Source organism: Choloepus didactylus, chromosome 3 (genome assembly GCF_015220235.1).
Source record: "Choloepus didactylus isolate mChoDid1 chromosome 3, mChoDid1.pri, whole genome shotgun sequence".
NCBI classification, from domain to species: Eukaryota; Metazoa; Chordata; class Mammalia; order Pilosa; family Megalonychidae; genus Choloepus; species Choloepus didactylus.
Genome location: NC_051309.1, coordinates 123020503 through 123881935, shown reverse-complemented (window position 1 = coordinate 123881935; position 861433 = coordinate 123020503). Strand labels below are relative to the sequence as shown.

Here is an 861433-nt window from a genome sequence, read left to right as displayed (position 1 = left end):
ACGTACTCAACTTTTGTTGATCTGTTAAATGCCCCATACTTTGTCACACACCTGTTAATGCTGTTTATGTTTCTTACAGAAAATATTCTTCCCCTTCTTCTTCAACCTAATTCTTACTCTTTCCTTAAGATTCAGTTTACAGTCTCATCTCTCCAGCAAACCTTTCTCAGCCATACTCTGGCTTCCTCTCTCACTTTAGTGCCTACATAGTAGTTTGTGTTTACCTCTCTTGCCAACTCCAAGTGTTTTGAAAACACTTTCCATGTGTCTCCGCTACTGAACTATGTCTCTGTGGGCAAGAACTGTGTATTCATCTCTGTAGTCCTAAATCCAGGCTGGGGCCAGAAAGAAAGAAGTTGTTGAATAGTTTTTGAACTGAGGCTAAACCATAAATGAGAACTCATGATATAATCAGATAGTCCTGGGTTTAATGTTTGGCTCTGTCATATATTGCCTTTGAAATTCTGAGCAAGTTGCATCTTCCTTCTGAACCTCAGTTGTCATGTTTATAAAATGAGAATAAGCATGCCAATTTAATAACGATATTGTTAAGGATTAGAGATGAAGGGTACAACATGTCTAGAATAGTATTTGGTAGCTATTACTCATTGGTAACAACTATAACTTTTTTAATTACTGATATTACCACTCTTACTGGTTTTCCTTACTCAGGTGAGTATATGACTCTTGTTTTGCTATAGGCTGTTCTCCCTATATAGGTTTACTGATGTCACTAAGGATATACTCGTTCAGATGTCTTGGCAGGAAGATGAGAGATACTGAGTTTGCCCAGCCAAAAGTAGGGAAAATGAAATAGAGTAAATGAGTACTTTCTAGAAAATTTTAAAGGAATATTTATCTTAAGTAACTGAAATTTTGAATAAAAGAATTTTATGTAGCAAAAGGTAAATATAGAAGACACAGCTTTGATTTCTTTAAATAAAATCTCACTGATTTCTAAGAACATTTCACTATTTCCATGGTCTCCTCTGTCAGATTTTAAAAAGTGAGAAAGTATAAAAATATTATAATGCAGATCAGTGTTTTGGTTACCGATCTGCTAAAGCAAGTACCATACGATGGGTTGGCTTAACAACAGGAATTTCAGAGGCTTGCTTCCTCCTGGGTTGGCTGACCAGCAATTTTTGTGGTTCTTTGGCTTTTCCATCACATGGCAATGCACATGTCAGTGTCTTCTTTCCCTTCTGGCTGCTCCCCATGGCTTCTCTCTCCATCTGACTTTCACTCTGTTTATGAGAATTTCAGTAATCTGGACTGAAGCACAACTTGATTCAGTGAGGCCACACCTTCACATTTTGAGGAGGCCTGATCTACAATGGGCCCTCACCTATCAGAATGTGGGCCAAGACCAAGAACATATCCAAACTGGGGTACACAATTCAATCCACCACAATCAGCAGACTAGACCATGTGTCCACAATAAGCAGCTATAAACACCGTGGCCTGAGAAAGCAGCATAAAATATTTACATGCTTCCTCCTTTTCTATCAAACAAAACCAATTCTCAAAAGTAAGCTGAAATGTTCTACAGATTCTAATAGGAAAAATTGATAACATGTGCATTTTAAAGGCTTTTATTGCTTTATAACAAGTCAAAAATTCTTGGTTTGACCAGAAAACAGTGTTTTTAGCTTTTTTTTATGAGTAGCCATTTTTTTAATTGGATATTTCATATAAAAGTCATGTATTCTGGCTTAATTTTTTTTTTAATCATCATTTTATTGAGATATATTCACATACCACGCAGTCAGACAAAACAAATTGTACTTTTGATTGTTTACAGTACCATTACATAGTTGTACATTCATCACCTAAATCAATCCCTGTCACCTTCATTAGCACACACACAAAAATAACAAGAATAATAATTAGAGTGAAAAAGAGCAATTGAAGTAAAAAAGAACACTGGGTACCTTTGTCTGTTTGTTTCCTTCCCCTACTTTTCTACACATCCATCCATAAACTAGACAAAGTGGAGTTTGGTCCTTATGGCATTCCCAATCCCATTGTCACCCCTCATAAGCTACATTTTTATACAACTGTCTTCGAGATTCATGGGTTCTGGGTTGTAGTTTAATAGTTTCAGGTATCCACCACCAGCTACCCCAATTCTTTAGAACCTAAAAAAGGTTGTCTAAAGTGTGCGTAAGAGTGCCCACCAGAGTGATCTCTCGGCTCGTTTTGGAATCTCTCTGCCCCTGAAGCTTATTTCATTTCCTTTCACATCCCCCTTTTGGTCAAGAAGATGTTCTCCATCCCATGATGCCGGGTCTACATTCCTCCCCGGGAGTCATATTCCACGTTGCCAGGGAGATTCACTTCCCTGGGTGTCTGATCCCACGTAGTGGGGAGGGCAGTGATTTCACCTTTCAAGTTGGCTTAGCCAGAGAGAGAGGGCCACATCTGAGCAACAAAGAGGCATTCAGGAGGAGACTCTTAGGCACAAATACAGGGAGGCCTAGCCTCTCCTTTGCAGCAACCGTCTTCCCAAGAGTAAAACTTATGGTAGAGGGCTCAACCCATCAAACCACCAGTCCCCTATGTCTGTGGTCATGTTAGCAACCATGGAGGTGGGGTAGGCGAATACCCCTGCATTCTCCACAGGCTCCTCAAGGGGGCACTACATCTTTTTTTTTTTTTCCTTGTTTGTCTTTTTTCTTTTTTTTTAACTTTCCCTTCTTTTTTAAATCAACTGTATGAAAAACAAAGTTAAAAAGAAAACAAACATACAATAAAAGAACATTTCAAAGAGACCATAACAAGGGAGTAAGAAAAAGACAACTAACCTAAGATAACTGCTTAACTTCCAACATGTTCCTACTTTACCCCAAGAAAGTTACATAATATAGCAACATTTCAGTGAACTTGTTCCTACTACATCCATCAGAAATTAACAGACCATAGTCATTCCTGGACATCCCCAGAACATTAAATAGCTTATCTGTTCTTCTTGGATTATTGTTCCCCCTTCCTTAATTGCTCTCTACTGCTAGTTCCCCTACATTCTACATTATAAACCATTTGTTTTACATTTTTCAAAGTTCACATTAGTGGTAGCATATAATATTTCTCTTTTTGTGCCTGGCTTATTTCGCTCAGCATTATGTCTTCAAGGTTCATCCATGTTGTCATATGTTTCACCAGATCGTTCCTTCTTACTGCCGCGTAGTATTCCATCGTGTGTATATACCACATTTTATTTATCCACTCATCTGTTGAAGGACATTTGGGTTGTTTCCATCTCTTGGCAATTGTGAATAATGCTGCTATGAACATTGGCGTGCAGATATCTGTTCGTGTCACTGCTTTCCGATCTTCCGGGTATATACCGAGAAGTGCAATCGCTGGATCGAATGGTAGCTCTATATCTAGTTTTCTAAGGAACCGCCAGACTGACTTCCAGAGTGGCTGAACCATTATACAGTCCCACCAACAATGAATAAGAGTTCCAATTTCTCCACATCCCCTCCAGCATTTGTAGTTTCCTGTTTGTTTAATGGCAGCCATTCTAACCGGTGTTAGATGGTATCTCATTGTGGTCTTAATTTGCATCTCTCTAATAGCTAGTGAAGCTGAACATTTTTTCATGTGTTTCTTGGCCATTTGTATTTCCTCTTCAGAGAACTGTCTTTTCATATCTTTTGCCCATTTTATAATTGGACTGTCTGTACTATTGTCATTGAGTTGTAGGATTTCTTTGTATATGCAAGATATCAGTCTTTTGTCAGATACATGGTTTCCAAAAATTTTTTCCCATTGAGTTGGCTGCCTCTTTACCTTTTTGAGAAATTCCTTTGAGGTGCAGAAACTTCTAAGCTTGAGGAGTTCCCATTTATCTATTTTCTCTTTTGTTGCTTGTGCTTTGGGTGTAAAGTCTAGGAAGTGGCCTCCTAATACAAGGTCTTGAAGATGTTTTCCTACATTATCTTCTAGGAGTTTTATGGTACTTTCTTTTATATTGAGATCTTTGGTCCATTTTGAGTTAATTTTTGTGTAGGGGGTGAGGTAGGGGTCCTCTTTCATTCTTTTGGATATGGATATCCAACTCTCCCAGCCCCATTTGTTGAAAAGACCATTATGGCTCAGTTCGGTGACTTTGGGGGCCTTATCAAAGATCAGTCGGCCATAGATCTGAGGGTCTATCTCTGAATTCTCAATTCGATTCCATTGATCTATATGTCTATCTTTGTGCCAGTACCATGCTGTTTTGGCAACTGTGGCTTTATAATAAGCTTCAAAGTCAGGGAGTGTAAGTCCTCCCACTTCGTTTTTCTTTTTTAGAGTGTCTTTAGCAATTCGAGGCATCTTCCCTTTCCAAATAAATTTGATAACTAGCTTTTCCAAGTCTGCAAAGTAGGTTGTTGGAATTTTGATTGGGATTGCATTGAATCTGTAGATGAGTTTGGGTAGAATTGACATCTTAATGACATTTAGCCTTCCTATCCATGAACATGGAATATTTTTCCATCTTTTAAGGTCCCCTTCTATTTCTTTTAGTAGAGTTATGTAGTTTTCTTTGTATAGGTCTTTTACATCTTTGGTTAAGTTTATTCCTAGGTACTTGATTTTTTTAGTTGCTATTGAAAATGGTATCTTTTTCTTGAGTGTCTCTTCAGTTTGTTCATTTCTAGCATATAGAAACATTACTGACTTATGTGCATTAATCTTGTATCCCGCTACTTTGCTAAATTTGTTTATTAGCTCTAGTAGGTGTATCGTTGATTTCTCAGGGTTTTCTAGATATAAGATCATATCATCTGCAAGCAATGACAGTTTTACTTCTTCTTTTCCAATTTGGATGCCTTTTATTTCTTTGTCTTGCCGGATTGCCCTGGCTAGCACTTCCAGCACAATGTTGAATAACAGTGGTGGCAGCGGGCATCCTTGTCTTGTTCCTGATCTTAGAGGGAAGGCTTTCAGTCTCTCACCATTGAGTACTATGCTGGCTGTGGGTTTTTCATATATGCTCTTTATCATGTTGAGGAAGTTTCCTTCAATTCCTACCTTTTGAAGTGTTTTTAACAAAAAGGGATGTTGGATTTTGTCAAATGCTTTTTCGGCATCTATTGAGATGATCAATTGATTTTTCCCTTTCGAGTTTTTAATGTGTTGTAATACATTGATTGTTTTTCTTATGTTGAACCATCCTTGTATGCCTGGAATGAACCCCAGTTGGTCATGGTGTATGATTTTTTTAATGTGTCTTTGGATTCGATTTGCAAGTATTTTGTTGAGGATTTTTGCATCTATATTCATTAGGGAGATTGGCCGGTAGTTTTCCTTTTTTGTAGCATCTTTGCCTGGTTTTGGTATTAGATTGATGTTAGCTTCATAAAATGAGTTAGGTAGTGTTCCATTTTTTTCAATGTTTTGAAAGAGTTTGAGTAAGATTGGTGTCAGTTCTTTCTGGAAAGTTTGGTAGAATTCCCCTGTGAAGCCATCTGGCCCTGGGCATTTATTTGTGGGAAGATTTTTGATGACTGATTGGATCTCTTTGCTTCTGATGGGTTGGTTGAGGTCTTCTATTTCTTCTCTGGTCAGTCTAGGTTGTTCATATGTTTCCAGGAAATTGTCCATTTCTTCTGCATTATCCAGTTTGTTGCCATACCTGGCTTAATTTTAAAAGTCATGAGATCCCATCACCCTAGGCCTGTGTTCACTATGATAGCAATCAGAAAAGCGGATGCCCCTTTTAGAGGGAACGAATACCCTGTCATCTCACCGTCCACAACTGTTTCTCTCCTTTGAGTCTGCTGCCTGGCTCCTGTAGACATTGCCTGAGCACTTTCTTAAAGTCCAGGAGCCCCACCATTGAGTCCTCAGACTTCTGGGGACAGGTGTGGGCATTTTGGTTTGCAGTGGAAGGATTCCCAGCCTCCCTAAAACTGTACTTAGGCAGCTGTCTTCCTGTTAAGTCTCTGAAGCTAAAATTCCTGGAATTACTTTGACTGCTTTTAACAAGAAAATTGAGGTCCCCCAAAATAAGTGCAAAATGTTTCTGAGGTATGCTTTGATTTTTTCAAAAAAGATTCGCTACTGTTTTAATGTAAAAGGATTTTATTTTGTCCCATTCACTAACCCTTCTGTTTAATTCAAAATGCTTCATAATATTTACTCAACATAAAAAAAAAAAATGTACTTATGTGGAAAAGCTAAGACAGATAAAAAATATTCTTGGTTAAGCACATTTGCTTTCAAAAGAATTGCCATTTTTAGGAAACAGTTATAATGAAGTCTTGAATGGCCATGACCTATCAGGTACTTTTTATTGCTGGACTCATATATGCAGTGCCAGAAAACTATTTCTACAAATCCTAACAAGATGCTTAGAAACTGCTTTGGGAGTATGCTGATTTTCCAAAAGGCCAGAAAGATGTGGCTCATTTACTAAAACGCAATATATTCTGGGTTTAATCTGAGTTAGCTCTTCAGAGCTCTTAGAACTTAACTTCCTTGCTTCTTTCTTCCTTCTTAGTCACTCAGAAACCCGCAAGCGTGGTTACACTGCTGCCTGGGCCACTCCTGTAGGTCTGCAGCTGCATGTAGCTGGAGAAAAGCACACCATCGTGTGACAGGTTTCACTACACATTCATGGACTCCGGAAATCCTTAAGACTGCCCAAGAATCTTATTTCCCTAGTCCATTCTCTCTCCCACTCTCCCACCATTTTATACTTTCTTTACTTTCCTCTGCCTCCAATATCTTCCGTCATCCTCACTCAGCTGAGGACCTTGCTTTCTACCTCACTGCATCTCTACTCACCCTGTCTTCTCATGTGTTACTAGGGATAAATAGGTCAAGTACCTGGAAAAAGCCTACACCCCTGTTTGTGCACCAGATCCCATCCCCTCACACCTATTCAAGGGTGTTGTTCTAGCAATTCTCCCTACTGCCACCCTGTCATTATAAATTATTTCCTTTATACTAGATATCCCCATCAGTGCCACATTTCTTCTCTTCATAGCCAGATTCCTTGAAAGGATGGTCTGTACTTGCTGAGTGTAATTTCTCTCCTCCCATTCTCTCTTAAACCCAATCCAATGATACAGTTTTCTCAAAGTCACCAATGACCACCATGTTGTCAAACCCAAGGACCAATTTTCAGGCATTTTACTTGATCTCTCAGCAGCATTTGATACTAGTTATACACCATCTCAATCTTGAAACACATTCTCTCATCTTTCAGAAAAAATGCTTGTCTCATTTTCCTCCTACCTTTCTGGATGCTCCTTCTCGTTCATCACCTGACTCTAAATTTTGTATCCTTCTGTTTTCTATCTTCAGACACTCTCTGGGTAATTGTGTCTGCTACCAATAGCTTTAAATTACATTAATAACTCTCAAATATGTATCTCCAGCCTAGTCTCTAAACTCCAAGCATATATATCCAGTTGCCTACCTGAAATCTACATTGTAGATTTAATAGGTATCTTAAATTAACATGTCCAAAAAAATCTGTTCCTCTTACAGTTCTTGAATTCTTATATGTCTCAAGAATTGTCAACCCAATTCTTTCATTGATCCGGCCAGAATTCTTGGTATCATCCTTAACTCCTTTCCTAACCAGAGTTTGACCATTTCTTACAGTGCCTTCTGCCCTCCCTGGACCAAACACCATCATTTTGTCTGTATTATTGGAATATCCTCCTTACCAGTCTTTCAGCTTCTGCTCTTGTCTCTTTTCTACCGATTCTCAATGCAGAGGTCAGAATGAGTTCATTAAAATATAAGTCAGATAAGGTCACATCTCTACTTAAAGCCATTCAGTACTTTCCAGAATCACTCAAAAGTAAAAGCCAGAGTCCTTGGTGTGTCCTACAGAGCCCTACCTGATACGACTTCCCATTACCACTCCTACTCTGCTCTTTCTTAAACATGCCAGGGATGCTTCTGTCTCAGAGCCTTTGCACTTACGATTTACTGTATGAACTTTTCTTTCACAGAGATCAGTAACTGGCTTCTTCACTTTTATAGCTCTCTTCAAAACAGTCATCTGGGTAAACCTTTCGCTGGCCATCTTATCCAAGATTTCAAGCTCCCTCATCATCTGGACACTTCATATCTTCTTTCCTTGATTTTTCCTCCTTAGTAGTTACTATTTAACATGCTTTGCTTATTTTGTTTATCCTATTTATTGATTGTCTCCTCCAGTAAAACATATACATCGTAAGTGCAAGGATTTTTGTCTCTTTCATTATCTGATATATTCCCTGTTCCTAGAATAGTCCCTGGCACAGAGTAAGTACTTAATAAATATTTGTTGATTGAATGAATAAATGTATAAATTGTTTTCCTCTTTTACAGTTGGAAAAGCTGAGGCTCCTAGCAAGTATGTAAGTTGCCTCAGAGCAATCACAGAGGTTATAAAATGATTAATCATAGTTACTTTAAAAAAAAAGGAAGGGGGGAATAAAACCTCTGCTCTGGCTAGAGGACAAACTTGCAGTATAATGCACAAAGTTAGAACTTTTTTAGTTTGCAAGAAGCAAAAAACCAAATTCCAAATGTCTTTAAAAAGGAAAATACATTATTTCACAGAACAAGAGATAGATGAGTAAGCTCCAGAGCTGTTTATTTTAGTGACTCAACATTATTAAAAAAAAAGACTTGGGTTCTTTCCATTTTTCAGCTTTCCCCTTCCAAGGGTGTTTACTTTATCCTCTAGATTAACAAACCCCATGATCCCAAAATTCTTGACCTGATGCCTAGTGTGACATGCAGATAACATCCAATGGAAGAAGGGCTGTTTCTCTCTTCCCTCTCTCTCTTTCCCCACCTACCCCCACCCCCAAATGCGCACACACCCAGTGACCCCTCATGAATCATTGGCCAAACTTGGTCACATGCCAGTCACGGAAACTGAACCCAGAAGGGAATGGGATTACCATGTTTGGTTTAAACTAAGGAAGACTAACATTGAGCTAGAGGTGGGTTACTTTCCTTAGGATCAGGGGAGGGTGGATACCTAGATAGAAACTGGATTGTACAGGTATACCTCGTATTATTGTGCTTCACTTTACTGTGCTTCACAGACCTTGCAAATTTTGCAAATTGAAAGTTTGTGGAAACCCTGCATTGTGCAAGTCTATCACTGCCATTTTTCCAACAGCATGGGCTTACTTCATGTCTCTGTGTCACATTTAATCAAGGTATGTACATAGTTTTTTAAGAACTAATATTACTGCACACTTAATAGACTACAGCATAGTATAAACATAAATTTTATATGCACTGGGAAACCAAAAAATTCATGTGACTCTCTTTATTGTGATGTTGCTTGATTGTGGTGGTCTGGAACCAAATCCACAACATCTCTGAGGTATGCCTGCATTCCTTTTTTTCAGGAAAAAATTTGGGTGTGGCTGTTGGCCAGGTCACCAACATTGTCTGTTATAATAAATATATAAGGAAAGTCATTGTCTTTATTGTTCCCTTTAAGATTTATCCTCTACACATGTGGTTGGAGTTGTGAAAAAATATGATCTGAGGAAATGAATTGTTATTTTCTCCAAACTCTAAATCCCATCCATTGATGCATCCCCTCTTACTGTGTCTTCCTGATGTGCCCAGTCAGTGCTGGAGAATTCTTTCATAACATAACTATTTGGGACTACGAAAGCTTAGGCATTTCAATCACCTTCAAGTTATTTTAGGAACTCCCAAGAAGGGCCCATTCAGCCAGAGTTGCTTCCTGCTGCCTCCGCATAACCTCTTTGCCATGCCCTGACTTCAACAAAACATTTTTAAGACAGAATGACAATCACTAGATAATTGAAACCACATTTAGTGATCAGTTCACTTCAGTTCCCCTTTTCTTTCTTATTAGTTTAAATAAAGCTGGAAAAGAGAAAAAAATATTAGTAACCAAGTAAACATCAAATCTTATTCACAGTCCACCTACTTGATTCTGCCCAGCAATGTGAACAAAATAACAAGCAGATCATCTACGGAAGCTGTTCCCGCCAGGATCTAAAGCAACAATTTGCTCCTGTGTGGGAAGAGTATTTAGTTAACGATCTGATCTGTGATTAGGTCACATTGTGTGTGCAGTGTTCCTTTTGTCAGTATTCATGTTGCAGATATAGGTGACTCAAAGACATCTTCCACTGAAGGTGGGATTGGTTAATCTCCGTAGCCTTACAAAATCCTTAATTCTCAGAATATACCATCCTCTGATATTTGTTCTTTTAATCTGTCGTGAGCACCCTTTCACTTTCAACAAAAGGACTAGATTCTCTATTGTTCATGCTGTGAGGAAGGAACTGCCTCTTGGGCATAGGACTAAGAGGACTGACTTTTAAACTGACTCTCCTGCATTCCCTTCTTTCAGTATGTAAGAAAATGAGCAGGTCCATCTTGAGGACACTCTACTAAGAGATGAAAGAGCCAATGTACACACATGTAAATAGACATACATATGTTGAGATATGGAAAACACTGAAAGTGAGGCATTGTAAGATGGTGGACAGGCATTTGGCTGGCAAGTAGGAGATTATGACTGAGGAAGACAAAAAAATAATGCTATGTTGCAACTTGACAGGTGTCTTAGTTTCCCGGCTGATAAAAAAATACCACACAGTGGGTTGGCTTAAACAACAGGAATTTATTCGTTCAAGCTTTCAGAGGCTAGAAGGCTTGCTTTCTCCCAGGTTAGGTATCTTCTGGCTGGCTGGCAATCTTGGGGCTCCTTAGCTTTTCCATCACATGGTAGTACACATGGTGGTGTCTTCTATCTCTCCAGCTTCTGGCTACTCCCTGTGGCTTCATTTTCTGTGGCCAATTTCCTTTGCTTATAAGGACTTCAGACATATTGGGTTAAGGCCCACTCTCATTCCAGCTTGGGGAACACCTTAATAACATCTTCCAAGTTCTTATTTACAAATGGGTTCACACCCACAGGACCAGGGGTTGGGACCTGAACATGCCTTGGGGACAAGGGGAGACATGATTCAATCCCCAACAGAAGGAAAGATGGAATGAGGAAGAGGGAGTTTGGAAGCAACAGGTCTCAGGAACATGAAACCTCAAATTTGTTTATCATCTGCGTTAATCTTATTATCATGTTCCTCATTCACAATTTTTTTTTAACACGTACCTGTTAACCATGAATATGTACACCCTCCCACAAACAAACATGTCTTTCTATGTCTTTCAGGACATAGAAAGAAAATATTTTGCCAGCTGTCCTATAATTATCAATGTTTGATCTCATTCTTAGCTTACATTGTCTCTTTTCTACTTCCTCTTCACACTTAGCAGAAAAATTATGGAAACTTGTGCTGGTTTGAATGTATTATGTCCCCCAGAAAAAGCCATGTTCTTTGATGCAGACATATTAGTGGGGATTAAGTTGGAAAGTTTGGATTGGGTTGTTTGCATGGAAATGCCCCCCACCCAACTGTAGGTGATAACTCTGATGAGATAATTTCCATGGAGGTGTGGCCCCACCCATTCAGGGTGGGCCTTGATCAGTGGAGCCATATAAATGAGCTGCAAACAGAAGGAACTCAGTGCAGCTGTGAGTGACACTTTGAAGAGGAGCTACAGCCAAGAGGGACACTTTGAAGAAAGCATAGGAGCTGCAGATGAGACAGTTTGAAGATGTCCGTTGAAAGCAGACTCGCTCCAGAGAAGCTAAGAGAGGACAAATACCCCAAATGCAACTAAGATTGACATTTTTAGGGGGATGCAAAATGAGACAAAATGGTTTCAGTGGCTGAGAGATTCCAAATGGAGTCAAGAGGTCACTCTGGTGGACATTCTTATGCACTATATAGATAACACCTCTTAGGCTCTAATGTACTGGAATAGCTAGAAGTAAATACCTGAAACTACCAAACTCCAACCCAGCAGTCTGGACTCCTGAAGACAATTATATAATAATGTAGATTACAAGGGGTGACAGTGTGATTGTGAAGACCTTGTGGATCACACCCCCTTTATCTAGTGTATGGATGAGTGGAGGAATGGGGATAAAAACTAAAGGACAAATGGGGTGGGATGGGGGGATGATTTGGGTGTTCTTTTTTCACTTTTTTTTTTTATTCTTGTTCTGGTTCTTTCTGATGTAAGGAAATGATTGTGGTGATGAACACATAACTATGTTATCATACTGTGGACAGTGGATTGTATACCATGGATGATTGTATGGTGTGTGAATGTATTTCAATAAAACTGAATTTAATTAAAAATAAAGAAACATGTTCATGTAAAAAAAAAAAGATTGACATTTTTGAGGAACTGCAGCCTAGAGAGGAATGGTCTGGGAGAAAGCCATTTTGAAACCAGAACTTTGGAGCAGATACCAGCCACGTGCCTTCCCAGCTAACAGAGATTTTCTGGACACCATTGGCCATCCTCCAGTGAAAGTAACTGATGGCTGATGTGTTACCGTGGACATTTTATGGCCTTAAGACTGTAACTGTATAACCAAATAAACCCCCTTTATAAAAGCCAATCCATTTCTGGTGTTTTGCATTCTGGCAGCATTAGCAAACTAGAACAGACCTTATTAAACTTAATAATTATTTCACAAGAGAAGCTTTAAAATGCTTAGGATCTTTTCCTCTTATCATTTTCCTCTTATCATGCCTTCATGTGGGAAAAGGAATGCTCTGCCTTCGCAATTAGTAGATATAACAAAAACAAGATTATACTGTGCATTCTCTCATGTAACTTGCTTTTTTAAAACTTTTGCTACCTTGTAAAAAATTTAATTTAAAATTTATGCCCTACAACTTTACTTTTAATGGCCACATAAAATCTATTTATCCAAACCATGCACTATTTAATCAACCCCCTAATCTTGTACATTTATGTTTCTTCTTATTTTTATGCTATTGACAATAAGCAGCAAGCATCCTTTTAGCTAATTTTTTTGCACATATGCTTGATTATTTCCTTAAGGAAATTCTCAGAGGAGAAAATACTGAGTCATTGTTCCAGTTTGCTAAAGCTGCCATTATGCAAAATTCTAGAAATGGATTGGCTTTTATAAAGGGGATTTATTAGGTTACAAATTTACAGTTCTAAGGCCATGAAAATTTCCAAATTAAGGCATCAATAAGAGGTTACCTTCACTGAAGAATGGCCAATGGCATCTGGAACACCTCTGTCAGCTGGGAAGGCACGTGGCTGGCATCTGCTGTCCTTTGCTCATGTTTGTGTTTCAAAATGGCTTTCTCCAGAATGCTTCTGGACTTCTGTCTCTCTTAGCTTCTCTCAGCTCTCTGTTTGGTTCTCCTGGAGCATTTCTCTGTAAGCATCTGGGAGTCCTCTCTTAGCTTCTCCAGGGCAAACTCTGGGCTTCATCTCTTAGTTTATTTCCAAATGTCCTTCTGTCTGCATCTCCAAGTGTCTGTGCCAGCTCTTTGCTTCTCTCCAAAATGTCTCCTTAAAGTACTCCAATGATCTAATCAAGACCCACCCGGAATGGATAGGGTCCCACACCTCCATGGAAATTATCTAATCAAAAGGTTTCACCCACAGTTGGGTGAGTCACATTTCCATGGAGACCTTTAATCAAAAGTTTCCACCCAACAAGATTGGATTAAAAGATCATGGCTCTTCTGGGGTCCATAATGGTTTCAAACCGGCACAGTCATCCATTCAATTTTAATCACATTAAAACATTTATGATTTATAGGGCAGAAATTATCAAAGATTAAATTCATACTCAAATTCACTCAGCAAACAAAAATGTATCCTAAATCCAGGTTTCTTAATTTCATGTCCAGTATACTTTCTATTGTCTAATTATATGCAACACCTTTAAGCCACCATGCCTGACTCTGTCAACAAGCACAAGGTACCACAGAGGAAAATTCCACAACACTGTTGTTAGTCATAGCTTTAGTTTTAAGATGCTGTTTTAGACTTGTTCTTTTCACTTGACATCCTTCTCCAAACAGTCCTATACATGGACCTTGCAACCCAAGCTCTTGTTTTTGTTTTTTCTTGTTTCTTCACTTTACCACGACCTTTAAAATTAACAGACCCATTTTCCTAGATATCACTTAGTTTGCTCTTAATTGTTATTTTGACTTGATAGCTCCCCAGACAAGCCTCCAGTCTTAAGGGGGAAGCAGGGAATGTTATGGAAGTCCAGTTGGAATTACTTGGTCAGAATTATCAGTTTAGGACCTGTAGATAATGGAAAATGACAATGAGAACTCAAAAGGACACATGAAACTTTATAAGTTCTTATTTTCAGGAAAACCAGATAAACAGCTTGTTAGATGGCATCTAATGTAATAGCCATTATTCTCAGTTGGAAACTCTAGAAAATAGAACAGCCATTGTCAATTTAAATCAGGAATGGGAAGAGTGAATTTATGAAGCCAATGGTTCTCAGGACTGCTTTACAATCCTAAAAATAGTTGAGAACCTCAAAAAGCTTTTGTTTATGTTGGTTATATTTATTGATTTTACAATATCAGAAATTAAAACTGAGGAAGTTTTCAAATATACAAGCACACTCTCCAAAACAGAAAGTTTTCAAATATACAAGCACACTGTCCATTAGCCCTCATAGCAATGAAGTCACCACACATCATGTAGCCTCAGTAAACTCCACTGTTTACTCATGAAAGAGTGAGAGTGAAACAGGCAGTTAAGGTCTTAGTATTTTTATGAAAATATCTTTGATCTCATGCAACCCTTGAAAATGTCTCAGCGGTCATCATGATGTTTCTGGATCTTTCTTTGAGAACTTCTGTCCTAGAATAAGCGAGTGTGAAGTAACTAATCTGAAATGCAGTAATGTTCCTGAAGGCTTAACAACCAGGAAATTATTTGGAATGCACCCTCATCCAACTACAGTAGTGGTGATGGACTATAAACAGTGATCTGGATATTAACTAGAGAATTAATTAGATGTAGGATAAGAACAAAGTGGAGATCATAATTGATGAATAGGATAAGATGAAAAATAGATTTGGACAGAAATGAGAAGAAAAAGCAGCCAAACCTAGCAATTGGCTGCATGAGTACAACATTTGAAGGGTGAAGAAAAGGTGATAGAAATGGAGAAGCAGCATCCAAAATTAAACTAAACTGGCCAATAAGGAGTAAAAGCGATTATACTATAAACCCTAAAACAGTCATTTAAAAAACAAAACCAAGAGTTACAGCAAAAACAACAACAATAACAACAAAGGAGATAAAATTGGAATCCTAAGAAATATTCAACTACAATAAGTCAGAAAAATAGATGAGTGAAGAACAATAGATGAACCAAATAGAAACTCAAGATGGTTCATTTAAACTCAGATATAAAAATGATCACATTAATTATAAATGGTCTAAACATCCTGATTAGAAGCAATAGATTGTCAGATTGAATAAAAAAGCAACCTAACTATGTGTTACCTATAAGAAATGCACTTTAAATATAAAAATACAAATAGGTTAAAAGTAAAAGAATGGAAAAAGATACACCTTGCCAGAAATAATTAAAAGAAAGTAAGAGTGGTTACATTAATATTAGACAATATAGATTTCAGAAAGATTAATATTAGCAGGGATAAGGATCATTTCATAATGATAAAGTGGTCAATTCATCAAAAGAACATAATTCTAAAAGTTAATTCACCTAATAATGGAGCTTTAAGATATCAGATAGAAAAACTGACAGACTTGCAAAGAGAAACAAAAAAATGTAAGTTTCAGGTTTAGCAAATTGTGAACTGTCATTAAAATAGTAAAAAAGAAATTATAGATTACATGCTTATGGATATTTTATAGCAATAACTTGCCTGAAACTATGAAAAGATGTAAGGAAAGAAATCCAATGTGAATGATCACTCCGGGTTGATTTTCCCAGGTTTTTAATGTGCCTTTTCACTATATATTTTAACTCTTTTTAAATATATGTTTTAAAAGAGATTTTTAAATACAGTTTTCAGTATTTGTTCTGTTACAATGCTTTGGTTTTCTTTTAAAAAGTTCATCTATATGTGTCATTCCTTTAAATATTTTCTTTAAATCTCATTATTTCTTCATATAATTTCTTTTTGTTCAATTTTTTCTCCTTTTTATCTATTTCTCTTAAGGTATTATCTGTTGTGTATATCCTATCTGTGGTTCCTTCTAGCTGAATCATTTCTGAATTGATTTGTACTTTTATTTCTAATTCTTTCCTGAGTAATATCATCACATTTGTAAAATTTTCTAATTCTATGTTGTTCTTTCATATGTCTAACATTTTTTCTCAATTTCAATTAGTTCAATTTTAAATATTGTATTTCATATTCATCTTTTGTGTTGACGTGTTTTTCTGGCATGCTGTAGTTGTCTTTGGGGACATTATTCTGCTCCTTATTCTGTTTCTCTTTCCAAGAATAACTTTGTATGAGATTCAGTTATGATCATTTTCTATTACTCATTTTAATGTGAAGTTAATTTTGCTGTAACTATAAGGAAGAGGTCAGCCAGAATAGCTTTTCTAGCTTTATATGTTAGAGCTTTCTCATCTGTTGTGTTAGTGGCTTGTTCAGTAATATGGTGGTGTAATCTCAGAGATTTCCTGGACTCTGTTCCCATCATCAGCTTTTATTTGAGATGTCTTTTTCTTGTGCCTGATTACTCCTGTCCTGCTCAATCAGTGTGGGCTTTTGTCTTGGAAGGGCCCCTTTGTTTCAAGAGTTAATAGGCCCAAACAACACCTACCTAGGAAAAGGGCTGCAAAAAAGATCCTCTAATTTCTACTGCTTTTCTCAAAATAAGCCCAATGTGCATTGTAGTAACTAGCTGTTGGAGATTTGGGAGGCCCTCCTACTTTCAAATCCATCACATTTGTTTTCCTCCTCTTGTTTTCCTCCTCTTTCTCTCAAATAGATGCTGATCTCTTAGAAGTTTAGAGGTGAGAAAAGTTTGTACCCACCTGCTAACAATTTTGGATCTGTGATGATAAAAGTCTACTTAGTTTGTTGTGTACATTTTCTGTGTTTTAGGTATTGCTAACCTACATGCAATGTCTTTTTTATTTATGTATTTATGTTCTCATTAATTTGTTTGCTTGGTTGGTTTTGTGAGAATATTAGAGTAGATTAAAAATGTATGCTGCTCAAATATGACACCAAAAGCACAAGCGAAAAACAAAAGAGATAAATTGAACTTCATCAAAATTAAAAACTTTTGTGCATCAAATGACACTAACAAGAAAGTGAAAAGACAACCCACAGGATGGGAGAAAATATTTACAAATCATATATCTGATAATTGTCTAGTATCCACAATATATACAGAAATTTTATAACTAAATGATTAAAAGACAAACAACCCAATAAAAAAGGGCAAAGTACTTGAATAGACACTTCTCCAAAGAAGCTATACAAATGTCCAATAAGTACATGAAACAATGTTCAACATCATTAGTCATTAGGGAAATGCAAAGCACAACCACAGTTAGATACCACTTCACACCCGCTAAGATAGCTATAATTTCAAAGAGAACTGAAAATAGCAAGTACTGGAAAAACATGTGGATAAATAAGCAGTTACTCAAGAAGTTAAACATAGAAATATCACATGACCTCATGGTTCCACTGTTAGGTATATACCCAAGAGAACTGAAAACATATTTCCACTCAAAAACTTGTGCTTGAATGTTCATAGACACATTATTCATAATAACCAAAATGTGAAAACAATCCAAATGTCCATGAGTTGATAAATGGACAATGTGGTATATCCAAACAATGGAATATTATTCAGTCATAGAAAGGAATGAAGGACTGATACATAGATCACCTTGACAACATTATGCTCAGTAAAAGAAGCCAAACAGAAGGGGCCACAATTTGTATGATTCCATTTATATAAAATGTCCAGAATAGGCAAATCCATTGATACAAAAAGTAAATTAGTGGTCTCCAGGGGATGGTGGGATGTGAGAATTGGGAGATATGGGGTTTCTTTTTGTAGTGATAGAAATATTTTGGAATTTGATACTAGCAATGTTTGTCCAACATTATGAATATTCTAAAACCCATGAATTTGCCCAATTTAAAATGGTTAAGGTAGTGAACTTTATGTTACATAAATTTAATCTTATTAAAAACATTATTTTGAAAAAAATCTATGCTACTATTGCCACCATCTTCCCAGAATTCAGGAATTTCACCTTAAATAATAGATCTATGACTGAAAAATAATTTTTTACAAATACGGTCATATTTTAAATATGCTAGGATATTCCTTCTTAACTTGGGATGTATACCAGTATTACTTGGAAACTTTTTCTAACTACTAATTTTAAGGCACAGCTCTAAAGCAATAAAAATTTTTAACTTATGTATTCAAATGGAATCTCAGCTAAGGGCTTTCTGTACATGTGAAAAAGAATCTGAGTCAAATAAGACTGAAGTATGAGGGTGAGGAAATAGCAAAAAACTGTACAATGGTGAGTAAAAAAAAAATTATAAGTTACAGAACAATATATACAGCATAACAATTCTGGAAATTGAAAAAAAAATACCAAACAAGGTTATGCGTTATTTAATTAATATATTGTATGTGTGTCAAAGTATAAAAATTAAATTAGCAGGATACACACCTAGACTCATGGTGGTAGAAAATAGGACTGGAGATGGTGATCAAATAGAACTTTATCTATAAATTTGATTTATTTTGTTTAAAAATAGATGAAGGAAAGATGGCAAAAGACAATTCTCTGGGCTTATACTCAGAAAAAATCCTCACAACAATCTTATTATACCGTTATTATCCACAATGAGAGATGAGGAAACTGAAACAGTAACTGAAACACACAGTTAATATCCCAAGGTTACACAGAGAGTCATGACAAACCCAGGTAGGATATTTGTTCCCTTTTATTTTAAAGAGATTTTTGGAAAAAGGAAGCAGAGAAATGGTGCAGTAACTGAAGGGATTTCTTGCCAAGACTGGTGTTATTTTGTTGTTGTTTTGTTGTTTGTTTAAAGATAGGAGAGATTGCACTATGTTTTCAAGCTGATGGAAATGGCCCTTAAGAACAGCAGAAAGTGATGGTACAAGAATGGGAGGGAGCAATTTCAGGAGCAAAATTCTCAAGAGGGGATGGAATCCCGTGCCCCAGAAAAAGGGTTGTCTTAGATGAGAGCACTGGCAGACTTTCCAGTATAACAGGAAAAAGGTAAACCATAATGATTCACTACAGACAGATTAGTAAATTATCAGAGGGACAGCATGAAGAGACTTTCTCCTACTCTTTCAAAGAAATAGGAAGTAAAGTCAACAGCTTAGCAAGAAGGGGGAAAAAGGGGTATTAGACTTTTGAGGAGAAAGGAAATATTGTCAGGGTGGGAGGAGAAGAAGAGTCAGTGGGTTAGGGAAGTGCAGTTGGATAATCAGACAATTCCAAGAGCACACTAGAGATATGTGGTCACAAATGAGACAAGTCAATATAACAGGGGTTTTCCTTCTTCCATGCTCAGCCACTTGGGTGAAGGGATGGCACAAGGCAATAATTGAATTGGTCAGGGTTAGAGAAGGCAATATGCAAGACTTCGTTAAGGGTGTGCTGGTTTGAATATGTTATGTACCCTAGAAAAGACAACGCTCTTATAATCCATTCTTGTGGGAGCAGACCTATCATGGGTGGGACATTTTGGTTAGTCTATTTCAATTGAGATGTGACACAGCACATTCAAGGTGGGTCTTAATCCTTTGCTGAAGTCCTTTGTGAAGAAGATAAAAGACAGTAAAAGCCCAGAGAGACTGAGAGAGAAAAACTTGCTGAGAAATGTGGAGACAGCCATTGAAACCAGAACCAGGTGTGAAGGACTGGCAGACATCACCATGTTGCCTTTCCATGTGACAGAGGAACCCCAGATGCCAGCAGCCTTTCTTCAGAGATGGTATCCTCTTGTTGATGCCTTAATTTGGACATTTTCATGAGCTTAGAAATGTAACTTGTAACTTAATAAATCTCCATTGTTAAAAGCCAACCCATTTCTGATATATTGCATTCTGGCAGCCTTAGTAAACCGAAACAGAGGTGGGGGGGGGTGTGCATATGTTAAAGGTTGAAATATTTATAGAAGTTTGCCAGCAGGAATAAAGAGGAGATTCAGGTATATGAAAGGACATATGCACACAAAGGCAAGAGTGAAAACCATTGTATGTTAAAAAAAAAAAAAAAAATCCTATGTGTAGTTTACTGTCGTTGGAGCAAAACTTGAAAGAGTAGTTGTCAGGAGATAATACTGGAGAGATTGGTGGCTTAGTGTTTTCTGTTGGCCGGTAAGTTTACTAAAAATATCAGATAGCAAAGAACATGAAATATCATATTAAGAATATCAGAATTTACTTATAAATAATGGATAGAGGGCCATTGAAAAGGGTTTTTTATTTTTTTTTTAATTTAAGACATTTATTAACAGGTCCTTTAAAAAAAAGTTGTAAACATTTATTACAAATCAAAAAATGAGGTTCTTAAAAATTTCAACTCAACCAGGGATGAAACAATTTAAAAACCTTTAAAGGTGTATTGAGTAAAACCAGGCTTTTAAAATAACACCTTTGTCATTATCAAAAAGAGACGTCTTTAAGTAAAAATAATAAAAACCCCATGCTGCATAGATAATGCAAATAGTTCTTGTTATCTTGTCAACGGGCAAAAAGCAAGCACTTAAGGTCTTCAACTCCAAGCTTTTGTTCATTTCTTATTGCTGGAATTTCATATTCATTCTTGTTGGACGACTAACCAGATGATGGTTGAGATGGTAAGCCGGCATTTACTCAGCTCCTCCCTGCTCAGCTTCCGGAGCCCACGAATTCTCAGCTGGTGGATGGGCTGCTTTTGTCTCTTTGCCATCTTGTGGTTTAGGGTTTTCTGGGCGTCTGCGTCAGTAACTGAAGTCACCACGGTGCGAACATTGAGGTGGCTGCTGACCTGGGGTCTCTTCTGATTTTCTTAATCATCCTCATCGCCATCCTCTCTAGGCTGTCTTTGGCGAGAGCGCCCCTGCGGAATCGTGGTGGATAACCCCGATAGTCCGCCTCTCTGGTCTGCCTTGTTCTCCTGCACCCTGGCTGTGAGCACCTCCATCTCTCCTTGCACAGTGGGGCTGGAATTCTGTGGCCCGCGCCCAGAGGGCCTCCGCGGTGGAAAGGTGGGAATCGTGGCCCGCGGTAGGGCCTGGCCTTCGGGCGCGCTCTCTGATCCCTCCCTCTTTCCCCCATTCTCACTGTTCTGGAATTTTGCTCGTGGTTGTGTGGAGGACCCCTACAAAGTGGATCGTGTCTGTGATGGCCCGCTGCATATCCACTGCCCTGCGCCGGACTCCACCGGGGCCTGTGACGTGTGCTGCCTCCGCCCCCTTCTCTCCTTCGACAACGTCAAACTCCACAGTCTCGGTCTCCCACCCTGCAAAGGTACTTCCTGGGTTATTCTTCTTTATGGCGGTCTGGTGTACAAACCCATCTTCCTTGGTGTCATTCCTGTTAGTGAAACCATATCCGTTTCTTACCCTGAACCATTTTAGTGATCCCCAAACTTCCGTTGCGACGACCTTCTTGTCCCGGCCGGCAGGTGCCACCACAGTGAGGCCGCCCGGGAGCTGCCGGTGGTGCGGAGCTTGGTGTGGGCGGCGCCGAGGGCGGGGGCGGCTGCCGGGTCCCGGCCTAGCGGCTCAGGGTTGCGGTGGTGGTGACGGGGGCGGCTGCGGGGGCTGCGGCTGCTCCCTGGGTGTGATGGCAGAGAGGCCGGCGACCGCGGTGGCGCTGCTAGGGGCTCTCTGGGCTTGGCTCTCCGCTCCCGCTACCGATGGAACGCTATTGAAAAGTTTTAATTAGAGGAATGAATTGGTTTATTCCGTATTTTAGAAAGATAACTCTGGCAGCATTGTAGAAAATATATTGAAGTGAGGTAAGGTTAGAGGCAGATTCTGTGGTAGGCAGAATAAGGGGCCCCGAAGTCCACACCTTAATCCCTGGAAAACTGTTACTTTATGTAGCAAAAGAGATTTTGCAGAAGTGATTAAGGATCTTGAGATACAGAAATTTTTCTGAATTTTCTGAATGGGCCCAATAATCACAAGGGTTCTTATAAGGGAAAGAGAGGGGCATGAAAGAAAAAGCAATATAACAGAAGCTGAAGTCAGAGAGAGACAGAGAGAGATTTGAAGATGCTACCTTCGACTTTGAAGATGGAGTAAGCGGCCACAGGCCGAAGAATTCAGGTGGTCTCTACCTGCTAGAAAAGTCAAGGAAATAGATTGTCTCCTGGACACTTCAGAAGGAATGCAGCCATTCCAGCACCTTGCTTAGTTGAGTGAAACCTATTTCAGACTTCTGAACCTCAGAAGTATAAGATAAAAAAAGTGTGTTCTTTTAAGCCACTACATAATTGATAATTTATTACAGCAGCAACAGAAACCTGCCAAACTAGGGGGAGCACAATATTCAAGGCCACCCTCACTTTTGACACCAATTGCAAGTTCAAGGTTGCCAAGACCAGCCTTAGTTTCAATAATTCACTAGAAAAACTCCCAGAATTCACTGAAAACTCTTATACTCAGTTACAGTTTATTACAGCTAAAGGATACAGAAAATTATTCAAGGGATGAAGTATGTAGAGTTCAGGAAAGTTCCTAAAATGGAGTTTCCAGTTGTCCTCTCCCTGTGGAGCTGTGGACAGCATTACTTCACCTGTATCAATGAGTGACAGTGCGCATTGAGTATTGCCAACCAGGAACACTCACCTGAGCCTCGATGTCCAGAAGTTTTACAAAGACATGGTTGACTTGCCTACACATCTGATCTCAGTCTCCAGCCTCTCTTGAGATCAATCTGACACCTTTTGACCCCAAATCCCCACCCTAAATCGCATTGTTAGATTATCTGGTGTAATCCAAGACCCCCAGGCAAACAAAGACACTCCTATCAGACATGACATTGCAAGGGCTTAGAGATTGCCTCCCAGGATCTGAGAGAAAAGGTCTGATCCCTATGACCAAGGTTAAATACTTTATTACTCAGAAACTAATACAGATTTCAACTAGGAATTTATTGCAGTAGTCTAGGTGAGTGATGGAGATGCCAGAGCAGATGATAAAAGTGCACATGCAAAGGGGAAGATACATTCACTGGGTATTTTTAAGGGATGTGACCATAGAAAATTAGTGTTCTGGTATCAGGATCAAAAGACAACTTGCTACTCTTATGGAAGCTACAGCCAGATATTGCAAACTACCACAGTATGCCAAGCCCCAACCAACAGTATTTCTGAAAACCCTAGGGAATGCACTGGGCTCTAAGTCTCTATAAAAGTTTTTCTTAGTTAGTGTATTTTTTTTCAGAAATTTAAGGCCTCCAGATTGATCCTATGCCAGATAAGCCCTGAAACCCAGAGGTAACATTATCTTCAAGAACATGAACCAACTTCATTACTCTACCCCCTAAGGTCAACACCCCTTTCCAGCACAAATGGCTGTGACTACTGACTCATTATATAGATATTTTCTTTTTAGTGTTTGGTGGTTTAGAATAGCCAGAAGGAAATACCTGAAGTTGTTGAACCTTGATCTTTGATAATGATTGTATAACTATATAGCAAAAAAAAAAAAAAAAGTCAGTTGTCCATATTTGTATGGATCTACTTCTGGATGTTTTGTTTTGTTCCACTGATCTATGTATCTATCTCTGGCAATGCTACACTGTCTTAGTTAACCTACATCTATTGAAAGTCTTGAAATTGGGTAGAGTGCAAAACTAGTGGTCAATAAGAGGGACGGGTAAGGGGTATGGGATGTTTGGGGTCTTCCTTTTTATTTCTTTTTATGGAGTAATGCAAATGTTCTAAAACTTGTTATGGTGATGAATACTGTGTGATGATACTGTGAAACATTGTTTGTATACTTTGGATGGATTCTATGGTGTGTAACTATATCTCAATAAAATTACATTTTTTAAAAAAAGGCAATTTGCTCTAAAAGAAGTAAGGTAGCTATTCTAGTTTGCTAGTGGTGCCAGAATGCAAAACACCAGAAATGGATTGGCTTTTATAAAAGGGGGTTTATTTGGTTACACAGTTACAGTCTTAAGGCCATGAAGTGTCCAAGGTAACACATCAACAATAAGGAACCGTCACTGGAGGATGGCCAATGGCGTCTGGAAAACCTCTGTTAGCTGGAAAGGCACGTGGCTGGTGTCTGCTCTGGAGTTCTGGTTTCAAAATGGCTTTCTCCCAGGATGTTCCTCTCTAGGCTTCAGCTTCTCTCCAAAATGTCATTCTCAGTTGCTCTTGGGGCATTTGTCCTCTTTTAGCTTCTCTGGAGCAAAAGTCTGCTTTCAAAGGCTGTCTCCAAAATGTCTCTGCAAACTGTAGTTCCTCTCTCAGTTCCTGTGCATTCTTCAGAGTGTCCGTCTTGGCTGTAGCAAGCTCGCTCCTTCTGTCTGAGCTTATATAGTGCTCCAGTAAACTTATCAAGGCCCATGCTGAATGGACAGGGCCACACCTCCACGGAAATTATCCAGAGTTATCACCCACAGTTGGGTGGGGCGCATTTCCATAGAAACAACCTAATCCAAATGTTCCAACTTAATCCCCACTAATATGTCTGCCCTCACAAGATTGCATCAAAGATAATGGTGTTTTGGGGGACATAATACATTCAAACTGGCACAGTGACAGACGACTAACGTACCACTATCTATCATGCTTCCCCTACCAAAAAACAATGATGTTACTAAAAAATCGCTGCCTAGCAGTAGACTACATTTCTCAGTCCCCTTGTATCTAGACTGGGCCATCTGACTAGTTCTTGTCAGTGGAAAAAGCATTGTGTGTCACTTTTAGGCCAAAGACCTTAAAAAAACAAGTATACCTCCTATACTTCTCTTTTCCTCATTGGCTGATTGTAGAAGATTCTGAAGCTCTGGAAACAGGCTGTGGGGGGATGAGCAGGACAGAGTCACAGGTAGAACAAGAGCAATGTCTGGGATAAAACTCGAATTGTAAGTCCTGGAATATGGAACTGCCTGCCTAGAAGCAAATAGAATGGGAGCTTACTAAGTTTTGGGGGGAGTTGTATTGCAAGAGAATTCACAATCCTAAACAAAAATGCTGTGAATGTATCAACCTTACTTTCAAACCTCCAAGCTTGCACACACTTAAAGTAGGCTGTGAAATCTCAGTAGTACCAAAAGACATTCTGCAACACTCCCCCCCCCGACTCCAGATGTGGCCATTGAGGGGAAGAACCTCCATGGCACAGAGCCAGAGGCCATAGGGAACAATGTCCAGTGAAATTTCTACCAGGAAATTGGTTCAGTATCTAATCAAGGAACTCCACTCTTCCCCCGCTGCCGGACAAGGAGACCTCAGAATGCTGCAAGCTAAGCATGATTGCAACATGGCTGGGGACCGGTGACTGCCATGTGACTCCTAGTTCCCCCATTAACTGTCAAATTCTCCAAAATGTCAGCAGATAATCTGTTAATAAAACTAATTTTTTTAGAGCATACTGCAATAAGAGAGAATACTACTTTGATGGAATCTTAGCAGTGTCTCAAAAGGTGGAAGTCAGAAGTAGGATATTTACAGGGTTTTGGAGTCTGGGGTCCATTAGTTTAAGGCAAGTCATTCAAAGTGGGGAAGTGTTTGAGACTGGCCAAAGTTTGTGATATAATATTTTAGGATTGGTGGACACAAGTGAAACAAACTTCTTGAAAAGCAAAGTAAGCTGCTGTTGAAAAGTGAGCTATTTACTGATGTGAACAGACTATTGTCACTGAAAAAAACAAAACAGATCTTTGAGAATTTTCTGAGAGAAACAGCAAAGATTTTCTTGATTTACAGCCACATTTTTCCTAGGCAAAGTTTTCCTGAACAAACAACAAAGTTGTGGACCACAATCTTGATCTAAGTCGTATTGGCCCATTAGGTCTTCATTTTTACATCCTAGCTATCCTCTCCCTGCTCCACCATGGAAAGGTTGTCAGGGGGTGTCTTTTAATTCAAATGTTGCCAAAGCATATGGATCCAAACCTGTTGGAGAGGGTTGTTCCTTCCCAGATACCTGGGATTTTCAGGATGCAGGGATTGAAGGGACTCTGGTTCCTAGAGGGGAGGAAATAGTTGTGCCCTGTGCTTAGAATGAAGTATGTAGGTAGACATTACCTGGCCAGATGAGTGGACATGGAAGAAGCACTTAACTGATCACTAAAATGTCATCTTTCTTCCTCCATTGTACAGAATCAGTGCTGGGAAGTAGCTGCCCATCTAGAGACCACATTTCTCAGCTTCCTGTGTAGCTAGGTAGAGCCATGTGACTAGTTCCCAACAATGTGAGTAGAATGTGAGTGGAGATGATATGAGTCTCTTCCAAAGTAGGATTTGTAAAAAAGCTGGCATTCTTCATCTCCTCTTTCATCTTTCTTGGACCGAAGTCAGAGTGTTTTGAAACTCTAAGGTTCTCTGAGTCTGCATATGGAAGACTGTAACAACCACCTTGGTTTGTTAGGTGAGTGTAACTTCTAGTGATTATGTCCCTGAGATTTGACACATTATTTATACTAGTAGGTAGCATTATCCTAACTAATATTTGGAGCTTATCATTAAAAACAGAATATATAATGTATACTCAAATAGTGACATTTGATACATTAATCGAAACAGCAATAAAACACATGCATAGAATCATACCATTTTTTGTAATAACCAAAAAAAAATATAAACAGAAGAAACAAGGAAGAATATCCATTAAATTTTAATAATTTTAATAATAATCTTGCCTGAATTTCTGATAATTCTTATACTTCATAGCTATTTTGAATTTTCCAAATTATATATAGTTACCATGAATTACTTTTTATAAAAGGAAAAAGAATTTTGGAAATATTAGTCATTAATAACCATATTGTGAGTGTCTCGAAGGCAGAAAATGTTACTGAGTCCTTATTTAATGCCTGGCACATAGTAAGTGCTCAAGAAATAGTCATTAAATAATTTTTACAAAAGAACTTTAGTATGCAACAGCCTTTATTTTTCCCAAGGGTGTGTGACAGAACAAAGGTGGAAGGTTATGTAATGCTTTTTGAGGTTTGGCTTTGAAGATGCTTATTTCTCAGCAAAAAGCACTTTCATTAAGAAGTCATTTTTTAAAACAAGACTGTCCAAAGTATTGTCATTATAAAATTTACTAAGACAAAGTTTGGAAAGTGTAAGGCTACAACAAGACCTTTTGGGATGTGATTGACCTAATGCCGTGACTCAAAGTTAAGGACCATTATTGGAGTAAGAAACCGGTTCCTGAGATCACCCAGGGTCAGAATGGAGTTCCTGGCAATTGCTATCTTTATCCCCAGAGGAATGTTGAAGTCCCATCCAGGTCATGAAAACATGCTTTCTATTACCATGGCAACAAGTCTGATCACCTCATCTTGATTACAGAGGCTTCTGCTCTCAGTCCCATGAGGGGAAAACACTTCCTGACCCAGGATGAGTCATTGCTTTTGGCCTCAGTAACATGGTGTAGCCCTTCTGTCTTCTAACAACCAGGTTGTTGGGTTTTGTGATTGTTTACCTCCTTTTTGTTTTTTTTTACAATGTTAGTCAAATGAGTAAAATGGTGCAGCCAAGCAGGGTGAATTCCATCAAGAGATTCGGAATCCCAGCTCTGCTATGGGAGAGGAGAAGGTGAATGTACAAATAACAGTATCACAGAAACATTAACTCTTTAAATGTGTATGTTCTTCAAACAGCCAGAACTACCTGGTAGTTAGAAGAAAGCAAGTAAAGTACCTGCAATGCGGGGAAAACTAAAACAGTGTCCCCGACGCACTCCTGAAGAACAAACAACATTGTTATGATAAAGAATTCCTGGTTGAATGTGGCCTCTTCAGAAGGAAATTTGAGCCAGAGGTGAGGATATGTCCTCCTGTTACTGAAAGGATGGGTTAAGTGGACAGGAAGTAGAAGCCCCAGTGAACAACTTTGTCTGGAGAGGAGCCAGTTAGGCGGTTGGGAACATTATGACTCAACCATGTGGCTTTTGGAATTGCAGACATGTTTTGCTAAGAGAAGGTACAAGAAAGACATTGAGCTGGACCATGAGAAGAAAATGCAACTGTTAAGCTCAATTTTGACTAAGTAAGGATTCATGCTCCAATTTTCCCAAGGTTAACACCACATACACACATACGCAAACACACAAACATTGTCTACAAAATACATTCTCACAGAGGGAAAAACTAGAATTATTTTTTTCTTTCCACTTCCCCCCACCCCACCCCAAGTGTATAGGCAGCCTTCAGAACAAATAGCTAATTGAAGAACTGTTCTGAACATTTTCTTTGTAAAGAGGACATTCTAATATTTCATAATCTTTAATACAGCAACTGTGTCAACATTCTTACATGGACTCTCTTGCTGGATACTGTTTTAGTTTCCTAGGCTGCTCAAGCAAATGGCATGAAATGGATTGGGTTAAACAATGGAAATTTACTCGCTCATGGTTTGAGGCTGGGAAAAAATCCAAATCAAGCCATCTTCAAGGCAATGCTTTCTCCCTGAAGATGGTGGCATTCTAGGGATAGCTGCTGGCGATTTTTGGTCCTTAATTTTAAAACTGGTAAGGCACATGGCAGCCTCTCTTGGTCTCCCCCTTCTCTTCCAGGTTCCACTGATGTTCAGCATCTTGCTTTGTGGGCTTTCTCTCTATTGTATGAATTACACTCTGCTTGTAAAAGACTCTAGCAATAGTATTGACACCCATCCTGACTGAGGTGGGACACACCTCAACTGAAGTAACCTCATCAAAAGTCCTACTCACAGTGGGTTCACACCCACAGGAATGGATTAAATTTAAGAACATGTTTGTGATGGTTGGGTTCATGTGTCAACTTGGCTAGGTGGCCTAGCTGTCTGGTCAAGCGGGCACTGGCCTGACGATTCCTGTGAGGCTATTTGAGGCTGGTTGGTTTGTCGGATCATCAGTCAATTGACTGCAGCTGACTGATGACTCATCAAGGGGTGTGCTTCCACAGTGAGAGAATGCAATTGGCTGGATTTGGTCCGGGTGATCAGTTGGAGGCTTATAAGCCGGATGGTTAGAGAACCTTCACTTCTTCTTCAGCTGCTCAGTGAAGCTTTTCCTGGGGAGCTCGTCGAAGTTGCCAGTTCGTTTCCTGAGGAGTTCGTCAAAGTTGTCGGTTCGTTTCCGGAGGAGTTCTTCAAAGTTGCCGGTTCGTTTCCTGAGAAGTTCGTCAAAGTTGTCGGTTCGGTTCCCGAGGAGTTCGTTGGACATCTTCCTTGGAGTTGACAGCTTGTTGACGGCTCTGCAGAATTTGGACTCGTGTGCTCCCGCAGTTGCGTGAGTCACTTTTACAATTTGATAATAAGAGACATCTCTCATTGATTCTGTTTCCAAGGAGAACCCTAACTAATACAGTGTTTTACTGGGGTACATACAGCTTCAAACTGCCATAGAGACTCTGTTCCAAAGAGAGTGTCTGATGGGCTTTTCAATGGGATATAAGGGAAGGTTAATAATTTATCAGTAAGAGTTATAAAGAGTGAGGAATATCCTTAAGGAGCCTAGGTGAACACTATTTCATTGTTAAAAACATTGCAATGTAGAACATTTTGGTATTAAGACAGCCAAACTGAGGGAAAGTGATTCCTTCAAGAACAATGTGTCATATGTAATTGGGGAGTAGCTCAGGGGATCGCCTAAGGCCAAAGGCTATCATAGATGAAGTACAGCAAAACAGTCCTCACGTTTTCTGAACAAAACCCATCATGATTTCTCAGAACAACCACATTGGAAGAAATCCAATAAACAAAATATGTTCAGGCTCCAGGGGCCTCTAACAAAATGGAGTTACTGCAGAAAAAGTACCCATATGTAAACTAAACAAGTGCAGGAAATAAAAAATCTAGTGACCATACTTAGTCTGAAATGTGCTAGTCAATTGAACTTCTAAACTCCTAAAGCAGTCCAAGTTTGCTTGGATTGATGAACACATGATTTCCCACAGAGAACAGCATGGCAATTGTAATAACATAGTACTTATTAATAAGGCAAGATTGATGACAAAACATTTGTATAAATTATGACTGCCCTTAAAAATCTGTGGTACTTCCCACAAAGTGTTAAAAATAGGGAAAACTGTGTGTGTGAGGGGGATATATGGGAATTCTGTTCTTCCTGCATGACCTTTCTGTAAACTTACAACTTCTCTAATAAAAAACAACAACAAATATGTGGTACTCAAATCTGCTTGTAGTCCGTTGTCTATGTTTAGGCTATGGGCCAAATTCCTGACTTCTCTGGAGCATAGGCCCCACCTAGAAATTCAGATAGATAGTGGCTCAGTGGTGCTACCTTTCTCTCTCTCTCTCTCTCTCTCTCTCTCTCTCTCTCTGTCGCTCTTGCCGTCTCTCTGTCTCTTAAGGTTACCTTAAATAAATAGGGGCTCTAGTGGAAAAAAATGTTCTGATTAAATCACAGATTTTGCATTTGCTCCATATTCAACCTTAGATAAAAGTGTGTTTAAAGATTAAGGAAAATGGATCTATGTATCTATCTCTGACGATACTACACTGTTTTAGTTATTCTACCTCTATTGTAAGTCTTAAAATTTGGTAAAGTGCAATACTAGTGATCAATAAAAGGATGCTTAGGATGTTTAGGGTTTTTTTTTTTCTTTTTATTTCTTTTTCTATAGTAATGAAAATGTTCTGAAAACGATCATGGTAATGAATACACAAATATGTGATGATGCTATGAACCATTGATTGTGTACTTTGGATAGATTGTATGGTGTATAAATATATCTCAATAAAATTATGTTTAAACAAAAAGATGAAGGAAAGAAATTCCTTTTCATCCATGAGATACATTTGGGTATCAGATTAACAAATAATTAACTGTCTCAAATATTCATTTTGCTTCTTCATAAATTGAACTATAAGCCCCAAGTAAAGCAGTACAGAGAATCTGAGACAAGTTCAAAAATCTTTATATTTTTCCGTCTTGGTAAATATCAAGTTAGGAGAGCATGTATTGATCTGACCAGGTTTAGGATACTTGGGAGTCAAGTGGTATTGAATTCCTACTTTGTCAAGTAACTGTCTATTCCACAGGGTAGCAAACATTTAAGTAAAAGTCAATTCATTCTCGGATTTAGACTTTGTACTTTCCATGTTCTTTTACCCACCTCAGATCACGTTTGCTGCACTGACATGACATACATGGGGACCTGTTTCTGTGAAATCTCTCATATCTACTTTTCACCAAAGGCTCTAAAATGCCATCCTTTTAGATATCTCAGCTTTATAATTCCAGAGAAATCCTGGAATCAATGGAATAGAGATAGGAAGAAAATATCATCATTATCATCAATTGATCACCATCATTAACTGTTCCCCAACATTACCACCATCCAGGAGTAGTAGCCCAGGTTGGAATATCAGGAATGTAATGCTGAGATGGATTTAGGGGTATGTTTCCATCTCACAGTTGCTAAAACACTACCATACACTGGGTTGGCTTAAACAATGGGGATTTATTCATTCATGAGTCTGAGGCTATGAGAAGTCCAAAATCAAGGCAGCACAAGGCAATGCTTTCTCCCTGAAGACTGTGGCTTTCTGTGGCTGGCTGCTGGAGAGCCTTGATCCTTGGCTTTTCTGTCACACAGCAATGCAAATGACAGTATCTTCTTTTTCTTCTGTGTTCCACTGCCTTCCAGTTTATGGCTGCTCTTGCTAGCTTCTCTCTCCATCTGACGCACTCTGCTTATAAAGGACTCCATTAATCCAGATTAAAGCCAGCCTGATTCAATTGGGCTGCACCTTAAGTAACGTGTTGAAGAGATCTTATTTACAAGGGGTCTGCACCCAACAGAATGCAAACCAAGACCAAGAACATGTCCAAACTTGGGTATACAAGTCAATCCACTACAAGGTACAAGATATTTATTAGGGGTCAGCCCCAGTGAAGAAAATAGGAGGCAGCATGACTGGACACAGGAAGAAGTTGAACTGCTGTGCTGCCCCAACAATCCAGGTGGGAAACTCTCAAGTGAGTACATCCCATCTGAGTAGCACATCAGATTGAAATGTCCAGCCTTTACACCCCTTCTTTGGTCAGTCATTCCATGTCTGCTCTCCTGGAAAGAGTATGACCTTGAGCAAGGTGACTCCCCACAGCTGGGTGAGATTTTGAAGGAGTTGATAGCAAAAGTCATCTGATGATTGCATTAACTACTTGCTGGGCAGAAATTTTTTCTTTGAAGGGGATCTGGGCAGTGCTTCCATGTCTATCAGAAGGAGCTTTTAAAGTTTCTTCTTTAAAATGGTCAATACTCATATGTTAAACAAATGACAAAAACATGTACATAGCAGCATTATTCATAATAGCCAAAAAGTGGAAACAACCTAAGTGTCCATCAGTTGGTGAATGGAAAAAATAAAATGTGATATACCCATGCAATGGAATATTATGGCAATAAAAAGTGATGAAGCAGTGATACTTGCTATCACATGATGAACCTTGAAAATATTCTGCTAAGTGAAAGAAGCCAGTCACAAAAAACAAAAATCACGTTATTCAATTTATATGAGATTTCCAAATCTACAGAGACAGAGTGGAGGTTAGTGGTTGCCTAGGACTAGGGTGGTGGTGAGTGGGGAGTGATATGGGGTTTCTCTTCAGAGTGATGAAAATGTTCTAAACTTACATAACTGTGATGCAGCACTCTGTGAATAAACTAAAACCACTGAACTGTACCTTTTAAATGGGTTAATTTCATGGTATATGAAGTATATCTCAACAAAGATGTTTTTAAAGAAGGACACTAATCAAGTAAGGTTGGCAAATGTCCTTCCTGCTCTCCTCTGAACATGTTTGACTAATCATCATTATCATTATTATTGTGAACATCATTATTATCATCATTAATATTTATTAGGCACTTGTATCAGGAATTCTTCTCAAGTAGTTTGCATCCATTATATCATTCCTATACCAATCATTATTACTCCCATTTTTATAAATGATAAAATTGAAGTTTAGAGGGATTAAGTAACTTGCCTAAGAATACAGGGTTAGTGATGTCAGAGCTATGATTCAAACCCAGTCTTTCTGACTCCAGACTTGTTCAATAACTCAATAACTGTATTGCCTTGTTTTAGAAATAGATCAAATAACACCTCTGTTGATACGGTGGCACTGTCCTAAAATTAACCCGGTATGATGATTTTACTCTCTATATGCCCTGCCCTCTATGATATTTAAAGCAGAATTTAAATTGCATATCCTAATTATTCATTCTCCTTTTTTTATATACAATTAAGTTATGAATCCATTTCTCTATTTCTAGGAGCAAGTACCCCCTTCCTCTCAATAATAAAATCATTGCTAACTGGCATTCAGAGAAATCTGAAGAGAATCAGTCAGTGAAGCAGAGTATTTTCCATTGGAAGATACTAAATTGTCTACGCACACAGACCTGGTCAACTGTAGAAAGGGGAGAAGAAGACTGAGAAGTGGATGAGAGTAAAGCATGTAGGGAATCTTGGATTTATCCAAACTTGTAGACCAGTAGGTTTTTTTGTTTTGTTTTGTTTTTTAATAGACAGTTGCAAACTTCTTGAGACATGGCATGGGAACATTCTTTACATGATGATTTTATATGGCAGAAGGTAGGACTGAAAACACATGACTTCATGAGATACAGCCTCAAAAAAGTGTGCACTGGCCACTTACTAACAGTCTTAAGGCTATTTATCTGTGATGCTTTTTCAGTTAGGCTGTTTTTTAGTGTGTTATAGACTAGAAGACACAAGTCCAGTCTCTGGTGGATGTATCTCATCCCGGAACAAACTGGTGTCTGAAGAACTTTGCATCTCATCAGGAGGAAGTAATTCTAATGCATAACCCAAGGAAATTAACTTTAAAAATAAGAGAACTTTTTGGTGATAAAATGAAGATCTAATAATTTCTTGGATAAAAGCAAATAAAAATATTTCAGAGATTTAAAAAGTCAATGTTACCAATAAAAAAAGAGAAGGAAGTCAGAAATTACCAGTATCAGGAATGAAAGGAGCCATTATATTGACCCCATGAACATTAAAGGGATAATAAAGGAATACCATGAAAACTCTATTCCCACAAATTTGATAACTTAGATGACAATTACTTAAAAACACAAACTACTAAAACTCACACAAGTGGAAATAGATCCTCTGATTAGGTCCAAATCTATTAAGGAAATTGAATAAAAAGTTAATAACCTTCCAAAATGAAAGAGCCAGACCTAGATGGTTTCGCTGGTGAATTCTACATAATATTTAAGGAAGAAATGATACCAATTGTTCACAATTTCTTCCAGAAAACAGAAGCAGAGGAACACTTCCTAACTCATTTTATAAGGCCATCATTACCCTAATACCAAAACCAGAGGAAGATATTAGAAGAAAGAAATTAGAGACCAATATCTCTCATGAACATAGAGGCAAAAATCCTCAACAAAACATTAGCAAATTGAATCCAATGATGTATAAAAATAATTATGCCTCATGACCAAGTGGGATTTAACCCAGGTATGCAAGGCTGGTTCAACATTTGAAAATTAGTTATATATAATCCACTACATCAACAGACTAAAGAAGAAAAAACATGATCATATTAATGGATGCATAAAAAAATTGACAAAATCCCATACCTATTCATGATAAATACTCAGCAAACTAGGAATAGAGGAAAATTTCCTCAACTTGATAAAAAACATATACAAAATATCTATAGCTAACATCATATTTCATGCTGAGAAACCAAATGCTTTTCCCCTGAGATCAGGACAAAACAAGATGTCCTTTCTCATGACTCCTATTCAACTCATATTGGAAGTCCTAGCTAACGCAGTAAGGCAAATAAGGACATAAAAGATAAAAGACTAGAATGGAAGAAACAAACTGTCTTTACTCACAGATGACATGTTTGCCTATATAGAAATTCACAAATAATTGACAAGAATACTCCTGGAACTAATAAGCAAGTATAGTAAGTTTGTAAGATAGGAGGTTAAAAGAAGAAATTCAAGTGCTTTTCTATGTACCAGAAATAACTGAATTTGAAATTAAAAAAAAAATAGTACTTAAAATAGTACCCCAAAAATGAAATAGATATAAATCTAACAAAATATGTGCAGGATTGTTATGAGGAGCACTACAAATCAAAAAAAGAAAAAAAAAGAAAAAAGCAAATATATAAATAAATGGGGAGAGATTCTGTGTTCATGGATTTGAAGACTCAATATTGTTAAGGTGTCAGTTCTTCCCAACTTGTTCTATAGATTCAAAACAATCCCATTCAAAATCTCCGGAAGTTATCTTCTGCATATTAAAAAAAAAACAAAACACCAATACTGAAGTTTATATGGAAGGGCAAAAGACCTGGAATAGCCAATACAATAGTGAAGAAGGAGAACAAAGTTAGATGGCCTACACTACCCAGATCCAATACTTTACTAAAAAGCTACAGGTAATCAAGTAGTCAAAAGAAGCATAGTATTGGTGAGAAGAATAGATACATGGATCAGTGGAACTGAGTAGAAAGCCAAGAAATAGACCACACAAATATAGTCAACTGTTCTTTGACAAACGAGCAAAAGGCAATTCAATGAAGAATGGATAGTATTTTCAGCATATGGTGCTAGAAAAATTGGACATCTATGTGTGAACAAATGCCATAGTCATTGCACTTCTCACAAAAATTAACTCAAAATGTATCATAAGCCTAAATGGAAAATTCTAAAACTTCTAGACTATAACATGAGAGAAAAGCTATGGGACCTTGATTTTGGTGATGAGTTTTTAGATACATCATCAAAGCACAATCCATGAAAGAAAAAATGGTTAAATTGGACTTTGATTTTGCAAAAGACACTGTGAAGAGAATGAAAACATCAGGAACAGACAGGGAGAAAACATTTGCAAAACAATATCTGATAAAGGACTTTTGCTCAAAACAAGCAATGAACTCTTAAAACTCAACAATAAGAAAATGAATAACCCAATTAAAAAGTGGTCAAAAGATCGGAACAGAAACTGCACCAAAGAAGTTATATAGATGACAGACAGCATAAGAAAAGATGCTCAACAGAGCAGAGAATTGCAAATGAAAACAACAAAAAGACATCGCTATGTAACTATTAGAATGACTAAAATCCAAAAAGAAAAAAAAAAAACAACTTATAATACAAAATTCTGGAGAGGATGTGGAACAAAAGGAACTTTTATTCATTGCTTGTGGGAATTCAAAGTGGTATAGCCACTTTGGAAGTCAATTTGGCTTCTTTTTGAAAATTGTTTTTACAAACTTATATATAGTCTTACCTTTTGAACCAGTAATTATAATCCTAGATATTTATCCATTTGATTTGAAAACTTACGTCAACATGAAAACCTGCATGTGAACATTTATAGCAGCTTTATTCATAGTCACTCAAATTTAGAAGCAGCTCAGATGTCCATCAATAGGTGAATAGATAAACTGTGGTACATCCACAGTTGTTGCTCATTATCAGCACAGGAAGAAATGATCTACCAAGTAGCAAAGAGACAAGAATCACAAAAAGCCAGTCTGAAAAGGCCACAGGCTTGTGATTTGGAGCTATGTGCCTCAGAAAACATGTTCTTAAACTTGATCCATTCCTGTGGGTGTGAACCCATTGTAAGTAGGAGCTTTTGATAAGGTTACTTCAGTTAAGATGTCCCGACCTCATTGAGGATGGGTCTAAATTCCACTGCTGGAGTTCTTTGTAAGCAGAACGAAATTCAGACAGAGAAAGAGAAAACCACATGAAGCAAGAAGCTGAAAGTCATCAGAACCCAGAAGAGAAGGCTGAGGCCAGGAGAGGCCACCATGTGCATTGCCATGTGACAGAGGAGCCAAGGACCAAGGATTACCAGCAGCCAGCCCCAGAATGCCACAGTTTTGGGAGAGAAAGCATCACCTTGATGATACCTTGATTTGGAATTTTCCTAGCCTCAAAACCATGAGTTAATACATTGCCATTGTTTAAGCCAACCCATTGCATGACATTTGCTTGAGCAGCCAAGGAAACAAACAATGATTTATGATTATAATTTTATGACATTCTGTAAAGACAAAGCTATAGCAATGGTAAAAAGATCAATTATTGCCAGGTGCTCAGGAATGTGGGTGGGGGTTGAATAAGTAAAGCCAGGAGACTTTATAGGGTAGTGAAAACATTGTTTGATACCATAATCATGGATACATGACAGTATGCTTTTGCCAGAATCCCTAAAGCTTTATAGTACAAGAGTCAACCTTAATAATGCAAATTAAAAAAAAAAAAAAAAATAGGAGCTTGGGAGATCCCAGGATGAAATGCAGTATGTGAAAAAACAATTCAGCTTTATCAAATGTATGAAACAACCTCACTGAAGGGGATGGGGGAAAAAGATGCTGGCCTAGGTAATTTTGAAATGAGTGGAGTCTATAAGTTTAAAGGCAAAAGAAACTGTATTTAAGTACTGTTCTGTAATTGATATAGTGGTTTCCCATATGGGTCTGGGTTACCAAATCTGATACCATTATAAATGTATACTGGAAAAGGACAATTAAATAAACTGATAGAAGATGTTTGGGGTGGGAGGTAACAGATAAGCGAGGGTAAGATGCTAGAGATATCCATGTAGTAATGGATTGGAGTTGGAGAAATCAATATGAACTTATGCTTAGCTTAATATAGACACATGGTTATATGTAGTGAAATTATAGATATATGTATATGCATGGGTAAGTATACGGACATATATTTCCTTGCTGTGTCAGCCGAGAAGGCCTAGAGGCAACAATACTCCAGTAGCAACAAGCACCTGTAGTGCTCAGACCTTTTATACCATTCTCCAAAAAAGGGACAGGGCCCTTAGAGAAATGGCTGATTTCATACTAAGGTAGGAAATAAACAAAAGGAGCCTGGAGTGTCTTGTAGGACCAGAAAATAAAGAATCCATGGAAATTTTTTTTAAATCCCACGATGATGAGATATATCAAAGGGATACAAGGAGTCACCTGAAAGAGCACCCAATGGCCAAAGCTGAAATAATGGGATCAAAAAAATAAACAAAGTCACACTGGATTATAACCTAAATATAAACAAATATCCCTGAGTCCATACTTAAACAAATTATTGAATAAATAAATAAATGGAGAGAATAGATAAATTGCGGACTTCCAAATAATTTATGTGGATATTCTGCCCTCAAGGAGGTGGCAAGTAACTATCTACTTCTTAAGAGTGGCCTGTGCATAGTGACTTCCTTCCAATGAGTATAGTATGAAAAAGGGGAACAAAAGAGTAAATTTTAGTGGAGAAAACTGATAAATATTACCTCAGCCAGGTCACCAAGATTAAACATCAACAGTGATGTCATGTTGATCATATGTACCTTTGATGTGATGTGATGTGCCTCTGTGGTCTTCCTTCCTAAAACACATAACCCCCATCTAATCATGAGGAAAACATCAGGAGAGCCTCAGTTGAGGTACATTCTATAAATACTTGACCAGTAGTCTCCAAACTGTCAAGGTCATCAAAAACAAAAACATCTCAAATTGTCACAGCTAAGAAGGGTCTAAGAAGGTGTGACAAATAAATGTTTTATGGTATTCTGGAAGGGATCCTAGAACAGAAAAAGGACATTAGATAAAAACTAAGGAAATCTGCATAAAATATGGACTGAAGTTAGTAATACTATATCAGTGTTGGTTCATTAATTACACCAGATGTACCTTACTAAGGATGTTTTTAATGGAGGAAATTGGGTGTGGCTTATATGGGAACTCTGTACACTCGTCACAATTTTTCCATACAGCTAAAACTGTTCTAAAATACAGCTTTTAAAGACAATGTTAGAGAAAAGTTATGAAAGTTTACCAATTAATAAAGATGCAGAATCCTGCCCCAGTTATACAGACTTATGTGTATAGCTATCAGTGAATATGCCATGATCAATGAGATGGCCAACCCAAAATCTATGTTACTCGTAGCATAGCGCCTAAAATTTAGGGCCAAGTGCCAAGTCAAGGTGACACTGGTTAGCTGTAAGACTTTCTCAAGCAAAGCACTCAATGGCTTGCTAGCCCAATATTTTAATATTGATAATTAGTTCAGATATGCAGCCATTGCCCCTTCAAATCATAATATTCTCACATCCTGAAACTATAGGTCCAACAAGTTCTTCCAAACATGGAGGCCCTGTTAAATGTGGTTCACTTTCTACTATAGCACTGAAGACTTCCTGTTTTTCCTTGCTGTGTGAAACAGCCATTTGAAGCCTGAGATCTTGGAAAGAGACTCTTAACACTGCCTCTGAGAATTTTGTGTTTCAAACAGTTCCTACTTAGCACCTACTGAAAAGAGAATAGGGAGGCAAAGAGAGAGGAAGTGAGGGAGGGGGGAAGAAGGATACAGAGAGATTTGATAGATGTGTAAATAATGATTCCAAAGTTTCACTGTATTTTTTTCAGATTCAGTAGACATTACTTGATTACTTGGCATGCAACCTTCAAAACATTTAATAAAACAGATGTGATAAGGGTGGCAACAATTATTACCTTCTCCCTTCAAACCTCAGTTTCCTTGCTCCTTTCAGGTGAGTGGACATGGCATGCAGCTCTTAACAGACTTTCTGAAATTTTCCCAGCAGAAATGTAATGCCTTCACCTCCTGGGCCTAGTCTGGATTCTGGAGCCATATTGGCAGACATGGGTGCCCATCACTGAGTTTATTACTTTGTGTGATAATATATATTGAGTAAGTTCTGGATAGGTTTCTCTTCACATATGCAGTATGACACCTTTGTAAGCTAAAAGCTAGTCTTTGGCCAAGTGATTTAACTTTGCTGGGCCTCAGTTTCCCCACCTGAAAAAAAATAGTCGTTGTGCCAGATATAAGGAGTCCTCTCAGTCTACATGGGCTGCCTGGGAATAATGTGAAACTCAGGGCTTTGGTGCTATAGTACTGTTTTGATCGTCATTATTTTTCAGAACATTTGACCTCAATTTCTCCTGAGTCACAACCCTACCCACCAACCCTATATGCCTGCTCTCAATTTCTATCAATCTATTTACCAAGCCATATAGTTGCTTAGAAAATTCTCATGTTCCTTTATCTTGTATTCTTTATCTTCATAACTTTGCCATTTGTCCTTTTTAAATTTTTAAATATGATTTTCAAGAAGGAATAAAAAGGATGTCACTTCAAATAACAGGTAAAAATAGATCTTCCTTCAAGTTTGGCCTTTATAAAATGATGCTGCCACCTGAGGTTTCTAGTTGACATATCTTGCCTTTTTTCCATATTTGCATAATGCCTCTACTCTCCTCTCTTCTCTTGTCCTCTCCTTTTTCACCCCCTTACCCTTCATTCTTAATTTCTTTCTTTCTATGCAATGTGAAAATCCTAAAACTCGATGCAAACCTTAGAGGCTCCTGTTTTCTCTTTCAATTCCCTCCTTCATCAAAGTAACTTCAGCTGATTTGTAGACCATAACCTGCAATTACTTGATGATTAGCAGGGATTTCCAGAAATATATGGTGCTCAAATTCAGGAAAGAAGGAAGGGGCTAGACAGGGAAGGAGGGGTCATCATCCACCATGAGATGAACAGTGGTCAAAGTAGTAGGATTCTGAATCTCTGAGTCCATTAATCCAGGCTTGAACAATAGAGAAAATTTCTTGTAAAGCTGCTCATAAAATCTGTGCAGCTCCTCTTGTTTGCGATAGAACCTCTCTCTCCAGATCCTGGCTATTATCATGGAATAAAATTATTTCTGGTTTGAAATGTATATTTATGTCAAGATGCAATTGGTGCCTATAAAATATTCCTTAAACATTAGCAAGATATACATAGTACAGGAGCCAATGCAGCCCACCAGAAAATTTACCAAAAACTCCAGGATCTGAGCTAGATCAGCAATTAGTTGTCCCTTTGGTTAGAAATTTATTGGAAGTAGAATTCTAATGACTGAAGAGTTCTAATGCTGCAAAATTCTAATGCTGCAAGGCAAGGATTTTATTGAAAGCTTTTTGCTCCTTTTATGAAAGGCATGATAGATGCATGAAACAGGTATCTGTGCCTGAACTGCTCACAGTTCATTCCCTAGTCTCTGTTCCCACCCATAGTAAATCTTACCTGGGTGCCTCCTGCCATTTATATGCAGAATAAAATGAGTTTCATGCCACATGGCAGAAACTATTCTGTAATTCAATAAATTCTTCAAAGAGTGGTTTTTTTAGACTGCCAAACTCTTTTGAAGTTCAGCTGAAAGATATTTTCTCTCTTGAGTTTTGGTGGGTCCAAGAAGAAGAATGTTTTCTTCATTCATTTTTGCTCAATAACAGTTGTGTTTCAATGGTTTCATGGACTGCAATATCATGAATGCTATTCACTCTCTTTCTATCTACATTTATTACCAAGGATTAAAAGCATTTCTTATAGTTATATATATATTATTACTTTACATGTATGTCAATCTAAAATTGTAACTTGCCATGGCAGTACTTCCTAAACTGCGGCACAGATAGAAGTCACCAAGAAACTTATTAAAAAGACACATGTTTGGGCTCCACTCTGATCAAGATAGTGGAGTGATAAGCTTCAGGGCTCTGTTTTCTCACAGAAGCTTTGAACAATCATCAAGAACTGGCAGAAACATCTTTCCCAAAGCTCCAGGGAACAGTTGAAGGGCCACAGTAACAGGGAAAGCACTGAATCAAAACTGTAAAACAGTAGGATCTCCTGGCACCCAGGCTGATCCTTTCCCTATTCTCTCACCACCTATGATAGAGCTTGCCCCACACACCCAATTCAAATCCCTGGTTCTAGTTATGAAGGGAGCAGAGTAATCCTCTTGCACATACTAGGAACATGAATGTCTGGTCCAATCTATCTGATGGTGGCCTGAAGAATTTGCCATCTCAGAGCTTCCATTATGCACAGAAACAGTTCATAGAGCCCTTCTACAGAACACTGTGGGAGATCAGTCAAGTCTTGGTTGCCTGGGGCAAGGGTTTGCTGGCTTGGGCATAAAGTGCAATGCCTGGGGGACCATGAGGAAACCGTCTCCTAGAAACAAGGGTATATTTGTATCCGTGTAAATGGGGGAATTCTTACAGTCACACATACATGCCCAAGACAAGGTGCACAGGCAAAAAAAGGACCAGGGAGACCCGTATGCTTGGGCTTCAAGCTATTCTCTAAACTCACTGTATGCACACATTCTAAGGGAGAGCACTTGCACTCGTCAATCTGCAAAACTGGGAAAGGTGTTTTCTTTCTTTCTTCTTCCCTCTCTCTCTCTCTCTCTCTCCCTCCCCCCCCCCACCCTCTCTCCCTCTCTCTGGCTACTTCTTGGTATTCAAGGAATTGCTGTCATACCACTAGCTAGATACAAGCTTAAGGAACAGGTGTTTCAGAGTCTGAATTCTGGTGGTAACATATTAAAATATCAAAATTTCCAGATTTCAACAAAAGATTATGAAACATACAAAGAATCAGCAAGTAATAACCCAGGCATGGGAGAAGATGAAAGCATTAGAAACCATCAGATCTGGGACATGCCAGACAAAGACAAAATAGTCATAAATATGCTCAAAGAGCTAAAAAGAAAAAAACAAACAAACAAACAAACAAAAAAAAAACCATAGAAAAAGAACTAAAGGAAATCAGGAAAATGATGACCAACACAAAGAGAATATCAATACAGGGATGGAAATTATGAAAAGGAAATGAACATAACTGAAGATCACAGTAACATAAATTTAAATTTTCATAAAGGTGTTGGTTCAACAGCAGATTGGAGCTGAAAGAAGAAAGAATCACTGAACTTGAAGATAAAACAACTGAAATCATCCAGTCTGAGGAGCAGAAAGAAGAAAGGAAATAATGAAGAAAAGTGATCAGAAACTGAGGAACCTGTGGGACACCATCAAATATACCAATACATGCATTGTAGTCAGCCTTGTTGGAGAACAAGCAGAGAAAGGGACAGAGAGAATATGTGAAGAATAAATGGCTGAAAACTTCCCAAATTTAACAAAAGATATGAATATATACATCCAAGACTCTCAACAAACTCCAAACAGGATAAACCTAAATAGCCTACACAATAACATATGATAATCAATCTGTCAGATGCTAAAGATAAGAGAGAATTCTGAAAGCTATAAGGGAGAAGCAACATGTCACATACAAGGGAGCCTTGATAAGATTAAGCATAGGTTTCCCACTGGAAACCATAGGGGAAGAAGGCACTGGCTTGACATATTTAAAGTGCTGAGAGCAGAAAATTATGAACCAAGAATTCTAATCTGTCTTTCAAAAATGAAGGAGAGATTAAGATATTTCCAGATCAATAAAAGCTGAGGGAGCTCATTATCACTCGACTGGCCCTACAGGAGATGCTAAAGGGAGATCTGAAAGTTGAAAGTAAAGGACAATATACAACAGATCAAAGCTACATGGGGAAATAAAGATCTCTGTTCAGGGTAACCACATAGATAAATAAATCAAATGCTAGTACTATTGTCTTTTTGGTTTTTAACTCAAATTTTTACTTCACAGAGGAACTAAAAAATATATGCATAACAGGTAATGATAAATCAGTGGGTTTTGGCCTCAAAATGTATAACATAATTTTTGACAAGAACTACGTAAAGATGAGGGGATGGAGGGCTATAGGAACATGGTTTGTATATACTATTGCAGTTAAGTTGGTATCAAAGCAAAAAAGAATGTTAGAGATTAAAGAGGTTAAATTTAAGTCCCTTGAATATTACAATGAAAATATCTGAGAATATGCATGTTCATAGAGAAAGAAAGTAGAGTACTGTTTGCCAGTGGTGGGGGGCAGGTGGAATGGGGAGTTAATGATAATGGGTGTTGGGTTTCTGTTTGGGAGATAGGAAGGTTTTAGTAAATGAAAGCATAAGGGGGCAGTACAACATTGTGAATGTGATTAATCCCACTGAATGCTATACTTTGGAGTGGTTGAGATGGGAAAATTTATGGTGTGTATGTTCCCACAATTTAAAAAAAGGAGCAACTAAAAAGGCAATGACAATTGAATATAATATGTGATCCTGGATGAGCTCTAATAAGGGAGAAGAAAAGGCTCCAAAGGACATTATTGGGACATATGAAAAATTGTTATATATATGTACTGTAAAGATTTATACCAATGTTAAAATTTCTTGAACTGGATAACTGTACCTAAGGGGTTACATAAGTGAATATCCTTGTTCATAGGAAATGTACATGGCAGTATTAAGTGTTCAAGGAGCCTGCTGTACACAACTTACCTTCAAGCATTCCAAAAATGGATTGATAAATAGATAGGCAGGCAGAATAGACAGATGGAAAGAGTGTGAGAGAGAGAGAGAGAGAGACAGAGACAGAAGAATATGGCCAATGTGGCAAAATGTTAAATTTGGTAGATCTAGGTGTCTGATGGGGACAGGGATATGTTAGAATTCTCCACATGGAGTTTGTATTATTTTTGTAACTTTCCTTTATGTTTGAAAATATTTCAAAATGAAAAGTTGAAAAACAGAGATACATATTCAGGGGCCCAGCCCAAAGAGATTCTCAATCAGCAGATCTGGAAGAGAGACAAATATAGGCCAATTCTATTCTACCAATAGAAGAATCTATATTGATAACAAACTGATACAGCTGGTCCTTGGATGCCACTTTAAGAAACATAAACTGAGAGGGTGGAACCAATTTCATTTAAGATGATTTATATCATTTATAGGATATAGACCCATGCTGATAGATATGTAACTAACTCTAGCTGTTGGCTGCTGATAAATTGTCTTCTGAGGACTCCTAATGACCAACATGCTGTAGAGAAATTGAATTTTCTGTAGTTCATTAGCCACTGAGAAACAGAATAAGGGAGTGATGGATATTTTCCCCCGAGTCATAGAGATGGGCATTAAATCTTAGACAAGCTACTAAAACTCCCTCTTTTCTTTGTTGTATACAATTCCTTTGACTAAAACATAGCTTATGAATGTCTATTACCTCTATAGATGATGACATATAAATGAAAAAATGCTTATAAAAAGTTGTACTTATTTCTCCTTCTCTTCTGCTAGTCAGACCATCACCTCTCTTCACATTTTTCTGGTGTTAGTTGAAGAAGATGCATTTATCTTATCCATCACAAAAATATTGTACATAAACGGAAACATTTCCTGAGGGCCAGAAGCATGGGGCCTTAGCTAAATAATACCAGCCCAGGAGGGTCACAGTTTCAGTATGCAGGGACCCTGGGCCTTGGGGCTCTGGCAGACCCGTTCTGACTCCCTTTGGTGGAGCACAGCACTCTACACCTCCCTCACCCCACAACAGCCCTGATACTGGACCATATCAATGACATTTGACTTGTCTGCATCCCATTCTTGTTTCTGCTTGTGGGCAGAAATTACATCGTAACCATCTTTGCATCCACAGCTCTTGGCAAAGTGCCTGACGTAAAGTAGACCATGAAAAAACTAACCTCCTGGAAAGTAGAGCTAGTTTCTCCCACAAGCTTCTGGGGAAGCCCCAAGTTTCTCCAATTGTGTCAGATCCATATGGAATCACCCAGGCCGAGCCCAGCCAGTTCCCCAAGTCCCAGCTCCTGCATTGCATCTGCTTCACCAGATTTGTTCTAGAAGGATTTGTTGGGGAGATATAAAAACAAAACAAAATACCAGCCTAAAGTCCCAAATATGAAATGTCCAAGGTAAAGGGCAAACTTAGAAACATGAAAGGAGTGAAAGACATTCTCACAGCTCATAAAGATGCTGAATCTAATTCCTTGCAACTGAAGTTATATTTGTGAGCCCACATGCATAGATTCGTTCAAGGCTTTAATAGATTTTAAAGAGCCTCTTTTTCTCCCTTGTTTTCATGCTGTGTTCTTTCTTCTAATACATCTCTAATTTGTTTTTTAATTTCAAAAATATGAATCAGATAAAAGTTGGAAAAGGAAATCTGGCCATTTGGAAGAGTTTTATCATTCAACATTTCCTAAAATTTGCTTAGATCATCAAGACACTGGAATGAAACATTCAGATACTTCCCCACCCCCACAAAGAAAGGGGAAAGAAAAAGATCTCATCACCCGTTCTTAGCCATCCGTAGCTCTGGTAGGTGGGCTATTTTCCAATGGTGATGCAGCCTTGGTAGGATGGCATTTATAATTTAGACTTCAACTGTAAATAAAACAGAGTCTAATCTTTGAAGTATAGCAGGAAATGGGATGATTTCTTTTAAAAACCAAATGACTGACAGCTGGTTGTTCAAAGCTCTGATATGTAAAAGAAGAGGAGGCAAAGCCTTGGAGCAAACTGTACGAAGAGAAACGTTATGGAGTATTCTCTTTGGTATAGATTCTCTCCTGAAATTAATACAAAGAGTAAAGCATCTACAAAGTTCCCCACTACCTGGGACTTCTGCTTTCTGTTCACAACTTAAAATGGCAGAGTGATTCAGAGCATAATTTTCAGAATCACACAAAACTAATTTTGAATGTTGACTGGCCTTGGGGAGCTTACTTCAATTCTGGGAATCTCAATTCCCTCATCCATAAAATGAAAATAAAAACACTTACCTCATAAATTATTGACAGTATAAATAATGGATCTCTAGGCAGCATATATTGATCACATGTAGAAAGATCAGTTAGATAGTGCCTCGCTCATCGGAAATGGTCCACAAAAGCAGCCATTATTAAATTTTGAACAAATGCAAAAGAGTACCAGAATACAGAATTGATCCCTAGTTGCCCAATTGCTATGTTTTCTCCATATGGACTCTTTCTCTCCCACTTCCCCAGCTCTTCGTGTGACTCTAGATCATTGTAATTTTTTTCACTTCTGTCATTTTAAGACTTCTATTAAGCAGAACTCTATGAAATTGCTTATATTCCACCACTATATTCCACCTGCAAAGATCATTATTTCATAGGGTTTAACCAAATATCTTACCATGGGTTAAAATCCTTTATTGTTAGAGAATTTTTCAAGTGAATAAACAGATTGGGAAAATTATTTTCAACAGGCTGAAATCATATCATTATGGTTGGTCCACCCTCTGTACTTAAATGGATCCCAGAATATGGGATTTAACTTCCAAAAAAATCACTTTACCCATAAGATTTATATTAAAACACCTGTGATTACTTCCATTGAAAGGCTCTTCTGTGTTTCACAATAAAAGTTCTAGAAGAAATTATATGCTGCGTTAGCTGGGGATTTTAAAGAACAATTTTTCTACATAGACTCCAAAACTGCTTTCTTTTTTACTGTCATGAAATCAACAAACCACAAAAACTGTGGTTACAGAAAATAAAAGCCTCCTGGGCAACAACCCATACAATTCAAAAATAATCTAATGCCGGTAGAAATGCTCCCTTGACAATAGAGGCTCATTTGTTCAGAGTTCTACTGTTATTAACTTCTGTTGATCAGGGAGTGAGAAACGGAAAGTATGCCACAGAGAATCATTAAAAACAACACACCAGACAGAGACAACCCATTTAGCTGATAAGCCACACTATGAAGTCTGGATTAAACGCAAACACAAAGAAAAAATGTAAACCCACTGTTGGAGAGCAGGCAAGTCCCTAAAAATCATGGCCGATTCCTAAAGTCTCCAAAAAGAGAAAGGCCATCTCAGTGTCATTGTCCCGAAATAATACCAAATGCTAAATATGTTTGAGAGGAGCTAAGGAAACAAAAAAAGAAGACGAATACTTAGCTGGAACTTGGAAATGTTTAAAGGAGAGGCTTTAAACCCCAGGTGACTCTTAACTTTTGTGACCTTAAATGCACAGATGCTTCTGCAAGAGGCACAGTCTCTAAGTTCAGTCCTGATCTAAGTTCAGTGTCCTAACTGGAAACTTCTGGGCATTGCTGGAGCAACTAGAGCTCCTTCTTTTGGTTTTCTTATTCCATGCTCTTTGCACTGTCATGTACTCAAAATAATAGGACCAGCCTTTGAAATCTAAGACTAAATTAATCATTGTGGCCACATTTAAAAGTTTCCTGCATACCTGCTGAGGGCAGAGCCTGCACTGACTGGCCTTCAAAGAATTTTGAGAGTATGATGCACCCAGTGCAAGCCCAGAGCAGAAGGCCCCTCTCTAAACACAAAGGACAGACCCTAAGGATTCCCATCTTCCTTTCCTGAGCCTCTGACGGTGTCACTGTCAGGCAAAACCAGCTAAAGGGTTACAGCATCCCAGCTTTCTTACCACTTCCTTCACCAACAGATTCTCATATTTAAGAATAAGATCAAATTGCATAGGCACTGAAGGATTTCCCAAATGGAGAGAGGAAGAGGATGACCCAGAATTTTTGGTTTCATACACAAATGTCAAGGGATGTTCTCAGTTATTAGCAGAGGATGCAGAGTGTTGGATCATTTCAGATTTGCAAAATGAAATAAAGACTTTCACTTTATTTGAGTGCAGAAACTAATTCTTAAAAGCACTTCACAATGCTTGGAATGCTACAAAAATAAACAGCAGGCATGCCCGTAGTTACTATAAATGGGCGAGTTGGCTGTTCTTTTTGTGAATTTTCTGGTTCTTCACAGGTGACTGAAAAGATTGCCAGACCTTGTGAACTAAAACCAAAGGAAAGATTTCCCTGAGCTGCTGACAGGCTCTCCTTGCCAAGAGTTTCATGTTTCTGAGCTGGAAGTACAGTTGAACAGCTAAAGATACTTCTTGCGGCTAATGAGCCCTTTTGCAGGTGCTCTGCATTGCTGAGTCCTCACAAAAGTCAACATCGTATCAGGGATTGCTCAAGGGAACTTTCTGGAGCCTAATTGGGCTTTCCGATATTGTCATTAGGCACAGCTATCTGTGTGTCCCCAGGTGACCTGAGTTGCCTGCTTGGGATGCTTTCTTTGGCACTTGTTAGAGAAAAATGTTTACAGTTTGTTGTGTTACAGAACACGAAGGACAGACAAGGATTTAGTACAATGCTTGATGTCAGCCCAAAGTTTCTATTTAACCTCACTGATCTCCTTTATAAACCAGGCAGACAAATCACCAGAATCTTGTACCAGCTGCGTCTATTCTGCACGCTACGTGGAGCACAGTGTACGCAGTGCAGCTCCTCCTTCTGCCTCCACTTTTATTTGTCGTTGGCTTTCTTCTCCACTCATAGTAGGCTGTGGGTATGTGGGTGATCTAAGTTACGTGACATTCTACTGCCCAGGAGTTTAAGGAAGAACTTCCAGGGAGTGTGGCTTTAATGACTGTGTTATCAACATAGAATGAGGGTTCTAGACTCTCAATTAGATATTTCTTTCCATTGTAACTGAAAGAAGGATTTCACAGTTAAATTCATTTTCTTGAAAGAAAAACGTATTCACCATATTTTCTTTAAAAACAAGCACGCCATAGTTTGCCGCTGCAGCAGAGAGAGTGAATCCTATAAAGTTTCCACTCCTGGGCTCTGGAATCAGATAGCTCTGCATTTAAATCATGGTTGCCTCTGCCACTTATTAGATATGTGTGCTTGGGCAAGTTTGTAATTCCCTCCGTGTCTCAATTTTCTTGACTTATGAAATAGGTTGTTATAAAGGTATCTACAGTTCAGGGTTGTGCTGAGAAGTAAATGGAACCACACACATCTATAAGGCAGTGCCTGACATAATCTTTCAAAAAAACATTCATAGTTGTAATTATTTCTTGTTACATGTTATCCCGAGAAAAATGGATTAAACCCTTCTTAGGATGAATTTGTGATAAATTTTAAAATGTTGGTTAATATCACAGACACCTCTCAAGTATCTGTGCTTATGAGACCAGGATGCAATGAAGGCAAGTTATCAACAGACCTAACCTCATTTCAGCTGTACCTGGTTAACCCTATTTTCACCAATTTAAGATGTCACTAATAGGCTTAGGTTTATTTCACTATCTCCATATCATCTTTACCTCTTGGTTCAGGTACTAATCTGCAGTGAAACAGTCCAAAGAAAAGAGAAGAAACAGGGAAAGGAGGAGGAGCCTGGTACCTGGCTGATTCCAAGCAAAGCAAAGACTGAGTTAATGAGCCGAGGAGTGGTGGCATGTCCAGTCTAGTGACATTTGGTATTTACTCCTTCAGTTCAGTGTTTGCTTGGTGCACTTGAGGGAGCTGGGAATGGCCCTGGATCTAATGGCCGCTGAGACACATGCCCGCATTGTGCTTTTCTATTGTTAGACACCTCAGCAGCCTTACAGATAGTTAAAATGATGTTTGTGCATCTGTTTGAATAATTCTGGGAATTAGTTTCATTATCGACTCCAGGGCTCAGCTTAGGTGGAGGTGACAACTGGCTATCAGATGTGTTTTAATGGGTATTGGGGAGATGATTGGCCTCCCTCATCGTATGCCCCCTCAAAGCAACAAATCTCCAGGCCCCGGGTTGAGGTCTGTGGCTGAGACTGTTGGCTGTCTGCCAAAATCCATCCTTCTTTTCTTCCAGGGTAATAGATCTGTAGCGGGCAAATAGATATGGTCATGTGACCAAGTTCTCTCCAGTGAAATGTTAGCACAGATGATTACGTCACTCCCAGATCAGAAGATGTAAGAGCTGGTGGGCCTCCACACCTTCTTTCTTTTACTGCTGGCTACATATAAGGCCTAACATATGGGTGGAACAATCAGGTCTCTGATTTATCAAGCAAATAAATCTGCTCAGTCACCTGAACATCACGTTGCGCTCTGAGTGGGAAATAAAATTCTGTTGTGTTTTAACCATTGCTGTGGTGGTTTAGCGTATCCTTACTGATACATGGTCTTCAATTCCACTGTTGGAAATGTACTACTTTGGATGATAGCGTTTTCCTTTGTCCAACCCAATAAAACACAAATACATCTGGCCTATAGAAAACATTATGACTTACCAGTAATTCTCTCCTTGGTGAGAGGATCCAATGAGAGACTTCCTGAAAACTGATTATGACGTGGGTCATGAAGGAGAGGACATGGAAGAAAGAGGGAACTAAAGACAGAAGAGAAAAGGACCCTGAAAGAATAGCGAGGGTGACTTTTATGTCCTGCACAACTTTGTATGGAATCTGCTATAACCAACATGATGGATTAATAAGACAATCTCCTATCCTCTCTGTTGATATGGATATACCAGCTTCTCAACTTCAGGACATCACTCACACAGTTGTTCTGCTATTCTCTGGGGCAGTGTTTAAAGGAGTTCCACTCTATTTATTGAACACCCATCACGTGCTGGGTAGTGTACACAAAGTTCAAAAGAGCTACCTTTCCCCTCTGGGGACTAACAGACCTCCCACACTTCTGACCAGCTTCCCTCAGGGTAAGGTGTTAAGCTCAGGGTCCTAGGAATTACCCAAACCACAGGAATGGGTAATTAAGTGAAAATATTCACTTCACTGTATGTATATCTAGGTTCAGGTTCAAATTATAAAATTTGGAGGAGTCCATTGGACAAAGTGATGGCTGATACTCTTAGTAACTGTGCCTGAATCTTCCAGAGAAGTGTTGTTCTGTTGGATGCAGAGGGGCTTTGCTGCTGGCTCTGATATGATGTAGTATCTTTCCTTGATCCACAATATTCAAACTCCTTCACTTTAGGACAAGAACATTTATTGAGTACCTATGATGTTATATTGCTAGATATTTTCTGGTGCATAAACTTTACTATATTTCCTTTAAGGTGAAAAACTTTACCCACAAATCCACATCTGGCATTACCTGCATTCTGGGAGATTTAAATTCAGAAGAACAGAGTCGGCCTCCATGAATGGAGGGGCTGAGGGTGGAGGAGAGTATGAGCCATTGCAGAGAAGTAGGGGGCCATCTTCCATAAAGGAGAGGCCATTGCTCTCTCCTCAGCAATTTGTTTGTGATTCAAATTGGCTCCTAAAACAAAACCCTTGTATTAGTTAGGGTTCTCTAGGAAAGTAGAATCAATGAGAGGTGTCTCTGACTATTGTAAAAGTGACTCATGCAACTGTGGGTATGCACGAGTCCAAATTCTGTAGAGCAGTCAGCAAACTGTCAGTTCCAAGGAAGATGTCCGATGAACTCCTCAGGAAACGAACCGGCAACTTTGATGAACTCCTCAGGAAATGAACTGGGATCTTCAATGAATGTGTTTGATGAACTCCTCAGAAGATGCTTCACTGGGCAGCTGAAGAAGAAGTGAAGGTCCTCTATCTGTCTTGCTTATAAGTCTTCGACTGATTAATTGGATTAAATCTAGCCAATTGCATTCTCTCATTGTGGAAGGCATGCCCTTTGGTGAGTCATCAGTCACAGCTGCAGTCAATTGACTGCTGATTTAATAAACCAGCCTGTTGGTTTATTAACCAGCCTCAAATGTCTTCACAGCAGTTGTTAAGGCCAGTGTTTGCTTGACCAGACAGCTGTGTACTATCACCTGGCCAAGCTGACACATGAACCTAACCATCACCACCCTGGATCAACACCAAATCTTGATTCTCTGCACAAAATCTTGACCTATATTGAAGAATCCAGGCCAGAATCAAATTAAACCTCTGTTCATCAGTTTCCATTTGTTGCCGGACTCACAAGTTGTTTCAGGGATAGCTCAGTTCCCAGATCTTCCACAGATAGGGAAGGAGTGTGAGGCCATCATGAGCTGTTCATTCCTTCCTAAGCCAAACAGGAAGACTAATAAACACGGTGCTGTCTTCTTAAAACTGTATTCTTATCATAAAACTACTCATGATCTACTCTCTTCAGTTGATGGCCATTCAGTCCTCTCATTCAATCCAAAAGATGGTAATACATTATGCCCTAAAGAAAGAGCTATTAAAATAACTGCTCTGGGCATTGCAAGGAGACTTCTTCCCAATTGCCGCATCTCATCTACAGAGTTCTGCATCTTTTAGCAATAGGAAAAAAAATTCAGAAATGTTTAGTAGTAAACATGATATTTATAACCTCACTCCTTATATTGCCAAAAAGGGGAGTTCTATTCCCTATGAATTGAGCAGTTTTAGAAGAAAACCATTTTGATTTCTCACCATGCCCTGGCAGATCCAGCCAGCTTGTAGGACACATAGCTTTCTTGCAGGACGTCACATATCCTGCCACCATGTGAAAGGAAAGTTCCTCAGGGCAAATGCTCTCTGCCCACCCTGCAGCTGGGTCAGGGCCGGGAGGTGGGGAAGTCAGCATGTAAAAATGGGGAAGGAGTAGGAAGTCCTATTTTGGTTCTGAATCCAAGTCTAATCCCATTTTATCTTTATTTACTAAAATATAGCTGATACTTACTCTGAAAACTTTTTCTTATTTGGTTTAAAACTCCCAGGAGAGGATTTGTGATTCACCATCACCCTCAAACACCACAGTAACCACAGGAATTGGGCAATTACAGGGTAATTAAGGAAATGTAGTCACTTCACTATACATGTACTTAGGTTCAGGTTTGGATTATAAAAATTGTTTTCAAACAATTATTTTGAAAGTCAAAATCCCAATATCCCTTTAGAATGATTTATTGAGTTTGTGGTTGGTAAAAATTCAGTCGCCTGTGAACATTTTGCTAGCAATGACGACATGGATGACTGTGCTATAGACACCAAAACAGTGAGGACATTCAGATCCCCCTAGTCTGGTAGGGAGAGAAGCATGGTGGAAAGGAAGTTTCATTGATTTTGTGTGTGTCACTCAGGACTTATTTTGTGATAATCTGGAGGAAAAGAAGAACATTTGTGCATTAATGAGCTTTTCTAAATAAATATTTATGAATCCAAACCATTTCTAGTGCAATATAAAGCTCTAAGCTGAACTTTCAATCCCATATTAAAACAATAAAATTATAGGGTCTCCTTTCTAAGAGACTTTAATTACAATTTTATAAATATTTTTATAACTATTTCACAATTTTAACACATAAATTAGCAAGTATTTCTGCAAGATAAAAAACAAAACACTAAAGTTTCCCAAATAGGAATGAGTCTAATGGATCATTGAGAGGGAAAAAATTTCTACTCTCTGAAGTTTTATTAAATTGGAACATGTGGTATGTTATATAAAATTTATTTTATTTATATTCTCTTTAACCTTACAATATTCACTGCTTTGTTAATTGTAAAAGTAATATTTTCTTAAGGCAGAAAATTTGGAAAACAGAAATAAACAGACTGACAGTTAATCTCTTTACTCGAAGATGACTGCTTGTTAACATTTGAGTTTTGTCCTGTATGTGTTTGTGCATGTACATGGTGGGTGTGTCTCAGATGCTAAATGATACCTTTCCTTTTAACTCAGAGCTTCTAGCATTTGCAGAGCCCCAGTGGCCAAAAACGTTAAGTGCTTGACCAGCTCTCCATGCCGCATGGGCTAAGAGTTAGTGAACTAGTTTGGCAGCCCTATCTACACCCACTTTGGAAGAATCTAACAGAAAGGGGAGGCAAGGAAATGTCAGGCCTAGCAGTGTGGAGTACTTGGCAGAGACTGCTGATGTCCTGCTGTTTTTCCCTTTCACTCCCCCAGCCAAGCATGGGGTGTTCGAGGGAGCCACTGGCAAGGATGGATTTGTGCCCTCTGGAGTTTAGGAGATTGAGATTGCCTGTCTTGAATCTGCTCCAGCATGGTCTGTGGCGGCAGAGAAAAGGCAAGAGACAGGTCTCCTTTAGTATGGCCAGAACTTCCAGTATTTAGCAGAGCAGGAATGCAAAAAAACCGAGTGGACAAGAAACAGTGACTAGCCTTGAGTTGGCCTAACAGAGACTCAATTTGAGGGCATGGCAGTGTGAGGTGGACCCCAACACTGAGATCTTATCCATAGCTGGGGCTAATGGGGTTAGCAAGCAGCCAGCTGAAGGGCTTCAGAGACAGGCAGCTGAAGTCAGAGGAGGAGGATGGGAGGACGTAGCTGCACAAAGGGCCCCAGGTCAAATTACACACACACTAACCATGGAAAACAATTCTGTCCCTCCTAATCCCCCTTCCTTCATTTTTTCCAAGACATTAGTTATATATATATATGTGTGTGTGTGTGCGTGTGTATGTATGTGTGTGTGTGTTTATGAATGTGTTTCTCCTTTGAAAAATAACATTTTCCCCACATACTAGTAGCGCTATTTAGCATTTTCAACTATGTTTAAATCCCACATGTAAACACAGACTCAAATATTAGTTACCACTTAATTTTTAATAAACCCTATACCTAATAACTTGCATTCTGCTTTCTGATAATCTTATTTTTAAGAAGTCTGATCTTGATAACATATCATCAGACATTTTTTCTTTTAAGTGTTTGTTAGAACCTCATTCCTAGACCACACTACAGCTTTCTAGGTCTTCTCCTGGACCTCTTAAATCCATCCTACCCAGAAGTTTCCTGATCAAATACCTTTTGTGGCTGTGCATGACCAACCCCATCAAGTCCATACTCCACAGCTTGCCCTTTAATACTTTCTACAAATTGATTTAAAAAATATATATTTTCAGACTGATCATTTCTCCAAATTAACTTGGAGGCATCAGGGAAACTGGTCTATTCATATTCCCTGAATATGCCTTACATATTCCCTCACCTATGGTTTTGCTCCCACAGTTTCCCATTCCTTCCAGCTCTTCTCCCCCTACCTAGGTATGTCGGCTGAGAATTTTGGCATGAAGTAAGGAGAGTGATGCAATGAATTTCAGGATAATAACAGATGCTAATGAAGATTGTTTTGATTTAAGTTAGGAGAATGAAATTTGTGTTTCAGAGAGAGAGGACAGCAGAAGTGGAAAAGGTCAACAAGAGAGATTTTTACATGCAGAAAATTGTGGGAGCTAGAAGTATTTTGAGCACTGATTCCATGTGTCTTTGTGAAGAGAAGGGCATTGTTTTAGAAGAGCATTTTACAGAAGAGTTCCAAAGGTTAGAGCCAGATACAAAGACTGGGTTTAAAATGAAACAAAAGCTAACAGAACCGACCCAAGTGAGGCCTAAAATGATTACATAGAGGCATGATCTCAGACCTGAATCCATTCTGAACACTTGTGAGGAAAAACAGTCCAGTTTTAGAATCACCTAGAATCTTTCAAACCAGTGACACCTCAAGTAGGTAAGGTATTACCAGTAAGATGGAAAATATATGATTCTGACATTAATGGTTTATGAAGAATTGTTAAGTACCTACTTCTCCGCCATCACGTGAGATGGTTATGTCCCCCAGTAGATGTCGGATTTTCCCACACTGCACTGGTTTTTGCAATCCTGCCTTCTGGCAATTAAGATCAAAGTCTGTTTTTCAGAATCACTGAGCATGCCTGCATGTACCTAGAGTGTTAAAGTTTTCAGCATCAACTAGTGTCTGTTTTTTAATAAAACAAGGCAATACAAAGAATGATCCTTGTAAAATTTATGAAATAATTAAATAACCCAAGATCAGAGAATTATTTCAAGCCATTCAAAACAATTGAAGTCATTGGCAGGAAAAAACAAATGGCTAGGTGAAGTTTGGCTAAAAGTCCTCAAAGCAAAGTTTTGAAAAACCTGCATTCATTGCTTCAAATAAAAATTATTAGCTACTATATTCCAAGTACTATGCCAGACATCAGGAAACAAAGATGAAAATAAAGAGAGTACCTGATCCAAAAGACTTTAAATCTGTTTGGGGGAAATAACAAAATCAATAAATATACTACAATAATATTGTTTTTACAGTGGCGATATGCAAGAAAAAGTGCCTTAGCACTCCCTGTAGCAGTAGGAAAACCTTTATGGGGAGACCAGCCCTGAGGTTTCTCTCGGAAAAGGAAGAGCTTTCCATGGGCATGGGAGTGGCATGTCAGGCAGCGCTTGTTTGTGCTAGGCAGCAGGGATATGGGGGGGACATGTCAATAGCCAAATAAGCCTGGAGTGCGGAGTGTAAGAAGGGAGATGGGAGATGAGTGCTGAGATCAGCAGCCATCGTAATGGATGCAATTACAATGCTTTGATGGTAACAAATTATTACTTAGGTATGGGTTACATTATGTAATTATATTCCCCCAAAAGCTCCCAAGAAAGCCATTTTCTCTAAGAAGAGCAAAACAGTTAGAGGCAATTATTAACATTTTATTAGATATTTGGAATAGTGGTTCCCAGTATCATGCACTAATAATTCCTCGCATAATGGAGCAGTTTTGAACATGGCTTCTGGATTCACAGCTCTTATATTCTGGCCCTCATCTGCAAAATAGGGGTCAGAACTGTACTTATCGCAAAAGGAGAGTTGTGTAGATAACAATACAGGCAAGGTGCTTAGAACAGTATCTGGCTCATAAGAAGCTCTCAATAATTGTTAGCTAGTTTTAAAACAATAAAACATTATCTAAGTTTGTGTTTGTTTAATGGTTAAACTTTAATTTTACGATGTTCATTATTTGAATGTAGCAGCTGGCAAAGGTCTTAGCGCCATCCGGTACACTTGCGTCTGCTCCATTTTACAGGTAAAACTGAAGTCAGCAACTTTTCCAGCCACAGGGTTAGTTCTTGAGCTGGAAGGAAATTTCTGTTCTATTGCGGCAGCCATTTCCTGGAGCTTTTGGACAAATAACTGATCATCTACTGTCATCTAGTGGCACATCGGGGAATTTTTTTCTTATGTACAATAATAGGAGGGATAGTTTCACAAAACCATTTATTTGTTGAGGGCTCCCCCCCCCAGGCATGTTACAAAGTGCTGTGTTTATTGTCTCTATAATGAATGTGAAGTGAATGTTAAAACAACTCGATGTTTTCATTATTGATATTTACAATTAGCTAAAATTCTTTTCATACAAATCATTTAAGGAATTGTCATTTTTCTTTGATTATCTAAAAGTTTTCCTACGTTTAACTTGCCTTTCCATTTGTGTAAAATGAAGTAAGTTGTTGGTCATGTACTTAACATTACCTCATTACCAGTATCTACTTCTATTTGAGCTAAATGGTCTGCATAACTAGATCCCTCCACCCCCACCCCATGAAAATAGCATGTGATAAAAAGAAAAAAGAGGAAGAAAGAAATTAAACACAACCAGAAGCTACATAGGACCCAGCGAAGTCCCTTGAAATACCAGACCTGGGAAACAACTGTCAATAGATTCACACAATCATTCTGACACATATATAAGTTGTACACAGATGTGGGCATATCTCCTCCTCTGTACCTTACTTACAAGGTACGGATAAGACACATCTTGAAGATGACAGTGATATACTATTCCCTTTTATATGCAGCCTATTAGAGAGATAAAATTTTTCTCCAGTTTTTGTAACTATTATTCAAAGAAAGATGCTATATTTTCCTTTCACATAGAGATTATCAATAAATTCCTTAAGATAAAACTGTTGAATCGAATGATTTGTACCTATTTAGTTCTGAAAGGCATTGCCTTTGTAGATTATTTGTCATTCCTACTAACGGTATATAAGCTTGCCTCATTTTCCCATGCTAGGGGCAACACTGGTCTTATAAAAATGGTAATTTTTCCAAATCAAGGGATGGAAAAATAGCATCTTAGTGTTTTAACTTACCATTTCTTTAATTGTAGGTGAGACTGAGCTATTTCCTGGGTAAATACGTCATTTGAATTTCTTTGTGTGCCTGTGTTAACAGCCTGTTCATATCATTTGCTACTTTTTATATTAAATTGCTGCTATATAAGATATCTTTATACAACCAGCAAATACATACTTTTCCATTTCTCTGTGGATTTTGCTTATGATATTTTTCTACGTGGAAATTTAAATTACTTACATAGCTAAATAAACGGTTTTTTTCTACCAAGTTTTCTGGATTTTTTGTTGCCTACAAAGGTTTTCCCCACTGTAGGTCATAAACAATTTTTTTCTGCTTTCCTTGGTAACTTTTACAGTTTCATTCTTTTAAAAAATGTACATTAAAATAATTGAGCTCTTGAAAATTTATTTTGGTGAGGGGAACAAAGAGGGATTTAGCATTATTTCCTCACCCAAATGTCTTAACATTTACCCTAATGATATATAGAGTAATCCACTCATTCTGGTTGATTTAAAATGCTACTTTCATCACACGTCACATTTCCTTTTATCTTGGATCAATTTCTCTTTCTAGATTTCCCATTCTATTCCATTGTTCTTGCTGTAGATTGCTATACCAGTACTAAATTGTTTTACAAACAGTAGCTTAAATTACATTTTAATATCTGGTAGGGCTGCTGTCTAAAATATTCCTTTTTTTAATTATGCCTAGAATCTTCTTGATTAATTTAATGTGCTTTTTAAAAATACATAAACTCAAGTTAAAATAATATCCTATAAGCATTTTCATTGTAATAACATTAAATTAAGAAATAAATTAAGGGAGAATTGACATGTTTGCAACATTGTATGATAAATCATGTTCATCCATTTATTTAAGTGAAAGTTTTAGATATATTTTATAGGTCTTACACATTTCTTGCTAAATTTCTAAATATGCACTTAATCTCCTTTGTTGCTATTGTAAGTTATATGTACCATTTATTTCTTTTACTTTTAATTTGGAGGGTTTTTTTGTGTGTGTTAAAGAAAGTATATAATTTTATTCATTTTGAAGAGTGACCAAATTGTTGACAGTAAATCTTTTTTTCTGTTGATTTTCTTTGGATTTCTTGGTTCACAAACATGTCTCTGTAAACTGATAATTTTTGCCTATTTTGCCTATTCTTTTCTAATCTTTATACTTCATTTTTTTGTGATTTTTTTCATTGATTAGTGCTTCAAGGTCACTAATCAATGACCTTAGTAGTGGAAGGAGTAGACTTTATCATATTTTCTTGTTCACAGGAATTATCCGTGTTCATCTTCAGCAAGATGAATTTTGATATGAAGAACACATTTCCTCCTTAGTGCTCACAATTCATTTAAAAATCCAATACAAGGCAAAAAAGCATGAAGTTTGGTTAAAATTGCAACATTATTTGTAACCTCTACCTAAATATAATTTCTTTCCAAATTATATTATGTGACAAACAAAAGAATTCTCTAGCTATTGCAATTCTCTCTCTCTCACTCTGCCCATGCTTTTTTGAATAATTTATTTAATGAGTGTCTTAATTTTGATCATTTTTCGTGAGAGGATTCATAAATACTCCCTAGTTGATATCACCTTACAAAGAGAAGAGCCAACAAGCTGAGATACAAGTGAAAAAAAAACAATGGTTTAATCTATGATGCCGAGGTGAGGCAAGAGAAAAGCTGGTGGGATGGCGTCAATGAAAAGGTTTTCTCTATTATTCCAATTTATTGCAAAACCTGTGCCAAAATGGGCACAATTTCTTAAGTGCTCTTTACATAAATGGATTTGAGCAGTTGTTAAGGAAGTGCTATTTATGAGCACACACATGCAACACATACATAATTTGATCATTTTAAGAAAGAACACATTTTTCCTATTTTCTTAAAAGGATACAAAAGTCAGAAATGGGTGCAAAATTTTATGAAATGTCTCTTGGCCATCTATGAAAATAATCATATACTGCTTTTCTCTTTTGACCTCTTAATCGGGTAATTATATTAATAACTATTATTTATGAGCCATTTTTACCTCTTGAAATAAAGCCACTTGGTCATATAACACTTTTTAAAAATGTGTGTTGGATGATATTTGTTAATATTGTATTTGTGATTTTTGCATAGCTGCTCCCTGGCTCTATGGCTTTTTGATGTTGTTACTATTTTGGAGAGGTTTTGGATACATTCATCCAGTTCTGGTACCAATGATACACTGCTTTGCTTAAAGAAAAAAATTTGGTATTTTTCTTGGGATGTGTGGGGTTTAAATGTGAATTATCTGTTTATTGAAAGCTTAATAGAATCTATCTGTGACAGCACCCGTGTCTGTGCTTTTTTGTGGGGGTAAACTTTTGGTAATGTTTTCAATTTCTTCCATGATTATTGGAGTTTATATTTTTGTATCTCTTCTGTGGTTAATTTTAACAACCTCCATTTTCTTTTAAAAAAATCATCTCTTTCATTCAGGTTTTTATGTTTACTTACATAAAATCAGCTAACATATTTTCTTATAACTTACCATTTCCTCACTGATTGTTTTCTCATTCTCTTTTTTAAACATTGTGTATTTCTGTTTTCTCTTTCAGTTCTTGAGAATGTTAGTGGTGATTATGTTAACCTGTAGATATAGAATTATCTGTATATAATAATATTATCTTTTTCAAAAGACACTCTTAGATACATTCAGTAATTTTACTGTTTTTCTATTCTAATTAATAAATTCATTCATATTTATCTAAATTTATATGGTGGCATGCTCTCCTCAGTTTGCCACTAGTCCCAGAAAATTTCTATGCCCAGAAAATTCACACGTTATTTTCCTGTTGGGCCTGTCTAGGCACATGAATTATGATGTCTGACCACTACTTTAGCTATATCTCATAGGTTTTAATATGTTGTTTTGATAGTTTTGATACATTTTGATGTTTTTTGCAGTATCTTTTTCTTTCTTATTTGACTTAAGAATTTTTAGGAGGGGAGTTCTTGTATTTCTAGTTGGCTAAGAGCAGCATACAGAAGCCAGACTACAGGAAAATTGAGAAATGAGAAACTGGGGAAATGTATGAAGCAAAAAAAATAATTAAAAAGACAGAGCATTAGTTATATGCAAAGCCAGGATTGGAGGATAGTTGGTTTTTTATTTTCTTTTATTTTTCCTCCCAAGCTAGGAGAAACCTGAGTATGTTTATAGCTGATGGAGAAAGCCAGTGTGTTGTTATCAGAGACAATCCCACTCAGAAAGGCCCAGAGGACTTAGGAGGGTGAGAACAGAACCCAGGCCACATGCCCAGGGAGCAAGGAAGCCGTCTCTGTGAAAACAATGAGTATTAAAGGGGTATGAAGACACAGATCATTTTGGAGGTAGGGACAGAAAAGGCCCTGACACCTACTTTTTTGTAAAACAGAGGCTTGGTCATGTGCGGGGCATGAGAAAGGCGAGGAAGAAAAAATGGCCCCAGCAGCAAAGGAGAGATGCAGCATAAGAATAGAAATGGGAAAGGCACTAAACAAGGGTCTGTTTCCTTATATAAAAGGAGTTTCTACAGAAGAAAATTAATTTTTAATTCATTAATTATTTGTGAAATTATTGGCTCAACATCTGTCTGCTCCACACAATTTTAAACTCAAGACGTAGGGATTGTGTCTATCAGAGATGAAAAATGCTTTACTGTTGGAACCAATTAACTGTGCTCTTATCCCAGGTCTGCCACACACTGGCTGTGTGACCTTAGGCAAGTTACTCAACTTTGGCCCTCGACTGTTTCTACGTCATAGGTTAGTGGTGGAGACTAAAGGAGTTTCATGTGCACTTTGAATGGTGACTGGCAATAGTAAGAACCCAGTAACTGTGAGCCATAATGATCCTCTTTACCACAATCTACCCTGAGCACCTAGCAAAATGCCTGGAATTTAGTCTATTTTGAATTCCTGAATTAGTGCATGAATGAAGACTGGTATTCTGTGGCTCAGCTTTACAGTGAATTGTAATGAAATTCAGCACAGCATTTTTTCTCTATTCTACATTCTTCCCTGCATGTTGGGGAAGACCTTTCCAGTATGCATTTGTGTTAGATTCTGCCAACAAAAGGCATTTACCAAGGTTTGAAAGGTGAAAGAGAAGAAAAATAATTGTTTCTTCAGGGACTACTTAGAGAAGTGCATGGACTTCAGCAGAAGACAGTTGAAGGTGTTTTTGCCAGCCTTTTCCAGGCATTCTACTAAGAATCATACTCTTGGTATGATGAAGCTTAGTCCATCAGTGGCAGCTCTCCTAGGACTTCTGATTTCTGCACTTGTGGATTTCTTCAGAGGAGCAGCATACGCTTCCCGTCCTTCCTTCTGTTAGCTCTTCCAACATTTGTGTGTTTCTAATTCCCTGCATTAAAAATCCCTTCCTGCTTGAAATACCTAGAGGGTTTGTTTTTTGGACTAAATCCAATTCAAGCACTAACTAGATTGTTTGAACAACAGACTCTCCAAACTATCCTTCTGACTCTTTGGGGTAAGAGGGTATAGTTGGGGGCTGATTTTCTAAGGCATTTTCATGAATCACTTAGGAAATTCACACAAGGTCCAAATCCTCTGCAAGTTGATATAAGCACTGCTATTAAACTAAAGTCAGGAAGATGCTATATCATGGTCTAGATGAGGGGCTTAGTTGTGAACAAGACACATAGAAAACTGGCATAATGTGTATTTCATGTTGGCATCGTGGTTCAGTTGCTTCCTCATAGCTACAAAGACAACTGCTGTCTCACGTCCACCTCCAGTCAAGCCCAGGGCTGTGTACTTCTCTCTGTAGCAGCTGGGCTAGACCTGATGCTGTTAGAAAACACCCAGAGGAATTTGGCTGGCCTTATCCAATTCTGGAGACAGTTTTGAAGAAAAAGAAAAGAAAACCCCAAAATGCAGTATGTGTGGGAAGTTTGAGAAAGGAAGAGAAATCAAAACTGAGTTGTAAGGTCCTGTTGAGAAAACGAAAGGGATCCTGAAGAATCGTCCTCAGAATGGAAGTGAACCAAAGTACTTAAAAGACAAGAATGCCCCGTGATTCCCTAACAGGATGCAGTTGACTATATTTTCTAACCTCAAGGGGTAAGTTAAGCTCTTCAGCACCTACCCCATACTTGGTCCTTCCCAAAGAGGGGGAGAATTTCAATTATGAGACCATAACTAGTAGACTCCAAGGACACACAGGTCACCGTGGCTCTTCTAGATTAAGAAGATGACAAATAAGGCTGGACTTGCTGCCCTTCCTTGTGTTCAGTATAGTGAGTTGGATCTGAGGCAAATATTATTTCTTATCTTACTGACAAAGGAATTGGGTTTCACAAAGTCACACAATAAGTATTGACATAGTTCGGCTTCCAATCCAGGCCTTACCCCAAGATCATGTATTTAACCACCTGGTCATATTGCCCAACTGAAACATTTTGAGGACTTTTAATTGAATGTTTCCAGTGATATTGAAGATATCTACTGAATTTCTACAACTACCATTGCAAAACGTCTCTGCCTACCATATCTAACAGCTCTATACAAAGTATACTCATTTATATCATTTACTCTATACCATGGAGCTAATTAAAAGCAAGAGAGTACTTTCAGCTTTCCCAGGAAGTCTGAGTCCAACCAAATAGTAATATTTTAATTTGTGTGCCACGGTTGGGAATGAAGTTTGTTCTTAAGATATTTAAAATACATTTCTTAGATGTTCTATTATTATAGTGAAATTAAGTCATATTACATATTGACTTGAGTGATTCATTCTAAGATTGTAATTCCAGCATCAATGAGATCAGACACAGAAATCAAACCTTAACTGGAGGAAGGAGAGAGTAGTGTTTAAACAGCAGGTGGCGACTAAAGACAAAGACTTTCGAACATTTTCTTTTTCTTTATAGAAAATGAAAGCAAGCAAAATATCTTTATCTATTATTCGAGTTAAAACCTTGTAGTGATTTTTTTTCTCATTAAGTATTTATTTTCTCTTCATCTGTTTTATTCATGTATTTGTCTACTTGACCATATCCCAGACCCTCCATGCTGGTATAAATTGGATGACTCCCAGAAACAACCTAATCTCAAATTCAGTGTCTTTTTCAATGTGCTTCTATGTGATCTGCATCTCTTCATGCCAAATCTAAGTCATCCATGAGACACCCACAACCTTCCCTCAGTCTGGGGGTTTTCCTCCCATTTTAAATATATTTCTGTAAAAGGGAATATTAGTCACTGAAGTACGTTTAAAAAAAAAAGATTGTATTTGTGCACCAAATTATTAAACATGAGAAGACATTGACTATTCTCTGATGCTTTGATCCCATTAAACAAACCTAAGGCAAGGAGGCTCAGAGTTCCTATAGAAAGTACAGCACATTAAACAAATGAGAGGAAGAGAGATGGTTGCACAGACACTGCTACTTTGAAATGATTTTGTTGTTTAACTTTGACTCATTTCCTTTAACAAATTTCAGGCATAACTGACATTTTAATTTCTGAAGATCCTATAAATGAACCAGGCAGATTAACCACAGTCAGTGAGCTCCTTATCTCATTTAAGATTCAAATAAAACCCACTCAATTTCTAAACTTATTTTTTTGCTTTTACTGTTAAAGTATTATAGCAGCACTAAAGAAATATTTCCAAAACGCAAAGAAAAAAACAAAAAAACCCTTCTCAAACAACTGATTTCAGTTTTGCATATTCTCTCCCTGTCTTTATTTATATTAACATCTGTTTAATTTCTAATTCTCTGGCCATAAAAGATAACTAGAACTCCTGAGCTAAACACTGTTCCAGAGACCATTGTCTTAGAGGAGAGAACCAAAAGGAAAGCTGCTGCCCTTGATCTGTACTGTCAAGGCCTGTGACCCCTTTCTCATCTCTCCAAATTCCCAGGTTACTAGTTCCCATTTACTAAGGATTCCCAAGCTAAGGGTAAATCCCTGTTTGTCCTGTTCTACATAACAACAATGAAAGTTCCTTGAGCAGGGACAGTCTTTCTATTGCTTAATCCAGTGCCCCGATATGGCATATTGAATTGTTAAATAGAAACAATTAAAAAAAAGCAATTTGTGTCTTTCTGTTGACTTCATATCTAGCTCTTCTCTTTAATCTCTTATTCTCCTAAAGTCACAAACTAGTGATAAAGAAGAACAAATCACTGTTGCCACATTTAACACTTGTACATTTTATTTAATTAAATCAGCCATTGTACACATTGCAGCTATGTGTATTGTTAGTGTTGTATTTCTTTTTCCATTAACTAATACATGCCCTCATAGATATATTCAATTAGTGTTATCACCATGGGAACAAGATGCTGATTCATCAACTGAAAATTCACTTCTTCTCACAGTATTCAAGTTTTTTGATAACACAGCCAAAAGTAAAATTAAAAAAACAAAAACAAAACCAAAAAAACAGTGAGTAACCATTATGTTGTTACACAGACATCATCTGCACTGCAAATAGCACAACAGAAATGCTTCTCGTGAGCTCCAGTGAGGGTTTTGACAAGAAGGCCCTGGCGTGTCTCAAAAAGTTTCACCATGGGCCTTTCTCATTTTGGCTGCCAAAGAATGCTTTATTTCCTATCCGAATGCCAAAAAGTGCTAGCATTAGAGGCTTAGGGGGGTTGGTTTATGGAAGACCTCCCTCCCAGGAAATTTTCTCTCTTGGCAACGTTCCTTTAAATGATGAAGTGCCATTGTTTGTTGCATTTGTTTTTGACATTCGGAGCACTGAGTCATTTTTGCACAACAGGAAAAGACCAGATAGATTGGAAAAATTTCAGTCCCTGGAGGATAGACTCTATTTTTTTTTTTAAATTTCATCTTCATCGAATATACTTTTCTTTAACAAATAACTGATTCAAAATGTATACTGTTTATATGAATATATTTGTGAATATATATATATGTTAAAATGCTACACAGCTTCAACCACTAGAGGAATGAGGAATAGGACATGGAAATCACTCAGATTGTTATAGTTCCTTCTCTGACACAAACAAACAGAAAAGTGCACAAATGCACACAAAGATTTCCAAGGGAGTTTGGATTTCAAATAAATAAACCAAATTCTTAAAAACTCAAACTGAATTTGTAAGGATTTCTCAACCTTGTCTGCAAGCCAAAAAACAGACCTAGCTAAAAAGTTAAAAGTGCTCATTCTGGGTAAAAAGAAGGAAAATCATTAATATGATTAGAAGAGGGGTTTTGACTGTGGTTTTGATTTTTAAATGTTGCATGCAGGTATTAGAGAAGATATAAACCTGGAAAGAGAAAAAAAAAAAAAAAAAAAAAAAGAAAGAAAGAAACCACTCCAACATGGTGAAGGAGTTTAACCTTTTGTGTAGTGGGTAAATCTTGTTTCCAATGACTTATCTACAGTGCAGTGGCCAGAAGAAAGTACCACCAGTAAGACAGCATGGTTTGCTAAAGCAGCAATGAAAACTGGAAAACTACAGTAGTTATAGCTTTTTAAAATACCCTGCCAACATGTCCAAATTTAAAAGACCTGAAGATGCTAGAATGCCACAGCATGTGGCTGCTAGCAACTGAATACCTCACTGTTTCATCCTCTCTGTCTCCTGCTCCCTGCCTCCCCTCCCTCAGAGTGGTTGCTGGAGAGTCATAAATCATGGCTGGTCAGAACCAGCAATAACTTCTTAGTTAGGACAGTTCTTCAAGGACATTTACCCATCCTTGACTAGGAGCAATGGCTACTCTGCAAGTTCTAAGGACATGGTAGGTCTGAAGTGCTTCTTTTGCAGTAGAACTGTATTATCATTCGATTGTGTTAGCAATATCTTAATTAACCATTGTTCAGCAATTTCTAGAGGCCTTTGATTCCACGATACCCAGTGTGGTTATGATAGGCAGTGGTTTTAATTTTAATATGTTGTTCATCTGAGCATTTCAACTATCTACACTGTACACTGGATAACCCTTTGTGGGGTTCCTATATCTCGTCACTCAAAGAGGTCTGCAGGTGAAGTTCTTCCGATCAATGGATTTTCATGGACCTTGTGCAGAAGCAAAGAACAATGGAGGTGGCCAGTTCCCAGGTTAGCACAAACACGAGTATTGGATACAGCATCCAGAATGAAGGATGCTATCTTTGGTCACAAATTAGCTTACAGTTGAAGAGGATGGGAGGAAACGAAAACAAAATGCAGTGTGTTTGCTAAAAGTGGAAATATCAAGGTATTCCATTAATTAGGCCAGTTGTAGTCACCGTAATGAAATGGGAAGTTGCATATTGAGTGAATGTGTGGCTTCTGGTGTGAGAGTTGGGCAGCCCCTCATTTGGCCTCTTGCTTCAAGTCCTCCTTACAGAAATGCCGAAGGAGTTGCCGGAGGTCGTGCTGGAGGTTGTCCTGATCTAGTGCTTCTGGGACATCCTCCAGATGCTCCAAGTGAATGTGTTTTCCATGCTGGTCCTTCACCACAGCCCTCTTCTGTGTACTAGCTTTATTCATGGTTGTCCTGGAGTAAAGAAGACAAGAGAGAATTATGTTCTCTTCACTGTTAGGTTTGGGGGTAACCATTGTATTGGTACTGTTCATCCTCTGAAGTAACCTCAAGGCTTACTCTCCTACCTCTGGATAATTCTACACCAACATATTAGTATAACAGATACAGCCACCTTTTTGTGTCTTTGGTTTAAACATGTCTTCCCTATCTGGAATGATTCATGGGATTTTAAAACTGTTTTGGAGCAAGGAAAAACTTTAAAAAATATTTCAATTCAATGAAACCATGCTTTAGTATGAGTCTCTCAAAAGTAGCCACACAATCACCCAAGTTTTGATTAAGTTGCACTGATTTGAAAGAGCTTGGTTCATCCTGAAAAAGTGATTCCATAAGTGCTTTTTGCCAGCCTAAGAAAAACAGTGTTTATTTTGAATTATTGAAAACTTCCTTAGTCACCAGCTTAATCCTGAGTCACACTATGTTCTATGAGAACTTTTCCATGGGACATAAATCTTGAAAAATTATCTTATCTGCATGCAGGAAGGTGCCTACAAACAGGAGATGAAGGTCATACAGTCTCTGAAGCTGCATCTTTAGAGTGGATGTGGATGCAGAAAAGGGGGTTGTTGTTTGAAACTGTATGCACCCCAGAAAAGCATGCTCTTAAAGTTAATCTGTTCTTGTGGGTATGGACCCATTCTAAGTAGGATATACTTCTGTTAAGGTGGGGCCCATCTCATTCAGATGGGTCTTAATCCTCCTGCTGGGGTCCTTCATAAACTGGTCGAGTACAGAGAGAGAGAAAAAGAGAGAGCCACAGAAGGAAGAAGTTGAAAGCAACGAAACTCAGAAGATAAGGGAAAGACCAGCAGATGCCGCCATGTGCCTTGCCATGTGCCAGAGGAGCCAAGGATCGCCTGCAGCCAGTCTTGAGGAAGAAAGCATCCCCTTGGTGATGCCTTGATTTGGACATTCTCACGGCCTCAAACTGAACTAATAAATTTCCATTGTTAAAAGTCAACCTATTTTGTGCTGTTTTGAACAGACTACAAACTGAACTACAAGGAGGGAGGAAAAACACCAGTGAGAGACAGATCCTTCCTCTGTGTTCTCAGAGACCCCTGTGCTTTGTCACACTGTGATTTAACAGTCTGCTGCTTACTTGTCTCTGTCATCAGAATGGTGATTACTTGAGAAAAGGGACCATGGCTTTCTACTATATTTCTGTTATATTTTGTACTATTATTTTCCTATAAGACTACTTGAAAATGATTATATTGTCATTTGCTCAGTCTCAGTTCTTCTCACTCTCTACTTGTAAATACAGTTCTTCATTGCACAAATATTTGGTGAATGTGTTTTATGTGGCCTGCACTATACAATGTACCCTGTTATCTCCAAATAACAAATAGGGGAACCAAATCTTGGAGAATTTAAACAATGCCCCAAATATAAAATAACACATTCAGCATGTTGTGGAGCCAAGAGTCAAAGCCTGAAGAGCCTGAGTCTGTAGCCATTATGCCATGCATCTTCACTTAAAATCACTGTAGGAAAGGATCAGTTTTCTTAGCTTTAGCCAACATTTTCCTTAGGGACTCGTAGTGTTCAGAAGCTGGAAGTTCTGCCTGTGAGCTACTCCTATCATTAGCTGACCTTCTAACACCTCTGTGCATTTGTTAAGATCATCATGATTAAGGAAAAAAAAAAGAAAAAGAAAAAGAAAAAGCAACTTCAGCCAAAAGGCTTTCAGCTTTCATTTGGACATCTTTGTCTCCTTCCTTCTTCTCTCATGTTCTCTTAAGGAGAGATCCCTTGCTTTTGATATTATGTGAATTACTGTGTATCCGAAAGCAACTTAAATTTGTTCCTTTTGATAAAAATCAAATTTGATTCCAATGATCAAAATCAGATTAGGTTTCTCTAATCATTCAGTATCCATTTTTTTCTTCCAAAAAGGCAAATATCTGACTATTTCTGCCAAGATCTAGTAGATGTCCTAACAGCATTAATGTTGGGATATCAGCCTCTATCACAGGCTATTTCCTGGCATTTTGTGCAGGCATATAAAAGTAAGTGAATTTATAAATATGCATATGTATACGATAAGAAAAAGAATGGCTTTACATATATATATATATATCTTAGGGGAGCAGTAGGTATGATAAAATGTCTTCAGCAACCTGTAAGATAAAATGTTTTACACCACAAATAGGGTTCTGAAGCTAACAAGCTGTGGGGGCTTGCTTTGAGATGTCTGCATCCCTGACTTCAGTTTCTACAGCTCTACATGAGAACTTTGTTCTCTCAATCTATTTCAATTTGAAGAGGCTATGATGCTAGGGCATGCAAGGTTTATCTGGATTACTCTGAATAAATGGATAAAAGACTTAAAAGTTCCAAGTCTACAAAAGCACTTTTATCTGCAATTCATGTTGCATTTTTAAGTTGGAGGAGAGCAGTTACACTCTTAAATTCCTGGCTGCTCCTATTTTTCACATTTGTTTGGAGGGCAGAATTGTGACAGAACCTTTAATTTGCTGTTCTAATTATTATGTTCTAGAGGCTTAAAATAGCTTCATAGAGTACTATAAATGACAATTGTTCTCTTCTCTTCAATGAAGTGAAAAGCATAATAGTAACTTGGATTTCCACTGTGCCTTTTCAACTGAGAAGAAAAGAACACTTTATCAATTTCCATACTTACAGTGCTGCTAGAAGACCAAAAAGAAGTGAGAGTAAACCAAGCAAATGGTGCCAAAGGCTATACATCAAATCAGTGATGGAGACATGGTAGACCAGATAGTAGTCTCATAACCAGCTCACTTCTATATGCATAACATGCATACTGCCTTCCCAAGTTTCTTAACTTATTGAAGCCCTTAATTTTGACATTGCTAGGTACATTTAGGCGCATGGGTACAAAGTCATGCTCATGTTATTCACCACTCACATGCAGAATTGTGAAATAGCTTGTTCAAAAAGCATGTACCATTCACGGCAATGCTTTCTTATTCCCTTGTTTTGTTATGGTTTGTTAATTTTCTTGGGGTATGGTAGGGACACGTTAGAAGCAATGTAGTTACTTTAGGTTATTTGTTTTTCCTATTTCTCTGTTGTGTTTGAATTGTTTTTTTTTTTTAATCTTTTCATAAATAAAGTTTAAAAAAAAAACGCATGTACCATTCCCAGTAATGATTTACTAAGATTGAGCTGAGGGTAGCTGGTCCCAAGACTAATTTGTGAACAACAGATTCCTCTTCCTATGCTCTCAAGTCTGTCAACACAACTGAGTATCCAAGCTGGATGGTTACAACCAAATGAATTGTTTGCTAACACTCAGGGAGTCAGTTTGTGTTAATATGTGCATCACCCTCACCATGCCTTAATATTACTTTTAAAACAACAAGAAGGCATGCCATGGATTTGCATTATTTTTGCAAATGAACATATGTTTGAAATTATTTCAAAAAAAAAGTTAAAAAATAAAAAGAAACTATATGTGTGACACATTGACAGATGATTCCACTTGACCCAAGTCTTTTAAAAACACAGGAAGAGGCAGCAGTTCCCGAGGGATTTCTGTTATATTTAGAAGCTCTGCTCTTCTTTTCTCAAAACTGAACAACTCTTAGTGGTGTTAGTTGGTAAAGCATCACCCCATGCTAACCCAAACCTTTTAATTATTGATCCATCCTCTTTCAGGATTTCATTCTCCACTAAACTGGGGAAGTGGACTTTCATGTGGCTACCTGTATAGCTCAAAGCCTGAAGTAAGGAAAAAAGAAAACAAGGTAAAACCCCATCATAAATCATGAACTTCAATAAAAGCGATTACTTCCCTGAGTCAATACTCATCATAAAAAGATCTACCTGAAAGGATAAATAAAAATAACTCTCAGGAGGCCCCTCTTGGTGTGTGCTGCTTTCCTGATGCCCCGGGCCCAGGCCACAAGGACCCCACACTGTGAAGCTGCATCAACGCATCTCCCTATAAGCTTTTGTATTTCAAGATATTTGGGCTGGAGTGGACTGATAGTGGCATTCTGTACAGTGAGGGTCAGGACTTAGGAATTTCCATCGCCAGTGCCTTGGGCCGGAAATCTTCTTTCTGAGTGTGCTCCAATGTACTAATGGGGGTGAACCATGCACGGGGCACCTTCCCACCTGGTTTCCAAGTAAAGTTCCTTTTCCTTCCTGTTCAAGTCGACAGCTTTCCTATTTAATAAATTCTAATATTCATTAAAAAAATAAGTCTCAGAAGCTGTTTTGGATTGAGTTGTGTCCCCCTAAATGATACGTCCAAGTCCCAACCCCTAGTCCTGTGAATGCAGTCCTATTTGGATATAGGAGTTCTGAAGATGTTATGAGTCAAGATGAGGCCAAACCAGATTAAGGAGAGCCCTAATCCAGTAGCAGCAGTGTCCTTATGAGAAGAGGAAATTGGACACAGATAGAGAGACAGAGACAGAAGACGGCCATGTGACAGAGGCAGAGATGCCAAAGAACACCAGGGGTTGCTGGCAAGTCACCACCTGAATCCTACAAACTCCAGAGGGAGCACGGCCCTGCTAACAACTTGATTTTGGACTTCCAGCCTCCAGGACTGTGAGACAGTAAATTTCTGCTGTTTTAAGCCATCCAGTTTGTGATACTTTGTTATGCAGCCCTAGGATACTGAGACAGTAGCAGAAAAAAGTATTGAGTTTTATTTAACAAGTCCCTTAAATCTCTCACATTTGGATCAAAAACTGCAGACTAGTAACCGTAGTGACTGACTTTTAATTTCCTCCTTGCCTCTCCACTCCTTTTTACAGTAAAAACTCTAACAAAAAATACAATGGCCAGAAGCAAAAACAAACAAACAAAATCTGAGTCTACAGATTTTCATCTTTTGATAGCTCAAGGGTACCAGTTGTCAAAATTGGAAGAGTTAAAAGTATTTAAATAATGTACGCTTTTAAACATCCAGTGCATTCATATATAATCTCAATACATATTGTGGGCATCAGAAGGGACACACATATGCATTTAACTTCAAAATGTCTCAATAGCAAAAGATGTTTTGTTGATGTTTTCACATGCCTATATCCCTTAGTTGAAACTCAGGCCAGAAGTGCTTCAGAATTTGATTTCTTTTTGGATTTTAGAAAAGTAATATTATACTGTATATTACAGACCCATTAATATACTGTCAGCAAAACATATGAACATATTCACTCTAATTACTGAGTCTAAAAAGATAAAAAAGACCCAAAATTTAAAAGATTCCCTGTCAGCTCAGGTCAGGTTTTACTGACAAAGTGGCTTACCACTAACTTATAAAACTTGTTTTAATTTTCAGAGTTTTGGATTTTGGAAACTGGATTTTGCCACTGTGGACCAATTTACTAATTTTTGGAAACCAGAATTTAAAGAATTATAAATGCTTTTTCAAAGCACAGGTACAAGAGTATACATGTATTTTCTTTAATGCCTGTAATTGGAAATATTTGAGAATATTAGCTAGGAAAGATAATTTGCAACCTCTTTTATTGTACTGGGAGTGTGAGTCACTTCTGGGACTTTTTCATAAAGATACCCTAACACCAGGGATTTTGATTCTGATTCAGCATGGGCAAATCCTAGTCATCTGGATCTTTAAAAGCTCTCGAGGTGACACTGATGAGGAAACATTACTTCATCATACATGTTATTCAAACAGGAATTCTGCACCCTTTCATGAATTCAGGTATGGGATGACACAACATTAAACAATTTTCTTTTCAAACGTGAAGTAAACAAAAAAGAGACAAAATGATGATGCTTCTATACCTCTTCAAAGTCATCTTTGGCTGAAGGAAGATCAGTGGCTAAACTAGGATCCCCCAGATGTTTCTCCATCCTCTCTCCATGTACCATGGTTGTTTTAACAACTTTGCTGACTCTACGGCCTTCCACTGGTTCAGCCTGAAATTGTGAGGTGCTGGACAGAATGCTGGGCTCAGACAAAGTCACCTAATGAATGGACATGGACACACAGTATACAATATCTGACTGCCGATGTAAAGGCAATGAATTTTTCAATGTTAAAAACACACAAACACACAACTACACGTTACATACTGGCCTTTTAGCAAACAGTATTTTGAAAGAGAGAGGCAGAGTTAGAAAAAAATTAAACTATAACCAATTAGCAATGTCAATGTAGTGACTATCTCCATACAGCACCAAAATCAACCACTTACTGTAGGCATTTTGGGTGACATCTGTAAGAAACTGCTTACTTAGTGTTATGTAGATATAATGTATTGATCAACTGTCTTTCCCCACAATTAAATGTTTTGCTTTGGCATAATGAAGATACAACTAACCCCCCAGAGGGGGAACTCTGAAAATTATGAGAACTTGAAGAAGTAGATTGATCAGAGACCCTTGTGTCTATAATAATGAGATTTTGAGGAGTGAATGAATGTCATATTGTGAGAATGTCACAAATTATATGTTTAAGAGAATACACATGATCCCAAAGGAGGGAAGTGAAACAGAAAAAAATAAAACTACAAATCAAGGAGTTTCTGGATCGTGATTTTAGCAACTCCAAAACGCAGAAGTTTTGAATATCATATATTATCTAAAGTGACCACAGAAAGCTAGTGTGCTGATTACACACCAGTAATACATTTGTACATGGTTTCCTTATAACATTCTGCTTGTCTCGTAAATGGGATTTTATTCATTTAAACTTTTTTTTTAAGCGTGGAATGCTTCATGTATTTGCATGTCACCCTTGCACAGGGGCCATGCTATTCTTCTCTGTATTGTTCCAATTTTAGTATACGTGCTGCTGAAGCAAGCATCCATTTAAATTTTGAGTTGGATTTTTGCTGTGGTCAACAGTGAAATAAATAGAAAATAGAAATAAAGGTACAACACAAATACAATGAATAAAATTGCTATTAATGTCCCTGTTGGCTATTTAAAAATTATACAAAATCATAAAGTAAACGAATGTGCAACTAAATTCAATGCTTAATTAGTATGGAGTTTCTGCCTGGAGTGATGAAAAGTTTGGTAATGGATGGTGGTAATAGTAGCAAAACATGGTGAATGTAATTAACACCACTGAATTGTATATTTGAAAGTAGATAAAATGGGAAATGTTAGGTGGTACATATGTTACCAGAATAAAATAAAAAATAAAAAAACCCATAAAACTGTATAACAAAGAGTGAAACCTAATGTCAACTATGGACTACGATTAGTAGTATAATTATAATGATACTGTTTGTTCGGTTGTAACAAAGATACCACACTTCTGCAAAATGTTAATAATAGGGAAAACTGAGGGGATGAGGTTTAGGAATGGGAATGTTCTGCATCATTTTTCTGTAAATCTACAACTGTCCTAATAATTGAAAAAAAAAAAGACTGCCATATAAAGGGGAGACGTGAGACCAATGTGAATAAACAATCCCGTCCATCTCTTATGAGCTCTACTTTACACTTCCCCATAAAATGAATTGTGGGCAATCTGAGAGGGTCTCACCTCAGACTGTTCAGTGTCACTCTTCAGGACAACGCGCTTGATGACTTTGGAATAGCCGTCCCCTTCCTCAATGTCGATGGGGTCCTGTGGCATTCCCTGCATTGTAATCTCTTCTTTTTCTGAACCATCAGGGGATATATACCGCCTAATGATTTTTCTAGTAACCTGAAATATATTTTATTCATGTACCTTGCTTTTGCGTTCTATACCAGGGTATTGATAAATTTTAAACAGGAGGTTTTAAAATCAACCAAATCAGGTGGAAATAGGCAATACCTTCTTCACCACGGTGTGTCCGTGCTCATCAATGAATTCTTCTTTTGTGACCGTCTCTGGTGGTATGTCAGGCATATCATCTCCCTGAAGGGTTGAGAGGAAAAGATCACTTCAGCATTTCACACCAACTCTGAGGAGCTAACTCCCAAGTGCTTATATGTGAGGGATGTTAGAAACTTAAAGGAGCTGTCGAGAAGCTTTGCTGAGATGCAAACTCCTGTTAAGTAGTTTGTTTGAAAGAACAAAAAGGTGAGGAGCAACATGCTTAGGAAAATCTGACCAAAAGTTAGGTAAAATTTAACACAAACAAACAAAAGCAGAAAAGAGAGGTGAGATGGGTAGAATCGAAGGAGCAAAATCTTGCTCACTCTCTCTCCAGGAGGTAGGCTGCAAAGGTCATAACCACTGCATTTCTATATAAACAAAACTTAGGAGAGTTAAGGGATCTGCTTTCCAATGGTCATGCACTACCAAGGAGCATGCCAAGCCCTCACTGCTCCGGGCCGATCACTGTCAAAGGGCTATGGGACAGAACAGTCCCAGACGTGCAGTAATTTAGTAGCTGGTACCTGAATTATCACTCGTCGGTGGACAACCCTGGTAGTTACCATCGCCTCCTCATCTGAGCTGGCCTCCAGCTCACCTAATTCCTCTGTGAGCTCCTGGTGGAAGCATGGAAGCATTGTTTGATTTAGCATGCTACGGAATGTCTTCCTTCACTATGGTTATCTGGTTTAGCTCATAGTGTTCTGAAAATTTTATTTATGGAGGTTTTGGTAGAAAAGTCAACAATGGTGCAAACAATTTGAAATATTATCACTCTGCTGGTTTCAAACTTCAGCAAGATTATAGTTTTTTGGAAAATGAATGAAAAAAAATTCTGGCATCAAGTTACTGACCTGAGAGCTGTCTGAACACCCATCTGTCAAAATCTGTTGGCAAAAAGAAGCAATCTGCCCATGTTACTTTTCTTGGATTTATACTACTAATAAATAACTGAAGGTAAACACAGAACTAAACCAGCACAATAAACACTTGTTAGTCACTGACACTCTTGCTTAGGCTTGGAATTATTAACCCAAAGGTATAACAAGGTCTTATTTTTGTAGCAGAACTTTCTACAAGATGTCAAAATTTCCTGCAGCTATTATCTAGGCAATAGTGCATGTTCCTGGCATCCAAAAGAGGCAGGATATGAATGATACTGGAATTATTCAGCAGAGAAGTTGCAATGCAGAGGCCAATCAGATTTTATGGGTTTGGCACAAACCTAGAGATGGGGCTAAGACTACAAATTCAGATTATAACATTTCTCAGGAGCCATATATTGAATCACTATTTCCTGAAGGAATGTTATTAAAAAAAACAAAAAGCAACAATAAAATTTGCTCAACATATTTAAAAACACACAAGTTAAATTTGTACATTCTCCTCTGCTAAATGAAAACAGGTAAATTCTGAACCAATTTATACTTTAAATACAATCAGGAATCTTCTGCCTAGAAATAAGGTTAACAGAAAAGTGACTGAAATCAGATGCTCACGTTAGGGTCATGAGAAGTTAAAAGAGTCAAAATAGTTTATACAAGCCTGCTCCACTTACTCTTTATGAATATTCAATTATTTCTCTTAAGACTATCTCTTAAGATAATTATCATAAAGAATAAGTGGAGCAGGCACATATGAACTATTTGAAATGCAGAATGAGTTATCAAAATTTATTTATATGCATGGAATATATTAAATATACAAATTATTCAGATAATTGTGTCAAGTCTATACTTCACTTTGCCTATGGATTTTTAGGCTAAATTGGGTAACTTTTAAGTCAGTATTTATGGAACATTTTTGCTAGCATACTTTAAGCCAAGAACTTGTGAGATGAATAATTTTATGCAAAGGAAACTTAGGAATAAAAATTCATTCATGGTATGGATTCATTATTTAAGATAACTGCCAAAAGCAGGACACAGTTCTCATCTGCCTGGATCTTTCCTAATTTTAGTTACGATTTTACATAAATCCTGGCAGCAGATTCACCCTTGTGATGAATAAAAACAAGTTAAATTAAATTTAATTAAAACAGATTCTCACACTTTACCATGTATAAAAAATCAACTGGAGAGCTTATTTAAAATGCAGATTATTGTTGTCTTCCCCTCTCCCTTGAGGGATTCATTGTGATTCAGGAGATCTTATGAGGGATCAAGTGCCCCAGTTAATTCTGAGGTATGTGTACCACATAGACCACATTTTGAGAGCTAATGATTTAAGCAAATATCTTGAGATGGTACCACCCCTTTTTACAAGCAAACTACCAGGCATTTTGACAATTAAAAACAGCATTAACTTTCGGTACACTGTTCTTCTTTTAAATCATTTAAAAAATAAATCTTTGTGGTTCCCATTCCCTTTATATGGTGTATGGACAGATAAATAGAAAAATGAGGACAAAAAGTAAATGAATAATAGGGAGGGAGGGGGTGATGGGATGTTTCGGCTGTTCTTTGCCACTTGAACTTTTATTCTTATTCTTTTCTGTGTATGGTAATGAAAATGTTCAAAACTTAAATGGAATGATGAATGCACAACTATATAATGGTGCTATGAACAACTGATTGTACACCGGGGATGACTGTATGGTATGTGAATATATCTCCATAAAATTGAATTAAAAAACAAAAAGTCCTTTGATGAAAAAAAATAAATCTAAGGAAATCTAAATCGGAAATTACCCATCCTCTAAGGAGAAAAAGTTGTTTTGGGGGATGAACCCCACTTGGAATCCACAGCCTGTGTGTGCACCCTTCGACAACACATGCAGTGATAAACACGGAGGGCAGGCCCTGCTATTCCCCACACATAGCTGGCAGAACCACCTGAGATTCTGTTAACGCCTATCACTGTTCTTCATGCCTAGTGAAGACCTTCAAGACCTTGAAAAGCTGCACCTGATTACTGTTTCACCCCAGTGTTCATTTTCCTTAGCAAAATGGTTCCCAATTATAAAATGTGGCCTTATGGTCATTATTCCTTCTAGATCTTGGTTGTCAGAGGGACTGACAGTTTCATATGGCTTTGGTTGGAAATTAATTTGGCAAAGCTTTTTGAAGTGATATTATAATCCAACAGAGACATGGGTACTTGAAGAAGGTTTGTTGTGTTGCTGTAGGTGGGCCAGGAAATGGAGAAGAAGGAAAGTCTTACCTTTTCAAAAGCTACACCTTCATCGAGTCTTTTAAAGGTCTGAGGCTGGTCGTCAGCTGACTCTGTGATCACAAGGCTAGTTCTCCAGGGAGAACTCTCCTCTCCATGCACCGGGGGCTCTTCAGGTTCCTGCACAATGGGAGAGTCTCCACGCTCGCTCGGTGTTGGGGTCTGGAGGTACAGCCTATCCTCCTCGGGAGGTGTACTGATTTCCTCAGGTGTCTTGCTGGGAGAGACAGATACCAGTGGAGTCTTGTGAGTTTCTGGTACTTCTGTTCCTGGGGATGTCACACTGAAATGGAAAAACCAAATAATACCACTGAGGCATATGCAATTTTGCCACTGCTGAAGCAGGAGAACTGTAAGGGAGATGGAGCTTGTCTTCATAGTCTATGACATTCAAAGTAGGTTTTGTAAATTTGGACATAAAGTGAAATCTGAAGAATGAAATTTGGCTAAGAACTGAAGTTAGAAGAAAAATCATACTGCAAGATACAGAATAGAGTTACAGCTTATCGATCCAGCATTGACAGAGAATTGGTGTATTCTAAAGTTAAAAATTATCCTAAAATGTATTATATATATAGTTTCCTGACCTTGACGAGATATATAAATTACAATTTCTTCTTTTCTTTGATAGCTCAAGGTGATGAATAATATTAAGGATTTGAGGAGTTTTTCATAAGAAAGATTACAGATAATATGGCTTTTAAAACAAGAATCAAATCTTGGAAGATTAAGGAAAGCTAATATATATGTATCAATCCTCATGATTATACAATCATCATAATTGTAAATACAGAGATTTTTATTGTACTTCTAGAAACCTATGTTACTTAATAGCGAGATCTGTTGACATTGACACTTTTTCTACTGATATAGGCTGGCATTACTCCAATGCAACTTTTCCCAATCTCAATCTCTATATAAGAGAATTCTCTTCTATTTCTGCTCCTTTTTGGTATTTGATGCAATTCCCCATCATCTTGTAGACAGTAAATGCCCAAAGTGCCCCACTGCTATCTCCTGCTTTCCTTCCATTCTTTCCCTTTTCTCTTTTTCCTACTCTCTTTTGTGCCCCCCCCCCCCTAAAATCTAAGGATAGAATGGGAATAGGGAGGCCTAGTTAAGGAAAAAGAGATCATCTCAGTATCCATTTCTCCCTCTTCTTCTCAAATTCCAGTGGCCCCAGAATGAAATTCACTCAAGGACAAAGGAAATGCTGTGATATAATCTCATGACACACTGTTCTCAGATGTCAGGGCTAGGGCACATTGCCTTTCTCTGTTCTGTTTGGTTTTTCTAGGCAATGTCATTTAAACAACTCCCTTTCTCCATTATTTACATAAAGACCAGAACTGAAGTTCTGAGTTTAATCGTGTCTTGCAGCTTCTTTTAGCCAGAAGTGCTCTAGAAGACTTCTTTTTATTTCCACTCCAATGTTTTCCCACCTAATTTTAATGATCTTTTATTAATTACAAATCTGTGTTGTATTTATATTTTTATTGTTAGCCACTTCATATTTTTGTTGGAATACACAGTGATCTGCTTTAACCATAGTGTAACTCTTCATATGCTAAACCAGCTTTGGCACAGTGATTATTATATTTGAAGTATTATAGAGCAAGTGAGGTGTGGCAATCTTACAAATGATAACTGTTATCTCCATGAAATTTTACAGTTTAAACAATGTGTTCCTAGGCTTTCCATCTTTTGACCTTCAACTCTGTGAAATTAGTAAGGCGGATATTATCATAATTAATAGATGCGGAAATGGAGACCCAACAGTTTTAGGGACTTGCCCAAGGTCACAGACATGGAAGTTGCTTCAAGCAGGTCCATGCCACACAACACTGTCACAATTATGCCTCTTAAATATTTTGCTTTCATCTCTGTAGATGGTTGGTTGGGTAATTTTAAAATGTTTTAGAAACTATGCATGTACATGCCTGGCACCCTAGTCATACTGGTTTGTTTCTCTGGCATTACATTTGACAGGCTTTCCTATGAAACTCACAAGTATTCCTGCCGATGTTCAAGAGATGACTCTTCAGTCAGGTCTTGCCTTTTCCCTGAGAAATCCTGTTGAACTTGCTCCTTGTCAGTTTGGGGAAAGAGCTCTGATGCTGAGCCATCCCCCTCAGTTTTGGGGATGCAATCCTGAAAAGTGGAATAACCAACAGAAATGTCTTCCTCTGAGACGATGGGAGGCTGGTCACAGGACTCACTTTCCTTAGAAACGGCCTGCTCCTCTTTCTGCTTAGGTTGTGTAGTGCAAAGCTCCTCCTGAAGTACGGAGAACCCTAAAGGAGAGAACAATCTAAATTAAGTATTTAACTGAAGCTTACTTTGGAATAAACAGATCCTTATTAAGCAACTACCATGCATATATCCCGTGACAGGCCCATGGATTACAAACGTGAACAAGCTAGTGCCTCTGCCTTTAAGGTGCTTACCATCTAGGGCGACCCAGGCAGGTAAGAGGGGATTAAAGTGTAGATTGACTGGGGCATAGTACCAGTCTATGAATTAAAGAATTCATAGGTTTGAAGAATTAGGAATGGAATCACAGAAGGCATGGTGTCTAAAGGAGATCTAATGATCACTACGCATCAACTGTGATAGTTGAGGCATAGAATCTAAGGGGCAAGAGGAGTGAGAGTAAATAATAATGAAGATAAGAAAATAGCTAATATATTCTGAATATTTACTACGGGTCAGGCACTTTTCTAAGTACTTTGCAAGTATTAACTTGTTTCATCCTCACAGCAACTCTCTGAGATTAGTACTCTTTTATGGAGGGTTTTTACTCCAGGCTAAGGAATTTCCATTATATCACAGGGCAATGAGAAGCCATTGAAAATTTTTTTAGCAGAGGAGTAGATGCCGTTCATCTACTTATTTATTCATTCAAAAGATGTATATTGAGCCTCAACTATGCAAGAGGTACTGTTTAGATGCTGGATATTTAGCAGTGAACAAGATTGAAACAGCTTATCTTCATTGAACTAGTATTTCTGCAGATACATGTTTATAGCAAATATCAGGAGAAAAATAAACCAGAGTAAAGGTATAGAGATGATAGGTTAGTCGTTGAGATTGGCCTGTTAGGAAGGGCTCTTCCTAGGAGGTAATACTTGAGCAGAGATCTGAATGATGTGAGAGGAAAAGGCATTGGATGATCTGAGGGAAGAGCACTACAGGGTGGAAGGGACAGAAAGTACCAAGTTATCAAAGCAGGAGAGAGCTTGGGGTACACAGCGAACAGCATGGAGTTCAGGTATGTGGGACTATGGAGAGAGGGAGAGATGGGGGGATTGAGAACAAGCTATGAGGTTCTTGTTGAGTACTAAGACATGACACCATTTTTAGATACGAAAAGGAAGATGTTACAGAAAAGGAGACAAGGGAAGAAGCCAGTAAAGTAGGAAGAAAGTCAAGAAGATAGTGTCATGTGAAATAAGTGAGAAAAATGTTTTAAGAAAAAAGGATTTAATTTTTGACTCAAATCCTAATAAAAGTGAAGTAAGATGAAGACTGAGAATCACTCACTGGATGTAGTAATGCGGAAAGAATTGTTAACTAGTACAAGTTTGGTTTCAGTGGAGTGGTGATGACAAAAGCCTGACTGGAGGGATTCTAGAAAGAGTTCTAGAAAGAATAGGAAGAGAGGAAGTAAAGACAGTAAATTCAGACTATTATTTGGAATAGAGTTCCTATAAAATGTATGGAGGAACAAAGCAGAAATGCAGGGTGGTGGATATATGGGGTAAAAGGAATTATCTTCTTTGGTTTGATTTTAAAGAAGGGACCAATTGAAGCATCTTTTAATGCTATTGGGCATGGTACAGTTGTGAGGGGCAAGTCTTTGATGGGGCAATAGGGGGTGAGATCTAGTACATAAGGATAGATTATGGCTTTAGAAAAGCCAGAAAACCTCATTCTTTGTAAAAGAAGGAAAGGTAGTCAAGATGCACTTAGGTTGGTATATATCGTGGTGAAAGAATATGAACATTTGCTTCTGATTGTTTCTATTCTTCTAAGAAACATGAAGTTTGCTCATCAGCTGAGAATAAATGGCTAGGAGAGAAAGTTGGAGGTTTGAAGGAAGAAGAGAAGGTATAAAACAGAGATGAGGTGAGGGAGGGTGGAAGGTGAGAGAGGGAGAAGGAGATGGAGAGAGATGCAAATGAATGAGAACTGATTAGAAATATCCTAAGAGTGGAAAGGTGGAAGGGCCAATGGCTGGATGTTCCAGAGGATGGGGAAATAAAAAATGGAGTAAGTGTAACACTTCAGTATAGTACAGTCATTGGTAATGATATAAACTTGGTTGTGAGCATGAAATGATGGCTAAAGTAGAGTAAAATGTACAAGCATCAGAAGTGCAGTCAAGGAACTGAGAGGACAGGGCATTGGTTGAATCATCCTTATTGATGGTGAAATCACAAAGAATACGTAGTGGGGGTGCCTAAGGAATGGTCAGGGAAGTCTGGGTGTAGTGAGGAGAAGAATGTATGGTCACCAAAGGCCTTGGTCTGTCCTATAAAAAAAGGGAGACAGTAAGTCCATTTGCCCAACACACACACACACACACACACACACACACACACACACACACACACACACACACACACACACACACACACACAGTTCGACCTTCACTATGATCCAGTGTAATGGTCTGTTCCATTTCTGCATAGCTGTGACTGATGCGCTCCTGGAGAGGTTCTGTGCTGGTCTCCATGAGATGAACAATATCCATTCGGTTAATCTTGGTCAGACATTCAATGAGATTGGTATCTTGGACATTAGAGAAAAAGCATTTATTACACCTGAGTACTCATTTTAAATTCTCCTTCATTTAGATGGCCTACTAAATTTTTGACATTTGTACAGGAAACAACCAGAGCCCAATTAAGGATCTTTGTTATAAACAAGCAAAAGGACAAAGAGATATGCACAAAATAGGGTGGCACCACATGGGCATAAGCCCTAGAAGTAGGGTTACCGGGTAACATCCAGGGCCCTGGTTAAATTTGAATTTCAGATAATTGACAAATGCTTTTTAAGTGTATATTTGGGACGTATTTAAACTTTAAAAAGTATGTTGATTATCCGAAATTTAAATTTAACTGGGAACCCTGTATTTTTATTTGCTAAATAAAATTCTACCTTGAAGAATGTAAAGAGGAAGAAAGATTAAGTGTGGCCTGGATATAAATAAGTGAAGTCTACAGGGAGACTTCAGGGAGAAAGATTAAAGGACATGACAAACTCGGACTGGAGAGAAGCTATGGTTTGCATCACTTCCATTTTATTTAAAGTGGTTTGGATACACATTTAATTCATTATGTGAATAACTAACATTTTTCCCCATTTAAGTCATTTAGAAGTAAAAGAAGTAGGCACTGAAGACAATGCACTGCCAATAACCAATTATGAAAAAGCAATTTTGTTCATTATCTGTGTTTAGAAATTCTTAGGACTAATAACATTCCTATTAGTAGCCACTGCTGACATGACTTCCCACTAATTAACACTGTTGACGGGAACAGAGTACAAGATTTTTTACGCAACATGTATTTTAGAAATGGCAGTAATTGTTCTTATTAGCTTCAGATTAATGGCATGAATTTCATTATTTCACTGAATTTGTAAGAATGGGGTAGGTGAGTAAGACTATTTCCACATTTAGCTTAATACCTTTCACATATAGTTTCCCACCTACCTGTAGCATGTTTCCCATCCCTTTCTAGCCAATACTTCAGTAGTGCATGACTCTGGTCTTGGAGGGAGTTGGGATTCTCAATTCGAATTTGATGAATTTGTTCCTCAGTAAAATCCAGTTCTCTTGCTAATTCTAGAATATAAAACACTACTCTGTAAACACATTAACTTCAAGGTCTGAGTCCCTAACCTTGCTTTGTGACTTTGTAAATGTGTTCTTAGTATTGCTATAAGAGGGTTGTTTTTTATTTCTACATATTGTGTAGATTTTTCCTTAAAACTGAGTGCTGACATGTTCACTGCCATAATAGAAATAGTAAGTTTGAGGCGATAAGGATGAAATATGTATAATTCAGGTCCATTAAATTCCAAAAAGAAGAAGACATCATTAATATTGGCTTATACTCTTAACCGAGATAAAGGAGAATAAATGACTGGAAGCAAGAGGAATAGACAATTTCTCACTTTTAATCATTGTTAAGTGATGTTTTAAATACTATAAATCCTGTTTCTGGGTATTTAGATAAATACTGGATATGGCTGTTTCATGGTAGCTGGCGAAGCTCCTCCTTTCTTTGGTTTTATGTCACATGAATAAAAGACTGGGAAGCACAACTGACCTGGGAAAGAAGTCACAAAGTTCTCTTTCAAATTTTGCCATTAAAATTACAAATGGATGCTTCTACACTGTGGTGTGGGTGTGTTTACATGGAGTGATATTTTTGGAGGGCAATTTGCCAATATCTTCCAAAATATAAAAAAATATATATATATATATATCCTTATCACACCAATTCTATTTCTAAGAACATGTCCCATAAATTTACTCCCAAAATAGATCAATGCATAAGGATATTTATTTCCATTAAGAGGAAACATTCTAAATATCCATCAATAAAGGTCACTGATAAAATTATACTACATCCACATGGTAGAATTAAATATTCACTTAAAACAATGAAATAAATATGTCTATGTTGACAGACTATTTTAAAGGAAATATAGACTATTTAAAGGAAACATTTGCATATTTTCTCGGAATATATGAGAAAGTGTTGGCAGTTACCTTAAGGCATGAGGCTAGAAGGCTAGATGTAGATATTAGGCACATATTTACTTTTCATTTCATGTTATTCTGTATGGTTGTAAGGTTTGAATTTTCACCAATATACAGATATTACATTGAATATGTACATATACATATTTTAAGAACAAAATAAAAACTGTGTGTCTCAGTGGACTAGTCACAGGCGATAAAAAGAAAGTCAGACTGGCATTCTCCCTTTCAGTATGGTAAATTACAGGTAACATGATGGTGTATAGCTTTTAAAATCTACAAATCATGATTTATAAATAAACCATACTAATTTTATAATTTATTTTCCCTTAATAAGTCTTTAACACATATCACTTCTATACTTAAACAGTCTCATTGCTCAAAAAGTTAGTAAAACATCTCATTCATATGTGTTTCAGCATTCACCCAAGGCAAATTTTAGCATTCTTTACAGTTAAGATATCTGATAAAAGGTATCTGAAATAAGCAGCCCTTGCTAAATCTCAAATGCACTGCATTCCATTTTATGGAACTTATAAATGGAAATTATTTAACTATGCTTTTGAAACACAATAACCTCCCCAAAGTTCAGATATCCACAACTGTCAGAAGAGGGTGAGGGATGATGTATTCTCAAAATCTCCAAATCTAAAACTAAATTCCAGAGTTATTAAAAGGACTTTTCTAGGTCACATGAGTAGTTAATGCAGAACCAGGATTTTCTAGTTTCTAGTATATTGTTCTTTTCACTATTTCATGTGGTCTTCTCCAAGGAAAGGGAAAAAGTGGGGTTTTCATTGTTACGACACTGGGCTGATGCAACGATATCATTCAAACCAAGCAGGTTTTCTTGGAAAAACAAGTCACACTCATTTTACCTGTCCAGCTGAAGCCAAGGTGATCAGCAATATAAGCCAGCCTTTCCTCGATCCGTTCTTGCTCATCCTGTGGATCTACAGAAGGTCGGAAACAGAATGGCCAAAGGTTGTCTATAACAGGAGAGGAACCACAGTACTGATTCATCCCAAGAAAGGAACTCATATCCAAATGTTCGATAGTAGCACAGATTAGCTATTATACTTCATAGTATATAAATTTGTGGTTTTGCCTAAGTTTCTGGGATGGGATGGGAAATAAATCTGATATGAATCATGAAAACCATCTGCTTCCATATCTCTTTAATCAAGACTAGTCACTGAACAATATATATGCTGTTCATCACTAGAAATCTTCAAACTCTCCTTTTAAATTATCTGAGAGACTACTTCTTACCAGAAGACAATCATCTTAATCATCAAATACTAAAGAAATCATAGGTAGGATGCAGGCATAATTTGTTAGGGCCTCTTATTATTGCCTGTGGAGGTATAGATCACTTCCAGGTTTTGTCTTGAGAGAAATCACATCTATATTCACCAGAGACCTGGATCATGGATTGATCAGACCACGCTGGGCTTATCCAGCATGAGAAACACTTCTGGTCCTGGTTATCTTGGGCAAAGGGAGGATAAAACTGTGTGTATTTGTATAGGGAGGATAAAACTTGTGTATATTTGTATATGTATTTTGTATTAATGTGTAAACGTGTCTTGGGTAAATTTTCTCCCTACATGTTACTAAGTAAGCTCATATATTACTTCTGCAAACTATAATTTCCCAGTTCATTTTTAACCTCCACTGATGGATGGGCAGCATGTTAGACCACGGTATTGCGAAAAATTTATAAACCAAATTTAAGAATAATAGTCTTTATTGTAGAGATATTGGAAGACCAGAGGCCACATCTCAAAGCCATATATGGTTTCCTTCTTTATAAACCAAAGAGCAATCAATCCCTCACAGTCAACTTAAATCGTGCAAAGTTTGAGTTTTTGTTGTCTGCAGCATCTAATTGGAGTACATTCTTCATTTGTCTACCATATAATGAAAAGCATATTTTTACCTTAAAGTGTTTACCATAGTATCTGAATTCCAACCTTCCTGAATCTAAAACATCCACAACAATTGGAATTTTATGATATGTGATGTCTTCTTGAGCAAAGGGCTTTCTAATGACTACAAAATTTTAAGTCCAAATTATTTTGAAGTATATAAAAGAAGAAAAAGCAGTGAATCCTCACACTATGAAAAATATCAATATATTCACGTGCATAAGCAAAAGTGCTTAATTTGAGGCTAACCCTGGGGACTTCAGAACAACAAAACTCAAAGATTGCACAACCTTGCGTGCAGTGGCTAGAGAAAGGCAGGAGTGCCGTTGTCTGTTTATCATGTTTATGTTTTCCATAAGCATTCTCATTACTCAATCTTGAGATTGTTTTCGTAGACAAGTGTATACAGAGAAAGCACAAACACAAAGGTTTTACACAAACACATTAACCACCACAGAAAGCTTAAAGAAAAGGAAACACAAATCACTAAAACAAACAAACAAAAAAAACTATATCAAATTTATGACATGCGTAGCACAGGGAATCCCAGTGGCTAGCAAATACCTTCAGCATGTTCATGGCCATTTTCATCAGGGATGCGTTCAATCAGAGTCTCAATGGACTCATCCCAAATGGGCCTTGTGTCAAAGATGTCCTCAGGAACCGAGTGCTCGGTGTCAACAGGTGGTAGATTTTCAATTACAGAAACTTCCAGGGCACTACTACTTTCATCATCTGAAACTATCTCCTGCTCCCTTTCGGACTGTGTAAGTCTATCCACTAACTTGGAGGCCTCATCACTAATCTCTTCAAAGAATTCTATGGAGTTTCTGTAAAGGTCAAAGAAATGCTCCTTACTTTCTTTGGTGGGGCTCGTGCCCCCCCTGCAGGGAGATGTGGTGCTTCTGCTCTTAACTGGCAATTTGGATGCAAATATCTTTGGCTTTGTGGCCCCTTCTTCTGATTCTAACTCCTGATCCCCTGCCCTCTCTCTGCTCTCTGCTTCTGCCTCAGTGTAAGTTCTAGTTTTTACTAGACACTTGGTCTTTGAGTCCAAAGGACTAGCATCAGATTCAGATTTGCTTCTAGTTTCTGGTGCTCTGCTGGTCATGTCCAGTCCCTGAGGAGCTGCTGTCTTCTGGAGAGATGAGTCTAGGTGTGAAAGCTGCTGTTCGACTCTTTGGATGGATGCTTTGATAGGGATTTTGGACTTTGGTTTTGTTTCATCATCCTTACTTTCATCATCCAGGCTGGGTAGAAATTCTCCAGAAAGTGAACTCTCACATTCCAAAGATGGAGGTGCTGGGGTTGAAGTGGGTATAGTCCTTACAGGAATTTTGGATTTGCTTTCAGAAGGCACATTCTCCATGAGTGCGGTAGGGATTTCAATCACAGATTTCTGTTCCTCTGGGGAAGAATCGGGAGAATCATCATCTCGATCTGAATATACAGACCTGGTGACTGTGGAAAAATCTAACTGAACTTGTAGAACTGGTTCAGGGGAGTCAGGGAAAGATGTCTGCTTCATACTGGCCAGAGGAGATGTATCACCCTTCTGCATGGCGGAGAGGTCCTCAGCTCCAACAGAAGTAGCCTCTTTTGTTGATATTTCAATGGAGGTTGAAATCTCCATTTGGGAATTAAGTTGCTCATCTGAGGCAGGTATTTCACCCACTTCCTCATTCAGATCATCTGGAATTAAGTCTGCTTCATCATCCACTGTTTCTTTTGATTCAGAATGTGCTAGTGACACATCTGATGTCTCTGGCTGTGGGGGCTCAGTCCCAATAGGCCCCTCTTTCATGTCTTCAGAGGGCGTCTCTTCCCTGGGTTCTTGCCCAATTTGGAAAAAGTGAAAACTTTCATCTGCATAGGATCTTTTGGTCATATCAATGGCACCACTTCGGGTCATCTCAAACAATTTTCCTTCCTGAAAGAGAAAAGGATTTTGCTCACTTGTTGGAGTCCCTTCCTCAGTTGGGGTCCTAGCAGGAGTGGTGTCGGGTGTGGTGCCCTGTGATTGTCGGTCTACCATCAAACCAAATATCTTCTGTTCTTCCTCTTTCACTCGAGCCTCAAAGGCTTCATCATCTTCACGGATTTCACTCCAGGAATCAGAATCCACATCGGTTTTTGTGATGATGACTTTGCTTGTCTGTTCACCAACAACTGCTGATGCATTTGGTACAGCAGACTCCAAAGATGAGGCCGTTCTATCTGACTGCATTTCCCACAAAGCGCTTTCTTGTTTTGATTCTATTTCCATGTTCTGGTCCTCAAAATTAGATTGTTTGTTTGAAACAGTTCCACTAGAGGAGCTTGCCACTACTACATTTTCAACAGAGGATGTGATGGTAACAGAATATACTTCAGAAGAGTGAAAACTTGTGTGTCTCACATCTGTTTCGGTTTTGCTTTCTTCGCTAGAGAAAAAAGATTGGGAAGGAACATTTTCATAAGGGCTTGTGATTTGAGGACTGATTTCATCAGTCTCAGTTGGGTCAGACACTGAAACATCCATTGATAATCTGTTTGTCTGAGTAGTAATAGATGAGTCTTCAGTAGTAGAACAATCCTTTGGTAAGCTCTCAAAAGTTTGGTCAGTTGTTGTGACCTCCATTTTTGAGGCAGAATGTGTGGAAGATATGTCTTCATCTAATTCTTCTCCTTCAGTTGCTGGACACTGAGACAAAGAGGACAAGGATGGAGCACTTTCACTGGGGCAATCTACTTGTGGAAATTCCACTCTAGAAACATTGAGCTCTTCCTCTTCTTTGTCTTTTTCATGAGTGTCTTGGAGAGTCAGTGATTCTTTATGGATGACCAGCTGCTCATTGACATCATCACCAGTCAAACTCTGGAGATCTGAATCAACGATGGTGGAGCTTCTAGAACTCACAGCCTCACATCCATGGTCACTACAGGTTTTTAGCTGATGAGTATCTTGGTTTAGGCCATCAGAAGGCATATCTGGGCCATCCATGGAAATGTTATGACTGTCTTGAGGCAAATCGGATGCACAATCTTTTTCTTCTTCTGATTTACCTGGCTCTTCATGATTCTCTTCACTCATCTTGAAAGTGTACTGTTTGGAAACTATAGGCTGGAATTGTACTTCTTCAGGACTAGAATTGGAGTCTATGCTGGATGGAAGTGGTGATGGAGGTTGCACTCGAATAACTGGTTCTGGTAAGAGGCCCAAGTCAGCACCTTTCTTCAGTTGTGTCAACTCAGGTTCACTTTCCGAGGAGGAAGAAACCTTTCTGCTCTCTGATGTCACTACCACAGGGACCTCACTTTCACTCTCCACACTCTCCATAAGTTTTGGTTCATCCAAGTCTGCTGAGCAGTCAGCATCTGGATCAGAGGATGAAGACGATTCCTCTTGCCTGGGTTCTTTTTTGTAGTCCCTTTTCTGCTTTGCTTCTTGTTCAAGTTCATCAAATGTTTTGATTTTAGTTACCATTTTAAACATTTCCTCTTCAGGTGTGAACCTCTTCTTCTCCCCATTTTCTGAGTCATCCTCCTCTGCACATTCATGAATCACAGCCGATTTGGGTGTACTTGCATCTGTGACTTTGGGTGTGACTTCATAGCTAATTTCTTCAGAGCTGGGTGTGTCAGGAGAAAGGGGACTCTTCCCTGAGCTCTCCATGAGTGATGTCTGCTCAAAACTGTCATCTTCAGCACTGCCGTCAGGGTCTCGTAGGAGCCGGGAACGCATGGAGGCCACTTCTGTAATCAGTTCTGCTTTGGCAATGGCTGCAGGAAGAGGGAAGTGACTCGGGAGAATTCCAGCCTTCATCTTTGGTTCCACTGGGCTGCTTTCGAGAGAGTCTCGGCAAGGAGATTCCTTCAGAGGACTTGGTTCCAGAGAATCAGGAGTTTTGTGTGAGGAGTTATCTTCCAGCACAGGGCTTGCTTCTAGAGAGTCTTTGTGACTTACTGCTAATGATTCATCAGCCATTGGGCTGAGGACTTCACTATCACGGCTGGGAAGTGAAAGTTCCAACCCCTGGGGACTTCTAATGGCTCCCTGAGGCTTTGATTCAGTCCCTGCACCTGTCTTCACAGAAGCGTCAGGCAATGGTGAGGCCTTTGTCTCATCTGAGGGTTCGGTGGCTATGGATTCCTGAACTTCAGTATCAGTTTGTGTCTTATGGGCTGAACTATCACATATAAGTTGTCCTTCATCACCGGAAGCTTCCTCAGTGTGTCCTCTGGGTGTTTCCTTTGCTAAAGATTCACTACAGCTGTCAGGGGAATCACCTTCTCGTTTGGAGCATGTGTCCTCGGAAGGTTCTGTGGTGGCCTCCTTTAAAAAACACTCAGTAGAGTGGTCTATACCCTCAGTAACGACAGCACCTTGCTCTCCAGAACCATCACTAACGTCTTCAGGTGTGTGATGTTCTTTTTCTGAATGAGTTTCCACTGGTGTTTCTAACTTCGCAGTTTCCTTTGTTTCCCCAATTTGTTCATCGCTTTTCTTTGTTGAGAAGGAAAGGCTTTCTGGGCTTGTCTCAGGAGTCTCTGCTAGTCCTTCATGCTTATAGCTTTCTTCTGAACTGATCTGAGGGGTCCCTTCCATCAGGCTGCCACATGGAGAATCTGCTACCCCTTCATGCTTTAGGCTTTCAGAACTGCCATCTAAAGCACCACTCTGTAAAGACAGAGCTGGAAGGAATTCATCCTTCATATAATCTAGCGGAAAGGCTGTGTTGAAAGGACTGGTGAGTACTTGATCTAAGTGAAGCTGTGCCTTTTCGGTCTCTTCACTCAGGCAGAATTGTTGGTATTTGTCATTGTCTTCCAACTCTTGCTTAATGACATCAGAAAAATCAGTGGAGGTTTTCCTATCAGGGCTGATCTGAAGATCCAGGTCCCCTTGTTCATCATCCACCTTTTCTTTGGAGTCCTCACTCTCTTTATGGTTGTCTTCTTCAGATGCTGACTGAACAGGTTCGGGTGTTTTGGGGGTGAAAGCTTTCTCCTTTGCTCCAGCTGTATCTTCTCTCTTAGGCACTATGGAGGAAGCACGAACCCCTCTTCTGGGTTCTGAAGCTCCTGTTACCAGAAATCTCTGGCCTCGTTTGATTGTCTGACTCTCTGTTTTCTGTGTTTCTCTGTGGGTTATGATCTGCCCCTTTTCTTTGTCTGCCCGAGCTTTGCCTTTTTCCTGTATCTGCTTTTGCTTTGCTGATTTGTGCTCAAAAAGCCCAGTCTTATGTTTAGATGGGTCCTGACCTGACTGGAAGGCTTTCATCAACTCCCGTACAGACATTGTCTCCTCAATTCTTTCTGTTTTTGACGTGGGAGATACAGCTGGTTGCTTTTCTGTTTTCCCAGAAGGTGACACAGGCAGGTGCTTTTCGGTTTTACCAGAGGCTGATACAGGTGGATGCCTCTCTGTTCTTCCAGACGGTGATACAGGCAAGCGTTTTTCCGTTCTCCCAGGTGATATTGGTGGATGTTTCTCTGTTCTCCCAGAGGGAGATGCGGGTGGGCGTTTGTCTGTTTTACCTGAAGATGATACAGGTAGGTGTCTTTCTGTTTTTGCAGAAGTTGACACAGGGGAGTGTCTTTCAGTTTTTGTAGAGGGAGACCCAGGTGAGTGTTTCTCAGTTTTACTTGACGATGACAAAGGTGGATGTCTATCCGTTTTTGCAGAAGGTGACACAGGTGAGTGTTTCTCCGTTTTACTTGAAGGTGATACTGGGGAGTGCCTTTCCATTTTTGCAGAGGAGGAAAGAGAAGAGTGCCTTTCTGTTTTAGAGGAGGGTGATGCTGGTGCATGCTTTTCTGACTTCAGAGAGGGTGATGTGGCTGGATGTGGCCTGTGCACTGTCTTTTTTGGCACATCCTCTTTGCCTTTGACTCTGACAGGCAATTTGCTTCGACCTTTCTGTTCATCCTCTACTCGCTTCTGAAGAGCCTTTACTTTGTCCTTTATGGAACCAATGGGAGTTTCTTCTATCAAAGGAGATGTGGCCTTTACAGTGGGAAGAGATTCAGGGGCTAAACCTGAGTCTTCATCTAAGGACTCTTCTGAACTACCTTTTTTAAGATCAGTTTTTTCTGCACCAGCTGGTAAATTTTCCTCTTTTTGTTTCTGTTTTTCCTTTAATTTCCTTCTCACTGGCTTCTTTATTCCCAGGCTTGGTTTCTGCTGATCCTGTGTTCTGCGTGTCTCATCTGGGCCTATATCTTTCCCTTCATTTTCAGAACTCTTGCCAATAGCCAGAGCCTCACGTTTCTCCCCTGCCATATCTTGAACTGTCTCTGGTTGCCCTTCATGAAGAGTCATATATGAACTTAGGTCATTAGTAAGGTAGTTCACTAACCCGGTTGAGTCTTTTTCTACCTTGACTTTGGTCTCTTTGTCTAGTCTAACTTCTACACATGGATATTCAGTGATTTCTAAGGGTGCTTTTCGCTTAGCCTCTTCTATTTCCTCCTCACTGACAATAACCCATTCCTCTTCCACTAATTCTCTCCCAGACTGTGGCCTCTGCACCCTGCCTTCACTGCCTGTGCAGGTTCCACTTCTCAGAATTTCACTCACTTTCTCTAAGTCCTCTTTAACTCTTCCAACAATTTCAAAAGGTTCTCCTGGCTCCTCCTCAGCAGCCTTCGCCAGCTCCTTCACTTTAATAGAGCCTGCCTTATCAGACACATCTGTGGTCAAGATGGCGGTCATTTTGATCAAATCTTGTTTCATCTCAGAAACTTCAGAGAGCAAGTCCGGACTTGCTAGGACAGGAACTTCATTAACCAGGTGACTTTTCAGAACAGATGTTTCTGTAGATTCTGTCTCATCATCTTTGATGTGAATGAAAAACATTGAAAGTAAAATGGAAATCAAAAAAGATATTGGCAAATGTAATCAGGACTGAAATGACACAGCGTCTTTTCCTGTCGTGGTGGGAGGGGCAACGAAACGGGCTGGGAATGGTGGATCCACAAGGTCTCAGGGTACAAGAGCAAAGCAAAGCTAACGGAAAAGAAAAAAAAAAAAAAACTGAAAAGGAAAAATGAGCAGGAAATAACTTGCTTAATTTTCTCACTGTAGCACATCCACACATAGAACAAAGCTGTAACAGATAATTAAGACATAACACACACACACACAAATCACAAAACAAAGAAAGAACGCAGTGAAATTACACAGATATCTCAAGATTGTTCAGATGTTACAGATCAATGTTCCCAAAGGAAAAAAAAAAGAGAGAGAGAGAGAAACATGGGAAACAAAAGGAAAAAAAGCATTAGAAATTGCAGAAAATTGATTTCCTCTACGAGAAAGCCAGTGGTAGCAAACTGTCAGAATAGCCTCTAACAATAATGTGTACACATTTTTTAGTCATATGAAAAATCTGGAATCCACTTTGTTTAGCTCTGCCAATAGATACAATGACTATATATAATAAATCTGAATCAGCTGCAAACCGGCATTTCATCTAAGGGAAATTCACACCTAACAATGAAACAAATGGTTTTGTGCTAACAGGCATGGTCCTTTCCTTGGAGCAACCTCCTTGTTTAGACACATAATGGACAGATCAAGGAGGGAAATAAAGGAAAGGAAAGAAAACCAACAATTGTGATTAAACTTATATGTGAGTCCAAAGTTAAAATGTAATGCATGGCAACCCAGATCAGAGACAGTCACACAGGACACACGCACAGTTATGTAAGCCAAGTTATTTCCATGCAAAGCAAAGGTGGAATAAGATTGCTGGGAATGTGGCCTGGCTTAAAAGCACTGGCAGGAGGATGGTAAGGAATTAGAAAGAATATGTAAAACATTACTGTGGTGAGGCATATTTATTTCCCTGCAAGCCTGTACATAAGATACAGAATGTAGCATATGCAAGACATAGGTAGTGGATCATGTACCCATTAAGGGCAAGGAGGAAACATCTGTCAAGCTCCTTTAGGATTTGCTCACTAGCAAGACCTTAGGAAAGAGTCCCTCAACTGAGTCCTTCTTTGGAGATTATTTTATATCTAAGTGAGGATTACTGAATGTTGTCTCTGAACTAAAACAAATGGCAACTATGAGTCTATACTTGAAACTTTTTGGACATTCACAACATCTAGGAGTCATTTAGGAGAATCCCTGGCATTATAGGAACATGGTAACTTTTTTTCTTTTTAATGATTAAGACAGATGGAACATTAACTTTTAATTCCTACTAGCTCATAGTCAAGGAACAAAGGAGAGGACCATTTAGACATGGTAATCCTAAAAGGAAAGTGGGAGGAAAAAAACAACGTCTCTTATACAGATGAGGCATCAATGACAGCAATGATAATACATCAAATAAACAAAAATGCCTGCCTTTGAAAGAATCAGTATTTGTTATGGAGACATTGTATATAAGCATACATAACAAAATATATTAAAATAATTTATACCAATATGGTTTTCTCCAACTGTACAAACCCCAAAAAGGAAAAACACATAGAATTTGAAATATTCTAATTCAGAATAATGATTTAACATGAGGGTAAGGAGACCCTCAATTTAAGAAAAGCATTCCAATAACTTAGAAATAAATTATATTGTACTAGGACTTTAAAAAAAAAACCACCTCAGATCATATAGAGTGTACGGGGCCAGATGACCATATTAAATACTGCTCTAAGTTTTCTCCTTTTTCACTGAAAGACAGTGAATCAACATAAATCTTAAAATGGATAAATATTAAAAATTAGAATTTTTTTTTCTAAAGCAATTGGGACATAAAAGCAAGCCATCTGTAAAATTCAACTTGAGTCTCCACAGAAGGAGCCAGAGAGTCACTGGAAACAGGCCAATGAACTAAATATTAACAAAATATTAAAATCTGAAATGAGTTCTAAGATAGTTCTCTTAAAGTCTGTAAAAATCAGTTCCCTCTGTATCAGACTGCACTTGGGAATCTGCATAATTATCTAAAACCAGCCCTATAACAACACACTTTTATGATTAGTCATTTCATCCAGGGGATTTTCATTTTTGCATTCTTGGCTCCTGATTTTTTTCAGTAAGTTTTCATGCAAAGTCTGTTAGACCTCAGCCCTAAGGAAGTCAGTTACACTTCGCCACAGTAAGAGGTGCAAAGGAGGGATGCGTGGGTAGTTAGTTTCGGCTCAGAATGATTCGACAGTATCACTTTTGCAGGTGTGTGTCCTACGTAAATAATGCACTCTCTACAGAAGCCAGTGTTTTAGGTAAAAAGTGATACTGTCATGTCAGTGCTTAAATAATATGAGATGACAACGTTATGCTAACAAATGGACAAAAACGGTAGGGTGGGTTTCCAAACAAGCATTACAGCAATAGCAGGGTTAACAGGGATGTCAAAAGAAAGTGAATGCTTAGATGAATAATCATTGCATTTTATTGCTAATGAGCTCACAAATTAGATATATTTATAATTTAACTGGCCAAGCTGCTTTTATAAACATCTATTAAGGATTAATAAGGATAATATAAAAATATAATTATTACAGTTGTTAGTAACGGCAACTAGGTTGCATCTTATATCATGCTTCTCTTTAATATAGCCAGCTTTCAAACAAACTCAATTTTATTTAAAATCTTACTTTTTTCTGATGTCATATCGATCTGAAAGAAAACATACATAAATTGAAATGGTTACAAATAGCATTTTGTCTCACAGCCCCTGATGTGCACAATAAGCTCCTCTTCATAATTACACACATGGGGGTGACACCATAAGCTAGAGAAAGGTCAGGATAATTTGCTACAGTTCTTTCTGAGAGACTTCTTGATTCTTACCCTAATTTTGAAAGAAGAAAAAAAAAAGCATGTCTAGACATTATGGGTGGCAAGTCCTTTCTAACATGTTATTCCTGGGAAGATACGAACCAGGGCATGTTTGAGGTTAGAAATACTTTTATTAGGGAAAAATTCAGAAAAATAGTGAACTAGGTATTAAGCATAAATTGTCAATTTAGTTGAGAAAAAGAAGGGAAGCACAAAGAGCATGCCAGGCTGACCCATTCTACAGATGCAGCTTCATTATCAGTAATAACAAGCCAGCATTACGAATCCTAAAAACAGCATAAACTGGATTTATTGCCCTGAATTGTTCCTGAAAATATTCCATTGAAAAACCAGACATCCAATGTAAAAAACTCATTTGTGACCATAGCAAAGTTGGTTTCATAATTTTATTGTCTTTCAAGAAGAGCTTTTGTGATAGTGTTACCGAAGTACAGGAAGGAAATTGAATACTTGAGGCAAATAAAGAGTGACTGTACAGGTGAAACAATGATTTCATTCTTGTCATACTTTATTGAGTGATGGCCTTACAGCACGAAAATGAGTCTATAATCACCCTTCTCATCCTGCAATAGTGATCACTGCCAAGATACCTACCAGGAAAAAGTGAATTCATCAGGATTTTCTGAACTAATAATGCCTTATATTTTAAGTGGGTGGGTACAAACATATACATTATATTTTTCTTTATTTTTTTGTATTTCAAAATATCAAAATAACATTTTAAAAATATATATAAGATATATTTGAAAACACTTAAGTGCCACTAATAATTACTTTAGTCTATTTTAGAAATAGAGACTGATATATTAATAGATAAGTATTTCTGTTCATTTCTATTGTAACGTTTAGGTGTTTCCAAATCTTTTTAAGGGAGAAAACACATATTTGTTTTAAATATTAAGATGGGTTTGCTACAAATGGTTGTTTATTCAGGGTAACCATTTTAAGACTCATTTTATTCATTGGTAATAAGGTTAATTATAGCACACACCTCATAAGGTGGTTGTGAGCGATCAGTGTTGATGAGATATGTGGAGCACTTAGTAAATGGTCTAACATAAGAAGTGTTCATTATTAGTATAGTCTGCATTATAATAATATTCTAGTTTCATAGCTGAATTATATACTCCTTAAAGTTTTTTTATCTTAGTGGTTCTCAAACTTTTAGGTCTTCGTACACCTTTATACACCTAAAAATTACTGAGGAGCCTACAGAAATTTTGTTTATGTGGGATACAAAGATTATACATATATGTGTGTGTGTTTGTGTGTGTATAACTTAATCAGAAAATTCTAGAACCCAAGAATACACAAGCCCAGATTCCATTAAATGTCACAGAGATGATGTCATCATATATAATACAGCCCCTGGAAAACTCCACTGTGGTTTGTAAGGACATGAGAGATAAAAAGGCAAATAATTTCTTAGTACTATTACAAAAATAGTTTTGACCACCACGTCCCCCCAGAACAGATTTTGAGAACCACTGAGAGAATGATTTGGCCTTCAATGGTTAGTAGTGATATGTATGTTATTGCATAGACAAGAGCAACAATTTACAGGGAAACTTTACTGTTCTCTTAAGACATTGCACAAGTTGAAGAAACAAAGGCTCAGATATCAAGTAAAATTGTGACCCTTTAGTCACTAAAAACAACTGGATAACACTCATAGGAATATAGGTTAATCCTAAGCTCTGATTAGTAGTTACAACAAAGATACAGCCATTAACAAGTGACACTGTCATAAAATTACCTCTTCCTCCTGTTCTTGATCTGACTCTGACTCCTTGTCGCCCCAAGATGCCATGCAAGATGGAAAAAAGAGAGCAGGAATAGTAGAGAATATTTAGAAGAAAAGAAAAGAGCAAATATCCTACCCACAAACATCAACAGGCAAACGTAATCAGTGGAGACTTATTTTTCCTTACTAACAGTTTACAGAGGGGCAGAAAAAATAAAGAGGATTGATTTAAATGCAAAAGTCTGTCGATTTAAAATACACTGAATTCAATTGCTAGGTTACCAGGAGTCTCAAAGTTTGACATTTAATGGATTCTATGGCATCTATGCTATAGAAACGGAGATAATGGTATCCATTCATCACAGATATTGATTGAAAATGTTAATAGTTACAAATAAGCATACGGTGAAAACAGTTTCAACATAGAGGCAATGGTTCTAAATTCACAAGCCTATCTGAAATGTACAATGTTTGGCATTTTTTCCTTTTTGTTTGAGTTACTAAATGGAAAACAGCCTGGACCACCATGGTTTTAATAACTGTGCCTGACACGTTTGACAGTAATAACATGTAGTGACACACTAAATTCTTTCTTTTATAGCTCATAGAAAGCTCACTGAGATCAGAGACAAATCTCATTTGTCTTTGTATATCACCCAGGTGCCTCGCCCACAGCAGGACAGCTTGTTTGTGGTTTTTAATTGAATTCTGCCTCTTGCAAGTCACTATTGACCAGTATTATAAACTCCAAAGTACATTCAGCACCATAGGAGCACGATTAGATTTTGCTCAGTTGGGTCGGCATATCTATTGTTATATTCTAATTCTTGGAAGTATATTTTTGTTTATACATAATTTTTCATTTCATTTTTATCATTTGATAAGAATTTTCTATGTCAATCATGATGTTAACAGTCTTATTCTCTATATGATCTCTATAAGAAGAATTAAGTAAAATATACAATTTGAAAACTGTGGAGGATAAAAAGGAATATAGGAAATTTTTTTGTTTAGTAGAATCAAGATTTATGGATTTTAAATATATCCCTACTTCCCCTCCAGATCTTATCTACTACCACTCATCCCCCCACCGCTTCCTCCAATACACACACAGACAACCTGCTGAAACCCCCATGGGAACCTTCTATTAAAAAGGGATATTTTAAGATAATAATAATAGCAATAATAATAATAAAGTTATCAATAACATTTATTTCATTCAGTCCTGTTTGATTTGATCATAATAATCAAGGAATTCTGTAATGGGGAGAGGTGATAGTGATAGGTTAACTTTGGGTCAGGATTTATTGAACTTCACCTTTTCAATAAAGTTTGAAATCTACTCCTTGTAACTCAGACGTCTTTTATATACTAATCCTGTTAAAACAGATGAAAAATTAACTTGATACTCCTAAAATATTATAGGTTATAAGATGAACAGTAATTTTTTTAGCAGCATGATAAAATATGAGGATGCTCTGAATGTAATAATATATAACCCACCTCTGACTTGGTAGTAAGCAAAAGCTAACAGACTCAATAATATTTTGGTAGAGACAAATGCACTAGAATGGTCTCAGGAGTGCACATAAAAACAATAATGAAGAGAAAGCCAATTACTTCATTAAAAAATATTCCAAATAAGTAAAATCTTATACCCAAACTTCCCTCTTCTGTATATGGTATGTATGTACAGAAACTTTTCCTTCAAATTTCATTTAATACAAATAAAGATGGAGGCCACTTTTTCCTTACTTATAGGGCAAATCATACATATAACAGAGAACAAAAGGATGGTAATATGTTGTAGCATTCAATGTTTTCACTTTATTTTAAAGAAACTCATGCAATTCAAATCCTGCATTGCCTGAATTTCTCTACAGCAGATTTTACAATACCTTTGTATAAATTGGCAGGGTGATGTTTAAGTTGCAAATAGCTTGATGCACCAAGCCTCTTGTGGATTTTGGCTCCTTCATAAATGATAGTCGTCCGCAAGGTTCCTGAGTTGTATCACGTACCTTGAACAAGAAAGACATGCTTGCTTCATCCATGTTTGATATACACCATTTATTTTAGCTAGATGATGCTCAAAATAGGGGAAAATAAAATTTATTTGTATATGCTAAGGAAGGATTCATAAGCAATACTTTTTTTCCTTTTCCTAATATAATTTGTAATAAATTTTGCACTTCGACAATACCAAATATTAGCTTAATTATATAGCTGTCTGTGTTAAATGACTCCATTACCCCTCAGTAGTTATTGCTTAATGTGTGAATTGTGAGAACTTATTGTTATTTAGGCAAAACAGCTGAACTCAGTAGAGACTTTGGTAAAATGTAATAAAAGAGGTTTGCACGTGCTTTGAAAAATCATAAGGGATTAAAATAATAAAAGAAGCCATTGTTGATGGGCAGTTTGGGAATTAGTGGTTTGAAGTAGAACTAGTAAAACTGTGATGGAGAGCAGATTCTACCTGGTGAGGAATAAAATTTATGACCTCTATATTAGTGAAATAAATTGTAATAGGACAGACAATGAGAGGCTGGAAAAACAAAGCAGAACAGAATTATACTGTTTCCCTTTTATTTCAAGAATCTCACATTCATACAGTTCTGGTTCTCTTTAGTATTAGAGTTCAGAATGAAACTTGTGTACATCACTGCCAAACCCATAATTTGGATTAAAATAGGAAGAGACAACAAATTCAAGATGCTTTGAAGTGTCTCCATAAATGTTTGTTGAATGAATTTACAAAAGTACATTAAGTCGAAAAATACTACTGTTGAAGATGGCAGACTGGTGAGCTGTATGTTTTAGTTACTCCTCCAGGAAAGTAGGTAGAAAGCCAGGAACTGCGTGGACTGGACACCACAGAGCAATCTGAGTTTGGGCATACTTCATACAACACTCATGAAAACGTGGAACTGCTGAGATCAGTGAAATCTGTAAGTTTTTGCAGCCAGGGGACCCGCGCCCCTCCCTGCCAGGCTCAGTCCCGGGGGAGGAGGGGCTGTCAGCTCCGGGAAGGAGAAGGGAGAACTGCAGTGGCAGCCCTTATCGGAAACTCATTCTACTGATTCAAACTCCAACCATAGATAGACTGAGACCAGACACCAGAGAATCTGAGAGCAGCCAGCCCAACAGAGAGGAGACAGGCATAGAAAAAAAAAAACAACACAAAAAACTCCAAAATAAAAGCGGAGGATTTTTGGAGTTCTGGTGAACACAGAAAGGGGAAGAGCCCTGAGGCGCATATGCAAATCCTGAAGAAAAGCTGATCTCTCTGCCCTGTGGACCTTTCCTTAATGGCCCTGGTTGCTTTGTCTCTTAGCATTTCAATAACCCATTAGATCTCTGAGGAGGGCCCGTTTTTTTTGTTGTTGTTGTTGTTTTTTTAATCCTTTTTTCTTTTTCTAAAACAATTACTCTAAGAAGCCCAATACAGAAAGCCTCAAAGACTTGCTATATGGGCAGGTCAAGTCAAGAGCAGAACTAGGAGAGCTCTGAGACAAAACGCAATAATCCAGTGGCTGAGAAAATTCACTAAACACCACAACTTCCCAAGAAAAAGGGGGTATCCGCTCACAGCCATCATCCTGGTGGACAGGAAACACTCCTGCCCATCGCCAGCCCCATAGCCCAGAGCTGCCCCAGACAACCCAGTGTGACGGAAGTGCTTCAAATAACAGGCACACACCACAAAACTGGGCGTGGATATTAGCCTTCCCTGCAACCTCAGCTGATTGTCCCAGAGTTGGGAAGGTAGAGCAGTGTGAATTAACAAAGCCCCATTCAGCCATCATTTCAGCAGACTGGGAGCCTCCCTACACAGCCCAGCAGCCCAGAACTGCCCTGGGGGGATGGCACTCACCTGTGACATAGCACAGTCATCCCTCAACAGAGGACCCAGGGTGCACGGCCTGGAAGAGGGGCCCACTTGCAAGTCTCAGGAGCCATACGCCAATACCAAGGACTTGTGGGTCAGTGGCAGACACAAACTGTGGCAGGACTGAACTGAAGGATTAGACTATTGCAGCAGCTTTAAAACTCTAGGATCACCAGGGAGATTTGATTGTTAGAGCCACCCCCCCCCTCCCTGACTGCCCAGAAACACGCCCCATACACAGGGCAGGCAACGCCAACTACACACGCAAGCTTGGTACACCAATTGGACCCCACAAGACTCACTCCCCCACTCACCAAAAAGGCTAAGCAGGGGAGAACTGGCTTGTGGAGAACAGGTGGCTCGTGGACGCCACCTGCTGGTTAGTTAGAGAAAGTGTACTCCACGAAGCTGTAGATCTGATAAATTAGAGATAAGGACTTCAATTGGTCTACAAATCCTAAAAGAACCCTATCAAGTTCAGCAAATGCCACGAGGCCAAAAACAACAGAAAATTATAAAGCATATGAAAAAACCAGACGATATGGATAACCCAAGCCCAAGCACCCAAATCAAAAGACCAGAAGAGACACAGCACCTAGAGCAGCTACTCAAAGAACTAAAGATGAACAATGAGACCATAGTATGGGGGACAAAGGAAATCAAGAAGACCCTAGAAGAGCATAAAGAAGACATTGCAAGACTAAATAAAAAAATGGATGATCTTATGGAAATTAAAGAAACTGTTGACCAAATTAAAAAGATTCTGGACACTCATAGTACAAGACTAGAGGAAGTTGAACAATGAATCAGTGACCTCGAAGATGACAGAATGGAAAATGAAAGCATAAAAGAAAGAATGGGGAAAAAAATTGAAAAAATCGAAATGGACCTCAGGGATATGATAGATAACATGAAACGTCCAAATATAAGACTCATTGGTGTCCCAGAAGGGGAAGAAAAGGGTAAAGGTCTAGGAAGAGTATTCAAAGAAATTGTTGGGGAAAACTTTCCAAATCTTCTAAACAACATAAATACACAAATCATAAATGCTCAGCGAACTCCAAATAGAATAAATCCAAATAAACCCACTCCGAGACATATACTGATCACACTGTTAAACACAGAAGAGAAGGAGCAAGTTCTGAAAGCAGCAAGAGAAAAGCAATTCACCACATACAAAGGAAACAGCATAAGACTAAGTAGTGACTACTTAGCAGCCACCATGGAGGCGAGAAGGCAGTGGCACGATATATTTAAAATTCTGAGTGAGAAAAATTTCCAGCCAAGAATACTTTATCCAGCAAAGCTCTCCTTCAAATTTGAGGGAGAGCTTAAATTTTTCACAGACAAAGAAATGCTGAGAGAATTTGCTAACAAGAGACCTGCCCTACTGGAGATACTCAAGGGAGCCCTACAGACAGAGAAAGAAAGAAAGGACAGAGAGACTTGGAGAAAGGTTCAGTACTAAAGAGATTCGGTATGGGTACAATAAAGGATATTAATAGACAGAGGGGAAAAATATGACAAACATAAACCAAAGGATAAGATGGCTGATTCAAGAAATGCCTTTACGGTTATAACGTTGAATGTAAATGGATTAAACTCCCCAATTAAAAGATATAGATTCGCAGAATGGATCAAAAAAAATGAACCATCAATATGTTGCATGCAAGAGACTCATCTTAGACACAGGGACACAAAGAAACTGAAAGTGAAAGGATGGAAAAAAATATTTCATGCAAGCTACAGCCAAAAGAAACCAGGTGTAGCAATATTAATCTCAGATAAAATAGACTTCAAATGCAGGGATGTTTTGAGAGACAAAGAAGGCCACTACGTACTAATAAAAGGAGCAATTCAGCAAGAAGAAATAACAATCGTAAATGTCTATGCACCCAATCAAGGTGCCACAAAATACATGAGAGAAACACTGGCAAAACTAAAGGAAGCAATTGATGTTTCCACAATAATTGTGGGAGACTTCAACACATCACTCTCTCCTATAGATAGATCAACCAGACAGAAGACCAATAAGGAAACTGAAAACCTAAACAATCTGATAAATGAATTAGATTTAACACACATATACAGGACATTACACCCCAAATCACCAGGATACACATACTTTTCTAGTGCTCATGGAACTTTCTCCAGAATAGATCATATGCTGGGACATAAAACAAGCCTCAATAAATTTAAAAAGATTGAAATTATTCAAAGCACATTCTCTGACCACAATGGAATACAATTAGAAGTCAATAACCATCAGAGACTTAGAAAATTCACAAATACCTGGAGGTTAAACAACACACTCCTAAACAATCAGTGGGTTAAAGAAGAAATAGCAAGAGAAATTGCTAAATATATAGAGACGAATGAAAATGAGAACACAACATACCAAAACCTATGGGATGCAGGAAAAGCAGTGCTAAGGGGGAAATTAATAGCACTAAACACATATATTAAAAAGGAAGAAAGAGCCAAAATCAAAGAACTAATGGATCAACTGAAGAAGCTAGAAAATGAACAGCAAACCAATCCTAAACCAAGTACAAGAAAAGAAATAACAAGGATTAAAGCAGAAATAACTGACATAGAGAAGAAAAAAACAATAGAGAGGATAAATATCACCAAAAGTTGGTTCTTTGAGAAGATCAACAAGATTGACAAGCCCCTAGCTAGACTGACAAAATCAAAAAGAGAGAAGACCCATATAAACAAAATAATGAATGAAAAAGGTGACATAACTGCAGATCCTGAAGAAATTTAAAAAATTATAAGAGGATACTATGAACAACTGTATGGCAACAAACTGGATAATGTAGAGGAAATGGAAAATTTCCTGGAAACATATGAACAACCTAGACTGACCAGAGAAGAAATAGAAGACCTCAACCAACCCATCACAAGCAAAGAGATCCAATCAGTCATCAAAAATCTTCCCACAAATAAATGCCCAGGGCCAGATGGCTTCACAGGGAAATTCTACCAAACTTCCAGAAAGAACTGACACCAATCTTACTCAAACTCTTTCAAAACATTGAAGAAAATGGAACACTACCTAACTCATTTTATGAAGCTAACATCAATCTAATACCAAAACCAGGCAAAGATGCTACAAGAAAGGAAAACTACCGGCCAATCTCCCTAATGAATATAGATGCAAAAATCCTCAACAAAATACTTGCAAATCGAATCCAAAGACACATTAAAAAAATCATACACCATGACCAAGTGGGGTTTATTCCAGTCATGCAAGGATGGTTCAACATAAGAAAATCAATCAATGTATTAACAACACATTAACAAGTCAAAAGGGAAAAATCAATTGATCATCTCAATAGATGCTGAAAAAGCATTTGACAAAATCCAACATCCCTTTTTGATAAAAACACTTCAAAAGGTAGGAATTGAAGGAAACTTCCTCAACATGATAAAGAGCATATATGAAAAACCCACAGCCAGCATAGTACTCAATGGTGAGAGACTGAAAGCCTTCCCTCTAAGATCAGGAACAAGACAAGGATGCCCGCTATCACCACTGTTGTTCAACATTGTGCTGGAAGTGCTAGCCAGGGCAATCCGGCAAGACAAAGAAATAAAAGGCATCCAAATTGGAAAAGAAGAAGTAAAACTGTCATTGTTTGCAGATGATATGATCTTATATCTAGAAAACCCTGAGAAATCGACGATATAGCTACTAGAGCTAATAAACAAATTTAGCAAAGTAGCGGGATACAAGGTTAATGCACATAAGTCAGTAATGTTTCTATATGCTAGAAATGAACAAACTGAAGAGACACTCAAGAAAAAGATACCATTTTCAATAGCAACTAAAAAAATCAAGTACCTAGGAATAAACTTAACCAAAGATGTAAAAGACCTATACAAAGAAAACTACATAACTCTACTAAAAGAAATAGAAGGGGACCTTAAAAGATGGAAAAATATTCCATGTTCATGGATAGGAGACTAAATGTCATTAAGATGTCAATTCTACCCAAAGTCATCTACAGATTCAATGCAATCCCAATCAAAATTCCAACAACCTACTTTGCAGACTTGGAAAAGCTAGTTATCAAATTTATTTGGAAAGGGAAGATGCCTCGAATTGCTAAAGACACTCTAAAAAAGAAAAACGAAGTGGGAGGACTTACACTCCCTGACTTTGAAGCTTATTATAAAGCCACAGTTGCCAAAACAGCATGGTACTGGCACAAAGACAGACATATAGATCAATGGAATCGAATTGAGAATTTGGAGACAGACCCTCAGATCTATGGCCGACTGATCTTTGATAAGGCCCCCAAAGTCACTGAACTGAGTCATAATGGTCTTTTCAACAAATGGGGCTGGGAGACTTGGATAACCATATCCAAAAGAATGAAAGAGGGCCCCTACCTCACCCTCTACACAAAAATTAACTCAAAATGGACCAAAGATCTCAATATAAAAGAAAGTACCCTAAAACTCCTAGAAGATAATGTAGGAAAACATCTTGAAGACCTTGTATTAGGCGGCCACTTCCTAGACTTTACACCCAAAGCACAAGCAACAAAAGAGAAAATAGATAAATGGGAACTCCTCAAGCTTAGAAGTTTCTGCACCTCAAAGGAATTTCTCAAAAAGGTAAAGAGGCAGCCAACTCAATGGGAAAAAATTTTTGGAAACCATGTATCTGACAAAAGACTGATATCTTGCATATATAAAGAAATCCCACAACTCAATGACAATAGTACAGTCGGCCCAATTATAAAATGGGCAAAAGATATGAAAAGACAGTTCTCTGAAGAGGAAATACAAATGGCCAAGAAACACATGAAAAAATGTCCAGCTTCACTAGCTATTAGAGAGATGCAAATTAAGACCACAATGAGATACCATCTAACACTGGTTAGAATGGCTGCCATTAAACAAACAGGAAACTACAAATGCTGGAGGGGATGTGGAGAAATTGGAACTCTTATTCACTGTTGGTGGGACTGTATAATGGTTCAGCCACTCTGGAAGTCAGTCTGGCAGTTCCTTAGAAAACTACATATAGAGTTACCATTCGATCCAGCGATTGCACTTCTCGGTATATACCCGGAAGATCGGAAAGCAGTGACACGAACAGATATCTGCACGCAAATGTTCATAGCAGCATTATTCACAATTGCCAAAAGATGGAAACAACCCAAATGTCCTTCAACAGATGAGTGGATAAATAAAATGTGGTATATACACACGATGGAATACTACGCGGCAGTAAGAAGGAACGATCTCGTGAAACATATGACAACATGGATGAACCTTGAGGACATAATGCTGAGCGAAATAAGCCAGGCACAAAAAGAGAAATATTATATGCTACCACTAATGTGAACTTTGAAAAATGTAAAACAAATGGCTTATAATGTAGAATGTAGGGGAACTAGCAATAGAGAGCAATTAAGGAAGGGGGAACAATAATCCAAGAAGAACAGATAAGCTATTTAACATTCTGGGGATGCCCAGGAATGACTATTGTCTGTTAATTTCTGATGGATATAGTAGGAGCAAGTTCACAGAAATGTTGCTATATTAGGTAACTTTCTTGGGGTAAAGTAGGAACATGTTGGAAGTTAAGCAGTTATCTTAGGTTAGTTGTCTTTTTCTTACTCCCTTGTTATGGTCTCTTTGAAATGTTCTTTTGTTGTACGTTTGTTTTCTTTTTAACTTTTTTTTCATACAGTTGATTTAAAAAAAAAAGGGAAAGTTAAAAAAAAAAAAAAAAAAAAAGATGTAGTGCCCCCTTGAGGAGCCTGTGGAGAATGCAGGGGTATTCGCCTACCCCACCTCCATGGTTGCTAACATGACCACAGACATAGGGAACTGGTGGTTTGATGGGTTGGGCCCTCTACCACAGGTTTTACCCTTGGGAAGACGGTTGCTGCAAAGGAGAGGCTAGGCCTCCCTATGGTTGTGCCTAAGAGCCTCCTCCCGAATGCCTCTTTGTTGCTCAGATGTGGCCCTGTCTCTCTAGCTAAGCCAACTTGAAAGGTGAAATCACTGCCCTCCCCCCTACGTGGGATCAGACACCCAGGGGAGTGAATCTCCCTGGCAACGTGGAATATGACTCCCGGGGAGGAATGTAGACCTGGCATCGTGGGACGGAGAACATCTTCTTGACCAAAAGGGGGATGTGAAAGGAAATGAAATAAGTTTCAGTGGCAGAGAGAATCCAAAAGGAGCCGAGAGGTCACTCTGGTGGGCACTCTTACGCACACTTTAGACAACCCTTTTTAGGTTCTAAAGAATTGGGGTAGCTGGTGGTGGATACCTGAAACTATCAAACTACAACCCAGAACCCATGAATCTCGAAGACAGTTGTATAAAAATGTAGCTTATGAGGGGTGACAAGGGGATTGGGAAAGCCATAAGGACCACACTCCACTTTGTCTAGTTTATGGATGGATGAGTAGAAAAATAGGGGAAGGAAACAACAGACAAAGGTACCCAGTGTTCTTTTTTACTTCAATTGCTCTTTTTCACTCTAATTATTATTCTTGTTATTCTTGTGTGTGTGCTAATGAAGGTGTCAGGGATTGATTTGGGTGATGAATGTACAACTATGTAATGGTACTGTGAACAATCGAAAGTACGATTTGTTTTGTATGACTGTGTGGTATATGAATATATCTCAATAAAATGAAGATTAAAAAAATAAAAATAAAAATAAAATACTACTGTTAAGTATAAAAAAAAAAGTACATTAAGTCTATAATTCTATCTGGGATAATCTCTTATTTGCTCAAATGAGATCCTATGTCTTTTGAGAGATTTTACTACAAAAATTTATCACTTAGAACTCATTTGGTCTTCACACTTGTAAATTCACATATACTTTTGAAATTCAAATAGTAAGAAAATAGACTGCCCTTCAAATTTGGAAAAGAGTGCTCACTGTCTGTAGTTAATGAATTGGCTATTACTTGTCCTCCTCCAAGCCTTAAATATAACCTATAACTAAAAATTAAGATCAATTTTGAACTCTGAAAATAAAAATGGTTGATTTTGCAGGACTATACAATTTTAGAGATTTATTTTTAAATAAATTTCTGCAAATATTGAACAGCAAATGTTCTCTACCACTAAGAGAACCAAATACTTACTTGATCTCTAATACAATGCACACAAAATCCAGGTATTCATTACCTTGACAAAGAGCGGAAGTCTGTTTTCTTTGAAGGCAAAAAAACTGAATATGTGATGCTGGCCACTCTTGGTTAATGGCACCAGGTTGCCAAAACAATCAACATAGATGGGTTTTCCTTCCAATACCTGGGTGAAAACAGAGAAAAATGGCACAGAATTTAATAGCTACAAACATAACATTTACATAAATAAGAAGTAGTGATACCACTTTGGAACTTTAAAATACTTGAAATATGCCTACAATCATCCTTAAATTGTCAACTACCATTTTGTCATGAGTGTGGTAAAGCCTTTATCAGTAATCCCTCTGGTAATGGGAATCTTCAAGTGCATGGTGGCTTTTAATGTTTTCATTCTGACAATGTTATCATTTTAGATGTTATCTCATAAAACTAGTATACATCTAAATCCCAAATTCTAATTTCTCAGTGGGTCACGTGACATCATGATACATCAGATTACTACACTTCAAAATCCAAAGGTCTACTCTCAGGGAAAATTCTGAAATAAGACCAAGTAATGAAGAAAAGCCCTGGATACTACACTTTCACACTTTTTTACTTTCAAAAGATAATAACATCAAGGAAACCTGAATAAAACCTAAACTGCTACAGTCACTTGCCTTCTTTAACAATAACAATTTTTCCTAGAATAATCTTTAAAGGAATTCTTTTATCTCCTCACATACACTGAGACCCTCCATACAGGACAGGCTCAAACTGACTGAAAATGGCCGATTTGGGCACTTGACCTTCTAACTTATGAGATGTGAATTGGCCTTTCTTCTTTATGGCTCTATTTATTAAGTTCTATTTTAAATATAATCTGTTCATAAAAGTATAAGTAACAGAATTCAGTTGTTTCTTTTAAAATGCAGTACCTCCACATCTCTGCTTCTGGCCACCTCGGCAAAGTTTTCTTGCTGTTCAAGAGTCTTATCCACTTTATCATCGGTCATACAGAAACATCTCAACCTGGCTTCGATGGGGTCATGTGATTTGGCAAACACTACAAATTTGGCCATATAAGGTACACAGATAATCTCTCTATACACTTGTGATGCGAAGGTAACGGATTCTTGGATCTGCCGGCAATCTATCAGCCAGAACCTGTAAAATGAGAAATCAAGTCAAGTGTCTGAAGTTTTCATACTGTTTGAAAAAAATCAGTTCCCTCACTATAATCAAAGTAGGCATTAAATGTTTCTCAAAAAAAGAAGGAATAGAGTGGGAAGTAATGAGAGAAAGCAAAAGGAAAGGGAAGGAAGTATAGGGAGAATATAGGTAGGAAGGTAGATGGGAAGGAAGAAGGGAATTACGGAGAATGATAATCAGGCTTTTCAGATCAACTATTAAATATTATATTTACAGTGCTCTTCCTTGGAAACTCTTCTATGAGTATTCAATATTCTGAAATATTATCTTCAGTGTTTTAGAATCCTTTAGTGGTATAAGCTCAGTACTGGATACTATAACAATATAACAAATTTCTATTTTCCTTGATGTCCCCCTCCTATTCTTCATTTCTTTTCCTGAAACTCTTTCCAACTAAAGCTACCCAGCTTTCCTCATCTCACCGTTCCTTTCCAAGGAACTTTCCAGTCACCAAGGTTGGATCCACCAAATCACTAAAAAATTCTACTTCTGCTCCAGAACTTATTGCTAAATATAATTCACAGAAGAAATTATTGGCTCTGTGAGTAACATATGATTTATAACCTCAGCTAAGTCTGTGACTTAGCTTGGGAGCTTTTTACTCTGATATCATTTTACTCAGTACTGGAGTGAGTAACAATGCTAAACCTTTAGGACAGTCCTCAAGTTTCCACCCTCCCCTCAGGCGCTAATTACGACAAATTCACTGAGAAAGGAAGCCATCATATGAAATATTTATACATCTCCAAAGGTTTATTCCACCTGCTCTTGCTTTTAATCTTTTCCCACCATTGATTTCTCTCCTTCCCCTGACTCTTTTCCTACAGTCATTAACATTCCTGAGATTTCCCTATCCTCTCATTCTCTTTTCTTTAAGTTCCTTATCCATCTCTCTTTTTTTTCACTACCAAGGTTTTCAGGAAAAAAAAAAAAAATCCAACAGTCACCGCTTCCAATTCCATCTTGTGTTTTTTCTCAAGCCACTGAAGTCTGGCATTTGTCCCTTCTGTTCTACTGCAGCTACTCCCCTGGGAGTTGACTAATGACTTCCCACCTGCCAAATCAAATGGCCTCTTCTCAGTTCTTCAGTGGTGGCCCAGAGGAACTTAATCCATGCCCAATAACCCAGAAATGAAGACCACTTTCTCTGGTGTCCCACTATCCATTTTTTCCCCAAGTCTGGTCCATTCTACATGTCCTTTTATTAAGGAACATAGTGTCACGATCCTTTCAATGGCTTGAAACTTCAGCCAGAACTCCTATACCTCACATATCCATTTATTCCTAAAATGCTACTGAATCGAGTTCTAAATTTTCTAATGAACACAGATCCATAACTCTCCATTCCATTCTCACTGCCATAGCTTGGGTTCGTATCTTCTTTCACAATGTCTTTATCATCATTTCCTAACTAGGGTATAAGCACTAGGAATTCAGAGATTGTGTTCCTCTTGATCCTGATTATATCCTCCATGACTAGCATGGTTCCTGGTTCATGGCAGGTACTCAATAAATATTACCTCCCTCTTTCTATTGATTCAACTATCCTTAATTTATTTGCTATTTCTTCAATTGTCTGGGAGCTAAATTATTAGTGCCATAACATAATAACTCCTCACTCTTGATCTGTCCTCCAAGGCCTCTATAAACAGGGTTGTTGACCAACATTCCAGCATTATTTCTGAATTACAGACTGCATGGATTGTTCTTGATGTCTTGCAAACATACCTCTGCATTCTATCTCTGCATCTTTGATCAGTTACTCTCTTTTCCACTTTTACCTGCCCGTCAGTTCCTACATATTTCTCAAGTGTCACCTACTTTCATGCAACGTCTCTGACTATCCCAATGTGAATACACTCCTCTGAATTCTTTTAGTACCTCTGGTCTGAACCTCTCCCTCAGAACTTGTCCTTACTGACTGATGCATGATTGGCAGAACACACTGAAGTACAGAACTGTAGACTCAATAACTGAACCCTCTGGGTGGCTAGAATCACAAACATGTGCCCCCCCACCTAGCTATTGCTGTTTACCGTTATTTAACAATTCATGCCATTTCATCTTTTCTTTTACTCCCTGTACAAAAATTAAGCTTTAACCACTCCAAATTTCTGTTTTCTCATCTGTAAAATAGACATAATTCTTCTTGCCTTACTTAAATCACAAAGTTGTTCTAGTAACAAAATTAATTAAAAGTGAAAATGCTTAACTCTCCATTAAAGACCACGCAAATAGGAACTAATATTAATAAATTGAATGAATTTGTGCATTTGAAATGAAACTATATAGTTTCAGCTTTTTCAAGATGTGTAGGAGGTAAATGAGTACTATGCAAATGTGTTGGAATGCAGAAGAAACCCTGACATCTCCAAGCCATTTAAGCAATTCATGATGAGTTTTGTGTGTTTGTTATCACAGTGCTGGAAAAACTAGCCCAGGCTATTTTGTTGATAGCAGGGAATTCATCATGCCTAAGACTTCTGGAACTGGAAAAAGCAGCGGGTGTCTGTTAAAGCCAGAGTCAGAGTCAAAAAGTCAAAGCAGACAACCACTCACTCATTTTCCTTAGATTTCAGTTTGGTTGTACTTTGTTATTGTACTATTATTACTATATTTATTGGCTTGGCTAGTTTAAAATATGAGAGTAAATGCAGATCACATTTAAAATCAAACCAAAAAATTCATTTTTAAAGAATGTAAGAAACAAAACTATAGTGAGCTTTTCTGTGCTACATAACTGTACCTGGCAGACACATTGGTTGTAAAGGAAACACATTCATTGACAAACGTTAATGGCGTAGTTCCTGTAATATCTTCCCACTGAGCAGGGGTAGTTCCACCTGAAATAATATGATTGTTGAAAAAATTAGGCAAAACTCCAGAATCTGGATTGCAATATAAGATCTTTTTGGTTTTATTGTATTTATCAGCATATCCCCACCCATGACTGGAAATGACAAGTTGAAAACAAAATGGCCAAAATGATAAAAATGACACACTAAAAACAAAGAGCCAATACCACCTCTCAAGGAACTGCATTTAAGGCAGGTTTAAATTACTAGGCATTTCTATTCCCTGCCTGACATTCTGAAACTTTTATTTTAATTGCTAGGCCCTGAAGATAATTTTTAATTGTATACAGTTTATTATTTTAAAAGGTCCTTTGACCAACAAACTAACAGAATACTTCAGGTTAACATAATGAATAATATAAATATTCTTTTGCTTCTAAACTTTCTATTTTATGCAATTATTTTCTTAGAATATTTCTGTAAAATATTTTATAATTTTCATAAATTTATATGGAGTTCAATTTCAATTAACAATGGAAACCTGGCAAAAAAAAAAAAAATACTTGGAAAATATTTAGGGCTCTATAAATCCTGCAAGGTGAATGAATACACAAATCAATCCCGAAGGATAGCTTCTGAACATAGAAAAATCACCATTAGGCTGATGATGACTACCTGTCTTTCATTTCTGCTTAGAAATTAGATTGACATAGGTAAGGAAAAAATTGTTTTAAAGTGCTGCAGGAGGGAAATATATACATATATTCATATATATATATGAATAGAGTGAATAGTTTTCATCTATGCTAGTCACTCTATTCAGATATATACATACGAGATGAAAACTATTCACTCTAAAGTTTCTTAAAGGGAATGAGTTATGAAAGAGAGGTCATGGAAACTTACTTTGCTTAGGCCTTTAAAATGTATTGTTTAGCAAAGCCATGTAATATAGCATAGCAAAACACACACACACATACACACACAAATTTAGGTCTAGCATTTAAAAAAAAGTTAATGAATATATTTAAGGGATTGTTATGTAACCAAATCAACAGAAGACATGGGGGTAGAATAAATAGATTAGATGGTGTCTAGGCCTATACCTTCAATCATGCCTGGTTCGTTTCTATGCCATATGTCATAGAACATAAGAGGGTGATTGTACACACATGGAGCAAAAAGTATGGAAAGGAATGCTAGGTGATAACCAGAAATGAACAAATGAGAAAGAGATCATAAGTTAAGCATGTAATTTAACCCATAGATTTTAAAATCTGTCATACTGTTAAGTTTATGGGATAAAATCTCAATGGTGTTCTATAATAAATACAGAAAAAAACATTCATTAGTAAGAGGAGAGAATCAGAAACAGAAGACAAAAACAGGGTGCCTATTTCTGCCTGTATGAAGGAGATATGAAAAAAAAATCCAATAATACCAAAACAACCAGGCATGGTTATTATTCCTATCAATGACCTATGACTATTTACTGAATGCCAGCAACATGTAGTTATTGTTAAATGGGGAAATTATTAGTTAAATTAAGTAGCCCTAAAACAGTTCAAGTTTATTTGTATGTTTTTCCTACCTACCACCATTTGTGCTAGTATTATTGAGCAGAGACAACCAATGTCCTGCTTTTGGTTTAGAATGTCTTTCTGAAGTTCTGTAGTTGCCTGAAAGCTACTATAACCACTAGTTGAATGAATGAAAAATCAGTTAATCATTAAAAATCTTTACTTTGATTTTTCCAAAGTCAGTTCAATAGATCAATGATAAAGCAACCAAGTTCTACCCAGAAAAGTTTGGTTTGAACTACTGGATATCACTATTCAAGATTCTTTTTGTAAAATTTTTTCTCACAGATAAAAGGCAGTTTCTCCAATGAGGGCTTGAAGCCTCGGTGTTGGAGAAAACTGGGCTTGGGTTTAAATCCCAACTCTACCAAATATTTATGGTACAATCTTGGGCAAATTATAGAAGTTCTCTCCACCTTGGTTTCTTTATCATAAAATGGGCTTAAAGTTTCTTCATTGGATTATTGTGGAGATTAAAATGACAATGCATATATTTAATAGCTTGGCATATAGACTTTAGTAAATATCAGTTTATTCTCTTTTACCTTTCACTTTCCTAGTTAATGAGGATGCTTTTCCTGAATTATCCAGGTATTTCTGCAGGTGTCCCCTGATGACTGCAATTTAAAAATTTACAATTCTTCTTTCAGAACTTTCTACTAATGCATTATATATGACTCACCTGTTATGCTGCATAATAGTCTTAAAGTTGGTGCATCGCCCCCAAAACCATTCAACATGACGTCACTTGAAGCTTTGGGGACTGGAATGGTCATGGTAATTGGCTTGTGGAATTTTCTTCTTCTAGGTTCCAAAGTGACTATCGGGCTGAAGGTAGCTTTGTTGCCTAGTATCTTCTTAACCAGTTCAGTGTGCATAGGTTGAGCCTTTTCAAAGGAAAAACAAACATTAAAGAAAAAGAGTACATCATTATATTTCATGTCAAATTTCTTTCCCAAAACATTTCTCCCGATCTCACAAAATAGTTTGGTGGATGTCAAAAACGGCAATCAAAAGTCAGCACTGTTGCTAAACACTCGTATGAAATTTTGTGAAAACTAGATCTCTGATGGCAGCTTTTTCTCAATGAGGAAAAAATTTGATCCTTCCGCCATTTATTTTCCAATTGACAGGTTGATTTTTTAATCACTCTAATAAAATCCATGTTAGGATATTCTGCAACCAGTCCTGGCATACCTGTAAGCCTACGCGGATCCGCTTGGTCAGCGCCCCCTCCGGGAAGACAGCCTGCACCTGGGGCACCACCGTGCTGCTCAGCACACCGCCCTCCGGGCCAATCAGGTTGCTGTCCTGTTTGATGCGAGACACCACCGCAAAGTACTGCGGGAAGTCACGGGTGATGATGCGGCAGATGCGTTTCTTTTCCAGGTCTTCCGGGCTATCCAGCACTGGGACAAGAAAGGACCCATCTTCATATAGCAAGAATTCCCTTCTGAAAGCATTGTACCAAACTCATCGGCATCGCTAACAGTGATGAAAGCAAACTTTTTTTTTTTTTTTTTGGTAACAATAGGAACATTTAAAAAGCAAGGCTATCCTAAACACACACACCCCTTTTTCTGCCCCAGATTGCAATCTTTCAAATACCTGTCAGTATTTAGCTTGCACTTTTTCTTTCTTAGTGAAAACTAGGACTTTCTAGGGCACTGTGAAAAAAGCATCTAGTTCCAGCTGCAGTATTGCAGAGCTGCCTTTGTAGAGATTTTAGGACAAACCTGGAATGAAAATGAACCTGCTGTCTTCTTGGTTCATGTGATGGAGAGGAAGTTGTTTATGACTCCTTTTCTTTGTAAATTTCAAAGATAGCTCAAAGAACAGCTATTGCGGTTTTAAGAAGTAATAAAATCCCTTTTGGTTCTTGGGAGAATAGTGTGGGAATAAATCTGTCTTGAAAGTTTGTGTTTGCTCCAGGGGGTTGGTTGTCTGAGACTGTGGATATATAAAAAGATCAGTGATTACGAATTCTAGGTCTCAGTATTTCCCTGAAACCCTTATACCAAACATGCCATCTGACATCAGGAGGATGGTATTATGGGCTCTTTATACATTACAAATGCAGATATGTAGGACAATATAAAAAAATCAGGTAGGTTTAAAATGTAGGAAATTTGAACCAAGTGGAGCACTAAATTTTAAAGGATTCTGGAAAGTTGTTCATTTTGAGAAATGATTTACAATTCATTACAGAGGCAGAACAGCAATATCCTTGACTATTTTGCTTAACTAGATAGTAGCAGCCAGAAGTACCTGGCTCTTATCATTTGTATTACATATTATTGCACTGCAAATAGAAGCATAAATGCAAATCTGATTCTTTATTTTAAAGTGGACTTTTTACATATTTATAAGGATAAGAATGGGTCCCCATCCAAGGGCAAGATGCCGACGTTCATGGCTATGTCAATGACAGGTAACATCTCAGAGGAAAATATCTTAAACCTAGGCAAAAGAAATGGTTCTGAGAAGTAGAAGCAACTAAATACTGCATGGAGCAAACTTTATCTGTAAGAATCCTGACCTTTCTAACTTGCTTGGGAAATACTGAGGGAAATCTGGAGGGCTTCATCTCTTCCTCCATCAACCCCTTGGATAAAACAAGTTTGGCCTCTATTCTTATTCAGACCTCAGCAGGATGCAGAAAGAAATATTGCAGAAGCTGTTGTCAGGAGGCCTTTTACTATGCATTAGCCACATCTGAATAGCTACTGGGTGGGTGTAGTCCTGGAAGACTGATACTACTTGCCTGTGCACATACAGCTCTGTATGAAATTTGGTATGCTCTTGACATGGAGGCAAATATCTTGTCCTGTATATGTGGCTACTTACAGAGAAGTGTGGCTCCTGGTATTAGGACTGGGAACTTTCCTCTGTGCAACCTATGGAGGCCTGAGAATGAGGTACTTCCCTCTAGTCAAACTGTGTTGGGTTGAGAGATTTCAACCTGTAATGTGACTTAAAGACCCAAACTGGGTTTGGGGTTTTCAGGGAGATTAAAACACTAAGGGAAAACTGAATTCCTCAACTATATATATTTATGTGTGTGTGTATGAAATTCTATCCTGCCTAACTCCCTGTTTGAATTATAGGCATAAATTTGAGTGAAGTTAATTTTCCTATTTCTTTAATAATAGAAATTTAAGAAGAAATTTTATTATCCTATAATGTACCAGTTGTGGGTAATGTGTAAATTTTTTAATAGAAAAGTTTAGGACTTCACCTCCATGTCTAAAGTTTCGAGTTAGGTATTTTAAAAAAATCATGGATTATTATCCAGTATCAGTTCATTTGTTATGAAACAATAATAACTACTCAGCATTTTAGATTGAAAAAATTTACACTAAAATCGGAGACGTGCTGTATCTTCTTTTAAAAATGAGATACTCATTATCTTAGTGGGTTTTATTGTCTTGAATGTAACAGAAGTAAGACTAGACAAATGTATTGTGCATTCCATCTCATCCCTAACAGAACAGAGCATAAGATCTGCTGTGGTAAAAGAACACAAGGGATGCACACACACCCGCACAGACACATATTAAGGTCGAAATGAAGAAACATAGTAAAAATCATTTTTTGTGCTTCCATTTTTGAGTTCTTTAAAACCTTTCATATTGAAGTACCTTCATCCATGCCATTAAGGATTTCATTTAATTCGTCTTCAGTGTATTCACAGTAATGCTCTTTCCAGCTGTCCCCATTCTCGCTGCGCAGGACCACCAGTTCCCTCTCCTTTCCTCGAAGAGCCGCAAAGTGAGGGATCTCCACAATCACCGGCCTGACATAGCAACGCAGAACATTTAGTGTGGCCAGGAGCAAACCAAGAGCAAGTCAAGCACCTTAACTCTGTCTGTTGCAAAGTGACCTGGAATTCTACTCTTCGGGGGACGGGGGCACAGCGGGCTGCCTTCTGGAGCTCATTGGCTAGCACAGTAATACTGTACCTCAGGGGTCCCACTCCTCAGGTCATGCTGCTACCTTAAGCCAAATGATGCTTCCCTGTGAGTGCATGTGGCATTCTGGAACTTCTCCTTTGATAAATGTAAGTTTAACACATTAAACCAAAAGAAATATGCATGCATATCTACAATGTAAGCCAATCTTCTAAAACACTGTCTACAAGGTGCAAAATGACAAAATGGCTTCAGAGGGAAAATGTTGCATAATTTGAAGCATTGTAAATGACAAGATGCCCGAACAAGTTGACTACTGTGGACTAAAGAGTCATGCACTCATGGCTTTTGCTTGTATGTGCTTCATTCAAGGAAACAATAGGCATGTGTACACAGGATGGCTCTAATTATCTCCTCAAATGACAGCCCAGTTGTGTCCAATGCCTATTATATTCAGGATCCAGCACATGCACTGTCCAATTTCTTCAGTTTGCATTCACCCTAAAAATTTATAGAGGCTTTTGATGTTTGAGTCCAGGTTGCTTTGATACAGACTCCAAATTCATCATAACATCATAACTAGCACATAGTACAACTAGGCAGATCTCATGCTTAAATGAAAACGAAGGTCACAGCACTTTAAGGGAAAAGATATAAAAACATCACTCAAAAATAAAAGTCACATACCACAGGGGTCAGAAATGGTCCACTAAAGATAAGTCTTACAGAATTTAAATCATAGAGAGGGACATGTCATGGGCACAATGACAAAAAGAGAAATCATATTGCAGAAGGAGGAGAAGAATGGGGGCCAGCAGCCATCAATTTGTTTTAAGTCACTCCTACCCAAGGAATTTGGTTCCAGGAGGCCCCAGCTGAAGGATGCGGCTGACCAAACTTTCTCCCTCATTAAGTGGGGGAGGAGCCGTTGGCAGGTGAAGTTTACTGAGTACATCCAAAGCAGCAGTGAAAGAAAGAAGATAAGTAAGCTTCAGGAATTGTTTTCCACAGAACCCCAGAGTCACCGGCTGGTCAACAGGGTGAACTTTGGTTTTACACTGCATTTGGTTCTGCCCCCTCCATCAGTCACAAAGAGCAAGGAACAGAGACTCTGAGTGTGCAATGGAGGTGCATCTGTGGAAGAATAGCACTTAGCTGTCAGATCTGTCCCTATTTAGTTTCACCGCCAGGGCACTAGCAGAAAAGAAAAAGATATATATACATATATGCTCCACAGGAAAGACAAAGCTGTTGAGGAATATAATAAAAAAACTGACTCTGTAGAGAAGCCAGATGTTTTCATGGACATTCCTTAACAGATGTGAAGATTATTCAAAAAGCTAAAACCACCTGAGCATCAGGGAAGGAAAAGGGCCTGATGAAGAATATGAAGAGAATCTGTGAGGGATGACTCCCACCATCATGGTATTTTCTGATGCAACCCAGAACTTCACAGGCTCCTTCTAAAGCTCTGGCCTAACTTAGGAAGGAGGACGGAGGAAATGGTTTCTAAAAATGGGAAATATAGACACATCCCTTTCCAGGGGTGAATATAATTTGGAGCAGGCTGTTACTAGTTTGCTCCAAATTACAAGGCTTTAGAACTTCCCTTGAGTTCTAAAGCAGGAAATCCTCCTCCTGATATGAATTAGCAAAGTAAAAGAGTTCATGGTTAACAGGCATTTCTCCCAGTTTTTCAAGCATCAAGACTTGAAATGACAAGACTTAAATACAATTGATTTGTTTCAAAATGTTTTGAAACTTGTCCCCCTCCTCAACTTCATCCTTTTGTCCGTTTTCAGCAATCGCTATTCATTTCCTGGCACACTGAGATGCCACTCAATATAATAGCAGCCGTACAAACAAACAGAAGAAAGAAGAAATGCTGGTATCTGCTCAAAATTGCTAAAAGGAGCATGGCAGGAATGAGTCTTGATTTTGTCATCTTACTGCAAACTGCTAAGAAATAAACTGCCAGCATGATTTTAAGGCTCAAGGTAGCAATTTTGATAACAGAAAAAAATACATAGACTAAATTTTTTAATGTTCTATAAAAGCAATACTGATTTCTAAAGTAAAGATAATTATCCTATTTCATAACTACCTGAAATTTGATCTTTATATTTGCAATAGCACAGTATTTTTTTCTTTATGACCTTACCGATGAAGTCTCAGATGGAAAAAAAAATACCTACCACCAGCTAAAACATGATTATTCACATGGGGAGTCTAGCAGCTATTATCACATCCAAAGAGAAAGAGTAATAATCAACCTGAATGTTTAACTCCCTGATGCCCTAAAATAAGAGGCATGGAAGTGGAAGCAAGCATTGAGGTGCTATTTCCAAATTTTTAAAAATTTCATAGGAGCCAATCTTCTTTCAAAATGGTTTGACGTACCTTTTTCCACTCCATCCTAGTGATGTCATGTGGAGGACACAAGCTCATCCGTGACTAAGAGGAAGGCTTATCAGAAACCCTTACCCAAGGAACTGAGCACCAGAAGGTCCGACTTCAATCAGGCGACTGGCCAGGCCTTCTCCTTCCACCATTGGGGGCATCGTCGCCAATCGATGGCGTTTAACCAGTCGGCAGGTAACTCGGGTCGGAGCGGTACACTTCCGAGGTGGGATAATGATTCGGAGCCCATTGTGTCTGCATCCTCGCATAGCACCCCCTCGGGCATCCACCATAAAACTAACCAGGAAACTAAAAATTAAAATAGAAAGTCAGATGTGTTTCCAAATATCAGGGGCCAGATAAACTTTTATTCAAGTTAATTTTTCTCAAAACAACTCTTTTTAATCTGTGCGCATGGTAGCAAGGAATTTTTGTTTATAAAAGTTATTTTACTTAATAACAATGTCTGTATTACTGTTGTTTTAATTTTTGAATTGTGTTCTGTAACGGAAGAAGAATTCTACTAATTTTAATTGACAATGGTGGTATAAAATATAAACTTTAAATTTAAAAATATGTCCAATTGATGGTGAAAGTAGGATGAGAAAGTGGAATGAAATCGTAGGAGCATTGGCGAGTCCCCTTTTGTTAAAATGCAAAAGCTTCTGCTTCCATATACATGTATACTGTAACATCCACATGTTGAATTAATATAAGGATAGAGCAGAAAAGAAAGACCAAATTGCAGTCTTTCTACCTTAATTCAACTTGTTTACAAAATAACAAAATAACATTTTGTAATATAATTCTATGCCTTTAAAAATAAGTAAGATTCACAGGCCTTCTCCTAAGATCAAATCCATGCGTATACATCCTGCTCCAACATCACCTTACCCAGGATGCAGGTTTTTAACTGATTATATTCTAAAGGAGGGGGGAAAGCAAAATAATTAAATGATTTGGATAGAATCAATTTGTTTGTTGGAATGTGCTTCCTCACTTCTTAGGTAGGAGTCTTTCCACCATACTCTTTTAATTGAATCAAAGACAGAGTGGACAGGAAACAAGATTATTAATCCCCTTTACTCTGTATTTTGGAGTAAAATTCCAGGAATGATAAACCCTGGGCTCATGCTGTTGGAGAATATCTATGCATTGTGATTTCTACCCAATTATAGCAATTAAATACGGAAAATATAGCTGACAATTTAGAAATGTAAAGGCATCTCTATTATTTTTGCTGTTTTTTCTGCCGGGCTAGTTGTTCACGAAAAGGAGAACTATAATCTGAGGTGACTCGGTTTGTTTGTTTTAACAGGGGACTGTGTTAACTTGGATGTCAGTCCCTTTGGGCTGGTCTTAACTGATCCTGATCCAGCTTAGCTTGAGTCCTTGTCATGTTGTTAAGCAGAACATTCAAAGTCTCTTGGACACTCACTGGGTCAAGGAGCAAAAATTAAACGAGGCAATCTAATTGTTTTGCACACATACACACAGACACAAGCACAAAGTGTATAACCCTTACACAGATGACATTAGTCTTTTTCCCAATTTTCATTGTGTTTGCAAGATCTTTACACCAAAATAGTTAAAGGAAAGTGAGAGATAGGTGTATTAGGGATCTACGGATAGCTTAACCATGACAAAACTATACCAGATTTATTACACCTAGATATTGCATCCATGATGACATTTACAACATTTGAAAAATATTTCATCAAAGTAAGTTATGGAATAGAAAAACAATACATTTATGTTATTTTTCAGACAAGCAAAAAAAAAAAAAAATCTTAGCATCCTCTTCATAGCAGAACACAGCACTCATTCAGCATGCTATTAACCAAAATCCTGTTGCTAGTAATAAAAATGGATGTGACAGAGCCCAAGTGCCTGTCTGAAGCACACCATGCAGAATATGATGACAAGAAGAGGCATCACAGTTCTTCCCACATGCAAGAGCCAACCTAAATCTACCATTCATACCCAGCCCTCTTAGTGTTTAGTGTGGGGCAAATATGGGAGTACAATCAACCGTTCAGTCTGAAATGTTTATGTTTCTGGTCCTTCACAAAACACAGCAAGAAACTGTTGGCTGCTTTTCTTATTACCAATCTGTAAGTATGAATTCTTTAAAAATGTCATTTCTACTTGATTTTTTTAAAACATACTATTGCTCAAAAGAATAAAAGAGCTAGTAAAGCTTCTAGACAGATATCAAGGTTTCCTTCCCATTTTAAAAATCTTTATTTGACTTTGCTATCTATGTTGATTTTTGGTTAAAAAAAAATAGAAAAAAGCTACTTAAATTTCAACCAATGCTACTTCCAAACTCATTGCGATATGATTAAGATAAGTACTTTCTCTGATTTTTTTTTGTCTTTTGATTACTATCTCCATTGTTGTACAGAACAGAAACTAGATAGTAAGGATTTATTGTAATATCTTTGCTTGACTAGTCCTCAATATTATTTGTACCTTTTGGAGGCATTTAAAGCCTTTCCATACTCATGTTATATGTTATTACTCTCCACTAAATTTATCCTGTGGATGGCTTATGTTCTATATAATATCAAATCTTTATCTAGAAGAACATGTAGAGTACCTTCTAATGGAGTATTCTTAAAGAATGAATTGAAGACACTATGTTCTTGGTTTTAACACTGTTTAATGAACTGTATATTAGATTATTTTTCATGATTTTATGTCACTGACTATTCCTTTTCAAGCTCTCTTTTTTGTTCTCACTTGCTCCATGCTTTTTTTTTTTTCATGAACTCTTACTAAATGCTAGGTGCTCTGCTGAGAACTGAGGATACAGAAGGTAAAGACACAGTTGCTGCCATCAAGAAGCTCACAGACTAAGCCCAGATGTCATATGATGGTTCCACATTGCTTGGAATAACTTATTTCTTGGTCAATGAGAAATGAATTATATAACTTGTTTCAGGTGTCATAACTCCATAATGACAAGGGCCATGTTCTCCATATTTTCTCCTGTGTCACATAGTGCCTAGCACAGTGTGGAGCACATAGTAGGTACTCAGTAAATTATTGTTGAATGAATGAATGAGTGGAAGAGCAAAAAGGGCAGATTCTGAGAAGGTGTATATATTTATGCCTAACAAAGAGGGAGGTAATTTAATTCTTTGATCTCTGGATAACCAGTTCATTCAGAACTCATTCAAATCACTGAATTCATAAAATAGCAAAGCAGTTGGGAAGGACTACCCTAGTTAATGCTAAATATTTTCCTACAGGCCTATTCTCATTCCAAAATGAGAGACTCAAATATATTATTTCCCTTGATAGAGGATTAGTAGAAAATGAGAATGAGCAAAATCAAGGGTTTGAATCTAATAAAACAATTTTATTAGGAGTGGAAATTAAGGAAGAAAGACCAAAGACTAGACATTCAAAATAAAAGTATTTAAAGACTGAAGCTACAAGTAGATATATTTACCTATAAGTGTCCCAGTGTCACTAGAGACCTGGATAATAATGCTTAAGTACTACTCCAAAACTCAAGGCAAATTGGAAAAATTAAGGCTCCAATATGCATATTTCAGAGAAAACAGAAATTATATTTCTGAACAAAATGAACCTTTGTTTTCCTATCAAACAACTGAAGTAAATGGCACAGACTAGCAAAAAGTGACAAGCTCTATGAGTTAATTTTCTTTAGAAAGTATGTGTGTTAATTATTTCAGATTATTGGGGGAAAGAGACAACCCAGTTGGAAGAATATAATCTTACATAGCAAGGTTATGCCTTACAACCTCAAAACACAAATAGAAACAAGAAACAGAGAGAGAAAGAAAGAGAAGGGGGTGAGAGAGAGAAAAAGACAGAGAGAGAGAGAGTCTGAGGAGGAGGGCAAAAGAAAGAAGGAGGTAAAATAGAAAAACATTAAGAAAGAAACAGAAAGAAAGGAAGACATGAAAGAGCTAAATATTAATAAAACAAAAAATACTTATAATCTGCAAGAAAATGCTCTAAACAAATTAAATTCAAATAATGTAACTGTGGCATCAAGTAATTAAAAATCTGGATTTACAAAATCGCATACTAAAAGAAGTCTTTTCGTAAAATAAGAAGGAATAAGAAAAAAATTAGTTAAGTTCATATTTAGGTGATGATGAAAAGTCTATTTGATAAAAGTAAACATGCTAATCAGTTAATCATCAAATAACTTAAAATGTAAAATTGAACAAGCATTGGTGCTTTTTCATCAAAATCTCAGAATATCAAAAAGTAACACTATGGATAAGTAGAATTAGAGGATAGTTACAAATTTTTTTCAAAGAACAAGGAATAAATAGAAAGAGACCATCTACCTTTATGTGTCACAGGAATAAGTGAAAGGTTTGAAGATTTGAGTCATGAGATGAATAAGTGTATATAATAACATAATATAGCTCATCGAATAAAAGTAATTTTCTCATGTTGTCAGGATATTCAAAATAAGACAACATAATGCCTGCAAACCTTTAGAGATGAAAAGAACTGAAGTGAAAAAATGTAAGTATGTATAGAGGACTTAGTATATGGAAGCTCAGTTCTGCACTTTGTGAGCTCTGAGGCTGGCTTTGCCTGGGATAATCATATCACCACTTAAGATGATGGTAAGAATTAAGCAATGTATAGATAAATCAGATAGTACTCAACAAATATTTGTTCTCATCATTTTCCTTTCCCTACATGCACATGATTTTATATATTCTGAATATCTTACAAAATTACAGTATAGCAGAATCTACTGCACATTAAAAAAAAATGGAGAAACTAACATTCATTGAGTGCCTACTATGAACCAGGAACTGTGCTAAGCAGTTTCATAGAATTAGAGAGTTTTTATCAGTTTGTGAAATTTTCTATTTAAATAAGATACAAAAATACTATTATTGTAGAACCTAGGGTAATCCAGCTAGTAAGCTCTTTCTTGGCTCTAGTTGAATCTCTGTCTTGAATTATTGCTGTAACCTTGGGCAGGTGACTTAACCTCTTTAGGTTTCAGTTTTCTCATCCATAAACTAAGACACTTTGATGAAAGAATCTCTATGAGGTTTCCAGTGAGAAAATTCTATGTGCAGTTTACTGTTAATTAGGTTAGGAAACCTACTTAAATGTTTCATTTCAGATGCTCTGGAAGAATTCCTAACTGGAAAGTAAACTGCCATTATTCCAAGAAATATATGTTATTTTTGCTCTATGGCTAAACAGTCAATGAGCTGTCTTGCAGAAAATGTGTATACATACTGCACTAAACTTTGACTTAAGACTGTACAGACAAAAAATATCAGGTAACACACTCAGCTTTAATTGCAAATCTTACTCTCCAAAGGAAATTCAGCAATCATGCAAAGTAAAAACTCTTACTGAGGTTTTCTAAATTCTGAGATACAATGTTATCACAATTTAAAAAGAACAAATGAGATACAATGTTATCACAATTTAAAAAGAACAAAAGCAAAAGCAATCCACCGTTATTATGCAGATGACTTGCCTACAAATACGCAATTCGGTTAGCTAAACAGGTACATGCTTCAGCGGAGACAGCAGAAAACAATGATTCCATCCAGACTTTTGAGGACAACATCTTCCACCCAAAAAAAGTTGCTAATTCTTAGGTTTACTTTTAATTCATCCAGGATCATGGGGTGGGGATGGGAAGGAGACTGCAGCATTCAGAGTTAGTTACAGGGTGAAAGAATAGGGGAAAAAAATCATCAGGTTGCTTCAGTGATCCACATATCCATAGCTAAGCAGTCTCAAATTAAATCTGATTTCTGAGATACTGTGAGAAAACCATAATATGGGGTCTTTCCCCTCTAGAATCCCCTGATCCCTTCTTGATGGAACTGGTAAGTTGATGGAAAAAGGCTTTGAAAAAAAGGGGCTCAAATTTGTTAAAATCACCAAATGATTATGCATCAATCACTATTTTTATGTATAGAAACATAGTATTTAGTGTATGCTTGGGAAAAAGTGAAAGGATGGACATAAGGGTTTTCAAAAATGGGAATATAAAATTGTCTTGCTTGTAGATTGATATAGTATCATGACATGGTGGCCATTTAATAAAAATACTATGCTCAGCAGTCCAACAGCAACTGTTAAAAATGAACTTTATCCAATTCACACTGGATAATGGATATTTTTAGAGAACTGACTAGAGAGTCATTCTATAGCACTATTTTCAAAATATCAAAAGGTTGCATTTAAGCCAGTGCTAGCAAGGAGATGCACTATTAATAAACATTCAGTCTTTGACTCAGATAGAATATGATTAAAAAAAAAAAAAGCCAGCTAAATGGCACTTAAAATTATAACCTTTAATAAAACTTTAAAATAGCTCCACCAATTTACATAATTACTGGGAATAAAATTTTCAGCTCTAGGTAGCTCTAAAGAAGCTGAGATATAGAGACCTGTGACCAAGATAAAATTTCATGGTAGGTCCATCTTAATTATGGCATAATTCTAGCTAATTCCAATGAAATAAACAATATTCATTTTCCCATCATCGTGGAGAAAGGGAGGTTTTGGCAATGACCTTGACTTTGGAGAACATAAATCTGTCTTTTTGGTTAAAGGGATATCTTAGCCTCTAACATCTTTACACTAAAGCATCCTGAGGCATGGTAAAAGCAGAAGGAAATGGCAAAAGGGATTCAGGGATAGCAACATGTTCAGGGAAGGAATTAGGCAGAAGTTCACCTGCTGTTGTCACGATCAAGACATGGAGAGGTGTGGCTGCAACAGAATAGATACTTTAGCGCAGAGAAGGAATGGATGACGTGAGATATAAAAAAAAAATCAGAAGTGACTTTCAAGTGAAATATATTATTTATATACCAATTCAGTGTTCACTGAAAAAAAAAAAAAGATGGAAGTACAAATGAGATACAGCTCTATGCAAATGCTGAGAGAAGGGCATGATGCAGAGTGCTTTGTGGCAACTCCCAGTTTAGGAAACTGGGGATGTTCTAAAATCACTGGATGTAGATTTGTAGCTTTATTCAACACTGGCTTATGGGGCACTTAAAGTTTAAGTGTCCAAGGAGCTACAAAATATCAAGGTATAGTATACTAAAATTGCAAAGTGATTTGATTTGATGGACAGAGCTTTGACTCAAAAGTTTTTCATTCATATTTTTAATACTTTCAAAATAATGACAATGCCCTTTTGGGCTACCACAGGAAAAATGCAAACAGAAAAGGCAGAATTTGAAGTATAGCTTCTATGACAAACAATAGCATAAACTACAAGGCAAGCAAGGTAACATTTAAATTTAAAACTCTGAAAAAAGTCTCAATGCTTTTTTTGACATTCTTTCCCTGCTTTGGGGACTGCCTGTGCTCTTCATTGGTCATTTATCTAATCCCACTTCTCAGTGCTGCCTTTTACTCCTCTTCTACCTAGAAGTCTGCTCTTCTTTAAAACCTTCCATAAGGTTTTATGTGGTTCACTTGTGTTTTCAACACCTGATGACACACAAAGGTATGCACGTTTAATGAACCAGAAGTCTAATCTTCCAAAACAGTTGTTCTGCAGTTTGTTATAGCAACATTTTTCTTCATCCAAAGGAATTTACTTTCATGTACCTAACACAAACTACGGTGTCTGAAATACATGAACCACTAAATTAATTAGTACGGGTCCTTAGATAAACATCTAGCTTTTCCAATGAGAAACAGCCTTGACTTTCTTGCATTTCAAATATCAACTTCCATTATTTGAGCCAATATTTTTCAACATGTTTTTATGAAAGAGAATTCTTTTAAAAGATCACCCCCTTACGGACTTCTTAAGATTTTATAGTATCCTGTACCACAATCTCATATTGCCATTAACTGCTGTCATCTAGTTATCATTAAAAAACCTATTCAATGCTATAAAACTGCAAAAGTTAAAAACTCTTGGAATAATAATATTTAAATTGAATCACAAAACTAGCTGTTGCTAGGATTCTGCCCTACATCTGCTAATACATCATGCACTTATGAAATAAGAGTAAAATTCAAATTCTTGCCCAAACTTATGTTGATATGACCAAGATTGTGTATAATACAAAGAATTGTTAGTTAGATTCATTGTGAATCAGTAAGAGTACCCCTTAAGGAAAAGAAAAAAAACAGTACTGTCTGTCTTTTATTGCTAAACATTGGCTGCATCCATAGGGCAGAACAGAGTTTTGTAATTACCAACAACTATTCTCCTGTAATTGTGGACATCAGTCATTGGAAATACAGATCATAGTTAAAATAAAATCACCAATACTGCTTATTGGCAGAAGCTGTATCTTCTATTAATCTAAAACCCCTGTATGGAAACTCATAGGACTTTTTCCATGCAAACTAATGACGTGCATACAAAAGCTAACTTTATTATCCCCGCTATCAAAAATATTTTGTTCCTTAACTTTTAGGCAGATTTTGAAGTGGGTTAAAAATTCACCCACTTTATTGTATATATGTCACCACAATAAAAATTAAAAAAAAAAAAAGAATTCACTTACTTAAGGGGAAACAGTCCTTGAAAAAAATACATAAAATTACTAGCCAGGAATCTGATTATAATGAATAAAATTACAAGTCATCATTTTTAGATGATATGAGTTAATGACTTACATACATTAATATCATGGTAGCTTTTAAATATCATGAAACAAGGAGTTTTCAGTAGTAATTATTAGAATCATCTGTTGTATGGTGTTGGTTCAAATACTAGAGATACTGATTGATGAATAAATTACCTGATAAAAATAGAAGTCAAACATTGCCATTGAGAATTGTACCACACAGGGTATTGACATTTACAGTATTCAGAATATATTTTGCTTAACTGATTTGGAATTTGTGGGAGATCTGGAATATGTGTATGGGGATTCATAAATACCACTGTCTATAATCTACTGAGTACTTATTTTTCCCAGGCAAAATGTGAATTACTTAAAACACATTTAATCCTTATACCTCCTCACTGGGATAGATAATTTAACATTCATCTTACAGATAAGTAAACTGAAACTTGAGAGATTTTATATAACTTGCTCAGTGTCACATATTGAGTATTCGAGCCAGGACCTGAATTCTGATTGGTTAGACTCCCAAGCATGCTCTTAAGCTTCATGTGTTCCACAGATTAAGTGTCTTTCAAATTCAAACCACAACATGTAGGTGGCTTCCTAAAGAAACGAACAAAGCCTGACTTATCTTTCTTCCTTAGGGCCTGCCACAGTGCCTGGTACTTGGTAGAATTTGACAAGTATGTGAAGAATAAATACATAAGTGAATGGAAGAGATAAAAAATATTTGAGGGGACTAGTATACATTAATTACCCGATCTCCCCAGTAATCAAAACTTTATTAAGCAAAGTTGTTCCTTTTTAATTATTTATTAAAAAAAACAAAAACGACTGGACCATTGGTGCTTGTAGAAAATACCAATGCCCAGACCCTATCAACAGCGATTCTGATGGAATTGGTCTGGATCGGGATTTTTTTTTTTAATCAGCATTTTTTTAAAGCTCCCAGGTGATTCTAATGTAGAGCCAAAGTTGAGAATTGTTTATTGAGTCATGGATAATGCTTGATTGTCTCAGAATGGTAAATGAAACCAAGGTTTAAAAGATCCCTATCTTAATAGTAATTAATCTTCCACTGATTGCACTTGGTTCATCATAAGTAATCAACCATAAAATTCCTTTTAGGTATATCTACTTTTACAAATTGCTTTTTATATTAATGCACTTAAACTGAGTATTTTAATGATCTTCAGTAATTTAAAGGACTCCTTTAAGAAATTCCTTTTCTGAAGCAAATAATTTACCTTGAAAATTGATGGATTATCACAATACTGTAACTGTTTTGCAGATTTGGTTATTAAAGTTAATCACATTTTGCCTAAAATAATCTTGTCACTTTGTAGGATGGATATGGACTTTAAATACTTCGTTATGACTTCTAAATTCTTATATATCATTATCCTTCAGTACTCTATGTCCAGTCTCTCTTTTTTTTCTCAATCATCATTTTTGAGAAATTTAGTAGCAGAACAATTTATTACTGTGAGATTTTACAATTTCATCATTTTACATTTTAAAAAATATGAGTAAATTTGGATGAGGTTTAATTTGGTTTCTCATTCTCCTCTCCTGTGAATAGCTCTGACACCAGGAATTAATTTTTTCTATTTAATGAAGAAAAGAGAGTATTATGATTGTTTTTCAATATCTGTACAACTAATGTTACATTCCATGAGGCTTTATTTACTAGGAAATTAGAGAAAGAAACACAAATTTTTTAACTATAAATCTTGTAATTCTTTTCTGAAAGGGAAAATTTTTGAAATAATAAAAGTAAGAAAGTTCCACTACTCAAAATACTTCTGGGGATTGCAAAAAAGGAGTTTGGGATAATTATTTAAATCAAAGTATTGGATTTAATTAGATAAAATATGCATAGAGTTTTTAAAAGGTAATTAAATGAAAAAAATTAGTGATTTCATATAATCATATTACTGCATTACTTAAATACTAAATATAAGGAAAAACAAATTATGAAGAGTGTTACAGGTTACAATTCCCTTAGGAATTTATATTCTATACAATTGAACACTTATATCTTACAAATAACTTCAAGTATGAATTCAATTACTTAACTCAGAGTCCTATTTTTGCATTCAAATTTCCCTTTTTATTTCTATTCTTACTTCAAAGAGCATATGAATTTCTCTATAAATTTACGTGAACACAACTTCTGTGAAATAATCACAATTTTAAATGAATTAATATGCAAGGAGAGGTGTTTATTTCAAAGACTGTCTGTTAATTTTAGTAAATGGACACTCGAGAAAGCAAATGACCCTGCCTATCTCTCTGAAATTCCTTAAAGAAAGCATCAGTAAGTAGGCCACTGGTATATCCTGGTTAGTAGCAAGCTGTTTGACACAATTCTACCAACTATTTTTAAATAACAGTCAGTTTTTCTATACTGAATTCAACCTTTTTTGCTGGTCTGTTTGTGTAGATAAAGTCCATTTTGAATAAAGCCATGTTATTTATAAGTTTAAACAAAGATTACCTCCACTGCAAGCTGACTGTCAGCTAAAGCTGCTGGCAAAGCTGTTATGTTAATTCACATCTCTCTTTACCTCTTGATCTGGAAACATAATATTGATTTACTCACCCCGAATGAATAGGGCTGGAAGAAAGAGCCACGTTGTCTAAATTCTCAGTGCCCCAGCTTAGACGATAAGAATTCCTTTCTGCCTCCTTGGCCAGAGTTGACACCTAAACACAAGGAACACCAAATTTCATAAAAATTCTTTCCATTAGAGTAAAATATTAATGACATCTAACAGGTTGTATCACAAAAGGAGGATATTACCTTGAAAAACTTACATTTAAAAATATGACATGAATGATGGATTTATGAATCTTTTATAATATATATCAATTTAAATTATATTATTGATATAGAGTCACAGAAGTGTAATTATCTTTGAAGAGAGTTAGCTGCCATTTATTCCCTATATCCAGTTAACCAAAACTGATAAAAATCATACCCGAAAAAAAATAAAACATTCTAGAATGACTCCAAGCCTTTTCTAATAGCTAACAATTTTACATATTAGGAGACATATTTTAAGCTGTATCATTCATCTTATACCTTAAGCACACCATACCTCACTTTTTCCTCCAATAGAGATTTTTAAAAAGGAACTGATTTTTGTACATAATCTCCACACAAAAATTCATTATATGCTAGCTTGTTAACTGAATTAGGAATTTGTTTGTTTGTTTTTTTTTTTTGACATTAAAAACTTTCTCAAGATGTATCCAGCATCAGGTCCTGTTAAAAGGCTTTCCAGAAAGCGAGACAGGAAGGCAAAATACCACGTACCTGGTGACTGGGGATCACAACTGTGTCATCTATCATGGCACTGTCCCTCAGGTAGGAGGCATGGCTCAGGGTGTGAGACCTGTCGGAACTGAAGGATCGAAGGCTGGCAGGTTGGCAGGAGGTCATGGCCATATATCAACAGCAGTAGTTGGGTTGGGAGGATGAAATGATGAGCCGAGCGGGAGAGTGAAAAAAGCGTGCTATTAGCTAACAGTGCAACTTCCAGGGGGACATAAGTCGCAACCGTGGGAGAAGGAAACACAAGTCTCTGTGTTGCCCTACCTCTGTCCAACAGCTAAACTAACACATCCTTTGACTGGTTCCTACCACTCAATGGCAAGGGCACAAGGGAATCCAGAAGTTAAAATCTGATACTTCTAATCTGATTCATTTTCTTCCCAGACATGTTTGAAACCAGCAACTTAGCTTACTTACTGTCAGTAAATGCATGCAGGAAAAATATCCAGGATAGATTGCTTAAATCTATGTTAAATATTAATCTCCCTGCAAGTATGAAAAAATAATTAGGGGGGAAGTAGACAGTCCTCAGAGAGAAGAAGAAAATGAAAGTGCAGGTTTCATTTTTGCTCATTATTTTCCATTCTCTCTCCACGCCTCTTTCTCCTCCTCTCCAAACTGAATGACTGAATGGTGGCACATTCCCCTGGAAGGTACAGAGTGAGAGGAACTGTGGCCAAATGCATGCTTCCTGTGGAAGTGGAGTTCCTCTTGTTTGTCTCTGGTGTCTCCAACAATGCTGTCACTTCAAAGGAGAACACTGCTCCCTTTGCACTTCCTGTGTGTGGTGAGTGAAGCGCCAAAGATTGCTGGTTGCTGCGGTGATGAGATGCAAGAGCACGAGAAACCGTTTCTAAGCACCAGCCCAGAACACAGACACACTTGCCAGCCAAAAATACAAATCACCAATGGACACTGACCAAAATGAGGTTTGGCTTCAAAATGGGATTTAGGCCTTTATAATCAGTGCTTTACTCTTTTGATAAATCTAAATTTCAAAGATCTGAATTAAATACTCAAAAATGATGAGAAAAACTTGACATTCTCATGGGTGTAATTTCATTCCTTCTTAATCAATTTGTACAATCAAATGACAACTAGACTGATATCTTAAACAAGCTATATTTTATGCATAGTAGTCCAAGAATTAAAGATTTCTATTTGAAATATTAGCCTAAAGCCCATAAGAAGGAAAAAAAGAACTATGCAAGCTTCCACAATATTTATAGAAACAAATTTCCATTTACTTTTAGCTAATAGGTATTTGGCCAGTGAAGCACTATAGAATTATGGACTAAATGTGAAGTTAGCATATTTCTTAGTAGAAAACTTTTTTAATTTGCAAATATACCTAACTTTATATGCCATATACTGTCATCTTTATGAAGTGTCAATATAATCAACTTCAATTATCCCTGAGGAAACAGCCACTTTGTAGATATTTCATAGTAATCCAGGGCTTCTTCCTCTTATTTTGCAGGTAGGTTTACACCAAAGTAAATGGGTCCCAGGCATGTAGAGGGGAAGTGTCACAAATCAAGGCGTTGACTGTCTGATTCTAAGTGTTTACACCTATATAAATAAATGCATTTTTTTAATCAAATGAAATGTAAACATAATTTGGAAATCAGCTATTTTATACTATATAGGCTCTTGGAGAAGACTGAGGTACCTGAAACATCCAGGGTAGGAGAGAGCCTAGTTGTCTCAGTAAATCCATCCACAGGATTTTGCTGCAGTTGGAGACAGTTTATTTTATGGCTGGTTTTTATGGTTGTGCAGTTCATAAACAGGCTGCAGGCTGCTCTGACTCACCTTAACCTGAACTTGAATTTGACACTGGGATAGGGATTAAATTATTGGGATCAGAGTCTTTAATCTCAGCAAAAGCTGGTCACAATTGGTGGACAGAACAATTTTCTTTCCTGCTTTAAATCACAAAAATAGCTAAGTCTTGCATATGTTTTGTACCAGGCATAAGTAGGCAAAAATAATCAGCAGCTCTTAAAAGCTATTGTCCTTTAGTTTTACTTGAATTGGGTCATCGGAAGGTAAACAACACAGGGGTCAACTTCTTGAAATTATTTGGTTTGCCTATGGGCTCATTCATCTTTCCCATCAAGTGGTTTCTATTGGACCCAGATTGGCTAATTACCTCATCTCTAACAACGGTTTTAGAATTTATAGATCAAGATGGTGATTTATACAATATGAAGGTGGTGGATTTTTATGAACAAACAGTCCGAAAGTAGCAAGGGGCATTGTGGTACAGGACTGAGAATGCCTGTGCCTAAGAGCAAGTGGAGGCTACATCACTAGGTAGGACTGACCCTTAAATGCAGCTCCAGAACAGTAGAAATGCAGGCCTCCAAGGGGAAATGGAAATTTAGGTGGGATGGGAATAATACTGAATAGTAAATAAAGGTACTTCAAATAAGATCTAGTGACATGGCTGCCAGCATTGTAAATGTCTGAACTTTGAAAGATGGCACCCATGTCCCAACTGCCCCTCTCAGGGAGTGACTGGAATCAGGTGGACAAGTCTGTCTATTTCAGGAAGGCCGCTTTAGCACGACCATTTGGCTGCAAAAGTAAAGCCACATTCTGTGATCAGTATATCAATAATAAAGGTAGATTTTGAGATTCATCTACCTGACACTTGGGTCTGTCTCTTAATTGGTTTTGAACTGGGAGGGGCAGGGAGGTATTATTTTATGTCCTCCCCAAAACCCCTACAGGAAAGAAATACAGAGAAGAAAGAAGAAAGAAAGGGACAAAGTGATGTGCAACCAGTAAGAGGAAATTAGGGTAGAGAGAGAAAGAGAAATATTAGGGTTTGTAGACAGAGAATGAGGAGAGTTGGAGAGACAAAGGAGGAAGAGTGAATTAATAGGAACCGTATGTCTACGTGTCTCTGTGGATTTTATTCTAGCTCATTCTGCTTACTCCCTGCTGAAATGCTAATTGATTATTTATCAATGTTTCTAGTTTCTAACCACTCTTTTCCTCCCCTGTGATCTGTCATAGAATCTATTTAAATGAAATAAATATAGTTAGACTATTCTGTCAGTGGAGAAAGTTTTCTCTCTGAAGGAAATGACCAGCTCAGTGATCTGGAATATTTCAAGTCCCTGGATCAGAAATTGTCCACCCTGATTTAAAACAATATAAAGAAGTTTAAGTATTTTGCAATAGGAATGCCATTTTTTTTTTAATTAAGTCAGGATCCTTATGTTCGGTTAATATATTTATAATAATAATACCTGAATAAGTGTACATTTTTACTTGCCCTTCAACAAGAGGATGTGCTAAGAGTTTTGTCAAGGTATTAATTTATACTTTTTTCACTATGGTATACCTGCTTTATAGAACATGCATATTAGATAGTATAAAAGCCTGTAATTTCACTGAAAAGTGTGATAATTACTATCATAGTAAATTGCAGTATTCACTAAATCTGCAATTAATGGAGTTGTCAAACCCTATTTAAAAAGCGAATATGCAAAAACTTCAACTTTAACACATGGGGAAGCTTCTTTAGCATTTTCATTGTGGTTCCTTGTTTACCTTGAGTTTGGATAGCATCTTAAATTTGTAAGCAATAATAAAATAAAACAGACACAAAACCTAACAAATCAGAATTTGGTTGTATTTTTATGCACCATATATTAAATTATACATATATTTATTCTTCCACATCCATGTACATTTTAGGCATAAGCAACTTTTTCCGTCATCTCGAACTATGCACGGGGTTAATTAGGTTAGTTTGGGGGAAGGCCATGCTTGTGTTTTCTCAACCACAAGGTGGCGATGTTACAGATAAAGTTAGTCTGGGTCATGTCTTTAGCTCTGGTAATATAGTCACTTCTTCTAGCTCAAATAGTTATTAAATTCAGTAAATAAAAAACATAATTAGAAAATAAATCCATAATTCTAGAATATAAGCACCACCACCTACAACACACACACACACACACACACACACACACACATTGAGCAGTGAGCAGGGAAATGTGGATGAATCCAGGAAGGTCACGTTTTCATGCTATGTAATACCTACCTGGGCATGGTACTATTGAAAGCATACCGAATAAAGAAATAATGAAAAGGAAAAATGGTTACTGAAAAAAAGCTAACATACTGAATTGCCTAAGCAAAATAAATAAATAAGTAAATAAAAACATGAAAATGAGATGCTGTCTGCAATTTCATTTTGGAGATCATGAATACACCTGGTGACCTAGAAATGAAAGTGTGACCCTAGAGAGCAGATCATGTCCTGTTTGTTTCCTGTCCCATTCTTTACATGCTGATAAATATTCAGTTTAAATAGGAATATCAAACAATTTGACTTTGTTTTATAGTGTTACTCTAGTTTCTTTCTCACCCCAAGAACTTTGAAAGAAGCCAAAAATATTAAGTCAAGCCCTTGTTCTAAAAACAAAGAGAGACCATGCTGAAGATAGAGGCTTTTTGGCTGACATTAACAGGATTATTTACAGATTAACATGTATTCAGGCAAAGCCATAAACGTTTCATTTTGTTGAATTTTAAAGTCTTTCAAGAATCTCAGTTAAGGTTCAAATTCATCAACCAGTCAAAACTCAACACCAGTTCCCTCTACCCCCACCCACAAAGGGCTCTTCCTCCTCTATCCTCACCCTAGGGGACTACCAGCTATGTCACTAAAGCCAAGGAGTCAATTTAATCCCCCTCCTCTTCTTCACCTACCCCATGAAATCCATTGCCAAGTCTGGCTGTCACAAATTTTTCTGTTTCTCAGATTCTCTCCTTGACTCCCACCAAGGTTAGAGCTCAAGCCTGCTCTCAACAACCACAGCACACAGGACCACAGCAGCCTCCAGATGGCCTCTCAACCTCCAGACTTTGCCCTTTATGACCCTCCTCTCAAATTCATCCTCCATCTCACTGTCATTGCAACAACACTGCACTACTTCTGTGTCTCACGTATCGCGAGCCTTTGTTTATGAACTTTTAACAGCTTCCATTGCCCTCCCCACTCGTCCTCACCAACTCTTGCTCATCATTTGGTTTCGGAGCTCGTCATCTGCAGGAAGCCCGAGCCCCAGGGCTCCCGTTACACTTTCTACGCATCACTAGCCTAGTCTCTCTCACCCCGTGGGACCGTGAATGCAGCGATCACATCTTAGTCATGTCTGTGTTCACAACACCTACCACAAATCCTAGCAGAAAGTCACTCATCAAGTGCACACTGAATTGTTAAAAAAATAAGAATAAAAAGGGAAGGGGGCATTCCTGAGGAGCTGCTGCTCCAACCTCAGAAGCCAGCATGAGGAGGTTGTGTTACCCAGAAACACACAAAGGCAAGGCATGGCCCAGCTGGGGGTGCCCGCGTTGACTCCTGGCTCTGGGACCCTGGGTGAGTCCCAGCCCTCTCTGCCCAATTCCCTCTCCTCTCAGAGGGCTGTCTGAGGGTCATGTGGACTCACATGGGTGAAGTATTTAGATGGACAGCACCTAGGAAACTCTCAGAAAGTCGACATTTACTGTAAACTGTGGACTAGCAGTTTTCCTTTTCTTCTTAAAGCTGAAGATTTTGCCTCAAACTTACTTTTAGAAAAACTCAAAGGGATTCATCCATTTTATTGATTCTAGGTTATAATAATTATTTCTATTGCATTTTATTATATAGAATATAATATTCATAAAAATTGTAGCTACTGTGTATTAAAATTTACTACATCAGGCTCAGAAAAAAAAAGGGAAGGGGGCATTGATGCTTGTGGAAAAAGCCCAAGGAAAGCTCACTTTTGCTAATTATCCATTTAGAATTAATTACTCTTTACAAGCGTTTATTTCTTAGACTCTATATGCGCTGGATATTCACAAAACAGCTTAGAATAGGCCCAACTTCAAAACTATAAGCCTGAGATCATTGATTAGCAACAGACATTTTACTACAAGGATAACCAGCTGTCATACTTTTGATGAGGTAACATGGAATGTTCTTCAACAGCTTGCCTCAAAAAATAACAAACACCAGCTGTGCTAGTCAGCAATCAGCAAAATAGAACACTGATCTTATATTTCAGAATATTATACAAAACTCCCTGGATTTATCTATAAAATTTGGGACCACCAGATTTTGTTAAAAGATTGTTTTTTATATTCAAGCCCTTGTGAGATTGTATTCTGATTCTTTTTTCATGAAAAAGACAGTTGCTGGCATATTTTCCTTCCGAAGTTGTCTCTTTCTAATTCTTCCTCCCAACATACATTTATTCTCAGACATTACAACACCAATTAAAAACTAAGGGGATTGGGAGTGTTTACAGATGCCAGTAAGTATGAGGGTCTATAAGGTACAACTGTCCTTTATATTTCACTGAGAAAAAGAGGGCAGATGATTATAAACATCAAATTTAAAGGCAGTGGGCTCTTTGTTAATCATGGCTCTGCTTCTTAGTTATTGTCTGACTCTGACCAATGATCTCTCTAGGTCTCAGTTTCCTGTTTTTTAAAATGGGGACTCAAAGTTGTTTGAAAATGGAGTAAGATAACACGCTAACTGTCGAGATTGGTGGGGTACCTACTAAGTGCTCAATAGTTGTGTCTATATTTTTATAAACACCATAAAAAGGTGTTGCACTCACACTTCTGGCTGTTACCAAGTGTAAACCTTATGTAAATACCTGTCAGATCGTCCTCCCTCCAAACTGTAGCGCAGGTAATTCATACCATCCAGGAACTGACTGCTAGGTAGAGAGTCATCACCCAGTTCTTTGAGGTCCTCAGGCCTAAGGTATTCTCCCCCATCACCTGTCATTGTGTCATCACCTTGAAACAACCAGAGGAAGATGGAGAAAAAATTCATTTGTGGAATGTAACAACAACTACAAAATGTAATGATGATTGTGAATTGCATCAACATATTTAGCACTGACATCATGAAAACACGGCACACCAGACAAACAGAACACATGCAGACAATTAAAAGATGCTAAAAACTCAGAGAAGCAGATTTGATCCATTTCCCACTACTTACGAAGAAAAAAATGATCTGAATTTTAATTCTTTTACTACTAGTATATCAAACTCGTTATTTCTTTATCATGATAGGAGCTTTACAGCTTATGTTATTTATGTTATTTAACTTAAAAATCAGTACAATATGTAGACTAATCAGCTTTTATTTGTAGCTTCTATAATTTCTATAATTTTGTACATTATGTCCAGCATTAACAGTCTCTCACATATTTGGCAATTGCTAAGAAATATCTACTGCTTGAAAACAAATATGAAATAGTTTAAATGGAGTAATAATTTACGGTTAACAACAAAAAATGCACATTAAGTAAAGGATACTAGAATGAAGTGAGCGGATTGTGACATTTCAATGAACAACCTGGAATTTAATTTTAAAAACATTACAGAGTATAAAAAGGATATTTTGTTGGAAACTAGATGGCTTCCAAAGTCAAAACAGGGAAGAAAAGTGAATGCAGTAATTAGACATTGGCAGAAAGAGATGGCCAAGTGTTGACACTTGCATTTAAAAGCCAAATGGTAAAGGTACATTCCCTGCATATGAATCGGAATAGGACTCTTGCAAAATACAGGTTTCAAGTAATTCAGTAAAGGGTAACTCATTCATAGAGATGCTTTATATACCATTAATGTGCTGTGAGAGAAAAATAATATAGCTGAGAGAAACTGTTTTTGAAGACTGTTTAGGGGAACTGAACATAAACTTTAATTTTGATAACCAAAGTAAGGGAAAACAAAGGAAGGTGCCTCATTCCTACAATTACATTAAATATTAATGATTTAAATCTCATTTATTTAAAATTGTTCAAAATCAATAGCAATTTACACAGATACAGCATTAAAGTGATGGAACAGGGCTCTGTCCTCAACATTTCATTACTTCTCTGTATCTTAAGAACCCAGGAATATATCAAAGAATAACTAGCTCTCTAAATTAGTTTGCGTGTAAACTTTCATCAAAACATATGAAAGTTCTGTTAACATTTGGGAAGACTGAGTCTATCTTATTTATGATAAAATGAAGGGAATGGTTGAATGCAGGATTGGTAACATAACACACAGTATAAGTTATACTGATCAAGAGGCCAAAAAGCTTATTTAACACAAAAAAAGGTCTGCTTGAATACACTCACATCTCTCTCCTTTTCCCTCACTCTAACAGCCACTCCCTGTCCAATCCCAAGGAAGCCAGTAAAATTGAGCTTTGCTTTCCAGCACCAAATTGCTTTCTACCCAGGTAGAGTATCCTGTCCCTCCTCACAGTCAATTTGCTTTTGCATTTTTGCATTTTGCATTTTGTTAGTTCTCATCACAGTCTCTTAGCAGCCAAGACAGTCAAAAGAAACAAATGCAACTCAAGTTTTAATTTCTTCGTTCTTGAAAGTACTCAAAACTCCTTAATAAAATAGTGTTTACATTTCAAGTTTTCTGTCTTATTCCCCACTTTTCCCTTTTAGTCATCCCTTGGTAGGGGGAAGAGGGTTTATCATAGTGAAGGAAAAAAGAGAGAGGAAAGATAAAAAAGTAGAAAGTTTAGGTGGAATGACTCAAAGCCTACAGAAGCAGGCAGTTTCTAAGTTTATCTTGTAGACCATGCAAATAAACTACATGACTGTAGCCTTTCCCTTTTATGTGCACAGAATCTTCTTAGAAAATAGAAAGAAAGCAATTTGAAGAGTACATTTTACTCAAATATATGCATTTTTATGACTCTGGTGACAGGTGAAGGCACAATTTAAAAAATTCTGATTATACTGAGTCCATGAGATAGTGGATGTCCTTTACATTCCCCATCATCCCCCGCATTTCAATGGGTTTAGTTACAGTGCTATCTACCCATGGTGCTTTGAAGCTTCTGTACCCCAGAAAAAACATGTTCTTAAATCTGGTCCATTCCTGTGGGCAAGGACCCACTGTAAGTAGGACCTTTTGATGAGGTTACTTTAGTTAGGGTGTGTCCCACCTCAGTCAGGGCGGGTCTTAATCCTCTTACTGGAGTCCTTTATGAGAAAATGAAATGCAGACACAGAGAGAGAAAGCCATGGAAGCAAGAAGCCAAAATCAATGAATCTTGGAAGAGAAAGAGACCAGCAGACACCACCATGTGCCTTGCCATGGAGCCAAGTATCACCAGCAGCTGGACTTCAGGAAGAAAGTACTGCCTTGATGATGCCTTGATTGGGACATTTTCCCAGCCTCAAAAAGGTGAGTGAACAAATTCCTATTGTTTAAGCTGAGCCTAGGAAATGAAAACACTGCTGAAGACAGCTGCTGCATAAAACACTCCTTCCTAGATTCATTGTCACTCAAAGAGAGGCTTCAGAGTTTCAGAGACAACTGGGGGGTGGAGGGGCATCTTTCTTGCTTGCTAGGCCCTTTATCTTCAACCTCCCCTCCTTTATCAGTCCTTCACAGCATGCACAGATCCAGTATCCATAATCCTACTATCTTTGAAATATAGTAACCTACTCCCTCAACTCGTATGCCTTTTTTATTTCAGACTCAGACTCTTCCTTTCCTTTCATAGTCAAACCTATTAAGCAGAAACATCTTGGCAATTAATTGGTGGCCAAAATGTGATTTTCTCTTTGAATGCTACCCTCCTTCATTTCTGGCACTAGTCTATCCTGGTCTTCTCCTACGTCTTTGAGTCTTCCCACCCAGTCTCCATGCCATATAAATGTCAATGTTTCCCATCTGACCTCACTTCTTATTTGACATAGTATCATGGGTTACTATGACTCAGGGACAATCTATTACTGAGTGTGCATAAATCTATGTCCAAACTGCACTTTCTCCAGAGGTTCTAGGCAAGATTCCATTCCTTGCCCCTCCCAGCTTCTGGGGATCCAGGCATTGCTCGGTTTGAGGTGGCATAACTCCATCTGTCTCGGCATAACTCCATCTGTCTCCATCTTCAGGTGACCTTCTCGCCTCTGTCTCTGTGTCTTCTTTTCTTATAAGGACATTTGTCATTGGATTTGGGCCCCACCTTAATCCAAAATGATCTCATCTTGAGATCCTTAACTTAATTATACATGCAAAGACATTTTTCCCAAATAAGGTCACATCCACAGGTTCCAGGGACCACTGCTCAACCCACTACAAATGAGCCCTGTCTGTTTCTATGCATCAGCCAAACTGGATGACTGGATTATTTTGCCACTCTGTGTCTTTATCTTTCCCTGTCTTTCTCAGGACCTTCCTGTACTGTTCTTCCCCACACTCTCTGAAACCTGTGCCCCACTTCTATTAACCTCTCAGCAAGTCCATGAGACTGGGCTAGGTTTCTCAATCCTGGTTTCCCCAGGCAGACATGGGAAGCTGATGACACAGCACCATCAATTATAGTTCTCTTAATTTATACACTATCTTTCCTTAATGTATATATTCTTCAAAGCATGCCCCATGTTCACCTTTGATTCCCCCACAGTACCAGTTATAGTTTTCTATACACAATAACAGTACATTCACCATTGGTTGATTGGATTTATGAGTGGATAACTCCGATTGCCTCACTGTAGCAAGTTAGCCTGAAAGGATATCTATACTTGGCTTGAATACTGTTCTGGGTATTGCCTCTAATAGAGAAGCAGGGATTGGGTAATAGATTCCAAACACATGTGGATGCTTTGTGTCCACATGGATGATGGCAGGTTGCATGAAACATTTTAATCTCACAAAACATTAATGGCTTGGGAAGGTCAATCAGCTAAATTTCTTTATGCAAATTATTTACATGAAAAAGCTACTTCACAATACTCAAACTGTATCTCATCCAAAAAAACTATTCAACTTGAATTTCCTTCAGGGGAAGAAAATGTTCACAACTTTTTGGCTTTTTCTAAAAACAGAAAATTTCTTCTTTTCTCACCACAAGAGATACTATTGATTGTTAGCCCAATTCCTCTCAAATCAAAATTTCTTTTCACTAATAACTTTTCATGAGTAACAGTTTTAATAAATATTCACAGATTGTTATAGTAAGATCTTACTTCATGTAATGGGTGGGTCAGAGAAGCTACTACATACAAATGGAATTTCTATAAACCCAATAAATACTTCAAATGTATTAGCTAATGGAATTTCTTAACAATTATTTTGTAAGCAAAGAATTATTTTTAAATTAAATAATCACTACCTAATTTATCTGATTTACAAAGTTAGATTTTCATGTAATGGGTTTACTTAAAGTATACTGTGGAAACTTCTGACTAGATAGAAACTTGTGTGTCCAATTACTCATCCCCCCTGCCTTAAGTCAAAGTTCACCCAAATAATTTTTTAAAGATTAGTTTTTCTCTATTCTTGACTACAGAAAAAAAAATCACTTTTTAGCTATTAATTTAATATTTTTTTTACCACACCTAAACTATATCTCCAATCAAGAATGATAATGTAAACTGCATTTATTTCAGGCAGTCTAATTTAGTCATTAGCATGTTCATGCTAGTTCAGAGCTAACTTTGCAAAGAATTCTTTTTTCTCTGAATTTACATTCTAATAAGAGATACTAGCTTTTGGCAAAATATTTTTATAATGTTCATTAGACAATTATTTTAAAAGACCTCAATAATCATTACAAAATCATTAACAGTATAAACAATTTATGGCTTTAAGCTCCTAGTTAATAAAATCCACACACTCAAATGCACACACACATAATTCCACCAAAATTACACATGCTGTTTCAAAAGAAATAGATTAGTATTAGGCACACAGATTTAAATATTAAGCAAGTTGCTTCTATCAACTAAAGAAAAATAGAAAGCAAAGACAAGTTCTCACTCCAACAATTTCCTCTTATGGTACCTGAATCACTAAGTGCTTCTCCATCAATAAAGTGGTGACCACACTGTTTAAAAGCTGTTCAACATACAAGTGAAGATAAGAAGGATGATCCCATAAAACAAAATACAATGTTCACATAGAAATGCTGAAAATTATTTGGCAAGTACTAGGACAGAATGCAAAATTATTATGACAAAAACATGAACTGCTGGCTTTGGAAATACTTTTTAATTTATTCATAATAATACTCTTATTTCACCTTTGCTTATTCTTGTCATAAGTTCCTATAAAAGCTGAGCTAACACAATGCCTATTACCAATAGGTGATTTAAAAAACTAGTTCCAAATAAGGACATCTCAATGTAAAGTTTTACTTATGATTATATCTTGAAGCACGTCAAGAAATACCTTTAATATTTCTCCATAAAAGCAATCAAAATTGGACCTATTACCATCCTTTATGGCAATAAATTTTCAAACATATACATTTGCAATATACATATTTATGGCAATAATTTTTCAAATGTACATTTTACCAATAGCTACAATATTGAAACTTGATTGTATATTTTTAATGTTGCTTCTATTACTTTTTAGCAGTGAAATATTGTTCAAGTGAAATACTGAATGGAAATTCAAAATATAAAACAAAGAAAAGTCAACTACTTTAGTTGAAGTAGAGTTAGGGAGCCAGAAATCCTGCTGGCTAGATCTCTAGTTCTAACACCCCACCCTACCCCAATTCCATACAGTCCCTAAGGGTCCTTCTCGAAGAACAGGCTTCTCAGAACTTTAAAATCTATTGCTTCAAATAATTTCCATCAGCTCTAAAGCTATATAGGCCAGATTTTCTGGCTTAGAGAATCAAATTCTTATACTGAATTTGTACTACTTACTGCTATACTGTCTTTTAACCTTCTCTAAAATCTTTTTCCTCTGTAGAGATTTCTTGATATGCCTTTGATAGAGTATACTTTAAAGTCTTTTACTTTAAGGCATTTTAATAAAATTATACTTTAACCTAATTAAAACACAATTTAATAATAATTGTACTATCAGCTAGATATTTTAACAGATGGCCAGTTTCCAATTGCCTACCCACCTGCTTTTCCAGCAACTGAGACTAAGACATTAAAGATAATATCAGGAGAAAATATACTAATTGGAAATCCCCCCATCACCTGCCTTAAATGGCAAAAGTAATGTATTGTAACAAAGGTGAAGGAGAGTGATTGTAAAGATTAAGGTGCCATCATCCACACCACTACACCAGCTGGTCCCTAAACAAAGGATGGCTTGTCCTGTGTAAGAAAATGACACGTCATAACAAATTTAGTGAAACTCTTACCCTCTTCATCAGACACATCAAGGACCTCAGTCATCGTCTCAGGAACATTTAGCTTGTGTTTTTCAGTGATTGTCTACAAATACAAAATCATTAATGCTCAAGTTAAAAAACAAAACAAAACAAGAGATCAAAAGACTTGCAGAGAAGAATAAATAAGATAAATTTTAAAAAGAAAAAAGAGGAAAAAAGACTTGCAGAGGAGGCCATACTAAATAACAGCAGCAAGCCATCAGGCACTGAACGTTACATCTTTTGCACATGGAAGCTTATTCTCTTATTTTCACTTAAACTCACATATTCTTTCTGAAGATAAATGATCATTTACTCCAGTGAAATTATACAAGAGAAAATTCATTATTTGGAGTTCCCATTTGAAAAATAAATTCTGTAGCAATGGCATTCATAATAAGTCATATTGAGAAAGCAGATTAATGCTTTAGGGCCTCCCTAAAATGAATTAAGTAATGTCTCCCAAAAAGCTTTTTTAAAAGAAGCAATGAACATATGTCATTTATTAAAAGCAAAGCCCTTGGAAAAGAAACTGTAAACAATGTGAAAGACAAAGTATTTGGGCAGAAAATGTGATGCAGTTCTTCTGAGATTAGAAGAATCAATCAAGAGAAGAGAATAAATCTTTACAGTATTTCACTGGGCTACAATTCTGGTTTGTTGATAATTTGCCTCCCATGGTATTACTACAGAGTTGTCAAATTCACTGCCTTTCATTCCGTATATACAGCCCAAGGTTAAGAGATCAGGCTCTGAAATCCAACTGCCTGGGTTCAGATTCTAACTTCATCACTTACTTGCTATGAGACCTTTGGGCAAGTTCCCTAAACTCTCTGTGTCTCAGTATCCTCATCTATAAGACAGGGATAATAATAGAACTTCATAGGATTGCTATGAAGATCAAATGAAATAACATATGTAGGAGCTTTTAGAACAGTGTTTGGCATATTTTAGTAACCCCAAAATATCAGTTAGCATAATTTATTACTATAATTCAGTTTTAAATTCATCTTAAAAATGAAGAGCTTTTCAATGTCTTAGATAGTCATGCACTCAAGAAGTTTTCTGCATGCCTACCACATGTCAGACACTGTTCTAAGCATCAGGGATATCAAGGTGATTAAAAAATCCAAGTCTAATGACTTTAAATATCACCTAAAAACTGTTGACTCTCAAATTCATATCTCTACTTTCTGCACTGAAAATTTATTAAGTGCATTTACTGGCATCATTATGGGAACACTGTGAAGAATTTTAAAACTTAATCCTTTAACATAAGAGTAAAATCTCCAAACAAAGCCACCAAAGTACAATAAATAGATTGTCTAAGTTTTCAGGCTTTGTTACCTAGATTTGCTTGAATTGCTACAATGTCCCCTATCACCGTTTTTTTTCTTTCCAAAAAACAGTGAAAACTTCAAATACATTTTAAGGAAATTCAACTGATTATTTTGAAAATCTATACATGTAAACATATCTGTGGGTTAAGAGGGACAGATTAAATCATAATGTGATACGACACAAGCATTTTGGTGGCCCCCAATTTCTTCAGAATAAAACTGAATAAACTGACACAAAAGACCCCTAGCGATCCAATAAGGAGAAGTAAGGAAGCCTCATCACTCACTCCATGCTACAACCACATTGAACTACTTTTGTTTATTTGACAGACCGTTTTTTCTCATAGCTCTCGAGGTCTTCCACATATTCTTTTCTATGCCAGAAATCTTCTTTCTCCTCTTTTCTTCATAGGATTGTTATGAAGATCAAATGAAATAATATATGTAGGAGCTCTCAGAACAGTGTTTGGCATATTTTAGTAACCCCAAAATATCAGTTAGCATAATTTCTTACTATAATTCAGTTTTAAATTCATCTTAAAAATGAAGAGCTTTCCAATGTCTCAGACAGTCATGCATGGTTCATGTTAAATGTAACTTCCTTGGAGATACCTTCCTTGATCATCCCCAAGGAGTTTATTTGTTTAACTATGTTTATCTGCTGCTCTGTGTTCCTCCAGCATCTTGTGCTAACCTCTAATGCATCACGTCATACATAATATTTGTCTTATCTGCTTATCTGCCTCCCACAAGTGTGAACCATTTAAGAATAAGGTTGTTTCCACATAACCTGAAACATAAATGCTTCTCAGTGTTTATTAAATAAACTGATGATATAAAATTATGCAAAATATACATTTTAAACCATACACTGACTAAATAGATTGTCCTATGTGCAAAATCATAGTAAAAAGAATAGGAAGAAACCCAGAAAATCTTGTGTTATCCAGATGAAGGGATAGCCAAGATAATATATTCAGCCTGCATGCATGTTACTTGTGATGCTTAAATAATCTCACAGTGTCTTGTTCTCTGAAAACAAATAAAACCCACAAAAAAGACTAAAGCATCTATCCAAGTCTTTGGTGAATAGCAGGTAGTCAATAAATATTTGTTGAATGGATGAACTTAAATAGACTATTAAAATATGCCATTTGGTTATTTTAACACTATAAATTTTAATTTACAAATTGCATACAGATAAATTATAAACTATGTTTTATAATCAGTCATTTTCAACTGTGGCTGCATTTTAGAATTACTACAGGGATTTAAAAATACATTGTTCCAGTTTTAAATGGGTTTAATTACAATTAAATCAGAATCCCTGGGGGTGAGGCCCAGATATGGGTATTTTTTTTACAAAACTTCTTCAGGTAGGTCTAAGGTGAAAATTAATTTGTAGCAAATTTTCCCATATTAGGGAAAGTGTATAAATTGCAGAAAAATAATTTGCATTTAAAATATGGTATAGAGACAGCCCTATGATGAAATCTCATTAAACATTTTTTTGAAATTTTAAAAAATAAATATAAAAAAATAAATAAAGTGATTCAGATATGTGAAGGGCTGTCTAGTGTATCAGGCTGTACCAGAAAGTCCATTTTCGCAGAAAGGTTCTACTATTCGCCCTTCATCAAAAACATTTCCACAAGAGGATGCTTCTCCATTTGAAAATAACTGATGGAAATAACTTTCAAACAATTAAGATATACATGGTTTCTATTTCAGATGCTGATAATAGGAGTATATTTCTTTAAACTTGTAAGAGTAGAAATAACTTTGCTTTTTTGTCAATTGGATACTATCAGAGATACTATCAATAAAACATATGTAGCCTCAGAAAAAGTAACACAACAGTGTTATGCAACTGCATTTGAACAGTAATAGAACACAAGGATATAATTAAATGAACATGGACATCTCCTTCTGCTATAGAATCTAAAATTCTAGGAGCTAGATTCAAAATTAAAAGTTAAAATGAGTAGTATCCTATGCATAAGTTTAATGGTATATAAATATCTCAGATAATACGGCAAAACAAAATAGGATATGATAGATTGAAGGAAGACTTAAACATGAGTTTTTAATATTTATTGTAATAAGGGAAAGATGTGGAAAATAAAACATGAGTCCTTAACATGCTGGTTTATAAATGGTGGATTATACCTGGTTTGCTCTGTGCATAAGAAGCAGCGTGCTTAAGTGATCTCCACTTAGCCAATCCCCTGGAGACCCATTTCCTTCATACCACATATTCGCCAAGCCCCCACTGCATGATGGACAATCTTGGCTAGTATGTCAGCTTCTAGAGCCCACACACTTTGGATCCCATCAGCTTAGTTACAAGGTAGACGTGTTTTTGTTCCCAAAACTATTTATTCCAATTGTACAAATTAATGTAATTTTTGTTACTAAAGCAGATGTGTAAGTAATGTTTTTCTATAAAAATGAAGTTAAATGTTTTGGAAAGTCTCAACAAAGTGAGTCACCAGAAATAACTGCTGCCTAATTAGGTGTTCTTGAGATAAACATAACAGATTGGAAAAAATATGTCAAAAGTTTAAAAGGGTTTTGCACCAGTATAGTGTTTTTTAGGATAATATATAGCTATACAAATATTATAAACATATAGATATTATAGGATATATGAACACATATAACATAGTATCCATTATTGATGTTTGTGCAACATATATATAGTTAATGTTTCTACTGATATACAGATTGTCAGCGGACCTATATTAAAGGAGGGATCTTGGGTCCACCTCAAAAGATGGCAAATCACTTTACATGTATTTATTGCATTGTCATTTTTATGATTCCCCATTTTAACAGACTTATGGCATCAGATAAGTTTTAGGGCTTTGAATATTTACATTTTCTTAAATGTTTGGTATAGAATTCTCCTATGTTTAAATACTATAGATACACTACCATTTTTAATTTAGTAATTTATTTGGTGACATGTTCTATATATCAATGACTATTATCAATGAAATAAGATCACTTTAAAATTATGCAAACAATAAAAATAATTGATGATAGCTGATCAATAAGTAGAGGGATGAGTCATATCTCACAGTTCTTTCAAACTGCATTAGGAGATTGAGTTTGCTGGCTTCTGCTGCCAGAAATGTGTCCCTACCACTGTGATGTCCATTCTGGCAAATATATGGTGATGGCAATCCCCAGAGAATGCTAAACTGTCTCATATCCCCTGCTGGGTGCTGCAAAGTAAAGCTAGAAAGGGAGGATTAAGGAAACAAAACACCATTCCCAAGTGTTTCAGAAATTTCGGCAGCAGTGACGTTTCCTTTACAAACTACTGCCTTACTCTTCTCTGCACACAATGAGTTTATTCAGACTTTTGGGTAAAGAACTTTTTTTGATTAAGGAGAACCCACATAACTGCTCAAACAGCACACCAGATAAATCCAATTGATGTCAAATTAGTATGTTGGTTGTGTTGACATAATTCAATTATTACATTTAAATGGTAATAACACTAAATTTAATTTTATTAATTTTACATATTACTAAATTGCCTCTTACTATTTGCTCTCATTAGCTGGTAGTTCCAAATTACTTTTAATGAATCTTTAGATTTTAGAAAATGATGCTGAATTTGATGCTTTCATGACAATCAATAAAGAATACTATTTATATGTTTTGTTCTTAAAAACATGATAAAAATATTTATTTCTCAATAATTCCTGTTAAATTACTTTTAGCAGTCTGAGGTTATAGCTTCAGTAAAGCCGAGATCAGTTATGGCAGAGTGGTTAAGAACTTGAGCTTGGGAATCCGACAATCTAAATGAGAATCCTAGATCTGTCCATATTTACTGGAATATTTGTAACTACTAAATATTAACTTATTTTTAATATTGTTAATAAATACCATCATTCTGTGGAACACTAATGATTGAGAATCTCTTCCTGAAGAGAAGTATAAAGTAAGACTCACATAATAGATAAGAACACGTTCATGTTTCCAAACCTTACTCCAAATTTCACTTCATGAAATAATAAAACTCACAATTCTAAAAGAATCCAATTCTAAGAGGAGCAGAAAGTAAAGAGAGGGTGGCATGAAAACATGTGTTCACCAAAACTACATTTAGAAAAATGTACTACTTGTTTAGTTAACATGGACGATGATTCCTTATCATTGTAACTGAAAGCAGAGATGCTAAGTTTTATATTTGTCTGTTGGCTTTTCACCTGGAATGCTAAGTACAGTGGTCTTTGTCGGAGCAAAGCTCAGCTAGGCAGAGTAGAGAATAACAGTTGCCAGGAAAGAATAAAGGCTCACACAGGCTTCTAAGAGGGTTTTTTGTATCTCCTAGAGCTAGAAGTGGAGGCAAGATCTGAGAACTTATTTACAGACCGCATTTAGAAAGTTAATTGCTACTGTTTTAAATATAGATCTTTATGTTTAAAGTCATTCGCTCTGAGTAATATTTATGATCCTGAGATCTCTCTGAAACCGAACATGTAAGTGGCATAGCTGCATTGTTAAGGAAGAATTAATTTCCTTAAAACACAAACAAAAAGACAAAAACATAGATCTCATTCTCAACTCCCACAACACAGAAAGTTGTTTGTAGGAGGAGTAACGTTTTAGCCACTGATGACTTCAGCATTCAGCGCAGAACCCAGCACACAGTTTATATCCAATTAAGTATTGAAGGAATGGATTAATGAAATGAATGGAAGAAAAGCAGGTCCAAGACAGCAAAAAGAGGCAAGTTTGCCATCTAGTGGTAACTTGGTAAGACTGGACATACAATGATTCCCAGAGCACATAAAAAGTAATAAAGTTGAAATACAAAAAAATAAAAAATAAAAACCAAAAACCATGATTGACTTCTAAGGACAGATATGTGCTTGGCCAATCTTGCCACTAAAAGCTTCATTTTTCTGTGATGTACACATGGTTTCAAGGACACCAGATAAAGTGACATATGTGTATATGCCATTAATATGAAGCTTTTGATAGTGTAAGAAATCAAGCAGTAGGAAAGAGCCATTAAGATTCAGAAATGCAAAATGACCCACCAGTATGATGCTAAGCAGTGACAAGATCCATTTTTCACCTATATAATTTATGAAAGCTATGTTTTAAATCTTTAAAAAAAAATTGTGGTGTACTTAGCCTAAGGTTTTATGCTTCTGCTTGAGAAAATAAATGGTCGTGTTCTCTCCCATCTAAATTCAGTCTATGTCCTGCAGTTCATCAATAAATCATACTCCACTCTATTTGAAACTTCACATCAAACATGACAGTTGCATTCCATCTACCTCAATGTATGTCAATAGGGAGTTAAAGAACAAAATTCCTTTCTTTTTCCTCACATCTTTCAAAAGAACTAAGCATTCCCAAACTCTACATGCCTAGCTTGTGGCACTTACTAGAGCTTCATTAACAATTTTTCATTTGTTGATTATAATCTTATTTTCTCTAAGGAGCATCTAAGATTTTACTATCATTTTACTTTTCTCCTTTACAAAGATAAAGAGTTGCTGTTCTCAGAATTCATGCTTCAAGGTAAAAAGTTAATAAACATATACATGCAAATATAAGAGCATTTCCACTTTCAGTTCTGAGCCCCCCTTTTAGGAGGCCTCCTGTAAGCTTGGCTCCAACTGAACTGTGCAAGCACATTAGGACTCCCGCTTTCTTAGAGTTTCTCTAGCAAAGGGCAGTGATAGCCACTCTTCTGTCCTAAAGAATCAGCACTGGTATTCAAAACAGTGAAAGTAAAAATTTTTAAATAAATACTCTTTCATGATACAGGCACAGTTTCACCTACAAAGCACATGGAGTTCCCTTTTGGAATAAAATATAATTAGACAAAAAATAAGAAAGTAAGGATAAATTGTTCTCCCTGGGAGCATATTTGGCCCAGTCATGAGCACAGTGTTGGGGGACCAGGGTCCTTCCAGGGCCCTGGGCCCAGCATCTTTCCAGAGGCCGGTGTGCTCTCCTGGCAAAGACAAGAAGTTTGCTGTGGAGCATTCTACCCCTTGCCCAGCAGTAGGTGTCACACACAACTAGAGCAAAAAGGCAGAGGGAGCCAGAAAAAATATGGTCAGTCACAGAAAAAAGGAACTAAATATTAGATTACATTCACATATTACATGTGGATATGGATTGATTAAAAGCTAAAACCCCTGTCCTAGTTGTATGAAATTGCATTTACATCTGTATGCTTCAATCTATGGGCTGCCATACAGTCACCAAAAAAATTCCAAACTCAAAAGCTAAAACACTGTGTAAGTGACAAACTATGTGAACTGAAAGCCAAGGCAACAGGACAAAAGGTGATCAGCTCCTTTTACTCACCGTGGTGGTGGTGGTGACCTCCTCAGTGACAACCTTCAGGGTGTCGACCACGGAGATGTAGCCCAGACGCTTAGCAATCGCCAGGGCAGTGTTGCCATTCTGAAGAGAGAGTGAGAGAGAGAAAGAGAGGGAGAAAAGTGAGTGAGAACTGTGATGAGAGCCAATGAGATCACCCGCTGCTCTGCATGAGCCAGCATTTCCTTCCAAAACAAGGCACAGCTTAGGAAAATCGCTAGTTTTTACCATAACATCTAAATCTGTCTTTGTAACTTCTTCAGACTATAGCCCAGGTCACCATGGAAACACAACAAGCTTACATCTGCCTCCTCTCTCTAATGAAAAGCACTTGATGATTTAACCCTAAGGCTGTCAAATAGCTCTACGGATACTGTACTGTGCTTACGAAAATGCCTCTTGAATTGAGGCTGATGCATCCAAAAACTATTAGCAAGTGCGAGGTTACACTTATCCCTCAATAGAAGTCAAGGGGCCATCTGCTGCAAGTAAGATGTTACCTTAGAAAGCACAGTAACATATTTAGCTACAGCTGTGCAGAAGCTCACCAGCAGAAAAATAACCCAAGCAAGCAATCCGGGCTCCAACCCAGGCCACTCGGGATCCCCGTTTGTTTAATTGCGTCTCTTAGTTTACATTTCAATGGCTCCACATTCCCAATGAACTTTGTCTAAACCAGCCGCCTGCCTCGGAAACTGCTACTTTAAGAAAGCCGGGTGGGAGGGATCGACTCATGCTCTCATCTGAGAGTCAGCCGTAAGCCTGCACATCCCTGCATCCCCGGGGGCAGGTCCGGTCTCCAGAGGGGAGACAGCTGAGTCAGGCCCACTCTTGTCCCTTCCCGGCAGACACTCCCAGGGAAGCCATTCCGACTTCAGGAAAGGCATTGCAGCTTGACTTCTCCGGGTCCCGCAGTTTATTTAAAGAGGATGCGTGGGAAGTCGGCTCCGACTAGAGGCCACCAGGGCCGGGGAAGAGGAAGAAGAAAGCATGGCGAGGAGCAGCCGGCGCCGCCTTACCGCGGTGGTGGCGTTGGGCTTGGCCCCGTGCTGGAGCAGGACGTTGATGATGTGCGTGTGGCCCTGCTGGGCGGCCTGGTGCAAAGGCGTGTAGCCGTTCTGTGGACAGGACGCCGCGGCCGCGCATCGGTTTGCAGAGGGAGAGGAAAACTCGGTTAGATTTTTCTCGGTTTTAGATTTTTTTTGGATTTCTCAGTTTTATGCACTACAAAACCATCCAGGATGTTTTGTGTATTTGGAGCCCAATACTCCCAGCACCCATTTCTCAGCACCAAACACCTCCTCACCCCTTATGGTCTGGGAAACAAAGAGAAGAGACTAATTTATGAAATAGCAAGATTAACAGACTCCAAATTATTAGCATTATATTTTAACCAATTAGCTTTAAAAATGGGGGTGCTGAGAGATTTATAATGAGAAAAGGCACGGCAGTGATTTCTCCTCTGGGAAACAAGAAAGAGTAAAATTGTTTTTAACTGAGGAATGCAGACAATCACACAAACTACTGCTTGTTCATCATGACTTTTTGAATAAGTAACCTAGCTTTAAGGATTCTAAGTCAATGAAAGTAAATCTTAATCTTTTATTCCTTTCAAAGAACAGCTTTAGTTAAGAGCACACATGTAAACTTAAAGAACAAAAGATTTTCCTGGAAGCTAAGTGACCCTCCCCACTTGATAGAAAATGTTTTTTTTAAAACCAGGTGCCTTTTAACCTTACACCCAGATGAAAGCTCTATAATCCATGATGTGTGAGGAGTTTATCGTTCAGGCAGGTATGGCCACTCATATTCTCATTAATTTTAAAAAACTGTACTTGAGTCCTTGGATGCACAACAAAACATCAATAAGTACCATTTACTGAGTATTTATTTTGTGCCAGATATTGGACCTTATATTTATTGTCTCTTTGAATCTTCACTATCACTCTGAATATTGGAGTGCTTGGTACGTAGTAAATGTTTCATAAGTAATTGTGGACTAAATGAGTGAACAAACAACTGATGGAATAAATCAGTGTTGTTATCCCCATTTTGGAGATGATAAAACTGAAGATAGCTGTTGTAGGGACTCTGCTCTCAAATGAGATAAGCCCCTTGTCCATGGACATTTGAGGAAAATAAACTGATGGTTCTTTTCCTAATTATTCTTCCTTTCCATTTGGCTTACAACGTTCTATCAACAAAATTTAGTTCATATCTTCAGTATCAGCCGCGTTAATTCATTTAACATTTACTAACCACATGCTATGTGCTAAATAGGCACTGCACTTATATAAATTAATGATGTCTAAGTAGCATTCTTGCCCTCAATAGCTCACAGTATACTCAGTCCTCAAGGGACATCAGAGTCAGGGAAATGTCCCCCAGGTCTGATTTAATCTAACCTTTACTTGCAGCCTCTCTGGTGCATGAGAATATTTCCAGGAAAGTATGGAACAACTCAAAAGCTTTTCATGAACATTTTGGTTGAACCCTAACCTACTGTCCCATCTAGGCCAGTTCTTCCACCAACCACTAGCAAATCCCTGAACCCCTCTACACTCCAATTTTCTCATTTATAAAATGAAAATGGCCAAGATTCCAAGTTTGGTGAAGGATCAAATAAGTTGTCCATAAAAATGTATGTAAGAGAAAGATAACATGTGCTGGATAAGACGTAGAGAGAGAGATCTATTCACTGTTGGTAGGGAAGTAGAATGGTGCAGCCCATCTGGAGGGCAGTGTGATGGTTCCACAGGAGGCTATGTATGGGGTTGCCATATGATCCTGCAGCCTTGTTTTTAAATATATACTTGGAAGAACTAAAAGCAGAGACATGAATAGACATTTGCACACTGGTGTTTATGGCGGCATTATTCACGATTGCCAATGGATGGAGTTGGCCTAAGGGTACATCAACTGACAAATGGAAGGGTGAACTGCGGTGTATACATATGATAGAATGTTGTTTGGCTGCAGAAAGGAATGAAATCATGAAGAATGAAACTAGATGAATGAACCTTGAGGACACTATGTTGAGTTAAATAAGCCAGAAGCAAAAGGACAAATATTGTATGGTCTCAATAATATAAATGAATTATAATGAGCTAATTTTGAGAACTGAATTCAAGAGCATAGGTTAACAGGAGATAGAAAGTGGGCAGGGATTGGGCAATTGATGATTAAGGAGTACAGAATGTTCAATAAGCCTCATTGTAAATGTTCCTAGGTTGTAAGCTCTTACAGCAGTCACATTTATTCCTGAGTTTTAACCGCTATTTCTAAATTCTGCGATGCTATGCTATTTGTGTATAATCTGGTAGTTCCCTGGAACTTTAGGTATCTCTGTGACACCTGAGACTCAGAGTTAGAGTTCTGCAGCTCTGAAAGTCAGCTTTATTCCATATGAAACTATTAAAGAAGCTGAAAAAGAGATCAGACTTCAATTACAGATATGAATGAAGCGGCTCTGGTTAGAATGAAGGTAAATCAGAATACAGGGTAAAGGATGATATTGCCTATATTTTAAAACTTCAACTTTTGTGTGAAACCAAAAGGAAGAGATGCTTATTTTGTCCAAAATTTAAATTTTCTGTAAAATACTATCTAATCTAACCTCTCTGGTCAGTGTATTTAAACAACCTAATTACATGGAACCTAGAATAGGGAATGAGATCTTGTTACTCTAAACAGGTTATTGTAATACCCTGATACATTCCTGAGTATCTGGGGCAGAAAATTAAAATGTATTTTCAAAGTCCCCTTGACAGACTGGAGAAAAAATGTGGAACTATTAAACTTCCTCACCTGGGGAAGTCCTGATATTCTTTCAAGCATTAGGGACCCCTGATATAATAAGCCAAGCCCTTGATCTTGAGGCTTGCACTTGTGAAACTTATTCCTGCAAAGCAGAATCTAAGCCTACTTATAATTATGCCTAAGAGCCACCCCTAGAGAACCTCTTTTGTTGCTTAGATGTGGCCTCTCTCTTTAAGCCAACACTGCAAGAAACTCATTGCTCTCTCCCCTTTCATGGGATATGACTCCCAGGGTTGTAAGTCTCCCTGGCAACATGGGACATGACTCCCAGGGATGAGCCTGGTGCAGGCATCATGAGATTGAGAATGCCTTCTTGACCAGAAGGGGAAATAAATGAAACAAAATAAAGTTTCGGTGGCTAAGAGATTCCAAATAGAGTTGAGAGGTCATTCTGGAGATTACTTTTATGCAAGCTTCAACCAGATACTGCAAATTGCCATGGTATGCAAAGCTCCAACCAATAGTATTCCTGACAACCTTAAAGAATACCCTGGGCTCTATCTAAGACTCTATAAATGTATTACTAAGTTTATTTTTTTCAGAAACTTAAGGCCTCCAGATTGTCCCTATGCCAGATAAACCCTGAAACCCAGAGGTACCAGTCTCTCCAAGAACATCAACCAGTTCCATTGCTCTTCCCCATAAAGTCAGCATCCTTTTCCAGTGAAGAACCTAAAATGGTCATTGCTGTGATATCCCCAAAGTTTGAGGGAATGATCAAATGAGCAGGAAGAGGTGTAATGAGAAATTAGGATTTGACAAATGATTATGACTATTGACTCATTATACAGATACTTCTTTTTAGTTTCCAGTCTATCAGAATAGCCACTCAGGAAACAACTGAAATTGCTGAACTGTAATCCAGTAGACTTTATCTTTGATAATGATTGTATAACTATATAGCTTTTATCATGTGACCATGTGATTGTAAAAACCTTGTGACTGACGCTCCCTTTATCCAGTGTATGCACAGATGAGTAATAAAATTAAGACATGCATGAAAAAAATTAATAATAATAATAGGTCAGAAATATTGGGAAAAATACTCCTATGTAAACTATGGACAATAGTAATAGTACTATTTTAATAATCTTTCATCAATTGTAACAAATGGAACTACTGTTAAATAGTAGAATTACTGAAAAAAAAAAAAAAGTGCTATCCTCAATTGTAACAAATTTTCCACACCATTGCAAGTGTTGCTGGTTGGGTGGTTAAGGGATTCCGTACTTTTTGCATGATTGTTCTGTAAACATGATTGTCTAATTAAAAAAATAAAAATTAAAAAAATGTATATAAGAATGCTAGCAAACATTATTGTATGTGTGGTTTTTTCCCTTGTTGAAGAGCTCTATGACCTCTGTAGAGAAACCTAAAGAAAATTTATAAAGATTTATAAAGAAAATTTCATCCTACATGCCGTAGTTCTAAATCCTTTACACAACTTAAACATACAATTAGCTGAATCTGGTTTGCTTCAAACTGATGCAACAGGGTCTCATTCTAATTTTAAGCAACTAACAGTTCCATAAAAAGGTCACTTTTCCAAATCTTTATATCAAGTCACGAGTCTTTGAGGAACAAAGACAATATATATGTTTACGTTTTTAAAGCAAAGAAACAATTCTCTAACCATGGCTACATAGGAGGTAGAAGCAATTTCCTCTTCAGAGATTTCATTCCACATGGAAAAAGTCTGAAAGGTTTATGAAAAGAATGTCCTTTGAAGTATGTTATCCATACTGAGGGTCTATGCTCCAAAGGCAACAGTAGAACTACACAGTTCATGTAAGGAAAAAAAAAGCTGAAATGTTAAAATGAGATTTTTCTCTCAATCTCATGAATGCAGATCAAACCTGGGGAATACCATTGATGTTATCTAGAGATATATCATTTGTCTGCCTTCTTAAATATTATTACCATTTCAATAACAAAACACAACAAAAAAAAAAAATATGGGAAGTATTTTCAAGCCCTGCCAGCTGTGCAAGCAAACAAACGAAAACAAGTCATCATTGCATTTTTGCATTTATGTATTTCAAGAGACTATCTGTATTCCAACAAGAATGTCTTTCCTGGAGTGCTATTGCATGAGCTAACTCAGCAAAAATGGCACTAATGCTTGGAAATTCATATTGGAGCTTTTAAATATGTCCCAAAGTACAATTTCAGGAGAATTCAAGATGTGGTCAGAAACTAGGCAGCAGATATTCTTGCTGGAGTCAAAATGGAAGTTTGAATCTCAAATGTTAACAGTCTTTATAATTTTAAAATAACTTTATATTTTAAATTAGCTTTTAAATATGCTTATGTATGGGGATGATTTTGTTTCTGCTTCTCCTAAGAGGATATAACAAAACAAGACTGGTTTACAAAACTTTTATGTATTTCTAATTAGGAGCATTTTGAATGTTGGCTTTGAAAACTACTGAATTTGCTTGCTCTAGTTTACTTGAGCCCACTCACACAGCTGTGAAATTAGAGATTTCTGATATATAAACTTACAACATGCAAATAAATATCTTTTTTTTTTTTTTTTTTTTTGGAACAAATAACCTGGAGCTTCAAGCTACATCATGCAAGCAACAGTAGTTATATTATGCATTTCCCTTCCCCTTGAACAAATTAGAGAGCACTGCTATGGTCTGACCTTGCTTTGCAGAATAGGACACTTCAGATGCCACTGGGAAAAACAACTGGGACCAAATCAGCTCTACATTATACTTGAGAATTTCCAGCCCAGCCCTTACACATTACTGCCCTGTTGAGCTTGATCGTGTGATGTTCCCAATGTGACCGAGTTCATTAAAAATGAAAAGTATGCAGTCCAAGCTGCCTGTCTGTATTTCCTCACCAGGAATGGGGTCAGGGAAGCGGGGGAGATAGAGGGGATCAAAGCCTTGAATCAATGTTAAGAAGTCTTCCAGGGCATCAAGATGTTTGAGCAGGCATCTATTATACCCTGCAGTAAATTAAGCCTGTGCCAGCTACTTGAACTTTATAAGTCATTCTGAAGCTAAGGTACTTTGGCTGGCAGAGGTTATTAGAATGAAAAGTTGCAAACAATTACAAAACTACATCATTTCTTAGAATTCAGTTTGGAACAACAAAAATAATAAAAAATACACTTGTAGCTATGGTGAGCTAGTGAATCTTTTTGCTTATACAACAATGAAAATGAGTACAAGTATTTTACCTTGGTTTTGGCGTTGACATTTGCTCCCTGCTTCAGAAGAAAATTGACCATTTTCACATTTCCATAGTGACAGGCCACAATTAAAGGAGTGTAACCAAGCTGTAAAAACAAAACAAATCAAAAACAAATAAAGTAGAAACTTTCTCACTCTAGTGGTTAATACTCAAGAGAAAAAGGATTAGGTAGAATTTCAGATGTGGTTGGATATACTAATGGATGTACTAATATTATTTAGCAGAATATACATGCATCCTGGGGATATATATACGAATACGAGAAGATACTGAACCATATGAACTTAACAAGAAAGATCAGACATGTGGGTGACCTAATGTGATGATGAACTAAGAGAGCAGCACAAATAATATGATCTAACTTTGCTAGGACAATCAAGAGGACATGCATGGCGGACGTAGCTAAGCTAACTTGAAGAACTGGTAGAAATATAATGACACAGACAGGAAAAGGACATTTCAGGGCCAAGGGCACCAAGACAGACAAGTACAGAAAAGAAACAGCAAGTCATCTGGATTAGCTGAAGTAGTAAGGGAGAGGGTAGAGGACCTAAACCTGTAAAACTGAAGTCCTTTAATGAGGGGTCTTGATACCATGCTATTCATGAGTGGAGCCACCAACGATTTGTGAGCAGGAGAGACATGATTAAGTTGTGTTTCAAAACGGACTCAACAAGAGGGGAGAATTGGACTCAATATGACCAGAGTGGGGGCTACCAGGAATAATCTTCCAAGCCAGCACCTGTTAACAGTATTGGCAGGGATTTGCTTTACCTTTGTATGAGCATCCTGGTCGGCCCCATGCTTGGTGAGAATATCAGCAACATTCACTTTGTCTTCTTGGGCTGCAAGGTGTAAGGACGTAAGCCCACTCTACAGAAAGAAGGGAAGGAGTACATTTGAAGAAGAAACTGCATTCCACCACCTACAGTATCATGTCTTGAAAAAATACTAGAAAACTCTTAGCCCCTCCTCACAAACTGTATCTTTTGATATCTAAGACAAACTCTTCAAGTTAATATGACTTTTCATCTAAGATATATTCTCTATGTTAACACTTCCAGAAATTTTCTGTATTGGGTGCTTATGTAATGATGTGAGACTTTAAAATAACTCAAGCTAATAAGCTTCCAAACAACTTCATTACAACCCATCTGGCCTCTTTCTGAATCTATTTATTCACTTAAATAATTGACCCCTCGACTTTACAGTCACAAGGAAAATCTATATTTTCATTAATAAAATGCAGGAAATGAGTTTAGAAAAATTTTTTCCAGTACCCAAGAATTGTATCATTTATATAGCACCCTAAACTGGTTAGTTCTGTCTAAACTGTTTGGCATATATACATCAAAGAAATATTCTGTTGAATTGAATATGTAATTAGAATACAATTAAGAATTAATAAAAGATGAATGAATGGAGAAAACAGGGAAATAAAGTGGTTTTTTCAGTCAGTATCACAATCTGGCAGCCTTGCCACATGTGCAAGTAGCTTCCATCAAACAAAGTTGAGATTTTCAGAGTATCTTTAAAACCTAAATCATTTGTTTAACTGGTATTTTTTTGATTACCTTTCATATGCCAGGAAGTGCTTCAGGAATGTAGAATATAGCAGTGAACAAAAGTTTCTGCCCTCATAAAGTTTATATTTTAGCCTACAGATACCATATGTTTTCCTCCATACTTCCACTCAAATACCTAGTGGATTTATCCCCTTCCTGTACAACTTGCAGCTCTGAGCCTGCCCCCCTCCCACCAATTCATATTCAATTGAAATCTGGCAGCTCTACTGAAGCTTGCTTTGTGACCCAGTTTGCTTGCTTTAGCAGTTGGGTTGAGAAACTAAGCCATGTTCTTCAGAATTCATTTTCTCTTACCATGGTGTTTCTTTTAGAAATCAACAGTGTTTTGGCCTTTGAAAAATGAATGATACTTACCTATAGAGATAACAACTTTCTACAACTAGAGAGGAGGTTTTTCACTGGAGGGCTGGGGGCTTTCTAATTTTGGGAGCTCTGATTGAGTTCAGCTTGAATTTCATGAGCTATCCAGGTGAGATGTAAGACATACCCTTTTGTGTTAATATTTCATCACCTCTAAACAAATATTATATACTCTTGTAAACACTCTGAATATCAGGACAAGACAGAAGACTCAGCCTCATTTTGGTTTTCTCCATATTAAAATAGCAAATATAAAAATATTTCTCTTTGCAAAGACAGTCAGTAAATTTTAAAATGTTATTGAAGTGATCATCAAATGAAATGACCATCAAACATCTCAAAGATATTTCTAAATGGCATTTTAAATTCATGTGCTGTTTTCTACTCTGTTTGCAGAATGCATTTTCTAGAATATAAGATGGCAAACTCTCAATTGGTATGAAAATCCTCTATGGTTTCTTACGGTAAACTTTGCATACCCAAATCAAATTATGTAAAACTTCTAATAAATCAGAAAATAGAAATGTTGAAGGACTTCTTAGAAAAGTAATTTACTTCCTGGTGGACTGTACAGTTGGTTTTATTTTATTACATGGCAATTGGACAAGAGATGTAATAGTAATTTGGAGAGTACGAAATTACTGATTTCAGTTGATCTTAAATAGAAAAAGAACATATCTTCTTTGCAAAATCAACAGGTAGTTTTATCATAAGTCTTGCTTCTTACATGAGATACTTTTACAGTTGAATAATCTATAATACCATCCAAAAGACAATATTATGTTTCCATATATAGATTCAATATATTGCGCTATTGTTCAGATATTGTAAAACAGATATATTTTATTCTAATGACAAATGTATCATGCCTTTATCTTTAGGGCACCACCCAAATCTAATATTGAAATCACTTGTTATACAGGTAACATAATTCATAATTACTTTGTGACCCAAATCTGAATATTTTTCTCCATTGCTGAGCCTGCAACTCAAAAATACACATTCAATATTTGCTGACTGACTGTTAACACTGTTTCATCTCAAAGGAAGTAGTATGTTTAGAAGCAGGAAGGACATTCCAAAGTAATTTGAGCTATGTACATATAATTTATAGGAATTAAAAATAACACCATCAGAACATTGCATAAAAAGAGTCATGAAATATCTAGAATGTTCATTCTACTCCAAGTTTTGCTTGATTTGCTTAAGGATTTCTTTTGTTTACTTCAAATGAAGATTCACTTTCCGTAAACACTACATGACCCTTCACCTACTAATAATAGGTGAAATATTCTACCATTACTTTCACGGTCTGCATATCCCCAGTAGAGTTTATGACACTGACTGACATGATTTCAATGGCCACAAGGAAGTCCATGTCCCAAACATGATACATTTAGACTTCATGATACATTTAGACTTCATGATACATTTAGGTTCATTCTTGTTAAAATGCAAATATCTTTGGAGGGTGTCTTAGTTTGCCAGGGCTGCTATGACAAATACAGTTTTGGAGGCTGGAAGTCCAACATCAAGGTATGGCCAGGCTTATTCCTGGAGTTCATAGCATTCTGGTGATGGCTTGGTCTCTGCTCCTGTCACATGGCGAGCTCTGTCTCCTTCTCTGGCTTCCATTTTTGGTTTCTCCTAACTGACTGTGTTCAAATCTTCTCTACTCAGAAGGACTTCAGTCGTATTGGATTAAGACCACCACATTCAGTTTGGCCTCACCTTAACTAATAACATCTTCAAAGATCCAATTTATACATGGGTTCACACCCATAGAACCAGGGGTTAGTACTGCAACATGAGGGGGACATGATTCAATACCCAAATAGGGAAAACTCTATAACTATTTCTCACCATACTTTAGGATCTGTGAGGACTTTTGATAGAGGACAGAGAAACACTTAGCAGTAAGGGATATATTGGAACACTTCTGAGTGATATACAGAACAGGATTCTGGAGACGATCAAGACAGTAGGCCTATCAGATTTTTCTAAAGGATATGTGCTACCCAACCTATTTACAAACGTTATTAAGACCAATTTACAATTTATTCTCCAAAAGCATCCATTACCCAAAAGTGAACTGTAGAAAACACAGAATCTGTATACTTGTGGAAAATCCTAAGAAATTTAATTCTCACTAAATCCATGCCATGTGTTACAAAAGCATCAATAGCTCTAAATTATGAACTAATTTATAAACACAGGCTCCAATTTTTAGTTTCTTAGCAGCTGGCTCCAGCGAGGTTACATATAAATGTAAAACGGATATATGTAGAGAAAGGGAGAGACAGACAGGCAGACATATATTCCTGACTGCCACTTTATTATAGTTTAGTATGGCGGTTATAACCAAGATAACATATCCATGTTAGCTTTTAATATATTGTTCTCTTTTGTTCCAAGTTATTTTTTATCGGTTTCTGTTTACATTCTTCCAAACGACTCTTGACTAAAGCAAGAACAGAGTACCTTGGTTGCCATGTGGATGTTGGCTCCCTTATCCAGAAGCAAGGTGACCATATCTGTGTGGCCCTCCTGTGAGGCCAGATGAAGTGGAGTTACTCCTTGCTTGGTCACAATGTTAGTCTCTGCTCCATAGTTCAGGAGTGTGGAAGCGATCTGCATTTGATTCTTCTTGGCAGCAATATGTAAAGGGGTGTAGCCATTCTGAAAAACAAAACAAAAAATAGATACACTGTAAGCTTAGTAATTGCCCCAGTATGTACCTCTGGAGGAAATAATCTTTAATTAAAAGAAAAACTGAAAGCAGGCTTACACATTACTGCAAAGGAGAGGCTAAACCTGCTTATAATTGCACCTAAGAGTGTCCCCCTGAGTTCCTCTTTGTTGCTCACATGTGGCCCTCTCTCTCCAGCTAAGCCAACTCAGCAGGTGAACTCTGTACCCTCCCCCACTATGTGGGATCTGACTCCCAGGGGTGTAAATCTCCCCGGTAATGCAGGATATGACTCCCAGGGATGAATTTGGATCTGGCATCGTGGGATTGAGACTATCTTCTTGACCAAAAGGGGGATGTGAAATGAAATGAAATAAAGTTTCAGTAGATGAGAGATTCCAAATGGAGTCGAGAGGTCACTCCAGTGGGCATTCTTACGCACTATACGGATAACCCTTTTTAGGTTTTAATGCATTGGAAGAGCTAGAAGTAAATACTTGAAACTATCAAACTGCAACCCAGTAACCTTGACTCTTGAAGACGATTGTATAGCAATGTAGCCTACAAAGGGTGACAGTGTGACTGTGAAAGCCTTGTGGATCACACTCCCTTTATCCAGTGTATGGATGGATGAGTAGAAAAATGGGGACAAAAAACCTAAATGAAAAATAGGGTGAGAGGGTGGGGATGATTTGGGTGTTCTTTTTTACTTTTATTTTTTATTCTTATTTTTACTTTTTCTGGTATAAGGAAAATGCTCAAAAAATAGATGGGGGTGAAGAATGCACAACTATATGATGGCACTGTGAACAACTGTTTTTGGATGATTGTATGGTATGTGAATATATCTCAATAAAATTGAATTTTAAAAAAAGGGAGGTTACAATTAATCCAAACTCTTACCCATCAAAGGTTTCTGTCCAACAATACCCAAATCTTTGTGAGCAGTGTCAAAAGGCATCCCATTGTATTTTAAGAAAGATATAGAGATAAGGAACCCCCAAACTGAAAATCTCATTGTAATATTGGTTTTGCCTAGAAGAGCAATATAGAACAAGCCAGGCTCCTCTTCAACATGCCCATCCTTTAAGTACTTGAATATGGTTTTCTTATCTCCCATTTGTCTTCTCTTTTCCAGGCTAAACTTCTCCTCTTTTGTCAATTATTCCTGACAGATGAACCATTTCTAGACCTCTCACCATTAAATGTGACCTGTTAGGACCTGATTTCAGTTTGTCAATATGGCTCTTGAATTGTGCTACTCAGAACTGAATGCTATCCTTCAGATATGGTTTTAACAGAACAGAAAAAAAAAAAAGGATTTTTTCTCATTATCTTGTTACAGTGCTTCTACTAATATGCTTCTGATTGGATTAGCACTTTTCTTGTTCCATAGATATTTTCTGAGTATCTAACACATGCCAGGTAGTATGATAAGTGTGGGGATACAAAGATGAGCCAGGCAGACATGATGCTTGTCTTTAAAAGATTGTCCACAGGCTTTGGCTGATATTTATCTCATGGTTAACTCAAGTTCTGGATTTTTCCCTGTATTCCACAACCTGCTACCTTGAAAGCAGAATATAAGGCTAATAGTTTTATGGAGGAGCTTGTGGAGAAGCCCAGAGAAAGTCATATTTTGCTTGTAGAAGCCAAACCCTATACTCCATATTGTTAAAAGAAAAAGAAAAGAAAAATCTCTGGAACAAATGTTAAGTCTGCAACTTATATTGTTCTCTTTCCCTTTATTTATCAAATTGGGTAGAATTTTCCTCAAAAAAATGTGTGACTAAAGTTAAAAACAGTGGTTTTGCCACTAACAGAAACTTCCTGAGGGAAAGACAGCATAATGATCCAGTGCGTCTGATAAAACTACTCTAAGAGGTATTTTCAGGTCATACTATTTCATGAAATCTAACTGCAAAGTGTACCAAGAAATAAGAAGCAGTTTTGAGATTCTAAATGTCTTTATGTGCTGCCATAACATCTTGATCCTCAAATGACCCTACATTATCTCTCGGTTCACTTTTCTCCAAGCAAAATAAGCATCTTTCATCTCAGACAAAGAATACTTCTTAGTGAAGAAAATTCAGAAGCTCTCGTGGAAGCCTTTTCAGGGTCTAGCGATAGGTCTCAGGTATTCGACTTCCTTTGGAATATCACACTTGGTGACAATTGGCTCTATCAAATAAAAAGGCACAAAGAGTTCTGTGGATCCTGTAAGCTTTGGCATTTTCTTTTGTGGTACAATGTGTTTTCCTCAGAGCCAACCTCTTCCCATTCCTACCAAGGCCAGGTAAAGGATCAGGCATTTGTTAATGTAACAAGTGGAGGAAGGCAGAGATGTATTAGGAAAATTACACAACAGATCATCAAAGACAGGGTCAATTTTGGCAGTTTAAGAGGTCTGACTGTCCTGAAGATACTCAACCTGCAAGATGTGAAGAGTCCTCCCATGCCATCCAGAGTAGAATTGTCTGGAACAAATGACAGACAACCTCCCAAAGAGGACCAAGAGAGTTTCTGGTAAAAGAAGCAAAGAGGTTCCAGGGTCCAAGGGACTGGGTATGTGTGTATGGATGGGAGGGTGGGAAAAAATTAAATGGTAGAGAATAGAGAGTTTAAAGTGGAGATGGGAGGAGAGGAGAGTTCCCAACTAGAACTTTCTTGGAGTCACCGCAGAGCCAAAAGCTCATGCTCATTGACAGGCTGGGGAGGAAACTAGCAGAGCCTCTCCAGAACCTAGGACTGCTGTGGATCCAGACATGAGGACTGCTTTACATAGTCCTCTGGACTTAGCATGTGTGTGGCTAACAGTAATGACCTTAGTCATAGAAGTCTAGAGGTCAAGGCCACATTGGTCTCCCTATTTTAAACTTTTCTCATGGGTCTTTTCAATTATTCATTTTGTACTTACCTTCTGTTAGTTTTGTCAGCAAACTTAATGTCTATATTTACAAAATTGTATGTATCATATACATATAAACATCATATATATAAAAAACCTATATATAAAATCTTTTTTCTCTTAATTAGATTGAGTCCCTTGTGGTAGGAAACTATGCATTTTACTGTTTTATCTTCTATCAAGTGTCTACAGTACATCGTGTTTGCACATAGTAAGAGTTCAATGAAAATGTGCTGAATATTAATGCATATTTATGTTGAGAATAATCAGCCTGCAAATTTAATGAAAAAATACTGACATATTAAGTGAGCATGTATTTTTCATTTCATTAAAATAGTTGCTCAATCTCCACTCTTCATTCTAAATTTATTGAGAACCTACATAATACTGTATTAGACACATCAGGGATATGCAAATAAATATGACATGATACGACATGATCCACGTCCTCGAGGAGCTTCTAATCTAGTGAGAAGAGATATAAAATAAATGTGAAACTGATAAGATTCTGGAGAGAAGGGTATCAAGGAATAATAATGATACATGTAATTACAAACAATGTTCCCCTAAGTATTTTATCATAAGCTGTTTATTGGTATTAATAAACTGAGTTATTACCTGGGAATAATTATAAGGTTTGGCATTTTGTTATTTTTATTAACACAAGTAATTAAAGTTTGTGAAGAAATAAAAATATAAAATCCAGATAGCAAAAAAAAAAAAAAAAAGATTAATGAAATTATCCAGTCTACCCATAGTTATTTAATAACTAGCATTAACATTCTGAGACACACCCTTTCAGACTTTTCTCTACATGTGTATATATGTACAAAATTACATGTTTTAATATTATATTACATATAACATGTTTATATACAAAATACATGGTATTACACATAATATAAATACTTTTACATAGTACCCCATTTTATTATATAGCATATTTAAGATAGACATGTGAGAATAAATATATGTACACATTTACATAATAAAAGTGGAATACTTCTCCACTGCTTCAGGGCTCAGGGAAGCATTGTGGTTGAGAGTAGGGGCTCCAAAGTAAGCATCTGAGGGCAATCCTAAACTCTACCTCTTATTAGCCATGTGACTTTGAACCAACAAAGTAACATATTTAATCCTCAGTGTCTCCTCTGTAAAATGTGGATCATAATAATACCAATCTCACATCATGGAATTACTGTGAGATAAAGTGAAAGAATGCATGTAAAGTGCTTGGCACAGTGTTTGGCCCATGAATGGCAGTTGCTGCTATTGTCATGAGTATATCGTCTAATAGAGCATGAATATTTGCCATCACAATAAATATATTTTTCTCTTTAAAATAAACCCTAAAATTTATCAACAGAATTTTTTAAACTAATTACTCCTTACATGATTATATATTTGACAGTGAAGAAGAAAGAGACTTACCCAAGTGCATTTAGCAGTGATTCTCAATCTGTGCCCCTTAGAGAATCCACTGATAGCTATTGACCATTTCTTCAAAGAAATGCACATTAACATGCAAATCCTAGGTCCCTAGATGGCATCAGTGGCTCCCTGAAATACCCATATTCTCTGAGCATGTATGTGCCTGCATGTCAAGTTTTGACATTCCTCTGTTCAGGCTTTCAGCAAGTCTTTTTATTAGGTGAATTTTGAATACGGGGAAGTACTTACACTGGCTGCTGGTTTGCCCATAGGATAAGAATATATTCATGGTGATTTCTTACCTTTTAGGCACTTTTAAATACAAGTCACCTATTTTCACAAGTGCAAATGAGAGTGTGGACCATGTCTTACTAGTTTTTCTAGCCCCACTACCTACTGGAGAGCTAGACCTGTTCTCAATATGTTCTGAATAAATGAAGGAAAAATGTAATTGATGACTTTATGTATTATATGACATTCATTTATGTTTTTAGTGTAATAAAGGAGCAACTTAAATGATGGGAAATACCCTGTCAACAGGTATCACTCTTAGTTGGAACCATTATGGACACTGGTGCTAGACTTACAACAAAAAGTCATCCCTAGCCCAGGGTCTTAAAAGGACTCATGCCTTTTAAGGTGAAACATTTAAAAGACAAAGCAACAGAGTTGTTCATAGAGGAAAATGAAAAATCCAAAGTCCCTGAAGGAACAAGAATCCAAAGGGATGCGTGACATCATAATATTCAATACGCAGGGGAGAAGGAAAAACTTGAACTGCCTTAGTTATGTTTCATTTCTCAAAATTAAGACTTCAGTCTCTAAAACTCTGAACGTTAGCAATAAGGTTCATGGGCATATCCCATTAATATTTGCTAACTCTTTAAAAATCCTATAAGGCTGAATGGAACCAAAAGAAATTAAAATATATATATATATATATAAGGTACCAATATCCAAAGCTGCTATGACTAGGGCTAACTGCAGTGGTACCACACCATGTGTTTCAAAACCAATCCCCATGTGCTTTCAGATTACAGTCACACCCTCTGTGGGTTAATCCTTTCTGTGGTCCTCACCTTGGCAGTGGCATGAGGGGAAGCACCCTTCTCCAGTAACAGCAGCGCCACCTTCTGGTTGTCATAATGAGCAGCAACATGGAGCGGGGTAAGGCCATTCTGTAAAGGGTGTGTTTAAGTGTCAGCATTAATAAACCGGTGTTAGTTGCCCTGAAGCTACCGGCATGACTGGAAACTAATATCGGTTAAGTCCGTGTTAATAAATTAATTAATATAGTCAATAAAAAAGAATGAAAATAAACAAATACCTAATAACTTTATATTAGAATCTTAACTAAACTTGAAAATGACAGGTTGGGCTTAAACAATTAGTTAGGAAAGTGCATCTTGCTTGGGAGTAATCAAGTATAACAACTGTTGTTCATCAAAATAAAGGTCCAAAATGTTACGTAAGAACTACTACATTAACATTGCAGGTATTATTCTTTATATAGAGAAGTTCTGGGTCCTATTGTGACAAGAACCAAGGCATAATGCACAGCCCAAAATGCCTTCTTCATCAAGTCTGTTTGGCAGTTTCATTGGTTGCACTCATTCTTTTCAGAAGAGTGAAAAAAAAAATACAGATCTCCAAATCTTCCAGCTCAACTGAGCTATATGACTGAAATATATTACTGGAACTTTTACCTTTCCTGAAGAATCTGCAGCAGCACGACGTTGCAAGAGAAGTTTTGCCACATCCATGCTCCCATACTTGGCTGCTACATGCAGTGGAGTAAAACCCTTCTGAAAATGTGAACAAAAGTGAAGTTTAGCATTTCTTTTCATGATTTCCCAAGAAAATCTCTTTCATTTGTTAACATATTAAGCTAACTATGTTGATTCTCCATTTGTGAAACATACTGGTAGCAGTATATTAGCCGTAAACAAGGACTCAGGTAAAAAGTGAAGTTTAATATACGAAAACTTGGCTTGAAAGACTGAACTAAAGAAATTTTGTTTTAAGGAATTTTATGTCTGGCATTTATAAAAGCCACTAGTGTCAGTAATCTGGCTCTGATTAGGAAAAACCCAGCCTTTTTCTTGTCTCTTAAATTACTAGGACTGATACCTAGCTGTCTTCTCTCCATCCTCCTCCTCTCTCTTTCTGTCCTTTTTTATAAAACCTGAATTCAGAATTTCTTCGTTTAAATTTCAGATATTTTGGCAGCCATAGTAAAAAAATAATAATTTAATTATTTGTCATTCAGTTCCTTTGCATTTTCTGCAGAAACAGAAAAAACAATGCTCACCATTAGAAAGCACCTTCCATCCTGGCTGTTTTCCCCTTTTCCAGAAGACCCACAGTGTATTAAACAGCAATTTCTTTTGTAAAAACATTCTACTTCTGGCATGATGTTGGGCTGATTAACACCAGATTTTTGAATATACCAAAGCTTTAAAGCTTTTTTGACCAACTGCCCTCCTACATACGTTTTTAAGTACAGGGTCAATGCCTTGTGTGTCTAACAAATAGCCACTCTGTAATCAGGAGTACGTTGCAAACACAAATCATTTTGTGGGCTCAGGTCTAGAGCCTGGCATAGTTCCCACTCCATGATCTCAAAACAATCCTCGTGACCAGATGGTTTAATCTCTTGGTTTTCTGATACTACAGAGGGAGAACACTAAAGTTGACAAGGGCCTATGGAACATACAGCAAAAAAATAAAAAATAAATAAATAAATTAAAAAGCCTGGGAAGTGTTTTAGTGTATGTCTTACCCTCACGACTATTTATGACCTCATTGTAAACAAAGATCATCCTCCAAGAAGCAATAGTACCCACATCACAGGGTCATCAGACAAATTGTTTTTAGCTAAGATGTTGTTTCCCTTTTAAACATTTGGTATTAATAACTCTTAGGAGCAGAGTGAATATTCCATTTTTTTCCCAAGTGTGGGGCAATTGCAGCAAGAATTTCATCCTTCTTGCATTAGTCCTATAAACCAGTATTTGTTGTTACAGCTATTTTCCTTCCATTCAATGCACATACTGATTATGGTGACACTCTGGATAAAATAGATGAGTTCTTTGAGACAAATCATATGCAAAGGGGAAAAAAAAAACAGCAAAACTTTTCCTTAAAATCCTGCTGCAACAGTGATCCAACCCCTTTATAAATTTGGAAACTCTTATTAGACAAAATTGCATAGGATCTTCCCTGTAGAATCACAAAACAGAGGTTGGAAAGCATCTCTTGAGTCACACATCTCCCTTCTTTCCCTATGCTAATCTCATCAAGATTTCAGTTACCCTCTGATATTTATAAACACTAAAATAACTTTAATGATTATGAGTCAACAACAGCTCAGAACCCTAGTGAGTTCCATTGTTAAACTGCCCTGTTAAATATGTTTCTTGTATTTTACTGCACTAATTTACTATGGCTTTAGATATATTTTTTAAATCCTAAAAATCTTTGGAAGATGAGGTACCATGTTTTATTCCCTATTTCAGTGTTTTACATATCAATTACATTTATTTATCACCTCAATTTGATGGGGCAATAATCTGGTCTCTTTTGGGTTCTTCTTATTATATTTTTGCTGTTGTTTTCTAATTTTTAAAAAATTGCTTAGACTCTTCAGATTTTCAGAATTTGAATAATTATCAATTTTTTATATTGAAACTTTTTACAGTGTGGGCAACTAGATAAGCCATAATAGCTAAATTGAAACACTATACTTTCAAACTTCCTTCTCCCCCAGATGCAGGATTAATGCTTATTTATTATGAGCAAATCAAAATTGTCTTATTATTAATCCAAATCATTGTTGTGTTTCTAGGAATTAAAGTTTAAAGCACATTTAACCTTATCATTGTCCTTCAACAAATTAACTTCTTATAGGCTCATTTTCCTTCTCTTCTGCATTAGCCAAATTTCTTTTGTTCCAATTAGCTCAGTGTGTTCATTTTTTATACCACGTAACCTCCAATTTTCTATATTCTATATAGAAAAAAATCACTCTGCCCTATCATGAAATTTTGCACATAAGTAAAATTCAGGTTGGTATATATTCTTTGTTAGATGACAACAATAACTAATAAAGTGTAATTTTCTAGGTAAGCTCTGTTTACACTGAGGCAAAAGTATAGCTGGTAGTGTCAAGATTAGAGATCAGAACAGGAATAAGAATGCCAAATGAGTGCTGACTGATTTGAGAAAATGTAAGATTAAGTAAAGTGAATGTCTATGTAGGACTCCTAACAAGTATAATTTTGCCAATATAGTACAACATTGTCTTCCTTGCCAGTAATATCAATTCCATCTATTTGAGGACCTTATTTTTTTTCCTTTTGGGATACATTATAGATTTGATTATGGGAAAGAAGAGAAAGTAGCCCTTGCTTTATGGAAATTTGTTTTATTTAAAGTGCTAGGTAATTGGACTAGAAACAACACAGGCATTAATTAGTGGGATGGAATTTAGTACTCTTACTGAAGACACTACATGACATTTCACAATCACCTCTGATCACTTAGTCAGAGGCCTGATGGACACCTGCCTTTCTTGATACCATGCGTAGCACAACAGCAGGGACCTGGCTAGGGAACCCTGTTGGGCTGCACTGTAATGAACCCAGTCCACTTACCTTAGTAGCTAAGGAGTGGGCTGCTCCTGCTTCCAAGAGGACTGATGCCACATCCACCTGGCCTTCCCTGGCAGAGATGTGCAGGGGCGTGTACCCATTTGTAGTGGCTGCATCTGGATGAGCCATATGTTGTAGAAGCAGCTGGACAATTTCTGTCTTACCCAGGCGGGAGGCAATATGCAAAGGTGTCTGTTCCTCCTACAACTCAAGTCAAGTGATAAGTTAGAGCCAGGACAGACCAAACTTCACTGACAAGATATTTCACTCAGATGTTCCATGACGTCTCCTGGGAACCTCTAGGAATCCCTACCCAAAAGGAAATTATTATTGCTCTGACCATGGATTATTTGAAATTTTGTTACAGAAGTGACATGATTGGTCACAAAATCTCCTTTATAAAGATCTCATAGATCTTTTAAAAATATGTACTTCTATGAGCTTGGTCTTTGTTTTCTGGGCACCCAAATATCTTTCACAACTCATTAAGGCTTCAGCCCTCACTAATACTTAAATATAAATCAACTCACAGTTTTGAATAAGAAATCTGGTCCAGCAGTTCTAAGACCTAGATTTTTGTCTAAGAGCTTTCACTATAGGCAGAATTTGTTCTGGGAGCTGTATCAAGAGAAAAAGAACCAAGGATGCTGGGAAAACTCGGTTCTACTCCACCCAGCAAGACAAGGATACAAATGCTGGTCATTTTCTTCAAGGAGAGAATTGTAGATAAAAAAGATATGTAATCTGACTTAAAAAGATTTTCCAGTAAATGTTGCAGATGGGTCTGAGACTTGCATCAATGACTTCAAGGGTGAAATAGAACTCTGGCAAGAAACAAATTGGGTTAACTCTTTGCCAAGTGCTTTTGATTTAAAAACAGAGAAAGAATATAGCAGATATAAGCAATAGGACAGATATGTTTGAGGAGGCACAAGAAATAACCTGACTAATATGTAGTCAGAAAAAATGTTTTCAGTGTTAGAAAACCAGGCCAAACACTGTATCTTGTTAAAACAAGAAATTGTGTGTAACCTTAGTGATAAAAAGAGGTATATCTTTACAATGTGCTAAAGGGCACGTCCTAATAAACATGAGGAAGAAAGCTGGGCCAGCTTCCAAAGCTAAGAGATAATGGAGTAAAGATATAATTGAGCAGGGCAGATCTGTTCAAACAAATGCAGTGTCCTAAAGTTATGAGAAAAAAACAGTATTAAGAGTGAGTTCTAAGTAGAGATGGGATGGCATTGTATGAATTCCAGGGTGGTTAGAAGTAAGTAATATATAACAATAATATAATTACTTTATTAATACTGATAGAATTTGATGAAATGTACAATTTATAAAATTCTTGTATGTATGAAGATACTTGATCCTTATAATAGGCCTGAAAGGAAAACATAAAATGTACTATTAGCCCATTTTCCAGATAAACAGAGTACAAAGAACTAAATGACTCCTCCAGGATTGTCCAAGGTCACTCAGCTATTAAAACAGGACATGAATTCAGAAGTTTTGATTCTAAAGGCAATATTTCTTTGCCTACAACATTCTGCAAGATATCCACTAAGAAAACTACCCAGACAATGTGACTCTCAATAGTAATATGGAGACTGAAAACACTCAAGAAGATAAAACTTCCTCTGAAACACAAAGGAGAACAAAGAAGAATGTGAGAATGAACTTTTACAAAAAATAAATAGATAGCAAAACAGACAAACAACAACCCTAAAAACAAGGAACTTGAGAATAGCTGTGGTGAACATTTGTGGTTTCTGGGTCTCCCTTCTTTAACCTCTGTCCTTCGGAATTTGATGGTGTGGGAAGTTGCAAGTGGCACAATCTAAAATGTGTTTTTAGATGAGCATGGAGAGAGTTGTAATGATGACTCCTTAAAGTTGAGAAGTAGTGGTCCTTGACAGGTGGTAGCTAAGTAACTGACTAAATTGCCAACTACTGCATCTTGGTTCTCGGTTCACAGAATCTTAAGGTACTTGTTGAAAAACAAAAGTTAGGCAATAAGAAGTCTTGCCAACTTTCTTCAACTTTTGGTAAGGTATTCTCTGAAAACGGAAAGGTAAGAACATATAAATTTTGCTAAGAAAGTCCATTTAACCTGGAACCAGGACCATAAGGTCCTTTGAGTTTTGAGGCAATCAGTTCTATGTTGAATTGCAAAATTGAATTTGTTGCCTCAAGTGACAATTCAAGTGAAGGCAAAGAATGGGATGAGCTAAAGAATTGGGAGAGGCCTGATTCTCCAGACCTGTTCCAAATATCAGAGGCAACAATTACCTTATCATAAAGCCTCATTGACTGGGATACAGCCCAGATCAGGAAGTAGAAGAGCTCTGCTTTACTTCCCTGGCCTGTTTTAATTTGCTCCGAGACAACAAATTGTGCAGAACTGCTGAGCCACATCTTCTTTTAGCAAGAGACAAATACTAACGCCTGGGACAAATATTAATGCCAGAGTTCTATTTCACCCTTGAGGTCACTGATGCAAGTTTCAGACCCATCTGCAAGATTTACTGGAAAAGGTTCGAAGACTTGAAAAAATTTTTGCAATTAGTTATTAGCTAACAGAGTTCCCAGGAACAAATCTACTGGCATCCAAACAAAGTTTCAAGTAAGTTTAATGCCTGGGGTCCTATAATTGTTCAATCTGTAAAGTTAACAGCAGATCCCCATAGTTGTGCCAATATAATGCGGCACCTAAAGCAAGAGAGCTCCCAGAAAAGCAGTTCCTGGTGGCCTTCTCAGTTGTGTCCATGGAAGACGCTGGGCAAGGAAGGACCTTCCTGATAGCAGGGCCTTGGGGCAAACAAACACTTTGGCTGACCAAGGAACTTTCTCCACTGCAGCCCTGCAGGACATGTCTCAGGTTCTTGACTAGTGACTAGCGATTGTGGCTTCCACTTTTCAAATGAGAGGCAATGTTGAGATTTTTCTTTCATTGTATATTAAGAGTAGGTAACCATATAGTTTAATCCTATGTTTATATAACCATAAGTTGTTACTTCTAAACCTGATTGAGAAGACTAGGATCTTAGACCTTGATGTAGTAACCGATTGCAATTTTTAACTATCTTCCATCTGGGGGAGAGGGAAATGGAAAACAATGGCATTAGGCTAAGAGAGAAGATGTTTTGGAATTGCATGTGTGTAGGTATGTGTGCTGGAAACCAAGGCAAACCAGAGCAGGTAAGTGTTAATTTTTCCGCCCAGTGTCTCTTACAGTTTTCTTCTGGGAATAGCATCCCCTTTCTTTGGGAGAAGTGGACACGCCACATTCCATGCAGTTTTAGAAGGGCTGCCATTTCTTATCCTACCTCCACTGTCTACATGAATGGGCATGGGATAAAGCCCGATCCTATAACCCCATACTAGTGATCAACTCAGGAAGGAAATGTGACCAATTAGATTCCTTCCCTGCAGTGGTTTGTATGAATGGAGAGAGAAGGATTCTCTTCATATCTGAAACGGGAGATGATGTCAGCAGCGAAGAGCTAGCAGAGACAGAGGGAAACAGAGGAGAAGAGGACAGGAAAGAAGAGAAGGAGGCAAAGAACAAAGAGAAGAAGAAGGAGGAGGAACCAACAAAATTGTTTCCTTAGATTCAGAATTTCCTGAAGCAAGTTCCACCCTTGGACTTTCCAGTAGTGTGAGACAGTAATTTCCCCTCCCTCAACTTTTTTTTTCTTTTGACTGAAGATCGTTTGAATGGGTTTCTGTTTTAGTAACTGAAACTATTCTTAACATGCAGAGATCTACTGCGGAAGAAGCCCACGTCTCTTAAGCAGCAGATATACACGAGAAAGGTGGTAATGTAGAATTTGAGCAGTACTGAGGCAGGCTAGAGCAGGGACCTGAGAGCGGAGAGAGGACACCCTGAAGAAACCCCTCAGCAAGGATGGTTAATCAAGTCAGGAGGGTCTGTCCTGCACGGATATCCTGGCTTGGGCTGCCCACCCACGCAAAACACCCAGCGGCGGCTGACAAGCCAAAGTGCAACATCTACCACCAGGTGCCACCCTGGAGAGAAGGGAGGGTGGGAGAAAGAGCCCTGAACAAGCAGTGAGGAGGGAGAGTAAGTAAAGCTAAGCAATAAAAGCAGATTGTCCCACAGTGCCGGGGCCTCCTACCTCTCTTTTCTTGAGAGAGCACCTGCGTGCTCCTCTTTGTTACATGTCCCCAATAAACTTCCTGCCAGCTCACTCGATCTGTGCTGTGCCCTTGAATTCCTTTTCACAGAATGGCCAAGAACCCAGGAATTCAATGCCGATAACAGCATTGGGTAGTGGAAAGAGTACAAGCTTGGAACCCTTTCTCTTATCCTTTCTAACCCTGTGACCTCAGGCAGTCAGCACAATGTGGAAGTTTAAACCCTAAATCACAATGTGGTAATGCCTACCCTAAAACACAGGATTGTTCTGAATGTGGAATTAGATAACATATGTAAAAAAAAAAAGCACTGTATAAATATTAAATAAATCAAAGAGTTTCAGGAAACAAAGGGTTAAATTAAAAACCACAAACCCATGGTGAACATACAATTTACAGGAGAACAGGTGAAAAGGAAAAATCCCTGTTTCTTACTGCTCAAAGCATAATCCCAGAATCAGCAATATCACTACCTCCTAGGGAGCTTGTTAGAAATGAGGAAGTTGAGCCCCACCAGAGTCACAAACTGCATTTGAACAGGATCCCCAGGGGATTTTTATGCATATTGACCTTTGGGGTCCACTATCTTATAAGGCTATAGTATCTTCCTCTGTCCACAGTCAGAAGGATACTGTAGGGAAGAGATTTGAACTGCATCTAGGATTACTAGGAAAGCTGAAAAAACTCAAAGAATTGCAGAGCTGAACTTTGATATTTAAATGAGGAAGAATAAAAAATAAAAATTTAATGGGTGTTTATTTATACATATAGACCATGAGACTAAATGTAGTTACAAAAGAGAAGTAAAACAAAAGAAGTAATGGAATCTGTGTATAAAACAAGCAAGCAAATAAACAAATAAATGCAGTATTTCAAAGGAAAAAGTCTGTAGCTAGTGGCATTTTTGAGGTAGGGGTTTCACAAGTTATCCAAAAAGGAGTCAGGCTATAAGAATAGGTTAAATAAATTTAGAAAAATTGGTAGAGATTCATGAAAGACTAGCAAGTTTCCATTAAGAAAAGAACAAATTAAAATTTGAATAACAGAAATAAAACATTAAGGGGTTTAATTTTAAGAGAGAGAAATAGGAAATCCTTATATTATTAAATATGGATTACAGAAAGACTATGCCAGAGACATTACCACAGTTTCCAGTAAAAATAATGTGGTAGTTTGAAGCTGCTTTGTACCCCAGAAAAGGCCATGTTCTTTTAATCCATTCCTGTGGGTGGAGACCTATTGTGGGTGGGACCTTTTGATTTAGTTATTTCAATTGAGATGTGACCCACCTTGTCTTGAATCTCCTGCTGGACTCCTTTATAACAGGATAAAACACACACAGAAGCTAAGAGATGAAATTAAGAGAAGCTCACAGAAAAGGCCCCAGAGAAGCTGAAAGGAAGCCTCTGAAGCCAGAAGGTGGAAGCAACAAAATCTGGGAGAGAAGGACCAGCAGACATTGCCATGTGCCTGGCCATGGGACAGAGGAGTCCAGTTTGCCAGCAGGATTTCTTCAGAGAAGGTATCATCCTGTTGAAGCCTTGATCTGGGCATTTTCCTGGCCTTAGAATTGTAAACTTGTAAGCTAATAAATTCCCATTGTTAAAGGCCAGTCCATTTCTGGTGTATTGCATTTCGTCAGCTTTAGCAAATGGAAACAAATAGTGAAGTTCATGATGCTAGGGGTTTATTGGTTTACCAGAGTAATGTTTAAAAAGTAGCTGAGGGCCAGGGAAACTTAAAAGGAAACAAGAAAAATGCCAAGGTGGGGGACAATAGTAATGCAGTTTGAATAAAGACAGCTCTAAATGAACAAGAGCATAAGTTACTATTGATAAGCCACTAATCGTAGCATGGATGAAAGAAGATAAAACCTAAAATGACGAGTAATGTAAGGCTGCCCATTTACCACCAGATTTTGCATGGGACTTGTTACAAGAAAATGCCTGTATATTTTACAAAGTCAGAGAATGTTAAGAGAAAGTCTAGAGAGAAGTTTTGAGGTCTCTGTGTCCTATGAAGTGTAATGACTTTGTTTGGAATCACTAACAATTAGTAGGATTTCAACCAGGTGGTTTCACTCCAATGCAACATTATTTCTAAAATGGAATCATCATGATGTGATTCATATAGAAGTGAATTTTTAACATAGGTATATCAAATATTGAAGAAGGGAAGAAGTATTTAAGTATTCCATGAGAATCCCAAAGATGTTAGTATAAAAATCAATGTAACAACGTGGAAAAGGAAATAGAAGATACAATGCATAAAAATATATAGATAGATAGATAGATAGATTACTGGGGCATTCCATGTAAAGGAAAAGGTGTGAAATGAAATTCAGAAGTGAAATTTTAAAAAACATCAAGAAGGAAAAATAAGCTGGGGGAAGGGGGAGGTATGGATTAGAAATGATAAGAAACAGGATGAGTCTGCTCAAATCTCTAGTGCCAAAAATTTTCTATTTCTGAATAGTAGAAATGCCTTAATAAGTAAAATCAGAATAAGAAAGCAAGAACACATTATAGAAAGTGGGAAAGTGAACAGATGCAGGAAAATATTGACACTATATGTATAATTTGCTTTTTTTTTTTTTTTACCTTTGCTTTAATTTTTTTTTTTTTTTACCTTTGCTTTAATTTTTTTTTTTTTTTTTAAATTCAGTTTTATTGAAATACATTCACAAACCATACAGTCATCCATGGTATACAATCAACTGTTCACAGTATGATCATATAGTTATGCGTTCATCACCACAATCTATTTCTGAACATTTTCCTTACATCAGAAAGAATCAGAATAAGAATAAAAAATAAAAGTGAAAAGAGAATACCCAAACCATCCCCCCATCCCACCCTATTTGTCATTTAGTTTTAACTCCCATTTTTCTACTGATTTTTTTTCAATTTTTTAACTTTGTTTATCAAAAAATTAAAAACAAACAGGCAAACAACAACCAAAAAAACCCCACAACATTTCAAACAAACCAATGGATATAATTTGCTTTTAAGTAACTAGTAAGGAATGTCTGTGACAATTTGATTGGCTTTGAATTAATTTTAATATGTATAGCATTTATACAGTATTGGTGAAATTTAAAAATTCCCAAAGATTAAGTGATACATGTGAAAAGCCTTTCATAATTTGACCGTATTAATATGTAAGTAAATGCTGTGTTTCCAATGCTAATATTGGAAATGCTAATATTGGAAATGCTAATATTTCTGAAACTGGGCTGCATTTTTCATTGTGCACATTTACTGTAATGTTTCTTTTTTGACTAAAAATCTACTACTGAATTCATGCTTTCCCTCATAATCCACAGCATCTCCAAATCAAGGAAACGAAGGCTAACACCCTCTCCTCAAGGTGGGAATCGTGCCCTACAGTGGGAGAGAACTTGGAGCACCAGCACCTACCCTGGCTCTGGCATCGACAAGGGCACCATTTCTCAGAAGGCATCGGACAACTTCCACCTGCCCTGCCCGGGCCGCCATGTGCAGTGCTGTCTCCCCACGCTGCCGAGAAACAAAGATGGTTGAATCGTAAATAAACCCATCACGCAGAGTGGTAAAGAATAAAGTTGTCCTTTTTGTGAAACTCAGCCACATATCCAAGGAATTAAGAAATCTATATGAAAAAGCATAATTATTTAGTCTAGAAAAATAAAGTTTGAATCTCTGACATCATCATCAAGGATAAAACAAATGTTTATTTTATTTCTTTCAATCTATGACAAACCAGTGAACTTGTCCAAACACCCGAGAAACCCTGAGGTTTAACTTCATAATCGAGCCAGCAGAACTTACACTGATTTTAGTGATGAAGTTATCTTTTATCCTATAAACCTAAAGTCTGTCACTGGCATACTTCATGGTGTGTCACACCTTGATCTGATGTTAATGAGAAACTCTAGATGCGGAATACCAAGTCAACACATTGCAAAAAATTACATCATTTGTACCATATATGTCATTGTTTCTCAAAAATACAAAATTTAATTCTGAAATAAATTTCTATTTTCAATCTTGTTTTTCTTTGTGTTATGAGACTAGAGTACAAGTGTTCATGCAAGAAATATTATTTGCCCAGAAAGTCCCCTATTAATATTAAGGGGCATGTTTAATTAGAGTCAGGGATTTGAGAGATTGAGAGATGAGTAAAGCGACTGCTCTCAGTGACACTTGTAAGGTAGACAGCACTGGGCATCACGTCACTCTTCAGGTGTCTTCGTGCCGCATCAACGTCGGACACACTTTTCAGGAAATGGTAGCTTAAGCTGCAGCAGGGAGGATCAGGGTTAGATGTAAGAGAATTTTCTCATTAGGAGTCCTGTTAATAACTGCCACAAAGTGAGTTGTTTTTTAATCAGCATATTTTAACACCATGTGAAGTTCTGAAGCCAGAATTTCTTTCATTCAAATAATTTGACAGTTATAAAAGAACAGGCTATTGGAATACAATTATTACAGAATTATTTACCACAGCTATTCTAGAAATTAAGGCAGATTTCAAACAAGTAAAGCAAACCATTCCAAATAACCCAAATTGATTTTAAAGTTGGTTGTGGTAATTTAGATCTTTTATGACAAATTCCAGTGAATAATTCCTTCAGAGTCCTTGCACAACAAAAACCCTTAAATTTGGAAGGTTTGAGGTGAACTTTAATTTGGTACACACCTCACAGTTAATTTTTCCCTGTATTCAGAGATCCATTGCTCATAAAATTATGAGAAATTCATTTCAAATGATTTGATTTTGAAAGCATTACATTGAATATCTACTCTAATTTTCTCTTCTCTGTTGATGAATCATTTATCCTCTAATGGCCTTAATTTCTGATGACATATTTTGACTTCTATTAAGTAAATGAATCTGGAGTACAAGTACATTGATTTGAAAAATGATGTATGATTGGAATAACAGAATTTGTCTTCAGGCTTAGGATATTCTCAAGTATTGTGAGATTTTTCCTCTTTGGACCACCATGACTTCTAACTTGTTTTCTATATCACCTGTCTCTAAATAGACAAGGCTAAGAGCTTCTAAATATTAAAAAAATAAAATAAAACTTAAATCTTTACCTTATTTCTAGGTCTTACTCCTTTTGATAGAAATAAAGTTAAGAGTAAATTTCCTTACAAGGTGTTAAGTCAAAGAGAAACCAGGAGTTCCTAGTCAATGATAATTTTACCTATTCATTTTACAACCCATGTTTCATCAAGTAAGAGGTTCTGAAATCTAAAAATGTTTCCAATATTAGTCTTCATATTTCTAAAACCTTTATTTTATAATTAAAACAAGTTATTTTATGGTTTTACACACATTTGAAATTGATTAGTCAGATATAAAACCTAACTTAAAGTATTAGACTTTTACTCTAAGGAAAGTTAATGTGATATACATATATACATAGACAACACGTGGTTGTGCCACTTTATAACAAGTTTTTGTTTAATCCTTATTTAATGACTCTTGGGTAACTAACTTTTATTGTAAATTACTTTTATCCTTTTATATTTATATTAGCCTATTTGTATATAAGAAAACAAATAGTCTATACATTTGTACTTATTTATATAATAAACAAATGATAGTCTATATTTATACTTATTTTTGTAAGTATACAAATGGCAGCATTCTACTCCCATGGTTCAATCAATGAATACTTTGGATTAAGAATTGTAATTGGCAGTTCAGCTTCCTAGGTTTCAAAGTGCATTTCTAAGCTTTTTGGAAAAAGACCTTGGCAGTAATAACATCTGCTCATGAATGAAGTACACCTCGCACTTGGAGTGAATTTTTTCAGACAAAAACAAGACTGGCAAGAGAATGGGTACGCTCATGTCCAAAGCAGGTACTAAGTTTCATGCCCCTGTTCCCAACTGTTAAATCTGACTCTGCCAACAACTACATTGACTTCCACTTTGGCGCATCAAGTCGGAAAGCATCAAAGCACAACAGATAGCATTGCATTCAAAAATGCAACATGATTTCAGGCAACACACAAAGGCTCCAAGGGTGGGGGAATCTGGGGTCAGGAAATGACCAACTCTGACACAGCAAGCAGGCAGTCAGTGTCCACACGGTTTCTTAATCAACCTGTAAGGAGTTATGGATCTAGTAGTTAAAGCTTCATATTCTGAGAATACACTAGTTCACAAGCATTCCACTGCTAGAGAAAGTTAAATTCCTCTAAATATAGGGTTGCCAGACACAGCAAACTGAAATACAAGACAAGCAGTTAAACCAGAGTTTCAGAAAAACAATATTTTTAATATAAGTATATGTTCCAAATACTTCATGAGACATACTTATACTAAAAAAAAAATTTACTATTTATCAGGAATTCATCTTTAATTGGGAGTCCTGTATTTATCTGGCAACCTATCTACACAGTCTCTGCTCCCTGAAAGGCACATCTTACAAAAACAAAAACAAACAAACAAAAACAACTAGGAAACATGTTGGAAAGAGGATTATATGGTCAGATGTCTCTCAAGTGTTTGTTTTGAGGGAGCTGGAGGGAAAGAGCATGTATGTAATGGACAGATGAAAAGAGAAAGCAAAAATGAAGAACTTTAGAATGACCAACAGTGGGAAGTTAAAATTTAATATAATAATTGCCACATTTGGGAGTCATTAAGAACATGAAACTATTTCAAATTTTGTTTAATTAACACTTTATTTATTTTATTTGAAAGTGTACATATAGCCTATATAGCATGTTTTGCAGAGGGAGTGTGTTGTAAAACCATAACGCTCAAACTTTTGGGTTGGTTAGTAAGAAGCAAATTGAGTGGTCACAGAATCCCATAACCTTTCAATATGGATCACACTGATAATTTTGCAAAAAAATTTCCGCTCAAAAGATTGATCTAGGGGATTTCAGTCAAGCACCCCATAGAATACACTTGTGCATGTTATTATTACATAATTTAGCATAGTATCACTATTGTTCCTGTGATCCTGTAGGAATAGGAACACAAAGGAGGAAAACAGAGTCCAGTGGGCATAGACATAAAGTACTTTCCCTGAAAGTTACTAGCCTGGATGTAAGTCTGTATAGGTTAAAATTATTTAAAAAATTAAAAAAAAAAAAAGATGATGTTTATTTCTTTTAAAGTTCTAAGAAGCTACTAGAAATTAAACATAATTTGGCAGGTTGTGAAATTACCCTTATTCTTAACGAAGTAATTAAAGATCAGCATATAATATTATTACCTTAGGATCAATAAGCCATAATTAAGGAAATTTATAAACATAGACTTTGTATTTAAAATTTTTAATGGGTTTATGTTCCGATTGCTGAACAATATGAAAGGTATTTAATAATATTTGAAATGAAAAAGTTTATTTACACAATGGATTCTGCCCAGGCATCAAATATGTCAGAACAGAAACAGTGTCCAAACTACAAACAAGAACATGAGAAGGAATACAAGTAAAAAGTGAAATTGGACATTCTGTTTCACAACTCAAATGGAAGGAGATGCCAAAAATTAGCAACAGTAATCAATCAACTGCTTTTGAAAATATGATTCATTTTAATAATAAACGCTAACATATTTTAGGGGTGAATTATTTTGATTGCATACTTTAAAAATATCATAATTTTGCAGTGGCCTCTTTCAAGCTTCAAATTAATGACTGCATCTCGTGAAGGGCAAATTCTCTTCTCAGGAGAAAATTTGTTTGCCAGAAAAAGTTTAAAGGGGTGGAATTCAAGGAAATGAGAGAAATATAAAGAAAGTAGAAGTAAAAATACTTATTTTCTTTAGGTAGAAGATTTCTGGATTATCCACTATTTATCAGCAGAAAGTTATTTGGAGACCAATATTCATTCAGAACACATTAAAAAGTGCTGTGGTGGCATAACTATTTTGGTTATGAGAGGCCTCCATTCTAGCAAACAAAATCAAATCAAAACTAAAAATCAAAGTAAGTTTAGAAAATGTAAAATCCAGGTAATTAAGGAGAGGGAATTTGACATCAAGTAAATATTCCTAATATAGATCTGTCTCTGTTTAATCTTTTGATATGATTAATGATGGTATTAACTCAATTGTTTTGGTGTTTTAACTGAAATTATCTGGAATATAATTTATTTGAGCAACTGGGATGAGCCCTGAAGACTTTATTAAAATCAATCATCCATTCTCTTTCAGGGGAGCTTTAGAAATTTTCCTAAATGCGTTTGAGATGCATGTTCTAGCCATCTGTACCAGGAAGCCTAAACTCTCTTACTCCACAGCTTCCTTTTTGTTTTCTTACACACTTCTTGCTCTATCGATTTCTTCTCAGCCAAATTCTAAAAATTATTCCAATATTATGTTATCTTGGGAGCCCTTTTAAAAGCTCAGATGTTCACTCCGATCATACACACGCACAAACATACCTACACTCGCCCACACTCTTTTCCTCTCACTCTGTCTCCTGTGGTTATTCTAAACCAAGCCATACTCACAATGTTAGTGACATCTGGAGAGGCTCCGTTCTGCAGCAGAAGGAGGACAATGTTCAAGTGGCCCATGAAGGCAGCCACATGTATTGGTGTGAGGCCAGACTGCGAAACAAAGCAACAGCAGTTTTACTCCTCTGCACCGATGGGGGCTTTGGGGCTTCTTCCGAAAAATAAACTCGAGTAAAGAGGACAGAAGATGGGTGATAGGAAGGGGAAGAAGGAGCAAGAGAAAGAATGTCTCATGACAAGCTGAAACATTTTTCTACCTCTGTTATAGCTTGGATTGAAGCCCCATATTTCACCAGCAGTTCCATGACTTTGATGCGGTTTTTCTTGCAGGCAATGTGCAGTGGAGTAAAACCATTCTGTGCAAAAGACAATCAAGTTAGTTGAAAACATGCAGATACGATTTTCACACAACTCCATGCTGGCACATTGCAGGCGATAATGTTACAATGTCACATAATGCTCCCAATTCCTCCAACCCTATCCGTGTTGGGATTTGGAAAGAGAAGAAGTAGTGGTGTGATCCTGTCGGTACTGAACTTGGCTGATACGTGGTGGACCTGTATATAATTCTGTTTGTGTAGTTACAAAGAAAATAAACATGAATAAAAAATCATGGACCGCCTCTTCCAAGAAAAAAAAAATAGAGAGGTAATTATATTTCAGAAGTTATAAGATGTTCCAAGGCATACTGATTGGTCGGGTTGTGAAACGGCTTGAAGATACACAGAAGATGAGCATATATTTTTCTGATAAAGGGCCATGTCTTCAGAGCATCAAAACTGTTCATTTGTCTTACTTCAAAATCTAAGAACATGACTGCCTCTATAAAAAATGTTTCAGCTTTGCTACCATTTCCTTCAGGGAGACGTTGCAGATTACCAGTAATCATTACTTATATTGGTAGTATTTTACATCTGGAAGTTATATTTCATACATTAAAAAGTTTGTATAAAATATGTGCAAATCAGATAAATTTTACCTTATTCAGAAATAATTCAGTTACTGAATATTTTCAGGAAAAGTATGGAGAATTTCTAGGATTACTGGAAAGAGATACATCTTAGAGGCAAAAGAATGTAAGGAGAAAGTTTTCAAGGTACTTTCTAACTTTTCAAACTGGGCTAGTGTCCACGAATTAGGGAAAATTACCTAAAACTTTGTTAACTAGCCCCATGTTTAGTCCTTATGTACTATATTTAAGTTCTCTTTTTATTTGAACAGTGATCTCTTTGTTGTATTTTATCCACTCTGCCAGTTAACAGTTTTGCCTCTCCCAACAGGGATTGATTGTCAGTCAATATTTTTAAACAATAGCAGTTCTCAGGAAAATATATGGTTTTACTTAAGATAATGACTTTTTACTCTTCACAATGTGACTACAAACCTAGTTAATTAATTTGTTAAGTCATTTTCTCTGATTATGAGATTCATAACAAGCCAGATATAAAGAGCCACATACACCTGCAACACTTAAAAGATTTTTAATTATTAGAATGTTATATTGTATCACCTTATTGAGTATTAACCCATTGAAAAATGAGTATTTTCTGCCTTATGAGAAAATAAATATCCCCATATAATTGCACATACCCTGAAAGTATATTTGCCCCCTGGTTAATTACATAAATTATTTCCAGTAAAAAATTTTCTAATAAAAATAAATTTTAATTTTTGATTATAATTACAGTCTCACCTTAAATACTGAATGCCTGAAGACTAATTTTAACTGACAGAAACCATGTAAAAACGTAGGAAAAAAAGGTTTGCGTTTATTGAGAATTAGGAAATAAGAGGCATAAATTAGTACATGCCTTAATACTTCCAATGATTACCATTAGAATATAGGTGAAGCAGGGAAGAATTATTCAGTATTAGACCTTAGGAGATGCAGACTGTGCTCTGGGGGCAGCCTTTTGCAGTTTTTCTCTTGAGCAATTCCTGTAGTGGTTTATATAAAATGCTTACTGAAGCAGTGAGAAGCTAGGCATCACTTTTTCTATTAATGTATGCTTGGGTAATCAGGTCAATAAAGAGAATCCCCACATGAACTCTTCACAAGTGTACAGTTTACACTAGTAAACTATATTCACCATTTACAAACCTTTTCTTTTCAAAATGAAATTAACAAAGTTCAATTTTTTCATACCTTGAAACTTACTCTCTCTAGAGTCACATGTATTTTAAAAATAATTTCCTTGTTTTCAGCTTCTATTTTCCATTCAAAATTCCATCGCTCTAGAGGTTTCATATCTATCTGTTTGCAATTCACTAGTTTCATAAAGGCTACCTCTGTGTTCTCTTAAATCTATCCTTGCTCACCATGATTTAACAGCAATGCATGAAGACATGAATTATGCAGGCAGCTTGTTGGGGGGTAACAAACTTAGCAAGACTGACTACATAGCTGTAATCAGGCATTGTTGGTGCTGCACCATAGGTTAATCAATGTGGGTTCTTTTGACTAGATCTGTAATCAGTTAAAGTGGTCTGGGCCGGGTTTACCAGGGCTCGGGCGTTGGGATTGGCTCTCTTGTCCAGAAGGAGTTTGGTTACACGATAGTGGCCACAGTGTGCAGCAACATGGAGGGCCGTCAGGTAGTCCAGAGTGACATCATCTACAGGCGCCTTGTGCTGTAACAGGTGCTTCACACATTCCACGTGGTCCCCTTGTGCAGCCATGTGAAGTGGAGACAGCCCGTTCTGTGCAACAAAACCAAACCAAGCCAAGTCCGCATTTTATTCATTACTTTCAAGTTCCAAAACATAAGAAAGTCAATCATGATTTCTGACATAGTTGGTAGCAGGGAGCAAAATAATTTCCATTTGGCAACTGAAGATATAGCAACTTGTATCTGGTGGAAAGGGAAGCTAAGAGAACATTTAATTTCAGAATCATGCTATTCTTAGGCAAAAACAAATTAATATGTCTTTCATGAATGAGTACACAGTATATGTGGCAATTCATCCTAATTTCACCATTATTAGGCAATACTAGTTATACAAACACAAGTGATAGTTGATGCTTAAATTATCTGTATCCCATTCCATGCACAGAAATCTAAATTCAATGAATCTCTCTGCCTGCATTTCATTATTTATAAAGTGGAGGGGGTGGGGGATGAAAGAGGAGGAGGTGAGCGGGTCAGGGAAGGAAGGATATTTTGAATATTGTTTAGGTCCATGTTGCTCTAAAATTCTGTGATTCCTTTTTCCTATTGTATTATGAGACTTGAATTGGACTTTGAGAGAGCAGGCAGGTAGGAATTAAAAGAGTGTGAGCAAATGTGGACTCTGTGCTATTACCACAAAACTTTCCAATTTTGGGGCCAACCTATATTTGTCATCATCAAAACTATTCAAAACATCTTCATCTTTAATCCTAGGGGAAGGTCAACAGCAGGAATATAAGAAAGCAGGATAAATTATTGGCAATTATCAATCAAGTAAGGCTGCCCTTTTTTTAAGTTAAATAAATAAGCTTACAGAAAAAAAATATGTAAAGTTAGGAAATAAAACTAAATTAGAAAAAAATTCCCATCTAGAGAGACTGGAGTATTGTCTGTTCTTAACAACCAATAGAAATATGGTGACTATTAAAAAAATTGCTGACCAAGTTTTCAGGTTGGCAGTCACTGAAAGAAGCAGAAATTGTGTCTTGATAAGATGCCAGAAAAGGTCCAAGTTTCTATACCCTCAACAAGGAAGGTGATTTGAATACAGACAGCTAAAAGCAAACTGTGGTGGCTTCTGGGTGGTAGCATTTTATGTGATTTTAAAAATTAATAATATATTTTATTTGATTTTTTTTCAGTATTGCTTTTGTATTTAGAAATTCACAAAATAGACTTAAAAAGCATAGCAGACTGACTGAGAAGGGATTTGTGGATTGAAGGAATTATAGTTTAAAGTTGGCATAGAGGGTAAGGTGTAGAGGGAATTCATGCCTTGTCTATGTTTGGATGCTGCAACAATTGCTGAAATTCTATCACTCTTTGATGCTGTTTTTTCCACTTGTTTACATGGAAAATAAAACATTCATCATTTAGTCTTTGTTTACTAAGTGGCTAACACAACAGACAAACCCTTATCCTCACAGAGGATACGTTCTGGTTTGGGAGACAGACAATTGAAAGAGATAAAGAAGTGAAATATAAACTTGCCTTTCCTCTGCCTCAAATGCTCTTCCCCCAAATCCATGTGCCCAGCTTTCTCACCTTATTTATACCATCATTCAAAACTCACCTTCTCAAAGTGGCCATTTCTGGCCACCGTATCCAAGACTGTCTTCACATACCCAAACTTCCTTGACCACCCTGTGCTACCATAAGTGCAAAGGAGAAACTAAAGCTCAGGGTGGCCAAGGGAGTTTGGTAGTGTATGTTCACTTCTCCATGATATAGACATTCATTTATAACCACAAATATAGATGGCTTATGTCTCTTCTTTGTGTGTTTCTAATTTGTAGCCACCCTTTCATGGTTTGTGGATCCTATATTTAAAGACTGAGTTCATTCTACACATATTTTAAACAGGTAGGCTGGTTTTTGCTGCAAAAGCTTTCAATTAAATATTTAATTACCATATAATATAAATTGAAAAACATTCACTTCTCTTGGCTGCCTTACTTTCCCAGGTTTACACTAGTAACAGCATCAGTCAATACCAACCCTGTTGGGAGGATAGGGAGAAAATGTAAGAACTGTCCTTTGTCTAAACTTTTATTGTTAGATTTAAGGATCCAAGGATTATTGCATATCCCATTAAATAAGTCTGTGTAATCATTTTAAATTAGTGTCTCATGATATCATCTAGAAATCTCCAAAGAAACAGAAAGAAGAGGCACTTATCTGAAATGGTGAATAAAGATATGAGCATTAACAAGGTAAGGTTAGATAATGGAGAATATAGTAATAAAGGCTTTAAAATACATCTTGTAAAGAAAAGCCACCAATAAATCAGGGCACCGCATGGTTTTTATTTATACATAAAAGTATTTCCCCCATAGTTGAGCCTACTGATGAAACAAGACAAAAAGTGCTAGGTGTACTGTGCCATGGAGAGCAACACAGTTGATTAATAATGGATTTTTGTAGGTGGCTTGTCCCACCTCATGCTTTCCATATGACTTCTACTAATCCCAAATACAAACCATCCAACACCACTGTTGAGCAATTCTTTTTACTGGTATTGCTCAAGAGATAAAAACTGAATGAGCCAAAATATTCATCCTGTATTGCTAATTGCAATGTTTTTGAAAGATAATTTTACATGTACTTTATAGCTATCTCAGAGAATCATAAAAAATCTAGACTTACAGAACATAAGTGTTAGGGTAATTCTTAGGCTTCATATTCTCATTTGTCTATAATACAGTTATATTCAAATTTCTACCTGCAGCAAGAATAGCAGGTTACAAAAATAAAGATTTTTGAAGGTGGACATGCAAATAAATATGTAAATATTTGCTAACTTTAAATAATTTTAAACAGTGTGAATGTTTCTTTGGAAACTATTCAATATATATCCTACATCCCTACCATACAAATATTGAGTACCTAGAAAATGTTAGGCTGATGCTCTGATTTCAAGAAGAATAGAGATGATTAAAAAGTGGCTTAAAGAGTTCTTGGGATCCTGCCTTGCTGATAATGACTCACCTTTGTCCTTGCCAGCAAAGGAGCACCCCGTTCCAGCAGAAGTTCCACCACTTGGTCATGCCCACTTCGTGCAGCACAGTGAAGTGGTGTCAACCCATCCTGTCAAAAGAAGTAAAGAATTAGGTCTAAGCTAGCTTAAAAAAAAACAGAAACAAAAAAACTACCAAGCTGCGCTTAATGGGATTGCATAAAAGAACGTTCTTGTTCATGGGAAATGTATACGTGAATTATATTGTTTGTTCAAGGATCTGTGTAGCCTGCTTTCATATGTTCAGAAGACAGAGCAATAGATGATGGATAATAGATAGGGAGGGAGGGAAAGAAAGAAATGGTGATGTGACAGAATGTTGAAGTTGGTGGATCGGGGTATCGGCGGAGGGGAGTCAGGGTATGCTGGAGTTCTGTGTATGGGTTTTGTATTGTTTTTGCAACTGTTCCTGTAACTTTGAATTTATTTCAAAATAAAATTAAAAAAAAAAATTACCAAGAATGCATCTGTTGCCACTGCAAAGAGTGGGTTTTCTGAACGCAATCCTGATGACTCTATAGATGAGTAGTGCAATTGCAGTTAATTAAATGTTTGATTTAAAATGAGACAGAGAGGGAGAAGAGTAAGAGAATATGAGAGAGACAGAGACCTAGATGGAGAGCAAAAAGAGAGAGAAAGGCTGAGACAAAAAAGAGATAAGGAGCGAGCAAGACAGATCTCACATAAGAAGGTTCAATGAATGAAACTTCACTGCTACTCACATGTTTGTGTAGTCAGGAAGACAGAAAAAGTAGAGTATGCATTTATTGAACTTTAAAGCCCTACATGCTTGGAAACCTACCCAGAGATTATATTTAATTATACTGTTTTCATTTTGTTTGTCCTAACATAATTGTACCTAAAAATTTTCCCATTAATCTAATTTGTTCATGTAAGTTCTGTCCTGAATTGTCACTACTATAATAAATTCTCTTAAAATTCTTCCTGATTCCCATAAAAGGGAAGGGACATTTTCTCAGATTCTTTGAAAAGCATCTGCACATATTTTTAACATGTAAAATGTATGTCATTATTTTCCATAGATCAAATTTATTATTAATATGTAGCATTTAAAATGTTTCAAATAAAAGTATGGGACACTATACGTTGTTTACAAAACTGTCTGACCTTGATACTTCTGGGTAGTTTCTGATTCAAGAGCAATCCCCAAATGCCCTCTGTCTTATATAGTTTATTTTTCCTCAGGGCAGTATGGTAAAAAAAGTGGATGAGGTGGGAAATATGAGGCAAAATGTAAGGAATAATGGGCAAGAAATGAATGGAATCCTGAGGACATAACTTAGCTGGTAATTAGAGGCTTAAGGATAAAACAAAGTTCATCACAGAGAAAAGATGTAGGAAGTAGGTAACAGTTGGAGGAAACGAGGGATTGTGCTCAATGAAGAGGATTCCAGAAGCTTCAGATTTATCCAGAACTATAATGGCCTATATTCTGTGTCTCTGCTTCCAGGGCCATCTCTCTAGGTTATGCTTTCCTCCTTATAAAAAGCACTTATCTGGATTACAAAGATCTCTTTCTGATCTAAGATCTGGGGTTTCTATTTGAATATCTTCCATTTGTCCTTCCAGATCCACGCTCTACCCTTCTCCACTCTGCTCTGACCTCCACAGATCGCATCAATGGGCCACCTCCCTCCGGCTCCCCATTGGGTTTGTCCACTGGGAAACCCAGTCAGAAACGGAAGGGACTTCCTGAGGGATCTCCTCAATCTGGCTGTGCCTCTCCATCAAAGGATACAGTTCCTGCCAGAGCAGCCTTCTCCACACAATTCTCTTCTTTCAGGTTCTGGTAACTTCTACTCCTCACCTTTCAGAGCCAGAGTCTCAATGAGCCCTGATGTTACTAGCCCCTGGGTACTGCACGATCTCTTGTGCTTTCCCTGCAGTCTGTCCACAATATTCTAAATGGATCCTTTATCAATATATATTCAAATTATCAAATTTGAGTGTGCCATCTGTTTTCTGCCAGGACCTGGACTGATAATGATTCCTTGCTTTGCTAAACTGATTTAGTTTGTATTAAAATATCAAATAACCAAAATAGAACTTGCAGTGTGGGCTTTCTGTGAATTAAGAAGGAAAAGACTGCCTTTCCAGGAAAGAGCATATAACTGCTGTAGTGGGGATGCCAAGTTACTTAAAAATTTGTCAGAGAGGGGGCTACAAGGAAACTGTGTAGGCAAAGTAATCAAAATAATGAATCTTTTTTTTTCATCTTGATACCCATTAGCCTGCGATCTTTGTGGCATTACAAAGCATGTACTTGCTACGTAAGTTATAGAACAATTAGTTACAGCAGAATTTCTCATACATATTCCTGGTGGTGGTGGTGGTGGTGGTGGGATCTTGGCATTTAGAGTTTGAGAGACTGAGGAATCACATGCAACTGTTAGTCATGTGGACTCGGGGGACATAAAGACATGGGTGTGAACCGCTGATCAGCCACCAAGGAGCAATTTCTCTGTGGCTCCTTCATGATGTGAATTTCATGATATATAAAATGGAGATGGTCTGTCTTATCCTATTTAACTGACAACTTATATGAAAAATTGGTGATGCTGCCTTAAATCATGTTTTGAAAAGGTATTCTTTTTTAAGGATTACATGAAATATTCTTTGAATAATTATGTTGAAACCTCCAAAATACTCTGGACACATTCAGAATAACAATAGGATCATTTTTGGAAAATACTTAAAAAAAACTCATAAGAACATCAAGGAACAATAATGATTAAACTACATCTAAATCTGACATTTACTGATGCACTTTACCTGTCTTTTTCAAAGACATGTGAATTATGATATTGAATTCAAGTTTCCCCAAATTCTAAATCTGAGTAGATTTTAAATATTTTCTACAAAGTCCAGTATCAAGTTATTGCCAGGAACACTCTAGACAAGGTTTTTGTGTTCGCGGACCATCTCATGTAATTGTTTAAGATTGTGTTTGAAGATGATGTTCCCCTCCCCCCACCCCCTCCAGACTTCCCTTCCCTATGTTCTTTATTTTCTCACTAGTATCTGTTCCAATCAAACTATGGTGTGGTTAATTTTTAAAAGGGAAGATCAGTCAACATCACAGGGGTACCTACCATTTATCTAGTTGGTTACCTACAGCCTTGGCTTCTTGCAACTATTTCTTTTCCTATTTTCCCTTCCACCCTGTCTGTTTAGTTCATTTTTTGAGCAGTATATCCTGAAGTCTGTGTTTGACTGTAGGTATACTAATTGCTAAGGTGAAGTTTCATAACTTCGCTGAAATTCATTTTTCTCTTTGATAGTTTCTCCAATGAAGACCTTCATATTTTCTCATCAAGAAAATAAGAGAGATTCAGAGGTTGTTAAGAAGATGAAATAAGATATTTGTAGAGCACTTAGCAGGGTGCCTGGAACATCATCTACATACAGTAATTGGCAGTCATTATTATTATTCCTTAAAATTGGTGCATCTAATACCAAGTTGCAAGGGTTGATTCTTTTTTCCTGAGGTGTTATCCTTTGCTCATCATCCTTTAATGTTTTTTGTATACTTTTATTGCTTGCACTGAAATATGTATTTCAATATTTTAACCATAATCCTTATATGGGGTGTCTCCCTATGAAAATTATAAACAAGTTTAAAAATAAAAAAGAATAATGCCCTTAATAAAGCCTGAAAGAAGAAGAATATCATTTTAACTAGCTAAGAGATTCATGTTTTAACACTAATATAAGGTTTTTCAGATACCAACAAATCAGGGCTCTGGTGAAATTGTCTCAATTTCACAGTAGATCCTAGTCAATGAGGAGAATGCCAGTGAGATGCAAAACATCTCAATATGTGTCACAATGGTGGAGAAAGTGGGGAATAAATTGTAGATACGACTTTTTAAAAATTATCCCAAAGCCTGTATATATCTTGCTTTTCTCTAGCTAATGGAAATCTTATTAGTGCAGAAAATAATAGGAAGATCAAGGGAAAATTCTTGACATAGTATACTAAGTACAAAATGGTTGTGACTAATTTGATTGCTGGGGAAATTTGAGACCTCTATGACAAGAAATGAAAAAATAATACTTATCTTTTTAAAATTCTGTATATAGATGCTCTATTGTATTATCTAAAGAGTTAGCCAAAAATAAATAGATAATTTTCCTATTTTCCTATTTTTAAATACATTTTGTAAAGCACAAAAGAAAACAAATTCCTTTGGTAGCAATTAAATATTATAGTTCCAGAATTAGTCTCCCAATTCCAAGCCATGGCCTCCCAGTTAATTTTGCCTTTGGTGAGAGGGCTATAGCTCTTTTACTATATCCAGAAGTGAAGGAATCTAACAATGCTTTTAAAATCCTACTTCTTAGAATGAAGCAGTGTTTTAGCTATAGGGAAAGAAAGCTCAGTGTCATTTTTCAATATTTTACCTAATCCTGGGCTGTGCTAGAGCCTGCTTGTATGTGATAGTGAGAACCAATTTGCGCACAACTCTTCCCAATTCTGCAGTCAATGATACGTTCACAGCTTGAAACTGGACTTGGAGGAAGTATTTATATCACAAAAACTGGCAATGGCAAAGTTACAAATCAGAGCTTTTTTTTTTCTGATAGCTGATTATTATTAAACATTTATCAGCACACTACTGACACATCCCTGAGTGCTGCTGACTTGCATCTCTGTGAGTCCAGGGCGTAGCACTCAATAACAGTCTGTTTAAAGAATGAATTTTTGAATGAAAGAACAGGATGTTCACACAATGTACACAATTTGAATTTTTTGTTTTCTTTTACAATTCCCTACACTAAATTCAATTTATTTGTGTATCTGAAGGCTACACTAGATGAACTGTGGCCCAAATAGTTCCTTCAAAGATGAAGAAAACAAGGTTTACATTTTATTGGTAACTTGCTCAAGGACAATTAGCTAAAGACAGAAGTAGCATAAAAATCTATTTCTGTCTTAGTACTGTTTTCATGAAAATACTTTGCCTTTTTTGGCATTAGACTTTTTAATTGTATATGCAAATGTATGAGGGCCATGCAAATTAAGGAAATAAGCAAATACTGCAATGATTCATAAGAATAAAATTTACAGCTTTAATAATGAATGAATACTCCAAAAAGACATTAATAAAAAGCATTGTGCACCCTTAAAACACAAACCAAAGATAAAATTCTTTTGCATTTACAAAGTGCTGCCTTTCCATTGGTACTCTCAATTAGAAAGTCTCAAAAGAAACAAAGGTAAGCATAAAGGAAGAGATTATGTTAGTAAGTCTCAAAGGAGGAAGTGCAGACACTCTTTCCTTTAGCTATAAAGCACAAGTAGGCAGAGCATGCAGCATTGTGCATAATTGCTCTGAAATCTGCATACTCACATGACAGTAAAGGAAAAGGCATACCAACAAAACAAAGGGGAGAAGCCATATAAAACTTTGATGCAGAGACACTGGACACAACAAATCTTGACAGGCAAAGCAACTACCCCAGATGATGATGTGACATAGCCACTCTGGACCAAATGCCTTAGAGAAATGAGATTAAGAAAGCAGTGTATCCTAAAGTCACTAAAAATCAGAATTTATAATCTCAGACTGCTATAGATTTTAGATGCTCAGAGATAATAAGTTTTTTAAATGAAAGCATCTGCTAGCCTCACGATTTCCAGGGGAATTAGACTTGATCTTTATTCTTTGGACTATGAGAATATAAAGTCCCAGAAAAAAAGAGAAGAAAAAATACTCTAAGGGGTATATTTTCTCTACTATCGTCCACAGAATTTTTACAGCTCATATGTCAAAATCTGCACATTACAGGAATGTTTGAAGTTTTGTTGAAATCTATGACTAACCAGATCTGCACCAGACAACTGATAATGAAACACAAGTTATACATTTAAAGCAAATACCTGCACATAATTTCAGTAACATTAGCTAAATTTATGAGTAACTAAGTAATGTACTCTCCCTAGTTTTTAAAAAAGATAAATAATAATAGCTAAAGTTTAATTTTTAAGCAGCAACTTTTGAGGCAGGTGCTATTATTAGCCTGAGTTCAGAAAAGGTAAGCAGGCTGACAATATTATATGGCTAGTAAGTGGTAGAAGTAGGATTTGAAATCAGGCAGTCTGGCTTCAGTCTGCACTTTTAACAGTTGTCCTCAGTGCTTATATTATTATTTATTTATTGAGAGCAAATAAAACTTCACGAGAATATTTTACTAACAAGTTTGAAATGAATGATAGGCTCCTCCCTTTACCAAGATGACATGAGTAAAGGTGCAACATAATAACTGTGCATCTTTTTTCATAAGAATAATAGCAGGTGGAACTGCTCTGGTCAATATAGCATAACTGTAACCAAGAGGTTAGGATTTAAGGACTGATGATGATTACTGAATCATTATATAGATATTCCTTTTTACCTTCTGGTATATTAGAGTAGACAGGGAAATACCTGAAACCTGAACTGCTGCCTTGATCTCTGACAATGATTGTATAGCTTTTATCTTATGCCCTTGTGATTGTAAAACCTTGTGACTAACCTTCACTTTTACCTATTTATCCAGTTTTTCGACTTTAAAGTCTTATGATCACTGAAGACAGTCCCTAATGTTTATTAATGAAGGGTCTTGGGTCAGCCAAGAACTAACCCACCTCAAGTCCAAAGTTATCTTGATAACTGAAGCTGGATCTAACCAAATTGGGTCTGCGTGACATGTGCAGTAGCCTAGACTTTAATCTACAAGTCACCTATAGCCAATTATAATACTAAAAATCACTCCCATCATCATATTAAGGCCGACATTTTCTTGCAAACATTCTGTGACTAAGCATGTAATCAATCTGTGCATACTCAATAATTAGATCACCTCTAATCACATCATCTGGGGCCATTGTACTCATTATCCTAAAACCTGCCTACCTTTTGATGCTATAAAACTATCAGAATTACTGCAGTTCGTGGAGACAGATTTTGGACCAATAGGCCATCTGTTCTCCTGCTTCCTGCCTAGCAATAAACTCTTTCTCTCTGAAACCCTGGTGTCTCAGGAATTGGTCATTTGAATGCATCGGGCAAAAGCATCCACCACTTTGGTCCGGTAATAGAACCACTTAAAATGACTAGGGAATGGAATAGTTAGAAATACAAATTTTTCAACATGTATCCAAATATTTTTTATAAAAACTACACTCTCATAACTTAATGCAGGCTAATGATTTTGGGTTCTTGATATCTATAACTATTACAGCCCAAGTCAGAGATGTGTAAGTCTGATCTTTGAGCTTTATTACCAGAAAATCAATAAGCAAAGTCTTAACCAACTATCTCATAGAGGGGCTAGCATTTTGTTTCTCCAGGCACTAATGAACAAACTTTAATTTCATTTTATGATATTAAATCCTTAAATATTGTATGAGATTGAAATCAAATTAGAAAAAGCCATTTCCTTGAAAATGCATTGCCTACTTTTACAAACTGGTTGTAAGGTGACTGCTAAGAAGATACACAGAAATAATAATGGTAGGAAATTGAAAGAACAGAGACACTCACCCTAGTTTTGGCATCGATCTGACCACCACGATCCAGTAAGAGCTTCACCATGTTTGTGTTTCCCCTTTTGGAAGCCACATGCAGAGGAGTGATTCCATTCTACACCATGGAAAGACCAAACAAGAGCATGTTGGGTACCACAAGGCATGATGGTGATGACTGCTAAAGGGCACAGGGAAAGTTCTGACCTATGTGGCAATTTGATCCAAGGTTTCTACCATTTCAATGTGTTTCATTTTTAAGGAACAAGGAAGCACACAAACCACAAAACACCACAGTTAGAGGATGAAAATGGAATGAAACTGCATAGCTAAGTTAGTCAATATCTACAATATATGCATTGAATATACACAATACAGTGAAGACACAAAGGGAGCACTTATGCATAATTGAAACAAAAATCAGATCCTGGCTAGGGCAGAGCTCTAGTCCAAACATCCATGCACTTAAAGTTTCTGGGATCTCAAAGTTTCCTTTGCTTAAAAAAATACAAATATACATCCATACCCATTGGAAAAATGATTCTTTAAAACATCTTCTGAATAATTGAGTAAGAAAAACAACTTGAAAATAAAGCAACATAGCTTCAGTGTGCATGACTTCTAAGGACAAACCCACCATACCTACCATTTATATTTATTGACTGTATTGGCTATCATCCATCATAATCATGGCAAGCATAAGTACTTGATTTTTATGTATGTCACAATTTTTAAAATATTCAAACATTGCATTAACTGGTTCACCATATATACTTAGTTTTATAATTCTTAACATGTAATTGAACTCTTTCCAATAAAAGCATACCATTAAATATATAACTCAACGTGATGTCTTTTTATATATTTTGGAAAGACTTCATATAAGCAAATTCTTGATTTAAAAAAAAAAAAATTCCCTGTCAGTTTGTGTATCCTACAATCATTGTAAGACATAATACTTGTAGATTTTGTCCTTAACATTCTAACAGTTTACTTATTGTCTTGAAACTGCTCATTCAAAAATTCTAGTTCATCCAAGTGGCTATTTTATAATGAAAGCATAATTATACATAAATGAATAAGATGACAGAATATTAGGGTTTTTTTTTTCAGGATTCATGTAAATTACAGCTCTGGCATGATCTTTAAATATAACTACTCGTAGTAAAGTCAGAATTAATATCCTCCTTAACTACTGCAAATGATTTCTGTACATGTGAATTTACAGTATTCTTATTTTTCACTTGTTGGGGTTGTGATGACATCCTGCGATCTAAAAAAAAAAATAGGAAATCTAATATCTCTAGCACAAACATAGGTAAAGAAAAAGAAACAAAACCTTTAAAAAGCCGATTGTGTTCATTTTCACTCCAGTAAAATACCCATTTACTGCTATTTTAAATGAACTATTTTATTCCATACCCTGGCTGTGAAGTCCACAGCAGCTCCCCGGTTTAGAAGAAGGGTTGCCACGTTGACGTTTCCATAGTGTGCAGCTATGTGCAAAGGGGTAAAACCACTCTATGGAATGCAAATAAAAGGACAGTCAGTAAAGTATTTTGACTGTGTGTGTTGCAGTCACCGCATCAGTGAAGAAAATCATGTATTTTGTATTACTCCTATGCCCAACATATGAGTAATATAATTCAAATAATAAATGCTTTAATAAAACTCTTTAAGTATTAGCACAATAAGGTGGTAAATAAATATATATTAAAACATCTACATTTCTTGGCAACATTATTTCTAATTACCTTAACTGCTTATGAGATTTGTTGTTTATACAAAACCATATATCTTGAGTTGATTCAGCATACTGGAGAAAAATAGAATATGATTTAAAAACCTAAGGTTTCAGCCAAAGGATTAACATATTATGAATAAAAAAATGTTTTCTTTGGAGGAAGTGCCAAAACCAGGTTTATTTAAAAACAACAACATTGATTATATCTTTGGAGCTATGACAATTGTGAAAATTCTTAGAAGGGATGTACAACTCATTCCATATCATTTACAGCCATGATATTTTTACCTTCTTCCACAAACCTATTTTTCAGTTAGATTATATCTTTATAATAAAAAAAAGAAGTTAAAAATAAATAAAAATTATACAGTACACTTGGTATCAATATGAACATAAAAAAAAAGAAAAGGTCAACTGAATCCAATTGTGAACGTATGGAGTTAAATCAAATTTTTTCAATAAAATAAAATGGATTGAAACAACCCAGTTAAATCAATTATATGAGCATTAAAGAACTGTTTGCTCTCAGGATGTTTAAGAAATGAGTGAAAATCTAACGTGGAAGAGAAGTCTGTTTCCTTTCTTTTCTTTTTCTTTCTAAATGAAAATTTTGCCATCTTTACAAGAGAAGCATATTAACTCTTTTCTCATTAAAGTATACAAAAATGCACTATCTGATTATTTTCCTTGCCCTCCAAAATTTTCATTCCTTAATAATTAAGATGATGAGGAAGAGTAGTTCTCATTAATAGTGACTATTACTTGGCTATCAAATTATGCAGTTTTGAGGTTATTTTGTACTATTCTTTTTTACTTGAAATGAACTTTGATGTGTACAAGTATTGTTTTTAAGAAATAACTTCTAAATCACAACCATTATTTTTCTACTTAATTGAAACATAAGCTTTGGTGATTTTTTTAAAAATTCCCTAAATAAGCATTTAGATATGTTGGGCAATTGAAATTCCTCTGTGATATCAGAAAAACTAGTTGCAAATAATTTCTGACTCTATAGAAGCAATGCCACGAAATAACAAGAGTAGCTATCAAACTAAATTTCATAAATGTGATTAAGATATTTTTATTGTATCTTAATGACGCCAAACATGCATGTGAAAATGAAGGGGAAAATCAGTTTACAACTTGGCTTTTATTTTATAAAATGTCAAAATTTTATATTTTAGGAAATAATTGACTGATTTTTTTTTTCATTTTTATCTTGATATTTCCTGTCACACAGACATATCTTGAATGTGTGTCTATTATTCAAGTCACAATTTAATTTTAGAAAAACAAATCGCCTGCCAGTGAATCATTTTCAAATTATTCAAATGTAATAATTTTTTTCCCATTTGCAAAAATAAACTAATTTATTATCTGACACAGCCTCAATGACATTTAATGATGACGCCTCAGGCTGAGAATCTTGAATCAGCACTGGGATGGTGGTATAAGACCCCTCCCAAGGAACTTTTCCTCAATTTATAGGGAGGTGGGAGGCAGAGTCAACCTTTTATAAGCTTCCTCTCTTTGTTACTCTATTGTCCTTAAAGAAATATATATATATAAAACACAGTAATAATCAGCCCAACCTGCCTCTTTCAACACAATGTTTACAGCCAATATTGCTTTCAAGAATGCATCTTAAACAATCACCAAAAACACCTTGAGAAATTAGTACCTTAATAAAGGCATTAAATTCAGTAATTAAGACATCAACTTGTATGTTCTGATCTTGAACAATTTCACCAACCAGATTGGCCATTTTTTTTTTTTTTTTTTAAGTTTCTGTCCTACATTCCATGTAAGGATATGGAACAGAAGAAATGATAGTAATAATTCAAATATTTTCAGATCTCAATAGGTAAATTTTTTAATAAATAAGATAATCATTTTAGAAATAAATTACTCTCAACACATACTAATGCTCAAACTCTGTAGGCACGCAACTAAGTGACCAAATGAGATGTCTAAAGAGTCCTCCCAGCAAAACCAAAATCAACCTACATAAATAGTCATTTGCCTCTAAATACAGGTTAATTTTTATAATATTTTCAACAATGTTTATATTAGTGCCTCTGTGTAGCAATGGCTAAGGAGAGACTACTAAACATACACACACACACACACACACACACACACACCATGATGAAAAGCTTCTGAACTTAATGTTCTTGTTGGTTGCTGTAGTTTATTTTGGTATGTGGAAAATAGATGATTTCGTGACAAGTATTTTAAGACTTAGCAAATTAAAAGCAAATGCTTTGCTCATGAAATATTCAATATGATTATTTATTATATACGATATGGTAAAGAAAAAATGCATTCAGAAAAAAAAACAGACAACTGCTATGAGATAAAAGGATAAAACAGAGTAAAAGAGGAACCTCTCTAATTTTCCCTTCACTAAACTCTAACGTGAGAATTCTCATTAAGAAAATGAGATCCCTCTCCTTATTGGCAAAATATTAATGGTAAATAAACTGTCAATGGTGTCCTTCTTACTAAAAATGTATATTAACCAAGAGTTTCATATCAAACTCTACGCTGCTTAACTACTTAAATAGTTTCATTGAGTAAATCACACTTCAAATATGTTACTTTTAATGTTTTTTTAGTTACAATTTCCCTTAATGATGAGAAAGACTTCCAAATTTTAATTTCCAAATAATGGAACTTCCAACCATTAGTATGAATTAGTGAGCATTTACTCTAATTGGACAAAATAAATAAATAAACAATATATATCTTGGCATAACCACAATACTGTACCTCAGTTGTCCTATTCACCATCATCTGAAGCAGTGTTGTGTGGGAAAAAGAGGGAAGACACAATGCAAAATTACACAATGCAAAATTAAGGAAACAGTCAAGCTGCTTGCTGTAATTGGTTATACAGTTCCAACATGACAAAATGCATTCTACTGCAAAAATACGCCCCATACCACTATGCAATACAATTTTATCTTTCTGATTCTGTTTCTATTATATAAGACTATAGAGGGAATAAATACTCAGATTTCTAAAAAGTTGAACCTCCTCTTTTAAAGAAAATTATCTTGCATTTAATATTTTTTTTCTGGTATTGTACCAATAGACATGCCCCTTCTTTCTGAAATACCTCTGAAAATAATTCTCTCTTTTCATGGCCAGAAGTGATTTTGCATTATCACCATGGCCTACTTCTTTATCATCCCCCAGGAGGAATCTGGCAGCCGAAGAGCTCCTTTCCACAACAGTGTTCAGCTTTTACCTTGGACTGTACGTCAGCATTGTGATCATTCTGAAGGAGGAGTGCGGCAGATTTGGTGTCATCTTTCCTAGCTGCAATATGCAGGGCGGGCAGCCTCACTTTCCCCTTGGTGTCATTCTCCAAGAGGATGGCCACTGCCTGGTTGTGTCCTTGCTGGAGTGCCACAGCGAGGGGAGTGAAACCATCCTGGTAAAACCAAAGCAGAAAAAAAAATTTTCCATTAACGTTTGGATGCTTGGGATTCAACTCCAAGCAACACTTCCCCTAATTTTTAAAGTAATGAGTAAGACTGACAAGCAAAAGGATTAAATGTTACTGCCAAAGATTAAGTGTCTAGTAATTTGCCATACTATGGATGAGTTGAATCAGATCATTTTCCTAATTTGTGTTCAATGCATTTTGAAAAACTTCTCCATTCTTAACAAATCATACTACATTTATGATGTGCTCAATAAATGTATGTTTACAGTGGTGAAATAAAAAGGAGAACCAACCCTAAGCAATCCCTGCTAATGTAAAGTAAAAAAAATGGGAAAGGTACAAAAAATGGAGACAAGTCTAGCTGGGAATCAAAGATATGGTAACCCAGACAGCGATAAACTATGCACATTGCTAAATGTATCTGTTTCGGTTAGGGAAAATGGTAATTGTGGATGGAAAGGTCTATTAGCAATTTAATTTTTCAAGTTTGGTACATAATATGATTTAAAACTCAGGAAATTAGGTTAATTCACTAATTTTGTACTTATTAACTTAATTATATATTTTTCAGACTATTTAGGCATAAAAGTACATGTGTTAGATAATGCAAGAAAGTCAAATTTTCAATTCTAAACTTAAAAGAGAGACAGGTAAAACAACATTATTGCACAGATCATGCAAATTTAGAAGCTTCTCAGTGGTAGATGTATAACCTCCGTAAAAAAAAAAAAAAACTGGAAAGCCATGTTTTCTCTTCAGAAACATATATTCAATTTCTGGAAACGTGACACATAAATAGAAAAAAGTATATATTCTAGGCCCTATTTATATACAATCCTCCCTTAACCCACAAATGTTTGAACAAATCTCAGTGTCAGAAGTTTTTATTTATATGGAGAAGAGATGAGAGCAATAAGATGCTACATTTAAAGATTGCATTCCGGAAACAACAGCCATTTACCGAAATCTTAACTACTCAATTTATTTTCAATATTAAAATTTTAAAATGTAAACTATGGACTTCTGAGAGAAAATCCCTTTCCTTACGCATGTAGCACCATGTATGCACTACTAAAGTAAGAACTAGAACTTTAAACAAACACATTATTTAACAGAATGGAAGAGGAAAGCCTGTAATGTCCTAAGAAGAAAAATAGTAGCCTAAATTTAGAACTTCGTTTGGCACAAGTTAGAGACTCTGGGAAGGAGGAAAGCACAGACTCATTATCATATACATATTTAATTTTATTACTCCTTTAAACCTTGAATAGTTTATACTAAAAGAGTGTGGACTTCATTTTTCCTTAGAGATAAGGAATTTGCTTACATGACACAACCTCATTAAAATGCTTTTAGCCTTCCATTTTAGGAACCCTCAGGAAAAAAGGAAGAGAGTAGGGAATTATAAAAATGGTACTAGAGGATCAGAGAAATCCTTTCAGAGAATATAACTTTGGATCCAACCATGTAGATTTCATTCAAATCTGTATGCATGGGAAGAAGCTAAATATTTGAAATGATTTTGTTCAAGTACTTCAACTGTATCTCCATGAAAAAGAAAACTAGTATTAAGATTCAGTAGTAAAATTTTCATCATTTATTCATCAGTGTTAATTGCTATAATTATATGGGATTTCAAAACTGTAAGTATTTCTTTTCAAACATGAGTTTCATTGCCTTATTGAATGATCTCATAATCATCTGACTTTTTCAAGTGGTCATGATGTCTGCCTTGATTAGTAATTACATTTTGCAAATTAGAGCCACAACAGGTTCATAGGAAGTGTTTTCCTTAGTAATATTCATACATGTGTGCATGAAATTGTATAATATACTTAGAGATACAACATAAAATATCAAATAGCAATCAAACATAAATGCCTGTAAAGAGATTATATTTTTACAGAATGAAAGACTGAAAGGAAACATATGAAGTTTGCCCATCTGTGGGTTTCTTGGCAACCACAGGGCTGGGAGTGGGGGTTTAATTAACTAAATTTAGACATAAATAATCAGGATAAATTATTTAAATGATTGAAAAAGAAAGCAGGTACATGTGTCTAAGTCAGGATTCAATGCTCATATGATTCATTTGCAAAAGCCACATATCTGCATGGAAATCAGAAGGGGTTTTAAATTTCTGAGGAATCACAATGTAACATGACCTCTACTGATGAAGCGCACATAAAGGGGTATTTCTGGAACCAGAGCAAAATGCAACAGGGATCTTGGCCCATCCAAGGAGCCGGGAGACAGCTGAGAATGCCAGGAAGATGAGTTTCTCTAAAACATATGCTAGAAACACTGAACCTATTTGGTGACTACAAGAGCTCTGTAGTGAAAGGTTTTCTTCTGTTAATGATGCTGCCTTCAAGGAAATAAAATGAAACAAACACAGATTTCCTTTATTTAGTACATTTCTCAGAGGTCCTGATGAAGAGATATGGTCTCATATTGTCACCCAAGCTTTTCTTGAAGATATTCATGTGCTACCCGATGACAGAATTAGTGTCTCAGAAAAAAAAAAAAAAGGTCCCAAATCATAAATGCCACACTGTAACCATATGGCAGGAGTGTAATATTCGTTTGTATTGGATAGAGAACTTGGAATCATTTCATACTGGGCAGTTGGGGTAGAGAGTAAGTTTTGTCTTCTAGTCATAAACAGGAAACATGATCTCATTCACAGTGCTTTCTTTGGAATTTTTTTTTTTTAATAATGAGAATAGCTATCAGAATGTTATTGTTATTGGCTTCTTAATATGTTTCTCCCCAAGGCACTAGAAAGGAGCTTAATATATTTTAATGATCTCTACCCCCTCCCCAACCCCTCAACACCCACCCCCCCGCCCTGCTTAAATGCAGGGTAGAGTTCATGTTTATTTCACCTAAAGACTTAATTTTCCAGAAAGAAAGCCATATTAGACATAAAATGTATCAGTATAGTATAGTCTGGATGACAAGCATTTACCAGTCATCTTTCACTTCAGGCCAGGAATTTTAAAATTTTATTGGTGGAGTCACAGAATATGAAATTAGAAAACCAAAGTCTGCATGCTCTGGTTGAGGGGGGCAGGAGCATCACATCTCCACAGAGCTCTCTTCTCCTCCTCTCACAAATCACCCTCCTGCAGCCTTCCAGTGACCCCTGAGGCATCTTCTCCAAGCTCTTGGGCTTTGGAGAATCACTTCAAAATCACTGTTCTAGACATCTAGACAATCATTGAACTTGCTCCTTAATCTGCCTAAGCAGATATAAAAAGGCAACACCTCGTTCTGCTGTTTGGTGGACATGCTCAGAAAAGAGAAAGTGATGAGCTGAGCCCTGCCCACTCCAACCCCTTCTTACCGCTGAATGTCTGAGCTATTTGAAACAGGACTGATTCTGAGCATTCTATTCAGTTGTTCCCACAATCACAGCCACAACAACCACATGTCATAATCTGGTTATATTTCAGAAAATATGGACAACTTTTTTAGTGACATATCCCTCATGAAATGGTACTGACATATATTTCTGAGCATTAAAAATTGTTCCTTAAAGAAACTGTCTTGGATTCTAAGAAGAATAAAATATTGATGAAAAGAGATGGGTAGAATTTACTTTTTATTTAATTTTAGAATAGTATGAAACTCCCCAAAATTAGTGTATGCCAAATTAATAGAAGCATGATTTCACGTAAGAATAAACTGACATGACTCCAGAATGAAGACATAAGCCTGTGTCATTCATCCACAGCCACTGTTGTAGGTTACAACAGTAACAAGAAAAATTCTAGCATGTTTTTGATAAGGTAAGGAGCATCCTTTGTGGCTGAATAGAAAGAATATGGTCTTTAAGATCAAAGAACTCAAGCCTTTGTGGCTGACAGCCTTACCTCGGTAGCAGTGCTCTGATTAGCTCCGTTTTCCAGCAAATATTTTACAACATCAGTGTGGTTCTCTTGGGCAGCCATATATAAGGGAGTGAAGCCATTCTGAGAACAAACAATTAAAAATACATCTTTAATCATTTGTAATGTTAAAACCAGAGAAGAACACAAGAGAGAGATAGTGACAGCATATGAAGTAAACTTTTGAAATAGTGGAACTATGTAACGCACCTTCATGCTGAAGAAATCAGACATGTATTTACAATTAAAATACTAGAAAATTGAAGCGAACTAATTCCCACATACGATTCCTAAAGGAGTGAGGAAAAAAAGATAGGGAAGAACTAGATCTCCCCTTTCCTGCCTTCATCTCAGTATCAAAGGTTCACATTTCTCATCACCTAGCACTGCGCTAAAACTAAAGCTATTTAGTATTTGAATGCTTATATAATTCTATAATATATAGAACTATCTCTATACATATATATCTATAAAATATACATATAATATCTATAAAACACACATATAATATTTATGAAATATATACATATCTTCTATAATTAACAATTCATAATTTAAAGACTGCCATTATCTTGAATATACAAAGTTTAATTAGCAACCTCAGAGGTATAAATTATTGCTTATGCCAGAACAGGCTGGGAAATATTGAAAATCTAATTAAAAATACAAAAATCAGTATTTCAGTGTTCTGATTTAGGTAGTGTGGTTTATATGGAACATCTTTACCTTATTTTTTTAAAAGTCGTTCTCAAATTCTATCATTTGTTAATTCGTTTATTCAATTACTTACTAAAATCCAGCCACTGATAGAAGCTGGGGATGTACTGATAAATCAAACAGACACATCTGCCCTCATGGAACCATACTATGGTAATATTATAACATTATTATGTAGTCATAGATAAAAATTCACTGAAATGATTTTAAAACAAAGCTTAAATTGGCAAATTTTCTTTTCATTAGATCTCTTGGAATATGTAATACCTTATTAGGGGGAAAAGAGAAAAAGAAAAATTGTGAAATAATTTATAAACTCTCTGGAAACCTAATAATTTCCTCAAAATCATATCACAGTCTTGAATATCAATGTTTTCCTTAAAATCTCCACGTACTCATGAGAAGAAGTAAAAACAGAGATAAGAGTTCAACAACTTCTAAAAAACACTAATGGGGAGAAATAATTTCTTTGGAATACTTTATTAAATGAAAATTGTTCTGTATATATTGCATAGATATGGAAACATCACTTACAATGACCATGATCTAGCAAAATATAAATAGAGTATACCAGTAAAACAAGTAATTTTAAATTTGGTATAAAAAAAAACTGAAAGCATCAAATGAAAGCTGCAAACGAAGGGGGAAATTTTAAAACTAAAATAGAAATATTAGAAAAGGAATCCATGAGCAATATTGTAGGATTCAGGAATACTGTGCTGGCTATGATAGCATATTTTTAAAACATAGCAAACAGGTGAAATCTTGTGTATTTTAAGAACACTGAAGAGGTGGCGGAAGGATGGAATTAGAGATTCAAGGGAAAGGAAAGCCAGTGGGGATGATTAAAAACAATGTGTGGGTGTGGAATGGGGCTGTTTCATGACAAACAGAAGGCAGGGATGCAGTAAGAAAGAACTCTTAATCAAGTAAGACAATCTGCTAACATGCTTTCTTCCAAAGGAATCTTGTAGATGGATCAAGAGAAAGGGAAATAGACAGTGGTTGCTAGATCAGCAGGGGGTAGGAGTTGTGCCCCTGCTTAAAAGAGGCCCCTGCCCTGGCTCCTGAGCTTCACACGGACCTCCTCTAGCAGGGAATCCAGACGGTCATGCCTGATCCCACACCTTCCCTGCTTCCAGACCACGCACGAGGTACTCAGCTACCTAGACTCTCTGCCTATGCAGCCCCCAGTGTGCAGCCTGTGCTTGCTCAAACTTTTTCCTTGGGTTCATCCTCCCAAGGGTCTGTTGTACCCACTCCCTGTGGTAGGCTGAATAATGGACCCCAAATATGCTCATATCCTAATCATTTGAACCGGTTTTATGGCGAAAAGAGACTTCACAGATGTGATTAAATTAAATATCTCGAGTTGGAGAGATTATCCTGGATAATTATAATTGTACAGGTCCTTACAAGAGTGAGGCAGCAGGTCAGAGAGGAAAGAAGATGCCATACAGCTATCTTTGAAAATGGAAGAAGGGGCTATAGGCCAAGGAATGTAGCTCTAGAAGCTGGAAAAGGCAAGGAAATTCTCCTCTATTGCCTACAGAAGCCCTACTGACACCTTGGTTTTAACCCTGTAAAACTCATTTCAGACTTCTGACCTCCAGAACTGTAAAACAATACATTTGTGTTGTTTAAGCCACTATTATGTTAACTTTTCACAACAGCAAGAGGAAACTAATGGACATCCCTAGACTTGTTTGCTAGGGAGGGTGGAAGTAGAACAGTGCTTGGATGTACAGGTTGGGGTGTCCTTTTACTCATGATGCCACTGAGGATGGAATCAGGGATGGGAAGAGAAGAGGGGCTAGCTGTCGGCCAGGGTCCCAGGGTCGACACTCCTCTGCCACAGTCCTGCATGGAATTCCAAGGATTCTGAGAAGTCTAAACTTGGACATTTCATATTGTTAAAAGGGAATATTTGTCAAGGCAGGAAAACAGGAGATATTTACTAGTTAGCTTGATATACAACTTTTTAATTTTGAAAAAATATATTATAAATAGGCCCCTTTTGCTCTCTTGCCCTGAGACCTGCAAGTATTGGAGGTGGACTAGAGTGATAGAGAAAGGAAAGGGAAAAAATAAAGGCTGACAATTTATAGTTTATAAGGGGGATAAGGACAGTGATAGACCAACATTCAGGATCTTGGCAACAGTGTAGCATGAATACCATTTGTGTGCCATGTACCACTACCCGTAGTGGAGGTGGGGAGGCAAACATTAAGAACTATACAAAATCAAATTGATTTATTGAGTTTCTGCTATATCTATATGCTATCCATTGTAAGAGATGCTTTGAATATATCATCTCAAATAATATATTAGGATGATCATAAGTCCTGGTTTGCCTGGGACAGTCTCCTGGAGTAATAGCATCCCACTTTGGGGAATAAATTGAATATTCTAATACTTACAACAGTGCCACAATATTGGTATTAGTATCCCTATTCGAGCTGAGGCAGCCGAAGTACAAACAGTGCACTGGGAGTGACAGATACCAATTCATGAACAGCCTGTTCTCCATTGAAAGGAGTTGGGACTTTATCCTGCAGATCAGTGGTTCTCAGCCTGGCTGTGTGACAGACTCTCTGGTGGAAACTTCTAAGAATATATACATAGGCACCACTCTACCTCAACTAAATTGGAGTCACCATGTGTGAAGTCCAAGCACGTGCATTTTTTAAAAGCTCGATTTTTTTAAATTGCCTTAAAAACTTAGCTATAGGCGATGCAGAATAATCGAATGGTTTTAGGCTGGGAGCAATATGATCACATTTGCATTTCAGAAAGCTCACTCAATTGAGTATGGATTGCTTGGTTTGGAGGTGGTAGGAGACAAGAATGGAAATAGGGGATTAATCAGCTTTTGCAATAATTGCAATAATGTACATAAAAGATGAAGGAAGTATGAGCCAAGACAACAACTTGGCTAGGAGAGGGAGGAAGCTATTTACTGTTAAAAGTGTGTAAAGGAGAGAAGGCCATAAAGATTTACTAAAGGTCGTAAAGATGTGGGAAATTATCCTTTCTTTACTTTTAATGTTATTTAGCAAGAGACAGTCCGTCAGAGAACATGAATCATGCCTCTGGGTAATCCGGACAGGGCACAGCAACACTTTAACACCACCGTAAATTTTATAGGGAAGCATTTACCTTCACACAGAAACAGGTTAACAACACAGGATTACTGTCCTCTGTGTATACACATCCAGGTGCTTTACGATACTGTCTGTTTTTCTAAAATGGTCTGGTTGTGTGCAGATATGAAGTATATATATTTTCTCCTTGTTGATATCCTCTTACAGTAGTTTTGTGTGACCCATAGTTGCTTTTACCAGTTATTAAATATTTTGAACATTACCCATGTCAATAAAAAATACATTAACTACTTGCCATTCATTTACACTATTTCAAAAAAATATGTTTGGTGACTTCTCGGTTTGGTGCTAGGCATTGTGATGAAAGGCAAGGTCCCTGTTTGTAAGGAACTCACAGTCCCCAGAAGCCCAGACAGACAAGTAAGCAAACTACAGTATTACATTCCAGTGAACACATTTATCCATTTTTTCTCTAAGTTATGCGATGTATATCAAGAAAACACAGAACAAAGACACAGAACTCAAGTGGATAAGGTCATTATATCAGAAGGAAGTGATGTTTGAACCGAGCCTTGCAAACATTGCAGTTAGGCATAGAAGCGGGAGAGGCATTTTAAAGAGGAAATACCACGAGACAAGAAAACAGAGAACATATGGAGTTTAGAGAATAATTCAATGAGACTAAGGAAAACACTTGGAAGAAATGGGATTAGGGGAGAGGATGCTGAGATAGGCAGAGGTCAGTCCCTGTATGCCATGTTAAGGAGTCTAAATTTTATTCTGTAGGTTTTCAGGAAGGGGGAGGTCATTGAAGGATTTTATGCAAATAAGTGGCATGCCCATATTTGCATTTTAAAGAGATAACTTTGCCAACAATGGGGAGGATGAATTGGAAAAGAGCCAGACCACAGTCTAGGAAAATGGAGAAAAGGATTTTGTAATAATCCTCATGAAAATTGAGGATTAGAAATATTAATATGATTTTGATAGTTTAATATATAAATTAGTATTCATGTTTTATATTCTACTTCATGCTCTCAAAGACTGGAAACAGTTTCAGTCTGTATGACTTATTAATCACTGATAATATTTCTTACATTTATTAAATAGTTATAGCACTCTTTTTCAAAATCCAAAACTTATGCTGTATTTTAGAGAATTCATGTACTTATGATATTACAAAACTTTTTCCTACTTACATTAGTAATTTAACTATGTACTAGTAATCAGGTTTTTGCCATTGGCGATAACTTCTTTTGGCAATTGGATCATCTGAGCAAATCAAATGAATATGAACTATTATATCTACCTGTCAAATGAGAAATTGTTGAAGCTTCAGGGAACATTTTAAAGCAAATGAATCTATTAATATTTGTATGTCATTTCAAAGAAACTACAGAGACAAATAATGTCATTATGCAAAGTAATGAATAGTTTAAGCATCAGTGTCTTGGACATGGACCAAAACCCTAAAAGCCATCATAACTGCTAATTTTTAAGAATTCTTTAACTTTCCATCTCTAATTATGCCAGCACATATAAACTTATTCTTTCATTATACAAATGACAATTCATCAATTGGATGACCTGAAATGACAGATCATATGAAATTATTTTTATATGAATATAAGAGTTAATGTCACCATCCAATTAGAAAGGAATGGTAAGGGACTTTCCCTGGGACCCACAAATGCATCCTGTGCTCAGGACCAGGTGTGTCAGCCTCACGGGACGGAACACAATCCCCTAGCAGATTAAGGAGGCTGCTGGTACATTTCTTCCCCTATTTTCTCAGGCATATGTAAGTATTCAGGAGACTGTCTGACTCTGGTAGACATGTTTCATGACACCCAGCTCACGCCCTGGTGGTATATTTGTCCCTGGCTTGGGGGCAGTGGGGTTCCTCCACAATGATGCACGAAACAAGAGAGGGAAGCTGCAGATTGAGACTCACTGGCTATGGGGATCTGACACTGCTAGTGAAGCTGGCCTTGCCTATCTCTTCTCTAGGGGAGTAAAATGTCTTTCCATCAGAGCATGTGCTTTTGCTGGAGACCCTGATACCTGTATTGGAGTAGGTTGACATCTCTTTAGGTGTCTCTCCATCTGACCAACAAAGGGTCTTTGTTCTTTTTTTCCTTTAGCACAAACTTTATGCTAAAAATATTCACCCAGAACATTTTTAACAGAATGTTTTACTTTCTGTTATATTAGAGTAGACAAAGGGAAATAACTGAAATCTCTGAACTGTAATCCAGCTGCCTTGATCTCTGATAATGATTGTATAGCCTTTATCTTGTGTCCTTATTATTGTAAAAACCTTGTGACTGACCTTCATTTGTACCCATTTTATCCAAGTTTTTGACATTAGAGTCACAATCACTAAAGACAGCCTTTAATGTTTACTAATGAAGGGTCTTGGGTCAGCCTAGAACTAACCCACCTCATGTCCAAAGTTATCTTGACAACCGAAGCTGGATCTAACCAAAATGGGCCCACCTGACATGTGAAGTAGTTTAACCTATAAGTCACCTATACCTCATTATAATACTAAAAATCACGCCCATCGTCATATTAAGGCCATCATTTTCTTACATACATTCTGTGACAAAGCATGTAATCAATCTGCGCATGCTCAATAATTAGATCATCTCTAATCTCGCCATCTCAAGCCATTGTGCTCATTATCCTAAAACCTGCCCATCTTTTGTTACTATAAAACTATCAGAATTACTGCAGTTTGGGGAGACAGATTTTTGGGCCCATAGGCCATCTGCTCTTCTGCTCTGCACCTAGCAGTAAACTCTTTCTCTCCTTGAAACCCTGGTGTCTCAGGAATTGGTCATCTGAGCTCACTGGGCAAAGAATCCACACCTTGGTTCAGTAACAATGGCAGATCTAGAGAAAAAGAAATACACTTTGTTGACCTTTCTCCTTCTTGTTCTGTTTTCCTTGTCTTTCAGGAGAATAGTGTTTGTAGAGGAAGCTCGGGCATATTCATTGCAGGTATATATTTCACTTGGAGAATTCTGGTCCCCAAGAGAATGGTAAGTGAAATTGCTGAATATGGATAAAAGCCAATGCAAGAATGCATCTTGAAAAGAAGTCTTACAGGTCTTAAAAAAAAAAAAAAAAATCAAAGTGGTCTTAGCCAGACTGATAACTTTGAAAACTGCAATTAATATATAACATGTTACCACAAGTTAAACATTTACAATAGGTAATTGCATAGATCATGCATAAGCCAAATCACATTCTCAAAACATATCCCAGGAGTGGAAACTGGTTATGGAAAGTTCAAATGGTATATACATTAATTCTTTGTAAACAATGCATTGCTATTTTATTTGTTCTTACTTTCAGTCCAATACTGCTAAGCTTATCAAGTATATTTCAGTAATTGATAAACACTGCCTTATTTTTCTAGTGAAAATATTATAGCTGAAAGGAAACTGAGGACATTTAAACCCAGAAATAGAGTGGCCCAAATTCCTCCAGCCAAGAGGTTAAGCGGCAAATAGGAAGTGAGTGGAGACAGCAGATGCAGTGATGCCTGGGAACTCTTAACCCCATGCCTCTCAACTTCCAGGCTTCAGCACAAGTATCACTGAGAAGCCTTATGCAGTGCACAAAACAGTGCTTAGCAAATAGTTGGTGTTCAAAAATTATTTGTTCAATGGGTGCATGAATAAAGTAAAGTAGAATCCAACTCCCTTTTATGCCTGTGGTGTTATTAAAATATATCTGCAAATTCTTTGGCACTCCTTCCTTCAAAAGATGAATCCTAATTTCCCTCTCTTTGAAAATGAGCCAAGTTAGTAACTCACTTTTAATGAACAGAGTATGGTGGAATTGATGGCCTGTGACTTCCAGGTCAGGTTTTAAAAGTCAGTGCTCTTTTGCCTTGCTTTTTATTGGATCTCCTGCTCTGGAGGAAATGCAAAGCCATGTCTTGACGGCACTCAAGCAACCTGTGAAGGGGCCCATGTATGAAGGAACTGAGATCTCCTACCAACAAGTACCACCTTGCCAACCACGGGAAAAGCCACCTTGGGAAGGAATCCCCCATCCCAAGACACAGCGTCCTACATGATCTGGCTATGGCCTACCTCTCCAACCACATCTCTTGCCACTCTTAGCCTATACTGCTTCTTTTCTCTTGAGACAAAGGGACTCATATCCTAAACAGTTACTTTCAAATCTTTTAGTCTTATAACTGTCTTCAATGCTATCTAACCCAGAAACCCCCCAAATAAGAAATTAAGCAAGGCTGCTCTATTTGAAGTTGGCTGAGTTATAACATTTCAGCAATGTCTTCCCCATCCCCAAACTAACAAGATGGTGGTTTACAAACTGTTGTGTTCCAAGCAGGTGTATGACAGGTCTTCTCATAGAATGATGACTTTTAAGAGCTATCACCACTTGAAAGCAGTATGACAAAGCAGGTGTGGTCATGTGTTATCCTTCTTTAAGTATTTTCCAATTGGAAAATTTAGGTCTTGGCATTAATAAGAAGGAATGGGTGGGGTAGGTTATGCATATTTTTGCCCTGATGAAGCAATCTACAACCTGAGAATTTGAAAACTACAATGCTAAATCTTCATAATATCCTAATTCTATTGGACATTTGCCAATTTTCTAAGTACATTATATGTAATCTCCTTATCTACTGGAAGATACAGCCAAAAAAACTTACACAACCAATTCCCACAGTAGAAAATGGGAGTAATGCTTACATATAGCTCTGGGTTTGAACTTAGTAAAAGTAGAATTTTCTTTTTCAAGCATTCTGCCTTTTGCAGGCAGGTAAGTCCCAAGATTTGGCCTTTCTCACAGAGCAAAATTCTTCAGCTTTAGCCATGACATGCTAAGAGACTTCCCACATGGGTTAATACTAGCTGGGAATTACTACTCTAGCTGCCATCGCAGATACTATGTATTGTCTTCTTCCTTTGAATTAAGAGATATTAAGCATCCCCAAATTATCAACCAGCTTTAAGGTCAGGATGATTCAAATTATTTCCCTAAATATATCATGAATGCACAGCTGCAAAGGATGTAAAAAACCAGTGGGTACTAATTGCAGTAACAAAAAAGAAAAAAAAAGGAAAAGAAAAAAGAGACTATTTTGTGTGTTCTAGGGGTGTACTTAGGACTAAAGAACAAAAGATAAGATTATATACTTGCTTAGTTAAGAAGGCATTTTATTAATTAAAATCCCATACAGATTTTCTCAGATAATCTGAATTTGACAATTCTTTACCAGGGTTAGGATATTTTGCATTATTTTAACCATCTTCCTCTCTCTGAAGGTCCTCTTTAAAAGAGTATGGTTAACTATCAAATGACATTAAAATGATTAATATTCTAAATGTTCCTAGGGGAGTTAAACTTTATTGTGTATTTACTATGCCATCTTATTTCATCCCCATAACTACTCTTTTATGAACGAAACTGTGGCTATTGTCATTCATCCAAGGACACACCCAAGAGTGGCAGGGTCAGCATCTGAATCCCTAAAGAGCCCCAAACTCATGTTGCTTCTACTTGCCTCACCTTTGCCCCTTGACCAGGATCAGTGTGCTTCGGAGAAAAACCACATTTTTATTTAGTAGTTTCTCCTAAACCATTCATTAGAGATAATCAGGGAAGTTCAGCCAGGCAGCATTATGTATTTTCAAGACCTACTTGATGAGGGCGGTCCAAGTGTACTTCTAGGGTTGAGAATTCTTCCAGTTTTATTTCTATTGGGTAAGAAATTTCCAGTGGGTGGTGACAATGAGGCGAAAGAAGGCTACACACTTCATATATGTTATTCAACCCAATGGTCCATCAAAATAAGTAATATTATCCCTATTTGACCCAAGGAAATTAACATTCACAAGGATTAAGAAGTATGTGTAAAGTTTCACACTACTTAAAACTTGGAGCTTGGATTTGAACCCTCTTCATGCTTTTTCTATTACATTATTCTGCATGTGTGTTAGCAGCAAATTTGATAGACTCTAGTCAATCATATCTGGGTATTGCTAACAATCAGAAACACCACTGAAATTACTGTATTCCATTGGACTCCCTCAGGCCCTTGTGGGTAAATTACCAAGAAAACATTCAGAGTATTCACACATTTCAAGTTACTCACTCAAGTGCATCCTGTATATCAATCCAAATTAATTTTCCTAAAAAACAGTTTTCAGAAAGCTACTTTTCTACACTATCATTTTACTAACCATGATTGGAGATCTGTTTCCACAGAAACTTGACTGAAGAGCAAGACTTTTTATATCCTAGTCTCATCCTACCCAGTAAGGCATATTAAGAACAACCATTTAATTCATATTCTTAGGTTGCTCCAGACCAGTTTGTCTCACCTATAGATCTATACTCATCATGCTCAATTCCATCTCCTAACGTTGCTGCTACTCATCTTTCCATTTGGAAAGCCTTCCCTTTCATTTCCCCCCCTGCAGACTTTCTCTACCTTTCAATGTCTGCCTTGACTCACTACCTGAGTCTAGCCAATTCTGACCTTTTTCTCTAATAAAGTCTGCTCCATATGATTTAGTTCTGAATCAATATAGTCTTCTGCTGCTTGCCTTTATTTCTTGTGTGTTCATCTTGACTTTGCATGTAGCCTGGACACTTCTTAAAAACATCTTTCTATTTGACTCTTCTTTGGACCCCTCCACAACAATCAGCACTGTGCTTAGTATACAGTAAGCAACCAATAAGGAGCTGCTGATTTTCTTCAGTTCTTGACAATTACAGATAATTTAGATTTGTGCTTTTCTCTTTTATCCAAATTTAAACTTTAAATTTAACAGGTGACTTACCACACCTCATTCTACAAAGGACTTGAGGTGGCTGGTGCTGCTTTATTGACCCTCACATAAGTCTATCATGCTGAAAACATCTATCTCCATGTTTAAATTTACAAAAACACATAACCAATTAAAGCAGCTGATAAGCTATGACTGGATATATTGTCTATGTCCTTGGATTTGAAAACAAATGAAATTTTAAAAATGGAGAAATGAATTTCTAAAATGGAGTACACAAGATATGTATTGATAACTAGCCAGAATTCTTCCTCTTTCTTGAAAGTACCCTGGTATTTCATTAGGATATCTATGCTTTCCCACAAAGTTCTTATAATTCCAAAGAAGTAGAACTCATCATCTAGTTGGAGGCCTGACACCAGAAGGCTTAAGCCAATCAATGCATTCCATTCTCGAGAATACAATGACTGATTCACATTTGGGCAAGAGAATTAAGTGAGCCTAATCTGTCAAATTCAGGATTTTCTTTAGGAAATATTCGAGCCAGACATGCTCCCTTTTTTCTGAACCTTTAGAAGAAAGAGTGTGGAGCCACTTCCTTCAGGCAGCCATCTTAGACCCATGAGGGAAGCCAGCCTTAGAAAGAAGCTGGCAATGTAGAAATAATGGTAAAAAAGAAAGAATGAATCGGAGTCTTTGGTTACGAATGAGCAATTGGTGGCAGGGAAGGCCGCAGGCCTAGAGCTCACTCTCCCCCTCTATTTTTGAAAGCTAATAAAGTCCTTTTTTTTTTAATTTAACCAAGCATGAAGTGAGTTTTTTTTCCCCTTATTTTCAATTGAACTAATCCCAATTGCTATAAACATCTTTACCACAATATACCTTATACAACTTCTATTTGTTTAAAAATATTTTCTAGGAAATCTGAAGAGTGTCACAAAGAATATCGCAGGACTAAAACTATGAAAATCATAATATAATATTATTATAGTTAAAATATATTATTCAGAGGCGGGGCAAGATGGCAGACTGGTGAGCTGTAAGTTTTAGTTACTCCTCCAGGAAAGTAGGTAGAAAGCCAGGAACTGCGTGGACTGGACACCACAGAGCAATCTGTCTTTGGGCATACTTCATACAACACTCATGAAAATGTTGAACTGCTGAGATCAGAGAAATCTGTAAGTTTTTGCGGCCAGGGGACCCGCGCCCCTCCCTGCCAGGCTCAGTCCCATGGGAGGAGGGGCTGTCAGCTCCGGGAAGGAGAAGGGAGAACTGCAGTGGCAGCCCTTATCGGAAACTCATTCTACTGATCCATACTCCAACCATAGATAGACTGAGACCAGACACCAGAGAATCTGAGAGCTGCCAGCCCAGCAGAGAGGAGACAGGCATAGGAAAAAAAAAAAAAAAAAAACATGAAAAACTCCAAAATAAAACCAGAGGATTTTTGGAGTTCTGGTGAACACAGAAAGGGGAAGGGCGGAGCTCAGGCCTTGAGGCGCATATGCAAATCCCGAAGAAAAGCTGATCTCTCTGCCCTGTGGACCTTTCCTTAATGGCCCTGGTTGCTTTGTCTCTTAGCATTTCAATAACCCATTAGATCTCTGAGGAGGGCCCTTTTTTTTTTTTTTTTTTTTTTTAATCCTTTTTTCTTTTTCTAAAACAATTACTCTAAGAAGCCCAATACAGAAAGCTTCAAAGAATTGCAATTTGGGCAAGTCAAGCCAAGAGCAAAACTAAGAGAGCTCTGAGACAAAAGGCAATAATCCAGTGGCTGAGAAAATTCACTAAACACCACAACTTCCCAAGAAAACGGGGGTGTCCGCTCACAGCCACCATCCTGGTGGACAGGAAACACTCCTGCCCATCGCCAGCCCCATAGCCCAGAGCTGCCCCAGACAACCCAGTGTGACGGAAGTGCTTCAAATAACAGGCACACACCACAAAACTGGGCGTGGACATTAGCCTTCCCTGCAACCTCAGCTGATTGTCCCAGAGTTGGGAAGGTGGAGCAGTGTGAATTAACAAAGCCCCATTCAGCCATCATTTGAGCAGACTGGGAGCCTCCCTACACAGCCCAGCAGCCCAGAACTGTCCTGGGGGGACGGCACTCACCTGTGACATAGCACAGTCATCCCTCAACAGAGGACCCAGGGTGCACAGCCTGGAAGAGGGGCCCACTTGCAAGTCTCAGGAGCTATACGCCAATACCAAGGACTTGTGGGTCAGTGGCAGAGACAAACTGTGGCAGGACTGAACTGAAGGATTAGACTAATGCAGCAGCTTTAAAACTCTAGGATTATCAGGGAGATTTGATTGTTAGGGCCACACCCCCTCCCCAACTGCCCAGAAACACGCCCCACATACAGGGCAGGCACCACCAACTACACACGCAAGCTTGGTACACCAATTGGACCCCACAAGACTCACTCCCCCACTCACCAAAAAGGCTAAGCAGGGGAGAACTGGCTTGTGGAGAACAGGTGGCTCATGGATGCCACCTACTGGTTAGTTAGAGAAAGTGTACTCCACGAAGCTGTAGATCTGATAAATTAGAGATAAGGACTTCAATAGGTCTACAAACCCTAAAAGAACCCTATCAAGTTCAGCAAATGCCACGAGGCCAAAAACAACAGAAAATTATAAAGCATATGAAAAAAACAGACGATATGGATAACCCAAGCCCAAGCACCCAAATCAAAAGACCAGAAGAGACACAGCACCTAGAGCAGCTACTCAAAGAACTAAACATGAACAATGAGACCATAGTACGGGATATAAAGGAAATCAAGAAGACTCTAGAAGAGCATAAAGAAGACATTGCAAGACTAAATAAAAAAAATGGATGATCTTATGGAAATTAAAGAAACTGTTGACCAAATTAAAAAGATTCTGGACACTCATAGTACAAGACTAGAGGAAGTTGAACAACGAATCAGTGACCTGGAAGATGACAGAATGGAAAATGAAAGCATAAAAGAAAGAATGGGGAAAAAAATTGAAAAACTCGAAATGGACCTCAGGGATATGATAAATAATATGAAATGTCCAAATATAAGACTCATTGGTGTCCCAGAAGGGGAAGAAAAGGGTAAAGGTCTAGGAAGAGTATTCAAAGAAATTGTTGGGGAAAATTTCCCAAATCTTCTAAACAACATAAATACACAAATCATAAATGCTCAGCAAACTCCAAATAGAATAAATCCAAATAAGCCCACTCGGGGACATATACTGATCACACTGTCAAACACAGAAGAGAAGGAGCAAGTTCTGAAAGCAGCAAGAGAAAAGCAATTCACCACATACAAAGGAAACAGCATAAGACTAAGTAGTGACTACTCAGCAGCCACCATGGAGGCGAGAAGGCAGTGGCACGATATATTTAAAATTCTGAGTGAGAAAAATTTCCTACCAAGAATACTTTATCCAGCAAAGCTCTCCTTCAAATTTGAGGGAGAGCTTAAATTTTTCACAGACAAACAAATGCTGAGAGAATTTGCTAACAAGAGACCTGCCCTACTGGAGATACTCAAGGGAGCCCTACAGACAGAGAAACAAAGAAAGGACAGAGAGACTTGGAGAAAGGTTCAGTACTAAAGAGATTCGGTATGGGTACAATAAAGGATATTAATAGAGAGAGGGAAAAATATGGGAAACATAAACCAAAGGATAAGATGGCCGATTCAAGAAATGCCTTCACGGTTTTAACGTTGAATGTAAATGGATTAAACTCCCCAATTAAAAGATATAGATTCGCAGAATGAATCAAAAAAAAATGAACCATCAATATGTTGCATACAAGAGACTCATCTTAGACACAGGGACACAAAGAAACTGAAAGTGTAAGGATGGAAAAAAATATTTCATGCAAGCTACAGCCAAAAGAAAGCAGGTGTAGCAATATTAATCTCAGATAAAATAGACTTCAAATGCAGGGATGTTTTGAGAGACAAAGAAGGCCACTACATACTAATAAAAGGGGCAATTCAGAAAGAAGAAATAACAATCGTAAATGTCTATGCACCCAATCAAGGTGCCACAAAATACATGAGAGAAACACTGGCAAAACTAAAGGAAGCAATTGATGTTTCCACAATAATTGTGGGAGACTTCAACACATCACTCTCTCCTATAGATAGATCAACCAGACAGAAGACCAATAAGGAAATTGAAAACCTAAACAATCTGATAAATGAATTAGATTTAACAGACATATACAGGACATTACATCCCAAATCACCAGGATACACATACTTTTCTAGTGCTCACAGAACTTTCTCCAGAATAGATCATATGCTGGGACATAAAACAAGCCTCAATAAATTTAAAAAGATTGAAATTATTCAAAGCACATTCTCTGACCACAATGGAATACAATTAGAAGTCAATAACCATCAGAGACTTAGAAAATTCACAAATACCTGGAGGTTAAACAACACACTCCTAAACAATCAGTGGGTTAAAGAAGAAATAGCAAGAGAAATTGCTAAATATATAGAGACGAATGAAAATGAGAACACAACATACCAAAACCTATGGGATGCAGCAAAAGCAGTGCTAAGGGGGAAATTTATAGCACTAAACGCATATATTAAAAAGGAAGAAAGAGCCAAAATCAAAGAACTAATGGATCAACTGAAGAAGCTAGAAAATGAACAGCAAACCAATCCTAAACCAAGTACAAGAAAAGAAATAACAAGGATTAAAGCAGAAATAAATGACATAGAGAACAAAAAAACAATAGAGAGGATAAATATCACCAAAAGTTGGTTCTTTGAGAAGATCAACAAGATTGACAAGCCCCTAGCTAGACTGACAAAATCAAACAGAGAGAAGACCCATATAAACAAAATAATGAATGAAAAAGGTGACATAACTGCAGATCCCGAAGAAATTTAAAAAATTATAAAAGGATATTATGAACAACTGTATGGCAACAAACTGGATAATGTAGAAGAAATGGACAATTTCCTGGAAACATATGAACAACCTAGACTGACCAGAGAAGAAATAGAAGACCTCAACCAACCCATCACAAGCAAAGAGATCCAATCAGTCATCAAAAATCTTCCCACAAATAAATGCCCAGGGCCAGATGGCTTCACAGGGGAATTCTACCAAACTTTCCAGAAAGAACTGACACCAATCTTACTCAAACTCTTTCAAAACATTGAAGAAAATGGAACACTACCTAACTCATTTTATGAAGCTAACATCAATCTAATACCAAAATCAGGCAAAGATGCTACAAAAAAGGAAAACTACCGGCCAATCTCCCTAATGAATATAGATGCAAAAATCCTCAACAAAATACTTGCAAATCGAATCCAAAGACACATTAAAAAAATCATACACCATGACCAAGTGGGGTTCATTCCAGGCATGCAAGGATGGTTCAACATAAGAAAAACAATCAATGTATTACAACACATTAAAAACTCGAAAGGGAAAAATCAATTGATCATCTCAATAGATGCTGAAAAAGCATTTGACAAAATCCAGCATCCCTTTTTGATAAAAACACTTCAAAAGGTAGGAATTGAAGGAAACTTCCTCAACATGATAAAGAGCATATATGAAAAACCCACAGCCAGCATAGTACTCAATGGTGAGAGACTGAAAGCCTTCCCTCTAAGATCAGGAACAAGACAAGGATGCCCGCTGTCACCACTGTTATTCAACATTGTGCTGGAAGTGCTAGCCAGGGCAATCCGGCAAGACAAAGAAATAAAAGGCATCCAAATTGGAAAAGAAGAAGTAAAACTGTCATTGTTTGCAGATGATATGATCTTATATCTAGAAAACCCTGAGAAATCGATGATACAGCTACTAGAGCTAATAAACAAATTTAGCAAAGTAGCGGGATACAAGGTTAATGCACATAAGTCAGTAATGTTTCTATATGCTAGAAATGAACAAACTGAAGAGACACTCAAGAAAAAGATACCATTTTCAATAGCAACTAAAAAAATCAAGTACCTAGGAATAAACTTAACCAAAGATGTAAAAGACCTATACAAAGAAAACTACATAACTCTACTAAAAGAAATAGAAGGGGACCTTAAAAGATGGAAAAATATTCCATGTTCATGGATAGGAAGGCTAAATGTCATTAAGATGTCAATTCTACCCAAACTCATCTACAGATTCAATGCAATCCCAATCAAAATTCCAACAACCTACTTTGCAGACTTGGAAAAGCTAGTTATCAAATTTATTTGGAAAGGGAAGATGCCTCGAATTGCTAAAGACACTCTAAAAAAGAAAAACAAAGTGGGAGGACTTACACTCCCTGACTTTGAAGCTTATTATAAAGCCACAGTTGCCAAAACAGCATGGTACTGGCACAAAGATAGACATATAGATCAATGGAATCGAATTGAGAATTCAGAGATAGACCCTCAGATCTATGGCCGACTGATCTTTGATAAGGCCCCCAAAGTCACTGAACTCAGTCATAATGGTCTTTTCAACAAATGGGGCTGGGAGAGTTGGGTATCCATATCCAAAAGAATGAAAGAGGACCCCTACCTCACCCCCTACACAAAAATTAACTCAAAATGGACCAAAGATTCCTAGAGTTTACACCCAAAGCACAAGCAACAAAAGAGAAAATAGATAAATGGGAACTCCTCAAGCTTAGAAGTTTCTGCACCTCAAAGGAATTTCTCAAAAAGGTAAAGAGGCAGCCAACTCAATGGGAAAAAATTTTGGAAACCATGTATCTGACAAAAGACTGATATCTTGCATATACAAAGAAATCCTACAACTCAATGACAATAGTACAGACAGCCCAATTATAAAATGGGCAAAAGATATGAAAAGACAGTTCTCTGAAGAGGAAATACAAATGGCCAAGAAACACATGAAAAAATGTTCAGCTTCACTAGCTATTAGAGAGATGCAAATTAAGACCACAATGAGATACCATCTAACACCGGTTAGAATGGCTGCCATTAAACAAACAGGAAACTACAAATGCTGGAGGGGATGTGGAGAAATTGGAACTCTTATTCATTGTTGGTGGGACTGTATAATGGTTCAGCCACTCTGGAAGTCAGTCTGGCAGTTCCTTAGAAAACTAGATATAGAGCTACCATTCGATCCAGCGATTGCACTTCTCGGTATATACCCGGAAGATCGGAAAGCAGTGACACGAACAGATATCTGCACGCCAATGTTCATAGCAGCATTATTCACAATTGCCAAGAGATGGAAACAACCCAAATGTCCTTCAACAGATGAGTGGATAAATAAAATGTGGTATATACACACGATGGAATACTACACGGCAGTAAGAAGGAACGATCTCGTGAAACATATGACAACATGGATGAACCTTGAAGACATAATGCTGAGCGAAATAAGCCAGGCACAAAAAGAGAAATATTATATGCTACCACTAATGTGAACTTTTAAAAATGTAAAACAAATGGTTTATAATGTAGAATGTAGGGGAACTAGCAGTAGAGAGCAATTAAGGAAGGGGGAACAATAATCCAAGAAGAACAGATAAGCTATTTAATGTTCTGGGGATGCCCAGAAATGACTACGGTCTGTTAATTTCTGATGGATATAGTAGGAACAAGTTCACAGAAATGTTGCTATATTATGTAACTTTCTTGGGGTAAAGTAGGAACATGTTGGAAGTTAAGCAGTTATCTTAGGTTAGTTGTCTTTTTCTTACTCCCTTGTTATGGTCTCTTTGAAATGTTCTTTTATTGTATGTTTGTTTTCTTTTTAACTTTTTTTTCCATACAGTTGATTTAAAAAAGAAGGGAAAGTTAAAAAAAAAAAAAAAAAAAAAAGAAAAACAAGGAAAAAAAAAAAGATGTAGTGTCCCCTTGAGGAGTCTGTGGAGAATGCAGGGGTATTCGCCTACCCCACCTCCATGGTTGCTAACATGACCACAGACATAGGGGACTGGTGGTTTGATGGGTTGAGCCCTCTACCATAAGTTTTACCCTTGGGAAGACAGTTGCTGCAAAGGAGAGGCTAGGCCTCCCTATATTTGTGCCTAAGAGTCTCCTCCTGAATGCCTCTTTGTTGCTCAGATGTGGCCCTCTCTCTCTGGCTAAGCCAATTTGAAAGGTGAAATCACTGCCCTCCCCCCTACGTGGGATCAGACATCCAGGGGAGTGAATCTCCCTGGCAACGTGGAATATGACTCCCGGGGAGGAATGTAGACCTGGCATCGTGGGACGGAGAACATCTTCTTGACCAAAAGGGGGATGTGAAAGGAAATGAAATAAGCTTCAGTGGCAGAGAGATTCCAAAACGAGCCGAGAGGTCACTCTGGTGGGCACTCTTACACACACTTTAGACAACCCTTTTTAGGTTCTAAAGAATTGGGGTAGCTGGTGGTGGATACCTGAAACTATCAAACTACAACCCAGAACCCATGAATCTCAAAGACAGTTGTATAAAAATGTAGCTTATGTGGGGTGACAATGGGATTGGGAAAGCCATAAGGACCACACTCCACTTTGTCTATTTTATGGATGGATGTGTAGAAAAATAGGGGAAGGAAACAAACAGACAAAGGTACCCAGTGTTCTTTTTTACTTCAATTGCTCTTTTTCACTCTAATTATTATTCCTGTTATTTTTGTGTGTGTGCTAATGAAGGTGTCAGGGATTGATTTAGGTGATGAATGTACAACTATATAATGGTACTGTAAACAATTGAAAGTACGATTTGCTTTGTATGACTGCATGGTATGTGAATATATCTCAATAAAATGATGATAAAAAAATAAAAAAAAAATAAAATATATTATTCAGTGACTTGAAACACAGCTACAGAAAAAAATACAAAATAGATTTTCAAGAACAAGGATTAATTACAAAAAGGCAGGTGTATAATTTCCAATAGTCAAGTCAATTTTGTCTTGCAAATGAAGAAATTCTAGAATAATTTTTTCTATGTGAGTGGCAAATACAAATAAAGTGGTATGTTTTCTCCCATTATTATTTTTGCCCACACTTTTCTGCTACATTTTATTTAAGCTGCCAATAAGAAAGGTAAGTTTGTTCCTGGATTAAATCTTTTTTCAGTATAACAATTAACATTTTATAATAATCTGTGCAAATGTCTTTATGTAGTCTATGTAATAAATAATTTTAATGATAAAAATTAGAATAAAAACTGTGCAGATGCTATACCCTGAAAATTCATTATAGAGATAATTAAAATGTCTGAATACCTGAGATGAATCTTTAACTTAAAGGTAATAAATATTTGAACATTAAAATTGGGTAGAAATTAATATCCTGATACATTCTCTTAAAGAAATTTTTCTAGACTTTAAGATTACTGAACAACAGAGATTACTAAATTCAGATCTTTAATATGAAAAACAATTTTCTTGGCATGTACTAAGTGCTTAAAATACATGTTATTCAGTAACTTCATAAAGGACCCACTAACTTAGAAGCAAGTGGAAATGTGCCACCTCTAAGGCAAAAATATCAAATTCTGTATCTAGCGCCCCAGGACACTGAGAAAATTGGGTCAATACCAATCACCGTAGGGTGCTTTTATTTTTCCCCAATAGAACAAAATCCATAAAACTGAAATAATTATTTCAAATTAATCCATAGTACTACTTTATTATTTTATTATTCTGAAATTGTTTAAATATAATAAGGATAAAATAATTTTGACTCAAGATTAAAATACTCAGAATAAGCAGTAACTCTTTCTTCTTTTGTAATTTATACTCCTATATATATATATACATATATATATATATTTTTTTTTTTTTTATATACATATATATATATATATTTTTTTTTTTAATGAATGATTACCTAATAGTTTTGTTATTTCTACCCAATAGTCTTTCAGGACAAAATGTTGCTCCAAGTCTTTAAAAACTTATCTAACATCAAAACAACGTATTGTTCTTTTGGATCCCCTCATCTAAACCTACATTTTGTACAGCCCTGTCAATAACTGCAACCAGTAGCCTTGGCTTTGCTAATAAATATATAGGGTATTAGTAAAGCATTCTTAATTACCCAAAACACACATCCAGAATGGCTCAATCTTTAATGAAATAAAATTATTGCTTCATTCAGAAATGTCAATAATTTTAGCCCTTGTTAAACAGGGCATTTAATTCAAAAATTAAAACATGCAATCTGAGGGCACAGAGACACACTCTTTGGAATTCAAGCATTTTTTTCTTAATTTTCTAAAGTAAAAGATTCATTTCTTTTGATTCTAAAATAGGAAGCAAGGAGGGATCTTCCTCTAAGGGCTTTAGAAAGAGTACGATCCTGCCAATACCTTGATTTCAGACTTCTATTTGGGGAGAATAAACTTCTCTTGTTTTAAGTCACACAGTTTGTGGTACTTTCTCCTTGAGTGACTCACTCCTTGAGTGACTGAGAAAACTTACAAGGAGTAGTCTTACAAGGAGTAGAAACTTACAAGGAGTAGTCTTACTCTTCTTACTCCTTTTCCGATTTTAACAATTTTTAATATAACCAAGGTCTCATTTCACATCACATTACACATATCCTACCAATAAAAATTAGGACATTAGAACAAGACCTGGGGATATAAACAGGTTCAGTAATGCTTGAGCAGAAGAGCAATTAAGGACAATGAAAACCTTAATATAGGACTCTTCCTTTAATAAGGTTGGGTTTTTGTCTGTGCTGACTTAACCTTATCCAAGCTTTTTTAAAGCTTCTCCGGAATTAGAGCAGTAGTGCTCCAAAGCAGTGCTGGGACCAAGAAGGGAAATAGACTCATTAAAATAAGCAGCCCCAAGTGATATGTTCAATATTCAGCAGCTTCTTAACACATTAAAGTCTACAACTTGCCAAAGACATAACCTCAAAGAATGAATATGGTCACTGTAAGTATCCCAAAACTCTCATACATTACACAGGAACCATTCAGTCACATTATTAGGCTTAATGCCCTTTGGAGTATTTATTTATAGTTTATACCTTGAAATACATTCACAACGCATTTAAGGCTACTTAAAACATTATATATATATTTAATATATATATTTATATATATATATATATTTATATATATATATAGTTAAAATAGATATCTATGGTCAAGACAGGGCTATAAAGGTAGATCCAAGTAATCTTTTGTTACAGAGATCTAGTGGTAATAAGTAGAACTCAGAATAGTTGGTTACAATAATTGAACACTTGGATTTCGTTGATTCACAGTACTCAAGAAAACTGTAGTGGGACAAATCTTTACTGAGACAGAGGCCGCCCTCACACCTACGTAAAGGTACCTATAACTAAACTTTTCTTCAAAATGTGTGTTTGAGCTGCCTAAATGATCTGGAGGCACAGCTACAATTTGGACTTGAACCATTCTGAGGGATTATGTTACCCCTTGTAGTAGATTCCTAAAGTTGCTATAAGAAAGTACCACAAACTGTGTGACTTAAAACAAGAGAAGTTTATTCTCCCCAAATAGAAGTCTGAAATCAAGGTATTGGCAGGATCGTACTCTTTCTAAAGCCCTTAGAGGAAGATCCCTCCTTGCTTCCTTCAGCTTCTGGTAGCCCCAGATCTCCCTTGGCTTGTGGCAGCGTAACTCCGTTCACTCCCTCCTATCCACATGGCCATCTCTTCTGTGTCTGTGTATATCCTAATTTCTCTCTTCTTTTAAGGACAGCAGTCATGTTGCATTTAGGGGTCACCCTAATCCTGCATGGCCTCATCTTAACTTAACTAATTACATCTGCAAAGACCCTATTTCCAAATAAGATCGCATTCTGAGGGAATGTTGACTTTATGGGGAATGTTGTTCCACCCAGGACATTCCTCAAACCTCATCCAGAACAGGACTTAAGTATACCCCCACTCACTCCCTATCCTCCCTTTAAATGTCAGGTTTTAAGCAAAATATATTCTGATTGTCCTTCCTGGATGTATTTGCTTAAAAATGTATCCAGAAAGAAGGATTTGTTTTCTGGAGCAGGTCTGCCCCAAATGACAATTGTCATAGCTGTTGAGATGATAGTTATGTTTTCAAATGATGATGACTTAAAACGACAAGTGCCTTAACAAGACTAATTGCCAATGCTATATAAGGCATTGTCATCAGCATTGAAGGAATTCTTATCTTTCCTTTGGCTGTGGCAAGTGAAAATTTATCAGTTCATGTAAGCTAGAGTCAAGTTGTTTATATGTAAGTACCTTTAAACATCTAAAATGAGAGTTTTATCTGTCAATAGATAGTGGTTCCCCTTCCTGATGTTATAAACTGCATCATGTAAAGGCTTTGAGAAAGCTTTTATTGCCTGAGCTGCAATCTCAGGCTGATGGATTGCCTAGCTTGGCCTCAAACTGCTCCTAACTATAAAACCAGACAACTAATTGGTGAATGGTTTACAGAAATTTAAACTGTTTTACGCCTCTTCTCAGTAATTTGAGAGATTATGACAATTATATGTAATGAGTTACTTTTGCCAGAAGCTGCTTGCTCCTCATGTAAGGTAGTGGATGCATACGTTGAGATTTGAAATATACCAAGAAGAATGTAGGGAGAGTAGTGAAAAGACAGTGTTTAGTAGCGGAAAGAGAGTGTAAGCAATCCTTTATTTTCAGCCTACAAAATGTGTTTTTCATGTGTAAGAGTAGCTTCTGTCCTTACTAAATCATATGTAAGTAAATTTGTTAAATATATACAGGAATAAAAATATGTTATGCAAAACAACAGAAAATAGAAATTTTAATTATTAGATGAAGATTGCACAAGAGGTGTTTTTTAGTTTGGTTGTTTTAACCAGCAAAAATTAATAAAACAGAGACTGTTTTGTTGTATCCTCTAGTGGCCAGAATGGTGCTGGCATATAGTATGTGCTTATTAAATATTGTCATGTTCCTCTCTAGCTGTTTGTAGCAAGAGCAGTTTACTATTCTTTGATCCTAACCTATATTATATCAAGAAAAAGTTGTAGGTTGCTAGTAATTAAAAAGGAAACTTCTTTACAATCGTTTCTCCATCCCCACCCCCAAATAATAAGGGTCTCTCAGCCAATGGACAATTAGACAAAATAACAGATGACATTTTCCTCAATCATAGTCCTGTTTATTTCTTCTCCTCCTTCTCCTCACAATTATTATCCTTAATTTTACAGTTGGGGAAATGGAGTCATTGAGAAGTTAAGCAAACAGCCCAAGGTCACACAAACAGAAAGTGGTAGAGTATTCTTAAACTCTAGACTAGACAACCTCGCAAGAAGCCTTCATCTCTACATGTAGTATTCCTGGATTAATTAAACACATTTGATTGATTTCTCTCTCATTCAGAAACAGAGTGGAATTTGCTGTGCTCTTGTATTTATCTCTATTTAGTGACGTCTTTATTTGCTCTCTACTGAAAAGATATATCTCTGTTTTGCATTTTAATGTCAACATTTTTTCTACTACTTATGTTTTCGGCTACTGGTGTTCTCAAGTCAATGTGTCACTTAAACTTAAAATGTTAAAGGGCAGAGACTGTACCAAGCTATGCTCAGACAGCATGCAAGAGAGCCTCTTGTACATTAGAAAGTTAATGAGTGTCTTTAGGTGCCATGGATGGTTTGAACGTGTTGCAAATCCTGAAAATCCACAATTCATTTTAATAAGCTGCTGTTTGCAAGTGAAAAAATGTGTACTTTCACAACATGATTCTGTGACCTTTTAAAATTATTAACAGAAAATATCTCCCAATGATTTGGAAAGAAGTGAACATGTAGTTGAAGTTGGTCATGTAAATCTGTGCCTTACAAATTTAATTTCAATCTACCTTTCTTGGGCATGAAACTTATGACTTTGACTATTCTACTGTTAAATTTTTAAGAGAATAATTCATTTCAAACTTCAAGCTAAAGAAAATCTGAGCCAAATACCATGAAAGGACAACTCTATAATGCGTGGTATAGAACTATGCAGGGAGTGGGCTATTAATAAATTCGTGAATGTAAAAATATTTTAATAATGTTCTTGCAGATTCTATTGGATTGATTATATAAGTAATCATATCTTTTGTGTACAACAATATTTTGTCTTTTGTTTTTCCATTCATATTCTTATTTCTTCTTCTCTTTTCATTGCATTGGCTATGGCTGTGTGCAATGTTGAATATTATCACTAACAACAAGAATCTTATTCTTGTACTGGCTTGAAGAAGAGTGCTTCTAATATTTTCTAGGTAAGCTTGATGTTTACAGTAGTTTTTGGTGTATTTCCTCTGGAAGTACCCTGATATTACTATTCGAGTAAAGTTTTTAAAATGTTATTAAAATTTAAATTGTCTATTAATTTAAATGCATAGTTAAATGCATCATTTTAAATATTTAAAATATTAGATACAAAAATATACATTGTAGTGGAGAACTATACTGATGCATAAAAATATCACCAATTAGTCCTTCTCATTACTTATTTGTGAGGCAGCTGCCCAGATAGTAAGGATCTGCCTAAATATTAGGTGTAGCATTGAAATTTCTCCAAAAAGAGCTCAAGAGCACCGGACATTTTTTAAACAGCCATTTAAAGTTGTTTCTCCAAACCTTCAAATGTGTGACATCACCCTCATTTTAACTAAGGTATACTACTACTCCATTTGAGACTCTTTTTTCACTCTTACAGCATAAGCATATGCAAACACAATACTTTTTTATGATTATTGTATTCTATTTAGAATTTTCCACATCTGGAATTACCTTCTGAAAATTCTCATTTTTTCCCCATTAATCTGAAGATAGCTATTAGTATCTCTAGAGAGCCAATGTCTACCCTCTAAATATCCTGACTATTAAATTGCGTAAAGCTCTATAAGCATCTGTGTGTAAAATAATGCAATTTCATGCACCCAAAGTGACACAGTTCCAAGAAGGAAGTGATAAAAAGTCAGACACATGTCTTATAGATTTCACTCTTAATAGCATTCTCTTATCCTACATCAATGAAAAGACTTTGTTATTTTCTTCACTCTGCCAACAATAGCCAGCAACGGGCACGCACCTTAAAGGCTGGCCGTCACTGATGCACTATCACCGAATTTGGTAATAATGATACCAAAAAGTCACTGAGCTCTTATGATTGCCAGGCATCATTCAAAATACTCTACACAGATTAACTAAATTAATTCTCACAATAACCCTATGAGGAAGGCATCATTATTATGATTCTATTTTTACAGGTGAGGAAAATGAGGGGTAGTTACATGGGTAGAAAGTAGAAGAGATGGGCTTTGAACCCTAGGATTTGACAAGCTGGCTTCAGGGTGTGTTCTTAACCACTTCACTCTGCTGCCTACCTCAAGCAAGGTCAAAAGGGACCAAAGGCAATTTTAATCTCTTAAAATCCTTTATTCTCTATCGTTGTTTTAAGAGTAGAAAAACTTAAAGAGGAGAAATAACCAGAGGACTCCAATTGTAACACATGAATAGGTACTATAGTTAACAGAGTAATGTATTTGCTTATAAATCTATATTTACCAAGTTCCCTCAATTATTAGGCACTGCACATCTTCCCAATTATGAAAGGAAAACTGCATACTAAAGATACTTGCAAGAATAACACTTGAAAAAGAATTAAGACAATATAGATGCTAATTTTCAGCTTTCTGTTACGTAATTAATTGCTGTTTGGGCTATAAACAAAATCATTGTTGGTCCATGGGTGGTTACCTAAACTCTCAGTGTCTTCTTTATAAAATGGGGGGAAAAAAAATCAATGCTCAGTCTATATGCAAATTATGTAGAGAGGAGTAATTAAATATATCAGTAATTCCCCTTTTTTGGTATTTTAGATAAACATACTTGGAAAATTAAATGTAAATATAATATATATGTATATATCTAAAGACAGAGAGGCAGATCATCATAATACCTGGAGTATTTAACCAGGTATCAGAAGACAAGGGTCACCAACATGACTTTGGCTAAGACATGTGACCACTCTGGATTGCAGATTCCTATAAAAGTGCCATGGACCTGAAGTTCTCTAGTACCCCCTTCCAGTTCCAACCTACGGTAACATAGTGAAGAGCATGATATGTGGAGAATGTAAGGGATTCACACCCTCAAATAAAAGAAAAATATTTAACAGTTCATCCAGAGGAGACTTTTCTTCAAAATAGTTAAAACACTGTCTAAATCCTATTACATCTACAATTTTTGTTAAAACACAAAGCACAATGCTAATTTAGAAGTTCGAAATTTTCTCAAGTAATTTCAGAAAATAGGAAGAATATCAAAGTATCTATCAAGGAAGATGCAGTATGTGGGACCTTGCTCCAAAATGCAAGCTGTTTGATTTATTATTAGGCAATGACACATTACAAGAAAGATGGGAAAGAAAGGTTGCCTCTCAAGTCTATGCAGCTGGTCCAATTTTCAAATGTGAGTTATGAACAAGAACAATGAACAATTCCATGACCTTTAGAATGTTTGTCATTAACTCTAATATATCGTGTTCACATTGATGCAAGAATCCTTTCCCAGTCAGGCAGGTTGAAATAGCATATGAATAGAAGTTGCAAATTTATGATCTGTTTAAATGGCCTTGATATTGCTGAATAATACTTTCGGTTTCTCTCTTGGCCTTTCTTTTATATCAGATAAGTTTCCAGGTTTCTTTCAGCTGTCATAGGTTTGATGGAGCAATACTAATACTCCTTTGTTTTCCTCTGTTTCTTTAAGATATTCTTGACTTGTGAAGGCAAACAAATTTTCTTGTCCTTTTATTCATAAGAAACAATAAAGCTAATAATCAGGGGGAAAAGTATTTCAGAACCTGAAGAATCAATAACATCTAATTAGTGCTTCCCACAAAAACAGCATAATAGCCTTCTTGTACTCATGAAGCTAACACAATAAAAATAATAAAAATCATAGCAACTATTACTTATTCCAGGATTGAGCTAAGTATATTTTATACATTATTTCTTACAATCTTCACAACAACCCTAAATTTTATGTACTTTTATTATTTCCATCTCACAGAGAAGTAAATTGAGGCACAAAAATGTAATTAACTCGCCCAAGGTCACAGGGCTAGTGGGTGAAGGAGGCAGTATTCAAATCCAGGTTGTCTGATTCCAGAGCTTTGTTCTTAACCACTGCTAAAGTCAGTCCAGGATAAAATAAAATGCCATTCCACTGGACCTGACTAGCTCTCATTCTAATTCTTCCAAGCCTACTATTATTTTATTTTATTTTTTATTTCACAGCAAAGAAACAGAATCCTCTGGATAATTACTGTAAATTTTTCTCCCTCCATCCTTCCCCCACTTCCTCTTTCCTTCCTTTCAGATGCTCCCAATTTTCTTTACTGCCTTAATTTCTTCAAAACAAAAATTGTTCTTAAAACCTAGACCCCCTTCCACATCTCCCTGAATTCAATGCTTTGAAAGCCTCATTGAGGTCCACTGTTTAAATAACTACTGACATCAGATTACCCATGAATGTCTTAATTCCAGAATTCTCCCCTGAGCTCCAGACCTGTAGATCAAACTTCCCATTAAAATCTCCTCTCGAATGTTTAACAGGCATTTCAAACGCAACTTACAATTTCCTCTGTCCCTCACACTCCCCTTCCAAAAAACCAAAACCAAAACCAAAACCTTGTTCTTTTCCAGTGTTCTTTGTATCAGTGGACTGCACCACCATCTATTCAATGAGTCAAGGGAAAATCCAGAAGTCATCACTTGACATCACCCCTTTCCTGACCTTCCATCTGTTATCATCACCAAGTGCTCAGGAAAAAAGTTAGAAATATCTCTCAAAGGAGTCTCCTTTCTCATCACGCAAACCTTCACCACTGTATTCCAAGTTTATATCACCTATTATCTAGAGTAAACCACTGCAATGTCTCCAAAGGGTTTCCTTTGCATCCACCCTGGCCTCTTTCCAAGTTGTTATCCAAGCTGCACCAGGGTGATATTTTCAAAATCCAAATCTGAGTTTGTCCCCACTTTGCCCACATTGGGTCTAGGATAAAAATTCTTAATAGTCTCACAAATTCCTGCAGAATCTGACTCTCTCTCTCTCTCTCTCTCTCTCTCTCTCTCTCTCTCTCAGGCCTCACACATACCATACTCCGCTCTTGAAGTTTCAGCTCCTAAACACCACATTTCTATTATGCTTTTCTATATGCTATTTCATTTTCCTGTAATACATTCCATCCCCACTAACCTCTGATTTGCACATTAATTCAGTTTTTAGAGACAGCAGCTCAGTTATCCCCTTCTAAGTTCTTTTTCCCTTATCAGTATATCTCTAGAAAATATTAGAGGGCACACAGTGGATATCCAATACTTGCTGAATAAGTGAGTGAGTGAGTAATGATTACTTTCAATAATTTTCTATTGGCAAGTTTTCTTTAGTATCATGTTTTTACATTTGTACTTTGTTTCGTGATCTTTGTCTCAAAGGGCCATTGTTTTGGGATCTTCCTGAAGGCTTTGCGTAGCATCTTAGTTGTGGAATGTACCCACTGTTGTTGTGAAATCTGAGGTAAGAGGTAGACTGCTAAAGAACTATTTTAACCATTTAATTCCAGAGAAACTTATTCTCTATTTTAACCCAGGAGAAAGAATCTTATGTAAAATTTAAACTCTTTCTCTATTAAGAGAATTTTAAGGCTATCTTTGTCATTTTAATCTTCTTACCTGACTACAAATTTAGTTCCTTGGAAATGCAGTATGAATATTGTACTTGGATAGGCTTGTGAAGTGATAAACAAAGGGAAATCTACCAAAGATTGTAGATTTGATGATGTCTATGCCACAATTCATTCAAATTACAGGACAAAATGACAACTAGGATTCAATCATTTTACACCATCTGTCCCTAGATAAATGAGCCTCAAGGCAAAATATAATTGCAAGAGTTGGAAAACTGCTTTATTTTATTGTAAATGCAAATAGCTTATATCTTTTCAGATATATACTAGCAGACTAGTAATATTAATGTTGGAATTCTACTGGAATAGGGAATAGTAATGTCATCTTACATGCAATTTTAGACATCGGTTCTCATCATTTCTCCAAGCATATCTATTTCTTTTGTTTAACTTGGAATACTGAAGAACATAGTCTTACAAACTTGCAGTCATTCAGTAGGCTGACTTCCAGAGTCAAAAAGACAAGACAAGTGACTTGAGTTCTTTTTTATTCCTGTCACATGCAAGCACCTACTTTCAACATAACGTCAGATCATTTGTATTACAATAGGAATTTTTCCAATTAAAAAAAACACAAAGACCCTTTTTAAGAAAGAATCGTGTATATATTTGGGGAAAAAGCTGAGGACAAAACTTTTTTAAATCTGTGACCATGTATCCCATTTCGTACAGAGTGTGTGTGTGTGTGTGTGTGTGTGTGTGTGTGTGTGTGAGTGTGCGTGCATGTGACAGAATGTTCCATTATGAGTTTTTGCTTCAAGAGCCAAGGATGGTTCTATGGCCATATGGAAGCAATTCAGTGTTATGGGCATGCTGGCCAAATGCGGAGACTTTCTTCCTTTTCACAGCCCAGTTCAAACTATTTGTGACAATGGTTAGGGCCAAAGAAGAAAGAATGATATTTATCATTGCATATAGTGGGTGTACGCACCTCCAAAATTCTAGGGGAATAACCAATAGTGACATAATCTTGCAACTGCCTTTAACGGTCACAGACTGTAGAAAATTTGTAAGTTAATAAAATAATATACTAATCATGTTTGTGTTATAAATAGGAAAATATTATTTTAAAATAGCATTTCTGGGATTGAAAGATCAAAGAGTGATAAGCAGAAAATATGAAAGTGAATTCAAGAAAAAAATAGAAAAAAAAGAACTTTAAGTAAAATATGATATTAAGAATACCAAATGGGAATATCTTATTTGGAGTCACTTAGCATTAAAATAAAATGAACAGAAAACAAATAAATGAATTCTGTTTCCGGAGTCCTCGTGAAAGGACTGAAACACAAAAATTCCAACAAAAAGTAGAAGAATGTACAGATAGATAAGAAAAAAACAATTAAAAACAACATAGCAGCAAACTGTACTTCAGAAATTCTATTTAAGTCTGAGACGTGTTAAAAATTGTCTTTGCTACAGATATGGCCCTCTCTCTCTCTAACTGAGCCATCTCGACAGGTGAACTCGCTGCCCTCTCCCCTACGTGGGACCCGACTCCCAAGGGTGTAAATCTCCCTGGCAATGCAGAATATGACTCCCGGGGATGAATGTGGACCCGGCTTCATGGGACTTGATCAAAAGGGGGATGCAAAATGAGATGAAATAGTTTCAGTGGCTGAGAGATTTCAAATGGAGTCGAGAGGTCACTCTGGTGGACATTCTTATGCACTATATAGATAACACCTCTTAGGTTTTAATGTATTGGAATAGCTAGAAGTAAATACCTGAAACTACCAAACTCCAACCCAGCAGTCTGGAATCCTGAAGACAATTATATAATAATGTAGATTACAAGGGGTGACAGTGTGATTGTGAAGACCTTGTGGATCACACCCCCTTTATCTAGTGTATGGATGAGTAGAAAAATGGGGATAAAAACTAAAAGACAAATGGGGTGGGATGGGGGGATGATTTTTGTGTTCTTTTTTCACTTTTATTTTTTATTCTTGTTCTGGTTCTTTCTGATGTAAGGAAAATGTTCAGAGATAGATTGTGGTGATGAATGCATAACTATGTTATCATACTGTGGACAGTGGATTGTATACCATGGATGATTGTATGGTGTGTGAATGTATTTCAATAAAACTGAATTAAATTAAAAAAAAATTGCCTTTGCTAAAAGATCACACTAAGGGAATGGATGGCTGAATGAAAAAGTCTAGACTATGGAAAAGCCATCACAGTGCACATAAATCTCTCTACTTATTAGTTGCCTAACTTTTGTGGAATGCTTTGAGTTATTCCAAGCATCTGAGAATGTAGACCAGCAGAAAACCAACACTGTCTAAATCAGGGCCCTGATTTTTGTAGTAAGTAAGCAGGATCCTGGACCTCCCTAGAGGAGGGAGAAGTTGTAGAGACAGTTTAATGGAAAACAATGAACTATGCTGAGGCTTATTTGGAATGAACGTGTCCAAACCAAATGACCAAGGGCTTGTGACTTCATTATGAATATATAAACCTCATTTCTGTTCTCATGCCTCAATTTTCCCTGTATCTAAAATGAGACTAATCATTAATGATTCACAGAGTTGTAATAATAAAATGAGGTGAAATAACATATGAGTATGTGCTTTATAATTAAGAGTTAAACTACAAGTTATTATTATCGGGCCACAGTTTTGTGGCACCTGGAATCTGTTCTAACCCACACTGTACTCCCTGAAATCATACTACTTAAGACTTGTGGGAGTTCTTAGCCCTACTTGTCCTCCAATGACATCACATTTTCCTTTCTCTCTATATCTATCAGGGAACCCAGACCTCACAGGCTCCATTGCCTAAGGTGAAGGACAATCAGAAAGCTGTGGCTGACCACGAGTTTCACTGAACCTACCCTTCAAATTTTGCTCACTTTCTGCTGTCCAGAGATATGTCCTATTTTAAGATCCAGTTTGCTTTTTCTTTTTGCTTTTAAACAAATAGATATTTTTAAAGATCATTTTGCTTTATTAAAGTTGTTGTGCTGATTTTAATAGACGATATAATAAAGATTTAAAGGAAAAAAATATGAGAACCAAAAGTCACCTTTTTTTTGTAGAGAAAATTATAGAGGCGAAATTTCTAAGGCCAGGTTTGTTTGAAAGCAAGAGCAAAATTTCTTTCACATTTTGTATCTTTGCAGACCTGAAGTATTTATAGTACACAAAAAATGCTAAGTGAAAATTTTCCACCTTAAACCTTTTGCATAGCTTCTCCTTCAGGACAGTCAGCTTAGTTGGACATGAATAATCTTTGAGCCAGAAGAAAAAGGAATTTAAATATTGTCCTTTGAGGTCTGTAGTGAAGGTAGAACTGTTATGGTAACCAAGGGAAGGAGAGTTGCCTAAGGGAAAAAACCTAGGAAAGTTAATCAACCCTCTGAGTCTCGATTTGTCATCGATAAAGACGAAGTAAGTGAAGATCAAAAGAGATAATGTATCCAATGAACCTGGGGCAGTGCTTGGCCTAGAGAGTGCAGTCAATATTAAAAGTCATATTATTAACTTCTGTTAGAATTTACTGGAGTACATGGCCATCCCACTTCTTAACCATGAAGAGTATATATATAAATTTTCAGCCTCCAACCATGAATGTACAAGGCATTATGCCAAATCCTAAAACTATAAAAAAGTATGGGAATATCTGCTCCTAAGAAGTTTACTATTTTGCAGAAATTGGACATATAACAGTGATAAGCAAATATCAACAGGGAAAAAATCAACAAAAAGTGCCACATGAATTGAAAGAAACTCATGACTCTGAGAATACTAAAAAAAATAGTTTTCATGTATAATTTCTTTGATAACAATATAGAAACCATTAGAACATTTTTAAAAGTCTTATCTCTGAGTCTAACAGATTTACAGATTATAGAAGTGACTGAATAAATGTCCCACACATCCCAGCAGTATTATGTGAAACTGTTTAGAGGATGGTAATATTTTCTGAAAGTGGCTGTGTTTTTTTCAGAATGCAAACAGCGATCCTCAAGGCAAACAGACATCCTCAAGGCAAATAACATTCCTCAACTCATTCAAATATGACTTCCAGCCCCATCACTCCACCCAAACAGCTTTCACTAAGGTCTTGATAAGACCTCCATGACACTGAATCCAGGAGAGTCAAAGTACCAAGCTGTGCTGGTTTGGATGTATTATGTTCCCCAAAACACCAGGTTCTTTAATGCAATCTTGTGGGGGCACACATATTACTGTTAATTATTGGAATCCTTTGAGTGTCTCCCTGGAGATGTGACTCAATCAACCATGAGTGAAATGTTGGATTGGATTATTTCCATGGAGATATGAACCCCGCCTATCACGATGGGTCTTGATTTGATCACTGGAGTCCTATAAAAGAGCTCAAACAGAAGGAGCTCAGTGCTGCAGCTTAGAGAGACATTCTGAAGATGGCTGTTGAAAACTGAAGCTGACAATCTGGAGAACGCCATTTTGAAATGAAACCTGGCAGCAAGCATACATCAGTCATGTCCCTTCCCAGCTAACAGAGGTTTTCCAGATGCCATCGGCCATCCTTCAGTGAAGATACCCTATTGTTGATGCCTTACCTTGGACACTTTATGGCCTTAAGACTGTAACTTTGTAACCAAATAAACCCCCTTTATAAAAGCCAATCCATTTCCAGTGTTTTGCACAATGGCAGCATTAGCAAACTGGAATACAAGTGAAGGAGCCACATGGTAAGGATCAATACTTAAAACACACCCTGTTCAGTAACAACCATACTGCTACCACTGTTGAGCCCAGAACCTTAAATAAACATTTGTTGATTGTTATTGTATCAAAATAATTCCATTTAAATTACTTAAATCGATCATGTTGGAGTTAAGGAACACTTCATGAATTAAGGACACTGCCTACCAAAATTGGCACAATGTTGAGTGGAGGTGAAACCCATGTAGATCTCATAGTATTTACAGAGATAGTAGAAAAATCCATAAAACATATACTTCTCCACAACCTACGAAAACTGGAGAATTCTACTGAACATTTATTCCCTGGAACTTTTCAGAGAATTTCTTAACTTCCTATTAAATAAATAAAATTCAGCAATAATTCTGGTGGCCCATTTCCTAATAATTCATAAGTTGGTCAAAAGCAAAGTGCTATGCAGCTAATAAAGTTCCTAATAAAGACAGGTTTATTCTTGATTTCTGAATTATGTTCTTAGAAAGATGTAGGAAAAGGTACAATTAGAGAACAAAAATCAGAACTTATGTTGTGCCTTTGGGATCCCTATAATCTTTTTCTGCTTCTTAAAAGAGAGTATCTGTCCAATTACCACAAGCCTGGCTCCTGTCCCTCCACCTGACATTCAATGCTGCCACAGTAAAGAAATCTGTGTCTCAAATAAGATGGATTGACAGTCATGTGTTAGGGTGTATACATCAGCCCTCAATGGCTAAAACCATACTCTCTGGAATTTGCTCACACACAGAGGCAAAAATAATCAACCTGTTTTATGTAAGTTCATATTATTATTTTATTTTAATTTCAATCATTAAATTATAACATAAATAATAATAATTTTTGTCACTTGGAAATGACGGCTACCTAAATAATGCCATAGGCCTTACCAATTGACTTAGACATTTAGAAAAAGTCTTAAATTTTATTTATTAATTTATCTCACGCTAAAAACTTTCTCACAATATTTAAAATCAGTTTGAAGCTGTTCGTCAGAATTCTCTACAATATAAACCGTATATGGAGCTAATTACATACAATACAAATAAAAACTATTTTAATCTCATAATGATGATATAAATCTTCTTTTAAAATCTGTTATAACCTGGAGTGAGTATGACTACATAGAAAAGGCCCATTAGCTCTCAAAGAGAATCATGATTAAATGGTTTTATTTCCTTGAAAAGTCTCCAAGGTATATAAATTTCCAATAACCATAGTGTAATAACTGATATCATAGCTGTTAACAAGCATTTACCTTGAAGCATTTGTCATCTGTCAATTTTTATGACATTAAAATGTTCAACTAGTCAATTTGAGAAAAGCAACCAAGCTATTTTCACAAATATTAACAGCACCAGCGTACATGTGAATTTCTTTTCAAAGTAGGGGGAGACTCATGAGCAACTGAACACCACCAGGCTTTGATTTCCATGCTTTTTAACTACACAAACTATTAATTCACGAATTAAGGACACTGCCTACCAAAGTTGGCACAATGTTGGATGAAGGTGAAACCCATGTAGCTCTCATTGTATTTATAGAGATGGTAGAAAAATCCATAAAATGTATACTTCTCCACAACCTATAAGAACTGGAGAATTTCACTGAACATTTATTCCCTCAAACTTTTCAGAGAAAAGCTGCATCTATACTTAGTGACTCTAACTGCAACCTTCTTACCCCCAGTTTTCTCTCATTCTCTAAATCAGTGGTTCTCAAAGTGTGGTCCCTGGACCAGCAGCATCAGCATCAACAGGAATCTTGGAAAAGATGAAAATTCTCTGGTCCTATCCCAGAACTGACTCAGAAACTCTAGGGTGGGGCCCAGAACCATGTGTTTCAATGAGTCCTGCATGGAATTATGATGCACACTAACATTTGAGAGCCTCTGCTCTAAAGAAAAAAGATGAATATTGCAGTTTGAAAGCTGTCACCTTTTTGTATATATATTTCACAATAAGGAAGTAACTGAAACTATGGTACTATAACTCATAACAACTTAGGAAATTTCCTATATATCTACTTGTTAAATCATACTTTGAAAGATATTATATTTTGTGTACATGTTATATTTCAGGAAATAACTGAAACTGTGGAACTGTAGCCTATGGTATTCTTTGAAATTTGCTTTCTAACTACCTGTTAAATTGCCCTTGGAAATTATCCCTTCTATGTATAAAATATCACTTCTACAATAAAAAAATTAATTAGAAAAAAGAAAAAAGATGTTCTCTTCCTATAAAGAAAAGTTTTTATCCCTTACTTTGGACCAGTAGATTTTGGAGAGTCCTGTGTCTCTAAGCCTAAGATGATACTATAATTTCCAAAATATGCAGGCATCCTTCACGGGGGTACCAATTTTTAAATTGCATTTAGTAACTATCTTAGAATAATGCATATTCTCAATAAGTGTTAAAACATTAATATGTATATAACTAGAAGTTTAGGTTGCAAGGAAAGAGAATGTGATTAATTAAAACTATGATATTACAGAGATAAAAATGGATAACATCTTCTCTGTTGTTATTTCAAGAGATTCCTCCCAATAACCAAAGAAAAAGAAATAAGATTGATTCTAACCTTTGCTTTTAGCATTTACTGGGTCCAGAAACTGTCTATACAGTCTATGTAATGAATGAATGAACAATATAGGTTAGATATTCCTATACAACAGCCTTCAAAGATGAGCTGGTGGGGGTTATCCCAAAGAATGGACAGAGAGGCACTGGCTAATTTTGCCAATATCACCCTTGGTGTGGCCTATGCATTAGAAATGCTAAAGAAAAAAACCCTAAAAAATAGAGAGAATGAATGGGTTTGATTATAAAGATATACAGCTCGTTTCCTACATAAATACCCAACAGGTAGCATCAAAAGCAAAGCTATGGGCACAACAAAAGTTTTTCCTCTCTCTCACCAGAAAAAAAAAAAAAAAATGGGGTCAAGTTTCTAGTATGATGTATTTTGATTAGATAATTATCCTCTAATTTTTTCTTAATTGCATTTTTAGACCATACATTTCCTATTTTTTTACTATGTGCAACGTAATGCCGGAGGTGGGGCTCAAATTTGCTTGTCTCCCTTGGCAGTTTTGTAAAGCCCATATTTGCAGTCTGAGGTAATGAAAGCAGTGTGATTCCCATTTTATAGCAGATTTCTGACTGGAATGTTAACCCTGTCAAAATTTTTAAAATTTAAGGAAAGAAAATATTTTTATGGAGCAACACAGAATTTGCATGAATAATTCATATTTCACAGATTTACTGTCATTCTGGAAAAAAAAATCCTTTTACATTCTTTTATAAAATGTAATTAAAGATACTGATAGACCATGCACTTGTCAAACTGTCAGTTACACCTAAGAGGGAGACCATGATGTATCAAAAAAAAAAAAGAAAGAAAGAAAGAAAGAAATGTTACAACATGAGTTAAAATACTTTGGCTAAAATAATAATGGTAGCATTTTTAGCAAATGCATCTACCCAATAGCTGGCTAAACCTCTTAAACCAACTTCACAAAAGTGTTCCAATTTAAATTGATTTACATTAGATAAAATCTGAAAGTAATACCTGAGACTGTGCATTAATATTGGCTCCTTCTTTAACCAGCACTTTGACAACTTCTGCTTGTCCAGCCAAAGATGCAATGTGAAGAGCTGTATTTCCCTTCTGTTTTGGAGAAACAAAATAGAAAATGTTAGAGGTTCTCAAATTTGCAGAAATCCAAATATGCAGGAATTTTCCACTTTGCTGATTATTTGAAGTGTATAAAACTTGTCACTCTAGCTTACCCATATCTTCATAATCAATTTTTTCTACCTACCTTGGGTAGGGGCAATTTTTACCATCAAATAACAGACCATTTCATATACTGTCTTCCATTTCTTTCTTTCACAATATCATTTGGCGTGTTGAGGACATAAAAAGACTGAGTTCTTATTGAATCAAATAATTTAGGATATGGGTGTATATGTGTGTATATGTGTGTGTATGTGAGTGACAATATTATCTTTCATGGGATGTAATAAAATACTAAAGAGTCTTGCCATGAGGAAAAGTTGACCAAAAAAAAAGTTTGCTGAACCACTGAGTTCATTTCACCCTGAAGAAAAACATAGAAATTTTAAATGATAGAGAAACTCGCTTTCAGTTGTGCTCCCAACCCCCAGCCTAGTTCACAGATGTTGCTCAATATATTTTAAATGAAAAAAAAAGATTTTACATGAATCATGTTACCAATGATTTCTCCCATTTGCTACATTGAAATTAGTATCTACAAAAAAACAATCACAAGGAGATAGAAAGTGGGCAGAGATTGGGCAATTGACAGTTAAGGACTACAGAATATTCAAATAAGGCTCATTGTAAAGGTTTCTAGATTGTAAACTCTTACAGCAGTCACATCTATTCCTGAGTTTTAATTGTTATTTCTAAATTCTGAGATGCTGTGCTCTGTGTGTGTAACCTGGTAATCCCTGAAACATTGGGTATGTGTGTGACACCTGAGACTCTGAGTTAGAGTTCTGCTGCTCTGGTAGTCAGCATTACTCCATACAGCCACTGTCAAAAAGAAGCTGAGAAAGAGATCAGACTCAATTAGAGACATGAAATAAATGGACCTATTAGGGCTAAGGTAAATCAGAATTTAGAGTAAAAGATGATATTATCTGTATTTTAAACTTCTGTGTGACACCAAAGGAAGAGATGCTTATTTGATCCAAAATCTAAATTTTCTGTAGCACACTACCTAATTTAACCTGTCTGATAAGTTTATTTAAACAACTTAATTACATGGAACCTAGAATATGGAATGAGGACTTACTATTCCATATAGGTTATGTATTACCCAGATATATTCCATAGTAGTTTGGGAAGAAGATAAAAAAGGATTTTCAAAGTTCCCTTGAGGGACAAAGGAAAAATGTGAAACTATTAAACTTCCCCACCGGGGAAAGTCTTGATATTTTTTCAAGCATTAGGGACTCCAAATTTAATAACCTGCCCTTGATCTTGATGCTTGCCCTTATGAAACTTATTTCTGCAATAGCAAAGCCAGGCCTGCTTATAATTATTCCTAAGAGTCAACCCCAGAGAGCCTCTTTTGTTGCTCAGATGTAGCCTTTCTCTTTAAGCCAACTCTGCAAATAAACTTACTACGCAACCCCCTATGTGGGACATGACTCCCAGGGATGAGCCTAGCCCTGGCATCATGGGATTGAGAATGTCTTCTTGACCAAAATGGAGAAAAGAAATATAACAAAATGAAGTTTTGGTGGCTAAGAGATTTCAAATAGAGTCAAGGGATCATTCTGGAGATTACTCTCATGCAAGCTTTAGCCAGATATTGCAAACTACCACAGTATGTTAAGCCCCAAACAACAGTATTCCTGAAAACCCTAGAGTGTCCTGGGCTCCAACTACGTCTCAGTAAAATATTTTCTTAGTAAGTTTATTTTTTCAGAACTTAAGGCCTCGAGATAGATCCTACACCAAATAAGCCCTGAAACCCAGAGGTACCAGTCTCTCCAAGAATATCAACCAGTTTTACTCCTCTTCCCAATAAGGTCAACACCCCTTTCCAGCACAAAGAAATTAAAATGGTCATTGCCCAGATAGCCCTAAGATTGAGAGAATGATCGAATGAGAGGGAGGAGGTATAACTGAGAAATGAGGATTTAACAAATGATTATGACTACTGACTTCTTTTTAGTGTCTAGTGTTTTAGAATTTACAGAAGGAAATACCTGAAGTTGTTGAACTGTAATCCATTAGCCCTGATCTTTGATAATGGTTTTATATCTATATAGCAAAAAACAAAACAACAACCCCGAAAAAAACGCAGATTGCCTTTGTTTGTGTGGATCTACTTCTGGATGTTTTTTTCTGTTCCACTGATTTATATATCTGTCTCTGACAATACTACCCTGTCTTAGTTAAACTACCTCTATTGTAAGTCTTAAAATTAGGTAGATTGTAATACTAGTGGTCAATAAGGGTGGGGGTGGGGTGGTGTAAGGGGTATGGGATGTGTGTACTTTCTTGCTTCTTTTAATTTCTGTTTCTAGAGTAATGCAAATGTTCTAAAAATGATTATGGTGATGAATGCACAGCTATCTAATGATACTGTGAACCACAGATTGTATACTTTGGATGGATTAAATGGTGTGTGAATATATCTCAATACAATTACATTTGTAGATTTGAAACCATACAGTTCAAACTCTATCAAGTTATTTTTCTACCACCAGCTCACTGTGAGTCCTTTAACCACTCACTTTCTATTTTGGAGGCTCAGTTGCTTAAAAGCAACATCTTTAAATTAGGAGTTTTTATTTTTTATTTTTATTTTTTGCTTTTTTAATGCAATTTTATTGAGATATATTCACATAGCATACAATCATCCAGTGTGCAATCAACTGTTCACAGGATCATCATATACCTGTGCATTCATCACCACAATAAAATGTTGAACATTTTCATTACTCCAAAAAATAAATAAAAATAAGAATAAAAATAAAAATAACATCCCATTCCCCCTGTCTCTCCCATTATTCATTTACTTTTTTGTCGCCATTTTTCAACTTATCTGTCCATACACTGGTTAAAGGGAATGTGAGCCATAAGGTTTTCACAATCACATGGTCACACTATATAAGCTACATAGTTATACACTTGTCTTCAAGAATCAAGGCTATTGGATTGCAGTTTTAAATGAGATTTTTTCTGGATCCAAAATTCTACAATACTAATTTAGGATTAAAAATAACCTGTCTTATTTAAACAATTGCTGAACATCAGTGTTCAAAAGGTAGAGACAATCCAAGTATCCATCAACAGATGAATGGATAAACAAAATGTGGTATATCCATATAATGGGACACTATTCAGTGATTAAAAAGGAATAACATTCTGATACATACTAAATTATGGACGAACCTTGAAAACATTATGCTAAGTGAAATAAGTCAGAGACAGACACAAAAAGACAAATATCGTATGATTCCACTTGAGTGAAATATCTAGAATAAGCAAATTCACAGAGACAGAAATTAGATTAGTGGTTACCATAGACTTGGGAAAGATAAATGGGGAGCTATTGCTTAAAGAGTAGAGAGGTTCTATTTTGAGTGATGAAAGTTTTAGTATGGCAAGAGGGTGACGGTAGCACAACATTGTAAAAGTAATGAATGCCACTGAATTGCACTTAAAAATAGTTAAAATGGCAAACTTTAAGTTATATGCATAAGTTGCCACAATAAAAAAGTAAACTTATATTTTAAAAATCATTACACTTTACAGAAAAGGAAAAAAATAAAACAATAATGAAACAACCATTTAAGTAACCGAAAAATGGCTGGTTTAGTGAATATATTATATTTATTAGAGTAATCAAGAAGACAAATAATTTGATATACCATCAACCTGATATTCTTAAAATATTTGTTCAACATTTATTTGATATGGTCAAGGACAACTTTAATAAAAATTTATACTCTCTATATTCAAAGTAAGGAAGTTTTTATTGCCTGCAGTGAACTTAACTTCTTTGGAAGTCTTTAACTTCTTTGGATTGCCAGGGAGTGTTTTGTTTATTTGTTGTTTGTTTTTGTTTTTAAATTTTCACTAGAATTGTTGTTTACTGTACTGTGAGCAGGACCAACCCATACTTTGCTAGTTACGCATGAAGTGTTGGAAATCCAGGTTAACTGACCACATTCCTAATTTTTTCCACTACTCCTTTTGCATCCGATGGACTACTACCCCAAGCAGAAACCAAAGTGCTTGACCACTCTGCCTGTAGTTCGCACAACCAAGATATCCCACTCCAGCCCTGGTCAGCAGGTTCTGACTAGTACTGCTTTTTTTCCAAATAAAAACTCTACCTTCAAAGACAACGATTTATCACCAATGATTTTATTTTCAAAAATGTCTATTGTTTCTGAAATTAATCCCAAAAGACAAAGGTTCACATAGATTTTAGCAAAGGCAGCACAAACAAGGGAGTGACAGTTTCAGTATACTGAGCGTCTTGCAAAAAATCAGTCTAATTCCTTTACAAATATACATTATAGTGATAAAATCTAAGTTTATCCTAATAATTCAATTTAGCATCCAAAATCTCTCTTCCACTGGACTAGAAGGGGTTCTGTATAGTCTCTTACCAAGTCAAATGAATACATTAACATATACAGCAATTTAATTGAAGCATCAAAATTACTTGCTCATTTCTATTGAGAAATATACCATATCAACTTACACTAAAAATAAGTTAACCTTAGGGAAATAGATGATACTGTCTATAGTGGATTGTGTTGTGTTAATTTAGTTCCCTATGTGAAAAAAAAAGGAGGAAAGAGAAAATAAAATATATAAATTAGGTTCGCAGATTTTAAAGTGCCAGAAATACTTTCTTAATCTCATGTTTGACAAGTCCCTAAAAGAACAGTTCAAATCCTGCAAAGTTTAATGGAGAGAGTTTCAATTTTCTGCATGGTTGAGAATTTTGGTGTTGCAGTGAATCTCTGGAATGTACAAACAGGGGAAAGAGGCTTTAAATCATTTCATCTTTTCCAAGGACAATAAGTTCTACCATTGTGAACATTACCTTAGTGGCAGAATCCACGGAAGACCCTCTTCCCAACAGCTCCTGAACCAGCCCGACGTGGCCCTCCTTGGCAGCCAGATGGAGAGCGTTGAGTCCATTCTGAGAAGAGAGGCAAACAGGCTTCAGATGTGGAGTAATAACAAGGAAAAGACAGCTCCTGATTTTATGTGAGCATGTAACCCAGAGAATATGCAGCACTCTAAATCTTTTAATTTCTTCCTTATCTTTGCATGAGCTTGAAAAACTATTAAATTCAAGGAGACTAATATCCAGAGAGCTTTTGGTTTCAGAGAGTCAAATAAAGGTAAATATTTTTTTCAGTAGAAATATGGACTTAGCAATTTCATTTCACCAACTTTTTTTTTTAAGCAAGAAACATCTACTTTTCATTGAGGAAAAAAAGAACAATTTTCTATTACTTACAACTTCAGAGTTGTATCAGTAAATAAAGGAGGAGGAGGAGGAGGAAGAAGAGGAAAGAAAGGAGAAGGAAGAAAAGGGGGGAGAGGAGGAGAAGAAGGAGGAGGGGGGGAGGAGGAGGAAGTGGCTTCTCAATATTTGTCAGTGTTTCCTACTCCAGCTCCTCAATTTTAATGTTCTCCAGTCTTCCCATCATGTCATGGTGGAAATATTCATACCACAAAGATTAGCAAATGCTATAAATCAGGCTTTCCCTTTCCCCTATCACCAAAATTCAGTTCCTAAACATTCACCAGCAATATCACTGCCTGGATGTTGAGGTTTGAGATGGTTTGACAATAGTTTTATCACTAAGACTGTGATCTGGAAAAATGGCTTCCCAATGGGCACTTTCTCCAGGATACAGTAGCATGAATCTAGTCTTCATTTATCTCTACAATTCTATAATATGGGCAGCATGTGGAATAAAGCTACAGGGAATTTTCTTTGCATTTTCAATGAAGAGTCCAGCATTATGAACTAATTATCAATTCTTTTCTGCTTAAAACGGTGTTCGAGACTGACTTGAAAATGATCTCCTCAACAGTGTTATCATGAATATCACTTTCTATAGACTCAAAATAGAGAGGATTGTGAATAAAGATGCTTAAAAAGATGTACCAACTAGTTAGAATTCTATGAGTGATTAACTCTCTGAAGTCTAAAGGATTTAACACCGCACCTCAATCTCCCCTTTGGGAGATATTTCTTCTTTCATTGAAAGCCAGCTTTAAATCACTGTGGGCCAGACTGTCAGAATATTAGATCTTCTACTTTGTGGTTCAATAAATATTGACACGTTTTAAAAACACCAACAAAGGGAACAAGGCATGATCTCATGAAGAATAGAACTGAAACAAACTAAAAACTTATGAAGTTCAAATGTATTTATAAGTTCATGTTTCAGAAGTTATCCTCAGAAGGACCCCAATAACCAAATTTTTTATCTTAATTTACATCACCGTTTTCCCTTCATGAATTCAAAATGAAACCTACCTCATTTTCACAAAAGAAAATCCTTTAAATCCAGCAAACAAGGCATTTCCTCAATAATTAACCAGCTTTTTTTTCTCAAGATTAAATGTTTCTCTAGTTTAAATATTTGTAATAAGGAAAAAGTACTCTTTTTTTGGATACAAGTATTCCATTACAAACCACTGCAATACCTTCATATTATTGGAAAAATCATGAAGAATATGATAAAAATTTTCTATATGAGAGAAAAGTCTATAAATCAAACTGTGTATAATATATAAATCAAACCCAGGATCTGTATGTCAAGGTTTCTATAACACTAATACTTCTGAAATTAGAATGGTTATGAAGACACATATGATGGGTGAAATTTCAGTTATAAATGTTATCTGCCTTCTTTTAAGATGCAATCAAACTGAGACTATTATCATAATATTGAATGCATGTCATCTAGCAATAGGAAACAGATGATGAGTTTTCCTTACACTGATGACTTGATTTTGGAAACTCTGGCCACAAATAAATTCAATTAGCAATTCAGTATGTTGGATAATTGTTATCAGAAAAAAAAAAAAAAGCAATTTAGCACCAACTGGACTAAAAACAAAAATGTTTTATCTTAGGATGAGCTAACATATCAATTAATCATACTTAGAGTGGGCAGTGAAAAAATAATCCCATTCAATAATGTAATGCAGGTAACTCTTTGAGAATATATTTTGCAGTTAATCCATTCTGGTGAGCTACTCGGGTTATACTTCTAAGAATCAAACTTCCCACAGGAGCCACACTAACACTTTTTAACTTCCTACTGTCACTTGGTAAAACTGGCTCACATTTCAAAGCAATTTTTTTTGTTGTTGGATATTTTTGGCTTTGTTAAGTGGGGGAGTGGGAAGGAAGGAGACATATGCCCCTCGCTTGGGTGCAAATACAGGGCAGGTTCTAGCAATTTCTCAGTATTGCCTTCTACACAACTGGTGTTTTGAGACACATAGTTCCTTTTCATATCAAGGCATGAAGTATTACAGTTTCTATATACAGTAGAATACTCAATATGAATTTACTGAGTTCTGGCAAAAGAGTCGTCAGAGATAATTCATATTTAATGGAGACAATCCAATGGGAACTATTGACTATTTATTCCCCTAGATTACATCAGGATAGCTATTCAGTTAGATCACAAGAAAGGAATGTACTTCAGGCATGTTTTCTTATTCCCTACAGAAATAGCTTTGTTGAAGTATGAAATATTATTACCTGTTTGGTTTTATATAAACGTAGATATAAGAAATGCCCACTGAGCAATATTTATGTCCTTGTGTCTATTTTATATGGATTCTCTTGATAAACTGTAATAAGAAAATGTTTGGTTAATAGGAAAAAGCCTTATGGCTTTATTTTACAAATCTTTAATTTAGGAAAATTGCATAATTTACTGTTTGCCTTTTTTGTTAGTTTCCAGGAAACCTAGAATAAATTCATTATCCATTCTGAATTAAGTAACTCTATTCCTCTTTTCCTTTTACTTAGTTTTGCTTCTATCTTGTTCAGTTTCATTTTTAAGGATGTACGAATCAGAGTATACGTGAGTGTGTATATGTGAGTAGGTGTGTACTGATAGTATATGTGTGTATGTGAGTATGTAAGTAATCATAATACATGCATGTATGTGTTATGCCACCAATAAATTACTGTAAAAAATTCAATCCTTTTGTACCTCAAAATATACCATGCTAAGTGCTAGTCACACTTAGTTCACTGTATTCCCTTCCTCCTAGAACATATGGATAGCAATTAGACTTTGATTAATATAATTACTTATCATAATTAGCTATTCAGGGACTCTAAAGACTGACCAACAACTTGAAAAACACTTAAAAGAAAATATAAAATGATTAAAAAATCAAAAACATATTACTAAGATGAAAATCTAAGAACTGACCCTGAAAAATATAAAACTAGGCAGTGAATTATTTCCTCCAATATGCTAAAAAATAAAAACCATTGGTGTTCTATCTCTAAAGCAAATCTCGAGCAAAAGAGATGAATATACAATACAGAAACTTTAGATTAGACCCAGCAAAAGCATCTTTATCATTAACTTGGTTAGAGAAGGTTGGAAATCTCAACTTTTAAGGTTCTCATTTTATATGCAACGGATTGAATATGCCTTTCTCTCTCATTCTCTCTCTTTTTTCTTCCTTCCTTCCTTCCTTCCTTCCTTCCTTCCTTCCTCTCTCTCTCTCTCTTTTCAACATAGAGTGGTCAACTGCAGAAATAATAAGGTGTTGTTAGAAATGATGAGAACTGGAACCTGTTCCTTGCTCTGCTACTAACTAGCTGTGTGGTCTTGGGCAAATCACTTAACCTCTCTGGCCTGTAATGTTCTCATGTACCCATAATAATGACAATGAAAAATGATGGTGACAATGGTGGGGATGATGAAGAAGATGATAGATAGATAGATAGATAGATAGATAGACAGACACTAATTCCAAGCCAGACATTGCTTTAGCTGCTTTACATATATTATTTTTTATACTCACTACAACTCTATAAAAATCTACTGGAAATCTACTCATAGTATTAATACTATTTAAGAAATTATTAATTCACAATTTTTTTTTAAAGGGATCTGAGATATCTGTTAGTCTAGTATAGATGAGAAATCTGAGGTCAAAGAGTTTAGTGTCTGGCTAAGGTCAGCTTGAGGACTAAAGCCAGGTTTCCCAATTTTCATTATAATAAAATTATGAGCACATTATAAGTCTCAAACTTAAAATGTCCTCAAGGCAATATTCTTGAAAGGCAGAAAGATGAGATGAAAAAACAGATTTTACAGTCACTAGTACTGCAGGTTAATTCAAACCCTGTTACTGGCCAGCTAAATAAATGTTAGTTCTTCATCTTCAAAGTGAAGATTATATTCTTCATCTGATACAGCAGTTAGGATTAAACAAAACAACCTGAGAAGTTGGTACATGGTACTGATTACTAGTTTCCATATTTCATTTGCCTTACAGAGATAATATTCTAATATTGATAGAGAAAAATTGAAAAATTTCTACATGGAAACTAAAATACACTGTTTTAAACATATAATATGGATCCAAGTCACTCAATAAAATGTTATTTTATAAATAATCTCAGAGACTAATCATAATCGCTTCTGGATAGTGAAACAGAATATATAAATAATTTATAGTATAGAATCTCTGTTTATGTTAGAGAGGTATTTATTTTACATATTTTATTATAGACGAGTACTTATCCAAGAATAATCGTGAATGATACCCTAAATGTAAAAAGGAAAGGTACTAATTATTAATATGAAGGTTGTAGAGGTTGTCTTGTTACATTGTAGTGCTAAAATACTATGATAATAATAATAATAAAAAACATAACCATTCTTAAATTCTAGCTCGTCCTGGCCTTTTGATTAAAATAGGTAAATAAAATGATTTCATATGATGCTGGAGTCAGAGAACCAAGATAATCCTAACATGCCTGATAAGCCCTCCAAATTTAGAAGCAAAAGATATAACATTAATGTGTAGTATGATCAGATTTGCTAGTGCAGAAATATACTATCTAATGGACACCTATTGAAATGTAAATATATGAAAGAGGAATTTTAACATTATGACATCAAGCAACTACATCAAGACATTGACTCATTTCTAGCAATGGTTTAAATATCTGTCAATTCCATATATACTGCATACTGTATGGAAACCAACCAAAGCAAGCTACTTTTGATAAACCCTTGATACTGGCTCAGAGTAAAGTATGTTGATAAAATAATATGAACTTGATTCTTTCAGAATAATCAAAAAATATTCATTGAGGTCTCATTGTGAGCAAGATACTAGGCTTAGAAATAAAGAAGTCTTTGTAGCTGTGCCAGTCTCAGACAAGATATCATCTTTGATGCTACAATTTTGTAATAATTCCATTTCTATACAACTTCATTAAAACTGGTAAATATACCAGGTAGTTTACCAAAAGAAAGAAGGGCTTAATGTTACTTTTAAACAGCCATGTGTAAATTAATCAAACCTAAATGACAGTTATTAGAAAGTAATGTCATAACATTTTGTATACAATTGGATTTTACATTAATCTCCATTAGTGGTCTCTCTTGCTGATTTTATGAGATTTTTTTGCCCATCCACTGCTTTTTTTATGATCAAATAAAACTAATGGCTGAAACCTCAGGTAGAACAAATAGCCAATAAAAATTTTATGGAGCCTTTCCAATGTTACACTTCTAACACATACAAGAAGGCCATACAGGGTAGTCCATCTGGAAACGCTGAAAAACATATTCTAGAAGATGCAGCTAAACTTACATAAAGTTAAATGCTTGCATCATAATCCATTGAACTGTTTTGCTTCTCAGTATTAACTTATAATCTATACACACTTATTAGTTAATCAACAAACATTTTTGAGGTACCCACCAAATGTTCAGTTCCATGCTAGGTTCTAAAGGAGAAGTTAAGGATATATGACATAGTTTCTGTTCTCAAAGTGCCTATGAATATTTATCATTAAACAACTGCAAATCAATTATACACTAGCATACTTGCTTACGATTTTATTTTCAAATCTCTGGCCACCCTGCATTGCAAATTTTACACACTGAATTTAAAAGTCTCCAAGTCTAAGTTCTAAGCATGGCAGAAAAGTACAATTAACTTATATAGTCCCTTTAACTGCAATAAAATTTGAATATTTTGAAGATAATTCAATATAAATAAAATATATGAATTCTTGAAAGAGATTAGAAGAGAAGGAGAGTAGACAGGCACATCAAAAGACAGCAGTAGAGAAGGGAAAGTGATACCACCTTCCTTACAACTCTAAATGGGACGGAACTCCTAAACCTAGGAGCTCTTCTCAAGAGGATCTAACTGCCTATAGAGAGAGATACAAATAGTTATGAAATATTATTTATAATTTCACTCTGCTATTAGCAAATTTACATTGGCAAAAGGAGTGTTCTATACTATGGAGAGGAAAAAAACAAATTCAAAACAAAAACCAAAAATGACCCATTTACTTCTTCCCCATCCATTCCCACTCTTTGAACCCACACATAATCTATCTGCGCCTTTCCTGTCTCTTCCCCAGTGGCTGCTCTAAACCAAGAGTCCTCAGGGTGAAAGGAATTCAGGCTTTGTTTAGTTGTTATGACGACCAGGAAGAACAAATGATGTGCCATCTTTGCCATGCACAATTTAACTTACTGGACTGTTTCCTTGTCTGTTCTTCAAAAGTTTCTGACTTAAGAAAGTAAAACATAATATGGGTGGCCCAAGAGGAAATCACTTTATTAGCGAGTTATCCTTAACACTTCAAGACTTTATCATTCCCCATATGAGTTTTTAAAACAGTGTTTTCTAAGCCTTTATCAATCCTAAAATATCTACAATGAGACTTGGAATTTCGTGGATCTTTTAACATTCCGTAGGGATAAGGCTTAGAATAAGAATGCTTTGAGGATATCCATTTATATAGTCCCATCCTGGATCTCCTTTTCATCCAGAGTAGAGTCCCATCTAGTACTCTTGGCTGACAGCCCCATTTTTTCACACACTGGTCTTTCTCCCCTCTCTAGCCCCATCATACAATCCTCAAATATAAAGAATCTGATACTTTGAACAGAGGCAAAAGAGGTAAAATAAAATTGATCACATAACCTTTGGTCTTAAATATGATTGTGCATTATTCTGGAAGAAGAAAGAGTAGTGAAAACTAATCTCCAAAATCTTAGTAAGATCAAGAGTGGGTAAAGATCTTGTAGGTGTTAAGAAATAAATACTTGATGAATGAAAGAATGACAAATGTAATGACATACATCATTATTATATTTTATATAGTGTATTCTATTCTATTCTATTGTATTCTATTGTATTCTATTCTATTCTATCATTACATTTTACAGATGGGGACACTAACTTTAGTTAAATGATCTGCCTCAAAGATCCTTATCACCAATAAGAGGAAGAACAAAAATTCAAACTCAGATCCACCTGATTCCCAAACCCATGCTTTTTAAACTAAAATAATTAAGCTCTAAACCAGTGTTTCAAACTGTGGGTCATGATGCATATGGGAGTAATAAAATCAATTTAACAGGTTGTCAGTCAGCATATTTCAAAACATGAAATAGAAATTCTTAAAAAATAGAGTGCACTGTGGATAGTGTTGGGGGGGCGTGTGTGTGTGTGTGTTTGTGTGTGTGTGTGTTATGAGATACAAAGTAATATGTATTTCTCCCTGTGAATGACAGTCAAAAATGTTTAGAAAACAAGGAAGTTTAGGCAAGACCGAGGACATGAAGACAACTAGGAAAAACTAGATGTTTTTTCAGACCAAATAAATAAAAAGCTGGCACTCACAATGATCCTATTTAGAGAGGAGGGTGGATGTTTAAGAATGGTTCTTATGGTATACTTACTTCAATTTTCTGAACTTAATAATTCCCACTTTGAACTAGTGCTGTGATGCAAATAAGAGGAGTGACAATAGAACATACAAGAATTCTTCCCTTTGAGGATATTGACTGACTCCAACAAATGCGTTATTTTCTGCAGAATTTAACTATATGTAGCACAATACTGCGTGTTCAGGGCAAGAGTGAAGACTTGTGGTTTCAAAGTAATTCCTTTTTAAAATTTACATTGTGCCTGAACTAAGAATGATTGTCACATAAAGCATTTCTGTGTCCATAGTATAGCAGATGTAAATATGCATGGTAAGATCCCTTAAGATGTTACGCTGGGGGGTCACAAGCTAGCCTGCTGACTCAGGAAGCCATAGCTGTAGGAAAGATTATGTCTGTCCATTTCTTTTCACTGGTTTGTTGACTTCTTGAGGATTAATTGTTGCCTTACAATGTTACTGAAATAGACTTTTAGCATACTGGTTGGTATTTTTTAACAGGAAAAAAACCACACAAATACTTTGGGGTTCCAAGAGGAAGTGTGATATAGCAGAGAATGTGTCAGGCAACAGAAAAGCTAAATTCCTACCTGTCTCCACATTCACTAATAAGATGATTTAAAGTTGCTTCATTAGTAAAAAGGGGAAATTTCCCACTCTGACTACTCCAGGAAATTATTTTAAAAAGAATATTAAAAAATGTATATTAATGCTATTTGGAATCGATAAAGTAGTATATAAATGTAAGGTATTACTGATATGTTCCTAATTCTCTCCTTCCATCCACATTTCTGTCTGTTAGTGTTTTCTATCACTAAGATACAGTTAAACATGACGAAGGTGAACTGAGCATCTTTTTTTGAGTCCAACATATGATGTTCACTTGGATTAGAGAAATTATTGATCTATGCAGAAATGATTTACTTTAAAAAGTACTATGAAGTTTAATGAAACCCAGGAAGCAGATGGATAATAGGATCCTGGTCCACTGGTAATCACCTATAACTCCAACAGCTGCTATTTTACTACTGAACATTTTAAATCCCCTAATTTAAATGCCGTTTTCACACGGTCTCATTTCTTTGTTGAAATTAATTTTTATCAGAAAGTATAGATAAATTATTTCTTTATTATTTGGCTTGATATGTGTTAAAGCAAAACACTTATATAAAGAACAAGGAAGAGATTTACTTTAGCTTCTTAAGCTAATAGTCAGCTTTAAAGGGATTTAAATATTACATCTAAAAGTCAGCAGCAAATTATTACAATAATAGCTAAAACTATTAGTTTTTCTTACATGTCAGGCCCTATTGTAAGTTCTTAACTGCATTAACTCATTTAACCCTCAAATGAACATTAAAAGTTATAAACTACTTGATGATTCTGGCTCAGAAATTATACTCTTAACCTTAACACACAATTTAAAACCTCTTCTCAACTTCTTTGGAACTCAATTTCTCATTAGCCATGTTTGTTATTCTGTAATACAGGAAATATCTCAATTTCTTGTATTAAATGAGCAATTAAAAAGAAAAATTATATCTTTCAGGCCTCTAGACTCCTAATATTCAAATGTATCAAAATTAGGAAGGAACATTATCATCATTATAGAATGTTTTGGTATCATATGCATGTCAAGCTAGCTAGTTTTAATTAAAAAGTAAAAATGGAAGAAAGTGGTTTGATTGTTGGATCCCTTAAGTACCTAACAATGGCAAAATTCTGTGGTTCCAAGATCAGATAAGGAGACTATAATTTCCAGAAATTTTCCGATACTACCTAAAAGACTAGGCTTCGTGTTTATTTATCACCAACCCATTTAATATTTCAATCAATGCATCTTAAAACAAGGTATTAAAAACCCAGGTTTTCTCCTTTATCAAAGTTGGTCAGTAGAGGAAAGGGTGAGTATCAGAATCAATCATCGACCTTTCTTTAATAAATTAAGAAGGCTCTATGGGGGGGGCCAGTCTGACATGGACATGCCCCCAGAAAGCCAAGGGTAAGACCAGGATGAGAGCAGAAAGAGCGTTAGCATCTCAAAAGGAAGGAAGCAAAAATTAGAAGGAAAAAAAAAAGCCTAAATACTTTCCAGAGCTGGAGGGGGATGAACGGTGGTCCCTAACACCCTGGAACCTGTGAATGTTCAGAAAAGGGGTCTTTGTTGATGTGATTAAGGATCTTGAAATGAATCATCCTGGATTACCTGGGTGGATCCCAAATCCAGTGATTAATGTCATAATTAAAGGAAGAGGAGAAGACACAGTAGGAAGAGGAAAAGTGATGAGAAGATGGAGGCAGAGACTGGAGTGACACGGTCACATGCCAAGAAGCTGGCGACTCCCAGAATCTGGAAGAGCCTCTGGAGGGAGCACGGCCCTGCCAACACTTTGGGTTTGGACTTCTGGCCTTTAGAACCCTGAGAGAATAAGTTTCTGTTGTTTTAAGCCAACAAATCTGTGGTGATTTCCTACAGCTGCTGCAAGAAACTAATACAAGAGCTAATTCCAGTTATGTGCCCCACCCTCTTAATTGAGGATTAGTCTAAGGAGGCACAAGTAAGGAAACATTTTTGGACAAAATATTAAACTCAGATGCGAACATGGTACAGAGGTTTCAAATTAATGTTGAATTTAAATCCAATAAATAATAGTAACAATATCATTTATTCACAAATTAAAGTATTTATTGAACATTTACTGGGTGCCAAGCATTATACTAGGAACCAAGTCTACATTTCAAGGAATCTATACAAAAGTCTAGTAATGTTATTAGGGAATTATAATTAACTTCAAATTTTCTCCTCATTTTAAACATTTTTAATTAAAATGGCAAACTTGGCATGCTGGACTCCAAAATGATGGAAAGAAAGAGGAGGAAGCCATTAAACAACAAAAGATTGCTTCTATGAGTCTTTCATGGGCTGCACTGTTTTCCATAATATAATGATTATTAATATTACAATTGGAATCAATTTCAGATTCATCTGAGATACATAAGTTGGCTTAATTACTTCATTATCCAGGCAGTCATCACTTTGATTCTTCTTATCAATTTCTTATATATGTGTGTACTTCCTGTTTATCTTTCCCATAAGGCTTCTCATGGGCAAGAATAGACTCTTACTCACCTTGGTATCATCTGCTCCTAATATAGTACTTGGCACAGGAAAAAGTGTACTTCAACAATGAACAATATGTACCATATGGATGTAAACAGGAGTTGGTTTACTTCTTCCTGCTACTCTACATTAGTCAATAAGTGTAGCCAGTGCATAGTAAAGTCAGGTAAAACTGTCTATCTCTAGCCTTTGGAAACATGATCAGGAAAAGTTTACTCTCTGAGACTGAAGCTAGTTAACATTAGTGTATCATAAAAGGAAATTAGATGCTAGGAGAAGCACATACTCTAAAAGGCTTTTTTCAATCTGAGATTCTTGAATGTACTCTAAGGGATCTCAGAATTCTGTGAGTATTTTTCCAATTTTACATTTTCACTTTGGTGGTAATCTTATAATCATTAATAAAAGCATTCTGAGTCATCTGAATAGTCAACCTTTTAATTAGGTATCTTCTTGTAATTTCTTTTTCTTGGCCATGTTTGTGTTCATTCCAAGTGATCACTTAAAATGGGTGTCCTAACATGGACTCAAACTGAGGTACACAGATGTATTCTCAGGAGATCAATGAAGTCTCCCTCTTTAAGTAGAAGAACTACTGCCCTAAAGATGGCTTGTAAACATATCCTGATAAACCTTGGGTCTTTTCTTCTAGAGGGCAGAGTAGATGCTTTAAGGAGGAATTACTAGAATCTTACTACATATTAGAAGTTTTACTGTGTCCCATTAGATTATCAATCCTCTGAAAAAAAATGACAATACTGATTAAGAGTTTTTTAACTAAAATAGTAAGGAACTAATTTGCTAGTACTTATCTAGATTTGTAGATCCAGCTACTCTAATTTGGGTGAAATCGTCATTTGCAGGCAGCCCAACATTTTTTGCTAATTAAATTCCATCTAACAGCAACTGTCAGAGCCATAATTTAGACCCCTGATTTGTGCATAACACAACGTGTTTTCACATATATCTTTGAGCCCCCAATAATCTCCCTTTGAAGTAGAGAAATATGTTGTAAGTGTTGAGTAAGTGACACCTGTTACCACATCCAGGAGTCTTACCACACGGAGGGTAGCAAAGGACATAATAATGCCTGGCACCAGAACAGCAGCCCTAGGATATCAACCCATTCCACAGTTTGCAGCTGTTAGGTTCACCAACAAAAGCACAACTCACACAGACAGTGGATGGAACAACAAATACTCACGTAGAGAAGAGACAAGGCAAGATCAGCTTCAGTAGTGGATGTTGGTTCCTTATGGCCAGCAAGTCTCACTCTGCGGCTGATAGAGGGAGATGACCTACAGACACCCCTCTTGTGCTGCAGGTGAAGGACCCCATTCCCTCCCTGCAGGAACAGCAGTGGGGGTGACCAGGTGCCATGTAACATACATGTCTAGGTAAGCAGTTCCTAGGAATGTTGACTAAGATCAAAAGGGGAAGAGTGAGAGAGGATTGTGGGAAGATGACAGAGTAAGAAGCTCCAGGAATCAGTCCCTATACCAAATCAACTACTGAATTGGCAGGAACAATCTGAATAAACCACTTTGAAACTCCAGAGTCTAGGGAAACACTGTGCAGCATCCAGGGAGGAGCAGAAGGAAGAGGCTTGTAAATTGTAATAAAGACTGAGTTTCACCCTCTCTACAGTGCCTTCAAACGACTTCCATCAGCCTCGTGGGAGGTAGCAATGGGGACTGGAGCTCTAGCTCCCAGCTCAGCTTGCTAGTGCCATGGTGGGATACAAAGAACTAGTCCTCCAAACTCGGGCAATGTGTGGTCTGATTCTAAATCTCCACCTTTGATCAGCTACTTCAGATGGCCGGGAGCCCACTGTGAATGTGGCCATTGTTACACCACCCCTGGGGCAAAGGTGGCAGAGGAGTCTTAAAGACAATAACCTTCCTCAAAACTACGGAAAACAGTTAAAGGGCTGCATTAACCAAGCAAGTAATGAATTAAGAAAACGTAATTTCAAAAGCCTTAGAAGAAGCTCCTGGAGCTCTTGCTGGACCCTCCCCCATTCCCTCCACAACACAAGGAGGAGCCTCCTTACACTTCCATTGAGGGTCTCTGGCCATGTTCAAGAGGGAGAGGAGTGGTCCCTGTGTGCCTACAGAGGTGCATGTATGTTATTGCCAATCTATTGGTTGGAAGGCTGAAATACTGAGCTAGGGAAGTGTCTCCAACTTGCCTTCCCAGAGGTTGTCCTGAGGGCAGAGAAGCCACTTGCAGATAGCTGGGACAGTGTGAAAAGCAATTAAGTTGAAATGACTTGGAGCAAAGGGATACATGCATTAAGTCATTCTAAAGAGCACCTAGGAAGGGGAGGAGGTTGTTTCAAGTTCACTCTGCAGGTAAACTCACTGCCCTCCTCCCTATGTGGGACATGACTCCCAAGGATGAGCCTGGACCTGGCATCATGGGACTGAGAAAGTCTTCTTGACCAAAATGGGGAAGAGAAATGAAACAAAATCAAGTTTCAGTGGCTGAGAGATTTCAAATGGAGTCGAGAGGTCACTCTGGAAGCTATTCTTATGCATTATATAGATACCCCATTTTAGTTTTTAGTGTATTGGAATAGCTAGAAGGAAATACCTGAAACTGTTGAGCTGCTACCCAGTAGCCTTGATTCTTGAAGACAATTGTATACCTTTATAGCTTATACAATGTGACTTCATGATTATGAAAACCTTGTGGCTCGCACGCCCTTTATCCAGTGTATGGACAAATAAATAGAAAAATGGGATATTCTACCAAAAAAATATGATTTAAAAAAATTAAATGAATAATGGGGAGGAAGGGGATATGGGATGTTTGGGGTGTTCTTTTTTACTTGTATTTTTGTTCTCGTTATTTTTTGGAGAAATGAAAATGCTCAAAAATTGACCGTGGTGATGAATGCATAACTATATGATGGTACTGTGAACAACTGATTGTACACTGTGGATGACTGCTGTGACTATATCTCAATAAAGCTGAATTAAACTCAAAAAAAAGGATTTTAAAAATTAAAAAAAATTAATTAAAAATTTTTAAAAAGGGCAAAAAACTTGAATAGACATTTCTCCACAGAAGATATACAAAAGTCCAAAAGCACATGAAAAGATGTTCAACATCATTAACCATTAAAGAAATGCAAATCAAAACCATAATGAGATGCCATTTCATACCCACTAGAATGGCTACTATTAAAAAATGGAAAATTACAAGTGCTGGATATGGGTAAATAAGAAAAATCATCCATTGTTGACGGGAATGTAAAATGATGCAGCTGCTGTGGAAAACAGTTTAAAATTCCTCAGAAAGCTAAGTGTAGAATTATCAAATGACCCAGCCATCCTACTTGAAGGTATACACCCCAAAGATTTGAAAGCAGAGACTTGAACAGTTATTTGCACAGCAATGTTCATTGAGGCATTAATCACAACTGTCAAAAAATAGAAGTAATCCAAGTGTCCATCAACCAATAAATGGATAAACAATATGTGGTATATCCATATAGTGGAATATTATTCACCCATAAAAAAAGAATGAAGTTCTAATACATGAGACCACATGGATGAACCTTGAAGACACCATGTTGAGTGAAATAAGCCAGACACAAAGGGACAAATATTGTATGACCTCACTGATAAGAAATAATTAGAATAAGAAAACACATAGATTCTTATTATATATCTAGAATATAGGTTACCAGGGGCTGGGTGAGGGTAAGGAATGGGGAGTTAATGCTTAAATTGTAATTTCTATTTGGGTTGATCGTAAAGTTTTGATAATGGATGGTGGTAACAGTAGCACAACAGCATGACCATAATTAATAGCAGTGAATTATATATTTGAATGTGGCTAAAAGGGGAAATTTTAAAATTTCACTGTACAACACAATGAAATCTATTGTAAATGATGGACTAGAGTTAAAAGTATGAATAGAAAAATGTTCTTTCATGAATTGTAACAAATATACCACACTAATGAAAGGTGTTAATAATTGGGAACTCTGGATTTTATGCATGATTTTCCTGTAAGCCTACAACTTCTCTAATTAAAAAAAGGTGGGGGCTCAGCAGATAAACTCACTGCCCTCCCCGCTACGTGGGAAATGACTCCCAGGGGTGTAAATGTCCCTGGCAATGTGGGACATGACTCCCAGGGATGAGCCTGGACATGGCATCATGGGATTGAGAAAGTCTTCTTGACCAAAAGGGGGAAGCAAAATGAAACAAAATAAAGTTTCAGTGGCTGAGAGATTTCAAATGGATTCAAAAGGTCATTCTGGAGGTTATTCTTATGTGCTATATAGATACCCCTTTTTAGTTTTTAGATTACTTGGAATAGCTAGAAGGAAATACCTGAAACTGTTGAACTGTGACCCAGTAGCCTTGGTCCTTGAAGACAATTATGTAACTATGTAGCTTACACGGTATGACTGTGTAATTATGAAAACCTTGTGGCTCACACTCCCCTTATCCAGTGTATGGACGGATGAGTAGAAACATGGGGACAAAAATCAAATGAAAATTAGGGTGGGATGGGGGTATGGGATGTTTTGTGTTCTTTTTTACTTGTATTTTTATTCTTATTTTTATTTTTTTGTGTAGGAATGAACATGTTCAAAAACTGTGGTGATGAATGCAAAGCTATATGATGGTACTGTGAACAATTGATTGTACACTGTGGATGATTGTAGGGTATGTGAATATATCTCAATAAAACTGAATTTGAAAAAAAAAAAGGTGGGAAAAGAGTGTGCTGACAGACCACTATCTGCTATGGAATGTGTTCTGTGTTAAGATGCTCCAAGAAGGGAGTCAGCCCCTACTTACATCCTGTCCAAGAATTCACACTGACACATTTGGTACTGAGTTGTTGTTGTTGTTGTTGTTTATCCACGGGTCACAGGGAAAGGTAACAGGCCAAGTTCAGAGTGTCTCCTTCCACAGTAAAATTAGATATATATGTATGTAAAGTATATAGTATAGTGATAAGCATGTAGTAGGCATACAATAAAAGGAACTATTTGATATCATGGGTATTACAGTTTCTCACTTCATAAATAGATAATTCAAGACTCAGAATGGTTGAAGTGACTGGCCCTATATCCAGTGCTCATCAATCAATCATTTATCAAATTGGATACCTATTATGTGCCATTCCTGGGTCTCACACCTTCCAACAGAGTGCTCTCTACACTACATAACAACTGAGGCTTAAATTCCAGTTTACAGATTCCAGTTTATGAATAATTCTTCGTGAGATGGTTTAGGTAAGTCACTACTAGCCTCCCTCCCCCTCAAGTCTAATTTTAACAATATTCCTATTGGTATATTTCATACAACTTTCTTTTTAAACCCCTTAGTTTTCCTGTGTTGCTCACATTTCAAGTTTCCAGTTTGTGGGACTTGCATCTCTTTCTACATATTAATGAATTATTAGCTGAGGATGTAATTGGCTAATAACAATCTAGTGTCATCTTCAGAAGACACAAAAATATCACTAAATGAAGTTGTTCAAGATGGCTGTAGAGACAATCCCTACTTCAGTGTCCAAACTAATAACCCCAAGGGAACTTGAGTAACAAATCTCTTGAGAAAACTCTGGTGGTTGCTTTCGATAAGAAAATATGTTCTCAACTCCTGATAAATTACCTCTTTCTCTCCCTATTTCCTTCCTCTGCCTCCCAAGGGCACTAATCCCTCATCCTTCAAAGGAAATATTGTGCCACAAATTCTGTAGTAAACCTCTTTCCCAAGACAGTAGCATCCTTCACTCACCCCAGCAACCCAGCAATAAATGACTTCCATACTCCCTAAAGTGCATGGACTCCTGATTGGCACAAAGAACTTTATTCTTTTTATTGATGATATCTACTTTTTTTTTTTTTTGGCTAGGGATTACCTGCTCCAAGGTGTGCTTTTATGAGTTCTTTTTCACCTGCATTTTATATTCTTTCATCCATACTTTCATTTCTGTGGGAAGAGACTGAAATGGAAATAAGTACAGGACTAAAAACAATTGCCTACATCAAATCGTATACCTATGGGAGGCAGGGCAAGATGGCAGACTGGTGAGCTGTATGTTTTAGTTACTCCTCCAGGAAAGTAGGTAGAAAGCCAGGAACTGCGTGGACTGGACACCACAGAGCAATCTGACTTTGGGCATACTTCATACAACACTCATGAAAACGTGGAACTGCTGAGATCAGCGAAATCTGTAAGTTTTTGCGGCCAGGGGACCCGCGCCTCTCCCTGCCAGGCTCAGTCCCGGGGGAGGAGGGGTTGTCAGCTCCGGGAAGCAGAAGGGAGAACTGCAGTGGCAGCTCTTATCGGAAACTCATTCTACTGATCCAAACTCCAAACATAGATAGACTGAGACCAGACACCAGAGAATCTGAGAGCAGCCAGCCCAACAGAGAGGAGACAGACATAGAAAAAAAACAACACGAAAAACTCCAAAATAAAAGCAGAGGATTTTTGGAGTTCTGGTGAACATAGAAAGGGGAAGGGCCCTGAGGCGCATATGCAAATCCTGAAGAAAAGCTGATCTCTCTGCCCTGTGGACCTTTCCTTAATGGCCCTGGTTGCTTTGTCTCTTAGCATTTCAATAACCCATTAGATCTCTGAGGAGGGCCCGATTTTTTTGTTGTTGTTGTTTGTTTGTTTTTTAATCCTTTTTTCTTTTTCTAAAACAATTACTCTAAGAAGCCCAATACAGAAAGCTTCAAAGACTTACTATTTGGGCAGGTCAAGTCAAGAGCAGAACTAGGAGAGCTCTGAGACAAAACGCAATAATCCAGTGGCTGAGAAAATTCACTAAACACCACAACTTCCCAAGAAAAGGGGGGTGTCCGCTCACAGCCATCATCCTGGTGGACAGGAAACACTCCTGCCCATCGCCAGCCCCATAGCCCAGAACTGCCCCAGACAACCCAGTGTGACGGAAGTGCTTCAAATAACAGGCACACACCACAAAACTGGGCGTGGACATTAGCCTTCCCTGCAACCTCAGCTGATTGTCCCAGAGTTGGGAACGTGGAGCAGTGTGAATTAACAAAGCCCCATTCAGCCATCATTTCAGCACACTGGGAGCCTCCCTACACAGCCCAGCAGCCCAGAACTGCCCTGAGGGGACGGCATTCACCTGTGACATAGCACAGTCATCCCTCAACAGAGGACCCGGGGTGCACGGCCTGGAAGACGGGCCCACTTGCAAGTCTCAGGAGCCATACGCCAATACCAAGGACTTGTGGGTCAGCAGCAGAGACAAACTGTGGCAGGACTGAACTGAAGGATTAGACTATTGCAGCAGCTTTAAAACTCTAGGATCACCAGGGAGATTTGATTGTTAGAGCCACCCCCCCCTCCCTGACTGCCCAGAAACACGCCCCATATACAGGGCAGGCAACACCAACTACACACGCAAGCTTGGTACACCAATTGGACCCCACAAGACTCACTCCCCCACTCACCAAAAAGGCTAAGCAGGGGAGAACCGGCTTGTGGAGAACAGGTGGCTCGTGGACGCCACCTGCTGGTTAGTTAGAGAAAGTGTACTCCACGAAGCTGTAGATCTGATAAATTAGAGATAAGGACTTCAATTGGTCTACAAATCCTAAAAGAACTCTATCAAGTTCAGCAAATGTCACGAGGCCAAAAACAACAGAAAATCATAAAGCATATGAAAAAACCAGACGATATGGATAACCCAAGCCCAAGCACCCAAATCAAAAGACCAGAAGAGACACAGCACCTAGAGCAGCTACTCAAAAAACTGAAGATGAACAATGAGACCATAGTACGGGAGATAAAGGAAATCAAGAAGACCCTAGAAGAGAATAGAGAAGACATTGCAAGACTAAATAAAAAAATGGATGATCTTATGGAAATTAAAGAAACTGTTGACCAAATTAAAAAGATTCTGGACACTCATAGCACAAGACTAGAGGAAGTTGAACAACGAATCAGTGACCTCGAAGATGACAGAATGGAAAATGAAAGCATAAAAGAAAGAATGGGGAAAAAAATTGAAAAAATCGAAATGGACCTCAGGGATATGATAGATAATACGAAACGTCCAAATATAAGACTCATTGGTGTCCCAGAAGGGGAAGAAAAGGGTAAAGGTCTAGGAAGAGTATTCAAAGAAATTGTTGGGGAAAACTTCCCAAATCTTCTAAACAACATAAATACACAAATCATAAATGCTCAGCGAACTCCAAATAGAATAAATCCAAATAAACCCACTCCAAGACATATACTGATCACACTATCAAACACAGAAGAGAAGGAGCAAGTTCTGAAAGCAGCAAGAGAAAAGCAATTCACCACATACAAAGGAAACAGCATAAGACTAAGTAGTGACTACTCAGCAGCCACTATGGAGGCGAGAAGGCAGTGGCACGATATATTTAAAATTCTGAGTGAGAAAAATTTCCAACCAAGAATACTTTATCCAGCAAAGCTCTCCTTCAAATTTGAGGGAGAGCTTAAATTTTTCACAGACAAACAAATGCTGATAGAATTTGCTAACAAGAGACCTGCCCTACTGGAGATACTCAAGGGAGCCCTACAGACAGAGAAACAAAGAAAGGACAGAGAGACTTGGAGAAAGGTTCAGTACTAAAGAGATTCGGTATGGGTACAATAAAGGATATTAATAGACAGAGGGGAAAAATATGACAAACATAAACCAAAGGATAAGATGGCTGATTCAAGAAATGCCTTCACGGTTATAACGTTGAATGTAAATGGATTAAACTCCCCAATTAAAAGATATAGATTCGCAGAATGGATCAAAAAAAATGAACCATCAATATGTTGCATACAAGAGACTCATCTTAGACACAGGGACACAAAGAAACTGAAAGTGAAAGGATGGAAAAAAATATTTCATGCAAGCTACAGCCAAAAGACAGCAGGTGTAGCAATATTAATCTCAGATAAAATAGACTTCAAATGCAGGGATGTTTTGAGAGACAAAGAAGGCCACTAAGTACTAATAAAAGGGGCAATTCAGCAAGAAGAAATAACAATCGTAAATGTCTATGCACCCAATCAAGGTGCCACAAAATACATGAGAGAAACACTGGCAAAACTAAAGGAAGCAATTGATGTTTCCACAATAATTGTGGGAGACTTCAACACATCACTCTCTCCTATAGATAGATCAACCAGACAGAAGACCAATAAGGAAATTGAAAACCTAAACAATCTGATAAATGAATTAGATTTAACAGACATATACAGGACATTACATCCCAAATCACCAGGATACACATACTTTTCTAGTGCTCACGGAACTTTCTCCAGAATAGATCATATGCTGGGACATAAAACAAGCCTCAATAAATTTAAAAAGATTGAAATTATTCAAAGCACATTCTCTGACCACAATGGAATACGATTAGAAGTCAATAACCATCAGAGACTTAGAAAATTCACAAATACCTGGAGGTTAAACAACACACTCCTAAACAATCAGTGGGTTAACGAAGAAATAGCAAGAGAAATTGCTAAATATATAGAGACAAATGAAAATGAGAACACAACATACCAAAACCTATGGGATGCAGCAAAAGCAGTGCTAAGGGGGAAATTTATAGCACTAAACGCATATATTAAAAAGGAAGAAAGAGCCAAAATCAAAGAACTAATGGATCAACTGAAGAAGCTAGAAAATGAACAGCAAACCAATCCTAAACCAAGTACAAGAAAAGAAATAACAAGGATTAAAGCAGAAAATAAATGACATAGAGAACAAAAAAACAATAGAGAAGATAAATATCACCAAAAGTTGGTTCTTTGAGAAGATCAACAAGATTGACAAGCCCCTAGCTAGACTGACAAAATCAAAAAGAGAGAAGACCCATATAAACAAAATAATGAATGAAAAAGGTGACATAACTGCAGATACTGAAGAAATTAAAAAAATTATAAGAGGATACTATGAACAACTGTATGGCAACAAACTAGATAATGTAGAGGAAATGGACAATTTCCTGGAAACATATGAATAACCTAGACTGACCAGAGAAGAAATAGAAGACCTCAACCAACCCATCACAAGCAAAGAGATCCAATCAGTCATCAAAAATCTTCCCACAAATAAATGCCCAGGGCCAGATGGCTTCACAGGGGAATTCTACCAAACTTTCCAGAAAGAACTGACACCAATCTTACTCAAACTCTTTCAAAACATTGAAGAAAATGGAACACTACCTAACTCATTTTATGAAGCTAACATCAATCTAATACCAAAACCAGGCAAAGATGTTACAAAAAAGGAAAACTACCGGCCAATCTCCCTAATGAATATAGATGCAAAAATCCTCAACAAAATACTTGCAAATCGAATCCAAAGACACATTAAAAAAATCATACACAATGACCAAGTGGGGTTCATTCCAGGCATGCAAGGATGGTTCAACATAAGAAAAACAATCAATGTATTACAACACATTAAAAACTCGAAAGGGAAAAATCAATTGATCATCTCAATAGATGCTGAAAAAGCATTTGACAAAATCCAACATCCTTTTTGATAAAAACACTTCAAAAGGTAGGAATTGAAGAAACTCCCTCAACATGATAAAGAGCATATATGAAAAACCCACAGCCAGCATAGTACTCAATGGTGAGAGACTGAAAGCCTTCCCTCTAAGATCAGGAACAAGACAAGGATGCCTGCTATCACCACTGTTATTCAACATTGTGCTGGAAGTGCTAGCCAGGGCAATCCGGCAAGACAAAGAAATAAAAGGCATCCAAATTGGAAAAGAAGAAGTAAAACTGTCATTGTTTGCAGATGATATGATCTTATATCTAGAAAACCCTGAGAAATCGACGATACAGCTACTAGAGCTAATAAACAAATTTAGCAAAGTAGCGGGATACAAGGTTAATGCACATAAGTCAGTAATGTTTCTATATGCTAGAAATGAACAAACTGAAGAGACACTCAAGAAAAAGATACCATTTTCAATAGCAACTAAAAAAATCAAGTACCTAGGAATCAACTTAACCAAAGATGTAAAAGACCTATACAAAGAAAACTACATAACTCTACTAAAAGAAATAGAAGGGGACCTTAAAAGATGGAAAAATATTCCATGTTCATGGATAGGAAGACTAAATGTCATTAAGATGTCAATTCTACCCAAACTCATCTACAGATTCAATGCAATCCCAATCAAAATTCCAACAACCTACTTTGCAGACTTGGAAAAGCTAGTTATCAAATTTATTTGGACAGGGAAGATGCCTCGAATTGCTAAAGACACTCTAAAAAAGAAAAACCAAGTGGGAGGACTTACACTCCCTGACTTTGAAGCTTATTATAAAGCCACAGTTGCCAAAACAGCATGGTACTGGCACAAAGATAGACATATAGATCAATGGAATCGAATTGAGAATTCGGAGATAGACCCTCAGATCTATGGCCGACTGATCTTTGATAAGGCCCCCAAAGTCACTGAACTGAGTCATAATGGTCTTTTCAACAAATGGGGCTGGGAGAGTTGGGTATCCATATCCAAAAGAATGAAAGAGGACCCCTACCTCACCCCCTACACAAAAATTAACTCAAAATGGACCAAAGATCTCAATATAAAAGAAAGTACCATAAAACTCCTAGAAGATAATGTAGGAAAACATCTTCAAGACCTTGTATTAGGAGGCCACTTCCTAGACTTTACACCCAAAGCACAAGCAACAAAAGAGAAAATAGATAAATGGGAACTCCTCAAGCTTAGAAGTTTCTGCACCTCAAAGGAATTTCTCAAAAAGGTAAAGAGGCAGCCAACTCAATGGGAAAAAATTTTTGGAAACCATGTATCTGACAAAAGACTGATATCTTGCATATATAAAGAAATCCCACAACTCAATGACAATAGTACAGTCGGCCCAATTATAAAATGGGCAAAAGATATGAAAAGACAGTTCTCTGAAGAGGAAATACAAATGGCCAAGAAACACATGAAAAAATGTTCAGCTTCACTAGCTACTAGAGAGATGCAAATTAAGACCACAATGAGATACCATCTAACACCGATTAGAATGGCTGCCATTAAACAAACAGGAAACTACAAATGCTGGAGGGGATGTGGAGAAATTGGAACTCTTATTCACTGTTGGTGGGACTGTATAATGGTTCAGCCACTCTGGAAGTCAGTCTGGCAGTTCCTTAGAAAACTAGATATAGAGTTACCATTCGATCCAGCGATTGCACTTCTCGGTATATACCCGGAAGATCAGAAAGCAGTGACACGAACAGATATCTGCACGCCAATGTTCATAGCAGCACTATTCACAATTGCGAAAAGATGGAAACAACCCAAATGTCCTTCAACAGATGAGTGGATAAATAAAATGTGGTATATACACACGATGGAATACTACACGGCAGTAAGAAGGAACGATCTCGTGAAACATATGACAACATGGATGAACCTTGAAGACATAATGCTGAGCGAAATAAGCCAGGCACAAAAAGAGAAATATTATATGCTACCACTAATGTGAACTTTGAAAAATGTAAAACAAATGGTTTATAATGTAGAATGTAGGGGAACTAGCAATAGAGAGCAATTAAGGAAGGGGGAACAATAATCCAAGAAGAACAGATAAGCTATTTAACGTTCTGGGGATGCCCAGGAATGACTATGGTCTGTTAATTTCTGATGGATATAGTAGGAGCAAGTTCACAGAAATGTTGCTATATTAGGTAACTTTCTTGGGGTAAAGTAGGAACATGTTGGAAGTTAAGCAGTTATCTTAGGTTAGTTGTCGTTTTCTTACTCCCTTGTTATGGTCTCTGAAATGTTCTTTTATTGTATGTTTGTTTTCTTTTTAACTTTTTTTTCATACAGTTGATTTAAAAAAGAAGGGAAAGTTAAAAAAAAAAAAAAAGAAAAGAAAAACAAGGAAAAAAAGAAGATGTAGTGCTCCCTTGAGGAGCCTGTGGAGAATGCAGGGGTATTCGCCTACCCCACCTCCATGGTTGCTAACATGACCGCAGACATAGGGGACTGGTGGTTTGATGGGTTGAGCCCTCTACCATAGGTTTTACCCTTGGGAAGACGGTTGCTGCAAAGGAGAGGCTAGGCCTCCCTATGGTTGTGCCTAAGAGCCTCCTCCCGAATGCCTCTTTGTTGCTCAGATGTGGCCCTGTCTCTCTAGCTAAGCCAACTTGAAAGGTGAAATCACTGCCCTCCCCACTACGTGGGATCAGACACCCAGGGGAGTGAATCTCCCTGGCAACGTGGAATATGACTCCCGGGGAGGAATGTAGACCTGGCATCGTGGGACGGAGAACATCTTCTTGACCAAAATGGGGATGTGAAAGGAAATGAAATAAGCTTCAGTGGCAGAGAGAATCCAAAAGGAGCCGAGAGGTCACTCTGGTGGGCACTCTTATGCACACTTTAGACAACCCTTTTTAGGTTCTAAAGAATTGGGGTAGCTGGTGGTGGATACCTGAAACTATCAAACTACAACCCAGAACCCATGAATCTCGAAGACAGTTGTATAAAAATGTAGCTTATGAGGGGTGACAAGGGGATTGGGAAAGCCATAAGGACCACACTCCACTTTGTCTAGTTTATGGATGGATGAGTAGAAAAATAGGGGAAGGAAACAAACAGACAAAGGTACCCAGTGTTCTTTTTTACTTCAATTGCTCTTTTTCATTCTAATTATTATTCTTGTTATTCTTGTGTGTGTGCTAATGAAGGTGTCAGGGATTGATTTGGGTGATGAATGTACAACTATGTAATGGTACTGTGAACAATCGAAAGTACGATTTCTTTTGTATGACTGCGTGGTATATGAATATATCTCAATAAAATGAAGATTAAAAAAAAAAAAAAAAAAAAAAGACATAATGCTGAGCAAAATAAGCCAGACACAAAAAGAGAGATATTGTATGTTACCACTAATGTGAATTCTGTGAAAAATGTACAATGTTTTATACTGTAGAATGTAGGGGACCTAGAGATACCAATTAGTGGAGGGGGAATGATAATCTAATAAGAACAGATAAACTATGGAGGGTAATCTCAATGTTATGAGAATGCTCAGGAATGATTATGGTTTGTAAACTTTCTTGGATATAGTAAGATCATGTTGGAAGCAATAGAGTTATTTTAGGTTTTTTTTTTCTCTTATTCCTTTGTTTTCTTAGGGGTTGTTAATTTTCTTGGGGTATGGTAGGAACATATTGGAAGCAAAGTAGTTATTTTAGGTTATTTGTTTTCCTTAATCCATTGCTTTGTTTGAAATTTTGTGGGGTTTTATTGGTTGTTGTTTGCCTGTTTGTTTTTAATTTTTTGATAAACAAAGTTAAAAAATTGAAAAAAAATCAGTAGAAAAATGGGAGTAAAAACTAAATGACAAATAGAATGGGATGGGGGGATGGTTTGGGTATTCTCTTTTCACTTTTATTTTTTATTCTTATTCTGATTCTTTCTGATGTAAGGAAAATGTTCAGAAATAGATTGTGGTGATGAACGCATAACTATATGATCATACTGTGAACAGTTGATTGTATACCATGGATGACTGTATGGTTTGTGAATATATTTCAATAAAACTGAATTTAAAAAAAATAATAATAATTAAAAAATAAAAAATCATATACCTGTACATACACTGGTTCATAAATAGGCAGGTAACCTCTACTATCTGCTCACATCAAGTGGATCACCACTTCTTAATACTTCTCCATGTCCATTTCCTTCATTTCTAAGAATGGGGAGCCTCAATTTGAAAGATGTCACCATCTGAAAACAAGGTTCCCTTTTTCTTTTCTACTTCTTACTCCAGGGGAGAGAAGTGCATCAAAAGACTCTTGAAAAGACTAGAGATGACAGGATTTGGGTCACTCCCACAATCGTCTCATACACACATGCACATACATGCACATGGGAGTAGGGGAAAAGAAAGAGAAAAGAGAAATCCTTGGGGGAAGCGAGGGATGTGAAAGGACTGGAAAACTTCTACAGAAGGGAGGGAAAAGGTTGTTTAGAATAGGTGGTTAGTAAAGAAAACAAAACATTAGAGTAAAATCTCAGCTACTGCAGAAGGGCTGGATGATTTTTAACAGGACAAAGAAAATAACCAAAGGAAAAACTGATGAAGCAGGAAATGGCAGCTATGTCTCATCTCACACTCCACCTGTGTTTGGTTGCAGTGCATACCTGAAGAGTTTTGTTGAGTACACACTTGGATTAAGATCTTCCCTCTGTCAGCTTCCAACAGCAGAAATCATGAGGGGACTTTACAGCTCCAAATGCTCCTAGATAGACCCTCCTCTACCTCTTCCTCCAGCCAATAACCACAACCTCACAGTCACTATCTGCCTGAAACCACTTGGACTAAATTCTGTATAACCTTTATTCCTGTTTATGCCAGACAACAGGTCAAGCCCCACCCCTCCAAATGTAACCCCAGTGTGACTCTGTATATCCCCTCTGTTGGGCTCTGCCTCCTATCATATCCCATTTCATAAAACTCTTACACTAAGTCCTCTATAATGCATGGGTGAAGTCATTGGCAACACCTCTGTATTCTAAATCTCTTCTGAACATTTCTCTTACCCTTCTTGCTCTAATTGAAACCTTAAGACACTGCCTCCCTGCATTCTATTCAAGTGGTGGATACTTAGCTCCCCAGACCCCCATTAATGCTAGACTCGGTGGAGTGGTAGAGTTTATGCTCCTTGCCCCTCATTGCTTTTCCAAACTGTTTTTCCTCCTTTTTATTTATAAACCTCCAGATGACATCAGACTGTACCCTCTTGATCCCATATCTTGAAGATTTTGGCTTTGGGTTCACTGCTGCATTCTCCAACATCAATGTAAGTGATTATTCCAAAGCGCTGAACTCAGGTTCTTGACTTTGCACTCTAGATCTTGTCATTTCCAGGTCTTCAGTTTCAAACATCCAACCCTACAACTACTATTTACTCTCTTGCCAATCAACTTATCCAATTCCAACAATCCTTCAACTCCTGATTCCTAGAGTCCATGCACCTTTTCACAGTGTGCAATTCCCTCTTCACTCAGCCTAAATTCAATGGATAGAGTTTATAAGTATTTTACTCTATTGTCTTGCATGCATCCTCAGTTTGCTTGTATTTCTCTAGCTTTCTATACATGTTTAGGTAAACCACATTCCTGGTTATAGCCAATTCTATACTTTATCCTATTCCTCAATGTAGTTGTAGAACACATATAACCATGCTAACTGATGTCACTTTAAATTCCTGATCAAGATTCTTAAATCATCCCTCAATGCAGCCTGGCAATTATACTCTGTCGCCCTTAATCACCTTCTCTCCCACTCTCCTGCATGACTATTTCACACCTTCTTCTGTCACCTCAAACCTCCAATACCTCCTTCCCCATCCTTACTCCCAGATGATGACCTTGACTCATATTTTACTGAAAAACTAGAAGCAACCCAAAGAGAACACACATCCCTCAAACAGCTCCCAGCAGCACACCCACACTATTTCCTGCACCTTCGCCTGTGTACCCCGCCTCCCCTCCATTTCTCGAACTATCTTTGCACCTAGCAACTGCCAACCCCTCTGCTTGCACACCAGGCCCCACCCACTCTTGTCTACTCAAAGAAATCATCCAGAAATTAACTTTTCTCTCTCTCTTGAATCATTGATTTTTCCCTTCTCTGCTAAATTTTGTTCATCAAGTTTGTTTCATCTTTAAAAAAAAGAAAAAAACAAACCTTTCTTGATTCCACTTCTTCTTCCAGCTACTTCCCCTGTTCTCTTTTTCTCATTATGGGAAAAGTCCATGAAATAATAGTCAGTACTCCCATTATCTATTGAAGAAATTCCAATCAGGCTTTCATCCCACCACTCCACTGAAATTGCTTTTATCAAGTCACCAGTTACCACCACATTACTAAACCTGTCAGCTTACTTGATCTATCAACAGCATTTAACAGAGTTGATAATTTCCTTCACCTGAAAATAATTTTCCACTTTACTTTCAAGACACCATACTCTCCAGATTTTCCTCCTACTTCTCTGGATACTCGTCCCCATTCTCCTTACTGGCTCCTCTTCATCTCCTGGACCTCTGAAAGTTATAGTTTGTGTGGACCTTTTCTATTTCCTATCAATGCTCACTTTTTAGGTGACCTCATCCAGTCTCATGGTTTTAAATACCATCTGTACACTGATGGCTCCAAAATCTCTCCCCTGAATGCCAGGCTCACATATCCAACTGCCTACTCAACACCTTGGATGTGAAGTAGACAAATCAAAGTTAACATGTTCAAAACCGACCTTCTAACTATTTTCTGAAACCTGCTTCTCCTGTGTGACACCTGAGACTCTAGAAGAGCTAGAGTTTGGCAGCTGTTAATGTCAGTATTACCACATATGGCAACTGTCAAAAAAAAAACTGAAAAAGAGTTCAGACTTCAATTAGAGATACAAATGAAGTGGATCTGGCTAGGACTAAGGCAAATCAGATTAAAGGGTAAAGGACAATATTGACAGTGTTTTGAAAGTTCAACTTTTGTGTGAGACCAAAGGAAAAGATGTTTATTTGGTACAAAATCTATATTTTCTGTTAAGTGTAGTACACTATGTAATTTAACTTGTATGTTCAGTTTATTCAAACACCATAATTAAATAGAACTTTGAATAGGGAGTGAGATCTGGTTTGTTTATACAGGTTAGTGTGAAGCCCCAATATATCCCAAAGTAATTTGGGCAACAAATAAAAATGTTATTTGCAAAGCCTTCTTGAGGGATTGCGGGAAAATGTGGAAATATTAAACTTATCCACCTGGGGAATTACTGATATTTTCACAAGCATTGGGTACTAACCTCAGTCGTGGGGCTTGCCTTTATGAAGCTTGTTACTGCAAAGGAGAGGCTAAGCCTACTTATAAATGTGCCTAAGAGTCACCTCCAGAGAACCTCTTTTGTTGTTCAGATGTCTCCTCTCTCTCTCTAAGCCAACTTGGCAGGTGGACTCGCTGCCATCCCCCATACATGAGACATTACTCCTAGGGATATAAATCTCACCCTTAACATGGGACATGACTCTTGGGGATGAGTCTGGACCTGGCATTGTGGGATTGAGAAAGCCTTCTTGACCAAAAGTGGGGAAGAAAAGTGAAACAAAATTAAGTTTCAGTGGATAAGAGATTTGAAATGGAGTTGAGAGGTCATTCTGGAGGTTATTCTTATGCCTTTGTAGTTTTCAGTCCACTGGAATACTTAGAAGGAAATAACCTGAAACTGTTGAACTGCAACCCAATAGCCTTGATTCTTAAAGATGAACACGTAACTAACTATATAGCTTACACAGTGTGACTGTGTGATTGTGAAAACATTGTGGATCACACTCCCTTTATCCAGTGTATGGACAGAGGAATAGAAATGGCGACAAAAATTAAATGAATAATGGGGGAATGGGAGGATGGGATGTTTTGGGTGTTCTTTTTTACTTTTATTTTTATTCTTATTTTCACTTTTTTGGAGTAACGAAAATGTTCAAAAATTGTTTGTGGTGATGAATGCACAACTGTATGTTGATACTATGAAAGATTGTACACTGTGGATGACTGTATGGTATGTGAATATATCTCAATAAAACTGAATTTTTTTAAAAAACTGGCTTCTCACACAATCATTGCAATTTCAGTTTTAAAAAAAAAAACTTCAACCCTCATTCTTCCCACTCTAACCCCAACATTAATCCGACTCCTCTCTTTTGCTCTCATCCTAAATTAAATCCATCAGCAAAATCTATCTGCTTCATGTTCAACATATATCCAGAATCCAACCACTTCTCATCGTTTCTTCTGCTGTTGCCCTAGTGTAAACACCTCATCTTACACCTAGAATATTGCAAAGCATCCTCTGCTTCTGCCTTTGGGTGTTACTATGAAAACTTGTCAGCTTATGTCATTTCTTTGCTAAAAACTCTCTAATCACCTCTCATCTCACCCAGAATTAAAGGCAAAGTTTCTAAAATTGCCTACAAGGTCTTAACAAGACTTTCTCTGGCTTCTGCTCTCCCCTGACCTCCTGCTATCTTTCCCCTCTTTCACTCTGTTCTTACCACGCTGGCCTCCTTGCAGGTTCTTGAACATGCCAGGCATGCACCCTCCTCGGGGTTTTCTCACTTGTCAAGACTTCTAAAATGCACTTCTTCCAAATAGTCTGGGACCTCTTTGCTCATCCCTTCTAGGCCTTCTGACCATCCTATCTAAAATTACACACGACTCCCCTTCTAGTCTCTCCCTCTCTCTCCTGCTGCATTTTTCTTCCTATCATTTATTGCCATCTCACATTCCACACATTTTACCTTTTTCTCTCTCTTTACAGGTTGTAAGTTGTAAACTCCATGACAGCAGAGTTTTTACCTGCTCTTTTAACTGCTGATCCCTGGCACCTAGGACAATATCTGTCACATAGTATGCAATAAATGTTTGAAAAAGTGGATGAACAAATGGTGAGCCCGAGGTCAGATTTGCAGAAAAGAATGTTGTGACTATGATTTGTCTGAGATGAGTTAGGGAGGGCTAAGTGGCTGCCTGGGAGTGGTGTATTAAAGTCCATTGCTTTTAGTAACAGGAAGAGAACATTCAGCAGAGTTCCCAGAACATAAGTTATTCTTTCCCAGTCTGAATCACTGTAGCAGGGTACTTCAGTCATGGAATAATAATTTGCATTAAGTTGCTCCTGGAATTTTTATTTTTAAATGAAATAGGAGTCACATTACAAACCTCTTTATAAGCCTATCTAGTTACAAACATAGACAAAACTATTCAGAGTTATGGACAAATAGTTGATGAAAAGTCTCTACTTTAATAAACTGTATGCTGAACTATAATCAACACTGAAACTGAAAATTCTACGTAGCCACAGAATTAGACAGATCTTATTAAAATCCAACCTGGGCCAGCGCAACCCAGTATAGAACAAGGAACAGCATTAATACAACGAAGAATGCTAAAGGATGACACAGAACCTGAAAACAAAAGGGCATATATTACCAGAACCAGATGGCAGCATCATCCTTTGCTTCTTCTGAATGAGAAGTCAATAATAAGCACTACAGATATATTTATACTCATATTTGTGCTTAATTTAACTAGTTAGAACACTGTATCAGTTCATGACATATTCAATTAATTCCATGAATTCAATTCTCTGCTATCCATTTCATTGCCTATAAAGCCCAGGCTAATGGAATTATTTGGAGGATTTTTGAGGAAAGAACCAAACCAGATGGCTCCAAATGGCATTTATAAAAGAGATTTTAGCTCCAGAAAAAAATAATTACTTTAGTGCAACCCAGATAAATTGCAACTGTTTATCTAATAAGTGTGGCCTTTTTCATTTGATGATACAAGCAATGATATTATCTTTTATGTTATGTCCTGCCTAGAAGAAACAGCATCATTTTTGGTAAAGCTTAGGTTGAGATCAGTATCAGAACATTACATCATTATAAGGATTATAATTTCAGCTAATATTTATTGAGTGCTTCCTCTTCTAAGAATTTTGTAAACATCTCATTTAATCATCACAACAACACTATTACATAAGCATTGTTATGGCCACTATTTTATAATTTAGAAAACTGAGGTTTACAGAAGTTAATTGTCCAGGGTCACTCCTGATAAATATACAGAATGAGAATTTGGATTCCAGCACTCACATTTTAAAAAAGGCTTCCAAAAATGCTTTGTGGTCTGAGTTACACTATGTGAGAACATGCTAAAGTCACTATTGGGTGCACCTTCTTGTTACTGAAAGCCTGATATTTTAGGTGCATAAATGTTATTTTGAAAATGATGTTTTGCCCTTGCCTTCTGCTTTTTGAGAAAGCAAGCACAGAATCAAACTTACAATTTTTTAATTTACACTTTAGTGGTGAAAAGTCATGACCAAAACTCATGACATTATTAGAATTATTAATCTTTGGTGTCACATGGAAGATTATGCACAATAAATGATGGCCCTTCATTTCAAAGTCACTGCAATAGAGCATATCAGTTTTCCATGGCAGAATTATCTGAACCATCTGGGGATTTTATTGACTTTTAACTGGCTATAAAAGTTCATGAAATGGTTATAGAATCTGTTTTTAATGCATAAATGTTAACCCTGTTTATAACAGTATTAGAGTTTTAAAATCATTAAACAGATAAAAGGAGTCTTACTATTTATGACCTTCCAAAGCAGGAGGTGAATGCAAAGATTGATTCTCTTTTCTTAATGTACAGGAAATGATAAGGTAAAATAAATCAGTTTAAATTTTAAAGAATAAAAGTTAACAGCCAGACTGGTAATCATTTAAAAAGGAAACATGAAAATAAAAAAAAAATTTTTACAATATCGTCTTGTGCCAAATTTATGACTTTTCCCACATCCTTGAAATGCTAAGAAGCCAAATAGAAATTTTAGATTAAATTTTAAAGTTCTCATGGTGGTTATGAGATCAATTTTATAAAGACAAATATTTTGATTCAAATTTCATTTAAAAAACCTTAGCATGCCAACACATGAGACATTTTTGGAAAGCTAATGTAGCCCAGATTACCTTTCATTGAGAAATACAAGGTACAGAAAGTCCTAGTTTCTATGTTACATGTCATAAAGCTCCCAAGAAATCCAGGCTTACAGGCAAAAGAGAAGATAATTTTTCTTCTATTCTTTCACATGCCATATTAACTTTGAGCTTTAAATGTTTAGAAATAACAATACTTTAGCTGAGCAGTTGCCTTTTCTAAACTCTTGGGTGTTGAGAGGTTATTTCCTGTTCTGTATTTTATTTGATTTTTAGTAATAATCCTGGTGGAGGTGCTCTTTGAATGAAAAATATATTTAGCTACTTGTTATGTTAATCTAAGGACCGAAGAGTTTCTTTTTTGTTTTAACAATGGCAGGTTTAAAATAAGATTTGAACTTCAAGAGAAAGGACACCATCACTGTATACTTTGAAGGGCAGCTCCTCTGAACATTTACTCAGGAAGGCCACACACGGCACTAGATGAAACTTGGGTATGGAAGACAGACAGGAACATTACTTAACTGTTTATCGGCTCAGTTTCTGCATCTGTAAATTGGGGCTAAGGCCTACCTCATAACGCTTTGTCTCTGCTGATTGATGAAACATCACATTTAAAGCTTCCAGCACAAAGACTGATGCATAGTCACAAATTAGTTAACATAGTTACCTAGTTCTTTAATCTCTATTTAATTTTTATACATTCTTAAATAACTATAATGAGGGACCAACACAAACAAGAACATTTACTTTATACATAGTAAGTTTAGGTCATCAGTGAGATTCAAGTTCATATTTTGTGTGGAAGTGAATTTTAATTCTTCTGATTCTTGGTGAAATATATTCAAGATTGGCATTTAGAACATGTTCATTTCAGAAAGCCTTTTCACATTTCACAATTTAATTTATATTGCAACCCAATGATGCAAGCATTGAATGTGTTATTGATATCCTATTTTAAAGATTAGAAAACTGTCACTGTGAATTGAAGTGACTTGTCAGATGTGGAGATGGAACTTGAAATTGGGCCTTTGGACTCTAAATTCTCTGTGGGTTTTGCGACATCGTATCACCTTCTCAGCAATAAATGTTTGTCCCTTCTATAGTGACATGTTAGTAGATGTCTAGTCCCTGTAAGAAAAATATGTTAGGCTGATAAAAACTTCTTGACGTAACTCAAAAAGTAAGTTGGTCTATAAGCCTGATAAAGATTGAGTATTTACTGCTGAAAAATTAGTCTTTCTAAAGTAACCCTATGATCTCTCACACAATTAGTAGATTCGTTCTCTTTTACGGTGAAGCAGACTGGGTCTAAACTTAGGTTAATTTCATTTTCCTTAGGTTTCCTTCATTGACATTATTTATGTAATTGTACCTAAATGAAGTAATACTTTCATTGCCTATTCTCCAGCATATTGAAAGTTTAAAGAGTTAATTAATGTATATTATAATTTGAGAAATACATTTACTATGGCTTTATTAAGATAAGGGGACTTAACCTTATTCCATAGGCCAATGTCAAGACCGTGCAGGGTCTGGGGTCTTACCCTACTTACAAGGTAAAAAACTAGACTGTTACTGTTTCATGGATGCTGGGTCTCCTGGGACAGACACAATGGGCTTTATAACTCACAGCAAAAGCAGTAGCCCGGTGTCAGCAAGACGATTGTGCCATTTCTCTATGCACCCAAAATCTCACAGGTGACAAAAAGAACACCTGATGGATGCCTGCACAAGCAGCACATAATGTTACAGGAGAACATTGATCTTGAAGACTTAATTTTTAGTAAGCAGAATCAAACTTGCTTTTTATCTGGGAGTAGGTATTAACTCATCCCTTAAGGATGCTCACTGCAAACACCACCCTGAAAAATGGCCCAGGTAAAGAGTAGACCAGATCTTGCATTCTTGTCATGCCCAGAAAGAATATGCAGGATGCTCGGGGCCTGTGGGAATAGCAAGTAACTCTCAACATTTTTTTTTGACCTAAGAGAATCACCAAGAGACACCCAAGAGACCTAAACACTAAGGGATAAGAAATATTGTCAACAGTAACAAAGTTTTCTATGCCAGCAATTCTCAAGAGGAGCAAGGGAAATCCTGTATCCTTTGTAAAAGCTTCCAGGTGATTTTGATATAAACAATTTACTGATCTAGGCATTGGTAGCCATAGGAAATTTATGGAATGGGTGTATGGTGGGGGTGCCATAATGACATTTTTAATTTAGAAATATCACTCAAGCCACAGCATGGACAGTTGACCAGAGAGGCAAGGTTGGGGACAGAAGCAAATTAAGGATGTGTAGTGACAAATCACATAAGTGACCATGAGGTGAACCAAGTTAATGGAATTTGAATGTCTACAGCGGACCAAGAGAGAACTGGGCTGTAGAGGGGAGAAGACTAAGAAGAGGGAATGGATAGAATTGACACATTGGTAAGGAAATACGCAGCAAAGGATTTGGGAGGAGGGTAAGGTTAGGATGAGAAGACATTAGGTTCTGTTTTTGACATGTATTTGAGAGATTTCCTGATTTCGCTGGCCTTCAGACTGAACATAACTGGGCTTAATATATTCTAGGATGTAGAAACAGGCATTTAGAATCCACTAAGGAAATTTACCTCCTGATAACTCCAAATTAGCTGAGATTATTCACTTCCAGTCACCTTTCTGTTAAAAACAAAATAAAAAATCCACAAGAAAACAAACAAAAACAAAATATAACACTCTCTAGTGAAGGCTGGGTTTTACTAGACACTAATGGATGTGATGAATGAATAATTCAAATACTTCCTTTAAGCCAATGGCTTCAACCTTTTCTCATTCTAAACCATGTTTGAAAACTAATTGGGAGAGCAAAAAGGAAATAATTTTAATTTTATCCTCTTAGTTCTGTATCTCAAATTGTAGCCATCAGTTATCTATGAGTAAAAAATTATATAGCAGGTAATGGTGGCCTGGATCATTTCATAGACAAAACTGACATTCAGTTGCTAATTTTCTTCTATCTACTTTTTCAAGAATATCAGCTATAGATACAAACGTCTGATGCTTAAAAGTTGGTAAGGGGGAAGAAAGAGTTTCAAAAGTCAATCATTAATATTTTAGTAAATTCAATAATGACAATAAATAACCTTGGGCTCTGGGAATATATATAAGTAACAAGTGTTTCTTTATTTTATAATGCAGAGCCAGTTGCATTCTTTTACCTGGTTGCAGGTGTTGATATCTATGCCTCCCTTCAGATATTCCACTACTTTGTCCAGATTGCCAGCTCTGGCAGCTCGGAGGAAACTTGCATTGCTGTCAGACTGAAAGAAACAGAAAAGATCTTTAATGAATCATTGATAAAGTAAAAAGTTATCAACTACGGAAATACAAGAATATTTACACTGCACATCCCAGAAGCTTTAGCTGCAAATATTTCAATATTGAGTGTAAAACATTTAATAATTACTCACAGTATAAAGCAGCAACCTCACAATATTTCTAAAGAGTTGCTTAAGGGTATTAAAATCAACAGGAAATATGCTCTGCTATATTAAAGAGTATAAAAGATCCACTGAAATTAAAATCATTGTTAAGACTTTACTCCAAATCTTTCAATACATTTGAAGATGAATTTACACCATCTCCAAATACCATTGTTATCTAATCATTCTAGCTTCAGGAATCTATAGTGATTTCATACTGAGCCCAATGTCAAGCCAAAAATGAATCCAAAAACTAATAGAAATTGAAGTTACTGGGTTTCTTTTTCCCTCTTTATTTACTATTTGGTTATCAGATGAGCCTGAGAGAGAACGTTAAGTATGGGTCACTTGGCAGCTATCTGTCCTCATTATTAAGGAATAACAGAAAGTACCGAGGATGCTTTGGGGAAAGGGGATAGCACAGGTTCACAGGTGTGCACTGGGCTGATGAAAATTTTGTGCACTCAGTGATTTTGGAAAAACAACATTAAATTTAAACCAGCTGACATAATACCAGACTAAAATCTCTTAGTAAAGATGATCGCTCTCGAAGGAAATTATTTTCCCCACACTTCTCTAAAAATATGAACCTAGGAAATCAGTGGACTTCTCTCCATGAAAAATACTGAGGAGAGTTGTTCAGAGATATAGCTGCAGACATCACCCCTCTTAACTGGTTAAAAAGTTTGACTTTTAAATCTCAGCATAATAAAGATAAACTTCTCTTAAGATTCCAAGACACTTGTGTAACTGTTATAATTTTTTTAGGAGGATAACATTTGTGATGATATAAGTTTTTTCTAAAGAGAAAACTGTAGCATGAAAAGGGACATAATTTACTTAAATAGGAAATGAGATTCAGGTTTGATGGCTCTTAATGGAGCATTCTACTTACTAGGCTACTCTGTCTCTCTCCTTTAAGAATGCATTCGGCAGGAGGAACTCTTGGCCCGCTCTGCCAGAGCTATTTATTATGACTTGTGGTTATTTTCTTGGGGAGTCTCAAGTGTAGAATTATTTGCATACTGTTAAAATGACTGAAAGACTGAAAACCATAGGACTAAATTTTCTCATATTTAACCTAAATGTGAAAGATAATTTATTAAGTGTGGAAAGGTGGAACTGAAATCTATATATCTGGAATTCATTCTTTAGAAATGCATCATAGTATGATTAATGTCAAACTGTTCTTGCTCATCCCAGCACCTCTACAAGGCCTCACTCATCATCCTTCTTGAAAGCTGTGCCCATGGCAAAGTGCCCAAAGTATATCTGCAATGCTGCAGTGGCTGAATTGTGACTCATTTTTAAATGCCTCTTCTATGAACTTATTTTTCTGTTTGCAGCAAATTCTAAATTCCACCTTCTTGTTTCTTGCCACAGCATTATGCATTATGTTATGCCAATATCTCACAAGAAACATTGTTTTCTATAGAATAACAAAAAATAATATTAGGTCACAGAAAATATGAAAACATTATTCTCTTATATACAATATTTTAAAAATAAAATTTAAAAAATAAATCTAGATGCTATACACTGTATCAAAGGTTTTGCCTAGATATTACTTCCAATTGAGGTAAATAATTATAGGTTTAACATTTATTGAGGAACAAAGTTAAGGGAGTCCATGCATTATCTCATTAATGCTCACAATACTGCTATAAAGAAGAAACTATTATTATGCCAGTTTAATAGGTGAGGAAAGGAGTTGAGAAAGTTTCCAGAGTCACTCAATTATTCAGTGAAGCACCAGGATTTGACTCAGAGCTAGATTTGCCCACTATTCTACCCTGTACCTCCAAAACATCAGAGCCAATGTACTGCAGATTGCTAGCCTATGAGCTATAGATAAGCTACAGAACCATGGTTATGCTGTTGATCTACATATTTGCTCTTTGAATTATGGCTCTTGCTAAATAGAGTGCCTCAGCTGGAGAGGGGATTCTTGGCTGACATCATAACCTCACTTCTAAAACCCATCTATATGCATGTAGAAAAATTAAGAGCAGGCCTGGGACAAAACTGCTTAGAAAACATATTCATTTGGGAATAAGAAAAGAAGGGGTAAAGGATACACTGCATTAAAAAGCCAGTTGATCGTCTTTCTACATACCCAATATGATTAAGAAAAAATCAGGCTGCTCTTTTGTTTCTATAAAAGAGTGAAGTGACACTGAGGATTGCTTTTGCAGTCACATAAGAACAAAACGTTTTCATTACTAGTTTTCTCTTTTTTTGAATCAAACTTTTAGAAAGTGATATAAGTCAAAGAATTACAGTTAATCCCTAGAATTTTAGCAAAAAATATTCCCAGTGTTGTGGAAAGCCTGGACCCAATAGAAGTGTACACCTCAGCTGTCCTGCCAGGGATCACTTCAACAGTAGAAGCATAGCAGACTTTGGCATAAATTGGATTTTTCTGGAACTGTGTTAAGGGATTTAGTTGCCCCAAAGTGAGAAAATTAATTAAATGGAAGTATTACCATAAAATGGTCTAAGGACATGAGTTTCAAGGGTATACTTAAAATGAATTTTCAAAACATATGTATAATATATATATACATATATATATACACATACACACACATACACACACACACACACACACACAGACATTATTGAAGGTCAAATGTTTATACCTGCATAGAAATATACATTCTTCTCCCATTTCCATACAGACACATGCATACACACCCTACCCCACAATGAGGTCAATCTGTGATTAAAGCTCTTTTGACCAGCTTGGGATAAACAGTAGTAAGTCTGATTATCTTCAGTCAATACAGAGATGAAAGAGGATTCAAAGACTCATTGAGAGAGAGACAGCAATTTTTACCCTACTGTATTTCCTTCCGATGATGATGAAAGTAAGAGTTTTTAATTAAGCATAAGTGGGGGGGGGGGGGCATGCTTTCAAAGTAGACTATTTTCTCTGCTCAACTAGGAGATTTCACATATAAAAGCATAATAAAGAGAAAATGAGGCAATAACAACTTCTTTGGAGGAAAATCTCAGACAAATGTAAAACTAACTTCTTTCCTACTTTGCTGATTTATGTCCCTAGAATTCTCAAATACTAAAACCAATTGTATTTATGCCTATAAAACTCTGACTCTGGAAAAGGGATTTAAATGCTGAGTTCCACCTATTTTAATCTGCAACAGATGGATGTCATTAAAATCTGCCCCCTTTACAACCCTAGTGTTGCATCTCAAGCCAAGAAAGATTACCTCTTAAATTCTTCTTGACACAGTTCTGTACGTTTTTGTATCTGGATGTTAGCAAAACAGAACATCTTTCTCAGCACCCAGCAGGGTGGACATGAAAGGCAAGGAGGAATGTGCCTTCAAAGAGCTGCATTATATCCTAAAAAGCACTTCTCACGTAGGGTCTAGAGCCATGGGAGTCTGTTTGTCTGCTATATGATTTTTTTCCAATTCTGTGCTTTCATTTAAATCATACCCTGATCAGGAAAATGTAATCTGTAAGTATATTCCAGATCATCTAGATGGCAATCATATAACTGAGTACAACCATATAATTTTTGTATATTCCTTTGTGTTTATAATTCAGTGCATAACAAGTGAAGTCCAGATGACATACAGATGCATGATATGCAAAAGCTTTGCCGTGGTAAGAGAAAAGAATGATGGTCAAGGACTATGATCTTCCTACATGGCAGGATGGTATAGACATGATGAACCAAAAGAACGTGAGTGAAAGCAGTCTGGAACATATAAAATTTACAAATAAACATAGGAGTCAGATGCCATCTTTGTATGGACCATTCATGGTTAAAGTAACAGAAAATCCCAAGTGAAACACTTTCAGTTCCCAATTCCATCTTTTATTGGATTAGGTACACATCTCTACCACAATGCCACTTTTATCTCCAAGTAAATCAAGAAAGCTTTAAAATATTATCAAGTGGAATACCATTAAAATTGATATTAGCAAATTCTCTGACAGTTTTAAGTTTTATTAATCTGAAGTGAGAACAAAACCTTAAAACTTTTTGATATGATTTCTAAAACAAGCTCACAAAAAAAGTATTGTTTTTACTGAAGTCACATTCAGAAACATGTTAATTTAAATAGCAAATTCTAAGGTAATATCTTTTTACTACTAAACCTAATATCCTGTGATTTAGTTTTAGCCAGTTCTATCCATTCTATTAAATTAATGACCTTGATTTGAATTATACTGGTTTTGCAGTTTTATTTCTACTTAATTTTTAAAACTTGCTTTTTGGCAACAGTAAAAGAATTTTAAAAGCTTTACATTTTTTTATTAAAATTAACACTACAATAAAAATAACACAAGTCATGAAAACATTTTTTTAAATTTAAAATAGATCAAAACATTATTCGTTGGAGAAACACTTGCCTAAGAATGAGAATCAGTCAGCAGTCTCTATTAAGAACACAGAGTGCCTCCCTTTGGTCTCTGGCTTAGAGTATATTTGCAGACTAGTTAACCTTAAGGAAAAGCACTATTTCTTATGGACTTTGAGAAATTTGCTTATTTTTTTAGAATGCAATTAGTCCTTTGTAAAAACAGGGTTATTTACCTGCTTACCTTGAGATCCACATTTTTATAGCAATACAGAATAAATTAAATAAATAACTTGAGGGGATAAACATCATGAATACCATAGAAGTAAGGGATACTTCTACAATTCCTTAGGTCTCTTCATAGGCATGAGTTCTATGATGCTGGGTCTTTGTGTGTCTCAGTTTCCTTAAGAAAAAGTAATGTAGCTTACAGAGTTGTTGGAAGGATTTTATTTGATGCCTTGAAGATGCTTAATCCAATGCCAGGCACAGAGGATACTTAATGAGTTCATTTTATAATTGTGATTGTTCTTGCATAAATAAAAAGGCAAAACAGCAATGGCAAATCTAAATTATAGATACATGAAAATGATTTTTAAATATGAAGACTGTTGTCAGCAGGTCTGAACCACATCCCAATGTGAGACTATTCTAAGGTGTGAGGTACAACAGGACAAAAAAGGAACAAGAACTGGGTGTAGCCTATCTCCAATAATGAATATTCTACAAAGCACCCTTTTTGTAATATCTGAGTATATTCACTTATATAACCATACTTTTGTATAGAGACAGCTAGATTAATTAATTCCACTCTTAATAGCTTAGGTTGCTATTTCTATCTTGTCATAAACCAAAATTTGGGGGCAATCAATCAAGAACTGCATAATTAAAGTATTCAAATTTTTTAGAAAGAATTCCACAAGTTGGCTTCCTTCATTCAGAACACATGTGGAAGTTAAAACACTTTACACTGCTAAAAGCCACTAAACAATTTCTCTTCAACTGCCATCAAAATAAAGAACTTCTATAAACCACAAATTTATACAATCTAGCTTAAACATGCTGATCTACCTACATTTCCAGTGTCATTTTCAACAAGTCTTTAAACTGCTACTAAATGAAAAATGCTGAAATGTGCTCTACTAGCCAGAATGAATGCAACTTTCCAAACAGAATTCTACTATGTGTTCTATGGGCTAAGAAAATTGGTTCAAATATAAAAATGGACTTTATAAACAGGTAAAGGGAGAAGGCACTGTAAGTTTAGGTGTTTCTATTTTTAGTTTGACAATGCTATTTAACGGCTTCTGGTTGACCCAGATAGTGGTGTAGGATGCTCTAGGATGCCATTCCCCTACAGATCCTTTGAACCACTAGCAACAGCAACTGCCCGAGCCATCTTCCTGAGAACTCCAGAAAACAGTTAAAGGGTTGCAGTAACTGGGCAAGTGCTGAATCAAGAATGCTTACATTTAAAAAACAGTAGGAAAAGCTCATGGCACTCTTGCTATCCCTCCCCAAACTCCTCCCCAGTACAGAGTGGAGCTGGCATGTGCTCCCACTGTGGGTCTCTTGCCCTGTTCAGAAAAGAGCAGAGTAATCCCTGCGCACACACTGCAGTGCCTACATTTTAGTGGAAATCTACAGAGTGGCAGCCTCAAAGACTTAGCCAGGGGACTCTTTTCTCACTTGCCTTCCCAGAACTGGCCCTGGAAGTAAAAGCAGCTTATAGACAACTAAAGCAGTGTAACAAACAACTTAGTCAAAGTGGTCCAGGGCAAAAGATGACCTGCTTTAAGTCACACAATAGAGGGAAATACAAGCCCAGGACAAGACACAGGCTCGGAAATGGCAGAGACCCCTCCCTGCACTTCACATTCATCTTGGGCTTATGTAATTTTGTTCTAGTGCATCTTTTCGTTAGTTGTTCCAGCATGTGTTGAGGCTTTGAAATTATAAAAACTACATGATTCTATTTGATTATACATTAGTTATATACTTCATTTGGTATTAGTGAAGATTGTTCCACTTTTCCTTTCATTTGTACCTATTGTACAAATAGTGCTCTACTTCAAAATATTTACTATAAATCTAAAAAGATCAGATCTCAGTTGCTAAGCCTTCTGGGATTAAAAAAAGTGATGTAAATTGTTAGAGAAATTTTACACATTAAAAAATTCCTGGACATCCACATTTCTGTGATAATATGTTGGGCATTCTGACAACTGAACCAAAATAGTAGTAATATGACAATTCTTTCCTCAATGAATTAGAATTACTGCCACAGAACACAAAAGACCTAAATGAGTAGAGGTAAAATACCTTTATCAGAAAAGATATTTGTACATTTCATAACAATCTTCATAACTATTTCATACTTCAAGTTTCCTATTTGATTTTGAAAATTTTAAAAGCACTCACACACATACACACACATATATTCATTTTTAATTTATAGTTTTCGTCTCTTATTTTATTCATTCATTTTTAAAAGAAATATTAGATAATGAACAGAAGTAATAAGAATTCTCCATTTGGTATTTCATGACATAGTAGAAATCTGACTTGAAAAGTAACTGTTTTGCTGATATTAACTTGGCTTCATAAAATGTCTCCATAACTAAGATGCTATGACTGAGATATGTAAGAACATTCATTAAATGGAGACATTTACAAAGATAGGTGGAAACTTTCTTAGGTGCTTATAATTCTATCAGTTTTTATTGAATTTTATGGTGAATGTACAATTGAAGCAACTTTTAGTAAGAAAGGAAATGAACCTGTTTTGATTACCAGTTGTATTGTAGGCAACTGCCTGTGACTCTGAAATACCTACAAAACTCAGAAGTTCCATTACTACATACCACATGTCAGTCTTTCTGAATTTAAAGGGATAAATGTAAGTTAGTTGCTATTTATGGCTCCTTTCACAATATTTATAAATTTCTACAAATCTCAGAGCAATAATTGAAACATTTTGCTGTAGCCATGGGACACAAATCAAATTAAATAATAATTTGTGGTTCATGTCTTTAAAGTTTAAATCACACTGGAAATGCAAATTAAAGAACTGGAGTTTAATGCTTCATATATTTGCAAGGGATAAGATATTCTTTGGGAGGTCTCAATTATGGACAGAAACAAGATTTCTAGATTTCAGCTAGGTAAGCAGCTTGATCGTTGCTTCAGCCATTAAGATATTTAATAAGAGTTAACACTCCTTCCCAAAGACCCTATTATGCTTCCAAAGAATGGCATAGATCTAGGTGAATATGACTCCTCCACTTCTGTGAATGGTTCTTCTTGGTGTTGAGTGATCTTGAAACATAGTTAAATGATATATTGCTTGAACTAGTATATTTGAAAGGTTCTGTTTAATTTTTTCATTCAAAATGCTAGCAAAGCATTTTATAAGTCCTATGCTGAATATTATGGTTTCTCCATAATATTCCCTAATATTTTTAATAGCTAAAGTAACATGAAAACACACATTTGACACTACAGCAATAAAAAATAATGAAAACTTGGAGCTCTACAGCAGAAATTTAATAATACATACAACATCTATATATGATACAATTCAAAACAGTTCTCTGTTATTGTTTTGGGATTTCTAGTTGGTATTAATTGCATGTAAAACAATGAAGACTATTGTTAAAACGATCTGTATCCAAGACCTAATCTCTCTCCTAATTTTCAACTAGTTAGACATCTTCATATAAATGTTCAATGTGTTAAAATACTGCAGAACATTTTGCATTAAAGTTCACTCATTAACGACTGGGATAAATGGACTTAATTAGGTTTTAGTCTCTCTTGAAGGCTTTCAGAAATGAAAGAAACAAACCTAACCAAGGGAAAATATCTTTCATCAATTTTTTATGCCAGATAGCTTACAGTATTAATTTAATATTGCCCTCTTGGGGTAGGTACTGCATTTTTACCCTCATTGGTCTGATTATTCTTTGGCTTCAGGGACCATCTACTCTAAAGCAGAAATGACTCAATCAGAAGCAGTTTTGTGGCACAGCACAAATGAGGGGCTGACCTTACCCCACGGACTGCACACACTAAAAACTAGATGTCTTCTTTAGCATTGAATTATTCAGAATTGAACAACAAAAATACATTCTTGAAATGAAAGCTTTACAATGGCTTGTCTTTATTTTAGGACTACTATTTAAAATAGTTCATATACATTTATATTTTTCTATCAAGATACATTTCTTTACACTATTGATTTCAGTGTGGTCCTTTTGAGATGCAAATAGAAATACAGAAGGGTTTTTTGTTTACAAAAGTATAGTGTACAGCTGTAATTGTCAGTTGGATTGATTTTTCTAGAGGGTTATCACTTAATTACAGCTTAACAATTACACACTGTACCAACTTTCTGATCCTGCTTGTCTAAATGTAGTTATTATGTTGTTTTCAAAGAAGCCCAATTTAGGATTCATCACTCAATCCAAATTTTAATTTTCACTTCCTTGAGTACATAAGTTGAGCAATATTAATATCTACTCCAGAATAAGATAGGAATTTGAATTCATTACTGTCTAATATCATTTATTGTCCCAAGGCAATACTCTAATTTTCTGGGAATAATAGACCTAAGAACTCTGTTTGTGCCACCCTTGGAGTTCCAAATTTTTTTGAAAAAAATCTTTCTAATTACTGGGTATCACAAATTTCAACACGATAATTATGTTGTTTATTAGAAATCATTTGCGTGCCTCTAGTCCCTCTCATTAAACTGCTAAGTTCATTGTCATTTGCCAGATACCAACAGCCCATGTTTTAATGTGCATATAATTTTTTGAGAAGTTATGCTCTCCAAATATGTGAGTCCCAAAGAGGTATGCACAATTTTCAGCCTCTTTTACCCATTCCCTGACCCCATCATGCCTGGCCCAATAGTGCACAGCACAGTGCCAACAAGACTTTCTAAAATTAAATTTCAGAAAATAACAGCTAAAGAATATGCAATATGTGAGCAGTTTGCCAACAAGTGTATTATATAAAGGGATTGAGGAATAGAGTAAAAGAAGGAAACCACTTTCAAGTTTGACTCCCTGACTCTTGAAGACAATTGTATAGCAAAGTAGCTTACAAGGGGTGACAGTGTGACTGTGAAAGCCTTATGGATCACACTCCCTTTATCCAGTGTATGGATGGATGAGTAGAAAAATGGGGACAAAAAACTAACTGAAAAATAGGGTGGGAGGGGGAGTGTTTGGGGCATTCTTCTTTACTTTTATTTTTTATTCTTATTTTCACTTTTTCTAGTACAAGGAAAATGTTCAAAAAATAGATAGGGGGGATGAATGTCCCACTATATGATGGTACTGTGAACAACTGATTGTACACTTTGGATGATTGTATGGTATGTGAATATATCTCAATAAAATTGAATTTAAAAAAACTTCAAAACAAAACCATAGATCAAGAGAGAGTACCCAAATAAAAAAGATCAAAAGGAAACCTCTCAAATTAACAAACAGGGTGATGGGATCATAGTTACTTTTCTATTCTTTACATTTCTTCATTTCTAAATGCTCTATGGCAAACCAGCATTGCTTTAATAATTAAAAATACTCTTAGTAAAAAAAAAAAATGTTCTATGAATTGGATTCTCTTTAAAATAAACCTTGTTTTACCATTATTTTAATTTAAGAAATTTTTATCATGGAGGCATAATAAATACATGTTAAATGAATTAAAAAAAAAAAAAAAAAAAAACTTTAGCTGCAATGTGGTCCATAAATTAGAAGTGGGCAAGAGTGGATTTAAGGACATCCATTTGGAGGTGGTAGTTCAAGCAATAGATGCTTGTCTTGTTTTACAAACATACTTAAATATTTAGATTTAGATATAGAATAAGGATAATATACTGGTTGACAAACATTGTTGGTTATAAGTCAGGCAGAAATCATAGGAGGCCAAAAGGAACAGCAAGAGCAAAGTCACAGTGGCATGAGACAACATGCTATGCAGAAAATTATAAGTAATTAAGTATGTGTGAATTATAAATACCATATTAAAAACAGATGAGAAGTAAAATTCTTAAAGTTAGGCAGCTGGCAGCCCATGAACGTTCTTCTATGCCACAACAAGACACTGAATGCTACCCTATAGGTAAAGGGGAGGCAGCACCACTGAATGATTTTTAAGCAAGAAGAGCCAAATTTAGATTGTTGTTTTTAAAATAATCACTCTAGTAATGTGCAAAGGATTAATTAGAGGGGAAAAAGAATGGTATTTGTGAGATAATTTAGAATACTCTTGCAAGAGTCTTGGCAAACAATGTCAGTAAGGTCAACAATGTGGGAAAATGAAGGGATTTGTCACATACATAGAAAGAGAAAGGTATAGAACTCGGAAAAATTGAATTTCAGGGTTTATGGAAAAGAAGCAACCAAGGAAAACTTAGAGAGTTCTAGCTTTAGCATGTAATGAATGGTGCTTTTAGCCAAGATTAGGAATTTGAGGAACAGAATGGCTCTAAAATCTGGGAGGGGAACATGATAGTTCGGTTTTTGAGAAATTAAATTTGAGATGATACAACTGCATAGTAGGGAGCTGAAAATGTTAAGACTAGAACCCAGGAAAAGGGCATGAGCTACTGATAAAGTTTTAGGTAGTATTGGTGTATAGGTGGTAAAACAAAACAAAACAAAACAAAACAAAAAACAAAAAATGGAATACTAACTTACATTTATTTTACACTTACTATGTGCCAGATTCAGATATTATCTGACTCCACTTTTTTGTCACATTATGCACCTAATCTGTCAGCAAATTCTATTCATTCTGTCTTCAAAAATCTCAAATCAGCCCTGCAAAAACCATCCTTTTCCAAGACACCATTATCTCTCACACAGTTACTGCAAAAACCTGCTAAGCTACTTCCCAATGCCTACATTGCTAATTCTGTAGTCATTTCCTTCCTTAAACCCTTCACTGGTTCCAATCTCTTTCGGAGCATATTTTTAAATCGTTAACAATGATCTGCAGTGCACTAAATGATATGTTCTGGTCCTCACCTCTATCCTGGACGTCAGCACCTACTACTCTTCTTCTCTTTCTTTGTGCAGCAGCCCAATGATCCTCCTGTTTCAAGAACCCAGGGCCTTCACATGTGATGTTTCCTCAGCTGGGTATGATCTTCTAAATATTTGCATGGCTGGCTTGCCTTTCATTTATTCAGGTTTCTGCTCAAAAGATCATCTCCTCTGTAAGACTGTCCCTAATCCCCTTTATCTAAAATAGCAACTCCAGTTTTTCTCTATGACCTGACTCTGCTTTATTTTATTTCATAGAACACTTGGCTTCTCTCTTTGTTTATGGGATTATTTTCTGTCCAAAATATTAGAAGGCAAACTCTAAGAGGACTGGCATTTTTGCCTCTCTTAATTATTGCTGTATTCCCAGCACCTAGAACAATACCCAATTTCTTTCAGATAGTGAAACTGAGGGAGATTTAATCAAAAGTGCAATGGGAAGAGCTTCTTTCAGTGGGAATGATTGGAAGAGGCATTTTTGAAGAGGTGATATTTGAGCAGGGATGGTATCAGCAAGAAGACAGCCATGCATCTACATAGAGATAGCACCAGGCACAAAGCCCTGAGCAGTAATGAGGCAAGCAAAAGCTAAAAGGTCAATAAGGCTTAAGTACGATAAAGCAAGGAGTACGATAAAGCAAGGAGGAGTGACAACATATGAATTTGGAGATGAGGCAAGGGACTTATAGGTCATGGTAAGAGTTTTGCATTTTTTCTTTATGATACTGAGTCTTTTGTGACATAAAAGACAACATAATCTGCTACAGATCAATAATACAGGAGTAGGGTAAAGGAATTGGATAAGAGCTGTAAATGAAATTATGAACCAACTACTATGGAGATATTATCGATTCACTTTGTAGTATAGAAGGTGATGGGTACTCTGTAGGTAAATATGGTACTCTGCAATGTGAGATGATGGGAATAAACAACTCCTGTTGGGTATTTGAATTCTCTGCCTACAAGCAAAAACTCTTGAAATAAAATCTTTTTAGTATTTGACAGGTTGGCCAACTCATCGATGACAACAGATCACAGACTTATCTTTTTACAGTGTGTGATTACATAGTACAACTTATGTAATATTCTGCTTATTTGACTTAAGCCTTCTCACAGGAAGAATTATTTTGTATGATATACTTCATTTTAGCTCCAAATCAGGGTAAAAGACTCCCTGGCATTTTATGGCTTGCAATCAGTGTCATTGCAACACTGAGCATTGCCATGGAATAAGGTTTTCTCTTCCTCCTTCTTCCCCAAGGTCCTTACACCAATACGGGCCACAGAATGATCCCTGTGAGCCGCCCCAGGTATCTTTTCTTGTTGGCTTTTTTTGTTGTTGTTTGTTTTGGTGCTGGATTTTGCTTCACTCCTTACCATTTTTCAGTCCTTGAAATGCCTAGTAATGGGGAGCATATCTGGTAAGGCCTCTGGAAGGGAATACTATCAGCCTATCAGCATCTTTCATGAAATGCAAGGAAATTATGATAAAAATAGAAACTGCAGTATATATATATATATATACATATACATATATATGAACAGTAACATCAAAACAGAATTATGTACAGGAACTTTCTCATGAGCTCAGAATACTGATACCATGCAGCTGACATTTTTTCCCATAAGTCTAGGGCACAATTGAGATGATGCTTTATCCTCAATGGATGTGACCTGTTGTAGGTTTCTAAATTTACCCTTGTGCTACAAACTGCAATTGTCAGGAATTGTCTAAGCAAGGTGTAAGGTTTATGTAATTTTACACTTGAAAATAAAGATAGGATGGAAAACTGGTTTAAAAATAATTTTTAATTACAGTACATAACACATAACAATAGAAAAAAAGATTAGCAGATCAAGCATTTGTATCTTGATTATAGCTTGTTCTGCATTTTTTTTTTTAACATTTTAGCTTATACTACAAAATCCCTCCATTGGAACTCAGTCAATAAAAACCCCTCTAGTTATTGCTGCATTCCAAAGAATATCTGAGCTTCTTTGGCGGCAGCTTTCAAAACAAATTCTTGATTTGCTGAGGTAAGAGTACTGGCATCAACTCTAAAGAAAATTTTGAAAAGTAAAGAAACTCCTAATTTAAACATCACTCAAAAGAAAAATCAGGGTTAATTCATTTCATGGAACTAAGATTTGGGTCAGATGTCCAAGCTCCATTTTAAAAAAACCAGGCTTAAGCCAGGCTTAATGAGAAATGTCTTTTATTATATGATGTCTACAGGAATTTATATTAAATGGACCCCATGGGTCTGTTTCCCAGAGGTTTCAGGGTTGGCTTCTTCCGGACACCCCTCTGCACCCACCCTCTCCCCTCGTTTTTGACAAGTTCCTTACTCTGTGGTCCCATAAATGCCCTGAGTATTCAATCATTCATAAATATTTGGTGACTGCAAGTTATCAGCACAGCATTGTGCTCGATGTTGTGCTTGGCTCTAGAAGGGTCCCAATTTATCTGTTTATATGTCTTTCTCCCTAACTGGATTATGTCCCCACTTCCCAGAAAAGTGCATGGCACAGACTAGATCAGGAAAGACTTGCGGAAATGAAACAAATAAAGGAAGAAATTTAACAGTGAAGTTGGTCAAATAAGGATGAAAGAGCATTGGCCAATATGAATTAAATTAGTGAAAGTTTGGTGTACCAAGTAAATTTTTACAGACTTGCTAAATCTTAACACCTGGTTTCAAATCTTGATTAGCAAAATTGACACACCTGCTTTTACATTAATTCACCTAGAACATATTGCCTAAAATGAAAATTGGTTTTTAAAATGTTTCCTTTACAATACTATTGGATAAACACAATAAAATCAAGTACTGCTTAAGTCTGTTCCTAAGGGTTATGAATAAAAATTATTGGGTAAAGATGGCCTCCCTCTCTCTGTGTCATTATTTTATCTTACAGACGAAATAAAGAAATAATTACTATACTTAGCAATGGATTTGACTAAGCATGCTCCGAGCTCAACAATCTCTGACTTTAGTTAGGTTAAGGTATGATTGGCAACTGTGACATATACCACATTCAAACAGCATCCAATGATCTCTCTTCTCCCATGCAAAGTGGGCCATGTGGAGCTGCCATCTATCAACCCCGAAGTGAGCAATTCTGGCCACCTCAGGAGACCTACCACAATGGGATCTCCTGCTCTTTGGGACCCTTTGTGCTGTATAAGTAATAAAGGGGTCATTTCCTGAGAGTTTCTATTATGACTTGACCCTGTGTTCCCACAGTGCACCATGTAGCAACTCACTCCACAACATTAGTGAAGAAATGAAATATAGAGAGACACTGGTTTCTTTCTGATACTAACTACATAGGACATTGATATTCTGTTTCTTAGAAATAAGAAACTATAACTTTGCTCTTGCTGAGAGAAAAGATCTTATATAAAGTAATAACTCAAGCTTTTGTTATCCTATAATTTACCCAAGGAAGATGGGAATTACTATTCAGGATTTTTGAATGTTTAATAATATGTAGTAATAGATAGCAAAATCCTCGGTTGTTACTGCATCCACATCCTTGGCTTATCGGTCATATTCTGATTTCCCTTGATGCCAATTCCCTTTCTTTTCTTAGGGGCAGGGCCTGAAGTTTGAACTATATAGCACTGACACCTCTGGAATACCAAGATTTATTTTCTTTCATGTTGTTAACCCAAGGATTTTGACACTTAAGGGCACAATTATATTATTTCAAAATATTATTGCATATTACACTCTACAAGTGAATCTAAAGCAATGTTTCTTTCTCACAACTATCCCTATTACCACGCAAAGAAAAATTTTTTTTCAAGCACAGCAATGCTAGGTTTCAAAGACAACATTTGTTCCTCTGTTTCTAAAGCAGCATGCAGGCTTTTACTAGCTCATACTGACATATTTCCCTGAGTGGGATTTAAACCTGGACTGCTTCCAAGATGGATGAAACTTCTCTCAGCTGTTCTTAATTAATAGCCACACCTGCTGTTTAAATGTTGGTTACACCTCTAAGAAATCATAACAGTAAACCTTTTCTCAGTAAAACTTAAGTATTAAAAATGTAAACTAATAATCTGTTATGAAAACTAAAGAAATATAGAAATACATATTCCATAAGAATCTTTGTCTAAAACTAGATAACTTTCTATGTCCTTTAATCCCTTTTGTTCTTACAATCTCTCTTCTCTTAAAAAAGGGAGGGAAGATGCTTATAAACATACATATATTCTCATAGTAGAACACTTGAAAATGAATGAAATAGAAAACATTATCAACTAACAAACAAAATCCCATTAACTAAACTTAACACTGCATATTTTTATATATTTTCTTCTAAAACTTTTCTAGAAATGTATTTTTGTGTATAGATAATTTTTTATGAAGTTGGGATAATATTACCATTTTCTACTTCTAAAAACTTACATTAAAAATAAGCATTGCTTGTACCATCCAAAGATTTAAAAGGATATTTTAAATGTCATGTAACACTCTATCCTATGGATAGACTATCATTGTTTTAGCTTTTTCCCTTCATTTGAGGGAACAGTGTCTTCAGTTTTCATTATTGTAAACAATGTTATGATAAACATTTTTGTACATAAGGCTTGTCCCAGTCTTGATCATCTCCCTTGTTTAAATTCCTAGAGGTGGAATAACTGTATCAAAGGTGTAGGATTCTTGTTACATACTGCACACATTGCTAAACTGTCTTTGAGAAAGGCTGAATTAGAAAATAACAATATAATGGTTTGTAGACGAGCCTGTTTCAACACAATCACAAGTGCAAATTTGCTTTGCTCAGTTGATACTCATCTCATTATGGCTTTGATTTGCTTTGCTTGTTTTTGAGGAGGTTGAAAATTAGTCATATATTTACATCTATTGCATTTTTTCTTCTTTGAGTTGTCTGTATTTTTTGGTCCTTTTAGAGTTTCAAATGCCTTTTTTTTTTTTTTTTTGAAAACTCTTCCTATAGACAGGATATTAACATTTTGTCTTATTTGTTGCAAGTTTTTCCGTTTGATATTTGCTTTTTAATGCTATTTCTTGACTTTTAGAAATTTAAATTTTATAAAATAAAATCTTAAACTTCAACTTTTAGATTTTTATTCCACTGCTTTTATACTTTCCAACCCTGAAATCAACGAAATACTCCCCTTTATTTTCTTCTAACTTAAAAAAATTGTGTTTTTTTCCACTTAACTGTTTTAATTAACTGAAATTCATTTGGATGCGGGTTATGAGTGTAAATCTTATTTAAAAGATATACCAAGTAGACAAATTTTTCCAATTATTGAAAATCTTACAACCCACTTTTAAGTTTCTCTGTCTTCCTTTTACATTTATCTTTCCTTAAAGAGCCAACACACACACACACACACACACACACACACACACACACACAAGAGCCAGCACAGCACAATAGGCTTAGAACTACCTTCCCAGCCCTGGTCCTATTACCCTGAGCTGAATGACCTTGGGCAAATTACTAAACTCAAGCCTCAGTTCACTTGCCTATAAAACGCATAGGGTTGTATGGATTAAAATAGGTAATGTATGAAAATTAGATATACACTTAGAACAGTGTATTAGAATAGCAGGCACCCAGCGAAGGTATATTTTAATACTCGGCTCATAGAACTATTGTCAGGAGTAAGTAAATGAAATTTACCTTCTGTTCATGGTACACAGAGCATCATAACAGAATCTGGCAGATAATAGAGGCTCAATAAATAATTAATATGAAATTTTCTCCTTCATTCTTACTTTACTTCTATTTCCTTATTTTCATTTTTTGTTCCCCTCCTATTTTCCACATCTAAGCCATCTTGTGATCCTGGGTAGAATAGATCTAGTTCCAATGCCAGATCAAGTGGCTGTCCCTGGGATGAGCCAGAAAGCATTCCAGCATCAGTAACGGCTGGCAGAGTCCATGCTAGGCTTTGGCCTACAGCTGTAACTGCACAGGTCACAATTAAAATAGGAAGGGCAGTTGGTATAACCATCAGGATCACTGCTTAGTTTTTCAAGGAATTAATTGGTGGATGTGTACAAATCAATACCAAAGAAAAGACTGATTCTTCAATGTGCATTTATATATTATATATTTAAAAAAGAAAGAGCATTTAGACTTATGGAATGCATTATTTACTTTCTTGAAATAAACTGCTTCAATACTTAATTTTACAGATCTTCAAAAAATGTAAATATAATTTTAAAAATTAGAAATATATAGAGTGAATATTTGACACTTCCCATTAGTTGATGTACTCTGAGAACTTCTAATGAGGTCAGGAGAATTTTTTAATCATCTCTCATGACTTTTTAGACAGAAGTGAGGATTTCAGCCAGGATATTGTACTGCATTTCAATTCTAAGGGAGGATTAGATCATTCAGAACAACCTTGCTGCTTAAGGTAGATGCCCAATAGTGGAATGAAATTCTGATATTTTACTTTGAGGCATGTTTCCATAACAACACCTTGTAATACCTCAGTGCCCAAATTTCTAATGGGAGTTTACAAGGTGAAACAGTGAGTGAAAGGACTCTATATAGGTGTACAGTAATTATTAGTTTTTGGAAGTGGTACAAATTTGTTCTTTATCCATTTTGATACATGCATACACTTTCTTACTTTAATGGCAGTGCATAAGAACAAGAGGGCCCTGTTTGCTGGCAAAGCCAGCTCTGTTCCCCAACGTCCCAAGTGGTCTTGGCCTTTTTTAAATTGTCACTAAATAGTGTTCTCAATCAATCAAGTTAACCTAGATTAGGAGTAGCTTAATAAAATTTGAAGGATTTCTATATTTTTTTGCTTGAGTGCTCTGATGCTACATTTTCAGCCCTGTGTCTTCGATAATGTCAGCCTCTTCTAACATAAAGCAGTGGTTATCATACTTTGGTGCACTTAAGAGTTACTTAGAGATCATGTTTAATCTTGTTAAATAAATATTCTCGGATCCCACCCCTGAGATTCTAATTCAGTAGGTTGGGAGTGGGGTTCAACCATCTACATCATTTTAAACACTCCAGGTGGTTCTTCTGATGTGGGTAGTTCACGGACCACACTCTGGGAGGTGCTGACATAAAGGATTAACCAGACCTTTCATTTTAGTTATTTATTACACAATCCCAAATAGGCTTTATCCCTGATGTCATCATCAATCATCTAGTCAGTCAAATGGAGTACAGGATGTAGGACTGCATAAGCAGCTGAATATCATGAGCCATTTTTAAAGGAAAAATATATTATAAAAATATGGACAAGTTTGTGAAAGACACATCTTCTTAATAGGAAAATTGCTATCTGCAAAATGCCTTCTACCTTTTGTAATTCTTGGGAGAAAACTACATGACAGTGTTTTTTTTCAAAAAGGAAACGACGTTGCAAATTTTCCTATGTGCTCCTATCTTACGAGATGTTTTAGTAAATGATAATTTCTTTCAGAAGGTTAACAATCTACTTTTAACACATTATTTATGCTTTGTGAGAAATCCAACTTGTAGTTTTCCTTGATATAGTGAGAATTCTTCATTAAAAAAATTTTTAACCTTTGAGATTTAAGTACATGAAATGTCTATTTAATAAAGAAGGTTGTTATATTAGAATGTAGAAATCACTAAATATCAGGTAGAATCTAACTTTATACTGCAAAGCTCCCTTCTGTAATTTATTGATGATAGTAGTAGGTAAAGAGTACAGAAGAACAAAATTTAAATTCTATGTGAGCAACATTCATAATTCATCAAAAGCACAGTTTCTAATATGAATAATTAAAATAAGAAAATTTATAGTCAGAAACTAGAATATAGGTCACCAGAGGTGCAAGGGTGGGTGTAGGGAATGGGGAGTTAATGCTTAAATTCTACAGAGTTTTTGTTTTGGATAATGGAAAATTTTTGGTAATGGATGGTGGTGATGGTAGCACAACCAGACCTTTCATTTTAGGTATTTATTACGTAATCTCAAAAAGGCTTTATTCCTGATGTCATCATCAATCATCTAGTCAGTCAAATGAAAGTAATTAACAGCATTGTATTATATATTTGATTGTGATTAAAACAGGAAATTTTAGGTTGTATATATGTTATTAGAAAAAAATTTAAAAAAAAACATAGTCCTGTGCAACATAAACAGTAAACCCTACTGTAAACCATGGATTATAGTTATTAGTACATTTATAATAATATTTTTATTATTGTAACAAATGTACCACAGTAATACAAGGTTATAATGGGGTGGGGGGTTATTTGGGAACTTACTCTTTTCTGCATGATTTTTCTGTCAACTTGTAATTTCTCTAATAAAATATATATATATCCCAAAAATAAATAAATAGAAAGCAGTTTCATCCCACAATCTCTACTATTAAACACCTGGCTTTCACATAACTTTTAGCTACATTTTATTAGCTCAAAGACATCATTCAAATGATGGTACTACAGATAATCATTGTAATATTTCCACCTTTTAAAACAAATTTTAAAGAGGGTACACAAATTTTACTATAGTCACATAAACCTACGCAAATATGAAAATCAAATGCCTAAAATTCTGACAATCAAATGTGATAAAATATGCCCAAAATTTCAAGGAGAAGCCCTCAAATGAAAATAATCAGAAAACAAGTAGTTGTTTCTTGTGGCATGTTAAATTTCAGTTTCACCCACTTAAGGCATTAAATCCAAAACAGTAACTAGAAATGGGTAAGAGGCCTGTTGATGTCTGTGTGTGGGGGTGGAAAATATGGCTAGGAAGAGAGCTCTCTCCAGAGTATGTTCAGTTTCATCATGCATGTGACCGTGAACAAGCCTCTGAAAGTACAGTAACACTAACTTTATTAAACATAGCAGGAGAAAGATTAGTAAGAATTAGTAAATAGTTGAAATAAATAAAAATATTACATTTGGTGTGTGTGTGCATCATTGTAAGCAAAATATAATCAGAAATATATTGGATATTGATTGTTTATATTAAAATTATTCCCCATTTCAACAAATTTCTTTAAAAGTCAACTATTACATTTAATTTACAACTTGATATAGAGACTGCATAACAAAATGTGTTTTTTATATAGTAAATATATTTTGCACAATTAATACTTTATACCAGTAACATGTGCACTTGCAATAAGCGTACATTCATTTTTTGAGCAGAAGATTACAATTAAATCTGCTTAGTCAACAAGCTGAGTGTTTTCTAGAAAAGTCCTTTGTAGCTCTACCACCTTTTCAATTTCCACAGCCTCTGGCTTCATTTAGGGGCTTGTCACCTGCAGCTGCAAAATACCCACAACTAGATTTGCTAATTTGGGTCTTTTCACAGTCATTAATTCATTCATACTTTCAAAAAATATTTATTGAGCACCTATTAAGTGCTAGGTACTAAGTTAAACTGAGAAGACAATGGAGCTTAATATGCAGACCACTATCTAATTTATTCTACTAAACCAGACTTTCATCACTCCTTTTTCACTAGTATACAGTCAAAATTCTAAAGTCTGGCATACAAAACTCTTGATCTCATGCTTTTTATCCAAATTTCAATGGGTTCCACAAGTGTCCAAAGAAACTGGTATTACAGCTATCAGAATTAACATACTGCTTCTCAGTTACTGTAATGTTACTATGACTCCAGCATTGACTTTGTGAACCATCCATATAGCTTCAAAACTTGACTTGTCTGCAATCCTCCAAGCCTGAGTTGCCATTCTCAGGTACTCCATAATATGCTGTGCTTTCTCACCACACTATAACGTGATATTGGAACTGTTACTTGGTCCATCCCTGGACCATACTCCTCTTCAAGTCAATGTTGCATATCTTATTCATTTCCATAGCCTCAGAGTCCAGCACTTAGCAGATGTTCAATAAATGCTTACTGAATGCACAAGTATTCTTTCTTCCCAACAAAAACCCAGATTGTATGCTGCTTCCAAAGTCTATGTCAGGCTCCACCTTCTCCAATAGCAGGAGGGATGTTAAAAATATTTAACTGGTACAGCTCAGACACCAACCAGTCAGTGGCTGGAGCACTGGAGTGGAATCATGGAAACCCTTGCTGGTCCAGGCAGTAGCCCTTTGTTTGCTGAACTGGGTTATGGGCGTAGGCTGGAGAATCCTGGGGGAGGGGTGCAGCTACCCTCAGAAAGAGGCAGCTTGATGGGCTCCTACCAGCAGATATTTGATCAACCCATATGGAAGTATTTCAAATTGTAGACACTGGTACAGGTGTTATGTACTGAATATCAGCCCTGCCCCTAAGGCATTTCCAGGAAGCTTGGGCCTGCAGTGGTCTTCCCTTTCATGTGGATAATCCTATTTCTAAGACTATATAGTAAGACCCTAGAAGACAGAAGCCATGCTTTACACTTTTTCAACCTTTATTTTTCAGTGACTCAGCTGAAAGCCACATAAGCTTGATATAGTTAATACTTTTGGAAATGCTTTCCCAAGATGACTTTCATTACACTCCTGGCTTTTACTGAGGGTTACTATCAAAACTAATTATATGTAGAAAAATTCCTATCTTTTATAAAATTGTTACAGAAGATAATGCTCACGTATTGTTTAAAGCCTTTTATGTCTATTTACCTACAATTCAAAACTGAAGAAAAGTATAACTCTCTTGATAAACTGATATGCTTAGTAGAGAAGGAATCCCTCCTCTCCTCACACCCACACACCCACACACACACCCACACACACACACACACACACACATTTACATACATACACACTCTTCCATCTTACTGAATTGCACTATCTTGCACCCAGTTGCCTAAGTCGGGGAAAAAAAAACAAAATAGAAACAAAAAACAAACAAAAACTTTTCTTTCTCTTATGATCCCCAAACAGTCTTGGAATAAAAACAAAAATATATTCTAAGTCTGATCACTTCTCACCTTCTCTAGTGTTAGCACCCTAATACAATCCTCCAGCATATTTCACATCAGGGGTCACTGGGACCACGTAAGTTGATCTCCCTTCTCTTGCAGCAATTCGGGCAGGCAAAGGAACACTTACAAACAAAAAAAAATATATATATATATCCAGGTCCTACTCTTTCCCTCATTAAAACCCTTCAAAGGCTTCCTGCTATACCGTGAATGAAATGCAAACTCCTGCCAAGGTAGGCCATGCCTCCCGCTCATACCTCATTGCCTTCCACTCTCCTCGTGGTTCACTCTGCTTCAGCTGCACAGGCTGCTTTCTGCCCCTCAAACATGCCTTGCACATGCCTATCTCAGCTAAGCAGCATGCACCCCCTCCCCCATTATCTTACATATAAATTTATATCTTTAATGTTTGTCTTCTCCTACCACAGGAACTCTGTCTTGTCATCATTAATGATTTAATTACTTCCTTAGAACTATTCCTGGCACATAGAGATGCTCAATAAATATTTTCTGATTGAATCAGCCTAGCAGAAAAGAACTGAATCAATTTCATAATTACCACCGGGATTCAATGCTCATGGTCTAGTTGTAAGAAAATTTATAAATTTATAAATAATGAAAAGGCTGATATAAAGAAGGTAAAATTCTCTATCATAATTGGGAAACACTGTTAAAATAAATGAAGCAAGAAAATAAAACACTGAGAGCAAATTGGAAAAAAAGGGAAAGATTTGGTACTTAATTTGAAAATCATCTAGGACAGATAACATAAGTAATGTTTGTGATGAAGCATTACATTCATGGTTTAGCTCTTGGGACAAAGCAAATTAATCTGATATGGTAAAGAAACAACAATAAAAAATGCATGATCCCAGTGCAAGAAAATTATAGAGTGTACTTAGAACAATGTGCAAATTTATAAATGATGCCTTAAAAACAAATGAGAAAGAGAAGAAAATGAAATAAAGATACATTCCTGACGTTGGCCTAGGTTGCACTTTTCCAATGTATGCTGAATGACTTCTCTCTTCAGAGCTTGTTGGATCCTGCATGGATTTGCTGACCAAGATCCAGAGAGCTACCCTAGGATCCTGGGCAAAGTCTATAAGACATCTCTAAGGCTTCTTCACAAATGAACTTGGAATATACATGCCAGGCAACTGCATAAATGAAATTGGAAAGGTATTTGAAAGACGATGCGATCACATGTGATCAACAGGAAAATTTAGAACCATTTCCAGGACTTCTGCTAACCAAAAATTTAAGCACCCTCTCCTGCCACACATACTTTTTTTTTTTTTGAACTGCCAAGCCAATTGTGATAACATCAGATCTTTGAGTCCTTTAAGGATTAATGAAAGAGTGAACCACATTTCAGAGAAAAGCCTTAACATATCTCAAGAGTATTCCATTCTATAAGGATTGCAGACATTTCCTCAGTCAATTTGAAATAAGGTCTCTGGGCATAGGAGAACTCTAATGCCCTTGAGGGTTTGAGTGAAGGGAGAGGTGGGCTTGGGGCTACTCACAATGGACGGAGCAGAGTCCAGTCCAGCCCAGCTACCTGGGGTTGGGGTTGTGATTGTGAGAATCAACCCTGGAGGTTTGCCTACTCTTCCTCTCCCTGCAAATACCTCTCTGCCACTACAGTCCTGGCAAAGTAAAAACAGAAATTGTAACCAGAATTTGAAATGCCTTTCCAAATTGTTTTCCAGATAATTAGAACAATTTACAGCATACTCAGGAATGTCTACCTTTTTTGAAACAATCTCACAAGATATTATCATAATTATTTTATATCTTTATTGTTAGCATAAAATGGTAATTTCCTGTCATTTTAGTTTGTCTTTATAGAAAAAAAACAGTAATTGAAAAATTTTAGTACAAGTGAAAAATGTAGCAATTGAAAATTTAGGAATAGAAAAATTTAGTAATTATTGGAACAAAGACAGGCACATTCATTAATGTATTAGCTATGGCTGCTTTTGCACTACAACAGCAGAGATGAATAGTAACAGAAATCAAGTGACTTGTAAAGCCTACAATATTGACTGTTTGGTCCTTTATAGAAAGTTTGCTGTATCCTGCTCTGGAATTTAAACATTATTTTGTGTATACATTATAAAAATAAATATTGTTTTTCCAGGTATAGAGTTTAAAACTTTTATGACAAAGTAACTGTACATCTTTTTCTTTGTTATTTTCAGAATTTGCTCTATAACTTAAAAAATTATCATACTGCCAAAGTAACATTCAGTTTCATTTTCTATTAGTATTTTATATAATTTTTGTGTTGAGCTATTCAACATATCTGGAAATTATTATGGTCTGGTCTGCTTTATCTTTCTTAAAGACTACATGTAGAATTTCAAATGTGGATAAATAATAATATTGTTCAAGGAGAAATTATTTATGTTTGTTTATTTCCAGCACATTCCTGACAATGGATTTCTTCCTTACTGCTATACTCATCTACAGAAAAAATGTCAGGATATTCAAAACTTTAAATATAACTTATGTAGAAAAGAAAAGTATTAACATATATAACGTCCAGCAGTTTTAGTATTTTAAATGTGTATTTGTTCATGAGTTTAGTTTCAATTAAGAATAAAACTGGAAAATTTATTTCTTTGAAACTCTTGGCTCAACAACACAATAATCTGTATAAACCATGTTTAAATTTATCTCCAGAAGAAAAGCCAAAGACCTCTATGTTTGTCTTTCCCCTCAAAAAAAGTTATAATTAAAAATTCTGAAGCTCTTAATAATTATTTATCATTAATTTGACATATGAGAAAGCTGGGAAGTAACTAATTAAGGAATGTATTTATCTAGAATACTAAAGAGTGAGTGACATCAGTATTTTAGTACTCCTTTTAAAAGTAAATAAAGATGATGGAATTTTTAACCTTGGGAATCTTAAGCTAGATAGAAACACTTTTTGTGTTGCACTTAAGTCATCCTTGGTATTAAATTATGCATTTAGAAAGTCACAAACTTTTCATGCCTCATGGCCAAAACGGGGAATTTTGGACAGAATATCACTTCTAGAAGTTAGACAACAATCACATAGTGACCTCTACCATACCTTTTCTATGTCACAACAATCATTCTATTCTGCAGCCTGTAAAGTATTTGGCAAGAGAGTTTATTCAATGATCAACATGTTATACATACTTTAATACAATGAAATCAGACTGTAAACTTTTCCGAAAAACCAACTTCCTTCTTTCCAGGGCCAATAACTGCCTTAATAGGGAAAGAGGGATTTTAACAAGGAATTGATGTTGCTGATGAATATTTCTTGTAAAAAGTTTTCAAGTAGTTTTCTGTACTCTGTAGCTTTGAATAAATTTCTCATTCCAGTTTTTGGACCTCAAAATCATGTTAACATTTGATCTTCTTTACCAAAAAGAACCTATCAACTCACCAAGATACCATTATTTCTATTCTCTACTTTTTTAAAATATGCTTTTATATTTAATTCTTTTAAATACCTGAAATTTATTTCTGTTCATTATATTTTTCTTAATGATTTTTAAAAGGTGAAAAAATGGGATGTACTTGTGTGACTTAAAAATACTAAAGGAGTAATTAAATAACATTTTAAGGACTGGTTTAAATTCTAAATTAATAAAAATATTCCTTAAACTAGAAACTACCTTTAAATGAGGTAATTATTCCTTCAGAGAATGTATTTATATACTGCAACTAATTAAGCATTGAGAGTTATCCTTTTTTGCCACCTCAGTACCGAAAGCTACACTAGAAATGACTGCTCTGAGAAATCCAGAATGATCCTTCTGGTGGATGTGGGTAACTTAAACTATAATCCAGAAGGAGACAGGTGAATGCTCCTGGTGACAAATCTCAGCTGTACAAGTTGTTAAGGCAGGTGATCTCTTTTCCCTGTGGGATTGTCCCCTCCTCACCTTTCTGTTTATTCTTTTGCCTGCAGTGTCTTCTATTACGGAAGTGCTGTCCTCTTTTTCACAGAAGTGCTAATAGGATTCCTTTTCACTTCTGCTAACTGCAAACATTAGCTCTGTGTACTGTTTTTTGATGACAAATTCTTAGGTGCTGTTTCAATTTCACTATAGACTGATAGGATTTCAGTGCTGAGAAATTATGAAATTCATCCAGGTCAGAGTAAAAGCCTACAAGTGTATGGCACCACCACAGCTTCCTTACAGACTTTCTATTCTCGCTCCTGGAAATATCAGGCAAATGTTATACCGTAAAACTCTCTACTTCTCTTTTTCAGAAAGAAATCCTATGTATCTTAGTTTTAGGGTTTCACTCAAAAATAATTAACTTGAAATAAGGTCAAATTCTTGGACCTGACAGATCAAAGATAAACCTTATTTTCCAGCAAATACTAAAATAAAAATATTCCAGAAAGAGATTCTTGGCAAAAAAAAAAAAAAAAAAAAGAGGCACAATAAGCCTTTGTATCCATTTAAAGGAACTCGTGATGCCCATGAATTATTAACATTTGAAAGTCAACTTAAATATTTGGTTGCTCAACTTTTAAACCTTTCCACAAAACATTAGTACCATTGTCAGAACAGTACCCAAAGGCCTTTACACTGCAGTTAGTCAAATAATAGAAGTAAGATGCCTTCGTAAGCTGAAGCTGGGATTCCAAGTGAACACATGCTTAAAAAATGTTCCATGACCTAGAGAAAAATGAACTATACATCAACATATAAAGAGGCAAAAGGATCTGACAGGCCGAATGTAAGTAAATCTTCACAATATTGCTGGAAGTCACTTTGTAATAATACATATGCTCAGCCTTGGACAAATTTTCAAATTAAAGAGACAGCATCATAGCTCATTCCCAACTTCCAACTCATAAAGACAACTCAGAAGAAACAAACATGTGGCATTGCTTAGCTTTAAAAGAAAGCAACAGCATGCCACTGAATCAGAGGCAGTCAGGTGGTTTGATTACATTACTTCTATTCCACTGACTTCCCTCCAGGAAGTTTAAAGGTTTGACCAATGAGGTCCACTGTTGTTCCCTATATGACACCATTCTCCCTTCCTCCTGGTTTGTGTCTTAAAACTTACCCGTACCCCAGGTCCTTTGACATCCTCACTGTTATAGCCATAGTAGTCAGGGGTTTTATCCCATTCCTGCATGTTTTCTTGTGCCCTTGTGCTCTTGTCTGCATGGCAAGACGGGCAGAGAGCTGCATTGCCCATCTCGGTTCCACAGTTCCTGCAGTCAGTGGGCCCGTCCTTGCCCTCTGCACTTTGTCCAGGGCTCCCAAGGGTACACTAACATGGACAATTCATCAAGACAATCCTTGGTTCCTCTGCTCAGTTCCCCTCCACGCCACTCACCAGTTCTCCCCATCTGCTGGCTGCCTTGCTGGTGTCAGAGAGAACTCAAAACCCCAGCAACTGCGGGCTACACTCAGTGACCATTTCCAATTCAGGCACTGCCAGTCTATTTTTACACCTACCAGGCCAGCTATGCATGTCAATGGAGTGAGGGGGGGTGAGGGGAAGGGAGAGCAGGGGAGGGGGCGGTGGTGGTGTGTTTTTTGCCATCTGAGCAGTCTGCTTTACACATGGACTTAAGCTCCTGCTGTGTAAAATGCCTCTACATATGAGAATTTTTGAATTGCTCAATGAATGCCTTGGAATGCTTTGATTTCCCCCTGTCTCTAATAACTTTGCTTTACCAGCGTAACATATAAAAATTGTTTTTGTAGTTGCTTCAGCCAAGTGGCATCCACCACGTGGATTATATGCTTTATATTTTTCATGATCATTCATAGAAAACAAACAGCCATCCATTTAGCATTTATAATTCATTGGAAAAATATCAATCAAAATGGCTCATTATCACTGCTATAGATGTTTTAAATTTTATACATTATGTGCAGTTTTTTTCATTATTCATGATTGTGCCACATAGGAAACATTTTGATTCATTTATAACTCTTTAATTTTTAATATTTTGTAAATGTTTCCTTCAATTTTACAAAATACAATCAAGTATGGCTTGGTACTATCTTTGAAATCATATTATAGATTTTTGAACAAAACGGTTTCCACTGAAATGAATACAGCAAATACAAATAAATGTATGAATCCAATCATGAGAAAAGTCAAGGCTTTATTACAGCCTCCTATGGATTAAATTTCATTTCTCCCAGCAGGGTTTCCCCTAAATACAGAAAAATGTATGTGTATACATATATGTATCTGTGTATATATAGGCATTTTAATATTAGTTTTATCCCTTCTCACTTGTTATTTGTTTTGTGTGCATACATCTTCATCTTCTCTTCCAAATAGGTTTTAAATTATTCAAAGGCAGGATCCAGATCTTAGATTTTTGTATGATGTTAACATTAATGTTTAAGAGTTGTACTGAATTGAAAGCAATCATTTGGGGAAAACAGGATGTGGAAGATATTCAGAAATTAATTAAGATATTTACTAAAATTTGATAGATCCACATTTCCATGTCATTATTTTAAAATGTATATAAGCAATTTGTAATTTTTTCTTTTATTAAAAAGAGTATTTCTGAAATAGTCCATCACTCTATATTGCTGTCCAAAGCCCTAAGAGCTCAAATCTGAGAATGGCATTTTAGAATTGGTGATTTCCATAAGAGCTCCATATTGCTATTATGTCAATCCTGTTTTGAATATCTCTTTATCCAAGAGTTTATGAGCCTAGAGTAAGTAACTTACTATAAAGTTCTTATCTCCCCGTTCCAATTTCTGAGATACTAACATCCAGTATTCAGTGAAATTATTTTTACCTCTTAATTATAAGTAGTCATTTTTTAAAAACAATTATAATGTTTGTTTGTTTGTTTTAACTTACTGACTGCACCAACAATATTGACAGTGATAGGAAAAAATTTAATTCATGTAAAAGAGTCTCATAATCTAAACAATTTAAATGTTAAAGCTTTAGATGAAAGTATTCATAAAGGCAATGCCTCAATATCAGTTATAAGATCAGACAGGTGGCTAACATGTATCAAGCAAAACCTTTCATTTCTCCTGAATAATTTTGACACAGACTAACATAATGATTCATCATAATTGCAGTCATTTCTCCTCAAATGATCAGCATACTTGAACCACATACTGTAGGATTTAAGTAAACTGTGATGTTTAATGATGAGTTTACAAACTCTACTTAAAGTATGCAGTTTTAACTTCCCTATCTTCTTCTCTAAGTTTCTCACAGCCTGAAGAACTTCAACAGTCCACAAACATCCTAAAACGCATGCTTCTTCTTGAATATATATGAACCACCTTGTTCAGACTGTAAACCAAATTTTGTCAGCTATTAAAGGAGGTGCACTCCCACCCCCACCCCCACTTAATAAAGAATCATGCAATTTAAAAACTGGAAGGAAATCCTAAGAATTATCACTAGCCTCCTCCTTCTCTGTAGAGCAGAGAACTGAAACCCTGCATTTATACATGTAAAAGGAATATTTAACCACTCCACATCAGTGAAAGGTGTCCTTAGGAACAAGGTGAAAATTTTTGTTGTGCTTTAACAGCATGAATTGCTTCCCGGCATCTCTCTGTTTCATTAATACATTACCCATTTCTACCACCGTGCCTTTGATCTTGCTTGTCCTTCAGCCAAGAATGCATCCCCTCTCCTCCACCAGTTCAGGTTCAGTGCCTCCTTCAAAGCTCACCTCAAAACTCACTTTCCCCTTAAAGTCTTAATTACTCCTATGTCAGTTCCTTATTTATTCTAATATCTTGTGAATAAAGTTGGGACTATGGTACTATCAGCTCTTGCTCTTTTCACATAACGCGGCTTGTCTCTCTGGCGGGCCTCCTCACAGACTTAAATACACAGAGTAAAATTAGATATTTGTTAAGTAAATGTACAAAAGGCAGCCATGAATAGGAGCACAATTCATAATGTCAATATCTATCTGGTCTGCACTGACCTAAACTTCTCATTCCTACATAGCAACAGTACAGATTTTGTAACTTTAAACTTTTTGAGTCATGCCAAAATCTTTAATTTCATTTCTATATTTGCAATAAACTCCCTTTCTAGTTTTTGAGAAAATATTAACAACATTTGGATTCAGTTTTCCTAAAAAAGGGTTTGTAGTACTTTGATAAGAAAGAAGGAAATATTTGTAAAGTGAATGGAGATTATAAACCAAAAAAGGAACATGTTGATAAGTCTTAGAAAACACTTTTTCTAAATGACTAGTAATTAGTGTTCTTCTGCCCCTCTATCTTTTCTTCAAAAGAAAGAGAAAATCTTTTCATTCTTTCTCCAAAAGAGAAATATCACATAGTGATACTGGAACCCCACTGTTGATGTTTAATGCCCAAATAAGAATGGTCCAGGAAAGACAGATAGGAACTCCCTGGTGCTCATGTGATAGTTGAAATGTTCTATTTCCTACCAGAACAGAATGAAATTATCAACCTGGAAGATAAAGAGGCTGTGAAAACAGGATTTCCGAGGAATAGCATTATATTCGTGGTCACTCAAGACTTTGCCAAACATCCAATTCTTTCTGCATAATCGAAAACAAGGTTATGATGAACCCACAAAAGCGAGCATAACTTAAGAAGTTAAAACATTTCTAGTGCCATGTGCTAGTGGTCAACTAATAGTAGTCACCACACAGGGGATGGTCACAAAGTTTCTTGGTGATGTAACAACCTATACACATAACATTTTGTCAGTCAGAAGGAAAAGTTAGCAAATTTCGTGTAGTGTCAGTGTCAAAAAATATGCTGGTAGATGGTTGGGATCTCTGTGGACATCTGACAAGGGATATGCTTTCTTTCAGGGCAGAACAATGTCACCACTGCTTCTCAAAAATGCTTCAGAGTCACTAGGGCAAAGTATTCAGAAAACAAATATTTGCATGTTTGGCCACACTTAGAGCAAGATACTAGCACTTAGTACATGACTTAGAAAGTGAAATTCAAAGGCCCCATGATGTGATATATTTGCAATATCTTCTTCGATTCCTGGGCACTCTTGCTGTTATTATTTCATCTGTATTGCTGTGTTTCAAATCCATCATAAAGGAAAAGGGATTAAGTACTGAGAACAAGGGCTGGCTTCTCATTTATAATCTGAAAGTAGCTGTTCAAGTTGCTAACACAGCAAATCTGAAAACCATCCAATGCAGATTTAAATTTCACCTTTTAAATATGAAGTAATAGTTATACATAAAATCAACACCTTCAAGAAGAAATAATTGTTTCACTTCTGTAATTTAAGAGATTTAGATCACAGATCCTATAGTCGAGTGAAAAGACCTCTTGGATAGGAGTCACAAATTTCAGATTTAAATTCTGGTTTTACCACTAACTTACCTGTGTGGACTCATAACTTTTATCAAATCTGGGCTTCAATATTCCCTTTTTTTCATAGTAAGGTGGCTACGCTAGACGATTGCTAGATCCCTTCCAACTCTGAAGTTCTTTGCATCTATGAAAAAGAACTTACTACCATTTGAACATATACCTGACAGTGCTTGTTGAAGCTAATCATCTATTTAATCCATTCACACACACGCACACATACACAAAAGGTAAGTGAATTTCACTTGTACTAAGTTCAAGTATCTTGCATCATGGGTCTTGAGTTCTGTGGGCTAGCTACGTTCAATATCCCATAGGTTCACGCTAGGGAGATGAAGGGACCATTATGAAATCTGGGACTTTTTAATGGCATCCAGGAACTCTTTTCCAGGGAGAGGATCCTTTGTCTCTTGCTCTACCTTTCGTGAATATTAGCTTGACTGATAAACGTGAAACATTTTGGAAACAATATCCTGTCACAGTTTTCTACATCTCACAATTGTAAGATACTTTCACCTGGAAATAGTCTTACTCTTCCAAAATTGACTTTGTAGTCTGAAAACTGACTTCAAAAGACAAATTTTTACAATTAGACTGCATAAGATAGTAAAGGCTTTATTCCGTCCCCAAAAATGTTTTGTTTAATTTGTTCCTAAAGGCCAGGTGCTATCATAATGAAAAAGGTTGAATAAAGTTTTAACATAAATTTCTTAAAGTGGCAACTGGGAAGAAAATTCACTCAAAATCATGGAATTTAATTTCCTCTCTCCTCCTAGTTGTAAGAATTCTTCAAGATTATTTTCCACACAAATGAAGAAAAAAAGCAGTCTCTCTTAATCTACATGTACAAAATAAAGTATCCTCAAGTGACATTTGGTTAACATTTTGTGCTGCAGAACGTAGTTAACATGTAAAATTTATGTTGCCTTTGCTGAATTTAGTAATCTGCTTGGATTACAGTCCCCTCCCTGCCCCTTTTTATACCATGGTAGCCACACTACAAAACTGATTGTACTTGTCTGATTAAACTAATAATTGGTTACTCCATATGTGCGAATATTATCCATGCCCATATAATTACGTGAAACCAAGGACAGTTTCTTCTGACCCTAGGAATCATTAACTGAAGGAAATTATTGCAGAACATTCTGTGCAATAACTCAGGCAGCATAATATTTTCTCCCATTTTGGGGTGCATGCAATACAATGTCTTTGGCTAAAAGTTAAACATATCTGATTTTCACCAATTATGTTATATAGTTGATCCATCAAGAAACCTATTGCATAATTTATAGATCCACCCTAGCTTCCCCTTAACAACATGAGGCATGGCTCTTCTAATTGAGGTCAGTGTTAATGAGTTTTACTGTTTATGCTTTAAATAAATTAATCAAAATGAATATTGCCAAGCTATTCATGTGCCCACAAACATCAATTAGCCAATTTAATTTTACATTCCTTCCAGCTATTATTTTCATTCCAGACTGCTGCCTCTTGACTTCTGGTATATAAAGGAGGACATTCTTTAATAAACAGTGCCAACAACTTGTGAAGTTTTCCAAAGGCTATTCTACACAATGCCCAGCGCTAAGAGGGCACTCAATAAATGCCACTGACTGACATTAAAGAAAGTATGAGGCATGAAATGTAGGGTGTCCAAAGCGGGCCGAAAGGGTCATTTGACATAGTCTATGTTCCGTCATTTTGAACAGGATTTCAAAAAGCTACATAAAAAAACAATTTAGCCATTGTGCACTCCTACTTTTTCTGAAGAAAAATGTGTGTACACAATACTCAGAAAATGGTTAACTACAAAACAGCGACTTCCACAAGCTTTATTTGAAGAGGGAGTCAAGTGATTTAAATTCAAAGAAAAAAGAAAAAAGCAAGACGGGGCTCCATTACAATTCCACTTTAATACTTACTTCTTGAAACCTAAGCCGGCATTTTAGTTTACTAGCATTTCTTATAAATTTCCATCTGTAAAAGAGGGAGACAGCTGATAGAGATAATCTGAAAAGTACTCAAAGTGATTTTTAAATGAATGCTTTTAAAGCAAAATTGTTGATAGTTAATGGGAAAGGCTGGTGCTCAAACTTGCTCCAGTGGAGGTTACATGTGGCAGCTACAGGAAAAGGACAATCTTAGAGGAGGTGACTGATGGTTGACGGACGCTGGGAGAAAGCTGACCAGCCATGCTCCCTGTGTTGCATGCCACTGTTGCCTAGACCCATCTATCAAAGAGGATCCTCATGCTGCACAATGGTTAGACATATTCCTTGAGCCTCTAGACAAAATAAATGGGAGCATTATACTCATGAGAATTTATAATCAACCTCTTAAAATAATGCCTTACTAGTAAGCATATAGGAAATCCCATCACTGAGCTCAAATAAATTATCCATGATTGAGACTAGCGAGCATTTATCCTTTTCATGCCTCTTAAATCTCACTTCACTTAGTATTTGGCCAGTGTTTTTCTTTGATGGCCTGCAGTCATTAAGCCACATGCATTTATATACTCAGTTTGTACAATCACCCTAGTGGTTCTAGAGAAAAAACAACTTGTCATAAGCTTTTGGGGTTATGACATAAAATACAGGGATTTAAATATTTTGATACATTTGCCATTGCTGAAAGAATTTCATCAATTGTGAAACAGAGTCCACTTTGTAATCACATACACAAATATTTTAATCTATTGGGCTCAAATTTTAAAATAATAATTTTCCAACAAAATGTACACATGTAACATTTGAAATTAAGCAGGAGACATAAATATTAGCATACATTGCCAAGCTTGTAGACAGGCATTGGTCACTCAAGAACAAATTCAAATTCAAATTTGATTATCTAATGATGGTTCAAATGGAGCAGAAAAGTATTTATTTAAAAATTACCAATTAAACCTGATTTATTATAAGGATACTAACTGGTTACCTGTAATGCCATAAAACTTGGAATGAAGAAGTAGTTTCATCTAGTTCTGCTGCATGTAATTCAATGTCTGATTGTAAAATATAGTATCATTAGTTTTTTTATGCCACATGTTGAGTGTACATTTAATCAAGAAAAGTTACACTACAATTATGGAATGATAGCTGCCATATTTAATTTACATATTTCAAAGACTGAAAACGTAGAGTTCTGAAAAGAATCAGAATCTCATTTCCCAACTGATAATATGGTACTGAACATCTCTTTAAGGCAAACTTATTCTATTCATCTTAGGTATAAAGGATTGTTTTATAATACTTCATAGAGTATTCATACTGGAATAAATGACTGGATTATATATAATTTGTTCTACCAGGAAAATAGGAGACTTTTTAGTGTTCATTCATGCTCTACATTTTTTTTTTTGTTTTTTTAGATAGAATTATTTTACAGGCAGTTGGGGACTGGAAATACAATCATAAAAATATTATAAAATCAATATTTTGATTCTTCTAAAATTTTATCAATGTGGTCCTATGGCCCCGGAACTACAATGTTATTGGACCTATGCTGTTATGGAAGGAATGCAGGACAGGGCTCTGTCAGCAGCTATTTTGAACTTCAGCGTTCCCATCTGTCTAATAAGGAGCTATTTTAAATGGCCTCTTATACTAATGTTGGCATGTGTCTAATATATAGAATCAGAAGTTTGTAAATCATGCTGTGAGATCAGCATATGACTTTTCCCCACAGGAAGAAAAGCAAGAACAAAAAGAAGGAAGGAAGAAATGTTGGAGAGAAGGAAGGAAGGAAGGCTGGCAAGCAGGTAGGCAGGCAAATACAAGAAAATACAGATCTGCCTCCCATCTGATCTCACCCTTCTCAATCTCCATACATTCATCTTTGCCTTTCTCACTTGCAAGTTCTTCTCCATCAAGTTAAACTATTTCTAGTTTCTCTAAAATGCCAACCTCATTTCTGAACCTTTATTAACAATTGATTCTCCATTTGCATCATCTCCCTCCCTCTGTATCTACAAGACTCCTCTCGAAACCCTGTCTGGCCAACAGGTTTAGGAGGCTGTTGGGAAACAGAGCCATTGTAGTGATTGTTACCCTGTGCTGTCATTATCTTTTTACATGTTTGTCTCCTTTACTAGACTATGAGCTCATGGACAGATATCACAATTTATCTGTGTTGGTCTCTAGACTTATACTAGTGCCTCTACTACTGCAGGCCTTCATAATCGATTTCTGAATAAAGAAACAATAAAATTCTTCCTTAATACATTCAAAACATGATTGGTCTTTTAAACATTTGTTTCATTCATCCCATAAATATTTTATTCAGCATCTATATGCCAGGCCCAAATACATCACTGAAATACAAAGAGGCAAATGTAATCTTACTGACATGAACATGCAAGGATGCCTCAATAAAGCCCTGAAAACATCAGTCTCCAGTGATTTGTTCAATTACCATTCGTGCTCTTTGTTTTATTCACAGTACTCTACTATTAGTTCTTACAGGATCATTTTGTCAGATGTTTGGCTTCATCATGGAGTGTTCTAAGCACTGAACCTATTAATAACAATCTGAAAGTGGGGAGGAATGAAAAGAACAAAACGCAAATGGCCACAAGAGCAACGGTCACCACAAACCAGAAGATGGTTTATTAAGTAAGGATAAGACTATTAATTACACCAACGATATTTCTGCCATAACTAAAACATACAGCGAGTAATAATGGCTAATGCCAGAGGAATGAAGTGATGGCTCTCTGGAGGCACAGATTACTCTTGAAACAAATGTCTGTGCACACACATGCACACAATACTCTGTGGCTTGGCCAATGAGGGCCTTAAAATACTATGTACAGTGGAAACCTCTTTTCATTGTATTCTTTCCATCTGTAGAGCTGTTCTGTATTCTTTCATTATTGGCTCCCTTTTTCCCAACAATAGTCTGTCAATAGATTCCTGCCCTTGCTGTCACATCTAATATTCTTAACAGCCATCACCTCTGTACTGCCACCACCTTCACTGACATTGCCTCTAATCGATGACACTCTCTTCCTTCTCCACTCCACTGCATTCCTTTCTTTTTTCACATTATGTTTTCACTCCTAACACATCTTACCTATGATGCAAATGCTACCCTTTTAGAGACAACAACCACCAATAAATAATATAGCAAAATCCATAACTGTAGAAATGCCCCCCATAGTTATCAGCCTCAGGTAACTACTCATTGATAAGATTTTCATTTCCTATTTTTTGTGCAGGATAAACAAAAAATTAACATCCTCAGGTAGAACTCTCCAGTCTCTTCCACTATTAAATAGCATAATTCAGATATATGTTAACTGCAGTAACTGTGCATCCTGAAGAAATGAGTACCATACAAATTCAAAGACATGCCTTTTCCTTTGTTTAAAACACTTCTAATATTTGAAATTAGAATTTCCAAGTGTAAACTTCTAATCCCTGTAGCTTTAACATTTTATTTCTGACTTCATATTTGGCTAACTTTTTAGACTGTACATCAAAATTCTAATCAACCTTTGTTGGAAAATTTTACTAAAAACGTAAGTCCCATTCTATTTAGTGGACTAAAAAGTATGTCAATGACAATTTAATTTTATCCTAAATTCTTCCAATAAAAGAAACTTTAATAAGCATGAATGTAGCTTTCATTAACCACTGGCATTTTAAAATGTCAATTTAACCAAAATATGGTCTTTCTATTTTAATAACACCTGATTTTAACTAATCTGAGGATCAAATGTTAAAAGCCATCTCTGATAAGCTATTTCCTTATCCTTGTTCTAGAACCTGATATAGTTCAGTTTATTATTATCCTACATTAAGATAAGGGAAGACTGATTTTTCCACAATGTGAAGGTATCATACAGATACTTGATGTTAAGAGTTCAGCACAGGAGAAAAGGCATTCAAAGACCTTTATGTGTTACCCAACTTTTTGTATTTGCAGTTAATATCTCCGTTGCCTTCCTTTTTCAGTTTGCTTTGTATTTATGTCTTTGAGTGTTCTACATAGTTACAATGAAAAAAGCACACTTTCTGGAAATGTTAGTGCTACCTCCAGCTTCAGTTTGATAAACTGACACCAGAATTGCCCAACCATTAGATACGTTGGCCATTGGGACCTGCTTCAATTCGTCTCCACCGTTACAAATGATTCCTGTTGAAGGTATCTAGAACTTAGATGTGTGCTTTGATGCTATTTTGATTATTGGAGATGCCACGAGTAGGGATAGTTTGAGTATTTGATAAATCTAACCATTCTTTCTTCCTGCTGTGTTCTTATGATCAAAGCCCTTGCTGTAGTGTATACCATATTACAACTCTTAAAAGACCACCCCCCGTTTGCTTTATTACTTGAATTGTTAGAAATATTTGCATGTATCTCAGTGAATACATATTCTACATCACAGCTACTTTTCTTTATAGCATTACAAGGCAAGTTGGAGAAGTAAAGGTACAAATTGTCCAGAATCTCATCTCCTTCTTCCTTCTTAAACTTACTTTTTCCATTTGACAAAAGCAGGTTATAATCATTTCTACCTCATGTTGTTGCTGAGAAGTTTAAATTACTGCACCTTAACTTCTTAGTACAGTGTCTGCCATATAGCATTGCTTGGGAAATGTTAACTACGATTATTTTTCCCCACCTTTATCCTCCATCCTCTCTTTGCATTAGATGGCTCCAAACTGTGCTTATTATCTGTCCTTCAGTTTAATTTAAAATACTACAAAATCAGATATTGGGTCATGGCAAAGACCAACATGGTTTAGAAAAAAGGCATGGGCTTTGGAACCAGACATTTGGGGTCTCTCTGTCAGCTAAGGTATCTATTTTCTATGATATTTATGGAAAATGAATCATCTTTCTAAGCCTCATTTTCCTCACCTTAAAAATAAGGTTAAAATTATGTACTTTGTTGTGAGAATTAAATGATACAATAATTGCTTTCAAAAGCCATGTATGGAGTATGTTAAAGTTGGTGGATTGAGCTATCAGGGGAGGGGGGTCAGGGTATGATGGAATTCTGTGTATGGGCTAGTATTGTTTTTGCAACTATTCATGTAACTTTGAATTTATTTCAAAAGAAAAAAAAAAACCATGTATGGAGCCTATATGCTCTTATTTCTGTCTGTATCAGTTCATTGCACCTGGACCCCTGCACCTGCTGGCTCCATTCATCCCTAATTTCAGAACAAATGGGTCAGAATTCCTTAGGCTTCCATCACTGGTAACTCACAATTAAGTCACCTCCAGAAAACCTCCTTCAGGGCACCTCCTGCTCCCTAACACCTCCTCATCAACATTTAGAAACCAGTTCTTATACTTTGGCCTATATCTAGGGACAACCAATCAAATTGCCTCTAAACAATAACTTCCTTTTCCTCTTCTTGTTGTCACTGAAGAGGAGTGACCCTTTCTTCTAAATTTGGCCTGTGTGTCCAAACTCTAAGGCAGGCTGGTTACCCCCATAAAGAGGTTCCAGCTTCCAACATATGCTCATTCCACTTTTCTTCCACAATATTGAAACTCTGCCCATAATCAGTATCAATGGGTGGTATCATGTGGACCAAGAGGAGATATCAACTCTCTCTTTGTTTGATCCTAACTATTGATGACTGCCTGAATTCCCCAAGGCTGTATTCCCACTGCCCTAATGGAAACCCCAAATCTGACTATTTCCTGCATGGCAGATGAGACAGTTATGTGTTACTGTGTTGAGCATACTCTGCTGGGCTGAGTCTCTGCAGCTAGAATTGTTCTTTTCATCCATCCAGAGACCCAGTGCCAGGTTCCTAAAGCTCCCATCTCTCTCACTTGTTGTGTCTGGCTGAGCAAGTACCTTCAAACCTCGGGCTACAGTCCCAAGGTACACCAGAGTTCTGTAGCATGAGCCTGTACTTGAAATCTCTAGATTTCAATGCTCTTAAACTTCCGAATTTTGCTTTGGGTTTCACACACTTATTAAAAGTATTCATCCCTTAGACAAATCTTATTAAAACGATTCTTCCCCTTAAGTGCAGATGAAGTACTACTGTAGTAAAAATGAAATATTACAACCTCAATACATTGGAGACTGTGGGGAAAAAACTGAAGAGAGGTATTCTAAAAAGAACATGAAGATTAAAATAAAATCTTAACAGATACATATATATATATTTATATGCATGTATACACATACAATATAGACACACACACACACACACACACACACACACACACACACACATATACACATCAGACCGTAAGAATAGAATTACAAGAATGGGTTTTCTGAAAGAATAATCTATTCAAAAATTGGAAATAAAATAAAATCAAGTTGCCTTAGAGTATATAGTCTGATATTCGTGTCATCTCAGAATGGTATTCTATTTTTCCTTTTATATGGTTGAGACACTTTCCTAGTCAACTTTACCAATCTGTTAGGTCAAATTCTTGACCTATCCACTCCATGGCATTAAATGATAATTGGGCTCAAAGAGGAGAGGGAAGAAGAAAAAGCCTTTGAACCCATAAGCCTTTTGTCTATGCATTTCACTCTTATCTTGCCCAGCTGTGTTTTTATCCCTGAATCTTCCATGAAAATGCATGTGGTTCCACACAGAGAAAAACTTTTTCTTCAGGATACGTGGAAACACAAGGATCCTATTTAAATCTACTGTGCTTTTGTGTGCAGGACTGTTAGGGAGTTTTAAACTCGTTTATAATATACTGCTTGTTGAACAGAAGGGTGCCTTTGGTATATTCTGTTTTACAGGTTTGTTTCCACTTAAAAGTCTATAAAATATGCTAACACGCCACAAATTCTAACCAGTCTTCAAAGTCTAAATGAATTTCACACATCTATGTCTCATCTTACTTTTGCATTGCATTAACGTGCATGCCTTTTAGCATGCTTTCAAGTGAGAGAAAGCTACAGGTATCAGAGGACCCATCAAAAGCTTTATAAATCATTGGAACACTAATACGTATCACAAGGAATAGGTCCTAAGTTTCAGTTGTGTAGCCTAAACCCAGATAATCTAAATGCCTGGGGCACTGGCGTGTGCAGCTATCTCATCAGAGTCTCTGAGTGACAGTTATACCAAAATAGAGCAGGAAGAACACAAGGAAAGTTACTGAGTTTGGCCAAATGTTAAGGCAGCTAAACGCATGAACAGGTAGTGAGGCAGTAAACCGGGATCAAGGTTAAGGGGGAAAAAAACAGTGCAAATAGGAATAATGGGAGGGGATTACTATCCTAATGCAGTAGACTTCACGAATCCCAGAGAAATGTTGCAAGTCCTACAAAGTCTGGGAAATTGTTACTGAAAACAGTAGAATTAATAGTATATAAAACTATTAACAAAACGTTTATCATTTTTAAACATTACTGTGACTTTGAGATGTGAACATAGTGCCTAACATTTAAATATTAGTGGTACAAAGGAAGACAAGGTATTTCTTTAGCAAATTTTTCCTCTCATCTTTCTTTAGATCTTTATTTTTCTTTGTTAATATATAACACTGAGACTAGCTATTCCCGAAATGTTTAAAAGCTCTGGTTCTGTTTCATTCTGAAACACCTATTTATGCTTGGTACTATCTACAAGTTGCCTCAGTAACCTTCTTTTTCTGGATTTCATTCTGAAGACTAACCAATGACAAATTTGAGTTTAATACACAAAAGCAACAATTGGATGTTTAGAATGGTAGGTATCCACTGTATTTTTGGAAATGTTGATGTGATAAAGAAACTTGGTGGTCATTATGCACAGAGGTGAACTCTACCTTATGAGAGCTGGTCAAATCTCACAACACTGGAGCAGAAGGCTGTTTCAGATAGGATGCTGTTGTCGTCTTGTACAGTAAAACTCAGAGCCTGTAGGCTTAGGGAAAATACCAAAAGCCCTCTGAAGTGAACACATTCGGTTGTCACTACACTATACATTCAGTAATGTGAAGTATGTAACATTAACATAAGCATAGTCAGCACAGACGCCGTACAATAGGATTAAAGTACACACTCAACTTGTAATATCATTCATTACACATTTGATTATAACTGAGAACTTAAGTTTCCTAAGTGAACAAACATTACATGGCTAAATATTTCACCAGGCTAGATTGAGTTAGGTAGGTGAAATATTAAAGGCAAAGAAAACAGAAGGAAAAATTCTACTTTGACCATGCTTTAGAGAAGTTAATTAAAATGAGAAATATGGACTGTTCTTTTGGGAGGATGTTATCTATAGAGAGAGAACAACTTTCTACTTATGAAAATTATTAGATTCAAATATGGTAAAAGAGAAAGTTTAATTCTCACAGGCCGAAGTTCATAGAGGAAAGGGACAACTCAGTTTTACTTTATTACCACTGAAACAGAAACAGAGCATTACACAGATTCCTACTCAGGCACATGGTATGTCTTGGTTACAAAAAGAAGTGGAGAAGTAATTACAATTAAAAAAAAAAAACTAAGTAAATCAAACTAAAAAAATAATTTTGATAACCACTAGAGAAAAAAAAGTGCTCAACAAATGTTAGTTGTGCTTGTTATCTCAAATATCATATCAGCCAGCAAATAAAAATATATACTTCTGCCCATTAGCAAAAAAGGGGGGGGGGGCTTTTAAAATTCCATTTTACTCATAAAAGATTCAGGAATAAAATTGGAAAGAAATGCATTGCATCCATGCCACCATCATCTATCTCAAGTGCAATGTTTAGTATCAATCAAAAACATAATTCATATTAAGAAAAAGATCAACTTCAATAAAATTCAAAAATACCACTATTATGAACAAAACGCTGTTCATTTGATAAACTATCCAGAAGTTATCTGTATGTGCCATTTCCTCAAATATCAATTCATGTAAAAACTTGCAGGAATCCATATACAAACAAAAGCAAAACAAAAAAATTGGTTATTCATTTATAATTCCTTTGTATTTTTAAAATAAACCTTTAAAATGGCAGTATCATAAAACAATCTCTTTCCCTGAATATGCCTGGGAGTTCAAGAGAAAGAAAAAATTATTCCAAATTATACAAAGTATTTGTCTCTTTTATGTTTTTCCCTCTGTGACTACTTAGACACAAAAAGTTAATTTTCACAGAATTCTGTAGTTGAAAAGATCCAGTAGGAACTTGATAGTTTGGAGACAGCTTAGATTGCAACATTATAAATACTGTAGTTCTGCTATCAGGTTATCATTTTTCAAGCTTTGATATGCAAATTAATTCATTTTTAGCTGGTCTTTAAAGTAAACCTTTAGTCAGTGATATTATTAATCCTGGTTTCAAAGTGAGAATATGTACTTGAAAATAAGAAAACTGCATTTTCCATAAAATATCTATAACTCAAACCTTTCATTAAGTCAATGCAGTTTTCACTGGCCTAATAGATAGTTTTATATACATATGTGAGTTCTATAAATGTAGGGACCAAATATGAACCATCCACTATTCACAGTGCCCAGATCAGAGCTTGGCATTTAGTATCCTCTTAAAAAAAAAAAAAAATGCTCGTTGAATTAAAAAACAAACAAAAACAATTGAATATGTGATGAGTTCGGGCATAAATTGACAGTGGTCTTCAGGAAGCAAGAAATGAGAGGATGACACAAATAACCGTTCTTGTTATAAATCCTAGAAAACAACTTTATATTGCAAATCCTTTGCATGTGTTTGCTAAAAAAAAAGAACTTTACTACAAACTTGGAACAGAATTCTTTAATCTGTTCAAAGTCTTTCTAAGCAATGAGCTTGATCGGATTTTGAATCTATTTGCTAAAAATATAAAAATATCCTATAATCTCCAATTCATTTACAATAACAACAGATGAATTTTATGGAAAATAAAAATTCACTAGGATAACTTCACAACCTTTGCATAATCAGAATATAGGCCTAAAACCAGTGTCATGACTTATAAAGCACAGGCAATGATACATTTCTTCCCTTTGCATTTACATCTTTATGAGGCATCCTTCACAACTAAAATGGCTATTAAAGTCAAATATCAAAATAAACTAAACTTTGAACCTGACTTTTGAATTAAAAAAATATTAAACCTCTATTTCAAAAATAACAAAACATAAACTATCACATAATGTTTTCAGAACAAAAAAGTTTTTTAACATTAATAAGTATAATAAAATTGAAAAGATTTTAACATGTTTCTTCCTTATATAATGCCTTTTTCAATTTCTATTTGTGTGTGCATTTTATGTTGTACTTATATTGGTACAGTTACATATGTAGGCAATTTAGAAATGACTAAATATACATACATATTGGAGATGCAAGTTAAAAAATGTTTACTGATAAGGATATATAATCATAAAAGGCTGGAGATCACTGATCTTAGGCCTACCCTTTCTCCTTGTGCTTTCTGTGCCCACCTTGATTTTTATCTTTGGAGTGTCTGAGTTAGCCAGGTAATATGACTCAACTTCCTGTGCATCCTGGTCAGGCTTTCTAATTTCTGTGCCGTCTTTTTACCACATCTTGATCTCTGTGTCTTAATGCCAGCATGGGATTACTCACAGCTGATTACAAGGTTCTTTAATCTATGTAACACAACTCTAATTCTGTCATCACAATTTAGTAATAAAGTCCTGATCTTAATCCCTTGCCAGAATCATTACAAATTTGTGTCTCTTTCTTCCTACATTTCTAAGTTCCTCAGGTAAATGGTAAAGATACAAGTTTGTTTTCAGTGAACATTCATTCTCACCTTGATAAATAACCTTGTCCTGTTCTCCTTAACCTGCATTATTTTTTAATGCAGGCCTCCTCTTTTGTAGTTTACTTTGCTCTAAATTTTCTCTTTTCTTATCTTTTTTTTTACCTTACTCTCTTTCCTTCTCCATATAAATTCACAGTTGTAGCATCTCATTTCTTCATGACCTTCCCCTTTGTAAGCAAGTATAGGCAAATAATTATAAGACTTAGTAGATTATTTAAAATTTTTAATTGCAAGACATTTTATTTTTATATTTCAAACATTCTTATTTAACATTTACTTTATTATGATTACTAATTTTTATTTGAACAATAATTTGTCTTATAATACTTTATTTTTTAATAATTTTAACATTTCTATTCATTTTAATGCTTGATTTGATCTTTTGAAATATTTTATTTTACTAATTAAAAGTTAAGTAATTGTAATATTTTAATAGAAGACATTGGTAGCATTTAAACAAATATTTTGTAGGATAAATTTCCAGATGTCAATATTTTAAGTCAGAAAATATGCATTATTTAATTTTACATTTGAAATTTTCCTGTTTGTCAGTGGCAACACCAATTTTTCATATCTTTGAAATTTATAACCTCAAATTCATTTTTATTACCCTTCTCTTTTTTTCCTATTCCTAGTTGAGTGCTAATATCCATCTTGTTTCCCTCCCGCTGATTTCCCTCTGCCACCATCCTAATCCAAGCCCTTTTCATCTCTCCTGGATTACCGTAACAGTCTCCTGGGTGGCCTTGCTAGCTTCTCTTACTCTCCATAATCTTGCATCGTAGCAGATCCTGCTACAGTTTCTTATTTTGGGCCTCATTGAGTTCAGCAATCTCTTCCTCACTTTGAGGCCCTTTGTGAAGCCAACCTTATTTCCAGCTACATATTAACCCCTCTGCCCCTTCTTCTCTGGTTCTGGCAGGCTGTGCATCAGCTCCTCCATCTCTTCTCTGAGACACTCTCTCCATCTAAGCCAACCCTAATTATCCTCCAAGGCAGGGCTCCAAGTCCACCATCTCTACAAAAATTAAAGGCTATTGCACTGGATCTAGTACTGTCCTCTAATTTTTTACACTGACATTTACCTCAAATACTAAATATCTAAAAGAGAAGTTGCTTGAGAGAAAATAGTTTTTTTTTATTTAGTCAATATTCTTTACCACCACTTAATTTAAAATTTAACTCATAGTTGTTGCTCAATTAAGATGTCTTTGATTCAAGGGACTGCAGTATCTTGAGTTATATTACATGTATTATATACAACTGAACTCATTTTAGGAATAGGGAGGATGGCTGACAAAAAATGAGGGAGGATTTTTTTTATCCAAGATAAGAAAAAAAAAAAAAAAGTACAATTTGAAAGAACTTTTGGTTGATTCTTAGTGAAAAATGTTATTAAAACTGAAAAGCATACTTACCTGAATTTCCTGATTAATCGAGTTTTACAGAATTATAAAGATCATTGGTATAACTAAATTGTCTCATAAATATGCACAGAATTCACAACCCAGAAGGTTCATGTGTGATGGCTGGTTACAGTAAAGAGGCATGCATCTTAATTACCAAGCTTCCTTCAAAAAGCAAAACTTCTCTCATGTTAGCTTCCCACATATTCTTCTTGCATCTTACCAGTATAAACACCAGAATTTCTTAAATATTGCTTCTTGTGTTAAATGGCTGGGTGTGAGAGCTTCGTGTTACATACAATGCCCCCTAAATGACTGTGTAAAGCATCTGTGATCAGAGCCAGCATTGGCTACTTGGTCCTCTCTCATCTGCCTCCTTCCCAATAACCACAACTTGTACTTTCACAGATGCCTTTTTTCTCCTCCAACCACTCCCAGTCTTTGATTCCTGTTCCTCATAGCCCACACTGAAGCACTAGGTTTTGTAGGTGATCACCCTGAACCAAAGCTCCTCATTTCCTAAATGACCTCTGTCGTGAAAGGAGTTACTGTTTCCAAGTAACTTGTTCTACTTACAATTTATTGGCTTTAGACGTCTCAGGATGTGACATGGTTTAATTAAGCATTCTGGCCCACTTACAAGCAGGAGCCATAAATAAGGAAGAAATTTATACTACTACTGCTAGAAGAACACTGGAGATTTCTTGTTTTCACATAAGCTGTATAGTTGGATGGTTTGTGAACTGCTGAGGTTTTGTTAAGCATTTACTGTGGGCTCTTGTTCACCACAGTGCCTTGCGGTTAAAAGGCAGCTACCATTACTGCCATCAGATCTTTGTAAAATGATTAACAACACCATGGTGATATTTCTCTGTGGGTTTCTAAGTCCTGGTATTATCAGTATACAGAGGACCTAACAGAAAATAGGGGAACCATAATAAACATGTTCCTGCAAAATAACTCAAAATAACTCAGAATCAGTACCTGAGATATGGAATAATAACAACCACATCGCTTTATATGATGACTTCATTTTATATATATCCTGCCTTAACAACTTACATAAAATTTCAAGTACCACAACAGGAACTATTTTCCTCCATTATTTCTTCTGCCAGATAAGAGCATACAAATACAAGATCTATTAAAGAAAACTTGTGTCATATATACAAAAATAGACAATCTCGAATCCAATTTAATGATCCAAATAACATTATATTCTTATAATTTGTGAAAAAAAGCAGGTTGTAAAAACAAAAATTATACAGGGACGGTAAAACCACTCTGTAAACAAGTGGCACTCTTCAGAGGAAGGAATTATTTCTATTCCTATCGCTAACAAATCTGTTCTGCTTCAGTATGTCAACAGGACAAGAAAGGAAAATGTCACTTAATTCCAGCCTACAAAACAAATAAGCTCAAACATAACTGGAAAAATGCTCTTGATGAACACCTCATCTAAGCCCAATGGTTAAAGAGCAGAGCTCATAGTACTTTACCGTAAATGCAACAATAATAATAGAATTAAAGTAGATTCTTAGACCTCGTGTTTCCTGTGCAAATATTCATTTGTGTTTGAAAAATATTATTTAATATGGAGATTAAATTGCTCCCCTGGAAAACAGACATTTTGAAACATCATCATTACTCATATACAAATACACAGAGAGGCCATTGTCAGTCTTAATTTCAGCCTTTTATTTTTAGGCAAACTAGAAACAAGTGAGTTAAAATTGGTAATTAACAGGTAGCTATGCAAAAATGTATATAAAGTCAAGAAATATATTATTAATGGGAAATAACACTAGTATGTCTAACCAAGTAAACTAAAACTAGATTAATATGTTTATACTTGTTGTAGCCCTGATATTTCTCTTCCTTAACACTACCTATATTGTTATCTACTGAGGTGATCCCCAGTTTATAAGCACCACAGTGATGTTATACAGTAAAGAAATGTCTCTGGGAAAACACTAACTTGGATTCAAATAAAGCTCTAATGGGGGAAAAGTGAGGGAGGGGGCTCCCCTGGCAGAAATGATAACAAAATGAGGGAAGTGAAAGGAGCAATTCAGATTATGCATGCTAAAACAGCCATTCCAGAATTCAGTATAACCTATGGGGAATCCCTTTCTGGCTGCCCTGACAAATCTGGTGGACATCTTACCATCTTATATCTTACACATTGTTAAACCATTAAGCCAGGAAGAGGAGGAGAGAGCAGGTGGTAAAATATTCAAATATTCATGTTCAAAACAAAACAAAAAGACCCTAGCACTATAAGAGCCAATGACTTAGAAATATTAAAAAGAAGTATTTGAAGAATTAGGGAAGATAATTGATTTACAAGTTGCTCATTTCTTTTTTCTCACCTATATTCAAACCAGTTTATATAATTTTGCAAAGATATGGAAAATCCACCAAAGTCAGGTACAAGGAACAAAAAGAAGTTGTCGACTTGTGTTAAAAGTTCCAGAAGTGCTGACATCTTTAAAGATTAGAGGCCCCCAATACTGCTAAGTTACCAATCAAATCCCTAGGACATTTTCCTGAGTTCATTCAAAACAACATAATCTGTTTAAGACATAAATTTCAACTCACAATTCAGTAACTTTCCTTCAAAAACTTAGCTTTGATAACCCCTTGATCCTCTTTAGTTATTACATGGAACTCAGAAACATAAAAGCTTCATTTCTGAAGATTATCCCATCAGGCTAGAGATAGTTCAATTGCAGATCATGAAGCCTTACAACTTATCTCTTAAACATTTGTTTCCTCTTTTCCATCTCAGAATTAATTGGTTATTACATAGGCAAATTAGTCTCATTAAACTTTCAGACTTTCCTATCTACACATGGAAAAGTTTTCTCAGTGGCAATGTAGACTCAATAATTATTCGAAGTAAATCTGTTACTGCTCCAAATTCCAAGATAAGGTGGGATGGAAATATTTATTCCAGTGGCTTCCAATCCTGGTTGGAATCATCAGGGAAGCTTTAAAAATATACAGATTATGGTCTCTCTTCTCTCCCATTCTACTCCAAGATTCTAAATTATTATTAATTGGCTGGAGCTAGGTGATTTGATGAGGGTTTCAACCAAATGCATTTTAAATTACAAGTCCCCCTTGGAGTAGAAAAATCACACTAAAATACCTGATGATTCAACTAACAATTTATGCAGAAATCCTGGATATAGGAACTGCTTTCTTTGTACTCTTCTCTATTTTAATATATAGTGTCTCTGTCATTGAGAATAAAAGTAGGTATTCTTTGTGGAAAAGAAATTATTTTGAGAAATACAAATAAAAAAGGGTGGCACAATGTAAAAATACATATTGAAAAGATCATTAACTACGATGTGAGAAGAATTCTCAATTTCTTTGTATCTGCACTGGACTCCTACAATTCTTCTTTAAACATTTTCAGTATCTCTACGATTTTTAAAGTGTGCTATAAATATTATTTTTACCCAAGTGATGAATAAGGTGACTAATAAAATTAAAAGTTTGACAATGGAGGTTATCGATGAATTAATTCTTATTCTTTGAATAGTAAAGCCTTTATGTATATGGAGATTTTAGATTCCAAAAATAAATTAAACGCACTCATTGTAACATTTTTAAATTAAGATTTTCTTTCTCTTCAACAGTCTTTCTAAAAATTTATCTGAAGCCATATAATTGGGACTATTTTTGCCACAATCACACAGATTTAATAGCTGTAACCCTAAACTGGTAGTTAATCACCCACTTAATGGCTGAAAGAAGTTCTTTATAATTAAACACTAATAAAAACTCAGATTTATGGTGCTAGCTGAAGAGTGTCATTAACAGTGCAAATCACTTATATAAAGAAAATTATTCTAACCAAGAAAAGGTTTGTGGATTGAGCTTAGAAAAGGAGATGGGGGAATGTTAAAGAAGGAAATGAGGTTGAAAACAAAACAAAACATGATTCTATGGAAGCTTCCAAATGTAAGTAGATATATTTGAATATTTACTTGGACCCAAATGGGAAAGCAAATCAATAAAAGTTTTTAATTTTCACTTCAAAGTGGGCATTAGGACACAAGAAGGGCATGTGGCCAGATAAAGCTTGAGACCTCACCAATCTATTTTACGTAGGTGTGGTTTCTGGAAATACTGACATATCGATAAAGGAGTTATGGAAACTTACATAAAAACAATTTGATGTTGGTCCTAAAAAATGTTGATTGGAATTTTCCCTGTTTGGAAAGTTCTTGAATGTCATACATTAAATAGGGCCGCTCTACTCTGTTGTGATTTGTATTTTTAATCACTTTATATTTGGTTTGGGGCCCCAAAACCTTTGTGCATATCTAGTTCTTGGTTAAGTATTGCTACTCCCAGAATTGGGCTTTCCTTTGGAATCAGGCTGCTCAGTGCCCAAGCACAAGGTTCAAGGATACAAACGGATGACTGGCCAGTCCACTGCCCTCCCATACAATAGGCTTCCCCCATAGACCTCAGGGGAAAGCAGGCGCAGCATGCTACTATATCTTATGTTTATTTACAACTCATTCTTATAACACAATTCAAAAGTTACAGAGCACATTCCACTTGCAAAAAGAACACTCTTCCATTAAAAAAAAAAATGTACTAATTAATAAGTTTTAAAAGTCTTCATCTCTCCACATTTTCTAAACCTTGGTGGAAAGTCCATTATATATATATATTCAATAAGAATTCTCAATGTCATCAATAGCCAAATGGATAAGAAGAGTATGGTGGGGGGAGCATTTTCCATGGAAATAAGAAATCTTGTTCCTTCCAAGATAATAATTATATACATTTAAAAAAAAGCAATAACCTGTTCAGAATTTTCTATAAAATTCAGAAATTTTACTTGCTATTATTTTCTAATTAATCCCATGCAAAATCACCTGTCAGCTTAATAAATGTAAATGTGCAAATATATTCTGAATTTTTGATACAATTGTAACAAAGATTTATGATATATCATAGTCTATCACTGACAGCAATTGCCATGTTTAGGGAGCAAATGTTCATTTCTAGTAGTTGGTGAAATACTTCGTAGTCACAACCTTAATTTAGAAAGTTCCCCTGCAAATACTTCATTTAACTTATTCTCAAATATTTACATTTCTTTCAGCTGTGGGAAGGTATTACTTTGGAGGTGGAGAAATTGAGGCATTGGAAGATTAAATGACTTGTAGATTAAATCAGTTACTTATGTACTATATTCAGTATAGAAATAAGACCAAGAAATCATATTTTCTTTTTCCCAATGAACTTTGAAGCCAGACAGACCTGGGTTCAAATCCCAACTCCACCATTTAGTAGTTATGTATGATTAAGCAAGTTCCATAACTCTCTGAGCCTCAGTTTTCATATTGTGAAAGAGAGCAATTAATGCCTGCTGTAGAGGACTTTTTTGGGGATTTAATGACATAAATAGCTGTAAAGTGCCTGGTAAAGAGCTTATCAATAAATAGTTATCATAAATGTTTTGTTTTTTTTTTTCAGGAAATGTGAACTCGCATTTTTAATAGTATAAATCAAAATAGTATAAAACAAAAAGGTAAAATAAAACATTAAAACAGTAAGAATTAGTCATAAAATTGCCTTTTATATCATATGATTCCAATGAATATCATAGAAATTCTGATGGATTAGAGAATGGTTTGTCTATGCTAAGAAATGGAGAGCACATATTTATCTGAAAATCCATGGTTATCATGAGTTTAAATGAGGAAGATTATTTAAATACATGCTTTATTTTTCAGATGATTTTTTTAACTCATTCTGTGAAAAGTATTTATTTTTCCAAATTAAAATTAAAAAGTACAGATGGGAAATAGCATATGAGTATGGAAGTCTCTAAACTGTAAATAACTTTCTAGAACTAAACCTTACACAGATGTGAGAGAATTCTGGAAAATCACGTAAACATCCCTTTTGGCATCCTTCTCAATTCTGAATTCCTTAGGTACTAAAACAGAGACAAGAAATCTGGGATCCACAAAGAAATGAGTTAAGTTAATATAAGCTAGTAATTAGAACAGGAGTAGCCTCTTATTTCTGTAAAAAAGCTAGAATATCAGTATAATCATTTAAGCAAACAATGCTAAATTAGTTTGTTTCAACTAACCTTAATTATGGCCCATTTGCTTAAAATTTAGTTTTATTCTAGCTCTACTACAGTATGATGCGGATAGGATATACATTTCATATATGCTGTATTTCAATAATAACTACCCAGAATATAGCACAGAGAAGCCTGAACATGTTATTCTGAGCTAAACTCTGCTTATGGTGAGTTTGAAACTAGAGCCCCTGGTTTACATATACAGTTATTTTTAAAAACCATACCACTGACAACTTTGTAGAGTGGCTGGAGTCAAGCATGCACTGTGTTCCAAGTTTACAAATAATTAATATTGATTTTAAATGATTTATAATACAAAAATCCTTTTCATTAACAGCAAGTTTACAAAAGAAATATTAGAGTATAAAATAAGTCTGTTTAATTGAATTGTTTCAGGACTGAGTATTTTTATTTTGGTAAAAATCTTTCAAAATCATTGATTATTTTTTTTCAAGCTCCAAAGTTGGCTTTTATCTGCATTGAGGAGGATCTCATCCAAATTTTGCAAATAAACAGGCTATTTTGCAAGAAGCCCACTGCTTCACAGATGGATATCAAAACTATACACTCAATCATGTCTATTACAAATGTATTCCCTTATGGTTATAAAATGGCACCAACAAATAAAGGACAATAATTTTTTAATTACTTTCTGGAGCATGTGTTCCAGAACGCCGCTAATAAGCAGGCAATCATCCTTTTTTCATTTGTCATGAAGTATCATTCTAAAACATAAGGATGAGATAAATTCTCCTTCTCTCAAACCAAATTTGAGAAGTGGCTCAGGTGGGTGTGTGGGGGGTGTCTATCTAGAAAATAAATCTGATACAGCTAAAAACCACACCTACTCTTTTAGCAAGCATTTTTTATGCTGTGTAAATATCTATGCATCCGCAGTAAGAAAGGGAAGTGGACCAATTGGTGCATATGAAAAAAAAAACAAGAAGAGGAACCAGAATAAATTGTTGCTGGGTTATTATCCCCCAGATTTCCTCTGGTTCTAACTTAATGATATTATCTAAATGTGAAGCCCTGATGGCCCTGTCATATGATCATATTATTAACCTATGATCCTGTCTGGCATATTGGATTCCAGCAAAAGCAATGCAGCATCCAAGCAACTAAGGGTCTAAAAAACTATCGGTGCTTTTTCATTTTAATGATAAAAATTTTCAGGTTTAATAATGTATACAAAAGTAAAAACATCCAACTAGATTCAGAAACAAACCAAAGTGAGACCAAGAAATTTTCCAGGTGCATGCATGGTACCCTAGGTAAGCAAACTTGCAAGGTCACAACTGGATGCTGAACAAGCACTCCTGGCCGAGAAATAATATGCTGTGCTCTGGAGGACAGATAAAAAAGATATAATCATAGGAAATTGCTTTATGCACTAATGTTCCTCTTCCAGGATTAGAAACAGAACTACAGTAGCTGTCAAGTAGAGAGTTAACCTCAATAAAAATGGCCAATAATACTTTTGATATTACCAAAAAAAAAAAAAAATTAATGCCCTTAAAACAAGACCTTTTAAAGGCCAGACAGGCAATATGAAAGTTTTCCCCAGAAAGGAAATTACAATATGCTGCTAATTTTATTTGTGTAGTCTGATAGTCATTTGATCTAACTGTGGTGGAATATGTAGCAAAACTGAAATGCGATGAATCCCTTCAAAGGAAGATCTCAACTCAATATGGGTCCTCAAGTGTCTTTCCAAAATGAGGCAAGGACAATATCCCAAAATGGAAATGTAAACTTATCTATTATGGAAAAAAAGAAACCATTGAGTATATGAATTATCAAGCATATGGATCCCCAGTTCATCTGTAATCCCAGAGCTATGTTTAACAACAGTTTGTGTACAAACCACTATTTTTATGCTCTGTTAACGTAATATGCCATTTTTCATCTTCTGAAATTTAGTGACCTACTTTGTTAATTAAAGTATTTACAGAGAACTTCTCTCCTTCCAGACCCAAATCACTGGTTAAATGAGCATTTCAGTTCCTTCAAGTTGCAAGATCATTTCTATTTTAAAGGAAAAAATATTTTTAAGAGAAAGACAAGGACAAAAACTGGGGAGTTTAATGTAAAAGGAATCAATGCTTCCTCCCTTTATTGAACCTTGGTCTTTTCACTTAATTGCCACAGTCAGGAAAGAAAATTATAGGATTAATGATAGAAACCAAAAATAGAAATAAATTAAAATAAAAGTAAAAAATGCAGAGACGCAGCTCGCTGCACCAATCTTTTTAGTGCAGTTTGACATAGGACAGTGTCAGGTTTCGTGGGGGTGGGGGGTGGGGGGTGGTAAATTAAATAAAACCTGTGGTTTATTCTTTACCAGAGGTCTATATCAAATATGCAGAGTTAGTGAGACAGTCAGTGCTAAAGATTTAGCACTAGAGATGAGGGAAAACACCTTACCCTCCAACTGAAAATCAACCCCTTCCTTCTTCTATGACAAGAGCTCACAATCACTTAGAGAAATAAAGCACCTGGCTCTGAATAAAGATAATTGAGAAAAACAGAGAAAAACTAAAAGCAGGATTTTTTTTCTCCTTTGCTTGCTCAAAGCAAAGGAAATTCACCCTACTCAGGCATCTCCTCCCAATGCAGCAAATTTAGGCCTGAGCCATAGGCTGCAAACTGAGCTTGGAAATGGTGCAGGGGGGTGATGGGGGGGGGAAGAGAAGACGGAGTTGCCAGTTCTGAAGCTGACACTTCCTTGGAATGGTTCTGCAGAGACAGAGAGGGAAAGAGCTAAAGGGATTCTCCTCTTACCTTTCTTTTCCGTTCCATACGTTCCCTGGGGATTTTCCGTTGTTTTTTCCTCTCTCTCTCAAGGTGTTTTTCTTTTTCATCCAGTTCGGCCTCTCGAACTTTTTTAATAGAAGCAGCAGCATGAGCCATTTTGCAGAGGAAATCAGCCGAAGCAGTTGCTGAGGATCAGTTTCCACCAGCCAGCAGTCCAGGTGATTTTAGAGCTCTATGGAGATGTGATTTTTCCCCACCAGGGCAATGGCTGGAAGCCAGAACACTCACAAAATAATCCACTCTGCCCCCGAGCTAGGTCATAATCTTGCTCCAGCCTCCGCAGCACCCACAATTCACCACAACATACCAATGTCCCAAGCCGAGTCCCCCAGCAGCACACACCTGCACACATGCGGGCATAGATGCGCGTCCACACTCGGAATCGGTCCCAAGGGAAGGCGGAGCACTAGACTTCGAGCTCTTCAGCAGTTGGGTGGCCGCAAGTGCAGGCAAGCATCCTACTAGTTGAAAAAGCCTTCTTAGGCACACATCACCAATTAATTGGAACGGTCTTTGGGGACTCCTCCAGACAGTCTGTGTCTTCTGACTGGAGCCAGGAAGAGGCCACCTCCGTGGAATCGCCGGGGTGGGGGGGGTGAGTAGTTTATTGCCTCTTCCAACCACACCTCTATGCAGGGTGAGGAGAAAATGGTGCAGTCTCGCTAAATGACTTGCTGCTGCCGCGGCTGCTGCCGTGGTACTGCTGCTACTGCCGTTGCTACGGCTGCTCTGCTGTAGCACATGACAGGAATTCCTGCCTTTTAAATCTCTTAGCCCTTCTCCAAAGGTTCATTTAAAGAAAAGGATCAATGTTGCGTTTTTGGAGAAGGCGAGTCCAAGTTGGACTTACCTGCCACTGCTGTACCAGTACTGGGGTAAGCAGGTCTGACAAGGGCTGGGTGTAGCCTGATCTTCACTGTCATTCACAGACCCACGTGAGGCTGCATTAGGGAACTGTATTAAGCAGGGCATAGAGAGGAGCTGTTAGTTTACGTACAGCCTAATCTGGGCTCAGTGAGGTTATCCTGGGAGAAAGACAGGGGTGCAAAAGAAGAAGGACTGGTCTAGAGAGAGACGGGAAGCAGGAAATGCCTAAAACCACTGTCCATTTCTTTTAGAAGGGCACACAGGTACTCATCATTCATTACTTGTGTTAAATACCAAATTGCCTTGAGAAGTAATATGACGAAGTAAAGCAGGATTAATATTTCTGGATGTCCCTGTATATACACCCAATAGAGAGACAAAATTAAAGAAGAGAAAGAATACAACTATTAACTCAAAAAGGTAAGATTCTCTATAGCATTTTGACTGCATATACTGCTAAATATCCATAATTCTTCCAGAATTTCATCAAGGGCCAATAGGATATCACTCACTTGGTCATCGTTCACCCTTAGCCGGAGAGAGTCTTAACACTGCATTCTACATAGTGGGTTATGGAAGCGCTCCCCAACACATACACAACTGTCCCATTTTAGAAGAAAAGTATAATCACTGACAGTTAAGCAATATAATCTGATTCTGCATATACTCTATTATTAAGAAAAAAAGGAAAATAACATTCAAAAGTGTCCCCTCCGAAAATGATATGTTTTTATATCCTTGCCTATAGGATGAGTAAAGAATTTAGTGTCTCATCTTTTATACTACATGAAGATAGTAACTCTTCTGGGGGGAAAATGCTAATTTCTATATTGTAGTGAGCCCTACACATTTTAGCTAATAGTGACATCATTTGCAATTTTTCTTTTTTATCTTTTTTGTTTAAAGTTGAAACCAATATCTAGTAATATTAACAAAATATCCCCCAAGCAAGCAAATTGCATTTCAAGATAGGATCGAGAACCCAGACCTCAATCTGACTCAAAAATCAGTTAAGGGAGAGAATAATCAGTATGGCCTGGGCCAATGCTGTATTTGTGACACATGGTTCATGGGTCAGTCAATGTCACGATTAGTTTCCTATGTATGGGGGGCATCCCTCTCTAATCCAAAAAGCTGAGAATTCGTCTTCCAAAGTGGGAGTAAGCATCTGCTTTGCTTCTATCCAAGGCCTCCAGACTCCCTCCTCTGGAACATCTTTTACCTATTTACACAGAAACACAGGTAGACATATAGGCTTACTGAGAAGATAACATGTGGATTTCAGGAGGACTCCTTTATCACCTTATCCAGGTGAGTTAACCAGGTGTGCTACCTGCCACTTCATATAACATATTTCAAACGTTTTCTCCTCAATGTTTTCTCTAGAGAATCAGCTGGTATCAAAACAGTCATTAGAAATAAGAATGGTTCAAGGAAAGCTGCAGGATTGGAGCACAGGTTGTTCTTAATGCCATCTGGCATCCTCTTTTCTTATAAATAGTTTCTAAAAAGTGTTTACAACCAAGCAAGTCTCATTTGATTCATGAATGTCCTTTTAGCTTAATAACATTAGTCCCAATGAAACATGGCTGAGCCTCCTACAGTGGTTTCCCCGTCAGAACTTTCGGGCTTCTTCTGGGACAATTTTCCCTCCCACTGCCCCTTTAGAATCTGCTTATCCTATGTCAGATTATTTTCTCCCTGTATAGATTTGTCATCAGGAAAGTGAGAGATCACAAGTGCAACTAGACAAAAAATTGGGGAGTTCCTGCTGTAAAAAAAAAAAAAATCATTTATTTCATTAGCCTTTAATGAGCTAGACAGACAGGCCCACCTGTAAAGTACGACAGTATCAGTTTAATTATGTTGTATTCTAATGCCAGGAAAATTACACATTTTTAAAATTTCAACTTAACTTTCAGAAAACATTCTCAGGCACAATTAACTGCCTCCAAGACTCTTTACCCTTTGCTACAAACAAGCACGAGAACTCTTTCCGTCACTTTGTCTCATAAAGAAAAGGTGATAAATCAGATGCGAGTTTGTTAATTTGACTGACATAAATATTTCAGAAAGCACTGTGATTGCTAAGTCTTCAAAAACAATAACTTTATTTCTTTGCCTACACTTTCTCATAATATCTTTGGATGTGACAGAGAAACAAAATCACCCTGTTTTACAGATAAGAACACTAGAAGGCAAATGGCTTGTTCCAGATAGCATTCCCAGAGCAGTGGCAGGGAATTGAGGGCCCCTGTTCTATCTGTCAAATCAAACCACCTGGGGAGAAGTAACCACAGGCTCTACTACTCAAATCACAAAACAGGAAAGCTCAGACAACTAGTATGGATATTTTAAAATAAAATAAATCATTCACAGGTTCTTTTTCAGTGCATAAGTTTTTTATGGATTAGCAGCACATCATCCATTCAGTTTGGAACACCAGGCAGATCAGACATTCCTCTGCAATGATAGCTTTGTCTCTCTAAAACTAATTCATTCAATAGTGGGCTGTTGAGAAAATGATTATTTAAAATCATTGCTGCTTGTATGTTTGTGTTACTCAAGCTTTTCTGTGCTTTCTATGTGAAAGGAAAAAAAAAATCAGGGTCAGTTTTCTGAGCAAAGCAAGCAGGGCACACTCACCAGTTGACCTCTGCACAGACAGGGCACCAGCTTCCAGTCCCAGGAGCTTGCGGCCATTTAAATGATGCATGCGCCACATTAAAGGGGTCTTCCCATCAAGCCTCCAACAGACATACAACACTGGCTGAATTTAGAACTTGTAACAAAATCTGCTTCCTTCCACAAAGCATCTTGGCCATCAATGGGATAAGATTGTGTCTGCTTCAAAGGTAGGAACACACTGTCGTTCACATTTAGACTTGAGAGCCAGAATAGATAGATTGCCCTTCAAAGAGGACATACTTCATTTTAAAGACAGAAGCGAAAATGGCCATTTGCTGTCCTCAGTGTCCAGCACTCCATTGATCAGAACCCAAAGAAAAACCTCTGCAGACATCAGGCATCTGTCAGGGCACTGTTCGATAACAACCGAGCTAGCTATATGCAACTTAATCCCCCTTCTCTCTCCCTAGCCCCACTCAGGAGAAGCAGCTATGAAATTGAACAGCATATATTGTCACTCTTCCACAAGTGGAGTGTGGGTGGTAAGTGAGAAAAGAAGCAGATGCACTACAAAGACAGTAAAACATCACCTTATCAGAAAAAAATAATGTTCTCTCTTGAGCTATGAGCCAGGAGTTCATTCTATTCAAGGTCAATAGTGTTTATCCGTAGCTGACACTTGTGTACAATTCGAAACTGATGAATGGTCAGGATAAGACAAAGCAAACTGAACAAGTGACTATATTGTAGATATGCCCCCAATTTGTTACACCTGAAGCCAAAACCAAAAGCCAATTTCATAAGGCAAAATTGCTAAAGCAGTGTCTGCTAATAATATAATATACCCTACTTTCTATAGATAACAATGTTTCTCTGCAAATAATTTGGTTAAAATTAGAATGCCCAAAGGGTACCTTCCTTCTGCTTTTGTTTCAGGGAGTGGAAGCAGGGACACCACAGCTCCAAGTCAGAAGAGGTGGTTTCCACAGTTTGGGATGGAGAAGCAGAAAGTCTCAAAAGTCCCACCTTTCTGCCTCTGAAACACATGCATAACCCTTTTTAAGTTTCAAGGATTTCTAGCTAGTAAAATGGTAAGCAGACAAGGATTCAAAAGTTTTCCTCTGGAGGCCCTTTTACATGAAGGGGGTAAAGCTACACGAGGTGTGGGTCATAAACAGTTACCAACCTGTCTCCAACAGACCTCACCCTGTGATAACTGAGGGTGGTCTGGAGATGACAAGGCAACAGCCAAGTCCACAATGGGAAGAGGGAAGGGAAAGGAGCAGAGAAGGAAAACCTGAAAAAGCCAGAGTTCTGAGAGAAAGGAGATTCTATACATAGGTTATCTCCCTCTGCCTCCCCTTCAAACTCCAACCCCATCCACTCATGCTCAAGGCGCGAATCCAGATCGCCAAAGATGAATGTGTATCAGCTTAGCTTGTATAAATTAGAGTCTGCCTGTGTGAAACAGGCTGGATTTGCTCTTTGCAAAAAAGTCTTCTCATAGAACATTCCTTCACTGCAGCTTCTAAATCAAAGATAGTTTTTCTGTGCTCACTTTAACAGGAAATAAAGAAATAAGTTCATTCAAAAATCAGAAAGGCCTTACAATGCTAAAATCCTTTCAATTTACTATACCTCATCTTAGAGTGAAATCCTGGAAATTAATCTTAAAATTTTCCTTTTTAAATATTCCTTGTGTAAAATAAAAATTTCCTCCTTGTTCTGGTCTCATTGCTGCACAGCTTCTATGTATACTGCCTTCTTTTGATCAAATATAGTTACTGAGGGTCTTCTATGAGCCAGGTATGAAGCACTGGGAATGCAGTAGTGGTAAACACAAAGCTTTTGTCCTCATGGAGGTGATTATCCAACCATTTTAAGTGAATTATTTTCAGATTCACAAACTTCAAATGCCTGGTTTCAAGTTTTGAACCATTTCTGGTTATCTTCAAATGTCTTCTCAGGGCTGCTCTCGTCTCATAAATGCTATTGTATTCTGTGGCTCACAGATATTTTATTCTGATATAACCAATGATTTTGGATAAAGAAAGCCACATAGTCTATTAGGGATAGAAACATTGGGGTTAACATCTAACTTGAGCTGACAATTTACTGTTTGTTTTTTAAAACACATATAACTTCCCCTTTTGATTTATAGCAGCTTTTCATAAAACTCAGGTGTATTTCTTGGCCCTTTCACATTGGTCAAATAAAAAGCACTGAGTTGTGGTCAAAATGTGAAAGCACAATTTCAAGCCTGTTCATCTTGAATATCCCTGAAAATGTTTTTGTATTTTTATTTATGTGCTGCCTCTTATACATAAAGAAATTTACATAAATTTAGGAATTATATTTTTACTCAGGAATGTTATGTTAATAATTTTAGCATCCATCAAAAGCAGAGGGAGAGGGAAGTTTGATCAATATTTGAAAGTTTTACATTTGCCTAATGTCAGTTAGAAGTACTATTTGCATACAGAGTTTGATAAGAACATGTTTTAACTACTTTAAAAAGGAAAAGATTGGTTTTTCTATCTGATTGGGACAAAATTATTTAATTGTTATTCTTTATGTGACTCCAATTTAAGCCATGTGTAACAAATTTTTGTGAAATAATTTGTATTTGGATATAAATCAGTACTGTTTCAAAGCCAGAAAATGTGGGTTTAAATGACAGGACAATTTGTCTACACATTTTATGAACCGTGACTTATAACCCCCTAACTCAGAATTCCTGGCCAGTAAATAATTAGCCAGTAAAATAATTAGCAAAAAATAACATTTATTTTTTTATTATTATTTTTATTACAGAAAAAATGTAATCTTAGAGTACATCCAAATCTGCCAAAGATCACACATCAAAGCAGTGATAGATGTTTCAAGTCCAGTGTCCCAATCTGATGCCCTTCTCATTAAAACATGGACATAAACACTTTCAGCAAATTCCAACAAACAATTCTTTGCTCAGCAGAGTTCCTGCACAGTGGATACTGCAATACATATTAAAATGACATAGAAAACATGCTGTTTCAATAGCATACCACTCAACTAACAATCCCCCTGTGGCTGCATTTTTTTTTCCATAAAATTTAATTGCTACCCTCCAGTCATTTTTCACCTGGTGGAAATGACTGCTGCATTCATGGTAGTTAGTTATTTTTTCCAATGGTACAAATATCTGGATTATTACTGCTTCTGTATGTTGTCACATTTAGTTAACCATCTTTTTTTTACACTGATACAGAAAGAGCTTCCAAGATCCATTTATATTTTTTCACAAACAGACATGTGATATTCTTTTTCTTGCAAACTTTGCTTAATTAACCTATAAATTAAAATCTGTCACTAGGCATCCAGTGATTCTTGCTTTATGTGTGACCAGCATTTTTCATTTTATACCTACTCATGCAAAGCATAAATATGGAAGCTAAAGTATAAAATTAAATTGAACCTCACAGAGGTTTGGAAACTACATTTTCAAAGGTTATGTGTGTTTGAGTTTTTTTCTGGGATGCAGATCAATCACCAAAATATTAAGCACCTACATTAGTAACGTGTTTCCAGTTCATAGGAGCCAGGTCATTCAGACCAATCCTCCCACTGAAAATAATTAGAAATGCTCGATAAAATATAAATAACTCCTTCTAAAAGGAACAGATAGCTGACATTATAATAAGGAATTACTTGGAAAAACTGAAGGAAAATGAAACCACTGGAAGATAAGCAGGTACAGGGTGTCTTTCCCTGGCAAATTTAAACTTCCATTTTGAAAACGTCATGGTCAAGAGAGCAGAAACCAAAGGCAAATGTCCATACAATATGAAGCATCTAAAAAGGGGTCCCTCCACTATCATTTGAGACCTCAAAAAGCTATACTCTTAGGGTGAAGGTAGAGTAATAAATAACCAGCTCTCCAGCAGATTTACAACCTGGGTTTCATTGCCTGTGAGTTCAAGGAAACTGAAAACTTGAATTTGGTTTAGGTTGCTCTCAAATCATTTGTGACCATATAATCTGGCAGAAGTAAATATATATCTTCTCTGAAGGAAGGTACCTTCATCCTTGGTCTCAAATTACCTGCCTAAATCATTTTCCAAGTACAGTGACCAGCACACAGTCAAAGAAAACTAGGTATACAGTGGAAACAACAGACCAGAGAAATAGACTTATAGAAACTTCAAATATGGAACTATGAAGTCACTGTGACACAAAAGGAATTAATTAAAAGAAACAGCTCTGGTTCCCCAAAATCATATCACCGTGAACATTCCAAATTCCTTTAAGATAGACTTAGTTCATATTTGTTTGTTATTGTTTGTTCTCTACCTCAAAATTAAGCCACACTACTTTGCACAGAAACCAATAAAAAGTGTTAGAAAAATAATCAATAAAGGCAACAAATGAATAGTAAAAACATTATGTACCATAGGACTTAAGAAAGCTATACTTTTTTTCCTAATGAAATGTTTTGATAATAATAGAATGAATATCAGAGAACTGCATCTTTAAACATTTTCAAATTCAAATACTTCACCAAAATCTAACAAATAAGAAGTAACTGAAATAATACAACAGAATACTTTTTCACAAATTAAACGTTTTACATGAAAAGCAAACAATGGTTTAGGTAGGAATTTTAGGCAATATTCAACCCAATAAACTTTATAAAACAAAAGCATCTGCAAAGTTCTTCACTGTCTCAAGTCCTGTGATATACTTAGCTTTTGATCCAATAATGTCTTCACGTTAAGTGAGTTAGTGCTCTTTCTCCCCTAATTTTCTTAAAGACATAGAGCAGAAGTTCTCTTAACAAATCTTTACTTAACAAAATGTCTCTGTTTCCTCTCTGACTACTGACTATTCAGTATCCTCTGAATACTAACTACTCAAAAATATATGTGCATTCTTCTCCTACTAGTAAAGTTATATGCTTACCAGAAGCTGGGTATGTTTATTTCCAACCTCTTTATCCCACTTGTACTTGTTATTGCAAATTATATAAAATTATATAATTTTTTATTGAGATATGAGTGCAAAAAATCACAAAAATTATTACCAATGCCTTGGAAGGACTTGATAAAAATGGGTCCCTAAGAAATACTGCTGTTGAATTATGGGTATGGCTGAAACAAATGTAAAAAATTGGGAGGAGGGTTGGAGACTTTTAAAAATTGTATAATCAGTTTGCTTTGCAAGTGTCTTAGGTATATGTGTATGTTTTACTTTTTACGATTCTCCATTTTAAACATCTTTTAAAATTAAAGAACAAATAGAGTTTTGATGCTGTTACAAAATAGGATTCTCTTGTCTGTTATAGGGTCTTGAATTCGGGTTTTGAATCCCAACCTTAGGTTCTATAAACTTGGGTACATTACCTAACCATTGTCGGCTTCAACTTCATTTTATGTAAATGAGGATAATAAGGCCTACCTAATAGAACCAAGCAAGATATAAAGCATCTACTAGGTGCTCAGTAAGTAGTAACTGAATATTACTGTGAGAAAAAAAAAAAGAAGCATGCATATAAAACATGAAGGCAAAGAAAAGTAGACTTGCAAGACAGAAACAAAATGGATGGACTGGGAGTAAGATAGCATCCCCCCTATTTTGGGTTGAATTGTGTCCATCTAATAGATATGTTGAAGTGCTCACCCTAGTAGCTCAGAATGTAAACTTATTTGGAAATTGGGTTATTTCCAGATGTAGTTAGTTTAGATGAGGTCATACTGGCTAAGATGGGCCCTTAATCTAATAGGATTGGAGTCTTCATGCAAAGAAAGGGACACAGAGACAGGGAGGAGGCCAATAAAGATGGAGGCAAAGACGGCCTTGAACTTGAACTTGGTTTAGGGTGATCTCAAATCATGTGTGACCATATAATCTGGCAGAAGTAAATATATATCTTCTCTGAAGGAAGGTACCTTCATCCTTGGTCTCAAACTATCTGCCTAAATCATTTTCCAAGTACAGTGACCAACATATAAGCCATGGCTTGCCAGGGATTGCCAGCCATCACCAGAAGCTAGGAAGAGGCAAGGAAAGATTCTTCCTTGAGCCATCAGAGAGGGCATAACCCTGCCAACAGCTTCATTTCAGAATTCTAGCCTCCACAGCTGGGAGAAATTTCTGCAATTTTAAGCCACCAAGCTTGTGATAATTTGTTACAGCAGCCCTGGGATACTAATATACACCCCAAAATGGTGTGTGTGAAAAGTGATTACTGATCATTTTGTATGAGCAACATCATTAGTAAGTTCACACTTCATAAAGATTATTTGTAATGATGAAATCAAACATAAATTTATAACAATGTGGAATGAGCTTTAAAATCAGTGAACAGGTGTGTCTGAGAAAATATTTATTAGCCTCCATGGAAGTAGAGCTCTTTAAGTTTATATTACTTAAATGGCTCAGTGCCAAAGACTTAGACCCGGCCTCAGTCAGAAAGAAGGGAAGCTCCACAGGAGTTTGTCTTGAATAGGAAAACAAAGATCACCATCTGACTACCAAATAGGCCCAGTTCCAAGTGGCTCTGTAATAGGTTCTTTTACAAATAGATTTATTACCCAGGCAAAGTAATAAATAGGCAGGAGATGGAACTGCCTTTTCCAGTCCATAACCAATCCAGTTTTAGCAGAGGACAGAAACTAGTTCCATTACAGGGGTAAACAGAGGAGTGCACTGTTAACCAGACTGTCAGTTTGTCACACCTATGCAATACTGTGAAGAAAATTTGGTAAAAGAGCGCCTTTTTTCAGTTATAAAATTACAGATAAAATGTCATCTTTTGCCAAACAATACAAACCCAAACAAATGAATAAACAAGACATACAACCACGCAGTAAGAGCTACTGTTACGAATGAAGACAAAATCCAATAAGAGTGATTTTTATAACTTGGGCATCATTCTGCTTACGTATTTTCCCAGCAGTATCAGAAATGGGATTTTTACAGAGGGAAAATATTTACGATTCTATTCAAGAAGATCTGACTTTGAATTTGGAAGAGTATTTTTGGATAAATCAGAATGGAGGATTTTGATTGTGCCTGGCATGACACTGGGGGTTCTGCAGAGGTAGCTTGGGGCCCTTCTCCAATTAGAGCTGAACTGATTGTATCTCGTTTACATATTGGAAAATTCTATTTTAAGAAAAGGACCTGCTGCAAAAAAAGAATCAGTAAACCACTGAAATAAACTATATGAATTTGTTGTCAGAACTTAATAGAGGTTGGTAGCCCTCTGCTGGATGAGATGTTAAATCCATTTGGTCTAAAGTGCTATTTGAGGAACTGAATGTTTTCATAAAGCGTAGACAACTACTTCTTTGAATGCTTGCTGCATTTATTTTTTTTGTTTACTGGATATTTTTCTTTTTGCAGGAGAGAGCCAGGAAATATCCTCTGTGCCAAGTCATACAATATTACATTAAGCTATAAGAACCTAATGCAAATTGTAAATTAAATACTGTGCAGTTTTTTTTTCTGAGTGAAAAATAGAAATGGAGACAAAGAAAGTAAAATTAGAGCACAAGGAAGATATTTGTAGCTTCTCAGTTGTCAAATCACTACCTAGGGTTACTCTTAACCTCACTCTAGGTTAGCTCAAAATATTTATAACTGATCTTTTTAAAACATTATTATTTATTGACACAGTCTCAAACTGTACACTAATATATATTAAGCCATATCTACTCTTACACATGTTTGGATCATATGATACACTGGACTCTTTGTATGGAGTAATAAATTTTCTAACTATTTTGGCAGAATTTTCTAGAATATTTAACCCCTTATTTGGATGTGCAAACACAGTTATGTCAGGTACTGGAACAATATTGTCTTTATAGAAAAATGTTTCACAAATGAACCTTCATGTTTATATCAAACCCAATTAGAAAATTATTTGATGTGTGTTTGAAGTCTCAATAGCAAGGCTTAAAAATTCATAGAGACAGAAAGTGGGTCAAGAGGGGATGGTGGGAACGGTGAAGGAAGAGTTGTGTCTTGGTGGGTAGAGAGTGTAAATTTTAAGAACAAAAATTAAGGTTTTGAATGAGTCTAGATATATTCTCTTATGATCTTGAATCAATTTTTGGTTAATTTTATTCCACATATCTAATCTTTTCAAAATCCCATGCTCCTTTTTTTATTGCTTAAAACTGCCCCTTGCTTTCAACCTTCTCTTACCTTTCTTCATATGCCCACCCTCTGCCACTACTGCTTCCTAATCCAACTGCTAAAACCCTGCCTGGTTCAGTCTTTTCAAGGCGCCTTTCCTCACAGCAGGGGCCACTCGTTATTCAGTCCCCAAATCTGCAGATCTTGTCCTGAGGCAGGAAGGGTTTAAGGAGTTATTTTCCAGTTCTCCAAAATGCTGGATCAAGTCACCTTGGTGCCTCAATACAGATAACTTGACTTATGTTTTGATGTCAAAATGTAATCCCAACCTTAGCTAGATAAAATGCCTGGACTCCATAAATGCTACCTGCTGATCAAAATTCCCGTTACCAGTTATCCATCATTCCACTGAATATTGAAAATTCTCCTTCTGAATTCCCATCTCCAATCTTTGCCTGCCTGCTGGGACACCCTGTCACTTACATTAGACTTTCTCAATCCCACTGGATTACCACCTATTTACCGGTGCCATTTTCTAGTGTTATCCACCCATTAAGTATATTAAATCTAACTGTTTCCTGTATCTGCTGTTCATTGTACTTAACTAGACACTTCTAGGCTGGGTCCCAAGACACTACACTTGTTACCAAAAGTATGTTCTTTACCCTCACCCATTATTTTTTATTCCACCAATTTTAAATCACAGATCTTCTCTCTCTTTTTCCTATGTTCTGTCATCTATTTTTCCCAACTACAGATGTTTTTCACAATTCCTTTCTCTTCTTTAAAACAACACCCTTGATTTGTAATGCTCTTTTTGTGATAAAAGTTTTTAAAATTTTTATGAAGGCAAAAAACTTGCTTTGCTTTTTCTCCTCATTTCCTTACCCAGAATTCCCATTGTGTCTCCATCGGAATCACAAAACCACAGCATCTAACTTAAAAAATAAATTAATAAATAATCATAATAATAATAAATCACCTGAGCATTTCACCTAAAGAATGAAAAGCTAATAAGTAGAGGTCATACTGTTAGCTTATTATTGAAAAGAACAGGCTGGGGAATGACATAATGTGGGCAAAGAAGTTGTAACATTCAACTTTTTACAAATGCTATCAAATGCTTCTGTTAAACCTCAGGTTTCTGAGTATTTTGAAAAATACTGCTCAAGTCAGCATTTTGCCTATTTTCTGGGAAAAAGAATTAGAGAACTGGATGAGGAAGGAGATAAAAATTACAACTAATATTTTTTAACCTGCTAAACTCCAAAAATGTTTTATTGGAAACCTAGGCTTAAATATCTTACTCTTGTTTTATATTTAAGCAAACATTCAAATGTGCATACATATTCCATTTCTTGAAAAATGACTAATGGATGTATCTAATATGTACACTCTATCAACTTTATATAGCTGACTTTTAAAACACTGACAGTAAAAGCTTATACTCCAAAATGTTGATGAATCATTAAAGGCACAAGTAATATTCAGTAATGCATTTCCAAAAATCCTATGTGCTTCAAAAGTATGAAAGCAATATTTTAACTGCATTTACTTAGTGCTAAGCAGGATTTTAAATTATTTTAGTCACTTAAAATAAATTCATGATTATACATACTTGGAGGGACTTTTGACTACTTTCAAAAATTGCCATTAAAACATTACTAACGGAGGCGGGGCAAGATGGCAGACTGGTGAGCTGTATGTTTTAGTTACTCCTCCAGGAAAGTAGGTAGAAAGCCAGGAACTGCGTGGACTGGACATCACAGAGCAATCTGACTTTGGGCATACTTCATACAACACTCATGAAAACGTGGAACTGCTGAGATCAGCGAAATCTGTAAGTTTTTGCAGCCAGGGGACCCGCGACCCTCCCTGCCAGGCTCAGTCCCTTGGGAGGAGGGGCTGTCAGCTCCGGGAAGGAGAAGGGAGAACTGCAGTGGCAGCCCTTATCGGAAACTCATTCTGCTGATCCAAACTCCAACCATAGATAGACGGAGACCAGACACCAGAGAATCTGAGAGCAGCCAGCCCAGCAGAGAGGAGACAGGCATAGAAAAAAAACAACACGAAAAACTCCAAAATAAAAGCAGAGGATTTTTGGAGTTCTGGTGAACATAGAAGGGGGAAGGGCAGAGCTCAGGCCTGAGCTCAGGCCCTGAGGCGCATATGCAAATCCCGAAGAAAAGCTGATCTCTCTGCCCTGTGGACCTTTCCTTAATGGCCCTGGTTGCTTTGTCTCTTAGCATTTCAATAACCCATTAGATCTCTGAGGAGGGCCCTTTTTTTTTTTTTTTTTAATCCTTTTTTCTTTTTCTAAAACAATTACTCTAAGAAGCCCAATACAGAAAGCTTCAAAGACTTACTATTTGGGCAGGTCAAGTCAAGAGCAGAACTAGGAGAGCTCTGAGACAAAACGCAATAATCCAGTGGCTGAGAAAATTCACTAAACACCACAACTTCCCAAGAAAAGGGGGGTGTCCGCTCACAGCCATCATCCTGCTGGACAGGAAACACTCCTGCCCATCGCCAGCCCCAAAGCCCAGAACTGCCCCAGACAACCCAGTGTGACGGAAGTGCTTCAAATAACAGGCACACACCACAAAACTGGGCATGGACATTAGCCTTCCCTGCAACCTCAGCTGATTGTCCCAGAGTTGGGAAGGTGGAGCAGTGTGAATTAACAAAGCCCCATTCAGCCATCATTTCAGCAGACTGGGAGCCTCCCTACACAGCCCAGCAGCCCAGAACTGCCCTGGGGGGACGGCACTCACCTGTGACATACCACAGTCATCCCTCAGCAGAGGACCCGGGGTGCACGGCCTGGAAGAGGGGCCCACTTGCAAGTCTCAGGAGCCATACGCCAATACCAAGGACTTGTGGGTCAGTGGCAGAGACAAACTGTGGCAGGACTGAACTGAAGGATTAGACTATTGCAGCAGCTTTAAAACTCTAGGATCACCAGGGAGATTTTATTGTTAGAGCCACCCCCCCCCTCCCTGACTGCCCAGAAACACGCTCCATACACAGGGCAGGCAACACCAACTACACACGCAAGCTTGGTACACCAATTGGACCCCACAAGACTCACTCCCCCACTCACCAAAAAGGCTAAGCAGGGGAGAACTGGCTTGTGGAGAACAGGTGGCTCGTGGACGCCACCTGCTGGTTAGTTAGAGAAAGTGTACTCCACGAAGCTGTAGATCTGATAAATTAGAGATAAGGACTTCAATTGGTCTACAAATCCTAAAAGAACCCTATCAAGTTCAGCAAATGCCATGAGGCCAAAAACAACAGAAAATTATAAAGCATATGAAAAAAACAAACGATATGGATAACCCAAGCCCAAGCACCCAAATCAAAAGATCAGAAGACACACAGCACCTAGAGCAGCTACTCAAAGAACTAAAGATGAACAATGAGACCATAGTACGGGAGACAAAGGAAATCAAGAAGACCCTAGAAGAGCATAAAGAAGACACTGCAAGACTAAATAAAAAAATGGATGATCTTATGGAAATTAAAGAAACTGTTGACCAAATTAAAAAGATTCTGGACACTCATAGTACAAGACTAGAGGAAGTTGAACAGCGAATAAGTGACCTCGAAGATGACAGAATGGAAAATGAAAGCATAAAAGAAAGAATGGGGAAAAAATTGAAAAAATCGAAATGGACCTCAGGGATATGACAGATAATATGAAACGTCCAAATATAAGACTCATTGCTGTCCCAGAAGGTGAAGAAAAAGGTAAAGGTCTAGGAAGAGTATTCAAAGAAATTGTTGGGGAAAACATCCCAAATCTTATAAACAACATAAATACACAAATCATAAATGCTCAGCGAACTCCAAATAGAATAAATCCAAATAAACCCACTCCGAGACATATACTGATCACACTGTCAAACACAGAAGAGAAGGAGCAAGTTCTGAAAGCAGCAAGAGAAAAGCAATTCACCACATACAAAGGAAACAGCATAAGACTAAGTAGTGACTACTCAGCAGCCACCATGGAGGCAAGAAGGCAGTGGCACGATATATTTAAAATTCTGAGTCAGAAAAATTTCCAGCCAAGAATACTTTATCCAGCAAAGCTCTCCTTCAAATTTGAGGGAGAGCTTAAATTTTTCACAAACAAACAAATGCTGAGAGAATTTGCTAACAAGAGACCTGCCCTACTGGAGATACTCAAGGGAGCCCTACAGACAGAGAAACAAAGAAAGGACAGAGAGACATGGAGAAAGGTTCAGTACTAAAGAGATTCGGTATGGGTACAAAAAAGGATATTAATAGACAGAGGGGAAAAATATGACAAACATAAACCAAAGGATAAGATGGCTGATTCAAGAAATGCCTTCACGGTTATAATGTTGAATGTAAATGGATAAAACTCCCCAATTAAAAGATATAGATTCGCAGAATGGATCAAAAAAAATGAACCATCAATATGTTGCATACAAGAGACTCATCTTAGACACAGGGACACAAAGAAACTGAAAGTGAAAGGATGGAAAAAAATATTTCATGCAAGCTACAGCCAAAAGAAAGCAGGTGTAGCAATATTAATCTCAGATAAAATAGACTTCAAATGCAGGGATGTTTTGAGAGACAAAGAAGGCCACTACATACTAATAAAAGGGGCAATTCAGCAAGAAGAAATAACAATCGTAAATGTCTATGCACCCAATCAAGGTGCCACAAAATACATGAGAGAAACACTGGCAAAACTAAAGGAAGCAATTGATGTTTCCACAATAATTGTGGGAGACTTCAACACATCACTCTCTCCTATAGATAGATCAACCAGACAGAAGACCAATAAGGAAACTGAAAACCTAAACAATCTGATAAATGAATTAGATTTAACAGACATATACAGGACATTACATCCCAAATCACCAGGATACACATACTTTTCTAGTGCTCATGGAACTTTCTCCAGAATAGATCATATGCTGGGACATAAAACAAGCCTCAATAAATTTAAAAAGATTGAAATTATTCAAAGCACATTCTCTGACCACAAGGGAATACAATTAGAAGTCAATAACCATCAGAGACTTAGAAAATTCACAAATACCTGGAGGTTAAACAACACACTCCTAAACAATCAGTGGGTTAAAGAAGAAATAGCAAGAGAAATTGCTAAATATATAGAGACGAATGAAAATGAGAACACAACATACCAAAACCTATGGGATGCAGCAAAAGCAGTGCTAAGGGGGAAATTTATAGCAGTAAATGCATATATTAAAAAGGAAGAAAGAGACAAAATCAAAGAACTAATGGATCAACTGAAGAAGCTGGAAAATGAACAGCAAACCAATCCTAAACCAAGTACAAGAAAAGAAATAACAAGGATTAAAGCAGAAATAAATGACATAGAGAAAAAAAAAACAAGAGAGGATAAATATCACCAAAAGTTGGTTCTTTGAGAAGATCAACAAGATTGACAAGCCCCTAGCTAGACTGACAAAATCAAAAAGAGAGAAGACCCATATAAACAAAATAATGAATGAAAAAGGTGACATAACTGCAGATCCTGAAGAAATTAAAAAAATTATAAGAGGATACTACGAACAACAGTATGGCAACAAACTGGATAATGTAGAGGAAATGGACAATTTCCTGGAAACATATGAACAACCTAGACTGACCAGAGAAGAAATAGAAGACCTCAACCAACCCATCACAAGCAAAGAGATCCAATCAGTCATCAAAAATCTTCCCACAAATAAATGCCCAGGGCCAGATGGCTTCACAGGGGAATTCTAGCAAACTTTCCAGAAAGAACTGACACCAATCTTACTCAAACTCTTTCAAAACATTGAAGAAAATGGAACACTACCTAACTCATTTTATGAAGCTAACATCAATCTAATACCAAAACCAGGCAAAGATGCTACAAAAAAGGAAAACTACCGGCCAATCTCCCTAATGAATATAGATACAAAAATCCTCAACAAAATATTTGCAAATCGAATCCAAAGACACATTAAAAAAATCATACACCATGACCAAGTGGGGTTCATTCCAGGCATGCAAGGATGGTTCAACATAAGAAAAACAATCAATGTATTACAACACATTAAAAACTCGAAAGGGAAAAATCAATTGATCATCTCAATAGATGCTGAAAAAGCATTTGACAAAATCCAACATCCGTTTTTGATAAAAACACTTCAAAAGGTAGGAATTGAAGGAAACTTCCTCAACATGATAAAGAGCATATATGAAAAACCCACAGCCAGCATAGTACTCAATGGTGAGAGACTGAAAGCCTTCCCTCTAAGATCAGGAACAAGACAAGGATGCCCGCTGTCACCACTGTTACTCAACCTTGTGCTGGAAGTGCTAGCCAGGGCAATCCGGCAAGACAAAGAAATAAAAGGCATCCAAATTGGAAAAGAAGAAGTAAAACTGTCATTGTTTGCAGATGATATGATCTTATATCTAGAAAACCCTGAGAAATCGACGATACAGCTACTAGAGCTAATAAACAAATTTAGCAAAGTAGTGGGATACAAGGTTAATGCACATAAGTCTACTGATAATGTTTCTATATGCTAGAAATGAACAAACTGAAGAGACACTCAAGAAAAAGATACCATTTTCAATAGCAACTAAAAAAATCAAGTACCTAGGAATAAACTTAACCAAAGATGTAAAAGACCTATACAAAGAAAACTACATAACTCTACTAAAAGAAATAGAAGGGGACCTTAAAAGATGGAAAAATATTCCATGTTCATGGATAGGAAGACTAAATGTCATTAAGATGTCAATTCTACCCAAACTCATCTACAGATTCAATGCAATCCCAATCAAAATTCCAACAACCTACTTTGCAGACTTGGAAAAGCTAGTTATCAAATTTATTTGGAAAGGGAAGATGCCTCGAATTGCTAAACACACTCTAAAAAAGAAAAACGAAGTGGGAGGACTTACACTCCCTGACTTTGAAGCTTATTATAAAGCCACAGTTGCCAAAACAGCATGGTAACTGGCACAAAGATAGACATATAGATCAATGGAATCGAATTGAGAATTCAGAGATAGTCCCTCAGATCTATGGCCGACTGATCTTTGATAAGGCCCCCAAAGTCACTGAACTGAGTCATAATGGTCTTTTCAACAAATGGGGCTGGGAGAGTTGGATATCCATATCCAAAAGAATGAAAGAGGACCCCTACCTCACCCCCTACACAAAAATTAACTCAAAACGGACCAAAGATCTCAATATAAAAGAAAGTACCATAAAACTCCTAGAAGATAATGTAGGAAAACATCTTCAAGACCTTGTATTAGGCGGCCACTTCCTAGACTTTACACCCAAAGCACAAGCAACAAAAGAGAAAATAGATAAATGGGAACTCCTCAAGCTTAGAAGTTGCTGCACCTCAAAGGAATTTCTCAAAAAGGTAAAGAGGCAGCCAACGCAATGGGAAAAAATTTTTGGAAACCATGTATCTGACAAAAGACTGATATCTTGCATATATAAAGAAATCCTACAACTCAATGACAATAGTACAGTCGGCCCAATTATAAAATGGGCAAAAGATATGAAAAGACAGTTCTCTGAAGAGGAAATACAAATGGCCAAGAAACACATGAAAAAATGTTCAGCTTCACTAGCTGTTAGAGAGATGCAAATTAAGACCACAATGAGATACCATCTAACACCGGTTAGAATGGCTGCCATTAAACAAACAGGAAACTACAAATGCTGGAGGGGATGTGGAGAAATTGGAACTCTTATTCATTGTTGGTGGGACTGTATAATGGTTCAGCCACTCTGGAAGTCAGTCTGGCAGTTCCTTAGAAAACTAGATATAGAGTTACCATTCGATCCAGCGATTGCACTTCTCGGTATATACCCGGAAGATCGGAAAGCAGTGACACGAACAGATATCTGCACGCCAATGTTCATAGCAGCATTATTCACAATTGCCAAGAGATGGAAACAACCCAAATGTCCTTCAACAGATGAGTGGATAAATAAAATGTGGTATATACACACGATGGAATACTACGCGGCAGTAAGAAGGAACGATCTCGTGAAACATATGACAACATGGATGAACCTTGAAGACATAATGCTGAGCGAAATAAGCCAGGCACAAAAAGAGAAATATTATATGCTACCACTAATGTGAACTTTGAAAAATGTAAAACAAATGGTTTATAATGTAGAATGTAGGGGAACTAGCAGTAGAGAGCAATTAAGGAAGGGGGAACAATAATCCAAGAAGAACAGATAAGCTATTTAATGTTCTGGGGATGCCCAGGAATAACTATGGTCTGTTAATTTCTGATGGATATAGTAGCAACAAGTCCACAGATATGTTGCTATGTTAGGTAACTTTCTTGGGGTAAAGTAGGAACATGTTGGAAGTTAAGCAGTTATCTTAGGTTAGTTGTCTTTTTCTTACTCCCTTGTTATGGTCTCTTTGAAATGTTCTTTTATTGTATGTTTGTTTTCTTTTTAACTTTTTTTTCATACAGTTGATTTAAAAAAAAAAAAGATGTAGTGCCCCCTTGAGGAGCCTGTGGAGAATGCAGGGGTATTCGCCTACCCCACCTCCATGGTTGCTAACATGACCACAGACATAGGGGACTGGTGGTTTGATGGGTTGAGCCCTCTACCACAGGTTTTACCCTTGAGAAGACGGTTGCTGCAAAGGAGAGGCTAGGCCTCCCTATGGTTGTGCCTAAGAGCCTCCTCCCGAATGCCTCTTTGTTGCTCAGATGTGGCCCTGTCTCTCTAGCTAAGCCAACTTGAAAGGTGAAATCACTGCCCTCCCCTCTACGTGGGATCAGACACCCAGGGGAGTGAATCTCCCTGGCAACATGGAATATGACTCCCGGGGAGGAAGGTAGACCTGGCATCGTGGGACGGAGAACATCTTCTTGACCAAAAGGGGGATGTGAAAGGAAATGAAATAAGCTTCAGTGGCAGAGAGAATCCAAAAGGAGCCGAGAGGTCACTCTGGTGGGCACTCTTACGCACACTTTAGACAACCCTTTTTAGGTTCTAAAGAATTGGGGTAGCTGGTGGTGGATACCTGAAACTATCAAACTACAACCCAGAACCCATGAATCTCGAAGACAGTTGTATAAAAATGTAGCTTATGAGGGGTGTCAATGGGATTGGGAAAGCCATAAGGACCACACTCCACTTTGTCTAGTTTATGGATGGATGAGTAGAAAAATAGGGGAAGGAAACAAACAGACAAAGGTACCCAGTGTTCTTTTTTACTTTAATTGCTCTTTTTCACTCTAATTATTATTCTTGTTATTTTTGTGTGTGTGCTAATGAAGGTGTCAGGGATTGATTTAGGTGATGAATGTACAACTATGTAATGGTACTGTAAACAATCGAAAGTACGATTTGTTTTGTACGACTGCGTGGTATGTGAATATATCTTAATAAAAAAAAAATTTCAAAAAAAAAAAAAAAAAAAAAAAAAACCTACAACCCAGAACCCATGAATCTCGAAGACAGTTGTATAAAAATGTAGCTTATGAGGGGTGACAATGGGATTGGAAAAGCCATAAGGACCACACTCCACTTTGTCTAGTTTATGGATGGATGAGTAGAAAAATAGGGGAAGGAAACAAACAGACAAAGGTACCCAGTGTTCTTTTTTACTTCAATTGCTCTTTTCCACTCTAATTATTATTCTTGTTATTTTTGTGTGTGTGCTAATGAAGGTGTCAGGGATTGATTTAGGTGATGAATGTACCACTATGTAATGGTACTGTAAACAATCGAAAGTACGATTTGTTTTGTATGACTGCGTGGTATGTGAATATATCTCAATAAAATGAAAATTAAAAAAAAAAAAAAAACATTACTAACATTTCTCTCCTTCATTTCAAAAGACATTTTCCACTTAACAGAAATCTTCAGTCTTCGTTAATACTATTTTTAAAGCAGCTGACATTTTTGTATCCTGAAGGCTATGAAACTCAGTCAATTCCTGCCTATCTAAAAATTTATTTCTTAGCTTTTAATGCCATCTTTACTTATATGAATGTTATAAAAAATGAAATAAATGCAAGGGCATCAAAAGTTTCAATTCATCTTGATGTAAGGCATATCAGAGTATTTGCATTCTACTTTAAAGCCAATTTAATTTCATGCTTTGAATTGCACCAAATGAAGTTGCAAAGAAACTCCGTGACTTATTCACATCAGGGATAGACAAAACAGGAACTGTATTTACACAAGCTTGATGAGAAATCAGATTTTAAATAAAAATATATTGATTTTTCTAAGTAGGTGAAGATAAGTAAATAAAGTAAACAAAACAAGGAAGAAAAGCAATTCTGTGAAGAATAGTAACAAATAAAATACCATGTCGTTTTAACCTTTTCTTTTGTCCTCTTTCCTCATCCTCCCCTCCACCCACCCTGTGTCATGCTTTCCCTTTAACAAAAAGAAAAATTAGATAGAGGAAAATAATTTGGAAGAATGGAGAGGAACAGCGAATGGAGTCAGTACTGAAGCAATACAAAGGAGAGAACTAAGAATGTCCTAGACATGCAGGTCAATCAAGTTATGTGGTTACAAGACATCTGGAAATATTTTACTAAATTACTAATTACCTCCATGTTACCAAATCTAATAGAGATTATATTCTTCAGATTATTTGACCTTTTCACAATATTTTCCACAATTGAGCTTTCCTTCCTCTTTTGTTTTCCCGGTTCTTTTCTCAGTTTTGAGACCCTAGATACACCTGTTTTTCCCTCCTGTCTTTTCAGCTATGCCTCAGTCTTCTTTGGAATGTCTTCCTTTGCCATCAAAACTCAAATGTTGCCATCAAAACTCAAATGTCAGAACAGTCCGGGGGGCCTCCTCTCTCCTCACCCTATATACACACCGTACACACAGCATCTATTCCCTTGGTTTTAAATCTCGTTTCTGTGCCAAATCCAAAGTTTCTATCTATGGCTGTGACATTTCCGCTGAGTTGCTCACTTGACTCAGCCATTTGGATATCTTAGAGGTATCTCTAGATCTTTCCCTGCAATTGTGCTCCTTCTCCAATCTTCCCCATCTCAGTGAATAGTACTCAGCCAAAACCTTGGAATTGTCCACATTCGATCTATCCCTGAGTCTTGTAACTTTTTCCACCAAAATGTATCAGGCATCTCTCTACCTTCCCTCCTCTCCACAGCCTCCAGCCATCACGATCTCTTACCAGTTCTATTACAGAACCTCCCATAAGCTACCCACTTCCACTCCTTTCTTCCTCCATTCTTCTCAATACAAAGTTTTAAATTGCAAATTGGATCCTGCTCAGCAGTTGCTGAAACAATTTTGATGGATTCCCAATGAACTTAGTAACCTGAAAATCCTTAAGATTCTTACAAGCTTTCAAGATCTGACCCCTTTCTTTGCTCCTCTATCCTGATTATCCCCCAATGACATTGACCTTCTTTGACTCCCTACATGCAACAGACTCGTTCCTGCTTCAGGACTTGCATGTGTACTTCCACCTGCTTGAAATGTCATCCTCCTTCTTTACCTGACTCATCTTTCAAATCTCAGCTGCAGTATTACTTGATCATAACAGCTTCCTCTCATACTTTCCCAATCCAAGCCAAATTGGGCCTCTTGTAAAATTTTTTTAAAACAAACTGTATTTTCTTTTATAGCATCTATCACAACTTCTAATGATATAATTAATTGGGTTCTTATTAGTTTAATGTCTTTTCCCCCCATTGGAATATAAACTCCATTAAGGCAAGTTCCTGGTGCCAGAAACACTGTCTAGAACATAGTATGGGCTCAGTAACTTTGTGTTGGATATATGAGTAAATGCATGCATGAATGAAGATGTGTTGATGACTAAGAACAATAATTTAATATTAAAAATACTAAAATTGTATATCTGTGGAGTCCAGTCAATACCAGTACCTTTGGGGTCTATATTGAATTTCCCAGAGAAATTAAGAATGTTTCTTTTTCACAGACAGGAAAAAAAAAAGTTTCCCTGCAAAAAAAAAAAAAAAAAAAAAATACTCTGAACTTAATCAAAGCCTGATTTTTCTGCACTATAAGGAGAAATCTCAAATTCATCTATAAATGCAAAGAACAAAAAACTATAATTATGATCCCATTTATATATACTCATCTGGAAAGACATATGTCAACATATTATCTCCAATTATCTCTACAATTTGGAAAAAGTTTTTGTTGTTTATTTTGTATTGTTTTGGGTTTTTTAATTAACTAAGGCTCAGAGTTTACATTAAGGTTCACTCTTTGTGTTGTACATTTCTATGGTTTTGACAAACGCATAATGCCATGCATCCACCATTACAATATCATATAGAAGTTTCAGTACTTTAAAAATCTTCTGTGCTTCATCTGTTCATCCCTGTCCTCTTCCCCCTGAGCCACCCAAACCCCTGGCAACCACTGATCTTTTTACTTTCCCTATAATGTTGACTTTTCCACATTGCATATTGTTGGAATCATATAATAGGTATCGTTTTCAGACCGGCTTCTTTCATGTAGCAATATATATTTAAGGTTCCTCCACGTCTTTTTGTAGCTTGATAGCACATTTCTTTTTATTGCTAAATAATATTCCATTGTATGGATATACCACAGTTTAACCATTTACCTATTGAGAGACATCTTGGTTGCTTCCAGCTTTGGGCAATTATGAATAAAATTGCTATAAAAATTCACATGCAGGTTTTTATGTGAACATAAGCTTTCATCTCATTTTGGTAAATACCTAGGAGTGTGATTCTTAGATCATTGTAAAAAACAGCCAAACTGTCTTCCAAAGTGACAAACATTTTATATTCCCAAGAAAAATGAATGAAAGTTCCTGTTACTTCACATCCTCATTAGTATTTGATACTGGTAGTTTTTTGGATTTAAGCCATTCTAATGTGTGTGTAGTATATCTCATTGTCTTAATTTGCAATCTCCTAATGGCATTTGGTATTGAGCATCATTTTGTATGTTTTTTGCAATTTGTATATTGTCTTTGGTGAGGTGACTATTCATATCTTGTGCCCATTTTTTTAATTAGGCTGATTGTTATCTTATCATTGAATTTTAAGAGTTCTTTATATATTTTGGATACAAGTCCGTTGGGGATTGGATCATGTTTCTCACAAAAGGCATGTTCAGGTCCCAACCACTGATCCTGTGGGTGTGAATCCATTTGTAAATAAGACCTTTGAAGATGTTGTTTGTCAAGATGTGCCCAAACTAAAGGAGGATGGCCTTAATCCAATAAGGCTGAAGTCCTTGAATGCAAAGGAAATTTGTCACAGAAAAGAAGCCACAGGGAACAACCAGAAGCTGGAAGTCAGTGGAACCCAGAAGAGAAAGAAGAAGACACCATTAAATGCATTGTCATATAACAGAAAAGCCAAGGATCAAAGATTGCTGGCAGCAAACTCCAGAGTGCCATAATCTTCAGGGAGAAAGCATCGCCTTGCTGACGCCTCAATTTTAGACTTCTCCTATCCTCAAAACTGTGAGCCAATAAATTCCATTGTTCAGACCAAACAATTGTATGGTATTAATTTTAGTACCTGGGAAACTAAAACAAAGTCCTTCATCAGATATGTGTTTTTCAAATATTTTCTCCCATCTGTGGCTTTTCTTTTCATGCTCTTATCAGTGTCTTACAAAAAGCAAAAGTTGTTAATTAGAATGAAGTCAAACTTAATATTTTCTTTCTTAGATCATGCTTTTGATAGCTATATCTAAAAACTCATCACCAAACCCAAGGTCAAAGACCTTCTTCTATGTTATTTTCCAGAAGTTTTATATTTTACATTTTACATTTAGGTCAAAGATCCATTTTGTGAAAGGTGTAAGGTCTGTGTACAGATTCATTTTTTTGCATATAGATGTCCAATTGTGCTAGCACCACTTGTTGAACAGGCCATCCTTTCTCCAATGAATTGCTTTTGCTCCTTTGTCAAAGAGCAATTGACTATATTTGTACGAGTCTTTTTCTGGGTTCTCTTTTCTGTTCCATTGATCTTTTTTTTTTTTTTTTTTTTTTTTTTTTCATCAATAACATACTGCCTTGATTACTGTCAGGAAGTCAGGCAGTGTCAGTTTTAAAACTTTTTGTTCTTCTTAGGTATTTTATTGGCTACTCTGGTCTTTTGCCTTTCCATACGAACTTTAGTATCAGTTTGTCAATATCTACAAAATAAATTGCTAGGATTTTGACTGATTTTGACATTGAATTTATAGATCAAGTTGGGAAGAACTGACATCTTAACAATATTGCACCTTCTTAGCAACGAACATGGAATATCTATTTATTTAGATCTTTTATTTCTTACATCAGAGTTTTGAAACAGATTTTGTACATATTTTCTTAGATTTATGCCTAAGTATTTCATGAATTTGGATGCTAATGTAAATGGTATTTTGTTCTAAATTTCAAATTCTAATTGTTCATTGCTGGTATATAGGAAAGCAATTGATTTGTATATTAACTTTGTATCCTACATCCTTGCTATCACTGCTTATGAGATCAAGGAGTTTTTTAGGGGGGTGTGGTGTTTTTTCTTGTTGTTGTTTGTTTGGTTGGTTGATTCTTTGGGATTTACTGTATAATCATGTTGTCTGCAAACAAATACAGCATATTTCTTCCTTCCCTATCTGTACACCTTTTATTTTATTTTCTTGTCTTAATGCATTAGCTAGGACTTCCATTATGATGTTGAGAGGGGACATAGTTGCCTGGTTCTCTGTCTTAGAGGGAAACTATGTAGTTTCTCACCATTAATGTTAGCCATAGTTGATTTCTTTTAATGTACTTTATCAAATTGAGGATGATACCTTGTATTCCTAATTTGCTGAGAGTTTTTATTAAGAAGGGGTATTGGATTCTATCAAATGCTTTTTGTAAACTATTGATACGATCATATTATTTCTCTTCTTTAATCTGTTTATGTGAAGGATTACAATACTTGATTTTTGAATGTTGGTCTAGTCTTCCATACTGGAATAAGTTCTGTTTGGACATGGTGTATAATTATTTTTATACATTGTTAGATTCTATTTGCTAATATTTAGTTGAGAAATCTTGCATCTATGTTCATGAGAAAATTGGTTTGTAGTTTTCTTTTATTATAATGTCTTTATCTGGTTTTGGTATTAGGGTAATTCTGGCCTCACAGAATGAGTTAGGAAGTGTTCTCTCTGCTTCTGCTCTCTGGAAAAATTTATAGAGAATTGGTATCATCTCTTCTTTAAATATTTGGTACAATTCATCATTGAAACCATCTGGGCCTGGTGCTTTTGTTTTTTGAAGGTAAGAAATTATTGATTTGATTTCTTTAATAGAAATATGTTTATTAAGGTTATCAGTTTCTCCTGTGTGAGTTTTAGTAGGTTGAGTTTTTCAAGGAATTGGTCTACTTTTACCTGTCATTAAATCTGTGGGCACAGAGTGGTTCATAATATTCTTAGGATCAGAAGCAATAGCCCCTCTTTCATGTATGATATTAGTAATTTGTGTCTTCTCTTTTTTTTCTTTGTTAGCCTAACTAGAGGTTTGTCAATTTTATTGATATTTTCAAAGAACTAGCTTTTTGTTTTATTGCTTTTCTGTATCATTTTACTGTTTTTAGATTTCATTGAATTCTGCTTTACTTTTTATTATTTATTTTTTTCTGCCTGCTTTACTTTTATATTTTCTTTCTCAAGTGTTCTGAGGTGGTAGCTTAGATTATTGGATTTTGGATCTGTTTTCTTTTCTAATATAAGCATTTAATTCTATAAATTTCCCACTAAGCACTGTTCCACTCTTTTCTTCTCTCTCTCTTCTGTACTTTCTAACTTTTCAAAATAGGCTTAACACATATTTCATAGGTGAATATAGAAAGGAAATGGAAACTCTTAAACATGGCTTGCAGAAGATCACATGGCTAGTCTTTATTGATCACTAAGATCTGTTAGGCTTTATCGATCACTTTTAGTCAAATCATAAATGTGTATGTATTTATCTGTATGTGTACTAGAAAAACAGCTGTTGCTACTTTGGTTTCATCTTTTAGCTAATGACTAACCAAATTTCAAAGTTATCTTTGTAAAAGCTAAAATAATAAAATGTCTGGAGGGTTCTGATTTCTCTGAATCTGTGTCTACAGATTCTCTTAACTGAGCCTGAAAATTGATACACCTTAAATAGGGTTAATCCTAGGTATAAATTAGAAAAGTGTTTGTCCATGCAGTGCCTCTTGAGATAAATGTATAGCAAAAGCAGGTAGCTCTGAAAGTGATCTAACCTTAACAATCCTAATTTTTTTTCCATTGGATTAGGAAAAAGGGTGAACTCTGATAACACAACACACTCCCTGGCTATGTACATACATCAGAATCTATTAGTCTAACTATAATAGCTATAAGCAGCCAGATCTACTGGATGGAACATTTACTAGGACTCACTCAGAAAACAGAAATTATATTGCATGTCCTGAAGTCATTCATAACCCACTTTGCAAAAGCAGAGAGCCCAAAGGGAAATATGGGCAGAACATAACTTTCTGTGGGCAGAAATTAGGGGAGTGGATACTTGTCATTGATGCACACTGGCACAATTTGTTGTAAAGATCATAGTGAAGAAATCAATCACATCATACAGACAATTCTAGCACAGCAGGGAGTGATTGAATTATTTTGAGCAAGTATAATGAGATAAAAAGGAAGAGTGGCACTGGACAATTCTGTAAATAGAGATGATCTTAGCCAGCATCATAACAGAATAAGTGATCATATTTTGCCACAGAAAAGGGCCAAATGAAATAGCTCTTGATGACTTTAGAAACAATTGATACTGGTTTGGCTCAAGACACATGCTATTGCAAAGGAAACAAAATTTAATGCTTAGATTAAGTGAAATCCTAGCTTGAAATTAAAACCAGATGTAGGCAATTTGGGTGGACCAGTAGAGTGGGCCTTCTAGACATCTAATTGCATGAGGTAATGTGACAAAGCTGACTTATTCTTTAATAGCTGTTGTCCCTCCTTGTTTTGATTTTTAAAAAATTAGTTGGGCACATGGCTGCCAGAGTAAAGGCTAAATTTCTCAGCCTCTTCTAAAGCCAGGTGTGGTTATGTGAATAAGTGATGGCCAATAGGAAAAAAAGAAAGGCTTTTTCCAACTTCTGAAAGTGTCCTTAAAGACAAGACATGAATTCCACCTCCCCCTCCCACCACAACCACCACCCACCACCTGTTTTAATTTCCTTGGCTGCTCAAGCAAATATTATGTAATGGGTTGGATTAAACAATGGGAAGTGATTTGCTTATAGTTTTGAGGCAAAGAGAGAGTCCAAATAAAGGCATCATCAAGGCAATGCTTTCTTCCCGAAGACTGGCATTCTGGAGCTGGCTGTTGGTGATCCTTGGTCCTTGGTTCCTCTGTCACACGGCAATGCACATGGAGACCTCTCCTGGCTTCTCAGATTTCTCCCAGGTTCTGTTATATTTCAACTTCTTGCTTCCTAGGGCTTTCTCTCTGTCTCAATTTCATTCTGCTTTAAAAACTCCAGTAATAGTATTAAAACCCATATTGATTGGGTTGGACCACAGCTTAACTGAAGTAACCTCATCAAGGGGTTACTTACAATGGTTTCACACTCACAGGAATGGATTAAGTTTACGAAATAGGGTACATACAGCTCCACACCACCATACCACCTTTCTGCATTCTACTGGAAAGGATGGTTACAGCTCAAGTCATCAGCTCAGAATGTGAGTTGGAATCTGCCTGCTGAGAATAGCAGAGCAACAAGAAAGAAGGACCCAAAGTTCCTGACCAGGTGCAGGGCCTTATAACCCCAGGCTATCTATGTCTATATGCATATTTATTTTTATATGGAATAAAATTCCATCTAATTTAAACTGTTACTGTGGGTTTTCATCACTTCCATTGAATAATAAATTATCCTAATTAATTAAGAAACAGGAGTCTTTTGGTAAAGAGCTCATATGAAGAGAAGAGAGACATGAGGAAATTCACCCAGTAACAGACTTCTTCATAAAAAAGGAAGAGATGACTGCTTTCAAAGGTTTTAACTCCTGATCCAGCTACTTAGTGGTGCTCATTTTGAACCTTACAAAAAGAATCAAGATGAACTTTGTGAGACGTTGGAGCACAAGCAACACTACTTCAGCAGGCCTTCAGTGCAGCACAAAGGAGAAAGGGAGTTCTAATAAAACAACATGCCTCCTTGGCATCTCAAGGGCACTGGGATCTCAGGAGAACCAGGCAATAGAACAATGGTCAGTGGAAGGAAAAGAAAGATGTGGAAAGATGTGCTCAGACACCATATAATGGCCAATGAGACAGCTTACCAGACTTGCTCATGAGCACATGTGGGACCCCACCTTGAAACCCCCCCAAAACTACAAGTGGAGGGGGACAGGGAGAGCAGACTTTTCAGGAGGCTAAGGAGAGAATATGGGTCATAAAAGCAAGATTGTGGCTATTGAACTGGTTTGCATTCATGGTTAGTGAGGCCAAGGAAATCTGCACTTGTGCAACTGGTCTCTATCTTCCATTGCCTGAACTACAATTAACCAGTACAAACCCAGATGTACAAAAACTATGGCAAAACATAAATATGAGTGTGCATGTACAGTGAGATGCACAGTATAAATGTGCTTAAGCAAAGAACTAAGGCAAGGGATAAACTTCCAGAGATCCTGGCTAAGGCTAGAAAATAGAAGGAAAAAGTGTGTTGGGAGGCAGGGAAAAGAGCAGAAAAGTCTGAGAAAAAAATGTAGTGACCCAGATTTTCAATAGTCTTGACCAATCCAAATAATTTAGGTTCTGTTTTTCATATGCTGAATAATTTGATTTTATATAAAAAAAATTACTAATATACATATAAACATAAAAATAGTAACATTTGCCTCACCTAACATTTTGCCCTGCTCCACCACTTTATTTATGTTTCTTCTTTTCTACTGCAGTGGACAATAAGAAAATAATAGAAAAAAATAAATAATGAGGACGGACATGCAAAAACAAAGAAGTTTAAGATCTGAACAGTTCTTATCTTCATCTTGATACTAATCAACAACCAAACCTCACAGTGACCCATATTCATTATTAAAATGGCTTAATAGTAAAAGAGCCATTGTTGTATGGAATCTTAGTTTTCATTTATATAAGCACGATTTTGGAGTTCCTAGAGTATTTAACTAAAATTAAAAGCTGTAAGAAAAAAAGTCACAAAAGGAATAAAGATAATATAATGAAGATATATTTTGAAGTATCAACATAGTGTAGAGAAGAGAGACAGAGAAAGGTAAGTCTCTTCTCTTAGAAAACGAAAATGGTGTAAACCTTGTGGTGTCTTACGAGAAAATATCCTAAGCAATAACTGCATTAAAAGCATCACCCAGCAACAAAATTCTTTTTTTGTCCTGGTGAATACCAAGATTGGAGGAAGACAAGTCCTACCTCCCACAATGGAAGACCTTGAAGAGTCCTGATGTCCCCTTTCACCAGCCTCCACTAATTAGAATGTGGCCTTCCTCTAAATTTCACCTGTTGTTTTGAATCTAGCAATGATGTTATTCTTCAAAGACACCACTGGAGGCCAGTCATGCTACAGAATGAATTCCAGCCACACCCTAAATTTAAAAAAAAAAAACTTAAGCAGCTACAAAAATAGTGACTTGTGAATTAACATGAATAATATGCATAAATCTACTTTTACTTTTTAAAATGCAGGATAATAGTAAAATTGTTGCTAGAGAAGAGATGGAATTTGTTTCCGATAACATGTTTATTATTCTGATTGCAGTCATGGTTCCATGGGTGTACACATACGTCAAAACTCATCAAATTATACAAATTATACACGAAATATGTACACAAAAAGGTATAACAATTATATTTCAAAAAGCTGTTAATAGAGAGAAGATAACAGAAATCAACTGCAGCTTTCACTTATATCTACAAGAGATTTACATTCCTCTCCATCGCAGGAATTTCCTCTAGGCTTTCAGTGCTTGAAGCAATTGTTTTGAATCCATGACCAAAGATAAATGTCCCTTCAGATAAATGTCCAAAATTTTAAACTTTATTAGATAAACATTATCTAATTATTGAGGCTGTCTCTTTTCTAATGTATTAAAATCTTTATCTCAGACATATGTTGTTAAGAAGTATTTATGGATCTGATGCTTAAGCAAAATCACTCCCTGTGGTTTTTAAGAAACACATCTTATTTTTTAATCACAGAGCAGCTCAATCAGAAATGATTTGTGGATATATTAAAATAAGCAGAAAACAATGGCCTAATTTAATTTGCATTTACTTCAACATCAAATTCAACTTAAATATTTGTTCATTTTGTTGGTCACATGTTCACCAGGACAATTTACCATCACTAAATTGAGAAAGTGAGAAAAAAGAAGCAAACTAAGCATGCCCAAGAAAGTCTGTTCACTTATAAAAATGTCATATTATACTCTGGTCCAACATAAATACTGGCTGATTTAAGAGTGAATTTGGGACAAATAATCAGACAAAGAACTAGTGAGCACTAAATACAAGGTTATTTTGCTACGAACTCTGCTACCAACAAACAAGAGCAACAAATTTCAGTGAATTTCCAAAAGGAGAGCTGAGAGTCAGGGTGAAGCCACTGCATCTCTTTTAGCCAAGGTTTATTGTGTGCCCGCGATGATTCAGGCAGTGTGCTCACATAGCGCATAGACTAAAAGGTGGGATAAAGAGGTGAGGAGAACAGATTTTTATATGAGGTTTTAAAAACGTGTTGGCACTATTACATAATGAGATTTTCAAATAACATATTACTATAGAAATAATTGACTTGGCACTAGATATAGACAAGTAGGGCAGATGTGTACAGTTAAAACTAATATTAAGAATCTGAAAGATTTTCTGAAGCTTCTAAAAGGACCCAACATACATTCACAAAAAAAGCAGAGTCACCTAGGAACACCCTATCACAAAATCTCATAGATTAAGACAACAGATGTCAAACTATTGGTTATTGTCAGTTCCATAAAATCTATAAAAAAGGTACTACAAGCTTTTTAAAGCACCTTATATTCTCAAATAGTATTTCCTAAATCTCTTGATAATTTTGGCTCAAGCCCAAAATAATTTCTTCTACAACGCTCTTTAACTCTTGGAAAATTTAATCCCTTTTAAATTTTCAATTTCAAAAACATTTGTATATCTACATAGGAAATTTGGGGAGAGATTTCTTATTGCATTTGCCATAATCATTAGTAATCGATGAGATAATACAGTACATCAGAGGAAATAATAATTAAAGTAATCATTGCTTAGCATTTATTAACCAAATACTATATACAGATGATATTCTGTATACTTTACATTTATTACCTCATTTAATCCTTACATTAATATGAGGTAAGTAGTATTATTTTCTCTATTTTACAGGAAATGAAATTAAGATTATAGAATTAATCTGCCCAATATCAACATGTAGTAAATGGTGAGGGCTGGAGGTAACGAAAATAGAGAGCATAGAAAGTCAGTTATTTAAGTGACTTTCTGCACAGCTAAATACTGGGAGAATCCAATCTCCTTAACCCAGTGCTTCTCAAATTTTAATGTGCATATGAATCACCTATTGAGCTTGTAAATGCAGATTCTGATTCACAAGGTGCCTGAAGTGGGGATGAGCTCCCAGAAAATGTCCTTGCTGCTGGTCTGTGTACACACATTTTAATTAGGAAGGACTGATTCTATTATTCCTTCCTGTAAATCAAGTTGCATCTCACTTTTTCATTACTCTCATAAGTCTCTCAGTCTTATATGTCTCATATGTCTCACATCTTATATGTCTCATATGTCTTATATGTCTCACAGTCAAGGGTGAAGACAATGTGAATTACTAGACAGTGCTGCACTATAATTAGTGCTGTATTTTTTTTTGCTATTTTGTATCATGTATTCCTTGCACACATGGATTGTAATCCTGTAGCCTGATGCAATTCTAAATAAATCCAAATATCTTCACCTTAATTTCATCTTTGCACATTACCACATTTCTTTATAACTTAGAATGCACACTGGCTCTGTTCAAACAATCTCAGAAGAGAAAAACAATGTTGAGAGTGGAAACACATGATTTCATTTAGAAGGGAAATCCAGTTTCCACCAATCTTCATACTGATGAATTTTGATCTTACCTGCTATTATAGGACCTATGATTATAAATCCTTAAGTTTCAGGCAGAATATCCCAAAAGGCCATTACATTTTATTACATTGTCTGCAAACAGAACCTTCTGAAATTCAGGGGAGACTGTGATGCACATTTGAGAAAATACAAAGTGAGAAGCAGTAGAGCAGAGTGATTCAAAGCTGACTTGGAAACAGAATTGTCATAGGGACAAATCCCTGTTTTCTGGGAATTTAGACAAATTTTATTCTCTCTCTATGCCTCAATAGTCCCATCTATTAAATGGGGATATCTATCTCAGGAATTAGGTGAATTAATTAATATGGAGAAATTAAAAATATTGGCTCATAATAAATAATCAATAATGTTAGCTATTATTAATAAAAACTAATTTTCATAATTTTCTGTTGTGTTGATCCATTAAGTAGAACAGTCATTTGGTAATTTTTCCTTTTAACCAACCTTAAAATTGCCAATTGGCATAAAAATCCAATCTCTATTCTGGGAAAATATTTAATAATGGCAAATACTGTAGAACTTACAACATAGTCGACAAAAATACATATTAAGTATCACACCTTATCCTTGATAAAGGATTTAACCACTTTTTAATCTGCCTATATCCTGAGTTAAGAATTCAAGATGATTTGGGATTATAAATCTTTTTCTCCATTTTTGTAGCTTTACACAAGTGTGGAGAGGAGTCCAAATTTCAGGCTGTATTGGGCTGGATATCAACATCATGCTGAAGATGACGGATAAGCAGTATTTTTTAAAGCGGCAGGTGCAATCTGTGCTGAAGTTATCCTGCCAAAATCAGGTTTATGATATGGCTCAAAGACAGGCAGAATCTGTACCAATGCTATTCAAAGTTTGATCTGGAGGGAAGGGGAATTCTTAAATTCATCATTTGTCTTTGCACCTATCCTTAGGGTCTCCATCCTTTGTCACTGATGCACCAAGGATGCCCAGGAGCAGCCTCCAGATAGTGCTGTTGTTGTTGTTTGGTTTGTTTGTTTCATTAGAGTAGTTGAAAAGAAGGCTGGAGAGAAGTAACACACTAATTGGAATGAAAAATTGATCAATGTCACAAGAAAAAGAATAGTCATTTCATATAATGTCTTCATTTGATTACCCTAGGAAAGAAATTAATTGGAAAATAAGCATGAATAGATTTCAGTTTCATTATCAACATGGGAAAAACATTTTTTTTGTGTTGTTGTTGGATTACTTTTTTTTACGTAGGCAATATATGTATACGTTTTTATTTTGAAAAGGCATCCTTTGTTACATTAGAATTAAAGGTTATGTGTCTCAACACGTAGATCTGAATCTTTAGTTAAGAACTGTTTTGTTTACATTACATTACATTACAAACCGATCAGTCAAATCTAATGACAAGGTTTACATGTGTCTGTGCTGCAGTGTAAAACCATTAGCACTACAAAATAGTGATTTTTTTACTTTTTGTTATTAGAGAAGTTGTGGGTTTACAGATACAGAACAATCATGCATAAAATACAGGATTCCCATATACCTCCCTATTATTAAAACCTTATATTGTTGTGGTACAATATTGTTAATATTGATGATAGCACATTTTTATAATTGTACTATTAACTATAGTCTATGGTTTAACTTAGAGTTCATTGTTTGTATTGTGCAGTTCAAAGGATTTAAAAAAATTTTTTATTCCAGTACCATACATACAACCTAACATTTCTCCTTTAACTATATTCAAACATGTAATTCAGTGTTGTTAATTACATTCACAATTTTGTGCTACCATCACCACCATCTATTATCAAAACTTTTCCATTGTCCCAAACAGAAACTCTGCACATTTTAAGTCTTAACTTCCCAAATGATTTTTGATCATCAAACATCATATTAAGTGTTTGTATAAGATGCTCTTTAAGGTCCTTGTAACCATAATTCTGTTTTTGTCTCAAACTCAAGCCCTGGCATGGCCCAGCAGGTAACACAACTATGGGAAATGGGGATGATGGTAACAGGGTTGCATGTGCCCCAACTCAACGGGGACCTTCTATTCAGCTTCAAGTCAGTGTGTTCATGTGACGGTGTTGGACCAAAATTATCAGATATTCTTATTTTTTAGAAAGAAGTCAGAATCCCAGGCTTATACACCATTTGATTCTAAAATATTGACAATAAACTCAATTTTTAAAACATTATGTGAGCCAAACAGAATATGCCTATGCCCTGGTCTCTGTTATTTTATAATCCCTAGATTTCTTGATAGAGGATACAATTTGAGTAAACATACGTAAAAACAAACCAAAAAAGAAACAAAATCCACAGAAAAAAAACGCTTTTAATCCTTATTATGTCAATTACTGGATCCATTTGAGGTTTTCAAGAAACTGTTCTTAAATAGAGTCCCAAAGTCTCATTCTCCCTCCCTTAAAAAAGAGATTCCAGGAGGATATCTCTTTTGTAGCACAATTTAGATTTTCCATTTTAAAGTTCATTTTACCACATTGAAGTATTACTTTGAGATATCAAAAGAAATCAGACTTTAGCAGGAGAAGGGTTAAGAGTAATAATTTGTTACTTAAAATGGCAGTTTATTGATAATTTGGGATTTTGATTAATGATGAATTTAAGGTTAGAATGGTGTTTAGAAAGAGATAATTTCACTGAGAAATCTCATTTTGGGGAATCTCATTTTTTGAGTTAGGAGGTATCTCTGCAATAGCCAAAACCATTCCATTCCCATGATATGTATTTGTAGAATTATTTGTATGAGTACATTTTGTTGGAATAATATTAACTATCTGAAGGATAGTGAGTCTATGACTTCATGCAGCTTTTACTAATGGCTCAATTCTCCCAAAACAAACACACACACACAAACAACACTTAATCAAAGATTTGTCCTAAATATCGTATTTTATTGCACTTCTGAAATCCCATCAGGCTTCTTTAGGTCTAGAAGAAAATTTCTGTATCATATGAACTACAGGTATTATATTTTCTCTTTTTCATCTCCTTTTTAATTCTATGTAAAACTCCTTTCAATGGTAATTCCTAGAATTTTCTATAAATAATAATAAGCTCTTAAAGAGGGCTTTGTTTATAATTTCCAAAGCATCTTAATGCTTTTTCTGTCCTTGAAAATATCTTCTTCACAAAGGTAAAGCAACACAAAATTAGAAGATACATTTTTCAGACTAAGAATCTAAAGCTCATTCTCCAGTGCATTTGTAGTGCTTTGGTTATAATACAACATTTGAAAAATTAAAAAAAAAAAAAAAAAGAATCTGTGATCTATTAAATGTGGTCATAAAGTGTTTTGCAGCTTCTCGCATCAATAGCTGGAGTGTATTTCCCACCCCTTGAATCTCAGCTGGCCTTGTGACTTCCTTTGACTAATAAAATGTAGTGAAATGAAACAGTGAGACTTTCAAGACATCTTGCAGGCTCCATTTTTACCTTCTTGGAATGGTACCATGAAGCCACCATGTAAGAAAACCAATTGAACTCTCTACTAGAACATGAGAGACTTCTTGGAGAGAACCGAGAAGCCCCAACCAACAACCAGCACCAACTTGCAGATACACAAGTAAGGCCATCCTGGACCTTTCAGCCAGCCATACAGCTAGATGCAGTCACACAAGTGAGCCCAGGCAAAACAAGCAGAGAATTGAATTGTTTTTGTTTGTTTTTGTTTGTTTTTGTTCTAAAGCATTATGTGTTGTGTTGTTCTGTTATGCTGCGATAGTTAACTGGTGCAGAACTATGGCTCAGAAAGATCAAAACATGTGTTTAAGTAGAGCTGGGACTCTAGAGGGAGAAGTGGTGAGAGTATGGACTTTGAAACCAGAAAGCCCTGGATTACCAATTCCGGTTCTAATACTCCAACTTCATGGAGCCTCTGTTTACTCATCTATAAAATATGGCTCTAAATCTATTTCACAGTTGTGGCAGTTAAGTGAGCCAATATTACATAAGGGCACACATAGTTTCCTTCCCACCTCAGGTGATCTCACTGTCTTTTGGAGATATAAAATGTTCTTATTTTTAAAATAACATTTGCATAAGATTACTGTTCTGAAGTTTTCAAGCTTTGTTAAATAAAGCCCATTAAAGTAAGACTACAGTCTGCTTTTAGATATGTGACGCCAATTGCTGATAATGGTGTGCTCTGAAAATCTCCACTGCATACAGGCACACACTTCTACTTTAGAATTATGTTTGGAAATAACGGATGATGTTAATGTTTTGTTCACATGGACATGTTCTAAAATGCTAGTACTATCTGTCCTGCTTGTTCCCTTGTCCCTTCCTAAACAAACTGATAATTGCCAGCCACTAATGAGAGGGCATCCAGCACAGCCAGGGAGGCGTCTGTGAAAAACTCCCAGTGACCCAGACGTGCCTCCCAGGGCACTGCCTTCTCCTCCGGAGAACCCGGAGTCCCTAAGCTCAGATTCTACACAGCCTGAGGTTCCCCTGACATTATTTCACCAAGTACTTGTAATTCTAATGAAAAACACCAAGAGATAGCTGACACAGTAATTTACCAGCCTAAAATCTATCCAGTGAATAACATTCCTAAGTTGATTCTGATTTCTTACAGAGTCTATAGTGCAATTCTAGGGATTCTAGAAGCATTTCAGTCTTCCAACAGTACCAATGAAATCAATTTGAAATGAAATCCTTCATGGCTCAGAGGCTAAAATGATACATTGGGAATCTAGGAGTTTTTTCCAAAGCCTTTGAGTCAGGATGCAAGATAACGAAGTAAGCAAATTTTAAACAATATTAACAATCATCCAAAATATGTGACAGTACCTGAATAATAAATTATCACTATAAATTTATTATTATATTTATATCTTTAAAACCTGCAAGCCAATATCTGTGAAACTAGGCAAGCCATCATTAAAATATGTAAATAATTATTAAATATTCTAGATATTACTTAAAGATCTGCATTTTTTCCAAAAACTAAAAGTTAAAGTAGCCTTGGAAATTTTCTGTTTATTCCCTCTGAAGAAATGGATAATCTATCTCTGTTTATATTATTAACTGATTTGATATGATTAACAATTTTCCCTGCTTAAAGGAGTGGGAAAATCATAGACAAAAAGACTGAATTTAAAATAATATATAGAATTTTTTAACTTCTATAGAATACAAACCTCAATTACAATAAAAAGGAAAAACAGTCTGGGATACTTTATGGTAATGTTTGAAAGATTTTTAAACTTAGACTATTTACAGTTTGATTCTAATGTATTTTCCAGTCTCATCTTCCATACATACTTTTTTTTTTTATCTCATTAAACATTTTACTAAATCTAAAATATGCCAGGATGTTTCACAACCCCTTGCCTTTGGCATGCACTATTCTCTCTTACTGGGATGCCCTTCCTTCTTTTATTTTCCTGCAAAATTCCTCCTCATCCTTCAAATCCTATTTCAACATCATTGTCTTCCCTATGCTATCAATTTGGCTATGCACTGCACTTTGTTTTTTTTTTTTTTTTTAATGGTACCTAACACATTTTATTGTAATTTATTTGCTTATATATCTATGCCCCTATTTGAATATAAACTTCTTAGAGTTAAGGGTTCTTAGTCATCTCTGTATTCCTATCACTGAACGTAATACCTGCCACACATAGTGGCTCTTAGGATGTGTTCCCTAGTAACTTTGGACCTCATCTCTAACCATTTTCCTTTCTGGTCACTATGCTCTGGATTTACCTCTCTGCTCCTCATCAAACACGCCAAGCACATTCCCTTCTCAGACACTGCGTACGTGCTATTTCCTCTGCTAGGAATGGATGAACTCTGATATTCACAGAGGCGACTCCCTTACTTCACCCAGGTCTCTGATCAACTATCACCTGCTCAGAAGGGTCTTCCTTAACTACCCTGGTTTAAATAGCCACCTATGACTCTCTATCCCCTCACTGTGCTTTAGTTTTCTTCATCACATTTTTTGCTGTCTGACATTATCTGTCTGTTGGTTTGTGTTATCTAGACCCTTCCCCCACTGGACTATAATCGCCACTTTGTCTTATTCCCAGCAGTATCCCCTGCACCTAGAACAATGCCTGCCACAGAATAGGTACTTAATACTCACTACTGAATATCAATAATGAATGTTTGAGTTATATTGTTACAATTATATAAAAATATTCTATTACCAGGAACAAAGACTAGGACATATACATGCTTTTGTTAAAGTAATAAAGGATCAAAACATTTTTTCAAATTTTTCTTTAATTTTGCTGCATTGATTTTACGATTTAAAAAGTAGTCTTTAGAAAAAAAGAGACGCTTTTTATTGACTTATGAGGCAGCTTTCAAGGGCAAGCAAAGTATTAATAGAGAGCAGTGGTTCTTAAACATGTTCTGAAGTAAATTTTATGTTTATATTAAATATATTATGCTAGTTCTGCTATAATCTTCTCAATGATCAATAAATATATAACACTGGGCCAGTTTTGGGGTTCTATAAAAGGAAAAAAACTATTAATTATATTGACATAATATACAGGGGCTCATAGATAAAAGAAATCTCACTAGGTCCTCTGTTCTTTTCTCCCTTCTCTTTACTTTCTACATTCTTGCAGAACTCCCAATAAACTGGTCCAGAAGATAAGAATCTGTTTCTCTTAAAAGAAAATTACACAAAGATTTTATAAAACCTTAGTGACTGATTCCAGTGCTTAATAACTCTGATGGAGAGTTCTTCCCTTCTTTTGCCAGATAAGGCTGAGCTGGTGTGTGTTCCCAGAAAAGGTTGCTCACAGCCAGCCCCTCCCCTAATAGAAACTTTGTATAGTTGAACACTTGTGTAAACTTGTCTCAGTTCTATCTTCTCCATGATGAGCCTGCATTGACCTGCCAAAGGGTCTTAATATGCAAAGTCATAAGGGACAACCATAAGTGATTTCTACACAGGTGATAAATTTTGCCACTGGGAATAAAGGTTATTTTAAAAAACAACGGGTCTGCAGAAAAGGAAGTACCACAGAAATCTATGAAGGATGAGGACTGATCCAAGGGGATTGGGTACAGGTAATAAATGTGGAAACAAAAAAGCTTAAGTACATTACAACTGCTGTGGGGCTGATTTAATGGGATATAGTCAGAGGTAGTCCTGGTATAAAATCAAGAGAAGGGTAAACATTACCCAACTCAAGAAATACATGTAAGTCACAGTAAAGTTTGTGAGGAAGCACAGAATAAGTTCAAGTTAATTATTAATCCAACCGTATTTCATGTCTACTATAGCATCTAATATTTTTGTTTAGGTTTTCTCAATTTTTGTGACTCCCTACTTAGATAGTCTTTAAATTCCTATTGCAGAGCCCAGATGTGGACATTATAATTTAGTTTTATTTCAGAATTTTAAGTCAAATATATATGACGGAACTGTACTTTGTATTTTACATTTTTTTTTTTAAGTACTACATATTCACTTGAACTCCTTCCAGAGTTAATTCAAGCATCATCTCTGTGAGGACATCACCCACACCCCATTCTATCCGTACTCCAGGCTGAGTTAGCCTCAACTCCAGGCTTGTAGCATTCCCTGTACTGCCTTCTTTCATTGCCTTTATCAGGCTATGAAAAAATCTCTGCTTACTTTCTGTCTTCCCTCATGAGACTGTGGTCTGCTTGAGAAGAGTGAGAAGAGGGACTTTGTCATTTAGCTTTGTACCAAACAGTTCTAGGCAACAAAACTCAATAAAAAGGCAATGAATAAAAACTGAAAATCAACTATACTAAATAAAAGCATTTTTGAGGAAGAGTAGAAAATCTCTGGGTTCATTTAGAAATAAATTGATGCAGTAGTTTTGATCACTTGTGCCTTGTGGATTAAAAGAAAAAGGCTTTAAATCTGTCCACTCTTGGAATTCACCTCTATAAATATTTAAATGCCAATGCAAAAGGGATGCCTGCACCAGCAAAATGAACAAACCAGCAACACTGATTTGTTATTTCAGTCACCTCGGCGACTGTTCATCAGTGGTCATTTCTATAGTTTGTACCAAATGTAAAATCTAAAGCAATGGTCCTTTCTGGTGTCCAGATAGATGTGATCACTGTGGGTAGTGAAAAAAAATTACAAGATTATAGTTCTCACTCACTTAACCCTTACAATCCAAAGACTTTTAAGCTAGTCATTAAACATTGCATCTCATAGTCCATGTCAAAAGGGGACTAAACATACCTATTCCTAATCAAAGGGTCATTGAGGAGCTCAAATGTCAGAAAGACTTCAAAGTACTTTGAAAAGGACTAAGAGGACATGGTTATTCTTAACCACAGAAATTTACTTTAGCATGACAGAATGTTAAATGTCATAATCATTACAATACAAAATGACATGAAAATATGTCCTAAATAAAAAGAACATCTAGCTTAGCAATTTTATTTGAACAATAGGAGGAATTTTTATCCCTTTCCTTAAAAAGAAACACTAGAGGGAAAAAAGGAGAACTGTTCTGAATTTCAGAAATTCAAGAATATCCCCTTAATAACCCAAATGGGATTATACTTGATGTAACATCTCCTCTAGTTCTAAAGCAATAGTCCTAACTTTATTCAATTATGGATTTAATAGTGGTTAGCTTCCATTTTTAACAATGGCCTTAATTTCAATACCACTGCTCTGAGGATAATTTTCAGCAGTTGTCGGGATACAGCAATAAAAGTTATTCTCTTACCACAGCAGACAGAGGCAGCTATACACCCAGAAAAATTTCATGCTCTCCTTTCAGAAAGAAACATTTTTTTCTGGACAATTGTAGACCACAATTTCCCACCTATTGCATTTGGTAGGACCACATGTGGCTGCACACTGCTGTCCTACACAATCCTCCACACTCTTCCTTCCTCAATTAACCAGCTGGAAGTCAACTCTTAGGGTGACATCGGAAACCAAATATTAGAAGAAGCAGAGTCTCTGTCAGGCTGGGTCTCTAAACAAATGTAAACCCCAGTCACTGAACCACTGTATGTAAAAGATCCAAGCCTCTGCCCACACACCACTGCCACCCCAGTTAACTTGATGTGAACAAAAATTAAACTACTTATGTTCTAAACCATGAAATTCCAAGCTTATAGATTATAACAGCAATCAAGTTTACATCATGTAAACTTAGTATAAAAAGACAGTATCCATTAGTGAGGTTTTCAGAAAAAAACAAATAGCCTGAATGAATTATTCAAAACAACAGATGTATAAAACAAAATAAATTAAATATTTGCTAGTTTTTTTAAATGGGATATTGCAATTTCTTGTTGCCTAAGTAATACTGTCAATATAAATCAACACATTTATGTTGTGGTTTTGAATTTCAATGCACATGTGATTTTGGTTGGTGCCAAGGGCTTTTTAAGAACACCCAGTGGGAGAAATAAATACTAATCCCCCTTTCCTACTGTCATACTCATCAGGGATGGACATGATTTGTTCACCTGGAAAAGGATGTAGTTGAACACCAGATGCAAGCCAATGGTGCATTCTAACCGCAGGAAGACTCAAGAAATTATAGAGATTTGTACAGTCCTCTCCAGATGGGACTAGGGGCATGTATCAGATAGTAACTTAGACTGCCTGGGACCAGGTTGCCAAGATACATTCACACTTTCATAAGTGACTCTGAGACAGATTTTGTAATTTTAAGCAAGACCACTTTCATAAGATGGCTCATCATTTATAGGAAACTTTACATGATATTTTCTTCCAAGAAAGTTAACAATGAATGCTAAATATATAAAATGCAAAGAAGGAAACAGGAATAAATTACTAAGGCATTGTGCCTTGCAATATTCAAAAGACACAAGAATTTTATGTCTGAATATTTGAACCATGTTTTCTCTCCTCACTTGTGTAATAGTCTCAACAGGAGCAATTATCCACAGTAGTGGAACACTCCTTTACATTTCAAAGACTGAAGCTGAATTGGCTTTGTAAAAAATCCATTGGATAAAATATAAAGGAAATAATGCATTAAAAGTAAACACCTATATCTGTGAATTTTAATACACATGGCATTTCATCATTAATAGTACAAAAACAATTATTAAATAAATCAATAAAATTAATAGCTGTGATGAAAATCTGAAACCAAGTGTGATTCTACAGAAATAAGAATTAGTTCTTATACCAAATGATGCTGAATTGTTATACATATTTAATACATTATTTAGATGCAAAATGTAGACCAGGCAAATCCAAGTCCAAGAAAATACACAAAAATCAACTTTTGGCGTATTACAAGTTTTCATGTATCATTTATTCAGAAATATTTGTTTAGTACTTAGTATGTGCAACCAGTGCAATCAATGCTGGGAATATAAGCAGAAACAAAATCTTTTATGAGGAACGAAATAGAAAATTGTGGAATTTTGTGACTGAGTCTACTTAATTATAAGTAGAAAGGATTTCTCCAAAGAAGTGACATCTAAGCTGAGACTTGACAGACGAGCGGCCAGTTTTGTCAGTGATAAACATATTTTCATCAAAATTAAAAGCAGCACTTATCACCTATGTAAAACTGTTTGACACCTAAACCAACAACTATAATGTGTTCTCTGCATATGATTTAAATCATATCTTCTAGGAAGTTGATTCCTATCTATAGACACACTGAGTCACCTTGATTTCAAAGCAGAAGAGTAAAGCAAGATTATGCTAAGAAGAGTTGCCATGACAGCAAAAATTTCCCCAGGAATTATCAATGGTAATGAATTTTTCACATTAAAAAAATGATCTTTTCTTCTATTAAATATTGAACCTCTTATTACTTTATTACTAAATGACTCCTAATGTCATGCTGCTAGGATCAAGATGGTTGAATTGGTGGTTAAAGTAATGAAAGTCAACTTCATTAATTGGGAGAAAATGCCCAGGAATTCAAGCTGGGCATCAAAGACAGCTACCATGGAATGGAATCAGGTTATTTGAAGGAACTAATGGCCACTTATAGGTGTGCTCCTTTTAAAATTAAAAGCCATCTATGTGCACAGGAGTTTCCCACTGATTTTGAATAATGCTCAGTTTAACAATCTAAAGTGAGAGTGATATATACAGTAAAATCTTATGGAGAGACTAATTAAAAGAAAAAGCAGTCTAAGTTAATAACTCTATATTATAGTTTTAAGAAAGGAAATTCAACTTATTTAAAGTACACAAAATAACAGACTTCTCAGGGTATGATAAGAATAATATATATTCTATAAGTAATGCCTTTGAAGAGCTTGAAAATAGTTTGTTCACTTTCAAACTATCCCTTTAAAATTTGTTTATACTGGCAATGTATTAGTGAGAACTGAATTAATGTGTAGGTTATCACTGTATCAAATGTGCTTCCCTGTGATCTTTTTCTAAGCCCATCCTCTTCGCCTCCCCATCTCTGCTATTTTCTCCCCAGGTTTCAGTTCCTCTCAGTCAGTCCTAGAGAGCCTGATTCCAAACACAGACCTACAAGAACAAAGGTCTAGATAAGAAAACAAAATTGATAGGTCAATCACCCAATAGACAGGTAACAGGGCCCAGATTTAGGAAAACTAGGAAAGAGACTAAACCAGGAATGGATGCAACATATTTTTTCTGAGTAATAGGATTTCTTGCCTTTCATTTGAAGGAATTCTAATGGCCTTGCATGTACTTTTTTTTTTAATGCAATTTTATTAAGATATACTCACACACCATATAATCCATCCAAAGTATACAATCAATAGCTCACAGTATGATCATATAGTTGTGCATTAATTGCCACAATGAATTTTCAAACATTTTCACTACTCCAAAATAAAGAAAATATACAATTAAAGAAAGCACCCAAACCATCTCATACCCCTTATCCCCCATTATTATATATTTTTTATTATTATTTTATTACTCATTTGCTCATACACTGGTTAAAGGGAGTGTCAGTCACCAGTTTTTCACTATCACATGGTCACATGATACTTGCATGTGCTTTTGATAATTCCAGGCTTGAACATTGTAACATGTAAGACTATAAATCATGAACCTGTTTTTTCTGTGTAGCTTAGTCACTCACAATTCAAAATCAGATATAATTCTATAAAAATTGGACACAGTTCAATCTGAAATTCACCTATCACTTTGTTTAGAATTTAAGTCTCATAGATCTTAGAGTCTCTATGCATTATATATCTCAAAACTGTATGGGATGGTGGCCACACTTCACAAACAAAACTGTTTTCCCAAAAAAATCAATTTAAAAGGCTTTCCAGAGCTTTTCAACTCTATTTTATTATTTCTGATTTTTAAAGTCTTCTAGTGATAAAGAATAACAATGGAAAATACCACCATCAAAGGTGACTGTAAAATGATAAAGGGTTCTAAGAAACAAAACCAATTCCACTTTAATAAATCGCACACAGATCTCTTCCTCAGAAGAACGATATAGATTGTTTAGCTCTAGGGATCATCTCAGAGCCCAACTAAACAATGTGGCATGTTAATTACGTCACATCAAAAGCTCTATCAGTCAGAATCAAGATGTTAAGAATGTCAGGGTGGCAGCTGGCTCTCCTCATTTAAATTAAAAGTAAAAACCACTTTATGTTTCCATCTTCAATAATGTTTGACTATTTCTGGTGTATTGAATCTGGGTATTTGTGTCATGCTGAGGGAAAACTATATTAAGATGATAATGTTCAACTGAAATGTTTATTTTCTCTGACCAGCTCACTTTCAATAATTCAGATAAAAGAGATCAGATTCAGATACATGAGAGGGAAGGCCAGTATAAACAAAAGAGTTTAAAAAAGAAAAAGTTACAATTATTTTTGAGGTTGTTCACTTAGAAAACATTTTCAAATGTGCCAAGTAGTGTGAGGAGCAATAAGAAAACTAAGACAAATAAAGCATGTCCCTGATATCGAAGGACTTAAAATCCGAAAGAGAAAATCAAACATAAAAATAAATAACTTAAATGTGATGAAATTAAAAGTTCAAAAAACAGTGGGGACATGATTTTATCTGACCAAGTCATTGTAGGGACAGCCTCACAGACAGTAGTACCTGAGACAGAAGCAAGAAAGCACAAAAGAACATTAAAAACCACATAGTTTTTGTGATTTACATCTTTCTTTTTATTTATTAACCTTATCAACCCAACTTTTATTAGCAAATATATTTGACTTCCACATTTATTTTGATTCACTACAAACCAAGTGTTCAATCTTAACTTTTCTAACAAAATTTTCCCCCATATTCAGGTTGCAATGTAGATTTTTAGCAAACAATTTTTTGATTCATAATTTATTTCAATAATTTTCTATACCAAAGTTGTTATGTTTAAGAATATATATTCTTCTTCTCCTTTACCCTAATGACAATTTTATTTATTTAAAAATATTACAGCTATGAAGAAGGACATGAAAGGTATTGCTATTCTAGGAATTATTTTTTATTTTTTTGTTCCCATAAAATGTGCATACATAATATCAACATGTATACCACTATTCATTTAAGTCATAAACAATTTCAAGAGTTTGGAAAAAAAGAAAACTTACTCATAGTCCCACCACCCTTACTCAACTCATATGTTTTATGTATTCTCAGTATTTTAATCATATGCATGATTTGTATCTTATCATTTTGTACTGTGTTTATTTTATATTCAATTAGGTGATATTTTTCCTGTGAAATCTTCCTCAAACTTACAATTCTTAAAAGATGAATAAGAAACCTTTTCCTTTCTCATAATGTAATTATTTCTCTGTTGTTAATGATTTTAATTTTTTGCTATTTTAATAATTCTTTGATGAATTGATTGTTCATGTCTTGTTTTTCATAACTGAGATTTTTTTTTCCTTAGGACAGATTCTGAGAGGTAGGAGTTACAAAATAACAGTAATACTTATATGGGTCTTGATATAAATTTAATTCCAGGATGTTCTACCAATTTGCCCTCCCAATGTCACAGTATTTTAAATCATGTGGAGTCCTGGCCAGCTTTAAATATTAACATATTCGAAAAGTTGCTATTCAAAGAAGTGAAAATTGATGCCCTAATGTGGTTTTAAATTTGATAATTTATTAGTTATTTTCTACAAACACTTTCCCATATATTTGTTTACTTCCTTCAATACCCTTTCTGAATTTTCCTTTGCCAAGTTATCTTTCAAGCTATTATTTTTTACAAACATATACATATTTTCTATAACCACATTTATATTATGTATATGTTTATGAAATTCTTTAAAAAGTATCATTATATTACAGGCATATTCCATTTCATCAGGCTGTATTCTAGCTATCATATTTAATACATTTAATAAAGTCATTGCTATTTTAACCACCTCCTTCCGTTTTTCAAATGAGGAAAAGAAGGCTTAAAGGCTAACAACCAGAAGCACAGAAGTCAAAAATTCAAACAGTCAGATGTGACTTTGGATGTGCCTTATTTACAGAGTTTATTCCTCTAGCCACAATACAATTTTGCCCAAGTAAGGCGAGTGGTTTATAAATTATTTCGTTGGTGCCTAATAAGAAATAGGACAGACATTCTCATCGGCATTCAGCAGGTGAGAAATCTGGAGCTGGTGACTTAAGTGAATTATTTAGAATTATACAGCTATTAAGAGGTAAGCATAATCCAGGGTTTCTTGTTCATGAACTATTGACATTTTGGGCTGGATAATTCCTTATTGCGTGGGGGGCTGTCCTGTGCACTATAGGATAGTTAGTAGCATTCCTGGTCTCTATCCACCAGATGCTGGTAGCACTCCCCGACCACCCAAATGATGACAACCAAAAATGTCTCCAGACATGGTGTGTGGCTTATATCTTGAATCAAGGCTGAAGACGGAGCAAGGACAAAATCAAGCACAACTGTATGCAAAATACAATCAAACCTAACAGTGCATGTGTAACAGAAGCAATGGTTTAATGGACTCCAATGACAGCCAGCTTCACAGAAAAGATACAAATTTTAATCTAATCTCCTGCCTCTACTTGAGTACTACTAAACTAGGAGATGTGAAGGACACCGGAATGAAAGATAGGAGGCAGGACCCTTGACTGCTTGTGCAGGTTCTGCATGTTTTTTACTATGAGAATTTTGGAAGCAAGTCAGCTTCTCTAGGTTTCAATTTCTCCCTTTTAAAATAAATGGGTTATAAGAAACAGTCTTCAACTTTCCATCTTTGGAACTATTCAAGTCTTTAACTTGGTCATTATAAATCTTATTAGATTTGAGAAGAAAGCAAATCTATTATTTGCACTATTTTTATGCAAATGGCTATCCCCAAATACTCTCCGCTAGTTGGTTCTCCTAAGTGGTTAAATGCTCCTTTTTAAACTTTGTGCAGAATATTTATGGGAAACATTGCAAAGTGGTGAATAGCAGAGGCTTTGCTATCTGGGCTGAATTCGAGTCCACTATGTAAGAGCCATGTGACCTTGGATGCATTACTTGATCCTTCTAAACCTTGGGCTCCTCAATTTTAAAATGGCAATAAGAATAGTACCTAACAAGACCAAGGAGAAGAATCAATGAGATCGGTTGAGTGAGATACATGTAATCAATGACGCATGTAGACGGTCCAGCACTGTGCCTGTCACATGAGATTTGTTTAGTAAATGGCACTTGCATTTCTCTATGTTGGCTTTTCTCTATTAAATTGTAACTGTACAGAGCATTGGTAGATACTTCTTGGTGTGTCACCCCAGGCAACCATCCTGAAAACCTGGGAATCATCTTCACATCCAATCTATACCTGTTGATTTTACCTCTCAAATATTTCTTGAATCCTTCCTCTAATCCCCAAGAGGTAGTTGTTTCTGACTACTAATTCCCAGGTTGAAGAAATCCCCATCTGTTATCTGGACAATAACAGCTTCCTCGCATCTCCCTGCCTGTGGTACACGTAGCTGCCAAAATGATTTTCCTATAATGCAAATATTACTCTGATCCCCTCCCTCACTCAAAATCCCACTACCTACAAGACAGCATAGCTTGACTTCTAAGGCTCCCAGATAATGAGGCCCCTACCCATCCCTTTGCTCACTAGGCTCTCCAAAAAAATCAGAGGATGCCTTTGTCTGGGGCTCAAGGAAGATTTAATCAGTAAGGTAAAAAAGAAAACCAGAATAGTGAATTGTCCATTGTAAAATACATCAATAATACCTCTCCTGTCTCAAAAAGGTAAAAATACTGCTTTATAAACCAGTAATAATGCAGCTAAAGAAAACATAGCAGCTTGGGCTCATACCTGGATATTTCTCTATTTTGACAAAGAAAAGGGACAAAATTTTACCAACCACAAAGTGAATAAACTTTTTGAAGACAAAAGAAATTGTATTGATGACTCTTTATTTAAATTTAATTTTGAAAAAATTCATAATCTGTTTCCAGCCCGACAAACTATAACCCCTGAATTGTTAAGTAACACTCTTCACTTGACCTTATGTCCCGAGACACCATTGCCACTATTGACCAGCAGCAGCCAATATGCCAAAAGAATAATGTCATAAACAACCCTTAGCAACTCTGCCTTCTGGAAGCACTGCTCCTGCCAATGACATCACAGCTTGTCAGCTCAATATGCCGCTGACATATGGGTTCACTTTAAGTGGTGACAATAAATAGTATCAGGCAATCCAGTTACACTCCATTTTGAGATCACATAACAAAGTGGCATGAAGTTCTGGGTAAGGGGGGAGGACTGCTGTTATTTTACTGTCTCTAGCATCACTATGTACTTGAAAAGCAAAAGCAATCAAGTGAAAAATGTGAGCATGATAAACTAACAACTAATATTTTTAAACACATATAAAGCACAGGAGATAAGGAGAAAGGCATTGTAGTTCCCATACTAAGGAGGAAAAAAACTGAAGTTTAATTGAGTTTCCCAAGGTCACCCAATAAGGTGCGGCCCTCAGAGTGTTTTGCTTTCATATTTCAGTATTCATCACATGGGGGCAGAAGCAGAAGCAGATAGAACCATCCTCGGTGGTGTCTGCTTTTTTATGCAGGCATATTCAAGCTATCAGAGGAGGCCCACTCTGGAGAAGCTTGGACTCAGGCTATTGTTCTGTGTAATAGCATGGATGGCCAGCTGCCGCCTTTAATTCAGTAACCAGTTGTAAAAACTGAACAAGACCTGCATAGAAGCAAAGAAGAAAGCAGCCTTCCTTGGGGACAGCTTGAACTGAATAAAGAGCTCCATTACTTTAAAGGTGACAGATATGCACAGGGATACAGATAGAACTCACAAAGGCACTGTTTCTTTCTGCCTTTACTAATTGGATCTAACATTTTTCAGTGGTAAGTTACTGGTTAATAAGACTGGGCAGATGGTCATCAGAACTGAAGGGGCATTAAAGGTTCATTTACTCCATCTACCTTTTCCTAAACAGAATTACCCTTAAAACAGCCTAGATTTTCAGAAGTTATATGCCTTTATGTTTTTTGTCCTAAAAAAAAGTATAAAAGTTTTCAAAGAAGCAGAAGCTCACTGAAAAGATTTTAGACTATACAGAAAGTTATGAAGGAAAAATTAAAATCACTGTAATTCAGTACCCCAGGTAAGACCATTGTTACAATATTTTCATGTGTTTCCATACTTTTTTTTATGTGTATGCTTTTTTATCACTACCAAAATTGAGTTTTTATAACCTTCTCTTTTTCTCTTAACATTATGTGGTAAGAATTTTTCCACGTCAAGTATTTTTGAAAAATATTAATTTAAATGACTACATTTTCCTCTTATATGGACATGACGATACATGTTTACCCATGTTTCTATGATTCAACAGTTTGGTTTCTTTTGCTATTAAAAAAGAATGCTGTAGTGATCTTCTTTTTACATAAATCATTCATGTCTCTGATTATTTCTTTAGAAAGAATCGTAGGGAGGGAATTACTAGGTCAGGGAGCATTAAGATCTTATGACTTTTACTACAGTATTGCCAAATTGTTTTCCAAAAAGCACTAACAATATATGAGAGGGGCCATTTTATGCTTTTTCTCATCAAAATTGAATATCGTGTTTTATATTTATATTTTAATTTGATAATGCCAAAATATCTAAATTTTCTGAAATGTGTGTCATTTAAAGATGAATTCAGAGAAAGAAATTTGACATTCTTCCTTGACATAGCCCTGCATGGACTGACTTGGAATATTGTCAAAGTATGAATATTACAAATACTTGTCGTTATTGTTTACTGCAAAAAAAAACACAAAAAACTGGAAAGTTAGGACAAAACAACATGTTATAGGACATAAGGCAATTTAATCATTCTCCGCTCATACAATAAATCCTCAAATGGAAGATTTAATGTAATCAAGCAGCATAAATCAAGTGTATTTTCCTCCCTTATTTTCCAAAAAGACATTTTAAACTTGTCAAACTGCCATATTTACACTCCTTGTATATCCTTATATATTCCAAATTCTTTGAGCTCCATTTTATGTAGGAATGCAATGAAATCATTGACTAGTCACAAGTGCAATGAGTCAATGATAAATTAACTGCAAGAAATGATATAAACTCACCACTTTGCAAGATAAAAAGTTTTTGGTAGTGACCCTGTAGCATAATTACAATATGACACTTGCTGTCTAGTGTTTCTCAGCCCACTGAATCACCTCACAATGGTTAGGATCATCACTTATTTTCATTTTTTCTTTTCCTTTTCCTTTCCTTTTCCTCTTCTTCTTCCTCTTCCTATTTCTATTCCTTCCTTCCTTCCTTCCTTTCTCCATCCCTCCATCCCTCCATCCCTCCCGCCTTCCTTCCTTTTTGCCTACCTGCCTTCCTTCCCTTCCTCCTTTCTCCTCTCTCTCGCTTTTGCCTTCTTTTCTTTAATGGGAAGTAGCTAAAAATAAATAAACCATCAAAAATATAGCCATATTTTAATTATATTCTTCTTGTAATAAAACATACAGTTAATGAATTATTTCCTATAAAAATGCAACATGATTCATAATCGAATACAGTAGATTGGATATCTTGATGCTTAGATTATGAAATCCTACCTCAAATGCAAAATTATAATTCTAATTATCCACTCATTCAAAAAGTTCACCTGATTAGATGGGTCAATCTATGGTTTCCTAAGCTTAAGTAACAGCCTGAAAATTGGGTTATAAATAGTACTGATACTGGAAGAAAGTTATAAATCCCTAAGAATATATTGCCTTACAGCATTTTTCTTTTTTTTCAAAATGTAGTATTCTTACCACCAACAACAGATTCTTTGGGGATGCTGGTTTCAAAGCAGATTCCTGGATTTACCCAGATGTACTAAATCACAACCTCAGTGAAGTCTGGAAATACCCATTTTGAACAACATCCCAGGTATTATTTTCTCACTAGTTTGAGAAAGGCTGTAACTAAAGCATAATAGCACTTGTTAATAATCAACCCTAAGGGTGTTTAACCAGATAACCAAATTCAATACTATGTGGGAAAGAATGTTTCAATAATTATTTTTTCATATGTTTCCTTTCCTCTGGTCAGAGGCACAGTTGGAAAATAACTACCCATAAAATATTATGCTATTTAGCAAAACTGCTCTGAATCATTATTTACTGTTGTTTATTTGATTTGGATTAAAAAGGATATGTGTCTAACCACCCGAGGTAGACGCTGCCTGTGTGCCTCAGGATTACTCTGGCAGCCATGAGTTTCCAAGCCCCACGTCTTACTTTCCCATCTGCCGTATGCCACCCAAACCCTGGTGTAAGGGGAACAACATAATGTATCATTGTGGGGTTTCAGAGGTGACTTTGAGGACAACCATTTGAAAAGCGCAGGAACCATTACCGAGATCCAAAGTGCAAAGATATTTTCCTTATTCAGAACATAAGGATTGGAACTGGAGAGGAATATCTGGCTGAAAGTCACATGAATTTAAAATGTATTAACCACACTTAAGTAAATTACTACAGGAGGATACATAGCATGATGGATATGAAAAAGATATTTGACTGAAAGAGAAGATTAGTTCCTATCAGTACTAGGCATTGTTCACATGCATATTCAGATAGAAATTTAATGTATTGACATATATAGCTACTTCCCTGAAATGACTATAGTTAATTATGTAACAGTGAATTTAGATAGTAAAGCAGCGGCTCTCAAACTTGAGCATGTATATCAATCACCTGGTGATCTTGGTAAAATAAGACTGATTCAGAAATTCTGGGGTGGATCCCAAGAATCTACATTTTTAACAGGCTCCTAAGCTGCCACTGCTGCTGATGTAAGGCCCATACACTTACACTTTGAATAAATGTACTAAAGTGCATTTGTTAATGCATGTCCACTCCACTATATATTAAGCGATTTCAACTTTTATGTTTTAGAGGTAATGTAGCATGAGAAAAAAAAAATGCTGAGCTATCCTACCACTTGATAATGTATCTGAGTTCTTAAGAACTAGCTGAAATTACAAATCCATGGTCATGCTTTCATAATGGCAATCAGCCACATACTCCTTTTCTCATAATCGTGCATTAGCTACTCAGCATCACAGAACTGGCCCGATTCATTCCTATCACCCTGTCTTTGATGTTATATAGCTTCCTCTTCCTAGATGCCCACCTCTGCAAATCAAAATTTTACACCTTAAAATCCATTGAAATATTAATTTCTTCATGAAGCTTTTCCTAATGGCCTCAATGAAATGTAATTTCCCCTCCTTTTAAATCTTCATAATTTTAAAATAGAAGAATGAATTAAAAAACAGTGCCTTAGGTACATCTACTAGGACCTGGCCATTACTGCCTCTTCGCTTCCTTTTAGGTCATCTGTACATTCTCAAATTGAGTCACACATTAGAATCACCTGGAGACATAGGAAAAAGTGCTGAGACCACAGGCCTCACCCTAGACCAATTAAATCAGAATCCATGAGGGTCGAGACCCAGGCATCAGAATGTTTTTTAAGTTCCCTGAGGATTCTAATGTGCAGCTACAGTTGAGAATCACTTTCTTTGATGGTAGGCTCCCCACAGGCTTGTACTGGTTCTTATTCATAAACTTTTATCATGGTGCACTCAATTCAATTCAATAACCATTTACTGGGGACCTTGAACTTAGTAGGTACTCGATACATATCCAAATGGAACATTAAATTTTTCCATATTTGAACACTGGGATGAAGGGGAAAGCACATAATTCAAAAAATGTTTATTCTTCACACTTTCTTTAATGATACATTGTCAATAACAGGCCAAATCCATAGTGTAAAAAAATTCCTGAAACTGCTGACATTTTCCTCAATTCTTGGCTCACTCTGTAGATTAGGATTTTCCATAAGACTGGGTCTCCTCTCTTCAGGTTGAATAGATATTACAAATCATTAATGGAATTTTCAGCAGCAAACATTCTGGAAATAATCAACTGGCACACTTTTTGCTGCTGTCAAACAAAATTAATCGCAAACTTCCCGCATGCTGGGTGGAAACGGCCTGAGCACCATGGGATGAGGTGTTTTGGTGGCGTGGCAGCAGTCGATGATCGGCAGGAGAGACAAGCTGTTTTCTGAACACACAGTGACGGGTTGCTTCTTTTTCTCCTTTTCTTTCTTCTTTTCAATTTCTAGGGAGAACCTCCTGGCAATGCACCCAGGAGATTTTCTTGCCATGGAAACAAGAAAGTGGGGCATTTTAAAAGCTGACTGTAGAAAAGAATGTCATTCTCCTGTACTTTGTTCTGTCTCTAGCCTGTAGTGGCAGAGTCTTCTGCAGTGCTGAGTGAATTATTTAGATAATTCAGGCTGAAGTCCTAGTTTCACCTAAATCACACAGATGATCCAGGTAAACTAGGTTTTCTTGCCTATATTATCCAGATAAATTTGTTTAATTATTCTTCAGTGCTATTTAAATGGAGATCAAAATTGCATATACTCAATCCATAATAAGAGTTGGTTCATTCATTTAAAAAAAAATAAATGAGCAACAACTACATGCCCGGCATTGTACAAATCTACAAGATTTAAAAGACACGGTTCCTGTGACACAGTTAAGAAGGCAGATCTACTAACATTCATGATATAATTGTCATATATTCTATAATGGAAACAGCTTGATTAGGAACACCTTAATAGCTACAATTAAAGCACCCGATAAGTAGTAAAAAGATATGCTCCGAGAACTGGAAAGGCAGGACAATAAAACGTTTTGAAGTGAATTGATTGTAAGAAAAAAATGAGCAAAGTAGTCATCATAGAAATTCCTTACACTTATATTTTGGTTGAGTATTGCATAAGACACTGCTATTACCTTATAACTCCCATAACCTCCCTACATAATTCAGCTGAGTTACTCTCACACTCTATCCCCTACCCATATCTCTAGGAAAATAGTCACAGAAGTTTTTTAACTTTGAGACTATCTCATGCTCACTTTACTGGGACTTCGTAAAGACCAACCTGGCAAGAAGACAACAGATTGGCACCTGAAATCTGTAGCAATCAAAAAATAATCTTCCTCCAGAAATCCAATTGTATATGTTTCTTGAGTTGCTTATTATGTGACTCTCTGTGCATGAGCCTCTGATTCACGCCTCTGTGCTGGAGATGCTCTTGAAAAGGGACGTAGCTTGAGCATGTAAAGATGATTATAAAAGCAGTTTTTTATTGGTTCTGTTTCCCATATAAGGGAACACTCAGATTGCCATAAAGACAGAGCCCCTCTTTTGTTATATCAGTAGGGGAATGCTAGAAGTCCTGGGCAGACAGACACAAGCAGTGGTTGGATTGACTTTTTAAATGCCTACTCAAGGTACTTACCCTTGTGTCTGAATTCTCTGGTCTTACAGTGCTGATTTTATTCAAATGTAAGAAGAGCACGGTGTACCACTAAGTCTGGACCAGATTATTAAGGTATTTGGGTAGCTGAAAGGAAGAAATGAATCCTGCCGGAGTTGATGATAGTGAGTAGGGAAGACTGAGCATGTGAGCTGATCAGGGAAAATGAAAGTCTGACTTAAGGAAAAGGTAGATTTGAGTTGAGGCTGAAAAGTGATGCAAGAGGTATCTTGGTAGCTGAGGTAGGCATGAAATACCTGAAGATGTTTTACAAAGATGCTTACATGAAGATGTTTACAAAGCCCTCCCTGATCTCTTGGTCTGAGGAAGGAATTTCAATTCCATAGCAAACTGCACCACGGTCTTCATCACAATGAATTATAATTGCCTTTTATTATATAGACTACTTTCTGTCAGCTCACTGAGATTAGGAACGATGCTATCATATTCTTCAGTCCCGGCACGTCTTCTTACTGAAAAGGCATCAGACCTAAGCTTCTGCCAGCTCCTATTTCATTTACGCCTTTAAAAAAAAAGTAAAGCAATTAAGACATATACAATATATATTCGAAGCAATTATTATTTTAGGACTATAGGAAGGTTGTCATCTCAATTTAAATGTACTCCATCTTATCCTTATGGCTTTACCCTGTCTGTTACTTCTTTCTAAATAAATCCAGCTAAGCATTCATGACTCATAACTTCTCTATGGTGTGATAGCCTCCTTTATCCATCACCATTACTGTCATCAAAATTTGATGTTATGGGTACTAAAGAATTACCAAGCAACTAAATATACGAATTTCAAATGTCTCAGGGGCTTACTGTTTTAGATAGAAAAGACAGAATGGGATGTTAATGAAATATGTCACAAATTAACTTAATTACCATCTAAGGGTTTTCAGATTCAGTGCATTCAATGGCAGTAGCGAGTGAAGTTAAGAAAATTACACAAGGGAATGGAGTTGTTGGATCTCCATTGGAAGAAAATATACTATAGTCTGAGCAGAAATGATTGCTACCCAACAAAATAGAGTATTTGACTGGTGTGTTCTAAACTTTTATTGATAGACTTCCAGGGCCAAAATGATATTCTATCTTCCAGTCATACTTACTGCTTTCCTGACGTGCCAAAACCAGGACATCAAAGTGCATTTTTGTCTGTACTCAAACTCTAAACACTTAAGTTTAGTTAAATCTAGAAGAAAACATTCAAACATAGGACAATGCCCTTTATACTGATTAAATCCAGAATACAATATGACAAGTAATCGTGTACTTGGAGAAACACCACTACCCTTCCAGTTAGGACTCATAATTTCATGAACTTGAGCTAGGCAGAGATTTTTTACATGATAATGTTACAATGTTGGCATTGTAGAATAGAAAGAAAAACTGACCAACTTTGTGTAGAAGAAGAAAAAGCCTACCAAGAAACAAGAGAAAGGAATAAAGGAAGCTACACTGTATTTGGAGAACATAAGATGTTTTCTCTGAGCAGAAAGGCATCGGCAGCAGAATTCATGTGCCAGTTTTCGAGTGTCCACCCAGGATCAGGAACAAAAGATACAGAATGGTATAAGAACTGAAATGTAGACTGATCTTCTACACATGGGTGAACTGACAGATTGAAGGGACATTCACAGGGTTCAGGTGGGATGGGTCAAGTGTGAGCAGAGGGCAATAATATCAATTCACAGAGTGATGCAAAGCTGAAAAGGCCCCATGCTTAGAAAACAAGATGAAAGGCAGGAGGAGACTGACAGAGTCAAGCAAGAATAGGGAACTTTGGCAACAGCACAACAGGTTGAATAGAGTCACGTGGTCCTTGGGAGAAGGCAGAGAAGAGGAGGAGGAACAGGAACTGTGGTAAAAGGAAAGGTGTTGAGTTAGAGATGTACACTGGATATTCAGGATAAGAAAGAAAATGAGTCCCATATGACCCCAAGATTAAAGAGAAACATTACCTTTTAATGGAAAAGTTTAGCATCGACGATGGTGCAACAGAGACAAGCAGCTCTTTTCTTGTCATATTTAGTTTCGTTTGGCAGCAAAATACCAGTTGAAGATATCATATACTTGTACCAAAGGTAAAATGTCTTATTTGATTTTTAAAAAACAGATTGCAATATGTAATTCTCACAAACTTAAGCTGTTCTTTTTCAATTATGAGCATTATCCCTTACTTTACTGAAGTCCACTTCCTTTTCTAAGTCTTCATAAAATGTGCAGCTATTTCTAATGGTCCACTGTTTCCTGTGCTGGGGACTTCTGGAAGACAGCCTGCTCTAATTTGGCTAATTCAGTAGTTTCCGCCAATAAATTTTTAAATTCTGCTCTCCAGGTGGCAAGGCTGTTTTGTAACGAATTGCTGGCTAATTAGGGCATGCGTGTTCTTTTCTTTATTTCTCCCTGACCTTGCTAGTTTTCACCTCACTGATTACAAGCCCCAGCACTTGTCTCTCACTCCTTGTCTGACAGTCTCTGTTGTGATCTCCTTAAACCCTTTGATACTTTCAGAACTTTATTCCTCATTTCCACCTTCCTTTATCTGTTGAGTCTGACATCCTTTATTTGGTTTTAAACATTTCCAGTCTTTCCTTAAAACCTAAAGTGATAGTTTATTTTCATTGTCTGCATTTTTTCAACTCTAAGCCATGTCACTACTCTCTCTGCAATACAAATATATAATCATATGAGTTATTTCTGATCATCCTCTTTATCCTGATGTGATATCAAATTATATATTTGAAATCTGGAAAATACATTTAGGTGCTCCATTAGGCACTTTTCTATTTCATGACTAAAATGTTGGTGTTATATTAATTTTATTTGCTTTTTCCTATGTTATAAAGTTCAAATTTTCCAAAGTTTTGATGAGATGACTGTTTATATGACATTCAAAATATGTTGAATGGTAGAAGAGAATGAGGGCAACATACATGTAAAGGACATCCAGGGACCTCAAGCATGCAAATTATTTTAAAATAATGTCAATATTCTCATAATCTTCATCACCTACACACAATATATCCAGTACACTCATACCTAAATGCCTCAGTTTTTGCATACCTGTACAATACTTTCACTGTGTAGGAGAAATTCACATACAAATGCCAAAAAGGCTTAAAGACTTTTATCTGCTAGTCTTAGGCAAAAGTATTTTGTTGCAAAGACATGACAATAAACCTTACATTCTTCCAACACTCAGTCGAAAACTGTTTGAAGTGAAAGAAATGAAAATGCCATAGAAAGGGATGATATGCTTTGGTTTTCTCTAGGGATAGCTGTCCAAATGATCCCTTTAATTGGTATTTGCCCCAGAAATTAAATAGACTCATAACAACAGGCTAAGAAAAGTCACGGGCATTACTGAGTGACCCAGAGACACAGTGATCAGTGTGGCTAGGAGAGCAAGCATGGTCCACTTAATCAGAGAACAAGATGTGACCACTGAAGTTATTTTCACCTTGGCCAGGAAGCGTGGGTGGAGTCTCTTGGAAGACGAGGCAACCTTAAACTCATGCTCGGGACCAGCATATGTAAAGTGCAGCCCAAAAGGAACACATGTTAGAATCTAAGTCTGGCATTCATGTGTGGGGAAATCATATGGGGTCAAAAAAAGGCATGTTCTCTTTCCCGGTTGTCCTAGGCACTCTTGTATCTTTATTTTTTGTCTCAGTCCCAAGAAACTTTTTTAGCTTTCCCTGTCACTAAAGATGTCACTCTAAGACTCTGTCTTGCTCCCATGGGTGAGTTTATAACTCCCCATGATTTCAACTTTATCAGTTATGCTGATGGCTCCTGAAACTATATCTCTTCTGACCTTTCTCCCAAACATCATGATTCAAATACTTGCTGGACTTTTCCATCTTCAGGTCTCAGAGGAACCTCAAACTCCACATGTGAAAAGCTGAACTCATTATCTTCTCCTCCAAACCTGCTCCTCCTTTACTATTTGCTATGCCATCAAATCACCAAAGCTGGATGCCTTGGAGTCCATTTTTGAGTCTTGCTTCTCCCTTACTCCACTCCACCCTCACATCCACTCAATGGCCTAATCAGGCTATTTTTTCTATATCTGTCTCTTCCTCTTCAAATCTACCACCACATCTTAGTTCATTGGCACATAATATCTCCCTACCACCTCCCTAGCTTTACAGCTCCCTAAATAAAATCTGTCTCCAGATTTTCCTGTTCTCTGCTGTCTTTGGATTGATATAAAAATTAAATCTGATCATGTCAACCCACTGCTTAAAGGCTTTCAAAGTAACCTCTTTGTCTATACAGGATAAAATCCAAGCTCATCAACATTAGATGATGTAATATCTACACCTTCAGCCACATTTCTCACATTCTACTTACTTTTCACTTTATAATAGAGCAACAGAAAACTTCCATACTGCTCAATATTTCCAAGCTTTATTTTAAGCACTTCACATATATTCACTCACATAATTCTCACAGAAAAACTATTAGGCAGGTATTTGATTATCCCAATATTTGCAGATGAGGAAACTAGGCACACAGAAGCTAAGCTGCCCAAAGTTATACATCTTGTATGTGACAGAGAAGGTGGCCTAGTTCCAGAGCCCATGTTCTCCCTGGCTATGCTCTTCTTTCCTGAGTGTGCAGGGCTGATTTCACCTCCCCATGACATGGCTCACACTCTACTTTCAGTGTGAAGAGCATCTGCTCTACCTAGGCTGTCCTCATTCCTACTTATCCCGTTAAAGCTTAACTTGGTCATCACAACTTGCAGGAGATCTTGCCTGGCCTCTTCCCCTTTGTCTTGTGACCCTCTTCTTGCTCCCATGATAGGTTCCCTATGTTTCCATCATTGCATTTATCACCTAATATAGTAATCATCTATTTATGTCATTGTCTTCCCCTCCAAACTATGAACTTCTTGAAGCCAAGGAATATCTCACCCTCATTTTTAAGTGCCCAGCCATTAAAAGGCATTCAATAAGTGTGTGCTGAGTGAAGAATTAAAGAGTGCATGGATGAATAAAAGACACCACACCAGTAACCAAGTACCCTTTCATAATAAGAAATACCACAGTAATTGAACAAATACCACAGTAATTGAACTTTAAGCACTTGTAGGATGAGTCCAGTAGATCCTGAAATCCACTTACAAAAAACTCTGAGAGGCCTAAATGGGAGGTAACATGAATCAAAGTAGGGAATAACTAAAAAAGAAAGCCATATACAGACTTAAATAAAAACAAGCATCTTGACAAGATTTATGTATGTTAACTGTCCAACAAACCCACATATAGTTTTCTCATAATGTTTTTATTCCAACTACCTTTTTAGTTTGTGTTAAAGTCCCATTTAAGGAAGGTCTTAAGGTATCATAAAATATATATCCAACCCATGTAAAGACATCAAATTACCTGATGGACATCAGAATTACGACTGCAGCAAAACAATGCCCATTTCACAAATGACAGCTAAATGACAGCCTTGGATTAGGAGCCCCAGTGTGGTAAGTTCTTATGAAGCCATTGTTCAGCAAATATGGGATATTTGCTTTTGTGTCGTAGCTTGCAGATAAACCGAGATAAAGCTTGGTACATTACTTGATGTTAGAAATATGACTTGTCCTCGCTGTCAAGCTGACCCTGAGTCTCCTTCATAGAGCAGATTAGGGGCATTTCTAAGCTGCACCTCTTTCAAAGTCAACACTGACCAGCCCTTTCTCATTCCTAGGCTTGAGTGCTTGTTGAGATGACCTCTAATCAATAGGAAGATCACTGTTTTATAAGTCAGGATATGTGAGTTAGGCCTGTGTCTGCCTTTAATTACTTACATGGTTTTGGCAAGGTACTTGACTTCTCTGGGTCTCAGTTTCCTCACATACAATAAAACAGTTAGATTAGGAAATTTTAAGTTACTCCCAGCTCTAAAAGTTCATCGATTGTGCTCTCAAAGAAAGCTCATATGAATCACACAAAGTCCACATACACACACATTAGAGAGAGGTCATGTATTTATACTGATATTTTGTGGTAATTAAAATATCATTACCTTTACTATATACACAAAAAGGTGATATTGATATGTTTCCATCAAATTTGAGAGTGGCAATTTTTGTTTAAATTTCAACTCAAATGTTTCAGTTGTTAGAAGTTCTACAGATGCACAAGAAAATTAACTGTCAATCCATGACTAAGATTTTAAATGAAAGTTGAAGTTTACTTCTCAAAGAACCCTACAAAGTTGTGATTTGCATAATATTTGGGTTTTCCCAAAATGAGGGAAGCTTGAGCTGGGCTGACAGGTAGGAAGGGAGGAGTTTCTCTCATGGGAAAAACAAAAGGAGGCTGTGTGCCACTGTGGAATGCACAGCCCTGCTTGGTAATCCTGGCTGAATCCAGAATGACACCGCCTGCTGCTCCGTGTACACTCACAGGACAATTGGCACCTGTATACGGGAAACACGATTAAAGCAAGCACAAAACCCATCATCCTGACAAGCCATACAGAGCATTCTGGGGGAAGGTTAATCTGCACAGAGAGGCTGAAATAGGTGGAAGGGATCTTTTCCTACTATTATACTGGCAGCAAAACGAATGTCAAATTCCTTAAGAATGAACAAGGCAAAATCTCTCTAAAATAAGTAATATTGAACTTTAACACTTATAAGTAATTCATTTTAAATTGGACTGCATCACTAAAATTTCCAAAAATGACTTTCCATGGGAGGAAAGCCACTTACACATTTCTATTTTAAAAATGTTTTTATGAGGATGTTTTTGGAAAATTAAAGTTTCAGAGTGATGGTTTAGGTCAGTCCAAAAAGAAAACAACAATTTTTTTAAAATCAGCTTGATGGTGAGCTTTTCATAAATAAGGTGGTATTTGAGCCAAGAAATGAAACAAAGGAACAGAAATGCATTTTCCCATTGTAACCTAAACAAATTTGAGTGTTTTTAGTTAAAAATTAGCAAGAATTAATACAAAATCTACTAACAGTAGTTCTGAAATTTATTTTTCAGCCTCACTTCTGTATTCACACACAGTTCAGTTTCATTATATTAAAACTTAGAAATATTTTTTATTAGACAAAGTAGAATTTTCCATAATTTCAGCTCTTTGAATTCCATATTTACTGTTAATTTTCATGTATATTTAAATTGCAGTATAAAAATGCTTATTTATAACTGCCAGCAGAAGAAAATAATCTATAATTCATATCATGAATGTATATTACTAGTTAACAGTTTATTTAATCTTTGATCTTCTCCCAATTGAAAAAGTGACCATTCAAAAATAGACTAAATGTTTTCTGATTATGGCAAAAAGCAATTCTTTTATAACGGAAAAGGACATATCCATGTCACTAAATAAATATAAACCTTGATTAGAAACATGGAAGAAAGTGAACTCTTAAGAGATATGAGAAATCAATGCTAAGATCCACCTTTCCTAGAATTTCTTATTTTAATGATTATTGTCAATTATTATTTTATCTGCAATGTTGGCTATCAGTATTGATTCAAGAGCCTTCACTTCTATCATATAGCAAAATACCATCTTTTGATATCATTGGCAATATCCACATATAATATTTGTTTGTGTGTGTGTGTGCATGAATATGTAGATAGAGAAAACATCTTACATAAATATATAAATAAAAAAGAGTGAGATGTACTCCATCATATAGAAATATACAAAGAGCCGCATAGTCAGCAAATAAAAAGATACTGAAATCTAAATGGGTTGATCATACCTTGAAATAAATTTGAGAAACCATTCTAAATAGTAAAAATTCAAAATGAAGACTACGATGACTTTTTTTTTAAAGTATTAAACTAAAATGTACATGATATTTCAATTATAGATTAAGTCATACCATGATTGTCTCCACATAACTCTTGACTCCTGGGTTGGAACATGAGACTGCCATCATAGATCCTGAAGTACATATATGAAAATAGCCAAACCCACCCTGGGGGTAGGGCAACCTGTTTGAATGTTTGTAAATACAACTCCCAGCTTCTAAATCAATGATCTTGCATTAAACAAGAATCCAGAATCTGTAGATGGCATGGCATTAGGGTTTTATAATGAAGATGGCTCATTACAGAAACTTTCTGTGGCAACAACAATAATGAAGAAACCTCAAATATCCAGGCAGATATAAATTGGGGTATAATTATGATGATTTGTTCAAAAAGATGAAAAGTTTATAAGTCATTTCCAAGATCAAGTATGAACTAATCAAATCAAAATAATCCAGGTCTGTGTGTTTATATAGCGTTTGGAAACTCCTGACGTTATATAAGCAGCTTACTAAAAATTTATCTCCTGATAACCTATTTGAAAAGAAAAATTAATTGCTCTGCAAAGGAAAAAAATAATTTCCATTGAGCTAATGCCTTCGCATGTAGATAAATTATAAATAAGCTTTTTAAAAAATCATCCTGAAAATTATTACTGGGAAGAAGCAATAAGGGGAAAAACTTGATTTTTTCCATTGAACACAGGCAAATAATTCAGAAAATTGTTCCAACAATAGCTCTTTATATGATCAAATTATACACAATCTGTTGCTGGTGCTCAAGAACTACCTTCAAAATCAGGCATGGAAGTCACTTTGGGCTGGCTATCTGAAGAGTTTCCAGTTGGGATACACCTCCTATCCACTCAAAAATCAGTTTAAAGTGCAGGTTCTACATGAGTCAGAAGACAAATGCCTGATTGCCCTGTGTAATAACCCAATCATTCCTACTGGTTCTTTAACAACTGGAAAGAGGTCCCTGCTGTGTGATGAGATTATGGAGCACATGATAGCATACTGACCTTTTGAATTAGGACGAGCAACATGAACTCACTAACAAATCCCCCCTTATACTAGAGAGGCTATGGTAAGGGTGTCAGCCATTTGGCAAAAATAGTTGAAATGCAGATGGAAATACCAATGTATAAAGCTTCATTCTTCAGTGTTCCTGTGCTAAGACTGAGAAATCATGTCTGGCTTGAATATTCTGAAAGCATCTAATAATTTCAGTCAACAACTACATAAAAAGCATGTTTATATTTGGATTTATTCTTCTATGTTGAACTATATTTGAAAAATCAATCAAGCTAGCTTTTTAGATTCATTCACCAATCAGTGAAGGCATAGTAGTGAAATCAGTTTTGGACATAAAGAAAATCTCTATTTCGTTAATTCTTGGTCCTACTTTAAATGTTTAAAAAACGGTTGTATCAGCATAGCATAGCAGTCTGGAGACAGGCAGAGTGGTCAGTTTGACCTAAGATAGCCTCTGGGCTCCTTCATTTAGTAGCTGCGTGGATTCAATCAGGGTAGTTTTGTATGTTTGTTTTTTACCACTTTTTAAAAAAATTGTGGTAATGTATATATACACGAAATTTGCCATTTTAACATGTTTATGTAAGTTCAGTAGCATTAATTCTATGCACGATACTGTACTATCACCACCATCCATTACCAAAATTTTTCCTTCACCCCAAACAGAAATGCTGTTCTAAGAAATAACTCTCCATTCCTCCCTGCCCCCCAGCCTCTAGTAAGCTCTATTCTTTCTGTCTCTATGAATTTGTCTATTCTGGATATTTCATTTAAGTGGAACCATACATTCACTACATGTCCTTTTTTTTTCTGGCTTATTTCACTTAGGATGATGTTTTCAAGGTTAATGCATGTTGTAACATGTATTGGGATTTCATTCCTTTTTATGGGGAAATAGTATTCCAATATATATCTCACATCTTGTTTATCCATTCATTTGTTAATAGATACTTGGGTTCTTTCCACCTTTTAGCTATTGTGAATAATGTTGCCATGAACATCAGGATACAAGTATCTATCTGAAGCTTTGTTTTCAATACATGCAGGTAAATACAAAGAAGTGGAATTGCCAGGTCATATGGTAATTCTATGTTTGATAAGGGAAATTTTTTTAACCTCACTAGACATCAGTCTTCTCATCTTTAATATGGGGATGGTATAGTACCTATGCATTGAAGTATTGTGAAGATAAAATTAGGTAATCCTGTAGAACTCTTAACATAATGGCTAGCATACATATCTACTATGATAAGTTTTTAATAAATATTAAATATTTCTTTTTATTCTTAATTTTGAAAATGTTATTCCAATGGGGTGAGCTATTTTTCCTAATAAAGAGTTTTTCTATAATTAAGTGGTTCGGTTTATTTGATAAAACAGGATTTGTTCATACAAGTTTGATTTAGGTAAATTTCATCACAAAGCCATTAGAGGACCTCCATTTTACTTTCATTGTATTGGGACTATTGCTATTCATAATAACCTTCTAAAAAGGGCCAGAATTCCTTTTCATATTGAAGAGATGATAATTATGGGATCATCTTGACGTGTGAATATGTACCATAAGAATATACATTTTTTTAAAGGGTGTTTGAGTAATGGATTTGGGTTTGCAGACATTTAGCAGTATTCTCCTGTGCTATCTCACCTTGATCAGCTACTTTCTGCAGTTAAAAATGAAGTCCATGTAATTGAGAAAAAATTAAGATTATTGGCTTATATGGAATAGTGGTGGTTAGATTAGGACTATGCCCTAAACAGCTGAGCAATTCAGACCAAAACAAAATCGCCACCCATCCCAAAAACTCAGATTTACTATAATAATGTTTTACTTATGAACATTCTATTAATGCCATTCAAGAGTGTTTTTCAAAATAGCTTAAAACTGTGAAAACAAATTAATTAACAAACATTAAGGCCTTTCATAGTGACTACTATAAATCATAGACTTCATGGAAAGTGTTGCCAGTTTCTGAATTTTCAAAGTACATGCTCTCAAAAGAGAATTTTACACATGTACTTCATTATATTTGTTATTTATTTCATTTCGTTCTGTACATTGTCTTGGAAAACCAACACCCTTTCAATAGAACTAGGCAGTAAGCTCTGCAATATAACTTTTACTCTAGTATCCAATTTCTGTGGTCAAAATTATCATGACTATAGTACTCTGAAACACATATACAACATGCTCTGCAAATGAGCCTCAGACACATCTCTATTTTCTGCTGAATCCATAAACTTGTATGAATGCCTTCTGAAATAGGTGGAAGAGGAGCTACCTACATGATATTTCCTCAATCTTTCTCCTTACCTTGTACCACACAGGATAAAATGTCATCATCAGGACATTAGCAGTACCTTGACTTTCTGTGGAAGATGGGAAATTCACAACTATATTGTGGGCACACCAGCTTTAGGAGACAGCAAAATAATCACAACCCGGACAGTAACAAATTTCCTTAACTCTGGTACACACATCTCCACTGCCTGCTACATGACCCAGCAACACCTGGTTGTGTAGTGTACAGCCACATCAAAGAACTGGGGCAGAGTAGGTTATTTATAAAATATATATGTTGGTCATTTAAATATAAGCTTTTGAATAACTTTATTATACCAATGATAATATGTGGTAGATCGTGCCAAACCTGTTACATAGATTATTAAATATATTTACTATGGTTCATGTCAACAACACACACATAGACAAAACTCATATGTGCACATACTCTTGAATCTGACTGATTTAAGAGAACACTGGGATGATTTACTGTATCAACTGTGTAGAAAATACTATATGATTATGCCAAGTTGAACACTTGTATTAAAACAGCATCAGTTTAATAGGGGTTTGATTAAATGAGAAAAAATTAAAGCACAGATTCGTACTAATTTGAATAAGTGATAGAATGAATGGTTCTAGTAGTTCTAATGGCATCTCTAAACTACAAAAAGAATGCAAAGTGTATGTACTTCTCCTAGTTTTTCTTCTCCTACTTTTCATTTTTAAATAAGGGCTGTTGTCTCCGCTAGCACTCCTCTATGCAATCATTACAATGAGGCAGTGCCCTAAAATAAGAGAGGAAAGCATCTTGCCACCACAACCTCTGAAACATTTAGTACACCTGAGAAAAGGAATCTTCAGGGATAAGCAGTTTATGAAAAGAGATCTGAAATCTTGCCATAGAAAATACAAGATTTCCTATATGTAATTTTCATAATACTTTGATTTTTTTAAGTTTTTAGATATTTTTTCTAAAAAGTTATAACATCCCCACCTGAACTGGTTCAATTTGCCATGTAGAAATATTTATTGTTTAAAATGTTGCTGAAGATCAGCATTATTGTTATGTTAGAATATTTATAATATAAAAAATGTATCACTAACTAGTACTTGGTGAAACTTGCCAGAGTGGTCCACTCTTTTTGTTTTTTAACTTACTTCTACAAATTCCAAAATCAACACAAATCCTAACATTTATTTCTCCTTCCGTAGTTTTACTTCTACAATGCCCTCTTACTCCTTTCTTTTTAACTTTGAGTGTTCTCTGAAGTGGCAATACCTATAATTGTCCTTATTTCATGAGTAGAAAAGTCAAAGGCAGCGACAGGTAAAATGATTGCCCATGAGTCACTCTGGTGGCCAGTGAAGACAGACAGAGAAACTTCTGTGCACAGAAACCAGGGGCCAGACCAGAAAAATGGAAAGGAGGGGAAAGTCATGAATCTCATGATCAAGGATCTGGAAATGCAACAGAAGACCAAGAGCCAAAGCAAACTCAAAAGTACTTCAACACACAAAGTGGGCTAACATACAACATGTATAATAACCAAAAGAGAAAAAAATATTTTTCAGCTAATATGCAAAATCTTATGACTTCCTGTATAAATGTGCTTGATAATTGCAATCCTGGATTATCCATAACAATATCTCTTAAGGTAAAGGCCATATGCTTTGATTATTTGGCTAATTTCAAATGTGTTCTTATTGGTGGGATGCCTTGTTAATATGGAAGATTATTTTTTTAATTCACTGTTGAAGAAATAATTTATAACATGAATATAAGTGGCAAAGTTTCACAGATAAAATGACTGATTGAAAAAATATGTGTTATGGGAGGAGGACACATAATATGTCCCCCAAACAAGATTGTTTCCAAAATGTAAGTCTTGAGCAGATGAGGAAAAGATCACCCACAAAGTTTATTACTGTAACCTACAAGAAACACCTCAGTGGTTTACTAACCTTTACTGTGACTCAGAATTACATGGCTGAGGTTGCTCCATCTGAATTGCCTGTGTAGCCCCTTCTTTTATACTCAAGCATTGGCCATAATTCAGGTTTCAGAGCTATTGCCTGCCCACCTGTGGGGCTTACTCTCTTAACACTATCACACTGACCTCTTGCCCCCCTCCAGACGGCTGCAGAATTTATTTTTGGCAACAATATACCAAGCTGATACTTAGTTGTATATCACTCTGGATCACTCATTACATTTTTCTTGGATATAATATCTATTCAGTCAGATTACAAATTCCATGAGGGTATCAGTCCCTGACTTTAAGCTCAGCAATGCTGTTAACATCTAACACCATGCTATGCACCTAGCCAGCCATGAAGAAAGTGTTGAGTTGAAAGAGCTTTCCTGTGTGTTAGGAGAAAACAAATTACATTGAGTAAAACAATCTGATTCTTAGAAATTGAAGCTCATTAAGCAAATGTTAGAAATCAAGGTCTTTGTCTTAATGAGTACAAGCACAAATTAGTACATAGAAGAAGGTGACAGTTGTTTGTGAGTTGACAGATAAAACAAGAGTAGAAACCAGGTCTGATGGCTAAGTAGAAGCTCCCTCTCTACATATGAATATATCATTAATGAGGGCATATTTTATCATCCTGCTCCAGCTTTTTCAATTGACCCTGCCTAAAGACATAGGTGATATTAAAGGAAATCAAAGAAAAAGAAATAGCCTGTCATATTTACTTGGTTTCTAGTACATAAAATAAAGTTTTTCTACCACTCAAAAGGAAACTATTATATGATTTCACTTATATGAAATATACAGAATACAAAAATTCAGAGACAGAAACTAGATCAAAGGTTACTAAGGTCTTGTGGGGAGGGGAAATGGAGAGCTATTGCTTAACAGGTAAAACATTTCTCTTTTGGGTGATGAAAAATTTGGAAATTGATGACAGCACAACACTGTAAAAGTAATTAATGTCACAAAATTGTACACTTAAAATGGTTCAAATAGAACAAAAAATTGCTAGCAAAAGATTGTCTAATTTCATAGCAATCTCAACTCTGCCCTATCAAGTAAAAGAAAATTGAGAAAAGTAATTTTATTTGTTGTGCTAAATCCTGCAGTGCCCACTGAGATAGAAATAGCCAACAGGTTTTTGTTTCTGCTGCCAACAGGAATTAGAACAGAATACAAGTAGGAAAGAAATAAAGCTGTAAGCATATTTATAAGTTAGTATGCTCTGAATCAGAACAAGACATAAAGAAATGCATACATAAAAATTTAAATCTGTTTCAACATGCAGTTGCATGTGTGTTTTCAGACTTTATTGAGAAGGAAAAAGAAACCTCAAACACTTCAGAAAAGAGTGTATAAAAAAGAACCTTTAATAGAACAACTATTGAGAATATCATCCCACCAAAGTTTTCCAAGAGGATAGTTAGAGCTAAAGTTGTGAAACTTGGATTAACTATTTATGCCAGCTTAATTTAATGAGCCAAGCCACAGGAACATAGCAGTTCATTTCTTTTGTGGTTCCATCCATTTTTGTTGGTATTCTAATCCAGCACATTGTCTGTATAGACTTACAGAAACATGTACACTAACATATCAAAAAATGAAAGAAAGAAAAAGAGAGGAAAGAAGAGTGATGATTGGAGGAATATGATAGACAGCCAAGAAAGAATTCATCTTTACATATTATTCCCAATGATCAGAGTAAGTATTTTGGAGAATGTGATCAACTGATGAAAGATGGTAAGCAACATTGGGGGAAAGAATCAGGAGGATATCTTAACAGATGATAGAGAGGGGAATACCACAGAAGCTTTGCAAGAGACATGGAAGATTAGGCTGGCAGCTGACTTCCACAGGAGAAATGGCTCAAAAGATGTCATTAGTTGAACAGCAGGAAAAATGTCTATCAGCCCCACAGCAACATCCCTAATAAAGTCTTTGAGCCTCCAGTTTCTCATCTATAAAACTAGGATATTAGTGAGAGTTGTTTTGAAGATTAAATGAAATAGTATATGTCATGTAACCTAGAACTAGGTTCTAGACATAAGAAAAAGAGTAAGATGGAAAAGAAAAATGCTTTCTATTATCTTTTCTCGTTGCCATCTAGACTTAAAAGAAAGTAACAGATGTTACTGTCAGAGTCAAGTAATAATCTAAAGCATATAACTGAAATGAGAGATTCTTCTTTCTAAGATAACTCAGTTTCATGTCTACCACATTCTAAGGCAATTTTCTAAATTCTCACATGCATAAGAAAGAATAGGAGCCTCTTTAAAATCCTCGGAGGTTCTAATTCCATAAAACAGAAGTGCATCCTAAGGATCTGAATTCTTTTACAGGCAAGCCAGGTAAACCTGGTAGTTGTGGCTACTAGACAGCACTTTGGAAAACACTGCTCTATGAAGGATATTCTAGGATTAGTCAACTATTACTTACAAACGAAACTAGCAGTGAAAAAAATAAATATCATAAAGGTGTGCAGATAGAGACAAAATCAGAGACAGACATAGAAAGAAAATCACAGAATACCAGATTGTAAGGGATTTTTCTATTCAGTAAAAAATTCCACCGTCCCTGACAGATGGTCATCTCAAATACCTTCAGTGATGGGGAATTGCTGTCTTCAGGCAACACATGCTATTTTTAGGTCATAAATTGATATAAAAAGAGCAAACTGTTGGTTATTTGGACAGCTGAAGAAATTAGAATATTAAAAATGAATTATATGTGAAGGCTTTCTAGACTGGATTGAACCAGATAAGGCACAATTTTCAAATTCAAAATGAATTTTATTGTAAGACTATTTGAGAGTGCAAAGTTGGATCTGCTACTTAATCCCACTAAAAAACAAAGCCATACTTTCTGTGACTGCTATAAAAAAAAACCTTTTAATATGTCTCTCATACACATTTCAATGGTACAACATTCAGTCACACATCTGGCATTGCTCTAATCTTCTTACTTAGGCAGTGAAAAGTAAACAGCAATAAAAATATACCTAACCAAAATATTTTACAATGTTCACAAATATTTTTAAATAATGGTCCTGATCACAGAGTCTAAAATGAATATAGAGCATCCTAAAAGATCATTTTATTCTACCACTCTGTTGAAAACGATAGTGCTGATTTTTTCTATCTTTAATAGTTATTGAACCAAATGGGGAAAATTTTTATTAAGCAATCTGTTTGTTTACTTATTTTATAAGGACACAGTCTAGTAATTGATGCTTGAGTATTTCCATTTTCATTTATGTAAACTATCAAAGGCTCAGGCAGTCTCTTCTAGTGTAAATCCACAACCACATTATTAGTATAAATAGGAAAGTGTATAGTGCTGTACACTACTATGACCTTGGATTTTTAAAATCCAATCTGCCAAAATATTGTGCAGGATAAGAAATCTTTATAGAGTTATTGGGAATTTAGGGCATGAAAAACTCTCTTAACCTGATATATTTCACACAGGTCCCAATGCTTCCTTTCAGTCCAGGATTCCAGCTGAGAATTAGGGTAGCCTCATTTCTTCTTCTCCACTAACCCATCCTAGAACATCAACCCCAAATCTGCACCTTGGGTAATATTTGTTTGTGTGAAATAACTGGGCCCTAAAATAAACATTTGGTTGAACTATTAGATGAAGAAGTTTTCTGTGAATACTTTAACCATGTTACTATGATGTATTTTCACCCTAAAGAGCATCCAATAACAAATAAACCTTGCTCTCCAAAAGCATCTTTGTGTTTAAGCCTGAGAAAGAGAGCAACTCCGACATCCAGGAGCTGGCCTAGTACTATCAGCCAAGGCTTGGTTTTCTAGAGTTGGCCTGGCACTCACAGCTCAGTTTTGGTGTTCTCCTGTTGAACATAAACAGTTTCACAAACGTGAACATCAGACAAGTCCATTCTGCAACCATGATGGATCAAGAGCAAAACAGGACCATTCCCTTATGTCTGCACTGTCCAAGCCACAAAATACCAAACATCCTGCTCTCTCACTAAAAGAGAGTGCTGCTGCTTTGCCAATTACAACTTTAGCCTCATTCCAGTCTGTCCTCCCTGATAGAAAAAAAAGATTTTTTAAGGTACTCAATTATAGAATTGTCCCTACTTTCTGACAGTACCCAATCCAGAATTAACCCCCAGGTTCTTGGATCTTCCCCAAAATCATCCAACTAAAGTCCTTACTAGCACCCTCTTATTGAGATGCCCCATTGTTCCCCAAGGGCTACATCCTTCCTCCGTGGAAAAAGTTATAAACCCAACTTGTTCAACTACAGTCACGTCCTGGTGGTCTTTGACTGGAGGGCACTGACGAGCTCAATTACTGGAGCCAGAATAGATATTCTTAAGAAAAGCTAAAAGAATTTCTATCCTCAAGGTCCTCACTAAAAACTCTGATATAAAATAAACTCCTTGAGCTTATTTCCTCACATCGTGACTCTTATGGGAAAGGACCCTTTAGTTCTATCCCTCAGAAGCACCAGTTTTTTGTTTTCTGTTTTTTTTTTTATTAAATTCAGTTTTATTGAAATACATTCGCACACCATACAATCATCCATGGTATACAATCCACTGTCCACAGTATGATAACATAGTTATGCGTTCATCACCACAATCTATCTCTGAACATTTTCCTTACATCAGAAAGAACCAGAACAAGAATAAAAAATAAAACTGAAAAAAGAACACACAAATCATCCCCCATCCCACCCCATTTGTCCTTTAGTTTTTATCCCCATTTTTCTACTCATCCATTCACTAGATAAAGGGGGTGTGATCCACAAGGTCTTCACAATCACACTGTCACCCCTTGTAATCTACATTATTATATAATTGTCTTCAGGAGTCCAGACTGCTGGGTTGGAGTTTGGTAGTTTCAGGTATTTACTTCTAGCTATTCCAATACATTAAAACCTAAGATGTGTTATCTATATAGTGCATGAGATTGTCCACCAGAGTGACCTCTCGACTCCATTTGAAATCTCTCAGCCACTGAAACTATTTCGTCTCATTTTGCATCCCCCTTTTGGTCAAGAAGATACTCTCAGTCCCACGATGCCGGGTCCACATTCATCCCCAGGAGTCATATTCTGCATTGCCAGGGAGATTTACAACCCTGGGAGTCGGGTCCCACGTAGGGGGGAGGGCAGCGAGTTCACCTGTCGAGATGGCTCAGTTAGAGAGAGAGAGGGCCACATCTGAGCAACAAAGAGGTACTCAGGGGGAGACTTTTAGGCACAATTACATACAAGTTTAGACTCTCCTTTGCAGTAACGAAGAAGCACCAGTTTTGTGAGGTGTAGAGTAAACAAGTGAGTTATGGCCTGTGATATATTTACTACAGATGGAGGCTATGTTTTTAATGAGTATAACTTAGCAGGATAGGTCTATACTCAGTCCACAGTAAGTCTGCTGGTTCATAATCCTGGATGTTTATATAGAATCCTACAATGAATTCAACATGAATTCAAGTAGAAAAACAGACAATTGAATTCGAGTGTTGTGGCACTGACTTTGTTCCAGTTCTTGCTTTCTCAGATTTTAATGCTTATTAGGGATGCTTATCTCATTATTATTATTTCCTCACCAAAGCACATTTAATGTTTATTTTCAAAATATGAAAATCTAAGCAGCTTGCTGTGCAAAGTTATATGAGGTAGTAATCTAAAAACCTAGAGCACATGTTATGTAAATCTCAATAATTTGTTTGAGATAAAGAGTTTCCAATTACTGCATATAACTTTTGACATTTTGAAAAATAACTACTATCCTTTTTGTGGTACTACTAATATTCTGCCTCAAAAATATACACGGACATATCAGCTTTTCTTCCACAGGGCTTATTCTAATAAGCAACTTCATTTAAGGGGACAATAATAACATCAAAAGTTATTGCCATAAACTATATATTAAACACTGCTCTAAGAATTTTATACACATTATTGCTAGTCCATCAAAGTGCCAGAAGGTATATACAATTATTCCCATTTTACACGAGGACCTAGATCAGAGACGTTAAATGATATGCCCCAGTCTCATGACATTAAAGGCTAGAGCCGGCACTCAAATGCATGTACAACTGATTTGAAAAACTAGGAGTGTGTGTTTGTATGTTCATGTGTGTGTTTGTTATGCATATCCTCTACTGTATCATGTAACTGGTGTTTTTTCCAAGAGCAATTCCTCTCAGGTGAAATTACTTTTAATACTCAATATCCACTCTCTTTTCACATCTCATTTAATACATGCCTCTGAATGTATGCACAAATACACACACACACACACACATTCACAATTTTCGATTAATTGCTATCTTTTTGGTTGCAAGCTTGGAAAAGGACTTACTCCTAAAATAAATATGTTTGAGAAAGTGTAGATTAAAGATGTATTTATTACATATGATGATTTCATTTTCTCTACCCCCTCAAATATTTTAAACATGTCTTTATTTTTTTTTTTTTTTTTTTTTTTTAAATCATCATTTTATTGAGATATATTCACATACCACGCAGTCATACAAAACAAATTGTACTTTCGATTGTTTACAGTACCATTACATAGTTGTACATTCATCACCTAAATCAATCCCTGACACCTTCATTAGCACACACACAAAAATAACAAGAATAATAATTAGAGTGAAAAAGAGCAATTGAAGTAAAAAAGAACACTGGGTACCTTTGTCTGTTTGTTTCCTTCCCCTACTTTTCTACACATCCATCCATAAACTAGACAAAGTGGTGTTTGGTCCTTATGGCTTTCCCAATCCCATTGTCACCCCTCATAAGCTACATTTTTATACAACTGTCTTCGAGATTCATGGGTTCTGGGTTGTAGTTTGATAGTTTCAGGTATCCACCACCAGCTACCCCAATTCTTTAGAACCTAAAAAGGGTTGTCTAAAGTGTGCATAAGAGTGCCCACCAGAGTGACCTCTCGGCTCCTTTTGGAATCTCTCTGCCACTGAAGCTTATTTCATTTCCTTTCACATCCCCCTTTTGGTCAAGAAGATGTTCTCCGTCCCACGGTGCCAGGTCTACATTCCTCCCTGGGAGTCATATTCCACGTTGCCAGGGAGATTCACTTCCCTGGGTGTCTGATCCCACGTAGGGGGGAGGGCAGTGATTTCACCTTTCAAGTTGGCTTAGCCAGAGAGAGAGGGCCACATCTGAGCAACAAAGAGGCATTCAGGAGGAGACTCTTAGGCACAAATACAGGGAGGCCTAGCCTCTCCTTTGCAGCAACCGTCTTCCCAAGGGTAAAACTTATGGTAGAGGGCTCAACCCATCAAACCACCAGTCCCCTATGTCTGTGGTCATGTTAGCAACCATGGAGGTGGGGTATAAACATGTCTTTAGTAATGTGAATTTAATATCATCACCAGAGCTTAAAATCTCTTTGAGATATGTTCCCCACCCCTATAGCAGTCCTGAGTATATTGTTTCTAATGCAGCCCAGGGACTTGAGTAGAAATCAGGAGGATTTTGAAATGATAATGTAAATTAAAGAAAAATATCCTTTTACTTCCTTTCTTTTTCTCTTTCTGTTACTCTCTCTCTTTTTTTTTTCCTTCTGCTTTTTTTAAATTAATGTTTATCAATTAGCCAGTATTCTACAAAAATACTCTAAAAGCTTGGGGGATTGAGAATGCTTAGGTACAAAATGACATTCTACCAATGTTCCTAGTTACCTTAAATTATCTTCCGCCTTTATCAGATTGCATCACTATCTTCATGATATTATTAAATAATTGTCATATATGGGCATGCTTATTTGTGTCAAATTACATGAGACTATACAAATTCACCACTCTGTTGTTTACTGATACAATGATCTTAAATATGTGAGGCTTCTAATTATTCAGAATTATTTAGTTTATAAGGCATTTAGTACACCAGAGATCAATAATTTTAAAGCACAATGCAATTTCAACATTATCAAAATGAAAAATATTCATTTCTCTGTTACTGTTAATTTTAATCTGTTCATTTTAAATTGAAAACTATGCAACACTGGAAGCCATTTACATTAGAACCATAGTTTTGAATCCCACTCATATAATTGACCCAAGAAATACATAGGCTTTAGAACCATTTATTCACAAAGCATTGTTTTTAAAGGTGGGGCTCAGGGTGCTTCTGTGAATCTGTAACAGTTTACCAGAAGGAGTCAGGCCATAAAGAAAGAAGTGCTGGCACTGGGTGGGGCCGAATAGTTTGCATCTTTTCCCACTGTTTCTCACCAGTATCATTTCCATGAAAATCAAGGGTGTGTGAATGTATGCCAGGGTAAGAAATTGTACAGACTGCCTTGTGTGCCCATCATCCCTCACTCCATAATATCTTGGACTGTTTATCTTGATCATTGAAAGAGCTCCCATACCAGTGTCTGGGAAAACTGCAGAGGAGCTAAGCAAACCAAAGAAATATCATGCTAGAGATCATATTCCTCCTGTCACAACAGGCTTTCTCCTAGGAAGAATACACTGAGCACAGAACCAGGAGGCATTTACTGTCTAGCCTTCCCAAGACCATCACCGAGCAAACGTATCTGGTCAAAAATCTCCGTTTACTTCGCCACCTTGCTTAACACTCTTCCTTTTTAACTCACTCTTTCTAAAAACAAAATGAATCTCTCTGTACTTAGTTAACACCAGAAGCATCCATCAGCGGCCACAATCCTCAGTAATCCACATGCTGAACACACCTTATCTCTGCTGACCTCACCATGCTCTAGTCAATGTATCCATTATGAACCATGGTTCCTTTAATATTCTCAAAAAGCAGTAGTTTGCACCTGCCTCTTTAAAAAGCAATGCTCTGCACTGCTATCGAATCTATAGTTACTCATAATGTTCCACATTTTCGATAGTCTCAGTATTGCCTACACACCCATATATACAGACATTCCCAATTCCGGCAATTTACCTTTTTAGGTCTTTTTCTCCTCTGACTACTGCCATTGAACTTCTCTCCACTGTCGCTTTTCTGAGCTGCATCTTCGTTCATCATTTTGAACAGTTCGGAAAGAAAATAGCTCTGCCATTAAACCCTGCTGCCTGTACAGACCACTAGCGAGTGTGCCCTTACTGGAGGAAAGGGGGAGGAGGAGGAGCAGGAGAAGGCGGGGTGGGGAAGGGGCGCGCGCTGGGAGGGTAAGGACGGTGACGTTGCCGTGGCAGCAGCTGCCACAACTGTTTATCTGACTGCATTGTTAAATCCGATTCAACCAATTACCATCAGGGGCCGGTTACAATGAAGAAAGCCTTGAAGAAAGAATGCCAGCGACTAGAATGATTTGGGGACTCTGCTGGTTGGCTTTTGACACACCCGCCATTCTATCAGCTCCAAACCCACAAACAAAACCTGCACTTAATTTCCTTCCTACAGGTACTTCAGTGTAGAAGAGACACAGTGCATAATGAGAAAACTATAACGTTCTCGAGTGCATCTCTGAACCTGAAGAGGTACATTTTGGCCAGTGAAAAGGCTACTCAAGGAAAAGGATTAGCAATTTATTTCCTGAAGTAACTATAAGGAAGTTACATTTCTAAGACGTTATTCACTTGATTTCAAATTGTAATCTTTCAAAACTCAGCTCAAGGATGGCTTCTGTCATAAAGCCTTGAAACCAGCTACTCCAGGAACCAGGTAACATGAACTACTCTCTCCTCTGTTTCTCCTCTTTCCACTGGCTTCTGACAGAACACCTGTAACACTATTGCACAACTGCACTGTTTACCCACTATCTTTTCTTGTAGCCTATGAGTTTCTTAAGGCCAGGAATGGTGGTGGTGGTGGTGGTGGTAGTGGGGGGTGTGTGTGTGTGTATGTGTGTGTATTTGGGCAGGAGAGATCACTGACTTTCCCAGGCATTAAAGGTGATTAATCAAGGTTTGTTGAATATGTGCTGGGCACTATGGGTGATACAAATACAAGAAAGTCTTAGGGTTCAAACATTTTATAACCTCTCTTAGAAATCTTCTCAACCTAATGCTATCTTTTGACTGGTGAATAAAGCACAATTTCTGCTCTCAAGGAAGTTATTATATAATAATTCCAGAATTCTTCATAAGAAAAGAAACCAGGGCTTGTTTTATGAGAACCCCCCCATCTTACCTATAGGATTGAGATGACCATATTTGTTTATTTAAATATATTAAATCATGGATGCCACCACAGCTCAATATGTTTTTATAGATACATATGTATACACTAAACACTCAACCCAATCCCTAGAAAAGAAACTCAAAAAACAAAATATGGAATACTTAGATGTAAAAATAGAACAAGGATTAAATGGGATGTATATAAATGTACTTTGAAAACTGAAGATGCCTGTGTAAATTTGTTATTGTTAACCCTATAATTGTATTACAAATCCAGGTGGTTTTCAACTCAGAAAGATCTACCCTAAAAATGATTTTTACACACAAATGGCTACCAGAAATGCAGACAAAACAAATTCACCTTCTCTCCTCACTGCTGTTGCGACTACTATTTCTCTCAGCCCTTGCCACACCCCTATCTAGGGTCTATCCTCTCTTGTGACCCCTTGCTCCCTCCACCCTTCTGCTGCTTGGGCAGACCCAATCCACCAACACTGTCCTCCTAGCCATTGCCTCAGTGATGCCTCAAATCTCACAGCAAGGCCTAAGATGCAATGTGTCCCCCTCCCAAAAAAAAAACCCTAGAAACCTCTAGAAGCCTACTCCCAATGTTGTCAGAGTCTTCACCCAATACCCAGGATATCCCCCCACTCCTCCAATCCCCTCACTCGTGCCCTCATCTGTTCTCTCAGCTGTCCCCATGATACATCTCTTATTGGATCTCTTGGGAGCAGCCTTGGCCATGAATTCATTTACTCATTCATTAGTCAGTAAATATTTACTGAATTCTTTCCAAGTGCCCAAAACTAAGTACTAAGTACAACGTTCTAACCATGGGAGATAAGAGGGGAACTAAGCAGTAAACCCAAATAAAAGTGATAAGTTCTATAAAAAATTTTAAAATGTAGGATAGCAGTGAGGGGATAGAGATACTAATTTAGATAGGGGGCAGGGAATGGCTCTCGAAAGGCCCGAATAAAATGACGGACCAAGCCAAGCAAATATCTGGGGGAAAAGTATTCTAGGCAAAGGGAACAGCCGTGATACCACGAAAAGGGGAAAAATAGTGGAAGACTCTTCTAGCAACTGAATATGTAAGACAAAGATGTTATTAACACCCCTTGTTCTCAATTGAAGTCAAAATGTGCTTTTCGATCAATGGGTTAAATTTGCTTCCATAGCCCAATTAGGCAACTACTCATTGTTTTCACATGGTCTCTGCAATATAAATTGCAAACAAATGTATTTTTAAATATACTCCAATATTTTATAGATTGAAACTGCTTATAATAGTCAGGCAGCCTCTGATACAGCATTGCCTTCCCTTTGGAGCTATAAATTTATAGTTCAAGGCTTTTACTACCCAGATTCATATCCAGGCTTATAGCTTTAACAAAGTACTATAAGCTTCTGGCTGTTTGGTGTTGTTCTGTAATATTATCTAAACCCTAATACACAAGACAATTCCTTTACAGAGTGAAAGTACTGCACAAATACTATACGAGCCACATCTCCTAAACATCTAAAGTATAAAATAGAAATCTTAGCAACTAGATAAATTAAACAGGTGCCAATATTGCTATCCCCATCACAACAGGGAGCATCAACAAGATGTTATGATTTATCAGTGTTTGGGCAGTCATCTTTTCCTCTTCTGAAACTTTCAGTCACTTTCTCTGTGCCTCTACGCTGGATACTCCTTACTTTTCATTCTCACACTGAAATTTCTAGTAGGAATGCCCCTGGCAAGACTGTAAGTTCCTTCAGGCCAGGATTAATGTCTAAGAGTAATGTCTAGGCTAAGGATTGATGCCGATGCTAAAGCTTTTCTGATTTAAAGGCCACTGTTCTTTTATTGTATCACGGCTAGCTTCAATAAAAAGCATCACTTTACCCTCCTCCCTACATGGGACATACTCCCAGGGGTGTAAATCTCCCTGGTAACATGGGAAATGACTCCCTGGGATAAGCCTGGACCCAGCATCATAGGATTGAGAAAATTTTCTTGACCAAAGGGGGAAGAAAAATGAAACCAAATAAAGTTTCAGTGGCTGAGAGACTTCAAATGGAGTCAAGAGGTCATTCTGGAGGTAACTCTTATGCATTATATAGATATCCCTTTTTAGTTTTTAGTTTATTAGAATATCTAGAAGGAAATATCTGAAACTGTTGAACTGCAATCCAGTATCCTTGATTCTTGAAGATGATCGTATAATTATATGGCTTATACCGTGTGACTGTGATTGTGAAAATCTTGTAGCTCACACTCCCTTTACCCAGTGTATGGATAAATGAGTTAAAAAATGGGAACAAAAAGCAAATGAATAATAGGGGCGGAGGAGGCATATGGGATGTTTTGGGTGTTCTTTTTTGCTTTTATTTTATTCTTATTTTTATTTTTATTTTTTGGAATAATGAAAATGTTCAAAAATTGTGGTGATGAATGCACAACTATGTGATGATACTGTGAACAATTGTTTTACACTTTGGATGATTGTATGTTATGTGAATATATCTCAATAAAATTGCATTTAAAAAAAAGAAAACACCACTTTAACGAAGTGCTGTCAGATGGGAAAAGACTAAGATAGCAAATGCCAAGAGGGGAAACCACTGTCCTATGCCAGTGACCCAAAGGAAAAAGGAAAAAATCTCTATTGGTTTCACATTAAGCATATTTTATAGGCATGGAGTTTCAGAGGTGATTACAATAATTTTAATATGCCTACTCTTTCATTAAGCAATTAGAATTAATACGGTATTACAAAAAAATGACACACACTACATTTTTTTTAATCATAACACTATTTGAGTGGGGTAAAGCTCCTTAAGTTATAAGCAATTAGTCTTAGAGATGGGTTATTTTCTAAAGTTCATTTGTGAGTCAGAGTTGTCTAGCGTTCCAAATGCATTTTTCACAGAAACAATGTTATAACTAAAGATTCAGTTCTCCAAAGCCCTCAAAAGATTTTCTCACTTATTATTTGTGTTAGAGACTCAACTTCTAGATGGAGATTGGGCAGTAGTTCATCAAACCATTTCTCTTTTCCCTCTTGAGCACACAGCTAGACCGTATTTCCCAGCCTCCCTGGCATTGAGATGCAAACATGAGACTTTGTTCCAGCCCATGGAATGCCAGTGGAAGTGATGTAGCTTTCCAGGTCTAGATTTCCCAGGTCTAATAAAACCCTCCCATGAGTCATCTTTTCTCTTTACCTACTTGTTGGCTGAATACAGAGGAAGACATGACCTAGAAGGTGGCAAAGTAACGGGATGGGAAAAAGCCTTAATGTCTGTGTGGAGCAGAGGCTGTCTTCTCCCCATTCCCTCTTCCACTCACCCTCACTGGACATGAGTAACTTTTTCTCACAAGTATTTTGTCACAGAGATTATGGCATTGTTTGTTACAACAGTTAGTTTATGTTAACTAATATAATCACCATATAGACCAGTGTTTTCCAGGGAAAATGCAGTCAAAATTCCATCTTGGAATGCCAGTTCTAAGAATGACAGTCTCAGTGCATCAAAACTTTTAGCCACTGGGAATGGATCCAATGTCCCAGAGAAAAGGTTCGGGTCTAATAGGAAAGGGAACCATAAGGAATTAGATGGAAATCAAAAGAGATGAGGAGAGGACCACGGCTGATTAGGAGTGAGGAGGAAAAAGGGACACCTGATAGATCTCTGGGTCACAATCCAGAGCAGCTCCCCTCCACTCTCCTTTTCTCCCTGGCTCTGTTCCTGGATAAATCCTTTGTTTCCCTTTCTATTTCCAGAGGTCAATACTTCTGACCACAGTGGTCTCCATTTTCTGGCCAACTGAGAAAATGAGCACAGAATTTTGTCTATTAGCAAACACAGTCTTTTTGAGATCCTAGGGATTCTTCTTTTCCTTTCTTATTTTTTTTTTTATGCTTTTGTTATCAATGGGGAAAACATATGAAGCAAAGGCAGCAAGCAAAGGGAAACCATTGTTTCTCAAATTCACAACAGAAATGTCCCTGATATTTCTGGAATGTGCATAGAGCTGGGTTAGACCTGGACTCAGCTCCACTTCCAGGCATCAGAATAGCTCTCTCCAGAACCTTTTCTGAACTGCCCGTCATTCTGCCCTAGTCTTATTCTACATTGCTCCTCTCCATAGGAGATGAAGAACTCTATCTAAATGAAGTTACATCTCCTTCGGAGCTAAAAAAGTACGACTAATATGCCAAGTAAGAAACCCTTTGCATTTTTCCCCCAGGTCTTTGCAGTCCACTTTCACAAGCAGCAGCAAACACATCCTTTCTCTCCTTGCGATCTTAATCTTCCTCTCACCTTCTTCTTTTTCCATCGTTTATTTATTCCTTTATTCATTCTACAGGTATATATTAAGTGACTGACTACTATATGACAGGCTCTGTGCTGAATGTTGGGGTTATAGCATGAATTCAATAATCCGTTCCCTCAAAAAATTTACAATCTAAAGGTGGGAACAGTCATAGAACCAGGAGTGTAATGACTATATCTTTAGGGAATAATAAGGGTATCACAGTTGCGTAAAACATGGGTGCTTAGTCTGAAGGAACAGGACACATTTTGAGATGAAGTGAGGAGATTTCAATGATGAGTAGGAATTATCTAAGTGAAATAGAAGGTGCAAGGAAATGATTTAGAAGAATGACCCAAGCAAAAGCAACCATATGAGTGAATGCTCTCTGCTGGGAAAGAACATAGCATTGGCAGAACTGAGAGAGCCCTATGTGGTTACCTGGTAGGTCCTGCCCATGGTAATCTTCACATCGGTGTCTGTGTCAAACCTTATCTACTATTATTTGAAAGTAAGAAGCCATCAATTCTTGCTTAAGGTGTAACAGACCAGAGAAACTAGTCCCTCAAAGGTAACGGCTAAAGGAAGAAAGACTCAGGATTCAGATGTAAATGTGTATGTGTCCTGCCCGTGACAGGAGTCTGTCAATTAATATGTTATTGCTGTGGATCTTAAAGAAGCAGCAGAAAACATTGGTTAGGAGCCTGCTTTTATTCACATTATACCAACCTTGCATAAGGTTTTCCAAAAAGGGAATTTACGAATTTTACCATGCCCAAACTAAAAGAAAAACGTTTAGAACCCACATATAAAATTTTAGCACCTCACTTCACCTGAAGCATGTAATTTTTTTAATTAGCATAGTGATTAATTATGAGTCTCATTTTACATAAATATCAGGAACATTATTTTAGATCAAATGTAAAATTTTACAGGAAAATAACAAAATGTGGGTGAGCTTACCACGTACATGCTCCTGGCTAGGTCAGTTTTTTAGGACGCATTTTTATCTGCTTGCTCTACTATAGGGTTGCTCTGCTTAGTCTCTAGTGATATTAGTTCTTGCAAATAGCTGTTATAATTGGGTTTCCCTGTAGATGCAAATGAATGGCACAATGGGGCAGGTTATGTCCTTGACAGAATTTTTTTCCAGTCCAATTTAACTTTATTGCTTTAAACATTTTTAATCTTAAATCAACTTAAAAATAAGTTATGACAATTTTTTGTTTCCTTTTAACTATGAAGAGAAAATATGCATTCACTGATAAATGCCCAACATAGAAATAACCCAGAGGCTCTATATTTAAGTCTTAAATAAATGTAAAGCATATCTTACAAGATGCATAGCCATGGTGGTAATAGAAGAATCACAATATTAGAGGAGCCTATAGTGAGCCCATAGTGAGACAAGCAGGAAAATTGGAGCCCAATTGGTTACTTACCCAAGGTCACATACACAATTAGTGGCAGTTTGGACTAAATTCTGGGTTTTCTCATTCTTAATCCAGAATCATTGTCCTCTAGTGGGGTTACTTTCTACTAAAATGAATTTCAGGATGTCTCCCTCCTCAATTCCTAATTGTTCTCAGAGCAATATCTATCTATCTATACATATATCATTATGCTCCAGGCAGAAAATGTTTCAGGTATTAGGAATAGAGAGCTAAATAAGACTAAGTGATGATTTTTTGAAAAATGTCCCAAGTTTTGATCTGGGATTGCTATAAATAAGAACCCAAATAAGAGAGGGGAAAAGAGATGAGCCAGTTTTTCCACAATTAGCCTTTACCAAATAATCTCAAGGACAGAACAGCAATGCTAATGTGAACATTAAACCTTCAGAGAGCCTTTAAATATATAGTCAAAAAATATAATAGATGGCAAATAGTTTGCTATGTTATCATCCCTCTGAATGAATCATTAATGACTAACCATTACTATTTCTCCAAGTTAGAAAAAAAGAACAACATGGGGAGTTTATTGACTATTAGTGATCTTTAACTTCTGACTATAATCTAGTCCGGACCAATGGTATTTTGATGATTTATTGCTATGTTACAACTTCATAACCTAACTGGCTCAATCATTTTAGTTTGCTCACAAATTTATGAGTCAGAGATTTGGGAAGGGTTCAACTGGCTGATTTTGTTTCTGATTCACGTGGTTATCAGTTGGGCAGGAAGGACTGGAAGATGCATTTCCAACATGGCACCCTCACTCACATAGCTGGCTCCTTGGGGTTCATTAGCTTCTCTCTCTATCCACATGACATCACATTCTCCAGAGGCTCTCCACATGGCTTGGGTTTCTCACTTGATGGTAGTCTCAGGGTGGTTGCATTCTGCAGTATCAGCTAGCTTCCAAGGGACAGAAAGTGGAAGATGCCAGGCCAATTAAGGGCTCTGCCATATTTTATGGATCAAAGCAGCCACAGGGCTCTTCCAGATTTAAAGGTTGAAGAAAGTGACTCCACCTCTTGATGGGAGAATGGAAAAGTCACACTGCAGAGAGCGTGTGGGATGAGAGATATTATTGTAGCCATCTCAGTAAATGTAATAGGCCACAGATGGCTAGCAAGTAAAGTAGGGCACAAGGGAGAGAAAGTATAAGGGCTGACTTTGCATACTATAAGTTCAGGGTCTTTTCCTAAATGAACAGACTCAGTTAGCTAGAAATGCACTGTTCTGCATTCTTTTTTTAATACAAAGAAGATTATCAATGATAGTTTCTAGAATGAATAACTAGATAATTACCAGATCAAACTCTACCATTTCCTCTAAATGCAAAATCTCCATTAACCTCAGAAGATGTTTCATATTATCATACTTCCTGAATACAAGCCACTGTGTCCAATAAGTTCACAGGAATCTGTTAGTCTTTCATATTTGAAGTGCAGCTTCCTTTGCACTTCCTTTCTTCACTCTTACCCTTTCTGCACTCACCTTGGCCTCTTAACCACTCTTGCACTCATTCTATCCTTCTATGTAATATTTTGTCAATTTACAAACATATTTAGAAAATAACAACAATAACATGTTCAATGCTATAAAGATTGAAATGGGCAAGAGCAATTAAGTACTATTTCACAAATCCAGTCAATGAGTCCCAGGGCATTAATGCCACACTTTGATCTTGAGCAGCTCTATCTAAACCTGTAAAAACTCTAACTAAGTGAAAACTACCTTTATTATAAGCCAACCATTACATCTTCCCTGGGTTCATAAACCTCTCCACCTTCGGAGTATCAAGAACTGTGAAGGATCAGAGATTTCACCTACCTGCAAGTTTACAGCTTAACCTGCCACAGTTTCATGGATACTGGTAGAAGATATGAGACTCCTGGGTCAAAGACAAAGGACTTTATTACTCATGGCATGGTAAGCAACATGGGCAACAGAGTTTTGTGTCAGTTTCCCTTGCCCCCAATTCTCCCAGGGATAACATGTCTGGGCCCAGAAGGATGTCTGCATACTTGGTGGGTTGCACACAGGAGAGGAACCCTGAGATAAGGGAACTCAAATCTTTTATAGTGAGCAGTAAGTTTGCCTACACTCTGCTCCACAGGGAGAAATTATCTTCACTGTACTGGACAGTGAGCATGCCTGCCCCTTGCTTCTGAGATAAATACTATCTCTATCTTACAAAGCTATTTGCTGTATGAACATCCTTGAAAAGATCATCTGAACAAAGACAGTCAGTGCCCCTGCTTCCAAGATGTACAGAAATGCAAGAGACCATGGAGAACTGTCTTCAACAGAAAGTTTTTAAAAACACATGTTTAACTGCTGTTGAGGACCTAAATGCCAAATTGTCCTTTGTGACAGTCCAAATTTAAGCAGAAATTAGATTAGGATTTCCTTCAAATTGTCTGCAGTCATACAGACACAGCTGTGTAATAACAAGATATAACATTTAGCTTGGTTTTAAACATTTGGATGATATCATAAATTACCTGGCATATTGCCATATACACAGTATTGACATCCAACAAGGAGCAGTGGCTTGAAAGTCAGTAGACAGAGGTTTAATCCCAGTGCTGTCGTTAACTGACAACATGGCTTACAACATATTATATAACTTACCTGGGCCTCAGTTTCTGTATCTCTTTCAATGTGTGACATGTCTCTTATTTTTTCCAGATAATCTCCTACTACTTTTTTACTGTTTAAAGTCCTTGAGTCTATGAACTCACATTTTAAAGTGGGAAAAAAATGACTCAAAGAGAATTTAATGAGCAGATTAAATGGACAGGACTCAATATCAAACAGAAATGTAAGTAGTTTTCTTGGTTTTCAATTTCCTTTTCTTTTTCCACTAGAAAACATAGGCATTGGAAGACCGCAGAATCTAATTTTTCTCAAGGTCAACAAATGAAGTCAGAAAAAGAGTGAGGGAAAACAGAAATTCTGGCAGTAATGATACAAATTATTTAGACTTGGAAAACAATTTTGGCAGTTGTACAAATGCTATGGAGTTTTACCCACTGGTTTAGACAAAAATAAAAAGGCTATTAGGCTTGAAACTTCAGTCACTTCTCTTCTCAACATCTTATACCCAGTAAACAAAACCTTTTGTTTCCACTTTGGAAATATATCTTATGTATGCCTTTCATTCTATTCCCATCACCACTACTCCACCTCTTTTTCTCTCCTATTTGAACTATTTTAATCAACAGAATTTGCTTTCTTTCTGCCTTCAGGTTTTCTCCTGCAATCTGACCTCCAGAATGTTGTACTATATTCTCCATAAAACATTTTATCAAGTCTTCAGCATCCCCAGAATAAAATTCAAACATCTTCAACTATTGCTCAAATTCATCTGTAATTCTTCCATCCCTGCTTTCGAGTGTTTTCTCAAAGTGGTCTTTTAAGGATGATCGATAAATCAAAATAGAGTAGATCAGATTTTTGTTAAAGAAAAGTTATCCAAGTTTCTTAAAAGAGCAGCTAATCCTATCTTGGTGAATCTGTGAAAACTTCTCAAATAAAAAAAGAAAAAAATCTATCCTTATTTTATTCCTTCTTCTTAAAATCTACCCCCGGACTGACCACAGAGCTTTTTCTAACACCTGCAAACTACATTAAATTTTCCTTCTCTCTAGACCTATGCCACTTCTTGTCTGTGTTAATCAGACAAACTAGTTAACTGCTTAATACACATTGGTCTTTTCTCCCTAGCTAGGTACTTGCAATGCCAAATAAAATAACCAGGGATAAATCAGGGTCCAAGAAAAACAAAGATACCCTTTGATAAATATATTGTTATCTTCAGTGAAAGCCAATGTTGGCATTTGTTATTTCCCTTACAGATTCATTGCAGCTAGAATAGTAGAAAAACATTTTTTTTTTAAAAAAGTGAGTAAACCCAAATTAGAAAAAGGGTTTGGTTCCCAAAGTTTGAACACATTTGCCCATAGAAACTAGGTTATATATGACTTGATGAGTTCCAGGATAGCCCACATAAACCTCTGTTACCCACAATGTATCCCTCTTCCAAAACAGTTTTCAATTATATCTAAACTGACATTTTAAATATTTTTTTTTCTATAGGAAAATGAATTTCAAACTCCACTAGAGATTCCAAAATACACTCCTCTACTATGGTAGCCGAAGCAGGAAACTAGGGAAAGGAGAAAGAGGAAGATGTCATTAGGTGAAAAAGAATCCAGTAATATCCAAAACTTTGCTAATCTACCATATTTGGCCAGAAAGAATGCAAATACTGTATTCCTGTGACATATATTATTGCACACCTGTTATGTGTTAAGTTCTGTTCTCCATTCTAGATATACAAAAATTAAGACATGATTCTTGCCTTCAAGGATGAACATAAAAAGAGTACATCAAGGATTGATATACTCATTGAACACTGTCTGTTCCTGCTTTTACTTTAACCTGGGAAGGTTAAGATTACCCCAGGAGTTCATTTATATTGGCTGCAGTTTTTCTCTTTAATATTTTCTTTCCTTTCTTTCCAGCAATACTGGTCACAGCAGGCAGTGCCTGTTTCTTGATCAATTGAATGAATTACAGATAAACCAGTTAAATAGTAGTTTAATTGGAAAACTTCATCTGGTGATAAACCAAGCAAAACTGCAAGCAAACAGCAGAGATTCCTCTTCTGGACACACCTAAAGAACATTTGTGATATGGTTAAAATTTATCTTGATTTCCTCTCTTGGTATAATCTTCATCCTCAAACTCATACCATCTTCAAAGGTTTTCCCTTTCTAACATTGAACCAGGACTTCCCTTGGGGTCAGAACCCTCTACTTAGAACTTCCTAGGTTCAATTCCCAGAAAAGTATTCATACCATTCTGCTAGCTAATTTGGCATAGCAGCATATACTCACAGAAAAATGGAGCAAGCAGGAAAAGAAATGGGTGACCAATACCAAATCTGTACACTAGGTCTAGAGACTTGGCTAAGAGTTGCAATTCAGTCAGAATGTCAAGCACACAGGTCAAGCTAGTTAAGTTCTACCTGGGACTCAGATAACCAGATATTCATGCATTTAGGAGAGGGAATCAAGGCAGATTGCTGGTGGTTGTCCATATAAGGTCATGCACTAATAACAAGGGCCCATGAACAGGCAGTTAGATTCTCCATATACTACTATCTGTCTTGGAACCTGTAGTCCTAGAACAAATGGAAAAGGTTGCTTTAATTCGCTTTCCATTATGAAGCGCCAAATAACTGCGTAGGTTTCTTACTAGTGTTGGATGGGGACAGTAAGGAAAATGACAACTTCCATCTGACCAAACTTTCCATCTAATCCACAAACTTCTTTCTCACATTGTTAGTAACTATTACAAGAGAAATAAATCTTAGTTCCCCAAAAGTATAATAAAGGCATATAATAATAATAATACCATTAACATGGCATTTGGTGATGTGAGAAGATTTTTTAAAGTATTTCTCCATGTTTCTTAGATTTAATTTCCTAGAGAGCACAATTTTTTCCAATCATGCAGTTATAGACCTTACCTTTTTGGTCTGCTTTTTAGGATAAATAGTCTGGAGACATTAAGACCACTCCTGGATTGACTACTAATTGAGTTATAACCATGGACAAGTCACTTCACCTGAATCTCAGTGTCTTTATTTCTAAAATAAGAGGATTAAACTGTAGGTATTATTTCTAAGGTTGTTCTAGAATCCTAGTACACACTCGGTCATTATCACCTCATGTAATACAAGATTGGTTTGTTACCCTCTTTTAGTTCCTTAGAATCAGATGATAAGTAGTTTTCCAAACACAGGGAAGAAAGCATTTCACTTTTTTCTAGTGTAATCTAATTATGACTAAAGAATCCAATGTGGATGAATAGAGCAGTACTTGTGATTTCACAAGGATGCACAGGCTTTTCCTAATATTGGAAGCTGTTTTATGGCATATTGAATGTCAACTGGGACCCTTTTCCAAAACTCATTCCAAAACTTGCTTCCTCTGGAGCAACGCTGTGCTTTCCTGGGTAGGAGAAGAATGTTTCACCTGAAAGGGGATAGCAGATATTTTCAAAAGAGATATATCTACAAGTATTTGAGTGAATATTCTAATTCAGCATAGGAACACTATCTTATCAGGAGGAGAATTTCAGGGTGGCTGTCTCTTTTGAATAATGTAAAACAAGTAAGAATCGTTTTATTTTTACAGTGTACCTTCTCTCTAAATTAATCTTTATTTCTTTCACTGGTATCACTGACTTTGGAAAACAGATGCTGCCTTTGGGCAATATGTCACAGCCCCGTTACAATCCTGCTCATTGTTAAGTGGAAGATTTGAGCACCACACAAATGTCCCTAGAGATTCTATTTCTGGAACCCCAAAACCAACAGTACCAAATTAGAAAATTCAAGAATCCATCCTCTCAGCCTGAAATCCTTTGGAATAAGAACCAAAATGGCAAACGCGGGAATGAAGAATAAGCAGCACTTTGGAAAAGGACTCAGAAGCAAAGAGAATTGATAGTTCATTGCCCTGGAAACCCTTTCATTACCTCACTAGGAAAAAAGAATTCAAGTCCCCAAGAAACCAAACTAGTATTATAGAACTTGACATTCACAGGGTGACTTCACGTAGATTATCATCCTTAGTCCATACCATAACTCTCTATGAAGAAGTTCTTCTTGATTTTCCCATTTAACCTGGGAGGGGACTTGTGGCTCAGAGAGGTTGAGTAGCTAACAAAGGCAAACCCTAGTGAGGTGGCAGGTCCTCTAGCTCCAGCTTCTAGTGTCTCACACTCTTCATGCTCTTGTCTCTCCACAGAGTTCCTACTCCAGGTCTGGGACAAATCTATGCAACAATAGATTTTCTATATGTAAAAAGACAATTATAAAACAGATAAAGAAAAGAAAAGATGAATTCGAAACAGTCTATATGGTCTTCTCTTTCCAAAAAAGACAGGCATGATTCAAGTTGTATATATTTTTCAAATGATGTACGTAGCCAAAGAGTAGTACAGTAAACGAAACTATTAATTAGAGTTAAAATAATGCTTTGATTCATTTTTGTTAGCATTAACATTCCTGCAGTGGATTTGGGGTATTCTTTAGTTTTAGAAGCTTCTTCATTTGTCAAGTATATTATTGGACTCACAGAGGAGTTAAGCTACAACTTGATCACACTGTAATTATATCAAATTGATAGTACCTTAAAACACACTGTGCTTCACTTGAGTAAATGCAGATGATTTTGTATTAGAAAAGAAAAAGAAAGAAGGAAAGGAGAAAGCACACATACTGTCTACTACAGGTTTTGCATACCCTTGGATTTGAGATTAACAATTTCCCTATTTTATTCATCATGTGTTCTCCATTTACTAAAACATAGGGGGTGGGTGTTCAGATGGGACTTCCCAATTCTTCTTTAATGAGAGGCTTCTCCTAGTTACCCCCTGCTGAACCCTGCAGTTACATCTGTTCCACCCTGATAACAAAAGAACAAAAGAACAAACCACTGGTCCGCTTAAGGTTTAATCCATGATAAAATTAAGCAATCAAGTCAAATTAGAACACAAAGAAATAAAGGGGGGGGGTGATGAAATAATCTGTATCTTAATAAATAATAAATAATCTTAATTTTTAATTATATCCCCATGATTGAGTAAACCATGTTTTAAGTGGCTTCTATCCCTTAGGAAGAAGTTTAAAGTCAAACCATTCTGCTTACTAATAAGCAAGAAATCAGCCCATCTGCCCATTATTCTACAACAGTCCCAGGAGCATCCTCTCTCCTTTTAAATAAATAAATCCAAGGCAAGACAAATGGATGATTCAAAGATAAATATCTCCAAAAAGATGAAACGAAGAAAAATTTTAGCCAATTGTAAAATTAAATTTTTTCTACTACATCTCTATAGGATTCTGATAAATGATAATAGTATATTGTTCTTCCTCTAATTTATTATCAATTAAAATTTACAATTTATTTTTAACAAGTTTTTGGCAAACTTCAATTTACAGTGACAGAGCTGGCAGACAATTCAAGACATCTGCTAAGTATCTTTCAAGCAAGTAAATATCAAAATCTTAAGGTAAAAACGACTATTCACTATCTTAGTCAAGCTTTCCGGGATGGTATTTGTCACCCTGATGATCCACCAAAATTTCTCTTTGTTTTCACCGAGCCCATTTTCCCTCCATCTCAGCATAAGAAGGAAATGATCAACATCCCCCTCATTAAAAATAATAATAATCGTCATCCCTTTCTGTACTTAAAAACATCTATAAGTCATTTTTCAGCTTATATTTTTTATTTTCTAGCTTGAACCATCCTAATTTCTTAAACTATACTCATAAATGACCTATTTTCTTTCTTTTCTGTCATTTGAATTACTTTTGAACACTCTTCAGTTTTACCTCTTATTTGTTAAAGCACACTGGCCATTCACAAACAGAATTAACACAAACTACAGTCAGCATGGTGCAGACATTTTTTAAACAATAGTTGTGAATTGCTGACTCACATTCAGCTTGTAACAGATTTTTTCTAGTCTTTTCTTTCATTACTTGTGCTGAGTCCAATCCTGCATTTACATTGTAATGGGCATACTATTTCTCCACATACAATTTTTATTCTCTTTTTGTAAAACTATTTGAATTTTATTTCTATCTTTTGGGGTCTTGCCTAATTTGAACATCAAGTACAAATGGGATGAACATACTCTAAATTACTTTTACCAGGTCATCTGTAAAGATATTAAATCAAGGATCCCCAAACCCAGTCCCATTGTTTGATACTCTAAAAAAAGGGAACTGAATTTTAGAGAACTGTTAGGAACTGGCTTCAAGGTGAAGTCTCAACTCATCACAACAGTTCAGCTAGGCTAGAAATGATTATTTTGTTTAGGAAAATATCAAGTGAGTCAAATATAAGACTATCCGATCTCTAGATGTTGACCCCTCCCTGATATCTTTTTAATTCTTGCTATTATATAGACAGTGCACTCCCTATTTTTTATTTTTGTTTTCTGGTTGAAATATGTGCTTCATTTTCAGTAGTAGCTTTCTATACACTATCATTCTGTTGCCTTTGATATTTACAGTTGATATTTATAATTCACACAGTATACTAGATATTATTACAAAAATACAATTTATATTCTAGACAATATATATTTATTTTTCATGTGAACAACTATACCTTAGTAGCAGATAAATTAAAGAGTGATCTAGATTATAAATTTCAATTTCAAATAGAACAATGAGGAAGCCATGTAAAATAGTGTGTTAATCAACCAATAAGGTATGCATATTTTATTATTTCTCCCACATAATTTTAGAAAGAGCCTACAAACATCCCCATAACTCAGCCACCTTAATCTACCACAGCATTTAGAGAAATAGGTAAGTCATTCTGAGACCTGAAGGTACAGTAGAAATAGCTCAGATGGGAATGAGGAGAGGTGTATTCAGATCTGGCCTATGGACGTGCAACTTTGAGCAAGTCACTCCAATCCAACGGGTCTCAGTGGGCTTCTTACCCACTAATCGCTATGGTCTATTCAAGCACTAAAAGTCCATTATTTTTAGAGAAACTTCTGCCATATTCATTCAAAGGTATCTTTAAAAAAAATAACCCAATTCCCATATGCCACAAAACTCCTTGCCTTAGAATAATTTTGCTTTCTTAAAATATTATATTTCTAGGAATTAATAACAATAATATAGAATCTACTCTTATATGTTTAAAGTGCCTAGAGTTTTTCCAGTTACTCTGCAGCCACGTTTTTATTTTCATCTTCCAAATCCACTCAGTTTTGTTGACATCCAGATATGACTAAGCTTCAGAAGCTGATTTACACTAAACAAATACACAGCAACATGTAGTTCCAAGATATTAATTTATATTAATGTGTAGTGAATGAGTTGACTGGGAATTTCAATCCCCTTACTGAGGAGACTACCTACATAAGAAAGGCCTAATTACAAGTCAGAAAGTTTGGGGCTCACACAGAGCAAACTATAACAGAAGTAGGTGGCCTTTGAGATTTAATTCTTGCAACCTGTGAGTTAGCCAATCGCTTTTCTGCATCCTGGAAGCAATGCACATTTTCCTTTGCCCCAGGCAGAAAGGATAGACACTCTACAAGCATCATTCTTCTCCTTTATGCTAGGTTTCATATCCCGAAAACTGCTTCAAAGCAAACATGTTATTTTGGCAGCACAATTGAATTCTGAATAATGCACCTAACCAAATTCAACAAAAGGTCCCCTTACATTTGAGTTGCTGCAAAATAAATCTCCAGCTTTTCCTGAAACATGCAAACATAACTGATTGTTTCCTCCTTTGTTCTTCTAAGTCCTTTGGTATATGCCTTTATCCTAGTACTTATATACTGTTCTGTAATTATTTGTTAACATGCTAACTTCCTGACTATACAGTAAACACTATGAAGACAGTCACTTCTACATTTTATAACCCCCAGTGCCTAGTACAGTGCCTAGAACATCCTAGGTAATACATATATACATGAACAAGAAATGACAAATGTTCTCCCCATTTTTCTCACTTGCTGTGCCCTCTCTGACCTCTGAGCCATTTTACCCATTGTTTCCTCTGTTCAGAACCACACCTTTGTTTGGCTGCCTCATATCAGATCATATTCCAAAGCTCATTTCCTCTGAGAAACCTCCAACCCATTAAATCAGTGGCTTGCCCACTCTATGCTCCCACAGTATTTTGCACTCCCCTATCATGACACTTTTCTCTATTCTAATTCCTTAATTGGTCAGCTCTTCTGTGAGAGGCAAGTAAACACGCACAAGTTGTTCACCTGTGCTACTAAGGCACAATCCATAGTATGTGCTAAATAAATGCGTTGTGGAAGGCTGACCATCAGTTACTTATTTTAATAGCTTTACCAGAGTACAAGAGTATTGGAAATAAATAAATGGGCAAGTCAGGGGAATACACATTTGACGCCATCATATTTTGTTATTTTTAACATCAACAAAGCTATGATACCACATTACACAACAGCAGAATAGTGTATTGTCAACAAAGAAATTAATCATTTCATCCCAATTCACCCTTTTCCAAATAAATCCACTGGTTTCCCTCCTCCCTATGAGCTAAAAGTAAATGACTATAAGACACCTGGGAACATGAGCTCTTCCTGAGTTCTTGGCAACCTGATATAATGCTGAAGTCCCAGGGGCAGAAGCATGTGTTTCAGCTCAGTTAATGGTGGCCCCAGGAAGGAGGACAGATACAGAGCTCAGTAGAAGGGCTGCATGTAAACAGGTAGAGATTAGGTTCTACTCATTCAGCAGAAATAACCACAGAATACTTTTGACTCTGCTTTGTTCCACAGTAATATTATTTGAAGTATAACCTACCTTTAAGAAACTACGACCATGGGTCTGAAGACACTATACCTAAGTGACTTTCAAACATAGAACAGATGGTATATTTCCTACCACCTGTGAGTTAGTAATGGTACTGAGTTTCTGAATATACTCAAATCATGATTGGTAATTTTATTAATCATCCCACCCAGAAGATATCAAGAAAGTTTTTGTTTCAGTTCTTTACACCAGAAGAGTTCACCTATATCACCAGATATACAAGTTAAGAGGAGAAAGTCACTTACTTTCCAAGGCACCAGCAACAATGAAGAGATTGAATCACCACCCAACTTCAAACAAGCACAGTTGCTCCCCATTCCCAACACATCGTCTTCACTGAAGCCAATGGATTCCTCCACTCTCACATTAGTCCCTTTTCTCCTTGTAGCAAAGCCCTTGGAGTGAGTGTCCTATCTCTGGAGCTCCCAATTTCTCTCCTTTAACTCCTTCTTTAACCTTTTCCAATCTGGCTGCCATCCCAACTTCTGCAAAGAACCACCCTTTCCAAGTTTTCCAATAACCTCTTCTCAGCCAAATTAAATTGCTTCTCCTCTGTACTAATCACTTTATTTTTTTTCCTCCAAAATTCCAGTCAGCATAGTCCACCATTATGAGTACTCCCTTCTCCTTGATGCCACATTGTCCTTCACTTCCAGGCAAAAAAAAACCCTGTCTTCTCCAGCTATTTCTGTCCATTTGCTTTCCATCCTATTAAATCTTTTCTAACCAGCTCTGACTGTGTCCCACAGTTTAGCACTTGGGCCCTTTCTTATAAATAACTGCCTCTGAATTACCAGTGCTCTCTATCCACTGACGTGATACCTCTATAGGTCAAATTGCCCTACCAAAATTTCAGTCAAATGAACATTTTGAAGTAATAAAAATATTTCTTATTATCAGTTGTTGAGCCGTAGTAAGAATGCCTTGTTGATGTAGTTAAAGAGGAAAGAGAGGTCACAGTCCCTGCTTTCAGAGAACTTAGAATCATAGCTCTCAGGCACAGGAAGGCATCGCAGAGATGATTCAGTCCTTAATATAAATTATGGAGGTCCCTGGGCTGGATGTGGCTGGATATGGCCTCCTTGTGGCCTCGTATTTGGTTTGGCCCACACAGTTTTTTTACTTTATTTTATTTTGTTTTAGTTAGACCCTGCATTATGAAGTCGGGGGGAGGGGGGTTGCGGGGAGAAGAAGAAATCAAGATATTTCAAATCAAAATTCCAATTTCTTACTTCTTTTGAAAACTCAAATCTGACAACACCGGGCTCACGTTCCTTCAGGGCGACAACAGGCAGAGTTAATTTGCAGCAGCTCCCTCTGCACAGGGCATCTGCTTTCCACGTATCAGATGCCACACGTCAGTCACCATTTTTCACAGCATTTGTGTTGTGTTTTTCTTTTTCTTGTAGTAAAGGGGGAAAAGCAATATTTATTGAACGCTGATTCTATCAAATATCAAAGTGCAAAATAACCGAGAAACCAAGAAATTCTTCTCATGCTGATCTAGCTTCATTTACTTTACCTGCCTGTTCCTACTTTAATTTTTTACCCCTTATCTATTAATTTTATAAAATAGAAAACTAACACACATAAAGATGACAAAATCTACGTACGTTATATAAAAATCCATCACTGTTTGTTATTCTATACCAGCTATACATCCACATATCAAAAGCTCCTTTTTCACAAACTGATTCGTCATATCCCTCATGAGAGTTCAACTTTGCAGCCCTTGAATCCTCTTAGTACTTTATTCTTACAGACTTCACAGAGGGAAAGAAAGAGGAACTCATTAATCATCCACAAGAACCCAAGAAACAACACTCAAAGCTAGCTACAATTGCACAAGGAGATAACTACATTCATGTTGAACAAATGTAGGTATGATTGAAGAGAAGCCTTAGAAAGTGTCAAAAAGAGATTAATTTTTAGCAAGGGTTTGTGTAGAGAGAACATATGTGCCAGGAGTTTCGAAAGCAAGGGACAAAGAAAAGAGATATTTACATTTGTTTAGGCAAAGTGAAGAATACAGACAGAGCCTAGCAGGAAAGAAATGTGTGTGGAGGGCTAGAGAGAGTGGAACAGTATCTAAGAATACCCAGGGAGATTCCCGAAGTACACATAGCCAATCCTTCTTCCGCTGTCATATGGGATGAGGTGCACGTGGGATGAGGGCCAGGGTAGGGGAGTTCACAAAAGAGGTTGCTTTATACATGTCGCTGTATAAGAGAGCATGTGATGTGGATAGAGTGGCATCTAAGATCTCTCCTGGCTGTTATGTTTAGGGTAAATTGGGGCAAGGGGACAAAAAATAGTAATATGGCTATTGGAGAAGTACTGAGGGGTATTTCGTACAAAGGTTATGAATGTAAAAATTGAAAAAAACAGGATGATGGATTTCAGAATTTTAACTTTTTTATAGTAGTGATATATTTCTATTAGAAAAGAAAATTCCAAGACTTATAAATCCATTTTATGCTACAAAAAATGCAAAATTAACATGAATGATGATTTCTAAAAATTCTCACAGATAACTATAAAAACTAAAGATAGACTTTGTACAGCTTAAAACCTAAAAGAAAAGGTATGATGAGAAAGATGAATCCTCAATATTTTTAATGAAACATTCTTCATAGTTCTCGCTACTAACATAGGGCCTGAACTTTTGTGACTAACAAATATTTAGAACCATTAATCTAAATTGTGTTATCTTCTAACTTCAAACAATAATTTATATAAGGCATTCATTATATGTCTATGTAAGGATTGAAAGTGGAGGTGTACTTAAATTTGCATAATGTCATGGGAGTCTCAAAGATAGAAGCAATACAATCTTTACAAAGATAGAAGAGAATGGTTTGTCTTCAGGCACTTCACAGTTATTATGCTGACCACAGATCCCGTGACTATTTGTATTACAAAACTTCTGACAGCGATAATTTGTTAGGAGGAATATTCTCTTGGACATCTTGGATTTTTTTTTCCTTTTGGTGTTTTGTTTGTTTGTTTTCATGAATCAAGTAAATTTTTGTATCCTTTTAAAAGTTTTTTCCCTATGAGGCAAATTTATTAACTAAATAATTATGAAGAGAACATTGTAAATGGGGGAGGCAGAAATCTGATATCATAAAGTACAACAACAAGCTCTTTCTCCCACACCTGTCTCTCTGAGACAATATCCAGTATGTTGGTATTTTTAAGAAACAAGAGAATGGATTAATATATATTGTTCATCATCCAATACTGTCTCTGCAATGGAGGCGAATGCTCTTTGGGTGAATGTATAATTTTGTGCTGTTAACAAATGAAAGAATTCCTTTGTATGTACTCTTTTCTGGTTTCTATTCTAATTTCCCAGTCTCACTCAACTTGATATGAACATATATTCTGTGTTAATGAAACAGAATTTAGTTAATTAATAAAATAGGAAGCTTAGAGTGAAGTCTACCCTACACACAAAAATACTGTAGGTTCCATAAAGGAAGGGACTTAACTTGTTTTCGTCACTGGTACCTTTCAAAATTATCTTTTCATGAAGGCAATTCAATGTTTTTTCCCCCAATTATTTATGGTGCTTCCACTAAGTAGCAGGAACTGTTTTAGGTGCTGGAGTTGTGGCAATGAAGAAAATAAAAGCACCAATCTCATGAAGCCTCCATGGTAACGTGTGGAAACAAAAAACAACAATTAAATAAATGAAGACATAATATGGCCGGCAGTGATATAAAGACAACTTAACCAAGGTAATGCGATAGAGAGTGACGATGGAAGGAGGTGCATTTTTAGATGTGGGATTCAAGCATTATGTCTCTGAGAAAGTGACATTTGCTCAGGAGTTTGAAAGGGGTAGGAGAGTCAGCCATGAGCATATCTGCATGTGTCTGGCAGAGGAAAGCTCTCTCTGAGAGGATCCAAGCAGGGAGCATTTCATGCATGGTGTGTTTGAGGATGGGCAAGGAGGCCACTGTGGATGGAGTGGAGAGATGGAGGCAGGGAATGACAGGAGCTGAGGTAGGTGGGGCCCTCCATGCCAGGCCAGGTCTTGCTGGGTTAGATTATCAATGGGGAGTTTGTAAAATGAGACTGGGGGCTTAACAATTCAGTACAGAAAAATTAGTGAGAAATTTAAGCTGTGATCTGAATTTTCTACATTCTTGGCTCCACATTTATGAACTGGCCCACCCTTCTTTTCCACTCCCAGACATACTCCAGCCTGTTTTTCAATATTAAATATCCCCTTGAGTTGTGTACACATTTAAAAAAATCAATCTTAACATTTATTACTTGATAAAAATTCATGCAATGCAAGAAGAAACCTTTCTTTTTGCTGCAGCTTCATTGTATTGATTATGCTAAACGCTTGAAATTCAGCAACACTTCTCACTTCTCTTGTCACAAAGAAAAAGCATAATCGTGGGAATTTGGCTAGTTTTTCAGGTCTCATCATTGCATCATTCAGTCAATGAAAGACAATATGAAGACTTTACTAAAAATAGGCCATGATTTTTATGATACCAAATCCACTCCTTAAATCCTTCAAGGTTAAGTGAATTTGAATTTTAGATTTATAGAAGAGATAGCAATTGTACTCCTAATTTTTAAATTTCTCTATCATGGCTAGCTCTAAGTGAATTAAATATGTCCTAAAATTCCACATACCATTGGTGCCTACAGGCAGGCAATGGTCAATTCCTTGCAAGATGTGACTAGGATTCCTGGTCTTCCAAGAACCATGGATTGGTAAATCTCTGAATTACTCTGAGTCACAGGATCCTCATCAGAAAAATGAAGGGTTTGTACTAGAGCTCCTTTCATTTAGAAAATGCTATTACTTTGGAACCGAATATCAAATAAATTTGGATAAGAAATGTCCAATTCAAGGATGGTAAACCACACTAGATTCTAATAGAACTACATCTTTTACTCTTAAGCTTTAGTCTGCAATCTGGTAAAACATTATTTCATAAATGCATTTATTTTGGCAAAAAATACTAATTTATAAGTTTATTTGTACTATCACATATATACAATCAGGAACAATATATGGACAAATTGATAATCTGCCCTATTTTTCCTTCGCACATAGGGAAACACACACACACACATACAAACACACACCACATCCTTTGTAGAAGCAAAGTTTTTATGTCAAGGGTTATATATTAATATAAAATTACCCACATGGAGGAAACCTTTAGAAGCCGCAGAGGTTTAAAAAAGAGAGATTGGGGAGATAAAGAAAGGCATCTAATTACTGCTGGTTTCTAAGTGGGAAGCTTGGTGCTATGTTGTTTAGGCATTACTTTGGTGTTGTTCTTAGTATTTATAACATTGTAGTTTTATCTAAGTGTTGTTTCTTTCCCTTTAGATTCCAAGTTTCACAAAAGCTTGGCTCAGATTACTTAATACATATGTATATATTAACACAGATACAACAAACAAATACCTAGGGAAGTACAGAGGTTTCCATAAATACATAATGAAATGTCTCATTTAATGAATTACAAATACCTGTGTGTATTTCAGAAAATCATCTTATAAGGATGGCAAAGTTATTTTCCAAGATAACAGGCTTCTTGACACTTTTTAAAAAATCACACAGTATAGATAAATGGGATCTAATCCAATAGGGGAAAATCAAAAAACATCCAAAGAGTTTATCTTTCTGTTCCTCCAGAATCAAGTGTCTGGATTTCTTCCCTGGCTCTGCCATTAAGGTGCTTTCACAACACAGCACCCACCATTAGACTCTCTAACATTTTCCCCATACAATTGGGGAGATAGGTCATCTCAAAGTTGACATGAATATTATATACTTAAGGTTTATTTTTTAAAAACAATAAAAGGAAATATTGGAAGTCTTCGTACTCGAAGCCACGTTGCCCAAAAATAAACAAGAATGGCCAGTTAGAGGATAAATTGGATTCAATCACTGGAATAAGCGGTCAAAGTCATATTGGTTAACTTGGTCTCAGCTGGGTTGTTAGAGAATTATGAAGCAAACACAATTTGCAGGCATTTTCAGTGCTATTTCTGAGTCAGGTTGGACTGAATTATATGGGTGACCTAATGATTAATGGACTATAAAAAAGTCTCTGACTCTCAAAGGGCTGCATCATTTGAAATTAATACCTGCAAGGTGATGAGGAAATTTCTGATATCCCAAATGTCCTTCATTTGAGAAATCAAGAATGGTTTTATAAAATATGTCTGGTCTCCATTATAGGCAGAGAACTATTCTGAAACATTCTAAAGAGCTACTGAAATTCAGCGATGCATCTACGTCAGGTGGAATAGCAGAGTGATGTGTCTTTGTTATTGAGATTTGCCTTAGGGAGTGAATTCGCATCTTCTGTGCCAAAACTCCTTTTGCAAATGTGGTTTTAAAGAACAAAAGGGCAAAAAAATAGTAGAGAGAATCTCAGAGAACACTGTCGGATATTAAATTATATTGCAATGTCCCTTCCTCTTTTGAATAATAATAATTATCTGTCTACTGCTTTACTGTTTACAAAGTTTATTCACACTGTCTCACTTGATCCTCTCAAGAGCCCTATAAGATTATCCTAGCAGCACAGAAAAGCATTTGAAAAAGGTACCTGATCATTTCTTCTCCTTTGCTTGTTTACCTCCTTGATTCCTTCAGGTTTTTATTCAAAATGCCACCTTTTTCTATGAGACTTGCTATAGTGACCCTATCTAAAATTACAAATCATCCCAAAGAGTTTAGTGCTTTATTTTTCTTCTTAGCATTTATCACCATCCAATATACAATATATTTCCTTTTTAAAAATTTTTATTCATGCCCCTTCTCCCCGTTAGAACACAGGCCTATAAGGGCAGGGGGTTTTGTCTGTGTTGTTCACTGCTATATCCCCAGCACTAAAAAAAAAGAGAGTCTGGCACCTACTTGATGCTCGATAAATACTTTGTAAATGAATGCAATAAGAGTCCCCTCTGTACTTGTTTTTTCTCTCTTAAAGTGGTATCTCCTAAGCATATTAGGAGGATTACATCAGCTAAGGCATGTAAAGCTTTAGCACAGTAGCTGGCATGTGGCAAGCAAAGAATAAATGTAAACCAGTATCACCTACATTTTGCAGATAAGTAAACTGAGATTTAGAAAAGTTATATGACATCTTCAAATCACACAGCAAGTACTTAGTGGGATCAGACCAGAATCTCGTTCGACTATCATTCCAATATATTTTTTAAATAGAGATTATTTAATACCATAAATGTTACTCTTTGCATACTGAATTTAAGCAAAATGCTTTGGAATCAAACCATCTCATAAAAACAGCTACCATTTATTCAGTGCTTACTGTAGACCAGGCACCATGCTTTACATAAATATTTTCTGTTAATTTGCATTAATGACCTTATGAGATAGGTTTTATTACTATCGTCATGATTTTTATAGAAAACTGAGGCATGGAGATGTTAAATAAAGTGACCAAGGACCCAGAGCTAGAAAAAGGCAGAGGTATTACTAATACTTAGGTACACATCTGACTCCAAAGCCCTTAATTGCCCACTACACTCCATGCCGGCTACACCCATGCTTTCCACCTTGTGGCATTGCTCTCTACCCCTCTCACTGCAGATATCTTGGGCAGCTGATCTGAGACAGAGATCCCTATAGTTGACTATAGGGGCTTCTAGTTCTGAGTGATTCACGGAAGAACAGAATAATCTTGTGCTACCAGAAACCCCTGAAAACAAGTCACACTGAATTCTAGCTGAAGAATGGGAATGTGCAAAGGGGAAGAAATGTTATGCTCAAATGGTATAGGGTGATCTGAATTCTCTCTTTGTGTACAAAAGCTTCTTTCCACTGGGATTTAAAAAGAGAAAAAAAGTCCCCTTTACTCCTTGTGCTTTGAAGTGTTTACATCATTGCTTCTCACATTCCAATAATTCAGCAGAAACAGCTGTTCTGCTGTCCCAGGCAAGAAGCCATGTACTGCATTCCAAAGAACATGTTCAATGCCATTGTTATTTATCAATTAATGCTATACTCCTGCCTTGTAATAAACAAATATCTGGGAAAAAGGGTAAAAAGAAAGAAAAATCATTTATTGTCTCTATTACTCTAATCCAAAACAATACTCTGATTTTATATCCTTATCCTCAAAATGAACTGCTACATTATTCTCTCCATTTTTCTTAACTAATAAATTCATTAAGATCCTTTCTTATCTTTTGATAGAATGTGTATCAGAAAATTTTTATTATTGAAACTACCTTGTAAGCAAAAGCACAAGATCTTTGGCTCAGGGCTCAAAAAAATATAAACAGAAAATCCAATACAGGGGAAAAGGAAATGTCTTACACATAGATTAAAAAACAATAAACATTTAAAATAAAAAGTCCTGAACAGCTGGTATAAATCTAATCACTGAAGAACTAACCCAGTTACCCAGATCTGAATCATAACAAGAACTATATATTTTTGTGAAATAAACAAATCCAATCATTGGAACTTGTGCCTTATCTATATATTTGCACTTCATTTATCAGATGTTAGAGAATGCTTCTTAGTTTACGTTCAGTTTAGAAATGAAACAGCAACAAAAGAGATTGAGGTGTAGTTAGAAATATATTCATTATTTTCTTGGGTTTTTATAATCATAAAAATAATTCAACTACTTTAGATTTTAGAATAGTGATCTAGCTCTTTCAGAAAACAGAAAAATGGGACCTTTCTCCCTAAAACATGATAAGGGTTCAAAACCAATTTCTGGGAAGTACTGATATTTTATTGAATATTACTATTATTTTCTCTTATAGATCTCATGTATACATTTTTTAATGCTCAAAATGATTGCTAATCAACATTGAGGACTGACAATTTGGTAGGATGAATCCTGGATCTTGGGGCATGCCCTTGTGAAGCTTGTTGCTGCAAAGGAGAGGCTGAGCCTACAGATAACTGTGTCTAAGAGTTTCCCCCTGAGTACCTCTTTGTTGCTCAGATGTGGCCCCCTCTCTCTCTATCTAAGCCCATGCAGCAGGTGAACTCACTGCCCTCCACTCTACGTGGGACATGACTCCCAGGGTTGTAAATCTCCCTCGTAATGTGGGACATGACTCTCAGGGATGAATGAGGTTGACATGGCATCGTGGGATTGAGAAAATCTTCTAGACCAAAAGGGGGAAGTGAAATGAAACAAAATAAAGTTTCAGTGGCTGAGAGATTTCAAACGGAGTCAAGAGGTCACGCTGGAGGGCATTCTTACGTGCTATATAGATACCCCTTTTTAGCTTTCAGTGTATTGGAATTGCTAGAAGGAAATACCTGAAACTGTCGAACTGCAACCCAGTAGCCTTGATTCTTGAAGACGATCGCCTAACCATGTAGCTTACACCCTCTGTGTCCAGCGTATGGACAGATGAGTAGAAAAATAGTGACAAAACTAAATGAAAAACAGGGTGAGATGAGGGGGATGGAATGTTTTGGGTGTTCTTTTTCACTTTTATTTTTATTTTTATTTATTTATTTTTTTGGAGTAAGAAAAATATTCGAAATTTGATTCTCATGATAAATGCACAACTATATGATGCTACTGTAGATAGTTGATTGTACACTGTGGATGATTGTAGTGTATGTTAATATATCTCAATAAAACTGTATAAAAATGATTGCTAAACTGTGTTCATAAAAATTTATCCCTTGATTCCTTTAAAGATTGAATCCATTCCTTCAAAAAATACAAAAAACATCATGAATAAAAATAGTCAAATTTATACAATTATAAACAAGTACAATTTTTTTCTAGAATATTTTACATGTGTTCTATTTTACTTGATTTATTTCTGTTCCTATAATCAAAGGTCATACAAGAGCAAATAATAATAAACTTAGAGTAGGTTGCTCGGTAGAACTGATTTTTATATACCTAGCGAAGACTTTAAATACCAAAGATGTGCTCACAAAGTTAGTTACAAGTATTATTAAGGTAACATGCTCTCTGTGTAGCTATTTCACACTGTATGTGTAGTAACAGAGAGTTGATGGGAACTTTTAATTAAATATTATGGAGAAATAAAAATATTTTTAATTGGAACATTTTAAAATAAAAAATATTGGCAATAGATTATTAACTAGCTCTTTTTATATACAGAATGTAAATATACATGTATCTTTAAATGTAAGGTATATACATATATCTTTAAATAATACCTTAAATAAAAAGCTTTGGAGTCCTATCATAAGTGCTCAAAGACTAAGGAAGTGGCACAGTTGTTCCTCTAAACTGGTTAATTTGGGGATAGCTCCAATATTTTAGGAGATTCGGCTTCACCTGGGATTTATGTGTCTATTTAGATAAAAAGTATAATAGGTAAATCAGAGAACTGTAGATTAACACAAGAAATGGATATCCTGAGAAGGATCAGCAGCTTTTCAGAAGCAGCATACCAACTCTACGCTTTCACATCCTAAATGTGAATGGAGATTAACAGCTTAACCCCAGAGGAAGCTCTGATGGGATCCAGCTGCCTCCTGGTGGCTGAAACATGGTCAGGAACATCCCCCATGCCTCAGTTTCCTGTGCCTCTAAGGGATGATAGGGAGGGAAGAAATGCAAATGCTAGAACTGGTATATTCTTTAAAAGTTTCCATTGGGTTGGTCCAGGCTATGGCCCTCAAGATCATTTCTCATTCCACGTTCAACATAAATGCTAAAAGGATGCTAATACAATGTCTAAACTCTTAAATTTCTAAACCAACAAGCTGTGGGATAGTAAAGAATGATTTCATTTATTCTGCCTTCACAGAGGTCTTCCTGTTAAGAGAATGTGGCCAACTCCTATAACACTGGACTCTTAATATGAGGATTCTTTAGAGATTTCACTACCAAAGTAAAATCATGCATTTTAATTGTCAATGGTATTTTGATTGGTGGACAATTGCTAATTTCTCCCAAAGTATGGCCTTTATTCCAAGACAGACTTAATTTCAAATTTTCTCCAAGTCACAATCACTTGTTTTGCAAAATGACTTCCTGTCAAGTTGCCTATGTTTTATATCATTAATTTTCAGCCGGTTGCCTCAGGCTATTAGCACAATGGTCTTGTCACTTTAAACACACAGACAATGAGAATGACTGGCAACTAAAGATTTTTTTAAAAATCTAATGGACTAAACATTTCACCTTCTTATTTTCAAGGGAAATATAAACAAGAGTTCTGATAGATTCCCATTACATTCACTTGTCTGACTTTGAATTTTTCTTCTTTGTATCTCATTAAAGTCCACATAAGGAGTGCCTCAGCAAACCTTTGCTCTCATACATACCATATCCAATTCTTTAGCTAATAAGTGTTTTCAATATTAAAGGACCAGGTCTTATGGGTCATTTGACAATGAAATTAAGGTAGGAAGAAAAAGCTTTACAGAGCAATTGGTGTGGATCCTATTGTATCATATTCCATCAGCGCCGAGTGTCAATTTATTAGGAACTTCCATGGAAATTGCTATTCTACAACTAAAACTCAACCTTCACTAGCCAAGTTTTTCTAATCCATTTTCAAGTGCACTTGAAACAACTGGAGCATTTAAAGTCCATATGAAAATCTGCAAGTTAATGCAAGATGCAAATCCAAGGTTTGGATGTGACCCAAATAATATGGGTTTCTAAAAGATTTATAGTTGCAGGAAAAAAGAGTTAGTTAACTAAATTACAGAGTCTGCAGAAAATGGATTATGGTTTAATTTCTGCAATGTTGGTTTAGATTTTCCTTTTTATGATAGGCTAAATTGGATGCTTCAGCCTTGCAGATCTTTCTCTTCAAAGGAAAAAATATCAAAGACTAGTATACAAGCGGCAGACGAGGCTGCAACCTTTTTTGCAGAGTTCATATTGTCAATCATAACATTGTTCATGAAATTAAAGTGAGTAAATCAGCGTCCCCTCATACCTAAGGCATTTCTTGAAAGTGAAATAAGTGCTTGGGAAAATTTATATATAGTGTACTTAAAGAGTATGAGATAATTTTAATAATTAGCCAAACAAAACACAAAGACAAACCTTTGCAAAATAAAATCCAGCAGCAAACACAGGATCAAAGACCAGCTAGAAAGCCTTTTGAGGGACTTAAATTAAGAGGTGTTTATATACTATAAGTGCCCACAAAATATTCAGAAGTGCTGTGCCATGTCTCCAGGTGTATACTGGCTTAGAAATGAAGTGAAGGGGATGGTGGAAAATGATAATGATAATAATTCTGCTAAACCTACCAGAGAGAGAGTGAGGCTGGGGGTGCAGAGACATGGCCCTAAGCACTCGCCAAGCATCCGGGCTGATGTGAGGTAGGGCAGTCAAGAACAACCCACACTGCTCTAAGCCCTGACTCAAGCAGAGCAGGGGATGACAGCAGTAGTGAAGCAGGCTCTTCCCACCATCTTGTCCTTAGCACCTCTCCACAGACTTTCCATGACCAGTCTCTCTTGCAGATCAGGTACATGGTCTCTTAAAACCAGGATCAAGCTTCCTTTCCCCAGCCCTACTTTGGATCCAGTTCCCACTAGCTATTGTGTATTGTCATTCCTTTGGGTCTTGAACCCAGTCCTGTTAGAAAGCATAAGCCCCCTAGGTCTAGGTTCTTGCAGGGGAGGTGGAAGGAGGCATGCACTATAGCTATTCTGGTTTGCTAATGCTGCCTTTATGCAAAACACCAGAAATGGATTGGCTTCTATAAAGGGGGTTTATTTGGTTAACAGTTACAGTCTTAAGACCATAAAGTGTCCAAGGTAACGCATCAACAATCAGGTATCTTCACTGAAGGATGGTCAATGGCATCCGCAAAACGTCTGTTAGCTGGGAAGGCTCGTGGCTGGTGTCTGCTCCGGAGTTCTGGTTTCCAAATGGCTTTCTCCCAGGATGTTCCTTTCTAGGCATCTGCTTGCTCCTGGGTTGTGTTCTCCAAAATGTCTCTGTAAGCTGCATCTCCTCCAAAATGTCACTCTCAGTTGCTCTTGGGGAGTTTGTCTTCTCTCAGATTCTCAGGAGCAGAAGACTGCTTTCAAAGGCCTTCTCCAAAATTCCTCTGCAAGCTGCAGCTCCTCTCTCAGCTCCTGTGCGTTCTTCAAAGTGTCCCTCTTGGCTGTAGCAAGCTCGCTCCTTCTGTCTGAGCTTGTATAGTGCTCTAGTAAACTAATCAAGGCCCACGCTGAATGGGCAGGGCCACGCCTCCATGGAAATTATCTAATCAGAGTTATCACCTACAGTTGAGTGAGCTGCATCTCCATGGAAACACTCAATCCAAGAATTACAATCTAGTCAACACTAATATGTCTGCCCACACAAGACTGCATCAAAGATGATGGTGTTTTAGCGGACATAATACATTCAAACGGGCACAATAGCTAATGCCTTCATTAGTAGTTTAACCCTTAGTAGGGCTGAGTTGTCAGCTCAGTGTAGAATGTGAGTCCTACAGAACAGCATCCCTGAAGCAGGGAAGAGATGGTAGAAGCCCTGAAAGAGAAAAGAGTAGCTGCCAAAACCAACTGACAATTTTGCTATTCCACCAAAACTGTCTTGCATCACCATTCGGCATGGGTGCTACAAATTGCTGAGCACAATCTTGATGAGTGAAGAACCTACAACAGTTTGTGCCTCTAGGACATTAAAAATGTCCATAAAATATTCTGTGGCCCACACCTCAGATGAGGTTTACATCTCTCTAAGGCCTCCCCATCATCTGATGCCTAAATGGGAAGTTTTTATCTAGTGTTGTCATGAGAAAAAGGTACTTTTGATCTTAGATGATCTTATTTTTCTTTTCTTGACAGCAATATATTCCTAGAATTAAGGAATTAAGGTACACAAGCAGCCCAGTCTTTATTGATTAGTCAACTATCCTATGGAATCTTCAACAATTTTCTGTTTTATTTTCACTTCTGGGTCAGGGTAAAACGATCTCCCAATAGGGAGGAATGCTACATTAGTTCATGGCTGATTTAAAGCCATATTCAGCCAATCTAAAACCTTGCTTTCCAGTCTTAAGTACTCAACCAGTTAAAAATATATAGGTGTTTCAATTCCTTAATTTGAACCAATTCTGCATTACAAAGTTGAAATGAAACAGTTGCACAGTCTCTTTCCCTCACTCAAAAGCTTAGTTTCATAACAAGAAAAAATAGCTGACTTTAAGTTCAATTAAGATTATGATTTATGAAATCCTCAAACCAAAGATTTTAAATATCTCTTGGAATAGGACAGAATAGATACATAGTAACCATCGAGGCTTTAAACTTTAGGATTAATCCCTTTACCATTTCAGTATTTTGAGTGTGTGTTTGAGGGAAAATCGTGTCCAAAATCACAATAAAGCAAACATAAGAGAGTTTTACAGCATTTTAAAAATTAAATGTAATGTTACCTTTAAAAAAAAGCATACACTGTCAAGGAAACGCACACATATTTTATACTTCTTTATTTAACCAGCATAGAAATACGTGATGTTTACAATAAGATGTTAGTAGTTAGCACTGAAAGACTTTTAACTATCTGCTTTATGCTTTCTAAGCTGTCTGAATTTTATATAATAAATATGTAATACTACTTATAATTTGAAAAAATAAAGCTAATTTCTTTTTGGAAAAACAGGAAAATACCAACACATATAATTTTTCGGAGTCTTCAAGTGCTGCGCTATATGACAGAAGTATGAAACAATAGCTTTCCTTTCAAATAATCAATGTGTGATGACTGATGGTCCAGATACTTTGTGAACTGGTTGATGGAAATAACCCTGAACTAGGTAGTGTCCATGAAATCGAAACACTTCAAAACACAGACCACCCATGTACTGCAAATTACATACTCTGAACAAATCACAAAGTAGAGTGCAGTTCATTGGGTATATCAGCTCCTTTCCAAAGCATGGGATTCCTACCTTATGCTAGCTAGGATCTCTTTAAAATACCACTGAGATAAACAATGTCTTTCACATATGAATTCCAACTGATTGCAGGGAAGCTTTAAAGTCCTGGCAACACTGTTGCTATAGCAATGCAACCTGATTAGATATTCTTAGCAATCAGCCACAACTCACACCCACAGAGTTCCTTCATTTATTCTAAGAAGAATAATGTTGACATTCCCATTTCTAAAATATACTGATCTCAGTGATAGACGTCTATGGATGAGAGGCCTGTAAACTCCAATGGAATAGGTGGTTTATAAACAATGCATCCTGACTTTGAATATGTAACATATGTAGTCAATGATGTAACGCAAATTATGGCAGAATCCTTGAACTTCATATTGTGGTAGCTAAAGTTTTACATGCTTCTCAAATTGTCTATTCTTTTATACTGAATTAACAGGGATAATGAAAAAATTACATGTTTGCAACAAAGAGCAACATGCTGACATTTTGACTCTATAGTTTTCATCAGAACTCACATCACACTTGAAAAACCACAGGCACAATGGAGAGTGAGGATAAGGTTAATTAAGAAGGAGCATAGCAGAAATGTTGCCTTGATATCACATATGCTTATAAGCCAGAATTGCTACAAGGTGCTCATTGGGGTCCTGATTTGAAAGGATCTGTCGAGTTCTGAGATGAATCAGATTTGAATATCGTAGATTCTGGAATTATTATCAGGCTGATCTTAATACAGAAGGTCAGATGCATGATCAGACCTGTGAAGGCTCAGAAGAGATCATTACATGCCAGAAATCTGCCAACATGATCCATTGTTCTCTAATTAAATAAAGGATGCTTTTCTATAAGGCCAGATCCTTCTATTTTGATATGGAAACATAATCAATTACATTTCCCCCCTCCCCCTAGTGGTTAAATGTTAGTGGAAATTAATCCAATTTCTGTTTATATTGCATGCAGTTGTCATAACAAATTGGGAGGGGGTGGGATGTAATTAAGGTGAAAAGCAGGTGATGAGGCGGGGCAAGATGGCAGACTGGTGAGCTGTATGTTTTAGTTACTCCTCCAGGAAAGTAGGTAAAAAGCCAGGAACTGCGTGGACTGGACACCACAGAGCAATCTGTCTTTGGGCATACTTCATACAACACTCATGAAAACGTGGAACTGCTGAGATCAGCGAAATCTGTAAGTTTTTGCGGCCAGGGGACCCGCGCCCCTCCCTGCCAGGCTCAGTCCCGGGGGAGGAGGGGCTGTCAGCTCCAGGAAGGAGAAGGGAGAATTGCAGTGGCTGCTCTCATCGGAAACTCATTCTACTGATTCAAACTCCAACCATAGATAGACTGAGGCCAGACACCAGAGACTCTGAGAGCAGCCAGCCCAGCAGAGAGGAGACGGGCATAGAAGGAAAACAACACGAGAAGCTCCAAAGTAAAAGCAGAGGATTTTTGGAGTTCTGGTGAACACAGAAAGGGGAAGGGCGGAGATCAGGCCTTGAGGCGCATATGCAAATCCCGAAGCAAGGCTGATCTCTCTGCCCAGGGCACCTTTCCTTAATGGCCCTGGTTGCTTTGTCTATTAGCATTTCAATAACCCATTAGATCTCTGAGGAGGGCCGTTTTTTTTTTGTTTTTTTGTTTTTTTTTTTTTAAATCCTTTTTGCTTTTTCTAAAACAATTACTCTAAGAAGCTCAATACAGAAAGCTTCAAAGAATTGAAATTTGGGCACGTCAAGTCAAGAGCAGAACTAAGAGAGCTCTGAGACAAAAGGCAATAATCCAGTGGCTGAGAAAATTCACTAAACAACACAACTTCCCAACAAAAGGGGGGTGTCCGCTCACAGCCACCATCCTGGTGGACAGGAAACACTCCTGCCCATCGCCAGCCCCATAGCCCAGAGCTGCCCCAGACAACCCAGTGTGACGGAAGTGCTTCAAATAACAGGCACACACCACAAAACTGGGCGTGGACATTAGCCTTCCCTGCAACCTCAGCTGAATGTCCCAGAGCTGGGAAGGGGGAGCAGTGTGAATTAACAGAGCCCCATTCAGCCATCATTTGAGCAGACTGGGAGCCTCCCAACACAGCCCAGCAGCCCAGAACTGCCCTGGGGGGACGGCACTCACCTGTGACATAGCACAGTCATCCCTCAACAGAGGACCCGGGGTGCACAGCCTGGAAGAGGGGCCCACTTGCAAGTCTCAGGACCCATACGCCAATACCAAAGACTTGTGGGTCAGTGGCAGAGACAAACTGTGGCAGGACTGAACTGAAGGATTAGACTATTGCAGTAGCTTTAAAACTCTAGGATCATCAGGGAGATTTGATTGTTAGGGCCACCCCCCCTCCCCGACTGCCCAGAAACACGCCCCACATACAGGGCAGGCAACACCAACTACACACGCAAGCTTGGGACACCAATTGGGCCCCACAAGACTCACTCCCCCACTCACCAAAAAGGCTAAGCAGGGGAGATCTGGCTTGTGGAGAACAGGTGGCTCGTGGACGCCACCTGCTGGTTAGTTAGAGAAAGTGTACTCCACGAAGCTGTAGATCTGATAAATTAGAGATAAGGACTTCAACTGGTCTACAAACCCTAAAAGAACCCTATCAAGGACAGCAAATGCCACGAGGCCAAAAACAACAGAAAATTATAAAGCATATGAAAAAACCAGACGATATGGATAACCCAAACCCAAGCACCCAAATCAAAAGACCAGAAGAGACACACCTAGAGCAGCTACTCAAAGAACTAAAGATGAACAATGAGACCCTAGTACGGGATATGAAGGAAATCAAGAAGACCCTAGAAGAGCATAAAGAAGACATTGCAAGACTAAATAAAAAAATGGATGATCTTATGGAAATTAAAGAAACTGTTGACCAAATTAAAAAGATTCTGGACACTCATAGTACAAGACTAGAGGAAGTTGAACAACGAATCAGTGACCTGGAAGATGACAGAATGGAAAATGAAAGCATAAAAGAAAGAATGGGGAAAAAAATTGAAAAACTCGAAATCGACCTCAGGGATATGATAGATAATATGAAACGTCCGAATATAAGACTCATTGGTGTCCCAGAAGGGGAAGAAAAGGGTAAAGGTCTAGGAAGAGTATTCAAAGAAATTGTTGGGGAAAATTTCCCAAATCTTCTAAACAACATAAATACACAAATCATAAATGCTCAGCGAACTCCAAATAGAATAAATCCAAAAAAACCCACTCCGAGACATATACTGATCACACTGTCAAACATAGAAGAGAAGGAGCAAGTTCTGAAAGCAGCAAGAGAAAAGCAATTCACCACATACAAAGGAAACAGCATAAGACTAAGTAGTGACTACTCAGCAGCCACCATGGAGGCGAGAAGGCAATGGCACGATATATTTAAAATTCTGAGAGAGAGGAATTTCCAGCCAAGAATACTTTATCCAGCAAAGCTCTCCTTCAAATTTGAGGGAGAGCTTAAATTTTTCACAGACAAAGAAATGCTGAGAGAATTTGCTAACAAGAGACCTGCCCTACTGGAGATACTAAAGGGAGCCCTACAGACAGAGAAACAAAGACAGGACAGAGAGACTTGGAGAAAGGTTCAGTACTAAAGAGATTCGGTATGGGTACAATAAAGGATATTAATAGAGAGAGGGAAAAATATGGCAAACATAATCCAAAGGATAAGATGGCCGATTCAAGAAATGCCTTCACGGTTTTAACGTTGAATGTAAATGGATTAAACTCCCCAATTAAAAGATATAGATTCGCAGAATGGATCAAAAAAAATGAACCATCAATATGTTGCATACAAGAGACTCATCTTAGACACAGGGACACAAAGAAATTGAAAGTGAAAGGATGGAAAAAAATATTTCATGCAAGCTACAGCCAAAAGAAAGCAGGTGTAGCAATATTAATCTCAGATAAAATAGACTTCAAATGCAGGGATGTTTTGAGAGACAAAGAAGGCCACTACATACTAATAAAAGGGGCAATTCAGCAAGAAGAAATAACAATCGTAAATGTCTATGCACCCAATCAAGGTGCCACAAAATACATGAGAGAAACATTGGCAAAACTAAAGGAAGCAACTGATGTTTCCACAATAATTGTGGGAGACTTCAACACATCACTCTCTCCTATAGATAGATCAACCAGACAGAAGACCAATAAGGAAATTGAAAACCTAAACAATCTGATAAATGAATTAGATTTAACAGACATCTACAGGACATTACATCCCAAATCACCAGGATACACATACTTTTCTAGTGCTCACGGAACTTTCTCCAGAATAGATCATATGCTGGGACATAAAACAAGCCTCAATAAATTTAAAAAGATTGAAATTATTCAAAGCACATTCTCTGACCACAATGGAATACAATTAGAAGTCAATAACCATCAGAGACTTAGAAAATTCACAAATACCTGGAGGTTAAACAACACACTCCTAAACAATCTGGGTTAAAGAAGAAATAGCAAGAGAAATTGCTAAATATATAGAGACGAATGAAAATGAGAACACAACATACCAAAACCTATGGGATGCAGCAAAAGCAGTGCTAAGGGGGAAATTTATAGCACTAAACGCATATATTAAAAAGGAAGAAAGAGCCAAAATCAAAGAACTAATGGATCAACTGAAGAAGCTAGAAAATGAACAGCAAACCAATCCTAAACCAAGTAGAAGAAAAGAAATAACAAGGATTAAAGCAGAAATAAATGACATAGAGAACAAAAAAACAATAGAAAGGATAAATATCACCAAAAGTTGGTTCTTTGAGAAGATCAACAAGATTGACAAGCCCCTAGCTAGACTGACAAAATCAAAAAGAGAGAAGACCCATATAAACAAAATAATGAATGAAAAAGGTGACATAACTGCAGATCCTGAAGAAATTAAAAAAATTATAAGAGGATATTATGAACAACTGTATGGCAACAAACTGGATAATGTAGAAGAAATGGACAATTTCCTGGAAACATATGAACAACCTAGACTGACCAGAGAAGAAATAGAAGACCTCAACCAACCCATCACAAGCAAAGAGATCCAATCAGTCATCAAAAATCTTCCCACAAATAAATGCCCAGGGCCAGATGGCTTCACAGGGGAATTCTACCAAACTTTCCAGAAAGAACTGACACCAATCTTACTCAAACTCTTTCAAAACATTGAAAAAAATGGAACACTACCTAACTCATTTTATGAAGCTAACATCAATCTAATACCAAAACCAGGCAAAGATGCTACAAAAAAGGAAAACTACCGGCCAATCTCCCTAATGAATATAGATGCAAAAATCCTCAACAAAATACTTGCAAATCGAATCCAAAGACACATTAAAAAAATCATACACCATGACCAAGTGGGGTTCATTCCAGGCATGCAAGGATGGTTCAACATCAGAAAAACAATCAATGTATTACAACACATTAAAAACTCGAAAGGGAAAAATCAATTGATCATCTCAATAGATGCTGAAAAAGCATTTGACAAAATCCAACATCCCTTTTTGATAAAAACACTTCAAAAGGTAGGAATTGAAGGAAACTTCCTCAACATGATAAAGAGCATATATGAAAAACCCACAGCCAGCATAGTACTCAATGGTGAGAGACTGAAAGCCTTCCCTCTAAGATCAGGAACAAGACAAGGATGCCCGCTGTCACCACTGTTATTCAACATTGTGCTGGAAGTGCTAGCCAGGGCAATCCGGCAACACAAAGAAATAAAAGGCATCCAAATTGGAAAAGAAGAAGTAAAACTGTCATTGTTCGCAGATGATATGATCTTATATCTAGAAAACCCTGAGAAATCAACGATACACCTACTAGAGCTAATAAACAAATTTAGCAAAGTAGCGGGATACAAGATTAATGCACATAAGTCAGTAATGTTTCTATATGCTAGAAATGAACAAACTGAAGAGACACTCAAGAAAAAGATACCATTTTCAATAGCAACTAAAAAAATCAAGTACCTAGGAATCAACTTAACCAAAGATGTAAAAGACCTATACAAAGAAAACTACATAACTCTACTAAAAGAAATAGAAGGGGACCTTAAAAGATGGAAAAATATTCCATGTTCATGGATAGGAAGGCTAAATGTCATTAAGATGTCAATTCTACCCAAACTCATCTACAGATTCAATGCAATCCCAATCAAAATTCCAACAACCTACTTTGCAGACTTGGAAAAGCTAGTTATCAAATTTATTTGGAAAGGGAAGATGCCTCGAATTGCTAAAGACACTCTAAAAAAGAAAAACGAAGTGGGAGGACTTACACTCCCTGACTTTGAAGCTTATTATAAAGCCACAGTTGCCAAGACAGCATGGTACTGGCACAAAGATAGACATATAGATCAATGGAATCGAATTGAGAATTCAGAGATAGACCCTCAGATCTATGGCCGACTGATCTTTGATAAGGCCCCCAAAGTCACCGAACTGAGCCATAATGGTCTTTTCAACAAATGGGGCTGGGAGAGTTGGATATCCATATCCAAAAGAATGAAAGAGGACCCCTACCTCACCCCCTACACAAAAATTAACTCAAAATGGACCAAAGATCTCAATATAAAAGAAAGTACCATAAAACTCCTAGAAGATAATGTAGGAAAACATCTTCAAGACCTTGTATTAGGAGGCCACTTCCTAGACTTTACACCCAAAGCACAAGCAACAAAAGAGAAAATAGATAAATGGGAACTCCTCAAGCTTAGAAGTTTCTGCACCTCAAAGGAATTTCTCAAAAAGGTAAAGAGGCAGCCAACTCAATGGGAAAAAATTTTTGGAAACCATGTATCTGACAAAAGACTGATATCTTGCATATACAAAGAAATCCTACAACTCAATGACAATAGTACAGACAGCCCAATTATAAAATGGGCAAAAGATATGAAAAGACAGTTCTCTGAAGAGGAAATACAAATGACCAAGAAACACATGAAAAAATGTTCAGCTTCACTAGCTATTAGAGAGATGCAAATTAAGACCACAATGAGATACCATCTAACACCGGTTAGAATGGCTGCCATTAAACAAACAGGAAACTACAAATGCTGGAGGGGATGTGGAGAAATTGGAACTCTTATTCATTGTTGGTGGGACTGTATAATGGTTCAGCCACTCTGGAAGTCAGTCTGGCAGTTCCTTAGAAAACTAGATATAGAGCTACCATTCGATCCAGCGATTGCACTCCTCGGTATATACCCGGAAGATCGGAAAGCAGTGACACGAATAGATATCTGCACGCCAATGTTCATAGCAGCATTATTCACAATTGCCAAGAGATGGAAACAACCCAAATGTCCTTCAACAGATGAGTGGATAAATAAAATGTGGTATATACACACGATGGAATACTACGCGGCAGTAAGAAGGAACGATCTGGTGAAACATATGACAACATGGATGAACCTTGAAGACATAATGCTGAGCGAAATAAGCCAGGCACAAAAAGAGAAATATTATATGCTACCACTAATGTGAACTTTGAAAAATGTAAAACAAATGGTTTATAATGTAGAATGTAGGGGAACTAGCAGTAGAGAGCAATTAAGGAAGGGGGAACAATAATCCAGGAAGAACAGATAAGCTATTTAACGTTCTGGGGATGCCCAGAAATGACTATGGTCTGTTAATTTCTGATGGTTGTAGTAGGAACAAGTTCACTGAAATGTTGCTATATTATGTAACTTTCTTGGGGTAAAGTAGGAACATGTTGGAAGTTAAGCAGTTATCTTAGGTTAGTTGTCTTTTTCTTACTCCCTTGCTATGGTCTTTTTGAAATGCTCTTTTATTGTATGTTTGTTTTCTTTTTAACTTTTTTTTTCATACAGGTGATTTGAAAAAAGAAGGGAAAGTTAAAAAAAAAAAAAAAAGAAAAAAGACAAACAAGGGAAAAAAAAAAAAAAAAAAAAAAAGATGTAGTGCCCCCTTGAGGAGCCTGTGGAGAATGCAGGGGTATTCGCCTACCCCACCTCCATGGTTGCTAACATGACCACAGACATAGGGGACTGATGGTTTGATGGGTTGAGCCCTCTACCATAAGTTTTACCCTTGGGAAGACGGTTGCTGCAAAGGAGAGGCTAGGCCTCCCTGTATTTGTGCCTAAGAGTCTCCTCCTGAATGCCTCTTTGTTGCTCAGATGTGGCCCTCTCTCTCTGGCTAAGCCAACTTGAAAGGTGAAATCACTGCCCTCCCCCCTACGTGGGATCAGACACCCAGGGAAGTGAATCTCCCTGGCAACGTGGAATATGACTCCCAGGGAGGAACGTAGACCTGGCACCGTGGGACGGAGAACATCTTCTTGACCAAAAGGGGGATGTGAAAGGAAATGAAATAAGCTTCAGTGGCAGAGAGATTCCAAAAGGAGCCGAGAGGTCACTCTGGTGGGCACTCTTATACACACTTTAGACAACCCTTTTTAGGTTCTAAAGAATTGGGGTAGCTGGTGGTGGATACCTGAAACTATCAAACTACAACCCAGAACCCATGAATCTCGAAGACAGTTGTATAAAAATGTAGCTTATGAGGGGTGACAATGGGATTGGGAAAGCCATAAGGACCAAACACCACTTTGTCTAGTTTATGGATGGATGTGTAGAAAAGTAGGGGAAGGAAACAAACAGACAAAGGTACCCAGTGTTCTTTTTTACTTCAATTGCTCTTTTTCACTCTAATTATTATTCTTGTTATTTTTGTGTGTGTGCTAATGAAGGTGTCAGGGATTGATTTAGGTGATGAATGTACAACTATGTAATGGTACTGTAAACAATCGAAAGTACAATTTGTTTTGTATGACTGCGTGGTATGTGAATATATCTCAATAAAATGATGATTAAAAAAAAAAAAAAAACATATTTTCCAGTTGCATAGGGAAAAAACGAAAAAAAAAAAAAAAAAAAAAAAAAAAAAGGTGAAAAGCAACAAGGAGCAAAGAGCATGCTTTTTGTTGTTGCCTCTACAAGTTATAAAATTTGTGTTATGATATATTATAAATATAAACCTCAGCTATGCTACAAAACTAGAAAGCTTTTTTGAGAAGTCTCCAAGTTTGATAAATTACTTTAAAATAACAAATCTAGTCCAAAATATGCCTCAACATTTTTATGCATGCCTTACACAGCAATTTATTATATTAGAAAATGATCATTAGCATAAGAAAATGATCATTGGCTAGAAGCATGCTCATTCCAGCACTATAAAATAAGAAACTAAAGTAGAAACCACATAGAAAATGTGGTATTAGCTAAATAAGCTATGGTTTTTTTTGTAAAATCAAAACTTAGTACACAATCCCTTACCTATATATAGTCTTGAAATCCAAAAAGCTCCAAAAATCAAAATAAATATATAGATAGATAGATTAAATTTATTTTGGAGCACAACTTGACCTGACAAGAACTCATTTCTGAAGTTCTTCTGAAGTGAGGCAATTCATAACTTTTTTATCTCGTGTAGTGTGAATAATTTTACGTTTCGTTACAGAACTATGTGCTTGGTTACAGGGTGCTGCCCCAGACAAAGCTGGAAATGTTATCTAATATATGTATTTAACCATATTATGTCTCAAATGTTTGAGATATTCTGAATTCTGAAACATCTATCACCACAAGGGTTGTATATAAAGCATTGTGGCCATTTACATTTAGTGAAAAAAGGCAGGTTAAAAATGTTTGTCCAGTTGACATTCCCTGTACCTGAAATATCCTCCCTTGCTCTTTGTATGGCTTGTTCCTTCTCAGCCTTCAGGCTGGGACTTACAGGAACCTCGCAGGCTTGGTCTCTATCCACCATGGCTGAGAGAACCCCAGCAGTTATTCTCCATTGTGCCATGCTGTTTATTTCTTTTACTACACTTGCCACAACCACAGATTATCTCATTTGTTTCATCACTTGCATGTTTACTGACTATCTCCCTAACTAGGATCTAAGCTCCTTGTGTGCAGGGACCGTATCTGTCCTGCTCCCTGCAGTATTGCCAGGATCTAGCACACTGCCAGGCATATAGACCATGCTCAGTATGTATTTGTTGAATGAAAGAATGAAACAGTGAACAAATGAAGTTTTGTTTTTTTTTTTTTTTGTAAATATATGTGCATTAAAAGATTTAAAAGATCCAACGGTAACATTTTGGTGGGAACAGAGATAATTTTTTTTTTTCTTTTGGGCTATGTTTGAAATTTTTTATTAGGAAAATGTATTAGTTTTGTAGTGGAGGGAACAATTTTTAAGTGGATATTGTACCAGTTATTAAATTGAGACACAGTACTCCAAACATTTCCCTTAAAGCACTTAATTCAAAAAGTACACAATCTTCCTGTTATCGAGAATTTTTTCAAGTCAGGATCACATGGTAGTGCCCTCAAATATGAGAAAACAGGCAAAATATAAGTGAACGATAAAAGTGAGTCCCGAGGAGCAGGTTCTTGTTTTCTTCAATTCTTCTGCTCTTCACAGTTTGTGTATTATAATATTTGCAACACCTGCCTAATTCCCAAACCAAAGTACTACCATATGCTACAAGCATAATGTATGTGTTTGTGTGAACTCTCCCAACAATGGGGCCTTGGAAAACACAGAATCAAATGCAAACTTTGCTTCCTTTATGAAGATAGGATGAGAATTAGAAGCACATACCTACTTCATGAAGGTATTTTAAAATTTAAGTTTAATTTAAACATAATACAATGTTTAAAAACATCTGTTCTTTAAATTCAGTTTTATTCATATATATTCACCTACCTTACAATCATCCATGGTGTATAATCAACTGTTGACAGTACCATCATATAGCTGCACATTTATCACCCCAATCTATTTTTTGAACATTTTCCTTATACCAGAAAAGTAAAAATAAGAATAAAAAATAAAAGTAAAAAATAACACCCAAATCATCACCCCTTCCCACCCTATTTTTAATTTAGTTTTTGTCCCCATTTTTTCTACTCATCTATCCATACACTGGGTAAAGGGAGCGTGACGCACAAGGCTTTCACAATCACACTGTCACCCCTTGTAAGCAACATTGCTATACAATCATCTTCAAGAGTCAAGGCTACAGGGTTGCAGTTTGATAGTTTCAGGTAATTACTTCTAGCTATTCCAATGCATTAAAACCTAAAAATGGGTTATCTATAAAGTGCAAAAGAGTAAAAACATCTTTTTAAATATACAGTTAAGGATTTCAAAAGTTGACTTATCACAACGAGGTACTGTGGATTACTTTACAGAAGTCATATATGATCAAATGCTGAAAGATCCAATCCATTCCCAAGCCACTTATTATCCTCAGGAGAGGCCCAGCACTGACTGGCTATGTCATCACACACAGCTGCAGTCTCTAGAAACACAGGGCATGTAAAATGTCTGGACACAGGATAAACATGTTTTTTTTAAAAGCATGTCAGCTATATTTACACAAAACATTCTCAGTATGTTTTTCTTCAATCTCCATATATGTTTTCAGGTGATCTACCTCTAAATTTCCTGGTGTTTCCAGACTTTTTGCATATTCTGTTGTGTTTTTATTGTAGTTCTTTCTGATTAACAGTTGGGTCCATTGCTTTAAATTTGGAGGTACTAAAATATGTATAAAAAGATATCTGGAAGACGAAAAACATAGCAGATGCAAAAAAAATTTTTAAGTAACTGATAAATTGCTTTTAAGTTTTTTAGACTTTTTGGCTACTGTGTGGTTTCCAGAATACATTTTAACCAGAGAATAGCATGGATTTGCCATCATTTTGCAGAATCTAATTAACAGTGCAACTGTCTCAGTTCTTGCTCTAATTCCAGTAGCATGCTGAAAACATGCTTTAAAAAAAAAAAAAAGTAGAAGAGTGTACTCCTTTATCTGCATGTTTGTAATTAAACATCTTTGGTTCAGGGATGGTGGAAAAATCAATTCCCAAGAGCTTTCCATGTATACTTCTGCGGGCAGGTGTGCTGTATTGTCATTTAAAACACACTGTTCAGGAAAAACTGAATTCTTTCTCTGAGGCTCCTTAAGTGAAGCAGCTGAATATCAGCAGCTGCAGGTTTTTTGTTTTATTTTCCGGCTTGTCTTTGTTAGCTCTGGTCGCTGAGCCCTTTTCCCTAATGAGAAGGCAAATCTGTGGGGCAGCTGGCCTGGCCTGCTTCTGTTCCCCTCCTAGACGTGTAGTACAGAATCACAGAGCCACTATGCCAACAGTGAGCAATAGCTGTACTTATTTTAAGTAATGGGGTGTCTGGTATATTAAATAACAGATTTATTCCACTGTGATAAGCATGAAAATAACCATTTGATTCAATGATTTTTTTTTTCTTTTTATGTCCTTCAAGTAGTATTTGGATATATTTATGTTTTACCTTTCTGCAGTAGAAGCATTTTATTCTTTTTTAATTCACACTAAGACACCATATACCAAAGGTTTATTTCAGGGGCTCCAACTTTATACAAAACATGGATTGACTGAAATTCTTATGTCATTTCTTCTATCTTAATGTTATGTAGGTGAATTTCAAAATTTCACACAAGTGGCTTATAATCAGGGATTACAAATATTCTTTCCAGTATGAGAATCAAAATTCCTGTCTAAAAACTCCAGACTCAGCTAAAAATAAAATAACATTTCCATTGGTAAATCAGAACTAAACTAAACTCGAGGGCTACATTTGCAAAAGCAAACAGATGGTAATCATGTGAAGCTTTTCTCTAGCTGCAATTACAAGACTTAGGCACAATAAGCTACGTTCAACTGCCTTTAAAAGCCAAGAGTGTGGCACACAAAACTTTATGCCGTGTTTACAGTCCTTTGCAATTGGGAAATCCTGCAATTACAACTTGAGTTCACTTCCATCAGAAATTTAGTTCAAAAGGAAAAACAAGAAAATTCCATTCAAAAAAACAAATGGAAAAGCTTAATACATGATTGTCATAGGTATAATATTGTCAGGATAAACTTGCTATGAAATATAATTAAAACTATACAGGATTGTGACTACAGGGAGAAAAATGTATGCTGTTCCTGAAACTGGAAGATTTCAGAGGAGGTGAACTGGGATACTTGAGCCCCGTAACCTGGATTTACATGGTATAGAGAAGCAACAATCTACAGTTCCTGTACTCTTCATTTTTGCTTTTTGCTACCACAATACTTTGTAGTATGACACTATTATCTCACAGTTAGTCTGCAATCCACTCCAGTACTAGTCTTGGTTTTAGTTAATTTATGATTATGTTTTTATAACATTGCCTTATTTACTAACCCTTAGCTTGTTTGCATCTGTCTTGAAATCTTAATGCTGTACTTTAAACCACATACCTCCTCACCACAAATTTGGTGTGCATGTCTTCCAAAAGTTCTTTCTCTTCTTTGGGTAATGATTGTCTTCTGGGATGGGGAGAACAAACGAGAAAAATACACTCCCATGTCCTTAAGCACTTGTTACTTAGGGTCTCCTGTAATTGAACTATTGGTTATCTACCGGTTCTATGTTCAGTTGGCAAGAACAAGTAAGTCTTTGGGACTCTATGGCCAGGGCCAGAGTTAGCCGTTTTGCTTCTCTAGGACAGTATAGCGTGTACCCATATGCATGAGAAGTCTACTCTGTGGAAAACTTTAAAGCTTACTCTGCTTCCCAGAGGCTAAAATGGAATTTGATATGTGCCATAAAAAAAATCTACCAAGACGGGTTCCAGGAGTGGAGGAAGAACGCAAAGAAGAGTGTCATCCAAAGGATGAATAGGGTTTTTCCAATAGACAAAGAGGCAAAAGGCATTTCAGGTGGAGGACGAGTATGTACAGAGCCACAAAGGCCTGAGAGAAAGTGGTGATTTGGTGAACTGCAAACAGGTTCCCAGAGCAAATCTGTCAGATTCTTACGTGGAGTGGCAGCAGATGAAGCTGAAAAGGTCAACAAGGGCCTGATAACAAGGGGGCTTACTGCCCTGAAAAGGCTAATGCCTACAGGTATTGAAGGGTTACAGAGGAGTCCAAAATGCCCTAGACAGAGGTTAGACTGGAAATTAGGAAAACAGACTATTTTAATTGTCAAAATAGGAAATGGTAAAGGTCTGAACTATGGAGACCAAGGAATGGATTAAAGAGATGTTTAGAAAGTAGAATTCTTAGGACTTATTAAATAATTGAATGTGGGAAGTAAGATGGAAGAGTCCAGCTCTCTGGCTTCCGCACGTGCCTGGCTAGGATCTGGAGAGGTAACAGCATGGAGATACACATTTGGAAGTAATTATGTCACACTCCGATAGTCAAGGACCTCGTTTGGTGGTGGTTTATCTCCTCATCCTTTACCCTGGACTGGGAGGAGGGAGAGGGGAGAAGCCCCAGGACCACAACCCAGGAACATCAGACATCAAAGTATCAGGTGGAAAAAGGGAGTCCTGTGAGGCAGACTGAGGAGTTACCAGAACTGAAAGCCCAAGTTACCCAGTGGTATCCCAGAAGCCAAAGGACAGAATTCATAAACACTCCCTGGGCACTAGAGTCAAAGGTAAAATAATATTTTAATGATGTTCAACTAATCAGAAATATGGGGACACTGAAATGCTTTGAATTGGGAAGGAAAAAAAACTTAGTTAAATATTTACTAATCTGACATTCCCAGAATATTCAAGAATACGTCACCATTTGTTTGTAGTCTTCCCTTTGGTAGTTTTGCTTCATAATTCATGTTTCTCCTTTTAATAAATGCATTTTCTTGATAGCTAAATATAAAGGTTCACATTACATTTAAGAAAAAAAAAAAAAGAAGCAATGAAATGCAATGGAAAGGAAGAAAATGTTTAACACGTACCTGATGTCTGTATCATCTCAAGCATGAGCTCGAAATTTTGTAGAAATTATTCCTGTGTTTTTTGTAAACAATTAGAAAACGAGACAAATAAATAGACATGATCTAGTTTACATCCATATTCACAGTAATGATACTTTGGGATGAGGATAATGATAATGTTAACAATCCTAATGTCATTGTTGAGTCTTGAAGATTATGTCAAGGAGCCACGTGAAGGAATCTGCAGTTTTGAGTCATTTTGCTAGTAGTGACAAGAGTTGATCTGATCTGCCTATGCTCTTTCACCAGAGCTTTGTAGAAAATGATCTAATTATCCTTGTTTACACAAAACTCTGTTTACCTGTTATCTTCAACTTTTCCCAACTTTCATTGCATGAAATACTTCATATTAATCTATATCCCTGAAAAAACTAGAGCTCACTTTTCAGATTTTCTTCCTCCATAAATACAGCGTGTGCCAGGGTAGTACGATGGGAGAAAAAATTGGACAGTAAATTAGGAAATCTGGATTTTATTCCCAGTAGCCACAACTTTATTATGTGATGATAAGTAAGTCCATTTATCTTTGTGGACCTCAAAAAAAGTTGAGCTCGCTCAGCTCCAGGATCCCAGATACCACCACATTCTAAAATTAACTTTGCTACGATGCTTTACTAGAAAAGCCACAGAGAATTCCAGGGGCTCCAAATGAAATTAAAGTACACAATCAAAATGCTTCACCATTGGCATTCTCACAGAAGACAGTGGATATGTTCTTTTATATTGTTTTTTTTTGGAAGGAGTATTGGGAGCTTGGTGCATTACTATAAATCTCCTGGTTTTGTTGTCCAAAATTTTAGATAGTCTTTAATGAACCAAAATAGCTTATAAAAGCACTGAATATTTCAATAGTTATGTATAGACTTTAGGAACTTCGTCCCTTTCCCCTCCTCTGTCAGGTGAGAGGCAGAGGGGCAGTCCTGGCTGAGTGGTGGCCCTGAAGCTTTGTGATCTTCAGAAAGTTATTAAATCTTTCTGAATCTCTGAATTCTCAATGTAAAAGGAGGCCATGCTGGACCAGTCTATATCACAGTGTGATTGTCAGAATCAAATAAAATAATATGTCTGAGATTTCTTGGTAAATTACAAGATGATACAAAATTTTTAAACTGTACTATCATTACTTTATTACTAAAATAATATTATTTTATCACTTTTATTTTTTTTTAAATGTTTGGTAAAATATTTTGATCCATGAAGGAATGATCTTTTAGCATCTATCTTCATTTTAAAGGAAAGTGGGAGAGAAATAATGCCTAGCAGGAAATTATGTAATTTAATATTTTAAAAAGCATAAAATACACATATATAACAATTTGCATAATGTATGTGTTGCAAAACTTTGTATATGTATAAACTTTATACATACACAGGTATGGGGACAAGGTTACTCTTACTAAGTTTGTATTTATTTATCTGTTTCTCTTATTTTGATTTGTAATGCCAAATATACGCAAAAAGAAGCATATACAGAAAGATTTCTTGAAATTAATTTAGAAGTGTGTCCATTTTCTACAATATGTAAATAGGATATTCTTTGAATTAAAAAAAAAAAAAAAAGGTGCTGGCAAATGGCACAGTAGGAAGCTCTAGGAATCAGTGCCTCCACTAAAACAACTATTGAACTAGTGAGAACTGCCTGAATCAACCACTTTGAAACTCCAGAGTCTAGGGGAACACCGCAGCATCCAGGAAAGAGTGGAAGGAAGAGGCTGGTAAATTGAGAGAAAGACCAGTGAGTCTCGCTCTCCCAGCAGGCTACCATCCTTCCACCCCAAGCCTCCTGGAAGGCGGCAGGGGGGACTGAAGCTCTGGCTACTGGTGCAGCTTGCTGGTGCCAGGAAGGGACATAAAGAACTAGTCCTCCAAATTCTGGGGCAGTGTGGTCTGATCCCAGATCTCAACTTTTCATCAACTGCTTCACATTGCTGGGAGAGGGATCTGAGGCCATCCATTGTTCCAACTCCCTCTCGCATTGGCGGCAGAGGAATCTTAAAGACAATAAGTTCCTCAAAACTATGGAAAATAGTTAAAGGGCTGCATTAACACGGCAAGTGCTAAATTAAGAAAACACAGCTTGAAAAGCCATAGGAGAAGCTCCCAGGGCCCTTGCTGGGTAAAGCCATCTTGCACTGCCACTGTGGGACCTGGAGGTGCATGTAGGTCAGTACCGATCTATTGGGTGAAAGTCTAAGAGGCTGAACCGGGAAACACGTCTTGGACTCACCTTCCCAGAGTTTGTCCTGAGGACACAGAAGCCATTTGCAGATGCCTGGGACAGTGTGAGAAACAAGCCTGACATAAAAGGACAAATATTGTATGACCTCACCGACACGAATAATTATCATGAGCAAACTCAAAGAGTCAGAAACTAGAATATAAGTTACCAGGGGCCAGGGTTGGGGTAGGGAATTGGGAGTTAATGCTTAAGTTGTGCAGAGTTTCTATTTGGGTTGATTGTAAAGTTTTGGTAATGGGTGGTGGTGATGGTAGCACAACATCATGAATGTACTTATCAGCACTGACATATATTTGAATGTGGCTAAAAGGGGAAATTTTAGGTTGCATATATGTTACTAGAATTAAAGTTTTTTTTTTAAAAAGTGGGACTGTAAAACACAGTGATCCCTATTGTAACAATGGACTATTGTTAATAGTATAATCATAAAAATGTTCTTTCATAAATTGTAACTGATGTACCACAATAATGCAAGGTGTTAATAATAGGGTGGTATATGGGAACACTATATGTTATTCATGCTTTTTCTGTAAAACTACAATTTCCTTAATAATAAATAAATAAATAAAAAGAAAGAAAGAAAGAAAGAAAGAAAGAAAGAAAGAAAGAAAGAAAGAAAAGAAAAGGAAGGAAGGAAGGAAGGAAGGAAGATGATCAAATATGTGTAGGCAACACTGTGTACTATATGCTTATCTTAGAGATTCAAAATTCACATTGACAAACAAAAGGTTCTGAGAAGTCCCGCTATGGAAGAATCCATTAACTTTGTTTAACATACGTTTACCCAAATTTATTTAACCCTGAAACTCATTTTTTTTTTAAACCAACCACCTGTTACTATCACTTAAGCCTCTAGTGTTCTGCAAAACACAATTTAGGACAAGCTGATCACTGAAAACTCTTTCAAATATGCTCCCTTTTTAAAAAATAAAAGATACTAGCATTGAAATGTCTAAGCTAGGCTCTCTGAGCACTATTTTTCTTGTCTGCTAACATTTCTACCTAAAAGTCATTCTAGAAAACCCCTGGCAAATGCACTGTGATGCATGTCACTGTGTAACCGAGGTTGAATGGGAAGCGGAGAGCACTTCTGGCAAATGGTACAAGTATTAGAGTTGTTAAAAACCACCACTCATTTTGGACACAAAATCTCTTCTGAATTGTACCCTAAAGGTCCAGTGGGTGAGAAGAAAATTGCCCCTGCAAGGAGGCAAGCATAATTGGCTTCTGCTTGAGTCAGTTTGCCATTGGCAAAATAGCCAGATGTGCCTTGAAAATGGCAGTTATTTATTCCTACTGGATTATCTAAGATTTATGAACAACTCATACTGTGTCAGACTCTTTATAAAAATATTAGTCTCAACTAATGGACTTGTTATAATTTCAGTGGCTTCTGAGAATAAAATGTGAAGCATCGAGAACATCTAATTTGGGACCACTTGCTCAAAAGATGACTTTTGTGTAGGTTACAATTTCTTACATGCTTACATAATTCTACAAAGTAGTCAATGATGCCAAGGTTTTGTGAAAATTGACCCACAACTAAAAAACGATGGTCAAGATATTTAGGTGCACAAATACTGTGAGAAAAGAACAAAAGATACTTTCTCCAAACTTTTGTTGAGTTTCTTTTGATTAGAAATGAGCTCCAAGGGTCAAAAATCTAGATGAGATTTGATGGAAACAAAACCCCTGCAGCTGAAGTATTTCAGGGTGTAGAGACTGTTGATTCTGTTGCTACTGTGTTTGTTACATGCAACACATGTCAGAGGTTTCCACCTGGGGGTGCAAGAAGGGGTGAGGGAGCCGTCCTAGATTTGGTCAGTCTGAAGTCCCACAAACAGGGATGTGGGTGCAGTTTGAAAACCTACATATTCTTACCACAGGAAGATAAACTTCATCAAACTCTTGGCTGGTGAAAATAGACAGAATGTGCAAAAGTATTTGGAGAAAGCCCTAAACTTTGTGTGAATTAAAATTAATGAAATACTATGACACAAGTTAAGTATATAGTGAGATAAAAGATGGCATTCTTATTATACTCCATAAGCATAGTACACATTTTATGTGCAAAATGAATACATATGTTTTCCTTGGGGATTTTTTTGTGCAGTTTTATTGAGGTATAATTGATGTACAATAACCTGCATATATTTATAGTGTATAATTTGATGGGTTTTAACATATATATGCTTAACATACATTATATATATATATATAACTATAAAACCATCACCATAGTTAATATAATGAACATATCCATCACCCCCACAGTTTCCTCATGCCCCTTTGTAATTTGTCTTTCCCTACACCTGTCCCTGTCCCCAGGCACTCCCTGATCTGATTTCTGTTTCATGAATTAGTTTGCATTTTCAAAAGTTTATGTAAATGTAATCCTACAGTATGTGTCTGACTTTTTTCAGTTAGATAATTATTTTGAGATTTATCCATGTTGTTGCATAAATCCATAGTCTGCCCCTTTTAGTTTATCCATTCACCTGCTGAAGGACATTTTGTTAATTTCCACTTGGGGGCTAATAACAAATAAAGCTGCTATAAATATTTGCATACAAGTCTTTATATGGACACATTATTTCATTTTTCTAGGTTGAATACCTAGGAGTGATATGGCTGGATGGTATGGTAGCTACATATTAAACATTTTAAGAAACTGACAAATTGTTTTCCAAAGTGACTATACCATTTTATATTTCCACCAGTTGTATATGAAAGTTCCAGAGGATGTTGAATTCTCACCAACACCCTATAATAGTGGATCATACTATCAAAAAAATTATGTATTCTTTATGATACATATATATCACACATACATATCACAAAGAGTTTTAAGACTACTGAAAATTCACTCATGAAACCCTGTATTCTGAATGCTATCAAAACTTTGGTAGTAGAAGAAATTCTACTGTAGTTATTAGCTTAATTCTCCTATGAATTATTGACTTAGGGGATAAATTTTCAAATTTTACAAAAGTTCAAGTCATTTTTCTCTTTGCTGTTAGTTGCAATGAACCTACTAATGAAGGGAATCATGTCCTTCTGTGTGTTTGTTGCGATACGTGGCAAAAACATAGAAGAAATGCTATTTCCTCAAGGGTTATAGACCACTTGTAAAAATGTTGCTGTCTCTGAGATTGTGTCAAAATTATTACACAAAAATCAGTTAGATTGGGAAAATGAAATAATGGTGCTCAAGCAATCTATGTTTATAGCTAGGATTTTTGGAAAACCAAAGGGGAAAATATTATTTCTAATAATGTAGTCAGTATTCCATTCAGCTCCAAACATCAATATCCAAACCTGCCTAGCAAAGAAGAGAAGACTGACCCCAAAGTCCTTATGTTCCAGACTGTCTGTCAAATGGAAATACATGTGTTGATGGATGATCTAAAGGATGCAATTGTCACTAGAATGTAAGCTATATGTACCTGGGAACTTTGTCTTGTTTGTATCTATCCTCCTAGCCCCTAGAACAACATATGGTGTACAATAAATATTTTTAAATGAAGGAAAAGGGCCAACTCTTCAAATTTTCAGAGATCATGCATTTTAATGGGTTTGGCAGTTATAGATGCAACGTTTTAAGAACAGATCTCAAATTTAGGGAGCAAGTACCAGCATTGTTGCTTATTATGATAGAGCTCAAACTTTTGCACCCCAAAACCAGCTATGGATGCAGCAATTGGGTGCTGTGCTTTTTTTTTTTTTTTTTTTTTTTTTTTTTTTTTTTTTTTTTTTCCAAAGGTCAACAAATGGACTTTAATGATTCATTTGGTTAAGTGTTTTTGCACAAACATGCAAAACACACATAAAAGATGAACAAGAACATTCTTTCCACAAGTACTTTTAGAACAGCAATGCCTAAGTTTAACTTGGTATATATTTCAGAGCTTAAGAACCATCTATAAGAAACAAATCTTTAAATATCTGCACAGTTAAAACTCAAGACACATACATTTATTATCCTAATATTGAAAATACTCCCTTAACATTTATTTATTACTCTTATTGGTAGATTTGCCTTTTAAGGTTTTCCTAGGAGAAAATACATGAAAACAGCATCTTCTATCCAGATTATCCATCATTCTTTGAACCTTACTAGGAATAACAGTCTTAAAATAGCTCAATTTCAAAAAACACTGACAAACTGCTGGAGTGTTACTCTTATTTTCAGGATCTCTGTTTGAAATGTATGTTAGAAAAACAATTCTGTCCTGGCACTGGTGGGATAACTGAGACACAGCCATACTGTTCACAAATTCAACATAAAAGAGTGCCTGCTTTAATAGAGATAAAAAAAGGATGGGTAACGCAGTAGAGAAGTCAGCTGTAGGTGACACATGCACTCCAGGGTGCTGAGCTAATCCTCCTTAGGTTTTACCAGCACATCTCCGCAAGGAGACGCACATCCTAGTTTCAGATACTCAACAATGATCGCCTTCCTTGCAGATATAAAATACGCTTACCTCTTGACAGCTGCAGTCTTAACTGCAAAGGAGAAGTTACTAGACCCTTGTTCGAGGTGCCCCAGCCATGTGGTGTCCTGACCAGCAGCTCCCAGTGTTTCTCAGGAGGGTGCTGCTGGTCTGTGACAGGGATAATCCTTGGCTGGGTGGGACTATCCCTGACACTGCAGAACATCATCCCTGGCACACCCACAAAATTTAGCAGCTTCAAGGTCAGTATGACAACCAAAACACACACCCACACATTTCCAACTGCCCCATGATGGGAACTCCTGGGCCAGATGATTTCAGGGTAACATCATGACTTCCACAGAAAGTGACTGCTTCACTACCTTCGGCAACAATGACCGAAGAGAAACACTTCGTTAAATGTGAAAATGTTAAAAAACCATTGTTAATTAAATGCTATTTTGGAAAGATAAACTCATGGCAACTGAAAAGGCTGACGCACAAAGTGCAATAGTTACTTATTCCCAATGCATATACATTCACAGGAAAATGGCTGTTTACATTCTACTGGCATATCTTACCCCATTTATCTTTAGTATAAAAATATGTCCATCTATTACAATAAGATAAAAAACACGGAGATGTTCGCAATAAGCTCCCTCAAACTGGTGCTCCTGGAAACTGCTGCTGTCTTTGTTCCAAAACTTGCTGGTTTAATAGTTGTTGCTGTTTCTGTAAAAACTGCACTACTTCAGGACTTCTTAGTAAGGACAGTCTTTTTTGATTTAACACTTGTTCTAAAAGAGTCGGTCTCGCAGGACGATCGCCAAAAGATCCTGCTCTCTGTTTAACGATGGCGAGGATGCTATCTGCGCTCTCCTCCAGCTTGACGCCGCCCCCGCCGCCCGCCGCGCCGCCGCTCAGGGCCTGGTCGCTCTTCTTCTTCTTGTACTTGTCCTTGTACATCTTGTTGCGGTGCTTCTTGCACATCCACGGCTTGCGCTGCTTGGCCACCTGGCTGGTGGTCTCGCGGCAGCCCTGGTACGTGCAGGTCTTGCTCGCGCCCGCGCCCCCGCCCCGCCGCCCGGCCGCGCCGCCCTCGCCCCCCGACGCGGCCTCCTCGTCCTCCAGCTCCTCGGGGCTCGCCGCGCCCTCGCCGCCCGGCGGGTCCGAGCTGTCCAGCGGCTCCGCTTCGTCGTCGCCCGCCTCGTCCTCGCCCCCCGCCGCGGCCTCGCAGGGGCGCATCACCAGCAGGGCGAGCGGCGGGCCCGGGCCCGGGGTCCCGGGGAGGGGCGCGCCACTGGCGGCCCCCGGGCCCTCGGCGACGCCCTGCACCTCCGTGCTGCTGCGACGTGCCCGGGACCCCGCCCGCGGCCCACCGGCGCCCTGCACACCCGCGACCCGGCCCGCGACAGGAAGGGGCGCCGGCGCCGCGGAGAGACCCGACTCGGGTGCTGTGCTTTTAATGTCCTTCACATGATGAAAACCTCCACAAGATTCTTGAAAGGATTTCAAGCAAGAAACTCAAGATGGATTCAGCTATCCTTTAAGACTATCTAATTTGGACGATTGTTAGGCAGTCCTCCTAATATCCTATTTTGTCATAAGTTTGAGAAGAGTTTTCAGAGACTGTGTTTGACTCAGCTACCACACGTGAATTATACATAGTAACTTTGAGATAAATAGCTTTTCATTTTACTCTAATCCACTAAGCAGACAGTATTTGTCATTAGTACCCTTATTTAACATACATATTTTAAACTGGATTTCTAAAACTTTTACTTATGAAAGCAAAGCAGAGCAAAAGGCCTGACCTTGAAAAGTGACTATGAGTACTATATCTTCCATGCAACCAAGTCAAAAAAGCTTTCGTTAAGGAAGCAGACTCAATTCTCGTACCAGTAACACATGTTTAAGAATACAAGCAGACTTGTAAAATTAAAATAGTTATTCAAAATTAAAATCCACATTTAAAAATTTCTACTGCTTTGTTTATATGTCATGATATTTAATATATTATTATTTAAAATCACATTAAAGGAGATTGTTTTGAAACTGTAAGGCAACACCCAAAAGACCCAATAAATAACATTCACAAATATACTACCAGGAATACTCTATTTTCTAGAATGTATGGACTATGCCTTATTCCCTTTTCTCTCATCAGCACCTAGCACAATGTCTGGCTCAGAGTAATAAGCCTTTAATAAATGTTCAAAAAACTGAAGGAATAAGTTATTGAAAGAACAAATGAATGAATGCATTCTCTTAAAAATTTTCAGAACACTATGAATCAAGTAATAGTGGTGTGTGAAACAAGTGATACCACTCAATCCTGATTCCAAAGAATGTGAAGAAGTATGAGATAGGACTACTTTAGTGGCAGAAGCAGTCCCACACCTAAAGATTCTCCTGGGAATTCATGTGCTTCCTGCCCCCATGTGTCCCAAGCAGCAAGATTTCTTCCCTTCAGCCTACAGGCAAAGCTGTTCCTTCTTGACTCTAAGTCTTTGGAGGCAGTGATGGTGAGGAAGAGGGATGAATGACTAACTGGAACACAGAATCACCTAGTTGAGAAGGATACTCCTAGCCCATTATTGAGTGGTTTCCAGCCATTGAGAATGGCCAAAATAAAAAATGGAAAGCATTCATTCAGGCATCCTCTATTCATCACTCAACATCAATAAAGAAAGCATGAATGAAGATATGTTAGACCACCCTCTCACTTTGCAAGAAAAGGAAAGGAGAACAGTATAAGCAGATACGGGCAATTGTCCAATTAGTAGGATATTATCTTACTTTGAGAAGCAGAAAAATAAGAGTGACACTGAATATATTTGAGGTTATTGACCATAGAATAACAGCTGTTTGTAAAAAAAAGCGAAGAGATAATTTTTATATTGGTCAATATGACCTGTTCAATAAAAAAAGAAACAGTTTTATACCTAGTGTTAGCTGACCATTGTCAAATCCTAAACAATATAAAATAATGGAGTCAGTACTCATGAAATTCCTGCTTTTCTTAGCAAGTTTTAGATTAAACTATTCAAAGAAAATAAACCCTGGTGAGAATAGGTGCTTCTGAATGACAAAAAAAAAAAAGTATGAGTGGGAAGGATACCAAAGGAAATTCTAGTAAGGCTATACTGAGCTTGACGTTTCTTTCCTGTTTCATTGACACCCTGAGAGCCTACTTAACCCCTTTGATTTTCCCTGACAGGAGCAACTACTGGATCTAAGTTAGGGGGTCCTTAAACATCCCATTCCTTAACAACTGTATCAGTATAGGTTCAACTAGAGACACAGAATTAGTAGGAAATAAATATTAACAGATTTACTGCAAGGAATTGGTTTACATGATTGTAAGGCAAACTAGACAATTCTGACATCTTAGATCAGGCCGTTAGGAAGGACAGGTTAGAACTTCCAGCTGAAGCTGCTGTCCACGGTAGGAATTTCTTCTCCATCAAAGAAATCATGCTCTGTTTTTAAGTCCTTTTAACTGATTGAATTGGACCCACCCAGATTATCTAGGATGATATCCCTTACTTAAAGTGAGACTATGAACTTGAATCAAATCTACAAAATAACTGCATAACAGCACCTAGATTAGTGTTTGGTTGTATAACTAGTGACTGTAGTCTAGTCAAGTTGATATATCAAAATGACCATCACACCAACCATGCACATTGGGGTCAGGGAGAGACATGACAAAGGGAGAGGAAAATGCTGGTGCTCTAAGCATGTTCTGACCTGGGATAACCATAGAATTGCACAAAGAAACAGTGGGTCATTAACTTCTTGGTCTACTGTGCCCCCAAATTGGTGTCTTCTCCTTTTCTGAAGTGCCTATTATTTAAACATGGGATCATTAGAGATAATAAATCGTAATCTCTCTCTGGACCAGATCTAAATATAGAATAGTGTCGTATATCTGTTCTAGCTCATGAAAGAACTTTTTTATATTTGTGCAGTTAATCACAGTCATTGTCCACCACAAGATTCACTGTGTTATACATTCCATGTTTTAACCTCCAGTTTTCTGGTGATATACATGACTCTAAACTTCCCCTTTCCAACCATTCACCCACAATTCAGCACTGTTAATTATATTCACAATAACGTGCTATGATCACATCTATCCATTTCCAAATGTTTAAGTTTGACCTGGTTAAAAATTCTGCACATATTAAGCAACCACTCCCTATTCTCCAGCCTCATTCTATATCCTGGTAACCTACATTCTAGATTTTATATCTATGAGTAACAGTAATATCTTAATATTCTTTCATCAACAGTAACAAATGTACCACACCATAACTAGGGGCCAATAATGGGGGGAAAGGGCTAAGAGGAATGGAATGTTTGGGGTTCTCTTTTTTATTTTTATTTCTTATTCTGGAATAATGAAAATGTTCTAAAATTTTGGTGATGAATGCACAACCATGTGATGATAGTGTAAGCCATTGATTGTATACCTAGGTGGATTGTATGGTATGTGACATATCTTAATAAAACTGCACTAAAAAAAAAAAATACAAACCCCATACAGAGCACCCCAACATACTCCTACCCACCAGATACACAGATCCCAGCATTGTAATATTTTGCCACATTTGTGATATCTGTGTTGGTTTGAGGCTAAGTACCCCAGAAAAGGACATGTTCTTTTAATCCATTCCTATGTATATAGAACCATTGTAGATGGGCCGTTTTGATCAGGTTGTTTCAATTGAGATGTGACCTACCTCAAGGTAGGTCTTAATATTTTACTGGAGTACTTTATGAGAGGATAAAAGGCAGAAAAGGCCAAGAGAGCTCAGAGGGAGAAACACCCACGGAAATTTGGAGAGAGTTTACAGAGAAAAGCCTTTCAGGAGCTGAGAGACCCACTGAACCCAGAAGCTGAAAGCAAGGGAAATGGAGCAAAGGACCAGCAGACACCTGCTGTATGCCTTGCTATCTGATAGAGGAACCCCAGATGCCAGCAGCCTTTCTTCAAAGAAGGTATCATTGTGATGATGCCTTAATTGGGACACTTTCAAGGCCTTAGAACTGTAAATTTTTAAACTAATAAGTCCCCATTGTAAAAGCCAGCCCATTTCTGTTATATTGCATTCTGGCAGCTTTAGCTATCTATCAATCAACCTATCTGCCTGCCTATTCATTTATCAATCCACTTTCTGAATACTTGAGTGTAGGCTGTGTACATCATACTACTTGAATACTTACTACTTCCATGCATATTTCCCAAGAAGAATATTCACTTATATATCCATTTTAAGTGCAGTTATAAAGTTCAAGAAATTTTACATTGATACATTGATATAAAGCTTACAGACTGCATTCCAATTTTTTTCATTATGTCCCAATAATGTCCTTTTGAGCCTTCTCTCCTCCTTTGTTAGATCTCGCCCAGAATCATGTATTACCTTTAGTTGTCATTGTCTCTTTAGTTGCTCTTCCTTTTTTTTTAAAATTTGTGGGACTATATATACAACAGAAACTTTCCTATTTCAACAACTCTCAAGTATACAGTGAGATTAATCACATTGACCATATTGCAGTACTGTCACCACTTTCCTTTATTAAAACTTTCCCACCTCCCCAAACAGAAACCCTATACCCATTTTGCATTAACGCCCCATTCCTTCTGCCCCTGCCCCTGGCAATCTATATTCTAATTTCTGTCTGTATCAGCTTGCATATTCTCCAATATTTTCTTTATATTACCATAAGGCTTAAATTTAACATCCTAAATCTGTAACAATCTCATTTCTTTGATACCGACTTAACTTCAGTAGTCTACACAAACTATGTTCTGATCCCCTTCTACCCCCACCCCACCCCCACCTTTATGTAGTTCTTGTCAGCAGTTACATGTTTGGACATCATGAGTCCAAAATCACTGATTTCTCATTTCATTTTATGCATTTGCATAGAAAGTAAAAAGTGGAGCTACAATAGTACCAGTATTTATATTTACTCCTGTCATTACTCTTAGCAGAAATCTTTATTACGTCATGTAGCTGTGATTTGTCTATTGTCCTTTCCTTTCAACCTGCAGAACTCTCCTTAGCATTTCTTGTATGGCTGGTCTAGAGGATGAACTCCATGACTTTTATTTATCTGGGAATGTCTTAATTTTCCCTTCATTTCTGAAAGCAGTTTTGCCAGATATAGAATTCTTGGTTAGCAGTTTTTTGTTTGTTTGTTTGTTTTTGCTTTTTTTTTTAATCTTTGGCATTTGACCGTTTGAATATTATATGCCATGGCATGGGTCTATTTGGGTTTATATTGTTTGGAGTTCATTGAGCATATTGGATGTGCATGTTCATAATTATATTTCAGAAGTTTTCAGTTAGTATTTATTTGAATATTTTCTCATCCCCTTTCTCTCTTTCTCCTCCTTTTGGGACACCACAATACATATATTGATATGCTTGATAGTGTCCCACAGGTTCCTCCGGCTCTATTCACCTATATTCATTCTATCTTCCTTCTCCTCCTCAGACTAGATGATTTCAATTGTCTTACCTTCAAGTTCACTGACTCTTTACCCTGCTAGCTCCAATATGCTGGTGAACCTCTCTATGGAATTTTGTATTTCTGTTTCTGTGGTCTTCACTGTGTTGGGTTCCTTTTCACAATTTCCATCTCTCTCTTGATATTCTCTCTGTGTTCACCAGTAGTTTTCCTTTAGTTCTTTCTCCATGTTTTCCTTTAGCTCTTTGAGCATATTTAGGACCACTTTTTAAAGTGTTTGCTGGAATGTCCCAGGTCTGGTACTCCTCACTGATGGTTTCTAATGCTTTAATTTTCTCCTTTGCCTGGCCCATCACTTTCTTTTTCTTTGGATGCTTTGAAATCTTTTCTTGAAACCAGAACATTTTGATATTTTCAGGTGTTATCACTGGAATTCACACTCTGAAGCATCTGTTCCTTAAGCTTGTATCCAGCTAGTGTTATGACGAAGCTTTCCTTGAATGCCAGGAGCTAACAAAAAAAAAGGGGGGGGGGAAGGAAACAGCTTTCCTAGGCTTTGCATATTGACCAGTACAAGAGCTCTCCTCCAGGCTTATCCATACACTGAGTTTAAAGAATAGCTCAAGGCCAAAGCATAGGGGCCATCTTGATCCTTTCTGCACATGCCTTTTGTCTTGGGTATGTGCATGTAGCCCTGGGAATGCCCCTGTTTACACAGATATGAATGCTCCTCTTCCCCAGTAAACAGTTTCTCTCAGTCTCAGGTACGTACTACACTGAATATCTATGCCAGCAATCTCTTGCCCCAGGTAACCACTTGAGTGTTTTCCCACAGCATTCTGTAGGAGAGCTCAGTGAGCTGCCTTCTATCTGCAGGGCAAATTCTGAGACAGTAGATCCCTCAGGCCACCAACAGACAGATTGTTTGAGACATACATACTGCAGGTATGTGCATAATGCTTACTGTGCTACTTTGAGAATGAAGACCAAGGATCCACCGTGGAAGCATGGTCTGGTTCCATGTCGAGATGGTAAAAGATGGGGGAGGGGCCAGCCAGGACACCATAAGATCCTGTCTTTAAGTAGCTTTCTCTTGATATGGCATTCACCTTGTTATTACAGTACTGTAACTGTTTTCCTAATCTTTGAAAAAGATGTTTCTGTCAGTTCTTGCTGTTTGTTCAAATCTTTTGTTGTGGTATGGAGCTCTGGAGCATTGTACTTTGCCATCTTGAACAGGTTGGGGCCAAGATACTGTAATTTTAACAATTCCCATTGAGTTATGGAATCAAATGTTAATTTTCAATTTCATTTCGGCAGTATATAATCATGAACTATATAAAGCCAAAAATGTGCATATGAATGTATGTGTACATGCTTCTTTATAATACACTTCTTTATTATACCCACAGTACAAAACTAGACAGACAATTAACCTACCTTATACTACAAGTAAACCTTGACACTCCCTCACCACTTGCCATTCCCTTTTTATACTAAATTATTTCCAAGACCTCTGCTGAATTTTCCCCCTTTTGGAGAGCTGATAGGTTTACACCAAAAGGTGGCAGGACATATTCTAGAACTATTAATTTATAACTTGTCACACTGTGTTGTTTCTTATCATCTGATGATCCAGAGACCTACTTTATGTAAGTATAATGAGAACATACTGTACAAGGCTGCTAAGCCTTTCAGAGGCACCAGGGCTTATTTTTATCCCCAGAATCAATTAACAACAGTAACTATAAAACATCACTGCAAACAAAAGGAAATTTCATAGGTGAATATTATGGCTAACAGGCACCAATGAATCATCTAAGACCACATGTTTTATAATATTTCTGTGTCTGTGAACTTCATTTCACCAATATGGTATCCTAAAATGCCCAAAAAATTATTTATAACTTGAATTTCTGATTTATTCTTAAATAAAAATTTTTTACTTGAGGACAGTGATAACTGCTTTGTGCTTTAGTTTTCTCATTTAAAATAAGACGAGAACTAGATCTCTAGTATTACTGTTGGTTCTAACATTGGCTTTTACATATACTTTAAGAAAAATACAGTCTAAAAATATATCTACACAGAAATTAAAGTAGCATTTGTCTACACAGAACGAGCAGAATAATTTCTCGTGAGACCTGGCACACCTAGAAAATCTGCTTCCTTCTATCAGACTATTTTGAGAACATGCTCTTTTTCTTTCTCATCAGAATTTTTTACCACATGGAAAAGCAAATCAAAACCATAATGATATATCATTCACACTCAATAGAATGGCAACTATTTTTAAAAACAGAAAATCACAAGTGTTGGAAAGGATGTGGAGAAATAGGAACACTCATTCATTGGTGGTAGGGAATGTGAAATGGTGCAGCCACTGTGGAAGACAGTTTGCAATTCCTCAGGAAGCTAAATATAGAATTTCCTAATGACCCGGGAATCCTGCTGCTAGGTATATATACCCAGAAGAACCGAAAGCAGGGACGCACAGATATTTGCACACCAATGCTCACAGCGGCATTATTTGTAACTGCCAGAAGATGGAAGCAATCCAAGAGTTCATCAACCAATGAATAAACAAAATGGATAATGTGCTATGTACACATAATGAAATATTTTTCAGATGTAAAAAGGAATGAAGTCCTGATGCATGTGACAACACTGAATGAACCTTAAGGACATTATGCTGAGTGAAATAAGCAAGACACAAAGGACAAATATTACATGATCTTACTGATATGAACCAATTACAGTAATCAAACTCGTAGAGTTAGAATCTAGAAAATAGGTTACCAGGGGATAGACTGGAGATAGAGAATGGGGAATTGATGCTTAATTTGTACAGAATTTCTGTTTAGGTTGATTGCAAAGGTCTGGAAATGGATGGTGGTGATGGTAGCACATTATTGTGAGTGCAATTAACAGCACTGAAATATGTATGTGAACGTGGTTGAAAGGGGAAGTCTTGGGTCATGTATGTTACTAGAATGATAAAAGATAAAACATGGGACTGTTTAACACAAGGAACCCTGTTGTGGACAATGGACTGGGGTTAATAGTACAAGTATAAGAATGTGCTTTCATGAACTATAATAAATATATGACACTAATGTAGGAGTTAGTAATAGGGTGGTCTATCGGGCAAAATGCACCTAATGTAAACTATGAACTATGGTTAATAGTACTATTTTAATATTCTTTCATCAATTGTAACAAAGTTACCATGCTAATGCTAAGTGTCAACAATAGGGGGGGTATATGGGAATGCTATATTTTTTACAGGACTTTTCTATAAACCTATCACTTCTCTAATTAAAAAATAATAATAATTTAAAACAAAAACAACATTATGCTAAGTGAAAGAAACCAGACACAAAGTACTATATATTGCTGATTCCAATTTTATTTATATAAAATATGAATATAAATAAATCTATAGAGACAGAAATAGATTAGTGGTTATGTAAGGCCAGAGAAGGATGGAGGGATTGAGAGGTGACTGCTAAAGGGTATAGGGCTTTTCTTTTTGAAGTGAAAATGTTATAAAATTGATTGTTGTGATAAACACACAACTCCATGAATATACTAAAAGCTAATGATTGTCCATTTTGGTTGAACTGAATAGTATGTGAATATATTTCAATAAAACTGCTTTTTAAAAAGAAAAAAATAAAATAAGTAGATTTTTGTATTGCCACAATAAAAGCACATTGCAGGCAACCTTTGGTTATGATTTCATATTGGCTCAGCCTCTCTCCTGGCAAAGGATTGTCTTAAATTTTTAAAATTGGTTGTAGTCATACTTTTTAAGGAATTCAACTTATTACCATGTTGTTGTTGTCGAGATATAAATATATAGATATAGTCTGTTAACCAGACTGTCTTCTTTAACTTCCAGATCTCTACAGTAACATATTTGAGTTGTTGAATAATGACTCTGAGGTACTAGAAGCTCCTACTGTGTCTACTGAACTCAGTAAGTGCAACGAAAGGGAAGAAAGGGGGAAGACATCTGCTCAGTCTCCTACTAAAACTCAGCTCCATCTCCTCCCTACTGCCTCCTATTTTATCCATTAAGATATGGGAAATGAGAAAAAGAAAGAGCAGAAAATAAATTTATAAAAGCAGTTCAATTCTTTTTTTCTTTCACATACACTTTGCCCAGTAATGTTAGTAGCCAGTGCACTTCAGATAGACACAAAATGCTAAGCACGTAACCATTTTTGTCACTATTTGATTATTTTAATATAGATGCACTAGAAAATTAGAAAGAATCTAATTTGTTGAATGAAATGAAATAGTTAATGATGTGAGGAAATAAACCTGTTATATTCAGAAATGCATATTATTTTAAAATTCAACATGACAGTTTTTTCTTTAAGACAATAAAAGAATTTTAGCTTTAAAGATGGCTAAAAATACTGCTTTCACTTAATGAGAGAAATGAAAATGATGACTATTATTAGCCTTGTTGGGGTGGCTGAAATGTGGTGTGGGTCTGATGCACTGGTTGCCATGGTGTATGTTGCTGTATCTCCAAAAAGAGCATCAGACATTTCTGCAATTGATGACAACGGTTGAAAGATGGATTCTACTGCAGATTGCCAAACAACTTTGTCGCCTCCAATTTTTCCTTAAACCACCAGGAGGAGCCACAAAACATGTACTAAATTATGGGACTTTCCAGAATAGCTTTAACTGAAAGATGTAAACAGCATGTTCTTATTTCTAATTTGGCCAGTTTTTATGTTGTTTTCCCCGTCTACAAGGCACAGCTTCCAACAGGGATTGACAATCAATCCCTCATTAGGGCTACCACCTATGTTATCTTCAACTTTTACCCTAGGATGGAAGTGCTGGAAATCCCTCCGTGGCCTAAGATATTTTACCAAATCCTGTTTTTTCAAAACAAAACTAAAAATTTCCAGTCCCAACTTAATTCTATTTTCCAAGAATATGGTGATAGATACGTGTTTTTTAGAATTAATAATTTTAATTTATTGAGAACAAATATTTGCTTATGGTGTTTAGTGAATTTTCAGAATTTGAAAAATTCATATTCTTCATACAAGTTAGATTACTCTTTCTGATTACTTTGGACTGGCAATTTGACATATGATGATACTCTAATTTTTAAGTGTTTGTCAAAGATGAGCATCTTTCAAAATTTAATGCTGGAGATTCTTACTTCTTATCAAAAACCTTGTTTATCTCTTTGGCCTCTATAATCCATTAATTTTATGCTTCTCCTCCTGCCTCCCATTTTCCTCTTCCTCTATCTCTCCCCTTAAAATAGATATTTCTTAAAGTGTCTTCCTTTGCTCAATTTTCTTCTTTTTATAATCTTTTCCTCAATGTCCTCATCCGTTACCATAGCTCCAGAAATGACCTCTATGACGATGCCCACCTCAATCTAAGGAACAAATATTCCCCAATTTTCCCTTTCATCATTTGTTAATAGCATTCGTATGTGTTTCTTGAATATTATATGATTATATTATATTGAGATGAGTATTCAGTTGAACCTTGCAATGTTAAGACTACCTAATTGCAATTATGGGGGAGAGTACTACCCAAATGATACTTCATGTCACATAACTTTTATTTCAACCACCCAAGAAAAAAGTGCATCCACAGACAAGATTCAAGGTGAGCTCAAGGAAGGGGAGAGAGGGATTGACCTATATGTCTTTTGCGAACCTTCATAAAAAAAAAAAGTTAGGATTGGAATCTTGAATGGTGGGGTTTGGTGATGGATATCACATAGGAGACCGAGAGCTAGAAAAAGAAGCATGCCTGTAACAGGCCCCAAATAAAGAGGACAGGAACATTCTGTGAATCAAATTATTTATGGCATGCTTAGTATTTTTTTTTTAATCATTTTATTGAGATATATTCACATACCACGCAGTCATACAAAACAAATTGTACTTTCGATTGTTTACAGTACCATTACATAGTTGTACATTCATCACCTAAATCAATCCCTGACACCTTCATTAGCACACACACAAAAATAACAAGAATAATAATTAGAGTGAAAAAGAGCAATTGAAGTAAAAAAGAACACTGGGTACCTTTGTCTGTTTGTTTCCTTCCCCTATTTTTCTACTCATCCATCCCTAAACTAGACAAAATGGAGTGTGGTCCTTATGGCTTTCCCAATCCCATTGTCACCCCTCATAAGCTACATTTTTATACAGCTGTCTTCGAGATTCATGGGTTCTGGGTTGTAGTTTGATAGTTTCAGGTATCCACCACCAGCTACCCCAATTCTTTAGAACCTAAAAAGGGTTGTCTAAAGTGTGCGCAAGAGTGCCCACCAGAGTGACCTCTCGGCTCGTTTTGGAATCTCTCTGCCACTGAAGCTTATTTCAGGCATGCTTAGTATTTTAAAAAATTATTATCCAGTTCAAAATCCCTCAAATGTTCAGCATAAAAGAAAAAGAAGAGGTTGAGAAATGTGACATTCCCTAGCTGCTTCTTGGTGACTGACAGTTAATATGAATCATTTTGAAACAGGAAAGTCTAGTAAAAATAAAATGAAGTAAAATAAAACAAGGGTTATATTTTTAAAAAACTTTTTGCTTTTGCTTAACTCAAACATTTTCAAACTCTCTTGACCACAGACTTTTCTCGTGGACCAACAATTATTGTTCCATAGAACACAGAGAAGTGCTGAATTTAGAGAAGCTTTGGTAGGATTTTTAAAACTTGTCTCAGCTGAACTAGAAGGAATGAAGAGCAGGATTATTGTTGTTTTCTTGGGTCATAATGAAAGTTCTGCTACTTCCACAAGCACCGTGGGGCAACTTTTGAAAAACAGAGATAACCTTTATAAACCCTCACTCCCAGGAAGAGGAATCTTACGTATTTTGAATGAATAAAGTATGGATCACACAATCTGGCTCCCTTCCCACTTTGGAATTTAGGGATTCATTTTTAAGAAATAGACCCAAGTTTCTATCTCTAGCCAAGACTTCCTGTTGACCTTCAAATGCAGCAGCACCACTTTGTTTTCCATTAAAATTGGTAATCCCTTATATTTCTTCCTTAGGTATATCAGCAAAAAGATTAATCGCTAGACTCTTAAACTACCCAGACAGAATTCACTACCTCCTCCTCAAGCAATTTCCACCTTCTGATTTAATTATTTCTGTTAATAGATCCATCATTCTAGGAGTCCTCCAAGCCCGAATCTTTAGTTGATCATTCTCCCTTCTATTTCTCATCCAATAAGGTGCTAGTGCTGTGGATTCCACCTCCTTCCCATTTCTTGATTTATATCTTTTCATTCCAAGTTTCATCCTAAGCCAGACCTTATAAATTTGCATATAAACTCTTCAAATACCTTCTTAACTGTTGTCAATCTGCTTCCCACCTCCTCTTCTCCATCCCCTACATTTCTGCCAATTAATTGGCATGAAGGCAGCTCTGACTTCTTTGCACATAAATCTTAATCTTGCCATTGCCTACACCAAGTCAAACTGGCATTCCACAAAGGATTTCTACTCCACAGTTTCATTCACAAATTATTTTTCCAGCCTTATTGTTCACTCCTCCCTCAGGTATATCCGTGAAGTCTCGAGAATGCACCTCACTTGAGCACATTTCTGCTATGTACATCTAGAATGTTCCTCCTTCACATTCTTCCCTATCTCTCCTTCCACATCCATCTCAAATACTTACACTCTCAGGCTCAGGCACGGTGTTGTAAAACAGTGATCGCAAGGTGCACAAGCTTTGCAATCAGGTAGATCTTAGTTCATAACTCAACTCAGGCTCTAACTGGCTTTAACCCCTAGGGCAACTTATTTAACTTCTCTAATCCTTAGTTCCTTGTGTGTAAAATTGGGGATATAATACCCATTACATAGGTTTTCATAAAGATTAAACTAAATATGTACATATATGCATATACACACATATATAGTATAGTATATTGTACTTATATATAAAGTTTCTTACACATAATCATAACTGTTTTGGTCATTGAAATCTGTGCCAATTTCTGCTATTCTGGAAAGATTGCTCCCAAATAAAAATTTCACAGTCATCTTTCAGGACATGAATTTTATTCTGCTTTGTTGTAGTCACTAATTCCTACCATCACTCTCACCCCAACTCTAAGCAACCGAAAGAGGAAGGACTACATCCCCTGTTAGGACACACCAGAGCACTTAACACAATGTTTTGATTAGAACACTAAGAACATATATGTTTACATAAATTGAAAAGGCATGGTTGGAAGAGTCCTCTCACAGCTGAACCAAGTATCACTTTTTGGGAGCACAAACAAATCCCAAATTTCCAGTGGAAGGAGTATTAATAGCTAAAACTTATGAAGGGCATATTTTGTGTCTGGCATTTATTAAAGATACATAGGTTGATAGATATATAGATAGATAGATGTATACATAAATGCTTACATATGTTCATTTACCATTCACAGCAATCTGTTGTTGTGCTATTAATATTTCCATTGTAAAAATGTGGAAACCTGATCCCTGAGAAGCTAAATAACTTATCCAAGGTCACATTTCCAGTGATCTGTAGAGACAACATTTGAACCCACATAGTTGGCTCCAGTGTCAGGGGCCTTAAAAACACTCTCTGTATCTCCCTAGTGTAAGGTCAAAAGACTAGGTAGAATTTACAATTATTGAAGCAATTTCACACTGCTGAAATTACAGCCCCAGAAGCATTAAGTTAATGGGAAAATTTTAAAATGGAACAAATTGACATTGAGAACTCAGAGTAGGAGGAAATTTTTCACTGAAAGTAGGAATCAAACTTAAGAAAAAGACTTGTAATTGCTTTCTTCCTTACCAGAGTCTTATGAAAATCAATGAACTAATTCTTATTAAGTGTTTAGAGAATAATACACTAAAAGTAGATATTAGAAATAATCATCTCACATAAAAGTTAGAAACTCAGAAAGTTCATTACATGTAATGATTCAAACTCAGTTATACATTAGATTTAATTTACATCTTTTCTTCAGATGGAGATTCCCAAAGTATTTTCTAACACATTTGTACCTTGTATGGAAAAAAATGTGTACTTAACTGTTGTCAATTTTAACACTATCCTCTAAGGAAGAAAGGCAATTAATTATTCATGGTAAATCACCTGTAAGTATTTTTTTTCCATATCAAAAACAGCCAAATGATTTGACATCATCACCTCATTTCTTTAAGGATTACAATAAAGATGAAAGAAAACCATATGAATATAATCTAATTCTTACCTTTGGTGCATCTCATAAAAATCAGTAAACATATGGCCCAGTATATGCTACTCTTTTGGAAGGGCAAATCTCCACTTTGCGAAAAGAAAAACAAAAGAATAGAGCATAGAATTCCTGTTTCCTAGTCTTCCAAATTAAATCAAATTCAACAAGAACTTGCAAGAGCTTACAATGAACAAACCCCAGTGCTAGTTTCATGCTTGTGATACAAAGATAACTAAGACCCTTTCTCCCTATTCTTAAGGAACTGAGCCAAAGGGGAATATAAACAAGTACTTAAATGTGTCTCCATGTGGATGGTTTAATAGATGTAGATTCAAAATATAGTCAGGGCATACAAAAAAAAAATCCTCCAAATTAGAGTGATTATGGAACTCTCTTGAAGAAAAAGAAAAGGAAAGGAAATTACAACTCTCTGACTTGGAATGGATTGCTTTGGAAATAAGCCAATACTCACATAAATATCACCTTAAATTTCATTTCAAAATTTGTTAAGTCATTTATCATACACTACCTCACTGAATGTAACAACCCTGTGAGGCAGCTATGATTCTCCTCATATTGCAGATGAGGAAAGCGTCTCTCAAACAAGTGGTCTGCTATCATATTAAGTGAAACAAGCCAGACACAAAAGGACAAATATTGTATGACTTATAAGAAATACTTAGAATAAGCAAAATTCATAGAGACAGAAAACAGAATAGTGGTTATCGGGGGGATGGGGAGTTATTGCTAAATTAATAAGAGTTTAAGTTTGGGATGATCAGAATAGTCTGGAAATAGATAGTGGTAAAAATTACACAATATTGTCATGTACATAATGTCAAAGAATTGTTCACTTAAAAATGGTTAAAATTATTTTTATCACAATTAAAAATAAATAAATGTTTTTCAATTGTAAAAAAAAAAAAGTGGTCTGCTCAAAATCATGACACTAATAAATCCCAGGGCTCTTTATAATGAACTCATTTAATTCCTAAACCTCTCCATCACTGAACTTCACACCAGCACGCTCACAAAAGGAAAGCATAATGGACTGCAGGCAAAAGAAACATGAAATGAAGGAATGTCAGGAGCATGTATTGGCATATTAAACTTTCAAATTGAGAAACATCAATTAAATATAAGAAGGGAACAACTACTTAGGCAGCTGAGGCTATCCAAATAACAAAAATCTAAACTGAAGCCAGACCCAGACTGGTCATATCCAAATGCACCCCTAGATAATCCACCATTTTTAGAGAATTCTCTAAAAAGTAATTAATTGGTGCTCTAATCTAATAATCTGATATCATAAATGAAATATCTGATACTCAATTTCAAAAGAAATGTTCTGAACCATGCTACCTGATTATTGCCAACATTAAAACATTTGTGGGGGAAAAAAAAGGAAGGAGAGAAGTGGTGGATGCCTTGCTGTAAAAGGGAGTCTATTTGTTTCTAGTCTTGCTGCATATTGTTTATGGAAGGAATAAAAATTAGAATGGTGAATGGTGTTTGCTTTCAATTCATAGGTCACATTGGATAAAATTTGTCAGCTCTCTCCCTTTGATTTATTTCCTCAAGTTTAATTAAATCCATTTTTCTGTATTATTGAATAGACCAAACAATGAAAACTAATTTAAAGTTGCGTATAGTGTTTCTCAAAATGTTTCTGAGGATACAATAAATATTTTCCCTTTCAATTTTATATTTAACTAAACTGTATTTGACAATCTGAAAACTATGAATAGGTCATCTGTATTTGAAGGAGCAATGGCATCTTCAAACTTACTCTAACAAAAAAAATTATAAGAAATAATAATCATGAACTTAGGGAAATGACAATTTCTGCTAAGCGAACATAAACATCAATAGCATATATTCATTTTACACGTATGACTAAGTAGAAGTTACCAAATATTATATTCCTTTACAAAAAGATGCCAGATAAGTTCCTCACGTAACTCAGATTTTTTCTCAGTCATCAAAAGGCATTTTCTGGGTTTGAAATGAAGAAGAACATTGTGATACATGAAAGGTACTTGGCTGGGAATGGGCAACATTAGTCTCTAAACCAGGTTTGCTTCTAACTAAACGTTTTATTTCAGTATATTGAAACCACAGTTTACCCTTAAAATTTCCTTCCCATGGCATTACAGCTTTTCTTTTGATAATTCTGCTTCTCCACTTTCAAACAAGCCTAGGCCATGCTTACGTCCATTTCCTTTTTTTCTTTTTCAACTTTGGCCAAGACAAGAATAGGAGCTAATTTGGAGAACAGGAGAGAAGGAACAGATAGGAAGTTTCTATGGGAAATGTGAGTTCTCCATAGAGAGCTAGCTAGGGGAACTTAGACCAATTTGCTACTCTTTCTAAACTTCATTGTTCTCACTTATAAAATGGAAGCAATAATAGCATACTATTATGTAAGATTTTCCTGAGGATTAATGAGAGAATTCATATGCAACTCATGATGCATAGAAAGCACTTAGTAAATTCTGATTATTGTTGAGATTGTTTCTCTGTAGTTGGGAGACAGGAGAAACAAGATTAGTGCGTGTTTATCTGTAGTCGCTCTTCCTTTTATTTTATTTTCTCTCTCTTCACAAACGTTTCACAATTCCGTTTCGCTCTGTGTGATTATCTATAGGGAATACCAGGTAGTACTTTATTTAGTAACAAAAGAAAGTAGGCCTTTTAATTAGCATTTTATGTTGCTGTTTATTTTATCCCTTTAGTCCTTTATTTTAGACAGAGGAAATGAGCAGTGTGCTCCTTTAATGGAAAATGTTTTCTTGCTAAAATCGTACTGCTTCCAATTTAGGCCCCTGTCATTGTGTTCCCACAAATGACACAATTTAACAGTGTATGGGTGGATTCTCTAGGGACTGAGAAGGTTCATGAAAATATTCATAAGAGAGGTGTGTCATTTTCCCTCAGCACTACCCACTGCACCCAATTTAGAAAGACAAACTCTCAGCAGATGGGTCTCCTGGACTCTTTCCAACACATAATATGAATTGCTTATCAAAAACACCACAATTCAAAAGCTGATTGATTTGCAAACAATTTTTATGTTTCAGAGAATCAAGGGAGAAGGACAGTGTGAAGCATGGCTTTAATTATTATTCCTTTTAATGACTTTCTTCTTAGAGTATGGGAGCTAGTGGAGTAAATATTTTAAGGCTTTCCTAAGGATTGTAAAACATTTCTTACTTTCTGTTATCTATTCAGTCAGATGGAGAGTGATGAGCACTAATGACAGTGCAATGACCCATAATAAATAAGTTTCTGGTTTTAATCTAGTACCTTAATGAGAACCACCTACATTACACAACCCATCACCCAAAGTGTGACTGAAAGAACAAAGGCGAGCACTGGCATTATTTAATATTTCAGTCAATATCCTAAATGAATGACGGCATAAAGAACATGCTCATTAAGTCTGCATAGGAAGCCTGACTGACGAGGAAGATGGTGGCTAGCATCTGAGATACTATTAACTAGCTTGCTGTGCCCATGTCTAATGGGAACCTTTATCAAAAGAAACACCACTAAACTTGGTAAGGAGAGTACAGGCAAATGTAGAGGGGAAAAAAGGTAAGATGGAAAAGCACTGAACTAGTCACAAGCTCTGAGGGCAAGTCTTAACTCTGCCATTTAATAGAGTAAATATATATGTATTTAAATCTTAATGACATTACTCAGCTACTCTATCCTTTAGTTTTCCAATTATAAAATGGGGATAGCAATACCCCACTACAACTAAGGATTCTTACTCAGTATTCTAGGGTAGGAAACAAGCATATAAGTGGTGGAAAGAATTCCAGGTGATTCTTACACATCCCATTGATAAAGAACCATTGCTAGAAATGGATCAAATAGACCCATCTTATTTTGTTTGTTTGTTTTTGTTTTGTTCTCTTGTTTTTTTTGCCCCCATTTTTCTACTCCTCCATCCTTATACTAGACAAAGGGGAGCATGATCTACATGGCTTTCCCAATCACATTGTCACCCCTCATAAGCTACATTTTTATACAATCGTCTGCAAGAGTCAAGGGTTCTGGGTTGTAGTTTGATAGTTTCAGGTATTTACTGCTAGCTATTCCAATTCTTTAGAACCTAAAAAGGGTTGTCTATATTGTGCGTAAGGGTGCCCACAAGAGTGACCTCTCGGCTCCTTTTGGAATCTCTCTGCCACTGAAACTTATTTCATTTCCTTTCACATCCCCCTTTTGGTCAAGAAGATGTTCTCCATCCCACAATGCCAGTTCTAGATTCCTCCCCGGGAGAATAGACCCATCTTAAAGTCATGTTCTCACACTGTAATTATCCTGTTTCTACTCCTCCCTCACTCCATCCTTGCTCCACTGGAATTGCTTTCACTAAGTGAATTTTAGTGTGATATTTGAGATTCCTATCACAAGGTACTTTAAGAAAACAGTCCTAGGAAGTCTGCATTTGTCAGAGGTCTGTTCTGAGTACCGTGGGCCATGTAATTCCAAGTCCTGCCCTCCACCCCTGGCAGAAAACCACAATATGAAATGCCTCAGGGTAAACTTGTCCCTGAAGGAACAGACGTATTTTCTTCCATCTAACAATAAAGGCATCTAAACTTTCATATCTTCTGTTCATTTTGGCTTCCAAGAAACTTACAACTAAATGCATATTTCAACATAGCAATTATATAGGTATTTATAGCCTACATACTTATGTTCTATTATCCACCTTGATCTTGGTTTCCTGCACTAATATTTTACATTATTGGTCAGAAAAAAAAAAATGGTCTGGAACTCAGAAATAGGCAAAAGAAATTACTAGGTGTGCTTTCAGAGCAGTGCTCGGCTTAATTTTCTATTTACTGGGCTATTTACAGTTCTGTAGGGCCAGAGGTCAACTTGTAGATTATGTCCCGTAGAGATGAACTCAAAAGTTATGGCTGACGATCCTGTAAGATATTAACCAGTTTTGTATCTAATCCAGCAATCTAATAAATTGCATATATAAAGAGATTAAGCTTCTCAAATGCCCTTTGAACCAGTTTTTTAACATTTTGCTGGTTCCTTCATAAAACATTAAGATGAATGATATCTGTGATATGGGTTCATTTTGTATTTTTATGAGTCATGATTTTTCCTTTTTAAAATTCTACTTAACATATTTTATGTAGTCATGAATTTTTTACTTCCCATTTTGCTATATTTTTTGTCCTAAGATGTCCTGAATTCTTTATGGAATTCAGGTATAAATAAGTTCAAATGAGGTGATATATATATATATATATGAAAGTGCCACACAAATACATTAATCTTATAAAATATACTTATAATTGAGCACTGTTGTTAAAGAAAACAATATGATGGGGGCTTGCATCAAAAAATAGTATTTAGAATTAGATATTGGATCTCTCATACTTATCACTAGCTACAAAATGCTATCGTACTCTGTAAGGGCTTAGCTCTGAGGAAATAAAATACTAATTATTAAATACAAAAGAGTATTGCTGGCTACCTGCTATTCGTATCTACTAAGGACAGAGCAAGAGGATATGGGCTCATGCTACAGAGCAAAATTTGGGTTAGGTGTAAGAACAAGTAGTTTATAAACAAAATGTCCTAAAATAAAGAAATTAAAATACTGGCTAGATGAGGTTTGCTTGAGTGTTTTTTTCTTCACACCATTCAGTTCCTACTCCACCTCCTCAGAGCATTAACCTCAAATGCAAACACAGCCTCCTTTTGCCTTCTTTTCCTCTCCTTTCCTTTATTTCCTCTCTACTCTTCCTTTCCCTTGGAGAGCCCGGGCTTCTTGTAGAAAAAGGATAAGGTGTTCAATGTTGTAGCGTGGGACAAAGGAAATGGCATGAGAAGTCAGAAAGGAAGACTGAAAGGATAAGGATCTATGAGAGAGATATTGTATAAGGAAGGAAAATTTAAGAATTGCTGACCTAGATGGATGTCTATTTTCTGAATACTCAGGAAATGATAGACTTTTCTTCTAAAGAAATGCAGAGAATGTTCAGGGAATTTATACAGGCTGTAAAGCTAAGCGGAGCTGCAAGTAGTTTCACTGGCAGAGCTAGTATGGATGAGTGAAAGGAGCCCCAGTGCCTGGAGACTGCAAGACTTAGATTCCATAATTTATTATCTATATGACCTTGAAAGTCTCAATTTCCTCATCTATAGAATACAGATGATCACACCTACCTTGCAAGATTAATGTGATAATTAGACAATATATACATAGCCTCCTGGACCATAAAAAGTGCTACCTAAATAATTATAATCCTTAATTGTTATTAAGGAAGGAAGCCATTCTGAATAAGACTGTGAGGATAGATCCGAGGCCAAGATAAAAAAAAAAAAAAAAAAAAAAAAAACCTTGTTTCTCCAGGGACCTAGGACCAGGTTAAAATGGTATAAACAAGTAGGAAAAATCAGTATTAGTAGAGAAATGAGCAACTATCGGACAAGTAAAAATCTTCCCTCTGGAAGATATTGCTTAATGCTTTATCTCTTGTTTTGGCTTGCTAAAGCTGATTGAAGTTCAATATACCAGAAATGGGTTGGCTTTTATAATGGGGATTTATTAGCTTACAAGTTTACAGTTCTGGGGCCGTGAAAAATGTCCAAATTAAGGCATCAACAGGGCAATACCTTCTCCCTGAATCCAGATACCAGTGATCCTCAGCTCCTCTGTCACACAGCCAGACACACGGTGCCTCTGCTGCTCTCTCCCTTCTCTCCCGGGTTTCATTGCCTAAAGCTTCTGGCTTCAATGGCTTCCTCTCTCAGCCTCTCTGTGTGTCTTTGTCTCTCAGCTTCTCTGGCTGTCTTAGATTCTCTGAATGTTTCTCTCTGTTTTCTGTGTGTCCTTTATCCTCCTATAAAGGACTCCAGTAAGAGGATTAAGACCCATCTTGATTGAGGTAGATCACATCTTAACTGAAATAACCTAATCAAAGGGCCCTACCCACAATAGGTCTATACCCACAGGAATTGATTAAAAGAACATGACCTTTTCTGGGGTACATAACAGCTTCAAAACATCACAACCCTATACTAAGCTAATTACTTAATGAGGGAATGCATTCATGTATGGAAAAGGCATATAATGTATAAGTTGGAATTCCCTCACATTGCAGTAAAAATTGCTGTGAATGTTAAAACAGTAATTGCTATGGGTATCAGCAGCCACAATGTGAGAGAAAAGTCACCAAAAAGGAGAAAGAACAAACAGTGATGAGGCTATCATGAGTCCATCTTTACAGAAACTCAGCATCCCTACCCCCCATCCCTAATTTTGGTGGCAGGATTAGTTTACCAGAGACAAGTGGAAGAAAACAAATCTGACCTGTGGTTTCATGAACAATTCCTCAACCAAAAACTGGCTCTTTTCTCTGGTTTTGGTGAGCCTCTTTAGCCAAGGAATAGCTTGGGAGAGATGGGACAGAAAACAGCAAGGTCCAGCCAATATGACAAGCCATTTCAACAGTAAGATGACAGATGTTTCAACCAGCTTACCCTACATCCGGAAGTAAAATCTGTGGTTGAGAGGATCAGTGTGTCTAATCATCATTTAACAGCACTATTACCTCTTTGAACCCTATGCAGCAATTCAGATTTCAGTTCAAGAATTATTATACAAACCTGCTAATAATTAATGTTGTCATAATGAATGATTCATAGGAAAGTCCTTCAGATGAATAGTCAACTGAAAGTTCATTTCTTTTAAAATTTATATGTTCTGTGACTGGGAAAATCTCCCTGGAATAAAAAAGGTAAAAGAAGCCAAAAGAAAACTATAAAAATCATCTTCAAATTTTACCTATTACCAGAAGTAAGCTACTACCTACTACCAGATGTATGGAAGACAAAACGGATCCGCTAGGAGATTTTTCCTTATGGGGAACAATGGATTCCACAATCTTCCTTGGTATACCTTTGTGCCAGTTTAAATGTATTGTGTCCCCCAAATGCCATTATCTTTGATGTAGTCTTGTAGAGCAGACGTTTTGGTGCTGATTAGATTTGCTTGGAATGTGCCCCACCCAGCTGTGGGTGATGACTCTGATAAGATAGTCCCATGGAGGCATGGCCCCACCCATTCAGGGTGGGCCTTGATCAGTGGAGCCATATAAATGAGCTGACTCAAAGAGAATGAACTCAGTGCAGCTGTGAGTGACGTTTTGAAGAGGAGCAAGCTTGCTAGAGAGGAACGTCCTGGGAGAAAGCCATTTTGAAACCAGAACTTTGGAGCAGACGCCAGCCACGTGCCTTCCCAGCTAACAGAGGTTTTCTGGACGCCATTGGCCATGCTCCAGTGAAGTTACCCAATTACTAATGTGTTACCTTGGACACTTTACGGCCTTAAGACTGTAACTGTGTAGCCAAATAAACCCCCTTTTATAAAAGCCAATCCATCTCTGGTGTTTTGCATTCTGCAGCATTAGCAAACTAGAACAACCTACAAACCTCTTTGCCTTATTCACCTCAAGCTGAGAGGTGAAATAATTAAATATTAAAATAAGCAAGCTGCTGTCTGTCTGTTTCTGCCACCCACACCAAGGATTTTGCATTTAAGATCTGACTGAGTGTGATTAAAGAGCTAAAAATGAAGGCTCTAACTAAAATTTAAATAAATATAACATCAAATATATATTGGCTTGACAGTTCTTTTAAAAAGGAAAATTACTAAATCATTTAACACTTTTGACTTACTACAAATTTTTCAGTTACACCTGAAATTTTTTATTCTTTCACACATTTGGAAATGTATACATCATTTCAGTTGCCTTTTTCACAGATAAAAAAGAAAAAGCCATTGTAATAATGGGCAATTTTTCTCATCTAAACTACTATTTTGATTATAAAACAAAGGAAAGAAACTACTGAATCTCTATACTAAATAGTGGTGAGGGGAAAGGTTATCAAACTAGGACTTGCAAAGGGAAGTTTCAGCTCTGGCACAGAACTGTGAGACCTGGGAAAATTGTTTAACCTCTATCAGCACCACTCTGCTCACTTGTAAAAGGACAGATTTGGATTAGTCTAAGCTTGACTTTTGGCTTCCAGTTGCAGAAAGACATAACAGCTAATCCAGCCTTCATACCTGACAAGGGGGAGCCAAGGCCATATACAGAAGCACGCAAGTTACGCCTTCCTGGAAGGCAGAGATAACATTGCCTTTACTTCTTATTTGGAGATCATTACAATACCATCATATTTCAGCATTTAAAATTAATAACTATTTATTTCACAAAGGGTTCAATTTTCAAATTTTCTAGATTCTCTATAGAGAATATATTTTTCTTCTATCACTCAAAACCATATAAAGTATTCTGAAGAACATCCCCAAGTTCCCAAAATGACTACTATGCCAAAAGATCTAGCAATTTGCCCTGACATGCTACCCCTAAGGCTTTCATCAAGCTTTCTTACCTTTATTGACTGTGTCATTCAGGCTGAAAATGAGATTTGGCCACTTCACGAGGAGCATATCAGAAGGAGTAACACTTTTTATTTAATAAAGGTTTTACTGAGTTTTATGCATTGTCAATCAAACGTCACTGGAATCAAGATTTTTTTAATGTTTACAAAACAACTTCATAACAGGTTTTGAAAAAGCCTTATGTAGAAAATATTTTCTGTCCCAAGATTTTACCTATGGTTATGGGTTTTGAGTGATGCTCAAACATGGACATCTTCAATTCTCTAAAAAACCTATTCTATGTACAAAAATATTGGCCATATTTACTTTCTTTTTTTTTTTTTTATCATCATTTTATTGAGATATATTCACATACCATGCAGTTATACAAAACAAATTGTGCTTTCGATTGTTTACAGTACCATTACATAGTTGTACATTCATCACCTAAATCAATCCCTGACACCTTCATTAGCACACACACAAAAATAACAAGAATAATAATTAGAGTGAAAAAGAGCAATTGAAGTAAAAAAGAACACTAGGTACCTTTGTCTGTTTGTTTGCTTCCCCTACTTTTCTACACATCCATCCATAAACTAGACAAAGTGGAGTTTGGTCCTTATGGCATTCCCAATCCCACTGTCACCCCTCATAAGCTACATTTTTATACAACTGTCTTCGAGATTCATGGGTTCTGGGTTGTAGTTTAATAGTTTCAGGTATCCACCACCAGCTACCCCAATTCTTTAGAACCTAAAAAAGGTTGTCTAAAGTGTGCGTAAGAGTGCCCACCAGAGTGATCTCTCGGCTCGTTTTGGAATCTCTCTGCCACTGAAGCTTATTTCATTTCCTTTCACATCCCCCTTTTGGTCAAGAAGATGTTCTCCATCCCACGATGCCGGGTCTACATTCCTCCCCGGGAGTCATATTCCACGTTGCCAGGGAGATTCACTTCCCTGGGTGTCTGATCCCACGTAGGGGGGAGGGCAGTGATTTCACCTTTCAAGTTGGCTTAGCCAGAGAGAGAGGGCCACATCTGAGCAACAAAGAGGCATTCAGGAGGAGACTCTTAGGCACAAATACAGGGAGGCCTAGCCTCTCCTTTGCAGCAACCGTCTTCCCAAGGGTAAAACTTATGGTAGAGGGCTCAACCCATCAAACCACCAGTCCCCTATGTCTGTGGTCATGTTAGCAACCATGGAGGTGGGGTAGGCGAATACCCCTGCATTCTCCACAGGCTCCTCAAGGGGGCACTACATCTTTTTTTTTTTTTTTTCCTTGTTTGTCTTTTTTCTTTTTTTTTTTTTTTTAACTTTCCCTTCTTTTTTCAAATCAACTGTATGAAAAAAAAAGTTAAAAAGAAAACAAACATACAATAAAAAAAACATTTCAAAGAGACCATAGCAAGGGAGTAAGAAAAAGGCAACTAACCTAAGATAACTGCTTAACTTCCAACATGTTCCTAGTTTACCCCAAGAAAGTTACATAATATAGCAACATTTCAGTGAACTTGTTCCTACTACATCCATCAGAAATTAACAGACCAGAGTCATTTCTGGACATCCCCAGAACGTTAAATAGCTTATCTGTTCTTCTTGGATTATTGTTCCCCCTTCCTTAATTGCTCTCTACTGCTAGTTCCCCTACATTCTACATTATAAACCATTTGTTTTACATTTTTCAAAGTTCACATTAGTGGTAGCATATAATATTTCTCTTTTTGTGCCTGGCTTATTTCGCTCAGCATTATGTCTTCAAGGTTCATCCATGTTGTCATATGTTTCACGAGATCGTTCCTTCTTACTGCTGCGTAGTATTCCATCGTGTGTATATACCACATTTTATTTATCCACTCATCTGTTGAAGGACATTTGGGTTGTTTCCATCTCTTGGCAATTGTGAATAATGCTGCTATGAACATTGGCGTGCAGATATCTGTTCGTGTCACTGCTTTCCGATCTTCCGGGTATATACCGAGAAGTGCAATCGCTGGATCGAATGGTAGCTCTATATCTAGTTTTCTAAGGAACTGCCAGACTGACTTCCAGAGTGGCTGAACCATTATACAGTCCCACCAACAATGAATAAGAGTTCCAATTTCTCCACATCCCCTCCAGCATTTGTAGTTTCCTGTTTGTTTAATGGCAGCCATTCTAACCGGTGTTAGATGGTATCTCATTGTGGTCTTAATTTGCATCTCTCTAATAGCTAGTGAAGCTGAACATTTTTTCATGTGTTTCTTGGTCATTTGTATTTCCTCTTCAGAGAACTGTCTTTTCATATCTTTTGCCCATTTTATAATTGGGCTGTCTGTACTATTGTCATTGAGTTGTAGGATTTCTTTGTATATGCAAGATATCAGTCTTTTGTCAGATACATGGTTTCCAAAAATTTTTTCCCATTGAGTTGGCTGCCTCTTTACCTTTTTGAGAAATTCCTTTGAGGTGCAGAAACTTCTAAGCTTGAGGAGTTCCCATTTATCTATTTTCTCTTTTGTTGCTTGTGCTTTGGGTGTAAAGTCTAGGAAGTGGCCTCCTAATACAAGGTCTTGAAGATGTTTTCCTACATTATCTTCTAGGAGTTTTATGGTACTTTCTTTTATATTGAGATCTTTGGTCCATTTTGAGTTAATTTTTGTGTAGGGGGTGAGGTAGGGGTCCTCTTTCATTCTTTTGGATATGGATATCCAACTCTCCCAGCCCCATTTGTTGAAAAGACCATTATGGCTCAGTTCGGTGACTTTGGGGGCCTTATCAAAGATCAGTCGGCCATAGATCTGAGGGTCTATCTCTGAATTCTCAATTCGATTCCATTGATCTATATGTCTATCTTTGTGCCAGTACCATGCTGTTTTGGCAACTGTGGCTTTATAATAAGCTTCAAAGTCAGGGAGTGTAAGTCCTCCCACTTCGTTTTTCTTTTTTAGAGTGTCTTTAGCAATTCGAGGCATCTTCCCTTTCCAAATAAATTTGATAACTAGCTTTTCCAAGTCTGCAAAGTAGGTTGTTGGAATTTTGATTGGGATTGCATTGAATCTGTCGATGAGTTTGGGTAGAATTGACATCTTAATGACATTTAGCCTTCCTATCCATGAACATGGAATATTTTTCCATCTTTTAAGGTCCCCTTCTATTTCTTTTTTTTTTTTTTTTTTTTTTTTTTTTTTTTTTTTTTTAAATCATCATTTTATTGAGATATATTCACATACCACGCAGTCATACAAAACAAATTGTACTTTCGATTGTTTACAGTACCATTACATAGTTGTACATTCATCACCTAAATCAATCCCTGACACCTTCATTAGCACACACACAAAAATAACAAGAATAATAATTAGAGTGAAAAAGAGCAATTGAAGTAAAAAAGAACACTGGGTACCTTTGTCTGTCTGTTTCCCTCCCCTACTTTTCTACACATCCATCCATAAACTAGACAAAGTGGTGTTTGGTCCTTATGGCTTTCCCAATCCCATTGTCACCCCTCATAAGCTACATTTTTATACAACTGTCTTCGAGATTCATGGGTTCTGGGTTGTAGTTTGATAGTTTCAGGTATCCACCACCAGCTACCCCAATTCTTTAGAACCTAAAAAGGGTTGTCTAAAGTGTGCATAAGAGTGCCCACCAGAGTGACCTCTCGGCTCCTTTTGGAATCTCTCTACCACTGAAGCTTATTTCATTTCCTTTCACATCCCCCTTTTGGTCAAGAAGATGTTCTCCGTCCCACGGTGCCAGGTCTACATTCCTCCCTGGGAGTCATATTCCACGTTGCCAGGGAGATTCACTTCCCTGGGTGTCTGATCCCACGTAGGGGGGAGGGCAGTGATTTCACCTTTCAAGTTGGCTTAGCCAGAGAGAGAGGGCCACATCTGAGCAACAAAGAGGCATTCAGGAGGAGACTCTTAGGCACAAATACAGGGAGGCCTAGCCTCTCCTTTGCAGCAACCGTCTTCCCAAGGGTAAAACTTATGGTAGAGGGCTCAACCCATCAAACCACCAGTCCCCTATGTCTGTGGTCATGTTAGCGACCATGGAGGTGGGGTAGGCGAATACCCCTGCATTCTCCACAGGCTCCTCAAGGGGGCACTACAACTTTTTTTTTTTTTTTTTTTTTTTTTTAACTTTCCCTTCTTTTTTCAAATCACCTGTATGAAAAAAAAGTTAAAAAGAAAACAAACATACAATAAAAGAGCATTTCAAAGAGACCATAGCAAGGGAGTAAGAAAAAGACAACTAACCTAAGATAACTGCTTAACTTCCAACATGTTCCTACTTTACTCCAAGAAAGTTACATAATATAGCAACATTTCAGTGAACTTGTTTCTACTACAACCATCAGAAATTAACAGACCATAGTCATTTCTGGGCATCCCCAGAACGTTAATAGCTTATCTGTTCTTCCTGGATTATTGTTCCCCCTTCCTTAATTGCTCTCTACTGCTAGTTCCCCTACATTCTACATTATAAACCATTTGTTTTACATTTTTCAAAGTTCACATTAGTGGTAGCATATAATATTTCTCTTTTTGTGCCTGGCTTATTTCGCTCAGCATTATGTCTTCAAGGTTCATCCATGTTGTCATATGTTTCACCAGATCGTTCCTTCTTACTGCCGCGTAGTATTCCATCGTGTGTATATACCACATTTTATTTATCCACTCATCTGTTGAAGGACATTTGGGTTGTTTCCATCTCTTGGCAATTGTGAATAATGCTGCTATGAACATTGGCGTGCAGATATCTGTTCGTGTCACTGCTTTCCGATCTTCCGGGTATATACCGAGGAGTGCAATCGCTGGATCGAATGGTAGCTCTATATCTAGTTTTCTAAGGAACTGCCAGACTGACTTCCAGAGTGGCTGAACCATTATACAGTCCCACCAACAATGAATAAGAGTTCCAATTTCTCCACATCCCCTCCAGCATTTGTAGTTTCCTGTTTGTTTAATGGCAGCCATTCTAACCGGTGTTAGATGGTATCTCATTGTGGTCTTAATTTGCATCTCTCTAATAGCTAGTGAAGCTGAACATTTTTTCATGTGTTTCTTGGTCATTTGTATTTCCTCTTCAGAGAACTGTCTTTTCATATCTTTTGCCCATTTTATAATTGGGCTGTCTGTACTATTGTCATTGAGTTGTAGGATTTCTTTGTATATGCAAGATATCAGTCTTTTGTCAGATACATGGTTTCCAAAAATTTTTTCCCATTGAGTTGGCTGCCTCTTTACCTTTTTGAGAAATTCCTTTGAGGTGCAGAAACTTCTAAGCTTGAGGAGTTCCCATTTATCTATTTTCTCTTTTGTTGCTTGTGCTTTGGGTGTAAAGTCTAGGAAGTGGCCTCCTAATACAAGGTCTTGAAGATGTTTTCCTACATTATCTTCTAGGAGTTTTATGGTACTTTCTTTTATATTGAGATCTTTGGTCCATTTTGAGTTAATTTTTGTGTAGGGGGTGAGGTAGGGGTCCTCTTTCATTCTTTTGGATATGGATATCCAACTCTCCCAGCCCCATTTGTTGAAAAGACCATTATGGCTCAGTTCGGTGACTTTGGGGGCCTTATCAAAGATCAGTCGGCCATAGATCTGAGGGTCTATCTCTGAATTCTCAATTCGATTCCATTGATCTATATGTCTATCTTTGTGCCAGTACCATGCTGTTTTGGCAACTGTGGCTTTATAATAAGCTTCAAAGTCAGGGAGTGTAAGTCCTCCCACTTCGTTTTTCTTTTTTAGAGTGTCTTTAGCAATTCGAGGCATCTTCCCTTTCCAAATAAATTTGATAACTAGCTTTTCCAAGTCTGCAAAGTAGGTTGTTGGAATTTTGATTGGGATTGCATTGAATCTGTAGATGAGTTTGGGTAGAATTGACATCTTAATGACATTTAGCCTTCCTATCCATGAACATGGAATATTTTTCCATCTTTTAAGGTCCCCTTCTATTTCTTTTAGTAGAGTTATGTAGTTTTCTTTGTATAGGTCTTTTACATCTTTGGTTAAGTTTATTCCTAGGTACTTGATTTTTTTAGTTGCTATTGAAAATGGTATCTTTTTCTTGAGTGTCTCTTCAGTTTGTTCATTTCTAGCATATAGAAACATTACTGACTTATGTGCATTAATCTTGTATCCCGCTACTTTGCTAAATTTGTTTATTAGCTCTAGTAGGTGTATCGTTGATTTCTCAGGGTTTTCTAGATATAAGATCATATCATCTGCAAACAATGACAGTTTTACTTCTTCTTTTCCAATTTGGATGCCTTTTATTTCTTTGTGTTGCCGGATTGCCCTGGCTAGCACTTCCAGCACAATGTTGAATAACAGTGGTGACAGCGGGCATCCTTGTCTTGTTCCTGATCTTAGAGGGAAGGCTTTCAGTCTCTCACCATTGAGTACTATGCTGGCTGTGGGTTTTTCATATATGCTCTTTATCATGTTGAGGAAGTTTCCTTCAATTCCTATCTTTTGAAGTGTTTTTATCAAAAAGGGATGTTGGATTTTGTCAAATGCTTTTTCAGCATCTATTGAGATGATCAATTGATTTTTCCCCTTCGAGTTTTTAATGTGTTGTAATACATTGATTGTTTTTCTTATGTTGAACCATCCTTGCATGCCTGGAATGAACCCCACTTGGTCATGGTGTATGATTTTTTTAATGTGTCTTTGGATTCGATTTGCAAGTATTTTGTTGAGGATTTTTGCATCTATATTCATTAGGGAGATTGGCCGGTAGTTTTCCTTTTTTGTAGCATCTTTGCCTGGTTTTGGTATTAGATTGATGTTAGCTTCATAAAATGAGTTAGGTAGTGTTCCATTTTCTTCAATGTTTTGAAAGAGTTTTGAGTAAGATTGGTGTCAGTTCTTTCTGGAAAGTTTGGTAGAATTCCCCTGTGAAGCCATCTGGCCCTGGGCATTTATTTGTGGGAAGATTTTTGATGACTGATTGGATCTCTTTGCTTGTGATGGGTTGGTTGAGGTCTTCTATTTCTTCTCTGGTCAGTCTAGGTTGTTCATATGTTTCCAGGAAATTGTCCATTTCTTCTACATTATCCAGTTTGTTGCCATACAGTTGTTCATAATATCCTCTTATAATTTTTTTAATTTCTTCAGGATCTGCAGTTATGTCACCTTTTTCATTCATTATTTTGTTTATATGGGTCTTCTCTCTTTTTGATTTTGTCAGTCTAGCTAGGGGCTTGTCAATCTTGTTGATCTTCTCAAAGAACCAACTTTTGGTGATATTTATCCTTTCTATTGTTTTTTTGTTCTCTATGTCATTTATTTCTGCTTTAATCCTTGTTATTTCTTTTCTTGTACTTGGTTTAGGATTGGTTTGCTGTTCATTTTCTAGCTTCTTCAGTTGATCCATTAGTTCTTTGATTTTGGCTCTTTCTTCCTTTTTAATATATGCATTAGTGCTATAAATTTCCCCCTTAGCACTGCTTTTGCTGCATCCCATAGGTTTTGGTATGTTGTGTTCTCATTTTCATTCGTCTCTATATATTTAGCAATTTCTCTTGCTATTTCTTCTTTAACCCACTGATTGTTTAGGAGTGTGTTGTTTAACCTCCAGGTATTTGTGAATTTTCTAAGTCTCTGATGGTTATTGACTTCTAATTGTATTCCATTGTGGTCAGAGAATGTGCTTTGAATAATTTCAATCTTTTTAAATTTATTGAGGCTTGTTTTATGTCCCAGCATATGATCTATTCTGGAGAAAGTTCCGTGAGCACTAGAAAAGTATGTGTATCCTGGTGATTTGGGATGTAATGTCCTGTAGATGTCTGTTAAATCTAATTCATTTATCAGATTGTTTAGGTTTTCAATTTCCTTATTGGTCTTCTGTCTGGTTGATCTATCTATAGGAGAGAGTGATGTGTTGAAGTCTCCCACAATTATTGTGGAAACATCAATTGCTTCCTTTAGTTTTGCCAATGTTTCTCTCATGTATTTTGTGGCACCTTGATTGGGTGCATAGACATTTACGATTGTTATTTCTTCTTGCTGAATTGCCCCTTTTATTAGTATGTAGTGGCCTTCTTTGTCTCTCAAAACATCCCTGCATTTGAAGTCTATTTTATCTGAGATTAATATTGCTACACCTGCTTTCTTTTGGCTGTAGCTTGCATGAAATATTTTTTTCCATCCTTTCACTTTCAATTTCTTTGTGTCCCTGTGTCTAAGATGAGTCTCTTGTATGCAACATATTGATGGTTCATTTTTTTTGATCCATTCTGCGAATCTATATCTTTTAATTGGGGAGTTTAATCCATTTACATTCAACGTTAAAACCGTGAAGGCATTTCTTGAATCGGCCATCTTATCCTTTGGATTTTGTTTGCCATATTTTTCCCTCTCTCTATTAATATCCTTTATTGTACCCATACCGAATCTCTTTAGTACTGAACCTTTCTCCAAGTCTCTCTGTCCTGTCTTTGTTTCTCTGTCTGTAGGGCTCCCTTTAGTATCTCCAGTAGGGCAGGTCTCTTGTTAGCAAATTCTCTCAGCATTTCTTTGTCTGTGAAAAATTTAAGCTCTCCCTCAAATTTGAAGGAGAGCTTTGCTGGATAAAGTATTCTTGGCTGGAAATTCCTCTCACTCAGAATTTTAAATATATCGTGCCACTGCCTTCTCGCCTCCATGGTGGCTGCTGAGTAGTCACTACTTAGTCTTATGCTGTTTCCTTTGTATGTGGTGAATTGCTTTTCTCTTGCTGCTTTCAGAACTTGCTCCTTCTCTTCTGTGTTGACAGTGTGATCAGTATATGTCTCGGAGTGGGTTTATTTGGATTTATTCTATTTGGAGTTCGCTGAGCATTTATGATTTGTGTATTTATGTTGTTTAGAAGATTTGGGAAGTTTTCCCCAACAATTTCTTTGAATACTCTTCCTAGACCTTTACCCTTTTCTTCCCCTTCTGGGACACCAATGAGTCTTATATTTGGACGTTTCATATTATCTATCATATCCCTGAGGTCCATTTCGATTTTTTTCAATTTTTTTCCCCATTCTTTCTTTTATGCTTTCATTTTCCATTCTGTCATCTTCCAGGTCACTGATTCGTTGTTCAACTTCCTCTAGTCTTGTACTATGAGTGTCCAGAATCTTTTTTAATTTGGTCAACAGTTTCTTTAATTTCCATAAGATCATCCATTTTTTTATTTAGTCTTGCAATGTCTTCTTTATGCTCTTCTAGAGTCTTCTTGATTTCCTTCATATCCCGTACTATGGTCTCATTGTTCATCTTTAGTTCTTTGAGTAGCTGCTCTAGGTGTGTCTCTTCTGGTCTTTTGATTTGGGTGCTTGGGCTTGGGTTATCCATATCGTCTGGTTTTTTCATATGCTTTATAATTTTCTGTTGTTTTTGGCCTCGTGGCATTTGCTGACCTTGATAGGGTTCTTTTAGGGTTTGTAGACCAGTTGAAGTCCTTATCTCTAATTTATCAGATCTACAGCTTCGTGGAGTACACTTTCTCTAACTAACCAGCAGGTGGCGTCCACGAGCCACCTGTTCTCCACAAGCCAGATCTCCCCTGCTTAGCCTTTTTGGTGAGTGGGGGAGTGAGTCTTGTGGGGCCCAATTGGTGTCCCAAGCTTGCGTGTGTAGTTGGTGTTGCCTGCCCTGTATGTGGGGCGTGTTTCTGGGCAGTCGGGGAGGGGGGGGTGGCCCTAACAATCAAATCTCCCTGGTGATCCTAGAGTTTTAAAGCTACTGCAATAGTCTAATCCTTCGGTTCAGTCCTGCCACAGTTTGTCTCTGCCACTGACCCACAAGTCTTTGGTATTGGCGTATGGCTCCTGAGACTTGCAAGTGGGCCCCTCTTCCAGGCTGTGCACCCCGGGTCCTCTGTTGAGGGATGACTGTGCTATGTCACAGGTGAGTGCCGTCCCCCCAGGGCAGTTCTGGGCTGCTGGGCTGTGTTGGGAGGCTCCCAGTCTGCTCAAATGATGGCTGAATGGGGCTTTGTTAATTCACACTGCTCCCCCTTCCCAGCTCTGGGACATTCAGCTGAGGTTGCAGGGAAGGCCAATGTCCATGCCCAGTTTTGTGGTGTGTGCCTGTTATTTGAAGCACTTCCGTCACACTGGGTTGTCTGGGGCAGCTCTGGGCTATGGGGCTGGCGATGGGCAGGAGTGTTTCCTGTCCACCAGGATGGTGGCTGTGAGCGGACACCCCCCTTTTGTTGGGAAGTTGTGTTGTTTAGTGAATTTTCTCAGCCACTGGATTATTGCCTTTTGTCTCAGAGCTCTCTTAGTTCTGCTCTTGACTTGACGTGCCCAAATTTCAATTCTTTGAAGCTTTCTGTATTGAGCTTCTTAGAGTAATTGTTTTAGAAAAAGCAAAAAGGATTTAAAAAAAAAAAAAAAAAAAAACGGCCCTCCTCAGAGATCTAATGGGTTATCCAAATGCTAATAGACAAAGCAACCAGGGCCTTTAAGGAAAGGTGCACAGGGCAGAGAGATCAGCCTTGCTTCGGGATTTGCATATGCGCCTCAAGGCCTGATCTCCGCCCTTCCCCTTTCTGTGTTCACCAGAACTCCAAAAATTCTCTGCTTTTATTTTGGAGTTTTTCGTGTTGTTTTTTTTCTATGCCTGTCTCCTCTCTGCTGGGCTGGCTGCTCTCAGAGTCTCTGGTGTCTGGTCTCAGTCTATCTATGGTTGGAGTTTGAATCAGTAGAATGAGTTTCCGATAAGAGCAGCCACTGCAATTCTCCCTTCTCCTTCCTGGAGCTGACAGCCCCTCCTCCCCCGGGACTGAGCCTGGCAGGGAGGGGCACGGGTCCCCTGGCCGCAAAAACTTACAGATTTCGCTGATCTCAGCAGTTCCACGTTTTCATGAGTGTTGTATGAAGTATGCCCAAAGACAGATTGCTCTGTGGTGTCCAGTCCACGCAGTTCCTGGCTTTTTACCTACTTTCCTGGAGGAGTAACTAAAACATACAGCTCACCAGTCTGCCATCTTGCCCCGCCTCTCCATATTTACTTTCAATAGCAAAAAAATATGCAACACTGATAAGGGAATATTGTCAGAGAATATTTACAAACTTGAAATTCTTACTGAATGATTAAGTAAAAAATGAATTTACAATATGATCACAAATTTTCTTTTAAAAAGTGTATATATGTGTGTGTGTGTGTATATATCCATTTTTAAAGGACATTAAAACTATTTATCATGACTAATACAAATAATTTTCTAAATTTTCTACTGGTAATACATATTACTTTTATCATGATAAGACATTTTAAAAATTATGCTAGAAAAATACATATGAAATTTATGCTAAAATTTTATAAATGAAAATTATTTGAGTATATTTTAATTTTTTAATGATCCACAAAGGATATCATAAATTTAATCAAATATTTATTATATAAATTGGATGTACAGCTTATGTTCACAAGGAGATGGAAACATATTATCATAGTTTCTTCCTAATGTATTTTGACCCTTAATTTATGCAATTACTATAATAGAAGATGTTTGAAGACGTCAACTGAAGTTTTATACTTAATGCAAAAGACACAATCCTACTTAAAAATACTGAATTAGGTTTTTCTAAATTTGAAAGTATCAAAGTTACTCATAAATTTTCATGCTTTTGTAAAATCAGACAATAAATATTTTTTTTAAAATACAGTGTTACACTGTTTCCTATAACAGGAATATTCTAACCAATATGAATGTGATTCAAAATATCATCTAGAGATAAAAAGACACTAAAAATGGATAATGTTATGCATTTTTGGAAATAACATAGGAATACAACAATAGGACATGGCTTACTAATAATGTAATACAATATTATAATTATGCAATGACTGAACGATGACTGAAGGCAACCATGGCAGTGATTACAAGGCATGGGTGAGTGTAAATAGTTGACTACTGTTGACCCTGTAAAGGGTCGTAAAATATGAAACCATGTTAGTGTGTTGGAGTTATCATTATTTGTTTAATTTCCAATTTGAAAGAAATGTTAGATTTGTTGTCTACAAATTTGATTCTTGCAAATGATCACATTCTGTAGAGATATAGTTCAGCCTCTACATTTTGTGGAAGGTTTTCTTTAACTTTTTTTTTACTGGAGGAAATATGTGAGAACAAGTACTTTATTATTTCAATTTTATAGAGACATCCATTGAGACTGAAAAATGTCATGGAGAGAAATAGTGATTGGATTGGAAAAGAAATTCAACCCTACCATTCTCTGGATATTTGCTATAAGCCAAGTGCTACTCTTCTACTGTGGCCCATGGATTATTTTTAGTTATCAAATTTTTTAACTAAGAAACTGTTTCTGTAGGTTTAAGAATGACTAAAATCTAAGTAATCTTTTTACACAACTCCACTCAAACCAAGAGCTGTAATTACCCTGGGTGCAATGATATTTTGACTATTGGAGGTTGGGAAGCAGTAACAGACACATGCAATAGATTGAGTTCACAGGAAAGAATATTTTTGCCTTGCACAACATGAGCAATAAAGCTAGAAATGGGCTTTAGTATCATCAGGATTGTTAAAATTTAAAATAGTCAACGAAAGCAATAGTTGGAAATACCCATGGCTTTGAAAGAGGAAGGATTAAGTCAAAATACATTCTTATATTGCTTTCAGAGGAGGGAACATTTTGAAATCACTTGGAAAATGCAGTCACATCACCAGGACACCAGAATTAACTAGATGTAAAGGAATATGCCACTGGCTATTTAAACATTTCATCTGGTTTCTTCTTGTTGGTAAGCAGTATAAAAAAATTAAATGATAGGAAACAAAGTAGATAATCAGGAAATATTTAGCTAATAGCTGAAAAAAACCTGGGGTATAAAAAGAAATAACACCTGGCATACAAAGGATTAGCAAGAAATCTACCAGGAATTCTTAGAGTAAATAATTTCCTTTTCTATCCATATTAGAATTTAGTTAAGGCTCAGTGAAGTTACGTCATGCTCCTCTTTCAATAAATTAGCGATTCTCAAATATCCCACAACGCTTTTTAAAATACAGATGCCAGAGTCCTCTACCCAGAGATTCTGATTCTGTAGGTGTAGGGTGGAGCTTAGACATTTGTTTCCTTAACAAGTTTCCATTATTTAAGCAGAACCAAAGTTTGGGGACCACAGACGATTAATATTTCTCAACTCTGGCTGCACACTGTAGGCACTTTAGGAGTTTTTTAAAAATTCCTAGGCCCAGGCCCCAGCCCACACAAATTAAATCAGAACTTCTGATGGAAGGTTCAAGTATCAGTATGTTTGAAAAGATTCTCAACTCACTATCATGAGCAGACAGAATTGAGAACCACTGAGATTATTTTGACTTCTCACAAACTCTTCAGTCAGCTCCACTCGTTACAATTACGCCAGCAATTTTTATTTGCAGACATTAGCACAACACCTTACATTAAGAAGGAGAGAAAACTGCGATTGAAAAGTTGATCATAGACACATGGTACAATAGTTCCAAACACAACAAAGAGAAATGTAGCCCGCTTTCATTCTGGTTATGTATGTTTTATAATCCACAAAAAGAAAATGGTATTTGCAATCTATTTTATCTACAGATAGATAAGGTAAGGCATTAACTCTAAAGAGTTGATGAGGAATTTTTATTTAAAGTGTTTAGAACCTATTAAAGAAACGAGGAACTTATTAAGCACACAATTTTCCTTTCTCTGTCCCACATTCAGAAACTTTGTAGCTTTGTTTTGGTAGTTTTGGAGGAAAGAACGTTTCTGCTTGATGAAAAGTTTTGAGGTGGAAACAAGTAACTGCTACTCTACAGTAGCAGACAAAAAACAAACAAAAAAACTATGAAAAGACCATCACCATATCTTCAATTGTCTTTTTCCTACCTACAAGGAGAGTAGCACTCATCAGTTTTGTTGCTATTGTTATACTGACTTTTAGAATCCAGAGAAAGCATTTGTTTTTCTGCATACAGAATTCATTACAACTAGATCAGACAAACACTTTCCATGGGCTGGCTGCCCAGACAAAGAAATAGGTTTTTGTACAGAACTCTTCTCTGTAGTGACATTTTTTAATGGAATTTTAACTGTAGCCTGTTTGAGTCTGTTAAGAACACTATTAAAAACAGCACAATAGCAGTTACTTAAATAATTTACATAAACTAAAGAATTTATAATACACCTTAAGTAACAACAGTGCTACCCAAGATTGATATGGAAACTGAGTATTACAAATACCTTGGAAATCTGGTTATTTGTGTAAGCTTCTGATAATAAAGAAATATGGTGAACTGAGAAGACACTGCAAAGCATGTTCTAAGGAAAAGAAATCTTTCTGAACCTTGGTTTTATCTATAAAATTGAAGTAATGATACCAACTTCAATTTCCTTAAATGGATGCTGCGATGGTCAAAAGGGGAAAGACAAGTGAGGAGACTTGGCAAACCTAATATATAAAATAAACTACCCTTATTACTATGAAAATGCCATATTTGAGGAAAACAATGGTATAGTCAAATTTTAATAAGTTTAAAAAATTGTCACTAATTTATTATTTTAAAGAATAAATTTATTAAGAGAATCATATTTATTTATTTTTAAATTGATTTAATTCTGGTCGTGCACTAAGTGTAATCTGTTACATGCTCAGGGTTGAGGACTAATGGATTCTTTTTAAAAATAGAGGTTTGGTGTTCTGGTTCTTAAAAAACAAGCAGATAAACAGGAGAAAAACAATAATTATATTTGGGAGCCAGAAAAATTATGTAAGAAAAAAGAAACGTCTTATGTTTCTGATGTAATAATCAATTCACTTATTTTCTGTGACTTTGGGTGGTTTTAGAAATGAGATACAAAAAATATATAATGGAAAAAAAAAAAAAAAACAGCACACACTATCACAGTTCCTCCTCTGGCTTAGAATCCATTCTACATACATTTCATCTAGTCATTTCATCCACGCAACTTTTCCTTCAGAAGAGGTCCTCTGGCTTAGTGATACCACTGATAGTACTGGCATCATATTATATTATATTATGATTTTCTCAGGAGTTCTTCTCTTAGATAATGCTATTCATCTGAGTTGTTTTGCTTGGAAACACAAAGACTTTTTTTTTCTCCACCTAGGTTATTTTAAATAAATTATTATTATTACTAATGTCGCCATTGGAGAACACCAGAATGAAAAAAAACACTTTTTTTTCCTCGTTTCACACTGTTTCAGCTGCTTAACATTAAATCAGGATGAACCCAGGCTTCCTGATTGCGGGAGCTTTTGTAACTCCACAGGTCTGTGGCAGATTTCAAATAAGGGAGCCTCTCAAATTGGGCTGACTTTAAGGCACTCCTCATGAACCCACCAAGTAATTGAGCTGGATTTGAGAAGGCCATTGCCAGTCTCCCTAGGTCTATTAGCCAGTATGTATTTTACTTCTCTTCACTCTTACTGCCGCACTTCCAGTGGTAGCAGTACTGTTTACAGCCACATACATGAAAACTTTTTAGTACGCATATTCCTACATATCAACACATGTGAGACAGGAATTGATTAATTAATTAATTAAAGACAATTATACTACAGAGACTCTCTTAAGTAAAAAATTAATAATAATAATTTACCTATCTATATGTGTTTATGTTCCATAATATCATCAAGTTTCTAGATCTTCACTTTTTCACCTTTGCATCAATTCAGTTACATAAATATTGACAGAGCATTAGAGAAACAAGAGTAATTTTAAAACTCCCTAGGGAGCATCCTCTTATCTAACAGTGGGGAGAGGGTGGGGAGATTGCTTCAAGAGCAAAATAACACTTCTCTTAAGGAAGCTTTCTCTCCCCAGAAAATCTGCTTCATTTGGAGGTTCAGTTTAGGGTCCCCCTCTGCATTTTCAATCTCTTTTTTTTCCCAATAGGATAACCATTATCATTTGGTAGGAATAAATATGTGGTTCCATATATTACAAAATAATAACACTTCCAAACATATTTTTCAGGTAGAGGCCATTCAAGAAACATACCAAAATGTTGACCATGTGCAGTACATATTAAATCTTTAGACAAGGGAGATACTGCAGATACACTTCAGACAAAATTAAAAGGCTACTTTAAAATATATGCAATACTAGTATAAACAGTGCCTATCTTCCTTTCCTTAACCATTAAATTTAATTAGCACCCAGAATATTCAGTGTCTTTCCCTATTACACTCTCGTCATTCAATTCCAGTTTCAGGACCCAAAAGGGTAGTGACTTAGGATCATCCACAAGGATTACCTTACGGATGCCCAATATTTATAAAATGAAACGGCTCTTTTGAGGAGGAAGGGTAGAAAAGGAATTGTGCTTAATGTTTTTGCTTAGCATTATCTCCTCTGCATTAAATGCAAAGACTAGCACACAGTAGGTTACTGATACGTACCTATTAAATGAACGAATGAATGCCTGTACTTTTCTATTAAGAAAATTTATTTAGAAAACAAGATGGCATCCACATTAATATCTCTAAACAGAGGTATGGGCCCTTCAGTTTACCCCTTCCTCCAGATCCTACAACCAAAAATTAGAAGACAAATATTGGCAATTGTATATTCAGTGTTTTATTATGCCTGGCATATAACTACATATAGCATATTTGCTTTTAATAAGTTACATTTCATGACCAATAGACTAGACTCCCATTGTAGAATCATTCTATGTGCATATCATGTAGTAAATTGGTAGTTCCTTATGTAATCAAGTACACAATAAATTCATTTTCATTTAAAATTTTTTTGCAACAGAATATTTTGTAATTTAAAAGATTTTGGAGGTGCACAGGTGCAAAATGATGCTGGGAAAACTGGATAGCCTCATGCAAAAGAATGAAGTCAGACTGCTAGCTCACACCATATACAAAAATCAACTCAAAATGGATCAAGGATCTAAACATAAGAGCTAAACTAGAAAACTCTTAGAAGATAATTTAAAACTTTTAATTTAAAATAAGTTTAAAACTTTTGTGCATCAAAGGGAATTACCAAGAAAATGAAAAACCCTACAGAATGGGAGAAGACATTTGGAAACCATATATATCAGATAAGGTTTTAATATCCAGGAATTTATAATGAACTCCTATAACTCAACAACAAGAAGACAAACAAACCATTTTTAAAATGGGCAGAGACAAGCAGCTGCAAAACCGAGCAAAGGAGGCAGGAGCCCATGCGCTAGCAGTTGTTGAGTGGGCACAATGGCCGGGATCACCACCATCATGGCAGTGAAGCACAAGATCCAGGTTCTACAGCATCAGGTAGATGCTAGAGAGGGAGCTGAGCATCTCCAGCGGGAAGAGGTGGGAGAAAGGCAGGCCTGGAAACTGAGAAAGGCTGAGGCTGAGGTGGCCTCCTTGAACCGTTGGATTCAGCTGGTTGAAGAGGAGCTGGACTGCACTCAGAAGTGCCTGGCCACTGCCCTGCTAAAATTGGAAGAGGCAGAGAAAGCTGCTGCTGAGAGTGGGAGACGGATGAAGAATATTGAAAACCAGGCTTTAAAAGATGAAGAAAAGATGGAACTCCAGGAAAACCAACTCAAAGAAGCTAAGCACATTGCACAATATGCAGATCAGAAGTACCAGGAGGTGGCTCCTAAGTTGGTGATTATTGAAGGGGACTTGGAACGCACTGTGGAATGAGCTGAGCTGTCAGAGTCCCGCTGTCAAGAGATGGATGAGCAGATCAGACTGATGGACCAGAACCTGAAGTGTCTGAGTGCTGCTGAAGAAAAGTACTCTCAAAAAAGAAGACAAATATGAAGAGAGAACGATTCTTACTGATAAACCTAAGGAGGCAGAGATGTGTGCTTAGTTTGCTGAGAAATTGGTAGCTAAGCTGGAAAAGACAATTGATGATTTGGAAGATATGCACCAAAGAGGAGCATCTCTTTACACAAAGAATGCTGGAACAGACTCTGCTTGACCAGAATGAGATGCAGAGCGTCCCAGTCTCGCCCTGCCGCTGCTCGTCCCTTTCACCCCGATTCCACCTGGGGCCAGCCTGCCTGAAGCTGACCTTTAAACCAAGCACTGACCTTTAACTGGAAGGCTACTTTCTCCTCTCGCTGAACACCCACACACCCACCCACCCATCCCTGGCCCGGTTTCTTTTTCACCAAACTGCCTCTGCCTCTCCCAGAGATTGCAGCTGGGCTAGGGGCTGAGCACTTTGGGGAACAACATTTAAGGGAATGTGAGCACAATGCAAGTGTCTTTAAATGCATGTTGTGATGTATACATTTTGTAATTACCCCCCTTTTTGTTGTTGCAGCAACCATTTGTAAAACATTCCAAAGAATTCCACAGCAATCTAATCCCTTTCTCATTTTTGGAAGGTAACTTTTCAACTTAATACATACTGTTCTCTCCATAGAGGAGGGAAAGAGGTTTGGGCCTGCCTCACTGAGAACCGAACGTAGCCCAGGGAAAGACTCCATTGTGGGAAACCTCATTGCTCCATACAAAGCACTAGCCAAACCAGAGAGGAGATTCCAGGAGTTCAGGTTTTCAGCTTTAAGGTATCTCACTTTTTTTCTCATCAGAAGTGACCAAATTAATATGATGAGACCTCTGAGACCAAATCTTTGTTCCCTCCTTTCTCTACCCTCTCCCCAGTCGCTACAGAAAGGATCACGTGCCTCTTATGTTGAGGTGACCGCTGATGTACTCTTTTGCCTCCTTTAAAAAAGAAAACAAGAGAAAATTACGTTTTTGCCACTGATTTAGCCATATGAAACATCTCAAAACCCTTTTCTGGGGCTGAAGCTGCTGTGTCTCACAAGTGCCACCTCATGCTTTGTATCAGCCCTGCTGAAGAAATCTTGAATAGCTTATGTACAAAACTTTTTTTATATTTTATGTTATTTTGAAACTTTGCTTCTTTGGAGTCTGGGCTGGCAGTAAGCCGATCTTTTACAATTCCTTTCCCCAGCCAGGTTCCCACTTTTAGGTGAGGTTTCGGTGAGGTCTGTTAGGTGTGCATCCTGCAGATAATTGGCTTAAAATTTACCCTCCTTGGTGTGGTCTCTTTTGGGGGCAGATTGGGAGAAAGAGAGAACCAATAATGCAACTGTTTTGATACTGAAAATTGACAAATTTCTTTTTGGAATGAAGATAAAGAACAGTCCCTCCCTCCATCCCAAAAAAAGATGGACAAAGGACTTGAATAGACATTTCTCCAAAGAAAATATACAAATGGACAATAAACACATGAAATGATCCTCAACATCATTAGCCAATAGGGAAATGCAAATTAAAATCACAATGAGAAAACACTTCACACCTACAAGAATGGCTATTATTTTATGAAATGGGAAAGAACGTGTTGGAGAGGATGTGGAGAAATTGGAACTCTGGTGCATTGTTGTTGGGAATGTAAAATGGTGCAGATACTGTAGAAACCAAAATGGCAGTTTATCGAAAAGTTAAATATAGAATTATTATTTGACCTGGCAATTCCACTTCTTGATATATACCCAAAGAGGATGAAAACAGAGTCACAAACAGATACATTCACATCAATGTTTTTAGCAGCATTATTCACAAGAGCCAAAAGCTAGAAGCAACCCAAATGCCCATCAACAAATGAATGGATAAACAAAATGTGGTATATACACTCCATGGAATATTAAGCCTTAAGAAAAAATGAAGTTATGAGAGATGCTGCAACAGAGAAGAACCTCAAAAACAGTACGCTCAGTGAAACAAGCAAGACACATAAGGACAAAAATTGTACTTATAACAGATGACTAGAAATAGATTCACAGAGATATAAAGCAGATTAGAGTTAACAAAGGGGGTGGAGGATGGGGGAGGAGGGAAGAGGGAGTGTTTGTAAAATAAAAATAGCATAAGAAAAAAAGCAATAGAAATAAAAAAAAAGATTTTGGATTGAGAATTAAAGGACTAGAGTTCTAGTTTTCCTTGCTACTAATGCTTTCACACCTATCTGCCAATGGAAACTTAAAATATAGAATCTCTAAGGTTCTGGTCCTTTCACTATTAAGAACCCTTAACTTGAGCATAATCTTAAATTATTATAGGAGTGAAAGGTTTGTGCAGCCATTTGGCCCATTAGGTAAGACTGATACCTAGCTCAGGAAAAGAATGCATCTTCTTATTTTTCGTATTATTATAAAAGTAATATACAATATTTTTAATGTTTTAAAGGATGAAAAGTATTCAAACTACAACAACTATTAACATAGTGGAATTTTTTCCCACAAATTGTTTAAGTACTTATGTGTTTTACTGAACTTCAACTCTATATGATTCGTATCAAAGAATTATTTCCATTGTCTTTTTTCCACTTACATTATATATTTAAATTTTATTGCATGTTTTATTAACATAATTTTAATATGAGCACAGTTAGTGTAACATTTTCCACAATTATAAACATATTTGACTAGGTAGTTTTTTACATCATTAGGATTGTTTCCTTGGGACAGATTTCTAGAAGTTGTCTTCTTGGTTATATCTATTTTTATGAGTTTAACTTATTAATTATTTTTCAAAAATAGCATTCTGTTTTACTCTAAAACCAGCACACAACCCCCACTTATAAACATAGAATTGCTATACTCTCAGTATTACGAAAAGCAGAGACTGCCAGATAATCTTCTGAACTTTTCCATTTCTAAAACTAGCACCTTTCTACCCTCAAAAGAGATCTTATCAAAGACTCTACTATATTTTGCTATTCTTATCCATTTATAAATAAATATTGGTTAATGGTCAAATAAAACTAAATATATCAAGAAATCCATGGCTAGTAAAAAAACAAGAATTATTGCACTACAGAGCTAGTGCTAGATGAAGTCTACAAGACACCTCCTGTTTAACATTTTACAGTTCTTAGTAGTCTGTTTATATTTGAATTATGTATAGAATGGAGCCATATGGGTTCCTAGTGCATAATCCCTTCCATTTAATTACTTTATCTCCTTCTTCCTATGGACAGTAAACAGCATAGCTAGAGTTCAAATAACATCCTGCCTTAGTTCAGAAAATAATTTGACAGAAATATTTTTGCCATTCTAAAACTATAGAGGGAACTGATGATTTTCAGGACTGACATGTTCCTGAACTGGCTTATGGGAAGAGAAGAAGGAAGGAAGGAAAGAAGGAAGGAAGGAAGGAAAGAAGGAAGGGAGGGAGGGAGGAAAGGAAGGAAGGAGGGACAAAGAAAAGAAATATAGAAGAGGGAGGGAAGAAGACAGAGAAAAATATCCCACGGCAAATTTAATTTAATATAAAGGGACCAAGCCATTCACATAGTAATAACACATAGGTACTGAAATTTTGTTTGGGTTTAAAATATGTACAGAATACAACACAAACAGTGAATCCTATTGTAAATGATGGACGATAGTTAATAGTACAATTATTTAAATGTTCTTTTATGAATTGTAGCAAATGTGCCATAGTAATACAAGGTGTTAGTACTAGAGTGGTATATAGGCACTGTATTTTATGCATGATTTTTCTGTAAACCTACAACTTCTCTAATAAAAAAAAGAAGTTAATGCATTGTTCTGAGCCTGTAAAATGCCAATCTATATATTCTAATAACTTCTTTTCACCTTTACATTTATACAAAAAAAGATATATTGATTGTGTCACTCCAGCTACCTGAAAGAGACTGAAAAATTTAGATATTTATAGGGTAGATAAGACCACTGTGGCTGGTCCCTGTTTATCTTCACAATACATGAGATGCTTATTGGATCAACAAATGCCTTGTAATATTCCTTAACAAAGTTTAAGAAGCAAGCTTCAGTGTCAGGCAAGCAAAAAAACTACCTTCTGGCAGAATGGAGGGTCAGGAAAAAGTCAATAATTCGGCCTCTAGAGAATGCCAAAAGTTTGATTTCCTTTATAGGAAATTATTATCAATCAGTAAAAGTCCCATATGAGACATGCTAATGTGATGATTAAGTTCATGTGTTAACTTGGCGAGGTTATGATATCCAGGCCTGATTGTTACTGTGAAGTTATTTCATGGATTTAGATCATCAGTAAGTGATTGTTCTACAATCAACTGAGGAGATTGCCTTTAACAATAGAGAAGTCTCATCTAATCAATTGAAGATCTTAAAGGAAGAACTGATGATTTCAGCAGTCAGAAGGGAGAATTTCCATCTCTACTTCAGCCAGCCAGGTTCTCCTGGGAATTCATGAAAAAACCTTCATCAGAGTCCCAAGCTTGTGGCCTGCCCTATGGAATTAGGATTGTCCAGCCCCACAGTTGTGTGAGCCAATTCTTTTAATAAATCTCATAATATTTATTATAATTTATTATAATCTCATAATATTTGTGTGTGTGTGTGTGTATCCTGTTGGTTCTGTTTCCCTGGAGAACTTTGACTAATACAGCTGATGTCAAAGTCCTGCAATTGATGCAAACTAAACATATGTAATCCTCTCAACAAATAACAAAATTCTCCCCTCAACCCCACATGTGAAACGATGAAAGTCCCCAAGTCTCCGGAGGGTTAGAAATGAAAGGCAAGGGTATCCTCTCTGTTAACATCTCCCTCTTTGGAAAATTGTAAGAGAACTCTGGCCTTTAAGTTTCACACAGAATCAAATACCAGAGTATGGTACTTCAATTTTTTCTGGAATGATGCAAAACAGTATAGCTCAGAACAATGAAACTGTATTAGAATTCTACTATCTAGTAGTACTTCTCTAAATACATGCAATCCCAAGCATGCAGAATACTAAGTTTAGCAAGTTGGCAGAAAGGAATTCACATTCAACCCAAAGTAACAAACAAACAAAATCCCACAAGAATGCAGCATGATAAAGTGTATTTGTTATGATACATCAGTTTTAATTTTTTATTATGAAGAATATTCATGGTGCACTTTCCCCCTAGATATTAAATCTTAGATGAGAAGACTCTCCGGGGTGTCAGGGGTGAGTAGGGCAAGTAGAAAGTGCTAGAAAAAAGAAAGGGGAAAAAAGATAGTATGGACACAGAGAAAAACAGAAAAACAAAAATCAAAATAGTATCTATGTTTTAGAAGTGGTACAATTAGTTTCAGTCTGTATTATTTCTACCACAAACTGAGGAAAAATTTAAATGCACCACACATCATAATTTTTTGCTTATTTAAGAGAAAGTCACTAAAATTCCCATATGGGCTCTTAAACTAACTGAAATTTTCAGCAAGAAAAAGGAAAAAATATCCTGTTTAAGGAGAAAAGTAGTGTTTAGTAATATTTTCCTGGAACTATTTTTCAGTATTCAAGCTATAAATTATACTTGCCTGAGCAATAGATAGAATATTAAACATCATTTCTTGTCCTTTCTGTCTACACAGTTGTGATGGTTTGGAGCTGTATGTACCCCAGAATAAACTTGTTCTTAAATCCAATCCATTCCCATGGGTGTGAACCCATATTAAGTAGGACCTTTTAATGAGGCTACTTCAGTTAAGGCATGACTCACCTCATTCACAATGGATCTTAATTACTGGAGTCTCTTATAAATGGAATGAAGACAGAGGAAGAAAGAAAGCCATGGAAGCAAGAAGCTGAAATCAACAAAACTCAGAAAAGAAGGGAGAGGCCAACAGAGGCTGCCACGTGTCTTGCCATGCCGAAGAGGAGCCAAGGATCCTTGGCAGCCAGTCTGTGGGAAGAAAGCATCACTGTGATGATGCCTTCATTTTGACATATTCTCAGACTCTAACTATGAACAAATAAATTCCCATTGTTTAAGCCAAACCTTTTCATAGTATTTGCTTTAAGCAGCCTAGGAAACTAAAAGAGCAATGTGCAGTGGGAAAGCACATGAAGACAGATTAGGAATGTGAGGCAGATTACAGCACCTCTTGGGTTAGACTCCAGGGTCAGACACATCTGACTGTAAACCCCAGGCTCTAATCTTGAGCAAATCCAATTCTGGTCTGGATTCCTTATTTGAAAAATGGAAATTTATAAGTTGTAAAGAAGGATTAAATGAAACAATACCTGCAAAATATTTAGAATAATGCTTGGCATATCCTGAGTGCTCAGTCAACATTTTCTAGACTGATATTGCTGCTGCTATTGTTGTTATTTTTATAGCTCTCCTAATCACTCTTGATCTTGGTCAAGTCACTTTGCCCCTCTGTATCCAATTTCCTTACCTGGAAAATGGGAATAACAATAACCACCATACAGGTTTGTTAGGAGGAGCAAATTAGACAATATGTAGAAGCATTTTTTAAAAGTAAAAGGAGCTATGTAAGTATGTCCACAAGGTATTCTAGTTTAATTAGATCTGTATTATTATAATGTTGATAATTTGGATTTTTGCATATATTTTATGTTTTCTTCATTTTTATTAAATTATAAGCTCAAAGGCTTAAAACATACTTAAAAACAATCTGTTCCTTAACACGCACTAATGGAAGAGAACAAAAAAACATGCCTAATATGCTGCTAAAACATAAATTAGAAACTCGAGAGTGGTTCTTTTTCATGGTTCTCCATTTTCCCAGAAAAATAACAATGGCTCAGACAGAAAAGATAAATTATATTCAGTGGTGTATTGGAGCTGGCTCATACTGGCTTATGAGAGCCAAGTGTTAAATATTCATTAATTTTGTAGTCCAGTTGTCAACATAGTATTTAAATTATATAAATTCACAGTTAAATAAATTATATTAAAAACAAAGTGATATGTTTATTAAACTCATCATTTCCTATTTATTTTACTACATTTTACTATTATCTATGCTTTTGAAGATACTATGTCTTACAATATGCTGTTGGAAATACTATATATGTTGTGTTACTGTGTGTGCTGGTTTGGATGTATTATGTTCCCCAAAACGCCATTATCTTTGATGCAGTCTTGTGTGGGCAGACATATTAGTGTTGATTAGATTGTAATTCTTTGAGTGTTTCCATGGAGATGCAACCCACCCAACTGTAGGTGATGACTCTGATTAGATAATTTCCATGGAGGTGTGGCCCTTCCCATTCAGCGTGGTCCTTGATTAGTTTACTAACGCACTACATAAGCGCAGACAGAAGGAGTGAGCCAAGAGGGACACTTTGAAGAACGCGTAGGAGCTGAGAGAGGAACATCCTAGGAGAAAGCCATTTTGAAACCAGAACTCTGGAACAGGAGCTAGCTATGTGCCTTCCCAGCTAACAGAGATTTTCTGGACACCACTGGCCATCCTCCAGTGAAGGTACCCTTTGTTGATGCATTACCTTGGACACTTTATGGCCTTAAGACTGTAACTGTGTAACCAAATAAACCCCCTTTATAAAAGCCAATTCATTTCTGGTGTTTTGCAAAAGGGCAGCATTAGCAAACTAGAACACTGTGCATCACTTTTCAAATCTGTGCTCAGTAATATCACACAGGTAGATTGAAACTGGCCATCGTGGGAATACGTGCATGATGGAAATTTACAAATACTACACATAAGGGTATTTTTTAGTGCCAAAGCTGAAAGAGATGTGAGTTTAATGAATACAATTTTGATTATATTTTGAATATAATAATTAATGAGTATCATTTAGGATGAGGAATGGTTAAATAGTATATCACATATCAAATTTAATGATAATTGGGAAAAGAGTTAGTGGATTGGGATACAACTCCACGTGTCAAATCACAGTTAAACTGCAACCAGAGGTTGGCTACAGATATAAGAGTTCAGCAAAAATTAATGAAAGCATTCTGTGATAATCAATTAACTATATAGAATTTAAATAAAGGGTATTTGCATATTTTATTTTATAAATTGTGTACTTATATAAGTAAACTTTATTTAAAAAGTTTATAAATGTATGCATATGTTTACATTGATTTTCAGAGAGCTGGCTGTCAAACAGTTACCAGCCCACCACTGATTTATTATCAGACTCTAAGATATAAAGCACTAATCTTGGGAAAAAAACAAGCTATAACCTAAAATCGTTAAAAAAAAAAAAAAAAAGAGAGAGGAAAAAAAGGGAAAGTAATCTTCATCCACTAGGTGGCAGTAACAATGATTAATAATCTCAGAAACAAACTAGAAGGAAAAAAATTTTTAAAGAAATGACTTCATCTGTTTTCTTTTTATTTGATTCATTAGATTAGGAAAGGAAATTATGGCTCTTTTTTTAAAAGTTGTCTTGTTCTAAATGATTATTAAAATAACCAATGCTTAGAAAATGAACAACATATAGATTAAAATGACCCAGGTTAATCACTGTCAATATTTTGGTGAGTATCATTCTAGACTGTTCTGCAAAAACAGTATTACACTATATATAAATTTGGTAATCTTATGTTTTAACCTACTATATAACAGACATCTTCTTATGTCAATAAACAGATATATAACACCATCTTTAGTGAGTGCATAATACTTGGTTATTTGGATACATTGCATTATATTTAATTATATTTAATCAATTTCCTATGTATTAGCAGACATTTCATTTACTGATAATTTTTCCTATCATAAACAATACTCTGATAAAACAACTATATATGTATATAGTTTGTGCACTTGTCCAACAATTTTCTTAGGATAAATTCTTAGATGTGGAATTATTGGCTCATAGGTGGGCATATTTAAAATTTTGATTCAAATTGCTAAATTTCCCTGCAGAACTATTGTGCCAATTCATACCTTCAAATTTAAGAATATACTATTTCACAAACACTGAGTATTTTCATACTTTAATCTTATTCAATCCAATAGGTAAATATTGTATGTAATTTTATCAATAATTTTCTATTAATTCCTTCATTCATTAACACATTTATTCAACAAATACATGAGAGTCCTCTGTGGCCAAGCACAAGACACACTGGATAAAACAGAAACTATGTCCTTGATTTCAAGAGGTTTATATTCAAATAGAGGGAAGTGGTAAATAACAAGTGACTCAGGGAGGTTCTGAGTTGAAGGGCATTAGAGTAAAAACCTGAGTGAAAAAGAATGAGGCTAATAAAATCTGTGGGTATAGACGGGAAGTATTCCATGCAGACAGAACAGCAAGTTATTTGTAAGACAGAACACCTAATCATATTTATGTGTATTGATCAACTGCATTTGTTCTGCATTGAATTGTCTATTTCTATCTTTTTTTCATTTTTCTATCATATTTCTATCTTTCTTAATGATATCTCATTATATATTGAGAATATTTACCCTTTGTTACAGTTGGTTCTCATTGTATAATTTGTCTTTTAACTTTGTTAATGATGCATGCCATGTGGAAGTTTTTAATTTGCACCTATTCTAATTGAGCCTTCTTTTCCTTTATGGTTTCTGGCTTTGGTTTAGAAAGTCCTTTCCAAAACCAAGATTACAATATCTCTTTTTTCTAGAATTTTTATCAACTTTTATTTTGCATTTTAATCATGAAACCATCTCAAAATTACCTTTGAGTATGGTATTGAAAGAGATCCAATTATTTTTGTTCCAAATTGGCTAGCAAGATATCCCAACACCAATAAGAAAGAACTTCCCCCAATTTATCTGATCGTTAAAACATTTGAAAAAGGGCATTTATAAAACTATGTGTTGGCTCAAAATTTAAGCTGAAGCCCCAAACTGAAACAAAACATCTAGATCCACCTCCACATGAATTAGAAGATCACAAAGCCAGGTCAGTGATCATAGTACAGAAGCCTATCCTATGGTAGAGATGCCTATAGATTCGTTAAGAATACTATTTATTTGAAGAGAATTTTAGGAGAATGCTCTGTGGTATTTTCCCTCAGTCAAGCCATGTAGGAAAAGGAGAAACTAAAAGAACCACTTTGGAAGTGTGTGCAAGTTTTACCTACCTGGGGGAGACACCAATCACTACTTTCAAAATGAAAGCAATGAAACTAGATTCAAGCAGTTAGCCTATGTCATCTTGACTTAGGAGGCATCACCCTGCTGGAGCAAAAGGACTCCAACAAGAAATGGTTTAATTGTACCACCTGAGCCACCTCAACAAAAGCTCCAGGGTGAGGGGCCCCAGAAAGTCAACAGGAGAAATATCTTGGAGATCTTCAAAGAACCCCAGTTGCCTCACAAAAGAGGCAGAAGAGGCAGCATTTGAACACCTGAAATAAAGAGAACATCTGATAGCCAGGTAAGTACCACAAACCACACTAGGTGAAAATGCCTTTGCTTTATTTCTCTATTCACTATCCTCTTTCTCTCAAGGCTAGATGATCGAAAGGGAAGGAGACGATGGGGAAAGAACAGTGAAAGAACAGGTCATACTCTCCTTCCTCCCCTCCCTACAGTGATCCAAATCAACCATAGGTCAGACATGAGCTGAAGGGAGAGAAAAACAAACAAACAAACAAAAAACCTTTAAATGGGTATGAGAATAAGTTTTTGTTTACATGGACTACACTTTTATTTTCTGAAAATGAGACTAGTGTCTGAAAACGTGACCAAAAAGCTATAGGATTGAGAGGACTGTAGCTATACAGGAAGCTCCAGGAATCAGTCCCTCCACCAAAACAACTATTGGACAGGAAGGAACTGTCTAAATCAACTATTTCAAAACTGTAGAGTCTAGGAGAACACTGTGTAGCATCAAGGAAGAGCAGAAGGAAGAGGCTGGCAAATTGCAATAAATACCAGTGAGTGAGTTGCACTCCATGCAACAGCAACCGTCACCCATCCCTCATTCTCACAGCACGCAGCAGTAAGGTACTGGTGCAGCTTGCTGGTGCCAGAGTGAGATATAAAAACCAACTCCCCAAGACCCCTGGGTATACAGTCTGAGGGCTGATCCCTGCTTTTGATTAGCTACTTCTGATCATTCAGGGTGGCTCTAAGGGCAGCCATTTTTCCAACCCATCCTGGACAAAGGCAGTGGAGGAAACTTAAACATGTAGGCTTCCTCCAAGCTGCAGAGTACAGTTGAAGGGCTGCGTTTGTTGGGCAGGGGCTGAGACAGGAAAGCGCAGCTTTCAGGAGCCAGGGGGGATCTCCTGGTGCCCTTCCTGGCTCCTCCCTAATCACTTCCCCAGGGCAATCTGGAGCCCTTGGCTCTCTCTTTGTAGGTTCCTGAGCTTGTTTCAGCTGGGAAAGACTGACTTGGGAAACTCCTCTCCAGTGTGTCTGCTTCCCAGAATTTTCCATCAACCAATTAATGGATACGCAAAATGTGGCATATACACACAATGCAATAGTATTCAGCCCTAAAAAGGAATGAAGTTCTGAAGTCATCATGCTGCGTGAAATAAGCCAGACACGAAAGTACAAATGTTGTGTGCTCTCACTGATAAGAAATATTTAGAATAAGCAAACTCATAGAGTCAGAATCTAGAAAACAGGTTATCAGGGGATGGTGGTGGTAGGAAATAGAGAGTTAATGCTTAAATTGTATAAAGTTTCTATTCAGGACGATGGAAACATTTTGGTAATGGATAGTGGCACAACATTGTGAATGTAATTAACAACAATGAATTATATATTTGAAAGTGATAAAAGGGAAATTTTAGGTTGTATATATGTTACTATAATAAATTTTTTAAATCTATGGGACCATACAACATGAACAGTGAACGCTATGGTAAATCATGGACTATAGTTAATAGTACAATTATTAAAATGAGCTTTCATCAATTGTAACCAATGTACCACACTACTGCGAGGTGTTAATAATAGGGTGGTACATTGGAACCCTGTATTTTATGCATGATTTTTCTGTAAACCCTCAACTTCTGTAAAAAAAAAAAACAAAATTTTTTTTAAAAAGCTATAGGATGATTTCAGATGATATTCAAGGCCAAGAATGACAGGAATGACAGCTCGTTTGAATGAAATGTTGGGAGAAAATCAAGCTGTGTCCTATATGCAACCCCTTCAATGAATCAAGTGAGTTACAAATTTATCATATAATTGGATTTCTTTCTAGATTCTATTCTGGCTCATTGAACTATCTCTTCTTTCATCAGGGCCCCATGGCTTTAATTACTAATTAGTGTTACTTTTAAATTTTCAAACACAAAAAACAAAGCATGTTCAACTTTGATCCAAACAGTTAAAATTTTATGTCACTTCTCCCAGGTGAACCATAGGTAAAAAGTGGGCAAAAGTAAACTCATTTATGTATATATGTATACTCATTTATGTATATATGTATACTCATTTATGTATATATGGATATCTTCTCCAATATGTTGACTTTCAATAAGTAGACAAAGGCACCTACCAGCCCTTGAAGCAGCTTTCTGTATTGATGATGCCCAGTTATCCATAATAGATGATACAAACTTGATCCTCTGTGATAAATTACTTTCAACCTACAAGGACTTCTCTATTTCCTTCTCCCATCTTTCCCTACTCTGATTTTTTAAATTCAGACAGAAAAATGTAAGCAGGAAAGTGATAGGGGTCTAAATGGATACATTAAGAACCATTTGTAATAAAATGACAAGGATGAACAAAGGAAGATTGTCTCAGAGCACTTAGTGGGGCCAGAAATTTTAACTTTAGTCATAAAGTTAGCAGACATCATAAGGTTCTCTTATGTGCCACAATCTGTTCTCCAGAAATACAGAAAAGAATGGCATCTTCACCAACCCTGAGTGTCGGGCTTCAACGTTCCATCCTCAGAACAACCCTGTATGTTAGGAATTAGAAACTCCATGTAATAATTAAAAAAAAAAAAAAAGTAGATGTCAAAGAGATGATTTAAATTACTGAAAGTGACATAGTTATCAAGTGAGCAAGCCTGGATTTGAACCCAAGTTCAAATCCAAGTTTGACAGACTTTGACTTGTGGACTTTCCATTACTTCCCATAAGCTCTCAAGCTAATTACTGTATGTTGCACCAAGTTTTTTCATTTCATACATTAATAGCTTAGATTTTATTAGTATTATACCTATGCTAAATATATGCCTTCTAGTTGCCTGGAAACAAAATTATAACCTTCAATGATGCAGATTCAAGTTGCCTTCCATGTGCAACTTTGCTCTGGATACCTACATACTTCTCTTTTCCATATTTTACGATTATGAAAATATAGTTAAATATTTCTAGTCAATTTTTGGCATAACTAAGAACAAACTATAAACAACTTCTTTGATCCCAAAGCAAAGATTTTCCTCAAATTTTGGGGCATATGTTATCTCTTAATAAGCTACATTAAATACATAACCATAAAATAGCTACACTTCATATAATCAGCCATTAACTGAATGGCACCACACTAAGAATAATGGTGGTTAAATTATTGTTTAGTTATGGTTTCTATCCCCAAAAGGCATAAAATATTATGTGAACATAATATGGATTAATATGCATGCAGATCCATTCACAGGAATGGATCATATGAGAGAAAATAATACTGCCTTGCTGTTTATGCATTGGTTTCATATTAATGTTAAATGGGAAAGGCAATCTAGAAAATATGGTTGAGTGAAGACTTTAGCTCTAAGAAAACACTATTCTTCAATTTGAAAGAATTGATCCACTAAATACAATTAACGAGGCAAGTGCATTTCAGAGGAAAGCTTGGTTTTAGTGTTAGAACACTTGTGTTTGGAGCCCAGCATTGCCACTTTCTAGCTATGTAACTTAGGAATCTATTAAGGCCTCAGCCTACTTACATATAAAATGGATTAATACCTACATCATCAGGTTGTTGTGAGAATGCAATTAAAAAATCTGTGCTAGCACCTGGCCTAATAGCCGACATTGTTTAGCATTCAATTTAAAGAAAATTAGCTTTTACTGGTATGAACGAATTCAAAGAAAAATGATATTGTTAGAAATAGTAATCAATGGGCAGCTACATCTGAATGCCTGAGAATTTCACCTTATTCACCTTTTAATTCTCCCCAAGTGCCATCTTCCTCACTTGGTGATCAATTTAACCACTCCTTTAAAGGTCTATCAGCAGTCTGTGCTTCAATCAAATGATAGGCCAGTCTTCAATTTACAAGAATCCTCATGGCACTCTGCCACATTCCAATTTTTGTTGCACTTAGGGCAGGCTATGAGCTAACAATAATATTCAGCCTGTTCACTTTCCCCTGTGTGCTCTGGATAATAAAGCTGACTCCACCCTCTACCTTACTATGTCCAGACTTCAGGAGGCAGGCCCTGCCCAGCAAGAGCTCCTTTCCAGGATATCCCTGGAATATCTGAATATTCTGAGATATCCCTGGCTCTTAGCCTCAGAAAAAGCTTATCTCACAAGACCCAGGAAAAACAACAGCAATAACTACACTTCTGTATCGAAAGTCCAGAAAATCACTAATTTTAAAATACTTGCTGATTCTAGTAGGATTATGAGTACAATTACTGAGTACCAAGAACAATGATTCCTCTACAGCTGACCCACCTGCACCAACTCCGGCTGATCACCATCTCCTGGTTTCCCACAGAGCCCAGGCTTACTGCAATGTTACCAAGAATATGGATGGGAGCTTATGTTGTGAGGCCAATCAGGCATGGACTCTAGGCAAGGCTCCATCCCTTATGATCTGTGAGACTTAGCAAAAGTGCCTTGACCTCTTAGAGCCTTGGCTCCTTATCTGTAAAATAGGCATTAAAATACAACCATCAAATAAGAAACAAAAAGAAAAAAAGAAAAAAGAAAAAAAAATACAACCATCAGCCCCATCTCAATCAAGATGGCAGGGTGAGGTACTTCAGGATCTCTCCTTTCCCTCACTCAAAAGAAGCTTTGAAAAACTAGCAAGAACTAGCAGAAACATCTTTCTCAAAGCTCCAGAAAACAGTTAAAGTACTGAGGCAAGATGTGAGTGCCAAATCAAAAAGGTCACTTAAAAGCAGTAGGATCCATGCCCCACCCCTCATTGGCCAGGCACAGAGCCTACCCACCCAGTGTGGATCCCTGTTCTGGTTCTGAGGGAGCAGAGTAAACCTTGTACCACCTGGTGGTGGCCTGAGGTGTTCCTACAGATTGTGGGGGACAGGCAAGTGGCTGTCTGGGGAAAGGGATTGTGGGCTATAGGACATACAATGCAGTGCTGGAGACTGTGAGGAAACCATTTCCTAGGGAAGAGATATTTATTTCCATGTAAAAAGGGGAATTCCTAGGGCCAAATGTGCATGCAGTTTGCCTAGGGCTATTCTTATTGTGTGAATAAGTTCTAAAGAACTTTGCAGGTGAATCTGCAAAGACTGGTGAAAGTGTTTTTTATTTCTTCCCTCTCCCTCTCTCTCTCTCTCTGTCTCTCTCTCTCTCTCTCTAATACCAGCTGGATACAAGCTTAAGGAACAGATGCCTCACAGTCTATATACCAATGATAACACATTGAGCTATCAAAATATCTGGGTTTCAACAAAAGATTGCAAAACATACAAAGAAACAAGAAGTGATGGCCCAGGCAAAGGACAAGATTAAAGCATTAGAAACCATAAATGAGGAGCACCAGACCCAGGACTTTTTGGACAAAGACCTTTAAAAAATGGTCCTAAAAATGCTCACAGAGCTACAAGAAAGCACAATGAATAAAGGAAATTAGAAAAACAAAAGATGAATGCAAAGAGAGTATCGAGAGAGATAGAAATTATGAAAAGGAACCAAACAGAGTTGAAGACAACAGTAATAGAAATTTAAAATTCCCTAGAAAGGTCACTAGGAGATTGATGCTGGCAGAAGAAAGATCAGTGAACTTGAAGATAAGACAATGGAAATCTTTCAGTCTCTGAGCAGAAGGAAAAAAAACGGAAAAAGGTGAAATCTGTGGGACACTAACAAGTGTATTAATATACACTTTGTTGGAGTCCCAGAAGATTAAAGAGAGAAAGGGGAAGAGAAGAATATTCAAAGAACTAATAGCTGAAAATGTCCCAAATTTAAAAAAAAAGAGGGAAAAAAAAACAAAAACAAACATAAAAACAAAACCATGAAAGTACACATCCAAGATACTCAGCAAACTCGACAGAACAAATCCAAATGGACCCATTCTGTTCCATATTATAATCAAATTGTCAAATGCCAAAGATAAAGAGAGAATCCTGAAAGCTGCAAGGGAGAAGCAACATGTACAAGAGAGCCTCAGTAAGGTTTAGTGCTGATTTCTCATCAGAAACCATGAAGGCAAGAAGGCAGAGGGAAGACATAATTAAAGTGCTGAAAGCATAAAAAAAAAAAATTGTCAATCAAGAATTCTACATCTGGAAAACTGTCTTTCAAAAATGAGGGGAAAAAAAAGAAAAGAAAAATGAGGGCGAGATTAAGACATTCTCAGATCAACAAAAGCTGAGGGACTTTGTCACCACTAAATCAGCCCTACAAGAAGTGCTAAAGGAAGTTCTGCAGGTTGATAGGAAAGATCACTAGAAAATTGACTGAAGCCACATGAAGAAATAAACGTCTCCAGTAAAGATAATGTCATGGGTAAATATACATACCAGTACCATTTTTTTATTTGTAACTCCACTTTTATTTCTTACAGGATCTAAAAGGTAAATAAATGCATAAAATGTGATCATAATGTATAAATATATAATTTGTTACAAAAACTACAGAAATGTGGGTCAGAAGAGTATAGGAACAAAGTTTATGTATTCTATGGATGTTAATTTATCAAAGAAAATGAGATTGTTATATATTTAGGATATTGAATTTAAGCCCCATGGTAACCATGGGAAAAATACCAGAGAATATGCAAACTTATAGAGACAGAGGGTACCCTGTTCTGTCGGGGGAATGGGGTGTCAATTCAAAATGGGTGTAGGGTTTCTGTTTGGGGTGAAGGGAAAAGTTCTAGTAATGGATGGGTGAGGTGCTGCAACATTGTGAATGTGATTAATTCTACTGAATGATACACTTGGGAGGGGTCAAATTGGGACGATCTATATTGTATATTTGTTTCCACAATTAAAAAAAAAAGAAAGATAAGCAAAGAGAAAATGGTAATTAAATGTAATACATGATACTGCATGAGATCTCAAAATGAGGAGAAAAGGTTCAGAAGGACAATATTGGGACAAAGAAAAAATAGGAATATAGAATGCAAGTTTTATATCAATGTTAAATTTCTTTAATTTGATAACTGCACCTAAAGTGATTACATAAGTGAATATACTTGTTCATTGGAAATGTAAATGGAAATATGTGTTCAATGACTATGATGTGCACAACCTACTCTCAAATGTTCAGAAAATTAGAGGGATGGGGGAGAGGGAGAGAGAGAGGGTAGTGGTGAATTGTGAACCCCTGTTTGGACGGGCTCTTGGTCTTGGCTGCATTCTGGTAGTTGTGAACCCATTGCAAATAAGATCTCTCCAAGATGTTACTTCAGTTAAGGTGTGGCCCAACTGAACTGGGATGGTGTAATTCCAATTACTGGAGACCTTTTTAGGAAGGTCACAGAGAAAGAAGCCATAGAGAAGAGCCATAAACTGGAAATCAATGGAACCTGGAAGAGAAAGGAGAGGATGCCACCATGTGCATTGCAAATTCATGAAAAAGCTGAGGAACCCCCAAAATCGCTGGCCAGTCAGAAGATAATGGCCCTGGAAGGAAGCAAGACTTCTAGCCTCTGAAATCACGAACCAATAAATCCTGTTGTTATGCTAACCCATTGTATGCTATTTGTTTCAGCAGCCAAGCTGTAGCAGATACATAGATGATAGATAGATAGATAGATAGATAGATAGATAGATAGATAGATAGATAGAAAGAAAGAAAGAAAGAATGATATGGCAAAAGCGGCAAAATGTTAAAACTGGTGGATCTATCTGGGCAGGGTGTGTGTGTTGGAGTTCTCCGTAGGGGATTTGTATTAGTTTTTCAACTGTCCTATACATTTGAAATTATTTCAAAATAAAAAGTTTAAATTTTGTTTAAATACAGCCATCACTTATTGTAAGGATAATATGATATAAACTAGCATTTCTCAAAGCACAGTCTGCTGAACTGAATTCTTGGAGGTTTCTTATATCTTCTAATGTACTCATGTTTAATTATTTTACCTCTTACAAAAAAAAATAAACTTCTTTTTCAGTGATAATTTGCAATTAGTAGATATTTTCAGATAATAAAACTTCAGTGTCTTCAATCAGTACACCTCAAACTAATGGATGTGGATGCATTCTCAGGTACGCTTTGTATAGTGACTGGTATGTGGTTACCATTCAGAAATGGTAGCCAGGAGTCAGTCATTTGTTAAATGCTTTTTGTGATTAGTCTTTATGTCCATTTTTATTTAACTACCTTATTACTTTAAAATCTTAATTCTAGATAGTAGGTAGAAATATTTACTATTTTTGATCTTATAATTCACCAATAATTCTTGTTCTCCTCCTTGTTCTCCAGGGCACAAGGTGGGCTGCACTTTTCCACAGTTGCTGCAGCCATTGAAATGGGGGTAGAAGTAACACTCATTACTTCTCAGTACACAATTCACCAAGTTCCTTCCCACTGCCACGGCAGGGAATAAAGTTCTGGATGGTGGAGGCTCCGCTAGCCTGTGCCCTGAAGGGAGAAGAGCCCCCACCAACCAAAAATGCACATGTGGTATGAACAAGAGATAAAGCTTTGCGGTTTTAATCCACAAGATTTTGGAGTTATTTATTACCGTAATTGGCCCATTTTAAATGACATACAGTTGGTTAACTAATTTGAATAAAAACTCGGACATCATATCTTGGTCTGAGAATGTCAGCTTCCACTACAGCATTGCCTTTTACAGTAAGGTAGCATTTCCTAAAAGGCAATCAGCCACGAGAGGGAGAGCAACTGTACTGTATCATATTCCTCCTCCAAGTCAAGGCGCCATCTTCACCAGTCGAGTAATGGCTGTGTCACCTCTCTCATTCCCTCTGATGCCCTCTATAACCATATTTTGCTTTTATGTTATTTGCCTCTGTTCTCTTCATTGCAAGCAAGATAGTCTTTCTATTTCTTTTTTCTATGCTAAACCTTAACTTGAAATCACCTCCCAATTCCCATGTACAAACAACTACCCTGCTCACCAAATCTCATGGAGAAGGTCCTAAATGATGGGGGGAAGACGGATATAAAAGAGAAAAACGAGGTTTATAGACTCTTAAGTTAATGATACCTTCTATGTGTTGTAACAGTCATTGAATGCATTCATTATAAATTGTAATTTACCATTATCCTTATCACAAAGTAGAATGTTTTCATTTTTACAAATCCCTAATTAATGGATGATTGAAAATACTCACCATATTTGGTAAGTCTCTTAACTGAAAAAAATTATTTCCTCAGTTTGTTAACTGGAACTAAAAATACTTGTATAGTAGTCTGTGGGGTGAGATCATGGTGAACAAATAGACAAGAGAGTTGCACAAGGCAGCTAATACAATATAAAGTTTCTTACCAATTAGGGAAAAGACATAACAAAGAGATGCATACCAGAGCCTATCACAACAATAAGTGAAAGGCTTGTCCAGAAAGGGAAGAGGATTTAACAACTGATTTCTACATCGATAGCTCTAATGCATCTGTTCTCTAGTCCTTCCTAGATGTAAGTATTAGTTCAAAGGACAGATAAATTCTGAGAAATTGATCTCAGGCTTCTCTAAACAAGGGCCACCAAAACCCATCCCCATTTTATGTAAATAATCTGAAGACATCTAAATCACATCTGACATACAAATTAGGTTTGAATTCATATAGCTTGTTGCTGAATAACAACACTGCTTTCCTAATTAAAAACTGTTACCCCAGAGGACCAGAACATAAATTAAATTACGTTCCCTCATAGTAATTTCTTTCCACCACCCTCATCCCATCCCCCAAATGTTTATTGCAAAACAAGGTAGAAGGGAGAGAAGAAAAATGTATAGGTTCCATATAGAATTATTTTTTTGAAACTTTATTAATCCCGACACTGTCATCTTGCACAGACACACACACATGCGTGTGCACACACAAAGCCTAGGATATGCAGTAAAATGGTAAGGATCTTGGAGTCCTAATGCCATCATTCTGAAGATGAGGAAACAGAATCCCACAGACATCAAACAACTTGACCGAGGTAAGCAAAACCCAGGACTGGAACCCATGCATCTGACTTCCAGTTCAGGGCTTCCTCTACCCCCGCACAATGGCTACATGTCAGAATAAACAGAATGGAACAGAATAACAGCAAGCTTTAACTTTCTCCAGCAATTGTTAATCATTAAAGTAAATGGCTAATTGAGGCTGCTATATTTACAAGTAGTTAAAAAGAAAAGAACTTTCCATTTATTATAAGAAAGAGTTCTCATAGAGGATACACTTTCTTTTCAAATTTTACATTTGGGACCTCAGCACCCATCACCTCGGATAAGAAGAGTTAGCCACCTGCTGAAGCCCCAGCTCACTGCTTAAATCTGTTTGCAGAGTTAGGGGTTCTTTATGTGACTTCAAATCAGTCACGCCTTTGGTTCACAGAAGTCTGGAAAAAGAGGTGCTGCAAAAGTGGAGTAAGAGTAAAATGAGACATGATTGTTATAAAAGAAGAAAGTGTTATAAAGGAAGAAATTGTTATAAAAGAAGAAACATTATAAAAGAAGAAACTGAGGCATAGAAAAAACTTCTTTCAAAAATTTTATGTTTTGCTTTCCATTTTTTCCTTTGCATATACATTAATGAAATATATTTCTTTTTCAGTGAAATTAGGTTCATACAGTTCATGTTTTTTAATTGCATTTTGACTCAGCAATACAACAGGAATATTTTCCCATATTAACTATTCTTCTGCCATATGATTTAATATTATGTACTATGAAGAAAATAATATCTTAAAGATGCACTTATAATTTTCATACCAAAGTAATCAAACTCTTCTGATAATTTTTCAGTATATATTATCCCAACCTTTAAAAAGTAAAATCTTATCTATAACAGCATGCAGTGGTTGGAAGTGTGCATCCCTTTCTCCCATGCATCTTGAGTTCTTAATGGAAATATGAGTATTAGAGACTGTGCTCCAGAACATGAATAAATCATATGCTTTGACATGAAAATCCCTGTTTGGCTATGCTTTCACCAAGACAGAATGGATGCCTCGGGGACAAATCAATGTGCTTTAAGCTGTCTGAACTTAAAATGCTGCTTTTCCATGCAAAAAAAAAAAAAAAAAAAAAGTCACAGATTTGCAATGGACTCCTTCATTTTGTGTTCCTTTATTTGAAATGTAAAATATGGAGCCAGGATTGTAGTTATAGTTCAGAGGCTTTTAGGCTAATTGAAGTCCTGCAATGGTTATTCAACAGCGTATATGTCAGAGAGTACATACTCCAGCACATAATATTAACGGGTATCCTAATTTTCTGTACAATGCCTCGGGCATGTGGTGAGTCTTAAAAATGCTAATAATGTCACTTCTCATTATAACCAAATACTGAAAGCAATCTGGTGTCAGTTGATTTTTTTAAGTAATTGGACCTTTCCTATGGGTGTTCAAACAGAGCGAAATTTTCTAACGTCACTAGCTCCTTTTATTTGTGTGTTCCTGGGTAGAATTTGTCCCACAAATGCTTTAAATAATTACATGATTCCCACAGTCCCTAGTATAGTTTTTTCTTCATAAGAATATTAAACAATGACATCAAATTAATAATATCTTGTTTCTCTCTACCATTTTCCTAAGAGGAAAATAAAGGAATTAGGCAAGATTTGGCCTGGGTAGCAGGCAAATAAACATTTGATAAGAAGGTAAAATGCCTGTAATTGTGTTTCTCTTGCCTGCTGATATGACTACAGTAAATTCCTAAGGCACTGCAAACATTTGATGGCTTGATGGAAATCTACAAACCTGGTAAAACTGTTTGTCAATCTACATACTGAGAATCTGCATGAGTAAATAACACACAAATAGAAAATGTATTATAAAACTAACTTTAAAAACTGACAAAACCAAAATAAGAACTGTCATAACCAAAATTAAAACTACCATTTAAACAAAATCAGGGAAATCAGAAAAATATTTTTTTTCATGTGGAAGAAATTAATTTTATTACTAATTTGAAACATGTGATGGTTTAGACAACATTGTTTTCCATCAAATTTTGTTATTTATAATATTAAGTAAATCTGTATGATTTTTCTCTGTAATAATAAAGGCATATACACTTGCAAACATCTAAGACATCTCAGGAAGAACATGTGGGAAAGCATGGTGGCTTCCAGGAAAGGGAACTGAGCACAGAGACAGAGAAGGGGCCTTTTCCAGAATGCCTTTTTGTACCTCTTGAATTTCAAATCATTTTAAAGAATTCCCAATTTAAAAACAAAATTTAAATAAATGAATAAGTTGTTTCCCAACTATTTTTATTTTATTTTCTTCAGTGCAAATTCTCTTCTGAAGTTGACTTAATTATATCTATTGCCTTTTTCCCATATCTAAGATAAACAAATTTAACAAAATATCCATTAAAATATTCCCACTAAACTTATTTCAATTAAAAAAAATTTACTTAAATTTCCACAAAATTTTAGCAAACTAACTTTACAACAGGAGTTAAGATACAAAACTACAATCTGCAAATAAAAACTGACAACCCTGTTTTCATATATGAGCTATAGAAAATTCTCCAGGCAAAGTGAAAAAATATGAACAATAATTTTAATTTTAAAACAAGAAGCCAACTAAACAACTAATTCATTCAATGAATATTACTGAGTCCCTATTATGCGGCAGACACTTTCCAGGTGTAAGGGAGACAGCAGTGAACAGAACAGTAAAATCCCTGCCTTGGTGGAACTTACATTCCAGGGTAATAATCCACTGATGAGTTGTTAAAGTATACTAGAGAGTTTGAGGTGGTAAACAGATCCTTTGTTTTACATTTCCCTTTTCTTTGTTCTTCATGTAGTGCATCATTTTCCGTCTGTATCTTCACCACTCCTCTAATTTATCTTACCTCTGCCATCTAGAGAAAATCCACTGGGTGGCAGTGTCTCCTTGAGCAGAAGAAAAGGTAACTTCCCATGGGAATGCATTCTTTTGTTGGCTTTAGTTTTGTTTTTTAACTTGATTCTTCTAAGTGACCAAAACACAGCTTAAAATAAACCATTTGGGGGAAAACATAAAATATACAGAGATGAAATCAGAGAAGAGTCAAGACATGTGGTGAATGAATGCAACTCCTGAAATAAATAGTAGAGAATGATGGAAAAGAACTCTGGAGAAGGAGTCTAGAAACTTTACCCCACCTTTAGATGAGTGACCAGGCACAATTCATCTAATCACCATTAGTTGGTTTCTCATTATAAAAACATAAAGATCAATATGTCCTTGCCACCCAAAAGGGTCTTTAAAGAACAAATGATTTAAAGTTTGAGTTCGTGAAAGAGCTATTTTGGACACATTTAGCTGTGTGATTCTAATAACACATTTCAGCTAGGAGAAAATATGTGATATTAGGACTTAAGAACATAGAAAATAATATTTTTTAAATTTATTTTTAAAACTTAGTGTTTTCTATGTATCAGGAATGAAGTGCTTTAAAACAATAATTAATTTAATTCTCCTAACACTGTGCAGTAGATATTATGATTATCCTCATTTACAGTTGAGGAACTGTATTACAAAGAGATTGAATAACTTGCCCAAAGCCTCACAGCTATTAAGTGCCAATGCCAATGCCAATCTTTTCCCAAGGACTGCCACCTTTTTATAAACCACATCATTACATGAGCTGTTTGAGAAGTTATTGTACCACAGTCAATAGAACATTTTAGAATATTCTAAAGACTAAGAATTTCTTCAGAGCGTGACAGAGTAATGACATAGCAGTTTCACTCAAGCAAATCATGTCTAATCAGGTCTAACAATGCCCAAACTGAAAGAGACAAAATACACAGAGAAAAGTCTATACTCACAAATCTTGCATACTTTCTGTAGGTGCTGCACAATAGAGCCTGCCATCCAAGAAGTAAGGGAAGGCAAGGTTTTCCCCACCTATCACTATTTTAGCCATTCTCAGATCATTGTAAACCCTTCAAAACTAAGTTCAGATCTATTGGCTGGGCAAAAAGAAGGTCCCTGAAGTATGGTTAAATAAACTATTAGTATACTATTGCAACCTAGAACATGGTCTCTGTAGAGTATAGAATGCTTTGGCTTGAATTCTGGCTCCCCCACTTAAAAATTAAAGGACCTTGGGAAAGGTGTTGACGCCTCTCAGCCTTGACTATTTCATCAGTAAAATGACGACACTAATTGTACCTCATAATGGTGCAAGTTAAATGAGTTAATACACGGAAAATGCTGAGAACAATACTTAGCACAGGTTAAGTGCTTAATAAATGTTAATTATCTTTATCCTTCCTGCTTCTTAACCATACAAGCTGTTTATGCTTAATCTTTGCACAATACAGAAGTTCCTCCATTTACAGACTTTCAATTAACACAATTTCAGAGACAGACAAAGCAATGCTCCAGAAGAAAAGAATGTCGATGCTGCCCACATCTGATGGATGGTGACAGCAGTCACCGACAGATTGCCATTTTGAACTAGCATCAGATGAAATTGACAACTGTCTTTCTGAGACTATACTGACCCAAGACAAATGAACTTTCTATTCTTAGTGGTTCTTAAAATTTTTATTTCTTAAAATTTCTTAAATTTAATTGAGAAAACAAGAGAGAAGACCGATGGTCTCAAAGGCAGGGACCTTGGCTTAGACATCTTTATATTCCAGACCAAGCCCTGTGTCTGTGCCATGGAAGGGCTCAAAAAATATTTCTTCAAATGAAACAAAGATGGCATCATGTTTGCCTTCACAATTTTACTCTAAGATATTTTTAACTTTCACTTCCAAAAGCAGCAAATTTTGAAAGAAATTATATTTAAAATGTGGTTTGGATCATGTCACTTTCTAAGCTCAGAATGGCCCACCATCTCTCTAGGAATGAAAGCCAAAGACCTTACAATGGCCTACAAGGCACTCAATGATCTGGCACTCCAGTCATACACACACAAACACACACACACACACACACACACTTCTCTAACTTCAGTTTTATACTCTCACCCTTGTTCACCCCACTCCAGCCACACTGGCCCCTTGGTGTTCATGGAATGTGTCAAGCATGCTCCCACTCAAAGACTGAAAGATGTTGCCCTCACTGTTTCCCATGGATGAGCAGCTTTCCCTCAGATATCCACCCAGTTTGTTCTTTCACTTCTTTCAGATCACTGCTTAAATGTCATCCACAGAAAAGCTTCCCTATCCACCCTAGATAAGATAGCTATATCTCCTCCTTGGCACTCCTTATTCCCCTTACCCTCAAATATTTTTCTCCATTACTTGTTTATATTTGTTTTCTGTCTCCTTCCACTAAAATATAAGTACTACGGGAGCAAGGATCTTTTGCTTATATTGTTCAGTGCTGTATCTCCAGTACCCAAAATATTGCCTACCATGTAGAAAGTGCTCAATAGATATTTATTACAAAATAACTTTAAATCATTTTCCTATTCTGTAACTAGGTGCTTGACAAAGTGGAAAGAAATAAACAGAGGTAGATTAATAGTAACCTTTAATGACAGAAAGTGCAGTAACAGAGTCTAATAAATGCTATCAGATTGACTTAAATGTTGAAAAAAAAGGGAGAGGGGGTGAGGTTGACTAAAAATTAAAGTAAAAGGGAATTAGGGGACCAGAGGGAGAAGAAAAGAATGTTGAGAGAGAGCAATGTCCTGGAGAAAATGAAAAATCGAAAGATACAGAGCAACTGGGATCCATGAAACCACAGACAGCTGGAAGGTTCCTCAGGGCTCCCTCTCAGAGATAGAAACACCTCTACAACTCTAGTTGGTCACTAGCTCCTCCTGAAAACTTCAGTCACAGAAATAGCCTTATTTTACAAGGCACATAAATCTATTTGGAGAAAATTCTCATTGTTAAGAGGTTCTTCCAAATTGTGAACTCAAACCTTCCAACCCTTTTCTCCCATAAATTGGTCACAGTTCTGCCTTCCAGAGCTACACAGACCCTATTTCCACAACTCTTCAAATATTTAAAAACAGCTAGCAAGCCCAACTCCTCCACCCCTTTCACAAATCTCTCCTCAGGCTAAATCTCTACAGTTTCTTTGGCCATTCTCATGTGACAGAGTTTCCAGATGGTCATCTTCTCAGTCAATATCCTTCAGATCTATTATAGTTCTCAATTTCCTTCTTAAAAAATTATTTGCACAAGGATAGGCCGAAGTTTAGATTTAGGTAATTATGTTTACATTGATAATAATAATGTACTTCATTTTAGAAAATCACTTTCTTTTCAGAATTCCTTCTTAGGAATTATTTTGTTTATTCCCCAGAGTTAGGTTTTTCCTTCAATTTTAAAGTTGGAAAAACTGAACACTAAAAGGATTAGTTGACATATTCAAAGCCACAGACCAGTGGAAGTAGAATTACATCTCTCTGAGTTTTTTTCTTTAATTTTTTATTATGAAAAGTTTTAGTTATATATAAAAGCAGAGAGAGACTAGTAAAATGAACATCTATATTCCTCCATCACCTTAATTTAACAATTGTTAACATTTGCTTCCTCTGTTTTTTGTCTTTTGCTGAATTCCAGGCATCCTGACATTTGATAACTAGACCTTTGAGTAAACATCTTTGAAAATAAGGATATTTGCTTATCACCATGAACTGTTACCATATCTAACAAAATTAACATTTTCTTAATATTATCTAATTCTCACTCCATATTCACATTTCCCTGACTATATCCAAAATGTCTCTGTTTTTTTTTGCAATTAATTTGTTCATGAATCATATCCCTATAACTCCCTATAACTTCTTTTCAGGAATTCTGAAAAGAAAGTGATTTTCTAAAATGAAGTACAGTATTATTATCAGTAAAACATTTTCTATTTTTACTCTACCATGAAAATTATAACCAAAATCACAAACAAAATGGACATAGGTGTGCTGAAGGAGGCAAAAAAGAAGGGGGACAATGACTGTTGATTGATCACTTAACTAATTTTTACATTTTCCAAAATACAGGAAGAATATCAACAATAACATCAAATTGACTCCTTTGATTAAATGAAGGGAAATAACAATAGCAACCTTGTTGCAGATTTTCCTCTAGCATTATATTAGGGAAACTTTAGTCCTATATATCATTTAACTACATTGAAAACTAGATCATTGAAAAAGGTTTTGAAGTGTGAAAATATGTGTAGTAATCTGGAAAATATTTTCAAGATAAAGGTTTTCTATTTCACTGACCATATATAATTCTATTAAGTCTGATTACAAACAAACTTTGGGCTAATGCTAAACCATATACCATTTGCAGGCAAAAAGCCACAGGTGCAGACATGAGAATGGAGATACTACCTTGTTTGACTGTCAACGTTTCAGCCAAGTATATCAACATTACCACCTTCCTCAGGCTAGAGGTTGCCGCTTGCACTTATTAAACAATAAATTAACACTCATTGACAAATAAGTAGTTTGTAGCTGCAGGGACACTATGATATTTTGTTATCTTGCTTGATATGAATTAATCTGGTCTTCCAGACGTGTTATCATATTGAGCAGCCATTCCCAATATTTTTAGAGTCACAATAGGATCTCCTTGTTTGGCTTCATGACAACTCTCCATATATGAGGAAAACTTAATTTTGTCAGTAAAAAACATTCATTTCCTCTTAAGAAAATTAAAGATACTGGGTTGGGGAAATAGATCAGCATGGACACTGTTTGACAGAATTGTCATATGATTATCTAATTAAGACATCAAAATCAAGCTGCTATTTCAGCTGGGAAGGAGTCTTTATAGGGTTTGGGGGGGTAGGAATCTTGGACTTTTACATAAAATAAGTACTATGCAATCAAGCTTGTCGTTAAGTTACAGCAAATGGGATGATTTCTGAAATCCTCATAGATAAGCTGTGAGTCCCTAATAAAACAGGGGTCGAGGGAAGACCACATTCGTAGGGTGCTAGTCTATGCCCAACCACTAAGATTCCGGTCTAAGGCCCTTTTTATGTTGTCTAATGGAAAACCAAGCAGGGAGAGACTGCTCTGCTTAACTCATTCCCAAGAAATTTTTCCCTATCACTTTTTCTCCCTGGCCACATACAGTCCATTCTGGGTTTATAGGCTCTTATCATCACTGAGAAGAAAGGACCAAGTGAGCTGTTACAAATCATCACGTATCTGGCTTATCTATATCCCTAATGTCTTGAGGGCTCTATGTCCTATTCCAGGTAGGCTCTGACCAAATCACAGCAGTTATTTCTCCACCGTTGATTAACTTAGTTTCCCTTCTAAGAAGACATTTTACGTTTGTAAATGGCTGGTGGCTCCACTCATTATTCCTGCCTCTTATCTTTTATCACTTTGAGCCTTATTCATACAACTCTTTTTTTTTTCAACATTTACAATCCAATTCAGACTTCCTTCTCTGCATCTCATACACTAACTCCCCTGCCTGGTATTCATAGGTAGAACTCCTCGGCATTTACAATGAGCAAAAAGATGACTATTAAAAAAGTGAGCCCCTATTCTAATCAGATCTTCCTCTGCCAAATACTCTATTCATTTACCCTTTGTGTACCATCCTATTCATCATCGTATAGACCTGGAAGCAAAAGGTTCATTATTCCAATAGCAGCAAGACAATAACTCTAAGAGTCTGCATTTCATGAATCAGAAACTCTATCGCATCTCCCAACTGGGCAATTCTACTTGTCGTAAATTGGGACTAAGAGAGCTCTTCTCCCAACATCTGTGTATAAGCCACCACTTTCTGGGAAGAAGAATTAACAAGCCACCATGCCAGCCTTACCCCACAGAGGGATATCATTAAGTTTGTGGTCTTCAGAGAGAGAACTAAAGCTGAGTCTGCACTGCAGATTGTCAGCATGAGAACAACCAAAGAAGAGCCGAACACTGGATGCAAGAATAATGGCTCATTGTAACGCAGACCTCATTTATCTCTGAGTTCACCTCCAGAGACCAGTCATTTGAGGTCAAGAAATGGAAGCTTTCTTAGTGGAAAGTAAGCATGGCCAGCTGGCAAGTGCCTATGTTGACCATGACAGAAACAAAAAAAGGAAGATTAACACAATGGCTGCATATGAACATAGTAGCAGAATGAATCCCCAAAATAGGATGAATAGTTGTCAAAGCAAGCCAGCTGGTTCAGGAGCTTCCCTCCCACAAAGCTCACTTCATTTTTTCATAATCCTGAAAGCAATTTTTTGTTATCATTGCAAACCCTTGTTAGAATAGATATACATCTAAAGAATAATTAGCATATTCATCATTTTAAGCTAACAGGAGATGTGTAGTAGTATAAATCATACTCCCTAAAAACATAAGTTTGCTTTGACTAAAGAAAGAAACCAAAAAATAATTTTGACTAGTAAGTTTAAATTAAGCAAATTTGCATGGTTTCCCTATTCTACCTTGAACTCAATGAAAACACAAATTGTTCATTATAGAGATAAGGTGGAACAAGATGGAATGCCTTCATTAGGGTTGGGTAACTTTACAGGACAGCTAGAAATTTCCAAATTAGCCTGGAAACTCAGTGTCAGAATTTGTCCTTCTTTCTTGGAGGAGTTAAGTGATGGGAAATGGACTGAACACAATAATAAGCACAGAAGAAAAGGCAACATAACTTTAGCTATTAGGAAAGCTAAAAGCAGATAAATTCCAGTCATTGTCATTTTGCGAAAGCAATAATTACCATTAGCTGAACTTGATGTGTGCTAGACATTAAGTGGGCACTATGGACCCTCTTATCTCATTTTATCCTCACAGTAGCCACATTAGATAGGTAGCATTAGCTACATTTAACAGAAGAGTAAACAAGTTCAGAGACTAAATAATTTTGCCCTAGTTCACTTAACTAGTCATGGAGAGGCTATTATTTGAAACCAGGTCTGTTTTACAGCAAAGCCCATATTCTTCCTTACTGCATCTTAGAAAGACTATTGACAGGTCACATATATAGAAATGAACTAAAGGCCTATACTTTTAAGAGTTCTGAATGATACCAAAGTGAATCTGGTCCGCTTTTAGGCAGGTTACACTGGCTTTCTGCTTCTTTTATTCTTCATACTTAAATTGGGGTAATCACTATTGCCAAAAAGTCTATCTTAGATCTTTTAAGAAAAATGCACATTTTATGTTGATAATGAAAATGTCTCAAAGTGCCATTTGTTTTGTATATCATAAGTGCTAATAACACGAGAATATACTGTTTTCATATTGAAAACATTTTGTAATTGCATCAGCTAGGAAAATGAAAGGCACTTCCTCTGGCAATTATAGTTACTTAAAACACTAGTTCAGAAAAAAGCAACTGATTTAATCTTAAGTCCAGTGTTTTCTTCTTTTCTCTATATTTTCATTATTTAAAGGTGTAGTTATAATCAGCATTTTAAAAGTCAATACATTATTACAAATGGTTCTACTCTGGCAAATATTTCTTTTTCTGATATATTCCCCAAATGTACATATCAATTTCTTTTTTTTTTAATTTTTTAACAAAATGAACCTACAGGGCTATCAGAAAATCAGAAAATGCTTGCAAACCCTATGTGCTAATAGCATGTCAGGGAGCTTGTTACTTGACTAAATATATTTAGAGACAGCCTTATGATGTTCTGATCATTTGGTATGAGAAAATTATTGGTTTAGAAATCAAGAAAGGATATCTTTCAACGTTTTCAAGAGAAAAACCACACCTCCACACAACAGGTCAAAGAAATAAGTATAATATACATGTAACTTGGATATGTTTTCCCTGTTGCCACGGTAGCAAGAAAGATTTCTCTAGCAAATGCAATGGGGTTTATGACTGCAGTTCAGCAAAGGCCATAAGAATTATTATGATTGGACCAATACTAAATTTTGTCAACAAATCTGAAAAAATAGTTTTCAGAAAAATTCAGGGTAGATAATTTTACAACTTTTTTAAAGTGGTGTGATAGAGAAGAAATCACCAACACATCATCTCAAATTTCAAGTTATCTCAAAAATTTAATATCCAAGTCACTTGTTTCCAGCAACTATGTCCCTCAGCACATTTACCCAAAGACCAAATGTAGAAGCGTTAACAACTTCATCCTAATAAGCTTTTTGACACCGTTTCAGTATTTTCTACAAATTAACTTCCATCTCTACAAAGTTATAAAATAGCCTAGAAAGAGAATCAAATGTGCCAATCCTTATAGAATCAGATAATCCCTGGAAGGTCTCCTAAACCAAACCCAACACTCCACTAAAAGGACATCCATACATCTCTTTTGCCCACTTCAGACGTCTGACAATTCATCCTGTTACAATTGAATCAACCAATAAGCCTGTCCTTTGCCTTTATATTCTTGGCGTAATAGAACCTGAGACAATAGACACAAAAACTATCAACACACTAGAATAAAGCCCATGACAGGAAAACATCTTGTTCTTTAGGGTAAACTCTGCTGAGTTGCTCTTTCAAAGGGTGAACAGTGTAAGGACGAGTCTGAGGTCTTATTTCTGTACCCTCAATGGCTTGCACATACCGACCAGTCATTCTCAATTTGGGCTATACATCAAAACGACCTGAGGAGATGTTCTGTTTTGTTTTGTTTAAATACAGTCACCTGCCCCTTCTGAAGACCTACTGAATCAGGTTCTCCAGGTACAGAATCCAAGACTATGAACTTTTAAAATGACTCTGATGTACAGCCAGAGAGGAGAAACACTGTTCTTTGACTGAAGAGAAAATATTCATGGAAGGTATTTCTTAAATTTTTGTGTGGAGGTCCAGAACACAAACTAATGCCTGGCTTTACATGCAAATATTTTGCTAAGAGCCAAGTAATACCATATCTTCTTTTCACAGCCACTACATTCTTCTCTGTGGAAGAATGGATTGACTACCAAAGAAGTCCAGGTCAGAAATTCATTTCATGCTCTATAGCATTAATTAAATTACTTATTATATTTTATTATATTTAAATCTTTAGAATACAAAGTTCTTCCAAGTTTATTCCATGCAAGTAGACACTAAATGTTCATAGTTAAACCTTTGGATTTTGTTAATTAAAAATTCCTTGAGGTACTTACTATCATTATCCTTCGGTACAAGGAAGACTATGAAAAGTTTCAAATTGGCAGGGATCTGCCAGACTGAAGCTATTTTTAATTCCAACTAAGTAAAATTTTTATTTCAGAGTGTAATTCATATAGTCAGTGGGATCTATATTAGGCAGCTATACCTATTATATTAACGATAAAAGAAAAGCATACATATTTCTGAAAATTTCATAACAGATATCACAGCACATGGAAAATGGATGCTACTCCATCTTCTAAGATAGTAACTGATACAACTGAGAGACAAACAGAAAATGTTGACCCCAGTCGCAGGGTGCACTAGGTATATGTACATTCTTTGTTCCTTTTTTTTCCCACACATTTCATAAAAAAATAGCTTTTATCATATGCTACAGATAATGATTATTTTTACCTCTGTAATTTGCAGTAAACTTTGGAATTAGTAAGCTTTTTTAAATGGGGTTTCAAAATATAAAATAAATATTCACCACAAGAAAATTTTGAAATTTAAGTATGAGGAAAAATTTCAAGTATTCAGTTAACTCCATTATTAACATATGTATTTCTCTTCTGTTTTTCTATACATATTGGTAATGCATTTGAGAGCATATTGGATACATTGCTTTTGCAACCTGAATTTTTTTATTATATAAGTAGGGAGCACTTTGCATGTCATTAAAATTTCTCTAAAAAACTACTTTTAAATGGCTGTATGATATTCCATTTCATGAATTGTATCTTAATTTGCCTAACAATCTTATTATTGAATAATTTGCTTGTTTTCAATTTGGAGTCATTACAGTAATTCAGATTTTAAAAAGCTTTTTCCTCACTAAGCAATAGCTGGAATATGACACTAGTTGTCTAAGAAGAAGTGTTATCTATGGATAAACAACTCAAATCTTCTGGAAATATTTCAAGAAATCTAAAACAACAAAAAAAAAGCCCTTGGTTTTTTGTGGTGAAGAACGCATAACTATATGATCATACTGTAAACAGTTGATTGTATACCATGGATGACTGTATGGTTTGTGAATATATTTCAATAAAACTGAATTAAAAAAAAAAAAAAAAAAAAAAAAAAACACATACAGAAGCTAAGAGATGAAACTGAGAGACACTCACAGAGAGAAGCCCAGGAGAAGCTAAGAGAGGACCCACAGAAGCTCAGAGACAAAGCCACTAGAGCCGGAAGCTGAAAGCAACGAAACCTGGGAGCAAAGGACAAGGAGATGCTGGCCATGTGCCTTCCCATGTGACAGAGGTATCCCAGATGCCAGCAGCCTGTCTTCAGAGTCCAAGTACCATCCTGTTGATGCCTTGAGTTGGACATTTCCATGGCCTAAGAACTGTAAATTGTAAGTTAATAAATCCCCATTGTTAAAAGCCAAAAAAAAATGTTTCAATGATAACATGTTGCAACAGAAAAAAAAAAAAAAAAAAAAAAAAACCCTTGGTTTTAAAATGTCAAAAAAACACTTAGCTATTTAGTGAATTTTTAAATCATTTTTACATGTCACACTTTCATTTCTTAAGCCAAGACTTGTAGAATCATTTTTTGGGTCTTTAAAAAAAAGAAGTGCCACTAAAGTGTTTCACAACTGGAAGAATCATTATTTTAAAATCTATGCTGAATTTCAGACATCACTTCTTTTTGGTTTGAATCAAATTCCAAGAATTTGGGCGTTTCATTATATTTCTTTCCAAATTCCTCCTTCTTCCCTATTCCAATATCTAAAGTTTTAACAACATAGCAAAAATAGCCAATACTTTTTCTTACAACTTTATTCAAGAGATTGCTTAATGTTAATCTTTGGTTTCTATTTTGTTTATTTTCCTGTCCAGATTTTAGCATTTGCCCTTTGGGGTTTTTTAATGAATGTTCTAATTTTATAGTAGTCATGAACTTTTTGCATAATATCCCATTCCTATTTGCAAAAGACAGTTTTTTCTATTCAAAAATATCTAAGTTATAGCTCTCTTTTCTGGCTGGAACCATGAAAGGTGTCAAGGAGAAGAAGGTTCCTGCTGTGCCAGAAACCCTTAAGAAAAAGCAAAGGAATTTTGTCAAACTGAAGATAAAGTGATTGAGAAAGAAGTTTGCCCAAAAGGTGCTTTGAAAGGCAAAGAGGAAGCTTACTTTGAAAAAGCTAAGCATTATCACAAGGAATATAAGCAGATGTATAGAACCGAGATTCAAATATCTAGAATGGCAGGACAAGCTGCAACTTCTATGTACCTGTAGAACCCCAACTGGCCTTTATCATTAGGAGCAGAGGTATCAGTAGTGTGAACCCAAAGGTCCAAAAAGTGTTGTAGTTTCTTCTCCTTCACCAGTCTTCAATGGCACTTTTGTCACGCTCAACAAGGCCTCAATTAACATGCTGAGAGTAACGGAACCATATATTGCATGGAGGTACCAGAACTTTAACAGATAACTCTTTGATTGCACAATCTCATGGTAAATATGGCATCATCTGCATGGAGGACCTGATTCATGAGATCTATACTATCGGGAAATGCTTCAAAGAAGCAAACAACTTTCTGTGGCCCTTCAAATTGTCTTCTCCCAGAGGTGGAATGAAGAAAATAACCACCCATTTTATAGAAGGGGAAGATGCTGGCAACAGGGAAGACTAGATCAGTAAGTTAATTAAAAGGATGAACTAAGGTGTCTACCATGATTATTTCTGTAATTTGGTCAGTTAATAAACAGTGACTGCTTGCAAATTGAAATAGATATCTAGCTTATGTAATTTCCCCTCAACTTCGTGTATTACTCGAGCTTGCTATTCATTGGAGTTTTATTAGCCAGATACTCATTTAAAACAACTCACTAACAACTATTGTTACAATCAGCCTCATTCCAAAAGTAATACCTTACTATAGAATTTAACCCTTTAGTTAGCAGTTTAAGTACCCACAACACACAAGACTCTCTACTAGAGTAATTGTTTTACCATTTTTATTTGAAAGGCAATGAAGCAACATCACTCCTAGACAGCAATTTTTAAAGTTTTGGAATATAAATGCATTTAATTTCTCTTATTTCTAGTTTAGTGCTATGTTTGAATGCAATTGGCTTTGAATCTAGTGCCATTAAATGCCAAAAAACAAAAATGCTAAAAATAGAATAATGTGTCCACTGCAGTATGTTGATTAATGAAATTGCTCTTCCATTTTGGAAGTATATGTCTTCTGACATTTACATCTATACCTCTCTAACAATAAATCCAGTGTATTATTTTCCTTATAGTTAGGGAAAAAACATTATATAACTCTTGAAAATTGTAAGATATTTTCTTTTTTTTTTAAGGAACATTAAAAACAACATACCCATTACAATATTAGAAAAAAGGAGACAATCTAAAACAAGACTTTTGTTCCCTCTGCTACTGCATCTTGGATTTTGGCAGGTTTCTACTGGTGACAGTGAATATCGGAAAGTCATTATTAATCATAATCATTTTTTCAGGCTTTGACCATACTTGACTACAATATAGTGTTGATAATGAACTGTCTTAATTGATTAAGTCAGCATCAAATTTCAAGATCTTCCTATTGATATTCCAATAAGCTCTCTGTGAAATCTTCCCTCAAAATAAGTGACTCACTCCATCTCTGACTCTGGCACACCTGGCTGAAAGACCTGCAGTGCATTCTCAGGCATTCACCAACAAAACTACATAATTTATATAAGCACTTTGGTGAGTCTTAAGTCCTCTGTGTTCCTTTACTTCTTTGTATCACATTACTACTGAGTGTCAATTGAAAACATTGCTGAAGTCCAAAGTTTGTCAACATACATCTTAGTTGGGCTAAATTAGATGAGCAGGATTTCATTATTGATGAATATTCCTTTTCAATTATTTTACCATTTTATGTTAAAAATGACTCACGGGGATACTAAGGAAACAGGCAATGAACTGTGGCATCATGAACAGATCTAGGAACCTGGGCTATCTGACAAAGAGGATTGAACAACCACTCGTTAAAATTACAGAGGTTAGTATGAAGATAACTCAAGGGCAGCCCAATACAGATCTGCTAAAAAATAATCTCTTTTCAAAACTCCCAAAGATAAGAACCAGTCTTCCCTCTCTAACCCTCCAGTTAAAGGGAACCAAGGGTGCTGGAGATTGGTGTAAATGGTGCACTCACAAGATCAGTTAGAGCAGCCCTACAATTTTACTACTCAGAATATTTGAGTTAAAAGGGACCGTGGAAGTTATCCAGTTCTACTCCTTCATTTAACAGCTCAGGAAACTGAAGCCCAAAGATGCAGGTCAGTTGTTCCAGGCCACAAAGCTAAACAGTTGTGGCACTGGAACTAGCATCAGAGTCTTCCAACATCCAGACCAGAGTTCTACTCCCTCTGCTGCCTGTCAGATGGCAGTTCCCAAGAAGACGTGTTCAGGGACAAATGAATTAGAGCTAAATTGCTTTGAGTTCTAAGCACTGTACAGAGAAGATCATGATGTTTGACATTTGGCAAAGACCAAGTAATAAATTCCTCTTGGTTGCCATGGTAACAACCATTTAAATGCAGTAACAAATAAAGGGAAATGCAGAAAAGCAAAACTGTGTTTTAAATTCACTGTTAAAAATTTAATAAAAATTAGGGAGATGGTATCTCATGCTTCTCAAAATACCTTCCACCTGACTATAGCAGATTATATAACAGTGTCGGTAAAAATATTAAAGGAACCTAATGCAGAAATTTTTCTCATAAGGAAAAAAAGCCCACAGAATTATTCCTATGGACTACTTACCATGATGTATTTAAATACATTAAAGTCCCTGAGTTTTTCTTAACCAGAAATCCAGAGCTATACCATCCACAGCTTTAATTTAAGGTTTTTTTTTATATTTAGTATTTAAGGCAATATTAACAGAAGGTGTACATGTGTGGTAGGGGGGGTAGGGCATCCTTGATCATCAGGTATGTCTGTGTGCGCAATAAGATATAGCCAAAGTAAAGCAAATCTAGTTAGAGAACACGATAATTCAATTAAATAAGAGCAGAAACAGACCATGCTTGACAGCTCTATCAAAATCTATATGCACTCTATGAGGAAAGTAAGCAAATAAATGATTTATCTGTGATTTTGTTAACTTACCGCCAATCTGCACACTATTTATAACTAATGTGGAAAATGCTTTGGAAACCCAATAATTTATAATATTAATGCTCAAGTTATATTATCTATAACAGAAAATAACTATATTTTAGTAATCAAAAATCCTTGAAGGGTGTTTTATTTTGTTCAGGTTTAAAAAGCACAGATCTTAACAAAAATAAAATGTGTCTTGACTCTTTAGTGTTACATTCTATATCCTTGTGGTGGTTTAAAGCTGTTATGTACTCCAGAAAAGGCCATTTTGCATCCACTCCTGTGGGTACAGACCTATTGTAGGGAGGACTGTTTGATTAGGTTATTTCAATTGAGATGTGAATCCGCTTACTGAGCCCTTTTGTTCTTTTTTAATTTATTTTTAATTCATTTTATTGAGATATATTCACATATCATGCAGTCATACAACACAAATCATACATTCGATTGTTCACAGTACCATTACATAGCTGTGCATTCATCACCAAAATCAATCCCTGACACCTTCATTACCAGACAGACAAAAATAACAATAACAATAATTAAAGTGAAAAAGAGCAATTAAAGTGAAAAAAAACACTGGGTCCCTTTGTTTGTTTGTTTTTTTCCTTCCCCCATTTTTCTACTCATCCATCCATAAACTAGACAAAGGGGAGTGTGATCCACATGGCTTTCCCAATCACTTTGTCACCCCTCATAAGCTACATTTTTATACAATCGTCTTCAAGATTCAAGGGTTCTGGGTTGTAGTTTGATAGTTTCAGGTATTTACTGCTAGCTATTCCAATTCATTAGAACCTAAAAAGGGTTGTCTATATTGTGCATAAGAATGTCCACCAGAGTGACCTCTCGGCTCCTTTTGGAATCTCTCTGCAACTGAAGCTTATTTCATTTCCTTTCACATCCCCCTTTTGGTCAAGAAGATGTTCTCCATCCCCCGATGCCTGGTCTACATTCCTCCCCGGGAGTCATATACTGGAGTCCTTTTATAAGACAACAAAATATATACAGAAGTAAAGAGATGAAATTAAGAGAAGCTCATAGAGAAAAGCCCCAGAGAAGCTAAGAGAGGACCCACAGAAGCGTACAGAGAAAGCCACTGGGACCAGAGGCTGAAAGCAACGAAACCCCGGAGCAATGGACCAGCAGATGCTGGCCATGTGCCTTCCCATGTGACAGAGGTGTCCTGGATGCCTGCAGTCTATCTTCAGAGTCCAGGTATCATCATGTTGATGCCTTGAGTTGGACATTTTCATGGCCTAAGCATTGTAAATTGTAATTTAATAACCCCCCATTGTAAAAGTCAACCCATTTCTGGTATGTTTTATTCTGGCAGCTTTAGCTTTAGTTCTACATATTTGTGTAATATTTTGGAAACATTTATCATTTCCAAACTTATTGCTTTTCAGTAGAGAACACATTTGATTTGGCTATTAGAAGGACGTATTTATTGACATTTCCCACTCAAATGGCATGAAATCATGCCTCTCACCTGACACCATCTTCGTAGTTGTTGCCAGCACCTAATATATTTTATAAATATTGAAGGAAAGCAAAATGAGCTGAGTCTACTCAACATTAGAAATGCAGATTGACTTTGTATCTTATAAAACATTTAGTGGATTAATATACCATATAAATCAGAGGCAGCGAGAGTAATGAAAAACATTCTAGGCTCAGAGGTGGGAGACCTAAGTTCTAGACTTAGCTTTGCTACTAACCAGCCAAGTGAAGAACCTTCACCACTGTGGTACTTAAGATAAGATAATTAGACTGAATGATCTCTAAGTGTCCTTTCTGGGAGATCGAAAATTACATAGTTTTAATTATTCTACTCTTAAAATATAATAAATTTTATTAATAACTGCAGGAGGAAAGAACTATATACACAGACTGACAGAGTTATTAATCAGAGTTAATGACTTGCCAAGATAAATAAATATTTTTTTCATTAGGATGTTCAGCCTTCATTAGTGGCAGATGTTTTAACGTATTTAAAGTTCACTTTTGTTTTTACCAATTGGGACTTTAGTTTGGCCTCACTTTTCTACATTTGTAAGCATTATCAAGAGAAAGTGAAATTAAAGCAAACAAATGATTATTCCCTATTATAGAAGTATCAACAAAATGCTGGTTTATGATTTTTCTATTTACCCTTTTTTGCTAAATGAATTAGATTTGGTAATATATTTATTTCATTTGTCTTAGAAAAATTAAAGAGAACATTAGAAAATCCAAATATCCCAAAAGATGTTTGAATTAGTGCATTAAAAATAATTCATATACGGGAGTGATATGGAATTCTTGGTGGTGATGATATTGTCTGACATTTTCATTGTATTTCATTTGTATTTTATTTTTATTTTCTTCTATCTTTTGTATTTTTATTCTTCATTTTTTTCCTTCCTTTTCCTCTTTCTCTGGGGAAGAGATGGAAATGTCCTCATATAGACGGTGGTGGTGAATGCATATTTATGTGGTTATACTGGGAATCACTGATTGTTTACTTAGGGTGGATTGTATGGTATGTGAATAAAACTGTTAAAAAAATAAACAGAGGGATATATATGCTGGAGAAAATGTGGAGAGAAGGATGTACCTATTCCCTGTTGGTAGGGAAGTAGAGTGGCGCAGCCCAGCTGGAGGGCAGTATGGTGGTTCCACAGGAAGCTAGCTGTTGCCATATGGTCCTGCAACCCTGTTATTGGATATATACTTGAAAGAACTGAGAGCAGGGACATGAGTGGACATTGCACACTGGTGTTTATGGCAGCCATATTCATGATTCGCAATGGATGGAGGAGGTCTAAGGGTAAACTGACTGACAAACAGAATGGTGAACTGTAGTGTATATATACAATGGAATACTGAGCAGTGGCAAGAAGAAATAAAGCTGTGAGTAATGCACCTAGATGAATGGATCTTGAGGACAGTATGCTGTGTGAAATAAGCCAGAATTGAAAAGACAAACATTATGATGCCTCACCAATATGCGCTAACTATAATGTGCAAACTGAGAATTGAATCTGAGAGCATAGGTTATGAGGGGAAGGCTTATGGTAAAGGTTCCTAGATTGTAAGCTCTTACAGCAGTCACATCTATTCATGAGTTGCAAAGGTTATCTCTAAATTCTGAGATGCTGAGTGGGTCAGTCTCTGTAACTTCAGGTATCTGTGTGACACTTGAGATTCAGAGCCAGAGTTTGGCAGCTATGAATGTCAACATTAGCCCATACAGCAAATGTTAAGAAAGCTGAAAAAAAGATCAGACTTCAATGAGAAAGATGAATGAAATGGACTTGATTAGAACTAAGGCAAACCAGATTAAAGGGAAAAGGATGATACAGACTGCTTTAAAACCTCAACTTCTGTGTGAGACCAAAGAAAGAGAGGTTTATTTGGCGCAAAATTGATACTTTCTGTAGTACGCTATATAATGTAACTTGTATGGTCAGTTTATTCAAACACCATAATTCCATGGAACCTTGAATAGGGGGTGAGATCTGGATGGTTGGTACCAGTTAGCATGAAACCCCAATACATCCCAGTGTAATTTGGGCAGAGAATAAAAAGTATTTGCCAAGCCCCCTTGAGGGCCTGGGGAAAAATGTGGAAGCATTAAACTTCCCCACCTGGGGAACTCCTGATATTCTCGCAAGCACTGAGGACTACCATTGTAGTAGGCCAAGTCCTCAATCTTGGGGTTTGTCCTTATGAAGCTTGTTACTGCAAAGGAGAGGCTAAGCCTACTTATAATGGTGCCTAAGAGTCACCCCCAGAGTACCTCTTTTGTTGCTCAGATGTGGCCTCTCTCTCCAAGCCCACTTGGCTGGTAAACTCACTGCTCTCCTCCTAATGTGGGACATGACTCCCAGGGGTGTAAATCTCCCTGGCAATGTGGGACATGACTCCTGGGGATGAGCCTGGACCCAGCATTGTAGGGTTGAGAAAGCCTTCCTTGACCAAAAGAGGGAAGAGAAAGTAAACAAAATAAAGTTTCTGTAGCTGAGAGATCTCAAATGGAGTGAAGAGGTCATTCTGGAGGTTATTCTTATGCATTATACAGATTTCCCTTTTTAGTTTCCAGTGTATTGGAACAACTAGAAGGAAATACCTGAAACTGCTGAACTGCAATCCAGTATCCTTGATTCTTGAGAATGATCATATAACTATATAGCTTATACGGGATGACTGTGTGATTATGAAAATCTTGTGGCTCACACTCCCTTTACCCAGTGTATGGACAAATGAGTAGGAAAAAAGGGGACAAAAAGCAAATGAATAATGGGGGGGGGAAAGGAGTATGAGATGTTTTGGGTGTTCTTTTTTACTTTTATTTTTATTCTTATTCTTATTCTTTTTTTTTTTTTTTTTTGGAGTAATGAAAATGTTCAAGAAATTGATTGTGATGATGAATGCATACCTATATGATGATACTGTGAATAACTGTACACTTCAGATGATTGTATGTTATGTGAATATATCTCAATAAAATTGCATTAACAATAATTCAATATGCATTAATATTTGTATACATATTAATTGTTCTTTATTGGCCTTCAGAAAATAAACTATTTCCTTACCTGACAAATTGGACTTCAACCAACATTAATGAGCATCAACTGATGAGTTTAGGCTGAGTTTTTAATGTATTTTAGAATATCACTAGTTTTTTATATACATAGAAACCTAATTAACAGAAATACCAACATCTATGAGAAAAAGATAAAACCTGAATAAAGCTATTGCAATAAAAATTGGTGCTATTGAGATAAGGCTAGGGGGGGGAGCAATTTTAATTTAATGGACACATCCCAGAATACTAAGAAATTTCTTCTAAACTAGGAATAATTTGTTTTTGTTAGACCCAGATTGTGAAAAATTTGTATGTGAAAAAATCAAATATATTTGAAAATGGAAATTCAACAAGAAGCATAAATAATCATAGGTCAGTTAAAGTGAGACACATTGCCACACTGATGAGCAGCACAGGACTCACATAATTCTGTGGAAATGATGATAGACAAACTATAGTCCCCAGCTCCAGAGAAAGGCAAATAAACAAGTAAACTAACAGGTGGGAACAAACTAAACGCTATCGAAAAATTTAACACGTTTAAAACCAAGATGTACTTGGCATGAAAATTAAAGGATAAAAAAATTAAGAGATAAAAATATCACCTGCAATTCAAAACCAGTAATTCTTTTGAAATGCCAAACAGCCTGAATATAAAACTCAAAATGCTAAGAAGATAGCAGATAACATCATTAGTATTACTGCCAAGTATTTGTTCGAGAGTAGCATATTTTCAGGTTAAGTGGCTTTGTGAAAGATATGTAAATTGTATAAATCAAATTATGCACTACAGAATCCTTTGGGAAAAACAACACAAACATCATTCAATTTATTGTATTATGCAAATTCTATTCCCTCATATATGTTCCTGTATAGCAAAGTGACTGTAGGCTGTCATTAAAACAGGCCTGGGTTTAAATATAAACACCATTTTTGGCTATCTAAAATTTTCTGTTCCTCATAAAGTACATTCCAAAAGTGAATATTAACAATACTTCCTTAAAAATTTGATGTCAAGATTCAAATTAACATCCACAAAGTATCTAGCACATTACCTGGCACACAAACAGCACAGGTCTCAAAATCCTTTCTAGTTTGCAGTTATTTGGAAAAATAATTGTCTTAAAATAAATTATATCCCCAAGCATAGTGCTCTCTATATAAGGTTTTTAAAACAATAATTTTAATGCATTTTTTATTGTAAACTTCAACGTATATACATAACAGTGATAACTTTCATAGTACAATTTAACAAGTACTTAGAGAGCAAATTTCAAAGAATGTCATGGGTCACAGTTCCACAACTTCAACTATTTCCACTATTGTGAAACTTAACATACATACAGAAGGATGTTAACTTTTGATGTACAGCTCAACAAGCAGTTATAGAGATAATTTCAAAAATTGTTATGGGTTGCACTTCCACAGTTTCATTTTTTCCTTATTATGCAATATAGGGAATATACAGAAAGGCAAAGATTTTCAAAGCACAATTCAACAAGTAGTTATCGAGCAAATTTCAAAGGATGTTATAGGTTACAGTTCCACCATGTCATTTACCTCCTTCCAGCCATTCCAACACCCCAACATCCAAAAATATCTATATGATTATATAAAGTTTCAGTATTCATAGACCTTTGGTCAATCTTATCTTGTTTGTTGCTACCACTTCTTCTCAATCTCTTTCTCCATCTTCGGGGTGTCTAGGCAGTGAGCACCCTAACTTGTTCATATTGAAAGGGGATGTTGACAGCATGAGGAAGGGGGCTGCATCTGATAGCTGATCTTAAAGAGGATATTGCCTCTGGGTTTCAGGACTTGCCTGGCATAGGAACATTCTGGTGGATTTAAGTTTCTGAAAGATAAAACTCAGTGAGTGAATCTTTTATAGAATCTCAGGTAGGGACCTAGGTATTTGGGGACTACTTTTGTTAAGGGTGTGGCATACTGTGGCCATTTGAGATGTCTAGCTGAAGTTTGCATAAGAGAAGCCTTCAGGATAGCCTCTCGACTCTATTTGGGATCTCTCAGCCACTGTGACCTCAGCTTGTTATCTTTCTTTTTTCCCCCTTTTGGTCAAGTAGGCATCAAATAATAATTTTTAATGGGCAAACAAAACTCTAGACATTAAATGGTCTCTCATTTCCAGGAAAAAATTTCTTCTCAAGAAAGATTTCCATCCCTGTCGTTGGGGTAGTATACATCAAACTCACACTACAGTAAAGAAATAACTGATCCCACCCACAGCATGGCTGATGAAAGTGACTTATCAATTAAGCAGCAGTCTTCTATTAAATTGATACCCCTTACTAATGAAATAAAGCAATAAACAAAACTATAAATCTTTAGATGTGAACATGGCATTGAGAGGGTTAGCATTAAAAGCACTTTACCAAATGGTCTGAATACTACTGAGGAGTGTTCAGAATAAAAAGACACAGGTAGATTTCAGTCACAAAGTGTGATGCACTTACCTTTCAATCAACCATTACTAAGTAATTAAGCAAGAATCATCGACTTTCTGCCTTATAATTGAGGAAGAGTCTTGACCAATTAAACGACTCTCTAAATTTTGCTCAACAAAGCTAAGATTTTTTAAACCTGTGTTTCTCCTTATTCTTCAAACAGGAGAAATAATAGTCACCTGGACAACAAATACATCAACCATGGTGAAGCCAATCATAGAAAACTAGTATCTGGGTTAGAAATGTCTGGCATGTGTCCCAGCAACCCCCAGTCAAATAGCTGACACTCAGAGTGACACTGGGGTGACACATCTGGGTAGGTGATTCGACCATCTTTTATTTCTCCTTAAATGAAAATCTGGTGATGTTACTCTCCTGCCTAGGCTCTTTCAATACTCCACATAATCAGAATTAGTCATACAGGTATTCATGAAATATAGCAAATTATCTCCACTCTCCTCTCCCCAAACCTAGACAGACCTCAACCACAACCTCAGGGGCACTATGCCATTAAGCGTAGCTAACTAAGTCTCAAAGTCCTTCCAAAGAATGCTCCAGGAAGACACTTTCCATCACTCAAAGATGAAACCTGTTTATGTCCTGGATATACTGCTAATCAGAAGAATGCTCTGACCAGAAGAGAGTCACAGATAAAGCAGAGTCAGAAACACAAGATATTGACAGTAACAGTCCAAGCTAGAGTGGCGACGCTCAGGTCCTGAAACTCCAGCATTCCAATCCTGATGGCAAAAATTATCCTTTTTATGCATATGGATGCTTTGGGATACTAGGTTGATGCCACTGTCAATCAAATTATACAATTAACTCTTCCTACTTCTGATCCTATTCTTATGCAATAATATTCTGGTTAATATCTGGTTCCAAAATAGTTTTATTTGCCTATAAAATCAGAAAACCACACTCACGTTGGTGCTACCATTCAGTCTTATGTGACAATACAGTGGAATTCTGTTTTATACATCACTTTCCATGAGGTCAGTTAATGTGAATTCACAACTAATATTGTTAAATTCTTGGTGTACCAACAAACTTAATTTCTGAGCCTACAGAGTGAGGATTCAATGTTGAACCATGATGAATCCCCCAAGATATGTGTCATGTAATAGTATGTTAGCAGCCAACCAGCTGGAGTTTATTTAGCAATAAACTAATGCAACTCCTTTCTCTCACCATATAACACATGTAATAAGGTCCCTCATGATCTGATATCCACATTTTTTTCCAGTTTTACCTCCAATGTGGTTCTGCAGTTACGACCAGCAGGTAGGAGTGCCATCCATGGCAGTGATGGTGGTGAAGGAAAAGGATGTCACATCAGCATCAAATCTAAAGTATGAAACAAAATCTAAAATAGGAGATTTAGCAACAATATTTGAATTGGGGAGCATCTAAAGGTTGTAAAATTGACATGGAGGAACTATGATGTGGGAAGTGAACTTAGACCCAAGAAAGTTATCAATAAACAGACTGTCATGAGTTCTGTTTTATTGTGGTGCTTGATGCTTTGGCAAACAATTGTCACCTATAGCAGTCATTTAGCTCTGGGCCCCACCACTCAAATCTACCTTGTGCACAAACCCTGATGTCTAGCAATGTTGAATTACTTGATGCTCTGGAACTTGGCATGTTCCACACTCTCCTGTGCTGTTGTACATGTTCATCCTTCTTTCTGGAACACCCACTGGTTTTTACTCAAGCCTTGCCTCCTCTCTGCTCCCACAATACTTATGACATTGGAATTTTAGTTGCCGCTATCCCTTTATATAAAGCATACAAATATATGTGCTCCTAAAAAGCAAGACCCTTATGTTATTCATCTTAATTCCAATGAAGTGCCTATCACAGTGCCTTATATATAGTGAGGAGATACATATTTTGATGAAATTCATTGAATTACTCATTAAAATGCATTGAATGGAAAACCTTGATGCTATGATGCTGGTTAAAGATATTCTCATAAATATTCATTAATTCATTCATCTGATAAATATGTACCAAGGGTTTTGTTTTATGTTTGTTTGCTTTTTACTTTTTCAATGTGCCAGACCTTATCCTAGGAATGGGAGATACGAAAGTAAATAATGCTCAGTCTCAGACATTAAAGAGAATAAGTCTTGGTAAAAAATTGCACCTTCACTCTCAATTATATCACTATCCAAATTGCCACAAAATATACACAGACTAAAAGTATTTCATTGAAATACTCAAATATTTACTAGATAAAATGCAGATATTTTAGTTTATGTATTGATTATTCATTATGTCTTTATAGATCAACTTCCTCCATTTAATAGTGATAATCATCAAAGATCATTTTGGTAAACAATTTCCCACATTCTCCTGTTTTCCATTAAGGCTTACAGACTTGCTTTGTGACTAAGATAGAATGGTACACAGTGCATTACCCTTCAATAACTGAATCAAAGGCAAATTTTTAATCAGTTATAGCCATAAACTAATAGGTTTAATGCTAACCCATTTCCTCTTCAAAACCATGTCAGTACACAAAAATGGTACAGATTCATGTAATTGGTTTACTAATTCATGACTGTAACAAGTAGAAAGGGCTGTTGGATCTGTAAAACAAACATATTTACCAGGAAGTCTATTGATAGTTTTTTTTAATAATTTATTTTTAAATTGTGGTAACATATATATAACACAAATTTTTCCATTTTAATCATTTTTAAGCTTACATGTTGGTGACATTAATTACATTTACAATGTTGTGCTAACATCATCACCTTCCATTATCAACATTTTTCATAATCCAAAACAGAACTCAATGCCCATTAAGCAATAACTCAACATTCTCCCCTCCCCACCTCCCCTCAGCTCCTAGTAGCCTCTAAAATACTTTGTCTCTATAAATTTGCTTATTTTACATATTTTATGCAAGTGGAATCATATAATAAGTGGTTCATTGCACTTTGTATAATGTTTTCAGGGTTTTATCAATAGTTTTGCACCTTAATTCAACTCACACATCAGCTTTTCTCAAAGCAGCATCTAAACATCAGACAATTAAAAGCACTGAAAAGTATGGAAGAAAGAAAAACATTTTGTTAATTTCTAATGTTCTAGGTCTAAAATTCTCTACACATCTGTGAGAATAGGTAAAAATAATCTTCCTAACATGTCATGTGCCCATAAACAAAACTGCAAAGCCTAAATAATGAAAGCAAATGCAACTATTGCAAGCCTAAAACAAATTGAAAAATAATTCATACTATCTTGCTACCAGTTTTTAAAACTCAAATTATTACTCAATATACATTCCATTTTATATTTTTCTTCAACAATTTTAACTTATCCTTTTTAAATAAATCTCTCTGTAGTCTTAGTTTCCTGTCAGGTCTCATGTTCTTGGTAAAGATTTCTTTAGATTGAGTTTGACTTATGCATTCACTATTTATTTATTTATCCCAATATATTTATTGACGTCCATCATAAACTTCTAGGCACTAAGGATCCTGAGGTTAAGGAAACAGACAAGGTTCCTGCTCCCAAGGATCTTTCTCCAGAATATATATAAGGAAGTTTAAAGAACAATGGCAACTAGAAAAGAAACCAAAATCTAATTTCTATAACCCCATTCAATTCAATAGAGGTCACAGAATTACCATGGGAAAAGCCGAAAAACACAGATTCGAATTTTAGTCACAAGCTTTAGTCTGGATGTATTTTCCAATAATCATTCAGAAGAAAGTGGCAGTAACTGGGGCTCAGCCCAGAAGTAGAAAGCAATTACCACTGATATGCAACCCTAACAGTTTTCATATCCCCCCAAAAGATTTTTCTCCCAATAGAATAGAAGAAACATGCTCTTATCATTGACTATCCTGTCAAACACAATACAGGAATTTGGTTCTGAAAACTCAGAGGTAAGGCTAGTTCCGTAAGGCCCCTACCAGCTACAATTTCTCCTTACCACTGTGAAGACACATGTGCTGGGGACTCGTTTCCCTAAGATCACAGAAAGAAAAATAAGTAGGTGATGAAAAAATCAGACTGAAGTTCATTTTAGATACTCTATGCAATCACACCTAATTCTACCCTATGTCTATTTTGTAAATGACTGGATGCAAGAAAGGTTAACACAAATGGGTATTTCATTATTATCTTTATGTTTAAAAATTATCCATGTATTGAGATACATATGCTATAGTTGGATTTAATGATTAAAAGCATGAGTTTGGGAGTCAGACAGACCTGGATTCAAACTCTAGCTATGTCACCTTAGATGTGACCCAAACAATACTTATCCATGCTAAGCCTCATTTTCTACTTCTAAAAAATGAGCATAATAAAATCTACCTCGAAAGTATGATGTTCATGAGTTCCTTTGCAGAAAGCAAGTACTCAAGTTATTAGCTATTACAGCAATGCGACATCAGCATTGAAAAGACAGAAAAAATGTCTGTGAAAAATTTCCTAATTTAAGAAGATATAAATATAGAAAAAAAACTCAAAGATGCTATTACATCCAAATTCATAGTAAACTGACCCATTGTTTATAGGACTTGAATCTCTTTTCAAACTCCACTCTATGCTCTACATTACAATTTCTCAATGGTTTCCAAATAGGGCTTTCAAGTTACCAAACAAAATAGGTACATCTGTACAACTTTATGATATGTGTCTAACAAATCTACAGATGGGGCCATTACACATAAAAGGAATAGAGAAAATGGAGAGATTTTTAAAGCATTCAAAGAATTCAAGGTATTGAACTCATATACAGACTCCAATACCTCAGTGGGGAAAATTCAAGAACATATATTTTTCAAAATGTATTATTATTCAAAAATTAATCCCAATTAAAAATACAGTATTAGGCAACTTCTTTCCAGAAAGCCAAGGCTTTCTGTGTTCTGCCCACCTTCAGTTTCCAACCACAAAATGTTGCTGATGTTGTATCTTTGCTCCACTGTTCCATCTGTCTGGCATGCCAGTCCATTATTCTTCACTTGATTATATCATATTGTGCCAGTTTGAATGTATTATGTACCCAAAAATGCCATTAACTTTGATGTAATCTTGTGTGGGCAGACACATTAGTGTTGATTAGATTGTAATTCTTTGATTAAGTGTTTCCATGGAGATGTGACCCACCCAGTTATAGGTGATAACCCTGATTGGATAGTTTCTGTGGAGGTGTGGCCCTGCCCATTGAGCATGGGACTTGATTAGTTCACTGGAGCACTATATAAGCTCAGACAGAAGGAGTGAGATTGCTACAGCAAAAAGGGACACTTTGAAGAATGCACAGGAGCTGAGAGAGGAGCTGCAGATGAGACAGTTTGAAGATGGCCTTTGAAAGCAGACTTTTCCTCCGGAGAAGCTAAGAGAGGACAAACCCCCCCAAGAGCAACTAAGAATGACATTTTTGAGGAACTGCATCCTAGAGAGGAACATCCTGGGAGAAAGCCATTTTGAAACCAGAACTCTGGAGCAGACACCAGCCACGTGCCTTCCCAGCTAACACAGGTTTTCCGGACACCATTGGCCATCCTCCAGTGAAGGCACCCAATTGTTGATGTGTTACATTGGACACTTTATGGCCTTAAGACTGTAACTTTGTAACCAAATAAACCCCCTTTATAAAAGCCAAAAAAAAAAAAAAAAAAGACAGTATTAGGGAAAAGATGGGTAAATAGTAGAAAGTAAAATCAAATATTTCAACATTAAAGAATGATTACTATTTAAAAGGTGGCTAATATTAACTTGATAAAATGCTCTTATGATACATTGGGAAGTCTCACTTTCTCCACTTCTTTCTTTTCTGCCTCTTTTTTGTGTTTGTAGAATGGTACAGATTTGTATTTATTCCTAAAAGCATTTATTGAGGATATGTCATACTGAGCAAATCTCTTAACCTCTCAGGGTCCCAATTACCTTGCTTAGAAAGTAGAGATGATAATATTGACTTTATTCAACAGGAAAAGGAATTCTACTGGTCAAAATTCTTTACAATAAAATTCATTTTGCCATAAAACTCTACATCACAGAAAGATATTTAAGGGCAATTACTGGCCTTTTATTTAAATATTTAATATTCAACATTTAACATTATATAAAAATTTAATATTCAAGAAATATTTAATGCAGTGCTATTCTATTGTTATCAAGTAATTGGATAGTTATAATGGGATTAAGCCTAGCAACAATAGATGTGAAGAGCTTTATTAAGTACTCTAAAATGCAAGCTAACATTAGCTCTTTTGCTGTTACACAGGCAACCTGGGCTTATAGTATATCTTGTTTCAATCATTGATTGACATATTATACCTGAGGATTATAGATCTTGAAGAAACCTTAGAAACTTTACTGAATTTCTAGTACAGTGCTTTATTCAATTTTGCCATGTTTTCTCATATTCCTTTCTAGAATCTGGAAAATATTTCATTTACAAATATATATCTCTAACCCACTTTTTAGTGGTCACGTGGCTGACTCGGTCTTGATAATATTAAAATAAACTAAGTTGCTCACAAATTTGATCATCTAGAAATCATAATATGTGGTATTCACTATTCAGCTCACTTAATTGTGTGATATTTTCCATGTTATTTTTCTGGGAATACACATTTTGTCCTTTGGGATTCAACAGTTCAAAGAAAGATAATTTTCCATGGGAAGAAATGGGAGGGACAAGAAAAACACGTATATATCACAACATATATCCCCCTCTCTGAAAAAAAAAAAAAAATAGACAACTAAATGTTCTCCTTACATTCAGTATTATACCAATGGGATTTTGCTTGGAAATTCTGAAGTTAGAATAAATGGTTTTTAAAGCACTGCTTTGTTCAGAGTTTTTGGTCATCTGTTGTTATAAAGGAAGTATGCTTATAAACGCTTGACCCCCATGACTGGTTTCTCCTTTTTTCCATATTTATGTTACTGAAGGGAAAAAAAAGGCATTCATCGAAAAGGGGAAATTTTTTTTTCTGAAACAAAGGCATTATGTATTAGCAGTCCCTAAAGTACCACACCCAAATTTCTTAGCAAAATGAGACATAGTTATTAGCACAGTTAATAACCAATTGGATAGATATGCTTTTAGCTAACTCACTTCAGAAGCATGAACTGTTTTTCTAACTAATCCAAATAATTAGCCAAACATTTCATTTACATATTATTTTTTCCTTTTTTATCTGAAGGGTTTGGCAAAAACCAAATTATATAGGGACAACATTAGTTTCTTTCCAGGGTTGTTGATAACATAGTAAGGAAAAGATAATGTTATATTTTGTTTAAAAATATATTGAATTTCCACCCAAGATTCACATGATAAAATATCTGATGAAACCAATGGCTCTTCTCTGAGGATGCTGAGATATTTATAATCCCCAAATAAAGTACATTAACTAAAATAGAAACATTGCTGGACAGATGCAGATCATTTCTGAGTCACTGACAAAATACCAAACATCTGCATCTGAATTTTGAAAGCAAATATAAGAATCGTATTTTTGACAGGGTCAATCAAACACTCAGTTGATTTGGTCTCAAACACACACATGCTTAGCCAAGTGCTCATATCTAAATGAATACACAAATATCAACTGAAAAAAGATAGTGGGTCTAGAACCACACAAAATTTAACAGGTCAAATAGGCCAGGAGAAGCTAGTCCATTTCATCTATATAATCTTAATCTGTAGGTGAGTTAATATACGGTTCATTTAAAATAAGAATCCCCCCTCCCCTACTTTGCACACACATTTGGTATGTACATTCTCTTTTCCATCAAAGTAAATGAATATAGAATAAAAGAAATTTTAATATAGTGCTTCTACAATATTTCATGTTTGCTAGTATTTTATCATTATCTATTGTTCTTCATTTTTGTCTTCTGTTTTGTTTATTCATGCAACTTTTCACCCAATTGATGGCCTGTAATTTTAATCAATTGTTTTGCCTCTGATAGATTTCATTACGGTTCACAATAATGATAAAAATAAAATGTGAATCAGTAGTGCAGTTGAAGATACTACTACTCAGGGTTGGGGAAAAGGAATATATATACTGCAAACACTAAAGATAGTGTTGAAGAGTTTATGCATGCTTGACATTATTAGAAAATTAAAATAAGTCATATTCTTGAAGAATATAGACCATTTGAAATTTAAATGTAGATTTATAAGTAAATGACACTGGTGGGCACAAATCAGAAGCCTACAAGTTATGAGAAAGTAAAAACAATTGCTAATTTTTGATAGTTAAAACAAAAACAATTGCTAATTGCTAATTTTTGATAGCTAAAATCCAGACAAGATTAGTTCTTTCCTCTCACTAACAATGGCCCATGATGTATTTTATAACATTGCTACATACAATCCTTTCTATCACATAGATGTGTTTGTGGATCCCTAATTTCTGTCCCTTTGGAGTAACATTTGCAAACAGAAATAACTTTATGTCAGTTGCACATCTCATAACACTACCTTAACTCTACTCTTTCTGCAAACTCAACCAGACCTACAGGATAAAGTAAGTTCTTGGTCTGATTGTCTCAATACAATGGCTACATTTTCTAGTTGCCAGTGTTCCCATTTAACAGAGAAAGCAAGTAATCCTCACTTCCTTAACCATAATTTCAAATTATTGTCATAATAATCTTATAAAATAAGCAGAAGATTAATTTACTTGTTAGTGGTCATATAGCTAGTCAATAGCAAAGTCACTACTAGTAGTCATTCCACTCTGTTAGTCTCTTAAATATGTGTGCATGTATTTAATATTTAATACATATTCTTTGAAAAATAATCCAAACAATACAGAATATGTTATAAAAGTAAAAGTCTCCTATGTTCCCCTCACCAAATCCTATTTACCCAAGATAGTTAGCATTAACAGTTCAGTGTCCTTTAAATATTTTCTGTATACATCTTTTTAAAATTTTTCTTTTCATTCTTTTTATTTATTTATTTATTTTTTACTTTGGCTGTCTTTCTAGAGATTTAATTCATTCTATGTAAAAAGCTCTTTATCCACCAGTCACTCTTAAAAGTGGAATTCTTTTTTAATTTCTCTATTTTAAGCCCATTGGATATTTTGTAATGCCCCAACTGTAGCTGAAAAATTTTAGAAAATATGAAGATCAAGGATTTTGCAGTTCAAGCCAGTTATCTTGATTGTTCTCTTACTTGTTTTGTATGATTTAATTTTATAATAAAGTATTTAAAATATGTATATTTGAATTTAAAATATATTGGTCAAATTACTTGAAATTGTAATACTAATTTGGTCTAAAAGACCATGCCATCTCCCCATTCATATACATTCATATAAACAAATACAGTTGTATATTCACATATACATCCACACATGTAGCACACTGTCATATATGCCAATATTTTCCAGAAAATATTCTTTGGAGGTAATCTCATCTATGCTCCTGTGTGGCTTGTTTTTCTATAATGTAAATTATCTGAGTCAGTAAACCGGTTCTGTCTCATATAGATACATACTCTGAAAACTGATTGCATTGCTTATGATTTCCTTGATGTATTGTAGAAAGAAGTAGCAAGAAAAACAAAAGATAATGAAATAAAACTTTTTTTTTAACTTAAAGGAAGTGGTTTTAGTTTTCCAGACCACCAAATAATAAACACAAGACTTCAAATAATAAACCATATTATAAACCCTATGACTTGGGCTTCTATCAATAATGATAAATTATTTTTCTGGCACAAAAGGGTATTAAAAACTTTTTTTAGAAAGGCTAACTATAGGTTTCATTTTCAACACTTTCCAAACTTTGCCTCTAAAATTTCTTTGCAGTTAATTGTGTTCCAAATATCTCCCTCTTTCTAAGGTAAAAAAGACAAAAGATAATTAGTTCCTCTGGAAGTGTCTGTTTGCCTGATTGTACTGAGCAGAAATACGCATATTTGCATATCTGCCAAGTTCAACCCATTTCGCTGGAGAATTCCCAGTGTATTGGACTTTTTCCAAAAAGCTAAGATGGGTTGTTGAAAGTTCCTTTTTATACATCTGCAAAATTTCACTCTCTCCTTCCGCTGGCAGGCACAGACCCCCTTTACAGATACTAGGTTTAGATGTGCAATGAACTACACATTTGTTCCCTTTAAGCTATATAACAATGAATACTTCAGTTCCTCCTTCTTATAAGTATTTTACTTGAGAGCAGCTCTCAGTAACTGGAGCTCCATTCCCTGTGGAGCTAAATAAAGCTTTTCTGTGATAGGCCCTTCCTATAAAATTTGCAACTCTTACCATTATTTGAAGGGCTCAGAATAAAAAAAAAAAAAAAGAAGGTGGTAAGCATTTTACAATGTTTTCTTTGCACCACTGAACAGCCCCAGCTGATGAAAGCAAAATGTAGAGGGCCAGATACACGCTGAGGAGGGCATGCTCTCTTCTGTGAGATCACTATTTCCAGCTTTAGTCCACTGACAGTGTAAGGTCCTGCTTTCCTCATGTGCTTTGCCTCTAAGCATATGGACTTAGACATTGGGCATTGGTGTGATTCAAATAAATTTGTGAAAAAAGTTCTCTACAATTTGCCCAAGAAGAACATGCTCATTCTATAATTTATTTGTTGCAAAATTTTAAACAGTGAATAATGTGGATGACAATTAACACATTTTCTACAGTGCCCCAGGCTAATTATATCACCAATACAGTAACTACAATAAGGAATTTCCAGCATTTTAGATTAAATATTAATTTATATGAATTAGAGGAATTGGGGGAAAGGAAGGCAATTATTGTTTTGGAAAAAAAAAGTAACTAATTAGCTCATTAGAACTTCATTCACTTTATTGGGTAGCAATCCTTTTTACACAGGCTCTGTTGTACATAGACTGACCAAAAGGTAGTATGACTGGCTCCAGGAATTCTCACTATAAAAATGAACTTTTTCCCCCAAAATTCTGTCATTTTCTTACAGTACTTTGATTTATCGGATTTTCATTTTCTCCTTTCTTCATAGTGAAGGTAGAGAAAGGGGTTTAAATGCAGATTGTGAATGACTTTAACCATAAACATAGCAAAAGAGGAACTACAATGACAAATGTTACGTAATTACATGTTATCACAGTAAAAAAAGAAAAATCAAGACTAAATTTTATATCTGGGCCACATGATTTCATGTTTAACCCTTTGAATTATTCACATTTCCTTCCCTATAACTTGAACAAGATTTCATTTACCAATAGGCATTGGTCTTAATATGTGATTTAGCTATATATACCCAAATGGAAGATTTCAAGTATATAACCCAAACTGTTCTTCTCCTTCCCCAAGAAATGAATCTTGGAAGAGAAAAGACACCCCCACAATCAATGGGCCAGACTTCTTAAGCCAGGGACTTATCAGTGGAGTCCTCATCCAGCCAGAGGTTGTCCCATCTGATTTCAATATCAAAAGCTTTTGGTGATATGTAATCTGAAAGCTACACGTATTTATAATGGGGATTGTGTGGAGGCAATTAGGCACAGTCCTAAAGGATATAAGCCTTCAGTAGACTCTCAGAGACACTGTCTTTCCCAGTGGGCCATTGGAGGCATTTGATTTTGTGGGTAGCACTCTCTGGCTTGAAAGACCAGCTCTTTTCTTGCTATACCTCTAACAAATTTGAATCTTGCCTCCATGACCTCAACCAGATGACTATTAGGTCTGACTTCATAAGGCTACTTTGGCCTTGGAATAAAATGATCTGGGTCTGAATTTTCGCTCTACTACATTATTAATACTTTCCTGGGTAATTTGGACAAATAACCTCTTCGAGCCTTCATTTCATCATCTGGAAAGCCAAGTCATAATATCTACCTTATTGGATTGCTACAACTATTAAAATAAAAGTAACCCAAGTAAACTATGTTGTATTATATGTGCCACATATCATGTATTCAATACTGTCCCCTATTAGTTTGTCTTCATAACTTTCTAAGCAAGTTCTATGTATTACAATTTAACCTTCTTTTGACCATTTCCTATGCCTGCTGTTTCACCTTGCTCATGCTCTAGTTCCCAACAGGAAGGTATTGTTTTCTTGAAAACATTCAATTCCTGTTCTCTGGATACTGTCAGGCTAGGAAGAGTCATACCCTAATGGAAAAGACATTATCTTGGATAACTTGTACTACATACTCTCATGGGTTCTCTAGACCAAGGCAGCAAAATCCTCCCTGACATAGTCATGTGTTCATCTTGGAGGACCGAGAAGAACAGTTCTACTCATGAGCTTGAACGGCTTCCTTTTTAGGAACTCTGGTCCCCCTGATCAGAAGAGTTAATTAAACAGAGTGCTTGCTTTTTCATTCCCCAGATTTGTGATGGACTTAGCAGTAGTTTTTATGGAGCTTCTTTGGCCAAAATTAGTATCCACTATGTCAAAATTTGCAATGTAAAATAACAACTATACATTCTGGGTCAGTAGATACTAACCTGCATATTTTATTATAGAGAAAAAATTATCTTCCAACCACAATTGACTGATCTTTATAATTTATATTTTGACAAAACTGACTATAAGTGTGATCACCTAGAACTATAATTTTCAAACTGTTCCATGCAGCCACCAGGTTCATGGTGGTGTTGCATTTCACTGCCCGAATGTGAGAGGAAGTGATGGGGAAAAGTAGGCAAGAGAAGATGGGTCCTGGGTCCACCACTCCTTCTGCAACCAACATAGTTCTCTTTTATCTTTTTTTTTTACATCAAATTTTATTATTCAAGATCGTTTTTGCAGCTAAAACAAATATCTGAAAAGTCCCTAAACCAAAAGCTCCAGGCCTTCAAGTAAACACTCTTGAAAATCCAAATGAGAAGTAGAAATTTATTTTCTAGCTAAATAGGCATATTCACATTCTTCTAATTCATGGTCAACAAGCTGAAGCCTTTCATCTTCTGTGCTTGTTTAAGGCATTCACTGTCTAACTCTGCTGCCCAAAGGATGCATGCCAAAGCAGGAAGAGCCTGCCAAGCTGATGGCGCCTGTGTAGGGACAGCAGGCTCTGTTCAGCCATGGGAAACAGGACATAAGTTTTGGGTTTAAAAAAATAATAATCTTTTCTTCAAGGTTAAACAGTGTTCTAAAAACAGCAATGAAAATACTGTTATTAAGAAACACACACCAAAACGAAGGGCCTAAGAAAAGAAAGTTAATACCTTCCTTACACCTTTCCTCAAAGCAGAATATCCCTGATTCCTAATTTTTAGAAGGCATGAATATCCATGAATCTAATATAGGCATGCATAAATCTATATGTTCATGCTAATTGAGGTAAAGGACTGCACTTAGATGAACGTCCTCAAATTTGGATCTCTTTTAATTCTTAGGAAGAAGGAACTTATGTACTACAATAATTAAATCCACCTGCTATCTAAGATTTGTCATGATCTAAACAGGTGACAGAGGGTTGTCATCAAATTAGAATCTTAAGATCATTTGTAAAATTCAGTTTAATGGTACCACAAATCCCCAGCCAGCAAAGCAGCTGAGTTGCCTGTAAGGCAACTTTCTCTACCATTTTCCACAAACATTATTTCAAACCTTTCTCCTTTCCTCAAATCCTTTCTAACTACCCTGGCCACATCCTCTTCATAGAAAAAATAGAAACCATTATTTGAGAATCCCTTCAACTTCCTCCACCAAGTCTACAAGCCTACCTGTATCTGTACCCATCTGACTGTCATTACTCAAAGTATGTTGGATGGGTGTCCTTCCCAGCAGATGAAGATAATTCGTCTGTCTGGACATCCCTTTCTGCCTCCTTAGAAACCTATATCATCAATCAATCTCTCCCCTTCTTTGGCACTGTCCCCATTAACATTTAAACATGTTAAAGACTCACTTTCATCTCAACCCTATCCAGCTACTGGCTTCTATTCACTTCTATTCACAGACAAAATTTTTTAAAGAATTATCTTTTTTGCTCCATCTCCTTACCTCCCATTCATTCTTCAACGCACTCCAATCTGGCTTCTGTCCTACTACTCCACAAAAATGTCCCTTGTCCAAGTTACTAGTGATATTTATGTGGGAAAATCTAGTGAAATTCTCATGTTCCTTGACATCTCAGCAACAGTTGACCAGTCCTTGCCAACTCATTAATCTCTCCTTTCAGTATTGGAGTTGGTCCTCTGTCCTTTATTATACTATCATCTCTACAGAAGCAGTCCAGTTATCAACTGTAAGACAATGATCCCCAAATCAATCCTAGATCTCTTGTCTGAGTTCCTAGATTCATCTGTCCAACTACTGACAACATCTATGCTTAGAAGTATCAAGTGAACAAATTGTATCATAATACATTAATGTAGTTAAACAGAGTAATAATTTCCCTTCCTGAAAATAGCCCAAGCTGATTAGTGCTCCCTCATTATCAGCATTAATAAGATTGTCTAATTGTCGTTTAACACTCAAAAGAATACCCACAACTTAACTCTGATTAAAAAAAAAAAAAAGAATAGCCACAAAGCAGAGAAAATTAATGACAACTAAATGATCACCATGAGAAGAGTACAAAGCTATTTCCCTAACTTTCTTTCAAACTTTTCTTCAAATTAAATCTCTTCTGTGGCACCTGCCCTGAATTTCCTAAGGGCCCTTTAGGAAATTTCAGGGCAGATGCCTTAGGAAATTTCAGGGCAGGTGCCACAGAAGAGATTTAGACCCTTTAGGAAATTTAGAAGGCCTTCAGAAAATTTCTAAGCAAAATTAGAAATTCTTTTAAATATGTGATTTGTATAAAGAAGTTGAGTTGATTTATCCTCTTTTGGTATTCTCATATATCTTCTATTCAATAGATTGAATTATCAATCTGATATAAGGTAAAAATATGCAATGCATAGCATCTAAAATATCACTAGTCTTTTGCATGATTACCACTATTAATAGCATAATGCAGCTTGTCTAATAGTTCACAGTGCAATGTTTCCCCTGAAACCAAGTATGATGGTTTCCCTAGTGTTTAAAATCCCTTCTAGAAAAGAATGAAGTTTTTATACATGAGCTTCATGACTTTAAAAAAAACAAAAAACAAAAAAAAACAGATTTCCACAATCCTTGTATGTGACAGATGCTCAGGTCAAAGAATTTTAATATTCTATTATTTCATTTTTTTTTAAGTTTAATATTTTATTCTTATCTCCTTCCCATTTACTTAAAATTTCTTTCATACATTAAGAATCTGAAGAATTCTCCACACTAATACAACATATTAGAATTATTCCAGAATACAATCAGCTTATTGACAAGCTTAGTGCAATCAATTTTATGAGTAATTCTGAAGATAATGTTTTGCTCACAGAAGACAAACCACAAACCCTAAGAGAAAACAGACAGAAAACTTTGATGCACAAACCTCAATGTGTTCATTTTGTCGATCTTATTCTCATTTCTTTCCCTCATCTCCCTTTTTCCACCAAGGAATATATTGAGGGAAAGATAATCAATTTATTTACCTTTCCATTCCCAAATGATACCAACAATTGCCTAGACTACTTAAAGAAAAGTCCTATCATATATTACATTAAATGTTATTAATGCTATCACTTCATTAAATCTATTTATACAAAAATTGTTTTTGACCAAAATATTACTTAGTTACATTCAACGTCCATGTCTTTTCATAGGATTCCTTTTACAATAATAATAAAATGCCAGGAGTACCTTTTGTAACATGGTCGTCATTTGAAATATCAGTTCCTCATGTCCCTGTTCAGTTACTTACCTAAAAGAGAAAAAGAATGGAAATATTAGGAGTATGAAATATTTCAATTTATCATTAAGAACAGTTTTTACATTGCTGATAGATTGTAAGAAAGTTGTCACTCTATTATAAATGCAAAAAACAAAATTAAAAATATTTAAATATTTCAAGAGCCCAAAAATGTAGGAAAAATAGAATGTGTGAAAAGATGGAAAAAGAATATAAGCATGTAAGAGGAAAAGATTTAAGAAATCATTAAAATGGCCATCCAATCTTAAGCAATGTGAGATAATTGTGAACAAGACAAAGTTCTTGTCTTTACACTTGAGAATTGTTTTTACTGCTTCAAGTTTAGAATACCAAACACCTAGCCAATACACTTTGGTTGACGCTTCAGTCATATTTTATATGAAAGTTCACATGATCTATTTATAAACTTTTATTGCTAAAACATTATAAATGCTTACATGGTGTGACCATGTGATTGTGAAAACCTAGTGGCTCACACCCCCTTTATCCTGTGTATGGACAGATGAGTAGAAAAATGGGGACAAAAATTAAATGAATAATAGGGTGGGATGGGGGATATGGGATGTTTTGGGTGTCCTTTTTTAATTTTATTTTTATTCTTATTTTGGGGGAGAGTAATGAAAATGTTAAAAAATTGATTGTGATGATGAACACACAACTATATGATGGTACTGGGAACAATTGTATACTGTGGAAGATTGGATGGTATGTGAATATATCTCAAAAAAACTGAATTAAAAAAGAATAAAGTGGCAATAAAAAAGATTGAATAAAAAACATTATAAAAACAGTAAAAGAATTTTGGAAGCAACAAAAATCATTCATTTATTGAATTCAACACTGACTTTATTTATTCATGTTCTTTCTCCTTTAAATCTGAGAATATGAATCTTGTACTCATTTAAACCTAGCATATATAGTACATATTGAATACAACATGAATATATATATGAATACAACATACTGTATTCCTTTTTTCCACTTATTATTTATAATTATTTTTTCATATTCAGGCATATAATTTTAATGTCTGAAAATCTGTGTATTGAACTGCTGTTCCATAATTTACTTAACCATTATCTTATTAATGACACATCTATAAATAGTACTTCAAGTATGTTGTGTCTGTATCTCCCTTTAGTCTCTTATCAATTCCACTTATGCTCATCTGTAGTCCTAATTTGTGCGGATTTATATGCATTCCAATTTCTGCAAGGGTACTTCCTTCCTCACTCTTCTGTTTTTTTAGAATATACTTTTATGCTCATTCCTATGTATTTTCCAGTAGAAGTGTAGAATCAATTTATTGAGTTCAATTATTTGAAATCCAATCAGGCTTATTTAGGATTGCATTCAGTCTATAAATAGGCTCAATAAGATTTGACATCCCAGCAGTTGTTTGTCATCACATCTGAAAATAGATAGTGCTTTCCCTTATTCAAATCTTCCTTTTCATGCCCTTCAAAAGCATACCAGCTTTTCTTATATAGTCCATGCACACCCTTTGCTAAGCTTGCTATTAAGTATTTAATTCTTTTTCTTGCAGTTGTCAACAGGATCTTCTTTCTTGTTATATTTTTCTCTCTGGTATACATTAATGCTATTAATTCCTGCACTTTTATTTTGGGTTAATTTTCTTTAGAAAGTTTGTATATTCTATGTTAAAGTCTTAGACATTTCTCTGATTACATAACAAATTTTAAAACTATAAGGAAAATATATGAACTCTTCCTGAGTACCCCCATTGTGCAAGTTGATATAATTAGGTATACAGACTATGTCATACAGATCAATCTGGAGTTGATGGAGGTGAGGACAATTCCGATGATTCGGTGAGCCACATTTTGAAATTTGATTTTATTGTGAGGATTCATTTGGAAATTGTGCTGTCTCCCACATAATATTCAAACATTTTATTCCTTTGCATTGGGAACATGCATGTAACAACCTAAATATTTTCTCTGAACAAATTTTTAGAGAAACCTTCTACATAATTAAATTCCTTTGACTCTTCTCAGAAAGCTACTTTAAGTGTGCTTGTGCCTTATGGGAGAAGACAACAAAGGATGTAACCTGAGATTTAACAGGAAGAGTCTGGATTTAGAACCATATTGGCCTGGCTCTGCCACTTGCTATCTATAGGCCCTGGGCAAATTGCCTAAGTTCTGAACCTCAGTTCTCGTTAGGAAATGAGGTTGCTTGGAGAATTAGAGATAGTAAGTGGGATTTACCTGGCATAAATTTTGCACCCAAGAATTGGTAGGTGTGCTGGTTTGAATCTATTATGTACCCCACAAAAGCCATGTTCTTTTAATCCAATCTTATGGATGCAGACTTATTATGAGTGGGACCTTTTAATTAGATTACTTCCGTGGAGATGTGACCCTGCCCATTCAAGGTGGGTCTTAATTAGTTTCCTGGCATCCTCTATGAGAAGAAAAAAGACAGAGACATCTTGAAGAGAGCTCAGAAACGCTTAGAGAGAAAATGCCCAGAGACACTTTGGAGACAGTAAAACTGTCTCTGGGCATTTTCTCTCTAAGCGTTTCTGAGCTCTCTTCAAGATGTCTCTGTCTTTTTTCTTCTCATAAAGGATGCCAGAACTGGGAGAGAAGCTACGATATGAAATCCAGAGTTTGCCCTGGAAAAACTAAGACAGGACCCCCAGGTGCTTAGAGAGAAGTGCCCTGGGAGAAACAAGCAAGGATGCACAGGAGCTGAGAGAGAGAAACTAAGACAGAAGCCCAGAGACATTTTGGAGAAAGCCATTTTGAAACCAGAACCCAGGAGAAGGACCAGCAGACGTCACCATGTGCCTTCCCACATGAGAGGAACCCTAGATGCCATCAGTCTTTCCTCAGAGAAGGTATTGTCCTAGTAATGTCTTAATTGGAACATTTTCATGGCCTTAGAACTGTAAATTTGTGAACTAATAAACCCCCATTGTAAAAGCAAACCCATTTCTGGTATTTCGCATTCCAGCAGCTTTAGCAAACAGAACCAATAAGTATTATCATTTATTAAGGGCATATTATGCCTATACCCCATTCTAGGTATTTTACCTACATTAACTCATTTAATCTTACAAAAGACATGTGAATTATTCATATTTAGTCCATGAGGAACAGGTTCAAAGTCTATGATGAACAAGTTCACATCAATAAGCAACACTGATCCAGGATTCTAGCCACTGTCTCTCTGATGCTTGCTCTCTCCGCCATGACATCCTCCCTTCTATTTGTTGTTTCCTTTTCTATTCCATTTCCCTACTAAGATCCAGCTTTCCTAATATTAGAAAGATTTCTTTTTAATTTGTAATGACTGGAAAAGAGTCTTAGATTTACATTCAAATTCAGTGAATAATGTCTATAATCTTGAAAGTATTATTAAAAACTAACATCTGCCCCCAACCCAGAAGCAGCAGTCCTCGGCTCCTTCTCCAGTCTCTGGTTTGGCCCGCCTGCCTACTTCTTCAGCCTCTACCATGCCTATCAGGGTCACTCAGAAATCTTAAGGTGTCCACCTCCAGCCCCCGGACCTTCAGCAGCTGCTCTTACACCAGTGGGCCCGGCACCCGCGTCAGCTCCTACTCTCAGGTGGGCAGTGGCAGCAGCAGCTTCCGGGGTAACCTGGGTGCCAGCATGGGTCTGAAGGGGTCTGTGGAGGGGCAGAGAGTGCAGGGGGCATCACAGCCGTCACGTTGAACCAGAGCCTGCTGAGCCCCCTTAAGCTGGAGGTGGACACCAACATCCAGGCCGTGTGGATGCAGGAGAAGGAGCAGATCAAGACTCTCAACAAGTTTGCTTCCTTCATCAACAAGGTGCTATTCCTGGAGCAGCAGAACAAGATGCTGGAGACCAAGTGGAGCCTCCTGCAGCAGCAGAAGACTGCTGGGAGCAAAATGGACGACTTATTCGAGAACTAGATCAACAACCTTCTGCAGCAGCACGAGCCAATGGGCCAGGAGAAGCTGAAGCTGGAGGTGGAGCTTGGCAACATGCAGGGGCTGTGGAAGACTTCAGGAATGAGTAGGAGGATGAGATCAACAAGCAAACAGAGATGGAGAATGAATTTGTCCTCATCAAGAAGGATGTGGATGAAGCTTACATGTGCAAAGTAGAGCTGGAGTACCACCTGGAAGGACTGACTGATGAGATTAACTTCCTCAGGCAGCTGTATGAAGAGGAGATCCATGAGCTGCAGGCCCAGATCTCTGACACATCCGTGGTCCTCTCCATGGACAACAGCCGCTCCCTGGACCTGGATAGCATCATCGCTGAGATCAAGGCCCACTATGAGGAGATCGCCAACCACAGCCAGGCCGAGGCCAAGAGCATGTACGAGATCAAGTATGAGGAGCTGCAGACACTGGCTGGGAAGCACAGGGATGACCTCCGCCGCATGAAGACGGAGATCTCCGAGATGAGCAGGACCATCAGCCGGCTCCAGGCTGAGATTGAGGGTCTGAAGGGCCAGAGGGCTTCCCTGGAGGCTGCCATTGCAGATGCTGAGCAGCCTCGGGAGCTGGCCATTAAGGACGCCAATGCCAAGTTGGCCCAGCTGGAAGCCGCCCTGCACCAGGCCAAGCAAGACATGGTGCGGCAGCTGTACGAGTACGAGGAGCTGATGAAAGTCAAGCTGGCCCTGGACATTGAGATCGCCACCTACCACAAGCTGCTGGAGGGCAAGGAGAGCTGGCTGGGATCTGGGATGCAGAACATGAGTATTCATATGAAGACTTCCAGTGGCTACTACTCAGGTCCACTTAGCCCCATCTTCAGGGGCCTCTTAGACACTGGCAACAGCTACTCCTTCAGTTCTGGCTGGAGCTGCACCAGCTCCACCAAGGCCATGGTTGTGAGAAAGATTGAAATTCATGATGGGAAGCTGTCTGAGTCGTCCAATGTCCTGCCCAAGTGAACTGCCACTGCAGCCCCTCCCAGGCCACCACCCTGACGTGCTACCCCAGAGCCTGGGGACAAGGAGCTGTGCAGGGGGGCATAGGGAACAGAAGACCTGGGGTACCCCTTCTTGCCCATGTCCCCACCTAGAAGCCAGTTTTGTCTTTTCCAAAATAAAGCCTCAGTTGGGTCTGCCAACCGACCAAAAAAAAACAAACTAACATGTGACCCAAAACAGCTTTTTCACATTAATACCATTACTCCCTCACTCACCCCACCCAACAACCAGACTAAATGCTTTGCTATTCCTCTTTACACACATGCCCACATTTACCAACCCCCCTTTTCTATCTCTACGCTGTATCTCAACACAATCCAATTTTAAATTTTCTAATTCAAAAGAAATAACTGCTTGTGTTGGTCATTTTCCAGGCACCCCTGTGCAGTGCTCCTCTGCCCCCATTTGTTCACTTCCCTTCTCTGCCCTGCTCTCATCTTGTGAGTGTGCTCTCTACAGTCTGCATCCCACAAGTTCCCTTGCCCACTGGTTTCCACTTGGTCAATGGGATGGAAAAGAGAGATTTAGATATTTGTTCTTCTTGCCCCCTCCTTTTTTGCCATGGTTCTAGCAGTGGCTGCAACCCTCTAGCACTCCAGTTTCCATCAGGTTGTCCCTATTCTACACTCCAGTGATAGAGTTTCCTTCCCCTGGCCCTTCAGGTATAGCCTAAGCACAATGATGTCTAACCCCGTGGTGTCTCACCACCACATGTTGATTCCTTTAACCTGACTCACTTCCCCATAAACTGTTCCTTCATTGAAGTTTCTCCAGGAATCCTAGCTGAGTGTCCCATCTGTTTCTTCTTGTATTTAAAAAAAAAAAAAAAGTGTAAAAAGAAAGAAATGCAGTTGCTATAGCCAAAGTTAACATGAAATGCATTCCTTCCAGAATTGCTTTTTATGCACACACATAGTTACTGTAGTAAAAATAATTTTGGAAATTGCTTGTAGGACAAAACAATTATCCTCATGTGCTAATACACATAAACTCATCTCATTCTCTTTAATACTTCCTTAGCATTCCAGAGAACATGCACATACCATGATCTATTTAATCAAAGAAAGACATCCTATTCATTATACAATAGCCAAAATTAGTTTAATAATTTATTAGTTATAGTTTCTATCTTAAAGGATTGTATTCATAATTCTCATATGAAAGGAATTTGAAGGATGGAGTTGTTTACATTCAGAGTCAGACTAAATCCATAGAAAAGCAGTGGCTGAAATTGCTGACCAAGAAGTGTAATGTTGGACAGGCATCCCCCACAACACAAACTGCAAGGAAAATAACTAAGATAGAGATGCTGTGGCTATCATGTCTTTTTCCTTCTTTTAGCTACCATCTAGTAAACACCTACAGTGTACAGTGTAAACACCTACCTCTTGTGTATAATACCTATTTATTCTTCATGCATGTTGTAAAACAGGACTTACTATGCCCCTTTTACAAATGAGAAAACTAATCATCATAAAGGGTAAATAACTTGCCCACACTTTGTAAGTGGCAGAACCAGGATTCAAACTTACATCTATCCATCTCCCAAGTCTTCTATTTCATTACATCTTGCTGCCTTCTTTCAAAATATTTGATTTCTTTACATTTTACTCCATTCAGAAGATTTGACAACTTTTTCATGCCAAAGTCTTGTTATAATATAACAAGGTTTGCTAACTGTTAATCATATTGCATGGTAATATATATTTTCATGAGATGTGATATAGCCTATGATATTAAGCCACTAAAATATTGTAATAAAGGTCCACTTTATTTTCTCTTACTCTTCAAGGCATAGTAGCACTCTATCAGTCATTAACTGACATTCAAGCCCATGACTGGTTATGAGAACAAAGGATTCAAATACTAAAATGCTAGGGATGCTCCAATGGCTTAGAGTCAACTGACCAGTGTCCTAATTCAGTAGTCCCAGGACCAGCAGCATCAGCATCTCCTGGGAACTTATTAGAGATGCAATACTCGGCCCCCACCCCAGAGCTTCTGAGTCTGAAACTCTGGGAATTGGGCCCAAACATATGTGGTTTAACATACCCCCAGGTGATTCTGAGACAGGCAAATGCTTGAGAACCATGGCCCCAAGAGAAGCAATTCCCTAGATTCTTTGTTCTATTTGCATCCTCTCACTTTAGGGCTGTCTAGGGCCAAGATGGAGCCAAGGCTCTATGACCCCTTGCTCCCAGGATGCTCTCTGGTACATACAGTATTCAGTGCCCACCATTTCTCTTCCCCTGTTCTTATGTTATTTGATTTATCTGGAGCAACCAAAATTATAAACAGGCATTCACTTAACTCACAATTATCGTTTCAAATTCTCTTAGAAATATGAATGTAACCATAGAGATCAAATAGTTAGCATAATTGCTTTTTGTAAAATTTGTTCCCATAGTCCACTTGTATGTGGGGAGCCCTCTCTGTGCCTTAGTGACAATTTAGAAAGAAAAACATTTAAGCATTCTTAAGAAGTTTCCATGGAAAAGACCAATCAGACAAATTGAAAGAATAAGTACATAGCCTCCAGGTGTCTAAAGAATAAAGGAAGTTCACAAAAAACCTTGCCCAATTAAAGTCCAAGACAAATAGATAATAACATCACAGAACATTAACTGTGCACCAAGTTGCTTCCCAGTTCTTATGTCAGTGAATGCACTAACAGGAACCTGACTCAACATCTCACACAACAGTACAGAACATAACAGGAAAATCAACACTGTACACAGCATGCTGAGCAAAGTGGCCCATCTGATGTTTAAAATTGCTCTCAACTACTTTTAATCTTAACCTCAGTTTCAAGACATTGCCAAAGACACAGAGCTACTACTGCATGAAGTCCTTGCTTCCAGCTCCCGTGGGGCTGTTCCATGGAGCCTTTGAATACATTGAAGTCCACTAACAGAACACGTATTATTTCCCTTTGAAACTGAAAACCAGTTCCTGGGCTCTTGCATACAGGTTTATTCTTCTCCAAGAGAATCAAGAGCAATTTAAGTGCTCTCTTCTTCCCTGTGAGCTTGTAACTCTCCTCTCTTAATGGTGCAGTGCCTTGAGCTTAGCTTGGTTTAAAACGCACTTTCTTGGACTCCTTGAGAGCCACAATTCAATTTGATTCTCCTGGCTTCAGACTGTGAATAGCTTTCTGTAGTGAAATATATCATGTCTTTTTTATTTTTTCTTCTTTCAAGGAAGCGCATTTTGCTCTGAGGCTGGCATAGAAGTAACACTGAATACCATTTGCAACAAATAAAATATTAGCTAGACAGATACTTTTGGCATCAGTTTCTCATTATCTCATTACTCTCTAAACTCAATAGAAAACCTCCTATGAAGATGAAGACTCACTAATATTTTAATTAGAGAAGTCATGGGCTTACAGAAAAAATCATGCATTAAATACAGGGTTCCTGTATACCACCCTTTTATTAACACCTTGCATTGGTGTGGTACATTCGTTACAATAGATGAAAGCACATTTCTATAAATGTACTATTAACTGTAGTCCATTATTTAACTTAGGGTTAACTGTGTTGTGCAGTTTCACGGATTTTTTTAAAAAACATTTTTATTCTAGTAACATATATACAATCTTAAATTTCCCCTTTTAACCACATTCAAATACGAACTCAGTGCTGTTAATTATATTCACAATGCTGTGCTACCATCACCATCCACTACCAAAACATTCCTATCAGTAAAAATAGAAACTATACATTTTAGGCCTTCATTCTCTGTTTCCTACACCCACATCATCTCCTGGTAAACTATTTTACATTCTTACTCTATGAGTTTGCTTATTCTAATTATTTCATATCAATGAGATCATACAATATTTGTCCTTTTGTGCCTGGCTTATTTCACACAACATGTCTTCAGGGTTCAAACATGTTGTCTCATGTATCAGAATTTCTTTCTTTTTATGGCTGAGTAATATTCAATTGTGTGTATATATATATTTTGTTTATCCATTCATTGATTGATGCATACTTTGGTTGCTTGCATCTTTTCACAACTGTGAATAATGCCATTATGAACATCACTGTTCAAATCCCTGCTTTCAATTCTTTGGGATATATACCTAATAGTTGTATTGCTGGGTCATATGGCAATTCTATACTTAACTTTCCGAGGAACTGCCAAACTATCTTCCACAGCAACTGCATCATTTTACAATCCCACCAGCAATGAAAGAGTGTTCCTATTTCTCCACATCCTCTCCAACACTGGCAATTATCTGTTGTTGTTGTTTTTAATAGTAGCAATTCCAGTGAGTATGAAATGGTATCTCATGGTTTCGATTTGCATTTCCATAGTATCTAATGATGTTGAGCATCTTTTCATGTGCTTTTTGACCATCTGTGTATATTCTTTGGAGAAATATCCATTCAAGTCTTTTGCACATTTTTTTATCTTGTTGAGTTGAAGGATTTCTTTGTATATTCTGGATATTAAACTTATTGGATATGTGCCTTCCAAACATTTTCTCCCATTGTGTAGGTTGCCATTTTACTTTCATGATAAAGTCCTTTGATGCTTAATAGTTTTTTTAATTTTGATGAGTCCCATTTATCCGTTTTCTTTTATTGTTTGTGCTCTGGGTGTAAAGTCTAAGAAACCATTACCTAACAGAAGATCCTCAAGTTGCTTTCCTATGTTTTCTTCTAGGAATTTTCTGGTACTTGTATACAGGTCTTTGATCCATTTTGAGTTGATTTTTGTATATGATGTGAAGTAGGAGGCCTCCTTTTTTTTTGCAAATGGAGATGAAGTTTTCCCAATCCCATTAATTGAAGAGACTATTCCTCCCAACTGAGTGAACTTTGGCCCTTTATCAAAAATCAGTCAGCCAAAGAGGATAAAAATATATATTCAGGGCCCCCTTGAAGAGCTGGGGGAAGATGTAGAAATGTTGGACGTCCCTACCTGGGTTATTACTGATATTCTCACAAACATTGAGGACAGGCAGTTTGATGTGCCGAGCCCTCTATCATGGGACTTTCCCTTATGAAGCTCTTCACTGCAAAGGAGATGCTAAATCTGCTTATAATTGTACCTAAGAGTCTCCCCATGAGTACCTCTTTGTTACTTAGATGTGCCCTCTCTCTCTAGCTAAGGCAATTCTGCAGGTGAATTAACTGCCCTCCCCGCTACGTAGGACCTGACTCCCAGAGGTAGAAATCTCCCTGGCAATGCAGGATATGACTCCTGGGGATGAGCCTGGACCTGGCATCATGGGATTTAGAAAATCTTCTTGACCAAAAGGGGAAGCAAAATGAAACAAAAGTTTCAGTGGTTGAGAGATTTCAAATGGAGTTGAGAGGTCACTCTGGAGGGCATTCTTATGCACTATATAGATATCCCTTTTTAGGTCTTAGTGTATTGGAATAGCTAGAAGTAAATACCTGAAATTATCAAACTGCAATCCAGTAGCTGTGATTCTTGAAGACAATTGTGTAACTATATAGCTTACCTGGGGTGACAGTGTGATTCCGAAAACCTTGTGATTCACACTCCCTTTATCCAGTGTATGGATGGATGAGTAGATAAATGGGGACAAAAAGTAAATGATAAATAAGGTGAGATGTCAGGGTGATTTGAGTGTACTTTTTAACTTTCATTTTTATTCTTATTTTTATTCTTTCTGGTGTAAGGAAAATGTTCAAAAATTGATTGGGGTGATGAATGCACAACTATAGGATGGTACTGTGAACAGTTGATTGTACACCATGGATAATTATATGGTATGTGAATATATCTCAATAAAACTGAATTTTTAAAAAAAATCAGTCAGCCCAAAAGTGAGGACTGATTTCTAAACTCTCAATTCAATTCCATCAGTCTATATGTCTGTCCTTGTGCCAGTGCCATGCTATTTTGATTACTGTGACTTTGTAATAAGTTTAAAGGTTGAGGTATGTCAGTCCTCCAACTTCATCCCTCTTTTTCAATAAAGCTTTGGCTATTCAGGGCACCTTACCCTTCTATATAAATTTGGTGAGTAACTTTTTCATTTCTTCAAAGAAGGTTGTTGGAATTTTGATTTGGATTATGTTGACTCTGTAAATCTCTTTGGTTAGAACTGACATCTTAACATTATTTAGTCTTTCAATCCATGAACACAGAAATGTCCTTCCATTTATTTAGGTCTTCTCTGATTTCTTTTAGTAATGTTTTGTAGTTTTCTCTATATAAGTCCTTTACATCTCTGGTTAGATTTTTTTCCTAGATAATTATTCTTTTAATTGCCATTATAAATGGAATTTTTCTCATGATTTCTTCTTCTGATTGTTCATGCTACTGATTTTTTGCTGTTGACGTTGTACTCCACCACTTAGCTGAATTCATTTATTAGCTCTAGGAGCTTTGTTGTGGATTTTTCAGAATTTTCTGTATATATGATTGTGCTGGTTTATGTCCCCCAGAAAAAGTCATTCTTAAATGCAATCTTGTGGGGGCAGATTGATTAATCTTTTTGATTAGGGTGACTTCTTGATTGAATGTTTCTGTGGAGATGTGACTCAATCAGCCATGGGTGAGACCTTTGATTTAATTCTCTCCATGGAGATAAGGACCCATTCAGCGTGGGTCCACAGACAGAAGGAGCACAGAGCAGCTGAGAGATACTTCTGGAAAACACTTGTTGACACTTTGAGATCCTGGCCCAGAGTTTGCTCCAGAGAAGCTAAGAGACAAAAAATGCCCAGGATATGCTAAGCCAGGAGACTCAGATGCTTGCTGACGCTGATGCTGACGCTAAGAGATGCTTGGAGATGCAGACAAAAAGACATTTAGCTAAGAGATGGAGCCTAGAGTTTGCCTAGGATATGCTAAGACAAGACCCCCATGTGCTTAAAGAGCAACATCCTGGGAGAAAGAACCAAGAATGCACAGCAGCTGAGAGAGAAGCGGAAACACAACCTGGGAGCAAAGGAAGAAGATGCCAGCCACGTTCCTTCCCAGCCAACAGAGGTATTCCAGACGCCATTGGCTGTTCAGTGAAGGTACTCTATTGTTGACACCTTTGTTTGGACACTTTTATGGCCTTAGGACTGCAACTTTGTAACCAAAACTTTGTATTTTGCATAATGGCAGTATTAGCAAACCGGAACAATGATCATGTCATCTGCAAACAGAGAAACTTTTACTTCTTTTCCAATTCAGATGCCTTTTATTTCTTCTTCTTGCCTAATTTCTCTAGCTAGAATTTCTGGTAAAATATTGAATAATAATAGCGACTATTTTTCCTGTTTGATGTTGTCTAAGCTTCTTTCATGTTCATATTCATGTGTTTTGCTAAGTTTGGGAAGTTTGATGTCATTATTTCTTTGAACATTCCTTTGGTCCCTTTCTCTCTTTCTTCTCCTCTGGAACACCCATAAGGCATATATTGCTATGCTTGATGGTGTCCTAGATATCTTTTAGGCTATTTTTTTCTTTTTATAATTCTTTTTACTTTCTGCTCCTCAGCCTGACTCTTCTCAATTGTCTTCTCTTCAAGTTCGCCAATTCCTTCTTCTGTCTGCTCCAGTCTGCTGTTGATGCTTTCCTGGGAATTTCTCATTTCAGTTATTGTGGTCTTCAACCCCATAGGTCTGTCTGGTTCTTTCTTAAAATCTCTATTTCTTTATTGAGATTCTCGTATTGTTCTTTCATTGTTTTCCTCTATATCCTTATCTACATATTTTCCTTCATCTCTTTGGGCATATTGGAGACAATTTTTTAAAAAATCTTTGTCCAGTATGTCCACAGTCTAGTCATCTTTATTGATGTTTTCTGGATTTCTATCCTCTTCCTTATGGATGATCCATCATTTCCAGTTCCTCTGTTTATCTTGTAGGTTCTTTGTTGCACGCATGTATTTTTATATTGTAAAATGTTAACTTCAGGATTTATTCCCCAAGATGTCAGCTTCTTGAGTTTATACCCAGCTGGTGACATGACAGCAATTTTCTTTAGTGTCAGGAGCTAATAAAACCAAGCAAATCCAAGCAAGAGAAACCTTTCACTATCTTTGCAAATTGTCATTATGTTAGCTGGTGCTCTTCATCAGGATTCAGCCCTCCTATCAAGAAGGTCAGCCCAAGGTGAATGCAAGGTGCAGGATCCTCCCTGTCCTTTCTGGACCTGTCCATTGTCCTGGGGTTGTGCTTGCTAGTGGCCTTAGTTCTTCCCTTGTCTACAGGAGTTTGAATGCCTCCTCTGCTTCCCAAGAAACAGATCTCCTCCCTTTCTGTGGTTTTCCATTGCAGGACTTAAAGCAAGTAATACTTTGCCCCAAGCCATCTGCCTCAATTGTTTCTTACACTGCTTTCAATGTCTCCAGCTGCTTTTGCCTGGACGGCAAATCTGAGAGGGGACATGTCTGGAAGGAATTTCCAAAGTCAGTTTTTCCCAGCTGGAACAAGGCCAGGGACCCTCAAAGGGAACACCGTCCAACTCCAAACTGCCCCACAGAGGGGATGAGAGTGAGGCAAGGAAGGGCACTGGGAGCTTCTTCCCCTGCTCGGTAAATGCAGCCCAACTCTCCTCAGCAGCTCTGAGGAAGCACACCATCTTTTAAGTTTCCTCTGCTACCTCTGTCTGGGGCAGACTGGAACAATAGACGCACTCAGAGCCGGGTTCCCAGGGAACTGGAGTAGCTGATCAAAAAGTGATCAGTGATCACCCTCAACTACCACCTTTGATCTTGGGGAAGTAGATGTTTATGTTCCTTTCTGTCACCAGCAAGCTGTGCCAGGAGCCAGCCCCACTGCTGCCTACTGCAAGAATGGGGGACAGATGCCAGTAACCACTGTGCAGAGAGTAATTTACTAGTATTTATCATAATCTATCAGCCTCTTTCTCCTGCTCTTCCCTGAATGCTGTACAGTGTTGCTCTAGTTTGCTAATGCTGCAGAATGCAAAACACCAGAGATGGATAGGCTTTTATAAAACGGGGTTTATTTCGCTACACAGTTACAGTCTTAAGGCCACAAAGCGTCCAAGGTAACACTTCAGCAATCGGGCACCTTCACTGTAGGACGGCCAATGTTGTCCGGAAAACCTCTGCTAGCTAGGAAGGCAGCTGGCGTCTGCTCCAAAGCTCAGGCCTCAAAACGGCTTTCTCCCAGGACATTCCTCTCTAGCAAGCTTGCTCCTCTTCAAAACATCACTCACAGCTGCACTGCGTTTCCTCCCCCCGAGTCAACTCATTTACATAGCTCCACCGATCAAGGCCTACCCCGAATGGGCGGGGCCACGCCTCCATGGGAACATCTCATCAGAATCATCTCCCACAGCTGGGTGGGGCACACTCCAAGCAAATCTAACCAGCACCAAAACGTCTGCCCCACACCAGACAACAAAGATAATGGCATTTGGGGGACACAATACATTCAAACCAGCACAAATGTTCTTCTGGACTCTGGAGTTTCAGAATCGTTGATTCAGACAGTTCCTCTCTGTTTAACGGTTGTTCTTGTGGAGAGGCTGCTTATTGGAGCTTCCCACTCTCTCTTCCAACAATTCCCCCAACGATTCGCTAATTTCAATCTGTTATTGTTTCCTCCTAATTTTAATAAATATTTGCATAGCAGTAACAGACACGATTGCTTTCCCTCATGGTCTAGTTATTTTCCAAAATTTGATATGTTATATCTGTCTATACACAACTGACTAATAAAAAGCATATCTGAACAACTGGATGAATATTTAGATGACTGTATGGGAACCCCACGGACTAGAAGTGGTAGCTCTAAAACCACAAACCGCCTCCCCCACAAAAAGGTATTTATTATTGACAGCATACAAGGTATTGTTTAAGTGCCTTCTAATCCAGTTTAGAGTGACATAATTAAACCAAACAATTACTTAATAATAAAAACCTATGGCTTAGAGGGTGCTTCCAAGTACCAACAATTGTATTAGCTACTTTACAAACGTTATCTCAATTACTATGCAGAACAAACCCATGCAAACCATCCTATTCAGAGAAGTAAAGGGACAAATCTAGGCAGTTGTAAGTTAAGTAGCATATGGGTGGATCAGGCCAGCTTGGTGATGAATACTCTTTACAGAGGTGATGGTATTTATGCTGAACCTTGAGGGATTTAAAAGGAGACTACAAAAGGGCATGGGAGGGAAAGAGAAGGAAGGAAAGGGGAGGACCCTAAAGAGAACATGGGATGGGTTAATATCAACATGAGTAAATTTATAGAGCAGGACTTCTCAAGGCAAGTTCACAAGAAATGAATAGACCAGTCTGGCTGGAGTACAGTTAACATAACAGAAAGATAACACTGAAAGAGCAGGTTGGGGCCAGATTTGATAAGTCTTAAACATCAGGCTATGTTGTTTGACTTTTTAATCCATAGAATATTATGAGTCATACTTCAAGTTTTTGAGTAAGGGAATAACATGATCAAAAGGAGATTTAAGAAAATTCATGTAGCAAGTAAGCAGACTGGGCTGGACAGGGGAAAAAAGAGATAGCACTAATAGAAATAATATTCTGATAAGAGTCTAGCAGTTGTGAAACCCCCAAAGGCTTAAGAATTAATCCTAGCTCCTAAGTGCCAAGCCTGCTTCAGTTAGATTTTCTGGGCTAATTCATGACTTTTTCTTTTGCCCACCTCCCTCTCCTGCTCCCTCACCCCCACCCACTAACACCAGAACTAACATTATCAGGGGCTCCAGGCACTAGAAGGTAAGCTCCATGAGGCAGGGATTGTTTTTAGCTGTTGAATTCTGATCCCCAGAACGGTGCCTAGCACAGAGTAGGCATTCAATAAATATGTACCGAATGAATGCATGAGCCAAAATGTTCAATCATGTAATTAACTCCAGGCCTAATGTTGCTAAATATGTAGGCAAACAGAAAGAAAGAAAAGTGGAAATATATTCTTTATGAAAATCATCACTTATCCATCTTTGACATAAACCACACTCTTCTGCATGTGAAGATTAAACAATCCCCATCATAACTGTTCTGGTTTGCTAACGCTGCCATTATGCAAAATACCAGAAATGGATTGGCTTTTATAAAGGGAGTTTATTAGGTTACAGATTTACAGTCTAAGGTTATAAAAGTGTCCAAACTACGGCATCAACATGAAGATACCTTCACTAAATAATGGCCGATGGTGTCCGGAACACCTCTGTCAGCTGGGAAGGCACCTGGCTGCCATCTGCTGGTCCCTTGCTTCTGCATTGTTTCAAAATGTCTTTCTCCAAAATGTCTCTGAGCTCCTGTCTTTGCTCTCCTCTCAGCTCCTATGTGTCCTTACTTCTTTCTCTCCCAGGGCATTTCTCTCTAAGCATCTGGGGGTCCTCTCTTAGCTTCTCCAGTACAGACTCTAGGTTTCATCTCTTGGCTTAGCATCTCCAAACGTACTTCTGTCTGCATCTCCAGCGTCTCCAGGTGTCAGCAAGCACCTTGATCTGTGTTGGCTCTTAGCTTCTCTCTTAAATACTCCAGTGAACTAATCAAGACCCACCCTGAATGGGCAGGGACACAACTCCATGGAAATCATTCATTCAGAGGTTCTACCCAAATCAGCAGACTAATCAGTCTGCTCCCACAAGACTGCATTAAAGAACATGGCTTTTTTGGGGGACATAATAGATCCAAACTGGCACAATAACCACATGCAATATACAGGTTTTGTTTAGATTCTAATTTGAACAAACCAACTGAATTAGTTGAGGCAATTAGGAAATATGGATATTAGATATTTAATATTAAATTACATTAAAGAGGTATGAAAATGGCATGGGGTATATGTCAAAGGGGGGAGCGGCTTAGTAGTTAAATGTATACTGAAATATTTACAAGTGAAATGACAGGATGGCTGGTGTGGCTTTAAAATAAATACTCCAGCAAAACCAAACAAAAATATGTGGGGTGGGAGACAAATGAAACAAAACAAGCAAAACAATAATTTCTGAAGCCAAGTGAATACATGGGGATTCATTACACTATTTTCTTACTTTGGACCATGTTTGAAAATTCCCATAAAAGATTTTTTAAGAGCCTCATGAAATGTGGGCAGTAAAACAAAACAAACAACAAAATTTTAATCTGTGCATGGAGATGTTCACAGGATACCCTAAAATATGGTTATATTCATTCATTCTTTGAGCACATGGTAATTGGGTCTCCAATGAGCCAGGGGTTATACAAAGGTTAATGAGGCAATGTCCCTACCCTCAGAAATCTCATAGCTATCTAAAGAAGGCAAGACAGAAAAATAATAGCAATCCAGAGTCATCATGATGTACAGATACATACAAGTTATAGTGGGCACAAGGGAGGTGATTAAATTTAATAATTAGAAAACTCACTCTGGCGGCAGAGTGGCTAATGGATTGAAGAAAAGCAGCAAGAATGAGGACCAGAACTGAAGGAAGAGCACTGAAATTACAGAAGAGGGATATGAAATAATAGATATAAAAAGAGTTAAAGAAGCAATATAATTCTCATGCTATATATTACATAATTCATTCCTAATAATAATAAAATAGCTAACTCTATTAGGCACCTACATTGTACCTAATTCTGGAAAGAAAATCATGTTTTTGATTCTGTCCTCTATACTAATGGCTAAGAAAATGGTGTTTTTACATGACCAGAGGGGGGGAAAAGGAACATATATATGCATACACACATTAGTAATAATGTAAATATTAACTAAAATAACTGAGAAGAATAAAAATAAATTCTTGTGGATAAATATATAAATTAAAAGTTTTAAAATTATTTTGCATGTCACTAAGCAAAAATGTAAATACGTACAGATCAATTTATTCAGTGGGTTTAATTTAAAGGGAATTCCTTTCTCTGAACTCAGATATGTGGTATTTGCAATCCAAATACTGCAGATTATATCTAATTACTAAGACCACATCTGTAATCTATTAAGGGAGTTACTTTCCTAACTTTTACTGATATTAAAATGTGTGGCAGCATATTCAAATGACTACACACCTGAATTATTCTTTGTAATATGTCTTTCACTTGGTATTAAATACAAATAATGAGCCTGTACCTACAGGAAAGTCTTCACAATCCTATAAACCTGGGTAGAGTCAGGATAGAAAGAAGCAGACGAGGGTGAGGAAGCACCTTTTCCTTCCCTAAGCAAGGTGCTCAGAAACACCAAAAATACCCCTGGACGGACACGTCTTTAAATGTCTCTCATACTAGAAAGCAGACCTGTGAGCTGATGCTCACGGATCGTGGTCTACTGGGCAGCAATTCCTTCATGGACACTTCCCAGGGAAAAAGATCATCTTCTGTTTTCCTCCCCTTTCATCTCCCAGTGTCTCAACTACACATAGAAAATTATCCCCTTTGGAGAGTGGAGCTTAAATAGTTAAGTCTATGTTCTCTAGACAGGAGAAGGAAAACAAATGGATTATTTCAAGCTTCCTTTTGAAGACCATGTCCTCCTGTTAATCTCCAAATTAATTTCCAAATCCAGAATCTAAAATTTTCATTTGAAAAAATATTCAATGCTGGTTTAAAAATGGATGGTTTTAGTGGAGAAACAGGGCAAATGCCACATAAGCCTGGGGATCAGGGTTGACACCAATAGTGATAAGTCATGTAGATAGTTTACTGTGATGGGGGCAGTCCTAGCACGGCAGGGATCCTGGGACCCATAAATACATCTGGTGCTCAGGACCAGGTATGTCAGTCTGATGGGATAAAACACAATCCCCTAGGAGATAAGGGGGCTGCCAGTACATTCCTTCTCCTATTGTCCCGAGCATATGTAAACATTCACTGGAGACAGTCTGATTCTGGTGGGCATGTTTTACGACATCCACCTCCCATCTTAATGGTTTATCTGTCCCTGGTGGGGATGGAGTGGGGTTCCTCCAATGTGGCAGCACATGAACACAAGAAAGGAGCTGCATATAGACCATCTCCATGCATCGGCCACAGTTTGAGACCCACTGGCTATGGGGAACCAACACCCAGTAGTGGGGCTGACCTTGCTCTGTCTCTTTGCTGTGTGAGTAAAAATGTCTTTCTTCAGAGCATGTATGAGTCATGCTTTTGCCAGCTGCCCTGACACCTGTATTGGAGTGGCTGACATCTCTTTAGGTGTCTCTCCTTCTGACCAACAATTATCCTTCATATGATATGATATGATAAAAATGGCACTTTGCCTCGGGAATCGTCCTCCCAAGAATCCATAATTCCAGGCTAATCATTGCAAAAACATCAGGCAAATTCCATTGGAGGGGTATCCTGTAAAACACCTGACCAGGGCTCCTTAGAACTGTCAAGAACTGTCAAGATCATCAATAACAAGGAAAGTCTGAGAAACTGTTGCCACCAGAGGAGCCTAAGAAGACATAACAACCAAATATAATGTGATATACTGGAAGGGATCCTGAATCAGAGAAAGGAAATTAGGTGAAAACTAAGGAAATTTCACAAACTATGGATTTTAGCTAGTAATAATGTGTTCATTAATTGTAACAAATTCACCATACTAATGTAAGATGCCAATAATAGGGAAAACTGAGGGGTGGGTGAGTGTGTAATACGCAATTTTTAAAAAAAGGTTGGCTTCTCCCTTGATGAAATAAATCAAATATATTCTCACCTTTTTTATATTTTGATTTGTGTTTTGTGAATTCATACTATGATTAGATATTAAATTCCTGTTCTTTTGAGATACTTGAGAAGAACACAAATATTTTTGCTATTACCCCCATATATATTTCAAAAGGAAATATAGAGGAAACTAGCTCTTGTGTCATTCCTGGAAAGAACAAGAATAAAAAGCTCTTCTAGATATAAGAGTTCCCATGTCTTCTGGAGAGGCATTTGGCTGCTGCTAGCTGAAATCAGTGAGCAATGGGAATTGCAATGCCTTGGTATTAGATATCCCAAACAGATGTTCAACTCATTGACCAAAAAGATGCACTGTATGGACAGATGAGCATCCATCTGGCCTTCCCCACAAGAAGGCAGAACATCATCAGTGGGTGGAAATTTTTAGGGCTAGAAAGGCCCTAAAGAGATAATATGCTTTAATCCCTTTATTTTTCACAGACGAGGAAATTTTAACAGTCAACCAGTTCCTGATAAACTGTGCTCTTTCCAGCTTTATGAAATACAAACAATTAAAGATGCTGATCCTAAAAAGTTAAAGAAAATCAACCTCTTCTCTTCATGACATGTATGCAAATAACTTTTCTTGTGACAGGTGATATTTTCCATTTGAACTGTTGTTAAGGTGAAGGGTCAAATGAAAATGGTAACAAAGGCAAAGAAACAGAGTCATTGAACAAAGAAAGAGAGAATAAGTAGACTGGGTCAATGAACACGAGACTAACAGGAAAACCCAGGAGAGCAGAGCAACTCCATTGCAGACAACCAGAAGCTGCAGTCACACAAGGTTTTCAGAGGCAAACGCAGTTGTGGTTTTGCCTGAATGAGAATCCACTTCCTCAGTGAAAAGTTGTCAGAGTAGCTCGGGGAAAATGGACTCTACCTTTGACTGTAGAGAAATAAGACTTCTCAGATCACCAGCTGGAGGAAAACCAGTTGGCGGGGAGAGCGAGAGGGAAACGTACTGGGCAAGAGAAATTGACAACAGGAATTCATGACTGAGGCACAATCTTCCCCTAAAATACAAGAGGCTGCACTGTTAATCGGCATGTACATATGCAGTTAACACGCTAAGGACCTGAGAATCCTCACATTTGGAGTTAAGTGGTTTGTTCCCTCTCAAGAACAGGTTGTCTATGAAGTCATTGATGACTGCCTGAAAGGAGCTGTCCTTGAAGAAAGTAAATGGCGATGGCCGTGATTCCAAGATTGAAAACAGGGAGAAGCCCATAAGGTCTCAGGTTGGTAATAGCAGCAATGACAACCGAAAAAGCAGGCTGCGTGAGACTGAAATTTATAGTGAGACCAGAATTTATAGTGTTTATCCAAACTAGCCTCACAGCAGCACTAAAAATATGGCCAAAAGCTCTTTAACCCCTTTCTCAATCTGAGATATCATAAACGAGAACTCAAAGGCCGTCTTGCTCCATCTCAAGAAAGCATTACCAGTACCCTAGGCTTTCATCTATCCTTTCTGCAAGGAAAGAGAGGATGTTTTATACTACGTTCCTCAATCCTTTTTTTTCCCCTCCCTTCTTTATATTGTTCTGGGGAAAACATTTTGAACTTTATTTCCAATGCACAGATTTTACCTTCAAAAACTGTTACTTGCTTTTACAAGGCAAACTGCTTAGCAATGACCTGCATGTAGGACACCTGAAAATATGCCCCTTGAGAATATGGTGGATAAACAGCACTGTTCTAAACAGAAACTTTTCAGTCCACATACCTCAAAAGAAATAACTACTGAAAGTACATTGTAGCTCCTTTCCCCTGTGGCTGGCAAACAACACACAAACAGCAAAGCTCTCTAAATAACCAAAAGACATAAATTAAGTCCAAGCTTTGCTCCAAATCCAGCAGTCCTGCTGACCCTTCCAAGCATTCTAAAGCGAGTTCCTTTTTTTCTGTCAGAGTTTGGGCACAGTGGCTTGGAACTGAAGCAGTGGAGTGAGAAGAGAATAAGAACAAATACTTCTATTATAGGGCTTGCTGAGACAAAATGCGAGTTTGACTCGCAAATACAACACACTTAGGGGCCATGCAGAGTACACAATGCACCAACATTGAAACACAGGCGGCGTGAATACTTTCACTTTGACACATACTCTCAGAGTTGACCAGTTTTCTAGCTTGCTCTTTAAATTGCTGCCAACCAAGAAAACTATTTTTAAGCTGCTTTTGTTCATATTTTGATTTTGAAATTTATAAATATAAATACTTAGGAAAATAAACTTGATGACTTGCCAGGTTTGTTGCTGCTTGTTGTTGACACTTTTTTTAAAACATAGGGGTCTTGCTTTACTCTATACTTTGGGAATATATTTTTACATAGGATCTTGCTTTGCTCTCTACTTTGGAGACAGATGATTTTGATTGTTAAGCAGAGTTTCAAAGTAAGCAAACTATGTAATGAAGTTTCTTATGAATTAAAAGTGTTCCTTTGCATTCCTGTGGTGATTATATCACTTGTCTGAAAAATACATTAAGTGCCAACGTCTGCAAGCTCTAGTTCTCTATGAGCATCATAGTAAAACTCTGTCCTCAAGTGGCACATTTAAAAAATCCATTTAATTCCCTGAAAAAATATACACTCTGCCCCTCTGCCACTTTGTTCCACTCTGAGGAAATAATCCATGGCATTTTTCTCCTAAAAGGTTGTAAAATCAGGGGAGAAAATAATCCTGGTCTTCAATAATAAATAAAATTTCCTTTTGCAAATCAGGTTTGGAATGATTTTTTTCTGTTAAGTTGAAACTAGGTTTGCCTACCCAAGTCTGTGAAAGGGACAATTAAAAGGCTTTCGAGTGAGTATATTAGGTTCTCTGTAAGTACTATATTGATGTCATCCAATGTGGCATTAGGCTAATATGTCTCTTTTCAGTGCCATCTGCACTTCTACCCAGACAAATGGAATATGATAGCAAGGATGCTAAGTGCTTCAATATTTATCACAGTAAAAATTTCCATTAGGAAAATATGTTTAAGACCATGTAGGGTAACTAAATTACCCATAGGTCATTTACCAGCACACCAGATGCTTCATTTTTAAGCATCTCCGTTGGGACTGACTTTGCAAAGCTACTGCAAAAAATGTGTCTAATGCACCAGTTACCAGTGATATAATTTGTTCATTAACCCTGCAAGCCATTTAGTGAATTACTGGAATTTTAATCACTTGTTAGTCACAGAGAATGGGAGAAAAAAAGAAATACTATATATCAAACCTAGTTTTCAGATCTTACAGCTTCATCATATCTATGAGCTCTGCTGTTCAAAAGCACATTTCATGGATGAGACTCACATAAAGCACAATTAAAACATGAGCAAAACAAACTCCTCTGTTGTGTCTGCTCTTCTGAAGTCATCCTGGAATGGTGAAAAAATCGGAGCAGGAAGTTCTAAGAGAACATGATACTTCCAATGAAGAATGACCCAGATTCATGGATCTTTGAGTGTTTACAGTTTACTGTAATTTCTATATCCGACTCTTAGACGATTGTGGAACATTCTATAGCACATTCAGAGAAAAGCTTAGTTCCTCATAACAATGTGTTGCCAGTTCTATAGCTTTCTGATTATAGACAGCTCTTAGCTAGAACAGGGTCCACACTGACAGGCAGTAGCAAATGCCTATATCTGTAAAGCAAATACAAATTTTTATGCTAGTAAATACTTTATGTGAGTCTTAAAAGGTAAGACTAATGGATGCCATCTATCTATATAAATGCATATGTTTCTCATTCCCCACTAGATTTAGTTTCTCAAGGACAGAGCCAGTGTCGTATTCACTTCTGGTACATAGTAGGCACTCAAGAAATGAAAGAATTAGGCAAAAATAGAATATGATTATAAGTAGTTAACTTGGGCAAGTCTTGACTTCGGACATTATTAATCTTAGAGATTAGTAAGCAGCAAAGTGTGGTATAAACTGCACATGCTTTGGGGTCAAACAGGCTTGTGTTTGCATTCTGAGTTGGCCATTTCCTGTCTGTGTGACATTAGGTAAGTAATTCAACCTCGGTGGAGATTTCATCCATCTCTAAAAAGGTGAGAAGACTCCTACACGACTATTATAGAATAGAGAATATGTGTAAAATGCAGAATTTGATAAAAAATAATGATTATGATAAATTGGCCTAAGGTTCTTCATATCAGGTTAAGACTTAGGGTGCATTATTATTCATACTCACAAGAATAGCTCTCATTTAAAATGCACTTTTCTAAGAACTTTATGAGCTTTACCACATTAATCCATTCAATAACCTTATGATGTGTTATTATTTCCATTTTACAGCTAAGAAAATTGGAGTTAATATTCCTAAGCCTGTTCACAAGTTTACAGTTATAATACCAGAATGAGCTATGTTATGAAGTTTAATAATTATAAAAGCTATCAGTTGTCAAATTATGAGCAACCCATTGTATACATGTATACACATACATGCACACACATACACATATGCCATTCTAATCCTGACATCAGCCTTATAAGATAAATATTACTATCTCGTTTTCCAATAAAGCAACTGAGACTCAGAAAAGTTAAGAAAATTGCCCCAAATTAATAAAGATAATTAAGTAACATTAAGAGCAACTTGAACCCAGGATTGTCTAATTTCAAAGGCCAAATTTTCCTACAATGCCAGCGTTATTTCTCTTTTCTTAGCATATAATGTTGATACATCTATATGCAAATAGAAATTGTCGAAGGGCCTCTCCCATTTCCACCTCTTCCTTACATCTGGAATCCAGAAAAATTTCACTGGTCCAGAGCTATCTAGACCTCCTGCATCCTATCTCATTCTGCCCTCCCAGAAACACCATGCACTGAGTGTTCCTTGTATCCAAGCTCCCATCTACCCACTGCCATCATTAAAACTTATCTAATTCACCTTTGTTTTTTTGTGTCTCTTTCAAATACAAATTATCTTTACAATACAAATGGATGCTAGTGCATTTTATCCCTCTGGGGTTATACATTCATTCATTCATTCACTCATTTAATATACCTTTATTGACAACATGCTAATAAATACTTCTGGAAAACCAATGCTTTAACTCAAAGGACCAACTGTAGAAATGAAGCTATATTTATCTTCAGGTTAGTCTTGATGCCACTCAAAGCATAGCTATAGAAATCACTTTCTTTATATATATGCATGATAATAATAGCTAATATTTATCAAGTATTTACTCTGTTCTAATGCTATACATGAATTAACTAATTTAAATTTTAAAGACACAGGAAATAACAGTATGAATATCATTCCTATGTTATAGTAAGGAAACTGAGGCACAGTGGTAAAGCATGTTGACTCATCATATCACTTCCAAATAGTAAAATCAGGGTTTGAACTCAGCCAATCTGTCTCCAGAGCTGCTACTCCTAATTACTAAGCTTATTACCTCTAGCTTTTTTGATAATTAGGATGAATGTACAGACAATTCTGGTTTGAGCCTGCTATCTGGTTTGATTAATCATACCTCTTTCACTCTCAGAAGTCTCCTGCTTTGGACAAATCTGGACAATTAGTGTCAACCTGTTTCCAATGAAAGAGTAACTACTAACTTGACAGGATGGAATAGGGACTAGCACACAATTATTAATTTTGTTGAGTTTATTATAACCAGATTAAATAATTCCATAATGCAAAGGGCATATGGGAAAGAAGAAACACAAAAAACTAGGATTCAAGAAACCAGCATTACGACCAGTTTCTGCTTCTGGTTGGTTATGTGGCATCTGACAAGTCATATAACGTCTCTGCATCTCAGTTTTTCTCACTTACAAGAAAAAGTTACCAATAGCAACTCACAGGGTTGTGGAACAAACTAAATGAGATTACAAAGGAAAAGTAGTTGGAAGATGATTAAATTTTCAAAACCGGGATACTCAATTACTCTTTGGAACAGTTTCACTTTTCAGCTGCAAAAGATAGTGAGTTGATTGGCAGGGCAAGATGGCGGACTGGTGAGCTGTATGTTTTACTTACTCCTCCAGGAAAGTAGGTAGAAAGCCAGGAACTGCGTGGACTGGACACCACAGAGCAATCTGACTTTGGGCATACTTCATACAACACTCATGAAAATGTGGAACTGCTGAGATCAGCGAAATCTGTAAGTTTTTGTGGCCAGGGGACCCATGCCCCTCCCTGCCAGGCTCAGTCCGGTGGGAGGAGGGGCTATCAGCTCCGGGAAGGAGAAGGGAGAACTGCAGTGGCAGCCCTTATCGGAAACTCATTCTACTGATCCAAACTCCAACCATAGATAGACTGAGACCAGACACCAGAGAATCTGAGAGCAGCCAGCCCAGCAGAGAGGAGACAGGCATAGAAAAAAAACAGCACGAAAAACTCCAAAATAAAAGCGGAGGATTTTTGGAGTTCTGGTGAACATAGAAAGGGGAAGGGCAGAGCTCAGGCCCTCAGGCTCATATGCAAATCCCGAAGAAAAGCTGATCTCTCTGCCCTGTGGACTTTTCCTTAATGGCCCTAATTGCTTTGTCTCTTAGCATTTCAATAACCCATTAGATCTCTGAGGAGGGCCCTTTTTTTTTTTTTTTTTTAAATCCTTTTTTCTTTTTCTAAAACAATTACTCTAAGAAGCCCAATACAGAAAGCTTCAAAGACTTGCAATTTGGGCAGGTCAAGACACAAGCAGAACTAAGAGAACTCTGAGACAAAAGGCAATAATCCAGTGGCTGAGAAATTTCACTAAACACCACAACTTCCCAAGAAAACGGGGGTGTCCAATCACAGCCATCATCCTGGTGGACAGGAAACACTCCTGCCCATTGCCAGCCCCATAGCCCAGAGCCGCCCCACACAACCCAGTGTGACAGAAGTGCTTCAAATAACAGGCACACACCACAAAACTGGGCGTGGACATTAGCCTTCCCTGCAACCTCAGCTGATTGTCCCAGAGTTGGGAAGGTGGAGCAGTGTGAATTAACAAAGCCCCATTCAGCCATCATTTCAGCAGACTGGGAGCCTCCCTACACAGCCCAGCAGCCCAGAACCACCCTGGGAGAAAGGCACTCACCTGTGACATAGCACAGTCATCCCTCAACAGAGGACCAGGGGGTGCACAACCTGGAAGAGGGACCCACTTGCAAGTCTCAGGAGCCATACGCCAATACCAAGGACTTGTGGGTCAGTGGCAGAGACAAACTGTGGCAGGACTGAACTGAAGGATTAGAATATTGCAGCAGCTTTAAAACTCCTGGAACAACAGGGAGATTTGATTGTTAGAGCCACCCCCACTCCCTGACTGCCCAGTAACACGCCCCATATACAGGGCGGGCAACACCAACTACACACACAAGCTTGGTACACCAATTGGACCCCACAAGACTCACTCCCCCACTCACTACAAAGGCAAAGCAGGGGAGAACTGGCTTGTGGAGAACAGGTGGCTCATGGACGCCACCTGCTGGTTAGTTAGAGAAAGTGTACTTCACGAAGCTGTAGATCTGATAAATTAGAGATAAGGACTTCAATTGGTCGACACATCCTAAAAGAACCCTACCAAGTTCAGAAAAATGCCAAGAGGCCAAAAACAACAGAAAATTATAAAGCATATGAAAAAAACCGACGATATGGATAACCCAAGCCCAAGCACCCAAATCAAAAGATCAGAAGAGACACAGCACCTAGAGCAGCTACTCAAAGAACTAAAGATGAACAATGAGACCATAGTACGGGATACAAAGGATATCAAGAAGACCCTAGAAGAGCATAAAGAAGACATTGCAAGACTAAATTAAAAAATGGATGATCTTATGGAAAAAAAGTGAACCATCAATATGTTGCATACAAGAGACTCATCTTAGACACAGGGACACAAAGAAATTGTAAGTAAAAGGATGGAAAAAAATATTTCATGCAAGCTACAGCCAAAAGAAAGCAGGTGTAGCAATATTAATCTCAGATAAAATAGACTTTAAATGCAGGGATGTTGTGAGAGACAAAGAAGGCCACTACATACTAATAAAAGGGGTAATTCAACAAGAAGAAATAACAATCATAAATGTCTATGCACCCAATCAAGGTGCCACAAAATACATGAGAAAAACACTGGCAAAACTAAAGGAAGCAATTGATGTTTCCACAATAATTGTGGGAGACTTCAACACATCACTCTCTCCTATAGATAGATCAACCAGACAGAGGACCAATAAGGAAATTGAAAACCTAAACAATCTGATAAATGAATTAGATTTAACAGACATATACAGAACATTACAACCCAAATCACCAGGATACACATACTTTTCTAGTGCTCACGGAACTTTCTCCAGGATAGATCATATGCTGGGACATAAAACAAGCCTCAGTAAATTTAAAAAGATTGAAATTATTCAAAGCACATTCTCTGACCACAATGGAATACAATTAGAAGTCAATAACCATCAGAGACTTAGAAAATTCACAAATACCTGGAGGTTAAACAACACACTCCTAAACAATCAGTGGGTTAAAGAAGAAATAGCAAGAGAAATTGCTAAATATATAGAGACGAATGAAAATGAGAACACAACATACCAAAACCTATGGGATGCAGCAAAAGCAGTGCTGAGGGGGAAATTTATAGTACTAAATGCATATATTAAAAAGGAAGAAAGAGCCAAAATCAAAGAACTAATGGATCAACTGAAGAAGCTAGAAAATGAACAGCAAACCAATCCTAAACCAAGTAGAAGAAAAGAAATAACAAGGATTAAAGCAGAAATAAATGACATAGAGAACAAAAAAACAATAGAGACGATAAATATCACCAAAAGTTGGTTCTTCGAGAAGATCAACAAGATTGACAAGCTCCTAGCTACACTGACAAAATCAAAAAGAGAGAAGACCAATATAAACAAAATAATGAATGAAAAAGGTGACATAACTGCAGATCCTGAAGAAATTAAAAAAATTATAAGAGGATACTATGAACAACTGTATGGCAACAAACTGGATAATGTAGAGGAAATGGACAATTTCCTGGAAACATATGAACAACCTAGACTGACCAGAGAAGAAACAGAAGACCTCAACCAACCCATCACAAGCAAAGAGATCCAATCAGTCATCAAAAATCTTCCCACAAATAAATGCCCAGGGCCAGATGGCTTCACAGGGGAATTCTACCAAACTTTCCAGAAAGAACTGACACCAATCTTACTCAAACTCTTTCAAAACATTGAAGAAAATGGAACACTACCTAACTCATTTTATGACGCTAACATCAATCTAATACCAAAACCAGGCAAAGATGCTACAAAAAAGGAAAACTACCGGCCAATCTCCCGAATGAATATAGATGCAAAAATCCTCAACAAAATACTTGCAAATCGAATCCAAAGACACATTAAAAAAATCATACACCATGACCAAGTAGGGTTCATTCCAGGCATGCAAGGATGGTTCAACATAAGAAAATCAATCAATGCATTACAACACACTAAAAATTCAAAAGGGAAAAATCAAATGATCATCTCAATAGATGCTGAAAAAGCATTTGACAAAATCCAACATCCCTTTTTGATAAAAACACTTCAAAAGGTAGGAATTGAAGGAAAGTTCCTCAATATGATAAAGAGCATATATGAAAAACCCACAGCCAGCATAAGACTCAATGGTGAGAGACTGAAAGCCTTCCCTCTAAGATCAGGAACAAGACAAGGATGCCCGCTGTCACCACTGTTATTCAACATTGTGCTGGAAGTGCTAGCCAGGGCAATCCGGCAAGACAAAGAAATAAAAGTCATCCAAATTGGAAAAGAAGAAGTAAAACTGTCATGGTTTGCAGATGATATGATCTTATATCTGGAAAACCCTGAGAAATCGATGATACAGCTACTAGAGCTAATAAACAAATTTAGCAAAGTAGCGGGATACAAGATTAATGCACATAAGTCAGTAATGTTTCTATATGCTAGAAATGAACAAACTGAAGAGACACTCAAGAAAAAGATACCATTTTCAATAGCAACTAAAAAAATCAAGTACCTAGGAATAAACTTAACCAAAGATGTAAAAGACCTATACAAAGAAAACTACATAACTCTACTAGAAGAAATAGAAGGGGACCTTAAAAGATGGAAAAATATTCCATGTTCATGGATAGGAAGACTAAATGTCATTAAGATGTCAATTCTACCCAAACTCATCTACAGATTCAATGCAATCCCAATCAAAATTCCAACAACCTACTTTGCAGACTTGGAAAAGCGAGTTATCAAATTTATTTGGAAAGGGAAGATGCCTCGAATTGCTAAAGACACTCTAAAAAAGAAAAACGAAGTGGGAGGACTTACACTCCCTGACTTTGAAGCTTATTATAAAGCCACAGTTGCCAAAACAGCATGGTACTCGCACAAAGATAGACATATAGATCAATGGAATCGAATTGAGAATTCAGAGATAGACCCTCAGATCCATGGCCGACTGATCTTTGATAAGGCCCCCAAAGTCACTGAACTGAGTTATAATGGTCTTTTCAACAAACGGGGCTGGGAGAGTTGGATATCCATATCCAAAAGAATGAAAGAGGACCCCTACCTCACCCCCTACACAAAAATTAACTCAAAATGGACCAAAGATCTCAATATAAAAGAAAGTACCATAAAACTCCTAGAAGATAATGTAGGAAAACATCTTCAAGACCTTGTATTAGGAGGCCACTTCCTAGACTTTACACCCAAAGCACAAGCAACAAAAGAGAAAATAGATAAATGGGAACTCCTCAAGCTTAGAAGTTTCTGCACCTCAAAGGAATTTCTCAAAAAGGTAAAGAGGCAGCCAACTCAATGGGAAAAAATTTTTGGAAACCATGTATCTGACAAAAGACTGATATCTTGCATATATAAAGAAATCCTACAACTCAATGACAGTAGTACAGACAGCCCAATTATAAAATGGGCAAAAGATATGAAAAGACAGTTCTCTGAAGAGGAAATACAAATGGCCAAGAAACACATGAAAAAATGTTCAGCTTCACTAGCTATTAGAGAGATGCAAATTAAGACCACAATGAGATACCATCTAACACCGGTTAGAATGGCTGCCATTAAACAAACAGGAAACTACAAATGCTGGAGGGGATGTGGAGAAATTGGAACTCTTATTCACTGTTGGTGGGACTGTATAATGGTTCAGCTACTCTGGAAGTCAGTCTGGCAGTTCCTTAGAAAACTAGATATAGAGGTACCATTCGATCCAGCGATTGCACTTCTCGGTATATACCCGGAAGATCGGAAAGCAGTGACACGAACAGATATCTGCACGCCAATGTTCATAGCAGCATTATTCACAATTGCCAAGAGATGGAAACAACCCAAATGTCCTTCAACAGATGAGTGGCATAAATAAAATGTGGTATATACACACGATGGAATACTACGCGGCAGTAAGAAGGAACGATCTGGTGAAACATATGACAACATGGATGAACCTTGAAGACATAATGCTGAGCGAAATAAGCCAGGCAGCAGAAAGAGAAATATTATATGCTACCACTAATGTGAACTTTGAAAAATGTAAAACAAATGGTTTATAATGTAGAATGTAGGGGAACTAGCAATAGAGAGCAATTAAGGAAGGGGGAACAGTAATCCAAGAAGAACAGATATGCTATTTAACGTTCTGGGGATGCCCAGGAATGACTATGGTCTGTTAATTTCTGATGGATATAGTAGGACCAAGTTCACAGAAATGTTGCTATATTAGGTAACTTTCTTGGGGTAAAGTAGGAACATGTTGGAAGTTAAGCAGTTATCTAGGTTAGTTGTCTTTTTCTTACTCCCTTGTTATGGTCTCTTTGAAATGTTCTTTTATTGTATGTTTGTTTTCTTTTTAACTTTTTTTTCATACAGTTGATTTAAAAAGGAAAAAAGGGTAAAAAAAAAAAAAAGGAAAAAAATATGTAATGCCCCCTTGAGGAGCCTGTGGAGAATGCAGGGGTATTCGCCTACCCCACCTCCATGGTTGCTAACATGACCACAGACATAGGGGACTGGTGGTTTGATGGGTTCAGCCCTCTACCACAGGTTTTACCATTGGGAAGACGGTTGCTGCAAAGGAGAGGCTAGGCCTCCCTATGGTTGTGCCTAAGAGCCTCCTCCCGAATGCCTCTTTGTTGCTCAGATGTGGCCCTGTCTCTCTAGCTAAGCCAACTTGAAAGGTGAAATCACTGCCCTCCCCCCTACGTGGGATCAGACACCCAGGGGAGTGAATCTCCCTGGCAACGTGGAATATGACTCCCGGGGAGGAATGTAGACCCGGCATCGTGGGACGGAGAACATCTTCTTGACCAAAAGGGGGATGTGAAAGGAAATGAAATAAGCTTCAGTGGCAGAGAGAATCCAAAAGGAGCCGAGAGGTCACTCTGGTGGGCACTTTTAAGCACACTTTAGACAACCCTTTTTAGGTTCTAAAGAATTGGGGTAGCTGGTGGTGGATACCTGAAACTATCAAACTACAACCCAGAACCCATGAATCTCGAAGACAGTTGTATAAAAATGTAGCTTATGAGGGGTGACAATGGGATTGGGAAAGCCATAAGGACCACACTCCACTTTGTCTAGTTTATGGATGGATGAGAAGAAAAATAGGAGAAGGAAACAAACAAACAAACAGCAAAGGTACCCAGTGTTCTTTTTTACTTCAATCACTCTTTTTCACTTTAATTATTATTCTTATTATTTTTGTGTGTGTGCTAATGAAGGTGTCAGGGATTGATTTAGGTGATGAATGTACAACTATGTAATGGTACTGTGAACAATCGAATGTATGATTTGTTTTGTATGACTGCATGGTATGTGAGTATATCTCAATAAAATGAAGATTAAAGAAAAAAAGATAGTGAGTTATTTAGGCAGATATGAATTCAGTCTTAGCACATATAGCAACTGTTAAAAAAGCTGAAAAAGAGTGCAGACTTCAACTAGAGATATGAATGAAGCAGATGTGGTTAGGACGAGGGCAAACAGGGCCAAAGGGTAAAGGACAATATTGACTGTGTTTTAAAACTTCAAATTCTATGTGAGACCAAGGGAAGAGATGTTTAGTTGGTGCAAGATCTATATTTCCTAAACAATTTAACTTGCAGTTTGTTCAAATATCATAATTACATGGAACTTTTAATAGGAAGTGAGACCTGGTAGGTTTGCATAGGTTAGTGTGAAATAGAGACACTTCTCAAAGTGACTTGGACAGAGAATAAAAATATATATGCAGGGCTCCCTGAGGAGCTGGGGGAAAATGCAGCGGTGCTGGGTTTCCTCACCTGGATTGTTGCTGATGTTCTCACAAATATTGAGGACTGGCAGTTTGATGTGCCTAGCCTTCTATCACAGGACTTACCCTTATGAAGCTCGTCACTGCAAAGCAGAAGCTAAACCTGCTTATAATTGTGCCTAAGAGCCTTCCCCTGAATACCTCTGTTTTGCTCAGATGCGGCCCTCTCTCTCTAGCTAAGCCAACTAGGCAGGGGAACGCACTGGCCTCCCTTCCATGTGGGATCCAACTCCCAGGGGTGTAAATCTCCCTGGCAACGCAAGATACGACTCCCAAGGATGAATCTGGACCTGACATCATGGGATTGAGAACATCTTCTTGACTAAAAGGGGGATGTGAGATGAAACAAATTAAAGTTTCAGTGGCTGAGAGATTCCAAATAAAGTCAAGGGGTCTCTCTGATGGGCATTCTTATGCACTATATAGATAACCCTTTTTAGGTTTTAATGCATTGCAATAGCTAGAAGTAAATACCTGAAACTATCAAAACCCAACCCAGTAGTTTTGACTCTTGAAGACAACTGTATAGCAATGTAGCTTACAAGAGCTGACAATGTGATTGTGAAAGCTTCATGGATCACACTCCCTTTATCCAATGTATGGGTGGATGAGTAGAAAAATGGGGACAAGAAACTAAATGAAAAATAGGATGGGAAGGAGTGGGTGGAGTTGGGTGTTCTTCTTTACTTTTATTTTTATTCTTATTTTCACTTTTTCTGGTACAAGGAAAATGTTCAAAAAATAGATTGGGGTGATGAATGCACAACTATATGATGCTACTGTGAACAATTAATTGTACACTTTGGATGATTGTATGGTATGTGAATATATTTCAATAAAATTGAATTTAAAAAAAAGATAATGAGTTCTTAAAAGGGATTAAACAGTCTTTGGGTGGGCACTTACAGTTAAAAAGCCAATACAAATTTATATCATTAATTCCTGCTACAGTTTTTACTGTTCAGAGTTATAGCATTGTTTATGATGTGTGAAAATAAATCCGTTCCATAATGCGCTCCTGGAAGGCCATGCTATAGTCTATAGCCCACTATCGAATCATCATAGGTGGTCTCACCATGAAGGATAAAGCACACCACACCCTCGTATACTTATTTTTATTCTAGAATCTGGGACTTCAAAGACTGAGAAGCCAAGTTTGAGGTACATTTTCAGGGAACAAGAAAGGAAATCCCAGAACACCAAGCTCTTTCCCTCTCTCCCACTGTGAAAGAACAATACTACTTGGCAAGGAATGCTATGTTTGTACTTCTCTTTACTACAATAAAAGAAAGAAAAAGAGGTGAAATGAAATGGAAGGGTCTGAATGTACTATAAAAAATGTTATTAGTTTAACATTGCTTAAGCCTGCTTAATTGTTTATTTCATGTTTTGTTTAAGTAGTTTCTCCTCATGGCAAGTGTTTTCTCAATAGTAATGAAGCAAGATGCTAAAGAATGATGTATTTTCACTTAGCAGCAATCAAAAGGAAAATAAACTATAAAATGAACTCACTAGGAAGACATTACAGAATTACAGACCTCTGTAACCCCAAATCCTTGAAGAATCTGGATTCATCCAGCATGGCTAACATTATATTCTGGGGTGATCATGTGTCTTTAAGCTCAAATAATTCATGCCAATTGTATTACTCATGCAACTCCCTACGGATTTAGCCATTCTCTACCAGCTGGGATAAAGAATAATACCATAAACGTAATTCTTTTCAAGAATAAATTTAAAAAGTAAACCCATCAGATGTTTTATCTTCCATAAATGGAAAATAACGGAAGCATCATCTAATGGATAAAGAAACCATCATGTTGTACTTCCATTTGTCATAATTTTGTAAAATAAAAATCATCAGTCATTTTTAAAAAGAGAGAAAAGAAAGAAAATCAGTAACAGTTTTTAAAAATATGGGGGGGAGAACTAAATGAAAGATCTAAAAGCTATACTATGATAGCAAAAAAATCTGAAGTGGGGGGCATATAAAATAAAGTTGATATAAGTGTTTATTCTGGTCTGCTCAGTAACTCTGCAGAATTATAGTTTCCACTCTACCCAAAAGTATCAAGACAGGCCATGAAGAATGCACATGCCTAAATGTGTGTGATGTTCTACAGTATTCTATTATAGAAATGACATCACACATCACTCACACCATAGAGAAAGAGAGAACAGAATCTCCCATAAAACACATGAGGAATACTAGGCACAGTAGTGAATTTAAGGTCTATCTTTTTGAATGAGTGACTTCATACAATTTGAGAACTGTAAATGGAATAGTTTCTACCAAACTAGCTAAAAAAGTTGAGGGGAAAAAGTTTCATTTCAACAAAACCTTTAGGAATTGGGATTTTAAAGAAAAAAGAAACATGTTAGAAATTCTTATTCATGATTTTGTAACACCGTTTTATGTTAGTTGGTAATAGTTATCAGTCAAAGGGGCCAAATATAATACAAGCTCATGCTCTGATTGCTTTTTTTCCATCGCTTATTGCCAAGCCTTCCAGAAATCCCACCAGAGTTAATAAGGTTCAGTACACTTGGGTCAGCATTCCGAATCATCCTCTTCTTTGTTTGGCTGTCCTGACATGATACATGTTGGTACCACAGCAACGACAGCTGACAACTGCTTTTCCTGTTTGAAAAGACTTGCCATTCAACTTGGACTAAAAACATTTGTCATATTGTAGGCAGTGGATTAACTATAATCAGACCAAACCACTGGTGGTGCCAATGCCAGATTGCAAGAATCTGGTAGAACAAAGGCTGGATTTAGCTCTTTTAGCATGGCTATGTTGTTTTTTTGAGGGATCGGGGGGGGGGGGGTTGGAGAGTGGGAGGTTAAAAAACAGACAGGACTCCCTCGCTACAGAAATCAAAATTAAAATAATTTAGAGCTGTTTCAAGTTGTTTGCCCTGTTAAAACTTGCAAAAAAACACAAAGATTCTTTTATATTATTTGAATATTTACCTTATATTTTAAAATGTAAACTCTTGTTTACTTACAAAATGCAAAAAAAAAAAAACTTCCTCATATTTTTTGCTTGCAAAAGCTTTTATTAATTATACTAAATGCCAACATAATTAAATTTGAGAAAATATGCTCTTTGTGTTGCTCTTAGAAAATGTATATTGTTTTGTCCTGTTCCACATTTACCAATGTATTTACACAGTAAATTTTATGAAGGCAGAGACTTGGTCTGCAATTTCAAAGCACTTAGCACAGGGTCTGGAAATAAGAGGCATTCAAAAAATACTTTTAAACAAATATGCTAAATAAATCAATAAAGAATAGATAAATTAATGAATCAATGCATGAAATGATTGCTATGTAGTAGAAAAGTAGCAATGGACTGGGAGTCAGCAGACTGAAATCGGTTCTAGGTCTGACTGTGTGAACCAGAGTTTTAACTTCCTAAAACTCATATTTCATCCTCTCGAATGCTTAGGCAATCTCTAGGGTCCATTCTAACATTAGAATGCAATAAAATTAAACATTGTATTAACCATTCCCACCAACTATATAACTAAACTAGTCCCACCAATTTATTTTTTAAAACTTGCGAGTTGTTATCAAAAAGAACATATAAATAATGTCCACTTGGTGTCTATAAATAGCAATAAAATCTACAGCTAAATCCATACTGAAAGAAACTAACAAGAAAAAAGCTACTTAGTTTTTGCTTAAAATATAGATTTAGATAGCAGATTTATATTATAGCTGTAATTTATGGTAGGAAAAAAAATCTTTGCAAAGTCTGATTACTTTTCTTGAAACCCTCACATGGTTTAAATAAATTATCATAAAATGACAAAATGTGTGACATATTTATGAAAGCTCTGGACAAATGCCAGGCAGTATCAGGCATTCAATAAATATTTATTGAGCCAGGAATTGTTGAAAACACTGAGGATACAAAACAAAGTCTGTATCTTCATAAAGCTTACATTCTAGAAGAGATTGGCAAAAATAGATTTATATACAGTGGTCTGTGGTAAAAAAAAAAATGATAAGCATTTGCTTTTTATGTTTGTACAAAGGGATAGAAGAGCATTTGTTTAGCCTGTTAGTAAGCTGAAACCTCTATGAAAACTCATGATCCAAAATAACACTAAGGAAGATTTTCTATTCACACATACATGCACATGACTAAACACAAAAACTTCAGAGAATAAATATTTTTAAAACTCTGGAAAATACAGAACAGATATTTTTGCTCATATATTATGAAATAATTAAATGTATTCTCAAAATATGACTTTGGTGACTAGAAAGATAAATAAAATGCAAATCCCTGACCTCAACAAGAGAAATAAAATATGCATACATGTAACTACAGGATAAGATAGAACGTAATTAGGTACCAGGGGAGAGGTACAAACCAGTGAGAAGTCAAAAGAAAAATAGACTTTTTCATGTTGGGGGCATTCGGGAAAACCTCTTGGGAAAAACCTACCATTGAATAGAATCTTGAAGGACATATTAAATAATAACAAAATAAAAAGGGAGAAGGCACTACAGGAATTTTCTTGGATGGTAACATCTAGGGCATCTCAGGTTCTATTTCCATTGACTGTAATTTTTCTTGATTACGGGTCTCTTTCTGCTTCTTCATGTGGCCAATTTTCTTACTGTGTAGTGGACATTGTGGATGATGCACTCTAGAAGTCTGCTTATGTCATCTTCCTTTAAAGTCTATTGAGCTTTTATCAGGAAGGCAGTTAAATTACTGGCTGATCCTTCTGGTCCTATCAGAATAGGTGTTATTCTTTGTTAGCACAGGTCTATTTCTGTTTTGAATTTAGACTTAGGGTATAAACCTTACTCTGAAGTGTAACCTTTTGGGGGCCTCAACTGGACACTTAAGATGCCCAGTGGGATGTCTTTATTCCAGCTGGGCTGTAACTTGAAAACCTTCCAGCATGATACAATCTCTGTATCACTGTTCAGCTCTCAGTCCTGAAGCAATTTCTGCTAGGCCTCACAGAGTCTTGCCTTTTACATGTGCAGCAGACCTTTGGCCAGGTATTCAAGTGAGTCCCCATGCAGACTCCTATACCCCCATCCTATTCTCCAGGCGCCTGTCCCTGAGCTCTCTCTCTGCAGCCCAAAGAGACTGTACTCCATTTCACTCCACACCCCTGTGCTGTGGTGGGGAGGTGTCCACAGCCAGGAGCTGGGACTCACCTCAGGTGTCTCCCTTCTCTTGAAAGTCACAGTCCTGCATTGCCTGTTGTTCCATGCCTGCTTCATATATTTTGTTCCATTTTAAGAGGTAGGCCAAGTCTAATACCAGTTACACAGTCAGGAACCAGCAGTAAGTCTTTGATTATTATTATAATTTGAAATAATTTCTTTATTAGTTTGTTTAAATAAGCTCTATGAAGGCAGGCACCTTGTCTTTCTTGCTGACCACTGCACTTCATGTGCCTATCTCAATGTCCAGTTCATAGCAGAAGTTCAAAAAATACTGTCCCTAAAAAAGAATGAAAATTAACTCAGTAAGGAATAGATGAGTATTAATGTCAAGGGGAGGTTTTGTTGTTGTTGTTGTTGTTGGTCTTTTCTAAAGAGGAGACTTGAGCTTGATTATGAGGGAAGGAAGGAAGTCAGTCAGTGGAGAAGGACTGAGTAAAGACAGAAGATAAAAAAGGAATTATTGAGATGAAAGACCCAAAGAAAAATAGTTTAAAACTTAATTGAAGAACAATAAATACTAAAATAATTTGACTGCACCCATGTCAGTCTTGTAAGTATTTATCCTTCTATGGATCGAATGCTAAGCTGAGGGGAATATAGGAGTATAATACATTGTCTCTGCCCCAAAAGGTTATAATCAAAAAAAGAATCAAAGCTCATAAACCTCATAAAAAAGGGACAAATAAACACTAATTGTATGAAAGAGACTGAAGGTACTTAAAAGAATGTGGACATTCTAAAATTGATTGTGATGATGAATGCAAAACTCGGTGATGATACTGTGGCTGGATTATACAGTATGTGAATATATCTCAATAAATTGCATTAAAAAAAAGAATTTGGAGCAAAGAGATATGTGAAGACTAGTGAAACTAGGAACATTATGATAGAAGGACAGAGGAATTTAGCTGGCTCTCAGGTAGATTTTGCACTGGAAGATAGAGTAGAAGACATTCCAGGCAAGAAGATATATGGGACAAAAATTGTGTACGCAAATAAGAATCAGAGTGTATCTGTGATACTAAAAACAACCTGGTGTGTGAGTTATGAGAAAGGTAATACTGGATAGCTAGAATGAGGTCTAGATCAGAGTTCAACAAACTAGGGCCCATGGGCCAAATCCAGCCTGCCACCTGTTGTTGCAAAAGTCTTAGAGCTAAGAACTGGTTTTATATTTTTAAATGGTTGGAAAAAATCAAAAGGAGAATGATATTTCATGACATTTGAAAATTATATGAAATTCAGTTTTCACTGTTCACAAAGTTTTGTCGGAACACTACCATACTCATCCATGTACACACTGTGTGTAGCTGCTTTCATGTATGATGACAGAATTAACTAGTAACCAGATGTTCCACAAAGCCAAAATTATTTACACTTTGGCCCTTTACAGAAAATGTTGGGGACCCTTGGCCTAATAATCAATCTCTTAATCTATTCTATAATCCACAGGCCAACAAATGTAATAATTTAAGTCAAAGTAGGCCAGTTGACTTCATTTTTGTGATGTTAGGAAAACTACAGAGCTACAAATTCATTACAATTTTGGAAGCTAGAAGTCCAAAATCAAGGTATCGGCCGGCCACACTTCCTCCAAAATCTGTTAGTATTCTGGTGGTGGCTCAATCTCTTCCTCCTCCAACGGTGTACCATCTCTCCCTTTCCCCTCCTCTGGCTTCTACTCCCGCCCTGAATTTTGCTCTCCATGTAAGGATTTCAGTCATATTGGACTAGGCCCACCCTCGCCTCATCTTAATTTAGGATCTTCAAAATCCTATTTACAAATGAGTTCACATACACAGGACCAGTGGTTAGGACTTGAACATGTCTTGTGGCGGACATGATTCAATCCTCAATGATGTCTTACCAAAATCATTGATAGATCTAAGTCACACTTTCAGCCACTCAGGGGAATTCATAAAACGGGATCAGACTTTGTCAAACTCTCATTGTATCTTTCTTTTTAAACCTCTATTCAAAGCACTCATGGCATAAGCCCACTCCTCTTATCTCCTTATGTAGAGGAATCAGATCCAGGTGTTGGTTGGTAATTGAAAAAGTCAGAGTTGAGACTCATAAAAATGATAGAAAAGTAACTTAAACATTTTATTTTAACTTAATTAAAAGTACATTCATTTACCACTTTATTGATGTAGGACCAAGGCCCTTTCTTTGATTACTTGTCTGTAGTTTGGAGTTCCAACTCCTCTTCCTTTATTAATCTCAATGGATAGTCTATTATTCCAAATTTCACCTTCTTTAAAGTGGAGTGAAAATGCCAAGCCAATCTTGAAGCAATTTGAATATGGATTCCTTGAAGATTTTGATGAATTTCTCCCTAATCTTACAGTTTTCTGACCCATTCTGATTCACCATTATTCAATCTTTACAAAGGTTTCCATTTTTCACAGAAATAACAACTTTTATTTTTTTCGAATATATTTCATCTATTTATGTACTATTTAATTAAGTTGCATAATTATAATAACAAATACAAGTGTGAAGAAACACAAGTGACTCTGAACAGGCAACAACTACAAGAGTGACCAAACAAACGAGAAAGTTACCACTAGCCACACATACTCAGCACTTCTTGGCCCCAATCAAAGTATTCTCCAGGGGAAAGGAGGGTATAGATTAATCCAGCTTGGTGGCTTAGCGAGCACTTCCATTATATTTTGTTACAAGCTAATAAAGGTTTTCATCCTTTGTAACAGACACTGCTATTTTCATGGAATTAATCCAGAAATATTTTTCATAGTCTCAGTGTTGTCCCTAAAGGTATATTCAATAGTATCTGCCTACGTAAGGTGATGAAATCAATGAAACCCAGGTTTTTCTGTTTTGTTTTGTTTTAAATTTTCCAATTATTAGTACAGTAGATGTGGTATTCTGGCTTAATTCTAATTTGGATAGTTTCATTTTGTCTATTTAAATTTTCCCATTTCAATTAGATATGACACCCTGTGATTTTGATACTAAACCACCACTCTTGTTCTGAACAGTTTCCGCATTCCATCCTCCAGATAGGGTTTCCAATGATTCCAAATTAATAAACATCATTTAGAATTTCAAAAGAAAAATACATTTAAACAACTAATGAATATATTAGCAACTAAAAAGGAGGTTTTTTTTTCTTCTTTTGAAAATTAGCAACCTTGACCCAAACATTGCTGAGAATTACCTCTGTGTTTTTCCCTACTTACGGGACTATAAAAACAATCGCACATGAGGATATGCACAACTATGTAATGATACTGTGAGCCCGTGATTGTATACTTTGGATGGGTTGTATGGTGTGTCAATGTATCTCAATAAAATTGTGTTTAAAAAGTCCCAGAGGTCAAAAGTTTGGAGAAAAAAATGTCTTTATTCATAGCAGCTGACACATTTAAATATTCATTGAAACAACAGTCTACAATTCATTACACAGTTCTTTAAAATTGTGCTATAGAAGATATGTGGTCACATAATAAGATCATAATATAGTAAGTAACATAGGACTTAAAGTGGGTAGTATATTTTCATTTTTATAAAGGAGAAGCAAGAATTCAGTTTATACTAAAACATTAATAATAGTTAACTCTATGTGATAAGCATAATCATGATTTTTACTTTCTTCTTTTATTAGCTGTTCTGTGCATCTAATTTTTAACAACGTATCCCACAAAAAACATGTTCTTAAACTTTATCCATTCCTATGGATTTGAACCCATTGTAAGTAGGAGCTTTTGATAAAGCTACTTCAGTTAAGGTGTGGCCCAACTCAACCAGGATGGGTGTTAATCCTATTACTGGTGTCCTTTATGAGCAGAATGAAATTCAGACAGACAGAGAGAAAGCCACAGAGGGACAGGCCAAGAGCTGGACACCAGTGGAAACCAGGAGAGATGGGAGAGTCCAGGAGATGCCACCATGTGCCTTACCATGTGACAGAGGAGCTAAGGACCAAGGATCAATAGTAGCCAGTCCCAGAATGCCACAGCCTTCTCAGAGAAGCATCACCTGGATGATGCCTTGATTTTGGATTTTTTTTCTAGCCTCAAAACCGTAAGCCAATAAATCCCCATTCTTTAAGCCAACCCACTGCACGTTATTTGCTTGAGAAGCCAAGGAAACTTTAAAATAAATAAATAAATAAACGTTTGTAATAAGAAACAATCAAGGGAAGCTATGTTTTTAGTAGGAGAAGACCCTATTACCCTATATCCCCTCACTCTTTGGCTCCAAATGAAGGTGAAATAGGACCAAATAAAACCCTGCTTAATTCTGTTAATGTCTCTGAGGCACATATAGGGGAGAGAAAGGAGGAAAAGGAGAGAGGATGAGAGGATACAGATAGGGGATGCACTAGGTTAAATTTATATCTGATAACCAGAAGGAACAAACTTTTGCTTCCCCCACCCACACACCCACCTCAGTCAAAGACTACAAATTTCTCTTTTAACCTATAATACTAGCCCTTCTAATTACAGTGAGAAGTTAGTTTCCTGGAGGAAAATGATGTTTTGCCGTTGGCATTTCACACTCTGCATGCTACAGTGTGAACTTGATATATCTCGGCTGGTCCAGCAACAGAACTCTAAATCTGAAAGATCTAAAACTCAAAAGCTCTCTTGTCATCGCCTGTCAATAGGTAGACTTGTTTTCATGCACTACTAGGATCCATTACTCATGAGCTTTGTAAACAACTGGTATATTAACTACAAGAGAAAATGGGATAATCTTCACAAGAATTAACTCAAGTGCTTTCCAATAGAACTTTCCGCAATGATTGAAGTGTTCTGTATAATCTGTCCAGATAAGTAGTTTGGGGGAGGGGACAAGAAGGGAGAGAGAGGGTTACAGAAGAGCTCGGGGAAAACTGTTAAGCATAATGGACATGTTTATAATCTTGACTGTAGCGATAGTGTACACTTGATGAACTGTTTATTGTCCTTTAATTATACCTCCACAAAACATGTGTATGTGTGTGTGTGTATACCACTGTGCCAGATAAATGTAAGGGCTATCCCTTTGCCAAAGAACTGCTTTAGGACATGTAGTTTCAGTTCAAGAACCTGATCTTTGTTGATCCTGAAATTCAGAATGTGGACAACTTTGATGGAAGCCCAGGGGAACCATCACTAAGTGTCTCCTCTAAGAGGGACTGAGAAGTCTCCTGGTAATGAACTCTTCCTAAAGACAGAAGGAGATGAAATGCAGAGTTGGTTCAAGAACAATGGGTCAGTGTCAGAGGGAATGAACAATTCTCCACAGAGCGCAACTTTTGTCACTCAGATTTGCAATCCAGCTTTGCCTTGAGTAGTTCTAGGGAGAGGGAGCTAAATTTTTTTTCAAAGAACAATTCCAAAGGGCTTGAGAGGGCCCATGAGAGGGCCATGAGAGGGCATGGCATGAAAGGGCATGGCAGCAAAGGTCTGTAACCTACAAAATGTTACATAATGTTAGAGCATGGCAGAGTTCATCCCCCCCACTCCCCACCTGCACTTCTGCCACCACCCCTCCCTCTACCCCATTCCCACACAGCTCAGGGTAAGGGAAAGCACATGCTTGAAACTGAGTGGACACACTGGGCAGAGGAGCCAGTAAGGCTAGCTTTTATGAGGAAGGGAAAAGAAACCAAGAGTATTCCAATAAAACCAGGTTCAACATCTTTGGAAAAAATCATCAGTACCTCAGTAGAAACACAGAAAAAAAAAAATGTAGATGCGACATGAAATACAAGAGAACTGATTTTTACCAAGTGACACCACTTGGCGACTCCAGAACCTGCTGAAAGGCATTAGGGTAGGGGGGTGGATGTAATTTCCAAAGAGCGAAGACAGAGCCAAAGAATGAGCTTAGTCACTATTTTCATGACCTTATTTTTCCTTCATCTTTCTTAAATTAACTCAGGTTGATTTCTTTTTGTAACAACCAATACAATAAAAACAAAATACTATTACCTTCATTTTACAGGTGAAAAAACAATTAAATGGCAACCCACAAGACACAGAACCGGGTGTTTAAACCCAAGACAGACTGATTGTGTGTAAAGACTGTACTCTATTCACATGATAAGTTCATCTACTGATGTTTTACCACCTTCCCAAACTTATGTCAGATCATCTGAAACTACGATAAATTAAATTCTTTTTCATGGGCTGGTTTTAATTAGAAATTACCTTGCTACTATGGTCAGCCTATGTGATTGAACATTGTGTTGTCACATCAATTTCTGGGATGTGGTATGTAGTAGGAGGCCCTCTGGCATTAGTAAAGATGATCCTAATGAAACTGCCCAAGAAAATTCAAATAAGCTATCAATTCCTACCACCACAATTAAGGTTCATTCATTCAACCAAACAATTATTACGTTCCTGCTATGTGCCAACCGCTATACTATTTCCAAGGGCTGCTAAGACAAATCGTTTCATGATTTGGCTTCCTTTTACCACACTTTCCTATTTCCTACTGCTAATCCCCTTGCTCACTCAACTCCAGCCACACAGTCCTCCATGCCAGGCACAGTCTCATATCAGAGCTTTTGCATTCTTCTCGCAGATATGAACAGGACTTACTCCTTACCTCCTACTGGTCTTTGCCCATGTGTTATCTTCTCAGTACAGCCTTCCCTGACCCCCTCTCAAACTTATAAACCTGACCTCTGCCATTCCCTGCCCCCCTTACTCTGCTTTATTATTCTCTAGAACTTATCACCTCCTAAGAGATTCTACAATTTTATTATTTGTTTTGCTTACTGTTGATCTCCCCCACCTCCCTAGAACATAAGCTCCACATAATAGAGCACAATAAATACAAGCCTAAGAAGAGTATGTCTCGGAGAAGCGCAATTTAGAACTAGACATATAGACACATACAATGCCCTAGAGCTTAGAAGATGTCACAACTAATCCAATACTATGAGATTTCAGATTGGTCTAAAGCTGTGTTTTTCTAACTGGGCTATACCAAATATTCAAAGAAAGAGATGCTGGTTAAAGAGAGGTAAAGGACCAGCTACTCCATTTTTACCCATCTTATCTGTTAGGCTTTTCTGTTTAAGGCATTTTTTTTTTTTGTCATTTCTTTTCTTTGTTTGTTTAATGATATTATACCATATTGGGTGGGCATCTGCCCTTCCAGTTTCTTATTTTAATTCTAAGTATAAATTACCTTATCTTTATTTTCCAAAGCAAAAGATAATTATTATTATAACTCCTCATTGCAAACACCAAGCATCTAATTATGCTGACCTACCACATAATTTAGGATGTCATGCTTTTAATTTTAAATCTGAAGCCTGTATCATTTAACTTATTTTTCCGCCAACATTTACAACACAGTTTACAAATTGGTTGTTAGTTATTTTTCCTGTTGGTCATTCAACTTCTTCCACTGCCATTTCTTACTCATACAGAGTGAGAGCAAGCAGGAAAGGATTATTTGTACAGCGACGCCTCACTTTGGACAAATCTGATGCTTTCTGTGAAAATGTGAATAGAAACAAAAGATAAATTTAGCAACAATTACTAGTTTTATATAATTCCTCCTAATACAAAGGTTTTCCTGCAATTTAAAGTGATTTGATTTTCATACGTTTAATGAAGGTATATTCTGCATTCTCTGGTTTCTAAAAATGAATCTTTTGTTTTATAATAAGCACAAGGCAATAAATGCTATTTTTAAAAGGAAAGAAAATTTAGGGTGTTGCTGGGAAAATTAATGGGGACTTACTAATTATCTGGGCTTAAAGGAAAAAATTACTCAGAAAGAAAGAACTTCAATCAACTTGCATAATTTGGCATCTACTGATGCGCTTAACGACTGTCAAATGCATTACCATGGTGATATCAGTAAACATGTGAAAGGATATCATTTTTAGCATCTAAACATTTTGCTCACCAAAAATCTCAAATTTATTTGCAAGAAAAATGTAGTTTTCTTTGATTGATAACTAAAGTAAGATTCAGATCTTTCCTCTAAAATTTAGTGAATATATCTGAAATTAGAATTACTACACCTCTAAGTATTTTTTCATTTTTTTAAACTAAAAAAAGTTTTATTATCAAAATATATGTAGAAACTTAAGAAATATAAAGAATCATAAAGAATTTTTTAAATAACCTCTAATTCCACCACTCAGAGATAACTACTATTAGTTTTTACAAAACTTATCCACTCTTTTATCTTTACATTCATTTATTTTGAACAAAATTGGGATAATAGCGTAATATATTATAAAGTGCTTTCCATTTACCAGTATAGACATTTTCCCATGTCATTAAATACTCTTTGAAAACAATTTTTTTTTGGCAACACAGTATTCTATTAAACAGGGATACTCTATTGTAAGACATTTTGATTGTTCTCAATTTTTGCTAATGGTCCCCAAGGCCACGAAGTGTTTTGCTAAAAGGACTAAGAGGACTTGGTATATAGTCATACTCATGGCTAAGGTTTGTTACAATGACAGAGGAAGGATACACAGCCATATCAGTAAGAAGAAAAGGTAAAGCCAGAGTCAGGAGAAATATACGCATAGGTTTCCATGCTCTCTCCCTCCCATGTGGGGACACACAACGTGTGCTCCTTTCTCTACCAGCAAAAAAAAATGCAGTAGTGTGCAATGTTTTTGCCCAAGGAAGCCCATTAGAGACTCAGCACCCAAGGTTTTTATTGGGGGCTGATCATGTAGCCGTCCTCTTCTTAGCAACTACCAAAATTCTAGGCTCCCAGAAGGAAATCACATATTCAGCATAAAACACATTATTTATACAAAAGTCCTAGACACAATGAACCACCCTTATCAGTTAGGTAATGGAAGGAAAACTTGAAGATCCAAATTCCCAGATGTCAGCCAAGGGCCAACTTTGCAAGCAGGCTCTTTTAAAGACTGTAGCATGAGGCCAGCTCTGTTAATTCTTTTCTGCACCGTAATATTGTATTGCACAGTGATCTAATATGTTGTAGGTACTTAATAAATATATTCTAAGTGAATCTTTATTTCCTTGGGGTAAAATGATAGGATTTAGGTGTGCAAGTATTTTCGGGCTCTTAATATTTATTACAGGCTGTATCATTGTGACAATGCCTATGAAAAAGGACCCTCCTGTAACAACATAATCTATGCATTTTTAATGTATTTTCCCCCAATAAACTTGAGAATAAGGTTATCACAAGGCATGCATTTCATAAATTTTGTGTCTTCAAAACTTTTAAAAATATCCTTGAATTATAGCCTCTTAAAATTTCCACTCTATATCTAATATCTGTTATCTACACAATTTCTGACAAAAATTAGAGCTATAGATATTCAAACACAAATACAGACCCTCTTTAAAAGAAGTATCTAATCCCTATTTTTTATTAATGACAAAAGATATGTGAAATAACACAAGTGTGCTATGCAAAGTGTACAATGGACCTGTGAATTCATTCATTCCATTCAGCAAACATTTATTGAGCCCTCAATGCATTAAGCATTGGCAAACTGGAGTGGCAATAGAGTAGAGGACACAAAGACACTCAATAAATGAAATAAACAGGAAAATATGAAGTAATAATAGATATAATAATGAAAATAAAACAGAGTGATGTGCTAGGTAGTGACTGGGAGCTACTTTAAATTGAGTGGCCAAAATGTCTTAAAGAAGCCATATTTAATATTAAAACTGAATGACAATTAAAAAGCAGCAAAGATTGGGGGAGGGCACATTCCAAGGAGAACAGCTAATGCAAAGACTACAGAGATCTAAACATGTCTGAAGAAGAGAAGACAAGTGTCGTAAAGTGCAATGAGTGAGGAGGTCAAGAGTATAAAATAAGGTTATGGAGGGAAACGAGCCAGATCCCACCAGCTGGGTAGGCAAATGCAAGAAATTCTTCTTTAATTCTAAATGTAATGGGAAACCATTGAGGGGTTTAGGCTGGGATTTAATTTTCAGAGCTCTCTTTGTAGTTGCTCTTGCTGTATTTGTTTATCAAGTTAAAACATTCCCATGGTTCAAAATCTCTAAAACCATAAAAATGTATACAATGAAAAGCCCCCAGTGTTGGGTATCTGTTGCTGGGTCAGAAAATTACCCTATAACTTAGTGACTTAAAATAACATTTACTATTTCACAGTTTCTGTGAGTCAAGGATTCGGGAGTGACTTAGCTGAGTGCTTCTGTCTCAGGGTCTTTCAGGAAGTTGCAGGCAAGATGTAGGCTAGCACTGCAGGCATTAGAAGGCTTGTCTGGGCAGGACATTCTGCTTCCAAGATGGACCACTCACACAGCTGTTATCAGGAGGCCTTAGTTCCTCAACACATGAACCTCTCCTAGTGCTATCTGAGTGCCCTCAGAACTTGGCATCTGGCTTCCTCCAGAACTAGTGATGCAAGAGAACTAGATTAAATCCACACTATCTTTTATGAGCTAGCCTCAGAAGTCACACTTCATTATTTCAGCAATGTCCTATTGGTTAAACAAGTCAGTCCTATTTGACGTGGAAGTGGACTACAAATGGCTGTGAACACCAGGAGATGGAGATGATTGGAAACCATCTTAGAAGTTGGTTACCTCACCTCATTAGTCTTTTTTTTTCTTTCAGAACAAAAACAACAATAACATTTCATCTTTTATGCAAATTCTATCTCATTTCTATGTTTTCAAATTTACTCACCTTTCAAGTCCTATTTCAAACTTGGTATCGTTTTTGAGCTCCTCACATTGGTCAGAAAATATAATCTCTCCCTCAATGACTCCTTCCAAATATTTTGTGCCTAGATGTGTCATTAAAGAATGAGAACCACAAGGGAAAGAGAAAGTTTGGGTGGGAGATGGTAATGAATTTGGTTTTGGAAATGTTGAGGTTGAGGTGTCAATCGGGCAGCCAGGTAAAGATATCTTGGAGGCAGCAATTAAATATATGTGGCAAATAAATGTATATCGTTAACTGCCATATGATCTGGCAATCCCGCTACTAGGTATATATTCAGAAAAATTAAAAGCAGAGACACGAACAGACATTTGTACACCAATGTTCATAGCAGCGTTGTTTACAATTGCCAAAAGATGGAAACAACCCAGGTGTCCATCAACCAATGAATATGGATAAACATGTGGGCAGCCAATTCAGCACCTGGCAGTCGGCCTAGTGGCACGGTCCCTGGGCCTTCAGTACATGTCGTGCTGACTGTTCCGCAAGGCAGAGCATCGAGTGGCACCTACGACTCCTGCCTAAAAGGAATTTGTTTCTTGCTGCTGTTTCTTATATTCACACTGCCTCTTCTTCTCATTTAGCGTCTTTTGGGCTCTGTGGTGGTGGCATGCTCCCACACCTAGCTACATTCATAAGCCAGCGGCTCACCCTACATTAGCTTCAGTGTAAGTGAAAATGCCTGCTCCTTTCTTGGAAGACAACAGGTCACCCTTTCTGCTCACTCCCACTGGCCATCTGTCAACTAAGCGGAAATCCCCCCTCCCAAGCTTTGAAAGAGTTAGCTAGAAGAAATAAATAGCTTTGAAAGAGTTAGCTAGAAGAAACAAAAAGGTAATGATTAACAGATTTAAAAAACATGAACACAAAAAATAGTTATAGATTGCTGGGTACTAAATAATAGGAACTGTTATGCCTGAGCCCCAACACTGTGTCTTGCTACGCTTCAGGGAGTCTGTCCCTGCTAGCCCATTGATCATTGTGTAAGAATAAATAATGTCTGAAATTTAGCCAAACTATTCTAGTATTGTGTGCCTGAATGCTAGTGTGTATGTTACAGAGAATTACAAAAATAAAGCTCTGATGCTCTGCTTGGTCGGAGATTCCATCTTCGTACCCAGACACAACAAGGTGTCTGTCTCCTTCCTTCGCCGACTCCAGCCCCCCTATCAGGAACCTGACCGTTGCTGAGGCCGGCCCTCGGCATAAACAAAATGCAGTATATACGTATGATGGAATATTGTGCAATTCTAAGAATAAATGAAGTCATGATGCGTATGACTACATGGATGAACCTTGAGGGCATTATGTTGAGTGAAATAAGTCCGACACAAGGACAAATAGTGTATGACCTCATTAATATGAACTATATTTAACCAGCAAATTCATATGATGCTAATATCTAGAACGTAGGTCACCAGAAGATACAATGAAGGCAGAGAATGGGGAGTTGATGCTTAATTTGTACAGAGTATGTAATAAGGTTGATTGTAAATGTTTAGAAATGGATGGAGGTGATGAGAGCACATTATAGTGAATTTACTTAACAGCAATGAATTGTGGGTGTGATTGTAGTTGAAAGGGAAAGTCATGTGCATCACTAAAAGGAAAACCAGAGGATGAAATATGGGAATGTATAATGCAGTGAACTCTCTTCAGGGTGAAAAGGTTCTAGAATTGATTGTGGTGATGAATGCACAAACTCTGTGAATATACTAGAAGACACTGATTGCATACTTTAGATGGATTGTATGGTATGTGAAGTTATCTCAATAAAACTGCTTTAAAATAAACATAATACAAGGGCCAATTTAATAAGGACTACAAAAGAGAGATATAAGGTGCTACAGAATTTGGAGAAGGAAAGGACTACTTTCAGGTGGAAGATTCTGGAAATAGCTCACAGATGAAGTAGCTTCTCAGCTGAACTCTGAAGGATGGAAAAAATGTTTTAAAAGAAATATATATATAAATATATATTTTTAATATGAATCTGAATTTAGAGGAAGAACTAGACATATCTATTATGAAGTTACTGGCTTACATATAGGTCTTGAAGTCACAAATTTACATGAAAACCTGGAGGGCCTAACTATGGTGAAGATATGGAGTGAGATGAGAAGACAGGCAGAACCTGGAGAACCCAACAGGCAGGAGTCAGGCTGCTCATGCATTCAAAAAATATTTTTTCCACAACCATGATGCATGGAAGGTAGCAGCGGAACCAGGCAAATGTGGTAACACCAAGCAAAGAGAGATGGGAAAATTAGGTGAATGCAGAAAGGTCAAAATGAGAACTGAAAAATATCTACTGATTTTCGCTAGATGGAGATCTCCCATGGCATTAAAAAGGAGGTAAAAATGTAGATGGCAGTGAGTCGAGAGGTGAATGGTAATGAAGAAGTAGAAATAGGGTAGACCCAGCGCCACCTTCATCGACATGCAACCTATGTGGTCACAGGGGGTTCCAGTCTCTACTTTTGGTCTAATACTCTGCTCTCGCTGTCTTGAAATTCTTAATAATTTTTTAACAAGAGATCCTGACTTTTCATTTTGTCCTGGGATCTGTAGCCTATCCTGTCTAGACAATACTTTAAAGAAGGCTGACTGGACAAGAAAAGAGAGAGAAGATAGTAGGCAATAAAAGTGATGTGCAGACAGCAGAAAGTTCTTCTATTTTATAATCAAGGTGGTTGCTTTGGTTATTGTTGATATTTTTATTTTTGAATGAAATAGACTTACAGGTTTAGGAAAAGGAGGCAATGATAGAAAAGAGGCTTACGGTCCAGAAGAAAGAGATGGGTGATAGAGTATAATATAAAGGAGAAAGAAAAGGATGAGAGCAGCAAAGCCCAGGTAGACACCCATCCCTGAGTCTAAAGGAGAAAGGACAACGATAGGGAGAAAGGAATGGAATGTTTTTCTGATGGCTTATTGATCTCAATGAAGGAAAAGAGCTATCTGATTCGAGGGAGGAAGGTACAATTGTTGGACAGAGAAATTGATAAGAAAAATAATGTCTAATACTAGAAGAAAATGGAAAACAATGTTTACCAGAAGCAGTTAAAAGGGTCAATATTTATACTAAGAGTCCAACTAATATACTATTTTTCATAGATGAATCTCTAAATAATTATATTGAATGAAAGAAGTTAGGGGAAAAATGGAGTAGATATTGTAAAATTCCATTTATATAAATTTCTAAATTCAAGTCAATTTATAAGGATAAAAAAGCTGATCATTTGTTGCCTGGGGATGAAGGAAGGCCTGGAGGGAGGCAGGGAGGGAGGGAGAGATTACAAAAGGGCACAAGAAAACTTTGGGGGGTGATGGATATTTGCACCAGCTTGATTGTTGTAATGATGTCTTGGGTATATACATATGTCACTTATCAAATTATACCTTTTAAATATATGCAGTTGATTACACGGTAATTATAACTCAATAAAGCTATTAAAAATTATGGGTTTAAATGCAGTTTACAAGGGATGACAGTGTGATTGTGGAAACCTTGTGGATCACACTCTCTTTATCAGTGTGTGGATGGATGAGTAGAAAAATGGGGACAAAACCTAAATGAAAAATAGGGTGGGATGGGAGGGATGATTTGGGTGTTCTTTTTTATTTTTATTTTTTATTCTTATTCTGATTCTTTCTGGTATAGGAAAATGTTCAAAAATAGATTGGGGTGATGAATGCACAACTATATGATGGTACTGTGAACAGTTGATTGTACACCATGGATGACTGTATGGTATGTGAATATATCTCAACAAAACTGAATTTAAAAAAATTATAGGTTTAGTAAATAGTTTTGTGTATAGAACCACAGTATAACTGTACTGCACTTTTCGTCTATTCTATGCAACTAATTGTCTCTGATAATGGGCACAGGGGTACCTCAGTGATCCTAAATACTGCACTGTCTGGTATCTGATGCCTGGGCACATGGGGAGATGAACACTAACCCTATGCAGATCTGGCATGTGCTTAGCTGTAATATTTCCCTGCAATAAGGAAATTATTCTTTATTTGGCTAAAGGCTAAGGATACTTTCTCCCCCTTAACAGCCAGCAGGTCATACAATCAAAGGCAAGAGCACTAGCCAAATCCCAGCCACGCAGAATGTGCTTCCCCATCTACCATGTGCCCCCAGTGTATCCATCTCTACATCAGTTTTTTAACCCTTCCCTGCACAGTAGGACAAAGTGGTGCATCTCATCTCAAAAGGTAAAGCCTACACCTGTGCCCTCCATTCCATACATATTTCTTTCTTGCTTTTTCAATATCTTCCATTCCTTTGGTTTCTCACTTCTTAATTTACCTCTGTAAATAGTTTCTGTATAAATAAAACCTCCTCTAAATTAAGCTACTTTGAGTGTTCCAGCTGCTTTCTGTTGGAATCCTGTTTGATACAATGCCTAATCGCAAAATACCACCACAATATATGCAAAATTACACTGATTTAAATCTTTGTTTCAAAACATATTGAAATTCCAAGCAGGATTTATTATTTTAAAGAATTGATACTGTGATTATCACCATAGTGAATCCCTTTAATCTGCTTTGTGCTCAGTTTATATATTGGCTTTCTGTTTATTCAAACTACAAACTTATCTGAAAAATAGCACTGGCAAAGGATTGATTATATTCATTCAAGAAACCACTTGAAAGTGTTGGAAAGGCATTGAATTTCTACCAAAAAAATTCCAAATATCCAGGGATTAGTTCACATTTCTTTGACGGTAAAAGCAGAATTTAAAAATAACTAAGGAGTTGACAAACATAATTTCTCAGAATGGTCTTTATTCATATAAGCATATCTTGCCTAAAATTCTAAAAACAAACTAGTTTCCCTGCTGCTAGTCTCTCAATTTTCAATTCATTTCTCAGACTACCATGCAACAAATACTGTTAAGCTAGTAAGTGCAAGGCATTGATCTATGACCTAGGGATGCAGCAGACATTATAATTACTTATCCCTATTAAAAACCTCCACTGACTTCCCACTGATTGTAAAGTCCATATTCATTAGCAAGGCAACCATCATCTTTTGTAATCTGAGTTAAATTTATGTCCAGAGTCATTTCCCAACACTCTTTAGCTCAACAGTTATCAAATATTTTGGTCTTAGGACACATTTACACTCTTAAAAATTACTAAGGACACCAAAAAGCATTTCTTTATGTGGGTTATATCTATCAATATTTACTGTATTTGTCAGTAAAACTGTGACATATTTAAAATGTTTATTCATTGAATTATTTTTCTGGAAATAATAAACTTATTTTATGTTAACATAAATGACACATTATTAATGAAAAAATAGCTATATGTTCCTTTACAAAATTAGTAAGAAGAAGGCACTGTTAAGCATTTTTTCAAATCTCTTTAACACCTGGCTTAATAAAAGAGAGAAAGATTCTCATAAGCGTCTGCATTTAATCTGTTGTGATATGTCGCCTGGTTGAAATATGGAAGGAAATCCAGCCTCATACAGATACGTAGTTGGAAAAAGGAGGAACTCACAAACCCCTGAAAGTCTTTCAGGGACTCCCAGGATTCTTTCTCACATTTAGATACATCCTGTAATCTATTAACACGACTTAATTGCTGTATTCACATCCATCGTTGGCCTTGATTTTATAGTTACCTCCTCTTGTAGCTACCTCTGCTTTTCTTTCTCCACTCCCATTTTTCATCTCATCCCCAACTATGAGAAAGTCTACTTGTTTTTCAAGTTTTGGGTCAAATATCACCCCCTCTATGAAATCTTCTTTGATTCACCATAATCAAAATAAATCAATCATAGTCTTGTTAATTTTTATACTAGTGCCAACACAGACTGAGCATGGCATGGTAAAATAAATATATATATAAATAAAATAAATGCAAGATGCTTCAGGAGGGTAAGCTATTTAATAGTAATACACAATAAGTATCACAGTCAAGAATTTCTTCCATGTGAAGGAGTCTTTTATATGTGGTACCCAGTCAGAAAAATGGCTTTATTCAGATTAAAAAGCAGAAAAGTCTCTAAAATCTCAACCTCTACCAGCATAGATCAATGAACATTCAAGCTTCTGGTATTAACATGGTGGAATAAAGTTGGGCATTTCCCATTTCATTTACCTGAAATATCTACAAAGCAGCAAGTAAAATGAGAAAAGAAACTCCATTTTTCACAAATCTAAGAGATAGAAGCCACAAGTACGAGGAAGTATAGGCAAGGCTTGGAGAGAGAATGCCCTAGGCTGCAGAGCTCAGAAAAAAGCCAGCAGAGCATGTTTTCCAATATATGACACTCTTGGAAGTACAAAATGGAAAGGAAGTACATCAGCTAAATACACCAATATTTGGCATTAAATCTAGTAGTTAAGACTGTGCAGCTGAATGAGGAATTACATAGATAAGCCGTATTTGTAGGAAGCAGTGTGACAGTGAACTGACAGAGTAGAGGAGGGCAAAGAAAAACTTTGCACAATGAGCAACCTGGAAAGGTGACCTTGGTTGAGTGAGGAAAAGAAAAAGCTAAAAGAATTCACTTGTATAAACAAGCATTTGACATAGAAAGGATATCTGTTAGCCTGGAACAAGCAGTAGCTCTTCTTCCACATCAACCTCTTATAATAAGCCATTCAATGAAGGATTACCTCATTCAAATATGAGTACTATACAAAAAAAGCAATCACCAGTGATGTCAGTGAAAACGGCAGAGTAAGGACCTCCAAAAATTCACCCTCCCATAAAAGCAATAAAAACAAATCTGGCAAAAATTGCCCAACCAACTTTTTAAGAATTCTGGAAACTAATCAAAGGCATATAGCAATCCAGAGATTATTTATGCAAGAACAGTGGCTGAATGTCTGTAAGAACAGCAAGCTTTGAGGTTTTAACTTACCCTAATCCCATCCCCTTTTCCAACTCAGCAGTAACCTTGAAAATAACAGCCCACATTCCTGGTACCAGAGAGAGAAAACAGACCTCATTCCCAAAGAATTCTCATTATTTAACCTATATGGTGGTTCTCTGGAAGACCTGAGTCAAAAGGCTTTTCTTTTTCAGTTGCCAATTGCTAAAATCATCTCCCCAAGGGAACACTTGTTAAAAGCGTTTACTGCAAGTAATTTAATGGCACAACTGCCTAAGGGGATAGTTGTATAATAGTTGGGTCAAACAATAGACTAACAAAAAAACCTTAGAAGTAAAAGTTAAGGAATGAGATGTCTACAAAGTCTTTGAAAAGTTTCAACATATTCCTGGGAAGCAGAAAGCAGTGCATAGGCATAAAGTTATACACATGCTCAGAAAAGGCCCTAAGTTCTCCTCTCTGGCTGGTCTTCAAGTTCTGTATAAGCAGGAAGTGAAGTTTAAATCAAAATTGTGAATTGCCTCGCTGAGTGGTAAAGGCATGACCCAACATGCACATACAGCCACTCAGTCAAGAGTGGCAGATTTATTACTTCCAGGCATTTAAGAATATTTCTTTCCATTAATTAGTTGATGACTAAACTAATCAAGTGGAGACTTCAGTAGCCACAAATGACAATGAATGCAGACTACATGCAGTCACTGAACAAATAACGACAACCAAAGTAAGCAGCAGCAACAACAAATCCTGGGAAAGAGGGATGGAAAACAGAGAGGAAGGAGAAAGAAGAATAAAGGTGAACAGAGCCTGAGGAACCTGTGGGACACCACCAAGCATGCCAATATACACCTTGTGGGAGTCCCAGCAGGAAAAGATAGAGATAAAAGGGCAGAGAGAATATTTGAAGAAATAATGGCAAAAAGCTTCACAAATGTAATGAAAGGCATTTTATATACATCCAAGATGCTCAACAAATGCCAAATAAGATAAACCCAAATAGATCCATACCACTGCATATTATAATCAAAGTTCAAAGGCCAAATAAAGAGAGGATTCTGAAAGCTGCAAGTGAAAAATAATTTGTCATGTACAAGGGATCTTCAATAAGACTAAGTGCCAATTTCTCAATGAAAATTATGGAAACAAAAAGGCAGCAGGACAATGTATTCAAAGTGCTGAAAGAAAAAATTGCCAAACAAAACCAAGTTTTTCCAGCAAAACTCTCTTTCAAAAATAAGAGAGGCATTAAGACATTCACAGATAAAACAAAAGCTGAGGAACTTCTTTACCACTAAATCAGCCCTACAAGAAGTGCTGAAGGGAGTTCTGCAGGTTGATAGGAAAGACCACTAGGAAATTGACTGACACCACATGAAGAAATAAAGATCTCTGGTAAACATAATTACATGGGTAAATATAAATACCAGTACTATTGTATTTTTTTTTGTTTGTAACTCCACTTTTTACTTTCTACAGGATCTAAAAGGTAAATGCATAAAATGTGATCATAAATACATTGTTTTGTACTCTTAATGTATAAATATATAATTTCTTACAAGAATTAAATAAGATAGGGTGTCAGAAGGGTATAGGAACATAGTTTATGTATGCTACAGATGTTAATTTGGTATCAAAGCAAATGAAAATGTTATGTATTTAGGATATTAAATTTAAGCCCTGTGGTAACCAAAAGGAAAATATCAGGGAACATGCAAGGTCATAGAGAAAGAAATTTGAGTACAGATTACCACGGGTGGAGGGCAGAGCAGATGGGGAGTTAATGCATAATGGATATAGGGTTTCTGTTTAGGGATATGGGAAAGTTTTAGTAATGGAATGTGATGAGGTTACCACAATTTCATGAATGTGATTAATCGCATTGAATGGAATGCTTGGGAGTGGTTGAGATGGTAAAGTTTATGTTGTATATATGTTTCCACCATTAATTAAAAAAAAAAAAAGTAACTAAAGAGGCAGTGACAATTAAAGGCAATATATGATCCTGGGTAGGATCTAACAAGGCAGGAGAAAGGCTCAAAAGGACATTATTGGGTCATATGGAAAAATTGGAATGTAGACGGTAAGCTTTATATCAATGTTAAATTTCTTGAGCTTGATAACTGCACTCAAGGTAGCTACATAAGTGAATATCCTTGTTCTTAGGAAATGTACATGCCAGTTTTAAGTGTTCAAGGGACATGACATATACTCAAGTCTTCAGAAAATGGATTGATAAATAGGTAGGTAGATAGAGAGGAAGGAAGGAAGGATGGAAGGAAGGAATGAGGGAGGGAGGGAGGGAAGAGGGAGGAGAGAGAGAGGGAGAAAGAAAGAAAGAAAGAAAGAAAGAGAGAGAGAAAGCAAGAAAGAAAAAGAAAGAAAGGGAGGGAGGGAGAGAGAAAGAAAGAAAAGAAAGGGCAAATGTGGCAAAATGTTAAAATTGGTGTATATAAATGGAAATCTGGTGGGCACAGGTATGTTGAAATGCTCTGTATGGAGTTTGTATTATTTTTGTAACTGTCCTGTAAGTTTGAAAGTATTTCAAAATAAAAGTTTATATATATTAAAAGAAACAAAAAGGCAATTAAAATGGCACACTATAAAAGAAACATTTAACACAAAAGAAAGCAAGAATGGAGGAACAAACAAAAAAAAAACCATAAAGAAAACAAATAAAGTGGCAAACATAAAACCTACCTATTAGTAATTAATTAAATATAAATGGATTAAACTCTCCAATTAAAAGGTAGTGATTGGCTGTGTGGATTAAGGAACATGATCTAACTGCATGATATCTTCAAGAGACTTATTTTATATTCAAGAAAACAAATAGTTTTAATGTAAAAGGATGCAAAAAGATGTACTATGCAAACAGTAACAAGAAGATAGCTGGTGTGGCTATAATAATATCAGACAAAATGGAATTTAAGACAAAAATTGTTATTAGAGACAAAGAAGAAAATTTTATAATGACAAACGGGTCAATCCATCAGGAAGATACGACGATTATAAAGATACATGAACCTAACAACAGACTGCCAAATTACATGAAGCAAAAACTAAAAGATTTGAAGGAATAAACAGACAAATCAACTATAATGATTGGAAATGTCAAACTCTCAAATTCAATTAAAGATAGAACAACTAGACAGAAGATCACCAGGTAAGTGGAACAACCCAACACTATTAACCAACTGGATATAACAGGCATATACAGAACAACTCACCAAACAAAAGCAGAATATACAGTCTTCTCCAGTGCACATGGAGCATTCCCCAAATAGATCATCTATTAGACCATAAAATAAGTCTCAATAATTAAAAAGGATTAAAATCATAGAAGGTATATTCTCCATATTTGGGTTGAAATTAGAAAATAATAATATAAGGAAAGAGGGGAAATAGAAAAAAAATGTGAAAATTAAACAACAGATTTCTAGCTAACCAATGGGTAACAGAAGAAATCACATAAGAAATTAGATAATGCTTTGAGATGAGTGAAAATGAAAATACAGCATACCAAAGCTTACATGATACAGAGGAAGTAGGGATCAGAGGGAAATTTACAACTGTCAATACTTGCATTTAAAAAGAACTCAAATCAATAACCTAACCTTTTACCTTAAAAAACTAGAAACAAAGAGCAAACTAAACCCAAAGCAATCAGAGAAAGGAAATAATGAAGAGTAGAGCAGAAATAAACAAAATAGAGAATACAAAAACAAACAAAAAAGCAAAGACATCACAAGAAAAGAAAACTACAGATCAATATCCCTTATAAATAGAGATGCAAAAATCCTCAATAAAATACTTGCAAACTGAATCCAACAGCAACAAGAAAAGGATTATACACCATAACCAAGTAGGATTTAACATGGTTTAAAGGTTGGTTTCACATGCAGAAATCAACTAATGTAATATACCATATCAATAGAATAAAAACAAAATGGCATGTCGTCTCAATAGACACAGAAAGGCGATGGACAGGATCCAAAACCCTTCCATGATTAAAAGAAAAAACACTAAAAAACCTAGAAGAAAAGGGAACTTCCTAAGCCTGATAAAGGGCATCTATGAACAGCTCAATTGCCAAAGCCTAAAAGCATTTCATAAGATCAAAAGCAAGAAATGGGTGTCCACTCTCATCAGTTCTATTCAGTACTGTACTGAAGGTTCCAACCAGGATGATTCGGCAAAAGAAAGAAGTAAAGCCCATCTTGATTGTAAAGGAAGAAGTAAAACTACCCTTATTTGCAGATGACATGATCATATATACAGAAAATCCTAAAGAATCCACAAAAAAACTATTAAAGCTAATAAACAAATTCAGCAAATTTGTAAGATGCAAGTCAATATACAAATACTAATTGTATTTCTATATAGTGGCAATGAACGATTCAAAAATTAAATTAATAAGCAATTGCATTTATAATAGAATAAAAAATAGTAAAACAGGAATAAATTTAATCAAAAAAGTACAGATTGTACACTAACTACAAAATATTGCTAAAAGAAATTAATGAAGACCTAAAAATAGAAAAACTTCCCATGTTCATGGACTGGAAGACTTAATATTGTTAAGATAACTACACTCCCCCAATTGATCAACAGATTCAATGTAATCCCTATCAAAATTCCAACTGCCACTTCACTGAAAATGGGCAAGCTGATCCTAAAATTCATATGAAGAACAAAACTGGAGGACTCATGCTTTCTGATTTCAAAACTTACTCTAAGACAGTGTGGAACTAGCATAAGGATGTAGATACATGGAATAAAATTTAGTGTACAGAGATAAACCCTTGTGTCTATAGTCAACTAATTTTTAATAAGGTGGCAAGAACGTTCAATGCAGGAAGGAAGAGTCTTTTTAAGAGGTAGTGCTGGGCCAGCTGGCTATCATATGCAAAAGAATAAATCTGAACCCCTACCTCAATCCATATACCTAAATTAACTCAAAATGGATCAAAGACCTAAATGTAAGAGCTAAAACTCTTACATGAAAACACAGGAATAAATCTTTGTGACCTTGGTAGAGGCAAGGGTTTCTTAGATATGACCAAATAAAAAATAGATAAATTGGACTTCATCAATATTAAAATATTTTCAGTGTCAAAGGACACTATCAAGAAAGTGAAAAGAAACCCCATACAGTAGAAGAAAATACTTGCAAATAATAAATCTGATAAAAGTCTAGTATCCAAAAAACATAAAGAACTTATACAACTCAATAATAAAAGACAAATAACCTAATGGAAAAAATGGGCAAATATTTGAATAGATATTCCTTCAAAGAAGATATAGAATGACCAATAAGTACATGAAAAGATGCTCAAGATGATTAGTCTTGAGAGAATTGAAGATGCCACTTCACAACCTCTAGAATGACTATTTAAAACACACACACACACACAATGGGAAATAAATGTTGGTGAGAATGTAGAAAAATTGGAACCCTTATCTTCACTGGTGGGAGTGTAAAATTGTGCAGCCACTGTGGAAAATGGTCTGGTAGTATCTCACAAATTAAACAGAGTTACCATATGACCTAGCAATTCCATTCCAAGGTAATACCAAAGAGAATTGAAAGCATGTTCACACAAAAACTTATTCACAAATGTTCACAGTGACATTATACATAACCCAGAAGGAAACAACTCAAATGTCCATCAACTGAGGAATGTGGGACATCCATAAAATGGGGTGCTATTATGCCAAAGAAAGGAATACATTACTGGTAGATGGCAAGATGGATGAACTTTGAAAACATGTTAAGTGAAACAAGCCAGGCCAAAGGCCACGTATTATATAATTTCATGTATATAAAATCCCCAGAAAGCATATTCATAGAGACAGAAAGAGTTTTAGTGGTCTCAGCTGCTAGGGAAGAGAAATATGGGGAGTGACTTCTAACAGATACAGAGTTATTTCTGGGGGATGATAAAAATGTTATGAAACTCAGTAGTAGTGATGGCTGCACAACTCTATGAATATACTGAACTGACATCTTAAAATGCTGAATTTTATGATATGTGGACTATACCTCAATTTTTAAAATACAGAATTTATACAAAAATAATGCAACAAAAAGAAGAGAAAAAATAGAAAAGTAAATGACAAATGGGTATTCACCACAAAATGCCACCAAAGAAAAGACAAAGATTGAAATCAAACAAAGCAAAAAAAATAAGAAGGCAAAGTAGAAAGACAAGGGCTTAGGGAAGATAAGGAAATATTTTAAGAGGACATGAAACATTAGCTGGTAGAGCACAAGAAAAAAAAGTAGAAGAAAAAAATTAAAAGACCCCAAAAAAGGAAATCATTATGAAGACAGAAAGAATTGCCTTACAGATAAAGTAGTGTCTTTTAGAGTATATTAATGCAGAGCTGAAAAATCCAGCATTAAATGAATCTAGGAAATAGTTAGGCCTATAGAAATACAATTAAGTTTTTTTAATGTATGAAAAGTGAATTTGAAGTAATTACAGAAACTTAGATTTTTCTACAATTGATATTAAAAGTTTTGATACAAGGAAGTAACTATTCTGACACAGACCAAGAATAATAGAACACCACAAAAGGTTATCTGCAGACAATATAGAATTGTGAGGAAAAAGGAAAAAAATCTAAGACCATGACAGAGTTTTCCTTTAGTCATAATTCATTTATTAAAAAAAAATCAAATTTAACATCAGAAACACCATATAATGCTAACATTTCTTAAAATAGTAACACAAGAAGAAATATAGAAAAAGTTTACAGTATTGTTAGAAATGATACCTCATGAGTGGGTGGATGATGAGTGAATTTTATTATCTTTGTTTTGCTTCTGTTAATCATTTTGTTCTGTTAATCTGTTTTATCATTTCTTCTGTAATGACCAAGTCTCATACTAAAAGAAATAAAAAGAATAATGTTGCATATTGATCTTTGTTAATGCAAATATAGCTATGTTTCAGGTACCTGAAGAGTATGCAACTTCATATCAATCTTATTCCACAGTGTGAGTGCAGCGCTTAATCTTTTTATTACCAACATATAATCTCACATATAGGATTCCCTCAGGTTTGTGGACTAAGAGTTTACCTGGGCCTCTACCAGATTCTGATGTTCCCTCCTTGCAGCTGAATAAGCAGCTGTATCATACTTCCTTAAGGATTTCTCCTATGTTTTACAGGAGATGGAGGAACATAAATTAAAGCCACAAAATGGATGCCCCATAACTATCTTAACTGGTTTAAGACGAACATTATCATTGTGAGCTTCTGGAGTCGTGAGGTTGGTATAAACCAAAATACACTGCAAATACAGTAACACAGCTTTCAGCAAGTTCCCTGAGAAAATGAAAACTATGGTTAACTTATTTACTGCAACTTATTTATTAAACTTATTTTTTAAAATCTATACATTAAATTTCATGATCCACTATACTGCTTTTGGGAAACAGATTTATAATTGACAGCAAATGAAATACCAGTACCATCAGGTAGTTGGATTATGGTCATCATAATCCACACAGGAAACATGTCTTAGCTGGTATCATTTCTAAGGTTAATGAATCCCTAGTTTCTACCCATCAGAGTCACTCGAACCAAGGTGCCATCAGCACAGCACTTTGTTGCTTTTATACAATATCAAAACACAGTGTGAGTTAATCACTTCTGACCATGTAAAAAATTTTTTAGAAGTTTAAAATTCGTTACCATTCAATAAAAATGTTACTGAGCCTTCCCAAAACATCATAACGTCATAGTGATAGGAGAAGGTACTGAGAATCAGTGGTGTACCTGGTTAAGGAATATCTTGATCCCACCTGGCATATGGTAGGCCTCAAAATCTCTTTGTTGACTAGTAAATGAATGAACTATATCCTTAACCAGAACCCTTCTTTCTGCTCTTCCCTATTATCTTGAATCTGTTTTCTTCCCTCTGTAAATAATTTTTGTCTCTTCTGCATAATACTCTACCTAATTCTTGGTCCTTCTTCTTAGCATCTCTATATTTAGACATTTTTTCCTGATTGTATGTATTCTCACCGAAAGTAAGGATCTTGGGGATCCCTGGCTATACTGTTGTTCTAGTTTGCTAAAGCTGCCATTATGCAAAATACCAGAAATGGATAGGCTTTTATAAAGGGGATTTATTTGGTTACTAGTTTACAGTTCCAAGGCCATAAAAATGTCCAAACTAAAGCATCAATAAGAGGATACCTTCACTGAAGAAAGGCTGATGGTGTCTGGAAACACTTCTGATGGCTAGGAAGGCATGTGGCAGGTTTCTGCTGGTCCTTTACACCTGGATTGTATTTCAAAATGGCTTTCTCCAAAATGTCTCCGGGCTTCTGTCTCTCTTAGCTTCTCTCTCTCAGCTTCTGTGCATTCTTGCTTGTTCTCCCAGAATGTTTCTGTCTAATCCTTGAGGGGTCTTCTCTTATCTTCTCTGGAGCAAACTCTGGGCTTCACCTTTTAGCTTAGCATCTCCAAATGTCTTTCTGTCTGCATCTCCAAGTGTATGGGTCTGTGTTGGCTCTTAGGTTCTCCTGGGGGCAAACTCTGGTTTACATATCTTAGCTTCTCTCCAAAATGTCTCTCAGCATCTCTGAGCTCCTTGTTTCTGTGAGTTCTCCCAAAGGACTCCAGTGAACTAATCAAAACCCACTCTGAATGGGTGGTATCACATGTCCATGGAAATAATTTAATCAAAGGTCTCACCCATAGTTGGGTGAGTCACATTTCCATGGAAACACTCAATGAAAAGGTTCCACCCAAGAAGACTGGACTAAAAGATCATAACTCTTCTGGGGTCCATAACAGTTTCAAACCAGCCCAACTGTCTTTTTTCTTTTATTAATTATTTTAATAATGGTATTTTATAATTTCATTTTTGACCTTCTCTCAATTGTAAATATTTCATCATTTTCTTTATAATACACAAATCAGAGTTGACAAGTTTATAACCATCAACACATCAAGAAAAAGTAAATTAAGATACTCTACAGTTAGATGTTTTTCCCAAAGTTAGGAAAGGTGAAAAATAAGATTTTGTAATTTTTAAGATAATACTGAAAGTTCTGACTATTGAATTTATAGCTTTACATAAAATTATTATTAGAAATTGATTTTTTAATTTAAGAGAAATACATGCTCACTAAATTTTTTTAAATAAGGTATAATTGAAAGAAAAAAAAAACTTTAAATAGCCAATATCTACTCTACCCACACAAACATACTTTCATGTATTTGTTCCTCCTAGCCTTTATCTCGACCAAAAGACTATTTCATATTTCCATACTGATTATATAGAAAGCAGTACCTCTTAAAATCATTTTCCCCTCAGCATGTTTACGGGGGAGGGGGGAGGTGACTTCCTACCCCTTTATTCTAGAAAAAGCTTAAACATAGATTAGAATAAATTATGAAATAGCAAAACAGTAAATAAATTGCAAATACTTATTCCAGCACTAAGAGTGCACAACGTGATATTTTATGTATTAAGACTTTTATAGGAAAATAAGGAAAATACAAACCCTGGAATTCTCTGAATCCTCTAGAGTAAATGGTTTTCATTTAATTTTTTATTCATAGGAAAAACATTTATCTCATGCCTTAAAAATGCTTTCTGAATCAAATGCATAAAACAATTGCAAAGTAAAACTGAATTAATCCAACAATACAATTATAAACCGTAAGATCTGCACATTTGAGCATTTGATTGACTAATTTTATTACCATCTAATTTGAAGAGAAATAATCCTTCTCAATGTATTTAGACGCAAACCAGGGTCTAAGAACATTTTTTCCCACTAGTTTTGTTTCTGCGCTTGTATTAAAATCCCATAAAAACAACCGGGACTCTGGAATACAGCTGCCCTTGTTAGCATTCCAAAAATTAAGGCTCTGATCTGCCTTGGCCAGGCACACTCCAGAAATAATGAAACCCAGCTTTCACATGGAAGATTAACATGTTTAAAAGAGTAGCTTAGAATTGTTCCCATTAGACAAGCCATCTATACTTTATCAAATCAAAGGGGAAATAATTAGACACCGAAAACTAATGAAATAAATCTACTTTAGGAAAGACATAGTTCCTCAAATCAGTCAAACACCACTGTATTAAAACTCTTTGTTGCTATTTTTGAAATCGAATGCTCAGCTGGAAGTGATGATGATGGCTAACTTTTACTGGGTTGTTAGTACATGTCAGATATTTTCTTTACTTCCTTAAATCTTTGCAACCAAGCTATGAGTACCGTTATCGTCACCATTTTCAGAAGAGGAAACTGAGGACGAGAGGTTAAATAACTTGCCCCAGTTGCTCAGTAAGTGGAACCATCTGATCTGAAGCAAGGAGCCAAGATATGAGCCTAGTGCCAACCTCTTGAAGTTTTTACAGAATAAGGAAAAATTTTCTTATTAGTGTTTCTACAGGTAGTGTAAATCAGTCTTTCTCATCCGTTTATTTGCTTGTTTGTTTGTTCATTTGTTTTCAACAAAGAAGAATCAGCTCAATTCATGCTTATGATAAAATATTGACAACCTGAAAGAGCCACATTTAAAAGCCTGATAACACACTGTCAGGTCCCTTGGGGTATAACAATGTCATTAAATTTCATTTAATCCTCTCAATAACTCTATACAACACATTATATATCAGCTCCAGTAACTCAAGTACCTTGCTGCAAAGCAAATAACTACTTAGTTGCACAACCAAGATTTTGTACAGCTGAGACTGAAACATATTTACTTCATTTACTTCAGAGTCCATATTCTTTAAAAGTATTACCAGGCCTGCAGTAAAGAAGATATTAAGACAACCGTCAATAAATCAGAGGGATCACATGTTCAGCTTGCGTCTCAATCTAAATCCTAGATTTAGGATTTAGAAACAAAACAGCCTTGAGAAGAGTCCTGTATTCCTCAGAAATGGACTCACAAGTTGCAAATTCCATAGAGCCCCAACCCAAGAAGAAGTCCATAGGGAATTTCAAACTCCTTTGCTTTCCCTAGTAAGATAGAAATCCAAGAGCTTGAGTGTAGCCCAGCTAATTAGGTCTTTGTCAAACAATAGCTCTTTTCTTTAAAGCTGTGGCTTCTCACCCAGATGAGAAAAAGCAATTTGAGTTCAAGACTTTCATTTAACTGGTTTGCACCCTCGCTGGGACCTCCTGGGCTCCTCCTGCATATCCCTACATCAGAGTATAGTGACAATTCTTTGCCTCCCAGCAAAGCACAGTCTTGTAAGATTTATGCATGGCTTTCATGTTCATCCACTGAATTAAATCTAAAAGCTTTGCTCCTTTTAGCTTCAAACCACCTTCCCTGAGGAAAGCATAGCTTTGGAAACTTCTGCATGTCAAAGGAAGTTTGTTTACCATTAGAAAAGTCCAGTGAAATTAACAGTGAAGTACTTCTTTTGTACCCTTTGGCAGCTCCTATGGCAGGATGGGGGGTTGCAAATCACAATAGCCCCAGTCTCCCAAACTTGAAAAGCAATACTCAAATCCAAAAACTAATAACTGTAAAATCTTTTATTTTAAAACATAAATTTTTTATATACTCCACTGGTACTATTAAACCGATCTAATTTAGCAAGTATTGCCTTATTTTGTAAAATTATGGTGACACAGTTTTAGACCTAAAGATACTAGTAATCATTTTTTCCAATTGCCTCATTTTTCCAGATACTTCAACTAAGGCCAGAGGGTTCAAGTGTCTCTTCCACATAGTAGTAGGGTGGGTCTAGGACTCAGATCTTCTCAGTTATTTTCTAAGTATTCAAACAAAAACTGTGAGGGGTGGGGAGCGGAGAGAAAGAGAGAGGAAGGAAGGAAGAAGGGGAGGAAGGAAGGAAAACCATTTAATTTAAAACTTAGGTCATGTGAAATGTTAAATCTGACTCTAAAAGACTGTATGGATGAGAAAGTAACCAGGAAAGGAAGTACAGTAAATGGCACTTAATCAAATAAATGTTTTATTCTCTGATTGGTAGGACACTAACAATGAAACATTCACATGGATCCTCCTTTCACTAGAGCTATGTTCCCCACAGGCTGGTTCAGATTTGCTGGTTTGTTCCACCCAAATGATGAAACAACACCCCCTTATTTTGTAGAGAATGGCTGCTCTCTTATTGGCAGAGCAGCAATCAGCCAGGGTCTTCACATCTGTTAGGGAGCAAACAAGCATCAAGAAAACCAAGAAGAAAACTTTTAGCAAGCAACTAAAACCTCATCTTTTTATTATATCCCTATGTGCAAGCCCTCTTAGCAATCCAATTTGAAACCAGCCAGGTGAGAGGGAGACCTAGAAAGGGGTCGTGGCCAGGATAGGGGAGCCACAGGTAAGTAGCAAGGTGGCTGTTCCCATAGCAGATGTACTTGCTCCTCAAAAGAGACTTTTATTAAAGAGACTTCAGGGGGCAGAAAAAAATTCTCAGGCTTCCAGCCATGCAAACTGACAGCAATTAAGAGACAATGGAAGGTAAAAGCTTAGGCCTCGAGATAGCTGTGCTCCTATTAGTGCTTCAGATGGCTGGAGCCTTCCTGCACACTAAGGAGGAGCCTGCTACGGCTGTGTACCTGGGTAGGGTATATATCTCAACTGAGTCTACTGTCTTTATCCGTTCCCAAATCCAGAGGAGGTTTTGGAGCAAGGCATAGAATACCAGGGGCTAAAAGGACATTGTACTTTAATGTAAATAGTGGAACTATTAATCGTAATTATCTTACATAAAGCTATAATTCTTTGGTATCAGAGAGTGTAGCCAAGGAAAAAGCTAAGTTCTTTCTTCCGCTTTGCCCAGTAACTATTTATGTCTGCCCTTGGCCATATTTCCAGTAATTTACTTTAAAATACTTCAGCAGTGGCAGTGTGATGTTGTGACTAATGTTGTGAGACTTTTAATCTACACCCTGGAGGCAATTAAATTACACTGGAAGCACCCTAGAGGGGAATCCATACATCCACCACTCTAGGCGGGGCTTGTTACCATTTGACAAACTCTCATCCAGAGTTCAAACTCCCAGGGTCTCTTGGATAAACACTTCAGGCATCCCCATCTGAATCTGTGTTAGAGGGGTCATTAATTAGTGCGAGGGGTCTTAGATAGACTGTATCACAGGTGAAATGAGTGGTGTTCACGCAATGGGGACTGGCTGGAATTCTGGATGGACAGTCTGCCCTGCCTCAATGAACCTTTCATACATTGGTGGTTGCAGGAATGCATGAAGGACAGAGCAGAGACCAGAACTTGCATTCCAGGTTATAGGACTGCTTTCATGCTCGCTCACTATTAGATATAGCTTCACGGGGCACAATTTGGCCTGAGACTTGCTTTTCTAGTATCACATCTCATGGTAATGAGGTTCTGAGTGGAATAGAAGACAGCCCTCATTCACCTCTTACACTCAACTGAGGCTATTTACATGCACCAGAAATAGCCTGAGAACTTTCCTATTTTCTTAAATACAATCCTTCCAGCCCTTTGTTTTTTCTTTTGTTTTGGGGTCTTGTCAACTTATGTATCAAAGCTTCTGCTGCTGCTATTAACCAGAACTCACCTCTGTGAGGAAAAAGTATATTTACCAAGTATTTTGCTGCCAGGCTGGTAATTGACTGAAAATACTTAAATATAAACATGTGATGTGTGTGTGAATTAATTTTTAATCTACACTTTAGAAGTGATTAATTAGCATTTGTAGTACATAATTATGAATCAATACTCCAGAAGTGGTTTCTTAGGTACTTCAAAAAAAAAATTTTTTTTTTTTTTTTTTGAGATCTACATCAGAAGGTTTGTTAATTAGCACAAGAGAGATCCAAAATAATTTTTCCTTGTGAAATGAATGGAGAGTGACTTCGGTCGCCCTGTCTTTGCATGAACGAAGCACTTGAGGCCTAGATTTCCCTTAGTCCTGGGTCACTCTACTTCTCCGTTTGGCTGGTCCTGCCATCAGAATGTCACTTTGTCTGCCTTGGAGTGAGGTTTTCTAGGAAAGTTCTGGTCAGAGTGCCTGAGGGCAGAGATTAGGACCAACCCCTGGAACAAATTGTTTGGCCCTTTTGGCATTCTTGTAGGTATAGCTGAATTTGGTCTGAGACTTGCTTTCATTGTAACAGATTTTATGGGAGGGACCCATGGACCCCACACCTTGAACCATCAAAGGGTACTGCAAGTACTTTCCCAAAGAACCTGACAATTGTGTGCAACCAAAAGGGGAAAAAAATGATTACCTACCTACAACATGGAAAAGAGAAACTTTCAAAGGAGAAGATAGAGTTAAATATTCTCTAAGTGATCTTTGTCTTTAAAGATGTTACTTACAGCCATAGTGACAGGCAGGATCATCTTACCAAGCTCGGTCTCCTCTTCTTTTCCCTTCTGTTCAATCAATACATGAACTAAAGATGGATTGGAAGAATAGAATCCTGCTGGGCCAGTAAGGGGCCTTCATAGCACTCCTCCCGCTATTACCAAATATGCTCTTACAGAAGAGAGGCAATTTTGGAATAAGGCAAACCTGAGACCAAATTTCCCTGCTGCCATTGCAGTTTTCCTTTAACTTCTCTCGATTATGGTTTCCCTATCCCATCAGTCAAAACATATTTAATAATATTACCTTGCATGGTTGTTTTAAGGACTTTTTAAGAAAATGTATATAAAGCACCTAGAAGAATATCTAGCACATAGTCTATGCTCAATATATGGAGGTGACTGTAAACACATTAAAATTTGAGAAATGTTGGATCCCTTATTATCCAGATCCCTCTCCCTATACATTTAATAATACTTCAAGCCCAGCCTACTTAGGGTAGTAGCATCCCATTTCTAAGCAATAGCAGGTGACTATGTAGATCACTACAGCAGAGTAACACATTTTTCTTTTTTAAAAACCTGACTACTGCTCAAGGAACATTGCCTTGTACAACGTATAAAAGTCTCACAACACCAATGGTGCCAATTCCTGAACAAATATATTCCTATAAATAAGACTGAGTCCTGCATTGGGCTGTTTGGGTATTGCTACTGCAGAGGGGATTCCCTTCATCCTGCCCTTTTAATACTTTTGTATCTGTAGATCTTCATATTTCTCTAAGTTCTTCCACCCAAATTGTCTTTTAAGCCCACCTTGGCCATTCTCACAGACTAGGCCTTTGATTTTTTCTCCCCCCTCCTTCTGCTCAACAACATGAGCATGGATCTAGCTTCTCCCCAAAGCCTGCCTTGCCCTGAAACAGACAATTCTCGTGAGTCTTCACCAATGCCGGAGATTTATGAGGCTGAAAAAAACTATGCATCCTTGCAAATGTCGTCTGCTGAGGTGCACCAGCCAGAGACAGTCTCTCCTCTTCCTTCCTCTGTGGATCTGCTTATTCAGGATAGCCCCGACTCTTCCACGAGTCCCAAAGTAAAACTACCCATGTCTGGAGGGAAGAGAGCAGGGAGGAAGGAAGATGAGGGCCAGGTGAAGAAACAGAAGATCAGAACCGTGTTCTCTCAGACCCAGCTGTGTATACTCAATGATAGATTTCAAAAACAGAAATACCTCAGTCTCCAGCAGATGCAAGAACTTTCCAACATTCTGAACCTCAGCTACAAACAGGTTAAGACCTGGTTCCAGAACCAGAGAATGAAATGTAAGAAGTGGCAGAAGAACACCAACTGGTCAAAGAATGGCAACAGTGTGATCCAGAAGGGCTCAGCACCTACAGAATTCCCAGGACTCTACTCTTCCTATCCCCAAGGTTGCTTGGCGAACACTTCCGGTAACTTCCCCATGTGGAGCAATCAGACCTGGAACAGTCCAATTTGGAGCAGCCATTCCTGGAGCAGCCAGCACTGGTACACCCAAGCCTGGAATAATAACCCAGTCTGGAACAATCAGTTCCAGAACAGTGGAGAGGAATCCCTGCAGCTCCAGGTCCAATTCCAGCAAAATTCTCCTGCCAGTGATTTGGAGGCCACCTTGGGAAGTGCTGGGGAAAACCATAATGTAATAGAGCAAGCTGCTAAATATTTTAGTACCCTACACACCATGGATTTATTCCCAAATTACTTCATGAATACCCAGCCTGAAGATGTATGAAGATAAGGGTGAAGATGGGTATAGACTACAAGCTCAATCTGGGCAGAGGCTGCATTACTTCTTTCCTTGCAGAATTATTTTGAAAGCTGTGTGTCTGACTTTATTCATTGGGTAACTGGGGTGGGTATAGGTATGTTATGAGTCTAATCAGAGATTTCAAAGATTTAAAAAATTCAGTAGTAATGGGCCAGATGACCTTGGCTGTTTTGTACAACATACAGGATGAGATAGATGTTTGTGACTATAGAGAAGTAGATATAATATTAGTTTGGATATCTTTAGGATCTAGCCTCAAGAATAGGAAGTAAAAGTATAAAAATGTGTGATGGAGTACTCATTCTAAGGCATTGGGAGGCTTCACTGACTTGTTAAGCTATCATGACCCTGCTTCATTGATTTCCTTCATCCCTTCTTTGTTTGCTACTTCTCGTTTGTTAATTACTTTACTCTTTGTAGATAGGTGTTTTGTTTTTGCTGCATTATAGTAATATTTTAGTAGTTTGGTTGATTTATAAATTTTTAAGTACAGATAAATAAAATACACCCATTTAAAAAAAAAATAAATAAGACTGAATTTAAACCTCATGTATCACAGAAAACTACATGAATTTTTCCCAATAGTTTTTCAAAATGCCTAATCCAAATCCTCGTAAGCACCCATCCTTTGCACTAGGGGCACTGTAGGAGAGAACATGTTTTACACAATTTGTTTATGATGACTTGGAAGGTAAACTATCTTGCATACACTGCTGACATGATATTTCTTGACTTTTTAAAATATGAACGATCAGTGAGCCTGAGAAATAGACTCCTACATTTCTTAGAAAACTAATTTCATCCACATGACTACTGTTTAGGGTCCTTTAAAAAATTTTTTACTTCTTTTTCACGCATACTTTTTTTATACTATTGTTAAGAGGCAGCCAAGGCACAGATCCATTGGCAAGCAATATAACTTACTCAGAGAAAGCTGCAAAACATTGGGAATACTATGTTTGGATAAAATTTACTTTTTATTAAAAGTGTACTTAAGACTATTTAGCTTAGCAAAAACAAGTTGTACAGGGCTGTAATTTCACCCAGAATGCCAGAGAGGGGGAATTAAAAGAAAAACAAACACCTAAGTGACAGTCCAAAATTGTGAAGTCCCAAAATATTAATAATCTATTTCTGTGTGAAGTCCAAGTAGAAAAAAGTGAGCTGAACAGAGATCCAGGGATTGTGCCTTAACTCACCTCTTGGTCAGGTACCAACATCTAAGTTTCACTCATGCTGCTCATGAAACTCTAAGCCCCAGAAATGAAATGTAAGACTCTTCTAGCATCTCTTCTAAGGCCATCAAAATGACAGCATGTTTGTAAGGACCAAAGGAGCCTGATTCCAAAAGGATGGTACTCTGGCTAACACTGCCCCATCCCAACCACTGCGGAAGTTTTTGAAAAGACCTCTGAATATTTTTGAGTCTGAAAAACACCTAATAGTTTTCAAAACAGAACTGGTCAAGTAGATGCAGGCACTAAAACATGTCTAAAACCCTTTACAGAAATCCCCTCGGTTGTATGTTTCATTAATCCACACCAGTGTTTCAAAAAGCATATTCTGCAGAACATGAGCTGTCTCCAGAAAAAATAGTTCCTTGGTCAAATATACATGGAAAACAATGTATGCCCAATCTCCTCACTTAAAGATTCAAGAGAAAATTAGCATATAAAAGATTTTAAATCACATTAGCTTATTAATACTTCTGAAAAGTTCTGAAGTAAAGCAGTCTGTATAATTTTGTTTAATCCAGGGCTTTCCCAGACACAATTACCATAAAACCCTTTTTCATCTTCTTTTGTCTATTAAATGATTGGAAATGCAGAATCTATGGTGAGGACTTCATCTCCTTAGGGAAAGAAAAGGAGGAGGAGATAGGAAGGCAGAAGAATATTTTATCACTGAAGCTTATGAAGGGAAAGAATTAAGGTATGTCATTATCACCACCTCATCACTAGAAAAAAAGAATAATGTGGGAATTTTTCTTTTTCTTTAAAGGGGGAGAGAACTTAAAGATAGACTGCAGCCAACTAGAAGAGCTTCTCCAGGCAGCAGAGTTGGGAAGTTAGACAAGTGCCAGAGAAAGAGGCTTGCTAGGGCAGACATGGAAAATGAGAGGCTTTTTGGCAGGCCCACGGGGCTGGGAGAGACACCTATACTTGTCAGGGCCAGGGAAGCCCAGACGGGCTGTAGCAGCTCACAGTTAACTCCCATTTGTTCACAATGATGATGCACAAATCACTGAAGGCACTGGGAAAATGGGATGAGGACTGGGAGAAGCAAAGCTGAAAATGAAGAGGGCCTGGGCCCTGGAGCCAGACTTCCAGAGTCCATACCCTGTCTCTCTCCCTCTCTAGATGTGGGATCTTGGATAAATCACATAATCTTCCTGTGCCTCCAGTCATCTCACATAGTATTTACCTCATATGGTTGTTGTGAAATTATATATGTAATGCACTTAGGATGGTGTCTGGCACATGATATTAGTTATTATGATAGGCATCTCTGCTGTAATTTAATATACACATTCTGAAAAAAATCTCTATATTCTAAAAAATTGTGCTCTAAAAAAATAGAGAAGGAGACCTCTCAAACCTAAACAACCTGTAGTCAGAGCACCACCAAAACCTATAACTGGTACAGCTTAGACTGCCCAGGTAAGCATTTTTTTTTTAATTAAATTCAGTTTTATTGAAATATATTCACATACCATACAGTCATCCATAGTGTACAATCAACTGTTCACAGTACCATCATATAGTTAAGCATTCATCACCACAATCTATTTCTGAACATTTTCCTTACATCAGAAAGAATCAGAATAAGAATAAAAAATAAAAGTAAAAAAGAACACCCAAATTGTCCCCCTATCCCACCCTATTTTTAATTTAGTTTTTGTCCCCATTTTTCTACTCATCCAGGTAAGCATTTTAACAGAAGATGTTTAAATGTACAAAGACAACAGAGAAGAAATGTTGGTAACAGTTCAGTCTGATCAGGCTGGTGGATGCTGAGGCAGTTCAGATGGACAGGGAGCTCCGGGTCAGCGGTATTGTCTTGGGGTAACCCCAGGAAGTAACACCACCTGCCCCAAATCATAAACTGTATAAGGCCAGGGGTGCACCTCTCTGGGAAGGTGATCCAGGAGCCAGGCACTTATTTTTAATTTTCCTAAAACATAGCACAAAGGGTTCCCACTAACATTGCAATTTAGCTGTCCTGAAGTCTTTGTTGGAAAAAAGAGTCCTCAGAAGTTTAATGTTTCTGCACATCTAAGCAACATCCTCTCACTCAGCTTTTTTTGGTATCAAAGTTAATATTTTGCTTTCTATCTGCCTGAGCCCTTTGTCTTTATCAATTAATTTATAACTCGCAGGAGCGGGTGAGAGAAGTATGATATATTAGCCCCCTAATTAATCATTTTTCCTATTTTAAGATGAGGAAACTGAGGAAAGAGTAATGAACTTGCCTAGCACTGCATAGCCAAGCAGAAAACCCATGGTCCGAGCCAGAGAGGTGACAGCCTAAGTCACTGCATTTGTGGGATTAGGGAACTGAACAACAAAGTCAACACTTATTTTGTATCATTAGGCGCTGAATGTTTAGCAACATTAAACTAAACTCTTTCATGTGGTTTGACTATATGTCCTCCACCTAACTCTCCAGCACCCAATCAAAAAGGAACATAACACAGAAGTTTAAATAATCAAAATCAAATCACACCACCCGTCTTCCCTCTTCTCCCTCAATGAGTCCCATCTCTGGCACAGTGATCCTCGCATTCCCGTTCCTCACCTCAGCTCCCCTCTCTACTACTAACCTTAAGACAAACTTCCAAGGCAGTTGACCGCTATGAACTCATTACGATGTTTTCTTCCTAAAACCACTCTTCCTCCTCTAACACTAGTCTTGGTCAATTATCTGTCATGTTCACTTAAGCTAGAACTCTCGATGTCTTCCTAGAATACTACCTCTTCCTCACCCAGATAGCCGGGGAATCACCGAATTATGTGACTCTAACCTCCTCTCATTCCCAGAGTCCTAGCCCTGTATCTCTCTCCTGCAAGGCTACAACAGTCTTCCAACTTGTCCTCCTGCCTCTCTGTCACCATCGATACTACTGCCAAGGTGACCTGCCTAAAACACAAGACTGTCACATCACCAGGCATGTGAGGCTGTCCATTATCTGTTCTGTATTTTCAGTCTCCTCTCCTACCTTATGCTTTAATCATACTAAACTACAAAATTCCTTAAACATGCCAGGTTGGTACTTACAGTTTCTGCCTTCACTTAGGTTTTTGCCTCTGTCCAGAAGACCCCTCTTATACTTCCAGGCCTCCCCCATACACTCCTATAGTCTATAAAATCTACCTTCTAGTGAAGACTTACCAAGTTTATAAGATTCTGTTTAAGAATATTTTCTTCTGTGGTGCCTTTACAAATCCACACCCACCCATTCCTTCCTTTGGTCTCCATTCTCAATCCATCACGTGCAGGTCTAGCATAGTCCCTCTAATACTCTGTTGTAGTTATTTGCTTACAGGCACATCTCTTTCTATTGGACTATAAGTTCCACGAGGACAGGAACTGTATCTAAATCAGTTCAGATTATCTTGTGCCTAACATTATTCCTGGCATGTAGTTGGGGATTAGTAAATTCTTGTTTATCAAATAAATGAAAGAAAAAAATGAAGCCCATGTATATTTAAGTTATTTATTTCTACACCATCTTGTGGCAGTTCCTAGAAATGGCATCTTCTCCAGCATTCTCAAATCCCGTCAAGAAACATTCCCATATCCTTCTCTATTTCCCCCTGTTCCCAAATGTCCAAAATACTCATAAGGAAGAAAGACTCAACAAATTATCTAACTTTCAATAGTTGTTCTTCTACCATTAAGAGGAAAATGTTCAAAAAAAAAAAAAAAAACTGAAATTGGAGAACAATAAAAGTTTATGGAGGGAACTTCCGAGGAAGATGGTGGAATAGGGAGCTCCAGGACTCAGTCTTCCTCTAAAACAACCATCAAACCAGTAGGAACTGTATGAAACAACTATTTTGAAACTCCACAGGCCAGAATAACACTGTACAGCACCCATGGAAGATGAGAAGAGGCTAATAAATTGCAGTAAAGAACTGCAGATTGCTCTCTTCAAGCGGAGGCTACCAGTGCCCATTCCTCACTCTTGTAGCAGGCCACTATGGGTTCAGTCCCTGGCTAGCTGCTGGTGACAGTAAGTCAGCAAGGGACATACAAATCCTCTTCCCCAGGGGTGTGCACAGTCGATCACTGATCACAGCTTTTGATTAGCAAATTCAGATTGCTGGGTTCGTACTCTAAGGGCAGCTATTGCTTCAACCCTTCTTGGATAAAGGTGTCAGTAGCCATTGTTTCAACCCTGCCTGGGACAAAGGAGATGGCAGCCATTGTTTTAACCCTCTTGGACAGGGTGGAGGTGGTGGAGATTTAAAGATACAGCACTACCTCTGGGCTGGGGTGGAGGGTAGGGGTAGCTGAAGAAAGTTTGCTGGGCAGGCCAAGAAAGCTCAGCTCTGGGGAGCCATCAGAAAAGTTTTTGGTGCCTTTCCTGACCCCATCCACAGGGCACTTTGGAGCTGGTCTGCACCTTCTTCATGGATCCTTGGCCCTGTTTTAGCTGAGAAAGCCTGAATTGAATTGGGAATGTCCTCCCTGGGGGAGACCCTCCTTCTAGAATTTGCCCTCCAAGCAAAAGCAGTATGAGACAATGAAAGGAGTATTAAAAACTACAGAGGTGAACAGTCTGGGATAAAGTCCTGCCAGCTGCAGATACCCAGAAGAGGGAGGTTTGTTCCCTGGGAAACATACTGCAAAAACTTATGTTGGACGATCTAAACAGGGGAACCCCAAAGAAACTAACAAGCAAGAGCCTAGGACAAGACAGAGGACCAGTGAGACAGGAAAATCCTGCACGGGGCATTCATCTTGGGTAGACCTTCCTGATAGGAGGGATGAAGCTCAAGAAAATCTCTGTCTTATCACCAGCTAGTTACAAACTAGGAAACAGACAACCTGGGGAGTAAATTTCAGAGTTAATATTTTAAAATATTAAAGTGTACACTGTGCAAGAAAGGAGTACAAGACAAAAAAAGAAACAGGAAACGATGGTCCATTCAAAGAAACAGTATAAAAATACATAAAACACCAATGAAGGAAGAACTTCCAGGAAAGATGGTGGAATAGGGACTAGCTTCTCCCACAAAAACAGCTAGTATACAGGAAGGAACTGTCTGAAACAAATGTTCTGGGGTCTGGATGCCAGAGAAGCACTGTACAGAATCCAGGGAATGGTGGGACAAAGAGATGAAGAAACTGGTAAAACAAAAACAAACAAACAAAAAAAAATGTGAGTAACTCATTCCATAGCAGTTGCTGGCACCCATTTCCCACTCTCAAGGTAAGGTGCCTCAGGTCCAGTCCTTGCCTGGCTGCTGCAGATGGAAAGAGACATGTAAATCATCTTCCCTAAGACCTGGGGGACCATGGCCAAGCACTGATGATGGCTTTTAATCAGCAAATTTAGATTGCTGGGTCCCAGCACTGAACAACTGTTTTAGCATGCCCCAGACAAAGACCACCATAGCCATTGTTTAATCCCCACCCCTTACAGGAGCAAAGGCAGTGGTAGTTCAAAGATACAGGGCCTCCCTAGGACTGCAGGAAAGAATTTTCTGAAGAGCACCATCTGCTGTGCAGGCCAGGAAAGCACAGTTCAGGGATGTGTCTGAAAGTCTTTTGGGCATTTTTCTTGACCTTCTCCCCAGGCACTTTGGAACTGGTCTGTGCCCCATGTGTGGGTCCATGTGTAGGTCAATAGAAATCTTGTTGACAGAAGAACAGGTAGAAAAAGAAAGGGAAAAAATTGAGCAGGGACTCGGGGAATTGAATAAAGGTATGAAGCACACAAACATATACAACATGGGTACCCCAGAAGGAGAAGAGAAGGGAAAAGGGGAAGAAAGGATATCTGAGGAATTAACAGACAAAAGTTCCCAACTCTTATGAGTGACTTAAATACACTTGTCCAAGAAGCAAACGTACTGCAAACAGAATAAATCATAATAGACCTACTCCAAGACATATACAAAACAGTATGTCAAATGCCAAAGAAAAAACAGAATCCTGAAAACAGAAAGAGAAAAGCAATTCATCACATACAAGGAAATTGCAATAAGATTAAGTGCCGATTTCTCATCAGAAACCATGGAGACAAGAAGGTGGTGGTATGATATAATTAAAGCACTGAAAGAAAAAATTGCCAGCTAAAAATTCTTTAACAGTTTTATTCACATACCATACAATCCATCCAATGTGTACAATCAATGGTTCTCAGTATAACCACAAAGTTCTGTATTCACCACCACAATCAATGTGAGAACATTTTCACTGCTCCAAAAAGAAAAGTCCCATTCCCCTGTGTCCCCCTATTATTGACACTTAGCATTGGTATGGTACTTTTGTTACAATTGATGAAAAAATATTACAATATTACTGTTAACTATAGTCCATAGTTTGCCTCAGTTGTACTTTTCCCATATACCACCCTATTGCTAACACCTTGTAATAGGGACATATATTTGTTCTAGTTCATGGAAGAACATTATATTTGTACTGTTAACAACAGTCATCACCCACAATAGGGTTCACTGTGTTATACTGTTCCATGTTTTATCCACAATCTTTTCTTCTAGCACATATAAGACCTTACATTTCCCCATTCAACCATGATACCACCCATTGTTCAGCACTGTTAATTACACTCAGAATATATGCTACCATAACCTCTATCCATTTCCAACATTTATAACCAACCTTATTACAAATTGTGCACAAATTAAGCATCAGCTCCCCATTTTCTACCCTCGTTCTATCTCCTGATAACTTATAATCTAGATTTTAACTCCATGAATTTGCCCATTAAAATTAGTTCATATTAGTGAGACTATACAATATTTCTCCTTTTGTTTCTAACTTATTTCACTCAACATAACATCCTCAAGGTTCACTATGGTGTCACATGCATCAGGACTTCATTCCTTCTTACAGCTGAATAATATTCCATTGTACATATATACCACATTTTAGTCTTCCATTCAATCTTCCAGCCAAGAATTCTTTATCTGGCAAAACAGTCCATCAAAAATGAAGGAGTGTTTTCAATATGCACAGATAAACAGAAACTGAGAGGGTTCATTAACAAGAAACATGCCCTACAAAAAAATACTAAAGAGACTTCTGCAGGCCAAAAGGAAAAGACAAGAGAGAAAGACTTGGAGGATAGTGTAGAAATGAAGATTATCAATAAGGGTAACTAAAAGGGCAAAAGGAGAGACAAAGATAAGATACGATATATAAAAACCATAGGATAAAATGGTTTAAGTAAGTACTGCTTTAAAGTAAAAACATTAAATGTTAATGGATTAAACCCTAATCAAAAGACACAGATTGGTAGAATGGATAAAAAAGTATGATCTGTCTCCAAGCTGTCTACAAAAGACTCATGGAGACCCAGGGACACAAATAGGTTGAAAGTGAAAGGATGGAAAAAGATATTCCATGCAAATAGTACCAAAAAAGAGCTAGGATAGCTATACTAATATCAGACAAAATAGACTTGAAGTCAAAAGCTGTTATAGGAGATGAAGAAGGCCACTATATATTAATAAAACAGACTATCCACCAAGAAGAAAGAGCAATCAGAAATACTTATGCACCTAACCACAGTATCCCAAAATACATAAGGCACATATTGGCAAAACTGAAGGGAGAAATAGACACCTCCACAATAATATTTGTAGGTTTCAACATACCACTCTCATCAATAGATAGACCATCTAGATGTACATTCAATAAGGAAACAGAGAACTTGAATAATATGATAAATGACCTAGACCTAATAGACATATAAAGAACACTGAACCCCAAAACAGCAGGATATACATTCTTCCCAAGTGCACATGGATCATTCTCCAGGAGAGACCACATGTTACCTCTCAAAAAATTTAGAAAGATTGAAATCATATAAATCACTTTCTTCATTCCATAACGAAATGAAGCTGTTAATCAATAATGGGTGGATAACTAGAAAATCCACAAATATATGGAAGTTAAATACCACTCTCTTAAACTATCGGTGGGTCAAAATAGAAATTGCAAACAAAATCAGTAAATATCTCAAGATGAGTAAAAATGAGAACACAATATGCTAAAACTTATGGGAGGCAGCAAAGGCAGTGCTGAGAGGGAAATTTATAGCCCTAAAGACCAACATTTTTTTTAAAAAAAAAGAGCTAAAATGAAAGAACTAACTGCACATATGGAGGAACTAGGAAAAGAACAGCAAACTAATCTCAAAGCAAGCAGAAAGAAAGAAATGACAAAGATTGGAGCAGAAATAAATGAAATTGAGAATACAAAAACAATAAAGAGCATGTTGAAAGGATCATTAAATTGACAAACCCTTAGCTAGATGGACAAAGAAAAAAGAGAGAAGATGCAAATAAATAAAATCAGAAACGAGAGGAGGGACATTATGACTGACCCCACAGAAATAAAAAGTATCATAAGAGATACTATGAACAACTTTAGCCAACAAATTTGACAACCTAGATGAAATGGATAAATTCCCAGAAATATAAAAACAACCTACATGGACTCTATAAGAAATAGAAGACCTCAACAAACCAATCACAAGAAAAGAGATTGAATCAGTCATCAAAAACCTCCCAACAAAAAAAGCCCAGGACAGAATGGCTTCAGAGCTGAATTTTACCAAGCATTCCAAGAAGAATTAATACCATTACTTCTCAGTATCTTCTAAAGAAACTGAAGAAGATGGAAAACTACCTAACTCATTCTGTGAAGCTAACATCACAGTAATTCCAAAGCCAGATAAGGATACTACAAAAGAAAATTGCAGACCAATTTATCTAATGAATACTGGTACAAAAATCCTCAACAAAATACTTGCCAATTGAATCCAACAGCACATTAAAAGAACTATACACCATGATCAAGTGACTTTCATCCCAGATATGCAAGGGTGGTTCAACACAAGAAGATCAATTAATATAATACATCACATTAACAAATCAAAGGAGAAAAACCACATGATCATCTCAATTGACGCAGAAAAGGCATTTGGCAAAACCCAGCATCCTTTCCTGATAAAACCACTTAGATAGACAGGAATGGAAGGAAACTTCCTCAACATTATGAAGGGCATATATGAAAAAGCAACAGATAACATTGTAGTCAAAGGTGAAAGATGGACAGCTTTCTCTATAAGATCTGGAATAAGTCAAAGATGACCACTGTCACCACTGTTATTCAATATTGCACCAGTAGTTCTAGCTAGAACCCTTAAGCAAAAAAAGAAATAAAAAGCATCCAGATTGGAAAGAAATTAGGAAAACTTTCACTATTTGCAGATGACATGATCCCATATATAGAAAGTACTGAAAAATCCACAACAAAGTTACTACAGCTGATATCAAGTTCAGCAAAATGGCAGGATCAGCAAACAAAAATCAGTAATGTTTCTAAACACTAGTAATGAACAATCTGAGAAGGAAATCAAGAAAAAAATTCCATCTATATCTAGGAATCAAATATCTAGGAATAAATCTAACCAAGGATGTAAAGAACTTGTACACAGAAAACTATAAAACCTTGCTATAAGAAATAAAAGAATATCTAAATAAATGGAAGGATATTCTATGTTCATGGATTGAAAGACTAAATAGCATTAGGATGTCAATTCTACCCAAATTGATTTATAGATTCAGCACAATCCCAATCAAAATTCCAAGAGTCTACTTTGAAGAAATGGAAAAGCTAGCCATCAAATTTATATGAAAGGGTAAGGGGCCTCAAATAGCTAAAGACATCTTGAAAAAGAAAAATGAAGTTGAAGTACTCACATTTCCAATCTAGAAACTTATTACAAAGCCACAGTAATCAAAACAACATGGTACTGGCATGGTACAGCATGGTACAAGGACAGATATATAGACCAACGGAATAGAATTGAGAGCACAGAAATCAACCCTCACATTTAGGGACAACTGATTTCTGACAAGGCAGTAAAGACTACTCAATTGAGAAAGAACAGTCTCAACAAATGGTGCTTGGAAAACTGGATCTCCATTTGAAAAAAAAAGGAGGACCCCTACCTCACATCATATACAAAAATCAACTCAAAATGAATCAAAGACCTAAATATAAGAGCCAGAACTATCAAACTCCTAAAAGAAAACATAGGGAAACATCTTCAGGACCTTGTATTAGGCAATGGTTTCTTTGATTTTACACCCAAAGCACAAGCAACAAAAGAAAAATATAGATAAATAAGACCTCATCAAAATCAAAAACTTTTGTTCTTCAAAGGACTTTATCATGAAAGTAAAAAGACAACCTACACAATAGGAGAAAATATTTGGAAACCACATAGCCAATAAAGTATTAGTATCTAGTATATATAAAGAAATACTTCAACTTAACAACAAAAAGACAAACAACACAATTTAAAAATGTGCAAAAGCCTTGAACAGACATCTCTCCAAAGAAGATGTAGAAATGGCCAGAAAGCACATGAAAAGTTGCTCAGCATCATTAGCCATCAGAGAAATGCAAGTCAAAACTACAATGAGATACATTTCATACATTAGAATGGATGCTATTTTTTTTTAAATGGAAAATAACAAGTGTTGAAGAGGATGCAGAGAAATAGGAACCTTCATGCATTGCTGGGAGGCAATGTAAAATGGTGCAACCACTGTGGAAGACAGTTTGGTGGTTCCTTAGAAAGCTAAGTATAAAACTACCATATGAGAGAGCAATTAAGGAAGGGGGAACAATAATCCAGGAAGAACAGATAAGCTATTTAACGTTCTGGGGATGCCCAGAAATGACTATGGTCTGTTAATTTCTGATGGTTGTAGTAGGAACAAGTTCACTGAAATGTTGCTATATTATGTAACTTTCTTGGGGTAAAGTAGGAACATGTTGGAAGTTAAGCAGTTATCTTAGGTTAGTTGTCTTTTTCTTACTCCCTTGCTATGGTCTCTTTGAAATGCTCTTTTATTGTATGTTTGTTTTCTTTTTAACTTTTTTTTTCATACAGGTGATTTGAAAAAAGAAGGGAAAGTTAAAAAAAAAAAAAAAAGAAAAAAAAAAAAAAAGAAAAAAGACAAACAAGGGGAAAAAAAAAAAAAAAAAAGATGTAGTGCCCCCTTGAGGAGCCTGTGGAGAATGCAGGGGTATTCGCCTACCCCACCTCCATGGTTGCTAACATGACCACAGACATAGGGGACTGGTGGTTTGATGGGTTGAGCCCTCTACCATAAGTTTTACCCTTGGGAAGACGGTTGCTGCAAAGGAGAGGCTAGGCCTCCCTGTATTTGTGCCTAAGAGTCTCCTCCTGAATGCCTCTTTGTTGCTCAGATGTGGCCCTCTCTCTCTGGCTAAGCCAACTTGAAAGGTGAAATCACTGCCCTCCCCCCTACGTGGGATCAGACACCCAGGGAAGTGAATCTCCCTGGCAACGTGGAATATGACTCCCAGGGAGGAATGTAGACCTGGCACCGTGGGACGGAGAACATCTTCTTGACCAAAAGGGGGATGTGAAAGGAAATGAAATAAGCTTCAGTGGCAGAGAGATTCCAAAAGGAGCCGAGAGGTCACTCTGGTGGGCACTCTTATGCACACTTTAGACAACCCTTTTTAGGTTCTAAAGAATTGGGGTAGCTGGTGGTGGATACCTGAAACTATCAAACTACAACCCAGAACCCATGAATCTCGAAGACAGTTGTATAAAAATGTAGCTTATGAGGGGTGACAATGGGATTGGGAAAGCCATAAGGACCAAACACCACTTTGTCTAGTTTATGGATGGATGTGTAGAAAAGTAGGGGAGGGAAACAGACAGACAAAGGTACCCAGTGTTCTTTTTTACTTCAATTGCTCTTTTTCACTCTAATTATTATTCTTGTTATTTTTGTGTGTGTGCTAATGAAGGTGCCAGGGATTGATTTAGGTGATGAATGTACAACTATGTAATGGTACTGTAAACAATCGAAAGTACAATTTGTTTTGTATGACTGCGTGGTATGTGAATATATCTCAATAAAATGATGATTTAAAAAAAAAAAAAAAAAAAAAAAAAAAAAAAAAAAAAAAAAAAAAAAAAAAAACTACCATATGACCCAGCAATAACACTACTAGGTATATACCCAAAGGAACTGAAAGGTGCTTGAACAGATATTTTCCCACTGATGTTCATAGCAGCATTATTCACAATTGCCAAAACATGGAAGCAACCCAAATGTCTATCAACTGATGAATGGATAAATAAAAGGTAGTATATACATACAATGGAATACTATTCAGCCATTAGGAAAAATGAATTCCTGATACATGTGACAACATGGATGAAGCTTGAAGACATCACATTGAGTGAAATAAGCCAGCCACTAAAGGACAAATATTTTATGACCTCAGTGATTTGAAACAATTAGAATAAGCAAACTCACAGTCAGAATCTAGAATATAGGATACCAAGGGATGGAGTGGGGATAGGGAATGGGAAGTTAAGGCTTAAAATGCATAACACTCCTATTTGGAAGGATGGAAATGTTTTTGGTAATGGATGGTGGTGATGGTAGCACAACATTGTGAATGCAATTAACAGCACTGAAATATATATCTGAAAATGATTAAAATGGAAAATGTTAGATTGTATATATAGTAACAGTATAATTTTTTTAAAATCCATGGAACTACACTACACAAACAGTGAACCCTAAGTTAAACCATAGACTTTAATTAACAGTACAATTATTAAAATGTGCTATCATCAGTTGTAACAAGTGTTCCACATCAATGCAAGATGTTGTTGGTGAAGTAGTATATGGGAATCCTACATTTTATGCATGATTGTTCTGTAAACCCACAACTTCTCTAATAAAGGCAAAAGGAAAATAAGCTTAAAGAATCCACCTCTCTCAATTTGTCCTGTTCGTATTAAAGGAAACAACTGGGTGGATGTAGGTAAGACAAAAGCTTCTTCTTTTAAGAGTTTCTTTTAGGAAATCAAATTCCAGTAGACATTACTAGACTGCTTGTAAGATTTTCTATCATTCCATCATAAGTTCAATGTTGTTGTGTATAATTGACTCAAACTTCCCAGTACATACATCAGAGACAAATCAGAGTCATTATAATTTAAGTTGTTTTATTTTCCAAGGAGAGGGATCCACAGAATGCCTTTAAATATTACATGCACCCAAATGTTTTCTCTTAAAGTCAATGAGCCCAGACAACAATCTGTCTTTTCTCCAAATGCCTGCTTAATTTCTTCCAATGCTTTCTGATTGAGGCCATATGTTATCTTGAAAGCATTTTTTTCTGTCAGTTTTCCATTCCAATAGTCCCACTTGGTGTGATCTTATTATCCACCAAGGTAAGATTTTAAATAGGACACATCAAACACCTATTCATTTCTAGAAATTCCAAATTAGGAAATAATAATTTGATGTTGTTTCTCCTCAAAAGATTTACAAATTGGTTTAGAAATTTAACTTCAAATCTGATAGACAATTCATGCTCTTCTAAATTCCTCTATTGATCAATTAATGAATTTACTGATGATTTACTATATATTTCATCTAGGCTAGACATGTAGGGAAGGATAGGCATATATAAGAGGTATAAGAAATCCTCCCAATCTCAAGAAAATTACTTGGAGAGAGAAAACCAAACCATCAACAATTTGAGAACAGCCAAGTCCTTCATTGTAAAATAACAGTTTGAAGTACAATAGCAGAAATGTAGACTAGAGCTGTATGGGACAGATGGAAGTTGAATTGGACATCAAAGAATATGAATGGACTAGAATAAGAATATGCATACAATAAGTTGATTTTCAGGCAGAAATGTCAACTGGAGCAAAGGTTCATGTAGGAATGAGCATGGTGTTTTCCAAAGTATGGCATGCTGCAGGGCATTGCAAAACACTACTATGTATTTGGGGCAATAGAGAGAAAATCAAATGCCAGTTTATATCTAATCCAAAATACTATGGATTTATTAGCAATCTTCTTTTTTTAAATCATATTTTTTTATTGTGGAATGTAACATATATACATAGAAGTGATACCTTTCCAAGTGCAATTTAACAAGTAGTTAAAGAGCAAATTTCAAAGAGTGTTATGGGTTACAGTTCCACAGTTTCAGTTATTTCCTTATTGTGAAATATATCATACATACAAAAAGGTGATAACTTTCAAACTACAGCTTAACAGGTATCTATAGAGCAAATTTCAAAGAACGCTATGGGTTACAGTTCCACCATTTCAGTTCTTTCCTTCTAGCTATTCTAATACCCTGGCAACTAAGAAAAATTAAATTATGTAGAGATTCAATATTCATAATCTCTTATTAAGTTCCATCTTGTCTGTTGCTACCCTTTCCTCTAGTTTAATCACTTTCCCAATCTTCAGGGATGTCTGTGAAGTTATGGTAGTCACTGCTTAGACAGCAATCTTCTTCAAGCAGTAAATTAGAAGGTAAAAGAGACCACTCTCAGGTTGGACAATCTATTCAAGGAAGCCGTAGCAGTAATGAAGAAGGCACAAATAAAAGAAGCATTTTAAAGAAAAACAATTATATTTTAATATTCATCATGGTGTCATTTGAAGAAAGTAGAATTGAAGCTGATGCAAAGTTCTAGGAAAGAAAGCTGACTTTGAGGGTAATATGATAAATATGTATTTAAAGTAATAATGGAATATCTGCATAGAGATATCCATAGGGATCATGGACAGAAATGTTCTTCCCACGCCTGATGTATCCTCCATGTGGAGGAATATCTACTAGTTTAACACCCTTGGCCTTACTTTACTCTCTCACTCAGTCCAACCCAAAGGAAGTTGATTGGTGAACTTGGGAGCCAAAGCTGGGCATGTATAGCACTGCTCCTACCTCTCTTTGGATGCAAACTGCCAACAGGATGTATGCATTCTGTTCTACCACTTTGCTTAAGGTTTAAAGGGGCATGTCTAATTTTAGATTCAGTACTAGGAAGCCCATTTGTCCACAACTATAAGCCACATTTTCCAGTTTCAGTTTTATTAGGAATAAAGATAGCATTTGGGTCTCTGTCTTACATCTAGTCTACCCCTTAAAGGTTCAGATCTTGGGTGTGAAAGATGAGTGCTGTTCATCGGTCCCCTAAAACCTCAGTAACTTCCTTCAGGCAAAGGCTGTCATAGATGGAGATGCTGATTTGAGAAACATCAATGACACAGGTCATAGTTGAAACTGAACTCTTTAAGAGTGAGCAAAGAGAAATAACAACAGAAGATGGCAGATGGGGAGATGAATGACCAAAGAAGTGCCACTAAAGCATTCCAATGCATTCTAAGCAAAAAGACAAGCACAAGCAAAGTCAGGAAACTATGGGCAGTATGAGAAAAAGCAACTAATTCTATTTCACTAAACTGTAAAGTATTTCTAGGGAATGGAAGAAGGGAACAAAAGATAAAGCTGGAAAAGTAAGTGGGGGCCAGGTATTAGAAAATTTGGGGCATTTCTGGACAGCACTGAGGAACTTATTTTCTGAACAGATCTATGACTAGTTTTGTGATACTCTTCTTTAAGAAGTATAAACTAGAGATAACATTTTTTACTAACTTTACCAAAAAATTTTTTTAAAAAAATTTCAAAACAAAACAAAGCAAAGGAATAAGAAAAACTAATATCCTAAAATAACTTCATTGCTTCCAATGATGTGGGGAGAGAGAAAGAGAAAGAGAGAGAAGGAGAGAGCGAGAGAGAAAGAATATTGAGTGTGAAAACTAATTATAGAACTGAGTGGGCTAGTGCAACTATTAGTTATGGGGTACAAGGAAAATAAAGAGAAATATTTTTAAGATTTCAAACTTGGATAACACAAAGACTGGTAATGTCATTAAAAGAAATAGAGAATTAAGAGGAATTTGCTTGGGGGAGTGAGATGACATTGAGCTTGATTTGGACACATATATACACACCCTGCACATAGTGACAAATGTCCTCTATAAAAATAGCAGATTGTAGAAAAATAGGGGAAGGAAACAAACAGACAAAGGTACCCAGTGTTCTTTTTTACTTCAATTGCTCTTTTTCACTCTAATTATTATTCTTGCTATTTTTGTGTGTGTGCTAATGAAGGTGTCAGGGATTGATTTGGGTGATGAATGTACCACTATGTAATGGTACTGTAAACAATCGAAAGTACGATTTGTTTTGTATGACTGCGTGGTATGTGAATATATCTCAATAAAATGAAGATTAAAAAAAAAAAAGACTATACATGCTGTAGGAATTTAATTTATATAACACTCAAAATGACAAAATTATAGTAATGGAGTACAGATTCAGCAGTTGCCAGGAATTAGGACTGGAACAAGAGTTTAACTATGAAAAGGTAGCACAAGGGAGTTTCTTTATGGTGATGGAATAGTTCTGTGTCATGACTGGTGGTGGTGGTGATCCAAATCTGTCTATGTGATAATTTTATAATACTATATTACCTCCCACTCCCCCAAAATAAGAATACATGTAAAAACTGGTGAAATCTGTAGTTTTGTTAATAATATCATACAAATATCAATTTCCTGGTTTTGTATAATCTTTAAAACATCTTCTAAGTCTTAAGTTATTTCAAAATAAAAAGTTAAATTTTTAACGAAAAAAAAAATAGCAGATTATGTTGTCAACCCTGAATGACTAAATCTATCAATTTATCTCATATGTCACTTTTTTGGGACAGTGCCCCAGCTTAGCTTTGGCCTCCATACAGACGCCCCTGTAAATCCTTTACACGGCTCAGTAAACATGGACTATACAACAACATTCTACCCCACTGATGCCAAAACAAAACACTCCAGGAAAAATGAAATTTTGCAGATTGTTTCACAGTCCAGCAGTTGCTATTTCTTGTTCAGAATCAGAAGACTGCTCCTTTTTATTACAAAACAGCATATGCACATCCATCAAACTCTTGTTCAATTCCTTATGGGGAGGATGAGTCAGAGCCAAGGAAACTGGTTGACCTTTATTTCTCTCTACTGTAAACCCATTTCAATTTGATTTAATGCAATTCAATTTAACAGACATTTATTTCATGTCTACTCTTTGCCAGGCAATAAGTATACAAAGGTGAGTGAGTCTAGACTCCTACCCTTAAGGAACTCAAAATCTAGTAGGCAAAGCAACCACATATATAAATAAATATAATAATAAAAGTGCTACAATAGCAGCATTATATCTTGCTACAAAAACACAGGTGAAGAGACATTTACATCTTCCTGGAGTAATTGCAAAATTACAGAATAGAAGTGACATTTAAAAAGAGGAGGAAAGGAACCGACCCTTATTATGTTCTATGACATCCTTGACACTTTGGGTAGATTCTCTCATTAAATCCCCGTTTTTCAGATGAGAAAATTAAGGCTCAGAGCTGGGCTCTTAAAACAGTTCTGCCTAGCTCCAAAGCCCACGCTCTTCCAGTTGAGTAAAGGTGTGAACAATGGGAAGTAAACATTTGTGACTGAAGAAACAGGAGCAAATGCAGAACCACGAGTGCCTACCATGTTTGAGAGAAGTGATTAATGCAATGTGACTATTGCCAGGATGATGATGGGAATACTGGCTAAAGAATAGACTGCAAAGTCAGCTGGGGCCATGTTGTGAAGGGCCTTCTAATTCCTGGTAAGTTATCTAAATTAAAATCCTATAGCAATTTTCAGACTGTATTCTAATGACTCCCAGGAACCCATGGCAGTTTCAACTGAACAATGTCCATGAGAAATTCTGTATTTATAGTTTATTTATTGAGTTGTGGGTTTTTTTGGTAGGATTTATTTTAAGGAAAAATAGAATATTTAAAGAAGACCTGTGGTAGGCAAATGGAGGGCCACTAGAGACTTTTTAAGAATGGGAAAGATATCACCATATGGATTTTTAGAAAGATAAATATGGTGGCTGGGAAGAAGAGAGGTTGTCTAAGGAAAAGATTCTTGGGCGCAGGATACCAGTTAGGAGGCTTGTCAAATAATACAAGGTAGAAATTCTTAAATAGACCCAGATAGTGGTAGCAGGATGGATTCAAGAACTAAAACGTATAGAACTTGATGATAAATTTGCTGAGGGAGTAAGATATAAATAAGAATCAAGAATGACTGAGATTCCTTGTTCAAGCATCTGACTGAGATAGGGAAACTGGTAAAAGGAACAAGCATGGGAGAAAGCAATTTTTTGTTTGTTTTGATGAGAAATTAGTTTTGGTCTGTGTTTTGACATGTTAAGTTTGAGATACCTGCAAGACACACAGAAGAAGACATTACAGAGTAGCTGAATCTATAGATCTGGAGATTTAGAGAGTGGAGCTGAAGATATTTTAGCAGAGACCACTAATTTTGCCTTTGTATTGCTTCTCCCCTTCTTCACTGTAGTTATTAAACTCACAGTTTTCATACAGTATGTGACTGCTCACCTGGAATCTACGTTTCTCAGCCTCCCTTAAAGCTACCTGTGACTATAACTTCATTGATGCCATTTGAGAGGAACTGTTATATAGAACTTAATTTTCATATCCTTAAAAAAACATTCTTTAGCTAGAAGTAAATACCTGAACCTGTTGAAGTACAACTTAGTAGCCTTGATTCTTGAAGTTGATTGTATTTCTATATAGCTTACATGGTGTGACCGTGTGATTGTGAAAACCTTGTGGCTCATACTCTCTTGATCCAGTGTATGGACAGATGAGTAGAAAAATGGGGACAAAAAGCAAATGAATAATAGAGGAGGAGGAGGGTATGGGATGTTTTGGGTGTTCTTTATTATTTATATTTTTAATTTTTGGTCTAATGAAAATGTTCAAAAATTGACTGGGAGATGAATGCACAACTGCATGATGATACTGTGAACAACTGACTACACACTTTGGATGATTGTATGGCATGTGAATATATCTCAATAAAATTGCATTTAAAAAAAAAGGACATTCTTGACCTTCACTTCCCGGGGGTTAAAACACAGGCATGGTACTGTTGAGCAACTCTGAGTCATGCAGATGGTGGAGCAACAAGAGAAAAGAAACCTTTGTTCCTGGGTAACCTCATGGAGCAGAATTACTCACCTACCTCTTTGTTACCAGTTTAGCCCCATCCTGACTAATGCGGGGGTCATCAGCATGTAGTTGAAACATGAAGAAAAATGAGAGCATCCAGAAAAAGAAATAAAGGAAACTTTGAAGAGCATGGCAATGAACAATGTCTAAAAGGTGAGTGGAGGAGTGATACCCTTATGAGAAAAAGGAAAGGAAGCCACAAAGGAAGGAGGAGATCATAAAGGAGGAGAGCAGTTCAGAAAGCAAGTCCAAGTTAAGAAACATAAAATGGGGCAGAGAGAAACTAAGATGGAGATTTAAAAGAAGGTAATGGATTTGTCAACTTGCCAGAACAATGTCAGTAAGTGTCAGGTGAAAAGGCCTATTAAAAGTTAATAGGAAAGAAGGAAGGAAACAGGAAAAGACTACTGCTTCAAGTGGTAAGGAGAAGAAGAGAGATAGTGAAAAGTATCTTGAAGGTCGGGCTTATGTCTTCCTATATAGGCTTAACAAAGTAAAACAAACAAACAAACAAACAAACAAATTAAACGTGAGGCAAAGAAAAGCCTGGTGACTTAAAGGAATTAGAAACCAAATAAGAAGCCTAATTTAAACATCTTGAATGTGTCTGGGCATCCCTACTCCCCTGGAAGGAAGGAGGGCAGGGTAGATTTTTGTTCTAACCCAGAATCTCCAATATTAAGACAACACCTCAAGAAAATACCCCAAATTTTAAAAACAGCTTTTGAGAATCCACTATTTTATAACCTCTTTTCAATAAATTTTTGTGCTGATAGTATTTCCAAACTGATATCAGCAGCACCTCTGTTATATGATAGTGGTATAAAATCCATGTAGGCAGAAAGGAAAGTAAGTGGCGGTTGATTTCCCAGAAGACACACTATCTCCATCTATCATTTCCTGGCAGTTACAACACTGGCATCCAACTTTCCCATCCCCAAAAGTGGGCTCCAGGTGTGGGCCCTTCTTTAATTGGTTTCTATTCTCACATCTTCCTTTTAAGTCATCAATTTCTGGGATAATTGGTATCTGTGAACTCTCACTAGAGTAGGTTTCCCTTTGCTGAAAAGGACCTAAATTGCAACCAACAGAAGAAATATGTACTTTGCTTAATTGACTTTATCCCTATTGTTTAATAACTAGGCCTATTTGCTGCATTCTGTAGTTATATATATACAGATAAAAGGCAAAAACCACTTAAGTAAATGATGCTTATTAATATTTGAGCATCATCTTCAGATAACTGATTATATTAATTGACCACAATTTATTTATGCTAACAATTAGGCAACAGATGTTGCACTACTTCATATTGCTTGCTTCTAACTGCTAGTGATATTTTATACCCACATTAATAGCTAAGTACAGATTTTGCAAAAATATGTTTGAAAGCTGTTAGCATATTTTGTTAGCATTATAGGATTTCCCAAACCACCATTTACCCTTTTCTAAAACTGCACTCCTTGTTAAGGTTATTTCCCGATGGTGGGAATGTTATCAGTATAAACCAAGGGTAATATAAGAAATTTCCCGCTGAAATGCATTGCCATGACTAGTGTAGAGATGAGGTGAATACTTTATTCCTTATATTATACAGTAAACTCCTTCCAAGATCCCATGAGAAGAATTTCTCTCTGGTCCTGGTTCCAGAAATAGTTGAGCTTCATCTGAGAAACTGATTATACTTTTCTGGACACTGAAAATCAAATAATCAACAGCTTCCTTCTTTGGCTTCTAGTAAATTTAACACCAAATCAGTGTATTTCTCCTACAAATGCCTAAGATTTTATGGTATATTTTTTTCAGAGCTAGGTTCACTCCTGCATCCATGTTACTTTCTGACTTCTTCTTTTTTTTTTTTTTGCCTTAGTTATCTTATCTATTTTTTATTTAATTTTTTCCTTGCCATATAGGTATCTTTTGTGAATTTCCTCAAATTTTAAGTAGGGATGGATATAAATGGATATTTCAACTGATGGATGATTGGAGTACACACACGATATTACCAGGATTTCCATCCTAAATTAGTTAATTCATTCAATAAGCAATATCGTCTCGAAATAGGGAAAAGATGAACACAACTGTTGAAGTTATATTTTAGTCCTACAATTATGAGATAGTACTCAACATTGGAAATTTTTGTTATGCATCTTGAAAACATCCAGACATTGTCTTACTTTTCAAACAATTTTGTCAGATTCACAAAATCAATGTATACATATATTATTTAATAGTCACATTAAAATATGAATATAGGTTTATAGAAATATTATTCATCGTATCACATTTTGAATTTAAATTTAAAACCTGGTTGCTCTATTAGAAAAAAATAGAAAACTGGCTAAATTAGAAAGCTGGTTGCCTTAAATTCTGGAGTATAGATAATACAGAAGATTAAATAGGAACTATGCCATTTAGGGGATATTTTGAATCAACTTTTTATTTTATTTCTTTTTTCAAACAAGTTAATTTATAGAATGAAAAAGGCATTAAGGGTAATACTTCCCAAACAATTTAGTGGTATCCCTTGAGAAGATTGTTAAAAAGCATTCTAAAACAGGGAAAAAAAATTTCATTGTAAAATATGTCTGGAATCACAGATAACAGTGAGAATTCTCATATGCTAATGAGTATTAAAAAATAAAGGTGGGGGTGGGTGGGTAGAATGAGCACGTGCAATGTTTCTCAATCCTATTTAACCCAGAAGACCTTGGAACATTTCTCTCTAATTTTTCATGGACCACTAGAGTCCCAGTTTGGAAAATACTGCTCTAGGGTCCTCTTCACACTTCTGCTGGGAGTTCTCAGATACATCATATTTGAGACATTAAAAAATTTATGGAATTTAGATGAAAACAGAAAGGATAGTTAAGGTAGAAGTACTGATTTAATATGAATTTCTCCCACACAAAATCTCTTAGCAAATCTGAGCTGTACATCTCTGTGCTAGGCTGAATAAAAGCCCCACAAAGATGTCTGTGTCCTAATCCCTGGAACCTGGGGACGTTACCTTATGTGGCAAAAGGGATTTTGCAGATGTGGTTAAATTAGGGACCTTTAGACAGGGAGATTATCCTGTATTATCCATGTAGGCACAATGTAATCACAAGGATCCTTATAAAAGGGGGGCAAGAGGGTCTACAGAGGAGAAGGTAGTGATGTAATGACAGAAACAGAGGGTGGAGCGATGTGCTTTGCAGATAAGGAAGAGGTCAGAAGCCAAGGAGTGCAGGCGAGGTAAGGAAATGGATTCTTCCCTAAAGTCTTTAGAGGGAGCACAGCCCTGCAGACACCTTGGTTTTGGCCCATTGAAATCCAGTTGGGATTTCTGACCTCCAGAATTGTAAGATACTAAATTTGTGTTGCTTTAAGCCACTAAGTTTGTGGTAATTTGTTATAGCAGCAATAGGACACTAATAAATCTCTTAATAGTTAAAAGCAATGGAATCACTGTTATGAATTATTATCCCAGCCTTCAGAGTTTTGAACTCCTGCTTTCTTCAGTGGGAAAACTATTTTAAGAGAAGTATCAGGTATTTGTTGACATTGAAAATAACTTAGGGGTGAAGGTCATTCACTTCTTCAAACATGTCTGCTTCTATTGATTTTTTTTAACAAGAAGCAAGTATTATTTTTAATAGAAAAATAAGTAGTTGAAATTAATAAAAAATCATTTGAATTTGGATTTTCCATGGAGGGATCTACTGTCATGCCTGACCTATGAAAGCCTCATGTATCTTTCCATAGCTAGAAATAACTGCAACCCATCAGTAAAGCTACAATTGCTGATTTAGCTAGGCAAAGGTATTTATTGAGTGGAAGAATAAGTGTTTATGCAGCAAACCTATAAGTGAGAAGAATTTGGTCAGAGAGAGAATGTTTTGTGGGTGTAAATCTTCAACTAAGGAGGTAGGAAAAAGTCTATTTCCAAGCCACTGGGCAAAATTTCCAAGAAATGCAGCCCTCTTGCTCTTCTTTCTACAGAAGAAGAGAGAGCAATCTCATAGTCCACCTATTTCTTTCTAATCCAAGACATTTTCAAATCTGCTTGTAAACCTGACCCCTGTCATCTGGTACAATATGTACAAGTGTTAAATATCTCCTGAGAAAGAACACAAGTCAAATAATCTGTTAAATTATCTTCATATCAGAAGCTCAGACACAGCTCAAATGTATTTCTTCTTGTTAACATTTCTCAAACTTGCTCATAATTATCCACATTTACTGAACACACAGCATGAAAGCATTTAGACACCAAATCTGAAATTAAAATCAAATAAAAAGAAACTGAAAAATGTTCAGCCTTCTAAATATACACTGGGAGCTTTTCTTATATCATGCACTGTTTAAAGATTAAAATGTTGTGGCTTCATCTCTAAAAATGGTGCATCCAGTCTTTACTTCCTGCAGTGAAGTGAAGAACCAGGTCGACAATAAAAGGAATTTGCATATACATCTAGCACTTAAGGTAACAACAAAAAGAAATGTGTAATTTCTTCTCTAAAACAGAAGAATCCAGAACCGAAGGCATTTAAGACAGCAGTTGTCAGGACTTCCTGAAGTATTCTTCCTAAAGTAGTTCACAGGGAGGGGGGTGTTATTTTGGTAAAAAGTTGAAAAGAAATCAGTATTCAAGTAAAACAGTGTCAACACTATGAATTAAAAACCCTACTGTTCTTCTGCTTTTTCCATGTGAAATGATGATGCTTCTGAGAGGCAGTTTAATGCAGTGGTGATGAGCTTCCATGCAGCACACTGCCTGGCTGAGAATCCCAGCCCTTCTGGGTAGCTTCAAGCAAATTACTGAACTTCTCTGTCCCATTTCTTCTTCGGTAAAATGAGGACGACAGTACTAGTACCCACCTCATAGGAATGTTGTTAGGATTGAATTAATTAGCATATATAAAGTGCTTAAAACAGCACCTAGACATAGTAAGAAACTATACATTAGCTCTTACTGCTTTACTTATTGACATTTTTCTGTCCCTAAATGAATCCTAGCAACATTAAAATTGTTGTCAACTGAATTCTCCCCCTTGAACACCCAACTGGCTATGTTATGGATTCTCTAAGGATACAAGCCCTCTGGCCCTTATCCCCCACCCACCACCCCTGACCTCTCCTAGAATCTCTCCCTCAATCCATCCAGACTATGCCTTTCTGGAAAGACAGAACTCCTACCCACTCCCAGAAGCCTTCACACTAGCATTTCTGCCAGCTCCCTCCAGAGGAAGCTCTATCAAGCCAGCCAAGGTATTCCCCTTCTCTGGAGCCTCCCAGAGCCATTGGTGCTAAATGGAAAGCTCTCTCTATGGAGAGCACTGCATTTCCTTATGGCTGCTACTCGCCCCATTAACCACCTCACTCCTACCATGCTCTAGGCCAGGGCAAATGAATCACCTGATGAAAATGCAGGTTCCAAAACCTAAACCTAGATTCTGATTCAGTAGATCTGAAGTAGGGCACCAGGAGACTCATTCTGGGCAGATGCTCAACCTAGTTCTACCTGTTAAAGAAAAGACAGGGACCAGAGCCATGTCTTATTCTTCTTTGTACCCCCAGCACATGGCACTGGACTTAGCATACAGTAGTTGTTTAATCAGTTATTGTTGAATGAATAAGTGAGAGCTAGAAGAAAAACATTCTTCTTTCATAAGTAGAAACAACAAGTCTATTCCCCAACAGACAGAGGAACAAAATGGCAGAAAAAGGTCACAAATAGGCATTTTTAAGAGGTTAAGTTGCCCCAGGTATACAGAATGTGAAAGACGGGATTTTGACTGTTGCATATAATTCTTTTTAAGGTTATCCTTCATTCAAAAAAATCTTTACATTCAGAATGAAGAGTATAGAGATGGGTCATTATTACCTTAAGATTGGTCATTGGAATCTGAACTAGCTTGTCAAGGATTAACATTATGGAAATTTTAAAAATAAGCAGCCTCCTTCAACTTTCCTTCACTTCGTACTTTTTATTTAAGAAGCAGTGCCATTCTATGAGAATTTTGGATGCTCCAAATCTCAATTGCTACACTGGATGGTATTCATTTTAACTAAAAACCACACTTTAATACCTTAGGACAGCCATACAAACTGGTCAAAATATTTAGCATCACCTACTCTTTAAAGACTAAAGGGTATTCATGATACCCTTACATCAAATAGACAGAAAGAATATCACTAAGATGACAAAAAGTATCTTTTGTTTTCCACACTATTACTAAAATATGTGTGTGCTTCCTCAGCAGATTGCATTGAAAAAGAGTCAAATCCTACACATCAGGGATCTAACTGTTCTTTTCCAATCTGCCATGCTAATTCTATATTATCTTCAGCAAATCATTCCAATCACATAAACTTCTTTACACCTAAACTCTCAGAATCGGGGAATGAAAGTATAGTGCTTGTCAGCTATTACATAGGAACACAGGATAGAGGCACGAGGTAATTCTGAGAAGGTCTAACTTTTTCCAATCACATGAACAAAGTTTAGTTATCCAAGGAGTGGTGCAAAACGTCTCTGAACTTCATGGACAGACAGTGCTTCTGAGAATTGAGAGGTTATAAAATGAGGGCAGGAAGTCAGTAGAGGATATCATGAAGCCTGAAGTCCACAGGGAAAGAAGGAAAAATCTGGCCATTATTTGATAGGGGAATGTGGAGGACTAAAACAAAGGCCTAAGATATTACAAAGATGAAGGATGTGAGGGAAAGAAATGGGAGGGCAGGAGAAACAGTAATTCTCATACGTTGCTAGAAAAATATAATTTGGCATATCAACTTTAAGGCAAATGCCATTTATTCTAAAGGAATATATGATGGGAATACTAATTTTTCATAATTCTATGGACTTTGAAATTCCACACTGAGTTTAGACAGAGTATTGGAGGTAGTACAGATTTAAAGTTACATCAAGATGACTTTCTAATTCTAAAAATGTATTGGGAACCATGTATGGGACAGGTTGGGCAAGGCAAGGAAGCAAAGAAACCGTCACCTTATTTCCAGGGCATGAGGTTAAAATGCAGTGATGGTTACATACCTCCTTGCTAGACTGGGGCATCCTAAAAAGCAGGCATTTCCAAGTATGCAATAAGGCCTTGCATACTTAGCACCACCAAGAAGTTCTCCTTAGAAGCTAGCTAGCAGAATGACTTCTCCCAGCAAAATCTCAGGGAAGCTGAATTTTTCCTTTCCTATTTCCAAAAACAGTCTAGGAAAAAAGAGCAATTTCATTACGTCTCAGAGCAGGGAAAAGTGAAGAAAGGGAAAATAGTAATGTTATTTACCGAGCATTTATTTGCCAAGCCCTGTGTAATGTACTTTGCATGTGCTACTTAATTTAATCCTCAAATATTGCAAGTATACATTTTATTGAGCACTTAGTATATACTAGGCTCTGTACCAAGCATTTTTATAGATGACTTTATTTAATCCTTAAAACAATCTAGGAATCAGATAGTATTAATCCCAATATCTGAATGAAGAGAGAGAGGCTTACAAAGGATAAACAATTTGCCCAAGGTCATCTGTTAATAAGTAATTGATTCAGACAGGTATGTCTCACTCTAACTCTCATAAATGCATTAAATTAGTATGCACAGAGTAAAAAAAATCCCAATTATTTTTCTATAAAAATATAAAATTCCAGAGCTTACTATTCACTGTAAAGACATGAATACATGAGAAAATACAATAAGAAAAACTATCTAGATAAATCAAGAAATAACAAAAGAAACATTGTAAATATCCAAATATTTACAGTTTAACAAGTGACAAGTTAAATTATGGCAAAGTAAGATGCAATGTGGTCTTGAGAAAAGGAGAAGCCAACTGCACACAAGCTAAACAGATAGTTAATGAGAACTTCTTTATAGAACAATCCCAGATGAATGCAAAAGGACTGGAAGAATTAGAAAATCATTTTGCAACCCTTAATGGAATAATGGACTCAGCAATAATAATCACAGGATGCAAAAACATTAGGACAAATGTTGATGGGAAACTTTGTAATGGGCAAATCAGACTTACACCACCTGAATCCTCTGCTCAATCTTAGAATCACTCAAAATGAAACTTGAGACTTATGGGCCTTCTGAGATGATACATCAGGAAAAACAGAGCACCACCTAGGAAAGAGTCTGGACAAAAATTATCAAATGTGAATTTAACCACGCCTCTAGATCTAACTGCCAGTTTACAGGAAATATGAGGGATAGAGGAATGAATTGAACAGCACCTGGAGGAAACAATCCACCAAATTCAGAAGGTGAAGCCCTCTACAGGACAAATAACGGAGTTTCTTCAACAAAAGTCCAATTTTTATCAAAGGAGGAAAATTGTTAAAGATCAAAAGAAGTTTAATGGATGCCATATGTGGCCCTAATTTGGCTCCTAATTCAAACAAAACAATTGTAAAAAGACCTTTCTGAGAAAATCAGGGAAGTAGGAAAAAGACTGGCTATTGATTTATATTGAGAATTACGTGATAATGGCATTGTTGCCATAGTTTTCTAAATCCTTACCACTTAGAAATACATACTGAAGTATTTATGGGTGAAATTACATGATATTTAGGATTTATTTTTAAATATTTCAAAAAAGGAGAAGCTATAGATGAAGTTAGATTAGCAAATGCATTTTTTTATTATCATGGAAAATTTCCAACATGATAGCAAAGAAAATGATATAATGAATCTACATGCACCCACCCTCAACATTTTGCCAGTTTAGTTTCAAGCTATTCCTACACACACACACACACACACACACACACACACACACACATTTCTTTTTCTGGTGTATTTTAAAGTAAATTTAAAACATCAGACAACCCATCATTTCACCTATGGATATTTCAGCACAAATCTCTAATTCATAAGGACATTTTCTAACATAACCACTAAGCCACTACTGACAAAGTTAATAATAATCCCTTAAGTGATGTCATCAACATGGCAACTTAAGACATCCCCTAAAAAAGCCTCCAAAGACATTTAGTGAATAAAAGGACAAATCGCACTTGCTTAAAACTCTGGAGGATGGTAGAGACCAGAGAAGGACCCCACAAATGCTGCATCAAAATAACAGAAAAATCTCAGGTAGGAGAACTCTGTCCCAGATGCCAGTCAGTTCCCATTCCCCTCCCCATTGCTTGGTCCTGGGCAGCTTGGGAGTCACACAGAGACAGCACTGCCCAGGTCCCTGCAACCATGGGCTGAGACTGTAGAGCAATTTATAGTGAGCTGGAACTCCATGCATATCCAGACACAAGGACCTAAGTCCACAGAGACCCAGGGCAGAACACAGCTGCTGAGGAGTGCTGCATACAGAAGGGCCCTCAGGGGCAGAAAAAGAGAGAAACAGAGAGAGAGAGAGAGAGAGAGAGAGAGAGAGAGAGAGAGAGAGAGAGAGAGAGAGAGATACTGAAATAGAAAGGCTTGTAAGAACTGTTGTGCCCTGCATCCAGTTTCAGTCAGCTGGACACCTAAAGGCAAAACAGACTTTTCTGAAGTGACCCACTGTTCTAGTTTGTTAATGCTGCTGGAATGCAAAACACCAGAGACAGACTGACTTTTATAAAAGGGGGTTTATTTGGTTACACAGTTATAATCCCAGGGTCATAAAGTGTCCAAGGTAACACATCAGCAATCAGGTACCTTCACTGGAGGATGGCCAGTGGTGTCTGGAAAACCTCTGTTAGCTGGGAAGGCATGTGGCTGGCATCTGCTCCAAAGTTCTGGTTTCAAAATGGCTTTCTCCCAGGATGTTCCTCTCTAGGCTGCAATTCCTCAAAAATGTCACTCTTAGTTGGACTTGGGGTATTTGTCCTCTCTTAGCTTCTCTGGAGCAAGAATCTTCTTTCAACAGCCATCTTCAAACTGTCTCTGTAAGTTGAAGCTCCTCTCTCAGTTCCAGTGCATTCTTCAAAGTGTCCCTCTTGGCTGTATCTCCTCTTCAAAACATCACTCACAGCTGCACTGAGTTCCCTCTGCCCTTCAGCTCATTTATATGGCCCCACTGATCAACTTAGACCCATCCCAAATGGGCAGAGCAACACTTCCATGGAAATTATCCAATCAGTCATCACCCACAGCTGGGTGGGGCACATTCCAAAGAAACACTCAAGGAATTACAATCTAATCAACACTGATAACATCTGCCCACACAAGATTACATCAAAGATAATGGGGTTTGGGAGGACATAATACATTCAAACTGGCACACCCACCTTTCTGTATTGACCCCATATCCTCTAAGATACTCTAATGAGAAAGAAATTAGAAGGAGAAAATCCTCACAGGAATATAAAAAGGGAGAGGATGTTTTAACTGAACTGCCCTAAGATAGGACAGGTCTCAGAACTGAGAAGTGTAAGAAAAATGGGGCACTGAGTGAGGGAGAGAATGTAAACAAATCATAGGAGGTGGGGAGAAAAGTTCTGCAAAAAGACACACAGAACAGATCAAGATTTCTAGAGAAGTAACAGAGGAAAGGAAGCTCTCTCCTGGAGGTGAAAAAAATTGCACAAAGAGTGCAATCTTAAAAATTGCATTGCATATCCAAGGCAAGAATCAGATGAAGAAGAGCTGAGAAAATCTGAACAGTTAAACACAGAATATGCTAAAGGTCTAGAATAAGTTAGACCAAATGTTGAATAAGAGCCTTAACACAAAACCAATCAACAATAAAGCCCTAGACAAGAGGGAGAAACAGACCTTCAAAATTAACTCACCAAGATAATCAAATGCCTAGATATCAGCACTGAATGTTAATGGATTAACTCCCCAAACAAAAGACAGAAATTGGTAGAATGGATTTAAAAAAAAAAAAAAAAAAAAAAAAAAACAAACATGATCCAGCTATATGTTGTTTACAAGAGACTCACCTTAGACCCAAAGACACAAGTTGGTTGAAAGTGAAAGGATGGAAAAAAATATTACACAAAAATAGTAACCAAAAGAAAGCTGGGGTAGCTATATTAATATTAGGCAAAATAGGCTTTAAGTCAAAAGCTGTTATAAGAGACAAATAAGGACACAATATATTAATAAAAGGGTCTATCCACCAAGAAGAAATAACAATCATAAATATTTATACACCTAATCATGGTGCCCCAAATTACATAAGTCAACACTGGCAAAACTGAATGGGGAAATAGACATCTCTACAATAATAGTTGGAGAATTCAGTACTCCACTCTCATCAACAGACAGAACATCTAGATAGAAGATCAATGAGGAAACAGAGAACTTGAATAATATGATAAATGAACTAGACTTAACAGACATATACAGAATATTGCACCACAAAACAGCAGGATATACATTCTTCTCAATTGCATATGGATCATTCCCAGCATAGACAACAGGTGGGTCACAAAATAAGTCTCAATAAATTTAGAAATATTGGTATCATGCAAAGTATCTCCTTTGACCTTAACAGAATGAAGCTGGAAATCAGCAACAAGTGGAGAACTGAAAAATCCACAAACATATGGAAGTTAAATACCACTCTCTTAAACAATCAGTGGGTCAAAGAAGAAACTACAAGGGAAATCAGTAAATATCTTGAGACAAATGAAAACAAGAACATAATGTATCATAACTTATGGGATGCAGCAAAGGCAGCGCTGAGGGCAAAATTTATATAAACACTTCCATTTGAAAAGAAGAAAATGCTGAAGTCAAAGAACTAACTGAACACCTGGAGGAACTAGAAAGGAACAGCAAACTAACCCCAAAGCAAGCAGAAGGAAAAATGTAACAAAAGTTAGAACAGAAATAAATGAAATTGAGAATTAAAAAAACAATAGAGAAAAATGTTCAAAGATTGTGGTGATGAATGCACAACTATATGATGATACTATGAACAACGGATTGTACACTTTGAATGACTGTATGTTATGTGAATATATCTCAATAAAATTGCATTAAAAAAAAAAACAAGAGAGAGAATTAACAAAACCAAAAGTTGGTTCTTTAAAAAGATAAACAAAATTAGCAAACCCTTAACTAGACTGACAAAGAAAAAGAGAAGTCACAAATAAATAAAATCAGAATTGATTGTGGGGGGCATTACTACTGACCCCACAAAAATAAAAAGGATCATAAGAGGTATGCCAGTTTGAATGTATTGTGTCCCCCAAAACACCATTATCTTTGATGCAATCTTGCGTGGGCAGACGTACTGCTGATTAGATTGTAATTCTTTGAGTGTTTCCATGAAGATGTGACCCACCCAACTGTAGGTGATAACTCTGATTAGATAATTTCCATGGAGGCATGGCCCCACCCATTCAGCATGGGCCTTGATTACTGGAGCACTATATAAGCTCAGACAGAAGGAGAGAGCTTGCTACAGCCAAGAGGGACACTTTGAAGAACACATTGGAACTGAGAGAGGAGCTTCAGCTTACAGAGACATTTTGGAGACAGCCTTTGAAAGCAGACTTTTGCTCTGGAGAAGCTAAGAGAGGACAAACGCCACAAGAGCAACTAAGAGTGACATTTTTGTGGAGCTGAAGCCTAGAGAGGAACATCCTGGGAGAAAGCCAATTTGAAACCAGAACTTTGGAACAGACACCAGCCACATGCCTTCCTAGCTAATAGAGGTTTTCCGGACGCCATTGGCCATCCTTCAGTGAAGGTACCTGATTGTTGATGCATTACCTTGGATGCTTTATGGCCTTAAGACTGTAACTTTGTAACCAAATAAACCCCCTTTATAAAAGCCAATCCATTTCTGGTATTTTGCATTCTGGCAGCATTAGAAATCTGGAACAAGAGGATTCTATGACAACTTTTACCAACAAATTAGACAACCTAGATGAAATGGAAAAATTCCTAGAAAAATATGAACAACAATCTACACAGACTCTACAAGAAACAGAAGACCTCAACAGACCAATCACAAGTAAAGAGATTGAATCAGTCATCAAAAATCTCCTAACAAACAAAAGCCCTGGACCAAACAGCTTCACAGGTGAATTCTACCAATCATTCCAAGAAGAATTAACACCAGTCCTGCTCAAACTCTTCCCAAAAAAAAAAAAAAAAAAAAAATTGAAGAGGAGGGAATACTACCTTACTAATTCTATGAAATCAACATCACCCTAATACCAAAGCCTGATAAAGAGACTACAAGAAAAGAAAATTGCAGCACAATTTCTCTAATGAATATAGGAGCAAAAATCCTCACCAAAGACTTGCAAATTGAATCCAACAGTACATCAAAAGAATTATACACCATGATCAAGTGGGTTTTATACCAAGCATGCAAGGGTGAATCAACATAAGAAAATCTAGTAATGTAATACATTGCATCAACAAAACGAAAGGGAAAAACCCACATGATCATCTCAATTGATGCAGAAAAGGCATTTGATAAAATCCAGCATCCTTTCTTGATTAAAACACTTAGAAATACAAGAATAGAAGGAAACTTCCTCAACATGATAAAGGGCATATATGAAAAACTCACAATTATTATACTCAGTGATGAAAGGCTGATATCTTTCCCTCTAAGATTGGGAACAAGACCTAAATGCCCACTGTCACCACTGTTATTCAACATTGTACTGAAAGTTTACCAAAGGAATTAGGCAAGAAATTGGAAAGGAAGAAGTAAAACTTCTACTATTTTCAGATGACATGATCCTTTATAACAAATATCCTGAAAAATCTACAATAGAGTTACTAGAACTAATAAACAAGTTCAGCAAAGTGGGAGAGTACAAGATCATGACGCAAAAATCAATAGTCTTGTTGCTGATGTTCTCACAAACATTGGGGACTGATGGCTTGATGTGCTGAGCCCTCTGTCTTGGGACTGGGCCCTATGAAGATTGTTGCTACAATGAGAGGCTAAACCTGCTTATAACTGTGCCTAAGAGTCTCCCCAAATGCCTCTTGGTTGCTCAGATGTGGCCCTCTTTCTCTCTAACTAAGCCAACTTGGCAGATGATCTCGCTGCCCTCCCCCCTACATGGGACCTGACTCCCAGGGGTGTAAATCTCGCTGGCAACATAGGATATGACTCCCGGGAATGAATCTGGACTTGGCATCATGGGATTGAGAGCATCTTCTTGACCAAAAGGGGGAAGCGAAATGAAACAAAATAAAGCTTCAGTGGCTGAGAGATTTCAAATGGAGTCGAGAGGTCACGCTATATAGATAACACTTTTTAGGTTTTAATGTACTGGAATATCTAGAAGTAAATACCTGAAACTATCAAACTGCAATCCAGTAGCCTTGACTCTTGAAGATGATTGTATAACAATGTAGCTTACAAGTGGTAACAGTGTGATTGTAAAAACCCTGTGGATTGTACTCCCTTTATCCAGTGTATGGATGGATAAGTAGAAAAATGGGGACAAAACCTAAATAAAAAATAGGGTGGGATGGAAGGGGTGATTTGGGTGTTCTTTTTTTATTTTTATTTTTTATTCTTATTCTGATTCTTTCTGGTGTAAGAAAAATGTTCAAAAATAGATTGAGATGATGAATGCACAACTATATAATGGTACTGTGAACAGTTGATTGTACACCATGGATGATTGTATGGTATATGAATATAGCTCAGTAAAACTGAATTTTTAAAAAATCAATAGTGTTTCATTAGCGTTCATTACTAGTATACACTAGTAATGAACAATCTGAGTAGAAAATCAAGAAAAAAAATTCCATGTACAGCAGCAACTAAATGAATCAAATATCTAGGAATGACTTTAACCAAAAATATAAAGAATTTGTACACAGAAAACTACAAAACATTGCCAAAAGAAATCAAAGAAGACATATAAACGGAAGGACAATCCACAGTCATGGATTGGAAGACTAAATATTGATGATGTCAGTTCTACACAAAATGATTTACAGCTTCAATGCAATCCCAATCAAAATTCCAGCAGCCTATTTTGAATAAATGGAAGAGCCAACCATCAAATTTATTTGGAAGGGTAAGGGGCCCCAAATAGCCATAAACATCTTGAAAAAGAAGAACAAAGTTAGAGAACTCAATTCCTGACTTTAAAGCATATTACAAAGCTATAGTGGTAAAAACAGCATGGCACTGGTACAAGGATGGTTATATTGATCAATGGAATCAAATTTAGAGTTCAAAAATAGACCCTCACACCTATGGCCAATTGATTTTTGACAAGGCTGCCAAGTTCACTCAATTGGGGAAAAAAAAAACAGTTTCTTCAACAAATGGTGCTGGCAGAATTGTATACCCATATGCAAAGAATAAAAGAAGATCCCTATCTCACACCCTATACAAAAATTAACTCAAAAAGATCCAAGACCTAAATTTAAGAGTCACAACTATAATACTCCTAGAGAAAATGTAGGGAAGCATCTTCAGGAAATTTTGTTAAGCAACAGTTTCTTAGACTTGACACCTAAAGCATAAGCAACAACAGAATAAATAGATAAATGAGATCTCCTCAAAATTAAAACCTTTTGTGCATCAAAAGAATTTGTCACAAAAGTGAAAACACAACCTACTCAATAGGAGAAAATATTTGGAAATCACAGATCTGATAACAGTTTAATATCCAGAATATATAAAGAAATCCTACAACTCACCAATAAAAAGACAAACAAACCAATTTAATTAAAACTTGGCAAAAGACTTGAATAGACATCTCCCCAAAGAGGATATACAACTGACTAAAAGCACATGAAAAGATGTTCAACATCACTACCTATTAGGAAACTGCAAATCAAAACCACAATGAGATATCATTTCACACCCACTAGAAAGGATACTGTTAAAAAAAAAAAAAAAAAAAAACAGAAAATTACAAATGTTGGAAAGGATGTGGAGAAATGGGAACTCTCATTCACTGTTGATGGTCTAACGTAAAATGGCGCAGCCTCTGTGGAAGACAGTTTGGCAGTTCCTCAGGAAACTAAATATAGAATTACCATGTGACCCAACCACCCCACTAAGAGGTATATACCCAGAACTGAAAACAGGGACTCGAACAGATATTTTCACAGCGATGTTCACAGCAGCACTATTCATAATTGCCAAAAGATGGAAGCAACCCAAGTTTCCATCAACTGATGCATGGATAAACAAAATGTAATATATACATATGATGTAATATTATTTAGCTGTGAAAAGGAATGAAGCCCTGATGCATGTGACAACATGCATAAACCTTGAGGATTTTATGTTGAGTGAAACAAGACAGGCACAAAAGGATAAATATTGTATGATCTCACTGATATGAACTAATTATAATAAGCAAACTCACAGAGTTAGAATCTAGAATATAGGTTATCGGGGGATAGATGGAGGAATTGCTAAGTTTGTACAGAACTTCTATTTAGGTTGATTATAAAGATTTGGAAATGGATAGCAGTGATAGTAGCACATTATTGTGAGTGTAATTAACAGTGCTGGAATATGTATGTGAATGTGGTTGAAAGGGGACGTTTTGGTTCATCAATGTTACTGGAAGGGAAGTTAGGAGATAAAATATGGGACTGTATAACACAGTGAACCCTGCTGTGGATGATGGCTGTGGTTAATAGTACAAGTATAAGAATGTTCTTTCATGAAGTATAACAAATATACAACACTAATACAAAATTTAATAATCAGTGGTATATGGAGAAAAAACACACCGAATGTAAACTATGAAGTATAGTTAACAGTACCATTTTAATATTCTTACATTAATTGTAACAAAGGTACCACACTACTGCAAAGTGTCAACAATAGGGAGGTATACAGGAACATTGGTACCTGTACTTTTTACATGATTTTTCTATAAACCTACACACACTCTATTTTAAAATAGTAATTTAAAAAAACATTATGCTAAGTGAAAGAAACCAGACACAAAGTACTATGTATTGTAAAATTCCATTTATATAAAATATAAATATAAAAAAATCTAGAGACAGAAATAGATTAGTGGTTATGCATGACTGGGGAATGACAGAGGGATTGAGAGATGACTGCGAAGGGGTATAGAGTTTTTCTTTTTGGAGTAACGAAACCATTCTACAGTTGATTGTAGTGATGAATACAGAATTCTGTGAACATACTAAAAGCCATTGATTGTACACTTTGGATGGATTGTATGATATGTAAATATATCTCAGTACAATTGCTTTAAAAAAAAGTGACTTCTCTATTCCCACACAGATTTACAATGAATATATTTTCCAAGCTCAAACTACAGTTCCAGCAGTGTTTTCAGACTTTGATGCAAGTGCAAAGGAATTTTCATATTTCAAAATCCACATAACTGTACAATTGAGGAGCTTCTACCTAACCTTCAATCAGAAGTAATTAATCAGCAATGTCATTACATGCTAAACAGCCAACATCAATAGGGGAATCTAATAGAATTCTATAAATGCTGCCTTCCAAGTGAAGAATATGCTCAATTTAAATCCTATGCTTGCAGACTGATATCAGTATTAGGTAGCACCTAGCTGTGTAAAAAGACATTTTCAAAGATGAAGCATATAAAATCCATTATAGATTCCCATTGGCAGATGAACATTTGCAACTGGTTTTGATGGTAGAGAACACTAACTTTAAAACCCTAATTAAGCAAATGTTATTACCCCCAGATAATTCCATTCTTATTATTACTAGACACGAATTATTAAAATTACAATTATTATTATTGTTGTTTTTGAATTTCTGCAAAAAAAGCTTGCAGAAACTTAATAATAACAATAATAATCCCTTAGTATCATCTAATACCCAATATGATTGTTAAAATATTGATATGTTGAAGCTGGGTGATGGATATCTAGGAGTCCATTATACATTCCAATTTTCTGTATATTTGAAATTTTTCATATAAATTTAAAAAAATAAACAATCCAACTTTGCATGCACTGATATGAACAACCTCTAACACATATTAAGTGGAAGAGACAGAGAATAAAGTTTGTACTATGCTATAATTTTTGTTTAAAATATATGTATATATTGTCATAGTTTATATCCAGAAGATGCACGTGGAACTAAAAGCAGTGGTTGCCATTGAGGAGGAGAACTGAAGCACCAGAAAAGAAGACTCATTTATCCTTTTGTACCCTTTGAATTAGGGAAAGTATATTATGAAATCAAAAAATAAATCATTTATAAAGTAAAAGAAAAAAAACAAGATATGCAATTACCTGGGTGCATCATATATCATCAAAACCAATCATTAACTGTAATCGATTATCAGTCAATGCTACAACTAATCTAACCCTGGTGTCTTTCAGAATTATGTCGCAAAATTGTGCCAACAGAGGGATTGAAAATGCCTACTTGACCAAAGGGGGAAAAAAAAGAAAGGTAACAAGCTGAGGTCACAATGGCTGAGAGATCCCAAATAGAGTCAGGAGGCTATCCTGGAGGTTTCTCTTATGCAAGTTCCTGCTAGACATCCCAAATGGCCAAAGTAAGCCATACCGTTACCAAAAGTAGTCCCCAAATTCCTAGGTCCCTACCTGAGATGCTATAAAAGGTGCACTCAGTAAGTTTTATCTTTCTGAAACTTAAATCCACCAGAGTTTTCCTATACCTGACAAGTCCAAAAACCCAGAGGCAACAGCCTCTTTAAGATCAACAATCAGATACGGCCCCCTTCCCCATACTGTCCACACCCCCCCTTGGAATGAGCAAGTTGCAGTGCTCACTGCCTACACACCCCTGCAGATGGAGAAAGAGATTGGTTGAGGAGAAGGGATAGAAGCAAACAAGATAAGATTTAGCAAAGGTCTATGAATACTGCAACTTTATATAATTATATATATATTTTTGGATGTTGGGGTGTTGGAATGGCTGGAAGGATGTAAATGACATAGTGGAATTATGGCCTATAGAATCCTTTGAGATTTGCTCTATAGCTGCTTGTTGAATTGTGCCTTGAAGGTCTTCACTTTTCTGTATATACCTTGTGTTGCATAATAAGGAAGGAACTGAAACTGTGGAACTGTAACCCATAACAATTTTTTAAATTACCTATATGACTGCTTGTTGAGCTGTACATCGAGAGATGACACCCTCCTGTATGTATGTTATGTTTTACAATAATGGAAATGGCTGAAGTTGTGGAATTGTAACCCATGACATTCTTTAAGATTTGCTCTCTAACTACCTGTGAAATCATACTTTGAAAGTTATCACTGTTATGTATATAGGTTAAAGTTCACAATAAAAAAAATTAAAAATAAAAAAACTATGCCAACACCTCTATAATCAGAAATCTCCAGCCATCTGCCAACCCAATATTCTAGTGTTCTGGGATTTTGAGCCAAAAGATCGCCCCTTCAGCTAATACCTTCTCCTCCTACCCACCCACCTCATGTTTGAGTCCCTGAAAAGTCTTTAATATGGCTTATTCCAGGTAAAACCTTTTCTATTTCTGTATTCTGATATTGTCTTTGGTGGAGCTGCTGGACAATTTCCTTCACTTGCCAGAACAGCAAAGCCCTTCTGTTTATTTCTCCAGTGGTGCAAGCTGAAATCAAGACCACCTTTCAAAACTGTCCCTTGTGGAAAGCCGCCTCCCGAATCGGGCCTAGCGTATGCGCTGCAGCCTGCTCTAGAGTTACCCCCGCCCATCGAGTGAGCCAAGATGGCGCCTGCATCCTGTTTCCGCATAGTGACGCATGTATCCGCCACCCGCTCCTACCAATCGAAATCCTGTATACGCGATACTAGCCTAGAAGCTTATTGGTTGTTAATTGTGTATAAAAGGTCTTACCCGGACGGGGTAGGGTGAGACAGCCCACAAGGAGCCGTGCCTGACGGCCACATCGAGGCTGCTCTCCCACGAGGCGCCGTGCCCCGTGTGGGAACCAGTAACACAGAATGTTCATCTAGCTGTAGTAAAGGGCTTGCTTTCACAACTGCCGTGTGGTTCGAGTCGTGATTCATGACCAGGTTAGTTCGTGCAGTCTGCATCTCTCTCTCTCCTTCCCTGTTTCCCCTCGCCGGCCGGGAACCGGGGACCGAGCGGGGCAGCGCCGGACAAGTGGTGGCCCGTACGGGGACGCTCCTCCTCCTGCCTCGCTCTCGACGGTCCCTCTGTGAGGAGAGCAGCGCTGCGCGTCGAGCTTACGGCGGACTTCCCGCGCCTGATCAACGCGAGAAGGTGAGTGCGTCTTATTACATGATAGTTAGGGCCCGTGGGTTTTCAGGTGACCCCGGGGGACTCGGAAGAGCTCTCCGAGTGACTGAAGTATAGTGCCGACTGCAATCATGGGGCAGTCCGGAAGTTCACCTCTCTTAGCTCCCTTAAAGAACCTTTTGAAACAACGGGGTATCTCGGTCAGGAAAAGCTCCCTTCAGCGTTTTCTTGATGATGTTGATACTTTTGCCCCTTGGTTTGCCTGCACCGGCAGCCTTAGCCTACCCTCTTGGATGAAGCTCGGTCGCGACATAGACTGAGCGCGCCAGACGGGCGTGTGTATGGACCCGATTCTAGTACCCATATGGGAGACCGTCCGTGCGGTCCTTGAACTAGAATCGGCTACCGGCCTAAGCCCGTCCTCTGTCTTGCAAGAAGCACGGTGCGCGCTCCAAGAAACCCAGTCAGTTTCGTCAGCGGACGGCTCCTGTAAGGGCAAACCGCCGGAGTCCAGTGACTCTGACTCAGAGTCAGATAGCGATACTGACGAGAAGGCGGAAGCATCCCCGCTAATTGAGTGGGAGGAGCCTCCCGCCACACCCGTGCGGCCTTCCGCCCCGCCAATGTCTACCGCTGCACCCCCAGGGACACCCCAGCTCCCAACTGACGCCTTGGGCGGTCCCACCAAAGGACCTTGCCGAGAGCTCCCTCTAGTGGCCATGCCCAGTAAATGTAATTATCCTTTGCTGCCAGACCCGGAAACCCCGATGGGTCGGTCAGGGGAGGGGCAACCTTTGCCGTACCCCCCGCCCGAGTATACAGGCCCTCAGGACCCTTTGCCATTAGGTAGTGGTGGGAGACATTTCTGGAGATGGAACCCTTTCACAACATTTAGACCTTTTGGCATGCTGGGTGGCTACCAGCCACTTGAGCCGCAGCCAGTCTCAGAAATGTACCCGGTTATTATCAATCCCCAAGGTGGCAATCGGCACGAATCATATGATTACAAACTATTGAGGGAATTGAGGCAGGCCGTCCATCAGTATGGCCCCAATGCCCCTTATACCTTGAACATGATCGAGAACCTCTCTGCTCTAAATCATACACCCGCAGATATTTTTCAGCTAGCCCGTGCTTGCTTGCCGTCAGGCCGATTCATAGATTGGAAAGCATGGTTTGAGGAGTTAGCTGAAGAGCAGGCCGCAAGGAATGCGGCGGGGAGACGTGGCGGGTGGAATGCTGACATGCTGTTGGGGAGAGGCGCCCATGCCCAGAACCAAACGGGTTTCCCACAAGAGGTCTATGCCCAGATCTTCCGCTGTTTTGTGGGTGCCTGGAAAAAGCTAACAGGTGAGGGAGAGGCTCAGGCCTCACTCAGCAATATACACCAAGGCCCCACAGAACCATTTGCGGATTTTGTAGCCAGGATGCAAACCGCAGCTGAGAGAATCTTCTCAGATCCAGGAGTAGCAGAGACTGTGGTTAAGCAAATGATTTTTGAGCAGTGCAACAAGGAGTGCAAAGTTATCCTGGCACAAAACAGAGCAAAAAATTTGACAGAGTGGGTCAGGCTCTGTAGAGATGCTGGCAGCCCTTTAACTAATGCAGGTCTAGCTGCCATGCTAGCCAGCTCCCTACAGGTGGCTACAAAAAGCCGAGAACCTTAGGGGCAAAGTCTAACGGGTGCTATGGCTGTGGCCAATCAGGGCACTTTAAGAGAGATTGTCCCAATAGACGTCAACCCCCTGCCACTCAACGGTTTGGCGAACCAGGTGCAGCAACCAGGCCGTGTGGCCGTTGCCACAAAGGCCCCCACCGCGCAGAAGACTGTAAATCGGTTTTCGATGCGCAGGGTAGACGCCTCTCTGGCCGCCCCGAGCAGATTCCAAAAAACGGGAAGAGGGGGTCCGCCCTTTCGACGGACCCCCTTGCATGCCATTCGACAACACAGGATCCGATCAAATTCGTGCGTCCCCCGGCTCAGCAGGACTGGACCTCTGTGCCACCTCCAGACTCGTACTAACCCCCTCCATGGGTGTCCAGTTAGTAGGGACCTCCTTCAAGGGGCCCTTACCGGCTGGTACTGTAGGGCTCATATTGGGAAGAGCATCCACGGCCCTGAAAGGATTAACAGTTATACCAGGACTTGTAGATTCAGATTTCACAGGCCGTGCCCAAGTTATGGTTCAATCTCAGCGGGGCACCTTAGTCATTGCAGAAGGTGATAAGCTGGCGCAGCTCCTGCTCTTACCCAGCTTACATGCAGTCTTTCCAAGCAGAATCAGACAGAGAGGGGAAAAAGGGTTCGGATCCAGTGGAGCGATTTTTGAGGGACTCCATATGTCCCTGGAGTCTCGACCTATGCTAACCATTAAGGTGCAAGGCAGATCTTTCTTGGGCCTGCTCGATACAGGGGCCGATCGGTCTATCATAAGACAACAAGAATGGCCCCCCACCTGGCCAACGAGCAGGGCGGAAGAGCCCATTAGAGGAATAGGCCAAATTTCAGCGCCCATGCTCAGTGCAGCTGCCCTTCATTGGGCCGATGAAGAAGGACACCAAGGCAGTTTCCAGCCTTATGTATTAGCCCTGCCTGTGTCTTTGTGGGGAAGAGACATTCTGACCCAAATGGACGTTACTTTAATTAGCGGCTACTCCCCAACCTCTAAGCGACTGCTAAAAGAAATGGGGTATACCCCCGGCAAGGGTTTAGGAGCTTCACTGCACGGACGTGCGGAGCCTATACAAGCTGCCCCCAAGTCTGACAGACGAGGCTTGGGTTTTTCATAGGGGCCACTGAGGAGAGATTCCCACCCACACCTATAAAACTAAAATGGAAAACCGAGGCTCCGGTGTGGGTGCCTCAGTGGCCCTTGCCACAGGAAAAACTTGCAGCGTTGCACGCCCTAGTATCAGAACAACTAGAAAAGGGCCATATCGCCCCTTCCACGTCACCGTGGAACACCCCTATATTCGTAATAAAAAAGAAATCTGGTAAATGGAGACTGCTACATGATCTAAGAGCTATTAACGATTGCATGGAGCCTTTAGGGCCCGTTCAGATGGGACTGCCCCTCCTCTCGGCATTACCGGAGCACTGGTCGATTTTCATCATAGATCTGAAAGATTGCTTCTTTTCTATTCCGCTCCACCCTGAAGACACCCCTAAGTTTGCCTTTACTGTGCCCTCTAGTAATCAAGAGGAGCCCTGTCAACGCTTTGAATGGACAGTCCTGCCTCAAGGCATGGCTAATAGTCCTACCATGTGCCAGCTGTATGTCGCTGCGAAGCTAGCTAGCACTCGGCAGCAGTTCCCTCAAGTGAAAATCATCCATTATATGGATGACATTCTCTTAGCCCATAGAGACACAGATCTTCTTAAAACAGTTTTGTCACATTTAGTCCTTAGTCTTAGAGAAGCTAACCTAGAGATTGCCCCTGAAAAAATCCAAATGACTGACATTACCACTTTCCTGGGGGCGAAAGTCGCACCCACTCATGTTTCCCCCCAAAAGGTGTCTCTCAGGCTAGACAATATACACACTCTCAATGATCTACAAAAACTCATGGGGGATATCAATTGGATCCGTCCATACCTAAAAATACCCAATGTCAAACTAACACCTTTGTTCGACCTGTTGAAGGGGGATTCTAATATAAACTCACCTCGAAGCTTCACTCCAGAGGCAAGGCGAGCACTATGCCAGGTGGAACAGGCGCTCAGTGGCGCTGCATTGAAGAGAATAGACCCTGATGAGCCTTTTGAAGCCTGCGTGCTGCCGACAGAATTACAGCCCACTGCGGTACTGTGGCAGCGGGGGCCGCTGCTCTGGGTCCACCCTGGAGTTTCCCCCAAAAAAGTCCTAGAGCACTATCCTACAGCGGTTGCAGACTTGGCCCTAGAATGCATTAAAAGGGCTGTGCAGCATTTCGGTCAGCAGCCCAAAAATCTCAGGGTGCCTTATTCTTCCCAGCAGCTTGAGATACTCACCGGATGCATAGATCAATGGGCCATTCTCCGGTGTACATTTCTTGGTCCCATTAACAATCAGTTCCCTAAGGCTCCTCTCTTGCAGTTTGTCACCCGGCACCCAGTGATTTTTCCCAAAGTAACCTCTCCTAGGCCACTAGCAGGCGCCCCCACCGTATACACGGACGGCTCCAGCTCTGGAACAGGGGCGTATTGTGTGGAGGGGGACACTCCTAAAACAGTGCTCTTCCAACCACAAAAGCCTCAATGGGTAGAACTGCAGGTTATCATTGCAGTCCTGGAAAGCCTTTCCGAGCCCTTAAATGTCGTCTCGGATTCTGCTTATGTTGTGAACTCTGTACAAATTTTAGAAACGGTGGGCATTGTTAAACATTCCTCTACAGTAAGGACGTTCTTTGCCAAACTACAGGAGGTTATATGGACCAGGCAACACCCTTTTTACATAACCCATATTAGAGCCCACACAGGTTTGCCTGGCCCTATGGCCCAGGGGAACCATAGCGCAGATGTAGCCACTCGACAGCTGCACATCTTTCCGACGCTGGTACCGTATCAACAAGCCCGAGAATTCCATGCCAAGTTTCACATCAATGCAGGTACCCTAGCTAAGCGGTTCAGCATACCACGTGCAGCTGCTCGAGATATTGTCCGAGCCTGCAACAATTGTGCAGAGCAGAGAGCAGTCCCCTCGGTTGGGGTCAACCCTAGGGGTCTCACCCCAGGGGATACTTGGCAGATGGATGTCACTCATCATTCAGAGTATGGTAAGATCAAGTACTTACATGTGTCGGTGGACACATGCTCCCAAGTTTTATTTGCCTCTGCTGAACCAGGAGAAAGAGTCTCCCACGTCATTGCACACTGCCTTGCTGCATGGGCAGCTTGGGGTAAGCCAAAGACGTTAAAGACGGATAACGGGCCTGCCTACACTAGTAAATCCTTCCAAAAATTTTGTGACAACATGGATGTCCAATTAAAACATGGCATCCCCTATAACCCTCAGGGGCAAGGAATCATTGAAAGAGCGCACAGATCTCTCAAAGACTTGCTTAAAAAACAGAAAGAGGGTATAGGCCACGGCCTGTCCCCAAAAGCTCGACTGTCTGTAGCCTTGCTCACATATAATTTTTTAAACGAAAATTCACAAGGAATGACACCTGCCCTGCAACACACCACCCCGAGTCCTCCGCATAGAGGTCTAGTCCGTTGGAAGGATGTCCTGTCGGGGCAGTGGAAAGGCCCTGACCCGGTGCTCAGCTGGGCCAGAGGCTCTGTTTGTGTTTTTCCCCAGGAACCAGGACGTCAACCAGTGTGGGTTCCGGAAAGACTGGTGAGAACCGTGACATCACCTGAAGAAGCCAAGGAACAGCTGTCAGAAACGCCAACGAATATACAACCTGAACCATTAGACCAAGCCTCCGACCCTGCTGATGATGGCGACGACCAACAAGACGATAATAGTAGGACTGACCACCCCGCGGTTGCCCAAAAAGAGGATCGGGCTTGCTCCTACAGTCTGCAACCGTTCCAAAGACCCGGATGCCTCGCCGCCCCGCTATCCTAGTGTATCGCCCAAGTTATGTCTGGCTCCCCGTCAAGGCAACCGACTGGGTTGGCCCTGTTTCTCAAGTTGTTTCACTTAACAATATCCCCTTCTCTAAGTCTAGGCGTCCAAGAGGCATAAAAGAATGGCTATCGAATGCTGCCAGTGTAGCTTCCTCTTTGTTTGTCCCAACGATCGGGCAGGCTGTACTACAAGCATGGACAGATCGGCAGCTCGCCATAACGATGGAAACGGTAAATGGCTTGGTCAACCTTACCCGAGACGTGCTACGCCGCCACAATCAGATGCTGAACTTAAATTTCCAGGCCATTCAGAAACTCCAAGCGGAGATAGATGAACTTGGACTGGAAATAGATGGACTCTGGAGAGTGCTTCAGCAAACATGTGACACCCGGTGGCTTACGGTTAAACTCTGTGTCACTCCTGTCAGGGCCAACGTGACCGGAAGCATTTCCAGAGTCTCTGATTGGCTGAAAAGGTCATATTTTCCTGAATTTGTTAATCTCTCCCAACAGGTGGAATCTAGTTTAGACACAATTGGGGGGATCAAGTTAAAACCCGTTAAAGTCGATCTCTCCGGGTTAGGCGAGGTTCTACAGAAACTATTGCACAGTGTTTCTTCCTGGTTCTCTTGGCCCAATTTAACTAATTGGATCCTCATTGCAGTGGGATTATTGGTGGGATTAGTCGTTGTTAAATGTTTGCTAGAACGCCTGTTTCAAGCGCAGCAGCAATTGCGTGTTACCACTATGATGGCTATGACTCCCACCTCTGTTACCCCCGATAGTGACCGATTTATTAACCATACCCCTTCCTGGTCGCCTCAGGTGGGGCGCTTTGGAGCAAAATTTGTAGCGAATCGCATGGCTGTTTCTCGGGTGTAAAAGGCGACACCAGTAGTCATAATTTTGTCTCAGGTGGGTCTCTAGGGCAGAGTCCTAGTTGTGGCCAGACTGGACCCTAGCCATTGCACAGAGACACCTAGTGACACCCCCGACTCTGGTTACTGCTGTTCCTGCCCCCGTCGTTGTTCCCCAGTTGCCAGGCAAAGCACTGCAGGGAGAGTCACGTTGCTTCCAGCTTACGGACTCTCCAGTCTCCATATGACGTGAGCATTCTGGTTGGTGCTAGAGGCTCCGCCGCTGGATGGCTGAGGCCTAGTCCAGACTCCCCAAAGCACCAAAGAGGTTGTGAACCATTTGGGTTCACGGGAGCACGCTCATCACTGGAGACACTGGGTCAAAAATAAATAAGAAAGGGGGAGATGTGGAAAGCCGCCTCCCGAATCGGGCCTAGCGTATGCGCTGCAGCCTGCTCTAGAGTTACCCCCGCCCATCGAGTGAGCCAAGATGGCGCCTGCATCCTGTTTCCGCATAGTGACGCATGTATCCGCCACCCGCTCCTACCAATCGAAATCCTGTATACGCGATACTAGCCTAGAAGCTTATTGGTTGTTAATTGTGTATAAAAGGTCTTACCCGGACGGGGTAGGGTGAGACAGCCCACAAGGAGCCGTGCCTGACGGCCACATCGAGGCTGCTCTCCCACGAGGCGCCGTGCCCCGTGTGGGAACCAGTAACACAGAATGTTCATCTAGCTGTAGTAAAGGGCTTGCTTTCACAACTGCCGTGTGGTTCGAGTCGTGATTCATGACCAGGTTAGTTCGCGCAGTCTGCATCTCTCTCTCTCCTTCCCTGTTTCCCCTCGCCGGCCGGGAACCGGGGACCGAGCGGGGCAGCGCCGGACAGTCCCTTGTCCAAATGACACTTGCCTTTGAATCCAGCTGCTGCAAATCACTTTCTGGCCTTTGCAATTTACTTGTCCCAGCTAAGAAGTGATTAACTAACAAAAACTGGGCTAGCTGTCTTTAGGGATGATTTACTTGTTTTCCAACTGGAATTTTAAATAATTTAGACAAATTGGTGCCTAAAAACAAGTATATAGTTGCCTCTTTACAGCAAAGTTTAGATTTAATTGAAGTGGCATATTGGGACCTTTTAAAATATTGTTTTCTGATTTTGTTCTTTTCAGTTATAAATCGGAAAATAAAGCTAGAGTGCATAACAAGTAGAAGAGCGTGGAATGTTATTCTTTGTGTGAAATTTTAGAGCAACAATTATTTTTAGCAACATCTGGGCCAAATGTTCTCACAGAACTTAGTTTATTCTGAAATTGAATACCATACAATACCAGGAGAGGTATTTAAAATTCTGAAGTATTATTCTACAAGTTGTTTTACTGTTAGAATTAATCTGCTTTTATACATATCAACAAAGTTTTAATAAGTATGCCATGTACAATATGGAGACACAATAGTGTTTTCTGGGCAAAATAAGTTTTGTGACTATAAAATGATGCAAAGTCTGCAAAGTCTCAGCTTCATTCTCTGTTAGTTATGGTCTAATTTTTTTTTATTATTATTATAAAACCCAATCACATTAAGCCACTGGAAATGTTATTAATTACAGAGCTGATGCCCCAAAACCAACATGAGATAAAAATCTAATCAGACTAACACTTCCCGGATTCTATTTTTTCATTAGCACTTGAATATCACACGTAAGAGTATACTTTTAAAAGACACAAACCAGACCAACCGACAGCGGGTATTCTGAATGGATGGTGTGAAAGGATTTGTAAAATTGCTTTGCTAAAAATCAAGGCACAACCTAGCCATTCCACTCCTAATTATAACTCAAAAGAATTGAAGACAGGGGACTCAGATGCCTGTACAACAGTGTTCACAGCAGCATTACTCACGATAGTCAAAAAGTGGAAACAATTCAAATGTCCAGCAACAGAGGAATGGATAAGCAAAATGAGGTACATACACAGAATGGAATATTATTCAGCCATAAAATGGAATGACCTTCTGATTTACACTACAATATGGATAAACCTTGAAAATATTATGCTACGTAAAAGAAGCCAGACTCAAAAGATCACACAGTGATCTGGATATGAAATATCCAGAACAGACAAATCCACTGAGATAGCAGATTAGTGATTGCCAGGGACCTGGAGAAGGCAGAATGGGGAATTATGGCTTAAAGGATACAGTTTCTTCTGTTTGGGGTGACAAAAAGGTTTTGGTGGTAGATAACGGTGATAGCAGCACAGTGTTGTAAATTTAATCAATGCCAACAAATTGTAAACTTAAAAGTAGTTAAAATGGCAAATTTTATGTTGTATCTTTATTATTTTTTTAAAAAGGCACAAGCAGTGCTGGTTTGGATTACTTAGGTTTTGTTTTCTGTTTTTCCTGTTGTTTTGTGTTCCACGACATATTCTTTTAAAATGTCAAAGAGATCCTACTTTAAAATGTCAAAGAGATCCTACTTAAGTTTTAAGCACTAAGCTTACCTTCTGAGAGGTGAGCCCCTTGGAGGATGTAATTGTATGAACAACCAACATCTTGTGCCAGTTACTATGCCTGGCTCTGGGAACTCAAAAGTAAAACTTAGCCCTACTCTCAAGAAGCAAGAAAGGCTAAGATAAGAGGGAAATCAGCTATTCAAGTGCGGGGACATGAAGTCCAAAGGAGGAAAATATGACAAATATGATACTGTGCTTTCCAGACCTTTAATAATATTGTTCTCTGAAATATTTTTATCACTGCATTAAATTACATTGATAGCCTTTAGGAAGTCCATAAACATTGTGCTATGGGTTAAATTGACTATAAAGTGACCATGTTTTAGATAAAGTTAAAAGCATTATGCTTTTAAGAATAGTGTCCTATAATACAAAATTCTGTTAAATTTTGCCATTTTCATTAGGAACTTGCTATGGGGACAGCCTTCCCGATACCTAGAGTGGAAGAGTAGGCAAGTATTACTCTCAAAAAATTTACCATTCCTTTTTTACCACATCACATCACAATTTATAAACACCATAATAAAATCTAATTCAAAATAAAGGCCTTCTCTCCTCATTCACAAGTCAACACCCCCCCCCCCCAAATTCTGCGTACTATCTGTAGATGGAGGTCTTTTTCACAACTTTTTTGTCTGTGTAGGAACTCTACAGAAATCTGTAGTCAAAACAATAACCATAGGGCACTTCAGACTTAGAAAGACCTGGACTAAAATCTCAGCTCACAATTTATGAGTTTTGGGTAAACTGGCCTTTCCAACTGTGAAATGTCCAAAAATTTTTTTATTATAGAGTCTTACACATGGGAAGTGCTCAGCATACAGCAGTTGCAATAATAATAGGAACCACTATTATTGTTATTATTATTATTATTTGTGATACTTCCTCAAAAACCAATTTAATCTGATGCAAAAGGCACAAGCAAGTCAAATGAGGAAAAGTTAAGGGATAAGGGACCTAACAATATCAACAAAACCCAACACTGACATTTGAACAATGGAATTTTCTTTTCCACCGAGGACAGTGGATAGTCTTTCTCTAAAACAATATACATATAACTGTTTTTCCACCAAATCATCTCAAGCACTGTGTTATAGCTGTATTTTAAAGTGTGGTCGTTGTGCAATAGATTTTCAAGGCTTCTTTTCCATACTGAAGACAAAGAACAAAAATATGCTAAAGACCTACATCTAACCCATAGCCCAAGAGACAATAAATAAACACAGTTTTCACGAGGAAGCCTTCCATCTAAACAGCTTAGACAGTTGGGTGTAAATCATGTGTAAGAGATTGTTCTAAAAAATCAACATTAATTCAAACAGATTGGAGGAAAGGAGTCTAAATCCATGATCAGAAAAATCAATGTATAACTTCCATTGACCCCAAACAGCAATCTCAGATTTCACATTGAATCTGGCTAAGTCACCAGCACAGTAAACAGTAGCATCTGGCTCTCATGCAAGATGGTGTGTACAATGGGCTGATCCATAACTTTAGGCTACTTTAGACATTTAGATGGATGGGCTAAGAGCTCAGTGTGTTATAATAACCCTGAAAAGCTTTTGGCTCTGGCTGTGAACACATTAGCATTAACTTAAATCTGTTGCTTTGTTTACAAGAAAAGATATTTGCTTGTGCTTTCTGCCTAAATGGATTCGGTTAAAGGCACCCAAGACCTTAAAGAGTGAAATTTACAGTGGGCACAGCAGCAATTCACTATATTGAGCCTGTACTGAACAACTTCTTTTGTATTTCCTCTTAGTTACATGTTTTTAAAATAAGAGATATCTTTATTTGGAGTCTCCGTCTGTGCATATTTGGAAATTTAACGCCTAGTTTCCCTTTCCTGTTTTTTTTTTCCCCTCTTCATAACCTGAACCTTGAAATAAGTAATCATTTAGAGGGTTCCATGAAGATGTCACCATTTAGAAATGTCACACATGCAGCCATTTGTTTCTGAGTTAGAGAGTGCAGGCTGTTTAGAACAGTGTTCCAATTATTCTTGTTGAAACCACTCAAAGCTACCAGAACTAATTTCTCCCAATACATCACTCTAGTTTAATGTCTAGAAAGAAAAGATGCCCTCACTGGACCAGTAGAAACTGATTATTGCACATTAAGGATATAATCAGAGGGCCTCTGAATTGTAGTGAAGGTTTCCAAAAAATGTAATTAAACAACACCCAATCTAATTTTGTGCTTATTGCTTTTATAAACAGTATTAACACAGATGAATTACATGTGACATTTACTCGTAGTTATATTTTATAAACAGTATTAACATAGATGAATTGCCTGTGACATTTATTCATATTTATATTGATTTCAAACAAATATGTGAACCTCACCCTGACTAAAATTAGATTCAATAATTAACAGACACGCATTCTAATACCATTATGGAACAGAAAAACATTGGATTATCTTTTAAATCTCATTATACTCACAAATAGGCATTGCGATGTTCTGTATATTTGTTCTATCTTTCAATCAACAAGTATGTTTTGAATATTATTTGTAGGTGTAGCATTAACCTGAAGACAAAAAAATTAAGCTGGAACTTTTATTTTAAATTGAACAACTAGTAAATGGTTTTAAATGTCACCACGAATAGAGCCTGCAAAAAGAAAGAGCATTATGTGACTCTGAAAAACACCCAAAAGCTTCTAAATGTTCTCATGGTATGTGACTGCCATAAACAAACTCTTCAAACATTCAGGTATTTGAGATCTCAGCACAGGGCCCATGAAGAATGTATACAATCTACTGCCCTAAGAAAGCAAACTTGATTTTCTTTTCAAGACATTTTAGGGAAAGGAAATGAAATCACAGTGATTTTACTATTCCAGGTAAATAAAATGAAAAATAACCTGAAACTGAAAAAAATATCTAATTTCAAGGAAAACACTCTCCTTAGGTTGCATGACTGCAGAAGGAGCACTGGGCTGGGAGTCAAGAAAGTCAGATGTATAACTCTAGCCAGTTTCCCCCTCTATGAAATAAGGGGATAAACTAGATCAGTCCTCAGGTCTATTCCAGCTCTAAGTCCCTAAAAGCAAGACCCTTCCCTGGAAAGTAGACATCTGGGGTGTAGATGGCCTCTCTGCATTAGACATAGCCAGCCTAAAGTGACAAGTATGAAGACAGGAAGGGAACACGAAGACATTAAAACACAGCTCATGTGAGAGAGGTGGGAAAACAGGTAATTGCCTTCTGTTTCTTTTCATATTAATGTATTAATTTTTGAAGAAAATAAATTCTAAAACTCCCATAAATAAGCATCTCCACCCTAAGAAGCAGGTGTCGTGTGTCTGCAGAGAAAGGAGGGCTCTTTGGTTTTGTGACAAAGAATCAATGTTCCCAGACATCGCCATTATTTTATTGGGTTCCTCTCTAGAGAGAGCCCTTGCTTGACTGTGGCCAAAAAAGGCAGTATGATCTAGGGCTGTTTGGGAGAAAGCAGGGATAGCGAGCTGAATCAATAAAAGTCACTCCAAAAACATTCCTCACAATATTCTCATCTGTTCCCCTCCAGCAAGTTATCAGCTGCACATCCCATGCCCCTTTGTCAGCTTCTGTGAAATGGTTAACAAAATGATAAACAGTGACAAGGAACCTTTCCAGAATAAAGCTAGCTTCTCTCAACAACATGGAAGGAGGACAAGGTGGAGTTGGGCAGCAATCTTTATTTTTCTATGCCCAGGAAGACATATGGCATGCACTGTATGTCACAGGCTCAAAGGATGAATCAGAACCCCCTCTATACTAGTGCTTATGCAGTTCAGTGGATTAAATGACAAGTGAATAATTCATGTTCACGACACTCTGGGTGGGGCTCTTGCCTGTTGTTTGGTGTTCTGTGATTTAAACCAACTATTGAAAAGGCTACAAAAAAGAATCATCTAAGCATGCTTTCTTTGCTTCCATCCCATCATCTTTCCACTGAAAAGTTTCCATCAATGCCTAAATGTTTCTGGAATCAGTCTTTGGCCCCAAAACCTTTATGCAGAGACTCACAGAAAAGTCTAGACATTATTCCTAAAAGTAAACAATAGCGATTTTCTAATGTTTTCAGGCAGCCTAATTATTTACCTATTGTCTTTCAAGGGACACCTGACACCTTGACCTAAAATGTTCATTGAAAAATGCCAAAACAAACAAACAATCTGTTCTATTAAATTCTCCTTTACTGACCCCTCCAACTACACACACGTAATGTTTCAGTCTATAAAACAAATTTAGTTTTATATGCCCAGAAGGAACAGTAAGATGCTACTGGATTGATTCCCTACCCCTCCCAAAGGCCACACCTAAGACATTGCTGAGATGAGGATCTCTCCTGATGCAGGAGTGTGGGAATGATTCAATTTCCTGTGGCACACATCCTTTTCCCAAAGATAATTCTTGTTACCAGCGAACAAAAAACAACAGCAACAACAACAAAAAACCCAGTGCTTAGAAATCTGTACCTCTCTCCTCACCAGTCTTTAATTGGGTTTTTGAAGCAGGAAAGACAATTTGCTTCCTGGAAACCAAGAGCAAGAACTCCATCATCTTTCCACTGTAGGCACCTGTTCTGCCAGCTGACACTACCTAATAGAAATTTTGACCATAAGAAAAAGACAATATAATAATAGCACTGCTATTTACCAGAAACTAACCAAATCTGTGTGCTCCTCACTGCTGGTTCACCCTGCTTTCGGTCCCACCACCTCCTCACTCAAAGCAGGAAAGGGGTGGCAACCACTAAATATCTCTCCTGCACAGACACTGCCGATATCTTAGGCAGGAGGAGCCAGCCTAACCAAGGGAGCCACCACCCTCTCTCCCTCATCTCACTGCTCACCATACAGAGAAAACCAAGTCCACTGGAGATCTGGTCATCTGAAATATATTCACTCTAACCAGATCTAAAAATCTGCTCTACAAATAGAAAAATAGAAAAAGCAAATCAGAAAATCACATCACATGGAGAATAAACTGAAATCAGGGCTGGGCAACATTTGCCCATCAGCTCTGCCTGTCACCTCCAGGATGGCATGGAAAGCAAGGCTGCCCAGCCCAGATCCGGGGAGGGTGTTTTACAACGGGCTTCCAGAACCCCCTTTCAACACCACCACTTCCTCCCAGCCTCCAAAACGCTCTGAAGACCTCCTTTAAGCACTTACGGGGAGCTGCAGCTTCTGTCTGCAGTGTGCCTGTGAGTCATGCAGCAGGAGAGCCTCCCCTTCTCGCCCCGAGCAGGGAAAATCGGAGAATCCTCCGCTTTTCCGCAGGCTGATGTCTGTGAGACAGCAGCCTGGGAGCCGACTTTCCCATTACAGCCTCAGACTGTAATCCGTGTGCTTTCGGCGGGCCAGTCCCAGCTGCCCACAGAGTACCACATGATCCGCTCTGACATCAGATCAGCCCGACGTGACAGCCCACCCGCCAGCCTCTTCCACACGCATGGGTTGCATCATTTCTGTGGCTTTGACTTGCATATAAGCAGGTGGTCCCGAGTAAGGAACTGTTTTCTCACAAAATATTTTTGCCCAGTTCCTTCTGTTTTTAACAGAAGGGGTGGGGGTGGGGGGTGGGAATAGCAAGAAAAGTACATGGATTTTTTTGCAGCCAGAATTTATCAGATACATGGGAAGTAACTGGAGTTCCACTCCTAGTTCAGGGAAGCCGAGGGATGAGTCAAAATGCTAACACCGTGGAAGTGACTTCATCTGCAAATCACTACCACCAACCCCAACTTTCAATAGATCAGGTTTTATAACAAGTGTAAGTCATAAAATGTTGGTGGGTTTTCTGTGGATTTTTTTTAATCCAGTTGCCACTGCTTTTAGTTCAGGGAAGATCTCTGGAACACTAGACTCAGTGTCCTATCCAGTAATTCCCTTGTGAGAAGAATTACATACAAGCCAACAGAAACAGACCAACACACCCTGACAGACAGGCAGCCAGAGAGCCAGGATCTATTCATGCTTGCACTCATTCACTCAGTAACTATTTATTGATCACTTACTATGTACCTAGTAAAAGGGGGATATCAGAATTGAATAGGGGGCTGTATATTTTAACAGCATGCAGAGTTTCAAACAAGATTTCTATCAGGGGGAGAGGTACATGGCTTCTATGACTAAAAAAAACAAGGAAGAAATATTCTTATCAAGGCTCCTTATAAAATGTCCTATTTATCTTAATTTCATTATGATAAATGGAAATAAAGGCAACCTTTAAGGTAAGAATAACCAAAATCATTAAACTTTTATGAAGCAGAATTATAGCCAAATTAGGCAGCAGTGATCAGAAATATAATTGTTTCCTACCAGAGAGGAAAATTCACTTTCTTTACCTAATTTAATGACATTACTTCCTATGTTCTTCCTTTATCAACTGTATTTCAGATATTTGTGTAGAAAGAGGATCTCCTGAAACAGCTTATACAACCAATGAATATTATATACATTTGAATCATTTATAGTGACTTAAACATAAGTGTTTAAAAAATATTCAGAATAAGCGAGATGACATAGTCAGTTTTATTCTTTACCTGGCTTATTCCCAATAAAGAACAAGTGGAAATTAGCTTCCCAATGGAATCCTCACAGTTACAAGTCACAAGCCACCTGGTAACCCTCTCAGGGGGAAAACATCATAAGCTTAGTACAAAACAAATAGACGAGTTAAATATTATACATGAAATTACAAATAAACTTATTATTTCCAAACAAAGAGGTTATGAACATACTCTCTAATTGCTGATCTTTTAGTGTTAGTAAACTTATAGGAAAATAATACAATCTACTTTAAATGTAAGGAGCACAGACAAAATACTAATGAAAACTAAGAGCTTTCATATTTTGTGATTATTCTGTGGGAAAGATTTTATTTTTAAACGAGATACAAGAAAATGAGTATGAAATATACAAGAAATAGCTTCCTGCTTGAAAATGCCTTTTTGTTTAGGTTTTCCTGGCATTTTCTGGCGTTTAACTTCATAACTTTGAGCACTTTTAAGTAACACTTTACAGATCTGCACCAGACACCCACAAAAGCAAACCTTTGCTATTATTTCTTACTACATGGACAAAGTAAAGCGGGAAATTTGGCCTCAAAGACAAAATGATTCTTTAAAATCTATACAGCTAAGAATAGCTTAATAGTCAAAAAACTATCACTACTGCTGCCAAAGCCCTAGTTCAATTGCCATCATCATTTGTTTCCTGGGCTATGACAACTGTTTCCACTCTGTCCTCCATAGAGCAAGCAGAATGTTCTTAATCAAATTGAATCACATTTCTACTTCTACTCTTCTTGCTTAAACCTTTATGAAGCAAAATCAAAGCCTCTGGTGATTTTCCATCTCATTTAATTCCTTACCGTGTCCTCCAAGACCTTTCCTATAGTATATAGATGCTTCTCTAGTGATTATTATTCTTGGGTAGTAACAAACTGAAAGTTACTCTCCTTAGCTGAGTTACTGTTTTTTTAATTAATGCTTGTTTTCTGTAATTAATTTATTTCATTAGGATAGATTACCAGAAATAGAATTATTGGGCCAAAAAATGTGGCCTTCTTCCAAAGGAATAGCATTTAAGCTAGATATGTGGTTGCCTGTCCAAAGACTATAGCCTCCAGCTTCCCAACCTTCCACATTATGTGTGGCTTTGTGAGCAAAATTCCACCTCTCCTGCTTTAAAAAAAATTGCTTTGTGTTACAGTTCCACCATTTCAATTTGTTCTATAGCTACTTGTTAAATTGTAATTGAAAGCTATACCTCTTTATATATATGTAATATTTCACAATAAGGAAATAACTGAAACTATAATGCTATAACTCATAACTTTGGAAATTTCCTATACATCTACTAGTTAAATCATACTTTGAAAGATATTACCTTTTTGTACATATATTTCATAATAAGGAAATAACTGAAACCCTGGAACTATAACCTATAATATTTTTCTTAATTTGCTAACTACTTGTTAAATTGCACTACGAAAGTTATCACTTCTATGTATATATGTCATATTCAACAATTTTTAAAATGATTTAAAAAAAAGAAAGAAAAGAAAATTGCTCATCTTGTATTTCTTTCTTTCCCTTTCATGAAAGCTGGAAAAAATAGGCCTGGAACCTGGCTTCAACCACACAGCCTTGGCACCCAGGGGATGGCAGAGGAAAAGAATGGAAGAAACCGGGACTGCTACATGACTTCAGAAAGCAGAACTACCATGGCAACCTTGAGCCCTCACTTTGAACTACTGTATGAGAGAAAAATAAATTTGTTTTTTTAAGACACTTCATTGTGGTACCTCTTCATTACAGCATCTTAGATTCTATCCTAACTAGCACAAAATGTCTGAACTTTTTTTAAGACCCCTAATTTATATTGCCCAATTACTTAGCAGAAAGTCTATAATCAAGTGACCAGTGGTATATATGATTATAGTTTTCTCAGCATTGAGGCTTATTTCTTTTAAATAAAATCTAATTCAATACCATTATATTGTATTGTATGACATTTTATTTTTCTTTTTATTATCTTTTTTATTATTTGTCAAGAAAAAAACTTTTTCAGAGTAATTAATATGTTCAAGTGCTTGCTGACTGTGGTGATAAACATACAACTATATGATGAAACCATGAACAACTGACAATATACTGTGGATAATTGTACAGAATGTGAATATATCTCTATAAAATTGTAGGAAAAAATATGAATGGGGTAGAGGTGCTAGAGAGGGTGTAGAGGGAGGGATGTGCCTGTTTACTGTTGATGGGGAGGCAGAATAGTGTAGCCTTTCTGGGTGTCGGTGTGTTGGTTCCACAGGAAGCTGGGTATGTGGGGGCCTTGGGGTCCTGCAACCTCATTGTGGGGTGTATACTTGGAGGATCTGGGAGCAGAGACCTGAGTGGAAATTTGTATACTGGTGTTTGTGGAGGCAGTGTTTATGATTTGCAATGGGTGGAGGTGGCCTGTGGGTACACTGACTGAGGAACGGGTGGTGGGCTGTGGTGTGTGCATACAATGGAATACTGAGTAACTACAAGAGGAGTGAAGCTATGGGACATGCTGTGGACAGCATTGTGAGTGAAGTACGTCAGAAACTAAAACAAACACTGTAATGCCTCACTGGTGTGGACTAGCTACAATGTGTAAACTCAGAATTGAATGTTAGAGCACAGTCTAACAGGGAAACGATTGTTGTAGCGGTCCCTGGGTTGTAGCAGTCAAATCTATTCCTGAATTGTAATGACTATCTCCAAACTCTGAGATGCTGATCCCTTTGTGTGTGACCTGGTTGGTCTCTGGAACATTGGGTGTCTGTGTGACACCTGAAACTCAGAGCTAGAGCTTGGCAGATATGAATGTCAGTATTAACGCATACAGCAACTGTTAAAAAAAAAAGAAAAGAAAAGAAAAAAGAAAGCTGAAAAAGAACCCAGAGTTCAATTAGAGATTATGAATGAAGCAGATCTGGTTGGGACTAGGGCAGATCGGGACAAAGGGTAAAGGTTGAAACTGACTGTGTGTTAGGGCTTTGGCTTCCCTGTGAGACCAGGGGAAGAGATGTTTATTTGGTGTAGGATCTATATTTTCTAAACAATATAACTTCTACAGTCGGTTTGTTCGGACACAATTGCATGGAGCTTTGAATAGGAGGTGGGATGTGGTGGGTCTGTATAGGTTACAGAGAAATAGCAACAATTCCCAGAGTTATTTGGGTGGAGAATAAAAATATATATACAGGGGCCCCCTGAGGAGCTGAGGCAGGATGCGGAGATGCTGGACTTCCTCACCTGGACTGTTGCTGATGTTCTCACAAACACTGGGGACTAACAGCTTGCTATGCTGAGCCCTCTATCTTGGAGCTTGCCCCTATGAAGCTTGTTACTGCAAAGAAGAGGCTAAACCTGCTTATAATTGTGCCTAAGGGTCTCCCCCTGAGTGCCTCTCTGTTGCTCAGATGTGGCTCTCTCTCTCTCTCTCTAACTAAGCCACCTTGGCAGGTGATCTCATTGCCCTCACCCCTGCATGGGACCTGACTCCCAGGGGTGGAAATCTCCCTGGCAACACAGGATATGACTCCCGGGGATGAATCTGGACCCGGCATCTTGGGATTGAGAACATCTGCTTGACCAAGGGGGATGTGAAATGAAACTAAATAAAGCTTCAGTGGTTGGGAGATTTCAAATGGAGTCAAGAGGTCACTCCGGTGGACATTTTTATGCTCTGTATAGACAGCACTTTTTAGGTTTTAATGTATTGGAACAGTTAGAAGTAAATACCTGAAACTATCAAACTCCAACCTAGTGGCCTTGGCTCTTGGGGATGATTGTATGGCAACGTGGCTTGCAGGGGGTGGCTGTGTAGTTGTGGGGACCTTGCGGATCGCACTCCCTTTGTCCAGTGTATGGATGGATGGGTGGAAAAGTGGGGACAAAGACTAGGTGAAGAATGGGATGGGATGGGGGGATGATTTGGGTGTTCTTTTTTACTTATATTTTTTGTTTTTGTTCTGGTTCTTCCTGGTGTGGGGAAGGCGTAAGGAGATGGATTGGGGTGATGAATGCATAGCTGTGTGGTGGTGCTGTGAACAGTTGATTGTGCACCATGGATGATTGTGTGGTGTATGAATGTATCTCAATAAAACTGAATTTAATTTTTTAAAAAATCCACATATTGGATGCCAACCTTTTCAAGCCATTCATCTACATATGTCTTCTTTCCATACTGATTCATCTGAACATCTTTTGGGATTAAATGCCCACAGGGATGGTTTTCTTCTTGTTTGTTTGTTTTGCTTGGTTTTGTTTTTTAATGTGCAAAACATGCATTTGCTGTAGAATGCTTATTTAATAAACTATAATTAAATACAAAAAAACCTAGTTTGATAAAGTAAAAAAGAGTACATAGTCTCTTTTTTACTATTAGAAGTTGAACATGATTCAATATTTATTATTCATTGTTATAGCATCTTTTGAGACTGTTTGTCCATGTTGCTTTTCACTTTTATTAGATTTTTTTGTATTTTTCTCATCCATTCTATTGAACCTCATGGTTTGCCTTTCAATGCTGTTTTTGTGAAACCTGTTGAAATGTTTTGTTATCATCAAATATGTATTTTTTCCATTATAATGTCCAGCTTTTGCGACCCTAAATACCATACCCCACCATAAAGAACCACGGCTTTTGGGGTAAAGGGCTGATTGCAGGTCTCAGGCAAAGAATGTATGAGGTGAGCCTAGGACATTTTCTTAGGCCAGAAAGCAAGGAAACTTTCAAAGAGCACTGGGGTCATGTGAAAAAACACAACAGTCAGCTTGAGGAGGGCCAACTTCATGAGAGCATATGTTCTAGTTATTTTGTGGAAAAAGCTCCGCCAAATTTAGCTGCTTAAAACAACCTTTATTTTTCTCTCAATCTGCAGTCTGGGCACAGCTCAGAGGGTCAGCTAGCTTCTACTCCACCCCGCATTAATTAAGTGTCAAAAGCTAGAATCCAGGATTTTCCAAGGGCTCACTCAGTCACGTATCAAGTGTCTGAATTCAAACAGCTAAGGGATAGAGCAACTGGGGCTACTTAGTTATTTCTCTTTATCTCTACTTTATCTTTCCATATGCTGTCTCCAACATGGTGGCTTCAGGGAGGCTGGGCTTCTCCGAAAGTATGTATCCCGAGAGAGAGTGCCAGACAGAAGCTTTACTGCCTATTATTACCAAGCGTCAGAAGTCATGTAACAACTCTTCTGCCCAAGATTCACTCTTGATGGAGAAGTGTCAACACTACTTTTTAAGAGTGGGATGGCATATACTGGTATAGCCTTTTTTGTAAACTACAATCTACCACAGCATCAACAAGAATATTTAATCTAATTGATTGAAGCACTTGAATATATAAAAATCCTATTGATACTCAACACAGGGGAAAAAGAAACATTTGCCACTTATGAAGTGACTAGTATAACAATTCCTTACTTGAAAATTGGTAAAGTGAGAGATTTAAGTATTGATTCTTTCTTTTCCATGTATGACTCTGTGCCAGAGTAACAAATAGCCTCAGTTGATGGGGGGAAGCTCTTTGTGGGGACTTAGAGCTACGTTCCCTAGAAAACCATGGTCTTAAATTTAATCCATTTCGGCAGGTGTGAACCAATTGTAAATAGGACCTTTTGATGAGTTTACTTCAGTTAAGGTGTGGCCCAACTGAATTAGGATGGGTCTAATCTTATCACTGGAGGCCTTATAGAGAAGACCACAGAAAAAGAAGCCCAGGGAGCAGCCAGAAGCTGGAAATCAGCAGAGACGGTGGCACCACATGCATTGCCACGTGATGGAAAAGCCAAGGAACACCAAAGATTTGCCAGCCTGCAGGAAGAATCAGCAATGGATGCTAAAAACATTAGGTATAAGGTTGATAAAGGACTGGATATTAATCTGCCTCCAAGGTATCAACACAGAATATTTGTTTGTCTCAAGGGGAAAAGTCATAACTTTATAATGCAGAGATCTGGCTATTACCATTAATTTAATAATCAATCTTAACATATAAAGTAAATTACTATGTATTATGTGACTCCTGACAATGACACAATATAATTTTCACAGCATCATCCATGAAATATTCCTGGCAAGAATGTCTTACCTGATTTTAGTCACACTTTTAGATAGAAATTTCCAGTGTACAAGAACTACAACTATAAATTAAAGGACCTCAGAAGGAAACAATCATATAAATTTGGAAGGTGGGAATTCTTCCAGAAAACTGGCCCAGTCAACAAGTGAATGTCACCAAAAGAAAGAAAAAGAGACACGGAAGAACTTCTATGGATTAACAGAGAAATAGGAGCCCTAACAGCCAAATGGTAAGAGCCATGCAAGTCCTCGATTGCATACAGGTTTGAGAAAATTGGTGGAAAAGACACTTAGGGAAAAATTGAAGGAAGCTGAATGTGTAATGAGTATTAGGAAATTTCAGGTAATTATTGTTAATTTGTTAAATGTGATAATGATAATAGTATTGTGTTTAGTTAGGAAAAATGTCCTTCTTTTAGAGATACATACTAAAGAATGTAGGGGTGAAATGACATATCTGTAATTTACTTCCAAATACTTAAAATTAAGTAAATATGGCAAAATGTTAATGATTGGTAAACTTAGATGATGAATATATGGGGGTATTCTGCATGCTATTCATTTATTTCTTTTTATATTTGAAAAGTTCACAACAAAACATAATAAAACAGAGAAATTCTCCCAAAGTTCAGGGATTCTCTAAATATTCACTTCTAACTTTTCTAATTTTTATGGCTTGATTTTTAAAAAAATATTTAACTATCTAAATTATCTGGACTTTTTTTTAAAGTATTCTAGTTCTCCCCAGACAAACCAATTGTCATAGAAATTTTATTAAATAATCCTTCTCTCCCAATAGTTATGCCTCTTTCTCTTTTATTAAACTAAACTATTGATATATTAGTATTTATTTCTGAGATACCTATTAAATTGAGTTGTCTGTACCAGTGTTGTTTTAATTTAATTACAATAGCTTATGCAATCAAGAGTTACCTGACGATCATTACTTCTCTTTTTCAATTTTTAAAATTATTGACTATTTATTTTTCCAGATAATTTTTAAAATTATTTCCACTGTCCCCAACCCACCCAAAAAATCCCATTATTTTCTCTTTTTTTCCCCATTGGATTTTTTACTAAAATTGAATTGGGAAGAATTGTCATCTCTACAATATCAACAATTAATACTGAATTCCACTTAAATTTTAAAAGCTCTAAGTTTTATTTTTTCCTTATATTGAGTGATAATGTGTTTTCCCCAAATTCTCCAACTTCACTGGTTTTAGATCTGTTCTCTAGAGCTACATGAAACTATGTACTCCCTCTTCCCTGTAATTCAAGAGAACAATTACGTTCCCGGTTCATTCAGCCATTTCCTACTTCACATGATTTTCGCTCTCTTTATCATCCTGCTCACCCACTTCTAGATATGTTCCAGTTTGTCAGTGTTTCCTCTGGAAATGTGGAACCCAGACCCGAAAACTTAAGACCCAAATGTGTGTGGTCTGAGAAAAATAGAGCATAGTGGAATTATTTTTTTCCTTATAATAAGCACTCAGCTGTTAACACATTCTAGATTTGTATCCACTTTTCTTGGCAGTCTTCTACACTATTGGCTCATATTGAACTTGAAGTCAACTAAAATCATTAGAACTTTTTCATGGAATTGATTTTAAAATAGACTCTGTTTTCTTGACTATAAGCAGTTGAATGCTGGGTCTATTTGTATTTAAGTAATTATATCTATCCTGTGTAATCTCATCTCTTCAGTATTGGTCCATCATTTCAACCTAATTATAATTCATAATTCTATTTTCCAAAGGATTAAAGCATAGTCATCTGCAAGTTTAATAAACATGTCTTCCTTTGGCCTCATCCAAAAAGTCTGACAAAGTCACCCAGGGGAGTGAATCTCCCTGGCAATGTGGAATATGACTCCCGGGGAGGAATGTAGACCTGGCATCGTGGGACGGAGAACATCTTCTTGACCAAAAGGGGGATGTGAAAGGAAATGAAATAAGCTTCAGTGGCAGAGAGATTCCAAAAGGAGCCGAGAGATCACTCTGGTGGGCACTCTTATGCACAATTTAGACAACCCTTTTTAGGTTCCAAAGAATTGGGGTAGCTGGTGGTGGATACCTGAAACTATCAAACTACAACCCAGAACCCATGAATCTCAAAGACAGTTGTATAAAAATGTAGCTTATGAGGGGTGACAATGGGATTGGGAAAGCCATAAGGACCATACTCCACTTTGTCTAGTTTATGGATGGATGAGTAGAAAAATAGGGGAAGGAAACAATCAGACAAAGGTACCCAGTGTTCTTTTCTACTTCAATTGCTCTTTTTCACTCTAATTATTATTCTTGTTATTTTTGTGTGTGTGCTAATGAAGGTGTCAGGGATTGATTTGGGTGATGAATGTACCACTATGTAACGGTACTGTAAACAATCGAAAGTACGATTTGTTTTGTATGACTGCGTGGTATGTGAATATATCTCAATAAAATGAAGATTAAAAAAAAAAAAAAAAAAGTCTGACAAAGAACAAAGGACCAATTCTTATGGCAAAACAACCAAATGCTACTTTCTGAGAAATTGCCCAACACCTGGATCTACAGCATTTCATTACCAATCTAAGAGATATGAAAAAAGGACCAAGGTAAGTTTGATCCCACTTGCTTTTGTAAATCCAAACTGATTCCTTATGATTATTTCTTCCCAGTCTGTGTGTTCACAAGCCACTTATTTTAACATTTGTTCTAAATTTGGCTGAGCACCAATGCCAAATCCAATCTTATATCAGAATCCAAAGTTTTTTCCTCTTTCTAAAAATATGGAGGAAATTCACCCTTCACCGAGAACCTCCATCATTCTCCAGTTCTCCTCAAAGAAGAGTTACTGGGAATTGCACCTGCACACATTTCCATTGCTCTTGTATATCATTCCTTAATGCCTAGAAACATGAACTCATTATGGTATCTAAATGCATTTCTGTGAAGGTGTGTGCATACATGTTTGTCCTAACAGATTTAGTTCCTTGAGGATGATATGGAGTCAAATTCAGAGAAACTCATTCTATATTTTTTGAGTGTCAAGTGTTTAGGAGACAGAAAGGCTTCTACAAGTTTAACAGGAGAGAGATATGACACATCATAGTCCACGCTGGGAGTAGAAATGGTTCTGCATTGCTCAACTGAAGGGTATGGGGTAGCAGGAAATAAGAATGGACAGGCAGATAAAGGAGAGCTGACCCTAGGGGGCCTTGGAAGCCATGCTAACAAACTTCAACTTTATCCTGGAGGGAGTTAGAGATAGGACATCTGTTTTAGTTTCCTTGGCTTCTCAAGTAAATACTATGCAATTGTTTGGCTTAAACAATGGAAGTTTATTTGCTCACAGTTCTGAGGCTAAGAGAAAGACCAAATCAAAGCATCATCAAGGTGATGCTTTCTCCCCAAAGACTGTGGCATTCTGGGGCTGGCTGTTGGTGATCCTTGGTCCCTAGCTATCACATGGCAAGGCACATCGCAGTGTCTCCTAGTCGCTCCCTTCTCTTCCAGATTCCAATAATGTTTAGCTTCTGGCTGCTCTTTTTCAGCTTTCTCTCTGAATTTCATTCTCTTATAAAGGATTTCATTAATAGGATCAAGAGCTATCCTGGGGGCGGTCCCAGGGTGGAAGCCTCGGTGCACTGGGCCACCAGTCCTCGATGTTTGTGGGAACATCACCAACAATCCAGTCAGAGATGAGGAAGCACCTGAAACCATAAGTGTTGGACTTCCTTATCTGGATTGTTGCTGATGTTCTCATGGGCATTGGGGACTGGCGGTTTGGTGTGCCAAGCCCTCTGTTGTGAGACTTGCCCTTGTGGGAGAGGCTGAGCCTGCATATGGTTGTGCCTGGGAGTCTCTCCCTGAGTACCTCTTTGTTGCTCAGATGTGGCCCTCTCTCTCTCTGGCTGGGCCACCTCATCAGGTGAACTCACTGCCCTTCCTCCTGCATGGGGCCTGACTCCCAGGGGTGTGGATCTCCCTGGTGGCACAGGTTACGGCTCCCGGGGATGGGTCTGGACCTGGCATCATGGGATTGGGAGCATCTTCTTGACCAAAAGGGGGATGTGAGGTGAGGTGAAGTGAAGTTTCAGTGGCTGAGGGATTTCGGGTGGAGTTGGGAGGTCACTCTGGTGGACATTCTTGTGCACTGTATAGGTGACGTAACACTTTTTGGGTTTTGATGTATTGGAATGACTAGAGGGAAATGCCTAGGACTGTCAGGCTGTGGCCCAGTGGCCTTGATTCTTGAGGACGATTGTGTGACAGTGTGTCTTGCAGGGTTGACAATGTGATTGTGGAGACCTTGTAGATCGCACTCCCTTTGTCCAAGAACTGAATGAGGGGTGGGGTGGGATGGGGGGGATGATTTGAGTGTTCTTTTTTGCTTTTGTCTTTTATTCTTATTCTGATTCTTTCTGGTGTAAGGAAGAATGGATTGGGGGTGATGAATGCATAGCTGTATGATGGTACTGTGAATGGTTGATTGTGCACCATGGATGATTGTATGGTATGTGAATATATTTCAATAAAACTGAATTTAATTAAAAAAAAAAAAAAAAAAAGAGCCATCCTGAGCCACACCTTAACTGAAGTAACCTCATCAAAAGGTCCTAATTACAAGGCTAGGGTATGGGAATCTCATAATTTATGTAGGACTGTTTATAAACCCCCAACTTCTCTAATAAAAAAGTAAAACAAAAATTTTAAAAAGGTCCTACTTACAATGGGTTCACACCCACAGTTATGCATTAAGTTTAAGAACATGCTTTTCTGGGAGTCTGTACATCTTCAAACCACCACAATCCCCAAGAGCCAGATTCCCCTGAGAACTTGTTTTGTTTCCCCTGCACAATTTTAAAAACAAAGATACAAAAACTGGAATTCCTTTAAACAGTCGGAGCACACCCTATCTACTTTGTCACACCCACTCCATCCTTATTGTCTCACACCGTCACTAGAATATTAGCCCCTGGAGCACTGGGCCTCTGTCTGGCTTGTTTGTAATGGTTTCTTCAGTGTCTGTGCACAGGAGGCATCAAAAAAGCTCTGATGACTGACATGTTGGCCTAGCCCACTTCATTGGTTCATATTACCTGGTACAAAGGTAGGCCACAAACAGCAGCTGCTAAATGCCTTCTGCTTTCCACTTCCACATAAAAATGTATGAAGTTGAATTGTTAAAATTTCATTATTTAAAGAATTTTGTGCTCCCCAGCACCTGCTTCTCATTGGAAATCTTCATGGAACAAGTATTACTGTATTTTCTCTGTTTTTGAAGCCTGCTTTTCCTACAAACTGTGGTCTGACTAAGCCCAGGCCCATCTTTTTTGGCTACTTCACATTCAGAGATTACATGGTCATGGCCTCTCTCAGCGCCAGTTACTTCCGCATCTCCGTCCTCTTTCTACTTGGTGTTCAGAACACCATTCCAAGTAGACCTTCTCCATATTGCTTCCCCACCATTCCAAGAGGTGACTTTGTCAGTAAATCTTGTTGAGGGTTCACCAAATGCTTCATTTTTAGAAGAAAGAAACTACCATAAGTTACACCTACCAATCTCTGTGTCCTTGTTGTAATTCATATTTGGAAAATATTGACTATGTCTTCTATCTGACCTGGCATTCTATAGCAAATTCCTCCAAAGATATTAATTTTGTTTTTCTCTCCTGATACCTACATATAAATGCTCATCAACAAACTTCCAATCTCCATTCATGGATTCTTGTAGAAGGATACAATGCCTTGAAATGCAATTCTTCTGTCACCACACCCCTTTCCTGCCTCCCACGTACAGACACTCATACATACATAGACACAAAATGATAACACCAGAGCTGATTCTTTTGAACAAAGCATCACTTTAAAAACTGCAAGATTAGCCAAACACTGATAATTTTAGAATCTAGGGGATGGATACATGGGTCTTCAACCTACTATTCTCTCTACTTTTTTAACATATTTGGAGATTTCCATAATAAAAATTTTTTAACTTTGCAAATTTATCATGCCATTTATTTATTCACCAAACATCTATTTTATCAAACATTGTGCTAAATAATATTACAAGAAGATTAAGACACAGTCTCTATACCAAATGAAGCCTAGAATGTAAAGTAAACTTTGAATTTCAGGTAAACAATGAATAATATGTTTTTAGTGTAAGTATGTTCCATGTAATATTTGGGGTACTTATACTAAAAAAATTATACCAAATTATAATCACAGTTGTACCAAGTATACTTAACAGTAAAAAATTACTGTTTTTCTGAAATTCAAATTTAACAGGGATCTGGCAACCATATCTCAGTCCTTAGTAAGCATATAAAATAGTAGAAGAAAACACTTGTCAGCAAGTAAGTATTAATAAATGTTAAGTGTTGTTTCCTGTAGCTGCAATAACAAATAACACAAACTTGGTGGCTTAAAACAACAAAAATTGTTCTCTAACAGTTCTGGAGACCAGAAGTCCAAAATCAGTATCACTGGGCTGAAATCAAGCTGTCAGCAGGGCTGTACTCCTTCTGGAGGTTCTTGAGAATCATCCCTGGCTCTTCCAGCTTCTTGTGGCTGCTGGCACTCCTTGGCTTATGGCCACATCACTCCAAGCTTCAAGCGCAGCATTTTCAAATCTCTGTCTGTTCCATCTTTACATATCCTTCTCTTCTGTCTGTGTCAAATCTACCTCTGCTTCTCTCTTATAAAGACACTTGTGATGGCATTTAGGGTCCACCCAGATAATTCAGGAGAATCTCATCTCAAGATCCTTAATTTAACCAGATCTGCGAAGATCCATTTTCCAAATAATAAAACATTCACAAGTGTCAGGAATTAAGACCTAATCCTATCTTTGAGCACCCTAATTCACCCTTCTACAGGTGCCATCATAGACAACTACCAGGAAATAGTGGAGAAACAGAGAAGGCACTGTCAGGTCAACTTGAAAGGAAATGTAGGAAGAGGCAGATGTCAAGGAAGCCTTCCTAAAGCAATGGTGTCAGAGAGTATAAGTTGCTAAAGCAGTGGTGACATTTACAGCCAGTAGTCAGACTAATCAGAACACACACCAGATATACATAATACACTACAACCTTCCAGTAAGAACCAGCTGAACATAAGTGCCACTAATATGTGCACTACTGGCAGGTTACACCAGGCATCAATAATTTATTTATAATAAATAAATTAATAAAATAAAGTTTGACCAAGAAATTTTTAAAGTAATGTCGTATTTCTTGCTTGGTTTTAAAATTCAAGGATAAATAAGGAGTAGCAACTGGATGACAAAAATTCTTTTTATATGATTCCTAATATGCTGCCTGGGGAGGCTGGGAGGCAAGAAGACTTACTCCATACAGTTTAGGGAGTATCCCAAAACCTCCCATCTCATCTTTAGTCATTTTTTTTTCTTTCTATGCCTCCTACATTCCCTTTAAAACTATCAACCCTTTCAAGAAGGAATGAAGCAGTGAGACACACAACTAGGATAGCATTTTGAGTGAAGTACACCAGAAATGAAAATACAAACATTATAATGCCCAGCTAATGTGGACTAACTATGTCTAAACTCTGAGGATTGAATCTTAGAGCACAGCTTAGCAGGGGAATGCTTATTGTAATGGTCCCTAGATTGTAAGTTCTTATAGCAGTCACATCTATTTCATAGTTGTAATGATTATCTCTAAATTCTGAAGTGCTGAGTTCTTTGTGTATAACCTGGTTGGTCTCTGTAACTCTGGATATCTGTGTGACACCTGAGACTCAGAGCTAGACTCAGAGCTAGAGTTATGCCCCTATGAATGTCAATACTACCTCATACAACAACTGTTAAAAAAGCTGAAAAAGAGTTCAGACCTCAATTAGACATATGGATGAAGCAGATTTGGTTAGGACTAAGGCAAATCAGATGAAAGGGTAAAGGATGATATTGACTGTGTTTTAAAACTTCAACTTCTGTGTAAGACCAAGGGAAGAGATGTTCATTTGATGCGGGATCTATATTTTCTGCAGCACACTAAACAATTTAACTTGTATGGTTAGTTTTCTCAAATTCCATAATTACATGGAACTTTGAATAGAAAGTGAGAACTGGTAGGTTTGTACAGGTTAGTGTGAAATTCCAATACATCCCAAAGTAATTTGGGCAAAGAATGAGGACATATTTGCAGGGCCCCCTGGAGAATGGGGAAGAATGGGGAAGAATGCCGAAATGTGGACTTCCTCACCTGAGTTGTTATTTGTGTTCTCTGAAAACGTTGAGGACTGACAGTTTGGTAGGATGGGCCCTTGATCTTGGGGCGTGCCCTTGTGAAGCTTGTTGCTGCATAGCAGAGGCTGAGCCTATTTATAACTGTACCTAAGAGTCTCCCCCAGAGAACCTTTCTGTTGCTCAGATGTGGCCCTTTCTCTCTCTAAGCCCGTGCAACAGGTGAACTCCCTGCCCTCCCTTCTATGTGGTACATGATTCCCAGGGGTATTAATCTCCCTGGCAACGTGGTACATGACTCCCAGGGGTGTAAATCTCCCTGGCAATGCGGGACATGACTCCTGGGGATGAGCCTGGACATGGCATCGTGGGATTGAGAAAATCTTCTTGACCAAAAGGGGGAAGTGAAATGAAACAAAATAAAGTTTCAGTGGCTGAGAGATTTCAAATGGAGTCAAGAGGTCACTCTAGAGGGCATTCTTATGTGCTGTATAGATATCCCTTTTTAGTTTTTAGTTTATTGGAATAGCTAGAAGGAAATACCTGAAACTGTTGAACTGCAACCCAGTAGCCTTGATTCTTGAAGACAATTGCATAACTATGTAGCTTACATGGTATGACTGTGTGAATGTGAAAACCTGTGGCTCACACTCCCTTTGTCCAGTTTACAGACAGATGAGTAGAAAAATGGGGACAAAAACTAAACGAAAAATGGGATAGGATGGGGGGGATGGAATGTTTTGGGTGTTCTTTTTTGTTTTTATTTTTATTTTTAGAGTAAGAAAAATGTTCAAAATTGATTCTGGTGATGAATGCACACCTAAATGATGGTACTGTGAATAGATGATTGTACACTGTGGATGACTGTAGCGTATGTGACTATATCTCAGTAAAATTTTATTTAAAAAAAACTACCAACCCCTTCAATTATTTTTTGTCAACCTCTACTCAAATAACAATTTTTATTTAATTAATTTCCCACAAGAATAAAGTGATCTAAGCAAAAATAAAATTCCTAAAAATATAAAATTATATAAAGTAATATTGCCACTCCTTCATCTAATTCCACGTTGCCAAAAATAAGCAAAAGACACTTTAAAGTATGTATCACACAAGAACCTATCTATGTATATATAAACATATTTCTAAATAAATGGGAAGGAGCTGAGCAATCATTGTTGGCAGAAAATGATAATCAAAACAATGCTACCTTAGCCCATTATGCTTCAAAGAAGCAGCAAGTTCAATGCCCCTTCCTGTTGTACTGTTTGGATACAATCCCACAGGAAATATCTTTAATTCATAAATTATTAAATCCATAGTGGCATTCTAAAGGAGGAGTTGGAGATAAGAGCAACAATTAAAACATCAACAACTCTTCCTAATCTTCCCCTAAACTGTCTACGCAAAAAAGCCTTCTTGTAGTTCCATAAGCACTTCAAATTTAAAATTTCTAAAACTGAGCTTATCATATTCCCCCAGAAAACATAATCTTCCTACTATTTCCACCTCACCCAGTGGCCCAAGTCTTTAACTAAAAGTCACCAAATCCTGGAAAAGAACACTCAAATTTATCCATTTCTCTCCATCCCTGGATTGCTTGCAGAAAATTCATGACTGGTCTACCTAACTTCTGCCTTACCCTATCCTTACCCATTCTCCACCTTTCAAACACAGTTATCTTCCCAAAGCATAAATATCATTCTTCAAGCTCTTCAAGGGAGAGAGTCCTGGAGAGAATTTGCAATATTCTACATGAGAAAGCCCCTGTTTATTTCCCTGGCTTCTTCTCTAACCTTCTTGCCCTCACAGTCTGTTTTTAAACCAAACTCACCTTTTTTCAGTTTCCCAAGAATGCATGCTGACCCATGCTGGGACTTTACACATGCTGTGTCCTCTGACTAAAAACAGTTTTCCGTTTCTTTGCTTAGCTAACTCCGATTCAATCTACAGGTCTTAATTTTGATACGTACCTCTAGGAAGCCTCCCGCTAATCCTCTTAGTCTGAGTTAGGGCTCTCTTCTCTGAGTTACCACAGCATCCTGTGCTTTCTCCATCATTATCAATTATAATTGTCTGTTCACTTGTCTTTCACCATCCCTAAACCACAGGATCAATTCACCTTTATATTATCAATACCTAGCACAGTACTGGGCATATGGTAGGATCTCAACAAATAGCTGTTAAATAAATGGAATTAAATAGGGAGAAAGTGTAATGCATATACTTAGTAGCAAGCTACTGTACATTTATATTCAGGAAAGCAACTCAATGCATGGCTTGAGTGTAATGAACAGAATGATACCATAAGATCTGACAGCAAAAACAAGAGAAAAAATTAGATAAGTGGGACCTCATCAAAATTTAAAACTCCCATGCACCATTAGACATTATCAAGAAAGTGAAAAAAAAAAAAAAAAAACCTACAGAATGAGAAAAAATAGTTGAAAATCATCTATCTAAGGGTTTAACATCCAGAATATATAAAGAATTCCCACAATTCAACAAAAAGACAAACAATCCAATTTAAAAATGGGTAAAGGACTTTCCTCCAGACATTTCTCCTAAGATATACAAATGGTCAGTGAGCACTTTGAAACAATGTTCAACATCATTAGCCATTAGGGAAACGCAAATCAAAATCATAATAAGATACCACTTCACACCCACTAGGATGGCTATTATTTAAAAACAGAAAATAAAAGGTATTGGTGAGTGTGCCAGTTTGAATGTATTGTATCCCCTAAACGCCATTATCTTTGATGTAATCTTGTGAGGCAGACGTTTTGGTGCTGATTAGATTTGCTTGGAATGTGCCCCACCCACATCCATTCAGGGTGGGACTTGATCAGTGGAGCCATATAAATGAGCTGACTCAAAGCAAAGGAAATCAGTGCAGCTGTGAGTGATGTTTGAAGAGGAACTACAGTGAAGAGGGACACTTTGAAGAATGCACTGGAACTGAGAGAGGAGCTTCAGCTTACAGAGACATTTTGGAGATGGCCTTTGAAAGCCTACTTTGCTCTGGAGAAGCTAAGAGAGGACAAACGCCCCAAGAGCAACTGAGAGTGACATTTTGGAGAGAAGCTGAAGCCTAGAGAGGAACATCCTGGGAGAAAGCCATTTGGAAACCAGAACTTTGGAGCAGACGCCAGCTACATGCCTTCCCAGCTAACAGAGGTTTTCTGGACGCCATTGGCCATCCTCCAGTGAAGGTACCCAATTGTTGATGCATTACCTTGGACACTTTACGGCCTTAAGACTGTAAATGTGTAACCAAATAAACCCCCTTTTATAAAAGCCAATCCATCTCTGGTGTTTTGCATTCTGGCAGCTTTAGCAAACTAGAACAGTGAGGATGTGAAGAAATTGAACTTGTGCATTTTTAAAATAGTGCAGCCACTGCAAAAAGCAGTTTGGAAGTTCTTCAAAAAGTTCAACATTGAATTACTGTATGACCCAGCAATTCCACTATTAGGTACATACCAGAAAGAATTGAAAGCAGGAACTCAAACAGATACTTGTATGCCAAATGTTCATAGCAGCATTGTTCATAAATAACCAAAAGGTGGAAACATCCCAAGTGTCTATCAGCAGATGAATGGATAAACAAAATGTGGTGTGTACATACAATGGAATATTTTTCAGCCATAAAATGGAATGAAGTTCTGATACATGCTACAACATGGATGAACCTTGAAAACATTATGCTAACTGAAATAAGACAGACTTAAAAGATCACATATTGTTTGATTCCATTTATATGAAATATCTAGAAGAAGCAAATTCATACAGACAGAAAGTGTGCCAGTTTGGATGTATTATGTCCCCCAAAATGCCATGTTCTTTAATGCAATCTTGTGGGGGCAGACATATTAGTGTTGATTAGATTGGAACCTATTGATTGTTTCCATGGAGATGTGACTCAATCAACTGTGGGCAAGACCTTTGATTGGATAATTTCCATGGAGGTGTTACCTCACCCATTCAGGGTGAGCCTTAATTAAATCACTGGCGCCATATAAAAGAGCTGACAAATAAAAGGATCTCAGAGCTGCAGCTGAGAGACAATTTGAAGACAGCTGTTGAAAGCTGATGCTGACATTTTGGAGAACATCATTTTGAAACTCAACCTGGGGGCAAGCAAATGCCAGCCATGCCTAGCTGATAGAGGTTTTCCAGCTGCCATTGGCCTTCATTCATTAAAGATATACTTGTGTTGATGCCTTCATTTGGACATTTTCATGGCCTTCAGACTGTAACTTTGTAACGAAATAAATCCCCTTTACAAAAGCCAATGCATTCTTGGTATTTTACATAATGCCAGCATTAGCAAACTGGAACAGAAAGTAAGTTAGAGATTACCAGGGACTAGAGGGAAGGGGAATGAGGAGTTATTGCTTAATGGGTCGAGTTTCTGTTTAGGGTGATGATAAAGTTTTTGTAAGGGATGATGGTGATTGCAGCATAACACTGTAAATGTAATTCATGCCATTGAATTGTACACTTACACTGAATTGTGCAATAAAAAATATTTTTTAAAAATAGTAGCATAATTGTTTACAGCATTTCATTGACAATTAAGGAGTAACTTGGGCTTAGGACAAATAAATCACACACACATACACGTAAACAATAAGCTTCATTCTCCTCTCCATAAGACAAAAATCAGATTATGATTCAGTTGCAAATGTATGTCCTTGTCATCCTTCTAAATTGACACAGAAGGCAGTAGAAGTAATATAAAGGGTAAAGCCAAATGTCTACTTTGGCATCCTGCATATTTCTGTCTTTACCAAAGTCCAGCAAACAGTCCTCAGCTTTGCAGGTTCTGAAACTCAATTTTATTATTTCACTTACAAGTGGAAAGTCATTGAGGCAGATTTTCTCAACACAGTTTCTTCTGAACTCAGAATACAGAAAACTACTTGAGTAATTATTTCTCAATTCTCCCAAAGATGATACATAACTAGTACCATTCTAGATGTATAAAGAGAAGTGAATTCATTACATACAATGAATATCTTAGAGCCATTAGGACTTATTTTGCTCCCAGAACTCCAGAAGACTTGGAATTATATGAAGTTAACCCCTGTGATGTACATACTGTATATATCCTGTCTTAGTTTTCTAGGGCAGCTAAGACAAATACCACACAACAGGTTAGCTGTAACAATGGGAATTTATGATTTTGGAGACCAGGAGTCCAAACTCAAGGTCTTGACAGGTCATTCTTTTGCCCAGATTCTGTAGCATTCTGGTATTGACTTGCCTTAATCCCTCGGGTTCCGTGGCTTGTATCTCTGTCTCATTAGATGGCTGCTCATTCTGGCTTCTCTCCTGCTCAGTCATCTCTGTTTAGATTTCCTCTCTTTATAAGGATTTCAGCCATGTGAATTAAGGCATACCCTCATTTAGTTAGGCCACATAGATTAGATAGGGTCTTCAAAGAGTCTATTCACAAATGATTCCACATCTTAACTAATAGTAACATCCTCAAAGTTCCTTTTTACAAATGAGTTCACACCACAGGAACACAGATTATGACTTAAACATGTCTTTTTTGGGGAGCATGACTCAATCCCCAACATACGTTGATCTACAAATTTATAAAAGAAAATACATCATTTGCCAAAACTAGAATACAGTACCACTATTAATCATAACAAAGCTTCAAAAACACTGACTTGTACAGCCAAATAGGTCAAATGCTCTTAAAGGATACTTTCGTTGGGCTGTCATATCCTGGCAACTGAGCCTTTCTCCTGAGCTCTTTGAGCAAAGGATTCATATTTGTCTTGGCTTCACATTTTATTGAAATTTGAACCTGTAACAATTGACATAACACATGGCACATACCTGAGTTCATTAACTGAATGGACAGATGGAAGGATGGATGAGTAAATTGTACTGTACTACTTGGATTATTTTCTATTAGCAGTTAATTTCATATATAATCTGTGGATTCTTGCTCATTCATTCAACAAGCACCTACTATGTGCATGGATCCTGGGTTAAGAACTGAGACAGGTTATGCACATTAAGTCACAAGTCAAATCCCTTAAGATTAATCTAGTTGTACTTTCTGGTCTCTCTAACTTTAGATTCTATAGCTCTTATTCATATTTCATAGAGAAAAACAGTTCCCCACTTTACCAGAGCACTGGGATTCTGAGAGCAAGTGGGGCAGTATTGGATTACTTCATCCTGGAATGAAGAGCTACTTATCATCATGTCAAGTTTCTGAGAAATATATCCAAAGATGATATATTTTGGGAATTAGATATGCACTGTTTGCAGTGAGAGGTGGGGTTAAGAAGGGGGCACGGTGGAAAATGGTAATATTGTCCCTCTCCTACATCCATTGGAAAATAACTTCCCAAGGTAAGATGGTTTCTGGAGCACCCCACGGTCTCTGTTCCCACTTCAATCATTCTGCAGTTTAGACTTCAAAGGAATCCAATGGAAGTAGAGTTGGATTTGTCAGGGATACAGAGGGAATTAAGACTTTTTTCTGACTCATAGCCCAGGCTTCTTCCATTGTTCTATTCTGCTAAAAGTTGCCTATAGAGCCAATTTTATGACACTGGCTCCCCTTTAGTAAGAGTTATGTTACCCTGAAATCAAAAATCTATATTCAAATTCTCATGTTGGCAGGCAAATGAGGCTCCTGACTGTAAGTTAATGCTTTCATGAAGGCACTTAACACTGATTCCCAGCTAGAAAAATCAGAATAGAATAGAATAAATACAGAAAGGGCTTCTTACCTCTGCATTCAGCACTTCCTTTGACTCAAAGGTAAAAACAGAGCCACTAACTAATATTGATGAAAGAAATTAAACTTGATGCCTGAAAATCACTCTGCACAAATTCAGCCTTGGATATTGTGTTTCCCTACAAGCACACAAAACCTTGTAGACTTATGCTTAATTATACTTACATTGATTTTCCAAGAATATTTGATATGGGATTAAATTTACTTTATTGGCAAGGAATTAGCAAAGCAATGCATAAATAACCATGTACTCTGCTTTTATTAATCTTTAAATCAACTCAGTATCTTCCAACAAATGACCCGATTCCTCTTCCAGACAACAAGGAGACTTGTCTGTCCTAATACTGTATCAAATGTATCAAATTATTATAAATGAAACATTAACAAATAGAAACTGATTTTATAAGACAACCAAGTTAGAAATCCGTGCAAATAAACTATGAAAGCCTGAAAACTTCCCAAAGGGTTTTCATGACTTTTTGTACGTTATCTTAAAATGGAATTTACTTTTGCAATAAAGGTCTTCAGGGATCTGTTTTGCCCTGTTAAATATATCTTCGAACAATGAATGGGAAAAAAGTCAAAAATTAGTTACTCTATGAATCCCACACAAAATCAATGATTACACTTTTTTTAAAAAAGCTGGTTACAAATGGAGGAAATTATTTCATTTCTATACGAGCTTTAGTTTTCTCATCTATGGAAGATGGAATTGAACAAAATCATCACTAAGGTTATTTTAGTCTTTGAGTTTCCATGGCCTGGTTATTCAGCAATGTGATAAACCAAAATATAAAATAGTTCATATCCAATTTTAAGATAGTAAAGGCATGATGAGATAAATGCTTAATAATGGGTCTGCAGATTAAAAAATCACATTCAGAACTATTTGTCTTTTAAATATTTTACTATATTATTTTTTGACAACTAATATGCTTTTAATTTAATGACATTCTTTGAACAAAATATAAATATTATTCTAGTCTTTCATATCAATAATTTTATTTCACTTTAATATCTTAATTTTAGCTCATTTATGACTTGTTTTAATTTCCTGGACAAAAGATCACAAAATATAAATATCTAATTTGAAGATTTTCTTACTTTTTAAAATACTTTTAAGCTTATTAACAGTATCAACTGAAGTTCTCCTTAAGGTAAACCACATTCTTGTGGTTTTATTTAAAAATTTTTGGATCAAAAGGAATGTGAGTTCATGTCATACTAAAAAAATCTAGTTTTGAGGTAACAGATGGTAGGTTTAAATATAACACACTTTTCTTCATTCTATTATAAGCATGTATCAGCTTTATAATAAAACAAAAACAAATGAAATAGCATAATGTACAGACAGAATTCACATTCTTTTTTATATCAGGGCAAAATTTGTTTATTTCCTTTCTTTTGGCTCTTTATTTCTCCATGTTTTTAAAATGAGATCAAATCAACAATGCAGGGAAGGGGGTGAAACTATGCAAAATTATACGATGTGTAGGATCTATATGTTTTCTTATACACCTTGTATCAGACTAAATTAGTTTCTTAAATACCTTATATCAGACCAAATACTTTGTCTGCTGTAGCTTGAAAAAATGTTAATTTTCGTGAGGCTCACAGTGAATACCATACACAAAAGATGACATCTCATACTAGCAACCATTTTATAGTCCCAACAACACTGATCAATATAGACTGTTATCTATTTTTAAAGGGATTTACATTACACAGCAATAACATCTGTATATAAAAATGTTTTCAAATCCTTTACATCTTTAATTTTTACTCAGTCCAATTCTAATATCCTACCTGATACAAAATTCACCTCAATGCCTACTGAAAAAGGAACTATGTGTTACAGTGTGTTGAAGAAAAAAAATAATGTGGTTTATGTTCCCTAAAAGTTATCAGCATTATCTGTCAATTATAAAATGCATCCATAGTGCTACGATTAATCTTTGAAAGAACAATTATGTGATATATAATAAAACAAAAACAAATGAAATAGCATAATAAACAAACAGAATTCACATTCTTTTTTATATCAGGGCAAAATTTGTTTATTATATACCTTTATTTCTATTATTTATGAAGATTAAGATATTTGGAAATTCTATCTAGGTAGATTCTAATGTTTTCATTTCTCTTATTTAATCAACAACAGGCAGTTATAGAGGTAAGAAGAGATTTTCTTTAGGTCCACCTTGATTTTCCAACACCTTTGGACCTTGGTTCCTAAGAAGGTCCCAAAATAAAGTCAAATCTTTTTACAAATACATATTCTCTATATGTGTGTATTCCTAAAACTCTACAGCTCAATTTGTTCCTTCTGTTTCAAGGACACTTTGAGGACATCTGATCAAGCCAATCTCCTAGCATGGGAATCCCCTCTACAACACTTCTGACAATGACTAACCAGAATGTGCTTAAACACTCCAAGCACAGGGTTCTTCGTATTTCACAGGATAACCAATTCCACTCTCAAACATCTCTAAGTGTCAAGCATAAGCAGAAGTGTAAGTAAAAGCAGAAATCTGCTTCCTGCAACTTCAACCCAATCATCCAATTTCTGCCCTCTGGAGCTACATGGAAAAAATATAAACCCTCTTCTCAATAAAATATTTTTCCAAAATAGAGTCCTGAATATTCCAACAATTCTTGCCTTCCGTATCTTTCCTTTAAGACCTATCTCTCTCAGACATGCTCTGATTTATCAAACATGGCATCCAGAAATACCCCTCAGATAACTCTAAAGGTCTGAATAATACAGGGACACTATACCTTGCTTAATTAGTCTTAATATAAGACATTTACTGGAGAAAAAGCTACTTTTTCTTTCTTTCCACACTTAAAAGCCCCTAAGAGGAAACCAACAATCAGTGAGGTCACCCATCCAGGAAGAAAGATCTCTGTCAACCCCATTCCCTCAGTGAGAAATCTATTCAGCTGGATCAGAAATCAACAGGGTAGACTTCAAGATCAACTGCTTGGATACCTGCTATCTTCATGAAGATAAATGAGAATATCATCAAGAGCATTTCTATTTACCTCAAGGTTTCTGCGGATAAGTAATCCACTAATTCTTTCTCACAAGAATGAGTTAATTTAGAATTGTATCACCTTTTTTCCAAAGTGGCAAACAAGGTAGTCCACTATACATTTAGGCACTCTCTCTCCACTATATTGAAAGAGGAAATAAGCCTAATCTTTTGGTGTCTGAGGACCTCTTAGTGAATCCCCAGTTGTCATCATCTTGGATAACTCTAAAAATGCTCCTAAGAATCGAAGATAAGAAGATTTTGCCCTCAAATCATATGCCTTTTGGTTTATGTTCTCTCTCACCCCTTATTTTTCTTCTTCTTTAGCAGTACCCCTTCCCTTATTCCAGCTGCTGTGGTCCAGAACACAGAGTTTAAGGACACAAATGACCTTTACTAAAGTGCATGGGAATTGGAGGGTATAAACTATACACATCTGAAATCATCAATCACTGAGTTTAAAGCCTTAAATGTCACTGGGGTGTTTATTTGTTCAACTCTAAATAAGTTCAACTCTAAAACAACATGACTGTAAGTGTTGCTGTTTTTGTATTCTTACAACCTGATGAAATGTCTTTCCTTTCTAGGCCCTTCTCCACCTGCTTAGTCTTAAATAATAACTGTTTCCCTGGTAGTCATATGACCGGCTGATTTGGATGATGACCCCTGCATTCTTCCTCTAAGGATTCCTGACAATTTAAGTCATCAAGTATCACCTTAGATACACCTCTATTTTGATCTTCCTGTATTGGATGTCTTTCTCCAATTTATCTTGTCTTTTTTTTTTTCATTATTAAGGTAAAATTCACATAATATAAATTTTACAATTTTAAAGTGGGCAATTCAGGGACATTTAGTACATTCACAGTGTTGTACAACCATTACCTTATCTAGTTCAAAACATTTCCATCACCCCAAAAGGAAATGCTATACCCGTTGAGTAGTTGCTCCCTCTTCCCACCCACCTCCCATAGCCACCCCCCTGCAGCCCCTGGCAGCTACTAATCTGCTTTCTGTCTCTATGGATTAACTATTCTGGATATTCCGTGTAAATGTAACCATATAATATATGACCTTTGTGTCTGGTTTCTTACATTTACCAGAATATCTTCAAGGTTCATCCATGTTTTGGCATATATCAGAAATCCATTAATGTTTACAGCTGAATAATATTCCACTGTATGAATATACCCCATTTTGTGTATTCATTCACCAGTAATGGACATTTGGGCTGTTTTCCCTTTTTGCCTATTATGAATAATGCTGCTATGAACACTTTTGTACAAGTTTTGCCTGAGCATATGTTTTCATTTCTCCTGAGTATATACCCAGGAGTAGAATTAATGGGTCAAATAGTAACTCTATGTTGAGCTTTTTGAGGATCCTCCAAACTGTTTTCCATAGTGGCTACACCACTTTATATTCCCAACAGCGATGTATGAAGCTTCCAATTTCTCCACATCCTTGCGAAAACTTCTATTTTCCTTAAAAAAAAAAAAAAAAAGGAAAGAAAAAAAAAACCTATCCTAGTGCTATGAAGTGATATATCTTCTGTCTTTTTATATCAGAGAACACTCTATACACAATGATCTGTTACTGATGGTATTGTTACTGCAACAGTTGGAGTAAGAGTGAAGCTTAAAATTAGAAAACAACACCAAATGGTACAGTTTATTTTCCAAAGTTATTTTAGCACCTACTGTAATCTTCTTTCTATAAATGTATGTCCTGATAGCAGCTAGATAGCGAGTACTTGCATTATATGCTGATTGTAGTTTTATTCACCTTGGTGTGTCCAGTGTTTATCACTTGACATCAAGCTTCCCGTCACCTTTTCAGGTTTGATGTGAGAAAGAGCCACTACCCCCAAGAGCCTCAACCAATGAGGGTAACTGGAGAGGTTGCTCATAACCCAGACTGAGGCAAAGGCATGTTAGAGAATCAAGGAGAGGAAACAAAAAAAAAAAAAAAAAAAAAAAAATACAGGGAAATGGACAGTACAAAAGGATAAAAACTCCCACCAACAACCCAGATGTACAGACTTTTCCATCATCTGCATCCACAGCCCACAGAAATTTTCAGATGGACTTAACTCTAGAGCAAGCAGCTGCTCCACCAAAGCTTCATCGAGAACATTTTCTGTAAGAGAATACAGCATTAGTTTAAAGACTCCCTTTCTTCCCATATTTCTGGTTCTTTTCCTCTTATTTTTTACTGGCCACAGGGTCAAGCTGAGAAAATGTTTTCCAGCTCAGCCTCATTATCTGCTTTGCCTATCTATGCACACTTCAAATTGCTCTTAAGGGTGTATTTTTCTGCAGAAAGAGATGAAATGTAGTCTGTCATGTGCATCAGTAAGAACCATCTGGAATATTTGCAGGGATGACCAAATAAAATCCAATCAAATTTTTTTCTAGAAGCAAAAGAAGATGATTGCTGTAACATTTTATCCACTAATTTTAGTTTATAAGTTGCCACTGTTGATAGAAATTTATCCCATAAACAAATTCATACAAGTATGCCATATATATTTGTAGGAGTATTATCTGTCATAACAAATGACTGAAAACACCCTAAATGTACAACAGTAGGCAACGGATTAAATAAATTAGTTTACCCATATAATGAATGGATATTAATCAGCTGGTATAGAGTAAGATAGAGTAATATTTCCGCTATAGAAAAAAGCTTCAAGGAATTAGTAAAAATGAAAATTAAAAGTTTATCTTGACTTCACATATTTTCATTATAGTATAGTATGCCTGAGTATGAGTATACCTCTTAACACTCGGATTTCTAGCCCTCGTTATAAATTGAAATGGAAGTGTTTCATTGGTGAACCAGCAATCGAATGTTAAAATCTTTAGTCTGAGATACTGTAGTTTTGCAGTCCTTAATGGCATTGTCCTTGACTGGAGATGCGAAAGCAAATTCATTTCCTGTCAGCCTCACAGAGGCTAATGGGTTTTCCAATTGCAGTGTTTTCACTGACTTCTAATGACTCCATGCAGTGCAGAGGCGGCTCTGGGAGTACAATGCCATCTTCTGGCAGAGTTCCTGGGAAAAAGGAAACCTTGAATGATTCATTGCAATAAACTCCTTTTTCTGGGAAAACAGAAAGTCAGGCTATACCATAAATTTGTTATTTTCCCCCTACTTTAGAATTATGCTCAGGCAAAGGCAATAAAAAGATTGATAAAATAATCATGAAATCTTCTGAAACAAAAATATATATAAACTTATGTAAAGCAGACATATAGAGTACTCCACGTTCCAGGACTTTGAGAAAAATGCTAACTGTGGGGTTAAAATCTGAGACCTGGTCTCATGCATTTACGCAAATGAGATCATTATCGAAATGAATAAGCAGAAATCAATGACCTATTATACTGCACTACCAATAAGAATAAGGTAGCTGATTTAAAAGGCAGAGGCAAAAAAAAAAACATTGCTTACTTATTCCACATTTATATTATAATATGTGCATAATTATAGAGAAGATACAAGAACCTCACCAAGAGGGTGCCTCCACAGGTCCTAGAAGACTGCATTGATAAATGAAGGTTGCAGATCGCACAAACTGAATGACAACATGGTAAACTTGCACAGGAACAAGCATTTATTTCTGACCACTTTAATACAAATTAGATTTCCCTTGAGGTGCAATTTGATGTAACAAACAGGCAATTGAAGTGAGCTCAGCAAATCAGAAATCAGTGAAAAGTACTAATGCTGCTCGTAAATGATGGTGTTGGGAAGCCAAAAGTTCTTATAAATTCAGCTTCCTCCACACACAAAAAATTAAATTAGCAAATGCAGTTCCAGGCAATGATGTGCTGGGTGATAGATAACTACCGTACCTTGTCCCCACCTGGTAAACAAACATGAATACTCTAGGTAGTAATCCTGTTGCAGGCTTGCATTCATCCTCAAAGAATCAGTTTCATGGCACAGACATTGCAGGGGCCAAACAAGGCACACGGTAGCTGTCTAAGGGGCGCTAGACATTGGAGAATCCCTTAAGGAGTGTGTGTTCTATTGATGCCTGGTTTCCCAGCCCCTAGCACTATGTGGTAATCATTGTATCCTGCACAGATGTTTGAGTGACAACTGAGTAGAAGTCACAAAAGTTTAGGATGAGGCTTCATCCAGCCCCTATAAGGGAGCTGACATATTTTCACTTATGTGTATGTCTTGAATACTTCACCCTTTTCAAAGCAGTTTCACAGCTGATTTCCTTCTCACAACAAGCTTGAGAGACAGCTAGAATTATCCCAATTTACAAAAAAGGTTGGCCAAGACTGTACGGGAATTTCCTAAGGAAACCAAAATAGTTAGGTAGCAAAGATGGGCCTCGAACTGTGGTACACTATATCCAGTGCTCTTTCCCAATACCACGTGTCTGTTGAGCTACCAAAACCCAGCAACCACAGAAAAGATGAGGGCTTGGTCACAGCCACCATGACTGGCTCTTACTCCATGTTTTCAATGGGAGTTGGTCTTGTGTGTGACCAAGACTCAGATCAACTGACTTAAAAATCCAAGAATCAACTGTGGCCCCAGACTAGCATACACTTTGTTTTCACTATGTTCTGATGAGAGTTGGGGATTAGGAATATTAGTCTGGAAGGGACAAGCAGGACTGGAGAGAGACTGAAGACAGGAAGAGCAGTTAAAGAGTCAACAAAATAGACCTAGAAGAAGGGACCCTCAAAAGTAGTACCAGTGGAAAAGAAATAGGTGTACTCCAAAGATCGATATCATATATACAGGTGAATAGGTAGATTGGAGGTAGATAGATAACAAACATATATACCTATAAAGTATAATTTCTGAATTCTGAAATATACATTTTTTTCACATTAAGTGCTTCTTAAATACAGATACTTTTATAATCAATGTACAAATTTGACACATTGGTATTTTTTCCCTGACCCTACAAAAGGAAGGAAATGTATGTGTAATTTCTATGGCCTAACAACTTCTTTCTTTGAATTTGGAACTGGAGATCAGAGAGTGGCTGACCAATGAACTAAGACTGGTTTTCATTTATCATTTACTCATAATGTTGTCTCATTAAATTGTAATCTCTCTAAGAGTTAAGGCCCCATCTTATTTATCTCTGTAATTTCTTGATACATAGACAGAATTCAATAATTGTTTGCTGTTGTCAGGTATTTTTAAAAGTTACACACATATAATCAACAAAAAGAAACTGTCTCAAGGAGGTGACCCATGTCTAACAAAATGAAAAATATTAAAGAGTAAAATTCTTCTACAGAATTTTCTGGTTCCCCTAGACACAATACTTATTTCTCTTATACCTGATGATCTGCCATAGCTTCTGTAGTGAAGAAATTAATCTTCATCATCTAGTCTTTTCAGGTATAAACATAGGTAAATAAGGATTTTGCTACTAAAATATATCTAAGTACCAAACTGTGAAGCATATTTAAGCACTAGATGCATCTGTTAGACTAAGATGAGATAACATCTAAATATCTAAACAGAAAAGAGAATGTTGCCAAAGACAAATTCCTTTTTATGTCATTTTCAGAGAAATTCTCTATAATACAAAACGGAACATTAATATTTACCTGACTATATTGTGATTAGAATAATAAAAATGGAAACAACTTGAGGCAATGGTTAAATAAATTATGACACAGCCATACAAAAGAAAAATATTGCCAATAAAAATGAGATATCCAAAAGACGCTTAATGACATGGACAAATATTCTCATTATAATACTGAGTGAAAAAAAGGAAGATATAAAATCAAACACCCGGGGAGGAATCTGGACCCGGCATCGTAGGATGGAGAACATCTTGACCAAAAGGGGGACGTGAAAGGAAATGAAATAGGTTTCAGTGGCTAAGAGATTCCGAAAGGAGCTGAGAGGTCACTCTGGTGGGCACTCTCATGAACAATATAGACAACCCTTTTTAGGTTCTAATGAATTGTAATAGCTAGCAGTAAATTCCTGAAACTATCAAACTACAGCCCAGAACCCTCGAATCTTGAAGACGACTATATAAAAATGTAGCTTATGAAGGGTGACAATGTGATTGGGAAAGCCATATGGATCACCCTCCCCTTTGTCCAGTATATGGATGGATGAGTAGAAAAATGGGGGCAAAAAAAAAAAGCACCCAGTGTTCTTTTTTACTTTAATCATTCTTTTTCACTTTAATTTTTATTCTTATTACTTTTGTGTGTGTGGTAATGAAAATGTTCAACAATTAATTTTGGTGATGGACACACAACTATATGGTGGTGCTGTGAACAATTGTACGCTTTGTATGACTGCATGGAATGTGAATATATCTCAATAAAATTGAATTTAAAAAATAAAATAAATAAAATACAAAATTAAATAAATGATTTTATTCCAATTTTATAAATATATACAACACTGGAAAGAAATATACCTAAATCTTCACAGTGTTTATTCCTCAAATATGATATTTGTATTATTTTTAGAATTATCTTCAATATTTGTAAATATTTTTTGTTGAGGAGCTGTTTATTTTATGTACTTTGGTGAGCAAGTTCCCCACAATGTGATTTTGCCCGTTTGAGTGAGCTTAGCTTACCCCTCAAAACAAAACTGAATTTGGTATAATTTACTGAGTTATTTTTTTAACCATAATACTTTCATTTTCCTCATAATTAGAAAAATTAAAATACATTTCAAATTTTAAAGGCAACACACAGGAAATCCCACACTATAAATTTGGTTTGACTCTTTCTCTAAGAATGGGTGAAACTGATCAGTTAAGGACGGGACTAGCAACTAAGCTTATGTGAAATGACTCCCAAATGAAAGCCATTCAAGGATTAAACAGAGTGAGAGGGATTCTGGGAATCACCAAATTTCTGGGATTCACAGCTTCTCTCTTTTTCCCAGTTGTCTTCTGCTACTTCTCGTCTGACTGTGTTCCCTAATTTGTGTATCTTTCATGTGCATAAATATGTGTGTAAAGTACACATTTAATGTACAACTATTTTTATTGCAAAGTGATGGAATCTCTAAGACTAATCTGTAAGTATGCTTCACTGACTCCTCTTCCTTCACCTCACTCTTAAACTGGGTGCTCCACAAATGACAGTTTCAGCCTTTCTCTTTCATTACATCTTTCCCTAGGCTGGGGCTTCTCAAAGTCCTGTATAGTCCTCAGACCAGCAGCATCAGCATCACATGGGAACTTGTTAGAGAGGTATTTTCTTGGGCCCCACCCAGACCTACTGAATCAGAAACTCCAGGGTTGAGGGCCCAGTGATGTGTTTTAACAAACCCTCTGGGTGATCTTAGAATGAAGTGTGAGAAACACTGCCCCCTGCAGTCTCATCTACCACCAAAGCTTCAGTCCTTACATGTCTGTGATTATAAACCTGTGTTCCTGGCTCTGACCTCTTCCTTGGATCTGGAATTTGCCTTCCATTTCCACCCCCCTTTCTCTACCACTTCACTTTTGATCCTCCAAAGGCCAGCTCAAATGATATCTGCCTATCTGAACTCACGAATCATCCTATTTGTGATGTGCACGGCACATTTCTTATACCTGTTAGTGCTTCATTTCACCCAGGGATATGGAAGTAATTTACATACCCGACAACACACGCGTATGAACTCTTTCCTTAGGGCATGATTGGGACCTTTATTTTTTATCTCTTATACCAATCAGCTCACTTTAAAGACACTCAATAAATACTTATTGTGCAAAAATACAAGATGTTATCAATTACCACACAATTGCCTCTCTCTTGACCACAGCCTTCTTCCCCTAGGTTATGCTGTTCTGTTTAGTCAGCAACCTTTGCCTTTAGTGCCTTCTTTCCCCTCCACTTAGTTCTTGATAGCCATTTAAGCCAGATCTCAGAAGAATAAACTATTGGCTGAGCAGAAGGAGAGGGTGATCCCGGTGTGATTCACCCTGGGGGATTGATTCTCCAATGAGGGATGGCTGAGTTGTGCTCCCTGCATCTGTACTTTTCCTTGGCAGAATTCCCTAACCTCACACGAAGATCAAGTTATGGAGGTCCTTTTTCACCATTCTTAGTTGGAACTTCATTCTGTAATGAGATGGTTCTCAAAGTAGTCACCAGATCATCAACATCAGCAAGGTGCAGGGAACTTCTAGAAATGGGATTCATGAGATCCACCCTAGATCTAGTGAATCAGAAATTGTGAGGGTAAAATTCAGAAATCTGCATTTTAACACATTGCCAGGTGATTCTGACACACATTTGAAAACCCCTGCTATAAGGTAAAGGTAGCGATTGACAGCTTAAAACAAAGAAATGAAGTACTTAGATTTGTGCTTTAAAAGATAGCTTTGATTATATATATACATAGACAAATAAAAAGCAAGATAGGGAATCAAACATTTATATTGCACTTATCCAATCCCAGGCACTTTAAAGTATTTATGTCTTGTTTAGACAAAAAAGCCAGTGAGGCTATCTCTACCCAGACCCTCACAGAGCCCTTGCTGCAGTCTCTCCCATTAAGGGCCCCACCACTCAAGCTGCCAACACCTGTCACTTAGCTCTCCCCTCTGCTGAGCTATGAATCCCTGTCTGATCATTCTGTCCCATGCCCTTGTCACAGGCATTTCTGACCCTCAGGGTCCCTGATCTCTCTCCCATGGCCAGATCTAGGGTGCAGGGATCCCAGGGCCAGCAGAGTGGGGTGCACTGGGATAATGTGAGCACAGTGACCGCTGGGCTGTGTATCCTTGGGAAATTTGGCACAAAGCTCTGGAGTCTACAGATCAGATGGTAAGTCAGTAACATGCTGTTCAGTATTGAATTCCCCCTTCATCTCCTGTGTCCCAGGGTCATGGACAACAACATGGACATCCTCAAGAGGACATATCAGAGAGAGACAATACCATCCCAACAAAGGGAGACCTTCTGCTACCTGGGTGGCCTTCTGAGACTCCCAATGCTGGAGACTTTGGTGATGACCACTCCCTTCCTACCTAACCCACCTAACTGGGGGTATGGCAAATGAGCATGAGCCCTTGAGATACTTTTTGGTAGCCTGTCCAATGCTGAGTTGACAAACAGCATGGAATCTGCAGCAGCCTCCCCCAACTCTGTGTCGACACACCCTGGAACTCCTAACTGGGGCACAGGCCTGAGGGGGTTAAAACATCTCAAGGGATTTTGTTGTCAGAGAATGGAGAGACCATTAAATGGTGATCCGCAGAGCTGAGAGAAAACTGAACCAGTTTTGTTGTGATTTTATGTAGAACTTTTTAAAAGAAAACAAAAAACACAAGGATAGAAACCACTGTAATAATCCAGAAAAGTGATGTTTATGTCTTGAATCATGCAGTAGTTGGGAGAGAAAGGGATGATCCTGTTTCAGGGGAAGAATGATGAAGAAAGCAGCCCAGCAATTGCATGGAAAGTAAGAGAAACAGGGGAAGCAAGGATAACTACAAGTTGAGTATAATAGATGGATTGCATTAATGGCCCCAATTAAACATCCTTTCATATTTACACCCTTTACCCTATAATTTATGTAGCCCTCTCCCACTCTGACTCTGTCCTTGGCTATATGACTTGTTTTGGCCAAGACAATAGCAATTGTTTCAAGCAGAAGGTTGAAAAAGCATGTGGGCATTTCCACTCTCTCTTGCATTTCTGTAATCACTATGAGCATATTGCCCAAGCTAGTTTGAAACATGCCCAGGCTCGCCTGCTGGAAGAATATGAGAAACATGTACCTATGAGAAACACATAAAGAAGAGCTCAGTTTTCCCAGCTGACCCATAAATGTGTGAGAGTCCAATGAGGCTCAGCAAAGTCACTTAACCAAAGTGAAATCAGCTGAGACTTGTGAGTCATAATAAAAAAATATTGATTTAAGCCACTGAGCTATGGGGTGATTTGTTATGCAGCATTTTTAGAGCGAGAGATAACTAGTACATTAATCAACTAAAATTGTTCTCTTTTTACACACTTTTGGAACAGAGGCGGGTTAGGTGGATAAGAATGATAATTCAGATATAGATTTCTTGAGTTTGAGATAATTACAGGATATCTGGGTAAAGACATCTAAAAGTCCAATGAAAACACAAATGAAACCCTTCTCTCTTTTATCTCTGTCATTCAACAAACCTTGTAGCCCAAGTCTGCCCTTGTTCTTCCTTTCCCTCTCCCTGTCTGCCTCCCCCTTTGTCTTCTCCTTCACCTGCTTTTTCTGGCCCTATCCCATTCTTCCTCTGATTGTTTGCAGCTAAAAGGCAAGGGAAGTATTTTAGGCCTTGGGGGAGGTTTGGAGAGAAAGGGAAAAGGCACCTCTATAATAAAGAGTATTTGACTGCCTCGGTCAGAAATCCCAATCTTTTTGATCAGTAAATCCTTTTTAAGTTAAAAAACATGGTTACTCTTAGTATTTGTTAAATTAAGATAATAATAATGGCCAAGAGTACTATAAATTCTAAATATGTAAATGAACACACATTTAATTTTAAACAGCATCTATGCCCATTCCCTTTTCGCCAGAGGCCTAAGGCTAGGAATATATGGTCTAAAATATATTTTGGAACTTAGGTTAAATTTAGCATTTGGACATACTGCTCTTCTACTTGCTCTTCAATCATTTTATTAGAAATATGACAACACAAAGTAGGGCTCACTAAATACTTGAAGAATTGAATTGATGCATTCAGTTCTATTCAGAATTTTCTTTTAAGTTCTAGCTTTGTAGCAAAAAAGATAAGATGCTTTGTTACAAGATATTCAGAAAATGCAAATGATTTTACAGATATAGTCCTTAATATTTGCTATTATATAATTACATTAAAAAACAAAACATTGCTAGGCACAGTTGATTGGTAATGACTGAAAGAATATTTGACTGTCATTTTGTACTGGGTGATGTAAAGTATGCTGTTGTCTATTTACTTGTTTTATTATCTCCTGCTCAGAATCCGTCCCTTTTTATTCTGATAAGAAGGTTGACTCAAATCCTGCCTTGGGTGAGGGATAAGATACAATCCAGCCTGGCTGGTCAACAAATCCTGTCTCTTCTAACCACAGTGATTGGTTCGGTACAAGTACACGATGCAAATGATTCCAAAAAGGATTAAAGTTTGGGTTGGAACTAGGCAAATTCTCTTTTCTGCTGGACTTGAGAGTGAAAGGATATAAGCCTTGAGCTGTTGGGCACCACCTTCAGGAAAGAATGCATGTGTAAGTGAAGCCAATACTGAGACTGGAAAGCCAAAAGATAAAAGAAAATCATATACCAGTAACATTATTCGAGCCTCCAGATGCAGCAATTTCTGAAGGCTGATGATACATCTGGACTTTTCAGTTACATAATCCAATGTGAGCTGAGTTTGTCGCATATACAATCAAGTTCCAATGAAATAGTTTACCTTTATGTTACATGTTGTTTGTTGTGGCAAAATTGTCTCCTTTAAAAGACAAAATTTCAAAATTCATTCATTCATTCACAAATATTGGTTGGGTACCCACTCTGGGCTGGTGCATCACATCCTGTCAGTCTACCTCAAAGTAGTTTACTTAGGATCAGCTGCATAGTGGTTTTCAGTGCGGGCACTATTAGCATTTGATGTAAATTAATTCTTAGTTTTCAAGACTATTCCAAGTAGGTAAGAACATTTAGTATTCCTGACCCCTGGCCACTATATGCCAATAGAGACCAGTCCCCGTGACAACCAAAAATGTCACACATTCCCTGAAGCTCCCCTGGAGGGCTGAGCTTTACCACCCTGAATGAGGAGCACTGAATTGGGGGAAAGAAGCCATGACATAGAACAAAGATTTTACAGCTATTGAGAATATTCTGTAGAAAAGACAGGACAGGAAAAAAAAAAAACAACAGAGGGGAAAAGTTGTTCCAGAAGGCAGAACAGAGTGGTATCTAATATCAGAAGATAAAGGGCAAATAAGAGATAATATAGACTTTCACTGGACTATTCAACTTTGCTTTCTGTTAGAAATTCTCATAATAACAATTCAATTAAAAAAAAACCCTATTGAATTAATTGAAGACACAATACCTTTAAATCCTTTCTATAGTTTTTATTTCTTGCTCTACCAAGAGTATAATTGATGTTGATATTTAGAAATTAATTCAACTAATTTCTGTTTTTTAAATAAGTAACTTCATTTCTTTATTTAAAAACACTAAAGATTATAGACTGTACTATGATATTTTGATCTTCCTCTCTCCTCCTTTCTCTTTTTTTTCCCACATTTTAGTGAAATATTTAATGATAAGAAAATAATCACATAGGTTGTTAAATTTAAAAGCAGGGAGCAGTATGTATAACATAAAAAGTTATAGTTTAAAAAACTAAAACTATTTTTAGAAAAAAGACTGGAAAGAATTAAGGGTGATTATTTCATATATTTCCTCTTTCCTCCAGTTTTCTGAAATGAACATATATTAGTTACTGTTATTTAAGTATTTTTTATTAGAGAAGTTGTAGGTATGCAGAAAATACAGAGTTCTCACATACCCCACACACACAGGCCATGGGGGGTTCTCTTTTAATGCTGAAGACAATCTACAGAAAACAGCCAAGCCTACATGGTAAGAGGCAAACTGCCTCAGTCCAAAACATGGACAAATTGCTTAATAGCTCAGTGCCTCCATATATTCATCAGTAAAATAAGGAATAATAACTACTTCATATGTTGTTTTGAAGATTAAATGAATTAATATTTTTTAGTGCTTAAAACAATACCTGGCACATATTAAGCTATCTATAAATTCTTGATTAAAAACAAAAGGCAATCATTCCAGTTTAATAAGCTATAATTTGAAAGGAGAAAAGCAAACTGGTCATTAGATGCCCTAAAACAGCAGTTTTAAACCATGAGATTGCTGTGCCACAAGAAAGAAGGGGAGGGGAGGGGAGGGGAGGGGAGGGGAGGGAAGGGAGGGAAAGAGAAAGAGAGAAAGAGAGGGGGGGGAGGGAGGGAGGGAGGAAGCAAGGAAAGAAGGAAAGAAAGATTCAAAAAAGAGAGGACTGGATAATGAATGAAAGAAAAGAAAAGAAAAGAAAGAAAGAAAAAGAAAGAAAGAAAGAAAGAAGGAAGGAAGGAAGGAAGGAAAGAAAGAAAGAAAGAAAGAAAGGAAGAAAGAAAGAAAGCAAGCAAGCAAGCTTCAAAAAAGAGAGAAGACTGGATAATGCCAAGAACTAAAGGAAGGTTTAAAAAAGAGGGAATTGTGTTAGACAACTGGTGACTGCTGATTTTAAGAGAGAGAAAAAAAAGTGTCCTAAGAGAATTGAAGGAGAAAGCCAGAATGCAGGGAGTTAAGGAGTGAGTATGATAAGGAAATGGAAGAGAGCACACGTGATTTGGGTGATGAAAGGTAAAGGGGATCAGAGCTCAAGATGTAGAAAGATCCAGGAATGATTTTAAGCAAAAAAGCCGACAGAGCACTGTTTGCAGCAAGAACTGGGGAGTCAGACTTCTTGGATTCAAATCTTCTCCTTACCACCTAGCAGGTGTGTGATTCTGAACACATTACTTCACTCTGTGTGTCACTATTCACTTTATATTACCTTATTGGTAAAATAAAGGTCATAGTAATACCTCTTAAGGTTGTGAAGATCAAAAGATTAAATAAGAAATTGCATGTGCAATACTCAAAGAGTTAAGTGCTCAACATTTTTCCTGAAAAATTCCTGAAGGTAGATAGGCATGTGGGAAAAGATAGAAGAGGTAAGAGATAAAGAAGATAAAAGAGAGACAGCAATCCAATGGAGAGAACTCTGAATCAGACTCACAGAGACCTGGAATCCAGGCTTGGCTCTGCCCCTCACTAGTAAATCATTAAAGATCTCTGCACCTCACCTATAAATGGGACCAGCATACCCCATCCTATAAAAATGTTGTAAGGTCAAATGAGATAATGTGAGTGTAAGTACAAATTCCACTGTATTTACTTATCTTTTGAATGCAGCAGACTACCCCCTTCCAAGTGCAATATCCCTAATTATCTAAAATCTATAGATGAAAGAAACTATGTCAGTTATCACTCTAGTTTGTATGTTCTTGATGTCCTCTTGATTTGATACCCTTAGCTTCCTAGATAAAGTTTCTATGGCTCCACAGCTCCAAAATGTGTACCGTAGTACCTTTTGAGAATTGTAGCCAACTGAATGACTTTTTTTCATAAATGAATTGAATATCATCAGGTGTTCCAACAATCTTTCTAGGAGTTGTGACTTTATATTATATACTTTATATTATATTATATTAATTATATTAATACTTCATATTATATAAAGTTGTGACTTTATATTACATATTAATATATATTTATATTAATCCAAATTAGTCATCTCTTCCCATTAGTTGCAAGTTTAATTTTCTCCTAAAGAAATAGAATATGCTCAGAATTAAACTATATCACATAACAGAACATTTTCACAACTTTATTAGAGATTTAACAGTTCATTCCTGTCATTAGGGGGCACCAAAAGCTCAGGAACATAAGCATAAGGAAATGAAGGAAATCATATTGCAGTACAATTCAATTTGGAAGTTTAACAAATGAAAGAGCACTGATGTCAAAACAGTATTTCAAAACGGTTAGAAAATCACTCATATGACTAAATTTGGTTCTTTTACACAAAATTTTTAAACTCTTAAAGAATTAACAGAATAATACTAATAAGCCTTGTAGTTTTAAATTAATTACTCTGCTTAACCAAATAAATTACCAAAAGAGCAGAGATTTGAGCTTAGTAATTTTTCCTTAACTAATATCTTTCCAGCATCCTTTTATGTGCCAAGGATTAATGAAAATTTAAGTAATAAACTGAATTCCAGATGAACAGACTAGCCCTTAGTCTGTTGCATCTTGCAATGCACTGATCAAATGGGGCATCATGGATAAAGTCACGCCTAAAATGTTGGAACTCTCCCTACCTTGGTCATATAAGTCTTTTTGCCTAGAATGTTCTTCCTCCTAGCCCAGCAAACTAAAGGCCCAACTCAAATGTTGGTCCAGCTTTCTCTAGCACCAATCACCTGCAAAATTAACAATTCCTTCCTCTGTGCTTCTCTGTGTTCCTAAAACACTTGGTGTACTCAATGCAATTAAATGGAGCTAATATTTCTTAAGCACCTGCTGTGTGTCAAGCACCCAAGAGGTTCAGTTTAAGTTTATAGGTTAATACAGTGACTACATGAGAAAAAAATACAATTACCTGCAAAAATAGGTGTATAGTTACTGAAGCAGATCAGTAAACATTAAATATGCATTAATTTTGAAAGAAACATATCCAAACATTGTCTTTGCAGTCATCTAGAAAGAAAACCATATTTTTGCTTTTTGAATACCAACTCACACTACTGGATAGTATTAGATACTATAGAGAGAAATACAAAAGAAATAAATAGCACAGCTCAAGACATTTTAAACATGTTGCATATGCAAAAAACTTCAGGACATTACAAAGGCAACATATATTCAAATACAATTAATATACTATAAAGAGAGTGTGTTTAAGGGAGAAAAAAAGGAAACTGATTTTTTAAAAAGGGGGCAACATAATATACCTAAGTAAAACACTTTTGATTTCACGTATCAGAAAATAAGAAATCCAGTAAGTCTAGAGAAGGGAGACCAACTTTAAGAAAATAGAATCTGAAAAGTTACAGGGGACCAATAACTGGCCAAATTTACTCAACCTCTGTTCCTTCTTTTAAAAAATGAGGGGTTCAGAGTAAATGATCTCTAAATCCTTCCACTGCCATCATGCTGTGAGTTTTATGGTGTAAGCTATTGGGGTGGAATGTTCAAATCTAAAAGACATTATAGCCAGGAATCAATACAAACTTGGTGACAAATTGCATATTGGAAGGAAAAAGAGAGGAGAGGAACAGAAAAACACATGCATGTAGAAACACTTCTAAAAGTATAAAGCCCTCTAAAATGTAAGCAGTCATGATAACCCTTCCTAATCAAATATGATTCCAAGTCTGGATGAAGGAGTAAAATACAGGAGAGAAGCCGTGAAAGCTAATCAAAACCAGAGAAGTTGAGGATAAGAGAGAAAATGGGCTTCCTTTCACATGCTAATTTACTCACCCCCCCACTTCTCTAGAGTATTGAGATGGATTTTTACCACCATGGAACAAACTAGAGGGAATTTTATTTTTATGCAACCTTAGGTTTTAATTCTTATTGTCTTAAACTACTTCCAAGGGAAGTAAAGAAAATAGCTATTCAAATTTGGTAAATATAAAGATGTGCTATATTGTAAAGGCTCTTCTGATAGTACATCAGATTCATGGTACTGTTATTTGAAAAAAAAACAAAAAACAAAAATAAATTGTGAAGAAATGACATTTAAAACTCATCAGAGACCAAAATATATTGGGGCTTATAAATAAAATTCAAAACAGACTATACATACAAAAAATCTTATTTTTCTAACTTAATGTTAAAACTTGCATGTAACTCAGAAGCATACACCTAAAATAACACACCTGAAGGATTATAACCCAAACTTAGGAAGCCTTTTACACTTCTTTTTTCATTCAGACGCCATTTTTGCAATCCACAGACTTTACTCCTGTTTCAATGAGACGGTTACAGATGTGAGAATAAGATTCACCCTAAAGTCTAGCAAAGGGCAAAAAAAAGGTAAGATATTCAACAAGGAGAAGCATCATGACTTCAGCTTACAACAGTCCATAACTTATAAACCGTGGCTTGCTTATTAAATAAATGATTAACTGCCCAGAGGTAATCTGCTCCAAACTAACTCACTGACCTAGTCCTTCATTTATAAAACCAGGAATGATGGCAATTCCCACCTCACAGGATTGTTGTGAGGATTAAATAAATTAATACAAGCAAAAAGCCTGGACCTATGCCTAACACCTGGGGCTCTAGCAATATAAACTCTCATTAATACCATCGGATAGTAACTACTAACAGACCTCAGGAAAGTATCAACCTAGACTATCAACAATGAAATTATACAATGTGGGAATTGCACAGTGACATAATCACAAATGAAAAGAAAGTGGTGATACTCATGTATATAGAAAATTTCTTCAAGATCTAACCTTGTAGTATTTTCCCAGCATAATTCAAAGAACATATAGTAAAGTGCTCTTTATAGTGAACATCTCAGAATACATCCGATTTCATCACAGCCAACTCCCTGCATGTGGATTATTAATTGGTTTGATACCCAGTAAACAAAATTATTATTTCTGGCACTGGAAAGCCACGGTCCCACCATGAATAAATCGATTGGCATTTTGGCTTATGAATCAATTCCTTAGGAATTCTAGATAATCTATTCCCCCAGTCTGATTAATTCCACATGCATTAATGACCAAATTGATTCTGAACCGACAATGCTGATCTGGTGAAACCATGAACCCCTACAAGATTTTATACCTGTAGTGCTCAACCTGAAATAGCTAAGTATTCCAACCCACACATTCTATGAAGTTGAAAGCAGAGAAGGATAAATCTCCAAAGCCTATGTTGTGGTACAATTCTTTATGGTGTTCTGACCTTGATTTCTGCATCATGGTTTCATTGTACTCTTCTTCGATTGCAGAGATACAAAAATTTAAGTTACTTAAATTTCATTACATTACTTAAACAAAAGAGAAAGAACATGTAATTCTCACTCTTTTTAGTGTCTATAAAATGGTACCCAGCAGAGGCAGTATGAGGTAGCAAAAAAAAGGGGACTTGGGCTTTTACCATCAGAACTGTCTGAGCTTGATTTCCATAGCACGAATCACTAGTTGGTGACTTTGGTTAAATCACTTCCCATCACTAACTCTCATGTATTGGGGATTGAATCACATACCCCACAAAACACATGTTCAAGCCTTAACCCCCAATCCTGTGGGTGTGAACCGCTTTGTAAATAGGACATTGAAGAAGTTACTAGATAAGGTATAGACTCACTGGTAAATAGTATCTTCCAGGATCCTATTTAGATGAGGCCAAATTGAGTAAGGGTGGGCCTTAATCCTTGTAGGTGGAGTCTTTATAAACAAAAGGAATTTGGATTCAGTCAAAGAAAACCACAGGAGGAGATCAAGGAGACAGATCATGGCGGCAGAGATACAAACCAAGGAACTCCAAGGATTGCAGCAAGCTAGCACCAGAACGCTACAGACTCCAGTAGAAAGCACATTCCGTTGAGACCGTGATTTTGGATTTCTAGCTTCCAAAACCAAGAGACAATAAATTCCTGTAATTAAGTCAACCCCTTGTGTGATATCCGTCATAGTAACTTACTATGTTTTAGTAACTAAGACACTCAGTTTCCCTTTTCCTAAAATGAGTTAACAGATTAAAAGCATGGGCTTCGGAGTCAGACTGCTGACTGCAAATCTCTAATTCATTTCTTCCTAACTATGTGATCCTCAGCAAATTTCCTCTCTGTGCCTCAGTTTTCTATATGCTAAATGGGGATAGTAAATCTATCTCCTGTATGCAGTTGTAGTGAGGAATATATGGGAAAATTACCCGGAGTATCTAGTATAGTACATCATACTTAGTAAATATTCAATAATGTTAGCTATTTACTAGTATGTTGCAAGATTTTTATGGAGAGAAAATTTATGTAAAGCATAGAGCATTCATTGCCACATGAGAACAGTCAATAAATGGTGGTAGTAAAAGTCACCATTATTATGAGATATTGTTATTACTTCATAATGCATCATTCTACTTCCATTCCCAGAGTGATGACCCCAAGGCTGTCTGCCCCCCTCCAGAATCCAACATCTCTATCCTATCCTTAGTCAGTGGCTTAGAGATGAGAGATTCTGAGAAAGGGAAGACAGAAATTGTTTCCTTTTTGCAACTTCAGCATTTGCACAGTGCCCAGCACACAATATTTCTAAATAATTTGTCAAATGGCTTAATGAATGAATGAATGCTATTTCGTGGATAGCAATAGTACGTAGCCTATATATAGCAAGCCATCAAGTGCAAGCTTACTAAATTACATTCCAAATAAGCTTAAGACACATGAAATTAATATAAGAATTCAGCATGTTCAACAGTGAGTGGGTACTATAGTAAAGTGGCTCACCTTCTCAAATACAAAAGACCAAGTAAATGATTGCAAAGTATCCAGTGTGTTGTAGAAAGAAATCCAATAACCTACTAGGATAGAAGATGGGACAACTGAGATCATTTTTGCACTGTATTATCCCCATGAGCCAAGCATACCACATCCAGTTGTACCCCTTCAATGTGCTATGAATTGCGAATTGCATTAAGAGAAAGAGAGTAAATAGATCAGTTTTAAACTCAGCTGCATCTCTGGAAAACAAATCCAAAGCACAAGTCTTCTGATATTAGAGAACCAGTCTTATTATTATTAGTATGATACAGACCCAACTAACAACAGTCCACTGAAGCCCTTACAGGACAACAAATTCATTGGAAAGTGCATAATTCAATCTTTTACAATAATGGGTTTGGGAGGATAGCAGAACAAGGTAAACAATACCACAAAAAAACAAATGTATTCAGGAATGTGAAACATTCTACAGACAATTTACCCTTTTTTGTCAATCAGTCAGTAATATGTGGGGTGGGGGTTTTGGAGGGGATTAAGCAGCAGGGAGCTGGTGGGGAGGACTATTCTAGATTAAGATTTAGAAGACGTAACTATCAAATGCTATTAGCAGACCTTGCTTGGATCCTGACTCAAATGGTTAAACTGTTAAAAGGCATTTTTGAGATCATCAGGGAAATCAACATTGACTGCTTATTGCTATTGTTAATTTTGTTCAGCGGAATGATCATACTGTGTTTACATATGAAAATGACCTTACTTGTCAAATTTATATACAGAAAAGATGAAATGACATGAGGTCAGGAATTTGTTTTAAAATACTAGAGTCACAAAAATAAAGAAAGGCAGGAAATTTAAAAATATAGGGATAGATCATGCAAATGTGTCAAAATGTTGGCATGGTTATTTCAAGGTTTATTAAACTTCTGTCTACTTCTGCCTAGGTTTGAAAACTTTGATAATATGAAAAGTAAAAAAAAAAATCAGAAAAGCATTAAAAGGTACATAACTCTTTAACAACAATATAATAATTATTCGTTAATACTGAATCTATCGAGTGCTTAAAAAATTTTAAACCCCTGAGTAGGAAGTTTTGCTTTTGCTGCTTTGTTCTTTGTTGGTCCCACTGCTATTAGTAATTTTGGCCTTTCCACAAATCAAGCTCCTGAATAAACAGCTCTCTTAAAACCAAATTTTCTTCAATATCAAAGAACTCAGTTTTCTTCTATGCTTTCCCTCTATGTGCAGTCTGTCCACATATTTGGATTCAAGGATTTTAGGAGAATGTGACTAGATCTTTAAGATTCCATTCTATTGCAAAAATTCTTAATTCTAGTTGCAGTAAGAATCAAGTTTCTTTAATCATTAAAATATTAGCTATTTGCATTTGATAGACTGACTAGAACTTGCTTTCTGTAACTTCACCCTTATAGTGGTAATATTAACTTATTTTCCAGTAATTTACATAGAAGGACTGGATTTCCAACTAGAAATAGTTGGTCTTTCTGCAGAATAAAATCGATATTGGTTGATTTTTTCTCACCCATTTAGTATATCTAAAACTCCACACAAATATGCATAACTTGATTTTCATTTTAAAAAAATGCATAGGAAAAAAAACTGGAAAGGCATTCGTTAAAATGTTAACAATCATTCTCAGACTGTAAAATCAGGTTGTTTTTTTTGCTAATCTGTTGTATTTATTTTAAATTTTACAACAAATAAAAGAAAATTATTAATTTTTTTCCTAATTAATAAATTCAAATAGTTCAAATTCAAAACACACAAAAGCCCCCTACCCCCATACAATCTCCTCTCTTCAGAGGTAACAAATAATACCAATTTCTTAGGCATTCTACAAGAAATAGTCTCTGCATTTACAAGAAAACAGAGAAGCACTGCTTTTGTAATAAGAAAAAGAAGTGTTTTTTAAAAACAGCTATGCTTTTTCTTCTAAACCCTCTTTGTGTTATCCTGCCAGAGGGATCCCCTTTTAGCTCAGGGAGACTCTCCAACATTCCTGATTAGCCTAGCCTCCTTCTCCCATCCCCCCTGCCCTGGAAGGAAGGCCCTTGATAAAAGGATTGAAAGGTCTTTCAATCCTTGAAAGTATTTTCCACCGAGGGTAATTAACGAGTGGACCACATTTCCTTTTCTTAGCTTAAAACCATCCAGAAACGTAGTGATTCATTTTAATAATTCATTTCTAATAAGGATGATATTACTTATGAACATAACAGGAAATAATAATAGAACAGTTCTACATATAAAGACTGGCAGGGTTAGTAAGGTTGTAAACCAAGTGAGAGGTGGGAAATAATATTGATTACCTCCTGAGTAATTATCATTTTAGCTGCTTTGGTTCCAGTCTTTTTGAACTGCAACATCTTCCCTTTCTGTCTTCTTTTGTTGACTTAATATGGCCACCCACTTCTCCACACCCCATGCCACTCTCCTCTCCAAACAGGGCTCAGTTACATATATCTATCCAAAATTCAAGGCAAGGATGGTCTTTGTATTTATTATACCTTCTCATATACAGCAGGATCATAGTGTCATTATTTGAGCTGTAGATTGCAGATATTGATAAAGATATATCAAAGAGAACATTTCAGAATTTCAGTTTATTTTCTATAAACTATAAGTTTCTCTTCTCCCTCTCAATACTATGATTTTAACAAAGCCAATGCTGCATTGCTACAAAACTTCCAACAAAGGCAACAGTATACCTTAGCTCAAAATAAAAAGACCTATTTATTCTAAAAATTAGAAAATGCAGAGTGACAGAAGGAAATTAGATGACTTTCCTGATGATACCATGGAAACTGTCTTGAGATTTGAGCTGATGCTTTATGTTTTAAACAAGACTGGGGAATACAGATAAATCTGAAATGGAGCTTGCATTGAGATTATTTAAATTTCTTGAAACTGGAAGTCTATTTATTTTTTAGGTCAAAGTTTTAATTTCCTCCACTGTTCTCAGTAGCAGAAACAGCTACAAATAATAGTATGGTTAAGGTAATATTAGGAAGACCTCAATCATCTCTTCAACAAATATTTATGAAATTACCACCTGACTTTAGAGAATCTAGATCTAAAGTCTCCTTTTTTAAAACTATAGGAGACAGGTTCACACAGAACAAATGACGACACTAAAGCCATGTGGCATGTTGATGAGTTAGAACCCAAAGATGTGCACAGGGGCCCCCTGAGTAAACACTCTCCAGTGCAGGATAGGATGAGATGCAAATCCCAACAGATTCAAATCACATGTATAAACCTCAGTCCGTCAAAGAATAAGCATCAACTCATTCTAGGAATATGTATGTCTTGCTTACATAGAACTATAACCTTATAAGAGAAAGAGAATATTTCTCTTATTTCAATTCGATAAACATTTACTCAGTATCCTTTAATATCTACAGGGCTCCTAGGGTGATAAAAAGATGAACAAGTCATGTTCCTGCCACAAGACATATGCATTGGTCTACATCAGATATAAAATACTGGCAAAGGAAATATTAGTTATTTTCAAGGTGTTGATATGCCTTTATATTTTCATCCTGGATTTCTTCTTCCTTGTGGTTTTCTGGACACAAGAATTTAAGGTAAAAAGTAAAAGACTTCCTCCCACCTCCCATCTCTATTTCTAGGTGCAACCCTTGTTAGTATGTTAGAATTTGTCATTCATTTCAGTATTTCAACCACCTCTGGCTGTTCTTTACATGACCCTTTTATACTCTTCCTTTTATCCCTTTCCTTTCTAGCAAATTTTCTTGGGCAGCTTTAGGGCAGGAATTACAAGCTTAGTGCATACAATGGCTAGGAAATAATGGGTAGGAGTGAAAGGGTTGTGGGAAGCTCCATCTAGTCTGCAGGCAGCAGCCACAAGAGTACACTGCACTCCAGTGACAGCTGCCTGTGGGAAAGCAGGCTCAGTGTGTAGTTTGTTTGTTTGTTTGTTTTAATCTAGAAATCCATACTTTTATATGAAGCCTTTTAGCTATTGGAACTAATTAAAAGTTCTTAACATACTGCAGGTCAGAAAACAATAAAACACAAATGAAAACATAATGAGGACTTGATTCAGCCTGCAGGTTTTAGCTACCTCTGGCTTTGATTTACAAGAAGCTTTAGATCGATCATAGACATTTAGAACCAGACAGGAGTGCAGGAATCATCAGGCGCAAACACTTCATTTTATGGGAAAAGGAAAGCAGGGGACAGAGAGGGGCTGTCGCTTCAGTGTATAAATCAACCTACACTGTTAACTGGCGGCTGCTGACCATGCTCTATGCCAGGCAGATGACATGAATGACCCTGTCCTCAAGCTACCCACAGTCCAGCGGAAAGAAACTGCGAATACTCGGGAGGGAAAATTTTTCATTCCAATAACAGAAGAGGCACAGAGATAGAACAAAGAAGGAAGTGGTCAGCTCTCTGATAGCCAGGTGATGCCAGTCACCACAAGCCAGGTCTCCTGCTTGTCCAGCTCCAAGCTCTTCCTGCTACACCTCCTACATCCCTTCCCTACAAAGAAAAGCCACAATGTAAAGATGTGGCCACACATGCAAATGTAGTCGATAACCGCCAGCATTTAAGACGTCATCTACCAGTATCACCCACCCTTCGAGAGCTTAGATGCTTGGCCCTTAAGTTTTAAAATTTAGGGGAGCACCAAGCACAGCACTGGAAATCAGAAAGCCAAGGTCTAGCCCTGGCTCAGCCATTAACGAGCTGAAAGCCCAAGCAAATACGTAAGCTGATGAGGTTAGACTAGAAGACAACTTAAGGTGTTGCCAGCTTGGTGAGTCTAGGACTTTTTAAGACCAACTTGAGTGAAGTTCAAAGGAAGTTATCATTGTGGCCAGGAGTGATCATGATAAACCTTGTGGAGGAGCTATGGATTAGATTAGGTCCTAAAGGATGAAAAGGATTGGGTGGGGGGGGGCGGGCAGAAGTGGGGGAGGACAGGAAGCAGTAGGAAACAGCTCTAGCAAAAATGCAAGGACTGGAATGCACCCAGAGATATGCTAAGGTGTGATGAGAGTTCATACCAGATGTCAGAGATCTTATCTCTAAAGTAGGAAGTGGGGTCAATCTGCATAAAGAACCCAGCAGGAGGTGGTAAGGGACTCATGGTGGGGGAAATTTCGGAACATTTCTTGTGGGGGATGTGCTGGGGTCTCAACCAGGATGTCTCAGCAGAGCCTGCAAACCTGCTTGGCATAGACTGTGGAATTACTAAAGTAGATTTTTCATTGCTATCTTAAACTAACAGTGCAAAGAACATGGAGAAAGTAGCCCAGGAAATGCTCTGGTGTGTTTTTGCTACCATTCTCAGGCCCTGTTATGAGAAGGTAAATAATCACTGAAGCCAGAGCTTGAAAACACATGGCACAACTCCCATTCCCACTCCCAGGAGCTATGTTTTTGTTTTGTTTTGTTTTTAGGAAACATAAATTCAAAGGGGAAAGTCAACACTTTATTGCTTCATAAGCTCTCTACTGTGACCTCAGGATTCTCTCTCTTGAGATCCTTGTCCTTGTTAGACTACTAACATCACCCTCTGCTCTTTACTGTCTGCTTTGACCTCACCAACCTCCTTGAGAGGTGTGAGCTGGTACACACACAAAGGTAAGCACTCCAGTCTCAACCAGGACACAGGCTGGGACAAGGATGAGGCAAGAGAGGCACTTGCTCTCTGGATTATTAAATTTTGTGCCATAGGTAACTCTCTTGCTTAGTTGTCATACCAGCCCCGAGTATATATGCAGCCTTCGTTTCCTGCTGTTCCAAACAACACCCCCTGGCCATGACAATCTCTTTCCCACCACTGTCCTTCATTTCACACCAACACTGTTCTTTGTAAACTTCTACTAGGCATGGTCCTTCATTTCAGGCCTCTACCCCATGTGAATCTTCTCCTCTACCAGGTCCCTTTCTCACCATCAAATGGGTGCTTCCCCTGGGCTCACAGGGCAAGTCTTGCTTAATCTCCTGAGACTGGAAGGATTGTGCAGAAAGGCAATTAGAAAGAACTTTGGCAAAATCTCCAAGAACACTGGAGAATTTTCCAAGCCCACAGATAATACAATTGGGGCAGACATACAAACACACAATTTATGCATATATGTAAAAGTAAATAAATCTGGTGAAAAAGCAGTATGCTGAGATAATTGTCCACAGCGATGATAACTTATCTGGATCTAAGGACTTATCTGCAGGATGTTTTTTTCTAAGCAAAGAGATGGACATTTCATACTTGGCAATAGCTATCCAAGGGCTTCCATTTCTCTTCGACTTTCCTTGATGTTCTCAATCACAAATACACTGGAGTGAAGGGAGGAGGAGAGATATCCTTGGGGCTGTCTATAATCACTGAACTCTCCTGTAATTACCCTTGAATTAAACTGAGATTTACTCCCTCAATGTCTGCTTCCTCCAACAGAAAGAAAATATTCTTACTGAGAAAGTAAACCCTAATAGTATTTATTTGTCATAGAAACAATCTGGTGTTTGTTTACTATCTGTTTGGGTTTTTCTCATCCATGATCAAAAATTTTTAAAGTTGGATTTGGGAGCATTTCTCTTGAGTTTCTACGTTAAAAAAAATAAGGATGTTTTATGTGTGATTTTTCTGTAAACCTGCAACTTCTCTAATAAAAAAAAAATGCTGTTCAAAAAAAAAATCTATGCAATAAAAAGAGCAGAAAGATAGCCTCTTGATAAATATAATGAAGAAATGAAAGTAATTGAATAGATTAATTCAATGATTTATGTTAATTGCTGCATGGAATGCTACACAACTTTGAACAATAATCATGTTCCTATATATGTTTACATAAAAAGATGTTAATAATACATATTGTTAGTGCCCCCTTGAGGATCCTGTGGAGAATGCAGGGGTATTCGCCTACCCCACCTCCATGGTTGCTAACATGACCACAGACATAGGGGACTGGTGGTTTGATGGGTTGAGCCCTCTACCATAAGTTTTACCCTTGGGAAGACGGTTGCTGCAAAGGAGAGGCTAGGCCTCCCTGTATTTGTGCCTAAGAGTCTCCTCCTGAATGCCTCTTTGTTGCTCAGATGTGGCCCTCTCTCTCTGGCTAAGCCAACTTGAAAGGTGAAATCACTGCCCTCCCCCCTACGTGGGATCAGACACCCAGGGAAGTGAATCTCCCTGGCAACGTGGAATATCACTCCCAGGGAGGAATGTAGACCTGGCACCGTGGGACGGAGAACATCTTCTTGACCAAAAGGGGGATGTGAAAGGAAATGAAATAAGCTTCAGTGGCAGAGAGATTCCAAAAGGAGCCGAGAGGTCACTCTGGTGGGCACTCTTATGCACACTTTAGACAACCCTTTTTAGGTTCTAAAGAATTGGGGTAGCTGGTGGTGGATACCTGAAACTATCAAACTACAACCCAGAACCCATGAATCTCGAAGACAGTTGTATAAAAATGTAGCTTATGAGGGGTGACAATGGGATTGGGAAAGCCATAAGGACCAAACACCACTTTGTCTAGTTTATGGATGGATGTGTAGAAAAGTAGGGGAAGGAAACAAACAGACAAAGGTACCCAGTGTTCTTTTTTACTTCAATTGCTCTTTTTCACTCTAATTATTATTCTTGTTATTTTTGTGTGTGTGCTAATGAAGGTGTCAGGGATTGATTTAGGTGATGAATGTACAACTATGTAATGGTACTGTAAACAATCGAAAGTACAATTTGTTTTGTATGACTGCGTGGTATGTGAATATATCTCAATAAAATGATGATTAAAAAAAAAAAAAAAAATACATATTGTTAGTGCCCCCTTGAGGATCCTGTGGAGAATGCAGGGGTATTCGCCTACCCCACCTCCATGGTTGCTAACATGACCACAGACATAGGGGACTGGTGGTTTGATGGGTTGAGCCCTCTACCATAAGTTTTACCCTTGGGAAGACGGTTGCTGCAAAGGAGAGGCTAGGCCTCCCTGTATTTGTGCCTAAGAGTCTCCTCCTGAATGCCTCTTTGTTGCTCAGATGTGGCCCTCTCTCTCTGGCTAAGCCAACTTGAAAGGTGAAATCACTGCCCTCCCCCCTACGTGGGATCAGACACCCAGGGGAGTGAATCTCCCTGGCAATGTGGAATATGACTCCCGGGGAGGAATGTAGACCCGGCATCGTGGGACGGAGAACATCTTCTTGACCAAAAGGGGGATGTGAAAGGAAATGAAATAAGCTTCAGTGGCAGAGAGATTCCAAAACGAGCCGAGAGGTCACTCTGGTGGGCACTCTTACGCACACTTTAGACAACCCTTTTTAGGTTCTAAAGAATTGGGGTAGTTGGTGGTGGATACCTGAAACTATCAAACTACAACCCAGAACCCATGAATCTCGAAGACAGATGTATAAAAATGTAGCTTATGAGGGGTGACAATGGGATTGGGAAAGCCATAAGGACCACACTCCATTTTGTCTAGTTTATGGATGGATGAGTAGAAAAATAGGGGAAGGAAACAAACAGACAAAGGTACCCAGTGTTCTTTTTTACTTCAATTGCTCTTTTTCACTCTAATTATTATTCTTGTTATTTTTGTGTGTGTGCTAATGAAGGTGTCAGGGATTGATTTAGGTGATGAATGTACAACTATGTAATGGTACTGTAAACAATCGAAAGTACGATTTGTTTTGTATGACTGCGTGGTATGTGAATATATATGTCAATAAAATGATTTAAAAAAAAAAAAAAAAAGAATAAGTGGGAAGGGAAGAAACAGTGGCAGCAAAAATGGCTCTCACTCCCCCCTACATGGGACCCGACTCCCAGGGGTGTAAATCTCCCTGGCAATGCAGAATATGATTCCCAGGGATGAATGTGGACCCGGCATCGTGGGACTGAGAGTATCTTCTTGACCAAAAGGGGGATGCAAAATGAGACGAAATAGTTTCAGTGGCTGAGAGATTCCAAATGGAGTCAAGAGGTCACTCTGGTGGACATTCTTACGCACTATGTAGATAACACGTCTTAGGTTTTAATGCATTGGAATAGCTAGAAGTAAATACCTGAAACTGCCAAACTCCAACCCAGCAGTCTGGACTCCTGAAGACAATTACATAATAACATAGATTACAAGGGGTGACAGTGTGATTGTGAAGACCTTGTGGATCACACCCCCTTTATCTAGTGTATGGATGAGTAGAAAAATGGGGATAAAACCTAAAGGACAAATGGGGTGGGATGGGGGGGATGATTTGGGTGTTCTTTTTTCACTTTTAGTTTTTATTCTTGTTCTGGTTCTTTCTGATGTAAGGAAAATGTTCAGAGAGAGATTGTGGTGATGAACGCATAACTATGTTATCATACTGTGGACAGTGGATTGTATACCATGGATGATTGGTGTGTGAATGTATTTCAATAAAACTGAATTTAATAAAAAAAAAAATAATAATAATAATAATACATATTGTGAGGATTCCATGTGGTGAGCACTAGGATAATGTCAGGTATTTCGTGGTGAGCAAGAGAGAAAAGGGCCCTGCCCTTGTGAGGCTTTGAATCAGTGGGAGAGACCAACAATAGATACATGAACAAATAACTACAAATGAGAAAATTGTTACAAAAGAAAAAAAGGTGTGCTGTGATTTTTTGAAAAAAAAAAAGTATGTAAATATTTATGAAAATAATTATGGAAATAAAAAACATTTTGTTAGAACTTACCTACAGTTGAATAATCCTGAAATGAACACCAAATTCTTATGTTCCATAATATATCTCTCAATATCAAAAAGTTGCTTCATTGTCGTCCAGCAACTTCCACAAACACCATGGGGCTATGCCAGAGAAATATTGCTTTTATTGTTCAGTCCAGTGATTCCAATTCAGTAGCAGACCATTTTGCTCACAAGTTCTGCAGGGTCAGTGACAGCTTACTATAAGAAAATTTACGGTAAGTGGCCCATGATTTTTCCATACATTTCTCAGAATCTAATATTTTCCCCTAAATTTCAAAATTTATTTAGGTTTACTGGTTTGAGGCAAAATAAGTGTTTGCCATTAATATCTATAGATCTATTTTATACCTAAGTGCAAAGTCACCCAAGACATTATCATCCAACCCCTACCGCACTCCAGCCAGAAACTTGAAATCCCACATGCATTATGAATGATATCATGGAGGATATTACAGATGGTGATGAGCCTGCAGATGCCCTAAGAGAACTTGTATGTGATCAAAAGTGGCTTAGAATCATGGGCAGTCCAATGCATTTATTTCAAAGATTCATCCCTACTTTTAACTGCTTTTTACTAAGTTATCTGTCATTCTTGTTCCAAATAGTTCAAAGCATTTAAAAGCACAGGTGTGTTTCCAAATGTCCTTCAACCAAATAGTTTTCAATTGCCTCATTTCCAGGGATCACAAACATGTATCTGAGTATCTTGTGTTCATTCATTTTCAAAGCGCATCCAGGACAACGTTATATTGGGAGAAACTTCAGGCCCAATAGAAGCAGAAATTAGAGGAAAACTGATTAAGATCAAACAGGAATGTGTTGCCTGTGCACGAAATTAACATACCCTTAAAAGTTAACCTTGAGATAAAACTAGAGAAAAGAAGACTTAAAGAGAAAAGAATATATCATTGCAAACTAGCCCTGTTCAGGAATTCAAAATACCAGGTCACTCAAATTACTAAAAGAAACAATGTTGCATCCAGCTTGTTAGGAGGATATTCTCTATACTTGTATAGAAGGCTCAAGTTTAACAAGTCTGGATTAGATCTACCAACACTTGGGGGCTTTGAAATTGATTTCTGATTTGTGTTATACTTACCCAATAAAACTCACAAAAACCATTTTAATTTGCTGCTTAACCATTACTATGTGGTAAAAATGTTTGTCTGGAGAGACAAATTTGGTGGCATTCTGTTCCAGCTTGAACACTTTGGAATTTACCCAGGGTAATTCCCAAGTAAATTAGAACAGAAACTCAGGAACAAGATAGTCTCCAAGAAGACCTTTTAGTATTCTATTTCATAAAATATTAAAATCACCTTATTTTTCTGATGTACTGAAAATACTGAATCAATTGGAGGATGCCTTAGAAAAAAAAGTGTATGTACAAAAACAGCTTTTACTGCATCTCAGTAGTTAATGTAGAACTCATTATATTCCAGGATAATAGCCAAATCTTTACAACAATGAAAAATTATTACATTTATATATGGCATCACAGAGAACTCTCTAAAATAGAGCACAATTAATCCATTGTGCTAGGATTATCCTGATAACATCAGCGGTTATCAGGTATTAAGAAATCCTTTTCAACTTCTACCTTTTTCCAAACAACTCTATTTCTCCTTTCCAACTCTAAGATACTCAAGGGATTTTAACATCTATTGTTCCTTCTATCCTATGACTCTCCCCCTCCTCCCCCACCTCCTTTAAATTCTCCCTATTAAGAGAGCTGCTGGATTCCAATAAGTAGAATCTCAAATTAGAGAATCACCATTGAAATAGATCTCTTTACAGCAGAATCAATTTGTTTAATCAGCAGCATTTAATATTTAACTTTCAATTTAAAAAATAAATCTACTCTTAAATTTGGTGCTTTCACAGAAGACTTTGCTTTTTCTTTTCCCTAACGGTTTCTAGGAGAACAACCACCAACCCCCCTCTCCCAAACAAAAGGTATTCAGCTAACCAATTATGCACATAAACCACTCATTTTTCAGATGCAAATAGTCCTGTACTTACCATTTTGCACATTTGAATGAGATTTTTACATTTAAAATCCAGTGACCAGGCTTTAGAAATCCTAGACTGTGGGCTATGGATTAAGATTTCCTTTCTAATTATCATTTCCTTTTGGTGCTAATGTGTTTGTTCCTTACTAGTGCCACTCACTGGCCTGAATGTAAACCAGATTAAAAGAAATTCCTTTGATTTTCCTGGTTTCAAAGATCCAAAAGAATTTCTCACTTAGAAAATCCCTAGAGTTTTGGGTGAAGAATGGATCACCTTGGGATGTTGATACTCTTCATTATAATTTATACCATTAGGAATTTCCTCAGCCTTAGAAGATCTGGTAACTGTTGCTCTCTTATTTTTAGCAAATGTAAAGGTAATGTCTGCGGCTGTGAATCTGATACCATTGTTAATTGTGCTCAGTTCCTGAAATAATATAATACAAATTAAGACCTGCTTTAAAGATTTGTAAATGTGTGAATACAGTTATAAGCCTAGTGACTGCTTAAATTTGATATTTTAAGTATGTGGAAAAAATAATAAAAGCATATCTTTTTGTCACTGAATACACCAAGGTATAATTTTAATAAACATCATTCCTTCCATGGCACATGATTAAACTTTAAATAAATACATCATTTAAAACTCATTTTGAAGTTATAATACTGATAAATTCCTTTAGATTAACATCAAGTCTGTCCCTATTTTACAAGTCCTCAGATGAAACTAAGTATTATTTAGCATTAAAGCATGTGCATAAGCTACGTAGCACATCATTTACATTATTTTAAATTAAGAAAGATCTTGTGTCTTTATTTTTCCAGAAAGTTATTAATATTAGGAGGTGGTCAGTAAGGAAAGGCATTTTCTGGGCCCCTAAGTAAACTCCAGTATCCTAGCAGTTTAAATAATATTTTATTTGGAGTCTCTTTTTATTTGCATCACATGTAAGAGCTAAGAAAAGACAGTTTTAACTGAAGTTAAACATTAATAGTGTGCTCTTTAAATATATTTAGAAAATGACACTCGAGATTAATATAATTTTCAATTTTCTTAATTCTTGTACATTTTACTGATCACTAAAAGTTAACCATACAAACTAATTTACTTCTTATCCCAAATACATGTAATCTTATCTAAAAGCTTCCAAAACTTAACAGCCGGTAAATAATTGAAAATACCATGGGATTTGAACTATTTTATCCAAGATATAGTTCAATGAGAAACATAAGATGCAGAATAATATATGTCTGCATGTGTTAGTTTAAGCAATAAACATATAAAAAAAGCTGAAATACTGTATACGAAAGTTCTTTAGGGAATAGGACTATGAAACACTTGTACTTTCTGTTAACACATTTCTATAGTGTTGGAAGTTTTTAAAATATATATTATGTTGTAATCAGAAAGCAATATGTAGAACTGAAAGAAAATATGTAAACAATGATTAGTTAATAAACAAAGTGAATCATATGGGTTTCTACCAAATTGGACTTGTCAACTACCAGCCAAAGAGAAATGCCTCCACTTTTCATTTCTCCATCCCAAATAGAAATGACAGGTTATCGAAGTCCATTAAAATGGGGAGACTGGGGAAGAAGCCAGTTCCCTATCAGCAGTGTTATTAACCAAGTGATATAGCAAGGCGATATAGGAAAATATTTGTTTTCACTGCCTAACATTAAAGTCCCAGATCCTACTTACAAAGGATTGGTCAACATTTGGGCTTTGACCTAACTTGGAAGCCCATGTAGATATCAGAAGGAGATGTAGAATGACGACTGCAAGCCACAAAGTCTGTTTATGAATTTTTGTAATAAAATTTGGGGTCATCTGACATTTCATTTGTTGGGAGCTTTCTTCAGTTTTAATTTTGCTTTGTTTCAAAGGAAACAAAGTAAATCTGATCATGTTACTCTTCTACTTGCAAATCTATTGAGTAACCATTGCCCAAAGGATAATGCTAAACTTCTTATCAAGGCAAACAAGACCCTCTTTGAACAGGGAACTCCACACCCCCACCTACACACACACACACACACACACACACACACACACACACACACACACACACACACACACACACACACACACACACACACACAATTCAGTGAAAAGTTTGATGAGGACAACTGTGGCAACATCTCTTCGGTGAAGTCTTCCCCAAGTTTATACAGCATAAACTTCCCCAAGTTTATACAGCATTATCAAACTTGGGGAAGTATAAACTTCCCCAAGTTTATACAGCATTATCAAATTTTATTTTATTTTTTTACAAACTCATTTTTTCCTCTAAACAGAAACCTATTCAAGTAAAGTATTCAGCATCCAGTATTTGGAACATAATTATATCACGATTGTTTATATTGGTATATTAGGAAAATGCTTTGAGAAACATTTCAAATCCCATGCCAATTTTCAAGATTTACAAACCAGCCAAGTCAAAGAAATAAAAATGAAATCCAAATGGAATGGAGAACAAAAAAAAATTTTAATTATAAAGTTATATCCAAAACAAAATCTGATGACTCTAAGGACACCAGTCCTGAGAGAGCTGGCTGTGTTGGGGCACAGTTGACTTCCCTCCACCGCGAGGCCAAAATGGGCCCTGCCCATCCTAACCCACACTTCCCAACCTAGAAGATAATATGGACAGGGCAGGCTTTAATCAAGATGGTCCTGTGAGGAAAAGTAAGTTCTCCATCTTAGTAGAGCCAAGGATAGGAATTCTGGACTTCTTGGCAACAGAAAACCTTATCGCAGAGGTCTGCTGAAAGGACGAAAGCATATTGGTGAGGGAAAAGTCTAGTGGGAATAGTCAGATCGCTGAACTGAAGCGAGCTGAGTTAATCTATTTCTCCCAGGTGCTTTTGCCTGGGTAAGAAAGGCAAAGCCAGATCCCTGAATACACAAGCACATAATAAATGGTTGTTGCTAAGGAGAGAGGTTGTCATGTGTGGTAATGACACTTAAGAGAATTATGTTCTTGTCTCTGGTAATACCCATTTTGTTTCTGCTTTTCCTTTTTTTTTTGCCCCCCTCAATGTAACAGTGACTACAAATGCCAACATTTAACCACATATAAAAAAAACTAAATTGGTGATGAGAATTTGGAAAATAAATAGGCTGATCTCAACAGGTGAACTCGCTGCCCTCCCCCCTACGTGGGACCCGACTCCCAGGGGTGTAAATCACCCTGGCAATGCAGAGTATGACTCCCGGGGATGAATGTGGACCCGGCATCGTGGGACTGAGAGTATCTTCTTGACCAAAAGGGGGATGCAAAATGAGATGAAATAGTTTCGGTGGCTGAGAGATTTCAAATGGAGAGGTCACTCTGGTGGACATTCTTACGCACTATATAGATAACACCTCTTAAGCTTTAATGTATTGGAATAGCTAGAAGTAAATACCTGAAACTACCAAACTCCAACCCAGCAGTCTGGACTCCTGAAGACAATTATATAATAATGTAGATTACAAGGGGTGACAGTGTGATTGTGAAGACCTTGTGGATCACACCCCCTTTATCTAGTGTATGGATGAGTGGAGGAATGGGGATAAAAACTAAAGGACAAATGGGGTGGGATGGGGGGATGATTTGGGTGTTCTTTTTTCACTTTTATTTTTTATTCTTGTTCTGGTTCTTTCTGATGTAAGGAAAATGTTCAGAGATAGATTGTGGTGATGAACACATAACTATGTTATCATACTGTGGACAGTGGATTGTATACCATGGATGATTGTATGGTGTGTGAATGTATTTCAATAAAACTGAATTTAATTAAAAAAAATAATAATAATAAAAATAAAACCAAGGTAAAAAAAATAAAGCCAAGATAATGAAGCCAATTAAGTGATATTTAAAATTAAATCAGCTAATTCAATAAATAACTAGAAATGCCAATGAACACACACACAAAAATAAATAAAAATAAATAAATAAATAGGCTGGAAGAACCAGCTTTCAATCAATATTTTTAATTACATTTTCCCAAGAAAATTGTTACTCGATTCAGTTGATGATTAAGATAGCCTATATCTTGTAAGCCTGTATCTTGTTCCTTTCTATGTACATGCACCATGTTTAGACATTGGGAATAAGATGAATGAGATATGCTCCACAACCTCAAGAGTGTTAAAACAAAGAAGTGCAATAAACTGTTATAGGTGTGAGTGATAAAAGGCAATAAAGATAGAGGTGGAGCTCAAAGAAGGACTGAACAATTCAACCTGGGAGACACAGAAAAGACTCCCCTAGAGGGGAGATTTAAGATGAGTCTGGAAAGAGAAGTAGACTATCCCTAGTAGACAGAGCCCAGAAGGCTTGGAATTCAAACACAGGAATTGGGATGAGAAGTGAAACTGCCTGGCCCATTCGGAATCCCAGGCCAGGCCCTGCTCAGGAGGCACAAGCCAGACCATGGAGAATATTAGAAGCCTCCTTAAGAATTTGGACTTTATCTTGAAGGCAGTGAAGAATAATTCAGTAGTTCCAGGCAAGGGAATAAGAGGATCTCTCTGGAGGTGGAGTAAAAGATAAATCAGAGGAGTGTGAGACTAGAGACAAGGAGGCTGGCAGGAAACAAAGAGAGTAAGAAAAACCAAAGAGCAGAGATGATACCTAAGAGATGTTAATTGATCATCCTAGCTGAGGGACAAAAAACAAGCCTGACTGGGATTAAATTGTAATGTATTAACTTGATATAAAAATATTGCATTGTATGATTCTTCTACCCTATACTTTCTTTTTTTTTTAAATTAAATTCAGTTTTATTGACATATATCCACATACCATACAATCATCCATGGTGTACAATCAACTGTTCACAGTATCATCATATAATTGTGCATTCATCACCCCAATCCATTTCTTGAACATTTTTCTTACATCAGAAAGAATCAGAATAAGAATCAAAAATAAAAGTAAAAAAGAACACCCAAATCATTCCCCCCATCCCACCCTATTTTTCATTTAGTTTCTGTCCCCATTTTTCTACTCATCCATCCATACATTAGACAAAGGGAGTGCGAGCCACAAGGCTTTCACAATCACACTGTCACCCCTTGTAATCTACATTGTTATACAATCATCTTCAAGAGTCCAGGCTACTGGGCTGGAGTTTGATAGTTTCAGGTATTTACTTCTACCTATTCCAATACATTAAAATCTAAAAAGCATTATCTATATAGTGCATAACAATGTTCAGCAGAGTGACCTATCTACTCCGTTTGAAATCTCTCTGCCACTCAAACTTTATACTTTGTTTCACTTCCATCCCCCTGTTGGTCAAGAAGATGTTCTCAATCCCACAATGCCAGGTCCAGATTCATCCCCCGCGAGGAGTCATATCCTGCATTGCCAGGGAGTTTTACACCCCTGGGAGTCAGGTTCCACGTAGGGGGAAGGGCAGTGAGTTCACTTGCTGAGGTGGCTCAGTTAGAGAGAGAGGGCCACATCTGAGCAACAAAGAGGCACTCTGGGAGACTCTTAGGCACAATTATAGGCAGGTGTAGCCTCTCCTTTGCAGTAACGAGCTTCATAAGGGCAAGTCCCATGATAGAGGGCTCGGCACATCAAACCGCCAGTCCTCAATGTTTGTGAGAACATCAGCAACAGTCCAGGTGAAGAAGTCCAACACTTTTGCATTTTCCCCCATCTTCCCCTGCATATATATTTTTATTCTCTGCCCAAATTACTTTGGGATGTGTCACTATTTCACTCTCATCTATACTAACCTACCATATCTCACTTCCTATTCAAAGTTCCATGTAATTGTAGTGTTTGAACAAACTGACTGTAGAAGTTATACTGTTTAGAAAATATAGATCCTGCACCAAATAAACGTCTCTTCCCTTGATGTCACATGGAAGTTGAAGTTTTAACACACAGTCAGTTTCAGCCTTTACCCTTTGGCCCAATTTGCCCTAGTCTTAACCATATCTGCTTCACTCATATCTCTAATTGAAGTCTGCCCTATTCTTTCTTGATAAATCTGACCATACTTTCCTAATAAATCCAGAAGAAAGCATTTGGTGTTTTCCCATCCTACATGTACCTTCATCTAAAGTAGATCATGTTTCTAATTCAGGGCAAATGTTATCATGGTAAGGAAAATGTTAACTACAAATGTAGCCTGACATTCACCTGGGCTTTCTTAGACCTAGAAAGAATCCCCTAGGATCATCAGTGACCCAGGCAGTGTGAACTATGTCTAATTTCCCATATCCTTCTGAAGAAAGAAAGAAAAGATCATCCTGAAGGGACTAAAGATTGTCCTCCAAAAGTAACTATCATTCAACAAATATGCCAAAATCGTTTGTTTAAACCAAATATTTTAGACCTAAACTTAAAAATTCCACATAAGTACATAACTACCATTCATTCTTTCATTCATCAATAAATATTTATTTAGCTCCAATTAGTTAACAGGCAATTAAGCAGTTAAAAACAAAATGTAATCCCTGCCCTTGTGAAGCTTACACTTGGAAAAAAAAAAGTGGATATACATTCTCAGGTTTCAGAGTATTAACTATTACATCATATGACTGTAAAAGCTAAATTTGAACTCACAATTTCTTCCATCAGTATAGTTCTTGTTCTGATTGTACAAAACATTCAGATACTTCAGAACTGACATCGTGTGCCTACCTTTCTTTTTAAATGGCTTAGAACTACATATTTTTTAAACACTATAAATGATATTTGTTACTTTCTTCTCATTTTTAATGCAAGAAGACAAAATGGGCAATACAGAAAATATGAAGAAAATAAAAAATCATCCAAACTTCTAGTACAGACAAATTTTTGTGCCTCCTTATTTCCTTTCTTTCTCTTGCCCACAATATCCAACTCATCAGGAAATCTGTCAGTTCTATCTCCTAAATATGTTCCATACCATCTACTTTTCTCCTCCACTGATAGTAACTCTAATCAAAGTCACCACTATGTCTCCTATGGATTACTGTACTACCTATCTTCTAGCACTGTTGTCCTCTTCCATCAATTCTCCACATTGTAGCCAGAGTGATTTTTTTAAAACATAGCTCAGATTATGTCACTCACCTACATAAAATCTTTTAATGGTTAACTGATTATTTATAAGCAATACTTCATAGACGTTCTTCATTGTGACTCTTTGTCCAACAGGAAAATTGTTGGAGTTTCTCTACTTAACTTTTCCATGGAAGTATCCCCTCCTTCCCTTCTTGGGTATTACTCTGACTCATTTCAATTCCTATCTCATTATTCTACGTTACGTAAAGCCTAAAAATTATTGAGCCGCAAGGGATCTTAAAGGTTATAGATTCCAGTGGGCTTTCACCTTTGGGATTTACACATATAAACCTTATTTCAAATGAATAATTCCTCAGCACTCCAATATATAAAGCTGATATAAGCTGAATTTTATGAGGATATAAATGTTACATAAATTCAAATCTATATATTTTTGTAAAGACCCTTGAAAAACCTTTTTATCTGTAACTTAGAGCTTATTATGTACTTGGCTCTATTTGGTGAGGTAAGAGCATACTGTTGCTGGTAGGAGCTTGTGGAAGTTCTCTGCTGATAGCTTCAATTCTCTCTGTGAATCCAGAAGTAAGGATCCAGAGTAAGGATGAAGGAGGGCATGTTTAAGTTTGAAAGAAGGGAGAAGGTATGAACTGTTCAACTACAAGAGTGGGAGCAGTGCGTTATCACTTGGGAACTTGTCAGAAATTTCAAGTTCTTGGGCCCCACCCCAGACCTACCAAATCAGAAATCTCGGAGGTGTCCCCGGATCTGTGTTCAACAAGCAACCAGTGATGGTGATACACGCTGAAGTCTGAGAACACAGGACTAAGGAAAGGTACTTACAATTCTGGGCAGTGTTAAGGGACCCTTAATGCTCAAGATTATAATCCGAAGGGAAACCAGGCAGCATTGTTGTACATGCTTCCTCAACGAAATTCAACTGTGGGGTACAGGCTCAGAATAAGGGGAGATTTTAATTTAACCAAAATTTGTGAATTCTTTGCATTTAACATATTTGCATGTGTATGCTTTTTTTTGCAATGTTGACAAAAGAAATACATATTTTAAAAATAAAATATAAATCACATGCTTGTTAACATTCTAAAACAGAGACGCAGGATGAAAATCATGGGACTAGCCCAACCTACTCATTGAACAGGTAAGTATGCCGGAACTGATTAAGCTTGCCACTATTTTTTTCTAATTGATGAAAATATTCTATTTTGAATAGAACATTGGAATATGTTCAACAATGACAGGGCTATTCAAAATTATTTCTCTGGGAACTTCTTAGCATACTTGAATTGAATCAGTGATTCTCTGGTACTTTCTTCTCCTAATAAAGCTGAAGGCAACACACAAAGTTATCAGAAAGAGTATTTACAGGGGAGACAGGGAGGAGGAAATTGCCCCCCTGCCCTCCCAAGTGAACATCAAGCCTAAGGTAGGTGGGCAGAGTTACCACTGAAAAGCTTCAATCCCCATTCACATTTGGCTCTCCTTCTCTGAAATCACTTGGGTATTTTGCTAATGACTTTAAAGTTCAAGGGATCCATCCTTAGATTCACGAGTATCTTGCTATTTTGCAAACATGTGCCCATGGCTGTAAGTCAGAGAGCAGGCAAGTAGTGCAACCAGGCACTCCTCCTGTGGAAGGGAACCAATCCCCTCACTCACACACACCTTCCAAATCCAGTCCTCGGTTCTTCCATGAGCAATGCTCCCTCCCCTACTCCTTTCCATTTTAAGTGCCTTACATCATTTAAAATCCAGACAAAAAAGACAAAAATATGCCTACTTTAACTTTGCTTCTTTCTTTCCTTTCATTGAACTCTTATAGAATTTACTATTTACTTCACCATTCAGCACGTTCCTGCTAAACTTTCCAGGCTCCTGCTAAATATGGCCATCATACAGCCCTTAACTGCCAGTCTCTTAGCACCCATCAAATCACTGAAATCACTTGTTTAATTGCCTGAGGTATGCTCCATCAGGGTAGGATCTTGTATATTTTATTCTATTGTGTATCCCTGGTGCCTGATACAAGCCCTGGCACAGCACAGATGCTCAATAAAGAATTGTAGAATCAATAAAGGAATAAAATTCTCTTATGCTACCACCAGCAGAAGTAGTTAAATGTTTATATTAGATGAATGGTGTGCAGTCTGTTACACTGGTGGACTCCAATGAACCACATCTCCTTCTATTCCTACTTTTCTTAAATATGAGCTTGCCCTTTGACTCATTTAAACCAACAGAATAGAGTAGAAATTACTCTATACTGGTTCCTGAGCCTTAAGAAGGCCTGACACCTTCCTCTTTCTGCATTCTTGGAAACTAATAGTTATGAATATAGTCCAACTACCCTGGGACTACTATATTGGGAGGAAACCCAAGTTATCCACATGGAGAGGCCACATGGAAGAAAACTGAGAACCCAGATAACAGCAAGAATTGAGTAACTCGGCTGAGATCAAGAACAGAACCCCTCACCAATCCAATGACACAGCTGAGCTCCCAGATAACACCCAGCGCCAACTTCCCAGTCATGCGAATGAACCATTTTGGAAGTGGATCATCCAACCCCACTCAAGCTGCCCCAGTTGAGTGGAGCAGAGACAAACTGTCCCTGCCAAGTCCTGCACAAATCATAGAATAATGATCAAATAAATGATTGTTGTTGTTTTAAGCCAATAAATATTGGAGTGGCTTGTTATGCAGCAATTGATAACTGAGACACATGGCAGGGATAGATATCAATTTAAATATTATAGAAATAATACATAAACCCAATAAACATATATAAGCATACTCAAAGATTTGCTGCAATGAAAGAGAACTTGTTAAATTTTCTTAACATACAATAGTCTGATGTTATTAAATCAAGCATTATGAAGTATTAGCACTTTTCTCTTACTTATAAAAAAGAACTCATCATTTAATTCTCACAATAGCCTGCTGCTACACATGTTATCCCCAGTTTACAGATGGGGAAATTGAGGGTTACAAAGATAAAGTAATCAGTCCCAAGGTCACATCGTGAGCAAGATTCACAGCCAGGATTCAAACCCAGACAGTGGCTTCTGCAGAACCCAAGATCTTAACAACACTAGAGTAACTTTCTGAAAAGAGCTGCTGCAATAACCACCACCAGTTGTCAGAACCATTTAATTGTGCACCTTACAGGAAGAATTTCTGTTACTGTTCTCTAACAGCATCACAAGAGGTCCTCTGGGACTACTTGGTCTAGTGATGCATTAGCAATATCAACACCAGGCAGTGCCCCTCCAGTTTCTAAGAGTGGCATAACTCGGTCACCAATTTTACTTCTAAACAGGATTTGCAGAATGAAAGTTAACCTTGCCAGGTATTCAGTACCCACATGGATAATGTGATTGCAAGAAGTACCTTGACCAAAAATCTTTCTACCAACTAGTATATGCCTGAAATTTGCCATCACAGAGAAGTAGCAAATGATCTCTCCCATCTTTCTGCATACCTACATCTCTGGACTCAGTTTCCTCCTCTCTAAAATTAGAGAATTTGATTTTAAAAGTTATCTAAAATTCTATAGTTCTATTTTTTATTTCTTTAAGACAAGTTTAGCAGCTATTATGTCATTAGGTTAGGTAAGGGATTATAAAATATCATTTAATTGAAGGGCACTGGTAATATATGGGGTGTATTTCTATTCTGAAACCCGAAAGAAAAGGTAGGATTCTGAGAACATTTAGTACAAATGACTCCCAGACAAATTATCCATATTAAATCTGCCTGCCAAGTTAAAACTCATTGAGAAACACACACACACACACACACACACACACACACACACACACACACACACACACACAAAACCGACCTGAGAATAAGAAGTATTACATAAATATCCCTCATGGTCTCCCTAAGTATACACTGAATGTAGGCAAGGCATGGATCGGATTTGAAAATCTAGCTTTTGCTCATTCAATTCAAATTTACTGAACATATTTAATGAACAATTTGCTGTATTAAACATACAAAGTTTAAGAAAATAAGCATTGATACTGTCTTTTCAGTAGTTTCAAGTCTGATGTGAAAGAAAAAAACATATGGGAATAGTTACAATAAAAGGAAATAGACTATAAATACCATGTGTATGGTACAGATAGTAAGCACTGCACGGGTTCATAGAAATGAGACACATCCATGTCTGCCAAGAATGAATGAGGTCAGTGTGACAAGGGAACCTTCCTTGTAGGAGGTTAGATTTGTGGCAGTCCTTGAAGATGACTTGAATCTTGACAGGTAAAGAGGGGAAGATGAAGAGATGAGCAAAATTGAGGAGGTGGAAAAGACCACAATGTATTGGGGTATAGCAAAGAGCTGTCTGAATTCTCACTAACCAATGCCCACAGAGAAGAAATGCTTAAAGAACCAGAATCCAGGGAATTTTAAATTCATTATATTTAAAGTCATATTTCCACTGTGAGTCACTTTTTTTAATAACTGAGCAACATATGAGATTGCTCCGGCAATGAACTTTTTATTGCATCAGTTTTAGATTGATAAGAACACATTATGATGTATCATTAGTAACAGTTAATAACAGTAATTATTTAATAAGGGTAATGTAATCTAAGACACTTCACAAATAAACAAAAATTAAACCAAACTGGGAAAAATGCCCAGATTACTTCCTACACACACCAACAAAGTACTATAAAAGTAAAAATGGAAACAAATGTTTCAAGTAATGGCAGTTATTTTGGGATGCTTGAAACAATGGAAGACATTTTTCTTCTTCTCTGTATTCCTTTCTATTTCTATATTTTAAAAATAAACATGAGTACCTTTTATAACGGAAAATGTATTTAATGAAATAAATTGCTATTGTAATAAATGACATTGGAAAAGAAGACAATTATTTCTTGAGATACTGAAAGAAAAATGATGAGGAACCTCTGTCATAAAGTGAGGGGAGCTAGGATATTAGAAGAGCTAGAAGGAAGTAACTGAAATGATGGAACTGTAACCCATAACATTCTTTGAAATTTGTTCTATAGCCACTCATTAAATTCTACTTCGAAAGTTATCAGTTTTCTGTATCTGTCTTATATTTCACAATAAGGAAATAACTGAAACTGTGGAATTGTAATCCATAACATTCTTTGAAATTGTCTATATAACTTTGTTAAATTGTACTTTGAAAGTTACCATCTGTCTGTATATATGTTCTATTTTACATTACGGAAATAACTGAAATGGTGGAACTGTAATCCCTAACGTTCTTTGAAATTTGGTCTCTAACTACTTGTTAAATCATACTTTGAAAGTTATCACTGTTCTGTATATGTTAAATTTCACCATAAAAATGTATTAAAAATAATAAATAAGGTAAAAAATAAAAAATAAAAAAATAAAGTGGGAGACATATTTTCTTGGTCAGATTCCCTCTCAGCTGCCTCAAATTACTCTCTACAACTCTGTATCACTAAGGGAAGTGGGGATTCTAGCTCCTTGTCTTCTAACGATTTTACATCTCTCTAACAGGGTTCTTCCCAGCATACCTCTCAGGGAATACTTCTTGAATATGACTGACTCTGAACACAGCAGAAAGAAAGAGCATTAAGTCATCCCCAGGATACATTTTGTCCCTTAACTTAATTAGAGAGAGGGAGTAACAGAAATTCTCCCACCGCTTACTAGGATAAGGAGAAACAAATCAAGTCCCATCTAGTGAATGAACCTTGGAGATTAGTCCTCTCCCCCAAAGAGTAGAAGATATGGCATCCTGTCCTAAGGAGAAACTGTGACTAGGCTTAAAATTGAACTCACTTTCTTCAACCCTAAGGGAAAGCAATGTTACCAATTTCTTCCTTTTCTTCCACAGCTATTCTGTGCATATACATGCAAATATGTATTTATACACAGACACACATCAAACCATATAACTGGTCTGTGTTTCCAATTTTCCAATTTCTTTTCTCCACAGTATATTCGACCTACACCTAGGTATCAATCCTCCTAAAACATAGTCTTGGTCAAGCTATCAGGAGGTAGTAGGGGAGGTTCCAGAAGTGAAATGCAGCAGAAGTGAAATGCAGCCATAAGAGGTAACACCTTGAAGATTTTCTAAGACTAAATCAGAAGAAAAAGAAAAGGAAAGAATGTAGCTGACACAGAAGCCACAAAGATCAGAAACCAATAGGCACAACTCGTGGCCAGGAAAGTCAAGACATTGGTGGAGGAGAGAGGTGTAGAAGGGACAAGATAGGTATTTGAGAAAACCGTGAGCTTGGGCATGTGCTGAGACAATTGCAAATTCCTGCTCATTATTCTGAAATCAAAAGCTATTCACCATTTAGCTCTATCTACAAACACAGAATTTATGATATAATCCCATTTTAATCTTTTAAATAAAATATATCAATATGACTACATGAATACATTAAATACTTATATATAGATACTCATAAAAATACTTAAAGACTTATGATACCTAAAATTTATTTATGTGTGTGCATTATGCCAAGAAAAACAAAATGCTCAGTCCAACCTTTATACCTTTCTTCATATTATGCTCTTCATCTAGGATAACCTCCCCCTCTTCTTTATGGCTGGATAAAGCCTAAGACTCCCCTCAATGCTTGTCCCTTCTCTTCACTTCCTGTTTGCATTATATATTGCTAGATACATGTATGTGGTCTTAAATCACAGCTACAGTTCATGTTTCTTTCTGGCATGAATTTTCGTTGGACCTCCTGTTGGGTTCCTCATATCACAAAGTTCTGTGTTCATAATAAGTTGTCCATAAGTAATTGTTGAATTGAATCAAAGAAATTTCATTTATTCATACAACTCAATTAACAAATGTCTAATTTGAGGTAGATGCTGGGTATATACCAGTGAACAAAAAAGGCAGGGTTTCTGCCTTCATGACGTTTAAAGCCTAATTTGCAAAACTACAATAGTTATCAGTTTAGAACCTACCTAATTTCTGGGGAAAATAAACTGGATATGCATGAAACAACCAGGGGAAAATTACTGATGGGCCCAAATGCTCAATCGCTGATAGAGCTATTAGCTATGTGTGATGCAGATGCTGGGTCTCCAAATACCAGGGCAAAGAGGAAAGAAGGGATGACAGGATTTGGTTAAGTTAGAATTTTGCACCTGAAAGAGGTTTTAGATATAATCAAAGCCAAGCTCCTTACCTTTTGGAGTAAGTCTCAAGAATGAATAGTGAGTGCTATTCAAAAGCAGAGTGAGACCCAGGCTCTTTTCAACCCAGGTTAGGCCATGTTGTCTGGTGTTGGTGAAGACCCACAAAGGTGATCACTAAAAGTGCATTCCAACCCCCACTTGTGACGCTGCATTCTGTTTTGCAGGGAACACTGTAAGATGTTAGGGATTTTCTATTTTGATGAGATCCTATTTATTTATTTATTTTCTTTTTTTTGTTTGTGCTTTGGGCGTAAATTCTAAGAAACCATTGCCTAACACAATGTCTTGAAGAGATACTTCACTAGGTTTTCTTTTAGACATTCTATAGTTCTGGCTCTTATATTTAGGTCTTTGATTCATTTTGAGTTCATTTTTGTACATGGTAAGGCTTTAGTATCCAGAATATATAAAGAAATCCTTCAACTCAAAAACAAACAAACAAACAAAAAAACAACCCAATTTAAAAATGGGCAAAAGACTTGAATAAACATTTCTCCAAAGAAAACACATGAATGGCTAAAAAAACACATGAAAAGATGCTCAACATCATTAACCATTAGGTGAATGCAAATCAAAATCACGAGATACCATTTCACACCCACTAGAATGGCTACTTTTTAAAAAACAAAATTACAAGTGTTGGAGAGGATGTGTACAAATAGGAACACTCATTCATTGTTGGTGGGAATGCAAAATGGTGCAGCCACCGTGGAAGATAGTTTTGGCAGTTCCTCAGGAAGTTAGGTATAGAATTACCGTATGACCCGGCAATACCACTTAAGTTGAAAAGATATTTGCACACCAGTGTTATTCACAATGGCCAAAAGGCGGAAGCAACCCAAGTGTCCATCAGCTGATGAATGAACAAACAAAATGTGGTACATCCATTCTGTGGAATAATATTCAGCCATGAAAAAGAATGACGTTCTGATATATGCAACAACATGGATGAAACTTGAAGACATCATGTTGAATGAAATAAGCCAGACACAAAAGGACAAATATTATCTGATCTCACTAATATGAAATAATTAGAATAAGCAAACTTGTAGAGTCAGAATCTAGAATATATGTTACCAGGGACATGGTAGGGGTGGGGAATGAGGAGTTAATGCTTAAAGTGTACAGAGTTTCTACTTGGGTTGATTGTAAACTTTTGATAATGGATTTGGTTTTGGTGGTGATGGTAGCACAACATTGTGAACATAATTAACAGCACTAAAATATATATATCTGAAAGTGGTTGAAAGGGGAAATGCTAGCTAGTACATGTGGTATTAGAATAAAATTTTTTTAAAAAATCCATAGAACTGCTTAACATAAACAGTTAAACCATGGACTATAGTTAACAGTACAGTTATAAAAATGTGCTTTCATCAAATGTAACAAATGTATCACACCAATGCAAGGTGCTAACGATAGGGTAGTGTATGGGAATCATGTTCCCCACAAAGACATTTTCAAGCCCTAATCCCTGGTCTTGTGGGTGTGAACTCATTTGTAAATAGGACCTTTGAAGATCCCATTTGAATGAGGCCAAACTGAATCAAGGAGGCCATATTCCAGTATAGCTGAAGTCCTTATAAGTAGAGGATATGCAAAAGCAGTCAGTTAAGAGAAGCCAAAGAAAGAGAAAGAGATCACCATGTGACAGAGGCAAAGATGCCTCAACAAGCCAGGGAACGCCAAGGATTATTGGCAAACCAGCACCTGTATACTGCAGACTCTGGGAGGAAGCATGGCCTGGGAATACCTTGACTTTGGACTTCCCACCTCAAAAACTGAGACAATAAATTCCTGTTGTTTAAGCCAACCAGTTTATGGTATTTGTCATACCAGCTCTGACAATCTAAGACAGAAGAGAATGCCTCTTTGGGAGCATCAATAGTAACAATGCAAAGAGGTTAAGACCATGAGCTCAAGATCCAGACTGCAGCAATTAAAATCCCTATACTGACACTTACTAGCTATGTGACCACAAGCAAGTGACCGTAACTACACTGCGCCTCAGCTCCCTCATCTGTAAAATGGGAATATTTACAGAAACCATTTTAGAGTTCTTGTGAGAGTAAAATTACTTGATACAGATAGTGTGCTGATAAATATTTAACTGGCCTATGAGCAAAGGCTGCTTTTTAGCATTTGCCAGTATTCTACCTGGGCTGATTTCAAGCTACAACTGGAGGTCAATCAGCTCACAGAATTACTGACATTTTAACAAGCAGCTCTCATGAGCTGGTGGTGCAAACTGACTACAGCACATCACTACAGGTAGAGAATTTATAAAAGTGCCTGATACAAGGTGAGCACTATTTAAGTATGAGACATACAGATACTAGTTACTATATACAAATATAATATATTTAACAGCATTTTCTCTGATATGAGACTGTTGAGCTACCATGGAATTTTCAGAATAATTAAATTCATAATGACGCCCAAGAGTGCCCTCCTTCCCAGGTGGTCCCAAATAAACATACAACCTAATTAAAACAGTATGTTTACTATGCAAATGCAGCTACAAGACAGGTCCTCAATGTCTCTGCTCTTTCTAACCAGACTTCCACCCTAAATATCCTCCTAGACAGAGAAGCTAGAGCCATTATAAATGTACAAATGATTCCCATTTGAAAGTCACATTAATGACATATGATTTATAATTTCATAACAGTTAATTGAGTGTATACTACAATACCTCTATTAATCCCTACAGCAACCAGATTAGGTGGGTATTATTTTCAGGTGAAGAAACTGAGAGGCTCAGAGAGGATTGACAACTTTCCAAAAGCTATACAGGTAGTAAATAATATAACATATAGTTGGAACTGGTCTTTTGAGGCCAAATCGTGTGCTCTCACTACTATCGCACATTGCACCATAATTAAGAGAGGCTGTTTTCCTTCAGTTCAGTGTAAACTTGGGTTAAACAACTCATGTAACATAGTATTTTAATAACTATCTATGCTGCATATTACAGCTACCCTCTGAATTATGTATTATTAAATTTCATATATAAAGTCCCTAGTAAGCAATAGCTATTTTTAAACACTGAAAAAACTCATCTTAGAATTTATTTTCCAATAAATTCCCATGAGTCTGAAATTTTGGAGGCTACTTTGATTTATGCACTTTTTAATCTACTTTTCCAATAATGAAATCTTAAAATCAGCTCAATTTATAATTCTGGAGATGCACAGCATTCATTCTAAAACTTGAAATTTTTAGAAACTGTTCCTTTAGAAAAATGATAAGAGAGCAGTTGGGGGGTGGGGGGAGAGTCATACTGAATATGGAATAGGGACTGCTTGCTCCACCACATTCATCAAACTTGTAGAAGTATAGAGAGGGAAATTTTACATGACAAGTAAATATAATCATCTGCTTTCAAACAGAAGACACTATGCCTATGATGACAGAGAAATGTAATACCCATATTTTATTCATACCAGGATGCACTTAGATACTCAGTGTCATAACCTGAAACATGATCTGTCCAGCCCTCACCTTTCCGAGACCTCATTTCTACCACACTTCCCCTTGTCCATTCTGTTTAAACTGCCTAGCTCCTTATTCCTGGAACTCAGCAAACCGGCCCCACCTTCGGCCATTTGTATTTGCTTTGACATCTGCCTATAATGCTCTCCCCTGAGCTGTCTGCTTCCTCCTTCATATACTTCTGGCCTCTGCTAAACTGTTACTTCATCAGGCAGGATTCCCGTGACCACCAAATATAAAATAGCAATTCCCCCCTTCCCTCCCTGTGTCACTTCGACCTTGTTTTATCTTCTCCATAGCTCTTATCATTACCTGACATATGATACGTATATTTTTTGATATATTTATTTTTATGTGTTTGTTTTCTATCTCCCCTACTAGAATGTCAGCTCCATGATGGCAGGGACTTTGTTTTTGTGGCTGTTGTATTCCCCAAACCTAAAACTCTGCCTGACACATATTAGGCATTCAATAAATATTTGTTGAACGAACCAATAATCTTAAAGATTTTTAAAGATTATCTTGAAGATTTCTTATATCTTAGAACAACTATTCAAACTGAAAAGATAACAAAATTGTTATTGTAAAAATTATTATAAAAATCCTCTCTAATGAATCTGGACCTGGCATCATGGGATTGAGAAAAAAAGGGGGATGCAAAATGAGACAAAATAGTTTCAGTGGCTGAGAGATTTCAAATGGAGTTGAGAGGTCACTCTGGTGGACATTCTTATGCACTATATAGATAATACCTCTTCAGTTTTAATGTATTGGAATAGCCAGAAGAAAAGACCTGAAACTATCAAACTCCAACCCAGTAGTCTGGACTCCTGAAGATGAGTGTATAACAATGTAGATTACAAGGGTGACAGTGTGATTGTGAAAACCTTGTGGATCACACTCAATCACCAGTGTATGGATGGATGAGTAGAAAAATGGGGACAAAGACTAAATGAAAAATAGGGTGGGATGGGGAGAGATGGTTTGGGTGTTCTTTTTAACTTTTATTTTTTATTCTTATTCTTTCTGATGTAAGGAAAATGTTCAGAAATAGATCGTGGTGATGAATGCATATCTATGTGATCGCACTGTGAATAGTTGATTGTACACCATGGATGATTGTATAGTATGTGAATATATTTCAATAAAACCAAATTTACTTTTAAAAAAAATTAAACTTAAAAAAAAGAACAAAAAGAATCCTCTGTAACAGATTTCCTTAGAACTTTAAGAGTTTAAAATTTACACTCTTGTTTCTATTGATATTTAAAAATTTAAACCCAGCTCTGATTTCAGGAATGTAATACATACATCACACCAACTGAAAAATTCTTTCAAAACACATTCTCAGCAGTTGTCAAGGACCATATTTGTTTGTTCCTTTGATCGTCATCTAACCATGCCCTTTGCTGTTAGGTTCTAAAAGAATGCTCTTAGATGACGATGGATTTTGGTTGGATGACAATATACCAGCCCCAATACAGGACGTCCTGTTCTCCATTGCTAGGACTTTTCTTAGGATGGGCAAATGACTAGTTCTGACAATGAGATGGAAGAAGGCTTTTTGCAAGACGGTTTCTGAGAAAATTTCCCTCCCTGATCAGAAAGGTATGATCAGAGAAAGACTGTCTGCCACCACCCTCCGACTATCCTTGCTTTCTGCTTTGGACACCATTACATGAAGACATGATGATTGAAACGGTGACAGCCATCTCTTGACCAAAGGATGGCATAGCTAGCAACTGAAGATGGCAAAACAGATCAGAAGGGGTTTCATCACTGATGACATTACTGACCACTGAACCAACAATCCTGGGACCAATGGCCTCTGGCCTCCTTGTTAGGTAAACAGTAAATGCCCTTACAGTTTAAGCCCCAATTAGTGGAAACACCCTAAACGATAAGTGGGAGGAGGGGGGATTGGCGGGCAGGGAGGAACATGAACACTTGTGTGTGTGTGCCTGGGTATGTTTTAGGCAGCATCTTCCATTTAAAAGCTTATTCTGGATGCACCCTCCCGGCGGTATTGTTTCTGTCGCCACAGTCATGCCAACGGCCGTGAACTTTGGGACTAACAGCTTCCAGCCAGGGCCCCGGACAAGGGCAGCTTCCCACTGGATCACTTCGGTGAATGTAAAGGCTCTAAAGAGAAATTCATGAGGTGTCTCCATGACAATAATTTCAAAAATGCTCTGCGCAGAAGTGAATCAAAAGGATACTTGGAATGCCGAATAGAGAGGCAGCTGATGGCACAAGAACCAATGAAAAACTGGGATTTGGAGATTTGATAGATGGAAAACCAGACGCAAAAAAAAAAAAAGAGTCTTAATGGAGGAAAGACATTGGATTGGGTTTAGGGGGTCGTGTACAATGTAGTATTGCTTCATGTGCCAAACCTCGAGGTCCAGTATACCTGAGCAGTATACCTGAGGGATGGCAGCTGTCAGAGCCCTGGAAAGGCTCCACAAGTCAAAGCAGCTCCCTTCCGCACGGATACGCCTCACATTAGGGAAATGGCTTCTCTTTTCAAACTCCCAGAATTAGTTCCAAAAGTTATTACTCCTTTCAGATTCCCCTTTTCTCTAAGAGGGTGACAAAGTTCATAGGGGGTTGGTGACCGGATCTAAGAATGCCCCAGTAACAGTTCTATTTAGAAAGTGGATGCTTTCAGTCTCTGTAAAAGGGTAATTGTGTATTCTTATACTCTGAATATCTATTAACTAACGTGTTAAATTTCAAATTTTACAAATTTCAGTCTGCTATACAGATAGATATTGTCAGAAAATAACTAGCAAAATGTTTTCCTTCTTCTACTCATAAATAAACATGCCAGCTTATTTCCTTCTTTAAAAAAAAAAAAAAGAGCACAAAATAGGAAGTGAAAAATGTTCTAGCTTTATATAAATTTGCCTTATTAAAATTTTCTAGCTATGCCTAGGATCTTTCTAATAAAATGGTCATTTTCTGGTTTATATCAGACTGTATTTATAAACATAATGTCCTCAAGTTTCAACCATGTTGTCACATGCTTCAGGACCTCATTCTTTCTTACAGCTGAATAATATTCCATCTCACGTATGTACCACATTTTCTTTATCCATTCATCAGTTGATGGAAATGACTTGCTTTTGCTCTCTTTTCTAATGCTCCCAATGCCAATTCCATCATACTTGAATTTGAGTTGCTAGCTAGATACAATAAATTCTGATATTTCAGAATTCACAATTTCATTATTTTCTCCTTTGAAAGAGAACAACAGCTTTAGAATCATTTCCCTTGCTTGCCACTTTTCACATACTCTTGTTTGGAAGCTCGTAGCCTTTTTTCAAGGTGTACAGGGATACTGCTTTCTTCAGGGCAGATAAATTCCTAGTCAGCACCATGATGATAAAGGAGTATCTATGTCTTTATCTCAATGGCAAACCCAGCTCTAAAAAACACAGAGGAATTCTATTTTCTCTGTCTCATCCTTTCCTCAGCATCCTTCCTCCTACCTAAGCATGCCTGGGAACATGACTTCTGAACTTTAGACATTCAGGGATTTTATTTCTCTGCAGCAATGAGAGTACAAGGAGTCTGTGTATGCTGGTGGGGATGGAGTGGGAAGATTTTCCTAAATTCTGAGATAATCCTATACAATATTTCAGAAAAACAACAGCTAAGGCAGAACTTCTGAATCATGGGCCATTATATTCTCCTTCTTCCTTCCAGCCAAATGTAAGTTCTTTTTCAGTAGATAATGGCTTTTCCATTTGCCAACACAATCCCTAGACAACAAATATTTGAATTATCTATTGCACAGTAAAGTGCTTTGAAATACCTTAATTATTAAAAGCATATTATAAAACCAAACTCTGTTGTGTTTCCTTCTATCTAGTACTGCACATGTGAGTCTTTAATTCTAATTTTAAAAACTGATCTATTCACTGAGCACCTACTATGTATTAGGCATGATGCTAGGCACTGGAGGTACAAGAGATAGGTTTTTTACTCTTAACGTAGCAATTAAAGAAATATACAACTGATGCCAGTAAGAAGTAACATGATCAGATGTGCCGGTTGTAAAGATGAGAGTTTGTAAAAGGCAGATGCTATAGAGAGTGAGATCAATTAGGAAGCTACTATAATATGTTCTAGGTGAGACACAAGTGAGCCTAAACTTGGGCAATAAAAGGGAGATTGGAGAAGAGGAAAGAATAAGAGAGGAGAATCAACAAGAACTACAGAGAACAAGAAAGGACAAGGAACCAAAGGAGTGCTAAATTTCCCAAACAGGTGACTGACAGTGGTTATGATATCACCCAAGGCAGGAAAGGAGGAGGACAGTGTTTGTGGGGTGGGAACAAATGATGAAATCATTTTAGACATGTTAAGTTTGAAAGACCTGCAGGGGAAAAAAAAGGAGGAGGTTACAGTAGTCAGATGAAAAATAATAAATCAAGAGAGGGGTTTGCACTAAGGATACTGACTGAACAGGCATCAGCATCTGGGTGGTAAAGGAAGGTATGGAAGTGGATGATTGGTCTAGGAAGGAAGTCCAGATAAGCAAAGATGGAAAGCTGGACCCCTGGAAGATACTAGTATTTTCATAACAATAATATGTGAAGGAAGAGGAAGCAATGGAGAAAAAAGATGAAGAAGAGAACCATGAACCAGTCTCCTTACAATCTAGTCCTTTCTTGACTCACCAGTTACATCTCCTGTCACCTCCCCTCAAATGATATGCTCCAGCCACAAAGAACTTCTGATAACTCCTTAATATGCAATATGCTTCCTACTTCCATGCCTTTGCACCTGCTGTTTCCTCTGCCTGGAATTTCCCCCCTATTTTAATCATGTTGCAGGCTCTTATTCTTCCTTCAAGCACCAGCTTCTCTTTGAGGACTTTGCTGAATTCCCCAGACAAATTAAGGCTGCTCACTGCACTGGAGCATATCTCTATTATCTGTTTTCCCACTATACTCTAAGTTCTGTGACTATTGAGAGAGTTTTTACTTGTGTATTTGACCTATTTCACCTCCATTTCTAGGCCCTAATATGGTATCTAGCATGAACAGGTAGTACTGTATGTTCTGTTTAAGGACATGGGCTTTGATGTCTAATACATGTGGGCGTGATTCCCTTACTCTGGCATTTACTTGAGGAAACTACCAAGTCTCAGTTTTCATAACTGTAAATCAGGATCGTTAGTGTACCCATGTCATGGAACAGATGGGAGAACAAAATGAGAATACAAGAAAATAACTTGTCACAGAGCTTGGTACATACTCAGGTTCAGCAAGTGGAAGCCATTATTTCAGAGGTAGTTCAATATAATTGTTGAATGTATGACTAGCACTCTACAGTCTGAATGGGAAGAGATTCAGGAAGGAGGGAAAGGCCAACAGAATCAAAACTGCTCAGAAGTCTAGTAGCATTAGGCTATCAGATTGCTAAGTTTTCAACCAAAGCATCCTTCTCTCCCCAGCAGCTGGACAATTTTAACCCCAGCAGGCTCAGCCTTGGCCATCTCTAGAATCAATGATGAAAAAATTGGGAAAGAAAGAGAGCAATTCCTGGACAGAGCAAAGTTCTAGAATAGGCAAGAAAAGATGTGATCAAGAGCATAATAATTCTTCCTATGAAACAGGCAAGACAGAAAATATGTGAAAATATGGATGTTTGGAGATAGAGGTATGTTCCTGGTTTTCTTTTATAGTTGAAGGTGACTATAAAAGGCATTAATGAACAAAATATTTTGTACTCTCAAATAAAAATTAAGTCAGTTATACAACAATTCAAGTTTTTATCAGAAAAAGAGACAAGATTTTCTAAGGTAGCATACAAAGTCTCTTATCCACTTAAAAGTTTAATTTAGTCAATAGCCCTGCTACTCTTGTACATATTAGCTTTTTATATTTATACACACATGTTTTCTTTAAGTAAATGTTTATTCATTAGTATCTAAATAAACTGTATGAGCACTTCTAACAAAACTATCTTGGAAAGGTAATAGCACTAAAATGTTGATTTCTTGGGTATGATTTTTAGCTTGATGGTGCATATATATATATAAAACATCTTCCTTTATAAACTAGCATTATGAAAATGATTAGTCCATATAATTTATGTTAAGTATATTTATTATTTCTTAAATTTACAAGCTAAATTCATTTATTATTTCTTAAATTTACAAGCTCCCACAATTTAAGTGACATCACAATACTATCCATATAACATTTTCCTTCATGTTTGTGCAGTTATTACTAGCTGTGCTATAATTACCAGTTATTACAGGGGGCAGGAAATTGGTTAAACCAGGCTAAATCTCATTCCAGAAAGGGTTTATTTGACTTGTCTGAACCCAGAATGAACTAAGGTGAAATAACTTTCTGATATTAAGGCAAAGATAGACATCAGAAGAGAAATTCAATATTCCTAAAAAATCTGGTAAGATTTCTTTTAGTTTTATAAAGCCTATCCTTCAGGACACTCAAGAAAGGTCAGACAAACCCAATTTATATTAGATCATTCACTGCAGAAAAGTGACGTGATCCTTCTACATTTATTACCATAAGAGATGAATAAAGGTTAATGGATTTGGAAAATTGCATTTCCAGGAGTCTGGCTTTTAATGCCAAGTGGCTGGCAAGCTACCATCCATTAAAAAGGAAAACTGTTGAGATAAAGAACTTGTATATAAAAGAGAGTGGAAGATTCAAGGAGATTTGTTACTGCATTAGTCTAAGAGCAATAAAGTACTGAAAAGAACAAATCTGCTTTCCAACCTGCTCAGGTACAACAAAAGAATGCTTGTTTAATTAAAAGGAAAAATAAATTCTAGATGTAGCCCTTGACAATAACCCAGTTCTTGATGTTTCCTCTAATTTGAGCATGACGGAATCTTCTGGACTTCTGGTTGGGCAACTCTTCCCACTTCCTGTACCCTAAATCAGAGCACATTCTCAAAATCTTACTTCATATGTGACACAGGATGTACAACAGGTCTGTATTCTGCCCATAGGGTTCTGTTTTCAGCCTGCAGTCTAACCAAGAAATGACCCATTAAATTATAGCTTAAAATATCCTTTCCATTACCCATTGATCACCAAACAGGTGATCATGGCCAAATATGCGTATTGAAGATAGAAGATACTCATTAGAGAGACATCACTGTCCAGTTAGTATGCATATAATTGTTATGGATTGAAGCATGTCTCCCACAAAGACATATTCAAGCCCTAAACCCTGGTACTATCGATTTGAACTCATTTGTAAACAGGATCTTCGAAGATCCTCTATTACTTAAGGTAAGATAGAATTGAATCAGGTGGGCCTTAATCCAGTATGACTTGAGCCTTATAAGCAGAGGAAATCTGGACACGGTGGGAGACAGACAGGGGTAGAATGGCCATGTGATGGGGCACAGACTGAGTTATGGATTGCTGGCAAGCCACCACCAGAATGCTACAAACTTCAGAGAAACTATGATTTTGCTGACACCCTGATTTTGGACCTCAACCCTCCAAAACTGACAACAGATTGCTGTTGCTTAAGCCGACCAGTTTGTGGCACCTGGTTACAGTAGCCCTGGCAAACTAACCCAGTAATGGTGGAAATTTTGCCAAGTATATGGGCAGAAGCAAAACAACACAGAAATCAGTTGATAAAAATTTAGCAATTTAAAAAAAATTTAATCACGTTAGTGGAGAATAAGATAACTGCACAAATAATAACAATGGCCCTAAAACAAGAAAAGTTAACAACAACAGCACAGACATCATTGGGAAAGAAAAATACAGGATTCAGTACATGATCAGTCTTCATCTGCAAGAAAGGAAACCCAGACATGATTGAAATTTCCTAGTTAAAAGGCATCTAATCCTGGCTAGGATTAATAACTACATTCATTTACTTAACTTACTTGTAAAATAAATGCATGTAATTTTCATTCTATATTGTGGGTTCCATTAATCTGTTAATTATTTTATTATTTTCATAAAGTCCTGAATTAAAGAATCTCCTCCAAGTATTGCTATAAAGAGCTATCACCTGCAGATAATGAAACATGGGACTGTATAACATAATGAACCCTGTTGTGGATGACAAAGGTGATTAATAGTAAAAATATGAGAATTTTTTCTATGAATTAGAACATATGTATGTCACTAGGTCAAGGTGTTAATAATAAGGTGGTATATGGGGGAATATACAGCTAATGCAAACTATGGACTATAGTTAACAGTAATATTGTAATATTCTTCCCTCAATTGTAACAAAGGTACAATAAGTGCCAATAATAGGTAGGAATAAAGGCATGGAGTTTTTATATTTGGAGCAATGAAAATGTTCTAAAATTGAATGTGGTGATGAAAGCACAACTCCGTGATTATTCTGAGAACCACTGATTGTACACGTTGGATGGATTGTAAGGTGTGTGAATAAGATACCACCTGGATATTAGTCAAGATTCTAGTGCCTGAATAGGCAAAACCAGATGATCAATATCCATTGCAAGCTCATTTTTATCTGAGTGTTTCACAAGTTACATTTTTACCAAAGGACCTTAGCAAGAACTATGATTCTAATTCTTTTAATGTTCAGCCTTTGAAATCAATAATTCCTTCAACTTAAATCCCTACATGTACAGTTCTAGAATTTCTATTTAGGCAGGATTTACAGGAATCAATCTGATTGGAAGACAGGGAGGTTCTAAGGGATATGGTATAAAGTTATGTTTAAACAGTAAACATGTTGTATGTCCAAGTGAAAATGTAAAGTTAAGTTATATTATCCTTATGTCTTCTATCAAACAAAGTTAAAACTGAAAATGTAATTGTTTACTGCTATCTTGTTATTTGAAACACACTGACGTTCCACAGATTAAAAAGCAAATGGTTACTAATCAGGGCCTTGCTCCAAATTCCATTAGCTGGCTAGGCAATCCTGAGCAAGTTACTTATACTCTGTGTGCATTCACTTAACTAACCTGAAATCTGAAATATGGATTATCTATTTCCAAGTTGTTACAGACATTAGTTGTTAAGTAATTGTCAAGAAGGATAAAGAAGGAGAGAATCTGAAAAGTGAACAGAAGTAGTACTTGATAATAATACTCTGGGCTAAATAATCTTAAATGATTTAGGGAAAGAACTGAATTAAATGAGGAAAAGATTTTGGCCTCAGTACAGTCCAGTATGACAGATATGTCACAAGGTTTATGAAGGCTACTTTCCTAATACATTGACATTTAGGCACAAAATATTTAAAAGTAAAGGAAACAAACATAGAATTTGCAAAATATAAAGCTTGATTGATAATTACATACACACAACCAAAATTAATTTAATTCAGTTTGTTACTTAGGGTTCTGGGACTTTATCTACCAGTACATGTGCTCAGCAACCCATACCCGTTCATACGTCTCCTAAAGACAAATGTACGAGGGTATTCACTGCAGCAAAATGCTGGAAACAACTTAAATGTCCATTAATAAAGAATCAATGAAATAAATTATTGTGCATTCATATAATAAAATAATATATAACTGTATAAAAATCAAAATGTATGTACTAAAATGGAATGATGACCAGAATAATTTTTTATGAAAAAAACAGAGTGTAAAGTAATGTATAGTAAATTTCCATTTATCAAAACAAAAGGGGGAGGGAATATATACACACACGAATTTTTCTATTAACTAGAGGGATACTAAGAAGAGGTCACCTCTGAAGTGGAGGACTGTAGAGTCTGGCTTAGGAGTAAGATTTACTTTTCATATATACCCATCTAAAAATTATCATCACATTCTCCTATAACTTCTTTTTCAAAAAAATACAATTAAATAATGTTTCAAAAACTACTAGATGCTGAAGACAAAATGAAAATTACATGGTTTTCCACAATAAAGTAATATTGGATCCTCCATAATAATTTATTGTTTAGAAAGCACTTGTACAAACATTATCTCATTAGATTTGCATAGTAGCCCTATTAGATAAAATGATAATTATTCCCATTTTATATATTATAAAATCAAGTCTCAGCAAGACTAAATGATTTATTTACCCAGAGTCATTCAGATAGCAACTGGGAGAGCTGAATAAGTCCCACTTCTGATTTCTACACCTATTACTTGGGAAAATGGTTGCCCATTCTTCTAGTGCCATCATCAGGAAAGAAAGAAGACTGATATTATCAAAAACAATAGCTGAAATTTAGTATTTATCAAGGACCAGGCAGGCATTTGAGCAAAATGCTCCACAGGTATCATATTTAACTCTTAAACTAATTATATGCAATGGATACAGATACCAATCAAAGCAGTGGGCTCTCTGCCTGATGTGCTCAAATGACCAATTCCTGATACACCAGCGTTCAGAGCAAAAATGTTTACTGCTAGGCACGAAATAGGAGATCAGACAGCCTATTGGCCTAAAAATCACTACCCAAACTCCAGTAACCCTGCTAGTTTTATAGTATTAAAAGATGGGCAGGTTTTAGGATAATGAGCACAATGGCTCAAGATGAGAAGGTTAGAGATGATCTAATTATTATTGAGCATGCACAGATTGATTAAATGCTTAGTCTCAGAATGTATGTAAGAAAATGGAGGCCTTAATATGATGATGGGGATAGTTTTTAGTATTATAATGAAGTATAGGTCACTTACTGGTTAAAGTTTAAGCTACTGCACACGTCAGGTGGGCCAATTTGGGATAGATAGTTCCATCTAGCAAGATAGTTTGGAACTGGGGTAGGTTAGTTCTGGGCTGACTCAAGGCCCTTTATTTATAAACATTAGGGGCTGTCTTTAGTGATCATAGGACTCTAAAGTTGAAAAACAGGAAGAGAGAGTACAAGTGAAGGTCAGTCACAAGTTTTTACAATCACAAGATAAAGGATGTAGTTATACAATCATTACCAGCAATCAAGGCAGCTGGATTACAGTTCAGAGACATCAAGTATTTCCCTTTGTCCATTCTAATATACCAGAAAGTAAAAAGAAATATTTATATAATGATTCAGTATTGATAATCATCCCCTAAATTCTACCTTCTCAGTTTCAATGTTGCTATTACCCCATTTCATGGGTGAAGAATTAGGCACAAGTAGGTTAAGTAGGTTATTTAGGACACATAGCAAGTAAGTGTCCAGACCAGACTTTGTACAAGACATGTGACACCCCAGTCCTTGCTGTCAAGCTCTGTCTACCCACCCCTCTCTTCACAGGTGTTCTTGGGCCTTGGGGTGTGCACACTGGATTCACAGCTTGGCCCCTGGAGAACAGGCCTTTCTGGCCCTGAAAGCAACTTGAAACCAGTTGAGCCAGGAATTCCAGACCCTTGATCATAGTTGAGAAGAGGGAGTGTGGGTTCTAGGTGAGCAAGGTCCCTGGCCCCATGCATTCCTTATATTGTAGGGAAAGACGTGATCAAGGCGGCTCACAGTCAGACCCTCTAGAGCTCAAGTCCTCTTCTGCTCATACCTAAGGAGAGTACTATGCAATAGTCTCTAAACTCAAAGTGCAGAACCCAAGTCCAGGACTACTGAATAGTTAAAAGTCAGGTAATAAGCAAAAATAAAGTGTTTGCCTAAAGTGATTGATGAAGATTTAAGTGAGAAAGAATTTTCTATAAAATGCTTTTTTAACTAGCTATTGGCACATCTGTAGCAGTTCCTTACTTTTAAAGCCTCTTGGTCCAATGACAAAAATAATTTGCTAAATCATTTTTGCTACCAGCTTACTTGTATTAACTTAGTTCTCATTCTTTGCGGTAAAATTTTGAAAGGTCGCCAACATCCCACTCTACATGCTATTCTTATAATGTTGTGTTGATTCTGCTACCTTTGAGTGGTGGGGTCTATGTCTCCTCCTCTTGAATCTAGGTGAACTCCTGTGGTTGTTTCAACCAATGGAATATGGCAGAAGTGAAGCTGTGTGACTTCCAAGGCCAGATCATAAAGATGCCATTTTCTTCCACCTTGCTTTACTGGGACTCTTACTCTTGGAACTCAGTCACCATGTTGTGAGGAAGCCAAGCATCCATGTGGAGAGGACTCATATAGGGCCCCAGCTGTTAGCCTCAGCAAGCATAAGCCACCAGACTTGCGAGTGAGCAAACCTCAAGTGATTCCAGCCCCCAGTCAGGAAATCACCTCGACTTTCCTAGTCACCCCAGCTGATTTTGCATTTCCTCACCCAACACTGCCCAAATGGCAGATTAAGGCTCAAAATTTTAAGTGTTGCTAGGAATAATTAGCTACTTAATGCACCATAATCTACCCACTTAATAACTCTTTAGAAATATATGAAATGCTAATCTACTTCAAAGCCCATAGTGAGTAAGGTTTAAAGTTCCTATTTATTTCTCATCTTTTTGCTAATAATCAACATAGCTGACTTAGAAATAGTGTTTTCTTAAAGCCTCTGGAAACTCCGTTTTCATCAAGTAGGGTGTGCAAGGTGACATTTTATCTTGTCTTTTTTCCGTTTATTTGTTTGATATAAATTTAACATATACATTTTACTTTCATTACTTTCAAAAATAGTTTCCCTGCCAGACATGAGTACTTGCCTTGTACCACAGAATGATGTTTACATTGGAAATTATGTAAGTATAATTTTAAAAAACAAGGCCAATAACTATAAGAGCCAGTACCATAAAACTCCTAGAAGAAAATATAAGGAAACATCTTCAAGATTGAGTGATAGGAGGTAGTTTCTTAGACCTTATACCCAAAGCACAAGCAACAAAAGAAAAAAATAGATAAAGGACCTCCTTAAAATTGAATACTTTTGTGCTTCAAAGTACTTTGTCAAAAGGGTGAAAAGGCAGCCTACACAACGGAGAAAATATTTGGAAACCACATATCTGATAAGAGTTTGATATCCAGATTACATAAAGAAATCCAACAACTCAACAATAAAAAGACAAACAAGCCACTTTAAAAATGGGCAAAATACACGAAAAGAAATTTTTCCAAAGAGAAGATACAAATGGCTAAAAAGCACATGAAAAGATGCTTATATTCACTAGCTATTAGGGAAATGCAAACCAAAACCCAGATGAGATATTCCACACCTACTAGAATGGCCACTATTAAACAAACAGGAAAACACAAATGTTGAAGAGGATGTGGTGAAATAGGAACACTTATTCACAGCTGGTGGGAAAGTAAAATGGTACAGCTGCTGTGGAAGATGGTTTGGCAGTTCCTCAGGAAGCTAAGCATGCCTTATGATCCCACAATCCCACTACTCAGTATATACTCAGAAGATCTGAAAGCAGGGATGCACAGACACTTGTATGCCGAAGTTCATAGGAGCATTATTCACAATTGCCAAAAGATGGAAACAATCCAAGTGTCCATCAACCGATGAATGAATAAACAAAATGTGTTATATACATATGATGGAACATTATTCAGCAGTAAAAGGAATGAAGTCCTGAAGCAAGCAACAACATGGATGAACCTTGAGACATTATGCTGAGTGAAATAAGTCAGACACAAAAGTATAAATATTGTATGATCTCACTTATATGAACTAATTATAATATGTAAACTCATAGACATAAAATATAGAATATAGGTTATCAGAAGATAGAACAAGGCTAGAGCACAGGAAGTGGTTGCTTAATATATGCACAATTTTTAACTAGGACATAAGTAAATGTTTGGAAATGGATAGAGGTGAAGGTAGCATGTTTTTGGGGGTATAATTAATAGTGCTGAATTGTATGTTATTGTGGTTGAAAGGGGTTGTTTACAGTCATGTATGTCACCAGAAGAAAAGCTGGAAATTAAAACATAGAAATGTATAACACAGTGAATATTGTGGTGGATGATGACTGTGATTAACAGTACAAATATAAAAAAGTTCTTTCATGAACAAATGTATGACACTATTAAAAGGAGTTAATAATAGAGTGGTATATGGGTAAAAATGTACCTATTGCAATGTATGGACTATAGTCAAAAATAAAATCATCGTATTCTTTCCTCAACAGTAACAAATGTACCATACTAACACTAGGGGTCAACAATATGGGGGATAGGGTTAGAGGATATTTTGGGTTTTCTTTCATATTTTTCTTTTTTATTCTTTTAAATTTTGGGAGTAATGAAAATTTTCTAAAATTGATTGTGGTGATGAACGCAGAACTATGTGATGATACTGTGAGCCACTGACTGTATACTTTGGATGGGATTGTAACAATAAAATTGCATTAAAAATATGTGCTTTGCAGTGGGTGATGGTGGCCTAAAGATACACTGACTGAGGAACAGAATGGTGAACTATGGTGTATGCATGCAATGGAATATTGAGCAACTATGAGAAGGAATGAAGTTGTGAGACATGCAAGGAGGTGAATGGATCCTGTAGACAGCATTTTGAGTGAAGTACACCAAAAACAAAGGCAAACACTATAATGCCTCACCGATATAGACTAACTATAATGTGTAAACTCAGAACTGAATCTTAGAACACAGCCTAACAGGGAAATGGTTATTGTAATGGTCCCAGATTGTAAGCTCTTACAGCAGTCAAATCTATTCCTAAATTGTAATGGCTATCTCCAAACTCTGAGACGTTGATCCCTTGGTGTATAACCTGATTGGTCTCTGAAACATTGGGTATCTGTGTGACACGTGAAATTCAGAGCTAGAGCTTGGCAGTTGTGAATGTCAGTATTAACGCATACAGCAACTGTCGAAAAAAAAAAAAAATACTGAAAAAGAGCCCAGAGTTCAATTAGAGATATGAATGAAGCAGATCTGGTTAAAACTAGGGCAAATCGGGCCACAGGGTAAAGGTTGAAAATGTGTGTTAAAACTTCAACTTCCATGTGAGACCAAGGGAAGAAATATTTATTTGGAGTAGGATCTATATTTTCTAAACAATATAACTTCTACAGTCAGTTTGTTCAAATACCACAATTACATGGAACTTTGAATAGGAAGTGAGACATGGTAGGTCTGTATAGGTTAGAGTGAAATAGCAACATATCCCAATGTAATTTGGGCAGAGAATAAAGATATATTCAGGGCTCCCCTGAGGAGCTGGGGGAGGATGCAGAGGTGTTGGACTTCCTCACCTGAATTGTTGCTGACATTCTCACAAACATTGGGGACTGACGGCTTGACATGCTGGGCTCTCTGTTTTGGGACTTGCCCCTATGAAGCTTGTTACTGCAAAGGAGAAGCTAAACCTGCTTATAACTGTGCCTAAGAGTCTCCCCCTCAGTGCCTCTTTGTTGCTCAGTCAACTCGGCAGGTGAGCTCACTGCCTTCCCCCTACGTGGGACCTGAATCCCAGGGATGTAAATCTCCATGGCAACTCAGGATATGACTCCCGAAGATGAATCTGGACCTGGCATCGTGGGATTGAGAACATCTTCTTGACCAAAGGGGGGAGGCGAAATGAAATGAAATATAGCTTCAGTGGCTGAGAGATTTCACACGGAGTCGAGAGGACATTCTGGTGGACATTCTTACACACTATACAGATAACCCTTTTTAGGATTTAATGTATTGGAATAGCTAGAAGTAAATACCTGAAACTACCAAACTCCAAGCCAGTAGCCCTGACTCTTGAAGATGATTGTATAACAACATAGCTTACAAGGGGTGACAGTATGATTGTGAAAACCTTGTGGATCGCACTCCCTTTATTCAGTGTATGGATGGATGAGTAGAAAAATGGGGACAAAAACTAAACGAAAAATAGGGTGGTATGGGGGGATGATTTGGGTGTTCTTTTTTATTTTTATTTTTTATTCTTATTCTGATTCTTTCTGGTATAAGGAAAATGATCAAAAATAGATTGGGTACCTGAAACTATCAAACTGCAACCCAGAACCCATGAATCTCGAAGACAGTTGTATAAAAATGTAGCTTATGAGGGGTGACAATGGGATTGGGAAAGCCATAAGGACCACACTCCACTTTGTCTAGTTTATGGATGGATGAGTAGAAAAATAGGGGAAGGAAACAAACAGACAAAGGTACCCAGTGTTCTTTTTTACTTCAATTGCTCTTTTTCACTCTAATCATTATTCTTGTTATTTTTGTGTGTGTGCGAATGAAGGTGTCAGGGATTGATTTGGGTGATGAATGTACCACTATGTAATGGTACTGTAAACAATCGAAAGTACGATTTGCTTTGTATGACTGTGTGGTATGTGAATATATCTCAATAAAATGAAGATTAAAAAAAAAATAGATTGGGATGATGAATGCATAACTATATGATGGTACTGTGAACAGTTGATTGTACACCATGGATGATTGTATGGTATGTGAATATATCTCAATAAAACTGAATTTTAAAAAAAAATATGTGCTTTGATGTAGTAGGTAAAAATTCTAGCACAAATTCCCTTTTTTGTTGCAGACTGGCACTTTGAAGAGCAATTGTTCAGGAATGTTCACATATAGTCCAACTGCATAACAAAAGTTTACACATTCAAATTAATACACAAAATCATTTCTCAATCTAAATTAATTACTTAGCTTCTATTTTGATTTTAACTTCCCCCAGGTCTGTATACAGTGAGAAAATCCACTATATGTTAATACTTTAGTTTCTTTGATGTTACTCTTTCCCCCTTACAAATTAATAAACTAATACTCTGGATTCTGTAAAAAAAAATAATAATAATAAACATGGTCAAAAGCATATTAATGTTATTAACATTTCCTTAAAATTACATGCTACACAGCTTTTCTAAAATCTGAAAAACTAAAAATACCTAAACCCACAAGAAAGAGTCCAAAAACAGGCTCATACAAGTATATCCATTGACTTTTTTTTTTATAGCCATGTTAATGGAGCACACAGCTTTTTTTTTTTTTTTTTTTTGCTTTATTCTCTCTTCACACCTGCCCCCAAAATTTTATTGATATATATTCACATACCATACAGTCATCCAGTGTACAGTCAATTGTTCACAGTATCATCATACAGTTGTACATTCATCAACACAATCATTACTCAAAAAAATAAAAATAAGAATAAAAATTAAAATAAAAGTAAAAAAAAAAAACCCAAAAAATCCCATAAACCTCCTCTCTCCCATTATTCATTTATATTTCATCCCCTTATTTCTACTCATCTATCCATATACTGGATAAAGGGAGTGTGAGCCACAAAGTTTTCACAATCACATAGACATACCTTAAGAGCTAAATAGTTATACAATCATCATCAAGAATCAAGGCTACTGGATTGCAGTTCAACAAGTTCAGGTATTTCTTTCTAGCTATTCTAATACACTAAAGACTAAAATGGAATATCTGTAAAATGCATATAAAAGAATAACCTCCTGAATGACCTTTCAACTCTATTTGAAACCTCCCAGTTATTGAAACTTTATTTTGTTTCATGTCTCTTCACCATTCTGGTCAAGAAGACTTTCTCAATCCCACAATGATGGGTCCAGGCTCATCCCTGGGTGTCATGCACCATGTTGCCAGGGAGATTTACACCCCTGGGAGTCATGCCCCATGTAAGGGAGAGGGCAGCAATTCTACCTGCTGAGATGGCTTAGAGAGAGTGGGGGCACATCTGAGCAACCAAAGAGACTCTCTGGGGGTGACTTAGGCACAATTATAAGTAGGTTTAGCCTCTCCTTAACAGTAACAAGCTTCATAAGTGCAAGCCACAAGATAGAGAGCTCAGCCTCCTAAACTGGTAGTCCCCAATGCTTGTGAGAATATAAGGAATTCCCCAGGTGGGGAAGTTCAATATTTCCACGTTTTCCCCCAGTCCCTCAAGGGGGCTTTGCAAATACTTTTTTATTCTCTGCCCAAAGTACTCCAGGATGTATCAGGGCTTCACACTAACCTGTACAAACCAACCAGATCTCACTCCCTGTTCAAGGTTCCACGTAGTCCATAGTCTTTTGACAAAGATACAAAGGCAATTTGATAGGTAAAGGATAATCTTTGCAACAAATGATGCTGTAACAAGGGGACATCCACAGATTAAAAAAAAAAAAAACTCTTTGATATATATGTCACATCTTATACAATTTAACTCAAAATAGATTACAAACATAAATATAAAATTGTTAAAACTATAAGACTTTCAGAACCTATGGAAGAAAATCTTTGTGACTTTGGGTTACATAAAAGGTTATTAGATACAACACTAAAAGCATAACCCATAAAAGAAAAAAGGGACAAATTGAACTTCATCAAAATTAAAAACATCTGCTCTGCAAAAAGAGAATGAAAAGACAAAGAAAAAAACTGAGAGAAAATATTTTCTAACCACATATCTGCAAAGAACTTGTATCCAGAATATATAAATAATTCTAAAACTTAACAATAAGAAAACAATAACCCAGTTTTTAAATGGGCAAAATATTTGAATAGGTTCTTCAACAAACAGGAGGCTGGCAATATAAGCACATGAAAAGAGTTTTAACATCATTAGTCATTAGGAAAATGCAAATTAAAATCAGGAGAGACCTCTTCATACCTATTAGAATGACTAAAAAAAAAAAAGCTGACAATAGCAAATGCTGACAGGGATGCAGAACAACTAGAACTTTCATTCATTGTTGGAGGAAATACAAAAACATTACAGTCACTTTGGAAAACAGTTTGGCAGTTTCTTAAAAAGTTAAACATACACTTACCATCTTACCAGCAATCCCACTACTAGGAATACATTTTTAAAAAATGAAAACTTATTCATACAAAAATCTGTACACAAATGTTTAATAGCAGCTTTATTCATAATTTCTCCAAACTAGAAACAACCAAAATGTCTTTCATCTGGTAATGGATAAACAAACGGTTGTACACCCATGCAATGGAGTACTTCAAAGCAATAAAAAGAAACAAAATATCAACACATACAACAACTTGGATGGATTTTAAGGGCATTATGTTGAGTAAAAAAGCCAATTTCAAAAGGTTACCCCACTGTATGATTCCATATATATGACATTCTGGGAATGACAAAGCTATAAGGATAAAAAATGGATCAGTGGATACAAAGGGTTGCTTAGTGGGAGAAGAGTTTGGCTACAGTGGGATTAGCACGAGGGAATATTTCTGAGAGACAGAACTGTTCTGTATCATGAGTATGGCAGTGATTACACAACTCTAAGTATTTGTAAAAATTCATTAAACTGTATAAAAAGTTAATTTTACCATATATAAATTTAAAAACAAATTTAAAATATCTAAACCAATAGTGTCATCTTCAATGCATTGTTATAGTTATTAACTGCCTCTTTCTTCTACCCCTTCATTGCCTAAATTATCCTCTATTGTAACTTTTAAATTTTGTATAACCTAAAAATTCTAAACATAACTTATCTTGACAAACATAAACAAATTATGTTTGTCAAGAATTAATACTAGAAGAAACTGAAAAACTTGACGATGTAAGCCTAACTGTTTTTTTTGCGTGTTCAAGAGGACTCTCCATTAACACAACTCAGAATAACTCTCAGAATTATTTTTTAAGCACCATCATGGAAACAGCAGGAAATAACTGAGGAGTACCCAGTGGAAGCAAATACTAAATGAGGGCCTTCGTCTCTCTTCTCAGGAACCATGATGCTGGAGAAGTGCTGCTTTATGGGATAAAGAAGTGAAAATAGAATTCAAATTCTCCTCATTTGATGGATTAGAATAATGAGAATTATTTCAACTCTATATAAATCCTACAGTTAAATTTAAGATGGCCCAGAGAAGAACTCCACGAGAATGGCTATAGGTAACATGGAGTAGCAAGAGTGCTAAGAGAAGCTCCCTCGATAGACTATAATGTCCAAAATTTAGAAGAGGAAGACAGTGAATGATAGTGATTGAGAAGTAAGGCATCATTAAGACCAAGTTTTAAATCCCTAAGTTGCTACTTACTAGCTATGGCCTTGAGTATGTGGTATAACTTCTCCAAACCCATGTTTTCTAAAATGGAAAGTAGGAACAACAAACTCTTTCATCTGATTGTTGTAAAGAACTATGCCTAGCTCAGCACCATGCCTGGCTCATTGTAAATGTTCTATTAACATATGGGCAGTCCCTAACTTTCTACAGCAAACAAAGAGGGAACAGTGGTTCATTGCTATAAATGAAATGATACCATACCCAGAACTCTTGGATAAATACTGGTAATGAAACAAAAGAACGTCACTGTTACTGGCACCAATAATAGAAGATGTCTCGGAGCTCCTCAAAGTCTCATAGCCATCAATGCCATGGAAGTTCCCATCAGACATTATTAGAGCTGGTAAGAAGAGAAAGATGCTGGCAAAGTATCTTACATTTCAAGATCCTGATAAATATCCCATTATTTAATTGATTTAAACTCTCTGACAATGGCCATGGGAATCACGTGGGCCTCTTAATGTATATATGTGACAACCTTTTTTGAAACTCAGTTGCAAAACTGCCATTTCTTAACCTTTTCTATTACAAAGTTAGAAAATAATAAACACAAGATGAAATCCAGAAAATCTGCCTTTCTAGTTTGGTAATTAATTTGACTTATGTATTTGTAAATATGGGCAAACCTTCTCTGCCTTATTCTGTATATAAAATAAAAATACTCCCTTTTGTAGAAGGAAAAAAAAGATATCTAACATCTTAAGGAGTCTGAGAAGGCAGAGTTGATACACTTTTCTCTCCTTTCCCTGACATGATAGGATGAAGTTGAAGGTCATTTATCCTTGACCTTCTCATTTTGGGAAATCTAGATTTTAACTACACTATGTGAGGACTACTTTAGATATTTCATGCTATATCAGCATTTGCCAAAAGCTTAAAACCTTTGTCCAAAACATCAAGTTGTAAAAATAGTATATATACTTTGGAAACCATGTATCTGACAAAAGACTGATATCTTGCATACATAAAGAAATCCTACAACTCAATGACAATAGTACAGTCGGCCCAATTATAAAATGGGCAAAAGATATGAAAAGACAGTTCTCTGAAGAGGAAATACAAATGGCCAAGAAACACATGAAAAAATGTTCAGCTTCACTAGCTATTAGAGAGATGCAAATTAAGACCACAATGAGATACCATCTAACACCGGTTAGAATGGCTGCCATTAAACAAACAGGAAACTACAAATGCTGGAGGGGATGTGGAGAAATTGGAACTCTTATTCATTGTTGGTGGGACTGTATAATGGTTCAGCCACTCTGGAAGTCAGTCTGGCAGTTCCTTAGAAAACTAGATATAGAGTTACCATTCGATCCAGCGATTGCACTTCTCGGTATATACCCGGAAGATCGGAAAGCAGTGACACGAACAGATATCTGCACGCCAATGTTCATAGCAGCATTATTCACAATTGCCAAGAGATGGAAACAACCCAAATGTCCTTCAACAGATGAGTGCATAAATAAAATGTGGTATATACACACGATGGAATACTACGCGGCAGTAAGAAGGAACGATCTCGTGAAACATATGACAACATGGATGAACCTTGAAGACATAATGCTGAGCGAAATAAGCCAGGCACAAAAAGAGAAATATTATATGCTACCACTAATGTGAACTTTGAAAAATGTAAAACAAATGGTTTATAATGTAGAATGTAGGGGAACTAGCAATAGAGAGCAATTAAGGAAGGGGGAACAATAATCCAAGAAGAACAGATAAGCTATTTAACGTTCTGGGGATGCCCAGGAATGACTATGGTCTGTTAATTTCTGATGGATATAGTAGGAGCAAGTTCACAGAAATGTTGCTATATTAGGTAACTTTCTTGGGGTAAAGTAGGAACATGTTGGAAGTTAAGCAGTTATCTTAGGTTAGTTGTCTTTTTCTTACTCCCTTGTTATGGTCTCTTTAAAATGTTCTTTTATTGTGGAAAAAAAAGAAAAAAAAAAAAAAAAGAACACTGCATAATGGCAAAAAAAAAAACAACAGAATAATTTCATTTACTCTATTCCAGTATTTTTGCTATTTTTCCTATCTTTTACCTCTACATATGTTAAATGCCACAGTGCATTTTTGTTTTTGCTTTATAACACAAAATTTTAAAGTAAATTAATAAAAATATTATATATTTACCCACACACACACAAAAAAAAATAGTATATATAGTTTCTGACATGTAATTTTGATAATATATTAAATAGTTAAAAGAGAACAGAAATATATCAAATAGAAGCAAATATGAATTCAGTCAATAAGTGATGTTTTAGGTATATGCCAACTTACGTATTATTTAGTCTTGTGATTACAGGAATGGTCAAAACAAAAAACTGAGAAATAACTATTTTGTCTAAATAATGTATAAGGAATTAAAATTTCAAATAGTTTAATGCTTGTCTTCATTAGAAATACTTACATCTGCTAATGGACAAGGTTTTTGTCCTCGTTATTATTACTATTTTCAAGGTATGAAGCATTACTTTAAGCTGTATAAATATTCATTGAATAAATGAATCTCAGCATACAATATTTTCAATGAAATTAATAATTAAATATACTAATTTACCAGTCATTTTTATACTCACCAAAAAGCCTTTCTAAAATATTTTTATTTCTAGATTTCCACTATATAATTAAAATTATGACCGATGAATTTATCTATTGCTAAAATCCATGTAATATCTTTAATTAAAATCTTTGACACCTTTGGGTTGCTCTTCTGTATTTTGTCAATTATACTTTTCCTCCCAACCATGGATCAGAAAGAGGAAAACAATTCACATTCTAACTCAATTTTTATTCAATACAGACATAATTTGAAGAATTATTTAAGAACAAGAAGAACCAGGAGACAATGACACAGTTAAAGTACAATGACTGGTGTCTAGAATATTTCACCACTTAGGTCAATACTGTTATACCTCCTGTTTGTTGTTGTTGTTGTATTTTCTCATTTGTTTAAAATCACTTGCAGGCAAATGGTGATCCTGCAGCCAGAGGTTGTCAGTACTTCTGTTCCACCTGACTGAATGAATCAGGTAGACTGGACTGACCAAAAATTCCAGTAACCTTTTTCTACATCCTATGCAAATTAATGCACCAATCACTAAAAGCCTCCTTTCGTAGGGCATACAAATGAAAGTCTGAACAGAAGGCACCAGTCACCAACTTGAATGTTGCAGCATTATGCTTTTTTACACAGCTTTTAACTACAGTGTCCTCTAAGTAGAGTACTCTGAAAAATAATGATCTTTCATGCAAAATTTTTCTAGTAGCTATTTTCAGACTTACTATTTCTAAGAGCAATAGAACAATTCTAAATATAGAATAAGAGTTCATGGAAATTTTTATGAATGTATATATTCTATTTCAGTTAACATTTTATTTCCTCAATTATATAAAACATATATGCATATTTAGTCAAACAGATAAAAAATATTTTTTGCATAGGATGTGATTTCTCATATTGCAAATCACAATAATTTCACATCATTCTTAGATGTAGAGATAAACATCACAAATGCAGATTTAATGATACGTGTTACCAGAATTCTTCAGGAGAAAAATACTTCCAAGTACAATTCAAAACACACTGTCATAAAATTACTGTCCTGGATTCTAAAAGGATTTAAAATCCTAACAATTTCTTTAGGACACATTGCCCCCAAAAAATGTACATTTTAATTTTTTGTCATTGCATAAAAAATAATGCACATAAACAAAGGTTTTCCCTAAAATAACACTACCTACACATCTTAAAATTCAAATTGTGGCAAAGACCTTGTTAAGTGTCAACCATTCGTAACATTCTGCAGCCCCTGGTGCTCTTCAGTATCCACACTGTCCTGGAGAAAGACCATTCTGTTGGGCGTTATCTTCAGGCCCAGATAGTCTCTTTCCATGAATTAATTTCACCTGATCTCTAAACAGGAAGCCGATTTTCTTTGGTAAAAAGGTTCCCCACTTGCAGTCAGTGCCTCATATTCTCATACACTACCCTGAAACAGGACAAGCTGACACTTGTGATACTACTGTGATAACCGAAAGTGCTAATACTGTGTAGTTCCTGGCAACGGTAGTGAAAAAACCCTTCTAGATACCTAATAACAGATCACAACCAGATGGAATACTCCCTAGTTTTAATATTACCATACAAACAGAAAACATTCCTTACTCAAACAGCCAAAGAAATGTGCATTTACCCCTTGCAGTGTTCGGGGAAACTGTGTCTCTGTGGACGTGGAGAGAGAAGGCACACATGTTTTCTAGCACAGCATGTCTAACACAGGGCTGCAATTGTTGGATGTAGCTTAGCTTGGGAACAATTAAGTAACCTTTTCTCCTATGGGTGGGAAGTGACTGCTTCCAGCAATCCCTTTCAAGATACTCAGAGTATTTGGGTCTGGGGTGCACTTCCCCCTCTGAGGACACCATGGGTTTCTTCTAACAGTAGCTCTGCAGTGGGTCATGTGATGCCTGGGTGTGTGCCTCCGTGATCGGTGGGGGAATGAGTTTTCGAGGTGTGTAAGTGTGTGTATGTGTGTGTGCAGAAGCTACACGTCTAGTTTTGGAAGACGCGTTTGGGTTTTTTTAGGGGTGTGTGTATGTGTATGTGTGTGTGTGCGCGCATTTCTCTGTGGGTGAAGTGAGAGTGAGAAAAAGAGATTGAGATAATGGTCCTGGGCCAGGCAGTGTGGCCAAGTGTGCCAGTGCTGGTCCCACTCCTTGGCCAGCCTCTGTTTGTGGGGGGCGAGGTGCCCGTCCTTGGGGGAGGATGTGACAAGGGGATGAGGGCGCCTCACCCCGCACTCTTGCACCCACCTGACGAATACGCGGCGGGATCGGCGGGGTGGAGGCCCCGCCTTCTGGGGCCGGGGAGGTGGGAGAAGCCATCTTCCTGCTGCTCCGGGTTTCTTCCTCCTGTCACGCCCGTCCCGTGTCTCCCGCGTCTCCCGCGTCTTCTCAGCGCTCGGCCTGCGGCTCGCGTCCCCAAACTGGTCGCGAGGCTCCGCGGCCGCCGCGCCCGGCGGACCCGCCCGGGTCCTCCGCCGCAGAGTGGAAAAGGCGGCTGCCCACCCTTGCTGGCCGGCGGGGAGTCCTGCCCGGATCTCCTCGCCCCTTCCCGCACCCACCTACCTCCCGGCCGGGAGACTCGGGGCCATGGTGTGCCGGGGTCGGGGCGCGACCTTGGCAGTCAGGCTGGGCGGGCGGCGGCCGCGCTCGGCTACCTCTTTCCTGCGCGGCGCTCCGCGCGTGTGACTGAATGTGCAAGTGGCGGGGCTTATTCTAGCGGCGCCGGGAGAAAGGCGGCTGCTTTCCTTGCTACTGCAGCTATCGCAAGGAGAGCGATGAGCTCATGGACAGCTCCCAGAAATATGTCTAGATGCACCACTGGCTGCTGGAGTTAGGGAGGTGGGTGGGGATAAGGAGGCTCCTCGGTGGGCCCTGCCGCATCACAGACAGATTTTCCCTCGGGGGACCCCGGGCCCTTGGGGCACGTTCAGCTCTTCTCTGCCCATCTCCACACTCGCTCTCGGCTGTTTCCATTCATACCAAACACGCGCTTCCTGTTCACTTATTCTCCCCTTGGCACTGGATAGGCACTCACCCACCTCTAGCCTCACCAGGCACATTCTTTGTTCTGTCAGCCACTCCCTATTGATAAGGAGGAATTAATTTATGGAGTGAACGTGGTGTGAAATGCCTCTGCGACTTCAACCCATGTCGGATGTGAGGCTGTCAATGAAGTGCCTTAAATAATATGTTTTTTACAAAGCTTTGGGCAGGGGACCCCAAGATCCAGGTTCTCCCTTCCCACTCTTCTTCAGTATCAGAAAGCACTATGAGAAAGCATCCTCCGTGTAAGTAAGGAAGAGTGGCAGCCCCATCCTCACCAAGCCTGAGAACACCTCTTCTGTGACCTGTGAAGAACTTAGAAGACAGGACCTGACATGCATACCTGTGCCTGTGCAGGGGCCTGAGTCCTGGATCCCAGGCAAATAGAGCCACATTAGCTGAGTGCACATCTCCTGGGAAGACCTGATCATTATCTCCCTTCTTTGGCTCAGCTGCCCTATGGAGGTGGGTATTTTTATGGTTTTTTACAAAAAAGATGACTCTTAAGACAGTAATTGTTCCCTCTCTTATGCATCATCAGTTTTTCTTTTCTTATAGATCTCCATACAAACATAACCCCACTTAAAAAAAAAAAAACTTCCCCTTTACACTTTACCTCCAGCCCTTGTAGCTAGTGTTTCATTTCTCTACACCTCTTCTCAGCAAGATTCTCTAAAAAGTGTAAGTATCTCTAATTCCTCTCCTCACATTCTGTATTGAATCCACACCATGCGGGCTTTCCTCCCCACAGTCCACCAAATTTTCTTCTGACAAGGATCCCAGTGACAGTGACCCCCAAATTGTGAAATCTGATGAGTAATTAATTCTCAGTCCTCATTTGGTTTGATCTCTAAACACAATTTGAAAAAAAATCACTCCCTTCTTCTTGAAAATGTCTTCACTTGGCTTCTTGGAACACCATTCTCTCTTACAATAGTTAATTTCATGTGTCAACTTGCCTAGGTTATGGTGTCCAGTTGTTTGGTCAAGCACTGGCCTGCTTGTTACTATGAGGGTGTTTCATAGATGGGAGTTGTATTTACAATCAATTGATTGCAGATAAAATCAACAAAGGAGATTGCTGTCCTTGGCAATATAAGTTATCTCATCCAATCAACAAGAGATCTCAAAGCCAGAACTAAGGGTTTCAGAGTTCAAAAGATTTTCTATCTCAACTTCAATACTGGCCCTTGTCAGAATTTGCAGCCAGTCAGCTCTTCCTGGGACATCTGAATTAAGGACTCCAACATCAACATTTAGGAGTTTCCAGCATGCAGCCTATACTACAGAGTAGGGGCTTGTCAGCCCTCCCAAACACATGAACCAATTCCTTGTAGTACATCTTCTTTTTGGTTCCGTTTCTCTGAAGAATCATGACTAATAACATCTCTCAATTGTCTTCAAATCTCACTGGTTGCTTCTTCTCAGTCTCCTTTGCTTTTCATTCTCATTTTCCAAACCTCAAAATTTTGGAATGCCAAAGGGTTCTGACCACCCTTTTCTTCTCTGGCCACCCTTTTCTTCTCCATTGTTGATTTCCATGACTTTAAATAGAATCTATATAACAATGAGTCTCAAATGTATATCCCCTCAAGTGCAGATTCCTATTGCCAACTGCCTCATCCTCAGCCTGGATATGTCATAGGAATCTTGAACATACCAAGTCCAAAACTGAGTTCTTTCTAATCTACCTGTGCTAAACGAGCTGTTCTGATATAGCTTTTCCCATATTGCAGTAGCTCAAGACAAAATCCTCAAAGATATTCTAAATTCTTTGCTTGCTCTCATGCCTCACATTCGATCCATCAGCAAATCATGTTGGCTCTACCTACCAACCACTTCTCTCTTTCTGCTACTCTACCTCTAGTCCAAGTGACCATGATCTTTGATGTGCATAATAGCAAAAGTCTCTAACCAGCCTACACTCTTCCAACCTTGCTCCTCACAGTTAGCTTGCAATAGAGCAAAAAGCCAGTCCTCATAGCCCTCCTGTGGCTTCCTACCTCACTCAGAATAAGAATCAAGATCTTTCAATGACCTACTTGGTCCTGTGTAAACCATTCTCCAGTCCTGCCCACCCACCCTTCTGACCTTATTTCCAGCCATGCCTGAACTCACTCCCTGTGGCCATACTGGTCTTGTTTCTGACATCAGGTCCTTTGAACATGCCGATTGTACTCTGATATCAGGTCCTTTGCACATGCAAGTTGCTCATGCTGGAATATACCTCTCCTATATATCTGCATGGATCATTCCCTTCTATGAGGCCTATGTGCCAAAATTACCTTAACAATGAGGCCTTCCCCAGTCATCCTATAAAATAAATACCATCCCTGAGGAGACATTACTACTGACCCGACAGAAATGAAAAAGATCATAAGAGGATACAATGAACAAATATATGCCAATAAATTAGGCAACCTAGAGGAAATGGACCAATTCCTAGAAACACACAAACAGCCAACACTGACCCTAAGAGAAATAGATCTCAAGAGAACAATTACAAGAAAAGAGATTGAATCAGTCATCGAAAACCTCTCAACACATTATGTTAAGCAAAATAAGTCAGACACAAAAGGACAAATATTGTTTGATCTCACTGATATGAACTAATTATTATATGTAAACTCATAGATGTAAAATACAGAATATAGATTACCAGGATATATAATGAGGCTAAAGAATGGGGAGCGGTTGCTTAATATGTGCAGAATGTTTAACTAGTTTGAACTTAAACATTTGGAAATGGACAGAGGTGATGGTAGCACATTATTCTGAGAATAATTAACCATGTGAATGCAGTGGAAAGGGGAAGTTTAGAGTCATGTATGTCACCAGAAGGAAAGCTGAAAGTTAAAACATGGAAATATGTAACGGTGAATCTTGTGGTGGACAATGTCTGTGATTACTGTACAAATATAAAAAAAGTTTTTTCATGAGCTAGAACAAATGTGTGACACTATTGCAAGGAGCTAATAATAGAAGGGTATATGTGAAAAAAATGACCTACTGCAAACTATGGACTATAGTTAGCAGTAATATTTAATACTCTTTCATCAACAGTAATAAATGTACTACATCAATACTAAGGGTCAATAATGGGGGGGTTAGAAGGATGGGAGGATTTGGGTTTTCTTTTTCATTTTTATTTCTTTTCTGGAGTAATGAAAATGTTCTAAAATTGATCATGGGGTTGTACACATAACAATGTGATGATACTGTGAGCCAGTGATTGTACACCTCAGGTGGTTTGTATGGTGTGTGAATATATCTCACTAAAACTGCATTTGAAAAAAAAAACCAAAAACCTCGCAACAAAGAAATGCCCAGGGCCAGATGGATTCACAGGTGTATTCTACCAAACATTCCAAGAAGCATTAAAACCAGTCCTGATCAAACTCTTCCTATAAATTGAAGAGGGAACATTACCTAACTCATTCTATGAGGCCAACATCACCCTAATACCAAAGCCAGATAAAGACACTACAAGAAATAATGAAGTACAGACCAATATCTCTTACAAATATAGATGTAAAAATCCTCCACAAAATACTAGCAAATCAAATCTAACAGCACATTAAAAGAATTTTACACCATGATCAAGTGAGATTTATCCCTGGTATGCAAGGGACTTCAACATAAGAAAATCAATTAATGAAATACACCACATTAACAGAACAAAGAGGAAAAATTGCATGATTATCTCAATTGATGCAGAAAAGACATTTGACAAAGCCCTGCATCCTTATCTGGTAAAAACACTTAGAAAAATAGAAATACAAGGAAAGTTCCTCAACATGATAAAGGGCACACATGAAAAACCAACTGCTAACATCATATTCAATGGTGAAAGACTGAAAGCTTTCCCTCTAAGATCTAGAATAAGGCAAGCATGCCCCACTGTCACCACCATTATTCAACATTGTAGAGGAAGTTCTAGACACATCAATTAGACAAGAAAAAGAAATAAAAGTCATCCAAATTGGAAAGAAAGATGGAAAACAGTTACTGTTTGCAGATGACATGATCCTATATATAGAAAGTCCCCCCAAATCTTCAACAAAGCTATTAGAGTTAATAAATTCAGCAAAGTGGTAGGACACAAGGTCAATATGCAAAAATCTGTAGAGTTTCTATACACTGATAGTGAGGGATATGAGGAGGAAATCAAGAGAAAAAAATCCATTTACAATAGCAACTAAAAGGCAGAAATATCTAGGACTAAATTAATGAAGGATGTAAAGGACTTACACATGGAAAACTATGAACTTTGCTAAAGAAATCAAAGAAGATCTAAATGAAGATCTAAATCAGGGAGGAAATTCCATGTCTGTGGATTGGAAGAACAAATATTGTTAAAATGTCAATTCTACCCAAAACAATTTACGGAATAAACACAATCCCAATCAGAATTCCAACAGCCTTCTTTGCAGAAATGGAAAAGCCAATCATCAAATTTATTTGGAAGGGTAAGGGCCCTGAATAAACAAAACCATTCTGAAAAAGAAGAATGAAATTGGAGGTTCACATTTCCTGAATTTAAAATTTATTACAAAACTAATTTGGACAGGGAATGGAGTGTTTTGGATGTTCTTTTTTATTCTAATTTTTATATTATTTTTTGGAGTAAGGAAAATGTTCAAAGATTGATTGTGGTGATCCATGCACAACTATGAACTGATTGTACACTTTGAAGGATTGTAAGGTAGGTGAATATATCTCAATAAAATTGCATTAAAAAAACTAATTTGGACAAGGCAGCATGGTACTGGCACACAAATAGATAAATAGACCAATGGAAACAAATTGAAAGTTCAGAAACAGAACCTCACATCAATGGCCAATTGATTTTTTTTAATAATTAAATTTGGTTTTATTAAGATATATTCACATACCATACAATCATCCATGGTGTACAATCAACTGTTCACAGTACCATCATATAGTTGTGCATTCATCACCCCAATCTATTTTTGAACATTTTCCTTATGCCAGAAAGAGTAAGAATAAGAATGAAAAATAAAAGTAAAAAAGAACACCCAAATCATCCCCGCATCCCACCCTATTTTTCATTTAGTTTTTGTCCCCATTTTTCTACTCATCCATTCACACACTGGATAAAGGGAGTGCAATCCACAAGGTTTTCATCGTCACACTGTCACCCCTTGTAAGCTACATTGTTATACAATCATCTTCAAGAGTCAAGGCTACTGGGCTGGGTTTTGATAGTTTCAGGAATTTACTTCTAGCTATTCCAATACATTAAAACCTAAAAAGGGTTATCTATATATTACACAAGGATGTTCACCAGAATGACCTCTTGACTCCATTTGAAATCTCTCAAGCAATGAAACTTTATTTCGTTTCATTTCACATCCCCCTTTTGGTCAAGAAGATGTTCTCAATCCCACAATGCTGGGTCCAGATTTATCCCCAGAAGTCATATCCTGAGTTGCCACAGATATCCACACCCCTGGGAGTCAGGTCCCACGTAGGGAGGAGGGCAGCAAGTTCACCTGCTGAGTTTGCTTAGCTAGAGAGAGAGTGGCCAACTGATTTTTAACAAGGCTGCCAAGTATACTCAATTGGAAAAGAACAGTCTCTTCAACAAATAGTGCTGGGAAAACTGAATCGCCATATGCAAAGACTTAAGGGGGATCCTTGTCTCACACCCTATACAAAATTTACACAAAATGTATCAAAGACCTAAATATAAGAACAGGGACAATAAAACTCCTAGAAAAAACTATAGGGAAGCATCTTCAGGATCTTCTGTTAGGTGATGTCTCAGACTTTATACCCAAAGCACAAGCAGCAAAAGAAAAAATAGATAAATATAATTTCAACAAAATGAAAAACTCTTGTGCATCATAGGACTTTATCATGAAAGTGAAAAGACAATGTACTTAATGGGAGAAAATATTTGGAAACCACATATCTGATAAGGTTTAATATCCAGAATACTTAAGGAAATCCTACAATTCCACAATAAAAAGATAACCCATTTTTAAAACAGGCAAAAGATTTGTATAGACTTTTCTCCAAAGAGGACATACAAATGGCCAAAAGCACATGAAAATGTGTGCAACATCATTTGCTACTAGGGAAATGCAAATCAAAACCACAATGAAATATCATTTAACACCTACTAGAGTGGCCATTTAAAAAAATAATAATAAAACCAGAAAACCACAAGTGTTGGAGAGATTGGAGAGGATGTGTAGAAATAGGAACACTTATTCACTGCCGGTGGGAATCAAGAATAGTGCAGCCACTTTGAAAGGCAATTTGGCACAACTTGAAAGGTGAAATCACTGCCCTCCCCTCTACGTGGGATCAGACACCCAGGGGCGTGAATCTCCCTGGCAACGTGGAATATTACTCCCGGGGAGGAATGTAGACCTGGCTTCGTGGGTTGGAGAACATCTTCTTGACCAAAAGGGAGATGTGAAAGGAAATGAAATAAGCTTCAGTGGCAGAGAGATTCCAAAAGGAGCCGAGAGGTCACTCTGGTGGGCACTCCTACGCACAATTTAGACAACCCTTTTTAGGTTCTAATGAATTGGGGTAGCTGGTGGTAGATACCTGAAACTATCAAACTACAACCCAGAACCCATGAATCTCGAAGACAATAGTATAAAAATGTAGCTTATGAGGGGTGACAATGGGATTGGGAAAGCCATAAGGACCACACTCCCCTTTGTCTAGTTTATGGATGGATGAGTAGAAAAATAGGTGAAGGAAACAAACAAACAGACAGACAAAGGCACCCAGTGTTCTTTTTTACTTTAATTGTTCTGTTTCACTTTAATTATTATTCTTGTTATTTTTGTGTGTGTGCTAATGAAGGTGTCAGGGATTGATTTAGGTGATGAATGTACAACTATGTAATGGTACTGCAAACAATCGAATGTATGATTTATTTTGTATGACTGCGTGGTATGTGAATATATCTCAATAAAATGAAGATTTAAAAAAAAAAAGAAAGACAATTTGGCAGTTCCTCAGGAAGCTAAGACTAGAACTGCCATATGATCCAGCAATCCTGTTACTAGGTATATACTCAGAATACCTGAAAGCATGGACGGAAACACACATTTGCACACTGATGTTCATAGCGGAATTATTCACAATTTCCAAAAGATGGAAACAATTCAAGTGTCCATCAAATGATAGATGGATAAACAAAATGTGGTATATGCATATGATAGAGTATTATTCAGTAGTAAGAAGGAATGAATTCCTAAAGCCTGCAATAACATGAATGAACCTTGAGGACATTATGTTGAGTGAAATAAGTCAGATGCAAAAGCACAAATATTGTATGATTTCACTAATATGAGCTAATTATAGTAAGTAAACTCATAGTGTTAAATTCTAGAATATAGGTTATCAGGAGATAGAGTGAGGATAGAGAATGGGAAGTGGATGCTTAATGTGTGCAGAATTTTTAACTAGGTTGAATTTACATGTTTGGAAATGGATAGAGGTGATGGTAGCACATTATGGTGAGTTTAATTAACAGAACTGGATTATGAGTGTGATTGTGGTTTTAAGGGGAAGTTCAGAGATGTGTATGGCACTAGAAGGAAAGCTAAAGGATAAAACATGGGACTATATAACACAGTTAACCCTGTGGTAGTGATTAACATTAACATTCATAAATAACATTCTTCCATGAACTAGAACAAATGTACATCACTATCATAAGAAATTAGTAATAGAGAGGTATGTGGGGAAAATGCACCTTTTGAAAACTGTGAGTTATACTTAGTAATATTATAATATTCTTTCCTCAGCAGTAACAAAGGCACCACACCAATGCTAAGGCTCAAAAATGAGGTGGGGGAGGGGGAACGGGTATGGGAGGTTTTTTTTTTGAGTAGTTCTTAAATTGATGATGGTGATGAATGAACTACTTTGTGATGATACTGTGAACCACTGATTATATACTTTGGGTGGATTGTATGGTATGTGAATATATTTCAATAAAACTGCTTAAAATAAAAATTAAAAACCATGAGATACCATTTCACACCCACTAGAATGGCTGCTATTGAAAGAACAGAAAATTACAAGTGTTGGAGACAATGTGTACAAATAGGAACACTCATTCATCATTGGTGGGAATGTAAAATGGTACAGCCACTATGGAAGACAGCTTGGTGGTTCCTCAGCAAGTGAGATATAGAATTACCATATGACCTGACAATCCACTTCCAGGTATACACCCACAAGATTTGAAAGCAGGGACTTGAAAAGATATTTGTACACCAATGTTCATGGTGGCATTATTCAAAATGGCCAAAGGTAGAAGCAACCCAAGTGTCCATCAGCTGATGTGTGGATAAACAAAATGTGACATATCCATACTATGGAATATTATTCAGCTATAAAAAATCGAAGTTCTGATACCTGTGACAACATGGATGAATTTGAAGACATCATGTTGAGTGAAATAAGCCAGTATGATCTCACTGATATGAAATAATTTGAATAAGCAAACACTTAGAGTCAGAATCTAAAATATAAGTTACCAAGGACAGGGTAGGGGTAGGGATTCAGGAGTTAATGCTTAAATTGTACAGAGTTTCTACCTGGGTTGATTGTAAAACAACACTGTAAATATAATGAACAGCCCCGAATTGTATATGTGAATGCAGTTAAAATGAGAAATTTTAGGTTGTATATATGTTACAAGTATAAAAAATTTAAATAAACATAGGACTGTACAACACAGTGAGCCCTTTGTAAACGATAGACTATAGTTAATAGTTCTATTATAAAATGTTCTTTCATGAATTGTAACAGACGTACCACACTAATGTAAGATGTTTTAATAAAGTGGTATATGGGAATTTTGTATTTTATGCATGATTTTTCTGTAAGCACACAACTTTTATTAAAAAATGTTAATACCATGCCCACCATCCCTATTCCTCTTCCTTTGCTTTATTTACCTCCAGTACATGTCTGATGGTGTTTAAATTGTCTTGTTTGTTTACTGACTCTCACCTACCACTGAAAGGTCAATTCTTTGAGGGCAGTGGCTTGATTTTGTTCACCGTTGTTCTAGACCCTACAACATTTTGGACAGTGCCTGTCTCACAGGTGCTTAATAAGTATTTGTTGAATGAATTAAGAATCTTTGCCAAGGTTACTTATTAGAAAGTTGGGGAGCCATGATTTAAAATCTGGTTCAAATCTCAAAGCCCAGACACTTCCCACTATACCACAGTTTCTCCAATGTGTACATGAAAAATATATTTATGTTCCTATATGAAAAGCTTTCTATGTTGCTATATCATAAACATTTTCTTTTTCTTTGCAAGCATTCCCCCAAGCCATGGTGTTCATAAAGAATCATCTGTGTGGCAGTTTCTGTGGCGGCAATGTAACGCAGTAGTTAAGATGGTAAGCTTGAGGCAGTTACTAGCTGTGTAAACGTAGCATCTAAATTTCAGTTTCCTTATGTTTGAAATGAAAATAATAATATTATTTACTTTACAGGATCATTGTGTCTATTTAATGAGATTAGGTATATAAGTGTAAACACAATGTAAATACTCAATAATGCAGTTATTACCATTTATTTTACATAATGATGTCTACTAAAAAATAGGATGCTGAGGAAAAAAGTGGTTAAAGAATAAACCTTTTATTTCATATCAGAGAATCAAGGGAAACTGAATGAGCTGTGGCTCCCTGTGGCCCTCTGTCATGACTGGACATGTAGAAAATTGAAAATCAGGGTTTTTGGTCTCTCGTGGCTTGGTTATATTTAACTCAAATTAACAAAAAACTAGCATATCAATAAATAGTACTAAGGTTTTAAATAGACAAATAGGTAGATTTAAGTAGATAATTAAAGGTAGATAAAGAGATTGATAGATGTGGACAGGTAGAGATATAATGCAACATCATAGGTAGGAAATATTCCCATTTTTGCTTTCATAATTCCTGGCATCATTTGCCCCAACAGTGAAGAGTGCTCCAGGAAAGGCATCACTTGGGTTTCCCAGGAAACTAGGCAAATGGAGAGTACTGTAGTGGTCTCTATCTGTACTCACTCCTTAACTGGTCTCATCCATGACTTTAAATAGCACCTATATGCTGACAACGCCCTAATCAGATATCTCTGGCCCCCTAGCTTCACCAATGACATTAGTTAGGGTTCTGCAGAGGAACAGAATTGACAGGAGGTGATATATACAATAGTGCTACATGTAATAGAGATATAATATGTATAATATATTAGAGATTTATTATAAGAATTGGCTTACGTACCATGGAGATGGGTAAGTCTGAATTCCATAGGGCAGACTGCAAGTTGGAAACTTGATGAAGTCGAAGTTGAATTCCCAATACACATAGACTGGCTGAAAGAGAGTTAGAAATTCTTCTTTTTGCTGAAATTCTCAGTTCTTGCTTCAAGGCCTCCAACTGATTGGATGAGGAGACTCCTCTTGTTGCTGAAGGCAAGCTCCTTTGTTGATTGTAGATGCAATCAACTGATTAATGATTTAAATCCATCTACAAAATACCGTCACAGTAACAAACAGGACAGTGCTTCCAAGACCAAACGGCAGGATACCATAACCCAGCCAAGGTGACACAAAATTAACTATCACATATGCCAACTGCAACTCTCCATCTCCACCTAGATACATAATAGTTATTTCAGACTACATGTGCACTACCCCTCTGGCTGCCTTCTCCTCTCCAATTAATGACAAGTTTAACCTTCCAGATGATCAGGCCTAGAAACTTGGAGTCATATTTGACTACTTTCTCTCTATCAAATTGGCAGACAAGAGGTTTTAAGTAATGAAAATTTCCCCAGAACTTCAGAAAGGACATCCATGCGTTGTTAGTAGGGATATAAACTGGTACAAACTTTCTGAAGGATATTTTTCTACTATGTACCCAAAGCCTTAAAAATGTAAATACTCCTTGAGTTAAGATATGTTCATGGACATGAACAATAATTTTTCATTGAAGTATTGTTTTTAATGTTAAAAACACAACAAACAAAAACCAAACAATAACAACAACCTGGAAATCACCTAATATTCTATAATTGGGGACTGAGAACCTACATTATAGAACTTCTACATTATGTGTAATGGAATGCTATTCAGCCATTCAAATATTTTAAGTAAATATTTCAGGTATAGTAGTTTCCATAATTAAAAAAATGTTTCGAGTTTTAGTTTTTTTTTTTCTTCTCATGTCCTTCCCAGTCTTTTCCACAACTGACCTTCTGAGCCTGTTTCCTTCTGCTCCATATTTACTCTCTGTTCCTGCCACTCTCAGCTGCCCAGAAACCAGCCTTAACTGTGACTCTGGCCTCACACACGTTGGCTTCCATCTGTTCAGAATGCACTGTGTCTCTTCTTCACCTAACACCATTTATACTGCAAGACTCAGGTAAGAGGAAGCCTTTTCCTACTCCCTCAGATAGGCTAGGGGTTTGTTTTCTGTACCTGTAAAGCACATTGATACTTGCACATCAGTAATTTGTCAGTCTACACAATTCCTCCCTGGCCAGAACTCTTGAGCTCTTCAGAACTAAAACATAGTTTTCTTTATTTCTGAATCCACAGTGCCCAGCACAGTTCCTGGCCTTTAATAAATGCCCAATAAAACTTATGATTTAGAGGAAGCAAAACTGGAAACAATAGTGAACTATAGCTATAAACACAGCTAGCTTATTCTATTTAGGTTTGGCCAAAACATGTCTGTGTATATCTAAATGATTTAGAGAAATCATTGCATCAAATACAAAGCACTTAGCCCCTGAAACCTTATTTTGTTCCATTTCTTTTCCCCCTTTTGATCAAGAAGCCATTGTCAATCCCATGATGCCAGGGCCAGGCTCATCCCTGGGAGTCATTTCCCACATTGCCAGGGAGACTTATACCCCTGGGAGGCATGTCCCACATGGTGGGCTGGGGGATGGGTAGAGTTTATTTGCAGAGTTTGGCTTAGATCAGCAAAAGAGGTTCTCTGGCAGTGACCCTTAGGCCTAATTATAAGTAGGTTTAGCTTCACCATTACAGAAATAAGTTTCCTAAGAACAAGCCCCAAGATTGAGGGCTTGGCTTAATAAATTGGGAGTCCCTAATGCCTGAGAACATCAGGAATTCCCCAAGTAGGGAAGTTTAATAATTCAACATTTTTTCTCCAGTCCCTCAAAGGACTTTGCAAATACTCTTTATTTTCTGCCCAAAATACTCTGGAGTTCTGAAGAGCTAATTAACCTATACAGAATAACAGGATTGCATTCCCTATTCTAGTTTTCTTGTAATTGGGTTGTTGAAATACACTGACCATACAGGGTAAATTAGATAGTGTGCTATAGAAAATTTAAATTTTATACAAAATCATTAGTTCTTCCTTTGGTCTCACACAGAAATTGAAGTTTTAAAATACAGGCAATATCATCCTTTACCCTGTATTCTGATTTACCTTAGTCCTAACCAGAACATCTTCATTCATATCTCTAATTAAAGTTTGATCCCTTTTTCCAATTCTTTAACAGTTGCTGTATGGAGTAATGCTCACTTTCAGAGCTGCAGAACTCTAATTCTGAGTCTTAGGTGTCATACCAATACCTAAAGTTCCAGGGAGCTACCAGGTTTTACACAAAGAGCACAGCATGTCAGAATTTAGAAATAACCATTAAAACTCAGGAATACATGTGACTGCTCTAAGAGCTTGCAATCTAGGCCCTAATTTTCTTATAAGCATATTCTAAATGAAGCTATTTTCAGAAATAAAAACATTTGACTGTTGACTTATATTGGGGTCATCAGCCACCAACCATAGCAGAAGTTTAGTCCTACTTCAGCTTTACACATTTACCAGGGTTATGTTAATTAGGACATAATTCATATACTTGCCTTACTTCTCTCTCTCTCTCTTTTTTTTCTTTTTTTAACAGTTTCATTCACACACCATACAATCTATTCTCAGTGTACAATCAATGGCTCTTGGTATAATCACATAATTATACATTCACCACTACAGTTAATATGAGAACATTCTCATTCCTTCCAAAGAAAAAAAAATGCCTTGCCCCTTATATGTAGTCCCTTTGCTACAATTAATGAAAGAGTATTACAATGTTACTGTCAACTGTAGACTTTAGCTGACATTAATTGTATTTTTTCCCCTATAACACCCTATTATTAACAGCTTGTGATAGTGACATACGTTTGTTCTAGTTCATGTAAGAACTATTAACCACTATCATTGTCCACTCTGGGTTTCACTAAGTTTTTGTTCTCTAGCTTTCCTTCTGGTGTCATACACGACTCTGGCTTTCCTCTTACAACCACACTCACACTCTGTTTTCTTAATTACATGTACAATATTGTCCTGCCATCACACAGTGTCGAGCTATTCATTTCAGAGCCTCTACAGTGAGCCTTACTGGACACTCTGTACTCCTTAGTCATCGATTACTCAATCTCTGCCCACTTTCTATCTCCTGATAACCTATGCTCTCGAATTTCATTCTCAGAGTTTGCTCATTAGAGATAGTTTATATTAGTGAGACCATACAGTGTCTTGATCCCTATTTCATAACAAAGACACATCACCATCATTGCTAAAATAGGTATTTTGCAGGTCAAAAAATTAAGGACATGTATTTTGGTATCATGGATTTGGCTTTGAATTTGGATTATTTTATATCCTCATAGGTTGTGTGTGTGTGTGTGTGTGTGTGTGTGTGTGTATGTGTGTATGGGGAGGGTGTCTAAATTGGATAGAAAGCACATATTATTGGGTCTGGGTATTCAATAAGTGCCAATAAATACGTTAGTTATTGTTTTTTGCTTAATCTGAAGTGCACACATTTAGAATTACTCTTTCATTTCTAGGTTTACAAAGTGCTTTTATACCTACTACTCACATTTCACCTTCACAGCTACTATGTGAAGTAGCTGGTAGGTATGATGCTTATGTTATTGATAAGGAAAATAAGACCCAGAGAAGTTTAGAACTATATTACTCAAGTCATATGGCCGGTAAGTGCTAGTTTTCTGACTACCTGCCCAACACCCTTTCTGCTGAATTTTACTACACTGGAGCTTTCTTTTTCTGCTTTTTTTGTTTTGGTAATCTATGGACTTTACTTAATAATGTTAATAATGTTAATTCATCAGTTGTAACAAATGCAAAATGTTAATGGAGAAAACTGTGTCAGGGGTATAGGAGAAATGTGTGCTTTCTGTATGATTTTTCTGTAAACCTACAACTGTTCAAAAAGTAAAAATATGAAAGAAAAAGATTCCTCTCTTGAATTGCTTGTTAATGTCCTAAATGGTCTTCTTGTTAATCGTTCTCTTTACAATTCCAGTGTGTCTCATTACTGCTGGAGCTGTATCTGATACATCTGAGCTTGTTAGTCCTGTCTTTGGAAAACTTCAAGGACTTTCCAATTACCTCTAAGATTTAAATCTTTTTTTAAAAGATTTTAAAGTCCAATTCACTGAATTCACCCTATGGTCACACAATGTTCTAAGACCTAATGGAAGAACCTCTGGCTTGCTTCTAATCAAGTTTTCTGTTTGTTTGCTTTTACTTTTTTTTTTTTAACCTAGTAAAGTTGTCAAAGGTTTAAACTTTTAAAGTGGAGTCATCCAGAAGGCAAGGGTGGAGGGAATATAGTCTTCCAACACTTCAACTTTAAGACTCCTTTTGTGGAGTAAAAAGGCTCTTGGTTTTGACAAGGTTATTTTCAAGTTGCAAAGATTATTTCCCCCTTCCCATGTTTTTAGTACTTCCTGTACTCTCACTTTCAATTTTGGTTGCCACAAGCAGACACAAGCAATCAGAAAACAAGAGGATCTTTTTTTCACACATCTACAGTGGAAACCTTAGCAGAAGACATTAACTGATGCAGGTTACAGAGCACCTTATTAAAACTTGCGTGTGTTTTCTGACTCTGATTATAAAAACTGTTTCTTTTTTAACATTAAGGCTTGCTTTCCATCTGCCTGCCTTCCCCTATCTGCTCAATTGCTTCAGTTTACAATCATGAAAACTCTTAATCGACTTTCTAGGAAGCTGTGGGTCTCCCACTAATGTGCCATTACTATACCTCTTCTGATGTTTATAAGGACTGCTTTCTACAGTATCAAATATATGTGATAGCACATTTGTAAATGATCAATGGCCATGGTATACAAATGTTAGGTATCATTATCTTTGGCATACCACCTTGCTGCAGTGTTTGTGCTTAGCTTATAGACATTCTCTCTTCCTCTACCTCTTTATATACCTGGAAATGGAGCTAAGGATTCACCCTTACTGATAAAGGAAAGACAGTATTAACACAGTTTAATCGGCATCTGAGGTGGGATTTGTAGTCTAAATGCCTTTGACCTTGCTCTCCACATGATTTACTAAGGTGGAAAGAGTCTACAGCTTCCAGATGAAATTGAGAGGAGTAACCAATCTATAAAGAGAATTGGACCCATTCCCAAATAAACATAATAAACCAGTATGTATAAAGTCCAAGACAATCTTAAATTAATCAACAAAAAGGACAGGAGTTTCAGCTACACAAGGCAAAGCAATAATCAAAATCCAGATATTCTATCTTACATGGATCTTGATCCAAGTAATATTTCATATTAAATATAGACTGAATGTCAGGAGGCTGAAATTTCAAAATGCTTCACATTAAGACTCCTTCCTTCCTCATCAATTTTATTTTCTATATTTTGAGCTGAACCATTCTACTCATTCTTAGTGAAACCCCAAACTTATTTCTCTCTCCTAGCAAAAGCATTATTGGATTTCCCTAGATTCTGCAATTACCTCATCCTCTGGGCATTTATTAGCACTTACTGTCTGTGGCAATCATAAAATTCATATGGTATATTGTATTGCTATTTATCTTTTATGTATACACCCTATTTCCTGGTAGCTATGTCATTAATCACTTGAAGTCAAGGTCTATGTCACATACTTGCTTACATCACCAAAACCCAGGACAGGTTCTCTACATTGTTGGCGTGAAATGAATGATGATTGTTGATGATTTGAGGAAGATGCTAGAAATGGAAAAGTCACAAGAAATGAGCATATTTAACATAAGAACTTTAAAGAGAAAGGATTCTTTTTCTCTTTTCCAGTCATTTTTAGCTTCTTCAAAATAATAAGGTGTGGAGAGAGACAACTTTTAAAGAACACAATGGTCTTAAGATGATATTTTACTGGTACCTCTTTGCTTGAAATTATTCCCCATGTATTTTACCCTCTTACAAGTTTTTCTGGTTTGCTAGAGCTGCTGTTACGCAAAATACCAGAAATGGATTGGGTTTTATAAAGGGGATTTATTAGGTTACAAATTTACAGTTCTAGAGTCATAAAAGTGTCCAAACTGAAGCATCAACAAGAGGATACCTTCACTGAGGAAATGCTGATGGCAACTGGAACACCTCTGTCAGCTGGGAAGGCACGTGGCTGGTGTCTGCCGGTCCTTTGCTCCTGGGTTCTGATTTCAAAGTGGCTTTCTCCAAAAAGTCTCTGGGCTTCTGTCTCTCTTAGCTTCTCTCTCTCAGCTCCTGCGCATTCTTGCTTGTTCTCCCAGGGTGTTTCTCTCTGAGTGTCTGGGGGTCCTCTCTTAGCTTCTCCAGGGCCAATTCTGGATTACATATTGTTCTAGTTTGCTAATGCTTCTGGAATGCAAAACACCAGAAATGGATTAGCTTTCATAAAGGGGGTTTATTTGGTTACACAGGTACAGTCTTAAGGCCATAAAGTGTCCAAGGTAATGCATCAGCAATTGAGTACATTCACCGGAGGATGGCCAATGGTGTCCAGAAAACCTCTGTTAGCTGGGAAGGCACGTGGCTGGCATCTGCTCCAAAGTTCTGGTTTCAAAATGGCTTTCTCCCAGGACGTTCCTCTCTAGTCTGCATTTCCTCAGAAATGTCATTCTTTAGTTCCACTTGGGGTATTTGTCCTCTCTCAGCTTCTCCGGAGCAAGAGTCTGTTTCCAATGGCCATTTTCAAACTGTCTCTCATCTGCAGTTCCTGTGCTTTCTTCAAAGTGTCCCTCTTGGCTGTAGCTCCTCTTCAGAATGTCACTCACAGCTGCACTGAGTTGTCTCTGCCTGTCAGTTCATTTATATGGCTCCACTGATCAAGGCCCACTCTGAATGGGTGGGGCCATGCCTCCATGGAAATATCTCATCAGAGTTATCACCTACAGTTGGGTGGGGCACATTTTCATGCAAATCTAATCAGCACCAAAATGTCTGCCCCACAAGACTGCATCAAAGAATATGGCTTTTTCTGGGGGACATAATACATTCAAACCGGCACACATCTTTGCTTCTCTGCAAATGTCTCTCTCAGCATCTATGAACTCCTTGTTTCTGTGAGCTCTCTAAAAGGACTCCAGTGATCTAATTAAGACCCACCCTGAATGGGCAGGGCCACATCTCAATGGAAATAATTTAATCAAAGTTTTCACCCACAGTTCAGTGAGTCACATCTCCATGGAAACAATCAAAGGTTCTACCTAACAAGATTGGATTAAAAAAATCATGGCTCTTCTGGAGTCCATAACAGTTTCAAACTGACACACAAGTATTTTTCAACGTTTCACAAACTTTTGTTGTTTCTAAATTGTTATTAAGCTGGAATCTTTAAAAAATATTTTAATTATAAAGGTAATAGTTGCTCATGATAAAAAGACATTTAAACAATTGTTCTAGTTTGCTAATGCTGCCAGAATGGAAAACACCAGAAATGGATCAGCTTTTATAAAGGGGTTTATTTGGTTACACAGTTACAGTCTTAAGGCCATAAAGTGTCCAAGGTAACACATCAGCAATCAGGTACCTTCACTGGAGGATGGCCAATGGTGTCCGGAAAACCTCTGTTAGTTGGGAAGGCACATGGCTGGCGTCTGCTCCAAGGTTCTGGTTTCAAAATGGCTTTCTCCCAGGTCGTTCCTCTCTAGGCTGCAGTTCCTCAAAAATGTCACTCTTAGTTGCACTTGTGATATTTGTCCTCTCTCAGCTTCTCCGGAGCAAGTCTGCTTTAAACAACTGTCTTCAAACTGTCTCTCATCTGCAGTTCCTGTGCTTTCTTCAAAGTGTCCCTCTTGGCTGTAGCTCCTCTTCAAAATGTCACTCTCAGCTGCACTGAGTTCCTTCTGTTTGTCAGCTCATTTATATGGCTCCACTGATCAAGGCCCACCCTGAATAGGTGGGACCACACCTCCATGGAAACATCTCATCAGAGTTATCACCTACAGTTGGGTGGGGTGAATTTCCATGCAAACAACCTAATCCAAATGTTCCAACTTAATCCCCACTAATATGTCTGCCCCACAAGATTGTATCAAAGAATATGGCCTTTTCTGGGGGACATAATACATTCAAACCAGAACAACAATATAGAGGATATAAAGTGAAAAAATGAGAGTCTTCCACTCTCCATTCCTCTAGACCCATGCCCCCAGAAGTAACCACTATAAATTGTTTCTTATTGGATCTTTCAGAACTCCTGGCACACTTACTTGCAAAGATGTAATAAGTATATTTGGGGCATCATATTATGCATGTTACTTGGCATGGTGCTTTTTTCACTTTACAATACAGCATGGACATCTTTCTTTCCATATTATTACATATAAATGTACTTTGTTTTAAATTTGAATATAATATTTGAAGCCTATAAAAAACTTAGGTAATTATTATATAATAATTAAAACATAATATGATGAACTAACTATATTGGAATTATAATGAAACTGGATTCTTGATATTATTTTTTAACTGAAATTTTTATTGTGGTAACTGTCCATTTACATAGAGTTATCAGAAATAATACAGAGAGATCTCTTGTGTGTTTTGGCCAGTTCCCTCATGGTAACATTTTGCAAAACTGTACTACCATAATTAGGATACTGACATTGATAAAATCTATCAGTTTTATTTGTGCTTATTTGGGTATTGTATTAAGTTCTATAGAAAACTATAACCTTGGTTGATTTGCATATCCAGCACTACAGCAAAATATCTAGCACACGCCCCCAAGAACCCCGTTTTGCCCTTTTGTAACCACTCACCCCCTTAACCTCTTGCAACATTACTCTGTATTTCATTTCTAAAATGTTGTCATTTCCAAAAGGTTATATAAAGGGAATCATTCAGGTGGTAACCTTTGAGATTGATTTGTTTTGCTCACTGCAATTCTCTGGAGATTCATCTAAGTTCTTGTGTGTATCAATAGTCTGTTCCTATTGGTTTGTAGTGTAGTATAAGCTGAAATCTTAATACCCTAAATAAAGTGGCATTATCAGACACCACTGCATCTTTCTACTACAACATGTTGTAAGAATCCAAATATAAATGACTTTCAGAACTGAGAATTGCATCATGAAATCAATATAGGCCTACCTGTCTGTAATCAGAAGCATAATGGTAACTTACACCCAGGTCTGTGGTCCTGGGTGAGGCCTAGGATGGTTTTCCGAAAGGAAGTATATAAAGTAAAAAATTACCACTGCGTTTCTATGTTTTTAATGATTTACTTTGACCTAAGGGACCAGAACAGTAATCTTGGGTTGGATGAAACCTCCAGAAGGCTCTGACCTTCTTTTCCACTGGGATATTTTCCATTTCATCCAGGGCAGCATGCCCTAGTATGTGAAGAGCCAACATGCAAATCAGATATACGAGTAGGTCAAAGGGCTAAAATACCCTTTTATTGTGTTTGGAACCACTTCCTGTTGAATATAGAGGGTATCTTAGTGTACTCAGATAATATTACCCATTCAAAGCATTTAGGAAACTGTGAAGGAACAAGGAAAATAAGGAATTTCAGGATGCCTTTAAATTCACAATTGCTGAAACAACTGTTTAAAGTGTTTCAGACAATGTGAAATAGGACTTTGTGTTAAGCATTTCTGTGAAAGGAGGAATTAGAATATAAAACAACTTTATAAATACATAAGAATTCTGCCATATGATAGAATTTATTTCCACTGAGATATTAACTCTTGCAGAGATCTTGGAGGGAATACAAAAGGAGGAAATAAAGTTATAGAAAAGTTTGTAGTTCTGAAAATGTGCATTAGACCTTTCATGTTTTTATCAATTTAAATATGATCCAAGAAGGTGCAGCCACTCTGGAGGGCAGTGTGGTGTTGCCACAGGAAGTTGCATATAGGGTTGTCACATGATCCTGTAACATTATTACGTATATACTATATACGTAGAAAACTGAAAACAGAAGCATGAATAGACATTTACACACTGGTGTTTATGGCTGCATTATTCACAATTTACAATGAATGAAGGTGGCCTAAGGGTACATCGAGGAAGGAACGAAAGTGTGAACTGCTGATTATACTTACAATGAAATATTGAGTGGTTGCAAGAAGGAATGAAGTTGTGAGGCATGCAACTAGGTGCTTGAACCTTGAGGACATTATATTGAGTGAAATAAGCCAGAAATGAAAGGAAAAATATTGTATGGTCTCACTAATATAAACTAATTATAATGAACAAACACTGAGAAATGAATTTGAAATATACGTTATCCAGAGATAGAACATGGGCAGAGATTGGGCCATAGATGACTTAGCAATACAGACTGTTCAATAAGGCTCATTGTAAAGGTTCCTAGATTGTAAGCTCTTACAGCAATCACGTCTACTTCAGAGTTTTAACGGCTATTTCTAAATTCTGAGATGCTGAGCTCTTGAGATCTTTGTGTATCTGAAAAAACACCTGAGACCCAGAAATAGAGTTCTGCAGCTCTGAAAGGCAGCATTACTCCACACAGCAACTGCTACAGAAGCTGAAAAAGAGATTAGATTTCAATGAGAGATTTGAATGAAACAGACTTAGTTAGGACTAAGGTAAATCAGAATACAGGGTAAAGAATGATATTGACTGTATTTTAAAACTTCAACTTCTGTATGAGACCAAAGGAAGAGACGCTTATTTGGTACAAAATTTAAATTTTCCATAATACACTATCTAATTTGACCTGTATGGTCAGTTTATTTAAACAACATAATTACATGAAACCTAGAATAGAGAATGAGATCCTGTTACAGTCCAGGGTATTTGGGGCAGAAAATAAAAAAAAAAGTATTTGTGAAGTCTCCTTGAGGGACTGAGGAACAATGGGGAAATATTAAACTTCCCCACCTGGGGAATTCCGGATATTCTCTCGAGCATTAGCAACTCCCAATTAAATAAGCCAAGACCTCTATCTTGGGGCTTGCCCTCATGAAACTTATTTCTACAAAGGAGAAGCTAAGCCTTCTTATAATTATGCCTAAGAGTCACCCCCACAGAACTTTTTTTGTTGATCAGATGTGGTCTCTCTCTCTCTCTAAGTCAACTCTGTAAATAAACTCACTACCCTACTCCTCTACATGGGACATGACTCCCAGAATGAGCCTGGCACTGGCATCATGGGATTGAGAAAGCCTCTTGACCAAAAGGGGGAAAAGAAATGGAACAAAATAAAGTTTCAGTGGCTAAGAGATTTCAAATGGTGTTGAGAGGTCATTCTGGAGGCTATTCTTATGCATTATAGAGATATTCCTTTTTAGTTTCAAGTGTATTACAATAGCTAGAGGAAAATACCTGAATTTGTTGAACTGTAATCCAGAAGCCTTAATTCTTTTTTAAATTTAGTTTTACTGAGATATAGTCACATACCATACAATCATCCATGGTGTACAATCAACAGTTCACAGTATCATCATACTGACATAACAATGTAAGCTGCATAGTTATGCAATCATCTTCAAGAATTAAGGATACTGGGTCTCAGTTCAACAGTTTCAGGTAGTTCCTTCTAGCTATTCTATTATACTAAAAACTAAAAGGGATAACATATATATATAACTCATAAGAATAACCTCCAGAGTGACCACTTGACTTCATTTGAAATCTCTCAGTCACTGGAACCTTGTTTTGTTTCATCTCTCTTCCCCCTTTTGGTCAAGGAGATGCTCTCAATCCCACAGTGCTGGGTCCAGGCTCATCCCCAAGATGGAACCCTTTGGGTTCCATGTCCCACACAGGGGGAAGGCAGCAAGTCCACCTGTTGAGTTGGGTTAGAGAGAGAGGCCACATCTGAGCAACAAAGAGGTTCTCTGGGTGTGACTCTTAGCGTCAATTTAAGTAGGCTTATCCTCTCCTTTGTGGTAAGAAGCTTCATAAGGGCAAGCCTTTTAATTTTTATTTGTATTTATTTTGGGGGAAGTAATGAAAATATTCTAAAATTGGTTGCTTGGATGAATGCACAACTATACAATGATACTGTGAGCCATTGATTGTATTCTTTTGATGGATTACATGGTGTGTGAATATATCTCAATAAAATTTCATTTAAAAATATGCAATCCAAGGACCTATAGACAAGAGCACAATATTCACAGGTAACTAGGAAAGTTTGAATAACAAATTTCATTGATTTTCTGATGGTACACTTCTATGAGTATGCAATAATAAATCAGAAACAACAGAAAAGAAGTGGAGAGTAGTTTATTTCAATGACAAAGGAAACAATGTCTAGACTCCCAAATTAAACCATTATATTGATTTATCTGCTAAAAGTCTTTATATATTCTTTAACTTGTAAGATAATTATCTCAATATTGTCTTCAATTGGACATATAGGCAAAGTTTCAGTTTGTGACCTTGAAATGATTTCTTCACCTTTCAGGATCTCCTTGGTTTTTTGTTTTGTTTTGTTTTGTTTTTTGTTTTTTGTTTTTTAACTTAAATGAGAATGCTGAGAATCATAATGATGAAGGCCGGCCTAAGATGAGGATAGAACAACTATTCAAGCACATTAAGCATCTCAAACTCAGCATGTCCATAACCAACTTCAGCTGCTGCTTCTGCTTCTCTGTATTATCCCAGTGAAAACCAGGAATTCAGGGATTATTGTAGTCTCTAGTCCCCTTTTCTCCCTTTAATCTTGCCCTCATCAGTTATTGAATTCTCTCAATACTAACTGCTTTTTTATCAGTCCAATTCTCTGCCTTCACAATTGCCACATTCTTATTTCAGGCTTCAACCCTTTTTTTTCCTGTGTTTGTGCAGTAACCAACTGACTGATCTCTAGGACACTAATCTTGTCCCTTGTGATCTGTACTAGAACAATCTTTCTAAAACAAAAGTCTAACCAGGTGGTACTTCTGCTTCTACTCCTGCAAAGGTTCTATATAGGAGTCAGAGAAAAATTCAGACTCTTTAGCTTAATACACAACACTCTTCACAATGTGGTCCGTACATGGGGCTCTCACATCATTTGCCATGCCTGCACATCATGCTACACACAATGCCCTGAATACATCATGCTGTTTTCCACCACCTTGTCTGCCCTTAAAATTCAAATGTTCTTTTTTTATTTCTACAAATTCAGTAAATGTGGACTCTTTGGTCTTTTCCCTTCTGTGTTCAGTAATAACACACTCCTTGCCCTCTCTCTGCTTCCTCCTAAAATGCACGTTACATAAAATAAACCTGGAAAATAACCCCCCCACCAAAAAAACAGATAAAGAGTCCATGTAGTACTGAGGTGATCCACTTTTTATTTCAATGCTTTTTTTTAATGCAATTTTATTGAGATTTAATCACATACCATACAATCATCCAAAGTGTACAATCAATTGTTCACAGACTTCAATGTTTTTAAGCTATGATCAATTGTTTAACCCACACTGTGTGAAAGAAAAGCTGGTGTCCAAGGAAATGCCTAGAGCATTATTTGATTTATTTCTGAACACAGTAGACTACTTTAATTATGGATAATAGAATGATTTGTGCCTCTAAATCAACATTTACACTGTTTAAGTTATTCCTGAATTTGCTAGCAATTATCTCAGTCATAGCATTATACTCTTTTAGAGCTGAAAATAGTCTTGGGACACATCCTGCCCAGCTCCCCACACAGAGCACCCTTAATAAATAAATACAAATTGCCTCAGAATGTTAAAATTATGGTTTGGTGTACAATTATTTCTGTTGTGGAATCAGGGTTATGGTTTGAGTTTAAAAAATGTATAGTCCTAGAAAGACTTAGTGGATTTTTTCTTTTGCTTTTATTTTTATTTTGGAGTAAAGAAAAGCTTCAAAAAGTGATTCTGGTGATGAATGCACAACTGTATTATTGTGCTGTGAATAATTGTACACTGTGGATGACTGTAGGGTGTGTGAATATATCCCAATTAAATTGTATTTAAAAAAAAGTAAATGAACAATGAGGGGAGAAGGGGAATGGGATGTTTTTTATGTTCTTTTTTATTTTAATTTTATTTTCTGGGGTAATGAAAATGTTCAAAGTTTGATTGTGGTGATGAAAGCACAACTATGTGATAATACTGTGAACAACTGATTGTACACTTTGATTGTATGTTATGTGATTATACCTCAGTAAAGTTGCATACAAAAAAATGTGTAGTCCCAAATTGGAGAATTAAAATCATCATCATAATTATACTTGTTATGCCTTTTACTGAGTGCTCACCTACAAATATGGATTCTAATAGTACTCATCTTAAAAGGTTGTTTAAAGGATTAAAGATTTAATGTACGTAAAATTCAAAGCAGTGCTTGGCTTGGTCAATAAATGTGAGCCATTATTATTATAAAGTATTATTTATTATACTTTGGTTATTAGCATAATTAATCCTTACAGTTCTGTATAAGAGGAGCAAGGTTCAGAAAAGTTAAATAATTTGTCCAAATTTATGCAGATAATGTTCAGCTGAACTACAACCCAGGCCATCCCAGGTTAACTCTTAACTACTCTGCTCTAGTGCAAGAAATACTTTTCTGTGTGCTTTCAAATAAATAATGTAGAATTATCAATAGAGGAATTTAAAATACAGATAAGCAAAAAGAAAAAAAAACTAACTCCATAGGTCCTAGGCACCCACTATTATTAACATCTTGATTAATTCTTCCAGATATATGTTTCTACCAATGTTTACAATTTTTAAAATAGGATCATCTGATTTATTTACTTCTGAATAAAAACTTACTATGAATATCTCTTTAATACCAGTAAATCTGGTTCTGCCACATCTTATTATGTCTGCTTCAAATATCTGAGTAAATTATTATTTGTTCAGTTCTTTGTTTTTGGCTATTTGTGTTGTTTCTAATTTTTTATTTTATTATAACCTATTGTAAGCTATGCTGTGATGCACATCCTTATATTGAATATTTCTGCACATCACTAATTATGGCCTTGGGACTTATTCCTAGCACTGGAAAGAGCTATATACATTTTGAAACTTCAGATACATGATTTAAAAAAATTGAAAGATTTTCTAAAACTATACTCCTACAAGTGAGTATATGAATGCTTTTTCTTCCATACCCTTATAAATGGGTGTGTTCATCTTTTTACATCTTTGCCAATTTGATAAGTGAAAAATTGTGTAATGTTTTAATTGATTTTTCCTTGATAACCTGGGGGCCTCTGTTTAGAAAGTACCCAAGAGATTGTTTCCTCACTTATTTATGCCTTTGATAATAATAATAGCTGGTATTTGCTGAGTACATACTGTGAGCCAAGCATAGTGCTAAGTAATTTATAGCTAGTATCTGACTTATTTTCCACAATAAGCTTACTAGTTATTATCCCCATTTGATGCTGTGCATTATGGAGAATTTGACCCTGTAGCTGGCTAGCACATTAATCTCATCTAATCAGCGAACTTTCTCACACACAGCTAATCCCACCTGCAAGTGTAGATCCCTATCAGTATTAATAAAAAAGGATGATCTTTCCCTGGTCCAAGTGCTGACTGCCTGGGCACTTAAAAAGGTTGATGAGTAAGTTAACAAATGAAAGAAATCAGGTAAAAGAGTTTTAAAAAAAAGAGGCTCTCATTTGTTGGTATAAAGTATGTGTCAGATGTTGTGTTAAGCACTCCATTTATAATCCTTAAATAACCTTATAAAATAAATACTGTTATCTCCTTCTTCATTCCCCTTTTACAGATAAAGAAACTGAATCTGCCAGAGGTAAAGTGATTTCCCCAAATTCACACAGGTAAAAAGTGGCAGAGCTGGACTCCGAACCCTGACTCCAGAGCCCAAACTCAAATTGATTCGTATATAAAACCCTCTTGCTCTAGGTAATTTTTCCCTTTAAAAAACAAACAACATTTATAAAAATTTTTTTCTTAAGTTTGGAAAATAGGGGGAAATCATCCATAATCATACCTTCCTTAGCCAAAGATTATTTTTTGTATATTCCTTTCCTAGTATTTGCAAGATGCATACATATTTTTACATAATGAAATTATTGGGAATAGCCTATTTACCACATTGCATATTTTTCGGGTTTGCCTTTTGTCTATATGGTATTCAGAACAAACGTTTGTAATACACAGTGTATTCATCACAATTTAAATAACTATTCCCCTCCTTGGCAGGTTCTTCCTATTCTTCTTTATTATAAATAGTGCTAAAGGAATGCTTATGGTGTTCCATCTTTGGGGTTATGTTTTAGATCAAAATTTCAGATTTGGAATGAATGTTTTGGTTAATATCTTGAAATCTATTTTTAATTATAGCCCTCTTCAATGTCTATAATAACTGAGATAAAAATAAAACTGAAATCTTGGCAAGCATAAGTATTTTAGGGAAGTCTAAACATCTAAATTCTCTTCAAACAAAAATCCCACATGAATAATCTTTCTCAAACTATTTGATTGGAAACAAGATATAAGAAAATATAGAGTTTTGGTTTTTTTTTTCATTTTATTACTATGGTTGCACTGTTTATTTCAAATGTTAACATGCTTATTTTTAAAATTTAGAGATACAAAGAGGTAGAAATAAGAGAGTAACAGTTTACTCATGGTCCCACCACACAATCAATCACTGCTAGACTCTTGGTGGATTTTCTTCATCCTTTTTTACTGCTTAGATTATTTTTATTTTTAAAAGACTTACTTGTATTCATACTGTAAATATAATTTTACATCCTGACTTATTTACTTAACATTTCCCCACATAATTAAATATAAACTGAATTAAACATGCATTTTTAAGGACTGTAATGGTCTGTGGAATTTACTTGTACATTAATATAATCTGTTTTTGACTATTGTTAACCCATCTATCACAGGGTTTAATAAGCTGATTTGGCAAGCTAAGTGGTTGTCTTAGCCCTTCCTCAGCACCCCGCAAGAGCCCATTGAGCAGGTTTTCCCTGAGAGTGGAGGCAGGTTCACAGAAGCCAATAAGCTAGGCCTTCTACAGATTTTCCTTAATCATTCACTTATAGTTGTGAGTTTTTTTAATACTATCTTGGTGCTGCACCTATCTTTATGTAGCCTTTCCAGTTATGTGTTAGTCTTCCACATTGTAAATATATTGGCTAGTCTTTTATGCCATATTTTAAAATTAAAAATAATCTTTATCTTGTTTAGTACAAAGGTAACACCTGTTTACTTAAGAACTTTACAGATTAGACAAGAAAAGAGAGAGAGAAAAAAAAAAAGAAATCCAAAAGAGCTGTAATCCAAGCAACAAAGTTAACTCCTGGTGCACACCATTTTACGTTTTTCCTTTTTCTATGTGTATGTATTTAAACTGTCCCTTGAACTTCACCTGTGCTTGTCTGTGTTATTTGTCTTCAAAAATAGAGAAAAAATTAATTTTTCATCTTGATAGAAAATAAAAGGTGCGTTCTTGAACTGATGTTTCATATCCTTGAATGTTTTTCCCAAAGGGAGTTAGGAAGCCTTTCCTATTTAGTTCAGGGAAACGAAAGCACAAAGCGAGAGAAGATTTGAGGGTGAATATAAAGAAAGTGAAAAAATAAGTCAAGGTCAAGAGGAAGGACAGGTTTCAGAGGCCCTGAGTCTCCTCTCCCTGGGTCCTCAGCTGCTATTGCTTCTCATCTTGCACCTGGCCTCCTGCCGAAAAGCCTGCCCTTTACCTCCAAGAGCCTGCCCTTTACCTCGGTGCTCTATCCTGCCCAGGAGGAGACCTGATAAGCCTAACTCCCCACTCTTCTGTAATAACCCTGCAATGCAACTGCTGTACATTCCGGCTGGTAGCGAGCTATTTTGATTTCTGAGGTTTCTAGTGATCAGCAATGCCTTAGGTAACTTCACAGTGTTTGGGCAACATTCTTGCCTCAAAAAAAGATCAAAGAAACTTCTTGCCATGGGCATGTGCAATTTAAGTAGCTTAAGTATGCTTAGTGCTCCACAGAATAATGAAGCTATATATGGACTGTATGCTTGATATTTTCATATTGCTAAGAGAAAAACATTGCCATTTATGCTGGTAAAACATGGGCTTTAATGGCAGGTTCACTTGAAATCTTACTCCTGACTTTGCCACTTTCTGGTTGTGGGAACTCTAAGTGATTTTACTTCTCTAAACTGCAATTTCTTTTGGCAAAATGGAACTAACAATGAGTAAACTGCAAATTGGTTTTAAGTATTAAATGAAATAATATATTCAAAAGGGCTAATACAGTGCCAGACAGATAATATGTGCTTAAAAATGGTTTATTTTTAAAACCTTTATCTCTTAAACTCTTACCATATCCAGAATGATGTTGCACATTGTAAATTGTTGCAACTGAATGAACGCAATGAGCACATAAAAAGACGAATTGAATTCTTTGCCAGAGTAGACATCTGGGAATTTTTGCAAGATAGAGAGAAAGCTCCCTGGTCTTTCAATGCAACAAAATGGTGCCCAGCACTGTCATTAACTTATGCATATCCCAGGTTGTGGAGCCTACTTGGATGCAAGTCAAAGAGAAGAAAAGCATTGAGAATTGAGAATGGCCAATAGTGTCCGGCGCTGCCCCGCTCGGTCCCCGGTTCCCGGCCGGCGAGGGGAAACAGGGAAGGAGAGAGAGAGATGCAGACTGCGCGAACTAACCTGGTCATGAATCACGACTCGAACCACACGGCAGTTGTGAAAGCAAGCCCTTTACTACAGCTAGATGAACATTCTGTGTTACTGGTTCCCACACGGGGCACGGCGCCTCGTGGGAGAGCAGCCTCGATGTGGCCGTCAGGCACGGCTCCTTGTGGGCTGTCTCACCCTACCCCGTCTGGGTAAGACCTTTTATACACAATTAACAACCAATAAGCTTCTAGGCTAGTATCGCGTATACAGGATTTCGATTGGTAGGAGCGGGTGGCGGATACATGCGTCACTATGCGGAAACAGGATGCAGGCGCCATCTTGGCTCACTCGATGGGCGGGGGTAACTCTAGAGCAGGCTGCAGTGCATACGCTAGGCCCGATTCGGGAGGCGGCTTTCCACATCTCCCCCTTTCTTATTTATTTTTGACCCAGTGTCTCCAGTGATGAGCGTGCTCCCGTGAACCCAAATGGTTCACAACCTCTTTGGTGCTTTGGGGAGTCTGGACTAGGCCTCAGCCATCCAGCGGCGGAGCCTCTAGCACCAACCAGAATGCTCACGTCATATGGAGACCGGAGAGTCCGTAAGCTGGAAGCAACGTGACTCTCCCTGCAGTGCTTTGCCTGGCAACTGGGGAACAACGACGGGGGCAGGAACAGCAGTAACCAGAGTCGGGGGTGTCACTAGGTGTCTCTGTGCAATGGCTAGGGTCCAGTCTGGCCACAACTAGGACTCTGCCCTAGAGACCCACCTGAGACAAAATTATGACTACTGGTGTCGCCTTTTACACCCGAGAAACAGCCATGCGATTCGCTACAAATTTTGCTCCAAAGCGCCCCACCTGAGGCGACCAGGAAGGGGTATGGTTAATAAATCGGTCACTATCGGGGGTAACAGAGGTGGGAGTCATAGCCATCATAGTGGTAACACGCAATTGCTGCTGCGCTTGAAACAGGCGTTCTAGCAAACATTTAACAACAACTAATCCCACCAATAATCCCACTACAATGAGGATCCAATTAGTTAAATTGGGCCAAGAGAACCAGGAAGAAACACTGTGCAATAGTTTCTGTAGAACCTCGCCTAACCCGGAGAGATCGACTTTAACGGGTTTTAACTTGATCCCCCCAATTGTGTCTAAACTAAATTCCACCTGTTGGGAGAGATTAACAAATTCAGGAAAATATGACCTTTTCAGCCAATCAGAGATTCTGGAAATGCTTCCGGTCACGTTGGCCCTGACAGGAGTGACACAGAGTTTAACCGTAAGCCACCGGGTGTCACATGTTTGCTGAAGCACTCTCCAGAGTCCATCTATTTCCAGTCCAAGTTCATCTATCTCCGCTTGGAGTTTCTGAATGGCCTGGAAATTTAAGTTCAGCATCTGATTGTGGCGGCGTAGCACGTCTCGGGTAAGGTTGACCAAGCCATTTACTGTTTCCATCGTTATGGCGAGCTGCCGATCTGTCCATGCTTGTAGCACAGCCTGCCCGATCGTTGGGACAAACAAAGAGGAAGCTACACTGGCAGCATTCGATAGCCATTCTTTTATGCCTCTTGGACGCCTAGACTTAGAGAAGGGGATATTGTTAAGTGAAACAACTTGAGAAACAGGGCCAACCCAGTCGGTTGCCTTGACGGGGAGCCAGACATAACTTGGGCGATACACTAGGATAGCGGGGCGGCGAGGCATCCGGGTCTTTGGAACGGTTGCAGACTGTAGGAGCAAACCCTGGAAGGAAAAGGCACCTTTGAGTCTCCTTTTTACTCAAGATCCCTTCACAAGACTGGCGGCTCTTCCCTGTAACGTTAAGAAATTCAAGCAAGACTCCCTTACTTAACTCGCCATTACCAGTTTCACAAGTAGCATTCGCCGCAACTGTGGTGTTGACAACCTTGACAGAGAGGTTAGCAAAAGAGAGGATCAGTGTGTCATTGGTGAGGGGGAAGGACTCGTTGAAGCTTGTGGAGGAAATATAGTTCCACTAAAAAGAAAAAGGCAGATTAGAAGGATTGCTATAGGAGAGCAAAGAACAGAGTTACCGATCCTCTTTTTGGGCAACCGCGGGGTGGTCAGTCCTACTATTATCGTCTTGTCGGTCGTCGCCATCATCAGCAGGGTCGGAGGCTTGGTCTAATGGTTCAGGTTGTATATTCGTTGGCGTTTCTGACAGCTGTTCCTTGGCTTCTTCAGGTGATGTCACGGTTCTCACCAGTCTTTCCGGAACCCACACTGGTTGACGTCCTGGTTCCTGGGGAAAAACACAAACAGAGCCTCTGGCCCAGCTGAGCACCGGGTCAGGGCCTTTCCACTGCCCCGACAGGACATCCTTCCAACGGACTAGACCTCTATGCGGAGGACTCGGGGTGGTGTGTTGCAGGGCAGGTGTCATTCCTTGTGAATTTTCGTTTAAAAAATTATATGTGAGCAAGGCTACAGACAGTCGAGCTTTTGGGGACAGGCCGTGGCCTATACCCTCTTTCTGTTTTTTAAGCAAGTCTTTGAGAGATCTGTGCGCTCTTTCAATGATTCCTTGCCCCTGAGGGTTATAGGGGATGCCATGTTTTAATTGGACATCCATGTTGTCACAAAATTTTTGGAAGGATTTACTAGTGTAGGCAGGCCCGTTATCCGTCTTTAACGTCTTTGGCTTACCCCAAGCTGCCCATGCAGCAAGGCAGTGTGCAATGACGTGGGAGACTCTTTCTCCTGGTTCAGCAGAGGCAAATAAAACTTGGGAGCATGTGTCCACCGACACATGTAAGTACTTGATCTTACCATACTCTGAATGATGAGTGACATCCATCTGCCAAGTATCCCCTGGGGTGAGACCCCTAGGGTTGACCCCAACCGAGGGGACTGCTCTCTGCTCTGCACAATTGTTGCAGGCTCGGACAATATCTCGAGCAGCTGCACGTGGTATGCTGAACCGCTTAGCTAGGGTACCTGCGTTGATGTGAAACTTGGCATGGAATTCTCGGGCTTGTTGATACGGTACCAGCGTCGGAAAGATGTGCAGCTGTCGAGTGGCTACATCTGCGCTATGGTTCCCCTGGGCCATAGGGCCAGGCAAACCTGTGTGGGCTCTAATATGGGTTATGTAAAAAGGGTGTTGCCTGGTCCATATAACCTCCTGTAGTTTGGCAAAGAACGTCCTTACTGTAGAGGAATGTTTAACAATGCCCACCGTTTCTAAAATTTGTACAGAGTTCACAACATAAGCAGAATCCGAGACGACATTTAAGGGCTCGGAAAGGCTTTCCAGGACTGCAATGATAACCTGCAGTTCTACCCATTGAGGCTTTTGTGGTTGGAAGAGCACTGTTTTAGGAGTGTCCCCCTCCACACAATACGCCCCTGTTCCAGAGCTGGAGCCGTCCGTGTATACGGTGGGGGCGCCTGCTAGTGGCCTAGGAGAGGTTACTTTGGGAAAAATCACTGGGTGCCGGGTGACAAACTGCAAGAGAGGAGCCTTAGGGAACTGATTGTTAATGGGACCAAGAAATGTACACCGGAGAATGGCCCATTGATCTATGCATCCGGTGAGTATCTCAAGCTGCTGGGAAGAATAAGGCACCCTGAGATTTTTGGGCTGCTGACCGAAATGCTGCACAGCCCTTTTAATGCATTCTAGGGCCAAGTCTGCAACCGCTGTAGGATAGTGCTCTAGGACTTTTTTGGGGGAAACTCCAGGGTGGACCCAGAGCAGCGGCCCCCGCTGCCACAGTACCGCAGTGGGCTGTAATTCTGTCGGCAGCACGCAGGCTTCAAAAGGCTCATCAGGGTCTATTCTCTTCAATGCAGCGCCACTGAGCGCCTGTTCCACCTGGCATAGTGCTCGCCTTGCCTCTGGAGTGAAGCTTCGAGGTGAGTTTATATTAGAATCCCCCTTCAACAGGTCGAACAAAGGTGTTAGTTTGACATTGGGTATTTTTAGGTATGGACGGATCCAATTGATATCCCCCATGAGTTTTTGTAGATCATTGAGAGTGTGTATATTGTCTAGCCTGAGAGACACCTTTTGGGGGGAAACATGAGTGGGTGCGACTTTCGCCCCCAGGAAAGTGGTAATGTTTTTTCAGGGGCAATCTCTAGGTTAGCTTCTCTAAGACTAAGGACTAAATGTGACAAAACTGTTTTAAGAAGATCTGTGTCTCTATGGGCTAAGAGAATGTCATCCATATAATGGATGATTTTCACTTGAGGGAACTGCTGCCGAGTGCTAGCTAGCTTCGCAGCGACATACAGCTGGCACATGGTAGGACTATTAGCCATGCCTTGGGGCAGGACTGTCCATTCAAAGCGTTGACAGGGCTCCTCTTGATTACTAGAGGGCACAGTAAAGGCAAACTTAGGGGTGTCTTCAGGGTGGAGCGGAATAGAAAAGAAGCAATCTTTCAGATCTATGATGAAAATCGACCAGTGCTCCGGTAATGCCGAGAGGAGGGGCAGTCCCATCTGAACGGGCCCTAAAGGCTCCATGCAATCGTTAATAGCTCTTAGATCATGTAGCAGTCTCCATTTACCAGATTTCTTTTTTATTACGAATATAGGGGTGTTCCACGGTGACGTGGAAGGGGCGATATGGCCCTTTTCTAGTTGTTCTGATACTAGGGCGTGCAACGCTGCAAGTTTTTCCTGTGGCAAGGGCCACTGAGGCACCCACACCGGAGCCTCGGTTTTCCATTTTAGTTTTATAGGTGTGGGTGGGAATCTCTCCTCAGTGGCCCCTATGAAAAACCCAAGCCTCGTCTGTCAGACTTGGGGGCAGCTTGTATAGGCTCCGCACGTCCGTGCAGTGAAGCTCCTAAACCCTTGCCGGGGGTATACCCCATTTCTTTTAGCAGTCGCTTAGAGGTTGGGGAGTAGCCGCTAATTAAAGTAACGTCCATTTGGGTCAGAATGTCTCTTCCCCACAAAGACACAGGCAGGGCTAATACATAAGGCTGGAAACTGCCTTGGTGTCCTTCTTCATCGGCCCAATGAAGGGCAGCTGCACTGAGCATGGGCGCTGAAATTTGGCCTATTCCTCTAATGGGCTCTTCCGCCCTGCTCGTTGGCCAGGTGGGGGGCCATTCTTGTTGTCTTATGATAGACCGATCGGCCCCTGTATCGAGCAGGCCCAAGAAAGATCTGCCTTGCACCTTAATGGTTAGCATAGGTCGAGACTCCAGGGACATATGGAGTCCCTCAAAAATCGCTCCACTGGATCCGAACCCTTTTTCCCCTCTCTGTCTGATTCTGCTTGGAAAGACTGCATGTAAGCTGGGTAAGAGCAGGAGCTGCGCCAGCTTATCACCTTCTGCAATGACTAAGGTGCCCCGCTGAGATTGAACCATAACTTGGGCACGGCCTGTGAAATCTGAATCTACAAGTCCTGGTATAACTGTTAATCCTTTCAGGGCCGTGGATGCTCTTCCCAATATGAGCCCTACAGTACCAGCCGGTAAGGGCCCCTTGAAGGAGGTCCCTACTAACTGGACACCCATGGAGGGGGTTAGTACGAGTCTGGAGGTGGCACAAAGGTCCAGTCCTGCTGAGCCGGGGGACGCACGAATTTGATCGGATCCTGTGTTGTCGAATGGCATGCAAGGGGGTCCGTCGAAAGGGCGGACCCCCTCTTCCCGTTTTTTGGAATCTGCTCGGGGCGGCCAGAGAGGCGTCTACCCTGCGCATCGAAAACCGATTTACAGTCTTCTGCGCGGTGGGGGCCTTTGTGGCAACGGCCACACGGCCTGGTTGCTGCACCTGGTTCGCCAAACCGTTGAGTGGCAGGGGGTTGACGTCTATTGGGACAATCTCTCTTAAAGTGCCCTGATTGGCCACAGCCATAGCACCCGTTAGACTTTGCCCCTAAGGTTCTCGGGCTTTTTGTAGCCACCTGTAGGGAGCTGGCTAGCATGGCAGCTAGACCTGCATTAGTTAAAGGGCTGCCAGCATCTCTACAGAGCCTGACCCACTCTGTCAAATTTTTTGCTCTGTTTTGTGCCAGGATAACTTTGCACTCCTTGTTGCACTGCTCAAAAATCATTTGCTTAACCACAGTCTCTGCTACTCCTGGATCTGAGAAGATTCTCTCATCTGCGGTTTGCATCCTGGCTACAAAATCCGCAAATGGTTCTGTGGGGCCTTGGTGTATATTGCTGAGTGAGGCCTGAGCCTCTCCCTCACCTGTTAGCTTTTTCCAGGCACCCACAAAACAGCGGAAGATCTGGGCATAGACCTCTTGTGGGAAACCCGTTTGGTTCTGGGCATGGGCGCCTCTCCCCAACAGCATGTCAGCATTCCACCCGCCACGTCTCCCCGCCGCATTCCTTGCGGCCTGCTCTTCAGCTAACTCCTCAAACCATGCTTTCCAATCTATGAATCGGCCTGACGGCAAGCAAGCACGGGCTAGCTGAAAAATATCTGCGGGTGTATGATTTAGAGCAGAGAGGTTCTCGATCATGTTCAAGGTATAAGGGGCATTGGGGCCATACTGATGGACGGCCTGCCTCAATTCCCTCAATAGTTTGTAATCATATGATTCGTGCCGATTGCCACCTTGGGGATTGATAATAACCGGGTACATTTCTGAGACTGGCTGCGGCTCAAGTGGCTGGTAGCCACCCAGCATGCCAAAAGGTCTAAATGTTGTGAAAGGGTTCCATCTCCAGAAATGTCTCCCACCACTACCTAATGGCAAAGGGTCCTGAGGGCCTGTATACTCGGGCGGGGGGTACGGCAAAGGTTGCCCCTCCCCTGACCGACCCATCGGGGTTTCCGGGTCTGGCAGCAAAGGATAATTACATTTACTGGGCATGGCCACTAGAGGGAGCTCTCGGCAAGGTCCTTTGGTGGGACCGCCCAAGGCGTCAGTTGGGAGCTGGGGTGTCCCTGGGGGTGCAGCGGTAGACATTGGCGGGGCGGAAGGCCGCACGGGTGTGGCGGGAGGCTCCTCCCACTCAATTAGCGGGGATGCTTCCGCCTTCTCGTCAGTATCGCTATCTGACTCTGAGTCAGAGTCACTGGACTCCGGCGGTTTGCCCTTACAGGAGCCGTCCGCTGACGAAACTGACTGGGTTTCTTGGAGCGCGCACCGTGCTTCTTGCAAGACAGAGGACGGGCTTAGGCCGGTAGCCGATTCTAGTTCAAGGACCGCACGGACGGTCTCCCATATGGGTACTAGAATCGGGTCCATACACACGCCCGTCTGGCGCGCTCGGTCTATGTCGCGACCGAGCTTCATCCAAGAGGGTAGGCTAAGGCTGCCGGTGCAGGCAAACCAAGGGGCAAAAGTATCAACATCATCAAGAAAACGCTGAAGGGAGCTTTTCCTGACCGAGATACCCCGTTGTTTCAAAAGGTTCTTTAAGGGAGCTAAGAGAGGTGAACTTCCGGACTGCCCCATGATTGCAGTCGGCACTATACTTCAGTCACTCGGAGAGCTCTTCCGAGTCCCCCGGGGTCACCTGAAAACCCACGGGCCCTAACTATCATGTAATAAGACGCACTCACCTTCTCGCGTTGATCAGGCGCGGGAAGTCCGCCGTAAGCTCGACGCGCAGCGCTGCTCTCCTCACAGAGGGACCGTCGAGAGCGAGGCAGGAGGAGGAGCTTCCCCGTACGGGCCACCACTTGTCCGGCGCTGCCCCGCTCGGTCCCCGGTTCCCGGCCGGCGAGGGGAAACAGGGAAGGAGAGAGAGAGATGCAGACTGCGCGAACTAACCTGGTCATGAATCACGACTCGAACCACACGGCAGTTGTGAAAGCAAGCCCTTTACTACAGCTAGATGAACATTCTGTGTTACTGGTTCCCACACGGGGCACGGCGCCTCGTGGGAGAGCAGCCTCGATGTGGCCGTCAGGCACGGCTCCTTGTGGGCTGTCTCACCCTACCCCGTCCGGGTAAGACCTTTTATACACAATTAACAACCAATAAGCTTCTAGGCTAGTATCGCGTATACAGGATTTCGATTGGTAGGAGCGGGTGGCGGATACATGCGTCACTATGCGGAAACAGGATGCAGGCGCCATCTTGGCTCACTCGATGGGCGGGGGTAACTCTAGAGCAGGCTGCAGCGCATACGCTAGGCCCGATTCGGGAGGCGGCTTTCCACACAATAGGACAGAGACTCAGGAATTTTCCAGCATGCTGCCAAAGCGCCTGCTTTCCTGAATCAAAAGCAAAGTTACATCAATTTAGGTTCAAACAGGAATTTGGAAATGGAATTTAGAAAGGGAAGAGAAGGGATTAATTGCCCTGCATCATTCTACAAGGAATTTCGGATCCAGAAAGAGAGAGGCAGGCACTTAACATTGAATATGAAGTGCTAAGAGTTGGTCATCACTTTTTTTATTATGGGTTAGCAATGATGGGTTCCCCTCTAATGATGGGTTTAGAATAATATAATATTACTGAAACAATATAATCTGAAACATGTCTGTTTATTTCTTATTTTACTTCTTGACACAAACAAATATGTCTTATTCTCACATTGCCAGCAGAATTCAGGTCACTGCCCTGCTAATATTGCCTGTAGACAGGAAAAGAGAAAGTGACGTGATTTCAGAAGGAATATACCCCTACCTAAAAATATCCTCCTGTCCCTGAAATTCTATCTCAGAGTCTTCTTATTAAATACTTATCATAGTGCCTGCACATATTAAGTATTCAATTTATGATGGCTATTTCCATTACCATTATATTACACATAACATTACATATTATCATTATTTTGTTTCTGCAATTATGTAGCCCTGGAAGAAATAGTACCTTAAGCTGTTTTAGGCCATGTCATTCTGCTCAAAACCCTCCAAAGGCTTCTCCTTACCCTCAGAAGCAAAATCAAAAAATTTTACAGTAACCCCCAAGGCCCTATATCATCTTCCAGTTCTCTGCTTAGCCTCAGGCCCTACCACTCTCCCCCATGTGCACTCCACACCAGCCACAGTGGCCACATAGCTGTACTTCAACATCTGAGGCACAAGCCCACCTCAGGGCATTTGCACTCACTGTTCTTTGGCCTGAAATGGTTTTCCCCCCAAATACCTGCCTTGCTCCTTACTTCGCATTCTTTACATCCTTGTGCAAATGTCATCTTCTGAGTGAGACCAACTCTGATAGGCCTATTTAAAATTGCAACACCTGCACACACACCACCCCCTTGAAATCTTTAGCTTTCTTCTTATTTTTCTCCTTAGCATGTATCAGAATCTGACGTAGTATTTATTTCATGTAATTATATGTTTATCGCTATCTCCTTCCACTAGAGTATAAGCTAATCAAGGACAGATATATTGTTTTGTTACTGATGCTTGGTCCTTAATAGTTGCACAATAAATATTTGATGAATGAATGAATGACTCATATACACCTCCATCTTGTCAATGTGAAATCTAAGAAAAGATTTTAGTGACTCCCCACAGAGGGAAAGGGCACAGAATGGGGAAGCCGTTGACGGTCTAGAGACAAACTTACTACTCGATCATTTTGCAGAAGGCCAATTTTCTGCAGTGGGCCAGAAACAATACTGCGTTAAGCCTGATAATTGAGAAAAACCTAAACCTCATCTCGAAAATTCCATTGCTTTATTAAAACACTTTTGTGGACTTTTCTCATTCACGTTAATAGATCTTTTCTCCTCCTCCAAGGGCAGTAGAGTAAAAAAATATTACTTCAAGGGCCCAGAAGGGAATGACTAGCTAAATATAGCTACATCATACTGTAAGAAATAAAGACTATGTAAGTCTGCCAAAATAAAATCCCATCAACAAGGAACACATCATGTTGTTCGTGGTTTCAGCCTTGAGGTCAGAAAACTTAGGGAGCTAAGATTCACAATTCTCCATTTTTAACATAATATTCAGAAGTTTAAAATGATCTGGTATGTGGATCATCCTTTCAAAGTGCAACCCTGGATATTTAAAGGCAAGGACTACATGACTCCAGACAAAAATATACTGTATCATATTGGAGGCTGTGTGTGCCTTCCCAGCTGCTGCGAGAACACTTGTCATGTGGTGACAGCATTCTTCTCACTTCTGATAGCATGCACGCACTCAAACCAGTACTTGGGGCCCCTGCTACAGTTTCTGTGTCTCTGTGAAGAAAATTCTTACAAGTCCTTTGGGAGCAGAACAACACAAGGAAAGTCTTAAGTTCTCTCCGACTTTTTCAAACCATTCCAAAGTTAAGTATACAACCAGCAATGGCATTGCAATGACAGGCAGTTCAAGGCTAGAGACACAGTGAAACCAAACACTTCTTTAGGTCTATGCAGGGTCTCACAACTCTGGGCTTAAACATAAGCTATGGATGCCAAGCAAAGCACAGTCATCAAAAACTTGTGAGGAAAACATTTAATTATAGCTCTCTCTTTTGGTGTAGGTAACTTAGACAGGAAGCAGTGATGGAGGTAGATTCTATTTTGGAAGATGGAGGTCATTTTTACAGAGAGGGCTGGGGGAAGGAAAATGAAGTGCATCACAAGCAGACAACAGATTAGCTCACAAGTGATCAAAGTATAGGGTATAAGCAAGCAGGAGAAGCCAAATGATATGCAATATTATGAGCTAGTAATACAATAGTTAGTGTCAGAGAAAAGTAGAGCAGACGTCCTCAGTGTGCAGTACCAGCAGCACCTGGGTCACCTGGGAACCTGTTAGAGATGCTTGTTAGACCTCCTGAATCAGAAACTCTGGAGGTGGAGCCCGGCAAACTGTGTTTCAACAAGTCCCCCCAGGTGATCATGACACACACTGAAGGTTGAGAACCACTAAACTAGTGCACCCTGATCCACTCCAGTGCATCATTAACAAGCATCATGAAAGTGCATCAGAATCATCACCTGGTGTTCTCCCCAATACCCTGCACAGAATAAGTGCTTCATCAATTCTTGTGGACTTGCAGAGGCAAGGAAGGGAGAGAACATCTTCACACATATCAAAGAACCCAGAACTTCTAAACCTCCATCACTCATGTTTTACTCTTTTTTTTTTTTTTTTTGGTATCATACTCAAACAGATTTACAGAAACAGTCTCCAACACCATTTTCACTGTATGAAGCAAATATACACAGGATATTTTATAGAGTTGAAATCAGTGCTTATGTACTATTTTGTAACGTTATTTTAATTGTATTTTTTGTTTGTTTACTGATGCTTCACCTTTATCTATAAAGGATTTGAGACTACTGTTTTTTCCCCACTTATTTTATGTGTATACTTCCATGCAGTTTAATCCATATTCTTGTCATTTTTATGCTTTATGATCTCTTGATGTGTTTCCTTTTCAGTGGCTTATAAATATAAAACAACTAAACCTGTTGTTTAGTTATTATATTCGTGACAAGCAATGACATTAGCATTTAAACCTACTGAAGAAGCATTGAGGTCACCATGTGCTAAGTTCAGCTCAACTAACAAAGAAAGACCAGTCCCAGCTCTGTAGAGAGAATAGTCACATAAAGAAACTTAAGGAAATGTAAAGGGACCACATGAAGTGCCACAGAGTTTAAGCAATCAGGGAATATATAGTAAAGAAGTTCTCAGAATGGGGAGGCTCTCTGAAGAAAATTAAGTTTTGGATCAGCAGTGAGAGACACAGATTGGAAGAGAGCAGGAAAGCCATTCCAGGTTTAGAGAATGGCCTTTCCAAGGGCTGAAAGGGAGGGACTAGCCAGTCATGTGCTGGGTGCTATCTGCCATTAACTTGGCTCGAGAAGAAGGTTGTTTGGGAATAACCAAAGATGAGCTTGGAGAACTGACAGGGAGCCAGAACACTAAACTGAGAGATATGGTGACCAGCAAAAAGGGAATCTTGATAGATTCAAAAACAAGGCAGTGATGTGATGAAAACTACAGTATTGTGTTAAAAAAAAGTTGACATTCAAAATTAATGTTGTTATAGAAGTAAAATCTATTGGCTTTTAAAGTTGGCAATATAAGCAATTTAAAGGAACATTTATTGTGACCAATACATATAATTAATAATTATTTGCATCAGTATGTCTTTTTTTGTTGTTGTTTGTATACTTAAAGTGCTTTCACAACTCTCTGCCCTATTACCCCAGCACTGCAGTGTAAAATAATTCCAATGTAAATTTGTGCTGGAAAGAATAACTTTTGACTGACATGCCAAATTCTGTCTCTCATGCATACAGGTCAGGTTTTCTTGAACCTATTCTCTCACTGAATTTCTGAACTGCATTTTTGCCTTCCCCTTGCAACTGTCCCTAAAGGCTGTTCTACTTAACTCTAGTCAAACAAGTAAAGTCCCTGTTGGCCAAATTCTTGCATATGCAGTGTCAGTTTCATTCAAGGTAATTGCATCTACATTCACATTTCGTCTTCCTGAACTGGAGCAGTGATAAAGTTGGAAAGAGCTCTAAAAAAAATCTTGATATTTTAATTATGCTAAATATATCAAATAAAAGAGAAAATGTGATGCTATACTGTCCAGTGCTACCCAAGTTCTATTTTCTTTTTAATTTTAATATTCTCTTTCTATATATAAAGTCATCTATAATTGAGCCATAACTGTCCACTCTGGGGTACACACACCTCAAAGATAAAGTGGTGAATGTAAATCAAGAGTAGAATTGATGGGTAATAAATCTGACTTGATAGCTTAGGAAATGATGATTTCAAAGTGAAACCTTCCTAAACCTGTTAGGGACTCTAGAAGCTAAAGAGGGCAAAGTATTGAAAAGCAGAACCCATGGACTTATTGAACATGTTTAAGGGTCAGCACTAATGTTTTGCCAAAACTGTGTTAAGTATTGAGGAATGAGGAGTAAGGACTGGCAAAGTAAGTGATTGGGATGGTGGGGAAAGAAGTGTAAGGATTTCATACTTGATATAAACCAAAGAAAATCACTAAGTGCATCCATATTATTCTCACATTTTCCTCTCTATTCTCACTATTCCACTTGGCCTTGTGGTCCTGCCTGGGGGTCCATCAATTATGTTGGGGTCACAAAACATGCACATTTACTTTAAATAACACAACTTATAAGCTCTGGGAGGAGAGAGGAATAAAAGGAGAGAGAGAAATAAAGAAGAAAACAAGGAGGGTGCCAGGAAGAAGGGAATGTGATAATTTAATTGTTATAGGAAAGTCTGTTTACTTGAGAGAAGAGTATGTGCTCTTCCCTGACTCCTCATTTTTCACGTTCTCCTTGAGTGTGAATATCAAGCTACTTCTTGAGGGTGATTTAGTGTTTAAAGATTCACATTTCTGTTTTGACATGGACCTTGTATATCAAGCAACTACTTCTTCAGTATCCACCTGAAGGACCAGAAACTGCTTTTAACAGTGGAGGGAAAACTGGCTCTTTGGACTTAAAGAATGAATTTTTCTGCAGAGGCATATTGCTGGGGAATTTTTTTCCTGTTATAAATTTGACAGTAAGTGTTTTTTTCTCCTTGTTGTTGGCTCTGGCACCTAACCCCAGCAAAAGGGATAATTCACTTGTTGTTCTGTGACTTTGGGTTAACTTAGTATCTCTAGGCCTCGGTTTCTCATCTGTAACAATAAGGAACATTTATTAAATGATGCTCAGGTGTCTTTCTTGTACATGAAAGCTTTGATCCTGTGATTACGCTGATCTCAGCCCTCCCTTGTCAGACCTGCTGATCCGTCCTCAGAAAGATTCTTTATCTTTGGAACCATGAATAGAATCACTGAACTTATTTGGTCCATCTCTAGGTTCTCCAAATTTATGGGAAAGATTTTCAGGCTTGGCTTAGGTCACAATAGCAAGTATAAAGGATGGCAATTATTTAACATTGCAAACTGTTATTATGGAGATTAAAGAATCTTCTAAATAAATTAATTCTTTGCATAGATTTGAAACTGTGAGTTACTTTCATTTTTTTTTTCTTATTTTATTGTGATAACATATGTTTAACAAAATTTCCCATTTTAACCATTTTTCAGGATACAGCTCAGTGGTATTAATTACATTCACAATGGTGCGCTACCATCAACACTGTCCATTGCAAAGTCTTCTTCATGACCCCAAACAGAATCTATAGACCCTTTTAGCAAAAACTCCCCATTCTCCTCTCCCTCCGGGCCCCTGGTAATCTTCAATCTACTTTCTGTCTCTATGATTTGCTTATTCTAGGTATTTCATGTGAGTGAAATCATACAATATTTGTCCTTTTGTGTTTGGCTTATTTCACTCAACGTGACGTCTTTGCGGTTCATCCATGTTGTAGATGTATCATATCAGAATGTTATTCCTTTTTTACAGCTTAGTAATATTAATTGCATGTATGTATCATACTTTGTATATCCATTCATCTATTGGTGGACACTTGGGTTGTTCCCACCTTTTGCCTAGTATGAATAATGCTGCTATGAACATTAGTGTATAAATATTTGTTCGAGTGCTTGTTTTCAGTTATTTTGGGTGTATACCTAGAAGTAGAATTGCCAGGTAATATGGCAGTTCTGAGTTTAACTTTCTGAGGAACTGCCAACCAAACTGCCCCATTTTACATTCCCACCAGCAACGCATGAGATTTCTTATTTCTCCACATCTTAATCAACGCTTATTATTTTCCATTTTTTAAATAACAGCTCTTCTAGTGAGTATGAAGTGGCATCTCAGTTGTGGTTCTGATTTGCATTTCACTATTGATCTGCATGTTGAGTATCGTCATGTGCTTATTGGTCATCTGTATATCTTCTTTTAAGAAATATCTATCTATTCAAGTCCTTTGCCCATTCAAGAATAAACTTTTATTACCTAAGAAATATCTGTTTACATACAGATGATTAAATTATTCCTATTTAGTGACAATTTCTTGAACTTTTTTAGTCTGTCTTGTATTACTGCCAATGAATATGTGTCAAAAGAATGTGTTTCTTTAAATTATTCTTTGAATTCAATTTTAACTAATTCAAATATCTTACTCCATGAATCTTAATTTGTGAGGTTTGACACATATGAAGTAAAATGGAAGTATATTAACCATAGACCCAGGTTTATCTACCAAATATTTCTGATTATAGATAGCAATCTTGTTGGAATAATCAGGCAGTATCACATGATTCTTTATGAACCAGGACTCATAACCCTGCCACTTACTAGGTACATGTTCTAGATACTTTTATCTACTTTATACGACAGGATAATTTCTCTCTCTGTGCCTCAGTTCCCTCAATTATAAAATGGAGATTGGGGTAACATCTATTTTTATTGGATTATGATGAGAATTAATGAGTGAATAGGCATGATATGCTTAGTATAATACCTGATAAGTAGCAAGTGCTTTGTAAATGTGCTACAACAATCAAAATAAAATCATTAATCTTTTCTTTTTAAATATACTTTATCTATATTAAAGATAACATTTTTATATTGCAATTACTGGTAACTAATAGTTACTAATAACTAGTAATATAACTAGCAATATAAATAATACAACAACATTTTAACAGGAGACATGAGAAAAGTGATTTTTCTATGGGTTCACATGAGGTATTCTGGTGTAGAACTTATGAAATCTATTCAAAGCTTTTAAACAATATTTTCAGGTCCTAAAGTAAAAACTATCATTTTGAGATACACAGTAAAAGAACAACAATATATGCTTATAGATTGGCCCATAAACAAATGTAGTAATCTTTCTTCTCCGACACATTGTATGCATTTCTTTGCCCTATTTTTTTTCTATTCATTTTTATTTTCTCATTCTTATGACTTCAATTTCTTTTTATGTAGTCCTTCATATAGTTCCTTATTTTACTTTATTTCATTTAAATTATTTTCTTATATGTTTTCCTTATAAAATATGGTTGCCATTAAGAACCAGTGAAGTTCTAACAAATATTATGCAATTTGGTAAAGTTACTTTCATTTCAATCCATTTTGCAACCATTTTTAAATACAGTACTCTACTTTTAACTTAACTATCTGATTTTCACTGTGTAATAAAAGAAATGGGTCACTATGTTACCTTTTCAAAAGGTCAAGTCACTAGAGGAGTTACAGGATTAATGTATTGCCATGGGGAACAAAAAGAGGCAGGAGAACAGAAAACCCAAATAGCTCTCTTTAAGAGAATGCAAACCTTATCTTTAATTCCGAGAGTTTTTAAGGCTAACTATATTATTAGGGAATTCTTTTAAATAACCTGCTATATTGCAGGAAACTGTATATTCTTTTGGAGAACAAATTAACATTCTTTCCAATACTGAAATTCCGAGAGAGGACATTATTAGGAGAAATTGATGCCTGGCTGATATTTCAAATAAAGGAAATTGCTATGTCATAATTGCAGATAGGTTCTGTAAATTATCTATTGCTATTTTCCAGGCAAATGAACATAGCATCTTCATCCAAATTTTTTGTGGCTACCTCTACCAGACAACTATACTTGTCTTGACCGCAATTTGTTTTGTACTTCCAAGTTAATTGCTTTCTTAAAAGAAACAAAAGCAGAACAGTACACATTTTGATAACTCAGAATTTGTACATGGTAAAATATATTTGGCATTTATATAAACAGATCAGTTGCTAACTAGTTAGTAACTCCTCTCTTCTCCCAGCATAATGCATAATTTATTGTTATCTATTATTAATCATAAAATACTGTCAAAATGGTGAAAATGAGTTGTGGGATTTAGATAAAGTTGTCACCATTTACTTTATTCTTGTTTTGTCTCTTTCTTTTTCCCTTCCTTTCTTCCTTTCTACCTTCCTTCCTGCCTGCCTGCCTGCCCTCCTGCATTCCTGGGCCTGTTTCTGTGGTTTAAAAATTCAGCAACAATTTAAGTGGGTAGTTCTGGCTCAGGGGCTCTCATGAGGTTGCAGTCAAAGTATCAGCCAGAATCTCACTGGGTATACACATAAAAGAAAGGAAAGCAGGGAATGAGAAAGATTCTTTTTTTCCCCAAATTAAAAAAAAAATTTATTATGGTTATATATATATACAACATAACATTTCCCATTTTAACCACTTTCAAGTATACAATTTGGTGTGCTACCATCGTCACTATCCATTACAAAAATTTTTCCATCACCCCAGATAGGAATTCTGTACCATTAAACATTAACTCCCCCTTCGCCACCCTAGCCTTCTTTTTTTTATTCATGCATGTCTTTATTTTTTCACTCATGTACCCAATCACTGGATAAAGGGAGTGTCAGTCACAAGGTTTTTACAACCACATGGTCACATGGTAAAATCTGTATAGTATGTACTTGCAGAGTTCATAGCAACATTATTTACAATAGCCAAAGGGTGGAAGCAACCCAAGTGTCCATCAACAGATGAATGGATAAACAAAATATGGTATACACATACATTGGAATTTTACTCAGCTCTAAAAAGGAACGAAGTTTTGATATATGCTACAATATGGATGAATCTTGAAGACACCATGTTGAGTGAAATAAGCCAGACACAAAGGGACAGACATTGAATGATGCCACTTATATGAAACAACTAGAATAAATTCATAGAGACCAAGAGTAGATTACAACTTAGAGGGGAGCAGAAATGAGGGGTTTATGCATAATGGGTGCAGGGTTTCTGTTTGGGGTGATAGGAAAATTTTGTTAATGAATGGTGGTGAGGGTAGCACAACATTGTGAATGATTAACCCACCAAATTGTTTACTTCAGAATAGTTGAGATGGGAAAATTTCTGTTGCATATATTTCCATAAATTAATATATATATGTATACACATATTATTTTACATATAAAATTTATGTTGCATATATTTCCATAAATTAAAAAATATATATACACATATATGTATGTGTGTCTGTGTGAAATTTTATGTTGCATATAGTTCCATAAATTAAAATACATATATATATACATATATACACACACACATATACATACACATATATCAGCCTGGGTTGTAGTCATCTGAAGGTTTGCCTGGGGTTGGAGGATTCATTTCCAAGACAGTCACTTACATGGCCATTAGCAGGGAACCTAAGTTTCTCACTGTCTGTTGTCTGAAGTCCTTAGAACTTTACCACGTGGGCGTCTTCCATAAGGCTGCTGGGGTGTCCTTATGACATGAGAGCTGACTTCTCCCAGAGTTGGTAAGCTTATTTTAGTCTTCTTATTTTAAATTGAAAACTCATTTTGCCTCCCCACTATGTGGGACATGACTCCCAGGGGTGTAAATCTCCCTGGCAATGTGTGATGGGACTCTTGGGGATGAGCCTGGACCTGGCATTGTGGGATTAAGAAGGCCTTCTTGACCAAAAGGGCAAAAAAAATGAAACAAAATAAAGTTTCAGTGGTTGAGAGATCTCAAATAGAGTCGAGAGGTCATTTTGGAGATTATTCTTATGCATTATATCGATATCCCTTTTTAGTTTTTAGTGTATTGGATAGCTAGAAGGAAATACCTTAAACTGTTGAACTACAACTCAGTAGCCTTGATTCTTGAAGATGGTTATATAACTATAAAGCTTCCACTGTGTGACCATGTGATTGTGAAAACTTTATGGCTCCTACTCCCTTTATACAGTGTATCAACAGATGAATAGAAAATGAGGACAAAAAGTAAATGAATAGTAGGGAGGGATGGGGGGTATGGTTTGTTTAGGGTGTTCTTTTTTACTTTAACTTTTATTTTTATCCTTTTTTGGGTGCGGTAATTGAAAATGTTCAAAAATTGATTGTGGTGATGAATGCACAACCATGTGGTGGTTCTGTGAACGAATAATTGTACACCATGGATGATTGTATGGCATGTGAATATACCTCAATAAAATTGAATTTAAAGAGCCATTTTGTTTAAATAAATATTTTATTTCTATAAATATTTAATCATTCTTTTAATAAATGTTCTTGGAGAAATTACAAAGCACATATTGCACTCTATGACATATGTTCTATATCTATTTCAAGATTACCCTGCTCTGGACAAGTTTTTAATCTAATTGGAGAAATTACAAACACACACACTATGATACTATGTAGTGCTATGCTACATTATTATTATTAGAATGTAATTTGGAAGGAAAATGGAAGGTTATGACTTGTGTATTGCATTCCAAATCTTTTTACCTCTCACCTCAAAGACACATTTAATGAATTCTGGCCCAAGGTAATAATGGATGTACACACAGATATTAATCACATAGATATTTACAATACAGAAAAACTGGAAGACCCAAATACCTGACAAAAGAGAATTGGATAGTTAAGGGGTGAAGATTATACATCTTACAAAAATCAAATTATTTACTATTTAACGACTGGGAAAATGCTCTCAATAGGTAAAATATATTGGATATCAGATTGGGGAATTATGGGAAATTCTTTTTTTATTTTTCATTAATTTATAAACTTGATATGATAAAGATACATTACTGTTTTAATATTTATTTTATTTTTCATTTGCATTGGAGCATGCTGATTGTAAAAACAGATAAATAACAAGAGCGGTATTGTATAGTTATGAAGGGTATGAAGTCTGGAGCCAGACTGCCTGGTTTGAAATTCCAGCTCTGCCAATTACCAACCACATGACCTTAGACAAGTTTCTTAATCTCTCTGAGCCTTAGTTTCCTTATCTGTAAAATGTACTTACCTCATAGGATTGTTATGAAAAAGTATGAGTTAATGAATGTACAGTGCTTGTAACAGTACCTGGCACAGTAAACACATGTGAGCATTAACTTTTATTATTAAGTAATACAGAAGTATATAAAATAAAAAGTGAAAATCCATCCCCATCCCAATCTGTAGACATAACAACTATTAATAGTTTGTTATATATTTGTCCAGATATTTTATATGCACGTACACATGCTATTTGGATTTGTGTTTTTGTGTATGTAACTGTTTTCTGTAAATGGGGTTAGTCTGTTCTTTAACTTGTTTTTTCACTTAACTTTAATTATTTTATAATCAGAAGCAAATGAATATCCACTATATATTAGACAGAATTAAATACACTCTGCATAAATTAACCCACACACGTGTGTTGGTGTGTATTTTGAAATATGAATAGGGAGATAACCTCCAGGCATCTGCAAAGCCAGGTTTGGTAGTTTCTGGTCAGAGAGGATAAATATGTAACAGATAATAAGGTCCATTGTTAAGATGGTAACTCTATTTATTAATTGATATTAATGAGGCAAGATTTGCTTCCTTGAAAGTCATCTAACAGTGTTTGTTTGGTATACGGAATATTAGGGCTGAGTCTAATGCCAGATCAATCAAAATTTAGATATGTCCACGGAACCAGAGAAGAGTCCTGAGTACTGGTGTTCTATCAGCAGGGAATGCAAGAGAAGACAGTTCATTCTTAGAAAGGAAGTGTTTGCTTGTTTACTCAGATTATTAAAGCATTGAGCACACAACTGGGGAGAAACAGCATGTGAGAGGGTTCGTGCTGGCATGGGCAGAGAGCAGCAGTTCAGCTGGTGCTCAGAAAAGTGGCAGGCACATTTGGAGTTATGGAAAGGTTACTGTAACTTAGAAATGTCTGACAAGGTGAGGACAACTTTTGCTTCCAGATGTCTCCTACTTGTTTTTGAAGCTGAAAGATTAGTTTCTTTAAAGTGCTAGGAGAGTCCTGATGCCCAGATTACAACAGTACATGAAAGAGGACGTCATTTCCTCAGTCATTTAGTCAAGGCTGCAGGGAAAGTAGCCCTCTTGGAAAACCAGAACAGGAGCTTCATTTGCTTGAAAGAGACTTAACCACCCAAGAGAATAGACTCTGCTGGGTCCATTAGCACACCTACTGCACTGAAGTGGATTCCCAGCCTCTCGCTACCCTACCCCCTAGACTCTTGGTCTCCTTCAGGTCCAGCCCATTCGCATGCACCTTTGGTTCTTGCCTAGTTTGTCATGGCCCTGGTAGCAAGGAAAGTTTTTGAAATGCATGGCACAAACTATATTGACTTTATGCAGAGGGGGGAAAAAAAACCTTAGAAAGGCTTAGCAGGCCCTTGTTTAGGAATTCATGTACCATCTCCTTTGTTCTGTCTTTTGCTTGCCATGAACACTTCTAGGAATTTATCCTCAGCAAATAATCAGTCAAGCAAACAGAAAAAATTATAATAATTCAAAAACAGAAAACTAAAAATCAAAACCAATAATGGACTAATGAATAAATTAAGTTACAAACATATAAATGGCACACCAAACAGCTATTAAAATAATGATGCTCTTTTAGAGAGAGACATAGAGACAGAGGATGGATGGTTGTTAAATGATTACCATTTGCCAAGCACACGCTGAATGTTTACTTGGATTAATGTCTTTAACCATTACAAGAATCTTATGGTAACAGGTATTATTAACCCCATTTTACAGATTAAAAACCTAACTTGGAAAGAATGAGAATAATACTTATTGACAGAAAAATCTTCCCAGTAAGCTGTTAAGTAAACAAAAGAAGTTATGAAACAGTTCAGTAGCATGTATAGAATTCTGGTGATTTCTTTTTTGCTCATATGTATTTTCTAATTTTTTTCCACCCACATTTACCTTTGTGGTAAATGAATCTGTGTTATTCATGTAGCAATAATACAATAAAAGGGAAATTTTTTTAAAAAGATGAAATTAGTTTTCAGTAGTTAAGATAATTTTAAAGTATACCCTCATTTAGCCTTTCTTCCTCAACTGTTACCAAACTTTTCGGCTGATTTCTTTTTTTTTTTAATCTAGAGACAGGGCAAATAGAATTGGTTTCCTTAGTAATAGCAGTTAAAGCTCCCAAACATTCTTTTATGTTTGTTTCTTCCATTTCTTTCTTTTAAAACTGTTTGGATTTCCTGAGTAATAGATAGGCATACTAATTATCAGTCCAGTTTTATTCTAGGAGCTTGAAAATGATGACCATGAAAATGGCCTGTTTCAAAGCTTAAATCAACAATCTTAGTGGGTCACCAGTTCCTTGTAGAAGTTTCACTTTGCAGCACGGCAATTTAAGTTCAGAGGCCAGTGTCTTATTGCACAAATGTCAACAAGGGCCCTCATGGTAAATGTGAAGACAGTATTTGAAGAATTCTTAAACTTTCTATTAATCTTTATAAAAGAAAAGTCTTTTCCTTCCCTTTAGTTCTTCTTCCCCAAAGCACCACTGTTAACAATTTCCTGTATATTATTTTAAAGTGTTTATATAACAGCACATATGTAATACCTTAGTTTGCCAGGGCTGCTATGACAAATACCACACACTGGTTAACTTCAACAATAGAAATTTATTATCTCCCAGTTTGGAGGCTAGAAGTCCAAATCAAGGTATCAACAGGCCATGTTTTCTCCAAAGCCTGTAGTATTTGGGTGGTGCTCATTCTTTTGCCTCCATCACATGGTAATCTGTCTCTTTCTGTCTCCTTCTCTGGTTTCTACTAACTGACTGCTTCCAAATTTCCTCTGCTTGTGAGGACTCCAGTAATATTGGATTAAGGCCCACCCTCAGTTTGGCCTCACCTTAACTAATAACATCTTCAAAGGACCAATTTGCAAATGGGTTCACATCCATAGGACAGGGGTTAGGGCTTGCACATGTCTTTTGTTGGGGATGATTCAATCCCAACATATGGTATATGCGTTTCTTTTCCTTTTTTTTTTTATCTTCATTTTATTGAGATATATTCACATACCATGCAGTCATACAAAACAAATTGTACATTCGATTGTTCACAGTACCATGACATAGTTGTACATTCATCACCTAAATCAATCCCTGACACCTTCATTAGCACACACACAAAAATAACAAGAATAATAATTAGAGTGAAAAAGAGCAATTGAAGTAAAAAAGAACACTGGGTACCTTTGTCTGTTTGTTTTTGTTTCCTTTGCCTATTTTTCTACTCACCCATCCATAAACTAGACAAAGTGGAGTGTGGTCCTTATGGCTTTCCCAATCCCATTGTCACCCCTCATAAGCTACATTTTTATACAACTGTCTTCGAGATTCATGGGTTCTGGGTTGTAGTTTGATAGTTTCAGGTATCCACCACCAGCTACCCCAATTCTTTAGAACCTAAAAAGGGTTGTCTAAAGTGTGCGTAAGAGTGCCCACCAGAGTGACCTCTCGGCTCCTTTTGGAATCTCTCTGCCACTGAAGCTTATTTCATTTCCTTTCACATCCCCCTTTTGGTCAAGAAGATGTTCTCCATCCCACGATGCCGGGTCTACATTCCTCCCCAGGAGTCATATTCCACGTTGCCAGGGAGATTCACTTCCCTGGGTGTCTGATCCCACGTAGGGGGGAGGGCAGTGATTTCACCTTTCAAGTTGGCTTAGCCAGAGAGACAGGGCCACATCTGAGCAACAAAGAGGCATTCAGGAGGAGACTCTTAAGCACAAATACAGGGAGGCCTAGCCTCTCCTTTGCAGCAACCGTCTTCCCAAGGGTAAAACTTATGGTAGAGGGCTCAACCCATCAAACCTCCAGTCCCCTATGTCTGTGGTCATGTTAGCAACCATGGAGGTGGGGTAGGCGAATACCCCTGCATTCTCCACAGGCTCCTCAAGGGGGCTCTACATATTTTTTTTCCTTTTTTTTTTTTTGTTTTTTTAAACTTTTTTTTTTTAATCAACTGTATGAAAAAAAAAATTAAAAAAAAAAAACATACAATAAAAGAATATTTCAAAGAGACCATAATAAGGGAGTAAGAAAAAGACAACTAACCTAAGATAACTGCTTTACTTCCAACCTGTTCCTACTTTACCCCAAGAAAGTTACCTAATATAGCAACATTTCTGTGAACTTGTTCCTACTATATCCATCAGAAATTAACAGACCATAGTCATTCCTGGGCATCCCCAGAAAGTTAAATAGCTTATCTGTTCTTCTTGGGTTATTGTTCCCCCTTCCTTAATTGCTCTATTGCTAGTTCCCCTACATTCTACATTATAAACCATTTGTTTTACATTTTTCAAAGTTCACATTAGTGGTAGCATATAATATTTCTCTTTTTGTGCCTGGCTTATTTCGCTCAGCATTATGTCTTCAAGGTTCATCCATGTTGTCATATGTTCCTTCTTACTGCTGTGTAGTATTCCATTGTGTGTATATACCACATTTTATTTATCCACTCATCTGTTGAAGGACATTTGGGTTGTTTCCATCTCTTGGCAATTGTGAATAATGCTGCTATGAACACTGGCGTGCAGATATCTGTTCGTGTCACTGCTTTCCAATCTTCCGGGTATATACCGAGAAGTGCAATCGCTGGATCGAATGGTAGCTCTAAATCTAGTTTTCTAAGGAACTGCCAGACTGACTTCCAGAGTGGCTGAACCATTATACAGTCCCACCAACAATGAATAAGAGTTCCAATTTCTCCACATCCCCTCCAGCATTTGTAGTTTCCTGTTTGTTTAATGGCAGCCATTCTAATCGGTGTTAGATGGTACCTCATTGCGGTCTTAATTTGGGTATATGCATTTTAAAAGGAGATATATTCTCTTTAATATGTTTACCAAAGTGGGCTCCTTTTATACTGACCTATAATATCATTTTCCATTTCTGTCTTCACCACTGCAGAACATTCCATTGTATAAGGGTACCGTAATGTAATGACTAGTCTCCTTTGTGACTAGATGACTCAAGGTTTTTTCTTTTAGAAACAATCCTGGAATAAATAAATGAATTAGTGTTTGGGGAGCTTTTACTAATTTATGTGTGGTGTAAATAATAGAGGCAGAAATGATTAGGTCAAAGGGTAATTTTATAAATGAATTTCAAACATACACAAACATATAAAAAAGAGTAGCATAATAAATTTTAGTATAATTAACCCCCATGTTCATTTCATTCAACTTCAACATTTAATACTCATGGCCAATCCTATTATATATACACTATCATGTTTTGCACCTAGCATATGTTGCTATCAAAGCAAATCCCAGATCTTTCTTCCAGAAGTATTCTTTCAGTTTGTATCTCTGAAAGATAAGGGTTTTGAGTTGTTTTTTAAACTTTAACCTTAGGATATGTGTATTTCACTTGTTGATAGATACTGCCAAATTGCTTTTCAAAAAGGTTCACTAATTTATATCAACAACATACACAAGTATCTGCTTCTTCACATGCTTGTCAACACTCAACATTTCCAAAATTTTAATTTTTTCCCCAAATTTCCTTTTTTTGTCATTTTTCTGTAATTGTGAGTGAGGCTAATCTTTTCATGTCTAATGATTATTTGCATTTCTTATTTATGAGTTGCTTACATAATCTTTGCTCTTCATATCTACAGAGGAGTTTAACATTTTTAAAAAATTGATTTTTGTCAGCTCTTTGTAACATAAAGAAACTTGCTCTCTAATTACTATATGTGTTGAAGACAATTTTTTTTGGTTGTCATCCCACAGTCTCACTGGCTTATCTTGTTTAAGCTACTATAATTTCAGGTATCTTTTCAAGTCTAGCAGCTACATCCACTTCCTATGGGAATCATATCAAAGTTTTACTCTAAAATATCCAGCAACCTATGAAACAGAAGAGACATTTACATCTCCAAACCAACTGAATACAAAAAATGTAGAAAAACCAATGTAAGTGTCAATTCAAAGAGGAAGAAAAAGAAAGGAACCATCCGTTTAATATACCTCATCCTGTTCACCTGACTGGCACTCTAAAGCCATTATCTGGAGATGATTAGGCATATGATCGTCAGCTCGTCTCAGCGGAATATGCTTTTTTAGTTCATTCCTTAGGCAGAGTACCCTTGGTTAGTGCACCTGACTATCCCAGGCTCTGCCCACTGGGAGGATTTTCCTTTCTCCGACATCCGTCAAGGCCAACTCAGAGAAGAATATATATAGACTTGCAATATTTGCAATTTTACTGAGATATAATCACATAACATACAATCATTCAAAGCGTACAGTGTTTCACAGTATCATCATATAGTTGTGCCTTCATCACCACAATCAAACTTTGAACATTTTCATTACTCCAAAAAATAAAATTAAAATTAAAATAAAAAAGAACATCCAAAACATCCCAGTCCCCTCCTCGCCCATTGTTCATTTACTTTTTTTAATACAGTTTAATTAACATATATTCACATACCCTATAGTCACTGACAGAGCATACTCAATTATTCACAGCACCATCATACAGTGTGTGTTCATCACCAGAATCAATTTTTGAACCGTTTCCTTATTCCAAAATAAAAATAAAAGCAAAAAAGAACTCCTAATTCTTCCCATCCCCTCCATGCCACCCTATTCTTCATCTAATTTTTGTCCCTATTTGTCCACTCATCTGTCCATACACTGGATAAAGGGAGGGCAAGCCACAAGGTTTTCACAGTCACACAGTCACACTGTGCAACTGACATAGTTATACAGTCACCTTCAAGAATCAAGGTCATTGTTTTGCAGTTTGACAGCTTCAGGTATTTCTCTCTAGGCATTCCAACACACTAAAGACTAAAAGGTGATATCTATATAGCACATAAGAATACCCTCCAGACTGACCTCTCGAC

At 36.9% G+C, this 861433-nt stretch overlaps 3 protein-coding genes, 1 long non-coding RNA gene, 1 other non-coding gene and 4 pseudogenes across 31 annotated transcripts; 5 read left to right on the top strand and 4 right to left on the bottom strand.

The window, feature by feature from the left end:
* Positions 1-20675: 20675 nt before the first annotated feature.
* LOC119530408 lies at positions 20676-22781 on the bottom strand (annotated as a pseudogene).
* Positions 22782-65739: 42958 nt separating this feature from the next.
* On the bottom strand, positions 65740-805356 carry ANK2 (ankyrin 2). Of its 27 annotated transcripts, XM_037830497.1 has the most exons (51): positions 706556-706707; positions 580324-580384; positions 288975-289076; positions 253204-253302; positions 248169-248267; positions 210619-210717; positions 206540-206725; positions 206059-206082; positions 202965-203063; positions 201562-201660; positions 193984-194082; positions 190829-191026; positions 188584-188682; positions 188321-188419; positions 183273-183371; positions 175696-175893; positions 172747-172845; positions 172120-172218; positions 166494-166691; positions 162841-162939; positions 162053-162151; positions 156057-156155; positions 155023-155121; positions 147323-147395; positions 145996-146049; positions 140829-140973; positions 138215-138226; positions 134134-134236; positions 133417-133520; positions 122311-122535; positions 120673-120771; positions 119557-119711; positions 117113-117324; positions 116598-116802; positions 114287-114383; positions 111267-111495; positions 110387-110512; positions 101217-101339; positions 99331-99363; positions 97370-97391; positions 88343-94597; positions 86726-86800; positions 84792-84923; positions 83720-83863; positions 81078-81363; positions 79061-79352; positions 76423-76515; positions 75854-75937; positions 75578-75742; positions 73864-74046; positions 65740-68061 (listed from the first exon to the last, which is right to left on the bottom strand). In XM_037830497.1, exons 2-51 carry the CDS (start codon positions 580342-580344, stop codon positions 68047-68049), a joined length of 12153 nt encoding a protein of 4050 aa, XP_037686425.1. In that variant the 5' UTR covers positions 580345-580384; positions 706556-706707; the 3' UTR covers positions 65740-68046. The 27 variants fall into 27 exon arrangements, with proteins under 27 accessions (XP_037686425.1, XP_037686423.1, XP_037686422.1 ...); XM_037830495.1 differs by lacking the exons at positions 580324-580384; positions 706556-706707 and adding an exon at positions 805284-805356; XM_037830494.1 differs by lacking the exons at positions 580324-580384; positions 706556-706707 and adding an exon at positions 422586-422740.
* LOC119530679 lies at positions 74782-74884 on the bottom strand. Its single transcript, XR_005216075.1, has one exon. It is a non-coding gene; the product is annotated as a U6 spliceosomal RNA (small nuclear RNA).
* LOC119529786 lies at positions 423169-432323 on the top strand. The gene is made up of 3 exons (XR_005215948.1): positions 423169-423308; positions 431270-431452; positions 432215-432323. It is a non-coding gene; the product is annotated as an uncharacterized LOC119529786 (long non-coding RNA).
* LOC119529081 (regulatory factor X-associated protein-like) lies at positions 476680-519682 on the bottom strand. The gene is made up of 2 exons (XM_037829153.1): positions 519622-519682; positions 476680-478877 (listed from the first exon to the last, which is right to left on the bottom strand). The coding sequence occupies exons 1-2, from the start codon at positions 519680-519682 to the stop codon at positions 478015-478017; spliced, it is 924 nt and encodes a 307-aa protein (XP_037685081.1). The 3' UTR covers positions 476680-478014.
* Positions 519709-520550, top strand: LOC119529080 (annotated as a pseudogene).
* LOC119529784 lies at positions 583878-585313 on the top strand (annotated as a pseudogene).
* Positions 651209-652245, top strand: LOC119529785 (homeobox protein NANOG-like). Its single transcript, XM_037830522.1, has one exon. It carries the CDS (start codon positions 651209-651211, stop codon positions 652103-652105), a length of 897 nt encoding a protein of 298 aa, XP_037686450.1. The 3' UTR covers positions 652106-652245.
* Positions 782610-782892, top strand: LOC119529079 (annotated as a pseudogene).
* Positions 805357-861433: the final 56077 nt, after the last annotated feature.

Excerpts from the sequence above, each read along its gene's own strand:
- LOC119529081 (XM_037829153.1), bottom strand. The coding sequence starts at position 519,682 with ATGGGCTCCTGCCTCCTTTGCTCGGTTTTGCAGCTGCTTGTCTCTGCC. Across the intron at positions 478,878-519,621 it reads CTCTGCCCATTTTAAAAATG|TTTCTTGCTTGAAATCCTTT; the intron begins GTTTGTTTGTCT and ends ATCCATCTTGAG.
- LOC119529785 (XM_037830522.1), top strand. The coding sequence starts at position 651,209 with ATGAGCATGGATCTAGCTTCTCCCCAAAGCCTGCCTTGCCCTGAAACA.
- ANK2 (XM_037830519.1), bottom strand. The coding sequence starts at position 316,745 with ATGGGCAATGCAGCTCTCTGCCCGTCTTGCCATGCAGACAAGAGCACA. Across the intron at positions 203,064-206,058 it reads TGGTGAATAGGACAACTGAG|AGTGGTTTTACCCCTTTGCA; the intron begins GTACAGTATTGT and ends TGCATTCCATAG. Across the intron at positions 84,924-86,725 it reads CCTTGGCTTCAGCTGGACAG|AATTAGCAAGAGAACTGGAT; the intron begins GTAAAATGAGTG and ends TTTATATTCTAG.